The sequence below is a fragment of the Dendrobates tinctorius genome, unplaced genomic scaffold, assembly GCF_039654945.1.
Source record: "Dendrobates tinctorius isolate UK_male_01 unplaced genomic scaffold, ASM3965494v1 ptg000177l, whole genome shotgun sequence".
Lineage (NCBI taxonomy): Eukaryota > Metazoa > Chordata > Amphibia > Anura > Dendrobatidae > Dendrobates > Dendrobates tinctorius.
In genome coordinates, this window is record NW_027361844.1 from 6,595,452 (window position 1) to 7,748,884 (window position 1,153,433).

General features: G+C 45.3%; 3 protein-coding genes and 2 non-coding genes across 7 annotated transcripts; 2 read left to right on the forward strand and 3 right to left on the reverse strand.

Annotated features, from left to right (window-relative positions):
* Nucleotides 1-105,943: 105,943 nt before the first annotated feature.
* SUMO1 (small ubiquitin like modifier 1) lies at nucleotides 105,944-152,779 on the forward strand. Its single transcript, XM_073551515.1, has 5 exons — nucleotides 105,944-106,148; nucleotides 142,310-142,387; nucleotides 142,705-142,782; nucleotides 143,252-143,323; nucleotides 151,578-152,779. The coding sequence occupies exons 1-5, from the start codon at nucleotides 106,137-106,139 to the stop codon at nucleotides 151,644-151,646; spliced, it is 309 nt and encodes a 102-aa protein (XP_073407616.1). The 5' UTR covers nucleotides 105,944-106,136; the 3' UTR covers nucleotides 151,647-152,779.
* A 21,467-nt stretch (nucleotides 152,780-174,246) lies between these two features.
* Nucleotides 174,247-174,445, reverse strand: LOC141054303 (U2 spliceosomal RNA). Its single transcript, XR_012221398.1, has one exon. It is a non-coding gene; the product is annotated as a U2 spliceosomal RNA (small nuclear RNA).
* Nucleotides 174,446-186,838: 12,393 nt separating this feature from the next.
* LOC141054311 (U2 spliceosomal RNA) lies at nucleotides 186,839-187,028 on the forward strand. Its single transcript, XR_012221405.1, has one exon. It is a non-coding gene; the product is annotated as a U2 spliceosomal RNA (small nuclear RNA).
* A 14,220-nt stretch (nucleotides 187,029-201,248) lies between these two features.
* KIAA2012 (KIAA2012 ortholog) lies at nucleotides 201,249-816,739 on the reverse strand. 3 transcript variants are annotated; one of them, XM_073551517.1, is made up of 25 exons: nucleotides 816,530-816,739; nucleotides 749,304-749,585; nucleotides 668,358-668,517; nucleotides 665,344-665,502; nucleotides 657,281-657,468; nucleotides 644,310-644,490; nucleotides 635,774-635,883; nucleotides 632,624-632,834; nucleotides 623,630-623,779; nucleotides 572,465-572,656; nucleotides 539,203-539,340; nucleotides 524,586-524,654; nucleotides 382,668-382,753; nucleotides 321,525-321,680; nucleotides 282,460-282,579; nucleotides 274,196-274,346; nucleotides 271,293-271,457; nucleotides 261,584-261,680; nucleotides 260,067-260,223; nucleotides 242,202-242,343; nucleotides 218,566-218,924; nucleotides 206,410-206,612; nucleotides 203,177-203,349; nucleotides 202,702-202,921; nucleotides 201,249-202,072 (listed from the first exon to the last, which is right to left on the reverse strand). In XM_073551517.1, the coding sequence occupies exons 1-25, from the start codon at nucleotides 816,614-816,616 to the stop codon at nucleotides 201,913-201,915; spliced, it is 4,116 nt and encodes a 1,371-aa protein (XP_073407618.1). In that variant the 5' UTR covers nucleotides 816,617-816,739; the 3' UTR covers nucleotides 201,249-201,912. The 3 variants fall into 3 exon arrangements, with proteins under 3 accessions (XP_073407618.1, XP_073407619.1, XP_073407617.1); XM_073551518.1 differs by having other exon boundaries at nucleotides 271,302-271,457; nucleotides 274,196-274,349; XM_073551516.1 differs by having other exon boundaries at nucleotides 274,196-274,349.
* Nucleotides 816,740-1,004,336: 187,597 nt separating this feature from the next.
* Nucleotides 1,004,337-1,008,672, reverse strand: FZD7 (frizzled class receptor 7). The gene has a single exon (XM_073551519.1). The coding sequence runs from the start codon at nucleotides 1,008,465-1,008,467 to the stop codon at nucleotides 1,006,797-1,006,799; it is 1,671 nt and encodes a 556-aa protein (XP_073407620.1). The 5' UTR covers nucleotides 1,008,468-1,008,672; the 3' UTR covers nucleotides 1,004,337-1,006,796.
* Between the last annotated feature and the right edge of the window lie 144,761 nt (nucleotides 1,008,673-1,153,433).

Sequence of the window (1,153,433 nt, forward strand, 5' to 3'; positions counted from 1 at the left end):
GAAACTAGATAAAAGTTATTTTGCAAACCATCAGTCGTCTAGTGTCTCGTCACTGCATCCTGCGAACCTGCTCAACCCTACATAGGTAAGAAAATGTTTTATCTGGAAGCCCTTTCTGAACTCTTGGGAACCATGGAAGACATTTTAAAATTCACGTCACACTCCAATTTTGTGGTATTTAGTCTGTCATTCACTTAAATGTCCAATGCTTTGACTGTAGGCTATGTGCAATCATCAAGTGTCAGAAAGCTGAGAGGCTTTACATTGAGATTGCATTTTTATTACTACAGGTTAAGCAGTTGTATTTTAGCTAGCAAAGCAAAGGACCAGACCGGATCCTGGAATTTACCTCTTTGAAATCATTGTAGTATGCAATCCACAGGCAAATTATGGTAAGAAGTTATGTTTAACTACTTTTTTGTTCCTGTGCAATACCCACACATTTCACAATGACAAATGCAGTAAAAGCTCTTGTCTTACGATAGGTTTTACTGCATTGTGGTGAAATGATGTGCATGCACAAAACTATGGCCTTTTGCTCATTGCATGATCATCTTTGACAAAAGGAAATTTCAAATTAAACGATTGAGAGGACATTTTGTACCTTCCATCAAGAAAGGATTATATCAGAAGAACATTGAAGATGTGTGGCTTTTAGTTATCATTTTTTGCAAAACGCCATATCAAAGTAAGTGGATCAACTTGATTATTTAATTTCATTATTTGGATCTAATCTACTCTGTGCTAATTGATAAGTGTTTTGGTTTTGCTTTTTTGTAGGTCACAACAATCCAGATCTGGAAGCATTTTCTGGACCCTTGGAATCCATGGTAGACATTGTAGAATTCAGATAATACTCCAACTGGATGGTAAGCATTTACTTCACCATTCTATCACATATTCAAAGCTTTGTTTGCAGACATTTTGCAAACATCAAGTGTCAGAATGCCAAGAGCCTTTACATTTAGATTGCATTTTGCATTACTACAAACTAATCTATTGTGTTTCAGTTAAAAAAAATGAAAGACAATCCTCAATCCAGATGATTTCTTTTTTGTAGGAGCTACAGTATATTATCTTCAGGCCAATTACGGTGAGAAATTTGTGTTCAACTGCTTGGTTGTTCCTCTGCCATACACAGAAATTTCACAATGATAAATACAGTAGAAGCTCTTGTCAAAGATTTGATTTTAATACATTGTTGTGAAATGATGTGCATACTTAGGGTGTAAACTACTTGCGTATTGTATGGGTCCTGGCATGATTCAGGCACTTTTTAGAAGAACAGTAGGACGCTTGTACCATCGCTGACAAAGTAGCGTAAGCAAAATGTTGCATCTTGAGCAGTGGCGTAGCAACTGTTTGTGGCGCCCGGGGCGGTCGAAAAATTTGCCGCCCCTTTGGTCGTTGATAATCCGGAAGCATCCGAAGAGCCCACACTACACTCAAAGATCTAATTTTTAGTCTGCTACTAACGCTGCTGTTATTATTTCTAGACTTTCATCTTCTTGCAGTTCTCTATATATATGTATGTATTAGCTTGATGATGCTGGATGAAGACCTAATGGCTTTTTTAATAATAATTTTTAATAATGTGACAGACCTTACATATTGGATTATATAGAGCCCTGTTATTTATTACATACCGTCCTGTCTTGTTAGCTGTATAATGCAATGATGGCTGATGGAGCATGGGAAAGCTTCCTTTCTAATGGAGGAGCTGATTGACTGGTAGTCTGGTCACCGGCTCCTCGATCAGCAGTCATTTTATATCTAAAAAGAGAGGGGACTATGTAATAAAAGAGGGTGCTGTGAATAACAAAATTAACAAGAATACACTATGTAAGAGACAGCACTATACATAACAGCAGAGGAAGCTATATAATAAGGGATGGCATCATATATAACTAGAGAGAATGGTACGTAATAAGGGATGGTGTTATACATAATAAAAGAGGAAACTATGTAATTAAGGATGGTGTTATACGGAATTAGTGAGTACACTATATACTAAGGGACTGTGTTAGACATAGTGAGTACACTATATACTAAGGGACTGTGTTAGACATAGTGAGTACACTATATACTAAGGGACTGTGTTAAACATAATAAACGATAATGTCTTCCTCCACCTCCCCCTGTTCCTAAGGCCATTATAAGTCCCCCTTCCTCCCATCCCAATCCCCCACATCCCTCATTGTCCTCCTCCCCTCGCATCCCATTATTGTCCTGTCCCCCACCCCATCATTGCCCTCTTCACCACCTCCATCATTTTCGTCTCCCCCACCACTATCTTTGCTTTCTCCTCCACCACCCCCATTTATTGCCCTTTCCACTACCACCATCACTGCATTCTCCCCCACCACCCCATCATCATTTATTTTTCCCTCACCACCCCATCATTGCCCTCTCCATCACCCCCATCATTGCCTTCTCCCCATCACCCCCACCCTTGCCTTCTCCCCATCATTGCCTTCTCCTTCACCCCATCACTGCCTTCTCCCCATCACTCCCATCATTGCCTGCTCCATCACCCCATCATTGTCTTCTCCCCATCACTCCCATCATTGCCTGCTCCATCACCACATCATTGTCTTCTCCCCATCACTCCCATCATTGCCTGCTCCATCACCCCATCACTCCCATCATTGTCTACTCCATCACCCCCATCATTGCCTGCTCCATCACTCCCATCATTGCCTTCTCCTTCACCCCATCACTGCCTTCTCCCCATCACTCCCATCATTGCCTTCTCCATCACCCCATCACTGCCTTCTCCCCATGACTCCCATTATTGCCTTCTCCATCACCCCATCATTGTCTTCTCCCCATCACTCTCATCATTGCCTTCTCCTTCACCCCATCAGTGCCTTCTCCCCATCACTCCAATCATTGCTTGCTCCATCACCCCATCATTGCCTTCTCTGCATCATCCCCATCATTGCCTTCTCCCATTACCCCCTCATGGCCTTCTCCCATCACCCCAGGCATTATGACCTTCTCTCCCCATCATGGTCTTCTCATGTCCCCATCTCCTCCAGGGCCAAGCTAATCTACACACACAAAGACATACACACAGACATACATACACACATACATATACATACACACACAGACATACATACACACAGACACCACGTCTCTCCTCTCACCTGTCCGCAGCATCGCCCGTGCTTCCTCGCTCACACAGCAGCGGCTGCTGAATGATGATGTCATTCAGCGGCGCTCCTCTGTGCCAAACAGGAAGCGCGGGCGGCGGGCAGGAAGCAGGACGGGTCCTTGCAGCTCCGCTCCTGCTATTCCCGCTTGCAGGCAGCGGAGCTGCTGTGATTGCTCCCTGCCCGCCGCTGCACTGCACTGTGCCGCACTGCCTCCTCGCTTATCCCACAGAGAGGAATTGCTGCTGCTGCCGCGCCGCCCTCACACATGTGCCGCCTGGGGTGGACCGCCCCCCACACCCCCCCATGCTACGCCACTGATCTTGAGGACATTTTGGACCTTCTATGAAGAAAGGATTCCATTAGAAGAGCCTTGAAGAACATAGAAGGTTTTATTCATCAATTTTAGGAAAACGCTAAATGAAGGTAAATAGAACAATTTCAGCATTTCAATTGTTGCATTCTTTCTTTTCCTTTTGTCCTAGCTGACATTTTTGTTTTGTTTTGTATAGGTAAGAAAATGGTTCATCTGGTAGCCCTTTCTGGACTCTTGTTAACCATGGAAGACATTTTAGAATTCACGTCACACTCCAATTTTGTGGTATTTAGTCCGTCATTCACTTAAATGTCCAATGCTTTGACTGTAGCCTATGTGCAATCATCAAGTGTCAGAAAACTGAGAGGCTTTACATTGAGATTGCATTTTTATTACTAGAAGTTAAACAGTTGTATTTTAGGTAGAAAAGCAAAGGACCAGACTGGATCCTGAAATTTACCTCTTTGAAATCACTGTAGTATGTAATCCACAGGCAAATTATGGTAAGAAGAAGTTATGTTTAACTGCTTTTTTGTTCCTGTGCAATACCCACACATTTCACAATGACAAATGCAGTAAAAGCTCTTGTCTTACGATTGGTTTTACTGCATTGTTGTGAAATGATGTGCATGCACAGAACTATGGCCTTTTGCTCATTGCATGAGCATCTTTGACAAAAGGAAATTTTAAATTATACGACTTTAAGTACATTTTGGACCTTCCATCAAGAAAGGATTACATCAGAAGAACACTGAAGATGTGGGGCTTTTATTTATCTTTTTTTTGCAAAACGTCATATCAAAGTAAGTGGAGCAACTTTATTATTTAATTTCATTATTTGGATCTACTTTACTCTGTGCTAATTGATAAGTTTTGTGGTTTTGCTTTTTTTGTAGGTCACAAAAATCCAGATCTGGAAGCATTTTCTGGACCCTTGGAATCCATGGTGGCATTGTAGAATTCGGTTAATACTCCAACTGGATGGTAAACATTTACTTCACCATTCTATCACATTTTCACAGCTTTATTTGCAATTTGCAATCATCAAGTGTTCGAAAGTCAAGAGCCTTTACACTGAGATTGCATATTGCATTACTACAAACTAGTCTATTGTGTTTCAGTTAAAAAAATGAAAGACCATCCTCAATCCAGACGATTTCTTTCTTGCAGTAGCTACAGTATGTTATCTTCAGGCCAATTACGGTGAGAAATTTGTGTTCATCTGCTTGGTGTTCCTGTGCCATACACTGAAATTTCACAATGATAAATAGAGTAAAAGCTCTTGTCAAAGACGCGATTTTAATAGATTGTTGTGAAATGATGTGCATACACAGAGCTTAGGGTGTAAACGACTTGCGTATTGTATGGGCCATGGCATATTTCGGGCACTTTTAGAAGAACAGTAGGACGTTTCTACCATCGTTGACAAAGTAACATCAGCTAAATGTTGCATCTTGAGGACATTTTTGACCATCTATCAAGAAAGGATTCCATTAGAAGAACCTTGAAGAACATAGAAGGCCTTTATTAATCCATTTTAGGAAAACACTAAATGAAGGTAAATAGAACAATTTCAGCATTTCAATTGTTGCATTCTTTCTTTTCTGTTTGTCCTAGCTGACATTTTTGTTTTGTTTTGTATAGGTAAGAAAATGGTATATCTGGAAGCATTTTCTGGAATCTTGGAATCCATGGTAGACATTGTAGAATTCGGTTAATACTCCAACTGTATGGCAAGCATTTACTTCACCGTTCTATCATAGTAACATAGTAACATAGTTAGTAAGGCTAAAAAAAGACTTTAGTCCATCCAGTTCAGCCAATAAAATTCTGTCAGAATAAATCCCCAGATCTACGTCCTTCTAAAGAACCTAACAATAACTGTAAGATACAATATTGTTTCGCTCCAGGAAGACATCCAGGCCTCTCTTGAACCCTTCGACTGAGTTCGCCATCACCACCTCCTCAGGCAGGGAATTCCAGATTCTCACTGCCCTAACTGTAAAGAATCCTCTTCTATGTTGGTGGAAAAACCTTTTCTCCTCCAGACACAGAGAATGCCCCCTTGTGACCGTCACCTTCCTTGGTATAAACAGATCCTCGGAGAGATATTTGTATTGTCCCCTTATATACTTATACATAGTTATTAGATCGCCCCTCAGTCGTCTTTTTTCTAGACTAAATAATCCTAATTTTGCTAATCTCTCTGGGTATTGTAGTTCTACCATACCCTTTTTTAATTTTGTTGCCCTCCTTTGTACCCACTCTAGTTCCATTATATCCTTCCTGAGCACCGGTGCCCAAAACTGTACACAGTACTCCATGTGCGGTCTAACCAGAGATTTGTACAGAGTCAGTATAATGCTCTCATCATGTGTATCCAGACCTCTTTTAATGCACCCCATGATCCTGCTTGCCTTGGCAGCCGCTGCCTGGCACTGGCTGCTCCAGGTAAGTTTATCATTAACTGGGATCCCCAAGTCCTTCTCCATGTCAGATTTATCCAGTGGTTTACCGTTCAGTGTGTAATGGTGATATTGATTCCTTCTTCCCATGTGTATAACCTTACATTTATCATTGTTAAACTTCATGTGCCACCTTTCGGCCCAAGTTCCCAACTTATCCAGATCCATTTGTAGCAGAATACTATCGTCTCTTGTATTGACTGCTTTACATAGTTTTGTATCATCTGCAAATATCGATATTTTACTGTACAAACCTTCTACCAGATCGTTAATAAATATGTTGAAGAGAATAGGTCCCAACACCGACCTCTGCGGTACCCCACTGGTCACAGCAACCCAGTAGGAGAATATACCATTTATAACCACCCTCTACTTTCTATCACTAAGCCAGTTACTTACCCATTTACACACATTTTCCACCAGACCCAGCATTCTCATTTTATGTACCAACCTCTTGTGTGGCACGGTATCAAACGCTTTGGAAAAATCAAGATATACCATATCCAATGACTCACCTTGGTCCAGTCTATAGCTTACCTCTTCATAAAAACTGATTAGATTGGTTTGACAGGAGCGATTCCTCATAAACCCATGCTGATACGGCGTTAAACAATTATTCTCATTGAGATAACCCAGAATAACATCCCTCAGAAACCCTTCAAATATTTTTATCAACAATAGAGGTTAGACTTACTGGCCTATAATTTCCAGGTTCACTTTTAGAGCCCTTTTTGAATATTGGTACCACATTTGCTATGCGCCAGTCCTGTGGAACAGACCCCATCGCTATAGAGTCTCTAAATATAAGAAATAATGGTTTGTCTCACATTTTCACAGCTTTTTTTACAGACAATTTGCAATCATCAAGTGTCAGAAACCCAAGAGCCTTTACATTGAGATTGCATTTTGCATTACTACAAACTAATCTATTGTGTTTCATTAAAAAATTGAAAGACCATCCCCAATGCAGACGATTTCTTTTTTTGCAGTAGCTAAAGTATGTTATCTTCAGCCAAGTTATGGTGAGAAATTTGTGTTGAACTGCTTGGTTGTTCCTGTGCCATACAGAGAAATTTCACAATGATAAATACAGTAGAAACTCTTGTCAAAGACTCGATTTTACTGCATTGTTGTGAAATGATGTGCATGCACAGAGCTTAGGGTGTAAACTACTTGCGTATTGTATGGGCCATGGTTAATTCAGGCACTTTTTAGAAGAACAGTAGGACGTTCCTACCATCATTGACAAAGTAACGTCAGCTAAATATTGCATCTTGAGGACATTTTGGACCCTCTATCAAGATAGGACTCCATTAGAAGAACCTTGAAGAACATAGAAGGCCTTTATTCATCAATTTTAGGAAAACACTTAATAAAGGTAAATAGTAGAGTTGAGCGAAACGGGTCGAAAAATTTCAAAAGTCGCCGACTTTTGGCAAAGTCGGGATTCATGAAACGAAACCCGACCCTAGGATGAGGTCGGCCACGAGGTCGGCGACTTACGCGCCAAAGTCGCGTTTCAAAAGTTTGTTTTGCGCTCTTTTTCAGCCAATCAGGATCCACGGACACTGTGGGCAACGTGATGACATAGGCACGGGTCACCACCATCTTTCAGAAGGGCATGCAAGTGATTGGCTTGCTTTGGTGGGCGTCACAGGGGGTATAAAAGGGCGTGCACGCCGACCGCCATCTTACTTCTGCCGATCTTAGCATAGGGAGAGGTTGCTGCTGATTCTGTAAGGAGAGTGTTAGGCAGGGAAGAAGAAAAAAAAAACTGCTTCTGCTGCTAGCGATTGTGCCTGTACAACACACCAGTCACTGTGTGTGCAGTGCAAGGGGAGGCTATATTGTGGTGTATCAGTGGTGTTGGTTGTTGGGCTGCCTTCTAAGGCTTCCTGACAGCTGCATTGCTGTTTAACCACTGCTCTGCAAACTGCTTTTTTAAAAGCAATCCCAATTTATTTTTTGTCCTGCTGAGGTACTGAGCTGCAAACTGCTTTTTTAAAAGCAATCCCAATTTTTTTTTTTTGTCCTGCTGAGGTACTGAGCGTGCATTTTTTCACACCATACAGCGGTGTACGCTCCTCACACAGTACCGTGTACCGGCTGTTATCACAGCCACAGTGAAGCTATCTGTGTCACTCTGTGTGAAAAAGTCGAGGACATGTTCCGTTCTTACAGACCTGCTCTCTAGGGAGATTCCTACTCTGCCCAATTCTACATACACCTTGTAGTTTGTGATACACTAGCCAATTTCTGCCTGTGACATAGCGCTGTGATATTCAGTGGGCCTCACACAATCCAAAAGTGTCCAGTGTCCACAAGTGTCTGCAGAAATTCAAAATCTCACTTATCCTCTAGTCACTTTGGTCACAGCTGTGCCATCGAGCCTGTGACATAGCGCTCAGATATTCAGTGGGCCTCACACAATCCAAAAGTGTCCAGTGTCTGCAGAAATTCAAAATCTCACTTATCCTCTAGTCACTTTGGTCACAGCTGTGCCATCGAGCCTGTGACATAGCGCTCAGATATTCAGTGGGCCTCACACAATCCAAAAGTGTCCAGTGTCCACTAGTGTGAGCAGAAATTCAAAATCTCACTTATCCTCTAGTCACTATGGTCACAGCTGTGCCATCGAGCCTGTGACATAGCGCTCAGATATTCAGTGGGCCTCACACAATCCAAAAGTGTCCAGTGTCCACAAGTGTCTGCAGAAATTCAAAATCTCACTTATTCTCTAGTCACTTTGGTCACAGCTGTGCCATCGAGCCTGTGACATAGCGCTCAGATATTCAGTGGGCCTCACACAATCCAAAAGTGTCCAGTGTCCACAAGTGTCTGCAGAAATTCAAAATCTCACTTATCCTCTAGTCACTTTGGTCACAGCTGTGCCATCGAGCCTGTGACATAGCGCTCAGATATTCAGTGGGCCTCACACAATCCAAAAGTGTCCAGTGTCCACAAGTGTCTGCAGAAATTCAAAATCTCACTTATCCTCTAGTCACTTTGGTCACAGCTGTGCCATCGAGCCTGTGACATAGCGCTCAGATATTCAGTGGGCCTCACACAATCCAAAAGTGTCCAGTGTCCACAAGTGTCTGCAGAAATTCAAAATCTCACTTATCCTCTAGTCACTTTGGTCACAGCTGTGCCATCGAGCCTGTGACATAGCGCTCAGATATTCAGTGGGCCTCACACAATCCAAAAGTGTCCAGTGTCCACAAGTGTCTGCAGAAATTCAAAATCTCACTTATCCTCTAGTCACTTTGGTCACAGCTGTGCCATCGAGCCTGTGACATAGCGCTCAGATATTCAGTGGGCCTCACACAATCCAAAAGTGTCCAGTGTCCACAAGTGTCTGCAGAAATTCAAAATCTCACTTATCCTCTAGTCACTTTGGTCACAGCTGTGCCATCGAGCCTGTGACATAGCGCTCAGATATTCAGTGGGCCTCACACAATCCAAAAGTGTCCAGTGTCCACTAGTGTGAGCAGAAATTCAAAATCTCACTTATCCTCTAGTCACTTTGGTCACAGCTGTGCCATCGAGCCTGTGACATAGCGCTCAGATATTCAGTGGGCCTCACACAATCCAAAAGTGTCCAGTGTCCACTAGTGTGAGCAGAAATTCAAAATCTCACTTATCCTCTAGTCACTTTGGTCACAGCTGTGCCATCGAGCCTGTGACATAGCGCTCAGATATTCAGTGGGCCTCACACAATCCAAAAGTGTCCAGTGTCCACAAGTGTCTGCAGAAATTCAAAATCTCACTTATCCTCTAGTCACTTTGGTCACAGCTGTGCCATCGAGCCTGTGACATAGCGCTCAGATATTCAGTGGGCCTCACACAATCCAAAAGTGTCCAGTGTCTGCAGAAATTCAAAATCTCACTTATCCTCTAGTCACTTTGGTCACAGCTGTGCCATCGAGCCTGTGACATAGCGCTCAGATAGTCAGTGGGCCTCACACAATCCAAAAGTGTCCAGTGTCCACAAGTGTCTGCAGAAATTCAAAATCTCACTTATCCTCTAGTCACTTTGGTCACAGCTGTGCCATCGAGCCTGTGACATAGCGCTCAGATATTCAGTGGGCCTCACACAATCCAAAAGTGTCCAGTGTCCACTAGTGTGAGCAGAAATTCAAAATCTCACTTATCCTCTAGTCACTTTGGTCACAGCTGTGCCATCGAGCCTGTGACATAGCGCTCAGATATTCAGTGGGCCTCACACAATCCAAAAGTGTCCAGTGTCCACAAGTGTCTGCAGAAATTCAAAATCTCACTTATCCTCTAGTCACTTTGGTCACAGCTGTGCCATCGAGCCTGTGACATAGCGCTCAGATATTCAGTGGGCCTCACACAATCCAAAAGTGTCCAGTGTCCACAAGTGTCTGCAGAAATTCAAAATCTCACTTATCCTCTAGTCACTTTGGTCACAGCTGTGCCATCGAGCCTGTGACATAGCGCTCAGATATTCAGTGGGCCTCACACAATCCAAAAGTGTCCAGTGTCCACAAGTGTCTGCAGAAATTCAAAATCTCACTTATCCTCTAGTCACTTTGGTCACAGCTGTGCCATCGAGCCTGTGACATAGCGCTCAGATATTCAGTGGGCCTCACACAATCCAAAAGTGTCCAGTGTCCACAAGTGTCTGCAGAAATTCAAAATCTCACTTATCCTCTAGTCACTTTGGTCACAGCTGTGCCATCGAGCCTGTGACATAGCGCTCAGATATTCAGTGGGCCTCACACAATCCAAAAGTGTCCAGTGTCCACAAGTGTCTGCAGAAATTCAAAATCTCACTTATCCTCTAGTCACTTTGGTCACAGCTGTGCCATCGAGCCTGTGACATAGCGCTCAGATATTCAGTGGGCCTCACACAATCCAAAAGTGTCCAGTGTCCACAAGTGTCTGCAGAAATTCAAAATCTCACTTATCCTCTAGTCACTTTGGTCACAGCTGTGCCATCGAGCCTGTGACATAGCGCTCAGATATTCAGTGGGCCTCACACAATCCAAAAGTGTCCAGTGTCCACTAGTGTGAGCAGAAATTCAAAATCTCACTTATCCTCTAGTCACTTTGGTCACAGCTGTGCCATCGAGCCTGTGACATAGCGCTCAGATATTCAGTGGGCCTCACACAATCCAAAAGTGTCCAGTGTCCACTAGTGTGAGCAGAAATTCAAAATCTCACTTATCCTCTAGTCACTTTGGTCACAGCTGTGCCATCGAGCCTGTGACATAGCGCTCAGATATTCAGTGGGCCTCACACAATCCAAAAGTGTCCAGTGTCCACAAGTGTCTGCAGAAATTCAAAATCTCACTTATCCTCTAGTCACTTTGGTCACAGCTGTGCCATCGAGCCTGTGACATAGCGCTCAGATATTCAGTGGGCCTCACACAATCCAAAAGTGTCCAGTGTCCACAAGTGTCTGCAGAAATTCAAAATCTCACTTATCCTCTAGTCACTTTGGTCACAGCTGTGCCATCGAGCCTGTGACATAGCGCTCAGATATTCAGTGGGCCTCACACAATCCAAAAGTGTCCAGTGTCCACAAGTGTCTGCAGAAATTCAAAATCTCACTTATCCTCTAGTCACTTTGGTCACAGCTGTGCCATCGAGCCTGTGACATAGCGCTCAGATATTCAGTGGGCCTCACACAATCCAAAAGTGTCCAGTGTCCACTAGTGTGTGCAGAAATTCAAAATCTCACTTATCCTCTAGTCACTTTGGTCACAGCTGTGCCATCGAGCCTGTGACATAGCGCTCAGATATTCAGTGGGCCTCACACAATCCAAAAGTGTCCAGTGTCCACTAGTGTGAGCAGAAATTCAAAATCTCCCCTGTCCTATAGACACCTTGTACCTTGTTTTACATTACTATATAGTTTGTTGGATTTTGTCTACATTTCTACCAAAAATGAGGAAGGCTGGTGGAAGAGGCCGTGGAATTGGGCGGGGGTTGGTAGCTGGTAATGATGGTGTTGGTGGTGGATCTGATGGTAGTGGCAAGAGCAAAATAGGACTGAATGCAGGAGGTGTTGAGCCTGCGTCATCGTCTGGCTCCATAAGGCTTCGAAGGCTTAGTTTTCTAGGAGTTGGCAAACCGCTTTTAAAGCCAGAGCATCAGGAAAAAGTTTTGTCTTACATTGCTGACTCAGCCTCCAGCTCTATCGCCTCCTCTTCTTCAGTTGTAAAAAGTAAAAGCACTGAGTCGTCATTGGAGGCTCATGTTCATGAACCACACCTTTCCTTGTGTCCTTCACCCCAACCAAGATTGAAGGATGACGCAGGCCATACTACTGATTACTCCATGGAGCTGTTTTCACATACCATGCCTGGATTATCAAGTCAAATGGTGAATTACCCAGGCCAAGATGAATCTGACATGGAGTGCACTGATGCACAGCCGCTGATGGATGATTCTGCTGGTACATTCACTCAGAGCACTACATTGTCCTCGCAGTGTACAGAGCCAGATTCTGACCCTGATGAGACTCAGGTGCCCCTTCCCGCACACTATACCACCATACACGGTGACACAGAGGAAGGTGCACATGACATTGAAGAGGAGGTGATGGATGACTCAGTTGTTGACCCAGATTGGCATCCATTGGGGGAAGAGGGTGCTGCTTCCAATAGCTCAGATGAGGAGCATCCACAGCAGACATCGACATCGCAACAGCTGTTATCTGGCAGGCCCGGAGCACTCCAAAGACAGGTTCCAAAAATCAAAAGAGTTGCTGGACAGCTTGTCCAGAGGGTCAAAAGATCACAGCGTGCTAGGCCGCAAAATGTCTTCCAAAGTAGGAAGAGTGCAGTGTGGCACTTTTTTGAACAAAATCCTCATGATCAGGCCAAGGTTATCTGTAAGAAGTGCGCAAAGACCTTTAGCCGAGGGAAAAATCTGAAAAATGTGAATACCAGTTGCATGCTTAGACATTTAAACACCATGCACTTGCAAGCGTGGACACAACACCAAACCTCAAGTGCCACATGTGCAACTGATCACAACGAAGGTAGTCAGCAACGCTACATTGTTTCCCCCACTGTAAGCCCACCGGTTAGCACAGCAGCAAATGTTGAGGTGTCGTTGCAAGGCCACAGCAGTCAGGGAATCCCACTGTTATATCAACGAAAGACTGATTCTAGGCCATCAGAAAGAACACCAACTCCATCACCATCATCAACCCTCTCTGTCCGCCCTGTCCACCGCTACTTCCACCATATGCAGCTCTCAAGTCCAGCTCACCCTCCCAGACACTATGAGTAGGTCAAGAAAGTACTCAGTCTCTCATCCGCGTACACTGGGTTTGAACGCCCACATTGCCAAACTAATCTCGTTTGAGATGATGCCCTTTCGGTTGGTGGAAAGCGCAGCTTTCCGCGAACTCATGGCCTATGCAGTACCACGCTATGACCTACCCAGTCGCCACTTCTTCTCTCGCAAAGCCATCCCAGCCCTCCACCATCATGTGAAAGACCGCATTGTCCATGCACTCAAGCAGTCAGTGAGTGGAAAGGTGCACCTCACAACTGATGCATGGTCCAGTCGGCATGGCCAGGGCCGTTACGTGTCCATCACTGCGCACTGGGTTAATGTGGTGGATGCAGGGTCCACAGGGAACAGTGGTGGTGGGACAGTGCTGCCTAGCCCACGGTATAGGAAACAGTTGGCTGTAGGCGTTTGACCCTCCTCCTCCTCCTCCTCCTCCAGAAGCGAAAGATCGTCCACATAGCGCAGTCGTACGAGCACTCCATCTGCAGCTGCCACTGTTGCACACGAGGTGTCCCCCTATCGAGCAGCTAGTGGAAAGCGTCAGCAGGCTGTGTTGCAGATGATGTGTTTGGGCGACAGACACACCGCGGAGGTGCTGGCCGAGTACTTTCAGCGACAAACTGAGTCATGGCTGGGCAGTATACATCTTGAGGCAGGTAAGGTAGTTAGTGATAACGGCCGTAATTTTGTGGCAGCCATAGCCCTTTCAAAACTCAGCCACATACCTTGCTTGGCTCACACCTTGAACCTGGTGGTGCAGTGCTTGCTCAACAATTATCCGGAGTTAACAGCCCTGCTCCAGAAGGTGCGAAGACTGTGCGTGCACATCCGCCGTTCGCCTGTACACTCCATTCGTATGCAGAAGCTGCAGCGATTGCTCCACCTTCCCAACCACCGCCTCATTATCGACATTGCAACAAGGTGGAACTCCACCCTGCACATGGTTGAGCGGCTGTGCGAAGAGAGGCAGGCCATAATGCATTTGTGGGAGGATACACGGCCAGGCACTATGAGAGCAGACATGGAGTTGACAGGTGTGCAGTGGTCGAAGCTGAAAGACCTCTGTAAAGTCCTTCAGTGTTTTGAGGAATGCACACGGCTGGTAAGCGCAGACGACGCCATCCTAAGCATGAGCATCCCACTTATGCGTCTGCTCATGCAAACTTTGACGCACCTTAAGGAGCAGGCGTCTGCAGCCAATGTTGACGAGGAGGAAGAGGAGAAGGGAATCCTTGATGACATTCAGCCATTGTCTGCTCAGGGACCTCTCCTGGACGAGGTGGAGGAAGAAGAGGAGGAGGATGATGATGGGGATGATTACTTAGGGGAAGAGGATGCATCTCGTTGGGCAAGTGAAAATGTTGGCGTGGCAAGGTCTGGTACAGGGTTTGTGCGTGACTGGAGGGATGTGGATTTGCCAGAAAGTGCTCCTCCAACCAGCACTCGCAGTGCATCATTGACACCGGGAACATTGGCCCACATGCCAGATTATGCCTTGCAGATCCTAAAAAGGGACCCCCGCATTGCCAAAATGATGAACAATGACGACTACTGGTTGGCCAGCATCCTGGATCCACGCTATAAAGGCAAATTACAAAACATCATGCCACAGGAGAACCTTGACCTAATATTGGCTAATAAACAAGCAACTCTGGTAAACCGGTTGGTTGAGGCATTCCCAGCACACAGCAGCGGTGATGGTTCTCACACGAGCCGTACGGGCCGGGGGCAGCTTGGCAGAGGTGTTCGTGGTGCACACAGCAGAAGTGGCATTGGAGACAGGGGTTTCATGACAATGTTGTGGACTGATTTTTCAAGTACCGCTCACACAACTACTGCATCGATGGAAAGTGACAGGAGACAGCAGTTGTCAACTATGGTTACAAACTACTTTTCCTCCCATATTGATGTTCTCCCGCACAGGTCATTCCCCTTTGACTATTGGGCCGCTAAACTGGACACCTGGCCTGAATTGGCACAATATGCCTTACAGGAGCTCGCTTGCCCAGCTGCAAGTGTGCTATCGGAAAGAGTCTTCAGTGCAGCTGGATCAATCCTGACAGAAAAAAGGACCCGTCTGTCAACCCAAAATGTGGATGATCTAACTTTCATTAAAATGAACCATGCATGGGTTTCCAAGGATTTTGTCCCACCTTCCCCTGATGACACATAGGGTGACAAAAAAATGGCTTGCTTTGGTCCTCCTCTTCCTGGGACTTGAACAATTTCGCCTTTTGCATCAGCTGAATGTCCAACATCAACATATGCCACTTTCTAAAACTCCCTAACTGTGCTGCCTCCCCCCCATGGCCGGGGTCACCACCTAGCGCACGAAACCATGCGAGTGCCGTTGCCTTGGACAGGTGGGTAGGCCGACTCTTGGGCGCGGGCACTGGCACAGGGTCCCTCATAGTGCAATCAAGTGTCTATGATGGTGGTGTGCACACCCACCATCAGACACACCGCCGTACTATGAGGGGCCCAGTGCCAGTACCGACGCTCATGAGTGGGCCCCCCTTGCTTGGGCAGGGCCCCAGCATTTGCAATCTTTACCTCTCCCTGCTCCTCCGCTGTCTAGTCTGGGCCGTCAAATCCATACTGGGCCTGACACCGTCTGAGCCTGCCTCCTGATCTATAGACATATATTTTGAATGTGCACACTATGCTATCCATACATGTTATCCGGGGATACGGTACCCTTTCTCACCTTTGTGCAATCACGTGTAATCCATACTGGGCCTGACACCATCTGAGCCTGCCTCCTGATCTATAGACATATATTTTGAATGTGTACACTATGCTATCCATACATGTTATCCGGGGATACGGTACCCTTTCTCACCTTTGTGCAATCACGTGTAATCCATACTGGGCCTGACACCGTTTGAGCCTGCCTCCTGATCTATAGACATATATTTTGAATGTGTACACTATGCTATCCATACATGTTATCCGGTGATACGGTACCCTTTCTCACCTTTGTGCAATCACGTGTAATCCATACTGGGCCTGACACCGTCTGAGCCTGCCTCCTGATCTATAGACATATATTTTGAATGTGTACACTATGCTATCCATACATGTTATCTGGGGATACGGTACCCTTTCTCACCTTTGTGCAATCACGTGTAATCCATACTGGGCCTGAGAACGGCTGGCGAGCTGTTAAGCAAGATACAGCACCTGTGGTTTGCACACGTAAGTTTTTCATTTTTTCAGGAATGACGGTTAGGCCTAATTCCGGAACTGCGGTTGACCTGCACTTACTGGGAAATCATCGTTCGAGGGTAATAATTGTAATCCCAGATCCCCATCACTAACGTTGTTCAGCGGGTAATCTGCACCTGTAAGCGACAAGCGCTGGCCTTTTCAGTGTAGCGCACATGCAGCCACGGACATGTAAGGGCATGACACACCAGTTATTGGCCAATCTCACGTGCCAGAGCCTCGCGTGTCCCTCTAGTAAGCCGGACTCGGACCGCGGGGCATGACGGAGTCTCGTTCGTTAACGGAATTAAGCTTGCAATGTGTGCATCTTTTTTGTTGCTGGATGGTTGAGGTTGCCCGTGTTGAGTCAAATTACGCCGTAGGCTCCACTCCTGGTGGTGCCCTTCTGGACATTCCTTTAAGGTTCAGCTTTGCAACCATACTGCCCACGTAAAACCAACACTTTGCCTTCATGAACGCTGTTTGGAGGGTCATGACTTGTGGGAATAACGCTGCCCAATCAGTTAACCTGCTAGAGAGATCCTTCATTGCTCCCAAGCATGACATCACACTCCCTAGGAGGAAGGTAATGCCACTGTGGCGACCGTACTCCTGGGGGCGACACAAGTGCACTGATGCCCAGCCACTGCTCGATGAATCTGCTGGTACATTGACCCAGACCACTACATTCCCCTCGCACGCTACACGGCCTGAATCTGACCCTGATGAAACTCAGGTTACCCTTCCCATATACAGTTCCATCTTACACGGTGACAAAGAGGAAGCTGCAGATGAATGTGCAGGTTTGGCCCACCCGCCATCAGACACACCACCGTACTATCAGGGGCCCTGTGCCAGTGCCGTCGCCAACGAGTGGGCCCCCCCTGCTTTCTCAGGATCACAGCACTTGCAAGGTTGAAATACTGTGCAGTGAGATGGAAGATGGGGACGACGAGGAGTCCAGACTAGTACAGGGATTCCCTAGCGAGGAGACTTATTTCATTGTTTTCAATGTTGGGACAGCAATTTTTGGGGAGCACTATACTCTGGAGAATGATAGATGGGGCCCACCATACACTGGATCATTCCAAAGGTGGACATCAGACACTGGAGCAGCATTTACAGGGCCCATTATACACTAGAGCATTAGAAATGGGGCCCATTATGTTTGGAGCATTATTTGGGCCCATAAGACAGTGGAGCTTCATCCATGGGGACCAACATATACTGTAGCATTATGTGGAGCTCATCATATACTGTTTCAAACATTATATGGGACCAATGATTCTGTATGGAGAAATAGATGGGCCTCGTCATGAGATGTAAAAAGTGAAGTATTTTTCATTGTACTATACCTCTATTTCTCTGCCGTATCGGAGCATCATGAGTTGTGGTATGTGTTAAAGGGGAGCTCTTTCGCCCAGGGCACATGAAAACCTGGAGACAGCCCTACCCCCCCACAACTTTAGCCAAATAACCCCCATTTTTCAGTGCGTAACTAGTATTATGAAGTAAATTAAGGTTGACAAGCTTAAGTAATAAGAATTGATGCTTTTGGCATTCAAATGGGCACTGTAGGTGTGTTTCCTGTCCTCCTCTCACTGCCGACTTTAATTCCCCATTGATTTACATTGGGTTTCGTGTTTCGGTCGGACCCCCGACTTTTCCCTATAGTCGGCCGATTTTGCTCGACCCGACTTTTGGAAAAGTCGGGTTTTATGAAACGAAACTCGACCCTAAAAAAGCAAAAGTCACTCAACTCTAGTGAGGACATTTTTGACCTTCCATCAAGAAAGGATTATATCTGAAGAACATTGAAGATGTGTGGCTTTTATTTTTTTTTTTCCAGAACGCCATATCAAAGTAAGTGGAGCAACTTTATTATTTAATTTCATTATTTGGATGTAATCTATTCTGTGCTAATTGATAAGTCTTTTGGCTTTGCTTTTTTTGTAGGTCACAACAATCCAGATCTGGAAGTATTTTCTGGACCCTTAGAATCCATGGTAGACATTGTAGAATTCGGTTAATACTCAAACTGGATCGTAAGCATTTACTTCACCTTTCTATCACATATTCAAAGCTTTATTTGAAGACAATTTGCAATCATCAAGTGTCAGAAAGCCAAGAGCCTTTACATTTAGATTGCTTTTTGCGTTACTACAAACTAATCTATTATGTTTTAGTTAAAAAAAATGAAAGACCAACCTCACTCCAGGCGATTTATTTTTTGCAGTAGCTAAAGTATGTTATCTTCAGGCCAGTTACGGAGAGAAAATTGTGTTCAACTGCTTGTTTGTTCCTGTGCCATACACAGAAATTTCACAATGATAAACACAGTAAAAGCTCTTATCAAAGACTTGATTTTACTACATTGTTGTGAAATGATGTGCATACTCCGAGCTTAGGGTGGAAAGTATTGCGTATTGTATGGGCCATGGCATGATTCGGGGACATTTTAGAAGAACAGTAAGACGTTTCTACCATCGTTGACAAAGTAGCGCCAGCTAAATGTTGCATCTCGAGGACATTTTGGACCTTCTATCATGAAAGGATTCCATTTGAAGAGCCTTTATTCATCAATTTTAGGAAAACACAAAATGAAGGTAAATAGAATAATTTCAGCATTTCAATTGTTGCATTCTTTCTATTCCATTTGTCCTAGCTGACATTTTTGTTTTGTATAGGTAAGAAAATGGTTTCTCTAGAAGCCTTTTCTGGACTCTAGGGAACCATGGAAGACATTTTAGAATGCACGTCACACTCCACTTTTGTGGTATTTAGTCCGCCAATTCACTTAAATGTCCAAAGCTTTGAATGTAGACTATGTGCAATCATCAAGTGTCTGAAAGCTGAGAGGCTGTACATTGAGATAACATTTTTATTACTACTGTCACGGTCCTGTTGGGGTCAGCGTGCAGCCACCGCTGAGCAAGGACTCACCCACACTGCAGAGGGGCCCGGGGTCAGATACGGCCGGACAGTTCAAGCAAACAGGACCTGGAGGAGCTTAAGTCAGTGAACAGTGAAGGACCTACGGTCATGTGACTGCAAGGGGGTGGGGCTTAGCATCCTGCTGCCAGAGATGGCAGGGCACTAATACAGGAATACTCAAAGTCAGACAAAACCGGGTCATGCACAGAGATAGCAATAAAGTACCAGGGATGAGACAGAACGGAGAGTCGGAGCCAGGCAGTGGTCAAAGCCAAACAGACATAGAAGGTACCAAGCAGAATCCAACAAGCAGTATCCAGAGAACAGACCGAGTCGTTCACAGAGTATCAGGCAAACAAGAACACAGCACAAACACACTCAGGGGTCAAACACAACTTTGCCAAGGGCAAAAGTATAACTGACGGGGATGGGAGCTTCCTGAGGCTATAAGAAGCTTTCCCAGACCCAGGGAGAGGCCATAATAATAGGCCCCAGGTGTGCAGGTAAGAGCCTGCACTGGGATCATGACATTTAACCCCAGAAGTGCCTGTCATCAGCACTGGTTCCAGACATTAACCCCAAGTGTGCGAGACAAACCCACATTGAGATCATGACAGTACCCCCCTCTGAACGGGGGGCCTCTGGACCCCCAGGTTTGCCCGGGTACTTAGCATGGAAAGCCCGCACCAGGCGATCCGCATGCATCAACCGGGTCGGCACCCAGGACCTGTCTTCCGGTCCATACCCCTTCCAATGAACCAGGTACTGTACCGACCACTGTACCAACCTGGAATCTACGATATGGAATCTCGTACTCAACCTGCCCCTCGACCAAAACAGGAGGAGCAGCGGACTCGGAGTCTCCCCTGACTGTTTCAAAAGGTTTCAGAAGAGATTTATGGAAGACGTTAGGGATCTTGAAAGAAGGTGGAAGGCACAGCCTTTACGCCACTGGATTGATTTTTTTCCACAATCTTGTATGGGCCAATGAATTTGGGCCCCAACTTGGCTGAAGGAACCTTCAACTTAATGTTTCACGTGGAGAGCCAAACCTTCTCTCCAACCTGAAACATGGGACCTGGTGTTCGTTTCCTGTCCGCGAAAAACTTATACCTGCCCTGAGACCTAGATATATTCCGCTGGACTTCCGCCCACATATTCTTTAATCGCTGAACAGAGCCCTCAGCCCCAGGACACCCCGAGTCCAGACGAGAAAACTCACCAAAATGAGGACTGAACCCATAATTGATCAAGAAAGGAGTCATACCCGTGGATTGACTCACCCAACTATTGAAGACAAATTCAGCCAACGGCAGTATATCACACCAGTCATTCTGTCTAGCAGAAGTTAGACACCTGAGGATCTGTTCCAGGGACTGATTAGTGCGTTCCGTCTGACCATTGCTCTCAGGATAGTATGCAGACAAAAGGACAGAGGCATCCCTAATTTTTTTGCAGAAAGCATGCCAAAACTTAGCCACAAACTGAACACCATGATCAGACACCACATTCAGGGGTACCCCATGCAACCGGATCACATGCTGCACAAGCAATTTGGATAAAGTCTCAGCTGACAGAAGTGCGGACAGGGGTACAAAATGAGCCTGCTTACAAAATCTGTCCACCACTACCCATACCACCGTATTACACTTAGATGGAGGGAGATTGGTCACAAAATCCCTGGACAAGTGAGTCTATGGTCTTTCGGGCACTGCCAAGGGCATCAGCTCCCCTGCCGGCCGGCTATGAGAGCTTTTAGAACGATCGCAGACCCCACAACCAGAAATGTCCGAACTAAGGGTAGGCCACCAAAAGATCCAAGCCACCACCAGACGCGTGGCTGATATACCAGGATGAGCACTCAGCTTGGATTCATGGAACTCCTGCAAGAGTTTCAGGCGAAGTTGCTCTGGGACAAACAACTTACCCCCCGGCTTGGCCGACGGAGCCAGTGACTGGTCCCCATGAGTCTCCCGTTCCAATTCAGACGAGACTCCTGCTAACACAACCCCAGGGTGAAGAATGGAGGACGGTGGCTCAGGGGTAGGCACCGGCTGAAAACTGCGAGATAAGGCGTCAACCTTGACATTCTTAGACCCTGGACGAAATGTAATAGTAAACTGAAAACGGGAACAAAAAGGTGACCAACGCCTGTCTGGGCGTTAGTCTTTTAGCAGACTCAATGTATGACAAATTTTTGTGATCGGTGATCACAGTAACCGGGTTACTGGCCCCCTCCAAAAAGTGCCTCCATTCTTCAAACGCCAATATGACCGCAAGAAGTTCTCTATTGCCCACGTCGTAATTTCTTTCCGCAGCAGAGAACTTCTTGGAAAAGAAAGCACATGGCCTGAGGTTGGTTAGGGTGGCAGACCCTTGGTACAACACCGCCCCCACCCTTACCTCGGAGGCGTCCACTTCCACAATGAATGGTTTGGATGGATCTGTGTTGTGAACTCATTTTCTGGTTTATCTCTGGCTTCTGGTGAGGGTGGTGGAGCTGGCTGTGTTGACAGAGGAGTCGTGAGTTCTCCATCCAGGCTCCCTCTAGTGGTGACAGTAGGTAATGAAGCTGATCTAAATGGCAGAGACCTGCCACCTGAGGAGGAGGACTGTGAGTGGACATCAGGAGTCTCTGACTGGATTTAAGACAGCCGACTCCCTAATTTTGTGCTGGTGATTTTTCCTGCCCTGAGGTTCTGGTTTACAGTTCTGTTCCTGCCTTCTCATGCTAAGTGTCCTCTGCTATTTTTTCACATGAGATTTGGTATGGTTTACTCAGTTCTTGTGGTCAGCCAGCCCCTGCTGGGGCTGTGCTGAATTTCCATTCTTATGTCTCTGTTTATGCCAGTTTGATTTTTGTCCCTGATCAGATTGGTCTCTTTTTGCTCTGTCTTCAGAATATACCAGAGTGCTGATATAGGGAATTGAAGTCTAGCGACTTCAGGGTTTTGTTATCAGAAAGTGTTGGACATTTTTTGGCAGGGTTTTGTGCATGATTGCAGACAGCATCTTTCCTTTCCTGTCCTTTCTAGTTAGTGTGGGCCCCATCGTTTGCTCAGCCTATTTTTCTATCTGTGTTTGTGTTTTCATCTTGTCTCACCAACAATACATGTTTGGGGGCTGTCTATTGCTTTGAGGTCTGCTCTGGGGCAGTTTAGATTTCCCCTTTTCTTGCTTTCGGCTTATTTAGTTCTCCGGCTGTGACGAGGCATCTAGGATCATCGTAGGTACGCTCCACAGCTACTGCTAGTTGTGTGGATAGGATCAGGGGTCTGCAATCCGCTTAGTTGCCAACCTCTCTGGTTTTCTGTGGCATAGCTTGTTTTTGTTTTTCCTCCTCGGTGACTCATTCATAACAGAATCACCAGCCATACCGCAGATTCTAGGGTGCTCAAAAGCAGGAAAAAAAAAAGAAAAGAAAAAGTGTATTTTTTCCTCTTTTTCTCTGGGGCCGTAGGAGGATTTTTTTCCTTAAAGGAGATTAAGCAGTTGTCTGATCGTGTGGAGCAGCTCACTGCTGAAGTGCGGGGAATTTCCGCCTATCTCGCTCAATCACATGCTGTTGAACCAAAAATTCCTACTCCTGATGTGTTTTCTGGGGATCGGTCTAAATTTTTGAATTTTAAGAATAATTGTAAATTATTTCTTGCCTTGAAGCCTAACTCATCGGGGAGCTCTGCGCAGCAGGTTAAAATTGTCATCTCCTTGCTGCGCGGCGATACCCAGGATTGGGCGTTTTCTTTGACACCTGAAAATCCTATTCTGACTAATGTGGATGCATTTTTTCAAGCCTTGGGGTTGTTGTATGATGAACCTAATGCTATTGATCAAGCTGAGAAAGCCCTATTGGCATTGAACCAGGGTCAGGATTCTGCAGAGTTATACTGTCAAAAATTCTGAAAGTGGGCGGTCCTTACTACATGGAATGATGGTGCCTTGGCAGCTCTCTTTTGCAAGGGTTTATCAGAAACCGTAAAAGATATTATGGTGGGATTTCCTGTTCCCTCTGGTCTTGACGATTCTATGTCATTAGCCATTCAAGTTGATCGGCGTTTACGTGAACGTAAAACTACACGAGAGGTGTTGCCACCTTTTCAACAAATGTCTGAACCTATGCAATGTGATGGAGTTTTGTCTAGGGTGCAACATCAGGAGTATAGAAGGCGTAATAAACTGTGTTTTTTCTGTGGAGATGCCTCTCATATTATTTCTGTCTACCCTAAACGAGAGAAACATTTGCACACACATTTGCTGTGGGTGGCATACAACCTAAGTTTCTTTTGGCAATTACTCTGATCTGCTCCTTATCCTCATTTTCCGCCAAGGCTTTTGTGGATTCAGGAGCAGCTTTGAATCTGATGGATTTGGATTTTGCTAAACAATGTGGTTTTCCCATGATACCTCTGCGGACGCCTATTCCTTTGAGGGGTATTGATGCTACTCCTTTGGCGGAGAATAAACCTCAGTTTTGGACCCAGGTGATAATGCGGGTCGCCCCAGACCACCAAGAAAATTGTAGATTTTTGGTACTGCTTAATTTGTATGATACTATTGTTCTGGGTTTTCCCTGGTTGCAAATCCATAATCCAGTTTTGGATTGGAAATCTGTGTCTGTGGTGAGTTGGGGCTGTCGGTGTGCTCTTGGTGACACTCCTGTTTTCTCCACCTCTCCCCAGTCTCATGATGTTCCTGACTATTTGACTGATTTTTATGATGTATTTAGTGAGAGTAAGTCTGCGTCCCTGTCTCCTCATAGGAGTTATGACTGAGCAATTGAGTTGAGGCATGGGTGAAAATTTCCCAAGGGTCGGCTTTTCAACTTATCTGTACCTGAACGCGAGGCTATGCGATCTTATATTAAGGAGTCGTTGGAGAAGGGTCATATTAGACCATCCTCTTCACCCTTAGGTGCTGGGTTTTTTTCGTGGCTAAGAAAGATGGTTTATTAAGGCCTTGTATTGACTATTGTTCCCTTAACAAGATTACGGTTAAATATCAGTATCCGTTACCCCTGATTTCTGATTTATTCTCCAGAGTTAAAGGTGCCTGCTGGTTTACTAAGCTTGACCTCAGGGGGGTGTATAATCTTATTCGCATCAAGCATGGGGATGAATGGGAGATGGCGTTTAATACTCCGGAGGGACATTTTGAGTACCTGGTGATGCCTTTTGGGCTCACTAATTCCCCTTCTGAGTTGGGGTTGTCAGTGTGTTCTTAGGGACGCTCCTGTTTTCTCCACCTCTCCTCATTCTCATGATATTCCTGATTATCTGGCCGATTTTTCTGATGTATTTAGTGAGAGTAAGTCTGCGTCTTTGCCTCCTCATAGGAGTTATTACTGTGCAATTGAGTTGATGCCTGGGTGTAAATTTCCCAAGGGTCGACTTTTCAACTTATCAGTTCCCGAACATGATGCTATTCGATCCTATATTAAGGAGTCGTTGTAGAAGGGTCATATTAGACCATCCTCATCACCTTTAGGTGCTGGGGTTTTTTTTGTGGCCAAGAAAGATGGTTCATTAAGACCGTGTATTGATTAGTTAAGAGTGCCTGCTGGTTTACTAAGCTTGACCTCAGGGGGCGTATAATCTTATTCGCATCAAGCACGAGGATGAATGGAAGACGGCGTTTAATACTCCGGAGGGACATTTTGAGTACCTGATGATGCCTTTTGGGCTCACTAATGCCCCTTCTATCTTCCAGTCCTTTATGAATGATATTTTCCATGACTTTGTGGATAAGTTTTTGATCATCTATCTGGATGATATTTTGATCTTTTCTAGTGATTGGGATTCTCATGTGGAACACGTCCGGACTGTGTTCCGGATTTTGAGGGAGAATTCCCTGTATGTTAAGGGATCGAAATGCCTTTTTGGTGTACAGAGGATTTCATTTTTGGGATTTATTTTGTCTCCGTCAAGCATTGAAATGGACCCGGCCAAGGTATTGGCCATTTATGATTGGGTTCAGCCCACTTCTTTGAAGGCTCTCCAGAAGTTTTTGGGTTTTGCTAATTTTTATCGCAAATTTATAGCTAATTTTTCTGGTATTGCCAAACCACTGACTGATCTGACCAAAGAGGGCGCTGTTGTGCTGAATTGGTCTCCAGAGGCTGTTTTGGCATTTCAGGAGCTGAAGCGGAGGTTCACTTCTGCTCCGGTTTTACGGCAACCTGATGTGTCACTTCCATTTCAGGTAGAGGTAGATGCTTCGGAGATTGGTGCAGGAGCTGTTTTCTCCCAAAAAGATCCGGTGACTTCTAAAATGAATCCCTGTGCCTTCTTTTCCTGAAAGTTCTTCCCATCTGAACGCAACTATGATGTGGGGAATCTGGAATTGTTGGCCATGAAGTGGGCATTCGAGGAGTGGAGACATTGGTTGGAGGGAGCTAGACATCAAGTTTTGGTCGTCACTGACCACAAGAATTTGATTTACCTGGAGTCGGCCAAATGCTTGAATCCTAGACAGGCTAGGTGGGCCTTGTTTTTCACGCGTTTTGATTTTGTGGTCTCCTTTCTTCCGGGCACTAAGAATGTTAAGGCAGACGCCCTTTCTCTGAGTTTCTTTGCTGATTCTCCTATTGTGACCAAACCTACTACCATCCTAGGTGAGGGGGTAGTTCTTTCTGCCATCTCTCCCAATTTGAGACGTGCCCTGGAAGAATTTCAGGAGGACAAACCTGAGCATTGTCCTATGGGAAAATTGTATGTTCCTGACCAGTGGAGGAAGAGAGTGATGTCTGAAGTTCATTGCTCCGCATTGGCTGGTCATCCAGGTATTTTTGGTACCAGAGATTTATTGAGTCGGCCTTTTTGGTGGCCCGCCTTATCTCGTGATGTCAGGAATTTTGTGCAGTCCTGTGGGACTTGTTCTCGGTCTAAACCCTGTTCTCGTTCTAGTGGGTTGCTGATGCCCCTGCCGGTGCCCAAGAGGCCATGGACCCATATCTCAATGGATTTTATTTCTGATCTTCCTGTCTCTGAGAATGTCTATTATCTGGGTGATTTGTGATAGATTTTCTAAGATGGTCCATCTTGTACCACTCCCAAAGCTGCTATCTTCCTCAGAGTTGGTGCCCATGTTTTTACAACAGGTGGTTCGGTTGCATGGGACTCCTGAGAACATTGTGTCGGACAGTGGAGTCCAGTTTGTCTCCAGATTTTGGAAAGCTTTTTGTTCCAAGCTGGCAATTCAGTTATCCTTCTCCTCTGCGTTTCACCCACAGACCAATGGGCAGACTGAGAGAACAAACCAGACTTTGGAGTGCTATTTGAGATGTTTTATATCTGCTGATCAGGATGATTGGGTCTCATTTTTGCCCTTGGCCGAATTCGCCAAAAATAATGGAGCTAGTTCTGCCACATTGATGTCGCCCTTTTTCTGTAACTTTGGGTTTCATCCCCGATTTTCTTCAGGGCAAGTGGAATATTCAGCCTGCCCAGGTGTTGACACTGTGGTAGAGAGAATGCAGCAGTTTTGGGACCAAGTGGTGGATAAGTTGTCCCACTCTCATGAAAAGGCCCAGCGGTTTTCCAACCAGCATAGGACCATTGGTCCCTGGTTTAAAGTGGGTGATATGGTTTGGTTGTCATCAAAAAATATCTCTATGAAGGTTGCGTCTCCAAAGTTCAAGCCAAGATTTATTGGACCTTATAGGATTTTGGAGATTCTTAACCCGGTTTCTTTTCGATTGGCTCTTCCAGTTACGTTTAAGATCCATAACGTGTTTCATAAGTCTCTGTTGAAGAGGTTTGTTGAGCCAGTGGTTCCTATGGCGGCACCTCCTGACCCTGTGTTGGTTGAAGGTAATGTGGAATATGAGGTAGAGAAAATACTGGATTCTCGTCTGGCTAGACGGAGACTCCAGTATTTGGTCAAGTGGAAGGGTTATGGCCAGGAGGACAATTCTTGGGTCAATGCCTCTGACATTCATGCCAATAGATTGGTTCGTGCTTTTCACCGGGCCCATCCTGATCGGCCTGGTGGCGTGGATGAGGGTTCGGTGACCCCTCCTCAAGGGGGGGTACTGTTGTGAACTCATTTTCTGGTTTACCTCTGGCTTCTGGTGAGGGTGGTGGAGCTGGCTGTGTTGACAGAGGAGTCGTGAGTTCTCCATCCAGGCTCCCTCTAGTGGTGACAGTAGGTAATGAAGCTGATCTAAATGGCAGAGACCTGCCACCTGAGGAGGAGGACTGTGAGTGGACATTAGGAGTCTCTGACTGGATTTAAGACAGCTGACTCCCTAATTTTGTGCTGGTGATTTTTCCTGCCCTGAGGTTCTGGTTTCCAGTTCTGTTCTTGCCTTCTCAAGGTAAGTGTGCTCTGCTATTTTTTCACATGAGATTTGGTATGGTTTACTCAGTTTTTGTGGTCAGCCAGCCCCTACTGGGGCTGTGCTGAATTTCCATTCTTATGTCTCTGTTTATGCTAGTTTGATTTTTGTCCCTGATCAGATTGGTCTCTTTTTGCTCTGTCTTCAGAATATACTAGAGTGCTGATATAGGGAATTGAAGTCTAGTGACTTCAGGGTTTTGTTATCAGAAAGTGTTGGACATTGTTTGGCAGGGTTTTGTGCGTGATTGCAGACAGCATCTTTCCTTTCCTGTCCTTTCTAGTTAGTGTGGGCCCCATCGTTTTCTCAGCCTATTTTTCTATCTGTGTTTGTGTTTTCATCTTGTCTCACTGATAATATATGTTTGGGGGCTGTCTATTGCTTTGGGGTCTGCTCTGGGGCAGTTTAGATTTCCCCTTTTCTTGCTTTAGGCTTATTTAGTTCTCCCGCTGTGACGAGGCATCTAGGATCATCGTAGGTACACTCCACGGCTACTGCTAGTTGTGTGGATAGGATCAGGGGTCTGCAATCCGCTTAGTTACCAACCTCTCTGGTTTTCTGTGGCTTAGCTTGTTTTTGTTTTTCCTCCTCGGTGACTCATTCATAACAGATCTGGCTGTACCAACACAGGAGCAGACATAAACCATCTTTTCAGGGTCGCAAAGGCCTCTTTTGCGAGCGAGGACCAATTTCTCACATCCGCACCTTTACATGTAAGATCTGTGAGTGGTTTAACACCTGTGAAAACCCCCGAATAAATTTGCGGTAATAATTGGCGAACCCCAAGAAGCGCTGAAGACCCTTAAGATCTCGGGGTTGAACCCAATCCTCAATGGCCTGCACCTTCTTCGGGTCCATGCAAAAACCCTCACAGGACACAATTAATCCCAAAATTCTTGACAATTCTTGAACAAAAAACACACATTTCTCCAATTTGGCATACAGATGATTTTCCCTCAGTCTTTGGAGAAAAGTTTGTACATGATTCAGATGAGACTGACTGTCGGGAGAGTATATCAGAATATGGTCTAAGTAAATGACAACAAAACAACCTATGAGATCCGAGAATACCACGTTGATGAAATTCTGAAATATGGCGGGGGCATTGGTAAGACCGAACGGCATGACTAAATTTTCAAACAGTCCCTCGGTCGTGAGGAACGCGGTTTTCCATTCATCCCCCTCCCGGACCCTTATCAAATTATATGCCCCCGAAGATCCAGTTTGGAGAACCATTTTGCCCCTGAAAGTTGTTAAAGAAATCGGTAATCAGCGGAAGGGGGTACTTATTCCGTACCGTAATCTTATTGAGCACACGAAAATCGAGGCAGGAACGTAAACCGCCATTTTTTTTCTTTACAAAAAAAACCCTTCCGCCACAGGTGAGACTGAGGGACGTATGTGTCCTTTGCGAAGACTCTCAGCAATGTAATCTTTCATGGCCAAGCGCTCAGGGCCAGATAAATTAAGCAGACTGGCTTTAGGCAATTTAGACCCCGGGACTAACTCAATAGCGCAGTCAAAGGGTCTATGTGGCGGCAACGTCTCGGCCTCGCTTTCAGAGAATACATCTTCGAATTCTTTCAGGTACTCGGGAATACCTTCCAGCTTGACAGATGACACAGATACAGATTTAACAGGTTCAACCAGTAGTGCAGATTTATCACATAACATCGAATCATTAAACCCCCATTGAACAATCTACCCCATTTTCCAGTTAATAACTGGGTTATAGCGTTGTAACCAGGGCATGCCCAACACCAATCCTGCTGGTAAATTGTCCAGAACCAAACAACTTAACTTTTCCACATGGGTAGCGCCCACTCTGAACGAAATCAAGTCAGACATAAAGAGAATTCCCTCTTTAGTGAGGGGAGAGGAGTCAATGGCCACCACCTTGATCGGAACTTTGAGTCTAACTGTCCCTATCTTACAGTGTGTGACCAATTGGGAGTCAATAAGATTGATGGATGATCCGCAGTCTATGAAGGCTGTAGAGGGAAAAAAACAACCGTCCACTAACAGTTCCACATGAAGCAACACCTTAGAAAACGAGGAAAAGGGTACCTGAGGGTCTGAGTAGTCTCCCCGCTGACTACCCAGACCTAGTCCTTTCCCGTGAATTGAGTCGAGCATGGACAGTCAGGACACTCCTTTTTCCAATGTCCCGTTTTACCACAGTAGAAGCATAACTGGTTTTCTCTCCAGCATTGTCTCTCCTTTTCTTTCAGGGAGAGAGCCCCTATGTCCATGGGCACAGAAACAGTCTCTTTTCCACTAGGGAACAATGGGGTTTCCAGCTGCATCACCCCCCTTGCCCACAACCTGCGGTCCATCCGGACGGTCTGGGTCATGGCGTCCTTGAGTGAGTTAGGTGGGGGATGTAGTGCCAAGGCATCCTGCAGCCGCTCAGACAAGCGTCTGCGAAAGAGTCCTCGGAGTGCGTCATCGTCCCAAGAGACCTCTGCGGCCCAGCGGCGGAATTCAGTACAAAACCACTCAGCCAAGTGTTTCCCCTGACAGACACTCATCACCATGTCCTCTGCCAATCGCACTCGGTCCGGCTCATCATATATGTGCCCGAGGGCCTCAAAAAATGCATTCACAGACACTCTCTCAGGGGCAGTGGGAGGAAGGGAGAAAGCCCAAGCTTGTGGGGACCCTCTTAATAAAGACATAATGACCCCTACCTTCTGACTTTCATCCCCAGAGGAACATGGCCTCAAACTAAAGAAGAGTTTGCACCCCTCCATGAAGACCCTGAACTCCTTTTTGTTCCCAGAAAAGAAGTCAGGCAGTTTAACAGGTGGTTCTGGAGACACCAAAACAACATCACTCGTCCCAGCCCCCAGAGACCCAGCAGCTAAAGCCCCCCGCACCATCTCAGAAACCTGCTGCTGAGAACAAGCAAGAGCTTGCTGCTCTAGAGATAAACCCTGAAACATCTGACTCAGATTTTTCATCTGTTCAGCCAGAGACTGTATGGGATCCATAGCTCTCAGCAGAGAAAAAAAAACCCCAAAAACTTAATGGTCAGTTATAATGTCACGGTCCTGTTGGGGTCAGGGTGCAGCCACCACTGAGCAAGGACTCATCCACACTGCAGAGGGGCCCAGGGTCAGACACGGCTGGACAGTTCAGGCAAACAGGACCTGGAGGAGCTGAAGTCAGTGAGCAGTGAAGGACCTACGGTCATGTGACTGCAAGGGGGCGGGGCTTAGCGTCCTGCTGCCAGAGATGGCAGGACACTAATACAGGAATACTCAAAGTCAGACAAAACCGGTTCATACACAGAGATAGCAATAAAGTACCATTGATGAGACAGAACGGAGAGTCGGGGCCAGGCAGTGATCAAAGCCAAACAGACATAGAAGGTACCAAGCAGAATCAAACAAGCAGTATCCAGAGAACAGACCGAGTTATACACAGAGTATCAGGCAAACAAGAACACAGCACAAACACACTCAGGGGTCAAACAACTCTGCCAAGGGCAAAAGTATAACTGACGGGGATGGGAGCTTCCTGAGGCTATAAGAAGCTTTCCCAGACCCAGGGAGAGGCCACAATAATAGGCCCCAGGTGTGTAGGTAAGAGCCTGCACTGGGATCATAACATTTAACCCCAGAAGTGCCTGTCATCAGCACTGGTTCCAGACATTAACCCCATGTGTGCAAGACAAACCCGCACTGAGATCATGACAACTACAAGTTAAACAGTTGTATTTTAGATAGAAAAGCAAAGGACCAGACTGGATCCTGGATTTCACCTCTTTGAATTAATTGTAGTATGTAATCCACAGGCAAATTATGGTAAGAAGTTATGTTTAACTGCCTTTTTTGTTCCTGTGCAATACCCACAGGTTTCACAATGGCAAATGCAGTAAAAGCTTTTATCTTACTATTGGCTTTACTGCATTGTGGTGACATGATGTGCATGCACAGAACTATGGCCTTTTGCTCATTGCATGAGCATTTTTGACAAAAGGAAACTTTAAATTATATGATTGTGAGGACATTTTGGACATTCCATCAAGAAAGGAATATATCAGAAGATCATCGAAGATGTGTGGCTTTTAGTTATCTTTTTGTGCTAAACGCCATATCAAAGTAAGTGGAGCAACTTTATTATTTAATTTCATTATTTAGATCTAATCTACTCTGTGCTAATTGATTAGTTTTTTGGTTTTGCGGGTCACAACAATCCAGATCTGGAAGCATTTTCTGGACCCTTGAAATCCATGGTAGACATTGTAGAATTTGGTTAATACTCCAACTGGATGGTAAGCATTTACTTCACTGTTCTATCACATTTTCAAAGCTTTATTTTCAGACAATTTGCAATCATCAAGTGTTAGAAAGCCAAGAGCCTTTACATTGAGATTTTTGCATTACTACAAACTAATCTATTGTGTTTCAGTTAAAAAAAATGAACGATCATCCTTAATACAGATGATTTCTTTTTAGCAGTAGCTACAGTATGTTATCTTCAGGCCAATTACGGTAAAAAAATTTGTGTTGAACTGCTTGGTTGTTCCTGTGCCATACAGAGAAATTTCACAATGACAAATACAGTAGAAGCTCTTGTCAAAGACGCGATTTTACTACATTGTTGTGACATGATGTGCATACACGGAGCTTAGGGTGTAAACCACTTGCGTATTGTATGGGCCATGGCATGATTCAGGCACTTTGTAGAAGAACAGTAGGACCTTTCTACCATCGTTGACAAAGTAGCGCCAGCTAAATGTTGCATCTTGAGGACAATTTGGACCTTCTATCAAGAAAGGATTCCATTAGAAGAACCTTGAAGAACATAGAAGGCCTTTATTCATCAATTTTAGGAAAACACTAAATGAAGGTAAATAGAATAATTTCAGCATTTCAATTGTTGCCTTAATTCTATTCCATTTGTCCTAGTAGACAATTTGTTTTGTTTTGTATAGGTAAGAAAATGGTTTATCTGGAAGCCCTTTCTGGACTCTTGGGAACCATGGAAGACATTTTAGAATTCTCGTCACACTCCAATTTGGGGTATTTAGTCCGCCATTCACTTAAATGTCCAAAGCTTTGAATGTAAGCTATGTGCAATCATCAAGTGTCAGAAAGCTGAGAGGCTTTACATTTTATTACTACAAGTTAAACAGTTGTATTTTAGTTAGAAAAGCAAAGGACCAGACCGGATCCTGGAATTTACCTCTTTGAAATCACTGTAGTATGTAATCCACAGGCAAATTATGGTAAGAAGTTATGTTTAACCCTGCTATTCTGTTCGTTACCACTATACACTTGTTATGTTCCCGTCATTTTTGACCGGACCTAATAAAGTTTTGATTTTTAGCTAATTTAAGTGTTTTAAATGAATAATTTTTGCAGTATTATATTGTATGTGAACCTCGTTGTTTATAAACAAATGAAAAATGGAAAGAAAAACTTACTTTTTATTTTTTTTGTGTCAAAACACATTTATCATGGCTTTATTGGAATATTTATTCATATTGCATATTTGCACATACAAAAATAATTATTTATCCAACTGTAAACTATAACTAATAACAATAAACTGAATGTAATTATATTATTTTCCAACAAAAAAACAAAAAAAATTAACAGTTCAGTTTTTTTTATATAAAATGATAAATATGTCACACGGTGCAAAATTTACTCTTTGCATTTGTCACAGGTATAATTGACATGTCTTTTGCATATATATTTTTCACATCTGTAACATATCACATTTGATTTGTGATTGCTTGATGTTGGACCTAAGTCGTATCGTTTCTGTTTTACGCTGGTTGCGTTGCTGGTGGCGTCCGTGGGTATTGTAGCAGTGCTGGTGGAAGCTGTTAGTTCACTTTCTTTATCTTGCTGTTGGATCCTGTGGACAATGGCTGCCGCTCCATCAACTCTGGGTGTTACCTTTCGTTCTGCAATATATGAGCTAACCAGTAATTTTCCCAACTCCTCTATAAAAAGTCTTCTCTTATATAGTTTATTTTTGTTCCAATTTGGGTCTATTTCCTTCCATAGCACAAATGCATTGTATGCTGACACATCAAGCATATTGTAAAAAATCATCATTGGCCACCGGTTTGTTTTGCGCTTACAGGTGTAAGTGTAAGTGCCTATTAGTTGTTCTAGAGTATCAACAGCCCCTTTTATAGCATTATAATGTAAAATGATGTCCAGTTTTCTGTCGTCTCTATTACTGATTTCACTACCGTGATGAATTGTGCTCATCAGAATTACCTGCTTGTGTTTCTTTGGGACGTAAGAAACTACTGTGGTATCCTTAGTAAAATAAAACATAGAACTATAAATGTCTCTCTTACTGAGAATACCTTGCGGCAGTTCTGGCTTATTTTTTCTAATAGTACCGAACATGGTCATTTTTCTTTTCATCAACATCTGCCCTAATTGATATGATGTAAAAAAATTGTCGCATGTGACATTTTGTCCAATGAGTCCCTGGGTCAAATCCAAGACTACTCGCATACCTTGATTTTTTTCGGCTCTTTCTCCAGCTTGTTTTCCTATGTATACCTGTGCATTTAGAGCATACGCACTTTTGCTGTCGCACAGAGTCCATATTTTGATGCCGTACTTTGCAGGCTTACTGTCACGTGGACCCTTCCTGTGTGACGTGACCAGCAGGCCGGTAACTGAAACAAGACACGGCACATGAAACTGTCCTGTGTGACACGGCCCACAGGCCAGTAACTAAAACAACAAGACACGGGGAAAGGGGCAACAGTTACAATAGTGGGCCCTGCGATAGGGAACGGGGACGTGGAGACCTCCTGCACTCCCCTGAGTCATTGTCCCTCCACTCCTAATGATCCCTAGGCCGGTTCCGCACCGGGCGCCGATCAGGATACCTGTCACCCTAGCACACCCTACACCTTGCTACCTAGCTGGGTGGTACAGGCACTGGCCCCACCGCTGTACTAATACACACCAGGGAAAAATACAAACAGGGGAAACACAAAAAGACTCATCTTGCTCTGCTGCAGAACCAGGCAGCAGAGTGCATCACCAGATTAATTTTACGCAGTGGCTCGACACCTCAGAGCCAGCTGCCACCTTCACCATCTCACTCTGCTGCAGACACCGGGCAGCCAGAGTTCAACACCAGTTTCAGCAGTGGCTCCAACCTTCAAGCCAGCTGCTAACTTCACCAGGTTTCTGCAGTGGCTTCACACCTCAGCCAGCTGCTCCCTTCACCGTGGTTGGAATCCCAAAAAGACGCTATCACCAACACCTGCTCATAGACCATGTGACCCTATATAGGAAAAGGGAATGGTCAAATGATCAGGGGCTAAAGGCTGCTATAATCCCAGTGACCACCGGGGGGCAAAAGGCAAAGCAAAGAAAACATCAAGTGCAATGACCCTAACGGCCACCGGGGGCAAAACTAGAACTGAAACCACCAGCGTGCAATGACCCTAATGGCCACCGGGGGCAAAACTAGAACTGAAACCACTACAGTGCAAGAAAAAAAGGTTACTAGTGCTTTTTATCTGTCATGATCCAGCATGGATCATGACACTTACTTGGAATATACTGCCTGAACGGACACCTACCTCTGAACGAGACCAATTGCTCATCTACTGTCACATTGTCACCAGGATTATAAAATATTGGTAGAATTTCTACCCATTTGTTCCACAAATCTCTAATAGGGGCAAGTTTGTCTGTAGTTCTTCTTTCAATTCAATTGCATTTATTATCAAAACGAAGGACTATTGAAATTTGATGAAATCTTTCCACAGACATTGTGGCCCTAAATATGTGGCGACCAGTTTCTGAATGCCATAAACTACTGTTTGACTCACCAGATAATCTGTAGACTCCTGCTAACAGTAGTAATCCTATGAAAGAATTTAGAGCTGTCAAATCTAAAGTCTCCCATTTCTCACCATAAACTTGTTGTCCCTCAATGTTGGACATTTGGATTATGAGGTTTTGTATGGGAATATTTATAAACAATTTAAATGCAGATTCTATGTGATCAATTCTTGATATAGCATACCTGGTAGGACCAGGCGTACCTTTTATGATATCTTTAGAAGAGAGTCTACCAGACTGAGTAAAAGGCTGCAGGTTCCAAATGACAGCTTTGTTCTTTGAAAGGATTTCTTGCATCCCACTAGTTGTCTGTATTTCCTCATCAGATTCCGCTTCAGAATCAGATTGGCAGCACGGTGGCTCAGTGGATAGCACTGCAGCCTTGCAGCGCTGGAGTCCTGGGTTTGAATCCCACCAAGGAGTTTGTATGTTCTCCCCATGCCTGCATGGGTTTCCTCTGGGCACTCTGGTTTCCTCCACACTCCAAAGACATACTGGTAGGGAATTTAGATTGTGAGCCCCATCAGGGACAGTGATGATAATGTGTGCAAACTGTAAAGCACTGTGGAATATGTTAGCGCTATATAAAAAAATAAAGATTAAAAATAAAGATTGCTCTGCATTGAATTCCCCATCACTTATGTGGTCCTCCTCTTCGGACACATTCTCAAGTGGGGCATCATCATCAGAATTAGAGGCATTTGCAAGGTACTCCAACTCTGCTTCAGTCAACATACGTTTTCTCATTATGAAAAGAGGCAACACTCTGGAATGAAAAAATAAAATATATACATAAACAATAATAATACAATGAGAGAACAAACTATTACCAGTTTTACAACAATAAACACAATTAGGGCCCCAACACATATTGAGAAATCCACTGTGATTGTGATGCTGGAGCGTCGCAAGCAAGACCATCCATATAAGCATGCACTCATTCTATCAATTGCTGCTTTACACTATACAATCTAATTAAAAGAATTGAATAGTTTGACAATAAAAAATAGTTTATCTGCTACATATCTGTAACGATGATCCTTCAGAACTCGGTTGTCTGTATATGTCCTCTCTGCTCTCTCCAGCTGGACTGAAAATGAAACTGGATAGATGACTATGGCAATTGTCTACTGATAAGATAAAATAAAACACACCCCACCCTTTAGGATAAGAGCTCAGAGAAAAGCAAACACACTTTTTAGACAGAATTTATTTGTACTCTTTCAGGTCAGCATTTCACAGAAATTAGATCAGGGAACACAAGTAAATAAAGAGAATATATTCATTTCACAATATGAAATGTTTAGAACTGAATTTAACTATTTTACATGAACAGCAGGGTAAAAATATTTGGCACATACAGTGGGGCAAAAAAGTATTTAGTCAGTCAGCAATAGTGCAAGTTCCACCACTTAAAAAGATGAGAGGCGTCTGTAATTTACATCATAGGTAGACCTCAACTATGGGAGACAAACTGAGAAAAAAAAATCCAGAAAATCACATTGTCTGTTTTTTTTTCCTTTTATTTGCATATTATGGTGGAAAATAAGTATTTGGTCAGAAACAAGCAATCAAGATTTCTGGCTCTCACAGACCTGTAACTTCTTCTTTAAGAGTCTCCTCTTTCCTCCACTCATTATCTGTAGTAATGGCACCTGTTTAAACTTGTTATCAGTATAAAAAGACACCTGTGCACACCCTCAAACAGTCTGACTCCAAACTCCACTATGGTGAAGACCAAAGAGCTGTCAAAGGACACCAGAAACAAAATTGTAGCCCTGCACCAGGCTGGGAAGACTGAATCTGCAATAGCCAACCAGCTTGGAGTGAAGAAATCAACTGTGGGAGCAATAATTAGAAAATGGAAGACATACAAGACCACTGATAATCTCCCTCGATCTGGTGCTCCACGCAAAATCCCACCCCGTGGGGTCAGAATGATCACAAGAACGGTGAGCAAAAATCCCAGAACCATGCGGGGGGACCTAGTGAATGAACTGCAGAGAGCTGGGACCAATGTAACAAGGCCTACCATAAGTAACACACTACGCCACCATGGACTCAGATCCTGCAGTGCCAGACGTGTCCCACTGCTTAAGCCTGTACATGTCCGGGCCCGTCTGAAGTTTGCTAGAGAGCATTTGGATGATCCAGAGGAGTTTTGGGAGAATGTCCTATGGTCTGATGAAACCAAACTGGAACTGTTTGGTAGAAACACAACTTGTCGTGTTTGGAGGAAAAAGAATACTGAGTTGCATCCATCAAACACCATACCTACTGTAAAGCATGGTGGTGGAAACATCATGCTTTGGGGCTGTTTCTCTGCAAAGGGGCCAGGACGACTGATCCGGGTACATGAAAGAATGAATGGGGCCATGTATCGTGAGATTTTGAGTGCAAACCTCCTTCCATCAGCAAGGGCATTGATGATAAAACGTGGCTGGGTCTTTCAACATGACAATGATCCAAAGCACACTGCCAGGGCAACGAAGGAGTGGCTTCGTAAGAAGCATTTCAAGGTCCTGGAGTGGCCTAGCCAGTCTCCAGATCTCAACCCTATAGAAAACCTTTGGAGGGAGTTGAAAGTCCGTGTTGCCAAGCGAAAAGCCAAAAACATCACTGCTCTAGAGGAGATCTGCATGGAGGAATTGCCAACATACCAACAACAGTGTGTGGCAACCTTGTGAAGACTTACAGAAAACGTTTGACCTCTGTCATTGCCAACAAAGGATATATCACAAAGTATTGAGATGAAATTTTGTTTCTGACCAAATACTTATTTTCCACAATAATATGCAAATAAAATGAAAAAAAAACAGACAATGTGATTTTCTGGATTTTTTTTTCTCAGTTTGTCTCCCATAGTTGAGGTCTACCTATGATGTAAATTACAGACGCCTCTCATCTTTTTAAGTGGTGGAACTTGCACTATTGCTGACTGACTAAATACTTTTTTGCCCCACTGTAACTATACTGGAAGGTAATCCATCAGCAGTATTGAAATGACAAAATGTATGTATGTGTAAATCTGCATGGACCAAAAGGACCTAAATAAATTGATAAATAGTAGTAGATGTAATATACAGTCATGGCCAAAAGTATTAACACCCCTGCAATTCTGTCAGATAATACTCAGTTTCTTCCTGAAAATGATTGCAAACACAAATTCTTTGGTATTATTATCTTCATTTAATTTGTCTTAAATGAAAAAACACAAAAAGAATTGTCCTAAAGCCAAATTGGATATAATTCCACACCAAACATAAAAAAGAGGGTGGACAAAAGTATTGGCACTGTGCGAAAAATCATGTGCTGCTTCTCAAATTTGTGTAATTCACAGCACCTGTAACTTACCTGTGGCACCTAACAGGTGTTGGCAATAACTAAATCACACTTGCAGCCAGTTGACATGGATTAAAGTTGACTCAACCTCTCTCCTGTGTCCTTGTGTGTACCACATTGAGCATGGAGAAAAGAAAGAAGACCAAAGAACTGTCTGAGGACTTGAGAAACCAAATTGTGAGGAAGCATGAGCAATCTCAAGGCTACAAGTCCATCTCAAAAGACCTGAATGTTCCTGTGTCTACCGTGCGCAGTGTCATCAAGAAGTTTAAAGCCCATGGCACTGTGGCTAACCTCCCTAGATGTGGCCGGAAAAGAAAAATTGACAAGAGATTTCAACGCAAGATTGTGCAGATGTTGGATAAAGAACCTCGACTAACATCCAAACAAGTTCAAGCTGCCCTGCAGTCCAAGGGTACAACGGTGTCAACCCGTACTATCCGTCGGCATCTGAAAGAAAAGGGACTGTATGGTAGGAGACCCAGGAAGACTCCACTTCTTACCCCGAGACATAAAAAAGCCAGGCTGGAGTTTGCCAAAACTTACCTGAAAAAGCCTAAAACATTTTGGAAGAATGTTCTTTGGTCAGATGAGACAAAAGTAGAGCTTTTAGGGCAAAAGCATCAACATAGAGTTTACAGGAGAAAAAAGAGGCATTCAAAGAAAAGTACATGGTCCCTACAGTCAAACATGGCGGAGGTTCCCTGATGTTTTGGGGTTGCTTTGCTGCCTCTGGCACTGGACTGCTTGACCGTGTGCATGGCATTATGAAGTCAGAAGACTACCAACAAATTTTGCAGCATAATTTAGTTCCCAGTGTGAGAAAGCTGGGTCTACCTCAGAGGTCATGGGTCTTCCAGCAGGACAATAACCCAAAACACACTTCAAAAAGCACTAGAAAATGGTTTGAGAGAAAGCACTGGAGACTTCTAAGGTGGCCAGCAATGAGTCCAGACCTGAATCCCATAGAACACCTGTGGAGAGATCTAAAAATGGCAGTTTGGAGAAGGCACCCTTCAAATATCAGGGACCTGAAGCAGTTTGCCGAAGAAGAATGGTCTAAAATTCCAGCAGAGCATTGTAAGAAACTCATTGATGGTTACCGGAAGCGGTTGGTCACTGTTATTTTGGCTAAAGGTTGTGCAACCAAGTATTAGGCTGAGGGTGCCAATACTTTTGTCCGGCCCATTTTTGGAGTTTTGTGTGAAATGATCAATGTTTTGCTTTTTGCTTCATTCTCTTTTGTGTTTTTTCATTTAAGACAAATTACATGAAGATAATAATGCCAAAGAATTTGTGTTTGCAATCATTTTCAGGAAGAAACTGAATATTATCTGACAGAATTGCAGGGGTGTCAATACTTTTGGCCATGACTGTATAGTCCAAAATGAGATTATAGCTCCTTTATTTTACTCATAAAATGGCTGGAGATCACTATAAAAGGCTATCGGTCATTTTTGACTGAACAATACAAGTGTATAAAAAATTGTAGAGCAAAAAGTAAATAAAAAAAAGTACCCATAGTAAGAACCCCTCAAATGAGGAAAAGTCAACCACAAGTTTCAGAACTGCATCTTGAATATTTTAAAAAATATTAAAGTTCAAAATCGGTCGGTTTTGACCGAACATAACAGCGGGGTTAACTGCTTTTTTTGTTCCTGTGCAATACCCCCACATTTCACAATGACAAATGCAGTAAAAACTCTTGTCTTACGATTTGTTTTACTGCATTGTGGTGAAATGATGTGCATGCACAGAACTATGGCCTTTTGCTTACTGCATGAGCATCTTTGACAAAATGAAACATTAAATTATACGATTGTGAGGACATTTTGGACCTTCCATGAAGAAAGGATTATATCAGAAGAACATTGAAGATGTGTGGCTTTTATTTATCTTTTTTTGCAAAACGCTATATCAAAGTAAGTGGAGCAACTTTATTATTTAATTTCATTATTTGGATCTAATCTACTCTGTGCTAATTGATAAGTGTTTTGGTTTTGATTTTTTTGTAGGTCAGAACAATCCAGATCTGGAAGCATTTTCTGGACCCTAGGAATCCATGGTAGACATTGTAGAATTCGGTTAATATTCCAACTGGATGGTAAGCATTTACTGCAATCATCAAGAGTCAGAAAGCCAAGAGCCTTTACATTGAGATTGCATTTTGCATTACTACAAACTAATCTATTGTGTTTCAGTTAAAAAAATGAAAGACCATCCTCAATCCAGATGATTTGTATATTGCAGTAGATACAGTGTGTTAACTTCAGGCCAAATACGGTGAAAAATTTGTGTTCAACTGCTTGGTTGTTCTTGTGCCATACACAGAAATTTCACAATGATAAATACAGTAAAAGCTCTTGTCAAAGACTTGATTTTACTACATTGTTGTGAAATGATGTGCATACACAGAGCTTAGGGTGTAAACTACTTGTGTATTGTATGGGCCCTGGCATGATTCAGGCACTTTTTAGAAGAACAGTAAGACGTTTCTACCATCGTTGACAAAGTAACATCAGCTAAATGTTGCATCTTGAGGACATTTTGGACCTTCTATCAAGAAAGGATTCCATTAGAAGAGCCTTGAAGAACGTAGAAGGCCTTTAATCATCAATTTTAGGAAAACACTAAATGAAGGTAAATAGAACAATTTCATAATTTCAATTATTGCATTCTTTCTTTTCCGCTTGTCCTAGCTGATATTTTTTTTTGTTTTGTAGAGGTAAGAAAGTGATTTATCTGGAAGCCCTTTCTGGACTCTTGGGAACCATGGAAGACATTTTAGAATTCTCATCACACTCTGCAAAGGACCAGACCGGATCCTGGAATTTACCTCTTTGAAATCATTGTAATATGTAATCCACAGGCAAATTATGGTAATAAGTTATATTTAACTGCTTTTTTGTTCCTGTGAAATACCAACACATTTCACAATGGCAAATGCAGAAAAAGCTCTTGTCTTACGATTGGTTTTACTGCATTGTGGTGAAATGATGTGCATGCACAGAACTATGGCCTTTTGCTCATTGCATGATCATCTTTGACAAAAGGAACGTTAATTTATACGATTGTGAGGACATTTTGGACCTTCCATCAAGAAAGGATTACATCAGAAGAACACTGAAGATGTGTGGCTTTTATTTACCTTTTCTTTGCTAAACGCCATATCAAAGTAAGTGGAGCAACTTTATTATTTAATTTCATTATTTGAATCTAATCTACTCTGTGCCAATTTATAAGTTTTTTGGTTTTGCTTTTTTTGTAGGTCACAACAATCCAGATCTGGAAGCATTTTCTGGACCGTTGGAATCCATGGTAGACATTATAGAATTTGGTTAATACTCCAACTGGATGGTAAGCATTTACTTCACCATTCTATCACATATTCAAAGCTTTATTTGAAGACAATTTGCAATCATCAAGTGTCAGAAAACCAAGAGCCTTTACATTGAGATTGCATTTTGCATTACTACAAACTAATCTATTGTGTTTCAGTTAAAAAAAATGAAAGACCATCCTCAATCCAGACGATTTCTTTTTTGCAGTAGCTAAAGTATGTTATCTTCAGGCCAATTACGAAGAGAAAATTGTGTTCAACTGCTTGGTTGTTTCTGTGCCATACACAGAAATTTCAAAATGATAAATACAGTAAAAGCTCTGTTAGGGCTGGCGGAACGCACCAAATTATAAAGTAGTAGTAGGTGCGTTCGCAGCCCGGGGTCCACTGTGCAGAGGTGGTAGACTGCTGCTAGGCAATGGCGGAAGAATAGAGCGGCGTGAAAACAGTCACACGTGGGTTACATCACCCAGTGTGAACAGGAGCGGACTCTGTTAATTCACAGAGCCGCACAACCGCTGAACGTGGATGCCGGAGCCTGTGTAGCTCACAGAGCCCCGCCAAAGAGTGCACAGCAAGCGGCCACAGGACTCAACTCCAAGGAAGCGGAGTTAGAGTCCCTCTAGGCCCACTGAGCGTGCGGCGTCGCTGCCACGAACACCGCTATAGACGCTGGCTATGGAGTGTGGAGCACTTGCACTGACGCGTGCCGAGCCACTGATGAACACTAATGCCTGACTCAGACTCTGACCTACCTATGCCTAAGCCTGTGCGCTAGCAGGCTAGGCTGCGCAACACATGCATACCAAGGGTAGGGGTTTCATAATGAGTCCGTCACCAGAGACATTCATATGTGCATTCATCACTCACTCCTGAAAGTCTGAAAATACAGTCTATCCTAGCGCATGGCCAAGCGGCCATGCGAACATTATATAGCCACGAGCATCCGGGACCTTCCTGGCTTCTTGGATGGGCCAATCCAAACAGGAGTAGGATCTGAGCACGTGACCTTCGATCTCCAATGGGAGATCACTCCACGGACATGCTCAGTGGCCCGACATGGGGACTCCCTGTAGAATCTCGCTGCTGAGCAGCATGTATTGCCATAGCTGTGCCAGAGGTGGCAGCAGTAAGCAAACCCACGGAGCTGGTCTGGGCAGAGCGCCTGGACTGTCGTGTTTGCTGAGCAAGCTCCTCTGCGGCTGGAGAGGAATGGGAGACCACAGGAAGTAAGGCTCGGGATTCCTGCTGTGCAGTGACAGGAACCCGACGCCTAACAAGTAGTGTTGAGCATTCCGATACCGCAAGTATCGGGTATCGGCCGATACTTGCTGTATCGGAATTCCGATACCGACTTCCGATATTTTTTCAATATCGGAAGTCGGAATCGGAAGTTCAAAGTTGATTGACAGCCTGACGTCATCATGATGCGCGGTGTGTGCGCATCATGATGCGCCGTCATTTCGGGCCTTCCGGGGGTCTCTGCCGGCCTGTCGGGGGGCTGTGTGGACTGCCCGGGGTCTGTACCGGCCTGCCGGGGGGCTGTGCCGGCCTGCCGGTGGTCTGTGCACCCTGTGGGGGTCTGTACCGGCCTGCCGGGGGGCTGTGCCGGCCTGCCGGGGGGCTGTGCTGATGTCCGGGGGTCTGTGCAAGCATCGTCCGATGGGACTACAAGTCCCATCTGGCGATGCCTGCTACCATGACAGTGATTGACACATTAGCCAATGATGGGACAGTAGTAGTCCCATCATCCGGCTAATGTGTTAAATGTTAAAAAAAAAAACAAACAAAAAAAACACTACATACATACTACATGCATGCTACATACATACTACATGCTACATACATACTACATACATACTACATACATACTACATACATACCACATACATACCACATACATACCACATACATACTACATACATACTACATACATACATACTACATACATAACACATATATACTACATGCATGCTACATACATACTACATGCTACATATATACTACATACATACTACATGCTACATACATACTACATGCATGCTACATACATACTACATGCTACATACTGTATATACTACATACATACTACATACATACATACTACATATATACTACATGCATGCTACATACATACTACATGCTACATACATACTACATATATACTACATACATACTACATACATACTACATGCATGCTACATACATACTACATGCTACATACATACCACATACATACTACATACATACTACATACATACTACATGCATGCTACATACATACTACATGCTACATACATACTACATATATACTACATGCATGCTACATACATACTACATGCTACATACATACTACATATATACTACATGCATGCTACATACATACTACATGCTACATACATACTACATGCTACATACATACTACATACATACTACATGCATGCTACATACATACTACATGCTACATACATACCACATACATACTACATACATACTACATGCTACATACATACTACATATATACTACATGCATGCTACATACATACTACATGCTACATACATACTACATATATACTACATGCATGCTACATACATACTACATGATACATACATACTACATGCTACATACATACTACATACATACTACATGCATGCTACATACATACTACATGCTACATACATACCACATACATACTACATACATACTACATACTACATATATACTACATGCATGCTACATACATACTGCATGCTACATGCATGCTACATACATACTACATACATACTACATGCTACATACATACCACATATATACTACATACAATACATTCATACAATACATACATAGACATACAGTACATATAACATAGAGTAACATACTTACCAATACTTGTCACATTGTTCCCCGAAGCCATTGTCTTTTACGGAATAAATATTAACATAACAAACCACAAAAATACTCACCCACGATCCGAAGCAGTCCACGAGTGTGTCCCACGACGATCTTGGGTAGAGAACTGCAGCATCAGCTGTTGCTGCCGTTCTCTACGGGCTGCAGGAATCCAATGACGGAAGGTAGGTATCCTTCCGCACTGTATTCCTCCGCCACTTAAAAAAAAAAAAGTCCCTAGTCTCACTTTATGCCATTGCTGTGTGGGAAATTCCCACGCAACAATGGCATAAAGTGAGACTAGGGACTTTTTTTTTTTTAAGTGGCGGAGGAATACAGTGCGGAAGGATACCTACCTTCCGTCATTGGATTCCTGAAGCCCGTAGAGAACGGCAGCAACAGCTGATGCTGCAGTTCTCTACCCAAGATCGTCGTGGGACACACTCGTGGACTGCTTCGGATCGTGGGTGAGTATTTTTGTGGTTTGTTATGTTAATATTTATTCTGTAAAAGACAATGGCTTCGGGGAACAATGTGACAAGTATTGGTAAGTATGTTACTCTATGTTATATGTACTGTATGTCTATGTATTGTGAGGTAGCGCTATCATGTAAGTAAGGGGTTCTCGCTTGCAGCGATCGAAAAACACATCCGGCACAGGATTTTCCAACAAATCATAGTCTATGAGGTTTATTCATCCTTCATAAACCTCCAGCAGCAATATACACAGCATTACAGGAGAGCGTCCATTATACAGGCTATTTAGCCCCAGGGTTATCTCACCCACGTCAGGGTTCCCATATGGCTGTTTCTCCAGGCCGCAGAAGTCCACTCACTCCTCAGGGACTCTCAGATACTGGCCGCCATTACACACACAGCCGCTCCACAGGCTGCTGTTAGTGAGGAGATCCTTCTCCTCATGGGACCTTCCAAACTGGACCAATCAGGTCCCAGCATTCACCCCATGTGACCTAACCTGGCCACATTATATGGTCCATAGCCACGCCCACCGGGTCACATGACTATGACCTCACCACAGGTCCTTCACACAGACATATATACTTTACAATAGCATTCATAAACATACATATGTCTCTATCTCAAGGTCACCCACCTTGAGATACATAATGGCTCTTCAACCACTCACACTCTTGGGACATCCACACAGCGCCCCCTCGTGGACACAGTGGTCATTACACCACAGTATGTATTGTATGAATGTATTGTATGTAGTATGTATGTAGTATATATGTGGTATGTATGTAGCATGTAGTATGTATGTAGTATGTATGTAGCATGCATGTAGCATGCAGTATGTATGTAGCATGCATGTAGTATATATGTAGTATGTATGTAGCATGTAGTATGTATGTAGTATGTATGTGGTATGTATGTAGCATGTAGTATGTATGTAGCATGCATGTAGTATGTATGTAGTATGTATGTAGCATATATGTAGTATGTATGTAGCATGTAGTATATATGTAGTATATATGTAGCATGTAGTATGTATGTAGTATGTATGTGGTATGTATGTAGCATGCAGTATGTATGTAGCATGCAGTATGTATGTAGTATATATGTAGTATGTATGTAGCATGTAGTATATATGTAGTATGCATGTTGCATGCATGTAGTATATATGTAGTATGTATGTTGCATGTAGTATATATGTAGTATGTATGTTGCATGTAGTATATATGTAGTATGCATGTTGCATGCATGTAGTATATATGTAGTATGTATGTTGCATGTAGTATATATGTAGTATGAATGTAGCATGTATGTAGTATGTAGTATGAATGTAGCATGTATGTAGTATGCATGTTGTATGTATGTAGCATGTATGTAGCATGTAATTTTTTTTTTATTTTTTTTTACATTCAACACATTAGCCGGATGATGGGACTACTACTGTCCCATCATTGGCTAATGTGTCAATCACTGTCATGGTAGCAGGCATCACCCGATGGGACTTGTAGTCCCATCGGACGATGCCTGCACAGACCCCCGAAGCCTGCACAGCCCCCCGGCAGGCCGGCACAGCCCCCCGGAGCCTGCACAGCCCCCCGGCAGGCCGGCACAGCCCACCGGAGCCTGCACAGCCCCCCGGCAGGCCGGCACAGACCACCGGAGCCTGCACAGACCCCCTGGCAGGCCGGCACAGCCCCCCAAAAGGCCCGTACAGACCCCAGAGAGGCTGTACAAGGGAAAAACAGGATTTTTCTTATTCCGATACCGGAAGTCCCATAGACTTGAATGGGACTTCCGGTATCGGAATCGGCGATACCGATACTTTTTTTTAAGATCGGCCGATCCATTCCGATCCGATACTTTGAAGTATCGGACGGTATCGCTCAACTCTACTAACAAGCTCTTGAAAAATACTTGATTTTACTACATGGTTGTGAAATGATGTGCATACTCAGAGCTTAGGGTGTAAACTACTAGCGTATTGTATTGCCCCTGGCATGATTCAGGCACTTTTTAGAAGAACATTAGGACGTTTCTATCATCGTTGACAAAGTAGCATCAGCTAAATGTTGCATCTTGAGGACATTTTGGACCTTCGATCAAGAAAGAATTCCATTAAAAGAACCTTGAAGAACATAGAAGGCCTTTATTCATCAATTTTAGGAAAACACTAAATGAAGGTAAACAGAACAATTTCAGAATTTCAATTGTTGCGTTCTTTTTTTTCCGCTTACTACAAACTAATCTATTTTGTTTCAGTTAAAAAAAAAAGAAAGACCATCCTCAATCCAGATGACTTCCTTTCTGCAGTTGGTAAAGTATGTTATCTTCAGGCCAATTACAGTGAGAAATTTGTGTTCAACTGCTTGGTTGTTCCTGTGCCATACACAGAAATTTCACATTGATAAATACAGTAAAAGCTCTTGTCAAAGACTCGATTTTTCTGCATTGTTGTGAAATGATGTGCATACACAGAGCTTAGGTTGGAAATTACTTATGTATTGTATGGGTCATGAAGAATATTTAGAAATGAGAGTCCTCAGTGGTTGATAACTTTTTATGGCTAACTGAAAAGTTGGTAACACATTGCAAGCTTTCGAGACTACTCAGGTCTCTTCATCAGGCTAGACTAATACAACATCTGAAGAATCACATATTTTTTCTTATCACACTTCTTATCTATGAACTGTTCCAATATTTATGTTTATCCCTCTCCCATAATGACAATTCTGCCTCACATCACTTGTCTTATCTATTTCTGTGCTGTTTTGTGTATAAATATGTGATTCTTCAGATGTTGTATTAGTCAATGCCTGATGAAGAGACCTGAGTAGTCTCGAAAGCTTGCAATGTGTTACCAACTTTTCAGTTTGCCATGAAAAGGTATCAACCACTGAGGACTCTCAATTCTATATATTCTTCTATGGGCATCATAGACACCCTTGCCAAAAATTGGACTGCCTGTAGCAGCAAAAAACATGTTAACCCTGATCATCTAGTGGCGGAGAACGAGGAGACATTGATGAAGTCCTCATTAAAAACTAGGCCCAATGTAAAGGAGCGGGTCTCCTAGACTTGCAATGCCCATACACGCAGTGCATGGGCTGACAAACATTTCCCCATGGGGGGTACATTTTTTAAAAATATACTATGGGCATCATAGACATCCTTGCCAAAAATTGGACTGCCTGTAGCCGCAAAGAACACGTTAACCCTCATCATCTAGTGGTGAAGAATGAGGAGACATAATGATAAATCATACCAAAATCAAAAAATAAATAAAAAATGTGAATCCACCTATGAAAGAAAATAACAAAAGGGAGGGCAAACACAGGTTCATAGATATGAAACCAGAATGTGGTCAACAAGATATGTTTGTCTCTAGCAACAGCTCAGAGACAGGGACAGAAATAAAAATATAATATAATAGGATTTTACTATTTTTATTATGTAGAGGTACAGTGCCTTGCGAAAGTATTCGGCTCCCTGAAACATTTCAACCTTTTCCCACATATCATGCTTCAAACATAAAGATACCAAATGTAAATTTTTGGTGAAGAATCAACAACAAGTGGAACACAATTGTGAAGTTGAACGAAATTTATTGGTTATTTTAAATTTTTGTGGAAATTCAAAAACTGCAAAGTGGGGCGTGCAATATTATTTGGCCCCTTTACTTTCAGTGCAGCAAACTCACTCCAGAAGTTCATTGTGGATCTCTGAATGATCCAATGCTTTCCTAAATGACTAATGATGATAAATATAATCCACCTGTATGTAACCAAGTCTCCATATAGATGCACCTGCTCTGTGATAGTCTCAGGGTTCTGTTTGGTGCACAGAAAGCATCATGAAGACCAAGGAACACAACAGGCAGGTCCGTGATACTGTTGTGGAGAAGTTTAAAGCCGGATTTGGATACAAAATGATTTCCAAAACTTTAAACATCCCAAGGAGCACTGTGCAAGCGATCATATTGAAATGGAAGGAGTATCATACCAGTGCAAATCTACCAAGACCTGGCCATCGCTCTAAACTTTCCTCTTAAACAAGGAGAAGACTGATCAGAGATGCAGTCAAGAGGCCCATGATCACTCTGGATGAACTGCAGAGATATACAGCTGAGGTGGGACAGTCTGTCCATAGGACAACAATCAGTCGTACACTGCACAAATCTGGCCTTTATGGAAGAGTGGCAAGAAGAAAGCCATTTCTCAAAGATATCCATAAAAAGTGTTGTTTAAAGTTTGCCACAAGCCACCTGGGAGACACACCAAACATGTGGAAGAAGGTGCTCTGATCAGATGAAACCAAAATCAAACTTTTTGCCAACAATGCTAAATGATATGTTTGGCGTAAAGGCAACACAGCTCATCAACCTGAACACACCATCCCCATTGTCAAACATGGTGTTGGCAGCATCATGGTTTGGGCCTGCTTTTCTTCAGCAGGGTCAGGGAAGATGGTTAAAATTGATGGGAAGATGGATGGAGCCAAATACAGGACCATTCTTGAAGAAAACCTGTTGGAGTCTGCAAAAGACCTGAGACTGGGACGGAGATTTGTCTTCCAACAAGATAGTGATCACAAACATAAAGCAAAATCTACAATGGAATGGTTCACAAATAAACATATCCAGGTGTTAGAATGGCCAAGTCAAAGTCCAGACCGGAATCCAATCGAGAATCTGTGGAAAGAGCTGAAAACTGCTGTTCACAAACGATCTGCTCAAACCTCACTGAGCTCGAGCTGTTTGCCAAGGATGAATGGGCAGGAATTTCAGTCTCTCGATGTACAAAACTTGGTGAATGTTTTTCTCAGCAATATGCGCTCCTGAAGGATGATGATTAGAGTTGAGCGATACCGTCCGATACTTCAAAGTATCGGATCGGAATGGATCGGCCGATCTTTAAAAAAAGCATCGGTATCGCCGATTCCGATACCGGAAGTCCCATTCAAGTCTATGGGACTTCCGGTATCGGAATAAGAAAAACCCTGTTTTTGCCTTGTACAGCCTCTCTGGGGTCTGTACGGGCCTTTTGGGGGGCTGTGCCGGCCTGCCAGGGGGTCTGTGCAGGCTCCGGTGGTCTGTGCCGGCCTGCCGGGGGGCTGTGCCGGCCTGCCGGTGGTCTGTGCAGGCTCCGGTGGGCTGTGCCGGCCTGCCGGGGGGCTGTGCCGGCCTGCCGGTGGTCTGTGCAGGCTCCGGGGGGCTGTGCCGGCCTGCCGGGGGGCTGTGCCGGCCTGCCGGTGGTCTGTGCAGGCTTCGGGGGTCTGTGCAGGCATCGTCCGATGGGACTACAAGTCCCATCGGGCGATGCCTGCTACCATGACAGTGATTGACACATTAGCCAATGATGGGACAGTAGTAGTCCCATCATCCGGCTAATGTGTTAAATGTTAAAAAAAAAAAAAAAAAATACTACATACATACTACATGCATGCTACATACATACTACATGCTACATACATACTACATGCTACATACATACTACATATATACTACATGCATGCTACATACATACTACATGCTACATACATACTACATGCTACATACATACTACATATATACTACATACATACTACATATATGCTACATACATACTGCATGCTACATACATACTACATACATACTGCATGCTACATACATACTACATACACACTACATACATACTACATGCATGCTACATGCATGCAACATACATACTGCATGCTACATACATACTACATACTACATACATACTACATGCATGCTACATGCATGCTACATACATGCTACATGCATGCTACATACATACTACATGCTACATACATACCACATACATACTACATACATACTACATACATACTACATGCATGCTACATACATACTACATACATACTACATACATACTACATGCATGCTACATACATACTACATGCATGCTACATGCATGCTACATACATACTACATGCTACATACATACCACATACATACTACATACATACTACATGCTACATACATACTACATATATACTACATGCATGCTACATACATACTACATGCTACATACATACCACATACATACTACATACATGCTACATGCTACATACATACTAGATATATACTGCATGCATGCTACATACATACTGCATGCTACATGCATGCTACATACATACTACATACATACTACATGCTACATACATACCACATATATACTACATACATACAATACATTCATACAATACATACATAGACATACAGTACATATAACATAGAGTAACATACTTACCAATACTTGTCATATTGTTCCCCGAAGCCATTGTCTTTTCCGGAATAAATATTAACATAACAAACCACAAAAATACTCACCCACGATCCGAAGCAGTCCACGAGTGTGTCCCACGACGATCTTGGGTAGAGAACTGCAGCATCAGATGATGCTGCCGTTCTCTACGGGCTTCAGGAATCCAATGACGGAAGGTAGGTATCCTTCCGCACTGTATTCCTCCGCCACTTAAAAAAAAAAAAAGTCCCTAGTCTCACTTTATGCCATTGCTGCGTGGGAAATTCCCACACAGCAATGGCATAAAGTGAGACTAGGGACTTTTTTTTTTTTAAGTGGCGGAGGAATACAGTGCGGAAGGATACCTACCTTCCGTCATTGGATTCCTGCAGCCCGTAGAGAACGGCAGCATCATCTGATGCTGCAGTTCTCTACCCAAGATCGTCGTGGGACACACTCGTGGACTGCTTCGGATCGTGGGTGAGTATTTTTGTGGTTTGTTATGTTAATATTTATTCCGGAAAAGACAATGGCTTCGGGGAACAATGTGACAAGTATTGGTAAGTATGTTACTCTATGTTATATGTACTGTATGTCTATGTATGTATTGTATGAATGTATTGTATGTATGTAGTATATATGTGGTATGTATGTAGCATGTAGTATGTATGTAGTATGTATGTAGCATGCATGTAGCATGCAGTATGTATGTAGCATGCATGTAGTATATATGTAGTATGTATGTAGCATGCATGTAGTATATATGTAGTATGTATGTAGCATGTAGCATGTATGTAGTATGTATGTAGTATGTATGTGGTATGTATGTAGCATGTAGTATGTATGTAGCATGCATGTAGCATGCATGTAGTATGTATGTAGCATGCATGTAGCATGCATGTAGTATGTATGTAGTATGTATGTAGTATGTATGTAGTATGTATGTAGCATGCATGTAGTATGTATGTAGTATGTATGTAGTATGTATGTAGCATGTAGCATGTATGTAGTATGTATGTGGTATGTATGTAGCATGTAGTATGTATGTAGCATGCATGTAGTATATATGTAGTATGTATGTAGCATGTAGTATGTATGTAGTATGTATGTAGTATGTATGTAGTATGTATGTGGTATGTATGTAGCATGTAGTATGTATGTAGCATGCATGTAGCATGCATGTAGTATGTATGTAGCATGCATGTAGTATGTATGTAGCATGCATGTAGTATGTATGTAGTATGTATGTAGCATGCATGTAGTATGTATGTAGTATGTATGTAGTATGTAGCATGTATGTAGTATGTATGTGGTATGTATGTAGCATGTAGTATGTATGTAGCATGCATGTAGTATATATGTAGTATGTATGTAGCATGTAGTATGTATGTAGTATGTATGTAGTATTTTTTTTTTTTTTTTAACATTTAACACATTAGCCGGATGATGGGACTACTACTGTCCCATCATTGGCTAATGTGTCAATCACTGTCATGGTAGCAGGCATCGCCAGATGGGACTTGTAGTCCCATCGGACAATGCTTGCACAGACCCCCGGACATCAGCACAGCCCCCCGGCAGGCCGGCACAGCCCCCCGGCAGGCTGGTACAGACCCCCACAGGGTGCACAGACCACCGGCAGGCCGGCACAGCCCCCCGGCAGGCCGGTACAGACCCCCACAGGGTGCACAGACCACCGGCAGGCCGGCACAGCCCCCCGGCAGGCCGGTACCGACCCCGGGCAGTCCACACAGCCCCCCGGCAGGCCGGCAGAGACCCCCGGAAGGCCCGAAATGACGGCGCATCATGATGCGCACACACCGCGCATCATGATGACGTCAGGCCGTCAATCAACTTTGAACTTCCGATTCCGATGCCGAATTCCGATATTGAAAAAATATCGGAAGTCGGTATCGGAATTCCGATACAGCAAGTATCGGCCGATACCCGATACTTGCGGTATCGGAATGCTCAACACTAATGATGATGGATCTTGATATTTAGATTCAAGGGTGATTTTTATTTTTAATTCAAAATAGAATAAACCAGTTTCGACTGCTAAGAGTCTTCTTCAGGTATAATGTCAAGCATATAAATGGATCTGTCTGAACAAATTTTATAGCAGATCTCCCTGCATGTGGTTTTGGGTGGAGGCTGAAAGGTCTGTTTTTCAGACACACCCAGATACTCAGATATGCAGGATTTTGCACTCTGAGGAATCTAACAAAACCCATACACCAAATGAATGCTATACAAAAAGTTTCACATAAAAAATTTTCACATAAAAAAGACAATTAAAAAGTATTGCCAGCCTCGAAAAGAAAAGGAGGACCAGAGGTTCTAGAGGAGGGAGAAAAGAAAAAACTATGATGTTTCCAAAAGAGGGAGGGGTATAAAAAAGAATATTACTGAATAGAATATTGGAAATAGCACAATATAATTATTCAATTTATCAAAACATCAACTTTCTAAGGCTAAAGCAGCAATTTTATCTAAAGGTCTGGGTTTCTGTCCTACACAGAGAGCCAGGCCTTTTAATTTATTTCTAGATCTAAATAAATATGTCCGCAAATTAACACTTATTAGACATTTTACTATTATGGATAGAACAGCAGGGTGCAAAGACAAGGATGAAGTAAAAGCGGATACCATACAACTCAGCAAAAGTATACATAAAAATGTCTGTCCCAAATCCACTTTTAACACCACCCACCATCGAGGTAGCCATTTGGATACGTTTTATGCTTTAGTATCCGAGGAATTTTGGGGATTAAATAAGACTGGGGGTAAAACTATACAAAAAGGGAAAACAGACAATACGAGCTTAATAAGAATTAAAGCATAAAGGACCCTTTCAAAAAACTAACATTTCAAAGGAAGAAAAAGAAGCCTTAACCCCTTACCTACAATTGACGTAATATTCCGTCCATGTGACCATGGACCTAATTACCATGGACGGAATATTACGTCATCGCGATCAGCGGCGCCCACGTGGTGAGCGCCGCTGATCGCGGCCGAGTGTCAGCTAATTATCATAGCTGACACCCGGCACAATGTGTCAGGGGCGGTCACGGACCGCCCCTGACACGTTAACCCCTTGCACACCGCGATCAAACGCGATCGCGGTGTACCGGGGGTTAAAGGGAAGCATCGGCAGGGAGGGGGCTCCCTCCGTGCTTCCCTGAGCCCCCCACGGCAGCGCAATGTGCAGCGCTGCTGCGGGGGGCTCCTTTCCTCCAGGCCCCCGAATCCAAGATGGCGACGGGGGCCTTCGGGGGCCTGAGGAAGCTGGCTTCTTCAGTGCCTGCAAAGCGCAGGCATGAGGAAGTCTGCAGCAGTGCCTGTGACAGATCGCTGATCTGTCACAGTGATCTGTGATGTGACAGATCAGCGATCTGTCACAGGACAGTGATGTCCCACCTGGGACAAGGTAATAAAGTAAAAAAAAAAAAAAAAAAAGTGTTAAAAATAATTTAAAAAAAATCGCTAAATAAATTAGTAAAAAAAAAAAAAAATATTCCCCAATAAATCCATTTTTTCAAAATAAAAAAACCCAAAAACAATAAAAGTACACATATTTGGTATCGCCACGTCCGTAATGACCTGCCCTATAAAACTGTCCCATTAGTTAACCCCTTTAGCGAACCCCTTAAAAAATAAAAATAAAAAACAAAGCAAAAAATAATGATTTATTATCATACCACCGAACAAAAAGTGCAATAACGCGCGATCAAAAAGACGCATATAAATATGCTTGGTACCGCTGAAAACGTCATCTTGTCCCACAAAAAACGAGCCGCCATACAGCATCATCCGCAAAAAAATAAAAAAGTTATAGCTCGCAGAATAAAGCGATACAAAAATAATTATTTTTTATATAAAATTGTTTTCATTGCAAAAAACCGACAAAACATAAAAAAACGACCTAAATGAGGTATCGCTGTAACCGTACTGACCCGAAGAATAAAACCACTTTATCAATTTTACCGCACGCGGAACTGTGTAAACGCACCCCCCCAAAAGAAATTCATGAAACGCTGGTTTTTGTTCATTCTGCGTCCCAAAAATCGAAATAAAAAGCGATCAAAAAATGTCACGTGCCCGAAAATGGTACCAATAAAAACGTCAACTCGTCCCGCAAAAAATAAGACCTCACATGACTCGGTGGGTCAAAATACGGAAAAATTATAGCTCTCAATATGTGGTGATGCAAAAACTATTTTTACAATAAAAAGCGTCTTTTAGCGTGCGACAGCCACCAAACATAAAAACCGCCATAAATCGTAAATGAAACCCCCCGTTATCACCCCCTTAGTTAGGGAAAAATAATAAAACTAAAAGAAAATGTATTTATTTCCATTTTCCCGCTAGGGTTAGGGTTAGGGTAGGGTTAGGGCTAGGGTTAGGGTTAGGGCTAGGGTTAGGGCTAGGGTTAGGGCTAGGGTTAGGGTTAGGGTTAGGGCTAGGGTTAGGGCTAGGGTTAGGGCTAGGGCTCAGATTAGGGTTAGGGGTGTGTTGAGGTAAGGGTTGGAGTTATAATTGGGGGGTTTCCACTGTTTGGGCACATCAGGTGCTCTCCAAAGGCAACATGGCGTCTGATCTCAATTCCAGCCAATTCTGCGTTGAAAAAGTCAAATGGTGCTCCTTCCCTTCCAAGCTCTGCCATGCGCCCAAACAGTGTTTTACCCCCACATGTAGGGTATCAGCCTACTCAGGACAAATTACAAAACAACTTTTGGGGTCCAATTTCTCCTGTTACCCTTAGGAAAATAAAAAATTGGGGGCAAAAATTTAATTTTGCGGAAAAAAATGTTTTTTTTATTTTCACGCCCAGGCGTTATAAACTTCTGTGAAGCACTTGGGGGTTCAAAGTGCTCTCCACACATCTAGATAAGCTCCGTGGGGGGTCTAGTTTCCAAAATGGGGTCACTTGTGGGGAGTTTCAATAGTTTAGGTACATCAGGGGCTCTCCAAACGCACATGACACCCGCAGACCAATCCATCAAAGTCTGCATTCCAAAACGTCACTACTTCCCTTCCGAGCCCCGACGTGTGCCCATACAGTAGTTTTCTCCCACATATAAGGTATCAGCGTACTCAGGACAAATTGGACAACAACTTTTGGGGTCCAATTTCTCCTGTTACCCTTGGGAAAATAAAAAAATTGGGGACTAATTGATCATGTTTGTGGAAAAAATACGATTTTTTTATTTTCATGCCTGGGCATTACAAACTTCTGTGAAGCCCTTGGGGGTTCAAAGTACTCACCACACATCTAGATAAGTTCCTCAGGGGGTCTAGTTTCCAAAATGGGATCATTTGTGGGGGGTTTCCACTGTTTAGGTACATTAGGGGCTCTCCAAAGGCAACATGACACCCACAGACCATTCCATCAAAGTCTGCATTCCAAAACGTCACTACTTCCCTTCCGAGCCCCGACGTGTCCTCATACAGTAGTTATCTCCCACATATGGGGTGTCAGCGTACTCAGAACAAATTGGACAACAACTTTTGGGGTCCAATTTCTCCTGTTACCCTTGGGAAAATAAAAAAAATGGGGACTAAAAGATGATGTTTGTGGAAAAAATACGATTTTTTTATTTTCACGCCCGGACGTTATAAACTTCAGTGAAGCACTGGGGGGTTCAAAGTGCTCACCACACATCTAGATAAGTTCCTTGGGGGGTCTAGTTTCCAAAATGGTGTCATTTGTGGGGGGTTTCTACTGTTTTGGTACATCAGGGGCTCTCCTAACGCGACATGGTGTCCGATCTCAATTCCAGCCAAAAACGTCAAATGGCGCTGCTTCCCTTCCGAGCTCTGCCATGCGCCCAAATAGTGGTTTACCCCCACATGTGGGGTATCAGCGTACTCAGGATAAATTGCACAATATCTTTTAGGGTCCTGTTACTTTTGGAAAAATAAGAATTGAGGGTGAAAAGATCATTTTTGTGGAAAAAATATGATATTTTAATTGTACTGCTGTACGTTATAAACTTCTGTGAAGCCCTTGGGGGTTCAAAGTTCTCACCACACATCTAGATAAGTTCCTTGGGGGGTCTAGATTCCAAAATGGTTTCATTTGTGGGGGGTTTCCACTGTTTTGGTACATCAGGGGTTTTCCAATCGCGACATGGTGTCCGATCTCAAATCTAGCCAAAAAGTCAAATGGCGCTGCTTCCCTTCCGAGCTCTGCTATGCGCCCAAATAGTCATTTACACCCACATATGGGGTATCAGCGTACTCAGGACAAATTGCACAATAACTTTTAGGGTCCTATTACCCTTGGAAAAATAAAAATTGGGGGTGAAAAGATCATTTTTGTGGAAAAAATATGATTTTTTAATTGTACCGCTGTACGTTATAAACTTCTGTGAAGCCCTTGTGGGTTCAAAGTTCTCACCACATATCTAGATAAGTTCCTTGGGGGGTCTAGTTTCCAAAATGGGGTCACTTGGAGGGTTTCCACTGTTTAGGTACATCAGGGGCTCTCCAAACGCGACATGGCGTCCGATCTGAATTCCAGCCAATATTGCATTGAAAAAGTCAAACGGCGCTCCTTCCCTACTGAGGTCTGCCATGCGCCGAAACAGTGGTTCCCCCCCACATATCAGGTATCAGCGTACTCAGGACAAATTGCACAATAACTTTTGCAGTCCAATTTCTCCTGTTACCCTTGGTAAAATAAAGAAAATTGAACCTGAAGTATTTTTTTTGTGAAAAAAAGTTAAATGTTCATTTTTTTTTAATATTCAAAAAATTCCTGTGACGCACCTAAAGGGTTAATAAACTTCTTGAATGTGGTTTTAAGCATCTTAAGGGGTGCAGTTTTTAGAATGGTGTCACTTTTGGGTATTTTCTATCATATAGACCCCTCAAAGTGGCTTCAAATGTGAAGTGGTCCCTAAAAATAAAATGGTGTTGCAAAAATGAGAAATCGCTGGTCAATTTTTAACCCTTATAACTTCCTAACAAAAAAAAATTTTGGTTCCAAAATTGTGCTGATATAAAGTAAGCATGTGGGAAATGTTATGTATTAAGTTTTTTGTGTGCCGTATCGCTGTGATTTAAGGGCATAAAAATTCAAAGTTGGAAAATTGCGAAATTTTCAAAATTTTCGCCAAATTTCCGTTTTTTTCACAAATAAAAGCAAGTTATTTGAATGCAATTTTACCACTAACATGAAGTACAATATGTCACGAGAAAACAATGTCAGAATCACCGGGATCCATGGAAGCGTTCCAGAGTTATGACCTCATAAAGGTACAGTGGTCAGAATTGTAAAAATTGGCCCGGTAGTTAACGTGCAAACCACCCTTGGTAGTGAAGGGGTTAAACAAACTAAAGAACAGTGATAAAATTGTAATTAGAGAGGCAGATAAAGGAGGGGGTATTGTCATTCAGGACCGAGATGACTATTTGGAGGAAGCATATAGTATACCATCGGATGCAAAATACTACACAAAATTAGATGCTGATCCTTCCAAAAAACATATTGAAGAATACCACAGGTTGCTATACACTGCCTTTAACCAAAACATTCTAAATAAAAGGGAAAAACATTTCCTGACTAATGAAAATCCAAATATAGCCTCTTTTTTGATGTACAAAACTGATAGAGACATACCCCAAGCGACTTGCAGCTGTAATCGCAGCTAAAGGTGGCACAACAAAGTATTACGTTAAAAGGGCTGAATAATACTGCACGCCCCACTTTTCAGTTTTTGAACGTTCACAAAAATTTAAAATAACCAATAAATTTCATTCAACTTCACAATTGTGTCCCACTTGTTGTTGATTCGTTACCAAAAATGTACATTTGATATCTTTATGTTTGAAGCATGATATGTGGGAAAAGGTTGAAAAGTTCCAGGGAGCCGAATACTTTTGCAAGGCACTGTATACACTAGGTCACTAGGTCATAAGAGGATGTTCTACAGAAAGGTTTATCATAGGAAAAATTCAAAAAACTTATACCACAAGATATAGCCTTCCCAAAACCTTGTCTGATGAACAAATGCACATGCAGCAGGATGCAGCAGGCCTCCACTAATAAAGGCAAGGAGCAGCACAGGTGCAATCCACTGATAAAACAACCACCCCACACCTACCAGACCATGGAGGGGTTAGCTGCCTAGTAGAAAAAATGCACATAGATAAAGGCTTGCTTAGGACGCCAGTCACACAGGCAAGTGTGACGCAGAGTGGCTGGCTTGCAACCTATTAATGACGCCCATAGTATTATCAGGCGGGCTGCTCCAGCACTCTCGTAGTATGCAAAACACAGTGACAGACGCCCCTGACCAAGCCAACAGAAAGAGGCCCGGCTGCATCCTGCAAAGACTGATATAAGTGCAAAAAATTAATGCATTCAATGAATACATTAAATGAGGTATTGGTTAGTATTTTGGCCCAAATAAATTAAGCTCGCAAGCCACTTCACGGCTCCTCATATTTGCGAGTCCCTAACACTAATATCAAAATGGCTTATCATAGGAAAAATTCAAAAAACTTATACCACAAGATATGGCCTTCCCAAACCTTGTCTGATGAACAAATGCACATGCAGAAGGATGCAGCAGGCCTCCACTAATAAAGGCAAGGAGCAGCACAGGTGCAATCCACTGATAAAACAACCACCCAACACCTACCAGACATGGAGGGGTTAGCTGCCTAGTAGAAAAAATGCACATAGATAAATGTTATGAACTCATTTTCAGCTCCACCAGTTGAGAATTCCCCTCCCGTTCTCCCTCTGGTGGTGACAGGAGGTAGTGAGGTTGGTTTAAGTGGTAGTTATCTGTCACCTGATGAGGTGGATAACGATTGGATCTCTGGAGTATCAGACTGGATATAAGACAGCCGACGCCCTATCCTAGTGCTGGTGATTCAGTCTGCTTCTCAGGTCCTGGACTTCAGCTCTCTTCCAGTCTTCTCAAGTTAAGTTTGTTTTTTGCTATTGTTCATACTTGCGCTTGTTGGTCAGTTCAGTTTCTTGTGTGGTCAGCCTGCCCCTGCTGGGACTATGCTGAATTTCCACTCCTATTTATCAGTATTTGCCAAGCTGCTTTTTGTCCCTTATTGGATTGGCCTCTTTTTGCTCTGTCTCAAAATATTTCAGAGTGCTGATATAGATGTAGAAGACTAGTGACTTCAGGGTTAATTTTGTTATCAGAAGTGTTGGACAATATTTTTGTAGGTTTTTTTTGGCAGATTGCAGACAGTGTCTTTCCTTTCCTGTCCTGTTTAGTTAGCCGGGCCCCATCATTTGCTCAGCCTATTTTCCTGCCTTTGTTTGTAATTTCATCTTGTTTCACCGTCAATACATGTGGGGGGCTGTCTTTCCTTTGGGGTCTGCTCTGGGGCAGTTAGTTTTCCTCTTTTCCTGCTTTAGGCTTATGTAGCTCTCCGGTTGTGACGAGGCATCTAGGAACATCGTAGGAACGCTCCACGACTACTGCTAGTTGTGCGGTTAAGTTCAGGGATCTGCAATCTGCATAGTTGCCAACTTCTCTGCTTTTCTGAGACTTAGCTTGTTGTTTATTTTTTCCTCCTCGGTGACCCATTCATAACAGAATCACCAGCCATACCGCAGATTCTAGGGTGCTCAAAAGCAGGAAGGAATTGTTAAGGAAAAAAGAAAAAAAAATGTATTTTTTCCTCTTTTTCTCTGGGGCCGTAGGAGGATTTTTTTTTCCTTATGGCGATTAAGCAACTGTCTGATCGTGTGGAGCAGCTTGCTGCTGAAGTACAGGGAATTTCCGCCTACCTTATTCAGTCACATGCTGCTGAACCCAAGATTCCTACTCCTGATGTGTTTTCTGGGGATCGGTCTAAATTTCTGAATTTTAAGAATAATTGTAAATTATTTCTTGCTTTGAAGCCTAACTCATCGGGGAGCTCTGTGCAGCAGGTTAAAATTGTCATCTCCTTGCTGCGCGGCGATCCCCAAGATTGGGCTTTTTCTCTGACACCTGAAAATCCTATTCTGACTAATGTGGATGCATTTTTTCAGGCCTTGGGGTTGTTGTATGATGAACCTAATGCCGTTGTTCAAGCTGAGAGAACCCTGTTGGCATTAAACCAGGGTCAGGATCCTGCCGAGTTGTACTGTCAAAAATTCCAAAAGTGGGCGGTCCTTACTACATGGAATGATAGTGCATTGGCAGCTCTCCTTTGGAAAGGTTTGTCAGAGACCGTAAAAGATATGATGGTGGGATTTCCTGTTCCCTCTGGTCTGGATGGCTCTATGTCATTAGCCATTCAAGTTGATCGGCGTTTACGTGAATGTAAAACTACACGGGAGGCACTGCCACCTTTTGAACAAATGTCTGAACCTATGCAATGTGATGGGGTTTTGTCTATGGTGCAACGTCGGGAGTTTAGAAGGCGTAATAAGCTGTGTTTTTTCTGTGGAAATTCCTCTCATACTATTTCTGTCTGCCCTAAATGAGAGAAACGTTTTGCACACACATTTGCTGTGGGCAGTGTACAACCTAAGTTTCTTTTGGCAATTACTCTGATCTGCTCCTTGTCCACATTTTCCACTAAGGCTTTTGTGGATTCAGGAGCAGCTCTGAATCTGATGGATTTGAACTTTGCTAAACATTGTGGTTTTTCCATGATGCCTCTGCAGACGCCTATTCCTTTGAGGGGTATTGATGCCACTCCTTTGGCGGAGAATAAACCTCAGTTTTGGACCCAGGTGATAATGCGAGTTGCCCCAGACCACCAAGAAAAGTGTAAATTTTTGGTGCTGCATAATTTGCATGATACTATTGTTCTGGGGTTCTCCTGGTTGCAAACTCATAACCCAGTTTTGGATTGGAAATCTGTGTCTGTGGTGAGTTGGGGTTGTCAGTGTTTTCTTAGGAACGCTCCTGTTTTCTCCACCTCTCCTCAGTCTCATGATATTCCTGATTATCTGGCTGATTTCTCTGATGTTTTTAGTGAGAGTGAGTCTGCGTCTTTGCCTCCTCATAGGAGTTATGACTGTGCAATTGAGTTGATGCCTTGGTGTAAATTTCCCAAGGGTCGGCTTTTCAATTTATCTGTACTCCTATATTAAGGAGTCGTTGGAGAAGGCTCATATTAGACCATCCTCGTCACCTTTAGGCGCTGTTTTTTTTTTTGTGGCCAAGAAAGACGGTTCATTAAGACCGTGTATTGATTATCGTTCCCTTAACAAGATGACGGTTAAATATCAGTACCCGTTACCTCTGATGTCTTATTTATTCTCCAGAGTTATGAGTGCCTGCTGGTTTACTAAGCTTGACCTCAGGGGGGCATATAATCTTATTCGCATCAAGCACGGGGATGAATGAAAGACGGCGTTTAATACTCCAGAGGAACATTTTGAGTACCTGGTTATGCCTTTTGGGCTCTCCAATGCCCCTTCTGTCTTCCAGTCCTTTATGAATGATATTTTCCGTGACTTTGTGGATAAGTTTTTGATCATCTATCTGGATGATATTTTGGTCTTTTCTAGTGATTGGGATTCCTATGTGGAACATGTCTGGACTGTGTTCCAGATTTTGAGGGAGAATTCCCTGTTTGTTAAGGGATCGAAGTACCTCTTTGGTGTACAGAGGATTTCATTTTTGGGATTTATCTTGTCTCCATCGACTATTGAAATGGACCCGGCCAAGGTACAGGCCATTTATGATTGGGTTCAGCCTACGTCTTTGAAGGCTCTCCAGAAGTTTTTGGGTTTTTCTAATTTCTATCGTAAATTTATAGGTAATTTTTCTAGTATTGTCAAACCAATGACTGATCTGACCAAGAAGGGAGCTGATGTGTTGAATTGGTCTCCTGAGGCTGTCTCAGCATTTCAGGAGCTTAAGCGGAGATTTACTTCAGCTCCAGTTTTACGGCAACCTGATGTCTCACTTCCATTTCAAGTGGAGGTGGATGCTTCTGAGATTGGTGCAGGAGCTGTTTTGTCCCAAAAAGACCCTGTGACTTCTAAGATGAATCCCTGTGCCTTCTTTTCTCAAAAGTTTTCCCCATCTGAACGCAACTATGACGTGGGGAATCGGAAATTGTTGGCCATGAAATGGGCATTTGAGGAGTGGAGACATTGGTTGGAGGGAGCTAGACATCAATTTGTGGTCCTCACTAATCACAAGAATCTGATTTATCTGGAGTCGGCCAAACGCTTGAATCCTAGACAGGCTAGATGGGCCTTGTTTTTCACGCGTTTTAATTTTGTGGTCTCTTTTCTTCCGGGCACTGAGAATGTTAAGGCAGACGCCCTTTCTAGGAGTTTCTTTGCTGATTCTCTTAATGTGACCGAGCCTACTACTATCCTAGATGAGGGGGTAGTTCTTTCTGCCATTTCGCCCGATTTGAGACGCACCCTGGAGGAATTTCAGGAGTTTAAACCTGAGCGTTGCCCTATGGGAAGATTGTATGTTCCTGACCAGTGGAGAAAGAGAGTGATGTCTGAAGTCCATTGCTCCACATTGGCTGGTCATCCGGGTATTTTTGGTACCAGAGATTTGGTGAGTCGGTCGTTTTGGTGGCCTGCCTTATCTCGTGATGTCAGGAATTTTGTACAGTTCTGTGGGACTTGTTCTCGGTCTAAACCCTGTTCTCGTTATAGTGGGTTGCTTATGCCCCTGCCGGTGCCCAAGAGGCCATGGACCCATATCTCAATGGATTTTATTTCTGATCTTCCTGTCTCTCAGAAAATGACTGTTATCTGGGTGATTTGTGATAGATTTTCAAGATGGTCCATCTTGTACCACTCCCAAAGTTGCCATCTTCCGGTGAGTTGGTGCCCTTGTTTTTACAACAGGTGGTTCGGTTACACGGGATTCCTGAGAACATTTTGTCCGATAGAGGGGTCCAGTTTGTTTCCGAATTCGGGAAAGTCTTTTGTTCCAATCTGGGAATTCAGTTATCCTTCTCCTCCGCGTTTCATCCCCAGACCACTGGGCAGACTGAGAGAACAAACCAGACCCTGGAGTCTTATTTAAGATGTTTTATATCTGCTGATCAAGATGATTGGGTCTCATTTTTGCCCTTGGCCGAATTTGCGCTGAACAATAGAGCTAGTTCTGCCACTCTGATGTCACCCTTTTTCTGTACTTTTGGGTTTCATCGTCGATTCTCTTCAGGGCAAGTGGAATCTTCGTCCTGCCCAGGTGTGGACACTGTGGTTGTGAGAATGCAGCAGATATGGGACCAAGTGGTGGATAAGTTGTCACTCTCTCAGGAAAAGGCCCAGCGTTTTTCCAACCGGCGTAGGACCATTGGTCCTCGGTTTAAAGTGGGTGATATGGTTTGGTTGTCGTCTAAGAATATTCCTATGAAGGTTGCATCTCCAAAATTTAAGCCAAGATTTATTGGACCTTATAAGATTTTGAAGATTCTTAATTCTGTTTCTTTTCGATTGGCTCTTCCAGTTGCGTTTAAAATCCATAACGTATTTCACAAGTCACTGTTGAAGAGGTTTGTTGAGCCAGTAGTTCCTGTGGCGGCACCTTCTGATCCTGTAATGGTTAAAGGCAATGTGGAATATGAGGTAGAGAAAAAATTGGATTCTCGTTTGGTTAGACGGAGACTCCAGTATTTGGTCAAATGGAAGGGTTATGGCCAGGAGGATAATTCTTGGGTCTCTGCCTCTGATATTAATGCCAATAAATTGGTTCATGCTTTTCACCGGGCCCATCCTGATCGGCCTGGTGGCATGGATGAGGGTTCGGTGACCCCTCCTCAAGGGGGGGGGTACTGTTATGAACTCATTTTCGGCACCACCAGTTGAGAGTTCCCCTCCCGTTTTCCCTCTGGTGGTGACAGGAGGTAGTGAAGTTGGTTTAATTGGTAGTGATCTGCCACCTGATGAGGAGGATAACGATTGGATCTCTGGAGTATCAGATTGGATATAAGACAGCCGACGCCCTATCCTAGTGCTGGTGATTCAGTCTGCTTCTCAGGCCCTGGACTTCAGCTCTCTTCCAGTCTTCTCAAGTTAAGTTTGTTTTTTGCTATTGTTCACACTTGCGCTTGTTGGTCAGTTCAGTTCAGTTTCTTGTGTGGTCAGCCTGCCCCTGCTGGGGCTATGCTGAATTTCCACTCCTATTTATCAGTATTTGCCAAGCTGCTTTTTGTCCCTTATTGGATTGGCCTCTTTTTGCTCTGTCTCAGAATATTTCAGAGTGCTGATATAGGTGTAGAAGTCTAGTGACTTCATGGTTAATTTTGTTATCAGAAGTGTTGGACAATATTTTTGTAGGTTTTTTTTGGCAGATTGCAGACAGTGTCTTTCCTTTCCTGTCCTGTTTAGTTAGCCGGGCCCCATCGTTTGCTCAACCTATTTTCCTGCCTTTGTTTGTAATTTCATCTTGTTTCACCGTCAATACATGTGGGCGGCTGTCTTTCCTTTGGGGTCTGCTCTGGGGCAGTTAGTTTTCCTCTTTTCCTGCTTTAGGCTTATGTAGCTCTCCGGTTGTGACGAGGCATCTAGGAACATCGTAGGAACGCTCCACGACTACTGCTAGTTGTGCGGTTAAGTTCAGGGATCTGCAATCTACATAGTTACCAACTTCTCTGGTTTTCTTAGTCTTAGCTTGTTGTTTATTTTTTCCTCCTCGGTGACCCATTCATAACAGATAAAGGCTTGCTTAGGATGCCAGTCACACAGGCAAGTGTGATGCAGAGTGTCTGGCTTGCAACCTATTAATGACGCCCATAGTATTATCAGGCGGGCTGCTCCAGCACTATAGTATGCAAAACACAGTGACAGACGCCCCAGACCAAGCCAACAGAAAGAGGTCCGGCTGCATCCTGCAAAGACTGATATGATAAGTGCAAAAAGTTAATGCATACAATGAATACATTAAATGAGGTATTGGTTAGTATTTTGGCCAAAATAAATTATGCTCGCAAGCCACTTCACGGCTCCTCATATTTGCGAGTCCCTAACACTAATTTCAAAACGGCTTATCATAGGAAAAATTCAAAAAACTCATACCACAAGATATGGCTTTCCCAAAACCTTGTCTGATGAGCAAATGCACATGCAGCAGGATGCAGCAGGCCTATGATAAGCTGTTTTGAAATTAGTGTTAGGGACTCGCAAATATGAGGAGCCGTGAAGTGGCTTGCGAGCTTAATTTATTTGGGCCAAAATACTAACCAATACCTCATTTAATCTATTCATTGTATGCATTAATTTTTTGCACTTATCATATCAGTCTTTGCAGGATGCAGCCGGGCCTCTTTCTGTTGGCTTGGTCTGGGGCGTCTGTCACTGTGTTTTGTATACTATAGTGCTGGAGCAGCCCACCTGATAATACTATGGGCGTCATTAATAGGTTGCAAGCCAGACACTCTGCATCACACTTGCCTGTGTGACTGGCGTCCTAAGCAAGTCTTTATCTATGTGCATTTTTTCTACTAGGCAGCTAACCCCTCCATGGTCTGGTAGGTGTGGGGTGGTTGTTTAATCAGTGGATTGCACCTGTGCTGCTCCTTGCCTTTATTAGTGGAGGCCTGCTGCATCCTGCTGCATGCGCATTTGTTCATCAGACAAGGTTTAGGGAAGGCCATATCTTGTGGTATGATGTTCAACAGATAGTAAAAATGGAAAATCTCTATATATAAAAATGAATGTGTGTGTGTGTGTATCACCAACCAATCACGAAGCATCTTTCATTTCACCAGAGCTGTTCAAAAGAAGCTGAGCTGTGATTGGTTGCTATGACCAACAGTTTTCTGTTATGATTGAGTCACCGTAGGAGGCAAAAACAGAAATGCTAGCTAAGTCCTGAAAACCAGAGAAGTTGGCAACTATCAGATTGCAGACCCCTGAACCTATCAACACAACTAGCAGTAGCCGTGGGGGGTTCCTACGATGACCTAGACCCCTCGATCACAGCCGGAGAGATACATAGGCCTAAAGAAGGAAAGGGGAAATCTAACTGCCCCAGAGCAGACCCCAAAGCAATAGGCAGCCCCCCACATATAATGACGGTGAAGCAAGATGAAAACACTTACACAGACAGAAAGACAGGCTGAGCAAAGACGGGGCCCAAAAACTACCTAGATAGGAACGGATAGGAAGGCTGCTGTCTGCAATCTGCCAAAACCCTATCAGAGACAAAAGCCAACAAGCTGATATAAAAATGGCCCTGAAGCAACTAAGCTTCAAAAACTAAATCAGCACTCAGGTACTTTCAGAAGACAGAGCTCACGGAACACTGCACACTCCAGCAGGGAGTGGCAGAATCCAAAAAGCAAGAAAAACAAAAACAAATCTTAGATGCAAAAGGCAAAACAGAAAACTTAGCTTTAGGAGAGCAGGAATCAGACTGGTGTCCAAGAGTCCACAGAGAAATCACCCGCAGGGCAGAAAGGGCGTAGGCTGCCTTAAATCCAGTCAGTGACTCCACTCAGCCAATCGCCTTCATTAGTCCCAGGTGCCTGATAATCAGGCTCACTACCTTCCTTCACTAGAATAGGGAGTTCACCAGGCCTCAGTGACGGAGGGGAAAATGAACTCACAACAGTTTTCCTTGCAAACAATCACTAAGCATCTCTCATTTCACCAGAGCTGGTTAAAAGAAGCTGAGCTGTGATTGGTTGCTATGACCAACAGTTTGCCCACTTGACAACACCTCAGCAGACACTGACATGGTGGGAGAAATATAGCATCCCTGGGAACATAAGCTCCCAGCCATTGTCTGCCCCCCTGAAAGGAGCAGAGAGCACATGACAGAAATGAATCCCTCCTCCCTGCTCATATCCTCATCACACATCCTCCATCCCGTAGGCACATCTTCCCTCTTAAAGGGATGATTGGTATGGAAGTCAGAGCAAATCCACCCAGCGCTTTGGTTTTGACCTCAGGCCTCTCTTAAAGGAATCCCCGGTATGGAAGTTAGGACCGTTCCACTCAGCACTGTGGTTCTGACCCCAGGGTCTCTTAAAGGGATCATTGGTATGGAATTTAGGGCAAATCCACTCTACGCTTTGGTACTGACCCCAGACACTTCTTAAAGGGATCTCCAGTATGGAAGTCAGAGCAAATCCATCCAGCGCTTTAATTCTGACCCCAGGCCTCTGTTAAAGGGATCCCCGGTATGGAAGTCAGGGCAATTGCCTTCAAATGCTCTGGTACTGACCCCAGGCTCTCTTAAAGGGATCTCCTGTATGGAAGTTAGGGCAAATCCCTCGGCACTCTGATTCTGACCACAGGGTTCTATTAAAGGGATCATTGGTGTTATGAATAGGTCACCGAGGAGGATGGCAGGAATAGGCTAGGCCACCAGGAAACCAGAAAGGTTGGTAACTTAACGGATTGCAGACCCTTAATCCTTACAACACAACTAGCAGTAGCCATGGGGCGTACCTACGATGCCCTAGATGCCGCAGCACTGCCGGAGAGCTAACTAAGCTTAAAGCAAGAAAGGTGAAATCTAAACTGCCCTGGAGTAGAACCCCAAAGAAATAGCCCCCAAACATATATTGTCGGTGAGACAAGATGAGGCACAAACACAGGCAGAAAATAGACTGAGCAAATGATGGGGCCCAAACTGTCTAGATAGGATAGGAAAGGAAAGACACTGTCTGCAATCATGCAAAACCCCTAAAAAATCCAACACGTCTGATGTACAAAAAACACTGAGGTCTCACGACCTCTCCCCTACTATATCAGCATTCTGGTGTGTACTGGCAGCAAAGCAAAAGAAACTAATATAACTGGGGACTGAACAAACTAACACAAGCTGTAACACATATGGAGCGGGGTCCAGCACTGCCCCAGCAGGGAGCACGCTGAACCCTCACAGCAAAGCAGAAAGAGGCAAAACCAGATCAGATGCAAAGGATTAGCAAATGAACAACTTAACTGAAAAATGCAGGATCAGGCAGGAGACAGCAGACCTCAAAATGCACAGGAAGAATCAATCACCAGCAGCAACTGAGGGAAGCCTGCTCACTTATATCCTCCCCTGATTTCCAATCATCGTCGTCAGGTGGCAGACTTCTGTTAATCCGGCCAGCTCCACTACCCGCAGTAACCTCAGAGGGAGCCCCAACTCAGATCAAGAGAATTCACAACACATTGGTATGCAAGTCAGGGCAAATCCACTCAGTGCTCTGGTTCTGATCCCAGGCCTCTCTTACAGGGATCTCCGGTATGGAAGTTAGGGTAAATCCCTCAGCGCTCTGGTTCTGACCCAAGTCCCCTCTTAAAGGGAACCTCGGTACAGAAGTGAGAGAAAATCCACTCTGCGCTTTGGTACTAACCCCAGGCTTCTCTTAAAGGGATCTCCGGTAAGGAAATTATGGTAAATTCCTCAGTGCTCTGATTCTCACCCTAGATTTTATTAAAGGGATCATTGGTATGGAAGTCAGGACAAATCCACTTAGCGCTCTGGTTCTGATGCCAGGCCTCACTTAAAGGCATCCCCAGTATGGAAATTAGGACCGTTCCACTCGGCGCTCTGGTTCTGACTCCAGGCTGATGGGATGATGTGGGATATTAGTGGTAGTTGTCCGGTGGCTCTGGCTGATGGGATGATGTGGGATATTAGGAGTAGTAGTCCAGTGGCTCTGGCTGACGGGATGATGTGGGATATTATGGGTAGTAGTCCGGTAGCTCTGGCTGACGGGATGATGTGGGATATTAGTGGAAGTTGTCCGGCAGCTCTGGCTGATGTGATGATGCGGGATATTAGGGGTAGTAGTCCAGTGGCTCTGGCTGATGGGATGATGTGGAATATTATAGTGAATATGGCAATGCGGAATGGGCGGGGCTCTACACTCAGCTTTATATATATAGATATAATCATTATAATTTGTTATAACTAACCGTAGTTAGTTACTATGCCCGGGCAGTGCCAGGCTCTTCAGCTAGTATAAGAATAAATGGCAAGAATATATGTACATCTCATTTTTATTAGATTTCCCCCTGGGGGAGTAACATTTGTTTTGGTTTCAAATTAGTGTCGGGCATCATAAAAACACCCTTGCCAAAAATTGAGTGACTTTTGCATCACGGAATACATTCACTCTGGCGTTCTACTGGTTGTGGATGATGAGGATGAGGATAAGGAGGAGGATAACACCAAACAGATCAAATCAGGAAGTGGATACCCATGTGTGGTTGTGAAGAGGTGCATGAGAATACACCTCCACAAAAAAGACAATGTATTTGAGGTTATGTTTAGCTTTTTTTCATTTGGTAGTGTAGAGAAGTCTTGCCCTATCCAGCCCTTGTTCATTTTTATAAGAGTCAGCCTGTCAGCATTGTCAGTTGACAGGTGGATACTCTTATCTGTTATAATTCCACCAGCGGCACTAAAAACCTGCTCTGACAGAACTCTAGCAGCAGGGCAGGCCAGGACCTCCAAGGCGTAGAGAGCCAGTTCATGACACATGTCCAGCTTGGGTCCCCAATAATTAAAAGTCACAGAGGAATCCCGGAGGACGTTTGTATGATCTGCAAGGTACTCCCTCACCATCTTCCCAAACATTGCACTTTTTGTGACAGCACCCCTTGCCTCTGTGGCAGCACGATGGGAGGGCATGAGAAAACTGTCCCAGAACTTTGCCATTGTTACCCTGCCTGAGCTGGATTGTACTTCTGTCTCTCTCGCTTGGACTCCTTGGCTGTACAACAAACTTGAACCTCTGCTGCCAGCGTTCTCACATGGGAATTTTTTCAGTAATTCCGCTACAAGAGCCCTATGGTACAGCAACATTTTTGTACACCTGTCTGCCTCTGGAAGAAGAGATTGAAAGTTTTCCTTGTTGCGTGCGTGGGTCTAGAAGTGCCACCAACCAGTAATGAGTGTCACCGAAAATTTTTATAATGCAAGGGTCACGGGAAATGCAGCGCAACATAAAGTCAGCCAAGCATTCCAGACTACTAACAGGCAAGACTTCCGTGTCCTCATCAACAGGATGACTGACCATGCTGTCCTCCTCCTCCCTGTCCTCAGGCCAGCCCCGGTGAACAGACGGTATGACAGCTGTGCTTGTAGTACCATCTATAGAGCATGAAAGTAGCTCCTGTTCTTCCTCCTCCTTGTCTACCAATCCACATTGTGATGAGAAGAGGCTGGGCTGAGTGTAATCACCCTATATGTTTCCATGTTCCATGTCCTCGTGCTCTGCCTGCAATGCATCATCTTTAATTGTGAGCAAAGAGGTTTTCAGAATGCTGAGAAGTGGGATAGTGATGCTAATTATGGCGTCATCGCCGCTCACCATCTTGGTGCAGTCCTCAAAGTTCTGGAGGATGGTAAATATGTCTGACATCCATGTCCACTCCTGAGGTCTTATGTGTGGAGTCTGAACTGAATATCGATGGCCTTGTTGATGCTCACAAATCTAACATACGCAGTGCAGAGTTCCAGTGCGTGGCGACATCACACACCAGTCGGTGAGCTGGAAGCTGCAAATGCTGCTGAAGCCCGGCAAGGGTGGCTGAAGCTGTAGCTGACTTTCTAAAATGGTCAGACAGACGGCGTACTTTCACTAGCAGATCCGGCAGTTCCGGGTAGCTATTGAGAAGACGTTGAACAACGAGGTTAAGCACATGGGCCAGACAAGGTACATGTGTGAGCTCACCTTGCCTCAGAGCCGCCACCAGGTACCAGCCATTGTCACACATGACCATGCCTGGCTGTAGGTTTAGCGGTGTCATCCAAATATCTGACTGCTCTTTCAGCGCTGTCCACAACTCTTCTGCATTGTGCGGTTTGTCACCTATGCAGATTAGCTTCAGCACAGCCTGTTGCCACTTGGCTGAGGCAGTGCTGCAGTGCTTCCAGCTTCTGACTGATGTGTTCATTTCAGAGATAGAGGCTGAAGAAGAGGAGGAGATGCAGGAGCTGTAGACTGTGGGAGCAACCCTGATTGATGTAGGGCCCACAATTCTCGGCGTGGGCAGGATGTGTTCCATCCTAAGGTCCAACTGGGTCCGAGCTTCCACTATGTTAACCCAGTGTGCCGTCAGTGAGATGTACCATCCCTGCCCACAGGCACTTGTCCATGTGTCTGTGGTTAGGTGGACTTTCCCAGTAACAGCATTGTTGAGGTCACGGGTAATGTTGTGGGACACATGGTGGTGTAATGCCGGTATGGCACAATGGGAGAAATAGTGGTGACTGGGAACCGAGTACCTTGGGACGGCCATCAGGTTGTGGAAAGCTTCCGTCTCAACGAGCCTAAAAGGCAACATTTCGAGTGCAAGCAGATGAGAAATGTGCAAATTAAGTACTGTGACCTGTGGGGCATTGGCTGCGTATTTCCGCTTGTGTTTCAATGACTGGGGTATAGACAACTGAAGGCTGGGCTGGGACAAGGACGTGGACGGGCTTGATGATGGTGCTGGTTGACTGTGGGCAACAACAGATGCAGGGCCCGAGGCATCTTCACAGGCACGGTGAAGTGGAGATTGGCTTGTATGCAAAACAGTGGAAGAAGCAGTGTTGTCACCCGCAGACAATGTTCCTGGAGCCTGGGGTTCGGCCCACAAAGTCGGGTGCTTTGCTGCCATGTGCCTAATCATGCTGGTGGTTGTCAGGCTGGTAGTTTTGCTACCCCTGCTGATGTAGACATGGCAGGTACTGCAAATGGCATGTTTGGGGTTATCGGCAGAGTCTTTAAAAAATAACCAGACTCGGGAAGATCTAACAGATGAATTGGCAACTTCCATCCTGTTGGTGTTATGGGGAATGGATGCACGCCTTGTGTCTGCAGCCACCACACTGCTTCTTCCTGCCTGTTTGGGTGATATGCCTCCTTCCCCATGTGTGCTGTTGTCCTCGCTCTGCTTGTCCTCCTGCCCGGTTGGGTTAGTCACTATGTCATCCTCCACCTCGTCTTCCACATCCGCACCCTGCTCCTCCTCCTGACTTTCCGGCAATTGTGTCTCATCATCGTCCACCTCTGGTGACCGTGGCTGCTCAAAGATTTATGCATCGCTACATGGAAAATTATCTTGCCCCGCTTCAAGTGGAGCGGGCGAGAGGTATGAATAGTTATTAAGGTTGAAGGGAGACTTTAAGTCCATCTAGTTCAACCCATATCCTGTCCTAACCTGCCCTAACATGTTGATCCAGAGGAAGGCAAAAAAACCCATGTGGCAAACAGTAAGCTTCACATTGGGGAAAAAAATTCCTTCCCGACTCCAGAGGATCCATTTGGACTCCATTTGGAGTCCATTTGGATCCTGTGGATCCAAATGGAAAACTGAACAGCTCTTCGGAGTGTCCGAGTGTGGGATCAGTTGTCTCAGGGCACCCGGCATGGTGGGAGGAAGGAGGATCAGGGTTAGTAATATCCGGTCCACACTCATGGCTACTCAGACTTGACCGTGTGGAAGACATGGTGGTGGTGGTTAAGTGACTGGAAGCATTATCCGCTATCCAAGCAACAACCGTTTCACACTGCTCTTGCTTCAATAGTGGTGTGGTGCCGTCCCCTAGAAACTGGGACAGGAAGGTCGAGCGTGAAGATGTGGGTCTTTGCTGTGGCCCACTTTCAGCTTGGCCACGGACTCGTCCTCTACATGCACCATCAGCATAACGTCCACTTCCCTGTCCCTTGCCCCTTGCCTAGCCCATTTTAAATGGACTACTGAAATATTTGAAAAGCTCAATACAAATGGATTTATTTGGAGAAAAATTATATGTGATCAGTATGCCTGCAAAGTGAAGATTTTTCCACCACAGATGCCCCATTTTTTGTCACACGGATGTGTGAGGCGTGTCACAGATAGACCCCACTATAAAAGGTGTGCCCTGTTTTTTTTAAATTTTTGGGATAACTAGTGCTGTATATAAGTAAAGTTTCACCCAGGACAAAAAAAGAAACCCGCCGTAAACTGGCAAAACTTTGAGCACTCAGATATGAGCTGTCATGGAGATACCACTAAGACAAATGTGTGCCCTGTTTTTTTTTATTATTTTTGGTCTAACTAGTGCTGTATATAAGTAAAGTTTCACCCAGGACAAAAAAAGAAAACCGCCATAAACTGGCAAGACTTTGAGCACACACAGATATGAGCTGGCACGGAGATACCACTACGACAGATGTGTGCCCTGTTTTTTTTAATTTTTGGGCTAGCTAGTGCTGTATATAAGTAAAGTTTCACCCAGGACCAAAAAAGAAAACAGCTGTAAACTGGCAAAACTTTGAGCACACACAGATATGAGCTCGCACGGAGATACCACACCAAAAATGTGTGACCTGTATTTTTTTTTGGGACTAAATACTGTTGTATTTAACTACATTGACAGCCAGGCCAAAAAACAAAAACCGCCGTAAACTGGCAAAACTTTGAGCATGCACAGATATAAACCGGCACGGAGATACCACACCAAAAAATGTGTGGCCTGCATTCCAATTACACCTGGGGCTAGCTATATATGGCTAATATATCCAACAGGTAGCAACAGCACCAGAGCACAGGAAGGGAATGGACCCTCTTGATATATGCAATGATCTATATACACACATACAGTGCCTGCAGACCTTGCACTGATGTGTATAGCGCGATGTACACTACCCTGCCTGCCTAACACTAGAACCTATATACTCCAGAATTAGTCCTTAGAAGGACTGTGGCTTTAGCTGAATGTATTTAGGATGGTTGACCCCACAGTAGCTAATAAATCCCCAATTATGACCCTATCAAGGCTGCAGCTCCCCCTACACTCTCTCAATCTGGAGCTGAATGCGCCAAGCAGGGAGGCGTCTGGTCTATTATACCCCTGATGATGCTGTGCAGCCAGCCAATCACTGCACGACCACAACAAAGATGGCCATGGCGTTTCATTGCCTGGCAGACAATCCCTGCAGCATGAATGGGTCTCTAAAGTCCACCACAAATGCTGGGTGGAGACCCGAGTTCCCGCCGAGTAATCACGGAAATGCTCTGTGCTCGCCGAATACCGTGAAACTCAGGCGAGTACCGAGTAGCGGCGAGCACGTTCGCTCATCACTAGTGTTGAGCGATACCGTTCGATACCCAAAAATATCGTATCAGATGGTATCGCCTGATACGAAAAAAATATCGGGTATCGCCTATTCCGATACTGGAAGTCCCATTCAAGTCAATGGGACTTCCGGTATCGGAATTAAAAAAAGCCCTTTATTTCCTTGTTGGCTAATTCTACATAATTGAAAACAAATAAGAATCATGTAGAATGTATTGTGGGAGGTGGAGGAGACATTAAAGGCATAGTGGTTTATTCAAATCACATGACATAGCATTAATTCCAATTTTTTTTTTCAAGACGTTCGGAGTTAAAAAGATATTGACTATGTTAACTTATTTATATTTTGTCAGATATGTATGTTTCACAACTTCCATGCTCTTCACCTTCTTTTGTACTTCTCCCACACTTTCTCCTTCATGATCCGCAGCAGTAGCATTTTTTTATCAACTTTTTCTTCACCTTATTCATCTTCTTCTTCACCTTCTTCCCATTATTTTTTTTTCCATTCTTCATATTCTTCTTATTCAGCTATTATTAATTTTCATATGCTATTTCTTCATCTTCTTCCTATTCTTCTTTTTCTTCATTTTCTTATGGTGACAGGCATTCCTGTAGTACTTATCTATAAAAGTTATAAGATTACACCTTACGTTCTGCCTGTCACAAAAGATTTACAACAGGATTTGTCCGCGTTCAGTTTGGCCTGCAGCAGCAGGCATTTTCCAGGGGCACCACGAGGAGGAACGGACTCACCCACATTTACTGCTTAGTCTTCTTCTGCATATAATTTTGATATCTTCTATGCTGATTTTTAGTCTTATGCTTAATGTTCTTCTGCTTTCTGTTCTTCTGCTTTTGCTTCTTCTGCTTCTTGTTCTTCTGTCTTTTGTTCTGTATCTTGGTGGTTGTCTTCATGTTCTTTGTCCTCTTGGTCATATTATTTAGGGTCATATTTCTGGTCTTCTTTGGTGTGGTCTTCAGGGTCGTCGTCATCAGGGTCGTCGTCATGGAGATCAATAAGGATTACCAAAGACAATTTCAAAAATCTTGATCTTGGAAATGTAGAAGGTACAAGAAGGCTGAGAAACTGGCGAGAACCAGCTGACAGTACTGGAACTCGTAGTGGCAGCAGAAGGAACAACAGCCAATGGCACTACCGAGGACCAACTGACGGTGCTGGACCACGGTTACTAAGCAGAAGGTACCTGTGCTAAAAAGCACTACCAAGGACCAGCTGACGGTGCTGGACCTCGGATACCAAGATGGAGGCACCTAGGCCAAAGGCTGTGGCGAGAACCAGCAGACAGTGCTGGCACCCGGATGGGTAGCAGAAGGAACAAGAGCCAATGGCACTACCGAGGACCAACTGACGGTGCTGGGCCACGGTTACTAAGCAGAAGGTAACTGTGCTAAAAAGCACTACCAAGGACCAGCTGACGGTGCTGGACCTCGGATACCGAGATGGAGGCACCTAGGCCAAAGGCTGTGGCGAGAACCAGCAGACAGTGCTGGCACCCGGATGGGTAGCAGAAGGAACAAGAGCCAATGGCACTACCGAGGACCAACTGACGGTGCTGGACCACGGTTACTAAGCAGAAGGTACCTGTGCTAAAAAGCACTACCAAGGACCAGCTGACGGTGCTGGACCTCGGATACCGAGATGGAGGCACCTAGGCCAAAGGCTGTGGCGAGAACCAGCAGACAGTGCTGGCACCCGGATGGGTAGCAGAAGGAACAAGAGCCAATGGCACTACCGAGGACCAACTGACGGTGCTGGACCACGGTTACTAAGCAGAAGGTACCTGTGCTAAAAAGCACTACCAAGGACCAGCAGACGGTGCTGGACCTCGGATACCGAGATGGAGGCACCTAGGTCAAAGGCTCTGGCGAGAACCAGCAGACAGTGCTGGAACCCGGGTGGGTAGCAGAAGGTACCCATTCAAAGCAAAGTAGCCAGGCCGCAAGCCGGCCGCAGTTACCGAAACCCACAGTCCTACAGGGGGTCCATGTCCCATTGGCACTACGGATCCAGCCTTCAGTGCCAGTTCCCGCAGCCCACATAGGAGTCACCTAAACTGCAGGCACCGTAGAGTCGGCTAACATGGCCGCAAGACGACAGGACAACGGATTGGTGGCATAGTGACCTTGACACTACCCGGAAACAGCAGGCGTGCTGAAAACAGGCTGGGCAACAGGGAGTACCCGTGCCAAAGACACTGCCGAGCACCAACTGGCGTTGTTGGAGCCCAGGGACAATCATGGTGTAGGCCAATGCCTACTTGGTGGTAGTTTTAGATTGTTTGTAGGCTACAACAGACTGTCAACGTGCTCCAATTAGGCATCTGTCTCCACTCTGTTTCCAGGATTTCACGTGACCACCAACACCACCAGTTTATGCGTACAGTAGCCGTCTGCCCAATCCACACGTGTTCCTGTGTTACTGGTGTTCTGTAATGTCAGCAGATCCCCTGATGTTTGTCTGCCAATGTCTCCTGCTCTGTCCACATTCCCACCACTTGCAGTGGGAAGGTGGACAGCGCAGGAGACAGTGGCGGACACACATTGCGGGGATCAGCTCACGTTACAGAACACCAGGAACACAGGAACAAGTGTGGAACGCGTGGACGGCAACTGTGAGCAGGAACTGGCGGTGTTGGAGGTCAGGGGAAATACTAGAGACAGAGTGGAGACAGAGGCCAAATCAGAGAATGTTTAAATCTGAAGTAGTTACAATTTGGAGGCAGCAGCACTTTGCCCTCCACACAGCAGGGGATCAGCTGACGTTACTGACCCCCACTTTCACATGAACGAGTGTTTATTTCTGTGTGGACAGCACTTCCGAGCAACAACTGACGATGTTGGAGCCCAGGGATAGTCATTTTGTAGGCTGAGGCCTACTTGGAGGCAGTTTAAGATAAGACGTTGTTTGAATTTGGAGGAAGCAGCAGTTTGCCCTCCACACAGCAGGGGATCAGCTGACGTTACCGAACCCCACTTTCACATGAACGAGTGTGTTTTTCTGTGTGGACAGCACTTCCGAGCACCAACTGGCGTTGTTGGAGCCCAGGGACAATCATGGTGCAGGCCGAGGCCTACTTGGTGGCAGTTTTTGATTGTTTGTAGGCTACAACAGACTGTCAACGTGCTCCAATTAGGCATCTGTCTCCACTCTGTTTCCAGGATTTCACGTGACCACCAACACCGCCAGTTTATGCGTACAGCAGCCGTCTACCCAATCCACACGTGTTCCTGTGTTACTGGGGTTCTGCAATGTCAGCAGATCCCCTGATGAGTGTCTGCCACTGTCTCCTGCTCTGTCCACATTCCTACCGCTTGCAGTGGGAAGGTGGACAGCGCAGGAGACAGTGGCGGACACATATTGGGGGATCTGCTGACGTTACAGAACCCCAGTAACACGGGAACACGTGTGGAATGCGTGGACGGCAACTGTGAGCAGGAACTGGCGGTGTTGGAGGTCAGGGGAAATACTAGAGACAGAGTGGAGACAGAGGCCAAATCAGAGAATGTTTAAATCTGAAGTAGTTACAATTTGGAGGCAGCAGCACTCTGCCCTCCACACAGCAGGGGATCAGCTGACGTTACCGAACCCCACTTTCACATGAACGAGTGTGTTTTTCTGTGTGGACAGCACTTCCGAGCACCAACTAGCGTTGTTGAAGCCCAGGGACAATCAGGGTGCAGGCCGAGGCCTACTAGGAGCCTGGTGTAAAGCTGAGGTATTTTGACTTTGGAGGGAGCAGGACACTTTGCCCTCCACACAGCAGGGGATCAGCTGACGTTACTGACCCCCCACTTTCACATGAACAAATGTGTTTTTCTGTGTGGACAGCACTTCCGAGCACCAACTAGCGTTGTTGGAAGCCAGGGACAATCAGGGTGCAGGCCGAGGCCTACTAGGAGCCAGGTGTAAATCGGAGGTTGTTTGACTGTGGAGGGAGCAGGACACTTTGCCATACACACAGCAGGGGATCAGCTGACGTTACTGACCCCCACTTTCACATGAACAAGTGTGTTTTTCTGTGTGGACAGCACTTCCGAGCACCAACTAGCGTTGTTGGAGCCCAGGACAATCAGGGTGCAGGCCGAGGCCTACTAGGAGCCAGGTGTAAATCGGAGGTTGTTTGACTGTGGAGGGAGCAGGACACTTTGCCATACACACAGCAGGGGATCAGCTGACGTTACTGACCCCCACTTTCACATGAACAAGTGTGTTTTTCTGTGTGGACAGCACTTCCGAGCACCAACTAGCGTTGTTGGAGCCCAGGGACAATCAGGGTGCAGGCCGAGGCCTACTAGGAGCCAGGTGTAAATCTGAGGTTGTTTGACTGTGGAGGGAGCAGGACACTTTGCCATACACACAGCAGGGGATCAGCTGAGGTTACTGACCCCCACTTTCACATGAACAAGTGTGTTTTTCTGTGTGGACAGCACTTCCGAGCACCAACTAGCATTGTTGGAAGCCAGGGACAATCAGGGTGCAGGCCAAGGCCTACTAGGAGCCAGGTGTAAATCTGAGGTTGTTTGACTGTGGAGGGAGCAGGACACTTTGCCATACACACAGCAGGGGATCAGCTGACGTTACAGAACCCCACTTACACATGAGCGAGTGTTTTGTCTGTGCGGACAGCACTTCTGAGCACCAACTGGCGGTGTCGGAGCCCAGGGAAAATCAGGTAGTAGGCCGAGGCCTACTTGGTGGCAGTTTGCGATTGTTTCTAGACTACTACTAACTGTCAACGTACTCCAATTAGGCCTCTGTCTTCACTCTGTTTCGAGTATTTCCTCTGGCTTCCAACCACGCCAGTTGCTGCTCTGAAATGCCGTCTGCACAACCTACACTTGTTCCTGTGTTACTGGGGTTCTGTAACAGCAGCTTCTCCCTAGAGGTGAGTCAGGCAATGTCTCCTGCTCTGTCCACATTTCCACTACAAGTAGTGGGAATGTAGACAAAGCAGGAGACATTGCCGTGCTCACCTCTGGAGATGAGCAGATGTTACAGGACCCAGGTAACACAGGAACAAGTGTGGCTTGTGCAGACGGCACTTGAGAGCAGAAACAGGCGGTGTTGTAGGCCGGAGGAAATACTCAAAACAGAGTGGAGACAGAGGGCAAATCAGAGAACATATTAAATCAGAGGTAGTCAGAAGTTGTAGGCAGCAGGAGAGTTTGCCGTACACACAGCAGGGGATCAGCTGACGTTACCGAACCCCACTTACACATGAGCGAGTGTTTTGTCTGTGCGGACAGCACTTCTGAGCACCAACTGGCGGTGTCGGAGCCCAGGGAAAATCAGGTAGTAGGCCGAGGCCTACTTGGAGCCAGGTGTAAATCTGAGGCTGTTTGACTGTGGAGGGAGCAGGACACTTTGCCGTACACACAGCAGGGGATCAGCTGACGTTACCGAACCCCACTTACACATGAGCGAGTGTTTTGTCTGTGCGGACAGCACTTCTGAGCACCAACTGGCGGTGTCGGAGCCCAGGGAAAATCAGGTAGTAGGCCGAGGCCTACTTGGTGGCAATTTGCGATTGTTTCTAGACTACTACTAACTGTCAACGTACTCCAATTAGGCCTCTGTCTTCACTCTGTTTCGAGTATTTCCTCTGGCTTCCAACCACGCCAGTTGCTGCTCTGAAATGCCGTCTGCACAAGCCACACTTGTTCCTGTGTTACTGGGGTTCTGTAACAGCAGCTTCTCCCTAGAGGTGAGTCAGGCAATGTCTCCTGCTCTGTTCACATTTCCACTACAAGTAGTGGGAATGTAGACAAAGCAGGAGACATTGCCGTGCTCACCTCTAGAGATGAGCAGATGTTACAGGACCCAGGTAACACAGGAACAAGTGTGGCTTGTGCAGACGGCACTTGAGAGCAGAAACAGGTGGTGTTGTAGGCCGGAGGAAATACTCAAAACAGAGTGGAGACAGAGGGCAAATCAGAGAACATATTAAATCAGAGGTAGTCAGAAGTTGTAGGCAGCAGGAGAGTTTGCCGTACACACAGCAGGGGATCAGCTGACGTTACCAAACCCCACTTACACATGAGCGAGTGTTTTGTCTGTGTGGACAGCACTTCTGAGCAACAACGGGCGTTGCTGTAGCCCAGGAAATAAAGTTCAGGTCATAGAAACATGAACACAACAGGAGACCTGGATCCTGTTGCCAGCCAATTATTTATTCTGGAAGAGGACTGGCAAATTCAGGTGAGATCCAGGCCTTGTTCATTTTCAGAAAAGTAAGCCAGTCAACATTATCGGCGGATAGTCGCGTGCGACGGTCTGTTACCACACCACCTGCAGCACTAAAGACACGTTCCGATAATACACTGGCAGCAGGGCAAGCCAGCACCTCCAATGCATACTGGCTAAGCTCTGGCCATGTATCCAGCTTAGAGACCCAATACTTGAACAGGGAAGAGCCGTCTGGGAGAACACTAACAGGGCAAGACAAGTAGTCTGTCACCATCTGACGGAAACGTTGCCTCCTGCTGACTGGAGCCGTCTGTGATGGTGTAGCCGTTTGTGGCGGTCCCACAAAACTTTTCCACATTTGGGCCATACTGGCCTTGCCTTGTCCTGTGGCACTGCCTCTGCTACCTCTTTGTGCAGAGCTTCCTCCACTGCCTCTACCCACATGGCTGCTTTGAAAAGCACTACCAGCAACACTTGCGGGGGGAATGGAGAACATGATGGCCTGCACAAGTGTTTCTTGGTACTCCCGCATTTTTCGCTCCCAGTTCAACTGTGGTATGAGGCTTTGTAAGTTGTCCCGGTAGCGAGGATCTAGGAGGGTGTACACCCAATAATCAGCCGTGTGGAGAATGTTGGCGATGCGGCGGTCATTTAACAAGCACTGCAGCATGAAATCAACCATGTGCTGCAGACTGCCAACTGGACCGGAAACGCTGTCCCCAGCTTGAGGCAGCATCTCTGCCTGCTCAGCATCACCCCACCCTCGCTGTACACACTGACTACTAGAGCCTTGTGTACCTCCCTCCTCTGGAGAGATGTGTTCCTCCTCCTCCTTTGACTCCTCGTCATCCTCCTCACTAAGTGTCCCCTGCCTGGGCCTTTGTGTGGAAGCACGTTGCGCAGACTTGCCAGAAGCAGATTGCATTTCTGACTGCTCATCCTCGACCTCTTCAAAAACCTCCTCACTTAGTGCTTGTAAGGTTTTTTGAAGCAGACAGATGAGGGGGACAGTAATGCTGATTAGTGCATCATCTGCACTGGCCATCCGCGTGGAGTCATCGAAGGCACGCAAAACTTGGCAGATGTCCCTCATAGTGACCCACTCAGTGGTGGTGAAGTGTGTCCGGCGCACAGTGCGACTTGTTTGCGCCTGATGCAGCTAGTACTCCATTACTGCTGCTTGCTGCTCACACAACCGCTCCAACATATGTAACGTTGAATTCCACCTGGTGGGGAGGTCACATATGATGCGATGTTCTGGCAGGTGGAATCGGCGTTGCAGAGATGCAATGAGCGATCTTGCCATGCTGGAACGCCGCAAGTGAGCACACTCTAGGCGAACCTTGTGCAGCAGTGCATCAAGATCCGGATAGTCCCTCAGAAAGCTCTGCACGACCAAATTGAGCACGTGTGCCAGACATGGTATGTGAGTGAGGTTGCCTAGGCCCAGAGCTGCCACTAGATTTCGGCCATTGTCACTCACTACCAAACCTGGCTGGAGATTCGCTGGCACAAACCACACATCGCTCTCCTGCTTGATGGCATTCCAGAGCTCCTGTGCTGTGTGGCTCCGATTCCCCAAAGAAATTAATTTAAGGATGGCCTGTTGACGTTTGGCCACACCTGTGCTCATATCTGGCCTAACAGGCTCACGCAGTGCTGATTCCGAGGAACTAGAGTAGGAGGAGGACTCAATATGTACAGACTGCATTCCTGCAATCCTTGGAGTTGGCAGAATACGTACAGAGCCACTCTCCAGATCTGTACCCGGCTCCACAACATTGACCCAATGGGCAGTGAGGGAAAGGTATCGTCCATGTCCATGGCTACTGGTCCACGCATCGGTGGTCAGGTGGACCTTGCTACTGACGGCATTTAGTAGCGCATTTTTAATTTTTCCCTCCACATGCTTTTGCAGGGCAGGGACGGCTTGCCTGCTGAAATAAAAGCGGCTGGGCACATTGTATTGTGGAACTGCCAATGACATAAAGTTCCGGAAGGTGTCAGTCTCCACCAGCCTGAATGACAGCATCTCAAGGGCCAGTAGTTTGGCAATGCCGGCATTCAGAGCCAGTGCTCGGGGATGGTTTGCCGAGTATGGCCGCTTTTTCTCCCATGCCTGTGCTACCGATTGCTGGTGAGTGGCCTGGGAGTGTGATGATGACTGCAAACGTGGTTCAGTGGGTGGAATTTCACTAGGTCTCTGGACAACAGTAGCAGTGGTTCTTCCAAGGCGTTCCAGTGAGGAAGCCGAACCAGCTGTATGTGAGCTGGAGGAAGAGGCCCCAACACGAGCTGAAGAGGTGGTAGGTGCTGCTGAAGGTTAGCCTACATCTTCAGTGTGTCTGTGTAACTCCACCTCGTGCTTGGTACGCACATGTTTCCACATATTTGTGGTATTGAGGTTGCTCACATTTTTCCCTCGTTTCACTTTCTGATGACACAGCTTGCATTTGACAAAGCAAATGTCATCTGCAACTGTGTCAAAAAAAGACCACGCACTGCAAGTCCTGGGAGCGCCCGTTTTGTGTTTTGGAAGAGGATTGCTCCTCACGGGTGCCAGAGTGGAGGCTACAGGCAACCAAGTCTGCCCCCGCCCTCTCCCTCCTCTTTTGGCCGTTCGGGGAATCTCTTCCTCAGAGCTGCTCCCACCACCTTCCTGTGGCTGACGCCATGATGGGTCAAGGACCTCATCATCTCCACTCCCCTCTTCAAGCACTGGCTGGTCCTGGGTTGTCTCGCCAGCACCGTATGCACCAGAAATTGGCAAGTGAGTCTCATCATCAGATGAGCACTGAGGTGTGCTGACAATAGGCACTGGCCCACCCGCCTCTTCAGATTCAGAGGGACAAAGCAGTTGCGCATCATTGCATACTCCCTCTTCTTCACACTCTAGAATGCTGCTTGGCTGGCCACCTCTTTCCAAGCCAACAGATTCTGAGAACAGAAGTAAAGATTGAGATGGCTCCTGTCCAGGGCTCTCAGACTGCCTGGGCAATTTGGCAGGTGGTGAAGAGACAGATGGTTGCTCTTCAGTGCTCTGGCCTTGGGAGGATGCGGAAGTCATTGAAGTGGATGCGTTAGCTGCCATCCATCCGACAACGGCTTCAATTTGTTCGTCACGCAGCAGTGGGGTATGGCGAGGTCCTACAAAGCTGCGCATGAAGGACTGTTGCCTGGTAAAAGTGGGGGATGCCGGGTCACTGGTGGCCGCAGCAGACACCGAATCCCCACGTCCTCTCCCTGCTGAATCCCCCCGTCCTCTCCCTGCTGAAACTCCACGGCCACGACCACGTGCCTTACTCCCTGCCTTCTTCATCTTGGTAGACTGATAGATAGGCAGAAAAGTAAAAAAGGGGTGGCTTAGTGTTCTTATTCCTGAACACCTGCTAACCAGTATAAGAAACACTAATTTGGCTAAGAGTGTGTGTACTACACTTTAATATGATCTAATGTGGCCTAGACAACTGTAAAGTGGAGTGTTTGGTGAACTTTATTTCCTTTATTTTGGGGGGGGGGGAAGAAAAGGATGTGACCAAAGTTTGAAAGCTATAGTATCACAAACTTTTTGGAGCGATTACAATGCAGGAAGCTAACCTACAATGCAATTGATGAGGCTCCAAAAAATAGGGTGATACTAGTCTGGCTGGCCCTGAAGGGCACAAGCCAGCAAAAAGGCTCCTCTATCCAATCCTATATAGTGTTTGCAACCAACCAATGACAATGGATGCGGTTGGAAGCACACTAATATAGGAGCAAAAATCTGGCTAAATTAGCTGCAAAAAAAGGACTATGTATGAGGCAGTGACGCACGCTGAGCGGACTACAGCTAGCGGTGGCTGTAGAACACACTGCAACGTGAGCTGCACTCACACACAGAGAGACCTATCAGACAGCCAAAAACAGTGCAGAAAAATGGGCTATAGCACTGAAAGGCTCCGCTGTCCACTCCTTTAGTGTTTGCAACCAACGTATATGGATACGTATGGAAGCACACTATACAGGAGAAAAAAAAAGCAGCAATAAAAGAAAAATGTGTATGAGGCAGAGACACATGCTGGGCGGCCTACAAGCAGACGTGCCTGCAGGACACACTACACAGCGTGGGTCTGCACTCACACAGCCCTTGCAGACAGCTATTAAAACAGCGCTGCTGGGCTACAAAAATGCTACAGTGGTGGATTATGTAGCCTGGGTAGAGCAATAGATATTTTGGATGATCGCTATTTCTAACTGTCCCTCACAGTCTTCAACAGCAGCCTGTCCCTAACTGAATTCACAGCAGAGTGACCAGAAATGGCGGCTGCAGCGGTTTTTATAGTGCATCATGACATCATTTCAGCAGCCAATCACAGCCATGCCAGTAGTTAACATGCCTACATGCCTAACAGGATGTGCCCACACTTCTGAGGATCCCCATTGGCTGAATCAAATCGAGCGGGCTCCTAGCATTATGGGAACTTCCGATTCCGGTATTCGATATGAAAAAAGTATCGGAATTCCGATACAGCTAATATCAGCCGATACCCGATACTTGCGGTATCGGAATGCTCAACACTACTCGTCACTAGTCACCACTTGTCATTGCCGCTGGTAGTCGTGCTACTCTCAGGGTGTTCTGGCGGCCGTGGTGAGCAGTAACGTTACTGATGTCACCGTTCATCACAGCCTCCGGATGTAGCAGTCGAGGATTGTCATGGGACATCAATCTAGATTAAGATGGACCTGCGGGGGTGCTTTTTTGGGAAATAAATGGGTGAAAGAGGGTATCCGGGTTTTTATTTTCAAATAAAGGACTTTTCTCAGTGTTGATTTTTATTTACAGGGTTAGTAATGGGGGTGGCTGACAGACACCTCTCCATTACTAACCCCAGAGCTTGATGGCTGCTGTGATTTTTGACAAATTACAGCTGTCATCAAACCCATATATTACTTCAAATGCAACTGCATCAGGGTAATTGGGATGAGCCAGGTAAAGCACCAGAACTGGCACATCTAATGTGATTTGCCAATTCTCGGTAGGTTGGGGACGGGCCATTAACCATGTACCATCCCAGCCTGATAATAGAAGCCCATGGCTGTTTGCTTTATCTGAGCTGGTTTTAAAATGTATAGGGGACCCCATGCCAGTTTTTCTACTTATTTACTTAATGCACTACAGTGAAAAGCAAAAAACTTCAGGCTATTTGAAGGCGGCGGGTGCTGATTAAAACTGTCATCAGCATTGCCTGATCTCGTTGATCACAGGGAGACCAGGCAAGGATGATGTCAGTTGTAGTCAGCACCCGGGAATAGCGCAAACTGTACTGCTTTTCCCAGCCGCTGGAGCATTTAATTCCAGTACGTCACACAGATGGTATCCGTGTGTAATCAGTGTGCGACAAGAATTTCCTTCATGCTCGCGGGAAATAAAAGTACACGTCTGTGGGTTTTTCAAATGGACACACGGTCTGTGTGAAAAAACTGACATGTATGTGTGGCGCCCCCAGGAGTATGGTCGCCACAGTGGCTTTGCCCTCCTCCAGGGGAGGGTAATGCCAGGCTTGGAGGCAATGATGGGTCTTTCTCGCAGTCAATCCATACATGCAACACAGTTCCACTCCAGGCCAGCAGGGGGAACTCTGAACCAGGATTTAGGGGAGGGGTACTCCCTGAGGGCCAAGAGGAAGGAGTGGTCAGTTAGTCTGCGGAGGGTGAAGTGTGCAGACGTGTGGGAAGAAGCTGGAGGTTGAGCTAGGAAGAAGAGCTCCCTCAGCTTGAGAGTGCACGAACTGGAGCCTGGTCTCCACGGCTGTATGGATACTAACGGTACTACAGCAGATACCAGAGGAGTAGGAGGCTGTAAATGCCCTACTCCCATCTAAGACTTGAGGCACAACAGCAGCTTGGATAGAGAGCCAGGACTCAGAGAAGGGAGTCCCCGAGAGAGGCTACAGCTGTCTGCCGTGCAAGTACGGTTCTTGGGAACATCTGACAGGAGGAACTTCAGAGTAACTTAGTACTGGAGTGCTTCATTCAAACAAGCGTTAGGAAGGAGACTGCACAGCCCGTCTGCTGAGAGAGAATCCCTGAGTTGCTTCCAGGCTAGCCTGCTCCGTTACCATCTGTAATCAGGACCCTGGACTGCAGTTATCAAGTAAAGGTACAGAAATTGCACCCCGCTGTGTCTTGTCTGCTTCCTACCTTTCCGGCACTGCTACATCCCCGTTCCAACCACATCTACACTGCCCTGGGACTATAGCTTCACCTGTGGGGAGCTATTACATCTTTGCTGCACCATACCATCAGTCCCAGCGGATCTGTCCGCAGCGTCGGCTTAACATCTCCTTTGCCGAGCACCACAGGTGGCGTCACCAACTATTCCATTCCATTAACTACATTTCCCCATTACTTGGGCGCCCAGGGCCACAGACCGGGTCACTGCTGCTGTGACACATTCCCCTGACACCGTCCCCGTACCGAGTACCCCACAGCCCTGGGAGGGCGACCCAACTTGGCGTCACGAACAGGATTACGGAGCCCGGTACCCCCCGGGTCCTGTGTGCCATAGACTGTGTTTGTGTAAAAGACTGTGTGAAATTGGCGCCAGTTGCCGCCATTGCCGCTCTGCTTTTCGCGCGAGGGAAGAAAGAGGCGGGCCTTTGTGGGTGGAGCCTGCCGCAGAGCGCGAAGAAGTGAAGTGCCGTGCGGGAAGAGAGGACCGCGCGCAAGAGGAGTAGGAGCTGAGGCCTACAACCCGGAGCGTCGGGCCTGTGAAGCGGCCGCCAGTGAGCTCACACAACCCCCAGCCCTGGCTAACGTTAACTAGGGGGGGAGAATATGTGCACGCCAAACGGCGATGCAGCGACAGGCGCCGTTGCCAACCCCGCGGTACCGCTAGGAGGAGCACCCACCGCAGCAGTCCCCATAATGCCGCTATCCATGCCCTACTTCCCGGGAGCGGCCTGGCTACCGCAGTACTCGGGCGAGTCGCATACCCTGAGTGAATTTAAAGAGAGACTGTGCAGTTTGTTTAAAGTATACCCTCTGACTGAGAACCAGAAAGTGAATTTCCTGATGGGACAGCTAACGGGTGCAGCACAGAGAGAGGTGAAGGCCTGGCAGGATACTGATGAAGAGACTGTTGCAAAGATCCTGGCCAAGCTGAGGAGCACCTTTGACACCTGCACTGCAGCTGAAATCAAGATGAGGTTCTTTGGCTGTAGAAGGCGCAGGACACTATCAGGGATTATGCTCTCAACCTGCAGGAGGCGCTGCGAGCAGTTAAGCAAGTTGATCCTGACAGTGTAAAGGAAGAAGATAAACGGTTAAGGAGCAGTTCATTGAAGGACTTCTATCCAGTACCCACAGAGGACAGTTGCGTATTATAACCCTGCAAAACCCTGATCTGAACTTTGCTGATTTTATGGACAGGGCTATTCGGGTACTGCAGGAATCCACTGACAGCCGTCCAGCGACCCTAGGCGCCCAGCGATCACCTACCATCAGGAAGCAACATCTTTTCCTTCCATCCCTGTGGAGGCTGATGCACAGACTCTGGATAAAGATCCAAATGAGGAGCTGCGTCTTCAGGTCCAGGAGTTGACCAAAGGGATGACTGCACTTACCAAAACCGTGCAGTCCCTGCAAGTGTCCTCCAAAGAAAAGATCCAGCTTGCTTCCAGTCCAGAGGATGTCCCGTGGCTCCAGAGGAGGAGAACCCCACCACTTCGAGGAAGGAACAACGATCGCTATGACCAGGATGGAAGTCCCATCTGTCGTCACTGCTACAAGGCAGGTCATCTTGCCAGGTACTGTCCTTTAAACGAGCAACCCCTGGGGCAAAGGGCCAACCCCCAGGAGTAGGATCCCCAGGCCCAAAGAACTGGAGAACCAAGTATGTGGGAGGGAGACCAATCCTTCCTGTGGTGATTGACAGCATCCCCATGAACGCTTTGTTGGACACTGGCTCCCAGGTGACCACGATGCCGTACATTCTGTATAAGAGATATTGGGCGGATTCAGAGCTTACCCGTGGCCCAACTGATGAACTGACAGTAGCTGCTAGTAATGGTCAGTCTTTACCGCAGATAGGATGTAAAGAAATTACTGTCAAAGTGCGGCGGGTAGAGCTAAAGTCTCAAGGTTTAATAGTTGTTGATATTGATCGACGTGAATGTAATCCCATGATGACTCTTGGTACAAATGTAATTGAAAACTGTCTGTCCGTGGTTATTGTCTTGTTGCAACAGGTGGCTGAGACTGCTGGTTCCGGAGAACAACGAGTCCTGCAGAAGGAGATCCGAGCCCTGATGCAAAGGCAGCAGGTAGAACTCTCTGGCGGAGAGATTGGCAGCGTCAGAGTGAGTGATGCTTTTCCCATTGCAATAGCCCCCAGATGTGAAATGTTGGTTTGGTGTCGGGCAGCTATAGGTCTTAGAGGGAGAGATTACCAGGCGTTGGTAGAACCAGTATACTCCGAGAGCAGGCCTACTGTCCTGACTGTCAGAGGGGTGGTTGATGTACGAAAGGGGAGAGTACCTGTACGCCTTTTGAATTGTGGGGAAGAGGAAGCCACAATACCTTGGTACGCCACAGTTGCTAAGCTGCTCACTGTTAATAGCAACTCTTTGCAGGCAGAAGAACCATTGGTCTCATCTGATCAGGTGGAGGACAATGGCTCTGTGAAGCAGCCAGATGAGTGGTGTCAGCAACTGCAGGTGGGAACTGACTCTACACCTTCATACCAGAAAAATGGGGTTTACAGAGTGACACAAGAGTATGAGCGGGTATTCAGCAAACACACACTAGATTTTGGGCAGGCAAAAGGGGTTCAACATCATATCCACACGGGAGACCATCCACCCATAAAGGAGAGGTACAAACCTATACCCCCAACACAATACCAGTGTGCTAAGAGTATGTTGAGGGAGATGAAGGAGGCAGGGGTCATCAGAGACAGTTGTAGCCCCTGGGCAGCTCCAATAGTGTTTGTAAAGAAAAAGGATGGTACCATGAGAATGTGTGTTGATTACAGGAAGATTAACAGCATTACACATAAAGATGCCTACCCATTACCCAGAATTGAGTAATCATTGGCTGCACTTAAAACTGCTAATTACTTTTCCACCTTAGATCTCACTAGTGGGTATTGGCAGGTTCTCGTGGCAGAGGCAGACAAGGAGAAACAGCGTTTACCACTCCGATGGGTCTCTGTGAGTTCAATTATATGCCATTTGGGCTCTGTACTGCTCCAGGAACATTTCAACGGCTGATGGAGTGCTGCCTGGGACACATGAACTTTGAGACGGTCCTGTTGTACCTGGATGATGTCATTGTTTTCTCCAAAACCTATGAAGATCATCTGGAGCACCTGGCTGAAGTGTTTGAAGCTTTGTCCAATTTTGGCCTGAAGGTGAAGCCCTCCAAGTGTCACCTCCTGAAGCCCAAGGTGCAGTACCTCGGTCATGTGGTCAGTGCAGAAGGTGTGGCACCAGATCCTGATAAGGTCACAGTCATCCGGGACTGGCCGAAGCCCAGCAACCTTCATGAAGTACGCCAATTCCTTGGACTGGTAGGCTACTCCCGAAGATTCAACAAGGGCTTTACTGAAATAGCCACCCCTATGCAAAATCTCCTGGTGGGGCAGTCCAAGAAGGCCAAACAGAAAAATTCCACCTTTGAATGGACTGAAGAGTTGGAAAGGTCCTTCACCAGATTGAAGATGGCTCTCACAGGAGACGAAGTTCTGGCCAAGCCAGATTATGACAAACCCTTTGTGCTGTACACAGATGCCAGCAACGTGGGACTAGGAGCAGTACTGTCGCAGGTACAGAATGGGAAAGAGAGATCTCCTATGCCAGCAGGAAGCTGCGCCCCACCGAAAGGAACCCTGATAATTACAGTTCTGTCAAGCTGGAGTTCCTTGCCATAGTTTGGACTGTCACTGAAAGGTTCAAACATTACCTAGCCTCTGCCAAGTTCACTATCTTCACGGACAACAACCTGTTGACGCATTTGGATACTGCAAAACTAGGTGCACTGGAACAGCGATGGATGGCTCGGCTATCGAACTATGAGTTTACCATCAAGGACCGGGCAGGGCACAAGAATGTCAATGCTGTCCAGAATGCCTAACCTACCAGATGCCGGAGAAGACCCTGAGGCTCTTGAAGAGATAGAGCTACCTCCCTTCCACTGGTCACTTGCGGCCCAGAGTGCTCAAGGAGTGAGAAACCGACGGTCTGGCTTGAAGGAGGTCACCCTGAATCCATTGCCCCATCATGACTGGGCAGAAACGCAAGATAGTGACCCTGCAGTCCGCCTGGTGAAGGAGCTGCTGACAAGAGCTGACTTACGTCCAGAGTCGGATGCTCCTGAAGAAACTCAGCAGTTGTGGAAGGAGAGAGGTCGGCTGTTCATTTATGAAGGGAAGCTGTGTCGGAGGAGTATCAATGCCCGCACTCATGAGCTGGTCTGGCAGGTGATAGTCCCAAAGAGAGAGGCATCAATGGTCCTGGAAGCATACCACAATGGAGCTGGACACTTCGGACGGAAGAAGTTGGAAGTATTGCTCCGAGAGAGGTTTTACTGGGCTGGTATGAGGAAAGCCATTGAGAGGTGGTGCCGGGAGTGTGGACAATGTAACCTGCGCAGTAAGGATCGGGACAGTCAGAGAGCTCCTCTACAGCCAATCATCACCAAGCAGCCCCTTGAGTTGGTAGCCCTGGACCATGTGAAGCTGGTTCCAAGCCGGTCAGGCTACATCTATGCACTTACCATTGTGGACCACTACTCAAGATTCCTGGTAGTTGTGCCTGTCAAAGATCAAACTGCCAGGACAGCAGCCAGAGCATTCCAACAGCACTTCTGTAGACCACATGGGTATCCTGAAAGAGTGCTGACAGATCAAGGTCCAGCTTTCGAGGCAGAAGTGTTCCAAGAATTCTGTAACCTGTATGGTTGCAAGAAGATCCGGACAGCGCCATATCACCCACAGACCAATGGCATGTGCGAGAAGATGAACCAGGTAGTGATTGACCTCCTGAAGACTTTGCCCTTGGAGGAATCTGTGGCCAGAGAAGTTGCCCGATCAGGTGGACCTCTACAACCATATCCCAGTGAACTCCACCAACTGTACCCCAGCCTATTTAATGAGAGCCAGACCTGGTAAACTGCCTATCGACTTGGACATGGGAGTCCTGACACCTGAAGTGGCGTCCCCAGATGTTGATTGGGACACGGAGAGGCAGCAACAGTACAGAAGAGTTCAAGAATGTGTGGAGAGGAGTTTGGCTCAGGCAAGGCAAAAGCAGGAGAAGCTTTACAATCAAAATGCACCTGCCGTTCCTTTGTTGCCGGGGGAGCAAGTCTTGAAAAGTTAGAGAAGATTGCACAAGTTGGATGATCAGTGGGAAGCTGAACCTTATACCATTCTGCCCTCAAACTTTGATAATACTAACGTATGCCTTGTTAGTAAAGATGGAGGAGAGACCTCAGCAGCGGTATCGAGAGATCATTTGAAGTTGTGTCCTGACCAGTTGAAGGAAAGAGGAACCAGATAACATCCAGCCCATAGTGGAAGAAGAGGTCAGCACAGTGCTTGGAGAATTCCCTGCGAATTGGACTAAAGTGAACGATGCTATAGTGGTGCCAGTGTTGCTGTTTCCCCAATTGGTAGCACAGGAAGATGTGACTCAAGAGAATCAGGAAAATCAGGTAGCAGATGCCACACCAGCAGTGGAGCCAGAGAACCCTCGTCCTGCCAGTGGTGAACCTGTTGTGCCCATGGTGAGTCTAAGAAGTCACAGACAATCTAGTATCCCTGTGTTGCAGAGAACCCCCAGTAGTGTATCCAGTACATTACTCACTACACCAGTCATACGCAGGTCTACCCGCACCACACAAGGCATACTACCACTTAGATACCGTATATAAAGTAATGTAATTGTTGAAATTGTGTAAATATGTAACTGTTTTTCAAGTTTTGTGCCTACAGGTAACCTGTAAGAGTTTCCTTTGGAGTTTTGTTTTATGGACACTGAACCACAGGACTTGTGTGTGGTCAAAAACTTTTACCATTTGCCCAGGAATGGACCATGGACATTGATGCTGGACTTATCATCATAGGACCATTTTTGGTTTTTGTAACTTTTTCATTTTTAATCTTGTACAAATATCATTGTTTAACTGTTTATATGTTACATGTTTTGTTCAGCCCAGGAGTGCTGACTTGCACTATGGGGGAATGTGGTGCCCCCAGGAGTATGGTCGCCACAGTGGCTTTGCCTTCCTCTAGGGGAGGGTAATGCCAGGCTTGGAGGCAATGATGGTCTCTCTCGCAGTCAATCCATACATGCAACACAGTTCCACTCCAGGCCAGCAGGGGGAACTCTGAACCAGGATTTAGGGGAGGGGTGCTCCCTGAGGGCCAAGAGGAAGGAGTGGTCAGTTAGTCTGCGGAGGGTGAAGTGTGCAGACGTGTGGGAAGAAGCTGGAGGTTGAGCTAGGAAGGAGAGCTCCCTCAGCTTGAGAGTGCACGAACTGGAGCCTGGTCTCCACGGCTGTATGGATACTAAGGGTCCTACAGCAGATACCAGAGGAGTAGGAGGCTGTAAATGCCCTACTCCCATCTAAGACTTGAGGCACAACAGCAGCTTGGATAGAGAGCCAGGACTCAGAGAAGGGAGTCCCCGAGAGAGGCTACAGCTGTCTGCCTTGCAAGTACGGTTCTTGGGAACATCTGACAGGAGGAACTTCAGAGTAACTTAGTACTGGAGTGCTTCATTCAAACAAGCGTTAGGAAGGAGACTGCACAGCCCGTCTGCCAGGCCCGGATTGGCAATATAACCAACCGGGCATTTTCCCGCTGGGCCGCTGGCATCTGGCCGCTTGCCAGCTGCTGCGGCCACTGTTGCTCCTGCCGCTGGCCCTCTGCGGGCATGGCGATGATAGTTTCAAGTTCCTCCCGCACTGCAGGGAGATAAGCCACCACGCCCCCCCCACGCACCCCATCCTCGCCATAGCATGAGACCCCCCTCCCCCCCGCAGCCACTCACAGCGTTGCACTCGCTTGCCTGCTCGCTCTGTTCGCAGGACCTGTGATGAGGTCACAGGAGGGGAGGAGTCAGGGGGGTCACATGATCAGGAGCCTTTGTCCAGACCCCCGTTCATGTCACCCCTGACTCCACCCCTCCTGTGACCTCATCACAGGTCCTGTGCGCTCAGCCTTGCCTCTACCGTCTGCAAGACTCTGCTTTGCTGTTGTCATGGTGCTGGTTGAGGTAAGTATGTGTGGGGTCAGGATTTACAGTGTGGATGTAGCAGAGCTGTGTGTGTATGAGGTGTACGGAGCGGAGCCGTGTGTGTACGAGGTGTACGGAGCGGAGCCGTGGGTGTACGAGGTGTACGGAGCGGAGCAGTGTGTACGAGGTGTACGGAGCGGAGCCGCGCGTTTACGAGGTGTACGGAGAGGAGCCGCGCGTCTACGAGGTGTACGGAGAGGAGCCGCGCGTGTACGAGGTGTACGGAGAGGAGCCGCGCGTGTACGAGGTGTACGGAGAGGAGCCGCGCGTGTACGAGGTGTACGGAGAGGAGCCGCGCGTGTACGAGGTGTACGGAGAGGAGCCGCGCGTGTACGAGGTGTACGGAGAGGAGCCGCGCGTGTACGAGGTGTACGGAGAGGAGCCGCGCGTGTACGAGGTGTACGGAGAGGAGCCGCGCGTGTACGAGGTGTACGGAGAGGAGCCGCGCGTGTACGAGGTGTACGGAGAGGAGCCGCACGTGTACGAGGTGTACGGAGAGGAGCCGCACGTGTACGAGGTGTACGGAGAGGAGCCGCGCGTGTACGAGGTGTACGGAGAGGAGCCGTGCGTGTACGAGGTATACGGTGCGGAGCCGTGTGTACGAGGTGTACGGAGCGGAGCCTCGTGTGTACGAGGTGTACGGAGCGGAGCCGTGTGTACGAGGTGTACGGAGCGGAGCCGCGTGTGTACGAGGTGTACGGAGCGGAGCCGCGTGTGTACGAGGTGTACGGAGCGGAGCCGCGTGTGTACGAGGTGTACGGAGAGGAGCCGCGTGTGTACGAGGTGTACGGAGAGAAGCCGCGTGTGTACGAGGTGTACGGAGAGGAGCCGCGCGTGTACGAGGTGTACGGAGAGGAGCCGCGCGTGTACGAGGTGTACGGAGAGGAGCCGCGCGTGTACGAGGTGTACGGAGAGGAGCCGCGCGTGTACGAGGTGTACGGAGAGGAGCCGCGCGTGTACGAGGTGTACGGAGAGGAGCCGCGCGTGTACGAGGTGTACGGAGAGGAGCCGCGCGTGTACGAGGTGTACGGAGAGGAGCCGCGCGTGTACGAGGTGTACGGAGAGGAGCCGCGCGTGTACGAGGTGTACGGAGAGGAGCCGCACGTGTACGAGGTGTACGGAGAGGAGCCGCACGTGTACGAGGTGTACGGAGAGGAGCCGCGCGTGTACGAGGTGTACGGAGAGGAGCCGTGCGTGTACGAGGTATACGGTGCGGAGCCGTGTGTACGAGGTGTACGGAGCGGAGCCTCGTGTGTACGAGGTGTACGGAGCGGAGCCGTGTGTACGAGGTGTACGGAGCGGAGCCGCGTGTGTACGAGGTGTACGGAGCGGAGCCGCGTGTGTACGAGGTGTACGGAGCGGAGCCGCGTGTGTACGAGGTGTACGGAGAGGAGCCGCGTGTGTACGAGGTGTACGGAGAGAAGCCGCGTGTGTACGAGGTGTACGGAGAGGAGCCGCGCGTGTACGAGGTGTACGGAGAGGAGCCGCGCGTGTACGAGGTGTACGGAGAGGAGCCGCGCGTGTACGAGGTGTACGGAGAGGAGCCGCGCGTGTACGAGGTGTACGGAGAGGAGCCGCGCGTGTACGAGGTGTACGGAGAGGAGCCGCGCGTGTACGAGGTGTACGGAGAGGAGCCGCGCGTGTACGAGGTGTACGGAGAGGAGCCGCGCGTGTACGAGGTGTACGGAGAGGAGCCGCGCGTGTACGAGGTGTACGGAGCGGAGCCTCGCGTGTACGAGGTGTACGGAGCGGAGCCGTGTGTACGAGGTGTACGGAGCGGAGCCGCGTGTGTACGAGGTGTACGGAGCGGAGCCGCGTGTGTACGAGGTGTACGGAGCGGAGCCGCGTGTGTACGAGGTGTACGGAGCGGAGCCGCGTGTGTACGAGGTGTACGGAGCGGAGCCGCGTGTGTACGAGGTGTACGGAGCGGAGCCGCGTGTGTACGAGGTGTACGGAGCGGAGCCGCGTGTGTACGAGGTGTACGGAGCGGAGCCGCGTGTGTACGAGGTGTACGGAGAGGAGCCGCGCGTGTACGAGGTGTACGGAGAGGAGCCGCGCGTGTACGAGGTGTACGGAGAGGAGCCGCGCGTGTACGAGGTGTACGGAGAGGAGCCACGCGTGTACGAGGTGTACGGAGAGGAGCCACGCGTGTACGAGGTGTACGGAGAGGAGCCACGCGTGTACGAGGTGTACGGAGAGGAGCCACGCGTGTACGAGGTGTACGGAGAGGAGCCGTGTGTACGAGGTGTACGGAGCAGAGCCGTGTGTACGAGGTGTACGGAGCGGAGCCGCGTGTGTACGAGGTGTACGGAGCGGAGCCGCGTGTGTACGAGGTGTACGGAGCGGAGCCGCGTGTGTACGAGGTGTACGGAGCAGAGCCGTGTGTACGAGGTGTACGGAGCGGAGCCGCGCGTGTACGAGGTGTACGGAGAGGAGCCACGCGTGTACGAGGTGTACGGAGAGGAGCCACGCGTGTACGAGGTGTACGGAGAGGAGCCGCGCGTGTACGAGGTGTACGGAGAGGAGCCACGCGTGTACGAGGTGTACGGAGAGGAGCCGTGTGTACGAGGTGTACGGAGAGGAGCCACGCGTGTACGAGGTGTACGGAGAGGAGCCGTGTGTACGAGGTGTACGGAGCAGAGCCGTGTGTACGAGGTGTACGGAGCGGAGCCGCGTGTGTACGAAGCGGAGCCGCGTGTGTACGAGGTGTACGGAGCGGAGCCGCGTGTGTACGGAGAGGAGCCGCGCGTGTACGAGGTGTACGGAGAGGAGCCGCGCGTGTACGAGGTGTACGGAGAGGAGCCGCGCGTGTACGAGGTGTACGGAGAGGAGCCGCGCGTGTACGAGGTGTACGGAGAGGAGCCGCGCGTGTACGAGGTGTACGGAGAGGAGCCGCGCGTGTACGAGGTGTACGGAGAGGAGCCGCGCGTGTACGAGGTGTACGGAGAGGAGCCACGCGTGTACGAGGTGTACGGAGAGGAGCCGTGTGTACGAGGTGTACGGAGCAGAGCCGTGTGTACGAGGTGTACGGAGAGGAGCCGCGCGTGTACGAGGTGTACGGAGAGGAGCCGCGCGTGTACGAGGTGTACGGAGAGGAGCCGCGCGTGTACGAGGTGTACGGAGAGGAGCCGCGCGTGTACGAGGTGTACGGAGAGGAGCCGCGCGTGTACGAGGTGTACGGAGAGGAGCCGCGCGTGTACGAGGTGTACGGAGAGGAGCCGCGCGTGTACGAGGTGTACGGAGAGGAGCCGCGCGTGTACGAGGTGTACGGAGAGGAGCCGCGCGTGTACGAGGTGTACGGAGAGGAGCCACGCGTGTACGAGGTGTACGGAGAGGAGCCACGCGTGTACGAGGTGGACGGAGTGGAGCCGTGTGTGTATGGAGTGGAGCCATATGTGTACGGGATGTACGGAGTGGAGCCAAGTGTGTACAAAGCATGCAAAGCGGACTTTTCCCACGGACACAGGAGTACACGGCGGAGCCCCGAGGATCATTTTAAAACACACACATGACGTTCCACCGGAAGTGACGTGCTGGAAGCTGACCTGAAATGAGATAATTTCTTGAGGAGATTGTGACGGAACCAGGAATGCTTCAGATCCATCACCGTGTCCTCCTCCGACAGCGCAGACAGCAGGATCGCCTTGGAATCGGGGATGCTGGCCATGTGAGCGGATCATGATAGGTCCTGCACCGGGAGGCTCAGGTGGGCACTACAATGGGAGCCGGGCTGCTATAGTATCTTTGTAGAATCTTTCTTTATTTCTTTCTCTCTTTTTCGCTCTTTCTCTGTTCTTTCAATCTCTGTTCTGTCTTTCCCTCATTTTCTTTCTCTCTCTGTTCTGTTCTTTCCCCTTTCTTTCTCGCTCTGTTTTCTTTTTTCTCTCTCTCTCTGTTTCTCTCTTCCTTAGTGCCAGTCAGTGTGCCCATAATGCCAGTCACTGTGCCCTCAGTACCAGTCAGTGTGATCAGCAGTGCTAAATGGGTGCGATTAGGTGTGGACATGGGTGTTACTAGTTGTGAAATGGGTGTGGCTGGGCGTGGCCAAAATTTGTCCATCTTTCCCATCTTCAAAAGTTGGGAGGTATGATAGGGGCGGCTATGACCAGGGGGTCTGGTTGCCCAATAGAGAGCAGCTCTGCCAGGAATTCTGTAATCATGCATACAAAAGGGGACAGAGATTTGGGAGGAGTACTGTACCTAAAAGCAATAAATAGGACTGAGCTGAAATACTGGGCACAGCTGTGACTACATGTTATATAGTCATGTTAATCTCCTCTCATTTCTTGTAAACTACAAGTGTACAAAGATATTATATAGTCACCATGTGACTAGTGGGCCTGTGTAACTTCAAATGCCAGGGCTGAATTTTAGTCCCAGTCCGGCCCTGCCGTCTGCTGAGAGAGAATCCTTGAGCTGCTTCCAGGCTAGCCTGCTCCAATACCATCTGTAATCAGGACCCTGGACTGCAGTTATCAAGTAAAGGTACAGAAATTGCACCCCGCTGTGTCTTGTCTGCTTCCTACCTTTCCAGCACTGCTACATCCCCGTGCCAACCACATCTACACTGCCCTGGGACTATAGCTTCACCTGTGGGGAGTTATTACATCTTTGCTGCACCATACCATCAGTCCCAGTGGATCTGTCCGCAGCGTCGACTTAACATCTCCCTTGCCGAGCACCACAGGTGGCGTCACCAACTATTCCATTCCATTAACTACATTCCCCCATTACTTGGGCGCCCAGGGCCACGGACCGGGTCACCGCTCCTGTGACACATTCCCCTAACACCGGCCCAGTACCGAGTACCCCACAGCCCTGGGAGGGCGACCCATATGGACCATTGAAAACAATGTGTGCATGTGTCCATATTTGTGGTAGTTAAAAACGGATGTGTGAAGGGGGCCTAACTGTTTATAATCCAGACAATAGTATAGTTTGTGTATAATCCAGAATTTTCAATTTGAATGCCAATGGTGGATCCATCTACAGCTATAGATATGGTAAGGAGGTGTATTTTACCTAAAATCAAAGCTTCTGCATAGAGTTAGTGTTGTGTCCCTCCACCCCGACACACGTTTTGCATTGCTTTCTCTGGGGGTGCAGAAGAAGGCAAGGCAAAACACACGTCAGAGTGGAGGTACGCAGCACTAACACTCTATGTGGAAGCCGTAGATGGGTCCACCATAGGCACATAGTCATGGCCAAAAGTATTGACACCCCTGCAATTCTGTTAGATAATACTCAGTTTCTTCCTGAAAATGATTGCAAACACAAATTCTTTGGTATTATTATCTTCATTTAATTTGTCTTAAATGAAAAAACACAAAAAGAATTGTCCTAAAGCCAAATTGGATATAATTCCACACCAAACATAACAAAGAGGGTGGACAAAAGTATTGGCACTGTTCGAAAAATCATGTGATGCTTCTCTAATTTGTGTAATTAACAGCACCTATAACTTACCTGTGGCACCTAACAGGTGTTGGCAATAACTAAATCACACTTGCAGCCAGTTGACATGGATTAAAGTTGACTCAACCTCTGTCCTGTGTCCTTGTGTGTACCACATTGAGCATGGAGAAAAGAAAGAAGACCAAAGAACTGTCTGAGGACTTGAGAAACCAAATTGTGAGGAAGCATGAGCAATATCAAGGCTACAAGTCCATCTCCAAAGACCTGAATGTTCCTGTGTCTACCGTGCGCAGTGTCATCAAGAGGTTTAAAGCCCATGGCACTGTCGCTAACCTCTCTAGATGTGGCCGGAAAAGAAAAATTGACAAGAGATTTCAATGCAAGATTGTGCGGATGTTGGATAAAGAACCTCCACTAACATCCAAACAAGTTCAAGCTGCCCTGCAGTCCGAGGGTACAACGGTGTCAACCCGTACTATCCGTCGGCATCTGAATGAAAAGGGACTGTATGGTAGGAGACCCAGGACGACTCCACTTCTTACCCCGAGACATAAAAAAGCCAGGCTGGAGTTTGCCAAAACTTACCTGAAAAAGCCTAAAACCTTTTGGAAGAATGTTCTCTGGTCAGATGAGACAAAAGTAGAGCTTTTAGGGCAAAAGCATCAACATAGAGTTTACAGGAGAAAAAAGAGGCATTCAAAGAAGAGTACACGGTCCCTACAGTCAAACATGGCGGAGGTTCCCTGATGTTTTGGGGTTGCTTTGCTGCCTCTGGCACTGGACTGCTTGACCGTGTGCATGGCATTATGAAGTCAGAAGACTCCCAACAAATTTTGCAGCATAATATAGGGCCCAGTGTGAGAAAGCTGGGTCTACCTCAGAGGTCATGGGTCTTCCAGCAGGACAATAACCCAAAACACACTTCAAAAAGCACTAGAAAATAGTTTGAGAGAAAGCACTGGAGACTTCTAAGGTGGCCAGCAATGAGTCCAGACCTGAATCCCATAGAACACCTGTGGAGAGATCTAAAAATGGCAGTTTGGAGAAGGCACCCTTCAAATATCAGGGACCTGGAGTGGTTTGCCAAAGAAGAATGTTCTAAAATTCCAGCAGATCATTGTAAGAAACTCATTGATGGTTACCGGAAGCAGTTGGTCGCAGTTATTTTGGCTAAAGGTTGTGCAACCAAGTATTAGGCTGAGGGTGCCAATACTTTTGTCCGGCCCATTTTTGGAGTTTTGTGTGAAATGATCAATGTTTTGCTTTTTGTTTCATTCTCTTTTGTGTTTTTTCATTTAAGAAAAATTAAATGAAGATAATAATACCAAAGAATTTGTGTTTGCAATCATTTTCAGGAAGAAACGGAATATTATCTGACAGAATTGCAGGGGTGTCAATACTTTTGGCCATGACTGTATGATAAAAAACTCTGCACTATTGTCTGGCTCAGACCTGGGCAAAGTGCGGCCCACGGGCCACATCCGGCCCTCTGGCTGTCTCAGTCTGGCCCATGGGCCACATCTGGCCCTCTTGGCTGTCTCAGTCCGGCCCCCAGACCAAGACAGCCATGGGGCTGGAAACCTGATTTCCGCGGGCCGCACAGTGCTCATCCGCTTGCTGTCTCCCGCAATCAGTATTGGTGGAAGAGGGGCCTCCGGCCACTTCCTCGACCAAACAGCGTGTGAAACAGCTGACTTGATGACATCATCTCATCGCGTCAGCTGTGTACCGCCGGAGAGTCAGCGCTCCGGAGGCAGAAGCAGAAGCAGTGCGCCTGGGAACGGGACCGAAGTGAGTATGTGGTGTTTTTTTTTTCTCATGTGTATGAATATGGGGGTGAACATGGGGATTCTATGGGGGGGTGGACATGGGGATTCTATGGGGTGAACATGGGGATTCTATAGGGGTGGACATGGGGATTCTATGGGGGTGGACATGGGGATTCTATGGGGGGTGAACATGGGGATTCTATGGGGGGTGAACATGGGGATTCTATGGGGGTGAACATGGGGATTCTATGGGGGTGAACATGGGGATTCTATGGGGGTGAACATGGGGATTCTATGGAAGTGAACATGGGGATCCTATGGAAGTGAACATGGCGATCCAATGGAAGTGAACATAGGGATTCTATGGGGGTGAACATGGGGATTCTATAGGGGTGAACATGGGGATTTTATGTGGGGTGAACATGGGGATTTTATGGGGTTGACGTACAGCACATGGGAATTCTATGGGGGTGACGTGCAGCACATGGGGATTCTATGGGGGTGACATGCAGCACATGGGGATTCTATGGGGGTGACAGACAGCACATGGGGATTCTATGGGGGTGACATGCAGCACATGGCGAGGTGGTGTGGGGCTCATGCAGTATATAGGGAGGCGGTGTGGGGCTCATGCAATATATGAGGAGGCTGTGTGGGGATCAATCAGTATATGGGGAGGCTCTGTGGGGCCTCATTTAATATGTGGAGAGACTGTGGGGCTCATGCTGTACATGGGGAGGCTGTGTGGGGGTCATGCTGTACATGGGGAGGCTGTGTGGGGCTCATGCTGTACATGGGGAGGCTGTGTGGGGCTCATGCTGTACATGGGGAGGCTGTGTGGGGCTCATGCTGTATATAGGGAGGCTGTGTGGGGCCTCATTCAATATGTGGAGAGACTAGGGCTCATGCTGTATATGGGGAGGCTGTGTGGGGCTCATGCTGTATATAGGGAGGCTGTGTGGGGCCTCGTTCAATATGTGAAGAGACTGTACGGCTCATGCTGTATATGGGGAGGCTGTGTGGGGCTCATGCTGTACACGAGGAGGCTGTGTGGGACTCATGCAGTATATGGGGAGGCTGTGTGGGGCCTCATTCAATATGTGAAGAGACTGTAGAGCTCATGCTGTACATGGGGAGGCTGTGTGGGGCTCATGCAGTATATGGGGAGGCTGTGTGGGGCTCATGCAGTATATGGGGAGGCTGTGTGGGGCTCATGCAGTATATGGGGAGGCTGTGTGGGGCTCATGCAGTATATGGGAGGCTGTGTGGGGCTCATGCTGTATATGGGGAGGCTGTGTGGGGCTCATGCAGTATATGGGGAGGCTGTGTGGGGCTCATGCAGTATATGGGGAGGCTGTGTGGGGCTCATGCAGTATATGGGGAGGCTGTGTGGGGCTCATGCAGTATATGGGGAGGCTGTGTGGGGCTCATGCAGTATATGGGGAGGCTGTGTGGGGCTCATGCAGTATATGGGGAGGCTGTGTGGGGCTCATGCAGTATATGGGGAGGCTGTGTGGGGCTTATGCAGTATATGGGGAGGCTGTGTGGGGCTCATGCAGTATATAGGGAGGCTGTGTGGGGCTCATGCTGTATATGGGGAGGCTGTATGGGGCTCATGCTGTATATGGGGAGGCTGTGTGGGGCTCATGCTGTATATGGGGAGGCTGTGTGGGGCTCATGCTGTATAAAGGGAGGATGTGTGGGGCTCATGCTGTATATAGGGAGGCTGTGTGGGGCTCATGCTCTATATAAGTAGCTGGGGGGTTAAAGATATATAGGGGGGTGCCAGCATACTTAATTCTGCTCAATATTAAGTGATACAATTAATATATTAATATTGAGTAGAATTAATTTCAAGCTATTGGTTCGGCCCTCCACAACAGCCATGGTCTCTCATGTAGCCCCTCGGGAAAATTAATTGCCCACCTCTGGTCTGGCTTATACAAAGGTTGAGTACTGATACCAAGTGTATAAGACTAATACTGTACATTATTATTCTTTTACAAATTCTTGTTAGCTGCATCTCTTCTTGACACAAGGCACTTCATCCAAAGATTACATTTTCATAAAAGATCTTCTTTATACGCTTCTTGACCTGAGCTAAATTGTAGTGGTCATTACAAGTTCGTGTATTGTGAAGTGTTGCCTTTCTATCAGTTAGGGTTTTTGTGGACAGCTACGTTAACAGCCCCTGAATCATCACCCTACCGTTTTTTTTTTACGGATCCGCAAAATGAAGAATTTTAAAGGAATCGCAGCAGAGAGAGAGAGAGATTTTTGTTTTGTCCGGCACCCAGAAAGAATTTCGGGTTAAATGAGTGTCTGGAGGATCCGCCAGAGAAAAAAACGTTGCAAGCTCCGTTTTAAAATCTTTGAGGATGGTGACGGACAGCAACTTTTGGCAGATCCTCAAAAAAAACGGATGCAACGGACGGCAATCCGTCACAATCCGCCATTAATGGAAGTCAATGGGGAAAAAAACCGGATCCTCAAAAGAAAATTGAGGATCCGTTTTTTTTCAAAACCTGGCGGATTGTGACTGATTGCAAAAAACTGAAGTGTGAAAGAGGCCTAAGGCCTGTTTCACACATCAGTTTTTTTTTTTTCTTGAGAGAATGAATTTTTTCAGCCGCCAGAACAGGGGTTAGGGTTAAATTTGCGGCCGAGACAAATCCTCCAGGCATGCGCAATGTAAAATGCGGATCCGGCCGCCCGAAAAAACGTTGCAGTGTCCGTCCTGTCATGTCGGCGGACGCCAAAATTTTGGCGGATCCGCAAAAAAACGGATCCAATGGATGGCCATCCGTCAAGATCCGCCGGTAATGCAACTCAATGGGAAAAAAATGGATCCGCCAAGCAAAATGGCGGATCCGTTTTTTTTTCAAAACGGCAGATTCTGACTGATGGTAAAATACAGATGTGTGAAACAGGCCTAACGTAACATCATCCGCTTTACCATGTAGCCTCCCAGCTTGCAGCTCCACGTAACATTACCCCCTTCCGGGCACTGCTCCCCCACGTCATCATCCCTTCCCTGCGAAGCAGCCAGCATGCAGCCCCACGCAAGTCACATCACCCCAATCCCAACACAGTCCAAGCAGCATCCCCCTTCCTCGCAGTCCCACGTAACTGACATCACCACCAGCCCAGTGCAGCCCTCAGCGACTATTACCCCCAATGCATAGCACCCTCGCCACGCAGTCCCGAGCAAGTATTATTACCCACTGCCCCTCGCATCCCCCAGCATGCAGCTCCACTCAAGCAACATCAACGTCTTTGCTGTGGAACCCACCAACTCCCCCCAAAAAATATAAAATAAGCAGCCCCATACAAATAGCAGCAGCCGGTCATGGAGTCAGTGATCTCCTGTGGTGACCGGCTCTGCCAGCTGCGCGCTTTCACATCGCAAGCTATAGCACGGAGATTACGATGCGCGCACAGCCGCCGCCATCCTGCACGCCACCGACTGCTCTGCTGCACACCAGCCGCGCGCACTGTAACAGATACACACGTGACATGGGCGGGGTCTGTAGCACCGGAGGTGACGTCAGATCCCCACACAGGAACTCTAGGCTTGTTTGAGTCTCCTGTGCTGTTATTGTGCCCTGAGGAAAGAGCGGCTCACAGCACCGGACCGGCACCGGGGGACAGTAGGCAGCATGTCTGACCAGGTGATGCAGTGGCGGCGGGGGCTCTGGGACTGGTGTGGGCAGTACCAACTGCCATTATTTACAGGCTGTAGATGGGGGATAGCAGGGGCCGAGCGTTGCGCTAGTGACGGGACATGCGCAGGTGTCGCAGCGGCTTGTTTATGTTCTTATGTAAGTGTGTTCGGTGTATAGGGCTGTTACGTAATGTGTACTGTACCTGCCCGGCATGTGTATTGCCCGGTGCTGGGGTACAGGCTGGTAGTAGAGCCCAGCTGCACCTTATAGGAGGGCATCAGGCCTGGTAATAGAGCCCAGCTGTATATAGGAGGGCATCAGGCCTGGTAGTAGAGCCCAGCTGCACCTTATAGGAGGGCATCAGGCCTGGTAATAGAGCCCAGCTGTATATAGGAGGGCATCAGGCCTGGTAGTAGAGCCCAGCTGCACCTTATAGGAGGGCATCAGGCCTGGTAATAGAGCCCAGCTGTATATAGGAGGGCATCAGGCCTGGTAGTAGAGCCCAGCTGCACCTTATAGGAGGGCATCAGGCCTGGTAATAGAGCCCAGCTGTATATAGGAGGGCATCAGGCCTGGTAGTAGAGCCCAGCTGCACCTTATAGGAGGGCATCAGGCCTGGTAATAGAGCCCAGCTGTATATAGGAGGGCATCAGGCCTGGTAGCAGAGCCCAGCTGCACCTTATAGGAGGGCATCAGGCCTGGTAATAGAGCCCAGCTGTATATAGGAGGGCATCAGGCCTGGTAGCAGAGCCCAGCTGCACCTTATAGGAGGGCATCAGGCCTGGTAATAGAGCCCAGCTGTATATATGAGGGCATCAGGCCTGGTAGCAGAGCCCAGCTGTATATATGAGGGCATCAGGCCTGGTAGTAGAGCCCAGCTGTATATATGAGGGCATCAGGCCTGGTAGCAGAGCCCAGCTGTATATATGAGGGCATCAGGCCTGGTAGCAGAGCCCAGCTGTATATATGAGGGCATCAGGCCTGGTAGCAGAGCCCAGCTGTATATATGAGGGCATCAGGCCTGGTAGCCGAGCCCAGCTGTATATATGAGGGCATCAGGCCTGGTAGCAGAGCCCAGCTGCACCTTATAGGAGGACATAAGGCCTGGTAATAGTGCTCAGCTGTATATACAGTGCCTTGCTAAAGTATTCAGCCCCCTGGAACTTTTCAACCTTTTCCTACATATCATGCTTCAAACATAAAGATACCAAATGTAAATTTTTGGTGAAGAATCAACAACAAGTGGGACATAATTGTGTAGTTGAACGAAATGTATTGGTTATTTTACATTTTTGTGGAAATTCAAAAACTGAAAAGTGGGGCATGCAATATTATTCGGCCCCATTAACTTAATACTATATTTCACCACCTTTTGCTGTGATTACAGCTGCAAGTCGCTTGGGGTATGTCTCGGTTTTGTACATCGAGAGACTGAAATTCTTGCTATTCTTCCTTGGCAAACAGCTCGAGCTCAGTGAGGTTTGATGGAGATCGTTTGTGAACAGCAGTTTTCAGCTCTTTGCACAGATTCTCGATTGGATTCAGGTCTGGACTTTGACTTGGCCATTCTAACACCTGGATATGTTTATTTGTGAACCATTCCATTGTAGATTTTGCTTTATGTTTGGGATCATTATCTTGTTGGAAGACAAATCTCCGTCCCAGTCTCAGGTTTTTTGCAGACTCCAACAGGTTTTCTTCAAGAGTGGTCCTGTATTTGGCTCCATCCATCTTCCCACCAATTTTAACCATCTTCCCTGTTCCTGCTGAAGAAAAGCAGGCCCAAATTATGATGCTGCCACCACCATGTTTGACAGTGGGGATGGTGTGTTCAGGGTGATGAGCTGTGTTGCCTTTACACCAAACATATCGTTTGGCATCGTTGCCAAAAAGTTCGATTTGGTTTCATCTGATCAGAGCACCTTCTTCCACATGTTTGGTGTGTCTCCCAGGTGGCTTGTTGCAAACTTTAAACGACACTTTTTATGGATATCTTTGAGAAATGGCTTTCTTCTTGCCACTCGTCCATAAAGACCAGTTTTGTGCAGTGTACGAGTGAATGTTGTCCTATGGACAGACTGTCCCACCTCAGCTGTAGATCTCTGCAGTTCATCCAGAGTGATCATGGGCCTCTTGGCTGCATCTCTGATCAGTCTGCTCCATGTTTGAGATGAAAGTTTAGAGGGACGGCCGGGTCTTGGTAGATTTGCAGTGGTATGACACTCCTTCCATTTCAATATGATCGCTTGCACAGTGCTCCTTTGGATGTTTAAAGTTTTGGAAATGATTTTGTATCCAAATCCGGCTTTAAACTTCTCCACAACAGTATCACGGACCTGCCTGTTGTGTTCCTTGGTCTTCATGATGCTGTCTGTTCTTCAACCAGAACCCTGAGACTATCACAGAGCAGGTGCATTTATACGGAGACTTGATTACACACAGGTGGGTTATATTTATCATCATTAGTCATTTAGGACAACATTGGTTCATTCAGAGATCCACAATGAACTTCTGGAGTGAGTTTGCTGCACTGAAAGTAAAGGGGCCGAATAATATTGCACGCCCCACTTTTCAGTTTTTGAATTTCCACAAAAATTTAAAATTACCAATAAATTTCGTTCAACTTCACACTTGTGTTCCACTTGTTGATTCTTCACCAAAAATTTACATTTGGTATCTTTGTTTGAAGCATGATATGTGGGAAAAGGTTGAAAAGTTCCAGGGGCCGAATACTTTCGCAAGGCACTGTATGATGGCATCAGGTCTGGTAATAGAGCCCAGCTGTATATATGAGGGCATCAGGCCTGGTAATAAAGCTCAGCTGTATATATGAGGGCATCAGGTCTGGTAGCAGAGCCCAGCTGTATATAGGAGGGCATCAGGCCTGGTAGTAGAGCCCAGCTGCACCTTGTATGAGGGCATCAGGCCTGGTAGCAGAGCCCAGCTGTATATAGGAGGGCATCATACCTGGTAGTAGAGCCCAGCTGCACCTTGTAGGAGGGCATCAGGCCTGGTAGTAGAGCTCAGCTGCACCTTACAGGAGGGCATCAGGCCTGGTAGTAGAGCCCAGCTGTACGCTATATACAGCTCTGGCAAAAATTAAGAGAACACTGCACAGTGTTATAAAAATCAGCTTCTCTACATGTCTGACAGCCATTTCATTCCAGTGTCAGTTGAATTCCAACCAGAGCACACCTCATTCTACTTAATGTGCTTCTGATTAGGCGATCACCTGAACCAAATATTTAAGTCTGAGGACTGTTTTTTTCCAGCAGGACAATGCGCCATGCCACACAGCTAGGTCAATCATTGTGTGGATGAAGGACCATCACATCAAATCCTTGTCATGGCCAGCCCAATCTACAGACCTGAACCCCATCTAAAACCTCTGGAATGTAATCAAGAGGAAGATGGATAGTCACAAAACATCAAACAAAGAAGAACTGCTTAAGTTTTTGTACCAGGAGTGGCATAAGTTCACCCAAAAGCAGTGTGAAGGACTGGTGGAAAGCAGCCAAGACACATGAAAGCTGCGACTAAAAATCATGGTTATTCCACAAAATATTGATTTCTGAACTCTTCCTGAGTTAAAACATTAGTATTGTTGTTTCTAAATGATTATGAACTTGTTTTCTTAGCATTATTTGAGGTCTGCAAGTGCTGCATTTTTTTGTTCTTTTGACCATTTCTCATTTTCTGAAAACACATACCGTATTTTCCGCTTTGTAAGACGCACTTTTTTTCCCCAAAATTTGGGGGGAAAACAGGGGTGCGTCTTACAAAGCGGACATGCCTTACCTAGGCTGTGATCGGGGGCGTCCGGCGGTTGCTGGCCGCTGCTGCGGGTGTGTCCGGTGCCGCGTTGTGTGCCCGTCGATGCCCGGGGCTCTGCCAACATTGTGCGACAGGCCAGAGCCCCGGCATTTCCTCAGTTCCCTGTGTGCCGGTAAAAAGATGGCCGCCGGCGCGTGCGCAGATGGGATCTCGGGACCCAGTTCTCGAGAGATGAGATTCGAAATCTCATCTCTCGAGAGGTGGGTCCCGAGATCCCATCTGCGCACGCGCCGGCGGCCATTTTCCCTGGGTTCCCTGTGTGCGCGCGGTGGTGCCTGCAAAAAAATGGCCGCCGCGCGTGCGCAGATGGGATCTCGGGACCCAGCTCTCGAGAGATGAGATTTCAGATCTCATCTCTCGAGAACTGGTCCCGAGATCCCATCTGCGCACGCGCCGGCGGCCATTTTTTTTTTACTGGCACTTCAGCGCACATATACAGGGAACCAAGGAAATGCTGGGGCTCTGGTCTGTCAAACAATGTCGGCAGAGCCCCGGGCATCGATGGACACACAACGCCGCACCGGAGCACCTGCAGCACCGGCCTCCAACCGCCGGACAAGTGGAGAAACCTGACACCAGCACAAGACTCTGCAGCAGCAACAGCACACATCGGAGCCCCCCCTCATCCCTGAATGCGGCCTGCATCATCACTCCACGCCTGCCTCCTCCAGCAGCGAGCCTGGGACCCCTCTACACCTCAGCCACCAACCCCGGTAAGCAATAAGATGCAAGGATTATAAGAGGCACCACCATTTTATTAAAAAATATTTTTTTCTTATTTTTCTCCTCAAAAATTGTGGTGCGTCTTATAATCCGGAGCGTCTTATAAAGCGAAAAATACGGTAATTAAGTGCTTGGAAATTCGAAGACCTGTTGTCAGTAGTTTATAAAATAAAAGCGCAATTTACATTTTACTCAAAAATATACCTATAAAGAGAAAAATCAGACAAACTGGAAATTTTGCAGTGGTCTCTTAATTTTTGCCAGAGCTGTATATGGGCATCAGGCCTGGTAGAAGTGCCCAGCTGTGCGCTATATACAGCTCTGGCAAAAATTTTAAATGACTGCAAAATTTTCAGTTTGCCTGATTTTTCTCTTTATAGGTATATTTTTGAGTAAAATGTAAATCGCTGTTTTATTCTATAAACTACTGACAACTTGTCTTCGAACTTCCAAGCACTAAATTATGTATTTTCAGAAAATGAGAAATGGTCAACAGAACAAAAAAATGCAGCGCTTGCAGACCTCAAATAATGCTAAAAAAAACAAGTTCATAATCATGTAGAAACAACAATACAAATGTTTTTACTCGGGAAGAGTTCAGAAATCAATATTTTGTGGAGTAACCATGATTTTTAATCACAGCTTTCATGCGTCTTGACATACTTTCCATCAGTCTTTCACACTGCTTATGCCACTCCTGGTACAAAAATGTAAGCAGTTCTTCTTTGTTTGATGGCTTATGACTATCCATCTTCCTCTTGATTACATTCCAGGGGTTTTCAATGGGGTTCAAGTCTGGAGATTTGGATGGCCATGACAGGGATTTGATGTGGTGGTCCTTCATCCACACATTGATTGACCTCGCTGTGTGACATGGCACATGTCCTGCTGGAAAAACCAGTCCTCGGAGTTGGGGAACATTGCCTGAGCAGAAGGAAGCAAGTATTTTTCCAGGATAACCTTGTATGCAGCTTGATTCATAAGTCCTTTGCAAAGATTAACCTGCCCAATTTCAGCCTTGCTGAAGCATCCCCAGATCATCACCGATCCTCCACCAAATATCACAGTGGGTGCAAGACTTTGTGACTTGTACGCCTCCCCTGGTCTCAGTCTAACCATTAGATGACCAGGTGTTGGGCAAAGCTGAAAATTAGACTCATCAAAGAAGATTACCTTACTCCAGTTCTCTATGGTCCAATCCTTATGGTCTTTGGAAAACTTCAGCTCGGCTCTCTTTTGCTTCTCATTCATGAAAGGCTTTTTTCTAGCTTTACATGACTTGAGCCCTGCCTCTAGGAGCCTGTTACGAACTGTTCTTGCCGTGCACTTCACCCCAGCTGCCATTTTCCATTCCTTTTGTAGGTCACTTGATGTCATCCAGCGGTTGCTGAGTGACATTCGAATAAGATGACGGTCATCCCGGTCAGTGGAGAGTCGTTTTCGCCCTCTGCCCGTCTGTAGCTTTGTTGTCCCCAATTTCTGCTTGACCTTGTTGTAGTGGACTGCCGTCTTAGAAATTTTAAGGATGGAGGCAACATGACGCTCACTGTATCCTTCTGCTAGTAAAGCCAGAATTGAGCCCATCTTTTCCTCACTTAAGACTTTTTTTCTTTTCAACTCCTTTGGCATGGTTAAAAGTTATTTTTTCATTCCTATTACTTTTGGGATATTACTAGCACTTGTTTTACCATCCAGCTTGTCCTATTGCAAGAGGATTGTGAACACCACAGCAGGGTTTTTATACTTTCCATCTTTAAATAAGATCAGAAGCACATTAAGTAGAATGAGGTGAGCTCTGGTTGGAATTCAACTGACACTGGAATGGAATGGCTGTCAGACATGTAGAGAAGCTGATTTTTAGAAAACTGTGCAGTTGCCAGAGCTGTATATAACCTCTACAACTGGTAGTAGAGCCCGGCTGTACGCTATACATATGAAGGCAGTATTCCTGATGGTCACATAGAATAGACAATGGAAGGAATATGAAAATCCGATCTTCTATTGTCCTTTGCACTTGACTCCCTGGTTTTTACAGATGTCACCAAGTTTTCCCTTATGCAGATCTCCTTAGTATATTTCTGAATGGAATAATGTAAAACAACTGATCAGTTCAATGTTTAACCCCCATATAAATGTAAATCTATTGCACTGACCTGACGAGCGTGTACATGGCAACCTCTGAGCATGCAGTGCTGTAGTATAAAGCATGAGGGAAGCAAAGTTGTAATCTGAACTACTGATGAAGTCCAGTGAAGGCTGTCCGCACTCTGTTTTAGTGGTGGTACACACAGAAGGGCAATACCCGTGATACACGAGGGCCGATAACATCATAATTTTTTTCCATTTAGCTTGTATATCAGGAAAACTCATGACTTGCACGTCCTTAGGTCTCTTGCCTGATGGTGGTTATAATTGGGTCCCCTTGGCCTCCACCAGTTCAATATCACAAAAAGTTCTGGAACAGACAGCGTAAGAGAATGTTATTCCATCCAACAAGATCAAGTTAAAGGATAACTAATAGTTTGCTGTTACTTTTTACGTTTTTTTTGTTGATTGCAAGTAATTTGGTGGCAGTCTAGTCCCGAGTACCCATGCTGATTGGAGGACTGCATAGTAGAGGGTAGCACACACAGAATTGATTATGGATGTAATAGTAAGCCTATGCCTTTTACTATACTCTGATCTGTCTCCTGAGCTGCAACTCTTTTGAAGCGTTTTTAGAGGATTGGTGGGGTCTCGGGACCCGGATTCCACCAATCTACTCGCAATTAAGGGAGTAAAAACAACTTAAAAGAAAAAAAAATATATGGTATTTATTTTTAGAGCATATTTGGCGGCTGCCTTAGCATTTATTACTTGCGTCTTATACTACACCCGATACATTGAGCTTTTTTAATAGTTTTTCATGACATGTTCTTTAAACTGACAACATTGTAATATTGGGTTGAACTGTGCCACTGATAAAGGGGGGTTGGCTACTACTTCTGAACATTTGCACTGAGATCTAACTTGGCAAACTGCACACTTTCCAGGTAGATTTCAATACCTATATTGTCTGGTTGTGCTCTGCCGCCTAGTCACACGATCCCATCTTATTGTTTACCTGGGGATTTCTGTGCCATTTTATATGCTTTCCTCATCTCCTGTCTGGATTGTAGCAACATCACTAAAAGGTTTGTTGTATGATCAGTGGTCATAGTTTGTCCTTCATAGTGGCCTAGTAGCAGACAATAGGGAAAATAGACAGAATTTTGGTAAGCATCTCGTCACATACGGAGTTACTTATAGAGGTTGTCTCATCTTCTCAGATCACACAGCTCCCCAGTCTTCCCTCTCGAAGGGGGGCCGTGCTCCTGAATATTAATAGTTAGAACTAGCTGCATGGCTGCTCCACTGGCGCTAACTGCGCTCTCAAGTGGTGCCAGCTGGTGTAGGTCTTCCTCTGCCGCAACGGAGGAGCCCAGTGACACTAAAGCCGGATCTAATGTTCTGACAGGCTTTAGAGCAGTGCTTATCAGCTCTATGGCGCACAGCTTACAAACGTGGGCTCCTTACCAAGGAGACCTTGCACCTCTGATAGATTGCAAGGTATCTGGTAACCTTGGTGACAAGCGGTAAAATTAAAAATCCCTGTTTTTTAGAACGAAGGTGTTTCTTTTTTTATTTAGGAGATAGCCCCTGAAATTAATTGTTTTTGTATTCCTGGAATCTCATTAAAGGCCGTCTTTAATCGGAAAGGAAAAGTTTGCTGGCACCCTATGTGGCTTCAGACTGACGAATCGTGACATGCGGCGCTCAGAACTAACATGGACTGAAAGATGACTTTCATGACCTGTCCCTTGCAGTCTGATTTTGAATTGATCGATAAAAGTGAAAAATTTGCCAACTCTCTTTGATCAGCCATGTGTTAACCCGTTAAAAAAAAAAAAAACACACCTTTTTTTTTGCACCGTATAATGGCAGTACTGTAATATATATATTTTTTTTTTTAGCTTACTAATAAATCCCTTTTTAATTAAAAATATTTTTTCAGGTGTAGGACACTGTAACCCATCGGCATCCCACAATCTGACTGTATGGTACTGATGCTGGGCCTGATGTTGATAACTTGGTTGAAATGCCAGGATGGCAGAGCATGGCTGGCGTTCATTGGGCAGTACCCATGAGCAGGCAGCGATGGGTATATCAGCTTCTGAGCTGGACTAGTGACTTTGTGACTGATGTCCGTGCACACTGGCTGTCACTGCAGGATGTGAACAAGTAGCATGACAGGTGCTGCGCAGTGACAGCCATAGTGTATATTCATGTAAACTGTGTTCCAAATTATTATGCAAAAAGAGTTTAGGAGTGATAAGGTTAGAATTTTTTTGTTTGTCATTTAAACTCATTGATGGTGATGTGTGTCGGGGCTCTTTATATCACTGAAAGCAATTGCAGATACCTGTGCAAATTAGTTTGGCAGGTGTGTCCAAATAAAGGCAAGACTACTTAAGAAGGCTGTTCCACATTATTAAGCAGCCTACATTTTTTGCCAAAATGGGAAAGAAAAAGGATGTGTCGGCTGCTGAGAAGCAACAAATTGTGGAGTATTTAGGTCAAGGCATGACTACAATCAACATTGCCAAGACACTTCATCGTGATCATTGCACAATCAAGAAGTATGTAGCTGATTCCCAGCACACACGTGTGCGTGCTGATAAGGAAAAATTGAGGACTCTTTCCAACAGGCAATTGCATCAGGTTAAAAGAGCAGCTGCAAAAATGCCTTGTCATAGCAGCAGACAAGTTTTTGAAGCTGCTGGTGCCTCCAACGTCCCCCGAACAACAAGATGCAGGGTCCTTCAGAGGTTTGCAGCTGTGCGTAAGCCATCCTGTCGACCACCTCTATCCACTGCCGACAAGCAGAAACGGCTCCAGTGGGCCAATCGATACATGAAGACTGACTTCCAAACTGTTTTGTTCACCGATGAGTGCCGTGCAATGCGCGATGGTCCAGATGGATGGAGTGGATGATGGCTGGTTGATGGACACCCCATGAAAACACGGCTAAGGTGCCAACAAGGAGGAGGTAGAGTAATGTTTTGGGCTGGAACCATGGGGAGAGAGATTGTCGGCCCCTTTAGGATCCCTGAAGGGGTAAAGATGAACTCCATAATCTATGTTGAGTTTCTAAAACAGCACTTCCTGCCATGGTTCAAGAGGAAGAACCGTGCTTTCCGCAGCAAGATCATTTTCATGCATGATAATGCACCGTCTCATGCTGCAAATAACACATCTGCATCTCTGGCTGCTATGGGCATAAAAGAGGACAAACTTATGGTGTGGCCACCATCTTCCCCTGACCTCAACCTCATTGAGAACCTCTGGAGCATCATCAAAAGGAGTGTCTATGATGGCGGGAGGCAGTTCACATCTAAGCAACAGCTCTGGGAGGGTATTCTGTCCACATGCAAAACAATTGAAGCACAAACCATCCAAAAACTGACAAATTCAATGGACGAGAGAGTTCAGAAGCTTCTTTCCAACAAGGGGTCCTATGTGCAAATGTAACATCACCTAGAATAAAGTTTTGACTTGAAAACTGTTTGATTTCATTTTGTAATAAGCTGATAATGCTTATAATTTCACAACTGACCATTTTTTTGTTCAAAATAAAAAGGTTGAAAACTCTGCTGTGCATAATAATTTGGAACATGCATTTTGAGTGTTTCTTATTTTTTTAAAAATATACTGTTTTCATAGGGAGTTTGTTCAAAAACATTGCAATTATACTAGAATATTAGATGCCTGGAAAATAACAATGACTGCAATTCATATAGGTAATTTAGAGAAAATATGAGGAAATATTTTTTGCATAATAATTTGGAACACAGTGTAGTTGTCATTAGTCTCAATGGAAAATATTCTACAGTATAAGTTACATGGTTGAAATAAGAAAGTCTGCACTAACATACTGCCGCCGTGTTCATTGTCGGTGATGGATTTAGAAAAGACACAATGTTGTGATCAGTAGGACAGATGTGGAGATCTAGTGATCCCTCCATCAAACCCTGTAGATGGGAGTGTAGTGTTGCCCATCACCTCTGCACGTTCCCTTCTTTTCTTCGTGCCTTCATTGCGAATCCACGTTACATTTTTCTATTTCTTTGTGAAGGCGCGTGCTCGCAGCAATGCAGATGTAACGCACCGTCTGGTATGTTCTACTTTCGACTCTCATTCCCTTGCAGAATATAATTCTTCATCTTTTCTGCATGATGAAGCTGCTGATTCCACATTCTGGCAGCCGCTCGCGTTTTCCGTGCAGGGCTGAATCAGCAGTGCTGCTTGTGAAAGGACATTAAGAAGCGTGAACAGACTGGTTAAGAGGGGCATTAGAAGTCTCAGCTAGTAAAGAAAGGGAACCATTCCTTTTATTGCCTGTGGTCAGTTGCCTCAATTGTTACACACCGGATTAGGGTAAAATTGCTGCATCTAATACAGTCTTTGTTAAAGGCAGGTGTATTTGAAAAAAAAAAATTTTTTCAACAATTGAAAAAATGTAAAGTATTAATATATATATTTTTTGTTTTTAATGAAGTAAAATATGAAAAATAATGTAAAATGGGTTATTAACACTCAAACACTAGGGGGAGCAGCTGCTGACATTTGCTATGAAAACTTACATGTAGCTTATATTACAACTGCAGTAAATGTGGGCAGGGTCTGCTCGTGTGTGTGGTGTCACTCCTCCCCTTCTTGGTGTTTAGGATCACAGTGTGGAGCCATTTTTTTGGTGACTGCAATGTGATACTGACAAGTAGACAGTCACAGAGGACGTCCGACAGCACCGATTCTGTTAGATTTTGCTGCTCTCTGTATCATAAGCTGGGGTTAGATACGTGGAGTGTATCAAGAGCACGATTAGATACACTCAGAGTAACACACTCTGGGGTTAGATACAGGACTAAGTGTAGTGTATGACATGATGGGATTAGACACACAGTATCAAATGTATGTAATGTGTGACCCCCCCCCTCTCCGTCCATTTCTGTGGGAGCAGTGGTGTAATGTGTGACCCTGCTCTGTCCACTTCTGTGGGAGCAGTGGTGTAATGTGTGACCCCGCTACGTCCACTTCTGTGGGAGCAGTGGTGTAATGTGTGACCCCTCTCCGTCCACTTCTGTGGGAGCAGTGGTGTAATGTGTGACCCCGCTACGTCCACTTCTGTGGGAGCAGTGGTGTAATGTGTGACCCCGCTACGTCAACTTCTGTGGGAGCAGTGGTGTAATGTGTGACCCTGCTCTGTTCTCTTCTGTGGGAGCAGTGGTGTAATGTGTGACCCCTCTCTGTCCACTTCTGTGGGAGCAGTGGTGTAATGTGTGACCCCCGCTCCGTCCACTTCTGTGGGAGCAATGGTGTAATGTGTGACCCCCGATTTCAACCACTTCTATGGGAGCAATGGTGTAATGTGACCCTGCTCCGTCCACTACATTACCACTCCTATAGAAGTAGACAGAGCAGGGTCACACATTACTCCACTGCTCCCATAGAAGTATGCAGAACAGCTTCCAGGGGTCAGCCGGGGAGAAAGAGAAAGGCACTTACCCCTGGCACCTGAATTTAACTCATGTAGGTGTGGCCGGACGCCCCCTCCCACCAATCCCGTAATGAAGCAGAGACAGGCCTAGATGGGCTGAAACAGGTCGGTCACAGTTTATTAATCACATACACAGAGAAAGGCAATTACATTTCACAATGGGCTTATCGCCGAAGGCCCTGTCTGCGAGCGAAATGCAAGCCGGCCAGTGAGCGGTTACGAATCTTTGCCCCTCTCTACACTTCCGCCACGGAAGATCATGTGTATGACCTACACAGGACTCCGACCCCCCCACCCATCAGCATTAGGGCCTGTTCCACTCCGTCCTGCAAGCCGGACAAAAATATGTCGAGCCCAATGTCAGTGAGGTGAATTCCATCTGGTCTCAATGGTGCCGAGTTATCTCCTTCCAGCTGGTGGTGACTAACTACGATGCCATATCTTCCCTTTACACATTTCGCCATCTGCACATTGGTCTTACATCTTGCTCTCTCGATAGCTTTTGCGTTCCTTGCTCCATGGCAGACGGCTCGTGGCTCTATCACCGACCACACCAATACCATATCCGGTAAAAGACATGTAAAATGCTCTGTCTGACATCACCGTACAGAGCTTAGCACTTTTTCTCTTACACAGATTATTGCCACCGGCATGTAACACTAATATCACCGGCCCTTTGACCCTCCTAGTGATATTGACTATTTCTGGGAAAATCTGTTGCCATTGGAGCCCTCGTATACCTTTCCAGTTGACCTGTAGGCCCGGGAAGCCAAGATTTTTTTTCCACTCGGCCAAATTTTTGGCCCTTTTAATCGCTCAGTAGACATGTGAATGTCCTATTACCCAAACTGCGGGCTTAGGCTTGGTACACTTTGTGTTAGGGCAATCCGTTAAACAAATGTGCTAAAAATGAGCCCAAAATTGTCTTTGTGGTGTATTTTGGCCATTGCGTTAACGCACGTGGCTGCTAGGTCATTTTTGCGTCTGCCTGTGTTTACAATAGAGTTCTATAGCATAATGAACGCTTCCGTTCGCCGTACCGGACCTGAAAATGTGGTAGTCCGCGTTGGAAGGTGCGTCACAAACTAACGGACCATTGTAAACGACTGCGGATTTTGACATGCGTTAGGATCCGTTACACTAATGGAAGTCTATGGGGGCATTAAAATGTCTGTTACATTGCGTTATTGCTGCTTGCAAACGGATCCGTTCAACGGATTGCCCTAACGCAATGTGAACCTAGCCTTACAGACGCCTGTAAGAGACAAGATGTGTTACTTGAGCAAGTCAGGTCTTGTATATCTGGCAAAGCATGCGGATTTCCAACGACCCATTCTCTGCACTTCGGCCTCCGACACTCCAGCACTAGCTGCTTTGGTGCCTTCTCCAATTTGGAAAGAATGTGTCCCGTATTTCTTTGGATTAGCGCAGTTTTTTTTCTAGGCATTGTTTAAAAATTGCCTAAAACTGATATTTGGTAAGAGGGGACCCGTCTGTATGTGAGAGAAAAAAATCTGCTTGCATGTCTTATTACCGCGTAGCGTTTGACTGTTTTTAGTGGACATACTGGGCCCACTGATGATTTTACCAGGACCCACGTACCTCTACCGGCGGGATCGCATTTGGTCACACATTATACCACTGCTCCAATAGAAGTGTAAAGCAGCAAATGAGATAAAATGTAACTTTTAATATACCAATTAAAAAAATAGCAAAAATAATGTCACCCACAAGTGAATTTAAAAAAGATGCAAGATAAATGGGTGATCCTCAGAGGATATTTGCAAGCACCCAAACGCATCACATAGGGGATATAGAATGTAACTGATAAAACAGACAACAACCTATATAATGGATACAGCATGAATGAAAAGGTAGCACAATGCTATAGCCAGTTGCACATGTATACACGTACAGTGGGGCAAAAAAGTATTTAGTCAGCAATAGTGCAAGTTCCACCACTTAAAAAGATGAGAGGCGTCTGTAATTTACATCATAGGTAGACCTCAACTATGGGAGACAAACTGAGAAAAAAAAATCCAGAAAATCACATTGTCTGTTTTTTTTTTTTTTCCTTTTATTTGCATATTATGGTGGAAAATAAGTATTTGGTCAGAAACAAAATTTCATCTCAATACTTTGTGATATATCCTTTGTTGGCAATGACAGAGGTCAAATGTTTTCTGTAAGTCTTCACAAGGTTGCCACACACTGTTGTTGGTATGTTGGCCCATTCCTCCATGCAGATCTCCTCTAGAGCAGTGATGTTTTTGGCTTTTCGCTTGGCAACACGGACTTTCAACTCCCTCCAAAGGTTTTCTATAGGGTTGAGATCTGGAGACTGGCTAGGCCACTCCAGGACCTTGAAATGCTTCTTACGAAGCCACTCCTTCGTTGCCCTGGCGGTGTGCTTTGGATCATTGTCATGTTGAAAGACCCAGCCACGTTTCATCATCAATGCCCTTGCTGATGGAAGGAGGTTTGCACTCAAAATCTCACGATACATGGCCCCATTCATTCTTTCATGTACCCGGATCAGTCGTCCTGGCCCCTTTGCAGAGAAACAGCCCCAAAGCATGATGTTTCCACCACCATGCTTTACAGTAGGTATGGTGTTTGATGGATGCAACTCAGTATTCTTTTTCCTCCAAACACGACAAGTTGTGTTTCTACCAAACAGTTCCAGTTTGGCTTCATCAGACCATAGGACATTCTCCCAAAACTCCTCTGGATCATCCAAATGCTCTCTAGCAAACTTCAGACGGGCCCGGACATGTACAGGCTTAAGCAGTGGGACACGTCTGGCACTGCAGGATCTGAGTCCATGGTGGCGTAGTGTGTTACTTATGGTAGGCCTTGTTACATTGGTCCCAGCTCTCTGCAGTTCATTCACTAGGTCCCCCCGTGTGGTTCTGGGATTTTTGCTCACCGTTCTTGTGATCATTCTGACCCCACGGGGTGGGATTTTGCGTGGAGCACCAGATCGAGGGAGATTATCAGTGGTCTTGTATGTCTTCCATTTTCTAATTATTGCTCCCACAGTTGATTTCTTCACTCCAAGCTGGTTGGCTATTGCAGATTCAGTCTTCCCAGCCTGGTGCAGGGCTACAATTTTGTTTCTGGTGTCCTTTGACAGCTCTTTGGTCTTCACCATAGTGGAGTTTGGAGTCAGACTGTTTGAGGGTGTGCACAGGTGTCTTTTTATACTGATAACAAGTTTAAACAGGTGCCATTACTACAGGTAATGAGTGGAGGAAAGAGGAGACTCTTAAAGAAGAAGTTACAGGTCTGTGACAGCCAGAAATCTTGATTGCTTGTTTCTGACCAAATACTTATTTTCCACCATAATATGCAAATAAAAGGAAAAAAAAACTGACAATGTGATTTTCTGGATTTTTTTTTCTCAGTTTGTCTCCCATAGTTGAGGTCTACCTATGATGTAAATTACAGACGCCTCTCATCTTTTTAAGTGGTGGAACTTGCACTATTGCTGACTGACTAAATACTTTTTTGCCCCACTGTATATTATTAAAGGCCAGAGCACAGGTTCATAGCCTTTCATAAACGAGATTTCAAAAAAGGAACGAGATTTCAAAAAAGGAACAATCTCACCAGTTAAAGCAAACGGTCAGGAGTCACCAGGGATGCTCTGTATACCAACAGGAAGGTAGCGATGGGAAGGCAATACCCTGTCAATTCCCTTACATGCTAACCATTAACTGATCCCCAGGCTCCTGCCCTTACAAGGGCAGTCCACAGCTAGCCCTATATTGCACATGCCTGCACTTTCCCTATAAGGAGCGTCCCAACGGGTTTCATCCAAGTAACTCTTCAGGGGACTAACTTGTTTAAAGTGCCATAGTGCTATAGCTAAGAGAAATACATCCTCCCGCTCTCTATGCTATCTGCTGTCTGCAGAGAGTGGAAGGGAGAGGGTATATATATATATATATATATATATATATATATATATATATGTGTGTGTGTATATATGTATATATATGTGTGTGTATATATGTATATATATGTGTGTGTATATATGTATATATATATATCGTTGTGTTAATGCGCACATATTGCCGCAATTAGATAATTAACACATATATGTTTGATCATACCTCGCATACCAGTTGCAAGTTTTAAAACTCCCAGGGCGCGCGCCATAATCCGCGCTAAAGACGCCCCACAATGACATCACTGGAAAGGAAAAACCTATGTCCAATGGGCGGACGAAGCCCCATTTCCCATTTAGCTATAGCACTATGGCACTTTAAACAAGTTTGTCCCCTGAAGAGTTACTTGGATGAAACCCGTTGGGACGCTCCTTATAGGGAAAGTGCAGGCATGTGCAATATAGGGCTAGCTGTGGACTGCCCTTGTAAGGGCAGGAGCCTGGGGATCAGTTAATGGTTAGCATGTAGGGGAATTGACAGGGTATTGTCTTCCCATCGCTACCTTCCTGTTGGTATACAGAGCATCCCTGGTGACTCCTGACCGTCTGCATAAACCGGTGAGATTGTTCCTTTTTTGAAATCTCGTTCCTTTTTTGAAATCTCGTTTATGAAAGGCTATGAACCTGTGCTCTGGCCTTTAAAAATATACATGTGTATACATGTGCAACTGGCTATAGCATTGTGCTACCTTTTCATTCATGCTGTATCCATTATATAGGTTGTTGTCTGTTTTATCAGTTACATTCTATATCCCTTATGTGATGCGTTTGGGTGCATGCAAATATCCTCTGAGGATCACCCATTTATCTTGCATCTTTTTTAAATTCACTTGTGGGTGACATTATTTTTGCTATTTTTTAATTGGTATATTAAAAGTTACATTTTATCTCATTTGCTGCTTTACATTGTAAATTTGGATGAGGAATAATTGTCATTTCGGACTGATAATGGCTTTGCTTTATTTGGTTGCTCCAATAGAAGTGTGCAGAACAGGATCCCACATTTCGGGTATGTGCACACGGTGCGGATTCTGCTGTGTTTCCGCAGCGGTTTTGGCCCTGCGGAAACGCAGCTGTTCCGCAGACCAAGTACAGTACAATGAAACCCTATGGGTTTTCAAAAACGCTGTGCTGACGGTGCGTTTTTTCCCGCGGTTTAGAAACCGCAGCGTGTCAATTGTTTGGGCGGTTTCCGCAGAGGTTTCACACCTTTAACATAGTAGAGGTGTGAAACCGCAGGGCAAAACCACAGACCAAACCGCAGGTCACTTTACCTGCGGTTCCGCGCGGAAAAAAAACGCAGGTGAATCTGCAACATGTGCACATAGCCTAAGGAAGCAGTGCTGTAATGTGTTACACAGGCTGCAGCAACAGCCTCTCCGAGTCCCTGCGAGACCCATCAGGCTCTGAACAGAGGTGACGTCAGTAACTACACTTCTCATCAGAGTCACGCTGCCCTATGTATAATAGCATTTAATGGTTCTCCCCATATTGTGCTCCATACAGTACATGGCTTACGCATAGCTGTGTCAGTGTTCAGAGCACAGCAGCGTGATGATATCCCTGTTGTGCTCTGAACATTTTGGCGGTGATCAGCAGCCTGTGCTCAACTACTCATGACAGGTTGCGATCATCTTGCCCCATCCCCGATACTTGCCTCTGCCCTCGGCTCATTCTGAGTGATGACGGGGAAAGTGCAGCTTGCAGCATACTCTGCGGGCTACACAAAGAAGATGCCAATCTGCTCCTCCGGCTGGGACCTGGGATGCCCAGGGGGTGTGCCCAGGTCACAGCAGGAGGACGGTAGGATAGTGACCGCAGTCTCTTATGCCCAGGGACTGTCGTATTTGCGGTGTGTAACTGTCGCTATACACCAACAAATGTAAGTGGCAGCCCCCAGTGTTTGCAGAAAAAAAATAAAGCAGTGAATTTAATTTTGCATTAAAATAATTGGTTGTATAATCAATAATTTTTAATATAAAAATCATTGTACTTTCCCTTTTTAAGTCAGGGATATCAAACTCAAATACACAGAAAGCCAAAATTAAAAACTTCAATTGTAGACTTTTTTTATCTGATAGAACAAACTTTTTCATATGAAAACAAACTTAAGCCCCCGTTACACACAACGATATTGTGAACGATAACGTTGCAACGTCACCAGTTTGGCATGTATCAACGATTAGTTGGCTGATCGTTAATCGTTGCCTAATGGTCTGGGCCATAATTCTATCGTTGGTCTCTCGCTGTTACACACAGCGATGTGTGCTGCCCAGCGGGAGACCAACGATCAGCAACGCTGGGAGCTGGTATCCATGATAAACACCAGGTAACTAAGAGCCGCGCGGCTCTTAGATACCCGCTGTTTACCCTGGATATCAGCGTGCCCGCTGGTTCTGATCCCTGGTGAGTCTGTCTAACTATGTCCCAGCGATCCCATCCACATCGGATCGTAGGTGGGATCGCTGGGACATTGAAGCGTGTAACGGGACCCTTAGAGGTTGTCCCACAAACAAGTTACATTTTAATTAATAGATCTTAGAATAAAATATTGGAGTAGTATATGCTATGTAAGAGCAGTAAAAAGCATATGGCTTAATTTAAATATGTAATAGCAAAGGATACACAACCTTGAATAATATAGATAACTAGCTGAAGAGCCCGGCGCTGCCCGGGCATAGTAACTAACTACGGTTAGTTATAACAAATTACAATGATATATGTGTGTGTGTGTGTGTGTGTGTGTGTGTATATATATATATGTATGTATGTATGTATGTGTGTGTGTGTGTGTGTGTGTGTGTGTGTGTGTGTGTAAATACACACACTAGATTAAGGCCCGATGCTATCGCATCGGGAGGATAGTGACACACCTCTTGCCATGTTAACTCTCAACACACACACCTCCTCAACACACACTCCTCTCACCTTTCACCATCTCCACTCCACTCTTTCACTCCACATACGACCCTTTCTCTCACTCCGTCACTCATACTCACGCCGTCATCGCCGCTGCTCCACGATCCCCGACATCATCTTCCGCCGGCGCCATCCTGGATCCAGACGTCGTCCACGCTGGCGACATGTTCTTGCGGTGACGCCATCTTGAGTATCGCGAGATTTCGCCGACGCCATTTTGGATCCCGACGTCATCCACGCCGGCGACATGTTCTTGCGGCGACGCCATCTTGAGTATCGCGGGAATTCGCGATACTCAAGATGGCGTCACCGCAAGAACATGTCGCTGGCGTGGACGACGTCGGGATCCAGGATGGGGCCGGCCTAAGAAGATGTCGGGGATCGTGGAGCAGCGGCGATGACGGAGTGAGAGAAAGGGTCGTATGTAGAGTGAAAGAGTGAGTGGAGATGGTGAGAGGAGTGTGTGGTGAGGAGGAGTGATGTGTTGAGGGTTAACATGGCAAGAGGTGTGCTGTGACGTCACCAGTTACAACTGGACGGAAGTTGTTACAACCCGGAAGCTGCTTAGCGCATTTATTAAAATAAATAAATTATATATATATATATATATATATATATATATATATATATATATATATATACATACACTGAGTGAAACATAAAAAGAAAGCACAAAAGCACGGAATAACAAACGTGCAAAAATACCCTGCAGTAAAAAATGACAATAATCAGCAAGTGCTGGTAAAAAGATGACAGCAAATACAGGGTATTTAGTCAATACGTTTTTTTGCAAAAAAAAAGTATATACCAAGCCACTCCACCTCGTCAAGGTAACCCTTAATGGAGCAGTCCCTATCTAATGTATTTAAAACCTGAACATATGAACAGTGTCTAAATGAACAGGATTAAGACAGGCGCTTCCTAGTATGGGCACGTGGTGTAAGACGGCTCTTTATGTGCATGTCACACAAGAGAGGGGTGGGGTCTCTCAAACCATGCATAAGCAAGGAAAAAATGGATTAAAAACACATGTGACATGCACAAATGTGAACAAGTCGGTCGGACAGTGTTCACACCACACTCTGTGCTTTCTTTTTGTGTTTGTCAGTGGGTGGTGTGAACACTGTCCGACTGACTTGTTCACATTTGTGCATGTTTTTAATCTATATATAAAGCTGAGTGTAGAGCCTCACCCACTCTGCATAGCCATATTCACTATAATATCCTACATCATCTTATTAGCCAGAGCTACCGGACTACTACCCCTAATATCCCACATCATCCCGTCAAAGCCACCGGACTACCAGGGCTGTGGAGTCGGTAAGCCACAGTTGCGACTCCGACTCCTGGATTTTATCAGGCTACGACTCCGACTCCGACTCCTTCATAAATGGCCAATTCATAACAACAAATTTACTGTTGTAAAATATTAAACATCGTGCTTATTCAGTTTCTCACCATCATATAAGTAATCAGACCACTTAGAGCAAAAACTACATTTATTAGAATACAATTAGAATATAGCAAATAACTTTTATAAACTTTTCTAAACTGTAAGTAAATATGCAATAAACACTTTTATGCAGTTAATAAGAAGAAATCTATAAATTTGTCCTCAGAAAAAGTATTGCCTCTGTCAGATCCTCCTTCATGGATGCCCTCAAATCTCATCTAATTATTTTGAGAGCAGAGAACAACCTCTCTACACTAACTTGTGTTGGTGGCAAAGCAGTAACCACTCGGGCAACATCTCTGACAATGTCAGGATACAGAGGAATCGCTTGTTGCACTGTTATTTTTGATGAACGGTCAAATTTCTCAATTTCTTTTGGTGCACATGAAAAATTCTGCTGAAATGTACTGGCTGTGTTCCTTGATGGGGATGACTCTTCTATGCGGGAACGCTTTGCACGGTCCTTGTGATCCAAATATTTTTCGAAATTAAATTCTTCATCAGTTGATGATGAGGGTGAAGATGTGGCAGGACGACCAAATTCTTCTTGTTCCTCCTGACTGTTCTGCAACCCTTTCATCCTTACTGCTATTTCAAACAGAGCTTCTTTTCCTTTACTTAGCTGTTGATTATCTAGAAGAATCCGATGCATTGGGTCTACTTAAACAGCTGCCAAAAGAATGTTATTTTGTAATAGTAGCTCCTCTCTCCGTTTCATTGATGTAGCAATGCCACTTGCAATTAACCCTCCTCTTTGGGACAGGCGAAACAGCAGGTTCTTCCACTCCTTTAAGAAAATACCTGGAGTTAAGTCCTCTGCTTGTAATTTTTTAGTCACTGTAAATGGGTGCTCTAGCAATTTTTCCAGCTCAGTCACTTGATTCCACTGACTTTCATTTAGCGTCAGTTGAGGGTTAGCCATGTCTACAAGAAAGGTTTTCAGTTCAACCAAGCGCTGAATCATTAAGTAAGTACTGCCCCATCGTGTGGCTTGATCAATAATTGCCCCTTTTCCAGCACGTCTCTTCAAAATTGAGTCAACTTTAGGGGTTCTGGCAACAGTAGCCAATTTTCTCACCTTGCCAATCAGTGCAGCAGCATGTCCTTCTTGCAGACTGTCTCTTATAGCCAGCTGTAGCGTATGCACAACACAGCGCATGTGATGAATGAAAGAACATATTGACACAGTTTCAACAAGATCATCTAAACTATCATGTTGCTGTTCATCTGAAGCAACTTCAGTTTGCTCCTCAGTTACAATACTGTGTTCCTCTATTTCAAACATTTCTGTGTCTGTGGACCCAGAATGTTCTTCTAGCTGCTGGTCACCATCATTACTCTCATTCATTAGCTTAATAGTACTTATCATATTTGAAGCATTGTCAGTTACGACAGAAAGAACTTGCTCTTTTTTAAGTTCATAGTCTTGCAGAACCTTTTCCACCAAGACCTGGAGAAACTCACTGGTGTGATGAGCTTTGGTGTCTTTTACTGCCAATGTCTTGGTAACTATTTCATTTTTGTCACAAACAAATCAGACATTGATGGCAAAATAGTTCACTCTGTGACATGTGCAGGCATCCATTTTAAGAAACAGAAGGAGTCCCTTGAGAGTTTTTTTTTAAGTTCTTCCTTTTGTTTAAAAGCTTCTTCGATTACTAATTTTCTAATACTCTCTCTCCAGAGAAACACCAAGCTTGCGGGCCATTTCCCCATTCAGACACATTTAAGCTGGTCGTGAAAATAATGAAATAGGCACACTATCCTTTACAACAAGCTCTATGATCTGTTTTTTAAATGTATCTACTGTCATTGTCACAGTAACTTTGTCACTGACAAAATATCTTGCAACTGATGGCTGCAAAGTTCTCTGCTCCTTTGTTTGGCTGGAAGAGCTGGGCACTGGTTCATTGGTTTGGATGCAGTCTTTCTCATCCACTGCTTCAGGACTTCTGGATGAAAGCGCAGTAAATGTCTCTTTAGATTAGAAGCTCTGGTAGGAGCATTTTTATCTTTGCCTGAATATGCACTCATCTTGTCTTCACAGCATTTGTTTTCGTCTGGATCATTTGTCATACACTGACAGACATAATGTTTTCTATCTTGAGTGATGGTGAAATGTTCAAATACAGCTGATTTAATGTGATGCTTCTTTGACATTCTCAGGTTTTTAATTCTGCATTCACAATCCAAATGACAATTGTTTTTCCTAAAAACAATTGTACAAAATTATTGCCAGGTCGTACAACTGATATAGTGGTCAGTAATACTGTTATTATTCCTCATGTACTCACAGTTAACTGATGCAAAGTTTGTTGAAAGGATAATACTTCTTACAGTCTTCCTCTTCTGAGTAGCAGGCAGCTGTGAGATGCTTGGAAGACGCACACCTAGTATGATCTGGTCTAGAGGAGGAGCTTTACTACTAAGAATTTGCAACACATTTTCACTTTCAGTTTCATACATTGTAAGTAGGGGGGTTGGGGCAGCATGAGGTTAACCAAGTATAAGATTAGATAAGGTCAGTGGAGAACAGTGACATACAAGAAGTAAGAAATGTCTCTATCTCCAGCAGAACTGCTTATCACTGTTGTTCATAGTTTGATAGAACATATATATTTGAGTAACATTTATAAAATTCATATGAAAGTTCAATTATGAAATATTAATACATTTTTTTTAAAGCTGGAGTCGGTACATTTCTACTGACTCCGACTCCAACCAAAACTAACTCCGACTCCACAGCCCTGCGGACTACTACCCCTAATAATCCACATCAGCCCGAGCCATCGGACAACTACCACTAATATCCCACATCATCCCATCACAGCCGCTGGACTACTACCCCTAATATCAGCTAGAGCCACCAGACTACTACCCGTAATATCCCACATCGTCCCATCAGACTGGGGTCAGAACCATAATGCTGAATGGAATGGTTGTAACTTCCATACCAGGGATCCCTTTAAGAGAGGCCTGGTGTCAGAACCAGAGCGCTGAGTGGATGTGCCCTGACTTCCATACCAAGGATCCCTTTAATAGAAGCCTGGGGTGAGAATCAGAGCGCTGAGGGATTTACCCTAACTTCCATACTGGAGATCCCTTTAAGAGAGGCCTGGGGTCAGTACCAAGTGCAAAGTAGATTTGCCCTCACTTCCATACCAGGGATCCCTTTAAGAGGGGCCTGGGGTCAGAACCAGAGCTCAAAATGGATTTGCCCTAACTTCCATACTGGGGGTCCCTTTAAGAGAGCCTGGGATCAGAACCAGACCGCTGAGTGGATTTGCCCTGATTTGCATACCGGAGATCCCTTTAAGAAAAGCCTGGGGTCAGTACCATGCGCAGAGTGGATTTGCCTTAACTTCCATATCAATGATCCCTTTAAGAGACCCTGGGGTCAGAACCACAGAGCTGAGTGGAACGGTCCTAACTTCCATACCGAGGATCCCTTTAAGAGAGGCCTGGGGTCAAAACCAAAGCGCTGGATGGATTTGCTCTGACTTCCATACCAATGATCCCTTTAAGAGGGAAGATGTGCCTATGATAGAAGATGTGTGATGGGTATATGGGCATGGGAGGGGGGATTCATTTCTGTCATGTGTTCTCTGTTCCTTTCTGGGGGGCAGACTATGGCCGGGAGCTTATGTTCCCAGGGATACTAGATTTCTCCCACCATGTCAGTGTCTGCTGAGGTGTTGTCAAGTGGGAAAACTTGCTCATAGCAACCAATCACAGCTCAGCTTCTTTTAACCAGCTCTGGTGAAATGAAAGATACTTCGTGATTGGTTGGTGATACACACACACACTCAGTTTTATATATAGAGATAAAGTATGACTCAAACAAATGTGCACCTGAATAGATACCGTATATACTCGAATATAAGCCGAGATTTTCAGCCCATTTTTTTGGGGGCTGAAAGTCCCCCTCTTGGCTTGTATTCGAGTCATATACCAGGGGGGATGGGAGCGGGGGTGTCACAGATCATACTTGCCCCCCCCCCCTGGCGCGGTCTCTGCAGCCCCCCCTCGCTTCTCCACGGTCTCCCTTCAGCGGTCACATGGTACCGCTCATTAAACTCATGAATATGCGCATATTTATGTGTTTAATGAGCGGTACCACGTGACCGCTGAAGGGAGACCATGGGAGAACGGGACTGCAGAGACCGAGCCAGGATGGGGTAAGTATAGGCTATATTTACCTGTCCCCAGTCCATCGGTGCTTGCTGCTGTCTGATGTGTCCTCTTGTCAGTTGTCAGTGACATTCAGACAGCAGAGGGCGCGGTGACGTGGTTAGTGCACGCCATGCCCTTTGCTGCCTGAACGTCACTGAAAGACGAAGTGGCAGACAACGGCGGCCGGCGAGCAGCGATGGACGCAGGACAGGTGAATGTCTCATGTGCTGGGTCCTGAGGCAGCAGCGACACCGGCACCTGGCACCCAGCGACGGAGAGGTGAGTAAGTAGTTTTTTTTTATTTTTATGTGCAGCGTCAACATATGGGGGTATAATGTATGGAGCAGCATATGGGGGCATGATATATGGAGCAGCATATGGGGGCATGATATATGGAGCAGCATATGGGTGCATAATCTATGGAGCAGCATATGGGTGCATAATCAATGGAGCAGCATATGGGTGCATAATCTATGGAGCAGCATATGGGTGCATAATCTATGGAGCAGCATATGGGTGCATAATCTATGGAGCAGCATATGGGTGCATAATCTATGGAGCAGCATATGGGGGGCATAATCTATGGAGCAGCATGTGGGGGCATAATCTATGGAGCAGCATGTGGGGGCATAATCCATGGAGCAGCATGTGGGGGCATAATCCATGGAGCAGCATGTGGGGGCATAATCCATGGAGCAGCATGTGGGGGCATAATCCATGGAGCAGCATGTGGGAGAAGCATATGGGGGCATAATCTATGGAGCAGCATATGGGGGAATAATCTATGGAGCATCTTATGGGGCAGCATATTCTATGGAGCATCTTATGGGGCCATAACCTTTATGGAGCAGCATATGGGGCATATTATTCTAGGGAGCATCTTATGGGGCCATTATTAACCTTTGTGCAGCATTATATGGGGTGTATTTTGTATGGAGCATCTTATGGCACCCATCATGAACTGTATGGAGCATTATATGTGGCTCCTAATTCAATATGGCTATTCAAAAACATTTATCCTACTGATGTCTCAATTAATTTTACTTTTATTGGTATCTATTTTTATTTTTGAAATTTACCAGTAGCTGCTGCATTTTCCACCCTAGGCTTATACTCGAGTCAATAAGTTTTCCCAGTTTTTTGTGGCAAAATTAGGGGGGTCGGCTTATACTCGAGTACAGTTGGGTCCATATATATTTGGACAGAGACAACATTTCTCTAATTTTGGTTCTAGACATTACCACAATGAATTTTAAACAAAACAATTCAGATGCAGTTGAAGTTCAGACTTTCAGCTTTCATTTGAGGGTATCCACATTAAAATTGGATGAAGGGTTTAGGAGTTTCAGCTCCTTAACAATGTGCCACCCTGTTTTTAAAGGGACCAAAAGTAATTGGACAGATTAAATAATTGTAAATAAAATGTTCATTTCTAGTACTTGGTTGAAAACCCTTTGTTGGCAATGACTGCCTGAAGTCTTGAACTCAAGGACATCACCAGCCGCTGTTTTTCCTCCTTTTTCATGCTCTGCCAGGCCTTCACTGCGTTAGTTTTCAGTTACTGTTTGTTTGTGGGCCTTTCTGTCTGAAGTTTAGTCTTTAATAAGTGAAATGCATGCTCAGTTGGGTTGAGATCAGATGACTGACTTGGCCATTCAAGAATATTCCACTTCTTTGCTTTAATAAACTCCTGGGGTTGCTTTGGTCGTCGTTTCATACTACACATGGACAATGACCCAAAACATAAAGCCAATCAGTTTGGCTGCATTTGGCTGGATCTGAGCACACAGTACGGCTCTGAATACCTCATAATTAATTCGGCTGCTTCTGTCCTGTGTCACATCATCAGTAAACACTAGTGACCCCGTGCCACTGGCAGCCATGCATGCCCAAGCCATCACACTGCCTCCGCCGTGTTTTACAGATAATGTGGTATGCTTTGGATCATGAGCTGTACCACGCCTTCGCCATACTTTATTCGGTCGTCCATGACAGCACCACCTGAGAGAGGGGATCTGCCCTTTAGGAACAGGAAACCTACAGATACAAAAGGGTGGCACCTCTCCCACGCATCAGTTGGTTTCCTGTTCCTAGAGGACAGGACTTCCTACAGATCGTCCGTCATGGAGTCGTCGAGGATATTCCCAGGCCGACTGACCGACCTAGGTAGCGGGGGGATCTCCTACCTCGGTCAGCGCGGGGTCCCTGGAAGCGCCATGGTGGGGCCGAGTAGGTCGCCACGGCAGTGGACGGAGCAGGTGGAGCACAGGGTCCGGTGGACAACCGCCTCCAGAGTGCCAGCACCAGGTATGTATGCCCCGGGCCCCTCCTGGTGCGTACCCCCCCCCCGGGGTCCGGTCCTCTTCATCCGGGTCGGCGTTGGCGCCCGGTCGGCAGGTACATGGTGGCGCACGTGGGGCTGAAGGCATTCCGGGCCGGGGGCGCCGTGCCGGCTCCTTCCCGCGCACTCCCGCGGTCTCAGGTGAACGGCGGAAGGGGCGGGGCCGGGAACGCCGAAACCGGAAGTCGGGTGCCGCGGGAGGGTTTCCGGGTGGGTGGTGCCACGGCCAAAACCCTGCTGACCCGGACACCAGGAGGCCATATAAGGCAGGCGGGGACGCTGCTGGGGTGCTTCCGAAGGCCCAGCAATGGATACGACGGAAGCCCCCATAGACCAGCAGGACGAGGCGCAGGAGTGCCCGCAGAAACAGGCCACAACGAAACCGCATACGAGTGGCCAGCAAAAGAAACAGACGAACAAGCGGACAGAGCCTCGAAAGTTCCAGACTAAAGGATCCCCCTGCCTCCCTCCGTGATCCGGTACCTGCTTCATCTGCATGGGTAAGAGATCTCCGTGAATGTACCGTGATGCAGTGTTCCCTTATGTTTTTTCGCATGGAGGAAGGCTACGGGAAAAGAGAAGCACAGGGAATGTGCCCTCTGTAGTTGGCCCTTACCAGATGGCCACCCTAAAAAGTTATGTCAGCCATGCGTACGACAGACGGTAGGGGTTGATAGGGATCGAGAGTCCATGGGTAGATTGTCAGGCCCTTACACTCTCCCCCATTTATGCAGGTAGCGGAAGAGACGCATGACTTCACTACAAGCCTGAGGGAGATAATTAGGACAGAGATGAAAGCCCTATCTCAAGGGGAATCTTCTAGAAGAAGAGAGGCTAGTTTTTCAGGCTCGGAGTGCTCGGTCGCCCCTAGGAAAGACGATAACTCCTCAGACTCCTCGGCCTCCTCTTCGTCTTCCTCGGATGAAGACTCTAGCCGGTTCTGCTTCCCCTTAGACCAAATGGATAGGCTAGTTAAAGCAATAAGGTCCACCATGGGGGTAGCAGACACAAAGCCGGAACTCTCAGCACAGGACATGATGTTCGGGGGTCTAGACCCCAGAAAACGCAGGGCTTTTCCATTAAATGATAAAGTCCAGAGCCTGATAGAGAATGGAGGAGGCCTGAAAAAAGGGGCACCATGCCACCAGCTTTCAAGTGGAGGTACCCCTTAGATGACCCAGTAGTAAGCAGATGGGATAAGGCCCCTAAGTTGAACGCGGCAGTAGCCAAAGTGTCCAAAAAATCCTCCATACCCTTTGACGATATGGCCTCCTTGAAAGATCCGCTGGATAAAAAAGCAGATTCTTTTCTAAAGGGAACATGGGAGATGTCAGCAGGCGCACTAAGACCAGCGATAGCTGCCACATGTACAGCCAGATCCATGATGGTCTGGCTAGATCAACTTGATTCCCAGCTAAAAGACGGAGCCTCAAGAGCATCCATTCGAAAAAATCTGCCGATCATCCAGAATGCCACTGCATTTTTAGCTGATGCTTCAGCAGACTCTGCAAGGATGGCGGCTAGAAACACGGGACTGTCTAATGCAGCGCGAAGAGCGCTCTGGTTAAAGTGCTGGCCGGGAGATATTCAGGCCAGGTCCCGACTCTGTTCCATTCCTTGTGAGGGGGAATATCTATTCGGCACCGTCCTGGACGAACTATTAGAAAAAGCTGGGGATGACAAAAAGAAATTCCCCAGTCTGCCGAACCCTTCTTATAGACGTCCCTTTACCAGGAAAGGATATTTCCGTAGAAGGCCGCCCAGAGATCAGGGCAGATGGGATGAGAAAAGCAGGAAAGGTACAGGATTTATGTTTGGAGGAGGGGGGGCGCCAGGAAGGTGCAGCCCGCAACATAAAAAAGCCGCCCCAATGACTAGTTGCCCCGGTAGGAGGGAGACTAGCTGCCTTCTACCCAGCCTGGTCGCTGATCTCTAGTAGCAACTGGATACTGGGGGTGATAGCTGTGGGACTGCGACTAGAATTCTCCAGGGTTCCCCAAGATCGATTTAAAGTCACCCCACTCAGGTCTTCCACTTCAGAACAAGCTGCCCTGGAGGCCAAGCTCGGTTCATGATCTATACGGCAAGAAGGTCCTAACAGAGGTTCCAGAGGGAGAATGGGGGAAAGGTTTCTACTCCCCTCTGTTCCTGGTCCACAAGCCAGACAGCTCCTTTAGGACTATAATAAACCTTAAGGCCCTCAACGAGTTTCTGGTCATACGTCCGTTCAAAATGGAAACAATTCCACAATAAAATTGCTGTTCCAAAACTGCTCTATGGTGGTGTTAGATTTAAAGGACGCCTACTACCATATTCCCATTCATGCAGCTCATCAGCGTTTCCTCAGAGTGGCGGTTCAGTTAGATGGGTCAGTTCGACATTTCCAGTATGCGGCTCACCCCTTTGGGGTGGCAGTCGCCCCCTGAGTATTTACTAAAGTGGTAGCGGAGGTCATGGCCCATCTACATGAATCAGACATTCTAGTAGTCCCCTACTTGGACGACTTCCTTATTGTAGGCAAAACGGCGGATCATTGTTTGGAACAGTTACAAAGGGCAATGTCGGCCCTAGAGCAGTTAGGATGGTTGCTGAACATCAAAAAAATCTCGGTTACAACCGATGAGGGTCCAACAATTGTTGGGCCTAATCATAGATTCTGAGAAACAGGAATGCCGTCTGCTTCTGGAGAAGCTTGTTCGCCTGCACTACCAGGTCCTGAACGCTTCCAATAACCCCACCATGTCCCTCAGGAAAGCAATGTCCCTTCTAGGTTCTTTCTCGGCCTGTATCCCGGCAGTCCAGTGGGCCCAGTTTCATGCAAGGAAACTACTGGGCGAGGGTTTATTACATCAAAAAGTCTTTGGGGGTTACTTGGTGGGCCAGCTAACCTTGTCCCGAAACACAAGGTTGTCCCTAGAGTGGTGGCTAGACAAGGATAATTTATCCAGAGGGGTACCCTGGGAGTATAACATAACACGCATAGTCACCACGGATGCTAGCCCTTCTGGTTGGGGGGCCCATATGGGTGAGATGCTAGTCCAGGGCCTATGGGAGCATCACCAGATAGAAATGTCGTCTAACCTGAAAGAATTGACAGCAGTGGAGCAGGCAGCTAAAAAGCTCCTTGTGTATCTACAGGGCCATCACGTACAAGTGTTTTCCGACAATCAGGTCACCGTGGCTTATATCAACCACCAAGGCGGAACTCGTTCCAAACCCCCTGATGACTGTAGCAGAGTGGTTGTTCCAACTAGCAGAGCAGCATTTTCTATCTTTAACAGCTCTACATATAAAAGGTAAAGAAAACATCACGGCAGACTTTTTAAGCCGCAATCTGCTAAAGCAAGGAGAGTGGTCCCTAAACACCTCCATCTTCAACCTGATTGTACCAAAGTGGGGACATCCAGAGGTAGATCTCTTTGCCACCAAGGAAAACAGGAAATTAAAGCAATTCTGCTCCCTAAACCCCAGAGAGAATCCTCTGGCGGTAGATGCCTTTCTGATGAAGTGGGACTTCAGGCTAGCCTACGCCTTCCCTCCCCTATCTCTACTACCCCTGGTGATGAGGAAAATCAGAAAGGACAGAGCAAGGGTGATAGTTATTGCTCCATTTTGGCCCAGGAGGGCATGGTTCTCATGCATCAGGACCATGTCAGTGTCCGATCCTTGGGTTCTTACGCACATCCCGGATCTCCTATCCCAGGGCCCAGTCTTCCATCCTCAGGTGGCTGGCCTACATCTGACGGCGTGGAGTTTGAACGGTCACTGCTAATAGATAAAGGTTTCTCCCCAGACCTGATTAACACCCTACTTAAAAGTAGAAAAATCATTACTACAAAAATTTACTTCAGAATTTGGAAAAAATTCCTTCAGAACTCGGGAGTAGTCGCTGGGGATTCAGCACCTATAATTCATATCTTAGAGTTTCTACAGAAAGGTCTGGACATGGGGCTTTCTACCAGTACCCTTAAAGCACAAGTATCAGCCTTGGGGGCCCTCTTTAGCTGCAACATCGAGTAATTACTGGGTCAGCAGGTTGATTAAGGCGGCAGATAGATCCATGCCAATAGTGAAGGATAGATTCATGCCGTGGGACTTGAACCTAGTACTCAAAGCTATGACGGAAACCCCATTCGAACCTATCTCATCTGCTTCCATAAAAAACCTGTCCCTCAAAATAGCCTTCCTAGAGCTCTGACATCAGCTCGCAGAGTAAGCGACATCCAGGCATTATCTAGGCGTCCTCCTTACTTACAGTTTAAAGACGATAGGGTAATACTTAGGCCTGATCCAGCGTACTTACCTAAGGTAGTTTCCATAGGACACAGGAAATAGTCCTTCCATCCTTCCTCCCTAATCCAGATAATGAGAAGGAAGAGAAACTGCACACCCTGGATGTTAGGAGATGCCTCATAGAATATCTGGCAGTTACCGATCCCTGGAAGAAAGATAATGCCCTGTTTGTCTCCCATCAAGGCCCTAGGAAAGGTTGGAGAGCATCAAAAAATACACTAGCCAGGTGGATTAGAGAGGCGATTTCAATAGCATACACCTCAAAAGGCAGGTCGCCACCCTGGAAGCTGAGGGCGCATTCCACAAGAGCCATGGCGACCTCGTGGGCTGAGAGATCGGAAGTCTCCATTGACCAGATACGTAAGGCGGATACTTGGTCCTCTCCGAGCACCTTTTATAGTCATTATAGGCTAGACCTGGGTGCTTCCGCAGACCTCTTTTGGTATAAGGGTACTGCAGGCTGTAGTCCCTCCCTAAAGTAGTTATTACTCTCTGTAATTCTCTCAGGTGGTGCTGTCTTGGACGACCGAATAAATTCTTAGTTACTCACCGGTTAACGGTATTTTTCGGAGTCCACGGCAGCACCCGTATATTCCCTTCCCTTAGCTAAATCGGGTGTGCACGTCTTCCTCTTGTATATGTCCACTGGTGATAAATATTTAGATAATAATAATACTGTACATAAATCATGCATTAACCTTGGAGGTCCTCTTGTGCTCTGTAATCCAACTGATGCGTGGGAGAGGTGCCACCCTTTTGTATCTGTAGGTTTCTTGTTCCTAAAGGGCGGATCCCCTCTATTAGGTGGTGCTGTCATGGACTCCGAAAAATACCGTTAACCGGTGAGTAACTAAGACTTTTTTCTCTTTCCATCCTTCTGGTAGAGGTTGATCTTGGTTTCATCTGTCCAAAGAATGTTCTTCCAGAACTGTGCTGGATTTTTTAGATGTTTTTCAGCAAAGTCCAGTCTAGCCTTTTCATTCTTGATGCTTATGAGTGGCTTGCACCGTGCAGTGAACCCTCTGTATTTACCTTCATGCAGTCTTCTCTTTATGGTAGATTTGGATATTGATACGCCTACCTTCTGGAGAGTGTTGTTCACTTGGTTGGCTGTTGTGAAGGGGTTTCTCTTCACCATGGAGACTATTCTGCGATCATCCACCACTGTTGTCTTCCGAGGGCGCCCAGGTCTTTTTGCATTGATGAGTTCACCAGTGCTTTCTTTCTTTCTCAAGATGTACCAAACTGTAGATTTTGCCACTCCTAATGTTGCAGCAATTTCTCAGATGGGTTTTTTCTGTTTTTGCAGCTTAAGGATGGCTTGTTTCACCTGCATGGAGAGCTCCTTTGACCGCATGTTTCCTTCACAGCTAAACCTTCCAAATGCAAGCACCACACCTCAAATCAACTCCAGGCCTTTTATCTGCTTAACTGAGAATGACATAACGAAGGGATTGCCCACATGAAATAGCCTTGGAGTCAATTGTCCAATTACTTTTGGTCCCTTTAAAAATAGGGTGGCACGTGTTAAGGAGATGAAACTCCTAAACCCTTCATCCAATTTTAATGTGGATACCCTCAAATGAAAGCTGAAAGTCTGAACTTCAACTGCATCTGAATTGTTTTGTTTAAAATTCATTGTGGTAATGTCTAGAACCAAAATTAGAGAAATGTTGTCTCTGTCCAAATATATATGGACCTAACTGTATGTACGGTATCTCCACAGTACCCTCTACATCAGGGGTCTCAAACTTGGCAGAGTAAATGGGCCGCACATAAAAAATTTAAGCTGGCGGGCCGCATTCCTTTCAAACTTACTACAGTACAGAATTATTGTTAAACAATTGTTTATTTGAATTACTATAACAATTCTATAGTATTGTACTATAAGGCCTCGTTCACACGTACCGTTTTTCGTGTTTCCGCGGCGGTATTTTCCGCGAAAATTTTTTACCGCGGCAGAATCGCTTCACGGTAAAAAACGCAGCATGCTCATTATTTTTGCAGAATCACGGCGATCCCGCACCCATAGGAATGCATTGTTCTGCTTACTTTCCGCATGTGGCTGTGCACACCATGCGAAAAGTAAGCAGAACATTTGCTGATGGTTCCCACGGTCCGGAGGAGAGGAGACTGTCCTCCGGGCTTTAGGTACCATATCCCTGTAAAAAACAGAATTTAAAATAAAAAGTATTGTTGTTCTCACCTTCCGACGTCCCGCGCAGCCTTCCCACTTCTCTACACGCTCCCGGTCCCAGTAATCCTTTGCGAAAATGCCCGCGATGGCGTCCGTTCTCGCGGCATCGCGAAGTCTCGCGGTCATTCACGCGACGTCATCGCGAATTACCTCGAGACATCGCGATCCCGTGAGAACGGACGTCATCGCGGGCATTTTCGCAAAGGATTACTGGGAACGGCTGCGCGGGACGTCGGAAGGTAAGAATAACACCATTTTTTTTTTTTTTTTTTTTTTTTTACATTTTATCTTTTACTACTGATGCTGCATAGGCGGCCTCAGTAGTAAAAAGTTGGTCACACTCGTCAAACACTATGTTTGATGAGTGTGACCAACCTGTCAATCATTTCTCCAAGCGATGCTACAGATCGCTTGGAAAACGCTAGCATTTTGCAAGCTAAATACGCTTGCAAAATGCTAGTTTTTCCGCGGGAAAATCGCTGGAATTTAAAATGCGATTTTCCCGCGGAATGGAATTCTGGAATTCTCGCGGTAATTTCTGCGAGAGTTCCGGTACGTGTGAACTTTGTCTCTTCAATGAACCTTAAGGCTAACTGTTCGCATACGTATGTAAGACTGTTTGCCTTTTGTTCATATTTCAATGGTTAATGGAGAAAATCACATATGCTGTTTTAAACGAAAGATCGTTCCTGTGTGCCTGAATATCGCAGCCAAGTGAGTGTTCCCCAAACACGTGCAGTGAACGCTGCACTACAGGGCAGTAACAGTACATGTATGGTGGCTGTGCACCTCTATGTAGGGGCAAATGCAGTACAGGTATGGGAGATGTGCACCTGTATGTAGGGGCGGTTACACCACAGGTATGGGAGATGTGAACCTGTATGTAGGGGCGGTTACAGTACAGGTATGGGGGCTGTGCACCTGTATGTATGGGCGGTTACAGCACAGGTATAGGAGATGTGCACCTGTATGTAGGGGCGGTTACAGCACAGGTATGGGAGATGTGCACACCTGTATGTAGGGGCGGTTACAGTACAGGTATGGGGGTTGCGCACCTGTATGTAGGGGCAGTTACAGTACAGGTATGGGAGATGTGCACCTGGTATGTAGGGGCAGTTACAGTACAGGTATGGGAGATGTGCACCTGGTATGTAGGGGCAGTTACAGTACAGGTATGGGAGATGTGCACCTGTATGTAGGGGCGGTTACAGTACAGGTATGGGAGATGTGCACCTGGTATGTAGGGGCGGTTACAGTACAGGTATGGGAGATGTGCACCTGTATGTAGGGGCGGATACAGTACAGGTATGGGAGATATGCACCTGGTATGTAGGGGCAGTTACAGTACAGGTATGGGAGATGTGAACCTGTATGTAGGGGCGGTTACAGTACAGGTATGGGGTTGCACACCTGTATGTAGGGGCGGTTACAGTACAGGTATGGGAGATGTGCACCTGTATGTAGGGGTGGTTACAGTACAGGTATGGGGGCTGCGCACCTGTATGTAGGGGCGGTTACAGTACAGGTATGGGGGCTGTGCACCTGTATGTAGGGGCGGTTACAGTACAGGTATGGGGGCTGTGCACCTGTATGTAGGGGCGGTTACAGTACAGGTATGGGGGCTGTGCACCTTTATGACCACAGCGCACACACAATGCCGACAGACCCCACTGATCGGACAGTCATCGCCTATAGAGCGGTGTGACAACCCCTGCAGGCGGCAGTCAGCAGTGAGCCCGCTGTGATGAGAGGCTGATTTGCTCAGTCCACAGCCAGAACTTTACACCCAGTCACTAATCCCGACAGTGAGGGACACAGTGCAGCACCAGTAACACAAGCGCGCAATTATTTACCCCTCCATAGCCACCCCCGCTGTATAACATGGAGCAGTCCACGGCTGGCGCCAGCACACAGCGCTGTATAAAATGTACCTGAGTCCTCTCACACACGTGCTGGGAGAAAGCTGCAAACTGCTGCCACCAAGGACCTGCAGTGATGACAGTCATGTGATCAGTCAAATGGCAGGGAGGAGTCACAAGATGGGATGTTTTTGTTGTCAAGAGGTTGTTCTAGGGACTAGTCACTACGGAACGGCACACTCCTCCTCTCTTCTAGCGTGAGACATGTGGTACACCACGGGCCGCACATGCCTGCCTCAGGGGCCGCATGCCGGCAGCGTGTTGGAGACCTCTGCTCTACATGCACTGTATGCTGACCCCATCGCAGTATGATTCTCCAACTTTTATCCTCACACAGCCCTCTATACAGTTTAATGGCTTGCAGTGTAACGGGACCCTGTATTTCCTTCCATACAGTATGGCACCCCGTAGCTCTCCAGACAGAGTTTTAAAAAAATAAATAAATACTCGCCTCTGCCTGTTCTGCCATTTTGCTTAATGCAAAAACATTTTTCTAACCCCACAATAGTATATGCAGTATATGAAATAGGGGGCAAGTCATTGAGGGATCAGTAACCTATCATAAGCCATACAGATGAATAGCTAAGCAGAGCACCACATGAAGCCCCACAGGCTGCCCCGGAGCATGAGCGTATCATTAACTGAAAACTACAAATTTTAATCAGTATAACTGCGCCGACCTGACGCTGTCTGTATGTTACTCTGCACATAAGTCTGGACCAGTTGCTCCTGGTATTTGTCCATGTTCTACTATGTTTTTTCGTAATTTTATCTTCTCGCTTTCCAGGAAGCTAAACCATCCAGTGAGGACTTGGGAGACAAGAAAGAAGGAGGCGACTATATTAAACTGAAAGTAATTGGCCAGGTAAATGTTGGTATAGAAGTTGACATATTTTGGCATTTTTACATGTAAATGAATGATTCATATTCTATTAAGCCTGTGTCGATATGTATTGTATGTCCAGCATAGTCTTTCCTTTGGTTGGAATAGGTTAGGGTTTTTTTTTTGTCATTACATGGTTTACATGATTATTTGTGTAGAGAAAAGATCAAAAATGTGCAAATGATGAATCGTATCTTAGTGAATGGGCAGGTGGTGGCTTGCGTTATCTTAATTTTGATTGTCTTTTTAAGCTCTTCTAAGCTTGCTCTGCTCTCAATGTTGCACCCTCCTGTTTTCAGGACAGCAGTGAAATCCACTTTAAGGTAAAGATGACGACGCACCTGAAAAAGCTGAAAGAGTCCTACTGTCAGAGACAGGTGAGAAATGCTGTTTATCAGAGAACTATGTTCCATCAGTATGGGGTCCGAGTACTATTTCTACTGTAGTATGCTGTGGGAGTGGGGTCAGGTTTATATATTGGTGGGCTGCCAGGGTTTGTCATTTAATAAGTAATTGAAAGTTTTGAAACAAAATATTGGAAATCGCGATCATTCTATTGCTCTTTTCATGCTAGGATAACTGTAATCTTAAAACTTCAAGATTAACTTTACTCTTGAAATTCTTGCACAAGCATTGTACAGGTCCAAGTAGTAAGTCCATGGTCTATACCCCCAGTCTGTGTGCAGCGGATGCCGGCGTCCTGCACTTCAGAGTTGTTTTGACTGATGGGTTGGGCCCTCAGGACCCAGATCTCCACTGATCGGAAGCACTTCACATCCTTGATGTGTAAATAATAAAAAAATTTTTAATACCTCTTTTCTGAACAATTGTTTTTGTTAATTTTAGGGTGTGCCCATGAATTCCCTAAGGTTTCTTTTTGAAGGGCAGAGGATTGCAGATCACCAGACTCCTAAAGAGGTTTGTAATAGCTAAACAATGGTGCCCGGTCTAAACTTGTAGCTTTGCCCACGTTGGAATCACACATGTAGTTTTTGTGGCTGTTCTTTTTTTTTTCTGTGAAACCAAGGGGTGGATCAAAAATTTGGCTACAAATTGAGAAGTAATTGATCTGTTTCCTTTACTCCTGTGATTGATTTGAAGGAAAAAAACATTTGGTATCTTTGTTTGAAGCACGATATGTGGGAAAAGGTTGAAAAGTTCCAGGGAGCCGAATACTTTCAAAGCAAGGCACTGTATATGACCCATTAATATGGGCATACAGGTGATAGAAATATTACACTAGTCCTACCCGTACGCCTCATATTAATGGTCTTGTTGAGAAATGTTATATTCTGTCTCCAGGCTCTGAGGCGTGCGTTGTGTGGAAGAAATCCCTGCCCCCTGTCTTCATTGTAATACTACCCCCTTCCTATGCATGTAAATTATGGCCCCAGAATCCTATGTCTGTGCTCTGCACTCAGAAATCCACACCTCTTCCTCCTTTCTATGGGCACTGCATTCAGGGATCTTCTGCTCAGGCACTGGCGAGTCACTGTGACCTCTGGTGTGCGCGCCGATAAGGTGCTCTCCCCGCTTCCTCCCTGCAGTCATCACCATGTACACATGGTTCCTAGCGATGACTATGCAGAGAGGATGTGGGGAGAGCATATTATCAGTGCGCATGCCAGCGGTCACAGTGACTCACTGGTGCCTGCACAGAGATCCCTGAATATAGGGCCCATAGAAGGGAGGATGAGGTATGTATTTCTGAGGGACTGCAGGGGTGGGATGCTGGGGCCATAACTGATACTGATGGGAGGGGGATAGTATTACAATGAGGACAGGAGCCAGGGATTTCTTCCACACAATGCACGCCCTGGAGCCTGGAAGAAATCATTAACATAAAGACAGAATATAACATTTCTCCACAACACGATCATTAATATGAGGCGTACAGGTAGGACTAGTGTAACATTTCTATCACCTGTCTGCCCATATTAATGGGTCATATACATTTCGGGGGTTGGTGACCGATTCCCTTCAAAGAAACTGACCATTGGACAACACTCAATGTATGAAAGCCATAGAGGGTCAGAAAGGGAAGAAAAGCAAACTGACCATAAAGGAGACCTAAAGAAGCACTCCCATGAAACTTTTTGCCTACGCCTGTGTAAATGTGTTTGTAGCCCAAGTGCAGTAATATACTCACAGATCAGTCTTCCCCAGTTTCCAGCACCGCTCCAGTCCTGTTCTGGGTCTGTGATCCAGAAGTCGTTTTCACAATGTAAGTCTATGGAGCTTCATAATGAGGCTTTTTAGCGTCCTGTTTTTAGTCAATGATTATAATTCTCAATTTTATGGTAGGTTTTTTTTTTTTTTTTATTTTATTTTGTGCCAACCCTGCCCTTTTAGCTTTTGTATTGATGTAAGTACATTTTCTTATTTACTGTACCTAATGAGGTCTTAAGTCCTTGGCTCAAATGAGTTATGTTCGTCTGTAATAAAGGATAGCTTTATTTTTATCATAAGCTTGCCTGCTTCCATTACATTGGCGTAGCTGCAATCTCGGTCTCCTTTTGTGAATTGGTTCCTCCAATCACTCGCCTTCTATGGGAGCCATTGGGGGAGTCAAGACAGAAGCATCCTGTCCCTATTTGGAGAGGCGAGAGGCCAGCAGCTGAGAGAGTGGCAGCTCACGCCTTCCAATAGAGTTGTGTCCATTCCTTAGCACTGAAAATGGCGGGATCACTCATGCGCTACTGATGGCGAGTTATCGTTGAAATATATATATTTTTTATTTAACCCCTTTACTCCCAAGGGTGGTTTGCACGTTAACTCCCGGGCCAATTTTTACAACTCTGACCACTGTACCTTTATGAGGTTATAACTCTGGAACGCTTCAATGGATCTCGGTGATTCTGACATTGTTTTCTCGTGACATATTGTACTTCATGTTAGTGGTAAAATTTCATTCATATAACTTGCGTTTATTTGTGAAAAAAAGGAAACTTGTTGAAAATTTTGAAAATTTCGCAGTTTTTCAACTTTGAATTTTTATGCTCTTAAATCAGAGATACGGCACACAAAAAACTTAATAAGTAACATTTCCCACATGTTTACTTTACATCAGCACAATTTTGGAACCAAAATTTTTTTTTGTTAGGAAGTTATAAGGGTTAAAAGTTGACCAGCGAATTCTCATTTTTACAACACCATTTTATATTTACGGACCACATCACATTGGAAGCCACTTTGAGGGGTCTATATGATAGAAAATACCCAAAAGTGACACCATTCTATAAACTGCACCCCTTAAGGTGCTCAAAACCAGATTCAAGAAGTTTATTAACCCTTCAGGTGCTTCACAGGAATTTTTTGAATGTTTAAAAAAAAAATGAACATTTAACTTTTTTTTCACAAAAAAAGTACTTCAGGCTCAATTTTTTTATTTTACCAAGGGTAACAGGAGAAATTGGACTGGAAAAGTTATTGTGCAATGTGTCCTGAGTACTCCGATACATGATATGTTGGGGGGAACCACTGTTTGGGCGCATGGCAGAGCTCGGAAGGGAAGGAGCGCCGTTTGACTTTTTCACTGCAAAATTGGCTGGAATTCAGATCGGATGCCATGTTAAGTGTGGAGAGCTCCTGATGTACCTAAACAGTGGAAACCCCCCACAAGTGACCCCATTTTGGAAACTAGACCCCCCAAGTAACTTATCTAGATATGGGGTGAGAACTTTGACTTTTTTGGCTGGAATTGAGATCGGACGCCATGTTGCGTTTGGAGAGCCCCTGATGTGCCAAAACAGTGGAAACCCCCCAATTCTAACTCCAACCCTAACCCCAACACACCCCTAGCCCTAATGGGAAAATGGAAATAAATACATTTTTTATTTTATTATTTTTCCCTAACTAAGGGGGTGATAACATGGGGTTTGATTTACTATTTATGGCGGGTTTTTATTTTTGGCAGCTGTCATACGCTAAAAGACGCTTTTTATTGTAAAAATAGTTTTTGCATCACCACACATTGAGAGCTATAATTTTTCCGTATTTTGACCCACCGAGTCATGTGAGGTCTTATTTTTTGCGGGACGAGTTGACGCTTTTATTGGTACCGTTTTCGGGCACGTGACATTTTTTGATCGCTTTTTATTCTGATTTTTGGGACGAAGAATGAACAAAAACCAGCATTTCATGAATTTCTTTTGGGGGGTGCGCAGGGCCGGACTGGGACTAAAATTCAGCCCTGGCATTTGAAGTTACACAGGCCCACTAGTCACATGGTGACTATATAATATCTTTGTACACTTGTAGTTTACAAGAAATGAGAGGAGATTAACACGACTATATAACATGTAGTCACAGCTGTGCCCAGTATTTCAGCTCAGTCCTATTTATTGCTTTTAGGTACAGTACTCCTCCCAAATCTCTGTCCCCTTTTGTATGCATGATTACAGAATTCCTGGCAGAACTGCTCTCTATTGGGCAACCAGACCCCCTGGTCATAGCCGCCCCTATCATACCTCCCAACTTTTGAAGATGGGAAAGATGGACAAAGACTGCGGCGCGCGCAGCTGCAAATTTTGGCCACGCCCAGCCACACCCATTTCACAACTAGTAACACCCATGTCCACACCTAATCGCACCCATTTAGCACTGCTGATCACACTGACTGGTACTGAGGGCACAGTGACTGGCATTATGGGCACACTGACTGGCACTAAGGAAGAGAGAAACAGAGAGAGAGAGAAAAAAGAAAACAGAGCGAGAAAGAAAGGGGAAAGAAAGAACAGAACAGAGAGAGAAAGAAAATGAGGGAAAGACAGAACAGAGAATGAAAGAACAGAGAACGAAAAAGAGAGAAAGAAATAAAGAAAGATTCTACAAAGATACTATAGCAGCCCGGCTCCCATTGTAGTGCCCACCTGAGCCTCCCGGTGCAGGACCTATCATGATCCGCTCACTTGGCCAGCATCCCCGATTCCAAGGCGATCCTGCTGTCTGCGCTGTCGGAGGAGGACACGGTGATGGATCTGAAGCATTCCTGGTTCCGTCACAATCTCCTCAAGAAATTATCTCATTTCCGGTCAGCTTCCAGCACATCACTTCAGGTGGAACGTCATGTGTGTGTTTTAAAATGCTCCTCGGGGCTCTGTCGTGTACTCCTGTGTCCGTGGGAAAAGCACGCTTTGTATGCTTTGTACACACTTGGCTCCGCTCCTTACATCCCGTACACATATGGCTCCACTCCATACACACACGGCTCCACTCTGTCCACCTCGTACACGCGTGGCTCCTCTCCGTACACACGGCTCCTCTCCGTACACCTCATACACACACGGCTCCTCTCCGTACACCTCGTACACGCGCGGCTCCTCTCCGTACACCTCGTACACACGGCTCCGCTCCGTACACCTCATACACACACGGCTCCTCTCCGTACACCTCGTACACGCGCGGCTCCACCTCGTACACACACGCGGCTCCGCTCCGTACACCTCGCACACATGCGGCTCCGCTCCGTACACCTCATACACACACAGCTCCGCTCCGTACACCTCGTACACGCGCGGCTCCACCTCGTACACACACACGGCTCCTCTCCGTACACCTCGTACACACACGCGGCTCCGCTCCGTACACCTCGCACACACGCGGCTCCGCTCCGTACACCTCGCACACACGCGGCTCCGCTCCGTACACCTCGTACACACACGGCTCCGCTCCGTACACCTCGTACACACACGGCTCCGCTCCGTACACCTCGTACACACACGGCTCCTCTCCGTACACCTCGTACACACACGGCTCCGCGCCGTACACCTCGTACACACGCGGCTCTTCTCCGTACACCTCGTACACACACGGCTCCGCTCCGTACACCACGTACACACACGGCTCCGCTCCGTACACCTCATACACACACGGCTCCGCTCCGTACACCTCGTACACACGCGGCTCCGCTCCGTACACCTCGCACACACGCGGCTCCGCTCCGTACACCTCGCACACACGCGGCTCCGCTCCGTACACCTCGCACACACGCGGCTCCGCTCCGTACACCTCGTACACACACGGCTCCGCTCCGTACACCTCGTACACACACGGCTCCTCTCCGTACACCTCGTACACACACGGCTCCGCGCCGTACACCTCGTACACACGCGGCTCTTCTCCGTACACCTCGTACACACGCGGCTCCGCTCCGTACACCTCGTACACACGCGGCTCCGCTCCGTACACCTCGTACACACGCGGCTCCGCTCCGTACACCTCGTACACACGCGGCTCCGCTCCGTACACCTCGTACACACGCGGCTCCGCTCCGTACACCTCGTACACACGCGGCTCCGCTCCGTACACCTCGTACACACGCGGCTCCTCTCCGTACACCTCGTACACACGCGGCTCCTCTCCGTACACCTCGTACACACGCGGCTCCTCTCCGTACACCTCGTACACACGCGGCTCCTCTCCGTACACCTCGTACACACGCGGCTCCTCTCCGTACACCTCGTACACACGCGGCTCCTCTCCGTACACCTCGTACACACGCGGCTCCTCTCCGTACACCTCGTACACACGCGGCTCCTCTCCGTACACCTCGTACACACGCGGCTCCTCTCCGTACACCTCGTACACACGCGGCTCCTCTCCGTACACCTCGTACACGCGCGGCTCCTCTCCGTACACCTCGTACACGCGCGGCTCCACCTCGTACACACACGCGGCTCCGCTCCGTACACCTCACACACACGCGGCTCCGCTCCGTACACCTCGCACACACGCGGCTCCGCTCCGTACACCTCGCACACACGCGGCTCCGCTCCGTACACCTCGCACACACGCGGCTCCGCTCCGTACACCTCGCACACACGCGGCTCCGCTCCGTACACCTCGTACACACGCGGCTCCGCTCCGTACACCTCGTACACACGCGGCTCCGCTCCGTACACCTCGTACACACGCGGCTCCGCTCCGTACACCTCGTACACACGCGGCTCCGCTCCGTACACCTCGTACACACGCGGCTCCTCCCCGTACACCTCGTACACACGCGGCTCCTCCCCGTACACCTCGTACACACGCGGCTCCTCCCCGTACACCTCGTACACGCGCGGCTCCTCCCCGTACACCTCGTACACGCGCGGCTCCACCTCGTACACACACGCGGCTCCGCTCCGTACACCTCGCACACACACAGCTCTGCTACATCCACACTGTAAATCCTGACCCCACACATACTTACCTCAACCAGCACCATGACAACAGCAAAGCAGAGTCTTGCAGACGGTAGAGGCAAGGCTGAGCGCACAGGACCTGTGATGAGGTCACAGGAGGGGCGGAGTCAGGGGTGACATGATCGGGGGTCTGGACAAAGGCTCCTGATCATGTGACCCCCCCTGACTCCTCCCCTCCTGTGACCTCATCACAGGTCCTGCGAACAGAGCGAGCAGGCAAGCGAGTGCGACGCTGTGAGTGGCTGCGGGAGGGAGGGGGTCTCATCTCATGCGGGGGCGAGGATGGGGGGCGTGGCGGCTTATCTCCCTGCAGTGCGGGAGGAACTTGGAAACTGTCACCGCCATGCCCGCAGAGGGCCGGCGGCAGGAGCAACAGTGGCCGCAGCAGCTGGCAAGCGGCCAGATGATCGGCGCGGGCCGCGGCCCACGTGACAGCGGCCCAGCGGGAAAATGCCCGGTTGGTTATATTGCCAATCCGGGCCTGGGGGTGCGTTTACACCGTTCCGTCTGCGGTAAAATTGATAAAGCCCTTTTATTCTTCGGGTCAGTACGATTACAGCGATACCTCATTTATGTCGGTTTTTTTTATGTTTTGGCGCTTTTATGCAATGAAAACCATTTTATATAAATTATTTTTGCATCTCTTTATTCTGCGAGTTATAACATTTTTATTTTTTCGCTGATGGTGCTATATGGCGGCTCGTTTTGCGGGACAAGATGACGTTTTCAGCGGTACCATGGTTATTTATATCCATCTTTTTAGGGTTCAATAAAGGGGTTAACTAGTGGGACCGTTTTATAGGGCGGGTCGTTACGGACGCGGCGATACCAAATATGTGTACTTTTTATTATTATTATTATTATTATTATTATTATTATTATTATTATTATTATATATATATATTTTTTTTTTTTTTTTTTTTTTTTACATTTATTTTTACTTTTTTTTTTTTTTAACTTTAGTACATTGTCCCAGGGGGGAACATAACTGTCATGTGACAGATCGGTCCGATGGGTGTCGCGGTCCGGTCTGGCACCTCCCATCTTCTAACGATGACGTCCTCCTTGCTTCTGCCGCAGCTCCTGAGCAGGTGTAATTCTCTGTCCTGTTGAGGGCAGAGCAGAGTACTGCAGTGCGCAGGCGCCGGGAAAGGTCAGAGAGGTCCTGTGCACTGCAGTACTTTACTCTGCCCTCAACAGGACAGAGAGAATTACACCTGCTCAGGAGCTGCGGCAGAAGCAAGGAGGAGGACGTCATCGCTAGAAGATGGGAGGCGCCGGATCGTGACTCCCATCGGACTGGACTGCCCCCCCCCCCCCCCCCCCCGGTGAGTATATTGTAACTCGCTTTTCTCATCTTTCAGGTTACATCGGGGGCTTATCTACAACATTACAGAATGCTGTAGATAAGCCCCTGATGGCGGTGGCTGCAGCTCATAGGGGAAAAATGAGGTGACAGATTCCCTTTAACATTTTAAAGGGGTTGTCCAATCCAAATCAATAAGCCTGCAACCACTCTGTGTGACTGCAGACTAATGAATCCCCCAGCACACGCACTGTGTGTTGCAGGGATTCGCTGGTTTCTGACCCGGGACTGGAGAGTATGTATGAGTTATACTCCCAACCAGTGGACACTGCCTCGCTTTGTTATACTTGTATAGAGCCCACTGGAAGGCCTCCTCACTATACAGGGTGCGGCCTCGTTCCTTACAAGTGTATGGCGCGAGGTCGCACCCACTGGCCGGGAGTATATATAACATACCCTCCGGTCCTGGGTCAGTAACCTGTGAATTCCAGCAGCACAGAGTGCGTCTGCTGGGGGATTCATAAGTCTGCAGTCAGTCATACACAGTGACTGCAGACTTAGAGTTGGACCGGACAACCCCTTTAAGTCCAAATTACTTAATACGAAAAGAATTGGTATTGAGTTTAGATATTGTCTGCAGTGTTTTCGTGTTTCTAACCAGTCACATTTTCTCTTACAGCTGGGCATGGAGGAAGAAGACGTTATTGAGGTTTATCAGGAACAGACTGGGGGCCATTCGTTGATTTAATCTTTTGTTTTGTTCCTTTTTCATTTGGAATTTTTTTTTTTTTTTTTTTGACATTCTGGATTTTTTTTTTTTTTTTTATTTTGTAATAAGTTGTTTACCTCCCCTGCCGTACGGCTTCCTTTCTTGTTGTAATCCTCTTGCTGTTTTCACTTCAGTGGGAAGCTATGCTCAGAAAATGACCTATTGTTTAAATCAGAGTTTTGTGTTATATGTATCTTTTAAATGGATTAGCTATGTGTTTTTTTTCTGTATCACAATATTAACTAAAACAGTAATCTTTTAATTTTCACACTGGCCACTGGGGCTTTTTTAATACTTTCTGTTTCAGGAAACACATGTACATAGCCACGATGAACAGACTCTGACCTTTTATCTTTTGTATTGATGCATCCAATGAACCTGTGCAAAGGTCATTATGAAAGGACAGGGAGCAGGGTTAGATGTGACATCACCTTGTGATTGGTGGATCTGGTGTTATCAGCTGTATATAGAGGTATCCCCTGTCTGTAATCCTGCCTCTGATAAGGAGCCTTGCTAAAAACTTTTTCTGAATGGACAGGGAATGAGTCTAAAAAAAATCCTCAGTGGCCACTGTGAAAACTGCAAGATTGCAAATTTTATTTTTTTTTTAAATAAAAATTATGAAAAAAAATTGCATCTAACACAAAATCCTGACTTAAGCAATAGTTCATTTCTGATGATTGCTTCCCTTAAACATCGCGTCATTTCAGCAACCACACTATGTACCAAGATGAGCAGCATCTGTGCACTTCACCAGTTCAAGCCTTTTTGTCATCTCTGCCTCTGGGCTGCGAAGGCCCAGCTTGGAGTCTACATGATAACTTTGTGACGAGAGAAGAGAACTATTGGATACTCTGCCTCATGTTAAAGTTCAAAAACCTTGGCACCATAACTTCATTGTTCCAGCGCCTGCCTAGAAGATTTAGGAGTTGTGTTTTTAGAAGTGGTCATGCTTCAAAAACCCTATGTATAGAGAAAATGTTTGTTGTATCTTTTATTTTTGTGGGGCATGGGTTTTAAAAAAAGAAAAAAAAAAACAAAAAAAAAAATGCATTATCTGTATTGGCTTAATTGAAGTAATATTAAAAAAAAGAAACATTTTTAAAATCAGAGATTATGTTTGTTTTGTTGAGTAATGATGAGAGAGTACTGTAATATTCGTAGTCGCTATACTCGTAACGAGTACTTTGTAAAAATCGCGTATTCGTTCCGAATAGCGACTACAATGCAAGTCAATGGGAAATGCAAGTAATTTTCTGCTGGACCCTACAAAGGGGTCTGGGGGCCTGAGGAAAAGGCAGAAATGGATGGGAAAGTGATTAAACAGATTGGTAAGCGTCTGGAGAATATGCCTGCATGCATTTCTACCTCATATATGGTTTCTGGGGATAAGTTTGTCGCAGTATTACGCCACTTTTACAGATACACAAGAACAACTTCCAAACCTAGAATTCTGTTGAATATATATCCCATATCTGTCACAATGTGGGACAACCTGTCACAAAGGGCCTCCATTAAGATACCGTCACATTTAGCGATGCACCAACGATCCAGACAACGATACGACCCGGTCAGGATCGCTGGTGCATCGCTAAGTGGTCGCTAGTGAGCTGCCACACAGGCAGATCTCACCAGTGGTGCAGCAGCGGTCGTTACTTACCTGTCAGACGCAGCTCTGAATACGTCTTCCGCCCGCGTCCATGCCTTTTCATATATTACCCTGAGGATAGGGAATTTAAAAGGGACAGCACCGTGCAGGATCTAAGTGCAATATTAAAAATGTCTCAAATAAAAATACAAAGCTGATGCGCTCACCAAGTTGAGGTTGCAGGAACAGCGTATTGGCCCTAGGGGAATGTCCCAAACCAAGGTCCCAATTAATCGGTTTGCTGCACGGCTCCTGGTCAACGGGGCGATCCTCAGTCATCCCCAGGTACAAGATAAAAAAAAAAAATCCAGTCTGATGCAGGAACTCCCGAAAAATGTGAAATGTGAGAGATCGGTTTACTTAAAAAAAAAAAAAATTTTTTTAAAAGATTTTTATTCTGAAGTGTAACAGTAAAAACAAACAACCCGTTTCGGCTTAAAAAAAAGCCTTCATCAGGTAAAATATATACATTTATACCAAAACAATGACCATGTCTTTAAAAACCCTTTTTACAAAGGAAAGGGAGGGGTGTTTGTTACTAGCACCAATCCTTCACTTAAATCAATTAAGAGGAGTATGCAAATTAACTCTTTAGCAGGGGTAAGTCAAAGATATAGTTCACATTCTTTAAGAGGTTAAACTCTAGTGGAAAAAATATAGAAATAAAAAAAAACCAAAATAAAAACCTAATCACTATATCAATAGGTATAGCATCTCTAAACTTTCTCAATCACATCATTCAGATCATTCGGGTACAAGGTTTGTAACCGAAAAATCCAAAAAGATTCCTTTTTGTTTAATATTTGATTGCGATTAAGCACTCCAGAAGGTATCATTTCTACTGGTGTAACTGTTATTAAAGCACAGCAAAAAATTCCAAATAACATGTGACGCGATAAACTATGCTGAAAGAAACCGATTTAAGTATTATGACGGTGTCCATTCATTCTTGCTCTGACAGTTTGTGTTGTGCGGCCGACATGTTGGAGGCCGCAACAACACGTAATTACGTAAGTAACATAGTCACTGCCGCAGGTTAGATGCTGCTTAATCTCAAAAACCTCACCTGTGCTATATGAAGTGATCGAGCAAGCCCCATGTTGTAAGATGTTGCATGTGTCCACATTTGTAGACGCCCGGAGTTGAATTTCTAGAGACAGCTTTTAAAAACCCACAAGTGAGATCTGTGGGTTTTTTTAAGTTGCTGGGCGCTATTAAATTTCTTATGGTACGACCCCTCCTAAAGGTAATACCAGGTTTTTTCGGTAACAAATTCTTTAAGATGGGGTCTTTGATTAAAAGGTACCAAAATTTTTCAAGGATGTCTCTTATTTTATGATGGCCATTATTGAACCGAGTCACGAAATTAAAACGCCAGGGATTAGATTGGTTCTTTCTTGAATCACCACAAGATTCAGCCTTTCCATTGTTCAAATTACTCCTAATCCCATTTTCTATGGAAAAAACTTTTTTCTGGTTAATCTGTGGTAGGCAATCAGCCTGAGTTTTTATTAGATTCTTTGCATATGCACCTCGCACTAATTTTTTGGGGTATTTTTTCTCAAGACATCTAGCCTTGAGAATCTTTGATTGTTGCACATAGTCAGCCTCACTACTGCAATTCTTTTAAATGCGCAGAAATTGGCTATGTGGAATATTTTTCTTCCATTTGCAATAGTGTGCACTACGGAAATCCAAAAAATTATTGCTGTCTACTTTTTGGAAAAAGGTTTTAGTCACTATGCGGCTGTCTTTGTGGCTTACTTCAAGATCTAAAAAAGTGATTTTATCTTTATCTAAATTGGCAGTAAAAGTAATCCCCCATTCATTCGTGTTTAGCTTATTAATTAGTTCCCATGCTTGTTCTATGGACCCCTTCCATAGAATCACCAGATCATCTATATAGCGTTTATAAAGCAGAATTTTTTCTTTAAAAAAAAAAGGCTCGGATAGCGCAGATAGGGACTCGAATCTCCCCATAAAAAGATTAGCGAAACTTGGGGCGACACGCGGTCCCGAGCCTCTGTAAATAGAATAGATCCTGAAAAGAAAAAATATTATGTTTTAAAATAAATTCTAAACCTTTTAGTAAAAATTCCCTCTGTGAGGATGGTATTTGTTTGTTTTCTTGGAGATAAAAATCCACAGCTGTCAGCCCCAGTGTGTGTTCAATATTGGAATATAGTCTAAAGCCCCCGTTACACACTGCGATATCGCTAGCAATATCGCTGTAAAGTCACCGATTTTGTGACATTATAGCGATATTGCTGCATGTGATACTTACCTCCGACCGGCTCCCCCGCTGGTTATCGCTGATCGCGCGAGAAGCTCCTGGACCATTCCGTGGAGCCGGGCGGGAGGACGCAGGATCGCCGCGTCTGACAGGTAAGTAGCGATCCCTGTCCCCAGCGATGTCGCTGGTGAGATCTGCCTGTGTGGCAGCTCACTAGCGACCACCTAGCGATGCACCAGCGATCCTGACCACGTCATATCGCTGGTTGGGATCGCTGGTGCATCGCTAGGTGTAACGGTACCCTTACTACATCAAGTGTAATAAAAAGATAACCCTCTTGCCATACTATATCTTTACATTCCTGGATGAGCTGTGCAGAGTCCCGAAGATAAGAGGGTAAACTCAAAACAAAACAATATCTTGTAAAAATAGGTCGATAAATATGATGTCAAGGAACCAATCCCTGAAATTATTGGACGTCCCGGGGGATTTTTTATGTCCTTATGGACTTTCGGGAGGTGGTAATGAAATGCTCCATTTGGATTTTTATTGGTAAGAAATCTGTGTTCTTTTTTATTTAATATCCCTTTTTTATAGGCATCATCTATATGGGTGGGGTATTCTAATGAGAATTGAGTAGAAGGATCGGTGTTTAGTTTCTCATAATATTTGGCATCAGACAAGATACGGAGTGCATTTTTTTCTGCATATATGATGTTCGACCAATATGTCTTATCAGCTTGACATTTATTTTTACAATTAATGTTCCTGAATTTTTCTGCAACTAATGCAAAGAATGTATCAATATGATTCCCTCGGTGATGAATGGGATTAAACATAGAAGTTGGAGCTACATCTTTATGAACAAACGGATCGTTAATTGGTGGTGCTGAAGGGGTTAAATGGGCATTTGATCCATGGGTGGGTTCCTGTAGGGACAAAGTGTCGTGCAAGGGTTAACTTTCTGGTGAATGAGTTGAGGTCAAGAAACAGTTGAAATGGATTGACGTTTTGTGTCGGACAGAAACTAAGGCCCTTAGAAAGGGCCTCAGTTTCAGTGAAGGACAATACATACTTTTATAGATTAAAATTTTTTGTAGTGGACCCATTAGATGATCCACCATGGACAACGGTAGATGTTGATTGAGGAGGTACATCTTTAATAAATGGTAAAGAAACAGAGTGATTAGTTAATGTGTTTTAAATTTTTTATTGCCCGATTTTCTACCCCTCCCTCTTGTTCCTCGGGACCCCCTTTGCGTTTTCGAGTAGATCCCACCTGTAACCATGGGAAAAAATTGGTGATGGCACTTTGACGGGGGGCGCGGTGGAATTGCGTTTGGGGGAGGTTCTGGGCACTCGATTTGTGGTTCTGTTTGTAAAGGTATTATAGGGAAGTGTCCTGGTGGGACCAATTGCTAAAAAAGAAATATTAGACATTGTAGGTGATGGGGATGGAGAAGAGGCTTGTATTACTGTAGTAAAAATTGAGTCCAGTTCAGTCGTAACATGTACAGTAAGTGAGCTAATATTTATAGAACAATCTGGAGACTCTCCTTTATTGTTATTATTGTTGATGCATATGATGTCAGCGTGAGGATGACCATTGCCGATATTGTCTGCATCGTAATTTCTTTGGATAGGGGTGGTAAACTGGGGTTAGATGTTGGTAACAATAGAATCCCCTTTTCTGTCTCCAGTTTCCCCTCTACTAAGAGCGAAGAACCTCTATTGATGGAAGAAGTGATGGATTCTAGATTTAAATTAATCAGATCGTCAATATTGGAGTTCTTCGCTATTTTATTTAGGATTTTCTGGGGTAGAAGTACTAAGGTTACCATATTGTCTGTGTCTTGTTTTTGGGTTTTGCCCCAAGTTTTTCATATATTTCATTATTTTGAGTAATATGAGACTTCGAATTATAAAAGGTACAGGCATTTTTTGGAATATTTCCAAGGGAACTAACTCTCCCTTTGTGAAATTCCCCCTCCTACTGATATTGACTTGGACATTAAGAGGAAAATAGTAAGACTGTTTAACAATTTTGAAAAAAATATGAAAATGGAGATTCGTCATCAACTAGATGCTGACTTTTTAGAAATCTGTATAGAGCAAGAAATTGTCCCGAAGGGGCTGCTGATCCACTTTCATAGTACGTTTCCAGATGACGCAGGGTTTTCAGATGAATGGAATAGAATTTTGAAACAGTGTTCCTATAATTTAATGCAGCTACTTATTAAAAAACGCACAACGCTAGCACATACAGCGGCAGCATTGTGAGAAACCGATCTATCAGAATTAGAAAAATTTAAAACAAATCTGTTCTATGAAGGGTTAAATAGGGACACCACAAGAAAATTGCAGTCTTTTGAGAATTATTTGATGGAATATAAAACAAAGAAATTTAGACGAGACGCGGTTACACTAAAACCTACAAAGGCAAAATCAGGGGTTAAAATTAAGCCTAATAATAGATTGGTTATTACTAACAGAGGTGCAATTACAGAAAACCTTGGTTCCAAGGATTCACAAAGCCAGTGGGGAACACAAAGGGAGAGTTAGTTCCCTTGGAAATATTCCAAAAAATGTCTGTACCTTTTATAATTCGGAGTCTCATATTACTCAAAATAATGAAATATATGAAAAACTTGGGGCAAAACCCAAAAACAAGACACTGAGGCAATATGGTAACCTTAGTACTTCTACCCCAGAAAATCCCAATAAAATAGCGAAGAACTCCAATATTGACGATCTGATTTGATTTAAATCTAGAATCCATCTCTCCTTCCATCAATAGAGGTTCTTCGCTCTTAAGGTACTGTCACACTTAGCGATGCACCAGCGATCCCAACCAGCGATATGACGCGGTCAGGATCGCTGGTGAATCGCTAAGTGGTTGCTAGTGAGCTGCCACACAGGCAGATCTCACCAGCGACATAGCAGGGGTTGGGGGTCGCTACTTACCTGTCAGACGAGGCGATCCTGACGTCCTCCCGCCCGTGTCCACGCTCGTCGCTCGTCTCTTCACAGGAAGCCCAGCAGGAAGCTGATGACGAGAAACGGTCCAGGACGTTCTCGTGCGATCAGCGATAACCAGCGGGGGAGCGGTCCGAGGTAAGTATCAGACATAGCGATATCGCTAGCAATATCGCTTTAACATCACAAAACCAGTGACGTTACAGCGATATTGCTAGCGATATCGCTTAGTGTGACGGGGCCTTTAGTAGAGGGGAAACTGGAGACAGAAAAGGGGATTCTATTGTTACCAACACCTAACCCCAGTTTACCACCCCTATCTAAAGAAATTACAATACTGATAATATCGGCAATTGTAATCCTCACGCTGACATCATATGCATCAACAATAATAACAACAATAAAGGAGAGTCTCCAAATTGTTCTATAAATATTAGCTCACTTACTGTCCATGATACGACTGAACTGGGCTCAATTTTTACTACAGTAATACAAGCCTCTTCTCCATCCCCATCACCTACAATGTCTAATATTTCTTTTTTAGCGATTGGTCGCACCAGGACACTTCTGGGGAAACCCCTATAATACCTTTACAAACAGAACCACAAATCGCATGCCCAGAACCTCCCCCAAACACAATTCTACCGCGCCCCCCGTCACAAAGTGCCATCGCCATTTTTTCCCACGGTTACAGGTAGGCTCTACTCAAAAACGCAAAGGGGGTCCCGGGGAACAAGCGGGAGGGGTAGAAAATCAGGCAATAAAAAATTTAAAAACACTAATCACTCTGTTACTTTACCAATTATTAAAGATGTACCTCCTCAATCAACATCTACCGTTGTCCATGGTGGATCATCTAATGGGTCCACTATAAAAATTTTCAATCTATCCAAGTATGTATTGTCCTCCACTGAAATTGAGGTCCTTTCTAAGGGCCTTAGTTTCTGTCCGACACAAAACGTCAATCCATTTCAACTGTTTCTTGACCTCAACTCATTCACCAGAAAGTTAACCCTTGCACGACACTTTGTCCCTACAGGAACGCAACCATGGATCAAAAGTCCATTTAACCCCTTCAGCACTACCAATTAACGATCCGTCTGTTCATAAAGATGTAGCTCTGACTTCTATGTTTAATCCCATTCATCACCGAGGAAATCATATTGATACATTCTTTGCATTAGTTGCAGAAGAATTCAGGAACAATAATTGTAAAAATAAATGTCAAGCTGATAAAAAGACATATTGGTCGAACATCACATATGCAGAAAAAAATGCTTTGGAATCACTGAGGAAAAATTAAAATTTGGTAATTGGAGAAGCAGACAAGGGGGGCGGGGTTGTGATCCAGAATAGGGAGGATTATTTAAACAAAGCACTCCTTATCTTGTCTGATGCCAAATATTATGAGATACTAAACACCGATCCTTCTACTCAATTCTCATTAGAATACCACACCCATATAGATGATGCCTATAAAAAAGGTTATTAAATATAAAAGAACACAGATTTCTTACCAATAAAAATCCAAATGTAGCATTTTATTACCACCTCCCGAAAGTCCATAAGGACATAAAAAATCCCCGGGACGTCCAATAATTTCGGGAATTGGTTCCTTGACATCATATTTATCACACTTTATCGACCTATTTTTACAAGATATTGTTTTGCGTTTACCCTCTTATCTTCGGGACTCTGCACAGCTCATCCAGGAATGTAAAGATATAGTATGGCAAGAGGCTCATCCAGGAATGTAAAGATATAGTATGGCAAGAGGGTTATCTTTTTATTACACTTGATGTAGTAGGACTATATTCCAATATTGAACACACACTGGGGCTGGCAGCTGTGGATTTTTATCTCCAAGAAATCATACCATCCTCACAGAGGGAGTTTTTACTAAAAGGTTTATAATTTATTTTAAAACATAATTTTTTTTCTTTTCAGGATCTACTCTATTTACAGAGGCTCGGGACCGCGATGGGGACGCGGGTCGCCCCAAGTTTCGCTAATCTTTTTATGGGGAGATTCGAGTCCCTATCTGCGCTATCCGAGCCTTTTTTTAAAGAAAAAATTCTGCTTTATAAATGCTGTATAGATGATCTGGTGATTCTATGGAAGGGGTCCATAGAACAAGCATGGGAACTAATTAATAAGCTAAACACGAATGAATGGGGGATTACTTTTACTGCCAATTTAGATAAAGATAAAATCACTTTTCTAGATCTTGAAGTAAGCCACAAAGACAGCCGCATAGTGACTAAAACCTTTTTCAAAAAAGTAGACCGCAATGGTTTTTTGGATTTCCGTAGTGCACACTATTGAAAATGGAAGAAAAATATTCCGCATAGCCAATTTCTGCGCATTCAAAAGAATTGCAGTAGTGATGCTGACTATGTGCAACAATCAAAGATTCTCAAGGCTAGATGTCTTGAGAAAAAATACCCCCAAAAATTAGTGCAAGGTGCATATGCAAAGAATCTGATAAAAACTCAGGCTGATTGCCTACCACAGATTAACCAGAAAAAAGTTTTTTCCATAGAAAATGGGATTAGGAGTAATTTGAACAATGTTTCGAAAGGCTGAATCTTGTGTTGATTCAAGAAAGAAACAATCTAATCCCTGGCGTTTTAATTTCGTGACTCAGTTCAATAATGGCAATCATGTTTTTTGGAATTTTTTGCTGTGCCTTAATAAGTTACACCCAGGGCTGTGGAGTCGGTAAGCCACAGTTGCGACTCCGACTCCTGGATTTTATCAGGCTCTGACTCCGGCTCCGACTCCTTCATAAATGGCCAATTCATAACAACAAATTTACTGTTGTAAAATATTAAACATCGTGCTTATTCAGTTTCTCACCATCATATAAGTAATCAGACCACTTAGAGCAAAAACTACATTTATTAGAATACAATTAGAATATAGCAAATAACTTTTATAAACTTTTCTAAACTGTAAGTAAATATGCAACAAACACTTTTATGCAGTTAATAAGAAGAAATCTATAAATTTGTCCTCAGAAAAAGTATTGCCTCTGTCAGATCCTCCTTCATGGATGCCCTCAAATCTGATCTAATTATTTTGAGAGCAGAGAACAACCTCTCTACACTAACTTGTGTTGGTGGCAAAGCAGTAACCACTCGGGCAACATCTCTGACAATGTCAGGATACAGAAGAATCGCTTATTGCACTGTTATTTTTGATGAACGGTCAAATTTCTCAATTTCTTTTAGTGCACATGAAAAATTCTGCTGAAATGTACTGGCTGTGTTCTTTGATGGGGATGACTCTTCTATGCGGGAACGCTTTGCACGGTCCTTGTGATCCAAATATTTTTCGAAATTAAATTCTTCATCAGTTGATGATGAGGGTGAAGATGTAGCAGGACGACCAAATTCTTCTTGTTCCTCCTGACTGTTCTGCAACCCTTTCATCCTTACTGCTATTTCAAACAGAGCTTCTTTTCCTTTACTTAGCTGTTGATCATCTGGAAGAATCCGATGCCTTGGGTCTACATAAACAGCTGCCAAAAGAATGTTATTTTGTAATAGTAGCTCCTCTCTCCATTTCATTGATGTAGCAATGCCACTTGCAATTAACCCTCCTCTTTGGGACAGGCGAAACATCAGGTTCTTCCACTCCTTTAAGAAAATACCTGGAGTTAAGTCCTCTGCTTGTAATTTTTTAGTCACTGTAAATGGGTGCTCTAGCAATTTTTCCAGCTCAGTCACCTGATTCCACTGACTTTCATTTAGCATCAGTTGAGGGTTAGCCATGTCTACAAGAAAGGTTTTCAGTTCAACCAAGCACTGAATCATTAAGTAAGTACTGCCCCATCGTGTGGCTTGATCAATAATTGCCCCTTTTCCAGCACGTCTCTTCAAAATTGAGTCAACTTTAGGGGTTCTGGCAACAGTAGCCAATTTTCTCACCTTGCCAATCAGTGCAACAGCATGTCCTTCTTGCAGACTATCTCTTATAGCCAGCTGTAGCATATGCACAACACAGCGCATGTGATGAATGAAAGAACATATTGACACAGTTTCAACAAGATCATCTAAACTATCATGTTGCTGTTCATCTGAAGCAACTTCAGTTTGCTCCTCAGTTACAATACTGTGTTCCTCTATTTCAAACATTTCTGTGTCTGTGGACCCAGAATGTTCTTCTAGCTGCTGGTCACCATCATTACTCTCATTCATTAGCTTAATAGTACTTATATTTGAAGCATTGTCAGTTACGACAGAAAGAACTTGCTCTTTTTTAAGTTCATAGTCTTGCAGAACCTTTTCCACCAAGACCTGGAGAAACTCACTGGTGTGATGAGCTTTGGTGTCTTTTACTGCCAATGTCTTGGTAACTATTTCATTTTTGTCACAAACAAATCGGACATTGATGGCAAAATAGTTCACTCTGTGACGTGTGCAGGCATCCATTTTAAGAAACAGAAAGCGTCCCTTGAGAGTTTTTTTAAGTTCTTCCTTTTGTTTAAAAGCTTCTTCGATTACTAATTTTCTAATACTCTCTCTCCAGAGAAACACCAAGCTTGCGGGCCATTTCCCCATTCAGACACATAAAAGCTGGTCGTGAAAATAATGAAATAGGCACACTATCCTTTACAACAAGCTCTATGATCTGTTTTTTAAATGTATCTACTGTCATTGTCACAGTAACTTTGTCACTGACAAAATATCTTGCAACTGATGGCTGCAAAGTTCTCTGCTCCTTTGTTTGGCTGGAAGAGCTGGGCACTGGTTCATTGGTTTGGATGCAGTCTTTCTCATCCACTGCTTTCAGTACTTCTGGATGAAAGCGCTGGAAATGTCTCTTTAGATTAGAAGCTCTGGTAGGAGCATTTTTATCTTTGCCTGAATATGCACTCATCTTGGCTTCACAGCATTTGTTTTCGTCTGGATCATTTGTCATACACTGACAGACATAATGTTTTCTATCTTGAGTGATGGTGAAATGTTCAAATACAGCTGATTTAATGTGATGCTTCTTTGACATTCTCAGGTTTTTAATTCTGCATTCACAATCCAAATGACAATTGTTTTTCCTAAAAACAATTGTACAAAATTATTGCCAGGTCGTACAACTGATATAGTGGTCAGTAATACTGTTATTATTCCTCATGTACTCACAGTTAACTGATGCAAAGTTTGTTGAATGGATAATACTTCTTACAGTCTTCCTCTTCTGAGTAGCAGGCAGCTGTGAGATGCTTGGAAGACGCACACCTAGTATGATCTGGTCTAGAGGAGGAGCTTTACTACTAAGAATTTGCAACACATTTTCACTTTCAGTTTCATACATTGTAAGTAGGGGGGTTGGGGCAGCATGAGGTTAACCAAGTATAAGATTAGATAAGGGCAGTGGAGAACAGTGACACACAAGAAGTAAGAAATGTCTCTATCTCCAGCAGAACTGCTTATCACTGTTGTTCATAGTTTGATAGAACATATATATTTGAGTAACATTTATAAAATTCATATGAAAGTTCAATTATGAAATATATTAATACCGTATATACTCGAATATAAGCCGAGATTTTCAGCCCGTTTTTTTGGGCTCAAAGTCCCCCTCTAGGCTTATATTCGAGTCATATACACCGGGGGTCAGAGGGGGAGGGGGGCGGGGGTGTCAGGTCATACTTACCCATCCTGACGCTGTGTCTTGAGCCCCCAGCTTCTCCCCGTGCTCTCTCTTCCTGCCTTCAGCGGTCACGTGGTGCCGCTCATTAAAACTCATGAATATGCGCATATTAATGAGCGGCACCACGTGACCGCTGAAGGCAGGAAGAGAGAGCGCGGAGAAGCTGGGGGCTCAAGACACAGCGTCAGGACGGGTAAGTATAGCGATACTCACCTGTCCTGTGTCCATCGCTGCTTGCTGCTGTCTCTCATCGGTCAGTGACTTGAGACAGCAGAGGGCGCGGTGACGTGATTAGTGCGCGCCGCGCCCCCTGCAGTCTGGACGTCACTGACTGATGACGTGGCAGATAGCGGTGAGCAGCCATGGACGCAGGACAGGTGAGAATCTGACACCCAGCGACGGAGAGGTGAGTATGTCATTTTTTTTATTTTTACATGCTGCAGCAGCGGCAGCATATGGGGGAATAATCTTAAGGAGCTTCTAATGGGGGCAGCATATGGGGGAACAATATGGAGCTTCTAATGGGGGCAGTATATGGGGGAACAATATGGAGCTTCTAATGGGGGCAGTATATGGGGGAACAATATGGAGCTTCTAATGGGGGCAGCATATGGGGGAACAATATGGAGCTTCTAATGGGGGCAGTATATGGGGGAACAATATGGAGCTTCTAATGGGGCAGTATATGGGGGAACAATATGGAGCTTCTAATGGGGGCAGTATATGGGGGAACAATATGGAGCTTCTAATGGGGGCAGCATATGGGGGAACAATCTATGGAGCTTCTTATGGGGGCAGTATATGGGGGAATAATCTATGGAGCTTCTTATGGGGGAATAATCTATGGAGCATTTTCCACCCTAGGCTTATACTCGAGTCAATAAGTTTTCCCAGTTTTTTTGTGGCAAAATTAGGGGGGTCGGCTTATACTCGGGTCGGCTTATACTCGAGTATATACGGTACATTTTTTTTAAAGCTGGAGTCGGTACATTTCTACCGACTCCGACTCCAACCAAAACTAACTCCGACTCCACGACTCCGACTCCACAGCACTGGTTACACCAGTAGAAATGATACCTTCTGGAGTGCTTAATCGCAATCAAATATTAAACAAAAAGGAATCTTTGGATTTTTCGGTTACAAACCTTGTACCCGAATGATCTGAATGATGTGATTGAGAAAGTTTAGAGATATTATACCTATTGATATAGTGATTAGGTTTTATTTTTATTTTTTTTTTTTATTTCTATATTTTTTCCACTAGAGTTTAACCTCATAAGGAATGTGAACTATATCTTTGACTTACCCCTGCTAAAGAGTTAATTTGCATACTCTTAATTGATTTAAGTGAAGGATTGGTGCTAGTAACAAACACCCCTCCCTTTCCAGTTGTAAAAAGGGTTTATAAAGACATGGTCATTGTTTTGGTATAGATATATATATTTATCCTGATGAAGGCTTGTTTTAAGCCGAAACGCGTTTTGTTTTTACTGTTACACTTCAGAATAAAAATCTTTAAAAAAATTTTTTTTTTAAGTAAACCGATCTCTCACATTTCACTTTTTTCGGGAGCGCCAGCATCAGAATGGATTTTTTTTTTCTTTTACCCGCATCCATGCGTCGCTTGTCGGCGCCAGCAGGAAGCCGACGATGAGAAATGGACCAGGACAATCTCGCGCGATCAGCGATAGCCAGCGGGGGAGCCGGGTCGCAGGTACATGTCACATGTAGTGAGATCGCTAGCAATATCGCTGCTGCGTCACAAAATCGGTGACGCTTAAGCGATATCGCTAGCAATCTCGCTATGTATGCAAGGGGGCTTTAAACACTGTTGAAGGAAAGAGCGCAAATAGTGTCTTATCTGAGAAGGTTACAAGGTTAATCCATAGGATTGCACTCACCAGATGTAGTTAAATTGAACCAATGAAAGGATTCGCTGCAACAGATCCACGAGTCCAGGAAAGACGAGTTGTTTAGGTACAGCTTGGGATAAGTGTGGTAAATATCTGCGCTGCTGAATCACTCAAATTCCAGAGATTATTAGTACATGTGGCTTTATTATTCTATGCGTTTCAGTGGCAATTACTCTTGAACTCTGAAACGCTTAGACTAATACCGTACTATCCATGCGAATAGTAACGAATACACTCACTTCACTAGTTATGAGCATTTTAATGAATACTGAAAGTGTAAGTGAGGAGTAAATAATTTTATACATGGATGAGTGACCAGAATTTTATAAAGTCCTTGAGGCTTATATTGGGAACCTGTCATATAAATTAACACTATTAACCTGCAGATATGGGGTTAATTTGCAGGTGACACTATATGGTCGCCCCACTGCCAGGAGAAAATTTACTTTATTCTTCCCGGCAGCATTGCTCTCAGTCGGGTGGCACGGGTATAGTTTCGGTCATCATTCAGTTCATAGAGTGCTGGCTGTGATTGCATCCCCTGACAACGACAGACGATGAATCATTAGGACCAGCTGTCTGTCAGTGGAAACGTGTGATTACAGCCACCTCTCCCTGCACTGAGCAGTGACTGAAACCATGCTGGCAGCACCCCTATGACTGAATGAGAGCGGCTACCGGGAGGAATGAAGTTAATTTCCTTCCGGCATCAGGGCTCCCAGTCCATTCTGGCCCCACACTGTGACAGAACTTTTTTTTAATTTAGTTTTTTAACCATAAAACAACATTATAGACATGTATACAACCAAGCCAGTACCTGTCAAGGTAATTACAAAATGACGACAAATTTGTACCAAAAAAATTGTTCATACAATTTCAGTTTCATGAGTCCATGTATTGCTGTACGCATAATAAACCATTGACCAAGTGAACAGAAAACATTACACAACTTTATATCTATTTGGTAACATATATCTCAATAATGACATTATACACCTAATTAAACTATAACTATCCTATCCCGCTGCCATGTACCTCTGTGTAATAACAGCTATATGATGCCATAGAATATGACTTGATGTATTTTAACCATGACATTCATGATGCTGCCAGGCCGCCATGTCACAGTAAGATGAGAAGAGTTCCACCTGTCCCAAATCTCGTCAAATTTCCCTAAACAGCCCCTGTTTTGATATAATGTTTGCTTGTACGGCATAATTGAGTTTACCAATTCTATCCACTCCCTGTGAGAGGGATGTGTGCCACCCATACAGTGTAATGCCTGCACCTTTCTATCCAGAAAGTGTCTCACGCAGAAAAATTTTAACATGGTTTCCCCATATTTCTTCGTCTACCACCCCAAATAAGCAGACTAGAGGGTTGAGAGTAACAGGGGCTTGTACCAGAGATGTCAACGATGTTACTTGACTCCAGTAAGATAGGATAATAGGGCAGCCCCATACCATGTGTATAAAGTTTGCTTCTAGCGAGTGACATCTCAAACATTCTGATGTTCGGGATTGACCCATTTTAAAAAGCCACAACTGAGTTAGATATGACTGGGGTATGATATACAGCTGGGTCATTCTGTTATTGACTGATAGGGACACACCAATTGGAGATTCAAGAATCTCCTCCCAATCCTCATCTTGAGCATTAGGGATGAGACACTCCCACTTTCCCTTAATTGACAATATAGCAGAGTTGGTTCCCACCGATAACATGTATGTATATAAAGCAGAAATGAGACCCTGGGGACCCTTCGACTTAAAGATTCCTTTTAGTGGGAAAGATGAGATGATTTGAGTCGAGCTCACATAGCGTAGATGTGACCAGAAAGCTAATCTGAGCTGAAGGTAGCGAAAAAACTGGGACCTTGGGACATTATATTTATATTGAATTGGCTCAAAGGACATTGGAACGCCACCCTTACATAAATCTCTGATCGAGGAAACATTATGTGAAATCTAGAAATTAGTAGACGGGTGGCCCAGCAACACCGGAAAATAAGTGTTATTCCAAAGCGGCATTTCACCTATGATATCCTCAAAGAGAATTACTTTTTTAATTTGCCTCCAAACTGATCGTGCTAATCGAAGTAAAGGTAGTAATCGAGGGACATTAAGTTAATCTGCTTCTAGGAAGCCTAATGTGCAATCAACCTTTGCAGCGTGAACTAAATGACTTTCTGAGTTGGGTAGGTGATTATCGGGCATCCACTTAAAGCCTTGATTTGTCCAGCAATGTCGCTCCCCCCATCTGTTTGGACCTTTGTAGAGTGGAGAGTTTAAGCTTGGGTCTGGCTTTCCACCATATTAAAGACGTGGTCAGGGAATTTAAATTCTTGAAGAAAGATTTTGGAATCAATACCGCACTATGTTGGAGGGAGTAGCTGAGCTTAGGAAGTAAAACCATTTTAATTAGATTTATACGGTTTGCTACAGATAACGGAAGTTTACCCCACGAGGCAAATTTAATTTCGACTAATTCCAGTAAGGGAGTGATATTGAGCTGTAGGTAAAGCTCACTATTTTTGGATATATTAATTCCTAAATTTTTAAAATGAGACACCACAGGCAACAAAGGCAAGGTATCAAGGTGGGCCGTTGGGCTATGAGAGAGGGATAATAGGGCGGATTTATCCCAATTGATATATAGTCCCAAGCATTTACTAAATTTATAATAGTAATCACATGCGGGAGCGTCTCTTCTGACCTATCCATGAATAACACCATATCATCAGCATAAAAGCCAATAGTGCCTGGATGATCAGCTATGTCTATACCTTTAATATTTGGAGAGGACCGTATGCGTATTGCTAGTGCCTCGATCGCAAGAGCAAAGAGGGCCCGGGATAGGGGGCACCCCTGACGTGTTCCCCTAGATAGGGAAAACGATTCGGATGCAGTTATTTATAATTATATGAGCTTTAGGTTTTGCATATATTGCACTGATCCACTTTTGAAACCTAGCACCAAGGCCATGTTTCCGTAGACATGCAAACAAGAAGGGCCATTCGAGAGAATCAAAGGCTTTAGCCGCGTCCAATGACGCCAAAGCCCAGTTATTATTTGGCACTAAAGAACTATATTGAATTACCGATTGGACCCATCTGATACTGATAGAGGTGCTCTTACCAGGCATGAAACCAGTCTGGTCAGGGTGTATAAGATTCAATATAACCGTGTTCAGTCTAGTGGCTAGAACCTTGGTGAAAATTTTATAGTCCACATTAACCAGCGATATGGGGCGATAAGATCCACACTCAAGGGGGTCTTTCCCTTCTTAAGTATAATAATATTTGCTTCTTAGAAGGAGTCCCATAAACATTCCCCCTCCCAGATCCCCCAAAACACTCTTAAAAGAAGTGGTGCCAATATGTCCCTATATTTTCTGTACAATTCAATGGGAAACCCGTCTGGCCCAGGAGCCTTCCCAGAGGCCATATCCACCATAGCACCCTCTATTCCTTCTATGGTGAAGTCAGCGTCCAAAAAAGCTTGTTCGGTAGAACTCAACGTGGGGAATTTTATGTCTGATAGGTAGTCCAGGCATTCTAGGATACCGAGGCCACTCCCAGAGCTGTATAATAATCATAAAAATGATGAAGTATATCCTCCGTTGAGGTCACCACCGAACTAGCCGTTCTCCGGATTTGGAGTACGGTGTTAGATGTGTTGTGCTGACGCACAAAAAAAACTAAAATTTACTTGACTGGTTCCCCAGTTCAAAATAGGACTGACAAGTAAAAAATAATTTACGTTTAGATTTAGTGTCCATGTATTGGTTTCTAATGTCTGGGAGGTCAGCCATGCAACTCTATTCTCATTAGTCTGGCTAGATAGGTATGCTCCTATCTAGCCAGACTAATGAGAATAGAGTTGCATGGCTGACCTCCCAGACATTAGAAACCCAATACATGGACACTAAATTTAAACGTAAATTATTTTTTACTCGTCAGTCCTATTTTGAACTGGGGAACCAGTCAAGTAAATTTTAGTTTTTTTTGTGCGTCAGCACAACACATCTAACACCGTACTCCAAATCCGGAGAACGGCTAGTTCGGTGGTGACCTCAACGGAGGATATACTTCATCATTTTTATGATTATTATACAGCTCTGGGAGTGGCCTCGGTATCCTAGAATGCCTGGACTACCTATCAGACATAAAATTCCCCACGTTGAGTTCTACCGAACAAGCTTTTTTGGACGCTGACTTCACCATAGAAGGAATAGAGGGTGCTATGGTGGATATGGCCTCTGGGAAGGCTCCTGGGCCAGACGGGTTTCCCATTGAGTCTTTTAGTCGCTGTTCCATCTTATCCTCCCCCAAGGTTACCTGTTTAATATAAGAAATTGTAGAAGATAAACATCCTTTCAAGTACACCTTAAGGGCATCCCAAAACAAGTTAATATTCTGGGGTTCAGGGTGGGACGCGATGAAGCAGTTTATTTGATCTATAGTTCCATCAGTAGGACCTATTAATTTCAGCCAGAATAGATTTAGCTTCCAGAATGTATTATGTTTCGATTGGCCAAAATTAAGTCTAAAGGTACTGTCACACTTAGCGATGCACCAGCGATCCCGACCAGCGATATGACGCGGTCAGGATCGCTGGTGCATCGCTAAGTGGTCGCTAGTGAGCTGCCACACAGGCAGATCTCACCAGCGACATCGCAAGGGTCGGGGGTTGCTACTTACCTGTCACACTAGGCGATCCTGACGTCCTCCCGCCCGGCTCCATGCTCGTCTCTCCACAGGAAGCGCCGCAGAAAGCTGACAACGAAAAACGGTCCAGGACGTTCTCGCGCAATCAGCGATAACCAGCGGGGGAGCGGGTCGTAGGTATCACACACAGCAATATCGCTATAACGTCACAAGTTATAGCGATATTGCTAGCGATATCGCATAGTTTGACAGGCCCTTAAGTGTAACCGGACATTGATCTGAGATCAGCTTTGGACCATGCTCTATATTATCTACCCACATCGCTAAACTACTGGAACCGAAAATGTAATCTATATGGGACAAGGTACGTCTAGTGGACGAGTGACAAGTATACCCCTTTGCCTGAGGACGACACATCCTCCATAAATCCAGCCAACCACTGCTCCCCATGAATAATGCTAGTGGAGACAAAGATGTAGATGGGGTTTCCCCAGAAAGCCCACCATCCAACCTGATTCTATCAAGGGAATTATCCATGACCAAATTAAGGTCCCCCATACATATAACGTATGTATCTGGGTAAGTTAAAGCAAAGCTCATCGCTATTTGAAGAACTGACACACTGGCCGGGGGGGATTATAAATACACAATATAACATATCCTCTTGAATTTATCAATGCATATACAAAGACAAAACGTCCCTCAGGGTCTCTTCGGGCCTCTTTAACCTCCCACCTAACGTCCCAATGTATTAACAATGAAACCCCTCTTGAATAGCTGGTGTGAAATGCATGAATGAACCATTGCAAAGAAGGCTTCTGTACGGACCGCGCTGAATCTCTAGTCAGGTGCGTCTTGACCAGAGCCACAATGTGAGGATGATAGCGTTTGATCTGGGGAAAAAACTTAATTCTTTTTCGAGGAGATTTGAGACCCCTCACATTCCAGGTCATACAAATAATTTTAGAACCCATATCTCCTCATCCAAACATGGCATACATTATCACACAAATAGAGGTTATAAGCATCATGTAAAGACGCTCAGTGGTAGTACCTACATAAACAAGAACAAAGAAACCTATTGGAAAGAAGAACAAAGCAAGATTCAGAAATAAAGGAGCAAAGTCCTGTGCTCCTATCTTGGATTGAGTTGGGGGATACCCTCACTGAGCACAGTGTCCGGTATTGCTGTTAAATCAGAAGCCAGTGTAAAGAGCTTCAATCATATAGTAAGGAGGAGAGTTCCAATTAACTGCCAGAAAATCAGGACTTCTTTCCACAAGAACCCTTAAGGGACCGCACACATTCCGCTGCCTCCGCCGGATTTGTACAAAATATGGAGGAACCCTCATGGACAATTCGGAGTCGTACTGGATATATCACTGAATAGAGAACATTATTTTCCCTGAGCTGCTTCTTGAATTCCATGAATTGTGCCTGCTACTTCTGGAGTTCCATAGAGAAATCAGCGAATATCGAGATCGTGGCACCATTGAACTTGATAGGGTTTTTTTTGGCCTTGCCATCCGTAATATAGCATCTCAGTCTTTGCAATTGAGGAGACGTGCCAGAAAAGGTCTAGGCGGACTACCTAGTGGAAGCGGCTTTGTAGGGACCCTATGAGCCCTTTCTACAGAGAACGTAGAGGAGAATTCATCCCCTAAAGTATCTTTAAGCCAGCCTTCTAAAAATTGCTCAGGTTGTTGGATTTCTGAGCGTTCCGGCAATCCTATGATCCGGATGTTATTCCGGCGCAGTCTGTTTTCGAGGTCATCTGTGTTTTGCTTCCAGGCATTTATGGAGCTGGCCACTTTTGTTAGTTTGTCTCTATGGGTGTAAAGTTATATTCCACCCTCTTCACTGTCAGAAGCACGGTTTTTACGCTGATCCGCAGCTTTAGCTTGTGATGAAGTATTCCTAAGGGACCGTGCACTATCAGGCTAGGTTCACATAGCATTATGGCAGTCCGTTTAACGGATTGCGTTACAAAGTGGCATTAATGCAATGTAACGCATCCGTTAATGCTGCCATAGACTGTCATAACGTAGCGCATCGCTAACGCATGTCATAATCAGCATGCGTTAGCGATGTGCCATTATGCTATGATGGACCTCGGACACGGTCTGCAGCGTTCGAGGGTCCATTACTGCTAGCGCAGATGGAGCATCACGTGATACAGAAAATGAGTAGCGTTAACGCACTAACGCAATGTGAACCAGGCCTCAGATGGATCAATCCTTGCAAATTCTTTTAGTTTGTCAGCCACTCCTGAGCTTCTTGAGCGATTCATAATTAATAATAATGCAATATGGCAAGCTGAGTAGATGTATGCTTATAGAGTCCCTTCTTCCCCTGAATCCAGTCGCAGCAGTTTTAAGATAAAAGGTGTATATCAGGCAGCTCTTAGGCTGGGCAAATTTATAGAGCAGGGTGTTGGGTCCTGTGACAGATCTGGTAAGTATTGTGCAAGTCCTGTGCAGCAAGGTGAAATACAGCGCCTGCAGGGATAGCGGTAGGAGTGCAGAAACCCCTAAGATGGCAGGAGCCCACGTGTCAGCAATTTATCACTAAGGGAGCGCGGGGCTCATATCTCAGAGTACACACCGTGCCTCCCTCACAGATACCTCCAGGATACAGCCGCTCCGCTCCGTTAGCCCTCAGGAGCAGGATCCACAGCGCTGTGCCTCCTCCTGACAGAGCGCACAGCAGAAAATGGCCGCTGTCCACAGACCCTGTCGTCCCGTGGGACCCTCCACAGAGCCCAAGCATCGGGAGGGCCGCGCACCGCACCTCCTTAGGAACCGGAAGCCTCCAGGAGCCCAAGGGACTTCACTGCTGGCAGGTATACACAGTTACTCGCGGTTTTTCCTCAGGATTTTGGCCAGGATTGTGGGAGCTCTGTCTGGCTGCGTTCTTTAAGCTCCTCTGCATCGCTCCGCCCCCCGTGACAGAACTTTTTTAACCTGCAGATTATCCCCTTAACCACTTTGTGATTTTCAGTTTTTCCATTTTCTATTTTTGGCTCCCCTTCTTCCCAGAGCCATAACTTTATTTTCACTCAATATGGCCATGTGAGGGCTTGTTTTTTTTCGAGTTGTACTTTTGAATGACACCATTGGTTTTACCATATAGTGCACTGGAAAGCGGGAAAAAAATGTGAAATGCAGTGTTTTATTTTATAAGACAGCTGGGTTTGTGTCCTAGGTCATGGGTCTTCCAGCAGGACAATGACCCCAAACCTACTACAAGAAGCCCCCAGAAATGGATGAAGTGTTCTGAAGTGGCCAGCAATGAGTCCAGATCTAAATCCCATTGAGCAGCATGGTGTCTCAGTGGTTAGCACTGCAGCCTTGCAGCGCTGGGGTCCTGGGTTCAAATCCCACAAAGGACATCTGCAAGGAGTTTGTATGTTCTCCCCGTGTTTGTGTGAGTTTCCTCTGGATACTCCGGTTTCCTCTGACACTCCAAAGACATACTTGTGAGCTGCAATGGGGACCAACTCTGAAGATACTGCAATACCAGGTCAATGCATGGAGTGGACAGAGCAAGCTCTTTTTACATCTCCATGTTCTAAAAATCCATTTAATATATGGTCCCCATATAGGGGGCGTATCAGATATTAAACTGATAAGAACCGACTTTTTTTTCTTCTGGCAATCCCATCTGGGAATATTCTCAAACAATTCATTTTCTTCCAGAACTCCATTTTCTCGAAAGACTCTTCCGTCCACACAATGTCCTGTTGTACCCACAACTATGTGTGGCGACAGATGCCCCTCACAAGCAAATGTGATGGCAAGAGTGATCGCCCCTCATTGCCCAAAGACTAATCCATCTCCCTAATAGCAGCAGGGGGGTGAAGCCCCACTTGTAGGTGAGGCAATACCCTCAGGCCAAGGAGCTGGGTACCCTGAGCACCTTAGGCCAAGACCAAGGCTGCAACTGCTAGATCACTACAGTGGATCTTAGCCAAAAGGCCAAGAAGTGATAACCAGAATTGGTTTGGCACTTGTGGCGCCCCATTGGCCTAAAACTGTTACCCGTTGTGGAGAATGAGCCAAAGAAGAACGTGAGGAAGACATTTTAACAAACTGTGGATGCATTCAAAACAGCAGCTCTGCGGCTTGTTTTAGCTGCAATCCACGCGTTTTGAATCTGCATAACGCCACCTGTTTTAACACCCTCACTGGCCCTGTTGTTCCAAAGCAGGCGCCTCAGTGCCAGGAAGAGGGGGGAGAGGAATATTCAACAAAAAACAAAAACGAGCAGCTGTCTTCCCTTACCTATTGTGACACGTCAGTGTTCCATGGCACACATTCTGTCTACTGCAGACAGCGCACCTTGCTGCTGCTACAAACCATTAGAATACTCAGACAGGTGAAGATAGACAACACATTCGAAGGCCCACCCCATACTAATTTTTTTTTTTTTTAATACATACACTCAAAATTAAGAAGTTTGTGGCCCACAAGAGGGTGCCAATGTTTTACAAAACAAATCATAGTATCAGGGATTCTTAGGAAATGTATGTTGCTTCATACTATCGCAATGGGTAAATAGGTAAGATGAATTAATATATCTTGCTCTACACAAGAAGAAATGCGTAGCGCAAGACAGGGAGGGGGGAGCAGGTGAATAAGCCCCACCCATCGGACCGGACAGCGGCAGTTTACATACATCTGAACCAATATAAAAAAGGTATTTATGCATGAAAGGTGCGTTGTCAGGTCGAAGCAAAAGTACTAAGTGAATCCTTATGTGACACACAATTGAATGATATCATTATATGATATCTCAAAAAAGGGGTGACAGATTCCCTTTAACAGAGATAGTTAGATGAGATGATTAGATAGATAGATAGATAGGTAGATAGATAGAGACAAAAAAATGATTGCAGCACACCAGTTAGTTCAGGGAAAAAAATGCAATTTATTTGCCCAAAATGGCAATTGCGAGTCTTTCTCAAGCAACAAACAAGTGGCAATGTTCAACTTTTATAGGTGTATACTAGTGATGGGCGAGCAGTAAAATGCTCGGGTGCTCGTTGCTCGGGTCGAACAAATTGGAATACTCGGGTACTGGATCAGAACAACGAGCCCAATGTAAGTAAATGGGAGACCCGAGCATTTTTGCCGCAATCCCCCCCAGGGGTCCTTTAAAGGTCTAAAATGTCTGAAAATGATAGAAACACTGCTCAAATGACACAGGGACATCATGGGGATCGCCCCTGGAAGCATTTCTGACTTCCTATTTCACAGCTTTAAACAATTTTCAGAGTTTCATGCCATTTTTACCAGTGCACCAAAAAACATACCAAAGCTAAATCAAAACAGATTTTGCTGTGAAAAATATTAAGGTACATCCGTTCAAGGTTAATGACTTGCATATAAGGCAAAATAATTAACCCCAGACCAAAATGTTCCTCCCCCACTTGGGCTAAGTTCAGACGTAGCCTTTTTGAAGCGTTTTTCTACTTTAACATTGCTTTCAGCCAATACAAATGCATTCACTGGGAAATGTCATTGTAACATTTAACAACCCTAGCTGGCCATGTGGTGTGTGACACATAAGCAGACACATCTTGTTTCATTTAGGAAGGAGGGACTCTTAAAGTCACAGAGCCTATTTTTACAGGGGCATTAGGCGGCATTAATCTTCTTAAAGGGCCATTATTAATCAGTGGGTCTCCTAAACTGTTATTGCCTATGCAGTGAGAGGATGAGCTGTCAAGAATTACGACGCACCACAATACCCCTTTCATGAGAGGTACAGGAGGGCTTCCTGAAAAAAATGTTGCATTTAATGCAAGGCCTGGCCTGCCCCAAAGTTACATGCACCCCAATAAGTTTTTCAAGTCACGTACTGGATGTCCACTAGAAAATCCACCTCACATTATTAATTTCGTAATCCCAAACTATTTTCTTATGCATTGTCTGCAAAGCCTGTCCTGCTGCCAAGTTATCTGCACCCCAATATGCCTTTGAAACCACATACTGGACGGGCACAGGAAAATCCACTTCACATTATTCGTTTTATACTCCCATTATATTTTCTTATGCATAGACTGCAAGGCCTGCCCTGCTGCCAAGTCATATGCACCCCAATAACCACAATCCCCCTTGGAAGAAACATGTAGGAGGGCCTTTTACCCAAAAATGTCCCATTGAAAAGGAGCGTGTCTCCTAGAATTGGAATGCCCATACACTGTGTTGCCTGTGAAATATTTTCCCCTGTGGGGTACACCTCAAGCCTCTCCATAACAAGTATTTTACGTCCAGCAAAATCACCCATCCTTGTTTGGAATTCGACCCTGGCTGTAGCAGCACGGAACACGTTAACGCTGGTGATCTAGTGGCGGCGGATGATGAGACGTGGAGGAAGGCCTGATTTAAAACTATGCCCAATTTAAAGGAGCGGGTCTCCTACACTTGGAATGCAAACATTTCCCCTGTGGGGTACACCTCAACCTTTGGCAGAACAAGAATTTGACATACAGCCTAAACACCCACCCTTGTTACAAATTCGACACTGGCTGTAGCTGCACGAAACACGTAAACCCTTTTGATCTAGTGGCGGTGGATGTTGAGACTTGGAGGAAGGCCTGATTAAAAAATAGGCCCAATTTAAAGGAGCAGGTCTCCTACATTTGGAATGCTTATTCACTTAGTGTATGGGCTGGCAAATATTTCCCCTGTGGGGTACACCTCAACCTTTGGCAGAACAAGTATTTGACGCACAGCCTAAACACCTACTCTTGTTACAAATTTGACACTAGCTGTAGCTGCACAGAACACGTAAACCCTTTTGATCTAGTGGCGGTGGATGATGAGACTTGGAGGAAGGCCTGATTTAAAACTATGCCCAATTTAAAGGAGCGGGTCTTCTACACTTGGAATGCCCATACAGTTAGTGTATGGGCTGGCAAACATTTCCCCTGTGGGGTACACCTCAAACTTTGGCAGAGAAAGTATTTGACGCACAGCCTAAACACCTACTCTTGTTACAAATTCGACACTAGCTGTAGCTGCACGGAACACGTAAACCCTTTTGATCTAGTGGCGGTGGATGATGAGACTTGGAGGAAGGCCTGATTTAAAACTATGCCCAATTTAAAGGAGCGGGTCTTCTACACTTGGAATGCCCATACAGTTAGTGTATGGGCTGGCAAACATTTCGCCTGTGGGGTACACCTCAAGCTTTGGCAGAGCAAGTATTTGACGCACAGCCTAAACACCTACTCTTGTTACAAATTCGACACTAGCTGTAGCTGCACGGAACACGTAAACCCTTTTGATCTAGTGGCGGTGGATGATGAGACTTGGAGGAAGGCCTGATTTAAAACTATGCCCAATTTAAAGGAGCGGGTCTCCTACATTTGAAATGCCCATTCACTTAGTGTATGGGCTGGCAAACATTTTCCCTGTGGGGTACACCTCAAGCTTTGGCAGAACAAGTATTTGACGCAAAGCCTAAACACCTACTCTTGTTACAAATTCGACACTAGCTGTAGCTGCACGGAACACGTAAACCCTTTTGATCTAGTGCCGGTGGATGATGAGACTTGGAGGAAGGCCTGATTTAAAACTATGCCCAATTTAAAGGAGCGGGTCTTCTACACTTGGAATGCCCATACAGTTAGTGTATGGGCTGGCAAACATTTCCCCTGTGGGGTACACCTCAAGCTTTGGCAGAGCAAGTATTTGACGCACAGCCTAAACACCTACTCTTGTTACAAATTCGACACTAGCTGTAGCTGCATGGAACACGTAAACCCTTTTGATCTAGTGGCGGTGGATGATGAGACTTGGAGGAAGGCCTGATTTAAAACTATGCCCAATTTAAAGGAGCGGGTCTCCTACATTTGAAATGCCCATTCACTTAGTGTATGGGCTGGCAAATATTTCCCCTGTGGGGTACACCTCAAGCTTTGGCAGAACAAGTATTTGACGCACAGCCTAAAGATCTACTCTTGTTACAAATTCGACACTAGCTGCACGGAACACGTAAACTCTTTTGATCTAGTGGCGGTAGATGATGAGACTTGGAGGAAGGCCTGATTTAAAACTATACCCATTTAAAGGAGCGGGTCTTCTACACTTGGAATGCCCATACAGTTAGAGTATGGGCTGGCAAACATTTCCTCTTGGGGGTGTCATTTTTTTTTTAAATTTTGGTGACGGCCATCATAACACCCTTGTAAAAACATAGAGTGGCAGGAGCATGATTGAATACATTCACTCTGGTGTTCAAGTGTTGGTGGATGGGGAGGATGAGGAGAAGGAGGAGGAGGACACCAAATAGCAAAAATCACGAAGCGTATATCCATGTTTGGTTGTGAAGAGGTGCATGTGAATACACCTTACAAAAAACACTACATTGGAGTTTATGCTTCGCTGTCATCATTTTGTGGTGTTGCTAAGTCAGGCCCAATCCATCCCTTGTTCATTTTTATAAGAGTCTGCCTGTCTGCATTTTCCGTAGAAAGGCGAATGCGCCTATTTGTGATAATGCCACCAGCAGCACCAAAAACCCGCTCGGACAAAACGCTAGCGGCAGGGCAGGCCAGAACCTCCAAGGCATACAGAGCCAACTCATGCCACGTGTCCAGCTTGGATATCCAATAATTAAAAGGCACAGAGGAATCACGGAGGACATTGGTACGGTCAGCAAGGTACTCCCTCAGCATCTTAGAAAAGATTGCATTCCTTGTGAGATTACCCTGCGCCTCAGTGCATGGGCGATGGGAGGGTCTTAGAAACCTGTCCTAGAACTTTGCCAGTGTTCCCCTGCCTCTGCTGGAGTGGACTTGTGTCTGTGTTGCCTGTCCTGCTTGGTTGGCCAACGAAAAGTTATCTATGCCACCTGCGTTTTGAGAAGGGAATTTTTTTAATAACTCTGCAACAATGGCCCTAAGGTACTGCACCAATTTGGTACACCTGTCTGCCTCTGGAACAAGAGATTGAAAGTTATCCTTGTAGCGTGGGTCTAAAAGTGTCACTAGCCAGTAATGACTGTTACCCAATATTTTGACAATATAAGGGTCACGGGAAAGGCAGCACAACATAAAGTCAGCCATGCGTGCTAGTGATGGGCAGTCCGGCTCTTTCTGGTGATCTGGCTCTCATGGCTCCGCTTACCAAAAAGAGCCGGCTCTTTTTGGATCCTAAATGGATCCCTATCGGATACGTGTTCAGGCGTCCAAAACCCCGCCCACCTGCTGCATAAACCCCACCCACTTTCTAGGAACCAATTAAATTGCTGAGTAGGCGGAGTTTTGTTTGGGTGGGCAGGGTTACGCCTGCTGAACAATGGGATTTTGACGCCCAGTGAGAGCCATTCAGGGATTTTAGTGGCTCTCACTGTGGTGCCGGCTCCCGTCGTTCACAGCAGGGAGCCGGGTCTTTGTGTCGGATCGTTCATGAACGACACATCACTAATGCATGCCAGACTGGTAACAGGCAAGCCTTCCATGTCCTCACCAACAGGACGACTGGCCAAGGTGTCCGCCTCCTCTTGTCTGTCCTCAGGCCATCTATGCTAAACAGACAGTATGACTGTTGTAGTTGTAGTCCCATCTATAACGCATGAAACTAGCTCCTGTTCTTCCTCCTCTTCCTCATTGTCAACCAATCCACGTTGGGATGACATGAGACTGGGCTGTGTGTAATCAACCTGTATGGTTCCTTGATCTATGTCCTCGTGCTTCGACTGCAATTCATCTTCTTTCATTGTGAGCAGAGAGCTTTTCAGAATGCAGATGAGCCGGATAGTGTCACTAATTATGGTATCATCGCCTCTTACCATCTTGGTGGACTCCTCAAAGTTTTGGAGGATGCTACATATGTCTGACATCCATGTCCACTTCTGAGGTCTTATGTGTGGTGTCAAACCTGAAACATGACGGCCTTGTTGATGCTAGTATTCAATAACTGCCCGCTTCTGCTCACAAATCCTTTCCAACATATGGAGTGTAGAGTTCCAACGTGTGGGGACATCACACACCAGTCGGTGAGCCGGAATCTGCAATCGCTGCTAAAGCACGGCAAGGGTGGCTGAAGCTGTAGCTGACTTTCTAAAATGTGCACACATGCGGCATACTTTAACCAACAGATCCGGCAGTTCCAAATAGCTTTTTAGAAAACGTTGAACAACAAGGTTCAGCACATGGGCCAGGCATGGTACGTGTGTCAGTTCGCCTCGCCTCAGAGCTGCCACCAGGTTCCTGCCATTGTCATACACAATCATGACTGGCTGGAGATTCAGCGGTGTCAGCCACATCTGCCTGCTCTTTCAGAGCTGTCAATAACTTCAGCATTGTGCGGTTTGTCACCTAAGCAAATTAGCTTCAGCATAGCCTGTTGCCGCTTTGCTTTGGCAGTGCTGCAGTGCTTCCAGCTTGTAACTGATGTGCTTCTTTTGGACATGGAGGCTGAAGAGGAGGAGGTGCAGGAGCTGTACACAGTGGGGATAACCCTGATTGTGAAGGGCCCGCAATCCTTGGCAATGGGAGGACGTGTTCCATCCCAAGGTCTGACTGGTTCCCGGCTTCCACTGTGTTAACCCAGAGTGCCGTCAGTGAGATGTAACATCCCTGGCCACAAGCATTTGTCCATGTGTCAGTGGTTAGGTGTACTTTCCCAGTAAAATCATTGGTGAGGGCACGGGTAATGATGTGGGACACGTGCTTGTGTAATGCCGGGATGGCACAGCTGAAGACATATTGGCGGCTGGGGACTGAGCACCTTGGGACGGCCGCCGCCATCAGGTTGCGGAAAGCTTCCGCCTCCACGAGTCTAAAAGGCAATATTTAGACCGCAAGAAGATGAGAAATGTGAGAATTGAGTACTGTGGCCTGTTGGGCATTGGCTGCGTATTTATGCTTACGTTCCAATGACTGGGGTATGGACAATTGTAGTCTGCGCTGGGACAAGGACGTGGACGTGCTTGAAGATGCTGGTATTTGACTGTGGGCAACGGCAGATGCAGGGCAGAAGGCATTTTTGCATGCACCGTGGACAGGGGATTGGCTTGCACGCTCAACAGTGGAAGAAACAGTGGTGTCACCTGCAGACACTGTTACTGGAGCCTGGGGTTGAGCCCCTAAAGTCGGGTGCTTTGCTGCCATGTGCCTGATCATGCTGGTGGTGGTAAGGCTGGTAGTTTTGCTACCCCTGCTGATGCTAGCATGACAGGTGTTACAAATGGCCTGTTTGGGGTTATCGGCAGAGTCTTTAAAAAATAGCCAGACTCGGGAAGACCTAACAGTTGGACTGGCAACTTCCATCAGGTTGGTGTTATGGGGAACGGTGGCACGCCTTCTGTCTGCAGCCACCACACTGCTTCTTCCTGCCTAAAGTGGTGCGATGCCTACCTCTCTCTGTGTGCTGCTGTCCTCACTGTGCATGTCCTCCTGCCAGGTTGGGTCTGTTACTACATCATCCACCACCTCATCTTCCACTTTCCCACCCTGGTCCTCCTCCTGATTTTCCGGCAATTGTGTCTCATCATCGTCCACCTCTTGTGACAGTGGCTGCTCAAAGATTTGTGAATCTCCAAATGGAAAACTGAACAGCTCTTCGGAGTGTCCGAGTGTGGGATCAGTTGTCTCAGGGCACTCAGCATAGTGGGAGGAAGGAGGATCAGGGTAAGGAATATTAGGTCCCGATTCACGGCAAATGTTACTTGACCATGTTGAAGTCAGGTTGCTGGTGGTGGTGGATAAGTAACTGGAAGTATTATCCGCTATCCAACTAACAACCTTTTCACACTGCTCGGGCTTCAATAGTGCTGTCTTGCCGTGGTCCCCTAGGACTTTGGACACTGAGGTCCAGCTAGAAGATGTGGGTGTTTTTGGTGGCCCAATTTCAGCTTGCCCACGTCCTCGGCCTGCACCATCACCATCATGTCCACTTCCCTGTCCCTTGCCACGCACCTTGCCCATTGTAAATGGACTACAATATGAGACACATTCAATACAAAAGGGTGATTTGGGAGGCAACTTGTATATGATACGTGTGCTGGAAAACCACACTTTTACCTATCTGTACTTTAGGTTAAAATGTGTTTTGCCTTATCAGATTTAATAAGTACTATAAGAGACTGCAAATAAAATACAATGTATAGGCCTAAAATGGCCAAATTTTTGGCAAGGATAAATGAGGCATATTAGGGAGATACCACAGCCAAAAGTTTCTGGCGTGTATTTTTTATAAAAAATTTTGTGCTAAATACTGCTGTATATAAGTCCAGTGACACCCAGGACCAAAAAAGAAATCAGCCATAAACTGGCCAAACTTTGGGCACACACAGATATGAGCTTACACGGAGATACCACTACGACAAATGTTTTGTTTTTTTAAAGAACTTATTTTTTTTGCTAAATAATGCTGTATAAAAAGTCCACTGACACACAGGACAAAAATGAAAACAGCCGTAAACTGACCAAACTTTGAGCAGACACAGATATGAGCTGGCACGCAAATACCACACCGAAAAATGTGTGGCCTGTATTTTTTTTTATAGTTTGCTAAATAATGCTGTATATAAGTCCAGTGACGCCAAGGACCAAAAAAGAAAACCGGCCTAAACTTGAGCAGGCAATGTTAGGGCTGGTGGAATGCACCAAATAATAAAGAGATGGTAATAAGGTGCGTTCGCAGCCCGGGGTCCACCGCGCAGAGATGTTAACTGCTGCTTGGTAATTGTGGACACTAAATGGCGGTATCGCACTGGACACACGTGGGTTAAACACCACCCCGTATGTAGTAGCGACGGGCTCTGATGCTTCACAGAGCCACGGAACAGTGTAACACAAATGCCGTACCCTGTTAACTGTCACAGGGCACAGCTGAGTCTGTGCTAGTGTATGGTCACAAGACTCTGCCCCAAGGACGCAGGGTAAGAGCCTCTCTAGACCCACTAGGCGCACGGCGTCGCAACTGCAAATGCCACAAATAGACGCTGGCTACTGTGGAGTGCAGCCCAAGTGCACAGTGGCGTACAAGCAAGCCACTACTTGGAGCTGAAGCTAGGCCCTGACTTTGCCTCCTGCCTGCACTATCAGCCAAGGCACTACCTGGCAAGGCTGATCAACACATGCATATCAAAGGTAGGGATTTCTTAATGAGTCAGTCACCAGAGACTTTCATAAGCGCATACAACACTCACTCCCCATTGTCTATACTAGTGCGATCCTTTTATAACCGCAGCCTTCCGGGACCTTCCTGATGGTCCAATCTGAGCTGTTTGAGGACCTGAGCATGTGACCTCCAACCACCAATGAGCGGTCGTCTCCCGGGCATGCTCAGATGAGAAAAAAGCAGGAAAGTCTGCTCGCCACTGACTAATGCTGGATGTTATAGCTGAACCTGGGGCAGTAGCAGCAACCAGACACATAGCATTAGCCTGAGCAAGATGCTGGGACCGACGTCTCTGCTGAGCTGGAACCTCTGTGGGTGCAGAAGAATGGGAGACCGCAGAGGACATGGCTTGAGATTCTCCCTGTGCAGCGGTGGGAACTCGATGCCTAACATTACCCCCCCTCCTAGGGCCCCCCTCCTTGGTCCTCGCTATGCTCAAAAGTTGCAATGAGCTGAGGAGCACAAATATGCTCAATAGGCTCCCAGGTCCTGTCCCCTGGGCCATGACCCTTCCAGTCTACCAGGTAGTAATTTTTGCCATGTACCATCTTGCACCCAACAATGGCGTTCACCTCATAATCGTCTGTAGACGAGCCCGATGTCCCGGCAGATGACTTGGAAAACCGGGACATGTGAACGTGTTTTAGGAGGGACACATGAAAGGTGTCTGTGACACCAAGGTGTGGAGGAAGGGCCAGGCGGTAACCACAGAGTTAATTTGTTCCAGAACCTTGAAGGGACCTATATAGCGAGGCGCAAACTTAGTGGACTCAACTCGCAGCCTCATATTACGAGCGGAGAGCCACACTAAGTCACCAGGAGCAAAGATTGGAGTGGGGCGCCGGTGAACATCAGCGGTAACCCTCATTCTCTCCTTGGAGGCCCGGATGGCATCCTGTGTGCGGTCCCAAATGTCACGTCCCTCCACCGCCCAGTCTGCCACCCTAGAGTCAGTGGAAGACGCAGGCATCGGCACAGGAACCTGCGGATGCTGGCCGTAGTTACGGAGGAATGGGTTTTGTACAGTGGAATTGGCTATGGCGTTGTTCAGCGCAAACTCCGCCCACGGTAGCATGGATGCCCAGTCATCCTGCCTGGCCGAAACGAAATGTCACAGATACGTGACTAGGGTCTGGTTGGCCCTCTCTACCAACCCATTCATCTCGGGATGGTAAGCCGAAGAGAGATTCAACTCAATGCTGAGTAGGCGACAAAGCTCTCTCCAGAACGCAAACTGGGGACCCCGGTCACTGACGATTTTGTCAGGCATAATGTGTAGGCGAAAAACATGCTTGATGAACAACGCTGCCAAAGCCTGTGCAGAAGGGACCAAGGAAGAGGCACCAAGTGCACTGTTTTGGAAAAACGATCGGTGACTACCCAGATAATGGTGCAGCTAGGAGACTTGGGTAAGCCCACTACAAAGTCCATCCCAACTAGTTCCCACTATCACAATCCATTTTTGGATCTGTCTGTTTGGACTGTTCACATTTAAACTTTTTTATTTTCTGGCCATCGGGTCAGTTTTTCCCCCCGGTGGCCACTGCCACTGGTGTTACTACAACTTTAGATAGTCTACTGGTGGGTTTTTCCCCCGGTGGCCGCTGGAGTTACTGCATTGTGATTAATTATCTTTGCAGGTGGGTGCCACTCCCACCTCCCTTTATTAGGCCACCTGGTGCTGCAACTCACTGTTGGTGATACTCTTCCTTTTGCTACCAACAGTGGTGAAGACTGGACCTACCTGGTGCAGTGGTGGTTCAGCTTATCAGGAGCTGGCTGTGTGCAGTGGAGCTGCAGCTGAATGCTGATCTGGAGCCTTACTCTGCTGCCTGGTGCATTGCAGCAGAGAAAGCTAAGTTTTGTTTTTTGGTTTATTTAACCCCGAGGTGTCTGTATTATCTTTTCTTTGTTTTTTGGTGCAGTTCACTTTACTCCGTCTCACCTCCTGGGGAGGGGGTTGGGGGTTTAGCTCAGGGCTAAACAGGAGATAGGAACAGGTCAGGGACTTGGGCCTCACTACCATCAAGTGTACCCCCAAGTTAAGGAAAGTCAGGGCACCCCCTTAGCTTGAGGGGCAGTTCAGGGGCCCTGGTTCCATGTCTCCTGTTTTCCCTTCTACTGCCCCGTGACATTATTACCAACCGTCCCATTTTTTTTTTCTGGTGAGCAATGGCCCAAATGCAGACCTTTGTCCAATTGCTGCAGACCCTCACTGAGGAGTGTGGGGTACTGCGTGGTGTGGTGGAGCTGCAGTAGTTGGTGGGGTTCAGGGCCTCAGCTCAGGTACAGGCTCAACCAGAACCCACGTTATCTCTCCCAGACAGGTTTTTTGGAGGGAGAGATCATTTTTTGGCTTTTCAGGAGGCCTGCAAGCTACACTTCAGGCTCCGCCCTCATTCATTAGGAAGTGAGGAACAGCGGGTAGGATCCATCATATCCCTTCTTAAAGGTGGTCCCCAATCCTGGGCATTCTCCCTGCCGTCCGATTCACCATCTCTGTGGTCGGTGGACGAGTTTTTTGCGGCTTTGGCGAATATGCCCCCTGTAGTCCTCGCTAGGGAGGAGGACTCACTGGTGCAGGCGGGCGAGCCCAGGCAGGTGGTTCCCCAGCGGTGTTGCCTGTGGTTCGTCGAGGTTTGGGGGCATGTTTTTGCTGAGGGCAGACTGGCCATTTTGTTAGGGTCTGCCCGGCTCACGCTCAGGTACTCAGCTCCTTGGCCTGAGGTGATAGCCTCACCTACAAGTGGAGCTTCACCCCCTGCTGCTATTAGGGAGTCAGATGTCTTTAGGCAATAAAGGGCGATCACTCTTGCCATCACATTTGTTTGTGAGGAGCATCTGTCGCCACACATAGCTGTGGGAACAACAGGACATTGTGTGGATGGAAGAATCTTTGGAGAAAATGGAGTTCTGGAAGAAAAGGAATTGTTTGAGAATATTCCCGGAGGGGACTGCCAGAAGAAAAAATAAAATCGGTTCTTATCAATTTAATAGCTGATACGCCCCCTATCTGGAGACCATATATTAAATGGATTTTTAGAACAGGGAGATGGAAAAAGAGCTTGCTCTGTCCACATCACACATTGACCAGGTATTGCAGTATCTCCAGAGTTGGTGCAGTGCCCCCTTCTCTCAACTGGTTTCCAAAGATAGATAGATTGAATTGAAATCAATGCAAGTTGTGTTTTATTTGAATGCTTTTTTTTTTCTTTTTTCAAGCTATGCATATGTGGCGCCCCTGAGGCTCAGTCGCCACAGAGGTACTGCACCTTCTCCTAAGGTGTAGTGCCCCACCAACTAGGTAAGTTGGGAACTCCTTTCCACACTCCAACACCTACATCCCACACACAGGATAGTTCAGCACTGACCACATTGCGGCTTCATGCTTAGAGGGTAGCAGAGCACCTTTCGTGGGTCCTTGCTTCGTAACACGAGATGTGCTGGGAGGTGGGTGGAGTTGAGATATATAAAAGGTTGGGAAGGTTTAGAATTACAGGTTCAGTCTGGAGGTCAGTCTGACAGAAGGTCAGTCGGGTAGGAAGTCACTCGGACAGGAGTGAGGATCCCTGGAAGAAGGGATGGAGGAAGGAGTGCTGCAGCTGCCTCAGTGACCTGAGCCAGCTGGCACGGGAAAGGAACAGAAGGAGAAAGACGTAGAACTGCAACCTAAGCTTCCATAAGAGAGAGAAGGAACAGCGCGGAACGAAGGAGTAGGAGAACAGAGAGGAGTTGTGGGTTGGAAGAGGAACCCTGCCTATAGGTTCTCAGCGCAAGGCCGGGGCCCGGTCCCCGAGGTTGTATGGACACTTATGGTTCTGCAGCAGACACCGGTGGAGTAGTTGGCTGTAAATGCACTACTCCCATCCAAGACTTGGGGCACAACAGCAACTGAATAGAGAGCCAGGACTCCAGAGAAGGGAGTCCCCGAGAGAGGCTACAGCTGTCTGTCATACAAGTAGAGTTGTTAGGAACATCTGACAGGAGGAACTTCAGAGTACCACGGTACTGGAGCTCTTCACACTAAAAGGCGCAATAGAGGAGTCGTTCAGGAGAGGTACATGTTGGCGGAGTGTTGGAGAGGAGAATCCTGACTTGCCCGGGAGGTTGATTGAGTCTCTGCCCCGGAGGACACGGCACGGAGGCAGGCACCAGTGTGTACCACGGACTGTGAGTAAAGCTTTGGAACTGCAAGCCCTGGTGTCTTCCATTCATTAGTGCGCTAACACCGTCAGCACCGCTACATCTACGTACCCGCATTCCTCACACAGCCTGCGCCTATCCTCATCTATTGCAATTACACTGCCCTGGGGTTACAGCTTCACCTGTGGGGGGCTACACCATCTGTGCTGCAACACACCATCAGCCATAGAGGATCTACATGCAGCGTTGGCTTAACATCTTGCTTGCCAAACACCACAGGTGGCGTCACGAACTATCACATAAACTATATCACAAACCACCATTGATTTGGGCGCCCAGGGCCACGGACCGGGTCACCGCCGTTGTGACACCTTTCCCCCTGACACCGGCCCGGTACCAAGTACCCCACAGCCCTGGGAGGGCGACCCACAGACACATTGTGCCGGATCTGCAGCTTCGAACAAGCAAAATATCCGGAATCTCATATATCAAAGTACATTCAAAGTCCTACATTTGCCTAATTTGTACTCTCTAAAGCAGTTATTACAAACATTATATAAGACAATCATATGTTCTTACTATTGTATGCACACTGTGAGCACTATTGAATGCAGTATTGGCACTTTACATGCACCATATATTACCACAAACAATTGAATATCATATATGCTTTATAAAATGTTCCTTAATTGTCTTATAACTCATATCAAATATGTAAATGTATACATCTATAAAAGTTGAACATTGCCACTTGTTTGCTGCTTGAGGAAAACTCACATTTGCCATTTTGGGCAATTAAACAGCATTTTTTTTTACACTGAACTAACTGGTGTGCTGCCTTCGTTTTTTGTCTCTATCTATCTATCTATCTATCTATCTATCTATCTATCTATCTATCTAATCATCTCATCTAACTGTCTCTATTAACTATTTCCCAGACATAATGTGCTTGCACTTTGCCCACTTGGACAGACAGATTTAATATAATTTTACGCACATAGCACTTTGTTTCCAATAATTTGATTTTTTTGGGAGAAATTTCATATTTTTCCTCTAATAAGTCACTGGACTAGATTCCTACTTGCTTGAGAGTTTAGAATTCTCTTTGCATCGTTTCTCACAAGCACTAACCATCTAGAAAGATGTTTTGAGATAGTTCAACCTGTTTATACTCTATCTATATGAGGAATACCAATATAAATTAATGTTTTTCTCGCTGATGATATCTGTAAAGCGTTGTGGAATTAATGGCGCTAAATGAAACTAAAATAAAAAAAAAACACCTATGGAGAGATCTTAACATTGCTGTTGTGAGAAATCACATTCAAATATGAGAGACCAGGAGCAGTTTGCAAAAGTAGAGAAGTCCAAAATTCCTGTTGAGAAGTGTAAAACTTGTTGATGGTTGTAGGAAGCGATTGATTGCAGTTATTTATTCCAATGGGTGCAATCAAATATTAAGTTGAAGGTACGAACAATTTAGTTTGGCTCATTTTTTAGGTTTTGTGTAAAATGATGTCCAATTTGCCTTTTTATTATGTTTTTTTGTGCCAATACACAAAAAAGAAAAATTATGTGCAATTGCAATGCTTAATTTTCTGAAACAATTTCAAGGGTACTAACACTTTCGACCATGACGATATATACCCATATGTTTGTTCTGGTATTACACCTGGCACATTCTGAGAATGCTGAAAAGCACTTTACTATCAGGCAATTTTATGCAATTTTGCAAAAAAAACTCGACAGAACGCTCTGGTATTATAATTTACTAGACGGTGGCCCGATTCTAACGCATCTGGTACTCTAGAATCTATCTCTCTCTATTTTTCTCTTTCTCTCCATGCCGCAGAGCTCCCGACGGAGACGTGTGTAGCTCGAATGTGCTGATCGATCGCGGCCGGCCAGGCGCGACCAATCAGCGCCGCGGGATTTCTGTTACAGACAGACAGACAGACAGAATTAGACAATTATATAGTAGATTTATTGTCCCACCCTTTGGTACTAATCAGTAAGTGTATGTGTAGTTAACACTTCAAAATACTTAGCAGTTGCCGTCATCTGCGTTTCAAGCCCTGGTCTGATACCTTTTTGAGTGGTGCACTCTGAATTTTGGACCTATTATGTATTTGAAAGCTGAGATTCTGATTTGATTCTAAAACAATCATACCGTCAAATTGGTATGCCTCAAAAGTTGGGTGCCTCTGTGCTACATTGTATGAATGGGATTATATTACTTATTTTTTAAGTCAATTTTCACCGGAGGCGTGTACTTCTTCCCTGTATAATGCTGATTTCAGGCAGCAGCACAGAGAAAAAAACGGCCACGCAATAGCTTAGAGCTGGTATCCCTGTGTGTGGCAAGTAATGACAGACTGCTCTGATCTGCTGCATGCTTAGAAAGAGCGGGGAGTAGGGTACAGATGACTTACACCTGTCAGATCAGGTCATCATAGTAGCTGAGCAGGCATCATTACTTGCCGAATAAACTGCAGAGGGAACCCGGCTTCCTGGATTGCGCCGGCTGAACATCTGATTGGTGCCGCAGCGGCATGTGTCACGGCTGTGTCACAGTCACAGCACATGCATGGAGAGCCTGTGTGTTGGGCAGCTGCAGCTTATTCGGCAAGCGCTATAGCTTGCTGAATAAGCGGGAACCCGAACATATTCGTTCATCTCTAATCATTACTTATCACACAGGAGCTAGCCTGCTCTGCTGTCACTGTTGGAGTTGCTTGAAAAATATTTTTGACTCCACATGGATGTATGTATCACAGCTGTTCAACAGTTTGTTCAAAAACTGCAACACATGCAGGGATTGCCTAACAGCTGTGAGATATGCAGCCATGGGGACTCGAACATATTTTCTGAGCACGCCCAAGACACTCTGCTAACACCCGAGCATGCTCGGAAAACACCTTGTACCAGCACGTTTGCTCATCACTAGCAGTACAGCATAAATAACGGTGCTATGAGAGAGCAAAGCTGATGGAAGGATTTGTAAAGTGACTCAATTGTGCTGCACCTTATCTGAATAGTGTTAGAAAGTGCTGAGTGTAAAGCACAGATGACTAATCATGCAGAAGGTACGACCAGGAGATCAAAATTGTATCCTTACATTTCACACACTAAGAAATCTACTGTAACCAATGGTGGTGTGTTCTTTCTCCAGTGTGTTGATGCCTGTTTATGAATGGTCAGCATCCCACAGGGAGAAAAAGTGCACGCCTCCAGTGAAAACTATCTGGTAACACCCCCTTGACTTAACAAAAGTTAACTCAATAGGTGCCAGATACATTGCTAATATCTAAGCAACAGAAAGGTGAAATAAAAAAAACAAAAATGATCCATTCTGCTCAGCAGCTATTATTACATTGTGCGTCCAGTTCAATATGAAAAATTTGGTGAAAGGTCATCTTTAAAGTAGAGCCATCACCAAATATCACAATTTAAACTGCATACATTATGAAACAGATCTTATACCCAACAAGTCTAGTGCACGTATACTAAATTCAATTCAAATTAGTTGTGTAATCCTTGGTGAAAATGTATCTAATATTAAAACGAGCATTTCAACTTCAGTTAATGCAAAGAAGTGATACGATTTAAAGGCTATGTTCACTTTCGCAATCATTTTTATAATTGTCTTTTTTTATTTTAAAATGGAAAATAAAGTAACATTACAATAAACCTTAAATGGAACCTGTCACCTCTTTTTGCTGCTATAAGCTGCGGCCACTGCCTTTCAGGGCTTATCTATAGCATTCTATAGTGCTATAGATAAACCCCCGGTCCAACCTGCAAGTGAAAACAAATAAGTTTTATTATGCTCACCTGGGGAGGAGGGGGCAGTCTGATGTGGTCCGGCGCCTCCCATCTTCATGCGATGTCGTCCTCTTCCTTGCTTTGTGTCACGCTCTTGCGCAGGCGTACTGATCTGCCCTGTTGAGGGCAGAGCAAAATACTGCAGTGCGCAGGCGTCGGGAAAGGTCAGACGCTCAATTCCTGCGTACTGCAGACCTGCAACGCCCATTGGACAAGACAGCATCGGACCGCCCCCGGGTGAGTATAATAAAACTTATTTTTCTTCACTTGCTAGTTGGACTGAGGTCTTATCTACAACATTATAGAATGCTGTAGAATAAGCCGTGAAAGGCAGCGGCCGCATCTTATAGCGGCCAAAAGAGGTGACAGGTTCCCTTTAATTTAAGGTACAGAAGAAATAAAAGTGAGTTTGGTTGCAGGATCAGACTGTACAGGGATTGTTATACTGTAGTTGCCTGTATTGAAGCTGTAGGAAAAAATGGGTAGATTTTTTTGAGTTATTGTACAAGTTTTTTTATTTTTTTTATTTCAAATCAATTGTGGAATATCGTTTTTACATTAGGGGGTTGGCGACAATAACTTTGTGTTGTAGGGTGAGGATGAAAAGGAATTAGCTAGGAGTTATTCCCAAAATAACATGTAGGGGGACGTCATCGAAACAATATCCATCTCCCAAACACAATGGAAAACATTAGATGAGAAGTTCAAAAAATACAAATGGGTCGCCCTCGCACACCCAGGGCAGCGGGGGTACTCGGTACCGGGCCAGTGTCAAGGCGGGAATGTGTCACAGCAGCGGTGACCCGGTCCGTGGCCCTGGGCGCCCAATACCAATGGCGGTGATATTAATGGTGTTAAAGTTTATTAGAATAGTTTGTGACGCCACCCGTGGTGTTTGGCAAGTAAGATGGTAAGCCAATGCTGCAAACAGATCCGCTGGGACTGATGGTGTGGTGCAGCAGAGATGGTATAGCTCCCCACAGGTGGAGCTGTAGTCCCAGGGCAGTGTAGGTGCAATAGATGAGGAGAGGCGCAGAATGGTATGGAAGCTGATACCCAGGTGTAGTGGTGCGGGAATAACTGGAGGACACTAAGGTGTGCGGTTCCAAAGCTTTACTTACTGTTTGCAGTTCACTCAACTGCTTGCCTCCGTACTGTGTTCTCCAGGTCAGGGCTCCAGCCAACCTCCAGGCAGGATAGGATGCTCCCTTCCACACTCCGCCAACATGTACCTTACTGAACGACTCCTCCAATGCGCCTTTAGGTGCGAAGCACTCCAGTACTTAGTTACCCTGGAATGCCTCTCTCTAGGTGTTCCTAGTCTTTACTTGTATGACAGACAGCTGTAGCCTGCTTCAGGGACTCATCACTGCGTCCCAGCTCTCTATTCAGTTGCTGTTGTGTCCCAAGTCTATGATGGGAGCAAGGCGTTAGCGGCTCACTATTCCTCCGGTGGCTGTTGCCGGACATAAAGATCCAATCAACCTCGGGGACCGGGCCCCGGCCTTTGCGCTCTCTGGACTGGAAGGGTTCTCTCTCTTTCTCAACCTGCTTCCCACCGTCCTTCTATTCTCCTTCGTTCCATTCTGTTCTCTCTCTCTTATGGAAGGTTAGGTTATCAATCTTATCAGTCTCTTTCTCTGGTCTTTCTCGTGCCAGCAGCCCAGATCACTGGGACCTGCTGCAGCACGTCCCTCAGACACCCATCTTCTCTCTTCTTTCTCCTCTAACCAACTAACCACTAACTCTCACTCTTCCCACTCTTTTATATCTAACTCCACCCGCCTCCCCAGCACCTCTCGTGTTACGAAGCCAGGGACCACAAAAGGCACCCTATGACCTTTCCAGCATAAAGCATGGATGGGTCCCTTCTGAACTATCCTGTGTGTGGGGTGCAGGTGTTGGAATGTGGAAAGGAGTTCCCAGCCTACCTGGATGGTGGGGCACTACACCTTAGGAGAAGGTACAGTACCTCTGTGGTGACTGAAGCCTCAGGGGCGCCACACAAATATTTATTGAATCATTACCTGAGGGAAGTGAAAGAAAATATATTGAAGTATTGGAATGAAGCACCAGTAAGGCCTAGTTGACATTAGTGTCTGAGTCCGCAGTGTGGTGCTGCGGACTTCTTTCCTCAAGCTCCGCCTACTTCTTCATGCGTTCTGCGTACCTATCTTTAACATTGTGTAAGCAGAGACATGTGTTGTATGAGGACATATCCGCATACAATGTATGTCCCTGCGTACACAATGTTAATGATAGGTACGCAGGATGCATGTGGAAGTAGGTGGAGCTTAAGGAAAGAAGTCCGTAGCACCACGCTGCGGACACAAACGCTAGTGTGAACCCGGCCTAAATATGTGCACACAAAAGGTGATTAGTGCATGCATTGTGGTTAGTCCACCACTAGGTGGCACTGTAATAGCATAATAAAGAAAGATGTCAGGGAAAACCAGGCCTGCACCTCTAGAATACTTAGAAACATATGATACCAATAAAAGCACGGCGAAAGTTAAGTATTACCACTCAGTTCATATTTCCAATAATAGACCTGGCGGATGAATGCACCATACTCCAAATTAGAGTGTATACCACCAAGAGCTGTCCCAACTGTACCAGACAAATGCTACTTATTTGAGCTTGTAGGTAGGAGAATAAATTATGATCGCAGCTAACAAATAAGAACTGAAAATCCTAATATAGAAATAGGACATAAAACCCCAAAGTGTCTGTGGGCTGTGCGTTCACCGGTCTGTGATGTTGGTGCAGGGGATAAGGGGTGTGGGGACGAGACCATATGCATCCCGCTATCCTCAATTATGAAGCTCTTCTCACAGCAGTCCTGGATCATTACTTTCTAATAAATTGGCTTATAAATATTATATTTTATGTTTTCAAATGTAAGAAGGAGGTTAGCAACTCGTTACCTTCTATTTAATCCAGAAAACGACAGTAAAAGTCTGTAATTGATTTTTTGGTCTGAACAAATCTATACGATGGGTCTAAATCTTCCATACTTAATGGAAGAAGAGCCATCTGGGGAGACATTATTACATTTCTTTTGAGTAAATTGTTGACACTTGGTTCCAAAGTGCCTTACTTTTAGGACAATTCCAGAAGATATGGAATAGATTACCCAATGGTCCATAGTTCCTCCAACAAAGCGGGGAATGATCATGATTAATATGAGCCAGTCTGGTGGGGGTATAATACCATTTAACCAACATTTTAATATAGGATTCATACAGGGACATTGATATATTGGAAATATATGAAAATTTGAAGGCATGTTCCCATTGATCTTGAGAAAAAGTGGTTTGTAAAACAGTTTTACTTCAGTATTTGTAACCCAAAATCAGAAGTGAAACAATTGGAGGAAAAGTACAATAGAAACCCGTCACCACTTCTGTATTTATCACCCACTCCTGGTTTTGGCTTACAAATACTAAGGTAAATACTGACCAAATACTGAACATGTGAACATCACCTTAAAGGCAATCTGTCACTAGGTTTTTGCTACCCCATCTGAGAGTAGCATAATGTAGGGGCAGAGGCCCTGATTCCAGCAATGTATCACTTACTGGTCTGCTTGCTGTAATTTTGATAAAAATCACTGTTTTTTTGCTGCAGATCTAGCAGTACACTGACTGCTGAGCTCTATGTTACCCTGCCCAGGCCCGGATTTAGGGGGGGCACAAGGGGCCCGGGCCCTGGGCCACCCACCAAGCGGGGGCCTCCCACCAATATAGGGAAAGATATCTCAAATCATGTAAAATACACGTCTCTCTTTGCTGTGAACCGTTTCTAATGATAAGGAACATTTAACAAAAGAGAAACTATTGAAAGTGTATGGACCTGGCTATGGTCCTACATCTCAGTGGTAGGCGCTAGTGTAACAGAAAGTGCCCGAATGCTTGGCGTGTCAATAATAATAATAATAATAATAATAATAATCTTTATTTATATAGCGCCAACATATTCCGCAGCGCTTTACAGTTTAACAGTTTCAAAACACAAGTCATAAGTGTCAAGAGGTACTGTCTCCAAAGTAATGACTTTGTTTGAAAGAGAAGGAAAAACGTCCGCAGCAAAGCACAGGTCCGGCCGAAAGTCGAAGTTGACTGAGAGAGACCGTCGGACTCTAAAGCGAATTGTGAGAGGATCGCAAGACCACGGCTCCGAAAATCACTGCTGAGCTCAATGAACACCTACAGAACCCAGTTTCCACAAAAACTGTTCGTCAGGAGCTGCACAAATCTGGATTCCACGGAAGAGCTGCCATCAGAAAACCGCTGCTCTCAATGACAAATGTTTCCAAGCGTTTAGAGCGGTGTAGAAACCTTCAGAATTGGTCCCTCGAGCAGTGGAAACATGTGATATTCTCAAACGAATCATCGTTTACCCTATTTCCGACCTCCGGCCGAGTGTACGTTTGGAGACAGCCGAAAGAAGCATTCCATCCAGACTGCCTTCTCCCAACCGTAAAACATGGTGGAGATTCTGTGATGATCTGGGGTGCTATTTCATGGAGATCCGCCGGGCCAATGATATCCCTTCATGGAAGAATTAACAGCCGAGAATATTTAGGCATTTTGGGCGACCAAGTGCATCCTATGGTTCAAGCACTGTTCCCGGAGGGGAACGCCATTTTTCAGGATGATAATGCACCAATTCATACAGCTAGAATCGTTAAAGCATGGCACGAGGAACATTGTAATGAAGTTGAGCATCTCATCTGGCCCCCACAATCCCCAGACCTCAACATTATTGAGCATTTATGGTCGATTTTAGAGATTCAAGTTAGATGTCGATTTCCGCCGCCATCGTCACTCAAAGAACTGGATGGTATTTTAACTGAAGAATGGGCTAAAATTTCTTTGGAAACAATTCACACCTTGTATGAATCCATACCTCAGAAAATTGAGGCTGTAATCACCGCAAAAGGTGGACCTACACCATATTAAACTAACTTTTGTTGATGTTTCCAGGTGTTTCCATTATTTTGTCCAAACCCTGTATATATACAGCCCAGCAACAGCCCCTCATATATATATACAGCCCAACAGAAGCCTCTCATACATATACAGCCCAGCAAAAGCCTCTCATACATATACAGCCCAGCAGAAGCCTCTCATACATATACAACCCAGCAAAAGCCTCTCATGCATATACAGCCCAGCAGAAGCCTCTCATACATATACAGCCCAGCAGCATCCTCTGACACATAGAGCCCAGCAGCAGTCTTTGATATAGACAGCCCAAATTTCTACAATATACATATATATGTACATATTTTAATCTTTAATTCCCTTTCAAGACTTAAAGGGTTGACAAGGTCATTTTGTTACTTTTAGATTACTATCATGGACAATCATGAAGGAGATAGGCACAGACATCGCACAAGAATTTGGGAGTCTGGGGCTCCTAAAAGACGTAAGGCAAAAGAAGCAACAATGAAATCAACAGAAGAGATAGCCAACACAAGAAAATTGGAAGAGTTCCTCACTGTTTATTCAAGGCAAGTGTCGGAAAGAAGTAATGACCTTGTAGAATCTGATCAACCAGACAATGCTTCAGTGTAAATGGTTGTTGATCCTGGCAAAGAAAAGGCTGAAGTAGTAACGTGTACAACTGAAGAACACAAAGAAAAGGAGACTGATAGTGGCACATCTTATGAAGAAGGTGAAGTTGAGGGCCCACCAGGGGGCGATGACATTGGACTTGGCCATCCATTATTTTGGAATAGATGCGAGATTACTGGCTAAAAAGGGGTGTATCAACAATCCAGCAGTGTGATGAAAGTTTGTTCATTGCACACTCGGTCCAGCAACCTAGAAAGGACCACAATATTCCAAGAATGTGCACACTTTGGCTTTTCCATCATCAAAATCATAATGGAGAAGTCATAACGAGGAATTGGTTATGCTTCTCTCCCTCTAAAGGATACATTTACTGCTTCACGTGCAGATTGATGTGCTTTATTACAGCATCTGAGTCTTCTCAGCTTTCGTCTAATGGATTCTGTGATTGGAAACATTCACAAGAACATATAAAAAGTCATGAGCAGTCAGCGGAACATCTCAACTCTACAATTGCTTTAAATGTGAGGTTAAAAGCGATTGGGTGAATTGATACAGAGCTAACACAACAGGTCGAGGCTCAGGAGCATTATTGGAGGTCAGTATTGAAACGAGTAGTAAATGTTATTCAGTTTATTGCCGAGCGTGACAAGGAATTGGTTGGATCACCTAGAAATGGAAACTTTCTGGGCATTCTTGAACTCATCGCCCAGTACGACGACTTTCTTGCACAGCATATCAAAACTCAAGCCAATCGCAGTAAGGGTCATACAAACTACCTGTCATCTACAATTATGGAAGAAATTATCAATGTAATGGGCGAACAAGTCCTCAGAGAAATTATTTCTCGAGTTAACAAATCAAAATACTACTCCATCTCTTTGGACTCCACACCCGATGCAGCTCACGTTGACCAACTAACCCTTGTATTGATGTATATGGAGAAAGATGGCCCTGTAGAATGCTTTGTAACATTCATGGCAAACAAAGACCATGGCGCTCAAGACATGTTCAATGCTTTATTGGAATTTTTGAAGAGACATAACCTAGACCTGGGAAATTGCCGCTGTCAAAGTTATGACAATGCATCTGCAATGAATGGCAAATACAACGGCCTGCAAGCCAAAGTGAGAGAGAAGAACAATCTTGCATCCTGGATTCCTTGTACAGCACACTCTTTAAATCTGGTTGCTAAAAATGCTGTAGAAAGCTGCTCGAGTGCTGTACATATTTTTGACTTCTTTGAAAAGCTGTTCCTCTTCTTCACAGTTTCAATGCATCGGCATCAGCTCCTGACTGAGGCTTTGAAAAATATTGACTCAGCCACAGCATTGACATTCAAACGTGTCACAACAACGCGTTGGTCCTTCAGAGCTGATGCTACTAAGGCCCTTAAGCATGACTATCAGCAGATTAAAGATGTACTTAAACAGATTGCTAATGACTTTGAAGAAAAAAAGCTGTATACGGTGTGAAGCAGAAAGACTGTTAAGACAAATGAATCAGCTTGAAATTGGTATTAACACCACCTTCTGGAATGATATCCTGCAAAGAACAGATGCTACTAGTAAAAATCTACAACACGCAAAACTCGATCTAAACCCTGCTGTGGCGTCACTGACCAGCTTAAAAAACTATGTCACATCAAAGTGTGACTCCTTCAAAATGTATGAGAAGCAAGGCGAAGAGCTGTCTGGTTCATCTGAGTATGTTCAGACGATAACTCGACACAGGCGCCGAAACGTGTGTCTCAATCCATTGGATTATGGCCATACGGAAGAAGTACAACTCAGCCCCTCTGAAAAATACAGAACAGAAACTTTCTTGCCTATCATTGATCAGTTTATTGCTTCTCTTGACCAACGTCTTCAAGCATATAAAGATATATCTAGCAAATTTAGCTTTTTTAGCCATCTGAAAGAACTGTCTTCAGACGAGCTTAAGGCAACAGCAGAGCAACTTGTCAGGTCTTATTCCGATGACTTGGACATTACATTTATCGATGAACTGTATCAGTTTGTAACATTTGCCAATTTATTCACAGACAAGGAGCTAAAAGATATCAGCACTGAACTTTTCATGTACAAGCTTATCATGGAAAAGGGAGTGCAGGACACTTTCCCAAATATTGAGATAGCTCTAAGGATATATCTAATTTTGATGGTAACAAACTGCAGTGGTGAGCGCTCCTTCTCCAAAAAGATTAGTTGAAAACCGATTAAGGACATCCATGAAGCAGGAACAACTTGTAAATTTGGCTATCCTGAGCATCGAGTCAGATATACTTCGTGAATTGGACTTTAGTGACATCATTAGTGATTTTGCAGCACGAAAATCAAGGAAAATGCCTGGATTGTAAAAAATGAATGATTTTACCTGAATTACTCTGCGTAAATGATTTTTCCAAATAAACTTGCGTTAGTTTCATTTTGTGTTTTTGCATTACATATTGTAACACCTTGAAAAATGGGCCTCCCTCCAAAATGGGCCCCCGGCCACAGACCTCTTAAATCCGGCCCTGACCCCGCCCACACCACTGAGTGACACCTTTCTGCCCATGTACAGTGTACCCATCAAGCAGTCAATCAGTGGTGGTGGGAGGGTTATATAGAGCTCATAAATATGAAAGATTACATGGCAGCAGGTTTACTAGAACTGTGATGATGATCTCCTGGTGATAAAGCAGTGATTTCATCAAAACTACAGCAAGGAGCCCCAGTAAGTGACACATCTCTGGAATCATGGTCTCTGTCTCTACATTATGCTGCTCTCTGATTAGGTGGCAAAAACCTGGTAACAGATTCCCTTTAACTTATTTTCTGTAACATTTTAAATTTAAATTAACCCTATCATGACCTACACTCTTTCGTTTTTGCTCTTTTTTCCTACCCTCACTTCATGCGCCACAACTTTTTTATTTCTTCATCCACATAGCTGTACGAGGGCTTGTTTCATTACAGTTGTAGTGTTGAATAAAATAGTGAAAAAAGGCAACTCATCCATTGTTTTTTGGGTTTTGTTTTTACTACGTTTAGTGTGCGGTAAAAAATTACCTGGCTGATATGATTTTCCAGAGCAGTACAATTACAGCGTAACTATACTTTTTTTTTATATAATTTAACGGTTAAAAAAATGATGTTGCCATATTCGAACATGTGTCCTTTTTATTTTTCCATAGTGGAGCTTGGCGTGGGTTTGTAGGCTTCACAATGAGCTGTTCAGGTGTTAACCCAAGAGAGGATTCACATTAAGCAGGTTCCCAACAAATCAGAGATCACCTTGTCGTTGTCTTCTGGGCATGCATGAATTGGCCAAATTATGTGCTAAGTATCTCCATTTTATCTTATTATCTAGAGCAGTAATGCTATTCATATTTGTAGTGTTTATTCATACATTTTGGGGTTCATAAATTATTAACCCTTTTTATTGCTATTTTTTTTAAAGGGAAGTGCAGCAGCAGACAAAACCAATTTCTGGCATATAAAGAAATATGGAGAGTGAGGCAGCACATCCAGTGAAATGAACCTTGAATTCACCGACGCAACGTTTCTTCTCCAAAGAGTTTTTCTCATTGGGGCTGAAATCTCGCATGGGTGAATACAAGGTTTATTTCACTGGATGTGCTGCATCACTCTCCTTCTTTTCTGACTATTGATGACTGTTGGATCGCGTCCTTAGAGGCGTGCACCCCCTCTTTCCAATTGCCTGCACTACTGTCTTTCCTTTAATTCTGGTACATCATTTTTTTCTCTCTTCAGTGATTAATGTACGGTTTAAAGAAAGGATACATCAGACTTTAGGTAAACAGCAATACTAAATATGCTTTTTTGTTTATCAATTTCTTTATTTCTAAACTGAAAAAAGGAGATACCATAATTTAAACTTCTATATTTTTTTTTACCTTTTTAAACATTTCAAAAATTTTTAACTTTATTTTTTAGCTTCCCTAGGGAAACTTGAAGCCATGATTAAAGTCTGATCGCTTATACTTTATACTGCAATACTATAGTGTTGCGCTATATAGTGTAATTGATGTTCTGTAAAGCCCGGCCAGGATCAGCCCATGGGAGTAAGTGCACAAGCGCACCAGCAATCGGGCCATTTAAATGCCGCTGTCAGTGATGGCACCAGTCATGTAGCAATTGGCACATGTATGCGGTTTGTGCAATTGCAGTCATGTGCTCAGTTGACTAACCATTTATCCTGCAAATACAGAGTAATCATGACAGTGTGTTGAGTACACACTGCCATGATTCTACAGACTTTTCTTTTCAGCACAGAAAACCCTTTAAAGAAAAAAAAAATTGTGGACTGAACGAGGCGCTGCTGATTTTTAAACCTGTGTCATGCCCTAGTCCTGGCTATTTTGTATGGATTTTATAAATCACATTGGAATGAAGATGTTTCAATCGCAGATCTCATGTAGATGGCCAGTGGAAATTTTGTGCAGTGTGTGGACAAAGTCTTATTCTCCTTCTACTGGAAGAGGCAGTCCAAGTAGCTCCAGAAACTCAAAATAAGAGAAAACCCAGGGTCTGGAGATGCCTTGAGTTTGGTCCATTCCCACTGATTCCTTCATAAGCCCTCGGTTAAATTGCAGCTGTTGCTCCAGAGCAGCTGTTTGCCTGTGAAGATAAATGACATATTAGCCCTCCAAACTGTCTATGTAACATCTCTAAAGGATCCTATGAGTCGTCATCACTGCAGAGAATCGGTAACATTATTCTATGCCCATAGAGAGTGGAACACATGGCAAAGCATGACATCTTCACATTCCTACCACCCCAAACACACTGGGGCGCTATCTTATTTTCACAACTCAAGTACATTTTCTACATCCCTGGTGGCTAATATTGCTGCATGGTGCTGTCCCCAGGTTCCGCGTGGCAGCTGCAGGACTTGCCTTCATTGCACGCATACCCTAGCCTACACTCAATGATCAATAATGGCATCCCAGACCCCGGATGGGTGGTTATTACATATAACGATGGTTAGCAAGCCCATAATACTGCTGTGTACATGACAACTAAGGTGCTTATCCTCATAAACTAGTATTAGCAGAAACAAAGCTGACCCTGTTTGCAGCAATGGAGAGCGCACAGTTCTGGTCTGAACTGTTAATCATTCTTGACCTAACTTCTAACCTAATATGAGACAATCCCTTTAATTATACATCTATATTTTACAAAATTGTATCCAGCCAAAAGACAATAAAATCAGCAATATGACCTTTCCACCACGTTCACACTCTTACTTCGCCAACAGTTGAGCTTGTCTCTGGGCTTCTTCCATTATAGCCTTGGCTTCTTCCTCCGCCTTCAGTCTCCTCTCCTCTGCTTCCCTTCTGGCCTGTTCCTCTCTTTCCTGCTTTATTCTGTAGTATTCCTCTCTCTCCTCTGCTGCCATCTCTAGAAGTCGCAGTCGTTCTTCCGCCTCTAAGCGTTCCTTTTCTTTCTGCCTCTGACGTTCCAGTTCTGACACAAACAAAAATGCAGAATATTGGAAGTTTTGGGTGGCACTGTTTACTCATCCCTCAACTAGTTATTTTCCTACTGTCGGCAGCCAGGTACACAGTATTACTTCTAACAAGAAATAATAAGTGCAAAACACTAAAATAGTAGGTGGATAAAGCTGTCATGAATTGTAGCTGTGTGTTGCATTCATGTTTTATGCCCTCAGTCTACGCACTTCTATATACTCTTACAGGCCATTCTGCATTCATATCTTACCTATTCTTTCCAATTCCTCCTGCTGTTTCCTCCTCTGAATTTCTTGCATCTTGCGGCGATGTTCCTCTTGCTGTTGTCTCGCTCGCTCTAGCGCTTGCTGTTCCAGCTGCATTTTGCAGGCTCTCTCCTGCTCCCGCTGCTGCTTTTCTTTTTCTTCTTGCTGCTTCCGCAGACTGTGAGGACATCAGTGTAGATGTTAATGGTTAATAGGCATATTGCCCCATGCGGACATGAAAGATTTTGGCAGTTGCCACAAATGAGATGGAGATGCGGACATGCTCTGAATAGACCATTCTACCTTGGTCAGCCACAATGCTTAGGTAAGCCCTACTGCACAAATGTCCCACCACAAGTAACAGAGGAGCCAGACTGTGCCAAGAAAACATTTCCCACACCTTTACTCCACCTTCACCAACATCCGTTCTTCAGTCATGCTACCTGTGACAAATTATGACCCTCCAGTCATCATCGTGTCCAGACCAGGCAATGAGCACGAGCAGCGGAAAAACATTAGCTGGTCTGTTGCCTCATGCTGATGGCGAGTCACAATTTGGCACAAGTATCATCATTTAAAGAGTAACCAATATTTAAATTTTTTACATAAATCAGTAGTACACATGAAAACAAGAAACTTTATAATATATCTCATTAGAGAAATTTGCTTATTTCTTGTCCTGGATTGATATTTCACTCTCAGAATTCTCCATTCAGATATAAACTCTATCCTCTGTGAATACAGACATTCTAAATACTGAGATGAGATGACAGTTGGTGCTCATAAAGTTCTATGGAGATATGTAACTGATGTTTTCAGTAGAACGTGTCCGCCTTAAGCTCACCCTCCCCATCACATAGCATTATAAAAGCACCTGCTGTCATCTCCTTTCTCAGTAGTGTGAAAATCTGTCCACACTAAATACAGATATTACCCATAACTCGAGAGATAAAGATCAGTCCAGTCGGAGAACGAAGCAGATTTCTCTGATAAGATAGATTACAAAGTTGCTTATTTTCATGTGAACTATTGGTTTATAAAAATGAAAACATTTACGCTTTAACAGTTCAGGCTGGTGGATGTGGGGCAGTGGCGTGGGGAACGATTCTCTGGCAATGGCACTCACTGGTCGGCTGCTGTAATACTCCATCTAAGCTGAGGAATGATAAGTTGTAAGTTCGGACACGATAGCTGGAGCACCGGTGTTGTAGTTGGCCACAATTTGCTGGACAGTGCACTACTTGGCCGTCAGACAATTATTGGCATCTTCCTCTGATCACTTTCATCAACAAGTTGAAGACATTCACAGAATCCCCTTCTGCTAGATGTTCTCCTCGATCACACAATTCCCAATATACTTTTCAGGCTGTAACACATGGAGACTCGGCCTGTTAGGCAGATTTTACAATAATTGCAGAGGCTAGTCTACCACTTATGGACATGCAACGTTCAAATTCAATCATACTGCTTATTTTTTCCATGTGGATTCACACAGTCTGATCCACAGAAAACGTACTTGCTATTACACTGTTGATGGATGGAGTCATGGGTGTAATTTATACATAGGATGGCACACAAATTTATGCAGAAATGGATGTACATTTGAGACTAGATACTGATACTGACAATGTCAAATTTACCATGTAATTTAAAAACCTTTTATTTCAATTTCATTGAAATTTTTTTTACATATTAGGTAGATTCCCACTCTTTCAAAAAAATAATAATACCACTGACAAATCCAACAGGAAGTCCCGGATCAGCTGCAGCCTGCGCTGTTTGGGCACCGGTGTCACGTGTCACAATACCACACGAAAGCCCCAGGGAGAGCGACTAATGATACTGCGAGAACGACGCCAGTACAGGAGGTGAGTTTATTCTTTATTATTTTATCGGGGCCATGTGAGGGGTATGACAAGATGTCCAAGTAGTCTGTAAGTTAACCACAAGATGCTATATGAGGTCATAAATATACACTAATAGCACACCATAGAAGTTCAAACAATACTACACAACTAACACCTTCTCTCTCTACGTATTCTTAACTTAATTAAAGTAATAAACTTATTTAAAGTAGCAAATAAATATAAAGTAGCCAGAATAAATAGAGCACAACTTTGAACATGCTGGCATCAGAGCAGGGAGGACCTGAAAATGCCTGGATGCAAGTTTCGCTGTGACTCTATGGCTTTGTCAAGTGTGGTGAAAGGCATGTCGAGGCGTTCTAGTGACTTATGTTTACAGAGACCTTTTTAGTTGTGCATTATATTTTGAACTTCTATGGGGCATTATGAGTGTATATTTATGAGTAGAGTATAATGCTCCATAGTGATGCCTCAACAAATTATGATGCCCCCACAGTGACGGCCCTCACAGCATAATTCCCTCCTAGCCACCCACACACTTTGATGTCCCCAGTGTGTCAGTATGTGCCAGTATTCATCTACAGGCAAGTTATCAGCGCACTGCAATCCACATAGTAATGGGTTTGGATATACTCTAACATGAAACACAGAGGGATACAAATATAGAGTTCCATAATAAGCCCATAGGAATATGTGGAGAAGATCTGTGGGCACCTTGGAACACACACCCTAATTTTGAACAAAATTATTCTGTTTCATAGTGTAGGTACAGGTAGGAAATTCACTGTGATTCATTAGGAGAAAGCTGTGGGAAACTGGAAAGGATCGAGTCTTACCGTTTGTCTGATATTGGACCTATAACAGCTTTCCAATCCTCTTTAATATTGAGGGAATATGATGTAAGACTTTCTGACAGTAGATATTTGTATACTAAGAAAATGATCCTTCTTGTTCCACCCATTTTAGCTATGGAGGAAAATAATATGGAGACAGTAATGCTGAGATCAGCACTCTTCTCTTGTATGGACCATACAGAATAAAAGGGTTTTAAATTAAATTGTAAATTTAGAGGGCAGGTATCCACATTTATAAGTCTGAATTGTGCCAGTCACTCATAGACACAGACTGAAAATGCACTCATCTTATTTCAGCTTAATAAGAGATGCCCAAGGTTTGTTATATCATACACAGGACTGTGAAGATATGAAGGGTACATATTCTATGTAGTGTACAGTGTTCTACAATCCACCACTTTACTCGCCACTGGTAAAGGTAAGAATCGCTGCTTTACCATAGATATGGGTGAAGTTACAGGTTCTGTAGGTGAGGAAGGTTGATAGTCCTGCACCAACGTCTTACAGTATTATACTGACCGTATCTCCTCTGCCCTCCTCCTCTGCTCTTCTTCAAGCTCTTCCTTCATCTTTTCCATTCTTTCCTCTTGCTCTTTCTCTAGGCGGAGCTGCTCCTCTCGCTCTCTCCTTTTTCTTTCTACCTCCAGTCTTCTCCTATCTGCTTTCTCTGAGATCTCACGAGCTCTTGAAGACCTCCTCTGACGGACAGAACTGCTGGTTACCTAACGATTAGGAAATGTATGTATTTAGATTGTAATTTAAGAAATTGTAAAGACCCCAACATTCAGTTTACCAGTCATACAGTCATTGCCAAAAGTGTTGGCACCCTTGAAATTGTTCCAGAAAACTAAGTATTTCTGACAGAAAAATATTGCAATTACACATGTTTTGTTATACACATGTTTATTTCCTTTGTGTTTATTGGAACAACACACAAAAAAATGACTTGTAACCTTGAGAATGTTGACATTTTTCAACAATTTTGGTTCTCAAGTCCTCAGACAGTTCTCTTCTGTTTTGTCTGTTCTCCATGCTTAGTGTGGCACATAGAGACACACAATGCAAAGACTGAGTCAACTTCTCCCCTTTTTATCTGTTTTCAAGTGGGATTTTCATATTGCCCACACCTGTTACTTGCCATGGATGAGTTTGATTGAGCATCACTTGCTTGAAACAAAGTTGTTTACCCACATTTTTATCAGGCCCATTTTTGGAGTTTAGTGTGAAATTATCTCCAATTTGCTTTTTTTTCCTCTGTTTTTTTGTGTTGTTCCAATACACACAAAGGAAATAATCATGTGTATAACAAAACTTGTGTAACTGCAATAATTATCTGGGATAAGGTAGCTAGAAGGAATATAGGGTCTTATCCGAGATAAAGGGAATATTCATGAGAGATAATACAAATTCACCCACCTATTATGGTTGCGTGAGACACAACCACTGCACTTAGCATAGCTGGCTGCTGCAAGCCCCAATGTGATGATCCTATGCTAGGTGAAGAGAATGGGGCATCAGACTACGCTGCTATAGTCTATAGACTGTCCTGAGGAAGTGGTGTGATCACCACGAAACGCGTAGAAATAAAGTCTATTCTCTATTACATCTACTTGGACTCCTCTGGTACCTTATCCTGACAGGCGAGCAGCGCAGTCTGATGCCCCATTCTCTTCACCTACCAAAAGGATAATTATCTGGGAGAAATACTTCATTTTCTGGAACAATTTCATAAGTGCCAACACTTTTGGCCATCACTCCATATAGGACCCCTGGAAGACACGCTTTTAAAAACTTGTAAAAAAAAAAAATCATCATGTATTTCATGAGTTTTTCATAATGTGTTTGATGACTTTTTTCTGGCAATTTTCAATTTCTATAGATAAGCCTACAGACTACGTTTTGGGAGAAAAAAAAAAAACATCTCATAGGGTTTCTGAAACTGTTTCTGTTTGTCACTTAAATGGGTTTTCTCAGATTAAAGTGGCTTATCAATGGGTGTCCACTACTGCAATCCCATCGATTGGCAGATCTTGAAATTTTTATCCCCATTACGAAATGGCGTAGCAGTTTGGACGCCCGGGCTGCCGCTGTATTCATTCACTATTGGGCTGCTGGAAAAAGCTGAGCTCAACGCTTGGCAGTCCAATAGGGAATTAGTGAACTGCCGGTTAATAAAACTGGGATACAAGTTCCTCATGTTGCCAAGCAGTGTGGATATCAGAGGTCAGATCCTCACTGTTTAGCAAGTTATCACCTATTCCATGGATAGGTGATAACTTGTTTTAACAGAAGAACCCCTTTAAACTAAATTTCTGAAGTCACTCTATTGGAATATAGTAGATGTGTGACTGCCAATACTGAAATTGGTATTTCAAAGATGCACCCAGAGGGCATTATTACTTTTTAGGGGGCAAAAAGACTAAACAATTATTTTCTACAGGGCATTATTACTTTTTAGGGGGCAAAAAGACTAAACAATTATTTTCTACATCACTCTCTGTGCAATTCCTGCAAAATTACTTTCTAGGATAAACACAAGGGGCTGCTATCAAGTGGTTGGTGAAACCATATAAATAATTCTAAAAGATAATAAATGAAATACAAATAATAAAAAATAGTAATAATAATAATAAAAACACCAAACCCAAGCATGATATAGGCTGAAAACACATGAGAAACCAGAAAAACCTAGAAAGAATGGTGCAGCCAAAACAAATATAGGCAAATATAAATGTTATTAAGCTGATAATATACAATTAATAAAAGACAAGTGTATTAAAGCCTTCGTCAGGGGTGTGCGCCGAAACGCTTGTTGGGACTGGTGTCATTCCAACAGGAGGAAGCTATGGTAAGGTGGTGTTTTTTGCTTGCCTCCATTATGTAGTCTCACACTCTGGATTGAGCATATGTTCTATTTACTCATTCACTACATGTATTTTATATATTTTGTTTGGCATCAACTATCCTAGTCTTACTTTATTATATTTATTGATTGCCACCTACTCTTGTTCCCCTTCACCATTTCACCCATTAATTATTTCCATATTATCATTATATATAAGATATTTTTATATATTTACTAGCAGAAGAGCCTGGCGTTGCCTGGGCATAGTAACCAACTGTGGTTAGTTATAACAAATTATAATGATTATATTGCACATAAAACCGTGCATCTAATCCTATCCTGTGTGATACTGACTGCTGAGCCATGTATCTAATCCTATTCTGTGTGATACTGCCTGCTGAGCCATGTATCTAATACTATTCTGTGTGATACTGTGTGCTGAGCTGCGTATCTAATCCTATCCTGTGTGATACTGTCTGCTGAGCCGTGTATCTATTCCTATCCTGTGTGATACTGACTGTTGAGCTGTGTATCTAATCCTATGTGATACTGACTGCTGAGCTGTGTATCTAATCCTATCCTGTGTGATACTGACTGCTGAGCCGTGTATCTAATCCTATCTTGTGTGATACTGACTGCTGAGCCGTGTATCTAATCCTATCCTGTGTGATACTGGGCTCCCCCTGCAGTATTTCAACACCCTCATCACCTCACTGTCCAATAACCCGAAACATCTCTTTGACACTTTTCATTCTCTACTCAACCCAAGAGTACAGGCCCCAACTACAGAGCTCCGAGCTGACGATCTGGACAATTACTTCAAAAAAAAAAATTGACCAGGAAATTATCTCCCAATCACCTCATACCATGCACTGTCCTCCCTCCCCAACTGCATCTAGCTCACTCTCTGATTTTGAACCAGTCACAGAAGAAGAAGTAAGCAGGCTCCTTGCATCTTCTCGCCCAACCACTTGCATCAGTGACCCATTTCCGTCACATCTCCTCCAGTCCCTTTCCCCTGCTGTGACCACTCACCTAACTAAAATATTTAACATCTCACTCTCTCTTCTGGTATCTTTCCCTCCTCATTTAAGCATGCCATCATACATCCACTACTTAAAAAACCATCCCTCGACCAAAACTGTGCCGCTAACTATAGACCTGTCTCTAATCTTCCCTTCATCTCTAAACTCCTGGAATGCCTGGCCCACTCCCGTCTTATCCGCTATCTCTCTGATAACTCTCTTCTCGACCCTCTCCAATCTGGCTTCCGCTCCTTACACTCTACTGAAACTGCCCTCACTAAAGTCTCTAATGATCTACTAACAGCTAAATCTAATGGTCATTACTCCATGCTAATTCTCTTGGATCTCTCTGCAACATTCGACACTGTGGATCATCAGCTCCTCCTCACTATGCTCCGTTCCATTGGCCTCAATTACACCGTTCTCTCCTCGTTCTCCTCCTATCTCTCTGACCGCTCCTTTACTGTATCTTTTGCCGGTTCCTCCTCCTCTCACCTTCCCCTTACTGTTGGGGTTCCTCAAGGATCAGTCCTAGGCCCCCTCCTCTTCTCCTTGTACACTGCCCCTATTGGTCAAACAATCAGTAGATTTAGTTTCCAGTACCATCTCTATGCTGATGACACCCAATTATATGCTTCTTCTCCTGACATCACGACAGCCTTTCTAGAAAACACCGGCGAGTGTCTAAACGCTGTGTCTAACATCATGTCCTCACTATATCTGAAACTGAACCTGTCAAAGACTGAACACCTTGTGTTTCCTCCCTCTACTAATATACCTATACCCGACATTGCCATTTCTGTGTGTGGCTCCACTATTACTCCCCAGCAACATGCCCGCTGTCTTGGGGTCATACTTGATTCCGAGCTTTCCTTTGCCTCCCACATTCGATCACTGGCTCGCTCTTGTCATCTGCACCTCAAAAATATTTCTAGAATTCGACCTTTTCTTACTTTTGAGTCTGCAAAACCTCTTACTGTTTCTTTATTCATTCTCGTCTTGACTATTGTAACTCTCTTCTAATCGGTCTCCCTCTTACTAAACTCTCCCCTCTCCAATCTGTCTTGAATGCTGCAGCCAGGATCATATTCCTCACCAATCGTTACACCGATGCCTCTACCTTGTGCCAGTCATTACACTGGCTACCCATCCACTCCAGAATTCAGTATAAACTTATTACCCTCACCCACAAAGCTCTCCATGGCTCAGCACCACCCTACATCTCCTCCCTTGTTTCAATATACCACCATACCCGTGCCCTCCGTTCTGCTGATGACCTGAGGTTAGGATCCTCAATAATCAGAACCTCCCACTCCTGTCCCCAAGACTTTACACGTGCTGCGCCAATTCTTTGGAATGCACTTCCCAGGTCAATACGATTAGTCCCCAATCCCCACAATTTTAAGCATGCCCTGAAAATGCATTTATTCAGACTGGCCTATCGCCTCAACATATTAACCTAATCTATCCCTGTGTGGCACAGCCAAAAGTTTTACCATACCCAGGTTCCCCGCATCATGTTCCCCCATGCTTTATGCATCCATTAGCTCTGTGTCTGTACTGATACACACTTAACATTATGGCTGGTCCATACAACCAGGGCAACTGTTACCACCCACCTTTCGTGTCTCCCTTTTTTTCCTCATAGATTGTAAGCTTGCGAGCAGGGCCCTCATTCCTCTTGGTATTTGTTATAATCTATGTGATTATTGTTTGCTGTAATGTCTATTGTCTGTACAAATCCCCTCCGAAATGTAAAGTGCTTCGGAATATGTCAGCGCTATAGAAATAAAATTTATTATTATTGCAGTCTGTGTCAGAGGGTGGTCTGTGTTGGCACGGTAATAAATTGTGTTATTTCCAGCTTTACAGAAGGACGATAACACCATAGAAATGATAAGAATAATAGGCCTCAGTTACCACAACTGTCTACAAAGAAAACTGTTGCTGATAGCAACCAATCACAGCTCATTTTTCATCTTTTAAACAGCTCTGGGACAGCATGGCGAGTTTTGAGTGGCGAATTTCGTGTTTTGACTTATGTGGCGAGGTTGGTGTATGTGTGGTGAAATGTGTGCTGAGGGTGGTATATGTGTTGAAGCACGTGGTAGTGTGTGGCGCATTTTGTTTGTGTGTTCATATCCCCGTGTGTGGTGAGTATCCCATGTCAGGGCCCCACCTTAGCAACTGTACGGTATATACTGTTTGGCGCCATCGCTCTCATTCTTTCAGTCCCCCTTGTTCACATCTGGCAGCTGTCAATTTGCCGCCAACACTTTTCCTTTCACTTTTTCCCCATTATGTAGATAGGGGCAAAATTGTTTGGTGAATTGGAAAGCGCAGGGTTAAAATTTTGCCTCACAACATAGCCTATGACGCTCTCGGGGTACAGACGTGTGACTGTGCCAAATTTTATGGCTGTAGCTGCGACGGTGCGGATGCCAATCCCAGACATACATACATACATACACACCCACATTGAGCTTTATATATTAGACTAGCTGAAGAGCCCGGCATTGCCTGGGCATAGTAACCAACTGTAGTTAGTTATAACAAATTATAATGATTATATTGCACATAAAAACCGTGCATCTAATCCTATCCTGTGTGATACTGACTGCTGAGCCGTGTATCTAATACTATTCTGTGTGATACTGTGTGCTGAGCTGCGTATCTAATCCTATCCTGCGTGATACTGTCTGCTGAGCCGTGTATCTATTCCTATCTGTGTGATACTGACTGCTGAGCTGTGTATCTAATCCTATCCTGTGTGATACTGACTGCTGAGCTATGTATCTAATCCTATCCTGTGTGATACTGACTGCTGAGCCGTGTATCTAATCCTATCCGGTGTTATACTGGGCTCCCCCTGCAGTCTGTGTCAGAGGGTGGTCTGTGTCGGCACGGTAATAAATTGTGTTATTTCCAGCTTTACAGAAGGGCGATAACTACATAGAAATGATAAGAATAATAGGTCTCAGTTACCACAACTGTCTACAAAGAAAACTGTTGCTCATAGCAACCAATCACAGCTCATTTTTCATCTTTTAAATAGCTCTGGGACAGCGTGGCGAGTTTTGAGTGGCGACTTTTGTGTTTCGACTTTTGTGACGAGGTTGGTGTATGTGTGGTGAAATGTGTGCTGAGGGTGGTATATGTGTTGAAGCACGTGGTAGTGTGTGGCGCATTTTGTGTGTGTTCATATCCCCGTGTGTGGTGAGTATGCCATGTCAGGGCCCCACCTTAGCAACTGTACGGTATATACTCTTTGGCGCCATCGCTCTCATTCTTTAAGTCCCCCTTGTTCACATCTGGCAGCTGTCAATTTGCCTCCAACAGTTTTCCTTTCACTTTTTCCCCATTATGTCTAAGATAGGGGCAAAATTGTTTGGTGAATTGGAACGCGCGGGGTTAAAATTTTGCCTCACAACATAGCCTATGACGCTCTCGGGGTCCAGACGTGTGACTGTGCAAAATTTTGTGGCTGTAGCTGCGACGGTGCGGATGCCAATACATACATACACTTTTTCCCCATTATTTAGATAGGGGCAAAATTTTTTGGTGAATTGGAACGCACGGGGTTAAAATTTCACCTCACAACATAGCCTATGATGCTCTCGGGGTCCAGACGTGTGACTGTTCAAAATTTTATGGCTGTAGCTACCACGGTGCAGATGCCAATACATACACTTTTTCACCATTATGTAGATGGGGCAAAATTGTTTGGTGAATTGGAACGCGCGGGGTTAAAATTTTGCCTCACAACATAGCCTATGACACTCTCGGGGTCCTGACGTGTGACTGTGCCAAATTTTATGGCTGTAGCTGCAACGGTGCGGATGCCAATCCCGGACATACATACATACATACACACACACCGAGCTTTATATATTAGATTACCACGATCCATCGCTTTCCTCCTGTTGTGTTTTGTAGCCTTCTTGTGTTCTCCTATTTTAATACACTTGCTTTTTATTAGTAATACTAGATGTGGGCCCGATGATATCGCATCGGGAGGGCAGTGACATCATGATGGGGGCAGCTCTGATACCCCTCTCATTATATCCCCTCATTACATCCCACTCATTACACCCTCTCATTATACCCCTCTCATTATATCCCCTCATTACACCCCACTCATTACACCCCTCTTATTACTCCCCCCTCATTATACCCCTCTCATTATATCCCCTCATTTCACCCCTCTCATTACAACCCCTCATTACACCCCTTCATTATATCTCCTCATTACATCCCACTCATTATACCCCTCTCATTATACATTCTCATTACTCCCCCATCCTTACACCCCCATCATTATTCCCCCCACTCATTACACCCTCTCACAGCCGGCAGGAAAGATGGTGGTTTGCGGCCTGTGCTGGAGATGGAGTGCGACGCCACCAGAGGGTGCCCGCACCCCATCTCCAGCACAGGCGGCAAGCTGCGGTCTTTCCTGCCGACTGTGACTGCACAGAGGTGGGTGGGCAGGCAGTGGCAGGTCCTGGTGGCGGGTCCTGTGGCAGCTGGGTCTGGCATGCTGTGAGCGGCTCCAGTAAGCACAGGAAAGATGGTGGTTTGCAGCCTGTGCTGGAGATGAAGTGTGGCACCACCAGAGGGTGCCCTCTCTCCATCTACAGCACAGGCCGCAAGCCGTGGTCTTTCCTGCTGGCTGTGACTGCACGGAGGTGGGTGGGCAGGCAGCGGCGGGATCTGGCGCGGGGTGGTCCGGCGGCGGGTCCAGTGGCGGCAGCGGGGGTCCGGCGTGGGTGTCCCGGCCCCCCTTCTCCAGCACAGGCCGCAAGCCACGGTCTTTCCTGCTGGCTGTCACTGCACGGAGGTGGGCGAGCAGGCAGCGGCGGGATCCGGGGCATGTAGTCAGGTGGTGGCAGGTCCTGGCGGTGGTTCCAGCGGCATGTTCCGGCGGAGGGTCTCTCTCTCTCTCTCTCTCTCCAGCGGTTCCTTTAAATTTCCTCATTTTCAGGATCCGTCTCAAAACGGATCCTGTGCCATCCGTTCACATCAGTTGAGAACGGATCCGCTTGTCTGCCTTTTTGGCGGATTTTAACTGATGCAAATAACTGAAGTGTGAAAGAGGCCTTACCGGATCCTACATTGACCCATTGTTACTTTGCATAAAGGCTGATTATGCATTTCTGTTATGAACAGACTCCATGATGAGTTCATTTACTTTCTCTTCTTTTTTTGTTTAATAAAAAATCAACGCATTTCAAGGTCAAACTCAACACCTCGTGAAGACACTTGAAATGTGTTGGCTTTTATCAAATAAAGAAGATAAAGTGAATGTACTCATCATGGAGTCTATGGTTTTATTGTTGATAAAGCAGAGTGGAGAAGAGCAGCATCCCTAACCCTCTTTTTGTACAATCATCTTTTATGCAGATTATATGGGCTGGCACTAGAGTTGAGCATATCGCTTTGCACAGCCCCGGTCCACGGTCCAGGTCAGGGCTCTCTGACTGTGGAGGAGCTGTGCGAATTTCCTTACCCTTCAGGATCAGAGGCTCAGCTTATGATTAGACGGACAAAAACCACAGATAAAATTGCAATGAAAAAAAGTCCAAAAGCAATGATGTAGAAAAAAATGTAAATCTTTATTAGGAAACCAGATACGTAACAAACATGGGCTAAAAAGTGACACCTGTTGTCTGCAAAAGCAGCTGTGGAACAGTGAACAGTGATCCCCTCATTATATCATCAAAAATATGGCAAAATGCATTATAAGTAGATAGTATATAGTAAGATACATATGGCCATAGCACAAAATAGTGGCCGACAAACAGCCTTAGTTAGCTGAATAGACGCCACATTATCTAAATAAAAGGGATAGACCCAGGCTGATGTCAACTAGTGACAATCAATCAATACCATGGTCGCATATGCAAATGGTAGCGGATAAAAAACATACCAGTGCTAGGGGGGAATACACCACACAGTCCACCGCTGGCCCCAACACGCGTTTCGGAACAATTCCTTCCTCAGGGGGCTGGCAAGATGTCACCTATGTGTCATATGTCACACACATGACTTCACAGCCAGAGAGTGGATATGACAGTGGTCCAAGGGTTGCTGATACATATCCAATTTTTACAAAAAACACACTTGGACCAGGCACTGCATAAAATAAACTGTGGCATGCTCCACTGCATTACATCTTACAGACTGTAGCCTTCCCTAGAAGTACTGCCTCTATGAGAGTATACTGTAGCACACAGAGCTGTATGACTACAAAGCAGAATAGTATTGCAAGTTCAAATTGAAGCTTGTATGCCTCTGCACTGACACTGAGCAATAATCTAAGAGGCAATAATCAGCCTACACTGCAGATATAGTATGTAGGAAATACCTTTGGCACAAGTTAAGAACAAAAAATGAGTTATTTTCAAGTCAAATAACTCATTTCTTGCTCTTAACTTGTTCCAAATGTTTTATTTTCTACATACTACGTACAGTGGGTACGGAAAGTATTCAGACCCCTATTTGTTTCATTGCAGTCATTTGGTAAATTCAAAAAAGTACATTTTTTTTCTCATTAATGTACACTCTGCACCCCATCTTGACTGAAAAAAACAGAAATGTAGAAATCTGTGTAAATTTATTGAAAAAGAAAAACTGAAATATCACATGGTCATAAGTATTCAGATTCTTTGCTCAGTATTGAGTAGAATCAGCCTTTAGATAACACAGCCATGAGTCTTCTTGGGAATGATGCAACAAGTTTTTCACACCTGGATTTGGGGATCCTCTGCCATTCTTCCTTGCAGATCCTCTCCAGTTCCGTCAGGTTGGATGGTGAATGTTGGTGAACAGCTATTTTCAGGTCTCTCCAGAGATGCTCAGTTGGGTTTAGGTCAGGGCTCTGGCTGGGCCAGCTAAGGATGGTCACAGAGTTGTTCTGAAGCCACTCCTTTGTTATTTTAGCTGTGTGCTTAGGGTCATTGCCTTGTTGGAAGGTGAACCTTCGGCCAAGTCTGAGGTCCAGAGCACTCTGGAAGAGGTTTTCATCCAGGATATCTCTGTACTTGGCTGCATTCATGTTTCCTTCAATTGCAACCAGTCATCCTGTCCCTGCAGCTGAAAAACACCCCCATAGCCTGATGCTGCCACCACCATGTTTCACTGTTGGGATTGTATTGGGCAGGTGATGAGCAGTGCCTGGCTTTCTCCACACATACCGCTTAGAGTTATCACCAAAAAGGTCTATCTTCATCTCATCAGACCAGAGAATCTTATATCTCATAGTCTGGGAGTCCTCCATGTGTTTTTTAGCAAACACGGGGGCTTTCAAACGTCTTGCACTGAGGAAAGGCTTCCATCGGGCCACTCTGCGATAAAGGCCCAACTGGTGGAGGGCTGCAGTGATAGTTGACTTTGTGGAACTTTCTCCCATCTCCCTACTTCATCTGTGGAGCTCACCCACAGTGATCTTGGGGTTCTTCTTTACCTCTCTCACCAACTCTTCTCCAACGATTGCTCAGCTTGGCTGGATGACCAGGTCTAGGAAGACTTCTGGTGGTCCCAAACTTCTTCCATTTAAGGATTATGGAGGCCACTGTGCTCTTAGGAACCTTAAGTACTGCAGAAATTCTTTTGTAACCTTGGCCAGATCTGTGCCTTGCCACAATTCTGTCTCTGAGCTCCTTGTCTAGTTCCTTTGACCTCATGATTCTCATTTGGTCTGACATGCACTGTGAGCATATAGACAGGTGTGTGCCTTTACAAATCAAGTCTTATCAGTTTAAATAAACACAGCTGGACTCCAATGAAGTAGTAGAATGATCTCAAGGAGGAAATGGACAGCATGTGACTTAAATATGAGTGTCTGAGTACTAAATCTTTTTGGTTGTGTGGGCCCCTGTACATAGATAATGCAGATTTACACAGTCTTCAGTTATAGTAAAAACAGCGCATGCACAACTTCAGAAGGTGCTCAAGTAGGGCCCCACACCATACATGAATAATAAAGAAAACTTGGCACTCAACTTCAAGAATATTTTTTTGGATTTTTTAATGCAGCCAGAAAATAATAGACGTTTCGGCCTCACTGGCCTTCATCAGTAACTATAAGTGGAAAAAAATATATACAGCATATAATTGACAATGAGAATATATCAATGAAAATTACAGCAAAAACAAATAAAATGAAATATATACAGGATTGGGCAATCTAGAATGACAAGGTAAGATCTAGACATAAGGTCACGTCAGAATTGAACAGTCAGATCAATTCTAATCCAATTGAGAATCTGTGGTCAGACTTGAAGATTGCTGTTCTTCAGAGGAAACTATCTAACTTGAAGAAGCTGGAGCAGTTTTGCCTTGAGGAATGGGCAAAAATCCCAGTGACAAGATGTGGAAAGCTCATAGAGACGCATCTAAAGCGACTTGCAGCTCTAATTGCATCAAAAGGAGGCTTTACAAAGTACTGAATTTAGGGGGGTGAATAGTTATGCAAACTGACATTTACAGTTATTTTGTCCAATTTCTTGTTTGTGTCACAATAAAAAGAAAACCAAATGTTCACAATTGTACACATGTTCTTTACATGAACTGATGCAAACCCTCAGAGAAAAACTGTTAATTTCCAGGTTGTGAGGTAGCAAAACATAAAAAATGACAAGGGGGTGAATAATTTTGCAAGACACTGAAGCCACTGTACATCTGTAAATCATACACCTAGCAAGATATAGAAGATTCTCAGTAATCAGCGCAGCCATGGAACTGCAGTGAAGGTATACTACGGATAACATGGTATTTCATTCATTTTTTGAAAAGCAAAGGTACCTCAGATGTTTCACTATAGGCATGCTCCTCTTCATTGGCTTGACCTGTTACTTCAAGTGTTGCAGTACCCTGTTTGTCAGCTGCCTGCCCTGATATCTGGTCGGATGTCTGGGGTGTTACACCCATGTCTGGCTCAGATTGAATATCACTGGACTGTGTTGGTGTCGGGCTTCTCTCATCATATTCAATGACAACATAAGAATCTTCACTTTCTTTTTCTGTATCCATTTCCTCCTCTTCTCGTATCTCTTCAGGTGATTCCTGAGTTTCATGAATGGTTTTTCCCACCTTTGCTTTCTCTGATGGTTTCTTTGGAGGAGAAAATATTTTGCTTTCACCTTTTTTATTTTTGGGCTGGCCTGTAGATTACAAAAAAGTAAAATACAAATCAAACACAAAATATGGCAATATGTGAAATAGTGAGGTTGAAAATAGCAATATGCACCCAGATTGCTCACAATGTAACCTGGCTCCCATATCCACACCTGGTGCACATGCCCTACACTAACCAGATTTTGGTCCAGAATCTATGGTATTATTCAAACTCTCTTTAAAGCACCACTGTTTTATTTTTATTGCAGCTCTGGAGTGGTGCTACTAATGTAAGATCCCTGCATTTAGTCTTATACTCACCATCTGCTGTTATCCACACCTCTGGTTGGCTTCCATTAGTTACTATCCTGCAGGATTGCTGCAGTATTTGCTCGGCGAGCTAGAGGTCACTTTTCAGTACAAGTCTCTGAGAGTCTTGTTCTGGCCTCATTCTGGCTCTCATAGACTTACACTGAGAGCCTGTGACTGATACCTCTGACTTCACCTGCCAGAAGTGTAGACTACTGGCCCTTTTACCAAACCCGAAAATACCGAAAACGACCCGTGGACAAGAAAAGACCAAGCAAGATATAATCTTCAATAGATACCTTTATTAGTATTAAATCAGTGGTGGTATAAAATACCATAAAATTTATAAAAAACAGTAAGCACAAGTGGGACAGCTTTACCACAATAGTAAAGAATTATGTTACTTAGACCAATTATATGGTATTTGCATATGCATTCCTACAAGAATATATATTTTAATATTCCTAAAAAAATAATAAAAAATAAATAAAAAATTCCTTTATATAATAAAAAATTATATGATACTGTGAAAGAATTTTTATATAAAAATTATAATAATACAGTGAATATTTATAACAAAGAATAATCTCATAAACAGTGCAATTGTGCAACGTGAATCAGCTTCTAAATTATAAAACACTGCTTACTAAAGTGCAGTGTGCCTGTGCAAAGAAGAGTTACAATTCATTGCTGTGCAAAACAAAACCATGGCACTATATGTGAAGTGCCGTGCATCAATATAGAATGCAAAAATTAGATGAAACCACTGCTTACTAAAGTGCAGTGTACAAAAAGACTTCAATTCATTGCTCAGGGATTCTTTACTATTGTGGTAAAGCTGTCCCACTTGTGCTTACTGTTTTTTATAAATTTTATGGTATTTTATACCACCACTGATTTAATACTAATAAAGGTATCTATTGAAGATTATATCTTGCTTGGTCTTTTCTTGTCCACAGGTCCTTTTCGGTATTTTCGGGTTTGGTTTTTGTCACCCCCTGATGAAGGATTAACTCCGAAACGTGCGTCGGGGAGCACATTTGTGGGACGTGACAGACCTTAAAGGTATATCATCCAATTTTGGCATTCCTTACTTAAGCACTCATTTTACTTCTAGCGTTATGATTTTGTTTGCACAGCAATGAATTGAAGTCTTTTTGTACACTGCACTTTAGTAAGCAGTGGTTTCATCTAATTTTTGCATTCTATATTGATGCATGGCACTTCACATATAGTGCCATGGTTTTGTTTTGCACAGCAATGAATTGTAACTCTTCTTTGCCCAGGCACACTGCACTTTAGTAAGCAGTGTTTTATAATTTAGAAGCTGATTCACGTTGCACAATTGCACTGTTTATGAGATTATTCTTTGTTATAAATATTCACTGTATTATTATAATTTTTATATAAAAATTCTTTCACAGTATCATATAATTTTTTATTATATAAAGGAATTTTTTATTTATTTTTTATTTTTTTTTTAGGAATATTAAAATATATATTCTTGTAGGAATGCATATGCAAATACCATATAATTGGTCTAAGTAACATAATTCTTTACTATTGTGGTAAAGCTGTCCCACTTGTGCTTACTGTTTTTTATAAATTTTATGGTATTTTATACCACCACTGATTTAATACTGATAAAGGTATCTATTGAAGATTATATCTTGCTTGGTCTTTTCTTGTCCACGGGTCCTTTTCGGTATTTTCGGGTTTGGTTTTTGTAACTAGTGGGTTCACCACTTATTTTCATTGAACACTGGTGGTAGTATATATAAACAATTTAACAATCATTATTATGACTATTATTTAGATAATTTGTGTAGATATATCATCTATATCCAGTGTTCGTGTGTCTCTTCTCATACTGGCCCTTTTAGAAGAAAAGGTGCAGGGTCTGGAAGAAAGAATTGCAACTTTGAAACTCAAAGAAACTGAAGACTTCCTAGACAGAACACAAGCCTCTCTACTGGTCACAGAAGGTGAAGAAAGTGTAATAGAACCTCCAAAAACAGACGAGTGGAAGCATATGACCAAAAGAAGCAAGAAGACCATGGAGACATCACCAACCACAAAACTGAGAAACCAATACCAAGTCCTTGTGGAGGACGAAGATGGCACACCTAAGGATGAGGCACTACCAGCAAGCAAGGAAGAAAAGGGCATACAGCAACACCCAAAAGTGACAACAAGAAGTACAGCCAAGAAGCGAAGAAGAGTGGTAGTGGTGGGAGACTCACTACTGAGAGGCACAGAAACAACCATCTGCAGAACGGACATAAGCGCAAGAGAAGTATGCTGCCTCCCAGGTGTGAAGATCAAGGATGTGACCAATAGGATACGAAAGCTCATCAGTTCCAAGGACGTCCACCCATTTCTTCTCATACATTTTGGCACCAATGACACGGCAAGGAAGGATCTACCGACAATCTGCAAGGACTTTGAAGAGTTGGGGAAGAAAGTAAAGGAACTGGATGCGCAGGTAGTTTTTTCTTCTATCCTTCCAGTAGACAGGCATGGCACCAGGAGATGGAACAGGATCCTTGATGCGAACAACTGGCTAAGACGATGGTGCAGACAACAAGGATTCGGATTCCTGGACCACAGTGTGAATTACCTGTACGACGAACTCCTCGCCAGAGACGCACTACACCTCAACAAACCTGGGAAACAGACATTCACCAGAAGACTCGCTACACCCATCAGGAGGGTGTTAAATTAGAAGAAGAGGGGATGGGAAGAAAAACATTAGACACGAACATGAAGCCACAAAATATACTGATGAAGTATATGAGGTGCGGCAAAGCAGACCCAAGACAACATACTCAGAAGGGAGGTAAGAAAATTTCTAATATAAACCACAGGGAGGTGACTGAACAAAACCAAATCCTCTAAACTGCATGCTCGCAAATGCCAAAAGCCTGACAAACAAGATGGAAGAACTAGAAGCAGAAATATCTACAGGTAACTATGACATAGTGGGAATAACTGAGACATGGTTAGATGAAAGCTATGACTGGGCAGTGAACTTACAGGGTTACAGTCTGTTTAGAAAGGATCGCAAAAATTGGTTAGGAGGAGGGGTTTGTCTTTATGTAAAGTCTTGTGTAAAATCCACTTTAAGGTGGAGGATATTAGCAAAGGGAATGAGGATGTAGAGTCCATATGGGTCAAAATACATGAAGGGAAAAATAGTAACAAAATTCTCATTGGGGTCTGTTACAAACCCCCAAATATAACAGAAATCATGGAAAGTCTACTACTAAGGCAGATAGATGAAGCTGCAACCCATTAAGAGGTCCTTGTTAAGGGGGACTTTAATTACCTAGATATTAACTGGGAAACAGAGACCTGCGAAACCCATAAAGGCATGACGTTGGTAGTGTCAAGTTGTTACCTGAGGGGGGGAAACAAGCATCACAGCATCCCCTAGCCTCCCCCTATGTCACCTTCATTCCGCCACTCACCCAAAAACACGGAGACTAGGGATTTCTTTTGGAATGTTATGGCCACAGCAGCCTTTATTAAACACCAAGCAATAAACAGTGAAACATAAATCACATATACCATAACTTGAACACTGAGAAGGAGTCCTTGAAGCCCCAAGATCTTGGTGAAGAAGCCCGAAATGCCGTGGACAAACACCCATCATGGTTGCTCCCAGCTGTTACCCCACTGGCTCGGGAGCACCAACACCGATATATATTGTCCACTAAGCTACTTGGGGATCCGCCCACTTGTCAGAAACTCCCCATCCACCTTTCACCAGATCACCCCCAACATGCCTTTGAATGAAGGAGACCCTAGACACTGAGTCTCCAAAACCAATTTTCAACCGACTTCGAGGACTCCTCCCCCTCTCCAAACCGCCACAACGAGGGCACTTGAACACCTCAATGGCCCGAGACCCCCTGAACACGCCATGCTATGGCCCGCTCAATGCCCTCCTGGAGACCGAGAGCCCAAATATCAGAGCCGACCAAATTCAGATGAACCCCATCGGCCAGCCAAAAATCACCCTCGCCCTTTTCCAAATCAAAGTGTCGCACAGCCACTCCCCCATTCCTGATGACAAAAGAGGACACGGCCCTGTTTACCTTTATCCTGGCCTTGTTGACCATTGTTAGAGACCTCATAGAACGCCATCGCCTACGAGGGACCCCTCGGTATAGCAACCACAGGCGCAAACAATCCTGCTTAATGTCCCTTATCAATTCCCGAAACGGTCGAACCGCCAAGTCGTTACCCCCGACAATGTAACACCAGGATGTCCGGAGCGCGGTCCAACCGAACGCACTCGTGTATTTCCTGTAAGACCCGTCTCCACTCCATCCCCCTAAAACCACACCAACGCAACACGGGTTCCTTGAAAAACCGAGCTGTCTTCCTTCGTTCCTGACATCGGCTCGCAATGCTCCCCAGTAAATGAAGGAATGACCATAAATCCACACCAGCAACGGCTCGACACCTGAAATAAAAGGGCAATGCAAAACATCAAATCCAACCCAAATTAAATGTGAATGCAACCCTCTGCATCAACAGTCACCACCCACCGACCTAACATAACTTTGGTAACGATTAGACGCCCAACCACCGATGCGCTGTATCGAAGCCGCGTCCAAACCCTGAACTGCCGCCTCCGAAGCTGCCCCTATCCAGAACGAATGAGAAGCAAAACGGGATTCATCCAATCCCAACAATCGAATGGACTTCTTAAAAACAGCGCCAAATTGGTATCTGGAGAAACTAGAGCCATCAACGTGACACAAAAGGGAACTGCTCAAGCTAGGACTAAATTCCCAAAAACTCCGCAAACACTGAACGGGGCACATTAGAGACCCAGGCACACTGCCTAACACCACTCGGCGGCCTTTTCCTGCCTGGTCCGTTTTGGACCGCAGCAGCCAAAACTCAATGCCCCGTGCAGTAACCACAACATCCCTGGCAATATACCACCAATTGACTCTTTGTTACCCGACACTAGCTCCCAAACCCTCAATGCACCAAAGAATGCCAACGAAAAAGCTATGCGAAATAACAAAACCTCGTAGCATGAAGAACACACAGATTCCAAAATGCCGCTCAACCACTCCAATACGTTAAAAGATATCGGACGCCTCAAAACGCCCCCGCTTTTCAACCGGCGAAACCCTTTTGCGGCCTGTTTCACCAAAAATGTCTTTGTCCAATTGCGACAGCTGAGCAAACGGAAACCAAAACACAACCCCGCCAAAATACGCATGGCTTTTGCACCAGACCAACCCTCAGAGGCCCCACGCCCCAACCAAGACAACAAAAATCCCTCCTGATCCAGCCCAGGCCCGACTGCCGCGCCAGCTGCAAGATGCTCCTCCCACTTGCGCCAGACTGCCCGGTATGCCTTCCAAGTTTTCGGGGCTAAAGATGACTCAATCAGCGACTCCGCAGCCCGCAAGCCACTTTCCACAGCTCCTCCGGACAAACTAAACCCATGATCTCTGCCTCTGGCGCCAAAGAGCGGAACCGATCCCACTGCGAACCTAGAAAGAGAGTCAGCTATATCGTTCTTGACACCTGGAACATGTGTCACGGTCACATGCGTGTTCAGATCCAAACACAGTAAGACCAGCTGTTGCAACACCCGGACAACTGGGGGGACGATGCAGTAAGACCATTGATCGCACATACCAGGCCCATATTATCTCAATTAAAGCGCACGCGCCAATCACAAAACTCCCGTCTCCACAGATGTACGGCTACGAGAATCGGAAAAATCTCCAACAAAGTGATGTTGTGTACCAAGCCGTCCGTAATCCACTCATCGGGCCACTGGGACGCGCACCACTGTCCCCGGAAGTAAGCCCCAAATCCAACACCGCCAGCCGCGTCCGTGAACAACTCCAACGCTTCGTTGCTGACCACCTCTTCCATCACCAACGAACGGCCGTTATACCCCTCCAGAAAAGACTTCCAGATTGCCAAATCTGCCCTGAGTTCGGCAGACAATCTGATGAAATAATGCGGGGCACGAATACCCGCAGTCGCGCTTGCCAAAGGATGTGAAAAAAACTCGCCCCATCGGCATGACCTGACATGCAAAGTTTAGCTTCCCCAACAAAGACTGGAGATCACGCAGAGACAACTTTTTTACCCGATGCGCTTGGACCACCTCCGCTCGCAAATCCGCCAACTTATCCTCAGGCAGCCGGAACTCCCAACTCACCGTGTCAACGACAATTCCCAAGAAACGCAGGCACATACTGGGGCCCTCGGTTTTCCCAGGCGCAAGTGGAACCCCAAACCACTCTGCCACCCAATCAATGGCCTGCAACATTCTGTCACAACGCAAAGAATCCGTCGGGCGAACACACAAAAAATCATCCAAGTAATGAATGACAGAATCGAAACCAGAAACATCACGCACGACGCACTCCAAAAAGGAGCTGAATGCTTCAAAATATGCACAGGACAGTGAACATCCCATGAGTAGACACCTGTCGACAAAAAACATGCCTTCCCAATAGCAACCCAGCAACTTCATGCTATCCGGGTGGACCGGCAGCAAACGAAATGCGGATTCTACGTCCATTTTGGCCATGAGAGCACCCCGACCACATTTTCGTACCCACCGCGCTGCTTCGTCAAAGGAGGAGTAAACCACCGAACAGATCTCAGGATCAATACCGTCGTTAACCGACCCCCCGCGTGGGTAAGACAAATGTTGGATAAGCCGAAACTTATTCGGCTCTTTCTTCGGAACCACTCCCAGAGGAGAAACCACCAAATCCGCAAAGGGGGGAGAAACAAAGGGACCCGCCATACAGCCCAACAAAACTTCCTTTTCCAGTTTTTCTGAAACCACTGAGCCATGCAACAAGGCTGAACGCAAATTTTTTAAAACTCGCGGAATTGGAGACGGGGGTGAGGGATAGCAAAACCGTCTTTAAAACCCGCGTACAGCAATGCCGCCTTCTCCCTGTCCCCATATCTATTTAGATAAGGGACCATCCTTTCCAGCTTCACTGGAGTCTCCCCCTTGGGAATTACTACCGCTGGTTCTGGGCTTCCCTTTCTTGAAGCACTTGGCGGCTCCATTCGACGCGCTATTGCAGTTGGAGCAAAGATGTTTGAATTTGCAATTCGCCCCAAATTTACACTAGCAGTCGTTAAACTGCCAGCACACGCCTAACTTGTGACTCCCCGTTTGACCTTGCCTGCCTCCACCTGAGACACCGGAATTGCTGCTACTCTGGCTGGTACTCCCAGCCCCCCCATGAAAGGAGCTCCCAAACTTATTCTGAGCTATAACCCGCATCCACAACCCAATGTGCTTCTGATCCCAACGGATAGCCGGACGGACAGCCTTCCTCTGCCGGAATTGCTCGTCATACCACAACCAAGCCTGCCCACCGTACGTACCCTGTAGGCCTCCCCTATGGCGTCAAAGTAACAAAATAAGGCTGAGCAATTATCCGAAGCCTTTTCCCCAATGACGCTAGCCAATATGGCAAATGCCTGTTGCCAATTGACAAACGTTTGGGGGATCAGACGCCACCTGCGCTTTTCTTCGTCCACCTTTTTGCTATCATCCTTCTTACCCTTATCCAAATTAAATTTTTTGAGTGGTAACAAGGAAAATATTTCCACGTACTCGTCCTTCCAAATGCGCTCCTTTACTTCCTTCTTTAAATGAGCACCCAACTAGCCTTCAAAACAAACATACACCTCCCCATGCCCCCTGTCGTCCAAATGCACACGACATTCTTTTTCCTTCTCCATCTGCACCGATACCAACACCGCCTCGTCTGCACGCCCGGCTGGGTCCGACCCGCTCTGTCCCGCAGGACTCCCAACTTGTACCCCAACCCAAGCTGCTATTGGTGAAGGCGCGATGAGACCCCACTCCAGATGGGACACCAAGGTATGCATGTCCGCGAGCACGTCGCTGACACCCCCGACTGCGGCTACGTCACCGAACCCCGACCCCCCCACTGACACCGAGGGATTCTGCCAGCGGCCCCCCGCCTAACCAGGATGACGCCGCAACTGGATGACAAACGGGGACACAGAACCATACTCACCGGGCTGTGAGGGAGCTGTGTGCCCTCCAGCTGGAAAACCTGGATCCACTGATGTAACCTCGCCGGCTTGCTGTCGTCCACTGGGACTCCCCACAGAAGGAACCGGATAGGGGTGCCTGAGCCCCCCGGGGGACCCTGATGGCGGGACCTCGGATACAGATGCTGGCCGGGACACTATGCGGTGAGTTCCTGCTGCCACGCCTGGATCCAGCAGGGAAGCATGTATGGCCCCCCGCTGCGCTTCCAGGCCAACCGGAAAGAGCCCATCACCTCCATCCATGGGCCTCCCTGGTACCGGCCCTGCAGGGGTGCAGGCCGCAATCCTGCTGCTGAGACATCCTCCTCCTCCAGGTGCTGCCCCTGAAGCGGACCGCTGAGCCGGGGCCCCCCGCCGCGGCCCCCCACCGCACCCGATGTCCCCCCACTGCTGGGGGACAGAGATGGCAGCTCCGCAGGGTTGCAGGCCGTTGTTTCCCCGTCGTTCACCCCCGTGCTTGAGGGGGAGGCTACCGCCGCGGCCCCCCGCTGTTCCTCGTGCCACCTGCCGCCCAGCGCGTGACAGGTACGCCCTCCGCCTGGATCTAGGCTGCGGCCTTGTCACCGCTGCGGGCCCTCGCCGAGCCTGCGGATTCCTCCCAGGCCGGGTAGCAGCGGTGGGAGCAGAGCGCAGCACCTGGCCTGGAGGGTCCCGGAAGGGGCTCCTGCGGCGCTGCGAGGCCCTGGGAGCTGCGTCGGGTGAGAGTCGCTCGGGAAGCCTCACCCGTCTGGAACGCCGCTCCGTCCCTGATCCTGCGGCCGACTGCCCGGAGGTCCCCCAAACGATCCCCGCCACCTGAGATGCCAGCCAGCCTGGGGGCTGCGACTGGGCCGCGGCCCATAGCTGTTCCAGAAGCCGCTCGACCTCCGCCATAGTAAGTGAACTCCCCGGCGGCATTCTTTGTGTTTGGAGGAGAGAAGGTTTTTCCACCAACATAGAAGTTAGGGCAGTGAGAATCTGGAATTCCTTGCCTGAGGAGGTGGTGATGGCGAACTCAGTCGAGGGGTTCAAGAGAGGCCTGGATGTCTTCCTGGAGCGTAGGAATATTGTATCTTATAGTGATTAGGTTCTTTAGAAGGACGTAGATCTGAGGGTTTATTCTGACGGAATATAGGCTGAACTGGATGGACAAATTTCTTTTTTCGGCCTTGTTACTATGCTATGTTACTGTGTTTCGGTCAGTCAGAAGCTGTGGTCACAAGATGGCGGCGCAGGACCAGAGTGGTTCAGGGAAGAGTTGATGACGGCGGGTGGGGAGAATAATATTAGGTGCAGGGATCTTACATTAGTAGAACCACTCCAGCAGTGAAATAAAAAAAGAACACTGTAGTGGTGCTTTAATATCACATTACTCTGTGATCTCAGGTTTGCCCCCTACATTACAGTGCGTCAGACTTCACTCATACACAATCTCAACTCCTTACTTTTTTGTTTCTGGCCACCAAAAAAATAAACCATTGCACATTCATGGAAGAAATGATCTGTTCCCCGACAGGAATGCAAGTCCATTATGGACGGATTTATGATAAATGAGAAGTTGTCCAGCATTTTATTGGATAAACATGAAAAAGTTACACCTTGGATCAAATATGCTTACTTATGTTCACTATCTTCAAGTTGACCTGATATGATGTGGCATGCATTTATAGTTTCCTTTATATATATACTTTATTCATTGCCTTATGAGTGCTGCTGGGATGAAACCACAACCCTCTCTTTGTTTTCTTCTTCCCCCTCTCTCATCTGCTCTCCCTTACCCCTTTCCTCCCATTACATCTCGTTATACCTGATTGTACCCTGTGCATACAGAGACCCCCTTAAGAACTTGATCCTGTTTTGGCGTTGTCATATAGTGCAAAGTAATACTCTTCATTTCTTGTTTCCTCTGCTGCATGAATTACATCAGACATTAATCTATCCATGCTCTGTTACGATTTACAATTATTGCTGATGTTATGTCATTGTTGAAAAGTACTTTTTATAAATTCAATATGCATGTGGAACCATACAGGAGCTCTCTGAGACTTATTGGTCTATCTATACCCTAAGGCTAGGTTCACATTGCGTTTACTACAAACCGTTTAAAGGATCAGTTAAACGGATGTGCTGAAATGAGCCAAATTTTGTCTAAATTTGGTTCGCGTTAACGCTTGCGTTAACTCATGTGATTGCGTTATGTCATTTTGATGTCCGTTTGTGAAGCATCCATTTGTCTGCCTTCAGGCACTGTCAATAAAGTTGTTCTTTTTATGGTCTATCCTTACTGCACATGAGTGGGACTTACTAGAAAGCTCAGCCACAATCATTTGTGCAGTATTACACCAGGATAAGCAATGAAGTGAGTGTGTCTGATGATCAACAGGGGAGGGGACCTCTACTCATCAAATATTGGGGGTCTCAAATGCTGCTAGGGCCATAATATAGGAGGCATTGATTGAAACAGCTCATCGCCTGTGTTTGGTGTTTGTGTCCACTACTACACATATGTTGCTGGAGTAGCGAGTAAAAAAACTAAATGATTAGTGAGTGCCCCAATTTGTATATACTGTCTGGGTCTAACTCATCAAAGCTTTTATGCCAGTACTCGGCTAAGAAAGCTTTGAAAAGTCTCAGGAAAGATATATTTATTTGTACTGTGTTAGCCAGTAGATAGAAAAATATTCAGAATTGAGAGTCCTCAGTGGTTGATACTGTTAGGTGTCAGATTTCTGTCGCTGCACAGCAAGAATCCCAAGCCTTACTTCCAGCGGTCTCCCATTCCTCTCAAGCCGCAGAGGAGGCTGCTCAGCAAACTCGTCGGTCCAGGCGCTCTGCCCAGACCAGCTCTGTGGGTTTGCTTGCTGCTGCCACCTCTGGCACATCTATGGCAATACATGCTGCTCAGCAGCGAGATTCTCCAGGGCCACTGAGCATGCCCGTGGAGTGATCTCCCATTGGAGATCGAAGGTCACGTGCCCAGGTCCTGCTCGTGTTCGGATTGGCCCATCTGAGAAGCCAGGAAGGTCCCGGACGCTCGCGGCTATAAAAGGTTCGCATGGCCGCTCGGCCATGCGCTAGGATAGACTGTATTTACAGACTATGTGGAGTGAGTGATGTATGCACGTATGAATGTCTCTGGTGAATGACTCATTAAGAAACCCCTACCCTTGGTACGCATGTGTTGTGCAGCCTAGCCTGCTAGTGCCCAGGCTTTATGTGTAGGTAGGACAGAGGTTGAGTCAGGCATCAGTCCTCACCAGGGACTCGGCACGCCTCAGTGCACGTGCTCCACTTCATAGCCAGCGTCTATAGCGGCGCCCGCGGAGCGACGCCGCGCTCAGTGGGCCTAGAAGGACTCTAACCCTGTGTCCTTGGGGTAGAGTTCTGCGGCCGTACACTGTGCACTCTTTTGGCTGGGCTCTGTGAGCTAAACTGGCTCCGGCATCTTCGTTCAGCGGTTGTGCGATTCTGTGCATTAACAGAGTTCGCACATGTTCACATTGGGTGACGTAACCCACGTGTGACTGTTTTTACGCCACTCTATTCTTCCACCATTACCTAGCAGCAGTGTACCACCTCTGCACGATGGACCCCGGGCTGCGAACGCACCTACTATTATTTTATAATTTGGTGCATTCCACCAGCCTTAACATTATCCTAGCACCAGGGTCTGGCAAGTAATGGCGGACGAACAACGACTGCTGCAGTACATCTGGCAGCTGCAGGGCAGGTTGGCGGCTCTCGAGCGTCCAGCTTCAGCTGAGGATGTTACTGCGGTCGCTGTTCAGGCAGCCACAGAAGCTGTCTCCCATGTGACCACTGCCATCCCTGCCCCGACTTTGTCCCGCCTCCCACTGCCCGAGAAGTTCTCGGGTGATAGTGCCTCTTGTAGGGGTTTCGTGAGCCAGTGCTCGATACAGCTGGAGCTGCTGGCAGCACGATTCCCCTCCGAGCGGGCCAAAGTGGGATTTATTATTTCCCTCTTGTTGGGCAGGGCTTTGGAATGGGCCACACCGCTGAGGGAGCGTGATGATCCTGTGGTGCAGAGTGCCTCTCGATTCCTGGACACTCTGAAGCATGTCTTCCTGGGACCGCGAGTCACCCATGACACCGTGCTCCAGCTGCTGGCATTGTCACAGGGTTCGTCCATGGTCAGCCACTTTGCCATCCAGTTCCGGACGCTGACCTCGGAGTTAGAGTGGCCAGATAAGGTCCTCATTCCAGCATCCTGGAGAGGTTTGGCTGGCCATGTGAAAGACGCACTGGCCACCAGGGAGATTCCTGCTTCACTGGAGGAGCTTATCACCGTCTCCACCCGTATAGACCTTCGCTTTGCCGAGCGAAGGTTGGAGCGGACCTAGTATAGGCAGAGGTTTAGGTTGGCACCCAGTTTTGCTAAACCTCTGGAATCTCCTGATCGGGCTTCCGAGCGTCAGTGGGCTTCCCGCAAGGGAATCTGTTATGGTTGCCGGCAGTCCTGTCACTTTGCCAACCAGTGCACACAGTGGCTGGGAAGACGCTCGCCCCTAGTGGCCGTAGGAGGCGGCTCACTAGAATCTGCAGAGTTTTCCTCCAAGCTGTCCTTTAAGGGGACACTTGGGTTTGGTTCTTCCACTCTGGCGGTTCCCAAGGTTCCCGCAGATCTCTCCTCACTCCCCAAACACTATCGACAGTATGCGGACGTGTTCTCCAAAAAGGCGGCAGAGACCATCCACCGCATCGCCCCTATGACTGTCCTATTGACCTCTTGCCTGGTGCTGAGCCTCCCCGGGGTCGAGTCTATCCCCTATCTCTCTCAGAGACAGAGGCCATGTCTCAATACATCAGGGAGAATCTGGCAAGAGGATTCATTAGGAAGTCAGTGTCACCAGTGGGGGCGGGATTCTTCTTCGTCCAGAAGAAGAGTGGAGAACTACGTCCTTGCATTGATTACAGGGGTCTTAACGCCATCACCGTTAAGAATAAGTATCCTCTGCCCCTGATATCAGAGCTGTTTGATAGGCTACGAGGAGCGAGGGTGTTTTCCAAACTTGATCTGCGGGGGGCTTACAACCTGATTCGCATCCGTGATGGGGACGAATGGAAGACGGCATTTAACACCAGGGATGGGCACTATGAATACCTGGTGATGCTCTTCGGCCTCTGTAATGCTCCGGCCGTCTTCCAAGACTTTGTGAACGATATCTTCTGGGATATGCTTACCACCTCGGTTGTAGTCTATCTGGATGATATTCTCATCTACTCAACAGATATTGACTCCCACTGGAGAGATGTTTGCAAAGTTTTCGATCGCCTGCGGGCAAACTCCCTCTATGCCAAGTTGGAGAAGTGTGTGTTTGAGCAGGAGTCCTTGCCTTTCCTGGGCTATATCATCTCCGCCTGGGGATTGGCCATGGATCCTGCCAAGCTACAGGCGGTGATGGATTGGCAGGAACCTCATTCTCTCAAAGCGGTGCAGCGCTTTATGGGGTTCATAAATTACTATCGCCAATTCATCCCCCACTTCTCGACTTTGGTAGCACCCTTGGTAGCCCTCACCAAGAAGGGTGCAAACCCCAAGTTGTGGTCAGAACCGGTCTCCAAGGCCTTCTCCATTATGTCCCATTTCGCTAGCGCTCCCATTCTACATTGCACCGATGTAGATAAGCCCTTCATTCCTCTTCCGTTGGTGCTGGAGCGGTCCTGTTCCAGAAGGACTCGCAAGGTCGGAAGCACCCATGCTTCTTCTTCTCCAAGACCTTCACACCGGCAGAGAGGAATTATTCCATCGAGGACAGGGAGTTGCTAGCAATGAAGTTGGCCTTTTCAGAGTGGAGACACCTCCTGGAGGGGGCTCGCCATCCTTTCCAGGTATTCACCGACCACAAGAATTTGGTCTATTTACAAACAGCCCAGTGGCTGAATTCTCGCCAGGCCAGATGGTCCTTGTTGTTCTCCCGTTTCCACTTCATCCTGCATTTTTTCTCCGGGGAGAAGAACGTCCGGGCCGATGCTCTCTCCCGCTCCATGGTGTCATTGGAGGAGGAGGAGCAGCCTCGGCTGATAGTCCCATCTGGGAGCCTGAGGACTTTGGCTCCGGTCGCCCTCGAGTCTGTACCTCGGGCAAGACTTTTGTCCCTGCCCATCTGCGACCGGATGTCCTCTCTTGGGCTCATTCATCCAGGGTGGGTGGACATTTTGGGGCCAAACGGACCTCTGAGCTTCTGGCGAGGACGTACTTGTGGCCGCATATGGCCCGTGACGTCAGGGACGATATACGGGCGTGCGTCTCTTGCGCCCTGAATTGGCCCTCTCGGCAGCAGCCCGCTGGGTTACTCTACCCTCTGCCGGTTGCTGACAGGCCCTGGGAGATGGTCGGTATGGACTTTGTGGTGGGTCTGCCCAAGTCCAGTGGCAGCACCGTCATTTGGGTGGTCACCGATCATTTCTCCAAGATGGTGCATCTGGTACCACTCTCTCAGCTACCTTTGGCACGGGGCCTGGCAGCGTTGTTTATTAAACATGTTTTCCACCTGCACGGCATGCTGGATAAGATTGTCAGCAACTGGGGTCCTCAGTTTGCGTCTTGGTTCTGGAGAGAGCTCTGTTCTCTGCTCAGCATAGAGCTAAATCTCTCCTCGGCCTATCATCCCGAGACGAACGGGTTGGTTGAGAGAGCCAACCAGACCCTGGTGACGTATCTGTGACATTTTGTCTCGGCCATGCAGGATGATTGGGCACACTTGCTGCCGTGGGCGTAGTTCGCCTTGAACAACGCTGTGGCCGACTCCACCGGTCAGACCCCATTCCTCTTAAATTACGGCCAGCATCCGTGTGTCCCCGTGCCCATGCCCGTGTCGTCCACTGACTCTAGGGTGGCAGGCTGAGCGGTGGAGGCATGTGACATTTGGGATCGCACGCAGGATGCTATCCGGGCCTCCAAGGAGAGAATGAGGTCCTCCGCTGACACTCGCCGACGCCCGGCTATGACCTTCGCTCCTGGCAACTTAGTGTGGCTCTCCGCTCGAAACTTCAGGCTGCGGGTGGAATCCGCTAAGTTTGCACCGTGCTATATTGGCCCTTTCAAGGTCCTCGAGCAGTTCAACCCTGTGGTCTACCGCCTTGCTCTTCCACCACACTTGGCTATCTCCGACACATTTCATGTGTCTCTCCTTAAGCCGGTGCACATGTCCCGGTTTTCTGAGCCATCTGCCAGGACATCAGACCTGTCGTCAGACGAGTTTGAGGTCAATGCCATCGTGGGATGCAAGATGATGCAGGGCAAAAAGTTTTACTTGGTGGATTGGAAGGGTCATGGTCCAGAGGCTCGAACCTGGGAGCCGGTGGAGAACATTCACGCTCCTCTTCTCATTGCGGAATTTGAGCGGGGTGAGGCTCAGAGAGGGGGGGGCCCTAGGAGGGGGGGTAATGTTAGGCGTCAGATTTCTGTCGCTGCACAGCGAGAATACTGAGCCTTACTTCCAGCGCTCTCCCATTCCTCTCCAGCCACAGAGGAGGTTGCTCAGCAAACTCGTCGGTCCAGGAGCTCTGCCCAGACCAGCTCCGTGGGTTTGCTTGCTGCTGCCACCTCTGGCACATCTATGGCAATACATGCTGCTCAGCAGCGAGATTCTCCAGGGACTAAGTCCCCATGTCAGGCCACTGAGCATGCCCATGGAGTGATCTCCCATTGGAGATCGAAGGTCACGTGCCCAGGTCCTGCTCGTGTTCGGATTGGCCCATCCGAGAAGCCAGGAAGGTCCCAGACGCTCGCAGCTATAAAAGGTTCGCATGGCCGCTCGGCCATGCGCTAGGATAGTCTGTAAATACAGTCTATGTGGAGTGAGTGATGTGTTGTGAGTTCATTTTCCCCTTCACTACTGAGGCCCGAGGAACTCCCTCTTCTGGTGAAGAAAGGTAGTGGGCCTGATTGTCAGACACCTGGGGCTGATGATGATGACTGGCTGAGTGGAGTTAATGACTGGCTATAAGGCTGCCGACGCCCTTCTGGCCTGCGGGTGATTTCTCTGTGGACTTCTAGGAAACCAGTCTGATTCCTGCTCATCTAAAGCTAAGATTTCTGCTTTGCCTTTTTGCATTAGTGTTTTGTTTTCCTTTTCTGGATTCTGCCATTCCCTACTGGGGTGAGCTGAATCTCCTTTTGCCTGTTGCTCTGTCTTCAGAATATTCCTGAGTACTGACATAGCTTTTTTGAAGCCTAGCGTCTTCAGGGCCTTTTTTACTGTCAGTTTGTTGGCTCTTATTTTCATAGGGGTTTTCACGGATTGCAGACAGCAGCCTTCCTGTCCTTTCCTATCTAAGCTAGCGTGGGCCCCATCTTTGCTCAGTCTATCTTTCTGTCTGTGTTTTGTTCTTTCTTCTTGCTTCACCGTCATTATATGTGGGGGGCTGCCTTTTACTTTGGGGTCTGCTCTGGGGCAGTTTAGATTTCCCTTTCTGTCTTTAGGCTATGTAGTCCTCCGGCTGTGATCGAGGGGCCTAGGGCATCGTAGGAGGCCCCCACGGCTACTGCTAGTTGTGTTGATAGGTTCAGGGGTCTGCAATCCGATAGCTGCCAACTTCTCTGGTTTTCTGGACTTAGCTAGCATTTCTATTTTTGCCTCCTACGGTGACTCAATCATAACAGAATCACCCGCCATACCGCAGATTCTAGGGTACTCAATAGCAGGAAAGAATTGTAAAAAAAAAAAAAAAAAAAAAAAAGTGTGTATATTTTTTCCTCTATATCTCTGAGGCCGTAGGGGGAATTTTTTTTTCTCTCAATGGAGATAAAGCAATTGTCTGATCGTGTGGAGCAGCTCGCTGCCGAAGTGCGGGGAATTTCCGCCTACCTTGCTCATTCACATGCTGCTGAACCAAAGATTCCTACACCTGATGTATTTTTTGGGGATCGGTATAAATTTTTGAATTTCAAAAATAATTGTAAATTATTTTTTGCCTTGAAGCCTAACTCGTCAGGGAGCTCCGCGCAGCAGGTTAAAATTGTCATCTCTTTGCTGCGTGGCGATCCCCAGGATTGGGCGTTTTCTTTGAAACCAGATGATCCTATTCTGACTAATGTGAACGCATTTTTTCAGGCCTTGGGGTTGTTGTATGACGAACCTAATGCCATTGATCAGGCTGAAAAGACCCTGCTGGCATTGAACCAGGGTCGTGATTCTGCAGAATTGTACTGTCAAAAATTCCGAAAGTGGGTAGTACTTACTACCTGGAATGATAATGCCTTGGCTGCTCTCTTTCGGAAGGGGTTGTCAGAAGCCGTAAAAGATACTATGGTGGGATTTCCTGTTCCCTCTGGTCTTGACGATTCTATGTCTTTAGCCATTCAGGTTGATCGGCGTTTACGCGAACGCAGAGCTGCACGAGAGGTGTTGCCACCTGTTGAACAGATGTCTGAACCTATGCAATGTGATAGAGTTTTTTCCAGAGAGCAGCGTCAGGAGTTCAGAAGGCGTAATAAGTTGTGTTTTTTCTGTGGAGATGCCTCGCATATTATTTCTGTCTGTCCTAAACGCGAGAAACGCTTTGCACACACGTTTTCTGTTGGTGGTGTTCAACCTAAGTTTCTTCTGGCTATTACTCTGATCTGCTCCCTGTCCACATTTTCCGCCAAGGCTTTTGTGGATTCGGGAGCAGCTCTAAACCTAATGGACTTGGATTTTGCTAAACGTTGTGGATTTCCGATGACACCTCTGCAGACGCCTATCCCTTTGAGGGGGATTGATGCTACTCCTTTGGCTAAAAATAAACCTCAGTTTTGGACCCAGGTGGTAATGCGAGTCGCCCCAGACCATCAAGAAAATTGCAGGTTTTTGGTGTTACATAATCTGCATGATACTATTGTTCTGGGGTTTCCCTGGTTACAAATTCATAATCCAGTTTTGGATTGGAAATCTGTGTCTGTGGTGAGTTGGGGTTGTCGGTGTGCCTTTAGTGAGGCTCCGGTGTTTTCCACCTCTCCTCAGTCGCATGATGTTCCTTATTATTTGGCGGACTTTTATGATGTATTTAGTGAGAATGAGTCTGCGTCTCTGCCTCCTCATAGGAGTTATGACTGTGCTATTGAACTGAGCCCGGGGTGTAAATTTCCCAAGGGTCGGCTCTTCAATTTATCTGTACCCGAGCACGAGGCTATGCGATCCTATATTAAGGAGGCATTGGAGAAGGGTCATATTAGACCATCCTCATCACCCTTAGGTGCCGGGTTTTTTTTTGTAGCCAAAAAGGATGGATCATTAAGACCTTGTATTGATTATCGTGCTCTCAACAAAATTACTGTTAAATATCAGTATCCGTTACCCCTGATTTCTGATCTATTCTCCAGAGTTAAAGGTGCTTGCTGGTTTACCAAGCTTGACCTCAGGGGGGCGTATAATCTTATTCGCATTAAGCATGGGGATGAATGGAAGACGGCGTTTAATACTCCGGAGGGACATTTTGAGTACCTGGTGATGCCTTTTGGGCTCACTAATGCCCCTTCTGTCTTCCAGTGCTTCATGAACGATATTTTCCGAGATTTTGTCGATAAATTTTTGATTATCTATCTGGATGATATTTTGATCTTCTCCAATGATTGGGATTCTCATGTGGAACATATTCGGACTGTGTTCCGGATCTTGAGGGAGAATTCCCTGTATGTCAAAGGATCTAAATGCCTTTTTGGAGTACAGAGGATTTCTTTTTTGGGATTTATTTTGTCCCCGTCAACTATTGAAATGGACCCGGCCAAGGTACAGGCCATTTACGATTGGGTTCAGCCCACTTCTTTGAAGGCCCTCCAGAAGTTTTTGGGTTTTGCTAATTTTTATCGGAAATTTATAGCAAAATTTTCTAGTATTGCCAAGCCATTGACTGATATGACTAAGAAGGGTGCTGATGTGTTAAATTGGTCTCCGGAGGCTGTTTCTTCCTTTCAGGAGCTGAAGCGAAGATTCACCTCCGCCCCGGTTTTGCGGCAACCTGATGTCTCACTTCCGTTCCAGGTAGAGGTGGATGCTTCTGAGATTGGTGCAGGAGCTGTTTTGTCCCAAAAGGATCCTGTAACATCTAAAATGAATCCCTGTGCTTTCTTTTCCCGAAAGTTCTCTCCATCTGAACGTAACTATGATGTGGGGAATCGGGAACTGTTAGCCATGAAATGGGCATTTGAGGAGTGGAGACATTGGTTGGAGGGAGCTAAGCATCAAGTCGTGGTCCTCACTGACCACAAGAATTTGATTTACCTAGAGTCGGCTAAGCGCTTGAACCCTAGACAGGCTAGGTGGGCCTTGTTTTTTACACGTTTTGATTTTGTGGTTTCTTTTCTTCCTGGAACTAAGAATGTCAAGGCTGACGCCCTCTCTAGGAGCTTCTTTGCTGATTCTCCTGTGGTGACCAAGCCTGCTACCATCTTAGGCGAAGGGGTAGTTCTTTCTGCCATCTCTGATATGCCTGCCTCTCAAAGGATGACTGTTATTTGGGTGATTTGTGATAGGTTCTCTAAGATGGTTCATCTTGTACCACTCCCTAAGTTGCCGTCTTCCTCTGAATTGGTGCCCCTGTTTTTACAACAGGTGGTTCGCTTGCACGGGATTCCTGAGAACATTGTATCTGACAGAGGAGTCCAGTTTGTGTCTAGATTTTGGAGAACTTTCTGTTCCAAGCTGGGAATTCAGTTGTCCGTCTCCTCTGCTTTTCACCCTCAGACCAATGGGCAGACAGAGAGAACAAACCAGACCTTGGAGTCATATTTGAGATGTTTTATTTCTGCTGATCAGGATGATTGGGTTTCATTTTTGCCCTTGGCCGAATTTGCTTTAAATAATAGAGCTAGTTTTGCCACTTTGATGTCTCCTTTTTTTTGTAACTTTGGGTTTCATCCTCGATTTTCTTCAGGGCAGGTGGAGCCCTCCGCCTGCCCAGGGGTTGACACTGTGGTGGAGAGAATGCACCAGATCTGGGACCAAGTGGTGGATAAGTTATCTCTCTCCCAGGAAAAGGCCCAGCGGTTTTCCAACCGACATAGGACCATTGGTCCCCAATTTAAGGTTGGTGATATGGTGTGGTTATCATCAAAAAATATTGCTATGAAGGTGGCTTCTCCTAAGTTTAAGCCTAGATTTATTGGACCTTACAAGATTTTGGAGATTATTAATCCGGTCTCTTTTCGTTTGGCTCTTCCTGTCACATTTAAAATCCATAATGTGTTCCATAAATCTTTGTTGAAGAGGTTTGTTGAACCTGTTGTTCCGGGGGTTGCACCTCCAGACCCTGTATTGGTTGAAGGTAACATGGAATATGAGGTAGAGAAAGTACTGGATTCCCGTCTGGCTAGATGGAGACTCCAGTATTTGGTTAAGTGGAAGGGTTATGGTCAGGAGGATAATTCCTGGGTCTCAGCCTCTGATATTCATGCCGAAAGATTGGTGCATGCCTTTCATCGGGCTCACCCTGATCGCCCTGGTGGCGTGGTTGAGGGTTCGGTGACCCCTCCTCAAGGGGGAGGTACTGTTGTGAGTTCATTTTCCCCTTCACTACTGAGGCCCAAGGAACTCCCTCTTCTGGTGAAGAAAGGTAGCGGGCCTGATTGTCAGACACCTGGGGCTGATGATGATGACTGGCTGAGTGGAGTTAATGACTGGATATAAGGCTGCCGACGCCCTTCTGGCCTGCGGGTGATTTCTCTGTGGACTTCTAGGAAACCAGTCTGATTCCTGCTCATCTAAAGCTAAGATTTCTGCTTTGCCTTTTTGCATTAGTGTTTTGTTTTCCTTTTCTGGATTCTGCCATTCCCTGCTGGGGTGAGCTGAATCTCCTTTTGCCTGTTGCTCTGTCTTCAGAATATTCCTGAGTACTGACATAGCTTTTTTGAAGCCTAGCGTCTTCAGGGCCTTTTTTACTGTCAGTTTGTTGGCTCTTATTTTCATAGGGGTTTTCACGGATTGCAGACAGCAGCCTTCCTGTCCTTTCCTATCTAAGCTAGCGTGGGCCCCATCTTTGCTCAGTCTATCTTTCTGTCTGTGTTTTGTTCTTTCTTCTTGCTTCACCGTCATTATATGTGGGGGGCTGCCTTTTACTTTGGGGTCTGCTCTGGGGCAGTTTAGATTTCCCTTTCTGTCTTTAGGCTATGTAGTCCTCCGGCTGTGATCGAGGGGCCTAGGGCATCGTAGGAGCCCCCCACGGCTACTGCTAGTTGTGTTGATAGGTTCAGGGGTCTGCAATCCGATAGCTGCCAACTTCTCTGGTTTTCTGGACTTAGCTAGCATTTCTATTTTTGCCTCCTACGGTGACTCAATCATAACAGTGATGTATGCACGTATGAATGTCTCTGGTGAATGACTCATTGAGAAACCCCTACCCTTGGTACGCATGTGTTGTGCAGCCTAGCCTGCTAGCGCCCAGGCTTAGGTGTAGGTAGGACAGAGGTTGAGTCAGGCATCTGTCCTCACCAGGGACTCGGCACGCCTCAGTGCACGTGCTCCACTTCATAGCCAGCGTCTATAGCGGCGCCCGCGGTAGGGACGCCGCGCTCAGTGGGCCTAGAAGGACTCTAACCCCGTGTCCTTGGGGTAGAGTTCTGTGGTCGTACACTGTGCGCTCTTTTGGCCAGGCTCTGTGAGCTAAACAGGCTCCGGCATCTTCGTTCAGCGGTGTGCGACTCTGTGCATTAACAGAGTTCGCACCTGTTCACATTGGGTGACGTAACCCACGTGTGACTATTTTTACTCCGCTCTATTCTTCCGCCATTACCTAGCAGCAGTGTACCACCTCAGCACAGTGGACCCCGGACTGTGAACGCACCTACTATTATTTTATAATTTGGTGCCTTCCGCCAGCCTTAACAAATACCTTTTAATGGCTAACTGAAAAGATGGTAACAAGTCTGGAAAGCTTGCAATTTGTTACCATCTTTTCAGTTAGCCATTAAAAGGTATCAACCACTGAGGACTCAAATATTTTTGAAAAGTCTCATAATTTTGGCAGAACTCAATGCCATTTTCGCCCAGCTTTGACTGAGTTGGCTGAACTGGGGAAAAGCAGGGGCGTGGCGGCCGCTGCTCATCATGAATTTGAACAGGGACTGGAGTAGGATTTGTGGCAAGGCACACACGGAAGTGTGCACCACTTGTCCGATACTGATTATTTATGAAGAGGCATATGTTTCTACATGAATCGAGAGTGTCTGACTCCAGGACTACTCCTCATCAAGATCAGGGTGACCAATGCAGGCTTGATGAATTGGGCCCTTAATGTTGAACATGACTGTCTTTGCCTTTGTTTCTGGAACATTTTGCTGATACTTATTAAATCCGTACTTAAATAAAATAAGCACCAGATCAAAACATGTTTTTGAATCCTGATGAAGGATGCTGTTTTCATTTTTGGACAGAATGTGAAATGACACAAAAGTGATGCTAGTTTTTTTTTTTATAATTTAAAAGAACACAGTCCGGATTTTGGATAATAAAAGTCAAGGGCATAGGATGTAAATGGATTATTTTACACCATGCTTTTAAGGTAACATTGTATTTATTTAAAAACACCACACAAAAACTTTCATTAGGATGCGAAAACATGGTGTGACCTAGCCTGAAAGTGAAGAATGTGTGTTGGGACCAGTACTGATTCCCATATAGGAGGACAACAGCAGTTTCCAAATTCTGAACCACAGAACTTGCTTGGCTGAGTATAGTCATGTCATTTGGCCGGGGTCAGACATTGTAGCTAACCCAAATACATGGTACTAGAGAGTCAGCTTTGTTTCTGGAGGAGAGCTATTTGCAAGACTGTGACACACAGGACTGGATCAGTTTGGAACTTCTCTTTCATGCAACTACCAAACATTAGAAAAAATTAGAATTTGTTATTTAATTTTCACTTAGATGAATGAAAGCCATAATACCCATATTTTATGATGTCCACTCTTGAATATCATAGTATTTTTACAAATCCCTTACCAACAACAAAAGCAGCTTTTCCTTGTTCTGCTCCAGGTTTCTTACTGACTTTCTTGGCTGGTGAAGCTTGAACTTTCTCTGGTTTTTGTGCTTTCTCACTTTTGGCTTTTTTCTTTCCCTTCCTCTTTGTAGTGTCTTCTGTCTATACATCAGAAATGTTAGCCATACCAAAGCAGAAATAAGTGAAAGCAATGGTAAAATGACCATCAAGCCAAATTATTCAGTATGTCAATGAAAAGCTTGCAGAAGTCAGACGCTAAAGGGGTATTCACATCAATACAACTTCAAACCCAAAAAAGGTTGACATCTATAGTATTGTTTTCAATTGTCACAGTATGTGCTATTTAGAATTATTCACTATGATGAAGACGTAGCTCCTGAGTGCTCCCCCTCTATTCCTGGATGTGACGTTACAGATTGGAGGGCATAGTTTGCTACTAGCTTCTAGTACAAGGCATCCCCCTGATAATACCTCCTTCTAAGCACTCACAGATCAGGAGGCATGGCTTGTTCATTGTTTGCTGTGCAAGCCCCCTTACCAAACATGTTGTCTTGTGTGCCAATTTGTAATGCCATTCCATCATTTGTACTCTGGGTGACTCTCACTTTGATCTTTTCCTGCTTCTTCACCGCTTATCTTTGATAGTTATAGTTTCCATCAATGCTCCAAGGAATTTCACAGAAAAGCTATACAGCTGAAGGTTTATCTGCCATAGTCTATCCCCACCACAACAGCAGTGCTCTCCCTCCACCCACACTCACTTGGTAATTTTCTGTTTCGTGCAACCTGTTTGTGCTGTTCTCATCACTCTATTATTACATGTGTTTCCCCAGCCTGAGGAAAGCATCAGGGTGTCTGCTGCAGCATGCATCAGACATATACCCCTTCAGTTCTCATGAGCAAGCCCTATACTTTTGGATGTGGAACCACATCATGTGAAACAGGAGTGATAAAAGCGGCCCAAAAAGGTTGCAGGGGGCAGGAAACTACAAAGGGAGTATGAGAGGAAGGGAGAGCATTACTGGTGAAGAGGAATAGACTAGGGGAGGGAAGAAGCCTGCAGTTGTACAGTTTATCTGTGATATGTCAAGGAGTGTGGAGGGAACCTATGACTATCAAAGATAAACTGTGAAAAAAAGGCCTAGGTGACAGTGGGAGTCATCCAGGCAGAGCACAAATGATGAAATCAGTTTATAAACCTGCACACATAACATTTGGCTTTGTCTGGCTTGCATAACAAGAAATGAGCATGCCTCGCTGTTGGAATATATTTGGTACAACAACTCCATTCCTGTCTATGAGTGTTCAGTTGCTAGATTTGTATGCTGTTTATAGTTAAAAAAAACTCCCAGAGGCTCACACAGGGATAGCATGTGACTGTATTTCCTGTGTCTGTGTATGAGAGAAGCAGCCTGCTGTAGATACTGCACAGATAGAGACACACAAATGATTTATTCCTGACCTATTAAGCATATTGTTCCTGATTTTCCTGAATAAAGCTCTTGTCACATGCTTAAAGAGTATACTCAATAATCTAATGCTAACAGGTTATGGGCCCATAGTGTCATAGAACCCCAGAGTAACACAGCAACAGAAGACCAGAGCAAAAGCAGCACAGAGCAACAGAGAAGATGTCCACTAGCAGCAATTCTGTCAATTTTGCAGTGTCAGGCCTCACTAAACAGAACTACCAGTCCTGGAAATTAAAGGTGAAGATGCTGCTCATTAGAGGAAGTACAGTATGTGGAAATATAATCAGGAACAAGTGCCTCATCCATTACCAGATGATTGGATAGAGAAGGATCAGAAAGCACAAACTACGATCTCCCTCAGTGTAGATGATAATAAGATTGTGTATATATGCAAGTGTGCAACTGCAAAGGAGATGTGGGATAAGTTACAGAACGTGCATGAAAGATCAAATCTCATCAATAAGCTTTATCTCATGAGAAAGCTGTATCAGTCTAAGCTAAGTGATGGACAGAATATGCAGGACTATATAAGAAACACTCTAGAGATTGTGGAGCATCTCAGGGGTATTGGAGAAGAAATTAAAGATTTTCATGTTGCTGAACTTCTATTAAATGGTCTTCCAGAGAGATATGACACACTTGTGACTGCACTAGATGCACAGCCAGATGATGAGCTGACACTAGAGTATGTTAAAGGCAAATGTGTGGATGAAATCAAGAGAAAAACGCAGCATGTAAGCAGCAGTAATGAATCCAGAGCAGAAACAGCATTAAAAACACAAGTCAGAAAAGGTAATCTTAGCTAATGGTCACTATGTGACTTCAGAAGGAGTAGGAGACAGCTACCTCCACTGCCCAGTTTCCTTAGCACAAAGCAGAAAGATCCCAATAAGTGATGTTCTCTATGTTCCCAGCCTTGAAAGCAATCTTCTGTCAGTAAAGAAGCTCACGCAAAAGGGGAATGTAGTTATTTTAAAAATAACAGCTGCATCATCTCAAAGAAGGGTGACACTCTTGCAGAAGGAAAAATGCAAGATGAGCTTTATCAGCTAAAATGCAAAGAAAGAGCGTACAGTGCTAGACAAGATCTGCATAAGAATTGTATCCATGTATGGGACAGACGTCTTTGGCACAGAGAACCAGAAGCAGTAAGGAAGCTAGCTCAACTTGCAAATGGTATTGAAATCAACCAGTGTAGTCAAATGATGAAGTGCACTAGCTGTCTTAAAGGGAAAATGTCCAGAAAATCCTTTCCTAAAATAAGCACCACTAGATCTGCACAACCTCTGGATCTGATACATACAGATGCATGTGGCCCATTTATTGATGACTGCTCCAGATATACAGTCACCTACATGCTTCACAGTAAGGAAGAAGTTACACAGAAACTTGTAGAATATCTTGCTGTAGTGTTTAACAAATTTGGAAGAATGCCAAAAGCCCTGCATGCAGATAATGGAACGGAATACGCAAGTGATAAGGTGCAAACCATTTTGAAAAAGGATGGAATCGTGTTCCAGACTACCATTCCATACAATCCACAACAAAATGGCATTGCAGAGAGAAAGAACCATACTCTCTGTTAAAGTGGAAGAAGTAGGTTGTTTGATGAGAATCTACGTACAACATATTGGGGAGAAGCCATCATGACAGCTTGCTATCTTGAAAACAGAGTGCCAGGCAAAGCCATAAATAAAACTCCATATGAGCTATGGAACTGCGAGAAGCCTAACCTTAAGCACCTCAGGATATTTGTGTAACGACTCCTGGAGTGGACCCTGTGGGCCGTGATACCAACCCACCATGGGTGAGCTGACCTAGTGAGGACCACCCCCTATATAGGGAGCGTCGGGGGCAGACCCAAGGGGATGAAGTACCACGACTGATGGTACCAGGTGGCCGGCTCGAAGGAGGCGCGAGAGACCGTGTCTCGCAGGATGAATACGGGGCACGCTGGGTACAGGAGGGTGCAGAGCGTGTACTCGGGAGCACGCAGGGTACAAGAGAGTGCAGGGTGCGTACTGGGAAGCACGCCTGGGTGCAAGAGAGTGCAGAGTGCGTACTGGGAAGCACACCTGGGTGCAAGAGAGTGCAGAGCACATACTGGGAGGCACGACTGGGTAAATGCAGGGACCTGAGTACAAAGAGCGACCATGCAGGAACCTAGCTGGCCTAGCAGGGAAGCAAAGTCATAATCAGGCACCTCCCCAAGCAGGAAGCAGCCTGACATACTAGTGGCTGCTGCAGTCAGGAAAGTCATCCGGGTCAAGAGCTTCATTTAGAATAAGAGGCCAGAGACACGGCCGTGGCCTAAGCTGAGGACAGAGCGTGCGCGAGTCACCGGATCCAGACACCGACCGTGAAACCAACTGGAAGCGAGGTCACCGAGCGGCGCGCCCCTCATCCAGAGACCTGCCAGGATGCCGAAGCAAGGTGAGTAAGTTGAGGCAGCGCGGCCCGGGGTGTAACAATTTGGAAGCAAAACGCTTATGTATGTTCCCAAAGAAAAACGTTCCAATTGGGAATAACACACAAACTAAGGAGTCCTGGTGGGCTATAGCGAAACTCAAAAAGGATACAGAATCCTGCACCCAGAGACCAGCACAATAACAATCAGCAGAGATGTAATGATTGATGAAAACTCTGTATCACTCAAATTCCATGAAGTTACACCAGTTATTCAACCTAAGGAGTAAGAACAAGAATCTCAATCACCAAACCCAGATGTCGAAAAGGAGAACACTGAACTGTAGATAAACTCTGTAGCCACCAAGGAAGACACAGAAGAACCAAGTCAACCTCCAGTCAGGAGATCAGAAAGGGTCAAACAAAGGTATCCCAGCTAGATGCCTTTCTTATATGGTCAGAATGCTTCCTAAACCAGTTTGGAATGTCAGAAGCCAAAGGAGCGTCAACACCAATGGATCCGTCCTACTCAAAGTTGGAAGGAGAAGAAGATCTGCTACCCAGCAATGAGAGTTACAGACAAGCAGTGTGGGCGCTTCTGTACATGTGGTACTCGCAGGTGCGCAGGATGCAGTGTCGAGTCACGAGACAACTTAGGTGCTTTTTAAGAATACATTTATGGGACTTGAGGTGACTTTCCTCAGTCACGGCCTGATCACCGAAACAGGGGTAACACAGGTTGCCCACGCAGAGGCTCTAAACAAGCAAACACAGTAACGCAGCACACGACTACTCCCGGCAATGGTCGGTCACTATAGGGCCGCGGTTTGGCCGACTACGGGTCCTTAAGTCTATAAACAGGAGAAAAGGACTATGCATAAATGTGGGATCACCACGCCAAATACCAATTGTTTATAAAAATATATTTTTTATTGTAGAATACACAAAAAGCAGCAAAGAAGCAGCAACAGACACCACACATAAAAACAATTAAAATGATCTTGATCAAAATGTAAACCGCTGGCTGGAAAATGTAAAGGCACCAATATGAGTCAATAACATTCAAAATACCATACCATATAACACAGACGATGTAATGGGGACAGAGGAATCACCAATGATTGGACAATTCAATAAGGTCCTGTGTCAACATATAAAGTGCATAACATATACCAAAAAGTAACATTCAATACTTCCTGAGAGAGGCCCTACAAGGCATAGAGAATAACTAATATAGAGAGCAAAAACTCCCCATGAGATGAAGTCAGTAGCCCAAGAAGTAACTGAAGCTGCCAGTAAAGAAAGAGCTAGTAATAAATGGCAAAAGGAAACCCCAAACAGGAGTGAAATACATCACCCAACGACACACCAGTCAGTAAGTCCAGTCAGAGGTCGCCCCAACGTCTGTATACAGTGCCAACAGCCACCGCGGGATACACGGACCCACGCGTTCCGACACCGCTTGGTGTCTTTCTCAAGGTGAGTGCTAATGCAGCCTCAGAGCGCCGCTTATTTAAATCAGAGAAATCACAAATAGATCCATACCAGGTGGCGGCTGACGGCGTGCAGGAGGAATCATGGAGGCGGAAATGACCTCACGGCCTTTCCAGTGTCTCTTGCGCAGGCGCCATCGCACGATAACCACAGGTATCGAAAAAGCCTGTAGGAAATATATATCCCATCATATATTTCCTACAGGCTTTTTCGATACCCGTCCATCATGCTGGAATGACGTTTCCGCATTTTTATGTTTGACACTATGCCCGCCCTCTCGTTATAGCTACTTGAGGGGTGAATCGCGCATGCGTGTGACTCGATAATGCTGATCCTTGATGGACGCTGACAGCGTTCACAAGGCTGCTTGTGGTTACCCGTTCGGCCGTATTGCGCAGGCGCGTGATATTTAATTCCCACGAGATTTTAACTTATACTCTATTGTGCTGTGGTTATCGCGCGATGGCGCCTGCGCAAGAGACACTGGAAAGGCCGTGAGGTCATTTCCGCCTCCATGATTCCTCCTGCACGCCGTCAGCCGCCACCTGGTATGGATCTATTTGTGATTTCTCTGATTTAAATAAGCGGCGCTCTGAGGCTGCATTAGCACTCACCTTGAGAAAGACACCAAGCGGTGTCGGAACGCGTGGGTCCGTGTATCCCGCGGTGGCTGTTGGCACTGTATACAGACGTTGGGGCGACCTCTGACTGGACTTACTGACTGGTGTGTCGTTGGGTGATGTATTTCACTCCTGTTTGGGGTTTCCATTTGCCATTTATTACTAGCTCTTTCTTTACTGGCAGCTTCAGTTACTTCTTGGGCTACTGACTTCATCTCATGGGGAGTTTTTGCTCTCTATATTAGTTATTCTCTATGCCTTGTAGGGCCTCTCTCAGGAAGTATTGAATGTTACTTTTTGGTATATGTTATGCACTTTATATGTTGACACAGGACCTTATTGAATTGTCCAATCATTGGTGATTCCTCTGTCCCCATTACATCGTCTGTGTTATATGGTATGGTATTTTGAATGTTATTGACTCATATTGGTGCCTTTACATTTTCCAGCCAGCGGTTTACATTTTGATCAAGATCATTTTAATTGTTTTTATGTGTGGTGTCTGTTGCTGCTTCTTTGCTGCTTTCTGTGTATTCTACAATAAAAAATATATTTTTATAAACAATTGGTATTTGGCGTGGTGATCCCACATTTATGCATAGTCCTTTTCTCCTGTTTACTTACTCAGTCTATTTTGCATGTGGTGATCCCTGCATGAGTATTTATCTGGTTGGTGCCCGCTCATCTGTTTTTTAATCAGGGTCCTTAAGTCTAGAGTCTACTTAGCCGTCCAGATGTCCTTCGCCGTTCGGGCTGGTGGTCTTTCGGCGAAATAGTTGCTGGGCCCAGTTGCTGAGGTGATGACGCAGCCTTCGCGCTCTCCGGTGCGCTGAGGATAGAGCCCCACAGGCCCCGGCGGAGTCCTTGGACGGATGGGCCACAGCGCCCGGACCTGGGCAGGCGGCAGTGATGTATAGTGGTGAGTGACAGGCCACCTGCGCAGCTACCGGCTGCGACCGGGAGCCTGCGATCAAGAGAGGCCCGGCTCCTGCTGCGGACCGGAGCGGGACAGTCGTGGCCGCCGCCGGCACGGTGCTGACCGCAGCCACTGGTGAAAGCCGGGCGGCCGCGGGTTACAGGGAGCAGGCTGCAGTCACGAGCTCAGGGGAGGCGGCCGCGAGCGACCGCTGGTAGGCCGCAGCCGCGGGCAGAGGGGAGGCGACAGCGGCCGCAGGCTGTACTGGGGCCGCAGAGGCAGTGGTCTGAAGAGGGGCAACAAGTCTCGGATGGCTCTCTGGATACCGTCCCTCTGGAATCCTCAGTCGGCGTCCTCCCTGACGCTGGTGAGTCGCTCTAGCTGGCAGTCGCTCCCACGCTCTCCTGCTGTGTCTCTCCCGGTCTGCTGACTCATCGTCTGGGGAATTCCCCGCCTCCTTTATACCGGTCCCTCCCCCAGCCCACCTGTCAGTCACAACGGTCCGTCCTCGAATCCTGTCCCCCGGGAACAGTTTCCCCCGGAACCCAGATGACGGCTCCTCTGGTTCCGGCCCGGACACTCGACGGGGGCCGCTCCTCCCACACTCCCCCGCCCTGTATGCTCGCCAGTCCTCGGGCAAGGGTTTCTGTAGATTCGTATTAGTTCCTTGGGATGACAGTCCTTGTCGCCATACGAACTGGTCCTGTTCGTAACGTTCAGGGGATTTGCCAGCTGTTGACCGCTCGGAGCGTCAAACCTCGGGTGTAGTGGAGTCTTCAGGGGTGGTGGAGGGTGGTCGACTAGTTGGTTCTAGTGGGATTTCCGGGTCTACGGTAGTGCCACTGCTGGGGCGCCCCGCAGATTTGACGGGGAAGTCCTCTTGGTTATCCAGGACCCAGACCATAGGCAGGGGGTCAGGGACCTGGGAGGTCGGTTCAGGTCGTGAGGGATGGGTAGACGTGCATGGTCGTAACATGTTACGGTGCACAACCCGAGTGAGGGGCGCGTTGTTTCCTTCAGATTGTATTTCGTACACAGGCCTGTCGGGGCTTATTCGGCGCAACAGTTGGTATGGGTTCGCCTCCCACCGGTTTTCTAACTTGTTTTGGGGGCGTGGATCAAGTACAAGTACCCGATCCCCAGCTTGGAAGTCAATGGGTGGGGGTAATGCTCCTCCTTGGTGTTCTAGATCCTCGAGCTTCGTATAGACGATACGGTGGAGGGTCTGCAGCCGATGCCGGTGGTTTCAGACCCGTGAGGAAACCCTGGTCCAGGGTTGTGGTTCCTCCGGGTTCAATTCCACCTCCGTAATGCCTTTGCCTTCTCGTCCGAACAGCAATGGGTAGGGGGTGTAACCAGTCACTTGATGTACCCGATTGTTATACACCCACACCAGCTCGGGGACATATTCAGGCCAGCGGGCCTTGCGGTCGCTCTCTAGGGTGCACAGCATTTGGATTAGCGTACGATTGAATCGCTCGCAAGCTCCATTTCCCTGCGGGTGGTATGGCATAGTCCGCGATTTATCAATCCCATAAAGATGGTGTAGCTCTTCCATGACTTTTCCCAGGAAGCACGCCCCTTGGTCCGAATGTACTCGTTGTGGACAGCCGTACACTTGAATAAAGTTTTTACAAATCGCATAGGCGGCCGACTCCGCTGTTTGGTCTTGGGTGGCGGTGACCACGGCAAACTTGGTGAAATGGTCCACCATAACGAGGCAATGTGCATACCCCTGATAGACAGGACCTATGGTTAGATAGTCCACCGTAAGAAGCTCCAGAGGGGCCGATGTTACAATAGTTTGCACCGGGGCTCGTTGCACGGGGGGGTTTAGCGAGTTCACCTGAACGGCAGGTTTGACAAACTTCTTCTACAGCAGCGTGCAAGCGTGGGTGGTACACTATCTGCTGTAGCCATTGTAAAGTCTTTTGAGCACTGAAATGAGCCCCTTTTTCATGGGCTTCCCGGACCAGTTGGTTGAGATGGGCTCCGGGCACGATCACCTGCCATATCGTAACTGACGTGGTTCGTGACGTGGCTTTTCGATATAAAAGTCCTTTTTTATGGCTAGTTTCTCCCACTGGCGCAGCAGCATATCTTGGGTTAAAGTCTGTCTTTGTGAGCCCGTGGGCAATTTACCGGTGGCCACCCTTCGGCGCAGGAGTCCAATTTCTGTATCTTCTTGTTGCTGCTGGATCCAGTTGTCGCGGGGCTGTTCCAACATCCCTCCTAGGAGTCCTGGATGAGGTGCTTCCTGCGCGTTGATAGTAGGCGCGGCGGTGGGGAGGGCAAACGGCGTCTCTTCTGCCTCTAATTCGTCGTCTCGACTTCTCCCTGGGGTGGTGTGTCGGATTCTGGAGAGCGCGTCGGCGTGCACATTTTCAGCTCCCCGTTTGTAGATGATCTTATAATTGAATTTGGCCATCCGAGCCACCCACCATTGCTCGAGGGCCCCCAGTTTGGCGTTCTCCAAATGGGCCAACCGGTTGTTATCGGTCCGCACAACTACCTCGGAGCCCGCCAGGTATTCTGCGAATCGCTCCATCATTGCCCACACCACCGCGAGGAGTTCAAGCTTAAAGGAGCTGTAATTGTCCGGGTTGCGGTCTGAGTCGTGCAGCGACCGGTTACCATAGGCGATCACTCTCTCCCGGCCGCCCTGCAACTGTGACAACACAGCTCATAGTCCCTGAAGGCTCCCGTCGGTATGTAGGATGAACGGTTGCGAGAAATCCGCATATGCCCATACCGGGGCGTCCGAGAGCGCAGCCTTAAGATCTTGAAACGCATCCTCTTGCGGTTGCTGCCACTGGATCTTCCGACCATTCGCCCCAGCGGGAGCCCCCTTCAGCAGGTCCTGCAGGGCTCGAGCTCGGCGTGCAAAATTTTTCACGAACCGACGGTAGTAGCCGGCCAGCCCCAAGAAGGCCCGCACGTCTTTCACCGTCTCGGGGGTAGGCCACCCCTGGACGGCAGCAACCTTTTCAAGAGATGGTCGGACGCCCTCCGCCAAGACGTTATACCCCAGGTACTTGATTTGGGTGCGGAACAGGTGGCATTTCTGGGGCTTTACTTTTAATCCGTACTTCTGCAGCCAGCTGAGCACCTACCCCAACCGCTTCAGGTGGTCCTCGAACATGGCGGAGTAGATGATAATATCGTCCAGGTATATCAATGTGGCTTCAAAGTTAAGGTCTCCTAGACACCGCTCCATCAATCGCTGGAAAGTTCCTGGGGCATTGCCCAGCCCAAACGGCATCCGATTGAACTCGAACAGTCCCATGGGAAGGATGATTGCCGTCTTGGCCCTGTCTTCCTCCGACATCGGCACCTCCCAGTACCCACTGGCCAGGTCAAGGGTTGAAAAGTACGTTGCGTTCCCCAGGGCAGACAGAGACTCTTCTATGCGGGGCAGTGGATACGAATCCTTGATGGTGCAGGCGTTCAACTTCCGATAATCCACGCAAAAACGCAGAGTGCCATCTTTCTTCCGAACCAGGACAATAGGGGCCGCCCAAGGGCTTTGGCTCTCTCGTATGACCCCCTTCCGAAGCATTTGGGCTAACAGAGTTTTCACTTCCTGGTATAGCTGCGGTGGTTTTTGCCTATATCGCTCCCGGATGGGGGCCGCTCCTGCCATGGGGATCCCATGCGTGATAACCGAGGTACATCCGAAGTCGTCCTCGTGGCTGGCGAAGACACTGTAAAATTGTCCAAGGAGTGTCTCTACTTGGAGAAGCTGGGCTGGCGCTAGGCCGGACGGTTCGGCCCGCATTCTCTCCAGGATGACTCGACCTTTTTCTTGGGTCGAGGATGCGGCAGCCTGTTGGGTTTGTACCGTCACTGCCCAGGGATCTTCGGGATGCACCCTCAACTGGACCGCGGGGTCGGCCAGCATCTCCTCCAATGGCCTCACTAGTTTGGCCATCTCGGCCCGGAGCTTCAGGGCGATATCCTGATCTTCCAGGTTAACACAACGTACCAAGACAGTCCCTTCCCGCACTGTGGTCAGCGAGCGGGCCACCAGGATGCCAGGGTGCAGGCGCTCCGAATAACATGGTTCCATCTGCACCTCCACGCCCTCCAGTGGTAACGGGGCGCGGATCGGCAGAGCCACCACTGTCTTCCCCGGAGGAAGCACGAGTGGAGGGGCCGCTGGTGCGATGACCTTGCCCAGCGCCTCACCCTCCTGACACTCCTGGAGCACTCGCGGCCTCCCGCACCAACCGCTCGAAGACCTGCCCCTGGGCCATGCGAAAACCCCCACTGACTTAGGGTCTCCTGCGTTGTGTCATTGAGGAGTAGATTGCCGAACTCCCGCAGTATGTTCATGCCCAAGATGATCGGCTGACGGTGGTTAGTCTCTCCTTGGGTTAGGACCACTCCCCGGCGACCGAGGGATTTTCCACACAATGTCATCTGAAGCCACACCACCCCGGCAACAGGTACCGGCAGTTGGTTTGCGGCCACTAGTCGTATCATGGGCCCCCACTGGGGCCTTGCTGCTTCTGGGAAATGCTGCTGGAAGTACGTTGCTGGCATGGTCGTCACTTGTGACCCCGTATCCACTAGGCACCGCACAGCACGACCCTCAACTTCGGCCCATACTAATGGGCACTTTGCTACCAGTTCTTTGGGACTTCCACCACCCCTCATTGTGGCTTCTGGCTCCGAGCGGCGTCCCCCATGCCCGGAGCGCTCTAGTTTAATGTCCGCCGGGGTGGGTATCTCCCACGCCGCGGACACTCCCGTGCGAAGTGGCCCAGTTCTCCACACTCATAACACTGGGGCGGTGAGGCTCGGCCACCTCGGGTACTGTGAGGTCCCCAAGGCCCGGACTTGTAGCCTGGTCGGCCGGGCGCGGGCTCTGTTCTCTTCTTCACTTCGGCCAACTCACCCCGGATACTCTTCAGTTCCTGTCTCATTTCCTCAATCCATTGAGGTTCTTTGACCACGCTGACGGAAGACTCCATGCTCCAGACCTTCCCCACAGAGCCGTCATCCCCTGCTCTTGCTCTCGCACCTGGGCCTGACTCCCCACTTCGGAGAAGGCTAAACGTGGATTCACTCGGACCTGTTCCCGCATTGCCTGCTTGATAAGCGGGTCCCGGAGTCCAGTCACTAGCAGGTCACGCAATGTAATGTCGATGGGCCCTACCCCCATTCCATCCTTCCTTTCTATGGCGGTGTGTAGCTCCTGGAGGGCGTTCATATACTGCGTGATGGTCTCCCCTCCCCCTGCATCTGACTGAACAACCAGGTTCTCAACTCCCCCACGTCTGTTGGATCCCCGTGGTTCTCTTCCAGGATCTGTAAGACCCTGGCGAAGGTGTTGTGACGCCCCAGGGGTCTCAACATAACCGACTTCCGGGCCTCCCCATCCAGCGCCATAAGGGCCACCTCAGCCTCTAGATCGGGGGTCATGGGGTGCATACGGAAGAGGCCCCGCATGCGTTCGGTCCAGCTCCACAATAGGGTATCGAAGCCAGAAAACCGGGGCAAGTTACTTAGCATAGCCCCCAGGGAGATGCTGGAGCGGGGACCCCATCATCCGCAGCGCCCGCAGCCCTACTCTGATCAGGCGCACCGCCATCTGCACTCGGAGACTGCATCCTGCTGACTACGCCAAATGTGGTACTCGCAGGTGCGCAGGATGCCGTGTCGAGTCACGAGACAACTACGATGCTTTTTAAGAATACGTTTATGGGACTTGAGGTGACTTTCCTCAGTCACGGCCTGATCACCGAAACAGGGGTAACACAGGTTGCCCACGCAGGGGCTCTAAACAAGCAAACACTGTAACGCAGCACACGACTGCTCCCGGCAATGGCCGGTCACTATAAGGCCGCGGTTTGGCCGACTACGGGTCCTTAAGTCTAGAGTCTACTTAGCCGTCCAGATGTCCCTCGCCGTTCGGGCTGGTGGTCTTTCGGCGAAATAGTTGCTGGGCCCAGTTGCTGAGGTGTTGACGCAGTCTTTGCGCTCTCTGGCACGCTAAGGATACTGGAGCCCCACAGGCCCCGGCAGAGTCCTTGGACGGATGGGCCGCAGTGCCCGGATCTGGGCAGGTGGCAGTGATGTATAGTGGCGAGTGACACACCACCTGCGCAGCTACCGGCTGCGACCGGGAGCCCGTGATCAAGAGAGGCCCGTCTCCTGCTGCGGTCCGGAGCGGGACAGTCGTGGCCGCCAACGGCGCGGTACTGGCCGCAACCTCTGGTGAAAGCCAGGCGGCCGCGGGTGGCAGGGAACAGGCTGTGGTCACAAGCTCAGGGGAGGCGGCCGCGGGCGACCACTGGTAGGCAGCAGCCTCGGGCAGAGGGGAGGCGACAGCTGCCGCGGGCTGTGCTGGGGCTGCAGTGGCCGTGGTCTGGAGAGGAGCAACAAGTCTCGGACGGCTCTCTGGATACTGTCCCTCTGGAGTCCTCAGTCGGCATCCTCCCTGACGCTGGTGAGTCGCTCTAGCTGGCAGTCCCTCCCACGCTCTCCTGCTGTGTCTTTCCTTGTCTGCTGACTCATCGTCTTGGGAATTCCCCGCCTCCTTTATACCGGTCCCTCCCCCAGCCCACCTGTCAGTCACAACGGTCCGTCCTCGAATCCTATCCCCCGGGAACAGTTTCCCCCGAAACCAAGATGACAACTCGTCTGGTTCCGGCCCGGACACTCAACGGGGGCCGTTCCTCCCACACTCATAGCAACCACAACTCATCCGGATATCACAGCCACAGTCTGAGTTCTCTGCCAACATGTAAACAAGCCACGCCAAAGAAACTGGAATGCAATTAAGAGAATTCTTCGATATCTTAAAGAAACTCAAAGGCTAAATTTTAAGATAACAAAACTACAAAAAGAGGGCTTGAAAATCCTCCAATAATCTAGAAAAAACACACCAAAAAACAGGCAAAGATGCTTACCTGTATGTAAACATGTAGATCCTACAGTCAATCGACCATATCGGGATCAAGTAGTGTCTCTCAAAACAATTTATAAAACACATCAATTTTATTTAAACAGCTAAAATAGAACAAAATATATAACAGTAATAACAGATTGGTGCCTCAAACCATGCAAAAAGAGGCCATCTGAAAAAGAGGGGACACATGAGTATCCACAGAAAAATCCAATCACAGATGATTAATTACCATGACAATTACTATGTAAATTCAAATAAAATTTTACAGCTCTGTAAACTGTGGCCTCTGTTCACACTGGATGCATTTTAGTTAGCACCAGGCAGCCCGTCATAGGGTGTTATTACTAGGCTGTAAGGGTCCCGTTTCACTTAGGCCTGTTTCATACTTCCGTTTTTGACCATCAGTCAAAATCCGCCGTTTTTGCAAAAAAACGGATCCGCCATTTTTTTTGGCGGATCCGTTTTTTTCCCCATTGACTTGCATTACTGGCGGATCTTGACAGATGGCCATCCGTTGGATCCGTTGTTTTGCGGACCCGTCAATTTTTTTGCGCCTGCCGAGATGCCTGGACGGACCATGTAACGTTTTTTGTAGTACAGGATCCGCATTTTTATACAGCGCATTCCCGGAGGAATGAAGTCAGGAAGAAATTTAACCCTGAAATCATTTCTGGCGGCCAGAAATCTGGCAGTGCCATCCGTTCACATCAGTTAGGAACGGATCCGCTTTTCCGCCTTTTTGGCGGATTTTAACTGACACAAAAAACTGAAGTGTGAAACAGGCCTTAGCGATGCACCAGCGATCCCGACAACGATACAACCTGGTAAGGATCGCTGGTGTGTCACTACATGATCGCTAGTAAGCTGCCAAACAGGCAGATCTCTTCAGCGATGCAGCAACCATCCAGCGATCCTCGGCAGTAGTTGGTACCTTGCCACACAACAGCGATTCTGAACGATTCCAGCCTGCGTCCCTGAGTTCTGCATCGCCAACGAGGTCGCTCGTCGGGTCAAACACAGCGATGCGCGCTGGCCAGCGGGAAGCCGACGACGAAAAAATGGCCCAGGACATTCGAACACCATCAGCGATATCCAGCGGGGGGGGCGGCGGTCGCTACTGCGTGTCACATGTGGCGAGATCGCTGGCGAAGTCGCTGTTGCGTGACAAAATCGGTGACCCTTCAGCGATCTTGCTATGTTGCTATGAGAGAAGGGGCTTAATCCAGATGCTCTTCATCATTTGTGTGTGAACTGTGCCGCATTCAGATTGTATTTGTTTGCACTGATGTACCAAACGGTCAATCCCTGATTGTAGGCTGGCTGTCTCATCGGTATTACCACACCTGTGTAGTCGCCATCTTTATTTGGTCCGCTGCACCCTGTTAGTGCATTTGTCTTGAGGCCTAGACAGGTAAGCATCTTTGCTTTTTTTTGGTGTGTTAAATCTTAAGATATCCACATCAGGAGATCTCACTCTCAGAGGTTATGTGGATGCAGATTGGGCTGGAGATTCAAGTGATTGGAAATCAACAAGTGGTTACTTGTTCAAGTTAGGAGAAAATTCAATTTCTTGGTCCAGCAGAAAACAAGTGTCAATCACATTATCTTCTACAGAAGCAGAATATATGTCTGCTGCTTATGCAAGTCAAGAAATAATTTGGTTGAAACAACTTTTGGAAGATTTCTCAAGATTAGCTCAACCAACAGTTATCTATGAGGACAACCAAGGATGCATTAAACTTGCCAGCAGTGAGATTAGTGCAATGACTAAGCACATTGATGTAAAACATCACCACTTATGTGACTTAGTGGAATGTGGTGTACCTAAGTTTTGATTATTGCGAGTCTAACAAGATGATAGCTGATGGTATGACAAAGCCATTATTAAAAGCCAAGTTTGTGGACTTCAGAACCACAATGGGACTAACAGGATAAGTATGTGTTGAGTGGGGGTGTTGGAATATGTTTGGTGCAACAACTCCATTCTTGTCTATGAGTGTTCAGTTGGTAGATTTGTATGCTCTTTATAAAGTTAAAAAAAACTCCCAGAGGCTCACACAGGGAGAGCCTGTGACTGTATTTCCTGTTTCTCCTGTGTCTGCGTATGAGAGAAGCAGCTGCTTCTACCTGCTGTAGATGTGCACAGATAGAGACACACAATTGATTTATTCCTGACCTATTAAACTTATCATATATTGTTCCTGTTTGTTCCTGAATAAAGAACCTCTGTTGTCACATGCTTGGAGAGTATCCTGAATAATCTGCTGCCAACACTCACCCTATGATCTGTCTGTATGGAAGGAGGTGCTAACAGGGGCTGGCTTGTATTAAGACGCCAGTAGCAAGTCATGCCTCTTGATGTGTGATGTATCATCCTACAAGGGAGGTTGAGCATGCAGGAGATGTGTCTCTGTCTCAGTGAATAATTCTAAATAGCACATAATGTGACAATTGAAATTGAAATGTAAATACATTTTTATCTTCCCACTGAACAGCTTTAAAAAATACAAATAAAAAATAAGTTAAAAATACCCTCAAAATCCCAGAAAGAGAACTTAAGAGAACTTATTTGCGCTGAAGACATTTTGGTTTAAAAAGTAACTGTTGTTTCAATTGTTATTTCATAAATCAAGAGTACACAAGAAAATAAGCACCTTTGTAATATCTCTTATAACAGAAATCTGCTCCTTTCTCCTCTTAAACTTTCATTCTCAATATTCTCAACTTAGGGGTAAGATCTGTATTCAGTGAAGGCAAATTTTACCCCTGAACTGAGAGTGAAAGATCAGGATATGACAGTTGGTGCTCATATATTTCTATGGAGAGGGGAGGATCTAGAGGCAGGTATGGAAATTCTACTGTGAGTTCCATAAAACTTTATGAGCACCAACTGTGATCTCCTATCTCATTAACGGGAAAGTCTGTATTTGCTGAAGACAGATGTTACCTATGAACTGATAATTTGGATAATGAAAAATAAGTCCGGGAGGTGAAAGAGTCAGAATTCTCTGATAAGATAAATTACAACATTGCATATTTTCAAGAGTACTGATGATTTATGAAATAAGAATTAAAGTGATGTTAACGCTTTAAGTAAATATTTAGCATGAAAAACAATGCTAGAATAGGACTTCCCAATCTTTTTCTGCTGGGATCTAACCAGGCTGACTGAGATAATTTATGGACCTCACCATCTGTAGTAGAAGTCCATGAGCAATGAAAACAAATTCAATTTTGCCCTTTGTGCTTCCAGAACCTGCTATGACATTAAAATAAGTACAAAATGTCAACTGTATTAAAAAATAGAGATGGCTGCAGCTAGAGAAATGACTGTTCAGAAGATTAAAACTTCTATGACAACTATTCCTCAATCAGTCTCATGGTATAAAGGGAATCTGTCTTCAGGTTTTTCTACTCCATCTGAGTGCAGTATGATGTAGGGGCAGAGCCTCTGATTCCACCGATGTGTCACTTAGTGGGCTGCTTACAGTAATTTATATAAAATTCCTGTTTTACCGCAAATCTAAGAGTGAATGCTGAGCCCTGTATAACCTGCCCCCATACCACTATTTGGCAGCTTTCTGCCCATGTACAATGTACACAGAATGCGGCCAATCAGTGGTGTGGGTGGCGTTATACAGAGGTCACGAATATGGAGGACTTCATGGCAGCAGATTTAATAGTCACTGATAAAAAGGTGATTTTAGCCAATCTGTAGCAAGCAGCTCAGTAAGTGACACATTGCTGGAATCAGGGTCTCTGTCTCCACATTATACTGCTATCAGATTAGGTGGCCAGAACCTGGTGGCAGGTTCCATTTAAGAAGCACTGAGCCAGACGATTTTCCTCTGGTAAATTTATAGAAATGTATGAATGAATTGATAACTGGTCTACAAATAAATCAACTAAGTAACACTCAGTTCCAATTAATTTCAAAATTTCTAAGGTGGATAACAGGGGAACAGCACAACCCAGAGCTGTAAGAGGAAAATGGAACATTACAGAGAATATGGAGTAATGAAAGCTGACAGGTTACGGACCACCGTGTTGGTGATTTCCTGTAGGTGTGCAGTCTCCTCGTCTTCCGTTAATTGCTGCTTTTCTAAGAGGCTGTCGTCCTGGCTAACTTCTGTCTCTTGTGGAATGACAGGCACATTCTCTTTCCTCTTAATGGATTCTTTCTCCACATCTTTAACACTAAGAAGAATATTGGTTTAGATTTCTTTAAAAAAACACTTTAAGGGCTCGCTTGAAATGCCGTATAACACGGCCAAATGCTCTCTGATGTTTTATCGGGTAGCACTCGGCCCAATGTTCTACTATGTGGCAGTGCAGGTCTGCGATTATTTTCTCATACCGATTCGGTACATCTGATATTCGGATCATGAGCACCCATACAAGTCTATGGGTGTGTTTGAGGCATCAGACTGCACTCTGATGTCATCCATGTGCAATCCGATGTACGCTCACAGAGACAATGGAGAAGATGGAGAAATTAAGCTTTCCATCTTATCTGCACCTGTGCTGTAATTCTCTCATGAGAGAGAATCAGATCACACTAAGCTGAGACTCGGACCACATTCTGACAGAGCTTGAGCCAAGTATCATTAGCATAATCAGCCCGAGAGAATCTTTGCTCATGTGAGCATATCATAAAGGGAATCTGTCAGCAGGATTTCACCCCCAAACTATTCATATGAGCAGGTATTTTTTTCACAGACAAGTCCAACAATACTTTTACATGGAAAGTCCGCTCCTCCATTACTGAGAAATTAGCATTTGAATTAACATGCAAATGAGGCTGAAGAACTACTTGGAGATCTGGACCCTCTGTCACTCCAGCTCTATTCCCCACCCAGCACCATCTCCTCTCACTTGGCTGCCAGCCTTTATGCTGTATAACTGCAAGCAGAGGACTTGTCAGTCAAGCAGACGGAGGTGGCGCTGAGTTGTGAATAGAGCTGGAGTGACAGAGGCATCAGATCTACAAATAGTTCTTCAGCGTCATTTGCATATTAATCCAAACTCTGATTTGTCTGTAATGGAGGAAAGGACTGTGAAGGTATTGCTGGATTAGGCTTTGAAATAACTTTATGTTCATATAAATAGTTTGTGGGGGGTGGGTAGTAGGGGGGTGGGTAGTAAAAGCCTGCTGAAAAATTCCTTTTATCCAACATGTAACAGAACTACTTTTGATAAAGGAAGCATGGGATTCTAACATTTCAGGTTTGGGTTGGGGAGAGGATTTTCTGTCCATGGTGGCTCAATCTTCTGGGTTACATAGACACTGCTAAGGCTGTAGTTGTATTTTGAAATATATATAAAAATGACAAGAAACAGGGGAAGCTCTCTATATAGTTCACTGTGTTTACTAATGGTAAAAGAGAATGTTGTATGGTCTATTCCTTATTATAAGACATTGAAAATATGTAATAATTTTATCTGAAATCCACGGATCTATGAGCTAAGATAGGAATGAGAGCAATCTGATATCATATCTTCAAAGAAAAAAAAAACAGATGTAAAAATGACAAATGGTTACAGCAAGTTTACTTACCTTTCAGGGTTATTCTCATTTTTACTCCTGAGCTTTGGATTTTGGGTCTTTGTAATTTCTGAATTCTTCGGTTTTTGGCTTGGTTGTTTTTCAGAGCCTATTAAAGGAAATTCCAGGACAGGTATGTTAAATGCCAGAAGAGTTCTTCATACTTTTACAGTTTTTAACTAAAAAGCATCTTTGACTTAGGGTGTCATTAAAAAGTTGCCTCATACAGCTGCTTACTCTCTCACTATGTATCACTATACATATCAGGCTGCAGAATGAGTTAACCATTAATACAAGCTTGTTCTGACAGCAAGGTCTACTATTACACTTATCTCAATTCTCCTGAGCAACCTTCTAAGCTGAATTATGACCAGTTGAATGTTGAACTTTGTTTTGGTCATAAATCAACTTAGAAGATTATACAGAAGAGCGATTACAAACCGTGTCTTCAGACAAACTGCCTGACAGATTCACTATTAACTCTGCAGTCTGCTAAGTACTGTACAGTGATGCATACAATACAGGCTGCAGAAAAAAAAAAATGTTGGATGCCTTCTGTCACCCAACAACTTCCTGAGCCACAGACATTCAGCACAGTGACGGCTGGGGTGCAGACCTTGGAGGTGAGCGATGTCAGTCACTCACACCGCGCTCACCCACTCTCTGCCTGCGTCCCGTCCGTCGCTCCCTTCTGGGTCACAATAGCATTCACGTATGTCAGATGCGAATTCAATTGTTGTGTGTGCCGCAGGTGACAGGAGCAGAAGAGTTGTCATCTTCTCTGCTCTGCCGGGATCTCCAGAAAGACAAAGGCCACTACCGGCCTGCATCTTGTTGGAGAAGACGCATGCAGGGAACGTCGGTTGGCACAGTGCAGTGACGCCATTGTGCCGTCCAGTTTTCACTATTACACTTCACAGAAGAGGAGACAGTGGACAGGAGCCAAGATTATGTGAGTGTGAGCTTTTTAATTTTTTTTTATTTTTATTTTACTCCGCAGGGGGGCATAAAATGAGGGTAGGGGCTGTGCTGATAGGGGATAAAATGAGGTGAGGGGCTGTGCTGGTGGGGGATAAAATGAGAGGAGGGGCTGTGCTGGTGGGGGATAAAATGAGAGGAGGGGCTGTGCTGGTGGGGGATAAAATGAGGGTATGGGCTGTGCTGGTAGGGGATAAAATGAGGTGAGGGGCTGTGCTGATGGGGAAATAAATTGAAGGGCTGTGCTGATGGAAAGGATAAAATAAGGGGGGAGGCTGTGCTGATGGGGGAATAAAATGAGGTGAGGGGCTGTGAAGATGGGGGAAATAATTTGAGGGGCTGTGCTAATGGAAAAGATAAAATAAGAGGGGGCTGTGCTAATGGGGGAAGAAAATGAGGGGAGGGGCTGTGCTGATGGATTGCATACAATGAGGGGAGGGACTGTGCTGAAGGGGGATAAAATGAGGGGTGGGGCTGTGCAGATGGGGATAAAGTCGAGGTGAGGGGCTGTGCTCATGGGAATAAAAGGGGAGGAGCTGTGCTGATGGGGGATAAAATGAGGGAATGGGTTGTGTTGATAGGGGGAATAAAATGAGGGGAGGGGTTGTGTTAATAAGGGGAATAAAATGAGGGAATGGGTTGTGTTGATAGGAGGAATAAAATGAGGGGGGGTTGTGTTAATAAGGGGAATAAAATTAGGTGAGGGGCTGTGCAGATGGGTGAATAAACTGAGGAGCTGTGCTGATGGGGGGAATAAATTGAGAGTCTGTGTTGATGGGGAATAAAATGAGGTGGGAGGCTATGCAGACGGGGGGGAATAAGCTGAGGGACTGTGCAGGGGGGTAAAAAGAGGAATTGTGCAAATGGAGGAATAAATAAAGGGGATGTGCAGATGGGACTAAACTGAGAAGCTATGCAGAGGAGGGATAAAATGTGGGGCTGTGCACATGGGGGGACTAAACTGAAGGGCTGTGGAGAGGGGGAATAAAATCAGGGGCTGTGCATGGGAGCGCATAAAAAGAAGGGGTTGTGGGTTGTGCAGGGGGCATGAAATGAGAGGCAGTGCGGGGGAGCCATGAAATGAGGGGATGTGCATTTAGGCCATGGAATGAGGGGCTGTGAAGGGGGGACAGCAAAGTATATGAGGAGCTGTGGTGACTATACTGTATATGGGGCTGTGGAGGTCATTATACTGGGGTCTTTGGTGACCATAATGGATATGGGACTGTGGTGAATATCATACTGTTTGGGGTGTTGCTTGTGGGCCATGATAATGCATGGAGTGTTGTGGGAATCATCATAGTATACATGGGGGCTGTTTTGGACATCATACTATATATGATGGTCTGTGGTGGACATCTTACTATGTATAGGGGGCTGTGATGGTGACCATACTCTATATTGGGGATTGATGTTGTTGATATCACACCATATGGGCTACAGTGGTGACAATCATACTGTGTGGGGGGACAGTGTGAGGAGTTTTTACAGTATGAAGAGGACAGCGTTCTGGGCAATATGATGGCATCGTGTGAAGAGTGGGCACAGAATAGATATGGAGAGGGGACAGTGTGAAATGCAGGCACAATATGGAGAGGGGTTAGTGTGGTGGGGGGACAGTGTGGAAATATAGAAAGTGTAATGGAAAATTAGAGCTGGGACAGCAATGATGGTATGGCGGCTATAGCTGATAATGGAAGACAGTGTGGAGGCCATATACCATAGGAGGCTTATTTAGGGTCATAATATGGACAGATATTTTTATGTAGGGGGCATTTTAACAACACTATTATTTTTAAGGGCACTGTGTCGGGATGTGCTGCAAAAGACCGGAGAAGAGTGACGTCTGCAGAGAACAGCTGTGGATGTGAAAAGTCATCATGGGATCTAGACAAGATGGAGATGAAAAGAAAAAGACAACTCCAGAATCATCATCAATACATGAATATAGCACCAGAACAAGTATCCCTATATAAATATGTCACCAGAATACATCACCAAGACCACCATTAGTTTTGTGCAAGTTGTATTTGTTGCATGACTTACGTAAAAACCATCAGATGTTTCCCTTTATCTATAATGGGAGTCTGCTTATTTTCCATTAGGGTATTCATCAAATGCTGGACACCTTAATTGAAACCAAACAGCCCCGATTATAGTTATGCTTTATTGGTTTCCATAACTATTCTTGGGTTTATATTTAAAATATAGGACATCACGGATGAATATCGCTACTTTTCCCTCTGTATTGTGTAAATGGTTTGCAAAAAATTGACTGATTCTGTTTCTAACTTTGAAATTGCCTTCCCTGGTAAGGCCTCTTTCACACATCAGGTTTTCGCCGTCAGGCGCGATCCGGCGCTTTTGACAGAAACCGGATCCGGCGAAATGCAATGCCGGATCCGGTTTCCCCCCCATTGACTTGCATTTGCGCCGGATCGCGCCGTATGGCCATGCGTTTCATCCGGTTTTCGCCGGATCCGGCAATGTGTCGCGATCCGGCGTCTGGAAAAAACGGCTACTGTAACGTTTTTTGTCTCCGGCGAAAAAGCCGGACACGCCGGATCCGGCGTGTCCGGCTTTTTCATACAATATAAAGCCTATGAGCGCCGCAATGCGCCGGATCCGGCGACAGCCGGATCCGGCGGCCGGATCCGGTTTCTTTGGTCTGAGCATGCTCAGTAGCTCTGCCCACAAGACATATATAAAAGCAAGACAGTGGGACCCACAGCCACACCCAACATGCCACCCAAGAAAGCAACCAAGCGAAGCAGGAGAAGGCAGGAGACCACTGCAGCACCATCAGCACCACCACCACCCCAAATGGAGCAGCAAATGGAACATGCTGAGGAGAGGAGGCCAGCAGCAGATGAGAGACGGTAATTATCAAATCCCCCATTCCTCCAAACTAGGGCTATTGAATATCAAGATATTCATTGGCCCTTTGTTTCTCTTTATTCAACAGCCGCCCAATAGATGCAGCAGCAGCAGCAGCAGCAGCAGCAATGGCAGCAGCTGGAACACCACCCACAGGCATGGAGTGTGGCCACCAGGAAGACAGCACATCATCTTCTGGGAGCCCTCCCTCGCATCGTCAGCGTTTGACGGTAAGTTTTTATTTCCAAAATCCATCATCTCTGTAATATATGTCTATTCATTGCCTTTTATTTCAAAACAGGATTCACAAGATGAAGAGGAGCTCCCAGAAGAAGAAGGAAGGGGTGGACAGACACCTGGAGTGGGCTCACAATTGGTAAGTTTTCTGCATCAAACGCAGAAACACAACATCACACTACACACAACACATAGAAAACAATGTTCTGCAGACCACACACAGCAAACAAATGCCTACATCCAAAGACATAACATTTTTTGTTTTCTTCTCTAGTCTTCCCAATCTGGTGCTCGGCCAAGAGGTCCTCGCAGTGCCTCCCAGGGTCTTCGGCGACACCAACGCGGCGGTCAACAGCGTGTAAGTATAAATATTTTTGCTTTGTTTTTTTGCACTTTTTATTTCATTTCTTTTGTGGAGGCTAATTATGTTATTTTTTGTCTTTTTCTTTAACAGCCTTCACAGCGTGCTCCCGACTCTGACGGTGAGGATGGAGGACTCGATGTGGACCACCTCATCGATCTCGTCAGAGAAAGGGAGCCGCTCTGGAATATGGCTGACCGCCGCCACGCTCACCTTATCGTTACCCGACGACTCTGGGAGGAAATCTGTTCGCTCCTTGTGGGCCGCTGGGAGGACCTCGATGTTCGGGACCAGATTAAAGAGCGTAAGTATATACAGTACCGGTTGCTTGATGTAAACCAGTGTTTCCCGAACTCCAGTCCTCGTGGTCCCCACGGATCATGTGTTCAGGATTTCTATTTACTATGGAAATCCTGAAAACATGACCCCTGGGGACCATGAGGACTGGAGTTTGGGAAACACTGATGTTGTATACTAACCACTTTGTCCTTTCTCGTTTCAGGGAACAGAATTGTGAATCGGTGGCGGTCTGTGAGGGATCGTTTCAAGAAGGATTTCAATAAAGAGATGCGGGCCCCGAGTGGATCTGGAGGACGCAGGAGCAAGTACAAGTACGCAGAAGCCCTGTCGTTCCTCCGGGAAACAATGGTCACTAGAAGGTAAATATTACACACCACATGTGAAAAAAAATGTTAGATGTAAATTTTTTTTTTCAGCCAGGGCCATACCATGTCAGTATTTTAATTGTTTTTTTTTTTCTCTTTATTCCACAGCACGGTGAGCAGCACTCGGGAGCCTGCACGATTGGACCCTTCTGAGGCGATCCCTGAGGAGACCGGCACCGAGGGACACTTCGACCGCCCCGGTACATCTGCACCTTCCCAGCCTTCCCACACATTCGACCCATCTGTCCCATCCACCAGCACAGGAGCATCGTGGCCGCCTACATTACATGAAGCTGCTGGTGAGGAGATCGCTTTCCCTTTACCCCACCCTTCTGCCCCTGCCACCTCTAGTACACCTGCGGGTACTGGGCGGCAGCGGCAGAGGGGTCAGGAAAAGACTTATGCGCCAGAGTTCTTGCATCTGAATGCATCTTTCCAGAACTGTCTAAAAGTGTTGTCAGAGCAAATCTCCGCAGGCTATCAGCAGATCAACTCCAGCATTCTGGAGGTGAAGACACTTCTGCAAACCATGCATTCAGAAGCAAGATCTTCGCCAAACCACACCTTTTTCAGGTCTGTTGTGGAGCGCATGGAAACGCTCTCTCCTGCCCAGCAGATGCATGTAATGCATTCATGCCACGCTGCTCTACAGCAAGTTACCTCCCAACCTCCTCCTCCCACCACAGTAGTTCCTCCACCTGCACCCCCTCCAGCCACTTTCCATCCTCCCCCTCCTATTACATCTACACCCCCTCCAGCCACTTTCCATCCTCCCCCTCCTATTACATCTACACCCCCTCCAGCCACTTTCCATCCTCCCCCTCCTATTACATACCATCCACCTCCCCAGCACCATCCACCTCCCCAGCACCAGCAACCTCCCCAGCACCAGCAACCTCCCCAGCACCAGCAACCTCCCCAGCACCAGCAACCTCCCCAGTACCAGCAACCTCCCCAGTACCAGCAACCTCCCCAGTACCTGCAAACTCCCCAGTACCAGCAACCTCCCCAGTACCAGACATCTCCCCACTTCCAGCAACCTGCCCCGTACCAGACATCTCCCCACTTCCAGCAACCTGCCCCGTACCAGACATCTCCCCACTTCCAGCAACCTGCCCCGTACCAGACATCTCCCCACTTCCAGCAACCTGCCCCGTACCAAACTCCTTCCCCATACAACTTGCCATCAACATCATCTACTCCTACAGTCCCTGCCCAACCCTCCACTCCACCACCCACCACCTCTTCTGCTTCCCACATGTCCACCCATTCTGTAGTTTTTTCCACACCTTCACCTCTAACTGTTCCTTCCCCACCACGATCCCAGTCCTCTCTCCACACTCCCAGTGTCGAAGTGTCCCGCAGCCCCTACAGCAGTATTTCCACCACACACTACACAGATTTATAATGTGTGTATTTAAATAAAAATGACCAGTTTTATGGTTTCAGTTTTATAGTTTCAAACAAGTTTATTAAAATTTTACAAAAGTTTACTAAAAAAAACATTTTTCAATAAAAGTTAAATTATTTTACACTGGTTGTCTGTCATTTCTTTCTGCGGCGAAAAAGGTTAAATACAGGGTATTTAAAAGGTGAAATGGTATTCAAAACTAGGTATATAACTGTGGGTAAATTTTAGCTTTTTGCCACAGTTGTGTTCCTGGTTGTGTTTGAAGCAAAGTATTTCACCTAAAAAGTTGTGTTTATTGTTGGTGATTTCCTAACAATGTACACAACTTTTGTTAAAAGGTGAAATACTTTGCATAAAACACAACCAGGTACACACCTGTGGCCTAAAGCTAAAAATAGAGACCATGACAAGATAGCCAACTTTGGTTGGCAAAGGTATTTACTGTTGGTACAGAAGGTACACAAGTTTGGTTGGGCACAAATCTTTCACACTCTGTCATCCTGCCAGTGTACTCTGCCTTGAGGTGACATAAAGTATAGTGCAAAATTGTCCCTCATTACTGAAACCGTCACAGAACTTCTAGTGGTAATGTCATGGTAATCTTGCAAGGTGGTTTCTTCAGAGGTGTCCTCAATGGAAATGGGTTCCTTGCAGATAACAAAATTGTGGAGTACCACGCACGCTTTGATCACCTCGTCCACAGTTTCTGTCTTGAGGTTGATCGCAGTCAATAGGACCCGCCATTTGGCTGTCAGAATACCAAAGGTACATTCAACCATTCTTCTTGCTCTTGTGAGGCGGTAATTAAAAATACGTTTTGGTCTTGTCAATCCTCTGCTAGAGTACGGTTTCAAAAGGTGTTCTGACAGCTGGAAGGCTTCATCCCCTACACAGACAAATGGCATAGGTGGACCAGATGTTTGCGGCAGCGGTCTAGGTGGTGGGAACTGGAAGGTGTTTCCATACAGTTTACGCCCCATGGCAGACAGTTTGAAAACTTGAGAGTCATTGGAGCGGCCATAGGCCCCAATATCAACCGCAATAAATTTGTATTCCGCGTCAGCGATGGCCATGAGGACAATTGAAAAATATTTCTTGTAATTAAAATATTCCGATCCCGATCCGGCTGGCTTTACAATGCGGATATGTTTCCCGTCCACAGCGCCCAAGCAGTTGGGAAACTGACATATCTGTAGAAACTTTTCTGAAATTTCAATCCACCTCTCTGTTGTGGGCTCTGGTAAAAACTCTTCAGCTAAGGAGTCCCACAGTGCACGGCATGTGTACTTCACAATTCCAGATATGGTGGAAATCCCGAGTCTGTACTGGAAATGCAGTGACGAAAGGGATTCTCCAGTTGCAAGAAATCTGTGGGGAATTAAAAAACAATAAATTAGTTTTAAATCACAGCATTACATACCAAAACTGACCTATAACACTTGGAGATACAAACTACCACCAACAAGATTGCAGTGAAAGTGTGCTCTGATGCGATCACATCCAATAAATGTGGCTTACCTTAAAGTCACCATCAGACGCTCTGCGGGTGAAACAGAGAAGCGGCAATAGGTGTCCGCTTTTCTTATGAGGTGTGCAATGCGCTCCACCAAGTAATCAAAATTCTCCATTTTCATCCTAACATATCCAAAAAATTTCTCCGGGTTTCGTCGAAGGTCCATGCAGAGTGTAGAATAGACCCCACGCGTCATTCTCTTGGCTGTGATGGGGTGGATCCATCCACAAACGTCGTCTACGATGCCTGATGCGCTGCTGCCTCGCTCTCTCCTTCTCCAGAACAATCACCCTCAAACGATTCGCCTCCGCTGTAAAATCCGCCAAATTCTTCAAAATATTTCCAATCACAACATCCATCTTCGCCAGTAACTTGCTCTTCTCTCCAACCTGCACTTTCTCCTCTACAACCTGTCAAAGAAGGGCTGTAGGAACATGCTATATATAGTTTTCCAGTAGCCAATCCCGTTCGGAAGGCCACAAGGGTCAATTTTAAAAACCGGATCCGGCGTAATCCGTCGAAAAACGGATAGGAAAACGGATGAACCGGATGAGACGGATCCGGTTTTGTCTGTCAAGAAAAAGACGGATCCGGCAGAAAACCGGATCCGTCACATCCGGTTTTACGAAACATTTGCCGGATCCGGCGTTCCGGCACGACGCCGGATCGCGCCTGACGCCGAAAACCTGATGTGTGAAAGTAGCCTAAGTCAGCTCCCTAAAGTACACCACTAATTTTTACTTTTGATAACATTTTTTGTAGAAAAAGGTAACAATTCTAGTGGAAGTGGTCATCAAAGTTTGTTACTTAACCCATCGGAAGGAAAGGAGTGATGTACATTAGAGGTCCTGTTACCTTAGTCTCTGAGCCATTCCTTTGGGAAGGGGGGCACCATTGGCTTCACCTGCCTAGGGCACCAAAATACTTTGTCTTGGCCCCTGGGCGGGGTTATACAGCACTCATGAATATGGAAAGCTAAATGGCAGCAGGTTTACTAGCCCTCCGGTGATAATCTCATGCTTATAAAACAGTGATTTTATCAAAACACCAGCAAGCAGTCCAGTAAGTGACATTGCTGGAATCAGGGTCTCTGTCTCTACATTCTGGTGCTCTTAGATTAGGTGGAAGAAATCTGGTGACAGATTCCCTTTCATATATCCTTTAAAATAGTACTTTAATAAAGGATTTGTGCTAAGCGGAACCCACACTGATCCAATAACAGGACCCCGTAGAACCCCATTTGAATGGAAAGGAGGCCAAACGTGCAACCCTGCTCCATTCTTTCTCTATGGCACTGCTAGAGAAAGCTGATTCCAGTACTGGACCCCTGCATCAGTTTTGTATAACTTATCCTGTACACAGGATAAAAAGTCTAAAAAACGGTCTAAAAAACGTAGCAGAAACCCTTTAACAAACAACAAATGCATGATTACAGTAAGACCTGGACTGTCTGAGTTTAAGCACATTCTAAGACCAAGACATTCTAGCCACACATGGCGGTAATGCCTGGGACAAATACATATTGCTGACAACATGATTAAGAACTAGGAGCTCAGCCACTAAGAAACTATAAAGAGATTATCCTATTGCTAGTATTAAATTATTTTTAACATTAAATAAAAAACATAATGTTGCAAATATGTGCTAAATTGAATTCACCACTGGCGCTATATCCATACCTTTCATACCTTGTGCAGACTTGCTGTTGTCCTGATTCTGACCAGTAGATGGGGCTGGAGGATTAATGTCTCTACCTTCTTGTAACCTAATTTTCTCCCTTCCAGAAGACGCTTTTTCTTGATGTGATTTTTCTTTTATTGGTTTTGGTCTGATGTCTGTGCCATCTGGTTATAAATACAGAATATTGATGGCAGAAAACTGTAAAATGTTTTTTTTACTCTCATTAAAAATCAAATTTCTTGATTATTTAAAGTAGCATTCCCACAATTAAAAGTCATACCCTAAATCAAGGGTAGCAGACTGGCACCTTGTCTATAAAATGAGCCGGGGCTATCCTAGCCGCATCAAAGAATAAGACACGTGGCCACGCAGCACGCTGGATTACGTCACACAGCGCACCTGAGGTTGTACTCATCACAGGGGAGCTCCAAGTAATAGAGCCGGATGGGCGACGAGCTGCACAGGAGGCGGTAAGTGCTATCTGTCTGGCTTTGGTGCCATCACACTGTATTTAGGACTGTGGGGGTCGCCATCCGTCATGCTGTATATAAGGAGCTGTAGGAGGCACCATACTGTATATAGGGAGATGAGGGGGTTTCATTCTGCATATAGGGAGCTGTGGGGATATCATACTGTATATGGGGAGCTATTGGACATTATACTGTATGTAGATAACTGTGGGGCATCACATTGTAATGCTATTTATTTGTATGACACCTCACTGTAGCAGCTACACAGAGTCAAAGTTGCTGTTTAGCCCTTGTGGGGACATCATACTGTATATGGGGAGCCGTGGGGGTCACCATACTGTATATAGGAAACTGTGGGGTCATTATACTGTATATAGGAAGCTGTGTGGGCATCATACTGTATATAGGAAGCTGTGTGGGCATTATACTGTATATAGGAAGCTGTGGGGGCATCATACTGTATATAGGAAGCTGTGTGGGCATTATACTGTATATAGGAAGCTGTGGGGGCATCATACTGTATATAGGAAGCTGTGGGGGCATTATACTGTATATAGGAAGCTGTGGGGGCATCATACTGTATATAGGAAGCTGTGTGGGCATCATACTGTATATAGGAAGCTGTGTGGGCATCATACTGTATATAGGAAACTGTGGGGGCATTATACTGTATATAGGAAGCTGTGGTGGCATTATACTGTATATAGGAAGCTATGGGGGCATCATACTGTATATAGGAAGCTGTGGGGGCATTATACTGTATATAGGAAGCTGTGGGGGCATTATACTGTATATAGGAAGCTATGGGGGCATCATACTGTATATAGGAAGCTGTGGGGGCATTATACTGTATATAGGAAGCTGTGGGGGCATCATACTGTATATAGGAAACTGTGGGGCATTATACTGTATATAGGAAGCTGTGGGGGCATTATACTGTATATAGGAAGCTATGGGGGCATCATACTGTATATAGGAAGCTGTGGGGGCATCATACTGTATATAGGAAGCTGTGGGGGCATTATACTGTATATAGGAAGCTGTGGGGCATCATACTGTATATAGGAAGCTGTGGGGGCATCATACTGTAAATAGGGAGGTATGGGACCATCTTAACGTGTATAGGGGCTATGTAGCCATCACATGTATATAGAGGAGCTGTGGCGCCATCATACTGTGTAAAGGGGGCTGTGGGGTCATCATACTGTATACAGTCAAGCTATAGGCCCATCATACTGTATATAGGGGGCTGTGAGATATCACGGTGGGATGCCATTAACTTGTAACAGTTACACAGAGTGAACTTTGGCTGTGTGACATCTGTCACAGCCAAAGTCACTTTGAAACCACAGCTTAAATTTAACAATAAAGCCCATTCCCAATTGGTGTCCCAAGGCACCATTTTATTTTGAGACCCTTGCCTTAAATAATGTGGTCTCCTAGCAATCTTGATTATCCTGAGAAGAGTGTTTGGATGCCCAATGATCAGAAAGTTATCCTCTAGAGGGGATAATGTTTAGTTTGTGGACATGCCTCTTTAATATTTTATTTCTATATTTATTTTGGGATCCAAGGGGTAATATTTCTGCTTGCGGAGAGTAACATGTCAAGCATGCCGAGATGAGGAGACTTTTAAACCTAAATGCTCTTCTGGGAAAAATGCAAATTGTATTTTCAAAGAGGAAGAAAACTAGAACTCTAGTGCCATCCATAGGAAGTAGCAATCCTAAAAGCCAACATTGACCCTTTATTGAGCCTTGGAACATGACTTAGGATAAAAGCCCAATCCAGAATCTCTATTTGCAGACACTGTGTTTTGAGGGTAAAGTGCAAAGTGTGAGATCTGGTTTGGCTGGGTGAGGCGTCTGGCCGGGATCCAAGGGGTAACGTTTCTCCTTGTGCAGAGTCACATGTTAAGCATGCCGAGATTGGGAGACTTTTAAACCGCTATATATTTATTTTGTAAGTTTGTATAAGTTCAATGCATTTTTCATGTGTATGGATATGACGAACACACTGTAGGTGGACAGAAGCCAAAACACTCGTTATATTTAATTTGTTCATTTTATGTGGTAAAGTTGTTATTTAATCAAGGACTTTACACTATAATAATGTAGCTTAAAAAGCCTATTTGTAATGATATATTTCTTAAGAGTGATATATTTTCTGCTGCAAGTTTTGCCGCAAATCCACAAAAAAACCTCCATGCAAAAAAAAATTGGTTTTGTTGAACCTGATTTTAGCCTTTACATTATAAAAAGTGAAGTCTGCATTAAAAATCGACATCACATTTATAAGACGTGCTGCTGATGTATTGTTCAGAAAAAGAAAAAAGATCAAGATGGAAACCCCTCATATCACTAGTACAATTAAATATTCATCCTCGATGAGAACAAGAGAACAAAACTAGAAATAAAATAATGAATCTTCACCTGTTGAGGATTGCTGGTTCTCTTCTTTTGTATTTTGGTCTATTTCAAACTCATTTTTTATCCTTAGGTCTCTCTCATGCGTATTTTTCATTTGTTTGTCTGTGTCATGCAAATTTGTTATTCGTTGGTCTGATTTATCTTCATCTCTTTCCTGCTAATAAAGAATTGATTACGGTAGATACAATTTTTACACCCTACTGCATAAAAAAAAGAAAAAGTTGAAATTCACCTCTTGCACACTAGTGCTGTTTTCTGTAGTCAGTGCCACATTACCTTTTGGTCAACTCGAATCCACATCCGATGAGTATAATTTTTTTTATTTTTTAAGATCCCTGGACCCATTAGTAAGGGTTTATCCAGAAGTGGACAACCCCTGTAAACCCTTCAGCCTTCATGACTGGGCGATTTTCCATTTTTTCCTCTACATCTACCAAGAGCCATAACTTTTCTATTTTTCCGTCCACATGTTTTTTGCAGGACGAGTTGTACTTTTGAATGGCAGCATTCATTTTATTATGCGATACACAGGAAAGCAGGAAAAAAATTTCAACTGTACTGAAATTTCAAAATAAGTGCAATTCAATGATTGTTTTTTTTTTATTTACCATGTTCACTATATGGTTAAACTGACGAAGCAATACAATATTCCAGGTCAGTACGATTATGCAGGTTCCAAACATGTATACTGTAGGTTTTGTTTTTATTTAGGTGGTGAAAAAAAATTGGAAACTTGAAAAAAAAAAAAAAAAAAATTTTTTGCTTGTGTTGCTATTTTCCACAACCCATAAGGCTTTCATTTTTTACTGATATAATTTTGGGGTAGATATAATGTTTTGATCACCTCTTTTTGCAGTTTTCTGCAATGTCGCTAAGAAAACATCATTTTAGCAGTCTTATATTTTCTCATTATGCTGTTTACCAATCGTATTAATCTATTTTACATTTTCATAGATCAGAATTTTATGAACACAGAGATACCAAATATGTGTATTTTTTAATTGTTTTAATTGTTTTATTTTTAATGAGGCAAATGGAGGTGATTTGAACTTGTTTTTTTCCATTTTTCATATTTTTAAAAACATTTTATTTGCTTTTAACTGTATTTAATAATCCCCTTAGGGGACTGGAAGATGCAATCATCTGATCGCTTATGCTATACATTCCAGTGCAATATAGTGCAAAAAATACAAAAATAGTGAGGTATTAATTGATATTTTGGCCAGAATAGGTTAGAGCGTAACCCACGCCAAGGGTCCCCACGCTTACGAGTCCCTACTCTAAACTAATTAGCAAAGCCACTAAAGAAGACTTAAAGTCTTCAAAAATTCAATTTAAACAGCAGACAAAAAGGCAGCAACACTTACCTGCCCAGATCTTGGAACAAATGCACTACAGGGTGCAGCCAGCAAAATAGCAGATCAACAGCCACTCTCCACCTTAGTTTAGTGTAGGGACTCATAAGTGTGAGGACCTTCCGAGCTTATGTATTTTGGCCAAAATATCAACTAATACCTCACTATTTTTGTTTTTTTGCACTATATTTTTCAGGGTGCAGCCAGGCCCAAACACGTCTGGTCTCGCATGAGGGGTGTTCACACTGTGATGCATTGAGTGTGTGCTGGCCAGCCAGCCTAATCGAAAAGTAGGGGCGTGAATAATAGGATGTGAACCAGACACTATGCAGTACCCTTGTGTGAACAACGCCCTATGCAGGCCTTTATTGTGCATTTGTATACTGGGCAGTCACCCCCTCCAGGAATGGGTAGGTGGCTGAAACAGTGGCTGTTGATCTGGTATTTTGCACCTGTGTTGCTAACATTTTGCTTTATGGGCTGGCTGCACCCTGTATTGCATATGTTCCAAGATCTGGACAGGTAAGTGTTGCTGCCTTTTTGTCTGCTGTTTAAATTCTTTTGGAGATTTTGAGTCTTCTTTAGTGGCTTTGCTAATTAGTTTCGGTGGTTTTCAGTAGAAATGGTGAGAGCAAAGATCAGATTACAAATCGAGTCACATACTGTAAGGACATTACTGTTACTCAGATTGTCTGTGTATACATATGAAGAAGACCCCTGCCCTAATATACCAGTATGGACGAATCCGGTTTCTCCTTGTCTGGTGTGTTCGTGCTAGAAGCCTCTGCTTGTATCTAATAAGAAATGAGAGCGGTAGACCAAATTATAAGATTTTGTTAATCATTGTGGTTAGTTAAGATTTTAATTAAATTTACTTTATGGTTTATTCACACTTGTCAGTTCAAAACAATTGTATTTTTACAGCAAATGGCCATGTATTTTTGATACACTTTCTGTCACTACTGGGAGATACCGGCACATGAGGGTACAGCCTTGTAGTTTTCACCTGATAGCTTTACAGGGCTCCAGAGAATTGGAAAACTTGTATAAAATTGACAATGACTTTAACCAATGGCTTATGATTAGTTATTATCCTTATAAGCTAATTATTAGACGATCATGGTAGAAACTGGGCTTTAGTGTGAGATGGAAGAACCTGTGGTAGGCTTTGACAACTTCTAGAACATTGGTAGAAAAGTGTGTTTTTGAACAGGCTTTCCAGACATAGTAAGAAAATGTAGTACATTAAAGTAAATACTGTACAGGTGGCTTGTAATGAGATAGTTGAGTTTGGTTATCCTCGTCAGTCCGATGGACAATGAATGGAGCACTAGCGTCCATGGGTGAACACCATTCCATTCAAATTGAGGGCACAATTGTCACATTTTTGTGAATGGTTGGGATCACAAAGGCACAATCTCTAGCGATTAGACACTTATTACTAATCCTTCAAATTGGTGATATGTTGCAAATTTGGGATGGTCTCTATGGTGTCCAGCGCTGCTCTTCTGAATTATATCACAGCTTTGCAGACTCCTTTGAGTCACACTACACTCTTACCCAGACGTGACTTTTACAATGTAAGGCTATGGAGCATCAGAACAGGGCACTATAGGCTTTCATGGTAACAGTGACTTCAGGCTCATGCATAGAGTGTAGAATGAGTTGGCAGGTCTCATTTGCAGCAACGTTACCGAGGAGAGCAGAAGAACGGACCGTGACACTGGAGAGAGCGGTGATAGCTCAATATATTGTAATATCAACACGTTATGAAGAATTCAAGGTATTAAACTTTAGATATGTTTTATTCTTCGTCCTCCAGCACACAGCATAACAGTTGCATTCCCATGCTACACAGAAGTGAAAACTCAAACTTCCCTTCTCATCCCTCTTGTCTCCACCCCCCAAGTCCCATAAGTCTGGCTTGCTTAAAGAGACAGATCTAATTATTATACATTACATCATCCCCCCTTTTTTTTTTTTTTCTATAAATAACCCATATTACTGATAAATGCAACAACATGAAAACGTCCAAAGAAATCATATGTCCGTTTTGTCTTATTTGTTCAATTCCAAAACCAGAGAAAACAAACAAAAAAAAACAAAACAAAACTGTAATTACACTTCTTCAATAAGCCTCGATGGAGCTCTTCTCTCTCGTGTAGGATAACATCTGGGCTCATTGAGAGGGTTCATTATTGATGGACCAGCTACCTCTTGTTGGTCCTCTCCACCATCGGATACCAAATCTTCCACCAAAGAGAGTTCATTGTCATCATTCTGCGGTATGACTAAAATATGAAGAATTTCGCGTTATGGAGTGTCCATCTCGTTCAGCTGTGATCATGCTGCCTTTCCTTTTAGTAACATAATATTTTGCAGGACCATATACTGGTGAGGTCTTGTTGGTTGGTCTTTGACGTACCACCACGACATCCCCTCTTTCGATGGCACTTGACTGTGTCCTTCGCCTTCTGTCTGCATAACGTTTCATGGCTTGTTTGTTGGAGAAATCTGTGGATCTCACTGAGGAGTCACTCGGTCGGGGATGGCTGGTCACATCAGGGAGACGTATACGCAGGGTTCTGCTGAACATTAAATGAGCTGGAGCAGCATTAGTAGTGGAGTGTGGCGTATTGCGGTAATTACGCATGAATTTGTATAATGACTGTTTCAGTGGGATGTGCTCCAGACTCGCTGCCTTGATACGTTTCCCCAGAGTGCGCATAAAACGTTCCACAATTCCATTGGCTTGCGGCCAGCAAGGTGTGATTTTCCTGTGATTGAATCCCAAGTATTCAGAAAATTGTGTAAACACATGTCCATTGAATGGAGGTCCATTGTCTGTTTTGACCACTCTTGGAATACCATATGCCGAGAAAATGTCATCCAGCTCTGGTATAACATTATTAGCAGATGTTGAAGAGATAAATGAAATGACAGGGTATCGAGAATATTCATCAATTGTTATGAGAATGTATTGGCCATTTGGCAATGGTCCATATATATCGACTGCCACTTCCTCCCAGACAGCAGTGGGTAACGGAGATATTTGTAATGGCTCTAAGGTTGATGATGGAGTGATTAATTGACAAGTAGAACAGCGTCTAATCTTTTCTTCCACCAAGTGATCCATATTTGGGAACCACACTTTTTCTCTGAGTAACTTCTTTGTGCCAACAATTCCTAAATGACCTTCATGTGCTATCTGTATGACTAAGTTACGCAAAGTCTTAGGTACAACTAGTTTGGTACCTCGAAGAATGAGGTGTTCTTCAGTGACTGATAATTCCTCACGTACGTTTGAGAATAGTTTTAACTCTTTCAGATCAATCTCAGAATCAGGAAATTTTTCCTTTTGAATTTCATGCCACCTTCGATTTTGGATGATTTGTATTAGGGCACAGAGTGTCTTGTCTTTTGTTGTTTCATTTATAAATTGATCAAGAGAAAGTGCTTTTGGCACGGCATGATCTGTAACAAAACGTAGGTATTCTTCAATGGAGGAATGCACAGGTATATCATCATTAGTAGGATATCTTGAAAGATAATCAGCCGGATTGCTGTATTTTCCAGGTTTGTGAACAATGTTATAGTTGTAGTCCTGTAGACGTAGGCCCCATCGTTCAATTCGTGCAGGCATTTTAGCTCTGGGATTTCCAAAAATTGTAAGAAGTGCTTGATGATCTGTGACAATGGTGAAGGGAGCTCCAGAGAGAAATAAGTGAAAGTGTTCACATCCCCAGACATCTGCCAAGCTTTCTTTTTCAGGTTGAGAATATTTTCTTTCAGTGTTTGTTAAACTCTTACTTGCATAAGAAATGATGTGAGGATTTTGATTGTTATCCTTGTACTGCGCTAGAATAGCACCCAGTCCCACGGGACTGGTGTCCACAATCAGTTCAGTTCGAAGAGCTGGATCAAAATAAGCCATAGTAGTTGTCGAGCAGAGTTCATTTTTAATTGTTTCAAAAGAGGTCTGACAGTCTTGGGACCATTGAAAAATACAACTTTGTTTTGTAAGTTCCCGTAGTGGATTGCTGATTGTTGAAAAATTCGGAATATATCTAGCACAGTAACTTGCCATTCCAAGGAAAGAACGCACTTCACTGGCATCCTGTGGAATTGAGGCTGTTCTGATAGCTTCCACTTTCTTGGGGTCTGGTTGTACTCCTTTTGCCGAGAAGATGTGACCATAGAATTCTAATGAACCCTTGTCAAACTCGCACTTCTCTTTGTTTAAAGTGAGTCCAGCAGAAAGCAGACATTCGAAGATAGCATTTAGAGCACGATTATGCTCAGCTTGAGTTTTACCAAAAACCAATATGTCATCACTGTAATTAAAGGCATTTGGGATGTGTTGAATGACACTCCTTATTGCATCCTGAAAAATTTCTGCTGCTGAGCAGACTCCAAAAGTCAATCTTTTGTATCTTCTGAGGCCCACATGGGTGGAAAATGTGGTCAAGTATCGGGACTCTGGACTCAGTTCTAATTGATGATATCCCTTATTGAGGTCGAGCTTTGAGAAGACGGTGGCTCCATTTAATAAATGAATGATGTCATCAATCGTAGGTGAGATATGTCTTTCCCTCTGGATAGCGGTGTTGGGCAGGCGCATGTCAACACACAGTCTCACTTGATCAGGAGTCTTTGGTTTTGGAACTACCACAAGTGGAGAGACCCACGGAGTGGGACCAGTAACAGTTTCAATAACGTCCTCATCCATGAGCAATTGGAGTTCCTTTTCTACCTTCTGTCTCAGGTGAAATGGAATACGCCTGTGAGGCTGGGCTACTGGACGAACATTGTCATCCACATGAAGGTGTACTTGAGAGTCCTTTAGTTTTCCCAAACCACTAAATAGGGAGGGAAAGCTGTTCACCATAGTTTGTACATCCATATCCGCAGGGTCAGTTATGGTATGAATAATCTGGATGAGCTCTAGCTCCAAGGCAGTGTGATAGCTGAGAAGACAGCCTCCAGATCCTTGTAATGTGTGGAAAGTGGTTTTCTGCCTGTTTTCTTTATATCTAATTTCAGCATCAAATTGTCCCATTATAGCTAGAGGTGTTTTAGATCCATAAGGAAAGATTTTAGTCTGCACTTGTTGTAAGACTGGCCTTGTTTTCAATTGTTCATATGTAGTGCCATCTATGATATCCACTGAAGCTCCTGTATCTATTGTAAAGGTAATGTCAGTGTTGCAGATTGAGAGTGTAACACAGGGAGACTGTACTGAACCAGTGACAGAGGTAGTGAACACATAGTTCTCAGTCGCAGACATTTCTTCTGTGTCCTGATTTATCACTTTTACATCTGCAGATTTTGTCATAGGCAGCGGAGGCTTGTAGTGCGCTGATTTGCAAACAGCTGCAAAATGATTCCCTTTTCCACATTTACTGCAGGTTTGTCCCATAGCTGGACATTTGCTCTGGTGGTGAGGGAAATCCTGTCCACATCTATAACATTTCTTCTGTTTCTGGGCTTGTTTGTCTGGTAAATTTTTCTGTTTGAGATTATGCACATGTAATTTATCCCCATTATCCATTACAGTAGCCTGATGATCTGCTATTTCTATAGCACGGGCCATTTTGAGCAAATCATGTAGAGAGATATCCTGCTGCAGAGCCTTACGCCTTAGGTTATTAGACAAGCAGGTGACAATTATTTGAGTTAGGATTTCATCATCTACATCTGTAAAGGCACATCCATGTACTAACTCTTTCAGTCGTGTGACATAAGTGTCTATGGACTCTTCTGGAAGCTGCTTGGCAATCCTGAATTTATATCTTTCATATCTGATGTTCTGTTTGGGGTTGAAGTAGCCAGTGAGAGCTTTAGTGCAGTTGCTGTATGTGTCTGTTTCTGCTGCAGGTAACGTACTGTATATGTCATAGACTCCTGTGCCTGCACAATGCAGGAGCAAAGCTCTCTTTCTTTTCTCCTCCTTTATGTCCATGGCTTCTAGGAAATTCTCAAATCTGTTTAGCCATTTTCTCCAGTTATGGGAGAGATTAATGACATCAGTCATATCAAATTGTGGGAATGTGTGCAAGTAGTCAGCCATGATAGAGTCTCTCAGTGGTGCTGGCGTGTGAAGCGGTAAAATATAGTCTGTACTCACAGCAGTAGGTGATTATATCCCATCCTCGTCGCCAGTTGTAATATCCACACGTTATGAAGAATTCAAGGTATTAAACTTTAGATATGTTTTATTCTTCGTCCTCCAGCACACAGCATAACAGTTGCATTCCCATGCTACACAGAAGTGAAAACTCAAACTTCCCTTCTCATCCCTCTTGTCTCCACCCCCCAAGTCCCATAAGTCTGGCTTGCTTAAAGAGACAGATCTAATTATTATACATTACAGCTCAATATATTAAAACGCTCACACTACATTACATGCACATTTAAGCAATAAGAATGGTAGTGTAAGTGCTTCTTTAATGACCCCCATATATATGAATGTAAAGTTTGTTTTCCCCGTCAATATCAACGAGTTTGGCCGACAGTCTGTGTATTGCGGCAATGGACAAGTAATGGGGGAGATGTCAATCTCGTATGTCCAATATTGGACTGCTGATTGTCTTGTTCTCCCAGAGATAAGCCGCTAACCGATGTGTCTGTTTGTGACTTTTTCATAGAGAACACAGAAAAGCTCAGACAAATGAGCGCTCCTGTATATGGGAGAGACGAACAGGATGGCTGTCGGTCAAACAATCAGTCAAAGCATTGCTCTGCCGAAAGTCATCTAATGTGTATAACTGTCTTTACAATATGTATGTAAGTAGATTTAACAAATTAGATTTATCACTTACCCTCAAAGCAACTGAATCTGGATCAATGTTTCTGTCCTTTTATGTACTTTAGGTGCGTAAATGTGTAAATGTTTTGTTGTATAATACATACCCTTTTGTCTTGATCAGATGTCTCTTCTTCACTGTTTTGATCCTGAAAATCATCGGTACTTGTTCTAGAGGCTTCATTATCATTTTCAGGACTAAATTCTGCAGAATAATGTTTGCCTTCCTGTCGTAATAAAGAAAAGCATGCTATATTGGTACACAGACTTCTAGGTTTTCCTGCTTTCTCAGCTTCGGCACTGTTTTTTATGCCCTATGAATTGAGACTGTAGTCATAAAAGGTAATTCTCTCTCTAATAGTCAAGGCAGCGGGGATGGCAAAGAACGCTTGGAAAGTTGAAAGAGTAGGTTTCAGACTGATGACTTAAGAAACAGAGAAGTAGTTGAAAAGACTGGAGCTCTAGTTGATTCATGAATAAGGCACTGTAGACTCAAAAAGACTTAAATAGGGAATTTAAGATAAGTGGTGTGTAACGATTTCTGGTACCGTCACATGAATGAGGACTATACTTCCGTTTAGGCATAATAGTAGACATGAGTGGATCATTTGAAATTCGAATTGCCGACTCTGCTGAATATTCCCCAAAAATTTGATTTGATCTCAATGCTGGAAGAATTCTAATTGCTTAGAAAATGAGAGAAGTTGAGGTAGAGGGAGAGAGAATACAGTTTAGTATTATATATACTTGATATTATGTGCTTTGTACTCGCTTAACAAAGACCCTGCAGGGTGGAAACATAATGTGTCCTAGTGAATAAAATAAGGTCACAATTTACTCTGTTGGAGTGCTGCCATCTTGTATTAGCTTAAAGATTCAATGTTTGATGTTAAGCTGAAAGACTATGAACTAGCTGCTTGGACCACTTTCAAAATTGAGGTTCATGAGTTAAAAAAAAGAAAGTGAGCAATGTTTCTATAATGAAGGGTCTGCTGTAGAACTACAGAAATCATAGACATGCACACTGGAGTCTGCTGAGTGTGCATACGTTCTCGGTAGGAACAGAGAGATAACCACTGCCAGTCTCTAAAAAAAATGTTTTACTGTAAATGTTTCTGTTGTGTTCAGGTTGATGAAATAAGTGTATCAAAGGGCTTGTTCACACATTGCAATGGGAAAAAATGGAAAAAAACGCAAGTAAAAACAAATGCAAAAAGACGTATATTTTATGCAACGTTTTTCCTGCCACACGCTGGTTTTTGTAAAACCAAATCTGCTGTAAATACTCAATGTATGTACATACCCTGATTCTACATATAAAAATATCATTTTTCTTGCAACTCACAAATTGGTACAATTGTTTTCATGTCAGATGCATAAAATTAAGTTTTTATAGTATATATCAGTTCTCAAGCTGTGATGCTGGCCTCACCATCGAGGTGCCAACCAAGTTGTGCAGCAAGGGATGCGGGTTTCACAATAGTTCTATGCTGCACAGTGCTCTCAGCAGTAATATAAGGCTTACAAAATTATTATTATGACTTGAACCGACACATGAAAACAGAAAAAACAAGGTTTCGATTATTTTCAGCTTTTTTCAAGGTACATCTGAATTTGAAATGAATGATAAATAAAATATAAATTGTTGTGAGTTCATTTTTCCCTTCACCATTGAGGTCTGATGAACTCCCTCCTCTGGTGAAGGAAGGTAGTGAGACTGATTACCAAACACCTGGGCAGCTAGATGATAACTGGGTGGCTGGAATTGAGGACTGGATATAAGGCTGCCGACACCCTTCTTCCTGGCTGGTGATTTTCCTGCTGGATTCTTGGAGACCAGTCTGATTCCTGCGTCTCAAAGCTAAGTTTTTCTGCTTTGCTTTGTACTCTTCAGTTTTGTTTTTTGTTTTGCCTTGTTTTTTGGGAGTTCTGCCATCCCCGGCCGGGGGCAGGGGCGTATCTAGGGGGGGAAGCCGGGGCAGTTGCCCCGGGCGCAGCCAGCAGGGGGGCGCAGTCGGGCCACCTAATGCAGCGGTCCGCAGTGTCCTCCTTGGTGGCTGCGTTCTGCCGCCCCCCCGGCCTGAGAGTCGGCGGTTCTCTGTGTCAGCTGTCAAGCTGACAGCCGGCGCAGAGAAGGAGCGCATGCCGACTCCCAGGGAACAATTGTACTGGCGTCTATACAGACGCCAGTACAATTGAAGCTCTGACCGCCGGGCCAGAGCGACGTCAGCAGCGTGATCAGGTCATGTGATCACGCTGCTGACGTCACTCCCCGGCACACAGAGCGAACGCTGGTGGTAAGTGTGCTCCTCTGTGGAGCTGAAGAACCACCGAAGATGGGAGATGAGGGGGAGTTAATGAGTGGAGATGGGGGGGATTTGTAGAGGGGATGGCGGTTAATGTGTGGGGGTATTTAGAGTGGGGATGGGGGTTACTGAGTGGGGATGGGGGTTAATGAGTGGGGATGCCATGGGGTTAATGTGTGGGGGGATTTGGAGTGGAGATGGGGGTTATTTAATGTGATGGGGGTTAATGAGTGGGGATTGGGTTAATGTGTGCGGGGGTTAATGAATGGGGATGGGGGTTAATGTGTTGGGGCGTTAATGAGTGGGGATGGGGGTTAATGTGTGTGGGGGTTAATGTGTGGGGGTATTTGGAGTGGAGATGGTTATTTAATGTGTGGGGGGATTTGGAGTGGTGATGGGGTTAATGAGTGGGGATTGGGTTAATGTGTGCGGGGGTTAATGAATGGGGATGGGGGTTAATGTGTGGGGGCGTTAATGAGTGGGGATGGGGGTTAATGTGTGTGGGGGTTAATGTGTGGGGGTATTTGGAGTGGAGATGGTTATTTAATGTGTGGGGGGATTTGGAGTGGTGATGGGGTTAATGAGTGGGGATTGGGTTAATGTGTGCGGGGGTTAATGAATGGGGATGGGGGTTAATGTATGGGGGCGTTAATGAGTGGGGTTGGGGTTAATGTGTGGGGGTATTTGGAGTGGGGGTGGGGGGATTTGGAGTGCTGATGGGGGTTAATGAGTGGGGATTGGGTTAATGTGTGGGGGGATTTGGAGTGGGGATGGGGGGTTATTTAGTGTGTGGGGGGATTTGGAATGGGGATGGGGGTACTTAATGTGTGTGGGGGATTGGGGATGGGGGGATTTAATGTGTGGGGAGATTTGAGGACACAAAATAAAGAGTATGTATGAGGAAACAGTATGGGGGATTGGTGCAGACAGTATGGGGAGCAAATAGGTTACTGTAAGTGGACACAGTATTGGGAGTCAGGGATATGTGTGAGCAGACAGTATAGAGAGTGAGGGGGTAAATATATGAGGAGACAGTATGGTGAACAGGTGGGATGCTAGAGGGGAATAGTGTGAGGCGACAGTATATTGCAGATATTTTTATTTAGGAGCATTATAATGACACTTCTATCTTTAAGGGCGTCGTGTGGAGATTTGCTGCAGAAGACCGGAGAAGATGGAAGTCTACAGAGACGAGATGTGGATGAGAAAACTCATCATGGGGTCTAGAAGAAAAGGTGACTGACTGCAGAGGCGACGTCATCTATAAGGTACTTGGATGTAAATGTTATTTGTGATACTGACTAATTCTCATGTTTTTATTTGTTAGGAACATTATAGGGGTTGTCCAGGACGGTGATGAGTCTGCTGTCATCCTATGTGACTGCAGCCTTCTGAATTCTCACAGTGCTCACTGAACGCTGTCAGGATTCTCTCATGCCGGTAATTTACATACATGCGGTCACATGCTGACTAGACATGTGTGGCCTCACTCCATGAAAATGAACAGAGCGAGGCCGGGCACGTCTAGTCGGAATGTGGCCAGAAGTATATAAATCACATACTTATGCTGACATGACTGTACATCAGCAAGGGAGAATCCTAAAAGTGTGCAGTGCATTCGTTGTGAGAATTCAGAAGCTGCAATGTCAGGATTCAGCTCTGCAGGTTGCCATAGTCATCACATGGACACTTCACTCATGCGATTTTCATAGGTATGGTCCTGTGACAACGAGCTTCTCTTCCTGCTTCTCTCAGTTTTTTACTGAACATTGAGAGCATTAGGAGGAGCAGCTAGTGGTTACATGGCTAAGTGTTCAAGTCGCATATGTACTTGGGGGGGGGGCGCCGAACCGAATTCTTGCCCCGGGTGCCAGAAAGCCTAGATACGCCTCTGGCCGGGGGTGAGCTGAATTCCATTTTTGTCTCTGATCTGTTGATCTTTTGCTCTGTCTTCAGAATATACCTGAGTGCTGATATAGTCTTTTGAAGCCTAGCGTCTTAAGGGCCTGTTTTTCCTATCAGTCGGTTGGCTCATTTTGATAGGGTTTTTGCGGATGGCAGACAGCAGCTTTCCTATTCTGTCCTATGTAGTTAGCTTGGGCCCCATCATTTGCTCAACCTATCTTTCTATCTGTGTTAGTGTTTTCATCTTGCTTCACCGTCATTATATGTTGGGGGCTGCCTATTGCTTTGGGGTCTGCTCTGGGGCAGTTTAGTTTTTCCCCTTTCTGTCTTTAGGCTATGTAGCTCTCCGGCTGTGATCGAGGGGTCTAGGGCACCGTAGGAACCCCCCACGGCTACTGCTAGTTGTTGTGGATAGGTTCAGCGGTCTGCAATCCGATAGCTGCCAACCTCTCTGGTTTTTCTGGACTTAGCTGGTATTTTCATAGAATCATAGAATCATAGAATCGTAGAGTTGGAAGGGACCTCCTGGGCCATCTGGTCCAACCCCCTGCTCAAAGCAGGATTCGCTAAATCATCCCAGTCACATGTCTGTCCAGCCTCTGTTTGAAGACTTCCATTGAAGGAGAACTCACCACTTCTCGTGGCAGCCTGTTCCACTCATTGATCACTCTAACTGTCAAAAAGTTTTTTCTAATATCTAATCTGTGTCTCCTCCCATTCAGTTTCATCCCATTGCTTCTAGTCTTTCCTTGTGCAAATGAGAATAAAGTTGATCCTTCTACAATGTGACAGCCCTTTAGATATTTGTAGACAGCTATTAAGTCTCCTCTCAGTCTTCTCTTTTGCAAACTAAACATTCCCAAATCCTGCAACCTTTCCTCATAAGACAGGGTTTGCAGACCGGTCACCATTCTGGTCGCTCTTTTCTGAACTTGCTCCAGTTTGTTGATGTCTTTTTTAAAATGTGGTGCCCAAAACTGGACACAATATTTTGTTTTTTCCTCCTTCGGTGACTCATCATAACAATAAATTGTGTCAAAGTGTGTTACTTTCATAAACAGACTGAAGTATGTACAATATACTGTACAGGCGAAGTGACAGAATTAGAAAACTAAAAGAAAGAGAGGCTTACTGGATCCATGTTCTCCAAACTTTGGAACCCCTGGGTTTAAATAGAGAATATGAAATATTACATTAGATGTGATCATTATTGTAACGTCCGTCTGCAAGTCTGGGCAGCGAAAAGACAGCGCCCCGAGTAACCCCGATACCCTTTACCCCTATACAGGGATCTGGATTTACAGCAGAGCCCAGGAGGCGCTGTCGGAATAGGAGCAGTGCGCCAGAGCAGGACGGTCGCCAATAGAAAAGCAGGAGGGGAGCCAAAAACGTAGTCAGAAACCAGGCGTGCGGTAGAGGTGCAAAAACGGCAGGCGGTAGCAGAGTCGAATATCCAGGCCAAGGTCACAAACTGGGAGAATAGAAGAGGTACAGAATCACCAGGCAGAAGAGAGGTCAGGGAATCCAAGCCAAGGTCAGCGTCAGTAGTCAGGAGTAAGGCAAAGGTACGAAAACGGCAGGCAATAGAATAGTCAGAATCCAGGCTGAGGTCAGAGTTAATTATAGAATCACAAAGTAGCACGCAGGGGAACCAAGAATATATCCGGCGGCTTGCAAGCCCAGTCCCAAAGTATTTGAGGGATCAGGTCATCTCTCACAGGCTCCCGGCCTGCTGATGCCATCAGGACTGCCCCCAGGACCAGACCCGATGATGATGCACCAACCCCTTCATGACTGACATTGGAGCGGAGTCTGCGTCCACTAGACGTCTGCACAGAAGCCCTTTCACTGTTGCCGCCATCACTCGGGCGTGAACCACGGCGCCTCCCAGTGACCGAGGCAGGAACAGCAGGCCCCGAGTTCGACGGCGATGTGTCAGTCCGGCGCCTCCTGGTGGCCGAGGCCTGGACAGCATGCCCCGAGCCCGAGGTCGGCGTGACAGTCCGCCGCCTCCTAGTGGCTGAGTGCGGAACAGCAGGCCTCGCGTCTGATGGTGACGTGACAATTATGCATATATGCATACACCCATAGTTCACATTTATCTTGGTTCACATTTATCTTGCTATGTATATTAACTAATTTATTTTTCTATTCTTCGTTTCACCTTGAATAATGACACAAAGGTAGTAGTTCATATACACTACCTATCCTTTCTTATTCTTATTATTTTTCTTCCTATTTTTCCTTTCTTTTTTCTTTCCTCTTTTTCACCTCTTCTTTTCTCCCCTTTTTCTCCTCTTTTTCTTCATATTAGCTTATTCCTCTTATTATCCAATTTTTTTCCTTATCTTCTTTTAGTTGGTTTCCCTTTCTCTATCCCATTTGCCTATCACCACTTATTTTTCAGGCAACCTATTTCCTCACTTTCATTTCTTCAGCACTTTTGCGAATGTTTGCTCAGTTTCCAACATGTAGTACATCTGTGCATGACTGCCTGACCTTTGAATTTCCTCGGCACTCTCCGGCCCCATTTGGCGGTCATTCCTCCTTACTGATGACAGGATGCACACTAGGGTGATCCTTAGTGCAAGCAAAAAAATATACTTTAATTTTTTTGATGGAGCACCCTCTGAAATAGATAATTTGGGTAAAAAACTAAATAAACTACAAACATTTTAAAAATTTCAATTTTACAGGTCTCTACCAATTAAGATATGTAGTCGTTTGAACACATCTTGGTAAAAATTAACCATTATGATCGTCAATTACAATTCATGCTTATTTCTGAACAAAAACAGCTACTTTTGTTGCCTGCAAATTAAATACTTGTTTCATAGCGTCACTTATTATTTGCGGTTCATGAGTATCTTTTTCATTTTATCTCCATATTGTTCTTGATACCCCTTGACTACCAACAGCAGAAATTGTTAATGTTCTTCATATGTTGTGTGCAGCTTGTTATATTCTTCAATCAGTGCTACTCCGCATTCTGCAGTATCATTAGTCACTCTCACACCACTGACTGTTTTCTTGGCAGCCTGGTAGCCTTCATCTGCAGACCACAGATCTACAGTTGAAGCCAGAAGTTTATGTGCACTTTATAAAAAGACACACATGCATGTTTTTCTCAATATCTGACATGAAATCAGAATAAACCTTTCCCGTTTTAGGTTAATTAGGATTACCATAATTATTAATATTTGCCAAATGCCAGAAAAATGAGAGAGAGTGAATGTTTTAAGGCATTTTTATTACTTACTGCAAAGTTAAAAGTTTACATACATTTCATTAGTATTTGGTACAATTGCCCTTAAACTGAATGACTTGGGTCAAACGTTTGGGATATCCTTCCACAAACTTCTCACAATAGTTGGTCGGAATTTGGGCTAATTCTTCCTGACAAAACTGGTGTAACTGATCCAGGTTTGTAGGTCACCTTGCTCGCACCTGCCTTTTCAGCTTTGCCCATACATTTTCAATAGGATTTAGATCAGGGCTTTGTGATGGCCACTCCAAAACATTTTCTTTGTGATCATTAAGCCACTTTGTTACGATTTTGGCAGTATGATTCTGGTCATTGTAGACTTGGAAGACCCATTTCCACCCAAGTTTTAACTTCCTGGCTGATGTCTTGAGTAGTGATGAGTGAGTATACTCATTTACTCGAGATTTCCCGAGCATGCTCGGGTGATCTCTGAGTATTTGGATGTGCTTGGAGATTTAGTTTCTGTCGCCGTAGCTGCACGATTTGCAGCTGCTAGACAGCCTGAATACACGTGGGGATTTCCTAACAAACAGGCAATCCCCACATGTATTCAGGCTGGCTAGAAGCTGCAAATCATGCAGCTACGGCGACAGAAACTAAATCTCCGAGCACGCCAAAATACTCGGAGGACACCCAAGCATGCTGGGGAAAACCCGAGTAACAAGTATACACTCTCATCATTGTTTTATTTAATAGGAACCATGCATACAAGGATAGGGAATAAGGAGCCATGTATACAAGGATGGGAGGGGGATGCCATGCATAGAAGGACAGCGATGGGGGAGCCATGCATACAATGACAGGGACGGGTGAGCAATTCTTACAAGGATAGAGGATAAGGAGCCATGCATACAAGGACAGGGACTGGGGAGCCATGCATACAAGGACAGGGACAGGGGCGCCATGCATACAAGGACAGGGACCAGGGAGCCATGCATACAAGGGTAGGGATGAGGGGGGGCAATGCATACCTGGCTTATACTCTAGTCAATAAGTTTACCCAGTATTTTGTGGCAAAATTTGGTGCCTCGGCTTATACTTGGGTCGCCTTATACTCAAGTATATACGGTACTTCATCAGGTGACGACTGCAACACCACATTTTCCTCTCTAGCACTTATTTCTTGTCTGTGTTTCTCAATTCTTTTCTTGTAATTTGCTCCTCTTTCTTTAAAATTTCTTTGTTTTTTGTCAAACTCTTTGTCAACACCTCCATTTTTTCCATGGCTTCCAGTTTGTGTCTGAGTTAGCAAAAACTCCTTGTTTTCCACTATTCTTGTCATATCCATATTCCTACATGTACGATATCAAACAAGATGTCTAAACCTGCGTTCCATTCTACTTCCTTCTTCTTCAGACTGTCAGTTTTGTTTTCTTTGTTTTTCCTCAGTTTGTCATTTTCTTTGAAGAGACCTTCCACTTTTTCAACTACATGTTTTTTCAGTCTTGTGGGGAGGCCTGCCTTTGCGCAGTCATCAACAACATCATTAGCTGTTAAAAAAGCTGCATCATGAACTGTCTGTTTAGTTCAGTCACTTTCTTGTAGTTGTAGAACAGTGACATAACCTCTCTCGGATGGCAGCTTAGTTGAAGATAAACTACTAGCAGACATTTGTCCAATAAGCCACAAGTCTGTTTTGCTTCTGGTTGTTGGTTTTGCCATTGCTAGCAGCTATGTATGAAGTTTTATTTTTGTAACCCCTGTAAAAGGAGTATGGTGTACAGGAACTGATGCAAACAAAGACAGTGCTTCTCAGTAAGGCTGTGTGCCCACGTTGCGTTTTTTAAGCGTTTCCGCCACGTTTTTGCAGCTGCGGAAACGCTTAAAAAACACTAACAAAATGAATTCCCATGCAATCCTATGGGATTCCGCAGTTGCTTTGTCAATGCTGCTGATTTTTCCGCTGCGGAATCACATAGCGGTAAAATCCGCAGCATGTCTATTAATTCTGTGGAATCGCGGCGATTCCGCCACCATAGGATTGCATTGAAACGCTCACTTTACGCATGTGGCTATGCCCAATATGCGTAAAGTGAGCGCTTCATGTGCAGATGGTACCCAGGGTCTGGCTACCATATTCCTGTAAAAAATAAAATTAAAATAAAAAATAGGGATATACTTACCCTCTGTCGGCCCCCGAAGTCCTCCCAGCCCTCATCGGCGCAGCCAGCAACTTCTGTTCCCACGGATGCATTGCTCGAATGACCTCTGATGACGTAGCAGTCTTGCGTGACCGCTACATGCCGCCCTGTGACAACCGGATCTTTTAGACGAGATGCAAATGGGACTCGGATGTCGCAAAAATCCAGAAAGGCCATGTCAAAAATCCCACACTCCATTTAAGGCACTACATCTGAACCCAAAAACTAACCAAAGTGTGACTAGTTCCGCCACATTGCAGTTCGTCTGACCACTTCCCCAGAGGTAATGTTTCATCATCTGTCTATATCTATTCTTTGGTGTCCTTTACTTGAGCTGTTTATGTATCTCCTATATACTTATGTCCACATATATAGACTGTTTTATAATTTGTTCATATTTATCTTTGACCTTTATCTGCGCTGTATATGTATTTCCTATATAATTACCTCTATATATATATATTTCTTATTCCCTGACTGATGAAAATATTTTTGAGGTCATTGTATGACTTTATTATTGAACATATTACCAGACCTTATCTAATCTTTTCCTTTTGCAGCGAAACATACAGTATATGCAACTGTGAGATGGTGTTCAATGGGCTTGTTGGTCTCCGGTCACAAAAGGTCATTGTTGCCTATTGAACAGACTCTGTTATAGACGTCATGGTGGTTTTCAGAACTAGGGGAAAGCTGACAGGAAGAGAACAGGCGAGGGGGAGATCTACTGCCATCCTTGTAGTTCGGAGTTCGTAGTGTTCCAGAAATTGGCCAGAGTACTGGAGAAACATGTACCTTTTCCTGTGACACCTGTCAGAGGGAGAGAATTACTTTGGGAGCAGCATGACTATGGTGGGTGCAGAGTCAGATTCTACCGAAGCCATTTGCTGTGCCGAAGAAGGCCTCCTGCTAGCTGATCGGGCTAAAACCACGCTTCAAGTGACAAGTCCACCATCCTTGTCTCAGCTTTCTAGGCCAAAAGGATGATCAGCTGCCTTCCTCCGGGACCAGGTTACAGTTGGCAAGTCCTGAGTTCAGGACCGGCCACAGTGATCACGGTGGTAGCATGCACTCATATCTAGAGAGAGTTTGGCGCCAAACATAAATTCTTAGGCAGAAAGAAATTGTTTGTTAGCTGCACTGTATAAACTCTAGCTGATTGCTCATAGTCTTAGAGAGACTCAAACATGCACATTTTGGACAAAACCCTCCCTGCAGAGAATCAGGGTGGGAGATAAAGCTGGGTTAGAAAATCCTTAAGTTTGTGAACTGCTCTGCTGCACCACTGCTGGGTTGGCTCCTTGCACTCATCTAATTTCATTGTTTTCCTTGGTTAACTCCTTGGCTTCCTCATTAGGTGTGTTGGGCGTCGGGTTCCTGCCGCTGCACAGCAGGAATCCCGAGCCTTGCATTCGGCGGTCTCCCATTCTCCTTCGGCAGCAGAGGAGCCTGCTCAGCAGACTCATCGATCCCGGCGCTCTGCTTAAACCAGCTCTGTGGGCTTGGTTGCTGCTGCCACCTCTGGTCCAGCTATAGCAACGCATGCTGGTCAGCAGCGAGCCACCCCAGGGACTAAGTCCTCCATTCGGTCCACTGAGCATGCCCGTGGGACGATCTCTCATTGGAGATCAGAGGTCACATGCTCAGGTCCTTCTCCAGCTCGGATTGGACCATCAGAAAGGTCAGGAAGGTCCCGGAAGGACGCTGCTATAAAAGGTGCGCATGGCCGCTCGGCCATGCGCTAGTATAGACTGCATTATCAGACTATGAGGAGTGAGTGTTGTTATGCATGTATGAATGTCTCTGGTGAATGACTCATTGGAAACCCCTACCCTTGGTACGCATGTGTTTTGCAGCCTAGCCTATTAAGCGCCCAGGCTTAGGTGTAGGTAGGACAGAGTCTGAGACAGGCATCAGTGTCCACCGGTGGCTCGGCACACCACGGTGCACGTGCTCGATACTCCATAGTCAGCGTCTATAGTGGCATCTGCAGGTGCGACGCCGCACGCTCAGAAGGTCTAGAAGGACTCTGACCCCGTGTCCCTGGGGCAGAGTTCTGTGACCGCTTTCTGTGCACTCCGTGGCCAGGCTCTGTGAGCTAAACAGGCATCAGCATTTATGTTCTGCGGTAGCGCGGCTCTGTGAGTTAACAGTTTGCTTCTGTTCACACTGGGTGACGTTAACCCACGTGTGACCTTTTTTACACCGCTTTATACTTCCGCCATTACTAAGCAGCAGTTTACCACCCCTGCACGGTGGACCCCGGGCTACTATCATTTTATTATTTGGTGCATTCCGCCAGCCCTAACATTATACTAGCGCCAGAGTCTGGCTAGTAATGACCGACAAACAGCAACTGCTGCAGTATATACGGCAGCTGGAGGGCAGGTTGGCGGCTCTCGAGCGTTCAGCCTCAGCTGCGGACGTTACTGCGATCGCTGTTCAGGCAGCCATGGAGGCTGTCTCCCGTGTTATCACTGCCATCCCTGCCTCAACTTTGTCCCGCCTGCCGCTGCCCGAGAAGTTCTCGGGTGATAGTGTTTCTTGTAGGGGTTTCGTGAGCCACTGCTCTATACAGCTGGAGCTGCTGGCATCACGATTCCCCTCCGAATGGGCTAAGGTGGGATTTATTATTTCCCTCTTGTCAGGCAGGGCTTTGGAGTGGGCCACACCGCTGTGGGAGTGGGGTGATCATGTGGTGCAGAGTGCCTCGCAGTTCTTGGGCACTCTGAAGCAGGTCTTCCTGGGACCGCGAGTCACCCATGACACCGTGCTCCGGCTGCTGGCATTGTCACAGGACTCGTCCATGGTCAGCCACTTTGCCATCCAGTTCTGGACGCTGGCCTCGGAGTTAGAGTGGCCAGATAAGGTCCTCATTCCGGCATTCTGGAGAGGTTTGGCTGACCATGTGAAGGACGCTCTGGGCACCAGGGAGATTCCCGCTACGCTGGAGGAGCTTATCACCATCTCCACCCGTATAGACCTTCGCTTTGCTGATCGAAGGTTGGAGAGGTCCCAGTGTGGGCAGAGGTTTAGGTTGGCAACCAACTTTGCTAAACCTCTGGAACCTCCCAATCGGACGTCCGAGCGTCTGGCGTCGAGCCCCTGTGATCTGTCATGGTTGCCGGCAGTCCGGTCACCTTGCTAACCGGCTCCCACAGCGGCTGGGAAAACGCTCGCCCGTAGTGGCCGTAGGAGGCGGCTCACTAGAATCTGTGGCGTTTTCCTCCAAGTTGTCCTTTAAGGGGACACTTGAGTTTGGTTCTTCCACTCTGGCGGTGGAGGTTTGCGTGGATTCCTTAGCGGAGGGCAATTTTATGTCATCTGCCTTCACTCAACGGCACGCAATAGCACTGGTTATGATGTCTAAGCCAGTCACCGTCAGAGTAGTGAATGGCGTGACTCTGCCCTCACAGATAACCCACCAAACTGCTCCACTGATACTCTCGGTGTCTCCATCTCATCAGGAGACGATATCCCTCCTTGTCATGCCCGATGGTATCGACCAGGTCCTTCTAGGGGTCCCCTGGTTGCGGTATCACTCTCCCCATATAGAGAGGTCCTCGGGAAGAATTCTTGGTTGGAGTAAGTCATGTGAGGGTAGATGTCTGAGGGAGTGCGTCCAGGTTGCCTCCACCGAGGTCCCCGCAGATCTTTCCTCACTCCCTAAACACTATCGACAGTATGCAGACATGTTCTCCAAAAAGGCGGCGGAGACCCTTCCACCGCATTGCCCCTATGACTGTCCTATTGACCTCTTGCCGGGTGCTGAGCCTCCCCGGGGTCAAGTCTACTCCTTATCTCTCCCGGAGACAGAGGCCATGTCTCAATACATCAGGGAGAATCTGGCAAGAGCATTCATTAGGAAGTCAGTGTCACCAGCAGGGGCGGGATTCTTCTTTGTCCAGAAGAAGAATGGAGAACTGCGCCCCTGCATCGATTACAGGGGTCTTAACGCTATTACCGTTAAGAACAAGTATCCTCTGTCCCTGATATCGGAACTGTTCAATAGACTACGGGGAGCGAGAGTGTTTACTAAACTTGATCTGCGGGGGGCTTACAACCTGATTCGCATCCGTGAGGGGGACGAATGGAAGACAGCATTTAACACCAGGGACGGGCACTATGAATACCTGGTGATGCCCTTCGGGCTCTGTAATGCTCCTGCCGTCTTCCAAGACTTTGTGAACGACATCTTCCGGGGTATGCTCACCACCTCAGTTGTAGTCTATCTGGATGATATCCTCATCTACTCTCCAGATATTGACTCCCACCGGAGAGATGTTTGCAAAGTTTTCGACCTCCTACGGGTGAACTCCCTCTATGCCAAGTTGGAGAAGTGTGTATTTGAGCAGGAGTCCTTGCCTTTCCTGGGCTATATCATCTCTGCCCAGGGATTGGCCATGGATCCTGCCAAACTACAGGTGGTGATGGATTGGCAGGAGCCCCATTCGCTCAAAGCGGTGCAGCGCTTTATGGGGGTCATAAATTATTATCGCCAATTCATTCCCCACTTCTCGACTTTGGTAGCTCCCTTGGTGGCCCTCACCAAGAAGGGTGCAAATCCCAAGTTGTGGTCAGAACCTGTTTCCAAGGCCTTCTCCTCCATTAAGACCCATTTTGCTAGCGCTGACAATCTACGTCGCCCCGATGTAGATAAACCCTTCATTCTGGAGGTGGATGCCTCTTCCATCGGAGCTGGAGCAGTGCTGTTCCAGAAGGACTCGCAAGGTCGGAAGCACACATGCTTCTTCTTCTCCAAGACCTTCACACCGGCTAATCATCCCGTCCGAGAGCCTGAGGACCGTGGCTCTGGTCATGCTTAAGTCAGTACCTCCAGGCAAGACATTTGTCCCTGTCCATCTGCGACGGAAGGTCCTCTCCTGGGCTCATTCGTCCAGGGTGGGTGGACATTTTGGGACAAAATGGACCTCTGAGCTTCTGGCAAGGACGTACTGGTTGCTGCATATGGCCCGTGACGTCAGGTACTTGTCATGATACCAGTGCTTGGAGGACCTACACTTCTGGGGTTAATGTTTTGATCTCAGTGCAGACTCTTACCTGCACACCTGGGGCTTATTATGGTGGCCTCTCATTGGTTCTCGGAAAGCTTCTTATAGCCTCAGGAAGCTCCCATCCCTGTCAGTTATACTTTCACCCTTGGCAGAGTTGTGTTGACCCCTGAGTGTGTTTGTGCTGTGTTCTGGTTGCTTGATACTTTGTGTATGACTTGGTCTGTTCTCTGGATATTGCTTGTTGGATTCTGCTTGGTACCTTCTATGTCTGTTTGGTTTTGACCCCTGCTTGACCCCGACTATCCGTTCTGTCTCATCCCTGGTACTTTACTGCTATCTCTGTGTATGACCTCCGTTTTGCCTGACTGAGTATTCCTGTATAGTGTCCTGCCGATCTCTGAAAGCAGGATGCTAAGCCCCGCCCCTTGCAGTCACATGACCGTAGGTCCTTCACTGCTTGCTAAACTTCAGCGTCCCCATGTCCTTTTTGTCTGTACTTTCCGGCCGTACCTGACCTCGGGCCCCCCTACAGTGCGGGTGAGTCCCTGCTCAGAGGAGGCTGCACGCCGGCGCTGACAGGACCCTGACATTATAACTGGCCATTAAGTTTTGGGGGGGTTTTTGTGCAGAGAATTATGGATTCCATACAGTCTCTGGCTGACCAGATGAAAAATCTGAGTCAGATGTTTCAAAGTTTATCTCTGGAACAGCAAGCTCTTGCTCGTTCTCAGCAGCAGGTTTCTGAGACAGTGCGAGGGGCTTTATCTGCTGGGTCTCTGGGGGCTGGGGTGAGGGATGTTGTTCAAGGGTCCCCGGAACCACCTGTTAAACTGCCTTACTTTTCTGGGAACAAAAAGGAGTTCAGGATCTTCATGGAGGGTTGCAAACTTTTTTTTTAGTTTGAGACCATGTTCCTCTGGGGACGAAAACCAGAAGGTAGGGGTCATTATGTCTTTATTAAGAGGGTCCCCACAAGCTTGGGCTTTCTCCCTTCCTCTCACTGCCCCTGAGAGAGTGTCTGTGAATGCATTCTTTGAGGCCCTCGGGCACATTTATGATGAGCCTGACCGAGTGCGATTGGCAGAGGACATGGTGATGAGCGTCTGTCAGGGGAAACACTCGGCTGAGTGGTTTTGTACTGAATTCCGCTGCTGGGCTGCAGAGATCTCTTGGGGCGATGCCGCGCTTCGAGGTCGATTTCGCAGAGGCTTGTCCGAGCGGCTGCAGGATGCCTTGGCGTTACATCCCCCACCTAACTCTCTTGAGGATGCCATGACCCAGGCTGTCCGGATGGACTGCAGGCTGCGGGCCAGAGGGGTGGTGCAGGTGTAGACTTCATTGTTCCCTAGTAGAAAAGAGACTGCCCCTGAGCTCATAGATGTAGGCACCCTCTCCCTGAAGGATACGGAGAGGAAACGCCGGAAGGACAAGCAGTTATGCTTTTACTGCGGTAAAACGGGACATTGGAAAAGGGAGTGTCCTGATTGCCCGTCTTCGACCCGGTCGGTGGGAAACGGCTTGGTCTGGATAGTTAGCGGGGAGACTACTCAGACCCTCAAGTAGCCTTTTCCTCGTTTTCTAAAGTTTTACTTCATGTGGAACTGTTTGTGGATGGTAGTTCTTTTCCCTCTACAGCCTTCGTGGACTGCGGATCATCCATTAATCTCATTGACTCCCAATTGGTCACACGCTGTGGAAAACCTAAGTTGTTTGGTTCTGGACAATCTACCTGCAGGGTTGGTGTTGGGCATGCCCTGGTTACAACACCATAACCCAGTTATTAACTGGAAAACGGGGGAGATTGTTCAGTGGGGGTTTAATGATTTTAAATTGTGTGAGAAATCTGCACTGCTGGTTGAACCTGTTAAATCTGTGTCTGTATCATCTGTCGAGCTGGAAGGTATTCCAGAATACCTGAAGGACTTCGAAGATGTATTCTCTGAAAGCGAGGCCGAGACGTTACCGCCACATAGACCCTTTGACTGCGCTATCAAGCTGCTCCCGGGGGCTAAATTACCTAAAGCCCGTCTGTTTAATTTATCCGGCCCTGAGCACTTAGCTATGAAGGAGTACATTGCTGAAAGTCTGCGCATGGGACACATACATCCTTCAGTCTCACCTGTGGTGGCAGATTTCTATTTTGTAAAGAAAAAAGATGTCTCAATTTTCCTGAGCTTAATCAGATTACTGTACGGAATATGTACCTCCTTCCGTTGATTCTCGATTTGTGTAACCAACTATCAGGGGCAAAATGGTTCTCTAAACTGGATCTTCGGGGGGCATATAATTTGATAAGGGTCCGAGAGGGAGATAAATGGAAAACTGCGTTCCTCACGTCTGAGGGACTGTTTGAAAATGTAGTCATGCCATTTGCTCTTACCAATGCCCCCGCCATATTTCAGAATTTCATCAACGAGGTATTCTCGGATCTCATTGGTCGTTTTGTTGTTATCTACTTAGATGATATTTTGATATACTCCTCCGACAGGCATTCTCATCTGGAACATGTACAAACTGTTCTCCAAAGACTGAGGGAAAATCATCTGTTTGCCAAATTGGAGAAATGTGTATTTTGTGTTCAGGAATTGTGTTTTTTGGGATTAATTGTGTCCTGTGAGGGTTTTCGCATGGACCCCAAGAAGGTGCAGGCCATTGCGGATTGGGTGCAACCCCGAGATCTTAAGGGTCTTCAGTGCTTCTTGGGGTTCGCCAATTATTACCGCAAATTTATCTGGGGGTTTTCGCAGGTGGTCAAACCACTCACAGATCTAACATGCAAAGGTGCGGATGTGAGAAATTGGTCCTCGCTCGCAAAAGAGGCCTTTGCGACTCTGAAAAAATGTTTTATGTCTGCTCCTGTGTTGGTACAGCCAGATCTGTCCAAACCATTTGTGGTGGAGGTGGATGCCTCTGAGGTGGGGGTGGGGGCAGTGTTGTCCCAAGGGCCTGCCACTCTTACCAACCTCAGACCATGTGCTTTCTTTTCCAGGAAGTTCTCTGCTGCTGAAAGAAATTATGATATAGGCAATAGAGAGCTTCTTGCGGTCAAGTTGGCGTTTGAGGAGTGGAGACACTTTTTGGAGGGGGCCAGTCACCTGGTTACTGTGATCACTGATCACAAAAATTTGTTATACATTGAGTCTGCTAAAAGACTAACGCCCAGACAGGCCCGTTGTGCCCTTTTTTTTATCTCGTTTCCAGTTTACTATTACATTCCGTCCGGGGTCAAAGAATGTCAAGGCTGACGCCTTATCTCGCAGTTTTCATCCTGTGTCTGCCCCTGAGCTACCGTCCTCCATTCTACACCCTGGGGTTGTGTTAGCAGGGATCTCGTCTGAATTGGAAAGGGAAATTGAGGGGGCCCAGTCGCTGGCTCCTGCAGCCAAGGCAGGGGGCAAGTTGTTTGTCCCAGAGCAACTTCGCCTTAAACTCTTGCAAGAGTTCCATGAATCCAAGCTGTGTGCTCACCCTGGTATATCAGCCACACGTCTGGTGGTGGCTAGGATATTCTGGTGGCCTACCCCTGGTCCTGATATAAAGAAATTCATTTCTAGTTGCGGGGTCTGCGCTCGTTCTAAAAGCTCTCATAGCCGGCCGGCGGGGGAGCTGATGCCCTTAGCAGTTCCCGAAAGACCATGGACCCACCTGTCCATGGATTTTATTACCAATCTTCCCTCTTCCAGGGGTAATACGGTGGTATGGGTAGTGGTGGACAGATTTTCAAAGCAGGCTCATTTTGTACCCCTGTCCGCATTACCTTCAGCTGAGACCTTATCCAGATTGTTTGTTTGTGCAGAATGTGGTCCGCTTGCATGGGGTGCCCCTGAATGTGGTGTCTGATCGTGGTGTGCAGTTTGTGGCTAAGTTTTGGCGTGCTTTCTGCAAAAAATTAGGGATGTCTCTGTCATTTTCATCTGCATACCATCCTGAGAGTAATGGTCAGACGGAATGCACTAATCAGTCTCTGGAAAAGATCCTCAGATGTCTGACTTCTGCTAGACAGAGTGACTGGTGTGATATACTGCCGTTTGCTGAATTTGCCTTCAATAGTCGGGTGAGTCAATCCACTGGTATGTCCCCTTTCTTGATCAACTATGGGTTCAGTCCTCATTTTGATGAGTTTTCTCGTCTGGATTCGGGGTGTCCCGGGGCTGAGGACTCTGTTCAGCGGTTAAAAGATACATGGGCAGAAGTCCAGCGGTGTATATCTAGGTCTCAAGGCAGGTATAAGTTTTTCGTGGACAGGAAACGAACACCTGGTCCCATGTTTCAGGTTGGAGAGAAATTTTGGCTCTCCACGCGAAACATTAAGTTAAAGATTCCGTCAGCCAAGCTGGGCCCCAAATTCACTGGCCCGTACAAGATTGTGGAAAAAATCAATCCAGTGGCGTACAGGCTGTGCCTTCCACCCTCTTTCAAGATCCCTAACGTCTTCCATAGATCTCTACTGAAACCTTTTGAAGCAGTCCGGGGAGAATCCGAGTCCGCTGCTCCTCCGCTTTCGGTTGAGGGACATGTGGAATATGAGATTGGTCATATCGTAGATTCCAGGTTGGTACGGCGGTCAGTACAGTACCTAGTTCATTGGAAAGGGTATGATATGGGCCGGAGGACAGGTCCTGGGTGCCGGCCCGGTTGATGCATGTGGATCGCCTGGTTCGGGCTTTCCATGCTAGGCACCTGGGCTAGCCGGGGGGTCCAGAGGCCCCCCGTTGAGAGGGGGGTACTATCATGATACCAGTGCTGGTGGACCTGCACTTCTGGGGTTAATGTTTTGATCTCAGTGCAGACTCTTACCTCCACACCTGGGGCTTATTATGGTGGCCTCTCATTGGTTCTGGGAAAGCATCTTATAGCCTCAGGAAGCTCCCATCCCCGTCAGTTATACTTTCGCCCTTGGCAGAGTTGTGTTGACCCCTGAGTGTGTTTGTGCTGTGTTCAGGTTGCTTGATATTTTGTGTACGACTCGGTCTGTTCTCTGGATATTGCTTGTTGGATTCTGCTTGGTACCTTCTATGTCTGTTTGGTTTTGACCCCTGCTTGGCCCCGACTATCCGTTCTGTCTCATCCCTGGTACTTTACTGCTATCTCTGTGTATGTCCTCCGCTTTGCCTAACTCTGAGTATTCCTGTATAGTGTCCTGCCGATCTCTGGAAGCAGGACGCTAAGCCCCGCCCCTTGCAGTCACATGAACATAGGTCCTTCACTGCTTGCTAAACTTCAGCATACCCATGTCCTGTTTGTACTTTCCGGCCGTACCTGACCCCGGGTCCCCCTACAGTGCGGGTGAGTCCCTGCTCAGCGGAGGCTGCACGCCGATGCTGACAGGACCCTGATAGGACTATATTCAGGTGTGCGTCTCTTGCGCCCAGAATAGGTCCTCTCGGCAGCGGCCTGCTGGGCTGGGCTACTCTACCCTCTGCCGGTAGCTGACAGGCCCTGGGAGATGGTCGGTATGGACTTTGTGGAGGGACTCCCCAAGTCCAGTGGCAGCACGGTTATTTGGGTCATCACTAGAGTTGAGCGATACCATCCGATACTTCAAAGTATCGTATCGGATGGTATCGGCCGATCTTTAAAAAAAGTATCGGGTATCGCCGATTCCGATACCGGAAGTCCCATTCAAGTCTATGGGACTTCCGGTATCGGAATAAGAAAAACCCTTTCCTGCCCTTGTACAGCCTCTCTGGGGTCTGTACGGGCCTTTCGGGGGGCTGTGCCGGCCTGCCAGGGGGTCTGTGCAGGCTCCGGTGGTCTGTGCCGGCCTGCCGGTGGTCTGTGCAGGCTCCGGGGGGCTGTGCCGGCCTGCCGGGGGGCTGTGCCGGCCTGCCGGGGGGCTGTGCCGGCCTGCCAGGGGGTCTGTGCAGGCTCCGGTGGTCTGTGCCGGCCTGCCGGTGGTCTGTGCAGGCTCCGGGGGGCTGTGCCGGCCTGCCGGGGGGCTGTGCCGGCCTGCCGGGGGGCTGTGCCGGCCTGCCGGGGGGCTGTGCCGGCCTGCCGGTGGTCTGTGCAGGCTCCGGGGGTCTGTGCAGGCATCGTCCGATAGGACTACAAGTCCCATCTGGCGATGCCTGCTACCATGACAGTGATTGACACATTAGCCAATGATGGGACAGTAGTAGTCCCATCATCCGGCTAATGTGTTAAATGTAAAAAAAAAAAAAAAAAAAAAAAAATTACATGCTACATTCATACTACATACTACATACATGCTACATTCATACTACATACTACATACATGCTACATTCATACTACATGCTACATACATACTACATGCTACATGCATGCTACATACATACTACATACATGCTACATACATACTACATATATACTACATGCATGCTACATACATACTACATGCTACATGCATGCTACATACATACTACATGCTACATACATACCACATATATACTACATACATACAATACATTCATACAATACATACATAGACATACAGTACATATAACATAGAGTAACATACTTACCAATACTTGTCACATTGTTCCCCGAAGCCATTGTCGTCTACGGAATAAATATTAACATAACAAACCACAAAAATACTCACCCACGATCCGAAGCAGTCCACGAGTGTGTCCCACGACGATCTTGGGTAGAGAACTGCAGCATCAGCTGATGCTGCCGTTCTCTACGGGCTGCAGGAATCCAATGACGGAAGGTAGGTATCCTTCCGCACTGTATTCCTCCGCCACTTAAAAAAAAAAAAAGTCCCTAGTCTCACTTTATGCCATTGCTGTGTGGGAATTTCCCACACAGCAATGGCATAAAGTGAGACTAGGGACTTTTTTTTTTTTAAGTGGCGGAGGAATACAGTGCGGAAGGATACCTACCTTCCGTCATTGGATTCCTGCAGCCCGTAGAGAACGGCAGCATCATCTGATGCTGCAGTTCTCTACCCAAGATCGTCGTGGGACACACTCGTGGACTGCTTCGGATCGTGGGTGAGTATTTTTGTGGTTTGTTATGTTAATATTTATTCCGGAAAGACAATGGCTTCGGGGAACAATGTGACAAGTATTGGTAAGTATGTTACTCTATGTTATATGTACTGTATGTCTATGTATGTATTGTATGAATGTATTGTATGTATGTAGTATATATGTGGTATGTATGTAGCATGTAGCATGTATGTAGTATGTATGTAGCATGCATGTAGCATGTAGTATGTATGTAGCATGCATGTAGTATATATGTAGTATGTATGTAGCATGCATGTAGTATATATGTAGCATGTATGTATGTGGTATGTATGTAGCATGTAGTATATATGTAGCATGCATGTAGTATATATGTAGTATGTATGTAGTATGTATGTAGCATGTATGTAGTATATATGTAGTATGTATGTAGTATATATGTAGCATGTATGTAGTATATATGTAGTATGTATGTAGTATATATGTAGCATGCATGTAGTATATATGTAGTATGTATGTAGTATATATGTAGCATGTATGTAGTATGTATGTAGCATGCATGTAGCATGTAGTATGTATGTAGCATGCATGTAGTATATATGTAGTATGTATGTAGCATGCATGTAGTATATATGTAGCATGCATGTAGTATGTATGTGGTATGTATGTAGCATGTAGTATATATGTAGCATGCATGTAGTATGTATGTAGTATGTATGTAGTATGTATGTAGCATGCAGTATGTATGTAGTATGTATGTAGTATATATGTAGTATATATGTAGTATGTATGTAGCATGCATGTAGTATGTATGTAGTATGTATGTAGTATATATGTAGTATGTATGTAGCATGCATGTAGTATGTATGTAGTATGTATGTAGTATGTATGTAGTATATATGTAGTATGTATGTAGCATGTAGTATGTATGTAGTATTTTTTTTTTTTTTTTAACATTTAACACATTAGCCGGATGATGGGACTACTACTGTCCCATCATTGGCTAATGTGTCAATCACTGTCATGGTAGCAGGCATCGCCCGATGGGACTTGTAGTCCCATCGGACGATGCTTGCACAGACCCCCGGACATCAGCACAGCCCCCCGGCAGGCCGGCACAGCCCCCCGGCAGGCCGGTACAGACCCCCACAGGGTGCACAGCCCCCCGGCAGGCCGGCACAGCCCCCCGGCAGGCCGGCAGAGACCCCGGGCAGTCCACACAGCCCCCCGGCAGGCCGGCACAGCCCCCCGGCAGGCCGGCAGAGACCCCCGGAAGGCCCGAAATGACGGCGCATCATGATGCGCACACACCGCGCATCATGATGACGTCAGGCCGTCAATCAACTGAACTTCCGATTCCGATGCCGAATTCCGATATTGAAAAAATATCGGAAGTCGGTATCGGAATTCCGATACAGCAAGTATCGGCCGATACCCGATACTTGCGGTATCGGAATGCTCAACACTAGTCATCACCGACCACTTCTTCAAGATGGTGCACCTGGTACCTCTCTCCCGGTTAACTTCTGCACGGGGCCTGGCAGCGTTGTTTATTAAGCATGTTTTCCACCTGCATGGCATGCCGGATAAGATTTTCAGCGACCGGGGTCCTCAGTTTGCATCTCGGTTCTGGAGAGAGCTCTGTACCCTGCTCAGCATTGAGCTAAATCTCTCCTCGGCCTATCATCACGAGACTAACGGGTTGGTAGAGAGAGCCAACCAGACCCTGGTCACATATCTTCGACATTTTGTGTCGGCCAGGCAGGATGACTCGGCATCCTTGCTGCCATGGGCTAAGTTCGCTTTAAACAATGCTGTGGCCGACTCCACCGGTCAGACCCCATTCCTCCTAAATTACAGCCAGCATCCGCGCGTCCCTGAACCCATGCCTGTGTCATCCACCGACTCTAGGGTGGCAGACTGGGCGATGGAGGCACGTGACATTTGGGATCGCACTCAGGATGCTATCCGAGCCTCCAAGGAGAGAATGAGGATCTCCGCTGATGCACATCGGCGTCCTGCTCCAACCTTTCCCCCTGGCGACTTAGTTTGGCTCTCTGCCCGTAACATCAGGCTGCGAGTCGAGTCACCAAGTTCGCTCCTCGCTATATTGGTCCCTTTAAGGTCCTCTAACAGATCAGCTCTGTGGTCTATCATCTGACCCTTCCACCACACTTGGCTATCTCTGACACCTTCCACGTGTCCCTCCTTAAACGTGTTCACATGTCCCGGTTATCCGAGTCATCTGCCGGGACATCAGACCTGTCTTCAGACGAGTTTGAGGTCAATGCCATTGTGGGATGCAGGGTGGTGTGAGGTAACAAGTTTTATTTGGTGGACTGGAAGGGTCATGGTCCAGCGGCTCGGACCTGGGAGCCAGTGGAGAACATCCACGCTCTGTTCCTTATTGCGGCATTTGAGCGTAGTGAGGCTCAGAGGGGAGGGGGCCCTAGGAGTGGGGTAATGTTAGGTGTCGGGTTCCTGCCGCTGCACAGCAGGAATCCCGAGCCTTGCATTCGGCGGTCTCCAATTCTCCTTCGGCCGCAGAGGAGCCTGCTCAGCAGACTCGTCGATCCTGGCGCTCTGCTCAAACCAGCTCTGTGGGCTTGGTTGCTGCTGCCACCTATGGTCCAGCAATAGCAACGCATGCTGTTCAGCAGCGAGCCACTCCAGGGACTAAGTCCTCCTTTTGGTCCACTGAGCATGCCCGTGGGACGATCTCTCATTGGAGGAGATCGGAGGTCACATGCTCAGGTCCTCCAGCTCAGATTGGACCATCAGAAAGGTCAGGAAGGTCCCGGAAGGACGCTGCTATAAAAGAGCAGCTTGGCCACTCGGCCATGCGCTAGTATAGACTGCATTATCAGACTATGAGGAGTGAGTGTTGTTATGCATGTATGAATGTCTCTGGTGAATGACTCATTGGAAACCCCTACCTTTGGTACGCATGTGTTGTGCAGCCTAGCCTGTTAAGCGCCCAGGCTTAGGTGTAGGTAGGACAGAGTCTGAGACAGGCATCAGTGTCCACCGGTGGCTCAGCACGCCACGGTGCACGTGCTTGATACTCCATAGTCAGCGTCTATAGTGGCGTCCGCAGGTGCGACGCCGCATGCTCAGAAGATCTGGAGGGACTCTGACCCTGTGTCCTTGGGGCAGAGTTCTGTGACCGCTTTCTGTGCGCTCTGTGAGCTAAACAGGCATTTATGTTCTGCGGTAGTGTGGCTCTGTGAGTTAACAGGGTTCGCTTCTGTTCACACTGGGTGACGTTATCCCACGTGTGACCTTTTCTACACCGCTTAAGGGTACGTGCACACGCTGCGGAATGCTCTGCGGATTTGGTCGCGCGGATTTTGTAAAATCCGCAAATAAATCTGCAGGTCAAAAGACCTGCGGTTTAACCTGTGGATTAGCCAACGGTTTTGCCCTGTGGGTTTATCATCTCTACAATGGAGGAGATGGTAAACCACAGCAGAAACCGCAGAAAGAATTGACATGCCAATTCTTTCTGCGGTTTAGAAACCGCAGCAAATCCGCGCGGAAAAATCTGCACCATCTGCACTGCGGTTTTTGATATCCATAGGATATTATGGTACTGTACACCGCAGCAGAAACTGCTGCGGATCCGCAGCGGCCAAATCCGCAGCAGATCCGCAGCAGAATCTGCTGCAGAATCCGCAGTGTGTGCACACACCCTTATACTTCCGCCATTACTAAGCAGCAGTTTACCACCCCTGCATGGTGGACCCCAAGCTGCAAACACACCTTACTATTATTTTATTATTTGGTACGTTCCACCAACTGTAACAAGGTGGATGCATAGGTTTGGCAAATGATAGTGTATTTTGTAGAGAATTCTGGGCCTTTAGGTTGTATAGCATGTGGTTCCTAGTCAACTCTGACTAGGTGTGTGTGAAACTTTACTGTGTTTTCCTTTTTGGTGTTGGAGGAACTCAGTCTTCGTTTACTGTAAAGAATAGTTCCTTCACAAGTTGTCTTGTCATGCTGTTAGTCCATAGCCCACTCTATCCTGGTGAGACCACCCCGGTGCATGGTCTACAATTTGGCGCAGTCACAGGATACAACCATGGACAGGAACATGGAGGGAAGCAATCCCTTATTGCCAGTGGCCTCGGCTCAGGTGCTGAACCAGCCTGCCACTGCTTCTGTTCCAGCGGGATCCCTTCCGGCTGGGGAGCTATTACAGCTTTTGCCGAAATACGACAATAAAAATAGGACATTGCAAGATTGGACAGAAAGGATGTAGAGTGTTATGTGCAGCTTGATCCCAGAGTTGTGAGCAGAGAAAGCATTTAATGACCTAGAGGATGAACCCAGACAGACAGTAATGACACTGCCAGATTCTAAAAAGGACAAATTAGATAAAATACTTAAGCTGCTGGAAGGAACCAGCCAGATCGGGAAGTGCAAGACTCGCCCTTCAAGATATGTTGAATGAAGAACAGCGGTGGGACTCCGAGGCCATCGGAGCCCCTGGGAGGTGGATAAGCTGTTGAGGGATCAGTCCATAGCTGGATTAGCCAATAAATTCCTATGGAACAAGTTGCAAGAGATGACTCGGATGATAGCCTACCTGACTTCTTACCAGATCTACCTTGCCACAATAGAGAGGCAGGAAGAGTCCATACCTGTGGCCAAGAAAGCAATTAATAGCACTCAGCTGATTGGAAGCCTGACAGGCTCTGAAGACTTGCACACTTTGAAAAAGAAGTGGTGCAGGCTCTGTGCGCCGAACTGAAGAATCTTCAACTGGAAGAGTCCCAGCTAATGAGACTGGTCCAATCTCCGGAGAAAGCAGTGGCCCCTGAGCGTCTTCATCTGTTACGACTTGGGTGCGGAGCCAGAATGAAGGAAAACCTGGCACTGCCGCCGGCACTCTGACCGGAGCGTGTGGCTGCATATTGTTGTAAGGCAAGTTATTGGGCAGTAGTTGGATGGAACTGTTCCTTTGTGAGGATCCTTCATGATCAGCACTGTTCTTCCTTGTGATAGCCAGGCTGGGTGGCGGCCTGCTTCTAGCAGTTGGTTCACCATGTGCTCATGTACTGCTGTTAATTTCTTTACCCAGTAGGTGTAGATCATGTCTGGACCAGGTGCTGTCCAACTCTTCATGTTCTTGACCCACTGTTGGATGTCTGCTTCTGTAATGGTGACTAGTAGAGTTGAGCGACTTTTGTTTTTTTATGGTCGAGTTTCGTTTCGTGAAACCCGACTTTTCCAAAAGTCGGGTCGAGCAAGATCAGCCGATTATAGGGAAAAGTCGGGGTCGTCCCGAAACACAAAACCCAATGTAAGTCAATGGGGAATAAAAGTCGGCAGTGAGAGGAGGACAGGAAACACACCTACAGTGCTCATTTGAATGCCAAAAGCATCAATTCTTCTTACTTAAGCTGGTCAACCTTAATTAACTTCATAATACAAGTTAAGCACTGAAAAATGGGGGTTATTTAGCTAAAGTTGTGGGGGGGGTAGGGCTGGCTCCAGGTTTTCATGTGCCCTGGGCGAAAGAGCGCCCCTTTAACACATAATACCACAACTCATCATGCTCCGATACGGCAGAGAAATAGCGGTATAGTACAATGAAAAATACTTCACTTTTTACATCTCATGACGAGGCCCATCTATTTCTCCATACAGAATCATTGGTCCCATATAATGTTTGAAACAGTATATGATGAGCTCCACATAATGCTACAGTATATGTTGGTCCCCATGGATGAAGCTCCACTGTCTTATGGGCCCAAATAATGCTCCAAACATAATGGGCCCCATTTCTAATGCTCTAGTGTATAATGGGCCCTGTAAATGCTGCTCCAGTGTCTGATGTCCACCTTTGGAATGTTCCAGTATATGGTGGGCCCCATCTATCATTCTCCAGAGTATAGTGCTCCCCAAAAATTGCTGTCCCAACATTGAAAACAATGAAATAAGTCTCCTCGCTAGGGAATCCCTGTACTAGTCTGGACTCCTCGTCGTCCCCATCTTCCATCTCACTGCACAGTATTTCAACCTTGCAAGTGCTGTGATCCTGAGCAAGCAGGGGGGGCCCACTCGTTGGCGACGGCACTGGCACAGGGCCCCTGATAGTACGGTGGTGTGTCTGATGGCGGGTGGGCCGAACCTGCACTTTCATCTGCAGCTTCCTCTTTGTCACTGTGTAAGATGGAACTGTATATGGGAAGGGTAACCTGAGTTTCATCAGGGTCAGATTCAGGCCGGGTAGCGTGCGAGGGGAATGTAGTGGTCTGGGTCAATGTACCAGCAGATTCATCGAGCAGTGGCTGGGCATCAGTGCACTTGTGTCGCCCCCAGGAGTACGGTCACCACAGTGGCATTACCTTCCTCCTAGGGAGTGTGATGTCATGCTTGGGAGCAACGAAGGATCTCTCTAGCAGGTTAACTGATTGGGCGGCGTTATTCCCATGAGTCATGACCCTCCAAACAGCGTTCATGAAGGCAAAGTGTTTGTTTTACGTGGGCAGTATGGTTGCAAAGCTGAACCTTAAAGGAATGTCCAGAAGGGCACCACCAGGAGTGGAGCCTACGGCGTAATTTGACTCAACACGGGCAACCTCAACCATGCCAGCTACAGAACAGATGCACACATTGCAAGCTTAATTCCGTTAACGAACGAGACTCCGTCATGCCCCGCGGTCCGAGTCCGGCTTACTAGAGGGACACGTGAGGCTCTGGCACATGAGATTGGCCAATAACTGGTGTGTCATGCCCTTACATGTCCGTGGCTGCATGTGCGCTACACTGAAAAGGCCAGCGTTTGTCGCTTACAGGTGCAGATAACCCGCTGAACAACGTTAGTGATGGGGATCACTGATTACAATTATTACTTGCAAACGATGATTTCCCAGTAAGTGCAGGTCAACCGCAGTTCCGGAATTAGGCCTAACCGTCATTCCTGAAAAAAATGAAAAACTTACGTGTGCAAACCACAGGTGCTGTAGCTTGCTTAACAGCTCGCCAGCCGTTCTCACGCCCAGTATGGGTTACACGTGATTGCACAAAGGTGAGAAAGGGTACCGTATCCCCGGATAACATGTATGGATAGCGTACACATTCAAAAGATATGTCTATACATCAGGAGGCAGGCTCAGACGGTGTAAGGCCCAGTATGGCTTGCAAGTGATTGCACAAAGGTGAGAAAGGGTACCGTATCCCCGGATAACATGTATGGATAGCGTACACATTCAAAAGATATGTCTATACATCAGGAGGCAGGCTCAGACGGTGTAAGGCCCAGTATGGCTTGCAAGTGATTGCACAAAGGTGAGAAAGGGTACCGTATCCCCGGATAACATGTATGGATAGCGTACACATTCAAAAGATATGTCTATACATCAGGAGGCAGGCTCAGATGGTGTAAGGCCCAGTATGGCTTGCAAGTTATTGCACAAAGGTGAGAAAGGGTACCGTATCCCTGGATAACATGTATGGATAGCGTACACATTCAAAAGATATGTCTATACATCAGGAGGCAGGCTCAGACGGTGTAAGGCCCAGTATGGCTTGCAAGTGATTGCACAAAGGTGAGAAAGGGTACCGTATCCCCGGATAACATGTATGGATAGCGTACACATTCAAAAGATATGTCTATAAATCAGGAGGCAGGCTCAGACGGTGTTAGGCCCAGTATGGCTTGCACGTGATTGCACAAAGGTGAGAAAGGGTACCATATCCCCGGATAACATGTATGGATAGCGTACACATTCAAAAGATATGTCTATACATCAGGAGGCAGGCTCAGACGGTGTAAGGCCCAGTATGGCTTGCAAGTGATTGCACAAAGGTGAGAAAGGGTACCGTATCCCTGGATAACATGTATGGATAGCGTACACATTCAAAAGATATGTCTATACATCAGGAGGCAGGCTCAGACGGTGTAAGGCCCAGTATGGCTTGCAAGTGATTGCACAAAGGTGAGAAAGGGTACCGTATCCCCGGATAACATGTATGGATAGCGTACACATTCAAAAGATATGTCTATACATCAGGAGGCAGGCTCAGACGGTGTTAGGCCCAGTATGGCTTGCAAGTGATTGCACAAAGGTGAAAAAGGGTACCGTATCCTCGGATAACATGTATGGATAGCGTACACATTCAAAAGATATGTCTATACATCAGGAGGCAGGCTCAGACGGTGTCAGGCACAGTATGGATTTGACGGCCCAGACTACACAGCGGAGGAGCAGGGAGAGGTAAAGATTGCAAATGCTGGGGCCCTGCCCAAGCAAGGGGGGCCCACTCGTGGGCGTCGGTACTGGCACTGGGCCCCTCATAGTACGGCGGTGTGTCTGACGGTGGGTGTGCACCACCACCATCAGAGACACTTGATTGCACTATGAGGGACCCTGTGCCAGAGCCCGCGCCCAAGAGTCGGCCTACCCACCTGTCCAGGGCAACGGCACTCGCACGGTGTTGTGCTCTAGGTGGTGACCCCGGCCATGGGGGGGGGCAGCACAGTTAGGGAGTTTTAGAAAGTGGCATATGTTGATGTTGGACATTCAGCTGATGCAAAAGGCGAAATAGGTCAAGTCCCAGGAAGAGGTGGACCAAAGCAAGCCATTTTTCTGTCACCCTATGTGTCATCAGGGGAAGGTGGGACAAAATCCTTGGAAACCCATGCATGGTTCATTTTAATGAAGGTTAGATCATCCACATTTTGGGTTGACAGACGGGTCCTTTTTTCTGTCAGGATTGATCCAGCTGCACTGAAGACTCTTTCCGATAGCACACTTGCAGCTGGGCAAGCGAGCTCCTGTAAGGCATATTGTGCCAATTCAGGCCAGGTGTCCAGTTTAGCAGCCCAATAGTCAAAGGGGAATGACCTGTGTGGGAGAACATCGATATGGGAGGAAAAGTAGTTTGTAACCATAGTTGACAACTGCTGTCTCCTGTCACTTTCCATCGATGCTGTATTACCAGTTGTGTGAGCGGTACTTGAAAAATCAGTCCACAACATTGTCATGAAACCCCTGTCTCCAACGCCACTTCTGCTGTGTGCACCATGAACACCTCTGCCAAGCTGCCCCCGGCCCGTACGGCTCGTGTGAGAACCATCACCGCTGCTGTGTGCTGGGAATGCCTCAAGCAACCGATTTACCAGAGTTGCTTGTTTATTAGCCAATATTAGGTCAAGGTTCTCCTGTGGCATGATGTTTTGTAATTTGCCTTTATAGCGTGGATCCAGGATGCTGGCCAACCAGTAGTCGTCATCGTTCATCATTTTGGCAATGCGGGGGTCCCTTTTTAGGATCCGCAAGGCATAATCTGACATGTGGGCCAATGTTCCCGGTGTCAATGATGCACTGCGAGTGCTGGTTGGAGGAGCACTTTCTGGCAAATCCACATCCCTCCAGTCACGCACAAACCCTGTACCAGACCTTGCCACGCCAACATTTTCACTTGCCCCACGAGATGCATCCTCCTCCCCTAAGTAATCATCCCCATCATCATCCTCCTCCTCCTCTTCTTCCTCCAACTCGTCCAGGAGAAGTCCCTGAGCAGACAATGGCTGAATGTCATCAAGGATTCCCTCCACCTCTTCCTCCTCGTCAACATTGGCTGCAGACGCCTGCTCCTTAAGGTGCGTCAAAGTTTGCATGAGCAGACGCATAAGTGGGATGCTCATGCTTAGGATGGCGTCGTCTGCGCTTACCAGCCGTGTGCATTCCTCAAAACACTGAAGGACTTTACAGAGGTCTTTCAGCTTCGACCACTGCACACCTGTCAACTCCATGTCTGCTCTCAAAGTGCCTGGCCGTGTATCCTCCCACAAATGCATTATGGCCTGCCTCTGCTCGCACAGCCGCTCCACCATGTGCAGGGTGGAGTTCCACCTTGTTGCAATGTCGATAATGAGGCGGTGGTTGGGAAGGTGGAGCAATCGCTGCAGCTTCTGCATACGAACGGAGTGTACAGGCGACCGGCGGATGTGCGCGCACAGTCTTCGCACCTTATGGAGCAGGGCTGTTAACTCCGGATAATTTTTGAGGAAGCACTGCACCACCAGGTTCAAGGTGTGAGCCAAGCAAGGTATGTGACTGAGTTTTGAAAGGGCTATGGCTGCCACAAAATTACGGCCGTTATCACTAACTACCTTGCCTGCCTCAAGATGTACACTGCCCAGCCATGACTCAGTTTGTCGCTTCAAGTACTCGGCCAGCACCTCGGCGGTGTGTCTGTCGCCCAAACACATCATCTGCAACACAGCCTGCTGACGCTTTCCACTAGCTGCTCGATAGGGGGACACCTCGTGTGCAACAGTGGCAGCTGCAGATGGAGTGCTCGTACGACTGCGCTCTGTGGACGAGCTGTCGCTTCTGGAGGAGGAGGGTGGAACGCCTACAGCCAACTGTTTCCTATACCGTTGGCTAGGCAGCACTGTCCCACCACCGCTGTCCCCTGTGGACCCTGCATCCACCACATTAACCCAGTGCACAGTGATGGACACGTAACGGCCCTGGCCATGCCGACTGGACCATGCATCAGTTGTGAGGTGCACCTTTCCACTCAGTGACTGCTTGAGTGCATGGACAATGCGGTCTTTCACATGATGTTGGAGGGCTGGGATGGTTTTGCGAGAGAAGAAGTGGCGACTGGGTAGGTCATAGCATGGTACTGCATAGGCCATGAGTTCGCGGAAAGCTGCGCTTTCCTCCAACCGAGAGGGCATCATCTCAAACGAGATTAGTTTGGCAATGTGGGCGTTCAAACCCAGTGTACGCGGATGAGAGACTGAGTACTTTCTTGACCTACTCATAGTGTCTGGGAGGGTGAGCTGGACTTGAGAGCTGCATATGGTGGAAGTAGCGGTGGACAGGGTGGACTGAGAGAGGGTTGATGATGGTGATGGAGTTGGTGTTCTTTCTGATGGCCTAGATTCAGTATTTCGTTGATATAACAGTGGGATTCCCTGACTGCTGTGGCCTTGCAACGACACCTCAACATTTGCTGCTGTGCTAACCGGTGGGCTTACAGTGGGGGAAACAATGTAGCGTTGCTGACTACCTTCTTTGTGATCAGTTGCACATGTGGCACTTGAGGTTTGGTGTTGTGTCCACGCTTGCAAGTGCATGCTGGTTAAATGTCTAAGCATGCAACTGGTATTCAAATTTTTCAGATTTTTCCCTCGGCTAAAGGTCTTTGCGCACTTCTTACAGATAACCTTGGCCTGATCATGAGGATTTTGTTCAAAAAAGTGCCACACTGCACTCTTCCTACTTTGGCAGACATTTTGCGGCCTAGCACGCGGTGATGTTTTGACCCTCTGGACAAGCTGTCCAGCAACTCTTTTGATTTTTGGAACCTGTCTTTGGAGTGCTCCGGGCCTGCCAGATAACAGCTGTTGCGATGTTGATGTCTGCTGTGGATGCTCCTCATCTGAGCTATTGGAAGCAGCACCCTCTTCCCCAATGGATGCCAATCTGGGTCAACAACTGGGTCATCCATCACCTCCTCTTCAATGTCATGTGCACCTTCCTCTGTGTCACCGTGTATGGTGGTATAGTGTGCGTGAAGGGGCACCTGAGTCTCATCAGGGTCAGAATCTGGCTCTGTACACTGTGAGGACAATGTAGTGCTCTGAGTGAATGTACCAGCAGAATCATCTATCAGCGGCTGTGCATCAGTGCACTCCATGTCAGATTCATCTTGGCCTGGGTAATTCACCATTTCACTTGATAATCCAGGCATGGTATGTGAAAACAGCTCCACGGAGTAATCAGTAGTATGGCCTGCGTCATCCTTCAATCTTGGTTGTGGTGAAGGACACAAGGAAAGGTGTGGTTCATGAACATGAGCCTCCAATGACGACTCAGTGCTTTTACTTTTTACAACTTCAGAAGAGGAGGCGATAGAGCTGGAGGCTGGGTCCGCAATGTAAGACAAAACTTTTTCCTGATGCTCTGGCGTTAAAAGCGGTTTGCCAACTCCTAGAAAACTAAGCCTTCAAAGCCTTATGGAGCCAGACGATGACGCAGGCTCAACACCTCCTGCATTCGGTCCTATTTTGCTTTTGCCACTACCATCAGATCCACCACCAACACCATCATTACCAGCTGCCAACCCCCGCCCAATTCCACGGCCTCTTCCACCAGCCTTCCTCATTTTTGTAGAAATGTAGACAAAATCCTACAAACTATATAGTAATGTAAAACAAGATACAAGGTGTCTATAGGACAGGGGAGATTTAGATTTTCTGCAGACACTTGTGGACACTGGACACTTGGATTGTGTGAGGCCCACTGAATATCACAGCGCTATGTCACAGGCTCGATGGCACAGGTGTGAAAAAAGTGACTACAGGATAAGGGAGATTTTGAATTTCTGGGAGATTTTGAATTTCTGCAGACACTTGTGGACACTGGACACTTGGATTGTGTGAGGCCCACTGAATATCACAGCGCTATGTCACAGGCTCGATGGCACAGGTGTGAAAAAAGTGACTACAGGATAAGGGAGATTTTGAATTTCTGGGAGATTTTGAATTTCTGCAGACACTTGTGGACACTGGACACTTGGATTGTGTGAGGCCCACTGAATATCACAGCGCTATGTCACAGGCTCGATGGCACAGGTGTGAAAAAAGTGACTACAGGATAAGGGAGATTTTGAATTTCTGGGAGATTTTGAATTTCTGCAGACACTTGTGGACACTGGACACTTGGATTGTGTGAGGCCCACTGAATATCACAGCGCTATGTCACAGGCTCGATGGCACAGGTGTGAAAAAAGTGACTACAGGATAAGGGAGATTTTGAATTTCTGCAGACACTTGTGGACACTGGACACTTGGATTGTGTGAGGCCCACTGAATATCACAGTGCTATGTCACAGGCTCGATGGCACAGGTGTGAAAAAAGTGACTACAGGATAAGGGAGATTTTGAATTTCTGGGAGATTTTGAATTTCTGCAGACACTTGTGGACACTGGACACTTGGATTGTGTGAGGCCCACTGAATATCACAGCGCTATGTCACAGGCTCGATGGCACAGGTGTGAAAAAGGTGACTACAGGATAAGAGAGATTTTGAATTTCTGCAGACACTTGTGGACACTTGGATTGTGTGAGGCCCACTGAATATCACAGCGCTATGTCACAGGCTCGATGGCACAGGTGTGAAAAAAGTGACTACAGGATAAGGGAGATTTTGAATTTCTGGGAGATTTTGAATTTCTGCAGACACTTGTGGACACTGGACACTTGGATTGTGTGAGGCCCACTGAATATCACAGCGCTATGTCACAGGCTCGATGGCATAGGTGTGAAAAAAGTGACTACAGGATAAGGGAGATTTTGAATTTCTGCAGACACTTGTGGACACTGGACACTTGGATTGTGTGAGGCCCACTGAATATCACAGCGCTATGTCACAGGCTCGATGGCACAGGTGTGAAAAAAGTGACTACAGGATAAGGGAGATTTTACATTTCTGCAGACACTTGTGGACACTGGACACTTTTGGATTGTGTGAGGCCCAATGAATATCAGAGCGCTATGTCACAGGCTCGATGCAGCAGGTGTGAAAAAAGTGACTACAGGATAAGGGAGATTTTGAATTTCTGCAGACACTGGACACTTTTGGATTGTGTGAGGCCCAATGAATATCAGAGCGCTATGTCACAGGCTCGATGCAGCAGGTGTGAAAAAAGTGACTACAGGATAAGGGAGATTTTGAATTTCTGCAGACACTTGTGGACATTAGACACTTTTGGATTGTGTGAGGCCCACTGAATATCAGAGCGCTATGTCACAGGCTCGATGGCACAGGTGTGAAAAAAGTGAATTGTAGAATTGGGCAGAATAGGAATCTCCCTAGAGTGTAGGTCTGTAAGAACGGAACAAGTCCTCCACTTATCCTTCCACAGTGACACACAGATAGCTTCACTGTGGCTGTGATAACAGCCGTTACACGGTACTGTGTGAGGAGCGTACACCGCTGTATGGTGTGAATAAATGCACGCTCATTACCTTAGCAGGACAAAAAAAAAATTGGGATTGCTTTTAAAAAAGCAGTTTGCAGAGCAGTGGGGAAACAGCAATGCAGCTGTCAGGAAGCCTTAGAAGTCAGCCTAACAACCAACACCGCTGATCCACCACAATATAGCCTCCCCTTGCACTGCACACACAGTGACTGGTGTGTTGCACAGGCAAAATCGCTAGCAGCAGAAGCAGTTTTTTTGTCTTCTTCCCTGCCTAACGCTCTCCCTACAGAATCAGCAACCTCTCCCTATGCTAAGATCGGCAGAAGTAAGATGGCGGTCGGCATGCACGCCCTTTTATAACCCCTGTGACGCCCACCAAAGCAAGCCAATCACTTGCATGCCCTTCTGAAAGATGGTGGCGACCCCTGCCTATGTCATCACGTTGCCCACAGTGTCCGTGGATCCTGATTGGCTGAAAAAGAGCGCTAAACAAACTTTTGAAACGCGACTTTGGCGCGTAAGTCGCCGATCTCGTGGCCGACCTCATCCTAGGGTCGGGTTTCGTTTCATGAAACCCGACTTTGCCAAAAGTCGGCGACTTTTGAAATTGTTCGACCTGTTTCGCTCAACTCTAGTGACTAGAGGTGGTATGTATGTGGTAAAAAAGGAGAGTAAGGTCCAATATCCCCGTGAATGAGGTGGAACCGGTGGGGACTGGGGGGCAGACTAGAAATCTTCATTGCAACATGTTGCAACGGTACCAGTTTCAAGAACCAGCGGTCATGAAAGCAACACCTGAAACTAAGCTGAGAGGAGCAGGCCTGCCCATAGATGTTGATGGGTGGGATGTATCTGCTTCCTTACAGACGGAGGTCCCATCTGTTGCAATATTGCCCTCCAGAAAGTCTGTTTTACAACCTGTGGTTCCCCCCAGAGATGATACACAGGAAGAGAATACTGCCCCAGTCTAGTCCGTGGCTGTCTCTAACGATAATGCACGGAGGGAGTTAACAGCTTCAGTCCTGTGAAGGACACTTGGGCCACCGTGGCCATGCCCTCACAACACTATGTGCAGAACGATTTATTCTGGGAAGGTGTCTCAGGGACACCAAACTCCGGTGGAGTGGCATGCGAGATGGTGTTAAATGGGCTAGCAGTGTTGGTCTCTGGCCACAAGAGGTCACTGGCGCCTCTTGAATAGACTCTATTGTAGACCTCATGGTGTTTTTCAGAGCTGACAGGAAGAGGATGGGCGAGAGGGAGATCCACTGCCTCCCTTGGAGCTCGAAGTTTGATGTGTTCCAGAAACTGGCCAGAGTACTGGAGAAACGTGTACCTGTTCCTGTGAAACCTGTTAGAGGGAGAGAATCACTTTAGGGAGATTACTACGGTTGGATGCAGAGTCGGATTCCCCCCAAAGCCATCTGCTTTGACATGGAGAGCCTCCTGCTAGTCGATCAGGCTAAAACCACACTTCAAGTGACAAGTACACCATTCACTCCTTGGCCTCCAAGCTAATGTCTGAACAGATGCTCAGCTGCCATCCGTGACCAGGTTACAGTCGCTAAGTCCTGAGCTCACGGCCTGCCATAGTGATCACAATGGGATTGTGCATGCAGACCTAGAGGGCGTTTGGCATCAAATGTAACCGCATTCATGCTTCACCTTTGTGCTTTGGGCAGCGCAGATTTTCAACCACCGTATTTCTTATTTATGGTGTCAAATGTAGATTCTCAGAAAGAGAGAGATTATTTGCTAGCAAAACTGTATGAACTCAAGCTGATTTCTCACAGTGTTAGAAAGACTCATATATACACATTTTGGCCAAAACCCTCCCCGCGGAGAATCACCTGTGGGTGAAAAAAAAAGGGTGGGTTAGAAAATCGTTGGGTTTGTGAACTGTTGTGCTGCACCACCACTGGGTCGGCCCCTTGCACTCATCTAATTGAATTGTTTTCCTTGGTCAACTCCTCAGTTCCCGCATTAGGCGGAGGCATAGGTCAGGCAAATTATAATGTATTTTGTAGAGAATTCTATTGTTTGTGCAGCACAGGGGTCCTAGTTGACACTGACTAGGTGTGAGGGGAAACTTTAAGCTATGTACCCACATATGCAGAAAATTCCTGACTGAAAACCGGACTCCTTACCAGAAAACGCGCGTTTTTTTCCGCGCATTTTTTGCGTAAAAAACGTGCGTTTTTCATGCGTTTTTTTCCAGAGCGTCCCCAGTCTCATAGAAAATAGTTAGAAATGTGGATTTTTTCTGCGAAATTAATGAGCATGCTGCTTTTTTTACCGTGATGCGTTTTTTTTGCGGAAAAAAACGCATCAATATGCACAAAAAGTGCAGAATTCATTAAAATGAATGAGATGCTTCTTGTAAGCGTTTTTTAAGTGTTTTTGCTGGTAAAAATGCGAAAAAAACGCTTACATGTGCACACACCCTTACTGTGTTTTCCTTTGTGTTGTTGGAGAAACTCATTTTTCATCTGCAGTAAAGAATAGTTCCTTCACGCGATGTCTGGTCGTGTTCTTTGTCCACAACCCGCTGTATCCTGTGGCGACCACCCCGGTACACGGTTAACACAACCATAGTTTAGCAGCTTCTACAGATTGTATACCTATATGCAGTGTCGGAATGGGGTGCCGAGGGCCAACCAGTAACATTGACTTTGGGGGGGCCCACTTTTTACCTGCATACAAATATTACATGAACCTTGTTCACAAATTTACCTATATCTCTATATAATAATAAACTAAGTAGTTTGGTTAATGAATGAGATGCTGCTTTTTGCTGTACAGAGTGAATCAATTGAATTATGTGAAGTACTGCCCATACAGTGGAGTTAGGGGCCCAAATCTGCACAGGGACCCACCCGTGGATTCCCCTGTTCCCCTATGGGCCAGTCTGAGCCTGCCTATATGATTGTTTAGATATTCTTAAAGAAACAGTATCTCTTTATAATTGAATTAACAGATATACCCACTGATTTGATTTCCAGTTGTTCTTATATTGTGCCGTCTTGTGATTTTTTTCTACAGTATTTTGCATTTACTTCAGTTTGTTTATGAAAGTAACACACTTTGATATGATTTTTAATGTATTTATCATTCATTTTAAATTCAGATGTACCATGAAAAAGGCTGAGTATAGCCAAAATTTGATATTTTTTTCTGTTTTCATGGTAGGTTCAAGTTATAGTAAAAATCAAAAAGACACAACTGCAGTATCTTATGTTTTCAACTTTTGCTGAAGTATTTTCAATTTGTTGATATACATTTTTCTTCTGAGAACCAAACCAGTAAGTATATACAGTACATTTTCTTATAAGGAAAATTATTGACACTTTTAGGACTTATTTTAAAGGGAACCGGTCATTAGATTCATTCTGCCCAAACCACATGCAACATGATTCAGAGCATGGTTGTGTAATTGCAGCCAGGTATATTTTACTCTGAAATACTGTGGCATGTGCCAAGTTTAGGAAGCCAGCTTCTCCCTCTCCAGTTGATGGACAGGTCTCTCTGTTCCTATGCACACAGTCCCTATTTGTTGATTTCACAATTTACCAAGACAAATGTTACATGACAGACATATAAAGCACAATTCTATCAGCAAATGATATGTTTTTCTATGCAAACACAGGCACCTGTTCTGGAGATCCTGTCCTTGAATTTCTTTCTTCTATATCCTGTTCTATTCCATCACTTTTCAACCCAGTCAGTTTTTTCTTCTTCTGGATACTTCTGACATCTCCTTTATAGACCTTGTGATTTTTTTCAGCAAATCTATGCTGCTCATCTTCCTAAAAAAAAATGTGCAACATCAAGACACAAACAATACAACTTTCCAAATATGTATGAATAGATGTAAAAAAATGTAGGAGTATATTAGACCAATATACAGGACATGTATAAATATAATACAAACAATTGTGTATATGGTTAATCTTCTAAATTAAATCCAAAGATCCAACAAATAAAAATCTATTAAAACGATTTTATATTTTTGGGAAGATCCAAGTAAACACACTCTCATAATAGTTTGGTTAATTAATATTCAAGAAATCCTCTCAATTTTCTTGCTTTTAGTTTTAATGCAGGGGCTCATAAGACAATGAGGACAAAGACGGTTTTAAACAACAAAGCGCATTGGGCAAAATTTTAAAGTGGGGCCCCAAAGGGTAATACCATCACACAAACATTCAGGTTGCATTTACGCAAGCTGATTTCAGACTGGTAAATGAGCGCGATTGACTATATTGAAGTCATTCAGCGCTTGTTTAATCAACCTCTTTACACAGGCTGACAAAGAATGAAGGGAGGTAGAAAGATCAGTAATAGATTATTCTGTCCCCATACAGTATTATGTTATCAGCAGAACTCCTGTTTATACCAGGTGATGCGCTGCCAAGAACAATGATTTTTGTGCCAGTATAAACAATCCAATCACCTGATAAATGAGTATAATTTATTCGGTCGTCCGTGACAGCACCACCTGAGAAAGGGGATCCACCCTTCAGGAACAGGAAACCTACAGATACAAAAAGGGCGGCACCTCTCCCACGCATCAGTTGGTTTCCTGTTCCTAGAGGACAGGACTTCCTACAGATCGTCCGTCATGGATCGTTAAGGATATTCCCAGGCTGGCTGACCGACCCAGGTAGCGGGGGGATCTCCTACCTTGGTCAGTGCGGGGTCCCTGGAAGCGCCACGGTGGGGTCAGGCAGGTCTCCACGGCAGTGTGCGGAGCAGGTGGATCAAGGGGTCCGGAGGACAGCCGTCTCCAGAGTGCCAGCATCGGAGGTATGTATACCCCGGGCCCTTCCTGGTGCGTTCCCCCCGGGGTCCGGTCTCCTGGTCCTGCGTTAGCATCCAGTCGGCAGGTGCATGGCGGCGCACGGGGGGCTGGAGGCATACTGGGCCGGGGGTGCCGTGCCGGCTCCTTCCCGCGGTCTCAGTTTGAGCGGCGGAAGTGACGCGGCGGAGGGGGCAGGGCCAGTAATGCCGAAACCGGAAGTCGCGTGCCGGACGGCTTTTTTGTATGCGTCGCAGGAGCGCGGCTGTCCTGGGTCGCGTGCAGCGGCCGGAGCGCAGGGCGGAGGAGAGGTCACGGGAGGGTCCCAGGTGGGAGGTGCCCTCGGCCTGAACCCTGCTGACCCGGATATTCGGAGGCAATATAAGGCAGGCTGGGACACTGCTGAGGTGCTTCTGAAGGCCCATTGCAGCAATGGATTCGACGGAAGCCCCCATAGACCAGCAGGATGAGGTGCAGGAGCACCCGCAGAAACAGGTCTCAGTGAAGTCTCATACAAGTGGCCAGCAGAAGAAGCAAGGACGAACGAGCGGACAGAGCCGCAGAAGTACCTCCAGACTGAAAGATCCCCTGCCTCCCTCCATGATCCGGTTCCTGCTTCAACTGCATGGGTAAGAGATCTCCGTGAAAGTACCCTGATGCAGTGTTCCCTTATGTTTTTTCGCAGGGGAAGAAAAGTTCAGGAAAACAGAAGCACAGGGAGTGTGCCCTCTGTAGTTGCCCCTTGCCAGATGCCCACCCTAAAAAGTTGTGTCAGCCGTGCGTGCGACAGACGGTATGGTTTAAAAGGGATCGATAGTCCATGGTTAGATTAGCAGGCCCTTACACTCTCCCCCGTTTATACAGGTAGCGGAAGAGACGCCTGACTGTACCACAAGCCTGAGGGAGATAATCAGGACAGAGATGAAAGCCCTATCACAAGGAATCTTCTAGGAGAAGAGAGGCTAGTTTTTCAGGCTCGGAGTCCTCGGTCGCCCCTGGGAAGGACGATGACTCCTCAGAATCCCCTGCCTCCTCTTCGGATGAAGACTCTAGCTGGTTCTGCTTCCCCTTAGACCAAATGGATAGGCTAGTCAAAGCAGTAAGGTCCACCATGGGGGTAGCAGACACAAAACCAGAACTCTCAGCACAGGATATGATGTTCGGTGGTCTAGATCCTAGGAAGCGCAGGGCTTTCCCACTAAATAACAACGTCCAGAGCCTGATAGACAGAGAATGGAAGAGGCCTGAAAAAAGGGGCACCTTGCCACCAGCCTTTAAGCGGCGGTACCCTTTTGATGACCCAGTGGTAAGCAGATGGGACAAGGCTCCTAAGCTTGATGCGGCAGTAGCCAAAGCCTCCAAAAAATCCTCCATACCTTTTGACGACATGGCCTCCTTAAAAGATCCGTTGGATAAAAAAGCGGATTCTTTTCTAAAAGGAACATGGGAGATGACAGCTGGCGCTCTAAGACCAGCGGTAGCTGCCACGTGCACAGCCAGATCAATGATGGTCTGGCTAGATCAACTGGATTCTCAGCTGAAAGACGGAGCCTCGAGAGCATCCATCCGGAAAACCCTGCCGATCATTCAAAATGCCGCTGCCTTTTTAGCTGATGCTTCGGCGGATTCTGCAAGGATGGCGGCCAGGACCGCAGGATTATCTAATGCAGCTCGAAGGGCTCTCTGGTTAAAGTGTTGGCCGGGAGACATCCAGGCCAGGTCCAGACTCTATTCCATTCCGTGTGAGGGGGAATATCTATTTGGGCCCGTGCTGGACGAACTTATAGAAAAAGCTGGGGATGATAAAAAGAAATTCCCTAGTCTGCCGAACCCTTCTTATAGACGTCCCTTTACCAGAAAGGGATATTTCGGTAGAAGGTTGTCCAGAGATCAAGGCAGATGGGATGAAAAAAGAAGGAAAGGTACAGGATTTATGTTTGGAGGAGGGGGGCGCCAGGAAGGTCCAGCGCGTGACGCTAAAAGGCCGCCCCAATGACTAGTTGCTCCGGTTGGAGGGAGACTAGCTGCCTTCTACCCGGCCTGGTCGCTAATCTCTAGTAGCAACTGGATCCTGGGGTTGATAGCCTCGGGACTACGATTAGAATTCTCCTGTGTTCCCCAAAATCGATTTAAGGTCACCCCACTCAGATCTTCCCCATCAGAACAAGCTGCCCTGGAGGCAGAGGTTCATGATCTATGCCGCAAGAAGGTCCTGACAGAGGTGCCAGAGGCGGAAAGGGGAAAAGGTTTCTACTCCCCTCTGTTCCTAGTCCGTAAGCCAGACAGCTCCTTCAGGACTATAATAAATCTTAAGGCCCTCAACGAGTTTCTGGTCATACGTCCGTTCAAAATGGAAACAATCAATTCCACAATAAAATTGCTGTTTCAAAATTGCTTTATGGTGGTGTTAGATTTAAAAGACGCCTACTACCATATACCCATTCATGCAGTCCATCAGCGTTTCCTCAGAGTGGCGGTTCAGTTAGATGGGTCAGTTCAACATTTCCAATATGGGGCCCTCCCCTGTGAGGTTATGGCCCATCTGCGTGAATCAGACATTCTAGTGGTCCCCTACCTGGATGACTTCCTTATTATAGGCAAAACGGCGGAACTTTGTTTGAAACAGCTACAAACGGCAATGTCTGCCCTAGAGCGGTTAGGATGGCTGCTTAACATCAAAAAATCTCGGTTACAGCTGGGTCGCCCTCCCAGGGCCGTGGGGTACTCGGTACCGGGCCGGTGTCAGGGGGATGTGTCACAGCAGCGGTGACCCGGTCCGTGGCCCTGGGCGCCCAAATCAATGGCGGTTGCGGTTTGTAGTGTAATAGTTCGTGACGCCACCCGTGGTATTCGGCAAGTGGGATTTTAGGCCGATGCTGCATGCAGATCCTCTGGGACTGATGATGTGTTGCAGCATAGATGGTGTAGCTCCCCACAGGTGAAGCTGTAGCCCCAGGGCAGTGTAGTATTAATAGATGAGGAGAGGCACAGGCGGTGTAGGAGCTGGTACCCAGATGTAGTGGTGCTGAGGGTATAGGCGCGATAATGAATGGAGGACACAAGGGTCTGTAGTTCCAACGCTTTACTCACAGTCAGTAGGGCACACAGGTGCCTGCCTCCGTGCTGTGTCCTCCGGGTCAGAGACTCAGTCAACCCCCAGGCAAGATGGAAGGCTCCTCTCCAACACTCCGCCAACGTGTACCTTCCTGAACGTCTCCTCTATTGCGCATTTAAGTGTGAAGATCTCCTAGCACTAAGTTACGCTGGAGTTCCTCCTTACAGATGTTCCTGTGTTCTCTACTCATATGGCAGACAGCTGTAGCCTGCTTCGGGGACTCCCTTCTCTTGAGTCCCGGCTCTCTATACACATGCTGTTGTGCCCCAAGTCTTAGATGGGAGTAGTGCATTTACAGCCAACTACTCCACCGGTGTCTGCTGCAGAACCATAAGTGTCCATACAACCTCGGGGACCGGGCCCCGGCCTTGCGCTGAGAACCTATAGGCAGGGTTCCTCTTCCAACCCACTTCTCCTCTCTGTTCTCTACTCCTTCGTTCCGTACTTGACTCTCTTTCTTATGGAATCTAAGGTTACAGTTCTATGTCTTTCTCCTTTCTCTCCTTTCCCGTGCCAGCTGGCTCAGGTCACTGAGGCAGCTGCAGCACTCCTTCCTCCATCCCTTCTTCCAGGGATCCTCACTCCTCTCTGAGTGGCTTCCTTCTGCTACTTTCCTAGGGGACTGCTCTCGCAGACTGCCCCTGCAGACTGACCTGTAATTCTAAACCTTCCCAGTCTTTCATGTATTCTAACTCCACCCACCTCCCAGCATGTCCAGTGTTCCAAGCAGGGAACCACCAAAGGTGCTCTGCTACTCTCTAAGTACAGAGCTGCTTGTGGCTGTGCAGAACTACCCTGTGTTTGTGGGGTGCGGGTGTTGGAGCGTGGAAAGGAGTTCCCACCTTACCTGGATGGTGGGGCACAACACCTTAGGAGAAGGTGCAGTACCTCTGTGGCAACTGAGCCTCAGGGGCGCCACACAGCCGATGAGAGTCCAGCAATTCTAGGCCTGATCCTAGATTCTGAGAAACAGGAATGCCGTCTGCCTCCTGAGAAGCTAGTTCGCCTACACTATCAGGTCCAGAACGCTTCCAATAACCCCACCATGTCCCTCAGGAAAGCCATGTCTCTTCTGGGCTCTCTCTCGTCCTGTATCCCCGCGGTCCAGTGGGCCCAGTTTCATGCAAGGAAATTACAGGGCGAGGTCTTATTACATCAAAGAGTCCTTGGGGGTTACCTGGAGGGTCAGCTATCTTTGTCCCGAAACATGAGGAAGTCCCTAGAATGGTGGCTAGAAAAGAATAATTTATCCAGGGGGGTGCCCTGGGAGTATAACATAACCCGCATAATCACCACAGATGCAAGCCCGTCCGGTTGGGGGTCCCATATGGGTGAGATTCTGGTCCAGGGCCTATGGGAGCATCATCAGATAGAAATGTCATCTAACCTGAAAGAACTGACAGCAGTGGAGCAGGCAGCTAAAAAGCTCCTTGTGTATCAACAGGGTCATCACGTGCGAATGTTCTCCGACAATCAGGTCACCATGACTTATATCAATCACCTAGGTGGGACTCGTTCCAGACCCCTGATGAATGTAGCAGAGCGTTTGTTCCAACTAGCAGAGTAGCATTTTCTATCTTTAACAGCTCTACATATAAAAGGGAAAGAAAACACCACAGCAGATTTCTTAAGCCGCAATCTACTAAAACAAGGGGAATGGTCCCTAAAAACCTCCATCTTCAACCTGATTGTACAAAAATGGGGACAACCAGAGGTAGATCTCTTCGCCACCAAGGAAAACAGAAAAATTAAGACAATTCTGCTCTCTAAATCCCAGAGAGGATCCTCTGGCAGTAGATGCTTTTTGATAAAGTGGGATTTCAGGCTAGCCTACGCCTTCCCTCCCCTATCTCTACTACCCCTGGTGATGAGGAAAATCAGGAAAGACAGGGCAAGGATTTTAGTAATCGCTCCATTTTGGCCCAGGAGGGCATGGTTCTCATGCCTCAGGACCATGTCGGTGTCCGATCATTGGGTTCTTCCGGACATCCCGGATCTCCTATCCCAGGGCCTAGTTTTCCATCCTCAGGTGGCTGGCCTACATCTGACGGCGTGGAGTTTGAACGGTCACTGCTAAAAGATAAAGGTTTCTCCCCAGACCTGATTAACACCCTACTTAAAAGTAGAAAAATCATTACAACCAAAATTTACATTAGAATCTGGAAGAAATTCCTTCAGAGCTCACGAGTAATCGCTGGGGATTCAGCGCCTATAATTCAGATATTAGAATTTCTACAGAAAGGTCTGGACATGGGGCTTTCCACCAGTACCCTTAAAGTACAAGTATCAGCCTTGGGGGCCCTCTTTAGCTGCAAAATCATGGGCAATTACTGGGTCAGTAGATTCATTAAGGTGGCAGGTAGATCCAGACCAGTAGTGAAGGATAGGTTCATGCCATGGGAATTGAACCTAGTCCTCACGGCTATGACGGAAGCTCCATTTGAATCTCATCAGCTTCCATAAAAAACCTGTCCCTCAAAGTAGCCTTCCTGGTAGCTCTGACGTCAGCTCGTAGTGTAAGCGACATCCAGGCATTATCTAGGCATCCTCCTTATATACAGTTCAAAGACGATAGGGTAATACTTAGGCCTGATCCAGCATACTTATCTAAGGTAGTTTCTAGCTTTCATAGGACACAGGAAATAGTCCTTCCATCCTTCCTCCCTAATCCAGCTAACGAGAAGGAAAAGAAACTACACACCCTGGATGTTAGGAGATGTCTCATAGAATATCTGGCAGTTACCGATCCCTGGAAGAAGGATAATGCCCTATTTGTCTCCCATCAAGGTGCTAGGAAAGGTCTTAGAGCATCAAAAAATACACTAGCCAGGTGGATTAGAGAGGCTATTTCACTAGCATACACCTCAAAAGGCAGATCGGCACCTGAGAAGCTGAGGGCGCATTCCACCAGAGCCATGGCGACCTCGTGGGCCGAAAGATCAGAAGTCTCCATTGACCAGATATGTAAGGCGGCTACTCGGTCCTCTCCGAGCACATTCTATAGTCATTATAGGCTAAACCTGGGTGCTTACGCTGACCTCTCCTTTGGTGTAAGGGTGCTGCAGGCTGTAGTCCCTCCCTAAAGTAGTTATTACTCTCTGTAATTCTCTCAGGTGGTGCTGTCATGGACGACCGAATAAAGTCGTAGTTACTCACTGGTTAACAGAATTTTTTGGAGTCCATGACAGCACCCGTATATTCCCTCCCTTTAGTTTAATTTGTGTGTGCACGTCTTCCTCTTATATATGTCCACTGGTGATAAATAGTTGAGTAATAATAATATTGTACATAAATCATGCCATTAACCTTGGAGGTCCTCTTGTGCTCTGTAATCCAACTGATGCGTGGGAGAGGTGCCGCCCTTTTTGTATCTGTAGGTTTCTTGTTCCTGAAGGGCGGATCCCCTCTCGCAGGTGGTGCTGTCATGGACTCCGAAAAATACCGTTAACCGGTGAGTAACTACGACTTTTTCTTATTCGTTGGATGTTTGCTGACATGTTTACACTTACAAGCTCTCACCTATGTTGACTGTGTTTATAATGTGGCTGCTACACATACTGTATGTGATACATAGCACATGCACACATATGTACACTGCTAAAAAAAATAAAGGGAACACTTAAACAACAGAATAAGTAAATAAAACTTCTGTGAAATCAAACTGTCCACTTAGGAAGCAACACTGATTGACAATCAATTTCACATGCTGTTGTGCAAATGGAATAAACAACAGATGGAAATTATTGGCAATTATCAAGACACACTTAATAAATGAGTGGTTTTGCAGGTGGGGACCACAGAACACATCTCAGTACCAATGTTTCTGGCTGAGGTTTTGGTCACTTTTGAACGCTGGTTGTGCTTTCACACTGGTGGTAGCATGAGACGGAGTCTACAACCCACACAAGTGGCTCAGGTAGTGCAGCTCATCCAGGATGGCACATCAATGCGAGCTGTGGCAAGAAGGTTTGCTATGTCTGTCAGCATAGTGTCCAGAGGCTGGAAGCGCTACCAGGAGACAGGCCAATACACCAGGAGACATAGAGGGGGCCGTAGGAGGGCAACAACCCAGCAGCAGGACCGCTACCTCAGCCTTTGTACAAAGAGGAACAGGAGGAACACTATCAGAGCCCTGTAAAATGACCTCCAGCAGGCCACAAATGAGCATGTGTCTGCATAAACAGTTAGAAACCGTCCATGAGGATGGTCTGAGGGCCCAATGTCCAAAGATGGGGGTTGTGCTCACAGTCCAACACCGTGCCGGACGCTTGGCATTTACCACAGAACACCAGGATTGGCAAATTCGCCACTAGCGCCCTGTGCTCTTCACAGATGAAAGCAGGTTCACACTGAGCACATGTGACAGACGTGACAGAGTCTGGAGACGCCGTGGAGAGCGATCTGCTGCCTGTAACATCCTTCAGCATGATCGGTTTGGCAGTGTGTCAGTAATAGTGTGGGGTGGTATTTATTTGGAGGGTCGCACAGCCCTCCATGTGCTCGCCAGAGGTAGCCTGACTGCCATTAGGTACCGAGATGAGATCCTCAGACCCCTTGTGAGACCATATGCTGGTGTGGTTCGCCCTGGGTTCCTCCTAATGCAGGATAATGCCAGACCTCTTGTGGCTGGAGTGTGTCAGCAGTTCCTGCAAGATGAAGGCATTGAAGCTATGGACTGGCCCGCCCGTTCCCCAGACCTGAATCCGATTGAGCACATCTAGGACATCATGTCTCGCTCCATCCACAAATGTGACGTTGCACCACAGACTGTCCAGGAGTTGGCGAATGCTTTAGTCCAGGTCTGGGAGGAGATCCCTCAGGCGACCATCCGCCACCTCAGAAGCATGCCCAGGCATTAAACAGTAAGGACGTCATACAGGCACGTGGAGGCCACACACAATACTGAACCTCATTTTGACTTGTTTTAAAGACATTACATTTCACTTTAATTTTGTAGGTGACTCCAAATCCAGATCTCCATTGGTTAATAAATTTGATTTCCATTGATGATTTTTGTGTGATTTTGTTGTCAGCACATTCAACTTTGTACAGAACAAAGTATTCAGTGAGAATATTTCATTCATTCATTCAGATCTAGGATGTGTTATTTGAGTGTTCCCTTTATTTTTTTGAGCAATGTATATACACTGGGAACATACACACAAATGTATATACACAGAGCACTTGCACACAAATATATATATACACAGAGAACATACACACAAATGAATATACACAGAGCACATACACACATATGTATATACACAGAGCATATGCACACATACGTACAGTTGTGGCCAAAAGTATTTACACCCCTGCAATTCTGTCAGATAATACTCAATTTCTTCCTGAAAATGATTGCAAACACAAATTCTTTGGTATTATTATCTTCTTTTCTCCATGCTTAATGTGGTACACACAAGGACACAGGACAGAGGTCGAGTCAACTTTAATCCATGTCAACTGGCTGCAAGTGTGATTTAGTTATTGCCAACACCTGTTAGGTGCCACAGGTAAGTTACAGGTGCTGTTAATTACACAAATTAGAGAAGCATCACATGATTTTTCGAACAGTGCCAATACTTTTGTCCACCCTCTTTTTTATGTTTGGTGTGGAATTATATCCAATTTGGCTTTAGGACAATTCTTTTTGTGTTTTTTTCATTTAAGACAAATTAAATGAAGATAATAATACCAAAGAATTTGTGTTTGCAATCATTTTCAGGAAGAAACTGAGTATTATCTGACAGAATTGCAGGGGTGTCAATACTTTTGGCCACAACTGTATATAGTCTGCAGCGCACAGGTGTAAAACTTATATTACCATTATATGGTCACTGTATGGTGGTACTATCAGTCTTGGTACATGGGTTTTAGCTAAAGTAGTTGTCCAAGCTTGAAGTTAACCCCTCAACGACCGCCAATAAGCCTTTTAACGGTGGCAATTAAGGGAACTAATGCCTCAGAGCCGCTTTGTAACGGCGCTGAGAAATAAGTGTATAGCATCCTCCAGAGTCGGAATTTCTCCAGGGTCTTGTTTTTTACTGACCCCGATGTTGCAATCACCATTATTCACGGACTAACGGCGACCACAAAAAAAAAGTCTGATTTCCCATTTAATTTCTCTCTCCTCTGATGTGATCGCACATCAGAGGAGAAAGAAATGGAGTCCCCCCGTTTCCCCCTGGACCTCTGGAGTCCCTATGCCGCTGGCATCTTTTTCCAGGAAGAAAAAGGCGGGCGCATGCCGAGTGAGTCCACCAAGATCTATTGGCCGGCACCCGTCAACAATAGGTAATTTTTCCTATTGGTTCATTTTGATCGCTGTGTTACACCCTATCACAGTGATCAAAATATAAAAAATAGTAAATCAAACCCCCTTTTATCACCCCCTTAGTTAGGTAAAAACAATAAAATTAAAAAAAATGTATTTATTTCCATTAGTATATAGTGTACTCACTTATTATGTCTAACACAGTCCCTTAGAATATAATGTATTCACTATGTCTAACACAGTCTCTTAGTATATAATGTACTCACTATGTCTAACACAGTCTCTTAGTATATAGTGTACGTACTTATTATGTATAACACAGTCCCTTAGCATATAGTGCACTCACTAATTCTGTTTAACACCATCTTTAGTTACATAGTTTCCTCTTTTATTATGTATAACACTGTCCCAAATTACGTACCATCCTCTCTAGTTTTATATGGTGCCGTTCCTTATTATATAGCTTCCTCTGCTGTTATGTATAGTGCTGTCTTTTACAAAGAGTATATTTGTTAATTTTGCAATTCACAGTGCCCTCTTTTATTACATAGTCCCCTCTCTTTTTAGATATAAAATGACTGCTGTTTGAGGAGCCGGTGACCAGACGACCAGTCCATCATCTCCTCCATTAGAAAGGAAGCTTTCCCATGCTCCATCAGCCATCATTGCATTATACAGCTAACAAGACAAGACGGTATGTAATAAAAAACAGGGCTCTATATAATCCAATATGTAAGGGATGGTACTGTACATAACAAGAGAGGGCACTGTAAAAGGGACAGCAATATACATAATAAAAGGAAGGGGGCCCAGTCACATTTCTTGCACAGGGGCCCCAAGCTGTCAGCGTCCGCTCCTGCCTGGAAAAACAGTTGATTCCCTCTGCTAGGCAATGTTCCCCAACTCTGAGGATTGATTTTTCCAGTAGAACAATTCGTCATGTCACACAGCTAGGTCAATCAATGTGTGGATGAAGGACCACCACATCAAATCCCTGTCATGGCCAGCCCAATCTCCAGACCTGAAAACATTGAAAACCTCGGGAATGTAATCAAGAGGAAGATGGATAGTCACAAGCCATCAAACAAAGAAGATGTCATGAAGTGACTTGCCCTGTGTGACACGACCCAGCAATTCGTCGGTCACCAAACAGCAAACAAACAAGGGAACACCGGGGACACAATTACAACGGTTGGCCCTGCGATAGGGAACGGGGAAATGGACTCCTCCTGCACTCTCCTGAGGCTGTGCCCTGGTCCTGACGTCCCTATATGGCTTCTTTCAAACAGTCGCCCAGCAGGATTGGTTAGCCCTCACTTGCCCTGCACCTATCCCTCAGTAGGTAATTGGCAAGTGCGGACACTGGTCCCACCGCTGCACTAATACAACACCAAGGGAAAATATAACAGACAAGGTAAGACAAACAACACTTAGCTTTCTCTGCTGCAATGCACCACACAGCAGAGTAAGGCACCCAATCACAGCATTCAGCTGAAGCACCACTGCACGCACCAGAAAGCTCCTTTCTTCAGCACGGTTGTTATCTAAAAATACCTGTATAACAGTCAGCTGATGCACCAGGTGACCCTTTAAAGGGATGTGGGAGTGGTCACAACCTGCATCAGAAAACTGACCAGCCATGTAATTACACCAGCGGCCACCGGGGGGGGGGAAACTGATATTAACCCCTGATGGCCTGAAAGGAAAAAAGTTTTAATGTGAGAATCCAGATCTAACACAAAATGGACCAAAAATGGATCGTGACAGAAGAACTGCTTACGTTTTTGTACCAGGAGCGGCATAAAGTCACCCAAAAGCAGTGTGAAAAACTGGTGGCAAGCCTGCCAAGATGCATGAAAGCTGTGATTAAAAATCATGGTTATTCCATAAAATATTGCTTTCTGAACTCTTCCTGAGTTAAAACATTAGTATTGTTGTTTCTAAATGATTATGAACTTGTTTTCTTAGCATTATTTGAGGTCTGCAAGCACTGCATTTTTTTGTTACTTTGACCATTTCTCATTTTCTGAAAATAAATACAAAATTTAGTGCTTGGAAATTCAAAGACATGTTGTCAGTAGTCTATAGAATAAAATAGCAATTTACATTTTACTCAATAATAGACCTACAGTATAAAGAGAAAAATCAGACAAACTGAAAATTTTGCAGTGGTCTCTTAATTTTTGCCAGAGCTGTATATCCCCATCTGGTGCTCAGGGGTGGGGACAACATAGGCCTGTGTGATTTCAAATGTCATGGCTGAATTTTGGATTAGCAGGCAGCTGTCTTTCCCTTCTTACCCAAGCGTATGGTTGTGGAGTAAGCAGCTGTTACACACCATTGGCATTAGGTCATCTGCAACAGAAACAAAAGAATGGGCTGTACTCACTCCCAATATCAGCGGAGGACATATCAGTAGTGCACACGCACAAGGACCAACTTTTACCTCTAAATCAGCAAGCAACTTCTGTCACAAACACAAAGAGAAGGCCATATACTGGTCTTACACAAGGGCCCTATTCTGTCTGTGTCCGCCACTGCCCAACATCATCTGTCTGAAAAAAGTTGGGATGCTCCTCTAAACACTATATAGTGTGTGAGTCCTGAGGAAATCAGTACTTCCACTGTCATTATTTTCATGTGATTTCACTCCTTATAGCTTGTAATATTTTCAAATGTTAAAAATCATACAAGATGTTATCCCATCAGGCAAACCTTGTCCATATTCCCTATTAGGGGGTCAGTGAAGGTGATTTTCTGCTCAGGACAATCCTGAACATGCCTTGGTATGTCAATGATATTACATGTAATCTTACACATCATAAAATGATCAGGTGATGACAACATCCCCAGCCAAATCAGCTGTTTGGTTGGTGAATCCCATAATAAGTGTGTTCCAGATCTTGTCTTTTATGATTGCTATTGAGGCCACAGAAAATACTGCTCTCAATTACAGCAATGCCTGCAAGGTAGTCACCTTGACAGCACAATCCCAATCATATTGGCAGGCACCGGAGTGTTTCCATTACAATGCCAACAGCAGTGTGCCAGAACAGTCACCAGACTGCCACATTAATTAATGACCCAGCAAAGCCCCCAAAATAGTGACTACTAGAGTTGAGCGAAACGGGTCGAAAAAATTCAAAAGTCGCCGACTTTTAGCAAAGTCGGGTTTCATGAAACGAAACCCGACCCTAGGATGAGGTCGGCCACGAGGTCGGCGACTTACGCGCCAAAGTCGCGTTTCAAAAGTTTGTTTTGCGCTCTTTTTCAGCCAATCAGGATCCACGGACACTGTGGGCAACGTGATGACATAGGCACGGGTCACCACCATCTTTCAGAAGGGCATGCAAGTGATTGGCTTGCTTTGGTGGGCGTCACAGGGGGTATAAAAGGGCGTGCACGCCGACCGCCATCTTACTTCTGCCGATCTTAGTATAGGGAGAGGTTGCTGCTGATTCTGTAGGGAGAGCGTTAGGCAGGGAAGAAGACAAAAAAACTGCTTCTGCTGCTAGCGATTTGGCCTGCACAACACACAAGTCACTGTGTGTGCAGTGCAAGGGGAGGCTATATAGTGGTGTATCAGTGGTGTTGGTTGTTGGGCTGCCTTTTAAGGCTTCCTGACAGGCTGGCATTGCTGTTTACCCACTGCTCCGCAAACTGCTTTTTTAAAAGCAATCCCAATTTTTTTTTTTGTCCTGCTGAGAAGAAAAAAAAAACTGCTTCTGCTGCTAGCAATTTGGCCTGCACAACACACCAGTCACTGTGTGTGCAGTGCAAGGGGAGGCTATATAGTGGTGTATCAGTGGTGTTGGTTGTTGGGCTGCCTTCTAAGGCTTCCTGACAGGCTGGCATTGCTGTTTACCCACTGCTCCGCAAACTGCTTTTTTAAAAGCAATACAATCTCCCTTATCCTCTAGTCACTTTTGTCACAGCTGTGCCATCGAGCCTGTCACATAGCGCTCAGATATTCATTGGGCCTCACACAATCCAAAAGTGTCCAGTGTCCAAAAGTGTGTGCAGAGATTCAAAATCTCACTTATCCTCTAGCCACTTAGGTCACAGCTGTGCCATCGAGCCTGTCACATAGCGCTCAGATATTCATTGGGCCTCACACAATCCAAAAGTGTCCAGTGTCCAAAAGTGTGTGCAGAGATTCAAAATCTCACTTATCCTCTAGGCACTTAGGTCACAGCTGTGCCATCGAGCCTGTCACATAGCGCTCAGATATTCATTGGGCCTCACACAATCCAAAAGTGTCCAGTGTCCAAAAGTGTGTGCAGAGATTCAAAATCTCACTTATCCTCTAGTCACTTAGGTCACAGCTGTGCCATCGAGCCTGTCACATAGCGCTCAGATATTCATTGGGCCTCACACAATCCAAAAGTGTCCAGTGTCCAAAAGTGTGTGCAGAGATTCAAAATCTCACTTATCCTCTAGTCACTTAGGTCACAGCTGTGCCATCGAGCCTGTCACATAGCGCTCAGATATTCATTGGGCCTCACACAATCCAAAAGTGTCCAGTGTCCAAAAGTGTGTGCAGATATTCAAAATCTCACTTATCCTCTAGTCACTTAGGTCACAGCTGTGCCATCGAGCCTGTCACATAGCGCTCAGATATTCATTGGGCCTCACACAATCCAAAAGTGTCCAGTGTCCAAAAGTGTGTGCAGAGATTCAAAATCTCACTTATTCTCTAGTCACTTAGGTCACAGCTGTACCATCGAGCCTGTCACATAGCGCTCAGATATTCATTGGGCCTCACACAATCCAAAAGTGTCCAGTGTCCAAAAGTGTGTGCAGAGATTCAAAATCTCACTTATCCTCTAGTCACTTAGGTCACAGCTGTGCCATCGAGCCTGTCACATAGCGCTCAGATATTCATTGGGCCTCACACAATCCAAAAGTGTCCAGTGTCCAAAAGTGTGTGCAGATATTCAAAATCTCCCTTATCCTCTAGTCACTTTTGTCACAGCAGTGCCATCGAGCCTGTCACATAGCGCTGAGATATCAGTGGGCCTCACACAATCCAAAAGTGTCCAGTGTCCAAAAGTGTGTGCAGATATTCAAAATCTCCCTTATCCTCTAGTCACTTTTGTCACAGCAGTGCCATCGAGCCTGTCACATAGCGCTGAGATATCAGTGGGCCTCACACAATCCAAAAGTGTCCAGTGTCCAAAAGTATGTGCAGATATTCAAAATCTCCCTTATCCTCTAGTCACTTTTGTCACAGCAGTGCCATCGAGCCTGTCACATAGCGCTGAGATATCAGTGGGCCTCACACAATCCAAAAGTGTCCAGTGTCCAAAAGTGTGTGCAGATATTCAAAATCTCCCTTATCCTCTAGTCACTTTTGTCACAGCAGTGCCATCGAGCCTGTCACATAGCGCTGAGATATCAGTGGGCCTCACACAATCCAAAAGTGTCCAGTGTCCAAAAGTGTGTGCAGATATTCAAAATCTCCCTTATCCTCTAGTCACTTTTGTCACAGCAGTGCCATCGAGCCTGTCACATAGCGCTGAGATATCAGTGGGCCTCACACAATCCAAAAGTGTCCAGTGTCCAAAAGTGTGTGCAGATATTCAAAATCTCCCTTATCCTCTAGTCACTTTTGTCACAGCAGTGCCATCGAGCCTGTCACATAGCGCTCAGATATTCATTGGGCCTCACACAATCCAAAAGTGTCCAGTGTCCAAAAGTGTGTGCAGAGATTCAAAATCTCACTTATCCTCTAGTCACTTAGGTCACAGCTGTGCCATCGAGCCTGTCACATAGCGCTCAGATATTCATTGGGCCTCACACAATCCAAAAGTGTCCAGTGTCCAAAAGTGTGTGCAGAGATTCAAAATCTCACTTATCCTCTAGTCACTTAGGTCACAGCTGTGCCATCGAGCCTGTCACATAGCGCTCAGATATTCATTGGGCCTCACACAATCCAAAAGTGTCCAGTGTCCAAAAGTGTGTGCAGAGATTCAAAATCTCACTTATCCTCTAGTCACTTAGGTCACAGCTGTGCCATCGAGCCTGTCACATAGCGCTCAGATATTCATTGGGCCTCACACAATCCAAAAGTGTCCAGTGTCCAAAAGTATGTGCAGAGATTCAAAATCTCCCTTATCCTCTAGTCACTTTTGTCACAGCAGTGCCATCGAGCCTGTCACATAGCGCTGAGATATCAGTGGGCCTCACACAATCCAAAAGTGTCCAGTGCCCAAAAGTGTGTGCAGATATTCAAAATCTCCCTTATCCTCTAGTCACTTTTGTCACAGCAGTGCCATGGAGCCTGTCACATAGCGCTGAGATATCAGTGGGCCTCACACAATCCAAAAGTGTCCAGTGTCCAAAAGTGTGTGCAGATATTCAAAATCTCCCTTATCCTCTAGTCACTTTTGTCACAGCAGTGCCATCGAGCCTGTCACATAGCGCTCAGATATTCATTGGGCCTCACACAATCCAAAAGTGTCCAGTGTCCAAAAGTGTGTGCAGAGATTCAAAATCTCACTTATCCTCTAGTCACTTAGGTCACAGCTGTGCCATCGAGCCTGTCACATAGCGCTCAGATATTCATTGGGCCTCACACAATCCAAAAGTGTCCAGTGTCCAAAAGTGTGTGCAGAGATTCAAAATCTCACTTATCCTCTAGTCACTTAGGTCACAGCTGTGCCATCGAGCCTGTCACATAGCGCTCAGATATTCATTGGGCCTCACACAATTCAAAAGTGTCCAGTGTCCAAAAGTGTGTGCAGAGATTCAAAATCTCACTTATCCTCTAGTCACTTAGGTCACAGCTGTGCCATCGAGCCTGTCACATAGCGCTCAGATATTCATTGGGCCTCACACAATCCAAAAGTGTCCAGTGTCCAAAAGTGTGTGCAGAGATTCAAAATCTCCCTTATCCTCTAGTCACTTTTGTCACAGCAGTGCCATCGAGCCTGTCACATAGCGCTGAGATATCAGTGGGCCTCACACAATCCAAAAGTGTCCAGTGCCCAAAAGTGTGTGCAGATATTCAAAATCTCCCTTATCCTCTAGTCACTTTTGTCACAGCAGTGCCATCGAGCCTGTCACATAGCGCTGAGATATCAGTGGGCCTCACACAATCCAAAAGTGTCCAGTGTCCAAAAGTGTGTGCAGATATTCAAAATCTCCCTTATCCTCTAGTCACTTTTGTCACAGCAGTGCCATCGAGCCTGTCACATAGCGCTGAGATATCAGTGGGCCTCACACAATCCAAAAGTGTCCAGTGTCCAAAAGTGTGTGCAGAAATTCAAAATCTCCCCTGTCCTATAGACACCTTGTACCTTGTTTTACATTACTATATAGTTTGTTGGATTTTGTCTACATTTCTACCAAAAATGAGGAAGGCTGGTGGAAGAGGCCGTGGAATTGGGCGGGGGTTGGCAGCTAGTAATGATGGTGTTGGTGGTGGATCTGATGGTAGTGGCAAGAGCAAAATAGGACCGAATGCAGGAGGTGCTGACCCTGCGTCATCGTCTGTCTACATAAGGCCTCGAACGCTTAGTTTTCTAGGAGTTGGCAAACCGCTTTTAAAGCCAGAGCATCAGGAAAAAGTTTTGTCTTACATTGCTGACTCAGCCTCCAGCTCTATCGCCTCCTCTTCTTCAGTTGTAAAAAGAAAAAGCACTGAGTCGTCATTGGAGGCTCATGTTCATGAACCACACCTTTCCTTGTGTCCTTCACCCCAACCAAGATTGAAGGATGACGCAGGCCATACTACTGATTACTCCATGGAGCTGTTTTCACATACCATGCCTGGATTATCAAGTTAAATGGTGAATTACCCAGGCCAAGATGAATCTGACATGGAGTGCAATGATGCACAGCCGCTGATGGATGATTCTGCTGGTACATTCACTGAGAGCACTACATTGTCCTCGCAGTGTACAGAGCCAGATTCTGACCCTGATGAGACTCAGGTGCCCCTTCACGCACACTATACCACAATACATGGTGACACAGAGGAAGGTGCACATGACATAGAAGAGGAGGTGATGGATGACCCAGTTGTTGACCCAGATTGGCATCCATTGGGGGAAGAGGGTGCTGCTTCCAATAGCTCAGATGAGGAGCATCCACAGCAGACATCGACATCGCAACAGCTGTTATCTGGCAGGCCCGGAGCACTCCAAAGACAGGTTCCAAACATCAAAAGAGTTGCTGGACAGCTTGTCCAGAGGGTCAAAAGATCACAGCGTGCTAGGCCGCAAAATGTCTGCCAAAGTAGGAAGAGTGCAGTGTGGCACTTTTTTGAACAAAATCCTCATGATCAGGCCAAGGTTATCTGTAAGAAGTGCGCAAAGACCTTTAGCCGAGGGAAAAATCTGAAAAATTTGAATACCAGTTGCATGCTTAGACATTTAACCAGCATGCACTTGCAAGCGTGGACACAACACCAAACTTCAAGTGCCACATGTGCAACTGATCACAACGAAGGTAGTCAGCAACGCTACATTGTTTCCCCCACTGTAAGCCCACCGGTTAGCACAGCAGCAAATGTTGAGGTGTCGTTGCAAGACCACAGCAGTCAGGGAATCCCACTGTTATATCAACGAAAGACTGATTCTAGGCCATCAGAAAGAACACCAACTCCATCACCATCATCAACCCTCTCTCAGTCCACCCTGTCCACCGCTACTTCAACCATATGCAGCTCTCAAGTCCAGCTCACCCTCCCAGACACTATGAGTAGGTCAAGAAAGTACTCAGTCTCTCATCCGCGTACACTGGGTTTGAACGCCCACATTGCCAAACTAATCTCGTTTGAGATGATGCCCTTTCGGTTGGTGGAAAGCACAGCTTTCCGCGAACTCATGGCCTATGCAGTACCACGCTATGACCTACCCAGTCGCCACTTCTTCTCTCGCAAAGCCATCCCAGCCCTCCACCATCATGTGAAAGACCGCATTGTCCATGCACTCAAGCAGTCAGTGAGCGGAAAGGTGCACCTCACAACTGATGCATGGTCCAGTCGGCATGGCCAGGGCCGTTACGTGTCCATCACTGCGCACTGGGTTAATGTGGTGGATGCAGGGTCCACAGGGGACAGCGGTGGTGGGACAGTGCTGCCTAGCCCACGGTATAGGAAACAGTTGGCTGTAGGCGTTCGACCCTCCTCCTCCTCCTCCTCCTCCAGAAGCGAAAGCTCGTCCACAGAGCGCAGTCGTACGAGCACTCCATCTGCAGCTGCCACTGTTGCACACGATGTGTCCCCCTATCGATCAGCTAGTGGAAAGCGTCAGCAGGCTGTGTTGCAGATGATGTGTTTGGGCGACAGACACACCGCCGAGGTGCTGGCCGAGTACTTGAAGCGACAAACTGAGTCATGGCTGGGCAGTGTACATCTTGAGGCAGGCAAGGTAGTTAGTGATAACGGCCGTAATTTTGTGGCAGCCATAGCCCTTTCAAAACTCAGCCACATACCTTGCTTGGCTCACACCTTGAACCTGGTGGTGCAGTGCTTCCTCAAAAATTATCCGGAGTTAACAGCCCTGCTCCAGAAGGTGCGAAGACTGTGCGCGCACATCCGCCGGTCGCCTGTACACTCCGTTCGTATGCAGAAGCTGCAGCGATTGCTCCACCTTCCCAACCACCGCCTCATTATCGACATTGCAACAAGGTGGAACTCCACCCTGCACATGGTGGAGCGGCTGTGCGAGCAGAGGCAGGCCATAATGCATTTGTGGGAGGATACACGGCCAGGCACTTTGAGAGCAGACATGGAGTTGACAGGTGTGCAGTGGTCGAAGCTGAAAGACCTTTGTAAAGTCCTTCAGTGTTTTGAGGAATGCACACGGCTGGTAAGCGCAGACGACGCCATCCTAAGCATGAGCATCCCACTTATGCGTCTGCTCATGCAAACTTTGACGCACCTTAAGGAGCAGGCGTCTGCAGCCAATGTTGATGAGGAGGAAGAGGAGGAGGGAATCCTTGATGACATTCAGCCATTGTCTGCTCAGGGACCTCTCCTGGACGAGGTGGAGGAAGAAGAGGAGGAGGAGGATGATGATGGGGATGATTACTTAGGGGAGGAGGATGCATCTCGTGGGGCAAGTGAAAATGTTGGCGTGGCAAGGTCTGGTACAGGGTTTGTGCGTGACTGGAGGGATGTGGATTTGCCAGAAAGTGCTCCTCCACCCAGCACTCGCAGTGCATCATTGACACCGGGAACATTGGCCCACATGTCAGATTATGCCTTGCGGATCCTAAAAAGGGACCCCGCATAGCCAAAATGATGAACGATGACGACTACTGGTTGGCCAGCATCCTGGATCCACGCTATAAAGGCAAATTACAAAACATCATGCCACAGGAGAACCTTGACCTAATATTGGCTAATAAACAAGCAACTCTGGTAAATCGGTTGCTTGAGGCATTCCCAGCACACAGCAGCGGTGATGGTTCTCACACGAGCCGTACGGGCCGGGGGCAGCTTGGCAGAGGTGTTCGTGGTGCACACAGCAGAAGTGGCGTTGGAGACAGGGGTTTCATGACAATGTTGTGGACTGATTTTTCAAATACCGCTCACACAACTGGTAATACTGCATCGATGGAAAGTGACAGGAGACAGCAGTTGTCAACTATGGTTACAAACTACTTTTCCTCCCATATCGATGTTCTCCCACACAGGTCATTCCCCTTTGACTATTGGGCCGCTAAACTGGACACCTGGCCTGAATTGGCCCAATATGCCTTACAGGAGCTCGCTTGCCCAGCTGCAAGTGTGCTATCGGAAAGAGTCTTCAGTGCAGCTGGATCAATCCTGACAGAAAAAAGGACCCGTCTGTCAACCCAAAATGTGGATGATCTAACCTTCATTAAAATGAACCACGCATGGGTTTCCAAGGATTTTGTCCCTCCTTCCCCTGATGACACATAGGGTGACAGAAAAATGGCTTGCTTTGGTCCACCTCTTCCTGGTACTTCACCTATTTCGCCTTTTGCATCAGCTGAATGTCCAACATCAACATATGCCACTTTCTAAAACTCCCTAACTGTGCTGCCTCCCCCCCATGGCCGGGGTCACCACCTACCGCACGACACCGTGCGAGTGCCGTTGCCCTGGACAGGTGGGTAGGCCGACTCTTGGGCGCGGGCACTGGCACAGGGTCCCTCATAGTGCAATCAAGTGTCTCTGACGGTGGTGGTGCACACCCGCCGTCAGACACACCGCTGTACTATGAGGGGCCCAGTGCCAGTACCGAAGCCCACGAGTGGGCCCCCCTTGCTTGGGCAGGGCCCCAGCATTTGCAATCTTTACCTCTCCCTGCTCCTCCGCTGTGTAATCTGGGCCATCAAATCCATACTGTGCCTGACACCGTCTGAGCCTGCCTCCTGAGACATATATTTTGAATGTGTACGCTATCCATACATGTTATCCAGGGATACGGTACCCATTCTAACCTTTGTGCAATCACGTGCAATCCATACTGGGCATAACACCGGCTGAGCCTGACTCCTGAGACATATATTTTGAATGTGTACGCTATCCATACATGTTATCCAGGGATACGGTACCCTTTCTAACCTTTGTGCAATCACGTGCAATCCATACTGGGCCTAACACCGTCTGAGCCTGCCTCCTGAGACATATATTTTGAATGTGTACGCTATCCATACATGTTATCTGGGGATACGGTACCCTTTCTAACCTTTGTGCAATCACGTGCAATCCATACTGGGCCTAACACCGTCTGAGCCTGCCTCATGCTGTATAGACATATATTTTGAATGTGTACGCTATCCATACATGTTATCCGGGGATACGGTACCCTTTCTAACCTTTGTGCAATCACGTGCAATCCATACTGGGCCTAACACCGTCTGAGCCTGCCTCCTGAGACATATATTTTGAATGTGTACGCTATCCATACATGTTATCCGGGGATACGGTACCCTTTCTAACCTTTGTGCAATCACGTGCAATCCATACTGGGCCTAACACCGTCTGAGCCTGCCTCATGCTGTATAGACATATATTTTGAATGTGTACGCTATCCATACATGTTATCCGGTGATACGGTACCCTTTCTAACCTTTGTGCAATCACGTGCAATCCATACTGGGCCTAACACCGTTTGAACCTGCCTCATGCTGTATAGACATATATTTTGAATGTGTACGCTATCCATACATGTTATCCGGGGATACGGTACCCTTTCTAACCTTTGTGCAATCACGTGCAATCCATACTGGGCCTAACACCGTCTGAGTCTGCCTCATGCTGTATAGACATATATTTTGAATGTGTACGCTATCCATACATGTTATCCGGTGATACGGTACCCTTTCTAACCTTTGTGCAATCACGTGCAATCCATACTGGGCCTAACACCGTCTGAGCCTGCCTCATGCTGTATAGACATATATTTTGAATGTGTACGCTATCCATACATGTTATCCGGGGATACGGTACCCTTTCTAACCTTTGTGCAATCACGTGCAATCCATACTGGGCCTAACACCGTCTGAGCCTGCCTCATGCTGTATAGACATATATTTTGAATGTGTACGCTATCCATACATGTTATCCGTGGATACGGTACCCTTTCTAACCTTTGTGCAATCACGTGCAATCCATACTGAGCCTAACACCGTCTGAGCCTGCCTCATGCTGTATAGACATATATTTTGAATGTGTACGCTATCCATACATGTTATCCGGTGATACGGTACCCTTTCTAACCTTTGTGCAATCACGTGCAATCCATACTGGGCCTAACACCGTCTGAGCCTGCCTCATGCTGTATAGACATATATTTTGAATGTGTACGCTATCCATACATGTTATCCGGGGATACGGTACCCTTTCTAACCTTTGTGCAATCACGTGCAATCCATACTGGGCCTAACACCGTCTGAGCCTGCCTCATGCTGTATAGACATATATTTTGAATGTGTACGCTATCCATACATGTTATCCAGGGATACGGTACCCTTTCTAACCTTTGTGCAATCACGTGCAATCCATACTGGGCCTAACACCGTCTGAGCCTGCCTCATGCTGTATAGACATATATTTTGAATGTGTACGCTATCCATACATGTTATCCGGGGATACGGTACCCTTTCTAACCTTTGTGCAATCACGTGCAATCCATACTGGGCCTAACACCTTCTGAGCCTGCCTCCTGAGACATATATTTTGAATGTGTACGCTATCCATACATGTTATCCAGGGATACGGTACCCTTTCTAACCTTTGTGCAATCACGTGCAATCCATACTGGGCCTAACACCGTCTGAGCCTGCCTCATGCTGTATAGACATATATTTTGAATGTGTACGCTATCCATACATGTTATCCGGTGATACGGTACCCTTTCTAACCTTTGTGCAATCACGTGCAATCCATACTGGGCCTAACACCGTCTGAGCCTGCCTCATGCTGTATAGACATATATTTTGAATGTGTACGCTATCCATACATGTTATCCGGGGATACGGTACCCTTTCTAACCTTTGTGCAATCACGTGCAATCCATACTGGGCCTAACACCGTCTGAGCCTGCCTCCTGAGACATATATTTTGAATGTGTACGCTATCCATACATGTTATCTGGGGATACGGTACCCTTTCTCACCTTTGTGCAATCACATGTAATCCATACTGGGCGTGAGAACGGCTGGCGAGCTGTTAAGCAAGCTACAGCACCTGTCCAGACAAGTACAGGGATTCCCTAGCGAGGAGACTTATTTGATTGTTTTCAATGTTGGGACAGCAATTTTTGGGGAGCACTATACTACTCTGGAGAATGATAGATGGGGCCCACCATACACTGGAACATTCCAAAGGTGGACATCAGACACTGGAGCAGCATTTACAGGGCCCATTATACACTAGAGCATTAGAAATGGGGCCCATTATGTTTGGAGCATTATTTGGGCCCATAAGACAGTGGAGCTTCATCCATGGGGACCAACATATACTGTAGCATTATGTGGAGCTCATCATATACTGTTTCAAACATTATATGGGACCAATGATTCTGTATGGAGAAATAGATGGGCCTCGTCATGAGATGTAAAAAGTGAGGTATTTTTCATTGGACTATACCACTATTTCTCTGCCGTATCGGAGCATGATGAGTTGTGGTATGTGTTAAAGGGGCGCTCTTTCGCCCAGGGCACATGAAAACCTGGAGCCAGCCCTCCCCCCCCACAGTTTGTAGCCAAATAACCCCCATTTTTCAGTGCGTAACTTGTATTATGAAGTTAATTAAGGTTGACAAGCTTAAGAAAGAAGAATTGATGCTTTTGGCATTCAAATGGGCACTGTAGGTGTGTTTCCTGTCCTCCTCTCACTGCCGACTTTTATTCCCCATTGACTTACATTGGGTTTCGTGTTTCGGGACGACCCCGACTTTTCCCTATAATCGGACGATCTTGCTCGACCTGACTTTTGGAAAAGTCGGGTTTCACGAAACGAAACGCGACCCTAAAAAACCAAAAGTCGCTCAACTCTAGTGACTACCACAATGCCCCATACTTATTGTGGGTGAAAGCTCCACCACTCATCTCAGACTGTGACTTATGCTGTTGGAGTGGACTACTAGATTTGCGGGCTTACAGTAGTAAGAAAATCAATCAGAACCACTGTCAAGTATAGACGAGGGGACCACACAGTGCTAGAATCTACCGCGTATATTGACGTTTGTTGGATAATGGTTTTAATGGCATAGTCTAATCAGCACTGACCGTGTCAGACATTGTAGGGACAAGTGGAATAATAATTCATAGTTGTTCACTTATTCATACATTTCCTAAAGTAATAAGAGGTACACAACAATACAGAATGATAAGGAACTACTATTTTCATGTTATTCATGTCTTATTTATGTTATCCGTGTGTTATATCATTATTCTTCCTGTTTTAGGGGCTTTATTTGTGTCACATAGAAAAAATTGGCACTACTGTTTTTTTCAAACCATAGATGGTATAACGTGACGATATTTTATTTCAACATACGCACGTATTTTCCCCAAAAAAGTTCTGCATTATACCAGATGGTATAATTCTCTTCAAACAAAGGCTTCTGGAGTGAAAAGACACTGTGCACCTATATCAGCTAAACATGAAACCTGAGGACTTCAAGGCTTGAATACTTTGCAAAGTAGTAAATATTCAGAGAGTGCATTCATAAATAGTGCATGGCATCCCAGCAGGGTGCCAGATCATACAGGAGATAAGAGAGGATCTCACAGCTCAGAGGTGTCTGCCTGGGTTCTTCTGTATGCTCTTTCATCCACAGCTTCACACTACTTATTTTACTGCATTGGCCAAAGTGGCAGAGAAAGGGGAAGTAGATAAAGGTATGGTGCTGTGGCTGACATAAAAATTCAGAAGTCACAAACTCTTCAAAAGTTTTAGCTTAAACTCAGTTCTTAGGCTATGTTCACACTTGCATTTGAGAACTCTATTTTTTATACGGTTTTAGAACAGACAAATGGAATTCATGTCCAAAACATATCCATTACATAGCAAGTTATTACACACTATGTCTGATTCTATTATGTGGCAGTTTTTAGAACTGTAAAAACAGTTATGCATGATGGGATTTTTTTCCCATAGTAAAAACTGACATATAACGGAACACAGACGGTCCCCGTAAAAACCAGTGGAGCCTTAGACTATGTGCCCACATTGCAGAAATGCTGCGGAAATGTCCACAGCACTTCCGCAACTCCCTGCCACAGGTAAAACGCATGCGGAATCGCAGCATCAGTAGTAAAAGATAGAATGTTAAAAATAATTAAAATAAAAAATATGGTTCTCACCTTCCGACGGCCCCCGAAGTCCTCAGTGATGCTCCCGGTACGTTCTGTTCCCAGGGATGCATTGTGTGAGGACCTTTGTGACGTCACGCTCGCGAGACCACAACGTCATCTCAGGTGATTCGCGCAATGCATCCCTGGGAACAGAAGATGCTGGCAGCGTGGCTGAGAGGCGGGAAGATTCCGGGGGCCATCAGAAGGTGAGTATATCACTATTTTTTATTTTAATTCTATTTTTTACAGGAATATGGTACCCAGGGCATGGAGGACAGTCTCCTCTCCTCCAGACCCTGGGTACCATCCGCACATGAAGCCAGGACCGGACTGACCATCGGGCGCTTCTGGCAAATGCCAGAAGGGCCGATGCCTGTAGTGGGCAGCTCAATCCGTTCCTGCATCCAGGGCACTGCAGGCAAATGCGGGGTCCCCCTCCTGCAATGACGGGATGAGACGCTGCACGACACTTCTGACCCCCCCCCGCAGGCAGCTCCGTTCTCAGGCTGCAATTGGCTGCTCTGTGCACACAGGACCTGTGATGAGGTCACAGGAGGGGAGGAGTCAGGGGTCAAATGATCAGGAGCCTCCTTGTGTATGCAGGACTCTGCCATGCTGGTTGTCATGGTGCACTGCTGGATGTGGGTAAGTTTCTGTGTGGGGTCAGGAGGGGTTTACAGGGTGGATGTAGCAGAGCCGTGTTTACGAGGTGTACGGAGTGAAGCCGCATGTGTACGAGGTGAATGTGAGCGGAGCCACGCGTGTACAAGGTGAATGGAGCGGAGCCGTGTGTGTGTACGAGGTGAATGGTAGCGGAGCCGCGTGTGTACGAGGTGTACGGAGCGGAGCCACGCGTGTACGGAGCGGAGCCGCGCGTGTACGAGGTGTACGGAGCAGAGCCGCGCGTGTACGAGGTGTAAGGAGTGGAGCCGCGCGTGTACGAGGTGTGCAGAGAGGAGCCAAGCGTGTACGAGGTGTACGGAGTGGAGCCGTGCGTGTGCGAGGTTTATGGAGCGGAGCGACGTGAATACAGGGCGTGCGGAGCCGCGAGTGTACGAGGTGTACGGAGAGGAGCTGTGCGTGTACGAGGTTTACGGAGAGGAGCCGCGTGTGTACGAAGTGTATGGAGCGGAGCCGCGCATGTACGAGGTTTACGGAGTGGAGCCGCACGTGTACGAGGTTTACGGAGCGGAGCCTCGTGAGTACGGGGCGTGCGGAGCCGCGCATGTACGAGGTGTACGGAGCGGAGTCGTGTGTGTACTTGGTGTACGGAGCAGAGCCACGTGTGTATGGGGTATGCAGAGCCGTGTGTGTACGGAGTGGAGCCATATGTGTACAGGATGTGCGGAGCGTACACAGCGGGCTTTTCCCATGGACACAGGCGTACACGGCGGAGCCCCGAGGAGCATTTTAAAACTCGCACATGACGTTCCACCGGAAGTGATGTGCTGGAAGCTGACCGGAAATGAGATAATTTCATGAGGAGATTGTGACGGAACTAGGAATGCTTCAGATCCTTCACCATGTACTCCGACAGCGCAGACAGCAGGATCGCCTTGCAATCGGGGATGCCGGCCATGTGAGTGGATCATGATATGTCCTGCACCAGGAGGCTCAGGTGGGCACTACAATGGGAGCCGGGCTGCTATAGTATCTTTATAGAATCTTTCTTTATTTTTTTCTCTCTGTTTCTTTCTTTCTCTATTCTTTCTTTCTCATTCTCTGTTCTGTCTTTCCCTCATTTTCTTTCTCTCTCTCTGTTCTTTCTCTGTCTAATCTTTCTTTTTTCCTTTCTCTCTCTGTTTTTTCTTTCCCCTCTTTCTTTCTCTCTGTTCTGTTCATTCTTTCTTTCTTTCTTTACTTCTTTCTTTCTCTGTTCTTTCTCTGTCTCTCTCTGTTCTTTCTTTCCCCTCTTTCTCTCTCTGTTCTTCTTTTTCTCTCTGGTCTTTCTCTCTCTCTCTGTTTTCTTTTTTTTCTCTCTCTCTCTGTTTTCTTTTTTCTCTCTCTCTCTCTGTTTTCTCTTTTTCTTAGTATCAGTCAGTGTGCCCACAGTACCAGCAAATGTGCCCATAATGCCAGCCACTGTGCCCTCAGTACCAGTCAGTGTGATCAGCGTTAAAATCCGCAGCATGAGCACAGCAACTGCGGAATCCCATAGTATTGCATGGGATGCATTTTGGTAGCTTTTTTTAAGCGTTTCCACTGCAGCAAAAAGCAGAAAAATGCTTAAAAAACGCAATGTGGGCACACAACCTTACTGCTTCCATCTGCATCAGTTATGCAATGGATACACTTTTGAACATAAATTGACTGTTCTTCGAATGTTCAAAAAATGTTTTATGTTCTGGTATACAGTGCCTTGCGAAAGTATTCGGACCCCTGGAACTTTTCAACCTTTTCTCACCTATCATGCTTCAAACATAAAGATACTAAATGTTAATTTTTGGTGAAGAATCAACAACAAGTGGAACACAATTGATAAGTTGAATGAAATTTATTGGTTACTTTAAATTTTTGTGGAATGTCAAAACCTGAAAAGTGGGGCGTTCAATATTATTCGGCCCCTTTAACTTAATTTTGGTTTCATCTGACCAGAGCACCTTCTTTCACATGTTTAGTGTGTCTCCCAGGTGGCTTGTTGCAAACTTTAAACAACACTTTTTATGGATATCTTTGAGAAATGGCTTTCTTCTTGCCTCTCTTCCATAAAGGCCAGATTTGTGCAGTGTACGACTGATTGTCGTCCTATGGACAGACTGTCCCACCTCAGCTGTAGATCTCTGCAGTTCATCCAGAGTGATCATGGGCCTCTTGGTTGCATCTCTGATCAGTCTTGTTTGAGATGAAAGTTTAGAGGAACGGCCAGGTCTTGGTAGATTTGCAGTGGTATGATACGCCTTCCATTGCAATATGATCGCTTGCACAGTGCTCCTTGGGATGTTTAAAGTTTTGGAAATCATTTTGTATCCAAATCTGGCTTTAAACTTCTTCACAACAGTATCACAAACCTGCCTGTTGTGTTCCTTGGTCTTCATGATGCTCTCTGTGCCTCAAACAAAACCCTGAGACTATCACAGAGCAGGTGCATTTATGCAGAGATTTGATTACACACAGGTGGATTACATTTATTATCATTAGTCATTTAGAACAACATTGGATCATTCAAAGATCCAAAATGAACTTCTGGAGTGAGTTTGCTGCACTGAAAGTAAAGGGGCCAAATAATATTGCAGGCCCCACTTTTCAGTTTTTGACTTTCCACAAAAATGTAAAATAACCAATAAATTTCGTTCAACTTCACAATTGTGTTCCACTTGTTGTTGATTCTTCACCAAAAATTTACATTTGGTACCTTTATGTTTGAAGCATGATATGTGGGAAAAAGTTGAAAAGTTCCAGGGGTCCGAATACTTTCGCAAGGCACTGTATACCCTGTATAAACACCTCTGGGAGAATTTTAGAAGCTTACTTGTAAAGAGTTATTAGGATGTGGTATGTCTAGAGTTGAGCGATACCGTCCGATACTTCAAAGTATCGGATCGGAATGGATCGGCCGATCTTAAAAAAAAGTATCGGTATCGCCGATTCCGATACCGGAAGTCCCATTCAAGTCTATGGGACTTCCGGTATCGGAATAAGAAAAACCCTGTTTTTGCCTTGTACAGCCTCTCTGGGGTCTGTACGGGCCTTTCGGGCGGCTGTGCCGGCCTGCCAGGGGGTCTGTGCAGGCTCCGGTGGTCTGTGCCGGCCTGCCGGGGGGCTGTGCCGGCCTGCCGGTGGTCTGTGCAGGCTCCGGTGGGCTGTGCCGGCCTGCCGGGGGGCTGTGCCGGCCTGCCGGGGGGCTGTGCAGGCTCCGGGGGGCTGTGCCGGCCTGCCGGTGGTCTGTGCAGGCTCCGGGGGGCTGTGCCGGCCTGCCGGTGGTCTGTGCAGGCTTCGGGGGGGACTACAAGTCCCATCGGGCGATGCCTGCTACCATGACAGTGATTGACACATTAGCCAATGATGGGACAGTAGTAGTCCCATCATCCGGCTAATGTGTTGAATGTAAAAAAAAAAAAAATTACATGCTACATACATGCTACATACATACAACATGCATACTACATGTAACATACATACTACATATATACTACATGCAACATGCATACTACATACATGCTACATTCATACTACATACTACATACATGCTACATTCATACTACATATATACTACATGCAACATACATACTACATATATACTACATGCATGCAACATGCATACTACATATATACTACATGCTACATACATACTACATACATACTACATGCATGCTACATACATACATGCTACATACATACTACATATATACTACATGCATGCTACATACATACTGCATGCTACATACATACTACATACATACTACATGCATGCTACATACATACATACTACATGCTACATACATACCACATATATACTACATACATACTACATGCATGCTACATACATACTACATGCTACATACATACCACATATATACCACATACATACTACATGCATGCTACATACAATACATACATAGACATACAGTACATATAACATAGAGTAACATACTTACCAATACTTGTCACATTGTTCCCCGAAGCCATTGTCTTTTACGGAATAAATATTAACATAACAAACCACAAAAATACTCACCCACGATCCGAAGCAGTCCACGAGTGTGTCCCACGACGATCTTGGGTAGAGAACGGCAGCATCAGCTGATGCTGCCGTTCTCTACGGGCTGCAGGAATCCAATGACGGAAGGTAGGTATCCTTCCGCACTGTATTCCTCCGCCACTTAAAAAAAAAAAAGCCCCTAGTCTCACTTTATGCCATTGCTGTGTGGGAATTTCCCACGCAGCAATGGCATAAAGTGAGACTAGGGACTTTTTTTTTTTAAGTGGCGGAGGAATACAGTGCGGAAGGATACCTACCTTCCGTCTTTGGATTCCTGCAGCCCGTAGAGAACGGCAGCATCAGCTGATGCTGCAGTTCTCTACCCAAGATCGTCGTGGGACACACTCGTGGACTGCTTCGGATCGTGGGTGAGTATTTTTGTGGTTTGTTATGTTAATATTATTCCGTAAAAGACAATGGCTTCGGGGAACAATGTGACAAGTATTGGTAAGTATGTTACTCTATGTTATATGTACTGTATGTCTATGTATGTATTGTATGTAGCATGCATGTAGTATGTATGTAGTATATATGTGGTATGTATGTAGCATGTAGTATGTATGTAGCATGCATGTAGTATGTATGTAGTATATATGTGGTATGTATGTAGCATGTAGTATGTATGTAGTATGTATGTAGCATGCATGTAGTATGTATGTAGTATGTATGTAGTATGTATGTAGCATGCAGTATGTATGTAGCATGCATGTAGTATGCATGTAGTATGTATGTAGTATGTATGTGGTATGTATGTAGCATGTAGTATGTATGTAGCATGCATGTAGTATATATGTGTTATGTATGTAGCATGTAGCATGCATGTAGTATGTATGTAGTATGTATGTGGTATGTATGTAGCATGTAGCATGCATGTAGTATGTATGTAGTATATATGTGGTATGTATGTAGCATGTAGTATGTATGTAGCATGCAGTATGTATGTAGCATGCATGTAGTATATATGTAGTATGTATGTAGCATGTAGTATGTATGTAGCATGCATGTAGTATATATGTAGTATGTATGTAGCATGTAGTATGTATGTAGCATGCATGTAGTATATATGTGGTATGTATGTAGCATGTAGTATGTATGTAGCATGCATGTAGTATGTATGTAGTATGTATGTAGTATTTTTTTTTTTTTTTAACATTTAACACATTAGCCGGATGATGGGACTACTACTGTCCCATCATTGGCTAATGTGTCAATCACTGTCATGGTAGCAGGCATCGCCAGATGGGACTTGTAGTCCCATCGGACGATGCTTGCACAGACCCCCGGACATCAGCACAGCCCCCCGGCAGGCCGGCACAGCCCCCCGGCAGGCCGGTACAGACCCCCACAGGGTGCACAGACCACCGGCAGGCCGGCACAGCCCCCCGGCAGGCCGGTACAGACCCCGGGCAGTCCACACAGCCCCCCGGCAGGCCGGCACAGCCCCCCGGCAGGCCAGCAGAGACCCCCGGAAGGCCCAAAATGACGGCGCATCATGATGCGCACACACCGCGCATCATGATGACGTCATTTCGGCTGTCAATCAACTTTGAACTTCCGATTCCGATGCCGACTTCCGATATTGAAAAAATATCGGAAGTCGGTATCGGAATTCCGATACAGCAAGTATCGGCCGATACCCGATACTTGCGGTATCGGAATGCTCAACACTAGGTATGTCCCTTTAAATGTATTGCATCGTGTAGTTGCCTTAGGTACTAAATGGTCTACTCAGGCAATGTGAAAGGAACGTGGGCATATCCATATGAAGGTTTAACAACTTTTCTTTAGGAAAGCAACAGGCTGGTTGGTAACAGACTTTTGCATGAGGAAACTACAGTATTTTGATGGTTATGGAGAAATGAGGCAACAGATTAACTGAGATAGTCAATTTGCAGATAGAACCAGGGCTGATATGTGTGAGTAATACTACTGACACAGTCTGCTGACAATTTCTTCAGCTGCATTTCATGCAATTTGACCCTTTATTGCATTTACCTCAGTGCAGTTCAGAGGATGTTTGCAATTCTTGTCCCCCACTTGGACATCTCTCATAATTAGAGATGAACGAACCTTTTAAGGTTCGGTTTCGTTATAATCGGCGAACTTCCCAATGTTCGCCGAACAGTTCGCCGAATGTGTCTGAACCCCATTAAACTCAATGGGAGACAAAACCAAACTTATAGACAACAACTTCAGGGTGGCCCAAAAGCTGCCAAACAGCTCAAATTAGGGGCAGACACCAGGAAACGTGGCATCAATTGACCCAGAGTACAAATAGTATAATTGCACAACATGGATGCATGGGACAGGACTTGGACCAGCATTTCTAGCTGAAATATTGATCAGTTGTAAGGGGGTGGAATGATATTATTCCCTTTCTCTCTCTCTTAATGTTCTTAATGTTGTTATAATGATCGGGTGATACTGCTACATGGCACCATGTATTATCACCAGAATTAATGGCATTGCCACACTGTTATATGTGTTACCATTTTCTGTAAATATGGGTGCCAGAAGTGTCCACATGGGCTAGGCTATAGGCCAAGGATGGCTCAGCAGCCACGCAACGTTAAGCAGTGACAGTCCAATTTATCTACATCCATTGGACATCAGTTTAGTGATCCAAAGCAGTAGAGAAGATGTGGCGACTGGGAGCCTGGGTGGACGCTCTTAGGATGGGAGTCGGATGGAGTGAGGAACAGAAGGATGCTGGAGCTTCGCAGGGAGCAGTACAGACTGGTTGGATGCTTTTCCAAAGGCAACCAAACCAGGTGGCAGATGATTTCAAGTCTGGGACGAAACAGGCAGAAGGAATTGTCATCATGGCAAGGTTAGGCCACGAAGAAACTGGGAAGCCGTCTAAGACAGTCCAGACATGTGCCGTATAGAAGAGTCAGCAAAGTAAGGAAAGCTGAGGAAGCAAGAAAAGTCGAATGTGTAATCTATGATGTGCCAATTGTGGATATATAGTGTGAAGTTATCAGTAAAGAAACCGTTCAAGTTACCATGGACTGTGTCTCAGTTACTGTGAGTCGCCTCAGAGAGGGGCCATCACCGCTTGGGAAGTGCCCAGGTGGACCCGAAGCTGGAGATGCAGGTACGCCGAACAGTGTATTGCAATTTTCTGTGAGGGAAGGCCGGGACACTGATGCTTTAGTGTCTCTGGCCACAACTTTAGTCCTGGCCAACCCTTACACATTAACAGGTGGATGAGTAACAGGTGTAGGCCTGGTGCCCTGAGAGCCCTGCCAAATTCAGGCAACACACGAAGGAGACCCAACTTGGAGTCCAAACATGTCCAAAAATTAGAGGCAGACATCAGGACAAGTGGCATCAATAAACCCACAGTAGAAATGTTATAATGGTGCAGCAGTCAGTCATGGGCCATGCACGGGAAAGGGTCTGAGAAAGAATTTACAGCTTTGAATTTAAGTTAAAATTAAGAAGTGGGTGAGGGACCATTGTAGGGCTGCCATGCTGGGAGTCCTGATACCTCATACAACAGATCAATCTTTTTTTCTGCTCAGCCACACTCAGTTGGCATAAATATCAGATTCGTAGACAACTATTGATTGAGAAAGTTGAAATGATGGACTTGAATTTTTTTTCTACTCACGTAAATGTGTAACCATACTATGAAAAACAACAAAGCAATAACAATTAATTAAAGAATATGTATTATTATCAGGTTTTAGTTAATAGAAACATTTGTTTAATAAAATTCCCCTTTCGCCATTGCGGATGCACAATTTCCAAACCCTTTACCGCCATATAGTGCACAGAGCTTTCATGATATTCCACAAAGCGTTTGGATAAAGGGTGGCCTGAAAACTTTTTCTTAATATTTCTAATATGTTCATTAATCCACACATTTAGTGGACGTTTTGTACGTCCCACATAAATATTATTGCACGGACATTTAATTGTATATATAACCCCCCATGTAGTGCAAGTGATAAAGTCCTTTATCTCATATTCTCTGCTTCCAGTTGTCAATGCCGTTTGTTTTTTAGTGTGTGTTTGTGAACAGATAATGAATTTTCGACAGGGAAAAAAAACGGTCATGTCCCATGTAAGGAGTCTTTTTGGAGGATTTTGCACAGTGGGGGCAACAGTGCTTCCTAGGTTGCATACTTTTTTTGTACACAAATCTAGCGACTTCAGGAATCTGTTCACCTAGGACTTTATCTTCTTTTAAAATGCCCCAATGTTTTTTTACTATCTTAACCCCTTTACCCCCAAGGGTGGTTTGCACGTTAATGACCGGGCCAATTTTTACAATTCTGACCACTGTCCCTTTATGAGGTAATACCTCTGGAACGCTTCTATGGATCCTGGTGATTGTGACGTTGTTTTCTCATGACATATTGTTCTTCACGATATTGGTAAAATTTCATTCATATAACTTGCATTTATTTGTGAAAAAAATGGAAATTTGGTGAAAATTTTGAAAACTTCACAATTTTCCAACTTTGAATTTTTATGCCCTTAAATCATAGAGATATGGCACACAAAAACTTAATAAGTAACATTTCCTACATGTTTACTTTACATAAGCACAATTTTGGAACCAACATTTTTTTCTTAGGAAGTTATAAGGGTTAAAAGTTGACCAGTGATTTCTCATGTTCACAACACCATTTTTTTTTTTTAGGGACCCCATTTTGGAAACTAGACCCCCAAGGAACTTATCTAGATGTGTGGTGAGCACTTTGAACCCCAAAGTGCTCCACAGAAGTTTATAACGCCCGGGCGTGAAAATAAAAAAAATCATATTTTTTCCACAAACATGATCTTTTAGTCTCCAATTTTTTTTATTTTCCCAGGAGAAATTGGACCCCAAAAGTTGTTGTGCAATTTGTCCTGAGTACGCTGATACCCCATATGTGGGAGAAAACTACTGTATGGGCACACGTTGAGCTCGGAAGGGAAGTAGTGACGTTTTGGAATGCTGACTTTGATGGAATGGTCTGCGGGTGTCATGTCGCGTTTGGGGAGCCCCTGATGTGCCTAAACTGTGGAAACCAGGGCTGTGGAGTCGGAGTCGGAGTCGTGGAGTCGGAGTCGGAGTCGGAGCTCATTTTGGTGGAGTCGGAGTTGGAGTCGGTATAAAATGGACCGACTCCGACTCCTAAAATATATAATAAATTGGGTACAGTAATTCAATGCAGGATGTGCTGAATATTTTTTCATAGGAGTTTGGGAAAGTTATGAAATGTCCTATAAATGGCTGTTATATTCCTGATCTAAGGCTACATTCACACACAACGTTTTTCCTGTGTTTTTTGAGGATACGTTTTTCAGCTGCAAAAGCTGATCATCTTTTTAAAAAACTGCATCACTTGAAAGGTTTTTGAGCTCATAGATAATGTTTTCAATAGCAAAAGCAGATTAGAAATCTGCTCTATCTATCCATTTATCCATATCTGTCTATCCATATCGTATCTGTACCAAAAAGAATGAAAACCGGGTAGTACACCAATATATATTCTGTTCTATCTAAACATCTTGATTATTGGATCATAAAAATGATTAAATGTCTGAGGTTCACATTGTACTACAATAAATTTTTCACTTAAATATAAGCAATATGTGTGGGAGTCGGAGTCGGAGTCGTGGAGTCGGAGTCGGAGTTGGAGTCGGTGTAAGGGAAATTGAGGAGTCGGAGTCGGAGTCGCAGGTTTGGCTTACCGACTCCACAGCCCTGGTGGAAACCCCCCACAAGTGACCCCATTTTGGAAACTAGACCCCCCAAGGAACTTATCTAGAAGTGTGGTGAGCACTTTGAACCCCCAAGTGCATCACAGAAGTTTATAACATAGAGCCAAAAAAATAAAAAAATCATATTTTTTTCCACAAAAATATTTTTGCCCCCAATGTTATTTTCCCAAGGGTAACAGGAGAAATTGGACCCCAAAAGTTGTTGTGCAATTTGTCCTGAGTAGGCTGATACCCCATATATGGGGGTAAACCACTGTTTGGGCGCATGGCAGAGCTTGGAAGGGAAGGAGCACCGTTTGACTTTTCCAATGCAGAATTGGCTGGAATTTAGATCAGATGCCATGTTGCGTTTGGAGAGCCCCTGATGTGTCTAAACAGTGGCAACCCCCAATTCTAACTCCAACCCTAACCCCAACACACCCCTAACCCTAACCCTAGCCTTAACCATAGCCCTAATCCTAGCCCTAACCCTAATCCTAACCCTAACACTAATGGGAAAATGGAAATAAATACGTTTTTTTTTAATTTTATTATTTTCCCTAACTAAGGGGGTGATAAAAGGCGGTTTGATTTACTATTTGTGGTGGGTTTTTATGTTTGGCAGCTGTCACATGCTAAAAGACGCTTTTTATTGTAAAAATAGTTTTTGCATCACCACATTTTGAAAGCTATAATTTTTCCATATTTTGACCCACAGAGTCATGTGAGGACTTATTTTTTGCAGGACGAGTTGACATTTTTATTGATACCATTTTCGGGCACGTAACATTTTTTGATCGCTTTTTATTCTGATTTTTGGGACACAGAATTTACAAAAACCAGCATTTCATGAATTTCTTTTGGGGGGGCATTTACACCGTTCCGCGTGTGGTAAAATTGATAAAGTGCTGTTCCGAGGGGCACAGGGAAGCACACAGGGAGCCCCTCCATGCGCGATTCTTCCCTATGCCCCCGGTACATTGCTATCATGTTTGATCTCAGTGTGCCAGGGGTTATTGTGCCGGGGGTGGTCCATGACCGCCCCTGACACATAGTGCCAGGTGTCAGCTGTGATAATCAGCAGACACCCAGCCGCAATCAGCGGCGCTCCCCCCGTGAGCGCTGCTGATCCCGTGTGACGTACTATTCTGTCCATGGGACAGAAGTCCCAGGTCACATGGACGGAATAGTACGTCCACTGTAATTAAGGGGTTAAGTAAGACATAGGAATTAGAGTTATAGTCCGTAATAATAGGGATAAAGTCATTATTAGGATTGTTGTGAGTTCATTTTCCCCTTCACCTTTAATGTCTGATGAACTCCCTCTGCTGGTGAAGAGAGGTAGTGAAATTGATTGGGATGGGAAGAACCTGTTATCTGAACAGGCGGAGTGTGATTGGACATCTGGAATTTCTGAGTGGATATAAGGCAGCCGACGCCCTGCAGGGTTTGCTGGTGATCATTTCTGCTCTGAGCTCTGGCATCCAGTTTTAGTTCCTGTCTACTAAAAGCTAAGTTTTTGCCCTACTATTATTCCATGAGATTTTGTCTGGTTTCCTTAGTGTTTGCATTCAGCCAGTCCTGGTTGGGACTGGCTGAATTCCATTTTTGTCTCTGATCAGTTGATCTCTTTGCTCTGTTTTCAGAATATACCTGAGTGCTGATATAGTGATTTTGAAGTCTAGCGACTTCAGGGCATTTTTTCCTATCAGACAGTTGGGACATTTTTGTAGGGTTTTTTGCGGATTGCAGCCAGCATCTTTTCTGTCCTGTCCTATCTAGTTAGTTGGGCCCCATCGTTTGCTCAGCCTGTCTTTCTGTCTGTGTTTGTGTTTTCATCTGTTTTTCACCGACAATACATGTTGGGGGCTGTCTATTGCTTTGGGGTCTGCTCTGGGGCAGTTTAGATTTCCCCTTTCTTTCTTTAGGCTTATGTAGTTCTCCGGCTGTGACGAGGGGTCTAGGGCACCGTAGGAACCCCCCACGGCTACTGTTAGTTGTCACTAACTGTTAGTCAGGGGTCTGCAATCCGATAGCTACCAACCTCTCCGGTTTTCTGGACTTAGCTTGTATTTTTGTTTTCTCCTCCGGTGACTCATTCATAACATAGGATTTTGTGTTTTGTTGTTGCCATTTAGGAGTTCTTGGCAAGGTTTGCTTTCACCAAACTCTTTGACCTTGTCTAAGATATGTTTGTCATACCCTTTTTACACAAATTTTTTCGCCAAAATTTTCGCTTCTTTGTTGAAATCTTGATTTCTAGAACAATTGCAGTGGATCCTCATTTATAGACTTTTAGGAACATTCAGTAACCAACTAGGTAAATGACAACTGTCAGTTGGGATAGCACTATTTGCATCTGTGGGTTTCTGAAATGTACAAGTGTGAATGACATGATCCTCAATAAAAAATGTTTAAATCGTGCTTGTCGTAGAAGTAGTTTTTTAAAAAACAAACATTTTTATTAAAATCAATTAAAAACTGGTTCAGTGCTTCTTGGCCCCCTGACCAAATAAAAATAATATCATCGATAAAACTTTGCCAGAGGACTAGGTTCGCGTACAGCCCGCTGCTGGGGAAGATGCAAACTTCCAGCGGCCCACATACAGGTTTGCGTAACTTGGTGCTAACCTAGTCCCCATGGCAGTGCCCCACTGCTGGGTATAGTACATACATTAAATAATTCAGTTAAAATAGAAAACCACATTTGCCATCCACATTCACCACCCCATCCCCCCTCCATCACGACTCATACACATCAGCCCCTCTCTACTTCCCTCTCCATGTACAGCTCCCATGCACTTCTCACCTTTCTGAAAAACCTCAGCCCATCTTGCCCAAACACATCGCACAAAAAAACTTCTTACATTTCAAAGAACTACTTGCTCTTTATGTTCCTACTCCTACTAACTTCAGGGGACATGTCCCCTAACCCCGGTCCACCATCCCCCAACCTCAACCCCTACCCTACCCCATATCAAAACCATAATAATCTTATTATTATTCCTTGCACTCCCTCATCTCCTTCATTTAATTGTGCCCTCTGGAATCCACGGTCTGTATGTAACAAACTTCCTTTCCTGCACAATTACTTTCTGAACAACTCTCTGAATCTGTTGGCCCTCACTGTAACCTGGATTCAGGATTCTGACACTGTCTCCCCTGCTGCCATTTCCCATAGTGACTTACAATTCACCCATTCCCTGAGACCCACAAACAGACCTGGTGGTAGAGGTGGCATACTCCTGTCCCCACAATGCACTTTCCGGGTCATCCCCACAGTTCCATCACTCTCATTCCCTTCTTTTGAGGTCCACACCATCAGGCTCTTCCATCCCCTCTCCCTCAGAGTAGCAGTCATATACCAGCCCCCAGGCTCACCCACTTTCTTGACCACTTCTCAGGCTGGCTGCCGTACTTCATGTCCTCAGAACTACCAACCCTTATCCTGTGAGACTTCAACATCCCCATTAACAGCCCCACTTCCACATCTGCATTCCAGCTTCTATCACTCACACCACTTCTCTAGGGCTTCTCACAGCTCTCAACCTCTGGGACACACAAAGACGGTGTCACCCTTGACCTGGTCTTTGTCCGGCTCTGTTCAATCTCCTACCTAAATAACTCACCGCTTCCTCTCTCTGACCACAACATTCTCTCCTTCACGCTCACAAATCCTAGCCCACCCTAGCACACTACTACCTACCACACATACAGAAATCTACATGCCATTTACCCTCATACACTTTCAGACTCCCTACACTCATCCCTGTCCCTAATCTCCTCTTTTTCCTGCCCTGATCTGGCTGTTCATCACTACAACGACACTCTTAGAAGAACCCTTGACCAAGTAGTGCCCCTCATCCTCAGAACTTCCAAACACAGAGTAAAACAGCCCTGGCTCACATCGCAAACTTGACTTCTCCAGCGATGCTCTAGGAGTGCTGAACGCCGATGGAGAAAAACTCGCACACTAGAAGACTTCACCCACTTCAAATTTATGTTAAGAACTTATAACTCTGCCCTTCACCTCACCAAACAGACCTACTTCACCACCCTGATCTCACTAGCCAACAACCCCAAGAAACGTTTTGACACCTTTCCCTCCCTCCTCAGGCCAAAAGCACAAGCCCCTATCACAGACATTTGTGCGGATGACCTGGCCTCCCACTTTATAGAGAAAATAGATAATATCCGTCAGGAAATCCGCTCCCAACCACCAAGTGCTGTGACTCCCATCCCTCCCTGCTTTTCCCCTGGCTCACTTTCCACATTTGATCCCATCACAGAAGTCTCCAGACTCCTCTCTTCTTCTCTTCCGATTACATGCACAACCGACCCCATTCCCTCACATCTCCTACAGTCTCTCTCCAGTCGTCACAACTCACCTACCTACAATCTTTAATCTCTCCCTCTACTTGGGCATTTTCCCATCCTCCTTCAAACACTATTGTTACACCATCACTAAAGAAACCCGCTCTCGATCCATCCTGCACAAACAACTACAGACCAGTCTCCAATCTCCCCTTCATCTCTAAACTTTTGGAGCACCTAGTCTACTCCCGCCTTACCTGTTACCTCTCCACGCACTCTCTCCTAGACCCTTCACAGTCTAGCTTCTGCCCCCTACATTCGAATGAAACTGCACTCATCAAAGTGACCAATAACCTTCTGACAGCAAAATGTAACGATGACCACTCTCTGCTCATTTTTCTTGACCTTTCTGCAGTCATCTTCTCTTCCTCTCGCTGTCGAGGTACCTCAGGGCTTAGTCCTTGGCCCCCTTCTCTTCTCTCGCTACACAGCCACAATTGGACAGACCATCAGCAGATTTGGCTTTCAGTACCATCTTTATGCTGATGACACACGACTGTAGGAAGAAAGATGGTGTGGGATAGGTTCCCACACGTATCGCCACAATTGTGGCTTCCTCAGGGAAAAAGATGCTATCTTTTTCCCTGAGGAAGCCACAATTGTGGCGATACGCGTGGGAACCTATCCCACACCATCTTTCACCCTACTGCCAGGGCCCTGGCTTAGACTCTAGGATCCACACTCACTCTGGTGTGTGAGCATACTTCAGCCCAGGAATGGGTTTGTTATCTTCCCCAAAATTGTGTACTACTAGTTTCTCTTCTTAGGCTATGTTGAGGGACCTGTATTTAACAGGCTTATTACTTTCTTCTCACATGCCTTTTTGTGTTTCTCTGGGCCCATATGGTACTATTGTTATGCACTTCATAGCCATTTAAGGTTTTTTTGTCATCTTTTATAAAATTTGTGCGCTATTGGTATTTTTACTTTTTGCCATTGCTGAGAGACCGGCATTCAACAGGTTAAATTACTCTCTTCTCATACGCTTTTTTTTTCTGTGGATCTCTGGGCCCACATGGTATTTCTCATATGTACTTTATAGCCACTGAAGTATTATCTGACGCTGCTACATATGTATTTTATATTTATGATGTGCAATACCTTTGACAGTGGCTTTATGTACTTATCTGGTTCTTTGGGAGATTAGTAGGTGTGGTAATTCATTGCTTCTATAATAAGGCATGACTCATTGTAGGTCCTTTTTGTATTGTAAATGTTTTTAATATGCTTTGTGTGCTTTTTGTAATATTGTCTAATAAAGTGTCATTATTCTTTATATATACAATTGAGGTGCTCCTTTATATATGGGCATGATCTTTTTTCTTGCTCTTCTATGTCAAGTTCTTATAATAGGCCACACTGGCTATCACAAGAGCCACTATAATAATAATAATCTTTATTTTTATATAGCGCTAACATATTCCGCAGCGCTTTACAGTTTGCACACATTTTCATCACTGTCCCTGATGGGGATCACAATCTAAATTCCCTATCAGTATGTCTTTGGAGTGTGGGAGGAAACCGGAGTGCCCGGAGGAAACCCACGCAAACACGGGGAGAACATACAAACTCCTTGCAGATGTTGTCCTTGGTGGGAATCGAACCCAGGACTCCAGCGCTGCAACGCTAACCACTGAGCCACCGTGCTGACCACTGCTAAGTAACAGTGACACAGAGAACACAGCTAGAAAAAGTTTAAATGTTTATTAAGATCCATGTCAATTATGTTTACACCACTATGATAGATATATGAAAAATTGTTTGGGACTAGAGACCAGAAAGGTTTTCTAATGGTACAGGCAACATTTAAAGGGAATCTGCCACAAGGTTTTTCCCATGCAGTCTGAAATCAGGATAATGCAAAAACAGAGGCCCTGATTTCAGCGATGTATCACTTACTGGACTGTGTGGTGTAGTTTTGATAAAATCAGTGTTTTAGCAGCAGGAGATTATCATTAGAGAACTAAGGGTCCCGTCACCCACAGCGATCTCGCTAGCGAGATCGCTGATTTTGTGACACATCAGCGATCTCGCCAGCGAGATCGCTGTGTGTGACGGGGATCAGCGATCGGCCCCCCTGCCGGTTATCACTGATCGTGCTCGAGCGGGCTGGGACGTTTTTTCGATCGCTGGTCTCCCGCTGCCCAGCACGCATCGCGTGTGGCAGCGAGAGACAAGCAATCAGTGACGCTGGTTTCTAATGTAAACGTCGGGTATCCAGGAGCGTCGCTGGTCCTGATCGCTGGGGCTTTCTATGTGACAGCTCACCAGCGATCAGCCTAGCGATGTCCCAGCGATCCCATCCATGTCGGATCGCTGGTGGGATTGCTGGGACATAGTTATGTGTGACGGGGGCTTAAGCCTACTGTCATGTAGTCAAGCATGTTCATAAGCCCTGGATAACCCTCCCCACCATTGATTGGCAGCTTTTTGTGTACACTGTACATGGGTAGAAAGCTGCCAATCAGTGGTGTGGGTTAGGTTATACAGAACTCAGCATTCAGAGAACTGCTAGATCTGCAGCAGTTAAAACAGTGATTTTATCAAAATGACAGCAAGTAACTTAATAAGTGATACATCACTGGTATCAGGATCTCTGTTTCTACATTATGCTGCTCTCAGAGGGGGGGGGCCTCAAAAACCTGTTGACAGGTCCCCTTTAAAATAATATTACTAAAAGTGTACCTGTCTCTTAAAGGCTAGTTTCACACTAGTGTATAGAGGAGCTGCGGCGGGAAGCGGACTTCCTCAGTGAAGCTCTGCCCTCTGCCGCACCTCCTCCGGTCAGCTCCGCATGCGGCCTGCATACCCTATCTTTAACATTGGGTACACAGGCTGTGCCGATGTATGCGGATGCCTCCGCATGCGTCTTTTTGACGGTGCGGCGACATGCGCTGAACTCAACGTGTTGCATTTTATTGCAGTTGCCACACAGTCAAAAAGACGCATGCAGAGGCATCCGCATACATCGGCACAGCCTGTGTACCCAATGCTAAAGATAGGGTAGGCAGGCCGCATGCCGATGGAGGTGGAGCTGAACAGAGGAGGTGCAGCAGTGGGCGGAGCTTCACTGAGGAAGTCCGCATCCCTCCACAGCTCCTCCATACGCTAGTGTGAAACTAGCCTAAGTGACATTTCGGAATAATCTGTCTTGTGTACGTATACATGAGGAATAACACAATTTCTGGCCATGATATTACTTGTGTCCTGCATTTTTCATCAGTTTTTCACTCTGCAAGCTCTATCTCTATTTCTTCAGTCGTCACCGAGCTAGTCAGTGGAGACTTCTATGATGTCTACCATGAACATGGAACATTCTTGCTCCCCCATATCCATACACCAGGTGTTCAGAAGCAGCAGCAGCAGAAGAGGATATTATATAGCAGTATTCAGCACTGTAACTGTGAATCAAGGTCTGGGGTAAAGTAAACACAGGGCTGGTTTTAGGCTAAGTGGGGCCCTAGGCAAAGTTTAAAATGGGGGCCCAAATGCTAACATATTGCACATCACACAAGCATTTCGGTTGTAGTTACATGCGCTGAGTTCAGGACGCTAAACAAGTGTGATCGACAATATTGAAATCATTCAACACTTGTTTCCTGGCCTCTTTCCACCGTCTGAGAAAGAATGATGGGGACAGAACAATCACTATTAGATCAATCTGTCCCCATACAGTATCATGTTATCAGCAGCATATCTACAGTTTGCTCCGGTGATGTGCTGTGGAGAACAATGATTTTTGTTTTGGCATAAACAATCCAATCACTCAATGAATATGCAGCATTTTGCTTGTTTAGTATAATACACCCTATAGTCCTCGATATACTATAATGTGCACCATAGTCCTCCATATTGTAAAATACACTCCCCATAGTCCTCCATATAGTATAATACACTTCCCATAGTCCTCCATATAGTATAATACACTTCCCATAGTCCTCCATATAGTATAATACACTCTTCATAGTCCTCTATATATTAAAATACACTGCTCAGTCCTCCACATAGTATAATACACTCATCATAGTGCTCCATATAGTATAATGCACCGCCATAGTCATCCATGTAGTACAATCCACTTCCCATACAGTAGTATAATGCACCCCATAGTTTTTCATATAGTATAATGTATTCCCCATAGTCCTCGATACAGTATAATGCAGCCCACATATAGTATAATGCAGCCACCCCATAGAGCATAATGCAGCCAGTCCACAGAGTATAATGCAGCCACCCCACAGAGTATAATGCAACCACCCCACAGAGTATAATGTAACCACCCCTGTTATGATTGGGTCACCAAGGAGGAAAGCAAGACCAAGCTAGGCCACAGAAAACCAGAGAGGTTGGTAACTAAGCAGATTGCAGACCCCTGATCCTATCCACACAACTAGCAGTAGCCGTGGAGCGTACCTACAATGATCCTAGACGCCTCGACACAGCCGGAGAACTAAATAAGCCTAAAGCAAGAAAGGGGAAATCTAAACTGCCCCAGACAGACCCCAAAGGAATAGATAGCCCCCAAACATATATGGTAGGAGAGACAAGATGAAATCACAAACGCAGGTAGGAACATAGACTGAGCAAACTATGGGGCCCACACTAACTAGACAGGACAGAAAAAGAAAGACTCTGTATGCAATCACGCAAAAAACCCTGCAAAAAATGCCCAACACGTCTGATAGAAAAATACTGAAGTCACTAGACTTCGCCCACTATATCAGCACTCTGGTATATTCTGAAAGCAGAGCAAAAAGAGGCCAATCTAATAAGAGACAAAAACAAACTGGCACAAGCAGCAACATAAGGATGGAAATTCAGCACAGCCCCAGCCGGAGCTGGCTGACCACACAAAACTGAAATAGACAAAACCAGATCAAATGTGAACAATAGCAAAAGAACACTTCGCTGAGCATGCAGGGACTGAGCTGGAAACTAAGACCTCAGGAGGCAGGAAAAAATCACCAGCAGGGATAGAGGGAGTCGGCTGTCTTAAATCCAGTCAGAAACTCCAGATCTCCAGTCATCCTCCTCATTATCAGGTGGCAGGCCTCTGTTAATTAGATCAGCTTCATTACCTCCAGTAACCACCAGAGGGAGCCCGGAAAGAGAACTCGCGACCCCTCTGTCAATATAACCAGCTCCACTACCTTCACTAGTAACCAGAGGTAGGCCAGAAAGCGAATTCACAACACCCCCCATAGAATATAATGCACCCCCCTCATATAGTATAATGTAGCCCCCTTATAGAGTATGATGCAATCACCCTCATAGAATATAAATATAATACAGCCCCCCCATAGAATATAATGTAGCCCCAAATAGAATATAATACAGCCCACCTCCCCATAGAATATAATGTAGCCCCATCAAAGAGTATAATGCAATCCTCCTTCATAAAATCTAATACAATAGAGGTACAGAGAGATACATAAAGTGCATGTATACTAACGTCAGAAGCCTAGCCAACAAAATGGAGGACTTAGAATTAATTTTGTTGGAACATAATTATGACATGGTGGGGATATCTGAGACATGGCTGGATGAGAGCCATGACTGGGCTGTTAATTTACCGGGCTATAGTCTGTTCAGAAATGACCGTATGAATAAGCGAGGGGGAGACGTGTGTTTATATGTAAAATCATCCTTAAAACCCATCCTGCGTGATAATATATGTGAATCTAATGAAAATGTAGAGTCCCTGTGGGTGGAGATAAGGGGAGGGGGGGAAATAATAAATTACTGATAGGGGTTTGTTATAAGTCTCCAAAAATAATGGAAGCAACGGAGAATATCCTCATAAAGCAAATAGATGAAGCTGTGACTCAAGGAGAAGTCATTATCATGGGGGACTTCAACTACCCTGAAATACATTGGGGAACCGAAACCTGCAGTTCCAGCAAAGGTAATAGGTTTCTGAAAACTATGAGAGACAATTACCTTTCACAACTGGTTCAGGACCCAACAAGAGGGGGGGCACTGCTAGACCTAATATTAACCAACAGGCCAGCCCGCATATCAAATGTATGGGTTGAGGGTCACTTGGGTAATAGTGATCACAAGATAATAAGTTTTCATGTATCTTTTTAATAAGATGTGTAGTAGAGGGATTACAAGGACACTAAACTTCAGGAAACCAAAAGTATTTAGAGAATTAAAGCAAGTAGGTAGTGATGAGGCATTTAATAAATACAGAAGATTAAATAAATTCTGTAAAATGCAAATCAAGAGAGCAAAGGTTGAAACAGAGACTCATTGCCAGAGAAAGTAAAAATAATCCCAAAATATTCTTTAACTACATAAATAGTAAGAAACTGAAAAATTATAGTGTTGGCCCCCTTAAAAATAATCTGGGTGAAATGGTGGAAAAGGATGAGGAAAAAGCCAATATGCTAAATGACTTTTTTTCAACAGAATTTACACAAGAAAATCCCATGACGGATAACATGATCAATGATAACAAAAATTCTCCATTAAATGTCACCTGCTTAACCCAGCAGGAAGTACGGCGGTGTCTAAAAATCACTAAAATTGACAAATCCCTGGGCCCGGATGGGATACACCCCGATTACTGCAGAAATTAAGTACAGTCATAGATAGACCATTATTTTTAATCTGTAAAGATTTCATAATAACAGGGTCTGTACCACAGGACTGGCGTATGGCAAATGTGGTGCCAATATTCAAAAAGGGGACAAAAACTAAACTTGGAAATTATAGGCCAGTAAGTTTAACCTCAACTGTGGGTAAAATCCTGGAGGGTTTTCTAAGAGATACTATACTGGAGTATATGAAGAAGAATAACCTCATGACCCAATATCAACATGGGTTTACAAGGGACCGCTCCTGTCAGACTAATCTGATAAGCTTTTATGAAGAGGTAAGTTCCGGACTGGACGTGGTGTACATGGACTTTTCAAAAGCTTTTAATACGGTGCCACCCAAAAGGTTGATACTTAAAATGAGAACAATGGGGATAGGGGAAAATATGTGTAAGTGGAATAAGAGCTGGCTCAGGGATAGGAAACAAAGGGTGGTTATTAATGGAGCACACTCGGACTGGGTCACGGTTAGCAGTGGGGTACCACAGGAGTCAGTATTGGGCCCCCTTCTTTTTAACATATTTATTAATGACCTTGTAGGGGGCATAGAGAGTAGAATGTTATGAATGAGTCACCTTGGAGGCAAAAACAGAAGTACTAGCTAAGTCCAGAAAACCAGAGAAGTTGGCAGCTATCGGATTACAGACCCCTTAACCTATCAACAACAACTAGCAGTAGCCGTGGGGGGTTCCTACGGTGCCCTAGACCCCTCATTCACAGCCGGAGAACTACATAGCCTAAAGACAGAAAGGGAAATCTAAACTGCCCCAGAGCAGACCCCAAAGCAATAGGCAGCCCCCAACATATAATGACGGTGAAGCAAGATGAAAAAACACTCACACAGATAGAAAGATAGGCTGAGCAAACGATGGGGCCCAAGCTAACTACATAGGACAGGATAGAAAAGCTGCTGTCTGTAATCCGCCAAAACCCTATCAAAACAAGAGCCAACAGCTGATAGGGAAAAAAGCCCTGAAGACGCTAGGCTTCAAAAAGACTATATCAGTACTCAGGTATTTTCTGAAGACAGAGCAAAAAGGAATTCAGCACACCCCAGCAGGGAATGGCAGAAATCCAGAAAAACAAGGAAAAACAAAACCAAAACACTAATGCAAAAAGGAGAGCAGAAAACTTAGCTTTTGAGGAGCAGGAATCAGACTGGTCTCCTAGAATCCCTCAGAGAGATCACCAGCAAGGCAGAAGGGCGTCGGCTGCCTTATATCCAGTCAGCAATTCCCGTCACCCAGTCATCATTATCCTGCCCAGATGCTTGGTAATCAGCCTCACTACCTTCCTTCACCAGAAGAGGGAGTTCATCAGACCTCAATGGTGAAGGGGAAAATGAACTCACAACAGTACCTCCCCCTTGAGGAGGGGTCACCGAACCCTCATCCAAGCCACCAGGTCCATCAGGATGAGCCCGATGAAAAGCATGCACCAATCTTTTGGCATGAATATCAGAGGCAGAGACCCAGGAATTATCATCCTGACCATAACCCTTCCACTTAACCAAATACTGGAGTCTCCGTCTACCCAGACGGGAATCCAGTATCTTCTCTACCTCATATTCCATGTTACCTTAAACCAATACAGGGTCCGGAGGTGCCACCCCAGGAACTACTGGTTCAACAAACCTCTTCAACAAGGACTTATGAAACACATTATGGATTTTAAATGTGACAGGAAGAGCCAAACAAAAAGAGACCGGATTAATAATCTCCAAAATCTTGTAAGGTCCAATAAATCTAGGCTTAAACTTAGGAGAAGCCACCTTCATAGCGATATTTTTTGATGATAACCAAACCATATCACCAACCTTAAACAGGGGACCAATGGTCCTATGTCGGTTGGAAAACCGCTGGGCCTTTTCCTGGGAGAGAGATAACTTATCCACCACTTGGTCCCAGATCTGGTGCATTCTCTCCACCACAGTGTCAACACCTGGGCAGGCAGAAGGCTCCACCTGCCCTGAAGAAAATCGAGGATGAAACCCAAAGTTACAAAAAAAAGGTGACATCAAAGTGGCAGAACTAGCTCTATTATTTAAAGCAAATTTGGCCAAGGGCAAAAATGAAACCCAATCATCCTGATCAGCGGAGATAAAACATCTCAAATACGACTCCAAGGTCTGGTTTGTTCTCTCCGTCTGCCCATTGGTCTGAGGGTGAAAAGCAGAGGAGGAGGACAACTGAATTCCCAGCTTGGAACAGAAAGTCCTCCAAAATCTAGACACAAACTGAACTCCTCTGTCAGATACAATGTTCTCAGGAATCCCGTGCAAGCGAACCACCTGTTGCAAAAACAGGGGCACCAACTCAGAGGAAGATGGCAACTTAGGGAGTGGTACAAGATGAACCATCTTAGAGAACCTATCACAAATCACCCAAATAACAGTCATTCTCTGAGAGACAGGCATATCAAAGAAGAAATCCATTGAAATATGGGACCATGGCCTCCTGGGGACCGGCAAAGGCATCAACAACCCACTAGAGCGAGAACAAGGTTTAGACCAGGAGCAAGTCCCACAGGACTGCACAAAATTCCTGACATCACGAGACAAGGCAGGCCACCAAAAAGACTGACTCACCAGATCTCTAGTACCAAAAATACCTGGATGACCAGCCAATGCAGAGCAATGAACTTCAGACATCACTCTCTTCTTCCACTGGTCAGGAACATACAACTTCCCACTGGGACATTGCTCAGGTTTGTCCTCCTGGAACTCTTCCACAGCACGTCTCAAATCGGGCGAGATGGCAGAAAGAACTACCCCTTCGCCTAAGATGGTAGCAGGCTTGGTCACCACAGGAGAATCAGCAAAGAAGCTCCTAGAGAGAGCGTCAGCCTTGACATTTTTAGTGCCAGGAAGAAAAAAGACCACAAAATCAAAACGTGTAAAAAAACAAGGCCCACCTAGCCTGTCTAGGGTTCAAGCGTTTGGCCGACTCCAGGTAAATCAAATTCTTGTGGTCAGTGAGGACCACGACTTGATGTTTAGCTCCCTCCAACCAATGTCTCCACTCCTCAAATGCCCATTTCATGGCTAACAGTTCCCGTTTCCCCACATCATAGTTACGTTCAGATGGAGAGAACTTTCGGGAAAAGAAAGCACAGGGATTCATTTTAGATGTTACAGGATCCTTTTGGGACAAAACAGCTCCTGCACCAATCTCAGAAGCGTCCACCTCTACCTGGAACGGGAGTGAGACATCAGGTTGCCGCAAAACTGGGGCAGAAGTGAATCTTTGCTTCAGTTCCTGAGAGGAAGAAACAGCCTCCGGAGACCAATTCAACACATCAGCACCCTTCTTAGTCAGATCAGTCAATGGCTTGGCAATACTAGAAAATTTTGCTAGAAATTTCGGATAAAAATTAGCAAAACCCAAAAACTTCTGGAGGGCCTTCAAAGAAGTGGGCTGAACCCAATCATAAATGGCCTGTACCTTGGCCGGGTCCATTTCAATAGTTGACGGAGACAAAATAAATCCCAAAAAAGAAATCCTCTGTACCCCAAAAAGGCATTTCGATCCTTTGACATACAGGCAATTCTCCCTCAAGATCCGGAACACAGTCCGAACATGTTCCACATGAGAATCTCAATCCTTGGAGAAGATCAAAATATCATCCAGATAGATAATCAAAAATTTATCCACAAAGTCTCGGAAAATATCGTTCATGAAGCACTGGAATACAGAAGGGGCATTAGTGAGCCCAAAAGGCATCACCAGGTACTCAAAATGTCCCTCCGGAGTATTAAACGCCGTCTTCCATTCATCCCCATGCTTAATGCGGATAAGATTATACGCCCCCCTGAGGTCAAGCTTGGTAAACCAGCAAGCACCTTTAACTCTGGAGAATAGATCCGAAATCAGGGGTAACGGATACTGATATTTAATAGTAATTTTGTTGAGGGCATGATAATCAATACAAGGCCTTAATGAACCATCCTTTTTGGCCACGAAAAAAACCCAACACCTAAGGGTGAAGAGGATGCTCTAATATGACCCTTCTCCAACGCCTCCTTAATATAGGATCGCATAGCCTCGTGCTCGGGTACAGATAAATTGAAGAGCCGACCCTTGGGAAATTTACATCCCGGGCTCAGTTCAATTGCACAGTCATAACTCCTATGAGGAGGCAAAGACGCAGACTCATTCTCACTAAATACATCATAAAAATCCGCCAAATAGTCAGGAACATCATGCGACTGAGGTGAGGTGGAAAAAAACGGAGCCTCACTAAGGGCACACCGACAACCCCAACTCACCACAGACACAGATTTCCAATCCAAAACTGGATTATGAATTTGCAACCAGGGAAACCCCAGAACAATGGTATCATGCAAATTATGCAACACCAAAAATCTGCAATTTTCTTGATGGTCTGGGGCGACCCGCATTACCACCTGGGTCCAAAACTGAGGTTTATTTTTCGCCAAAGGAGTAGCATCAATCCCCCTCAAAGGGATAGGTGTCCGCAGAGGTGTCATCGGAAATCCACAACGTTTAGCAAAATCCAAATCCATTACGTTCAGGGCTGCTCCCGTATCCACAAAAGCCTTGGCGGAAAATGTGGACAGGGAGCAGATCAGAGTAATTGCCAGAAGAAACTTAGGTTGAACACCACCCACAGAAAACGTGTGTGCAAAACGTTTCTCTCGTTTAGGACAGACAGAAATAATATGCGAGGCATCTCCACAAAAAAAACACAGCTTATTACGCCTTCTGAACTCCTGACGTTGCTCCCTGGACAAAACTCTATCACGTTGCATAGGTTCAGACACTTGTTCAACAGGTGGCAACACCTCTCGTGCAGTCTTGCGTTCACGTAAACGCCGATCAACCTGAATGGCTAATGACATAGAATCGTCAAGACCAGAGGGAACAGGAAATCCCACCATAGTATCTTTTACGGCTTCTGACAAACCCTTCCGAAAGAGAGCTGCCAAGGCATTATCATTCCAGGTAGTAAGGACCGCCCACTTTTGGAATTTTTGACAGTACAATTCTGCAGAATCTTGACCATGGCTCAATGCCAACAGGGTCTTTTCAGCCTGATCAATAGCATTAGGTTCGTCATACAACAACCCCAAGGCTTGAAAAAATGCGTTCACATTAGTCAGAATAGGATCATCTGGTTTCAAAGAAAACGCCCAATCCTGGGGATTGCCACGCAGCAAAGAGATGACAATTTTAACCTGCTGCGCGGAGCTCCCTGACGAGTTAGGCTTCAAGGCAAAAAATAATTTACAATTATTTTTGAAATTCAAAAATTTAGACCGATCCCCAAAAAACACATCAGGAGTAGGGATCTTTGGTTCAGCATGTGAATGAGCAAGGTAGGCAGAAATTTCCCGCACTTCCGCAGCGAGCTGCTCCACACGATCAGACAATTGCTTTATCTCCATTGAGAGAAAAAAAAATTCCCCCTACGGCCTCAGAGATATAGAGGAAAAAATATACACACTTTTTTTTTTTTTTTTACAATACGTTCCTGCTATTGAGTACCCTAGGATCTGCGGTATGGCTGGTGATTCTGTTATGAATGAGTCACCGTAGGAGGCAAAAACAGAAGTACTAGCTAAGCCCAGAAAACCAGAGAAGTTGGCAGCTATCGGATTACAGACCCCTGAACCTATCAACAACAACTAGCAGTAGCCGTGGGGGGTTCCTACGGTGCCCTAGACCCCTCTACCACAGCCGGAGAACTACATAGCCTAAAGACAGAAAGGGAAATCTAAACTGCCCCAGAGCAGACCCCAAAGCAATAGGCAGCCCCCAACATATAATGACGGTGAAGCAAGATGAAAAAACACTCACACAGATAGAAAGATAGGCTGAGCAAACGATGGGGCCCAAGCTAACTACATAGGACAGGATAGAAAAGCTGCTGTCTGTAATCCGCCAAACCAAAACCCTATCAAAACAAGAGCCAACAGCTGATAGGGAAAAAAGCCCTTAAGACGCTAGGCTTCAAAAAGACTATATCAGTACTCAGGTATTTTCTGAAGACAGAGCAAAAAGGAATTCGGCACACCCCAGCAGGGAATGGCAGAAATCCAGAAAAACAAGGAAAAACAAAACCAAAACACTAATGCAAAAAGGAGAGCAGAAAACTTAGCTTGTGAGGAGCAGGAATCAGACTGGTCTCATAGAATCCCTGAGAGATCACCAGCAAGGCAGAAGGGCGTCGGCTGCCTTATATCCAGTCAGCAATTCCCGTCACCCAGTCATCATCATCTTGCCCAGATGCTTGGTAATCAGCCTCACTACCTTCCTTCACCAGAAGAGGGAGTTCATCAGACCTCAATGGTGAAGGGGAAAATGAACTCACAACAGTAGAATTTCAATATTTGCAGATGACACTAAACTCTGCAGGGTAATCAATACAGAGGAGGACAATTTTATATTACAGGAGTATTTATGTAAGCTAGAAGCTTGGGCTGATGAATAACAAATGAGCTTTAATGGGGATAAATGTAAGGTCGTGCACTTCGGTAGAACAAACAAGATGTATAATTATGTGCTTAATTGTAAAACACTGGGCAAAACTGTCACTGAAAAAGACCTGGGTGTATGGGTGGACGACAAACTCACAATTAGTGGCCAGTGTCAGGCAGCTGCTGCAAAGGCAAATAAAATAATGGGATGCATTAAAAGAGGCATAGATGCTCATGAGGAGAACATAATTTTACCTCTATATAAGTCACTAGTACGACCACACTTAGAATACTGCATACAGTTCTGGTCTCCGGTGTATAAGAAAGACATAGCTGAACTGGAGCAGGTGCAGAGAAGAGTGACCAAGGTTATTAGAGAACTGGGGGGTCTGCAATGCCAAGATAGGTTATTACACTTGGGGTTATTTAGTTTGGAAAATCGAAGGCTTATGTGTGATGTTATTACAATGTATAAATATATGCGGGGACATGTGGCGCCCCTGAGGCTCAGTCGCCACAGAGGTACTGCACCTTCTCCTAAGGTGTGGTGCCCCACCATCCAGGTAAGTTGGAGGCTCCTGACCACGCTCCAACACTCGCACCCCACACAATAGAGTAGTTCAGCAAAACCACATTGCGGCTCCTTGCTTAGAGAGAAGCAGAGCACCTTTGGTGGTTCCCTGCTTGGAACACTAAACGTGCTGGGAGGTGGGTGGAGTTGAGAATACACATAAACGAGCGGGAAGGTTTTGGGATTTGTGAGAGTCAGTTGTTCAGTCAGTCAGACGGGGAGTCTGAGAGAGGAAGCCACTCGGAGAGGAGTGGGGATCCCTGGAAGAGGAATGGACGAAGGAGTGCTGCAGCTGCCTCAGTGATCTGAGCCAGCTGGCACGGGAAAGGAAAGGAGAAAGACATTGAACCAAAGCCTGAGTTTCCATAGAAGGGAAAGACAAGTACGGAACGTAGGAGTGAAAGGGAACAAAGAGGACGTGGGTTAGAGGAAGAACCCTGCCGAGAAGTTCTAAGTGCAAGGCCAGCGCCCGGTCCCCGAGGTTGTATGGACACTAATGGTTCTGCAGCAGACACCGGTGGAGTAGTGGGCTGTAAATGCACTACTCCCATCTAAGGCTTGGGGGCACAACAGCAATTTGGATACAGAGCCGGGACTCAGTGTAGAGAGTCCCCGAAGCAGGCTACAGCTGTCTGCCGTACAAATAGAGTTCTTGGGAACATCTGTCAGGAGGAACTCCAGTGTAACTCAGTACTAGGAGATCTTCACACTTAAAGGCGCTATAGAGGAGACGTTCAGAAAAGGCACATAAGTTGGCGGAGTGTTGGAAGGGAGCATTCCATCTTGCCTGGAGGTTGACTGAGTCCCTGACCTGGAGGACATGGCACAGAAGCGGGCACTACAGACTGTGAGTAAAGCTTTGGAACTACATGCCCTGGTGTCCTCCATTCCTTCCGGCGTCCGTCCACCTGGCACTGCTACATCCCCTGCGCCAAACACTATACCATCTAAGTGTCTCTTCACCAATCCTGCCCTGGGACAACAGCCCTGCCTGTGGAGGGCTATAACATCATTGCTGCACCACACCATCTGTCCCGGAGGATCTCCCTTGCCGAACACCACAGGTGGCGTCACGAACTATTCCATTAACTACATTCCACCATTTCCGTTCCCCGCCATTGCTTGGGCGCCCGGGGCCACGGACCGGGTCACCGCTGCTGTGACACATCCCACTGACACCGGCCCGGTACCGAGTACCCCATGGCCCTGCGAGGGCGACCCAGACAGTACAAATACCTTTCTAATGATCTTTTTACTCTTAGACCTGTGATGGGGACAAGGGGGCATCCTCTACGTCTGGAGGAAAGAATGTTTAAGCATAATCACAGACCCGGATTCTTTACGGTAAGAGCAGTGAGACTATGGAACTCTCTGCCATATGATGTTATAATGAGTGATTCCCTACTAAAATTTAAGAATGGACTGGATGCCTTTCTTGAAAATTATAATATTACAGGATATATACACTAGCTTCCTTAACATTGCGTTGGGCCAGGGAGCTAGTCTGATTGCCGTATGTGGAGTCGGGAAGAAATATTTTTCCCCAATGTGAAGCTTACTGTTTGCCACATGGTTTTTTTTGCCTTCCTCTGGATCAACATGTTAGGGCAAGTTAGGATAGGATATGGGTTGAACTAGATGGACTTAAAGTCTTCCTTCATCCTTAATAACTATGTATAATGTACCCCCCAAAGTATATAACACAGCCAGATAGTATATAACACAGCCTCCCCCATAGAATATAATATACCCCCATGGTATATAACACAGCCTCCCTCATAGAATATAATATACCCCCATAGTAATTAACACAGCCTTCCCCATAGAATATAATATACCCCTCAATGGTATATAACACAGCCCGCATAGTATATAGCACAGCCCGCATAGTATATAGCACAGCCCTCATAGTATATAGCAATATAGCAAAGCCCGCATATTATATAGCACAGCCTGCAGAATATATAGCACAGCCCTTATAGTATATGACACAGCCCACATCTCCCCCCCCCCAGAGAATGGCCCTACAGTCCAGTACTCACTGTTATAGTAAAAAACAAATACTATCCTCACCTCTCCTCGTGTCTGCGCTGCTCCCGGCAGATGCCAGTATAGTTCAATGCGGTGGGGGGAGTTGGTTCTGGTGGCAGGTGGGCCCCCCTGCCTCACGGACCCCATAGCGGCTGCGTGATGTGCCACAAGCTGCGAGCCCCTGGAGGAGCAGGGGCCCTAGGCAGCTGCCTGGTCTGCCAACCCCTAATGCCGGCCCTGAGTAAACACTAACTTGAAAGCAGTAGTATGGACCTGTCTTTGGTTCTCTATTCCACTCTGCTTCTCTCTCCTTGTCTCCCTTCTGTCTCCATAGACGTCAACAGGCAGATGTAATCTGACAACAGTGAGCTTGCAGTCTATCTTGTTTTGACCATTATAATTTTATCTGTTTTTCAGAGTGAACAATAAGTTCAGAAAGCACGGGACAGGAAGATCAAGCATATTTCTCTGAAAACACGAGATATACTTGCTTGCATTATTGATTTATGCAAAGTTTATTGACATGTCAGTGAAAATTGAAAGCGTACTCATGCATGCTTTCAAGTGACTTCTTATGTGTCCATGAAAAATAACACTATTTCTGGCCATTATATGATTTTTATCCTTCATTTTCACCAGTTTTTCCCTATGCAGGCCCTATATTTTAAATTGCAATTGACTACTATGATATCTCTCATGCACAGCACACAGAGAGGGTTTCCTGCTCTTCATACCTTAACTAGCATACTGACAGATGCAGCAGCAGCATGGAAGAAATTATACATTATAACTGAGCCATGTGGATGTGAGTCAAGCTTTGGAGTTAGGTAAAACACTTGTTAGAAAGCTCAGCCTGGTCTTTCTGTATCTTCCTCTGCCTGTTTCCTCACTGTGCTCTTCACTGCACCAATCCCCTCCCCTCTCCATAAAGTATAATTAGCTGTGTCACATGACACCACAGTGAGCTGGCAATCAGTCTGGTCTTAGCAGAGGCAGGGAGAGGACTGGCTGATAAGTGGGGAAGGAAGCAGATTTCTCTAATAAGATATATTGCACTATTGGTTTGTGCAGTTTGTTTAAATTATTGTCAGTTCTGTCTGTATGCTTTGAGATTATATGAATATGTGATGTCAGAAACCATGTAATTTGGTTGCACTTTAAATAACTTTAGATACCTGCCTTACTAGCATTCTTCTATTATTATTGGGATTGTTATGACAAATTGCAGAGTTTGTGTATATTCTGTAGATCGATTTGTACTCCATCAAAGGTGAAGCTTTAAGATCAGTGTTGGAGGATGACTGGCTTTCTTTAGGGAGATCATAAGAGGAGTAGAGGCTTACAGGCTGTGATTCTGTAAGAGAGTGTACCGTGAAAGGTGAGAGTCCTCACCAGTGTGCACCATTTGTGATTAGAGACTGTCATCAATGGCTCAGACAGAACCATGCAGAACGAGATGAAAGAGTAATTGTTGCAGGGAGGATGGATCCAAAGAGAGCACCAGATCAGGTGACCATCATGATGCAGTTCCCAGGTATAAAAAGCCGGCAGCATTGCAAAACAGAAGCAGATTTTGCACTTGGCGAAGGAACAGACAGGATGTGTGGTGTGTCAAGGGAGACAATGAGGCTGGGGTGTCAGGCCGTGACAAGAGGCCCAAGACAGGGGATTGTTGCGAACCTGGCACAGAACCCAGGCGGCGCCAGACGAGCCCTGGAATCCAGACTATGCTGGTCAAAGCCATAAGACCCGATCTACTCCAGGCATGTTCCGGAATCCAGTCTGCGCCGGTCTAGGCCCAAAAACCAGACATGGCCAGTCAGCAACAGGAATTCAGACGACACCAGTCAAGAGCCGAGGCCCAACCCTCATTCCACCGGGTACGAGATACATCCATCGTTGGTCAAGCACCAAAGATCTATGAGGAGGCTCGGCTCGGGGGAGGACACCTGTGGTGGCGAAGGGGAGGCGCGAGTGAGTCGGGCTGTCACTTCTGATACTTTCATACAGTACAGGGGTCATTCAGGGGTGGTTCAATGGATAGGGTGGCGACCATCCAGAGTGCGAAAAGCACAGAGAGCATTGATAGACTTTCAGAAAAAAACTGCCCAAAAAGTTGAAACACGGAGAACCGTGAGAAATTGCCAAAACAGAGAGAAATGAGTCTTCCAAAAAATTCCATAAAAAACAATTTTATTGTATTGAACAATGTCAAAGATTAAAAGAGGGAAATACGCATTCATTGAAAAAATGAAAAAATGCAAACATTGAGCAGCAGAGAAAATATTCAGCCCAAAAAGTACAATTTTTTCAGATAGTAAATAGTAACATGTATAAAAGTTTTTTAATATTAATTTTATAAAAGGGCTAGAACAGATCACAGAGGACAGTGGTTAAAGTGCAAAATACACATGAGCTCACAAGATAATGTAAGTCGAGTTCCTGGAAATAGGTAATTCATCGTAAAAGATATAATGACAAATTAGATACCGTATATACTCGAATATAAGTCGAGATTTTCAGCCCAAAAAATTGGGCTGAAAGTCCCCCTCTCGTCTTATATTCGAGTCATAAACAAAGGGGGTCGGAGGGGGAGGGGGGGCGGGGGTGTCAGGTCATACTTACCCGTCCTGACGTTGTCTTGAGCCCCCAGCTTCTCCCCATCCTCTCTCTTCCTGCCTTCAGCGGTCACGTGGTGCCGCTCATTAAAACTCATGAATATGTGCATATTCATGATTTTAATGAGCGGTACCACGTGACCGCTGAAGGCAGGAAGAGAGAGCGCGGAGAAGCTGGGGGCTCAAGACACAGCGTCAGGACGGGTAAGTATAGTGATACTCACCTGTCCTGCGTCCATGGCTGCTTGCTGCTGTCTGTGTCTGTCATCGGTCAGTGACTTCAGACAGCAGAGGGCGCGGTGACGTGGTTAGTGCGCGCCGCGCCCCCTGCAGTCTGAACGTCACTGACTGATGACGTGGCAGAGAGCGGTGAGCAGCCATGGACGCAGGACAGGTGAGAATCTGACACCCAGCGATGGAGAGATGAGTATGTCATTTTTTTATCTTTACATGCAGCAGCAGCGGCAGCACATGGGGGAATAATCTTAAGGAGCTTCTAATGGGGGCAGCATATGGGGGAACAATCTATGGAGCTTCTAATGGGGGCAGTATATGGGGGAACAATCTATGGAGCTTCTTATGGGGGCAGTATATGGGGGAACAATCTATGGAGCTGCTTATGGGGGCAGTATATGGGGGAACAATATGGAGCTTCTAATGGGGGCAGCATATGGGGGAATAATCTATGGAGCTTCTAATGGGGGCAGTATATGGGGGAACAATCTATGGAGCTGCTTATGGGGGCAGTATATGGGGGAACAATATGGAGCTTCTAATGGGGGCAGCATATGGGGGAATAATCTATGGAGCTTCTAATGGGGGTAGTATATGGGGGTACAATCTATGGAGCTTCTTATGGGGACAGTATATGGGGGAATAATCTATGGAGCTGCTTATGGGGGCAGTATATGGGGGAACAATATGGAGCTTCTTCTGGGGACACCATATGGGGGAATAATCTATGGAGCATTTCCCACCCTAGACTTATACTCGAGTCAATAAGTTCTCCCAGTTTTTTGTGGCAAAATTAGGGGGGTCGACTTATACTCGGATCGACTTATACTCGAGTATATACGGTAAGAATTTTTTTATATACACCATGGCCAGTCATTATATATAAGACAGCAGGAGTAGCCATAATTAAAAGGAGCTGAACATAAACATATTTACCCAAAGTCCAAGCTGCTGCAATGTACCCCTTGACGGTGCACCCCTTCTGAGGAAGAAATCGAAACGCGTGTATTTCCCTGTTTTAATCTTTGACATTGTTCAATATAATAAAATTGTTTTTTATGGAATTTTTGGAGGACTTATTTCTCTCTGTTTTGGCATTGATAGACTTGCGATCTAGCGGAAAGAACCAAAGATCCCCACTACGGTCTATCATATAGAGAGGATCGTTATAGTGGTACCCTTATTATTGTGGGCATTGATCTCATATGAAACGGGATACATTTAACATAGTGAAATCTCTCTGCAAAAGTTATAGTGTGCTAATAACAACTGTGATACCATTGTATGTGTTGAATATTGTACTCTTTAATTACCTGGTTATCCCTGAACTAAGCTTTGTGCAAACAACTATCCTTTTCTATATTCATACCCAGAGAATAAATAGTTAAGTTGGTTACTTCCGCCTTGTTCTTGTCTGCAGGTTGCATTCCGTCACCTGCTTACACTCCATGAAAAAAAACATGCACATTTGCTCCTTTAGGTGACGAGACAGTTTTCATCCTTTTCAGGAGAGATATAGTTTGCACTTTAAGATGCAAAAAATTCATAATACCTTTCCTTTATGCTGGGGAGGAGTGGCCATTCTTCCTGGGGAGTTTTCAGAGTTCTGTAAAGATGATGATTTATCATTTTCTTGCTCTGTAATAGAAAACAATATAGTGAATACTTTTTTGTACTTCTCATACAAAATTTATATATGATTGTAAATTTATATATGATACCTTTTAATGGCTAACTGAAAAGATGGTAACAAATTGCAAACTTTCGAGACTACTCAGGTCTCTTCATCAGGCTCGACTAACAATCTGACAATCACAATCACATATTTATTACGTCCCCTGTCTGGTAAATTATGCCCACTTTTAAGAGGTTGGTAGAGCTTGCTAGTACTTGTGTTATAACTCCTAAAGGTTGCAAAATATTTGGTCAACTGTAGGTTGCATAAAAAGCTTTTGCAGCAGTTTTATGCCATAAATCTGGTGAACACAGTTTGAAAATCTACAGTCGCCGATTCATCAGAGACTTATAGCAAGACGACAGGATAACGTACATCAAAAAAATGTTAAGCACAAACGGGAGGACGAATCCAACAAATACAACTGAGGGTCATATATAAAATTGCTTTATTGTGATTAAGGCAAGGTACAAGCATAACATGCTATACAGCCAAAAAAAGAGAGAATAAAAACAACGAAATAGGGACACAAGGACCCATGTGGCCAATGCTGCACTGAATAGTACGTATAGTTATATAGTCAATGATAAATCTTGCTCACTATCATAGGTGGTAGCCAATGCTACACTAAATTACACATATGTTTACATAGGCAATGGTATATATTGCCAACTATCATAAATAATTGCCAGTGCTGCACTAAATAGCCCCTATGATAACATAGTGTTTCGGAACACCTTCGTCACCCTGATGAAGGTGTTCCGAAACGCGCGTTGGGGCGGACACTGGGACCCCTGTTAATTCATCTGCCAGCTGCTACTCTGTTTAGGTAAATTATTATGTTCATACGTAATTATATCTTTAATTGTTGCCTGGTTCACTATCATCTAGCTTGCTATTTGTGTACCTATTAATGGCTACTTTATTTATTTTTATCTCCAACTTGGTTGTCTTTGCTATTTGAGCAATATATATATATATATATCACTACTATGTTATCATAGGCGCTATTTAGTGCAGCACTGGCAATTATTTATGATAGTTGGCAATATATACCATTGCCTATGTAAACATATGTGTCATTTAGTGTAGCATTGGCAACCACCTATGATAGTGAGCAAGATTTATCATTGACTATGTAACTATACGTACTATTCAGTGCAGCATTGGCCACATGGGTCCTTGTGTCCCTATTTCGTTGTTTTTATTCTCTCTTTTTTTGGCTGTATAGCATGTTATGCTTGTACCTTGCCTTAATCACAATAAAGCAATTTTATATATGACCCTCAGTTGTATTTGTTGGATTCGTCCTCCCGTTTGTGCTTTGCATGTTATTACAACTGGTCATCTACAGTCCTTAGGTACACATGTGGGTGGGATATTAACTACAATTTATGATTGTTGATTACACTTTTTTCTTTCCCCCACATGTTATATATGCCTAATTGCACTACCTTCATTATTTATCAAAAAAATGTTACATATCCTAAAAGTGTTGCTAAAGCTCTATTTCAGGATACCCAAAAATGACCTGACAGATTCCCTTTAACCCTTTCACTACCAAGGGTGGTTTGCACGTTAACTCCCAGGCTAATTTTTACAATTCTGACCACTGTCCCTTTATGAGGTAATAACTCTGAAACGCTTCCATGGATCCCGGTGATTCTGACATTGTTTTCTCATGACATATTGTAATTCATGTTAGTGGTAAAATTTCATTGAAATAACTTGCGTTTAATTGTGAAAAAAATGGAAATTTGGCGAAAATTTTTAAAATTTCGCAATTTTCAAACTGAATTTTTATGCCCTTAAATCACAGAGATATGGCACACAAAAGACTTAATAAATAACATTTCCAACATGTTTACTTTACATCAGCACAATTTTGGAACCAAAATTTTTTTTTGTTAGGAAGTTATAAGGGTTAAAAGTTGACCAGCGATTTCTCATTTTTGCAACACCATAATATTTTTACGGGCCACATCACATTTGAAGCCACTTTGAGGGGTCTATATGATAGAAAATACCCAAAAGTGACACCATTCTAAAAACTGCACCCCTTAAGGTGCTCAAAACCACATTCAAGAAGTTTATTAACCCTTCAGGTGCGTCACAGGAATTTCTTTGAATATTTAAAAAAAATGAACATTTAACTTTTTTTCACAAAAAAAATACTTCAGGTTCAATTTTTTTTATTTTACCAAGGGTAACAGGAGAAATTGGACTGCAAATGTTATTGTGCAGTTTGTCCTGAGTACGCTGTTACCTGATAAGTGGGGGGGAACCACTGTTTCGGCGCATGGCAGAGCTCAGAAGGGAAGGAGCACCGTTTGACTTTTTCAATGCAAAATTGGCTGGAATTCAGATCGGACGCCATGTCACGTTTGGAAAACCCCTGATGTACCAAAACAGTGGAAACCCCTCACAAATGACACCATTTTGGAAACTAGACCCCCCCAAGGAACTTATCTAGATGTGTGGTGAGAACTTTGAACCCACAAGGGCTTCACAGAAGTTTATAACGTACAGCGGTACAATTAAAAAATCATATTTTTTCCACAAAAATGATGTTTTCACCCTCAATTCTTATTTTTCCAAGGGTAACAGGACCCTAAAAGTTATTGAGCAATTTTTCCTGAGTACGCTGATACCCCACATGTGGGGGTAAACCACTATTTGGGCGCATGGCAGAGCTGGGAAGGGAAGCAGCGCCATTTGACGTTTTTGGCTGGAATTGAGATCGGACACCATGTCGCGTTTGGAAAGCTCCTGATGTACCAAAACAGCGAAACCCCCCACAAATGACACCATTTTGGAAACTAGACCCCCCCAAGGAACTTATCTAGATGTGTGGTGAGCACTTTAAACCCCCCAGTGCCTCACAGAAGTTTATAACGCCCGGGCGTGAAAATAAAAAAATCGTATTTTTTCCACAAACATGATCTTTTAGTCACCAATTTTTTTATTTTCCCAAGGGTACCAGGAGAAATTGGACCCCAAAAGTTGTTGTCCAATTTGTCCTGAGTACGCTGATACACCATATGTGGGAGAAAACTACTGTATGGACACACGTCGGGGCTCAGAAGGGAAGTAGTGACGTTTTGGAGTGCAGACTTTGATGGAATGGTCTGCGGGTGTCATGTTGCCTTTGGAGAGCCCCTAATGTACCTAAACAGTGGAAACCCCCCACAAATGACCCCATTTTGTAAACTAGACCCCCTAAGGAACTTATCTAGATGTGTGGTGAGCACTTTGAACCCCCCAGTGCTTCTCAGAAGTTTATAACGACTGGGTGTGAAAATAAAAAAATCGTATTTTTTCAACAAACATGATCTTTTAGTCCCCATTTTTTTATTTTCCCAAGGGTAACTGAAGAAATTGGACCCCAAAAGGTATTGTCCAATTCATCCAGAGTACGCTGATACCCCATATGTGGGAGAAAACTACTGTATAGGCACACGTCGGGGCTCAGGAGGGAAGTAGTGACGTTTTGGAATGCAGACTTTGATGGAATGGTCTGCGGGTGTCATGTGAGTTTGGAGAGCCCCTGATGTACCTAAACTATTGAAACTCCCCACAAGTGACCCCATTTTGGAAACTAAACCCCCCACGGAACTTATCTAGATGTGTGGTGAGCACTTTGAACCCCCAAGTGCTTCACAGAAGTTTATAACGCCCGGGCGTGAAAATAAAAAAATCATTTTTTTCCACAAAAATGATATTTTTGCCCCCAATTTTTTATTTTCCTAAGGGTAACAGGAGAAATTGGACCCCAAAAGTTGTTTTGCAATTTGTCCTGAGTAGGCTGATACCCCATATGTGGGAGTAAACCACTGATTGGGCGCATGGCAGAGCTTGGAAGGGAAGGAGCACCATTTGACTTTTTCAACGCAGAATTGGCTGGAATTGAGATCAGACGCCATGTTGCATTTGGAGAGCACCTGATGTGCCCAAACAGTGGAAACCCCCCAATTATAACCCCAACCCTAACCCCAACACACCCCTAACCCTAATCTCAGCCCTAACTCTAGCCCTAACCCTAGCCCTAACCCTAGTCCTAACCCTAGCCCTATGGGAAAATGGAAATAAATACATTTTCATTTAATTTTATTATTTTTCCCTAACTAAGGGGGTGATAACGGGGGGTTTGATTTACTATTTATGGCGGTTTTTATGTTTGGCAGCTGTCACACGCTAAAAGACGCTTTTCATTGTAAAAATAGTTTTTGCATCACCACATATTGAAAGCTATAATTTTTTCATATTTTGACCCACCGAGTCACGTGAGGTCTTAATTTTTGCGGGACGAGTTGTCGTTTTTATTGGTATCATTTTCGGGCATGTGACATCTTTTGATCGCTTTTTATTCTGATTTTTGGGACGCAGAATGAACAAAAACCAGCGTTTCATGAATTTCTTTTGGGGGGTGCGTTTACACCGTTCCGCCTGCGGTAAAATTGATAAAGCGCTTTTATTCTTCGGGTCAGTACGGTTACAGCGATACCTCATTTAGGTTTTTTTATGTTTTTGCGCTTTTATGCAATGAAAACAATTTTATATAAAAATAATTATTTTTGCATCGCTTTATTCTGTGAGCTATAACTTTTTTATTTTTTTGCTGATGATGCTGCATAGTGGCTCGTTTTTTGCGGGACAAGATGACATTTTCAGCAGTACCATGGATATTTATATGTGTCTTTTTGATTGCGCGTTATTGCACGTTTTTGTTCAGTGGTATGATAATAAATCATTATTTTTTGCTTCGTTTTTTATTTTTATTTCTTAAGGGATTCGCTAAAGGGGTTAACTAATGGGACAGTTTTATAGGGCGGGTGGTTACGGATGCGGCGATACCAAATATGTGTACTTTTATTGTTTTTTTTTTTATTTCCAAAAAATGAATTTATTTGGGAATATTTTTTTTTTGTTTTAATTTATTTAGCGATTTTTTAAAAATTATTTTTACTTTTTTTTTTTTTTTTTTTTACTTTATTACATTGTCCCAGGGGGGACATAACTGTCATGTGACAGATCGCTGATCTGTCACATCACAGATCACTGTGACAGATCAGCGATCTGTCACAGGCACTGCACAAGGCTTCCTCGTGCCTGCTCTTTGCAGGCACTGAGGAAGCCAGCTCCCTGCAGGCCCCCGAAGGTCCCCGTTGCCATCTTGGATCTGGGGACCTGCAGGGATGGTGCCCCCTGCAGCAGCGCTGCACATTGTGCTGTTGTGGGGGGCTCAGGGAAGCACGGAGGGAGCCCCCTCCCTGCCGATGCTTCCCTTTAACCCCCGGTACAAGGGGTTAACGTGTCGGGGGCGGTCCGCTGATCGCTATGACGTAATTTTCCGTCCATGGGAATTAGGTCCAGGGTCACATGGACGGAATATTACGTCCATTGTAGGAAAGGGATTAAGGGAGATTCATCACTGCAAAGTTTGGAGCTGTGAAACCTTGTTTTCTGCCTACTAATGGATCTGGATTTGGTAGATGATAGATGAAAACTTCCTGCACTACATATTGAGAAGTTTGGTTTGTAATGAAAAATAGCCTGTTCTTCATGAGGGAACCCGGCTTTATTTGCCGATGGCCCCTGACTAATCAGCCTGTGGGTTTAATGTGCATTGCCCTCTTTTCCTAGGCACAGGGAAAGGGTTAAAGGAAGCAAAAACTCCACCCACCTTTAATTTTTGTATGTGGATCATTCCTCCTCCACCTAAGGGGTATATAAGGTGGGGCCTGAGGCTGCTGGGCCTCTTTTGAACCTGGGAGCAAGGAGCTTTCACACTCCCAGAGGTGCGTGAGGTAATTGAAGTTATGGATGTCCTCACCATTAGAAGACGTCATTAGAGAAAGGGTTGCAGGGAAGGAGTTGGTGGTTGGCAGCATTATTGCTGGAGCTGGGTCCAAGTGTGCCGTCGGGGCAGTCAGCTTCCAGAGAACGGAGGTCGCGGGGAGGCCACGTCCCCCAGAGTGATTAAGTCCATCCTCGCCTCCTGTAATTTTGTCGACGCCGGGGGGAGGATTCATGTCCTCCGCTTGTGGCCTCACCTCACTGCAGAGGCAGGAGAGGCAAAGGCGTGAAATTGCTGAGCGCGGTTCAAGGGCTTTGTCAGGTCCTGTGCCCAGGCAGCCCCAGGTCGCCTCACAGAGCGCAGCGCAGTCAGCCCAGAGTATAGTGCCTGTCACAGCTTTAGCCCTAATTTTATATATCAAGGAGGCTGCTCAGTTGCATCATATGGGAGGCACACATAGCGCCAGTTCATCCTCATTGGATGATGCTGGGAGTAGTAGTGCTGCTATTCAGCAGCCAGTACATTTACCTCAGACTAGTGGGGAGCGTTTTGTTAGTGGACATGGTGGCTACAGATAATCTACTTGCGGTAGTTAACCCCCACCTGACCACATTAGTTTCTAGTTGTGAGTCAGTTTTCACACAACATGTCCCTAGACAATTACCTCATGCTAATCAGCAGCTGAGAGTTGTTTTTTTTTCCCCAGGTATATCAGCTACCTCTCTTTAGTTATTTGACACCTCTGGTGCCAGCTGCATTATTTAATACTTCACAAGCATCAGGAATAATGATGTATCTTTTTAATTTCTCATTGCTGAGGGCTGCACTGCAGACCTGGTTGTTAATTCAACCTCTGCGTGTGTCTCTTTATCCCTGGGTTTTTTTTTCTCACAGCAGCAAGGCGGGTTGCTGGCTTCCTCTGACGGAGCCGGCCAGTAGTGCCCAGCACCTACTGGGATATCGGCGGTTCCCCCTAGTCAGAGCATGGCTCGGTGGACAGGCAGCGGTGTGTTCAATGATTGCCACTGCAGATACTAGGGATTATGCAAGTATAAGTAATAATGCTTGTTTTGTGGCGTTTTGCAAGTAGCGGCAAAATGTTCCTGCCCTCCCTAAAAGGCTATGATCATGAGGCAAAACCCCCAGCATGAGAGCAAGGACCCTGCTGAGTATCACTGCAATGGAGCGGTGGATAGCACATACCACAATAAAGTGGCGGCAGCTGAGTTGCGAGTATGGTTCACATATGATTGCTTCATACTGTTTAAATTTTCCAAAAACTAGTTGTTTTATCTGATATTTAAAATCGGCTAAGGAGCTCCCGTTAGTTTTGCCAAATAAAATTGAAAAGGAAGTCTCTATAGGTCACATGATGGGCCTTTTCCTTCCCCACCTTTTTTCAACCTCAGGGTAGCCCTATTAGGTGTCATTAATTAAAAAAAAACAAAAACTAGTGAGTTCAGACTGATACATCACTTGTCGCACCCATAGGATCGCATTAGTGCGAAAAAGGCTTCAGTGGCATATGCTTCTTTTGATCAGGCAGTTAGGCTGTTGCGTCAGGCAGGGTATGGTGCATTGATGGCAAAATCGGATATCACTTCCGTTTTTCATCTTCTTTCAGTTTCTCTTGATTATTATCAGTTGCTAGGTTGTTTTGTGGATGTATCCATTATTATGAAACTTGCCTTCCCATGGGTTGTGCTATTTAGGCAGATATTTCGAATTATTAGTAGTTTCCTCGAATGGTGGTTAATATGGGAAACAGGATCGCGATGGGTGACTCATTATTGGGACGATTTCCTTTTTTGTAGGGCCAGCAGAGTAAGAGAGTTGCAAAATAAAAAAAAAAGTTTGGGACAGTTTCCGGGAGTAATGAAAGTATTTGGGGTACAGTTATCGGAGTAGAAGCGGTTTGTCCGTCTACTCGCCTTTGTTTTTCTTGGCATTAAGATTGATTCGGTTAATATGGTGTTCCATTTGCCCCATGACTTATTGACAATTTGTTAGGTTTGATTGATGTTTTCATTTCTATAGAAAAAAAAAAGTGACACTGTATACAAATGCAATCCCTGCTGGTTTTATTGGCATTTGCGTGACGTGTTATGCCTATGGGCAGGAATTTTTCTCACTGGCTGGCGATTGCCACGCGGGGTGCCAAGCTCCTCATCATATGATTCGGCTTGGTCTTCCTTTGAATGAAGATCTGCAAGTGTGGAGTTTTTGTTGTTGAATTATCATGATAACACTGCCTTTCAAAGGGAAGAAAGGGCGAGTTAGGATATTTCATTATTTTAGACTCTGCTGGGTCTGTCGGTCTTTGTTCATCCTGTGGGATCAGTGTGTGCAGGACATTGGCTGCTTAATTGATTTCAAAATGGTTGAACAAAGAAATTTACTTTTCTTGAGTTTTTCCTTTTGGTGGTGGCAGTGTGGAGTTGTGGTGATCAGTTGGTCAATTCACGCATTCGCTTTTGGTCTGACAATGAAAGAGTGGTTCAGACAATAGATCATTTGTCGTCATCTTCTATTCCTGTTAAAAAGTTGATTTGTTTCCTGGTATTGAGGTGCTGGCATTTTAATATCTGGTTCCGATCGCGGCATGTACCAAGTAGTAAAAATGCTATTGCTTATGCCCCTTTTTAAGTTTTGACTTTCAGAAATTTCAAGATCTCGCCCATCGGATAGGCAACAAGGACTTCAGTGTCCAGGATACCAGTGGAAAATTCCAGAGGTCACTTAATTCCATTGGTCAGGGCGTCGGTGGCTCCGGCAGCGTGGTCAGCATATGGTAAGGCGTGGCAGGAGTGGGGGGTTTTTGCAAGAAGTCTCCCGGTGGATCCTCTAAAGAGGCAAGGTTGGAAGTGATAGAGATTTATTTAGAGCACATACATTCGCGGTTCCTTGGTAACGGTTGCCAGGAACAAGTTAGCAGGGTTGTCTTTTCAGTTCAAGATACGTAGGAGGGAAGATGTCACTAGAAATTTTTTATTTTACATCAGGCTATTAAGGTTTGGGAAAATTACACAAAAAAAAAAATCTTCATTTTCTTAGACGGCCAATCTCTTTTTCTTGGTTGGTCAGAATTATTAATAGCACAAATACAATTTTTAGCTCCCAGGGTGTATTGGCTCTATTTTCTGCAGCATTCGGTATTGCAATTTTTGGGGCATTGCTTATTAGTGAGTGGCTGCACATTCGGCTCGTATACAAAGGGGGATTGCAGCATTATGATGTATCATTTTGCAATGGTGGTATGCGTGTTCATATTCGGCATTCGAAAACTAATCACAGTTAAGGGAGCATGGTTTCCTTTATTTTTCATTCAGGGCCAGTGTGACCTATTAAATTGATTACTCAGTACTTGGCATTTAGGCCAGACAGTCAAGCATTTTTGCGCATGACTGACGGGTCCCCGTAAATCAGATTTTATTTCTTGGCAGTCATGAGTCTAAATTTTTATAGCTTTGGGTCTTCCATCAGGAGATTTTTTGTACCCATTCTTTTAGAATTGGTGCAGTGACGGTAGTGGCTCGGGTGGGTTTTCACGGTTGAGGAAATCATAGAATATGCAGGTGGCGTTCCACTTGTTTCTTTCGTTACATAAGGCCAGAGTTACTAATGTCATATTAATTAATGTACAGTTGAATTTCAATTTTCTCATTATAGGTGGTGCAAGACCAAGTGTATGGATTTTGGGTCATTCTTATGTCTGGTGGGCCGAACTGAGGGTGAAGTTGCGTCCTGGCGGGAGATTGCTTGGTTTCTTCAATGCCGATGTGAATTGGAAAGGCATTCGAAGGCTAACATGGTCGCAAGTGCTGACTGAAGTGGTTCGCATCTCTAGATTGATCGCCTCCACAGTTATCTTGGTGCTGCATGCGGGGGAAAATGATTTTGGTGCGATACAACTGACGGAGCTTCTCACACTAATGCGAGCGGATATTGATAAAGTTCCAGGTTTTTCTCCCAACTCGTCATAGTTTGGTCAGAAATAATCCCGAGGGTGGTGTGGCGCGGTGCTCGAGAGTGGGCTGGCATCAAATGTTCTCAGAGAGCTATACAGCAAATCACCGAATATCTCATTTTTTCATTTTAAGGGGGGTGTTATAGTTCGGCACAGGCAATTGGAAGGTAACAATGCCAGGCTGATGCATCGAGATGGGGTACATTTAACTGATATTTGGCTTGGACAGATTTTCTTTCAGGTTTACAAGATGGTATTCAAGAGGCGCTATTTGTTCTGTGTGGGGGGTCGTAGCTCTACTGCGTCTCGCTACTCCTTGGCGGAATAATAAGTCGGGTTAACATGTGCCGGCAGTCCGGTGGCATATTACCCACAGCTTCCGGTGTTTAATTAATCCAGAGCTGCGACCTTACCCCTCCAACAATGGGTTTTTAAGAAGATGAGTTATTGTAAATGTGTTACTCACCATTAAAGATATGTTTTCGTTAATGACTGGATTCTTTCATTGTGCTGGGGAAAAGGAGCAAGGGTTTTTCTTGAGGTATGAGCAGTCTGAGGGAACCCAGCTTTATTTGCCGGGGGCCCCTGACTGATCAGCCTGTGGGTTTAATGTGCATTGCCCTCTTTTCTTAGGTGCAGCGAAAGGGTTAAAGGAAGCAAAAACTCCACCCCCCTTTAATTTTTGTATGTGGATCATTCCTCCTCCCCCTAAGGCTGCTGGGCCTCTTTTGAACCTGGGAGCAAGGAGCTTCCCACCCACCCTACGTTCCCTTTCCTTTCTTTTGTTTTTCTTCTTTTGTTATGGAGGTAATTTGATGGTTGATGGTTTGGATGTTTATTATTAAGTCGGGATAACATGTGCCAGGAGTCCGGCGGCATATCACCCACAGCTTCCGGTATTGATGGTTTGGATGTTTATTATTCAAGGTAATGAAAGTCGCAGCGGTTGGCGGAAGAATAAGTCGGGTTAACATGTATCGGGAGTCCGGTGGCATATCACCCACAGCATCCGGTGTTTAATTAATCCAGAGCTGCGACCTTACCCCTCCAACAATGGGTTTTTGAGAAGATGAGAGTTATTGTAAATGTGTTACTCTCCATTAAAGATATATTTCCGTTAATGACTGGATTCTTTCTTTGCGCTGGGGAAAAGGGGCAAGGGTTTTTCTGGAGGTATGAGCAGTCTATTTATTCCAGTAAAGATATTCATTATTATTCTAAAAAATTGACTGCTTTCACCTGTAGCAGAACCCTATAGGGTGTGTGCACACGTTGCGGATTCTGCTGCGGATCTGCAGTGGATTTGGCCCTGCGGTTCCGCAGCAGTTTTTGCTGCGGTGTACAGTACCTTTATTTTCAATGGAAAACAAAAACCGCGTACACATGCTGCAGATTTTTCCGCACGGATTTGCTGCGGTTTCAAATCCGCAGCATGTCACTTCTTTGTGTGGAATCTGCAGCGGTTTCACACCTGCTCCATTGTACAGGTGTCAAACAGCAGGGGAAAACCGCAGGCTAATCCGCAGATAAACCGCAGGTCTTTTGACCTGCGGATTTCGCAAAATCCACGTGGACAATTCCGCAGCAGCATCCGCAACGTGTGCACATACCCTTAGTGTATGTGAACACGTTGCGGATTCTGATGTGAGGTTTTCTTCTGATAAGGGTCCTGTTTCACATAGCGACGCACCGATCCCGACAACGATACGCCCTGGTAAGGATCGCTGGTGCATTGCTACGTGGTCGCTAGTAAACTGCCAAACAGGCAGATCTCTTCAACGACGCAGCAACGATACGGCGATCCGTATAATGACCTCGGCGGTCGTTTGTACCTTGTCTCACAGCAGATTTTCTGACAACTCACACCTGCATCCCTGAGTTCTGTGTCGCCAACGAGGTCGCTCGTCGCCATCAAACACAGCGATGCATGCTAATCAGTGGGACACCAACGATCAAAAAATGGCCCACACATATGGTGTCACACATAGCGAGATCGCTAGAGAGGTCGCTGTTGCATCCCAAAATCGGTGACGTTTCAGCGATCTCGCTAACAATCTCGTTATGTGAGACAGGGCCTTAACTCTACCATGAAGGCCATATTGTGCAGGTGTCTCTGAACAGTAGAAAAACGTATCACAACTCCACAATCTGCTAAGTCTTTCGGAAGGTCTTTTGCAGTTAAGAGGGGGTTCTCATTTGCCTCTCTAGCAATCCTACTAGCAGCTCTCACTGAAATTTATCTTGGCCTTCACTGTTCCTGCTGCCATTTCTTAATTACATTTTGACCTGAGGAAAGGGCAACTTGAAAACACTTTGCCATCTTCTTATAGCATTCTCCAGCTTTGTGGGCCTCCACCAATTTCATTTTCAGAGTGCTGGGCAGTTACTTAGAACAACCCATGGCTGCTGTTTTTTGGCACAAGGTTAGAGGACACTAAGTTTTTATAAAGCTGGCAAATTTGCATCAGTTGGCCTTTCCTAACAATGATAGTGAACAAGCCATAATCTTAATAGGATAATTAAGGTCTGAAACCATGGTCAAAGTTATCTGAGGGTACAGATCTCCAAGGGTGGCCAAACTTTTGCATCGGTCCATTTTCTTTTTTGTAATTTTTAAAATTTAAAAAATAGCAATATTTTTTTTGCTTAAAATACAAAGGAAATGTGTCATCTTTATCCTTAGGCCTTTGAGAGATAATTTTGTCTTCAACTTGCTTAACTGTTCACAATAACAGTAATTTTGACCAAGAATGCCCAAACTTTTTTACGTGCCACTGTATATGCAGTACTTGCACAGCAATTGATAAACAAATAAAAACCCTGTGTAGTCTGAATGTACATACTACTTTTTATTGGTCCCGTGCTTCTTGCTAACCAACTGAAATAATGTTTTAAAGACTGATCAAATATAATACTACTGCAGATTTAAGGTATGTGCTCATATTCAGTATTTGCAGCAGAAAAATCTTCAAATATTGGTAGTTGACAGGAAAAACATTGTAAAATAAATGCATTTTTTTCGTATTGACTTGAATGGCTGAAAAAACATTGCAGACTTGAAACTGCAAATCTGCAAGGAACAAATAAGCAACATGTGCATGAGATTTCAGAAATCTCGTTCACTTTGCTCGTACTTTAAAATGCTGTATTTTTTGCTGCAAAAATACATGGGAAAACATGACAAAAAATGTGAACACACTCTTAGAACCCCCATACACCTAAAGTCGTCCAAAGCCACTGACATTGATATTGTCTCACAGTCTAATATGTTGTGGGTGCCTTCCGGCTCTCTTCAGGCAGTCAATGATGGGAGAGAGAAGAATCCTGCATGTTGAATTTAAAGGATCAATCTTTTTGTTGTATTTGGAGATAAGACTCTTATGGGAACAGCTCTCCCATAAAGAATGAGCAAGTCATGAGTGAGAGCAGTCAGTCAAACGATAGTTCTACTCAGGGGAGGACATACCGCATGTGCAACTGGTGTGGCTGCACCGGGGCGCGGAGGTGGAGAGGGGCCCCAGCAGGGTGGCTAATAATGAGGGCAAACTGGCCTGTTTATCCGGCCCCGAGGCTCCAGGGAGTCCCTGGCCAGATTGCCCTCAAGGAGAGATCCCTGCAGCTCCACTGCCTGCAAGAGAAAATGGCAGCGGAGCTGCAGTGATCCGTCCTACTTCCTGTCTCACACAGCAGTCTGTGGCATGGCTGGATGACGTCATCATTCAGTGCCGCGGCCGCTGTGCCAATGATAGGACGCGACGGTGGCAGGAGAGTGTGCGGAGAGGTGCTGCGTGTGTGTACAGATGAGTGGTGGTGGTGTGTATGTATGCGTCTGTAGTGCTGCGGGGAATGTGCAGAGAGGTGAATGGTGCTGTGTGTAGGTGGAGGAGAGGGCAATGATGGGGTGATGGGGAGAAGGCAATGATGGGGGTGACGGATATGGCAATGATGGAGTGGTTGGGGAGAAAGCAATGATGGAGGTGGTGAAAAGACAATGATGGGGTGGTGGGGGAGGAGGAAATGATGGAGGCAATGGAATAGGCAATGATGGGGTGGTGGAGGAAAAAACTGATGATGGTGGTGGAAAAGACAATGATGGTGGAGACAGAGACGGTGGGGGAGGAGGAAATGATGGAGGTCGTGGAATAGGCAATGATGGGGTGGTGGGGGGAAGACAATCATGGTGGCAGTGGAAAGGACAATCATGTGGGTGGAAATGATGGAGGTGGTGGAATGGGTAATGATGGGGGTGGTGGGGAAGAAGGCAATGATGGTGGCAGTGGAAAAGACAATGATGGGGTGGTGGGGAAGGAGGCAATAATGGAGGTCGTGGAAAGGGCAATGATGGGGCTGGTGGGGAGAAGGCAATGATGGGGGTGGTGGAGAGGGCAATGATGGGGGTGGTGGGGGAGAAAGCAATGATGGAGGAGGAGGAAAGATCAATGATGGGGTGGTGGTGGAGAAAGCAATGACGGAGGTGGTGGAAAGGACAATAATGGTCGTGGTGGAAAGGGCAATAGTGGGAGTGGTGGGGTAGGAGGAAATGATGGAGGTGGTGGATTGAGCAATGATGGGGGTGGTGAAAAGGGCAATGATAGTGGAATGGGCAATGGTGGAGGTGGTAGTGGAGAAGGCAATGATGGAGGTGGTAGAATGAGCAATAATGGGGTGGTGGGGGAGAATGCAATGATGGAGGTGGTGAAGAGGGCAATGATGGGGGTGGGGGGAGGAGGACAATGAGGGGTGTGGGGGATTTGGTTGCGAGGAAGGGGGATTTATGATGGATTTAGGAACAGGGGGAGGTGGAGGAAGAAGCTTAATATGTCTAACATAGTCTCTTAGTATAAAGTGTACTCACTTATTATACATAGCACAGCCCCTTAGTATATAGTATGCTCACTTATTATGTATAGCACAGTCCCTTAGTATATAGTGTACTCGCTTATTTTGTAAAGCGCCATTCCTCAGTATATAGTGTAGTCATTTTTTATGTATAGCACAGTCCTTTAGTATATAGTGTTTTCACTTATGTATACCACAGTCTCTAAGTATATAGTGTACTCACTTATTATGTCTAACAGTCCCTTAGTATGTAGTGTACTCAGTTATCTATTACATAAAGCTCAAGTGTGTGTATGTATGTATGTGTGTATGTGTGTATGTATGTATGTATGTCCGGGATAGGCATCCGCACCGTCGCAGCTACAGCCACAAAATTTGGCACAGTCGCACGTCTGGACCCCGAGAGCGTCCTAAGCTATGTTGTGAGGCAAAATTTTAACCCTGCGCATTCCAATTCACCAAACAATTTTGCCCCTATCTACATACTGGGCGCGTCAAGCCTCACCCCTCATTATGATGTCATAATGCCCCTATCTACATAATGGGGAAACAGTGTATGCGTATCAAGCCCCGCCCCTCATTATGATGTCACAATGGTTGCCATGGCGACGCTGATGTCATCATAGAGGATATGTATGATGGGTATATAGGCATGGGGCTATGAGATGAAGGATGTGTGATGGGTATATGGGCACTCGACTATGGGATGGCGAATATGTATGATGGGTATATGGGCATGGGACTATGGGATGGAGAATTTTGTGATGGGTATATGGGCACGGGACTATGGGATGGAGGATGTGTGATGGGTATATGGGCACTCAACTATGGGATGGCGAATATGTATGATGGGTATATGGGCATGGGACTATGGGATGGAGAATTTTGTGATGGGTATATGGGCACGGGACTATGGGATGGAGGATGTGTGATGGGTATATGGGCACTCGACTATGGGATGGAGGATATGTATGATGGGTATATGGGCACGGGCCTATGGGATCGTGGATATGTATGATGGGTATATGGGCATGGGACTATGGGATGGAGGATATGTGTGATGGGTATATGGGCACTCGACTATGGGATGGAGGATGTGTGATGGGTATATGTGCATGGGACTATGGGATGGAGGATGTGTGATGGGTATATGGGCACTCGACTATGGGATGGCGAATATGTATGATGGGTATATGGGCATGGGACTATGGGATGGAGGATATGTGATGGGTATATGGGCACTCGACTATGGGATGGAGGATATGTATGATGGTTATATGGGCACGGGCCTATGGGATCGTGGATATGTATGATGGGTATATGGGCACGGGACTATGGAATGGAGGATAATTATAATTTGCTATAACTAACCACAGTTAGTTACTATGCCCGGGCAGCGCTGGGCTCTTCAGCTAGTTATGTATAACACCATACTTAGTTACATAGTTTTCTCTTTTGCTATAACACCTTCCCTTATTACGTACCATCCTCTCTAGTTATATATGATGCCATCCCTTATTAATTAGCCTCACAGGTCCTCAACTCGCAGCTTCGTTAAACAGTACATGCAAAACGCCAGTGTCAACGTCTACAGTTAAGAGGCGACTGATGGCCTTCAAGGCAGAGTGGCAAAGAAAAAGCCATATCTGAGACTGGCTAATAAAAGGAAAAGATTAATATGGGCAAAAGAACACAGACATTTGACAGAGGAACATTGGTAAAAAGTGTTATGGACAGACAAGTCCAAGTTTGAGGTGTTTGGATCACACAGAAGAACATTTGTGAGATGCTAAACAACTGAAAAGATGCTGGAAGAGTGCCTGATGCCATCTGTCAAGTATGGTGGAGGTAATGTGATGGTCTGGGGTTGCTTTGGTGCTGGTAAAGTGGGAGATTTGTACAAGGTAAAAGGGATTCTGAATAAGGAAGGCTATCACTCCATTTTGCAATGCCATGCCATACCCTGTGGACAGCGCTTGATGGGAGCCAATTTCATCCTACAACAGGAAAATGACCCAAAGCACACCTCCAAAGTATGCAAGAACTATTTACAGAAGAAGCAGGCAGCTGGTATTCTATCTGTAATGGAGTGGCCAGTGCAGTCACCAGATCTCAACCCCATCGAGCTGTTGTGGGAGCAGCTTGACCGTATGGTACGTAAAATGTGCCCATCAAGCCAAACCAACTTGTGGGAAGGGCTTCTGGAAGCATGGGGTGAAATTTCTCCAGATTACCTCAGCAAATCAACTGCTAGAATGCCAAAGGTCTGCAATCTCTATATATAAAAATGAATGTATGTATGTGTGTATCACCAACCAATCACGAAGCATCTTTCATTTCACCAGAGCTGCTCAAAAGAAGCTCAGCTCTGATTGGTTGCTATGATCAACAGTTTTCCTTGCAACCAATCACTAAGCATCTCTCATTTCACCAGAGCTGGTTAAAAGTAGCTGAGTTGTGATTGGTTGCTATGAGCAAGTTTTCCCACTTGACAACACCTCAGCAGACACTGACCTGGTGGGAGAAATCTAGCAACCCCAGGAACATAAGCTCCCAGCCATTGTCTGCCCCCCCAGAAAGGAGCACAGAGCACATGACAGAAATGAATCCCCTCCTCCCATGGATCAATGGTATGCAAGTTAGGGCAAATCCACTCAGCCTTTTCTTACTGACCCCAGGCCTTTCTTAAAGCGATCTCCGGTATGGAAGGCAGGGCAAATCCATCCAGTGCTTTGGTTCTGACCCCATGCCACTCTTAAAGGGATCCTCGGTATGGAAGCCAGGGAAATTGCCTTCAAATGCTCTGGTACTGACCCCAGGCTCTCTTAAAGGGATCTCCTGTACGGAAGTTAGGGCAAATCCCTCAGGGCTCTGATTCTGACAGCAGGGTTCTATTAAAGGGATCATTGGTATGCAAGTCAGGGCAAATCCATCCAGCGCTCTAGTTCTGATCCCAGGCTTTCTTAAAGGGATCCCCGGTATGGAAGTTAGGGCAAATCAACTCAGCGCGCTGGTTCTGACCCAAGGACCCTCTTAAAGGGATCCCCAGGATGGAAGTGAGGGCAAATCCAATCTGCACTTTGGTACTGACCCCAATCCTCTATTAAAGGGATCCCCGGTATGGAAGTGAGGGCAAATCCAATCTGCACTTTGGTACTGATCCCAGTCCTGTCTTAAAGGGATCCCCAGTATGGAAGTCAGGGCAATTGCCTTCAAATGCTCTGGTACTGACACCAGGATCTCTTAAAGGGATCTCCTGTACAGAAGTTAGGGCAAATCCCTCAGCGCTCTGATTCTGACCCCAGGGTTCTATTAAAGGGATCATTGGTATGGAAGTCAGGGCAAATCCCCTCAGCGCTGTGGTTCTGATCCCAGACTTTCTTAAAGGGATCCCCGGTATGGAAGTTAGGACCGTTCCACTCAGCGCTCTGGTTCTGACCGCAGGCTGACGGGATGATGTGGGATATTAGGGGTAGTAGTTCGGTGGCTCTGGCTGACGGGATGATATGGGATATTAGGGGTAGTAGTCCGGTGGCTCTGACGGGATGAAGTGGGATATTAGGGGTAGTAGTCCTGTGGCTTTAACAGAATGGTGTGGGATATTAGTAGTCCGGTGGCTCTGGCTGATGGGACGATGTGGGATATTAGGGGTAGTAGTCTGGTAGCATTATAATTTGTTATAACCGTAGTTAGTTACCATGCCAGGGCAGCGCCGGGCTCTTCAGCTAGTTATATATACTGTATATTAAATTAAAATTTTTATTGAATGGCAAAATAAATATTACAAATTAAAGATCAGCTGAACCAAAAGTGACAGAACATGTCACAAATTGGGCATGGTAGTAGTAATGATAACCCCAAAAGAGATGTTACAAAAAATAAAGTCAATTTGCATGATAATACATGATTGTACAAAGAAAGTTGTAAATCAGCTACCTGACAGCATAAGACACTAGTATTTAGAATAGATGTGGCACAAACACCAAACAGATAATAAATATATGAGAAAGGTACAAGGCACAGAGTATATGGAGTTAATAGACCACAATTGAAGAAATAAAGTGCTAATGCTATGCGGTAGAAAAAACAACAATCAATAAAATGGGTGCATGAGAAGCATATTGACAAAACATGATATCAAGCAAAGTGCTTGTGCAAAAAGGAGTTAATAGAAGCGTGTTTCGGCGCTTGCCTTCTTGGTCACCCCCGGAAAAAGGCAAGTCGCTGAAACGCGGGTAGGGGACCCGGCAGCACGCTCACACTTAGAGTAAACAAACTCTATGCTTATATTAACTCCTTTTTGCACAAGCACTTTACTTGATATCATGTTCTGTCAATATGCTTCTCATGCGCCCATTTGATTGATTGTTGTTTTTTCTACTTCATAGCATTAACACTTTATTTCTTCATTTGTGGTCTATTAACTCCATATATTCTGTGTCTTTTAGAGTTATCATTTCTACTCCCATGCCTAATTTGTGATGTGTTCTGTCACTTTGGTTCAGCTGATATTTAATTTGTATTATTTATTTTGACATTCAATAAAATTTGTTTATCTATATATATATAAAACTGAATGTATGTATGTGTGTATCACCAACCAATCCCGAAGCATCTTTCATTTCACCAGAGCTGTTCAAAAGAAGCTGAGCTGTGATTGGTTGCTATGAGCAACAGTTTTCCTTGCAACCAATCACTAAGCATCTCTCATTTCAACAGTTTTCCTTGCAACCAATCACTAAGCATCTCTCATTTCACCAGAGCTGGTTAAAAGAAGCTGAGCTGTGATTGGTTGCTATGAGCAAGTTTTCCCACTTGACAACACCTCAGCAGACACTGACATGGTGGGAGAAATCTAGCAACCCCAGGAACATAAGCTCCCAGCCATTGTCTGCCCCCCAGAAAGGAGCAGGGGGACAGAGTTCATGGACAGACTGGTAGACTGACAGATGGGCTGGGGGAGGAGCCAGTATAAAAGGGGCGGGGAATGAGAGTCAGAGTGAGTCAGCAGAACGGGACAGAAGGAGCAGGAGACTGTGGGAGCGACTGAAAGCCAGAGCTATTCACCGTAGCCAGGAAGAAGGCCAGAGGCAGGAGAGACACTCCTACTGGACATCAGTGGGACGGCGCCGAGACGACCGTCCGAGAACCGCTGCCCCGCGTCGACCAGAAGCCGCTGCTGCCTTACTCCAGCCCGCGGCTGCTGCCTGCCTGCGGTCACCAGCGGCTGCTGCCGCCTCACTCCAGCCCGCGGCTGTGGCCTGCCCGCGCTCACCAGGGGCCGCTGCCGCCTCACCCCAGCCCGCGGGTCCCAGCGGCCATTGCCGCCTCACGTCAGCCCGCGGCTGCGGCCTGTCCCCTGACGCCCGCAGCCGCCCGGCTTCTACCCGTGGCCGCGGCTAGTTCAGTGCCGTCGGCGGCCACCACTGTCCCGCTCCAGTCCGCGGCAAGGGCCGGGCCGTTGCTCGCAGCGGGTCCTCCGTTGCAGTCACTGGCTGCGCAGGTGGCCTGCCAGCCGCCACCCCCCCACCCCCGCTGTTTGCCCCGATCCGGGGGCTGTGGCCCATCTGTCCAAGGACTCCTCCGGGGCCTGTCGTGCCCCTGCATCACCGGAGCGTCGGAACGCTCGAAGTCTGCGACAGATCTTCAGCGGCTGGGCCCAGCGGCTGCTACGCCGAAGAACCAACGTCCGGGACGCCGAGGGACGTCAATCCGGTTAAGTGACACAATATAGTTAAGGACCCGTAGTCGGCCATACCGCGGCCCTATAGTGACCGGCTTTGCCGGACGTAGCCGTGTTCTTATATTTCCATGTTTGCTTGTATTGAGTCCCTGCGAGGACAATTCCTGTTATTTTGTTCGGTTGCCTAGACTATCCCTGCGGATAGTTACCTATAAACCTATAAAAGTTGTTACCAAAAACACAAGACCGTCTCGCGTCTCGTCACTGCATCCTGCGTACCTGCTAGTACCACATACACATCACACATCCTCCATCCTATAGGCACATCTTCCCTCTTAAAGGGATCATTGGTATGGAAGTCAGAGAAAATCCATCCAGCGCTTTGGTTTTGACCCCAGGCCTCTCTTAAAGGGATCCCCGGTATGGAAGTTAGGACCGTTCCACTCAGCTCTGTGGTTCTGACCCCAGGGTCTCTTAAAGGGATCATTGGTATGGAAGTTAGGGCAAATCCACTCTGAGCTTTGGTTCTGACCCCAGGCTCTCTTAAAGGGATCTCCTGCATGGAAGTTAGGGCAAATCCCTCAGCGCTCTGATTCTGACCTCAGGGTTCTATTAAAGGGATCATTGGTATGCAAGTCAGGGCAAATCCACTCAGCGCTCTGGTTCTGACCCAAGGCCCCTCTTAAAGGGATCATTGGTATGGAAGTGAGGGCAAATCCACTCTGCGCTTTGGTACTGACCCCAGCCCTCTCTTAAAGGGATCTCCGGTATGGAGGTTAGGGCAAATTCACTCTGCACTTTGGTACTGATCCCAGGCCTCTCTTAAAGGGATCTCCGGTATGGAGGTTAGGGTAAACCCCTCAGCGCTCTGATTCTCACCCCAGGCTTCTATTAAAGGGTTCATTGGTATGGAAGTCAGGGCAACCACTCAGCGCTCTGGTTCTGTTGCCAGGCCTCTCTTAAAGGGATCCCTGGTATAGAAGTTAGCACCGTTCCACTCAGAAGCTCTGGTTCTGACCCCAGGCTGATGGGATGATGTGGGATATTAGAGGTAGTAGTCCAGTGGCTCTGGCTGATGGGATGATGTGGGATATTAGGGGTAGTAGTCCGTTGGCTCTGGCTGACGGGATTATGTGGGATATTAGGGGTAGTAGCACGGCGGCTGTGACGGGATGATGTGGGATATTAGTGGTAGTTGTCCGGTAGCTCTGATTGATGGGATGATGTGGGATATTATAGTGAATGTGGCTATGCAGAGTGGGTGAGGCTCTGCACTCAGCTTTATATATATACTGTAGATATAATCATTATAATTTGTTATAACTAACTGTAGTTAGTTACTATGCCTGGGCAGCGCCGAGCTCTTCAGCTAGTATGTGTGTATATATATATATATATATATATATATATATTGACAAAGTACTGACTTTAGGGGGTGAATGCACACTGAAGTTTTCATTTATACTGTCCTATTTGTTGTTTACTTCACAGTAACAAGAAAACCAAATGTTCACACTAATAGGCATGTTCTTTACATGAACTGATGCAAACCCTCAAAAAACCTAGTGAAAGTCAAGGTTGTGTTGTAGCAAAACCCAAAAAAATGCCAATGGTGGGGGAGGAGTGAATACTTTTGTAAGCCACTGTAACTGCATATACTACATTCTCAGAGACAATAGAAAGCAGCCCTGTATTTTAAACAATTTATACGACTCTGAGATGGATTTTCTAAGACAGAAAGGCTACTACAAGGAGCACTGGTGACGCATGATAATTCTTGAGACATGCAGGCATAATACAGGAAGCATTGCTGCTGCGGACACTGTAACATACAAAGAAAGCATGTCACTTTTGGGGGCCAGCGGTTTACAGTAAAAACACTGGGAGAAAATGAGACACCCCAGAGTCCGGTTGTCACAGTGACATTACCTCCCTCTAATGGGTAAAGTCATGCTTGGAGGCAGAAAAGGGACCCCCATGCCAGGTAAGAGATTAAATCACAATTTCCTGCTGCAGGTCAGAAAAGGGAGATGCCTTATAAATTCTGGCCAGCAGAAGGGGTTGGGGAGTCAGCTAGAAGTCAGCTGAGGGGTTGTCATGGAAACGAAACAGCTGTGAGCTGTGAGGAGAAATAATCACAGTTACAACGTGAGGATGTGAGGTAAAGAGATCTTTCTAGAAGATCCTGTCAGTTCAAGACAGGGAGCTGATCTGACAAGAAGGAAAAGGACAAGAGCAGAGACTGAGAGACTCTAGGGAAGCTAAAATACTGCATATAGCAGACCCCTGAGTGAAGCGCTAATAAAGAGAAAAGGGACATCAGAGTTCCGAGGCTGACAGGAGCTGTACGTCCTGATAGCCAAATCTGAAAGTACAGGGGATTGTAAATTCCTGTGCACATTAATCACCTGAGGGCACGGCAGCAGATAAGGAGCCTGGGGCCGACAGTGAAGAGAACGGTACCCGTGGAATAGGCTCATGCTGACAGCCGTACAGGTTAGTGAAACCATCACGAATAGAGGGTCGCAGCATAGTTATATACAGCGGAGACCCACACACAAAGCGCAGAAAGGAAGGTCCTAAATCCCCACCTGGCAAAGTGGATCCCCTGAATGCCTCCAGGTGAGCCGGACTCATTCCATCACCTGTATGTGGTACTCCAGACTGCAACCTATTACCAGTAAAAGGTAAAGAAACTGCACCTCTCTGTGTCTTTCTCTCATGTATCTGCACCCCAACGTTTACAGCCATTTTTATTATTTATTTAACATCTTTGCCCTGGGACTACAGCCCTACCTGTGGAGGGCTACAACATCATAGCTGCGCCTAAGGCTAAGTGCACACGTACCGGAACTCTCGCGGAAATTACCGCGAGAATTCCGGAATTCCATTCCGCGGGAAAATCGCATTTTAAATTCCCGTGATTTTCCCTCGGAAAACTAGCATTTTGCAAGCGTATTTAGCTTGCAAAATGCTAGCGTTTTCCAAGCGATCTGTAGCATCGCTTGGAGAACTGATTGACAGGTTGGTCACACTCGTCAAACATAGTGTTTGACGAGTGTGACCAACTTTTTACTACTGAGGCTTCCTATGCGGCATCAGTAGTAAAAGATAGAATGTAAAAAAAAATAAAAAATAGTGTTATTCTCACCTTCCGACGTCCCGCGCATCCGTTCCCAGTAATCCTTTGCGAAAATGCCCGCGATGACGTCCGTTCTCGCGGGATCGCGATGTCTCGCGGTAATTCGCGATGACGTCGCGCGAATTACCGCGAGACTTCGCGATCCAGCGAGAACGGACGCCATCGTGGGCATTTTCGCAAAGGCTTACTGAGACCGGGAGCGTGGAGAGAGGCAGGAAGGTTGCGCGGGACGCCGGAAGGTATGAATAACAATATTTTTTATTTTAAATTCTATTTTTTACAGGGATATGGTACCCAAAGCCCGGAGGACAGTCTCCTCCGGACCGTGGGTACCATCCGCAATTGTTCTGCTTACTTTCCGCATGGTGTGCACAGCCACATGCGGGAAGTAAGCGGAACAATGCATTCCTATGGGTGCGGGATCGCCGCGATTCTGCAAATTAATGAGCATGCCTGCGTTTTTTACCGCAAAGCGATTCCGCCGCGGTAAAAACCGCAGCATTAGCACAGCATTGCGGAATCCCATAGGAATGCATAGGATGCTTATTTTTCGTGTTTTCGCGGCAAAATCGCACGGTTAAAACCGCCGCGGAAAAGCGAAAAAAAACGCCACGTGTGAACTCAGCCTAACATCCATCCCACAGAAGCAACACCGCAGTGCTGGTCAACCTCTGACTAGAATACCACAGGTGGCGTCACGTATTTCACCATCTAATAACTTTTTTTTCATTTTTACCACTAAATACCGCACAACTTTCCCCCATTTTATTACTGGATGCCTCTGGGCCACGGACCGGGTCGCCGCCGCCGTGACACTGTCCCCCATAGAAGTCAACGTGCCTGGTACCCAGTACCCCCCAGGCCCCGCGGGGCGCTCCAAATATATTGCGTAAAAATGCCTTTTATACAATGATATGTAGTTTTCCTACTTGGTGTCATTGAAATGGTGTGGTTTATCAAGGGGGCCTGGTTTAATGAGTGACACAATGCGCCAAAAATGCTGTGAACTTTTGTGAGACAAAGTAAGACAATTACTATGTGGAGCAAGTTTAAAATTAGTCTTATCAAACAGCATAAACCACATTGATAATTTTGGCACATGTTCAGACTGTCTAGTTTAAAGAATCGACAGTTTTGTTAAATGTGCGCCAATGTCTGCATTTGAAATAGGGAGATTGTGACTCCGTTGGCGATAAGAACTGATGTGAGTGGTGACAATCTCTGTACACTGCTGTGAATTATGTTGGCTCTAAATAAGCAACAAGCAAACTAAGAACTTTGCCTACCATTTTATTTACCCAGGATCTGGGTCATACTGAGACTATTTAGTGCAGATTATAAGTTATTAGTTGATCTTCTACCTGTGATGCTATTAAAGCAGTGCAGAGAATACTAACAACCTATGAGGAAAGGGTTTTGTATCATTTTACAGTATACAGCGGCTGTCATGCTGGCACTTGTAGTACCCACCCGCTGCCACTAAAGGGGAGTGTTGCATCATGACTAATACTTGGGTTCCCTCTTTTGTTAGATTCTCTAATGAAGTTGCCACGTTTCCAATAATACAATATAATACAAAAAGTAAGATATGGTCATAGATTTGTATGAGCAGGCACACCAAAAACTAGTGATTAAAGGATTACTGATGTACTATTTTATCCTTCTACGGGTAGATTCACACGATTCATACTTTCATCAAAGTGGGAACAGTTTTTCTCACAAGTGGAGAGTGCAAAAAAATGTTTGGGGTGAGGGCGAACAGATGAATGTGATAGGTACATTTGATAACCAGGCAGACCAAATTCAAAGGATCCTTGCGAGACATGATTGGGGCATCTTGCAGGCAGACCCAGAACTTACAGTAAGGAAATCATTCCGAAAAATGATCAATCAGAGGTCCACTAGTCCACAGTCACTACATAAGACCTCGGCAAGCTGGTACATGGCCTGGGGTGGAAAATCTATGAGACTTTCAGGTGTGGGGACTGTGGGTTCTGTAGATGGGTGACACCTGGAAAGAGCTTTGTGAGTTCATCTACAGGGATATAATTTTTTATGAGATTTTGCCAACTGTAAGACGGTGGGTGTGGTGTATATGGCCAGCTGCACATACGCGGGGAATTACATAGGCAAGACGAAGAGGGAAATGAGGAGACGAATAAGTGAACATTTAGGGGACATTCAACATAAAAGAGACACTCTCTTCTCTCACTATGTGAGAGAATATAATCATGTAGAGAGTGGGACCATCTCACTCTGAGTATTGGAGATTGTAAAAGAACATACGGGGAATGGTGACTGGAACAGACTTATACAACTAAAAGAAACCCAGTGGATTTTTAGAATGGACACTTGGTCTCCTAAAGGCTTTAAAGGGAACCTGTCAGCAGGATTGTGCTCAGTAACCTACAGACAGTGTCAGGTCAGCGCCGTTATACTGATTAGGCCGGAGTCACACTAGTGACAAAAACGGAAAAGTGCAATGTTAATCTATGGGGCAGCTCCCATCATCCAATTTTTTCTCGGCCATTTTCCTCGGGCCGATAAAATCACAGCATGCTGCGATTGTCACTGATTATCAGATTGGACTCGCCAATGCCAGTCTATGAGTGCGAGAAAAAAATCGGATTAAACACGGACCACAAGTGTGACTTACAAGAAATACGCACCCGGTGTCCTTTAACAAAAGCCGGCAATTCATTTTGCGATACAGTAAAATCACATTGACATGAATGAAATGAAAGAATAGATATAGACACTTAGAATACATATATATATATGCATGTCATTGAGACACATATATATATACACACTACCGTTCAAAAGTTTGGGGTCACCCAGACAATTTTGTGTTTTCCATGAAAACTCATACTTTTATTAATCAAATGAGTTTCCAAATGAATTTAAAATCTAGTCCAGGCATTGACAAGGTTCGAAAAAAAGATTTTTATTTGAAATAATAATTTTCTCCTTCAAACTTTGCTTTTGTCAAAGAATGGTCCCTTTGCAGCAATTACAGCATTGCAGTCCTTTGGCATTCTAGCAGATAATTTGCTGAGCTATTCTGGAAAAATTTCACCCCATGCTTCCAGAAGCCCCTCCCACAAGTTGGTTTGGCTTGATGGGCACTCTTTGCGTACCATACGGTCAAGCTGCTTCCACAACAGCTCAATGGGGTTGAGATCTGGTGACTGCGCTGGCCACTCCATTACAGATAGAATACCAGCTGCCTGCTTCTTCCCTAAAAAGTTCTTGCATAATTTGGAGGTGTGCTTTGGGTCATTGTCCTGTTGTAGGATGAAATTGGCTCCAATCACGCCCTGTCCACAGGGTATGGCATGGCGTTGCAAAATGGAGTGATAGGCTTCCTTATTCAAAATCCCTTTTACCTTGTACACATCTGCCACTTTACCAGCACCAAAGCAACCCCAGACCATCACATTACCTCCACTATGCTTGACAGATGGCGTCAGGCACTCTCCCAGCATCTTTTCTGTTGTTCTGTGTCTCACAAATGTTCTTCTGTGTGATCCAAACACCTCAAACTTGGATTCATCTGTCCATAACACTTTTTTCCAATCTTCCGCTGTCCAATGTCTGTGTTCTTTTGTCCATATTAATGTGAAGCAACAAAAAAAGCGGTCTATAGGAGCGCTAAAGGAGAGGCAGAAACCAGAAAAAGGGTAAAAAACTCAGCTTTTATTCTTCCACCAATACCCACAACAGGTTTCTACGGTCACAGCCGTCTTCCTCAAGTGGAATGAAGGAAGCATCAATTATTACAGCCTTTATTGGTAGCCCTAGTTGGAACAACCCACAATCCTATGTGACCTCCCCTTGATGTTGCGCATTAACCCTTACATCCCCAATAAAAACATTGTGAAAAAACATTCGTTAAACAATCTTTATACATTTTGCATGTTACGACATTCAATCTCATCAATATTCCATAAAAAACTGATAATAAACCCTGTCCAAGTAATAGAAAACCCCCAACAAAAGGAAAAAACTTTTCCAAAAATTTTATTTTTTTTAAAAAAACTACATGATGCACATAAAAAGAGAAATCAATCATCATCACTTAAACTATTAACCCTACCTGGAAACTTTCTCTATAGTGAGATTCAGTCCCTCTGGATAAAACGTACCCAACTTAAACATCCAGTAGCTTTCTCTTTTAATAAGGTTACTCAGCCTCCCTTCACCAAGCTCCTTGATATGGTCAATAATGGTCAATCTTATCTTTCCTGGATCCTTATTGTGACTCCCTGCAAAATGTCGGGACACACTGTGTAATTGGTAACCCGAGCAGATGTTCTGTCTATGCTTATTCAATCTTGCATGTGCTGTTTGAATAGTCCTTCCCACATATTGAAGCCCACAAGGGCATTCCAATAAATCTAATATATAAAGCTCAAGTGTGTGTATGTATGTATGTGTGTATGTGTGTGTGTGTATGTCCGGGATTGGCATCCGCACCGTCGCAGCTACAGCCACAAAATTTGGCACAGTGACACCGAGAGTGTCCTAAGCTATGTTGTGAGGTGAAATTTTAACCCCGTGCGTTCCAATTCACCAAACAATTTTGCCCCTATCTACATAATGGGGAAAAGTGTGTGTGTATCAAGCCCCGCCCCTCATTATGATGCCATAATGGTTGCCATGGCGACGCTGATGTCATCATAGGTTGTAAGCCCCGCCGCTCATTATGATGTCATAATGGTTGACTATGGGATGGAGGATGTGTGATGGGTATATGGGCACTGGACTACGGGATGGAGGATATGTATGACGGGTATATGGGCACGAGACTATAGGATGGCGGATATGTATGATGGGTATATGGGCACGAGACTATGGGATGGAGAATATGTATGATGGGTATATGGGTATGGGACTATGAGATGAAGGATGTGTGATGGGTATATGGGCATGGGCCTATGGGATGGAGGATAATTCTAATTTGTTATAACTAACCACAGTTAGTTACTATGCCCGGGCAGCGCCGGGCTCTGCAGCTAGTAGATTATATAGGTGGACTGACAAGTAACCTTGTGCTTGATCTGGAATGTCTCATTGGTAGTATTAGAATGAAAATCCCTCGCATTATCCTGAATCACTCCACAACACAAGCATTTGGGTACTTTACATGCAAATCAGCCCCAGCTGCTATTATCATTTTCATATGACGTTTTATATTTCCGCGTTATGTTGCTTGGTGCTACCAAATTCTTTAAGCTTCTATTTTTTCTATAAATAATATTTGGTTTATCGGGAATCATTGGGGCCAAAAGAGGATCTCCTTGTAGGATAATCCAATGTTTTCCCAGCAACTAACGTACAATTGATCTTGAATGAAAAAAGGTAGTTATCAAACTCCATTTATTCCTCTCCAAATTCACCCCAAGTGTCCTATTTTTATACTCCATTTTTTTTAAACACAAATCTTGTGTGAAATTGCATGTCCTCTTATAAGCATCTTTTAAAAGATTTTTTGGGTATCCTTTCTCTACAAACCTCTTCCTAAGTATTCTAGATTCAGTTTGGAAGTCTTGGTCAGAAGTGCAATTTTTCCTTATTCTCCAGTATTGGCCATAGGGTACATTCTTTACCCACTCGGGGAGGTGCCCACTGTCAAACCTAAGGTAGCTGTTGACATCAACCGGTTTGAAATGTGTTGCAGTGGACACGATCCCCAGGCCGTCAAGCCGCACCCATAAGTCCAAATACTGGATGGAATCAGTGGAAAAAGTAACCGTAAAAGTTAGTTCCCAATCATTCATATTTAGATTGCTAGCAAATGTGTCTGCCTCTTCAACTGACCCCCTCCATAGGATAAACAAATCATCAATAAACCTTCGGTAAAGGCCACCCCTTCTTTTTCAGATGCTTCCTTCATTCACCCGAGGAAGACGGCTGTGACCGTAGAAACGCGTTGTGGGTATTGGAGGAAGAATAAAAGCTGAGTTTTTTACCCTTCACATTGAATTTTCCTCTCTGAGGATCAGCGACAGGAGCAGCTTGGAGGGCAGTTGCTTGTGGGAGAACCTGCATTTGCTGGGCGGTGCTGGGAAGCTCCGGGATCCTTGGTGTTCACTTATGGCTGGGATCGGTCTCAACTTCACATCCGGAAGCCGGTGAGAGATGGACTGAGCAGGAGAGAGGAGGTTGTTGACAGTCACGTACAGTGCTCTTCTGGGTTGAGAGGACACACTCCCAACTACCATTCACGTTCACACCGTGGTTGTGCAAGGGTGGCACAACCCTGTAAGGTGATCACCCTGTCTATTCAGTTAGGGAATTAATTTAAATACAGGTACACTCATTGCGCCTCTCTTTGCATTTTATCTTTTGCCCATATTAGTCTTTTCCTTTAATTAGCCAGTCTCAGATATGGCTTTTTCTTTGCCACTCAGCCCTGAAGGCCAGCATCCCGGAGTCGCCTCTTCACCGTAGACGTTGACACTGGCGTTTTCCGTGTACTATTTAATGAAGCTGCCAGTTGAGGACCTGTGAGGTGTCGATTTCTCAAACTACAGACTCTAATGTACTTGTCTTGTTGCTAAGTTGTGCAGTGGGGCCTCCCACTTCTCTTTCTACTCTGGTTAGAGCCTGTTTGTGCTCTCCTCTGAAGGGAGTAGTACACACAGTTGTAGGAAATCTTCATTTTCTTTGCAATTTCTCACATGGAATAGCCTTCATTTCTAACAACAAGAATAGACTGTCGCGTTTCACATGAAAGTTCTTTTTTTCTGGACATTTTGAGAGTTTAATGGAACCAACAAATGTAATGCTCCAGATTCTCAACTAGCTCAAAGGAAGGTCAGGTTTATAGCTTCTCTAATCCGCCAAACTGTTTTCAGCTGTGCTAACATACTGGCACAAGGGTATTATAACCATCCATTAGCCTTCTTACACAGTTATGAAACACAAAGTACCATAAGAACACTGGTGTGATGGTTTTTTGGAAATGGGCCTCTATACACCTATGAAGATATTGCATTGCAAACCAGACGTTTGCAGCTAGAATAGTCATTTACCACATTAACAATGTATAGAGTGCATTTCTGAATCATTCAATGTTAGCTTCATTGGAAAAAACTGTGCTTTTCTTTCAAAAATAAGGAAATTTCTAAGTGATCCTAAACTTTTGAATGGCAGTGTGTATATATATATATATATATATATATATATTTCATAGAGTTCTACTTAGCAGAATAGCCGCTAATTCAATTGCCGACTTCTGTAAAATCATTCCAAAACCCGTCATGAAATGACACATGGTTTACATACAGTAAACCATTTTATTTCATTTTTTTATATATATCCCTGACTAATAATTAGATTAGGGTCTGTGTGTGAAATTTGGGACATGTAGGAGTTAAATAAAGGGGTTAATTCATTTAAAAAAATTGCGTGGGCTCCCACGGTAAATGCGCAACCAGAGAGGGAAAGCCAGTGAGTGAGGGCAGATATTAATAGCCTTGAGAGGGACCATTGTTTTTGACCCCCCGGCTACAAAAATTTGCCCCCAGACACCCCAGAAAAGGCGCATCTATGAGATGCGCCTTTTCTGGCACTTAGCCTCTCTATTCCCTTTGCCTTGTAGCGGTGGTTAATGGGTTAATATTAATGAGTAATTGCTATTGGAAGGTGACATTAAGTCAATTAATAATGGAGAGGTGTCAATAAGACACCGATCCATTATTAACCCTAGACTATTAAAGGGTTAAAAAAACACACACAGACATTAATTAAAAATTCTTTTAATGAAATCAAGACACCAAGTTTTTGACCAGATATATTCCTCTGCTAATCCATAAAGAAACCATGGACCTGTAAAAAAAATAAAACAAAAAAGCAACAATATCCTTTCTTCTCCGCTGGTCAGTCACGTCCCCCCGCTGCAATCCATCAGATGGGGTTAAGTGGTTTAGAACGGGACTTGTGCTAATGTGACCAGCCTGCTCTAAACCACTGCCAGAATGAATTAGTTTATCTCTGCGCTGCCTCTCTGGCTGACCAGAGATGAACTAATGAGCATGGGAAAGTTTCTGCATTTCTTCCCACACTCATCAGTTCACCTCAGGTCAGCCAGTGACATCAGTGAGGCTGCACAGAGTCCCCTGGCTAACCTGAGGTGAACTTATGAGTAGAGTTGAGCGATACCGTCCGATACTTCAAAGTATCGTATCGGATGGTATCGGCCGATCTTTAAAAAAAGTATCGGTATCGCCGATTCCGATACCGGAAGTCCCATTCAAGTCTATGGGACTTCCGGTATCGGAATAAGAAAAACCCTTTCCTGCCCTTGTACAGCCTCTCTGGGGTCTGTACGGGCCTTTCGGGGGGCTGTGCCGGCCTGCCAGGGGGTCTGTGCAGGCTCCGGTGGTCTGTGCCGGCCTGCCGGGGGGCTGTGCCGGCCTGCCGGTGGTCTGTGCAGGCTCCGGTGGGCTGTGCCGGCCTGCCGGTGGTCTGTGCAGGCTCCGGGGGGCTGTGCCGGCCTGCCGGGGGGCTGTGCCGGCCTGCCGGGGGGCTGTGCAGGCTTTGGGGGTCTGTGCAGGCATCGTCCGATGGGACTACAAGTCCCATCGGGCGATGCCTGCTACCATGACAGTGATTGACACATTAGCCAATGATGGGACAGTAGTAGTCCCATCATCCGGCTAATGTGTTGAATGTAAAAAAAAAAAAAAAAATTACATGCTACATACATACAACATGCATGCTACATACATGCTACATTCATACTACATACTACATACATGCTACATTCATACTACATGCAACATACATACTACATATATACTACATACATACTACATACATGCTACATTCATACTACATAAATACTACATGCAACATACATACTACATATATACTACATGCATGCTGCATGCTACATACATACTACATGCTACATACATACCACATACATACTACATACATACTACATGCATGCTACATGCATGCTACATGCTACATACATAACACATATATACTACATGCATGCTACATACATACTACATGCTACATACATACCACATACATACTACATGCATGCTACATACATACTACATGCATGCTACATACATACTACATGCTACATACTACATATATACTACATGCATGCTACATACATACTACATGATACATACTACATATATACTACATGCATGCTACATACATACTACATGCTACATACATACTACATATATACTACATGCATGCTACATACATACTACATGCATGCTACATACATACTACATACATACTACATGCATGCTACATACATACTACATGCATGCTACATACATACTACATACTACATATATACTACATTCATGCTACATACATACTACATGATACATACTACATATATACTACATGCATGCTACATACATGCTACATACATACTACATATATACTACATGCATGCTACATACATACTACATACATACTACATGCATGCTACATACATACTGCATGCTACATACATACTACATGCTACATACATACCACATATATACTACATACATACTACATACAATACATTCATACAATACATACATAGACATACAGTACATATAACATAGAGTAACATACTTACCAATACTTGTCACATTGTTCCCCGAAGCCATTGTCTTTTCCGGAATAAATATTAACATAACAAACCACAAAAATACTCACCCACGATCCGAAGCAGTCCACGAGTGTGTCCCACGACGATCTTGGGTAGAGAACTGCAGCATCAGCTGTTGCTGCCGTTCTCTACGGGCTGCAGGAATCCAATGACGGTAGGTAGGTATCCTTCCGCACTGTATTCCTCCGCCACTTAAAAAAAAAAAAAAGTCCCTAGTCTCACTTTATGCCATTGCTGTGTGGGAATTTCCCACGCAGCAATGGCATAAAGTGAGACTAGGGACTTTTTTTTTTTTTTAAGTGGCGGAGGAATACAGTGCGGAAGGATACCTACCTTCCGTCATTGGATTCCTGCAGCCCGTAGAGAACGGCAGCATCATCTGATGCTGCAGTTCTCTACCCAAGATCGTCGTGGGACACACTCGTGGACTGCTTCGGATCGTGGGTGAGTATTTTTGTGGTTTGTTATGTTAATATTTATTCCGGAAAAGACAATGGCTTCGGGGAACAATGTGACAAATATTGGTAAGTATGTTACTCTATGTTATATGTACTGTATGTCTATGTATGTATTGTATGAATGTATTGTATGTATGTAGTATATATGTGGTATGTATGTAGCATGTAGTATGTATGTAGTATGTATGTAGCATGCATGTAGCATGCAGTATGTATGTAGCATGCATGTAGTATATATGTAGTATGTATGTAGCATGCATGTAGTATATATGTAGTATGTATGTAGCATGTATGTAGTATGTATGTGGTATGTATGTAGCATGTAGTATGTATGTAGCATGTAGTATGTATGTAGTATGTATGTAGTATGTATGTGGTATGTATGTAGCATGTAGTATGTATGTAGCATGCATGTAGTATGTATGTAGCATGCATGTAGTATGCATGTAGTATGTATGTAGTATGTAGCATGTATGTAGTATGTATGTGGTATGTATGTAGCATGTAGTATGTAGCATGCATGTAGTATATATGTAGTATGTATGTAGTATGTATGTGGTATGTATGTAGCATGTAGTATGTATGTAGCATGTATGTAGTATGTATGTAGCATGTATGTAGTATGTATGTAGCATGTAGTATGTAGCATGCATGTAGTATATATGTAGTATGTATGTAGCATGCATGTAGTATGTATGTAGCATGTAGTATGTATGTAGCATGTATGTAGTATGTATGTAGCATGCATGTAGTATGTATGTAGTATTTTTTTTTTTTTTTTTTTTAACATTTAACACATTAGCCGGATGATGGGACTACTACTGTCCCATCATTGGCTAATGTGTCAATCACTGTCATGGTAGCAGGCATCGCCCGATGGGACTTGTAGTCCCATCGGACGATGCTTGCACAGACCCCCGGACATCAGCACAGCCCCCCGGCAGGCCGGCACAGCCCCCCGGCAGGCCGGTACAGACCCCCACAGGGTGCACAGCCCCCCGGCAGGCCAGCACAGCCCCCCGGCAGGCCGGTACAGACCCCCACAGGGTGCACAGACCACCGGCAGGCCGGCACAGCCCCCCGGCAGGCCGGTACAGACCCCCACAGGGTGCACAGACCACCGGCAGGCCGGCACAGCCCCCCGGCAGGCCGGTACAGACCCCGGGCAGTCCACACAGCCCCCCGGCAGGCCGGCACAGCCCCCCGGCAGGCCGGCAGAGACCCCCGGAAGGCCCGAAATGACGGCGCATCATGATGCGCACACACCGCGCATCATGATGACGTCAGTCTGTCAATCAACTTTGAACTTCCGATTCCGATGCCGAATTCCGATATTGAAAAAATATCGGAAGTCGGTATCGGAATTCCGATACAGCAAGTATCGGCCGATACCCGATACTTGCGGTATCGGAATGCTCAACACTACTTATGAGCATGGGAAAAATAAAGCATGGTATGTTATGATTAAGGCTCTTAGCTAAAACATGTTGGTTGTTCATCCCAGGTTGTAGTGACCAGGATCCATGTCTTTTTTAATGTACTACTGTACCAAATAAAAGTTTTTTCATTTTTTTACAAAAAAAGATAACTTTTCTTCTTGATTTCATTGCTGGAGGTTTCTTCCCCCTCCTCTTTCTATTTTGCCGACGTCCAAGACTGAGACCGCTCTGGGCAATGTTACTTCATCCGGCAAGGTGCTGCAACAGATGGTGAGCTGATGTTTTTCCCAATTATTGTTCCTCTATTGTTTTCTATGGAGGAGGCTCTGTTATGTTCTGGGGCTGCTTTGCTGCATCTAGCACAGGATACAATGAAATCTCAGGACTATCAAGGGATTCTAGAGAGAAATGTGCTGCCCAGTGTTAAAAAGCTTGGTCTCTGTCGCAGGTCATGGCTCTTGCAACAGGATAGTGACCCAAAACACACAGCTAAAAATACCCAAGAATGGCTAAGAGGAAAACATTGGACTATTCTGAAGTGGCCTTCTATGAGCCCTGATCTAAATCCTATTGAGCATCTTTGAAAAGAGCTGAAACATGCCATCTGGAAAAGGCAACCTTCAAACACAAGACAACTGGAGAAGTTTGCTCTTGAGGAGTGGGCCAAAATACCTGTCGAGAGGTGCAGAAGTCTCATTGACAGTTACAGAAATCGTTTGATTGCAGTGATTGCTTCAAAAGGTTGTGCAACAAAATATTAAGTTAAGGGTACTATCATTTCTGTTCAGGCCTATTTCATGATTATTTTTTTTTTTTTAAATTCCATGGAAGCATGGTTGAAAAGCAATATCTGACTTTCATTTGTTCATTTTCATAGATTTTTGATTTATTATTACTTTTGTCAGATTCAAGTTATTTCTGTGACCATTGTGGGTTTTTCTGTCATTAAACAAGGGGTACCAACAATTTTCACCACGTGTGTACATACAGCTCTGGCAAAAATTAAGAGACCACTTTCAAATGTTCAGATTGACTGATTTTTCTCTTTATAGGTATATTTTTGAGTAAAATGTAAATTGTTCTTTTAGTCTGTAAACTTCTGACAATATGTCTCCGAATTTCCAAGCAATACATTTTGTAAAGAAAAATGGTCAAAATTAAAAAAAACCAAAACAGTGGTTTCAGACCTCAAATAATGCAAAGAAAACACGTTCATAATCATTTACAAACCACAATACTAATGTTTTAACTCAGAAAGAGTTCTGAAATCAATATTTTGTGGAATAACCATGATTTTTAAAACAGCTTTCATGCGCCTTGGCATGCTAGCCACCAGTCATTCACACTACTTCTGGTGCAAAAATGTAAGCAGTTCTTCTTTGTTTGATGGCTTGTGACTATCCATCATCCTCTTGATTACATTCCAGGGGTTTTCAATGGGGTTCAGGTCTGGAGAATGGGCTGCCCATGACAGGGTTTTGGTGTGGTGGTCTCTTAATTTTTTCCAGAGCTGTAGAACACTCAGCTGGGTTCTTCTGTGTTTTCCGAGACTCCTCTAGGAGCAGCGAACATAAGGATCGGGTATTTGAAGTCCAATGACCTGATCCTTATGTCCCACGATATCATCCATTTGGGGACTGTCCATTTGGGGACTGTTAGGAACCCCTTTTACACATTAGATGGGTAATGTGTATGAAGTTCCCGAGTCATTACCCCTCCAAGGTGGCAGAGTGAAATACTGCCAGGACAAAAAAGATGTGTAACTTGATAAGATGTTACAGAGAAAATGTTGCTACAAAACAGTGTTTTACATTCACTTTATCTGTAATTTATTTTCCTTAGAAGTATTATAGTTTTCTAAAACATTCCTCAACTGCTGGCTCCTGTAGGAGTAAAGAGTTTTCAAACTTCAAAGCCTGGCTTGTAATGATGGCTGAGAAGTCCAGGTCCTCCCAGCAGTGTGTACAGGCTGCAGTGGAGGCAGAGCCATGGCAGAAAGACTTCTAATGAGGAAGGCTGTTCTGTGATGAGAGGCAGCTGTCCGACCTCTCTTTGAGCCCTTGATACAGCACAGACAGCCAGGCTCCAAAACCACAAAACCCTCCACCACTGACACAAGGGTCGCATAGCTTGCCAGACCCAGGATGCCATCGCTATCTTTGAAGTGTTATGGTGCATGTTGCCAGCTTACCTTCAATACTCCTGATAACAGAAAAGACCCACCAATAAGGAGTGACTGTAAAAGTGCAGAAAGTGTTAAATCAAAAGAATAGGGTCTGTGTAATAAAACCACTGCAGGGAGTTGCAGGGATTGGGTCAAGGTCACAGAGTTATGATATTAGGCACCTGGCTGTTTAGCTTTAAAGTGCTACTTTTCTGCACCTTCACTGACTGATAGTGTGGAGGTCAAGCATATGGAAGTAGTAGGACATGAAGGGATAGGAATGAAGTCATTACTGTATCAGATTGATAACTACATATTGGAGAAATGCCATGGCTTTATTAATTTTTTCTGAGTGGCTGAGGTTAGAGTATATAGTATCACTTAGGTAAGCCTAGAATGGGCATTTCATACCATGGACAATCATAGACCGTAAGAACAATTGCTTGCAATTAATGTACAGTGCATCAAACAATGATCAATAACTTGCTGGCTTGCCATTGACTACATCTTATTTGCTGTCCTAAAGATTGTCTTTTGCCTATTACCTGTAATGAAAACTGTTTGAGACGGGGAAACAAACGATCATGAACAAATGTACAATTTACTGTGACATATAAAAAATATATATATATATATATATATATATATATACTCCTCAATATTGATATTGCAAGACTAAGGCCGGGGTCACACTTGCGAGTGCAATGCGAAAAAATCGACTGATATGCAAATGATGAAAAAATGGGAACAACATTTTCAAAACATATCAATTTATTCAATATCGAGTACGAGCGCCACGCACAAAATATACAGTCTTTCACACCTTGGCTGCTAGCAATAAGGTTATTAACCCCGTCATGATATACGGCATACATGTACGGCGCAAGTGTATGGAGTGGGCTTACGGGGCAAGCCCGCCACACACGACTGCAACATTTAACACAGGCCGGCATGTTTCATGCACCCAGACAATTGCAGCTTCAAGTCCTGTAAGGAAACTAATAAGAGCAGTGAAAAGAAAAAGAAAATGTTTTTAAAAAATATGGAAAAAATAAATAAAAGATCAAATCACCATCCTTTTCCCCAATTAAAAATAAAGATAGTAAAAAATGCACATGTGGTAAAATATAAAAATCAAAATATCAAAAATAAAAACTATTTACCCAGTTGGTAAACATTGTAAACAAAATAAATTCAAGAGCTCCAAAATTACATTTTTAGTTGCTGCAAAACCACAGAAATTGCTGTAACAAGTCATTAGCCGCTTTACGAGTAATGATGGACATAGCACGTCATGAGCGGGTGCCAGTTCGCAGGCAGCATAAAACAGGCAGTGACAGTTCCAAGCCGACAGCTGTCACTGACAACTGGCTGGGTGTAACAGAAGAACTGTCTGTGTAATAACACAGGTCTCATGCATTGCAATGCTGGTGCATTGCAATGCATGATGTAAAAACAAAAATTAACAATAAAAGTACACACATTTGGTTTCACCGCGTTCAGAACCACGTAACCTTGTCCCACTAGTTAACCGCTTCAGTGAACACTGTAAGAAAAAAAAACTGCAGAAGGGAAAAATAGGATTCTTCATCATACCACTGGAAAAAAAAGTGGAATAAAATGCGATCAAACAGACCAATGTAAATAAAAATGGTATCACTGAAAATGTTATCTTGTCACGCAAAAAACAAGCTGCCATGCAGCTCCATCAATGGAAAAATAAAAAAATTATTGCTCTTAGAATAAAACGATGCAAAAACAATATTTGTTTTTGTAAAATCATTTTTATTTTGTAAATGCGTCAAACATAAAAAATTATATAAATGTGGTATCACTGTAATTGTACTGATTCGAAGAATCAAACTGTCTTGTCACTTTTAGGCTATGTGCACACGTTGCGTTGTTTTAGCGTTTTTGCGGCGTTTTTCCGCTGCGAAAACGCATCCCATGCAATTTTATGGGATTCCGCCATGCTGTGCTAATGCTGCGGATTTTTCCGCTGTGGAATTGCATAGCGGAAAATTACGCAGCATGTTCATTCTTTGTGCGGAATCGCGGCGATTCCGCACCCATAGGGTTGCATTGAAACGCTCACTTTACGCATGTGGCTATGACTCTCCTCCAGGCCCTGGGTACCATAATCCAGTAAAAAATAGAATTAAAATAAAAAAATCGGGATATACTCACCCTCTGATGGCCCTCGGAGTCCTTCCTGTCTCTCACCACGCTGCCAGCATCTTCCGGTCCCAGTGATGCCTTGCGCGAATCACCTGAGTTGATTTCACGCTCTCGCGAGCGTGATGTCACAAAGGTCTTTCGCTCAAAGCATCAATGGGATCGGAAGATGCCGGGAGCACCGCTGAAGAGATCGGGGGCCGTCAGAAGGTGAGAATAACCCTTTTTTTAATTATTTTTAATATCCTATTTTTTACTATTGATGCTGCTTAGGCAGCATCAATAGTAAAAAGTTGGTCACACTTGTCTCTCAAAATATGGTGATGCAAAAACTTTATTTTGCAAAAAAAAGGGTATTTTAGTGCGTGACAGCAGCCAAGCATAAAAAAACAATATAAATCTGGTATTGCTGTATTCGTACTGACCCAACGAATAAAGTAATCTAATCATTTATACAGCACAAGGAACAGCGTAAAAAAACGAACCAATTGGATGGAGGATTCCCTATAATGAGGCAAATGGAGGCACTGTGGACTGTCTGGTCTATGATCCAGTGGTGTCTGTCTTTTTAGGCGTGCATAAAAGTGCCGCTGGCCAAAGTTTTGTGCACCTCTAAAAAGCCAGATACCGCTAAACAGAAGCCAGACAGAGTCCAGAGTAAGGGTCCTGTTACACATAGCGACGCTCCAGCGATCCCGACAATGATACGACCTGGTAAGGATCGCTGGTACATCTCTACATGGTCGCTAGTAAGCTGCGAAACAGGCAGATCTACTCAACGACGCAGCAACGATACGGCGATCCGTATAATGACCTCGGCGGTCGTTGGGACCTTGTCACACAGCAGCTATTCTGACGACTCAGAATTCGATAGGCGTACTTCAGCATTGCCTTTTCCACTCCCCTCTGCTCCGATTGGTGGCCGCTACTGCGCTATCACTACGCGGTTTGCTTCAGTGTCCCTGTCTGAGTCGCTAGTGTGCTATTTATTCGTGGATCCAGTCACTGACACGGGGACAGGCGATTATTATAACTGTACATGTTAAATGTTATGATTGCATACAATTGATAGCTGACCTATAAAAGGAAATGCTACAAAGATCCTAATTTGAGACCACCAATCGGAGCTGAGGGGGTGTTGAAAAGACAAATCAAAATCACACCTGCGTCCCTGAGTTCTGAGTTGCCAACGAGGTCGCTCATCGTTCTTATGGCATCAAACACAGCGATGCATGCTGGCCAGCGGGACACCAATGATCAAAAAATGGACTAGGAGATTCGAGCATGATCAGCGACATCGCAGCGTGGGGCCGGTTGCTGCTATGTGTCACACGTAGCGAGATCGCTGGCGAGGTCGCTGTTGCGTCACAAAACCTGTGACGTTTCAACGATCTAGCTAACGATCTCACTACGTGTGAAGTACCCTTAACTATGCTGCCTCATTATAGTGGATAGATCCCTTAGGGGATTCATTCAAATCACATATTTTGTAGATTTAGATGGAAACCCCAATGTATGTACTCAACGTAGAGTGCAGGATAAATGTGATCTGTTCCAAAATGTTCTGTATTCCAAAATGTTCTGTACCCGAAAAAGCCCACAAAAAACAAGTCCCCACTCAGGTTCGGCATCTGTATATATAGAAATATAGAGGGTGTCCACATTACTGGTAGCATAAAGGCTCTAGAAATATGATGTGTTCCCACCAAAACAAATCCAGCAAAATCTGCTCTCCCAAATCCAAATGCTCCCCCCCGAGCCCCACCTTGTGCCTAAACCACAGTTAGTGTCCACATCTTTGGCTTTACTGTGAAGAGGAGAGCCCACTTAAAGGGAATCTGTCACCCCATTTTCGGCCTATAAGATGCAGCACCGCCAACAGGGGCTTATCTACAGCATTCTGTAATGCTGTAGATAAGCTCCCGATGTAACCTGAATGATAAGAAAAACAAGTTAGATTATACTTACTGGGGGCGCGTCGGGTGCGGTGGGTGTCGCGGTCCGGTCCGGGTCCTCCCATCCTCATGAGATGACGTCCCCCTTCTTACTTCTGCTGCGGCTCCTGCGCAGGTGTATTTTCTCTGCCCTGTTAAGGTCATAGTAAAGTACTGCAGTGCGCAGGTGCCGGGAAAGGTCAGAGAGGTCCCGTGCCTGCGCACTGCAGTACTTTACTCTGCCCTCAACAGGGCAGAGAAGTACGCCTGCGCAGGAGTCGCAGCAGAAATAAGGAGGAGGACATCATCGTATGAAGATGGGAGGCGCCGGACCGGATCGCAACACCCATCGGACCGGATCCTCGAGTGAGTACAATCTAACTCATTTTTCTTATCTTTCAGGTTACATTGGGGGCTTATCTACAGCATTACAGAATGCTGTAGATAAGCCCCTGATGGCGGTGTCTGCAGCTTATAGGCAAAAAATGGGGTGACAGATTCCCTTTAATTTGTGGGGTGCATGTTTCCAGAAGCACAAGATGGGCACAATGTACGAGCACTACAATATACGAGAACTACAATGTATAGGCACTACAGTGGCGTATTTACATTTTCAACATCCAATGCTGCTCATTTCTGAAAAACACCCCTGGAGTCAAAATCATCACTACACATGTAGATAAATTCCTAGAGGGTTGTAATTTTGAAACTGGGGACAACTGAGGGGGATTCTGCTCTTCTGAAACTTAGGTGCTTTGTATATAGAGTCTGCAAATTAGTCTACAAAAATTTGTTCTCCAAGAGTCAAATCGTGCTCCTTCCTTCTTGAGTCTCGCCGTGTGGCCAAATATTACTGTACAGCCACATATGGGGTATTGCCTCGTTCAGCAGAAACTGTGTAACAAATTTTGTAGTAATTTTTACCTATTTCTCCTTGTGAAAATGTCAAATCGAGCTAAAACAACATAATAGTGGTAAAAGTTTAATTTTTTTTTTCTTCACTGATCAATGGTATAAAAATTTTGTGAAACACATGTGCTGTCAATATGATCACTGCAACCCTAGATAATTTCATTACAAGGTGTAGTTTATAATGAACAATAATGTAACATATCATGTATGATTTCTCTGGAACATTCCAGAATCTTCCATTCTCTACACTTTCTAGAAGGATGCATAGTTGCCCAGAGATAGGTGACCCCCCTGTTCTTTTCCCCCTTGTCACACATTGCAGCTTTGAAATCTCCCTCTGCCCGACTGTAACATGAGACTCCAGTGTGTGATCCACTCACTCTTTCCTGTCCCCCTCCTTCCTCAGGAATGTCAATTAGCAGAAAGAATTTCCTTTGTCTCTTTTCCACCATGTGAAGCTACTCTCATAGACAATAATGAGAATCTAATCACTTGGTCATAGAATGCTGCCAGATTGTAATAGAAATGTGAAAATGACATATTGGGACTTGTTCCGATCGGGCTTCACTACAGTGGTTCTTGCTAAATTCTAGCACCAACAGAACTATACAAAATGGATTTCTCCTGAACAGAGAGGAATAGACAGCTAGTGTTTGATGTCATTACAGAGATAATTTCAATATAAGATGGATGATGGTTCTGCCGATATTCTGCTAGGTTCTCAAGCCCAGATATGATGGTTATAAGTTTTCAGAACCCAAATCTGTAGTTTGAGAAAGGGGAGGACTGTCACAAGCCAGCCCCTTTAGTGATGTCACAAGCCCAAAGATATAAGGGTCGCGTCACATTTAGCGATGCACCAGCAATCCCAACCACGATACGACCCGGTCAGGATCGCTGGTGCATCGCTAAATGGTCGTTAGTGAGCTGCCAAACAGGCAGATCTCACCAATGATGCAGCAGCGGTCGGAGGTCGTTACTTACCTGTCAGATGCGGCGATGAAGACGTCCTCCCGCTCGCATCCACGCGTCGCTCGTCGGTGCCAGCAGGAAGCCCAGCAGGAAGTGGCCGACGAGAAACGGCCCAGGACGTTCTCACACTATCAGTGATAGACAGCGGGGGAGCCGGTCGGAGGTAAGTGTCACACACACAGTGATATAGCTAGCAATATCGCTGCTGCCTCACAAAATTGGTGACGCTTAAGCGATATCGCTAGTGGTATCGCTTAGTGTGATGGGGCCTTAAGGTATTTTCCCCTACCCCTCCCTCATTCTAGCCTGGGATGCCGTGGCAATAAGATCTCAAATGAATGGTGACATTTGGCTCCTCCTCCCCGCATAGTTCTGCCTGAAATGATCTAAGCAATATGTAAGTTTATCTCTGTGATTTTTAAATTCCTTTTATTTGTAGTTGCATTGTACATACTGTTATTGTCTCATATTGTAAAACCTTTTTATCTTCTGTAAACACTGCTCATATTTTGGGAATAAACTGTAAACTTTATTAGTTCTGTCTCCTTGCTCTCCGCGAATTGACGTGCCTATAAGCTAATTACGCTACTAATTTGGGTTAGCTTCGAGACCCTCTATTAATTTTAAATATTAATAAGGGAAATCTGAAGCTGGTGGCAGTGAAGTGTGCTCTGGGCAGGTGGGCCAGCTGGCAGTGACAGAAGGGGTTTTATAAGCTGATTTGTATGGCTGCGGCCAGGACTCGTTATAATTCCCTCACTGCAGCGGCCTAATAGCCAGTGCACAACAAGTAGTCAGTCCGGCGACTAATTATCCTAGGTGTAGTTCCCTGACTGACCTGAGGGTAAGGGGGGCATCGGAGAGCTGCGAGTTCCAAAGTGGAACTGAAAAGTGGGATATACATAAAATCCCGGCAGCTTGTATCCTATTGTGGCAGCGGTGGGATTACCAAAAATAAGCCCCACCTGCGGTAAATTGTTAGGGCAAAACTAGCTTGCTGTTTTTATCACATGGTGTAAGCAGTGGGATAACTAAGATAAGTCCCCCTGTGCCTGTGATAGCTGTGTGCAGCCAAAGGTCACACCCCCTGGTCGTGACAGTCACTTATGGGGGTACTGCTATCCTGACACCACAGAGGCTCTGAAAATATGACATGGCACCCACAAATCATTCCAGGCAAATCTACACTCTGATATGGTGCTCCTTCCCTTCTGAGCTTTTCAGTGTAGCCTTAAAAGTAGTTTTTGACCACAAATTGGGCACTGACGTACTCAGGAGACATGGTGTAACAAATTTTGGGGTTGATTTTTTCCTGCTGCCTTTGTAAAAATGAAAAATTTCGGGCTAAAACAACATTTCTTGGGAAAAAATGTCATCTTTAATTTTCACGGTCCAATGTTTTAAAATTCCACGAAGCACCTGTGAATTCAAAATGCTCACCACACCTCTAGATAAATTCCTTGAGGTGTGAAGTTTCCAAAATGGGTTCAAATGTGGGGGTTTCCACCGTTTAGGCACATCAGGGGCTCTACAAATGCAATATTGCATCAGCTATTTAGTGCAGACAATTTTGAATTCCAAAAGTCAAATAGCACTCCTTCCCTTCTAAGCCATGCCGTGTACTTAAACAGTAGTTTTCCACCACATGTGGGGTATCAGCGTACTCTGGACAAATCGCACAACAAATTGAATTGACCATTTTCTCCCAGGTGTTGAAGCAACCAACCAATCTCAACCATTTCACCCTTGTAAAAATGAAAAATTTGGGGCTGAAGCAACATTTTTGTGAGAAGCATGTATTTATTCATTTTCATGGCTCAACTTTATAAAATTCTGTGAAGCACCTGTTGGTTCAAGGTACTGACTACACATCTAGATAAGTTGAGGTGTGTAGTTTCCAAAATGGAGTCATTTGTGGGGGGTTTCCACTGTTTAGGCACATTGGCAGGTCTTCCGCTATCTCTTCTAGCTAATTTTGTGCTCTAAAAGTCAAATGGTGCTCCCTCTGTTCCAAGCCATGCCATGTGCCCAAACAGTAGTTTTACACCACATATTGGATATTGGCGTACTCAGGAAAAATTGCACAACAAATTGAATGGTCCATTTTCTCATGTTACTCTTGAGTAAATGAAAAGTTTTGAGCTAAAAAAATTTTTTTGTGGGAAAACTGTTTTTTATTTTCAAGGCTCAATGTTTTAAACTTCTGTGAAGCACATGAGGGCTCAAGGTGCTCATGATATGTCTAGACATGCTCCTTAAGAAGTCTAGGTTCCAAAATGGGGTCACTTGTGGGAGATTTCTACTGTTTACGCACATTAGGCATTATCCAAACGCTACATGGTGGCCATTCTCAATTCAAGCCATTTGGGGCTCAAAAAGTCAAATAACGTGCCTTCCTTTCTGAGCTCTGCCGTGCGGCCAAACAGTAGTTTTCCCTCACATGTAGGATAGTGGCGTGCTCTGGAGAAATTACTCAAAGATAGTCAGGACGTAGCCAAGGGGTCATACACAGAGAGGCAGATACATAGCACAGAATCAAAAGGCAAACTCACAATGGGGGACAGAACCAGGTCAGAACCATACAAGCAAGCTAGAAGACAGGCACAAGGCACAGGCACACAGGGGCCACCACACTGAGCCAAGGGCAAAAGTATAACTGACGGGGATTGGAGCTTCCCAGGGCTATAAGAAGCTCTCCCCACACCAAAGCGAGGCCAAACTAATTAACCCCAGGTCTGCAGGTCAAAGCCTGCACTGGGCTCAAGACATTAACCCCTGGTGTGCAGGTCAAAAACCTGCACTAGGATCATGACAGAGGGTTCTTTTTGGAAAGTTAAGTCAGACAGGGCCAGGGTGCCCTAGTGTCCACAAGGGCTATAGGCCCGGATAGCTTGGCAGCCACGCAACTTCAAGCACTGTAGCCCACGTTACCCACGGCCACTGTTATGAATGGGTCACCGAGGAGGATGGCAGGAACAGGCTAAGCCACCAGGAAACCAGAGAGGTTGGTAACTCAGCGGATTGCAGACCCCTGATCCTAACAACACAACTAACAGTAGCCGTGGAGCGTTCCTACAATGCCCTAGATGCCTTGGCACAGCCGGAGAACTAACTAAGCCTAAAGCCAGAAAGGTGAAATCTAAAGTGCCCCGGAACAGATCCCTAAAGGAATAGACAGCCCCCAAACACATATTGTTGGTGAGACCAGATGAGACACAAACATAGGCAGAGATAGGACAGGACAGAAAAGATACTGTCTGCAATCACGCAAAAACCCTAAAAAGTCCAACACATCTGATATACAAAAGACCTGAGGCAACATGACCTCACCCCCGCTAGATCAGCACTCTGGTGTGAACTGGAAGCAAAGAAAAAGATACTAACATAACAGGGGACTGAACAAACTGACCAAAGCTGTAACATATGGAGTGGGGCCCAGCGCTGCCCCCAGTAGGGAGTACGCTGGACCCTCGCAACAAAGCAGAAAGAAAAAAAAGGCACAACCAGATTAGATGCAAAGAATTAGCAAAAGAATCACTTAACTGAGCAATGCAGATCAGGCAGGAGACAGAAGAACTCAAAATGCACAAGGAGGAATTCATCAGCAACTACTAAGGGAAGCCTGCTCACTTATATGCTCCCAGCCAGCAATCCCAGATTCCCAATCATCATCGTTAGGTGGCAAACTTCCAACAGGCTGGCCAGCTCCACTACTCCCAGTAACCACCAGAGGGCGCTCCGGCTCAGAAGTCCGAGCAAGCACAACAGTACCCCCCCTTGAAGAAGAGTCACCGAGCCCTCATCCACGCCACCAGGCCGATCAGGATGGGCCCAGTGAAAAGCACGAATCAATCTCTTGGCATGAATGTCAGAAGCAGAGACCCAAGAATTATCCTCCTGGCCATAACCTTTCCACTTGACCAAGTACTGAAGTCTCCGTCTAGCCAGACGGGAATTCAATATCTTCTCTACCTCATACTCCAAATTACCCTTAACCAGTACAGGGTCAGGGGGCACCGCCATGGGAACTACTGACTCCACAAACCTTTTCAACAAAGATTTATGAAAAACGTTATGAATCTTAAATGTAACTGGATGAACCAAACGGAAAGAAACGGGGTTAAGGATTTCCAAAATCTTATAAGGTCCAATAGACCTTGGCTTGCATTTTGGAGATGCAACCTTCATGGGATTATTTTTTGAGGACAACCAAACCATGTCACCCACTTTAAACCAGGGACCAATGGTCCTATGCCGGTTGGAAAACCGTTGGGCCTTTTCCTGAGAGTGGGACAACTTATCCACTACTTGGTCCCAAATCTGCTGCATTCTCTCTACCACAGAATCCACACTTGGGCAGGCAGAAGCTTCCACCTGCCTCGAAGAAAATCAAGGATGAAACCCAAAGTTACAGAAGAAAGGAGACATCAAAGTGGCAGAACTAGCCCTATTGTTTAGCGCGAATTCGGCCAAGGGCAAAAATAAGACCCATCATCCTGATCAGCAGATATGAAACATCTCAAATAGGACTCTAAAGTCTGGTTTGTTCTCTCAGTCTGCCCACTGGTCTGAGGATGAAATGCAGAGGAAAAAGACAACTGAATTCCCAGTTTGGAACAAAAAGCTTTCAAACAAACTGGACTCCTCTGTCCGATATAATGTTCTCAGGAATCCCGTGCAAACGAACCACTTGTTGTAAAAACAAGGGCACCAATTCAGAAGAAGATGGCAACTTTGGGAGTGGTACAAGATGGACCATCTTAGAAAATCTATCACAGATCACCCAAATAACAGTCATTCTCTGAGACAGGGTGATCAGAAATAAAATCCATTGAGATATGGGTCCATGGCCTCCTGGGCACTGGCAGGGGCATCAACAAACCACTAACATGAGAACACGGCCTGGACTGAGAACAAGTCCCACGGGACTGCACAATATTCCTGACATCACGAGATAAGGCAGCCCACCAAAAAGACCGACTCACCAAATCTCTTGTACCAAAGATACTCGGATGACCAGCCAACACAGAGCAATGAATTTCAGACAATACTCTTCTCCTCCACTGGTCAGGGACATACAATTTTCCCATAGGACATCGTTCAGGTTTATCCTCCTGAAATTCCTCCAGGGCACGTCTCAAATTGGGGAGATGGCGGAAAGAACTACACCCTCATTTAGAATGGTAGTAGGTCTGGTCCCATCAAGAGAATCCGCAAAGAAACTCCTAGAAAGGGCGTCCGCCTTAACATTCTTAGTGCCCGGAAGAAAGGAGACCACAAAATTAAAACGCGTGAAAAACAAGGCCCACCTAGCCTGTCTAGGATTCAAGCGCTTGGCTGATTCAAAATAAATCAAATTCTTGTGATCGGTAAGGACCACAACTTGATGTCTAGCTCCCTCCAACCAATGTCTCCACTCTTCCGATGCCCACTTCATGGCCAACAATTCCCAATTCCCCATGTCATAATTACGTTCAGATGGAGAAAATTTTAGAGAAAAGAAGGCATAGGGATTCTTCTTAGAGGTTACCGGATCTCTTTGAGACAAAACGGCTCCTGCACCAATCTCAGAAGCATCTATCTCCACCTGAAATGGGAGTGAAACATCAAGTTACCATAGAACCGGAGCAGAAGTAGCTCCTGAAATGCCGAGACTGCCTCTGGGGACCAATTCACCACATCAGCGCCCTTTTTGGTCAAATCCGTCAGAGGTTTAACAATACCAGAAAAATTACTTATAAATTTACGGTAGAAATTAGCAAAACCCAAAAACTTCTGAAGAGCCTTCAGAGAAGTGGGCTGAACCCAATCATAAATGGCCTGTACCTTGGCCGGGTCCATTTCAATAGCAGATGGGAACAAAATGAATCCCAAAAATGAAATCCTCTGTACAACAAAAAGACATTTCGATCCCTTAACATACATTTTCCCTCAAAATCCGGAACACAGTCCGGACATGTTCCATATGAGAATCCCAATCACTGGAAAAAATCAAAATATCATCCAGATAAATGATCAAAAACTTATCCACAAGGTCCCGGAAAATATCGTTCATAAAAGATTGGAAGACAGAAGGGGCGTTAGTGAGCCCAAAAGGCATCACCAGGTACTCAAAATGTCCCTTCGGAGTATTAAACGCCATCTTCCATTCATCCTCGTGCTTGATGCCAATAAGATTATACACCCCCCTGAGGTCAAGTTTGGTAAACCAACAAGCACTTTTAACTCTGGAAAATAAATCAGAAATCAGGGGCAACGGGTACTGATATTTAACAGTGATTTTGTTAAGGGAACGATAGTCAATACATGGCCTTAATGGGCCATCTTTTTTTGGCCAAAAAAAACAGCACCCAAAGGTGAAGAGGATGGTCTGATATGACCATTCTCCAATGATTCCTTGATATAAGATCGCATAGCATCATGTTCAGGTACCGATAAGTTGAAAAGCCGACCCTTGGGAAATTTACAACTGGGCATTAACTCAATTGCGCAGCCATAACTCCTATGAGGCGGCAAAAACGCAGACATATTCTCACTAAACACATAAGAAAAATCAGCCAAATAGTCAGGAACATCTTAAGACTGGGTAGAGGTGGAGAAAACAGGAGTGTCACTAAGAACACATTGACAACCCCAACTCACCACAGACACAGATTTTCAATCCAAAACAGGATTATGGGTTTGTAACAAAGGAAAACCCAGTACAATAATATTGTGTAAATTGTGTAACACCAAAAATTTACAATTCTCTTGATGGTCCGGGGCGACCTGCATTATCACCTGGGTCCAAAACTGGGGCTTATTGTCTGCCAAAGGGGTAGCATCAATCCCCCTCAAGGGAATAGGGGTCCGCAAGGGCACCATGAGGAAACCACAATGATTGGCAAAGTCAAGATCCATCAGATTCAAAGCTGCTCCTGAATCAACAAAGGCCTTAGCAGAAAATGTAGACAAGGAGCAGATCAAGGTAACCACCTTCAGGAACTTAGGCTGTACACTGCCCACGGCAAATGAGTGAGCAAAACGTTTTTCTCATTTAGGGCAGACAGAAATAACATGAGAAGCATCCCCACAAAAGAAGCATAACTTATTACGCCTTCTAAACTCTTGATGTTGCGCCCTAGACAAAACCCCATCACATTGCATGGGTTCAGAAGTTTGTTCAAAAGGCAGCACCGCCTCTCGCGTACTTTTATGTTCACGTAAACGTCGATCAATTTGAATGGCTAATGACATGGAGTCGTTAAGACCAGAGGGGACAGGAAATCCCACCATAACATCTTTTACGGTTTCTGCCAGACCTTTCCGAAAGAGAGCTGCTAGGGCATCATCATTCCATTTAGTAAGGACCGCCACTTTCGGAACCTCTGGCAATATAACTCCGCAGCACCCTGACCCTGGTTCAATGCCAATAAGGTTTTCTCAGCTTGATCAATAGCATTAGGTTCATCATACAATAACCCCAGAACCTGAAAAAACGCATCTACATTAGCCAGAATAGGATCTCCAGGTTTAAGAGAAAAAGCCCAATCCTGATGACAATCCTGATGACAAGGGAGATGACAATTTTAACCTGCTGCACCAAGCTCCCCGATGAATTAGGTTTCAAAGCAAGAAATAGTTTACAGTTATTCTTAAAATTCAAAAATTTTGACCGATCCCCCGAAAACACATCAGGAGTAGGGATCTTTGGTTCTACAGCAGATGATTGAGCGAGATAGGCAGAAATTCCCTGCACTTCAGCAGTGAGCAGCACGATCGGACAATTGCTTAGTCTCCATTAAGGAAAAAAATCCTCCTACGGCCCCAGAGAAAAAGAGGAAAAATATATAAAAAATTTTGACACTTTTTTCTACAATTTTTTCCTTCTTTTGAGTAATCTTATCTTTATATTTTTATATAGCGCTAACATATTCCGCAGCGCTTTACAGTTTGCACACATTATCATCACTGTCCCTGATGGGGCTCACATTCTAAATTCCCTATCAGTATGTCTTTGGAATGTGGGAGGAAACCGGAGTGCCCGGAGGAAACCCACGCAAACACGGGGAGAACATACAAACTCCTTGCAGATGTTGTCCTTGGTGGGATTCGAACCCAGGACCCCAGCGCTGCAAGGCTGCAGTGCTAACCACTGAGCCACCGTGCCGCCCTAAGTCTACAGTATGGCTGGTGATTCTGTTATGAATGGGTCACCGAGGAGGATGGCAGGAACAGGCTAAGCCACCAGGAAACCAGAGAGGTTGGTAACTCGGCCGATTGCAGACTTCTGATCCTAACAACACAACTAGCAGTAGCTGTGGAGCGTTTCTACGATGCCCTAGACACCTCGGCACAGCCGGAGAACTAACTAAGCCTAAAGCCAGAAAGGTGAAATTTATACTGCCCCGGAGCAGATCCCCAAAGGAATAGACAGCCCTCAAACATATATTGTGGGTGAGATCAGATGAGACACAAACATAGGCAGAAAATAGACTGAGCAAATGGTGGTACCCAAGCTGTCTAGATAGGACAGGACAGAAAAGATACTGTCTGCAATCACGCAAAAACCCTAAAAAATCCATCACATCTGATATACAAAAGACCTGAGGCCACATGACCTCACCCCCATTAGATCAGCACTCTGGTGTGAACTGAAAGCAAAGCAAAATATACTAATATAACAGGGGACTGAACAAACTGACACAAGCTGTAACATATGGAGCAGGGTCCAGCGCTGCCCCCAGCAGGGAGTACACTGAACCTTCACAACAAAGCAGAAAGCAAAAAAAAAGGCACAACCAGATTAGATGCAAAGGATTAGTAAAAGAATCACTTAACTGAACAATGCAGATCAGGCAGGAAACAGAAGAACTGAAAATGCACAAGGAGGAAATCACCAGCAACTACTAAGGGAAGCCTGCTCACTTATATGCTCCCAGCCAGCAGTCCCAGATTCCCAATCATCATCGTCAGGTGGCAAACTTCCATCAAGCTGGTCAGCTCCACTACTCCCAGTAACCACCAGAGGGTGCTCCGGCTCAGAAGTCCGAGCAAGGGAATTCACAACAGGCCACTGTGTGTCATAGCAGTGGGCCAGTGCAGGAAGGGAAAGATGTGGCGACTTATCGCCTGAGCAGATGCTTTTAGGGTAGGAGTCGTTTGGACAGCCAAGATGAAGGAAGTTGAAACTTCAACGAGATCAGTACAGACAGGCCGGATGCTTTACCAGAGGCAACCAAACCTGGTGACTGATAATTTTGAGTCTGGGGCAAAACAGGCGGAAGGAATTGTCTTCATGGCGAGGAGGTGATGATGGTGAGGTCAGGCCAGGAAGGAACAAGGGAGCAGTCTAGGACGGTCCGGTCCGGGCGTGTACTGCACCGAAGCGACAGCCAGAAAGGGAAAGATGAGGAAACCAGCAAATGTCACAATGTACCAACTGTGGATGTAACGTGTGAAGTACTCAGTAAAGAAAATGTTAAAGTTAACTTGGACTGTGTCTCCATTGCTGAGCGTCGCCTGAAAGGGGGACCATCGTTGCCTGGGAAGTGCCCGGGGGAAGCTGAATCTGGAGATACAGGTCTGCTGAAGAGAAGAGTACAATTTTCTGTAAGGGAAGGACTGGAAATAGATATTGCGGTTATTCAGGTAACGACTACAGTCCTGTGCCTCCCTTACAATAGCAAGAGAAACATGCTGCGTTCATGTGTTGAAACGTGACTTATGGGAAACTTTCATCATGTGCATATCAGTAACATGTCTATATATCCTGTGATTTCCATAATTCTACATCTTTTCTATTTTGGTGTCGCAATTTCAATGTTGAGGAATGTACATAAATGCATGTAACGAGTGCCATTTGATTTACTGTACATTCCTCCAACCTCCTTCTCTATATCTTGCACACTTGTCTTTGCTGAGCATACATGTTTTTTCAATATGGAGAGAGCTGGCAGTAACCTCTCCAGGTTGCTTATCTTTATTGGGAACTAAAAAATGGAGCATGTTGAAATCAAGCAAGCTGAACCCTTCTTTACCCTGACATCTAGCAATAGGTAAGACTCAGTACAGCAACATACACATTGAATGGTCAGCTAGTCCTGTTGAAATCAGCAGCTTCATCCATTATTCATTAATGTAAATTGCTGCCTTTGCCCCATACAGACTAAGGGTACCGTTACAGCTAGCGACTCACCAGCAATCCCGACCAGCGATATGACGCTGTCAGGATCGCTGGTGAATCGCTGGGTGGTCGCTAGAGAGCTGCCACTCAGGCAGATCTCACCAGCGACATCGCTGGGGACGGGGATCGCTACTTACCTGTCAGACGCGGCGATCCTGCGTCCTCCCGCCCGGCTCCACGCGTCGCTCGTCCTCACAGCAGGAAGCGCCGCAGGAAGCTGACGACGAGAAATGGTCCAGCAGCTTCTCGCGCGATCAGCGATAACCAGCGGGGGAGCCGGTCGGAGTTAAGTATCACATGCAGCGATATCGCTAGTAATATCGCTGCAACGTCACAAAATCGGTGACTTTACAGCGATATTGCTAGCGATATCGCAGTGTGTAACGGGGGCTTTAGGGTACCGTTACATTTAGCGATGCACCAGCGATTCCGACCACGATACGACCAGGTCAGGATCGCTGGTGCATCGCTAAATGTTCGCTAGTGAGCTGCCAAACAGGCAGTTCTCACCAGTGACATAGCAGTAGTCGGCGGTCGTGACTTACCTGTCAGATGCGGCGATGAAGACGTCCTCCCACCCGCGACCAAGCGTCGCCACAGCAGGAAGCTCAGCAGGAAGCGGCCGACGAGAAACGGTCCAGGACGTTCTTGTGCGATCAGCGATAACCAGCGGGGGAGCCAATCGGAGGTAAGTATCACACATAGCGATATCGCTAGCAATATCGCTGCGGCGTCACAAAATCGGTGACGCTTTAGCGATATCGCTAGCGATCTCGCTGTGTGTAACGGGGGCTTAACAGACTTTAATCTAATACTGAAAATGTACACATACTAGTAACCAGGGGTGGATTAAGGGTAGCCAGGGCCCCGGGCTGTTCAGACTCTGTGGGCCCCACGGTCATGTGACGGGGTCACGTGACGAGGTTGGGGGGTCACGTGACGAGGTTGGGAAGTCACTAGTTTTCAGGACGCATACGGTGCATCAAGGAGCGGGAAGGGGTTAAATACTGAGGTAAAAAACTCAGCAAATACACAACGTGTGCACGAGGCCTCACAAATACTGAGGTAAAAAACACAAAATACTCAGTGTGTCCATGAGGCCTTACAAATACGGAGTGAAAAACTCATCAAATACTCAGCGTGTGCACGAGGCCTTATAAATACTGAGGTAAAAACTCACCAATTACTCAGCGTGTGCACGAGGCCTTATAAATACTGAAGTAAAAACTCACCAAATACTCAGCATGTGCACGAGGCCTTACAAATACTGGAAGGCTTCCACCCAACATATAGTCCGGACGCACCTGTACCTAACATCGAAACCAGCTAATAGTCTGCAATCACCTGCTGACCTGGACCCATGACCTGTCAGACAAGTTACTTCACATGAGTCACACAGAGGCTTCTGCTTCATGAACTTCCCCAGATAGAAGCAGCCTCCGGTGTGCAGCCTGTGGCCGGATACACAGGAAGAGACGCTACTCATCAAAGGCTGTGCCCAACATGGCAGGAGAGGGGTTAACGCCACAGACCAGTCGCCGTCACCTCACACACTGGACACGATGCTGCATCTGGCGACGAACAAGCGCACATTGCGCAATGTTAGTCATGTCCCAGATGTTCAGAATGTGGAGGACCAAGGGGGGACAAAAAAGACCCCAGGATTGACACAGGAGCATGGGAAAGTGGATGGCAGTCGGAGGGGCAGGGTTTATATAGGGGTCGGAGTAAGTATATATATATATATATATATACACACATATATATATACACACATATTACTACATGCGGGCAGTGCACACATGCACAATCCTCAGGTTGTATAACTTTCAACTGGTCAAAACATTTCTCTCAGTAGGCCAAGAAAGAAATGTGGCAGGAATAAAGTACACCTCATAGCAACTTATGTGTGAGGCAGAGGTGACAAGACCCACCATCTCGTGACCACCTTACTAGAGGTGCGCACTGCCCACATATAACAAAGTTGATGGAAACAGATGACTTCCACTATGATGATTGGTTACCGGCCGCCTGACCACACCCATTTCACAACTAGTCACACCCATGTCCACAACTAGAGTTGAGCGATTTTAGTCGGATCGGGTTTCATGAAACTAGGGCAAAAAAAGTCGGAGTTTCGTCCGAAACCCAACCCCAATGCAAGTCAATGTGAAATAAAAGTCGGCATTGAGCGGATGACATTCAAATTTTGTTTCATGAAACCCGATCCGACTAAAGTCGCTCAACTCTATCCACGACCCAACCACATCCATTTAGCACTGCTGATCACACTGACTGGTACTGAGGGCACAGTGGCTGGCATTATGCGCACAGTGGCTGGCATTGTGGGCACAGTGGCTGGTACTGTGGGCACACTGACTGGTACTGAGGAAAAGAAAGAACAGAGAGAAAAAAGAAAACAGAGAGAAAGAAAGAGAAAGAGAGAAAGAAAGAACAGAGAGAAAGAAAGAGGGGAAAGAAAGAACATAGAGAAAGAAAGAACAGTGGGGCAAAGAAAGAGGGGAAAGAAAAAAAAGAACAGAGAGAGAGAACAAGAAAGAGGAGAAATAAAAAACAGAGAGGGAGAGAGAAAGAAAGAGGGGAAAGAAAGAATAGAGAGAAAGAAAGAGGGGAAAGAAAGAATAGAGAGAAAGAAAGAAAGAACAGGGAGAAAGAGGGGAAAGAAAGAGAACAGAGAGAGAAAAAGAAAGAACAGAGAGAAAGGAAGAACAGAGAGAGAGAAAGAAAGAAGGGAAAGAAAGAGGGGAAAGAAATAACAGAGCGAAAGAAAGAACAGAGAAAGAGAAAGAAAGAGGGGAAGAAAGAAAGAACAGAGACCGAAAGAAAGAAAGAACAGAGAGAGAGAAAGAAACAGAGAGAAAGAAAGAAAGATTCTATAAAAATACTATAGCAGCCCGGCTCCCATTGTAGTGCCCACCTGAGCCTCCCGATGCAGGACATATCATGATCCGCTCACATGGCCAACATCCCCAAGTCCAAGGCGATCCTGCTGTCCGTGCTGTCGGAGGAGGACATGGTGATGATCTGAAGCATTCCCTGAAGTGCCTCCATGTTTCTGTCACAATCTCCTCCCGAAATGGAACATCACCTGTGAGTTTTCAAGTGCTCCTCGGAGCTCTGCCGTGTACTCCTGTGTCCGCGGGAAAAGTAAGCTCCCGGTCGGGGCAGTGGGGCCGACTCTCAAAATCTTGGACGGTTGGGAGGTATGAATGCTCCCCATCATACACCTTGTATGGGCATGGCTCCGCACACCTCATATACACACACGGTTCCGCTTTGCATACACCTCGCACACACACGGCTCCACTCAGTACACACATGGCTCTGCTCCGTAAATCTCGTACACATGTGGCTCTGCTCCGTACACCTTGTACACACGCTCCATGCTCTGTAAACCTTGTACACATGCGGCTTTGCTCCATACACCTTGTACACATGTGGCTTCGCTCCGTACACTTTGTACACACAGGGCTCCGCTCCGTACACCTCGTACACACACGCGACTCCGCTCCGTACACACACGCGGCTCCGTTCCGTACACCTCTTACACGCGTGGCTCCGCTCCGTACACCTTGCACACGGGGACATGCTCTGTAAACCTTGTACACATGCGGCTTTGCTCCATACACCTCGTACACATGCGGCTCCGCTCCGTACACCTCGTACACATGCGGCTCTGCTCCCCACACCTCGTACACACACGGCTCTGCTCCATACACCTCGTACACACGCGGCTCCGCTCCGTACACCTCGTACACACGCAGCTCTGCTCTGTACACCTCATACACACGTGGCTCCGCTCCGTACACCTCGTACACACACAGCTACATCCAACCTGTAAACCTCTCCTGACCCCACACATACTTCCCTCATTCAGCACGATGACAACAGCACAGCAGAGTCCTGCATACATCAAGGGCTCACTGTGTGCACAGGACCTGTGATGAGGTCACAGGAGGGGAGGAGTCAGGGGGTCATATGATCATGGGCATCCGACCGAGACCCCTTATCATGTGACTCCTGACTCCTCCCCTCCTGTGACCTCATCACAGGTCCTGTGCGCACAGAGCAGGGATTTATAAGTGAGGGGCTGCAGTGGCCGTTGGTCTGTCTGGGAGTGCGAGGATGGGGTCGGTACATGGGGGGGGCCGTGGTGCTATGGTGGCGGATTATAATGGGGCAATTTACCCTGGGCTGGTGGGCCCCCCCACACCACTTGGCCCTTGGCTACCGCCCAGATTGACCTCATTATAATTCGCCACTGCTAGTAACTGAATATTTACACAAAAACTAAAAGGCAGCAGAGCTGTGGCCAACAGTGCTTGTATTTACATTCTCTAACAACCATTCAGAAATATTATGAATTTTCAGAGCTTTGGTACTTCGGATAAGAAGCAATATACAAGTTACTCTACATTCAATACAATTTACCCTACAGAGTAGCGACAGAGCACATAACCAGGTGCCTATATCTTAGCACAGAAAAATATGTATTCATCAAGGACGTCTTCAAAGCTTTAATACATAAACAAAACTGGAAACCTCTCCCTCGATCAGTTTTATTTCTGCCTTTGGTAAGCCAAATAATAACCTGCCATAATCCTACAGATAATTCAACACAAATGTTCAGTACCGAGCATTGGTTCCAATAATCTGTTCTTCTATGGCAATAAAACAACAGTGATTGAAATCTTATGAATTTGTTGGCTAATGTATAATAAGATTGTTATAATTTAACTTTTACCCTTCTCTTTATTGCTAGGTCCACATGTTGGGCTGACATGCAGACTGGCATATTTTTTAATTGACTACAGCTAGAAGTTGTTCAATGCCCATGCAGTTGAGATGAGTGGATCATTTGAAACTGATAATGACTAGCTTTGCCGAATTATTCCAATAAATTTGAAACGAATCTCAATACTGGAACTGATTTCACAGCCAGTTGCTTTTGTGTGGGAAATGGCCTGATCTCATTGACACCCCACCTGATTTTCACCTCAAGATTTGCTCTGACTCCAATTGCTACTATGCCTGCCAGAGCCTTTACCACCACAAATTGCGAGCCAACAACATAGCTTTGTATTAGAATGGTCATCGACATCTCCTCCGTCCCATGTCATCCAAGTACAAAGGCTGATTTTTCATCTCTTCCAAGAAATCAACACTAAAAATTGTTCATTTGCAGAATTTTCCTTAGCCCCCCACTTATCCCCGTGTACTATGGGTTAGGACATTAAGGTACAGAACAGACACAGGTGTCATTGACACAACTGAAAGTCTGCTATGTACAACATTAAGTGCTAAGGTGGCGGAAGAGGTGGACTGAGCAGGACACTGACACTCAAGCAGATGGTGTCGCTGTCAGAGGCTACATCATCCTGCTGTGACTAAGATGAGTGGCTTGATATATTTTCCATTATGCCCTCAGAAACTTCCCCACTGATTGTGACCTGCATTTCATATAATTACTGATGTCACAGATGCGGTTACCAGCGTAGCAATGCTGGTGGTGATGTTCTTCGCACATCCCATATTTTTTGCCTTGGTATGTTTTTTTTTGCTCTCACGGTACCATATCCATTGCTCATGCCAAATGTCAGTCTGTCATGAATTTTGGAAGGAAAAACAACATTTATGTTGTTCACAAAACCCTAGAAAAATATGTAATCATTCAGAAATGTTAGGCAGGGTTTACACAATGGCCTAAAAGGCACGCCGAATAAAAAAAAAAAAACACAATTAAGAAATCTCAAGTTATTACTAAAACTCATCCGTCAACACATTCACATGCTCCTGCAACCACATGACCATATGCACATAAACCACCCATTACCCCTCTGGCTTTTTCTGAGATCCACAACTTGGAATTAGGTTCACCTCTGATTAAGCTAAATACTCCCATTACACAAAATCAGGCCACAGATGTACCATTTAGTACTGGCTCTATAGAGATCAGTGTAGAAACTAGGCCAACTCTTCCATCAGTTTCTGCAAACTTGACAATACATTTGATGATTTTCTCTAAATTATACAGAAATTAGAACTGTACCAGGTGAGAAAACCACCTCCAAAACCACTGGAGACATTCCGATATATGTGAAAAACACACTTTAGTGCAGGCCAAAACATTACATCTAACAGCTCTACCCCAAACTAGACTGCATAGATTTGACACTACTACTTTTTTAGACTTACCCCAAATATTGAACCTTACATCCATGTAACATATACTAACCAGCCCCAAATTGATACAATCTATAATACCACCACTAGAGTTGAGCGAAACGGGTCGAAAAATTTCAAAAGTCGCCGACTTTTAGCAAAGTCGGGTTTCATGAAACGAAACCCGACCCTAGGATGAGGTCGGCCATGAGGTCGGCGACTTACGCGCCAAAGTCGCGCTTCAAAAGTTTGTTTTGCGCTCTTTTTCAGCCAATCAGGATCCACGGACACTGTGGGCAACGTGATGACATAGGCACTGGTCACCACCATCTTTCAGAAGGGCATGCAAGTGATTGGCTTGCTTTGGTGGGCATCACAGGGGGTATAAAAGGGTGTGCACGCCGACCGCCATCTTACTTCTGCCGATCTTAGCACAGGGAGAGGTTGCTGCTGATTCTGTAGGGAGAGTGATAGGCAGGGAAGAAGAAAAAAAAACTGCTTCTGCTGCTAGCGATTGTGCCTGTACAACACACCAGTCACTGTGTGTGCAGTGCAAGGGGAGGCTATATTGTGGTGTATCAGTGGTGTTGGTTGTTGGGCTGCCTTCTAAGGCTTCCTGACAGCTGCATTGCTGTTTACCCACTGCTCTGCAAACTGCTTTTTTAAAAGCAATCCCAATTTTTTTTTTTGTCCTGCTGAGGTACTGAGCTGCAAACTGCTTTTTTAAAAGCAATCCCAATTTTTTTTTTGTCCTGCTGAGGTACTGAGCGTGCATTTTTTCACACCATACAGCGGTGTACGCTCCTCACACAGTACCGTGTAACGGCTGTTATCACAGCCACAGTGAAGCTATCTGTGTCACTCTGTGAGAATAAGTCAAGGACATGTTCCGTTCTTACAGACCTGCACTCTAGGGAGATTCCTACTCTGCCCAGTTCTACATACACCTTGTAGTTTGTGATACACTAGCCAATTTCTGCCTGTGACATAGCGCTGTGATATTCAGTGGGCCTCACACAATCCAAAAGTGTCCAGTGTCCACAAGTGTCTGCACAAATTCAAAATCTCACTTATCCTCTAGTCACTTTGGTCACAGCTGTGCCATCGAGCCTGTGACATAGCGCTCAGATATTCAGTGGGCCTCCCACAATCCAAAAGTGTCCAGTGTCCACTAGTGTGAGCAGAAATTCAAAATCTCACTTATCCTCTAGTCACTTTGGTCACAGCTGTGCCATCGAGCCTGTGACATAGCGCTCAGATATTCAGTGGGCCTCACACAATCCAAAAGTGTCCAGTGTCCACAAGTGTCTGCAGAAATTCAAAATCTCACTTATCCTCTAGTCACTTTGGTCACAGCTGTGCCATCGAGCCTGTGAAATAGCGCTCAGATATTCAGTGGGCCTCACACAATCCAAAAGTGTCCAGTGTCCATTAGTGTGAGCAGAAATTCAAAATCTCACTTATCCTCTAGTCACTTTGGTCACAGCTGTGCCATCGAGCCTGTGACATAGCGCTCAGATATTAAGTGGACCTCACACAATCCAAAAGTGTCCAGTGTCCACAAGTGTCTGCAGAAATTCAAAATCTCACTTATCCTCTAGTCACTTTGGTCACAGCTGTGCCATCGAGCCTGTGACATAGCGCTCAAATATTCAGTGGGCCTCACAGAATCCAAAAGTGTCCAGTGTCCACAAGTGACTGCAGAAATTCAAAATCTAACTTATCCTCTAGTCACTTTGGTCACAGCTGTGCCATCGAGCCTGTGACATAGCGCTCAGATATTCAGTGGGCCTCACACAATCCAAAAGTGTCCAGTGTCCACTAATGTGAGCAGAAATTCAAAATCTAACTTATCCTCTAGTCACGTTGGTCACAGCTGTGCCATCGAGCCTGTGACATAGCGCTCAGATATTCAGTGGGTCTCACACAATCCAAAAGTGTCCAGTGTCCACTAGTGTGAGCAGATATTCAAAATCTCACTTATCCTCTAGTCACTTTGGTCACAGCTGTGCTATCGAGCCTGTGACATAGCGCTCAGATATTCAGTGGGCCTCACACAATCCAAAAGTGTCCAGTGTCCACAAGTGTCTGCAGGAATTTAAAATCTCACTTATCCTCTAGTCACTTTGGTCACAGCTGTGCCATCGAGCCTGTGACATAGCGCTCAGATATTCAGTGGGCCTCAGACAATCCAAAAGTGTCCAGTGTCCACTAATGTGAGCAGAAATTCAAAATCTAACTTATCCTCTAGTCACTTTGGTCACAGCTGTGCCATCGAGCCTGTGACATAGCGCTCAGATATTCAGTGGGCCTCACACAATCCAAAAGTGTCCACAAGTGTCTGCAGAAATTCAAAATCTCACTTATCCTCTAGTCACTTTGGTCACAGCTGTGCCATCGAGCCTGTGACATAGCGCTCAGATATTCAGTGGGCCTCACACAATCCAAAAGTGTCCAGTGTCCACTAGTGTGAGCAGAAATTCAAAATCTCACTTATCCGCTAGTCAATTTGGTCACAGCTGTGCCATCGAGCCTGTGACATAGCGCTCAGATATTCAGTGGGCCTCACACAATCCAAAAGTGTCCAGTGTCCACAAGTGTCTGCAGAAATTCAAAATCTCACTTATCCTCTAGTCACTTTGGTCACAGCTGTGCCATCGAGCCTGTGACATAGCGCTCAGATATTCAGTGGGCCTCACACAATCCAAAAGTGTCCAGTGTCCACTAGTGTGAGCAGAAATTCAAAATCTCACTTATCCTCTAGTCACTTTGGTCACAGCTGTGCCATCGAGCCTGTGACATAGCGCTCAGATATTCAGTGGGCCTCACACAATCCAAAAGTGTCCAGTGTCCACAAGTGTCTGCAGAAATTCAAAATCTCACTTATCCTCTAGTCACTTTGGTCACAGCTGTGCCATCGAGCCTGTGACATAGCGCTCAGATATTCAGTGGGCCTCACAGAATCCAAAAGTGTCCAGTGTCCACAAGTGTCTGCAGAAATTCAAAATCTCACTTATCCTCTAGTCACTTTGGTCACAGCTGTGCCATCGAGCCTGTGACATAGCGCTCAGATATTCAGTGGGCCTCACACAATCCAAAAGTGTCCAGTGTCCACTAGTGTGAGCAGATATTCAAAATCTCACTTATCCTCTAGTCACTTTGGTCACAGCTGTGCCATCAAGCCTGTGACATAGCGCTCAGATATTCAGTGGGCCTCACACAATCCAAAAGTGTCCAGTGTCCACAAGTGTGAGCAGAAATTCAAAATCTCACTTATCCTCTAGTCACTTTGGTCACAGCTGTGCCATCGAGCCTGTGACATAGCGCTCAGATATTCAGTGGGCCTCACACATTCCAAAAGTGTCCAGTGTCCACTAGTGTGAGCAGAAATTCAAAATCTCACTTATTCTCTAGTCACTTTGGTCACAGCTGTGCCATCGAGCCTATGACATAGCGCTCAGATATTCAGTGGGCCTCACACAATCCAAAAGTGTCCAGTGTCCACAAGTGTCTGCAGAAATTCAAAATCTCACTTATCCTCTAGTCACTTTGGTCACAGCTGTGCCATCGAGCCTGTGACATAGCGCTCAGATATTCAGTGGGCCTCACACAATCCAAAAGTGTCCAGTGTCCACTAGTGTGAGCAGAAATTCAAAATCTCACTTATCCTCTAGTCACTTTGGTCACAGCTGTGCCATCGAGCCTGTGACATAGCGCTCAGATATTCAGTGGGCCTCACACAATCCAAAAGTGTCCAGTGTCCACAAGTGTCTGCAGAAATTCAAAATCTCACTTATCCTCTAGTCACTTTGGTCACAGCTGTGCCATCGAGCCTGTGACATAGCGCTCAGATATTCAGTGGGCCTCACACAATCCAAAAGTGTCCAGTGTCCACTAGTGTGAGCAGAAATTCAAAATCTCCCTTATCCTCTAGTCACTTTGGTCACAGCTGTGCCATCGAGCCTGTGACATAGCGCTCAGATATTCAGTGGGCCTCACACAATCCAAAAGTGTCCAGTGTCCACAAGTGTCTGCAGAAATTCAAAATCTCACTTATCCTCTAGTCACTTTGGTCACAGCTGTGCCATCGAGCCTGTGACATAGCGCTCAGATATTCAGTGGGCCTCACACAATCCAAAAGTTTCCAGTGTCCACTAGTGTGAGCAGAAATTCAAAATCTCACTTATCCTCTAGTCACTTTGGTCACAGCTGTGCCACCGAGCCTGTGACATAGCGCTCAGATATTCAGTGGGCCTCACACAACCCAAAAGTGTCCAGTGTCCACAAGTGTCTGCAGAAATTCAAAATCTCACTTATCCTCTAGTCACTTTGGTCACAGCTGTGCCATCGAGCCTGTGACATAGCGCTCAGATATTCAGTGGGCCTCACACAATCCAAAAGTGTCCAGTGTCCACTAGTGTGAGCAGAAATTCAAAATCTCACTTATCCTCTAGTCACTTTGGTCACAGCTGTGCCATCGAGCCTGTGACATAGCGCTCAGATATTCAGTGGGCCTCACACAATCCAAAAGTGTCCAGTGTCCACAAGTGTCTACAGAAATTCAAAATCTCACTTATCCTCTAGTCACTTTGGTCACAGCTGTGCCATCAAGCCTGTGACATAGCGCTCAGATATTCAGTGGGCCTCACACAATCCAAAAGTGTCCAGTGTCCACAAGTGTCTGCAGAAATTCAAAATCTCACTTATCCTCTAGTCACTTTGGTCACAGCTGTGCCATCGAGCCTGTGACATAGCGCTCAGATATTCAGTGGGCCTCACACAATCCAAAAGTGTCCAGTGTCCACTAGTGTGAGCAGAAATTCAAAATCTCACTTATCCTCTAGTCACTTTGGTCACAGCTGTGCCATCGAGCCTGTGACATAGCGCTCAGATATTCAGTGGGCCTCACAAAATCCAAAAGTGTCCAGTGTCCACTAGTGTGAGCAGAAATTCAAAATCTCACTTATCCTCTAGTCACTTTGGTCACAGCTGTGCCATCGAGCCTGTGACATAGCGCTCAGATATTCAGTGGGCCTCACACAATCCAAAAGTGTCCAGTGTCCACTAGTGTGAGCAGAAATTCAAAATCTCACTTATCCTCTAGTCACTTTGGTCACAGCTGTGCCATCGAGCCTGTGACATAGCGCTCAGATATTCAGTGGGCCTCACACAATCCAAAAGTGTCCAGTGTCCACAAGTGTCTGCAGAAATTCAAAATCTCACTTATCCTCTAGTCACTTTGGTCACAGCTGTGCCATCGAGCCTGTGACATAGCGCTCAGATATTCAGTGGGCCTCACACAATCCAAAAGTGTCCAGTGTCCACAAGTGTCTGCAGAAATTCAAAATCTCACTTATCCTCTAGTCACTTTGGTCACAGCTGTGCCATCGAGCCTGTGACATAGCGCTCAGATATTCAGTGGGCCTCACACAATCCAAAAGTGTCCAGTGTCCACTAGTGTCTGCAGAAATTCAAAATCTCACTTATCCTCTAGTCACGTTGGTCACAGCTGTGCCATCGAGCCTGTGACATAGCGCTCAGATATTCAGTGGGCCTCACACAATCCAAAAGTGTCCAGTGTCCACTAGTGTGAGCAGATATTCAAAATCTCACTTATCCTCTAGTCACTTTGGTCACAGCTGTGCCATCGAGCCTGTGACATAGCGCTCAGATATTCAGTGGGCCTCACACAATCCAAAAGTGTCCAGTGTCCACAAGTGTCTGCAGAAATTCAAAATCTCACTTATCCTCTAGTCACTTTGGTCACAGCTGTGCCATCGAGCCTGTGACATAGCGCTCAGATATTCAGTGGGCCTCACACAATCCAAAAGTGTCCAGTGTCCACTAGTGTGAGCAGAAATTCAAAATCTCACTTATCCTCTAGTCACTTTGGTCACAGCTGTGCCATCGAGCCTGTGACATAGCGCTCAGATATTCAGTGGGCCTCACACAATCCAAAAGTGTCCAGTGTCCACAAGTGTCTGCAGAAATTCAAAATCTCACTTATCCTCTAGTCACTTTGGTCACAGCTGTGCCATCGAGCCTGTGACATAGCGCTCAGATATTCAGTGGGCCTCACACAATCCAAAAGTGTCCAGTGTCCACTAGTGTGAGCAGAAATTCAAAATCTCACTTATCCTCTAGTCACTTTGGTCACAGCTGTGCCATCGAGCCTGTGACATAGCGCTCAGATATTCAGTGGGCCTCACACAATCCAAAAGTGTCCAGTGTCCACAAGTGTCTGCAGAAATTCAAAATCTCACTTATCCTCCAGTCACTTTGGTCACAGCTGTGCCATCGAGCCTGTGACATAGCGCTCAGATATTCAGTGGGCCTCACACAATCCAAAAGTGTCCAGTGTCCACAAGTGTCTGCAGAAATTCAAAATCTCACTTATCCTCTAGTCACTTTGGTCACAGCTGTGCCATCGAGCCTGTGACATAGCGCTCAGATATTCAGTGGGCCTCACACAATCCAAAAGTGTCCAGTGTCCACTAGTGTCTGCAGAAATTCAAAATCTCACTTATCCTCTAGTCACGTTGGTCACAGCTGTGCCATCGAGCCTGTGACATAGCGCTCAGATATTCAGTGGGCCTCACACAATCCAAAAGTGTCCAGTGTCCACTAGTGTGAGCAGATATTCAAAATCTCACTTATCCTCTAGTCAGTTTGGTCACAGCTGTGCCATCGAGCCTGTGACATAGCGCTCAGATATTCAGTGGGCCTCACACAATCCAAAAGTGTCCAGTGTCCACAAGTGTCTGCAGAAATTCAAAATCTCACTTATCCTCTAGTCACTTTGGTCACAGCTGTGCCATCGAGCCTGTGACATAGCGCTCAGATATTCAGTGGGCCTCACACAATCCAAAAGTGTCCAGTGTCCACTAGTGTGAGCAGAAATTCAAAATCTCACTTATCCTCTAGTCACTTTGGTCACAGCTGTGCCATCGAGCCTGTGACATAGCGCTCAGATATTCAGTGGGCCTCACACAATCCAAAAGTGTCCAGTGTCCACTAGTGTGAGCAGAAATTCAAAATCTCACTTATCCTCTAGTCACTTTGGTCACAGCTGTGCCATCGAGCCTGTGACATAGCGCTCAGATATTCAGTGGGCCTCACACAATCCAAAAGTGTCCAGTGTCCACTAGTGTGAGCAGAAATTCAAAATCTCACTTATCCTCTAGTCACTTTGGTCACAGCTGTGCCATCGAGCCTGTGACATAGCGCTCAGATATTCAGTGGGCCTCACACAATCCAAAAGTGTCCAGTGTCCACTAGTGTGAGCAGAAATTCAAAATCTCACTTATCCTCTAGTCACTTTGGTCACAGCTGTGCCATCGAGCCTGTGACATAGCGCTCAGATATTCAGTGGGCCTCACACAATCCAAATGTGTCCAGTGTCCACTAGTGTGAGCAGAAATTCAAAATCTCACTTATCCTCTAGTCACTTTGGTCACAGCTGTGCCATCGAGCCTGTGACATAGCGCTCAGATATTCAGTGGGCCTCACACAATCCAAAAGTGTCCAGTGTCCACAAGTGTCTGCAGAAATTCAAAATCTCACTTATCCTCTAGTCACTTTGGTCACAGCTGTGCCATCGAGCCTGTGACATAGCGCTCAGATATTCAGTGGGCCTCACACAATCCAAAAGTGTCCAGTGTCCACTAGTGTGAGCAGAAATTCAAAATCTCACTTATCCTCTAGTCACTTTGGTCACAGCTGTGCCATCGAGCCTGTGACATAGCGCTCAGATACTCAGTGGGCCTCACACAATCCAAAAGTGTCCAGTGTCCACAAGTGTCTGCAGAAATTCAAAATCTCACTTATCCTCTAGTCACTTTGGTCACAGCTGTGCCATCGAGCCTGTGACATAGCGCTCAGATATTCAGTGGGCCTCACACAATCCAAAAGTGTCCAGTGTCCACAAGTGTCTGCAGAAATTCAAAATCTCACTTATCCTCTAGTCACTTTGGTCACAGCTGTGCCATCGAGCCTGTGACATAGCGCTCAGATATTCAGTGGGCCTCACAGAATCCAAAAGTGTCCAGTGTCCACTAGTGTCTGCAGAAATTCAAAATCTCACTTATCCTCTAGTCACGTTGGTCACAGCTGTGCCATCGAGCCTGTGACATAGCACTCAGATATTCAGTGGGCCTCACACAATCCAAAAGTGTCCAGTGTCCACTAGTGTGAGCAGATATTCAAAATCTCACTTATCCTCTAGTCACTTTGGTCACAGCTGTGCCATCGAGCCTGTGACATAGCGCTCAGATATTCAGTGGGCCTCACACAATCCAAAAGTGTCCAGTGTCCACAAGTGTCTGCAGAAATTCAAAATCTCACTTATCCTCTAGTCACTTTGGTCACAGCTGTGCCATCGAGCCTGTGACATAGCGCTCAGATATTCAGTGGGCCTCACACAATCCAAAAGTGTCCAGTGTCCACTAGTGTGAGCAGAAATTCAAAATCTCACTTATCCTCTAGTCACTTTGGTCACAGCTGTGCCATCGAGCCTGTGACATAGCGCTCAGATATTCAGTGGGCCTCACACAATCCAAAAGTGTCCAGTGTCCACAAGTGTCTGCAGAAATTCAAAATCTCACTTATCCTCTAGTCACTTTGGTCACAGCTGTGCCATCGAGCCTGTGACATAGCGCTCAGATATTCAGTGGGCCTCACACAATCCAAATGTGTCCAGTGTCCACTAGTGTGAGCAGAAATTCAAAATCTCACTTATCCTCTAGTCACTTTGGTCACAGCTGTGCCATCGAGCCTGTGACATAGCGCTCAGATATTCAGTGGGCCTCACACAATCCAAAAGTGTCCAGTGTCCACAAGTGTCTGCAGAAATTCAAAATCTCACTTATCCTCTAGTCACTTTGGTCACAGCTGTGCCATCGAGCCTGTGACATAGCGCTCAGATATTCAGTGGGCCTCACACAATCCAAAAGTGTCCAGTGTCCACTAGTGTGAGCAGAAATTCAAAATCTCACTTATCCTCTAGTCACTTTAGTCACAGCTGTGCCATCGAGCCTGTGACATAGCGCTCAGATATTCAGTGGGCCTCACACAATCCAAAAGTGTCCAGTGTCCACAAGTGTCTGCAGAAATTCAAAATCTCACTTATCCTCTAGTCACTTTGGTCACAGCTGTGCCATCGAGCCTGTGACACAGCGCTCAGATATTCAGTGGGCCTCACACAATCCAAAAGTGTCCAGTGTCCACTCGTGTGAGTAGAAATTCAAAATCTCACTTATCCTCTAGTCACTTTGGTCACAGCTGTGCCATCGAGCCTGTGACATAGCGCTCAGATATTCAGTGGGCCTCACACAATCCAAAAGTGTCCAGTGTCCACTAGTGTGAGCAGAAATTCAAAATCTCACTTATCCTCTAGTCACTTTGGTCACAGCTGTGCCATCGAGCCTGTGACATAGCGCTCAGATATTCAGTGGGCCTCACACAATCCAAAAGTGTCCAGTGTCCACAAGTGTCTGCAGAAATTCAAAATCTCACTTATCCTCTAGTCACTTTGGTCACAGCTGTGCCATTGAGCCTGTGACATAGCGCTCAGATATTCAGTGGGCCTCACACAATCCAAAAGTGTCCAGTGTCCACTAGTGTGAGCAGAAATTCAAAATCTCACTTATCCTCTAGTCACTTTGGTCACAGTTGTGCCATTGAGCCTGTGACATAGCGCTCAGATATTCAGTGGGCCTCACACAATCCAAAAGTGTCCAGTGTCCACTAGTGTGAGCAGAAATTCAAAATCTCCCCTGTCCTATAGACACCTTGTACCTTGTTTTACATTACTATATAGTTTGTTGGATTTTGTCTACATTTCTACCAAAAATGAGGAAGGCTGGTGGAAGAGGCCGTGGAATTGGGCGGGGGTTGGCAGCTGGTAATGATGGTGTTGGTGGTGGATCTGATGGTAGTGGCAAGAGCAAAATAGGACCGAATGCAGGAGGTGTTTAGCCTGCGTCATCGTCTGGCTCCATAAGGCTTCGAAGGCTTAGTTTTCTAGGAGTTGGCAAACCGCTTTTAAAGCCAGAGCATCAGGAAAAAGTTTTGTCTTACATTACTGACTCAGCCTCCAGCTCTATCGCCTCCTCTTCTTCAGTTGTAAAAAGTAAAAGCACTGAGTCGTCATTGGAGGCTCATGTTCATGAACCACACCTTTCCTTGTGTCCTTCACCCCAACCAAGATTGAAGGATGACACAGGCCATACTACTGATTACTCCATGGAGCTGTTTTCACATACCATGCCTGGATTATCAAGTCAAATGGTGAATTACCCAGGCCAAGATGAATCTGACATGGAGTGCACTGATGCACAGCCGCTGATGGATGATTCTACTGGTACATTCACTCAGAGCACTACATTGTCCTCGCAGTGTACAGAGCCAGATTTTGACCCTGATGAGACTCAGGTGCCCCTTCCCGCACACTATACCACCATACACGGTGACACAGAGGAAGGTGCACATGACATTGAAGAGGAGGTGATGGATGACCCAGTTGTTGACCCAGATTGGCATCCATTGGGGGAAGAGGGTGCTGCTTCCAATAGCTCAGATGAGGAGCATCCACAGCAGACATCGACATCGCAACAGCTGTTATCTGGCAGGCCCGGAGCACTCCAAAGACAGGTTCCAAAAATCAAAAGAGTTGCTGGACAGCTTGTCCAGAGGGTCAAAAGATCACAGCGTGCTAGGCCGCAAAATGTCTGCCAAAGTAGGAAGAGTGCAGTGTGGCACATTTTTTAACAAAATCCTCATGATCAGGCCAAGGTTATCTGTAAGAAGTGCGCAAAGACCTTTAGCCGAGGGAAAAATCTGAAAAATTTGAATACCAGTTGCATGCTTAGACATTTAAACACCATACACTTGCAAGCGTGGACACAACACCAAACCTCAAGTGCCACATGTGCAACTGATCACAACGAAGGTAGTCAGCAACGCTACATTGTTTTCCCCACTGTAAGCCCACCGGTTAGCACAGCAGCAAATGTTGAGGTGTCGTTGCAAGGCCACAGCAGTCAGGGAATCCCACTGTTATATCAACGAAAGACTGATTCTAGGCCATCAGAAAGAACACCAACTCCATCACCATCATCAACCCTCTCTCAGTCCGCCCTGTCCACCGCTACTTCCACCATATGCAGCTCTCAAGTCCAGCTCACCCTCCCAGACACTATGAGTAGGTCAAGAAAGTACTCAGTCTCTCATCCGCGTACACTGGGTTTGAACGCCCACATTGCCAAACTAATCTCGTTTGAGATGATGCCCTTTCGGTTGGTGGAAAGCGCAGCTTTCCGCGAACTCATGGCCTATGCAGTACCACGCTATGACCTACCCAGTCGCCACTTCTTCTCTCGCAAAGCCATCCCAGCCCTCCACCATCATGTGAAAGACCGCATTGTCCATGCACTCAAGCAGTCAGTGAGCGGAAAGGTGCACCTCACAACTGATGCATGGTCCAGTCGGCATGGCCAGGGCCGTTATGTGTCCATCACTGCGCACTGGGTTAATGTGGTGGATGCAGGGTCCACAGGGGACAGCGGTGGTGGGACAGTGCTGCCTAGCCCACGGTATAGGAAACAGTTGGCTGTAGGCGTTCGACCCTCCTCCTCCTCCAGAAGCGAAAGCTCGTCCACAGAGCGCAGTCGTACGAGCACTCCATCTGCAGCTGCCACTGTTGCACACGAGGTGTCCCCCTATCGAGCAGCTAGTGGAAAGCGTCAGCAGGCTGTGTTGCAGATGATGTGTGTGGGCGACAGACACACCGCCGAGGTGCTGGCCGAGTACTTGAAGCGACAAACTGGGTCATGGCTGGGCAGTGTACATCTTGAGGCAGGCAAGGTAGTTAGTGATAACGGCCGTAATTTTGTGGCAGCCATAGCCCTTTCAAAACTCAGCCACATACCTTGCTTGGCTCACACCTTGAACCTGGTGGTGCAGTGCTTCCTCAAAAATTATCCGGAGTTAACAGCCCTGCTCCAGAAGGTGCGAAGACTGTGCGCGCACATCCGCTGGTCGCCTGTACACTCCGTTCGTATGCAGAAGCTGCAGCGATTGCTCCACCTTCCCAACCACCGCCTCATTATCGACATTGCAACAAGGTGGAACTCCACCCTGCACATGGTGGAGCGGCTGTGCGAGCAGAGGCAGGCCATAATGCATTTGTGGGAGGATACACGGCCAGGCACTTTGAGAGCAGACATGGAGTTGACAGGTGTGCAGTGGTCGAAACTGAAAGACCTCTGTAAAGTCCTTCAGTGTTTTGAGGAATGCACAGACGACGCCATCCTAAGCATGAGCATCCCACTTATGCGTCTGCTCATGCAAACTTTGACGCACCTTAAGGAGCAGGCTTCTGCAGCCAATGTTGATGAGGAGGAAGAGGAGGATGGAATCCTTGATGACATTCAGCCATTGTCTGCTCAGGGACCTCTCCTGGACGAGGTGGAGGAAGAAGAGGAGGAGGAGGAGGAGGATGATGGGGATGATTACTTAGGGGAGGAGGATGCATCTCGTGGGGCAAGTGAAAATGTTGGCGTGGCAAGGTCTGGTACAGGGTTTGTGCGTGACTGGAGGGATGTGGATTTGCCAGAAAGTGCTCCTCCAACCAGCACTCGCAGTGCATCATTGACACCGGGAACATTGGCCCACATGTCAGATTATGCCTTGCAGATCCTAAAAAGGGACCCTCGCATTGCCAAAATGATGAACGATGACGACTACTGGTTGGCCAGCATCCTGGATCCACGCTATAAAGGCAAATTACAAAACATCATGCCACAGGAGAACCTTGACCTAATATTGGCTAATAAACAAGCAACTCTGGTAAATCGGTTGCTTGAGGCATTCCCAGCACACAGCAGCGGTGATGGTTCTCACACGAGCCGTACGGGCCGGGGTCAGCTTGGCAGAGGTGTTCGTGGTGCACACAGCAGAAGTGGCGTTTTAGACAGGGGTTTCATGACAATGTTGTGGACTGATTTTTCAAGTACCGCTCACACAACTGGTAATACTGCATCGATGGAAAGTGACAGGAGACAGCAGTTGTCAACTATGGTTACAAACTACTTTTCCTCCCATATCGATGTTCTCCCACACAGGTCATTCCCCTTTGACTATTGGGCTGCTAAACTGGACACCTGGCCTGAATTGGCACAATATGCCTTACAGGAGCTCGCTTGCCCAGCTGCAAGTGTGCTATCGGAAAGAGTCTTCAGTGCAGCTGGATCACTCCTGACAGAAAAAAGGACCCGTCTGTCAACCCAAAATGTGGATGATCTAACCTTCATTAAAATGAACCACGTATGGGTTTCCAAGGATTTTGTCCCACCTTCCCCTGATGACACATAGGGTGACAGAAAAATCGCTTGCTTTGGTCCACCTCTTCCTGGGACTTGACCTATTTCACCTTTTGCATCAGCTGAATGTCCAACATCAACATATGCCACTTTCTAAAACTCCCTAACTGTGCTGCCTCCCCCCCCATGGCCGGGGTCACCACCTAGCGCACGACACCGTGCGAGTGCCGTTGCCCTGGACAGGTGGGTAGGCCGACTCTTGGGCGCGGGCACTGGCACAGGGTCCCTCATAGTGCAATCAAGTGTCTCTGACGGTGGTGGTGCACACCCGCCGTCAGACACACCGCCGTACTATGAGGGGTCCATTGCCAGTACCGACGCCCACGAGTGGGCCCCCCTTGCTTGGGCAGGGCCCCAGCATTTGCAATCTTTACCTCTCCCTGCTCCTCCGCTGTGTAGTCTGGGCTGTCAAATCCATACTGTGCCTGACACCGTTTGAGCCTGCCTCCTGATGTATAGACATATATTTTGAATGTGCACGCTATCCATACATGTTATCTGGGGATACGGTACCCTTTCTCACCTTTGTGCAATCACGTGCAATCCATACTGGGCCTAACACTGTCTGAGCCTGCCCCCTGATGTATAGACATATATTTTGAATGTGTACACTATCCATACATGTTATCTGGGGATACGGTACCCTTTCTCACCTTTGTGCAATCACGTGCAATCCATACTGGGCCTAACACCGTCTGAGCCTGCCTCCTGATGTATAGACATATATTTTGAATGTGTACGCTATCCATACATGTTATCTGGGGATACGGTACCCTTTCTAACCTTTGTGCAATCACGTGCAATCCATACTGGGCCTAACACCGTCTGAGCCTGCCTCCTGATGTATAGACATATATTTTGAATGTGTACGCTATCCATACATGTTATCTGGGGATACGGTACCCTTTATCACCTTTGTGCAATCACGTGTAATCCATACTGGGCGTGAGAACGGCTGGCGAGCTGTTAAGCAAGCTACAGCACCTGTGGTTTGCACACGTAAGTTTTTCATTTTTTCAGCAATGACGGTTAGGCCTAATTCCGGAACTGCGGTTGACCTGCACTTACTGGGAAATCATTGTTCGCGGGTAATAATTGTAATCAGTAATCCACATCACTAACGTTGTTCAGCGGGTTATCTGCACCTGTAAGCGACAAACGCTGGCCTTTGCAGTGTAGCGCACATGCAGCCACGGACATGTAAGGGCAGGACACACCAGTTATTGGCCAATCTCATGTGCCAGAGCCTCACGTGTCCCTCTAGTAAGCCGGACTCGGACCGCGGGGCATGACAGAGTCTCGTTCGTTAACGGAATTAAGCTTGCAATGTGTGCATCTGTTCTGTAGCTGGCATGGTTGAGGTTTCCCAGGTGGAGTCGAATTTAACCGTAGGCTCCACTCCTGGTGGTGCCCTTCTGGACATTCCTTTAAGGTTCAGCTTTGCAACCATACTGCCCACATAAAACAAACACTTTGCCTTCATGAACGCTGTTTGGAGGGTCATGACTCGTGGGAATAACGCCGCCCAATCAGTTAACCTGCTAGAGAGATCGTTCGTTGCTCCCAAGCATGACATCACACTCCCTAGGAAGAAGGTAATGCCACTGTGGCGACCGTACTCCTGGGGGCGACACAAGTGCACTGATGCCCAGCCACTGCTCGATGAATCTGCTGGTACGTTGACCCAGACCACTACATTCCCCTCGCACGCTACACGGCCTGAATCTGACCCTGATGAAACTCAGGTTACCCTTCCCATATACAGTTCCATCTTACACGGTGACAAAGAGGAAGCTGCAGATGAAAGTGCAGCTTCGGCCCACCCGCCATCAGACACACCACCGTACTATCAGGGGCCCTGTGCCAGTGCCGTCGCCAACGAGTGGGCCCCCCCTGCTTGCTCAGGATCACAGCACTTGCAAAGTTGAAATACTGTGCAGTGAGATGGAAGATGGGGACGACGAGGAGTCCAGACAAGTACAGGGATTCCCTAGCGAGGAGACTTATTTGATTGTTTTCAATGTTGGGACAGCAATTTTTGGGGAGCACTGAGAATGATAGATGGGGCCCACCATACACTGGAACATTCCAAAGGTGGACATCAGACACTGGAGCAGCATTTACAGGGCCCATTATACACTAGAGCATTAGAAATGGGGCCCATTATGTTTGGAGCATTATTTGGGCCCATAAGACAGTGGAGCTTCATCCATGGGGACCAACATATACTGTAGCATTATGTGGAGCTCATCATATACTGTTTCAAACATTATATGGGACCAATGATTCTGTATGGAGAAATAGATGGGCCTCGTCATGAGATGTAAAAAGTGAAGTATTTTTCATTGTACTATACCGCTATTTCTCTGCCGTATCGGAGCATGATGAGTTGTGGTATGTGTTAAAGGGGCGCTCTTTCGCCCAGGGCACATGAAAACCTGGAGCCAGCCCTCCCCCCCCACAACTGTAGCCAAATAACCCCCATTTTTCAGTGCGTAACTTGTATTATGAAGTTAATTAAGGTTGACAAGCTTAAGTAAGAAGAATTGATGCTTTTGGCATTCAAATGGGCACTGTTGGTGTGTTTCCTGTCCTCCTCTCACTGCCGACTTTTATTCCCCATTGACTTACATTGGGTTTCGTGTTTCGGGACGACCCCGACTTTTCCCTATAATCGGACGATCTTGCTCGACCCGACTTTTGGAAAAGTCGGGTTTCACGAAACGAAACGCGACCCTAAAAAACCAAAAGTCGCTCAACTCTAACCACCACCAATGTTGACCCAATCACTAAGAGTTAAAAGAAAAAAACTAGAAAAAGAGGATACAGAGAGTGTCAAAAACAAATCACTTGAAAGACACTGCTGATACAAACACCAGCAAACAAGAAGCAAAACAGAAATAATAAAAATATTGAACCTGTCTAACCACATCCTAAGCAAATAGGAAAAGAGGTAAGTGGAAAAAGGATTGTCCTTGTCTCCTACAAGTACCACCAATGATTTTTACCTTTTTGTTTTTACAAAGCTTACAAATCAAACTTCATTTTAATCATCTTGTAACATAAAAACACAGACGATAAAAAACAGGTTAAAATTGTTGAAAGTCATGAGCCAGAGACTGACAAGTGCCACATATTTTATGAACCCTCATTTATTTATACAGATTTAAAATCCAAATCTAACTTCCATTTCACACACCTCTAAGGCAATTTTCTTGACACACTCTATATTCTAGTGTCAATGGACCTAAAAAGTCTAAAGAACATTGCCTCATCCAAATATAATTCCATCAGAGCCAAAAATTAAGCTCTTAAGCAGGTATCACAGAATCAGTATATTGTTATAGAACCACAAAAATAAGGGGAGGGATGCATTGTGATCTTTTGCAGATTTGATAGTCGAAGCACGCCAAATCTTATCTGATACTGAATACTGCTCCCCCTTTTCATCTGATCCCACAAAAGCCTGCACTTCTAAGATCAAGGAATTCTTGAAAAAAGGAGTGGAAGAAAGACTGAGAGTGGAGAGAAAAAAAATCTTTTGTACTCGGTCAGCAAAGGAGAGGATTTATTTCTTCTCCTGTCACACACTCTCTGGCAGCTCCAGTATGTGTGCTTATGATACAGCTTCTGTGTTGAGACACATGTTTTGAAAGCTGTGTTTCTTCAGACAGCAGTCTGTCCTGACACAAGACCACGATGGGTTGACATTTGAATTATGTGACAGTGGCCATTTTATTACGTTATTGGAGAACCGCGTTAAAGGGGTATTTTCATCTCCAGGATCCTATCCCAATATGTAGTAGATGTAATAATAGTATTAGCAAATACCCCCAATTAGAGATGTAGTATAGTTTTTCTGATTCGCCATGTCTCTTTCCTCATATGCAGGCTTTGCAAGACTTTAAGTAGTCATGGCTACGACCACTGATATAGTGACAGATAGTTGCTAGTGGTCGTAACCACGGATACCTATGGTCCTGCAATGTCTGCATATGAAGAAAGAGAGATAATGAATCAGAAAAGTTATGCTATATTTCATATTGGAGATATTTGCTAATTTTAATTAATTATTATTATACCTACTACATTTTGGCATAGGATCTTGGAGATCGCAACACTCCTTTAAGTTCCTGTGAACTTTAGAAAGCTAAAAGACCTGTATCCCAGATATACATGGAAAGGAAATTGCAGTAACGACAGCAATATTTTTGTTGTGATTCTTAAATTGTAGTACTAAAGCATCATCCTTTTTAAAAAAAAGAAACAACGTATCCCTATAATCAATGGCGGACACAGACAGAAAAGGGGCATTGTGCACGAACAGTACATGGCCCCCTTGCAGTCCAATAGCTCATCATAATGTACAATTCCACCTGATTTGGAGTTGGAAATTGATCCCCTTACCTCTTGGGCCCCTGTTCGACTACACAGTTTGCACCATTTGATATGTCTGCCATCGCCTAAAATGAAATGTTGTGAAGTAGCTACATCTACGTTTACGGCTGGAAATGAACATGTGGCAACAGCATGCTGAATGGTCTTCTGGTGTATGGTTGCAAAATTAGACTATTAAGACAGGTATTTAAATATTAAAATGTGATCCTTCTTTAAAAGATGTATAAAATAAAAAAAAAACACTCCAGGTGTTTTACAGAAAGGACGCAACATGAAAAGCTAGTTTGGTTCATGTTCCAAGATTAAAATCCTGCAACAGGCCACTGTATTGTGGTGGCGTGTATGGGTCTAATATTCTACTATTACAACAAAGAAGGGTCCAAGTGTGTGCTTAGTAGCAAAATTAGGACAGAGCCAAGGAGTACTGCCCTCCTTGTTTGCAGTGTGTGAAGAATTAAAATAAAGGCTTAAAGACTATTATTGAAGTGCTTTTACTGCAGGATATATCACACATTAATCAATTCAGTCACTCAGACTATGCAGGTCCAGCACCACCCTATGGCCAGAGGTCACATACAGTGGGGAAAAAAGGTATTTAGTCAGCCACCAATTGTGCAAGTTCTCTCACTTAAAAAGATGAGAGAGGCCTGTAATTGACATCATAGGTAGACCACAACTATGAGAGTCAAAATGAGAAAACAAATCCAGAAAATCACTTTGTCTGATTTGGAAAGATTTATTTTGCAAATTATGGTGGAAAATAAGTATTTGGTCACCTACAAACATGCAAGATGTCTGGCTCTCACAGACCTGTAACTTCTTCTTTAAGAGGCTCTTCTGTCGTCCACTCGTTAGCTGTAGTAATGGCACCTGTTTGAACTTGTTATCAGTATAAAAGACACCTGTCCACAACCTCAAACAGTCACACTCCAAACTCCACTATGGTGAAGACCAAAGAGTTGTCGAAGGACACCAGAAAGAAAATTGTAGCCCTGAACCAAGCTGGGAAGACTGAATCTGCAATAGGCAAGCATCTTGGCGTGATAAAATCAACTGCGGGAGCAATAATAAGAAAATGGAAGACAAACAAACCACTAATAATCTCTCTTGATCTGGGGCTCTGCGCAAGATCTCTCCCCGTGGGGTCAAAATGATCACAAGAATGGTGCGCAAAAATCCCAGAACCACACAGGGGGACCTAGTGAATAACCTTCATAAAGCTGGGCCCACAATAACAAAGACTGCCATCAGTAACACACTACGCCACCAGTGTCTCAGATCCTGCAGTGCCAGACATGTCCCCCTGCTTAAGCCAGTATGTGTCCGGGCCCGTCTGAAGTTTGCTAGAGAGCATTTGGATTATCCAGAAGAGTATTGGCAGAAAATCATATGGTCTGATGAAACCAAAGTAGAACTGTTTGGTAGAAATAAAACTCATCGTGTTTGGAGGAGACAGAATGCTGAGTTGCATCCAAAGAACACCATACCTACTGTGAAACATGGGTGGCAACATCATGCTTTGGGGCTGAATCTCTGCAAAGGGACCAGGATGAGTGATCCATGTACATGAAAGAATGAATGGGGCCATGTATAATGAGATTTTGAGTGCAAACCTCCTTCCATCAGCAAGGGCATTGAAGATGAAACGTGGATGGGTCCTTCAGCATGATAATGATCCCAAGCACACTGCCAGGGCAACGAAGGAGTGGCTTGGTAAGAAGCATATGAAGGTTCTGGAATGGCCTAGACAGTCTCCAGATCTAATCCCCATAGAAAACCTTTGGAGGGATTTGAAAGTTCGTGTTGCCCAGCAACAGGCCCAAAACATCACTGGTCTAGAGTAGATCTGCATGGAGGAATAGGCCAACAAACTACCAACAGTGTGTGCCAAGCTTATGAAGACTTACAGAAAATGTTTGACCTCTGTCATTGCCAACAAAGGATATATAACAAAATATTGAGATGAACTTTTGTTAATGACCAAATACTTATTTTCCACCATAATTTGAAAAATAAATCTTGCCAAATCAGACAAGGTGATTTTCTGGATTTGTTTTCTCATTTTGACTCTCATAGTTGTGGTCTACCTATGATGTCTATTACAGGCCTCTCATCTTTTTAACTTGCACAATTGGTGGCTGACTAAATACTTTTCCCCACTGTAAGCATAGATTCTCTCATGTAAGAGAATTGGCCTGATTATGCTAATGACATGCCGATCAAACTCTGATCCGAGTTTGAGCCGAGTGTCAGCTTACTGTGATCTGATTTTCTCAGATGACTCATAGCAGGAGAAGATGGAGAAGTTAATTTTTCCATTTTCTCCACTGTCTGAGTCTGCGGATGTCGAACTGTACTTGGATGACATTCGAGTAACTTGAATGGGTGAGTTTCATACGATTTACAAAGAAAAACGCAGATCTGCACTACCCCATCATATAATGTTGGTCTGAATGCTATCAGATAAAACATACAATAGCAGTTGTCCAACTTATTTGCTCATTTGAACAAGCTCTAAAGGTACTGTCATACTTAGCGATGTACCAGCGATCCCGACCAGCGATATGATGCGGTCAGGATCGCTGGTACATTGCTAAGTGGTCGCTAGTGAGCTGCCACACAGGCAGATCTCACCAGCGACATCGCTGGGGATGGGGGTCGCTACTTACCTGTCACACTAGGCGATCCTGCGTCCTCCCGCCCGGCTCCACGCTCGTCGCTCGTCTCTCCACAGGAAGCGCCGCAGGAAGCTGACGACGAGAAACAGTCCAGGACGTTCTCGCGTGATCAACGATAAGCAGCGGGGGAGCCGGTCGGAGGTAAGTATCAGACACAGCGATATCGCTATAACGTCACAAGTTATAGCGATATTGCTAGCGATATCGCTTAGTGTGACAGGCCCTTAACACTTGAATCTTTGGATTATTATTCACAGACTCAGACTACAACTCCCATTTTCAATGAGTTTCAGCACTTAATTAGTACACCACAATCACATTCAGGCCTTTTATTATCCTTTTGTGGAGTGAATTGTGTGCTATGTGTGGTGCAGTAACCTCTTTTAAAGCAAGGGGGCGCTGTATATGCTACTCAGAATATGCATGTAGGCGTGTGTCTGAACGCCCAGGATAAAGCCTGTATGTGTTTGGCTGTGTGGAATAGGACCTGTAGTGAGGTCATGACCATGTGACCCATACCTCACTTGTGGGTGTGGTCACATACCATATAGTGTGACTGAGGTTGGGTCACATGGGGTTGTGTGTGTTTGATCCTGAGTGGTCAGAGTGCAAGGTCCCGGAAGGCCTGTGTGTGTTGGAAGTGTCTGGGACTGAACTTCCTGGAGAGCATATGGAAAGGCCTGGACCTGGTAGAGTCTGTGACGGCTCTGTGTAGGGGAGCTACTTATATAAACATATGGGAACAATTGGGTTACAATATACATATTTGACCTTTCAGTATACTCTCAAAAATACTATAAAAACACAAAGAACATCAGAGAGTTTTTTTGATCCTACTATCAACAATATGTTGGAAAAAATTGATCAAAAGACAAGCTTCCATAAGAAGTGCAATTTGTCTTTATTTAGTGTAACAATCACATACATATTAAATACCAGTTAAATATTTTACAGTGCTAAAAATCAAAGAACAAATATCAAAGAACAAACGGGCAGCAATACAACCATACAGCCATGGAGGGTATAGTAGAAAAATATATATATAGACATGCAGCTTAAAAATCGTTAAATTCTAAAGTGCATAGTGCAATATATAGCGGTATAATACATTATTTTGCACAGTCCTTCAGATGTAAACACAAAACACAGGCTAAAGTAAGGAGGCTAGGAGGCTAAGAAATCTCATTTTGTAACATAACATGCCTTACTGATCAGGAAAGTGCCGATATAATCACATACATTAGTTTCCCACTAAATAACGATCAGTGTGCAGCATTTCCAACATAAAATAATGGCCCCATGTCAGCCTTACCCATGCCTGAGCCCAATCCAAAGCACAAATGCCCCGACGCGCGTTTCGCTGTGGCTTCCTCGGGGGGCAGTGCAGTTCTCCATCTTCTCCTGCTATGATTCATGTGATTGGGCTCAGGCATGGGTAAGGCTGACATGGGGCCATTATTTTATGTTGGAAATGCTGCACACTGATCGTTATTTAGTGGGAAACTAATGTATGTGATTATATCGGTACTTTCCTGATCAGTAAGGCATGTTATGTTACAAAATGAGATTTCTTAGCCTCATATCCTTCATACTTTAGCCTGTGTTTACATCTTATGGACTGTGCAAAATAATCTATTATACCGCTATATATTGCACTATGCACTTTAGAATTTAATGATATTTCAGCTGCACGTCTATATATATATTTTTCTACTATGCCCTCCATGGCTGTATTGCTGCCAACTTGTTCTTTAATATGCTAATTTTTAGCACTGCAAAATATTTAACTGGTATTAATATGTATGTGATTGTTGCACTAAATAAAGACAAATTGCACTTCTTATGGAAGCTTGTCTTTTGATCAATTTTTTCCAACATATTGTTGATAGTAGGATCAAGAAAACTCTCTGGTGTTCTCGCGCTGGTATCTATGGTAAACAGCGGGTATCAAAGAGCCGCGCGGCTCTTAGTTACCCGATGTTTACGTTGGAAACCAGCGTCCAGCGTCGCTGGTCTCTAGCTGCCACACGCAGCGATGCATGCTGGCCAGCGGGAGACCAACGATCAAAAAATGGCCCAGGACGATCTTGCACGATCAGCGATACCCGGCAGGGGGGCCGGTCGCTGATCCCCGTCACACACAGCGATATCGCTGGAGATCGCTGATGCGTCACAAAATCAGCAATCTCGCTAGCGATCTCGCTGTGTGTGACGGGGCCCTAAGAGACTTTATATGCTTTATGTGGTAACACTGCATGTTTAATGGACGTTGTACTGGAAGCTACACGCTATTATGTTCATGACGAGCGGTTCATGCTGATGTCTAATAAACCAAATGAACTGCTTAACCCAGAGTGCCCCGCGTATGCCTCAAAGACTGACCAAGTGAGTAAATCCCTGTCCACTCTTTTGGTGGATCTCTACATATGACATCTAATATGCTGTAAAATCACAAAGAGGCTTTCCACAGCTGGCCCTCATCTTTTAGAATGGCTGTGAAATTTGACTCAAAGTTGATCCTCCTCAGTTCGATCCGCTCATCTTCACTGCGCAGTTATGGAACTAAAAAACAGTTTCATGTTACCTGTCAAACAGCTTTTAAAAACCATACAGATCTGTAGGTCAATGTGGTTTTGACCAAGGCTAAGCTGCAATGTCTCAACCCCACCTATGAGTGAGAATATTCCAAAAATACAGAAGTGCAGCTGTCGGAATTTTTCCTTGCTATCCCATCAAAAGGCAATCATCTATCAGAGTCTCCATCTAAAGTTACATTACATTACATTATTGGGACATGCCGACCATCCAACATGTATGGGGGCATCCTAAGTTTGGCCACTGGCTTCATATCTAGAGGTGGCCATAAACTCTAGATAGCTGTAGGCTAAACACTTATTTGGCTGACAGCTATTCTTTCTTACTTTTCTATCCAAATATACCACACTCAGATGAGCTGTTGAATCTAAATAAGAAGAACAAGCCACTAGTAGAAGCTTCTCATGATGGCTGATTTCAGTGAAATCCAGAGATTGTGAAAGGTAATAGTGACAAACCTACAGCTGAGCTGTTGGGTCACATATCTAAAAGCAGAGTAGAGATACGAGTCTACTGTTCAACATTCCAGGGAACAAGTAATCAGTAAGTGCATGTTATGTGAAGGACACCTTTAAGGTGGCCATGTCTGTTGAAGGTTCACTGGGCAGACAGTTATCTAGCCTGACTCTGACTTCCTATGAGATGAAAATTCACATCCAGACACCTATCCAGACACCCAGCAGCCTATCTTCCCTAAAAAAGGATCAGTAGATGAAATTTCAACAGCCTGTTCCTTTCCTGCACTGACATCATTTGGTAGGGGAGATGGGAGACCTCCATACATATTAAATGACAGCATGTCCCACCAAGTCATTGGGATGTGGCAGACATGCATCTAGTAAATTAGTTCTCACTGCCTAGATGCATGTAGCAGGTACTGCAGTGAAAGCTAGGATATAAATAGTAAAAAGATATTTATCTCTCTGAATATTAGTTGGGCTTATATATAAGTCTCATAGAAAAAGTGTGGAAAAACAATTAACGATACTGGGCACTGGGCCACGTGTAATTTATTGCACATTGCTGCTATAGGAATAATGTTCATCATTTCTACCAAGCAAATCAAATTTTGAAGAATGCCTAATAAATACTGTAATAAATTTCCAAATATTTGCAATATTCAATGGACATGATGAACATTATACCTACGGTAATTACTGCTGTGTTTATTACTGCTGCTACTACATGCATGGAGAGCTTTGCACAATAAACCTTGCCATGGGATTTTTTTTTTACATAACTGAACCTAATTTTATAATATTATAAACTTTGCGGTATAACTACAAACATTCATGAAAAAACCACAACGGCAGTGTAATCTTAGTCCTATATCCCTAGCATTTGGCTTTTTTTATTTCACTATGAATACATTTCACGTTTCCTTTTATATGCAATTTCACCACACTGGTACCTGGAAGAAAGAAGTCTACTCCCCGGGCATGTTTCAAACAGTAATAATACAAAGCAGATGGTGACCATTTTAAGAGGAAACCACAAAAAAGTCAAATTATTATGTCTTTTACCCTTCCCCCAGCCCTACAATCAGAAGCTAGCCTGTTCAATAAAAGAACAGTTAAAATTTATCTGTTTTCTGTCAATCCACAAAGTCCAGTGAGAAACACAAAAGGTTGATTTGAGCAGCCAAAGGAGCCTAAATGTATAGTGGAATTGGGTTACCCAACGACCGAACAAGAAGCAGACATAGCGTAGAAGTCAGGCTAGCAAAGGAAGCTCAGTAACTTGTGTTTCTTTACCTAAGACCCAGGAATGTGACCTGTATTAACTCTGTTTCTTGTTCTCAAAGATACTAATAGATTTGGACAAGGTGCGTGGGAAACATCAAAGGGCATAACTGTGCATATTTGTGATATTCACAAAAAGGGAGAGAAGCGCAGAGAAAGGCAGATGGCAAAAGAGGAAGAAAAATTACTGTCTGATACAAGATAATTTGAGGATCATTCAAGTCAAATAAAAATGGGTCAAAGACTAGGAGAAAGGGAAATAAAAGCTAGTCAGTGAAAGTATAGGTAGTCTGGTTAGCTAATTGGACATATGAGAAAGGTTACCTAAAATGACAACATTGGCTTCCTTCACTTTTTTTACTGTGTTGTAGAAAAAGCCATCATTTTTCATGTATTTTTTACTACCATTTTTCTGGTTTATTTTTATACAAACACACAAGCCTATTTTTAATGCATTTTTTGCTACAATCAAATCACTGTGTAATTAATTGCCTGAAAAATGCACTACACATAGAACATGCTGAATTGATAAAAAAGAAAGCACTTCCAAAACCCATCTTAACAGTATAAAAATAACCCTCTGCAACAACCCTATACTGTTTTGTAAAAAAAAGTAGAAAAAACCTTCTAAAAAACACAGCATTTTGAAAAAAAAAATCCCACAACTTGGCTGATAGTGTGAGCAGGGAGCAGGATGAAGTGAAGGACAGGAGGCAGAGCAAGGGTTAACAGATTTATTAATGGAGGTATACACCACGCAGGGAGAGAATAGGTTAAGCAAGGGGGGTAAGGGAGGTGGTATTAGCATGGTATGGGTGCAAGGTGAGGTATAAAGTAAAGCAACTGTTCATGAAAGGGTTAACTTATCAGTCCACCGGCTTCCTGATTGTAGAGCTGTAGGTTCCAACGGTGGCGCCCACACAAGTGGTGTGTGATGTCCCTGTTGTCGTCCTGAAGAAGTTGGGGGTCTGGTTCCTGATGATGGCAGTGAGTCCTCGTTGTCCTAACCGGGGTCCTTGATCCACGGTTAGTCGTACGGGATGACGAGCAGTCTGTGTTACCGCCGGAGCATGACTCAGCTCAGCAGGACTATGCGGGTGAGGAATTATACAGTTCTAACTAAGTCACCCGGTCTGTCTTAGGCAGCACACGTGCAGCAAACACCGGTCTGGAGCGTCTGCAATTTTCGGTCACGAGAGACAGAAGGCACACGGAAGATTGCTGTCCACAGCCAGTGTCCCTGGACGCAGGGAGTCTACAGTGCGGGCCTGTGCTTTCACGATGCTCAAAGGACAGAGCACCAACCTTGCCCTGCTGCACGCTCAATCTTCCCACCAAGTCTCCTGTCCCATTCCCGTGCACAATGCCTTTTATTAAAAACACGCCCCTTGCTGTTGAGTGCAAAATTCGGTCCGGGTTGGAAAGCTTTCCCCCAGGCAACAATGGTAACAGCCCCGACAGTTCCGCAACCGGCGCAAGAGGAGTACCCCCGGTCCGGTCCATTTTTTTACACTCCCCCTCATCTTTTGCTCGCCATTACAAGGGCGAGAGCTCTTGTAATACGCGTTGACATTCTCGAATTTCTTGAATGATTTGTTGCCAAATAAATTGGTCTTGATTGAATCTGCTGGGGGATTTCCCGGCTGTTGTCCGTTCGGAGCGCCGTAAGTCAGAAGGAGTAGCTGTTATGCAGGGCTTAGGTCAAAGGAGGCTGAAATACCCGGGGCCCCTGCGGAGTCCCTCAAACTAGGGAAAACCCTGTCTGACCCTCAACCCAGGGTTTTTGCTAATGGTGCAAATGCCTGAGCCTCCAACCTTTCCTTATCTCCTGCTCAGCCCTAAGCTGAACCCTCCACCCTCCACCCTCCACCCAGTGAGTTGTCAAGCCACCAAAGCCCACACAGTAATGACAGACTTAAACCACACCGCGCCGCAAACACACCGGACAATACTGTAATGTGAACAGGGCAAAACAAAGCACAAATATAGGAAGGCGAAAAGGTAACAACGGATCATACGACACCAGATATGAATTTCTCTCTCCAACACCACCTCTCCAGACCGGAACCACTTGGCATAAAACACAAGCTATAATCAGCGACGCCCACAGGCCAGCACGACTATTTAAAGACCGTGGGCGTGACCAAATATCCCACCTGATCTCCAGCTAGAGTAACCCCCGATAACCTGAGTAAAATCAAGCCGGTGCCACTGAGGCTATAGTGGACGGAGATGGAACTACCGCTGCCTGCCGGACGCTGTGGTGTGAATAGCGTCCGACATGACAGTAGCTGAGTCAAGTTGGGTAGTCGTGTCAGGTTGTACAGGTGAATGGCGGGGACGCACCTGTTTCCAATGGGACAGCCACTTCAGGGACTTCAAGCTCTTGCCCCTCTCTTAGATCTACAGGCGGTTGTTCGGGACCTTCTTCTTCACAATCGGCCACGACTGGTGGAGGGGTATTTCAGGAGCATTTTGTACTTCCTCTGTCTGGTCAGGATCTCTTGAAAAACAGGGTTGTAGCATATTCTGGTGAACTATTCGAGTGGAAGCGTTTTCTTCCCCTTCTGATTGAATTTCGTAGCTGGGCCCTTCAGAGTTGATGCTTCGCTTCACCAGATACGGGTTCTTCTCCCACCAATACTCCAGTTTATCTCAAACCAAAACCTGGTCCCCAGCTTGGAGCGCTGTCCCTCGCAGAAGAGTTGCTTCTGGATGCTCTAGTTCCCGAAATCTGGTCTGCACCAAACGATGTAGAGTCTGCAGATGATGACGATGTGCTCGGACCCAGGTCAACACCCCTGTCCGTGGTAGTCCTCCTCTGGATCCAGCTCCAGCTTGGTAATCTCTCTTCCTGGATGGCTGAACAGCAGGGTATAAGGAGTGTAACCGGTGGTGCGATGTATTCGGTTGTTGTAAACTCACACTAACTCAGCTACGAACTCAGGCCACCGGGCCTTTTGGACTTCCTCCAACATCCTTAACATCTGAATCAGAGTGCAGTTGAACCATTCACAGGCCGCATTTCCCTGAGGGTGATAAGGCATCGTCCAAGATTTTTCAATCTGGTACAGATGGTGCAAGTCTTCCATGACTTTCCCAAGAAAATAGGCGCCTTGATCGGAGTGGATTCGCTTCGGGTAGCCGTAACATAGTTAGCAAGGCCGACAAAAAAATTTGTCCATCCAGTTCAGCCTATATTCCATAAGAATAAATCTCCAGATATACGTCCTTCTAAAGAACCTAATGTGTTTCAGGAACACATCTGGGGAGTCGTTGATAAGAAGACTTCCGAATTCTTTCAGCAAGTTCATCCCTAGAGTGACAGCATGTTTGTTACCTGCGTCCCCAGCGGTCAACACCACTCCCTTCTGACCTATGTCTTTACCGCAGATAGTTATTTGCATCCAGACCACCCCTGCAACTGGGATGGGCTAGTGATTGGCAGCCGTCAACTTTATCACTGGGCCCCATTCAGGCCGCATAGCCTCGGGAAAATGTTGTCGGAAGTATGCTTCAGGCATCGTGGTCACCTGTGAGCCAGTGTCTACCAAACAACGTACAGCCCGACCACCCATTTCGACCCAGACGAGAGGACACATGGAAACTAGATTTGTGTGACTTCTGTTACTCCTTCTTGACTGTTCAGGCTTCGGGCGGCGTCCCCCAGGCTTGGAGCCTCCTAGTCTAACATACGGCGCTGAAGGGGCCTATTCCGCCGTGCGCACTCCCGAGCCAAATGTCCAGTTTTGCAGCAGTTATAACATGTGGGGAATCCCTCGGCTTCAGGATCATTTCTGCCCCTAGGCAGATTCGATGAAACTGCAGGTTTCTTTTTTGAATCAGCCAACTCTTCTCGTATATCCTGAATTTCCTTCCGGAACTCTTCCACCCATCTTGGTTCGTGGCCATTGTCACAGATACCTCTCCGCTCCGGACCCTCCCTGCTGAGACTGTCACCCCCTGCTCTTGCTCGCGCACTTCGCTCCCCACTTGAGAAAAGGTCATGCGTGGATTTACCCGCAAGCACTCCCGCAAAGCCTGTTTCAGCAGCATGTCTCGCAAACCTGTCACCAACTGATCCCGCAGTACTATGTCAGTAGACCCTATGCCTGTGCTGTCTTTTCTAATAATGGCAGTATGGATCTCCTGTAGTGCGTTCATGTACTGGGTCACCGTCTCCCCCTCCCTTTGAACTCGGCAAAATAAACGCATACGTAACTCCCCTACGTCCGTGGAGTCTCCATGGGTTTCCTCCAGTGTTTATAACACTTTGTTAAAGGTGTCTCGTTCCCGGGAGGGGGTCATAGCATGACAGAATCCCTTGCCTCTCCATATAAAGCCATCATAGCAACCTCCGCTTCTAAAGCAGGGGTCATGGGGTGTATCCTCATTATCCGACTTATCCGCTCAGTCCAGCTCCATAGCATAGTATTGTTCCCAGTAAACTTTGGTAGGTTGCTCAACATCACCCTGAGGGATATACTGTACCTAGGGCCCACCCCAACTGCTTGGTATGCTGCCTCTGTGCTGTTGGATTGCATCCTGCCAACTGCGCCAAGTGTGAGCAGGTAGCGGGATGCAGTGACGGACAGGAGGCAGAGCAAGGGTTAACAGATTTATTAACAAAGGTATACTCCACGCAAGGAGAGCATGTATTAAGCAGGAGGGGTAAGGGAGGTGGTATTAGCACGGTATGGGTACAAGGTGAGGCATAAGGCAAAGCAACTGATCAAGAAAGGGTTAACTTAGTCTGCCAGCTTCCTGGCTGTAGAGCTGTAGGTTCCAACGGTAGCGCCCATGCAAGTGGCGCATGATGTCCCTGGTGTCGTCCTGAAGAAGTTGGGGGTCTGTTTCCTGATGATGGCAGTGAGTCCTCATCCTAAGAGGGGTCCTTGATCCACAGTTAGTCATACAATATGCAAAGCAGTCTGTGTTACCGCCGGAGCGTGACTCAGCTCGGCAGGAGTATGCGGGTGAGGAATTATCACCCGGTCTGTCTTAGGCAGCACGCGCGGCAAACACTGGTCTGGAGCGTCTGCAATTTTCGGTCACGGGAGACAGAAGGCACACGGAAGATTGCTGTCCACAGTCTGTCCCTGGACGCAGGGATTCTACAGCATGGGCCTGCACTTTCACGCTGCTCAAAGGATGGAGCACCAACCTTGCCCTGCTGCGAGCTCAGTCTTCCCGCCAAGTCTCCTATCCCTTTCCCACGCACAGCACCCTTTATTAAAGACACGCCCCCTGCTGTTGAGAGCAAAAGTCGGGCCGGGTCGGAAAGCTTTCCCCCGGGCAACAATGGTGACAGCTCCGGCAGTTCCGGAACTGGCGCAAGAGAGGTACCCCCCGGTCCAGTCCATCTTCTTACACTATTAAGAATGCAATCATAGGACTACTATCACTACAGCAGGACATTGCTCCTAGCAGCCAGGAAAACGAATGCAGTAGGGAGGAGGGAAATAAGAGTGCAGCAAAGGCCAGACAAATGTTGGTGGTAGGGGAGTCTATAATTAGGCAGACAGACAGGGTCATCTGCACCAAGCAGGTGAATGCCGAATAATTTGTTGTCTGCCAGGTGCTCGGGTTTGGCATATTGCAGATAGGATAGGCAGATTGCTGGGTGGTAATTCAACAAAGCGTCCAAAATTACAAAATGGCACTTCAATATCTATATCCAACACAAAGAGGTGGCAACAATATTATGTGCCAACCACAAAGAAGTAAACCAAAAAGATAAATTTAAAATATTCTTTTTATTAGAAAACTAGCTGATGAGCCCGGCGTTGCCTGGGCATAGTACCTAACTGTGGGTCCCGCTGTCTTCCTTAACAGCCCTGCTCTCTACCCGCGTATCACGTTCTCTCCTTCTTCAGCCCCGCTCTCCACCTGCCGTCCCGTTCTATCCCTCCGCTGCCGCGCTTTACATCCGTGTCCCTCCACAGCCCCGCTCTCTTCTTCCACAGCCCTGCTGTCCCGCTCTCTCCCTCCACAGCCCCAGTCTCTTCGTCTACAGCCCTGCTCTCCCATTCTCTCCCTCCACAGCCCCATTCTCTTCCTTGACAGCCCTGCTCTCCGCGCCCACAGCCCCGTTCTCTTCCTTTGCAGTCCTGCTCTCCCGCTCTCTCCGTCCACAGCTCCGTTCTCTTCCTTCACAGCCCTGCTCTTCCCCTCTCTCCCTCTATAGCCCCGCTGTCTTCCTTCCTCCACATCCCCGCTCTCCATGCACCACGCGCGGTGACGCTGGTATCAGGAGAGAGAGGTGCGCAGATTGTTCGTTCGGCCGGAGTGGGCAGAGCTGGGCGGAGTGGACGGAGCTAGAGCGGAGCTGCAGCACATGTGATTGGGTAGCCTGCAGGGAGCGTGGCCAGGCGCTGTAGTAGGCCGCAGTAGAAGCCGGGGACTAAATCTAGGCCGGGAAGCTGCAGGGGAGAGGGGGGATAGCGCAGTTGGCAACGGGGAGCGCCAACTGAGCCGGGACAGGGTTGGGAGGGTGCCGGCACTATTCGGCCCCTGTCCTGAAGACTGTCTTCCTACACAGCCCCTCTCTCCATGCACTGTCCTGCTGTATCCATCCTCAGCCCCGCTCTCCATCCGCGTCCCACGCTGATGCTTCGTGATTGGTTGGTGCCTCACTCTGCTGCTTCGTGATTGGTTGGTGATACACACACATTCAGATTTATATATAGAGATTGAACAAATTAAAAAGACTACATATTTAAAAATTCATCAGAATATACCTCATAATGGGACACCAACAGATAGATACAAATACATGGAGATTCCCAGAAGGAAACATATTGAAAATTATCGCATCATACTATTGAACAGATAACCATATATTATGTGCAAATCCACATCATTTATATTAAATCTCAGTAAAAGCCAAGACAATCAATATGTGTTACCTCCTAAGGGAAGAGACTCACTAGTATAGCTAAATGCTAGCACATAAGAAACCAATGAAAAATCCAAGTGATTACATAAAAAGCAAATAATTAAATGACCGTGCAATAATATAAACTTGATTGCAATTGTAAGGTTGGTACTCACTTAGCAGCGTAGGAGGACGCAGGAGGCGCATTCTCTTTCTCGTCCGTGTGGGTTTATTTGCTTCATAAACCATAAAATCCATAACAGAAAGGTAAACAGTCTTTAAGCAACACAAAACAGTCCTTCACTGGGCTTTGCTCCCTCAGGTCCTGTGCACACACAGGCCACGGCAATGTCCATAGCAGAGCTCTATCTGCAGCCACAGGAAGGCTTCTCCCTCCTGAGAACACAGACCATTCTGTAATGTCCCGCCTTGGACACATGGAAGTCTGTCCACACTCTCAGACTCCCAAACACTCTCACACATGTGCTAAACACCTCAATTACATAGCCCTGTAATCACACCAATAGGTGAGGTATGGATCACATGGACTGGTCACATGGTCATGACCTCACCACAGGTCCTGCCACCTGCAGATCCTGAAGGAACTGGAAAACAGGGATACAGTCAACACCCTCACCCAGAGGTGAGGCAATATGGGTAGACAGACCCTCCCATCTCTCATAGCTACCCGCAACCCGGACACAGTGTACTAAATGACGTCTTTAGTGCTCATGTACACTAGAGACAAAATACTCCGGGTTGCATCACAGGAAGCATCCATCCATGTGACGACATACGTCCCATTAACCACGCGACCACCCGTCACGCCACATATTCCCCCCCTCTGCCTAAAGCCGTGGGGCTTGGCACTTTCTATTACTCAACCAGAGATCCTTCTCGGTCGTCTTTGCCAGTCAAACCATCTGTTAAAGTCGGGCCCTGCTAAAGAACCCTTTTGTAGATACGTCAAACCACCTACTGTCATCTTTCTGCTGGCCATTTCTTCTATGGTCTATATGGTCCCGAGAGCAGCCCTTCCATTTATCTCTATGTCCTCTGTTATCTCCAGCTTGAGGACTTCCAGTCTTAAGCGAACCTCTTCACCTCTCTATATCGCGAGTTGAAGGTGGTGACCATCTTCTTTCCATTTCCTGCAGCTCTCTGTTGATCTGCTCCCTCTCAAGTCTTAGCTGCTCTAATTCTTTCAGATAGGCCACGCGATACTCAAGGAGCATCCGGATATTCCCAAGGCTCTCCATGGATCCGACAACAAGAAATGGAACCATCCCATCTTCACCCATGTCCTGGGCTTCGTCATCAGCAGGAATCCTCCCTCTCATCACACCGGACCTATTCACCATCTCCTGCATCACATTCCCAAACCTTCCGATAACCTTCCTCACCAGACCTCTGGACAATTGAATGATGTCTTCTTCAATGCCCTGCTGACTGTGAACTTTCCTCGCACGCTCTAGACGTCAAGCGGCTTCCTTATTCCTCAACAGAATCATCTGCTTTGTGCGGAGGCATTGTAGATGCATATCTCTCAGGATAGCTAACCGCTTCATTGTGACTTCCTTAGCTGACAGTATGACCACCTGCTTCGTCTCTGGTGCCCAGTTCACACTATATGCTTCTATTGCCTTTTTAAAGGCTTCATCCACATCCTCAATAGCACATGCTTCCCTCATGTCTTCGGCTACCTCTATTATACTCTTGAAAAGCGAAGTCTCCCCTTTTTGGACATACTGTTGGACCTCCTCGTCCTGAGCGTCAGCGTAGTTTTCCAAGACATCGACATCCCTTGTATGGCCATCTTCATGGCACTTCCCCTGCTGGATTTCTTCCTCCATGGAGGCCCCTTCTTTGGTCAGCCTTTCCAGTTCACTTTCCTTCATAGCGATCAGATCGGGAGAGCATGACATTTCTATTTCCCCTTCATCCGTGGATTTCTGGAGCTGGGCATTAGTCTTCTCTATCATGAGCTCTCTGAGAACTTTATCTCGCTCCTTTGCCAAGCAGCAACGCTCATCCTCTCTCCGGAGAATCTCCTGTTGATGCTTCCTTGGGCCTCTCTGAGCACTTCTATAACTTCCAACAGGGCCTTGTTCATGGTTTTACACGCTGACAGGTGACCTCTGAGCTCAGAGACTTCTTTCTCCAGCTCATCCATTTTGTGCTCAGTCGCTTGTCTCAGGACCCCTTCTCGCTTGACTGTCTCTTTAAGCAGCTCTCCCTCATGGTCCTGCTCTCTTTTGGCCAGCATGTGTCGCACCATCAGCTCTTTGTTTAGACTTTCAGATGGGCTCTCTTGCCCACCTACACTCTACCTCTTCAGAGCTCCACCTGTTCCTGCATCCGCCTCTATGGTCTCTATTACAGGTCTGTTTTAATTCCAGCCCATCACTAACTCCCTCTGTGCTGGGGTTTGTCTGAGATAAAGTGACCTCCTTACTACACACTCTTTCCCTTGTGTTCGAGTCACAGTCTGAATTGGAGTCACTACTCACCCTGTCATCCTGGGACAGCAAGTCTCCACTCACACAGGCGTCGGACCCCTTTCCTGGAGGTACCCCGTTTCCCACAGTCACATGTTTGGTCACCCCAGCTACGTCCCCGAGTTGGTCAGACCCACACTTTGCCTCGGTCACCTGGAACTCTGGACTATCGACCTTAGGGGGTGCTACCTCCACCTTTGAGTCAACCCATACTTCATCAACTTCCCATGCATCCTCAAACAATACAAAGTCCTGGCCCTTCTTAAAGGGATACAATAAGTTCGGTGGTATACTGCCACCTTGGCACTCAACACTTTTGGACATCTCAGTCATCACTCTGTCCACAGTATAGTCCACAGTGACCCCATGGTTGCCACAAACCTTGACCTTTTTCTCAGTCAGACAGAAAACAAGAGGAGTTCCTGTCAGAGTCACCTGACTCTTTGAGTCCAACCGTCCAGAGACTCCTTCACGGTGTAGCATCACGGTACACACCTGCGGCTTGTCGTCAGCTGGACAGTCTATGCCGTACTCAGAATAGGTAAGACATAAACACCGCTGTTCCCCAGACATGTCCACTGAGGTAACCAGTGCCGCCCCTTTTGAAATCTCCACCTCTTTTTGGGCCACTATGCGCTTTTGGGACTCTGCCTCCCTCTGGGACTCCACCCCTTTTTGGGCCACCACCCCATTTCGGGATTTCCCCATGTCCCCTCTAGAGGCCTGTACACAGCAGTCTATCTGCCCCAACAGTACCACAGTACACTTAGGACTTTCTGGGCTTGTACTGGCCCTTTAAGAGTTTGTGTGACCTGGTTCACACTGTTTTCCTATGATACGTCACCAGCTCGTACTGGCACGGCCACCGCTCTTGTTGCAGTCACAAACCACTGGCACCTCCGGATGCTGCTCACAAGCTGCTGCTGCCGCCACTGCAGCTCCTGCTGCTGCAGAACCTCTTGCTGCAACTTGCAACTGCAGCTCCTGCTACCACAGACTTCGTGGACCGCCGATCCACAGCAATCACCTTCAGCTTTATAGAAAGGAAAAAAAAACCTCACACAGTCTCTCACTGACCCCGGTCAGTAGAACCCAGACTCCTGTCCGTTACCTGCTGGTGTCGGCCACACAGGTTCCCGAATGCCTCTTCTCCTCAGAGGTATCCCACAAATATCAATACAGTCTTTCTGACCCCGGTCAGCATAACACGGACTCTGTTCCATTACCTGTTGGCCACGCAGGTTCGTGGATCCCTCTTATTCGCAGAGGTATCCCCAAAAATAGCTCTCACTGACCTCGGTCAGTATTACTCACGGTTGTCAGACCGTACGCTCTCCTTGCTCAGAATCGCCAGCACTGCCACAGTGCTTCTTGGACCATTGCCCACAGTCTAGCACCAATTGTAAGGTTTGTACTCACTTAGCAGCGTAGGAGGACACAGGAGGCGCATTCTCTTTCTCGTCCGTGTGGGTTTATTTGCTTCATAAACCATAAAATCCATAACAGAAAGGTAAACAGTCTTTAAGCAACACAAAACAGTCCTTAGCTGGGCTTTGAGGCCTCAGGCCCTGTGCACACACAGGCCACGACAATGTCCATAGCAGAGCTCTATCTGCAGTCACAGGAAGGCTTCTCCCTTCTGAGAACACAGACCATTCTGTAATGTCTCGCCTTGGACACATGGAAGTCTGTCCACACTCTCAGACTCCCAAACACTCTCTCACATGTGCTAAACACCTCAATTACATAGCCATGTAATCACACCCATAGGTGAGGTATGGATCACATGGGTTGGTCACATGGTCATGACCTCACCACAGGTCCTGCTCCTGCAGGTCCTGAAGAAATTGGAAAACAGGGGTACAGTCAACACCCTCACCCAGAGGTGAGGCAATATAGGTAGCCAGACCCTCCCATCTCTCATAGCTACCCGCAACGCGGACCCAGTGCACTAAATGACATCTTTAGTGCTCATGTACACTAGAGACAAAATACTCCGGGTTGCATCGCAGGAAGCATCCATCCATGTGACATATACCTCCCATTAACCACGTGACCACCCATCACACCACACAGTGTTCCATATTTGTATACTATAATACAATAGAAATAGCCCAAAATAAAAGTCATTATCTAATAAAGTGCTGCTGGTGCGTTGTGATCCCCTGCGCCCCCAACTTTTATTTTGGGCTATTTCTATTGTATTATAGTATACAAAGATGGAACACTGCTATCAATCACTTGGATTTTTCATTGGATTCTTATGTGCTGGCATTTAGCTGTTGGTACCACAAGCGTCACTATAAATACAGCGGGAGCTTAAGGAGATACATACTGTATATGGCTTCAAAATTGGTGTAGACAGGAAGGGTTTAAGCTCATGGAGAACTGGGCTAACTTTTCTGTAGGCAACAGGCTCTATTGGTAGGGACGGGCTGCACATCAATGGGGAGGGTGAGGCAGTGCTTGGGAAAATCTAGTCAGACGGATGGAGGAGCTTTTAAACTAGGATTGGGAGGGGGAGGGAGAGTAGTTGTGCAAATAAGGGGATAGAGTGATTAGAAAGAGAGATACAGGAAAGATGTATATATTTGTACCGTGTTAGCCAGTAGATAGAAAAATATTCAGAATTGAGGGTTCTCAGTGGTTGATACCTTTTAATGGCTAACTGAAAAGATGGTAACACATTTCAAGCTTTCGAGACTACTCAGGTCTCTTCATCAGGCATTGACTAATACAAAATGTGAAGAATCACATTTATACACAACACAGCACACAAAAAATGCAATAGATAAGACAAGTGACCTGAAGCAGAAATATCATTTGTGGGAGAGGGAGAAACATAAATATTGGACCAGTTCATAGATAAGGAGTCTGGATGTTTTATTGTCCTCTGATTGGGGTCTCCTAATGTGTTGTGATGCCCCCACAAGGTCTTTGGAGCAAATTCCTTAATTGATGTAAAAAGACATAAATCCATGCGACACATTCATTCCAACATTGAAAGTGTCAAAGGTCATCATGAGCTTGAACTCCCAGACTCTTCTCCCTCTCTGGGATGTGAAGTTACTTTTCAATACCAGTAACTTCATATCCATGGTGTTATGATCAGGCATACAAAAATGTTTTGCCACAGGTAGATCCATTCTTTTTTCTCTTATTGTGTGACGATGAGAATTCATCCTTGTTCTAAGCTTTTGCCCTGTCTCCCCCACATACAGACCCCCAGTTGGACATTTAGTACAAATAATTAAATCCACCACATTAGATGTGATGCAGCTGAAAGTACCTGGGATCTTGTAGTCCTGATGTGAATTGGGGATCTTTCTCTTGTCTGTGGTCATTATAAATGGACAGGTTTTACATTTTTTCTGGTTGCAAGGAAAGGTTCCTGCAGCTGTTGGACAGGACAGGGAACTTCTGACAATGATGCTTCTTAGATTTGGGGGCTGCCTAAAGCACAGTAGTGGGGGGTCTGGAAAAATGGATTGTAATCGGGCATCTTTTTATAGTAAAGGTTGTAATTTCCATGCAGCTCCCCTTAGCACTTCCAGATTTGGGTTGTAGGTGACTACTAGAGGCACCCGGTTATTTTCTTCTTTAACTTTGTAATGTAGCAGGTGTTTCCTTGACATTCTGGTGGCTCTTGTAATTTGGTTTTCAATTGTTCTTGGATGGTAGCCCTGATTCAAAAAGGTCTTTTTGAGGCGACCAAGGTGTTCATCTCTATCCATGAGGTTGGAACATATACGATTGTATCTGATGGCTTGGCTATAGATAATAGAGTTCTTTATGTGCTTTGGATAGAAACTGTCCCATTTAAGGTATGTTGGACAGTCGATTGGCTTCTGATACAGGGATGTCTCTATTTCATTGTTTTTTAGCTTAATGATGGTGTCCAAAAAGTTAATCTCAGTGCTGGAGTAGTTGAGTGTTAAGTTGATGGTGGGATGAAATTGACTAAACTGTTCGTGGAACGTCTTTAGCTGTTGCTCAGACTCCGTCCAGATGATTAAAATATCATCAATGAAGCAGTAGTAGGCCAGAGGCCTGATGGGACATGAGGACAAAAAGTCGCTTTCAAGCTTGGCCATGAAAAGATTTGCATATTGTGGAGCCATTTTACTTCCCATAGCTGTGCCAGTCTCTTGAAAATAGATCTTGTTGTCGAATTCAAAGTAATTGTGGGTGAGGATAAATTTTATAAGTTTCACCAAAGCATCAGCATCAGTCCCTGTGTTTTCCATGAAGAATTTGCAGGCATTTAATCCATCCTGGTGTGGGATATTAGAGTGCATAGATTCCACATCCATGGTGGCCAGGATGGTTCCTTCTGGTAGAGGACCTATCGCTGCTAGTTTATTCAATAGGTCAGTTGTGTCCTGAATGCAGCTGGGTGTATCCTTCACCAGTGGTTTAAGAATACCCTCTACCCATCCAGATACCTGCTCAGTAAGGGTGCCCACACATGAAATAATTCGTCTTCCTGGATTTCCAGATTTGTGAATTTTGGGAAGCAAGTAGAATGTCCCTCTTCTTGGACTCTCTGGTATCAGTTCATCGCCGACTCTTATGGACTGGTCAGGCAGACAAGATACCAACTTGTTTAGCTCCTTGTAATAGTCCTGTGTAGGATCCGACTCCAATTTTTTGCAGTAGCGTGTGTGTGGCGCCCCTGAGGGTTCAGTCACCACAGAGGTACTGCACCTCCTCCTGAGGTGTGGTACCCCACCATCCAGGTAAGGTGGAGACACCTGACCACACTCCAACACCTGCATCCCACAAAACATAGTAGTGTAGCAAAGCACCCTTTGGTGGCTCCCTGCTTGGAACACGAAGCGTGCTGGGAGGCGGGTGGAGTTTAGTCTGCACCAAAAGAGCGGGAAGAGTTTAGGATTTAGTCAGTCTGACAGAGTCAGTGGAGGAGTGAAGATCCCCTGAGTGGGATGGATGAAGGAAGTGCTGCAGCCGACCTCAGTGACCTGGGTCCGCTGGCACAAGAAAGAGACGTTGATGGGAAGCCTGACTCTCTCCATAAGAAGGAAGGATTAGTACGGAACGTGAGGAGAGGAGGACTAAGGATCAGGGTTAGAGCAGAACCCTTCCCAAGTCCACAGCACAAGGCCGGCGTCCGGTCCCCGAGGTTGTACGGATACTAATGGTCCTGCAGCAGACACCGGAGGAATAGAAGTTGTCACCACTTTATTCCCACACAAGACTTGGGGGCACAACAGCAACGATAGTGAGCCGGGACTTGGTAGCAAGGAGTCCCCAAAGCAGGCTACAGCTGTCTGCCGTACAAGTAGAGTTCATAAGAACATCTGACAGGAGGAACTCCAGTGTAACTCAGTACTGAGAGTACTTCACTATAGGCACAAAAGGGAGACGTTCAGAAAAGGCACTTGTGTTGGAACGGTGTATTTCATCTTGCCTGGTGGTTGGCTGAGCCCCTAACCTGGAGAACACGGCACTGAGGTGGGCACCTGTATGCATCACAGTCTAAGTAAAGCTTTGGAACTACATGCCCTGGTGTCCTCCACTTATTCCTGCGCCAACACACTGAGAACTGCTACATCGCTGTGCCTGACACCGCACCATCTACATCTCCTCCCTATCTCTTCACCTACACTGCCCAGGGACTACTGCCCTACCTGTGGAGGGCCACAACACCATTGCTGCACCACACCATCTGTCCCAGAGGATCTGTCGGCAGCGTCGGCTTAACATCTTCATTGCCGAACACCACAGGTGGCGTCACGAATCATTCACTAATAAACTTTGGTCATCATCCGCACGCTCAACATTCCCCTTTTACAATGGACGCCCAGGGCCACGGACTGGGTCACAGCTACCGTGACAACTCCCATTGAAATCCACTGGGCCCGGCTCCGAGGACCCCGCCGACCTGGCGAAGACCCTGGGGGCGCTCCATGTGTCCATAAGTTGTCTGTTTGCTTCCTTCATGTAGTCTGACGTATTCATCATGACTATTGCACCTCCCTTGTCAGCAGGTTTAATGATGATTTCTTTGTTGGTTTATAAAGACTGTATGGCCTTTCTCTCCTGGGCACTGATGTTGGATGCTTGTCTCCTGTTAGTGTCTATGATTTTCGATTTTATCAAATGTCTGAAGGTGTCTATGTACAGTATTTATCCAAATGAGGGTTGCAACCAGGAGGAGGTGTCCAGTCTGACCTCTTCTTGGTTGTTAGTGGGTCGCCCTCCCAGGGCTGTGGGGTACTCGGTACTGGGCCGATATCAGTGGGATGTGTCACAGCAGCGGTGACCTGGACCGTGGCCCTGGGCACCCAAGTAATGGCGATATGTTAATGGTGAATAGTTCGAGACGCCACCTGTGGTGTTCGGTAAGGGAGGTGTTAAGCCGACGTTGCAGACAGATCCTCCGGGACAGATGGTGTGGTGCAGCAATGATGGTATAGCCCTCCACAGGCAGGGCTGTTGTCCCAGGGCAGTGTAGATGTGGGGACACTTAGGTGGTGTAGTGTCCGGCGCAGGAGATGTAGCAGTGTCCGGCAGACGGACGCAGGAAGGAATGGAGGACACCAGGGCATGTAGTTCCAAAGCTTTACTCACAGTCAGTAGTGCCCGCTTCTGTGCCGTGTCCTCCGGGTCAGGGATTCAGTCAACCTCCAGGCAAGATGGAAAGCTCCCTTCCACACGCCGCCAACTTATGTGCCTTTCCTGAACGTCTCCTCTATAGCGCCTTTAATTGTGAAGATCTCCAGTACCGTGGTACACTGGAGATCCTCCTGACAGATGTTCCCAAAAACTCTACTTGTACGGCAGACAGCTGTAGCCTGCTTTGGGGACTCCCTTCTCCTGAGTCCCGGCTCTCTATCCAATTGCTGTTGTGCCCCAAGTCTTAGATGGGAGTAGTGCATTTACAGCCAACTACTCCACCGGTGTCTGCTGCAGAACCATAAGTGTCCATACAACCTCTGGGACCGGGCCCCGGCCTTGCGCTGAGAACCTATAGGCAGGGTTCCTTCTCTAACCCACGTCCTCTCTGTTCTCTCTACTCCTTCGTTCCGTACTTGTCTTTCTTTCTTATTGAAGCTTAGATTTCAGTTCTACGTCTTTCTCCTTCTTTTCCTTTCCCGTGCCAGCTGGCTCAGATCACTGAGGAAGCTGCAGCACTCCTTCCTCCATCCCTTCTTCCAGGGATCCTCACTCCTGTCTGAGTGACTTCCTACCTGACTGACCTTCTGTCAGACTGACCTGTCCTCCTACACTTTCCTACTCTTTTATGTATCTTAAATCCACCCTCCTCCCAGCACATCCAGTGTTCCAAGCAGGGAACCACCAAAGGTGCTCTGCTACCCTCTGAGCAAGGAGCCGCAATGTGGTTGTGCAGAACTACCCTGTTGCGTGGGGTGTGAGTGTTGGAGTGTGGTCAGGAACCTCCAACTTACCTGGGTGGTGGGGCACCCTAGGAGAGAGAAAGGTGCAGTACCTCTGTGGCAACTGAGCCTCAGGGCTGCCACATACCTCCCCCATTAAACACAGCACGTCCGCGGGCTGCAAGATAAACAACGTTGACAGTACAGGAACATACAGATTTTTGCAATGCTGAATAAACATTTGTTATACTATACTTCCCAATATGAGAGGCACTCGTTCTTGAACGTTGCAAACAGTTATCAATTAACTACCTAAAATTCTAAGTCAAAAGTGCAATTTTTCATACTATACGTAATTCTAAGTGCTATTATCTGTTATTCACTATCACTTCAATATTCTTCATCTTTCCTTCTCTAGTACACATTTTTTCTCTCTCTGGTGCACATTTTCTACTTTCTTCCAAGTGACACCTGTGATACCTGGTTCACCATTTACATTTTCAACTCTTTACTCAAATCTCTCATCTCTGTATAAAAGCTATCATAAGACACATTATGAAATACTTCACATTAAAACTTTCAACAATTATTCTTGTAAGAGCTGGACACCACTCCCAACCGGGATCTCTTGTAGTGTCCTTTGAGGTAGACATCATCTTCGCAAAGTGTCCATATGTAAAACCAAGAGAGGGCACCTAAAGAGGTGCAACTATTTACAAGCAAAAGTTTTTGGATCACTCAAAGTTCATGATCGCTAGTTCAATATGAAGGCTGCCAACAACACAGGGCAACACTGGGAAAACAAAAAATAACCATGATGGTCAAAAATAAAACAAGAGGCACAACGGTGCAAACAAACCCTCCTGGGTCACGAGAGTTACTGCAAGTCATTAATGTTGGTCCCCTCCTGGGGTTCTGGAAGCTGAAATAGAACTGCTACCAGACGAAAAGAACGCATCTACAGTCCTCAAATATTCCTCCTCCAGTGGGGTGAAGCTTGTGGCTTTCTGTACCTTTGGTACACTCTGGCCAATGGGAGCAATAGGTGGTTTCTGCCGAGATGCTGCTGCTTGGGGTACCGCAGAGGTGGGGACTGGTACCGGTGAGGATACACGCACTCTCTCCTTCAGATACGTGGACAATAAGTCCTCTGGTATGCGGCGTAAGTTTAAAGCATACCAACCGCGTAGGCCCTCATGCCGGGTATAGGTGACATATTCCCCTGGCTGCAGATCTCGCGCTGGGTGTCCCTTCTGGAGGTGAGACTCCACGTCCCTCCAGCTGAAAAACAAGTCAGAGATCCTCTGGGGGTCGGCGATGAACCCAAACCCCCGTTCGCGGTTCACGTTGAGGACCTGTCCCCATCCAGCCGAGTCCTGGGGACCATAGCGACCCGCACGGGCCTTCTCCTTCCTATCCAGATCCGGGCCTAGTACCGCTAGCCGGCGCTGCTCCCTCTCCCGGTGTTCAGCTGCCAGTTGCCGGATGGTCTGCTGACAATAGGCCTCAGCCTTCTCTTCCTCCTCCCGGGACCTGCTTTTACCCATTGGGGCCCGCGGCACCACCGTTAGGGGTTCAGACATTTCCCCCCTGGGACTAGTATCCCGGTCCCAGACAAGGTCCAGCACGACCTGTCCCGCCGCTACCACGAGCATACACCCCAGGGCCTTCCCAGGTGCAAGGGCTGCAGTCATACCTGGGGCCTCCTGGCAGTGTTCCGGCTCCGGTGCAGGCTTGAGACAGTGGGCCGCTGCAGGGATATCCACCTAAATGGCTGGTCTGGGTGCCGGCGGTGGTGGAGCGGATGGTGGCTCCGGGTCCGCAGGGGCCTCCGGTGGGACCTGCACAGCCACGTCAGGTCTAGGCGAGAGAACGGCCTCTGCTCCCGGGGTCTCTGGTGACTCCTCCGGGCAGGCCGCGACCAGCTGTATGGACAGCGAGGCGGTGTAAACTGGCGCTGCCTGAGGACAGTCCGGTGCAGCGGTGGCAGGAACCATTGGTGAAGGTGCCAGATCCAGAGGTGCCGGTGGTGTAGGCCCCTCCTGGGCGTGCGGCCTGCTCAGCCTCCATAAGGCCTCCTGCCTCAGTTGCAGACGGCACGTCAGCCGGGCGATGTCATCCTCCAGCTGCTGGCGGCTCATCTCAGAGACGGGGTCGGAGCCTTCAGTCATGGCGCCAGGGAGATCCGACTCAACCTCCGCGCGCTCCGTAGGCCTCCTTCCCTCTCTCTCCAAAATGGCGTTCTGGCATTCTTTTTCCTGCCTCAGCCCCTTTCCCGCCACTGGCTTCTTCTGCCCCTCCTTCCGGGTGCGGCGTCTTCTTCCAGCGCCTCCATACCAAGCCAGTATACGAACCCCTCGGGGGGGTGGGCCATGTTGCTGTCACATAGTAATTCAGGCAGGGGAGGCCCAAGACTCTTCGCAGTCTTTTCCTAGGACCTCCCATCTCTTCATGCCCTTCTTCTCCATGCCAGCGGCCATTTTTAATGTTCATGTCACAGTCTATTAAATTGGGTCTTCTGCACATTTTCAAAAGTTCACAGTCCAACAAATCTTAGGCACACAGAACCCGATGGCATCGGGTCTCGTCATCCTGTTCGTGATGCCAAGGAGCCGCAATGTGGTTGTGCAGAACTACCCTGTTGTGTGGGGTGCGAGCGTTGGAGTGTGGTCAGGAGCCTCGAACTTACCTGGGTGGTGGGGCACCACACCCTAGGAGAGGGAAAGGTGCAGTACCTCTGTGGCGACTGAGCCTCAGGGGTGCCACATTAGGATCCCTTTTCCTTCGGTCTGATTGTTCTCTGAATCTTCTGTATCATTGAAATATTCCCTCAGGCGCAGTCTCCTGAAATAATGTTCCATATCACTGCAGAGTTCAGTTTTATCTAGGGCCTTAGTGGGACAAAATGAGAGTCCTCTTGAAAGCACGGCCAGCTCCACTGTGTTGGGTTTATAATCTGAGAGATTGATGACACAGTTAGATGCTTTTGTGTCTGGAATGGAATGGTTGTCCAAATTGTCAGTGTCAGAGACACCGCACTGCACTTGCTCATAGAGCCAGTGCGTGTGTCCTGAGAACAGAAGCAGTGCTAAAAGATACCTGTGGAGCAGGGCAGCAGAGGTGACCATGCGTGCTTCAGGCTAATAGTGTCAGGGTCCAGTCAGAGCTGGAAAGTAAAGAGGCATAGGACCTGCGGACACTGAAACTGAATAGTCTGCATGGGACCTATGGTCATGTGACTGCAAGGGGGCGGGGCTTAGCGTCCTGTATTCAGATAGGACAGGACACCATACCACAACTCAGAGTCAGGCAAAACAGAGGTCACAGCAGTACGGGCAAAAGAGGCACAGGAGGGACAAACAGACGGGTAGTCAGACAAAGCCAAAGGTCATACACAAGAGGGCGACGTGGTACCAAGGGGACAAGCAGAGAGAAGTCGGGTCACAAGCAGAGAGTCATACACGAGAGGTAGCGCAGTACAAGAGGGTCAGGCAGAACTCGTAACAGGGACAGAACCAGATCACAACCGAACAAGCAAGCAAGTTATCAGGCACAAGGCACACGTATACAAGAGGTCACTTAACTCAGCCGAGGGCAGGAGTATAACTGACACCGGACCAGAGAGAGGCAGCACAATTAACCCATAGTCTAACCAGGACGGGTCAAAGCGAAATCCCGTCCTGGATCATGACAGTCAGGTTTTGGATTTGTTTTGTATCTGTTTGGACAGAGTCCTGAATTGAGGCACAATCTGTGTAGTTTCTTTTCCTTTTTATGAACCAGAAAGGTCCGTAGTTTGTTGTAGTATTGTTGTAATTTTCAAAAATGACAATGCTACAACAAACAACGGACCTTTCTGGTTCATAGCAAGGAAAAGAAACTACACAGATTGCGCCTCAATTCAGGACTCTGTACAAACAGAAACAAAACAAATCCAAAACCTGACAACTTGGACAACCACTCCATTCCAGACACAAAAGCATCTAACTGTGTCATCAATCTCTCAGATTATAAACCCAACACAGTGGCGCTGGCCGTGCTTTCTAGAGAACTCTCATTTTGTCCCACTAAGGCCTCTTTCACACATCAGGTTTTCTGCTTCAGGCGCGATCCGGCGCTTTTGACTAACACCGGATCCGTCGAAATGCAATGCCGGATCCGGTTTCCCCCCCATTGACTTGCATTAGAGCCGGATCGAGCCGGATGGCCATGCGTTTCATCCGATTTTCGCCGGATCCGGCAATGTGACGCGATCCGGCGTCTGGAAAAAACGGTGACTGTAACGTTTTTTGTATCCGTCGAAAAAGCCGGACACGCCGGATCCGGCGTGTCCGGCTTTTTCATACAATGAAAGCCTATGAGCGCCGCAATGCGCCGGATCCGGTTTTTTTGGTCTGAGCATGCTCAGTAGCTCTGCCCACAGGACATATATAAAAGCAAGACAATGGGACCCTCAGCCACACCCAACATGCCACCCAAGCCAAGAACCAGGAGCAGGAGAAGGCAGCAGACATCTGCAGCAGCAGCAGCACCATCAGCACCACCCCAAATGGAGCAGCATGCTGAACAACGGGAGGGGAGTCCAGCAGCAGATGAGAGACGGTAATTATCAAATCCCCCATTCCTCCAAACTAGGGCTATGGAATATCAAGATATTCATTGGCCCTTTGTTTCTCTTTATTCAACAGCCGCCCAATAGATGCAGCAGCAGCAGCAGCAGCAATGGCAGCAGCAGAAACACCACCCACAGCCATGGAGTCTGGCCATGAGGAAGACAGCACATCTTCTGGGAGCCCTCCCTCGCATCGTCAGCGTTTGACGGTAAGTTTTTATTTCCAAAATCCATCATCTCTGTAATATATGTGTATTCATTGCCTTTTATTTCAAAACAGGAATCACAAGATGAAGAGGAGCTCCCAGAAGAAGAAGGAAGGGGTGGACAGACACTTGGAGTGGGCTCACAATTGGTAAGTTTTTTGCATCAAACGCAGAAACACAACATCACACTACACACAACACATAGAAAACAATGTTCTGCAGACCACACACAGCAAACAAATGCCTACATCCAAAGACATAACATTTTTTGTTTTCTTCTCTAGTCTTCCCAATCTGGTGCTCGGCCAAGAGGTCCTCGCAGTGCCTCCCAGGGTCGTCGGCGACAGCAACGCGGCGGTCACCAGCGTGTAAGTATAAATATTTTTGCTTTGTTTTTTTTGCACTTTTTATTTCATTTCTTTTGTGGAGGCTAATTATGTTATTTTTGTCTTTTTCTTTAACAGCCTTCACAGCGTGCTCCCGACTCTGACGGTGAGGATGGAGGGATTGATGTCGACCGCCTCATCGATCTCGTCAGAGAAAGGGAGCCGCTCTGGAATATGGCTGACCGACGCCACGCTGACCTGATCGTTACCCGACGACTCTGGGAGGAAATCTGTTCGCTCCTTGTGGACCGCTGGGAGGACCTCGAAGCTCGGGCCCAGATTAAAGAGCGTAAGTATATACAGTACCGGTTGCTTGATTTAAACCTGTGTTTCCCGAACTCCAGTCCTCGTGGTCCCCACGGATCATGTGTTCAGGATTTCTATTTACTTTGGAAATCCTGAAAACATGACCCCTGGGGACCATGAGGACTGGAGTTTGGGAAACACTGATGTTGTATACTAACCACTTTGTCCTTTCTCGTTTCAGGGGAGAGAATTGTGAAGCGGTGGCGGTCTGTGAGGGATCGTTTCAAGAAGGAGTTCAATAAAGAGATGCGGGCCCCGAGTGGATCTGGAGGACGCAGGAGCAAGTACAAGTACGCACGAGCCCTGTCGTTCCTCCGGGAGACAATGCTCACCAGAAGGTAAATATTACACACCACATGTGACAAAAAAATGTTTAGATGTAACTTTTTTTTTTCAGCCAGGGCCATACCATGTCACTATTTTAATTGTTTTTTTTTCTCTTTATTCCACAGCACGGTGAGCAGCACTCGGGAGCCTGCACGATTAGACCCTTCTGAGGCGATCCCTGAGGAGACCGGCACCGAGGGAGACTTCGACCACCCCGGTACATCTGCACCTTCCCAGCCTTCCCACACATTCGACCCATCAGTCCCATCCACCAGCACAGGAGCATCGTGGCCGCCTACATTACATGAAGCTGCTGGTGAGGAGATCGCTTTCCCTTTACCCCACCCTTCTGCCCCTGCCACCTCTAGTACACCTGCGGGTACTGGGCGGCAGCAGCAGAGGGGTCAGGAAAAGACTTATGCGCCAGAGTTCTTGCATCTGAATGCATCTTTCCAGAACTGTCTAAAAGTCTTGTCAGAGCAAATCTCTGCAGGCTATCAGCAGATCAACTCCAGCATTCTGGAGGTGAAGACACTTCTGCAAACCATGCATTCAGAAGCAAGATCTTCGCCAAACCACACCTTTTTCAGGTCTGTTGTGGAGCGCATGGAAACGCTCTCTCCTGCCCAGCAGATGCATGTAATGCATTCATGCCACGCTGCTCTCCAGCAAGTTACCTCCCAACCTCCTCCTCCCACCACAGTAGTTCCTCCACCTGCACCCCCTCCAGCCACTTTCCATCCTACCCCTCCTATTACATCTACACCCCCTCCAGCCACTTTCCATCCTCCCCCTCCTATTACATCTACACCCCCTCCAGCCACTTTCCATCCTCCCCCTCCTATTACATACCATCCACCTCCCCAGCACCATCCACCTCCCCAGCACCATCCACCTCCCCAGCACCATCAACCTCCACAGCACCAGCAACCTCCCCAGTACCAGCAACCTCCCCAGTACCAGCAACCTCCCCAGTACCAGCAACCTCCCCAGTACCTGCAAACTCCCCAGTACCAGCAACCTCCCCAGTACCAGACATCTCCCCACTTCCAGCAACCTGCCCCGTACCAGACATCTCCCCACTTCCAGCAACCTGCCCCGTACCAGACATCTCCCCACTTCCAGCAACCTGCCCCGTACCAGACATCTCCCCACTTCCAGCAACCTGCCCCGTACCAAACTCCTTCCCCATACAACTTGCCATCAACATCATCTGCTCCTACAGTCCCTGCCCAACCCTCCACTCCACCACCCACCACCTCTTCTGCTTCCCACATGTCCACCCATTCTGTAGTTTTTTCCACACCTTCACCTCTAACTGTTCCTTCCCCACCACGATCCCAGTCCTCTCTCCACACTCCCAGTGTCGAAGTGTCCCGCAGCCCCTACAGCAGTATTTCCACCACACACTACACAGATTTATAATGTGTGTATTTAAATAAAAATGACCAGTTTTATGGTTTCAGTTTTATAGTTTCAAAGCTTTATTAAACAAGTTTATTAAAATTTTAAAAAAGTTTACTAAAAAAAACATTTTTCAATAAAAGTTAAATTATTTTACACTGGTTGTCTGTCATTTCTTTCTGCGGCGAAAAAGGTTAAATACAGGGTATTTAAAAGGTGAAATGGTATTCAAAACTAGGTATATAACTGTGGGTAAATTTTAGCTTTTTGCCACAGTTGTGTTCCTGGTTGTGTTTGAAGCAAAGTATTTCACCTAAAAAGTTGTGTTTATTGTTGGTGATTTCCTAACAATGCACACAACTTTTGTTAAAAGGTGAAATACTTTGCATAAAACACAACCAGGTACACACCTGTGGCCTAAAGCTAAAAATAGAGACCATGACAAGATAGCCAACTTTGGTTGGCAAAGGTATATACTGTTGGTACAGAAGGTACACAAGTTTGGTTAGGGCACAAATCTTTCACACTCTGTCATCCTGCCAGTGTACTCTGCCTTGAGGTGACATAAAGTATAGTGCAAAATTGTCCCTCATTACTGAAACCGTCACAGAACTTCTAGTGGTAATGTCATGGTAATCTTGGAAGGTGGTTTCTTCAGAGGTGTCCTCAATGGAAATGGGTTCCTTGCAGATAACAAAATTGTGGAGTACCACGCACGCTTTGATCACCTCGTCCACAGTTTCTGTCTTGAGGTTGATCGCAGTCAATAGGACCCGCCATTTGGCTGTCAGAATACCAAAGGTACATTCAACCATTCTTCTTGCTCTTGTGAGGCGGTAATTAAAAATGCGTTTTGGTCTTGTCAATCCTCTGCTAGAGTACGGTTTCAAAAGGTGTTCTGACAGCTGGAAGGCTTCATCCCCTACACAGACAAATGGCATAGGTGGACCAGCGGTCTAGGTGGTGGGAACTGGAAGGTGTTTCCATACAGTTTACGCCCCATGGCAGACAGTTTGAAAACTTGAGAGTCATTGGAGCGGCCATAGGCCCCAATATCAACCGCAATAAATTTGTATTCCGCGTCAGCGATGGCCATGAGGACAATTGAAAAATATTTCTTGTAATTGAAATATTCCGATCCCGATCCAGCTGGCTTTACAATGCGGATATGTTTCCCGTCCACAGCGCCCAAGCAGTTTGGAAACTGACATATCTGTTGAAACTTGTCAGCAATTTCAATCCACCTCTCTGTTGTGGGCTCTGGTAAAAACTCTTCAGCTAAGGAGTCCCACAGTGCACGGCATGTGTACTTCACAATTCCAGATATGGTGGAAATCCCGAGTCTGTACTGGAAATGCAGTGACGAAAGGGATTCTCCAGTTGCAAGAAATCTGTGGGGAATTAAAAAACAATAAATTAGTTTTAAATCACAGCATTACATACCAAAACTGAGCTATAACACTTGGAGATACAAACTACCACCAACAAGATTGCAGTGAAAGTGTGCTCTGATGCGATCACATCCAATAAATGTGGCTTACCTTAAAGTCACCATCAGACGCTCTGTGGGTGAAACAGAGAAGCGGCAATAGGTGTCCGCTTTTCTTATGAGGTGTGCAATGCGCTCCACCAAGTAATCAAAATTCTCCATTTTCATCCTAACATATCCAAAAAATTTATCCGGGTTTCGTCGAAGGTCCATGCAGAGTGTAGAATAGACCCCACGCGTCATTCTCTTGCTCTCTACGATGCCTGATGCGCTGCTGTCTCGCTCTCTCCTTCTCCAGAACAATCACCCTCAAACGATTCGCCTCCGCTATAAAATCCGCCAAATTCTTCAAAATATTTCCAATGACAACATCCATCTTCGCCAATAACTTGCTCTTCTCTCCAACCTGCACTTTCTCCTCTACAACCTGTCAAAGAAGGGCTGTAGGAACATGCTATATATAGTTTTCCAGTAGCCAATCCCGTTCGGAAGGCCACAAGGGTCAATTTTAAAAACCGGATCCGGCGTAATCCGTCGAAAAACGGATGAACCGGATGAGACGGATCCGGTTTTGTCTGTCAAGAAAAAGTTTTACTAAACATTTGCCGGATCCGGCGTTCCGGCACGACGCCGGATCGCGCCTGACGCCGAAAACCTGAAGTGTGAAAGTAGCCTAAGGCCCTAGATAAAACTGAACTCTGCAGTGTTATGGAACATTATTTCAGGAGACTGCGCCTGAGGGAATATTTCAATGATGCAGAAGATTCAGAGAACACTCAGACCGAAGGAAAAGGGATCCTAACAACCAAGAAGAGGACAGACTGGACACCTCCACCTGGACGCAACCCTCATTTGGATAAATACATAGACCCCTTCAGACATTTGATAAAATCCAAAATCATAGACACTAACAGTAGACAAGCATCCAACATCAGTGCCCAGGAGAGGCCATACAGTCTTTAACCCCTTAACCCCCAAGGGTGGTTTGCACGTTCATGACTGGGCCAATTTTTACAATTCTGACCACTGTCCCTTTATGAGGTAATAACTCTGAAACGCTTCCATGGATCCCCGTGATTCTGACATTGTTTTCTCGTGACATATTGTACTTCATGTTAGTGGTAAAATTTCATTCAAATAATTTGCGTTTATTTGTGAAAAAAATGGAAATTTGGCGAAAATTTTGAAAATTTCGCAATTTTCCAACTTTGAATTTTTATGCCCTTAAATCACAGAGATATGGCACACAAGAAACTTAATAAATAACATTTCACATATGTTTACTTTACATCAGCACAATTTTGGAACCAAAAATTTTTTTTGTTAGGAAGTTATAAAGGTTAAAAGTTGACAAGCGATTTCTCATTTTCGCAACACCATTTTATTTTTATGGACCACATCACATTTGAAGTCACTTGGTCTATATGATAGAAAATACCCAAAAATGAGACCATTCTAAAAACTGCATCCCCCAAAAGGTGCTCAAAACCATATTCAAGAAGTTTATTAACTCTTCAGGTGCTTCACAGGAATTTTTTGAATGTTAAAAAAATCAACAATTAACTTTTTTTCACAAAAAAATTATTCAGGTCCAATTTTTTTTATTTTACCAAGGGTAACAGGAGAAATTGGACTGCAAAAGATATTGTGCAATTTCTCCTGATTATGCTGATACCTGATATGTGGGGGGAACCACTGTTTTGGCGCATGGCAGAGCTCGGAAGGGAAGCAGCGCCATTTTACTTTTTTGGCTGGAATTGAGATCGGACACCATGTAGCGTAATGAAAGCCCCTGATCTACCAAAACAGTGGAAACCCCCCACAAATGACACCATTTTGGAAACTAGACCCCCAAGGAACTTATCTAGATGTGTGGTGAGAACTTTGGACCCCCAAGGGCTTCACAGAAGTTTATAACGTACAGCCGTACAATTAAAAAATCATATTTTTTCCACAAAAATTATCTTTTCACCCTCAATTTTTATTTTTACAAGGGTATCAGGACCCCAAAAGTTATTGTGCAATTTGTCCTGAGTACGCTGATACCCAATATGTGGGGGTAAACCACTATTTGGGGGCATGGCAGAGCTTGGAAGGGAAGCAGCGCCATTTGACTTTTTTGGCTGGAATTGGGATTGTACGCCATGCCACATTTGGAAAGCCCCTCATGTGCCTAAACAGTGGAAACCCCCCACAAATGACACCATTTTGGAAACTAGACCCCCAAAGGAACTTATCTAGATGTGTGGTGAGCACTTTGAACCTCCAAGGGCTTCACAGAAGTTTATAATGCCCGGGCGGGAAAATAAAAAAATCATATTTTTTTCCACAAACATGATCTTTTAGTCCCCAATTGTTTTATTTTCCCAATGGTAACAGGAGAAATTAGACCTCAAAAGTTGTTGTCCAATTTGTCCTGAGTACGCTGATACCCCATATGTGGGATAAAACTACTGTATGGGCACACGTCGGGGCTCGGAAGGGAAGTAGTGATGTTTTGGAATGCAGACTTTAATGGAATGGTCTGCGGGTGTCATGTTGCCTTTGGAGAGCCCCTGATGTATCTAAACAGTGGAAACCCCCCACAAGTGACCCCATTTTGGAAACTAGACCCCCTAAGGAACTTATCTAGATGTGTGGTGAGCACTTTGAACCGCCCCAGTGCTTCACAGAAGTTTATAACGCCCGGGCATGAAAATAAAAAAATCATATTTTTTTCCACAAAAATGATATTTTAGCCCCAAATTTTTTATTTTCCTAAGGGTAAAAGGAGAAATTGGACCCCAAAAGTTGTTTTTCAATTTGTCCTGAGTAGGCTGATACCCCATATGTGGGGGTAAAACACTGTTTGGGCGCATGGCAGAGCTTGGAAGGGAAGGAGCACCATTTGACTTTTTCAACGCAGAATTGGCTGGAATTGAGATCAGACGCCATGTTGCGTTTAGAGAGTACCCGATGTGCCCAAACAGTGGAAACCCCCCAATTCTAACTCCAACCCTAACCCCAACACACCCCTAACCCTAATCTCAGTCCTAACACTAGCCCCAACCTTAGCCCTAGCCCTAACCCTAGCCCTAACCATAATGGGAAAATGGAAATAAATACATTTTTTTAATTTTATTATTTTTCCCTAACTAAGTGGGTGATAAAGGGGGGTTTGATTTACTATTTTTAGCGGGTTTTTATTTTTGGCAGCTGTCTTACGCTAAAAGATGCTTTTTATTGTCAAAATAGTTTTTGCATCACCACATTTTGAGAGCTATAATTTTTCCGTATTTTGACCCACTGAGTCATGTGAGGTCTTATTTTTTGCGGGACGAGTTGATGTTTTTATTGGTACCATTTTCGGGCATGTGACTTTTTTGATCGCTTTTTATTCCGATTTTTTGGACGCTGAATGAACAACAACCAGCATCTCAAGAATTTCTTTTGGGGGGTGCGTTTACACCGTTCCGCGTGCGGTAAAATTGATAAGGCGGTTTTATTCTTCGGGTCAGTACGGTTACAGCGATACCTCATTTATGTCTTTTTTTATGTTTTGGCGCTTTTATGCAATGAAAACAATTTTATATAAAAATAATTATTTTTGCATCGCTTTATTCTGCGAGCTATAGCTTTTTTTTTTTTGCTGATGATGCTGTATGGCAACTCGTTTTTTGCGGGACAAGATGATGTTTTCAGCGGTACCATGGATATTTATATCTGTCTTTTTGATCACGCGTTATTGCACTTTTTGTTCGGCGGTATGATGATAAAGCTTTATTTTTTGCTTCGTTTTTAATTTTATTTTTTAAGGGGTTCAATAAAGGGGTTAACTAGTGGGACAGTGTTATAGGGCGGGTCGTTACGGACGTGGCGATACCAAATATGTGTACTTTCATTGTTTTTTTTTTATTTCCAAAAAATGAATTTATTAGGGAATTTTTTTTTTTAAATTTATTTAGCGATTTTTTATAAATTATTTTAACACCTTTGCAGGCATGAGGAAGCCGGCTCCCTGCAGGCCCCTGAAGGTCCCTGCTGCCATTATGGATCCGGGGACCTGCAGGGAAGGAGACCCCCACAGCAGCGCTGCACATTGCGCTGCTGCGGGGGTCTCAGGGAAGCACGGAGGGAGCCCCCTCCCTGCCGATGCTTCCCTAAACCCCCGGTACACTGCGATCGTGTTTGATCGCAGTGTGCCAGGAGTTAACGTGTCGGGGGTGGTCTGTGACCGCCCCTGACACATAGTGCCGGGTGTCAGCTGTGATAGTCAGCTGACACCCGGCCGAAATCAGCGGCGCTCACCACGTGGGCGCCGCTGATCGCTATGACATAGTATCCCTTCCCTGGGAATTAAGTCCCAGGGCACATGGACGGGATAGTACGTCATATGGCAGAAAGGGGTTAAAAAACCAACAAAGAAATCATCATTAAACCTGCTGACAAGGGAGGTGCAATAGTCATGATGAATATGTCAGACTACATGAAGGAAGCAAACAGACAACTTACGGACACACGCTACTACAAAAAATTGGAGTTGGATCCTACACAGGACTTTTACATGGAACTAAACAAGTTGGTATCTTGTCTGCCTGACCAGTCCATAAGAGTCGGCGGTGACCTGATACCAGAGAGTCCAAGAATAGGGACATTCTACATGCTTCCCAAAATCCACAGATCTGGAATTCCAGGAAGACCAATTATTTCATGTGTGGGCCCCTTACTGAGCAGGTATCTGGATGGGTAGAGTGTTATGAATGAGTCACCGTAGGAGGCAAAAACAGAAATGCTAGCTAAGTCCAGAAAACCAGAGAAGTTGGCAGCTATCGGATTGCAGACCCCTGAACCTATCAACACAACTAGCAGTAGCCGAGGGGGGTTCCTACGATGCCCTAGACCCCTCGATCACAGTCGGAGGTCTATATAGCCTAAAGACAGAAAGGGAAATCTAAACTGCCCCAGAGCAGACCCCAAAGCGAAAGGCAGCCCCCAACATATAATGACGGTGAAGCAAGAGGAAAGAACACTAACACAGACAGAAAGATAGACTGAGCAAAGACGGGGCCCAAGCTAACTAGATAGGAAAGGACAGGAAGGCTGCTGTCTGCAATCCGTGAAAAACCCTATGAAAATAAGAGCCAACAGACTGACAGTGAAAAAGGCCCTGAAGACGCTAGGCTTCAAAAAGACTATGTCAGTACTCAGGAATATTCTGAAGACAGAGCAACAGGCAAAAGGAGATTCAGCTCACCCCAGCAGGTAATGGCAGAATCCAGAAAAGCAAGGCAAACAAAAACAAAACACAAATGCTAAAAGGCAAAGCAGAAAACTTAGCTTTAGAGGAGCAGGAATCAGACTGGTCTCCTAGAAGTCCACAGAGAAATCACCCGCAGGGCAGAAGGGCGTCAGCAGCCTTATATCCAGTCCGTGACTCCACTCAGCCAGTCATCATCATTAGGCTCAGGTGCCTGATAATCAGGCTCATTACCTTCCTTTACCAGAATAGGGAGTTCACCAGACCCCAGTGACGAAGGGGAAAATGAACTCACAACAGTACCTCCCCCTTGAGGAGGGTCACCGAACCCTCAACCACGCCACCAGGGCGATCAGGGTGAGCCCGATGAAAGGCACGCACCAATCTTTTGGCATGAATATCAGAGGCAGAGACCCAGGAATTATCCTCCTGACCATAACCCTTCCACTTAACCAAATACTGGAGTCTCCGTCTAGCCAGACGGGAATCCAGTATTTTCTCTACCTCATATTCCATGTTACCTTCAACCAATACAGGGTCTGGAGGTGCCACCCCAGGAACAACTGCTTCAACAAACCTCTTCAACAAGGACTTATGGAACACATTTTGGATTTTAAATGTGACAGGAAGAGCCAAACAAAAAGAGACCGGATTAATAATCTCCAAAATCTTGTAAGGTCCAATAAATCTAGGCTTAAACTTAGGAGAAGCCACCTTCATAGCAATATTTTTTGATGATAACCACACCATATCACCAATCTTAAACTGGGGACCAATGGTCCTATGTCGATTGGAAAACCGCTGGGCCTTTTCCTGGGAGAGAGATAACTTATCCACCACTTGGTCCCAGAGCTGGTGCATTCTCTCTACCACAGTGTCAACACCTGGGCAGGCAGAAGGCTCCACCTGCCCTGAAGAAAATCGAGGATGAAACCCAAAGTTACAAAAAAAAAGGTGACATCAAAGTGGCAGAACTAGCTCTATTATTTAAAGCAAATTCGGCCAAGGGCAAAAATTAAACCCAATCATCCTGATCAGCGGAAATAAAACATCTCAAATACGACTCCAAGGTCTGGTTTGTTCTCTCTGTCTGCCCATTGGTCTGAGGGTGAAAAGCAGAGGAGAAGGACAACTGAATTCCCAGCTTGGAACAGAAAGTCCTCCAAAATCTATATCTTTGTACCGTGTTAGCCAGTAGATAGAAAAATATTCAGGATTGAGAGTCCTCAGTATCAGTATAAAAGGTATCAACTACTGAGGACTCTCAATCCTGAATATTTCTCCAAAATCTAGACACAAACTGAACTCCTCTGTCAGATACAATGTTCTCAGGAATCCCGTGCAAGCGAACCACCTCTTGCAAAAACAGGGGCACCAACTCAGAGGAAGACGGCAACTTAGGGAGTGGTACAAGATGAACCATCTTAGAGAACCTATCACAAATCACCCAAATAACAGTCATTCTTTGAGAGACCAGCATATCAGAGATGAAATCCATTGAAATATGGGTCCATGGCCTCCTGGGGACCGGCAAAGGCATCAACAACCCACTAGAGCGAGAACAAGATTTAGACCGGGAGCAAGTCCCACAGGACTGCACAAAATTCCTGACATCATGAGACAAGGTGGGCCACCAAAAAGAGCGACTCACCAGATCTCTAGTACCAAAAATACCTGGATGACCAGCCAATGCAGAGCAATGAACTTCAGACATCACTCTCTTCTTCCACTGGTCAGGAACATACAACTTTCCACTGGGACAATGCTCAGGTTTGTCCTCCTGGAACTCTTGCAGAGCAAGTCTCAAATCGGGCGAGATGGCAGAAAGAACTACCCCTTCGCCTAAGATGGTAGCAGGCTTGGTCACCACAGGAGAATCAGCAAAGAAGCTCCTAGAGAGGGCGTCTGCCTTGACTTTCTTAGTTCCAGGAAGAAAAGAGACCACAAAATCAAAACGTGTAAAAAACAAGGCCCACCTAGCCTGTCTAGGGTTCAAGCGTTTAGCCGACTCTAGGTAAATCAAATTCTTGTGGTCAGTGAGGACCACAACTTGATGTTTAGCTCCCTCCAACCAATGTCTCCACTCCTCAAATGCCCATTTCGTGGCCAACAGTTCCTGACTCCCCACATCATAGTTACGTTCAGATGGAGAGAACTTTCGGGAAAAGAAAGCACAGGGATTCATTTTAGATGTTACAGGATCCTTTTGGGACAAAACAGCTCCTGCACCAATCTCAGAAGCATCCACCTCTACCTGGAACGGGAGTGAGACATCAGGTTGCCGCAAAACCGGGGCAGAAGTAAATCTTCGCTTCAGCTCCTGAAAGGAAGCAACAGCCTCCGGAGACCAATTCAACACATCAGCACCCTTCTTAGTCAGATCAGTCAATGGCTTGGCAATACCAGAAAATTTTGCTATAAATTTCCGATAAAAATTAGCAAAACCCAAAAACTTCTGGAGGGACTTCAAAGAAGTGGGCTGAACCCAATCATAAATGGCCTGTACCTTGGCCGGGTCCATTTCAATAGTTGACGGAGACAAAATAAATCCCAAAAATGAAATCCTCTGTACTCCAAAAAGGCATTTCGATCCTTTGAAATACAGGGAATTCTCCCTCAAAATCCGGAACACAGTCCGAATATGTTCCACATGAGAATCCCAATCCTTGGAGAAGATCAAAATATCATCCAGATAGATAATCAAAAATTTATCGACAAAGTCTCGGAAAATATCGTTCATGAAGCACTGGAAAACAGAAGGGGCATTAGTGAGCCCAAAAGGCATCACCAGGTACTCAAAATGTCCCTCCGGAGTATTAAACGCCGTCTTCCATTCATCCCCCTGCTTAATGCAGATAAGATTATACGCCCCCCTGAGGTCAAGCTTGGTAAACCAGCAAGCACCTCTAACTCTAGAGAATAGATCCGAAATCAGGGGTAACGGATACTGATATTTAATAGTAATTTTGTTGAGGGCATGATAATCAATACAAGGCCTTAAAGAACCATCCTTTTTGGCCACAAAAAAAACCCGGCACCTAAGGGTGAAGAGGATGGTCTAATATGACCCTTCTCCAACGCCTCCTTAATATAGGATCGCATAGCCTCGTGCTCGGGTACAGATAAATTGAAGAGTCGACCCTTGGGAAATTTACACCCCGGGCTCAGTTCAATTGCACAGTCATAACTCCTATGAGGAGGCAAAGATGCAGACTCATTCTCACTAAATACATCATAAAAGTCCGCCAAATAGTCAGGAACATCATGCGACTGAGGAGAGGTGGAAAAAACCGGAGCCTCACTAAAGGCACACCGACAACCCCAACTCACCACAGACACAGATTTCCAATCCAAAACTGGATTATGAATTTGCAACCAGGGAAACCCCAGAACAACGGCATCATGCAGACCATGCAACACCAAAAATCTGCAATTTTCTTGATGGTCTGGGGCGACCCGCATGACCACCTGGGTCCAAAACTGAGGTTTATTTTTAGCCAAAGGAGTAGCATCAATCCCCCTCAAAGGTATAGGCATCTGCAGAGGTGTCATCGGAAATCCACAACGTTTAGCAAAATCCAAGTCCATTAGGTTTAGCGCTGCTCCCGAATCCACAAAAGCCTTGGCGGAAAATGTGGACAGGGAGCAGACCAGAGTAATTGCCAGAAGAAACTTAGGTTGAACACCACCAACAGAAAACGTGTGTGCAAAGCGTTTCTCTCGTTTAGGACAAACAGAAATAATATGCGAGGCATCTCCACAGAAAAAACACAGCTTATTACGCCTTCTGAACTCCTGACGTTGTGCCCTAGACAAAACTCTATCACATTGCATAGGTTCATACGTCTGTTCAACCAGTGGCAACACCTCTCGTGCAATCCTGCGTTCACGTAAATGCCGATCAACCTGAATGGCTAATGACATAGAATCGTCCAGACCAGAGGGAACAGGAAATCCCACCATAGTATCTTTTACGGCTTCTGACAAACCCTTCCGAAAGAGAGCAGCCAAGGCATTATCATTCCAGGTAGTAAGGACCGCCCACTTTCGGAACTTTTGACAGTACAACTCTGCAGAATCTCGACCCTGGTTCATTGCCAACAGGGTCTTTTCAGCCTGATCAATAGCATTAGGTTCGTCATACAGCAACCCCAAGGCTTGAAAGAATGCGTTCACATTAGTCAGAATAGGATCATCTGGTTTCAAAGAAAACGCCCAATCCTGGGGATCGCCACGCAGCAAAGAGATGACAATTTTAACCTGCTGCGCGGAGCTCCCTGACGAGTTAGGCTTCAAGGCAAAAAATAATTTACAATTATTTTTGAAACTCAAAAATTTAGATCGATCCCCAAAAAATACATCAGGTGTAGGGATCTTTGGTTCAACAGCATGCGAACGAGCAAGGTAGGCGGAAATTCCCCGCACTTCCGCAGTGAGCTGCTCCACACGATCAGACAATTGCTTTATCTCCATTGAGAGAAAAAAAAATTCCCCCTACTGCCTCAGAGATATAGAGGAAAGAATATACACACTCTTTTTTTTTTTTTTTTAAACACAATTCTTTCCTGCTATTGAGTACCCTAGGATCTGCGGTATGGCGGGTGATTCTGTTATGAATGAGTCACCGTAGGAGGCAAAAACAGAAATGCCAGCTAAGTCCAGAAAACCAGAGAAGTTGGCAGCTATCGGATTGCAGACCCCTGAACCTATCAACACAACTAGCAGTAGCCGAGGGGGGTTCCTACGATGCCCTAGACCCCTCGATCACAGCCGGAGGACTATATAGCCTAAAGACAGAAAGGGAAATCTAAACTGCCCCAGAGCAGACCCCAAAGCAAAAGGCAGCCCCCAACATATAATGACGGTGAAGCAAGAGGAAAGAACACTAACACAGACAGAAAGATAGACTGAGCAAAGACGGGGCCCAAGCTAACTAGATAGGAAAGGACAGGAAGGCTGCTGTCTGCAATCTGTGAAAAACCCTATGAAAATAAGAGCCAACAGACTGACAGTGAAAAAGGCCCTGAAGACGCTAGGCTTCAAAAAGACTGTCAGTACTCAGGAATATTCTGAAGACAGAGCAACAGGCAAATGGAGATTCAGCTCACGCCAGCAGGTAATGGAAGAATCCAGAAAAGCAAGGCAAACAAAAACAAAACACAAATGCTAAAAGGCAAAGCAGAAAACTTAGCTTTAGAGGAGCAGGAATCAGACTGGTCTCCTTGAAGTCCACAGAGAAATCACCCGCAGGGCAGAAGGGCGTCGGCAGCCTTATATCCAGTCCGTGACTCCACTCAGCCAGTCATCATCATTAGGCTCAGGTGCCTGATAATCAGGCTCATTACCTTCCTTTACCAGAATAGGGAGTTCACCAGACCCCAGTGACGAAGGGGAAAATGAACTCACAACAGTAGAGGGTATTCTTAAACCACTGGTGAAGGATACACCCAGCTACATTCAGAACACAACTGACCTATTGAATAAACTAGCAGCGATAGGTCCTCTACCAGAAGGAACCATCCTGGCCACCATGGATGTGGAATCTTTGTACTCTAATATCCCACACCAGGATGGATTAAATGCCTGCAAGTTCTTCATGGAAAACACAGGGACTGATGCTGATGCTGTGGTGAAACTTTTAAAATTTATCCTTACCCACAATTATTTTGAATTCGACAACAAGATCTATCTACAGGAGACTGGCACAGCTATGGGAAGTAAAATGGCTCCACAATATGCAAATCTTTTCATGGCCAAGCTTGAAAGCAACTTTTTGTCCTCATGTCCCATCAGGCCTCTGACCTACTACCGCTTCAATGATGATATTTTAATCATCTGGACGGAGTTTGAGCAACACATAAAGACGTTCCACGAACAGTTTAATCAATTTCATCCCACCATCAACTTAACACTCAACTACTCCAGCACTGAGATTAACTTTTTGGACACCATCATTAAGCTAAAAAACAATGAAATAGAGACATCCCTGTATCAGAAGCCAATCGACCGTCCAACATACCTTAAATGGGACAGTTTCCATACAAAGCACATAAAGAAATCTATTATCTATAGCCAAGCCATCAGATACATTCATATATGTTCCAATCCCATGGATAGAGATGAACACCTTGATCGCCTCAAAAAGACCTTTTCGAATCAGGGCTACCATCCAAGAACAATTGAAAACCAAATTACAAGAGCCACCAGAATGTCAAGGAATCACCTGCTACATAACAAAGCTAAAAAAGAAAATAACCGGGTGCCTCTAGTAGTCACCTACAACCCAAATTGGGAAGTGCTAAGGGGAGCTGCATGGAAATTACAGCCTTTACTACAAAAAGATGCCCGATTACAATCCATTTTTCCAGACCGCTCACTTCTGTGCTTTAGTCAGCCCCCAAATCTAAGGCCTGTTTCACATTTCCGTTTTTTTACATCAGTGTAAATCCGCCAGAATGTGAAAAAACGGATCCGTCTCCGTTGTGGTACAAACGGAGGCCACCGGATCCGGGTTTTTGACGGATCCGCTAGTGGTGGAAATTTAAAGGAATACGAGTCTGGAAAAAGGGGAGAGAGAGAGAGATTTGTTTTTTTCGGCGCTTCCAGAACGGTATTTAGGGTGAATATGCTCGGCAGGGAAAATCTGCCGGGAATGTGCAATGTAAAATAGCGGACCGTCGCTGAAAAAAAACGTTGCATCGTCCGTCTCTTCCGCCCGGGAGACGCTAAAATTTTAACGGATCCGTCAAAAAACGGATCTGACGGATGACCATCAGTCAAAATCCGCTGTTAATGCAAGTCTATGGGGGGAAAAAAACGGATCCACCAAAAAATGGACAGATCTGTTTTTTTCTAAAAGTGGCGGATTTTGACTGATTACAACAAACGGAAATGTGAAACATGCCTAAGAAGCATCATTGTCAGAAGCTCCCTGTCCTCTCTAACAGCTGCAGGAACATTTCCTTACAACCAGAAAAAATGTAAAACCTGTCCATTTATAATGACCACAGACAAGAGAAAGATCCCCAATTCACATCAGGACTACAAGATCCCAGGTACTTTCAGCTGCATCACATCTAATGTGGTGTACTTAATTATTTGTACTAAATGTCCAACTGGGGGTCTGTATGTGGGGGAGAGAGGGCAAAAGCTTAGAACAAGGATGAATTCTTATCATCACATAGTAAGAGAAAAAAGAATGGATCTACCTGTGGCAAAACATTTTTGTATGCCTGATCATAACACCATGGATATGAAGTTACTGGTATTGAAAAGTAACTTCACATCCCAGAGAGAGAGAAGAGTCTGGGAGTTCAAGCTCATGATGACCTTTGACACTTTCAATGCTGGAATGAATGTGTCGCATGGATTTATGTCTTTTTACATCAATTAAGGAATTTGCTCCTAAGACCTTGTGGGGGCATCACAACACATTAGGAGACCCCAATCAGAGGACAATAAAACATCCAGACTCCTTATCTATGAACTGGTCCAATATTTATGTTTCTCCCTCTCCCACAAATGATATTTCTGCTTCAGGTCACTTGTCTTATCTATTGCATTTTTTCTGTGCTATGTTGTGTATAAATGTGATTCTTCAGATTTTGTATTAGTCAATGCCTGATGAAGAGACCTGAGTAGTCTCGAAAGCTTGCAATGTGTTACCATCTTTTCAGTTAGCTATTAAAAGGTATCAACCACTGAGGACTCTAAATTCTGAATATTTTTCTAGAAAGAGAGAGAGAGGCCAATGAGGATTTAAAGGGGTTTGGAATATGCATGGAAAGTAGGGAGGTGAGTAAGAGTAATGTGGTAATAGTATTAAATGTCTGTTGGCAAATGCCAGACGTCTTGGAAACACAATGAATGAATTGGAGACTTTTAAGTCAGCCATAGATTACAATATGGTGGGCATCACGGAAACCTGGCTGGATGTAAGCCATGTCAGAGTGACAAAAGTAAAGGGTTACATGACATTTAGAAAGGACAAGAAAGACAAAAAAGGTGGTGGGGTGTGAATTTTCATTAAATCCAACTTAAGACCTGCGCTCAATGATGACAATGGGGGGAGCTGCAACAATATTGAGGCGGTATGGAGGTAAATGTACATGGGGATGGCAATAATGGTAAGCTGCTAATTGGAGTTTCCTACAAACCTCCTAATATAGCTGAACATGTAGAGGATGAAATGCTGCAACAAATTAAAAAGGCAGCAAATAATAATGGGGTCCTTACTATGAGTAATTTTAACTATCCAGACATTCAGTGGGACATATAATCTTCTGGTTGTGCTAAAATCTGCAAATTCGTATCTGTAGTTCAGGACAATTACTTCTCTCAGCTGGTAGATGAACAAACCAGGGGAGGTAATCTGCTGTATCTGGTTTTGTCAAATAGACCAGATATAATTTCAGATCTACAGGTCCGGAAGCATTTGGGATGCAGCGATCATAATTGACAGTGCAATATTGCAAAACGATCTGGATAGATGTCTAAATGGTCAAAGACTTGTCAAATTAGATTTAATGGTGATAAATGTAGAGTAATGCACCTACCGCACAGTAATCCTATTGCTGCATATACATTAAATGGCAGAATACTTGGGACTACAGAACAGGAGAAGGACTTGGGTATTCTAGTTACAAATACGCTGAGCAGCAGCACTCAATCTCAAGCAGCATCTGCAAAAGCAAACAAGATGTTTAGGGTGTATAAAGAGAGAGATAAAATCCTGCGATCCCAGCGTATTATTACCCCTTTATTACCCCTAAAATATGAGCTCTAGTTTTGGGCTCCACATTTGAAAAAGGATATTCAGAAGTTAGAAAGTTAGAGTCAGTTCAAAGGCAGCAACTAGATTATTATAAGAGTTGGAAGGCCTCTCATGTGATGACAGTTGGAAAAGTTTTGCTTGTTTAGCTTAGAAAAAAGACATCTCAGAGGAGATTTAATTTATATGTATAAATATATGTGTGGTCAGTACAAAGGACTGGCACATGACTTATTCCTTCCAAAGACCATACTATGGACCAGGAGGCACTCAATACGGGTGGAAGAAAGGCACATTAAAGAAATCAGACTATGGAATGCCCTACCACAAGAGGTAGTAATGGCAGACACTACACCTGCTTTTAAAAATGGACTAAATGATTTCCACAGTATATATAACATTCTTGGTTGTAGATAATTTAGTGACAAAATGTATAACTGATGGAGAAAGGTTGAACTTGATGGACCTAGGTCATTTTTCAACTATGTAACTATGTAAGTTGTGTAAGGAGGCCAATGGACGTGTAATCCACACTATAAAGTAGACGTGAATAGCATGAATATCGCTTTTCCCGGGTATAGTCCTTTGGTGCATTTGACACTACCCCTTTTTGGGCCACTTTTATGAAGCAATAATGCCCCTACGGTCCCTTCCACACATAGTAATGCCCTCATCCTCTACCCATGCATTAAAATGACCACACGGTCTTCCAGAAAGTATGATGTCCCCTCCAATGGACCCAGCACTCAATATTTTGCCCCCACGGCTGACGACACACACTATCATGGCCTCACAGTGTCCACCATGCAATATAATGCTCCTACAGTTCCCCCAGACAGTATTTTGACCCCACAGTACACATAGTATGTCCCCACAGTTGACCACAAACAGTATAATTCCCCACAGCCTAGCTACCTACACAGTATGCTCCTACAATAGACCCCACACAACATAATGTTCCCACTGTCCCCCACACACAGTATAAAGCCCACACAGAGTATGCTGCTCCCACAATGCCCCCCCCACATCAGATACCCCCACCACAATATGACGTCCCCACAGTTTCCAACACATTGTATAATGCTCTGACAGTCCCTCCTACCTTATGATGCCCTCATAGTTGCCCTCACACAGTATAATTCCCACACAATATGAACTTCTCACAGTGGTCTCCATACAAGCATACCACTGGTCTGTGTGTCCTTTTGCATTCCCTGCTCCTTTGTGATTGATCTGGTCTCTGCCGCACAGTCACATAACCGGAGATTATCATGTGACCTGAAGATCCTTGCAGGTCCTTTAGTTTCTATCCAGATGGGAAGGGGTAGCATGGATCTGTGGGATCCCTGCTCCACCATTGTGTTCTTGTAACACAGTTGAAATCAGGACATACCCCTGACCTTGCAGGACAGCTCCTCAGTTTCAGAACTTTCCTTCTGGATCTGGGGTGGTTGAAAGAGATCATTAAGTACCAGAAGCGAAGAAGGCTACTTTAGGCTCATTGCCAGACTTCAGAAAATGCTGAATTTTCAGCTGCATGTGAGTTAGGGCCCCGTCACACATACTGATCTCGCTAGCCAGATCGCTGCTGAGTCACAAGTTTTGTGACGCAACAGCGCAATCTCACCAGCGAGATCGCTGTGTGTGACAGTGATCAGCGACCGGCCCCCCTGCTGGTATCGCTGATCGCTCTTGGAAAGCCCTGGACATTTCTTTGATCGCTGGTCCCCTGCTGGCCAGCACGCATCGCTGTGTGTGACAGGCGGGAGACCAGCGATTAGCTGGTAACTAAGGTAAACGCAGGGTTTCTAAGCACCGGGCGGTGCTTAGAAACCCGATGTGTACCTTAGTTACCAGCGCGCTGATGCAGGGAGCTGGTAACTAAGGTACACATCGGGTTTCTAAGTGACACACGTCCCTTAGAAACCCGATGTGTACCTTAGTTACCAGCTCCCTGCATCAGCGCGCTGGTAACTAATGTACACAGCGACGCCGGGTGCTCGGCATTGCTGGTCCTGATCGCTGTGAAGCTGCCTGTTTGACAGCTCACCAGCAGTCATGTAGTGACTCACCAGCGATCCTGACACGTTGATATCGTTGTCGGGATCGCTGGTGAGTCGCTATGTGTGACGGGGCCCTTAGATGTGCCAGTTTACAGGAATTTGCTATGTCCATAATTTTAACAAGTGATAAAACTGAGGTAGTAGACTGAAGTCAACAAACCCTGAAAGGAAGTCCCCTTCATTTAAACAAATGCACGAGGACCAATTAGTTATTGCTGGAAAGAGATCTCTAATCACTTCAACATGCGGCAAAAATCTGTCCTGAAAAACGGGGATGAAATTTTGATCTGTGATGTCAAGGTTACCATCTGCCTTATTGTTTCCAGACATGAAGAGGAATTTGGCTTTTTTTTTTCATTTAGTTACGCACTGTTACAACCACAGGGGCACAATAACAATAGTCTTGGTTTGGGACAGTCTGAGCATGCTCCCTACAAATCTTTCCAGTCAACTTTCATGAGCAGATTGTCTCACACTCTGAGATACGCTGACCACCAAATTTCATGGTACAAACTGCATATATTACAAATAGAAATCTTCGAACTGTTGTACTTGCTTTCAAAATCCATGTCATTATGGCTATATAATATCATCTTAAAATGTTCCTGCCTGATTCTAAAATAGGCATCTATGAGCACTTGCTGGCCTTGTGAAATGATAATTTTAACATGAGGATTATACAGCCATTTTGACAGAGATTTGCAAAGCTAGTACACCAACCTAGTCAGGTTCAAGAGATGCATCAATTAACTACTGTATGTATGAAACTTAAGTCATTCCATTCAAGAAATAGCAACAATGTTTATGGTTCATTGCTACTTTTACAAGGGTAGGATTTACTTTCTGACACAACCACTGTCTATGTGCACACTAGAAGGGAGAAAGAAAACTACACAGAAATGTGGCTGATATTTATTTAACTTGGGGTATTTTATAATTGTTAGTATTTATTACAGAAGAAAATCAACAGATAGATGGGAGGTGGATCACATTCTGACGTGTTAGTACACAGTTTTTTTTTTATTTTTAACGGGGCTCTCTTTTTTTCCATAGGCTATATGTAGTCAACGAATAGAGATGGATCCAGCTACGCATAAAAATTCCTGACGTTTTATTTGTTCATATTAAAAATTCTACAATACATCCACAACAGTTGTGAGATGGACACCGGAAGGGTTCTTGAGGGGAGATATGTGTCATTAAGGTTATTAGCTTTGGTGATGTGAGCTTGGAAGCATGCTGATAGTGTTATTAGACCATTCCAGGGCCGGGTTTTACGAGCAGTCATAAGAGATGGGTGGGAATGACCGCTCACATATCCTTACCCCAGGGGCGTGGTTTGGCAGATAAAATGGAGACTGTTGTGAGTTCATTTTCCCCTTCACCATTGAGGTCTGATGAACTCCCTCTTCTGGTGAAGGAAGGTAGTGAGGCTGATTACCAAGCACCTGTGCAGGATGATGATGACTGGGTGACTGGAATTGCTGACTGGATATAAGGCAGCTGACACCCTTCTGCCTTGCTGGTTATCTCTCTGAGGGATTCTAGGAGACCAGTCTGATTCCTGCTCCTTAAAAGCTAAGTTTTCTGCTCTGCTTTTTGCATTTGTGTGTTGGTTTTGTTTTGCCTTGTTTTTCTGGATTTCTGCCATTCCCTGCTGGGGTGAGCTGAATTCCTTTTTGCTCTGTCTTCTGAAAATACCTGAGTACTGATATAGTCTTTTTGAAGCCTAGTGTCTTCAGGGCTTTTTTCCCTATCAGTCTGTTGGCTCTTGTTTTGATAGGGTTTTGGCGGATTGCAGACAGAAGCTTTTCTATCCTTTCCTATTTAGTTAGCTTGGGCCCCATGATTTGCTCAGCCTAACTTTCTATCTGTGTGACTGTTTTTTCATCTTGCTTCACCGTCATTATATGTTGGGGCTGCCTATTGCTTTGGGGTCTGCTCTGGGGCAGTTTAGATTTCCCTTTCTGTCTTTAGGCTATTTAGTTCTCCAGCTGTGATCGAGGGGTCTAGGGCACCGTAGGAACACCCCACGGCTACTGCTAGTTGTTGTTGATAGGTTCAGGGGTCTGCAATCCGATAGCTGCCAACTTCTCTGGTTTTCTGGACTTAGCTAGTATTTCTGTTTTTGCCTCCTATGGTGACTCATTCATAACAGAATCACCAGCCATACCGCAGATCCTAGGGTACTCAATAGCAGGAAAGAATTGTAAAAAAAAAAAAAAAAAAAAAAGTGTTTATATTCTTTCCTCTATATCTCTGAGGCCGTAGGGGGAATTTTTTTTTCTCTCAATGGAGATAAAGCAATTGTCTGATCGTGTGGAGCAGCTTGCTGCGGAAGAGCGGGGAATTTCCGCCTACCTTGCTCATTCACATGCTAAGCACATGGGCAAAAATGGGGCACATGCAGGTATGTGACCACAGGGATAATAGTGATTACAACAATAAACAGTACAAAATTAGAGAATCCTACATCATCCCTTAGTAATACAAACAGCCAGTCATAATATATATTGAGGCCCATAGGTATCATTACCCCCTGTGGTGGAACCTACCACCACACATACTATGCACTGAACATGTCAACATCCAGAGAAAGAATTTAAACTACATAATATTACCTCAGACTGGTCGATAGTAAAGGTCCTACCTGGTTGTACCCCCCCAACGCACGTTTCGGCCAGATGGCCTTTGTCAAGGGGTGAATAACATAGGAAGTGATGAGTATTTAAAATATGGAGCCACCAATGAAATTGTGAGAACTAAACACCTGACCTGATAAACCAATACAATGGTACATCATATCGCCCTCCCAGGAAATGACATATATTATCATAGAGGTGGAACCTGACTGGCTCCTTATGCACAAAGGAATGAATCCAACACTCATGATCACTTAATGTTTCAAATAAAATGCCCCCATGGATTGTATAATCAGTGGCGCTGCCTAACCGCTACCATGCACCTCAAAATAAGACTAAATCCTCATGCAAAACCTTCAAGGGTCCGCCCCTAGTAACACCAACATAGCAACAATGCCGCCCCTCATAACATCACATGGCCGGCGCCGCATACTGAGGCTACCAAAAGTTCCGCCCCCAATAGCGTCACATAGCTCCAATGTCAGTGGGCGGAAACTTCAAATGAAAATCCCTCATTCCATTAGCCCCATGGCGCATCTCGCCCCGCCCATGGTGACGCAGGCTTCGCCGCGGCAACCCGGACGCGAGACGGCGTCGGCATCACCTGACCGATGACGTCACATGCACGTGACCAGTCACCGGGCAACCCAGATGCCGAAAGCCGCCGAGCGCAAAGGCAGCAGCGGCCCACATGCGTACTGGGAGGACAAGGTCGTCAGGGGGAGGGGTAAATGGTAGGGCTATAAAGATAATAGGCAGAATAATTAATCCATAATTATAGGACACATCCGCATCCATTCATGAGCACACAAACCATGTGGGGCAAAATAAAATGAATCACAGGAGGGGCATAAATGTGATGACAGGACACATTAACATAACACAAAATAAAAAAGAAAAAAAGAAAAAAGAAGACAAATAAGGAAAAACAAAATATGACAATATTTGGAATATAAGTTTTACCCGAGGGCAGCATATATAATTGTGTGTACCTAATATTTAGATCATCTAATGATCATAGTCAACCACTGCTGACCGCAGTAAACATACTCCATAATATCCTCAATTATATAATTAAAGATAATGAAAAATAATAATGATAAAAAACAATAAAACAAAAGCACAAAAAATCAATAATGATAAAAACAAAAAATAAAAAGAAAAAAGAAAAATAAACACATCATAAATAATAAATAAAAATGGATCCGCATCACAGATTTGCCAGGCGCTGAGTCTTCATCCCCACATACAAGCGGAAGATAACAGCCACAATTCCTTGTCATCTTTATCCAAAAATATCGAGGGTAAGGACACAACATATCAGTGGACACCACACTAAAATAAAATATAAAAACAAAATTAAAAACAAAGCACATGAGCAAGAGATAGTCAATGATGAAGCCGCATAAGATGACTACAAGAATGGAGCAAAGCTAATAGCCTCATTAAGTCCTTTTGGATGTACTGTGTCCAAGGACCAAATCCAACGAGTTTCAACCTGGGATAGCCTCTTCGTTAGATTGCCACCCCGAATACCAGGTTTGATTATGTCAATACCCCTAACACGAAGTAATGAACTGTCACAGTTATGTTTAAGTTTAAAATGCCTTGGTATCGTCCTGAGAGTGGCCAAGTCCTCATGGTCGACTGCCGCCTGTATCCCGAGTACATGCTCGCGAACACGTGTTTTTAATTGCCGAGTAGTCATCCCAATATATATAAGATTGCATGGGCATATGGCAAAATACACCACATAACGTGTCGTACAAGTAATATAACTTCTGATGTCATATGTTCTAGTTCCCGAGGAATTAGAGAACACTTTGATACAATCAACATTAGGGCAGGCGACACATCGGCCACAAGGAGTACAGCCACTCCCAGGACGACCGGCATCGAGAAAAGTAGTTTTTGGTTCCGTCTGATAACAACTACGAACAAGATGATCCCGAAGGTTTCTTGATCGCCTAATGGAAATACTGGGCATTGATGGCAGAAACTGATTTAGAACAGGATCGGTCTGAAGAATCGGCCAGGCCCGTTTGAGACAACCTTTCATGTGAGCAAATTGCGCATTATAATTGGTTATAAATCTTATTTTGTTGTCTACTTTTGTCTCTTTTTTCTTGTATAGTAGAGAATGACGTGTAGACCATTTGGCACGATTAAATGCTCTTTTCCTGGGGCTGTGGGAGAGGGACCTCCCCCTGTCAGATCTGTGTCTGTCGATGGACCGCATCCCCTTTTGGGTGCGGTACATCGACGACATTTTTCTGATCTGGCAGGGGAATTCTTCCCAACTTTGTGATTTTATGACGGGTATAAACTCAAATGGTAAAAATATTCATATCACATATAATTGTGATGTGAATAAGATTAGCTTTTTGGACGTTACTGTCTGGAGGGATTTGGACAATAATTTGCAAACTAGCATTTTTAGGAAGGAGACATCCTCTAACATGCTGTTGCATGCTACCTCTGCACATCCCAAACATGTAATTAGTTCTGTCCCAATAGGGCAGTTCCTGCGGTTGCGTAGGATCTGCTCTACTGAGCGGGAATTTGAGTTTCAGGCAAGGGATCTTGCCGACAGGTTTCGGGAGAGAGGTTATAGTGGGCGTACGATTAAAAGAGCATTTAATCGTGCCAAATGGTCTACACGTCATTCTCTACTATACAAGAAAAAAGAGACAAAAGTAGACAACAAAGTAAGATTTATAACCAATTATAATGCGCAATTTGCTCGCATGAAAGGTTGTCTCAAACGGGCCTGGCCGATTCTTCAGACCGATCCTGTTCTAAATCAGTTTCTGCCATCAATGCCCAGTATTTCCATTAGGCGATCAAGAAACCTTCGGGATCATCTTGTTCGTAGTTGTTATCAGACGGAACCAAAAACTACTTTTCTCAATGCCGGTCGTCCTGGGAGTGGCTGTACTCCTTGTGGCCGATGTGTCACCTGACCTGCCCTAATGTTGATTGTATCAAAGTGTTCTCTAATTCCTCGGGAACTAGAACATATGACATCAGAAGTTATATTACTTGTACGACACGTTATGTGGTGTATTTTGCCATATGCCCATGCAATCTTATATATATTGGGATGACTACTTGGCAATTAAAAACACGTGTTCGCGAGCATGTACTCGGGATACAGGCGGCAGTCGACCATGAGGACTTGGCCACTCTCAGGACGATACCAAGGCATTTTAAACTTAAACATAACTGTGACAGTTCATTACTTCGTGTTAGGGGTATTGACATAATCAAACCTGGTATTCAGGGTGGCAATCTAACGAAGAGGCTATCCCAGGTTGAAACTCGTTGGATTTGGTCCTTGGACACAGTACATCCAAAAGGACTTAATGAGGCTATTAGCTTTGCTCCATTCTTGTAGTCATCTTATGCGGCTTCATCATTGACTATCTCTTGCTCATGTGCTTTGTTTTTAATTTTGTTTTTATATTTTATTTTAGTGTGGTGTCCACTGATATGTTGTGTCCTTACCCTCGATATTTTTGGATAAAGATGACAAGGAATTGTGGCTGTTATCTTCCGCTTGTATGTGGGGATGAAGACTCAGCGCCTGGCAAATCTGTGATGCGGATCCATTTTTATTTATTATTTATGATGTGTTTATTTTTCTTTTTTCTTTTTATTTTTTGTTTTTATCATTATTGATTTTTTGTGCTTTTGTTTTATTGTTTTTTATCATTATTATTTTTCATTATCTTTAATTATATAATTGAGGATATTATGGAGTATGTTTACTGCGGTCAGCAGTGGTTGACTATGATCATTAGATGATCTAAATATTAGGTACACACAATTATATATGCTGCCCTCGGGTAAAACTTATATTCCAAATATTGTCATATTTTGTTTTTCCTTATTTGTCTTCTTTTTTCTTTTTTTCTTTTTTATTTTGTGTTATGTTAATGTGTCCTGTCATCACATTTATGCCCCTCCTGTGATTCATTTTATTTTGCCCCACATGGTTTGTGTGCTCATGGATGGATGCGGATGTGTCCTATAATTATGGATTAATTATTCTGCCTATTATCTTTATAGCCCTACCATTTACCCCTCCCCCCTGACGACCTTGTCCTCCCAGTACGCATGTGGGCCGCTGCTGCCTTTGCGCTCGGCGGCTTTCGGCATCTGGGTTGCCCGGTGACTGGTCACGTGCGTGTGACGTCATCGGTCAGGTGATGCCGACGCCGTCTCGCGTCCGGGTTGCCGCGGCGACGCCTGCGTCACCATGGGCGGGGCGAGATGCGCCATGGGGCTAATGGAGTGAGGGATCTTCATTTGAAGTTTCCGCCCACTGACATTGGAGCTATGTGACGCTATTGGGGGCGGAACTTTTGGTAGCCTCAGTATGCGGCGCCGGCCATGTGATGTTATGAGGGGCGGCATTGTTGCTATGTTGGTGTTACTAGGGGCGGACCCTTGAAGGTTTTGCATGAGGATTTAGTCTTATTTTGAGGTGCATGGTAGCGGTTAGGCAGCGCCACTGATTATACAATCCATGGGGGCATTTTATTTGAAACATTAAGTGATCAGGACTATCCACAATTTGCATAGTTTTAGGCGCTCCCTCAAAACACACCTGTTCAGAGCGGCCTATCACATTCACTAATCAAAGTCATTCTCTGTGTAAGTGTGCGTGTGTAGCCCATTCACTATCTCCATCCATCCTTCACTCCCGCAAGATGGCTGGACCTTCATTGTAAATACACCATTGTAAATACACACCTGTACTCTGTATCTCCCTCACCTCATTGTAGATTGTAAGCCCTCACGAGCAGGGTCGTCTTATTTCGTCTTATTTTGCTTTAATTATTGTATTGTTAGCGTTGTTACTTATGACTTGTGTTTTGAAACTGTTAAACTGTAAAGCGATGCGGAATATGTTGGCGCTATATAAATAAAGATTATTATTATTATTATTATCATGAGTGTTGGATTCATTCCTTTGTGCATAAGGAGCCAGTCAGGTTCCACCTCTATGATAATATATGTCATTTCCTGGGAGGGCGATATGATGTACCATTGTATTGGTTTATCAGGTCAGGTGTTTAGTTCTCACAATTTCATTGGTGGCTCCATATTTTAAATACTCATCACTTCCTATGTTATTCACCCCTTGACAAAGGCCATCTGGCCGAAACGTGCGTTGGGGGGGTACAACCAGGTAGGACCTTTACTATCGACCAGTCTGAGGTAATATTATGTAGTTTAAATTCTTTCTCTGGATGTTGACATGTTCAGTGCATAGTATGTGTGGTGGTAGGTTCCACCACAGGGGGTAATGATACCTATGGGCCTCAATATATATTATGACTGGCTGTTTGTATTACTAAGGGATGATGTAGGATTCTCTAATTTTGTACTGTTTATTGTTGTATTCACTATTATCCCTGTGGTCACATACCTGCATGTGCCCCATTTTTGCCCATGTGCTTTTTATGGTCATATTGACTCTTATCTCACTGCTTCTTGTACCTTGGATTTATGCTAATAAAGTTATTTTTGTATTTTTGTATACATTTCTTGTATTGGACTTTTTTTCGCCTTTTTTCCTTTATATATTTGATTAATTTTTGCGATAGTCCTATTGTGTCCAATTGTATACCCATCTTCTATGGTAATTCATAGTTGTGTAACTGTTTAAATCTGTGTAAATGGGGTTATTTTCCATGAAACTATTATATCATTCACATGCTGCTGAACCAAAGATCCCTACTCCTGATGTGTTTTTTGGGGATCGGTCTAAATTTTTGAATTTCAAAAATAATTGTAAATTATTTTTTGCCTTGAAGCCTAACTCGTCAGGGAGCTCCGCGCAGCAGGTTAAAATTGTCATCTCTTGCGTGGCAATCCGCAGGATTGGGCGTTTTCTTTGAAACCAGATGATCCTATTCTGACTAATGTGAACGCATTTTTTCAAGCCTTGGGTTTGTTGTATGATGAACCTAATGCTATTGATCAGGCTGAAAAGACCCTGTTGGCATTGAGCCACGGTCGAGATTCTGCAGAATTGTAATGTCAAAAATTCCGAAAGTGGGCGGTCCTTACTACCTGGAATGATAATGCCTTGGCAGCTCTCTTTCGGAAGGGTTTGTCAGAAGCCGTAAAAGATACTATGGTGGGATTTCCTGTTCCCTCTGGTCTTGATGATTCTATGTCATTAGCCATTCAGGTTGATCGGCGTTTGCGTGAACGCAGGACTGCACGAGAGGTGTTGCCACCTGTTGAACAAGTGTCTGAACCTATGCAATGTGATAGAGTTTTGTCCAGGGAGCAACGTCAGGAGTTCAGAAGGCGTAATAAGCTGTGTTTTTTTTGTGGAGATGCCTCGCATATTATTTCTGTCTGTCCTAAACGAGAGAAACGTTTTGCACACGCGTTTTCTGTTGGTGGTGTTCAACCTAAGTTTCTTCTGGCAATTACTCTGATCTGCTCCCTGTCCACATTTTCCGCCAAGGCTTTTGTGGATTCGGGAGCAGCCCTGAACCTAATGGACTTGGATTTTGCTAAACGTTGTGGATTTCCGATGACACCTCTGCGGACGCCTATCCCGTTGAGGGGGATTGATGCTACTCCTTTGGCGAAAAACAAACCTCAGTTTTGGACCCAGGTGGTAATGCGGATCGCCCCAGACCATCAAGAAAATTGTAGATTTTTGGTGTTGCATAATTTGCATGATACCATTGTTCTGGGGTTTCCCTGGTTGCAAATTCATAATCCAGTTTTGGATTGGAAATCTGTGTCTGTGGTGAGTTGGGGTTGTCGGTGTGCCCTTAGTGAGGCTCCGGTTTTTTCCAACTCTCCTCAGTCGCATGATGTTCCTGACTATTTGGCGGACTTTTATGATGTATTTAGTGAGAATGAGTCTGCGTCTTTGCCTCCTCATAGGAGTTATGACTGTGCAATTGAAATGAGCCCGGGGTGTAAATTTCCCAAGGGTCGCCTCTTCAATTTATCTGTACCCGAGCACGAGGCTATGCGATCCTATATTAAGGAGGCATTGGAGAAGGGTCATATTAGACCATCCTCTTCACCCTTAGGTGCCGGGTTTTTTTTGTGGCCAAAAAGGATGGTTCATTAAGGCCTTGTATTGATTATCGTGCCCTCAACAAAATTACTATTAAATATCAGTATCCGTTACCCCTGATTTCGGATCTGTTCTCCAGAGTTAAAGGTGTTTGCTGGTTTACCAAGCTTGACCTCAGGTGGCGTATAATCTTATCCGCAGTAGCATGGGGATGAATGGAAGACGGCGTTTAATACTCCAGAGGGACATTTTGAGTACCTGGTGATGCCTTTTGGGATCACTAATGCCCCTTCTGTCTTCCAGTGCTTCATGAACAACATTTTCCGAGACTTTGTCGATAAATTTTTGATTATCTATCTGGATGATATTTTGATCTTCTCCAAGGATTGGGATTCTCATGTGGAACATGTTCGGACTGTGTTCCGGATCTTGAGGGAGAATTCCCTGTATGTCAAAGGATCGAAATGCCTTTTTGGGGTACAGAGGTTTTCATTTTTGGGATTTATTTTGTCTCCGTCAACTATTGAAATGGACCCGGCCAAGGTACAGGCCATTTATGATTGGGTTCAGCCCACTTCTTTGAAGGCCCTCCAGAAGTTTTTGGGTTTTGCTAATTTTTATCGGAAATTTATAGCAAAATTTTCTAGTATTGCCAAGCCATTGACTGATCTGACTAAGAAGGGTGCTGATGTGTTGAATTGGTCTCCGAAGGCTGTTTCTTCCTTTCAGGAGCTGAAGCGAAGATTCACTTCTGCCCCGGTTTTGCGGCAACCTGATGTCTCACTCCCGTTCCAGGTAGAGGTGGACGTTTCTGAGATTGGTGCAGGAGCTGTTTTGTCCCAAAAGGATCCTGTAACAACTAAAATGAATCCCTGTGCTTTCTTTTCCCGAAAGTTCTCTCCATCTGAACGTAACTATGATGTGGGGAATCGGGAACTGTTAGCCATGAAATGGGCATTTGAGGAGTGGAGACATTGGTTGGAGGGAGCTAAACATCAAGTCGTGGTCCTCACGGACTACAAGAATTTGATTTACCTGGAGTCAGCCAAACGCTTGAACCCTAGACAGGCTAGGTGGGCCTTGTTTTTTACACGTTTTGATTTTGTGGTCTCTTTTCTTCCTGGCACTAAGAATGTCAAGGCTGATGCTCTCTCTAGGAGCTTCTTTGCTGATTCTCCTGTGGTGACCAAGCCTGCTACCATCTTAGGCGAAGGGGTAGTTCTTTCTGCCATCTCGCCCAATTTGAGACGTGCTCTGGAAGAGTTCCAGGAGGTCCCAGTGGAAAGTTGTATTTTCCTGACCAGTGGAAGAAGAGAGTGATGTCTGAAGTTCATTGCTCTGTATTGGCTGGTCATCCAGGTATTTTTGGTACTGGAGATCTGGTGAGTCGGTCTTTTTGGTGACCCGCCTTGTCTCGTGATGTCAGGAATTTTGTGCAGTCCTGTGGGACTTGCTCCCGGTCTAAACCTTGTTGTCGCTCTAGTGGGTTGTTGATGCCTTTGCCGGACCCCAGGAGGCCATGGACCCATATTTCAATGGATTTCATCTCTGATATGCCTGTCTCTCAGAGAATGACTGTTATTTGGGTGATCTGTGATAGGTTCTCTAAGATGGTTCATCTTGTACCACTCCCTAAGTTGCCATCTTCCTCTGAGTTGGTGCCCCTGTTTTTGCAACAGGTGGTTCGCTTGCACGGGATTCCTGAGAACATTGTATCTGACAGAGGAGTTCAGTTTGTGTCTAGATTTTGGAGGACTTTCTGTTCCAAGCTGGGAATTCAGTTGTCCTTCTCCTCTGCTTTTCACCCTCAGACCAATGGGCAGACGGAGAGAACAAACCAGACCTTGGAGTCGTATTTGAGATGTTTAATTTCCGCTGATCAGGATGATTGGGTTTCATTTTTGCCCTTGGCCGAATTTGCTTTAAATAACAGAGCTAGTTCTACCACTGTGATGTCACCTTTGTTTTGTAACTTTGGGTTTCATCCTCGATTTTCTTCAGGGCAGGTGGAGCCTTCGGCCTGCCCAGGTGTTGACACTGTGGTGGAGAGAATGCACCAGATCTGGGACCAAGTGGTGGATAAGTTATCTCTCTCCCAGGAAAAGGCCCAGCGGTTTTCCAACCGACATAGGACCATTGGTCCCCAGTTTAAGGTTGGTGATATGGTTTGGTTATCATCAAAAAATATTGCTATGAAGGTGGCTTCTCCTAAGTTTAAGCCTAGATTTATTGGACCTTACTAGATTTTGGAGATTATTAATCCGGTCTCTTTTTGTTTGGCTCTTCCTGTCACATTTAAAATCCATAATGTGTTTCATAAGTCCTTGTTGAAGAGGTTTGTTGAACCAGTTGTTCCTGGGGTGGCACCTCTGGACCCTGTATTGGTTGAAGGTAACATGGAATATGAGGTAGAGAAGATACTGGATTCCCGTCTGGCTAGACGGAGACTCCAGTATTTGGTTAAGTGGAAGGGTTATAGTCAGGAGGATAATTCCTGGGTCTCTGCCTCTGATATTCATGCCAAAAGATTGGTGCGTGCCTTTCATCGGGCTCACCCTCATCGCCCTGGTGGAGTGGATGAGGGTTCGGTGACCCCTCCTCAAAGGGGAGGTACTGTTGTGAGTTCATTTTCCCCTTCACCATTGAGGTCTGATGAACTCCCTCTTCTGGTGAAGGAAGGTAGTGAGGCTGATTACCAAGCACCTGTGCAGGATGATGATGACTGGGTGACTGGAATTGCTGACTGGATATAAGGCAGCCGGCGCTCTTCTGCCTTGCTGGTGATCTCTCTGAGGGATTCTAGGAGACCAGTCTGATTCCTGCTCCTCAAAAGCTAAGTTTTCTGCTCTGCTTTTTGCATTTGTGTGTTGGTTTTGTTTTGCCTTGTTTTTCTGGATTTCTGCCATTCCTTGCTGGGGTGAGCTGAATTCCTTTTTGCTCTGTCTTCTGAAAATACCTGAGTACTGATATAGTCTTTTTGAAGCCTAGCGTCTTCAGGGCTTTTTTCCCTATCAGTCTGTTGGCTCTTGTTTTGATAGGGTTTTGGTGGATTGCAGACAGCAGCTTTTCTATCCTTTCCTATTTAGTTAGCTTGGGCCCCATCATTTGCTCAGCCTATCTTTCTATCTGTGTGACTGATTTTTCATCTTGCTTCATCGTCATTATATGTTGGGGCTGCCTATTGCTTTGGGGTCTGCTCTGGGGCAGTTTAGATTTCCCTTTCTGTCTTTAGGCTATGTAGTTCTCCGGCTGTGATCGAGGGGTCTAGGGCACCAGAACCCCCCACGGCTACTGCTAGTTGTTGTTGATAGGTTCAGGGGTCTGCAATCCGATAGCTGCCAACTTCTCTGGTTTTCTGGACTTAGCTAGTATTTCTGTTTTTGCCTATTACGGTGACTCAATCATAACAGGAGACCGAGTGTCTCATTCAGTGTCTGGATCTAGACATGTGTGGATCTCCGCTAAGATCTGAGCGGGCAGACTTGCTATATGTTGTATGGACTTTTTACTTTGTGTTTTCACTTTGTGACAGAAAAGGTTGTTCTTTAGTTTGCTATCCTGAGCAGTTTATGAAGTTTTACATAGACTTGCTTGGAAATTTAAGCAATACTTTTTCCTGAGCCTAACTCAACCGCAGCTGTGTGAATACAAATCTCTACATAGCACAAAACGAAACACCATCTTAGTCATGGTGTTTGCTGAATGGCTTTAATGCTCCTAAAGCCCCCGTCACACACAGCGAGATCGCTGCTGAGTCACAAGTTTTGTGACGCAACAGCGATCTCAGCAGCGATCTCGCTGTGTGTGACAGGTATCAGCGACTGGCCCCCCCGCCGGGTATCGCTGATCGTGCTCGAAAGCCCTGGACATTTTTTTGATCGTTGATCTCCCGCTGGACAGCACGCATCGCTGCGTGTGGCAGGCATGAGACCATCGATCAGCGAGCTGGAGCTGGTATCCAAGGTAAACCGCGGGTAACTAAGCGCGCGCGTCACTTAGTTACCCGCTGTGTACCTTAGATACCAGCGTGCTGGGAGCTGGTATCCAAGGTAAACAGCGGGTTTCTAAGCACCATGCGGCACTTAGAAACCCTCTGTTAACATTGGATACCAGCTCCCAGTGCCAGCACGCTGGTATCTAAGGTACACAGTGGGTAACTAAGGAACGCAAGCGCTTGTTACCCGCGTCGTCGCTGGTCCTGATCGCTGGTGAGATCTGCCTGTTAGGCAGCTCACCAGCAATCATGTAGCGACACACCAGCGATCCTAACAAGGTCATATTGTTGTCGGGATCGCTGGTGTGTCGCTATGTGTGACGGGGCTTTATATCCATCCTGTCTGGGAAAATCACTAGTCAATAAATGCAAGATATTCCTTTTTATCTGGTCGATAACTGTCTGACACCCTTCTAAATCTATCCTCAGATACAATCCTTATGATTGGAGAAATATGCATCCAGCAAAAAAAAACAAACATAAAAAGATAGATGAGGAGTTCAAACTGAATCCAACATTTTAACTTACATTTTTCTTATTAGAGTGACACATTAGTCTCAATATCATTTTCATGTATTCAATCATAATCTGCGTCCCCCTCTCATCCCTAATGAGTGCCCAATATACAGTATTAATGTCATGTGAACAAGCCCTTATGTGTATGGCCAGTTTTGGACAATTTTGTAGGCAAATCCCAATGACTTGGAAAATAAGTTTTAATCAATCTGATCCTGTTCTTATTTGAATAAGTGTGCATTTGTTTTAAAAGTAGAAAGAATAATAAGCTGCTACTAGACACATCTATCATCTGCTTTTCTCCCTTAAAGAGAACTTGTTAGCAAGATTTTATAATATAAAGTAAAGACATGGCTGCATTGTCGCTATAATACTAATTAAATTAACAACTTTGGTGAAGAAATCTGTGTTGTTATTCATCTTTAATCACCATTTGAAGTTTTCTGCTAATTAGATTTCGGTGCACAGGGGCCGGACTCTACACTGGGTCTCCTCCCTATCTGTGATTCCCCGGCTTCTTTGCCTCCGGTCTGTGAATGACAGGTCACTGCTGAGATTTCAAAAAGAGGAGTCAGGTCATCCAAAGATTGTAGGCAAGCAGAGGGGTGAGTTAAGCCCAGATAGGGAGTAGAAGACCCAGTGCTCAGTCCGGCCCCTGTGCACCGAAATCTAATTAGCAGAAAAGTTCAAATGGTGATTAAAGAAGAACCACACAGCGGCTTCTTCACCAAAAGGTATCACTTTAATCTGTATAACACCACCATTACAGCCATGCCTTTACATTACAAAATTAAGCTCACAGGCTCTCTTTAAGAATAACTCAGATAAGTTCCATTATGGGAAAGACGGGAGGCCCGCAAACACAATCAATAATTGGCTCTTCCCACCGAAATCAGCAGATCCAGCCAACTTTTATAAATAATATGTATGAACAGTAAGTTTAATTAACTGCTCTTTCATTTTTCATATAGTAACTTCAGCTATTAGTATATGGCATGGCAGAAAGTGTGTGTCTTAAGGCCCCGTCACACATAGCAATCTCGCTAGCGAGATCGCTGCTGAGTCACAAGTTTTGTGACACAACAGCGATCTCACCAGCGAGATCGCTGTGTGTGACAGCGATCAGCGACCGGCCCCCCTGCCGGTATCGCTGATCGCTGCAAGAAACCTCTGGACATTTTTTTCGTCGCTGATCTCCCGCTGGCCAGCACGCATCGCTGCGTGTGACAGGCGGGAGACCAGCGATCAGCTGTAAAATAATAAAAAAAATAAAAAATATTGTTATTCTCACCTTCCGGTGTCCCGCACAGCCATCCTGCCTCTCTCCACGCTCCCGGCCCCAGTAATCCTTTGCAAGAATGACCACGAGATTTCGCGATGCCGCGAGAACGGACGTCATCGCGGTAATTCTCGCAAAGGATTACTGGGACCGGAGCGTGGAGAGAGGCGGGAATGCTGCGCGGGACGTCGGAAGATGAGAATAACAATATTTTTTATTTTAATTCTATTTTTTACAGGGATCCATGGCATCAGCGCTAACGAACACAGCGATGCCGCGCGCTCGGCATCGCTGTGCTAATCGCTGGTGAAGCTGTCTGTTTGACAGCTCACCAGCGATCACATAGCGACTTACCAGCCATCCTGACACATTGATATCGTTGTCGGGATCGCTGGTAAGTTGCTATGTGTGACTCCAGCTTTACTTTGTTAGCCCTATTAGCTATAAATCACTGAAACTTCTTTCACCGATACCCAGTTACCTGTACACTGCCAGGTTTCTTACCTGTCTCAGAATCCTGCTGACTGCCAGACCATTGTTCTTCCTGACCTGCAGATTCCTCTGGAAGGCAATCTAGAAGTCACACAGATAAGACATGTTACCATTCATGTAACACTGATTACACAATTGCTTCCCAATTAACCCCCAGCTCTCATAAAAGCTTGAATATGTCTACGCTCTGATTGATCAGTGCACGACAAGTAGAATGTAGGGTCATCAGAAAGTAGGTTAATGATGATCACTATCACTATTCTAACTTATACAAAGTTGCATATTTATCATCCTAAAGGCACCTTTGCAGGGCTAGTAATCAGCTAAACAAGCCTTAAGCAGACATCAACTTATTAGAATGTTGAATCCCCATGTAAAAATGGACCAGACAACCCTTTTAACTCCCCCAAATCAGCCATAAGGTGAGAGTCAAGAGGTCTCACACATGTTAGATGGTTCAACAGTTCTGCTCCAATAGGCAAATTCGTCTGGTATACATCTACTGTGCATGGCAGAATTTGAGTTGCCCATACACCTAGTATGAACAACTGCTGAACCCACTCATTTTGGCAAGACTAGCTGACTCTCTAATGTAAGGTCCTTATACCAACTGGTGACGCAAAACGCATATCTAAATGCATACTTGACCCCCTTTCTCGGGGCAGACAACGGAGAATCCTGGCAGCGCACAATTCGTGCACTGGGAGGACTACAAGTCTGCAGTCACACAGAGTGACTGCAGACTTTTCATTTTAGAGCATCTAATCAGTTGTGTGCACCTCCGTGCGCTACATCAGAGATCTTACTCCAGTTCCCGATTGAAGAAAGTAACACAGTAAAACAGTCCCATTTTGTTGGAGCTGGGAAAAACTGGCATGAAAACGTTGAAGTTACAACATTTTTGAGCAACTCCGAGTTGTGCAAAAATGTTGTGACTTTTCAAAGCAATTTACTACAAAATTCTGACAAAATTGCTTTAATGAATTGGGACCTAAGTTTTTAATCTAATGATCAATATTAAATCAGGCCATCATTTTTTTGTTGTTGAGCATGTGCATAAATTTTACACTGATCCTGTTCTTTCATTTCCCATACAGTTATATACGCAGGTGCAAGAAATAAGTTGATGAGCTCCAATAGAATAAAGATATCCCTGTGCATGGCATGCCTAGTCAGATATTTCTGATGTGGATATTTTAGTGTGTTTTATCACACCTTATGCGAGAACAACCTCTCATCATATAATTATTATGGGAATGGCCAGTCACGTAAAAAAATATTCCAATCATCTGCAGTTTAGGTACTTAGCAGCTCGAGCAATGTTCAAGTGAGGCCGTACTGTGGGGCCATGGGCCTTAGAAGGGAGGCCATCATGACAAGGTTGATGGGACCATAGGTGGGGGAGCAAGTGTATAGGGCTGGTACAGATAGGGTTAATTGTTTTGAGTACGTGCATGCTAAGGGATAGGGCTGTGGGATAGTAGGAGGGATTATGGAAGGGAGAAGGGAGGGGGAGCACTATAAAGGGGATGGTCACATGGCTGGGGCAACCATTTTAGGTGCCCCATAGCAGAAATAATACTTACAGAATGGAGGTCGACCTCATGTTACAACAACTGAGGGATGCTGCCAGCTCCAGGGGCCCGGGGTGGCTGCAGGCTTCGATCCAGGGCCTGCCACAAGGGGGAGCCGGTCATGCTCAGGCTCAGGATGTCGGGCAACGGCCTCGGAGGACCAGGCCTCCGGAGCACCTCAGCCCTGAGGTAACCCCCAGGATCCGGCGCCGTGCCAAGAGCCCCTCCGGGGACCCTCCAGCTGTCAACACCCGCTGCAGGCCGGGCGTGCAGGAGCTAAGAGCTGGGAGGAATCCGCCGGTGAGGCGGGATCTGCAGCGGGGGGAGGTGTCGGCCTCCCTTTCTACATAGGCGACGCGACGGGAGAGGGGGCCTGGACTGGAAGCAGCTGCGGCACAGGTTTTGACACCTAACCCAGCTCAGCGCAGGAGCGATCGGGCACGGGGGCCTGCTGTGCAGGCGCCTCTGTCGGGCACAAGGCCAGGTGGTCCCACCCACTCGACGGCGGCAGGAGCAGCTCCAGTGCCCCGCGCTGCACCACAGAGAGGAACAGCATCTCGGCGGCGAGGACGGCCGTCGCAAGCAGGGGAGCGCCGATCGGCCGATGAGTGCAGACGCGGTAGTCCCGCCCACTCACTGATTACTGCGGAGGATGGTATGGATGACGGTCGGCGATATGCTGGGCCCAGCAGGGTGAGGGGTGGTGGAGGGGACATGCGGGATTATTGTCACGGCAGTGAGGGAGGGAGGGGGAACCCCATGATGTGAAACAACAGCCTGCACGTCCTGGGTTACCAGCAGGCCTATTTGCACCATGCCAGCAACCTCATCTTATGGAGTACGCAGCGGTCAGTCCAGGCCGGCTGCATGGGACAACAGCATCAGCGAATCAAACAAGCAGAGGAGGACAGAACGCGGGGCGCATACGTCCGGATCCTGGACTGGCGGATGCTGTGAACACAGCACCCAGGCAGCCAGGTGAGGCAGAACCATTATCAATTTTACAAACGTCATTAGCTCCTCATGTACAGGTACAGAGGGAAGCGGCCGGGGGGGAGCTAGTGCCGGTATAGGGGTAGTCTTGCAGGGTTTAAAGGAGTTAGTCAGATTGTGGGAATCGGGAAGTGGGCAAAACGAATCATCTACAGTATCAGCTTGGATAGGTAACAGGGGGGATAGGGGGTTGCTAGGGGTTGATAGAGCCACAGGTTCATTTAGTACGGTACAGGGAACCGGGGCTGAGGGTTCAGTGTCTGCGAGGGATTTAAGGTCGGAAGGTGAGTCGGGGGGCAGGCAGTGTCGGGAAATAGTGGTGACAAGGATAAGGAAGAGACAATACGGCTGGATGATTCAGCTAAAGGTGAAGTGTACGTCTGTTTTGAGGGACCACTAGGGACGCATTTGAAGTAGGAGATTAGAGAAAGGATATGTAAAAGGGGAGTACGTAGAATTTTTTCCTTACTCCCGCTGGAGCGTTTTAATTTAGACAGGTTTAGAAGAGATGGCTCAAAAAAGGAGGATGAAGACAAGAGGAGGTTTAGATTAATCCCCCGCACATTCAGTAACTGGCTACAAGCTTTCGCCATATTAGCCAGCATGATAGGGGAAAAATCGCCAGAGAACTGTTCCCCTCTGTACTGTTACATGGACATAATTGGCGAGGCGTATAGAGTTTATGGGGGACAGGGATGTTTGAGATATGACGAACAATTTAGTCAACGGAAAGCAGACCTAGTATCCGCTGGGACCATAAAGATATTTCTTTATGGATGAGAGTAACGGCGCCAGCCAGGCCAGTGCAGAGTTATCAGCTTTTTCTTGAGGGCACCGGGGGTTCGGGGCAGTCAGGACACTCGGTGGCAGTACAGAAGGGACTGTGCTTCTCTTTCAATGAGGGAGCATGTAGATTCGGGACAAAGTGTAAATTTAAACACGAATGTTCGTCAATCGGAGGTAATCATGGGGGCTCCAAATGTTTCACTGCAGGAAAACAAAAAGGGGCAGAGGGAACTGAGAAAAGGGGAGACCCCAGTCCGGCTAGCAGAGATGGAGCGTTTTCTAAATAGTTATCCAGATACGGAAGCGGCGGTGCTCATACGTGAAGGTTTCAGGGATGGTTTTAAAATCCCCTTGTAGATGTTGAGGTGAAGTTGTCAACCAAAAATTTGAAATCTGCTCATCAGTTTCCAGAAGTGGTCACAGAAAAACTACACAAGGAAGGGGCCCTAGGTAGAATGGCGGGACCTTTTGACTCTGCTCCCATTAAAAATGTAAGGGTATCTCCTTTGGGGGTAGTGCCAAAAAAGGAGCCTAATAAATTCAGGTTGATACATCACCTTTCATTTCCAAAGGAGTTATCGGTTAATGACGGTATAGATCCTCAGCTGTGTTCGGTTTTATACACGTCCTTTGATGCGGCCGTGAAGTTGGTTAGAGAGTGCCGTCAGGGGGCTCGTTTGGCCAAGACTGACATTGAGGCGGCTTTTCGTTTGTTGACAGTGCATCCTGACAGCATGCACTTGTTACGTTGCTTTTGGCATGGGGGTTTCTTCATGGATCGTTATTTGCTGATGGGGTGCTCGCTGTCGTGCGTATTTCGAAGCATTCAGCACATTTTTAGAATGGACGGTGAAAGAGGTGTCGGGGCTCAGGTCTTGTATTCATTACCTGGATGACTTCTTGTTCGTTGGTACGGCACAGTCTCCTGATTGCTTTGTGTTATTGCACACGATTGAGGGTGTGGCTAAAAAATTCGGGGTCCCTTTAGCGGCGGAAAAAACGGTAGGCCCAGTGACATCATTGAGTTTCCTAGGTATCGAAATTGACACGGTGGCAATGGAGTGTAGGATCCCAGACGAGAAAATATTAGACATGAGATCTGAAGTCAAGTGGGTTGGGGGTTTGAAGAAGGCTACGTTGCGGGAGGTCCAGTCATTACTAGGAAAGTTAAACTTCGCGTGTCGGATCATGCCGATGGGCAGGGCGTTTTGTTGGAGATTGTCTTTGGCAACGGTGGGGATTAAGGCACCATCACACTTCATTAGGCTGAAGAAGGAGTTGAAAGATGATTTAAAGGTTTGGGCGCTTTTCCTGGATTCCTATAATGGGAGGTCCATCTGGATGGCACCAAAGGTGTCGGCAGAGTCTCTGGGTTTTTTGATAAGATCAGCAAAGGAACAAGGTTTTAGTTTGTTCTTTCATGGAGAAGGGGTGGCAGAACAGTGGCCGTGTCTTTGGATCGAGAAGGGTTTTTCAGCTAATCAGGTATTACGCAAAGTGTTTCTCATAGTTTTAGCATTATCGTTGTGGGAAAAGGACAAAAAAATTGCTTCAGCTGCAAGTCAGTGGGGGCACTGAAGGCAATCAATTTGCTATCTTCATCGGATCAAGCTGTGATGAGGGTTCTTCAGTATTTGGTTTGGGTAGGGTTAAGTTTTAACCTGTGGGTTACTGCGGAAGAGAGGCTTGAGGGAGACTACCTTAGTTTTGAAGCTCTTTCTTGTTCACAGTGGGAGCGCGCTCGAGAGACGGGATTTCAAGCGGATTTCAAGTGGATGGAATGCCCGGAAGAACTGTGGAATCTTCCCTCGGGGCTGTGAGGGTTTTACTATCCAGGTCCCTGTCAGCTGGAGCTTGATCTCATTATAGAAAAGCATGGGACAGTTAGGTAGATTGGGAAAAAAAAATTAGGGGAGGAGCTAGAGGATGAATACAAGTTAGTGTTGCTGATAGGCCACAATTGGGAATCTGGTTGGTCAGTTCCAAAAATTAATAATTTATTAGCAGGTTTGGCTTTTGGTTTTAGCTTCAGGGGCTTGCGGGACTTAACAAAGGCGTTTCTGGTACGTCAAGTGGTAAGGGGGTGTAGGAAAGGCTTGAAGTTGTCGGACGGTAGACGTCCGGTGTCTTATGATGTGTTACTAATTTTGGGCGAGCGTTTGGGTGATGTCTGTACGTCCCGGAGGGAAGTAGCATTGTTTAAAGTGGCTTTCTCGTTGTCTTTCTTCGGGGCTTTCCGTTTAGGGGAGCTGATTAGTCCATCTAAATTGCGCAAAGGAGGGTTACTTCGAGGCGATGTAGAGATGCAGGGGGACAGGGTGACAATATTTCTGCGTTCGTCAAAGACGGACACAGATGGCAGAGGTTGCAAAGTGGTACTTTTTGAGGTAAAAGGTTCCCTTCTATGCCCGGTATGGTGCTTGAAGAATTTTTTAAGTGAGGTAGGAAAGGAAAACGACCCGTTATTACTACACGATGATGGCTCTTTTTTTATCACGTTTTCAGTTTGTGACGGTATTCAGATGTTGTTTAGAAAGAGGGGGCATTTCGGCAAAACATTATAGCAGACACTCTTTTCGCATCGGAACAGCTACAGAGGCAGCGAGGAGGAGTCTGGGAGAAGAGACAGTAAAGAGAATCGGGCGCTGGGAGTCAGCGAGATTCCATTCTTATGTTTGCCCATCAATGGTGTAAAACAGTCTATATTCGTGTTGTTGTATTTGGTGGTTGTATTACTTTAATTTTTCTGTTTTTGTAGGTACGGGTCAGCTACTTACCTGGATTATGGGCCATTCTTTTGTATTTTGGGCAGCCCTGAGAGCGCCCAAATGGGAGGCAGCTGGGCGTGCCAAGGACACTAGCGTTGTTAAGGTGGATCGGAAAAAGAGGGATTGTATGGAAGCAATTTGTACCTGAGTTTCACAAGTTCGTTCGGCTTGACCGAGCACCGGATGTGTTAGTGATACACTTAGGGGGAAATGATTTGGCTAAGTGCACTTGCAGGGAATTACTTAGGGATATTAAATTTGATATGTTGAGGCTTTGGTCCATGTTTCCTAGTTTACTAGTAGTGTGGTCGGATATCATTCCCAGGAAGGTGTGGTATGGGACTAGGTCGGTGCAAGGCGTAAATAGAGCCAGGATTAAACTGAATAGAGCAGTGTCCCGATTCATGATACGAAATGGAGTGATTGTAGTACGTCATACAGATTTGGAGTCGGGTGAAGGGGAATTCTGGAGGAAGGACTGTATCCATCTGGATGCAATGGGCCTTGATTTATGGTGCTTGGCAATTCAGGAAGCTATTGAGAAAAGCATACAAGGTTGGCGGGACATAAATGTCTGAGGGGTCAGAGCATTTGTGTCTGTGGCGTGGGAGGGGGGCTTGAGGTTAGTGGTGCTAGAAAATGGCAGATTGGAGGGGGGGGGGATCGGAAAGGTCCTGGACTCCCCCTTGGGTGGATCATGTGGAATGTAACGGTATGGTGATACCGACAAGTTAATATGGGAGCCGTGGGCAGTTATGGCAGAGTTTGGCCGGGCGAGTCTCGTAAGGTCTCTGAGCTGGCGCTCAACGGCTAGAGACAGGATTCGGCCTGGGGTGACAAGTTTTGTAGGATATTGATCCGAAGCTGATAAAGTTTGGGGCCTCGAGGATCGCCCCTCCCCCTATTTTTGGTATTTGTTGTTAAATTGTTATACTTTATATTAATAAAAGGCTGCTGTGGCCATTTTACCCAATACAGTGTCTGGTGATTAATTTACGAGGTACGGTGATGGGTTTGGGGAGGCCGATCAGAGGTTGGGCAATTGAGTTTTAAGATGGGTGAGGAGCGAGAACACTGGGATCACGAATACCCACTTGCTTAAGTGAGGCCGTACTGTGGGGCCACGGGCCTTAGAAGGGAGGCCATCATGACAAGGTTGAGGGGACCATAGGTGGGGGAGCAAGTGTATAGGGCTGGTTCAGATAGGGTTAATTGTTTTGAGTATGTGCATGTGAAGGGATAGGGCTGTGGGACAGTAGGAGGGATTATGGAAGGGAGAAGGGAGGGGGAGCACTATAAAGGGGATGGTCACATGGCTGGGGCAACCATTTTAGGTGCCCCATAGCAGAAATAACAAGCTCCCACCCACTCGCCCCTTTGTTAATTGTTATACTGGCTAGTTAAGTTGATAGAGTTTGAGGGAGGAAGAGGTCAAAAAAAAAAAAAAGGTGTCTGTGTTCAACCAAGTTACAGTATATGCACTTTCGTCATGGCAGCGCGGAGTGTGGGGGAGGTCCTTGAGGTTGGTGGTGCTAGAAAATGGCGGATTGGAAGAGGGGATCGCAAAGGTCCTGGACTCCCCCTTGGGTGGATCACGTGGAATGTAATGGTATGGTGATACCGACAAGTTAATATGGGAGCCGTGGGCAGTTACGGCAGAGTTTGGCCAGGCGAGTCTCTTAAGGTCTCTGAGCTGGTGCTTAACGGCTGGAGACAGGATTCGGCCTGGGGTGACAAGTTTTGTAGGATATTGATCCGAGGCTGATACAGTTTGGGGCCTCGAGGAGCGCCCCTCCCCCTATTTTTGGTATTTGTTGTTAAATTGTTATACTTTATATTAATAAAAGGCTGCTGTGGCCATTTTATCCAATACAGTGTCTGGTGATTAATTTACGAGGTAAGGTTATGGGTTTGGGGGGGCCCGATCAGAGGTCGGGCAATTGACTTACAAGATGGGTGAGGAGCGAGAACACTGGGATCATGAATACCCACTTCTCAAGAAGATAACAAAAAGTATAACTATATTGATAAAAAAATAAAAATGCAATTTGTGTACAGGACATTGGTAGCCTTGGCCTCTCCCTAGTTTAGATACGTGGTAATTATGGTTGTGTTTACTAGCAGAGTAATGTTAAGTGGTGAGCCTATAAAAGATAAGTGTCTGCAGCAAATCACACAATTAGCATTCTTCTGTTAACAACATCATAAAGTAGGAAAAAAGGCATCTTATGTCCAAAGAGACAAAAACACAAAGAATAAAAAAATAGATGTGAAAAAAAAAAAGAGGACAATCCTTCAATATTAACAGAGTGCCTTGGATATTTTTCTTTTCACTTTTTTTCTGGACATCTGACATTCACCCAGTCTTGTATTCTTTACTCTCTGCTGGGACCTTTGTCAGCGAGGTTTGTTTTTCTTCCTGACAATCACAGTGTGATGGAGTCAGGCCTGCAAGTGTGGACTATTGATTTAGTCTGGAGTCGATGAGTGGAAGGGGCAAAACCAGGGGGTGGACTGCAAAGTAAAAGCATGATGGGGGGGAAGGAGGGGGCCGCAGCTCCAGTCTGTTTTACCACTGAAAATATAAGAGGGGTTTTAAACTGTTCTCTCCCCTGTGGCTCAGTAATCACTAATAAGAACCCCCAGCGACCCATCAATGTCTAATGAACTTCACTTTCCGACATTTTTGTCCTAGCTGACCATAAATCAGTAATGAAGCCTTGCCTAATAATATTTCAGTTTTCAGTTGGCTGCCTGTATAGTCCTTTATCCCAGCACTACCTAATGCTGCATATTAAGGTTATTTATGCCCTGTGGTTGAGAAGTTTCCTAGTGTGTGCAACATGGTTGCTGTCATACTTAAAATTGTATAGACTGAAGGAAATTCATCTTGCTAAGATAAGCAATTATGGCTATAAAAGTAGCGTGCAATACAGGGTTAAACTGGTAAGAATACTACTGCTTCAGGATAGGCCATCACGGCCCACCAAAGTCGTTCTATAAATGGAACACACATGTTTTTACATTCTGTACTTCTCAGCAGCCCCCCCAAAACAGCCTCCCTCTTATTAACCCGTCTTTCTTCATAAGCAAAACAGAGATTAGGAACCAAAGTTTAAAAGAACAGGTCGTATAAATACAAATATCCAATACATATCATATACACAAGAACTGAAAGCAGCTTAGGTGCCTATGGATGGTGTGTGCAAAATATAGTCAGAAAAACAGCTGTACTCCGGCAGATCCAGTGAAAAAAGTGTGGATATTTATTTAGAATATATGTATTATTGCATAGTAAACTGGTGCAACATTTTAGCTCATTTTGTAATTATTATCTATGGGCTAATTAACCCCTTCACTACCAAGGGTGGTTTGCACGTTAACTCCCGAGGCAATTTTTACAATTCTGACCACTGTTCCTTTATGAGGTAATAACTCTGAAATGCTTCCATGGATCCCGGTGATTCTGACATTGTTTTCTCGTGACATATTGTACTTCATGTTAGTGGTAAAATTTCATTCAAATAACTTGCGTTTATTTGTGAAAAAACGGAAATTTGGCAAAAAAATTTAAAATTTCGCAATTTTCCAACTTTGAATTTTTATGCTCTTAAATCACAGAGATATGGCACACAAAAAACTTAATAAATAACATTTTCCACATGTTTACTTTACATCAGCACAATTTTGGAACCAAAATTTTTTTTGTTAGGAAGTTATGAGGGTTAAAAGTTGACAAGCGATTTCTCATTTTTGCAACACCATTTTATTTTTACAGACCACATCACATTTGAAGCCACTTTGAGGGGTCTATATGATAGAAAATACCCAAAAGTGACACCATTCTAAAAACTGCACCCCTTAAGGTGCTCAAAACCACATTCAAGATGTTTATTAACCCTTCAGGTGCGTCACAGGAATTTTTTTGAATATTTAAAAAAAAATTAACATTTAACTTATTTTCACAAAAAAAATACTTCAGGTTCAATTTTTTTATTTTGCCAAGGGTAACAGGAGAAATTGGACTGCAAAAGTTATTGTGCAGTTTGTCCTGAGTACGCTGTTACCTGATATGTGGGGGGGAATCACTGTTTGGGCGCATTTCAGAGCTCAGAAGGGAAGGAGCGCCATTTGACTTTTTCAATTCAAAATTGGCTGGAATTCAGATCGGACGCCATGTCACGTTTGGAGAGGCCCTGATGTAACTAAACAGTGGAAACCCCCCACAAGTGACCCCATTTTGGAAACTAGACCCCCCAAGGAACTTATCTAGATGTGTGGTGAGAACTTTGAACCCAGAAGGGCTTCACAGGAGTTTATAACGTACAGCGGTACAATTAAAAAATCATATTTTTTCCACAAAAATGATCTTTTCACCCCCAATTTTTATTTTACCAAGGGTAACAGGACCCTAAAAGTTATTGTACAATTTGTCCTGAGTACGCTGATACCCCATATGTGGGTGTAAACGACTATTTGGGCGCATGGCAGAGCTCAGAAGGGAAGCAGCGCCATTTGACTTTTTTGGCTGGAATTGAGCTCGGACACCATGTCGCGATTGAAAAACCCCTGATGTACCAAAACAGTGGAAACCCCCCACAAATGACACCATTTTGGAAACTAGATCCCCCACGGAACTTATCTAGTTGTGTGGTGAGCACTTTGAACCCCCAAGTGCTTCACAGAAGTTTATAACGCCCGGGCGTGAAAATAAAAAAATAATTTTTTTCCACAAAAATGATATTTTAGCCCCAATTTTTTATTTTCCTAAGGGTAACAGGAGAAATTGGACCCCAAAAGTTGTTTTGCAATTTGTCCTGAGTAGGCTGATACCCCATATATGGGGGTTAACCCCTGTTTGGGCGCATGGCAGAGCTTGGAAGGGAAGGAGCACCATTTGACTTTTTCAACGCAGAATTGGCTGGAATTGAGATCAGACGCCATGTTACATTTGGAGAGCACCTGATGTGCCCAAACAGTGGAAACCCCCCAATTATAACTCTAACCCTAACCCCAACACACCCCTAACCCTAATCTCAGCCCTAACTCTAGCCCTAACCCTAGCCCTAACCCTAGCCCTAACCCTAGCCCTAGCCCTAATGGGAAAATGGAAATACATACACTTTCTTTTATTTTTATTATTTCTCCCTAACTAAGGGGGTGATATCAGGGGGTTTGATTTACTATTTATGGTGGTTTTTATGCTTGGCAGCTGTCACACGCTAAAAGACGCTTTTTATTGCAAAAATTGTTATGAACGAGTCACCGGAGGAGGAAAAAACAAAAACACAAGCTAAGTGCAGAAAACCGGAGAGGTTGGTAGCTAGCGGATTGCAGAGCCCTGATCCTATTCACCACAACAGTAGCCGTGGTGGGTTCCTATGGTTCCCTAGACCCCTCATCACAGCCGGAGAGCTAAATAAGCCTAAAGAAAGAAAGGGGAAATCTGAACTGCCCCAGAGCAGACCCCAAAGCAATAGACAGCCCCCAACATGTATTGTCAGTGAAAAACAGACGAAAACACAAACACAGACAGAAAGACAGGCTGAGCAAACGATGGAGCCCAACTAACTAGATAGGAAAGGACAGAAAAGATGCTGGCTGCAATCCGCAAAAAAACCCTGCCAAAAATAATGTCCAACACGTCTGATAGAAAAGGCCCTGAAGTCACTAGACTTCAAAATCACTATATCAGCACTCAGGTATATTCTGCTGAAGACAGAGCAAAGAGATCAACTGATCAGAGACAAAAATGGAGTTCAGCCCGTCCCAACCAGGGCAGGCTGAACACAAACACTAAGTAAACAGGCAAAATCTCATGGAAAAATAGCAGAGCAAAAACTTAGCTTTTAGTAGACAGGAACTAAACTGGATGCCAGAGCTCAGAGCAGAAAGGATCACCAGCAACCCTGCAAGGGTGTCGGCTGCCTTATATCCACTCAGAAATTCCGGATGTCCAATCACACTCCACCTGTTCAGATGACAGGTTCTTCCCATCCAGATCAATGTCACTACCTCCTTTCACCAGCAGAGGGAGTTCATCAGACATCAGAGGTGAAGGAGAAAATGAACTCATAACAAAAAATAGTTTTTGCATCACCACATATTTTGACCCACCGAGTCATGTGAGGTCTTATTTTTTGCGGGACGAGTTGACGTTTTTATTGGTATCATTTTCAGGCACGTGACATCTTTTGAATGCTTTTTATTCCGATTTTTGGGACGCAGAATGAACAAAAACCAGCGTTTCATGAATTTCTTTTGGGGGGTGCGTTTACACCGTTCCGCCTGTGGTAAAATTGATAAAGCGCTTTTATTCTTTGGGTCAGTACAGTTACAGCGATATCTCATTTAGGTCATTTTTTTTATGTTTTGGCGTTTTTATGCAATGTAAACAATTTTATATAAAAAATAATTATTTTTGCATCGCTTTATTCTGTGAGCTATAACTTTTTTATTTTTTTGCTGATGATGCTGTATGGTGGCTCGTTTTTTGCAGGACAAGATGATGTTTTCAGCGGTACCATGGATATTTATATGCGTCTTTTTGATCGTGCGTTATTGCACTTTTTGTTTGGCGGTATGATAATAAATCATTATTTTTTGCTTCGTTTTTTAATTTTATTTTTTAAGGGGTTCGCTAAAGAGGTTAACTAATGGGACAGTTTTATAGGGCGGGTCGTTATGAATGCGGTGATACCAAATATGTGTACTTTTATTGATTTATTTTTTTTATTTCCAAAAAATGAATTTATTTGGGAATATTTTTTTTTTTTTTTTTTATTTATTTAGCGATTTTTTAAAAATTATTTCTACACTTTTTTTTTTTTTACTTTATTACATTGTCCCAGGGGGGACATAACTGTCATGTGACAGCGATCTGTCACAGGCACTGCACAAGGCTTCCTCGTGCCTGCGCTTTGCAGGCACTGAGGAAGCCAGCTCCCTGCAGGCCCCCCGAAGGTCCCCATCGCCATCTTGGATCCGGGGACCTGCAGGGATGGAGCCCCCCGCAGCAGCGCTGCACATTGCGCTGCTGTGGGGGGCTCAGGGAAGCACGGAGGGAGCCCCCTCCCTGCCGATGCTTTCCTTTAACCCCCGGTACACCGCGATCGTGTTTGATCGCGGTGTGCAAGGGGTTAACGTGTCGGGGGCAGTCCGTGACCGCCCCTGACACATTGTGCAGGGTGTCAGCTGTGATAATCAGCTGACACCCGGCCGCGAGCAGCGGCGCTCACCACGTGGGCGCAGCTGATCGCTATGATGTAATATTCCGTCCATGGGAATTAGGTCCAGTGTCACATGGACGGAATATTACGTCCATTGTAGGAAAGGGGTTAAATCACTTTTTTTTTTTACTGAAACTGCTAGTCTGGAATGACACCTTTTTTTTGGACAGAATTCACTTTCCAGAGAAGAATACATTGTTAAAAATATTCTTTATTGGGTATTTTTAAAATCTATCACTACAATTCCACCGAGCTCGGTGCTGCCTTACCTAGCAATTGTATCCATAACATAATGTCCAGGTGTCCTCTGTCCAATACTGAGGTCTAGACCTGCCAGGTATTAAATTAAGGACTATGTATAATTGGGGGATATTGTACACTGCAGCCTCACAGTGCAGGCGCAGCACCTTTATCATAGGTGATTCCTAAGCATTAGAGCTCGGTTCCTTTTCCCTTATTGGGTAGTTTTCAGTTCTTATACTATCTGCTGAGGTTTACTTGTATATTGCCACATTTTAGATGTCTTGAGATTGGAGGATTGGAATGATATGCACTTGGTTTCAGGATCATATGATTTATATATATTTAGGGTTCTTTTACACTTGCCGTGTTTTTATGGGCCGTTTTTGCGGCCCCAATAGATTTCTATGGGGCCGCAAAAACGGCCCGCAAAAGTTCATTGGAGCGCCGTGTGCTGTATGGCCGTATCATGTATATCGCGTGATCAGCAATATCCAGCGGGGAGCCGGGTTGGAGGTAAGTGTCACATGTAGCGAGATCGCTACCGATATCGCTGTTGCATCACAAAATCGGTGATGCTTTAGCAATATCGCTAGCGATCTCGCTATGTGTGAAGGGGGCTTTAGTTATAGGAAATCCTAATGCTTCATCATACAAATACATTTTGGACTACTCTATGTTTGTGGGAAAAGTTTGGGGAAGTCTCCTCTCTGTTCCAGCATGACTGCGTACAGTGCACAAAGAAAGGTTCAGAAAGGCATGGTTGGGCGAGTTTGATGTGACCTCGTCTGGCCCTCACACAGTCCTGATCATTGGTATGAACTCAGTGTGAAAAACATGATAATCTTGTAGTTATGATACCTTTTAATGGCTAACAAAAATAAAATAACTACAAGATTATCTTGTTTTTCACACTGTGAGCATTATTTTTTCAATTGGCTAACACAAGGTACCAAAACCCTTTTTATGGTATTGAACTAGAACAGACGTTGCAAAAATATTTTGTCCATAACCATTCACATTCTACAATAAACCTTACCTTCCTCTTCTTCCTCAGGGATGAAATCAAAACGAATGGAAATGTCCGTATCCCGTGTTGCTCCCATAAGAGAGAGGCATACAATCTCCCCATCAGGGCCCATTATAAGGCTCCCTACAGAACTGCCTTTACAGCACTCTTTAAAAAAAAACAAACAGACAAATATGAAGATAATTTATGTAAAGCTATGTGAGAAGGAGAAAAATTATTGCAGTTAACATATACTATATTTAACCAACAGCTGCAATAATAATTGATTAAAATAGAAATAAAAAACAGCATGCGCAACCAACATATCAGGAATTATTATTACAATACTATTATAAATCAACTAAATGAGTAAATGTTGCCATCTATTTTCCTGTTCTTCCTTGCAAGAGGAAATTGTATGGAAAGTTGAAGCTTGTCTGGGAGAGAGGGTCCCCGTCGAGTGTCCGGGTCGGAACCAAGGGGACCGTCACCTGGGTTCCGGTGGAAACTGTTTCCGGGGGACAGAGTTCAGGGACGGACCGTGGAGACTGACAGGTGGGCTGGGGGAGGAGCCAATATAAAAGGGGCGGGGAACGCGAGTCACAGTGAGTCAGCAGAATGAGACAGAAGGAGCAGGAGCCCGTGGGAGCGACTGAGAGCCAGAGCGACTCACTGGAGCCAGGAAGGAGGCCAGTGACTGGAGAGATACTCCCCCTGGACATCAGTGGAATGGCGCCGAGACAGCCGCCTCACTTCAGCCCGAGGCTGCGGCCTATCTCCCGCTGCCCGCAGCCGCCCCGCTTCTACCTGTGGCTGCGGCTAGTTCTGTGCCGTCGGCGGCCACTACTGTCCCGCTCCAGTCCGCGGCAAGGACCGGGCCGTTGCTCACCACGGGTCCTCCGTTGCAGTCACTGGCTGCGCAGGAGGCCTGCCAGCTGCCACCCCGCATCGCCGCTGCTTGCCCCTATCCGGAAGCTGCGGCCCATCTGTCCAAGGACTCCTCCAGTGTTATGAATGGGTCACCGAGGAGGAAAAAATAAACAACAAGCTAAGTCTCAGAAAACCAGAGAAGTTGGTAACTATGCAGATTGCAGATCCCTGAACTTAACCGCACAACTAGCAGCAGTCGTGGAACGTTCCTACGATGTTCCTAGACACCTCGTCACAACCGGAGAGCTACATAAGCCTAAAGCAGGAAAAGAGGAAAACTAACTGCCCCACAGCAGACCCCAAAGGAAAGACAGCCCCCCATATGTATTGACGGTGAAACAAGATGAAATTACAAACAAAGGCAGGAAAATAGGCTGAGCAAATGATGGGGCCTGGCTAACTAAACAGGACAGGAAAGGAAAGACACTGTCTGCAATCTGTCAAAAAAACCTACAAAAATATTGTCCAACACTTATGATAACAAAATTAACCCTGAAGTCATTAGACTTCTACACCTATATCAGCACTCTGAAATATTCTGAGACAGAGCAAAAAGAAGCCAATCCAATAAGGGACAAAAAGCAGCTTGGAAAATACTGATACATAGGAGTGGAAATTCAGCATAGCCCCAGCAGGGGCAGGCTGACCACACAAGAAACTGAACTGACCAACAAGCGCAAGTGTGAACAATAGCAAAAAACAAACTTAACAAGACTGGAAGAGAGCTGAAGTCCAGGACCTGAGAAGCAGACTGAATCACCAGCACTAGGATAGGGCGTCGGCTGTCTTATATCCAGTCTGATACTCCAGAGATCCAATCGTTATCTTCCTCATCAGGTGGCAGATAACTACCACTTAAACCAACCTCACTACCTCCTGTCACCACCAGAGGGAGAACGGAAGGGGAACTCTCAACTGGTGGAGCCGAAAATGAGTTCATAACAGTACCCCCCCTTGAGGAGGGGGTCACCGAACCCTCATCCATGCCACCAGGCCGATCAGGATGGGCCCGATGAAACGCACGAACCAATTTATTGGCATGAATATCAGAGGCAGAGACCCAAGAATTATCCTCCTGGCCATAACCCTTCCATTTGACCAAATACTGGAGTCTCCGTCTAACCAAACGAGAATCCAATATTTTCTCTACCTCATATTCCACATTGCCTTTAACCAATACAGGATCAGGAGGTGCCGCCACAGGAACTACTGGCTCAACAAACCTCTTCAACAGTGACTTGTGAAATACGTTATGGATTTTGAACGTAACTGGAAGAGCCAATCGAAAAGAAACAGGATTAAGAATCTCCAAAATCTTATAAGGTCCAATAAATCTTGGCTTAAATTTTGGAGATGAAACCTTCATAGGAATATTCTTAGACGACAACCAAACCATATCACCCACTTTAAACAGAGGACCAATGGTCCTACGCCGGTTGGAAAAACGCTGGGCCTTTTCCTGAGAGAGTGACAACTTATCCACCACTTGGTCCCATATCTGCTGCATTCTCACAACCACAGTGTCCACATCTGGGCAGGACGAAGATTCCACTTGCCCTGAAGAGAATCGAGGATGAAACCCAAAATTACAGAAAAAGGGTGACATCAGAGTGACAGAACTAGCTCTATAGTTCAGCGCAAATTCGGCCAAGGACAAAAATGAGACCAAATCATCTTGATCAGCAGATATAAAACATCTTAAATAAGACTCCAGGGTCTGGTTTGTTCTCTCAGTCTGCCCATTGGTCTGGGCATGAAACGCGGAGGAGAAGGATAACTGAATTCCCAGATTGGAACAAAAGGCTTTCCAGAATCTGGAAACAAACTGGACCCCTCTATCGGACACAATGTTCTCAGGAATCCCGTGTAACCGAACCACTTGTTGTAAAAACAAGGGCAACAACTCAGCGGAAGATGGCAACTTTGGGAGTGGTACAAGATGGACCATCTTCGAAAATCTATCACAAATCACCCAGATAACAGTCATTCTCTGAGAGACAGGAAGATCAGAAATAAAATCCATTGCGATATGGGTCCATGGCCTCTTGGGCACCAGCAGGGGCATCAGCAACCCACTAAAACGAGAACAGGGTTTAGACCGAGAACAAGTCCCACATGACTGTACAAAATTCCTGACATCACGAGATAAGGCAGGCCACCAAAACGACCGACTCACCAAATCTCTGGTACCAAAAATACCCGGATGACCAGCCAATGCGGAGCAATGGACTTCAGACATCACTCTCTTTCTCCACTGGTCAGGAACATACAATCTTCCCATAGGGCAACGCTCAGGTTTATCCTCCTGAAATTCCTCCAGGGCGCGTCTCAAATCGGGCGAAATGGCAGAAAGAACTACCCCCTCACCTAGGATAGTAGTAGGCTCAGTCACATTAAGAGAATCAGCAAAGAAACTCCTAGAAAGGGCATCTGCTTTAACATTCTTAGTGCCCGGAAAAAAAGAGACCACAAAATTAAAACGCGTGAAAAACAAGGCCCATCTAGCCTGTCTAGGATTCAAGCGTTTAGCCGACACCAGGTAAATCAGATTCTTGTGATCAGTGAGGACCACAAAGTGATGTCTAGCTCCCTCCAACCAATGTCTCCACTCCTCAAATGCCCATTTCATGGCCAACAATTCCCGATTCCCCACGTCATAGTTGCGTTCAGATGGGGAAAACTTTCAAGAAAAGAAGGCACAGGGATTCATCTTAGAAGTCACAGGGTCTTTTTGGGACAAAACAGCTCCTGCACCAATCTCAGAAGCGTCCACCTCCACTTGAAATGGAAGTGAGACATCAGGTTGCCGTAAAACTGGAGCTGAAGTAAATCTCCGCTTAAGCTCCTGAAATGCTGAGACAGCCTCAGGAGACCAATTCAACACATCATCTCCCTTCTTGGTCAGATCAGTCAGTGGTTTGACAATACTAGAAAAATTACCTATAAATTTACGATAGAAATTAGAAAAACCCAAAAACTTCTGGAGAGCCTTCAAAGAAGTAGGCTGAACCCAATCATAAATGGCCTGTACCTTGGCCGGGTCCATTTCAATAGTCGATGGAGACAAAATAAATCCCAAAAATGAAATCCTCTGTACACCAAAGAGGCACTTCGATCCCTTAACAAACAGGGAATTCTCCCTCAAAATCCGGAACACAGTCCGGACATGTTCCACATGGGAATCCCAATCACTAGAAAATACCAAAATATCATCCAGATAGATGATCAAAAACTTATCCACAAAGTCTCGGAAAATATCATTCATAAAGGACTGGAAGACAGAAGGGGCATTAGAGAGCCCAAAAGGCATCACCAGGTACTCAAAATGTCCCTCCGGAGTATTAAACGCCATCTTCCATTTATCCCCGTGCTTGATGCGAATAAGATTATACGCCCCCCTGAGGTCAAGCTTAGTAAACCAGCAGGTACTCTTAACTCTGGAGAATAAAATCAGAAATCAGAGGTAACGGGTACTGATATTTAACCGTCATCTTGTTAAGGGAACGATAATCAATACACGGTCTTAATGAACCGTCTTTCTTGGCCACAAAAAAAAACAGCACCTAAAGGTGACGAGGATAGTCTAATATGACCCTTCTCCAACGACTCCTTAATATAGGATCGCATAGCATCATGTTCGGGTACAGATAAGTTGAAAAGCCGACCCTTGGGAAATTTACACCCAGGCATCAACTCAATTGCACAGTCATAACTCCTATGAGGAGGCAAAGGCGCAGACTTACTCTCACTAAAAACATCAGAGAAATCAGCCAGATAATCAGGAATATCATGAGACTGAGGAGAGGTGGAGAAAACAGGAGCGTCCCTAAGAACACACTGACAACCCCAACTCAACACAGACACAGATTTCCACTCCAAAACTGGGTTATCAGTTTGCAACCAGGGGAACCCCAGAACAATAGTATCATGCAAATTATGCAGCACCAAAAATTTACACTTTTCTTGGTGGTCTGGGGCAACTCGCATTATCACCTGGGTCCAAAACTGAGGTTTATTCTCCGCCAAAGGAGTGGCATCAATACCCCTCAAAGGAATAGGTGTCTGCAGGGGCATCATGGAAAAACCACAACGTTTAGCAAAGTCCAAATCCATCAGATTCAGAGCTGCTCCTGAATCCACAAAAGCCTTAGTGGAAAATGTGGACAAGGAGCAGATCAGAGTAATTGCCAAAAGGAACTTAGGTTGTACGCTGCCCACAGCAAATGTGTGTGCAAAACATTTCTCTCGTTAAGGGCAGACAGAAATAGGATGAGAGGCATCTCCACAGAAAAAGCACAGCTTATTACGCCTTGTAAACTCCCGACGTTGCGCCCTAGACAAAACCCCATCACATTGCATAGGTTCAGACATTTGTTCAAAAGGTGGCAGCGCCTCCCGTGTAGTTTTACGTTCACGTAAACGCCAATCAACTTGAATGGCTAATGACTTAGAGCCATCCAGACCATAGGGAACAGGAAATCCCACCATCATATCTTTTACGGTCTCTGACAAACCTTTCCGAAAGAGAGCTGCCAATGCACTATCATTCCATGTAGTAAGGACTGCCCACTTTCGGAATTTTTGACAGTACAACTCTGCAGGATCCTGACCCTGGTTTAATGTCAACAGGGTTCTCTCAGCTTGATCAAAGGCATTAGGTTCATCATACAACAACCCCAAGGCCTGAAAAAATGCATCCACATTAGTCAGAATAGGATTTTCAGGTGTCAGAGAAAAAGCCCAATCTTGGGGATTGCTGCGCAGCAAGGAGATGACAATTTTAACCTGCTGCACAGAGCTCCCCGATGAGTTAGGCTTCAAAGCAAGAAATAATTTACAATTATTCTTAAAATTCAGAAATTTAGACCGATCCCCAGAAAACACATCAGGTGTAGGAAACTTGGGTTCAGCAGCATGTGACTGAATAAGGTAGGCGGAAATTCCCTGTACTTCAGCAGCAAGCTGCTCCACACGATCAGACAGTTGCTTAATCTTCATGAGGAAAAAAAGTCCTCCTACGGCCCCAGAGAAAAAGAGGAAAAAATACATTAAAAAAAAAAAATTCTGACACTTTTTTTTCTTTTCTTTTTTCTTTAACAATTCCTTCCTGCTTTTGAGTTCCCTAGAATCTGCGGTATGGCTGGTGATTCTGTTATGAATGGGTCACCGAGGAGGAAAAAATAAACAACAAGCTAAGTCTCAGAAAACCAGAGAAGTTGGTAACTATGCAGATTGCAGATCCCTGAACTTAACCGCACAACTAGCAGCAGTCGTGGAGCGTTCCTACGATGTTCCTAGACGCCTCGTCACAACTGGAGAGCTACATAAGCCTAAAGCAGGAAAAGAGGAAAACTAACTGCCCCAGAGCAGACCCCAAAGGAAAGACAGCCCCCCACATGCATTGACGGTGAAACAAGATGAAATTACAAACAAAGGCAGGAAAATAGGCTGAGCAAACGATGGGGCCCGGCTAACTAAACAGGACAGAAAAGGAAAGACACAGTCTGCAATCAGCCAAAAAAAAACCTACAAAAATATTATCCAACACTTCTGATAACAAAATTAACCCTGAAGTCACTAGACTTCTACACCTATATCAGCACTCTGAAATATTCTGAGACAGAGCAAAAAGAGGCCAATCCAATAAGGGATAAAAAGCAGCTTGGCAAATACTGATACATAGGAGTGGAAATTCAGCATAGCCCCAGCAGGGGCAGGCTGACCACACAAGAAACTGAACTGACCAACAAGCGCAAGTGTGAACAATAGCAAAAAACAAACTTAACTTGAGAAGACTGGAAGAGAGCTGAAGTCCAGGACCTGAGAAGCACCAGCATTAGGATAGGGCGTCGGCTGTCTTATATCCAGTCTGATACTCCTGAGATCCAATCGTTATCTTCCTCATCAGGTGGCAGATAACTACCCCTTAAACCAACCTCACTACCTCCTGTCACCACCAGAGGGAGAACGGGAGGGGAACTCTCAACTGGTGGAGCCGAAAATGAGTTCATAACACTCCAGTGCCTGTTGTGCCCCTGCTTCACCGGAGCGTTGGAACGCTCGAAGACTACGAAAGATCTTCAGCGGCTGGGCCCAGCGGCTGCTACGCCGAAGAACCATCGTCCGGGACACCGAGGGAAGTCGAGCTTGTTAAGTGACACTATATAGTTAAGGACCCGTAGTCAGCCATACCGCGGCCCTATAGTGACCGGCTTTGCTGGACTTAGTCGTCTACTTAGATTTCTGTGTTGGCTTGTATTGAGTCCCTGCGAGAACAATTCCTGCTATTTTGGTCGGTTGCTTAGACTATCCCTGCGGATAGTTTACCTATAAAACCTATAGGTAAAACCTATAACCTATTACCTATAAACCTATAAAAGTTGTTACCAAAAACACAAAACCGTCTCACGTCTCGACACTGCATCCTGCGTACCTGCTAGTACCACACTTGCATGCAGCAGCTCCATGCAAACGCTATAATATGTGTATAGCTTTTTCTTTAAAAGTGTTGTCTGGTCTTAGGCTGTGCCCACGTTGCATTTTTTATGCATTTCCGAGACGTTTGCGCCGCTGCGGAAACGCTTAAAAAATGCATTCCCATGCAATCCTATGGTATTCCGCAGTTGCTGTGCCCATGCTGCGGATTTTCCCACTGTGGAATCGCATAGCGGTAAAATCTGCAACATATCCATTATTCCTGCGGAATCGCGGCGATTCCGCCGCCATAGGATTGCATTGATCACTCACTTTAGCATGTGGCTATGCCCACCATGCGTAAAGTGAGCGCTTCATGTGCGGATGGTACCCAGGGTCTGGACGAGAGGAGACTCTCCTCTATGCCCTGGGTACCATATTACTGTAAAAAATAGAATTAAAATAAAAAATAGAGATATACTCACCCTCTGTCGGCCCCCGGAATCCTCCCGGCCCTCATTGGCGCTGGCAGCAACTTCCGTTCCCAGGGATGCACTGCGTGAATGACCTCTGATGACGTAGCGGTCTTGCGAGACCGTACATCATCAGAGATCATTCGTGCAATGCATGCCTGGGAACAGAAGTTGCCGCCAGCGCAAATGAGGAACAGGGCAACTCCGGGAGCTGACAAAGGGTGAGTATATCTCTATTTTTTATTTTTTTAATTATTTTAAATATTCTATCTTTTACTATTGATGCTGCATAGGTAGCATCAATAGTAAAAAGTTGGTCACACTTGTCAAGCACTATGCTTGATAAGTGTGACCAACTTGTCAATCACTTTTACAAGCGATGCTTCAAATCGCTTGGAAAAGCGCAAGCATTCTGCAAACTAAAAACGCTTGTGTTTTGTGAGAAAACACATGCGAATTCTGCATGCATTTTACCCGCGGCAGGGAGTTGCGGAAATGCTGCGGACAATTCTGCAGCATTTCTGCAACGTGGGCACTTAGTCTTAAACTACAAATCTGCAGTCACTCTATGTCGCTGTAGACTTGTGAATCCTCATAAAGCATGCATTGCATTAGTGTTAGCGCCAGGAGGCTAATGTTTTTCAAAAATGATTCCGCAATTAAAAAATTGTTTAGGCTGAATCAGCTGAATGGGTTATGTGCCGTTGTAGCAACCGCGAATGAAGAGTCATTCAGAAAACTGGTGACTGAAATTGTACTGATTTAACAACCACCAACATGACACAGATGGCACTCTATTAACGAAGCATGCCGTACTCAGTAATTGTAATGTTTGCTGCAAAATACTGCACCAAACATTTCTTGCGTGATTCCAGTCTAAAGAATGAATTTCAATATGCCCAATCCCTTTGTTCTTATCTGGGATAAGCCATCCCCAGAGGTATCCATATCCAGCAGTGGATTATTCCCCTCTCCACTAAAAATACCTGCAAGCTATGTGGTGTGAGGGACACTTGTCAGCGAAATGACCATCTGATGTATAGCCAGTTTTACACAGATAATGAGTCATTAACCCCTTATTGCCGAAGCTTATTGTCACCTTCCTGACCAGGTCAAAATTTTCAATTCTGACTAGTGTAACTTTATGTGGTAATAACTCTGAAAGGCATCAATGGATCCCAGTGGTTCTGAGATACGGTAGTCTTTTTTTCATCACACATTGTACTTTACATTAGACCTAGTTCACACGTTCAGTATTTGGTCAGTATTTTACATCAGTATTTCTAAACCAAAACTAACAGTGGATGAAAAATAAAAAAGTGGTGATGTGTTTCTAATATACTTTTCCTCTGATTGCTCCACTTCTAATTTTGGCTTACACATACTGAGGTAAAATACTGACCAAATATCGAACTCGTGAACGTGGCCTCAGTGGTAAATTTAGGTCAATATGTGTCGCGTTTATTTATGAAAAAATTGGAAATGTAGAAAAATTAACGATTTTCAATCTTTTAATTTTTATGCCCTTAAAACACATGATCACATCACGAAAAATAATTAATAAACAACATTTGCCACTTATCTACTTTACATCAGCATAATTTTTGAAGCATTTTTTGTTAGGAATGTAGAAGGGTTAAAACTTTAGCAGCAATTTTTCATTCTGTAACAAAATATTGTAGCATAATTTACAAAATTTATTTTATTAGGGATCATTTCACAGAAGAGACTTTTGGAGGCCTAAATTAAAAAAAAACACCCAAAAAACTCCATTTCAAAAACTGTACCCTTAAAAGGTATTGAAAACCACATTTAGGAAGTTTGTTAACCCTTCAGTTGCTTTACGGGAATTAAAACAAAGTGGAAACAATAAATGAAAAATGTGGTATTTTTCCCAAAAATGTTGCTTTAACCCCACATTTTTCATTTTCACAAGGATAACAGGAAAAAATGGACCTTACTATTTGTTGTGCAATTTCTCCTGAGCAAGATGATACCCCATATGTGGTCAGAAGCTACTGAGCACATTGCAGGGCTCTGAAGGGAACGAGTGGTACTTGAATTTTGGAGCATAATTTTGGCTGGAATAGATTGTGGACACCATGTCGCTTTTTTCGAGCCCCAGAGGTACCAAAATAGTAGAGACCCCACAAGTGACCTAATTTTGGAAACTTCACCCCTCATGGAATTCAACAAAGGTTGTGGTGAGCATATTGAACCTACAGATAGCTCACAGAATTTTATAACATTGGGAAGTGAAATTGAAAAATTACATTTTCCACAAAAATGTTGCCTCAGCCCCAAATTTATCATTTTCCCAAGAGTAGAAGGAGAAAATGTGCAGCACAATATTTTGTGCAATTTCTTCTGAGTGTGCTAATACCCTATATGTGGTGTAGCCAAGTCATGTAGGCTAGGGTTGAATCCTAGCTCTACAAGCTTTTATATTTTCACCTGGCTGGCAATGCATATAAATAGGCTTGATGTTCACCTAAGGCTGGGTTCACATTGCGTTAAGGGGGTGCATTTAACACATCCGTTTCATAGCGGCATTAACGCTATGTAACGGATGCATTAACGCACCCATAGACTGCTATAGACGAGCGCATCGCTAACGCATGCAACAATCGGCATACATTAGCGATGTGCCCTTATTCTGTGACGGACCCTCGGAAGCGGTCTGCAATGTCCGAGGGTCCATCACTGCTAGCACAGATTAAGCATCTGCGCTAGCAGGATTGTATAATGTGATCCTAAAAAGGCAGTTGCGCTAGCGCAGTCCGTTTATCGCATACGTTGAACGGACTGCACTAACGCAATCTGAACCTGACCTTAGACAGTCAGCTGGGGGAGGGAGCTGACCAGAGTGAATTTATGTTGAAGCTAAAGAGAGAGACAAGCTACAATCTCTCTCTGAGAAGAATTTGCACAGGCTGTGCGCACAAAACTATCACTGGTTTCTCTGGATTATAGCTGTTTTGTTTGACCAGACAGGGACTAGCTCAGCCATGTATGAGTAGCCAGAGTATGTGTTGTTTAGTTAGCACCTGGACAAGGCTAGGGATTTGTGTGTGTGGTTTTTGTTTTGGTACTGTGCAATCAGTGAAAAATAAATTTCACATTGTTTTGATACAAAAATCCAGTGCCTGTGTGAATGCTACCTACTACTGTTTGAGCACAAGGAGAGGCTTTGAATTTTGGAGCACCATTCTAGCTGACAAAGAAGGGTGATTCTCTACAATCTTGCATTGACTATCAGGGTCTTAACAAAATATCCATAAAGCACAAGTACTCCTGCCATTCATTTCCGCAGCAACAACACGAGAACAATTTGTTTGTCAAGTTGTCCAAATGGGTCTTCAAAAAACCCTTCTTGCCTTTCCTCGGCCACATTTTTTCCAGCCAGGGTTTCAAAATGGCTTTTGAGAAGGTTTCTGCTTTTCTCTCCTGCCCTTGTCCCCAAGGCTTGCCCTCCATACCACGATTCATGAGTTTTGCCAACTTTTATAGACAATTTATTCCTTACTTCTCATCCCTAATGGCACCTATATTTGCCTTATCCAAGAAGGGGGCTAATGCCAGAGTCTGGCCTGACTTGAGTGTGTTGACCTTCCAGCATTTGAAAGAAACCTTCGCGAGAGCTACAGTGCTGCACCATCCTGACCCTAATAGTTTCTCCTGGAAGTTGATGCCTCCTCTGTCAGTGCTGGGGCCGTTCTTGTACAAAGAAGGTCTTCAGAGAAGTCTGTCTTTTGTGTTTTTCTTCTAAACTGTTTTTGCCAGCTGGGCGAAACTATACTTTTGGAGATCGTGAACCACTGGCCGTTAAGATGGCACTTGAAGAATGGTGACATATACTGGAAGGCGCCAGTTCTCCAGTAATAATATGCATGGACGGACCATAACAATTTGAACTTTCTGCAGACCACCCAATGGTGCCAGGAGGGCACTCTTCTTCCCTCTTTTTGACTTTGAGTTGCACTTCCGTCCTGCGGAGAAGAATGTTAAAGTGGATGCCTTGCCTCGATCTTTTGACAAGTCTGATTCTGAAGAGGAGGCACAACACATCATTCACCTGGCTAGGATTCTTGAAGCAGCTCCTGTTCAGTTAAAAGACATCCCTCAAGGCAAGAGCTTTATTCCTATTGACAGGAGTAGGAGAATTTTGTCTTGGAGACAAGATTTCAAGTATTTGGTGGATTGGAAAAGCTTTGGTCCTGAAGAGAGATCTTGGGAGCCTGTGGAGAACATCCTCTCCCCTATCATCTTGAAAAGGTTTCTCCGTCGGTCTGACCAAAAAAGGAGGGGGGTACAAGTAGGGGTGTGTAACGCCGGTGGATCATGCGCGCTCTCAGCACCATTCTGTTCACTGAGCTTATTGTTCTTCTCCTCTTAGTCTCAAGCCATCACACCTAAACTTCCTCTTGCAGCATTCCCGGTTTTGCTGCTGAATCTCTAACTGGCTATAGAAAGGCGTGACCAGACTCTGCAGGAATTTAACTCGTGTGTCCTATAAAAGTTCCCAGGTTTATCCACTGTCAGCAGGGGATATATTAGGCAGCTCCTACCGCCACACCATGCTTAAACTTATGTTTGTACTGCAATTCATCTCCTAGTATCCTGTTTGGTGTATTATAGTGTTGTCTCTCCTGTCTCTGGCTAATTTCCTTGTTTCATCTGATTTCTCTGCTCCTGCCCCCGGGTTTGTATTTTGATTTGTGCTGCCTGCCCCGACAAAGTGAACATATAATCCCTATAAAAGCTATTTTATTTCATAGATATAAAAAACACCAATTTCCCAGTGAAACCATGGCAAATGCCACAATAAAAGACCTGAACTGAGATGCTGCAAAGCCCTGCAATAAGCCTTTCTGATACCTTCCTAACCGTGGAGGTTGGCACCCTAGGGATCCCGATTTTGGCGCCCCCACTCAGCGAGGATTGTCCCTTACTGCCCTGCCGGTCCCTGATATCACAGGTATGAAAACAATGACCAATAGTGCAGAGATGAATGGTAAAAAATGCCCTAAACTAATGCAGACAATCCCAGAAAAATAGAATAACAATTACCACATCATGACCTCAGGGTCCACAATAAATGTAGAAAGACATACCCTCACAATGGAGCATATATATAAATAAAGTGACCACTTATCATTTGTGGAGTACCCAACGCGTTTCCCCACAACAGCGGTTCATCAGGAGGCAAGAAAGATAAAAACGGTGTCCATCATGTCAGATGTCAAGATGAGATTCCCCGACCTCAGACTGTCTAAGTCTCTGCCTGTGCTCTCTGTACCTCAAATTCCTGCGATGACCTGTTAGTCAGCTGCTGCAGGTCCGAGGACTGCCCTTGAGTGGCACCTGGTGGCTACCCTTACGACCCAAGCCTATCCTCACCATGAGAGGCTCTAGTGAAGACCAGGTAGCTACTTAATAAGGCCCTCCAGGGTAAGCTCGGCCATTGGTGCATTGCGTCCACACAAACAGCCATCACACCCTAAAGTCGTAAAGTATTTTTACAGCACAGTGGAAAGCTCAGAAAGGAAAGAGCGCTATATTATAGTGCAGATTTTGTTAGAATGATTTGCAGGTGCCATGTTATGTTGGCAGAGCCCCTGAGGTGCCAGAACCTCAGAATCCCCTCCATAAGTGATCCCATTTTACAAAGTACGCCACTCAACATAATCTAAGGGCGTAGTGATCATATAAACACCTTAATTCGGTGACGCACATATGGTGTTAATTTGATACACAGTTGGGTGTTGTAGAAAGAATAATTACATTTTTATCTCAAATTTTTTTTCTTTTAGACCCAGATTTTATTTTTTCACAAAGGGAAATAGGTAAAAATGCCATCAAGATTGGTTACACAATTTCTGTTGAACGTGGTAATACCCCATATGTGGCTGTACAGTACTGCTTAGTCACACGGTGAGACTTAGGAGGGAAGGAGTGCTATTTGACTCTTGGAGCACAGATTTTCTTTGAATAATTTGTGGACTCCATATACAGAACCCCCAAGTGCCAAAAGAGCAGAATCCCCTCTCAAGTAACTCCATTTTGGAAATTACACCCCTGTGGGAAATTTTTTTTTACAGGTGTAGAGACCATATTGACTCCATGGATCTTTTCCAGAAACAAGCAGCAATCGATGTTACTTAGTGAAAAAATGCAAATCTGTCATTGCAATGCCCAGTATGTTTTAGTGCCTGGAACATTGTAGTGCCTGTACATTGTGCCCAGCTCGTGCTTCTGGATACATGCACCTCGTAAGTTAAGCGGTCTCTGATCGCTACAGTACTGACAGGCATATGGTCGCTTACTGTGGCTTAGGCAGACTGTGGGGCTCAGAAGGGAGAGTGTCATTTGGATTTGGAAGCACAGATGCCAATGGAATTTTTTGTGGGGGCAAGGAGCCAAAGCTCTTTTCCAGTGCTTTTTTGTTATTAGTAACATGGAAAACCCCTATACTGCCGTTAAAAGATGAAGGACCTGAGCAGGAACTTTATTTTTTGTGTGGATTGTGTTAAAGAGGTATTCCCATCTCCAAGATCCTATGCCGATATGTAGTAGGTGTAATAATAATAATATTAATAAATACCTCCAATTAGAAACGTAGTATAGTAAATCTGATTCGCTATGTCTCTTTCTTCATGTGCAGGCATTACAGGACCTTAGTTATCCATGGTTACGATCACTGATATAGTGACAGTTGTTTTAGCTAGTTGCTAGTGGTCGCAACCATTGATACCAAAGGTCTTGCAGTGCCTGCACATGAGAAGAGATATAGCGAACCAGAATACCCCTTTAAAGCTTTATTTTTTAAACCTACACAGGGAGCGTTAGGGCCAGACCCTGGGGAGACTATCGCCACGGAAGCTGATACCTGGGGACAACCGGAGGAAGATGCAGGCAGGGGATGTGCAGGCGACCAGACGGGGGATGGTGACGACCACAGGGGAGACAGCTGTAGCTGCAGAGATGGTGGTGGAGAACCAGGGAGGAGGCAGGAACGGGTAGCGGGTGAGACGCTGGAACAGGCAGGCGAAGGCAGGAACAGGCAGGACCTAGAAGGGAACACAGGAGCGTAACTAATAGGGAAACTAGCGAGAAACCAGGAAAGGTACGAAGCGTAGAGACAGAAGGTACACTGGAGAGCGTGGACCCGATATCAGAACGTGAAACACAATTGATAATCAGGCAGGGAGGAGAGGGAGAGACTGCCTGATATAGGGCACGCTAGAGAACTTCCGGACCTGAGGAGGAGCCGAGGCCGGCCGCAGGACGGGAGAGGAGGTACTAGATGGACAGGCATCAGCAGAGGAGGCGGGCCGAGAGGACCGGAAGTGCCTGAGTGACGAGGAGGCACTGGAGGATGCGGGGACCGCCGGCGCCATGACGACAGAAGACGCAGCAGAGGCAAACAGGCCGGCGGTGGCAGGGGCACGGCCAGGAAGAGCTGCGGCTGTGGTCAGAGTGGGGGCCGCCAATGCTGCAGGGAGAGCAGAAGTAGTGAGCGTGACAGGCGCCGGGAGGAGGTGAGCGTGACAGGCGCCGGGGAAGAGGTGAGCGTGACAGTACCCCCCCTTACGCCCCCTCTTCTTAAGGCCGGAAAGGAATCTGGCTAGGATACGAGGAGCCTGAATGTTCTCCCGAGGCTCCCAAGATCTCTCCTCGGGACCGAAACCCTTCCAGTCAATTAAGAAGAGGGTCTTACCTCTGGATCTTTTCATTGCAAGAATGTCTTTAACTTCAAAGACATCTTGTGCGGACACAGGCGGGGCGAGTGGCCAGTGGAAGGATGAAAGCGGTTAAGGATAACAGGCTTTAAGAGAGAGGCATGGAAGGAATTAGGAATCTTTAGCGAGGTGGGAAGTTTTAACTTGTAGGCCACATCATTGATACGAGCCAAGACCACAAACGGACCAATATACCGAGGAGCCAGTTTATACGAGGGTTGCTTCAGGCAGACAAATTTCAAAGACAGCCATACTTTATCTCCAGGTTGGTACAGTGGAGAATCCAGGCGTCTTTTATCGGCATTAGAGTTGAGCGACTTTTGGTTTTTTAGGGTCGAGTTTCGTTTCGTGAAACCCTACTTTTCCAAAAGTCGGGTCGAGCAAGATCGTCCGATTATAGGGAAAAGTCGGGGACGTCCCGAAACACGAAACCCAATGTAAGTCAATGGGGAATAAAAGTCGGCAGTGAGAGGAGGACAGGAAACACACCTACAGTGCCCATTTGAATGCCAAAAGCATCAATTCTTCTTACTTAAGCTTGTCAACCTTAATTAACTTCATAATACAAGTTACGCACTGAAAAATGGGGGTTATTTGGCTAAAGTTGTGGGGGGGAGGGCTGGCTGCAGGTTTTCATGTGCCCTGGGCGAAAGAGCGCCCCTTTAACACATACCACAACTCATCATGCTCCGATACGGCAGAGAAATAGCGGTATAGTACAATGAAAAATACTTCACTTTTTACATCTCATGACGAGGCCCATCTATTTCTCCATACAGAATCATTGGTCCCATATAATGTTTGAAACAGTATATGATGAGCTCCACATAATGCTACAGTATATGTTGGTCCCCATGGATGAAGCTCCACTGTCTTATGGGCCCAAATAATGCTCCAAACATAATGGGCCCCATTTCTAATGCTCTAGTGTATAATGGGGCCTGTAAATGCTGCTCCAGTGTCTGATGTCCACCTTTGGAATATTCCAGTGTATGGTGGGCTCCATCTATCATTCTCCAGAGTATAGTGCTCCCCAAAAATTGCTGTCCCAACATTGAAAACAATCAAATAAGTCTCCTCGCTAGGGAATCCCTGTACTTGTCTGGACTCCTCGTCGTCCCCATCTTCCATCTCACTGCACAGTATTTCAACTTTGCAAGTGCTGTGATCATGAGCAAGCAGGGGGGGCCCACTCGTTGGCGACGGCACTGGCACAGGGCCCGTGATAGTACGGTGGTGTGTCTGATGGCGGGTGGGCCGAACCTGCACTTTCATCTGCAGCTTCCTCTTTGTCACCGTGTAAGATGGAACTGTATATGGGAAGGGTAACCTGAGTTTCATCAGGGTCAGATTCAGGTCGTGTAGCGTGCGAGGGGAATGTAGTGGTCTGGGTCAATGTACCAGCAGATTCACAGATTCATTGAGCAGTGGCTGGGCATCAGTGCAATTGTGTCGCCCCCAGGAGTACGGTCGCCATAGTGGCATTACCTTCTTCCTAGGGAGTGTGATGTCATGCTTGGGAGCAACGAACGATCTCTCTAGCAGGTTAACTGGTTGGGCGGCGTTATTCCCACGAGTCATGACCCTCCAAACAGCGTTCATGAAGGCAAAGTGTTTGTTTTACGTGGGCAGTATGGTTGCAAAGCTGAACCTTAAAGGAATGTCCAGAAGGGCACCACCAGGAGTGGAGCCTACGGTTAAATTCGACTCCACCTGAGAAACCTCAACCATGCCAGCTACAGAACAGATGCACACATTGCAAGCTTAATTCCGTTAACGAACGAGACTCCGTCATGCCCCGCGGTCCGAGTCCGGCTTACTAGAGGGACACGTGAGGCTCTGGCACATGAGATTGGCCAATAACTGGTGTGTCATGCCCTTACATATCCGTGGCTGCATGTGCGCTACACTGAAAAGGCCAGCGTTTGTCGCTTACAGGTGCAGATAACCCGCTGAACAACATTAGTGATGGGGATCACTGATTACAATTATTACCCGCGAACAATGATTTCCCAGTAAGTGCAGGTCAACCGCAGTTCCGGAATTAGGCCTAACCGTCATTCCTGAAAAAATGAAAAACTTACGTGTGCAAACCACAGGTGCTGTAGCTTGCTTAACAGCTCGCCAGCCGTTCTCACGCCCAGTATGGATTACACGTGATTGCACAAAGGTGAGAAAGGGTACCGTATCCCCAGATAACATGTATGGATAGCGTACACATTCAAAATATATGTCTATACATCAGGAGGCAGGCTCAGACGGTGTTAGGCCCAGTATGGATTGCACGTGATTGCACAAAGGTTAGAAAGGGTACCGTATCCCCGGATAACATGTATGGATAGCGTACACATTCAAAATATATGTCTATACATCAGGAGGCAGGCTCAGACGGTGTTAGGCCCAGTATGGATTGCACGTGATTGCACAAAGGTTAGAAAGGGTACCGTATCCCCGGATAACATGTATGGATAGCGTACACATTCAAAATATATGTCTATACATCAGGAGGCAGGCTCAGACGGTGTTAGGCCCAGTATGGATTGCACGTGATTGCACAAAGGTTAGAAAGGGTACCGTATCCCCGGATAACATGTATGGATAGCGTACACATTCAAAATATATGTCTATACATCAGGAGGCAGGCTCAGACGGTGTTAGGCCCAGTATGGATTGCACGTGATTGCACAAAGGTTAGAAAGGGTACCGTATCCCCGGATAACATGTATGGATAGCGTACACATTCAAAATATATGTCTATACATCAGGAGGCAGGCTCAGACGGTGTCAGGCACAGTATGGATTTGACGGCCCAGACTGGACAGCGGAGGAGCAGGGAGAGGTAAAGATTGCAAATGCTGGGGCCCTGCCCAAGCAAGGGGGGCCCACTCGTGGGCGTCGGTACTGGCACTGGGCCCCTCATAGTACGGCGGTGTGTCTGACGGCGGGTGTGCACCACCACCGTCAGAGACACTTGATTGCACTATGAAGGACCCTGTGCCAGTGCCCGCGCCCAAGAGTCGGCCTACCCACCTGTCCAGGGCAACGGCACTCGCACGGTGTCGTGCACTAGGTGGTGACCACGGCCATGGGGGGGGAGGCAGCATAGTTAGGGAGTTTTAGAAAGTGGCATATGTTGATGTTGGACATTCAGCTGATGCAAAAGGTGAAATAGGTCAAGTCCCAGGAAGAGGTGGACCAAAGCAAGCCATTTTTCTGTCACCCTATGTGTCATCAGGGGAAGGTGGGACAAAATCCTTGGAAACCCATGCGTGGTTCATTTTAATGAAGGTTAGATCATCCACATTTTGGGTTGACAGACGGGTCCTTTTTTCTGTCAGGATTGATCCAGCTGCACTGAAGACTCTTTCCGATAGCACACTTGCAGCTGGGCAAGCGAGCTCCTGTAAGGCATATTGTGCCAATTCAGGCCAGGTGTCCAGTTTAGCGGCCCAATAGTCAAAGGGGAATGACCTGTGTGGGAGAACATCGATATGGGAGGAAAAGTAGTTTGTAACCATAGTTGACAACTGCTGTCTCCTGTCACTTTCCATCGATGCAGTATTACCAGTTGTGTGAGCGGTACTTGAAAAATCAGTCCACAACATTGTCATGAAACCCCTGTCTCCAACACCACTTCTGCTGTGTGCACCACGAACACCTCTGCCAAGCTGCCCCCGGCCCGTACGGCTCGTGTGAGAACCATCACCGCTGCTGTGTGCTGGGAATGCCTCAAGCAACCGATTTACCAGAGTTGCTTGTTTATTAGCCAATATTAGGTCAAGGTTCTCCTGTGGCATGATGTTTTGTAATTTGCCTTTATAGCGTGGATCCAGGATGCTGGCCAACCAGTAGTCGTCATCGTTCATCATTTTGGCAATGCGGGGGTCCCTTTTTAGGATCTGCAAGGCATAATCTGACATGTGGGCCAATGTTCCCGGTGTCAATGATGCACTGCGAGTGCTGGTTGGAGGAGCACTTTCTGGCAAATCCACATCCCTCCAGTCACGCACAAACCCTGTACCAGACCTTGCCACGCCAACATTTTCACTTGCCCCACGAGATGCATCCTCCTCCCCTAAGTAATCATCCCCATCATCCTCCTCCTCCTCTTCTTCCTCCACCTCGTCCAGGAGAGGTCCCTGAGCAGACAATGGCTGAATGTCATCAAGGATTCCCTCCTCCTCTTCCTCCTCATCAACATTGGCTGCAGAAGCCTGCTCCTTAAGGTGCGTCAAAGTTTGCATGAGCAGATGCATAAGTGGGATGCTCATGCTTAGGATGGCGTCGTCTGCACTTACCAGCCATGTGCATTCCTCAAAACACTGAAGGACTTTACAGAGGTCTTTCAGCTTCGACCACTGCACACCGGTCAACTCCATGTCTGCTCTCAAAGTGCCTGGCCGTGTATCCTCCCACAAATGCATTATGGCCTGCCTCTGCTCGCACAGCCGCTCCACCATGTGCAGGGTGGAGTTCCATCTTGTTGCAATGTCGATAATGAGGCGGTGGTTGGGAAGGTGGAGCAATCGCTGCAGCTTCTGCATACGAACGGAGTGTACAGGCGACCGGCGGATGTGCGCGCACAGTCTTCGCACCTTCTGGAGCAGGGCTGTTAACTCCGGATAATTTTTGAGGAAGCACTGCACCACCAGGTTCAAGGTGTGAGCCAAGCAAGGTATGTGGCTGAGTTTTGAAAGGGCTATGGCTGCCACAAAATTACACCCGTTATCACTAACTACCTTGCCTGCCTCAAGATGTACACTGCCCAGCCATGACTCAGTTTGTCGCTGAAAGTACTCGGCCAGCACCTCGGCGGTGTGTCTGTCGCCCAAACACATCATCTCCAACACTGCCTGCTGACGCTTTCCACTAGCTGCTCGATAGGGGGACACCTCGTGTGCAACAGTGGCAGCTGCAGATGGAGTGCTCGTACGACTGCGCTCTGTGGACGAGCTTTCGCTTCTGGAGGAGGAGGAGGAGGAGGAGGGTCGAACGCCTACAGCCAACTGTTTCCTATACCGTGGGCTAGGCAGCACTGTCCCACCACCGCTGTCTCCTGTGGACCCTGCATCCACCACATTAACCCAGTGCGCAGTGATGGACACGTAACGGCCCTGGCCATGCCGACTGGACCATGCATCAGTTGTGAGGTGCACCTTTCCGCTCACTGACTGCTTGAGTGCATGGACAATGCGGTCTTTCACATGATGGTGGAGGGCTGGGATAGCTTTGCGAGAGAAGAAGTGGTGACTGGGTAGGTCATAGCTTGGTACTGCATAGGCCATGAGTTCGCGGAAAGCTGCGCTTTCCACCAACCGAAAGGGCATCATCTCAAACGAGATTAGTTTGGCAATGTGGGCGTTCAAACCCAGTGTACGCGGATGAGAGACTGAGTACTTTCTTGACCTACTCATAGTGTCTGGGAGGGTGAGCTGGACTTGAGAGCTGCATATGGTGGAAGTAGCGGTGGACAGGGCGGACTGAGAGAGGGTTGATGATGGTGATGGAGTTGGTGTTCTTTCTGATGGCCTAGAATCAGTCTTTCGTTGATATAACAGTGGGATTCCCTGACTGCTGTGGCCTTGCAACGACACCTCAACATTTGCTGCTGTGCTAACCGGTGGGCTTACAGTGGGGGAAACAATGTAGCGTTGCTGACTACCTTCGTTGTGATCAGTTGCACATGTGGCACTTGAGGTTTGGTGTTGTGTCCACGCTTGCAAGTGCATGCTGGTTAAATGTCTAAGCATGCAACTGGTATTCAAATTTTTCAGATTTTTCCCTCGGCTAAAGGTCTTTGCGCACTTCTTATAGATAACCTTGGCCTGATCATGAGGATTTTGTTCAAAAAAGTGCCACACTGCACTCTTCCTACTTTGGCAGACATTTTGCGGCCTAGCACACTGTGATCTTTTGACCCTCTGGACAAGCTGTCCAGCAACTCTTTTGATGTTTGGAACCTGTCTTTGGAGTGCTCCGGGCCTGCCAGATAACAGCTGTTGCGATGTCGATGTCTGCTGTGGATGCTCCTCATCTGAGCTATTGGAAGCAGCACCCTCTTCCCCCAATGGATGCCAATCTGGGTCAACAACAGGGTCATCCATCACCTCCTCTTCTATGTCATGTGCACCTTCTTCTGTGTCACCGTGTATGGTGGTATAGTGTGCAGGAAGCGGCACCTGAGTCTCATCAGGGTCAGAATCTGGCTCTGTACACTGCGAGGACAATGTAGTGCTCTGAGTGAATGTACCAGCAGAATCATCCATCAGCGGCTGTGCATCAGTGCACTCCATGTCAGATTCATCTTGGCCTGGGTAATTCACCATTTCACTTGATAATCCAGGCATGGTATGTGAAAACAGCTTCATGGAGTAATCAGTAGTATGGCCTGCGTCATCCTTCAATCTTGGTTGGGGTGAAGGACACAAGGAAAGGTGTGGTTCATGAACATGAGCCTCCAATGACGACTCAGTGCTTTTACTTTTTACAACTGAAGAAGAGGAGGCGATAGAGCTGAAGGCTGAGTCAGCAATGTAAGACAAAACTTTTTCCTGATGCTCTGGCTTTAAAAGCGGTTTGCCAACTCCTAGAAAACTAAGCGTTCGAGGCCTTATGTAGCCAGACGATGATGCAGGCTCAACACCTCCTGCATTCGGTCCTATTTTGCTCTTGCCACTACCATCAGATCCACCACCAACACCATCATTACCAGCTGCCAACCCCCGCCCAATTCCACGGCCTCTTCCACCAGCCTTCCTCATTTTTGGTAGAAATGTAGACAAAATCCAACAAACTATATAGTAATGTAAAACAAGGTACAAGGTGTCTATAGGACAGGGGAGATTTTGATTTTCTGCAGACTTGTGGACACTGGACACTTTTGGATTGTGTGAGGCCCACTGAATATCTGAGCGCTCTGTCACAGGCTCGATGGCACAGCTGTGACCAAAGTGACTAGAGGATAAGGGAGATTTTGAATTTCTGCACACACTTGTGGACACTGGACACTTTTGGATTGTGTGAGGCCCACTGAATATCTGAGCGCTCTGTCACAGGCTCGATGGCACAGCTGTGACAAAAGTGACTAGAGGATAAGGGAGATTTTGAATTTCTGCACACACTTGTGGACACTGGACACTTTTGGATTGTGTGAGGCCCACTGAATATCTGAGCGCTCTGTCACAGGCTCGATGGCACAGCTGTGACCAAAGTGACTAGAGGATAAGGGAGATTTTGAATTTCTGCACACACATGTGGACACTGGACACTTTTGGATTGTGTGAGGCCCACTGATATCTGAGCGCTATGTCACAGGCTCGATGGCACAGCTGTGACAAAAGTGACTAGAGGATAAGGGAGATTTTGAATTTCAGCAGACACTTGTGGACACTGGACACTTTTGGATTGTGTGAGGCCCAATGAATATCTGAACGCTATGTGACAGGCTCGATGGCACAGCTGTGACCAAAGTGACTAGAGGATAAGTGAGATTTTGAATTTCAGCAGACACTTGTGGACACTGGACACTTTTGGATTGTGTGAGGCCCAATGAATATCTGAGCGCTATGTGACAGGCTCGATGGCACAGCTGTGACAAAAGTGACGAGAGGATAAGGGAGATTTTGAATTTCTGCAGACACTTGTGGACACTGGACACTTTTGGATTGTGTGAGGCCCACTGATATCTGAGCGCTATGTCACAGGCTCGATGGCACAGCAGTGACAAAAGTGACGAGAGGATATGGGAGATTTTGAATTTCTGCAGACACTTGTGGACACTGGACACTTTTGGATTGTGTGAGGCCCACTGATATCTGAGCGCTATGTCACAGGCTCGATGGCACAGCTGTGACAAAAGTGACTAGAGGATAAGGGAGATTTTGAATTTCAGCAGACACTTGTGGACACTGGACACTTTTGGATTGTGTGAGGCCCAATGAATATCTGAGCGCTATGTGACAGGCTCGATGGCACAGCTGTGACCAAAGTGACTAGAAGATAAGTGAGATTTTGAATTTCAGCAGACACTTGTGGACACTGGACACTTTTGGATTGTGTGAGGCCCACTGAATATCTGAGCGCTCTGTCACAGGCTCGATGGCACAGCTGTGACCAAAATGACTAGAGGATAAGGGAGATTTTGAATTTCTGCACACACTTGTGGACACTGGACACTTTTGGATTGTGTGAGGCCCACTGAATATCTGAGTGCTCTGTCACAGGCTCGATGGCACAGCTGTGACCAAAGTGTCTAGAGGATAAGGGAGATTTTGAATTTCTGCAGACACTTGTGGACACTGGACACTTTTGGATTGTGTGAGGCCCACTGAATATCTGAGCGCTCTGTCACAGGCTCGATGGCACAGCTGTGACCAAAATGACTAGAGGATAAGGGAGATTTTGAATTTCTGCAGACACTTGTGGACACTGGACACTTTTGGATTGTGTGAGGCCCACTGAATATCTGAGCGCTCTGTCACAGGCTTGATGGCACAGCTGTGACCAAAGTGACTAGAGGATAAGGGAGATTTTGAATTTCTGCACACACTTGTGGACAGTGGACACTTATGGATTGTGTGAGGCCCACTGAATATCTGAGCGCTCTGTCACAGGCTCGATGGCACAGCTGTGACCAAAGTGACTAGAGGATAAGGGAGATTTTGAATTTCTGCACACACATGTGGACACTGGACACTTTTGGATTGTGTGAGGCCCACTGAATATCTGAGCGCTCTGTCACAGGCTCGATGGAACAGCTGTGACCAAAGTGACTAGAGGATTAGGGAGATTTTGAATTTCTGCACACACTTGTGGACACTGGACACTTATGGATTGTGTGAGGCCCACTGAATATCACAGCGCTTGGTCACAGGCAGAAATTGGCTAGTGTATCACAAACTACAAGGTGTATGTAGAATTGGGCAGAATAGGAATCTCCCTAGAGTGCAGGTCTGTAAGAACGGAACATGTCCTCGTTTTATTCTCACAGAGTGACACACTGATAGCTTCACTGTGGCTGTGATAACAGCCGTTACACGGTACTGTGTGAGGAGTGTACACCGCTGTATGGTGTGAAAAAATGCACGCTCAGTACCTCAGCAGGACAAAAAAAAAAAATTGGGATTGGTTTTAAAAAAGCAGTTTGCGGAGCAGTGGGTAAACAGCAATGCAGGAATGTCAGGAAGCCTTAGAAGGCAGCCCAACAACCAACACCACTGATACACCACTATATAGCCTCCCCTTGCACTGCACACACAGTGACTGGTGTGTTGTACAGGCAAAATCGCTAGCAGCAGAAGCAGTTTTTTTTTCTTCTCAGCAGGACAAAAAAAAAAAATTGGGATTGCTTTTAAAAAAGCAGTTTGCGGAGCAGTGGGTAAACAGCAATGCAGGAATGTCAGGAAGCCTTAGAAGGCAGCCCAACAACCAACACAACTGATACACCACTATATAGCCTCCCCTTGCACTGCACACACAGTGACTGGTGTGTTGTACAGGCAAAATCGCTAGCAGCAGAAGCAGTTTTTTTTTCTTCTCAGCAGGACAAAAAAAAAAATTGGGATTGCTTTTAAAAAAGCAGTTTGCGGAGCAGTGGGTAAACAGCAATGCAGGAATGTCAGGAAGCCTTAGAAGGCAGCCCAACAACCAACACCACTGATACACCACTATATAGCCTCCCCTTGCACTGCACACACAGTGACTGATGTGTTGTACAGGCAAAATCGCTAGCAGCAGAAGCAGTTTTTTTTTCTTCTCAGCAGGACAAAAAAAAAAATTGGGATTGCTTTTAAAAAAGCAGTTTGCGGAGCAGTGGGTAAACAGCAATGCAGGAATGTCAGGAAGCCTTAGAAGGCAGCCCAACAACCAACACCACTGATACACCACTATATAGCCTCCCCTTGCACTGCACACACAGTGACTGATGTGTTGTACAGGCAAAATCGCTAGCAGCAGAAGCAGTTTTTTTTTCTTCTCAGCAGGACAAAAAAAAAAATTGGGATTGCTTTTAAAAAAGCAGTTTGCGGAGTAGTGGGTAAACAGCAATGCAGGAATGTCAGGAAGCCTTAGAAGGCAGCCCAACAACCAACACCACTGATACACCACTATATAGCCTCCCCTTGCACTGCACACACAGTGACTGGTGTGTTGTACAGGCAAAATCGCTAGCAGCAGAAGCAGTTTTTGGTGTCTTCTTCCCTGCCTAACGCTCTCCCTACAAAATCAGCAGCAGCAGCAGCTCTCTCTATTCTGAGATCAGCATGAGTAACATGGCGGTCGGCGTGCACGACCTTTTATACCCCCTGTGACGCCCCCCAAAGCAAGCCAATCACTTGCATGCCCTTCTGAAAGATGGTGGTGACCCGTGCCTATGTCATCACGTTGCCCACAGTGTCCGTGGATCCTGATTGGCTGAAAAAGAGCGCAAAACAAACTTTTGAAACGCGACTTTGGCGCGTAAGTCGCCGACCTCGTGGCCGACCTCATCCTAGGGTTGGGTTTCGTTTCATGAAACCCGACTTTGCCAAAAGTCGGTGACTTTTGAAATTTTTCGACCCGTTTCGCTCAACTCTAATCGGCATGTCTCTTGATCCTGCCTTGAGCACGATCAAGCGCGGTTTTGGTCTCCTGGCAGACCCTGGAGAACTCCTCAGTCAGAAGATCGGCCGCCGGCACACCCGAGACAGGAGGTACCAGCAGAGGAACACCTGGATGTTGGCCGTAGACAATAAAGAATGGTGATTTGGAGGAGGACTCACTGGTATGGTTGTTGTATGTGAATTCGGCACACGGGAGTAGGCCGGACCAGTCATTCTGATGGGCGTTGGAAAAATGCCAGAGATAAGTCACAAGGACTTGATTAGTACGTTCTGCCTGGCCGTTGGTCTGTGGATGGTAGGAAGAGGAGAAATCCAATGTTACTTCCATCATACGGCACAGGGCCCTCCAAAACCGCGAAGTGAACTGAACCTCTCTGTCGGAAACGATATGCTTGGGGAAGCCGTGAATCTGGAAAACATGGGTGACGAAGATCTTCGGCAATTCAGGCGCGGAGGGTAAGCCTGGCAGAGCAATAAAATGGGCCATTTTGGAAAATCGATCCACCACGACCAAGATGACGGTGTGGCCCGCACACCGAGGCAGATCCGTAATAAAGTCCATTGCGACGTGCTGCCAGGGAGCCGAAGGAACCGGAAGCGGGTGTAAGCATCCAGAGGGTAGGTGCCGAGGAACTTTGTTTCTGGCACACGATGGGCACGAGGCGATGAAACTTCAGACATCTTGAAGAAGGAATGGCCACCAGTAAAAACAAGAGATGAGAAGAAGCGTTTTCTTGACGCCCACATGACCGGCCAGCTTGGAGGCATGACCCCAGCGTAGCACTCGCTTCCTCTCGCTTTCTTGCATGAAGGTCTTATCCGGCGGTAACGAAGTCAAGCTAATGGGTGCGACCATGATGACTTTACTGGGGTCCACAATGTGTGATGGCTCCACTTCGTTATCGGAGACCAGAAAGGACCTGGATAAAGCATCTGCTTTGAGATTCTTGTCACCGGGACGGAAATGCAGCTCAAAATTGAACCGGGCAAAGAATAGCGACCACCTGGCTTGCCTGGGATTAAGTCTTTGTGCTGACTGGATGTATGCCAGGTTCTTGTGGTCGGTGTAGATTTTAAACGGATGTACAGCTCCCTTTCGGGTTAAGGCGGAGATAGGAGTGGTCAAAGTAGAAAAGTGTGGAATAAATTGCCGCTAATAATTGGCAAAACCAAGGAATCGTTGGATCGCCTTGATTCCCTGGGGACGTGGCCACTTGAGCACGGCGGACACTTCTCCCGGGTCCACACGTAGGCCAGGGTCTGAAATGATATAGCCCAAGAATGATAGAGAGGACTGCTCGAAGGCGCACTTCTCGAGTTTGGCGTAAAGCCGATGCTCTCTTAGTTGTAGCAAGACTTGGCGGACGTCTTTTCTGTGTGTAGCCAGATCCGAGGAAAATACAAGGATATCGTCCAAGTACACCACCATACAGGAGTAGAGAAGGTCTCGAAACACATCGTTGACGAACTCCTGGAACACTGCGGGAGCATTGCACAGGCCAAAGGGCATGACCAAATATTCATAGTGGCCATCTCGGGTATTGAAAGCGGTCTTCCACTTGTCTCCGGAACGAATGCGGATCAGATTATAAGCCCCTCGGAGATCCAATTTCGTGAAGACCCGTGCTCCCCATAGACGGTCGAATAGCTCCGAAATGAGAGGCAGTGGATATTTGTTTTTGATGGTGATATCATTGAGGCACCAGTAATCAATGCAGGGACGAAGGGATCCATCCTTCTTCTTGACAAAGAAGAACCCTGCTCCTGCAGGCGAAGACGACTTGCGGATCAAGCCTCTGGCCAAGTTTTCTTGGACATATTCGGTCATGGCCAGAGTCTCGGAGGGAGACAGAGGATAGATCCGACCACGAGGGAGAGTAGACCCTGGGACAAGATCTTAGAGATACACCTTTTCTGATGTTTTTAGCCTGAGGGGGCCAGTATCTATGGCCCCTTCATAGGATATTAATATCAGCCCGCAGCTGTCTGCGTAGCCTTTGCTGGTTATTAATTATAGGGGGACCCAACATTATTTTTTTAGGGTCCCCATTTTAATAGCCAGCAAAGGCTAAGTATACAGTTGTGAGCTGATATCAATAGCCTGGGAAGCTCTATGGATATTACTCCCTTCCCAGGCTATAAACATCTGCCCCCAGTCGCCGGTTTCCCTCTGCTGGTTACAAAATTGCACGGGAAACCACACCATTTTTTCCCGAGAAATAATCTTTCATTAATTAAATACATGTACAGGAAGCTGCACACACACTGTACTAATTGTATATGTCACTGACATCTATATATCTACCTATTGTATTTGCATTTATTGTATGTAATCCATCTCTTCTATCCTGTCGGCTCCTGCTGTGATTTTACACTACTGCATCTATATATCTATCCATCTATGTAATATAAATACATACAGTTGTCGCCAAAAGTATTGACACCCCTGCAATTCTGTCAGATAATACTCAGTTTCTTCCTGAAAATGAATGCAAGCACAAATTCTTTGGTATTATTTTCTTCATTTAATTTGTCTTAAATGAAAAAACACAAAAGAGAATGAAGCAAAAAGCAAAGCATTGATCATTTCACACAAAACTCCAAAAATGGGCCAGACAAAAGTATTGGCACCCTCAGCCTAATACTTGGTTGCACAACCTTTAGCCAAAATAACTGCGACCAACCGCTTCCGGTAACCATCAATGAGTTTCTTACAATGCTCTGCTGGAATTTTAGACCATTCTTCTTTGGCAAACTGCTCCAGGTCCCTGATATTTGAAGGGTGTCTTCGCCAAACTGCTATTTTTAGATTTCTCCACAGGTGTTTTATGGGATTCAGGTCTGGACTCATTGCTGGCCACCTTAGAAGTCTCCAGTGCTTTCTCTCAAACCATTTTCTAGTGCTTTTTGAAGTGTGTTTAGGGTCATTGTCCTGCTGGAAGACCCATGACCTTCTGAGGGAGACCCAGCTTTCTCACACTGGGCCCTACATTATGCTGCAAAATTTGTTGGTAGTCTTCAGACTTCATAATGCCATGCACACGGTCAAGCAGTCCAGTGCCAGAGGCAGCAAAGCAACCCCAAAACATCAGGGAACCTCCACCATGTTTGACTGTAGGGACCGTGTTCTTTTCTTTGAATGCCTCTTTTTTCTCCTGTAAACGCTATGTTGATGTCTTTGCCCAAAAAGCTCTACTTTTGTCTCATCTAACCAGAGAACATTCTTCCAAAACGTTTTAGGCTTTTTCAGGTAAGTTTTGGCAAACTCCAGCCTGGCTTTTTTATGTCTCAGGGTAAGAAGTGGGGTCTTCCTGGGTCTCCTACCATACAGTCCCTTTTCATTCAGATGCCGACGGATAGTACGGGTTGACACTGTTGTACCCTCAGACTGCAGGGCAGCTTGAACTTGTTTGGATGTTAGTCGAGGTTCTTTATCCAACATCTGCACAATCTTGCGTTGAAATCTCTTGTCATTTTTCTTTTCCGTCTACATCTAGGGAGGTTAGTCACAGTGCCATGGGCTTTAAACTTCTTGATGACAATGCGCACGGTAGACACAGGAACATTCAGGTCTTTGGAGATGGACTTGTAGCCTTGAGATTGCTCATGCTTCCTCACAAGTCCTCAGACAGTTCTTTGGTCTTCTTTCTTTTCTCCATGCTCAATGTGGTACACACAAGGACACAGGACAGAGGTTGAGTCAACTTTAATCCATGTCAACTGGCTGCAAGTGTGATTTAGTTATTGCCAACACCTGTAAGTTACAGGTGCTGTTAATTACATAAATTAGAGAAGCATCACATGATTTTTCGAAGAGTGCCAATACTTTTGTCCACCCTCTTTTTTATGTTTGGTGTGGAATTATATCCAATTTGGCTTTAGGACAATTCTTTTTGTGTTTTTTCATTTAAGACAAATTAAATGAAGATAATAATACCAAAGAATTTGTGTTTGCAATAATTTTCAGGAAGAAACTGAGTATTATCTGACAGAATTGCAGGGGTGTCAATACTTTTGGCCACAACTGTATATATATGTGTGTGTGTCACTGACATGTATATATATATATATATATATATTCTATGTGTATATACCTATTCTATCTATTCTATTATAACCAGTCAGTGTGATTTTGCTGTAGCCGCATATGAATTGCAGGTTTTTTAAATGCGATCGGTGGTCCGAGTGCTGTGTGATTTTTTTTCTCGCACCCATTGACTTCTATTGCAGGATGTGATCTGATTTCCGATTACAATCACAGCATGCTGCTATTTTTTTCCAGTGCAATCGTGATCCGAGCTGGAAAAAAAAGCAGATGAACACACAAATATAGAAACATTGGTCCGAATTGAATCCGATTTTTTAATGGGATTGCATTCGTCCAATTTCATCGCAAGTGGGAATGAACCCTTTAACTTTTATTACTGTGATCACCGGTCTAATGCATTGCAATGCACAAGTATTGCGAAGTATTAGACCTGTCAGTATTACATTGACAAAATGGCTTTTAGACCACACTCCTTGCATGGTCTAATAGGCCACCATATCTAGCAGACTGGGAGGTGTTTACTTGACCTCCTGCTATTATGGCAACCATTGGCAACCATTGGGCCCTCATGTTCGCGTCACAGGGGTGCCGATTGGGTGGGAGAGGGTGACCTGTCCCTCTCTCAACTGTCGAAATGCTGCATTCACTATTGATCACGGCATTTAGATGTTTAAATAGCCAGAGGTGTTGCGGGCACTGGCCCTGGTTGTAACAGCTGAAGCTAAGCCAAGCTCCTGATGGTAATCGAGCGGGCACAGCTCATGTGCTCGCATAATCACCATGCGTACCGGTACGTCCATTTGCAGGAAGTACCTGTAAAATAAAAGTACCGGTAAGTCATATGTAAGGAATGGGTTAAATCTGTAATGCCCTTAAAAAAGATCCAGTACCTGATCTAAAATGGACAGTTTTTGCCTTAGTTTATTTCTGCTAGTTCCGTGAGTATTCCAGTTTTGATTTTAATTTTTCAAATTTGCCATATGGTTCAGAGACATGGGCCTTTTTATTTGCTGCAAATTTTTATGGTTTTAAGCAATAGGTTGTGGATAACAGGGTAATTATGCAGCAGTCTAAAGACACGCCCCTAGAGAATCCTGTGAGTCACACCCCATTCATAAAGACTATGAAAATTAGTGCTAAATGTAGGGGCCCATATCTCTGCAACCGTACAGCAGGTTTGAAAAAAAAAAAAAGTAATACACAGTAGAGCAGCAGGAATAAAATAAGAGCAAGAACTGTCCACTGTTGATCTGGTGCAGGTCATCTCTAACCTTACATATATTGGTCAGCAGATCACAGGTATCACTTCAGTTATTTGCTAAAAAAAAAATAACACAGTTTAAGATAAATTCTTTAGCGCTATGTATCTCTCTCAGTAGCAGGAGATGGCCAACCTTCAGCTATTTAAGGAATTGAAAAAATGAGCTCCAGATGTCCGGGTACAGTAACCAAGCAGGAATTCAATATACCATTAAAATGCTGCTGAACACTTTCTCAAGGACAGCAATTGCTTTTTTTTTTCTTAAAATAGTAATAAACTTCCACACAAGTTTTCAGTCTTTCAGAGTTCCTAGTGGTGGTGCAGCCATGTTTTGGCTATGAGAAATACGGACTTGTAAATGCTATATGCTGCCCTTACATATGGCTTTTACTGATCAGTGGTTGTTTGAATGCCCGTTTACACAGGCAAGCAAAAGTATACGAATAATACACATGGGTTGCCATTTCTTTTTGCAGTATAAGTCCTGTTTACGCAAAACACTGCACCACCGAGAATGATGATCTTTTATGCTGCATAGATCATTTCACCAGATGAACAAGTGTTTTGTTTGTTCATAGGGTGATCAACAGTCTGATTACACAAAAAAAATTATCGTAAAATGAGTAGTGCTCGTTCAGAATTATCTTTGCAGTGTAAATACCACTTTTCTCTAGTTCTTTCAACCACTAGCCCAGATGCAACCCACTATTCTGCTAGCAACTTAATCGAGGAAATAGTTACATTATAGCACCGAGCATGCAAACACACCCAAAGTTCATAGGGAGTGCTTGACCAGGGAGAAGTCTAGTCTTATCCCCGGTGTTCACATCAGTGTGATTTTCCAGAATAGTGGCTGCTGCATTCATGATATTACAGTGTAAGTGAAGAGAGATTTTGATGTGATCTTTAGGGCATGTGCAGAAGTTGCAGAGTGCTGAGCGGAATTTTCTGCGCGGAATCTCCATCTCTTGGCAGAATCTGCAGGTCAAAATCCATGCGATTTTTATGTGGATTTTCTGTGGATTTATTGCGGATTTTGTGCGGACGTGGCATGCGTTTTTACCCCTGTGGATTCCTATAATGGAATGGGTGTAAAAATCTGCGGAATCCGCACAAAGAATTGACATGCCGCGGGAAAAAAACGCTGCGTTTCCGTGCTGATTTTTCCACAGCATGTGCACAGCAAATTTTATTTCCCACTGAATAACATTGTACTGTAAATCACTTGTGGATCTGCATCGATTCCGCAACGGCAAAACCGCTGCAGATCCGCAGCGTGTGCACATACCCTAAGGGTATGTGCACACTTTGCGGATTCGTCTGTGGATTTTTCCGAGCGGAATCTGCAGAATCCGCAGGTCAAAATACCCACGTTTTTACTGCGGATTTCGCCTGCGTTTTTACACCTGCGGATTCCTATAATGGAATAGGTGTAAAAACGCTGCGGAGTCCGCACAAAGAATTGACATGCTGCGGAAAATCAACTGCTGGGTTTCCGCGTGTATTTTTCCGCAGCATGTGCACAGCGGTATTTGTTGTCCATAGGATTACATGGTACTGTACATCCCTTGGAAAACGGCTGCGGATCTGCAGGGCCAAATCCGCTGCGGATCCGCAGACAAATCCGCAACGTGTGCGCATACCCTTAAACTGTAAAGCACTGCGGAATATTATTATTTATTATCTCTCTTTTCTTGCATAATGTGCGTTATTTATAAGAGGTGTTTTTCTATTTATGTAATGTTCTTAATTGCATAGATCACATACATTGGTCAGTGTACAATACTGTAAGAAGCTGCAGATCCAGACAATCACAATGTTTTTACCTTTCAGTTCTTCAGGTAGAGATCCTCTAATGATTCCAGTTGGCAAACCTTTTGAGTTTATTGCACTGGCATTGTTGCCTGCATTTGATACCTTTAAATTTGCCTTACTGCTTTGGTTCCCAGCTCCCTTTTTGCCATTTATTGGGGGTAGTGAACCTAGTGGAGGGGCTTCTGGGACTTGAAGATCACCACCTTGTAGAAAGAAGCAATGAAAAAATTAGGCGCATGACCATCGACCCTGCATTACTTTGATTAACCCATTTCCTTTATCAATTTGACACAAGCCATAAGGTACCGTCACACATAGCGACTCACCAGCGATCCCGACAACGATATCAACGTGTCAGGATCGCTGGTGAGTCGCTACATGATCGCTGGTGAGCTGTCAAACAGGCAGCTTCACAGCGATCAGGACCAGCGACGCCGAGCGTCAGGGGGGCCGGTCGCTGATCGCTGTCACACACAGCGATCTCGCTGGTGAGATCGCTGTTACGTCACAAAACTAGTGACTCAGCAGCGATCTCGCTAGCGAGATCGCTATGTGTGACGAGGCCTATAGACAGTAATTTGTCATATACTTCACTTGCATCTTGCACAGCAATCAATGGAGAATGCATTAATTTTCCTAAAGCTCAATGACAAATCCAAACTGTTTTACAAACTGAAACAACTCAAAAGCCCACATACATTGCATAATACAAATTTCTATCATCTCTCTTTACACTCAGGAGAAACAAACAGAGGAACCATTTGTATTTGGTATATTTTCCCTATATACAGCAGCGTATCGCCAATGGCAGCAGGCCACACAACTGCTATGGGGCCCCACGGGGTGAGGGTTTCCGCCGGAATCGGACCGCAACAGCTGTTTGCTGTACCGTGTGCCTTTAATTAAATGTGCGCGCCGCCGTCACTCTGTACCAGGCTCCTCCTAACTCCTCCTTTCGAGTCCTACACTGCTCCCGGCTAAACTCTCTGGCTGGATTTGCATAAGGACGTCACGCCTCCTGGCTGACGTAGCTTTCCAGCCAGATAGAGCAGTGTATGCTGGACCTGGCCGGAAGGAGTTGCACATGTGAGGGCGGCTACCGGCTGTTGGAGGCAGAGCGTGAGGAGCTGAGGCTGTGTGGAGACGCATGACGGTGAGCTGGGCCCGGCGGTGAATTTTTTTTTTGGGGGGGGGCCCCCTTCACACTTTTGCTATGGGGCCCCATGATTTCTATGCATGCCCCTGACCTATATATGACATTATAACAAGCAGCATATGGCATTTCTGTCAGATATAAGCTCCCACTTATTTTGAGCTTGTCTATCCTTAGTTCCTCCTGGTGAGCAGTCCTTGAAAACCATATAAAGAATTAAATAGGGAGACACAGCTCTCCATTCAGTTCTATGGGAATTATAAAAACAGAAAAGCAACTGCTGAGTTACAGAAAGATCCTAGTGAGTAAGTGGCTGCCTAGTGGGGTGCAACAAGCTTCAGAGACCCTCCTTTCTTCAAATATGTGGGAGTCTCAGAGGATAATCCACAAATGTCTATGACTTCTTGAAAACGACGTGATTTGTGTTTTGGATACAATTTCTTTATACATTGAAAGCATTAAATATGCACTTCAAGTGACCTTTTTTGACAAATGTTTTTCAGCTATATTGATACCCAGGAGCATAAAAAGCATATGACAGTAAGGTGGTGCGTTACTAATGTGCTTTCCGACAGGCTTTATAGAACTAACACATGAGAGTGTGCTAACACATCAAAGGAAGACATGTTGTTTTGGCGATGCACTAACTCACTACAGATGTTTTTAGGTCTGAACATCATAATCCCATCATACTGATATTGGATGTAAAGACTGATGTAAAATACAGACCTTACTATGTAAAGTGACTTCAGTCACATATAGAGAGTAATTTGCAATATTCCTCCAGCAGGCAGACTACACATTGTTTCCAGGCCCATCCCCTGCTGTCTCTCATACTTATTGTGTGCCAGTATATCTTAAATACTATATTAGTTAGGTGCCAATATATCATAAATGTTGTCCCATGGCTTGTTTGGATGACATCTACTGCATCTCTCCCAACTCTCGATATACATGCATACTCAGCATGGCTGAGCATGCTCATGTTTTTAAATGGAAGCTATCATCAGAAAATGACCTAGTGTTTAAATAAGATTTTTGCATTATATGCATTTGTAAAAAGAATTGGCTTTTTTACATATCACAATCTGTAATAATAAAGAGAAATCTTGAAATTTTCACCCTGTCCATTAGGAATTGTTTAGATTCATAGACTCTGATTGATCAAATTGTTTATACCAGTTGAAAACACTTTGAAAAGTGGCAACATTTTTTCCCAACACAGAATTGCAACTTTTGACGTTTGTTCGTCAGTTTTGGTCAACTCCACTGAAATAGGTGTAGCTGAGGATGAACTATGCCACTTGACAAATTCATCAATAGTGGGGGTGTTTAAAATGCCTGGAATAACATTTTTGGCAATGTAAAAGAAGGCAAATGGCAAATAAAGAGAAGCCAAATTCTAAGTGGTGTGTGCTTCTTATTTCTGCATGAGCCTTATTAAAATTGGCACAAAAAATTTGAGTGTTAATGCATCCGGGCCTTAATTCCTATTGTTTCAGGAAACAACACATGTACATAGCCACAAAAATCAAATCCAACTCTATCATTTGTATTGAAGTGTTTAATAAGCTAGTGCAAAGGTCATTAAATGGTTATCTGTCCCCAATGGTCATCTGGTCCCCCAGGTTCATTTGAGTCTCCTCAAATGTGTATAGAGGACTTATGGCTATGTTGATATGCGGCAAACTTATCACAAAATATATGAAAAGAAATCCACTTTATATATCTAAATAGGGTTGTTACTGCAGAATATACATGGATTGCACACCTTGTCCAAGAGAACTATGATATTCAAGAAATTACTGCAACAAATAGGTCACATTTCAACTATCTATAAAAACAAACAGAGAATGATTAACTTACCTAATTTATCCACCATTGGGGACTGTTGGCCACATTCCTATGGACAATAGTGTGGAAGTGCATTATCTGCATTTCTCTAGTGTTAAAGGTGACCACACTGGTCTTCACAAGAGGACAGAAAATCAACAAGGACTTATCTGTGGGGCCGGGCAAGCAGATGCCCTGTTATTCATGACAAGTATAAGGTGTTATTTTTTTAAACAGATAAAGTTTATTAAGAATTTGCAGACTGGAGTACATACTACAGTGCAGTGTAGCCCCAGGGGTCAGCTTACAAAGAAGAAAATAAGGAAAGTTTTTCAATGTATTAGATGAAAATCCAATAGTTTTATGCTATAATTCTGGACATTAATTAGGTCTAGATCTATCAACAAAAAAGGAAAATTAACTATTTCCGCTGTGTGTCTGGCTCCGCTAAAGGTCAAGTAATCATAGAAATTGGAAGCAAAGCTCTTATCAGAAGGAAATAACCACTTATATAAATAAGACATTGACAAAAATACCACGTACTAACCAAAACCAAAATAATTGTCTAAAAAAAACAGAGTAAAAAGTTTACACACTAATCATCCATCACTAGAACTCCTCCCTCTCTCTCCAAACTCCATCACCAGCCTTAGTGATCCATTCCACATCACACGTCCTAAATGGGTCAAACAGTTAGTGAGGACCCTGTCTATTTACTCCAATTTTTTTTTAAATTATCAAGGCAGCCCCTAGGTATATAAATACATTTCTTGAAGGCAAGCAAAAACTCACTGCTACACACTGCCGAGCAATAAACAAGGGATCAGTTAGGAGCAGCCTGTCTGAATTCACTGGGCACCAATCAGTTTAAATAAACAGAAGACATGTGCCAAGGGTCCTTCCTTACAGGCATCTCCTTACTGACATGTAGGAATCTAATCACCTGGAACCAATATCCCCTAATGTCAGGACAGCTCCACAGAAGATGAAAGAACGTCCCTGGGGCCTTTGAAGACATCTGGTGTACTCATCCAGGAACTGAGATTGGACCCTACTCATCCTGGCTGTGGTATAATATGTACCATGTAGGATATAGAGTTGTGTGGTTCTCTGAGTAGCTAGGAGAAACCAACCTTGGGGTATCCAAAGCAAGTTCCCATTGTTCTTCAGACAGAGGAACCATGTCTGGCTTTCAATCCTGTCTCACCTGCACATGGGCTGGCCTAGTGCTTTTAACCAGTAGAAGAGTGTATAAGTAGGAGATGAGCCGACTATTAGGTGGGGGGTCAAACAAGGTATATTTAGTAAGAGAATAATATATGATTAAAAGGGTCTGCAGTCATCTTATGTAACTTCAGACTTGTGAATCCTCAAATCGAACCCACTGAGCGCTCTGAGGATTCACCGGTGCCGACGCAGGTGGGTATGTGACCACAAGTATGTGATTAGCATACATTCAGTCACGTACTGACTAGATGGGTGTGCACTTACCCAATGCAAGTGTATTGAGAGGCACTGGACACAGTCTAATCAGAATGTAGCCAGGAGTATGCAAATCACAAACTTGTGGTCACATGACTTGCTGTTCCCAGCACCGGCATCGGAGAATCTTCAGAGTGCAGTGCATGTGATGTGAGAATCATAAGTCTGCAGTCACATAGAGTGACTGCAGACTTGTAGCCTAAAGCCCCCATCACACACAGTGATCTCACTAGCGAGATCGCTGCTGAGTCACAAGTTTTGTGATGCAACAGCGATCTCACCAGCGAGATCTCTGTGTGTGACACTTACCAGCGACCGGCCCCCCTGCCGGGTATCGCTGATCGTCATGGAATGGCCAGGACATTTTTCTTGATCGCTGGTCTCTCGCTGGCCAGCACGCATCGCTGCGTGTGGCAGGCAGGAGACCAGCGATCAGCGAGCTGGAGCTGGTAACCAAGGTAAACATCGGGTTTCTAAGCGCCGCGCAGCGCTTAGAAACCCGATGTGTACATTTGTTACCAGTGCGCTGGAGCAGGGAGCTGGTAACCAAGGTACACATCGGGTTTCTAAGTACCGCGCGCCGCTTAGAAACCCGATGTGTACCTTGGTTACCAGCTCCCTGCACCAGCGCACTGGTAACTAAGGTACACAGTGGGTAACTAAGCAACGTGCGTCGCTTGTTACCCGCGTGTCACTGTCCTGATCGCTGGTGAAGCTGCCTGTTTGACAGCTCACCAGCGATCATGTAGCGACACACCAGCGATCCTGACAAGTTCATATAGTTGTCGGGATCGCTGGTGAGTCGCTATGTGTGATGGGGCCCTAAGGCTAGACATCTGTTTTAAACAATGCTTGCACCTTCCTGTATGCAATAGATTCCTGATTACTGGTAAGACAGTGAGGCAATAGTTTGGCACTTCAATAGTCCCAATTCTTATACCAATGGTTAAAATGATTCCTGCAGCCATGTCATAAATTAAGAAATACTTTATGAGAACTGTCGAAAAGGGTTGCTCATAGGTGAGGATGAGACTTCTGCCAATTATTGAGAGGATTGAAGCTTTTCTTTCTTAATTAATATTTCAGCTTGTCTTAATGAGCATAGAACGTACTGTACATTGCCCAAAGATCTCGCACCTAAGTATAGAGAACTAATTAGACAAGCAGAAAAATGATTTGTGGCTTCTTTGAAGAAACTGTTGCCAAAGTCTAAATTTAAAATTGATGGGAATGTATTATGTAATGTATACTTTGTACCATACAGTATTTTACCAACACTTCAGGGTTAAAGTTGGGGGGAGGGGGAGAAGGGAGGATCTAGAGCCAGATCTCCATCCTCCTTCTCCTCCTCCCATCTACATAGAATATTATCAGCTATGAAACAATCTGGTTCAGTGAATAGAGATTTTAACCTGTAAATTGAGAAATTTGAAAACTACTGATCAGTCCTGGGGAGAAAGAAGCTGTACTCCGGGTTTTCCGGTTTTCTCCCACACTCCAAACATACTGATAGGGAATCAAGATTGTGAGCCCCACTGGGGACAGTGATGATAATGTCTGTAAAGCGATGCGGAATATGATGGCGCTATATAAACAAGTAAAATAAATACTTAATGGGAAATGTATATTCCATGCATAATAGATGGAGGGCCACTTTAAGTCTGGAATTATAATAGCATTTTCCTTTCTTTCCTTCTGGCTAGCAAATCATTGCTAGCCAGAAGAGGAAATCTGATAACATTACTGCCTGCTGTCACAATATATTTACTGTATATCATACCTTGGGAGACGGGCGGACTTGGAAAGGGACTTGAGACACTGTGAGGCATGCATCAATATTACCAGCTTAACCTGTTACTTTTTTCTCTCTGTTCGTGGTAGTGAAGTCCGACATGCCTACACCCATAGTATTTTGGAAATAAAAGTGCCATTGATATTATCTCTTAAACAAATAGACGTGGATTCATGCCTTCTTCCTCTGCTGGACATAGACTACAACACTAAAGAAGCAAGCCCAGGACATCAAAATTTTTATCCTCTTAATATACAGCAATCATCATTTTATATAGCACTGTGTACTTACAATTGCTCATTTTGCCTTTGTACCCAGGTAATTTTTCTCTTTTCCATTAGATTTATGATGTCACTTGATTAAAAACTGACTAGCTGACTCCTTCTAAGGCTACTTTCACACTTGCGTTTTTTTGCTGCGCGTTTTTTGCGCACACAAACGCATGAAAAAAACGCATCATGCGTTTGTGTGCATTTTTTGCGGGTTTTGGTGCATTTTTTAAAAACCGCATGCTTTTTTGCATTACAATGCGCACCCGTAGACCTTAATGGGTGTTTTGCTGCAAAAAACGCATTGCGTGTGCATGCGGTTTTTTGGGGCAAGTCGGGCGCACAAAAAATGCAACAGGATGCATTTTGTGCGCCCGAGCGCACACTGCAAAAAAAGCATGCGCATACAAACGTGTACGTGCGCATATGTATGCGCACATTTGCGCACCCATGCTAAAGTATGGGGGAAAAAACGCATGCTTTTTTTGCGCAAAAAAGCAGCGCAAAAAAACGCAAGTGTGAAACCAGCCTTAGCTCTATGTAGAAACAGGAGGTCACATTTCCCTGTAAGAGTCATGAGTCACTGCAAAAGTCCCTGGCGAGGAAGGAGCGAAGCAGCTGGGTCAGGAGTTGATGTGGGGAATGATAAATGCAGGGACATGAAACTTCCTGTTTCTACATAGAGCAGAGAAAAAAGAGAAGATTTAACTGGGTAGAAAGGCAAAATGAGCAACTGTAAGTACACAGTGCTGTATAATGTGATGACTGCAATTAATTAATAGAATAAACACTTTGATGGAAGTGCTTCTTTAAGGCTACTTTCACACATCAGGTTTTCGGCGTCAGGTGCGATCCGGCGTCGTGCCGGAACGCCAGATCCGGCAAATGTTTTGTAAAACCTGACGTGCCGGATCCGGTTTTCTGCCGGATCCGTCTTGTTCTTGACAGACAAAACCGGATCCGTCTCATCCGGTTCATCCGTTTTTCTATCCGTTTTTCGACGGATTACGCCGGATCCGGTTTTTAAAATTGACCCTTGTGGCCTTCCGAACGGGATTGGCTACTGGAAAACTATATATAGCGTGTTCCTACAGCCCTTCTTTGACAGGTTGTAGAGGAGAAAGTGCAGGTTGGAGAGAAGAGCAAGTTACTGGCGAAGATGGATGTTGTGATTGGAAATATTTTGAAGAATTTGGCGGATTTTATAGCGGAGGCGAATCGTTTGAGGGTGATTGTTCTGGAGAAGGAGAGAGCGAGACAGCAGCGCATCAGGCATCGTAGACGACGTTTGTGGATCCACCCCATCACAGCCAAGAGAATGACGCGTGGGGTCTATTCTACACTCTGCATGGACCTTCGACGAAACCCGGATACATTTTTTGGATATGTTCGGATGAAAATGGAGAATTTTGATTACTTGGTGGAGCGCATTGCACACCTCATAAGAAAAGCGGACACCTATTGCCGCTTCTCTGTTTCACCCGCAGAGCGTCTGATGGTGACTTTAAGGTAAGCCACATTTATTGGATGTGCTCGCATCAGAGCACACTTTCACTGCAATCTTGTTGGTGGTAGTTTGTATCTCCAAGTGTTATAGCTGAGTTTTGGTATGTAATGCTGTGATTTAAAACTAATTGATTGTTTTTTAATTCCCCACAGATTTCTTGCAACTGGAGAATCCCTTTCGTCACTGCATTTCCAGTACAGACTCGGGATTTCCACCATATCTGGAATAGTGAAGTACACATGCCGTGCACTGTGGGACTCCTTAGCTGAAGAGTTTTTACCAGAGCCCACAACAGAGAGGTGGATTGAAATTGCTGACAAGTTTCAACAGATATGTCAGTTTCCCAACTGCTTGGGCGCTGTGGACAGGAAACATATCCGCATTGTAAAGCCAGCCGGATCGGGATCGGAATATTTCAATTACAAGAAATATTTTTCAATTGTCCTCATGGCCATCGCTGACGCGGAATACAAATTTATTGCTGTTGATATTGGGGCCTATGGCCACTCCAATGACTCTCAAGTTTTCAAACTGTCTGCCATGGGGCGTAAACTGTATGGAAACACCTTCCAGTTCCCACCACCTAGACCGCTGCCGCAAACATCTGGTCCACCTATGCCATTTGTCTGTGTAGGGGATGAAGCCTTCCAGCTGTCAGAACGCCTTTTGAAACCGTACTCTAGCAGAGGATTGACAAGACCAAAACGCATTTTTAATTACCGCCTCACAAGAGCAAGAAGAATGGTTGAATGTACCTTTGGTATTCTGACAGCCAAATGGCGGGTCCTATTGACTGCGATCAACCTCAAGACAGAAACTGTTGACGAGGTGATCAAAGCTTGCGTGGTACTCCACAATTTTGTTATCTGCAAGGAACCCATTTCCATTGAGGACACCTCTGAAGAAACCACCTTGCAAGATTACCATGACATTACCACTAGAAGTTCTGTGACGGTTTCAGTAATGAGGGACAATTTTGCACTATACTTTATGTCACCTCAAGGCAGAGTACACTGGCAGGATGACAGAGTGTGAAAGATTTGTGCCCTAACCAAACTTGTGTACCTTCTGTACCAACAGTATATACCTTTGCCAACCAAATTTGGCTATCTTGTCATGGTCTCTATTTTTAGCTTTAGGCCACAGGTGTGTACCTGGTTGTGTTTTATACAAAGTATTTCACCTTTAAACAAAAGTTGTGTACATTGTTAGGAAATCACCAACAATAAACACAACTTTTTAGGTGAAATATTTTGCTTCAAACACAACCAGGAACACAACTGTGGGAAAAAGCTAAAATTTACCCACAGTTATATACCTGGTTTTGAATACCTTTTTACCTTTTAAATACCCTGTATTTAACCTTTTTTTTAAACATATTTCGCCGCAGAAAGAAATGACAGACAACCAGTGTAAACAATAATTTAACTTTTATTTAAAATATTTTTTTTTTGTAAACTGTTTTTAAAGTTAAAAAAACTTTTTTAATAAAGGTTTGAAACCAACAGGGCATTTTTATTACAAAACACATCATAAATCTGTGTAGTGTGGGGTGGAAATACTGCTGGAGGGGCTGCGGGACACTTCGACAATGGGAGTGTGGAGAGAGGACTGGGATCGTGGTGGGGAAGGAACAGTTAGAGGTGATGGTGTGGAAAAAGCTACAGAATGGGTGGACATGTGGGAGGCAGAAGAGGTGGTGGGCGGTGGAGTGGAGGGTTGGGCAGGGACTGTAGGAGCAGATGATGTTGATGGAAAGTTGTATGGGGAAGGAGTTTGGTACGGGGAAGGAGTTTGGTACGGGGAAGGAGTTTGGTACGGGGCAGGTTGCTGGAAGTGGGGAGATGTCTGGTACTGGGGAGGTTGCTGGTACTGGGGAGGTTGCTGGTACTGGGCAGGTTGCTGGTATGTAATAGGAGGGGGAGGATGGAAAGTGGCTGGAGGGGATGCAGATGTAATAGGAGGGGGAGGATGGAAAGTGGCTGGAGGGGGTGCAGGTGGAGGAAATACAGTGGTGGGAGGTGGAGGTTGGGAGGTAACCTGCTGTAGAGCACCGTGGCATGAATGCATTACATGCATCTGCTGGGTTGGAGATAGTGTTGCCATGCGCTCCACAACAGACCTGAAAAAGGTGTGGTTTGGCGAAGATCTTGCTTCTGAATGCATGGTTTGCAGAAGTGTCTTCACCTCCAGAATGCTGGAGTTGATCTGCTGAAAGCCTGTGGAGATTTCCTCTGACAAGACTTTTAGACAGTTCTGGAAAGATGCATTCAGATGCAAGAACTCTGGCGCATAACTCTTTTCCTGACCCCTCTGCCGCTGCCGCCCAGTACCCGCAGGTGTACTAGAGGTGGCAGGGGCAGAAGGGTGGGGTAAAGGGAAAGCGATCTCCTCACCAGCAGCTTCATGTAATGTAGGCGGCCATGATGCTCCTGTGCTGGTGGATGGGACAGATGGGTCGAATGTGTGGGAAGGCTGGGAAGGTGCAGATGTACCGGGGCGGTCGAAGTGTCCCTCGGTGCCGGTCTCCTCAGGGATCGCCTCAGAAGGGTCCAATCGTGCAGGCTCCCGAGTGCTGCTCACCGTGCTGTGGAATAAAGAGAAAAAAAAACAATTAAAATAGTGACATGGTATGGCCCTGGCTGAAAAAAAAAAGTTACATCTAAACATTTTTTTTCACATGTGCTGTGTAATTTTTACCTTCTGGTGAGCATTGTCTCCCGGAGGAACGACAGGGCTCGTGCATACTTGTACTTGCTCCTGCGTCCTCCAGATCCACTCAGGGCCCGCATCTCTTTATTGAACTCCTTCTTGAAACGATCCCTCACAGACCGCCACCGCTTCACAATTCTCTCCCCTGAAACGAGAAAGGACAAAGTGGTTAGTATACAACATCAGTGTTTCCGAAACTCCAGTCCTCATGGTCCCCAGGGGTCATGTTTTCAGGATTTCCAAAGTAAATGGAAATCCTGAACACATGATCCGTGGGGACCACGAGGACTGGAGTTCGGGAAACACTGGTTTAAATCAAGCAACCGATTCTGTATATACTTACGCTCTTTAATCTGGGCCCGAGCTTCGAGGTCCTCCCAGCGGTCCACAAGGAGCGAACAGATTTCCTCCCAGAGTCGTCGGGTAACGATAAGGTCAGCGTGGCGGCGGTCAGCCATATTCCAGAGCGGCTCCCTTTCTCTGACGAGATCGATGAGGTGGTCCACATCAATCCCTCCATCCTCACCGTCAGAGTCGGGAGCACGCTGTGAAGGCTGTTAAAGAAAAAGACAAAAATAACATAATTATCCTCCACAAAAGAAATGAAATAAAAAGTGCAAAAAAAACAAAGCAAAAATATTTATACTTACACGCTGGTGACCGCCACGTTGCTGTCGCTGACGACCCCGGGAGGCACTGCGAGGACCTCTTGGCCGAGCACCAGATTAGGAAGACTAGAGAAGAAAACAAAAAATGTTATGTCTTTGGATGTAGGCATTTGTTTGCTGTGTGTGGTCTGCAGAACATTGTTTTCTATGTGTTGTGTGTAGTGTGATGTTGTGTTTCTGCGTTTGATGCAAAAAACTTACCAATTGTGAGCCCACTCCAAGTGTCTGTCCACCCCTTCCTTCTTCTTCTGGGAGCTCCTCTTCATCTTGTGATTCCTGTTTTGAAATAAAAGGCAATGAATAGACATATATTACAGAGATGATGGATTTTGCAAATAAAAACTTACCGTCAAACGCTGACGATGCGAGGGAGGGCTCCCAGAAGAAGATGTGCTGTCTTCCTCATGGCCAGACTCCATGGTTGTGGGTGGTGTTCCTGCTGCTGCCGCCATTGCTGCTGCTGCTGCATCTATTGGGCGGCTGTTGAATAAAGAGAAACAAAGGGCCAATGAATATCTTGATATTCCATAGCCCTAGTTTGGAGGAATGGGGGATTTGATAATTACCGTCTCTCATCTGCTGCTGGACTCCCCTCCCGTTGTTCAGCATGCTGCTCCATTTGGGGTGGTGCTGATGGTGCTGCTGCAGATGTCTGCTGCCTTCTCCTGCTCCTGGTTCTTGGCTTGGGTGGCATGTTGGGTGTGGCTGAGGGTCCCACTGTCTTGCTTTTATATATGTCTTGTGGGCAGAGCTACTGAGCATGCTCAGACCAAAAAAAACGGATCCGGCCACCGGATCCGGCTGTCGCCGGATCAGGCGCATTGCGGCGCTCATAGGCTTTCATTGTATGAAAAAGCCGGACACGCCAGATCCGGCGTGTCCGGCTTTTTCGCCGGAGACAAAAAACGTTACAGTAGCCGTTTTTTCCAGACGCCGGATCGCGTCACATTGCCGGATCCGGCGAAAATCGGATGAAACGCATGGCCATCCGGCTCGATCCGGCTCTAATGCAAGTCAATGGGGGGGAAACCGGATCCGGCATTGCATTTCGCCGGATCCGGTTTTTGTCAAAAGCGCCGGATCGCGCCTGACGGCGAAAACCTGATGTGTGAAAGAGGCCTAATAGATTGGGAAAAGGAGCACAGTTTAAGATGTTTGTCTGATTCACACTATATAGAATCAAAGGTGCTGTCCCATATACCACATATATTACCTATCCATAGAACAGGTAATAAATGAATGATCGCTGGGGACTGACTGTTGAGAGCCTACGATTGAGACAAAAGAGTGTCCAAAGCTCCCTATGGGACTGTAGCATCACTGACCACCACTCCATTAAAGGGAATCTGTCACCCATTTTTTTTTGCCTATAAGTTGCCGGCACCGCCATCAGGGGCTAATCTACAGCATTACAGAATGCTGTAGATAAGTCCCTGATGTAACCTGAAAGGGAAGAAAAAGGAGTTATATTATACTCACCCAGGGGCAGTCCGGTTCGGGTCCGGAGGGGGTCGCGGTCTGGTCCGGCGCCTCCCATCTTGTAGCGATGACGTCCTCTTCTTTCCATCCCATTGCGGCGCAGGCGCACTGCTCTGCCCTGTTGAGGTCAGAGCAGAGTACTGCAGTGCGCATTCGCTGGACCTCCTCCAGCGCCTGCGTACTGGAGCACTGCGCTGGAGCTGGGATGGGAAGCAAAGAAGACGCCGGACCGCGACTCCCTCTGGACCCGAACTGGACCCAGACCGCCCCTGGGTGAGTATAATATAACTTTTTTCTTCTCTTTCAGGTTACATCGGGGGCTTATCTACAGCATTCTGTAATGCTGTAGATAAACCCCTGATGGCGGTGTCGGCAGCTTATAGGCAAAAAAATGGGTGACAGGTTCCCTTTAACTACCTATAACTCCAATAGACAGTCAATGGAGCAGAGGTCTCTCATGCTGATCAATGCTTCATTCACACTGGGAATATTGAATCCCACTGTTCTGAGAATCATTGAGGGTCTCAGCAGCCAGACCTCAAACAATTATAGATTTATCATCTATATTGTGGATGTCTATTATAGAACAACCCTTATAAGCTATTTTAGTCAAACAAACCCCTTCCAACATACCAGCTTATACATGGAGAAAGTCAATGGGAGCAATCTCTTGTTCACTATTGGATTTTTAAGAATTTCAGCAACTTACAAAACTTCTTTGTGATTCTATTAGATTTTTCTCTAATGGAAATGTAAAAGATGGGAGTGTAGGGATAAATCTATCATTCAAAATAAAGCCCCATAACTCACAAATATTACCAGGATATAAAATGTAACTGATCGCAGTTATTTAACACGATATTTTATAATTGATCATGTATATACAGTAACTATATAAGCGCAGAAGGCAAATCATCCCTTTTTACAGTGAGATCATATGTACATTTCACGGGTCTTCAATTCAGCGATCTCCGAGACTACTCCGGCACAAAAGCTCTAAAGGGACAAGTTACGGCTGCCAAACTCTTCATAAAACAAAGGTTTTAATTTAGTTTAGTTTAGTCACATTTTGTTTCCTGATTCAGTGCCATAGATTGTGCTGGATTTAGCAGTGAAGTATGAATGTATATATGACTCATATGCTGCTTTATATTCTATCCCAGTAACATGTTAAGAGGAGTCATTGGGGGAGTAAGAAAAAGAGAGAAGTATATATTATATAAATTGCGTTTAATGGAAAAGGTGGGGACTAAGACCAATTACATGCATACGCTCGCCAACAAAATCTGTAACTTTACTGCATTTGGTCTATACAAGGTTATCTACAAAATGATAAGTTGTTGCTAGAGTTGAGCGATACCGTCCGATACTTCAAAGTATCGTATCGGATGGTATCGGCCGATCTTTAAAAAAAGTATCGGTATCGCCGATTCCGATACCGGAAGTCCCATTCAAGTCTATGGGACTTCCGGTATCGGAATAAGAAAAACCCTTTCCTGCCCTTGTACAGCCTCTCTGGGGTCTGTACGGGCCTTTCGGGGGGCTGTGCCGGCCTGCCAGGGGGTCTGTGCAGGCTCCGGTGGTCTGTGCCGGCCTGCCGGTGGTCTGTGCAGGCTCCGGGGGGCTGTGCCGGCCTGCCGGGGGGCTGTGCCGGCCTGCCGGGGGGCTGTGCCGGCCTGCCGGGGGGCTGTGCAGGCTCCGGGGGGCTGTGCCGGCCTGCCGGGGGGCTGTGCCGGCCTGCCGGGGGGCTGTGCAGGCTCCGGGGGGCTGTGCCGGCCTGCCGGGGGGCTGTGCCGGCCTGCCGGTGGTCTGTGCAGGCTCCGGGGGTCTGTGCAGGCATCGTCCGATGGGACTACAAGTCCCATCGGGCGATGCCTGCTACCATGACAGTGATTGACACATTAGCCAATGATGGGACAGTAGTAGTCCCATCATCCGGCTAATGTGTTAAATGTAAAAAAAAAAAAAAAAAAAAAAAATTACATGCTACATACATACAACATGCATACTACATACATGCTACATTCATACTACATACTACATACATGCTACATTCATACTACATAAATACTACATGCAACATACATACTACATATATACTACATGCATGCTACATACATACTGCATGCTACATACATACCACATATATACTACATACATACTACATGCATGCTACATGCTACATACATAACACATATATACTACATGCATGCTACATACATACTACATGCTACATACTACATATATACTACATGCATGCTACATACTACATGCTACATACATACTACATGCATGCTACATACATACTACATACATACTACATATATACTACATGCATGCTACATACATACTACATGCTACATACTACATGCATGCTACATACATACTACATGCTACATACTACATATATACTACATGCATGCTACATACATACTACATACATACTACATATATACTACATGCATGCTACATACTACATGCTACATACATACTACATATATACTACATTCATACTACATACTACATATATACTACATACATACTACATACATACTACATGCATGCTACATACATACTACATGCATGCTACATACATACCACATACATACTACATGCTACATACATACCACATATATACTACATACATACAATACATTCATACAATACATACATAGACATACAGTACATATAACATAGAGTAACATACTTACCAATACTTGTCACATTGTTCCCCGAAGCCATTGTCTATTCCGGGATAAATATTAACATAACAAACCACAAAAATACTCACCCACGATCCGAAGCAGTCCACGAGTGTGTCCCACGACGATCTTGGGTAGAGAACGGCAGCATCAGATGATGCTGCCGTTCTCTACGGGCTGCAGGAATCCAATGACGGAAGGTAGGTATCCTTCCGCACTGTATTCCTCCGCCACTTAAAAAAAAAAAAGTCCCTAGTCTCACTTTATGCCATTGCTGTGTGGGAAATTCCCACACAGCAATGGCATAAAGTGAGACTAGGGACTTTTTTTTTTTAAGTGGCGGAGGAATACAGTGCGGAAGGATACCTACCTTCCGTCATTGGATTCCTACAGCCCGTAGAGAACGGCAGCATCATCTGATGCTGCAGTTCTCTACCCAAGATCGTCGTGGGACACACTCGTGGACTGCTTCGGATCGTGGGTGAGTATTTTTGTGGTTTGTTATGTTAATATTTATCCCGGAATAGACAATGGCTTCGGGGAACAATGTGACAAGTATTGGTAAGTATGTTACTCTATGTTATATGTACTGTATGTCTATGTATGTATTGTATGAATGTATTGTATGTATGTAGTATATATGTGGTATGTATGTAGCATGTAGTATGTATGTGGTATGTATGTAGCATGCATGTAGTATGTATGTAGCATGCATGTAGCATGCATGTAGCATGCATGTAGTATGTATGTAGTATGTATGTAGTATGTATGTAGCATGTATGTAGCATGCAGTATGTATGTAGTATATATGTAGTATGTATGTAGTATATATGTAGTATGTAGTATGTATGTAGCATGCATGTAGTATATATGTAGTATGTATGTAGCATGCATGTAGTATGTATGTAGCATGTAGTATATATGTAGCATGCAGCATGTATGTAGTATGTATGTAGTATATATGTAGTATGCATGTAGTATGTATGTAGTATGTATGTAGCATGCAGTATGTATGTAGCATGTATGTAGTATGTATGTAGTATATATGTAGTATGTATGTAGCATGCATGTAGTATGTATGTAGTATGTATGTAGCATGCAGTATGTAGCATGTATGTAGTATGTATGTAGTATGTATGTATGTAGTATGTATGTAGCATGCAGTATGTATGTAGCATGTATGTAGTATGTATGTAGTATATATGTAGTATGTATGTAGTATGTATGTAGTATGTATGTAGCATGCAGTATGTATGTAGCATGTATGTAGTATGTATGTAGTATATATGTAGCATGCATGTAGTATGTATGTAGCATGCATGTAGTATTTTTTTTTTTTTTTTTTTTTTTTTTTTAACATTTAACACATTAGCCGGATGATGGGACTACTACTGTCCCATCATTGGCTAATGTGTCAATCACTGTCATGGTAGCAGGCATCGCCCGATGGGACTTGTAGTCCCATCGGACGATGCTTGCACAGACCCCCGGACATCAGCACAGCCCCCCGGCAGGCCGGCACAGCCCCCCGGCAGGCCGGTACAGACCCCCACAGGGTGCACAGACCACCGGCAGGCCGGCACAGCCCCCCGGCAGGCCGGTACAGACCCCGGGCAGTCCACACAGCCCCCCGGCAGGCCGGCACAGCCCCCCGGCAGGCCGGCAGAGACCCCCGGAAGGCCCGAAATGACGGCGCATCATGATGCGCACACACCGCGCATCATGATGACGTCAGGCCGTCAATCAACTGAACTTCCGATTCCGATGCCGAATTCCGATATTGAAAAAATATCGGAAGTCGGTATCGGAATTCCGATACAGCAAGTATCGGCCGATACCCGATACTTGCGGTATCGGAATGCTCAACACTAGTTGTTGCACAACACTTTGGATAACCGCTTTAAAGTGAAAACTGTTACATGCTGCCTGATACAGAGGCAACATGTATTCAGCACTCACTGTATGATCTCAGCCAGGTATGTGTGACTCTGAAATGCTGCAACACTAAAGCCCCCATCACACATAGTGATCTCGATAGCGAAATTGCTGCTGAGTCACAAGTTTTGTGATGCAACAGCGATCTCACCAGCGAGATCACTGTGTGTGACACTGACCAGCGACCGGCCCCCCTGCCGGTTATCGCTGATCCTCCTGGAATGGCCAGGACATTTTTTTGATTGCTGGTCTCCCGCTGGCCAGCTCGCATCGCTGTGTGTGACAGGCGGGAGACCAGCGATCAGCGATCTGGCGCTGGTAACTAAGGTAAATACAGGGTTTCTAAGTGGTGCGCAGCGCTTAGAAACCCGATGTGTACCTTAGTTACCAGTGCGCTGGTGCAGGGAGCTGTGTTGTGAGTTCATTTTCTGGTCTACCAGTTGTGAGTTCTCCTTCCAGGCTCCCTCTGGTGGTAACAGGAGGTAGTGAGGCTGATTTAATCAGTAGAGATCTGCCACCTGATAATGAGGATGACGATTGGACCTCAGGAATCTCAGATTGGATTTAAGACACCCGACGCCCTACTCTGGTGCTGGTGATTCCTTCTGCTTGTCAGGTCTTGGTTCTCAGCTCTGTTCCAGTCAGCTCAAGCTAAGTTTTTCTGCTAATGTTCACACTTGATTTTGTTGTTTTATTCTGTTTTTTGTGTGGTCAGCCAGCCCCGGCTGGGGCTGTGCTGAATTTCAACTCTTATTTATCTGTATTTGCCAATTAGCTTTTTGTCCCTTATTAGATTGGCCTCTTTTTGCTCTGTCTCAGAATATTTCAGAGTGCTGATATAGTGGGAGAAGTCTAGTGACATCAGGGTTAATTTTGTTATCGAAAGTGTTGGACATTATTTTGTAGGGTTTTGGGCAGATTGCAGACAGTGTCTTTCCTTTCCTCTCCTTTCTAGTTAGTTTGGGCCCCATCGTTTGCTCAGCCTATTTTCCTGCCTGTGTTTGTGTTTTCATCTTGTTTCACCGTCAATACATGTGTGGGGGCTGTCTATTCCTTTGGGGTCTGCTCTGGGGCAGTTAGTTTTCCCCTTTTCCTGCTTTAGGCTTATTTAGTCCTCCGACCGTGACGAGGCGGCTAGGTTCATTGTAGGTATGCTCCACGGCTGCTGTTAGTTGTGTGGTTAGGATCAGGGATCTGCAACCTGCATAGTTACCAACCTCTCTGTTTTTTCTGGGCTTAGCTTTTAGGTTTCTTCCTCCTCGGTGACCCATTCATAACAGAGCTGGTAACCAAGGTACACATCGGCTTTCTAAGTGCCGCGCGCCGCTTAGAAACCCGATGTGTATCTTGGTTACCAGCTCCCTGCACCAGCGCGCTGGTAACTAAGGTACACAGTTGGTAACTAAGTGACGTGCGTCGCTTGTTACCCTGCGTTGCTGGTGCTGATCGCTGGTGAAGCTGCTTGTTTGGCAGCTCACCAGCGATCATGTAGCGACACCCCAGCATCCCTGACAAGGTCATATCATTGTCGGGATCGCTGGTGCGTCGCTATGTGTGACGGTGCCCTTAAAGCGAACCTGTCACCTCTTTTGGCCAATATAAGATATGGCCACTGCCTTTCAGGACTTATCTACAGCATTCTATAATGCTGTAGATAAGCCCCTGATCTGACCTGAAAGATGAGAAAAATAAGTTTTATTATACTCACTGGGGGGGAAAAGGGGCGGTCCAGTGCGGTCCGGTCTGATGGTTGTCGCAGGTCTGGGTCCGGCGCCTCCCATCTTCTTGCGATGGCGTCCTCCTGTTGCTTCATCGCTCCCCAGCATTGTGCTCCTGCGCAGGCTACTTATCTACCCTGTTGAAGGCAGACCAAAATACTGCAGTGCACAGGCACTGGGAAAGGTCAGAGAGATCCAGCGCCTGCGCACTGCAGTACGTACTTTACTCTGCCCTCAACAGGGCAGAGAAGTACGCCTGTGCGGGAGTGCGATGCTGGGAAGCCATGAAGCAACAGGAAGGCAGCATCGCAAGAAGATGGGAGGCGCCGGACCCGGACCTGCGACGCCCATCAGACCGGACATCCCAAAGGTGAGTATAATAAAACTAATTTTTCTTATGTTGCAGGTCGGACCGGGGGCTTATCTGCAGCATTATAGAATGCTGTAGATAAGCCCTTATAGGCAGTGGCCACAGCTTATATCGGCCAAAACTGCTGACAGGTTCCTTTTAAGAGAAAAACAAACTTTATAAGCCATTGGGGATGGAGCCACACCTGAGACTAATCGGTCAGGTAGGTGTCTGGCTGCTTCGTCTCCTCGCTGCCCTGGATAGACAGGTCTCTGCCTATACATGCATGTAGACAGAGACCTATTAATCATGGTCAGCGGATGGGGAGAAGCCGCCAGGGACCCACTTGTCCGACTAGTCTTCAGCACAGCTCGGTCCCCAGAGTATCTTGAAGTATACTTTTCTCTGAAATGCCGCAGCGTTTCAAATAGAAATATACCTGGCTGAGTTCATACAGCCAGTGCCAAATATATATATGTGTGTAAAAGTGGTGAAGTTAGTGTTCTACTCTCTGGCGTCCCAAGTGGTTAAGTATATTTAACAGTAATGTACGTTATCTGAAAGCAATCCTCCTGGGGCTGCAGTATAGCCTAGACAGGGATAACTATACCAAGAGTCCCAGATTAGGGAGAAGAACTGGGGGTTATTGTCAAGAACAGGAAGTGGAGTTTAGTTGAGGGAGTGGCAGTGGTGTGGTGATTACAGTGGTAAGGCACAGTGGGCTGCTAGGGACAACGTATCGGGGCAGTGGATTGCCATATAAATGTAGGGGGTATGATATATTACGTTTGTTTATGCCTCTGCCTTTCTCTTTTGTCCCAGTGCCATATCTTATTAGTGTCTGTATATTATAGATGATGGTACTGCTGCACGACTTAGTGTATTACCGCTCTTATACAATGTTACTGCTACACTGTTATGTGTATTACCGTATCTTACTGGATGTATATATGTACAGGGTGGGCCATTTATATGGATACACCTAAATAAAATAGGAATGGTTGGTGACCCAGATCGGCACGCTGAATTTGCAGAATGGGCAAAACAAAAGCTGGGACAGGACCCTCAGTTTGCACAGAACATTATGCTCAGTGATGAGGCAAACTTTTTTGGGTGGGCCATTTATATGGATACACCTAAATAAAGTGGGAATGGTGACAGTTTTCTTGCGTAGGGTGTCTTGCATTGAAATCTGCTTAAATGACCTGGGTACTGCGTTCACCAGACATGAACATAATTTCTATCCGCTCCTCACATGTTAACCTCTGCGACATGTCAATAGTTGTAAACAAAGAGAAACTTGTAAATAACTCATGAAAGAATAAAGTTACGTTAAAACCAAGCACACCATTGTTTTTCTTGTGAAATTCTCAATAAGTTTGATGTGTCACATGACCCTCTTCCCACTTAAAAAAATTAAGTTGGATCCAAAATGTCCAACTTCAAAATGGCCACCATGGTCACCACCCATCTTGAAAAGTTCCCCCCTCCCATATACTAATGTGCCACAAACAGGAAGTTGATATCACCAACCATTCCCATTTTATTTAAGTGCATCCATATAAATGGCCCACCCTGTATAATGATATACTGTTGTAATGCTGCTATATATAGTGTATTGGGTAAGTGCAGTTATTGGATTGGTCACTAGATGGGGGCATTATAGTGTACAGAGCTTTCAGCTAGTGAATAATATAGGAAAGGCTTAACCATAGGAGAGGCTGCTGTGTGGTAAATGTAGTTGTTTAGGTAGAATGAGATGGGGCCAGGGTGCCCAAGCTGTCCACATGGGCTCTAGGCCCAGGATACTGCAGCAGCCAAGTAACATTATAAGAAGAGAAGTTTAGCCATTCGGAGTCTATAGGACAGAAGTATGGTGTCAAGCAGCAGGAGTGCAGCAGTTCATAGCTGGAGAAAGGAAGCGGTTGGAGAAAGTACAGGGCGCAGATTGTTCAGCATGTGGCAGATCACTGCATGGGCAGATGCTCTTAGAACCGGGGTGAAACGGACTAAGGAATCCCCAAACACAGTGAGTCTGAACAGGTAGAACGCTGCGGTATCGTCTAAGGTGCTATTACCCCGTAATGTACTTGAGGGCGTGGAACTGAGCGCAGGGCAAGAGCAGAATGGGAACTGCATGGAACTTGCTGATGATGTAATTACTGACAAGAATGTGCTACCAACATGTTCAAGCAAAGTTTCACTTGTTGCATTTGAACCGGACTGTGTCTCAATTCTTGTGAAACCGATTGCAGAAAGGCTTCAGCACCACAGTGGTGTCCCTGATGGTGCAGAGAGAGAAGACACAGGTATGCTGGTGAGAGAATGCTGTTTTCATGTAAGAGGAGGCCAGTGCACAGATGCGCAATGCATACCCACCTCGCAGTCCTGGAACGTCAAGATGAGTATAATGGTCTTTGGGCACGTCAAGCCTGTGGGACTGCAAGGCAAGGTGGACACAGACTTTCAGAGGTAATGGAATCCGGGTGCACTGCCTTCGGTGGAGCAGACTTTCCCGTGTCAGTGGAATCAGTGGGAAAAGGGATGTTCTACCTAAACTGAGTGTTAGGCCGGGGTCACACTAGAGAGGAATACGGACGAGTGAGAGGCGTAAAAAGCACGCATTACACACGGACAAAGGATTCTCTATGGGTCAGCTCCCAACAGCCGTATAATTCTCGCCCGTATTCTACGGTCCGTGCCAATCGCAGCATGCTGCGATTGTCAGCGTACTATGCCCGTAGTACGCCAATGCAAGTCTATGGGTGCGCAAAAAATACGGATTACACACGGACCACACGTGTGACTTGCGAGAAATACGCAGGTCTTTTGGCAGGTAACAGGATATTGGCCAATCCATCATCAGGAAGCTTAGACATGCAAATGAGCTCAAAAAGCGCTCCAGACATCCAGGAAGTACGCCTCCATGGAGTTCTGCAGCATCATGGCACCATATTTCCTCAATATGGAGATGCTGATTGTACTAGTGCAGGAGCGAGCGGAAATCTGGGATGAACGTGATGCCCATTATGCCAACCGGGCAAGAAAGGAGGCGTCATGGAGGCGCATATGTTGCCAGATGTTCCACGATTTTGGTGATTGGCCACATGAGGAGCAGCAGCAACTGAGTAAGTACAACCCAAAAACTGTTTAAACACTGGGGTCCTCAACTATTTGGCTAGACTGAATAATGATGATGGTGAGGAGGCATACTTGCGCAGCCTGGCCCTTTACCTTCGTGCCCTTTCCCATGAGGTGAGGCTCCGTATTCGAGGATGTTTTCAGATCCTGCTTGATGCTTGCACACACCCCAATACCCCATATGAATTATTTGAATATCTGGAGAGGTGGCAGCTTTCACCCAGAAATCTAATACGCCTTAGACAGCCCACACACATGCTTGCTCAAGCAGGCTCTGAGGATCCTCAAATATGTGGGTCTATACCTCACCCCCTTCCTCCCCCTACCCAACCTTCCCAACAGCAGCCACATATGTCTGGCTCTAGCCAACCTCACCAATATGGCCACTTGTTCCCACCCAATGTTGGAGGCTGGTCCCAACCTGGTTGGGGACGATATGGATATATTGGTGGGTATGAGACATGGGCCTACCAGACCCAACAAGATGCCCCTATTCATTTTCACTCTGGCCAGTACCCACAACAATCCCAGGAGGCAGTACACTACCCACATCATGGGCAACAGTATGCCCCCACACAGGGCGATGTTGGGCAAAGTAGCCAGCAGCAACCACAGGCTGGTCTTCCGCCTTCTCCTTCCCCAACTTACCAAAATTTATAATGTAGCCATTTTGGTCTTGCATAATGTTTTTTTTTTTTTTCTATGTGTGAAAATGTTATCTGGAAAAAATGTTCCCAACTGCAAAAAGGCCAATTTGGCCCATTGCCACAGTTCTCATATGGCAATAATATGTTTTGCTTTAAAAAAAACCCACAAAAAAAAGGCAAAAGTAAACATTTGTCTACTACATTTTACGTCTCTATCTCAATTCTAAAAAACAGTGTCAGCATACTAACATACGCTTACCAATGCAATTAAACACTCATAGAATCAGAAGGGGTAGAAATATATTTATTTAGACACACATAAACCAAAAAATTATAACATAGACACAGCATGCTCTTGCCAAGAAGTTTCACCCTCAGGTGACATAAAGTAATTTGTGAAAATATCACGCACTTTGAGGCCAGAGAGCGGTCTACGTTGAGGGTTGATAGGTGGTCTCGCCCTACGCACATTGTCCAACCCACGCACAACACCAGCAGAGGAGGAACAATCATGTATCCTGGTGAAGTTATGAAGAACCACACAGGCTTTAACTACTTCATTAACATTTTGTTCACTCAGCTAAATGGCAGACTGGAGTACCCGACATTTGGCACAAAGAATGCCAAAGGAACACTCCACCAGTCGCCGAGCACGTGATAGGCGCAAGTTAAAATTTCTGCGCCGGTGGTCAAGGTTGCGCGGGGATATGGCCTCATGACATTGCGTGTTAACTGAAACGCCTCATCTGCCACAAGGACATAAGGGACAGATTCTTGAGTGGAGCCTGGTAGCTGGCGTGGTGGTGGTAGATCCAACTGGTTGGTGCATAGCCGCCGAGCCATAATGGAAGTATTGAAGACTCGAGAGTCTCCCGTCCTTCCATAGGCCCCAATGTCAACAATTATAAACTTGCACTGAGGGTCGACAAGAGCCAACAATACAACAGAAAAGTATTGTTTATAATTGAAGAATTGGGAGCCAGAGTTCGGCGGCTTACGCACCCGGATATGTTTGCCATCAAGGGCTCCAATACAATTAGGAAACTGGCATTCCTCCTCAAAGTCCCTTGATATCCTCAACCAGTCTTCCATCCTGGGCTCGGGCATGACGAGTTGATGTAGTCTTGACCATATTTCACTACATGTCGACCTGACTATGCCAGAAATGGTAGATCTTCCAATCAGAAACTCATGGTGGAGGGCGGCATAAGACAGGCCAGTGGATAGGAAGCTGAAGAACAACAGAAAAGGGACATTTTAGAATGCACAAATTAAACAAAAAACAGGTACATACATACCAAACTTATTAGGATTTCAGATCTAATAACACACACACATTTGGTCGCACAATGACTAAGTGATATTCAGTACATATTACACATAACATTCTGGTCTGTAAGTTTCAACATATCTGGAATAAGATGAGGGCATTAAAATTAGTCCATGAAGCAATAAATACATACTTTGGGCAACACATCATGAACATAGAGAATGTGGTTGTGTAGTAGAAGTCGCTCCTCTGCAGATATAGCTTTGCGCATCCTTGTGTCCTGAAAGGTTATCCCAGGGCGCACTGTCTCCAAGAGTCGATCAAATGTTGCAAGGCTCATGCAACAGTATTGGTAGAATTTTGCTGGATGCTCCTGCAGAGAAGAATAGAGGCGGTGAAAATGACCTCTTGTGAGTCGTTGCCTCAAAAGTGGATGTACCCACATGCGTCTCCTCCTCTGCGGAACCACTATCACCGGTATGGTTGGCCAAAACGGCGTGACAAAAGCCAGTTGAAGAGAACCTGCTCAGTTGTGTTGAAACTCAGACTGTCTGCCATGTTGCACATACAACACCAACACACCTAGTGAAGGCAAGGTCACAAATGGACAGAATGGAGGCTGCCACCTGTTCCTGAGGCAATAAATAGGGTGCAGGCTAATGATTGAAATAGTTTGCAGGCCTCAAAACCGTTAAATGTCCATTTTGCAAGCCTGTGAGAAAAACTCGCAATACGGATTCCATACGGATTCCATACGGATGCTGACATGCGTAAAATACGTGACTACACCTTGCTTACGGATGACATACGGAGCACTATTTAGAGGTCATTCATCCGTATTACGCATGTAAACTACGGACCGTATTTTGCGTCGGTTAGTGTGACCCCGGCCTTAGGGCTGACATTATGTCCGGTACCTCAGGGAAAGACTGTAACCTGTTGGTCCATATCCCACATGCTTTACTGTAATGACTGCAAATTGCTCAGTAAACGTTTCACTGTTATAAAGCATTCGGTGTCCCTTAGATTGTGTGCTGCAGTTGTGGAAGATGGTAGCCTGGAACCAGTGGATGCCTATGGCCCACAATAAATGTGATGCACCCCACACAAAGCAGCACACCGGGACTGGGACATGATATTGCTGTACGGTGCCAGAGGGTGCAGAAGCAGCAGTTCGTCCTTGACTATCCCGCTCAAGCACCTTACATATATATGGCTCATGTTGAAAGTGGGTGCATGGAGTGGGATCACGCAGCAAGCCTGACCCATACCCGGCAGGTGATGACTGTGTATTACAGCCAGGACCTGCCGCTAACAATTGCAGGAGGATCAGTGCTCCGCCCACGATTGTTAACTTGTTAAATGTCACTGTCAATCTCTGACAGCAGCATTGGCGTGCCTGTGACGTGATCTCTGGTCGCCAATGAATTGTCATGTCAGCTGGGAGTCAGCTGATGACCCGTGTGCTTGTCACTATGGAACTCCTTTGAAACCCTGCCTGTGGCAGAGCTTCAAAGGAACCTGTGATTTCTTATATACACAGCAATGCTGTGGCATCGCTGCATATAGCACAAGCGATCTTCAGGTCCCTTATGGGGCTATCAAGATCAGTAAAAAGTAGAAAGAAAAGTTTAAAAAAATGAATAAAATTAAAAAAAATGAAAGTTAAAATCACCCACTTTCCCCCCATTGAAAATAAACATGCTAAAAAAATTAAAAAATACACATAAGTAGTATCGCTGCTTTCAGAAAAGTCCCATCTATTAAAATATGAAAACAATTAATCTGATCAGTAAATACCGTAAACAGAAAAGATTCAAGAACGCTAAAATTACATTTTTTTTTCGTCGCCACAGTTCTCAAAATTCTGTAACGAGCGATCAAGAAAAAAAAAATCGCATCTATGCCAAAATAAATAAAAACATTGTCTTTCCTCGCAAAAAAAAGCTATCACTCAACTCTATTGGTCGAAAAATAAAAATGTTATGGATCTCGAAAAATGGCCACAACTCCAAAAAAAATTTCTTGCAAACTTCTGATTTTTTTTTCACCACTAAAATAATTAAAAAAAACTGGACATGGGATCGCCATAATCATAATGATGAGGAGAATCATATCAAATAGCTATTTTTATCACAAAATGTACACCACAAAAACACTTCCCCCCAAAAAAATGTCGGAATTGTGATTTTTTTTTTTCAAAATTTCACCACACTTTGAATTTTTTTCCCCTTTTCGAGTACACTATGTGGTTAAATCAATGGTGTCATGCAAAAGTATAACTCATATCGCAAAAAACAAGCCCTCGTATGTCTATGTGGACAGAAAAACAAGAGTCATAGCTCTAGGAAGACAGCAAGGAAAAAACAAAAATGCAAAAGGAAATTGGCTGCGGTGTACAGGGGTCTTAAAGGAACAGTACAAGATATTACTCTTCCCCTAACAATATATTCTGAATGTGTAAACAAAATCAGATACCAACCTGTATGTAAAGGAGCCCCTTTCCCTTTACAATCTGACCCTGCGTTGCTTTTCCCGTGTTCTGTCACTGGGCAGAGATGTGCTCCCAGGACTGAAGTTTTTGGGATGAATGCTTGCGACAGGTTCTCTTTAATAGACACTACCTTATGCGAATACCAAAGGGAATAAACACATTGTTTCTATTCAAAAGTTATGCAATATTATTTGTCATACATACTTTGCACTGACCATACATCATGAAGTTTTTTTTCTCTTTGTACTGTTAACAACCGCTCTAACATCTGTAATGTTGGTAGAGGAAGGGCAGAGACAAGGTCTTTACGTAAATGTAATTTGGTTTTATTTTATGTTGGCAATATAAAACTTAATTGTTAAATTATAGGATTTAAAATAAAAACAGAGACCATCTGAGATTGGTTGTTGTCGTAATTCATTGTTACGGGTTCCAAGTAATAAATAGTAACAAGTAGAAATAATTGTGTTCATAATAAGAACTAAATATTAAATGGATGTTCCATCTTCGTTAGGAATGAATGAAAGTTATGGAAACAATGTAGCACAACTGACAAGACTATTTCCATGATCCAAGCTACCCATGGATGCTATATACAGTGGGTAAGGAAAGTATTCAGACCCCTTTAAATTTTTCACTCTTTGTTTTATTACAGCCATTTGGTAAATTCAAAAAAGTTCATTTTTTTCTCATTAATGTACAACCTGCATCCCATCTTGACTAAAAAAAAAAAACAGAAGTGTAGAAAATTTTGCAAATTAAAAAAGAAAAACTGAAATATCACATGATCATAAGTATTCAGTGCTCTGTATTGAGTAGAAGCACCCTTTTGAGCTAGTACAGCAATGAGTCTTCTTGGGAATTATACAAGTTTTTCACACCTGGATTTGGGGATCCTCTGTCATTCTTCCTTGCAGATCCTCTCCAGTTTTGTCAGGTTGGATGGTGAATGTTGGAGGACAGCCATTTTCAGGTCTCTCCAGAGATGCTCAATTGGGTTTAGGTCAGGTCTCTGGCTGGGCCAGTCAAGAATGGTCACAGAGTTGTCCTGAAGCCACTGCTTTGTTATTTTAGCTGTGTGCTTAGGGTCATTGTCTTGTTAGAAGGTGAACCTTCGGCCAAGTCTGAGGTCCAGAGCACTCTGGAAGTGGATTTCATCCAGGATATCTGTGTACTTGGCTGCATTCATATTTCCTTCAACTGCCACTAGTCGTCCTGTCCCTGCAGCTGAAAAACACCCCATAGCATGATGCTGCCAACACCATGTTTCACTGTTGTGATTGTATTGGGCAGGTGATGAGCAGTGCCTGGTTTCTCCACACATATCGTTTAGAATTATCACCAAAAAGTTCTATCTTCGTCTCATCAGACCAGTGAATCTTGTTTCTCTTAAGGGCATGTCACACTAAGAGATATCGCTAGCAATATCGCTATAACTAGTGACGTTATAGCGATATTGCTAGCGATATCTCTGTGTCTGATACTTACCTACGACCGGCTCCCCCGCTGGTTATCGCTGATCGCGCGAGAACGTTCAGGACTGTTTCTCGTCGTCTGCTTCCTGCGGCGCTTCCTGCTGTGAGGACGAGCAACCCGTGGAGCCGGGCGGGAGGACGCAGGATCGTCTGGTGTGACAGGTAAGTAGCGATCCCCGTCCCCAGCGATGTCGCTAGTGAGATCTGCCTGTGTGGCAGCTCACTAGCGACCACTTAGCGATGCACCAGCGATCCTGACCGCGTCATATCGCTGGTCAGGATCGCTGGTACATCGCTAAGTGTGACAGCACCATTAGTCTGGGAGTCCTTCATGTGTTTTTTAGCAGATTCTATGCAGGCTTTCATATGTCTGGCACTGAGGAGAGGCTTCCGTCGGGCAACTCTGCCACAAAGGCCTGACTGGTGAAGGGATGCAGTAATTGTTAACTTTGTGGAAATTTCTCCCATCTCCCTACTGCATCTGTGGAGCTCAGCCACATTGATCTTGGGGTTCTTCTTTACCACTCTCACCAAGGGTCTTCTCCCACGATTCCTCAGTTTGGCTGCACGGCTAGGTCTAGGAAGACTTCTGGTGGTCCTAAACTTCTTCCATTTAAGGATTATGGAGGCCACTGTACTCTTAGGAACCTTGAGTACTGCAGAAACTCTTTTGTAACCTTGGCCAGATGTGTGACTTTCCACAATTCTGTCTCTGAGCTCCTTGACCAGTTCCTTTGACCTCATGATTCTCAATTGGTCTGAAATGCACTGTGAGGTCTTATATAGACAGGTGTGTGCCTTTCCAAATCAAGTCCTATCAGTTTAATTAAACACAGCTGGACTTCAATGAAGTAGTAGAACCATCTCAAGGAGGATCACAAGGAAATGGACAGCATGTGACTTAAATATGAATGTCTGAGCAAAGGGTCTGAATACTTAAGACCATGTGATATTTCAGTTTTTATGTTTTAATAAATTTGCAAAAATTTCTACATTTCTGTTTTTTTAAGTCAAGATGGGGTGCAGAGTGTACATTAATGAGAAAAAAATGAGCTTTTTTGAATTTACCAAATGGCTGCAATGAAACATAGAGTGAAAAATTTAAAGGGGTCTGAATATTTTCTGAACCCACTGTATTAACAGCAATTCCTATGTCAGCCCTGAATGGTTGAGAAGACAATACCAATGTAGGGCTCTTTCACACGTCCTGATATTTCCAGTACTGGAAAAAAACAGTACCGGAGATATCCATGTCCATGTGTCCGGGTGTTCAATATGTGTGCCATCCATGTGCCGCATCAGTTTCACATGTGTCGGCGCCTAGGAATCAGTGGTACTGTTTGTGCTGTTCTTCGGCGCTGGGTGCTTAAGACAGCTCATATCATTGTTCCGTGCTCACTCAGCGTTTAGTGCTAGCAGGGGACCATGTTGAAATTTGTACTCAACTGATAACAGCGGATGTAGGCGACGCTGATGGGAGTATACATCACTCGATGCACCTGCACTATAAAAATAATCATTTAAAAAAAATTGACATTGGTTCCTCTGTGTTTTTGATAACCAACTGACAACTGCGGCCTGCAAGCTGTCAGCTTTAGCAAGGCTGGTTATCAAGAATACAGGGGTCCCCACACTGTTTTTGTTAAACTATTTAAATAAATAGCTTAAAGAAAGGCATAGAGCCCCCTGTTTTTGATAGCCAGCTAAGCTAAAGCAAACAGCTGGGGGCCGGTATTCTCAGGCTGGTAAGCAGCCATTGATATTGGCCCGCAAGCCTAAAACTAGTAGCCTGCAGCCGACCCAGAAAAGATGGCAAGTGGGGTTCATATTTGTGGGGTAGATGTCACCTTTATATTGTCCAGTTATATCAAGCCCACGGGTTAGTCATGGAGAGGCATCTATAAGACGCCTATTTACTAATACTATAGTTATATTGTAATAAACAGACAGCCAAAATAAAGTCCTTTTTTAAAATAAAAAAACACACATTGACTTTTTTAATTTAAAAATAACAATCACACTAATGCTCATTCCACTGAAGCCATGATCTCTTGTAAAAAAAACAACAGAAAATAATAAACAACAAAAATGCTCACGAAATGTCCATTGAATTGAAGCCATTGTCTCCTGTAATAAAACAAAAATAAAAAACAACAATATCCCTCATCTGTCCGACGTTCTGTTCCATTACATAATCCATGTCTGCGATAAATAGTTTTCAACCTGGACGGTGCCAAGATGCACCCTACAGGCTGATAACCTGGAAAAACTGTAGAATGAGCTGCTGCAAGCTCAGCATAATATTCTAGCAGTGACCGCATGTCTCTGAGGCTACGTTCCTAGCCAGGCCCCTGAACTGCTGTGACCTCAGCACCGCAAGAAAAATTCTTACATTGCAGCGCTCAGTAAGTTCACTGCAGTTCACCGTAGACTCACTGAGCTGAACTGCGGTGAACTCACTGAGCTGAGTGCTGCACTGTGCAAATTTAATAGATATGCTTTTTCTGGGGCAGCTGCGGGCTGCTATTTTTAGGCTGGGGAGGGCCAAAATACATGGCCCCTTACTAGCCTGAGAATACCAGCCCCCAGCTGTCTGCTTTAGCCTGGCTGGTTGTCAAAAATGGGGGACCACATGCCTTTTTTTTAATTATTTATTTAAATAATTAAAAAAAACAGAATGGAGACACCTGTATTCTTGATAACCAGCTTGGCTAAAGATGACTGCTGAAAGTTGTAGCCTGAAGCTGTCAGTTTTGCCTGGCTGGTAATCAAAAATACAGGGGAACCCACGTGTTTATACAGGCAGTGACAGGTATTATATGCGAGGGATGCTATGTATCCTCCAGGATGCGCATAGAAACATATTAAGGCTGCTGGAATGCATTGCAGTCACAGATATAGCTGTGGTTTTAATGCAGAATAAAAGTAAGTGTGGTCTTAGACAAGCTATTTGCCCAATAAAGATTTAAGAAAACCCTGCAAGGGCTTTTATTTTTGAAGTGAGTTACAGGATGATAGTGAGGCTGTTCACTCCCTCCAGGCTGGATCTTACAAGTGGCCCTTTGCCACAGATTCCATTTAAAAACCCTGCAGAAAAAGGGTTAGGTGTGTCAGCCTTGGTTTGCAAAATGGAGAGCAGATGGCTCTGCCAGATTCAGCCTATGTGAAGTAACATGAAGCCAAGCGAAGCCAAAAGGCCTGGCACCCCTCAGTGTGACATGGCGGTGCTGTCGCCCACGGCAACCGGTCTTGGATAAGGAATGTCTTGATTCCTGGCTGCGATGTGGTGGATGCCATTTTTTTTTCTTTTGTGAGTTACATTGGCAGTGGTCACTGCCTATCCGTTGCACTGCACCAACCACGCTGCACTACACTCCATAGAGATCAAATCCTAATTCTAGATATAATGATTCGGAGAAACACAGAAAATGCGATCCAGACTGATCTATATAGAAAAGAGACTGCAGCTAATAGCGGAAAATATGGATGAACTCTTTATGCATCAAATGGCCAAGTTCTCCAAAAAATATGACATAGTTGTCATGGGAGATTTCAACTATCCAGACATTTGTTGGGAATCTCTCTCAGGCAAAACTAACAGGTCAAGGAAATTCTTATCCTCTCTTGCTGACAACTTTATCTTCCAAAAGGTAGGGGAGAAAACAAGGGGAACTGCTACCTTGGATCTAATCCTTATAAACAGGGAGGAAATGGTTGAGGAGGTAAAAGTGGCTGGGACCCTAGAAGGTAGCGACCATGCTATTTTAGAATTTTGGATAACTAGAGGCGGAAGACCTGTGAAGACTCAGACGTCAAGGTTAGATTTCAGAAAGGCAGATTTTAAGGGATTCAGAAAGAGAATTGGAGGGATCCAATGGCTGGATATCCTTAAAGACAAGAATGTCCAGGAAGGATGGGAAATCTTGAAAAATGAAATTCTCAAAGCACAGTTGTTAACAATTCCAAAAAGAGGGAAGAATAGGAAGCATTTAAGGAAACCAGGATGGATGAACACATAACTTAAGCACATGCTAAACAGGAAGAAAAGAATGTTTATAAAATGGAAAGAGGGAGGCATATCTAAAGAAGAATATAATGCTGTCTGCAGAACCTGCAGGGCACAAATCAGATTAGCTAAAGCTGAAAATGAATTGAGGCTTGCAAGAGATGTCAAAAGCAATAATAAAGGATTTTGGGGATATGTCAAAAGTAAAAGAAAAGTCAAAGATGCTATAGGATTTTTACAGGATGAAAATGATGAAATGGTAAGACAGGATGTTGAGAAGGCTGAACTTTTAAATTCCTATTTTGCATCTGTTTTCTCTCAGAAAGGAAATGTAACATCAACTGTTATTCACTGTCCTATTAAGGGAATAGAAGAATCCAGGATATCTATAAACAGAAAGATAGTGAGGAAACACTTAGCTAACCTAAATGAATTCAAGTCTCCAGGTCCAGATGAATTACACCCCAGAGTACTGAAGGAGATAGCAGAAGAAATTTTTGAACCCCTCTCCATAATCTTTGAAAATTCTTGGAGAACAGGAGAAGTGCCAGAAGACTGGAGAAGAGCAAATGTTGTTCCTATCTTCAAAAAGGGGAAGAAGGTGGACCCAGGCAACTATAGGCCGGTGAGTCTGACTTCTATACCAGGAAAGATCTTTGAACAAATTATTAAACAACATGTATGTCAATACCTGGATAAGAATGAAGTGATTAAACAGAGTCAGCATGGGTTTGTAACTAATAAGTCATGTCAGACTAACTTAATTTCCTTCTATGACGGTATCACTGATTGGGTTGATCAAGGAAATGCTGTAGATATAGTATATCTTGACTTCAGCAAAGCATTTGACAAAGTCTCTCATACAATCCTTATTGAAAAAATGACTAAGTATGGAATGGACAAGGCAACTGTTAGGTGGATTCATAACTGGCTTAGTGATCGGACCCAAAGAGTGGTCGTAAATGGCTGCACATCCAGTTGGAAGAATGTCTCAAGTGGGGTACCACAGGGCTCTGTCCTGGGCCCTGTATTGTTCAACATCTTTATCAACGATTTAGATGAAGGAATTGAGGGTAAACTGGTTAAATTTGCTGATGACACAAAGCTAGGAGGGATAGCTAATACTAGAGAAGAGAGAGAGAGGATTCAAAAAGATTTAAATAAACTGGAGAAGTGGGCAGTGACTAACAGAATGGTTTTTAACAGGGAGAAATGCAAAGTACTACATCTGGGCAATAAAAATGAAAAAAGCATATATAGAATGGGAGGAATAGGGCTAAGTGACAGCACATGTGAAAAAGACTTGGGTATACTAATAGATCACAGACTGAATATGAGTCAACAGTGTGATGCAGCAGCAAAAAAGGCAAATGCAATTCTAGGATGTATTAACAGAAGCATACAGTCTAGATCACGTGAAGTCATTATTTCCCTCTACTCCTCTTTGGTCAGACCTCATCTGGAATATTGTGTCCAGTTTTGGGCACCACATTTTAAAAAAGACATCAACAAACTGGAGCAAGTTCAGAAAAGAGCGACCAGAATGGTGACCGGTCTGCAATCCCTGTCTTATGAGGAAAGGTTGCAGGATTTGGGAATGTTTAGTTTGCAAAAGAGAAGACTGAGAGGAGACTTAATAGCTGTCTACAAATATCTAAAGGGCTGTCACATTGTAGAAGGATCAACTTTATTCTCATTTGCACAGGGAAAGACTAGAAGCAATGGGATGAAACTGAATGGGAGGAGACACAGATTAGATATTAGAAAATTTTTTTTAACAGTTAGAGTGATCAATGAGTGGAACAGGCTGCCACGAGAAGTGGTGAGTTCTCCTTCAATGGAAGTCTTCAAACAGAGGCTGGACAGACATCTGACTGGGATGATTTAGCGAATCCTGCTTTGAGCAGGGGGTTGGACCAGATGGCCCAGGAGGTCCCTTCCAACTCTACAATTCTATGATTCTATGATTCTATGATTCTATGGATGCTGAACGTGCCCACTCTATAACAACTATAAAAGGCTATTCCTAAAGGAGAGTTTTCGGGATTTCGCTGAAACTTTTCCACTTTTACAAGCTTTAAACAGAGAGCTATTGAACTGATAGAATGACTTTTTCACTCTAAGAACAGAGAGAAAGGATCTTTTGATCCCAAAAATCCATAACCAGAACCCAAATAATTACACCCTGTCCATTACAGAATACCATGAGGATTGTTCAACAATGCTGAGGATCCTGAATAGACATTGGAACATTCTTAGATTAGACTGTGATCTTCAAGAATATAATAATAATAATTTTATTTCTATAGCGCCAACATATTCCGCAGCCCTTTACATTTTAGAGGGGGCTTGTACAGACAATAGACATTAAGCATAACAATAAACACATAGATCAAAATAGATATCAAGAGGAATGAGGGTTCTGCTCGCAAGCTTACAATCTATGAGGAAATAGGGGAAACACGAAAGATGGATGGTAACAATTGCTTTCGTTGTTTGGACCAGCCATAATGTAGGAAATTGGATGTTCATGTAATGCTGCATGAACCGGTTATCAGCCAGAATATGTAAAAGTACAGACACAGAGGGCTATTAAATGCATAAAGCATATGAGAACATGTAACGAGGAACCTGGTTATGGTAAAAATTTTGAATGGGCAACATAGAGATAGTTAGATTAATGTGTTGAGGCAGTAGGCCCGTATGAAGAAATGCTTTTTTAGCACATGCTTAAAACTGTGGGTATTGGGGATTAATCAAATTAACCTGGGTAGTGCATTCCAAAAATTTGGGGCAGCACGTGAAAAGTCTTGGAGACGGGAGTGGGAGGTTCTGATTATTGAGGATGTTAACCTCAACTCATTCGCAGAACGGAGGACACGGGTAGGGTAGTAGACGGATATGAGGGAGGAGATGTAGGGTGGTGCTGAGCTGTGAATTGCTTTGTGGATGAGAGTACGGTAATAAGTTTATAATATCTAACACCTAGGGCCCCAGGTTATAGGAAAACGATGTCCATTTCCAACCTTCTGGTATTCAGTCACTTTAGATGTAGTGAAAAGTCAGTGACTACATGAGATCCTGATTTGTTTCCCTGTAAAATGTGTAGAGCCTTTCAAGTTGTGGTCCGTAAAAAATATAGTATAAATGCTTTTGGAAAAATTGACCATTTTCGTCAACATCTCAATTCCTCATCTACTGGTGTAATATACTGCTTGATTGGAATGCATCTGCAATCTCAGATATGTGGGTAAAACTATGAGGGATCTGAAAACCCGTATTAGGGAGCACATTAGGCGTATCATCAACTATGACAAGGATGAATATATTAGCATGGAACAGAGAACAGCCTTTGTCCCTACTCCTATTGCCAAATATTTTAAGGATGTGCATGGATTGCCTTGAAAGGAACTCAAAGGATGTGCAATTTACCAACAAAAACTGGATACCAGGGGGTGGAGATTTGGACGTGGCACTCCTTAGAAAAGAGAGTGAGTGGATATTCAGGATGAATTTGGTCAACACTCATGGTTTAAATGAGAAATTCAGTTGTGGATGATTTCTAAACTTTGTGGCTGGGCTCTCCATGCTCCCATTTCTTCTCCATTGTCCCCTTTCATTTATTTTTTCAATCCGGGATCTGGCTCTTTGCCCCTCATTATTAATTATTTTCAAAATTTGAACAATGGAGATATATATACAGGTGCTTCTCACAAAATTAGAATATCATCAAAAAGTTAATTCATTTCAGTTCTTCAATACAAAAAGTGAAACTCATATATTGTATAGCAGTGTTTCTCAACTTCAGTCCTCAAGACCCACCAACAGGTCATGTTTTCGGAATTTCTTAGTATTGCACAGGTGATGGAATTAATGTTTGAGCAGGTGTTGAAATGCTAAGGATATCCTGAAAACATGACCTGTTGGTGGGTCTTGAGGACTGGAGTTGAGAAACACTGTTATATAGAGTCATTACAAACAGAGTGATCTATTTTAAGAGTTTATTTCTGTTAATGTTGAGGATTATGGCTTACAGCCAATGAAAACCCAAAAGTCATTAGCTCAGTAAATTAGAATACTTTACAACACCAGCTTGAAAAATGATTTTAAAATTCGAAAATGTTGGCCTACTGAAATGTATGTTCAGTAAATGCACTCAATACTTGGTCGGGGCTCCTTTTGTATCAGTTAATGCATCAATAACATGTGGCATGGAGGCGATCAGCCTGTGGCACTGCTGAGGTGTTATGGAAGTCCAGGTTGCTATGATAACTGTTAGGAACGGCGGAACGCACTAAAATAAAAATAATAAAGTGCGTTCGCCGCTCGGGGTCCACCGTGCAGTAGGTGATATAACCGCTGCTAAGTGGTGGCAGGAGCAATATGGCGGTATGATGCACACGGGTTAAACTTCACCCGGAGTGCGCAGAGCGGCCTCTGTTCACACACAGAGGTGCCGCAACAAAAAACACACAAAACGCTGAACCTGTTAGTGACAGAGGCTTCAGGTAGATGCACACACGGTATCTGGTCACAGGAGCAGGACCCAAGACAGAGGAGCTGCGTCCCTCTAGACCTACCGTGTGTGCGACGTCGCTGCTGCGAACGCCTAGAAGGGCTGCAACTGAAGCGCAGCGTAGGACACTGCCGCTCGACGACAAAGCCAGATAGCAAGCGCGATGTCGGACGCTTGCGTAGCGGTGCGGTGAGCACAGTGGCTTAAGGCTTGCCACTGACTGGCGCTGACTACTAAACTAATTCCCTATCACCATGCGTAATATCAAAGGGAAGGGATTTCAAATGAGTCAGTCACCAGAGTCATACATTCGTCACCATTCACACATAGCAAGTATAGTCTATACTAGCGCATGGCGGAATAGCCATGCGCGCCTTTTATAGCAGCCAGGACTTTCTGCACGATCTCTGAGATGGACCAATGAGAACTGGAGCGGGACCTGAGCACATGACTCCCGATCTCCAATGGGAGATCGTCCCATGAGCATGCCCAGTAAGAGGACAGAAGGACTAAAGGTACTGTCACACTTAGCGATGCACCAGCGATCCCGACCAGCGATATGACGCGGTCAGGATCGCTGGTGCATCACTAAGTGGTCGCTAGTGAGCTGCCACACAGGCAGATCTCACCAGCGACATAGCAGGGATCGGGGGTCGCTACTTACCTGTCAGACGAGTCGATCCTGACGTCCTCCCGCCTGCGTCCTCGCGTCGCTCGTCTCCACAGCAGGAAGCCCCAGCAGGAAGCTGACGACGAGAAACGGTCCAGGACGTTTTTGCACTATCAGCGATAACCAGCGGGGGAGCGGTCGGAGGTAAGTATCACACATAGCGATATCGCTAGCAATATCGCTATAATGTCTCAAAAACCAGTGACGTTATAGCGATATTGCTAGCGATATCGCTTAGTGTGACAGGCCCTTTAGCCTCAGGAGAGATTTGCTGCAAGGCAATCTCCTCTGCAATCTCCTCTGCAGTGGAAAAATAAGAGGAGAGTGCAGAATGTGAGGATCTGGATCCCTGCTGAGTAAATGCAGAAATCCGACTCCTAACAGATAACAGCCTTCAGCTCATCTGCATTGTTGGGTCTGTGGTCTCTCATCTTCCTCTTGACAATACCCCACAGATTCTCTATGGGGTTACAGTCAGGCGAGTTTCCTGGCCAATCAAGCACCTTGATACTGCTGTTTTTATACCAGGTATTGGTACTTTTGGCAGTGTGGACAGGTGCCAAGTCCAGCTGGAGAATGAAATTTCCATCTCCAAAAAGCTTGTCAGCAGAGGAAAGCATGAAGTGCTCTAAAATTTCCTGGTAGATGGCTGCGCTGACTTTGGTCTTGATAAAACACAGTGAACCTACACCAGCAGATGACATGGCTCCCCAAACCATCACTGATTGTGGAAACTTCACACTAGACCTCAAGCAGCTTGGATTGTGGCCTCTCCTGTTATGATTGAGTCACCCTAGGAGGCAAAAATAGAAATGCTAGCTAAGTCCAGAAAACCAGAGAAGTTGGCAGCTATCGGATTGCAGACCCCTGAACCTATCAACACAACTAGCAGTAGCCGTGGGGGGCTCCTACGATGCCCTAGGCCCCTCGATCACAGCCGGAGGACTATATAGCCTAAAGACAGAAAGGGAAATCTAAACTGCCCCAGAGCAGACCCCAAAGCAAAAGGCAGCCCCCCACATATAATGACGGTGAAGCAAGAAGAAAGAACAAAACACAGACAGAAAGATAGACTGAGCACAGATGGGGCCCAAGCTAGCTTGGATAGGAAAGGACAGGAAGGCTGCTGTCTGCAATCCGTGAAAAAACCCTATGAAAATAAGAGCCAACAAACTGACAGTAAAAAAGGCCCTGAAGACGCTAGGCTTCAAAAAGGCTATGTCAGTACTCAGGAATATTCTGAAGACAGAGCAACAGGCAAAAGGAGATTCAGCTCACCCCAGCAGGGAATGGCAGAATCCAGAAAAGCAAGGAAAACAAAACACTAATGCAAAAAGGCAAAGCAGAAATCTTAGCTTTAGATGAGCAGGAATCAGACTGGTTTCCTAGAAGTCCACAGAGAAATCACCCGCAGGCCAGAAGGGCGTCGGCAGCCTTATATCCAGTCATTAACTCCACTCAGCCAGTCATCATCATCAGACCCAGGTGTTTGACAATCAGGCTCACTACCTTTCTTCACCAGAAGAGGGAGTTCCTCGGGCCTCAGTAGTGAAGGGGAAAATGAACTCACAACAGTACCTCCCCCTTGAGGAGGGGTCACCGAACCCTCAACCACGCCACCAGGGCGATCAGGGTGAGCCCGATGAAAGGCACGCACCAATCTTTTGGCATGAATATCAGAGGCAGAGACCCAGGAATTATCCTCCTGACCATAACCCTTCCACTTAACCAAATACTGGAGTCTCCGTCTAGCCAGACGGGAATCCAGTACTTTCTCTACCTCATATTCCATGTTACCTTCAACCAATACAGGGTCTGGAGGTGCAACCCCCGGAACAACAGGTTCAACAAACCTCTTCAACAAAGATTTATGGAACACATTATGGATTTTAAATGTGACAGGAAGAGCCAAACGAAAAGAGACCGGATTAATAATCTCCAAAATCTTGTAAGGTCCAATAAATCTAGGCTTAAACTTAGGAGAAGCCACCCTCAAAGCAATATTTTTTGATGATAACCACACCATATCACCAACCTTAAACTGGGGACCACTGGTCCTATGTCGGTTGGAAAACCACTGGGCCTTTTCCTGGGAGAGAGATAACTTATCCACCACTTGGTCCCAGATCTGGTGCATTCTCTCCACCACAGTGTCAACACCTGGGCAGGCAGAGGGCTCCACCTGCCCTGAAGAAAATCGAGGATGAAACCCAAAGTTACAAAAAAAAGGTGACATCAAAGTGGCAGAACTAGCTCTATTATTTAAAGCAAATTCGGCCAAGGGCAAAAATGAAACCCAATCATCCTGTTCAGCAGAAATAAAACATCTCAAATATGACTCCAAGGTCTGGTTTGTTCTCTCTGTCTGCCCATTGGTCTGAGGGTGAAAAGCAGAGGAGAAGGACAACTGAATTCCCAGCTTGGAACAGAACGTTCTCCAAAATCTAGACACAAACTGGACTCCTCTGTCAGATACAATGTTCTCAGGAATCCCGTGCAAGCGAACCACCTGTTGTAAAAACAGGGGCACCAATTCAGAGGAAGACGGCAACTTAGGGAGTGGTACAAGATGAACCATCTTAGAGAACCTATCACAAATCACCCAAATAACAGTCATCCTTTGAGAGACAGGCATATCAGAGATGAAATCCATTGAAATATGGGTCCATGGCCTCTTGGGGACAGGCAAAGGCATCAACAACCCACTAGAGCAAGAACAAGATTTAGACCGGGAGCACGTCCCACAGGACTGCACAAAATTCCTGACATCACGAGACAAGGAGGGCCACCAAAAAGACCGACTCACCAGATCTCTAGTACCAAAAATACCTGGATGACCAGCCAAAGCAGAGCAATGAACTTCAGACATCACTCTCTTCTTCCACTGGTCAGGAACATACAACTTTCCACTGGGACAATGCTCAGGTTTGTCCTCGTGGAACTCTTCCAGAGCACGTCTCAAATCGGGCGAGATGGCAGAAAGAACTACCCCTTCGCCTAAGATGGTAGCAGGCTTGGTCACCACAGGAGAATCAGCAAAGAAGCTCCTAGAGAGGGCGTCAGCCTTGACATTCTTAGTTCCAGGAAGAAAAGAAACCACAAAATCAAAACGTGTAAAAAACAAGGCCCACCTAGCCTGTCTAGGGTTCAAGCGCTTAGCCGACTCTAGGTAAATCAAATTCTTGTGGTCAGTGAGGACCACGACTTAATGCTTAGCTTCCTCCAACCAATGTCTCCACTCCTCAAATGCCCATTTCATGGCTAACAGTTCCCGATTCCCCACATCATAGTTACGTTCAGATGGAGAGAACTTTCGGGAAAAGAAAGCACAGGGATTCATTTTAGATGTTACAGGATCCTTTTGGGACAAAACAGCTCCTGCACCAATCTCAGAAGCATCCACCTCTACCTGGAACGGAAGTGAGATATCAGGTTGCCGCAAAACCGGGGCGGAGGTGAATCTTCGCTTCAGCTCCTGAAAGGAAGAAACAGCCTCCGGAGACCAATTTAACACATCAGCACCCTTCTTAGTCAAATCAGTCAATGGCTTGGCAATACTAGAAAATTTTGCTATAAATTTCCGATAAAAATTAGCAAAACCCAAAAACTTCTGGAGGACCTTCAAAGAAGTGGGCTGAACCCAATCGTAAATGGCCTGTACCTTGGCCGGGACCATTTCAATAGTTGACGGGGACAAAATAAATCCCAAAAAAGAAATCCTCTGTACTCCAAAAAGGCATTTAGATCCTTTGACATACAGGGAATTCTCCCTCAAGTTCCGGAACACAGTCCGAATATGTTCCACATGAGAATCCCAATCCTTGGAGAATATCAAAATATCATCCAGATAGATAATCAAAAATTTATTGACAAAATCTCGGAAAATATCGTTCATGAAGCACTGGAAGACAGAAGGGGCATTAGTGAGCCCAAAAGGCATCACCAGGTACTCAAAATGTCCCTCCGGAGTATTAAACGCCATCTTCCATTCATCCCCCTGCTTAATGCGAATAAGATTATACGCCCCCCTGAGGTCAAGCTTGGTAAACCAGCAAACACCTTTAACTCTGGAGAACAGATCCGAAATCAGGGGAAACGGATACTGATATTTAACAGTAATTTTGTTGAGAGCACGATAATCAATACAAGGTCTTAATGATCCATCCTTTTTGGCTACAAAAAAAAAAACGGCACCTAAGGGTGACGAGGATGGTCTAATATGACCCTTCTCCAACGCCTCCTTAATATAGGATCGCATAGCCTCGTGCTCGGGTACAGATAAATTGAAGAGCCGACCCTTGGGAAATTTACACCCCGGGCTCAGTTCAATTGCACAGTCATAACTCCTATGAGGAGGCAGAGACGCAGACTCATTCTCACTAAATACATCATAAAAGTCTGCCAAATAATCAGGAACATCATGCGACTGAGGAGAGGTGGAAAAAACCGGAGCCTCACTAAAGGCACACCGACAACCCCAACTCACCACAGACACAGATTTCCAATCCAAAACTGGATTATGAATTTGTAACCAGGGAAACCCCAGAACAATAGTATCATGCAGATTATGTAACACCAAAAACCTGCAATTTTCTTGATGGTCTGGGGCGAGCCGCATTACCACCTGGGTCCAAAACTGAGGTTTATTTTTAGCCAAAGGAGTAGCATCAATCCCCCTCAAAGGGATAGGCGTCATCGGAAATCCACAACGTTTAGCAAAATCCAAGTCCATTAGGTTTAGAGCTGCTCCCGAATCCACAAAAGCCTTGGCGGAAAATGTGGACAGGGAGCAGATCAGAGTAATAGCCAGAAGAAACTTAGGTTGAACACCACCAACAGAAAACGTGTGTGCAAGGCGTTTCTCGTGTTTAGGACAGACAGAAATAATATGCGAGGCATCTCCACAGAAAAAACACAACTTATTACGCCTTCTGAACTCCTGACGCTGCTCTCTGGAAAAAACTCTATCACATTGCATAGGTTCAGACATCTGTTCAACAGGTGGCAACACCTCTCGTGCAGCTCTGCGTTCGCGTAAACGCCGATCAACCTGAATGGCTAAAGACATAGAATCGTCAAGACCAGAGAGAACAGGAAATCCCACCATAGTATCTTTTACAGCTTCTGACAACCCCTTCCGAAAGAGAGCAGCCAAGGCATTATCATTCCAGGTAGTAAGTACTGCCCACTTTCGGAATTTTTGACAGTACAATTCTGCAGAATCACGACCCTGGTTCAATGCCAGCAGGGTCTTTTCAGCCTGATCAATGGCATTAGGTTCGTCATACAACAACCCCAAGGCCTGAAAAAAATGCGTTCACATTAGTCAGAATAGGATCATCTGGTTTCAAAGAAAACGCCCAATCCTGGGGATCGCCACGCAGCAAAGAGATGACAATTTTAACCTGCTGCGCGGAGCTCCCTGACGAGTTAGGCTTCAAGGCAAAAAATAATTTACAATTATTTTTGAAATTCAAAAATTTAGACCGATCCCCAAAAAATACATCAGGTGTAGGAATCTTTGGTTCAGCAGCATGTGAATGAGCAAGGTAGGCGGAAATTCCCCGCACTTCCGCAGCGGGCTGCTCCACACGATCAGACAATTGCTTTATCTCCATTGAGAGAAAAAAAAATTCCCCCTACGGCCTCAGAGATATAGAGGAAAAAATATACACACTTTTTTATTTATTTATTTATTTTTTTTATACAATTCTTTCCTGCAATTGAGTACCGTAGGATCTGCGGTATGGCGGGTGATTCTGTTATGATTGAGTCACCGTAGGAGGCAAAAATAGAAATGCTAGCTAAGTCCAGAAAACCAGAGAAGTTGGCAGCTATCGGGTTGCAGACCCCTGAACCTATCAACACAACTAGCAGTAGCCGTGGGCGGCTCCTACGATGCCCTAGGCCCCTCGATCACAGCCGGAGGACTATATAGCCTAAAGACAGAAAGGGAAATCTAAACTGCCCCAGAGCAGACCCCAAAGCAAAAGGCAGCCCCCCACATATAATGACGGTGAAGCAAGAAGAAAGAACAAAACACAGACAGAAAGATAGACTGAGCACAGATGGGGCCCAAGCTAGCTTGGATAGGAAAGGACAGGAAGGCTGCTGTCTGCAATCCGTGAAAAAACCCTATGAAAATAAGAGCCAACAAACTGACAGTAAAAAAGGCCCTGAAGACGCTAGGCTTCAAAAAGGCTATGTCAGTACTCAGGAATATTCTGAAGAGAGAGCAACAGGCAAAAGGAGATTCAGCTCACCCCAGCAGGGAATGGCAGAATCCAGAAAAGCAGGGAAAACAAAACACTAATGCAAAAAGTCAAAGCAGAAATCTTAGCTTTAGATGAGCAGGAATCAGACTGGTTTCCTAGAAGTCCACAGAGAAATCACCCACAGGCCAGAAGGGAGTCGGCAGCCTTATATCCAGTCATTAACTCCACTCAGCCAGTCATCATCATCAGCCCCAGGTGTTTGACAATCAGGCTCACTACCTTTCTTCACCAGAAGAGGGAGTTCCTCGGGCCTCAGTAGTGAAGGGGAAAATGAACTCACAACACTCTCCACTCTTCCTCCAGACTCTGGGACCTTGATTTCCAAATGAAATGCAAAATTTACTTTCATCTGAAAACAACACCTTGGACCACTGAGCAACAGTCCAGTTCTTTTTCTCCTTGGCTCAGGTAAGATGCTTCTGGCATTGTCTATTGGTCATGAGTGGCTTGACACAAGGAATGCAACAATTGTGGCCTATGTCCTGGATATGTCTGTGTGTGGTGGCTCCTGAAGCAATGACTCCAGCAGCAGTCCACTCCTTGTGAATCTCCCCCAAATTTTTGAATGGCCTTTTCTTAACAATCCTTTCAAGGCTATGGTTATCCCGGTTGCTTGTGCACCTTTTTCTACCACACCTTTTCCTTCCACTCAACTTTCCATTAATATGCTTGGATACAGCACTCTGTGAGCAGCCAGCTTCTTTAGAAATGACCTTTTGTGGCTAAGGCCTCTTTCACACTTCAGTTTTTTGCATCAGTCAAAATCCGCCAAAAGGACGGATGCTGGATCCGTTTTAGAACTGATGACAACGGATGCCACCCATCCGTTTTTTTTGACGGATCCGTAAAATGAAGAATTTTAAAGGAATCACAGCCTGGAAAAGGAGAGAGAGAGAGAGAGAGAGAGAGAGAGTTTTTTTTTTGTCCGGCACCCAGAAAGAATTTCGGGTTAAATGAGTGTCTGGAGGATCCGCCAGAGAAAAAAACGTTGCAAGCTCCGTTTTGAAATCTTTGAGGATGGTGACGGACAGCAACTTTTGGCGGATCCTCAAAAAAACCGGATGCAACGGCCGGCAATCCGTCACAATCCGCCATTAATGAAAGTCAATGGAGAAAAAAAACGGATCCTCAAAAGAAAATTGAGGATCCGTTTTTTTCAAAACCTGGCGGATTGTGACTGATTGTAAAAAACTGAAGTGTGAAAGAGGCCTTACCCTCCTTGTGGAGAGTGTCAATGACTGCCTTCTTGACATCTATCAAGTCAGCAGTCTTCCCCATGATTGTGGAGCCTACTGAAATGCTTAGGAAGCCTTTGCAGGTTTTTTTTGTTAATTATTCTAATTTACTGAGATAATGATTTTTGGGTTTTCATTGGCTGTAAGCCATAAACTTACTCATCAACATTAACAGAAATAAACACTTGAAATAGATCACTCTGTCCGAAATGACTCTATATGATATGTGTCTCACTTTTTGTATTGAAGAACTAAAATAAATTAACTTTTTGATGATATTCGAATTTTGTGAGAAGCACCTGTATATCAGCAATGGATATAGGAATCTTGACCTGAATCACTGCTATATGGATTACACTGATAAAATAGAGGCACCTAGGGCACAAGCTGGCAAATTTGTGTGCGCTCATCTGCCAGGACAATGTAAACACCATTGTACATGGGAACTAACACTATTAAACTTACCGTACCTCTCCTGTGCTAAGTTCTTCAAGGGCAGGTAGGATCCAGCTAATTAAATAAACTAAATAAAAAAATCCTTACATAGATGGGAGGAGTGCTCACCAAATATGGATTCAATTATGACATTTAAACATTTAGGCCTTAACTTCAAAAAGGGAAAGTTGATAGTGTACATTCACACTTGCAATGGGGCACATCTTGTTGTGGTTGGTGGGCACACACAAATTGGCAAACTTGTGCGCTAAGTACCTCTGTTTTATTAGTATAGTCTATATTACAGTAATGCAGTTGAAAATTGTATGCTCACATATACCTTGGCTTATCCAGAGAGATGCTGAACTTGTTTGTTTGTATATTATTGTAGTCACAGCAGCTTGCACTTACATTTGGGGATTGTGACTGCCTCCATCTTTGGCTGAGAGCACTCCTCCGTATGTCTAAGGCTGTTTTTGATTTATTGCTTACAATGCCGGTGTGCTTTGCACGACTCCAGGTAAGGCTTTCTTTCACACATGTTGATCTCATTCTTCTATAAAGCCTCCCACGTTTCCAGTAGTTTGGGAACAAGTAGTGAGTGTTGCCAATGTGATGCACAGATGATTTTTATGTGCCTCTGTACTTGCTGTTCTGCGAACCTGCTGGCCCAATGCTTCATGGATGGCCGAGCTATCGTTTCTTATAGTCTGTTCCACTTCACAATGGCAGCACTTGCAGGTTAGCAAGCAGGTCAAAATGTCATGAACTGCCTGGTTGGAAAGGCTAAATCTTCTGACAGTATCACAGTGAAAGTCCATTAACTAATATTTGCCTATGTAGGCTGCATAAAGCCCCCCCCCCCCCCCGTCACACACAGCGATCTCGCTAGCGAGATCGCTGCTGAGTCACAAGTTATTCTGTGTGTGACAGCTATCAGCGATCGGCCCCCCTGCTGGGTATCGCTGATCGTTCATGAAAGGTCAAGACTTTTTTAGGGTCGTGGTCTCCCGCTGGCCAGCATGCATCGCTGCGTGTGGCAGGCGGGAGAGCAACGACCAGCGATCAGCTAGCTGGTAACCAAGGTAAACGTCGGGTTTCTAAGCGGCGCGTGGTGCTTAGAAACCCGATGTGTACCTTAGTTACCGGCGCGCTGGTGCAGGGGGAGCTGGTAACCAAGGTACACATCGGGTTTCTAAGTGCCGTGCACTGCTTAGAAACCCGATGTGTACCTTGGTTACCAGCTCCCTGCATTAGCGCGCTGGTAACTAAAGTACACAGTGGGTAACTAAGCGACGTACACAGCGACGCGCCCGCTCGGCGTCGCTGGTGCTGATCGCTGTTGCAACTGCCTGTTTGGCAGCTCACCAGCGATCATGTAGCGACTCACCAGCAATTCTGACAAGGTAATATCGTTGTCGGGATCGCTGGTGCGTCGCTATGTGTGACGGGGCCCTAACTGTAAATTTCATTGCATTTATCAGTTAGTAAGGGAAGGAGGTGAAATGGCTGCACCCCAAAAACATATTGCTAGTAAACATACTTTTGGGCATTTAGCGTATATTCATTAATTGTACTAAATTGATTATAATTGTGCAATTAACCGATATGGCTTTTGTGTAGGCTCAAAATGACAATCTTCACAATAATCTTCTGTTTAAACACATGGAGGATTATGATGAACAGGCAAGATGGATGACACCTTTAGAAGGAGATAGCCTAAGCAATCAGCTAAGCTGTGCATTCTTTCTTATCTACAGGGCATTTATTTGTTCCCTATAAATAGTGATTACAGGCTGATACAGGAAAACCTTTGTTTTGTTCATTGGGGTGACTGACAGAATGCCCAGAATAATGCCTGCCCTCATGCGACTGTAAAGCTGGAGTCACACATAGCGACTCACCAGCGATCCCGACAACTATATCAACGTGTCAGGATCGCTGGTGAGTCGTTACATGATCGCTGGTGAGCTGTCAAACAGGCAGCTTCACCAGCGATCAGCACAGCGACGCTGAGCGCGTGGCGTCGCTGTGTACGTTAGTTACCAGCGCGCTGATGCAGGGAGCTGGTAACTAACGTACACATCGGGTATCTAAGGGACGCACGTCCCTTGGATACCCGATGTGTACGTTAGTTACCAGCTGATCGCTGGTCTCCCACCTGTCACACGCAGCGATGCGTGCTGGCCAGCGGGAGACCAGCGACAAAAGAAATGTCCAGAGGTTTCCAAGAGCGATCAGCGATACCCGGCAGGGGGGCCGGTCACTGATCGCTGTCACACACAGCGATCTCGCTGGTGAGATCGCTGTTGTGTCACAAAACTTGTGACTCAGCAGCGATCTCGCTAGCGAGATCGCTATGTGACAGGGCCTTTACTTTAGCTCCAATTTTCTAGTTCTGGTGATAACTCATTACATTTACACACACATACTGTACAGTGAATGATCATTGTTGGTGAAAAATGACAGACGGGGAAAAGATTTCTACAAACATCAGAGTTTTAAATGTCTTACGCCTTCCAGTCGGAGCCAATTTTCATTTTTGCACTTTAGTGTTTTCCTCTAGTTTCAGACTCCTAGCTTTTTTATTTTTTTACATAGTCATATGAGGGCTTGTTTCTTTGTGAGACAAGTTGTACTTTTTTGTGGAACCATTACTTTTACCATGTAGTTGCTGACAAAAAAAATCAACGTGGGGTGAAATGGTGAAACAAAAATAAATAATTTGGATATTGCTTTTTGGCTTTAATTTTTACTGTGTCTTAGTGTGCAGTAAAAATGACCTGGCAACAAGATTCTTCATGTCAGTACAGTTGCAGTGATACCAAACTTTTTTTTATAATTTAGTAGGTCAAAAAAGTCAGGACTCTATAATAATAAATAATGTGTCTTCGGTATCTCATAACTTTTTCAGTAGTCCATTGATGGGCTTATTTTTCGTTTGAGGAGCTGTTTTTTATTGCTAGCATTTTGAGTTACATTTGACAATTTTATTATTTTGTTATTGCATTTATTGGGGGAGGTGAGGTGACAAAAAACATCAATTCTGACTTATCTTTTTTTCCTTATGGTGTTTACTATTTGAGTTAAATTATAAAAAAAATGGGTAGATTGTGGATTTAGTCTGCGCTGCTGAATGATTCAAGGTCCAAAACATGTAGCCATTCAATTGTGGATTTATTCAACGCATTTCAAAGTACACAACTTCATCAGGAACATCACAATGTCAACCTTGAATCATTCAGCAGCGCAGATTAATTCCACAATCTACCCTTTTTTTATCTTCGGTTGGTCACGAGGAGTTAAATTATGTAATATTTGGATATATCGGTCTTTTCTGAATGTGCTGGGTTGTGATGAAGTAGGGTGAAACAGTGTGCTTCAATAGTCCTAGAGTAGACTACAGAGGAAGGATACAGTGTTACAGTGTGTAAGAAAATGCTTCATTCCGCTAAGGAAACATCCATAAGACTTTGTACCTGCTATTCCTTGTATATAACCCTTACCAAGTTACCATTCAGTAAATACTTTATTATTGAACAGAAGTCTCCTTTATTGATCTGTAGAACCCATGGTCCTGGCAAACCCACACCAGCTACATGCAGCCTGAATGGGCGTAAGGCCTTCACAGCATGCGTACAAACACCCAACCAGGAAACACACTTTCATATAGCATGCAAAGGAGGAGACGAGTGCCTCGCCCGCGGCCACCACCCCACTCCGCTCTACAGAATGGCAGTGGTTGAAGACCCTCAGTAGGCCCCAAGATGTCATCGTAAACTATTGGCAATCTGTGATCTATACTTAGAAGTGAAATATTTAAAAACATATTGACTAAGGTTTCTTTTAACTGGGTAGACACAATTTCCTATACTGAGAATCTGTCATGATCCAGGCTGGATCTGACAAGTTAAATGGACAAAGTGAACTTTTTTTCCTTTGGCTTGGTGCCAAAGTGGGTTGATTGCCCCCGGCGGCCATTAGAATTATTACACGTGGTGTCGTTTATTCTAAGTTGCCCCGGTGGTGGTGAGCGGTAGTGTACTTTAGTTTCTTTGGTCTAATGTACACGTAATTATAAAACAGGTGTTAGGCTCTATAAAAGAGTGCCAGGTGTGTTTGATCACTGTTGGTGATATTGTGTGATTTTGGCAAGTAAGCCTGGGGTGAGGAGGGAGCTGAACATGAGTCCTGCGCAGCCCAGCCAGAGGGGATGAGTGGCAGCTATGTGGTCAGCAAGAGGGGCTGGCATGTCGTGGTGGAGTCACAGTTTATGGTGTCGGCAGGAAGTGCTTGCATGGCTTGGTGGAGTGGCGACTATGGAGAGAGTTGCACTCAGCATGCGGGACTTGGTTGCTGAGAGCTGGACTCAAGCATGCTGGACTTTTTGGGCAGGAGCTGAACTCATCTTTGGGACTCTGTTACTGGACTTCTGCAATTGGTGGTGGACTCTGCTCCAAGGCTGCACTATGGTGAAGGATCCAGTTATGGTGATGGATCTGGGTGGAGGAGAAGATGCACGCAGGTGGGCTCTGTTGCTAGGAGCGTACGCAACAGAGCAAAGCTAAGTGGTGTTTCCCCTGTTTTGTCTTCTTTCCTCATGTGTGTTTTAGTGCAGTGGTGGGATTAGTTTCCACACCGACCAATTCCCTAGTGAGGATTTAGGTTAGGGCGAGCTAGGGTTTTTAGGTTCCTGTTGCGCGCCCGGTGCAGAACCGGCATAGGGAACGTTAGGAGTGCAGGGACACTGACTCAGGGGAGCTCAGGAGGTCTCCACTTCCCTATTCCCTATCGCAGGGCCCACCATTGTTAATGTTTCCCTTATTGCTTAAATTTGCCTTACTGGAGGCGGGGTTTCCAGACTACTTTATATATACGTGTAATATCTAACTTCGCGGTGTATCCAGCTGCATGTCCTATTATTTAAATTCGCCCAACTGGAGGCGGTGTATCCAGGGTCACGGGTGTCTTATGGGTTCGCCTTGCGGTACTCGCTGCGTCCAGACACACGTGACCGTGACAGAATCAACCAATAATACAGAAAGTCAATCTATGTTTTCACGCCTATGTTTTCACGCATTTAGATTTTTACATCATTTTAAGGTTTTCGTATAAACATTGAGACCACCGGTCCATTCACTGACTATGAGAATGGTGGACTCTTGCACATTACCACTACAATAGACCTATAATAGTCCTGTTCACATTTGCATCAAGGCATTGCTATTTACGTAAATGATAAATAAATATTTAAGGGACATGTAATAAAATGAACCACTTTAGACTTTGAGTATACCTTTGTAATTTCTATGGCACCCTGTGCTACACTATTGTGCAAGTGTAGCCTTAAAAACAATTTTCCCGTAAATTCTATTTTGAAAATTGTCATTTCTTAAAAATATGGATGGTCTACCTGAGTTAGGATCCAAGTTCCAATCTATATCCATCTGAAGGGTTTTGAACCTGTTCTCTGCAACTGCTGCGGGTATTTCACTGGTAGGCAGGGGATCCACCTGCTCCTCATTAAAACTCTTCTCATTCTTTGATTTACCACTAGCAGATTCTAAAAGCACAAAACGTTATTCAATATCTTCACGATGATGGAAACAAAGGAAAACAATGGGAGACAACTGGATTGAACACCTGAATCTGAAGCATGCCATCTAAACATAGCAAACATATAGAATTAAATCATTCAAGAGACGAATCACGAAATGTTTACCTACCTTAGATGAAAGCCAACAGGGATACTTTGTAAATATGTTTATTTAGGGCAACTATACACTATATAAGAAACAGGAATTGATGCTCCTGTGTCATCTTCAGAAGCCTTTTGTTCTCTAAATGGATAACATTACACTACTGGACCATTGGCAACTGTACAAAAATCTGAAAAGTTCTTCTAAATTTATACTATGCGAGAAACAAGGTTAAGATCAAGCAAGGTTCTAATGGTTATCTGCTTGGCTTATAATCAATAGAAATGAATGTCCTGGAATGCAAGGAGTAAAACACAAGGCTTTGAGGACTGACAGAACGTCTCATCACTAGAGATTCTGCTGGCCGCAAAAAATGTTTGAGGTTAAGCAGCATTTCCATTCTGCAGCTGGATGAGGAGTCTTTTAGATAATATGAGTATGTGGTTTATTCTGGTTTGATAAACACAAACAGCACATCCATAATGCAGGATAGCTACTACATATTTCTTAAGTAAGATCACCCTGGAAAAAAAAACTAAAATTTTAAAATAAAATTAAATGTCTGAATAATGTGGTTTGAGAAAAATTGATTTTTGCAAGTGGTTTTGCTTCTATAACAAACTATCATAAAATTAAACAGTTTCAGTCTACATGAGCAGCACACATCACATATATACTATGACATGTTCACTAGTTAAATACTGTAGGAGAGATGTGTCACTGAAGATGCTGGAAAAATGCTCCAGCACACTAAGTGCTGAGAGGGGTTAATCTGCCATGTTAAGGGCATTTGTGGACATCTGAAGCGTTGTGGGAGGCGGTTCACCATATCTCCACCCCAGGGAGTGGTCCAGAAGGTAAATAGGCAGCATTCTGACTCATTCAGTGTTCGGTGTGCCTGGAGACGAGATCTCCAGAGCTGTGCTCATATTGAAGAAAACTGAACCTTGTTATCTTGAGCAGGTGGATCCTCGCAGCCACACAGACTGTGCTGTATGCTATTTCTTTTTGTTTTCCCATTATGCCAGAAGGGCTTTGTTTATTTACTTAACTATGCACCGGTTTATGCAGCACGGTTTTAACCCCTTAGCGACAGCCAGTTTGCAGCTTAATGACCAGGCCAATTTTTACAATTCTGACCACTGTCCCTTTATGAGGTTATTACTCTGGAACGCTTTAATGGATCCCGCTGATTCTAAGACTGTTTTTTCGTGACATATTGTACTTCATATTAGTGGTAAAATTTATTCGATAAGTCTTGTGTTTATTTATGAAAAAAATGGAAATATGGCGAAAATTTTGAAAATTTTGCAATTTTAAAACTTTAAATTTTTATGCCCTCAAATCAGAGAGATGTGTCACACAAATTTCTTAATAAATAACATTTTCCACATGTCTACTTTACATCAGCACAATTTTGGAAGCAAAATTTTTTTTTGTTAGGAAGTTATAAGGGTTAAAAGTTGACCAGCGATTTCTCATTTTTACAACAAAATTTACAAAACCATTTTTTTTAGGGACCACATCATATTTAAAGTCATTTTGAGGGGTGTACATGACAGAATATACCCAAAAGTGGCACCATTCTAAACAGTAGACCCCTCAAGGTGCTCAAAACCACATTCAAGAAGTTTATTAACCCTTTAAGTGCTTTACAGGAACTAAAGCAATGTGGAAGGAAAAAATTAATATTTAACTTTTTTTTGCAAAAAATTTACTTCAGAACCAATTTTTTTTATTTTCACAAGTGTTAAAAGAGAAAATCAACCACAAAATTTGTTGTACAATTTCTCCTGAATACGCCGATACCCTATATGTGGGGGTAAACCACTATTTCAGCACACGACAGAGCTCGCAAGGGATGGAGCGCCGTTTGCCGTTTGACTTTTTCAACGCAGAATTGGCTGGAATTGAGATCGGATGCCATGTTGCGTTCGGAGAGGCCTTGATGTGCCTAAACAGTGGAAACCTCCAACAAGTGACCCCATTTTGGAAACTAGACCCATTAAGGAACTTATCTAGATGTGTGGTGAGCACTTTGAACCCCCAAGGGCTTCACAGAAGTTTATAACGTAGAGCCGTGAAAATAAGAAATCTATTTTTTTCCACAAAGATGATCTTTTTGCCCCCAAATTTTTATTTTTTACAAGGGTAACAGGAGAAATCATACCCGCACAGTTGTTATGCGATTTGTCCTGAGTACGCCGATACCCCATATGTGGGGGGGAACCACTGTTTGGGCGCATGGGAGAGCTCGGAAGGGAAGGAGTGCCATTTTGGAATGCAGACTTTGATGGAATGGTCTGTGGACATCATGTTGCGCTTGCAGAGCCCCTGATGGGCCTAAACAGTGGAAACCCCCCACAAGTGACCCCATTTTGGAAACTAGACCCATTAAGGAACTTATCTAGATGTGTGGTGAGCACTTTGAACCTTCAAGTGCTTCACAGAAGTTTATAACATAGAGCCGTGAAAATAAAAAATCCATTTTTTTTCCACAAAAATGATCTTTTCGCCCCCAAATTTTTATTTTTACAAGGGTAATAGGAGAAATCATACCTGCACAGTTGTTATGCGATTTGTCCTGAGTACGCCGATACCCCATATGTGGGGGGGAACCACTGTTTGGGCGCATGGGAGAGCTCGGAAGGGAAGGAGTGCCATTTTGGAATGCAGACTTTGATGCAATGGTCTGCGGGCATCATGTTGCGCTTGCAGAGCCCCTGATGGGCCTAAACAGTAGAAACCCCCCACAAGTGACCCCATTTTGGAAATTAGACCCCCTAATGAACTTATCTAGATGTGTGGTGAGCACTTTGAACCCCCAAGCGCTTCACAAAAGTTTATAAACGCAGAGCCGTGAAAATAAAAAGTCTTTTTTTATTTCCACAAAAGTGATTTTTTTAGACCCCAATTTTTAGACCCCCAAAGTTGGCAAATAGTGGAAACCTCTCAATTCTTGCTCCAACCCTAACCCCAACACACCCCTAACCCTAATCCCAACCCTAACCCTAATCCCAACCCTAATCCCTAATCCTAATTCTAACCCTAATTCTAGTTCACCCTAACCCTAATTCTAACCCTAGTCGTGACCCGAGCCCTAACCCTAACCCTAGCCTAACCCTAGCCCTAGCCCAACCCTAACCCTAGCCCAACCCTAGCCCAACCCTATCCCTAGCCCAACCCTAACCCTAACCCTAACCCTAGCCCTAACCCTACCCTAACCCTAACCCTAACCCTACCCTAACCCTAACCCTAGCCCTAACCCTACCCTAACCCTAACCCTAATGGAAAACTGAAAAAAAAAAATATTTTCTTTATTTCATTATATTGGCCTATATAAGGGAGTGATAAACGGGGGGGTTATGTACTATTTTTTTTTATTTTGATCACTATGATCGTTTATCATAGTGATCAAAATAATGAATGGAATCTGCCAGCCGGAGCCGGCAGATTCCCGGCGGGCGCACTGCGCATGCGCCCGCCATTTTCAAGATGGCGGCGCCCATCGGAGGATGCCGGCGGGACGTGGGACCACCGCGAGGGGACAGAGGGCCATGGAGAGGTACCGGGGGGGGATCGGGGACCCTATTTCTCTCTCCTCTGATGTGCGATCACATCAGAGGAGAGAGAAATTAAATGTAAAATCGCGGCTTTTTTTTTGCGGTCGCCGTTATAGGGTTAATAACGGCGATCGCAAAAGCGGGGGTCGGTAAAAACCGACCGATTCATGTTCTCTGGGGTCTCGGCTACCCCTGGCAGCTGAGACCCCGGAGAAAATCCGACACTGGGGGGCGCTATTCACTTAAATCACAGCGCCGTGAATTAACGGCGCTGTGGTTTTAGTACCCTTAATTACCGCCGTTAAAAGGCGTATCGGCGGTCGTTAAGGGGTTAATAAACCAGGGGAAGATTTAAACAGAAGCGTTCCTGTGTCTACCTCTGTGAGCAGCCGAGTGAGCCGATCTACCACAATACTTAAAAAAAAAAGAAAGGAAAAAGCTTGACACTGTCATCCAGAAGAATTTTTTTTTGTCGTTAAATAAACTCACCCTCTGGCTGGCACATTTCGTTGGTGCTCTACTCGCTGTGTGAGTACATGTGAAACAAAGAAAAGGCAAAATTGAGCGTCACTCAAAGGGGAGTACATAAAAATCATGGAGCCCCATAGCAGCCAGTGAGCCGATCTACCACAGTTGGTGCTAAAAGTGCGGTCAACTTCCCGAGGATGCACGTGTGATGGCTTTGGACAAACTGCATGTCTTGGGTGAAGGTGGCTCTAAGCCAGGAAGTGACATCAGACAGCATGGAGGAGCTAATCAAACACCTGGCCTAACTCCAGCAGCAGAAGCTAGCACAACATCAAATAAATAAACCACCTGTGCAGCAACTGCAACACAACAGCAGTGGCAGCAACAGGAGGTGCTTAAGTGGCAGATGGAACGCCTCGCAGAGGCTGTTTGCAGGATGGCGTCAGTCCCTCTCACAAGTCCAGGTGATCACTCATATGTCCGGAAGGCGGTCAGACGTGCAATGCAAAAGATGACCCCGGGTGATGGTGTTGAGGCATTTTTAACTATGTTTGAAAGGGTAGCAAAGCGGCAGAAGATGCCACCGGAGCAGTGGAAGTGCTGTCGCCCTATTTAACTGGCGAGCCCCAAAAGGCTTATTATGACCTGATCTTACAGGATGCACAGGAGTATGCCAAATTGAAAACTGAGATATTGGCATACTGAAAACTGATATTGAAAACTGAGATATTGGCTATGTCTGTCACAGCACAAATGGTCCACCACTGGGCGTATTGGAGGGACAAATTCCCTTGCTCACAAATGATTGACCTGCTACATTTTGTACAGAAATGGTTGTAACTGGAGTTCTCCACCCCAGACCAGATGGTCAAGCGTGTTATTATGGATAGATTTATTTTCTCCCTTCCTAGTCCGGAGCAGACCTGGGTTTGCCCAGGGATGACCCCAAAATGCGGATGGCCTGGTGAAGAGGTTTAACAAGACTTTGAAGTCCATGCTCAAGAGAGTCTTGCTTGCTTCCATACCTGCTATTTTATGTTAGGGAAGTTCCACAGGTGTCTACGGGGTTTTCACCATTTAAGCTTTTGTACGGTTGTCACCCTCAGGGATTTCTGGATATTGGAAAGGAGACCTGGGAAGTTGAGTTTACACCCCACCGGAGCTCCATCGAGCATGTGTCCCAGATGCAAGAAAGGATTGCAAAAGTGATGCCGATTGCAAAGGTGATGCCGATTGTGAAAGAGCCTCCTTCAAACCCAAGAGGCTCAGGCAATAGTCTACTAGTCAATTAGTCTGCAAGGCTGGGACAGTTTAGCCCTGGAAATCAGGTGTTAATGCTGATTCACACTGTTGAAAGTAAATTCCTGGCCAAGTGGCATTAGCCATAGGAAGTGGTCGAAAAGCTGGGCGAGGTCAACTACAACATCCACCAGCAAGGTGGAAGAAAACTGTACCAGGTGAACCACATCAACCTGCTTAAACTGTGACAAGACAGGGAACCAGTGGAAGCTATGTGCCTGGGGGCCAATGCTGAAACCAAGGTCGAGGATGTCACAGGGGGAGAGACACTGTCACCAGCCCAGAAACAACAGTGTTGAAAACTGCTTCAGCGCAATCGAATCCTATCTTCAGAATTGCCAGGATCTAAGCAGGTTGTTGAGCATGAAATCCTGATAGAACCACTTGTGCGGGTAAATCTAAAGCCATATTAAATCCCCTAAGCACACCACAAGGTGATTTCGAAGGAAGAAAGGAGAATGATGAGCCTGGGCATCATTGAGGAGTCGAAGAGAGGCTGGCCTAGCCCTTTTTAACTGGTGCCAAAGCCTGATGGAGAATATTATTTTTGTAACAATTATTGGAAGCTGAATGAGGTGTTCAAGTTCAACGCGTATCTGATACCTCGGGTTGCTGAACTTATTGAGAGGCTAGGGACAGCCAGATACATAACCAAGCTTCTCCTAACAAAAGTGTACTGGTAAATTCTTTTTTCCAAAAGTGCCAAGGAGAAGATGGCCTTCTCTAAACCTGATGATTGCTTGCAATATACCAGAATACCTTTCGGGCTGGTGGGAGCCCCAGTCATCTTCCAGAAGGCCATGGACTGGATCTCGGCCCCTCATAAGAAGTAAGAAGCAGGTTACCTGGACGATATTGTGATCTTCAGTCTAGATTGGGGAAGTCATCTACAAAATGTTTAGGCAGTATTGGATACTCTGATGAAGGTGGGGTTTACCATAAACCCAAAGAAGTGCGCCATGGGGAAGGAGGAGGCAAAATACTTCAGTTATATTGTCAGAAGGAGCAAAATAAAGCCGCAAGTGAACAAAGTAGAGATGATCCAAAATTGGCCGCAATCGATCTCCAAGAAACAGGTTAGGGCGTTTCTGGGAATTGTGGGATACTATGAGCGATTTATCCCGAATTTCACCATGACAGCCACAAACCTGACTGACCTACTTAAGGGCACTAAGATGTCGATGGCCAAGTGGTCTTCGAAAGACCACCTGAGGGGGTTCCAAAAGTTGAAGCTCACCCTGTGTAAACAGCCAATCTTGGTTGCACCTGACTTCAGTAAGGAGAAAAGGAATGTACGGCACTCCTGGTCAGTAATTCAGGTGCCTAAGTAGGTTTCCAACTTGTAGTGTAATAGTAGCAATAAATTTGGCACTCAGAAAGGATATAGACGTGTGAAAATGTATTGGTAATCCACAATATAATATTTCTGTCTGTTTAGACCTTCATCTGAACCGATTGCCATCTGGGGGAGGCTTGAGATAAATGAAAGCAGTGCTATATGAGAGCGCGATCCACGTTGCTGCACCTTACGCATTAATTTTTTTAAACAAAATTGATGCATGTGTACATCCCCAGACAATATAGTTGAGACGGGAATTAAAATATGCACATGATTATCTGCATGTGTTTTTTGCAGAAACAAACATGATTTGACCATACTTTTCACTGCATACATTGCATTCCAAGTAGTTCTTCACCCCAGCAAAATGTTGATATCTGATGTTATCCTATCTGTTCCTTTTTAATTAAAATAAATAACCAGTTCCAATGGTCCATAAATATCATGACTATTTGCTATTATCCTGTTTAGTGAGAATGTTATATAACACCAACTACAGCATTAATAATTCAGTAGACTGTCAAATTGCAGACAAAACATGATGCATTTAGCATGTTTTTTGTGAAAGTTTTAAAACAATACTCATAAAGAGTTTTGACAGACTTTTTTACAGTGTTTTATCCAAAAGCAGGAGGATCAGGAAAGATAACAACTGACAAGGTACATTTCCATGGTCAGTATACCACGCGGGATGGTCTCTGCGTACATTCGCGGCATCCAGATGTTACAGCATACTGGTTGGGATTTCAAGAAATCTCATGTCCACTATGTGTGCACCGATGCGGAGACATACATGCAGCGCATCTTTCCAGACCGCAGCATGCCACTTTATCTTGCGGAGACGCGAGTCTCAGTAAGGTAAGTTTCACCCATACAATGCATTGGACGCTGTGATTCTGCACGGTTCAATGAACACATGCGGAATCACCTGCGTTCAAAAGTCGGCAGCGCTTTGGACGCAGCGGACATGTGCTGCGTCCATAGCGCTGCTAATTACTGAACGTGTGCACCCGGCCACAGAGATAGATTACTAATGTGGATCATTATAGGGGCCATGGATTTAGGAAGTGGTATAAGAAAATAGAAAATAAACATGTAAAGGTTCAGGTTGTGGAACGGCAAAAAGAAAACCCAACAAGAAGCTTCTTCCAGAGATAAAGGTCATAGATGAGCTATGAAAGGGTCCGTGGAAGCGCTAGAACAGCGCGAAACGGCCGTTGTCAGCTTGTGAGCACTCTTGTATTTCCACTCTGACCTGACCTTTCCTCTACATGGATTCTTTCTTGGTATTGTCTGGTCATGTAAGGACATTGTTTTAGCAAAGCAAGACATTTACTATTTTTTGTAAGGATAAATATAATGGCAATGCTTAAATTACTATTACAGATAGCTCAATAGTAGCCAAAACATTAAATGAATATGGACTGAACCTTCCAATCTCAATATGGTTGTCAGCCAGGTCAACGGTTGTCTGATGAGTATAGCCAACCAAGGTTTTCGTGCTATTTATGCAGTGTAACCACGCTGTCGTACAGACAGCGCAAAATGCTCCCTCTTTTTGTGAAATTATGTTTTTGTTTGTTCAAAAGATCATCATTGTCGGAAGCACATGTCCTGTGTACACAGGACGGGCTGCCGAGAATGATGGTCTTTTACGCAACTAAAAGATCATATGATAAGTAACCAGAACATATTCTGCAGAGAACAATGGCAACTTATGAGCACAGAACAATTTGTCTAAACAATGCTAACATTTGACTACCGATGGCGCCGATCAGCAGTTGTTTAATGCCACCAATCACATAGCGTTATCGCACCTCTATGCTCTGTTCACATTTTTGTTGAGGTTTCCATTTATACCCAGAAGATACTACTGCCGCATAACAAACACATTTGATTTACAGATTCAGCCACTATGTCCATCATTTTGACAGCACATAGTGCTGTATGCATGTAAAAAATCTGCGATAGAGCCTCTGAAGCAGAAGTGAACATTGCTTAATACATTCCACCCTCCATAATAACAGCGTGTATTGTACCTTCATTATAAGTAGAATCGGCTATTTCATTCTTAGGGTTTGCATCCATCCTCATCTGATCCTCTTGGTTTAGTTTCTGATTCTCAAAACATACAAGCAGTGGTATAACCAAGAGTTCCTTTGGTGGGTTAGTGGCTTGACTTCTTCTCTTTCTTTGTGGAATTTTGGAAGCATCGTCAATAATTGGAGGTAATTTTAAGGGTTCTAGTACCTGAAAAAATAAACTTTTTTTCTAACATATCATGGGAACATTGAAAAATACAATGTATGGATTCATCTAAAATCACAAGTGTCAGCAAGAGAGAATTCATGGGTCGCAAAGAAAAGCCACAGCCTACTACTGGCTTTTACAATTTCTTTTAAACTAATATTAGGTAAGTGATATAGATTGGGCAAATTCACAGCCTTCCATTTTCATATGTTGGGCACATTGCTAGGAACAGAAATAATTTTCTTCCAGAAACAATGCCACACTTTTCCATGGCTAATGACTGTATGCCATCCACAACTAATGGAAACGTTTTGTACAACCTTTACAGGGAATGTGTCATCTGAAAGTGACCTATTGTTTAAATCAGGTTTTGGTATTATATGTATTTTTAGAATTCTGGCAACTTTTTTTATCATGATCTATATTGAAAAACAAAATTAGTAATCTTGAGATTTTCACACTGGAAACTGGAGATTTTTTTTATCTTGATAGTTTCTGTCCTTTCAAGAAGTTTTCGGCTCACTTTCATCATCAGCAGGGTTACAGTGACAAGTAACACTCAGGTTTGCCAACCGCCCAGAAATTGCAAGACTGTTTGTAAAATTGGGCACTTTTTGTTCAGTCCATAAAAAAAATTAAGGTGCCCATCAATTTTTTTTTGAAGATACAGTTTATTTCGACTGTAATTATCAGTTTATATTACATGCAGCTGATGTCTTCATATCAGAAATATGAGCTGTAGACATGTATCACTTACAATCATAATGATTTACTATTATTGTCCCATGTGTCCATAAAAAATATTGTCAATCCGTGTTTTTTTTTTTTATAAGCTGTCTAGAAAAAAATAAAATGAATAAAATAAGTTGGCAACCTTGGTAAGACCTCTATACACAATTGTCTTTGCACACGCTCATTAGATGCTTCAATACAAATGATAGGGTCCGATTCAGCCTGCTGCTGCTAATGTACACATGGATTTCCTGAAACAATAGGCAGTCAAAGTCTAAAATAACTTCAGTTATATTTGTGAAAAATTGTAAGATTTCTAATTTTTATAGTTAAAGCAGACGGTGATATGGAAAAAGACAAAATTACCATTTAAAAAAAAAATACAAACCTGATTTGAATAGGTCTTTTTTTTTTTTTTTATAAAATATTTTTTTTAAAACACTAACCAATGTGTATGTACTAATATGTTGTCCAGGCTTCTAGTGTTAAATTGATGGTGGCCAAATGTACACTGTACAGTTCTTGAGCCCAAGAATGAGGTAGTCACTTTACAGCTGGACCTGATGTCATGGATAGCATATCAGCAGAATCCTCTAATAATAGACAGAACTCTAACTTTTAATGCTTTATCATTTTAATTACTCCTGGAGTCAGATTGACAGGAGTCTGAGTTTAGGAACAAAAGGGTGAGTGAGGGTTACAGAAAGAATAGAGTAACTTATACAAATGTAAAAAATAAGTGACCCTCCCAGAAAATGCCATTAAAGTATCTGAGCATAAATTCCCTTCAGGGTATGTTCACACGATATAGTTTCAAGGTGGATGTGGAGCAGGTCCAAAAAATGCCAGAAAAGACGCTTTGAAAATGCTGAAAAGCGTAAACATATTCAACACCGGCATTTTCTAAAGCGGTTTATGCTTGAAAAGCTCGTAGTTTTCACCGGCCTGAAAAAGATGTCATATGAACAACTTGCAGTGTGTGCACACAACGTCTTTTTCATGCCAATTCTGCCCAGAATTCATCTGAAAAAGCGACAAAAAAATGAACTTAGAGTGTCAAAATGACATTGGTGTGCACAAGCTCCATCTCATCTCACTTCCTTTAACCACTCTCGGAAACCTTGAAGCAGTTAAAAAAGTGACATGTTCAATTCTTGCTGCAAGAACCTTTTCCTCAAGCAGGTTTGTCTGGAAAAATCGGTGGCCACACCAACATCTAAGGCCGGTTTCATATTTGCGCTTTTGAGAGCAGCGACGGCCTGCGCACGGCCACCACTAAGCCCCGCCCCTGCATTTGGCGGCGCATGAGTCCTTTTGACGGTGCGCCGAGCGCAACCAAACTGCAGCAAGTTGCGTTTTGCGCTGGTCGGCGCACCGTCAAATGGACGCATGCGCCGCCAAACGCATACTGCGCACGGCCTGCGCCCCCAGTGATAAAGATAGGGGACGCAGGACGCATGCAGCGTCATGCGCCGGTAGGCGGAGGGGCGTGGCTTAGCGGCGGCCGTGCGCAGGCCGTCTCTGCGCTCAAAAGCGCAAATGTGAAACCGGCCTAAGAGATGCCTTGTGCACACTTAATGTGTTTTTGAAAAATCCTATTCCAAATCCTCTGGGAAGGGATGTCACATTCAATCTTGATTGAAATTATCATTAGCTACTAGTGATGAGCGAGTATACTCATTCCTCGAGATTTCCCAGGTATGATTGGGTGATCTCCGAGTATTTTGGCGTGCTTGGAGATTTAGTTTCTGTCGCCATAGCTGCATGATTTGCAGCTGCTAGCCAGCCTGAATACACGTGGGGATTGCCTGTTTGTTAGAAAATCTCCATATATATTCAGGCTGTCCAGCAGCCGCAAATCATGCAGCTACGGCGACAGAAACTAAATCTCCGAGCACACCAAAATACTCAGAGACCACCCGAGCATGCTCGGGAAATCTTGAGTAACGAGTATCCTCGCTCATCACTATTAGCTATACGTTATAGAAATCTGTGTGCCTTTAACGGTGCAGTCAGAAAAGGGTATTACTCACGTGAGGATCACATCACAATCCTAGCCGTCGGCTCTCTTCTGTGCAGCTGTCACACTCAGGTTAGGATAGCCGATGGTCAGTCCGAGGATTGAGATGCGATCCTCGTGCGAGTAATACTGACTGTGCCCTAAAAGTGAGGGGGGAAATAATTTCCTCTTTTTGTGATACACCTACCTTAGTATTTGAATCCTTCAAATTTTGTGATTCTTGGCCTTGGGATTGAGAAATTGGTGGTAAGAATCCTCCCTCTGGAAGATGTTCTGTATAATCCTTTTGCTGATTACCTGTATTATTCCCAAAGAACACATTAGCAATGCAGCAAGACTGTTCTGTAACAAGAATACCAAATATTTCTAGAAATAAATGCAAATAAACAACAACGTGTGAATTGTGTTACAAAAGAAAACAAGTAAATATACAGGTAAATCTAAATGGTTAAGAAAAAGTTTGAACTGCAGATTTTGAGATTAATGTAGCCAAACTAGAGATAGTCCATTCCGTGTTGAAGTCCATTTCCTCCAAGTAACATTTTCAAGATCTGATGCAGGCAAATCATCCTCACACCACCAAATCTGACTGACAATATGATGTAAAATGCTGTAATTTGCTTTATACTGAGCATATGTGAGGGCTATAGATTTACACCATAACGCATTGCATTACCAAACGCAGGCCACAATTGGCCTCCTTTGCCTCCAGCAACCATATTAGTAAGAAAAAAGTGGAGGTCGTTATGGAATACTAGATGGTGGCCCGATTCTAACGCATCAGGTATTCTAGAATATATATGCAGTTTATTTTTGAAGATTTAATAATAATAATGCAATAATGCACCCCCCAATCCTGGTATGTATTGTTCTCTCACCCCCATTCCTGATATGTATGGTTCTCTAACCCCCAATCCTGATATGCATGCAACCCCTCAACCCCCTATCCTGGTATGCATGGTCCTCTCATCCCCCAATCCTGGTATGCATGGTCCTCTCACCTCTTTTTCCTGGTATGCATGGTCCTCTCATCCCCCAATCCTGGTATGCATGGTCCTCTCACCTCTTTTTCCTGGTATGCATGGTCCTCTCACCTCTTTTTCCTGGTATGCATGGTCTTCTTACTCCCCTTTCGGGGTATGCATGGTCCCCTCACCCCCCAATCCTGGAATGAATGGTCCTCTCACCCCCAATCCTGGTATGCATGGTCCTCTCACCCCTCTTTCCTGGTATGCATGGTCCTCTTACCCCCCTTTCTTGGTATGCATGGTCCTCTCACACCCCAACCCTGGTATGTATGCTCACCGTCACCCCCCTTTCCTGGTATGTATGGTCCCCTCACCCCCCAATCCTGGTATGCATGGTATCCTCACCCCCCTTTCCTGGTATGCATGGTCCCCTCACCCCCCTTTCCTGATATGCATGGTCCCCTCACCCCCCAATCCTGGTATGCATGGTCTTCTTACCCCCCTTTTGGGGTATGCATGGTCCCCTCATCCCCCAGTCCTGGTATGCATGGTCCTCTCACCCCCCAATCCTGGAATGCATGGTCCCCTCACCCCAAATCCTGATATGCATGGTCTCCTCACTCCCCTTTCTTGGTATGCATGGTCCCCTCACCCCCCTTTCGTGGTATGCATGGTCCCCTCACCCCCCTATCCTGGTATGCAAGGTCCCCTCACCCCCCTTCTTGGAATGCATGGTCTCCTCACCCCCCAATCCTGGTATGCATGGTCCCCTCAACCCCCTATCCTGATATGCATGGTTCCCTCACCCCCCAATCCTGGTATGCATGGTCCCCTCACCCCCCAATACTGGTATGCATGGTCCCCTCATCCCCCAATCCTGGTATGCATGGTCCCCTCACCCCCCAATCCTGGTATGTATGGTCCCCTCACCCCTCAATCCTGGTATGCATGACTCCCTCACCCCCCTTTCGTGGTATGCATGGTCCCCTCACCCCCCTTTCCTGGTATGCATGGTCCCCTCACCCTCCTTTCCGTGTAGCCGCGACCAATCAGCGTCACAGCCCTGTAGCCGCGACCAATCACTGCCGCGGCCCTGTACAAAAATAATATTAAAAAATAAAAAAAAGTTATTCTCACCTTCCGACAGCCTCCTGTCTTCTTTTCAAGCGCCCGGCCTCGCGTCCCAGTAATGCTTTGCGGCTTAGACCGCTGATGATGTCGGTCTTCTTTCTCGCTCTCACGAGAGTGACGTTGGCCTTCTTTCTTGTTCTCGCGAGAGTGACGTCATCAGCGGTCTAAGCCGCAAAGCATTACTGGGAACGCGAGGCCGGGAGCGTGAAAAGAAGACAGGAGGCCGTCGGAAGGTGAGAATAACTTTTTTTTGTTTTAATTCTCTTTTTTCCAGATTAAGGCCTGTGCCTGCCGCTGATTGGTCGCGGCCTGGCGGGGGCCTGGCGGCCACGACCAATCAGCGGCCTGCGATTTCGGTTACAGACAGACACGATAAGGCGTTTATATATATAGATATGGCAGGTCACTCATCTCATCCACAGCAGGATGATGTTACATCTGACAGTGACACCATCAGTTTGAGTCAATATTCTGAAAACAACAGTCTGTCTCCTCACAAATGTCTTAAAGAGGGGACATTTTTGGAACGTTTTTAATTAAAAAAATTTATTAAATTCTGTGTTATTAAATGGCTTGTTGGTTACAATCGGGTTACCTTTTGCTTCTATGGTGAAGTCACTTTGAGATTACTAAGGCTGTTTGTGTTAAAGAGTGTAAAAGGGGTTTGATACAATCCTAGAAGGCCTCTGAGTTTTAAGGGCAATCGGAGGCTTTACAGTATTGCGATTTTTGGTACATAATATTTTTGGGAAAAATTCAATGAACTTCACGATATTCAATCATCTCTAATTGTAACTATTGAGGGTCAACAAAAATAACAAAAGTGGATGCTCAAGAGATGTGCAGCTCTTTTCTCAGGGATGTAAAGCTATAGAAGGGCATCCATGGTTGGGTCATCTGGGCCATGAGCATATTTGTTAATTTGGACAGTAAAGGCTTCCATTTTTTTCTGGTGAAACAAGATTTCTATCACAAAAAGATCAAACCATCTATACTGGTAGATAAGTAATGACATGTCTGGAATACGCTTACAGGCCAATCACTCCTGGGAATTGCCCCTAATTTTTCCCCATTTGGAAATAGGAGTTCTTACTGCAGTTGCATGGTATGCTAGAGGGCCAGACGTTTTGTAACCTGACTTTTTTTCAAGAAATCTTCTTTAGGCTAAGATCACACGTAGCGGAACTCTCGCGGAAGTTACCATAAGAATTCCGGAATTCCATTCCGCATGAAAATCGCATTTTATATTCCCACGATTTTCACGTGGAAAAAAAAAAATGGTGTTATATTCACCTTCCGGCATTGCGCGCAGCCTTCCCGGGCCTCAGCGATGCTTCCGTTCCCAGTAATGCCTTGCGAGACCTTTGATGACGTCGCGGTCTTGCGATAATGTAGCGGTCTCGAGAGGAATAGGAACCGCTACTTTATCGCGAGACCGTGACATCAAAGGTCTTGCAAGGCATTACTGGGAATGGAAGCATCGCTGAGGCCCAGGAAGGCTGCGCGGGACGCCGGAAGGTGAATATAACACCATTTTTTATTTTTTAGTCTATTTTTACAGGGATATGGTACCCACAGCCCGAAGGACAGTCTCCTCTCCTCCGGACCGTGGGTACCAGCCGCAAATGTTCTGCTTACTTTTTGCATGGTGGGCACAGCCACATGTGGGAAGTAAGCAGAACAATGCAATCCTATGGGTGCAGGATCACCGCGATTCCGCAAAATAAAGAGCATGCTGCGTATTTTTCCGCGATGCGATTCCGTCACGGGAAAATCTGCAGCATTAGCACAGCATTGCAGAATCCCATAGGATTGCATGGGACGCTGTTTTTTTGCGTTTTCGCGGCAACATCGCTCGTTAAAAAACGCCGCGAAAATGCAAAAAAAAACGCGACGTGTGAAAGCAGCCTTATTTGTTTGCAGAATGTTAATAAATAAAGTTTGTGGTAACTTTGTCAGTCTCATTAGGCTATGTGCCCAGGATGAGGAAGTAGCAACGATTTGGATGCAGCACATTATCACTGCGTTCTAATCCCGCAGTTAAATCTGCATGTGTTCACTATCGTTAAAAAGAGAGTAATAATTTAAGAGTTTACACATTTTTTGTCTAATAATACATATTGCTGGACGCATGTACGGCACAGAATCAATAATATATTTATTTATTATAAATGACTTTTTCCACATTTTCAACATATTCAAGATACCAACATTTAGTTATTTATCCTGGAAATGAATTTATAGTATTTTAACAGAAACCCTTCAATTAGTTGCTCACAAGACCTTACTCCAAATCCTAAAGGAAGAGATGTTCATATGTGGATGTTATAAATAATGTATATATTACAAATATGTAGAATATATACAATAAAAGATGCTGCTACAATGGAGGAGAGACTTTCTCACACTACAAAATTGTGCATGATGGTCCACTTTTATCTTATATCTGTAGATCAAATGCTATTGAGAACTCTGCTATTAGAAGTGAAAAGGAAGAACAAAGACAAAAGAACCTAATTAATAAAAATATTGGAGAAAGAGAAACCAATCACAAACTAAAATGTTTCTATACTAATGCACAAAGCATGGGCAACAAACAAGGAGAATTGGAACTACTAACACAGGAAAAGAAATATGATGTCATTGGAATCATTGAAACTTGGTGGGACGATACACATGATTGGAATACAAGACTAGAAGGATACAACTTATTTGCAAGAAACGGACTTGATAAACGAGGAGGAGGTGTCGCATTGTATGTTAGAAACACATATATCTGCACAGAGATTGAAGCTTCAGAGACTGGGAGTTCTGTGGAAACTGTTTGGGTAAGAATACAAGGACAGAACAATGGAAAGGACACCATTGTAGGCATTTACTACAGGCCGCCTGTGCAAGCTGAAGATATGGATGAACTCTTTATGCATCAAATGGCCAAGTTCTCCAAAAAATATGACATAGTTGTCATGGGAGATTTCAACTATCCAGACATTTGTTGGGAATCTCTCTCAGGCAAAACTAACAGGTCAAGGAAATTCTTATCCTCTCTTGCTGACAACTTTATCTTCCAAAAGGTAGGGGAGAAAACAAGGGGAACTGCTATCTTGGATCTAATCCTTAAAAACAGGGAGGAAATGGTTGAGGAGGTAAAAGTGGCTGGGACCCTAGGAGGTAGCGACCATGCTATTTTAGAATTTTGGATAACTAGAGGAGGAAGACCTGTGAAGACTCAGACGTCAAGGTTAGATTTCAGAAAGGCAGATTTTAAGGGATTCAGAAAGAGAATTCTAGGGATCCAATGGCTGGATATCCTTAAAGACAAAAATGTCCGGGAAGGATGGGAAATCTTGAAAAGTGAAATTCTCAAAGCACAATTGTTAACAATTCCGAAAAGAGGGAAGAATTGGAAGCATTTAAGGAAACCAGGATGGATGAACACAGAACTTAAGCACATGCTAAAAAGGAAGAAAAAAATGTTTATAAAATGGAAAGAGGGAGGCATATCTAAAGAAGAATATAATGCTGTCTGCAGAACCTGTAGGGCACAAATCAGATTAGCTAAAGCTGAAAATGAATTGAGGCTTGCAAGAGATGTCAAAAGCAATAATAAAGGATTTTGGGGATATGTCAAAAGTAAAAGAAAAGTCAAAGATGCTATAGGATTTTTACAGGATGAAAATGATGAAATGGTAAGACAGGATGTTGAGAAGGCCGTACTTTTAAATTCCTATTTTGCATCTGTTTTCTCTCAGAAAGGAAATGTAACATCAACTGTTCTTCACTGTCCTATTAAGGGAATAGAAGAATCCAGGATATCTATAAACAGAAAGATAGTGAGGAAACACTTAGCTAACCTAAATGAATTCAAGTCTCCAGGTCCAGATGAATTACACCCCAGAGTACTGAAGGAGATAGCAGAAGAAATTTTTGAACCCCTCTCCATAATCTTTGAAAATTCTTGGAGAACAGGAGAAGTCCCAGAAGACTGGAGAAGAGCAAATGTTGTTCCTATCTTCAAAAAGGGGAAGAAGGTGGACCCAGGCAACTATAGGCTGGTGAGTCTGACTTCTATACCAGGAAAGATCTTTGAACAGATTATTAAACAACATGTATGTCAGTACCTGGATAAGAATGAAGTGATTAAACAGAGTCAGCATGGGTTTGTAACTAATAAGTCATGTCAGACTAACTTAATTTCCTTCTATGACGGAATCACTGATTGGGTGGATCAAGGAAATGCCGTAGATATAGTATATCTTGACTTCAGCAAAGCATTTGACAAAGTATCTCATACAATCCTTATTGAAAAAATGACTAAGTATGGAATGGACAAGGCAACTGTTAGGTGGATTCATAACTGGCTTAGTGATCGGACCCAAAGAGTGGTCGTAAATGGCTGCACATCCAGTTGGAAGAATGTCTCAAGTGGGGTACCACAGGGCTCTGTCCTGGGCCCTGTATTGTTCAACATCTTTATCAATGATTTAGATGAAGGAATTGAGGGTAAACTGATTAAATTTGCTGATGACACAAAGCTAGGAGGGATAGCTAATACTAGAGAAGAGAGAGAGAGGATTCAAAAAGATATAAATAAACTGGAGAAGTGGGCAGCAACTAACAGAATGGTTTTTAACAGGGAAAAATGCAAAGTACTACATCTGGGCAATAAAAATGAAAAAAGCATATACAGAATGGGAGGAATAGGGCTAAGCAACAGCACATGTGAAAAAGACTTGGGTATACTAATAGATCACAGACTGAATATGAGTCAACAGTGTGATGCAGCAGCAAAAAAGGCAAATGCAATTCTAGGATGTATTAACAGAAGCATACAGTCTAGATTACGTGAAGTCATTATTTCCCTCTACTCCTCTTTGGTCAGACCTCATCTGGAATATTGTGTCCAGTTTTGGGCACCACATTTTAAAAAAGACATCAACAAACTGGAGCAAGTTCAGAAAAGAGCGACCAGAATGGTGACCGGTCTGCAAACCCTGTCTTATGAGGAAAGGTTGCAGAATTTGGGAATGTTTAGTTTGAAAAAGAGAAGACTGAGAGGAGACTTAATAGCTGTCTACAAATATCTAAAGGGCTGTCACATTGTAGAAGGATCAACTTTATTCTCATTTGCACAAGGAAAGACTAGAAGCAATGGGATGAAACTGAATGGGAGGAGACACAGATTAGATATTAGAAAAAACTTTTTGACAGTTAGAGTGATCAATGAGTGGAACAAGCTGCCACGAGAAGTGGTGAGTTCTCCTTCAATGGAAGTCTTCAAACAGAGGCTGGACAGACATCTGACTGGGATGATTTAGCGAATCCTGCTTTAAGCAGGGGGTTCGACCAGATGGCCCAGGAGGTCCTTTCCAACTCTATGATTCTATGATTCTATGATTCTATCTCTTTAAAAGGAATCTGTCAGAAAGTTTTTTACTATATAATCGGTGAGCAGCATGATGTAGGGGAAGAGAGCCCGATTCCAGCTATATATCTCTTACAAAATCAGTGTTTTATTAGCAGGAGATTATCACTAAAGGACTTGGTGCCTTGTACCTCCTAGTTAACTGCTCTGTGTAACCCAGCTTCCACCACTGATAATCATTCCGTCAAAGCACAGCATACAGTGTAAAGCTGTCAATCAGTGATATGGGCAGGGTTATACACAGCTCATCTTTCAGAGAACTGCTAGATCTGCAGCAGAGAAAACAAGGATTGTACCAAAATGACAGACAGCAAGAAGTCCAGTGAGTGACATAATGCTGGAATCAGGGTCTCTGTCCCTTCACCATGTTGTTCTCAGATTACGCAGCAGCTCTTTAAGTTTAAAGCAACCCCCAAACTCAGACAGTCTAAGAACACAGCTACCGTTCAAAATGAGCCCAGTTTTCACCCTCTCACACCCTTTATCCCCAACCCACACCTATGCCTAGGTGTAATGAAGTGAGACTCTGCATTTTTGGGTTGAAGCTGGATCTCTTACTTCTTGCAAGCTTAACCCCCAGGATGTTCCTTGCTAAAGCTCATTTTCATCAATATATGTGTCGTAGATACATGCTAATTATTGCTTTTACACTGCTTTTGAGCACTCTCTATTTTCTAATGATTCTGCCATTGCTATTATATAAATTAGGTCACCATGTCCTGACTTCCTGCTGAGTCTGTGATATGTATGTATTATAGAGAATATGAGGAGGCAGAGCTGTAGGAAGAGTAGCATAAACCAATGGCAGGAGGTGTGTCTCAGACTACGGCCGGGGTCACACTTGGGAGTACGATGCGAGAAACTCGCGCATCAATACCCGGCACTGCTGCCGGCACTTGGGAACGGAGTGTGAGGCTGTATAGAAATACATGCAACCGCACATTTCGGTCCCAAGTGCCGGTGGCAGTGCCGGGTATTCATGCGAGTTTCCCGCATCGTACTCCCAAGTGTGACCCCGGCCTAGCACAGACTCCCTGTAGGCACTATAATTGACCTGTAGTCATAGATCACAAGTCTGCACTATTGCAACCAGGCACCAAACAGTAAGGAAAATAAAGAGCAGGAAGGCAGCCATTGTAGGTGCCAAATTACATTTTTCAAAGTCATAGCTAGACAATGGCTTAAAGCCAGTTACTCACTGTGTGGCTGTTTCTTTCGCCCTGCAAAACGTCCACCATAAAAAGTTGTGTGAGGCTTTCCATGAGGTGGTGCATAATTTTCCTTAAAAAAAGACATGTCTACAGGTGAAGGTTTTTCTTGGCGGTCAGTGACATTGCTCATCGTATCATCTCCACATGACTGGTTCTGCCGTGCTTCTCCCTGTTAAAAACAAGATGCATTGAACAAATATGAGTAAAGTCAAATCATATGAGAGATTAACTCTGCAGATGATATCTCAAATGAATATTTTTAAAAACGAGTAGCGAGATAAATTAAATAACTTTTTATTTAAAAATTCAGTTTTACACTACACAGCCAATAAAAAGGAAGTGAATAAAGTGCCCAAAACTCTTCACCAGAAGCACGGCTCTGCTTTGGCCCCCACTTTTCTTTCAACTACCACCTTACCTCTGGTCTGGGTGAGATCGAAAAGAATTCACTTAATATAGTTACTAATCCATGTGATGTACGATAGATACTCACACCTTTCTTTTTTGTTTATGTATAATGTGGTTTTGTTTGGGAATTCTCTGTTTTTAAATGGTACATTGATGTACAATAATAAATTATATTTTGGTACCGTGTTAGCCAGAAAAATCGATGTGATTACTTTTCCGCCCAATGATGACAAAAGTATTCTCAGAGTGATACCTTTATTGGCTAACCAGAAAATAATATGTTTGCAAGCTTTCAGAGCACAGAGGCCTCTTCTTCAGGCAAGATAGCAAATGGATTAATAAGAAAAAAGCACAACATTTAAGGGATACTACAGTAGGACATTTGTTCATTAGGTGGGAGGTGTGATGCCTCCTAAAGATAAGTCAAGGAAATCGAACTAGATGTGTATTTCCTGAAGGAAGTACAGATAGTGGTTTGAAATGGTGCCCGGGCTGCCCTTTTAAGAGAGACTTGCCTGCTGCCCCTGCAAGTCTTTCAACTCAGGATCCATTTTAACTGTATGTGCCTCTCAGGGGCCACTTTGGCCTCAAGGTCTGATTTGGTGGGTGGGGCCCCTCAGCATCTGATTCCTTGGCCTGGGCTCCGCAGGGCTTGAATTGTTGGCCAGAATCCCTCAGGCTCCTATTTTGTGGGTGTGGCCCCTCAGGGTCCGATTTTGTGGGTGTGGCCCCTCAGGGTCCGACTTTGTGGGTGTGTCCCCTCAGGGTCCGATTTTGTGGGTGTGGCCCCTCAGGGTCTGATTTTGTGGGTGTGGCCCCTCAGGGTCTGATTTTGTGGGTGGGGCCCCTCAGGGTCCGATTTTGTGGCCGGGGCCCCTCAGGGTCCGATTTTGTGGCCGATGCCCCTCAGGGTCCGATTTGGTGGGTGGGGCCCCTCAGGGTCCAATTTTGTGGTTTGGGCCTTTAAGAATCCGATTTGGTGGGCGGGGCCCCTCAGGGTCCGATTTGGTGAGCGGGGCCTCTCAGAGTTCAATTTGGTGAGCGGGGCCCTCAGGGTCCGATTTGGTGAGCGGGGCCCCTCAGGGTCCAATTTGGATGGCGGGGGTCATTCTAGGTCTGGTTTGGTGGGCGGGGCCCCTCAGGGTCCGATTTTGTGGGTGGGGCCCCTCAGGGTCCGATTTTGTGGCCGATTCCCCTCAGGGTCCGATTTTGTGGGTGGGGCTCCTCAGGGTCCAATTTTGTGGTTTGGGCCTTTCAGAATCCGATTTGGTGGGCGGGGCCCCTCAGGGTCTAATTTGGTGGGCGGGGCCCCTCAGGGTCCGATTTTGTGGGTGGGGTCCCTCATGGTCTGATTTTGTGGGAGGGGCCCCCAGGTTCTGATTTTGTGGGAGGGGCCCCCAGGTTCTGATTTTGTGGTTGGGGCCCCTCAGGTTCTGATTTTGTGGCTGGGGTCCCTCAGGGTCTGATTTTGTGGGTGGGGCCCAACAGGGTCCGATTTTGTGACTGGGGCCCCTCAGGGTCTGATTTTGTGGTTGGGGCCCCTCAGGGTCCGATTTTGTGGCCGGGGTCTCTCAGGGTCCGATTTTGTGGCCGGGGTCTCTCAGGGTCTGATTTTGTGGCTGGGGCCCCTCAGGGTCTGATTTTGAGGGTGGGGCCCCTCAGGGTCTGATTTTGAGGGTGGGGCCCCTCAGGGTCTAATTTGGTGGACGGGGCCCCTCAGGGTCCGATTTCGTGACCTGGGCCCCTGAGGGTCCTATTTTGTGACTGGGGCCCCTCTAGGTTCGATTTTGTGGCCGGGGTCTCTCAGGGTCCGATTTTGTGGTTGGGGCCCCTCAGGGTCTGATTTTGTGGCCGGGCCCACTCGGTCCGATTTTGTGGCGGGGCCCCTCAGGGTCTGATTTTGTGGCTGGGGCCCCTCAGGGTCCGGTTTTGTGGTTGGGGCCCCTCAGGGTCTGATTTTGTGGCTGGGGCCCCTCAGGGTCCGATTTTGTGGCCGGGGCCCCTCAGGGTCCGATTTTGTGGCTGGGGCCCCTCAGGGTCCGATTTGGTGGGTGGGGCCCCTCTGGGTCCGATTTGGTGGGCGGGGCCCTTCAGGGTCCGATTTGGTGGGCGGGGCACCTCTGGGTCCGATTTGGTGGGTGGGGCCCTTCAGGGTCCGATTTGGTGGGCGGGGTCAATCTGGGTCCGATTTGGTGGGCGGGGCTCCTCGTGGTCGATTTGGTGGGCGGGGTCAATCTGGGTCCGATTTGGTGGGCGGGGCTCCTCAGGTTCCGATTTGGTGGGCGGGGCCCCTCAGGGTCCGATTTGATGAGCGGGGCCCCTCAGGGTCCGATTTGGTGGGCGGGGCCACTCTGGGTCCGATTTGATGGGCGGGGCCCTTCAGGGCCCGATTTGGTGGGCGGGGTCACTCTGGGTCCTATTTGGTGGGCGGGGCTTCTCAGGGTCTGATTTGGTGGGCAGGGCTCCTCAGGGTCCGATTTGGTGGACGGGGCCCTTCAGGGTCCGATTTGGTGGACGGGGCCCTTCAGGGTCCGATTTGGTGGGCGGGGCCCCTCAGGATCCGATTTGGTGGGCTGTGCTACTCTGGGTCTGATTTTTTGAGCGGGGCCACACTGGGTCCGATTTGGAGGCTCAGCCTCCGATTTGGAGGCCGGGGTGGTTCAGCCTCCGATTTGGAGGCCGGGGTCTCTCAGGGTCCGATTTTGTGGCCGGGTCCCCTCAGGGTCTGGATTTGTGGGTGGGGCCCCTCAGGGTCCGATTTTGTGGGTGGGGCCCCTCAGAGTCCAATTTTGTGGCTGGGGCCCCTCAGGGTCTGATTTTGTGGCTGGGGCCCCTCAGGGTCTGATTTTGAGGGTGGGGCCCCTCAGGGTCTGATTTTGAGGGTGGGGCCCCTCAGGGTCTGATTTTGAGGGTGGGGCCCCTCAGGGTCTAATTTGGTGGACGGGGCCCCTCAGGGTCTGATTTCGTGACCTGGGCCCCTGAGGGTCCTATTTTGTGACTGGGGCCCCTCTAGGTTCGATTTTGTGGCCGGGGTCTCTCAGGGTCCGATTTTGTGGTTGGGGCCCCTCAGGGTCTGATTTTGTGGCCGGGCCCACTCAGGGTCCGATTTTGTGGCGGGGCCCCTCAGGGTCTGATTTTGTGGCTGGGGCCCCTCAGGGTCCGGTTTTGTGGTTGGGGCCCCTCAGGGTCTGATTTTGTGGCTGGGGCCCCTCAGGGTCCGATTTTGTGGCCGGGGCCCCTCAGGGTCCGATTTTGTGGCTGGGGCCCCTCAGGGTCCGATTTGGTGGGCGGGGCCCCTCAGGGTCCGATTTGGTGGGAGGGGCCCTTCAGGGTCCGATTTGGTGGGCTGGGCACCTCTGGGTCCGATTTGGTGGGTGGGGCCCTTCAGGGTCCGATTTGGTGGGCGGGGTCAATCTGGGTCCGATTTGGTGGGCGGGGCTCCTCGTGGTCGATTTGGTGGGCGGGGTCAATCTGGGTCCGATTTGGTGGGTGGGGCTCCTCAGGTTCCGATTTGGTGGGCGGGGCCCCTCAGGGTCCGATTTGATGAGCGGGGCCCCTCAGGGTCCGATTTGGTGGGCGGGGCCACTCTGGGTCCGATTTGATGGGTGGGGCCCTTCAGGGTCCGATTTGGTGGGCGGGGTCACTCTGGGTCCTATTTGGTGGGCGGGGCTTCTCAGGGTCTGATTTGGTGGGCAGGGCTCCTCAGGGTCCGATTTGGTGGACGGGGCCCTTCAGGGTCCGATTTGGTGGACGGGGCCCTTCAGGGTCCGATTTGGTGGGAGGGGCCCCTCAGGATCCGATTTGGTGGGCTGTGCTACTCTGGGTCTGATTTTTTGAGCGGGGCCACACTGGGTCCGATTTGGAGGCTCAGCCTCCGATTTGGAGGCCGGGGTGGTTCAGCCTCCGATTTGGAGGCCGGGGTGGCTCAGCCTCCGATTTGGAGGCCGGGGTCACTCAGCTTTCGATTTGGCACGCCGGCCCTTTAAGACTCATTTCGGTGCGCTGGACCTTTAAGAATCACTGAGGCACGTCGGCCCTTTTAGAGCCAGGGTGGCTCACTGGGCTTCTAAATCCACTTTGGCGCACACATTCTCTCTCAGGGGCATGCGTCATGTGATGAAGCTAGATTTGCATTTGTGCTGTGGGTTTCACTTTAAGAGCTGATATTAGGTGGCAGAAGCTCTGTCCTTGGGATGTCATGTGACCTTCGTAGGCGTTGGCATAGTAACTGGGTCTGCCTGCGCATATCAATGAGCTCAACTGCCATTTCAATCGCCTCAGGGCACGTTTTGCCATTACCCATTGAAAAGCATTGGAGACAGTGCATTCCAATGACGGGAAAAAAAAATTTCAAACGCAAATTGCGCAAAAACTAAAAATCCGATCGACACGAAGAATACTTAGCACACCTCTCGTGGACGCTGGCTTCGAAACAACACCTCAACGGAGTCTGTGCGTGTAGCGGTTCGGGCTGTATTAATTGCGGAAATCAACTTAATAATAATAATAAGAAGAAGAAGAATAAGTTAGCAGCGTTCGGATTACAATATAGTGTTTTTTTCAAACCACTATAATTAGCATTTTCTTACAAATGGAGAGGCAGTGGGAATGATGTTCTTAGTTATCTGCAAAACTTATACCCACATATTACCAACAAATATAGTCCGCGTACCAAACACAAATCAGGACTGTAAGGTCATGGGTTCCTTTTCATGTACATCCTCCAATGTGGTGCACATGATACAATGCACGAGGTGCCCTGGAGCTATCTATATTGGGGAAACCATACAAAAACTACAAACAAGGATGAATTTACACAGACATACAATCAGGAATGAAATGGACACGCCTGTGGGAAAACATTTCTCTGGAACTGGACATTGTATGACAGACTTAAAAGTCTTATTACTAAAAGGTCATTTTAAGGATGACACAGAAAAAAATTTGGGAATTCAAACTTATAAGGATGTTCAATACTTTGACACTAGGACTCAATTTAACACCTGTTTTTATGACTCACTACATGGACACAGTTCACACTTCCACCAGAAGGACACCAGATAACTAAAGCTGGAGTCACACATAGCGACTTACCAGCGATCCCGACAACGATATCAACATGTCAGAATCGCTGGTAAGTCGCTATGTGATTGCTGGTGAGCTGTCAAACAGACAGCTTCACCAGCGATTAGCACAGCGACGCCGCGCGTGCGGCATCACTGTGTTCGTTAGCGCTGATGCCATATTCATGTCAAAAATAGAATTAAAATAAAAAATATGGTTATTCTCACCTTCCGACGTCCCGCGCAGCATTCCCGCCTCTCTCCACACTCCCGGTCCCAGTAATCCTTTGCGAGAATTACCACGATGACGTCCATACTCGCGGGATCGCGAAGTCTCGCGGTCATTCTTGCAAAGGATTACTGGGACCGGGAGTGTGGAGAGAGGCGGGAAGACTGCGCGGGACTCCGGAAGGTGAGAATAATAACAATATTTTTTATTTTTTTTATTATTTTACAGCTGATCACTGATCTCCCGCCTGTCACACGCAGCGATGCATGCTGGCCAGCGGGAGATCAGCGACGAAAAAAATGTCCAGAGGTTTCTTGCAGCGATCAGCGATACCAGCAGGGGGCGGTCGCTGATCGCTGTCACACACAGTGATTTCGCTGGTGAGATCGCTGTTGTGTCATAAAAGTTGTGACTCAGCAGCGATCTCGCTAGCGAGATTGCTATGTGTGACGGGGCCCTATGAACATCATTCCCACTGCCTCTCCATTTGTAAGAAAATGCTAATTCGATTTCCTTGACTTATCTTAAAGAGGTATCACACCTCTCACATAATGAACAAATGTCCTACTGTAGTATCCCTTAAATGTTGTGCTTTTTTCTTATTAATCCATTTGTTATCTGGCCTGAAGAAGGAGCCTCTGTGCTCTGAAAGCTTGCAAACATATTATTTTCTGGTTAGCCAATAAAGGTATCACTCTGAGAATACTTTTGTCATCATTGGGCGGAAAAGTAATGACATAAATGGTACATTAAATGTTATGTTTTAAGAAGAACCGCTCCATGAGGATTAGAGTGATTTGATCCAACATAGCCAGGAATTCTTTACTGTAAGAGCAAAGTGGCTATGAGATGTTCTGTCAGAGGGAGTCTTCATGGTGAGTTCATTTCAACAATTCAAAAGGAGCTTGCATTTGTTTCTTTCTGGAACACAGCAGCTCTGTCACAAGTATAGTGACCCGACCAGGCTACCAGATCTATCCTCTATTCATTTATATACAGTGGGAAAAAAGGTATTTAGTCAGCCACCAATTGTGCAAGTTCTCCCACTTAAAAAGATGAGGGAGGCCTGTATTTGACATCATAGGTAGACCACAATTATGAAAGTCAAAATGAGAAAACAAATCCAGAAAATACTTTGTCTGATTTGGCAACATTTATTTTGCAAATCATGGTGGAAAATAAGTATTTGGTCACCTAAAAACATGCAAGATTTCTGGCTCTCACAGACCTGTAACTTCTTTAAGAGGTTCCTCTGTCCTCCACTCATTACCTGTAGTAATGGCACCTGTTTGAATTTGTTATCAGTATAAAAGACACATGTCCACAACCTCAAACAGTCACATTCCCAACTCCACTATGGTGAAGACCAAAGAGCTGTCGAAGGACACCAGAAACAAAACTGTAGCCCTGCACCAGGCTGGGAAGACTGAATTTGCAAAAAGCAAGCAGTTTGGTGTGATGAAATCAACTGTGGGAGCAATAATAAGAAAATGGAAGACATACAAGACCATTGATAATCTCACTCGATCTGGGGCTCCACGCAAGATCTCACCCTGTGGGGTCAAAATGATAACGAGAACGGTGAGCAAAAATCCCAGAACCACACGGGGACCTAGTGAATGACCTGCATAGAGCTGGGACCACTGTAGCAAAGACTACCATCAGTAACACACTACACTGCCAGGGACTCAGATCCTGCAGTGCCAGATGTGTCCCCCTGCTTAAGCCAGTACATGTCTGGGCCAGTCTGAAGTTTGCTAGAGAGCATTTGGATTATCCAGAAGAGTATTGGGAGAATGTCATATGGTCTGATGAAACCAAAATAGAACTGTTTGGTAGAAATAAAGCTCGTCGTGTTTGGAGGAGACAGAATGCCGAGTTGCATCCAAAGAACACCATACCTACTGTGAAGCATGGAGGTGGCAGCATCATGCTTTGGGGCTGTTTCTCTGCAAAGGGACCAGAACATCTGATCCCTGTACATGAAAGAATAAATGGGGCCACGTATTGTGAGATTTTGAGCGCAAACCTCCTTCCATCAGCAAGGGCATTGAAGATGAAACGTGGATGGGTCTTTCAGCATGATAATGACCCCAAGTACACCGCATGGGCACCAAAGGAGTGGCTTTGTTAGAAGCATATGAAGGTCCTGGAGTGGCCTAGCCAGTCAACAGATCTCAAACCCATAGAAACATTTGAAGGGATTTGAAAGTCTGTGTTGCCCAGCAACAGGCCCAATATCACTGCTCTAGAGGAGATCTGCATGAAGGAATGGGTCAACATACCACCAACAGTGTGTGCCAACCTTGTGAAGACTTACAGAAAACGTTTGACCTCTGTCATTGCCAACAAAGGATATATAACAAAATATTGAGATGAACTTTTGTTAATGACCAAATACTTATTTTTCACCATAATTTGCAAAATAAATCTTGCCAAATCATGCAAAGTGATTTTATGGATTTGTTTTCTCATTTTGACTCTCATAGTTGTGGTCTACCTATGATGTCAATTTAGGCCGCTCTCATCTTTTTAAGTAGGAGAACTTGCACAATTGATGGCTGACTAAATACTTTTTTTCCCCACTATATGGTGTGGATCTGCAATACCTGGCCGTGGCCACTATAGAGCTGCTATGTGCCGGTAACAGCTGAGCGGCGTTTTAATCCTCAAAATGTACTACCCTCTCCAGTGGCACCCTAGGCAGCTATCTTCTTCATTTATGACCTGTCCTGGTCACTCTGGTATATACCATACATTATATATATACAGTGGGGAAAAAAAGTATTTAGTCAGTCAGCAATAGTGCAAGTTCCACCACTTAAAAAGATGAGAGGCGTATGTAATTTACATCATAGGTAGACCTCAACTATGGGAGACAAACTGAGAAAAAAAAATCCAGACAATCACATTGTCTGTTTTTTTTCATTTTATTTGCATATTATGGTGGAAAATAAGTATTTGGTCAGAAACAAAATTTCATCTCAATACTTTGTGATATATCCTTTGTTGGCAATGACAGAGGTCAAACGTTTTCTGTAAGTCTTCACAAGGTTGCCACACACTGTTGTTGGTATGTTGGCCCATTCCTCCATGCAGATCTCCCCTAGAGCAGTGATGTTTTTGGCTTTTCGCTTGGCAACACGGACTTTCAACTCCCTCCAAAGGTTTTCTATAGGGTTGAGATCTGGAGACTGGCTAGGCCACTCCAGGACCTTGAAATGCTTCTTATGAAGCCACTCCTTCGTTGCCCTGGCGGTGTGCTTTGGATCATTGTCATGTTGAAAGGCCCAGCCACTTTTCATCTTCAATGCCCTTGCTGATGGAAGGAGGTTTGCACTCAAAATCTCACGATACATGGCCCCATTCATTCTTTCATGTACCCGGATCAGTCGTCCTGGCCCCTTTGCAGAGAAACAGCCCCAAAGCATGATGTTTCCACCACCATGCTTTACAGTAGGTATGGTGTTTGATGGATGCAACTCAGTATTCTTTTTCCTCCAAACACGACAAGTTGTGTTTCTACCAAACAGTTCCAGTTTGGTTTCATCAGACCATAGGACATTCTCCCAAAACTCCTCTGGATCATTCAAATGCTCTCTAGCAAACTTCAGACGGGCCCGGACATGTACAGGCTTAAGCAGTGGGACACGTCTGGCACTGCAGGATCTGAGTCCATGGTGGCGTAGTGTGTTACTTATGGTAGGCCTTGTTACATTGGTCCCAGCTCTCTGCAGTTCATTCACTAGGTCCCCCCGCGTGGTTCTGGGATTTTTGCTCACCGTTCTTGTGATCATTCTGACCCCACGGGGTGGGATTTTGCGTGGAGCACCAGATCGAGGGAGATTATCAGTGGTCTTGTATGTCTTCCATTTTCTAATTATTGCTCCCACAGTTGATTTCTTCACTCCAAGCTGGTTGGCTATTGCAGATTCAGTCTTCCCAGCCTGGTGCAGGGCTACAATTTTGTTTCTGGTGTCCTTTGACAGCTCTTTGGTCTTCACCATAGTGGAGTTTGGAGTCAGACTGTTTGAGGGTGTGCACAGGTGTCTTTTTATACTGATAACAAGTTTAAACAGGTGCCATTACTACAGGTAATGAGTGGAGGAAAGAGGAGACTCTTAAAGAAGAAGTTACAGGTCTGTGAGAGCCAGAAATCTTGATTGCTTGTTTCTGACCAAATACTTATTTTCCACCATAATATGCAAATAAAATGAAAAAAAAACAAACAATGTGATTTTCTGGATTTTTTTTTCTCAGTTTGTCTCCCATAGTTGAGGTCTACCTATGATGTAAATTACAGACGCCTCTCATCTTTTTAAGTGGTGGCTCTTGCACTATTGCTGACTGACTAAATACTTTTTTTCCCCACTGTATGTGTATATATATATATATATATATATATATATATATACTAGCCATGAACCCGTTCTACGCCCAGGTGGCGGGCTTTTTTTATTTGTATATGGTCTCCTATCCTGGTATGTGCTGCACCCCTCATCCCGATTCTGGTATGTATGGTCCCCTCACCCCCCAATCCTGGTATGCATGGCCCTCTCAACCCTATTATGGTATGCGTGCCCCCTCATCCTTATCCTGGTATGCATGGTCCTCTCACCCCCTATCCTAGTATGCATGGTCTCCTCACCCCCCAATCCTGGTATGCATGGTCCCCTCACCCCCCCAATCATGGTATGCATGGTCCCCTCACCCCCCAATCCTGGTATGCATGGTCCCCTCACTCCCCTATCCTGGTATGCATGGTCTTCTCACCCCCCAATCCTGGTATGCATGGTTCCCTCACCCCCCTATCCTGGTATGCATGGTCCTCAAACCCCACAATTCTGGTATGCATGGTCCTCTCACGCCCCAATCCTGGTATGCATGGTCCCCTCAACCCCATCCTGGTATGCATGGTGCCCTCACCCCCCCAATCCTGGTATGCACAGTGTTCTCACTCCCCAATCCTGGTATGCATGGTCCCCTCACCCCCCTATCCTGGTATGCATGGTCCTCACACCCCCCAATCCTGGTATGCATGGTCCTCTCACGCCCCAATCCTGGTATGCATGGTCCCCTCACCCCCCATCCTGGTATGCATGGTGCCCTCACCCCCCCAATCCTTTAATGCATGGTCCCCTCACCCCCCTATCCTGGTATGCATGGTCCCCTCACCCACCTATCCTGGTATGCATAGTCCTCTCACCCCCCTATCCTAGTATGCATGGTCCTCTCACCCCCCAATCCTGGAATGTATGGTCCCCTCACGCCCCTATCCTGGTATGCATTGTCCTCTCACCCCCCTATCCTGGTATGCATGGTCCTCTCACCCCCTATCATGGTATGCATGATCCTCTCACCCCAATCCTGGTATGCATGGTCCTATCACCCCCCAATCCTGGTATGCATGGTCCTATCACCGCCCAATCCTGGTATGCATGGTCCCCTCACCCCCTATCCTGGTATGCATGGTCCTCTCACCCCCCTATCCTGGTATGCATGGTCCTTTCACCCTCTATCCTGGTATGCAAGGTCCCCTCACCCTCCTATCTTAATATGCATGGTCCCCTCCCCCTCCTTTCCTGGTATACAGTACATGGTCCTCTCACTCCCCTATCCTAATATGCATGGTACCCTCACACCCCGATCCTGGTATGCATGGTTCCCTCACCCTCCAATCCTGATATGAATGGTCCTCGTCACCCCTATTAAACTGCACACATTAAAAAAAACACACTTATACTCACCTTTATTCCCCGTGTCCAGCGCTGTCCTCTTCTGGGCGAGTTGTGGTGCCGGACTGGGCGCCTGTGCAGTCCTCGCTTTCCGCCACCATGTTCTTGAAGACACACTGCAGACGCCGATTCATGTCTTCAGTGGGCGTGTTGTGGTGCCGGACTCGGCGCCTGCGCAGTCCTCGCTTTCCGCCGCAATTTTCTTGAAGACACACTGCGGCGGTAAGCGCGAACTGTTCATGCGCCAATTCCGGCGCCACAACCCGCCCTCTCCTGATGTCACATGGCGCAAGACCCCACGGCAAAAGTAACACCGGCTCGGTAAGGTGTTGCGTTCAGTGCTTATGCATACCGCGATCTCTTGGGGGGATGCGTCACTCTGTCTGGAGCAAGAATGCGCAGTGCGCAGGCACATCGCGCTTGCGCAGTCTATAGAGGCTTCAAACAGAGTGACGCTTAGCCCGTTATATTATAGATATATACTGTATATAGTGGTAGATCGGCTCACTTTCTTTAAATTCAGTGCACCGATCTGGGTCATCCTCGTTGAGATGCTGCAGCAGCTGGATTTTGTAAGGGTGCCATTTGTGAGTAGTTAATATCCGCCGAAGGGATGTTCGACTGATGCCACATTGGCGCGCTGAATTTGCCGAATGGGCAAAACAAAAATTGGAACAGGACCCTCAGTTTACACAGAACATTATGTTCAGTGATGAGGCAGAATTTTTTGGGTGGGCCATTAATATAGATACACCTAAATAAAATGGGAATGGTGACAGTTTTCTTGCATAGGGGGTCTTGCACTGAAATCTGCTGCAATGACCCGGGTACTACGTTCACCAGACATCAACACAATTTCTGTCCGCGCCTCACTTGTTAACCTCTGCAACATGTCAATGGCTGTAAGCAAAGAGAAACTTGTAAATAACTCACGAAAGAATAAAATTACGTTAAAACGAAGCACACCATTGTTTTTCTTGTGAAATTCTCCATAAGTTTGATGTGTCATATGACCCTCTTCCCTTTGGAAAAAATAAAGTTGGATCCAAAATGGCCGACTTTAAAATGGCCACCATGGTCACCACTAGAGTTGAGCGACTTTGTTTGGATCGGGTTTCGTGAAACCCGAATGAAACAAAATTTGAGTTGGATGAAACTGGTCCGACTAGGGCAAAAAAAGTCGGAGTTTCGTCCGAAACCTGACCCCAATGCAAGTCAATGGGAAATAAAAGTCGGCATTGAGCGGATGACATTCAGGACTTTTTTTGCCCTAGTCGGGCCAGTTTCATCCGACTCAAATTTTTTTTCATTCGGGTTTCACGAAACCCGATCCGACCAAAGTCGCTCAACTCTAGTCACCACCCATCTTGAAAAGCTTTCCCCTTCCCATACATATACTAAAGTAGTGTGCCATAAACAGAAAGTTGATATCACCAACCATTTCCATTTTATTTAGGTGTATCCATATACATGGCCCACCCTGTATATTATACGTGTTTCTGTTTGGTTCCTTAATACACTTACCATATGTGAATGCTCTTTAACCTTCCGGGAACTTTGTGCAACATGAGATTCTCTTCTCTCTGGACTAAATTTTCTGAGGGTTGCTGCACTTGGTATAGTTGAATTTTTTCCATATATTTCCAGGTTTTCCAGGTCACTGGTCAGTTCTTCTTCATTACCGGTCTCCTCTTCCACTGGAGTGCAGTACCCTAGTGAAAGCAGATAACTAGTGTGAATACATTTGTACTGTTTAGAGGGAACCTGTCAGCTGATACTTGCTAACCAAACCGTGGACAGCATGTATCAGCTACTGGCTAGGCAAACGCGGTCATGTATGTTTTATGCTGAAATGCTGGAGTGTTTCAGAGAAAAACACAAAAGAAAAACACAGTTTTAATCACTGCCGAGGACCCTGCCATGCTATTGACTAGTCGTACAGGCTATATGTGCATGCAGGCAGAGGCTTGTCAGTCACTGTCTGTGGGCAGAATGAAGCCGCTGGGGACCCTCGGCAGAGATCAAAAGTAAGCTGGAGTGTTTTAGAGTAAAATATACATGGCTGTCAGCGCACAGCCAGGAGCGGATACATGCTGCTCACGGTTTGGGCAGTATGCATCAGCTGACAGGTTCCCTTTAAGTTTCCAGAGTAAAATGTTTTGCAAAATTAAAAAGATTATCTGCTCACAATTTATAACAAACTCATTTTTAACAGTTCCATAAACAAACATGCTTTATTACTATATATAGCCTTAACTTATAATCCGGGTCACTCAAATATAGGCGTAAAGTAAGGAAAATATAAATGGGGCAAACAGTGAGCTACATAACATGGAAAAATTAGGAATCAATGTTCCTGATGGCTACCACACTGTCTACAGTAGTCCCAATAAGTCACTAAGCTACTAACTATGTAAATAAAGTTATTATTGGCAGGTTTCACATGTCCACAAACCAGGGAGCAGATGAGAACCCTAATGTACAAACTGACAAAGGGTCTTCTGACCTGAACTCAACAGCCTCATACCGTATATGTCGTTGAGTTTTGGTCAGGAGACCTGCAGCCGTTCCAGACATTGCAGACTGACACCAGGTCATGCCGTAAAACGTGGCTTCATGAGCCATATGTGCTATTAAAAAAGCACTTTATTGAAAACTAACATGGTGTGCTGCTTTCTTTTTTGATGGACTATCTGGAGGTTTGGTATGTACCTGGAGGGCCTGCACTTGAATCCTTTTCTATTTTGTGCTGTTTTTTTAATTTACTGTATATATATATATATATATATATATATATATATATATATATATATACATACACACATATATGATTTTTCTTTTGTTTGTTTGCTTTTTTTGCGGAAGGTATTCAGACCCCCTTAAAATTTTTCACTCTTTGTTTCATTGCAGCCATTTGGTAAATTCAAACACGTTCATTTTTTTTCTCATTAATGTACATGTGGCGCCCCTGAGGCTCAGTCGCCACAGAGGTACTGCACCTTCTCCTAAGGTGTAGTGCCCCACCAACTAGGTAAGTTGGGAACTCCTTTCCATGCTCCAACACGCACACCCCACACAACAGGGTAGTTCTGCACATCCACAGTGAGGTGTCTCTCTCCTCCTAGACATTAGGAGTGCCTTGGTGGCTCCCTGCATGGAACACTGGATGTGCTGGGAGGTGGACGGAGATGAGATCCATATAAAAGGTTTGGAAGGTTTAGAATTACAGATCAGTCTGACGGGAGGTCAGGCGGGAGAAGAACAGTCAGTCAGGAGAGTCTGAGGACGGGTCCGAGAAGAAGGAGTGCTACAGCTGCCTCAGTGATCTGAGCCAGCTGGCACGGGAAAGGAACAGAAGGAGAAAGACGTAGAACTGCAACCTAAGCTTCCATAAGAGAGAGAAAGATCAGTACGGAACGAAGGAGTAGAGAACAGAGAGGAGACGTGGGTTGGAAGAGGAACCCTGCCTATAGGTTCTCAGCGCAAGGAAGGGGCCCAGGCCCCGAGGTTGAATGGACACTTATGGTTCTACAGCAGACACCGGTGGAGTAGTTGGCTGTAAATGCACTACTCCCGTCTAAGACTTGGGGCACAACAGCAACTGAATAGAGAGCCAGGACTCCGGAGAAAGGGGTCCCCGAGAGAGGCTACAGCTGTCTGCCATACAAGTAGAGTTGTTAGGAACATCTGACAGGAGGAACTCCAGAGTACCACGGCACTGGAGCTCTTCACACTAAAAGGCGCAATAGAGGAGTCATTCAGGAGAGGTACATGTTGGCGGAGTGTTGGAGAGGAGAATCCTGACTTTCCCGGGAGGTTGATTGAGTCTCTGCCCCAGAGGACACTGCACGGAGGCAGGTACCAGTGTGTACCACAGACTGTGAGTAAAGCTTTGGAACTGCAAGCCCTGGTGTCTTCCATTCATTTGTGCGCTAACACCGTCAGCCCTGCTACATCTGGGTACCAGCATTACTCACACCGCCTGCGCCTATTCTCATCTATTGCCATTACACTACCCTGGGGTTACAGCTTCACCTGTGGGGAGCTACACCATCTATGCTGCAACACACCATCAGCCCCAGAGGATCTGCACGCAGCGTTGGCTTAACATCTTGCTTGCCAAACACCACAGGTGGCGTCACGAACTACCACACAATCTATATCACAAACCACCATTGATTTGGGCGCCCAGGGCCACGGACCAGGTCACCGCTGCTGTGACACGTTCCCCTGACACCGGCCCAGTACCGAGTACCCCACAGCCCTGGGAAGGCGACCAAATTTTGGCGTCACGAACAGGATGACGAGACCCGATGCCATCGGGTTCTCTGCGCCTGAAATTTGTGAGACTTTGAACTTTTGAAAATGTGCAGAAGACCTGATTTAATAGACTGTAAAATGGACATTGGATATGGCCGCTGGTGCGGAGAAGAAGGGCCTGAAGAGATGGGAGGTCCTAGGAAAAGACCATGAAGAGTATTGGGCTTTCCATGCCTGAATTACTATGTGACAGCGACATGGGCCACCCCCCGAGGGGTTCGTATACTGGCTTGGTATGGAGGCGCTGGAAGAAGACGCCGCCCCCGGAAGGAGGGGCAAAAGAAGCCAGTGGCGGGAAAGGGGCCAAGGCAAGAAAAACGCCAGAACGCCATTTTGGAGAGTGAGGGAAGGAGGCCTGCAGAGCGCGGGGAAACGGATCTCCCTGGCGCCATGGCTGAAGGCTCCGACCCGATCTCAGAGATGAACCACCGGCAGCTGGAGGAGGAGATAGTTGAGCTGACCACCCGGCTGCGGATGAGACAGGAGGCCTTGGAGAGGCTGAACCGGCAACATGCCCAGGAGGGGCCTACGTCTGCGGTACCCGCTCCATTGGTACCTGCCACCGCTCGCTGCACCGGACTATCCTCCGGCGACGCCGGTCTATATCTCCCAGCTGTCCATACAGCTGGTCGCGGCCCGCCTGGAAGAGACCCTGGGAGCTGAAGCCGCGCTATTGCCTGGACCTGTCGCGGCTGTGCAAGTCCCTACCGGGGCCTCCGCGGACCCGGAACTGCCATCGGCACCACCACCGCCGGCACCTGGACCGACCATTCCGGTGGTCAAGCTTGCACCGGATCAGAGGCCACACCGCCAGGAGGCCCCAGGTACGTCAGATGTCCCTCTACCTGGGAAGGCCCTGGGGTGTACCGCAGTTGCAGCAGCTGGCCAGGTCGTGCTGGACCTTGTCTGGGACCGGGAAGCTAGTCCCGTGGGAGAGAGCAGGTCCCGGGAAGAGCGGGAAGAAGAAGAGAACTGGGCCAGCTGTCAGGCCACCATCCGACAGCTGGCAGCTGAATATCGGGAGAGGGAGCAGAGAAAGATGGCTGTGCTGGGCCCGGATCTGGCCCGGAAGGAGAGGGCCCGTGCAGGCCATTACGGGCCCCGGGATGCACTCGGCTGGGGGCAAGTTTTGAACGTGAACCAGGAGAAGGGTTTCGAGTTCATTGCAGACCCCAAAAGAATCAGTGACCTTTTCTTCAACCAGCAGGACATGGAGCCCCATCTGAGGAAGGGGCATACTGATAGGAATCTGCAACCTGGGGAGTACGTAACATTCACCCGGCATGAAGGACTCAGGGGGTGGTATGCCCTGAATAACCGCCGTATCCCGGAGGAGCAACTGGAGAGATACAAGTTGAAGCGCCCCACTGCACCTCCACCTGCAGTCGCCACACCTGCTCCTAGAAAACCGGCTGCCCTTGCATCAGCTCCAGCCCGGCAGCCTAAACCAAAAGTCCCCAACTTGACACCTTGGGAAGAGGAATACTTAAAGATGGCCAATGAGTACCTCGCACCTGGTAGCAGTTCCAGTTCGGCTTCCAGAACCCCAGGAGGGGATCAGCAAAAAGGATTTACAAATCTCATTACCCAGGAGGGTTTGTTTGCACCAGTTGTGCCATTTTTGTTCATCATGTTTTTGTTTTTCTGGTAGCACTTTTGTTGTCTAATTTTTGTACTGGGAGCATTCTTCAATTTTGAACTACAGTGATCATGAACTTGGAGTGTATCACAAACTCTCTTGTAAATAGTTTGCACCTCTTTAGGTGCTCTCTCTTGGTTTTACATAAAAGACACTTTGCGAAGATGATGTTTTACATAAAGACACTTTGCGAAGATGATGTTTTGCATGGGCACTTTTCGAAGATGATGTCTACCTCAAAGGACACTGCAAGGAAATCCCGGCTGGAAGTGGTGTCCAGCACTTACAAGAATAATTGTTGAATGTTTTACTGTGAAGTATTTGATAATGTGTTTTATAAGAGTATTAGTAACTGAGAAATGGCTTTTAGATAGAAAATTGAGAATGTTTTGATACAGAATTAAGAATAAAGAATTGAAAGTAGACAGGTGACGGACGAGGTACTTGCGGTCAGCGTCTTGCGTCTAGAAGAGAGTAAAATGATCAAGAAATGTGTACTAGAGAAGGAAAAGCTGAATAATACTGAAGTGATAGTGAGTCACAGATAATGGCACTTAGAATGAAAAATTGCACTTTTTGACTTGAACCTTAGATAGTTAAATAAGAATTGTTTTAACATTCAAGAATAAGTACCTCCTATACTAGGAAGTTTAGTATAAGAAAATTTTGCTCTGCATTACAAAATTTTGCATGTTTCTTTGCTGTCAAGTTTGTTTACCTTGCAGCCCGCGGGCGTGCTGTGTTTAACGGGGGGGTATGTGGCGCCCCCGAGGCTCAGTCGCCACAGAGGTACTGCACCTTCTACTAAGGTGTAGTGCCCCACCAACTAGGTAAGTTGGGAACTCCTTTCCATGCTCCAACACTCGCACCCCACACTACAGGGTAGTTCTGCACATCCACAGTGAGGTGTATCTCTCCTCCTAGACATTAGGAGTGCCTTGGTGGTTCCCTGCATGGAACACTGGACGTGCTGGGAGGTGGGTGGAGTTGAGATCCATATAAAAGGGTAGGAAGGTTTAGAATTACAGATCAGTCTGACGGGAGGTCAGGCAGGAGAAGGACAGTCAGTCAGAAGAGTCTGAGGACGGGTCCGAGAAGAAGGAGTGCTGCAGCTTCCTCAGTGATCTGAGCCAGCTGGCACGGGAAAGGAACAGAAGGAGAAAGACGTAGAACTGCAACCTAAGCTTCCATAAGAGAGAGAAAGATCAGTATGGAACGAAGGAGTAGAGAACAGAGAGGAGACGTGGGTTGGAAGAGGAACCCTGCCTATAGGTTCTCAGCGCAAGGAAGGGGCCCGGTCCCCGAGGTTGTATGGACACTTATGGTTCTGCAGCAGACATAGGTGGAGTAGTTGGCAGTAAATTAACTACTCCCATCTAAGACTTGGGGCACAACAGCAACTGAATAGAGAGCCAGGACTCCGGAGAAAGGGGTCCCTGAGAGAGGCTACAGCTGTCTGCCATACAAGTAGAGTTGTTAGGAACATCTGACAGGAGGAACTCCAGAGTACCACAGTACTGCAGCTCTTCACACTAAAAGGCGCAATAGAGGAGTCGTTCAGGAGAGGTACATGTTGGCGGAGTGTTGGAGAGGAGAATCCTGACTTGCCCGGGAGGTTGATTGAGTCTCTGCCCTGGAGGACACGGCACGGAGGCAGGCACCAGTGTGTACCACAGACTGTGAGTAAAGCTTTGGAACTGCAAGCCCTGGTGTCTTCCATTCATTTGTGCGCTAACACCGTCAGCCCCGGTACATCTGGGTACCAGCATTACTCACACCGCCTGCGCCTATTCTCATCTATTGCCATTACACTGCCCTGGGGTTACAGCTTCACCTGTGGGGAGCTACATCATCTATGCTGCAACACACCATCAGCCCCAGAGGATCTGCACGCAGCGTTGGCTTAACATCTTGCTTGCCAAACACCACAGGTGGCGTCATGAACTACCACACAATCTATATCACAAACCTCTATTGATTTGGGTGCCCAGGGCCACAGACCGGGTCACCGCTGCTGTGACTCGTTCCCCTGACATCGGCCCGGTACCGAGTACCCTACAGCCCTGGGAGGGCGACCCATACACTCTGCACCCCATCTTGACTGAATAAAACCTCGGAAATGTAGAAAATTTTGCAAATTTATTAAAAAAGAAAAAATGAGATATCACATGGTTATAAGTATTCAGACCCTTTGCTCAGTATTGAGTGGAATCACCCTTTTGAACTAGTACAGCCATGAGTCTTAACAAGTTTTTCACAACTGGATTTGTGGATCCTCTGCCATTCTTCATTGCAGATCCTCTCCAGTTCCGTCAGGTTGGATGGTGAACGTTGGTGGACAGCCATTTTCAGGTCTCTCCAGAGATGCTCAATTGGGTTTAGGTCAGGACTCTGGCTGGGCCAGTCAAGAATGGTCACAGAGTTGTTCTGAAGCCACTCCTTTGTTATTTTAGCTGTGCGCTTAGTGTCATTGTCTTGATGGAAGGTGAACCTTTGGCCAAGTCTGAGGTCCAGAGCACTCTGGATGAGGTTTTCATCTAGGATATTTTTGTACTTTGCCGCATTCATGTTTCCTTCAATTGCAACCAGTCGTCCTGTCCCTGCAGCTAAAAAACGCCCCCATATCATGATGCTGCCAACACCATGTTTCACTGTTGGGATTGTACTGGGAAAGTGATAAGCAGTGCCTGGTTTTCTTCACACATACCGCTTAGAATTATCACCAAAAATGTCTATCTTTGTCTCATCAGACCAGAGAATCTTATTTCTCATAGTCTGGGAGTCCTTCATGTGTTTTTAGCAAACTCTATGCGGGCTTTCATATGTCTTGCACTGAGGAGAGGCTTCCGTTGGGCCACTCTGCCATAAAGGTCTGACTGGTGGAGGGCTGCAGTGAAAGTTGACTTTGTGAAACTTTCTCCCATCTCCCTACTGCATCTGTGGAGCTCAGCCACAGTGATCTTGGAGTTCTTGTTTACCTCTCTCACCAAGGCTCTTCTCCCACGGTTGTTCAGTTTGGCAGGATGGTCAGGTATAGGAAGACTTCTGGTGGACCCAATCTTCTTCCATTTAAGGATTATGGAGGCCACTGTGCTCTTAGGAACCTTGAGTACTGCAGAAATTCTTTTGTAACCTTGGCCAGATCTGTGCCTTGACACAATTCTGTCTCTGAGCTTCTTGGCCTGTTCCTTTGACCTCATGATTCTCGTTTGGTCTGACATGCACTGTGAGCTGTGAGGTCTTATATAGACAGGTGTGTGCCTTAACAAATCAAGTCCTATCAGTTTAATTAAACATAGTTGGACTCCAATGAAGGAGTAGAACCATCTCAAGGAGGATCACAAGAAAATGGACAGCATGTGACTTAAATATGAGTATCTGAGCAAAGGGTCTGAATACTTAAGACCATGTGAGATTTTGGTTTTCTATTTTAATAAGTTTGCAAAAATTTCTACATTTCTGTTTTTTTTTAGTCAAGATGGGGTGCAGAATGTACATTAAATAAGAAAAAAATGAACTTTTTTGATTTTAACAAATGGCTGCAATGAAACAAAGAGTGAAAAATTTTAAGGGGCCTGAATTCTTTCCATACCCACTGTGTATATTTAAGAATAGCTGAAAAGGATACCTGGATTGGCGAACACATCTGTATTGCTCCAGTAAGGTAAGAAGGTACAGACAGGTAGTCGGTGATATTTTAATGGAGTAGATGAAAGGTCTGGATGTCTTCCACTGCTGTCTCCTACGGCTGTGAGTTGTTGAAGTTGTGCTGAGTCTCTTAGGCTCCCTGAAAAAAATACAGTATAAAAGTGTGTTTTTCACCTATTTATGTTTTCACATCTTAGAAACCTTTGAAGAACAATCCAGATTTTAGCGACCTTACAATTTAACAACTTCCTTTTGCTATAAGACAAAAACAAATAAAAGAACTATACAAAGAAATTATTAGCAGTCCGGCCAGCCTCTCAAATACAATATGTTTAACTTTAGGAGCAGTTTTAAGAGCTTCGCTGTCATATCTAAACATTGCATGTTTCCCTGTAATCCCTTTAATGCATAACTGTCTTGTAAAAAAACCATTACCAGAAGTAAAATAACCAATAACGTATAGAATCCAGCCCATAAAACATACAATATATTGACATAAATCAATGCAGGCCATGTAAAATTACATTACCAGTACCTCTACATAAACATTTTTATAGTAAGATAAAGAAAAAAGTAAAAAAAAGTTTCTTACCCCAAATAAAACCAAAAGCAATCCTCAAACTGTGTGAGCCCTTACAAAATGGTTGGATTCTTACTTAAATTTTACTTACGATCCTGATCTTCAACTACACAGACGAGTTGTGTAATTTTGGACTTTACCACTCTACTATCAGGCAGATAGTGTACACCTGGTTTCTCCCTACTAGCTCTGTACTACTGTTATAATATCTAGGACTAGTAATCCCCCAAAATTTCTCTGTTGCATCACTGATCCTAGTAACTCATATAAGCAGTTACTCATGTAATTTCTCTTACTGATTTGTGGTTTTAATTAGAGCAGAACTCGTCAGCACTTTGGCTATTGAAACACTTTTACAAATGGCACGTCTGGTCGGTAATAGGTACCCTCTGTGTAATGAATCTCCCCATTTTTCTTATATAGGTGCACTAGACCTTGGAAATCAAGGTCCCAGAGTCTGGAGGAAGAGTGGAGAGACACACAATCCAAGCTGCTGGAGGTGTAGTGTGAAGTATTCACAATCAGTGATGGTTTGGGGAGCCATGTCATCTGCTGGTGTAGGTCCATTGTGTTTTATCAAGACCAAAGTCAGCGCAGCCATCTACCAGGAAATTTTAGAGCACTTCATGCTTCCCTCTGCTGACAAGCTTTTTGGAGATGGAAATTTCATTCTCCAGCAGGAATTGGCACCTGTCCACACTGCCAAAAGTACCAATACCTGGTTTAAAAACAACAGTATCACCGTGCTTAATTGGCCAGGAAACTACCCTGACCTTATCCCCATAGAGAATCTATGGGGTATTGTCAAGAGGAAGATGAGAGACACCAGACTCAACAATGCAGACGAGCTGAAGACTGCTATCAAAGCAACCTGGGCTTCCATAACACCTCAGCAGTGCCACAGGCTGATCGCCTCCATGCCACGCCGCATTGATGCAGTAACTGATGCAAAAGGAGTCCTGACCAAGTATTGAGTGCATTTACTGAACATACATTTCAGTAGGCCAACATTTCGGAGTCTAAAATCATTTTTCAAGTTGGTGCTATAAAGTATTCTAATTTACTGAGATAATGACTTTTGGATTTTCATTGGCTGTAAGCCATAATCATCAAAATGAACAGAAATAAACACTGGAAATAGATCACTCTGTAATGACTCTATATAATATATGAGGTTCACTTTTTGTATTGAAGAACTGAAATTAATTAACTTTTTGATGATATTCTAATTTTGTGAGATGCACCAGTATCGGGACCATCAACTATAAGATGCTTGGAATTTGTTGTCAAGCAGTTTCCATAAAAGAATAGGTAAATACAGTAATTATACATGTGTAGAAAAGCTTACGGGTGAACGCTTGACTTACTCGTATGTGATTGCTTTGTCAGAGATTTGGTTGCAAATTTTGCAATATTGTTTTTGCAAAAGTGTGTTTTTTTATAGTGGAAAACAAACAAAACAACCCCCCACCCCGATAAAACCAGCACATGTGAATGAAGCTTAGTCCCAACACCTACACCAACAGATCCATAGATTTTAATTGCTTAACACAAACCAAAATATTTTCTTCGACTGTAGTAAATATGTTAGGTATCTATGCTTTTTAATTAAGATATAAGGGACTGCTGCAAAAAGTATAGAAAGAAGAATATATATTTTACAACAATGGGCGCTGGTAACAGGTGCACGCTAACATTGATGTATTTATGCGGTAAACTATATTCTATTACCTTATCAATGGACTTTATTTATGTATTCATACAAACAATATGGTGCGTTGCACTGCACGTGCCATATGATGTCAACCCCCCTCACCTCACCTAAAGACCCCCATACACTTTAGACTAATGTCGGCTGAACCTACCAATATCAACAGGTTCAGCCAACAGTTTAAAAAGTATAGCAGCCCCGGACAGATGATTGATGGGCTGGGGGCATACAGAGATGGCATGTCTGCTTACGGACTGCCAATCCTTTTTACCCCTAGAATAAGCTGCTGCTAGAGATGTCTGCCAGCGGCTCGCTCACATATAACACAGGAGCGCTTGGCAGAGCGAGAGCTCCTGTGTATGGGAGAGATGGCTGAGATAGATGCCAGACAAATGACAGCCATCTGAGGAGTGTGGGGGGCTAAGAGTACACCCAACTTAATTCCTGTGCAGATTAATGCATTAACTATTGAGCAAATTATGGTACATTTTGGTTATTGAGTCGCTATTCCTGTGTGTTCCCAGCAATCATGGCTACGTCTGGTGCTGCAGCTCAGCCCAGTTCATGAAGGACAAACTATCAAAGTAAACCTCTAACAAGAAGAACCCACACCTTCTGCAGAATAGGCACATTAACTCCCCAGAATGTGGCATCGTTGAAAGGGATTCATTTTAAGACATAACGGTGATAATCTCTCAATGACCTGATTGTTGCAGCTTGTAAATTGCGTTTGGATCCCATGTTCGGAAGAGCCGGGTCAGATATCTCTTTGGTGAATATCCAGGCCGGATCTGTCTTGCCCGCTGAACATCCTCTTCATTCAGAATATGCAGGTACGGCTGCCAATGAGGCTCAGTGTGATCCTTAGAGAGAGACACAACACCAGGCTCGTCAGGAAGTCGCAGTAATCACTAAGGTCCAATGTAAGTACATTTATAAATAATACTGAAAAACAACAGCAACAACAGCTGGTAATCAGAATACAGAGCATAAATCAAGTTGTGTTGTAGTTTATCTATCCTTAGGGAAACTAATTACTATGAAAAAAAAAACCACACAACTAGCTCATCTAGACTCCTGAGGATGCATGGATTAATGCATAGAACCCAATCTTACGCATCTCAAGCCCATAATCATAGTACTTATTGCAGTCTCATATCAAAAAGAGTAAGGGCATGAAACATGTATGCTTGAAATACACAATATTGGACTAAATAAAGCAGCAAATGTTATTTGCATGCTGGAGCTCCTTTATTTTCTATGGCAAACTACATGGTGACCACTGTAATAAAATAGTGGCTATTACCTGACTTTCCCATACTCCTGGGTGATAACACACCTTACAGTAATTGGCAGGCTTGTCTGACATTTGCCTAAAGTGTACAAGGACTTTTGCTTCGGTCTATTACTATACTCTGGACAGTATAAGGGTATGTGCACTTGTTGCGGATTCTACCGCGGATTTTTCAGCACAAAATCCGCATCTCTTGGCAGAAAACGCATGTACATTTTTGGTGCGTTTTTTATGTGTTTTTTGCCACAGATTTGATGCGGTTTTTCAGTGCGGTTTTCCGTGCGGATTGTATGCTTTTTTGTAAGCTAAATAAAGACATGTCATTTAACAAAAAAAAAAAGATTTCTGATGTCATTTCTGGTCCAACCTCCTCTTTTACATTTGTCCAACCCACACTACATTACACACACAGACAGACAGACAGACAGATGATGAATAGATAAATAGATAGATAGATAGATAGATAGATAGATAGATAGATGAATCTACTGTATCTAACTATAGATATAGCTATAGGTATATCCATAGATATTTCCATAGGTATATCCATAGATATTTCCATAGATATATCTATAGATATTTCCATAGATATATCAATGTTTATTAACGAACAATATGCTTCATTAAAAAAAAAATGTAAAAAAAAATGGCGTGGGCTTCCACGCAATTTTCTGCGCCAGAGGGGGAAAGCCGATGGCCGGGGGCCAATATTTGTAGCCTGGGAAGGGGGTAATACTCATGGTCCCTTCCCAGTCTATGAATATCAGCCTGCAGCTGTCTGCATAGCTTTTACTGGCTATTAAAATAGGGGGACCCCAAAAAAATGACGTGGGGGACCCTATATTTTATAGCCAGAAAGGCTATGCAGACAGCTGCGGGCTTATATTTATAGCCTAAGAAGGGGCCATGGATATTGGCCCCCCCCTGGCTACAAATACCAGCCTGCAGCCACCCCAGAAATGGCTTATCTATAAGATGCGCCAAGTCTGGCACTTAGCCCCTCTCTTCCCACTCCCGTGTAGCGGTGGGATATGGGGTAATAAGGGGTTAATGTCACCTTGCTATTGTAAGGTGACATTAAACCCAGTTAGTAATGGAGAGGCATCAATAAGACCCCAATCCATTATTAATCTTATGAAAGGGTTAAACCACACACAAGAAAAAAGTATTTTAATGATATAAAACACAACACGGTTTTCATATTTTTATTGTACTCCCAGATCCAAGTGACGCCCTCGATCTCCTAGAATAAAAAGTAAAAAAATAAACCAACCGTATACTCCCTGTCCGACGCAGTCAAACTAATAACAAGTCAACAAGTATATCGTGGCACTACTGCGTTGGTGCACAAAAGAAGGTTCCCACACCAGTGTAAATAATGAAAGAAATTTTTGGCACTCAACTTGTCGCAAAGTGAAAATTTTATTTGCAGTCTCAAATTTAGACGTTTCGGCTTATACAGACAAGCCTTCATCAGTATGCTGCAAATCAGATACAGGTATAGAATACAAGTCAGATGCTACATAATGTACAATCAATATGGTTCAAACATCAAGTAAATACCAAAATAAATATTCAAAAAAGTGCAATAGTGATGGGAGGGATGGGTAGAGGTATGAGGGTTTAGGGAAAAAAAAGGAAAAAGGCGGAAGTATTGTAACCTACCCAGACTGCTCTCTTGGAAAGATTTGCAATGTATCTAGAGTAAACAGTATATATATGTGAGATAATCGTATCAATTGTGTGGACGAGAAAGCGTAAATTAATCTTAGATTTATTGCTACTCACTTAATATCTGGTCACCACTATATTGATGGTGGGGATAGTGTGATCCTTTTAAAGATTATCCTTGCGTATATCTTAAAAAGATATAATGAAATAAAATAAAAACATTTTATTTCATTATATCTTTTTAAGATATACGCAAGGATAATCTTTAAAAGGATCACACTATCCCCACCATCAATATAGTGGTGACCAGATATTAAGTGAGTAGCAATAAATCTAAGATTAATTTACGCTTTCTCGTCCACACAATTTGATACGATTATCTCACATATATATACTGTTTACTCTAGATACATTGCAAATCTTTCCAAGAGAGCAGTCTGGGTAGGTTACAATACTTCCGCCTTTTTCCTTTTTTTTCCCTAAACCCTCATACCTCTACCCATCCCTCCCATCACTATTGCACTTTTTTGAATATTTATTTTGGTATTTACTTGATGTTTGAACCATATTGATTGTACATTATGTAGCATCTGACTTGTATTCTATACCTGTATCTGATTTGCAGCATACTGATGAAGGCTTGTCTGTATAAGCCGAAACGTCTAAATTTGAGACTGCAAATAAAATCTTCACTTTGCGACAAGTTGAGTGCCAAAAATTTCTTTCATTAAATTAATAACAAGTGTCCCACGGCGATCTCCCCTATAGAGCAGTGACATCAGGTGATGCCACTGCTCTATAGGGCCTCCCAGTGATGAACTGACAGGAGACAATGCCTCCTGCAGTGCATCACTGAGGTTACCTGAGTTCAGTGTGTCACTTTACAGCAATGCTGCGTGAGAATTAGAATTAGGGTAAGGTTTACGGGACCTCTTTCCTGGCGACGGAGGGATACACAGCGCAGTGTTGTGATTAGATAACCAAGGAGGATAACAGGGGAATAGGCGAGGCAACCAGATAACCAGAGAGGTTGGTAACTTAGCGGATTGCAGACCCCTAAACTGACAACACAGCTAGAATTAGCCGTGGGACGTACCTACGATGCCCTAGAAGCCTCGGCACAGCCAAAGAATTAACTAAGCCTAAAGAGAGAAAGGGGAAAGCTAAACTGCCCCGGAGTGGACCCCCAAAGGAATAGATAGCCCCCGAACATATATTTCCGGTGAGACAGGATGAGGCACAAACACAGGCAGAAAATAGAGTAAGCAAATGATGGGGCCCAAACTGTCACTCTAGATAGAATAGGACAGGAAAGGAGACGGTCTGCAATCACGCAAAAAACCCTAAAAAAAATTCCAACACATCTGATATGCAAAAATAATGGGGCCATACGACCTCTCCCCCACTAAATCAGAACTGGTGTAACTGGACGCAAACAAAAGATACTGATATAACAGGGCATTAGAAATACTGCAAGATTGACATAAGCTGTGGCAAAAGAAACAGAGTCCAGCACAGGTCCCAGCAAGGAACCAGGCTAGACTCACACCAGCAAGGCAGAAATCAGAGAAAAGCAAAAAATGGAGCAAATGCAAAAAGATTCAGGCAGACAAATAACTTATCTGAAAGGTGCAGGACGAAGCAGGAGGCAAGCAGACTTTCAAAATGCTCAGGAAGAAAACCCAATCACCGGCAAGAGCTGAGGGAAGGTTGCTCACTTAAATCACTCCAGTCTGTAACACCTGACTTCCAATCATCCTGCTCAGGTGATTGACTTCTGTCAGCCAGACCAGCTCCATTACAAGCAGCAACCACCAGAGGGAGCCCAAACTCAGAAGCCCGGTCAAACGTGTTCACAACAGCGGAGGATTACCTCCGCCTGTCATTTCATTGCTGGAGTCCCTGGAGAGCGGTCACATCAGCTGATGTGGCAGCTCTCCACGGGAGATCGTTGTGGGACCCTCGTTATTAATTGGACTACGGTGGAAAGGAAAGTATAGGTTGGTTTATTATTTTATTTTTATTACAGATGATCGAGGGCTTCGGGGAATTAGGTGATTGGTGAGTATGTACTCTATGTTATGTGTTGTTTGCTATATGTATGTTCTGTATGTTATATGTTGTATGTTCTCTATGTTTTTGTTTTTATTACATTCAACAATTTAGCCGGATGATGGGACTACTACTGTCCCATCATTGGCTAATGTGTCACTCACTGACAGTATTAGAGTCAGTAATGAGCGGTCATAGAGGAGCGCTTAGGAAGCAACCCAGGGGCAGACTAGGATGTCATGTCTCCACCGCAGCTCCAGCCAAAAACCTCCAATGGAGGATAGGAGCAATGAGAATATGGAAAACGGTCTTAGGAGTGCAGGAAAGAGACTCAGATGAGAGATGAGGTTAAACTACAATACGTTTCGACAGAGAATCCGTCTTCATCAGGTGCAAAATCCACCTGGTGAAGACGGATCCTCCGTCGAAACGCGTTGTGTTTTAACCCCATCTCTCGTCTGAGTCTCTTTCCTGCGCTCCTAAAACCGTTTTCTATATTCTCATTACTCACTGACAGTGTAGCAGGCATAGCCCGATGGGACTTGTAGTCCCATCGGACGATGCCTGCATACACATACACACACAGTCCCGCAGATGCCCCCCCGCATAGCCCCACAGACCCCCAGACTGACAGATGACCCCCGCACAGGCCCGGCAGACCCCCGCAAGATCTTGCACAGCCCCGGCAGACCCCCGCGAGACCCCACATAGCCCCGGCAGACCCCCGCAAGACCCCGCACAGCCCCGGCAGACCCCCCGCACAGCCCAATGACCCCATGCAAAGTCCCGGCAGACCCCCGCAAGACCCCACACAGCCCCGGCAGACCCCCACACAGCCAGATGACCCCCGCACAGTACCAGCAGAACCCCGCAAGACCCCACACAACCCCGGCAGACCCCCGCAAGACCCCACCCAGCTCCGGCAGACCCCCGCAAGACCCCACACAGCCCGGCAGACCCTCCACATAACCCGATGACCCCCGCACAGTCCCAGCAGACCCCCACAAGACCCCACACAGCCCCGGCAGACCCCCCACACAGCCCGATGACCCCCACACAGACCCGGCAGACCTCTGCAAGACCCCGCACAGCCCCGACAGACCCCTGCAAGACCCCGCACAGCCCCACAGACCCCCACACACACACACACAGTCCCATACACGCACACAGTCACCACCCACACACCATACACGCACACAGTCACTGCCTACACTCCGCCCACACTCTTCCCCCCTCCCGATCTGCAGCGTTTCATCCGCAGCAAAATTGCAGATCTTTTTTAGACCTGTGGTTTTGCTGCGGATCAATGCAAGTCAATGGGTAGAGGAACGCTGCAGATCCGCACAAAAAATTTGACATGCTGCGGATATGAACCCGCAGCGTTTCTGCGCTGATTTTTCCGCAGCATGTGCACAGCATTTTTCATTTTTCATTGATTACAATGGTACTGTACAATGCAGGAGATTCTGTTGTGAATCCGCAGGGCCAAATCCACTGCGGATACACAGTAGAATCTGCAACATGTGCACATACCCTAAGACTGCATTGGAGCATTTTCTTTTTTTACAACAAGATGGTACCACCTAATTGTCCATTTATTCATTAAATGGATCTATCATTAGATTTCACAATATGTTCTGCATACATTATTAAACAGATCTGATGAAGCTGGTGTACTTACTGTGAAAATCCATGCAAGAATCCAAGTTAGTTCTACACTAACTAACAATGTATCCATATACAGTAAAATCTGGTGACAGATCCTCTTTATTTTCCATGAGGAGTAATAGAAAGACAGCTATCAAGTTCAGAACAAAGATGATGGAATTGTTTTCTGAAGAATTCAAGTATTTAGTAAAGCAGACATATTATTAGAGCTGATGAGGTGAGCCAAAACCCCACACTCCTGTACACAGTGTAGTGCCCATTCTCCATTGTTGAAGCTTAGCTCCTATTTACTTAAGAGATTAGCTGCAGTACCTGAGTATGGCCTCTACACAGTGTATGGAGCTGTGGCGCTAAAGCTCCTTACATTGTAGACAGCCCCTTTTAAGTTGGCTTAATAAAGATTTATCATTTATTAGCTGTGTATAGCTTATGTTTTTTTTAATTTTTGTAATATCATAGAATTTCATTGAAGGTGATGGAAGGAAGCAGTAACTAATTTGGCTGTACGTTTTTACTTTTCTTCTCATTTTTGTGCTTGCAGTGTTTGTATTTCTTTGTTGCTAAGCTGTTGCAATTACTATTGTTGTGTAAAGTCTGTTAAGGTGTGCATTACCAGAGATCTCACTGTAAGCTCTTGACAATACCTGACAGAAATACAACAATATCTTAAGCCTGAAATTACCCATGAGGTTTTAGTGACAGTTTTTGATAGTTTTTTTTTTTTTTTTAGCCAAACCCAGTAGAGTAGTGGATATAAATGGGAAGTGAAGTATTAGCTTTTCCTTTGGGCATTTCCAGTCTCTTTGGAAGGACCTCAGACTTTGGCTCAAAAACTGCATAAATAATTGTCTTGAACACTGCGTGTGTGATTCTTACCTAAAATAATATATGTAGACATTGCTTGACTAAATAATCTATTCTGGAGTAGAACAGTGAAACAACCCATAAATTATTGATAGAAAATGAACAAAAATCTGATATAATGTATGTGCTTTGTACATTCATAATTAGAGTTGAGCGACTTTTGGTTTTTTAGGGTCGAGTTTCGTTTCGTGAAACCCGACTTTTCCAAAAGTCGGGTCGAGCAAGATCGTCCGATTATAGGGAAAAGTCGGGGTCGTCCCGAAACACGAAACCCAATGTAAGTCAATGGGGAATAAAAGTCGGCAGTGAGAGGAGGACAGGAAACACACCTACAGTGCCCATTTGAATGCCAAAAGCATCAATTCTTCTTACTTAAGCTTGACAACCTTAATTAACTTCATAATACAAGTTACGCACTGAAAAATGGGGGTTATTTGGCTAAAGTTGTGGGGGGGTAGGGCTGGCTCCAGGTTTTCATGTGCCCTGGGCCAAAGAGTGCCCCTTTAACACATACCACAACTCATCATGCTCCGATACGGCAGAGAAATAGCGGTATAGTACAATGAAAAATACTTCACTTTTTACATCTCATGACGAGGCCCATCTATTTCTCCATACAGAATCATTGGTCCCATATAATGTTTGAAACAGTATATGATGAGCTCCACATAATGCTACAGTATATGTTGGTCCCCATGGATGAAGCTCCACTGTCTTATGGGCCCAAATAATGCTCCAAACATAATGGGCCCCATTTCTAATGCTCTAGTGTATAATGGGCTCTGTAAATGCTGCTCCAGTGTCTGATGTCCACCTTTGGAATGTTCCAGTGTATGGTGGGCCCCATCTATCATTCTCCAGAGTATAGTGCTCCCCAAAAATTGCTGTCCCAACATTGAAAACAATCAAATAAGTCTCCTCGCTAGGGAATCCCTGTACTTGTCTGGACTCCTCGTCGTCCCCATCTTCCATCTCACTGCACAGTATTTCAACTTTGCAAGTGCTGTGATCCTGAGCAAGCAGGGGGGGCCCACTCGTTGGCGACGGCACTGGCACAGGGCCCTTGATAGTACGGTGGTGTGTCTGATGGCGGGTGGGCCGAACCTGCACTTTCATCTGCAGCTTCCTCTTTGTCACCGTGTAAGATGGAACTGTATATGGGAAGGGTAACCTGAGTTTCATCAGGGTCAGATTCAGGTCGTGTAGCGTGCGAGGGGAATGTAGTGGTCTGGGTCAATGTACCAGCAGATTCATCGAGCAGTGGCTGGGCATCAGTGCACTTGTGTCGCCCCCAGGAGTACGGTCACCACAGTGGCATTACCTTCTTCCTAGGGAGTGTGATGTCATGCTTGGGAGCAACGAACGATCTTTCTAGCAGGTTAACTGATTGGGCGGCGTTATTCCCACGAGTCATGACCCTCCAAACAGCGTTCATGAAGGCAAAGTGTTTGTTTTACGTGGGCAGTATGGTTGCAAAGCTGAACCTTAAAGGAATGTCCAGAAGGGCACCACCAGGAGTGGAGCCTACGGTTAAATTCGACTCCACCTGGGAAACCTCAACCATGCCAGCTACAGAACAGATGCACACATTGCAAGCTTAATTCCGTTAACGAACGAGACTCCGTCATGCCCCGCGGTCCGAGTCCGGCTTACTAGAGGGACACGTGAGGCTCTGGCACATGAGATTGGCCAATAACTGGTGTGTCATGCCCTTACATGTCCGTGGCTGCATGTGCGCTACACTGAAAAGGCCAGCGTTTGTCCCTTACAGGTGCAGATAACCCGCTGAACAACGTTAGTGATGGGGATCACTGATTACAATTATTACCCGCGAACAATGATTTCCCAGTAAGTGCAGGTCAACCGCAGTTCCGGAATTAGGCCTAACCGTCATTCCTGAAAAAATGAAAAACTTACGTGTGCAAACCACAGGTGCTGTAGCTTGCTTAACAGCTCGCCAGCCGTTCTCACGCCCAGTATGGATTACACGTGATTGCACAAAGGTGAGAAAGGGTACCGTATCCCCAGATAACATGTATGGATAGCGTACACATTCAAAATATATGTCCATACATCAGGAGGCAGGCTCAGACGGTGTTAGGCCCAGTATGGATTGCACGTGATTGCACAAAGGTTAGAAAGGGAACCGTATCCCCGGATAACATGTATGGATAGCGTACACATTCAAAATATATGTCTATACATCAGGAGGCAGGCTCAGACGGTGTTAGGCCCAGTATGGATTGCACAAAGGTTAGAAAGGGTACCGTATCCCCAGATAACATGTATGGATAGCGTACACATTCAAAATATATGTCTATACATCAGGAGGCAGGCTCAGACGGTGTTAGGCCCAGTATGGATTGCACGTGATTGCACAAAGGTTAGAAAGGGTACCGTATCCCCAGATAACATGTATGGATAGCGTACACATTCAAAATATATGTCTATACATCAGGAGGCAGGCTCAGACGGTGTTAGGCCCAGTATGGATTGCACGTGATTGCACAAAGGTTAGAAAGGGTACCGTATCCCCGGATAACATGTATGGATAGCGTACACATTCAAAATATATGTCTATACATCAGGAGGCAGGCTCAGACGGTGTTAGGCCCAGTATGGCTTGCATGTGATTGCACAAAGGTTAGAAAGGGTACCGTATCCCCGGATAACATGTATGGATAGCGTACACATTCAAAATATATGTCTATACATCAGGAGGCAGGCTCAGACGGTGTTAGGCCCAGTATGGATTGCACAAAGGTTAGAAAGGGTACCGTATCCCCAGATAACATGTATGGATAGCGTACACATTCAAAATATATGTCTATACATCAGGAGGCAGGCTCAGACGGTGTTAGGCCCAGTATGGATTGCACGTGATTGCACAAAGGTTAGAAAGGGTACCGTATCCCCGGATAACATGTATGGATAGCGTACACATTCAAAATATATGTCTATACATCAGGAGGCAGGCTCAGACGGTGTTAGGCTCAGTATGGATTGCACGTGATTGCACAAAGGTTAGAAAGGGTACCGTATCCCCGGATAACATGTATGGATAGCGTACACATTCAAAATATATGTCTATACATCAGGAGGCAGGCTCAGACGGTGTTAGGCCCAGTATGGATTGCACGTGATTGCACAAAGGTTAGAAAGGGTGCCATATCCCCGGATAACATGTATGGATAGCGTACACATTCAAAATATATGTCTATACATCAGGAGGCAGGCTCAGATGGTGTTAGGCCCAGTATGGATTGCACGTGATTGCACAAAGGTTAGAAAGGGTACCGTATCCCCGGATAACATGTATGAATAGCGTACACATTCAAAATATATGTCTATACATCAGGAGGCAGGCTCAGACGGTGATAGGCCCAGTATGGCTTGCACGTGATTGCACAAAGGTTAGAAAGGGTACCGTATCCCCAGATAACATGTATGGATAGCGTACACATTCAAAATATATGTCTATACATCAGGAGGCAGGCTCAGACGGTGTCAGGCACAGTATGGATTTGACGGCCCAGACTACACAGCGGAGGAGCAGGGAGAGGTAAAGATTGCAAATGCTGGGGCCCTGCCCAAGCAAGGGGGGCCCATTCGTGGGCGTCGGTACTGGCACTGGGCCCCTCATAGTACGGCGTTGTGTCTGACGGCGGGTGTGCACCACCACCGTCAGAGACACTTGATTGCACTATGAAGGACCCTGTGCCAGTGCCCGCGCCCAAGAGTCGGCCTACCCACCTGTCCAGGGCAACGGCACTCGCACGGTGTCGTGCGCTAGGTGGTGACCCCGGCCATGGGGGGGGGAGGCAGCACAGTTAGGGAGTTTTAGAAAGTGGCATATGTTGATGTTGGACATTCAGCTGATGCAAAAGGTGAAATAGGTCAAGTCCCAGGAAGAGGTGGACCAAAGCAAGCCATTTTTCTGTCACCCTATGTGTCATCAGGGGAAGGTGGGACAAAATCCTTGGAAACCCATGCGTGGTTCATTTTAATGAAGGTTAGATCATCCACATTTTGGGTTGACAGACGGGTCCTTTTTTCTGTCAGGATTGATCCAGCTGCACTGAAGACTCTTTCCGATAGCACACTTGCAGCTGGGCAAGCGAGCTCCTGTAAGGCATATTGTGCCAATTCAGGCCAGGTGTCCAGTTTAGCGGCCCAATAGTCAAAGGGGAATGACCTGTGTGGGAGAACATCGATATGGGAGGAAAAGTAGTTTGTAACCATAGTTGACAACTGCTGTCTCCTGTCACTTTCCATCGATGCAGTATTACCAGTTGTGTGAGCGGTACTTGAAAAATCAGTCCACAACATTGTCATGAAACCCCTGTCTCCAACGCCACTTCTGCTGTGTGCACCACGAACACCTCTGACAAGCTGCCCCTGGCCCGTACGGCTCGTGTGAGAACCATCACCGCTGCTGTGTGCTGGGAATGCCTCAAGCAACCGATTTACCAGAGTTGCTTGTTTATTAGCCAATATTAGGTCAAGGTTCTCCTGTGGCATGATGTTTTGTAATTTGCCTTTATAGCGTGGATCCAGGATGCTGGCCAACCAGTAGTCGTCATCGTTCATCATTTTGGCAATGCGGGGGTCCCTTTTTAGGATCTGCAAGGCATAATCTGACATGTGGGCCAATGTTCCCGGTGTCAATGATGCACTGCGAGTGCTGGTTGGAGGAGCACTTTCTGGCAAATCCACATCCCTCCAGTCACGCACAAACCCTGTACCAGACCTTGCCACGCCAACATTTTCACTTGCCCCACAAGATGCATCCTCCTCCTCCTCCTCTTCTTCCTCCACCTCGTCCAGGAGAGGTCCCTGAGCAGACAATGGCTGAATGTCATCAAGGATTCCCTCCTCCTCTTCCTCCTCATCAACATTGGCTGCAGAAGCCTGCTCCTTAAGGTGCGTCAAAGTTTGCATGAGCAGACGCATAAGTGGGATGCTCATGCTTAGGATGGCGTCATCTGCACTTACCAGCCGTGTGCATTCCTCAAAACACTGAAGGACTTTACAGAGGTCTTTCAGCTTCGACCACAGCACACCGGTCAACTCCATGTCTGCTCTCAAAGTGCCTGGCCGTGTATCCTCCCACAAATGCATTATGGCCTGCCTCTGCTCGCACAGCCGCTCCACCATGTGCAGGGTGGAGTTCCACCTTGTTGCAATGTCGATAATGAGGCGGTGGTTGGGAAGGTGGAGCAATCGCTGCAGCTTCTGCATACGAACGGAGTGTACAGGCGACCGGCGGATGTGCGCGCACAGTCTTCGCACCTTCTGGAGCAGGGCTGTTAACTCCGGATAATTTTTGAGGAAGCACTGCACCACCAGGTTCAAGGTGTGAGCCAAGCAAGGTATGTGGCTGAGTTTTGAAAGGGCTATGGCTGCCACAAAATTACGCCCGTCATCATTAACTACCTTGCCTGCCTCAAGATGTACACTGCCCAGCCATGACTCAGTTTGTCGCTGAAAGTACTCGGCCAGCACCTCGGCGGTGTGTCTGTCGCCCAAACACATCATCTGCAACACTGCCTGCTGATGCTTTCCACTAGCTGCTCGATAGGGGGACACCTCGTGTGCAACAGTGGCAGCTGCAGATGGAGTGCTTGTACGACTGCGCTCTGTGGACGAGCTTTCGCTTCTGGAGGAGGAGGAGGAGGAGGGTCGAACGCCTACAGCCAACTGTTTCCTATACCGTGGGCTAGGCAGCACTGTCCCACCACCGCTGTCCCCTGTGGACCCTGCATCCACCACATTAACCCAGTGCGCAGTGATGGACACGTAACGGCCCTGGCCATGCCGACTGGACCATGCATCAGTTGTGAGGTGCACCTTTCCGCTCACTGACTGCTTGAGTGCATGGACAATGCGGTCTTTCACATGATGGTGGAGGGCTGGGATGGCTTTGCGAGAGAAGAAGTGGCGACTGGGTAGGTCATAGCGTGGTACTGCATAGGCCATGAGTTCGCGGAATGCTGCGCTTTCCACCAACTGAAAGGGCATCATCTCAAACGAGATTAGTTTGGCAATGTGGGCGTTCAAACCCAGTGTACGCGGATGAGAGACTGAGTACTTTCTTGACCTACTCATAGTGTCTGGGAGGGTGAGTTGGACTTGAGAGCTGCATATGGTGGAAGTAGCGGTGGACAGGGTGGACTGAGAGAGGGTTGATGATGGTGATGGAGTTGGTGTTCTTTCTGATGGCCTAGAATCAGTCTTTCGTTGATATAACAGTGGGATTCCCTGACTGCTGTGGCCTTGCAACGACACCTTAACATTTGCTGCTGTGCTAACCGGTGGGCTTACAGTGGGGGAAACAATGTAGCGTTGCTGACTACCTTTGTTGTGATCAGTTGCACATGTGGCACTTGAGGTTTGGTGTTGTGTCCATGCTTGCAAGTGCATGCTGGTTAAATGTCTAAGCATGCAACTGGTATTCAAATTTTTCAGATTTTTCCCTCGGCTAAAGGTCTTTGCGCACTTCTTACAGATAACCTTTGCCTGATCATGAGGATTTTGTTCAAAAAAGTGCCACACTGCACTCTTCCTACTTTGGCAGACATTTTGCGGCCTAGCACACTGTGATCTTTTGACCCTCTGGACAAGCTGTCCAGCAACTCTTTTGATGTTTGGAACCTGTCTTTGGAGTGCTCCGGGCCTGCCAGATAACAGCTGTTGCGATGTCGATGTCTGCTGTGGATGCTCCTCATCTGAGCTATTGGAAGCAGCACCCTCTTCCCCCAATGGATGCCAATCTGGGTCAACAACTGGGTCATCCATCACCTCCTCTTCTATGTCATGTGCACCTTCCTCTGTGTCACCGTGTATGGTGGTATAGTGTGCGGGAAGGGGCACCTGAGTCTCATCAGGGTCAGAATCTGGCTCTTTACACTGCGAGGACAATGTAGTGCTCTGAGTGAATGTACCAGCAGAATCATCCATCAGCGGCTGTGCATCAGTTCACTCCATGTCAGATTCATCTTGGCCTGGGTAATTCACCATTTGACTTGATAATCCAGGCATGGTATGTGAAAACAGCTCCATGGAGTAATCAGTAGTATGGCCTGCGTCATCCTTCAATCTTGGTTGGGGTGAAGGACACAAGGAAAGGTGTGGTTCATGATCATGAGCCTCCAATGACGACTCAGTGCTTTTACTTTTTACAACTTCAGAAGAGGAGGCGATAGAGCTGGAGGCTGAGTCAGCAATGTAAGACAAAACTTTTTCCTGATGCTCTGGCTTTAAAAGCGGTTTGCCAACTCCTAGAAAACTAAGCGTTCGAGGCCTTATGTAGCCAGACGATGACGCAGGCTCAACACCTCCTGCATTCGGTCCTATTTTGCTCTTGCCACTACCATCAGATCCACCACCAACACCATCATTACCAGCTGCCAACCCCCGCCCAATTCCACGGCCTCTTCCACCAGCCTTCCTCATTTTTGGTAGAAATGTAGACAAAATCCAACAAACTATATAGTAATGTAAAACAAGGTACAAGGTGTCTATAAGGACAGGGGAGATTTTGAATTTCTGCAGACACTTGTGGACACTGGACACTTTTGGATTGTGTGAGGCCCACTGAATATCTGAGCGCTCTGTCACAGGCTCGATGGCACAGCTGTGACCAAAGTGACTAGAGGATAAGGGAGATTTTTAATTTCTTCACACACTTGTGGACACTGGACACTTTTGGATTGTGTGAGGCCCACTGAATATCTGAGCGCTCTGTCACAGGCTCGATGGCACAGCTGTGACCAAAGTGACTAGAGGATAAGGGAGATTTTGAATTTCTGCACACACTTGTGGACACTGGACACTTTTGGATTGTGTGAGGCCCACTGATATCTGAGCGCTATGTGACAGGCTCGATGGCACAGCTGTGACAAAAGTGACGAGAGGATAAGGGAGATTTTGAATTTCTGCAGACACTTGTGGACACTGGACACTTTTGGATTGTGTGAGGCCCACTGATATCTGAGCGCTATGTGACAGGCTCGATGGCACAGCTGTGACAAAAGTGACAAGAGGATAAGGGAGATTTTGAATTTCAGCAGTCACTTGTGGACACTGGACACTTTTGGATTGTGTGAGGCCCAATGAATATCTGAGCGCTATGTGACAGGCTCGATGGCACAGCTGTGACAAAAGTGACGAGAGGATAAGGGAGATTTTGAATTTCTGCAGACACTTGTGGACACTGGACAGTGGACACTTTTGGATTGTGTGAGGCCCACTGATATCTGAGCGCTATGTGACAGGCTCGATGGCACAGCTGTGACCAAAGTGACTAGAGGATAAGGGAGATTTTGAATTTCAGCAGACACTTGTGGACACTGGACACTTTTGGATTGTGTGAGGCCCAATGAATATCTGAGCGCTATGTGACAGGCTCGATGGCACAGCTGTGACAAAAGTGACTAGAGGATAAGGGAGATTTTGAATTTCAGCACACACTTGTGGACACTGGACACTTTTGGATTGTGTGAGGCCCAATGAATATCTGAGCGCTATGTGACAGGCTCGATGGCACAGCTGTGACAAAAGTGACTAGAGGATAAGGGAGATTTTGAATTTCTGCAGACACTTGTGGACACTGGACACTTTTGGGTTTTGTGAGGCCCACTGATATCTGAGCGCTATGTGACAGGCTCGATGGCACAGCTGTGACAAAAGTGACGAGAGGATAAGGGAGATTTTGAATTTCTGCAGACACTTGTGGACACTGGACACTTATGGATTGTGTGAGGACCACTGAATATCACAGCGCTATGTCACAGGCAGAAATTGGCTAGTGTATCACAAACTACAAGGTGTATGTAGAATTGGGCAGAATAGGAATCTCCCTAGAGTGCAGGTCTGTAAGAACGGAACATGTCCTCGTTTTATTCTCACAGAGTGACACACTGATAGCTTCACTGTGGCTGTGATAACAGCCGTTACACGGTACTGTGTGAGGAGCGTACACCGCTGTATGGTGTGAAAAAATGCACGCTCAGTACCTCAGCAGGACAAAAAAAAATTGGGATTGCTTTTAAAAAAGCAGTTTGCGGAGCAGTGGGTAAACAGCAATGCAGGAATGTCAGGAAGCCTTAGAAGGCAGCCCAACAACCAACACCACCGATACACCACTATATAGCCTCCCCTTGCACTGCACACACAGTGACTGATGTGTTGTACAGGCAAAATCGCTAGCAGCAGAAGCAGTTTTTTTTTCTTCTCAGCAGGCCAAAAAAAAAAATTGGGATTGCTTTTAAAAAAGCAGTTTGCGGAGCAGTGGGTAAACAGCAATGCAGGAATGTCAGGAAGCCTTAGAAGGCAGCCCAACAACCAACACCACTGATACACCACTATATAGCCTCCCCTTGCACTGCACACACAGTGACTGGTGTGTTGTACAGGCACAATCGCTAGCAGCAGAAGCAGTTTTTGGTGTCTTCTTCCCTGCCTAACGCTCTCCCTACAGAATCAGCAGCAGCAGCAGCAGCAGCTCTCACTATTCTGAGATCAGCATGAGTAACATGGCGGTCGGCGTGCACGCCCTTTTATACCCCCTGTGACGCCCCCCCAAAGCAAGCCAATCACTTGCATGCCCTTCTGAAAGATGGTGGTGATCCGTGCCTATGTCATCACGTTGCCCACAGTGTCCGTGGATCCTGATTGGCTGAAAAAGAGCGCAAAACAAACTTTTGAAACGCGACTTTGGCGCGTAAGTCGCTGACCTCGTGGCCGACCTCATCCTAGGGTCGGGTTTCGTTTCATGAAACCCGACTTTGCCAAAAGTCGGCGACTTTTGAAATTTTTCGACCCGTTTCGCTCAACTCTATTCATAAGTCTCTTGAAAATTGCATATGGATTTTTGAAAAAATGCCAAAAGTTATGTTTCCTACTGTAATTATTTAATAGGGATTCATTCCTTCACTCTTCTTACTACTGGTGGGTAGGAAATAAGTCCAGATCTCTATGCTGTTATACACATATAGGGCCCAGTTCATCAAAGCTTTTGTAAGTGGGCGAGATAGAATTACCTACTTGCTTCCCTTCCTCTAATTGTCTTCCATCTGTTGATGTTTACATATGCTAATGTCGGTAAAGTTTGTGATTAATATTTGTGGTACTGCTACCTAGTAATATGTATTATTGCTCACATTTATGGTATTCATACATGTGTTACTATTCTTTGTAGAACTTTATTATATGTTGTGCTCCTTTAGTGTAATGATGTATATAATATAATATAATGTGATGTGTACCAATGCTAATGTACAGTTTAGGGAAAGTAAGGTGCTTCCTTTTGGGACATTAGAGGAGGGGACCTTAGTATTATAGTTCTTATAGGCAAGGGTAGTTGTAGTTCATTTGTGGGCCACTAGATGGGGGCATACCAGTGTGCACTGTAGGTATAGTTTTTAGTATGGTTATAGGGGGTTAAGTGTAGGAGGGGCTGCCGGGTGGTAAGACAGGAGTTTCTAGGAAGTTAGGTCAGATGGGGCCAGGGTGCCCAAGTGTCCACATGGGCTATAGGTCCGGATAGCTCGGAACCCACGTAATGTTAAATCATTGCAGCCCACGTTATTCACGGCCACTGGGCATCATTGCAGTGGGCCAGAACAGGGAAGGAAAGATGTGGCGACTCATCGCTTGGGCAGATTCCTTTAGGGCAGGAGTCGGTTGGACTGAGGAGATGAAGGAAGTTGGAGCTTCAATGAAATCGATACAGACAAGGCGGATGCTTTACCAGAGGCAGCCAAACCTGGTGACTGATGATTTTGAGTCTGGGGTGAAACAGGCAGAAGGAATTGTCATCATGGCGAGATTGGGCCAGGAAGGAAATAGGGACGGTCCGGGCATGTGCTACACAGAAGCGACAGCAAAACAGAGAAAGATAAGGAAATAAGTGAATCCCATGATGTGCCAACTGTGGATGTAACGTGTGAAGTATTAAGTAAAGAGAATATTCAAGTTATCCTGAACTGTGTCTCCATTATTGGGGGGGGTTTCCACTGTTTAGGGACCGTCATCACCAGTGAAGTGCCCGGGGGGACCTGAATTTGGAGATGCAGATATGCTGAGAAGAAGAATACAGTTTTCTGTAGGGGAAGGTCGGGGCACAGATGTTGCGCTATCTCTAGTCACAACTACAGTCCTGGCCTCCCCTTACAATTTTACGCCAGTATTTTGGCATAAAAAGCTTTGCAAAGTTGCAAAATCTTGCGACTTTAGGTAGACTCATGCCATTTTCACCCAGCTCTTACAAAGTGGGTTGAGATGGGGGGGTGGATAGAGGGTGTGACAACCTTTGCTCATTAAATTCATGAGAGGCGCCATTCCTTTCCCCACAAATTTTATTCCAGCCCCCAATCGTAGTCAGATTTGTGGCAATGTGCAGGCCACTTTTCAGATGTACCAGATTCGTTAAGAGGACTCTACGCCTCATAAATCAGGAGCATCTGACTCCTGAACGCCGCCTCATCAAGACTGCGTGAACAACACTTAGGCTGTGTGCACACGCTGCGGATTCCGCTGCGTTTCCGCAGCGGTTTTGGCCGCTGCGGACACGCAGCAGTTTTAGCTGCGGTGTACAGTACCATTCATTTGAATGGGAAAAAAAAAAACGCTGTGCCGACGCTGCGGAAAAAACCGCGCGGATTTGATGCGGTTTTGAATCCGCAGAAAGAATTGCATGTCAATTCTTTCTGCGGAAACCGCTGCGGGTTCCTATCTCCACCATTGTGGAGATAGTGAATCCGCAGGACCAAACCGCAGGCAAAACCGCAGATAATCCGCAGGTCTTTGGACCTGCGGATTATCTGCGGTTTTTGCAAAATCCGTGCGGATTAATCCGCAGCGGATTCCGCAGCGTGTGCACGTACCCTTAATGTTCGAGCTGCAGAAGCAGCATAGCTCTCTGTGCCATACTGTTTACAAAACTCCCATTCATTTCTATGAGATTTACGCAGTGTAGCGCAGCTGCTTTAAACCATTTTTGAAGCCTACACGAGGTAACCAGGACCTAGAAGTAGTTAACCCTGTCTTTGCCCAAAAAAGAAGAGATGGGTATAACTCTTTAAAAAGTTTATGCAAGGCAATGTTTTTTTTTTTTTTTTTTTTTAACTATGAGCCTAAAATGTAACCGGCAATTAGTTACTAATTACCTGCCTGTTATTGACCGCTCCTGACCAGCATTTCAGCTGCAGAACATCAACAGAGCAGCTCTTCTTCTGGACAGCCGCCTCCCCGCATTTAGGCAGCGAGGAGCCAGCTGTCAATCAGCTTGTCATCAACCAACACGCAAAGTCTGCAGAGCGACAGAGAAGCCGCTGCATTGTCAATGTGACATCAGCAGTAGCTGCTGAATAGCCATCAAAAGTGGTCTGTGACCGCTCTGTGCTGGCAGATATTGGCACTGGGCACAACAGGCAGGTAGTTAGCTACTACATGCCTCTTAGTTTTTTGGTCCATGCTAATATATATATATATATATATATTATATACACAGTGGGGAAAATAAGTATTTGATACACTGTTGATTTTGAAACTTTTCCCACCTACAAATAATAGAGAGGTCTTTAGTTTTTATTGTAGGAACACTTCAACTGTGAGAGACAGAATCTAAAAATAAAAAAAAAAAACAGAAAATCACATTGTATGATTTTTACATAATTTACATGATTGTTGCAGGAAATAAGTATTTGATCACCTACCAACCAGCAGGAATTCTGGCTCTCACAAACCTGTTAGTTTTTAAGCCCTACTACTCTGCACTCATTACCTGTATTACTAGCACCTGTTTACACTCGTTATCTGTATGAAATACACCTGTCCTAGGCTGTCAACATGTAAGAAGGAAGACCGGGCTACGGGTACCTGTACCAAGCCGGGTCCGGAACTGTTGAGACTGTGTCACATGTTGCCTGGGGGAAGGAACAGGGGACCGGACAAACCCCATGACCCAGGAAGTAGAGGCGTGTTAAAAGCAAAGGCGCGCACATTGCCAGTCAGTTTCCCGCCGGCAGAGACTGAGGCAGACGGGGTGCGTGCGCAGCGTGCTCCAGCCTCCAGGGAGCAGAGGCACGGCGAATTGCAGCTGGTAATCCATGGGGACGTAACCGGGATTGTATGCAGAGACAGGCCCATGGGCTCTGTTAGGCTTAGGGCCGCGCTCGTGGAAAAAGGTGTTGGCTGCATACAGGACCCGGCGCTGAGGTCCCCTTTGCTGTCCCGCATAACAGAAACCTCCTTTGTTACCAGGGGTTTTTCCGCACCTGTGAATTTGGCTGCATCAGCTTATGGAGTAGGGGCTCAGCGGAAGGTGTCGGAGACCGACCGCTGCCGCCAGAAGACGGATCGCTAACCTTGGACCCCGCCTGAGGGCATTTCATCTACAGCTACAAGGACTACTACCCTCATCGGAACATTTGCAGCTGAGGAAACCATAGACACAATAAGTTTACTGAGTGAACTGTTGCTATTATTGTTATTCACCTTTATTTATTCCCAGTATAACTGTCTGTCTCCCTGCGAGGAGTACCTTTATTGTTAAATTGTTAACCCTTACTATGCCTTCCTTGTATCACTGCATTTGGTAACCTGCTTTCAAACACATTCAATCAACGACACTCCAATCACTCCACCATTGCCAAGACCATAGAGTTGTCTAAGTACACCAGTTACAAAATTGTAGACCTACACAAAGCTGGGATGGGCTACAAGACAGTAGGCAAGCAGCTTGGTGAGAAAGCAACAACTGTTGGCACAATTATTAGAAAATGGAAGAAACACAAGATGACTGTCAACCTTCCTCAGTCTGGGGCTCCATGCAAGATTTTGCCTTGTGGGATAAGGATGATTGTGAGTCAGGTCAGGGATCAGCGCACAACTACACAGGAGGACCTAGTCAATGACTTGAAGAGAGCAGGGACCACAGTCTCAAACATAACTGTTAGTAATAGACTACACTATCATGGATTAAAATCCTGTAGGGTATGCAAGGTCCCCCTGCTCATGCCAGCACATGTCCAGGCCTGTTTGAAGTTTGCCAATAGCTATCTGGATGATTCAAAGGCATGGGAGAAGGTCATGTGGTCAGATGAGATCAAAATGGAACGTTTTGATATCAACTCCACTCGCCATATTTGGAGGCAGAGGTAGTAGCACAACCCCAAGAACACTGTCCTAACCGTGAAGCATGGTGGATGAAATTTCATACTTTGGGGGAGATTTCCTGCAAAGGGGACAGGACGACTGCAACGTATTGAAGGGAAGGATAGATGGGATCATGTATCTCGATATTTTGGCCAACAACCTCCTTCCAACAGTAATTGAAGCATTGAAGATGGGTCGTGACTGGGTCTTCCAGCATGACAATGACCCAAAACACACAGCCAGGGCAACTAAGGAGTGGCTCAATAAGAAGCATTTCTAGGTGCTGGAGTGGCCTAGCCAGTATGCGGACATGATCCCAATAGAAAATCTTTGGATTGAACTGAAACGCAATGCTGACCCTCAACAGCCCCTAAACCTTAAAGATTTGTATGGAGGAGTGGGTCAAAATCCTTGCTACAGTGTGTTCAAACTTGGTCAAGAACTACAGGAAACGTCTGACCTCTGTGATTGCAAACAAAGTTTTCTGTACCAAATATCAAATACTTATTTCATGCAATAAAATGCTAATTTATCGTGTAAAAATCATACAACATGATTTTCTGGATTTCTTTTTAAGATTCTATCTCTCACAGTTGAAGTGTACCTACGATAAAAATGACACCCCTCTCCATTCTTTGTAAGTGGGAAAACTTGCACAATCAGCAGTGTATCAAATACTTATTTTCCCCACTGTATATATAGTTTTGGATAAACACTTTAACTATGCAGGTATTGTTTTTTTTCTTCTTATAGGTATTGAGGGGACAATGGTGCTGGTAAGGCACTCTGGTTTTTCCTCAGTTTTTCTTAAAATAAAAAACAAAAAATAAACCAAAAAGAATTACCTGATTTTATTTAAATCTACAAATGATGAACACCTATGGCTCTCTCAAGCCACCCAAGAATATAAAGCTAAAATAAAATTTTATTAAACACAATTCACACACAATACATATATTAAAAATAGGGATAGGGATTAAATAAGTGGAAAATGGTTCACATGACAAACATTATCCTCGGGTATCCATATATAAAAATTCAATTTGCTTATTATAGTGTCCATTTTCCATTTATTTATTCTTCTGTAACATAATTATTGTGTCTGAATTGTGTTTAATCCCTTAGTGACAGAGCCGATTTGCAGCTTAATGACCGGGCCAATTTTTACAATTCTGACCACTGTCACTTTATGAGGTTATAACTCTGGAACGCTTCCATGTATCCCGCTGATTCTCAGAATTTTTTTTCGTGACATATTTTGCTTCATATTAGTGGTAAAATTTCTTTGATATGACTTGCATTTATTTATGACAAAAACGGAAATATGGCGAAAATGTTTAAAATTTTGCAATTTTCAAACTTTTAATTTTTATGCTCTTAAATCACAGAGATATACCACAAAAAATACTTAATAAGTAACATTTCCCACATGTCTGCTTTGCATCAGCACAATTTTGTAACAACATTTTTTTTTGTTAGGAAGTTGCAAGGGTTAAAAGTTGACCAGCGATTTCTCATTTTTACAACAAAATTTACAAAATCATTTTTTTAGGGACCACATCACCTTTGAAGTCACTGAGAGGTCAATATGACAGAAAATACCCAAAAGTGACACCATTCTAAAAACTGCACCCCTCAAGGTGCTCAAAACCACATTCACGAAGTTTATTAACCCTTTACTTGCTTCACAGGAAATGAAGCAATGTGGAAGGAAAAAATTAACATTTAACTTTTTTTTACAAACATTTTACTTCAGAACCAATTTTTTTTATTTTCACAAGTGTAAAAAGAGAAAATGAACCACAAAATTTATTGTGCAATTTCTCCTGAATACACCGATACCCCATATGTGGGGGTAAACCACTGTTTGGGCACACGGCAGGGCTTGGAACGGAAGGAACGCTGTTTGACTTTTTCAATGTAGAATTGGCTGGAATTGAGATCAGACTCCATGTTGCGTTTGGAGAGCCCCTGATGTGCCTAAACAGTGGAAACCCCCCACAAGTGACACCATTTTGGAAACTAGGCCACTTAAGGCCTCTTTCACACATCAGGTTTTCGGCGTCAGGCGCGATCCGGCGCTTTTGACTAAAACCGGATCCAGCGAAATGCAATGCCGGATCCGGTTTCCCCCCCATTGACTTGCATTAGAGCCGGATCGAGCCGGATGGCCATGCGTTTCATCCGATTTTCGCCGGATCCGGCAATGTGACGCGATCCGGCATCTGGAAAAAACGGCTACTGTAACGTTTTTTGTCTCCGGCGAAAAAGCCGGACACGCCGGATCCGGCGTGTCCGGCTTTTTCATACAATGAAAGCCTATGAGCGCCGCAATGCGCCTGATCCGGCGACAGCCGGATCCGGCGGCCGGATCCGGTTTCTTTGGTCTGAGCATGCTCAGTAGCTCTGCCCACAGGACATATATAAAAGCAAGACAATGGGACCCTCAGCCACACCCAACATGCCACCCAAGCCAAGAACCAGGAGCAGGAGAAGGCAGCAGACATCTGCAGCAGCAGCACCATCAGCACCACCCCAAATGGAGCAGCATGCTGAACAACGGGAGGGGAGTCCAGCAGCAGATGAGAGACGGTAATTATCAAATCCCCCATTCCTCCAAACTAGGGCTATGGAATATCAAGATATTCATTGGCCCTTTGTTTCTCTTTATTCAACAGCCGCGCAATAGATGCAGCAGCAGCAGCAGCAATGGCAGCAGCAGAAACACCACCCACAGCCATGGAGTCTGGCCATGAGGAAGACAGCACATCTTCTGGGAGCCCTCCCTCGCATCGTCAGCGTTTGACGGTAAGTTTTTATTTCCAAAATCCATCATCTCTGTAATATATGTGTATTCATTGCCTTTTATTTCAAAACAGGAATCACAAGATGAGGAGGAGCTCCCAGAAGAAGAAGGAAGGGGTGGACAGACACTTGGAGTGGGCTCACAATTGGTAATTTTTTTGCATCAAACGCAGAAACACAACATCACACTACACACAACACATAGAAAACAATGTTCTGCAGACCACACACAGCAAACAAATGCCTATATCCAAAGACATAACATTTTTTGTTTTCTTCTCTAGTCTTCCTAATCTGGTGCTCGGCCAAGAGGTCCTCGCAGTGCCTCCCAGGGTCGTCGGCGACAGCAACGCGGCGGTCACCAGCGTGTAAGTATAAATATTTTTGCTTTGTTTTTTTGCACTTTTTATTTCATTTCTTTTGTGGAGGCTAATTATGTTATTTTTGTCTTTTTCTTTAACAGCCTTCACAGCGTGCTCCCGACTCTGACGGTGAGGATGGAGGGATTGATGTGGACCGCCTCATCGATCTCGTCAGAGAAAGGGAGCCGCTCTGGAATATGGCTGACCGCCGCCACGCTGACCTGATCATTACCCGACGACTCTGGGAGGAAATCTGTTCGCTCCTTGTGGACCGCTGGGAGGACCTCGAAGCTCGAGCCCAGATTAAAGAGCGTAAGTATATACAGTACCGGTTGCTTGATTTAAACCAGTGTTTCCCGAACTCCAGTCCTCATGGTCCCCACGGATCATGTGTTCAGGATTTCTATTTACTTTGGAAATCCTGAAAACATGACCCCTGGGGACCATGAGGACTGGAGTTTGGGAAACACTGATGTTGTATACTAACCACTTTGTCCTTTCTCGTTTCAGGGGAGAGAATTGTGAAGCGGTGGCGGTCTGTGAGGGATCGTTTCAAGAAGGAGTTCAATAAAGAGATGCGGGCCCCGAGTGGATCTGGAGGACGCAGGAGCAAGTACAAGTACGCACGAGCCCTGTCGTTCCTCCGGGAGACAATGCTCACCAGAAGGTAAATATTACACACCACATGTGACAAAAAAATGTTTAGATGTAACTTTTTTTTTTCAGCCAGGGCCATACCATGTCACTATTTTAATTGTTTTTTTTTCTCTTTATTCCACAGCACGGTGAGCAGCACTCGGGAGCCTGCACGATTGGACCCTTCTGAGGCGATCCCTGAGGAGACCGGCACCGAGGGACACTTCGACCGCCCCGGTACATCTGCACCTTCCCAGTCTTCCCACACATTCGACCCATCTGTCCCATCCACCAGCACAGGAGCATCGTGGCCGCCTACATTACATGAAGCTGCTGGTGAGGAGATCGCTTTCCCTTTACCCCACCCTTCTGCCCCTGCCACCTCTAGTACACCTGCGGGTACTGGGCGGCAGCGGCAGAGGGGTCAGGAAAAGACTTATGCGCCAGAGTTCTTGCATCTGAATGCATCTTTCCAGAACTGTCTAAAAGTTTTGTCAGAACAAAATCTCCGCAGGCTATCAGCAGATCAACTCCAGCATTCTGGAGGTGAAGACACTTCTGCAAACCATGCATTCAGAAGCAAGATCTTCGCCAAACCACACCTTTTTCAGGTCTGTTGTGGAGCGCATGGAAACGCTCTCTCCTGCCCAGCAGATGCATGTAATGCATTCATGCCACGCTGCTCTCCAGCAAGTTACCTCCCAACCTCCTCCTCCCACCACAGTAGTTCCTCCACATGCACCCCCTCCAGCCACTTTCCATCCTCCCCCTCCTATTACATCTACACCCCCTCCAGCCACTTTCCATCCTCCCCCTCCTATTACATCTACACCCCCTCCAGCCACTTTCCATCCCCCCCTCCTATTACATACCATCCACCTCCCCAGCACCAGCAACCTCCCCAGCACCAGCAACCTCCCCAGCACCAGCAACCTCCCCAGCACCAGCAACCTCCCCAGTACCAGCAACCTCCCCAGTACCAGCAACCTCCCCAGTACCTGCAAACTCCCCAGTACCAGCAACCTCCCCAGTACCAGACATCTCCCCACTTCCAGCAACCTGCCCCGTACCAGACATCTCCCCACTTCCAGCAACCTGCCCCGTACCAGACATCTCCCCACTTCCAGCAACCTGCCCCGTACCAGACATCTCCCCACTTCCAGCAACCTGCCCCGTACCAAACTCCTTCCCCATACAACTTGCCATCAACATCATCTGCTCCTACAGTCCCTGCCCAACCCTCCACTCCACCCACCACCTCTTCTGCTTCCCACATGTCCACCCATTCTGTAGTTTTTTCCACACCTTCACCTCTAACTGTTCCTTCCCCACCACGATCCCAGTCCTCTCTCCACACTCCCAGTGTCGAAGTGTCCCGCAGCCCCTCCAGCAGTATTTCCACCACACACTACACAGATTTATAATGTGTGTATTTAAATAAAAATGACCAGTTTTATGGTTTCAAAGCTTTATTAAACAAGTTTATTAAAATTTTAAAAAAGTTTACTAAAAAAAACATTTTTCAATAAAAGTTAAATTATTTTACACTGGTTGTCTGTCATTTCTTTCTGCGGCGAAAAAGGTTAAATACAGGGTATTTAAAAGGTGAAATGGTATTCAAAACTAGGTATATAACTGTGGGTAAATTTTAGCTTTTTGCCACAGTTGTGTTCCTGGTTGTGTTTGAAGCAAAGTATTTCACCTAAAAAGTTGTGTTTATTGTTGGTGATTTCCTAACAATGTACACAACTTTTGTTAAAAGGTGAAATACTTTGCATAAAACACAACCAGGTACACACCTGGGCCTAAAGCTAAAAATAGAGACCATGACAAGATAGCCAACTTTGGTTGGCAAAGGTATATACTGTTGGTACAGAAGGTACACAAGTTTGGTTAGGGCACAAATCTTTCACACTCTGTCATCCTGCCAGTGTACTCTGCCTTGAGGTGACATAAAGTATAGTGCAAAATTGTCCCTCATTACTGAAACCGTCACAGAACTTCTAGTGGTAATGTCATGGTAATCTTGCAAGGTGGTTTCTTCAGAGGTGTCCTCAATGGAAATGGGTTCCTTGCAGATAACAAAATTGTGGAGTACCACGCACACTTTGATCACCTCGTCCACAGTTTCTGTCTTGAGGTTGATCGCAGTCAATAGGACCCGCCATTTGGCTGTCAGAATACCAAAGGTACATTCAACCATTCTTCTTGCTCTTGTGAGGCGGTAATTAAAAATGCGTTTTGGTCTTGTCAATCCTCTGCTAGAGTACGGTTTCAAAAGGTGTTCTGACAGCTGGAAGGCTTCATCCCCTACACAGACAAATGGCATAGGTGGACCAGATGTTTGCGGCAGCGGTCTAGGTGGTGGGAACTGGAAGGTGTTTCCATACAGTTTACGCCCCATGGCAGACAGTTTGAAAACTTGAGAGTCATTGGAGCGGCCATAGGCCCCAATATCAACCGCAATAAATTTGTATTCCGCGTCAGCGATGGCCATGAGGACAATTGAAAAATATTTCTTGTAATTGAAATATTCCGATCCCGATCCAGCTGGCTTTACAATGCGGATATGTTTCCCGTCCACAGCGCCCAAGCAGTTGGGAAACTGACATATCTGTTGAAACTTGTCAGCAATTTCAATCCACCTCTCTGTTGTGGGCTCTGGTAAAAACTCTTCAGCTAAGGAGTCCCACAGTGCACGGCATGTGTACTTCACAATTCCAGATATGGTGGAAATCCCGAGTCTGTACTGGAAATGCAGTGACGAAAGGGATTCTCCAGTTGCAAGAAATCTGTGGGGAATTAAAAAACAATAAATTAGTTTTAAATCACAGCATTACATACCAAAACTGAGCTATAACACTTGGAGATACAAACTACCACCAACAAGATTGCAGTGAAAGTGTGCTCTGATGCGATCACATCCAATAAATGTGGCTTACCTTAAAGTCACCATCAGACGCTCTGCGGGTGAAACAGAGAAGCGGCAATAGGTGTCCGCTTTTCTTATGAGGTGTGCAATGCGCTCCACCAAGTAATCAAAATTCTCCATTTTCATCCTAACATATCCAAAAAATGTATCCGGGTTTCGTCGAAGGTCCATGCAGAGTGTAGAATAGACCCCACGCGTCATTCTCTTGGCTGTGATGGGGTGGATCCACAAACGTCGTCTACGATGCCTGATGCGCTGCTGTCTCGCTCTCTCCTTCTCCAGAACAATCACCCTCAAACGATTCGCCTCCGCTATAAAATCCGCCAAATTCTTCAAAATATTTCCAATGACAACATCCATCTTCGCCAGTAACTTGCTCTTCTCTCCAACCTGCACTTTCTCCTCTACAACTTTTCAAAGAAGGGCTGTAGGAACATGCTATATATAGTTTTCCAGTAGCCAATCCCGTTCGGAAGGCCACAAGGGTCAATTTTAAAAACCGGATCCGGCGTAATCCGTCGAAAAACGGATAGAAAAATGGATGAACCGGATGAGACGGATCCGGTTTTGTCTGTCAAGAAAAAGACGGATCCGGCAGAAAACCGGATCCGTCACATCCGGTTTTACTAAACATTTGCCGGATCCGGCGTTCCGACACGACGCCGGATCGCGCCTGACGCCGAAAACCTGATGTGTGAAAGTAGCCTTAGGAACTTAAATAGATGTGTGGTGAGCACTTTGAATCTCCAAGAGCTTCACATAAGTTTATTTTTTCCACAAAAATGGTCACTTTGCCCCCAAATTGTTATTTTTACAAAGGTAACAGGAGAAATTAGACTCCCAAAGTTGTTGTGCAATTTCTCCTAAATACGCCGATACCCCATATGTGGGGGTAAACCACTGTTTGGGCACACGGCAGGGCTTGGAACGGAAGGAACGCCGTTTGACTTTTTCAATGCAGAATTGTCTGGAATTGAGATTGGACGCCATGTTGCATTTGGAGAGCCCCTGATGTGCCTAAACAGTGGAAAAAAACCCACAAGTGACACCATTTTGGAAACTAGACCACTTAAGGAACTTATCTAGAGGTGTGGTGAGCACTTTGAACCCCCAAGTGCTTCACAGAAGTTTATAACGCAGAGCAGTGAAAATAAAAAATCATTTTTTTCCTCAAAAATTATTTTTTAGCCCGCTATTTTTTATTTTCACCAGGCTAACAGGAGAAATTGGACCACAAAAGTTGTCCAATTTATCCTGAGTACACTGACACCCCATATGTTGGGGGAACAACTGTTTGGGCACATGGGAGAGCTCAGAAGGGAAGGAGCACCATTTTGGAATGCAGACTTTGATGGAATGTTCTGCGGGCGTCATGTTGCATTTGCAGAGCCCCTGATGTGCCTAAAACCCCCCACAAGTGACACCATTTTGGAAACTAGACCACTTAAGGAACTTATCTAGAGGTGTGGTGAGCACTTTGAACCCCCAAGTGCTTCACAGAAGTTTATAACGTTGAGCCATGAAAATAAAAAAATCTTTTTTTTCCTCAAAAATGATTTTTTAGCCTGCTATTTTTTATTTTCCCAAGGGTATCAGGAGAAATTGTACCACAAAAGTTGTTGTGCAATTTGTCCTGAGTACGCTGATACCCCACATGTGGGGTGGAACCACTGTTTGGGCACATGTGTGGGCTTGGAACGGAGGGAGCACCATTTGACTTTTTGAATGCAAAATTGGCTGGAATCAATGGCGGCACCATGTCGCATTTGGAGACCCCCTGATATGCCTAAATAGTGGAAACCCCTCAATTCTAGCTCCAACCGTAACTCCAACACACCCCTCACCCTAATCCCAAACCTAACCCTAATCCCAACCCTAACCCTTATCCCTAATCCTAATCCTAATCCCAACCCTAACTATAATTCCAACCCTAACCCTAATTCTAACCCTAACCATAATGGAAAAATGAAAATAAATATATTTTCTTTATTTCATTATATTTCCCCAACTAAGGGGTTGATAAAGAGGGGGGATTATTTACTATTTTTTTATTTTGATCACTGTGATAGGGTTTATCACAGTGATCAAAATGTACGTTCAATGAATTAATGAAATCTGCACTGCGCATGTGCCCGCCATTTTCAATCAGGAAGAAGATGGCGACCATGGAGGGGACCCCCGGGAGGTACCAGGGGGGGGGATCAGGGACCCTATTTCTCTCTCCTCTGATGTGCGATCACATCAGAGGAGAGAGAAATTAAATGACACATCAGACTTTTTCTTTTGCGGTCGCCGTTATATGGTTAATAAAGGCGTTCGCAAAAGCGGGGTCAGTAAAAACCGACCTGAATTATGTTCTCTGGGGTCTCGGCTACCCCCGGCAGCCGAGACCCTGGAGGAAATCCAACTCTGGGGGGTGCTATGCACTTTTTCCACAGAGCTGTTAATTAATGGCGCTGTGGTTTAATTACCCTTAACTACCGCCATTAAAAGGCGTATCGGCGGTCGTTAAGGGGTTAATAAAATTATATTTCATGTTTATATTTATTTGTGGATGGTTTATGAGAGCCCTAGGTGTTCATTTGTAGGATTAATGTTGGACTAATCTACTTCACATAAATTGTATCTATATTGCTAGGCGGATTTAAACAACTATTTCCCTAGCTAAAAGATATTTATGCTATATGAATATTTGTGAAATATGTTTTTATTTATTGGTACACTTTATATAACTGTATTGTACATACATATATCTGTATATTACATGCCAGTACATTGGCAGTGGATGTAGAACCTCACTTTGAAAAATCAGTAAACTCACATATCTAACATATTTGCGACATCCTAGCTTGGAAAATTCTAAATATGCCCCTGCTATGCGGATGCTCACTTTCCATAGCTGGTAATACACAATGACAATATCTTTCACTACAGTTCTCTCCACAAGTCACAAAGACGCCTTTGTGTTGATAGTGGAGCCAGTTATTGAAAATAGTTGAGGCTGCCAGACTGGAGGCAAGTACCAACAGGTCAAAACTATCTGCTGCTTACTCCAGGACACTTTCTAACAAGCTGTGATTGGCATATTTCTTCCTTGTGAGTAATGCAGTGAGTGGAAATTGCAGAACCAGATCAATCTGCCACAAATCATCACTTTAATTAAAGCTACGGTCACATTCAATAACCATAGGAAGTCAGTAAGTAATGAAAAAAGGTTCTCTGTTTTTCTAACATATACTATAGTGGGTGATTTAATTCTACTTTTTCACTTCCTCAAAATTTATCATTTCCTTGTTATTTTAATGTATTTTACATTTCACAAAACATATAAGGCTGGAGTCACACTAAACGATAAAAAAATCGGTCCAATTTTGACGGACCGAAATCGCACAAAGGTTTCTTCACCAGGGATCCGTCTGTCAGCCGAATTTCATGTGATGATGCGATTTTACTCGCATCTAAGCATCCGTTTGACATCCGTCTGGCGAGATTTTCTCGCAGGCTAGCAAAATGGACATATAATGGAGCCCAAAGACAGGTTTTCCAACACAAACTAAAGAATAGATCTAGACACATAGAATATATATATATATATATATATATATATATATACACACACATGTCATATAGACACATTTATATATATTTCTAATTCATACAGTTCTTCATAGCAGTATAGCCGCTGAAACATTTGCCGGCTTTTGGAAAATCATTCTCCTACCCGACATGAAATGGCACATGGTTTACATACAGTTAAACATTTCATTTCATGTTTTTTTTCAGATGTCTATCACTAGTAAATAGATGAGGGTTTGTGGGTTAAATTTTGGAGTTGTAGGGGTTAATTTTAGGGGTTAATTCGTTGTATAAAATTGCAGGGACTCCCGCTGACGTCACTTAGGCGTCACTGTATGAATTAGAAATATATATATAAATGTGTCTATATGACATGTGTGTGTATATATATATATATATATATATATATATATATGTGTGTCTAGAGCTATTCTTTCGTTTCTTTATTTAACCGGTCGGTGTGATTTTACTGTATTGCTAAATGAATTGCCGGCTTTTTGTAAAGGACACCGGGTGCGATTTTATCGCAAGTCACACATCTGGTCCGTTTGTCATCCGATTTTTTCTCGCCCCCATAGACTTGCATTGGCGAGTCCGATCCGAAAATCGGTGACAATCGCAGCATGCTGCGATTGTCACGGTCCGAGGAACGGATCCGACAAAAAAACGCATGATGGGAGCAGCACCATTGACTAACATTGGGACGAATGCAATGCGATTTTTTATCGCATTGCATTCGTCCGATTTAATCGCTAGTGTGACTCCGGCCTTACTCGAAAACCTGGCTGGCATACAGTACATGTAAATCAGGAATTGGCTTGAGAAAATGTTTCAGAAGCACTAGCTAAGAACATCCATAGAATCTGCAGCAATATTTTATATTTTCTTTAAAGTGGATATGCTGCCAGATATCACAATATAAACTGAAATTATTAAAGGGGTTTTCCAGGCATGTACTTATTGGAAGTGCACAACAAACATATCAATATATGTAAGGTATTGGTTGATATTAAGGCCTTAATACGGAAGCTGGCAAACTGCGTCAAAGTTCCTTACACTTGCCAGTCCTACTCTAACATGAAAACCTCAAAAAGAGGAAAAAATCCTCCAAAAAATTCAGATACAAACCAGACAGGCCTAAATGCATCTGCACTAATACAGGGTGCAGCGGACCCAAGTAAAATGGCAGCTGCACAGGTGCATAAATACCAAATGAAACAGCCAGCCTACAATCAGGGATTGGCCGTGTGGTACACCAGTGCAGAAGAAGTACAGCATTGGAAGTACAGCATGGTGGCTCAGTGGTTAGCACCGTAGTGTGGCACCACCTGGGTCCTGGGTTAAAATCCCACCAAGGATAACATCTGCAAGGACTTTTTACATTCACCCACTTTTCAACGTTTTTTTTTAACCATTTCACCCCGAAATATGTTTTCACCTTCCTGACCAAGCCAGTTTTTTTCAGTTCTGAACAGTGTCACTTTATGAGCTAATAACTCTGGAACACTTCAACAAATCACACCGATTCTGAGAATGTTTTCTTGTGACATATTCTTCATGCTAATGGTAAAATTTGTTTGATATGATTTGCATTTTTTGTGAAAATATTGGAAATTTGGTGAAAATTTAAACATTTTTGACATTTTCAAACTTAATTTTTAGGCCCTTAAATCAGGGAGTTATGTCACACAAAATGGTTAATAATTAACATTTCCCATGTGTGTACTTTACAGTGGGTATGGAAAGTATTCAGACTCATTAATGTACACTCTGCACCCCATCTTGACTGAAAAAATACAGAAATGTAGAAATTTTTGCAAATTTATTAAAAAAGAAAAACTGAAATATCACATGATCATAAGTATTCAGACCCTTTGCTCAGACACTCATATTTAAGTCACATGCTGTCCATTTCCTTGTGATCCTTCTTGAAATGGTTCAACTTCTTCATTGGAGTCCAGCTGTGCTTAATTAAATTCATAGGACTTGATTTGTAAAGGCACACATCTGTCTATATAAGACCTCACAGCTCACAGTGCATGTCAGACCAAATGAGAATCATGAGGTCAAAGGAATTGACCAAGGAGCGCAGAGACAGAATTGTGGCAAGGTACAGATCTGGCCAAGGTTGCAAAACAATTTCTGCAGTACTCAAGGTTCCTAAGAGCACAGTGGCCTCCATAATCCTTAAATGGAAGAAGTTGGGACCACCAGAAGTCTTCCTAGACCTGGCCGTCCAGCCAAACTGAGCAATCGTGGGAGAAGAGCCTTGGTGAGAGAGGTAAAGAAGAACCCAAAGATAACTGTGGCTGAGCTCCACAGATGCAGCAGGGAGATGGGAGGATGTTCCACAAAGTCAACTATCACTGCAGCCCTCATCTAGTCGGGCCTTTATGGCAGAGTGGCCTGACGGAAGCCTCTCCTCAGTGCCAGACATACGAAAGCCCGCATATAGTTTGCTAAAAAACACATGGAGGACTCCCAGAATATAAGAAATAAGATTCTCTGGTTTGATGAGACAAAGATAGAACTTTTTGTGAGAATTCTCACCAAAGCACTGCTCCTCACCTTCCCAATACAATCCCAACAGTGAAACATGGTGGTGGCAGCATCATGCTATGGGGGTGTTTTTCAGATGCAGGGACATTACGACTGTTTGCAACTGAAGGAAACATGAATGCGGCCAAGTACAGAGATATCCTGGATGAAAACCTCTTCCAGAGGGCTTTGGACCTCAGACTTGGATGAAGGTTCACCTTCTAACAAGACAATGACCCTTAGCACACAGCTAAAATAACAAAGGAGTGGCTTCAGAACAACTCTGTGACCATTCTTGACTGGCCCAGCCAGAGCCCTGACCTAAACCCAATTGAGCATCTCTGGAGAGACCTGAAAATGGCTGTCCTCCAACATTCACCATCCAACCTGACGAAACTGGAGAGGATCTGCAAGGAAGAATGGCAGAGGATCCCCAAATCCAGGTGTGAAAAACTTGTTGCATCATTCCCAAGAAGATTCATGGCTGTACTAGCTCAAAAGGGTGCTTCTACTCAATACTGAAAAAAAAATTTTTTGCTAGGAAGTTGGAAGGGTTAAAAGTTTACCAGTGATTTCACATTTTTCCAACAAAATGTACAAAATCATGTTTTTTTAGGGACCACATCATATTTGAAGTGACTCTGAGGGGTTTATATGACAGAAAATATCTAAATGTGACACCATTCTAAAAACTGCACCCCTCAAGGGGTGAAAAACCACATTCAAAAAGTTTATTAACCCTTCATGTGCTTCGCAGGAATTAATGGTAAAGGAAAGGGAAGGAAAAAATAACATACTGTATAACTTCTTTACACAAATATTTTTTACTTTATATCCCATTTTTTAATTTTTATAAGCATAGCATGATAAAGCAGACAAAAAATGTGTTGTGCAATTCCTTCTGAATACACCAATACCCCATATGTGGGAAAAAAAACTACTGTTTGTGCTCACGACAGGGCTCCGAAGGGAAGGAGCGCCATTTGATTTTTTTAATGCAAAATTTTCTGGAATCAATAGCAAACACCATATTGTGTTTGGAGAGCACCTGATGTGCCTAAAGAGTAGAACTCCCCCCCACACACACACACACGTGACCCTATTTTGGAAACTAGACCTCTCAAGGAACTTATCTAGAAGTATGGTGAGCGACTTGAACCCCCAGGTGCTTCATAGAAGTTTATAATGTAGAGCTGTGAAAATAAAAACTCACATTTTCCCCATAAAAATGTTTTTAGCCCTAATTTTTTATTTTAACAAGGATAACAGGAGAACATGGACCTCAAAATTTGTTGTGCAATTTCTCCTGAGTATGCAGATATACCATATGTAGAGGAAAACTACTGTTTGGATGCACGGCAGGGCTCTGAAATGATGGAGTGACTTTTGGTACACAGATTTTGTTAGAATGTTCTGCAGGTGTCATGTCACATTTAGAGAGCTCCTGATGTGTCTTTACAGTGTAACCCCCACAAATGACCGAATTTTCGAAACTAGACCCCTTAAGGATTTTATTTAACTGTGTGGTGAGCACCTTGAATCCACAGGTGCATCACAGAATTTTACAATGCTGATCTGTGAAAATGAAAAAAATATATTTTTTTTACCCAAAAATGTTTTAGCCCCAAATTTTTTCATTTTCACTAGGATAGCAGGAAATAAATGGACCCGAAAATTTGTTGTGCAATTTCTCCTGAGCACACACAGATACCCCATATGTGGTCAAAACTACTTTTGACGCACAATGCAAAGCTCAGAAGGGAAGAAACACTATATTGGAGTTTAGATTTTGCGAGACTTGTTTGAAGGTGCCATGAGACATTGGTAGAGCCCCTGAGGTGCCAGAACAGCCTAACTTCCTATATGTGACCCCATTTTGCAAACTACACCTCTCAATAAATTCATCTAGGGGTGCAGTGATTACACTGACACCACAGGGGAGTCACAGAATTTTAAATCATTGGGCAGTGAAGAAAAATAATTACATTTTTAACACTAAAATTTTGTTTAAACACCCTGATTTTACAGTTGTGGCCAAAAGTATTGACACCCCTGCAATTCTGTCAGATAATACTCAGTTTCTTCCTGAAAATGATTGCAAACACAAATTCTTTGGTATTATTATCTTCATTTAATTTGTCTTAAATGAAAAAACACAAAAAGAATTGTCCTAAAGCCAAATTGGATATAATTCCACACCAAACATAAAAAAGAGGGTGGACAAAAGTATTTGCACTGTTCGAAAAATCATGTGTTCTCTAATTTGTGTAATTAACAGCACCTGTAACTTACCTGTGACACCTAACAGGTGTTGGCAATAACTAAATCACACTTGCATGTTATGAATGAGTCACCGTAGGAGGCAAAAACAGAAATAATAGCTAAGTCCAGAAAACCAGAGAAGTTGGCAGCTATCGTATTGCAGACCCCTGAACCTATCAACAACAACTAGCAGTAGCCGTGGGGGGTTCCTACGGTGCCCTAGACCCCTCGATCACAGCCGGAGAACTAAATAGCCTAAAGACAGAAAGGGAAATCTAAACTGCCCCAGAGCAGACCCCAAAGCAATAGGCAGCCCCCAACATATAATGACGATGAAGCAAGATGAAAAAACACTCACACAGATAGAAAGATAGGCTGAGCAAATGATGGGGCCCAAGCTAACTAAATAGGACAGGATAGAAAAGCTGCTGTCTGCAATCTGCCAAAACCCTATCAAAACAAGAGCCAACAGACTGATAGGGAAAAAAGCCCAGAAGACGCTAGGCTTCAAAAAGACTATATCAGTACTCAGGTATTTTCTGAAGACGGAGCAAAAAGGAATTCAGCTCACCCCAGCAGGGAATGGCAGAAATCCAGAAAAACAAGGCAAAACAAAACCAAAACACAAATGCAAAAAGCAGAGCAGAAAACAGCTTTTGAGGAGCAGGAATCAGACTGGTCTCCTAGAATCCCTCTGAGAAATCACCAGCAAGGCAGAAGGGCGTCGGCTGCCTTATATCCAGTCAGCAATTCCAGTCACCCAGTCATCATCATCCTGCTCAGGTGCTTGGTAATCAGCCTCACTACCTTCCTTCACCAGAAGAGGGAGTTCATCAGACCTCAATGGTGAAGGGGAAAATGAACTCACAACAGTACCTCCCCCTTGAGGAGGGGTCACCGAACCCTCAACCACGCCACCAGGGCGATCAGGGTGAGCCCGATGAAAGGCAGGCACCAGTCTTTTGGCATGAATATCAAAGGCAGAGACCCAGGAATTATCATCCTGACCATAACCCTTCCACTTAACCAAATACTGGAGTCTCCGTCTAGCCAGACCGGAATCCAGTATCTTTTCTACCTCATATTCCATGTTACCTTCAACCAATACATGGTCCGGAGGTGCCACCCCAGGAACAACTGGTTCAACAAACTTCTTCAACAAGGACTTATGAAACACATTATGGATTTTAAATGTGACAGGAAGAGCCAAACGAAAAGAGACCGGATTAATAATCTCCAAAATCTTGTAAGGTCCAATAAATCTAGGCTTAAACTTAGGAGAAGCCACCTTCATAGCAATATTTTTTGATGATAACCACACCATATCACCAACCTTAAACTGGGGACCAATGGTCCTATGTCGGTTGGAAAACCGCTGGGCCTTTTCCTGGGAGAGAGATAACTTATCCATCACTTGGTCCCAGATCTGGTGCATTCTCTCCACCACAGTGTCAACACCTGGGCAGGCAGAAGGCTCCACCTGCCCTGAAGAAAATCGAGGATGAAACCCAAAGTTACAAAAAAAAGGTGACATCAAAGTGGCAGAACTAGCTCTATTATTTAAAGAAAATTCGGCCAAGGGCAAAAATGAAACCCAATCATCCTGATCAGCGGAAATAAAACATCTCAAATACGACTCCAAGGTCTGGTTTGTTCTCTCCGTCTGCCCATTGGTCTGAGGGTGAAAAGCAGAGGAGAAGGACAACTGAATTCCCAGCTTGGAACAGAAAGTCCTCCAAAATCTAGACACAAACTGAACTCCTCTGTCAGATACAATGTTCTCAGGAATCCCGTGCAAGCGAACCACCTGTTGCAAAAACAGGGGCACCATCTTAGAGGAAGATGGTAACTTAGGGAGTGGTACAAGATGAACCATCTTAGAGAACCTATCACAAATCACCCAAATAACAGTAATTCTCTGAGAGACAGGCATATCAGAGATGAAATCCATTGAAATATGGGTCCATGGCCTCCTGGGGACCGGCAAAGGCATCAACAACCCACTAGAGCGAAAACATGGTTTAGACCGGGAGCAAGTCCCACAGGACTGCACAAAATTCCTGACATCACGAGACAAGGCGGGCCACCAAAAAGACCGACTCACCAGATCTCTAGTACCAAAAATACCTGGATGACCAGCCAATGCAGAGCAATGAACTTCAGACATCACTCTCTTCTTCCACTGGTCAGGAACATACAACTTTCCACTGGGACAACGCTCAGGTTTGTCCTCCTGGAACTCTTCCAGAGCACGTCTCAAATCGGGCGAGATGGCAGAAAGAACTACCCCTTCACCTAAGATGGTAGCAGGCTTGGTCACCACAGGAGAATCAGCAAAGAAGCTCCTAGAGAGAGCGTCAGCCTTGACATTCTTAGTGCCAGGAAGAAAAGAGACCACAAAATCAAAACGTGTAAAAAACAAGGCCCACCTAGCCTGTCTAGGGTTCAAGAGTTTGGCCGACTCCAGGTAAATCAAATTCTTGTGGTCAGTGAGGACCATGACTTGATGTTTAGCTCCCTCCAACCAATGTCTCCACTCCTCAAATGCCCATTTCATGGCTAACAGTTCCCGATTCCCCACATCATAGTTACGTTCAGATGGAGAGAACTTTCGGGAAAAGAAAGCACAGGGATTCATTTTAGATGTTACAGGATCCTTTTGGGACAAAACAGCTCCTGCATCAATCTCAGAAGCGTCCACCTCTACCTGGAACGGGAGTGAGACATCTGGTTGCCGCAAAACTGGGGCAGAAGTGAATCTTCGCTTCAGCTCCTGAAAGGAAGAAACAGTCTCCGGAGACCAATTCAACACATCAGCACCCTTCTTAGTCAGATCAGTCAATGGCTTGGCAATACTAGAAAATTTTGCTATAAATTTCTGATAAAAATTAGCAAAACCCAAAAACTTCTGGAGGGCCTTCAAAAAAGTGGGCTGAACCCAATCATAAATGGCCTGTACCTTGGCCGGGTCCATTTCAATAGTTGACGGAGACAAAATACATTCCAAAAATGAAATCCTCTGTACCCCAAAAAGGCATTTCGATCCTTTGACATACAGGGAATTCTCCCTCAAGATCCGGAACACAATCCGAATATGTTCCACATGAGAATCCCAATCCTTGGAGAAGATCAAAATATCATCCAGATAGATAATCAAAAATTTATCCACAAAGTCCCGGAAAATGTCGTTCATTAAGCACTGGAAGACAGAAGGGGCATTAGTGAGCCCAAAAGGCATCACCAGGTACTCAAAATGTCCCTCCGGAGAATTAAACGCCGTCTTCCATTCATCCCCATGCTTAATGCGGATAAGATTATACGCCCCCCTGAGGTCAAGCTTGATAAACCAGCAAGCACCTTTAACTCTGGAGAATAGATCCGAAATCAGGGGTAACGGATACTGATATTTAATAGTAATTCTGTTGAGGGCACGATAATCAATACAAGGCCTTAATGAACCATCCTTTTTGGCCACAAAAAAACCCGGCACCTAAGGGTGAAGAGGATGGTCTAATATGACCCTTCTCCAATGCCTCCTTAATATAGGATTGCATAGCCTCGTGCTCGGGTACAGATAAATTGAAGAGGCGACCCTTGGGAAATTTACACCCCGGGCTCAGTTCAATTGCACAGTCATAACTCCTATGAGGAGGCAAAGACGCAGACTCATTCTCACTAAATACATCATAAAAGTCCGCCAAATAGTCAGGAACATCATGCGACTGAGGAGAGGTGGAAAAAACCGGAGCCTCACTAAGGGCACACCGACAACCCCAACTCACCAAAGTCACAGATTTCCAATCCAAAACTGGATTATGAATTTGCAACCAGGGAAACCCCAGAACAATGGTATCATGCAAATTATGCAACACCAAAAATCTGCAATTTTCTTGATGGTCTGGAGCGACCCGCATTACCACCTGGGTCCAAAACTGAGGTTTATTTTTCGCCAAAGGAGTAGCATCAATCCCCCTCAAAGGGATAGGCGTCCACAGAGGTGTCATCGGAAATCCACAACGTTTAGCAAAATCCAAGTCCATTAGGTTCAGGGCTGCTCCCGAATCCAGAAAAGCATTGGCGGAAAATGTGGACAGAGAGCAGATCAGAGTAATTGCCAGAAGAAACTTAGGTTGAACACCACCCAGAGAAAACGTGTGTGGAAAACATTTCTCTCGTTTAGGACAGACAGAAATAATATGCGAGGCATCTCCACAAAAAAAAACACAGCTTATTACGCCTTCTGAACTCCTGACGTTGCTCCCTGGACAAAACTCTATCACATTGCATAGGTTCAGACACTTGTTCAACAGGTGGCAACACCTCTCGTGCAGTCCTGCGTTCACGTAAACGCCGATCAACCTGAATGGCTAATGACATAGAATCGTCAAGACCAGTGGGAACAGGAAATCCCACCATAGTATCTTTTACGGCTTCTGACAAACCCTTCCGAAAGAGAGCTGCCAAGGCATTATCATTCCAGGTAGTAAGGACCGCCCACTTTCAGAATTTTTGACAGTACAATTCTGCAGAATCTCGACCCTGGCTCAATGCCAATAGGGTCTTTTCAGCCTGATCAATAGCATTAGGTTCGTCATACAACAACCCCAAGGCTTGAAAAAATGCGTTCACATTAGTCCAGAATAGGATCATCTGGTTTCAAAGAAAACGCCCAATCCTGGGGATCGCCACGCAGCAAAGAGATGACAATTTTAACCCGCTGCACGGAGCTCCCTGACGAGTTAGGCTTTAAGGCAAAAAATAATTTACAATTATTTTTGAAATTCAAAAATTTAGACCGATCACCAAAAAACACATCAGGAGTAGGGATCTTTGGTTCAGCAGCATGTGAATGAGCAAGGTAGGCGGAAATTCCCCGCACTTCCGCAACGAGCTGCTCCACACGATCAGACAATTGCTTTATCTCCATTGAGAGAAAAAAAATTCCCCCTACGGCCTCAGAGATATAGAGGAAAAAATATACACACTTTTTTTTTTTTTTTACAATTCTTTCCTGCTATTGAGTACCCTAGGATCTGCGGTATAGCTGGTGATTCTGTTATGAATGAGTCACCGTAGGAGACAAAAACAGAAATACTAGCTAAGTCCAGAAAACCAGAGAAGTTGGCAGCTATTGGATTGCAGACCCCTGAACCTATCAACAACAACTAGCAGTAGCTGTGGGGGGTTCCTACGGTGCCCTAGACCCCTTGATCACAGCCGGAGAACTAAATAGCCTAAAGACAGAAAGGGAAATCTAAACTGCCCCAGAGCAGACCCCAAAGCAATAGGCAGCCCCCAACATATAATGACGGTGAAGCAAGATGAAAAAACACTCACACAGATAGAAAGATAGGCTGAGCAAATGATGGGGCCCAAGCTAACTAAATAGAACAGGATAGAAAAGCTGCTGTCTGCAATCCGCCAAAACCCTATCATAACAAGAGCCAACATACAGATAGGGAAAAAAGCCCTGAAGATGCTAGGATTCAAAAAGACTATATCAGTACTAAGGTATTTTCTGAAGACAGAGCAAAAAGGAATTCGGCTCACCCCAGCAGGGAATGGCAGAAATCCAGAAAAACAAGGCAAAACAAAACCAAAACACAAAAGCAAAAAGCAGAGCAGAAAACTTAGCTTTTGAGGAGCAGGAATCAGACTGGTCTCCTAGAATCCCTCTGAGAAATCACCAGCATGGCAGAAGGGCGTCGGCTGCCTTATATCCAGTCAGCAATTCCAGTCACCCAGTCATCATCATCCTGCTCAGGTGCTTGGTAATCAGCCTCACTACCTTCCTTCACCAGAAGAGGGAGTTCATCAGACCTCAATGGTGAAGGGGAAAATGAACTCACAACACTTGCAGCCAGTTGACATGGATTAAAGTTGACTCAACCTCTGTCCTGTGTCTTTGTGTGTACCACATTGAGCATGGAGAAAAGAAAGAAGACCAAAGAACTGTCTGAGGACTTGAGAAACCAAATTGTGAGGAAGCATGAGCAATCTCAAGTCTACAAGTCCATCTCCTATGACCTGAATGTTCCTGTGTCTACCATGCGCAGTGTCATCAAGAAGTTTAAAACCCATGGCACTGTGGCTAGCCTCCCTAGATGTGGACGGAAAAGAAAAATTGACAAGAGATTAACTCAAGATTGTGCGGATGTTGGATAAAGAACCTCAACTAACATCCAAACAAGTTCAAGGTGCCCTGCAGTCCGAGGGTACAACATTGTCAAACCGTACTATCTGTCGGCGTCTGAGTGAAAAGGGACTGTATGGTAGGAGACCCAGGAAGACCCCACTTTTTACCCCGAGACATAAAAAAGCCAGGCTGGAGTTTGCCAAAACTTACCTGAAAAAGCCTAAAACGTTTTGGAAGAATGTTCTCTGGTCAGATGAGACAAAAGTAGGGTTTTTTGGGCAAAGGCATCAACATAGAGTTTACAGGAGATAAAAAGAGGCATTCAAAGAAAATAACACTGTCCCTCCCTACAGTCAAACAAGGCGGAGGTTCCCTGATGTTTTGGGGTTGCTTTGCTGCCGCTGGCACTGGACTGCTTGACCGTGTGCATGGCATTATGAAGTCTGAAGAATACCAACAAATTTTGCAGCATAATGTAGGGCCCAGTGTGAGAAAGCTGGGTCTCCCTCAGAGGTCATGGGTCTTCCAGCAGGACAATGACCCAAAACACACTTCAAAAAGCACTAGAAAATGGTTTGAGAGAAAGCACTGGAGACTTCTAAGGTGGCCAGCAATGAGTCCAGACCTGAATCCCATAGAACACCTGTGGAGAGTTCTAAAAATGGCAGTTTGGAGAAGGCACCCTTCAAATATCAGGTACCTGGAGCAGTTTGCCAAAGAAGAATGGTCTAAAATTCCAGCAGAGCATTGTAAGAAACTCATTGATGGTTACCAGATGTGGTTGGTCGCAGTTATTTTGGCTAAAGGTTGTGCAACCAAGTATTAAGCTGAGGGTGCCAATACTTTTGTCTGGCCCATTTATGGAGTTTTGTGTGAAATGATCAATGTTTTGCTTTTTGCTTCATTCTCTTTTGTGTTTTTTCATTTAAGACAAATTAAATGAAGATAATAATACCAAAGAATTTGTGTTTGCAATCATTTTCAGGAAGAAACTGAGTATTATCTGACAGAATTGCAGGGGTGTCAATACTTTTGGCCACAACTGTACATTTTCACACCGGGAAATGAGTAATAATAGGAAAAAGATTTGTCCCAAAACTTCTGCTGAATGTAGAAATACCCCAAATGTGACTGTATAGTACTGCTTAGCCATACAGAGAGACTCGGGAGGCATGGAGTGCTATTTGCGTACTGGAGTGCAGATGTTGCTAGAATAGTTTGTGGACTCCACATACAGAGCTCCTAAGTACTAGAAGAGAAGAATACAACCTCAAGTGATCCCATTTTGGAAACTATACTTCTTTTGAAATTTATCTACAGGTGTAATGACGATTTTAACTCCATGGGTGTTTTCCAGAAACAAGCAGCAGTGGATGTTGCTGAATGAAAATTGCAAACTGCCATTATACTGCCCAGTACTTTGTAGTGACCAGTACAGTCATGGCCAAAAGTTTTGAGAATGACACAAATATTAATTTTTACAGTCTACTGCTTCATTTTTTCTAATGGCAATTTGCATATACTCCAGAATGTTATAAAGAGTGATCAGCTTAACAGCAATTACTTGCAAAGTCAATATTTGCCTAGAAAATGAACTTTATCCCCCATACACATTTCAACATCATTGCAGCATTGCCTTAAAAGGACCAGCTAACATCATTTCAGTGATTGCTCCATTAACACAGGTGTGGGTGTTGATGAGGACAGGGCTGGAGATCAATCTGTCATGATTAAGTAAGAATGACACCACTGGACACTTTAAAAGGAGGCTGGTGCTTGGCATCATTGTTTCTCTTCTGTTAACCATGGTTATCTCTAAAGAAACACTTGCAGTCATCATTGCACTGCACAAAAATGGCCTAACAGGGAAGAGTATCGCAGCTAGAAAGATTGCACCTCAGTCAACAATCTATTGCATCATCAAGAACTTCAAGGAGAGAGGTTCCCTTGTTGCCAAAAAGGCTCCAGGGCACCCAAGAAAGACCAGCAAGCGCCAGGACCGTCTCTTAAAAGTGTTTCAGCTGCGGGATCGGGCTACCAGCAGTGCAGAGCTTGCTCAGGAATGGCAGCAGGCAGGTGTGAGTGCATCTGCACGCACTGTGAGGCGGAGACTCTTGGAGCAAGGCCTGGTCTCAAGGAGGGCAGCAAAGAAGCCACTTCTCTCCAGAAAAAACATCATGGACAGACTGATATTCTGCAAGAGGTACAGGGAGTGGACTGCTGAGGACTGGGGTAAAGTCATTTTCTCTGATGAATCCCCTTTTCAATTGTTTGGAACATCTGGAAAACGGCTTATTCAGAGAAGACCAGGTGAGCGCTACCACCAGTCTTGTCTCATGCCAACTGTCAAGCATCCTGAAACCATTCATGTGTGGGGTTGCTTCTCAGCCAAGGGAATGGGCTCTCTCTCAGTCTTGCCTAAAAACACAGCCATGAATAAAGAATGGTACCAGAATGTCCTCCGAGAGCAACTTCTCCCAACCGTCCAAGAGCAGTTTGGCGATCAACAATGCCTTTTTCAACATGGAGCTCCTTGCCATAAAGCAAAGGTGATAACTAAATGGCTCAGGGAACAAAACATAGAGATTTTGGGACCATGGCCTGGAAACTCCCCAGATCTTAATCCCATTGAGAACTTGTGGTCAATCATCAAGAGACGGGTGGACAAACAAAAACCTTCAAATTCAGACAAAATAAAAGCATTGATTTTGCAAGAATGCACTGCTATCAGTCAGGATTTGATCCAGAAGTTGATTGAGAGCATGCCAGGGAGAATTGCAGAGGTCCTGAAGAAGAAGGGTCAACACTGCAAATATTGACTTGCTGCATTAACTCATTCTAACTGTCAATATAACCTTTTGTTACTCATAATATGATTGCAATTATATTTCTGTATGTGATAAAAACATCTGACAAACACTCATAAAAACCAGAGGGCAGCAGATCATGTGAAAATATATTTGTGTCATTCTCAAAACTTTTGGCCATGACTGTACATTGTAGTGCAGAGTGTTATGATTGAGTCACCGTAGGAGGCAAAAACAGAAATGCTAGCTAAGTCCAGAAAACCAGAGCAGTTGGCAGCTATCGGATTGCAGACCCCTGATCCTATCACAACAACTAACAGCAGCCATGGGGGGTTCCTACGATGCCCTAGACCCCTCGATCACAGCCGGAGAATTAAATAGGCCTACAGAAAGAAAGGGGAAATCTAAACTGCCCCAGAGCAGACCCCAAAGCAATAGGTAGCCCCCAACATATAATGACGGTGAAGCAAGATGAAAACACTAACACAGACAGAAAGATAGACTGAGCAAAGACGGGGCCCAAACTACCTAGATAGGAAAGGACAGGAAGGCTGCTGTCTGCAATCCATGAAAAACCCTATGAAAATAAGAGCTAACAGACTGACAGTGAAAAAGGCCCTGAAGACGCTAGGCTTCAAAAAAGCTATGTCAGTACTCAGGAATATTCTGAAGACAGAGCAACAGGCAAAAGGAGATTCAGCTCACCCCAGCAGGGAATGGCAGAATCCAGAAAAGCAAGGAAAACAAAAACAAAACATAAATGCAAACAGGCAAAGCAGAAAACTTTGCTTTAGGGAAGCAGGAATCAGACTGGTGTCCTAGAAGTCCACGGAGAAATCACCCGCAGGGCAGAAGGGCGTCGGCAGCCATATATCCATTCAGTGACTCCACTCAGCCAGTCATCCTCATTAGTCTCAGGTGCCTGATAATCAGGCTCATTACCTTCCTTTACCAGAAAAGGGAGTTCACCAGACCTCAGTGACAAAGGGGAAAATGAACTCACAACAGTACCTCCCCCTTGAGGAGGGGTCACCGAACCCTCAACCACGCCACCAGGGCGATCAGGGTGAGCCCGATGAAAGGCACGCACCAATCTTTTGGCATGAATATCAGAGGCAGAGACCCAGGAATTATGCTCCTGACCATAACCCTTCCACTTAACAAAATACTGGAGTCTCCGTCTAGCCAGACAGGAATCCAGTATTTTCTCTACCTCATATTCCATGTTACCTTCAACCAATACAGGGTCTGGAGGTGCCACCCCAGGAACAACTGGTTCAACAAACCTCTTCAACAAGGACTTATGGAACACATTATGGATGTTAAATGTGACAGGAAGAGCCAAACGAAAAGAGACCGGATTAATAATCTCCAAAATCTTGTAAGGTCCAATAAATCTAGGCTTAAACTTAGGAGAAGCCACCTTCATAGCAATATTTTTTGATGATAACCACACCATATCACCAATCTTAAACTGGGGACCAACGGTCCTATGTCGATTGGAAAACCGCTGGGCCTTTTCCTGGGAGAGAGATAACTTATCCACCACTTGGTCCCAGATCTGGTGCATTCTCTCCACCACAGTGTCAACACCTGGGCAGGCAGAAGGCTCCACCTGCCCTGAAGAAAATCGAGGATGAAACCCAAAGTTACAAAAAAAAGGTGACATCAAAGTGGCAGAACTAGCTCTATTATTTAAAGCAAATTCGGCCAAGGGCAAAAATGAAACCCAATCATCCTGATCAGCAGAAATAAAACATCTCAAATACGACTCCAAGGTCTGGTTTGTTCTCTCTGTCTGCCCATTGGTCTGAGGGTGAAAAGCAGAGGAGAAGGACAACTGAATTCCCAGCTTGGAACAGAAAGTCCTCCAAAATCTAGACACAAACTGAACTCCTCTGTCACATACAATGTTCTCAGGAATCCCGTGCAAGCGAACCACCTGTTGCAAAAAACAGGGGCACCAACTCAGAGGAAGATGGCAACTTAGGGAGTGGTACAAGATGAACCATCTTAGAGAACCTATCACAAATCACCCAAATAACAGTCATTCTTTGAGAGACCGGCATATCAGAGATGAAATCCATTGAAATATGGGTCCATGGCCTCCTGGGGACCGGCAAAGGCATCAACAACCCACTAGAGCGAGAACAAGATTTAGACCAGGAGCAAGTCCCACAGGACTGCACAAAATTCCTGACATCATGAGACAAGGTGGGCCACCAAAAAGAGCAACTCACCAGATCTCTAGTACCAAAAATACCTGGATGACCAGCCAATGCTGAGCAATGAACTTCAGACATCACTCTCTTCTTCCACTGGTCAGGAACATACAACTTTCCACTGGGACAACGTTCAGGTTTGTCCTCCTGGAACTCTTGCAGAGCAAGTCTCAAATCGGGCGAGATGGCAGAAAGAACTACCCCTTCGCCTAAGATGGTAGCAGGCTTGGTCACCACAGGAGAATCAGCAAAGAAACTCCTAGAGAGGGCGTCTGCCTTGACATTCTTAGTTCCAGGAAGAAAAGAGACCACAAAATCAAAACGTGTAAAAAACAAGGCCCACCTAGCCTGTCTAGGGTTCAAGCGTTTAGCCGACTCTAGGTAAATCAAATTCTTGTGGTCAGTGAGGACCACAACTTGATGTTTAGCTCCCTCCAACCAATGTCTCCACTCCTCAAATGCCCATTTCATGGCCAACAGTTCCCGATTCCCCACATCATAGTTACGTTCAGATGGAGAGAACTTTCTGGAAAAGAAAGCACAGGGATTCATTTTAGATGTTACAGGATCATTTTGGGACAAAACAGCTCCTGCACCAATCTCAGAAGCATCCACCTCTACCTGGAACAGGAGTGAGACATCAGGTTGCCGCAAAACCGGGGCGTAGGTAAATCTTCGCTTCAGCTCCTGAAAGGAAGCAACAGCCTCCGGAGACCAATTCAACACATCAGCACTAGAGTTGAGCGATACCGTCCGATACTTCAAAGTATCGTATCGGATGGTATCGGCCGATCTTTAAAAAAAGTATTGGTATCGCCGATTCCGATACCGGAAGTCCCATTCAAGTCTATGGGACTTCCGGTATCGGAATAAGAAAAACCCTTTCCTGCCCTTGTACAGCCTCTCTGGGGTCTGTACGGGCCTTTCGGGGGGCTGTGCCGGCCTGCCAGGGGGTCTGTGCAGGCTCCGGTGGTCTGTGCCAGCCTGCCGGGGGGCTGTGCCGGCCTGCCGGGGGGCTGTGCAGGCTCCGGGGGGCTGTGCCGGCCTGCCGGGGGGCTGTGCCGGTCTGCCGGGGGGCTGTGCAGGCTCCGGGGGTCTGTGCAGGCATCGTCCGATGGGACTACAAGTCCCATCGGGCGATGCCTGCTACCATGACAGTGATTGACACATTAGCCAATGATGGGACAGTAGTAGTCCCATCATCCGGCTAATGTGTTAAATGTAAAAAAAAAAAAAAAAAAATTACATGCTACATACATACAACATGCATACTACATACATGCTACATTCATACTACATACTACATACATGCTACATTCATACTACATAAATACTACATGCAACATACATAGAGAAAACCAAAAACAAAACACAAAACAAATATCCTGGAATAAAAAAGTAAAAAAATATATTGCAAAAATTGCATGAAGGTAGTAATAATAGTAATAATAAGGGTATTTAGTTAACATAATTTTTATCAAAATAATGTAGAAGCCATCCCGCCACGTCACGGCAACCCTTGTGGGACAGTCCTAACTCTTGTATTTAAAACCTTTCCACTTGTCAAGTGACGTGAATGTGAACAAGGACAGAGGGACTGAACCACCAGTAATAGTATAGGCCAGACAGGATGGATTTTCCAACTCAGAAACAGGGCGGTCACACCCTTATATGCACAGAATGCACAATGAAACAAATGAAAAACTGGGTCTGAGCAGAAAAAGTAAATTAATGTGCATGCAAAATGTAATTGCATATGAACACATGACCTTTACACAGAGAAAACCAAAAACAAAACACAAAACAAATATCCTGGAATAAAAAAGTAAAAAAATATATTGCAAAAATTGCATGAAGGTAGTAATAATAGTAATAATAAGGGTATTTAGTTAACATAATTTTTATCAAAATAATGTAGAAGCCATCCCGCCACGTCACGGCAACCCTTGTGGGACAGTCCTAACTCTTGTATTTAAAACCTTTCCACTTGTCAAGTGACGTGAATGTGAACAAGGACAGAGGGACTGAACCACCAGTAATAGTATAGGCCAGACAGGATGGATTTTCCAACTCAGAAACAGGGCGGTCACACCCTTATATGCACAGAATGCACAATGAAACAAATGAAAAACTGGGTCTGAGCAGAAAAAGTAAATTAATGTGCATGCAAAATGTAATTGCATATGAACACATGACCTTTACACAGAGAAAACCAAAAACAAAACACAAAACAAATATCCTGGAATAAAAAAGTAAAAAAATATATTGCAAAAATTGCATGAAGGTAGTAATAATAGTAATAATAAGGGTATTTAGTTAACATAATTTTTATCAAAATAATGTAGAAGCCATCCCGCCACGTCACGGCAACCCTTGTGGGACAGTCCTAACTCTTGTATTTAAAACCTTTCCACTTGTCAAGTGACGTGAATGTGAACAAGGACAGAGGGACTGAACCACCAGTAATAGTATAGGCCAGACAGGATGGATTTTCCAACTCAGAAACAGGGCGGTCACACCCTTATATGCACAGAATGCACAATGAAACAAATGAAAAACTGGGTCTGAGCAGAAAAAGTAAATTAATGTGCATGCAAAATGTAATTGCATATGAACACATGACCTTTACACAGAGAAAACCAAAAACAAAACACAAAACAAATATCCTGGAATAAAAAAGTAAAAAAATATATTGCAAAAATTGCATGAAGGTAGTAATAATAGTAATAATAAGGGTATTTAGTTAACATAATTTTTATCAAAATAATGTAGAAGCCATCCCGCCACGTCACGGCAACCCTTGTGGGACAGTCCTAACTCTTGTATTTAAAACCTTTCCACTTGTCAAGTGACGTGAATGTGAACAAGGACAGAGGGACTGAACCACCAGTAATAGTATAGGCCAGACAGGATGGATTTTCCAACTCAGAAACAGGGCGGTCACACCCTTATATGCACAGAATGCACAATGAAACAAATGAAAAACTGGGTCTGAGCAGAAAAAGTAAATTAATGTGCATGCAAAATGTAATTGCATATGAACACATGACCTTTACACAGAGAAAACCAAAAACAAAACACAAAACAAATATCCTGGAATAAAAAAGTAAAAAAATATATTGCAAAAATTGCATGAAGGTAGTAATAATAGTAATAATAAGGGTATTTAGTTAACATAATTTTTATCAAAATAATGTAGAAGCCATCCCGCCACGTCACGGCAACCCTTGTGGGACAGTCCTAACTCTTGTATTTAAAACCTTTCCACTTGTCAAGTGACGTGAATGTGAACAAGGACAGAGGGACTGAACCACCAGTAATAGTATAGGCCAGACAGGATGGATTTTCCAACTCAGAAACAGGGCGGTCACACCCTTATATGCACAGAATGCACAATGAAACAAATGAAAAACTGGGTCTGAGCAGAAAAAGTAAATTAATGTGCATGCAAAATGTAATTGCATATGAACACATGACCTTTACACAGAGAAAACCAAAAACAAAACACAAAACAAATATCCTGGAATAAAAAAGTAAAAAAATATATTGCAAAAATTGCATGAAGGTAGTAATAATAGTAATAATAAGGGTATTTAGTTAACATAATTTTTATCAAAATAATGTAGAAGCCATCCCGCCACGTCACGGCAACCCTTGTGGGACAGTCCTAACTCTTGTATTTAAAACCTTTCCACTTGTCAAGTGACGTGAATGTGAACAAGGACAGAGGGACTGAACCACCAGTAATAGTATGGGCCAGACAGGATGGATTTTCCAACTCAGAAACAGGGCGGTCACACCCTTATATGCACAGAATGCACAATGAAACAAATGAAAAACTGGGTCTGAGCAGAAAAAGTAAATTAATGTGCATGCAAAATGTAATTGCATATGAACACATGACCTTTACACAGAGAAAACCAAAAACAAAACACAAAACAAATATCCTGGAATAAAAAAGTAAAAAAATATATTGCAAAAATTGCATGAAGGTAGTAATAATAGTAATAATAAGGGTATTTAGTTAACATAATTTTTATCAAAATAATGTAGAAGCCATCCCGCCACGTCACGGCAACCCTTGTGGGACAGTCCTAACTCTTGTATTTAAAACCTTTCCACTTGTCAAGTGACGTGAATGTGAACAAGGACAGAGGGACTGAACCACCAGTAATAGTATAGGCCAGACAGGATGGATTTTCCAACTCAGAAACAGGGCGGTCACACCCTTATATGCACAGAATGCACAATGAAACAAATGAAAAACTGGGTCTGAGCAGAAAAAGTAAATTAATGTGCATGCAAAATGTAATTGCATATGAACACATGACCTTTACACAGAGAAAACCAAAAACAAAACACAAAACAAATATCCTGGAATAAAAAAGTAAAAAAATATATTGCAAAAATTGCATGAAGGTAGTAATAATAGTAATAATAAGGGTATTTAGTTAACATAATTTTTATCAAAATAATGTAGAAGCCATCCCGCCACGTCACGGCAACCCTTGTGGGACAGTCCTAACTCTTGTATTTAAAACCTTTCCACTTGTCAAGTGACGTGAATGTGAACAAGGACAGAGGGACTGAACCACCAGTAATAGTATAGGCCAGACAGGATGGATTTTCCAACTCAGAAACAGGGCGGTCACACCCTTATATGCACAGAATGCACAATGAAACAAATGAAAAACTGGGTCTGAGCAGAAAAAGTGGGAATTTCCCACGCAGCAATGGCATAAAGTGAGACTAGGGACTTTTTTTTTTTTAAGTGGCGGAGGAATACAGTGCGGAAGTATACCTACCTTCCGTCATTGGATTCCTGCAGCCCGTAGAGAACGGCAGCATCATCTGATGCTGCAGTTCTCTACCCAAGATCGTCGTGGGACACACTCGTGGACTGCTTCGGATCGTGGGTGAGTATTTTTGTGGTTTGTTATGTTAATATTTATTCCGGAAAAGACAATGGCTTCGGGGAACAATGTGACAAGTATTGGTAAGTATGTTACTCTATGTTATATGTACTGTATGTCTATGTATGTATTGTATGAATGTATTGTATGTATGTAGTATATATGTGGTATGTATGTAGCATGTAGTATGTATGTAGTATGTATGTAGCATGCATGTAGCATGTAGTATGTATGTAGTATGTATGTAGCATGCATGTAGCATGTAGTATGTATGTAGCATGCATGTAGTATATATGTAGTATGTATGTAGCATGCATGTAGTATATATGTAGTATGTATGTAGCATGTATGTAGTATGTATGTGGTATGTATGTAGCATGTAGTATGTATGTAGCATGCATGTAGTATATATGTAGTATGTATGTAGCATGTAGTATGTATGTAGTATGTATGTAGTATGTATGTGGTATGTATGTGGCATGTAGTATGTATGTAGCATGCATGTAGTATGTATGTAGCATGCATGTAGTATGTATGTAGTATGTATGTAGTATGTAGCATGTATGTAGTATGTATGTGGTATGTATGTAGCATGTAGTATGTATGTAGCATGCATGTAGTATATATGTAGTATGTATGTAGCATGCATGTAGTATGTATGTGGTATGTATGTAGCATGTAGTATGTATGTAGCATGCATGTAGCATGCATGTAGTATGTATGTAGCATGCATGTAGTATATATGTAGCATGCATGTAGTATGTATGTAGTATGTATGTAGTATGTATGTAGCATGCAGTATGTATGTAGCATGTATGTAGTATGTATGTAGTATATATGTAGTATGTATGTAGCATGTAGTATGTATGTAGCATGCATGTAGTATATATGTAGTATGTATGTAGCATGCAGTATGTATGTAGCATGTATGTAGTATGTATGTAGTATATATGTGGTATGTATGTAGCATGTAGTATGTATGAAGCATGCATGTAGTATGTATGTAGTATTTTTTTTTTTTTTTTTGAACATTTAACACATTAGCCGGATGATGGGACTACTACTGTCCCATCATTGGCTAATGTGTCAATCACTGTCATGGTAGCAGGCATCGCCCGATGGGACTTGTAGTCCCATCGGACGATGCTTGCACAGACCCCCGGACATCAGCACAGCCCCCCGGCAGGCCGGCACAGCCCCCCGGCAGGCCGGTACAGACCCCCACAGGGTGCACAGACCACCGGCAGGCCGGCACAGCCCCCCGGCAGGCCGGTACAGACCCCCACAGGGTGCACAGACCACCGGCAGGCCGGCACAGCCCCCCGGCAGGCCGGTACAGACCCCGGGCAGTCCACACAGCCCCCCGGCAGGCCGGCAGAGACCCCCGGAAGGCCCGAAATGACGGCGCATCATGATGCGCACACACCACGCATCATGATGACGTCAGTCTGTCAATCAACTTTGAACTTCCGATTCCGATGCCGAATTCCGATATTGAAAAAATATCGGAAGTCGGTATCGGAATTCCGATACAGCAAGTATCGGCCGATACCCGATACTTGCGGTATCGGAATGCTCAACACTAATCAGCACCCTTCTTAGTCAGATCAGTCAATGGCTTGGCAATACTAGAAAATTTTGCTATACATTTCCGATAAAAATTAGCAAAACCCAAAAACTTTTGGAGGGCCTTCAAAGAAGTGGGCTGAACCCAATCATAAATGGCCTGTACCTTGGCCGGGTCCATTTCAATAGTTGACGGAGACAAAATAAATCCCAAAAATGAAATCCTCTGTACTCCAAAAAGGCATTTCGATCCTTTGACATACAGGGAATTCTCCCTCAAGATCCGGAACACAGTCCGAATATGTTCCACATGAGAATGCCAATCCTTGGAGAAGATCAAAATATCATCAGATAGATAATCAAAAATTTATCGACAAAGTCTCGGAAAATATCGTTCATGAAGCACTGGAAGACAGAAGGGGCATTAGTGAGCCCAAAAGGCATCACCAGGTACTCAAAATGTCCCTCCGGAGTATTAAACGCCGTCTTCCATTCATCCCCCTGCTTAATGCGGATAAGATTATACGCCCCCCTGAGGTCAAGCTTGGTAAACCAGCAAGCACCTTTAACTCTGGAGAATAGATCCGAAATCAGGGGTAACGGATACTGATATTTAATAGTAATTCTGTTGAGGGCACAATAATCAATACAAGGCCTTAATGAACCATCCTTTTTGGCCACAAAAAAACCCGGCACCTAAGGGTGAAGAGGATGGTCTAATATGACCCTTCTCCAATGCCTCCTTAATATAGGATTGCATAGCCTCGTGCTCGGGTACAGATAAATTGAAGAGCCGACCCTTGGGAAATTTACACCCCGGGCTCAGTTCAATTGCACAGTCATAACTCCTATGAGGAGGCAAAGACACAGACTCATTCTCACTAAATACATCATAAAAGTCCGCCAAATAGTCAGGAACATCATGCGACTGAGGAGAGGTGGAAAAAAACGGAGCCTCACTAAGGGCACACCGACAACCGCAACTCACCACAGACACAGATTTCCAATCCAAAACTGGATTATGAATTTGCAACCAGGGAAACCCCAGAACAATGGTATCATGCAAATTATGCAACACCAAAAATCTGCAATTTTCTTGATGGTCTGGAGCGACCCGCATTACCACCTGGGTCCAAAACTGAGGTTTATTTTTCGCCAAAGGAGTAGCATCAATCCCCCTCATAGGGATAGGCGTCCACAGAGGTGTCATCGGAAATCCACAACGTTTAGCAAAATCCAAGTCCATTAGGTTCAGGGCTGCTCCCGAATCCAGAAAAGCATTGGCGGAAAATGTGGACAGGGAGCAGATCAGAGTAATTGCCAGAAGAAACTTAGGTTGAACACCACCCAGAGAAAACGTGTGTGCAAAACATTTCTCTCGTTTAGGACAGACAGAAATAATATGCGAGGCATTTCCACAAAAAAAACACAGCTTATTACGCTTTCTGAACTCCTGACGTTGCTCCCTGGACAAAACTCTATCACATTGCATAGGTTCAGACACTTGTTCAACAGGTGGCAACACCTCTCGTGCATTCCTGCGTTCACATAAACGCCGATCAACCTGAATGGCTAATGACATAGAATCGTCAAGACCAGTGGGAACAGGAAATCCCACCATAGTATCTTTTACGGCTTCTGACAAACCCTTCCGAAAGAGAGCTGCCAAGGCATTATCATTCCAGGTAGTAAGGACCGCCCACTTTCAGAATTTTTGACAGTACAATTCTGCAGAATCCAACAGGGTCTTTTCAGCCTGATCAATAGCATTAGGTTCGTCATACAACAACCCCAAGGCTTGAAAAAATGCGTTCACATTAGTCAGAATAGGATCATCTGGTTTAAAAGAAAACGCCCAATCCTGGGGATCGCCACGCAGCAAAGAGATGACAATTTTAACCCGCTGCGCGGAGCTCCCTGACGAGTTAGGCTTTAAGGCAAAAAATAATTTACAATTATTTTTGAAATTCAAAAATTTAGACCGATCACCAAAAAACACATCAGGAGTAGGGATCTTTGGTTCAGCAGCATGTGAATGAGCAAGGTAGGCGGAAATTCCCCGCACTTCCGCAACGAGCTGCTCCACACGATCAGACAATTGCTTTATCTCCATTGAGAGAAAAAAAATTCCCCCTACGGCCTCAGAGATATAGAGGAAAAAATATACACACTTTTTTTTTTTTTTTTACAATTCTTTCCTGCTATTGAGTACCCTAGGATCTGCGGTATAGCTGGTGATTCTGTTATGAATGAGTCACCGTAGGAGACAAAAACAGAAATACTAGCTAAATCCAGAAAACCAGAGAAGTTGGCAGCTATTGGATTGCAGACCCCTGAACCTATCAACAACAACTAGCAGTAGCTGTGGGGGGTTCCTACGGTGCCCTAGACCCCTTGATCACAGCCGGAGAACTAAATAGCCTAAAGACAGAAAGGGAAATCTAAACTGCCCCAGAGCAGACCCCAAAGCAATAGGCAGCCCCCAACATATAATGACGGTGAAGCAAGATGAAAAAACACTCACACAGATAGAAAGATAGGCTGAGCAAATGATGGGGCCCAAGCTAACTAAATAGGACAGGATAGAAAAGCTGCTGTCTGCAATCCGCCAAAACCCTATCATAACAAGAGCCAACAGACTGATAGGGAAAAAAGCCCTGAAGACGCTAGGCTTCAAAAAGACTATATCAGTACTAAGGTATTTTCTGAAGACAGAGCAAAAAGGAATTCGGCTCACCCCAGCAGGGAATGGCAGAAATCCAGAAAAACAAGGCAAAACAAAACCAAAACACAAAAGCAAAAAGCAGAGCAGAAAACTTAGCTTTTGAGGAGCAGGAATCAGACTGGACTCCTAGAATCCCTCTGAGAAATCACCAGCAAAGCAGAAGGGCGTCGGCTGCCTTATATCCAGTCAGCAATTCCAGTCACCCAGTCATCATCATCCTGCTCAGGTGCTTGCTAATCAGCCTCACTACCTTCCTTCACCAGAAGAGGGAGTTCATCAGACCTCAATGGTGAAGGGGAAAATGAACTCACAACACTTGCAGCCAGTTGACATGGATTAAAGTTGACTCAACCTCTGTCCTGTGTCTTTGTGTGTACCACATTGAGCATGGAGAAAAGAAAGAAGACCAAAGAACTGTCTGAGGACTTGAGAAACCAAATTGTGAGGAAGCATGAGCAATCTCAAGGCTACAAGTCTATCTCCTATGACCTGAATGTTCCTGTGTCTACCGTGCGCAGTGTCATCAAGAAGTTTAAAACCCATGGCACTGTGGCTAACCTCCCTAGATGTGGACGGAAAAGAAAAATTGACAAGAGATTTCAACTCAAGATTGTGCGGATGTTGGATAAAGAACCTCAACTAACATCCAAACAAGTTCAAGGTGCCCTGCAGTCCGAGGGTACAACAGTGTCAAACCGTACTATCCGTCGGTGTTAGGCGTCGGATTCCTGGCACTGCACAGCGGGAATCCAGAGACAGACATCCTGCGGTCTCCCATTCTCCTCTGACCGCTTGGATTCCTGCTCAGCAATCTCGGCGAACCAGGCATTCCCCACAGACTCGTTCTGTGAGCCTGGATGTTGCTGCCACCTCTGGTGCAGCAATGATAGCGCAACCTGCTTTGCAGGGAACTGCTCCTGAGGCTAAGTCCTCGTGCCGTGCTACTGGGCATGTCCGCAACTTGTCCTCTCAGTGGAGAGCAGGGGTCACATGTGCAGGTCCTATGTCGGATCTGATTGGTCCTTCCTATAGTACTGGAAGGTCCCGGAAGCGCATGGCTATAAAAAGCCCGCATGGCGGCTCGGCCATGCGCTAGTGTAGCATATTATGCTGTGTGTGTATGGTGATGGATGCATGGACTGGTGACTGACTTATTATGAAACCCCTTCCCTTGGATATTACGAATGGTGACAGTTTGCTGGGTTAGTCAGCTCCAGATTGTGGCAAGCTACACGCCACTGAGCCTTCCTCACCTACACTAGCGTCCGTCGGTGCCCGGCTCCTCCGGCACGGTCGCTTAGCGGCTTCTGTTACGGCCTCGCTGCAGTAGCAGCAGCTTTTGGTGTTCGCGGCTGCGACGCCACACGTCGGCTGACCTGTGCAGCTAACAGGTTCAGCCTTCACGTCTATTGTGTATTCAGGCGTCTCTGTGACTCAACAGAGTCTGCCCTCAGGCTCTCGGGTGACGTTAACCCGAGCGCTGTATCGCACTCCTAGCGTATCTGCCATTGTCCAGCAGCGGTCTTGTCACCTACCGCACGGTGGACCCCGGGCGGCGAACGCGCCTCCTATTATTTATATCTGGTGCGTTCCACCGACCCTAACATTACACTAGCGCCAGGGTCTGGCTGGCAATGGCAGACGTGCAGCAGCTGCAGCGCTACATTCGGCAGCTGGAGAGCAGGTTGGCGGCTATTGAGAGCACCAACTCAGCTGCGAATGCTGCGCTGGCTGCTGCTCAGACAGTCGCTGAGGCTGTCTCACGTGCGCCCACACTTTTGCCCCTGCCGACAATGTCTCGCCTCCCACTCCCCGATAAGTTTTCGGGTGATAGTGCCTCCTGTAGGGGATTCGTTAGTCAGTGCTCCATTCAGCTGGAGTTGCTGGCTGCATGGTTTCCTACGGAGCGGGCTAAGGTGGGATTTATTGTCTCTCTGTTGTCTGGCCGGGCACTACAGTGGGCCACGCTATTGTGGGAACGTGATGATCCTGTGGTACAGGGGGCTGCTCAGTTCCTCGCGGCTCTGAAGCAAGTCTTCTTGGGACCACGGGTCACACACGATACGGCTCTCCAACTCTTATCCTTAACACAAGGGTCACTTTCGGTTAGCCATCATGCTGTCCAGTTTCGGACACTGGCTTCTGAGTTAGAGTGGCCGGACAAAGTGTTGGTCTCGGTGTTTTGGAGAGGCCTGGCTGAGCACGTAAAAGATGCTCTAGCTACTAGGGAAATTCCCACCAGTCTGGAGGAGTTGATCGCCGTTTCCACCCGCATTGACCTCCGCTTCACGGAGCGCGGGTTGGAAAGAGCGCAATCCAGACGCAGGGTTAATTTGGCTCCCACCTTTACTGAGCCGCTGATATATCCCGCACAGGAGCTCCCTGCCTCTGAGCCTATGGAGGTGTCTCGCACCGGCACTAAGTCACGTCCGATGCGGAGCTCTGTGCGCTGTTATCAGTGCCGACAGTTCGGCCACTCGGCTGGCACATGCCCTCAGCGGCCGAAAAGACGACCACGTTCAGTAGCCGTAGGTGGTGGTCAGTCCAAGGTGGGACCCTTTTCACCCAAACCGGTGTTCCGGGGTACATTAGATAGTGGGTCCTCCTCCTGGGAGGCAGAGGTCACCCTGGATTCCGGGGCCGAGGGGAACTTTATGTCCTCGACTTTTGCCCAGAGACACGCTATCCCTCTGGTGTTACTCTCCCAACCTCTGACCATCAGGGTGGTAAATGGGGCACCGTTACCATCTCAGGTGACCCATCAGACAGTCCCACTCGGACTCTCTATTTCACCCTCACACCAGGAGACTCTGTCCCTGCTAATTATGCCCAATGGCATCGATCAGGTGCTCCTCGGAGTTCCCTGGCTTCGTTGCCACTCCCCTCATATTGACTGGGCTTCGGGGAGGATACTGGGCTGGGGCAAGGACTGTGAGGGAAGGTGCCTGAGGGGCAGCGTTCAGGTGGCTTCCACAGAAGTGCCTGCGGATGTCTCCGCGCTCCCCAAACCCTACCACCAGTACGCGGACGTCTTCTCTAAGAAGTCTGCGGAGACGCTCCCGCCGCACCGTTCCTATGATTGCCCGATTGATCTCCTGCCAGGCACAGAGCCTCCCCGAGGCTGTGTTTACCCCTTATCACTCCCTGAGACGGAGGCTATGTCCCAGTATATCCGGGAGAACCTGGCTAGGGGTTTCATCAGAAAATCTGTGTCACCAGCTGGTGCCGGGTTCTTCTTCGTACAAAAGAAGAACGGAGAGCTACGCCCCTGCATCGACTACCGAGGTCTCAATGCCATCACGGTTAAAAACAAATACCCCCTACCGTTGATCTCGGAGTTATTTGACAGGTTGCGGGGGGCCCGGATCTTTACTAAATTAGATCTGCGGGGTGCATACAACCTGATCCGCATTCGCGAGGGAGACGAATGGAAGACAGCTTTTAATACCAGGGATGGCCATTACGAATACCTGGTTATGCCCTTTGGTCTTTGTAATGCACCAGCTGTCTTCCAAGATTTTGTCAACGACGTCTTCCGCGACATGCTCTCTACCTCGGTGGTGGTCTATCTGGATGACATACTCATCTTTTCGCCAGATTTGACCACCCACCGGAGAGACGTCTGCAGGGTCTTTGACCGTCTGCGGGCGAACTCGTTATTTGCCAAGCTGGAGAAGTGCCAGTTTGAGCAGGAGTCCTTGCTGTTCCTGGGCTATATCATCTCGGCCCAGGGGCTGGCCATGGATCCGGCCAAACTACAGGCGGTAATGGACTGGCAGGAACCCCATTCCCTCAAAGCGGTGCAGCGCTTTTTGGGGTTCGTAAATTACTACCGCCAGTTCATTCCACACTTTTCCACACTGGTGGCTCCTTTGGTTGCTCTCACCAAGAAAGGAGCTAACCCCAATGCTTGGTCAGAACATGTCTCCAAGGCCTTCTCGGCTGTAAAATCACATTTTGCTGGCGCTCCCATATTACATCGTCCCGATGTGGATAAGCCGTTTATCCTTGAGGTAGACGCTTCTTCCATCGGTGCAGGAGCAGTCCTTTATCAAAAGGATGCTCAAGGTCGGAAGCAACCCTGCTTCTTCTATTCCAAGACCTTCTCACCGGCGGAGAAAAATTACTCCATCGGCGACAGGGAGCTGCTAGCCATGAAGTTGGCCTTCTCTGAGTGGAGACATCTCCTGGAGGGAGCCCGGTTTCCCTTTCTCGTATACACGGACCATAAAAACCTGGTCTATCTTCAGACGGCCCAACGCCTGAATTCCCGTCAGGCCAGGTGGTCGCTCTTCTTCTCACGATTCCGCTTTACCCTCCACTACCTCTCTGGAGAGAAGAACGTCCATGCGGATGCTCTCTCACGTTCAGTGGTCTCAGCGGAAGAAGGAGAAGCGGAGCCTCGGTTAATTCTCCCGCCGGAGAGTTTTACGACCGTGGCTCCAGTTGCCCTCGAGGCGGTACCACCGGGCAAGACCTTGGTGCCTCCTCAGCTACGGCCGGAGGTTCTTGCCTGGGCACATGCCTCCAGAGTGGGTGGCCATTTTGGTAAAAAACGGACCGCCGAACTCCTGGCAAGGTCATATTGGTGGCCACATATGGCTCGGGATGTCAAGGAGTACGTGCAAGCGTGTGTTTCGTGTGCTCGGAACAGACCCTCTAGACAGAGGCCGGCGGGGCTGTTGTTTCCCCTGCCAGTGGCGGATAGACCTTGGGAGATGGTTGGCATGGACTTCATAGTTGGCCTGCCCAAGTCTGGTGGCAGTACGGTCATCTGGGTGGTCACCGACCATTTTTCCAAAATGGTGCATCTGGTGCCACTCGCACGCCTGCCTTCCGCTCGAGGTCTGGCCACCTTGTTCATTAAACACGTATTCCGTTTGCATGGCATGCCGGATAAAATCGTGAGTGACCGCGGTCCCCAGTTTGCGTCTCGTTTTTGGAGAGAGCTCTGCAGTTTACTCAGCATCGAGCTAAATTTATCCTCCGCTTACCATCCCGAGACGAATGGCTTGGTCGAGAGAGCCAATCAGACCTTGGTCACCTATTTACGGCATTTTGTCTCTGCCAGGCAGGATGACTGGGCATCCTTGCTACCTTGGGCTGAATTTGCCCTAAACAATGCGGTGGCCGATTCCACTGGTCAGACGCCCTTCCTTCTAAACTATGGTCAACATCCACGTGTCCCTGTCCCGATGCCAGTGTCCTCCACTGACTCCAGGGTGGCAGACTGGGCAGTGGAGGCCCCGGACATTTGGGATCGCACTCAGGATGCTATCCGGGCATCTAAAGAAAGGATGAGGGCATCCGCCGACACGTATCGGCGGCCCTCGCCAAGCTTCTCCCCTGGCGACATGGTATGGCTCTCCACCCGAAACATTAAACTGCGGGTCGAGTCTCCCAAGTTCGCACCGCGATACATTGGACCATTCAAGGTCCTCGAGCGACTTAGCTCGATGGTCTACCGCCTGGCTCTTCCTCCACATTTGGCCATTTCTGACGTGTTCCATGTGTCCCTCCTCAAACCAGTTCACATGGTCCGGTTTTCTGAGTCATCTGCCGGGTCATCAGACTTATCGTCTGATGAGTTTGAGGTTAACGCCATCGTGGGGCGCAGGTTTGTCCGTGGCAAAACATTTTATTTGGCGTACTGGAAGGGTCATGGGCCCGAGGCTCGGACCTGGGAGCCGGTGGAAAACATTCATGCACCGCTCCTGATCGCGGCCTTTGAGCGCAGTGAGGCTCAGAGGGGGGGGCCCTAGGAGGGGGGGGTAATGTTAGGCATCGGATTCCTGGCATTGCACAGCGGGAATCCAGAGCCAGGCATCCTGCGGTCTCCCATTCTCCTCTGACCGCTCGGACTCCTGCTCAGCAATCTCGGCGAACCAGGCATTCCCCGCAGACTCGTTCTGTGAGCCTGGATGTTGCTGCCACCTCTGGTGCAGCAATGATAGCGCAACCTGCTTTGCAGGGAACTGCTCCTGAGGCTAAGTCCTCGTGCCGTGCTACTGGGCATGTCCGCAACTTGTCCTCTCAGTGGAGAGCAGGGGTCACATGTGCAGGTCCTATGTCGGATCTGATTGGTCCTTCCTATAGTACTGGAAGGTCCCGGAAGCGCATGGCTATAAAAAGCCCGCATGGCGGCTCGGCCATGCGCTAGTGTAGCATATTATGCTGTGTGTGTATGGTGATGGATGCATGGACTGGTGACTGACTTATAATGAAACCCCTTCCCTTGGATATTACGAATGGTGACAGTTTGCTGGGTTAGTCAGCTCCAGATTGTGGCAAGCTACACGCCACTGAGTCTTCCTCACCTACACTAGCGTCCGTCGGCGCCCGGCTCCTCCGGCACCGTCGCTTAGCGGCTTCAGTTACGACCGCGCTGCAGTAGCAGCAGCTTTTGGTGTTCGCGGCTGCGACGCCACACGTCGGCTGACCTGTGCAGCTAACAGGTTCAGCCTTCACGTCTATTGTGTATTCAGGCGTCTCTGTGACTCAACAGAGTCTGCCCTCAGGCTCTCGGGTGACGTTAACCCGAGCGCTGTATCGCACTCCTAGCGTATCTGCCATTGTCCAGCAGCGGTCTTGTTACCTACCGCACGGTGGACCCCGGGCGGCGAACGCGCCTCCTATTATTTATATCTGGTGCGTTCCGCCGACCCTAACAGTCGGCGTCTGAATGAAAAGGGACTGTATGGTAGGAGACCCAGGAAGACCCCACTTCTTACCCCGAGACATAAAAAAGCCAGGCTGGAGTTTGCCAAAACTTACCTGAAAAAGCCTAAAACGTTTTGGAAGAATGTTCTCTGGTCAGATGAGACAAAAGTAGGGCTTTTTGGGCAAAGGCATCAACATAGAGTTTACAGGAGATAAAAAGAGGCATTCAAAGAAAATAACACTGTCCCTCCCTACAGTCAAACAAGGCGGAGGTTCCCTGATGTTTTGGGGTTGCTTTGCTGCCGCTGGCACTGGACTGCTTGACCGTGTGCATGGCATTATGAAGTCTGAAGAATACCAACAAATTTTGCAGCATAATGTAGGGCCCAGTGTGAGAAAGCTGGGTCTCCCTCAGAGGTCATGGGTCTTCCAGCAGGACAATGACCCAAAACACACTTCAAAAAGCACTAGAAAATGGTTTGAGAGAAAGCACTGGAGACTTCTAAGGTGGCCAGCAATGAGTCCAGACCTGAATCCCATAGAACACCTGTGGAGAGTTCTAAAAATGGCAGTTTGGAGAAGGCACCCTTCAAATATCAGGTACCTGGAGCAGTTTGCCAAAGAAGAATGGTCTAAAATTCCAGCAGAGCATTGTAAGAAACTCATTGATGGTTACCAGATGTGGTTGGTCGCAGTTATTTTGGCTAAAGGTTGTGCAACCAAGTATTAAGCTGAGGGTGCCAATACTTTTGTCTGGCCCATTTATGGAGTTTTGTGTGAAATGATCAATGTTTTGCTTTTTGCTTCATTCTCTTTTGTGTTTTTTCATTTAAGACAAATTAAATGAAGATAATAATACCAAAGAATTTGTGTTTGCAATCATTTTCAGGAAGAAACTGAGTATTATCTGACAGAATTGCAGGGGTGTCAATACTTTTGGCCACAACTGTACATTTTCACACCGGGAAATGAGTAATAATAGGAAAAAGATTTGTCCCAAAACTTCTGCTGAATGTAGAAATACCCCAAATGTGACTGTATAGTACTGCTTAGCCATACAGAGAGACTCGGGAGGCATGGAGTGCTATTTGCGTACTGGAGTGCAGATGTTGCTAGAATAGTTTGTGGACTCCACATACAGAGCTCCTAAGTACTAGAAGAGAAGAATACAACCTCAAGTGATCCCATTTTGGAAACTATACTTCTTTTGAAATTTATCTACAGGTGTAATGACGATTTTAACTCCATGGGTGTTTTCCAGAAACAAGCAGCAGTGGATGTTGCTGAATGAAAATTGCAAACTGCCATTATACTGCCCAGTACTTTGTAGTGACCAGTACAGTCATGGCCAAAAGTTTTGAGAATGACACAAATATTAATTTTTACAGTCTACTGCTTCATTTTTTCTAATGGCAATTTGCATATACTCCAGAATGTTATAAAGAGTGATCAGCTTAACAGCAATTACTTGCAAAGTCAATATTTGCCTAGAAAATGAACTTTATCCCCCATACACATTTCAACATCATTGCAGCATTGCCTTAAAAGGACCAGCTAACATCATTTCAGTGATTGCTCCATTAACACAGGTGTGGGTGTTGATGAGGACAGGGCTGGAGATCAATCTGTCATGATTAAGTAAGAATGACACCACTGGACACTTTAAAAGGAGGCTGGTGCTTGGCATCATTGTTTCTCTTCTGTTAACCATGGTTATCTCTAAAGAAACACTTGCAGTCATCATTGCACTGCACAAAAATGGCCTAACAGGGAAGAGTATCGCAGCTAGAAAGATTGCACCTCAGTCAACAATCTATCGCATCATCAAGAACTTCAAGGAGAGAGGTTCCCTTGTTGCCAAAAAGGCTCCAGGGCGCCCAAGAAAGACCAGCAAGCGCCAGGACCGTCTCTTAAAAGTGTTTCAGCTGCGGGATCGGGCTACCAGCAGTGCAGAGCTTGCTCAGGAATGGCAGCAGGCAGGTGTGAGTGCATCTGCACGCACTGTGAGGCGGAGACTCTTGGAGCAAGGCCTGGTCTCAAGGAGGGCAGCAAAGAAGCCACTTCTCTCCAGAAAAAACATCATGGACAGACTGATATTCTGCAAGAGGTACAGGGAGTGGACTGCTGAGGACTGGGGTAAAGTCATTTTCTCTGATGAATCCCCTTTTCGATTGTTTGGGACATCTGGAAAACGGCTTATTCAGAGAAGACCAGGTGAGCGCTACCACCAGTCTTGTCTCATGCCAACTGTCAAGCATCCTGAAACCATTCATGTGTGGGGTTGCTTCTCAGCCAAGGGAATGGGCTCTCTCTCAGTCTTGCCTAAAAACACAGCCATGAATAAAGAATGGTACCAGAATGTCCTCTGAGAGCAACTTCTCCCAACCGTCCAAGAGCAGTTTGGCGATCAACAATGCCTTTTTCAACATGATGGAGCTCCTTGCCATAAAGCAAAGGTGATAACTAAATGGCTCAGTGAACAAAACATAGAGATTTTGGGACCATGGCCTGGAAACTCCCCAGATCTTAATCCCATTGAGAACTTGTGGTAAATCATCAAGAGACGGGTGGACAAACAAAAACCTTCAAATTCAGACAAAATAAAAGCATTGATTTTGCAAGAATGGACTGCTATCAGTCAGGATTTGATCCAGAAGTTGATTGAGAGCATGCCAGGGAGAATTGCAGAGGTCCTGAAGAAGAAGGGTCAACACTGCAAATATTGACTTGCTGCATTAACTCATTCTAACTGTCAATATAACCTTTTGTTACTCATAATATGATTGCAATTATATTTCTGTATGTGATAAAAACATCTGACAAACACTCATAAAAACCAGAGGGCAGCAGATCATGTGAAAATATATTTGTGTCATTCTCAAAACTTTTGGCCATGACTGTACATTGTAGTGCAGAGTGTTATGATTGAGTCACTGTAGGAGGCAAAAACAGAAATGCTAGCTAAGTCCAGAAAACCAGAGCAGTTGGCAGCTATCGGATTGCAGACCCCTGATCCTATCACAACAACTAACAGCAGCCGTGGGGGGTTCCTACGATGCCCTAGACCCCTCGATCACAGCCGGAGAATTAAATAGGCCTACAGAAAGAAAGGGGAAATCTAAACTGCCCCAGAGCAGACCCCAAAGCAATAGGCAGCCCCCAACATATAATGACGGTGAAGCAAGATGAAAACACTAACACAGACAGAAAGATAGACTGAGCAAAGACGGGGCCCAAACTACCTAGATAGGAAAGGACAGGAAGGCTGCTGTCTGCAATCCGTGAAAAACCCTATGAAAATAAGAGCTAACAGACTGACAGTGAAAAAGGCCCTGAAGACGCTAGGCTTCAAAAAAGCTATGTCAGTACTCAGGAATATTCTGAAGACAGAGCAACAGGCAAAAGGAGATTCAGCTCACCCCAGCAGGGAATGGCAGAATCCAGAAAAGCAAGGAAAACAAAAACAAAACATAAATGCAAACAGGCAAAGCAGAAAACTTAGCTTTAGGGAAGCAGGAATCAGACTGGTGTCCTAGAAGTCCACAGAGAAATCACCCGCAGGGCAGAAGGGCGTCGGCAGCCATATATCCAGTCAGTGACTCCACTCAGCCAGTCATCCTCATTAGTCTCAGGTGCTTGATAATCAGGCTCATTACCTTCCTTTACCAGAAAAGGGAGTTCACCAGACCTCAGTGACAAAGGGGAAAATGAACTCACAACAGTACCTGCCCCTTGAGGATGGGTTACCGAACCCTCAACCACGCCACCAGGGCGATCAGGGTGAGCCCGATGAAAGGCACGCACCAATCTTTTGGCATGAATATCAGAGGCAGAGACCCAGGAATTATGCTCCTGACCATAACCCTTCCACTTAACAAAATACTGGAGTCTCCGTCTAGCCAGACAGGAATCCAGTATTTTCTCTACCTCATATTCCATGTTACCTTCAACCAATACAGGGTCTGGAGGTGCCACCCCAGGAACAACTGGTTCAACAAACCTCTTCAACAAGGACTTATGGAACACATTATGGATTTTAAATGTGACAGGAAGAGCCAAACGAAAAGAGACCGGATTAATAATCTCCAAAATCTTGTAAGGTCCAATAAATCTAGGCTTAAACTTAGGAGAAGCCACCTTCATAGCAATATTTTTTGATGATAACCACACCATATCACCAATCTTAAACTGGGGACGAACGGTCCTATGTCGATTGGAAAACCGCTGGGCCTTTTCCTGGGAGAGAGATAACTTATCCACCACTTGGTCCCAGATCTGGTGCATTCTCTCCACCACAGTGTCAACACCTGGGCAGGCAGAAGGCTCCACCTGCCCTGAAGAAAATCGAGGATGAAACCCAAAGTTACAAAAAAAAGGTGACATCAAAGTGGCAGAACAAGCTCTATTATTTAAAGCAAATTCGGCCAAGGGCAAAAATGAAACCCAATCATCCTGATCAGCGGAAATAAAACATCTCAAATACGACTCCAAGGTCTGGTTTGTTCTCTCCGTCTGCCCATTGGTCTGAGGGTGAAAAGCAGAGGAGAAGGACAACTGAATTCCCAGCTTGGAACAGAAAGTCCTCCAAAATCTAGACACAAACTGAACTCCTCTGTCAGATACAATGTTCTCAGGAATCCCGTGCAAGCGAACCACCTGTTGCAAAAACAGGGGCACCAACTCAGAGGAAGATGGCAACTTAGGGAGTGGTACAATATGAACCATCTTAGAGAACCTATCACAAATCACCCAAATAACAGTCATTCTTTGAGAGACCGGCATATCAAAGATGAAATCCATTGAAATATGGGTCCATGGCCTCCTGGGGACCGGCAAAGGCATCAACAACCCACTAGAGCGAGAACAAGATTTAGACCGGGAGCAAGTCCCACAGGACTGCACAAAATTCCTGACATCATGAGACAAGGTGGGCCACCAAAAAGAGCGACTCACCAGATCTCTAGTACCAAAAATACCTGGATGACCAGCCAATGCAGAGCAATGAACTTCAGACATCACTCTCTTCTTCCACTGGTCAGGAACATACAACTTTCCACTGGGACAACGTTCAGGTTTGTCCTCCTGGAACTCTTGCAGAGCAAGTCTCAAATCGGGCGAGATGGCAGAAAGAACTACCCCTTCGCCTAAGATGGTAGCAGGCTTGGTCACCACAGGAGAATCAGCAAAGAAACTCCTAGAGAGGGCGTCTGCCTTGACATTCTTAGTTCCAGGAAGAAAAGAGACCACAAAATCAAAACGTGTAAAAAACAAGGCCCACCTAGCCTGTCTAGGGTTCAAGCGTTTAGCCGACTCTAGGTAAATCAAATTCTTGTGGTCAGTGAGGACCACAACTTGATGTTTAGCTCCCTCCAACCAATGTCTCCACTCCTCAAATGCCCATTTCATGGCCAACAGTTCCCGATTCCCCACATCATAGTTACGTTCAGATGGAGAGAACTTTCTGGAAAAGAAAGCACAGGGATTCATTTTAGATGTTACAGGATCCTTTTGGGACAAAACAGCTCCTACACAAATCTCAGAAGCATCCACCTCTACCTGGAACGGGAGTGAGACATCAGGTTGCCGCAAAACTGGGGCGGAGGTAAATCTTCGCTTCAGCTCCTGAAAGGAAGCAACAGCCTCCGGAGACCAATTCAACACATCAGCACCCTTCTTAGTCAGATCAGTCAATGACTTGGCAATACTAGAAAATTTTGCTATAAATTTCCGATAAAAATTAGCAAAACCCAAAAACTTCTGGAGGGCCTTCAAAGAAGTGGGCTGAACCCAATCATAAATGGCCTGTACCTTGGCCGGGTCCATTTCAATAGTTGACGGAGACAAAATAGATCCCAAAAATGAAATCCTCTGTACTCCAAAAAGGCATTTCGATCCTTTGACATACAGGGAATTCTCCCTCAAGATCCGGAACACAGTCCGATTATGTTCCACATGAGAATGCCAATCCTTGGAGAAGATCAAAATATCATCAGATAGATAATCAAAAATTTATCGACAAAGTCTCGGAAAATATCGTTCATGAAGCACTGGAAGACAGAAGGGGCATTAGTGAGCCCAAAAGGCATCACCAGGTACTCAAAATGTCCCTCCGGAGTATTAAACGCCGTCTTCCATTCATCCCCCTGCTTAATGCGGATAAGATTATACGCCCCCCTGAGGTCAAGCTTGGTAAACCAGCAAGCACCTCTAACTCTAGAGAATAGATCCGAAATCAGGGGTAACGGATACTGATATTTAATAGTAATTTTATTGAGGGCACGATAATCAATACAAGGCCTTAAAGAACCATCCTTTTTGGCCACAAAAAAAAAACCGGCACCTAAGGGTGAAGAGGATGGTCTAATATAACCCTTCTCCAACGCCTCCTTAATATAGGACCGCATAGCCTCGTGCTCGGGTACAGATAAATTGAAGAGCCGACCTTTGGGAAATTTACACCCCGGGCTTAGTTCAATTGCACAGTCATAACTCCTATGAGGAGGCAAGGACGCAGACTCATTCTCACTAAATACATCATAAAAGTCCGCCAAATAGTCAGGAACATCATGCGACTGAGGAGAGGTGGAAAAAACCGGAGCCTCACTAAAGCCACACCGACAACCCCAACTCACCACAGACACAGACTTCCAATCCAAAACTGGATTATGAATTTGCAACCAGGGAAACCCCAGAACATTGGCATCATGCAGACCATGCAACACCAAAAACCTGCAATTTTCTTGATGGTCTGGGGCGACCCGCATGACCACCTGGGTCCAAAACTGAGGTTTATTTTTAGCCAAAGGAGTAGCATCAATCCCCCTCAAAGGGATAGGCGTCTGCAGAGGTGTCATCGGAAATCCACAACGTTTAGCAAAATCCAAGTCCATTAGGTTTAGCGCTGCTCCCGAATCCACAAAAGCCTTGGCGGAAAATGTGGACAGGGAGCAGATCAGAGTAATTGCCAGAAGAAACTTAGGTTGAACACGACCTACAGAAAACGTGTGTGCAAAGCGTTTCTCTCGTTTAGGACAAACAGAAACAATATGCGAGGCATCTCCACAGAAAAAACACAGCTTATTACGCCTTCTGAACTCCTGACGTTGCGCCTTAGACAAAACTCTATCACATTGCATAGGTTCAGACGTCTGTTCAACCGGTGGCAACACCTCTCGTGCAATCCTGCGTTCACGTAAACGCCGATCAACCTGAATGGCTAATGACATAGAATCGTCCAGACCAGAGGGAACAGGAAATCCCACCATAGTATCTTTTACGGCTTCTGACAAACCCTTCCGAAAGAGAGCAGCCAAGGCATTATCATTCCAGGTAGTAAGGACCGCCCACTTTCGGAACTTTTGACAGTACAACTCTGCAGAATCTCGACCCTGGTTTAATGCCAACAGGGTCTTTTCAGCCTGATCAATAGCATTAGGTTCGTCATACAACAATCCCAAAGCTTGAAAGAATGCGTTCACATTAGTCAGAATAGGATCATCTGGTTTCAAAGAAAACGCCCAATCCTGGGGATCGCCACGCAGCAAAGAGATGGCAATTTTAACCTGCTGCGCGGAGCTCCCTGACGAGTCAGGCTTCAAGGCAAAAAATAATTTACAATTATTTTTGAAACTCAAAAATTTAGATCGATCCCCAAAAAATACATCAGGTGTAGGGATCTTTGGTTCAACAGCATGCGAACGAGCAAGGTAGGCGGAAATTCCCCGCACTTCCGCAGCGAGCTGCTCCACACGATGAGACAATTGCTTTATCTCCATTTAGAGAAAAAAAAATTCCCCCTACGGCCTCAGAGATATAGAGGAAAGAATATACACACACCTTTTTTTTTTTTTTTAACACAATTCTTTCCTGCTATTGAGTACCCTAGGATCTGCGGTATGGCGGGTGATTCTGTTATGATTGAGTCACCGTAGGAGGCAAAAACAGAAATGCTAGCTAAGTCCAGAAAACCAGAGCAGTTGGCAGCTATCGGATTGCAGACCCCTGATCCTATCACAACAACTAACAGCAGCCGTGGGGGGTTCCTACGATGCCCTAGACCCCTCGATCACAGCCGGAGAATTAAATAGGCCTACAGAAAGAAAGGGGAAATCTAAACTGCCCCAGAGCAGACCCCAAAGCAATAGGCAGCCCCCAACATATAATGACGGTGAAGCAAGATGAAAACACTAACACAGACAGAAAGATAGACTGAGCAAAGACGGGGCCCAAACTACCTAGATAGGAAAGGACAGGAAGGCTGCTGTCTGCAATCCGTGAAAAACCCTATGAAAATAAGAGCCAACAGACTGACAGTGAAAAAGGCCCTGAAGACGCTAGGCTTCAAAAAAGCTATATCAGTACTCAGAAATACGAAAATGAGGATGAGTGACCTCATGGAGATCAACATCCGACACTGCGGAGACACCATCACATGTTTCTCAACGCAGTGATTCTAGAGCAATGCCCCCATCCCTTATGGGAAATATGCAAAAACATGTAAATCAACAGCCGCGGAGACACCATCACATGTTTCTCAACGCAAGCAATGACTAGCCAGGTCTTTCACCGGGAAGGAACAACCACGGGAAGGGCAGTCTCCAGTGAAGGATACCACCTATGCCAAAACATGGTATCCATCCACAGACAGCTGTTTCGGGGTATTGCCCCTCATCAGTGTGGAGTAGGAAACTGGCTAGTAGGAGCAATGCCTAGTAAAAGACTGCGAAAATGAGGATGAGTGACCTCATGGAGATCAACATCCGACACTGCGGAGACACCATCACATGTTTCTCAACGCAGTGATTCTAGAGCAATACCCCCATCCCTTATGGGAAATATGCAAAAACATGTAAATCAACAGCCGCGGAGACACCATCACATGTTTCTCAACGCAAGCAATGACTAGCCAGGTCTTTCACCGGGAAGGAACAACCACGGGAAGGGCAGTCTCCAATGAAGGAAACCAACTATGCCAAAACATGGTATCCATCCACAGACAGTTGTTTCGGGGTATTGCCCCTCATCAGTGTGGAGTAGGAAACTGGCTAGTAGGAGCAATGCCTAGTAAAAGACTGCGAAAATGAGGATGAGTGACCTCATGGAGATCAACATCCGACACTGCAGAGACACCATCACATGTTTCTCAACGCAGTGATTTTAGAGCAATGCCCCCATCCCTTATGGGAAATATGCAAAAACATGTAAATCAACAGCCGCGGAGACACCATCACATGTTTCTCAACGCAAGCAATGACTAGCCAGGTCTTTCACCGGGAAGGAACAACCACGGGAAGGGCAGTCTCCAATGAAGGAAACCACCTATGCCAAAACATGGTATCCATCCACAGACAGCTGTTTCGGGGTATTGCCCCTCATCAGTGTGGAGTAGGAAACATGTGATGGTTTGTATGTGCTTGGGTTTTTTTGTAGTGTGCGCCCAGGCACACAAAATGCATCCTGTTGCATTTTTGGGGCGTCCGACCTGTCTCAAAAAAACGCATGCGCACGCAATGCTCAAGGAATTCACCCAAACACACATTAAAGTCTATGGGAACGCTGACGGGCGCATGGTCATGCGCCCGTCAGCATTTAAAAACGTATGCTTTTTTGTAAAAACCATGCGCAAAAAAACAAGGAAATGCATTAAAAACGCATGATGTGTTTTTATGGGCGTTTGCACTGCGCACGCAGCGCAAAAAAACGCAAGTGTGAAAGTAGCCTTATGCGATCTTTCTGAGGCAGAATGAACAAATCAATAGCAGGTGAAGAATTGGTTTTATTTATTTTTTACACCATTCCTCATGCGGTATAAGTGATTAGATGACTTTATTCTTCAGTGCAATTACTTTACAGCGATACCAGATTTATATAGGTTTTTTAAGTTTGACTGCTGTCACACATTAAAAGGCACTTTTTATTGCAAAAGCTATCACCATATTTATATAACTATAATTTTTCCACATTTCATATGAAGGATTGTTTTTTGGGAGCAATTCAGTAATTGTTTTTTTTGCAGTTCCAAGTGTGGTAAAATTGATAAGATAGCTTTTTTCTGGGTCAGTACGATTACAGAGATAAAACATTTATATAGGGTTTTTTTTTTATGTTTTGGCGCTTTTAAGCAATAAAAAACATTTTATAGAAAAAATAATTATTTTTGCATCACTTTTTTTCTGAGAGCTATAGCTTTTTTTATTGCTCAGCTGATTGAGTTGTATGGCTGCTTGTTTTTTTGCGGGACAAGACATTTTTATATTTTTTTTTGTATTTTCGATCTCTTTTTATTCCACTTATTGTTCGGCTTTTTTTGCCTCGTTTTTCTTAAAGGTGCTCACTGAATGGGTTGACTAGTGGAACCATTTTATAGGATGGGTTGATCCGGACGAGACAATACCAAATATGTGTACTTTTTTGTTTGTAAATGTATTTATTGGATTAATATTCTTTTTTTTGTTGTTTATTTAAATATTTTTCAATTTTTTATAAGTTTTGTTTTACTTTTTAACATTGTCCCAGGATGGTATATCAACTTTCCCTGCCGTGATCGCTGATCTAACATTCTGCGATGCTTTTGCATTGCAGGGCATTAGATCTGTGTATTGCAGGCAGGGAGGAGGCCCGTCAGCTCCTTCTTTGAGCAGGATGTTACAGGCCACAATTCCTGGGTGATAGCGTGGCCATCTTTCGGCCTGGGGTCACCATGGAGACCATTGGCACAACGTGATCGCAATCGCGTTGAGCCGATGGGAGCAGAGAGGGCGCTCCCTTCCTCTGGGATGCCCCTTCAATGTTGTTGTCACTATTGACAGCAGCATCAGAGGGGATAATAACACCCGCGATCGGTGCTAGCACTGATCGTAGGCATTACTGCAGATTGTCAGCTCTCATATAGAGCTAACACCCGCATTTGATTTCGACGGCGCTCAGCGTGAGTCTGCACAATCATTACACCACATATATACTGCGGTTTGCGGGAACGCATGCCGTGAAGGGGTTAAAACCAGTCTGCATAAACCAGTCTAGAGTTACATAAACAAACATAACCTTTCAGGCATAACGGTAAGAACAAAATAGCATACAGTACAGTCCTTATGGCTGCGGGAATCCGTCCCATTCAGGGGAGCAAAAACAAGGTTCAGTTCTCTTTAAAATGAGCACAGCTCTGGAGATCTCATCTCCAGACACACTGAACACTGAATGATGAAAAAGGTTCCACATTTATCTTCTTGTCCACACCCTGTGGGTGGAGATATGAACAGCCTACCACCCACTCTTCAGCTGTTAACAAAAAAGCTCTTAATATGGCCGAATAATATGGCTGGAACATTTTTCCAGGTTCATATCACTGAAGCTAATATCGTCAGCGGCACATATCTCCCCTCCAGTATATTAAGAGAGACCTTCTCACTAGATATTATATACATATGGGTAGCACGGTGGCTCCGTGGATAGCACTGCAGCGCTGGAGTCCTGGGTTCAAATCCCACCCATGACAACATCTACAAGGAGTTGGTATGTTCTCCTCGTGTTTGCGTGGGTTTCCTCCCACATTCCAAAAGACATACAGTTAGGGAATTTAGAGCCCCATCGGGGACAGTGATGATAATGTGTGCAAACTGTAAAGCGCTATATATACACTGCTCAAAAAAAATAAAGGGAACACTTAAACAACAAAATGTAACTGATTGTGATTCAATTTCTCCTTCTGTTGTGCCAATGGAATAAACAACAGGTAGAAATGATAGGAAGGTCATTAACATCCATGTGTCCGCTCAGTAAGAGTGCCTAGGGTTCCCTTTATTTTTTTAAGAAGTATATATATATAAAGGTAGATTGGCTCACTTGGCTGTACATGGAGGTAGACATGGGAACACTGTCACTTTAGGAGTGTCACTGGTTTATTAGATGCAGTGTAAAGAGGTGGCCAGTCCCCTCAGTTGCACCCTCTCCTTCTGCCGTATGACCCCCGATGCACCTCTTATGTACATGTTATATGCCTGTAATGTTCTATATACATTATATGTCTTGTAATGTACTGTGATGTAATGAGCATGTTTCTCCTTTAATGACTGTCCAGTTAGGGACAGAACTAGATAAATAAGGGGGCTGGACCTGCAGCGACAAGGAGAGAGGAAGCTGCTGCTTCCTCAGAACTGCACTTAATGTACTGGAGGAAAATCTCTGGGTTTTACATCACTGACGCCATTAAGTGTAGTGAAAGCACTCCAGCACTTTACCAGTGACTTTGTCACAATATACGTATATCCATTGTGAAGTGGGTGCATATTGCAGTATACAGCTTTGGCAACAATTAAGAGACCACTGCAAAATTTTCAGTTTGTCTGATTTTTCTCTTTATAGGTATATTTTTGAGTAAAATGTAAATTGCTCTTTTATTCTATAAACTACTGACAACATGTCTTCGAATTTCCAAGCACTAAATTTTGTATTTATTTTCAGAAAATTAGAAATGGTCAAAATATAAAAAAAATGCAGTGCTTGCAGACCTCAAATAATGCAAAGAAAACAAGTTCATAATCATTTAGAAACAACAATACTAATGTTTTAACTCAGGAAGAGTTCAGAAATCAATATTTTGTGGAATATCCATGATTTGTAATCACAGCTTTCGTGCGTCTTGGCATGCTTGCCAACAGTCTTTCACACTGCTTTTGGGTGACCTTATGCCACTCCTAGTACAAAAATTTAAGCAGTTCTTTGTTTGATGGCTTGTGACTATCCATCTCCCTCTTGATTACATTCCAGAGGTTTTCAATGGGGTTCAGGTCTGGAGATTGGGCTGGCCATAACAGAGATTTGCTGTGGTGGTCCTTCATCCACACATTGACCTAGCTGTGTGGCATGGCGCAATGTCCTGCTGGAAAAACCAGTCCTCAGAGTTTGGGAACATTGCCTGAGCAGGAGGAATCAACTGTTTTTCCAGGATAACCTTGTATGGGGCTTGATTCATACATCCATGGCAAAGATTAACATGCCCAATTCCAGCCTTTCGGAAGCATCCCCAGATCATCACCAATCCTCCACCAAATGTCGCAATGGGTGCAAGACACTGTGGCTTGTACGTTTATCCAGGTCTCCGTGTAACCATTAGACGACCAGGTGTTGGGCAAAGCTGAAAATTAGACTCATCAGAGAAGATTACCTTACTCCAGTCCTCTATGGTCCAATCCATATGGTCTTCGTCAAACTTCAGCCTGGCTCTCTTTTGCTTCTCATTGATGAAAGGCTTTTTTCTAGCTTTACATGACTTGAGTCCTGCCTCTAGGAGCCTGTTACGACCTGTTCTTGTCATGCACTTCACCCCAGCTGCCATTTGCCATTCTTTTTGTAGGTCACTTGATGTCATCCTGCAGTTGCTGAGTGACATTCGAATAAGATGACGGTCATACCGGTCAGTGGAGAAAGTTATTTTTTCATTCCTAATACTTTTAGGATATTACTAGCACTTGTTTTGCCATCCAGCTTGTCCTATTGCAAAAAGATTGTGAAAACCACAGCAGGGTTTTTTTATACTTTCCTTCGTTAAATAAGATTTGGTTCATGTGATCACCTAATCAGAAGCACATTAAGTAGAATGAGGTGTACTCTGGTTGGAATTCAGCTGATACTGGAATGAAATGGCGATCAGACATGTAGAGAAGCTGATTTTTATAAAACTGTACAGTGGTCTCTTAATTTTGCCAGAGCTGTGTAGGTATCGCAGGTACGCAGGATGCAGTGACGAGACGGGAGTCGGAGTGAACTTAGAATGTAACTTTTATATATATATTTTTATATCTATTAGGGCTATATTGAGTAACCAAAAAGCTAACAACAGTTGTCCTCTCAGGGATCAGAACAATAATACCCAGATAACACGATCACGACTACCCAGTCGAAACCGGTAACTATGGGGCCGCGGTATGGCCGACTACGGGTCCAGAAAACTACAGGTTATCAACTACAGTGTGTCACTTATCCTCCTCTGACATCCGGCAGAGTGGTGGTCGATGTGTCTTCAGCGTCCTAGCCGCTGTGACCAGCCGATGAGGATCTGACGCAGGCTTCTGGCGTTCGTACGCCCAGATGGAGTGTGGGCACCACAGGTCCCTGTAGAGTTCCCCTGCGTTGCGCCTCCCGGGTAGCAGCGGACAGGCCGCAGTCATGGACTGGAGTCTGACACGGACGGCTGTTAACAGGCCGCAACCGCGGGCTGGAGACGGGCTGTGGCGGCCGCGGGTGGCGACGGGCAAGCCGCAACCGCGGGCTGGGTCTGGGCAGTGGCGGCCGGGGGTGGCAGTGGGCAGACTGCAGCCGTGGGCTGGAGTCGGGCTGTGTCAGCCGCGGGCGGCAGTGGGTAGGCCGCAACCGCGGGCTGGATGTGGACCGGGCCGGCCTCGGGTTGGAGTCGGGCTGTTGCGGCTGAGGGTGACAGTGGGCAGGCCGCAGACGCGGGCTGGAGTCGGGCTGTGGTGGCCGCAGGCGGCAGCGGGTAGGCCGCAGCCATGGGCTGGAGTTGGGCAGTGATGGCCGCGGGAAGCGCAGTCGTACAGTTGGGGTCGCTCTGCTGGTCGGCTTGGTGCTGTCTCCTTCCTGTCCGTGGTTAGTCTCTCTCCAGTCCCTCTAGTCGTCGCTCTCTCCTTCTAGCTCTGGCTCTCTGGCACCCTCCAGTCTTCCTGCTCCTTCTCTCCCGCTCTGTCAAGTGCCCCCTGCTGGCGTCCTCAGCTCCTTTTATATTGGCTTTGCCTCCACTCCTTCTAGAACTCTCCCGGCCTGTCTTCTAATTATGTCCCCCAGAAGCAGTTTCCCTAGGAACCTTGGTGACAGTCCCATTGGTTACGGCCGGGTTACACAGCGGGGACTCCCCCTCCTACAGCTGTATAGTGCAAACAATCTTACAATCACAGATCCTAAAGGGGGTTTTACACATAGCGATATCGCTAGCGATATCGCTATATAACGTCACCGATTTTGTGACGTTATAGCGATATCGCTAGCGATATCACTATGTGTGATACTTACCTCCGACCGGCTCCCCCGCTGTCCATCGCTGATCACGCGAGAATGTCCGGCTCCATTTCTCGTCGGGCGCTTCCTGCTGGGCTTCCTGCTGGCGCCGACGAGCGACGCGTGGAGGCGGGCGGGAGGACGTCAGGATCGCTGTGTGTAAAAGGTGAGTATCGTGCGCTGCGTCGCTGCTGCATCGCTGTGAGGTCTGCCTGTGTGACAGCTCACTAGCGATCATTTAGCGATGCACTAGCGATCATTTAGCGATGCACCAGCGATCCTGACCGGGTCGGATCGCTGGTGCATTGCTAAATGTAAAGGGGCCTTTAGACTATGTTCCCACGAGGCGCTTTTGGTGAGTCTTTGATGTTGCAGATTTTCTGTACCATTTCTGCAGCCATTAAGTAAGATAGGTTATCTGTATTTTTTTGTAAAATATGCAACATAAAAAAATCACCAAAATTTCATAGTGGGAAAATTGACTTAGGATTTTGAAACCTGTGATTGAGGTGAAAAGAAAAAAATATTTGAAAAATGCTAAAATAAATCAAAAACATAAGAATTTGAATCTTTCCCAGTTAAAACAAACAATAAATCATACGGTAAAAAACAAATTTGTCATTGCTGTGTATATAAATGTCCAATTAAAATATAAAATTATTTAATATACAAGGTAAACCCTAAAGAAAAATGTGAAACTCCAGAATTGCCATTTTCCTGTTTCTATATCTCTTCCAAAAATACGATACAAAGCATTCAAATTGTCTTTTGCCATATTTTTTTGACTATAAGACTCACTTCTTTCCTCCAAAAATGTGGAGGAAAATGGGGGGTGCATTTTATAGTCTGGATGTAAATGCTCTGGCTGTGGATGGGAATGTGGGGGAGCGGCATCGGCGGGTCACAGTAGGAGACGGCGGCTGTGGCTAACTTCTGTGCCCACTGCTAAAGAGAAATGAATATCCACTGCATTCCACGCCCATGGGAGTGGAGAGCAGTAAATATTAATTTCTCTTTAATAGTGGACACGCTGTTAGCGGCAGCAGCCAGCTTCCTGCAGCTGCCGGGTGTTTGCGTGTGTCCGCTACTTAAGAGAATGAATATTCACTGCTCTCCACTTCCCTTTAGTAGTGGGGACACACAAAAGCCCGGCAGCTGCTGGAAGCCGGCGGCTACAGCTAAAAGTGTGCCTGCTATTAAAGAGCAATGAATATTTACTGCTCTCCATGCACATAGTCCCAGCGTCAGGAGCAGTGAGTATTCTGGCAGCTGTCCTTTGCTTGAAAGCTGTGCATGACATTCCTGCCACGCGCTGCTTACAAGCATAAATCAGCTGCTGGTATCGGAACAGGATGCTGCGAGGAAGCACAGGAAAGTAAGTATAATGGTTTATGTTTTTCTGATGGGGGCCATGCATACCAGGATAGGGATGAGAGGACCGTACATACCAGGATAGGGGATATTTGTACAGAAAAACATATAATAAACCTCAAGTACATGAAATATACATATATATCATATTTATATATATATATATATATATATATATATACACAGTATAAATAAATAAAAAAAAGCCATTAGTATGTGCAAAAAATAGGGACATCCCCAAAGGAATAACACATTTATATATAATATAGGATTTGTCACACTTAAAGTGCATGTGCAAAACATGTGAAAACATCCCAGAATGTGCATGATTAAGTGTAGATATATCAGATTGTAGATCTAATCATTACCACATAAAAGGGCACAAGTGCAAAAAGGTCTACTGGAGGAATAAGATATGGTGGTAATTTTTCATGTACTTGAGGTTTATTATATGTTATTATATGTTTTATGCAATCAATTTTTATATTAGGGTCTGCCTTTTCCAAATAAGGTTTTTATATCTTTTTATTGTCCTGAATACGCGCACATTGTCTTTATGTAATTTCTTCGCCAGTATTATTTAATAAAAATACTTATTTAACTTCCTACAACAAAAAATGCCAAAAAATAACTAAATTAATGGCACCAGGAATGTGGAAAATAGATAAGAAAATTTTACTTAAATTATGACATTACATAAAAATACATAAAGTGCCTCAAATTCTAGAAGTCACAAGCAGTAAACACACTGACTCAATAAAAAAGCTGCTTACTGATACATCAGATATCCGTATTGAATAGCCACTAACTTATCACAATCATTATCTATAGTCCATTAATAATAACAATGCCTACAATGCATAATCATCCTAAAGCAATAGTGCCTGGACAACAGACCAATGAGAGGTAAAAGCAGTGAATCAAAACGATCACAATGCCAGCAAAAAATGCAATAGATATATTACCAGAATGCGTGTTTGAATCTGCCACTGCGACCCACCCCGACGCGCGTTTCGCCTGTTCTTCTTCCGGATAGGTTAGTGGCTATTCAATATGGATATCTGATGTATCAGTAAGCAGCTTTTTTATTGAGTCAGTGTGTTTACTGCTTGTGACTTCTAGAATTTGAGGCACTTTATGTATTTTTATGTAATGTCATAATTTAAATAAAATTTTCTTATCTTTTTTCTACATTCCTGGTGCCATTAATTTATTTATTTTTTGGCATTTTTTGTTATTGATGTATTACGAAATGTGACCTGTGGTATTATTTAGGGTAAGAGGACTAATATGTATGTTATTTAACTTCCTGCCTGAAATTCTTTGGCAATCCAGGGGTTTCGATTGTTTTGGTTCGTTCAAGTTCCTTTACAGTATTACATAGTATTACTATATTGCAGTATTGTTTTTATATTGCAATTACCTTTTTTCTTCCATAAGATAAAATAGCTCCGGTCAAATCTTGAAGAGTGCTGAGCTCAATCTGATAATTCTTCCTTTTGTAGCATTGCCTTTTTTGTACCCTCTTGTCCCGTGATACATTCCATGCTGACAACGCCAAATCCTCAGAAAAGAGAACTAATGCCCCCTTCCTTGTGCTGTACGTCTTGTGAGTTGGCACTGCCCAGTAGTCATTGGTAGAATATCTACCACTGAGAAAACGTCTGATGTAAAAATCTTGACCGGACTTCCAGTTGAAGTAATCCTAAAATAAGAAGTGAGAAGCCATCAAAAATACTGACACACAATCTGAAAAACATATTGGGAATCATGGATAAAAAAATAAAGATGTAAGAAAACTCTCTGGTGGCGCTCATAGCAACCAATCAGATCACATTTTTAATTTTCATATTATAAGTGTTAGAGAAATTAAGACAAAATTTATCAGAGAAAAACATGAGATGGATTAGTATACAAGAAAGTACAGTCTGCAGTAATATCATATACAGATGAAAAAAGTAAGCCAATCCATACCACTCCATTTAAGGCTAAAAGGACATTATTTTGACCTCTGTGGGTGAATTGATATATTTAACAAATGTGTGTATTGTTTATTCCTCCATATACGCCAAACACGGGGGTCAGACATAGCCCCCGATCAAACAATTTTCAACAGAATTCTGGGGTAAAACTGTTTGAAATGTAGCAAGTGTGTTAACTAGTGGGTGTGTCTCACAGGGTCCTCTGGGGTGTGTCTTTAACCCCTTCATGACCCAGCCTATTTTGACCTTCATGACCTGGCCATTTTTTGCAATTCTGACCAGTGTCCCTTTATGAGGTAATAACTCTGGAACGCTTCAACGCATCCTAGCGATTCTGAGATTGTTTTTTCGTGACATATTGGGCTTCATGCTAGTGGTAAATTTAGATCGATAATTTTTGCGTTTATTTGTGAAAAAATCAGAAATTTGGCGAAAATTTTGAAAATTTCGCAATTTTCAAATTTTGAATTTTTATTCTGTTAAACTAGAGAGTTATGTGACACAAAATAGTTACTAAATAACATTTGCCACATGTCTACTTAACATCAGCACAATTTTGGAAGCAAAATATTTTTTTGTTAGGAAGTTATAAGGGTTAAAAGTTGACCAGTGATTTCTCATTTTTACAACAAAATTTACAAAACCATTTTTTTTAGGGACCACCTCACATTTGAAGTCACTTTGAGGGGTCTATATGGCAGAAAATACCCAAAAGTGACACCATTCTAAAAACTGCACCCCTCAAGCTACTCAAAACTACATTCAAGAAGATTATTAACCCTTTAGGTGTTTCACAGGAACTAAAGCAACATGGAAGGAGAAAAAGGACATTTTAATTTTTCCAACAAAAATTTTCTTTCAGCATCAATTTTTTCATTTTCACATGGGCAACAGGATAAAATGGATCCTAAAATTTGTTGGGCAATTTCCCCTGAGTACACCGATACCTCATATGTGTTCAAAAACCACTGTTTGGGCGCACGGCAGGGCTCAGAAGGGAAGGAGTGCCATTTGACTTTTTGAATGGAAAATATGCTGGAATATTTAACGCTTGCCAGGTCGCGTTTGGAGAGTCGCTGTGTGCCTAAACACTGGCGCTCCCCCACAAGTGACCCCATTTTGGAAACTAGACCCCCCAAGGAACTTATCTAGATGCATAGTGATCACTTTGAACCCCCAGGTGCTTCTCAAATTGATCCATAAAAAAAAAAGTACTTTTTTTCACAAAAATTATCTTTTAGCCTCAGTTTTTTCATTTTCACATGGGCAACAGGATAAAATGGATCCTAAAATTTGTTGGGCAATTTCTCCTGAGTACACCGATACCTCATATGTGGTCATAAACCACTGTTTGGGTGCACGGCAGGGCCCGGAAGGGAAGGAGCGCTATTTGACTTTTTGAATGGAAAATTAGCTCCAATCGTTATCGGACACCATGTCGCGTTTGGAGAACCCCTGTGTGCCTAAACATTGGAGCTCCCCCACAAGTGACACCATTTTGGAAACTAGACCCCTTAAGGAACTTATCTAGATGTGTAGTGAGCACTTTGAACCCCCAAGTGCTTCACAAAAGTTTATAACATAGAGCAGTGAAAATAAAAAATCATTTTTTTTCCTCAAAAATGATTTTTAGCACGCTATTTTTTATTTTCACAAGGCTAACAGGAGAAATTGGACCACAAAAGTTGTTGTCCAGATTGTCCTGAGTATGCTGGTACCCCATATGTGGGGGGGGCACTGTTTGGGTGCACGGCAGGGCGCAGAAGGGAATGAGCGCCATTTGACTTTTTGAAATGAAAATTAGCTCCAATCGTTAGCGGACACCATGTCGTGTTTGGAGAGCCCCTGTGAGCCTAAACTTTGGAGCTCCCCCACAAATGACCCCATTATGGAAACTAGACCCCCTAAGGAACTTATCTAGATGCATAGTGAGCACTTTGAACCCCCAGGTGATTCACAGAAGTTTATAATGCAGAGCAGTGAAAATAAAAAATCTTTTTTTTTCCTAAAAAAATTTTTTTAGTTGGCAATTTTTTATTTTCACAAGGGCACTAGGATAAATTGGACCCCAAAAGTTGTTGTCCAGTTTGTCCTGAGTACGCTGGTACCCCATATGTGGGGGGGAACCACTGTTTGGGCACACGTTGGGGCTCAGCAGGGAAGTAGTGACATTTTGAAATGCTGACTTTGATGGAATGGTCTGCGGGCATCATGTTACATTTGCTGAGCCCCTGTGTGCCTAAACAGTAGAAACCCCCCCAACAAGTGACACCATTTTGGAAACTAGACCCCCCAAGGAACTTATCTAGATGTGTGGTGAGCACATTGAACCCTCAAGTGCTTCACAGAAGTTTATAATGCAGAGCCGTGAAAATAAAAAATCATTTTTTCCCTCAAAAAAAATGAATTTTAGCACGCAATTTTTTTTTCACAAGGGTAACAGGAGAAATTGGACCCCAAAAGTTGCTGTCCAGTTTGTCCTGAGTACGCTGATACCCCATATGTGGGGGATGACCACTGTATGGGCACACGTCAGGGCTCGGAAGGGAAGTAGTGACGTTTTGGTATGCAAACTTTGATGGAATGGTCTGCGGGCATCATGTTACATTTGCAGAGCCCTTGATGTACCTAAACTGTGGAAACCCCCCACAAGTGACCCCATTTTGGAAATTAGACCCCCCAAGGAACTTATCTAGATGTGTAGTGAGCACCTTGAACCCCGAAGTGCTTCACAGAAGATTGTAACGCAGAGCCATGAAAATAAAAAAATCTTTTTTTTCCTCAAAAAATGAATTTTTAGCTCGCAATTTTTTATTTTCACAAGGGTAACAGGAGAAATTGGACCCCAAAAGTTGTTGTCCAGTTTGTCCTGAGTACGCTGATACCCCATATGTGGGGAGGGACCATTGTTTGGGCACACGTCGGGGCTCGGAAGGGAAGTAGTGACGTTTTGAAATACCGACTTGATCGAATGGTCTGCGGGCATCATGTTACGTTTGCAGAGCCTCTGATGTGCCTAAACAGTGGAAACCCCCCACAAGTGACCCCATTTTGGAAACTAGACCACCAAGGAACTTATCTAGATGTGTGGTGAGCAGCACTTTGAACCCCCAAGTGCTTCACAGAAGTTTATAACGCAGAACCGTGAAAACAAAAAATCTTTTTTTTTCCTCAAAAAATGATTTTTTTAGCCCGCAATTTTTTATTTTCACAAGGGTAACAGGAGAAATTGAACCCCAAAAGTTGTTGTCCAGTTTGTCCTGAGTACGCTGGTACCCCATATGTGGGGGGGAACCATTGTTTGGGCACACGTCAAGGCTCGGAATGGAAGTAGTGACGTTTTGAAATGCAGACTTTGATGGAATAGTCTGCGGTCGTCATTACGTTTGCAGAGCCCCTGTGTGCCTAAACAGTGGAAACCCCCCACAAGTGACCCCGTTTTGGAAACTAGACCTTCCAAGGAACATATGTAAGATGTGTTGTGAGCACTTTGAACCCCCAAGTGCTTCACAGAAGTTTATAATGCAGAGACGTGAAAATGAAAAAATCATTTTTTTCCACAAAAATAATTTTTTAGCCCCCAATTTTTTATTTTCCCAAGGGTAACACGAGAAATTAGTCCCCAAAAGTTGTTGTGCAATTTTTCCTGAGTACGCTGATACCTTATATGTTGGGGTAAACCACTGTTTGGGCACACGTCAGGGCTTGGAAGGGAGGGAGCACCGTTTGACTTTTTGAACGCAAAATTGGCTGGAATCAATGGTTGCACCATGTCGCGTTTGGCGACCCCCTGATGTGCCTAAACAGTGGAAACCCCTCAATTCTAACTCCAACCCTAACCCCAACACACCCCTAACCACAAGCCTAACCCTAATTCCAACGGTAACCCTAATTCCAACCCTAACCCTAATTCTAACCCTAATTCCAACCCTAACCCTAACCCTCTTTCCAACCCTAACCCTCTTTCCAATCCTAACCCTAACCCTCTTTCCAACCCTAACCCTCTTTCCAACCCTAACCCTAACCCTCTTTCCAACCCTAACCCTCTTTCCAACCCTAACCCTCTTTCCAACCCTAACCCTAACCCTCTTTCCAACCCTAACCCTAACCCTCTTTCCAACCCTAACCCTCTTTTCAACCCTAACCCTAACCCTCTTTTCAACCCTAACCCTAACCCTCTTTTCAATCCTAACCCTAACCCTAATGGAAAAATAAAAATAAAAATATTTTCTTTATTTTATTAGTTGTGCCTACCTATGGGGGTGATAATCGGGGGGTTTATTTACTTTTTCTTTCATTTTTATCACTGTGAGAGTGATCAAAATGAAAGAATGGAATCTGCAGCCGGCAGATTCGGGCGGGCGCATGCATTTTCTAAGATGGCGGCGCCCATGAACCGGACCCGCCGGACACCGGGAGCGACAGGGGGACTTAGAAGGTGCCGGGGGAGGTGAGAGGGGGTGAGGGGGTTATCGGAATCTGGCGGGGAGCAGAGGGAATGGGAGGGGGGCAGATGATGACAGCGGCGGCAGATCGCCGCTGTCATTCAGTTGCGGGGGGGGCGATCGCCGGTGGGGGGGTGGAATCGGTGTCTCCAGCCATGTCCGATGCTACAGCAGCATCGGCCATGGCTGGATTGTAATATTTCATCAATTTTCATTGATGAAATATTACTATCGCTCTGATTGGCTGTTTCACTTTTAACAGCCAATCAGAGCGATCGTAGCCACGTGGGGGCGAAGCCACGCCCCCTGTGGCGAAGAACAAAGCCCCCTGTATCTGCGGGTCGGGTGACCTTTCAGTGACCTAGGTCACCCGACCCGCAGGGGGGCTTTAAAGTCATGACGCCACATAGGCGTCATGGGTCGTTCTGGCACGACTTTTCATGACGCCTACGTGGCGTCAAAGGTCGTGAAGGGGTTAAGCTAGTCACTATCCAGTAAGCCACACCCTTTTGGTAAAGACCATATATTATCACTATATAAAAAGACTCTTCAAGGGCATACTGCAGATTATTGAATTGATTTTTTCAGATGCAAAGTGTGAAATCCATGGCAAACTGCTCATGCGACACATGGAAACTGCGTCAGCCATCCAATCAAAGCATTAAAGAATGCGCATCGCCTAAATCTGGAAGTGCAATTTTTATTTTTTATGTTAGTGACTTTTTTCTTTTAATACAAAATTTGGCTGACATTTTACTTACTAAATGCAATAAGGGAAAAAGTAACATAACATAGTAACATAACATAGTTTTGAAGGCTGAAGGAAGACCTTATGTCCATCTAGTTCAGCCTATTTTTAGTGCAGCTGTTCTGCATTGTTGATCCTGGGGAAGGCAAAAAACCCAGAGTAGAAGCCAATTTTCTCCATAGGGAAAGAAATTCCTTCCCCTAAGCTGGGTCAACCATCTACCTATAATATTCTGTTATTCGTAACCTTCTATACTGTTACTCACAAGAAAAGCATCCATTCCTTTCTTAAATTCATTCAGTGAGTTGGCCATCACCACTTCCTCAGGAAGAGAATTCCAGAGCCTCACTGCTCTTACCGTGAAGAACCCTCTTCTATGCTGGTGCAGAAATTGTCTTTCCTCCAAACTAAGAGAATGCCCCCTTGTTCTTGTCACAGTCCTTGGTACAAACAGTTCATTGGAGAGATCTCTGTAATGTCCTATGATATACTTGTACATATATATTTATTTTCTCCTAAGTCTTCTCTTTTCTAGAGTAAATAGACCTAATTTTGATAACCTTTCTGGGTATTGTAGTGAACCAACTCCATTTATCATTTTAGTAGCCCGCCTTTGAACCCTTTCAAGTTCAGTAATGTCTTTCTTGAGCACTGGCGTCCAAAATTGCACACAATACTCCAAGTGTGGTCTGACGAGTGATTTGTACAGAGGGAGAATTATGTTTTCATCTCGTGTCCCCAGACCTCTTCTAATGCATCCCTGTTGTGAGTTCATTTTCCCCTTCGTCACTGAGGTCTGGTGAACTCCCTATTCTGGTAAAGGAAGGTAATGACCTGATTATCAGGCACCTGAGCCTAATGAGGATGACTGGCTGAGTGGAGTCACGGACTGGATATAAGGCTGCCGACGCCCTTCTGCCCTGCGGGTGATTTCTCTGTGGACTTCTAGGACACCAGTCTGATTCCTGCTCCTCTAAAGCTAAGTTTTCTGCTTTGCCTGTTAGCATTGGTGTTTTGTTTTTGTTTTCCTTGCTTTTCTGGATTCTCCCATTCCCTGCTGGGGTGAGCTGAATCTCCTTTTGCCGGTTGCTCTGTCTTCAGAATATTCCTGAGTACTGACATAGCTTTTTTGAAGCCTAGCGTCTTCAGGGCCTTTTTCACTGTCAGTCTGTTGGCTCTTATTTTCATAGGGTTTTTCACGGATTGCAGACAGCAGCCTTCCTGTCCTTTCCTATCTAGTTAGCTTGGGCCCCGTCTTTGCTCAGTCTAGCTTTCTGTCTGTGTTTGTGTTTTCATCTTGCTTCACCGTCATTATATGTGGGGGGCTGCCTATTGCTTTGGGGTCTGCTCTGGGGCAGTTTAGATTTTCCCTTTCTTTCTTTGGGCCTATTTAATTCTCCGGCTGTGATCGAGGGGTCTAGGGCATCGTAGGAACCCCCCACGGCTACTGTTAGTTGTGGATAGGATCAGGGGTCTGCAATCCGATAGCTGCCAACCTCTCTGGTTTTCTGGACTTAGCTAGCATTTCTGTTTTTGCCTCCTATGGTGACTCAATCATAACAGAATCACTCGCCATACCGCATATCCTAGGGTACTCAATAGCAGGAAAGAATTGTGTTTAAAAAAAAAAAAAGTGTCATGATCCAGTGTTGGATCTGGCGGTATTAAATTGACAAAGTGAACTTTTTTTACTTTGTCAGGTTCAGGGTGTCTTGACTGTCCCCGGTGGTGGTGAATGGTATCGCACCTTAGCTTTAGTTTTAGGTTAATGTGCACGTTAATTTCATGACAGGTGTTAGGCTCTATAAAGGACAGCCAGGGGTTTTCAATCACTGTTGGTGTTAGTTGTTCATTTGCAACCAACCTTGGTGGTGGAAGGAGCTGAAGAGAGTGCTCAGCTCAATCTGAGTCCTGGTGTGGAAGGAGTCACAGAAGGGAGTTCTTGGCAGCTATTCAGGAGGAAGGCTGCAGTCGGTCGCTGGACTCTGTGCTGGAGCTTTAGCACAGAGAGAGCTAAGTTTTCTTTTTCCCCTGTTTGTGACTTTCCTTATGTGTGTTCTAGTGCAGTGGTGGGATTAGTCTCCGCACCGACCTATTCCCTAGTTAGGGTTTAGGTTTAGGGTTTGCTAGGGTATTAAGGCACGTGTGCGGCGACAGGGGAGGAGCCTGTATAGGGAATGTGAGGAGTGCAGGGACACTGGCTCAGGGGAGCTTAGGAGGTCTCCACGTCCCCCATTCCCTATCGCAGGGCCCACTACTGTAATTGTTCCCTGTGTTTACCCTTATTATTTAAATTCGCCAGCTGGAGGCGGGGTATCCAGTTTTACGTGTATTTCTTAAATTCGCCAGCTGGAGGCGGTATATCCGGCTGCACGTCCCATTATTGTTTAAATTCGCCCTGCTGGAGGCACTGTATCCAGGATCACGTGTGTCATAAATTCGCCCTGCTGGAGGCGCTGTGTCCAGTCACACGTGATCATTACATTAACACCAACCTTAACATTTTTTTTCTGCTGAGCCATGGACCTAATGCAAACCTTTACCCAGGTACTGCAGACCTTTACTGAAGAGATTAGGGGGCTGCGCGGTGAGATGGTGCAGCAACTGCAGTAGGGTGGGCTTTGGAGGTTTGATTCAGGCACAGGCTCAGCCAGAACCCAAGATATCTCTCCCGGACCGGTTTTCTGGAGGGAGAGATCAATTCTTGGTATTTCAGCAAGCCTGTAAATTATATTTCAGGCTGCGCCCTCGTTCTTCAGGGAGCGAAGAGCAACGGGTGGGAATCATTATGTCCCTTCTGAAGGGGGATCCCCAATCCTGGGCCTTCTCCCTGCCGGACGATTCACCATCTTTAGAGTCCGTGGACGAGTTTTTTGCGGCGTTGGCGCTTGTGTATGGGGATCCTGATGGCATCTCTCTGGCGGAATCCCGACTCCGTAGGTGTAAACAGGGAGCCCGGATTGCTGAAGAGTACTGCTCAGACTTTAGGAGATGGGCTACTAACACACAGTGGAATGACCCTGCGCTTAGGAGTCAATTTGCGCAGGGTTTGTCTCCAAAGTTGCAGGACACTCTGGTGCAGTACGCCTCCCCCAGGTCTCTGGAGGCTGCCATGTCCCTTGCCATCCGGGTGGATAGACCCCTTAGGGAAAGACAGACACAAAATGTGCCCCCGGTAGTCCTCTCCAGAGGGGAGGACCCCCCAGTATGGTTGGTGGAACCCAGGCAGCCCGGTGTTGTTGGTACAAATAGGGGGTTGCCTGGGGTTCGCCGTGGTGGGGGGGTATGCTTTTCTTGTGGGAAGCCGGGCCATTTCATGGGAGCCTGCCCAGGGCGTGCCAAGTCTCCGGACGAACCTATGCAAGTAGGAGGTGTTGGGTTGTGTTCAGGCCTGCCTACGGTGCAGGGTGTGGTGTCGGCATGTCATTACTGTGGGCAGACGGGTCATTTCATTAAGGCGTGCCCATTACGTGCCAAAATATCTGTGTCATATCAGAAGCCGCATACCCCTGGTCGTTTGGAGGGAGGCGACCAGGGAGTGTACATTTCCTCCATTTTGCCCTCCCAAGGTATTATGTCAGCAGAAGTGTTGGCTGGCGGGTTACCGGAGGTGGTACCGGTGCTTGTGGACAGCGGAGCAGGAGTCAGTCTGGTCGATGCTCGCTTTGTCCAGACTCATGGCCTGAAGTGTAGGACGCTTGCCCAACCTATAAGCGTCCAGGCCATTAACTCTGTTCCACTTAGCCAGGGGAGCCTTACCCAAGTCGTAGAAAACATCCATCTGCGTATAGGACGTCATGAGGAGTCCTTGTCATGCTACGTCTTGGAGGGAATGTCAGTACCTATCGTTTTAGGCTTCCCTTGGCTGAAAAAACACAACCCGGGGATAGATTGGCGAGCTAGGGAAGTAGTCAGCTGGGGGCAGTCGTGTGAGGGCTGCTGTCTAGGGACTACCCTCTCTGCCGTCTCTCTTCAGGGGACCCCTTCCTCTCCAGTGAGAGCAGCGATTGTGCGGCAGGAGAGTAGGGGAAAGTTTCAGCCCTCGCAGCTAGCTAACCCTGTGAGGTGTAGACCTCGTGGTGAAAAGGGTTGGAGGGTGGGGTACCCTATGGAAGGGTGGGGGTGTGAGTAGTGACACAGGGGGACGCCTCTGTGGTCGGGTCCAGTATGAGCTCACCTAACTTATGACTACCGAATGTGTGCAATAAACGTTCAGGTCCGGACCTGTGTGTGAACGAGCGTGTATGTGTGCCACCAAAAAACATCCTGTGGAAGTGTGTTGTGGAGCCTGATCAGCTCATAACAAACAAACATACACTTACATATACTCGTTCCCCAGGTCGGCGCTGTGGAGATGGGTGGTTCCTCCAAAATAATAAAAATAAACTTTATTGCCTATACCAGCTGTGTATTTGTCATATACCTGAAGTGTCAGGTAATGGTGGGGTGAACTCAGGATCTGGCCGTCCCCGCTGTAGGTGTTTCCCTAATGAGGGGTGGTCTTGAGGGTCCAGAGGCCCCTCATTAAGGAGGGGGTACTGTCATGATCCATTGTTGATTCTGGCGGTATTAAATTGACAAAGTGAACTTTTTTTACTTTGTCAGGTTCAGGGTGTCTTGACTGTCCCCGGTGGTGGTGAGTGGTATCGCACCTTAGCTTTAGTTTTAGGTTAATGTGCACGTTAATTTCATGACAGGTGTTAGGCTCTATAAAGGACAGCCAGGGGTTTTCAATCACTGTTGGTGTTAGTTGTTCATTTGCAACCAACCTTGGTGGTGGAAGGAGCTGAAGAGAGTGCTCAGCTCAATCTGAGTCCTGGTGTGGAAGGAGTCACAGAAGGGAGTTCTTGGCAGCTATTCAGGAGGAAGGCTGCAGTCGGTCGCTGGACTCTGTGCTGGAGCTTTAGCACAGAGAGAGCTAAGTTTTCTTTTTCCCCTGTTTGTGACTTTCCTTATGTGTGTTCTAGTGCAGTGGTGGGATTAGTCTCCGCACCGACCTATTCCCTAGTTAGGGTTTAGGTTTAGGGTTTGCTAGGGTATTAAGGCACGCGTGCGGCGACAGGCGAGGAGCCTGTATAGGGAATGTGAGGAGTGCAGGGACACTGGCTCAGGGGAGCTTAGGAGTTCTCCACGTCCCCCATTCCCTATCGCAGGGCCCACCACTGTAATTGTTCCCTGTGTTTACCCTTATTATTTAAATTCGCCAGCTGGAGGCGGGGTATCCAGTTTTACGTGTATTTCTTAAATTCGCCAGCTGGAGGCGGTATATCCGGCTGCACGTCCCATTATTGTTTAAATTCGCTCCAGGGTCACGTGTGTCATAAATTCGCCCTGCTGGAGGCGCTGTGTCCAGTCACACGTGATCATTACAAAAAGTGTGTGTATATTCTTTCCTCTATATCTCTGAGGCCGTAGGGGGAATTTTTTTTTCTCTCAATGGAGATAAAGCAATTGTCTGATCGTGTGGAGCAGCTCGCTGCGGAAGTGCGGGGAATTTCAGCCTACCTTGCTCGTTTGCATGCTGTTGAACAAAAGATCCCTACACCTGATGTATTTTTTGGGGATCGATCTAAATTTTTGAGTTTCAAAAATAATTGTAAATTATTTTTTGCCTTGAAGCCTAACTCGTCAGGGAGCTCCGCGCAGCAGGTTAAAATTGTCATCTCTTTGCTGCGTGGCGATCCCCAGGATTGGGCGTTTTCTTTGAAACCAGATGATCCTATTCTGACTAATGTGAACGCATTCTTTCAAGCTTTGGGGTTGTTGTATGACGAACCTAATGCTATTGATCAGGCTGAAAAGACCCTGTTGGCATTGAACCAGGGTCGAGATTCTGCAGAGTTGTACTGTCAAAAGTTCCAAAAGTGGGCGGTCCTTACTACCTGGAATGATAATGCCTTGGCTGCTCTCTTTCGGAAGGGTTTGTCAGAAGCCGTAAAAGATACTATGGTGGGATTTCCTGTTCCCTCTGGTCTGGACGATTCTATGTCATTAGCCATTCAGGTTGATCGGCGTTTACGTGAACGCAGGATTGCACGAGAGGTGTTGCCACCGGTTGAACAGACGTCTGAACCTATGCAATGTGATAGAGTTTTGTCTAAGGCGCAACGTCAGGAGTTCAGAAGGCGTAATAAGCTGTGTTTTTTCTGTGGAGATGCCTCGCATATTATTTCTGTTTGTCCTAAACTAGAGAAACGCTTTGCACACATGTTTTCTGTTGGTGGTGTTCAACCTAAGTTTCTTCTGGCAATTACTCTGATCTGCTCCCTGTCCACATTTTCCGCCAAGGCTTTTGTGGGTTCGGGAGCAGCGCTAAACCTAATGGACTTAGATTTTGCTAAACGTTGTGGATTTCTGATGACACCTCTGCAGACGCCTATCCCTTTGAGGGGGATTGATGCTACTCCTTTGGCTAAAAATAAACCTCAGTTTTGGACCCAGGTGGTCATGCGGGTCGCCCCAGACCATCAAGAAAATTGCAGATTTTTGGTGTTGCATGGTCTGCATGATGCCGTTGTTCTGGGGTTTCCCTGGTTGCAAATTCATAATCCAGTTTTGGATTGGAAATCTGTGTCTGTGGTGAGTTGGGGTTGTCAGTGTGCCTTTAGTGAGGCTCCGTTTTTTTCCACCTCTCCTCAGTCACATGATGTTCCTGACTATTTGGCGGACTTTTATGATGTATTTAGTGAGAATGAGTCTGCGTCCTTGCCTCCTCATAGGAGTTATGACTGTGCAATTGAACTAAGCCCGGGGTGTAAATTTCCCAAGGGTCGGCTCTTCAATTTATCTGTACCCGAGCATGAGGCTATGCGGTCCTATATTAAGGAGGCGTTGGAGAAGGGTCATATTAGACCATCCTCTTCACCCTTAGGTGCCGTTTTTTTTTTGTGGCCAAAAAGGATGGTTCTTTAAGGCCTTGTATTGATTATCGTGCCCTCAATAAAATTACTATTAAATATCAGTATCCGTTACCCCTGATTTCGGATCTATTCTCTAGAGTTAGAGGTGTTTGCTGGTTTACCAAGCTTGACCTCAGGGGGGCGTATAATCTTATCCGCATTAAGCAGGGGGATGAATGGAAGACGGCGTTTAATACTCCGGAGGGACATTTTGAGTACCTGGTGATGCCTTTTGGGCTCACTAATGCCCCTTCTGTCTTCCAGTGCTTCATGAACGATATTTTCCGAGACTTTGTCGATAAATTTTGGATTATCTATCTGGCTGATATTTTGATCTTCTCCAAGGATTGGGATTCTCATGTGGAACATATTCGGACTGTGTTCCGGATCTTGAGGGAGAATTCCCTGTATGTCAAAGGATCGAAATGCCTTTTTGGAGTACAGAGGATTTCATTTTTGGGATTTATTTTGTCTCCGTCAACTATTGAAATGGACCCAGCCAAGGTACAGGCCATTTATGATTGGGTTCAGCCCACTTCTTTGAAGGCCCTCCAGAAGTTTTTGGGTTTTGCTAATTTTTATCGGAAATTTATTGCAAAATTTTCTAGTATTGCCAAGCCATTGACTGATCTGACTAAGAAGGGTGTTGATGTGTTGAATTAGTCTCCGGAGGCTGTTGCTTCTTTTCAGGAGCTGAAGCGAAGATTTACCTCCGCCCCGATTTTGCGGCAACCTGATGTCTCACTCCCGTTCCAGGTAGAGGTGGATGCTTCTGAGATTGGTGCAGGAGCTGTTTTGTCCCAAAAGGATCCTGTAACATCTAAAATGAATCCCTGTGCTTTCTTTTCCCGAAAGTTCTCTCCATCTGAACGTAACTATGATGTGGGGAATCGGGAACTGTTGGCCATGAAATGGGCATTTGAGGAGTGGAGACATTGGTTGGAGGGAGCTAAACATCAAGTTGTGGTCCTCACTGACCACAAGAATTTGATTTACGTAGAGTCGGCTAAACGCTTGAACCCTAGACAGGCTAGGTGGGCCTTGTTTTTTACACGTTTTGATTTTGTGGTCTCTTTTCTTCCTGGAACTAAGAATGTCAAGGCAGACGTCCTCTCTAGGAGTTTCTTTGCTGATTCTCCTGTGGTGACCAAGCCTGCTACCATCTTAGGCGAAGGGGTAGTTCTTTCTGCCATCTCCCCCGATTTGAGACTTGCTCTGCAAGAGTTCCAGGAGGACAAACCTGATCGTTGTCCCAGTGGAAAGTTGTATGTTCCTGACCAGTGGAAGAAGAGAGTGATGTCTGAAGTTCATTGCTCTGCATTGGCTGGTCATCCAGGTATTTTTGGTACTAGAGATCTGGTGAGTCGCTCTTTTTGGTGGCCCACCTTGTCTCATGATGTCAGGAATTTTGTGCAGTCCTGTGGGACTTGCTCCCGGTCTAAATCTTGTTCTCGCTCTAGTGGGTTGTTGATGCCTTTGCCGGTCCCCAGGAGGCCATGGACCCATATTTCAATGGATTTCATCTCTGATATGCCGGTCTCTCAAAGAATAACTGTTATTTGGGTGATTTGTGATAGGTTCTCTAAGATGGTTCATCTTGTACCACTCCCTAAGTTGCCATCTTCTTCTGAGTTGGTGCCCCTGTTTTTGCAACATAGTTCTGCCACTTTGATGTCACCTTTTTTTTGTAACTTTGGGTTTCATCCTCGATTTTCTTCAGGGCAGGTGGAGCCTTCTGCCTGCCCAGGTGTTGACACTGTGGTGGAGAGAATGCACCAGATCTGGGACCAAGTGGTGGATAAGTTATCTCTCTCCCAGGAAAAGGCCCAGCGGTTTTCCAATCGACATAGGACCATTGGTCCCCAGTTTAAGATTGGTGATATGGTGTGGTTATCATCAAAAAATATTGCTATGAAGGTGGCTTCTCCTAAGTTTAAGCCTAGATTTATTGGACCTTACAAGATTTTGGAGATTATTAATCCGGTCTCTTTTCTTTTGGCTCTTCCTGTCACATTTAAAATCCATAATGTGTTCCATAAGTCCTTGTTGAAGAGGTTTGTTGAACCAGTTGTTCCTGGGGTGGCACCTCCAGACCCTGTATTGGTTGAAGGTAGCATGGAATATGAGGTAGAGAAAATACTGGATTCCCGTCTGGCTAGACGGAGACTCCAGTATTTGGTTAAGTGGAAGGGTTATGGTCAGGAGGATAATTCCTGGGTCTTTGCCTCTGATATTCATGCCAAAAGATTGGTGCGTGCCTTTCATCGGGCTCACCCTGATCGCCCTGGTGGCGTGTTTGAGGGTTTGGTGACCCCTCCTCAAGGGGGAGGTACTGTTGTGAGTTCATTTTCCCCTTCGTCACTGAGGTCTGGTGAACTCCCTATTCTGGTAAAGGAAGGTAATGAGCCTGATTATCAGGCACCTGAGCCTAATGAGGATGGCTGGCTGAGTGGAGTCACGGACTGGATATAAGGCTGCCGACGCCCTTCTGCCCTGCGGGTGATTTCTCTGTGGACTTCTAGGACACCAGTCTGATTCCTGCTCCTCTAAAGCTAAGTTTTCTGCTTTGCCTGTTAGCATTGGTGTTTTGTTTTTGTTTTCCTTGCTTTTCTGGATTCTGCCATTCCCTGCTGGGGTGAGCTGAATCTCCTTTTGCCTGTTGCTCTGTCTTCAGAATATTCCTGAGTACTGACATAGCTTTTTTGAAGCCTAGCGTCTTCAGGGCCTTTTTCACTGTCAGTCTGTTGGCTCTTATTTTCATAGGGTTTTTCACGGATTGCAGACAGCAGCCTTCCTGTCCTTTCCTATCTAGTTAGCTTGGGCCCCGTCTTTGCTCAGTCTAGCTTTCTGTCTGTGTTTGTGTTTTCATCTTGCTTCACCGTCATTATATGTGGGGGGCTGCCTTTTGCTTTGGGGTCTGCTCTGGGGCAGTTTAGATTTCCCCATTCTTTCTTTGGGCCTATTTAATTCTCCGGCTGTGATCGAGGGGTCTAGGGCATCATAGGAACCCCCCACGGCTACTGTTAGTTGTGGATAGGATCAGGGGTCTGCAATCCGATAGCTGCCAACCTCTCTGGTTTTCTGGACTTAGCTAGCATTTCTGTTTTTGCCTCCTACGGTGACTCAATCATAACACATCCCATGACCCTATTTGCTTTGGTGGCAGCTGCCTGACACTGGGCACTCCAATTTAGCTTCTTATTGACTAAGATGCCTAAGTCTTTTTCCATGTCTGATTTCCCCAGCAGTTTCCCATTTAGTAAGTAATTGTAACATCTGTTTCTCCTTCCCATGTGCATAACCTTACACTTATCTGTGTTAAAGTAAAAGTGAAACATGCATAAACATTTCTACATGCGATATAGTTATTCTCATATTCTACAGAAAGAGATCTAGGAACATTTCCTACAAATGAAAACATTTGAAACAAGGTTTTTTGCTTTTTATTCCATTAATTATATTAAAATAGTGGTGCAGTTTTTATCTCAATCAGTTGAACTCCTCCTGTATCATAAGGTTGCGTGACACATTATGGCAGCGATGCAAAAACATGGTCCTATCATGATTGCAGAAAAAAAAACACAGCACAGTCGCAACCTGTAAAGGAAACCTCAGACAGTAGTGCCAGGTGAAACCTGTTCAGTTGGCACTTTCCACCCCACAGTCCAGGTGTCTGCCATGTCTCTGGAGGTGCAGCCAAAATTAGCCTGAGGAACTTAGCCCAAGATTACAGGAGAGAGCATTTCAGCTAGTAAGTGCCCTATTTGTACGGACTGTCCTGGAGTTTCTGGATGGTTAGTGACCCTGTAGCAAATGTTTAAGCAGAGATAAACCAAGTGATGCTACGTCCTGCAGAACACATGGCTCCATGTATTTACCTATAGTATATGTCACTAAGTGTGGCTTGTAATCTAAACCCAGGCCGCCATCAGGGCATTACTGCCCTTACTGGCGAATGTGGCCCGATGACCAGAGACTCTGTTCTGCTAACTGGGCCCGAGCAGCAGGATCCTGCCACTTCATTAACTGACCACGCGTCCTCTGACGCACAATCAGTTAAAATCTGTTGCCGTGCAGGAGATTCCTCCCGCACGGCAACAGTTAACAGCCGCCAGCCAATCACAAACTGGCAGCTGACGTCAGCACGCATGTCGCCGATGTATGACGTCACTGTCATATGCCGGAATGACGCTGCACGCCTCAGCTGCATCGTAGGGGAGCGCATCTCTGGAGCTCGGCCAGGTAAGGAAAAACTTTTTTTTTTGGAAAGCTGCGGTATGGGGCATAATATACCCGTATGAGGGTGATTATACTGCTATGGGGGGGAAAGGGGATGCAGCATACTATGGAGTGCATCATGCTATGGAGTGCATTATACTATGGGGCTGCTGCATTATACTATGGGGCTGCTGCATTATTCTATGGGGTGCATTATACTGCTATGGGGCTGATGCATTATACTATGGGATGCATTATACTGATATGGGGATACTGCACTATACTATGGTGCTGTAGCATTATACTGATATGGGGCTGTTGCATTATACTATGGGGTATATTATACTGCTATGGGGCTGCTGCATTATACTATGAGGTGCATTATACTCCTATGAGCGTACATTATACTATGGCGGTGCATTATAGTACTATAGGGTGAATTATAGTACTGTAGGGTGAATTATACTGCTATGGAGTGCATTTTAGTAGTATAAGGTGCATTAAACTGCTATGGGGATGTATTATGCTGCTATGGGGATAACATTATACTACTATGGGGCGGCATTATTCTACTATGGGGGTGCATTATACTATGAGGGTGCATTATAATACTATAAGGTGCATTATACCGCTATGTGGGAGCATTATACTGTACTGCTATATGGGAGCATTATACTGCTATGGTGGTGCATAATACTATATATGACTATAGAGTACATTATACTACTATGGGGGTGCATTATACTTCTATATATGACTATGGGGTACATTATACTATTATGGATGACTATGGGGGCAATATGGAGAGATGGGGAAAAATATGGAGAGGCATGAGGCAGAATGGGAGGACACAGGTGGTCCAGAATGTGGGCTATTATTACTGTAGGGGCTAATTAATGGATATTATTTTTGAGGGCACTGTTTTCAGTGTGGGGGAGGAGATGTCCTGTTAGGCTTTGTTCACACGTAGCTTTTTTTGCGTTTTTGTGGCATTTTTAAATGCGCAACTTTGCCGCGAAAACGCAAAAAAAAAAGCATCCCATGGCAATCTGCACATGCTGTGCTAATGCTGCGTATTTTTCCGTGGCGGAATTGCGTCGCGGAAAAATACGCAGCATGTTCATTCTTTGTGCGGAATCGCGGGAAAATCCGCACACATAGGAATGCATTGTTCTGCTTACTTTCCGCATGTGGCTATGCCCACCATACGAAAAGTAAGCAGAACATTTGCGGATGGTAACCACGGTCTGGAGGAGAAGAGACTGTCCTCCGGGCTCTGTGTACCATATCCTTGTTAAAAACAGAATTAAAATAAAAAATCGTCATATTCTCACCTTCCGGCGTCCCTCACAGCGTCACCAGGCCTCAGCGATGCTCCCGGCAAGACCCGTTCCCAGGGATGCCTTGCGACAATGACCCGAGATGACGTCGCGGTCTCGCGATACCATAGCGGTCTCGTGAGACCACGACGTCATCAAAGGTCATTGTCGCAAGGCATCGCTGAGAACGGGACTTGCCGGGAGCATCTCGATGATTGGGAACACTGTGTGGGACGCTGGAAGGTGAGAAGATGCCGCATAGGCAGCCTCATTAGTAAAAGGTTGGTCACACTCGTCAAACACTATGTTTGACAAGTGTGACCAACCTGTCAATCAGTTTTCCAAGCGATGCTACAGATCGCTTGGAAAACGCTAGAATTTTGCAATCTAATTACACTTGCAAAAACGCTAGTTTTTCCGCGGGAAATAGGCGTGAATTTAAAATGCGGATTTCTCGCATATTTCCCGCGGAATGGAATTCCGGAATTTCTGCAGAAATTTCAGTGGGAATTCAACACGTGTGCATATAGCCTTACTGTGCAGGGCGAAATTGTCGCTTTGTTTCTTCATCTGGCGTAGTGTACTGTAGAAGTGTAGAGGTTGGGGAAAAATTGGGGAATGTGCTTTAGATAACTGTGATTTTCTGCAGAGATAAGGCCTGGCTGGAAGAAGTGATGGCGGTGTGTGCTGGATAAGGATGAAAAGCAAAGATGAAGGACTTCAACTAGCGACGTCACCGGTGAGTCAGTGTGATACCTGTGCACTGACACTATACACTATATACAAAGCTCCTGTGTATAATGCCACTGGTATTATCTGTACAATGACACTATATACAGAGCTTCTGTGTATAATGTCATTGGTGATCACTGTATTATCTGTACAATGACACTATATACAGAGCTTCTGTGTATATTGTCACTGGTGATCACTGTATTACCTGTACACGGACACTATATACAAAGTACAGATCGCCTGTGTATAATGGCTCTTATGGTGATATTAGTATTTTTTTTATATTAATGATCAGTATTGTCGTACTCGGTCACTACTTTGTGGTAATATGTGATCTGGTCATGATGTAGCTGTATTTGTTCCTTGTATGTGCTATTTGGTCACTATGGGGTGGTAATATGTGATCTGTCATGGTGTAGCGGTATTTGTTCCTTGTATGTGGTATTATTTGATCACTATATGGTGGTAATATGTGGTCTGGCCATGGTGTGGTGGTTTTTGCTACTTTTATGTGATATTATTTGATCACTATAAGGTGGTAATATGTGGTCTGGTAATGGTGCCGTGATTTTTGTTTCTTGTTTGTGATATTATTGGTCATTTTAAAAATAAAAATATACCTAAAAGCTGTATTGGATATTTTAACAAATGTTTAATAAGTTACAGTAGAGTAGAGCCTGGCCAAAAGAGTCTACCGTGTCATGGTGGCGGATTAAAAAATATTTTGGCCAAAACAAAAGCTGCTGGCTATGTATGTGGTGATGGGAACTGTAAATGTGTGATTGGTGAGGAAGTGGTGCAGAAGTGAAGTTTTTCCAAGAGAGGACGGTGGGACTGTGAACGGTTCAAGGCGGAGCTGGGGTGGAGCCTCAAGGGGGCCCCGAAAATGTTGTCAGTATGGGGCCCCAAAATTCCTAGTTGCAGCCCTGATCTTCACTATGTAAGGGTCGGCCAGGAAAAGTCGTGATCAGAGACACTAATGCATCAGTGTCCCAGCCTTCCCTCACAGAAAATTGCAATCCACTGTTCGGCGTACCTGCGTCTCCAGGTTTGGGTCCCCCTGGACACTTCCCAAGTGGCTCCCAGAAACTGAGACACAGACCATGGTAACTTGAACGGTTTCTTTACTGATAACTTCACACAATATATCCACAGTTTGCACATCGTAGAATACACATTCATCTTTACTTGCTTCTTCAGCTCTCCCTACTTTGCTGACACTTCTATACGGCACGTGCCCGGACAGGAACCATCTTAGACTGCTTCCCAGCTTCTTCTTGGCCTAACCTTGCCATGATGACAATTCCTTCTGCCTGTTTCACCCCAAACTTGAAATCATCCGCCACCTGGTTTGGTTGCCTCTGGAAAAGCATCCGACCCATCTGTACTGCTCCCTGCGAAGCTTCAGCATCCTTCTGTTCCTCACTCCATCCGACTCCCGCCCTAAAAGCATCTGACCAGGCTACAAGTTGCCACATCTTCTACTCTTTGGTCCACTAAACTGATGTTTAATAGACGTGGATAAATTGGACTGTCGCTGCTTAACGTTACATGGCTGCCGAGCCATCCTGGGCCCATAGCCCATGTGGACACTTTGGGCACCCTGGCACCATCTCAACTAACTTCCCTTATCATCTACCTTATCATAACCTTAACTCCCAGCAGCCCCTCCTACACTTAACCCTATCCTACTAAGAGTCCAATACACTAGAGTGCTCCCATCTAGTGTCCAAAGGGAGCACTATGCTTTCCCTATCCTATACATGGTAGACTGTTATGAATGAGTCACCGAGGAGGAAAAAAAAAAGCAAGCTAAGCCCAGAAAACCGGAGAGGTTGGTAACTAGCGGATTGCAGACCCCTGATCCTATCCACAACAACTAGCAGTAGCCGTGGAGCATGACTACGGTGGTCCTAGACACCTCGTCATGGCCAGAGAACTAAATAAGCCTAAAGAAAGAAAGGGAAAATCTAAACTGCCCCAGAGCAGACCCCAAAGCAATAGACAGCCCCCAACATGTATTGTCGGTGAAACAAGATGTAAACACAGACACAGGCTGAAAGATAGGCTGAGCAAACGATGGGGCCCTTGCTAACTAGAAAGGACAGGAAAGAAAAGCTGCTGTCTGCAATCACGCAAAAAACCCTGCCAAAAAGAATGTCCAACACGTCTGATAGATAAAGGCCCTGAGGTCGCTAGACTTCAAATCACTATATCAGCACTCAGGTATATTCTGAAGACAGAGCAAAAGAGATCAACTGATCAGAGACAAAAATGGGGATTCAGCCCAGTCCCAGCCAGGGCTGGCTGAACACAAAAACTAAGTAAACCAGACAAAAACTCAAATGAACAATAGCAGAGAAAAAACTTAGCTTTAGGAAGGCAGGAACCAAACTGGAAACCAGGAGCCACAGTCAGGAAAAATCACCAGCAAGAAACTAGGGAGTCGGCTGCCTTAAATCCAATCAGAAACTCCTGATGTCCAATCGCAGTCCTCTTCCTCAGGTGGCCGGTCTCTGCCATTTAGATCAGCTTCATTACCTCCCTTCACCAACAGAGGGAGTCCAGATAGAGAACTCACTACTCCTCTGTCAGCACAGCCAGCTCCATAACCCTCACCAGAAGCCAGAGGCAAACCCGAAAATGAGCTCACAACAGTAGACCTTGAAATGCAGTAAACATTATCACAACTATGTGCAAATAAAATAAACAATACAACAAAACATCAAGACAAAACAATGGTAATACCCAGAAAGGATTAGCAGTACCATTTCATATGTGCGGTAATACATGTAAACATGTAGCAGTACCATTTAGCAATAGACAATAAATACAACATTAACCATCTTACTTTAGACCCTTTACAACTATTTCATTGTGTGCTAAAAACAAGTAGACCACATTTTCTGACAAAACTTCTATGCAAAAATATATATAGTAAATGACTCAACCTTAGAGGCTGGTAATATGATTACGTTACTAGACAGGATGTAATATATGAAAATATGTTAAACCTTTGGCTTTTACCCTTCTGTGGGATCAAAGGCACAAACTAAATTGACCATTAAAATACATATCAGGTGTTAGAGTATAGCTGCTGGATGACAGCTTCGCACTATTCACACATCATGGCGACTATGTCAACTTCTTTTGGTAGAAGATGCAGGATAGAAAAAAAAGTGGTCAGACAGTCCGCGCTGTGAATCACTATGAATAATTATTATTACAGTGGTCTTTATTCAACGCGTTTCGAAGTTTCACAGAACTCCTTTCTCAGGAAAAAAACACAAGCTCCATCTGGTGAGTGTATTATTTTTAAATTGATATACCTACACTGGATAATGCACTATTGCGCTATTTCTCTTCAATAGTATCCCTAACTTCTTTTGCAAAACAGCTTTGCCAAATCCAATTTTCTCCTGTCTGAGACACTGCAAGACACTTACAAGTATGTAATACACGCCACATACTGTACATACAAACAAATAGCAGTGTATTGCAGCACTTATTTGTAATATTGTGCCAAATTTTCTGCACCAGATATGGTAGTGATTGATGTTTTTTCCTCGAAAAAAATTTTGCAATATTTCACTTTTACTATGGAAATTTCATAATCAGAGCAGTTACTGTGTGATTTATAAGAGCTCGTTCAGATGAGTGTACAACCGAGTTGTTTGCTACCTGCATGCAAAACTGATAGCACACGGAAAGCACACTGACCGCTGGAAGTCAATTTGGTAGTTCATAAGCTATGTTCACACGTTGCGTTTTTGGTGCGTTTTTTCCCGCAGACAGAACCTGCTCTCTTGGCAGTAAGAAACTTGCTGCAAGAAAAGCAGGTTTTGCTTAGTTTTTGGTGAGTTTTTTTGCTTAGTTTTTGTCATGGTACATTTGTCTCTTGTGAAAGCTGATAAAGTTTAGTGCTAAAAAAAAATCTGTTTCTACTTCATCAGGATTTGACACCAAGAATGCAGCCAAACCAGATAACAGTGTTTTTTCTTCACCACCCATGTCAATGGGTAAAATACGCTGAAAAAAAACACTGAAAGAAGTGACATGCTCCAGTCTGCAAAACCTCAGGTTTTCCACAAAATACTGAGGACAAAAATAACAAGCTGTGTGCATGAGATTTCTGAGATCTCGAAGATTTTGCTGGTACTGTAAAATGCAGCTAAAATTTACGTATAAAAACGCATAAACCCCCCCAAGACGCCTACGTGTGAACATACCCATAAAAAGTTTCTTATACAACAATCGACGTTCTGCATGTCAAAAATGGCAGCGTGCACTCCCTTGATCGTATTCTGGATCAGACTCTCCCACCATAAGTCAATGAATTCGCACACAATAGCTCACCATCTGTATGTCATGCATTTTTTACACACCAATTATAATTAGGATATGAAACTGTATGTGACCTTTGATTATTTTATCAAATTGTTCATGTAAAAAACAGATGCCGTACAGATGGACAAAACAGGCAAACGGATCACACACGGATTGCATATGGAAAACGTCAAGAAAGAAAAACGGATGATTTTGCATACGCTCATCTCAACCTGGCCTATGGCTCATAATGGCATGTCCTGACTCCTGACATTTTTATATCTTCATTTTCAATGGATAGAAAAACAATCTAAGGCTGGTTTCAGATTTGCGCCTTTTACATGCAGCGCACGGCGCTGCTAAGCCCCGCTCACTGCCCGCCCCATCCGGTCATCGCTTCCTACTATCGCACACAGCTGCATGCGATCTGCGCACCCTATCTTTAGCATAGGGTGCGCAGATCGTGAGCTGGCCGTGCGCTAGTAGGATTTTGGCGTGCACTGCGCACTTTTGAAGGTGCGCCGGTGTGCACCGAACGCACCATGTTGCAGCACCTTCAAAAGTGCGCAGTGCACGCCAAAATCCTACTAGCGCACGGCCAGTGCACGGTCTGTGCACCCTATGCTAAAGATAGGGTGCGCAGATCGCATGCAGCCGTGTGCGATAGTAGGAAGCAATGACCGGATGGGGCGGGCAGGGGGCGGGGCTTAGCGGCGCCGTGCTCTACATGTAAAAAGCGCAAATCTGAAACCAGTCTAAGCCGTCGACTTTCTATGATGCTAGTAACCAATAAATCTTCTCACTTAGGTTAGATCTCACAATTATATTTTGACACTGAGCATTTTTGCTTTGCAAAAAAATCAGAGCTCATTAGAGTTTTAGTAAAGTGGATGAGATTTAGGGTACATCTCCACGGGCCATATTGTCAGCACTTTGGACGGAGCGAAAACCCAGTCCGCCCAAAGCGCCACCCCCTTCTGTACACGCGGTGATTCCGGATGTGTTCATTGAATCGGAATCGCCGCACCCTATACATAGGACTGTGTTATTTACCTTGTGGAGAAGGAGCGTCGCCGCAAGGTAAACAGACATGCTGCAGTCTAAAAAGACGCGCCGCATGTCCAGAAACGCAGGGCCGCCGGATGCGTGTTCGCACGCATAGTGGAGACGGGATTTCATAAAATCCTCTCCACTATGCTGTAACATCTGGATGCTGAGGATTGAGCGCTTCGACTGTACGCAGCGTCCAATCCGCAGCTAATCTAGATGTAATCCGGCCCGTGGAAACATAGCCTTACAGAAATCTCATGCCCACTGTGCGTAGACTGATGAGTGGTGCATGTATGAAATTTTCTCTTGCATTAAATATGTTCATTTGTGGCTTTTTCCCATAGATTTGAATGAAATGAGGAAAATTGGCAGATAAAAAAATGCACAAGCGTTTTTATCGTGTTTTCACACTGGAAACATATTAGAAATGCAGTAAAATCCACACATGACATTATGAATAAAATTTTAACAAAGCGGAAAAACTAGGAAGCATCCAAAACAAAGCAGTTCAATTTAAAACAGGACGCAGAAGAGGCACAACCAAAAAAGAGGCACAAATCGCAGAGTCAAAAATTTGGTAAATACGCACTTTAAAAAAATTCACTAAAAAATGCAATGAACTAAAAGCAATTAACCTACCGTAATTGGTGTATAAATGTTGTAGACAATCTGCAACTTAAAAAAATGCACAAAACACTCATGGGAACTTACCCTTAGGGATCATTCAGACATCCGGGTTTTTTTTTTGGCCTACAAGAGCACTCATACCTATGTCTATGGGCTTATTCACATGTACATGATTTTTTGTGGACCAAGTAAGAAATCGTGGAGACATGTCCAATATTGATACTCGTATCAGATCAAACTCACATCTGCAAGTCTAAGGGTCCATGAAAAAAATCAGAGAGCACTTAGATGCCATCCAAGTGCTCTACATTTTTAATCAACTATTTAACAATTAAATGGAAGAACGTTGAGAAACTTTTTTCTTTTTTTTTTTTAACTCTGCTGAAAATCTAATGATACACTGATGAAAATTGGTCCATTTTTCTCATACATGAAGGACATCTACAACGAAACGTGCGTCGGGCTCTGCGTTTCCTGCCCCCACCATCTGCAGAATGACGGGTAATAACCTCTTTCAGATGTACAGTTATTAATTTCATTATAGTGTTTGCCTTCTCCATGTATTTTTACATGTAACCTTGGAGTTTGGTCTTCCAACCTTCCCCAGCATTTGGATCTCCTCCAGCCCTAATTAGGATCTACACTTGGCTATTGCCTTACAGCACACCCTACTCTAGGGAAGTATCTTGGAGATTTTCTGATCTCTAAGACTCAGTATTATGCTCATTTTAGGGAGTTCTTGATTACTGGGATCTAGCACTATGCTTTATATGTTTGGTATTACCTCCTCCTATAGGAGATTGGCATGACTACTTGTACTATTCCCGTCTAAGGCCGGGGTCACACTAACCGACGCAAAATGCGGTCCTTAGTTTACAGGCGTAATACGGATGAATGGCCCCTAAATAGTGCTCCGTATGTCATCCGTCAGCAAGGTGTGGTCGTGTATTTTGCGCATGTAAGCATCCGTATGTAATCCGTATGGCATCCGTATGCTGAGATTTTCTCGCCGGCTTGCAAAATGGACATATAATGGAGCCCTATGACAGGGTTTCTAACAGAAACGAAAGAATAGATATAGACACATTATATATATATATATATATATATATATATATATATGTATTCTATGCACATACACACACATGTCATTGAGACACACATATATATATATTTATATTTCACAGAGTTTTTCATAGCAGAATAGCCGCTAATTCAATTGCCAGCTTTTGTCAAATTATTCCCCAACCCGACATGAAATGACACATGGTTTACATACAGTAAACCATTTCATTTCATGTTTTGTTTTGTATGTCTTTCATTAGTACCGTAATTAGATGAGGGTTGATGTGTAAAATTTGGGAGGTGTAGGTGTTAATTTAAGGGGTTAATTCGTTGTAAAAAAATGTGTGGGCTCCCGTGGTAATTTGTCGATGCGGGAGCTCACACTTTTTTTTTTACAGCGAATTAACCCCTTAAATTAACACCTACACCTCCCAAATTTTACACATCAACCCTCATCTAATTACTAATGAAAGACAAACAAAACATGAAATGAAATGGTTTACTGTATGTAACCATGTGTCATTTCATGTCGGGTTGGGGAATAATTTGACAAAAGCCAGCAATTGAATTAGCGGCTATTCTGCTATGAAGAACTCTGTGAAATATAAATATATATATGTTTCAATGACATGTATATATATGTTTGTATTCTATGTGTCTATATCTATTATTTCGTTTGTGTTATAAAACCTGTCAGTGTGAGTTTACTGTATAGCGCACTGAATTGCCAGCTTTTCTAAAGGACACCGGGTGCGTATTTCTCGCAAGTCACACCTGGTCCGTGTGTAATCTGTATTTTTTGCGCATCCATAGACTTGCATTGGCATACTACGGGCGTAGTACGCTGACAATCACAGCATGCTGCGATTGGCACGGACCGTAGAATACGGACGAGAAATATACGGCTGATGGGAGCTGCCCCATAGAGACTCATTTGTCCGTGTGTAATGCGCGCTTGTAACGCCTCTCACTCGTCCGTATTCCTCTCTAGTGTGACCCCGGCCTTATGTACATTTACTATGGTGGCAGGTTACCTTGCTATGATCTACGGTATATAGGTCACTGTAATGATAGTCATTTTACCCTCTTATTACTCCTCTCTGCTCATGTATGTATACTATATGGTGCTTTTTTTTTGCATATATTGTTACTATATGTCATATTTTAATGATTAATAAATTTTGCATTTTTGCATATTAGCTTAGATTCCATTTCTCTGCTTTTTCAATGTTTAGCTAATGAGTCGTTGCTTAAGTTTATTTCTTTAAGAATGGTGGTACTTTTGCCACCACAAATTAATTGATGATGCTTTGGAGACTTGTTATATTATGACAAAAATGATGACTGAATAAGGCCTTAACAATCCAGAAGACAGCCACTCCTGTTTTTTAGATCGATAGGAATATTCCTTGTTAGGTCGGGGTCACACTTGCGTGTGCAATGCGAGAAACTTGGGGACCCAAGTGCTGGCAGCAGTGCCGGGTATTGATGCGTGAGTTTCTCGCATTGCACACGCAAGTGTGACTCCGGCCTTAGACTGCCTGACTCCAGTCAGAAATTTTTTTGGAAATCCAGTGACTATGCTATCCAAGCAATTTGTATCTTTAATGGGGAAATAGTGAAAAAAAAATCCAGTTTCCAAGAGAGTCGCTTGAATGGCTCATTTTATTAAAGATTTGCATCACATAATTGAGTGCACGCAGTTCTAATACAATACAGCGATATTCTTCTCTGAGTAAAACACTTTACTGATAGGTTTGAGAAATGCAAGGAAAAGCACAATAAAGTTCATGGCCGGGGATGGAGGAATTCCTGATTGTCATAGGAACGACAAAATTACTGCTGGCGACTGGTGCCTAGCATTGAAAGATAAAATTCTGTCTGTCACTGACTCCACTATGATATATTTGCAGCATTTTCTTCCATTACCAATTGTATGGTATATGTATAAAATTTTATCATTTTATAGATAAGATGTTATTTTGCTGTAGTAAAATATGTGTCACAATGTTTAATATTGGTGTTCTTTATTCATTATAGCGCATTTAGAAATAATGCAGGTCTATTTTGGGGTAATTGGGTCAGGGCTAGCGTTAGGACACTGATAGGTGAGGGTAGTTTTTAAGGAAGTATTTTGTGTATTTTTTTTTACTTCTTTTTTTTTTATTATATGAATTGTCTGCATCATATACTGTATATATTTATTTTTTACACCAATCCCTTGGTAGGCCGCCCACTAGACACATATCAATACAAACACCGAGGTTTTCAATAAATTAAATACAGTGTCTACTGAATCTTTTCCAACAAATCCATTATGATGCAGTGACCCCTGTTACAGCTAGAGACCGCGACGTCATCAAAGGTCATTGCCGCAATGCATCACTGGGAACGGGACCTGCCGTAGTATCGCGGAGGCCTGGGAACGCTGCGCGGATCATCAGAAGGTGAATATAACCCGATTTTTTTATTATTTTTAACATTAGAACTTTTTACTACTGATGCTACATAGGCAGCCTCAATAGTAAATAGTTGGTCACACTAGTCAAACACTATGTTTGACGAGTGTGACCAACCTGTCAATCATTTCTCCAAGCGATGCTACAGATCGCTTGGAAAACGCTAGCATTTTGCAAGCTAATTACGCTTGCAAATCGCTAGTTTTTCCGCTGGAAAATCGCGGGAATTTAAAATGCAATTTTCCCGCGGAAAGGAATTCCGGAATTCTTGCAGTAACTTCCGCGGGAATTCCGCTACGTGTGAACCCAGCCTTAATGTCAATGGTGTTTTAGCCTTGGTAGCTGCGGACAACTCTTTGGCATATATCACCAATATGGACTAACTGATCTAAAATATTAAACAGCTGCCTCGACTGTACGTTTATTTGATGTTACTCTAAATTAATATTTTTAAAATATGCCTCTCATAGGCTAAAAACCTACAAATTTAACCCCTTAGTGACGGAGCCAATTTGCAGCTTAATGACCAGGCCAATTTTTACAATTCTGACCACTGTCACTTTATGAGGTTATAACTCTGGAAAGCTTTAACAGATCCTGCTGATTCTGAAATGTTTTTTCGTGACATATTGTACTTCATGCTGGTGGTAAAATTTCTACAATTTGACTTGTGTTTATTTATGAAAGAAGCAGAAATATGGCAAATTTTTAACATTTTACAATTTTCAAACTTGTAATTTTTATGCCCTAAAATCAGAAATATGTCCCCCAAAATACTTAATAAATAACATTTCACACATGTCTACTTTACATCAGCACAATTTTGTAAACAAAATTTTTCCTCTTCGCCACGACAGCACCCACTGAGAGAGGGGATCCACCCCCGGAACAGGAAACCTACAGAGAGATAAATGGGGCGGTCCCCCTCGCTCCCTCAGTTTGGTTTCCTGTTCCTGGATAGGAACCCGCAGAAGAGGATTCCTGGTCTGGTAGCCGTCTGCGTGCAGAATATGAGCAGCAGGGGCCACAGGACTGGAGGCAGCATCGGGCGGAGAGGTGTATGTCCCCCCCCCACAGCTGGTAATGCAGGTGAGGCCGGAGGTGACAGTGGTGCCAAGGCTCACTAGGGGAGAGGGACATGGCTATACCCCCCCCCGAGGGGGCAGGCGCATTACAAAATGCCATATGGGCATACTGGGCCGCACGCCCCCCCCCGAGGCAGAAGAGCTCGAGCGCTGTGCTGAGCAGTGCCACCGGGAATCGTACCTGCGGCAGGGGTTAATGGACCAGGACCCCGTGGATGGCGGGGAGCAGATGTGCGGTGAGGCAACCCGGAAGCGGTAGAGGACTTCCGGGGTCAGGACAGCAGGCAGAGACCGCGGGACAGCGCCCGCGCATGCGCAGTGAGAGGAAAAAAAAAAAATGGTGGACAAAAAAAAAAAAATAGAGTGGAGCAGCTATAGCGAGGCTTTAAGAGGAAGCCACAGACACAGCGCTAGTGCGCAGTCATGTCGTCCTTAGATGACTCAGCTTCGCTCCCGTTAGGTCAGCCAGTGGAATCCCCACATGGCAGTAGACAGAGCAGCGTTACAAGGAGAAGCAATAGCACCAGGAAAAGTGGCAGTTCCAGGAAGGAATCTAGTGGTCCTTCCAGGCAGGATGAGCCCTTAGAGAAAAAGCGCAAAGAGAAGAAATCGTCCCATGCCTCGCCTCAGCCTGGATCGCGGACACCGCAGCCGGTAGTTACTGATGAGACTCACGGGTGAGTGTTTTTGGTCAGAATAAATAATTGATGGCCTTCTTTTCTGGTCCATACCCCTTTAGGCTAAAAGAACGGAGAAGGCGAAACATAGAGAGTGTGCCTTATGTTCTCAGCCCCTCCCAGACGGCCACCCTAAGAGATTATGCCAATCCTGTATTGAGGAGGCCTTAGGCTAGTTTCACACTTGCTTTTTTTTGCAGCGCGTTTTTCCCGCAAAAAAACGCATTGAAAAAACGCATACAAAAGCATACAACTGCTGCGTTTTTTTCAAGCATTTTTATGAGCATGCATGAAAAAAACGCAGCGTTTTTATGCGTTTGTATGCGTTTTTAGTGCGTTTTTACCGCGTTTGCGTTTTTTCCAACATTAGGTGGCCCCTCACACTAACCCAAACCATGACTTTACTAACCCTAACCCTGACCCTAACCCTGACCCTAACCCTAACCCTAACCCTGGCCCTAACCCTTAACCAAACCATACTTAACCCTAACCCTGACCCTAACCCTAACCCTGACCCTTAACCAAACCATACTTAACCCTAACCCTGACCCTAACCCTAACCCTAACCCTGACCCTAACCCTTAACCAAACCATACTTAACCCTAACCCTGACCCTAACCCCAACCCTAACCCTGACCCTGACCCTAACCCTAACCCTAAACCCCCTTAACTAACCCTAACTCTAACCCAAACCCCTAAATTCCATGGTTAACAAAAAAAACGCATGTGCAAAAAAACGCATACATGAGCATGCCAGTGCGCACGTATGCGCATCCATAGGCTATAATGGCCATTTTTAGCGCAAAACGTGCGCATACGTGCGCATGCGCTTTTTTGCAGGGCCAAAAAATGCAACATGCTGCGTCTGGAAAATCCAAACGCACACCCCAAAAAAACGCAGCGCATGAAAATCGCATACGTGCGCTTACCAGCGCGCAGGTATGCGCACCCATGTTAAATATAGGGGAAAAAACGCATGCGCACGTATGCGTTTTTTTCCAGCGCAAAAAAACGCAAATGTGAAACCAGCCTTACAGGAGGAATCCTCACGGAAAAAGGAGGATATCCGGGCAATGATAAGAGAGGAGCTACGGGCCTTAGGCGGTACCAGTAGTTTGGGGGGCCACTCCTCTGTGAGAGAAATGTATTCGCCAAGAGGAGGAGTCTCACTGGCTTCAAAGTCGCCATCAGAAACCGGGGATCTAGATTCCGATAAGTCCCAGGAATACCTTTCCTCAGAGGAAGAGGACCAGACATGCTTCCCCACGGACAGTGTCAGTAATTTAGTGAAGTCTGTCCGGAATACCATGGGGTTGCCAGAGAGTAAGGACCCCAAGACCCCTCAAGACATAATGTTTGCCGGCATTTCCCGTAGAAAGGTCCGGGCATTCCCAGTGGTCCCAGCTGTAAAAGAGCTAGTGAAAAGGGAGTGTGAGAAACAAGGTCAGAGAACCTTCCTCCCCTTAACGTCAAAGCGTAAGTATCCCTTTGACGATGAGGACTTAACAGCCTGGTCGAGAGCCCCCAAGGTGGATGCGGCAGTGGCCTCTACCTCTCGTAGATCCTCCTTACCGGTAGAGGATTCGGGAACTTTGGCTGATTCTTTGGATCGTAAAACCGATACATTCCTTAAAAGATCCTGGGAAGCATGCACGGCAGCCTTTAAGCCCGCAATAGCAGCCACGTGCACGGCTAGATCAATGTTGGTGTGGCTGAATGACTTAGAGGACAATATAAAGAATGGAGTAGCTAGGAACAGACTCCTTTCCTCTATGCCCCTCATTAAGGGAGCAGCGGCTTTCCTCTCCGACTCCTCCGCAGACTCCCTCCGGTTATCGGCTAGAGCGGCAGGACTGACCAATGCTGGCAGGCGGGCCTTATGGTTGAAGGGGTGGAAAGGTGAAACACAAACAAAAACTAGACTGTGTGCTATACCCTGCCAGGGTAAGTACCTGTTTGGCACGGAACTGGATGAGATTTTGACAAAAGAGGGGGAGAGGAAGAAGGGTTTTCCTAACCCGTATGTTCCGTTCAACAGGAGGGCCTACAGGAAGCCGCCATTTGGTAAAAAGAAGGACTTTAGGCCCCAGGACCGCTGGGGAAATAAAGACCCCAAACAAAGGGGCAACCTATTCGGGAAACGTCCCTTCAGGGGAGACAGATCCCGATAAAACCATTACACCGGTAGGTGGCAGGCTATTGAAGTTCAGCCGCCAATGGGAGAAGGTGACATCAAACCCATGGGCCATAGATATTGTGTCATCAGGCCTAAAATTAGAATTTGTTCGGCATCCACCGAACTCCTTCCTATTGACTTTTATGAAGTCCGGGACACAGCAGGAAGCACTGGAGATGGAGGTTGCAGTACTGCTAACTAAACAGGTCCTGGTAGAGGTCCCAGAGGACGAAATAGGAATGGGCTTTTATTCTCCTCTATTTTTAGTCCCAAAACCAGATGGCTCTTTTAGGACCATAATAAATTTAAAGAAGCTTAATACCTTCTTAAAGCTGAGGTCGTTTAAGATGGAGTCGATAAAGTCTGCAATAAAACTTTTGTTCCCCAGGTGTTATATGGCAGTCTTGGACCTAAAGGACGCCTATTACCATCTCCCCATATATCGGGGGCACCAGAGGTTCCTGCGGGTAGCAGTCTGGTTCAGAGGTCGGATTCAGCATTTCCAGTTTGCGGCAATGCCATTCGGGCTATCCATGGCTCCTCGGGTATTTACAAAATTGATGCTGGAGGTGATGTCGTATGTAAGGCTGAATGACACCCTAGTGATCCCTTACTTGGACGACCTACTCATAGTAGGAAAGTCTGTTTCACAGTGCGAAGCCAGAATAACTAAGATTATCTCATCCCTAAAAATACTAGGCTGGCTAATTAACTGGGAGAAATCTAGGCTAGAACCAGTAACCTGTCAGAGGTTTCTAGGCCTACAAGTAGACTCCGTGGCTGAGGAGTGTTTTCTGCCGCACGCCAAAGTGATATCCATAATCAATAAGATACGGAATACTACAGGAAAACCGGTAATATCATTAAGACAGGGTATGTCCTTGCTGGGGTCCTAGATATCATGCATTCCAGCGGTGCAATGGGCCCAGTTCCACTCCAGAGAACTACAGTGGGCTATTCTGCAGGAAACAGATAGACTGCAGGGGCGGTTAGAGGGGAAGATGTCCCTATCGCCCGAGGTGCTTGAATCCCTAAGATGGTGGTTAAATCCTTCCAATTTATCGAAGGGGTGCAATGGTGGGTGACTCCCTCCAAAATACTCACCACGGATGCAAGCCCCTTAGGTTGGGGGGCCCACCTAGAGGAGCACATGGTACAAGGCTGGTGGCGTAATGATGAAATAGAGTTCTCCTCTAATGTAATGGAGATAACAGCAATTTTCTATGCGATATCCCATTTTCTCCCGCAGTTAAGGGGCGCCCACGTAAGAATCCAGACAGACAATACCACCGCAGTGGCCTATATAAACCGACAAGGAGGCACGCGGTCAGTGCCACTGATGTCTATCGCGGGAAAGATCCTGGAAATAGCCGAGGTACATCTTCTATCCTTGTCAGCACTCCATATAAGAGGAGTAGACAACTCCCGAGCAGACTATCTCAGTCGCCAAGCCCTATATCAGGGCGAGTGGGTCCTCAGCAGGCACGTCTTCGAAATGATAGCGTCAGAATGGGGCAGACCAGAGATAGACCTATTCACGACCAGAGCCAACAGGCGCATACGAAGGTTTGCTTCACTCTACAGGTCAGACAACCCGGACATTCTAGATGCCCTCCAAGCACCCTGGACATTCCAGCTAGCCTATGCCTTCCCTCCAATGGTTCTACTACCAACAGTAGTCAGGAAGATAAGGCAGGAGAGGGCGAGGGTCATCTTGATAGCCCCGTTTTGGCCCAAGAGGGCGTGGTTTTCATGGCTGAGAGCCATGTCAGTAACCGACCCGTGGATCCTGCCGCTGCACCAGAATCTTCTCTCGCAGGGACCCTGCTACCATCCACAGGCCAAAGCCCTGCACCTAGCGGCCTGGAATTTGAAAGGGAGCTACTAAGGCAGAAAGGTTTCTCAAAGAACCTAATCAATACCCTGCTGCAAAGTAGGAAAGAATCCACAACGAAAATATATGCTAAAGTGTGGAGAAAGTTCCTGGCCTTTCACCCAGCAAAACTAGCCGGGGAAATACCTATTACGGCCATTCTAGAATTTCTGCAGAGAGGCCGAGAATTAAGGCTCTCGGTTAGCACTCTAAAGGTCCATGTGTCAGCCCTAGGAGCCCTATTTAACTATAACGTGGCAGCGAATAGATGGGTGACCCGTTTCATCTCGGCTTGTCAACGCTCGGAACCGGTGCATATTCCTCAGCTACCAGCATGGAACCTTACTCTAGTTTTGGATGCTTTCACTCAGGCACCATTTGAGCCCATAAACACAGCATCAATTAAGTGCCTCACTTTAAAAACTGCCACGCTAGTAGCCTTAGTATCGGCTAGAAGAGTGAGTGACCTTCACGCTCTGTCAGTAGACCCTCCATTCCTGTCAATAACACGAGACAGTCTGATTTTAAAGACAGACCCGTCCTACCTTCCAAAACGGGCAACGAAATTCCATAGATCTCAGGAGATATACCTACCTTCCTTCTATGAGAACCCGTCAACACAAGACGAGGTGAAATATCACACTTTAGATGTGAAAAGAGTAGTGCTAGCCTACCTAGATAGGACCAGTCCCTGGAGGCAGAGTAGGTCTCTTTTTGTCTCCTTCCAGGGCAACAAGAAGGGGTCTGTGGTTACATCAGGCACGATATCCAGATGGATTAGAGATGCGATCACAATGGCATACTTGGCAAAAGGAGAAGACCCTCCACTGGGGATTAAGGCGCACTCTACTAGAGCCATATCATCCTCCTGGGCCGAGAGAGCAAACGTCCCAATTGAACAAATATGTAAGGCTGCAACCTGGTCTTCTCCATCTACCTTCTATAGTCACTATAGACTAGATTTGTCCTTTACCGAGGATCTAACCTTTGGTAGATCAGTCCTTAACACGGTGTGCCCTCCCAAGTGATTATCTCTGAAAATCTCTCAGTGGGTGCTGTCGTGGCGAAGAGGAAAAACCGGATTACTTACCGGTAATACTCTTTTGTAGAGTCCACGACAGCACCCGCTCACTTCCCTCCCGTATAAATTTTTCAAACATGGGTCTCCTTGGTGGTGGAGATTATGAGTTAAGTTAGATATATGATTAAACTTAGTAAACATAAAAAAAAAAAAAAGCTACATAGGGGTAAGATAGATGAATCGCCCAAACAAATTGACTAAAACATGTATGGCGGTTCCTCCGTTGTTCTCGGTAACACGAACTGAGGGAGCGAGGGGGACCGCCCCATTTATCTCTCTGTAGGATTCCTGTTCCGGGGGCAGATCCCCTCTCTCAGTGGGTGCTGTCGTGGACTCTATAAAAGAGTATTACCGGTAAGTAATCCGGTTTTTTTTTGTTAGGTAGTTATAAGGGTTAAAAGTTGACCAGCGATTTCTCATTTTTACATCAAAATTTACACAACCGTTTTTTTAGGGACCACCTCACATTTGAAGTCACTTTGAGGGGTCAATATGACAGAAAATACCCCAAAGTGACACCATTATAAAAACTGCACCCCTCAAGGAGCTCAAAACCACATTCAAGAAGTTTATTAACCCTTTACGTGCTTCACAGGAACTGAAGCAATGTGGAAGGAAAAAATTAACATTTAACTTTTTTTTACAAACATTTTACTTCAGAACCAATTTTTTTTTATTTCACAAGTGTAAAAAGAGAAAATGAACCACAAAATTTGTTGTGAAATTTCTCCTGAATATGCAGATACCCCATATGTTTGGGTAAACCACTGTTTGGGCGCACGGCAGGGCTTGGAAGGGAAGGAGAACCATTTGACTTTTTCAATGCAGAATTGGCTGGAATTGAGATCGGACGCCATGTCGCGTTTGGAAAGCCCCTGATCTGCCTAAATAGTGGAAATCCCCAACAAGTGACACCATTTTAGAAACTAGACCCCTTAAGGAACTTATCTAGATGTGTGGTGAGCACTTTGAACCTCCGAGTGCTTCACAGAAGTTTATGATGTAGAGCCATGAAAATAAAAAATCATATTTTTCCACTATAATGATCTTTTCGCCTCCAAATTTTTATTTTCACAAGGGTAACAGGAGAAATTAGACCCCCCAAAGTTGTTGTGCAGTTTGTCCAGAGTATGCTGATATGCCATATGTGGGAGGAAACCACTGTTTGGGTGCATGGCAGATCTCAGAAGGGAAGGAGCGCAGTTTTGGAATGCAGACTTTGATGGAATGGTCTGCGGGCATCATGTTGCGTTTGCTGAGTCCCTGATGTGCCTAAACAGTAGAAACCCCCCACAAGTGAGCCCATTTTGGAAACTAGATCCCCTAAGGAACTTATCTAGATGTGTTGTGAGAACTTTGAGCCCACAATTGTTTCACTAAAGTTTATAATGTAGAGCCGTGAAAATAAAAAAAACATTCTTTTTCCACAATATGATTTTTTAGCCTGCAATTTTTTATTTTCAAAAGGGCAACAGGAGAAATTAGACTTCAAAAGTTGTTGTCCAATTTGTCCTGAGTACGCTGATGCCCCATATGTTGGGGTAAACCACTGTTTGGGCACACATCGGGGCTTGGAAAGGAGGGAGCACCGATGCACTTATTGAGCATAAAATTGGCTGGAATCAATGGTGGTGCCATGTCGCGTTTGGAGACCCCCTGATGTGCCTAAACAGTGGAAACCCTCAATTCTAACTCCAACCATAACCCTAACACATCCCTAACTTTAATCCCGACCCTAACCATAACTCAAACCACAAATATAACCCCAACACACCCCTAACCCTAATCCCAACCCTAGCCATAACCCTAACCACAAACCTAACCCCAACACACCCCTAATCCCAACTGTAACCCTAATCCCAACCCTAATCCTAACCCTAATCCCAACCTTAACTTTAGCCCAACTCACGTTAGCATAACTCTAACCCTAATGGGAAAATGAAAATAAATATATTTTCTTTATTTCATTATTTTTCCCTAACTAAGGTGATGAAAAATGAGGGGTTTATTTACTATTTTTTTTATTTTGAGCATTGTGATAGACCCTATCACAGTGACCAATATGAACCAATAGGAAAAGTCTTCCTATTGTTGCCGGGTGCCAGCTGGCAGATCTCGGTGGGCGCACTGCGCATGCGCCCACCATTTTCTTTCCGGAAGAAGATGGTGGCGCCCATGGGGGGAGCAGGAGGGCCGAGGTGCACCGGGAGGGGGATCGGGGACCCCATTTTTCTCTCCTCAGATGTGCGATAACATCAGAGGAAAGAGAAAGTAATATGGCACTTCGGATTTCTTTTTTGTGCTCGCCGTTATAGGGTTAATAACGGCGATCGCAAAACTGGGGTTGGTAAAAACTGACCCGTATCATGTTCTTTGGGGTCTCAGCTACCCCCGGCAGCCGAGACCCCGGAGAAAATCCGACTCTGGGGGGCACTATGCACTTTTGTCACAGCGTCATTAATTAATTACACTCTGGCACTCATAAAAATGTCAATTTATTTATAGGAAAATAAGAAGGAAAATCTTCCAATAGACCTAATGAGCAATACAGACACGTGTAAATCTCAACGTTGAGATTGTTTATTTACATAAAGTATTTGTGTGTGTTCTTTTATATTACTTAGCTGACAGGTTCACATAGCGTTAATGCAGTTCGTTCAACGCATAGCATTGACGGACTGCGTTAACGCTATGCCCTAAGGCGATGGCGTTATGCGATCCCGCTAGCACAGATGCTTCATCTGTGCTACCAGTGACGGACCCTCAAACGCTGCAGACCGCATCCGAGGGTCCATCAAAGAATGACGGCACATCGCTAACGCATGCCACTAAGGACATGCGTTAGTGATGCGCCGCGTTATGGCAGTCTATGGCCGCATTAACAGATGCATTACATCACGTTAATGCTGCGGTGTAATGCTGTCCGTTAGACGGACTGCCATAATGCAATCTGAACCCTGCCAACACCTCTCTATTACTAACACCAGGGCTGGACATGTGTGCAACACCATAGATTATAATGGGTGTGCCTATGTACTTGTCTCCGGGATGTGTGAAAACGGACGCCACATGTACCGGAAACACGGCCAAGTGAAGGGGGCCTTAGGGCAAAGTCAGACGATTGTATAACATGGACAATAATTGCATCACAGTGCACGGACTGGCTGCATAGAAATACATGCTGTCATGCTCGGGTCAGGAGAGCAGCTGACCAGTCCGAACATTGCGATGTGATCATCTGTGTTATACAGCCACCTGACTGAGCCCTAAGGCTGTTGGCAGGAGCACTCAGTCAGAAAAGAAAGCAGTAAAACCAATAATATGCTACAAAACCCCAAAATACTGATCTGCCCCCCACAAACAGAATAAAACAAGTGTGAATAGGTGCAAGCTGCTATGACTGCATAATATACAAACAAAAGAATACAGCAACATTCTAAAGCGCTAAGATCTATGAAAACATTGAATATATGAAATATAAAGTCTATTTTTAATTAGTGGGCTCTCATGAATCGGCCAATTTATGAACTAAGTACTGTCACGCAGAGTCTGATTTTTCCTACTCCTGCACCGATTAGAAGCCCTTCACCTTAAAATTAAACAGTGTAAATTTCATTTAGCAGTGCAGGGGTTAATCTGCTCAGTTGAGAGCTCCTGGAGCGTTAAGGCTCTCAGCTGTGCACTGTTAGCCTCTCCCATCTCTTAGATACACTAGGCCCTGGCTAGCACTCATTGTTTGAAATAGTTTATGCTGTGTCACATTCGTGGTTTGTAGAACCACTGTGCCACCAACAGCGGACAGCATAAGGAGGGGCATAAGCGATCACCTGACTATTCACTAGAGTACTTCTGATGATGAGGTTAGACTTGGCTTTCAATGAATGCCAGGTACCACTCCAAGGCAGACCAACGGACGCGCAGCAGCTAGACCCGAAGAACAGGCTGGATGGAGCAGCAGGTGGAGCTTGTATCAGAGTGCATCAGAGTTTGCTTCAGAGTTCAGCAGGCAGAATTTGCTTCAGAGCACAGAGAGCAGGATTTGCTTCAGAGTACAGCAAGCGGGATTTGTACTTAGAGTACAACAGGCAGGATTTGTACTTAGAATACAGCAAGCAGGACCTGTATTGGTATGCAACCTTATACAACATAGACTGTAACAGTAAAGTTGCTCAGGCACCTCTTCAGTGGAGAGGAAGCAATATATACATAGTGCCTCAAAACCATTGGCTGGGGAGGAAATAGCAAGTGCACGCGCTGGCCCTTTAAGGGGGGGGACACGCGCGCGTGCTGTTAAAACATGGCCCGAGCCCCGTCTGGAGGTGCTGTTAGAAGCATGTGGAGCATGAGGGGGAGAGGGACCAACTGCAGCGTGGGTAAGTGGACTGACAGGTCGGGAGTGCTAACATGCTGCATGTCTGGAGGGTGTTGTTGGTTTTTATTGGAGAAGATGTATGGTGGACTAATCTGTGATTGTTGCTAGGTTTTGAGTGTGTGATAATTCCCCTTCTTCTACTTTGGTTTAACCCCATCCTTCACTTACCTCTGTTGTTTATGTGTGTATATTTGTATGATTGGTATTTTACTTTATCCCTGTTTGCATTGCCTTATTAGCTTGGTTGGTGTATTGCGCTACACTACTGCTCCCTTCTTCTCTGGGTGGTGGAAGGGAACAGAATGAGGCCAGATGCAGGAGTTAAGGCAAGGTACGTGGCCCCGGCGTCTTCACCATCAGAAGTAATTAGGGGAACAAGACGAGATAGGGCACTCCTAGCATTAGGAACAGGGAAGGGGCCCCTGGTCCTGGTGACACCCGACAAGATTCGTGACCAGTACTTTCATTTTTATAAGTATTTGCTATATCGCAGTAATGTAGTTCACATTTCATATAGTCTATGTTTTCATATATCTTAGCATTTAAAGTGAGCTGCTGTTTTCTTTTGTTTGCAACATGACAGGCTATCTTTGAGGCTTCATCTATGTTACAGATGAAACACATCCCAAATCTAAATGCCAAAAGAAATGCCAAAAGGGTGTTAAATCAGAGCATCTTTTTGACAAGCAAATTATCTTACAAGTCAACTCTCTGCTATTCAAAGTGAACCACCAAGAAGTGTTGGAGAAACCTGTCCGGATTTCGGACACAAATTCTGAGAGCTAATGGGACCTATTTTTCACCTCATTAATCACACTTGTATATAGATAAGGAAGAACAGGCTACAATGTTTCTGTCCCCACAGGCACCCAAAATCAATCAGAGCAAAGAGCCCTCGAGTCTGCTCACAAAGCACAGTCCTCCACTAGCTTGTGATCTTTTCTGTCAGTGACAAATATGGATGGTATGGAGGAATTAGGGAGTAATCTGAATACTCAGTGGCAACCACTAATTTAAAGAAGACAAAAGGAAAAAAAAATCTACATTAAACATAAGGAATGAAGGCAAAGAAGGAGCTCAGCACGCTTGCTGATCTTGCAGATATCCAATCAACAATGTGAATCCAGACAATCACCACCGTCCAGAGCACAAAACATGAACCATGAAAGCAATCTGTTACGTTTAAAATAATTTTTATTAATTAATATTAAAAGTTAATGAACCAATTTAACAGCAAAAAGTCATATATCAGGTGCCTCTAAATTTAAAGGAAACAGAACCACCATGCAATGTACACATATAAAGATGAATAGACCATCCAATATACATTACATAGAAAAAAACCTTTTTGTACTATACTTGAGAAAGGTAATTAAATTAATAATTTATCTTCATATTGGATATCTTTCAAAGGCCTATGTATAGATGAAATCACAAATCAATGTGCAAAGTACATATAAATTGTCTTTTTGTGCTAAGAATTATCACTCAAGAACATCTACTATAAAAGAAATATATGCACAAAATCCCTAAAGATAAAGTTTTACCTGTTAGGAAGGAAAAAGTAGGCAGAGAATATAAGGTTCCCCGCATCATGTTCCCACATGCTTTATGCATCCATTAGCCCTCTGTGTCTGTACTGTTACACACTTAACATTATGGCTGGTCCGAACAATGAAGGCAATTGTTACCACCCACCTTTAATGTCTCCCGATTTTCCTCATAGATTGTAAGCTTGCGAGCAGGGCTCTCATTCCGCCTGGTAACTGTTATGATCTATGTGATTATTGTTATGCTGTAATGTCTATTGTCTGTACAAGTCCCCTCTAAAATGTAAAGTGCTGCGGAATATGTCGGCGCTATAGAAATAAAATGTATTATTATTATAAGGTCACTATAGAGATATCTAATAAGCCAAATATAAGCGCTATTACATAAAATCCCCTATTAACAATTGTAAAAGAGAGTATACACAAATTATTCGTATCAAAATAAATGTAAATGGAAAGTGGATACACTGACTCTCTATGGGGAACAGAATATAAGCGCTATTGCACAGAGTGTATATAATGGATCTCTATGAGGAATAGAGTATAAGGCTACTTTCACACATCAGGTTTTCGGCGTCAGGCGCGATCCGGCGTCGTGCCGGAATGCCGGATCCGGCAAATGTTTTGTAAAACCTGAAGTGCCGGATCCGGTTTTCTGCCGGATCCGTCTTGTTCTTGACAGACAAAACCGGATCCGTCTCATCCGGTTCATCCGTTTTTCTATCCGTTTTTCGACGGATTACGCCGGATCCGGTTTTTAAAATTGACCCTTGTGGCCTTCCGAACGGGATTGGCTACTGGAAAACTAGATATAGCATGTTCCTACAGCCCTTCTTTGACAGGTTGTAGAGAAGAAAGTGCAGGTTGGAGAGAAGAGCAAGTTACTGGCGAAGATGGATGTTGTCATTGGAAATATTACCACTAGAAGTTCTGTGACGGTTTCAGGGACAATTTTCCACTATACTTTATGTCACCTCAAGGCAGAGTACACTGGGATGACAGAGTGTGAAAGATTTGTGCCCTAAACTTGTGTACCTTCTGGACCAACAGTATATACCTTTGCCAACCAAAGTTGGCTATCTTGTCATGGTCTTACTATTTTTACCTTTAGGCCACAGGTGTGTACCTGGTTGTGTTTTATGCAAAGTATTTCACCTTTTAACAAAAGTTGTGTACATTGGTAGGAAATCACCAACAATAAACACAACTTTTTAGGTGAAATACTTTGCTTCAAACACAACCAGGAACACAACTGTGGCAAAAAGCTAAAATTTACCCACAGTTATATACCTGGTTTTGAATACCTTTTTACCTTTGAAATACCCTGTATTTAACCTTTTTTTAAAACATAGTTCGCCGCAGAAAGAAATGACAGACCACCATTGTGAAACGATAATTTTACTTTTATTTAAATTTTTTTTTTTTTTTGTAAAATGTTTTTAAAGTGCAAAAAACTTTTTTAATAAAGGTTTTAAACCCAATGGGCATTTTTATTACAAAAAACACACATTACAAATCTGTGTACTGTGGGGTGGAAATACTGCTGGAGGGGCTGCGGGACACTTCGACACTGGGTGTGTGGAGAGAGGACTGGGATCGTGGTGGGGAAGGTACAGTTAGAGGTGAAGATGTGGAAAAAGCTACAGAATGGGTGGACATGTGGGAGGCAGAAGAGGTGGTGGGCGGTGGAGTGGAGGGTTGGGCAGGGACTGTAGGAGCAGATGATGTTGATGGAAAGTTGTATGGGGAAGGAGTTTGGTACGGGGAAGGAGTTTGGTACGGGGAAGGAGTTTGGTACGGGGAAGGAGTTTGGTACGGGGCAGGTTGCTGGAAGTGGGGAGATGTCTGGTACTGGGGAGGTTGCTGGTACTGGTGAGGTTGCTGGTATGTAATAGGAGGGGGAGGATGGAAAGTGGCTGGAGGGGGTGCAGATGTAATAGGAGGGGGAGGATGGAAAGTGGCTGGAGGGGGTGCAGATGTAATAGGAGGGGGAGGATGGAAAGTGGCTGGAGGGGGTGCAGGTGGAGGAACTACAGTGGTGGGAGGTGGAGGTTGGGAGGTAACCTGCTGTAGAGCACCGTGGCACGAATGCATTACATGCATCTGCTGGGTAGGAGATAGTGTTGCCATGCGCTCCACAACAGACCTGAAAAAGGTGTGGTTTGGCGAAGATCTTGCTTCTGAATGCATGGTTTGCAGAAGTGTCTTCACCTCCAGAATGCTGGAGTTGATCTGCTGAAAGCCTGCGGAGATTTGCTCTGACAAGACTTTGAGACAGTTCTGGAAAGATGCATTCAGATGCAAGAACTCTTGCGCATAACTCTTTTCCTGACCCCTCTGCCGCTGCCGCCCAGTACCCGCAGGTGTACTAGAGGTGGCAGGGGCAGAAGGGTGGGGTAAAGGGAAAGCGATCTCCTCACCAGCAGCTTCATGTAATGTAGGCGGCCACGATGCTCCTGTGCTGGTGGATGGGACAGATGGGTCGAATGTGTGGGAAGGCTGGGAAGGTGCAGATGTACCGGGGCGGTCGAAGTGTCCCTCGGTGCCGGTCTCCTCAGGGATCGCCTCAGAAGGGTCCAATCGTGCAGGCTCCCGAGTGCTGCTCACCGTGCTGTGGAATAAAGAGAAAAAAAAACAATTAAAATAGTGACATGGTATGGCCCTGGCTGAAAAAAAAAAGTTACATCTAACATTTTTTTCACATGTGGTGTGTAATATTTACCTTCTGGTGAGCATTGTTTCCCGGAGGAACGACAGGGCTTGTGCGTACTTGTACTTGCTCCTGCGTCCTCCAGATCCACTCGGGGCCCGCATCTCTTTATTGAACTCCTTCTTGAAACGATCCCTCACAGACCGCCACCGATTCACAATTCTGTTCCCTGAAACGAGAAAGGAGTGGTTAGTATACAACATCAGTGTTTCACAAACTCCAGTCCTCATGGTCCCCAGGGGTCATGTTTTCAGGATTTCCATAGTAAATAGAAATCCTGAACACATGATCCGTGGGGACCACGAGGACTGGAGTTCGGGAAACACTGGTTTACATCAAGCAACCGGTACTGTATATACTTACGCTCTTTAATCTGGGCCCGAGCTTCGAGGTCCTCCCAGCGGCCCACAAGGAGAGAAATGATTTCCTCCCAGAGTCGTCGGGTAACGATCAGGTCAGCGTGGCGGCGGTCAGCCATATTCCAGAGCGGCTCCCTTTCTCTGACGAGATCGATGAGGCGGTCCACATCAATCCCTCCATCCTCACCGTCAGAGTCGGGAGCACGCTGTGAAGGCTGTTAAAGAAAAAGACAAAAATAACATAATTAGCCTCCACAAAAGAAATGAAATAAAAAGTGCAAAAAAACAAAGCAAAAATATTTATACTTACACGCTGGTGACCGCCGCGTTGCTGTCGCCGACGACCCTGGGAGGCACTGCAAGGACCTCTTGGCCGAGCACCAGATTGGGAAGACTAGAGAAGAAAACAAAAAATGTTATGTCTTTGGATGTAGGCATTTGTTTGCTGTGTGTGGTCTGCAGAACATTGTTTTCTATGTGTTGTGTGTAGTGTGATGTTGTGTTTCTGCGTTTGATGCAAAAAACTTACCAATTGTGGGCCCACTCCAGGTGTCTGTCCACCCCTTCCTTCTTCTTCTGGGAGCTCCTCTTCATCTTGTGATTCCTGTTTTGAAATAAAAGTCAATGAATAGACATATATTACAGAGATGATGGATTTTGGAAATAAAAACTTACCGTCAAACGCTGACGATGCGAGGGAGGGCTCCCAGAAGATGTGCTGTCGTGTTGATGGCCAGACTCCATGGCTGTGGGTATTGCTGCTGCTGTTGCTGCTGCCAGTGATGCCATTTCTGCTGCTGCTGCTGCTGCTGCATCTCTTTGGCGGCTGTTGAATAAAGAGAAACAAAGGGCCAATGAATATCTTGATATTCCATGGCCCTAGTTTGGAGGAATGGGGGATTTGATAATTACCGTCTCTCATCTGCTGCTGGACTCGCCTCCTCAGCATGTTCCATTTGCTGCTCCATTTGGGGTGGTGCTGATGGTGCTGCTGCTGCAGATGTCTGCTGCCTTCTCCTGCTCCTGGTTCTTGGCTTGGGTGGCATGTTGGGTGTGGCTGAGGGTCCCATTGTCTTGCTTTTATATATCTCCTGTGGGCAGAGCTACTGAGCATGCTCAGACCAAAAAACCGGATCCGGCGCATTGCGGCGCTCATAGACTTTCATTGTGTGAAAAAGCCGGACGCGCCGGATCCGGCGTGTCCGGCTTTTTCGCCGGAGACAAAAAACGTTACAGTAGACGTTTTTTCCAGACGCCGGATCGCGACACATTGCCGGATCCGGCGAAAACCGGATGAAACGCATGGCCATCCGGCGCGATCCGGCGCAAATGCAAGTCAATGGGGGGGAAACCGGATCCGGCATTGCATTTCGCCGGATCCGGTTTCTGTCAAAAGCGCCGGATTGCGCCTGACGGCGAAAACCTGATGTGTGAAAGAGGCCTAAGCGCTATTACACAGTGTATACAATGAATGTCTATGAGGAACAGAGTGTGAGCGCTATTGCACAGAGTGTATATAATGGATCTCTATGAGGAATAGAGTGTGAGCGCTATTGCACAGAGTGTATACAATGGATCTCTATGAGGAATAGAGTGTGAGCGCTATTGCACAGAGTGTATATAATGGATCTCTATGAGGAATAGAGTGTGAGCACTATTGCACAGAGTGTATATAATGGATCTCTATGAGGAACAGAGTGTGAGCGCTATTGCACAGAGTGTATACAATGGATCTCTATGAGGAATAGAGTGTGAGCACTATTGCACAGAGTGTATATAATGGATCTCTATGAGGAATAGAGTGTGAGCGCTATTGCACAGAGTGTATACAATGGATCTCTATGAGGAATAGAGTGTGAGCACTATTGCACAGAGTGTATATAATGGATCTCTATGAGGAATAGAGTGTGAGCGCTATTGCACAGAGTGTATATAATGGATCTCTATGAGGAATAGAGTGAGCACTATTGCACAGAGTGTATATAATGGATCTCTATGAGGAACAGAGTGTGAGCGCTATTGCACAGAGTGTATACAATGGATCTCTATGAGGAATAGAGTGTGAGCACTATTGCACAGAGTGTATACAATGGATCTCTATGAGGAATAGAGTGTGAGCACTATTGCACAGAGTGTATACAATGGATCTCTATGAGGAATAGAGTATAAGCGCTATTGCACAGAGTGTATATAATGGATCTCTATGAGGAACAGAGTGTGAGCGCTATTGCACAGAGTGTATACAATGGATCTCAATGAGGAATAGAGTGTAAGCGCTATTGCACAGAGTGTATACAATGGATCTCTATGAGGAATAGAGTGTGAGCGCAATTGCACAGAGTGTATACAATGGATCTCTATGAGGAATAGAGTGTGAGCGCTATTGCACAGAGTGTATATAATGGATCTCTATGAGGAATAGAGTGTGAGCGCTATTGCACAGAGTGTATATAATGGATCTCTATGAGGAACAGAGTGTGAGCGCTATTGCACAGAGTGTATACAATGGATCTCTATGAGGAATAGAGTGTAAGCGCTATTGCACAGAGTGTATACAATGGATCTCTATGAGGAATAGAGTGTGAGCGCTATTGCACAGAGTGTATATAATGGATCTCTATGAGGAATAGAGTGTGAGCGCTATTGCACAGAGTGTATATAATGGATCTCTATGAGGAACAGAGTGTGAGCGCTATTGCACAGAGTGTATACAATGGATTTCTATGAGGAATAGAGTGTGAGCGCTATTGCACAGAGTGTATACAATGGATCTCTATGAGGAATAGAGTGTGAGCGCTATTGCACAGAGTGTATATAATGGATCTCTGAGGAATAGAGTGTGAGCGCTATTGCACAGAGTGTATATAATGGATCTCTATGAGGAACAGAGTGTGAGCGCTATTGCACAGAGTGTATACAATGGATCTCTATGAGGAATAGAGTGTGAGCGCTATTGCACAGAGTGTATACAATGGATCTCTATGAGGAATAGAGTGTGAGCGCTATTGCACAGAGTGTATATAATGGATCTCTATGAGGAATAGAGTGTGAGCGCTATTGCACAGAGTGTATATAATGGATCTCTATGAGGAATAGAGTATAAGCGCTATTGCACAGAGTGTATATAATGGATCTCTATGAGGAACAGAGTGTGAGCGCTATCGCACAGAGTGTATACAATGGATCTCTATGAGGAATAGAGTGTGAGCGCTATTGCACAGAGTGTATATAATGGATCTCAATGAGGAATAGAGTGTAAGCGCTATTGCACAGAGTGTATACAATGGATCTCTATGAGGAACAGAGTGTGAGCGCTATTGCACAGAGTGTATATAATGGATCTCTATGAGGAATAGAGTGTGAGCACTATTGCACAGAGTGTATACAATGGATCTCTATGAGGAATAGAGTGTGAGCGCTATTGCACAGAGTGTATATAATGGATCTCTATGAGGAATAGAGTGTGAGCACTATTGCACAGAGTGTATATAATGGATCTCTATGAGGAATAGAGTGTGAGCACTATTGCACAGAGTGTATATAATGGATCTCTATGAGGAATAGAGTGTGAGCACTATTGCACAGAGTGTATATTATGGATCTCTATGAGGAATAGAGTGTGAGCGCTATTGCACAGAGTGTATATAATGGATCTCTATGAGGAACAGAGTGTGAGCGCTATTGCACAGAGTGTATACAATGGATCTCTATGAGGAATAGAGTGTGAGCACTATTGCACAGAGTGTATATAATGGATCTCAATGAGGAATAGAGTGTAAGCGCTATTGCACAGAGTGTATACAATGGATCTCTATGAGGAACAGAGTGTGAGCGCTATTGCACAGAGTGTATATAATGGATCTCTATGAGGAATAGAGTGTGAGCACTATTGCACAGAGTGTATACAATGGATCTCTATGAGGAATAGAGTGTGAGCGCTATTGCACAGAGTGTATATAATGGATCTCTATGAGGAATAGAGTGTGAGCACTATTGCACAGAGTGTATATAATGGATCTCTATGAGGAATAGAGTGTGAGCGCTATTGCACAGAGTGTATATAATGGATCTCTATGAGGAATAGAGTGTGAGCGCTATTGCACAGAGTGTATATAATGGATCTCTATGAGGAACAGAGTGTGAGCGCTATTGCACAGAGTGTATACAATGGATCTCAATGAGGAATAGAGTGTGAGCGCTATTGCACAGAGTGTATACAATGGATCTCTATGAGGAATAGAGTGTGAGCGCTATTGCACAGAGTGTATACAATGGATCTCTATGAGGAATAGAGTGTGAGCGCTATTGCACAGAGTGTATACAATGGATCTCTATGAGGAATAGAGTGTGAGCGCTATTGCACAGAGTGTATATAATGGATCTCTATGAGGAATAGAGTATAAGCGCTATTGCACAGAGTGTATACAATGGATCTCTATGAGGAATAGAGTGTGAGCGCTATTGCACAGAGTGTATATAATGGATCTCTATGAGGAATAGAGTGTGAGCGCTATTGCACAGAGTGTATATAATGGATCTCTATGAGGAATAGAGTGTAAGTGCTATTGCACAGAGTGTATACAATGGATCTCTATGGGGAACAGAGTGTGAGCGCTATTGCACAGAGTGTATACAATGGATCTCTATGAGGAATAGAGTGTCAGCGCTATTGCACAGAGTGTATATAATGGATCTCTATGAGGAACAGAGTGTGAGCGCTATTGCACAGAGTGTATATAATGGATCTCTATGAGGAATAGAGTATAAGCGCTATTGCACAGAGTGTATACAATGGATCTCTATGAGGAATAGAGTGTGAGCGCTATTGCACAGAGTGTATATAATGGATCTCTATGAGGAATAGAGTGTGAGCGCTATTGCACAGAGTGTATATAATGGATCTCTATGAGGAATAGAGTGTGAGCACTATTGCACAGAGTGTATACAATGGATCTCTATGAGGAACAGAGTGTGAGCACTATTGCACAGAGTGTATACAATGGATCTCTATGAGGAATAGAGTATAAGCGCTATTGCACAGAGTGTATATAATGGATCTCTATGAGGAACAGAGTGTGAGCGCTATTGCACAGAGTGTATACAATGGATCTCAATGAGGAATAGAGTGTAAGCGCTATTGCACAGAGTGTATACAATGGATCTCTATGAGGAATAGAGTGTGAGCGCTATTGCACAGAGTGTATATAATGGATCTCTATGAGGAATAGAGTGTGAGCGCTATTGCACAGAGTGTATATAATGGATCTCTATGAGGAACAGAGTGTGAGCGCTATTGCACAGAGTGTATACAATGGATCTCTATGAGGAATAGAGTGTAAGCGCTATTGCACAGAGTGTATACAATGGATCTCTATGAGGAATAGAGTGTGAGCGCTATTGCACAGAGTGTATATAATGGATCTCTATGAGGAATAGAGTGTGAGCGCTATTGCACAGAGTGTATATAATGGATCTCTATGACGAACAGAGTGTGAGCGCTATTGCACAGAGTGTATACAATGGATCTCTATGAGGAATAGAGTGTGAGCGCTATTGCACAGAGTGTATATAATGGATCTCTGAGGAATAGAGTGTGAGCGCTATTGCACAGAGTGTATATAATGGATCTCTATGAGGAACAGAGTGTGAGCGCTATTGCACAGAGTGTATACAATGGATCTCTATGAGGAATAGAGTGTGAGCGCTATTGCACAGAGTGTATACAATGGATCTCTATGAGGAATAGAGTGTGAGCGCTATTGCACAGAGTGTATATAATGGATCTCTATGAGGAATAGAGTGTGAACGCTATTGCACAGAGTGTATATAATGGATCTCTATGAGGAATAGAGTATAAGCGCTATTGCACAGAGTGTATATAATGGATCTCTATGAGGAATAGAGTATAAGCGCTATTGCACAGAGTGTATACAATGGATCTCTATGAGGAACAGAGTGTGAGCGCTATTGCACAGAGTGTATATAATGGATCTCTATGAGGAATAGAGTGTGAGCACTATTGCACAGAGTGTATACAATGGATCTCTATGAGGAATAGAGTGTGAGCGCTATTGCACAGAGTGTATATAATGGATCTCTATGAGGAATAGAGTGTGAGCGCTATTGCACAGAGTGTATATAATGGATCTCTATGAGGAACAGAGTGTGAGCGCTATTGCACAGAGTGTATACAATGGATCTCAATGAGGAATAGAGTGTGAGCGCTATTGCACAGAGTGTATACAATGGATCTCTATGAGGAATAGAGTGTGAGCGCTATTGCACAGAGTGTATACAATGGATCTCTATGAGGAATAGCGTGTGAGCGCTATTGCACAGAGTGTATACAATGGATCTCTATGAGGAATAGAGTGTGAGCGCTATTGCACAGAGTGTTTATAATGGATCTCTATGAGGAATAGAGTATAAGCGCTATTGCACAGAGTGTATACAATGGATCTCTATGAGGAATAGAGTGTGAGCGCTATTGCACAGAGTGTATATAATGGATCTCTATGAGGAATAGAGTGTGAGCGCTATTGCACAGAGTGTATATAATGGATCTCTATGAGGAATGGAGTGTAAGCGCTATTGCACAGAGTGTATACAATGGATCTCTATGGGGAACAGAGTGTGAGCGCTATTGCACAGAGTGTATACAATGGATCTCTATGAGGAATAGAGTGTCAGCGCTATTGCACAGAGTGTATATAATGGATCTCTATGAGGAACAGAGTGTGAGCGCTATTGCACAGAGTGTATACAATGGATCTTTATAAAAAAACAGAGTATAAGCGCTACTACACAGAGTGTATACAATGGATCTCTATGGGGATCAGAGTGTGAGCGCTATTGCACAGTGTATACAATGGATCTCTATGGGGAACAGAGTGTGAGCACTATTGCACAGAGTGTATACAATGGATCTCTATGAGGAATAGAGTGTCAGCGCTATTGCACAGAGTGTATATAATGGATCTCTATGAGGAACAGAGTGTGAGCGCTATTGCACAGAGTGTATATAATGGATCTCTATGAGGAATAGAGTGTAAGCGCTATTGCACAGAGTGTATACAATGGATCTCTATGGGGAACAGAGTGTGAGCGCTATTGCACAGAGTGTATACAATGGATCTCTATGAGGAATAGAGTGTCAGCGCTATTGCACAGAGTGTATATAATGGATCTCTATGAGGAACAGAGTGTGAGCGCTATTGCACAGAGTGTATACAATGGATCTTTATAAAAAAACAGAGTATAAGCGCTACTACACAGAGTGTATACAATGGATCTCTATGGGGATCAGAGTGTGAGCGCTATTGCACAGTGTATACAATGGATCTCTATGGGGAACAGAGTGTGAGCACTATTGCACAGAGTGTATACAATGGATCTCTATGAGGAATAGAGTGTCAGCGCTATTGCACAGAGTGTATATAATGGATCTCTATGAGGAACAGAGTGTGAGCGCTATTGCACAGAGTGTATATAATGGATCTCTATGAGGAATAGAGTGTAAGCGCTATTGCACAGAGTGTATACAATGGATCTCTATGGGGAACAGAGTGTGAGCGCTATTGCACAGAGTGTATACAATGGATCTCTATGAGGAATAGAGTGTCAGCGCTATTGCACAGAGTGTATATAATGGATCTCTATGAGGAACAGAGTGTGAGCGCTATTGCACAGAGTGTATACAATGGATCTTTATAAAAAAACAGAGTATAAGCGCTACTACACAGAGTGTATACAATGGATCTCTATGGGGATCAGAGTGTGAGCGCTATTGCACAGTGTATACAATGGATCTCTATGGGGATCAGAGTGTGAGCGCTATTGCACAGTGTATACAATGGATCTCTATGGGGAACAGAGTGTAAGCGCTATTGCACAGAGTATGTAAAATAAATCTCTATGTAAAACAAAGTGTAAGCGCTATTTTACAGAGTGTATTCAAAAACCTTCAATAGGGAACAGAGTGTAAGTACTAATGCACATCAATAGGTTCAAAAGTTTCTCTACTAAGCATAAATGAGAGAGATAACCATATTATACTGTAATTACCTAGGCCAAAAAATAATAAAGTGCAGAGTGCTGGTGGCATCTTCTCCTCACCCCAACGCACGTTTCGTCATTTCTTCCTCAAGGGGTGTGTATAAGACTAGGGAATCACATGGTATTATATACAGCAGACCGGCCAATCACTGCTTACATGCGAGCAATGTGTTAATCTAATTAAACAATCAGCTGTGTCAGAGAGCTGTATGTTCGGGTATGCATCAGCATGGTCAGTGTATTAACCTAATTATGTGGTCAGCTGTGTCGGGAAGCCATGTGTCTGGGCATATATCGGCGCTTCATAGAAAAAAGGAAAGTCCAGCTCAAGGAATAAAATCCAGAATTTTCTTTATTTATTTCATTAAAATACAAGCATGGCTTCTATGGTCATCATTGCGGTTTTTACCCTGACATGGGATAGCCGCACAGAGAGTGCCTAGGAGGTTCTGTACGCGTTTTGAGCGGTATACGCTCTTAGACACAGAATAATCCCAAAGAGCTAACCCAGCAGAATATCAAGAAGGTGCACAGGTGCACATAATTAATCATTTAAAATAGACACAGAGAGGAAAAAAACAGGAATGTGTCCAAAAAGGACAAAAACACAAATATAAGTGAAATATACATAACATTAAATTAATATATTACGACAGCAATAAAACAACAAAAAATCTTTATATGAACATGGTTAATAATAAAGCATAAACTCTTTTCACAAATTCATACCCATCGGTGTTCGTGTATCAAGAAGGTAAATCCAAAATGCCTCTGTGTCTCTTAGTAATTTTTCTCTATTTCCACAACTGGTTCTTTTTTTGATTTGTTCTATAGCATAAATCTTAATAAAAGAAAGATCCCTATTGTGAACAGACACAAAATGCTTCGACACATTGGACTTGTTGCGGGTTGTGGGCTGAACAATATCATGCAGGTGCTCACGAATCCTATCCTTTAATCCACGAATGGTGGAACCCAAATATTTTAAATTGCAATGTGTACATTCCACAATATAAACAACAAAGTTTGAATTACAGTTCAAAAAATTCTTAATTTTGTATTCTTTATTGTTTGAGGAATCAAAAAAGGATAGGGTTTCGAATGAAAAAATGCACGTTTTACAGGGAGACTGACCACATCTGTGGTAGCCCATTACCGATAACCAATTTTTATTTGTACTATATAAACTAGGAGCTAAAAAATTCCCCAAAGTTGAGGCTCTCCTAGAGACAATCCTGATCCCATTTTTTAATAGCTTGTCCATAACATCATCATTGCGGAGTAAATGTAAATTATTATTAATTATTTTACTGATTTCTTTAAAATATGGACTGTAAGTAAGAACCAGTGTGGGACTATCATTCTGTTGAGTTCTATTTTTATTATGACATTTTGGTTTAAGTAATGTTTCCCTTGTTTTATTTTTTACGATATTAGCTGCTCTATTTATTGTCCAATTTTGATAGCAACGTTTATTTAAACGACTTTTTATAGAAAAAATTCCCTATCAAAGGACGAAGTTTCACTACAGTTTCTCTTCGCTCTTATTAATTCACCCACAGGAATCGCTTTGATTGTATGAGCGAGGTGAAAGGAGCGTGCATGCAAGATTGTATTGCCAGCAACCTCTTTGCTGGCATCATCTTTATATGTATACATTGCATGGTGGTTCTGTTTCCTTTAAATTTAGAGGCACCTGATATATGACTTTTTGCTGTTAAATTGGTTCATTAACTTTTAATATTAATTAATAAAAAATTATTTTAAACGTAACCGATTGCTTTCATGGTTCGTGTTTTGTGCTATGGACGGTGGTGATTGTCTGGATTCACATTGTTGATTTGATGTTCTGTTTAGAACCATATGATATTGTAAGGAGTTTCTTATATTGATTTCTCTGATCTTGCAGATAGCCTAGAATCTTGTATCCGTAGGGCGCTATATCAAGCTGATGTAGTACAGAAATAAAAAAAAAGGAGGGACGGGAATGTAGCATGTCCATCCGATAAGTATAAAAAACTATTCATTTAAATCCATTAAAACGAAAAAGGAACAGAAAAAAACAATAAAACTGACACACTACTGCAAAAAATGCCCTATGATTAAAAGCATTTTTCGCCAGAAACGCGTCAATTTAACATTTTTCCTGGACATTGTTCCTTTTTAATTATTATTATTATTATGCATTTATATAGCGCCATTTATTCCATGGCGCTTTACATGTGAAAAGGGGAAAATCTAGACAAGTATAATAAACATGTGTAAGACAAGGGACACACAAGTACTTTTAATGTATTTAGATAGTTTTTTTTATGCTTATCAAATGGACGTGCTGCATTCCCCTTCCCTCCTTACATTAAACATTATTTTAAGATGTTACTTTTAATGAAATATATGGCCCCTGAAATGTATAAATCTAGAACCTGAAATATTGTGATAAAATGGATTCAGGTTTGTGGATTCAATCAATAAGTGTTCACCTGAACTGGTAGAGGCAACTATGCATTTATACATGTGAACATTGATGTGGATGGTTACAGGGCCGGTTTTAGACAAAGTGGGTCCCTAGGCAAAATTTTTAATGTGGGACCCTGAATATTAACATCTTGCACCATCACATGCAAACATTTAGGTTGCATTACATGGGCTGAGTTCAGGCCGTTAAATGAGCGCGATTGACAACATTGAAATCGTTCAGTGCCTCTTTACACAGGCTGATGAAAAATGATAGGCGCAGAACGATCAGTCTGGAGCCATACAGTATCCTGTTATCAGCAGCACATCTGCAGTCTGCACCAGGCGATGGGCTACTGAGAACAGTGATTCTCACTCCATAAACAATCCAAGCATTTGATGAATGAGCAGCATTTTGCTAGATCGCTGGGTGATTGCTGCCATGCTTACATCTATGAACTATCGTCTGTGCTGCCGGGATTTATATATATGGAAGCTACATACACGCACCATAGATGACACACACAATGCATGATACACATATTCTGTATATGTATACACACACATAGCATACGTGCATGTATACACGGAGTACATGCACACATGTATGTAGAGCACATACATGCACATAGTGTATGTCTTCCATACATTCTAGACTCAACCACACGCACAAAGATACGCAGACAGATACACACACAAGTCCATTCACATCATTGGGCTGTCTGTGTAATACAGGACGGGTCCTCTGCATAGAGACGCTCTTTGTGATCATTTATGCTCTTACCAAGAGATGAGGATTTTGAACACAGGATTCCTTTTATTAATTAAGAATGACCTAAAAATGTCTAATAAATTAGGTTGTACAGACTGGAGAGTCATTAAGAAGAACCTTTTCACAGGGTTATCTACTTAAATGTAATTGTTAACAAAGCGCTCCTACATACGTCATACTAAAGTCTATTTTACACAAAAAAAATAGTTACATTTGAATTATTACGGGAAGCACCATCCTGGTGCTTCAAAATCCCTATGACAATACTTCCTGTCTTGTGATGTCATGGGCTCAATAGGGTGGTCAACAGTGGAAATGTTTAACTTAATGCATTTAAGTTTTGCTTGATAATAACACATTTAGGAATTAAAGGAAACTCGTCGCCGCATTTGACCTATCTAAACTATTAGGCTATGTGCACACGAGGCAGAAATGCTGCGGAAATTTCCGCAACATTTCAGCACTCCCGCCGCGAGTAAAACGCATGCGAATTCACATGCGTTTTCCCACGGAAAACAAGCGCTTTGCAAGCGTTTTCCACTTGCGGAATGCTTGCGCATTCCAAGTGATTTGCATCACTTGGAATGTGATAGGTAGGATGTTAAAATAATAAAAAAAAATAATTATTCTCACCTTCTGACGGCCCCCGATCTGCTCTGCGGCGCTCCCGGCATCCTCCGGTCCCAGTAATGCTTTGCATGAAGGACCTGAGATGACGTCACACTCGTGAGAGCGCGACGTCATCGCGGTCATTCGCACAAAGCATTACTGGGACCGGAAGATGCCGGGAGCGTGGTGAGAGGCAGGAAGGACTCCGGGGGCCGCCGGAGGGTGAGTATATCACTATTTTTTATTTTTATTCTATTTTTTACAGGATTATGGTACCCAGGGCCTGGAGGACAGTCTCCTCTCCTCCAGACCCTGGGTACCATCTGCACATGATCCGCTTACTTTGTGTATGGTGGGCATAGCCACATGCGGAAAGTAAGCAGATCAATGCATTCCTTTGGGTGCGGAATCGCCGCGATTCCGTAAAAAGAATGAGCATGCTGCGGAAATTACTGCGATGCAATTCCGCAGCGGTAAAATCCGCAGCATTAGCACAGCAATGCAGAATTCCATAGGATTGTATGGGATGCGTTTTCTTAGCCTTTGTGCAGCGTTTTCACAGCGGAAAATCGCTGCGAAAACGCGAAAAAAACGCAACGTGTGACCGCAGCCTTAATATGAGCACACAGGGTATAGACTGCTGAAAAAAGTCTTACCTGAAAGTCTCATATCAGCTGCCTTGTTGATAAATTTTGATGGGCAAACCCCTGGATGTTCAGGTCTGGCGGGTTCAGCTGAGCATTTAGAAAAGTTTGGATCGGGTAACAGAAGGTACCCGGACCTCATTCAGATGAATGGAGACTCAAATATCCGTTGTTTGCCACGCTCTCATGTGCTTGACAGCGTGGCAAACACTACCTCTGATCATTACAGACGGTCAGAAAGCTGCAGTTCCCACACTGTCAGATGACAGTGTGAGCCAGTCATAGAGGCATCGGCTGATGTGATTCTTACTACTCCTATCAGCCTACGCCTGTTGCCATTAACCCCTTCATGACCAAGCTTATTTTGACCTTAATGACCAGGCCATTTTTTGCAATTCTGACCAGTATCCCTTTATGAGGTAATAACTCTAGAACGCTTCAACGGATCCTAGCGATTCTGAGACTGTTTTTTCATGACATATTGTGCTTCATGTTAGTGGTAAATTTAGGTTGATAATTTTTGCGTTTATTTGTGAAAAAATCAGAAATTTGGCAAAAATTTAAAAATTTTGCAATTTTCAAATTTTGAATTTTTATTCTGCTAAATCAGAGAGTTATGTGACACAAAATAGTTACTAAATAACATATCCCACATGTATACTTAACATCAGCACAATTTTGGAAACAATTTTTTTTGTTAGGAAGTTATAAGGGTTAAAAGTTGACCAGTGATTTCTCATTTTTACAACAAAATGTACAAAACCATTTTTTTAGGGACCACCTCACATTTGAAGTGAGGGTTCTATATGGCAGAAAATACCCAAAAGTGACACCATTCTAAAAACTGCACCCCTCAAGCTACTCAAAACTACATTCAAGAAGATTATTAACCATTCAGGTGCTTCACAGGAACTAAAGCAACATGGAAGGAAAAAATGGACATTTTAATTTTTCCAACAAAAATTTTCTCTTAGCATCAATTTTTTCATTTTCACATGGATAACAGGATAAAATGGATCCTAAAATTTGTTGGGCAATTTCTCCTGAGTACACCGATACCTCATATGTGGTCATAAACCACAGTTTGGGTGCATGACAGGGCTCAGAAGGGAAGGAGCACCATTCGACTTTTTGAATGGAAAATATGCTGGAATATTTAGCGGTTGCCATGCCGCGTTTGGAGAGCCCCTGTGTGTGTAAAAATTGGAGCTCCCCCAAGTGACCCCATTTTGGAAACTAGACCCCCCAAGGAACTTATCTAGATGCATAGTGATCACTTTGAACCCCCAGATACTTCACAAATTGAAGTACTTTTTTTTTCACAAAAATTTTATTTTAGCCTCAGTTTTTTCATTTTCACATGGGCAACTGGATAAATTGGATCCTAAAATTTGTTGGGCAATTTCTCCTGAGTACACCGATACCTCATATGTGGTCATAAACCACTGTTTGGGTGCATGGCAGTGTCCAGAAGGGAAGGAGCGCCATTTGACTTTTTGAATGGAAAATTAGCTCCAATTGTTATCGGACACCATGTCGCGTTGGAGAGCCCCTGTGTGCCTAAACAGTGAAAAAACCCCACAAGTGACACCATTTTGGAAACAAGATCCCTTAATGAACTTATCTAGAAGTGTAGTGAGCACTTTGAACCCCCAAGTGCTTCACAATAGTTTATAACGCAGAGCAGTGAAAATAAAAAAATCATTTTTTTTTCCTCAAAAATGATTTTTTAGCACGCTATTTTTTATTTTCACATGGCTAACAGGAGAAATTGGACCACAATAGTTGTTGTCCAGTTTGTCCTGAGTAAGCTGGTACCCCATATGTGGGGGAACCACTGTTTGTGCACATGGCAGAGCTCAGAAGGGAAGGAGCGCCATTTGACTTTTTGAAATGAAAATTAGCTCAAATCGTTAGCGGACACCATGTCGTGTTTGGAGAGCCCCTGTGTGCCTAAACTTTGGAGCTCCCCTACAAATGACCCCATTTTGGAAAATAGACCCCCTAAATAACTTATCTAGATGCATAGTGATCACTTTGAACCCCCAGGTGCTTCACAGAAGTTTATAAAGCAGAGCCGTGAAAATAAAAAAAACAAATTTCCCCCAAAAATTATATTTTAGCCCTCAATTTTTTTTTCCACAAGGGTAACAGGATAAATTGGACCCCAAAAGTTGTTGTACAGATTGTCCTGAGTATGCTGGTACCCCATATGTGGGGGGGACCACTGTTTGGGCACACGTCGGGGCTTGGAAGGGAAGTAGTGACATTTTGAAATGCTGACTTTGATGGAATGGTCTGCATGCGTCATGTTACATTTGAGGAGCCCCTGATGTACCTAAACTGTGGAAACCCCACACAATTGACCCCATTTTGGAAACTAGACCCCCCAAGAAACTTATCTAGATGTGTGGTGAGCACCTTGAACCCCCAAGTGCTTCACCGAAGTTTATAGCGCAGCCGTGAAAATAAAAAATAATTTTTTCCTCAAAAAATGATTTATTTAGCTCTTAATTTTATTATTTTCACAAGGGTAACAGGAAAAATTTGACCCCAAAAGTTGTTGTCCAGTTTATCCTGAGTACGCTGATAACCCATATGTTGGGTTAAACCACTGTTTGGGCACACGTCGGGGCTTGGAAGGGAGGGAGCACCGTTTGACTTTTTGAACGCAAAATTGGTTGGAATCAATGGTGGCGCCATGTCGCGTTTGGAGACCCCCTGATGTGTCTAATCAGTGGAAACCCCTCAATTCTAACTCCAACCCTAGCCCCATCACACCCCTAACCACAACCCTAACCCCAACACATCCCTAACCCTAATCCCAACCCTAACCATAACCCTAAGCCCAACACACCCCTAACCCTAATCCCAACCCTAACCATAACTAACCACAAGCCTAACCCTAATCCCAACCCTAACCCCAACACACCCCTAACCCTAATCTTAACCATAATTCCAACCCTAACCCTAATTCCAACCCTAATTCCAACCCTAACTCCACCCTAACCCTAATTCCCACCCTAACTGTTGTGAATTCGCTTTCTGGCCTCCCTCTGGTTATTACTGAAGGTAGTGGAGTTGGTCAGATTGACAGAGGGGTTGCGAGTTCTCTTTCTGGGCTCCCTCTGGTAGTTTCTGAAGATAATGGAGCTGATCTGATTGACAGAGGCTTGCCACCTGATATGAAGATGATGATTGGAGATCTGGGGTTTCAGATTGGGATTTAAGACAGCCGACTCCCTCTATCCCTGATGGTGATTTTCTTCCTGTGCCTCCTGAGGTCTGATGTCTCCAGCTCTGTCCCTGCATGGTTCAGCTAAGTGGTTAATTTGCTGTTCTGTTTGCATTTGATCTGGTTTTGTCTATCTCTGCTTTGTGCGGGTCAGCCAGCTCCGGCTGGGGCTGTGCTGAATCACCGCCCATATGTTACTGCTTGTGCCAGTTTGTTTTGTCCCCTGTTAGATTGGTCTCTTTTTGCTCTGCTTTCAGAATATACCAGAGTGCTGATTTAGTGGGGGCTAAGTCGTACAACTTCAGTGTTTTTTGTGCATCAGATGTGTTGGACTTTTTGCAGGGTTTTTGCATGATTGCAGACAATGTCTTTCCTTTCCTGTCCTGTCTAGCCAGTATGGGCCCCATCATTTGCTCAGTCTATTTTCCTGTCTGCAGAAGGATCCGAGAATTCCATAACGCATAGGATTTACAGTTGTTTCTGGCCCCCATAGCGCTCTTCAGCCTGTCACGTGACATACCACGTATGTCAAATAAAAATCCACACCCTGTCTTACAAATTTATTTATAATTAACAAACAAATGTATACTCCCCTTATGCCCATTACATTGAAGCCCTGGTCACCTGTAAAAAAAAGAAAAATAATAAACAACCATATCCCTCACTTGTTTGAAGTGAAGATATCCCACGCCGTAATCCATCTTTGTGATATGTGGTTTACAACCTGGACAGTGCCATGATACGATCATCCAGGCTGAAAACCACAGGAGAATGAGGTGCTGTGAGTGCAGCTTCAATGACTAGCGGTGACGTCATAGAGTTCACCGCCGCTCATTGAAGCTGCATTTCCACACTTCACAGTGAGTGACAGCAGCATTTAACTTGCGCTCCTGGAAAGCGCAACAGAAATCCTGCCCATCAGTGACTCCGTGATCGTGGGTCACCGATGGGTTGGCGTGACAACCAGAGGTCTCCAGTAGACCTCTATGGTTGTCATAGCCAGATTGCTATGAGCGCCGCCCGATGTCGGCGCTCATAGCAAGTGAGCATTTCTGCTACATAAAGGCGATCTGATCACCATCGCCTGTATGTAGCAAAGTCAATTGGACAAGTGCAGCTTCTAGTCTCCCATGGAGACTATTGAAGCATGCATAAACTAAAAAAAGTTTTTAAAAATATTTAAAAAATGTTTTTTAAAAAAAATCACCCTTCGCCCCAATCAAATTAAAATAAAAAAAAAAAGCATACACATATTTGGCATTGCCGCGTTCAGAATCGCCTGATCTATCAATATAAAAAATAATTAACCCGTTCGTTAAACGGCGCAATGAGAAAAAAAGTCAAAACGCCAGAATTACGTTCTTTTGGTCGCCGCAACATTGCATTAAAATGCAATAACGTGCAATCAAAAGATCGTATCTGCACCAGAATGGTATGACAAAAATGTCAGCTCGGCACACAAAAAATGAGCTCTCACCCAACCCAAGATCACATAAAACAGAGACGCTACGGGTATCGGAAATATTAACAAACTTTGAAAAATTTTTTCACCACTTAAATAAAAAAGAACCTACACATGTTTGGTGTCTAGCATGTAGTGAACACCAGTGTCCTTTACAAAAGCCGGCAATTCAGTGCACTATTCTGTAAAATCACACTGACAGGTTAAAAATAGAATAGATAGAATACATGTATACACAGTGTGTATATATTATATGTATGTCATTGACATATATATATATATGTGTGTGTCAAAATATAGATAGATAGTTAGATAGCAGAATAGGTGATAATTCAATTGTACGCATCTGTAAAATCATTACAGAACCCGACAGGATATGAGACATGGTTTACATACAGTAAACCATTGCATATCCATTAGATTTATATATGTCCCTCACTAATGTTAGTAGTGTGTGTGTGTAAAATTTTGGAGCTGTAGGTGCTAAATTATTATTATACATTTATATAGCGCCATTTATTCCATGGCGCTTTACATGTGAAAAGGGGAAATATAGACAAGTACAATAAACATGTGTAAGACAAGGGACACACAAGTACAGAAGGAGAGAGGACCCTGCCCGCGAGGGCTCACAGTCTACAGGGATGGGTGAGGATACACTAGGAGAGGGTAGAGGTGGTTGTGCGGTGGTTCAGTAGACTGAGGATCATTGCAGGCTGTAGGCTTGTCTGAACAGGTGGGTCTTCAGGTTCTTCTTGAAGGATCCCGTTGTTGGTGAGAGTCTGATATGTTGCGGCAGAGAGTTCCAGAGTATGGGGGAAGCACGGGAGAAATCTTGTATGCGGTTGTGGGAAGAAGAGATGAGGGGGGAGGAGAGAAGGAGATCTTGAGAGCATCGAAGGTTGCATGTGGGTAGGTACCAGGAGACCATGTCACAGATGTATGGAGAAGACAGGTTATGGATGGCTTTGTATGTCTTGGTTAGTGTTTTGATCTGGAGCCTCTGGACAATAGGAAGCCAGTGAAGGGCTTGGCATAGGGGGCAGGCTGGGGAATAGCGGGGAGACAGGTTGATTAGTCGGGCAGCAGAGTGTAGGATGGACTGGAGTGATGCCAGAGTGCTGTAGGGGAGGCCAGAAAGCAGAAAGTAGGAGGTTGCAGTAGTCAAGGCGGGAGATAAGGGCATGCACTAGTGTTTGTGGTTTCATAGTTGAGGAATCCGCGAATCCGGGAAATTTTTTTGAGTTTGAGGTGGCAGGATGAGGCAAGGGCTTGGATATGGGGTTTGAAAGAGAGGGCAGAGCCGAGGATCACCCCAAGGCACCGAGCGTGCGGGACTGGGGAAAGTGAGCAGCCATTGACATTGATGGATAGGTGTGGTGGAGTGAGATGGGGGAAAGATGATGAATTCTGTTTTGTCCATGTTCAGTTTGAGAAAGCGAGCAGAAAAGAAGGCTGAAATAGCAGACAGACATTGTGGGATTTTGGTCAGTAAAGAGGTGAGGTCAGGTCCAGATAGGTAGATCTGCGTGTCATCGGCATAGAGGTGACACTGCAAGCCGTGGGATTCTATGAGCTGTCCCAGGCCGAAGGTGTAGATGGAGAAGAGTAGGGGTCGTAGGACTGAGCCTTGAGAAACACCGACAGACAGCAGGCGAGGTGAGGAGGTGGTGTGTGAGAGGGAGACACTAAATGTTAGGTATGATGAGATCCAGGACAGGGCCAAGTCTGTGATGCCAAGAGATGAGAGAAGAGAGAATCTGTAGCAGGAAGGAATGGTCCATGGTGTCGAAGACAGGTCCAGGAGAAGGAGGACAGATTAGTGTCGCTTGTCTTGGCTGTTAGTAGGTCGTTAGTGACTTTAGTTAGGGCAGTTTCAGTTGTTTGATGCTGTCGGAAGCCAGATTGTAACCGGTCAAAGAGGGAACAGGAGGAGAGGTGGGAGGACAGTTCAAGATGTACATGTTGTTCCAGTAGTTTTGAGGCATAAGGGAGAAGAGATATCGGGTGATAGTTAGACACAGAGGATGAGTCAAGGGAGGGCTTTTTGAGGATGGGTGTGATTGAGGCATGTTTGAAGGATAAGGGAAAGACACCATTTGTAAGTGAAAGGTTGAAGAGGTGTGTTAGAGTTGGGATGAAGACTGTGGCAAAGATAGGGATGAGGTGGGACAGGAGCGCACAAGTGGTGAGGTGTGATCTTGACAGGAAGGTGGAGAGCTGATCTTCTGTCATGGTGGAGAAGCTGGCTTTGGAAGAACAGGGCTGAGCGGCTAAGAGGGGCATTGGGGGCTGCAGGCCAAAGCTTTCTCTGATCGTATCGATCTTCTGCTTAATGAAGGAGGCAAAGTTTTCAGCAGAAATGAGAGGAGAGGTAGGAGGTGCTGTGGGATTAATTCACAGAAAAAAATGGCCTGGGCTCCCGGCGCAATTTTCTCCGCCAAAGAGGGAAAGCCAGTGACTGAGGGCAGATATTAAAAGCCTAGAGAGGGACCATGGTTATTGCCCCCCCGATTAAAAACATCTGCCCCAGCCACCCCAGAAAAAGCGCATCTGTAAGATGCGCCTATTCCGGCACTTACCTTCTCTCTTCCCAGGTGACATTAAGCCTGGTTAATAATGGAGAGGTGTGAATAAGACACCTGTCCATTATTAATATAATAGTCTGAAAGGGTTAAAAAAAACACACAATAATTATTTCATTAAAAGTCATTATTCTTTAAGCTTCTTTTAGACTTAGGCTAGTTTCACACTTGCTTTTTTTTGCAGCGCGTTTTTCCCGCAAAAAAAGCATTGAAAAAACGCATACAAACGCATACAGATGCTGCGTTTTTTTCAAGCATTTTTATGAGCATGCATGAAAAAAACGCAGCGTTTTTATGCGTTTGTTTGCATTTTTTTCCAACATTAGGTGGCCCCTCACACTAACCCAAACCATGACTTTACTAACCCTAACCCTGACCCTAACCCTGACCCTAACCCTGACCCTAACCATACCCTGATCCTAACCCTAACCCTGACCCTGACCCTAACCCTGACCCTGACCCTAACCATACCCTGATCCTAACCCTGACCCTGACCCTGACCCTAACCCTGACCCTGACCCTAACCCTAACCCTTAACCAAACCATACCCTGATCCTGACCCTGACCCTGACCCTAACCCTGACCCTAACCCTAACCCTTAACCAAACCATACCCTGACCCTGACCCTAACCCTAACCCCCCTTAACTAACCCTAACTCTAACCCAAACCCCTAAATTCCATTGTCTAAACTAATGGTAAAAAAAAAACGCATGTGCAAAAAAACGCATACATAAGCATGCCAATGCGCACATATGCTCACCATAGACTTATAATGGGTGTCTTGCTGTAAAAAAACGCATTGCGCGCGCATGCGTTTTTTTGAGGCAAGTCGGACGCCCAAAAAATGCAACAGGTTGCATTTTGTGTGCCCGAGCGCATACCGCAAAAAAACGCATGCGCGGAAAAACGCGTACAAACGCATGTGTATGCGCACATAAGCGCATCCCATGCAAAGTATAGGAAAAAAAAACGCATGCGCTATTTAGCGCTAAAATACCACGAAAAAAAACGCAAATATGAAACCAGCCTTACCGGGGTTTTTTGCGGGCCGTATCACCGCAATTTTCACGGTCTACCACAATAACGTACCGCAAAAAACTTGTGGATCGCCGTTTTTCAGGTTTCCAATACTATGAAAGAAGTAGTGGAAAAAAAACGGCGTTCTGCAAAACTGGAAGTGATGGTGCACTGCAAAAACGACTTCCGTTGTTTTTGTGGCCCCATTGATTTTCAATGGGAGCGGTGTCCGTAAGCCGTGAAAAAGATCGAGCAGGCATTAGTTTGGGAAAGTCTCTGAACATTTTCCCACGCTGTCAACTTCACCTCAGGTCAGGTGGGGGCTCTGCGCAGCCTCAGTGACTACCACTTTAATGTGTTTTTTTTTATCCCTTTCAGACTATTGGATTAATAATGGATAGGTGTCTTATTGACACCTCTCCATTACTAACCAGGCTTAATGTCACTTTACAATAGCAAGGTGACATTAAACCCTTATTACCCCAAATGCCAACCTTTACAGGGCAATGGGAAAAGAGATTGTAAGTGCTGGAATAGGCGCATCTTACAGATGCGCCTTTTCTGGGGTGGCTGGGGGCAGATGTTTTTTCCCGGGGGGGGAAAAAACCATGGTCCCTCTCTAGGCTATTAATCCTTTAATTTAACACCTACAGATCCAAAATTTTACACACACTACTAACATTATTAGTGAGGGACATATATAAATCTAACAGATATGCAATGGTTTACTGTATGTAAACCATGTCTCATATCCTGTCGGGTTCTGTAATGATTTTGCAGACGCTGACAATTGAATTATTCTGCTATCTAGCTCTGTATGAAATATAAAGATATATATCTATATATATATATATATATATATCTATATTAGACTGTATATATGTTTTCACAAATATTTGAGGCCATGGATTCATTATATGTCCTTTTTTCAAGCCGGCGAGAAAATCCTGCCGTATGGATGCCATACGAATGTCACAAGGATGCTTAGATGCGAGAAAATCGCATCTTCGCATTGCACATGGATGACATACGGATCATTGTTCAGGGAACATTTCTGCGATTATCGTCTGTGTAAAACGGACCGTATTTTTATATCTTGTGTGTGACTCCAGCCTTAGAGATGTCTGGTGCTAAATTCCGATCACAGACTTCTCTCGGAAGTCCGTTATAAGGTTCAGAGATCTGGGTGAAGTCTGGGAGGAGAGAGATTCAGAGTTCGGATCCCCATTGGATTCAATGGCGTTCAGGCTCAAGTTCGGGTACAGTTCTGCTAATCAAACCGAACTTTGGACTAAAGTTCATTCAGATACCAGAACCCGAACTCCCATGGGTTCGCTCATCTCTAGTCACTATGTGATGGTAATATATGGTGTGTTCATAGTGTGGTGGACGGTATTTTCCCTTGAATCTGATAATATTGACATATTAGTCTTGGTACTGTGGGTTTTGTTCAGTAACAAAATGGTGGTCATATTCAGACACTTTGTGGTGGAATATATGGTCATGGAGTGGCGCTATTTGACTCGTATCTGGTATTGGTAAATTGATCTTGATATAGTAAACTTTGTTCAGTAATAGTATAGGGGTAATATTTGGTCTTCGGTAACTATATATTTATTTACATTTATTACTTAGAATATCATCTTACTGCCATGTTTTTCTGTCAGATTTATAAATTCGATTTATATTATTCTTTATTGGGGGCTGACAGTCTCTACCAACCTTACTGAGGCCTACACATCTGAGCAACATGCTAATAAATGGAGAGGGGGTATCACCCCCGGTCCAAGTTATGTCTTAGGGCCCATAAGACTCTAGCTACGTCGCTGGTGAGAGGTGCACAATCATCGATAGAGAAATACAGAGAAAGCTATCCAGCGCTCTGGGGAATAGTTTCAGCTGTGCTAGACAATGGTTGATAAGATGGTTTGAGGAATATTGTATATTGGTTGTCAGAAACATTGTCCATTCATATGAGTGATAATATAATAAAATTGAAATATATTGTATATACAGAAAAAATCTCCTATGTTCATTATCTGAAATGTCATCATCTCACCTCTGGCTCATAATAAACCACTAGCTTCTCTTGAGACGTTTTGACCATCCGGGCATTCCCACGACTCAGGAGTGACAGAGTTGACATCTTTCATGGCAGACCTCCCAAAACCCTGTACTCTCACATGCCAGGGCTGCCAACCTCCAGGGCAGGAAGCCGTCTCCTCTTAATAAATCCTGAGAGATGGAGAGTGGTGCACAGACTTATCCAGGACAGGATCTGTATATTAGAAGAGATTTGTGACAGGATTTCCAGTCCCGCCCATTGCTCACACTGTTTGTGTTGTCTGCCCTGCGCTGGTTGCCATAGACTGCACTGTCCCAAGTTGTTCTCTGAAACTCTTCACTGCTCCTCATTGTTAAAACAGATTGTTTCTGGTGTTACCTTGGTAGCAAGTGGAGGAGAGCGGGAGCCCTCAGGGATGTGTTGAAATGCCAGCAGTAAAGTTGGTGCAATTACTTACTATATATTGATACAGTGTACGAACATTCCCCTCAAAACTTTAAAGAAATATTCAGTAAATATTGGACATCAAGGCCACGTTCACACGTTCAGTATTTGTAAGTCAAAACCCATAGTGGGTGATAAATACAGAAGTGGGGACGTGTTGCTATTATACTTTTCCTTTGATTGTTCCTCTCCTGGTTTTGGCTTACAAATATTGAGGTAAAATACTGACCACATACTTATAGTGTGAATGTGGCCTTATGCTACGTTCCCATAAGGAGTATTTGGTGTGTTTTTTTACATTTGCAGATTTTCGGTTGCATTTCTGCATCTATTAGCTAAATTAGGTTATTTGCATTTTTTAATTGTGTTTTTGAGTGCGTTTTTCACATACTTCTTTATTGTGTTTTTTTTAGCTGTGAGTTCTGTATGTCATGTTTTACAGTTACATATTTAAATAGGTTGAAAAAAGACCTAGGTAAATCAAGTTCCACCTTTCTTCACCAATACATTTTTGTTACTAAATTAACTACTGTATAATCTGCAATGTTATGTGTATTGAGTAAATCGTCCAGCCCTATTTTAAAAGCTGTTATAGTGTCTGCCATTACTACGTCTTGTGGTCGGCATTCCACATTCTGACTGCTCTAACCGTAAAGAACCCTTTCCTATTTAGCTGATGGAATCGCCTTTCTTCCACCCACCCATAATGAGTGCACCCTGGTCCTTAGTATGGTCTTTGGAAGGAATAAGTCATGTGCCAGTCCTCTGTACTGACCACACACATGTACTTTTCTGTGAAAAAGTGTTTGCCCCCTTCCTGATTTCCTATTCTTTTGCAGGATTGTCACACTTAAATGTTTCAAATCACCAAACAAATTTAAATATTAGGCAAAGCAAAGATAACACCAGAAAACACAAAATGCAGTTTTCAAATGAAGGCCTTTATTAGTAAGGGAAAAGGGTCCAAACCTACCATATTTTTTGGACCATAAAACGCACCTCAAATTTTCAGAAGGAAAATAGGGCAAAAAAATTAATTTGTCAAATGGGGGGTCCATCTTACAGTCTGAATTCAGATTACCGGGGGGGGGGGATCAGCAGCGCTGGTGGAGCGGGATCACAGGGGGTGTTCGGTGGTCCAGCGATATGACTCCCCTCCCAGGCTGGTGCACAAGGTTCGGCGGTGCTCTTTCTTGTGAAAGCCCGAAGGCCCCGCACATCCATTGCTGCGATGTTATGTCCTCCGGGAAAATGGCCGCCGGGGGCAGTGCATGCTCAGATTGAGATCATGTCCTAAAATCTCGGGACGAGATCTCATTGTCAAGATCTCAATCTGAGCATGCGGCGGCCATTTTCCCAGAGGCCACCGCATCGCAGCAATGGATGTGCGGGGCCTTCGGGCTTTCACAAGATGCCGGCGCAGCCACCACACCACAGAGCACCGCCGAACCTGCTGCACCAGTCTGGGAAGGGAGTGTGATAATCGCCCCGCAGGGTCAGACCGCCGCAGAATCGGCCCACTCCTGCTGCTGCCACATTAGTTGTAAGTATATTTCGACTATAAAACACCTCCCCTTTTCCCAAAAATTTTTTTGGGAAAAAGGGCATCTTATAGTCTGAAAAATATGGTAAAGGGCCCTGTGTGAAGAGGTGATTGCTCCCCATTTAACACTTGTCTAACATTTAAATTTGTTTGGTGATCTGAAACATTTAAAGGGGTATTCCTATCCCAATATCTAGTAGGTGTAGTAATAATATTAGCAAATACCTCCAATGAGAAATGTAGTATAGTTTTTCTGATTCACTATGTCTCTTTCCTCATGTGAAGGCATCCATGGCTGTGACCACTAGCAACTAGCTAACTAACCGTCACTAAAATAGTGCTCATAACAATAGATACCCAAGGTCCTGCAATGCTTTCACATGAGGAAAGAGACATAGCGAATCAGAAAAACTATACTACATTTCTAACTGGAGATATTTGCTAATATTATTATTATTATTACACCTACTATATATTGGGATATGATCTTGGAGATGGGAATACCCCTTAAGTATGACAAACATGCAAAAGAATAGAAAATCAGGAAGGAGCAAACACTTTTTCACACCACTGTACTTATACATATAAATGGGATCTCTGAGGCGTCTTTTTTTCTAAGCTAAACAAGGCCAACTTTTCCAACCTCTCGTCGTATGAGAAGCCTTCCATCACTTGTAATAATCTAGTTGCCCGTCTTTGAACTGACTCTAACGTCTGAATATCCTTTTTAAAACGTGGAGCCCAAAACTGGATCCCGCATTCTAGATATTTTAAATAAAGCTGCTTTGTTTTTGACACTTCTGGTATATGACTTTGATAAAACTTTATTGATACAGTCATGTACAAATTACCGTATTTTTCAGACTATACGACATACTTTTTTCCCCAAAAAATTTTGGGGAAAATGGGGGTGCACCTTATAGTCGGAATATACCGTACTCATACCTTCCAACTTTCGAAAAAGGGAAAGAGGAACAAAGGCTGCAAATTTTAGGCCACGCCACCGACCACACCCATTTCACGACTAGTCACACCCATGTCCACGACCAGTCGCACCCATTTAGCACTGCTGATCACACTGACTGCTATTAGGGGCATAGTGGCTGGCATTATGGGCACAGTGGCTGGTACTGTGGGCACACTGACTGGTACTAAGAAAAAGAAAGAAAACAGAGAGAGAGAAAAAGAAAATAGAGAGAGAAAGAACAGAGAGAGAAAAAACAGAGAGAAGAACAGAGAGAGAAAGAATAAAGAACAAAGAGAAATAAAGAGGGGAAAGAACAAACAGAGAGCGAAAGAAAGAACAGAGAGAGAAAGAAAGAGGAGAAATAAAGAACAGAGAGCAAAAGAAAGAACAGAGAGAGAAAGAAAGGGGAAAGAAAGAAAGAACAGAGAAAAATAAAGAGGGGAAATAAAGAAACAACAGAGAGAAAGAAAGAAAGAGAAAAAGAAAGATCACAGAGAGAAAAAAGTGGGGACAGATAAAAAGAACAGACAGAGAAAGAAAGGACAGAGAGAGAAAGAAAGAGGGGAAATAAAAAGAACAGAGAGGGAGAAAGAGGGGAAAGAAAGAACAAAGAGAAAAAAAGAGGGGACAGAAAAAAAGAACAGAGGGTGAGCGAAAGAAGGAAATAGGGGAAAGAATAGAGAGAGAGAAAGAGAAAGAGAGAAAGAGGGGGAAAGAAAGAACAGAGCGATAGAGAGAAAGAGAGGAAGAAAGAACAGAGAGAGAAAGAAAGAAAGAAAGAAAGAAAGAAAGAAAGAAAGAAAAAAATGAAAGAAAGAACAGAGAGAGACAGAGAAAGAAATGAGAGAAAGAAGTAAAGAAAGAGAGGAAAGACAGAGAAAGAAAGAAAGAAAGAAAGAAGGGAAAGAAAGAACAGAGAAAGAAAGAGCAGAGAGAGAAAGAAAAAAAGAAAAAGAAAGATTAGAGAGAGAAAGAAAGAACAGAGAGTGACAGAGAAAGAAATGAGAGAGAGAAAGAAGTAAAGAAAGAAAGAGAGGAAAGACAGAGAAAGAAAGAAAGAAAGAAAGAGGGGAAAGAAAGAACAGAGAAAGAAAGAGCAGGGTGAGAAAGAAAAAAAAGAAGGATTAGAGAGAGAAAGAAAGAACAGAGAGATAGAAAGAAAAAGAGAGGGAAAGACAGAACAAAGAATGAGAAAGAAACAGAGAGAAAGAACAGAGAAAGAAAGAAACAGAGAGAAAGAAAGATTCTATAAAGATAATATAGCAGCCCGACTCCCATTGTACTGCCCTCCCGGTGTAGGACATATCACGATCCGCTCACATGGCCGGCATCCCTGATTCCAAGGCGATCCCGCTGTCAGTGCTGTCGGAGGAGGACATGGTGATGGATCTGAAGCATTCCTGGTTCCATCACAATCTCCTCATGAAATTACCTCATTTCCGGTCAGCTTCCAGCACATCACTTCCGTTGGAACGTCATGTGCGAGTTTTAAAGTGCTCCTTGGGGCTCCGCCGTGTACTCCTGTGTCCGTGGGAAAAGCCCACTTTGTATGCCTCGTACACACTTGGCTCTGCTCCATACATCCAGTACACATATGGCTCCACTCCATATACACACAGCTCCACATACCCCACACATACACGGCTCCACACACCAAGTACACACACGACTCCGCTCCGTGCACCTCGTACACGCACGGCTCCACTCCGTGCACCTCGTACACGCACGGCTCTGCTCCGTACACCTCGTACACGCGCGGCTCTGCTCCGTACACAAGGGACTCTGCTCCGTACACCCGCTGCTCCACTCTGTACACCTCGTGCACATGCGGCTCCGCTCCGTACACCTCGTGCACATGCAGCTCCGCTCCGTACACCTCGTGCACATGCGGCTCCGCTCCGTACACCTCGTGCACATGCGGCTCCGCTCCGTACATCTCGTGCACATGCGGCTCCGCTCCGTACACCTCGTGCACATGCGGCTCCGCTCCGTACACCTTGTACACATGCGGCGCCGCTCCCCACACCTCGTACACACGTGGCTCCGTACACCTTGTACATGCGCGGCTCCACTCTGTACACCTCATACACACGGGGCTCCGCTCCGTACACAACATACACACGTGGCTCCGTACACCTCGTACACACGCGGCTCCGCTTCGTACACCTCGTACACGCACGGCTCTGCTACATCCACACTGTAAAATCCTCCTAACCCCACACAGAAACTTTACCTCTCTAGCACCATGACAACCAGCACAGCAGCGTCCTGCAGAGTGCAGACAGACACTGTCAGACAGGAGGCAGACACGGCCCCTGATCATGTGACCCCTGACTCCTCCCCTCTCACTGGTCCTGTGCGCACAGAACACACACAGCCCAGCCACATAGACATGGAGGCCCCTGATCATGTGACCCCTGACTCCTCCCCTCTCACAGGTCCTCTGTGCACAGAACACACACAGCCCAGCCACATCATTGCAGGCTGCGGTGCGTCTATCTGGTACGGCTAGCATGGCGTCGGTGGATGAGGGGGCATGGCTTGGCGGTTCAGTGCAATGCGGGAAAAATAGCGTCCCAGGCGGGACGCGGGAGGGGGGTGTCAAAAACAGCCCCCCTCCCGCATCAACGAATCGGGACACTTGGGAGCTATGCATACTTACACTTAATGAGGTGGCAGCAGGAGTCGGGCAATTCTTCCTGTGGTCTGACGCTGCAGGGTGATGATCTCATTCTCATCCTGATGCTGCAGGCTCGACAGTGCTCAGTGGTGTGGGGGCTCCGGTGACATTTTGTGAAAGCCCAGTGCCCGCACACTTCCATTGCCTCGATGCTGTGGCTTCCTTGAAAATGGCCGCCGGAGGTGGCCCATACGCAGATTGAAATCTCGGCAATGAGATCTCATCTCCCGATCTCGTTGCCGAGTTCTCAATTTGTGTATGCGCCGCCTCCGGCGGCCATTTTCCCGGAGGTCACAGCTTTCACAAAATGTCGCCGGAGTCCCCGCCCCACCGAGCACCTCCAAGCCTGCAGCGCCAGCCTTGGGATGTGATTTCCCAGAGACCATTGTATGGCAGCAATGGATGTGCAGGGGCTCCAAGCTTTCACAAAATGTCGGCGGAGCTCCTGCACCACCGAGTACCATTGAACCTGCCGCACTAGTCTGGGTCATATCATTGCTGGACCACCAAACACTCCCTGTGACTCCGCTCCATCAGCGCTGCTGATCCCCCAGGGTGAGCTGAACTCAGGACTGTAAGACGAACCCCCATTTGACGCATATGGTCCCGTGCTTCTTATTGTCCAAAAAATATGGTACATTGTGAAAAAACACTAAAAACGTATTTGCCTTTTGTTACCTGCAGACCTTCCTAATTTCATTCAAGTCTATGTGAAATATGCAGAGTAGATCAGTTTACCCTGCATAAAAAAAGCACAGTGGGCATGAGACTTCTATAAATCCCATCCACTTTGCTGGAAATTAAAAGTTCCGCATTTTTTGTGCAGCGAAAATATGTATTGTCAAAAATGCACCAAATACTCATCGTGGGAACTTAAAGGAGTGGTCTAAAACTAATATTGATTTTCATCCCGAATGTCTATTTATTTTAATACTATAATAGTTTTTCCAATATGGATTCATTCAAAACTCACTATCCTTTTGATGGTTTTGATGGTACTTTGTTTGAGAATTCCCAATGCATGCTTGGATACTCAAACTCTACTGAGCATGTATCGGTTTCCAAATACCAACATATGCTCAGTACAGGCTCCCTTCTTACTGTGGGACAAGCAGAGACCAGCCACACCCCCAAAACAGACGTCACTTTTGACAGCGGGGCTGGTCTCTGCTAGCCGCATTCTCTCCTTACAGTGCACAGTGCACACTGACAGTGCACTTTTTCACTGGCTTGTCACTTCTCATTTGAGCTGGCGGGAGAGCGCACTGTCACTGTGAACTGAAAATATTGCACCGCACGAAGGAAGCTCGCACTGAGTATGCATAAGAATTGATGATTGATGCATGCTCAATAGAGCAGGAACTGGTCCAGTCCCTGAAGCGGATATCACAGATGATACTTCATTTCAGGGAGGTAACAGAGGCTGTGCCAGTGACCGCATCTTCTGCCCCCTGATGACGTCCCTGTTCTCGGTATCAGTGGCGGCCAGTAATTCTCAATTGCGAAGCTGCTCCATCTTCTGATAGTGGCCGTGTAAGGAGATAGATCGGACCATAGGTACCTGCATGCCTGGTCTGGAACTGAAAGGGCTGCATCCTCTGTTTCCGGGGGGAAGCTTGAGAGAGATGGACCTTCCCCTGCTGCAGAAGGGAAGGAAGAGAGAGACGGAGTTTCCTGCTGACAGGAGGGGGCGGGAAGAGCCCAGTTTGAGCCTGCTCACTTAGGTTGAGAGGAAGAAAAAGCGCGCACTGCAGGAGAAGTTGGCGCCAAGTAAGTGCAGCGCGCAGAGAAGAGGGAACTCTGCTTCCCCAACCTGAGTGTGCTGGTCCTGTGACAGGTCGTGCTGCTGCTATCCAGAATAGAAGCTGTGGTGATGGGGGAATTAGCCGTGTCTACAGAGCAGAGTGTGCGGCGCTGTGTTAGCAGAGCAGAGCTTGCGAAGCTAAGCCAGGTGCCATACACTAGGAGACTGTGAGTACCGCACCCGCTCTGCCCAAGAGTGACCGCATACTCAAAAGAGCCCTCCTGCTGAGGACTGAGACAGACCAATAGTACGCGGTAAGCACCCTCTATGTAAGCGTGGACCCACCAGCCTACGTGACTGGAGGAGACTCCCTTGACAAGCATGAGACAGTCGCTATTGCGTGCAGGTCTGGCGAGCGCAGTGACAGACCTGAGCCCCTGAGAGTGGTAGCTGGACTGACCGAGCAGTGCGGTATTGTCCCTGCAGTGACACGCTTCTGAGTGTGGACTTGTGACTAAGGGTGGTGAGAGCAGGAACCCCTCTCACCGCCCAGCATCCTGTTATTTTCCCCGGAGGCAATTTCTTCATCGTGGATAGAGACTTAAGAGACTGCATGTGCCGCTGTTGTCAGTGCCACCGTTGGATTCCCACCTGTCAGAGACTGCATTGAGACGACCCGCGCCGCTGTTGCCGGTGCCACCGTTAGAACCCTGTACTTCCTAACAACAGAAGACTACAATCTGATAAGTTTACCCTCTTTATTACTGGACTATCATTCGTCTCTCACCTACCCTGTCAACCTTCCAGTTCTGCCCCATTCCTCGCCGTCACTCTACAATCCCATACTCCTTGCGTGGAGTACATCCCCCTGTAAATAAACCTGTTTAACCCTTCTGTGCCTCCATGTGCGCGACTGCATCCTGCGTTCCTGCAGGTTATTACAGCCGCGGCCGGGTACTCCCTATCCACCACCAATTGATTTGAATAGGAAGTGGATGTGCAGTACCCAACCTATCAGAAGTGGCTGAAATTGACTCAAAATTTCTCTAAGGCTCGTAGCCAGCTTTTGTGAAACCATCAATTCATCTTCTAAAACCAGAAGAGAAAGTGTACAGGAATACTTAACAAACACTCATCAATTCATAGGGTAAGAGGGAGCACATTCTTACCTAGTGTGTACAGATATCAATCAAATTGACTGTCTGCACAAATATGTATTATTAGTTCAGGGATGTTATCTACTGCAGCCATCGACAAGCAAACACTAACTAACTTAGTCCTCTGTCACTTTCATTATGGACTGCACTGCTTTATGAGGATTGTGTATCAAAAAGCAAAACCTAACAAAAAAGAATTTCACCTGCGACAAAAAGGAAAATGCATTACCGTGACATTAAGGCTGGGGCTACACGGCAACTTAAGTCAGGACATCGTCACATGACATTGGTTTGCTCAGGCCGCTGCTAAATATAGAAGTGTAAATGAACATTTACCCTGCTATAAGTAAGTAAAAAGCAATAATGCATATAAATAACATTGCATGGTGATTGGTGTGCTGCACTTGTTTGATGTGTGTGCTGTACTCGTGATGTTTATATGTGCACTATATTTGTGTGATGTGTGTGCTGAACTTGTGTAACGTATAGCATGTGTGCGCTGTACTGATTTGACATATGTGCAGTGTGTCCAATGTACTTTGTACTTATATGACCTCACATGTTTTTGTTGCATCAAATAATGTTACTTAAAGGGGTTTTCTTTTTCAAGTCTTTTAATGCCCTAAGGATGTGTGCACACGCTGCGGATTTTGCTGCGGTTCCGTCATAGCCTAAAGACAGAAAGGGAAATCTAAACTGCCCCAGAGCAGACCCCAAAGCAATAGGCAGCCACCAATATAATGACGGTGAAGCAAGATGAAAAAACACTCACACAGATAGAAAGATAGGCTGAGCAAATGATGGGCCCAAGCTAACTAAGTAGGACAGAATAGAAAAGCTGCTGTCTGCAATCCGCCAAAACCCTCTCAAAAACAAGAGCCAACAGACTGATAGGAAAAAAAGCCCTGAAGACGCTTCAGTACTCAGGTATTATCTGAAGACAGAGCAAAAAGGAATTCAGCTCACCCAGCAGGGAAAGGCAGAAATCCAGAAAAACAAGGCAAAACAAAACCAAAACACAAATGCAAAAAGTAGAGCAGAAAACTTAGCTTTTGAGGAGAAGGAATCAGACTGGTCTCCAAGAATCCCTCAGAATAATCACCCGCAAGGCAGAAGGGCGTCGGCTGCCTTATATCCAGTCAGCAATCCCAGTCACCCAGTCATCATCATTCTGCTCAGGTGCTTTGTAATCAGCCTCACTACCTTCCTTCACCAGAAGAGGGAGTTCATCAGACCTCAATGGTGAAGGGGAAAATGAACTCACAACAGACAGTGATACGATGGACAGCCCCCTCCAAAAAATGCCTCCATTTTTCAAAAGCCAATTTAATGGCCAATAACTCTCCGTTACCCACATCATAATTCCTTTCAGCAGAGGAAAATTTTTTAGAAAAGAAGGCACAGGGTCTTAAGTTAGTTAATGTGGTGGGCCCCTGGGACAACGCAGCCCCCACTCCCACCTCAGAGGCATCCACTTCTATGATGAATGGTTTAGAAAAGTCAGGTTGCACCAGTATCGGAGCAGTCATGAAACGTTCTTTTAGCAAAGAAAACGCCTCCACAGCTGGAGCTGACCAGTTTTTCAGATTCACCCCCTTTTGGGTGAGATCAGTGAGGGGTTTGACCACTTGAGAGAACCCGTTGATGAATTTTCTATAATAATTGGCGAAACCCAGAAATCACTGCAGACCCTTGAGATCTCTGGGTTGCACCAATCCACAATGGCCTGTACCTTCCTAGGGTCCATACGAAACCCCTCAGCGGACAGGATGACCCCTAGAAAGGACAATTCTTGAATAAAAAATGAACATTTCTCCAATTTGGCAAAGAGTGAGTTCTCCCTGAGCCTCTGGAGAACCGCATGAAAATGACCCATATGACTTTGTCTATCAGAAGAATATATGAGTATATCGTCAAGATAAACAACTACAAAGCGTCCAATAAAATCAGAAAAAACATGGTTAATGAAATTCTGGAATACCGCTGGTGCGGTAGTCAAACCGAAGGGCATAACCAAATTTTCAAACAGACCCTCAGAGGTGAGAAACGCAGTTTTCCATTCATCCCCCTCCCGCATACGGATGAGATTGTATGTTCCCCTGAGGTCCAACTTAGAGAACCATCTGGCCCCCAACAATTGATTGTACAAATCAGGTATCAGTGGGAGAGGGTAAGCGTTTATGGTTATTATATTCAGTTCTCGAAAATAGAGGCATGGGCGTAAACCACCATCCTTTTTTTTTTTCACAAAAAAGAACCCCGCTGCCATGGGAGAGAAAGATGGCCGTATATGCCCTTTACGGAGGCTCTCAGAGATATACTCCTTCATAGCAGCCCGCTCAGGGCCGGAGAGATTGTACAGCCGGGCTTTGGGCAATTTGGCACCGGGAACAAGATCCACAGCTGTTATGAGTTCATTTTCCCTTTCACCATTGAAGTCTGATGAACTCCCTCTTCTGGTGAAGGAAGGTAGTGAGGCTGATTACCAAGCACCTCAGCTGGGAGAGGATGACTGGGCGACGGGGATCTCTGACTGGATATAAGGCAGCCGACGCCCTTTTGCCTCGCTGGTGATTTCTCTGTGGAATTCTAGGAGACCAGTCTGATTCCTGCTCCTCAAAAGCGAAGTTTTCTTCTTTGCCTTTTGCATTTGTGTTTTGGTTTTAGTTTGCCTTGCTTTTCTGGATTCTGCCATTCCCTGCTGGGGTGAGCTGAATTCCTTTTTGCTCTGTCTTCAGAAAATACCTGAGTACTGACATAGTCTTTTCGAAGCCTAGCGTCTTCAGGGCCTTTTTACCTGTCAGTCTGTTGGCTCTTATTTTGATAGGGTTTTTCGCGGATTGCAGACAGCAGCTTTCCTATCCTGTCCTATCTAGTTAGCTTGGGCCCCATCGTTTGCTCAGTCTATCTTTCTATCTGTGTTAGTGTTTTTTCTTCTTGCTTCACCGTCATTATATGTTGGGGGCTGCCCAGTGGCGTAGCAACTGTTTGTGGCGCCCGGGGCGGTCGAAAAATTTGCCGCCCCTTTGGTCCTTGATAATTCGGAAGCATCCGAAGAGCCCACACTACACTCAAAGATCTAATTTTTAGTCTGCTACTAACTCTGCTATTATTTCTAAATTTCTAGACTTTCAACTTCTTGCAGTTCTCTATATATATGTATGTATTAGCTTGATGATGCTGGATGAAGACCTAATGGCTTTTTTTAATAATAATTTTTAATAATGTGACAGAAAAAAAAACAGAAAGTACAAATTATTTTGGCGGACAGGGGGTGGACACTGACAGCTTGGGGTCCCTGTGCAAGAAATGTGTCCGGGCCCCCCTCCTTTTATGGCGTCAAAGCTACGTGTGTGTGTATATATATATATATATATAGATAGATTATTGATATTATATAGCCACACACACACATACAGGTATATATTACATAGTCTCCGTTATTATGTATATTGCTGTCCCTTACACAGTGCCTTCTCTTGTTATGTACAGTTCCGTCCCTTACATATTGGATTATATAGAGCCCTGTTTTTTATTACATACCGTCCTGTCTTGTTAGCTGTATAATGCAATGATGGCTGATGGAGCATGGGAAAGCTTCCTTTCTAATGGAGGAGCTGATGGACTGGTCGTCTGGTCACCGGCTCCTCGATCAGCAGTCATTTTATATCTAACAAGAGTGGGGACCATGTAATAAAAGAGGGCGCTGTGAATAACAAAAATAACAAGAATACACTATATAAGAGACAGCACTGTACATAACAGCAGAGGAAGCTATATAATAAGGGACGGCACCATATATAACTAAAGAGGATGGTAGGTAATAAGGGGCGGTGTTATACATAATAAAAGAGGAAACTATGTAACTAAGGATGGTGTTATACAGAATTAGTGAGTACACTATATACTAAGGGACTGTGTTAGACATAATAAACGATAATGTCTTCCTCCACCTCCCCCTGTTCCTAAGGCCATTATAAGTCCCCCTTCCTCCCATCCCAATCCCCCACACCCCTCATTGTCCTCCTCCCCTCGCATCCCATTATTGTCCTCTCCCCCACCTCCATCATTTTCTTCTCCACCACTATCTTTGCTTTCTCCCCCACCACTCCCATCATTGCCCATTCCACCACCTCCATCATTTCCTCCTCCTCCACCACCCCCATTTATTGCCCTTTCCACCACCACCATCATTGCATTCTCACCCACCACCCCATCATTGCCCTCTCGACCATCACCCCATCATTGTCTTCTCCCCATCACTGCCTTCTCCATCACCCCATCACTGTGCCTTCTCCCCATCACTCCCATCATTGCCTGCTCCATCACCCCATCACTCCCATCATTGTCTGCTCCATCACCCCATCATTGCCTGCTCCATCACCCCATCACTGCCTTCTCCATCACCCCATCACTGCCTGCTCCATCACCCCATCATTGCCTGCTCCATCACCCCCATCATTGCCTGCTCCATCACCCCCATCATTGCCTGCTCCATCACCCCCATCACTCCCCTCATTGCCTGCTCCATCACCCCATCATTGCCTGCTCCAATACCCCCATCATTGCCTGCTCCATCACCCCATCATTGTCTGCTCTATCACCCCCATCATTGCCTGCTCCATCACCCCATCACTGCCTTCTCCATCACCCCATCACTGCCTGCTCCATCACCCCCATCATTGCCTGCTCCATCACCCCATCACTCCCATCATTGTCTGCTCCATCACCCCATCACTGCCTGCTCCATCACTCCCATAATTGTCTGCTCCATCACCCCCATCATTGCCTGCTCCATCACCCCCATCACTCCCCTCATTGCCTGCTCCATCACCCCATCATTGCCTGCTCCATCACCCTATCACTGCCTTCTCCATCACCCCATCACTGCCTGCTCCATCACCCCCATCACTCCCCTCATTGCCTGCTCCATCACCCCATCATTGTCTGCTCCATCACCCCCATCATTGCCTGCTCCATCACCCCCATCACTCCCCTCATTGCCTGCTTCATCACCCCATCATTGCCTGCTCCATCACCCTATCACTGCCTTCTCCATCACCCCATCACTGCCTGCTCCATCACCCCCATCACTCCCCTCATTGCCTGCTCCATCACCCCATCATTGTCTGCTCCATCACCCCCATCATTGCCTGCTCCATCACCCCCATCACTCCCCTCATTGCCTGCTTCATCACCCCATCATTGCCTGCTCCATCACCCTATCACTGCCTTCTCCATCACCCCATCACTGCCTGCTCCATCACCCCCATCACTCCCCTCATTGCCTGCTCCATCACCCCATCACTGCCTGCTCCATCACCCCCATCATTGTCTGCTCCATCACCCCATAATTGCCTGCTCCATCACCCCATCATTGTCTGCTCCATCACTCCCCTCATTGCCTGCTCCATCACCCCATCATTGCCTGCTCCATCACCCCATCATTGCCTGCTCCATCACCCCCATCATTGCCTGCTCCATCACCCCCATCATTGCCTGCTCCATCACCCTATCATTGCCTGCTCCATCACCCCATCACTGCCTGCTCCATCACTCCATCATTGCCTGCTCCATCACCCCATCATTGCCTGCTCCATCACCCCATCATTGCCTGCTCCATCACCCCCATCATTGCCTGCTCCATCACCCTATCATTGCCTGCTCCATCACCCTATCATTGCCTGCTCCATCACCCCATCATTGTCTGCTCCATCACCCCCATCATTGTCTGCTCCATCACCCCATCACTCCCCTCATTGCCTGCTCCATCACAGCCTGCTCCATCACCCCATCACTCCCATCATTGTCTGCTCCATCACCCCCATCACTGCCTGCTCCATCACCCCCATCATTGCCTGCTCCATCACCCCATCATTGCCTGCTCCATCATACACACAGACATACACACAAGACACCACCTCTCTCCTCTCACCTGTCCGCAGCATCGCCCGCGCTTCCTCCCTCACACAGCAGCGGCCGCTGAATGATGACGTCATTCAGCGGCGCTCCTCTGTGTGAAACAGGTAGCGCGGCCTCCGGGCAGGAAGCAGGACGGACCCTTGCCGCTCCGCTCCTGCTATTCACTCTTGTAGGCAGCGGAGCTGCCGTGATCGCATCGCTCCCTGCCCGCCGCTGCACTGCACTGCAGGGTGGAATTGCTGCTGCCGCGCCGCCCCCACACACATGCCGCCTGGGGCGGACCGCCCCCCCCCCCGCCCCCCCACGCTACGCCAGTGGGGCTGCCTATTGCTTTGGGGTCTGCTCTGGGGCAGTTTAGATTTCCCTTTCTGTCTTTAGGCTAGGCAGTTCTCCGTCTGTGATCGAGGGGTCTAGGGCATCGTAGGAACCCCCCACAGCTACTGCTAGTTGTTGTTGATAGATTCAGGGGTCTGCAATCCGATAGCTGCCTACTTCTCTGGTTTTCTGGACTTAGCTAGCATTTCTGTTTTTGCCTCCTACTGTGACTCATTCATAACAGAATCACCAGCCATACCGCAGATCCTAGGGTACTCAATAGCAGGAAAGAATTAAAAAAAAAAAAAAAATGTGTGTATATTATTTCCTCTATATCTCTGAGGCCATAGGGGGAATTTTTTTTTCTCTCAATGGAGATAAAGCAATTGTCTGATCGTGAGGAGCAGCTCGCTGTGGAAGTGCGGGGAATTTCCGCCTACCTTGCTCATTCACATACTGCTGAACCAAAGATCCCTACTCCTGATGTGTTTTTTGGGGATCGGTCTAAATTTTTGAATTTCAAAATTAATTGTAAATTATTTTTTGCCTTGAAGCCTAACTCGTCAGGGAGCTCCGCGCAGCAGGTTAAAATTGTCATCTCTTTGCTGCGTGGCGATCCCCAGGATTGGGCGTTTTCTTTGAAGCCTGATGATCCTAGTCTGACTAATGTGAACGCATTTTTTCAAGCCTTGGGGTTGTTCTATAACGAACCTAATGCTATTGATGAGGCTGAAAAGACCCTGTTGGCATTGAGCCAGGGTCGAGATTCTGCAGAATTGTACTGTCAAAAACTCCGAAAGTGGGAGGTCCTTACTGCATGGAATGATAATGCCTTGGCAGCTCTCTTTCGGAAGGGTTTGTTAGAAGCCGTAAAAGATACTATGGTGGGATTTCCTGTTCCCTCTGGTCTGGACGATTCTATGTCATTAGCCATTCAGGTTGATCGGCGTTTACGTGAACGCAGGACTGCACGAGAGGTGTTGCCACCTGTTGAACAAGTGTCTGAACCTATGCAATGTGATAGAGTTTTGTCCAGGGAGCAACGTCAGGAGTTCAGAAAGCGTAATAAGCTGTGTTTTTTTTGTGGAGATGCCTCGCATATTATTTCTGTCTGTCCTAAACGAGAGAAAAGTTTTGCACACACGTTTTCTGTGGGTGGTGTTCAACCTAAGTTTCTTCTGGCAGTTACTCTGATCTGCTCCCTGTCCACATTTTCCGCCAAGGCTTTTGTGGATTCGGGAGCAGCCCTGAACCTATTGGACTTGGATTTTGCTAAACGTTGTGGATTTCCTATGACACCTCTGCGGACGCCTATCCCTTTGAGGGGGATTGATGCTACTCCTTTGGCGAAAAATAAACCTCAGTTTTGGACCCAGGAGGTAATGCGGGTTGCCCCAGACCATCAAGAAAATTGCAGATTTTTGGTGTTGCATAATTTGCATGATACCATTGTTCTGGGGTTTCCCTGGTTGCAAATTCATAATCCAGTTTTGGACTGGAAATCTGTGTCTGTGGTGAGTTGGGGTTGTCGGTGTGCCCTTAGTGAGGCTCCGGTTTTTTCCACCTCTCCTCAGTCGCATGATGTTCCTGACTATTTGGCGGACTTTTATGATGTATTTAGTGAGAATGAGTCTGCGTCTTTGCCTCCTCATAGGAGTTATGACTGTGCAATTGAACTGAGCCCGGGGTGTAAATTTCCCAAGGGTCGGCTCTTCAATTTATCCGTACCCGAGCACGAGGCTATGCGATCCTATATTAAGGAGGCGTTGGAGAAGGGTCATATTAGACCATCTTCTTCACCATTAGGTGCTGGGTTTTTTTCGTGGCCAAAAAGGATGGTTCATTAAGGCCTTGTATTGATTATCGTGCCCCCAACAAAATTACTATTAAATATCAGTATCCGTTACCCCTGATTTCGGATATATTCTCCAGAGTTAAAGGTGCTTGCTGGTTTACCAAGCTTGACCTTAGGGGGAAGTATAATCTTATCTGCATTAAGCATGGGGATGAATGGAAGACGGCGTTTAATACTCCAGAGGGACATTTTGAGTACCTGGTGATGCCTTTTGGGCTCACTAATGCCCCTTCTGTCTTCCAGTGCTTCATGAACGACATTTTCCGAGACTTTGTGGATAAATTTTTGATTATCTATCTGGATGATATTTTGATCTTCTCCAAGGATTGGGATTCTCATGTGGAACATGTTCGGACGGTGTTCCGGATCTTGAGGGAGAATTCCCTGTATGTCAAAGGATCGAAATGCCTTTTTGGGGTACAGAGGATTTCATTTTTGGTATTTATTTTGTCTCCGTCAACTATTGAAATGGATCCGGCCAAGGTACAGGCCATTTATGATTGGGTTCAGCCCACTTCTTTGAAGGCCCTCCAGAAGTTTTTGGGTTTTGCTAATTTTTATCGGAAATTTATAGCAAAATTTTCTAGTATTGCCAAGCCATTGACTGATCTGACTAAGAAGGGTGCTGATGTGTTGAATTGGTCTCCGGAGGCTATTTCTTCCTTTCAGGAGCTGAAGCGAAGATTCACTTCTGCCCCGGTTTTGCGGCAACCTGATGTCTCACTCCCGTTCCAGGTAGAGATGGACGCTTCTGAGATTGGTGCAGGAGCTGTTTTGTCCCAAAAGGATCCTGTAACATCTAAAATGAATCCCTGTGCTTTCTTTTCCCGAAAGTTCTCCCCATCTGAACGTAACTATGATGTAGGGAATCGGGAACTGTTGGCCATGAAATGGATATTTGAGGAGTGGAGACATTGGTTGGAGGGAGCTAAACATCAAGTCGTGGTCCTCACTGACCACAAGAATTTGATTTATCTGGAGTCGGCCAAACGCTTGAACCCTAGACAGGCTAGATGGGCCTTGTTTTTTACACGTTTTGATTTTGTGGTCTCTTTTCTTCCTGGCACTAAGAATGTCAAGGCTGGCGCTCTTTCTAGGAGCTTCTTGGCTGATTCTCCTGTGGTGACCAAGCCTGCTACCATCTTAGGCGAAGGGGTAGTTCTTTCTGCCATCTCGCCCGATTTGAGACGTGCTCTGGAAGAGTTCCAGGAGGACAAACCTGAGCGTTGTCCCAGTGGAAAGTTGTATGTTCCTGACCAGTGGAAGAAGAGAGTGATGTCTGAAGTTCATTGCTCTGCATTGGCTGGTCATCCAGGTATTTTTGGTACTAGAGATCTGGTGAGTCGGTCTTTTTGGTGGCCCGCCTTGTCTCGTGATGTCAGGAATTTTGTGCAGTCCTGTGGGACTTGCTCCCGGTCTAAACCTTGCTCTCGCTCTAGTGGGTTGTTGATGCCTTTGCCGGTCCCCAGGAGGCCATGGACCCATATTTCAATTGATTTCATCTCTGATATGCCTGTCTCTCAGAGAATGACTGTTATTTGGGTGATTTGTGATAGATTCTCTAAGATGGTTCATCTTGTACCACTCCCTAAGTTGCCATCTTCTTCTGAGTTGGTGCCCCTGTTTTTGCAACAGGTGGTTCGCTTGCACGGGATTCCTGAGAACATTGTATCTGACAGAGGAGTTCAGTTTGTGTCTAGATTTTGGAGGACGTTCTGTTCCAAGCTGGGAATTCAGCTGTCCTTCTCCTCTGCGTTTCACCCTCAGACCAATGGGCAGACGGGGAGAACAAACCAGACCTTGGAGTCGTATTTGAGATGTTTTATTTCCGCTGATCAGGATGATTGGGTTTCATTTTTGCCCTTGGCCGAATTTGCTTTAAATAATAGAGCTAGTTCTGCCACTTTGATGTCACCTTTTTTTTGTAACTTTGGGTTTCATCCTCGATTTTCTTCAGGGCAGGTGGAGCCTTCTGCCTGCCCAGGTGTTGACACTGTGGTGGAGAGAATGCACCAGATCTGGGACCAAGTGGTGGATAAGTTATCTCTCTCCCAGTAAAAGGCCCAGCGGTTTTCCAACCAACATAGGACCATTGGTCCCCAGTTTAAGGTGGGTGATATGGTTTGGTTATCATCAAAAAATATCGCTATGAAGGTAGCTTCTCCTAAGTTTAAGCCTAGATTTATTGGGCCTTACAAGATTTTGGAGATCATTAATCCGGTCTCTTTTCGGTTGGCTCTTCCTGTCACATTTAAAATCCATAATGTGTTTCATAAGTCCTTGTTGAAGAGGTTTGTTGAACCAGTAGTTCCTGGGGTGGCACCTCCGGACCCTGTATTGGTTGAAGGTAACATGGAATATGAGGTAGAGAAGATACTGGATTCCCGTCTGGCTAGACGGAGACTCCAGTATTTGGTTAAGTGGAAGGGTTATGGTCAGGAGGATAATTCCTGGGTCTCTGCCTCTGATATTCATGCCAAAAGATTGGTGCGTGCCTTTCATCGGGCTCACCCTGATCGCCCTGGTGGCGTGGATGAGGGTTCGGAGACCCCTCCTCAAGGGGGAGGTACTGTTATGAGTTCATTTTCCCCTTCACCATTGAGGTCTGATGAACTCCCTCTTCTGGTGAAGGAAGGTAGTGAGGCTGATTACCAAGCACCTCAGCTGGGAGAGGATGACTGGGCAACGGGGATCTCTGACTGGATATAAGGCAGCCGACGCCCTTTTGCCTCGCTGGTGATTTCTCTGTGGAATTCTAGGAGACCAGTCTGATTCCTGCTCCTCAAAAGCTAAGGTTTCTTCTTTGCCTTTTGCATTTGTGTTTTGGTTTTAGTTTGCCTTGCTTTTCTGGATTCTGCCATTCCCTGCTGGGGTGAGCTGAATTCCTTTTTGCTCTGTCTTCAGAAAATACCTGAGTACTGACATAGTCTTTTTGAAGCCTAGCGTCTTCAGGGCCTTTTTACCTGTCAGTCTGTTGGCTCTTATTTTGATAGAGTTTTTCGCGGATTGCAGACAGCAGCTTTCCTATTCTGTCCTATCTAGTTAGACTGAGCAAACGATGGGGCCCAAGCTATCTTTCTATCTGTGTTAGTGTTTTTTCTTCTTGCTTCACCGTCATTATATGTTGGGGGCTGCCTATTGCTTTTGGGACTGCTCTGGGGCAGTTTAGATTTCCCTTTCTGTCTTTAGGCTAGGCAGTTATCCGGCTGTGATCGAGGGGTCTAGGGCATCGTAGGAACCCCCCACAGCTACTGCTAGTTGTTGTTGATAGGTTCAGGGGTCTGCAATCCGATAGCTGCCAACTTCTCTGGTTTTCTGGACTTAGCTGGCATTTCTGTTTTTGCCTCCTACGGTGACTCATTCTTAACACACGGCACAATCGGATGGGCGGTGTGGTGGTAGAACCTCAGCCTCCTTTTCGGAGAACACATCCTCAAAATCCTTCAGGTACTCCGGAGTACCCTCTAGACTGACGGATGACATAGACACAGTAGCAAGACAATTTTCAGAACAACCAGGTCCCCATTTGACAATATCCCGGGACCCCCAGTCAATAACCGGGTTATGTCGTTGCAACCAGAGAAACCCTAACACCAGGCCAGCAGGGAAGTTATCCAAAACAAAGCATGACATGCGCTCCTGGTGTAGGGCCCCCACCCTGAGGGTGAATTCTTTAGATATGAAATGGAGACCATCCTTAGTGAGAGGTGTAGAGTCAATAGCCACAATTTTTAAGGGAGTCCCCAACCTAACTGTCCCTAATCTACAGCGAGCCACCAGCTTAGAGTCAATCAGGTTCAGGGATGACCCACAGTCTACAAAAGCCGAAGTAGTATCTTTGAAAAAGAAGAAAAAAGGTACCTGAGAGTCTGGGTGACCTCCACGATTATCACCCAGACTCAGCCGTTTGTTAGTCGGAGGACAGGAGGGGCAGTCTTTTTTCCAATGTCCGGGATGTCCGCAGTAAAAACACAATTTTCCATCACGTTGCCCTTTGCTCTTTCTCCTGGGGGTTGGTAGCTCCCACCTCCATAGGTTCAGATGGAAGCAAAACATCGGGGTTAGCAGGGAAAAACAGAAACCCTCGCTGAGTAACACCTCTCTACTGCAGTCTCCGATCCATACGGATAGCCTGAGTCTTAGCCTCCTCCAATGAGCTGGGAGGTGGATGGAGAGCCAGAGCGTCCTTCAAGCAATCCGACAGTCCCTTCCTGAACAGACATCTCAGTGCGGAGTTGTCCCAGGACACCTCAGTGGACCATCGACGGAATTCGGAGCTGTACCATTCGGCTGAGTGCTTCCCTTGCCCCAGACCCAAAATAGTGTCCTCTGCCACCCTAACATGGTCCGGTTCATCATAGATAAGTCCTAGGGCCTCAAAGAACCTATCTACCGACATCCGTTCAGGGGCAGTAGGGGGCAACGAAAAAGCCCAGGATTGTGAACCCTCCCTAAGTAAGGAGATAACAATCCCCACCCGCTGAGTCTCATCCCCAGATGATCGGGGTCTAAGAGAAAACCATAATTTACAACTCTCCTTGAATATGTGAAATTTATCTTTTTCGCCAGAAAAAAATGGAAATATGGTGAAAATTTTGAAAATTTTGCAATTTTCAAATTTTAAATTTTTATGCCCTTAAATAAGAGAGATATGTCACACAAATTTCTTAATAAATAACATTTCCCACATGTCTACTTTAGATCAGCACAATTTTGGAAACAAAATTTTCTTTTGTTAGGAAGTTATAAGGGTTAAAAGTTGACCAACGATTTCTCATTTTTACAACAAAATTTACAATACCATTTTTTTTAGGGACCACATCATATTTAAAGTCATTTTGAGGGGTGTACATGACAGAAAATACCCAAAAGTGACACCATTCTAAAAACTGGGTCCCTCAAGGTGCTCAAAACCACATTCAAGAAGTTTTTTAACCATTTACGTGCTTCACAGGAACTGAAGCAATGTGGAAGGAAAAAATTAGCATTTAACTTTTTCTGCAAAAAATTTACTTCAGAACCAATTTTTTTTATTTTCACAAGTGTTAAAAGAGAAAATAAACCACAATATTTGTTGTGCAATTTCTCCTGAATACGCAGATACCCCATATGTGGGGGTAAACCACTTTTTGGGTGCACAGCAGAGCTCGCAAGGGAAGGAGCGCCGTTTGACTTTTTCAACGCAGAATTGGCTGGAATTGAGATCGGATACCATGTTGCATTTGGAGAGCCCCTGATGTACCTAAACAGTAGAAACTCCCCACAAGTGAACCAATTTTGGAAACTAGACCCCCGAAGGAGCTTATCTACATGTGTGGTGAGCACTTTGAACCCCCAAGTGCTTCACAGAAGATTATAACGCAGAGCCGTGAAAATAAAAAATCATTTTTTTCCTCAAATTACTTTTTAGCCCGCTATTTTTTTATTTTCCCAAGGGTACCAGGAGAAATTGGACAACAAAAGTTGTTGTGCAATTTGTCTTGAGTACGCTGATACCCCATATGTGGGGGGGAACCACTGTTTGGGCACATGGGAGAGCTCGGAAGGGAAGGAGCGCCATTTTGGAATTCAGACTTTGATGGAATGTTCTGCGGGTGTCATGTTGCGTTTACAGAGCCCCTGATGTTCCTAAACAGTAGAAACCCCCACAAGTGACCCCATTTTTTTGAAAACTAGACCCCCCAAGGAGCTTATCTAGATGTGTGGTGAGCACTTTGAACCCCCAAGTGCTTCACAGAAGTTTATAACGCAGAGCCGTGAATATAAAAAATCTTTTTTTTTCCACAAAAGTGATTTTTTAGCCCCGAATTTTTTTAATTTCTTAACCCCTTCACCCCCAAGGGTGGTTTGCACGTTCATGACCGGGCCAATTTTTACAATTCTGACCACTGTACCTTTATGAGGTCATAACTCTGGAACGCTTCCATGGATCCCGGTGATTCTGACATTGTTTTCTCGTGACATATTGTACTTCATGTTAGTTGTAAAATTTCATTCAAATAACTTGCGTTTATTTGTGGGAAAAACGGAAATTTGGCGAAAATTTTGAAAATTTCGCAATTTTCCAACTTTGAATTTTTATGCCCTTAAATCACAGAGATACAGCACACACAAAACTTGATAACTAACATTTCCCACATGTTTACTTTACATCAGCACAATTTTGGAACCAAAATTTTTTTTTGTTAGGAAGTTATAAGGGTTAAAAGTTGACCAGCAATTTCTCATTTTTACAACACCATTTTATTTTTAGGACCACATCACATTTGAGATCACTTTGAGGGGTCTATATGATAGAAAATACCCAAAAGTGACACCATTCTAAAAACTGCACCCCTTAAGGTGCTCAAAACCACATTCAAGAAGTTTATTAACCCTTTAGGTGCATCACAGGAATTTTTTTGAATATTTAAAAAAAAATGAACATCTAACTTTTTTTCACAAAAAAAATACTTCAGGTTCAATTTTTTTTATTTTACCAAGGGTAACAGGAGAAATTGGACTGCAAAAGTTATTGTGCAATTTGTCCTGAGTACGCTGATACCTGATATGTGGGGGGGAACAACTGTTTCAGCGCATGGCAGAGCTCAGAATGGAAGGAGCGCCGTTTGACTTTTTCAATGCAAAATAGGCTGGAATTCAGATCGGACGCCATGTCACGTTTGGAGAGTCCCTGATGTACCTAAACAGTGGAAACCCCCTACAAGTGACCCAATTTTGGAAACTAGACCCCCCAAGGAACTTATCTAGATATGTGGTGAGAACTTTGAACCCACAAGGGCTTTACAGAAGTTTATAACGTACAGCGGTACAATTAAAAAATCATATTTTTTCCACAAAAATGATCTTTTCACCCCAATTTTTATTTTCCCAAGGGTAACAGGACCCTAAAAGTTATTGTGCAATTTGTCCTGAGTACGCTGATACCCCACATGTGGGGGTAAACCACTATTTGGGCGCATGGCAGAGCTCGGAAGGGAAGCAGCGCCATTTGACGTTTTTGGCTGGAATTGAGATCGGACATCATGTCGCGTTTGGAAAACCCCTGATGTACCAAAACAGTGGAAACCCCCCACAAATGACACCATTTTGGAAACTAGACCCCCTAAGGAACTTATCTAGATGTGTGGTGAGAACTTTGAACCCCCAAGGGCTTCACAGAAGTTTGTAATATACAGCCGTACAATTAAAAAATCATATTTTTTCCACAAAAATGATCTTTTCACCCTCAATTCTTATTTTTCCAAGGGTAACAGGACCCTAAAAGTTATTGTGCAATTTGTCCTGAGTACGCTGATACCCCACATTTGGGGGTAAACCACTATTTGGGAGCATGGCCGAGCTCGGAAGGGAAGCAGCGCCATTTGAAGCTTTTGGCTGGAATTGAGATCGGACACCATGTTGCGATTGGAAAACCCCTGATGTACCAAAACAGTGGAAACCCCCCACAAATGACACCATTTTGGAAACTAGACCCCCTAAGGAACTTATCTAGATGTGTGGTGAGAACTTTGAACCCCAAAGGGCTTCACAGAAGTTTGTAACATACAGCCGTACAATTAAAAAATCATATTTTTTCCACAAAAATGATCTTTTCACCCTCAATTCTTATTTTTCCAAGGGTAACAGTACCCTAAAAGTTATTGTGCAATTTGTCCTGAGTACGCTGATACCCCACATGTGGGGGTAAACCACTATTTGGGTGCATGGCCGAGCTCGGAAGGGAAGCAGCGCCATTTGACGTTTTTGGCTGGAATTGAGATCGGACACCATGTCGCGATTGTAAAACCCCTGATGTACCTAAACAGTGGAAACCCCCCACAAATGACACCATTTTGTAAACTAGACCCCCCAAGGAACTTATCTAGATGTGTGGTGAGCACTTTGAACCCCCCAGTGCTTCACAGAAGTTTATAACGCCCGGGCGTGAAAATAAAAAAATTGTATTTTTTCCACAAACATGATCTTTTAGTCACCATTTTTTTATTTTCCCAAGGGTACCAGGAGAAATTGGACCCCAAAAGTTGTTGTCCAATTTGTCCTGAGTATGCTGATACCCCATATGTGGGAGAAAACTACTGTATGGACACACGTCGGGGCTCGGAAGGGAAGTAGTGACGTTTTGGAATGCAAACTTTGATGGAATGGTCTGCGGGTGTCATGTTGCCTTTGGAGAGCCCCTAATGTACCTAAACAGTGGAAACCCCCCACAAATGACCCCATTTTAAAAACTAGACCCCCTAAGGAACTTATCTAGATGTGAGGTGAGCACTTTGAACCCCCAAAGGCTTCACAGAAGTTTATAATGCCCGGGCATGAAAATAAAAAAATCGTTTTTTTTCCACAAACATGATCAATTAGTCCCCAATTTTTTCATTTTCCCAAGGGTAACAGGAGAAATTGGACCCCAAAAGTTGTTGTCCAATTTGTCATGAGTACGCTGACACCCCATATGTGGGAGAAAACTACTGTATGGACACACGTCAGGGCTTGGAAGGGAAGTAGTGACGTTTTGGAATGCAGACTTTGATGGAATGGTCTGCGGGTGTCATGTTGCATTTGGAGAGCCCCTAATGTACCTAAACAGTGGAAACCCCCAAAAATGACCCCATTTTGGAAACGAGACCCCCTAAGGAACTTATCTAGATGTGTTGTGAGCACTTTGAACCCCCAAGGGCTTCACAGAAGTTTATAATGCCCGGGCATGAAAATAAAAAAATCGTATTTTTTCCACAAACATGATCAATTAGTCCCAAATTTTTTTTATTTTCCCAAGGGTAACAGGAGAAATTGGACCCCAAAAGTTGTTGTCCAATTTGTCATGAGTACGCTGACACCCCATATGTGGGAGAAAACTACTGTATGGACACACGTCGGGGCTCGGAAGGGAAGCAGTGACATTTTGGAATGCAGACTTTGATGGAATGGTCTGCGGGTGTCATGTGCGTTTGGAGAGCCCCTGATGTACCTAAACTATTGAAACTCCCCACAAGTGACCCCATTTTGGACACTAGGCCCCCCACGGAACTTATCTAGATGTGTGGTGAGCACTTTGAACCCCCAAGTGCTTCACAGAAGTTTATAACGCTCGGACGTGAAAATAAAAAAATCATTTTTTTCCACAAAAATGATATTTTTGCCCCCAATTTTTTATTTTCCTAAGGGTAACAGGAGAAATTGGACCCCAAAAATTGTATTGCAATTTGACCTGAGTAGGCTGATACATGTGGGGGTAAAACACTGTTTGGGCGCATGGCAGAGCTTGGAAGGGAAGGAGCACCATTTGACTTTTTCAACTCAGAATTGGCTGGAATTGAGATCAGACGCCATGTTGCATTTGGAGAGCCCCTGATGTGCCCAAACAGTGGAAACCCCCAATTCTAACTCCAACCCGAACCCCAACACACCCCTAACCCTAATCTCAGCCCTAACCCTAACCCTAACCCTAGCCCTAACCCTAACCCTAGCCCTAATCCTACCCTAACCCTAACCCTAGCCCTAACCCTAACCCTAGCCCTAACCCTAGCCCTAGCCCTAGGGGTGATAATGGGGGGTTTGATTTACTATTTATGGCGGTTTTTATGTTTGGCAGCTGTCACACGCTAAAAGACGCTTTTTATTGTAAAAATAGTTTTTGCATCACCACATATTGAGAGCTCTAATTTTTCTGTATTTTGACCCACCGAGTCATGTGAGGTCTTATATTTTGTGGGACAAGTTGACGTTTTTATTGGTACCATTTTCGGGCACGTGACATTTTTTGATCACTTTTTATTCCGATTTTTGGGACGCAGAATGAACAAAAACCAGCGTTTCATGAATTTCTTTTGGGGGGGTGCGTTTACACCGTTCCGCGTGCGATAAAATTGATAAAGCGGCTTTATTCTTCGGGTCAGTACGCTTACAGAGATACCTTATTTAGGTCTTTTTTTATGTTTTGTCGGTTTTATGCAATGAAAACTATTTTATATAAAAAATAATTATTTTTGCATCGCTTTATTCTGTGAGCTATAACTTTTTTATTTTGTTGCTGATGATGATGTGTGGTGGCTCGTTTTTTGCGGGACAAGATGACGTTTTCAGCGGTACCATGGATATTTATATGCGGCTTTTTGATCGCGCGTTATTACACTTTTTGTTTGGCGGTATGATAATAAATCATTATTTTTTGCTTCGTTTTTTATTTTTATTTTTTAAGGGGTTCGCTAAAGGGGTTAACTAATGGGACAGTTTTATAGGGCGGGTCGTTACGGACGCGGCGATACCTAATACGTGTACTTTTATTGTTTTTTTTTTTATTTCTAAAAAATGGATTTATTTGGGGGAATATTTTTTTTTTTTCTAATTTATTTGGCGATTTTTTTAAATTTATTTTAACATTTTTTTTTATTTTTTTTTTTTTACTTTATTAAATAGTCCCAGGTGGGACATCACTGTCCTGTGACAGATCGCTGATCTGTCGCATCACAGATCACTGTGACAGATCAGCAATCTGTCACAGGCACTGCAGAAGGCTTCCTCATGCCTGCGCTTTGCAGGCACTGAGGAAGCCAGCTTCCTGCAGGCCCCCGAAGGCCCCCGTTGCCATTTTGGATTCGGGGGCCTGCAGGAAAGGAGCCCCCCGCAGCAGCGCTGCACATTGCGCTGCCGTGGGGGGCTCAGGGAAGCACGGAGGGAGCCCCCTCCCTGCCGATGCTTCCCTTTAACCCCCGGTACACCGCGATCATGTTTGATCGTGGTGTGCAAGGGGTTAACGTGTCGGGGGCGGTCTGTGACCGCCCCTGACACATTGTGCCGGGTGTCAGCTGTGATAATCAGCTGACATCCGGCCGCGATCAGCTGCGCTCACCACGTGGGCGCCGCTGATCGCGGTTGACGTACTATCCCGTCCATGGGCATAGGGGCCCGGGTCCCATGGACGGGATAGTATGTCTCATGTCAGAAAGGGGTTAAAGGTAACAGGAGAAATTAGACCCCCAAAGTTGGTAAATAGTGGAAACCCCTCAATTCTAGCTCCAACCCTAACCCCAACACACCCCTAACACTAATCCCAACCCTAACCATAATCCCAACCTTAACCCTAATGCTAATCCCTAACCCAAATCCTAATCCTAACTCCAACCCTAACCCTAACTCCAACCCTAATTCTAACCCTAATTGAAAAATGAAAATAAATATATTTTCTTTATTTCATTATATTTCCATAACTAAGGGAGTGATAAAGGGGGGTTATTTACTATTTTTTTATTTTGATCACTGTGATAAAGTTTATCACAGTGATCAAAATGCACATTGAATGAATGAATGGAATCTGGCGTCAACTTCCAGTTGAAGTTTGATCTGGTGTCAGAGGGTCTCCCACCCGCACGTGTCCATTTGTAGTTGCGACCTCTGTGATTAAGATTGTTCCGCCCCTGTTTGCATCTCTTGATGCAATTGGACTGGACAAGCACTATAAATGTACATAAATTTTAGAAGTGACATGAGCAATTCTGGAAAGTTTGATAGAAGTTAGGCCTGTTTCACACATCCGTTTGTCACCATCAGTCAAAATCCGCCGTCTTGCAAAAAAAAAATTCTCTTGGCGGATTCGTTTTTTTCCCCATTGACTTGCATTATCGGCGGATTTTGACTGATGGTGATCCGTTGCATCCGCATGTCAGCGGATCTGCCAAGATTTTGGCATCCGCTGACATGTCCGGACGGACCCTGAAACGTTTTTTCGCTGCCCGGATCTGCCATTTAGTGTTTGTAAACATATTTAACCCCACATTCTGTCTGAGTGCTGAATGAAATTCTCTCTCTCCTCACCCGTCTTCCGCGCATTCTTCTCCGCCTCCTCCATTCATCGCACGATCTCCTCTTATCATCGTGCGATCACGGCCCTTCGCGCGATGTCCTCCTCCATTCACCGCGCGATTACGGCCCATCGCGCGATGTCCTCCTCCATTCATCGCACGATCACGGCCCATCGCAAGATGTCCTCCATTCATCACGCGATCACGGCCCATCGCGCGATCTCCACCTCCATTCATCGCGCGATCAGGGCCCATCGCGCGATCTCCTCCTCCTTTCATCGCGCGATCTCCTCCTTTCATTGCGCGATCAGGGACCATCGCGCGATCTCCTCCTTCTTTCATCGTGCGATCGGGGCCCATAGCGCGATCGCACTTTCCATTACCCGCGGTCCCTTTAATGGACGCCGCTCACGGATCCGTAGTCCACGGTCATCCGTTCTTCGCTCAAAGGGGCGGATCATTTTTTTCCCCCCTTTGGCCGATTTCAGCTGACCGCCGACTACGGATGTGTGAAACAGGCCTTAGTGATAAGCGAGTATACTCGTTGCTCGGGTTTTCAAGAGCATGCTCGGGTGTCGGCAGCTGCATGATTTGCGGCTGCTAGACAGGCTGAATACATGTGTGGAATGCCTGTTTGTTAGGGAATCCCCACATGTATTCAGGATGTCTATTAGCCGTAAATCATGCAGCTACTTCGACATAAACTAAATCTCCGAGCACGCCAAAATACTTGGAGGTCACCCGAGCATGCTTGGGAAAACTCAAGCAACGAGTATACTCGCTCATCACTAATGGAAGCCAATCAGGCCAAAGTTCTTTACATAATGAACGTCTGTATGTATGCAAGTCTCATTATGTCAGATGAAGCATGGTATTGGAGTTTCACAAAAATCAACAAGTTGACAAAGTTAGTGCCAAGTCTTCCTCTGAATTTGCATGATGTTGAAAAGTATGTATACATGTATAATACAATATGAACGCATATTGTTACTCAGCGTGAATGCTTTGGAATTTGCTAGGGCATTATAAGTATAACAAAGCTGAATAATTTGGAGCATTAACAGATTGATCTTTCCATTCAAAGACATTCCACCTTTATTTCTGTGCCTGCCCTATGAACCTGCTTTGAAGAAAATACAAAGACCCAGAATTTAGAGTTGGGCATTTAATTATAGACCTTTTTATGTCAAAGGGAGGGGGTGAGATGAACTATGAATACAATTACTTTCTCATTTGTACCAGCACGAGAAGGGTTAACAGAAAGACTTTGGTCTCTGCAGTCCTCACATGGTTTGTATTCTTTTGCTACTGGAGAGGTCTGTTCAAGGCATCTGCTTCCCTGGAAACAGCTTACATTGGATCAATCAAAGCCTTTTCTCCTAAAGAAAGGATCCTACTGTGAAACCCTCCACCTCTCCTAATCATGCCATCTTAACCGGAACAAGAGGGTACAGCTGGCCATAACCCTTTCAAAATTAAAAGATCACCCCAAAAATTGCATCTGTGTCCATACATTATCATAATAGTCCTCGCCATAGCATTGGTGCACTATATGCCTCTGGTTAATGTTTCTTAGTGTCACTGTTAAACACCACAAGGTAAAAGTGTCCATTCCGGTGACAAACTACTTTCAACACTGCAGGGGACCATGAAAACTTACAAAATGGGAAGGAAAAAAAAGATAAGGCTTGGGGTTGATAATTATAACTATTTCAGCATTTATAAACTTTAAAATTGGAAAGGGAGTTGGTCTGAATTACTAAAAGAAAATTAAACTGGATGACATGTTTTTACTACAGCACCTTACATGGGTCTACAGAAAAACATTTTTCGTAATCATCGCAGGTGACTGTACTTTTCTGAATCATTTTTTGTCCTGATTTCAAAAATGTATATATTTTTTCTGTAGCGCATATAGTTTCCATGGAGCAGCATCATTATTATAAAGATATAGGAAATATGCTGGCGACATTAAGAAAACAGTAATCTACATATAAAAAAAATGCTTCAACTTACAAAACAGTTTACTGAACCAAAATAATTTCACATGCAAAATAGAAACCAAAATATGAGCATAAATTAAAAGTGATTGACATTAGACTGTCGTTGATACGATTTTCTGAGTTGTTCCTATATAACAACATCCAACAGTGATCTGCCATCATTGAGTCATTCCAAATGACCTGGTGAAACCGCTTGTTCATCACTAAAGGGGGTTTTACACATAGCGATATCGCTATAACGTGACCGATTTTGTGACCTTATAGCGATATCGCTATGTGTGATACTTACCTCCGACCGGCTCCCCCCGCTGTCCATCGCTAATCGCGCGAGAATGTCCGGCTCCATTTGGAGGTGGGCGGGAGGACATCAGGATCGCTGTGTGTGAAAAGTGAGTATCGTGCGCTGCGTTGCGCTGCATCGCTGTGAGGTCTGCCTGTGTTACAGCTCACTAGCGATCATTTAGCGATGCACCAGCGATCCTGACCGGGTCGGATCGCTGGTCGGATCGCTGGTGCATCGCTAAATGTAAAAGGGCCTTTACATCCAAGCTTTTGAGGGAAGAACTCTAAATTTGAATGTAAAAAGTGCATTTTCAGAGACATATAAGGAGGTTGCGGGGAGACCCTCACTTGCCTCCTCTCCCCTGGACACTGTTCACATATTACATGTGGCACCTCGTCATTCACTAGTGTTTTACTATTGTGTGTACTGTAATGTAAATTTATTTGTCATATTCTGTGCATAGGCTTAGGGATAAATTAGGAAATAGTATATGACCATAGGGGAATTAAGGGCCTGTCACACTAAGCGATATCGCTAGCAATATTGCTATAACGTCACTGGTTTTTGTGACGTTATAGCGATATTGCTAGCGATATCGCTACATGTGATACTTACCTCCGACCGCGCCCCCGCTGGTTATTGCTGATCACGTGAGAACGGCCTGGACCACTTCTCGTCGTCAGCTTCCTGCTGGGCTTCCTGCTGTGGAGACGAGCGACGCGTGGACGTGGGTGGGAGGACGTCAGGATCGCCTCGTCTGACAGGTAAGTAGCGACCCCCCCCGTCCCCAGCGATGTCGCTGGTGAGATCTGCCTGTGTGGCAGCTCACTAGCAACCACTTAGCAATGCACCAGCGATCCTGACCGCGTCATATCGCTGGTCGGGATCGCTGGTGCATCGCTAAGTGTGACAGTACCTTTAGAGCAGAGGGGGCATCATAGATAATAGAATAGATAAGAGTTTTTGTTAGCATAGGGATTTGCTAGCAGCTGGGAGGAGATACTGGGCAGGGCAGTGCAGAGCACATGCAGCAGATGGGACACTGTATTCTATCTGTGGGGCGCCAGGGTGTGGGAACAGTGTTGCCATGACTATAACAATGGCCCTGTTACAGACATGCGACATCCAAGACACTGGTATGGATTTAGCAGTTCCTCAACACCTTCAACATATTCTGGAGATTTTTGTTTTCCCAAGAAGTTTTCACAGATCCACTTGAAGCTTTTCCATCTTTATATGTAGTGGAGGAAGAAAGATTTTTGTTGGAGCAGCTAAAGGATTATGCTGAATATTGTCTCTACCTGGAGCATAGATGTTTCTCTGTCCCTAATCACAACGAACATAATGCTCTATTGTATTTCTACTGTCCTTTAAACACAAGAAGCAACAATATTTTGTGAAACCTCCTTGAATTCCCATTAGCAGACCAATCACTTTCAAATCTCCACAGATATTCCGTTGATGATGCTTATATTGTATAGCATCTAAAACAACCGACAGATTTTCATAACTTTCCTTTAGATGACATGAGTGAGCAATAGGGATTGATGGTTTCATATTTCCATTGTGAAGCAACACTGCTTTCAAACTCCTCTGGGATGAGTCAATAAAAATCACTAATCTGCAACAAAATACTCTTGATTCAGTTCTTCAAAGAGGCCATTCACATTGTTACAGTACACCATTGGTCCGTAAACTGTGAAAAATTGTGTTAAAGTGTTACTTCTGTTTTGGTAATAACACACTTTGACATCATCATGATGAAGATTCTTCTGTTACATCTTAGATGTAAGAAGTTCAGCTTTATCTTTTGACAAAGAAAGGTCTCTGACGAGATTATTTAATGTTGAGTAAAGTGTTCTGGCTACTCGGCTGCTCCATCAGGTACATACTCATCTTGACTTGAGGTCTCCATGTATTCGCCAGTAGCTTTAGCTCCATAGTCTTCATATTCTACTTAATTTTCATCCAATCCAGACAATGGTGGTACAGGAACTGGCAAGGTACCATCATGTGGAACTGGCCTAATCGCAGATTCAAGTTCAGGGTATTTAATCTTTTGTTTGTTCTTTGTAGAAAAGCCCCTCAGTTTGACAAAACAAAAGTAACAGTCATCATTATGATTTTTTGGGTTCTCTCCAAATCATGGTAACAGCCAATGGCATAGTCATTTTCCTCATATTCAACCATTTGAACAGCTTGAGCATATCACATGAGGGGCCCAGCTTTTGTCTTGATCAGCAAGTGGACACTTTAAAGTACATCTGGCACATCTTTTTAATATCACGAGTGATTGAACGCACTTGGCCTTTTGGTGTAAAAGAACCACACACATAGCAGAATCTGTTTGGATGATTGATACACTGTCGGGGCATTTTTCTCCTTTAAATCAGATCAATCAAACAGTAGAGTAAGCTTAGTTCAATGGTGGGGACAAACTAAAAAAAAAAAATGTGATGAGCCGACCAACTATATGTAGATATTTCCCCAGATATGACAGAGGCAGCTTGTCTTTAGAACTGATTTTACTGGAAGTAAATTGGTAGATAGCTATATACAGTTGCGAGGTAAACTGGTCAGCCTATTCCTACAGTCCTTCATCTCAGTGGCTGGCGCAGAGCAGCAGAGTCATGGCACCTGCGTCAGCATCCACTGACCTGGCTAGTCAGACTTCCTTAGTACCTGTACCTAATGCTTAGCTTATGGCATGCAGCAGCCTTCTCCGATCCCAACAGAAGCTTCTAGGCGTGCCGCGCTACCTATTCAGCTATATCGCTCCCTCGGATTAGATTAGATGAGAGTTTGGTCAGTTCAGCTACCTTCGAGGAAGGAGGCGGAGACACAATTTCGGCGCGCGGAGCACGGCAGGACTTCACTCTGGATCTTCAGTCACTGAAGATCCAGAGTAAAGTGGTTCAGTCTTCACAGTGTCGCAGTGGGTATGATCTGTGTGTGTCTGTGTGTGTTTGTGTATCTTTCTTGCAGCTCCTGTCCTACACAGTACCATACTGTATATACAGGTCCACACTATATCCTGCATTACAGTGTGTCTGTATATACTGTATGTATATAGTGTGGACCTGTTTACAGTATAGTGCTGTGTATACACTTTATACAGCCCCTCAGCCTCTATTCTATATACAGCCAGCACAGCAACAGCCTCTGATATATACAGCCAGGTAAACAGCCTCTGATATATACTGCCCAGCAGCTCCTCCTCATATGTATACAGCAGCTTCTAATATATACAGCCCAGCAGCTCCTCCTCATATATATACAGCCCAGCAGCAGCTTCTAATATATACAGCCCAGCAGCAGCCCCATATATATACAGACCAGCAGAAGCCTCTTGCACATATACAGCCCAGCAAAAGCCTCTCATACATATACAGCCCAGCAGCAGTCTCTGGCATATAGAGCCCAGCAGCAGTCTTTGATATAGACAGCCCAAATTTCTACAATATACATAAAATATTCAGAATTGAGAGTCCTCAGTGACTTGATACCTTTTAATGGCTAACTGAAAAGATGGTAACATTGCAAGCTTTCGAGACTAATCAGGTCTCTTAATCAGGCATAGACTAATACAAAATCTGAAGAGTCACATATTTTTTTTCAGTTAGCCATTAAAAGGTATCAACCACTGAGGACTCTCAATTCTGAATATTTTTCTATCTACTGGCTAACACGGTACAAAGATATACATCTTTCCTGTACAATATACATACATACAGTTGCGGCCAAAAGTATTGACACCCCTGCAATTTTGTCAGATAATAGTCAGTTTCTTCCTGAAAATTATTGCAAACACAAATTCTTTGTTATTATTATCTTCATTTAATTTGTCTTAAATGAAAACATACAAAAAGAATTGTCCTAAAGCCAAATTGGATATAATTCCACACCAAACATAAAAAAGAGGGTGGACAAAAGTATTGGCACTGTTCGAAAAATCATGTGATGCTTCTCTAATTTGTATAATTAACAGCACCTGTAACTTACCTGTGGCACCTAACAGGTGTTGGCAATAACTAAATCACACTTGCAGCCAGTTGACATGGATTAAAGTTGACTCAACCTCTGTCCTGTGTCCTTGTGTGTACCACATTGAGCATAGAGAAAAGAAAGAAGACCAAAGAACTGTCTGAGGACTTGAGAAATCAAACTGCCGCTGTCCGGTCCACTGGGCGGGGCTTATTCACCTGCTCCCCCCCTCCCTGTCTTGCTCTATGCATTTCTTCTTGTGTAGAGCAAGACAGGGAGGGGGGGAGCAGGTGAATAAGCCCCGCCCATCGGACCGGACCGTGGCAGTTAACATACATCTGAACCGATATAAACAAGGTATTTATGCATGAAAGGTGCGGGGTCAAGGGAAAGCAAAAGTACTAAGAGAATCCTTATGTGACACACAATTGAATGATATCATTATATGATATCTCAAAAAAGGGGTGACAGATTCCCTTTAAACAGATTGCTGATGACTTTGAAGAAAAAAGCTGTATACGGTGTGAAGCAGAAGGACTGTTAAGACAAATGAATCAGCTTGAAATTGGTATTAACACCACCTTCTGGAATGATATCCTGCAAAGAACAGATGCTACTAGTAAAAATCTACAACACACAAAACTCGATCTAAACCCTGCTGTGGCGTCACTGACCAGCTTAAAAAACTATGTCACATCAAAGCATGACTCCTTCAAAATGTATGAGAAGCAAGGCGAAGAGCTGTCTGGTTCATCTGAGTATGTTCAGGCGATAACTCGACACAGGCGCCGAAACGTGTGTCTCAATCCATTGGCTTATGGCCATACGGAAGAAGTACAACTCAGCCTTTCTGAAAAATACAGAACAGAAACTTTCTTACCTATCATTGATCAGTTTATTGCTTCTCTTGACCAACGTCTTCAAGCATATAAAGATATATCAAGCTATATATAAGATATATATAAAAAGATCTGTCTTCAGTAGAGCAACTAGTCAGGTCTTATTCCGATGACTTGGACATTACATTTATCGATGAACTGTGTCAGTTTGTAACATTTGCCAATTTATTCACAAACGAGGAGCCAAAAGATATCAGCATTGAATTTTTCATGTACAAGCTTATCATGGAAAAGGGAGTGCAGGACACTTTCCCAAATATTGAGATAGCTCTAAGGATATATCTAATTTTGATGGTAACAAACTGCAGTGGTGAGCGCTCCTTCTCAAAACTCAAGTTAGTTGAAAACTGAGTAAGGACATCCATGAAGCAGGAACGACTTGTAAATTTGGCTATCCTGAGCATCCAGTCAGATATACTTCGTGAATTGGACTTTAGTGACATCATTAGTGATTTTGCAGCACGAAAATCAAGGAAAGTGCCCGGATTGTAAAAAATGAATGATTTTACCTGAATTACTCTGCGTAAATGATTTTTGTAAATAAACTTGTGTTCGTTTCATTTTGTGTTTTTGCATTACATATTGCAACACCTTGAAAAATGGGCCTCCCTCCAAAATGGGCCCCCGGGCCACAGACCTCTTAAATCCGGCCCTGCCTTGCTGCCATCACCTTCCTTTTCTGACTGACTCAAATCTTACCGCCTCATAACAGTTAACTCCTCCCCATAACATGTGACTTTCCGAGAAGCAGTCATTGGTTGACTTCACTGTTAATACTCCTTCCCATAAAACTCAATTAAACCTTTACTGATGTTGTCCCTGTAAGAAAATTCACAATTAAGTAAGACAAGCAAAGAAATAGGAATAACATAGGAAAAACCACATACATTGAAAATGCAGAACTAACGTAATAATAAATATACTTCTATCTCAAAAACTGTATGTGATAGAGCAAAAGTAAGCTTATTTTTGGAATCAACACTTCAAACTCCATAAAACAGACATATTACCTTTGCTGATGATTCTTTTGTGTGGACCAGTGAATTATTTAAAGGGAATCTGTCACCCGGTTTTTGTTATGAAATTTGAGAGCAGCATGATGTAGGGACAGAGACCCTGATTCCAGGGATGTGTCACTTTCTGAACTGTCTTTTTTATACAATCACTGTTGAATCTGCTGCAGATCTAACAGTGCTCTGAATGCTGAGCTGTGTACAACCCTGCCCTCATCACTGATTGCCAGCTTTCTGTGTTCACTGTGCATAGTCAGAAAGCTGCCAATCAGTGGTTGGGGCGGGGTTACACAGATTAGTTAATTAAGAGGCATCAAGCACTTAGTCCAGTAGTGATAGCCTCCTGCTGATAAAACACTGATTTTATTGAAACATCAACACACAGCCTAGTAAGTGACACATCAGTAAGTGAGCAGCAGCTGTCACTTCCTCAGTATGTATATGACACATCCAAAGGAAGGGAAAGCGAAAAGGCCTCTGATTGTTACATCACACAAGCCCTGCAGTCAAAGTCATGCTAGGCCCAGGAGTGACAATGCCAGCATCGCTGGAATGGCGCTGGCATCAGAAATTAGTATAAGGCCGGGGTCACACTTACGAGAAACTCGCACGAGTCTTGCATCTCAATACCCGGCACTGCCGCTGGCACTCAGACCGGAGCACTCAGCTGCATAAAAATACATGCAGCCGCACACTCCGGTCTGAGTACCGGTGGCAGTGCTGGGTATTGAGACGTGAGACACGTGCGAGTTTCTCCCAAGTGTGACCCCGGCCAAAGTGTTGTTATATCATTGGGGGCAAACATACGGATTAAGAAGGGGATGTCCAAGTAGTGAACAACTGTTTTAATGCAAACCTGTCACGTTGTACATGCAGTCTGATCTGTGACCAGCATGATATAGAGAAGGGGAATCTGATCAGAATGACATACAGGTTTGTAGGAAAAGATTCTCTATAACTTGTAGGCTATTCATTGAAATCATGGTGTTTGTATGCATATGAGTAGTAATGGGCGATCACGTGGATGTTCGGGTCTGGTGGGTTAGATCGAAAATCTAAAAAAAAAGTTCAGTTCAGGTACTAGAACAATAGCCAAACCCGAACCCCATTCAGATGAATAGGGGACCCAAGCATCCATTGCTTGCCACGCTATCATCTGCATGACAGTGCGGCAAACATGGGCTCTGACCAGCGGTACGATCGTTACCGCCAGTCAGAGAGCTGCAGTTCCCACGCCGTCAGATGAAGTTCTCACACAATGAACAGTGCCGCAAGTGAGGTCACGGGATTCATCAGCTATGAATTCCGGTGAACTTTCTCATGGCAGCTCAGCACTACACCCTGCAGAGGAGCGATTATGCTCCTGTGTCAGTGTGAACCGGCTAGTGTGTATAGCGGACTCACATCACTGATGTGACCACTATCCAAGTCATCCGCATTGTCGTGAGACAGTATGGATTATCTTCCTATCGGACAGATAAGGGACATGGTTATTATTTTTCTTCTTTTCCAGGGGACATGGGCATCGGTGGAGTAGGTGTAAGGTGAATATTATGGTTGTTTATCTTTTTCAGTTTTTTTACAGGTGACACAGGCTTCTATGGATTAGGAGTAAATGCAAGTATGAATGTGCTTTTTTATTTCAAATAAAATTACTAATCCTACAGTAAATAAAGGGTTAAATAAACACACTCACACAATAAGAATAAATTATTTTAATGAAAGAAGACAACACCCACATTTTTAGAATCTTTATTACACTCGTAGTAAAGCAACACTATACATTGCCTGTCCGGCGCTCAGTCATGTCCCACGGCGTAAATCCATCTTGGGGGTTAATATGTTTACAGCTGGAGCGCTGCTAACACAGCCGCTCCCGACTGTAAATGACTGGGGAATGAATGGAGCAGAGTGCACTCAGTGATGAGCGGTGACGTCACTGCTAGTTACTGAGCATGCGCTGGCTGCTTCCATCCCCCAGTCATTTACAGTCTGTGTTAGCAGTGCTCCGGCTGTAAATGTATTAACCCCTGAGATGGATTTACGCTGTGGGACATGACTGAGCGCCAGACAGGTAATGTATAGTGTTGCTTTATTATTTTCACCTTTTTTGCAGAATAACGAGGGCTTCGCAAAGGAATTAAGAGTGTAATAAAGATTATAGAAATGTGTGTTGTATTCTTTCATTAAAATAATTTATTCTTATTGTGTGAGTGTGTTTATTTAACCCTTTATTTACTGTAGGATTAGTAATCGATAGGTGTCTTATTGACACCTCTCCATTACTAATCCGGGCTTAATGTCACCTTAGAATAGAAAGGTGCCACTAACCCCTTATTACCCCACTTGCCACCATTACAGGGCAAGTGGGAAGAACCAGGCAAAGCTCCAGAATAGACGCCTTTTCTGGGCAGCTGCTGGCTGCTGTTTTTAGGCTGGGGGGCCAAGATCAATGGCCCCTTACCAGCCTGAGAATATCAGCCCTCAGCTGTCAGCTTTAGTCAGGCTGGTTGTCAAAAATAGGGGGGACCCCACGCCGTTTCTTTCTTTATTTATTTAAATAATTGAAAAAAACAGCGTGGGGACCCCTCTATTCTTCACAACCAACCTTGATGAAGCTGACAGCTGAGGGTTGCAGCCCCCAGCTGTAAGTTTCGTCTGGTTGGTTCAGAAAATGAGGGGGACCCCACGTCAGGTTTTCATTTATTCTTCTCTCCTGCCGGCAGAGCAGGAGAGACGAATCACAGCCGCGGTCAGCACCAGACGCCGGGTAACAGCGCTTACTGCTTCTTCCCGGCGCCGTCTGTATGGTCCTGATGTGGCACACGTGCGGCACATGGTTGCCACACGGAGGTACCACGTGTCCACACGAACATGGATAGCTCCGATACTGGTTTTTCCGGTACCGGAATTATCTGGACTTGTGAAACTGGCCTTAAAGTGTATTGAGCGAGGTCACACACTTCAAGTCAGAATGTGGCAGGGAATATGCATATCACCTACTTGCAGTCACATGACCGCTTTGTCTCGCTGACACTGGAGAATCCTGACAGTGTGCTGTGCGTTATGTGAGGCTTCAAAAGTCTACAGTCAGAGTCGCATAGAGCGATTGCAGGCTTTCATGAAAAACCTGGACAACCCCTTTAAACAGGATGTTTCACCATATTTACATCCTAGACTGGCCATGATAAAGATACTGAAGATCTGAATAATCATATTTTTTAAAATTTTTCCTCTCCATTGTGGGGATGTTACCTTACATCTCAATCCTCACACTTGATCCTCATTAACATTTCAATGATTTTTCACATGCTCAAAAATGGTCCGATTTTAATCAGTGTTTTAGTTTTTACCATTAGTATTTCATTAGTGATTTTCACGGATTAAAAAAAATAAATGACTAAGCTTCTCCTATGTATTACAATGTTAGGCCACATGCACACATTGAGTATTTGGTGAGTTTTTTTTACCCGAGTATTTGTAAGCCAAAACAAGAAGTGGGTGATAAATACAGAAGCGGTGCAAATGTTTCTAGTATGCTTTTCTTCTGACCGTTCCACACCTGGTTTTGGCTAAGGCTAGGCTCACATTGCGTTAATGCAGTCCATTCAACGCATAGTGTTGATGGACTGCATTAGTGCTACTGTCATTTTGTGACCGCGTTTACCGATCACGCTAGCTCAGCTTCTCTATCTGCGCTAGCAGTGACGGACCCCCGAACGCAGACCACGTCCGAGGGTCCGTCACAGAATGACGGCACATCGCGAACGCATGACGATTATGACATGCGTTGCCGATTCGCTCGTCTATTGCAGTCTGCCCACAAAGGCAATGTGAACCCAGCCTTACAAATACTGAGATAAAAAAACTCACCAAATACTCAATGTGTGCACATGGCCTTAGGGCTCATACCCATTTGCGAGAAATACGGACGAGTGCAATCCAATAAAAAATACGATTGCACTCGGACCAATGCTATTCAGTGGGTGACATCTCATCTACGATTTTTTTCTCAGCTGAAGTCGTACTGAGAGAAAAAATAAATTGCTGCATATTTATATATATATATATATATATATATATATGTATGTAGAGTCATCAGGACTGTTGCGTTTAATCCTGATATATTTAAACAATAATGATTATAATTTCCAAATGTGGAGCTAACGTGTGCAAATGTTGCCAGTATGTTACAAAGGACAAAAATGTGTCTCCTTTACAAATAAAGAGTTTCCAATAAGCAGATTTATAAATTGTAATATGGATAATGTTATTATTTAATTCAATGCAATATTTGTCAACTTCAATATGTAGGTTATACTATGAATCCTCTGAAAAATCGCATCCATAAACACTTGTCCGATGCGGTTAATTTACCGCTGACAGGTTACTCTGCAGTTTTACAACATTTCGCCAATAAGCATAATGGAGATCTAAAATCTTTTTCCTTCAAAGAAATAGAGAAAGTGTTCAAGCCCGTTAGGGGGGAAATTACCTGAAAAAACCCTGGCAAGGGAAAGTACCGTATATACTCGTTTATAAGCCAAGATTTTCAGCCCATTTTTTTGGGCTGAAAGTCCCCCTCTTAGCTTATACGCGAGTCATATACACCAGGGGGTCGTCGGGGGAGGGGGAGCGGGGGTGTCATATCATACTGACCCCCTGGCGCGTCTCTGCAGCCCCCCTCTTCTCCCATGGTCTCCCTTCCTTCCTTCAGCAGTCACGTGGTACCGCTCATTAAAGTCATGAATGTGCGCATATTCATAACTTTATTGAGTGATATCATGTGACCACTGAAGGAAGGAAGGGAGACCGTGGGAGAAGCAGGGGGCTGCAAAGACCGCGCGAGGAGGGGGATAAGTATATGCAGTATTCACCTGTCCCCATTCCAACGCTGCTCGCCTCTGTCTGCCGCATCCCCTGTCAGTGATGTTCAGGCAGCAGAGGGCGTGATGACGTGGTTAGTTCGCGCTGCACCCTCTGCTGCCTGAACAGTCACTGACAGAGGAGGCGGCAGACAGTGGCGATGGACCGGGGACAGGTGAATATCTCAGGTGCCGGGGTCTTGAGCCAGCGGTGACACCGGCACCTGGCCCCCAGTATGCCGGTGAGTACATACAGTACATAAGATGCTCCATAGATTATGCCCCCCATATGCTGCCGCTGCTGCTGCAAATAAAAAAAATGACATACTCACTAGCGCTTCTTCCCCGGCGGCTGTCCTTGTGGTACTGATGCGGCACAGGGGTGGCACATGTAGTACACACACGGACACGGATATCTCCGATACCGTTTTTTTCCGGTACAGGAAATATACAGACTTGTAAAAGAGGCCTCAGGGAAAACTGCCATTCATTGAGTAGGACCACCCACTGGAATCATACACATACCAATTTACCAATTATTTAAATGAAGAAAGTGCAAGTTTTATTGAAATGTATTTCAGGCTTATTCGCTCCTCCTGCTCAATAAAATACTATCGGTAGATTAGATACCATTTTCAAAATGACAGGTCCCCTTGAATCATTGCTTTGGAACGCCTAGTTTACTCCCGCCTTACCGGTTACCTCTCCATTCACTCCCTTCTAGACCCTTCACAGTCCGGCTTCCGCCCCCTACATTCGACTGAAACTGCACTCATCAAAGTGACCAATGACCTTCTGACAGCAAAACGTAATGGTGACCACTCTCTGCTCATTCTTCTTGACCTATCTGCAGCTTTCGATACTGTTGACCACCATCTCCTACTCTCTAGGCTCCAGTCACTAGGCATTAAGGACACTGCACTCTCCTGGTTCTCTTCCTATCTCTCTGACCGCTCCTTCAGTGTTTTGTTCTCTGGCTCCACGTCATCTCCTCTTCCTCTTGCTGTCGGGGTACCTCAGGGCTCAGTCCTTGGCCCCCTTCTTTTCTCTCTCTACATGGCCCCAATTGGACAGACCATCAGCAGATTTGGCTTTCAGTACCATCTTTATGCTGATGACACACAACTATACACGTCTTCCCCCGACCTTACCCCCGCTGTACTACAGAACGCCAGTGACTGTCTGTCCGCAGTCTCCAATATCATGTCCGCTCTCTATCTGAAACTCAACCTCTCCAAAACTGAACTTCTTCTGCTCCCGCCATCTACTAACCTCCCTAAATCTGACATTTCCCTCTCCGTGGGTGGTACCACAATAACACCCCGGCAGCAGGCGCGCTGTCTGGGTGTTATGTTTGACACCAATCTCTCCTTCACATCCCATATACAATCCCTTGCCCGCTCTTGCCGCTTACACCTAAAGAACATCTCTAGAATCCGCCCTTTTCTCACTATGGAAACAACAAAAACCCTCACTGTTGCATTGATCCACTCTCGCCTGGATTACTGCAACGCTCTATTAATTGGCCTCCCCGTCACTCGACTATCCCCTCTCCAGTCCATACTTAATGCAGCGGCCAGGATCGTCCATCTGGGTAATCGGTACTCGGACGCGTCCGCTCTTCGCCAGTCCTTACATTGGCTGCCCATTCATTATAGGATCCAATTCAAAGTACTTGTTCTCACCCACAAAGCTCTCCACAGTGCGGCACCCCCTTACATCTCTTCTCTCATTTCTGTCTATCGGCCTAGCCGATCGCTGCGCTCTGCAAACGACTTTCGATTAACCTCTGCACTAATCCGTACCTCCCACTCCCGACTCCAAGACTTCTCCCGTGCTGCTCCTATCCTCTGGAATGCTCTACCCCAAGAAATCAGGACTATCCACAATTTGCATAGTTTTAGGCGCTCCCTCAAAACACACCTGTTCAGAGCGGCCTATCACATTCACTAATCAAAGTCATTCTCTGTGTAAGTGTGCGTGTGTAGCCCATTCACTAACTCCATCCATCCTTCACTCCCGCAAGATGGCTGGACCTTCATTGTAAATACACCATTGTAAATACACACCTGTACTTTGTATCTCCCCCACCTCATTGTAGATTGTAAGCTCTCACGAGCAGGGTCGTCTTATTTCGTCTTATTTTGCTTTAATTATTGTATTGTTAGCTTTGTTACTTATGACTTGTGTTTTGAAACTGTTAAACTGTAAAGCGCTGCGGAATATGTTGGCGCTATATAAATAAAGATTATTATTATTATTATTATTTAAAAGAAGAAAAAGAATCTGAGACTACAAGAGGAATGAGGCTGTGATTTATACTAGTCATTTTACATATAGTTTAATTTTAGACAAGTCTTTCATAATATTTTTAACCATTCTAGTAACATATAATGAGGGGCTTCCATAAGAATGTGAACCTAAGGGTGTTTTCACATTACGTTTTGGCACGTGTTCGCTGGTCCTGACGGGGCTTATGTCTCAACCCTAGGCAAAACAGGATGTGTGTATATGCCGATGGACCATAGACTATAATGGTGCCGACAAGGCATGCCCGAAAATGATGCAAGGCAGAGCGCACGTTCACTCTTTCGTCACCATTACAGTCTATGACAGAGTTGGAACATACGCCTGACAGGACCAACAAACGGGTGCCAAAATGTAGTGTGAAAGCCCCATAAGTAGAGAGATCTCTGTGTGGCTTTATTATTATTATTATTTATCTATATAGCACCAATGATTCCACGGTGCTGTACATGAGAAGGGGTTACATACAAATTACAGATATCACTTACAGTAAACAAACTAACAATCACAGACTGATACAGAGGGGAGAGGACCCTTACGTAGGATTACGTGAGGGAAGATATTGGGAGATTAGTTCGGAAATATGCAGAGGAGAAAGGTTATGGATGGCTTTGTAGGTCAGTGTTAGTAGCTTAAACTGGATACGCTGGTAAATTGAGAGCTGTTAGAATCTGCTCAGTTTGTGACTTTCCACGATTTTCTTGTAGTGTTCTGGCTGCTGGTCTTTTTCCCCTGGTGCTGGGTTTGCCTTTGGTCAGCTGATTGTATCACCCTTTATTAACCTGCACCTGTCTCCCATTCCTTGCTGGACAACAGTGTTAATCCGCTTGAAGTCTGGCTTGGAGCCTTACTTTGCTTTCTGTGTGTTTAATTAGTGCAGTTCTGGACCTCTGGTTCTGCTAGTCTTAGAGTCTGTTTTCAGTTTATTTCTGCAGCCTTCTTTGTGTTTTCTGTTAGGAGGTGACCCATTTTTGTACCCAGTCCTTATATCTTTCAGGGACCCCCTTCCCCCTATCTATAGGTCTTCGCTTGAGATTAGCATAGGATCGTCAGTGGGTCTACACACAAGGAATGGGTCGCCCACTCCATCGTAGGGCATCAGCCTAGTCGCAATGCAGGGTCAGTTTTCCCCCTCCTACCCTAGTCCTGTGCTGCAGAACCATAACAGTTTGTCCAGCCCGAGAAAGTATAAAAAAAAACCCTCCCAGAGTTCTACAATATGAGCAGCGTTCAAGATGTCGCTCCACGCCCGCAACGGTTAACGTTGGAAGTTTCCAGCTTACAACAACACGTGAGTAATTGCCCAGGGGTCCACCCTGAAGAGCCTAAGGTGAGCTTGCCTGAATGTTTTTCTGGTAAACGGCAGGAATTTTTTTAATTCAAAAATGCATGTTTACTTTATTTTCGGCTTAGACCCAGGTCTTCACGGGTTGAATTACAGCATGTGGGGATTATTATGTCCTTATTGCAAGGGGAGCCGCAAGTTTGGGCATTTTCATTGCATCCAGATAACCCTTGTTTGGGGTCAGTAGAAAGATTTTTTTCTGCTATGGGCTTAATATATGACGATCCGGATCGGGTTGATACAGCCGAGGCTAAACTCAGATGGCTACAACAGGGTTCTGGTGACGCTGAGAGTGCTGAGAGATATTGTACCCAGTTCAGACGATGGTCTTCATGATCCAGCACTCAGAAGTCACTTTTTAGCAGGTCTGAATAACAGGGTTAAAGACTTACTCATTGCATACCCTGCACCTGATACACTTGAGGCTGCAATGCAGTTAGCCATCAGGGTGGATAGAAGATTGAGAGACAGGCAGAAAGAGGATTCAATTCTGCTGGGTCCTGTCTCTCAAGTGCCCCCCATGGACTACGGGGAACCAATGCAACTTGGCACAATGTCCTCTCTTTCCCAGGAAAGGGAGAGAAGGATTTCTGAGGGGCTATGCCTTTATTGTGGTAAGACTGGCCATTTTATCAAGCAATGTGAAGGTCGCATAAATCAGGAAAAGAAAAAAAAAGGGCTCAGAGTAACCCTCCCGTTCGTATTGCATTTTTACGGTCCGCTGGAGTTTCTTTTTCTGGTAGTTCTATCTATCATGGTCACACTATGGATTTTCAAGTGATGGTGGACTGTGGGTCTGCACTGAATTTGATCGATCAACAATTTCTTGACAAGTATAAGATTGAGTCCATACCTTTCTCATCCCCTTTTCCTGTAGTGGCGATCGATAACACTCCGCTAGAGCATGGGTGCGTTTCCCGAAAAATCACCGGGTTCCCACTCACTGTAAATATGAAACACCAGGAATCTTTAGATTTGTTTGTTTTTGATAAATTGCCTTTTCCAGCCGTTCTGGGGTTACCCTGGTTAAAAGTGCACAATCCTGTATTGGACTGGTCATCAAATACTATAAGATCCTGGGGTCAGGGGTGTTATGGGAAATGTTGTGATGTACACATTGCTGCTGTGGTGAAAAATGAGCTACCTGAACCCTGGAAAGTCTGTTCTGAAGTTGAGTCCCAAGTTCTACCACCGCACAGAGATTATGATTGCGCTATTGAGTTCGTCCCAGGTGCTACTCACCTTAAGAGTCGTTTATTTAATCTGACGATCCCCGAGAGGGAGGCCTTAAAGGAATACCTGCAGAATAGTCTTGCTGCAGGTCATATAAGACCCTCCAAGTCCCCAGTGGCTGTGGGATTCTTTTTTGTCAAAAAGAAAGATGGGGTCTTAGGCCGTGTTTGGATTTCAGGGAGATTAACAAGATCACTGTGCGCAATCCTTACTCCTTGCCGTTAATTCCGGATTTGTTTAACCAATTGGTTGGAGCGAAGTGGTTCTCCAAAATTGATCTCCGTGGGGCATATAATTTGCTGTGGATCAAAGATGGCGATGAATGGAAGGCAGCCTTTAATACCCCAGAAGTTCATTTTGAGTGCCGAGTAATGCCTTTCGGCCTTACAAATGCTCCAGTGTTCTTTCAAAATTTCATCAACGACATTAAGGCCGTTGTTCGTTAGGAGTGTTAGCATTTATTTGGATGATATTTTGATCTACTCGCCAGATCTGGAGTCGCATTGGCAGAGAGTCTGCGAGGTTCTGCAGATTCTGAGAGAAAACTCACTCTTTGCTAAACTGGAGAAATGCGAGTTTGCGGTACAGAAAATTAGCTTTTTGGCGTACATTGTTTCCAGTGATGGGTTTGAGATGGACCCAGTGAAGGTTAGGGCGGTATTGGAGTGACCTAGACCTGAATGCTTGAAGTCTATTCAGAGATTCTTAGGGTTTGCTAATTATTACAGAAAATTTATAAAGAATTTTTCTGTTATCGCCAAACCCCTTACTGATCTGACTAAGAAGGGTGCCAATACTGCCCAATGGTCCCCTGAGGCTGTTAAGGCCTTTGAGCATCTCAAGGAGAAGTTTTAGCTCTGCTCCTGTGTTGATCCAGACAGACGATACTAAGCCCTTTCTGGTAGAGGTGGAAGCATCATCAGTAGGAGTGGGGGCTGTTCTGTCACAGGAGGGAGAGGATGGGGTACATCCCTGTGCGTTCTTCTCTAAGAAATTTTTGGAGGCGGAGCTCAACTACGATGTTGGGAACCGAGAATTGCTGGCAATTAAGCTTGCGTTTGAGCATTGGCGACATTTTTTGGTGGGCGATAGACATCCTATACAAGTCTTCACTGATCATAAGAATCTGATCTATCTGGATGCTGCTAAACGTCTGAATGCTCATCAAGCTAGGTGGGCATTGCTTTTTGCCCGGTTCCATTTCTCTGTGACATATATCCCTGGGACAAAGAATGTTAAAGCTGATGCTTTGTCTTGAAGTTTCTCCCCAGCGGTTAATACTGAAAAGGAGGAATCTATTCTGCAGAAAGGGGTGGTGGTGGCAGCTTTAGGTTCTGAGTTAGAAAATAGCTTTCTTAAAGCCCAGGATGCAGCACCAACCAACACATCGTATGGGAGATTATTTGTGCCTAAAGTCCTGAGGAGAGCTTTCTTTGCGGAATGTCATGAGTCTCGTTTGGCGGCTCATCCAGGGATTGCCGAGACTAGAAAGTCGATCGGTCGAAATTTCTGGTGGCTGGGGTGGCTAAGAGAAATCGTCAAGTGGGTGTGTCAGTGTACTGTGTGCGCTAGGTCTAAGACTTCTCATGCCCCAGTGGCAGGGTTGCTGTGCCCATTAGAGGTTCCTAGTTCCCCATGGACGCATCTTGCAATGGATTTTATCACCGACCTGCCGGTTTCTGAGGGTTTTTCTGTCATCTGGGTCGTGGTAGACCGGTTTAGTAAGATGTGTCATCTGGTCCCGTTCAATAAATTACCCTGCGCTAAGACACTTGCCAGGGCATTTGTGAAAGAGATTGTCAGACTCCATGGTGTCCCCACGGACATTGTCTCCGATAGAAGACCACAGTTTGTGGCTCCATTTTGGCATGCCTTTTGTGACAGACTTAAGGTTCATTTGTCATTTTCGTTGGGTTATCATCCGAAGTCCAATGGACAGACCAAAAGGAAGAACCAGAAAGTTGAGCAGTTTTTGAGATGTGGCCGGGATATTTATCATTAGCTGAGTTTGCTCTCAATAATCATAAGTCTTCTTCAGCTGGGTGTTCTTCTTTTTTTGTTGTACTGGGAAGCATCCATCGGTCCTTTTTCTAGGATTGGGGCAGCGGTGACAGAGGGGGAGAGTTTTTCTGGAGATTTGGAAAGGGTTTGGACCAATGTGTGCCATAATCTGAATCAGGCTAATAGGATGTCTAAAAATATTTTGACAAGAAAAGAAGTGAGGCGAGTTTTGTTGTTGGGGACATGGTTTGGTTGTCCTATAAGAATCTGCGTTTAAAGACCCCTTCTATGAAATTGGGGCCTAAGTTTGTAGGACCCTTCAAAGTGGTTCAACTCGGCAGCGGTCAGATTGGACATTCCTTCATCCTGGAAAATTAATTCAGTTTTTCATGTATCTTTGCTGAAGAAAGTTGAAACGCCTGATAATGTGGCTACGCCGTCTGCTCCTCCAATTGATGAGGATTGTGAGTTTGAGATTTCAAGCCTTCTTGATTCCAGGTGGCACAGAGGAGGCTTACAGTATCTCGTGTCCTGGAAGAGTTTCGGTCCCGAGGACAATTCCTGGGTGAAAGCTATGGACGTCTCAGCCTCAAGATTAAGGCTTTTCACAGGAGATTCCCGAATAATGCTCGGCCTAGGGGATCCGGGGAATCCTTGTTAAGGGGGAGGTACTGTTAGAATCTGTTCACTTTGTGACTTTACGCCATTTTCTTGTAGTGTTCTGGCTGCTGGTCTTTTTCCCCTGGTGCTGGGTTTGCCTTTGGTCAGGTGATTGTATCACCCTTTATTAACCTGCACCTGTCTCCCATTCCTTGCTGGACAACAGTGTTAATCCGCTTGAAGTCTTGCTTGGAGCCTTGCTTTCCTTTTTGTGTATTTAATTAGTGCAGTTCTGGACCTTTGGTTCTGCTAGTCTTAGTTTCTGCTTTCAGTTTATTTCTGCAGCCTTCTTTGTGTTTTCTGCTAGGAGGTGACCCGTTTTTGTACCCAGTCCTTATATTTTTCAGGAACCCCCTTCCCCCTATCTATAGGTCTTCGCTTGAGATTAGCCTAGGATCGTCGGTGGGTCTATTCACAAGGAATGGGTCGCCCACTCCATCGTAGGGCATCAGCCTAGTCACAGTGCAGGGTCAGTTTTCCCCCTCCTACCCAAGTCCTGTGCTGCAGAGCCATAACAAGAGCCAGTGAAGGAATTTGCAATGAGGAGAAGCAGAAGTGTAGCGAGGACAGAGATTAATTATTGGGGCAGCAGAGTTAAGGATGGACTGGAGGGGTGCAAGAGTATTAAAAGGTAGGCCACAGAGGAGGATGTTGCAGTAGTTGAGGCGAGAGATGATTAGGGCATGTACAAGCATTTTGGTAGAGTGAGGGTTGAGGAAAAGACGGATCCTGGAAATATTTTTGAGCTGGAGGCAACAGGAGGTGGCAAGAGCATGGATGTTCGGTTTGAAGGACAGGGCAGAGTCAAGGGTTACTCTGAGGCAGCAAATTTCCGGGACAGGGGAAAGTGTGATTTCATTTATTGTGATAGATAGATCAGGTAGGGAAGATATGCAAGATGGAGGAAAGATAATTAGTTCAGATTTGTCCACACTGAGCTTGAGGAAGAGAGAGGAGACGAAAGAGGATATAGTTCATGGGCGGACACACCGCATGTGCAGCCGGTGCGGCTGCACAGGGGCACAGAGGCTGCAGGGGGCCCCTGCAGGGTGGCTAATAATGAGGGCAATCTGGCCTGTTTATCCAGCCCCCGAGGCTCCGGTGGGCCCCTGGCCAGACTGACTTCATGTGCAGTGGACAGGGAGAGATCCCTGCAGCTTCGCTAACCACAAGGGGAAATGGCAGCGGAGCTGCAGCGATCGGTCCTGCTTCCTGCCCGTGCTTCTTGTCTCTGTCACAGCAGTCAGCGGCGCAGCTGGATGACAGTGCAGTGCAGGCGAAGGTGATGGTGCGGGAGAACTTGCTGTGAGGTGAGTGAGTGTGTGTGTGTGTGTAGGAGAGGGGAATGATGGGGGTGATTGCGGAGAAGGCAATAATGGGGTGGTGGGGAGGAGGAAATGATGGAGGTGGTGGAGTGGGCAATGAAGGGGTTGGTGGGGGAGAAAGCAATGAAGGAGGTGGTGGAATGGGCAATGATTGTGGTGGTGGAAAGGGCGATGATGGGGTGGTGGGGGAGGAGGAAATGATGGAGGTCATGGAATGGGCAATGATAGGGGTGGTGGGGGAAAAGGCAATAATGGTGGTAGTGGAAAGGAAAATGATGGTGGAAAGGGCAATGATGGGGTGATAGGGGAGGTGGTGGAATGGGCAATGATGGGGTGGTGGGGTAGAAGGCAATGATGGGGTGGGGGAAGGAGGACAATGAGGGGTGTGGAGGATTGGGAAGGGAGGAAGGGGGATTTATAATAGATTTAGGAACAGGGGGAGGTGGAGGAAAATGTTATTATCGCTTATTATGTTTAAAGGGAACCTGTCACCACTTTTTTGCCTACCAGCTAAAACCATCAGTTAATTTGGTGTCAGCTGTTATGAATGAGTCACCGGAGGAGAAAAAACAAAAATACAAGCTAAGTCCAGAAAACCGGAGAGGTTGGTAGCTATCGGATTGCAGACCCCTGATCCTATTCACCACAACTAACAGTAGCCGTGGGGGGTTCCTACGATGCCCTAGACCCCTCGTTCACAGCCAGAGAACTAAATAAGCCTAAAGAAAGAAAGGGGAAATCTAAACTGCCCCAGAGCAGACCCCAAAGCAATAGACAGCCCCCAACATGTATTGTCGGTGAAAAGCAGATGAAAACACAAACACAGACAGAAAGACAGGTTGAGCAAACGATGGGGCCCAACTAACTAAATAGGAAAGGACAGAAAAGATGCTGGCTGCAATCCGCAAAAAACCCTACCAAAAATGTCCCAACCGTCTGATAGGGAAAAAGGCCCTGAAGTCACTAGACTTCAAAATCACTATATCAGCACTCAGGTATATTCTGAAAACAGAGCAAAGAGATAAACTGACCAGAGACAAAAATGGAGCTCAGCCCGTCCCAACAAAGGCAGGCTGAACACAAAACACGAAGCAAACAGACAAAATCTCATGGAAAGATAAGAGAGCAAAAACTTAGCTTTCAGTAGACAGGACTAACTGGTTGCAAGAGCTCAAAGCAGAAAGGATCACCAGCACCCCTGTAGGGCGTCGGCTGCCTTATATCCACTCAGTGATTCCGGGTGTCCAATCAGGCTCCACCTGTTCAGATGACAGGTTCTTCTCAACCCAATCAATTTCACTACCTCTCTTCACCAGCAGAGGGAGTTCATCAGACATCAACAGTGAAGGGGAAAATGAACTCACAACAGTCAGCTATGCATTCCACAACTATTTCTGAAACCCCTGACTCCCCATGTATCACCCAGAAAAACCTTTTTTATTGCTCCCGCATTGTATGGTAATCTGTTTGGTCCGGTCAGATGGGCGTTGCCTCTGTTCCCTCACTCCACCCCTCCTCGGCTTGCTGTATGCATTCTTTGCTGTGAATATTGGAGATTGCGTACAGATTTTGCGCATGCGCATTGAAATGGTATCTCGCACGTGCGCAGTATGCTTTGCCCAACTGCGGGCAAAGCCGAAAAGCAGTAGGAGGGTTTCAGGGGGGTTTCAGAAGTAGTTGTGGAATGCATCGCTGACACTGAATTAACTGATGTTTTTAGCTGGTAGGCAAAAAAAGTGGTGCCAGGTTCCCTTTAAAGAGAACCTGTCAGCTGTTTTGGCTGCTATAAGATGCGGCCACTGCCTTTCAGGGCTTTTCTACAGCATTCTAAAATGCTGCAGATAAGCCCCCGAACCGACCTGCAAGTGAAGAAAAATAGGTTTTATCACACTCAACCGGGGGGGGGCGGTCCGGTCCAATGGGTGTCGCAGGTCCGGGGCCTCCCATGTTCTTGCGATGCCGCCCTCCAGCTTGGTTCGTGGCTCCCCAGCATCGCGCTCTGACGCAGGCTTACTTATCTGCCCTGTTGAGGGCAGAGCAATGTACTTCAGTGCACAGGCCCTGGGCCTCTCTGACCTTTCCCAGCTCCTGCTCACTGCAGTACTTTGCTCTGCCCTCAACAGGGCAGATAAGTACGCCTGTGCAGGAGCGCGATGCTGGGGAGCCTGTAAAGCAAGCAGGAGGGCGGCATTGCAAGAAGATGAGAGGCGCCGGACCCAGACCTGTGACACCCATCGGACCGGACCGCCCCCCAGGTGAGTATAATAAAACTTATTTTTTTCATCTTTCAGGTAAGATCGGGGGCTTATCTACAGCATTATAGAATGTGGGTTAATACCACGGCTCTTCAGGAGTGCTGTCCCAGCCAGTGACACACTTCACGCTCCTCTCTTCCAGCGGCGCGCCGGCGTACAGTGTGCACGATGTGAAGCTGTGGCATGAGATAAGCCAACAGGACCTTCTTGATGTCACCGGTCACGTGATAGATTACAGGGAGCTCAGTGGACCAATTCCTCTCCGATTAGTTTCAGAAAAAACCCTGATGAAGGAAAGTGTGTTTTTTCACGAAGGTCCTGTTGGCTCATCTCACGCCACAGCTTCACATCGTGCACACTGCACGCTGGCGCGCTGCTGGAAGAGGGGAGCGTGGAGTGTCTGTCACCGGCCGGGACAGCACTCCTGAAGAGCCGTGGTATTAACTCACATTTATCTGGCAAATATCATTCAATCTGACTTCACATCAAGATATACAGCCCTCTTTACTGGTCCTCTGGAGTCCAGACATCCTCTCAGATTACACCTAAGGTAATAACTACCTAACTTGAAGCAATCCAATTCATTTGTGTGTATTTTTTAGTTCACTACAAGCTAAAGTGGTTCATTATTAAGCGCAAATTTTAATGATTTTTTTTATGTATATACATATATATATATTTATACATATATATATATATATATATACACTGGCTATGAACACGTTCTATGCCCGGGTGGCGGCGATTTTTATTGGTATATGGTCTCCCATCCTGATATGTGCTGCCCCCCTCCTATCCAAGTATGATCTGACAAAATTGCAGGAGTGTCAATACTTTTGGCCACAACTGTATATATATATATATATATATATATATATACAGTTGTGGCCAAAAGTATTGACACCCCTGCAATTTTGTCAGATCATACTCAGTTTCTTCCTGAAAATGATTGCAATCACAAATTCTTTGGTATTATTATCTTCATTTAATTTGTCTTAAATGAAAAAACACAAAAGAGAATGAAGCAAAAAGCAAAACATTGACCATTTCACACAAAACTCCAAAAATGGGCCAGACAAAAGTATTGGCACCCTCAGCCTAATACTTGGTTGCACAACCTTTAGCCAAAATAACTGCGACCAACCGCTTCCGGTAACCATCAATGCATTTCTTACAATGCTCTCCTGGAATTTTAGACCATTCTTCTTTGGCAAACTGCTCCAGGTCCCTGATATTAGAAGGGTGCCTTCTCCAAACTGCCATTTTTAGTTCTCTCCACAGGTGTTCTATGGGATTCCGGTCTGGACTCATTGCTGGCCACCTTAGAAGTCTCCAGTGCTTTCTCTCAAACCATTTTCTAGTGCTTTTTGAAGTGTGTTTTGGGTCATTGTCCTGCTGGAAGACCCGTGACCTCTGAGGGAGACCCAGCTTTCTCACACTGGGCCCTACATTATGCTGCAGAATTTGTTGGTAGTCTTCAGACTTCATTATGCCATGCACGCGGTCAAGCAGTCCAGTGCCAGAGGCAGCAAAGCAACCCCAAAATATCAGGGAACCTCCGCCATGTTTGACTGTAGGGACCGTGTTCTTTTCTCTGAATGCCTCTTTTTTTCTCCTGTAAACTCTATGTTGATGCCTTTGCCCAAAAAGATCTACTTTTGTCTCATCTGACCAGAGAACATTCAATCCAAAACATTTTAGGCTTTTTCAGGTAAGTTTTGGCAAACTCCAGCCTGGCTTTTTTATGTCTCGGGGTAAGAAGTGGGGTCTTCCTGGGTCTCCTACCATACAGTCCCTTTTTATTCAGACGCCAACGGATAGTACGGGTTGACACTGTTGTACCCTCGGACTACAGGGCAGTTTGAACTTGTTTGGATGCCAGTTGAGGTTCTTTATCCAACATCCGCACAATCTTGCGTTGAAATCTCTTGTTAATTTTTCTTTTCCATCCACATCTAGGGAGGGTAGCCACAGTGCCATGGGCTTTAAACTTCTTGATGACACTGCGCAGGGTAGACACAGAAACATTCAGGTCTTTGGAGATGGACTTGTAGCCTTGAGATTGCACATGCTTCCTCACAATTTGTTTTCTCAATTCCTCAGACAGTTCTTTGGTCTTCTTTCTTTTCTCCATGCTCAATGTGGTACACACAAGGACACAGGACAGAGGTTGAGTCGACTTTAATCCATGTCAGCTGGCTGCAAGTGTGATTTAGTTATTGCCAACACCTGTTAGGTGCCACAGGTAAGTTACAGGTGCTGTTAATTGCACAAATTAGAGAAGCATCACATGATTTTTCGAACAGTGCCAATACTTTTGTCCACCCTCTTTTTTATGTTTGGTGTGGAATTATATCCAATTTGGCTTTAGGACAATTATTTTTGTATTTTTTCATTTAAGACAAATTAAATGAAGATAATAATAACAAAGAATTTGTGTTTGCAATAATTTTCAGGAAGAAACTGAGTATTATCTGACAAAATTGCAGGGGTGTCAATACTTTTGGCCACAACTGTAGCTTTGTTGCCCTCATGATTGCTCAGTTTGGCTGAACGGTGTTACACCCGATCCTGTACCTCCCGTTTCTTCCGGCTGTTCCGTTATCTGGCTTGTGGTGGATCAATTTCGAAGATGGCTCACTTCATTCCGCTACCCGGTCTTCGGTCTGCTCCTGAGCTTGCTGACTCACAGCACATCTTCCATCTCCATGGGTTTCCTTTCCACTTTGTGTCCGACATGGGTGTCCAGTTCACCTCCAGGTTCTGTAGAGCGGTTGGTAAACTAGTGAAGGTGGAACTGGACTTTTCTTCTGCATACCACCCTCAATTCAATGGGCAAGTGGAGAGTACCAATCAAATCTTGACATAATTCCTGCATCACTTCGTCAATGTGCATCATGATGACTGGGTCAAGTTGCTGCCTTGGGCAGAATTCTCATATACATTAATAACCAAGTAAGTGAATCCTCAGGAAGATTTCTCTTTCAGATTGTGTTTGGACTCCAACCCGTAATCCCTCTTCCCATCTCTGGGCCCACCGGCGGACATACTGCCGTTTCAACCGATGCGTTGCACCGGGGCCCAGAGGCTCTAGGGGGCCCCTGCAGGGTGACTAATGAGGAGTGCAATCTGGCCATTTTCTCTGGGCCCGAGGCTCCGGGGGCCCCAGGCCAGATTGTTCTCATGTGCAGCAGTCTTGCAGCGAGGGGCAGGGAGCGATCCAAGCAGCTCCACTGCCTGCAAGAGAAAATTGCAGCAGCGGAGCTGCAAGTATCCATCCATCCTGCTTCCTGGCCGCCGTCTCTGACACAGAGGAGCGTGCCACTGAATGACGTCATCATTCAGCGGCAGCTGCTGTAGCAGAGCGAGGAAGCACGGCTGCGGGCGATGCTGCAGACAGGTGAGAGCGGAGAGAGGTGGCATGGTGTCTGTGTGTGTGTGTCAGTATGTGTGTGTGTGTTAGTGAGTGTGTGTGTATGTATGTATGTCTGTGTGTGTCTGTGTTTGTGTAGGTGGAGCTGCCTGGCCCTGGAGGAGAAGGTCAACCGTCAATGATGGGGCCATGAGGAGAAGGCAGTGATGGGGAGAGAAGGCCTTGATGCCTGGGCCCTGGGGTGATGGAGAATAGACATTAATGGGATCATGGGAGTGATGGTGAGAAGGCAATGATGGGAGTAATGGAGAAGGCCATGATGGGGTGATGGGGAGAGGGCTAATGATGGGGTGATGGAGAAGGCAATGATGGGGTTACAGGAGAAGGCCATGATAGGGTGATGGGGAGAAAGCCATTATGGGGTGATGGGGAGGAGGCCATGATGGGGAGAAGACCATGATGGGGTGATGGGGAGAAGGACATGATGGGGAGGAGGCCATGATGGGGTGATGGGGAGAAGGCCATGATGGGGTGATGGGGAGGAGGCCATGATGGGGTGATGGGGAGAAGACCATGAAGGGGAGAAGGCCATGATGGGGTGATGGGAAGAAGGCCATGATGGGGAGAAGGCAATGATGGGAGTGATGGAGAGGGCAATGATGGGGTGGTGGTGGGAAAAAGAAATGATGATGGGGTGGGGGAGAATGCAATGATGGTGGTGGTGGAAAGGGCAGTAATGGGGGTGGTGGAGGAGGAGGAAATGATAGAGGTGGTGGAATGGGCAATGATGGGGTGGTGGGGGAGAAAGTAAAGAAAGTGGTGGGGGAGAAGAAAATGATGGAGGTGGTAAAGAAGGCAATGATGGAGTGGGGGAGAGGACAATAATGGGATGCGAGGGGAGGAGGACAATGAGGGGTGTGTGGGATTGGGATGGGAGGAAGGGGGACTAATAATGGCCTTAGGAATAAGGGGAGGTGGAGGAAGACATTATTATCGCTTATTATGTCTAACACAGTACCTTAGTATATAGTGTACGTACTTATTATGTATAACAAAGTCCCTTAGTATACAGTGCCTACAAGTAGTATTCAACCCCCTGCAGATTTAGCAGGTTTGATAAGATGCAAATAAGTTAGAGCCTTCAAACTTCACACAAGAGCAGGATTTATTAACAGATGCATAAATCTTACAAACCAAAAAGTTATGTTGCTCAGTTAAATTTTAATAAATTTTAAACATAAAAGTGTGGGTCAATTATTATTCAACCCCTAGGTTTAATATTTTGTGGAATAACCCTTGTTTGCAATTACAGCTAATAATCGTCTTTTATAAGACCTGATCAGGCCGGCACAGGTCTCTGGAGTTATCTTGGCCCACTCCTCCATGCAGATCTTCTCCAAGTTATCTAGGTTCTTTGGGTGTCTCATGTGGACTTTAATCTTGAGCTCCTTCCACAAGTTTTCAATTGGGTTAAGGTCAGGAGACTGACTAGGCCACTCCAACACCTTGATTTTTTGCCTCTTGAACCAGGCCTTGGTTTTCTTGGCTGTGTGCTTTGGGTCGTTGTCTTGTTGGAAGATGAAATGACGACCCATCTTAAGATCCTTGATGGAGGAGCGGAGGTTCTTGGCCAAAATCTCCAGGTAGGCCGTGCAATCCATCTTCCCATGGATGCGGACCAGATGGCCAGGCCCCTTGGCTGAGAAACGGCCCCACAGCATGATGCTGCCACCACCATGCTTGACTGTAGGGATGGTATTCTTGGGGTCGTATGCAGTGCCATCCAGTCTCCCAACGTCACGTGTGTGGTTGGCACCAAAGATCTCGATCTTGGTCTCATCAGACCAGAGAACCTTGAACCAGTCTGTCTCAGAGTCCTCCAAGTGATCATGAGCAAACTATAGAAGAGCCTTGACATGACGCTTTGAAAGTAAAGGTACCTTACGGGCTCGTCTGGAACGGAGACCATTGCGGTGGAGTACGTTACTTATGGTATTGACTGAAACCAATGTCCCCACTGCCATGAGATCTTCCCGGAGCTCCTTCCTTGTTGTCCTTGGGTTAGCTTTGACTCTTCGAACAAGCCTGGCCTCGGCACGGGAGGAAACTTTCAAAGGCTGTCCAGGCCGTGGAAGGCTAACAGTAGTTCCATAAGCCTTCCACTTCCGGATGATGCTCCCAACAGTGGAGACAGGTAGGCCCAACTCCTTGGAAAGGGTTTTGTACCCCTTGCCAGCCTTGTGACCCTCCACGATCTTGTCTCTGATGGCCTTGGAATGCTCCTTTGTCTTTCCCATGTTGACCATGTATGAGTGCTGTTCACAAGTTTGGGGAGGGTCTTAAATAGTCCGAAAAGGCTGGAAAAAGAGATAATTAATCCAAACATGTGAAGCTCATTGTTCTTTGTGCCTGAAATACTTCTTAATACTTTAGGGGAACCAAACAGAATTCTGGTGGTTTGAGGGGTTGAATAATAAATGACCCTCTGAATAAACTTTTCACAATTTAAAAAAAAATTAAACAAAGAAATAACATTCTTTTTTGCTGCAGTGCATTTCACACTTCCAGGCTGATCTACAGTCCAAATGTCACAATGCCAAGTTAATTCCGAATGTGTAAGCCTGCTAAATCTGCAGGGGGTTGAATACTACTTGTAGGCACTGTAGTGTACTCACTAATTCTGTATAACACCATCTTTAGTTACATAGTTTCCTCTTTTATTATGTATAACACGGTCCCTTATTACGTACCATCCTCTCTAGTTATATATGGTGCCATCCCTTATTATATAGCTTCCTCTGCTGTTATGTATAGTGCTGTCTCTTACATAGTGTATTCTTGTTAATTTTGTTATTCACAGCACCCTCTTTTATTACATAGTCCCCTCTCTTTTTAGATATAAAATGACTGCTGATCGAGGAGCCGGTGATCAAACAACCAGTCCATCAGCTCCTCCATTAGAAAGGATTAGAGTTGAGCAACTTTTGGTTTTTTAGGGTCGAGTTTCGTTTCGTGAAACCCGACTTTTCCAAAAGTCGGGTCGAGCAAGATCGGCCGATTATAGGGAAAAGTCGGGGTCGTCCCGAAACACGAAACCCAATGTAAGTCAATGGGGAATAAAAGTCGGCAGTGAGAGGAGGACAGGAAACACACCTACAGTGCCCATTTGAATGCCAAAAGCATCAATTCTTCTTACTTAAGCTTGTCAACCTTAATTAACTTCATAATACTAGTTACGCACTGAAAAATGGGGGTTATTTGGCTAAAGTTGTGGGGGGGGTAGGGCTGGCTCCAGGTTTTCATGTGCCCTGGGCGAAAGAGCGCCCCTTTAACACATACCACAACTCATCATGCTCCGATACGGCAGAGAAATAGCGGTATAGTACAATGAAAAATACTTCACTTTTTACATCTCATGACGAGGCCCATCTATTTCTCCATACAGAATCATTGGTCCCATATAATGTTTGAAACTGTATATGATGAGCTCCACATAATGCTACAGTATATGTTGGTCCCCATGGATGAAGCTCCACTGTCTTATGGGCCCAAATAATGCTCCAAACATAATGGGCCCCATTTCTAATGCTCTAGTGTATAATGGGCCCTGTAAATGCTGCTCCAGTGTCTGATGTCCACCTTTGGAATGTTCCAGTGTATGGTGGGCCCCATCTATCATTCTCCAGAGTATAGTGCTCCCCAAAAATTGCTGTCCGAACATTGAAAACAATCAAATAAGTCTCCTCGCTAGGGAATCCCTGTAGTAGTCTGGACTCCTCGTCGTCCCTATCTTCCATCTCACTGCACAGTATTTCAACCTTGCAAGTGCTGTGATCCTGAGCAAGCAGGGGGGGCCCACTCGTTGGCGACGGCACTGGCACAGGGCCCCTGATAGTACGGTGGTGTGTCTGATGGCGGGTGGGCCGAACCTGCACTTTCATCTGCAGCTTCCTCTTTGTCACCGTGTAAGATGGAACTGTATATGGGAAGGGTAACCTGAGTTTCATCAGGGTCAGATTCAGGCCGTGTAGCGTGCGAGGGGAATGTAGTGGTCTGGGTCAATGTACCAGCAGATTCATCGAGCAGTGGCTGGGCATCAGTGCACTTGTGTCGCCCCCAGGAGTACGGTCGCCACAGTGGCATTACCTTCCTCCTAGGGAGTGTGATGTCATGCTTGGGAGCAAAGAAGGATCTCTCTAGCAGGTTAACTGATTGGGCGGCGTTATTCCCACGAGTTATGACCCTCCAAACAGCGTTCATGAAGGCAAAGTGTTTGTTTTACGTGGGCAGTATGGTTGCAAAGCTGAACCTTAAAGGAATGTCCAGAAGGGCACCACCAGGAGTGGAGCCTACGGTTAAATTCGACTCCACCTGGGAAACCTCAACCATGCCAGCTACAGAAAAGATGCACACATTGCAAGCTCAATTCCGTTAACGAACGAGACTCCGTCATGCCCAGCGGTCCGAGTCCGGTTTACTAGAGGGACACGTGAGGCTCTGGCACATGAGATTGGCCAATAACTGGTGTGTCATGCCCTTACATGTCCGTGGCTGCATGTGCGCTACACTGAAAAGGCCAGCGTTTGTCGCTTACAGGTGCAAATAACCCGCTGAACAACGTTAGTGATGGGGATCACTGATTACAATTATTACCCGCGAATGATGATTTCCCAGTAAGTGCAGGTCAACCGCAGTTCCGGAATTAGGCCTATCCGTCATTCCTGAAAAAATGAAAAACTTACGTGTGCAAACCACAGGTGCTGTAGCTTGCTTAACAGCTCGCCAGCCGTTCTCACGCCCAGTATGGATTACACGTGATTGCACAAAGGTGAGAAAGGGTACCGTATCCCCGGATAACATGTATGGATAGCGTACACATTCAAAATATATGTCAATACATCAGGAGGCAGGCTCAGACGGTGTTAGGCCCAGTATGGCTTGCACGTGATTGCACAAAGGTGAGAAAGGGTACCGTATCCCCGGATAACATGTATGGATAGCGTAAACATTCAAAATATATGTCTATACATCAGGAGGCAGGCTCAGACGGTGTTAGGCCCAGTATGGCTTGCACGTGATTGCACAAAGGTGAGAAAGGGTACCGTATCCCCGGATAACATGTATGGATAGCGTACACATTCAAAATATATGTCTATACATCAGGAGGCAGGCTCAGACGGTGTTAGGCCCAGTATGGATTGCACGTGATTGCACAAAGGTGAGAAAGGGTACCGTATCCCCGGATAACATGTATGGATAGCGTACACATTCAAAATATATGTCTATACATCAGGAGGCAGGCTCAGACGGTGTCAGGCACAGTATGGATTTGACGGCCCAGACTACACAGCGGAGGAGCAGGGAGAGGTAAAGATTGCAAATGCTGGGGCCCTGCCCATGCAAGGGGGGCCCACTCGTGGGCGTCGGTACTGGCACTGGGCCCCTCATAGTACGGCGGTGTGTCTGACGGCGGGTGTGTACCACCACCGTCAGAGACACTTGATTGCACTATGAGGGACCCTGTGCCAGTGCCCGCGCCCAAGAGTCGGCCTACCCACCTGTCCAGGGCAACGGCACTCGCACGGTGTCGTGCGCTAGGTGGTGACCCCGGCCATGGGTTGGGAGGCAGCACAGTTAGGGAGTTTTAGAAAGTGGCATATGTTGATGTTGGACATTCAGCTGATGCAAAAGGCGAAATAGGTCAAGTCCCAGGAAGAGGTGGACCAAAGCAAGCCATTTTTCTGTCACCCTATGTGTCATCAGGGGAAGGTGGGACAAAATCCTTGGAAACCCATGCATGGTTCATTTTAATGAAGTTTAGATCATCCACATTTTGGGTTGACAGACGGGTCCTTTATTCTGTCAGGATTGATCCAGCTGCACTGAAGACTCTTTCCGATAGCACACTTGCAGCTGGGCAAGCGAGCTCCTGTAAGGCATATTGTGCCAATTCAGGCCAGGTGTCCAGTTTAGCGGCCCAATAGTCAAAGGGGAATGGCCTGTGTGGGAGAACATCGATATGGGAGGAAAAGTAGTTTGTAACCATAGTTGACAACTGCTGTCTCCTGTCACTTTCCATCGATGCAGTATTACCAGTTGTGTGAGCGGTACTTGAAAAATCAGTCCACAACATTGTCATGAAACCCCTGTCTCCAACGCCACTTCTGCTGTGTGCACCATGAACACCTCTGCCAAGCTGCCCCCGGCCCGTACGGCTCGTGTGAGAACCATCACCGCTGCTGTGTGCTGGGAATGCCTCAAGCAACCGATTTACCAGAGTTGCTTGTTTATTAGCCAATATTAGGTCAAGGTTCTCCTGTGGCATGATGTTTTGTAATTTGCCTTTATAGCATGGATCCAGGATGCTGGCCAACCAGTAGTCGTCATCGTTCATCATTTTGGCAATGCGGGGGTCCCTTTTTAGGATCTGCAAGGCATAATCTGACATGTGGGCCAATGTTCCCGGTGTCAATGATGCACTGCGAGTGCTGGTTGGAGGAGCACTTTCTGGCAAATCCACATCCCTCCAGTCACGCACAAACCCTGTACCAGACCTTGCCACGCCAACATTTTCACTTTCCCCACGAGATGCATCCTCCTCCCCTAAGTAATCATCCCCATCATCATCCTCCTCCTCCTCTTCTTCCTCCACCTCGTCCAGGAGAGGTCCCTGAGCAGACAATGGCTGAATGTCATCAAGGATTCCCTCCTCCTCTTCCTCCTCATCAACATTGGCTGCAGACGCCTGCTCCTTAAGGTGCGTCAAAGTTTGCATGAGCAGACGCATAAGTGGGATGCTCATGCTTAGGATGGCGTCGTCTGCGCTTACCAGCCGTGTGCATTCCTCAAAACACTGAAGGACTTTACAGAGATCTTTCAGCTTCGACCACTGCACACCTGTCAACTCCATGTCTGCTCTCAAAGTGCCTTGCCGTGTATCCTCCCACAAATGCATTATGGCCTGCCTCTGCTCGCACAGCCGCTCCACCATGTGCAGGGTGGAGTTCCACCTTGTTGCAATGTCGATAATGAGGCGGTGGTTGGGAAGGTGGAGCAATCGCTGCAGCTTCTGCATACGAACAAAGTGTACAGGCTACCGGCGGATGTGCGCGCACAGTCTTCGCACCTTCTGGAGCAGGGCTGTTAACTCCGGATAATTTTTGAGGAAGCACAGCACCACCAGGTTCAAGGTGTGAGCCAAGCAAGGTATGTGGCTGAGTTTTGAAAGGGCTATGGCTGCCACAAAATTACGGCCGTTATCACTAACTACCTTGCCTGCCTCAAGATGTACACTGCCCAGCCATGACTCAGTTTGTCGCTTCAAGTACTCGGCCAGCACCTCGGCGGTGTGTCTGTCGCCCAAACACATCATCTGCAACACAGCCTGCTGACGCTTTCCACTAGCTGCTCGATAGGGGGACACCTCGTGTGCAACAGTGGCAGCTGCAGATGGAGTGCTCGTACGACTGCGCTCTGTGGACGAGCTTTCGCTTCTGGAGGAGGAGGAGGAGGAGGGTCGAACGCCTACAGCCAACTGTTTCCTATACCGTTGGCTAGGCAGCACTGTCCCACCACCGCTGTCCCCTGTGGACCCTGCATCCACCACATTAACCCAGTGCGCAGTGATGGACACGTAACAGCCCTGGCCATGCCGACTGGACCATGCATCAGTTGTGAGGTGCACCTTTCCACTCACTGACTGCTTGAGTGCATGGACAATGCGGTCTTTTACATGATGGTGGAGGGCTGGGATGGCTTTGCGAGAGAAGAAGTGGCGACTGAGTAGGTCATAGCGTGGTACTGCATAGGCCATGAGTTCGCGGAAAGCTGCGCTTTCCACCAACCGATAGGGCATCATCTCAAACGAGATTAGTTTGGCAATGTGGGCGTTCAAACCCAGTGTACGCGGATGAGAGACTGAGTACTTTCTTGACCTACTCATAGTGTCTGGGAGGGTGAGCTGGACTTGAGAGCTGCATATGGTGGAAGTAGCGGTGGACAGGGCGGACTGAGAGAGGGTTGATGATGGTGATGGAGTTGGTGTTCTTTCTGATGGCCTAGATTCAGTATTTCGTTGATATAACAGTGGGATTCCCTGACTGCTGTGGCCTTGCAACGACACCTCAACATTTGCTGCTGTGCTAACCGGTGGGCTTACAGTGGGGGAAACAATGTAGCGTTGCTGACTACCTTCTTTGTGATCAGTTACACATGTGGCACTTGAGGTGTGGTGTTGTGTCCACGCTTGCAAGTGCATGGTGGTTAAATGTCTAAGCATGCAACTGGTATTCAAATTTTTCAGATTTTTCCCTCGGCTAAAGGTCTTTGCGCACTTCTTACAGATAACCTTTGCCTGATCATTAGGATTTTGTTCAAAAAAGTGCCACACTGCACTCTTCCTACTTTGGCAGACATTTTGTGGCCTAGCACGCTGTGATCTTTTGACCCTCTGGACAAGCTGTCCAGCAACTCTTTTGATTTTTGGAACCTGTCTTTGGAGTGCTCCGGGCCTGCCAGATAACAGCTGTTGCGATGTCGATGTCTGCTGTGGATGCTCCTCATCTGAGCTATTGGAAGCAGCACCCTCTTCCCCCAATGGATACCAATCTGGGTCAACAACTGGGTCATCCATCACCTCCTCTTCAATGTCATGTGCACCTTCCTCTGTGTCACCGTGTATGGTGGTATAGTGTGTGGGAAGGGGCACCTGAGTCTCATCAGGGTCAGAATCTGGCTCTGTACACTGCGAGGACAATGTAGTGCTCTGAGTGAATGTACCAGCAGAATCATCTATCAGCGGCTGTGCATCAGTGCACTCCATGTCAGATTCATCTTGGCCTGGGTAATTCACCATTTCACTTGATAATCCAGGCATGGTATGTGAAAACAGCTCCATGGAGTAATCAGTAGTATGGCCTGCGTCATCCTTCAATCTTGGTTGGGGTGAAGGACACAAGGAAAGGTGTGGATCATGAACATGAGCCTCCAATGACGACTCAGTGCTTTTACTTTTTACAACTTCAGAAGAGGAGGCGATAGAGCTGGAGGCTGAGTCAGCAATGTAAGACAAAACTTTTTCCTGATGCTCTGGCTTTAAAAGCGGTTTGCCAACTCCTAGAAAACTAAGCCTTCGAAGCCTTATGGAGCCAGACGATGACGCAGGCTCAACACCTCCTGCATTCGGTCCTATTTTGCTCATGCCACTACCATCAGATCCACCACCAACACCATCATTACCAGCTGCCAACCCCCGCCCAATTCCACGGCCTCTTCCACCAGCCTTCCTCATTTTTTGTAGAAATGTAGACAAAATCCAACAAACTATATAGTAATGTAAAACAAGGTACAAGGTGTCTATAGGACAGGGGAGATTTTGAATTTCTGCACACACTAGTGGACACTGGACACTTTTGGATTGTGTGAGGCCCACTGAATATCAGAGCGCTATGTCACAGGCTCGATGGCACAGGTGTGAAAAAAGTGACTACAGGATAAGGGAGATTTTGAATTTCTGCACACACTAGTGGACACTGGACACTTTTGGATTGTGTGAGGCCCACTGAATATCAGAGCGCTATTTCACAGGCTCGATGGCACAGGTGTGAAAAAAGTGACTACAGGATCACAGAGATTTTGAATTTCTGCACACACTTGTGGACACTGGACACTTATGGATTATGTGAGGCCCACTGAATATCAGAGCGCTATGTCACAGGCTCGATGGCACAGGTGTGAAAAAAGTGACTACAGGATAAGGGAGATTTTGAATTTCTGCACACACTAGTGGACACTGGACACTTTTGGATTGTGTGAGGCCCACTGAATATCAGAGCGCTATGTCACAGGCTCGATGGCACAGGTGTGAAAAAAGTGACTACAGGATCACAGAGATTTTGAATTTCTGCACACACTAGTGGACACTGGACACTTTTGGATTGTGTGAGGCCCACTGAATATCAGAGCACTATGTCACAGGCTCGATGGCACAGGTGTGAAAAAAGTGACTACAGGATCACAGAGATTTTGAATTTCTGCACACACTAGTGGACACTTTTGGATTGTGTGAGGCCCACTGAATATCAGAGCGCTATGTCACAGGCTCGATGGCACAGGTGTGAAAAAAGTGACTACAGGATAAGGGAGATTTTGAATTTCTGCACACACTAGTGGACACTGGACACTTTTGGATTGTGTGAGGCCCACTGAATATCAGAGCGCTATGTCACAGGCTCGATGGCACAGGTGTGAAAAAAGTGACTACAGGATCACAGAGATTTTGAATTTCTGCACACACTTGTGGACACTGGACACTTATGGATTGTGTGAGGCCCACTGAATATCAGAGCGCTATGTCACAGGCTCGATGGCACAGGTGTGAAAAAAGTGACTACAGGATAAGGGAGATTTTGAATTTCTGCACACACTAGTGGACACTGGACACTTTTGGATTGTGTGAGGCCCACTGAATATCAGAGCGCTATGTCACAGGCAGAAATTGGCTAGTGTATCACAAACTACAAGGTGTATGTAGAATTGGGCAGAATAGGAATCTCCCTAGAGTGTAGATCTGTAAGAACGGAACAAGTCCTCCACTTATCCTTCCACAGTGACACACAGATAGCTTCACTGTGGCCGTGATAACAGCCGTTACACGGTACTGAGAGGAGCGTGCACGTACACGGCTGTCCGGTGTACATAAAATTGTCAAGCTCCGTGTTTTTTAAGTATACGAACTGACACACGCTGTCTCTCTATAGTTTTGAATGTGATCAAACAGCAAATATATTTAACTGTTTGAAAGCTAGACAAAACTAGTAGGTGCAGGTCTGTAAGAACGGAACATGTCTTCGACTTATTCTCACACAGTGACACACAGATAGCTTCACTGTGGCCATGATAACAGCCGTTACACGGTACTGAGAGGAGCGAGCACATACACGGCTGTCCGGTGTACGTAAAATTGTCAAGCTCCATGTTTTTTAAGTATACGAACTGACACACGCTGTCTCTCTATCGTTTTGAATGTGATCAAACAGCAAATATATTTAACTGTTTGAAAGCTAGACAAAACTAGTAGGTGCAGGTCTGTAAGAACGGAACATGTCCTCGACTTATTCTCACAGAGTGACACACAGATAGCTTCACTGTGGCTGTGATAACAGCCGTTACATGGTACTGTGTGAGGAGCGTACACCGCTGTATGGTGTGAAAAAATGCACGCTCAGTACCTCAGCAGGACAAAAAAAAAATTGGGATTGCTTTTAAAAAAGCAGTTTGCAGAGCAGTGGGTAAACAGCAATGCAGCTGTCAGGAAGCCTTAGAAGGCAGCCTAACAACCAACACCGCTGATCCACCACAATATAGCCTCCCCTTGCACTGCACACACAGTGACTGGTGTGTTGTACAGGCAAAATCGCTAGCAGCAGAAGCAGTTTTTTTTTCTTCTTCCCTGCCTAACACTCTCCCTACAGAATCAGCAGCAGCAACCTCTACCTATGCTAAGATCGGCAGAAGTAAGATGGCGGTCGGCGTGCACGCCCTTTTATAACCCCTGTGACGCCCACCAAAGCAAGCCAATCACTTGCATGCCCTTCTGAAAGATGGTGGTGACCCCTGCCTATGTCATCACGTTGCCCACAGTGTCCGTGGATCCTGATTGGCTGAAAAAGAGCGCAAAACAAACTTTTGAAACGCGACTTTGGCGCGTAAGTCGCTGACCTCGTGGCCGACCTCATCCTAGGGTCGGGTTTCGTTTCATGAAACCCGACTTTGCCAAAAGTCGGCGACTTTTGAAATTTTTCGACTCGTTTCGCTCAACTCTAGAAAGGATGCTTTCCCATGCTCCATCAGCCATCACTGCATTATACAGCTAACAAGATAGGACGGTATGTAATAAAAAACAGGAGTCTATATAATCCAATGTGGAAAGGGACAGTACTGTACATGACAAGAGAGGGCACTGTATAATAGGGGATGGCAATATACATAATAAAGAAGACTATGTAATATATATATATGTATGTGTGTGTGGCTATATAATATATATATATACAGTATATACACACACACACACATGAGCTTTGATGCCATGAAAGGAGGGGGGCCCAGACACAGTTGTCAGTGTCCGCCCCTGCTGTCAGTGTCCGCCCAAGCTGTCAGTGTCCGCCCCTGTCTGGGCCTTCAGACGTCCCTGCAGCTGATACATTTACTGAGGAATTCTCAAAAGTGTGGAGCGACATCAAGGTCGCCTTGGAGAAAGCCTCACAACGTATGAAGAGGCATGCGGACAAAAGACGCCTGGATCCTCCAATCTTTCAGCCCAGGAATAAGGTATGGCTCTCCTCCAGGTACATTCATCTGAAGATGCCCTCCTACAAACTGGGTCCTGGCTTCATTGGCACTTTTAAAATCTTGAAACAAATCAACGCAGTCTCGTACTAATTGAAGTTGCCTGCTTCTTTACGTGTGCCTATCTCTTTCCATGTTTCCCTCCTCAATTCAGTAGTTTTGAGCTCCTTCTTTAAGGACCCGGGTACCACTCCTGATCCTGTCAGTGAGAAGGATGTCTTTGAGGTAGAAAATATCCTGGCCACTAAGAAAGTAAGGGGTAAGATCTATTATTTGGTGGATTGGAGGAGCTTTGGTCCTGAGAAGAGGTCATGGGAGCCTAAAGAGAACATCCAGGCCCCTCTCCTACTGAAAAGATTCTATGCAGGCTTGAAAAAGAGGGGGCGTAAAGAGGAGCATACTGTTACACCCGGTCCCGTACCTTCGCGGGGTCCCTGTCAGGACTCCCGTTCTGTGCTGGCCCCACGCCATCCTGATGCAGCTTCTGCTTCCTCGTTCCCTCCTGCGGCCAGCAGGTCCCCAGGTAGAGTGCTTAGGTCGTGCACGCGCGCTCCCGGTCTCTTAAAGAGACAGCGCGCATTTTTCAAAATATACTTCTGACCAATGGCATGTTAGTAATTACTATTTCTGGCCCCTCTGCCATAGGGAGGGCACCGGAGCAGCAAGTATTCTCTGTTGCTAGCTTCTGATTTCCGCTAATATTATGCCTGTGCTTCTGCAGTTTTCTGCCAGTGCTCCCGCTTACACTGTTTGTCTCCGCAGACTGTCAGCTACCAGTTACTTGGCTATCCAGGACAACGTCCGTACTGCCTACGCCAGTCCCGTCTCATCCCAAAACTCAGCCATCCATACACTGGATTATGCCAGTACCACCTGTGCCAGCTTCTACCCATACACCCGGAATCCGCCGGTCAGCTCCACAACATCTGATAGCCCCGCTTATCCGTCTGTCCCGCTGGGACAGCTGCCATGTGTCCGGGGTCTAACTGGAGGTGTTCCCCAGGCATTCCATTCAGACCCTGTTCGAGGGGACTTACTATGGGTGTCTGGGGCTCACGTAGTCATGCCCCCCGGACCGTGGTCCCGAGGTTCCTCAAAAATATCAATAAAAAATTAAAGTGAACTTCACCACCTGTGCCTCCGCTTCCATTCGTTACAAACGACCAGGTCTAGGAAGACTTCTGGTGGTTCCAAACTTCTTCCATTTAAGGATTATGGAGACCACTGTGCTCTTAGGAACCTTGAGTACTGTAGAAATTCTTTTGTAACCTTTGCCAGATCTATGCCTTGCAAGAATTCTGTCTCTGAGCTCCTTGGCCAGTCCCTTTGACCTCATGATTCTCATTTGGTCTGACATGCACTGTGAGCTGTGAGGTCTTATATACAGACAGGTGTGTGCCTTTACAAATCAAGTCCTATCAGTTTAATTAAACACAGCTGTACTCCAATTAAGGAGTAGAACCATCTCAAAGAGAATCACAAGGAAATGGATAGCAGGTGACTTAAATATGAGTGTCTGAGCAAAGGGTATGAATACCCATGACCATGTGTTATTCCAGTCCCTCTCCTTTAATAAATCTGCAAAAATCTCTACACTTCTGCCTTTCCCTCAGCCAAGATGGGACGCAGAGTGCACAACAATGAGAAAAAACAAACACCCCTGAATTTACCAAATGGCTGCAATGAAACAAAAAGTGAAAAATTCAAAGGGGTCCGAACACCCTCTGCACCCACTGCATGTCAGCTCTCATAATGGAGGACATCAGCTGGGGAAAAAAAGTGACAAGTAGCTACCTCTGAAATAATATGAATATACTTTCTCCTACATTTTTCATGTGATTTTTTTTTTTCAATTTATTTATTGTACCATTTAGTAGCTTTATTGACCATAGGTGGAGTAGAAGGAGTGTTAGTGAAAGCATGTGAATGAAAACAACATTGTCTGCTGCACAATGAACAAAATGGTATGGCATTTGTGGACAAAGGAATCAAAATTCTTCTGTCTGACACAGGACTTATCAGGTTCAAATAAGGGGCAGACAGTTAATAACATTAGGCATGATCACAGGGATCATTTTGAAGCATTCTGCATCAGGGACAATAGACTATACTATTGCACAGATTTAAGTTTTGATATCTTTTCCACTGATGGAAAATTAAGAAAGAAATATAAATGATACAATAATGTAATTTATTAAAATATGTCCTATTAAAAGATGCAAGAAAACTGAGTGTACCTACTAGAACCATTATAAAGTACATCGCTTGCTGTGTCATGTCCCTGTGATAAGGAAGTTCTGCATGTTAAGGTACTGTCACGCTTAGCGATGTACCAGCGATCCCGACCAGCGATGTGACGCGGTCAGGATCGCTGGTGCATCGCTAAGTGGTCGCTAGTGAGCTGCCACACAGGCAGATCTCACCAGCGACATCGCTGGGGATGGGGGTCGCTACTTACCTGTCACACCAGGCGATCCTGCGTCCTCCCACCCGGCTCCACGCTCGTCGCTCGTCTCTCCACAGGAAACGCCGCAGGAAGCTGACGACAAGAAACAGTCCTGGGCGTTCTTGCGCGATCAGCGATAACCAGCGGGGGAGCGGGTTGTAGGTAAGTATCAGACACAGCGATGTCGCTAGCAATATCGCTATAACGTCACAAGTTATAGCGATATTGCTAGCGATATCGCTTAGTGTGACAGGCCCTTTAGTGTGAAAGAACATAGGAGGATGAGGGAAGCAAATATTAGTGGACGCATATCATGGAAAGGATGGTTGACTGAGAAAGGGAATGAGCTAGGTTTGTACAACAGCTAACACAAGCATCGAAAAAACAAGATTTCCTCTAGCCATTACATTAGATAGATGGATAGCAGTGAATGAGCGAGCGTACTGGGATAAGGCATTATCCGAGCATGCTCAAGTGCTAATAGAGTGTCTTGGTCGTGCACTAATACTACGTTTGAGACCCCGCGGCTGCATGATTTGTGGCTGTTCGACAGCCGCAACACATGCAGGGATTGCCTGTTTGTTAGGTAATCCTGTATGTGTTGTGGCCGTCAAACAGCCTTGAGACATGCAGCCGTGGGGACTTGAACATAGTATATGAGCATACCGAAGATACTCTATTAGCACTTGAGCATGCTCGGATAATGCCTTATCCCAGCAAGCTCGCTCATCATCACTAATAGGTATGAAAAGTAGAAGCAGCACTCCAAAAATAGTGCAAATTTTATGACTTTAATGGCATATGTGGTAACATTTCAGTTCATAGTGTGAACCTTTCTCAAGACTTTCACACTATGAACAGAAACATCGCAACATGGGCCATTAAAGTCCTATAATTCATACTGTTTTTGGAGTGCTGCTTCTAGTTTTAGTTTCTACTATTCAGTTTAGGCTTATAGAAACATTTGGGCCCAACTGCACCCTGAAAGAAATATAAAAAGTGCAAAAAAACCCATATCAATATATGTAAGGTATTGGTTGATATTACGGCCTTAATACGGAAGCTGTCAAACTGCGTCAAAGTTCCTTACACTTGCCAGTCCTACTCTAACATGAAAACCTCAAAAAGAGGAAAAAATCCTCCAAAAAATTCAGATACAAACCAGACAGGCCTAAATGCATCTGCACTAATACAGGGTGCAGCGGACCCAAGTATTTCCCTCCTCACTACTTTCACATTCCATAGAACATTGTTCAGCGTGTGTCTGGGGGAGGAGCAGCTGCTCTCTGCAGTGAGGCTGCTAGAGGGGGAGGATTTGTTACTGTGTGATGAGGGCTTCTTCATGTGGATGGGGAGGGCCTGTAGCTATGGAGGGTGGGGTTGTTGCTATAGAGGGCATGTTTAGAGTAGAGTAGGAGGTTACAACTAGTTCTCATTTCAATGTCATAACACACCCCCCCTTGGACGTTCTGTTCAGAATATCTAGAAAACCGTGCAAACTTGTGACAGAAAGTAAATTACTTATTGTCATAATTCTGCAGCCCAGATATGTACTGAGATTATGTGAAAAGCCCGGACAACCCCTTGAACTTTGCAGGATATATTTTTTATTCATGTATATCTTGAACTGTCCTCCCACCTCTCCTCCTGTTCCCTCTTTGACCAGCTACAATTTGGCTTCCGACCGCGTGACTCAACTGAAACTGACCTAACTAAAGTCACTAACGACCTGCTAACTGCCAAGAGCAAGCGACACTACTCCGTCCTCCTTCTCCTGGACCTCTCTTCTGCATTCGACACCGTGGACCATTCCCTTCTGCTACAGATTCTCTCATCTCTTGGCATCACAGACTTGACCCTATTCTGGATCTCATCATACCTAACAGACAGAACATTTAGTGTTTCCCTCTCACACACCACCTCTCACCTCGCCCCCTGTCAGTCATTGCTCCTCAAGGTTCAGTCCTAGGACCCCTACTCTTCTCCTACACCTTCGGCCTGGGACAGCTCATAGAATCCCACGATTTCCAGTATCACCTCTACACCGATGACACGCAGATCTACCTATCTGGACCTGACCTCACCTCCCTACTGACCAAAATCCCACAATGTCTGTCTGCTATTTGAGCCTTCTATTCTGCCCACTTTCTCAAACTGAATATGGACAAAACAGAATTCATCATCTTTCCCCCATCTCACTCTACCCCTCTACAAGACCTATCCATCAATGTCAATGGCTGCTCGCTTTCCCCAGTCCCACACGCTTGGTGCCTTGGGGAGATCCTTGACTCTGCCCTCTCTTTCAAACCACATATCCAAGCCCTTGCCTCCTCCTGCTGCCTCAAACTCAAAAATATTTCCCGGATCCGCGCATTCCTCAACCATGAAACCACAAAAACACTAGTGCACGCCCTTATCATCTCCCGCTTCGACTACTGCAGCCTCCTACTTTCTGGCCTCCCCTCTAGCACTCTGGCACCACTCCAGTCCATCCTACACTCTGTTGCCCGACTACTCCAATTGTCTCCCCGCTATTCACCAGCCTCCCCCTATGCCAGGCCCTTCACTGGCTTCCTATTGCCCAGAGGCTCCAGTTCAAAACCCTAACCATGACATACAAAGCCATGCACAACCTGTCTCCGCCATACATCTGTTGACATGGTCTCCTGGTACCTACCCGCACGCAACCTTCGATCCTCTCAAGATCTCCTTCTCCACTCCCCCCTTATCTCTTCTTCCCACAACCGCATACAAGACTTCTCCGGTGCTTCCCCCATACTCTAGAACTCTCTACCCCAACTCATCAGACTCTCACCAACAACGGAAACCATCAAGAAGAACTTGAAGACCCACCTGTTCCGACAATCCTACAGCCTGCAATGATCCTCAGTCTACTGAACCACTGCACAACAAGCTCTACCCTCTCCTAGTGTATCCTCACCCATCCCTGTAGACTGTGAGCCCTCGCGGGCAGGGTCCTCTCTCCTTCTGTACTTGTGTGTCCCTTGTCTTACACATGTTTATTGTACCTGTCTATATTTCCCCTTTTCATATGTAAAGCGCCATGGAATAAATGGCGCTAAATAAATGTATAATAATAATTCTGGACTTTTTATTAGTACATTGCTGAGGACCAATGAATAATCTGCAGCAAAAATCAGAAAAAAATGGGCTTTATTTCAGATGTGACTTCCACATTAAACTCATTTTATTTTGGACATTCTGAAATAAAACTACAGTTTATTCACAACTGATACGGACATGCTGCACAATAACAAATCTGCACCGCAGGTTAATTTCCATTAGGAAAATACTCGCAGTGTGTGGATGAAATTTTTAGATTATTATCCACTTTGCTGTTATTGTAAAATATTGCTGATTTTTAACCTGAAAATCTGAACAAAAATGTCTGCACCAATTCCAGAACGTGTGGAGATACCAGTAAAGCTATAACATGTCTTAATAAATCAATCGGTGACATCCCTGAAAATAAGACCCCATTATTGCAGAACGAAGGGCATTTTGTGACTGCAAATTTTGCATTTAGGTACCCTGTAATTCCTAGTTCTGGTTTCATGTTGGTCGTATGGTCATAGTCATTATCTAGAAAGGAAGAACAATAATATATACTTTTTTCGCTACTAGAAAATGACATGAAATCTAGAAGCAGCGTCTCCTGTCTCACAATGTCTGCAGGCGGTTGGGGCTATAAATCAAACAAGTGTTATGGAACAAAAGAGGTAATAATAATAATAATAAATTTTATTTTTCTAGCGCCGACATATTCCGCAGCACTTTACATTTCAGAGGGGATTTGTACAGACAATAGACATTACAGCATAACAATAATCACATACAGTAGATTATAACAAATACCAAGAGGAAAGAGGGCCCTGCTCGCAAGCTTACAGTCTATGAGGAAAGAGGGAGACACGAAAGGTGGGTGGTAACAGTTACCCTGATTGTATGGACCAGTCATAATGTTAAGTGTGTAACAGTACAGACACAGAGGGCTAATGGAGGCATAAAGCATGTGGGAACATGATGCGGGGAACCTGGTTATGGTAAAACTTTTGGCTCTGCCACACAGGGATAGATTAGGTTAATGTGTTGGGGTGGTAGGCCAGTCTGAATAAATGCGTTTTCAGGACATGCTTAAAATTGTGGGGATTGGGGACTAATCGTATTGACCTGGGAAGTGCATTCCAAAGAATTGGTGCGGCACGTGTAAAGTCTTGGAGACGGGAGTGGGAGGTTCTGACTATTGAGGATGCTAATCTCAGGTCATCAGCAGAACGGAGGGCGCGGGTAGGGTGGTATACTGAAACAAGGGAGGAGATGTAGGGTGGTGCTGAGCCATGGAGGGCTTTGTGAGTGAGGGTAATAAGTTTATACTGAATTCTGGAGTGGATGGGTAGCCAGTGTAATGACTGGCACAAGGTAGAGGCATCAGTGTAACGATTGGTGAGGAATATGATCCTGGCTGCAGCATTCAAGACAGATTGGAGGGGGGAGAGTTTGGTAAGAGGGAGACCGATTAGAAGAGAGTTACAATAGTCGAGACGAGAATGAATAAGAGAAACAGTAAGAGTTTTTGCAGCGTCAAAGGTAAGAAAAGGTCGAATTCTAGAAATGTTTTTGAGGTGCAGATGACAAGAGCGAGCCAGTGATCGAATGTGGGGGGCAAAGGAAAGCTCGGAATCAAGTATGACCCCAAGACAGCGGGCCTGTTGCTGGGGAGTAATAGTGGAACCACACACAGAAATGGCAATGTCGGGTATAGGTACATTAGTAGAGGGAGGAAACACCAGGAGTTCAGTCTTTGACAGGTTCAGTTTCAGATATAGTGAGGACATGATATTAGACACAGCGTTTAGACAATCGCCGGTGTTTTCTAGAAAGGCTGGCGTGATGTCAGGAGAAGAAGCGTATAATTGGGTGTCATCAGCATAGAGATGGTACTGGAAACCAAATCTACTGATTGTTTGACCAATAGGGGCAGTGTACAAGGAGAAGAGGAGGGGACCTAGAACCGATCCTTGGGGGACCCCAACAGTAAGGGGAAGATGAGAGGAGGAGGAACCGGCAAAAGATACAGTAAAGGAGCGGTCGGAGAGATAGGAGGAGAACCAGGAGAGAACGGTATCCTTAAGGCCAATGGAACGGAGCATAGTGAGGAGGAGCTGATGATCCACAGTGTCGAATGCTGCAGAGAGATCCAAGAGAATTGGCATGGAGTAATGACCATTTGATTTAGCTGTTAGCAGATCATTAGAGACTTTAGTGAGGGCAGTTTCAGTGGAGTGTAAAGAGTGGAAACCGGATTGGAGAGGGTCGAGAAGAGAGTTTTCTGAGAGATAGCGGATAAGACGGGAGTGGACCAGGCGTTCCAGGAGTTTAGAGATGAAGGGAAGATTAGAGACAGGTCTATAGTTAGCGGCACAGTTTTGGTCGAGGGATGGTTTTTTAAGTAGTGGATGTATGATGGCATGCTTAAATGAGAAGGGAAAAATACCAGAAGAGAGAGAGAGGTTAATTATTTTAGTTAGGTGAGGGGTGACAGCAGGGGAAAGGGACTGAAGGAGCTGTGACGGAAATGGGTCACTGGTGCAAGTAGTTGGGTGAGAAGATGCAAGGAGCCTGCTTACTTCTTCTTCTGTGACTGGTTCAAAATCAGAGAGTGAGTTAGATGCAGTGGGGGAGGGAGGACGGTGCATGGTATGAGGGGATTTGGAGATAATTTCCTGTCGGATCTGGTCAATTTTTTCTTTGAAGTAATTGGCCAGATCGTCAGCTCGGAGCTCCGTGGTTGGGGCCTGTACTCTTGGATTGAGTAGAGAATGAAAAGTGTCAAAGAGACGTTTCGGGTTATTGGACAGTGAGGTGATGAGGGTGTTGAAATAGGTTTGTTTGGAGAGGTGAAGGGCAGTGTTGTATGTTCTAAGCATAAACTTAAAATGGATGAAATCTTCGGGTAGATTGGATTTTCTCCACAGATGTTCGGCGCACCTGGAGCACCGCTGCAGGAAACGTGTTTGCACCGTGTGCCAGGGTTGTCGCCGTCTGCGTTGTGGTGTTCTATTTATAGGGGGTGCAAATTCATCCAGGGCACTTTGAAGTGTTTCATTGTAATGCTTCAATGCAGAATCAGGACATGAGAGGGAGGAGATAGGGGCCAATGAAGACTGCAAGTTCTTCAGAAGTTTCTGGGTGTTAATGGCCTGTATGTTTCTATAAGTCTGGACAGTGGGGGTGACCTGAGCAGCCTGGCAGTTCTTGATAGAGAATGAAAGAAGATTGTGGTCAGAGAGCGGGAGAGGGGAGTTTGCAAAATCATCCACTGCACAAAGCCGAGAGAAGACCAAATCGAGGGAGTTTCCGTCTTCATGCGTTGGAGAATTAGTAAGCTGCGAAAGGCCAAATGAGGAGGTTAGAGATAAAAGGTGAGTAGCAGATGGGGAGAGGGGAAGAGCAATGGGGATGTTGAAATCACCCATGATGAGGGTAGGGATGTCACAGGAGAGAAAATGTGGAAGCCAAGTGGCAAAATGATCCAGGAACTGATGGGAGGGGCCGGGAGGACGATACACCACCGCCACTCGCATGGAGAAGGGGGTGTAGAGTCTGACGGCATGGACCTCAAAAGAAGGGAAGACAAGTGAGGGTACTTGAGGGATAACCTGAAAGGTACATTTTGGTGATAGGAGCAGACCAACGCCTCCACCAGCTCTATTGTCTGATCTTGGGGTATGAGAGAAGTGAAGCCTCCCGTATGAAAGAGCAGCAGCAGCGGTAGTGTCTGACTGCTGGATCCAGGTTTCAGTAAGAGCCAGGAGGTTAAGAGAATTAGAAAGGAAAAAGTCATGAATGAAGGAGAGTTTGTTACACACTGAGCGAGAATTCCAAAGTGCACAATTAAGAGAGACAGATGGCATGCAGGGAATATTAATAAGATTAGAGGGGTTCCTGAGTGTAGCAGTCGGGAGGTTTGACTTTCTATAACATGGGGGACCAGGGTTGGGAGCAATGTCTCCTGCGACTAGGAGAAGGAGAATAGAAAGAGTGAGCAGATGGTTAAGTGATTTGTGAGAGCGTCTCTGATGTTGAATGGTGGGACTGACTGGATCTGTGCAGTTTAACAACGTGAAAAGAGCATGAGTGCTATACATAGGAGAGGAAAGAAGCGAGGGGCCAATGTGGATGGAGTGTTGAGAGTTAATGCCAGGGCGGTTGATGTGTGTGAATGCAGCGGCCAGGATATAAATTACACAAATGCATATGGTATATATTTGTTGTACTCCAAATGTACAGGGAGTAGATGTATATAAATGTCTTACCTGTCTCCTGCCCTGTTATAACTGCCAGTACTTTGATAAACTGTACTTGGATAAAGTGTGCATAAATGCCCCCTGCATAAATGCTATCCCCAAGCTATGTCTGAATATATAGGAGGATAAGACTTAGAACTTTTTTTTTTTTTTTTTTTGGGCTCTCTCTCTTCTCGTTAATCAATCACACTAAATTGAGACACCAGGACCCAATAAAATGTTGTGGTCAAATAAACACATGTCCAGCACTACATGGATCATAAAGCACTTTGAAAAGTTTCTTGACCTCACAACATAAGGGGACAAGCAGAGTAAGTTGAAAAAAACTATATACCATATAGAAGCTTGCAGAGTTGAAAACACAGAGATAGCATTCAGGATTAACTGCTTGCTGACATTGAATGGAGACACAGGAGTGGATTCAGAGCAGAGATTGGAAAAGCTGGTTACCATATAGAAGCTTGCAGAGTTGAAAACACAGAGATAGCATTCAGGATTAACTGCTTGCTGACATTGAATGGAGACACAGGTATACATCCTATATGTCCAGGCTGTCCCCACTGGAGGGTCATGAAGGTTCTCATTTGCTGTCAATCATTTTAAAAGTATTGGCATTTGCTGCTACTTTGGAATGTAGTCCTGGCAAAGAGCAAATAGTCGACTAGTCTGGAGTCATTTAACTCATACTGTTGTTGTGCTTGACCTTAACGCAGTGGCTTAGCTTCTCAATATTAGCTTACCATACCTAGTACTTAGGACTGCCATATATTAATTAGAAAGCAGGAATTTACTAGCTGAAAGTGTGTTAAATACAATACCACTCTAGTAATAAACAGGGGATTGTAAGCAGGACATTAAGGTTGTCTATAGATTAGCTCCAGACTTCTAATAGCCACAAGGCCCAATAGCTAATCTTAGCTAATAACCAGCAACTTTTCTATGTGTTATAAAACTATTTTATATGACCTAATAATCTAATAAGCAAAACGTTCATATCACAGGGTAATCACATAAAATTCATATGAAATAAACTCCTGCAACCAAACATTTCAACATTTATGTGTTTATACAGTCATATGTAAAAGTTTGGGCACCCCTATTAATGTTAACCTTTTTTCTTTATAACAATTTTGTTTTTTTGCAACAGCTATTTCAGTTTCATATATCTAATAACTGATGGACTCAGTTATATTTCTGGATTCAAATGAGGTTTATTGTACTAACAGAAAATGTGCAATCTGCATTTAAACAAAATTTGACCGGTGCAAAAGTATGGGCACCCTTATCATTTTCTTGATTTGAACACTCCTAACTACTTTTTACTGACTTCCTGAAGCACTAAATTGGTTTTGTAACCTCATTGAGCTTTGAACTTCATAGCCAGGTGTATCAAATCATGAGAAAAGGTATTTAAGGTGGCCACTTGCAAGTAGTTCTCCTATTTGATTCTCCTATGAAGAGTGGCATCATGGGCTCCTCAAAACAACTCTCAAATGATCTGAAAACAAAGATTATTCAACATAGCTTTTCAGGGGAAGGATACAAAAAGTTGTCTCAGAGATTTAACCTGTCAGTTTCCACTGTGAGGAATATAGTAAGGAAATGGAAGAACAAAGGTACAGTTCTTGTTAAGCCCAGAAGTGGCAGGCCAAGAAAAATATCAGAAAGGCAGAGAAGAATAATGGTGAGAACAGTCAAGGACAATCCACAGACCACCTCCAAAGACCTGCAGCATCATCTTGCTGCAGATGGTGTCACTGTGCATCGGTCAACAATACAGCGCACTTTGCACAAGGAGAAGCTGTATGGGAGAGTGATGCGAGAGAAGCCGTTTCTGCCAGCACGCCACAAACAGAGTCGCCTGAGGTATGCAAAAGCACATTGGGACAATCCAGTTACATTTTGGAAGAAGGTCCTGTGGACTGATGAAACAAAGATTGAGTTGTTTGGTCATACAAAAAGGCGTTATGCATGCGCTGTATTGTTGACCGATGCACAGTGACACCATCTGCAGCAAGATGATGCTGCAGGTCTTTGGAGGTGGTCTGTGGATTGTCCTTGACTGTTCTCACCATTCTTCTTCTCTGCCTTTCGGATATTTTTCTTGGCCTGCCACTTCTGGGCTTAACAAGAACTGTACCTGTGTTCTTCCATTTCCTTACTATGTTCCTCACAGTGGAAACTGACAGGTTAAATCTCTGAGACAACTTTTTGTATCCTCCCCTGAAAAGCTATGTTGAATAATCTTTGTTTTCAGATCATTTGGGAGTTGTTTTGAGGAGCCCATGATGCCACTCTTCATAGGAGAATCAAATAGAACTACTTGCAAGTGGCCACTTTAAATACCTTTTCTCATGATTTTATACACCTGGCTATGAAGTTCAAAGCTCAATGAGGTTACAAAACCAATTTAGTTCTTCAGGAAGTCAGTAAAAAGTAGTTAGGAGTGTTCAAATCAAGAAAATGATAAGGGTGCCCATACTTTTGCACCGGTCAAATTTTGTTTAAATGCAGATTGCACATTTTCTGTTAGCACAATAAACCTCATTTGAATCCAGAAATATAACTGAGTCCATCAGTTATTAGATATATGAAACTGAAATAGCTGTTGCAAAAACCAAAATTGTTATAAAGAAAAAAGGTTAACATTAATAGGGGTGCCCAAACTTTTACATATGACTGTATATGCTATTATATATACATTCTATACATGCAAAAGTTTCAGGCGGATGTGGAAAAAGCACTACAAAGTTAGAATGCTTTAAAAAAAATAAAAGGTGTTAATAGTTTTATTTTTACCAGTTAACAAAATGCAATGTGAGTGAGCAAAACAAATATAAATTAAATCAACTAGCATGGCCCGTGCGAAATTTTCACACATTGGTCGTCGGGGGCGCAGGCAATTTCAGAAAAAGCAAGCTGGTCAAATGTAAATGTATTTCATGAGATGATGAACACAGACAGGTACAGTATATATATGTAGATTGGTAATACAATAAATAGGTTTGATAACTAGAGGCCAAAAAATGTCCTCCGGTTGATTGCGATTTGACTTTGAAACGTCAATTCTTCCAGGTACACTTGCACAAAATCATGGATTTTGTAGGATTATAGTCAGGTTTATCACACAGGTGATAATGACCATTATTTAATTTTTATATGTAGTTTGAAACAGTCATTAAGGGGGTGGTCAGAAACTAATATTGATTTTAATGCTATCTACTTATTGTAATCATCTAATCTCTTTTCTATTATTATGGTATTTAAAGCACCGCTCCAGCGAGGGTTTTTTCAATGCTGGAGTGGCACCTTAAATGTACGCCCCTTGCCTCAAGTCATATACTCACCTCTGGCGTCTTACCCGTTTTTCAGCACCGCTTCGGTCCCCCCGGTGCCATCTTGTGAGCTCATCTTCTGAGTGGCTGGAAGCTCTCAATGCAAGGCTATGACAGCAAGAACGAGGGTCCCATAGACTTGTATGGAAAAGTGACCTCCACGCCACTACATGAAACAATGGAGCGAGTCGGCAGGTCACTTTTCGGCGGACATGGACCAGAGCAGTGGCAAAAACAGATGAAAACACCGGAAGGTGAGTATATGACCAGGGGCAGGGGAATTACATTTAAACCACCACTCCAGCGGTGCAATCATTGGATTGGTGTTTTAATTAAAAAGTCCATGATGCTCCCTCTCTATTCTACCTCATTGCTTTATTTTTTTATTCCCTACTTCTATTTTGATGACATTTACGAAAGAAACTCAAACAGGGCATCATCAGGGGACAAGGTGATGAGGTCCCTGCTGCAGCCTCTGTCCCCCTATCCTGGAATATAACGTCACCAGTGACATCAGTTAGAGGGGCAGGACTAGTCCTTGCTCTACTGAGCATGTGTCAGTTGTCAATTCCAACATATGCTCAGACAAGCTCCCTAATAGCGGTGCAGTATTCTTTTCAATGTACAGTGACAGTGCACTCCCTCACCAGCTGTGATGAGAAGTGATGAGCTGGTAAGAGAGTGCACTGTCAGTGCACATTGTAAGTAGAGAACTTGGTGAGCAGGGACCATTACCACCCCCAAAAGTGATAACTGTTAATAAAAAAAATCAATAATACAAAAAATTCAAGTAAAAAAAAACAAAACAAATAACTTTTAGCATTTTTTCCTTTCAGTAAAGAGAATTTGTCAGCAGGTTTTTGCCACCTAATCTAAGAGCAAAATGATAAGTCTGTAGTATGGATCAGAGTCGGACACCACAGATTATTATCAGGGCCTTATGCCATTATTGGACAGAGTGCAAAACTGCTGCAAAAAGGGACTCTTAGTCATAGTTTACAGATTCTGTCGCCAGGTTTTTGCCACATGATAGCAGCATGGTGTAAAGACAGAGATCCTCATTACTGTGATGTGTCACTTACTGCGCCTCTTGCTGTAGTTTTGATAAAGTCACTGTTTTAATCAGCAGTAGATTATGAGTAGAAGACTAGTAATCCTGCTGAAGAAAGAGACTGCATTTCTACAAGAAATTACCCACACCCTGGTCTGTAACCTATCAGCTTTCATTACTACATATGTCTTTAATGGAACATTTTTTTTCACTTACAGCTCTGTGCTGTGCCATACCCATGTTTTCCCCCTAGAAATTTAGTAGTGATTTGAAAATTTATTCTATTTAGTCAATGTATTTATAGGTCAGTTGTCAATTCATTCAATTCATTCATAAATCTCCATGAGAAATACCAGAGAAAACTTAACATAGGGCTCTAAGAGAAGGTGGTCTGACATAGTGCTTCTTAAAGGGAACCCATCACCAGGTTTTTGCTACATAATCTAATATCAGCATAACCCTGATTTCACTGATGTGTCACTTACTGGGCTGCTTGCTGCAGATTTGCTAAAATCACTTTTTTATCAGTAGAAGAATACCACTAAAGGACTAGTAAATGTGCCAGGTAGTCCTACTTATTTATGAGCTTTGTATAACTCCGCCCCCACTACTGATTGGCAACTTTCTGTGTACATTGGAATGAAGCTGCCAATCAGCAGTGTGGGCAGGGTTATACAGAGCTCAGCATTCAGAGAACTGGTAGATAAAACAGTGATTTTATCAAAATGACAGCAAGCAGCCTAGCAAATGGCACATCGCTGGAATCAGAGTCTTTGCCTCTACACTAAGATGCATTCAGATTGGGTTGTGAAAAATAGATGACAAATTCCCTTTAAGTCCATTATTATGGAAAATAAAAGAAAATAGAATCTGTATTTCTTGGTAAACACAGTAAAAAATTATAAATTAAAAATTTTAGAAAACTATTCTTAGGTCACCCTGCTTTTTAAAAAGTTAAATAAAAAGCAATCAAAATATCAAAATAGTACCCATAGAAACAGAGAAAAGCAAACCTTTATACACTTTATTCAATAAAAATCTAAAAAAAAAATACCCAAAATTGCAGAATTGCTGATTTTTTTCTGCATCCCTCAGGGTTGGTCAACACTGAAGCCAGTGATTGCCTGCAGCAGTGACATGTCCATCTGGAGAGAACAGGACATACAGAGAGACTAGTAGGGGATCCAGGCAAAATTAGGAGGAGAGTGATGGTGAGTAACTTATGGCATTCTGAATATTTAAAACAAAATGTTTAGAAGCTGGACCTTCATAGGGCCACAAAGTATTAGGGTGTGTGCACACGCTGCGGTTCGGCAGCGGTTTTGTCCGCTGCGGGTCCGCAGCAGTTTTTGCTGCGGTGTACAGTACCATTATTCCCTATGGGAATACAAAACCGCAGTGCAGACGGTGAGGATTCTTCCGCGTGGTTTTGAAACCGCAGAAAGAATTGACATGTCAATTCTTTCGGCGGATTCTGCTGCGGTTTGCCATCTCCTCCATTAAGGAGATGGAAAACCACAGGGCAAAACCGCAGAGCAATCCGCAGGTAAAACCGCAGGTCTTTTGACCTGCAGATTTACCTGCGGATTTTACAAAATCCGCGCGGCCCAATCTGCACCCCAATACGCAGCGTGTGCACATACCCTTAAAGTCTACTACCCCTCACTTTAAAGGGGGCCTTAACATTGAACACCCCTCATAACACATTGGGCCATAGAGAAGCCAGTATTTTCTGTTTATACTCCACCAATATATTCCAAATCACTACACTTAGGGTACCGTTACACCTAGCGATGCATCAGCGATCCCGACCAGCGATATGACGCGGTCAGGATCGCTGGTGCATCGCTAGGTGGTCGCTAGTGAGCTGCCAAACAGGCAGATCTCACCAGCGACATCGCAGGGGTCGGGGATCGCTACTTACCTGTCAGACGCGGCGATCCTGCGTCCTCCCGCCCGGCTCCATGCGTCGCTCATCGGCGCCACAGGAAGCCCAGCAGGAAGCTGACGACGAGGAATGGTCCAGGAGCTTCTCGCGCGATCAGCGATAACCAGTGGGGGAGCCGGTCGGAGGTCAGTATCACATGCAGCGATATCGCTAGTAATATTGCTGCAACGTCACAAAATCGGTGACTTTACAGTGATATTGCTAGCGATGTCGCAGTGTGTAACGGGGGCTTAAGATAGTCCCCATTTATTTTGGTCCCCATGGGGCTCACAATCTTTAAAAACACTAGAGCCAATTTAATAAAAAGCCAATTAACCTATCAGTATGTTTTAGGAGTGTGGGAAGAATTTGGAGTACCCAAAGGAAACCTATGCAAACAGAGGGAGAGCACGAAACTCCATGCAGATGTTGACCTTGGTCTTGCCTGCTATCCTGATAATTATACCCGTGATTAGATCATTTGTATAATGCTAGTTTAACTCCTAAATGCTAACCGACTGACACTTTTTATTTAGAAATTATTCAAGGAGGCCCCTCTAGAATGCAGTTACAGATTCATCATTGCTTTTAAATTATATATATTTATTATTTATATATTTTATTCAAGTAGGTTGCCCTCTTTCAGAAAATCTTGGCACCAGGTACAGTTTGTTATAAATAAAATAAAAATTGCACTTTTCTCTCCGTCCCCGGGTCAGGCATTGAGTCTTCGCAGTTGCTCCCGATATCTGGTATTGGCTGCAGCACTGAAGTAGCTTTGGCAGCGCCACAGTCAATCAGTGACCTCATTGGCTCTGAGAGGGATGATCCATCTACATGGGCAGAGACGCTGAGTTCACAGACTGGCTGCCATGCTGTTAAAGTGATGTCAGCGCCGCAGCCAATAGTGGACACAGGGAGCAGCAACGGTGATTCAAAGCTGGACCCGGGGACGGTGAGTAAAAAAAGTTGTTTTTTTTTCGTATGACAAACTGCGCCCAGTAAGCAACATTTTCTGAAAGGGGACAACCCCATTTTATATACAAATGCAACGAAAGGGCAGAGAAAGAGCAGAGATGGAAACTCTGCTACTGTGTCTGAAAACCTTTATGGGTAATGCAATGGCTATTATTAAAAGTGCAATGAAATGACAGACCGTTACAAGTACAAAATCCTATACTGCTCCTTAGATCCCATCTGCACTGTGCAAGAGAAAGCTATGCCTGCTCCTCCTACTCTCCTTTACTTTTGTCAAGTTTTGAAACTACTAAGCAATTCCATCCCATCACTAAGATATTTCTTCACATCATGATTGATGGAGATTGCCACCTCTGGGACCCCAGATGGTCTGAAGAATGAAGGGTAAGGCATGCTGGTGTGGCATTGCATCCCATTCACTGTTTTTCATTTGCTCCTCCAGATGGAACTGCAGCATGTCCCCCATTACCTTAAATGCAGCTCTCTGAGGTTCCGTGTAGGGCTAGGTTGGCAGCAGCATCCCTTGGAAAATTTGCCAACATTTCCATACAGGAAAGATGTATATCTACTGACCAACATTTCCGGGAGTCATGCAGCCTCTCGGGCTTAACTCGAGACCTGACAAGTATGGAGTACACTCATAAAGTGCCTCTACAATGGCTCCCTTGAAGGACCCTTATAGATAAGCCAATTTTACCAGCCAGTGCGCCAGATGAGTTTACTGACTCTATGACAATTAAATTTGAAGGCTTTTGTACCACTTTTACATTAATGACATTCGCCTCTCTGCTTTACAGAGTTCCACAGCTTCTGCCAGATAAATCTCATTGCTTCTTCTGCCACTTTTTAAACCTCACCATGAAGAAAGTCATTCACCATCTTTTTCAGCCCCACCTCTGGACCTATCAATCACACCATGTGTGGACATACCATTGAGGCAACCTGTGAAGCCACACAGGGGCCTAGAAGGCAAATGAGCCCAATATCACCTCCAAATCAGTAACCACCTTTTGTCACAGACACATTACTGCCAAAGGGCCCATTTACTGTTCTGGCTCAGAGGCCTTTTTTCGGTCTGTGTCCGCCACATGCTGAACAGCTACAACCTGTCACCTGATTCATGGTTCCCAAGTCATAGGCAGCAGAAATCAGAGCCTGTCAGCATGATTGCAACCAAATATATTTGCCCTTGGCGGATCTTTAAAGTATATTTTCTCTGAAATGCCAGAGCATTTCATAAAACAATATACTGGCTGCAATGTACTGCACTATCCTTATCTGTTCTATCTAAGGTACACATCGGGTTTCTAAGCGGCGCGCGGCACTTAGAAACCCGATGTGTACCTTGTTTACCAGCTCCCTGCACCAGCACGCTGGTAACTAAGGTACACATCAGGTTTCTAAGCACTGCGCGCCGCTTAGAAACCCGATGTTTACCTTAGTTAGCAGCGTCAGTTCGCTGATAGCGGGTCTCCCGCCTGTCACACGCAGCGATGTGTGCTGGCCAGCGGGAGACCAGCGATCAAAAAAATGTCCTGGTCATTCCAGGATGATCAGCGATACCCAGGAGGGGGGCCGGTCGCTGAGAAGTGTCACACTCAGCGATCTCGCTGGTGAGATCGCTGTTGCGTCACAAAACTTGTGACCCAGCAGCGATCTCGCTAGCAAGATCGCTATGTGTGATGGGGGCTTAACACTCTAAGGGTATGTGCATACGGTGCAGATTAGCCTGCGGAATTTTCTGCACAGAATCCGCATCTCTTGACAGAAATTGGGGGTGGAGATGGCATGGGGGGTGGAGTTAGAACAGTTAATAATTTAAGAAAGAATAGAGGTACAGAGAGATACATAAAGTGCATGTATACTAATGCCAGAAGCCTCGCCAACAAAATGGAGGAATTAGAATTAATTATGAAAAAGCATAATTATGACATGGTAGGGTGTGTGTCTATATGTAAAATCATCCTGAAAACCCATCCTGCATGATAATACATATGAATCTAATGAAAATGTAGAGTCTCTGTGGGTGGAGATAAGGGGAGTGGGAAAAATAATAAATTACTGATAGGGGTTGGTTATAAGTCTCCAAAAATAATGGAAGCAACAGAGAATATCCTCGTAAAGCAAATAGATGAAGCTGCGAATCAAGGAGAAGTCATTATTATGGGGGACTTCATCTACCCTGAAATACATTGGGGAACAGGAACCTGCAGTTCCAGCAAAAATAATAGGTTTTTGACAACTATGAGAGACAATTACCTTTCACAACTGGTTGAGGACCCAACAAGAGGGGGCACTGCTAGACCTAATATTAACCAACAGGCCAGATAATGTCCGCCTTTCTCATCATATAATAATGTCTCCCTTACTGGCCCCCATCCTGTAATAATGTCAGTTAGAAGGCGGGGTAGAGGGAAGAGTGCCAGGGAGGCTAGTCCTGATCTGGCACAACCCAATAAGTTTGCTAAGTTGGCAGATGAGGGTGGTGTCAGTACAGGGGTAGCACTGCTGCAGCAAAGCATGTCCTCTGAAAGCCAGAGGAGTGTCTGCTCCAGTAAGGGGGGAAATAGGAGAGCAGGGCAGGCCAGACAGGTGCTGGTAGTGGGAGACTCAATTATTAGGGGAACAGGGAACAGATAGGGCAATCTGTCACAAAGACAGGGATCGTCGAACGCTGCCTACCTGGCGCTCAAATCTGACACATCGCTGATCGGGTTGACAGATTACTGGGAGGGGCTGGTGAGGACCCAGCGGTCATGGTACACATTGGCACAAATAACAAAGTTAGAGGTAGGTGGAAGGTCCTTAAAGATGATTTCAGGGAATTAGGCTGCAAGCTTAAAGCAAGGACCTCCAAGGTGGTATTTTCTGAAATACTGCCTGTACCACGCCAGAGAGGCAACAGGAGATTAGGGAGGTTAATAAATGGCTCAAGAATCTGTTATTTTTGCGCTGTGCATGGAGCCGCTTGCCGAGCGCATTAGAATGTCGGCGGGCATTTCTGGGATTAGGGTTGGACAGGTGGAGCACAAAGTCGGCCTATACGCCGATGATGTCATTCTATCCTGTGTAAATTTAGAATCTTCATTTTCTGCGATTATTTGTGAACTTGGGGAATTTAGCAAGGTCTCATACTATAAACTGAACCCCACAAAATCCCTGTTGTTTCCGGTGGTGGTTCCTTGTGCGGCAAAGACAAGGCTGGAGGCCATTTTTCCGTTTAAGTGGATGAGAGAGGGTATTCCATATTTGGGCATTACACTGACGGGTTCTGAGCAGATTGTGGATAGGAACTTTACTAATTTTTGAAATACAGCTTAAGAAACAATTGGAGCAGCTTCATGCTGTCCAGACCTCCTGGATTGCAAGGATTAATGCCTTTAAGATGATTGTCCTACCTAAAATATTGTACCTACTCCGGTGCATACCAATGATAATCCCTAAAAAAAGAATTCTAAGATTACAAACTATGGCATATAGTTATATTTGGTCATATAAAAAGTCTAGGATCTCCAGGGCCCTAATGTATTTCCTGTATAAAAAAAGGGGGACTGGGGGTACCTAACTTGTTAAAGTATCATAAAGCCGCTATAATGACGGGACTGAGAGACTGGTGGCAAGCGGACAGAGACCATAAATGGCTTCAAATAGAAAACTATTATGCTACCGCCAGGTCTACCCGATATATTTTGGAGGCTGAAGCTATTAAAACTACTAAATATTCCCCACTTTTGCCAACTATGAAAGCTGCGCTATATCATTGGAGGACAGTGGTCCCATCTCTTATTAAGCTATCACGCCACTCCATATCGTTAAAGGCCCTTGAGATGCATATTCCATACCTTAATCTTCAGTCATGGGTTGCTGCCGGAATTGTGAGTCTGGGAGACCTGGTGGGGAGTGGTGGGTTAATCCCGTTTGACCAACTGGCTGCTGAGTTTCCGGCCACCCGGAGGTGTTTTTACCAATACCTACAAATACGTCATATGTTGCATAATTCACCGGACTCGGTTTTTTTCAATTCACAACTAAATAACACAGTTAACGGTTATTTTCTGCTGCCTGATTCTGGCCCGAGAGGTATCTCATTATTATATAGAGCCCTGAATGACCCGCCGGATAATACAAAACTGCCCTATATGATCAGGTGGGAGCGGGATCTGGGTTTTCTCTCCGAACCTGTTGACTGGGAGGAAGGATTGTGTGAAGTTGTACGGGTCTCTTCATGTGTGAACCATCTGGAGCAGTTGAAAAAGACGCACCTGAGATGGTACCAGTTCCCGGTCCGAACGGCACATTTTGGAGCTGGTGGGTCTGGTGAATGCTGGAGAGGGTGTGGCATGAGGGGTACTCTTGAGCATACTTGGTGGTCCTGTCCGGTGCTCCAGCCTTGGTGGAGGGGTGTTGATTTATTGATCTCACAAGTCTTGGGTATCCAGATGACTCTGACCCCAAGCCAGGCCATTTTACACATTGGCCTGAACGAAATTCCTCATATTCTTAGAGGTACGCTGTCACATATTTTGATAGCTGCTAGAGTGTTGACAGCGGCTAGATGGAAAGATCCCACCCCCCCAGAGGTTGCAGGACTAATTGATAGAATTAACACTCACTGCCAGCTTGAACTAGCACTAGCTCACTCGATGACCGCCATAATAAAAAGACAGAACATTTGGCACCCCTGGATACATAGTAGACACTCCACGGTTGCCCCGCTCCAGCCTGCTTAGCCGTATATAATTAAGATGCCGGATATTAGATGTTGTTTGTTTTCTTTCCTTTTTGGAATATATTACTGTACTGCAGAACACTGAGACTTAATATGTGTACTTGCTGTTACACATAGTTCTATCGATGCCACCAATGCCTGTTCCTCCCCTCACCCCTTCCCCCCCCCTTCCTTTCCTGTTTTTCATTTGTCGGTCCCCACTTTCTGCTCCTTATTTTCTCCTCTCGTTCCCCTAGTTTCATATATATGGTGGTTGTAACTATGGTTGTCATTGTTTTGACTTGTTTTCTTGTTCAACCTCAATAAAAATAATTGAGAAAAAAAAAATAAATGGCTCAAGAATTGGTGTAGGAAGGAGGGGTTTGGGTTCCTGGAGAACTGGGCCGACTTCTCAGTTGGCTACAGGTTCTACGCTAGGGACGGGCTGCACCTCAATGGGGAGGGGGCAGCTGTGCTGGGGGAGAAAATGGCTAGAAGGTTGGAGAAGTGTTTAAACTAGGGACTGGGGGGAGGGTATTCATTTTATAGGAGGGGAAGATAGTGCAGATAGAGACCTGAACACAAATAATGAAATTGGGGGTGGGGGTGGCATGGGGGGTGGGACTGGAACAGTTAATAATTTAAGAAAGAATAGAGGTGCAGAGAGTTAAATAAAGTGCATGTATACTAATGCCAGAAGCCTCGCCAACAAAATGGAGGAATTAGAATTAATTTTGTTGGAACATAATTATGACATGTTGGGGATATCTGAGACATGGCTGGACGAGAGCCATGACTGGCTGGGTTGTTAATTTACAGGGCTATAGTCTGTTCAGATTTGACCATACAAATAAATGAGGGGGGGGGGTGTTATATGTAAAATCATCCTTAAAACCCGTTCCTGCGTGATAATATATGTGAATCTAATGAAAATGTAGAGTCCCTGTGGGTGGAGATAAGGGGAGGGGGAAAAAATATAAATTACTGATAGGGGTTGGCTATAAGTCTCCAAAAATAATGGAAGCAACGGAGAATATCCTCGTAAAGCAAATAGATGAAGCAGCGACTCAAGGAGAAGTCATTATTATGGGGGACTTCAACTACCCCGAAATACATTGGGGAACCGAAACAAGCAGTTCCAGCAAAAGTAATAGGTTTTTGACAACTATGAAAAACAATTACCTTTCACAACTGGTTCAGGACCCAACAAGAGGGGGGCACTGCTAGACCTAATATTGACCAACAGGCCAGACCGCATATCAAATATAAGTGTTGAGGGTCACTTGGGTAATAGTGATCACAAATTAATAAGTTTTCATGTATCCTTTAATAAGATGTGTAGTAGAGGGGTTACAAGGACACTAAACTTCAGGAAGGCAAATTTCCAACGGATGAGAGATGATATCGGTGCAATAAACTGGGATAATATCCTGAGACATAAAAATACACAAAGAAAATGGGAGACGTTTATTAGCATCCTAAATAGGACCTGTGCACAATATATACCGTATGGGAATAAACATGCTAGAAATAGGAGGAAACTAGAGTTGAGCGAAACGGGTCGAAAAATTTCAAAAGTCACCGACTTTTGGCAAAGTTGGGTACCATGAAACAGAATCCGACCCTAGGATGAGGTCGGCCACGAGGTCGGCGACTTACGCGCCAAAGTTGCGTTTCAAAAGTTTGTTTTGCACTCTTTTTCAGCCAATCAGGATCCACGGACACTGTGGGCAACGTGATGACATAGACAGGGGTCACCACCATCTTTCAGAAGGGCATGCAAGTGATTGGCTTGCTTTGATGGGCGTCACAGGGGTTATAAAAGGGCGTGCACGCCGACCGCCATCTTACTTCTGCCGATCTTAGCATAGGGAGAGGTTGCTGATTCTGTAGGGAGAGCGTTAGGCAGGGAAGAAGAAAAAAAAACTGCTCCTTCTGCTAGCGATTTTGCCTGTACAACACACCAGTCATTGTGAGTGCAGTGCAAGGGGAGGCTATATTGTGGTGGATCAGCGGTGTTGGTTGTTAGGCTGCCTTCTAAGGCTTCCTGACAGCTGCATTGCTGTTTACCCACTGCTCTGTAAACTGCTTTTTTAAAAGCAATCCCAATTTTTTTTTTGTCCTGCTGAGGTACTGAGCGTGCATTTTTTCACACCATACAGCGTCAGTGGGCCTCACACAATCCAAAAGTGTCCAGTGTCCACTAGTGTCTGCAGAAATTCAAAATCTCCCTTATACTGTAGTCACTTTTTTCACACCTGTGCCATCGAGCCTGTGACATAGCGCTCTGATATTCAGTGGGCCTCACACAATCCAAAAGTGTCCAGTGTCCACTAGTGTCTGCAGAAATTCAAAATCTCCCTTATCCTGTAGTCACTTTTTTCACACCTGTGCCATCGAGCCTGTGACATAGCGCTCTGATATTCAGTGGGCCTCACACAATCCAAAAGTGTCCAGTGTCCACAAGTGTCTGCAGAAATTCAAAATCTCCCTTATCCTGTAGTCACTTTTTTCACACCTGTGCCATCGAGCCTGTGACATAGCGCTCTGATATTCAGTGGGCCTCACACAATCCAAAAGTGTCCAGTGTCCACAAGTGTCTGCAGAAATTCAAAATCTCCCTTATCCTGTAGTCACTTTTTTCACACCTGTGCCATCGAGCCTGTGACATAGCGCTCTGATATTCAGTGGGCCTCACACAATCCAAAAGTGTCCAGTGTCCACAAGTGTCTGCAGAAATTCAAAATCTCCCTTATCCTGTAGTAACTTTTTTCACACCTGTGCCATCGAGCCTGTGACATAGCGCTCTGATATTCAGTGGGCCTCACACAATCCAAAAGTGTCCAGTGTCCACTAGTGTCTGCAGAAATTCAAAATCTCCCTTATCCTGTAGTCACTTTTTTCACACCTGTGCCATCGAGCCTGTGACATAGCGCTCTGATATTCAGTGGGCCTCACACAATCCAAAAGTGTCCAGTGTCCACTAGTGTCTGCAGAAATTCAAAATCTCCCTTATCCTGTAGTCACTTTTTTCACACCTGTGCCATCGAGCCTGTGACATAGCGCTCTGATATTCAGTGGGCCTCACACAATCCAAAAGTGTCCAGTGTCTACAAGTGTCTGCAGAAATTCAAAATCTCCCTTATACTGTAGTCACTTTTTTCACACCTGTGCCATCGAGCCTGTGACATAGCGCTCTGATATTCAGTGGGCCTCACACAATCCAAAAGTGTCCAGTGTCCACTAGTGTCTGCAGAAATTCAAAATCTCCCTTATCCTGTAGTCACTTTTTTCACACCTGTGCCATCGAGCCTGTGACATAGCGCTCTGATATTCAGTGGGCCTCACACAATCCAAAAGTGTCCAGTGTCCACTAGTGTCTGCAGAAATTCAAAATCTCCCTTATACTGTAGTCACTTTTTTCACACCTGTGCCATCGAGCCTGTGACATAGCGCTCTGATATTCAGTGGGCCTCACACAATCTAAAAGTGTCCAATGTCCACAAGTGTCTGCAGAAATTCAAAATCTCCCCTGTCCTATAGACACCTTGTACCTTGTTTTACATTACTATATAGTTTGTTGGATTTTGTCTACATTTCTACAAAAAATGAGGAAGGCTGGTGGAAGAGGCCGTGGAATTGGGCGGGGGTTGGCAGCTGGTAATGATGGTGTTGGTGGTGGATCTGATGGTAGTGGCAAGAGCAAAATAGGACCGAATGCAGGAGGTGTTGAGCCTGCGTCATCGTCTGGCTCCATAAGGCTTCGAAGGCTTAGTTTTCTAGGAGTTGGCAAACCGCTTTTAAAGCCAGAACATCAGGAAAAAGTTTTGTCTTACATTGCTGACTCAGCCTCCAGCTCTATCGCCTCCTCTTCTGAAGTTGTAAAAAGTAAAAGCACTGAGTCGTCATTGGAGGCTCATGTTCATGAACCACACCTTTCCTTGTGTCCTTCACCCCAACCAAGATTGAAGGATGACGCAGGCCATACTACTGATTACTCCATGGAGCTGTTTTCACATACCATGCCTGGATTATCAAGTGAAATGGTGAATTACCCAGGCCAAGATGAATCTGACATGGAGTGCACTGATGCACAGCCGCTGATAGATGATTCTGCTGGTACATTCACTCAGAGCACTACATTGTCCTCGCAGTGTACAGAGCCAGATTCTGACCCTGATGAGACTCAGGTGCCCCTTCCCACACACTATACCACCATACACGGTGACACAGAGGAAGGTGCACATGACATTGAAGAGGAGGTGATGGATGACCCAGTTGTTGACCCAGATTGGCATCCATTGGGGGAAGAGGGTGCTGCTTCCAATAGCTCAGATGAGGAGGAGCATCCACAGCAGACATCGACATCGCAACAGCTGTTATCTGGCAGGCCCGGAGCACTCCAAAGACAGGTTCCAAAAATCAAAAGAGTTGCTGGACAGCTTGTCCAGACAGTCAAAAGATCACAGCGTGCTAGGCCGCAAAATGTCTGCCAAAGTAGGAAGAGTGCAGTGTGGCACTTTTTTGAACAAAATCCTCATGATCAGGCCAAGGTTATCTGTAAGAAGTGCGCAAAGACCTTTAGCCGAGGGAAATATCTGAAAAATGTGAATACCAGTTGCATGCTTAGACATTTAACCAGCATGCACTTGCAAGCGTGGACACAACACCAAACCTCAAGTGCCACATGTGCAACTGATCACAAAGAAGGTAGTCAGCAACGCTACATTGTTTCCCCCACTGTAAGCCCACCGGTTAGCACAGCAGCAAATGTTGAGGTGTCGTTGCAAGGCCACAGCAGTCAGGGAATCCCACTGTTATATCAACGAAATACTGAATCTAGGCCATCAGAAAGAACACCAACTCCATCACCATCATCAACCCTCTCTCAGTCCGCCCTGTCCACCGCTACTTCCACCATATGCAGCTCTCAAGTCCAGCTCACCCTCCCAGACACTATGAGTAGGTCTAGAAAGTACTCAGTCTCTCATCTGCATACACTGGGTTTGAACGCCCACATTGCCAAACTAATCTCGTTTGAGATGATGCCCTATCGGTTGGTGGAAAGCACAGCTTTCCGCGAACTCATGGCCTATGCAGTACCACGCTATGACCTACCCAGTCGCCACTTCTTCTCTCGCAAAGCCATCCCAGCCCTCCACCATCATGTAAAAGACCGCATTGTCCATGCACTCAAGCAGTCAGTGAGTGGAAAGGTGCACCTCACAACTGATGCATGGTCCAGTCGGCATGGCCAGGGCCGTTACGTGTCCATCACTGCGCACTGGGTTAATGTGGTGGATGCAGGGTCCACAGGGGACAGCGGTGGTGGGACAGTGGTGCCTAGCCCACGGTATAGGAAACAGTTGGCTGTAGGCGTTCGACCCTCCTCCTCCTCCTCCTCCTCCATAAGCGAAAGCTCGTCCACAGAGCGCAGTCGTACGAACACTCCATCTGCAGCTGCCACTGTTGCACACGAGGTGTCCCCCTATCGAGCAGCTAGTGGAAAGCGTCAGCAGGCTGTGTTGCAGATGATGTGTTTGGGCGACAGACACACAGCCGAGGTGCTGGCCGAGTACTTGAAGCGACAAACTGAGTCATGGCTGGGCAGTGTACATCTTGAGGCAGGCAAGGTAGTTAGTGATAACGGCCGTAATTTTGTGGCAGCCATAGCCCTTTCAAAACTCAGCCACATACCTTGCTTGGCTCACACCTTGAACCTGGTGGTGCAGTGCTTCCTCAAAAATTATCCGGAGTTAACAGCCCTGCTCCAGAAGGTGCGAAGACTGTGCGTGCACATCCGCCGGTCGCCTGTAAACTCCGTTCGTATGCAGAAGCTGCAGCGATTGCTCCACCTTCCCAACCACCGCCTCATTATCGACATTGCAACAAGGTGGAACTCCACCCTGCACATGGTGGAGCGGCTGTGCGAGCAGAGGCAGGCCATAATGCATTTGTGGGAGGATACACGGCCAGGCACTTTGAGAGCAGACATGGAGTTGACAGGTTTGCAGTGGTCGAAGCTGAAAGACCTCTGTAAAGTCCTTCAGTGTTTTGAGGAATGCACACGGCTGGTAAGCGCAGACGACGCCATCCTAAGCATGAGCATCCCACTTATGCGTCTGCTCATGCAAACTTTGACGCACCTTAAGGAGCAGGCGTCTGCAGCCAATGTTGATGAGGAGGAAGAGGAGGAGGGAATCCTTGATGACATTCAGCCATTGTCTGCTCAGGGACCTCTCCTGGACGAGGTGGAGGAAGAAGAGGAGGAGGAGGATGATGATGGGGATGATTACTTAGGGGAGGAGGATGCATCTCGTGGGGCAAGTGAAAATGTTGGCGTGGCAAGGTCTGGTACAGGGTTTGTGCGTGACTGGAGGGATGTGGATTTGCCAGAAAGTGCTCCTCCAACCAGCACTCGCAGTGCATCATTGACACCGGGAACATTGGCCCACATGTCAGATTATGCCTTGCAGATCCTAAAAAGGGACCCCCGCATTGCCAAAATGATGAACGATGACGACTACTGGTTGGCCAGCATCCTGGATCCACGCTATAAAGGCAAATTACAAAACATCATGCCACAGGAGAACCTTGACCTAATATTGGCTAATTAACAAGCAACTCTGGTAAATCGGTTGCTTGAGGCATTCCCAGCACACAGCAGCGGTGATGGTTCTCACACGAGCCGTACGGGCCGGGGGCAGCTTGGCAGAGGAGTTCATGGTGCACACAGCAGAAGTGGCGTTGGAGACAGGGGTTTCATGACAATGTTGTGGACTGATTTTTCAAGTACCGCTCACACAACTGGTAATACTGCATCGATGGAAAGTGACAGGAGACAGCAGTTGTCAACTATGGTTACAAACTACTTTTCCTCCCATATCGATGTTCTCCCACACAGGTCATTCCCCTTTGACTATTGGGCTGCTAAACTGGACACCTGGCCTGAATTGGCACAATATGCCTTACAGGAGCTCACTTGCCCAGCTGCAAGTGTGCTATCGGAAAGAGTCTTCAGTGCAGCTGGATCAATCCTGACAGAAAAAAGGACCCGTCTGTCAACCCAAAATGTGGATGATCTACATTTCATTAAAATGAACCATGCATGGGTTTCCAAGGATTTTGTCCCACCTTCCCCTGATGACACATAGGGTGACAGAAAAATGGCTTGCTTTGGTCCACCTCTTCCTGGGACTTGACCTGTTTCGCCTTTTGCATCAGCTGAATGTCCAACATCAACATATTTCTAAAACTCCCTAACTGTGCTGCCTCCCCCCCCATGGCCGGGGTCACCACCTAGCGCACGACACCATGCGAGTGCCGTTGCCCTGGACAGGTGGGTAGGCCGACTCTTGGGCGCGGGCACTGGCACAGGGTCCCTCATAGTGCAATCAAGTGTCTCTGACGGTAGTGGTGCACACCCGCCATCAGACACACCGCCGTACTATAAGGGGCACAGTGCCAGTACCGACGCCCACGAGTGGGCCCCCCTTGCTTGGGCAGGGCCCCAGCATTTGCAATCTTTACCTCTCCCTGCTCCTCCGCTGTGTAGTCTGGGCCGTCAAATCCATACTGTGCCTGACACCGTCTGAGCCTGCCTCCTGATGTATAGACATATATTTTGAATGTGTACGCTATCCATACATGTTATCCGGGGATACGGTACCCTTTCTCACCTTTGTGCAATCACGTGCAATCCATACTGGGCCTAACACTGTCTGAGCCTGCCTCCTGATGTATAGACATTGTGAGAATCATGTGGGAATAGTGGATGAGGGCAGGTATATCTCGCCCAGATTCCTTTCCTATGTGGCCTAGTCTGGTCAGTATCGCACCTGCTTACTAATGGATAATGGGAGGTGGATATAAAAGGATGCCAGGTGGTTGTGTGAGTGTCTCAGCCTGGGAACGCAGAGAGCCTGTCTGTGTGAGAGACACACGTGAGTGGAAGCAGTGCCCACTGCAACTGTGGTTTGGCTGGACGGGAGAAGCCTGCCAGTTGGTAGTTAGGTTGTCCATTGTTTAGTTAGTGACGGACAGGCAAGGATTTGTTTTGTGTTTTATTTCCTTTTGCATTGCTTTCACCGTTAATAAACCTGACCCAGGGTCAGTTACACCCAAATCCCAGCTCTGCGCCTGAGTTTCATGCTGAATGCACGTGACCTTTGACCCCAGCAAAGGCGATCCCGGAGTGTTTTATCACATTGTGGTGGAGAACGCGGGCATCACGTTGCAAGCATGAGCATGGAGGACGTGGTGAAAGCGCTGGTACAGTCCACCGCCGTCCAGCAAGAAGCTAATCGGGTGATGATGGCCCAGCTGAAGGAGTTGGTGGACATGACAGTTACCTATCGTTCGCTTCTCCAGCAGGTGGCGCAGCGCTTGGCAAGCTTACCTGAGCTTAACCTGGAAGCCGAGTCGAGAGTGATTCACGTGAGTCGGTACTGGCAGAAGATGACGACCGAAGATGACGTCGAGGCATACCTGACCACGTTTGAACGGACGGCGGTGCGAGAAAAATGGCCGAAGGCACGATGGGCCGGCCTGATTGCCCCGTTTCTTTCCGGTGAGGCCCAAAAGGCTTATTATGACTTAGAGCCTGAAGCCGCGCAGGACTTTGACAAATTGAAAGCCGAGATCTTGGCCCGGCTGGGAGTGATGACCGCTGTCGGTGCACAGAGAGTGCATCAATGGACTTATCAGCCGGATAAACCACCGCGGTCACAGATGTTCGACCTGATCCACGTGACGAAGAAGTGGCTACAACCCGAGGTGCTGACAGCGCCAGAGATAATCCAGAGAGTCGTCATGGACAAGTACCTGAGAGCTCTACCGCCAGCCCTGAGGAAGTGGGTAAGCCATGGAAATCCTACGACGGCAGATCAACTGGTGGATCTGGTTGAACGTTACTCCGTGGCGGAAGGACTCCGAGACGATGCTACCCCACCTCGTTCTTCATCATCTCCACGTGGAACCGGTAAGACTGTTCCAGGAAGTAGGGGAGATGGAAAAATCCCTAAGACAGTGGGGGAGGAAAACGGGACTGCCCGCACTGCGAGGCCGAGAGTAACGAACCATGGTCTAAGCAAGGGGCCCGTTAGGTGTTTCCGCTGCCAAGAGATGGGACATATTGTTGCGAACTGTCCGGTCACTACTGAACCCATGCAGTGCGACGTCACAGACTCTAAAAAACGCATGTCTATGGTTGCACGGGTAGTGAGTGTGAATGCCGGTCAAAAAGATGTGGAAAAACATTTGTGTGATTTAACTGTTGATGGCAAAAATGTGGTGGCATTGTTAGACTCGGGAAGTGTGGTGACTCTGGTGAAGGCCAGTCTGGTGTCAGCCCCGACTGGACCATCAGACAAATTTTCTGTTACGTGTGTGCATGGAGACACCTGTTCGTACCTCACCGCGGTCATATGCATTACTACTTCCTATGGGTCTGTGCAACATAAAGTGGGACTCGTCCCGGCGTTATTGCATGAAGTTATCCTGGGCTGGGATTTTCCCCACTTCTGGCAATTGTGGGAGAATCAGTTGATGCCCTCGGGTAATAGTGTACATGATTCTTCTCCCAGGGCGCGTGTGGGTCCCGAACCCCTGGAAGAGGTCTCCCCGGAAGACTCTGGGGAAGAGTCTGCTGGAAATGACCTACAGTTCCCGTTTTCAGTCATGGCGGGTGATACGGAGGAGCCCGGGGAAGAGGAGGAGGCTGACAGCCGTCCACCTCCCCGTTTGCCGGATTTAGAAGTTCAGAAAGATGACTTCCAAAGCGAGCAAATAAAGGATCCTACCCTTTCTCAGGCTAGGACAAATGTAAAAGTGATAAATGGGGTACCCGTAGAACCTGGCTCTAGGCTGGCACATCCTTACATGGTTCTGGAGAATGATTTACTCTATCAGATAGAGAAAAAGGGGGAAGATACGGTGCAACTATTAGTCGTGCCAAAACCCTACCGGCGGCAGGTGCTGGACCTGGCCCACGGACATGTGATGGGAGGTCACCTGGGAGTCCAGAAAACCACCGAAAGGATATTACACTGTTTTGTTTGGCCAGGCATGCATCACGATATTCGTGTATATTGTGAGTCTTGTCCTGACTGCCAAGCCTCTGCACCTAAGCCCCGGTTCTGTAGCCCTTTGGTACCCCTACCTATTATTGAAGTCCCATTTGAGAGGATTGGGATGGATTTAGTTGGGCCCCTTCCACGGTCTGCACGTGGACACCAACATATCCTGGTCATCTTGGATTATGCCACTCGTTACCCAGAGGCCATCCCTTTGCGTAACACGGCCACCAAGACGATTGCCAAGGAACTGGTGCATGTGTTTAGTCGGGTCGGTATACTGAAACAGATACTCACCGACCAGGGGACCCCCTTTATGTCCAGGGTAATGAAGGAGCTCTGCCGGTTGTTACAAATCGAATCGTTACGCACATCCGTGTATCACCCTCAAACAGACGGGTTGGTCGAACGGTTCAATAAAACTCTGAAGCAGATGCTGAGAAAGGTGATAGACAAGGATGGGAAGAACTGGGACTATTTACTTCCATATTTGCTTTTTGCCATCAGGGAAGTACCCCAGTCTTCCACGGGATTCTCGCCTTTCGAGTTATTGTACGCCCGACGTCCTCACGGACTATTAGACGTGGCAAAAGAAACCTGGGAGGGTCAGGTCACTCCGTTTAAAACAGTGATAGATCACGTCACACAAATGCAGGATCGTATTGCGGCTGTTATGCCTGTCGTCAAAGAACACATGATACAGGCTCAAGGAGCCCAAAAAAGAATCTATGATAGGGGCGCCAAGATCCGTACGTTTGCACCCGGAGATAGGGTGTTGATCCTGGTCCCCACGGTGGACAGTAAGTTCCTGGCAAAGTGGCAGGGCCCCTTTGAGATCAAGGAAAGAGTTGGTGAAGTAAACTACAAAGTATACCAGGCAGGTAAACGGAAACCTGAACAGATTTATCATGTAAATCTGATAAAGCCCTGGAAGGATCGGTCTGCCTTGTCAGCGGAGCTGGCCCGTCCTGTCTGCTCGCATACCATACCGGAGGTACGGGTTGCAGAGACTCTCTCGGAGCGGCAAAAGACTGAGGTCAGGCAGCTTCTACTTCACAACCAAAAGTTTTTCTCAGAAAAACCCAGGCAGACTATGCTAATGAAACATGACATCGTAACGGAACCTGGTGTCACAGTTCACGTAAAGCCCTACCGAATCCCAGAAGCGCGCCGTGAAGCCGTTTCCCGGGAAGTGAAGGCAATGTTAGAGTTAGGAGTCATTGAGGAATCGCACAGTGCGTTGTCCAGCCCGATTGTGCTAATTCCTAAACCGGACGGCACCATCCGGTTCTGCAATGACTTCAGGAAACTGAATGCGGTCTCAAAATTTGATGCCTATCCTATGCCCCGGGTCGACGAGTTAATAGATCGGTTAGGAAAAGCCCGGTATATTACGACCCTAGATCTAACAAAGGGGTATTGGCAGATCCCTCTGGCTGAGGCTGCCAGAGAAAAGACGGCATTTGCTACGCCGGAAGGTTTATTTCAGTATGTGTATATGCCGTTTGGACTGCACGGGGCACCGGCCACCTTCCAGAGACTGATGGATCGAGTCCTGAGGCCACATAGGCGGTACGCTTCGGCCTATTTGGATGACATTGTCATTTACAGCTTGGACTGGGAGACTCATCTCCAGAAAGTACAAGCTGTGATTGACGACCTGTGGGAGGCAGGTCTAACTGCGAACCCCAAGAAATGTCACATCGGGCTAGAAGAAGCCCGGTATTTGGGGTATGTAATTGGGAGGGGTGTTGTTAAACCCCAGGTTGATAAGATTCAGGCGGTTCAGGACTGGCCACAACCTGTCAACAAGAAGCAGGTGCAAGCCTTCCTGGGGATCGCCGGCTATTATCGCCGGTTCATACCCAATTTTGCAGCCATCGCTACCCCCCTGACGGATCTTACAAAAGGGAAAGACTCCGTCATGATTAAATGGAGTTTAGCGGCTGAAGAAGCCTTCCATGGCCTAAAACGGGCACTTTACTCTCAGCCCGTACTGGTGACTCCGGACTTCCGCAGCGAGTTTGTGGTACAAATGGATGCCTCTGATACCGGTATCGGGGCCGTACTCTCACAAGTGAGGGATGGAGTGGAACACCCAGTCCTCTATCTCAGCAGGAAGCTGAATAAACACGAGCAAAGGTATGCAGTCGTGGAAAAAGAGTGCCTCGCCATTAAGTGGGCTCTAGAGGCCCTCAAATATTACCTGGTGGGCCGAAAGTTCAGGCTGATCACTGACCATGCCCCTCTCAAGTGGATGCACTTGAACAAGGAACAGAATAGCCGGGTGACCCGGTGGTTCCTTGCCCTGCAGGCCTACACTTTTACGGTGGAGCACCTCCCAGGGGTACAGATGGGAAATGAAGATGCCCTGTCCCGAGTGCACTGTTTGGCGGGTGTCATTGCTCGACCGGAGTGGTCTGAGCAGAGGGGGGGGATATGTGAGAATCATGTGGGAATAGTGGATGAGGGCAGGTATATCTCGCCCAGATTCCTTTCCTATGTGGCCTAGTCTGGTCAGTATCGCACCTGCTTACTAATGGATAATGGGAGGTGGATATAAAAGGATGCCAGGTGGTTGTGTGAGTGTCTCAGCCTGGGAACACAGAGAGCCTGTCTGTGTGAGAGACACACGTGAGTGGAAGCAGTGCCCACTGCAACTGTGGTTTGGCTGGACGGGAGAAGCCCGCCAGTTGGTAGTTAGGTTGTCCATTGTTTAGTTAGTGCCGGACAGGCAAGGATTTGTTTTACGTTTTATTTCCTTTTGCATTGCTTTCACCGTTAATAAACCTGACCCAGGGTCAGTTACACCCAAATCCCAGCTCTGCGCCTGAGTTTCATGCTGAATGCACGTGACCTTTGACCCCAGCAAAGGCGATCCCGGAGTGTTTTATCACAACATATATTTTGAATGTGTACGCTATCCATACATGTTATCCGGGGATACGGTACCCTTTCTCACCTTTGTGCAATCACGTGCAAGCCATACTGGGCCTAACACCGTCTGAGCCTGCCTCCTGATGTATAGGCATATATTTTGAATGTGTACGCTATCCATACATGCTATCCGGGGATACGGTACCCTTTCTCACCTTTGTGCAATCACGTGCAAGCCATACTGGGCCTAACACCGTCTGAGCCTGCCTCCTGATGTATAGACATATATTTTGAATGTGTACGCTATCTATACATGTTATCCGGGGATACGGTACCCTTTCTCACCTTTGTGCAATCACGTGTAATCCATACTGGGCGTGAGAACGGCTGGCGAGCTGTTAAGCAAGCTACAGCACCTGTGGTTTGCACACGTAAGTTTTTCATTTTTTCAGGAATGACGGTTAGGCCTATTTCCGGAACTGCGGTTGACCTGCACTTACTGGGAAATCATCGCTCGCGGGTAATAATTGTAATCGGTGATCCCCATCACTAACGTTGTTCAGCGGGTTATCTGCACCTGTAAGCGACAAACGCTGGCCTTTTCAGTGTAGCGCACATGCAGCCAAGGACATGTAAGGGCATGACACACCAGTTATTGGCCAATCTCATGTGCCAGAGCCTCACGTGTCCCTCTAGTAAGCCGGACTCGGACCGCGGGGCATGACGGAGTCTCGTTCGTTAACGGAATTAAGCTTGCAATGTGTGCATCTGTTCTGTAGCTGGCATGGTTGAGGTTTCCCAGGTGGAGTCGAATTTAACCGTAGGCTCCACTCCTGGTGGTGCCCTTCTGGACATTCCTTTAAGGTTCAGCTTTGCAACCATACTGCCCACGTAAAACAAACACTTTGCCTTTAGGAAAACTGTTTGGAGGGTCGTGACTCGTGGGAATAACGCCGCCCAATCAGTTAACCTGCTAGAGAGATCCTTCGTTGCTCCCAAGCATGACATCACACTCCCTAGGAGGAAGTTAATGCCACTGTGGGGACCGTACTCCTGGGGGCGACACAAGTGCTGATGCCCAGCCACTGCTCGATGAATCTGCTGGTACATTGACCCAGACCACTACATTCCCCTCGCACGCTACATGGCCTGAATCTGACCCTGATGAAACTCAGGTTACCCTTCCCATATACAGTTCCATCTTACACGGTGACAAAGAGGAAGCTGCAGATGAAAGTGCAGGTTCGGCCCACCCGCCATCAGACACACCACCGTACTATCAGGGGCCCTGTGCCAGTGCCGTCGCCAACGAGTGGGCCCCCCTGCTTGCTCAGGATCACAGCACTTGCAAGGTTGAAATACTGTGCAGTGAGATGGAAGATGGGGACGACGAGGAGTCCAGACTAGTACAGGGATTCCCTAGCGAGGAGACTTATTTGATTGTTTTCAATGTTGGGACAGCAATTTTTGGGGAGCACTATACTCTGGAGAATGATAGATGGGGCCCACCATACACTGGAACATTCCAAAGGTGGACATCAGACACTGGAGCAGCATTTACAGGGCCCATTATACACTAGAGCATTAGAAATGGGGCCCATTATGTTTGGAGCATTATTTGGGCCCATAAGACAGTGGAGCTTCATCCATGGGGACCAACATATACTGTAGCATTATGTGGAGCACATCATATACTGTTTCAAACATTATATGGGACCAATGATTCTGTATGGAGAAATAGATGGGCCTCGTCATGAGATGTAAAAAGTGAAGTATTTTTCATTGTACTATACCGCTATTTCTCTGCCGTATCGGAGCATGATGAGTTGTGGTATGTGTTAAAGGGGCGCTCTTTCGCCCAGGGCACATGAAAACCTGGAGCCAGCCCTACCCCCCCACAACTTTAGCCAAATAACCCCCATTTTTCAGTGCGTAACTTGTATAATGAAGTTAATTAAGGTTGACAAGCTTAAGTAAGAAGAATTGATGCTTTTGGCATTCAAATGGGCACTGTAGGTGTGTTTCCTGTCCTCCTCTCACTGCCGACTTTTATTCCCCATTGACTTACATTGGGTTTCGTGTTTCTGGACGACCCCGACTCTTCCCTATAATCGGCCGATCTTGCTCGACCCGACTTTTGGAAAAGTCGGGTTTCACGAAACGAAACTCGACCCTAAAAAACCAAAAGTCGCTCAACTCTAGAGGAAACCACTATGGCTAAATAGAGCTGTAAGGGGCGCAATAAGTGACAAAAATAAAGCATTTAGAGAATTAAAGCATGTAGGTAGTGATGAGGCATTAAATAAATATAGAAGATTAAATAAATTCGGTAAAAAGCAAATCTAGACAGCAAAGATTGAGACAGAGAGACTCATTGCCAGAGAAAGTAAAAATAATCCCAAAATATTCTTTAACTACACAAATAGTAAGAAACTAAAAAATGATAGTGTTGGTCCCCTTAAAAATAGTCTGGGTGAAATGGTGGATGAGGATGAGGAAAAAGCCAATATGCTAAATTAATTTTTTTCAACAGTATTTACACAAGAAAATCCCATGACGGATTACATGATTAGTTATAAAAAAAATTATCCATTAAATGTCACCTGCTTAACCCAACAGGAAGTACGGCGACGCCTAAAAATCACTAAAATTGACAAATCCCGGGCTCAGATGGGATACACCCCCGAGTACTGCAGGAAATAAGTACAGTCATAGATAGACCATAATTTTTAATATTTAAAGATTCCATATTAACAGCATCTATACCACAGGACTGGCGTATAGCAAATGTGGTGCCAATATTCAAAAAGGGGACAAAAACTGAACTTGGAAATTATAGGCCAGTAAGCTTAACCTCAACTGTGGGTAAAATCCTGGAGGGTTTTCTAAGAGATACTATACTGGAGTATCTGAAGAAGAATAACTTCATGACCCAATATCAACATGGGTTTACGAGGGACCGTTCCTGTGAGACTAATCTGATAAGCTTTTATGAAGAGGTAAGTTCTGGACTGGACCAAGGGAACACAGTGGACATGGTGTACATGGACTTTTCAAAAGCTTTTGATAAGTTGCTACACAAAAGGTTGATACATAAAATTAGATCAATGGGGATAGGGAAAAATATGTGTAAGTGGGTTGAGCTGGCTCAGGGATAGGAAACAAAGGGTGGTTATTAATGGAGCACACTCAGACTGGGTCACGGTTAGCAGTGGGGTACCACAGGGGTCAGTATTGGACCCGCTTCTTTTTAACATATTTATTAATGACCTTGTAGGTGGCATACAGAGTAGAATTTCAATATTTGCAGATGACACTAAACTCTGCAGGGTAATCAATACAGAGGAGGACAATTGTATATTGCGGGAGGATTTATGTAAACTAGAAGCTTGGGCTGATAAATGGCAAATGAGCTTTAAAGGGGATAAATGTAAGGTCATGCACTTGGGTAGAGCAAATAAGATGTATAATTATGTGCTTAATTGTAAAACACTGGGCAAAACTGTCACTGAAAAAGACCTGGGTGTATGGGTGGACCACAAACTCACATTTAGTGGCCAGTATCAGGCAGCTGCTGCAAAGGCAAATACTGTAAAATAATGGGATGCATTAAAAGAGGCATATATGCTCATGAGAACATAATTTTACCTCTATACAAGTCACTAGTGCGACCACACTTAGAATACTGTGTACAGTTCTGGTCTCCGGTGTATAAGAAAGACAACGCTCTATGTCTGTTGACATCACTGTACGGAGTTCAGCACTTTTCCTTTTAACCAGATCATTGCCACCCGCGTGTAACACCAAAAATAACCGACATTTTGGCCGTCTTAACGATGTTTAACATTTCCAGGAAAATCTGCTGCCGTTGTAAGCCTCTGACACCTCTCCATTTGAACTCTAGATTTGGGAAGCCTAGATTTTTTCCTCCCGGCAGAATCTCAGCCCGTTTTTCTGCCCAGTAGACATAGAAGTGTCCCAATACCCAAACTGTGGGCTTACCGACGCCTGCAAGATACAAAATGTGTTACTTAAGTAAATCAGGTCTTATATATCTTGCGAAACATGGGGATCTCCAACAGCCTATTCGCTGCACTTCTGCTTCTGATACTCCTGCCTTAGCTGCTTCTGTTGCCGCCCCGATCTGGAAAGAATGTGTCCCGTATTCCTTTGGATTAGAGACGTTTTTTTCCAGGCAGTGCTTGAAAATTGCCTGAAACTAATACCTGGTGAGAGGGGACCCGTCTGTATGAGTGAGAAAAAATCTGCTTGCGTGTCATAACCGCGTAGCGTTTTACTATATTTATTGGGCATACTGGGCCATCTGATGAGTTAACTAGGACCCACGTGCCCCTACCGGTGGGATCGCATTTGGATTTGCGCATGCAGATGCGCAGAGCGTCGCTGCATATGACTATGTCCTCACTGATCAATACGCCTTCCAACGCTGCTTTTGACCGCGGCAACAACTCGCTAATACGCAATTCACCGAAAAAAGTAATAGGAAAAGCTGCAGATATTAGGGATGACTCATATTGCGACTTGCACACTGGTAAGGAGCTTGAGATAATGCTGTGCAATAGTTTTAGTGATATAGGGCGACGACATTCCTGACTTGGTTGAAGCCTCTTCCTGCCTTTAATAGCTTATTTAATGAAAAAGACTTTAGTAACGTCAGTCCACCCCATCAATTGAAAGAAGGCTATTCCTGATAACTGCCGTTGCGCCGATGTACCCAAAGCGCCTTTTTCCCTGAGCTGATGCAAAAATTCCACAGACATCTCGCTCGGTCGCACTTTTCAACCAGTCTGCCATGAACTAGTGAGCACCATTCTTCACACGCCTTACCATAGACATGCCAGGTAGCCGGTGTAACGGAACCGCGGATTAATGGCATCAGTGATTGGCCACTATGTCCCAAAGAGATGGAGGACACTGGACACCTGATTGGCATGCGTTGGGGAGAAGAACTTTGAAACCGTGCCAATGAGAAGATAACAATGAGTTAACAAGATTAACGTCAACGTCCGTTGTTACAGTGGCCCAACACCAAATGTTGTGTTTCAGGCATAGCAGAGGTAGTCGGCGTAGAAGGGCGAGTAAGGGTGGGGAGGCGGATGACATCATGTTTAGGCTTTTTGAGGTTGTCTCATGTTTGGTTAAAAATCGGATGTTTATGTTCTCCAACAGTGTACCCCATAAATCAACTGATGATACGATTGCAAAAACTTCTAGCAGTGCTTGATCGCACCCCCAGTTTGATCTAGCCCATAGCTCCGGCCAGGTGCCTTTGCACCAGTTTTTTTTGTAGATTGCTGCAAAACTGTCTCGGCTATTTCCTCCTACTGCTAGCCCTAATTCCTCACTTGTTGGCTTTTTTGCCATGACGCAGGTATGGCCGTTGTAGGATTGCAGGAATGTTTTCCATACTAGTAAGTATGTTTTCAAGGGTCGAGTGATTCTAATTCTATGACCCGGTAGGATGATGCCCTTTGTTGCCAGTGACAACCGGCGAGAGAAGGCTCTGCCGGCTGGCATTACACAGCCGGCGAATGTCAGCAGACCCAGTAAGGACTACATTTGCTAGAGAGTGACTTTTTTAGCTGCACAGAAACATTCGACCATCTATATCATTTTTTGTATTTTATCTGTTGGCAAGAGAAAAACCATTGCCTTGATGTGTATTTCGATGCCTAGGAAGGGCAACACATTACATAGGCCGACTGTTTTGTCGGATGATAGTGGCATGCCAAAGTGTTTGCTATGAATTTACATTTTTCAAGAAGGCAGGTGCAGAGTTTAGAATTTTTTGGCCCGACAAACAAAAAATCGTCAAGGTAGTGAATTATCGAATTGCTGCCTGTTTCATAGTGGACGACCCAGTTCAAGAATGTACTGAATAGTGTTGAGCATTCCAATACCGCAAGTATCGGGTATCGGCCGATATTCGCTGTATCGGAATTCCGATACTTAGTTCCGATACTTTTTTCATATCGAATACCGGAATCGGAAGTTCCCATAATGCTAGGAGCCCGCTCGATTTGATTCAGCCAATGGGGATCCTCAGAAGTGTGGGCACATCCTGTTAGGCATGTAGGCATGTTAACTACTGACATGGCTGTGATTGGCTGCTGAAATGATGTCATGATGCACTATAAAAACCACAGCAGCCGCCATTTCTGGTCACTCTAATGTGAATTCAGTTAGGGACAGGCTGCTGTTGAAGACTGTGAGGGACAGTTAGAAATAGCGATCATCAAACATATCTATTGCTCTACCCAGGCTACATAATCCACCACTGTAGCATTTTTATAGCCCAGCAGCGCTGTTTTAATAGCTGTCTGCAAGGGCTGTGTGAGTGCAGACCCACGCTGTGTAGTGTGTCCTGTAGGCACGTCTGCTTGTAGGTCGCCCAGCGTGTGTCTCTGCCTCATACACATTTTTCTTTTATTGCTGCTTTTTTTTCTCCTGTATAGTGTGCTTCCATACGTATCCATATACGTTGATGCAAACACTAAAGGAGTGGACAGCGGAGCCTTTCAGCAGCCTTTCAGTGCTATAGCCCATTTCTCTGCACTGTTTTTGGCTGTCTGATAGGTCTCTCTGTGTGTGAGTGCAGCTCACGTTGCACTGTGTTCTACAGCCACCGCTCGTTGTAGTCCGCTCAGCGTGTGTCAGTGCCTCATACATAGTCCTTTTTTTGCAGCAAATTTAGCCAGATTTTTGCTCCTATATTAGTGTGCTTCCATCCGCATCCATTGTCATTGGTTGGCTGCAAACACTATATAGGATTAGATAGAGGAGCCTTTTTGCTGGCTTGTGCCCTTCAGGGCCAGCCAGACTAGTATCACCCTATTTTTTGGAGCCTCATCAATTGCATTGTAGGTTAGCTTCCTGCATTGTAATCGCTCCAAAAAGTTTGTGATACTATATCTTTCAAACTTTGGTCACATCCTTTTCTCCCCCCCCCCCCAAAAAAAAAGGAAATAAAGTTCACCAAACACTCCACTTTACAGTTGTGTAGGCCACATTAGATCATATTAAAGTGTAGTACACACACTCTTAGCCAAACTAGTGTTTCTTATACTGGTTAGCAGGTGTTCAGGAATAAGAACTCTAAGCCACCCCTTTTTTACTTTTCTGCCTATCTTTATCAGTCTACCAAGATGAAGAAGGCAGGGAGTAAGGCACGTGGTCGTGGCCGTGGAGTTTCAGCAGGGAGATGACGAGGGGATTCAGCAGGGAGAGGACGTGGGGATTCGATGTCTGCTGCGGCCACCAGAGACCCGGCATCCCCCACTTTTACCAGGCAACAGTCCTTCATGCGCAGCTTTGTAGGACCTCGCCGTACCCCACTGCTGCGTGACGAACAAATTGAAGCCGTTGTCGGATGGATGGCAGCTAACGCATCCACTTCAATGACTTCCGCATCCTCCCAGGGCCAGAGCACTGAAGAGCAACCATCTGTCTCTTCACCACCTTCCAAATTGCCCAGGCAGTCTGAGAGCCCTGGACAGGAGCCATCTCAATCTTTACTTCTGTTCTCAGAATCTGTTGGCTTGGAAAGAGGTGGCCAGCCAAATAGCATTCTAGAGCGTGAAGAAGAGGGAGTATGCAGTGATGCGCAACTGCTTTGTCCCTCTGAATCTGAAGAGGCGGGTGGGCCAGTGCCTATTGTCAGCACACCTCAGTGCTCATCTGATGATGATGAGATTCAGTTGCCAATTTCTGGTGCGTACGGTGCTGGCGAGATAACCCAGGACCAGCCAGTGCTTGAAGAGGGGAGTGGAGATGATGAGGTCCTTGACCCATCGTGGCGTCAGCCACAGGAAGGTGGTGGGAGCAGCTCTGAGGAAGAGATTCCCCGAACGGCCAAAAGAGGAGGGAGAGGGCGGGGGCAGACTTGGTTGCCTGTAGCCTCCACTTTGGCACCCGTGAGGAGCAATCCTCTTCCGAAACAGAAAACGGGCGCTCCCAGGACTTGCAGTGCGTGGTCTTTTTTTGACACAGTTGCAGATGACATTTGCTTTGTCAAATGCAAGCTGTGTCATCAGAAAGTTAAACGAGGGAAAAATGTGAGCAACCTCAATATCACAAATATGTGGAAACATGTGCGTACCAAGCACGAGGTGGAGTTACACAGACACACTGAAGATGTAGGCCAACCTTCAGCAGCACCTACCACCTCTTCAGCTCGTGTTGGGGCCTCTTCCTCCAGCTCACACACAGCTGGTTCGGCTTCCTCACTGGAACGCCATGGAAGAACCTCTGCCACTGTTGTCCAGAGACCCAGTGAAATTCCACTCACTGAACCACGTTCTCAGTCATCAGCACACTCCCAGGCCACTCACCAGCAATCGGTAGCACAGGCATGGGAGAAAAAGCGGCCATACTCGGCAAACCATCCCCGAGCACTGGCTCTGAATGCCGGCATTGCCAAACTACTGGCCCTTGAGATGCTGTCATTCAGGCTGGTGGAGACTGACACCTTACGGAACTTGATGTCATTGGCAGTTCCACAATACAATGTGCCCAGCCACTTTTATTTCAGCAGGCAAGCCGTCCCTGCCCTGCAAAAGCATGTGGAGGTAAAAATTAAAAATGTGCTACTAAACGCCGTCAGTAGCAAGGTCCACCTGACCACCGATGCGTGGACCAGTAGCCATGGACAGGGACGATACCTTTCCCTCACTGCCCATTGGGTCAATGCTGTGGAGCCGGGAACAGATCTGGAGAGTGGCTCTGTACGTATTCTGCCAACTCCAAGGATTGCAGGAATGCAGTCTGTACATATTGAGTCTTCCTCCTACTCTAGCTCCTCGGAATCAGCACTGCATGAGCCTGTTAGGCCAGATATGAGCACAGGTGTGGCCAAACATCAACAGGCCGTCCTTAAATTAATTTCTTGGGGAATCGGAGCCACACAGCACAGGAGCTCTGGAATGCCATCAAGCAGGAGAGCGATGTGTGGTTTGTGCCAGCGAATCTCCAGCCAGGTTTGGTAGTGAGAGACAATGGCCGAAATCTAGTGGCAGCTCTGGGCCTAGGCAACCTCACTCACATACCATGTCTGGCACACATGCTCAATTTGGTCATGCAGAGCTTTCTGAGGGACTATCCGGATCTTGATGCACTGCTGCACAAGGTTCGCCTAGAGTGTGCTCACTTGCGGTGTTCCAGCATGGCAAGATCGCGCATTGCATATCTGCAAAGCCGATTCCGCCTGCCAGAACATCGCATCATATGTGACCTCCCCACCAGGTGGAATTCAACGTTACATATGTTGGAGCGGTTGTGTGAGCAGCAGGCAGCAGTAATGGAGTACCAGCTGCATCAGGCGCAAACAAGTCGCACTGTGCGCCGGACACACTTCACCACCACTGAGTGGGCCACTATGAGGGACATCTGCCAAGTTTTGCGTGCCTTCAATGACTCCACGCGGATGGCCAGTGCAGATGATGCACTAGTCAGCATGACTGTCCCCCTTATCTGTCTGCTTCAAAAAACCTTACAAGCACTAAGTGAGGAGGTTTTTGAAGAGGTCGAGGATGAGGAGTCAGAAATGCCATCTGCTTCTGGCAAGTCTGCGCAACGTGCCTCCACACAAAGGCCCAGGCAGGGGACACTTAGTGAGGAGGATGACGAGGAGTCAATGGAGGAGGAGAAACACATCTCTCCAGAGGAGGGAGGTACACAAGGCTCTAGTAGTCAGTGTGTACACCGAGGGTGGGGTGATGCTGAGCAGGCTGAGATGCTGCCTCAAGCTGGGGACAGCGTTTCCAGTCCAGTTGGCAGTCTGCAGCACATGGTTGATTTCATGCTGCAGTGCTTGTTAAATGACTGCCGCATCGCCAACATTCTCCACATGGCTGGTTATTGGGTGTACACCCTCCTAGATCCTCGCTACCGGGACAACTTACAAAGCCTCATACCACAGTTGAACCGGGAGCGAAAAATGTGGGAGTACCATGAAACACTTGTGCAGGCCATCATGTTCTTCATTCCCCCCGCAAGTGTTGCTGGTAGTGCTTTTCAAAGCAGCCATGTGGGTAGAGGCAGTGGAGGAAGCTCTGCACAAAGAGGTAGCAGAGGCAGTGCCGCAGGACAAGGCAAGGCCAGTATGGCCCAAATGTGGAAAGGTTTTGTGGGACCGCCACAAACGGCTACACCATCACAGACGGCTCGAGTCAGCAGGAGGCAACGTTTCCGTCAGATGGTGACAGACTACTTGTCTTGCCCTGTTAGTGTATTCCCAGACGGCTCTTCCCCGTTCAAGTATTGGGTCTCTAAGCTGGATACTGTCACGCGGGGCTTAGGTCAACTAAGGCTGAAATACCCGGGGCCCCTGTGGTGTCCCTTTAACTAGGGGAAACCCTGTCTGACCCTCAACCCAGGGTTTTTGCTGATGGTGCAAATGCCTGAGCCTCCAACCTTTCCTTATCTCCTGCTCAGCCCTAAGCTTAACCCTCCACCCTCCACCCAGTGAGGAGACAAACCACCAAAGCCCCACACAGTAATGACAGACAGGGAGAACTTAAACTGCACCGCGCCGCATACACACAGGACTATACTGTAATGTGAACAGGGCACAACAAAACACAAATATGGGAAGGCGAAAAGGTAACAACGGATCCTACGCCACCAGATACGAATCTCTCTCTCTCCAACACCTCCACTCCAGACCGGAACCACTTGGTCTGAAACACAAGCTATAATCGGCGACGCCCATAGGCCAGCATGACTATTTAAAGACCGTGGGCGTGACCAAACATCCAAGCTGATCTCCAGCTAAATTAACCCCAGATAGCCTGAGAAAATCAAGCCGGCGCCACTGAGGCTATAGTGGACAGAGGTGGAACTACCTCTGCCTGCCGGACGCTGTGGTGTGAATAGCGTCCGACATGACAGATACATGGCCAGAGCTTAGCCAGTATGCATTGGAGGTGCTGGCTTGCCCTGCTGCCAGTGTATTATCGGAACGTGTCTTTAGTGCTGCAGGTGGTGTGGTAACAGACCGTCGCACGAGACTATCCGCCGATAATGTTGACCGGCTTACTTTTCTGAAAATGAACAAGGCCTGGATCTCACCTGAATTTGCCAGTCCTCTTCCAGAATAAATAATTGGCTGGCAACAGGATCCAGGTCTCCTGTTGTGTTCATGTTTCTATGACCTGAACTTTATTTCCTGGGCTACAGCAACTCCCGTTGTTGCTCAGAAGTGCTGTCCACACAGACAAAACACTCGCTCATGTGTAAGTGGGGTTCGGTAACGTCAGCTGATCCCCTGCTGTGTGTATGGCAAAGTGTCCTGCTCCCTCCACAGTCAAACATCCTCAGATTTACACCTGGCTCCAAGTAGGCCTCGGCCTACTACCTGATTTTCCCTGGGCTCCGACACCGCCAGTTGGTGCTCAGAAGTGCTGTCCGCACAGATAAAACACTCGCTCATGTGTAAGTGGGGTTCGGTAACGTCAGCTGATCCCCTGCTGTGTGTACGGCAAACTCTCCTGCTGCCTACAACTTCTGACTACCTCTGATTTAATATGTTCTCTGATTTGCCCTCTGTCTCCACTCTGTTTTGAGTATTTCCTCCGGCCTACAACACCGCCTGTTTCTGCTCTCAAGTGCCATCTGCACAATCCACACTTGTTCCTGTGTTACCTGGGTCCTGTAACATCTGCTCATCTCCAGAGGTGAGTCCGGCAATGTCTCCTGCTTTGTCTACATTCCCACTACTTGTATTGGAAAAGTGGACAGAGCAGGAGACATTGCCTGACTCACCTCTAGGGAGAAGCTGCTGTTACAGAACCCCAGTAACACAGGAACAAGTGTGGGTTGTGCAGACGGCATTTCAGAGCAGCAACTGGCGTGGTTGGAAGCCAGAGGAAATACTCGAAACAGAGTGAAGACAGAGGCCTAATTGGAGTACGTTGACAGTTAGTAGTAGTCTAGAAACAATCGAAAACTGCCACCAAGTAGGCCTCGGCCTACTACCTGATTTTCCCTGGGCTCCGACACCACCAGGTTGGTGCTCAGAAGTGCTGTCCGCACAGACAAAACACTCGCTCATGTGTAAGTGGGGTTCGGTAATGTCAGCTGATCCCGTGCTGTGTGTATGGCAAAGTGTCCTGCTCCCTCCACAGTCAAACAACCTCAGATTTACACCTGGCTCCAAGTAGGCCTCGGCCTACTACCTGATTTTCCCTGGGCTCCGACACCGCCAGTTGGTGCTCAGAAGTGCTGTCCACACTGACAAAACACTTGCTCATGTGTAAGTGGGGTTCGGTAACGTCAGCGGATCCCCTGCTGTGTGTATGGCAAAGTGTCCTGCTCCCTCCACAGTCAAACAACCTCAGATTTACACCTGGCTCCAAGTAGGCCTCGGCCTACTACCTGATTTTCCCTGGGCTCCGACACCGCCAGTTGGTGCTCAGAAGTGCTGTCCACACAGACAAAACACTCGCTCATGTGTAAGTGGGGTTCGGTAACGTCAGCTGATCCCCTGTTGTGTGGAGGGCAAACTGCTGCTGCCTCCAAATTGTAACTACTTCAGATTTAAACATTCTCTGATTTGGCCTCTGTCTCCACTCTGTCTCTAGTATTTCCCCTGACCTCCAGTGCTGCCAGTTCCTGCTCACAGTTGCCGTCCGCGCATTCCACACGTGTTCCTGTGTTACTGGGGTTCTGTAATGTCAGCAGATCCCCCAATGTGTGTCCGCCACTGTCTCCTGCGCTGTCCACCTTCCCACTGCAAGCGGTGGGAAAGTGGACAGAGCAGGAGACAGTGGCAGACACACATCAGGGGCTCTGCTGACATTACAGAACCCCAGTAACACAGGAACACGTGTGGATTGGGCAGACGGCTGCCGTACGCATAAACTGGCGGTGTTGGTGGTCACGTGAAATCCTGGAAACAGAGTGGAGACAGATGCCTAATTGGAGCACGTTGACAGTCTGTTGTAGCCTACAAACAATCTAAAACTGCCACCAAGTAGGCCTCGGCCTGCACCCTGATTGTCCCTGGGCTCCAACAACGCTAGTTGGTGCTCGGAAGTGCTGTCCACACAGAAAAACACACTTGTTTATGTGAAAGTGGGGTTCGGTAACGTCTACTGATCCCCTGCTGTGTGTACGGCAAACTCTCCTGCTGCCTCCAAATTCAAACAACGTCTTATCTTAAACTGCCTCCAAGTAGGCCTCAGCCTACAAAATGACTATCCCTGGGCTCCAACATCGTCAGTTGTTGTTCGGAAGTGCTGTCCACACAGAAAAAAACACTCGTTCATGTGAAAGTGGGGGTCGGTAACGTCAGCTGATCCCCTGCTGTGTGGAGGGCAAAGTGCTGCTGCCTCCAAATTGTAACTACTTCAGATTTAAACATTCTCTGATTTGGCCTCTGTCTCCACTCTGTCTCTAGTATTTCCCCTGACCTCCAGCACCGCCAGTTCCTGCTCACAGTTGCCGTCCGCGCATTCCACACTTGTTCCTGTGTTGCTGGTGTTCTGTTACGTGAGCTGATCCCCCAATGTGTGTCCACCACTGTCTCCTGCGCTGTCCACCTTCCCACTGCAAGCGGTGGGAATGTGGACAGAGCAGGAGACATTGGCAGACACACATCAGGGGATCTGCTGACATTACAGAACCCCAGTAACACAGGAACACGTGTGGATTGGGCAGACGGCTACTGTACGCATAAACTGGCGGTGTTGGTGGTCACTAGAGTTGAGCGACTTTTGGTTTCTTAGGGTCGCGTTTCGTTTCGTGAAACCCGACTTTTCCAAAAGTCGGGTCGAGCAAGATCGTCCGATTATAGGGAAAAGTCGGGGTCGTCCCGAAACACGAAACCCAATGTAAGTCAATGGGGAATAAAAGTCGGCAGTGAGAGGAGGACAGGAAACACACCTACAGTGCCCATTTGAATGCCAAAAGCATCAATTCTTCTTTCTTAAGCTTGTCAACCTTAATTAACTTCATAATACAAGTTACGCACTGAAAAATGGGGGTTATTTGGCTACAAACTGTGGGGGGGGAGGGCTGGCTCCAGGTTTTCATGTGCCCTGGGCGAAAGAGCGCCCCTTTAACACATACCACAACTCATCATGCTCCGATACGGCAGAGAAATAGCGGTATAGTACAATGAAAAATACCTCACTTTTTACATCTCATGACGAGGCCCATCTATTTCTCCATACAGAATCATTGGTCCCATATAATGTTTGAAACAGTATATGATGAGCTCCACATAATGCTACAGTATATGTTGGTCCCCATGGATGAAGCTCCACTGTCTTATGGGCCCAAATAATGCTCCAAACATAATGGGCCCCATTTCTAATGCTCTAGTGTATAATGGGCCCTGTAAATGCTGCTCCAGTGTCTGATGTCCACCTTTGGAATGTTCCAGTGTATGGTGGGCCCCATCTATCATTCTCCAGAGTATAGTGCTCCCCAAAAATTGCTGTCCCAACATTGAAAACAATCAAATAAGTCTCCTCGCTAGGGAATACCTGTACTTGTCTGGACAGGTGCTGTAGCTTGCTTAACAGCTCGCCAGCCGTTCTCACGCCCTGTATGGATTACAAGTGATTGCACAAAGGTGAGAAAGGGTACCGTATCCCCAGATAACATGTATGGATAGCGTACACATTCAAAATATATGTCTCAGGAGGCAGGCTCAGACGGTGTTAGGCCCAGTATGGATTGAACGTGATTGCACAAAGGTTAGAAAGGGTACCGTATCCCCGGATAACATGTATGGATAGCGTACACATTCAAAATATATGTCTATGCAGCATGAGGCAGGCTCAGACGGTGTTAGGCCCAGTATGGATTGCACGTGATTGCACAAAGGTTAGAAAGGGTACCGTATCCCCGGATAACATGTATGGATAGCGTACACATTCAAAATATATGTCTATACAGCATGAGGCAGGCTCAGACGGTGTTAGGCCCAGTATGGATTGCACGTGATTGCACAAAGATTAGAAAGGGTACCGTATCCCTGGATAACATGTATGGATAGCGTACACATTCAAAATATATGTCTATACAGCATGAGGCAGGCTCAGACGGTGTTAGGCCCAGTATGGATTGCACGTGATTGCACAAAGGTTAGAAAGGGTACCGTATCCCTGGATAACATGTATGTATAGCGTACACATTCAAAATATATGTCTCAGGAGGCAGGCTCAGACGGTGTTATGCCCAGTATGGATTGCACGTGATTGCACAAAGGTTAGAAAGGGTACCGTATCCCCGGATAACATGTATGGATAGCGTACACATTCAAAACATATGTCTATACAGCATGAGGCAGGCTCAGACGGTGTTAGGCCCAGTATGGATTGCACGTGATTGCACAAAGGTTAGAAAGGGTACCGTATCCCTGGATAACATGTATGGATAGCGTACACATTCAAAATATATGTCTATACAGCATGAGGCAGGCTCAGACGGTGTTAGGCCCAGTATGGATTGCACGTGATTGCACAAAGGTTAGAAAGGGTACCGTATCCCTGGATAACATGTATGGATAGCGTACACATTCAAAATATATGTCCCAGGAGGCAGGCTCAGACGGTGTTAGGCCCAGGATGGATCGCACGTGATTGCACAAAGGTTAGAAAGGGTACCGTATCCCTGGATAACAAGTATGGATAGCGTACACATTCAAAATATATGTCTCAGGAGGCAGGCTCAGACGGTGTTAGGCCCAGTATGGATTGCACGTGATTGCACAAAGGTTAGAAAGGGTACCGTATCCCTGGATAACATGTATGGATAGCGTACACATTCAAAATATATGTCTCAGGAGGCAGGCTCAGACGGTGTTAGGCCCAGTATGGATTGCACGTGATTGCACAAAGGTTAGAAAGGGTACCGTATCCCTGGATAACATGTATGGATAGCGTACACATTCAAAATATATGTCTATACAGCATGAGGCAGGCTCAGACGGTGTTAGGCCCAGTATGGATTGCACGTGATTGCACAAAGGTTAGAAAGGGTACCGTATCCCTGGATAACATGTATGGATAGCGTACACATTCAAAATATATGTCTATACAGCATGAGGCAGGCTCAGACGGTGTTAGGCCCAGTATGGATTGCACGTGATTGCACAAAAGTTAGAAAGGGTACCGTATCCCTGGATAACATGTATGGATAGCGTACACATTCAAAATATATGTCTATACAGCATGAGGCAGGCTCAGACGGTCTTAGGCCCAGTATGGATTGCACGTGATTGTACAAAGGTTAGAAAGGGTACCGTATCCCTGGATAACATGTATGGATAGCGTACACATTCAAAATATATGTCTATACAGCATGAGGCAGGCTCAGACGGTGTTAGGCCCAGTATGGATTGCACGTGATTGCACAAAGGTTAGAAAGGGTACCGTATCCCTGGATAACATGTATGGATAGCGTACACATTCAAAATATATGTCTATACAGCATGAGGCAGGCTCAGACGGTGTTAGGCCCAGTATGGATTGCACGTGATTGCACAAAAGTTAGAAAGGGTACCGTATCCCTGGATAACATGTATGGATAGCGTACACATTCAAAATATATGTCTATACAGCATGAGGCAGGCTCAGACGGTCTTAGGCCCAGTATGGATTGCACGTGATTGTACAAAGGTTAGAAAGGGTACCGTATCCCTGGATAACATGTATGGATAGCGTACACATTCAAAATATATGTCTATACAGCATGAGGCAGGCTCAGACGGTGTTAGGCCCAGTATGGATTGCACGTGATTGCACAAAGGTTAGAAAGGGTACCGTATCCCTGGATAACATGTATGGATAGCGTACACATTCAAAATATATGTCTCAGGAGGCAGGCTCAGACGGTGTCAGGCACAGTATGGATTTGACGGCCCAGATTACACAGCGGAGGAGCAGGGAGAGGTAAAGATTGCAAATGCTGGGGCCCTGCCCAAGCAAGGGGGGCCCACTCGTGGGCGTCGGTACTGGCACTGGGCCCCTCATAGTACAGCGGTGTGTCTGACGGCGGGTGTGCACCACCACCGTCAGAGACACTTGATTGCACTATGAGGGACCCTGTGCCAGTGCCCGCGCCCAAGAGTCGGCCTACCCACCTGTCCAGGGCAACGGCACTCGCACGGTGTCGTGCGGTAGGTGGTGACCCCGGCCATGGGGGGGAGGCAGCACAGTTAGGGAGTTTTAGAAAGTGGCATATGTTGATGTTGGACATTCAGCTGATGCAAAAGGCGAAATAGGTGAAGTACCAGGAAGAGGTGGACCAAAGCAAGCCATTTTTCTGTCACCCTATGTGTCATCAGGGGAAGGTGGGACAAAATCCTTGGAAACCCATGCGTGGTTCATTTTAATGAAGGTTAGATCATCCACATTTTGGGTTGACAGACGGGTCCTTTTTTCTGTCAGGATTGATCCAGCTGCACTGAAGACTCTTTCCGATAGCACACTTGCAGCTGGGCAAGCGAGCTCCTGTAAGGCATATTGGGCCAATTCAGGCCAGGTGTCCAGTTTAGCGGCCCAATAGTCAAAGGGGAATGACCTGCGTGGGAGAACATCGATATGGGAGGAAAAGTAGTTTGTTACCATAGTTGACAACTGCTGTCTCCTGTAACTTTCCATCGATGCAGTATTACCAGTTGTGTGAGCGGTATTTGAAAAATCAGTCCACAACATTGTCATGAAACCCCTGTCTCCAACGCCACTTCTGCTGTGTGCACCACGAACACCTCTGCCAAGCTGCCCCCGGCCCGTACGGCTCGTGTGAGAACCATCACCGCTGCTGTGTGCTGGGAATGCCTCAAGCAACCGATTTACCAGAGTTGCTTGTTTATTAGCCAATATTAGGTCAAGGTTCTCCTGTGGCATGATGTTTTGTAATTTGCCTTTATAGCGTGGATCCAGGATGCTGGCCAACCAGTAGTCGTCATCGTTCATCATTTTGGCAATGCGGGGGTCCCTTTTTAGGATCTGCAAGGCATAATCTGACATGTGGGCCAATGTTCCCGGTGTCAATGATGCACTGCGAGTGCTGGGTGGAGGAGCACTTTCTGACAAATCCACATCCCTCCGTTCACGCACAAACCCTGTACCAGACCTTGCCACGCCAACATTTTCACTTGCCCCACGAGATGCATCCTCCTCCCCTAAGTAATCATCCCCATCATCCTCCTCCTCCTCCTCTTCTTCCTCCACCTCGTCCAGGAGAGGTCCCTGAGCAGACAATGGCTGAATGTCATCAAGGATTCCCTCCTCCTCTTCCTCCTCATCAACATTGGCTGCAGACGCCTGCTCCTTAAGGTGCGTCAAAGTTTGCATGAGCAGACGCATAAGTGGGATGCTCATGCTTAGGATGGCGTCGTCTGCGCTTACCAGCCGTGTGCATTCCTCAAAACACTGAAGGACTTTACAAAGGTCTTTCAGCTTCAACCACTGCACACCTGTCAACTCCATGTCTGCTCTCAAAGTGCCTGGCCGTGTATCTTCCCACAAATGCATTATGGCCTGCCTCTGCTCGCACAGCCGCTTCACCATGTGCAGGGTGGAGTTCCACCTTGTTGCAATGTCGATAATGAGGCGGTGGTTGGGAAGGTGGAGCAATCGCTGCAGCTTCTGCATACGAACGGAGTTTACAGGCGACCGGCGGATGTGCACGCACAGTCTTCGCACCTTCTGGAGCAGGGCTGTTAACTCCGGATAATTTTTGAGGAAGCACTGCACCACCAGGTTCAAGGTGTGAGCCAAGCAAGGTATGTGGCTGAGTTTTGAAAGGGCTATGGCTGCCACAAAATTACGGCCGTTATCACTAACTACCTTGCCTGCCTCAAGATGTACACTGCCCAGCCATGACTCAGTTTGTCGCTTCAAGTACTCGGCCAGCACCTCGGCGGTGTGTCTGTCGCCCAAACACATCATCTGCAACACAGCCTGCTGACGCTTTCCACTAGCTGCTCGATAGGGGGACACATCGTGTGCAACAGTGACAGCTGCAGATGGAGTGCTCGTACGACTGCGCTCTGTGGACGAGCTTTCGCTTCTGGAGGAGGTGGAGGAGGAGGAGGGTCGAACGCCTACAGCCAACTGTTTCCTATACCGTGGGCTAGGCAGCACTGTCCCACCACCGCTGTCCCCTGTGGACCCTGCATCCACCACATTAACCCAGTGCGCAGTGATGGACACGTAACGGCCCTGGCCATGCCGACTGGACCATGCATCAGTTGTGAGGTGCACCTTTCCGCTCACTGACTGCTTGAGTGCATGGACAATGCGGTCTTTCACATGATGGTGGAGGGCTGGGATGGCTTTGCGAGAGAAGAAGTGGTGACTGGGTAGGTCATAGCGTGGTACTGCATAGGCCATGAGTTCGCGGAAAGCTGTGCTTTCCACCAACCGAAAGGGCATCATCTCAAACGAGATTAGTTTGGCAATGTGGGCGTTCAAACCCAGTGTACGCGGATGAGAGACTGAGTACTTTCTTGACCTACTCATAGTGTCTGGGAGGGTGAGCTGGACTTGAGAGCTGCATATGGTGGAAGTAGCGGTGGACAGGGCGGACTGAGAGAGGGTTGATGATGGTGATGGAGTTGGTGTTCTTTCTGATGGCCTAGAATCAGTCTTTCGTTGATATAACAGTGGGATTCCCTGACTGCTGTGGCCTTGCAACGACACCTCAACATTTGCTGCTGTGCTAACCGGTGGGCTTACAGTGGGGGAAACAATGTAGCGTTGCTGACTACCTTCGTTGTGATCAGTTGCACATGTGGCACTTGAGGTTTGGTGTTGTGTCCACGCTTGCAAGTGCATGCTGGTTAAATGTCTAAGCATGCAACTGGTATTCAAATTTTTCAGATTTTTCCCTCGGCTAAAGGTCTTTGCGCACTTCTTACAGATAACCTTGGCCTGATCATGAGGATTTTGTTCAAAAAAGTGCCACACTGCACTCTTCCTACTTTGGCAGACATTTTGCGGCCTAGCACGCTGTGATCTTTTGACCCTCTGGACAAGCTGTCCAGCAACTCTTTTGATGTTTGGAACCTGTCTTTGGAGTGCTCCGGGCCTGCCAGATAACAGCTGTTGCGATGTCGATGTCTGCTGTGGATGCTCCTCATCTGAGCTATTGGAAGCAGCACCCTCTTCCCCCAATGGATGCCAATCTGGGTCAACAACTGGGTCATCCATCACCTCCTCTTCTATGTCATGTGCACCTTCCTCTGTGTCACCGTGTATGGTGGTATAGTGTGCGGGAAGGGGCACATGAGTCTCATCAGGGTCAGAATCTGGCTCTGTATACTGCGAGGACAATGTAGTGCTCTGAGTGAATGTACCAGCAGAATCATCCATCAGCGGCTGTGCATCAGTGCACTCCATGTCAGATTCATCTTGGCCTGGGTAATTCACCATTTCACTTGATAATCCAGGCATGGTATGTGAAAACAGCTCCATGGAGTAATCAGTAGTATGGCCTGCGTCATCCTTCAATCTTGGTTGGGGTGAAGGACACAAGGAAAGGTGTGGTTCATGAACATGAGCCTCCAATGACGACTCAGTGCTTTTACTTTTTACAACTGAAGAAGAAGAGGCGATAGAGCTGGAGGCTGAGTCAGCAATGTAAGACAAAACTTTTTCCTGATGCTCTGGCTTTAAAAGCGGTTTGCCAACTCCTAGAAAACTAAGCGTTCGAGGCCTTATGTAGCCAGACGATGACGCAGGCTCAACACCTCCTGCATTCGGTCCTATTTTGCTCTTGCCACTACCATCAGATCCACCACCAACACCATCATTACCAGCTGTCAACCCCCGCCCAATTCCACGGCCTCTTCCACCAGCCTTCCTCATTTTTGGTAGAAATGTAGACAAAATCCAACAAACTATATAGTATGTAAAACAAGGTGTCTATAGGACAGGGGAGATTTTGAATTTCTGCACACACTTTTGGACACTGGACACTTTTGGATTGTGTGAGGCCCACTGATATCTGAGCGCTATGTGACAGGCTCGATGGCACAGCTGTGACCTAAGTGACTAGAGAATAAGTGAGATTTTGAATCTCTGCACACACTTTTGGACACTGGACACTTTTGGATTGTGTGAGGCCCACTGATATCTGAGCGCTATGTGACAGGCTCGATGGCACAGCTGTGACCTAAGTGACTAGAGAATAAGTGAGATTTTGAATCTCTGCACCCACTTTTGGACACTGGACACTTTTGGATTGTGTGAGGCCCAATGAATATCTGAGCGCTATGTGACAAGCTCGATGGCACAGCTGTGACCTAAGTGACTAGAGGATAAGTGAGAGTTTGAATCTCTGCACACACTTTTGGACACTGGACACTTTTGGATTGTGTGAGGCCCAATGAATATCTGAGCGCTATGTGACAAGCTCGATGGCACAGCTGTGACCTAAGTGACTAGAGGATAAGTGAGAGTTTGAATCTCTGCAAACACTTTTGGACACTGGACACTTTTGGATTGTGTGAAGCCCAATGAATATCTGAGCGCTATGTGACAAGCTCGATGGCACAGCTGTGACCTAAGTGACTAAAGGATAAGTGAGAGTTTGAATCTCTGCACACACTTTTGGACACTGGACACTTTTGGATTGTGTGAGGCCCAATGAATATCTGAGTGCTATGTGACAAGCTCGATGGCACAGCTGTGACCTAAGTGACTAGAGAATAAGTGAGATTTTGAATCTCTGCACACACTTTTGGACACTGGACACTTTTGGATTGTGTGAGGCCCAATGAATATCTGAGCGCTATGTGACAGGCTCGATGGCACAGCTGTGACCTAAGTGACTAGAGAATAAGTGAGATTTTGAATCTCTGCACACACTTTTGGACACTGGACACTTTTGGATTGTGTGAGGCCCAATGAATATCTGAGCGCTATGTGACAAGCTCGATGGCACAGCTGTGACCTAAGTGACTAGAGGATAAGTGACAGTTTGAATCTCTGCACACACTTTTGGACACTGGACACTTTTGGATTGTGTGAGGCCCAATGAATATCTGAGCGCTATGTGACAAGCTCGATGGCACAGCTGTGACCTAAGTGACTAGAGGATAAGTGAGAGTTTGAATCTCTCCACACACTTTTGGACACTGGACACTTTTGGATTGTGTGAGGCCCAATGAATATCTGAGCGCTATGTGACAAGCTCGATGGCACAGCTGTGACCTAAGTGACTAGAGGATAAGTGAGAGTTTGAATCTCTGCACACACTTTTGGACACTGGACACTTTTGGATTGTGTGAGGCCCAATGAATGTCTGAGCGCTATGTGACAAGCTCGATGGCACAGCTGTGACCTAAGTGACTAGAGGATAAGTGAGAGTTTGAATCTCTGCACACACTTTTGCACACTGGACACTTTTGGATTGTGTGAGGCCCAATGAATATCTGAGCGCTATGTGACAAGCTCGATGGCACAGCTGTGACCTAAGTGACTAAAGGATAAGTGAGAGTTTGAATCTCTGCACACACTTTTGGACACTGGACACTTTTGGATTGTGTGAGGCCCAATGAATATCTGAGCGCTATGTGACAAGCTCGATGGTACAGCTGTGACCTAAGTGACTAGAGAATAAGTGAGATTTTGAATCTCTGCACACACTTTTGGACACTGGACACTTTTGGATTGTGTGAGGCCCAATGAATATCTGAGCGCTATGTGTCAGGCTCGATGGCACAGCTGTGACCTAAGTGACTAGAGAATAAGTGAGATTTTGAATCTCTGCACACACTTTTGGACACTGGACACTTTTGGATTGTGTGAGGCCCAATGAATATCTGAGCGCTATGTGACAAGCTCGATGGCACAGCTGTGACCTAAGTGACTAGAGGATAAGTGAGAGTTTGAATCTCTGCACACACTTTTGGACACTGGACACTTTTGGATTGTGTGAGGCCCAATGAATATCTGAGCGCTATGTGGCAAGCTCGATGGCACAGCTGTGACCTAAGTGACTAGAGAATAAGTGAGATTTTGAATCTCTGCACACACTTTTGGACACTGGACACTTTTGGATTGTGTGAGGCCCAATGAATATCTGAGCGCTATGTGACAAGCTCGATGGCACAGCTGTGACCTAAGTGACTAGAGGATAAGTGAGAGTTTGAATCTCTGCACACACTTTTGGACACTGGACACTTTTGGATTGTGTGAGGCCCAATGAATATCTGAGCGCTATGTGACAAGCTCGATGGCACAGCTGTGACCTAAGTGACTAGAGAATAAGTGAGATTTTGAATCTCTGCACACACTTTTGGACACTGGACACTTTTGGATTGTGTGAGGCCCAATGAATATCTGAGCGCTATGTGACAAGCTCGATGGCACAGCTGTGACCTAAGTGACTAGAGGATAAGTGAGAGTTTGAATCTCTGCACACACTTTTGGACACTGGACACTTTTGGATTGTGTGAGGCCCAATGAATATCTGAGCGCTATGTGACAAGCTCGATGGCACAGCTGTGACCTAAGTGACTAGAGGATAAGTGAGAGTTTGAATCTCTGCACACACTTTTGGACACTGGACACTTTTGGATTGTGTGAGGCCCAATGAATATCTGAGCGCTATGTGACAAGCTCGATGGCACAGCTGTGACCTAAGTGACTAGAGAATAAGTGAGATTTTGAATCTCTGCACACACTTTTGGACACTGGACACTTTTGGATTGTGTGAGGCCCAATGAATATCTGAGCGCTATGTGACAGGCTCGATGGCACAGCTGTGACCTAAGTGACTAGAGAATAAGTGAGATTTTGAATCTCTGCACACACTTTTGGACACTGGACACTTTTGGATTGTGTGAGGCCCAATGAATATCTGAGCGCTATGTGACAAGCTCGATGGCACAGCTGTGACCTAAGTGACTAGAGGATAAGTGAGAGTTTGAATCTCTGCACACACTTTTGGACACAGGACACTTTTGGATTGTGTGAGGCCCAATGAATATCTGAGCGCTATGTGACAAGCTCGATGGCACAGCTGTGACCTAAGTGAATAGAGGATAAGGGAGATTGGATTGCTTTTAAAAAAGCAGTTTGCGGAGCAGTGGGTAAACAGCAATGCCAGCCTGTCAGGAAGCCTTAAAAGGCAGCCCAACAACCAACACCACTGATACACCACTATATAGCCTCCCCTTGCACTGCACACAGTGACTGGTGTGTTGTGCAGGCCAAATTGCTATCAGCAGCAGAAGCAGTTTTTTTTTCTTCTCAGCAGGACAAAAAAAAAAATTGGGATTGCTTTTAAAAAAGCAGTTTGAGGCCCAATGAATATCTGAGCGCTATGTGACAGGCTCGATGGCACAGCTGTGACCAAAGTGACTAGAGGATAAGGGAGATTGGATTGCTTTTAAAAAAGCAGTTTGCGGAGCAGTGGGTAAACAGCAATGCCAGCCTGTCAGGAAGCCTTAGAAGGCAGCCCAACAACCAACACCACTGATACACCACTATATAGCCTCCCCTTGCACTGCACACACAGTGACTGGTGTGTTGTGCAGGCCAAATCGCTAGCAGCAGAAGCAGTTTTTTGGTCTTCTTCCCTGCCTAACGCTCTCCCTACAGAATCAGCAGCAACCTTTCCCTATACTGAGATCGGCAGAAGTAAGATGGCGGTCGGCGTGCACGCCCTTTTATACCCCCTGTGACGCCCACCAAAGCAAGCCAATCACTTGCATGCCCTTCTGAAAGATGGTGGTGACCCGTGCCTATGTCATCACGTTGCCCACAGTGTCCGTGGATCCTGATTGGCTGAAAAAGAGCGCAAAACAAACTTTTGAAACGCGACTTTGGCGCGTAAGTCGCCGACCTCGTGGCCGACCTCATCCTAGGGTCGGGTTTCGTTTCATGAAACCCGACTTTGCCAAAAGTCGGCGACTTTTGAATTTTTTCGACCCGTTTCGCTCAACTCTACTGCCCACTGCTCCAGTTTATTTATATCTTTTTGAATCCTCTCTCTCTCTTCTCTAGTATTAGCTATCCCTCCTAGCTTTGTGTCATGATGTTGTAATGAATGATTCCCTACTAAAATTTAAGAGGGATTAAAAACAGATTAAAAACACATGTGACACGCACAATGTGAACAAGTCGGTAAGACAATGTTCACACCACCCACTAACTGAGACACAACAAGAAAACAGATTTGCAAAAATACTCTGCAGTAAAATATATGACAGTAATCAGCAAGTGCTGGATAACAAATACTTGACACGGTGAAGCAGATTGGTATACATTTTTTTGCAAAAAAAGTATCGACTAAATGCCCTGTATTTGTTATCCAGCACTTGCTGATTACTGTCATATATTTTACTGCAGAGTATTTTTTGCAAATCTGTTTTCTTGTTGTGTCTCAGTTAGTGGGTGGTGTGAACGTTGTCTTACCAACTTGTTCACATTGTGCATGTCACATGTGTTTTTAATCCTTTTTTCCTTGCCTAGCACGGTTTGAGAGACCCTACCCCTCTCTTGTGTGGCATGCACAAAAGAGCTGTCTTGCACCACAAACCCATACTAAGAAGCGCCTGTCCGAATCCTGTTCATTTTAGACACTGTTCAGATGTTCAGGTTTTAAATACATTAGATAGGGACTGCTTTAATACGGGTTACCTTGACGCGGTGAAGCAGCTTGGTATACATTTTTTTGCAAAAAAAGTATCGACTAAATACCCTGTATTTGTTATCCAGCACTTGCTGAATACTGTCATATATTTTACTGCAGAGTATTTTTGCAAATTTGTTTTCTTGTTGTGTCTCAGTTAGTGGGTGGTGTGAACGTTGTCTTACCGACTTGTTCACATTGTGCATGTCACATGTGTTTTTAATCCGTTTTTTCCTTGCCTAGCATGGTTTGAGAGACCCCACCCCTCTCTTGTGTGGCATGCACAAAAGAGCTGTCTTGCATCACAAGCCCATACTAAGAAGCGCCTGTCCGAATCCTGTTCATTTTAGACACAGTTCAGATGTTCAGGTTTTAAATACATTAGATAGGGACTGCTTCAATACGGGTTACCTTGACGCGGTGAAGCAGCTTGGTATACATTTTTTTGCAAAAAAAGTATCGACTAAATACCCTGTATTTGTTATCCATCACTTGATGATTACTGTCATATATTTTACTGCAGAGTATTTTTACAAATCTGTTTTCTTGTTGTGTCTCTGTTAAAATTTAAGAGGGGACTGGATGCCTTTCTTGAAAAATATGTTACAGGTTAAATACACTAGTTTCCTTGATATTGCGTTGATCCAGGGAACTAGTCTGATTGCAGTATGTGGAGACAGAAAGGAATTTTTTCCCCAATGTGAAGCTTACTGTTTGACACACAGTTTTTTTTGCCTTCCTCTGGATCAACATGTCAGGGCAGCTTAGGATAGGATATGGGTTGAACTAGATGGACTTAAAGTCTTCCTTCAACCTTAATAACTATGTTACTATGTTACTATGTAAAACGCAGGACAAAATGTTTGCGGATTTCATTCGGAATTGATGTGGATTTCTTGCGGACTGTAATGCGTTTTTGCTGTGCGGCTTTCTTAGGTGAAATTCGGAATGGACTAGGTGTGTGAATTTTCGAGAATGAGAGAGATGTGTCAGACCAAATACGGTGCTGCGGATCCGCAAAAAGAATTGACATGCTGCGGAAAAAAAAACTTGCAGCAAATCTGTGCGGATTTTACCGCAGCATGTGCACAGCTAATCTTAATTTACCATTCACTAACATTGACTATGCACTACACTGCAGATTTGATGCAAATCTGCGCATCCAAAAATGCTGCGGATCCGCATCAAAATCTGCAACGTGTGCACATAGCCCAATGCTTCCGTAACTCATCATCAGCTCTGCTGCACTTATTCCACCTCTTTCTCATTACTCCTCTAATTCTTTCTCTACAATTCCCTTTGTTTGCCTACTCACAGCCCAGAATGTTCAGTTCTAAACAAAATATCATAGAAACTTGTCCATAATTTGTTCCATTCATACATTTCTGACTTATGATCCCCACTGGTCCCACCACAAGACCTCCTTCTCTGGCCTCCTTTTTAACACTTCTCACACTGCCGTCTCCAAAATTTGTTCCATTGATCTCCCATACTATGGAATTTCCAACCTAACCAGCAATATGCAAATTGCCTCTTCAGAGAAAAAGAGGACTTGAACTCTATAGCGCCACCTGTTGGTAGTAGCGATCCTACAAGTCACAATCAACCCTTTAACGAGTCTTGTAATATGACTTAGGCTAAAAGACTCGTTAAAGGGTTGATTGTGACTTGTAAGATCGCTACTACCAACAGGTGGCGCTATAGAGTTCAAGTCCTCTTTTTCTCTGAAGAGGCAATTTGCATATTATTTTCCCAGAGGAGCATTGCACGGTGAATTAGCCTTCTTACCTTGACAAGCCAGAGCTGGCATGTCACTCTCCACAAGGAGAAACCTTACCCCTTAGACCTCAACCCAACCAGATAAGACGCTTGTCACGACTTCCGGCTCTGCCTTCTCCCCTGCGCGCTCTGGCCAGCGCGCTCCTGCTTCCCGGCGCGCTCCCACGCCTGGTCTCCGGCTCCCTCGGCGTCTGGCACTCAGCGCGCAGCCTCCTGGGTAGTCTGACGCGCTGGTCCCGCCTCCAAGAAGGCGGCGCCCACCGCTATTTATGTTCAGCGTCTCCTCAGGTAAGACGCCTGGTTATTGCATGCGGTGATGCCTGTCTTGTTCGGCGTTCACTGTGTTCTCAGGCCCCTTCTCTTCACCTCTGTCTGCGCTGCCCGTACTACCCTTGTGCTCTCCGTCCTGTCCTCTGTTCTCCGCCGCTACACTTTGCTCCCCGTACTTCCTGGGTCTTCCTGCCTCGCTACTCTATCTGTGCCGCCTGCTCCCTCTCTCCTCACCCACCTGCCGTGTGTCTTCCCTCTAAATCTGTGTACTTCATTATACCTCTTTCATTTGCAGTTTCCAGTCCTGGTCTTCCCTCCTGGCTCTCCAGTCCTGTGTATCGTTAGGTCTCCATGTGTCTCAGTGCTCTACCCATCCGGTACCCCTGTGCCGCCTCTCCGGTATACTACCCCTGTCGCCCCTTTGGTTCCGGCTGTCGCGGTTCCATCTCCTGGGGGCCTGGCCCTAACGCTCCCTGTATAGGGGGTGGTCTTCACCTGGGCACTCGCCCTCGGGGGCTCTGGAGCCATGACCCAGAGGGTCCACTCTCGGGTACGTCTGTCTTTCCCCTTTTGCGCTAGTAACATCACAACAGAATAATCAGGCCATGGACCCCGCTGGAGCCACGGCTGCTCAAAAAGAGTTAGTTTTTCTCCAGGAGAACCAGACGCGTACGATGTCCTTCATGAAAACTATGGACTCGCGTCTCTCCGCTCTCCAGTCTTCGGACCCTGGTAACGCCGCCCAGTTGGCTGGCTAACAGGAATTGGCTCAGCAGCGAGACACCCAGTCACACATCCTCAGCTACATGGCTTCAGTGGATGGTCGGTTGCTCGCCCTGCATGCGGCCGCATCTGCGCCCTCCACCGCGGGTTCCCATCCCCCTCCGCGGTTAGCCAAGCCACCCCGGTTTAGCGGTGACCCCAAATCATGTCGGGGTTTTATAAATCAGTGCCGTCTCCATTTTGAGCTGCTGCCCCAGCAATACCCTACAGACCGAGCCAAAGTGGCCTTCATCATTTCCCATCTAGAGGGGGATGCTTTGGCTTGGGTCAATCCCCTCTGGGAGCATGATGACCCGGTAGTCACCCTGCTTTCTCTTTTTCTTGAGACTTTTCGGCGGGTTTTTGATGAACCGGGCCGTTTAGCCTCCACCACTGAGGCTTTGTTTAATTTATGCCAAGGTTCCCTAACTGTAGGCCAGTACGCTATTCAGTTTAGCACCCTTTCCTCCGACTTAGGCTGGAATAACGAGGCCCTGGTGGGCGCTTTTTGGCGAGGTCTTTCGAGCCGTATAAAGGACGAGCTTGCAGGCTGCGACACCCCAACAATTTTGGAGGATTTGATCTCCTTAGCCATTCGAATTGATCTCCGGTTTCAGGAACGGGACAGGGAGAGAAGGGTCTCTCGTCCATTCTCTTCTGTCCGCAGGCCACCCAGTCCTCGTCCCAGGAGCCTTCCTTCACCCCCTTGCGCCCGAGCCTATGCAAGTGGACCGCATAAAGCTCTCTGACCAGCGTCGCAAGGAGAGGAGCCTCCATGGTCAATGTTTCTACTGCGGTAGTGGCTCCCATCTCATCCGAGCTTGTCCAGAGCGTCCGGAAAACTTCTCCGCCTAGGCCAGGTAAGAGAGGCCTCCCTAGGTGTACGTGATACCTCTCTTCCCCTCACTTTGTCTGTCCTCTTGCATGTTGGTGGGAAGCGGGCATCCCTGGTGGCCTATGTGGACTCGGGTGCCGCTGGAAATTTTATAAGGCTAGAAGAGGTTAATAGACTTTCTGTTCCCGTAAGGGCCTTGCAAAACCCACAAATTCTCGCTTGCGTAGATGGTCGACCTCTGCTAGAGACCGTTACTCTAGTTACTCATGAAGTAGAGTTGCAGGTAGGGGCGCTGCACAAGGAAAAAATTACGTTTTACGTCTTGGCAGGAATTTCTCATCCTATCCTGCTAGGGCTTCCCTGGCTGCGGCTTCACGAGCCCACCTTAGATTGGCATAGTGGCAACATCTTGCACTGGGGGGAGTCTTGTCAGACTCGGTGTCTGCTGTCGGTGCGTCTCGTAGGTGTCCCCAGTCCTTCCCTTGTTCCTCCTGGTTTGCCGTCAGTGTACCATGATTTTTTGGATGTTTTTGATAAGAAAGAAGCTGAGACTCTTCCTCCGCACCGTTCCTACGACTGCCCTATTGAACTCGTTCCTGGTACCACCCCGCCTCGTGGAAGGATTTATCCTCTCTCCCCGGCAGAGACCGACGCCATGTCTGAATACATCCGAGACAACTTGGCTAGAGGCTTCATTCGGAAATCTTCGTCCCCTGCCGGAGCGGGCTTCTTTTTCGTAAAGAAGAAAGACGGATCCCTGCGCCCGTGCATCGATTATCGAGGCTTGAATCAAATTACGGTGAAGAACAAATATCCCCTACCACTCATCTCTGAGCTTTTTGATCGCCTGAGGGGGGCACGGGTGTTTACCAAGCTGGATCTTCGAGGAGCCTATAATCTGGTTCGCATACGCTCCGGGGACGAGTGGAAGACGGCGATTAACACGCGTTATGGACACTACGAGTATTTGGTTATGCCTAGAGTAGAGCGAAACGGGTCGAAAAATTTCAAAAGTCGCCGACTTTTGGCAAAGTCGGGTTTCATGAAACGAAACCCGACCCTAGGATGAGGTCGGCCACGAGGTCGGCGACTTACGCGCCAAAGTCGCGTTTCAAAAGTTTGTTTTGCGCTCTTTTTCAGCCAATCAGGATCCACGGACACTGTGGGCAACGTGATGACATAGGCACGGGTCACCACCATCTTTCAGAAGGGCATGCAAGTGATTGGCTTGCTTTGGTGGGCGTCACAGGTGGTATAAAAGGGCGTGCACGCCGACCGCCATGTTACTCATGCTGATCTCAGAATAGGGAGAGCTGCTGCTGCTGCTGATTTTGTAGGGAGAGCGTTAGGCAGGGAAGAAGACACCAAAAACTGCTTCTGCTGCTAGCGATTTTGCCTGTACAACACACCAGTCACTGTGTGTGCAGTGCAAGGGGAGGCTATATAGTGGTGTATCAGTGGTGTTGGTTGTTGGGCTGCCTTCTAAGGCTTCCTGACATTCCTGCATTGCTGTTTACCCACTGCTCCGCAAACTGCTTTTTTAAAAGCAATCCCAATTTTTTTTTTTGTCCTGCTGAGAAGAAAAAAAAACTGCTTCTGCTGCTAGCGATTTTGCCTGTACAACACATCAGTCACTGTGTGTGCAGTGCAAGGGGAGGCTATATAGTGGTGTATCAGTGGTGTTGGTTGTTGGGCTGCCTTCTAAGGCTTCCTGACATTCCTGCATTGCTGTTTACCCACTGCTCCGCAAACTGCTTTTTTAAAAGCAATCCCAATTTCTTTTTTTGTCCTGCTGAGAAGAAAAAAAAACTGCTTCTGCTGCTAGCGATTTTGCCCGTACAACACATCAGTCACTGTGTGTGCAGTGCAAGGGGAGGCTATATAGTGGTGTATCAGTGGTGTTGGTTGTTGGGCTGCCTTCTAAGGCTTCCTGACATTCCTGCATTGCTGTTTACCCACTGCTCCGAAAACTGCTTTTTTAAAAGCAATCCCAATTTTTTTTTTTTGTCCTGCTGAGGTACTGAGCGTGCATTTTTTCACACCATACAGCGGTGTACGCTCCTCACACAGTACCGTGTAACGGCTGTTATCACAGCCACAGTGAAGCTATCAGTCTGTCACTCTGTGAGAATAAAACGAGGACATGTTCCATTCTTACAGACCTGCACTCTAGGGAGATTCCTATTCTGCCCAATTCAACATACACCTTGTAGTTTGTGATACACTAGCCAATTTCTGCTTGTGACATAGCGCTGTGAAATTCAGTGGGCCTCACACAATCCATAAGTGTCCAGTGTCCACAAGTGTGTGCAGAAATTCAAAATCTCCCTTATCCTCTAGTCACTTTGGTCACAGCTGTGCCATCGAGCCTGTGACAGAGCGCTCAGATATTCAGTGGGCCTCACACAATCCAAAAGTGTCCAGTGTCCACAAGTGTGTGCAGAAATTCAAAATCTCCCTTATCCTCTAATCACTTTGGTCACAGCTGTGCCATCGAGCCTGTGACAGAGCGCTCAGATATTCAGTGGGCCTCACACAATCCAAAAGTGTCCAGTGTCCACAAGTGTCTGCAGAAATTCAAAATCTCCCCTGTCCTATAGACACCTTGTACCTTGTTTTACATTACTATATAGTTTGTTGGATTTTGTCTACATTTCTACCAAAAATGAGGAAGGCTGGTGGAAGAGGCCGTGTAATTGGGCGGGGGTTGGCAGCTGGTAATGATGGTGTTGGTGGTGGATCTGATGGTAGTGGCAAGAGCATAATAGGACCGAATGCAGGAGGTGTTGAGCCTGCGTCATCGTCTGGCTACATAAGGCCTCGAACGCTTAGTTTTCTAGGAGTTGGCAAACCGCTTTTAAAGCCAGAGCATCAGGAAAAAGTTTTGTCTTACATTGCTGACTCAGCCTCCAGCTCTATCGCCTCCTCTTCTTCAGTTGTAAAAAGTAAAAGCACTGAGTCGTCATTGGAGGCTCATGTTCATGAACCACACCTTACCTTGTGTCCTTCACCCCAACCAAGATTGAAGGATGACGCAGGCCATACTACTGATTACTCCATGGAGCTGTTGTCACATACCATGCCTGGATTATCAAGTGAAATGGTGAATTACCCAGGCCAAGATGAATCTGACATGGAGTGCACTGATGCACAGCCGCTGATGGATGAATCTGCTGGTACATTCACTCAGAGCACTACATTGTCCTCGCAGTGTACAGAGCCAGATTCTGACCCTGATGAGACTCAGGTGCCCCTTCCCGCACACTATACCACCATACACGGTGACACAGAGGAAGGTGCACATGACATAGAAGAGGAGGTGATGGATGACCCAGTTGTTGACCCAGATTGGCATCCATTGGGGGAAGAGGGTGCTGCTTCCAATAGCTCAGATGAGGAGCATCCACAGCAGACATCGACATCGCAACAGCTGTTATCTGGCAGGCCAGGAGCACTCCAAAGACAGGTTCCAAACATCAAAAGAGTTGCTGGACAGCTTGTCCAGAGGGTCAAAAGATCACAGTGTGCTAGGCCGCAAAATGTCTGCCAAAGTAGGAAGAGTGCAGTGTGGCAGTTTTTTGAACAAAATCCTCATGATCAGGCCAAGGTTATCTGTAAGAAGTGCGCAAAGACCTTTAGCCGAGGGAAAAATCTGAAAAATTTGAATACCAGTTGCATGCTTAGACATTTAACCAGCATGCACTTGCAAGCGTGGACACAACACCAAACCTCAAGTGCCACATGTGCAACTGATCACAACGAAGGTAGTCAGCAACGCTACATTGTTTCCCCCACTGTAAGCCCACCGGTTAGCACAGCAGCAAATGTTGAGGTGTCGTTGCAAGGCCACAGCAGTCAGGGAATCCCACTGTTATATCAACGAAAGACTGATTCTAGGCCATCAGAAAGAACACCAACTCCATCACCATCAACAACCCTCTCTCAGTCCGCCCTGTCCACCGCTACTTCCACCATATGCAGCTCTCAAGTCCAGCTCACCCTCCCAGACACTATGAGTAGGTCAAGAAAGTACTCAGTCTCTCATCCGCGTACACTGGGTTTGAACGCCCACATTGCCAAACTAATCTCGTTTGAGATGATGCCCTTTCGGTTGGTGGAAAGCGCAGCTTTCCGCGAACTCATGGCCTATGCAGTACCACGCTATGACCTACCCAGTCGCCACTTCTTCTCTCGCAAAGCCATCCCAGCCCTCCACCATCATGTGAAAGACCGCATTGTCCATGCACTCAAGCAGTCAGTGAGCGGAAAGGTGCACCTCACAACTGATGCATGGTCCAGTCGGCATGGCCAGGGCCGTTACGTGTCCATCACTGCGCACTGGGTTAATGTGGTGGATGCAGGGTCCACAGGGGACAGCGGTGGTGGGACAGTGCTGCCTAGCCCACGGTATAGGAAACAGTTGGCTGTAGGCGTTCGACCCTCCTCCTCCTCCTCCTCCTCCAGAAGCGAAAGCTCGTCCACAGAGCGCAGTCGTACGAGCACTCCATCCGCAGCTGCCACTGTTGCACACGATGTGTCCCCCTTTCGAGCAGCTAGTGGAAAGCGTCAGCAGGCTGTGTTGCAGATGATGTGTTTGGGCAACAGACACACCGCCGAGGTGCTGGCCGAGTACTTGAAGCGACAAACTGAGTCATGGCTGGGCAGTGTACATCTTGAGGCATCTGCCTAAGTCATCTGCAGAGACTTTGAAGACTTAGGCAAGAAAGTGAAAGAACTGGGAGCGCAGGTGGTCTTCTCTTCCATCCTCCCAGTGGATGGCCATGGAACAAGGAGGTGGAATAAGATTCTGCAGGTGAACAACTGGCTACGTCGATGGTGCCGTCAGCAACGATTTGGATTTCTGGATCACGGAGTGAACTACTTATACGATGGACTACTTGCTAGAGATGGGGTGCACCTTACGAAGACTGGAAAGCATGTATTTGGAAGTCGCCTTGCTACACTTGTAAGGAGAGCTTTAAACTAGAACAACATGGGAAGGGAAGCAAAAGACCAGAAAAAGCCATACACCTGACAAATGCTATTGAGAACTCTGCTATTAGAAGTGGAAAGGAAGAACAAAGACGAAAGAATCTAATTAATAAAAATATTGGAGAAAGAGAAACCAATCACAAACTAAAATGTTTCTATACTAATGCACAAAGCATGGGCAACAAACAAGGAGAATTGGAACTACTAACACAGGAACAGAAATATGATGTAATTGGAATCACTGAAACTTGGTGGGACAATACACATGATTGGAATACAAGACTAGAAGGATACAACTTATTTGCAAGAAACAGACTTGATAAACGAGGAGGGGGTGTCGCATTGTATGTTCGAAACGTGTATATCTGCACAGAGATTGAAGCTTCAGAGACTGGGAGTTCTGTGGAAACTGTTTGGGTAAGAATACAAGGACAGAACAATGGAAAGGACACCATTGTAGGCATTTACTACAGGCCGCCTGTGCAAGCCGAAGATATAGATGAACTCTTTATGCATCAGATGGCCAAGTTCTCCAAAAAATATGACATAGTTGTCATGGGAGATTTCAACTATCCAGACATTTGTTGGGAATCTCTCTCAGGCAAAACTAACAGGTCAAGGAAATTCTTATCCTCTCTTGCTGACAACTTTATCTTCCAAAAGGTAAGGGAGAAAACAAGGGGAACTGCTACCTTGGATCTAATCCTTATAAACAGGGAGGAAATGGTTGAGGAGGTAAAAGTGGCTGGGACCCTAGGAGGTAGCGACCATGCTATTTTAGAATTTTGGATAACTAGAGGTGGAAGACCTGTGAAGACTCAGACGTCAAGGTTAGATTTCAGAAAGGCAGATTTTAAGGGATTCAGAAAGAGAATTGGAGGGATCCAATGGCTGGATATCCTTAAAGACAAAAATGTCCAGGAAGGATGGGAAATCTTGAAAAATGAAATTCTCAAAGCACAGTTGTTAACAATTCCGAAAAGAGGGAAGAATAGGAAGCATTTAAGGAAACCAGGATGGATGAACACAGAACTTAAGCACATGCTAAAAAGGAAGAAAAAAATGTTTATAAAATGGAAAGAGGGAGGCATATCTAAAGAAGAATATAATGCTGTCTGCAGAACCTGCAGGGCACAAATCAGATTATCTAAAGCTGAAAATGAACTGAGGCTTGCAAGAGATGTCAAAAGCAATAATAAAGGATTTTGGGGATATGTCAAAAGTAAAAGAAAAGTCAAAGATGCTATAGGATTTTTACAGGATGAAAATGATGAAATGGTAAGACAGGATGTTGAGAAGGCTGAACTTTTAAATTCCTATTTTGCATCTGTTTTCTCTCAGAAAGGAAATGCAACATCAACTGTTATTCACTGTCCTATTAAGGGAATAGAAGAATCCAGGATATCTATAAACAGAAAGATAGTGAGGAAACACTTAGCTAACCTAAATGAATTCAAGTCTCCAGGTCCAGATGAATTACACCCCAGAGTACTGAAGGAGATAGCAGAAGAAATTTTTGAACCCCTCTCCATAATCTTTGAAAATTCTTGGAGAACAGGAGAAGTGCCAGAAGACTGGAGAAGAGCAAATGTTGTTCCTATCTTCAAAAAGGGGAAGAAGGTGGACCCAGGCAACTATAGGCCGGTGAGTCTGACTTCTATACCAGGAAAGATCTTTGAACAAATTATTAAACAACATGTATGTCGATACCTGGATAAGAATGAAGTGATTAAACAGAGTCAGCATGGGTTTCTAACTAATAAGTCATGTCAGACTAACTTAATTTCCTTCTATGACGGTATCACTGATTGGGTGGATCAAGGAAATGCTGTAGATATAGTATATCTTGACTTCAGCAAAGCATTTGACAAAGTCTCTCATACAATCCTTATTGAAAAAATGACTAAGTATGGAATGGACAAGGCAACTGTTAGGTGGATTCATAACTGGCTTAGTGATCGGACCCAAAGAGTGGTCGTAAATGGCTGCACATCCAGTTGGAAGAATGTCTCAAGTGGGGTACCACAGGGCTCTGTCCTGGGCCCTGTATTGTTCAACATCTTTATCAACGATTTAGATGAAGGAATTGAGGGTAAACTGATTAAATTTGCTGATGACACAAAGCTAGGAGGGATAGCTAATACTAGAGAAGAGAGAGAGAGGATTCAAAAAGATTTAAATAAACTGGAGAAGTGGGCAGCAACTAACAGAATGGTTTTTAACAGGGAGAAATGCAAAGTACTACATCTGGGCAATAAAAATGAAAAAAGCATATATAGAATGGGAGGAATAGGGATAAGTGACAGCACATGTGAAAAAGACTTGGGTATACTAATAGATCACAGACTGAATATGAGTCAACAGTGTGATGCAGCAGCAAAAAAGGCAAATGCAATTCTAGGATGTATTAACAGAAGCATACAGTCTAGATCACGTGAAGTCATTATTTCCCTCTACTCCTCTTTGGTCAGACCTCATCTGGAATATTGTGTCCAGTTTTGGGCACCACATTTTAAAAAAGACATCAACAAACTGGAGCAAGTTCAGAAAAGAGCGACCAGAATGGTGACCGGTCTGCAAACCCTGTCTTATGAGGAAAGGTTGCAGGATTTGGGAATGTTTAGTTTGCAAAAGAGAAGACTGAGAGGAGACTTAATAGCTGTCTACAAATATCTAAAGGGCTGTCACTTTGTAGAAGGATCAACTTTATTCTCATTTGCACAAGGAAAGACTAGAAGCAATGGGATGAAACTGAATGGGAAGAGACACAGATTAGATATTAGAAAAAACTTTTTGACAGTTAGAGTGATCAATGAGTGGAACAGGCTGCCACGAGAAGTGGTGAGTTCTCCTTCAATGGAAGTCTTCAAACAGAGGCTGGACAGACATCTGACTGGGATGATTTAGCGAATCCTGCTTTGAGCAGGGGGTTGGACCAGATGGCCCAGGAGGTCCCTTCCAACTCTACGATTCTATGATTCTATGAAGGTAGTTAGTGATAACGGCCGTAATTTTGTGGCAGCCATAGCCCTTTCAAAACTCAGCCATATACCTTGCTTGGCTCACACCTTGAACCTGGTGGTGCAGTGCTTCCTCAAAAATTATCCGGAGTTAACAGCCCTGCTCCAGAAGGTGCGAAGACTGTGCGCGCACATCCGCCGGTCGCCTGTACACTCCGTTCATATGCAGAAGCTGCAGCGATTGCTCCACCTTCCCAACCACCGCCTCATTATCGACATTGCAACAAGGTGGAACTCCACCCTGCACATGGTGGAGCGGCTGTGCGAGCAGAGGCAGGCCATAATGCATTTGTGGGAGGATACACGGCCAGGCACTTTGAGAGCAGACATGGAGTTGACAGGTGTGCAGTGGTCGAAGCTGAAAGACCTCTGTAAAGTCCTTCAGTGTTTTGAGGAATGCACACGGCTGGTAAGCGCAGACGACGCCATCCTAAGCATGAGCATCCCACTTATGCGTCTGCTCATGCAAACTTTGACGCACCTTAAGGAGCAGGCGTCTGCAGCCAATGTTGATGAGGAGGAAGAGGAGGAGGGAATCCTTGATGACATTCAGCCATTGTCTGCTCAGGGACCTCTCCTGGACGAGGTGGAGGAAGAAGAGGAGGAGGAGGAGGATGATGGGGATGATTACTTAGGGGAGGAGGATGCATCTCGTGGGGCAAGTGAAAATGTTGGCGTGGCAAGGTCTGGTACAGGGTTTGTGCGTGACTGGAGGGATGTGGATTTGCCAGAAAGTGCTCCTCCAACCAGCACTCGCAGTGCATCATTGACACCGGGAACATTGGCCCACATGTCAGATTATGCCTTGCAGATCCTAAAAAGGGACCCACGCATTGCCAAAATGATGAACGATGACGACTACTGGTTGGCCAGTTTCCTGGATCCAAGCTATAAAGGCAAATTACAAAACATCATGCCACAGGAGAACCTTGACCTAATATTGGCTAATAAACAAGCAACTCTGGTAAATCGGTTGCTTGAGGCATTCCCAGCACACAGCAGCGGTTATGGTTCTCACACGAGCCGTACGGGCCGGGGGCAGCTTGGCAGAGGTGTTCGTGGTGCACACAGCAGAAGTGGCGTTGGAGACAGGGGTTTCATGACAATGTTGTGGACTGATTTTTCAAGTACCGCTCACACAACTGGTAATACTGCATCGATGGAAAGTGACAGGAGACAGCAGTTGTCAACTATGGTTACAAATTACTTTTCCTCCCATATCGATGTTCTCCCACACAGGTCATTCCACTTTGACTATTGGGCCGCTAAACTGGACACCTGGCCTGAATTGGCCCAATATGCCTTACAGGAGCTCGCTTGCCCAGCTGCAAGTGTGCTATCGGAAAGAGTCTTCAGTGCAGCTGGATCAATCCTGACAGAAAAAAGGACCCGTCTGTCAACCCAAAATGTGGATGATCTAACCTTCATTAAAATGAACCACGCATGGGTTTCCAAGGATTTTGTCCCACCTTCCCCTGATGACACATAGGGTGACAGAAAAATGGCTTGCTTTGGTCCACCTCTTCCTGGGACTTGACCTATTTCACCTTTTGCATCAGCTGAATGTCCAACATCAACATATGCCACTTTCTAAAACTCCCTAACTGTGCTGCCTCCCCCCCCATGGCCGGGGTCACCACCTAGCGCACGACACCGTGCGAGTGCCGTTGCCCTGGACTGGTGGGTAGGCCGACTCTTGGGCGCGGGCACTGGCACAGGGTCCTTCATAGTGCAATCAAGTGTCTCTGACGGTGGTGGTGCACACCCGCCGTCAGACACACCGCCGTACTATGAGGGGCCCAGTGCCAGTACCGACGCCCATGAGTGGGCCCCCCTTGCTTGGGCAGGGCCCCAGCATTTGCAATAATAATAATAATAATAATCTTTATTTATATAGCGCCAACATATTCCGCAGCGCTTTACAGTTGAACCGTTTCAAACACAACAGTCATAAGTAACAACGTTAACAATACAATAATTAAAGCGAAATAAGACGACCCTGCTCGTGGAGCTTACAATCTACAATGAGGTGGGGGGGATACAAAGCACAGGTTTGTATTTACAATGATGTATTTACAATGACGGTCCAGCCATCTTCAGGGGGTGGGGGTTAGATGGAGATAGTGAATGGGCTACACACACACAAACATGACTTTGATTACTGAATGTGATAGGCCGCTCTGAACAAATGTGTTTTGAGCGAGCGCCTAAAACTATGCAAATTGTGGATGGTCCTAATATTTTGGGGTAGAGCATTCCAGAGGATTGGCGCAGCACGGGAGAAGTCTTGGAGTCGGGAGTGGGAGGTACGGATTAGGGCAGAGGTTAGTCGAAAGTCATTTGCAGAGCGCAGCGGTCGGTTAGGCCGATAGACAGAAATGAGGGAGGAGATGTAAGGGGGTGCCGCACTGTGGAGAGCTTTGTGGGTGAGAACAAGTACTTTGAATTGTACCCTGTAATGAATTGGCAGCCAGTGTAACGACCGGCGAAGAGCGGACGCGTCTGAGAAACGATTAGCCAGATGGACAACCCTGGCTGCTGCATTAAGGATAGACTGGAGAGGGGAGAGTCGAGTGAGAGGGAGGCCAATTAATAGAGCATTACAGTAGTCTAGGCGGGAGTGGATCAGGGCGACAGTGAGAGTTTTTGTTGTTTCCATGGTGAGAAAAGGGCGGATTCTAGAGATGTTCTTTAGGTGTAAGCGGCATGAGCGGGCAAGAGATTGTATATGGGTGGTGAAGGAGAGATCGGAGTCGAACATAACACCCAGACAGCGCACCTGCTGTCGGGGTGTTATTATGGTGCCACCCACAGAGAGGGAAATGTCAGATTTAGGGAGGTTAGTAGATGGTGGGAGCAGAAGAAGTTCAGTTTTGGAGAGGTTGAGTTTCAGATAGAGAGCAGACATGATGTTGGAGACTGCAGACAGACAGTCAGTGGCGTTCTGTAGTACAGCGGAGGTAAGGTCAGGGGATGATGTGTACAGTTGTGTGTCATCAGCATAAAGATGGTACTGAAAGCCAAATCTGCTGATGGTCTGTCCAATTGGGGCTGTATAGAGAGAGAAGAGAAGGGGGCCAAGGACTGAGCCCTGAGGTACCCCAACAGTGAGAGGAAGAGGAGATGAAGTGGAGCCAGAAAACAGAACACTGAAGGAGCGGTCAGAAAGATAGGAGGAGAACCAGGAAAGAGCAGTGTCCTTAATGCCTAGTGACTGGAGCCTAGAGAGTAAGAGAGGATGGTCAACAGTGTCGAAAGCTGCAGAAAGGTCGAGAAGAATGAGCAGAGAATGGTCACCATTACGTTTTGCTGTCAGAAGGTCATTGGTCACTTTGATGAGTGCAGTTTCTGTCGAATGTAGGGGGCGGAAACCGGACTGTGAAGGGTCTAGGAGGGAGTGAGTGGAGAGGTAACGGGTAAGGCGTGAGTATATCAGGCGCTCCAAGAGTTTAGAGATGAAGGGGAGATTGGAGACTGGTCTGTAGTTGTTTGTGCAGGATGGGTCAAGGGTGGGTTTCTTTAGTAATGGAGTAATGATAGAGTGTTTGAAGGAGGAGGGGAAAATGCCAGAGGAGAGGGAGAGATTAAAGATTGTAGTTAGGTGAGTTGTGACGACTGGGGAGAGAGACTGGAGGAGATGTGAGGGAATGGGGTCGGTTGTGCATGTAGTTGGACGAGAAGAGGAGAGGAGCCTGGAGACTTCTTCTTCTGTGCTGGGAGCAAATGTGGAGAGTGAGCCAGGGGAAATGCAGGGAGGGATGGGAGTCACTGAACTTGGTGATTGGGAGCGGATTTCCTGACGGATATTGTCTATTTTCTCTATAAAGTGGGAGGCCAGGTCATCAGCGCAAATGTCTGTGATAGGGGCTTGTGCTTTTGGCCTGAGGAGGGAGTGAAAGGTGTCAAAAAGTTTCTTGGGGTTGTTGGATAGTGAGGAGATCAGGGTGGTGAAGTAGGTCTGTTTGGCGAGGTGAAGGGCAGAGTTATATGTCCTTAACATAAATTTGAAGTGTATGAAGTCTTCTGGTGTGTGTGTTTTCCTCCATAAGCGTTCAGCACACCTAGAGCATCGCTGGAGAAATCGGGTTTGCGATGTGAGCCAGGGCTGTTTCACTCTGTGTTTGGAGGTTCTGAGGGTGAGGGGAGCTACTTGGTCAAGGGTGCTTCTAAGAGTGTCATTGAAGTGATGTACAGCCAGATCAGGACAGGACAAAGAAGAGATTGGGGACAATGATGAGTGTAGGGAGTCTGAAAGTGTATGAGGGTTAATGGCTTGTAGATTTCTGACTGAATGGTAGGTAGGAGGGTGCTGGGGTGAGCGAGGATTTGTGAGTGTAAAGGAGAGAATGTTGTGGTCAGAGAGGGGAAGCGGTGAGTTATCTAGGTAGGAGATTGAGCAGAGCCGGGCGAAAACCAGGTCCAGGGTGTTACCGTCTTTGTGTGTTTCAGAGGTTGAGAGCTGAGAGAAGCCTAGAGAAGTGGTTAGTGATAGAAGCTGGGATGCAGATGTGGAAGTGGGGCTGTTAATGGGGATGTTGAAGTCTCCCAGGATAAGGGTTGGTAGTTCTGAGGACATGAAGTGCGGCAGCCAGGCAGAGAAGATTTGCAATCTTTACCTCTCCCGGCTCCTCCGCTGTGTAGTCTGGGCCGTCAAATCCATACTGTGCCTGACACCGTCTGAGACTGCCTCCTGATGTATAGACATATATTTTGAATGTGTACGCTATCCATACATGTTATCTGGGGATACGGTACCCTTTCTAACCTTTGTGCAATCACGTGCAATCCATACTAGGCCTAACACCGTCTGAGCCTGCCTCCTGATGTATAGACATATATTTTGAATGTGTACGCTATCCATACATGTTATCCGGGGATACGGTACCCTTTCTAACCTTTGTGCAATCACGTGCAATCCATACTGGGCCTAACACCGTCTGAGCCTGCCTCCTGATGTATAGACATATATTTTGAATGTGTACGCTATCCATACATGTTATCTGGGGATACGGTACCCTTTCTAACCTTTGTGCAATCACGTGCAATCCATACTGGGCCTAACACCGTCTGAGCCTGCCTCCTGATGTATAGACATATATTTTGAATGTGTACGCTATCCATACATGTTATCCGGGGATACGGTACCCTTTCTAACCTTTGTGCAATCACGTGCAATCCATACTGGGCCTAACACCGTCTGAGCCTGCCTCCTGATGTATAGACATATATTTTGAATGTGTACGCTATCCATACATGTTATCCGGGGATACGGTACCCTTTCTAACCTTTGTGCAATCACGTGCAATCCATACTGGGCCTAACACCGTCCGAGCCTGCCTCCTGATGTATAGACATATATTTTGAATGTGTACGCTATCCATACATGTTATCTGGGGATACGGTACCCTTTCTCACCTTTGTGCAATCACGTGTAATCCATACTGGGCGTGAGAACGGCTGGCGAGCTGTTAAGCAAGCTACAGCACCTGTGGTTTGCACACGTACGTTTTTCATTTTTTCAGGAATGACGGTTAGGCCTAATTCCGGAACTGCGGTTGACCTGCACTTACTGGGAAATCATTGTTCGCGGGTAATAATTGTAATCAGTGATCCCCATCACTAACGTTGTTCAGCGGGTTATCTGCACCTGTAAGCGACAAAAACGCTGGCCTTTTCAGTGTAGCGCACATGCACCCACGGACATGTAAGGGCATGACACACCAGTTATTGGCCAATCTCATGTGCCAGAGCCTCACGTGTCCCTCTAGTAAGCCGGACTCGGACCGCGGGGCATGACGGAGTCTCGTTCGTTAACGGAATTAAGCTTGCAATGTGTGCATCTGTTCTGTAGCTGGCATGGTTGAGGTTTCCCAGGTGGAGTCGAATTTAACCGTAGGCTCCACTCCTGGTGGTGCCCTTCTGGACATTCCTTTAAGGTTCAGCTTTGCAACCATACTGCCCACGTAAAACAAACACTTTGCCTTCATGAACGCTGTTTGGAGGGTCATGACTCGTGGGAATAACGCCGCCCAATCAGTTAACCTGCTAGAGAGATCGTTTGTTGCTCCCAAGCATGACATCACACTCCCTAGGAAGAAGGTAATGCCACTGTGGCGACCGTACTCCTGGGGGCGACACAAGTGCACTGATGCCCAGCCACTGCTCGATGAATCTGCTGGTACATTGACCCAGACCACTACATTCCCCTCGCACGCTACACGACCTGAATCTGACCCTGATGAAACTCAGGTTACCCTTCCCATATACAGTTCCATCTTACACGGTGACAAAGAGGAAGCTGCAGATGAAAGTGCAGGTTCGGCCCACCCACCATCAGACACACCACCGTACTATCAGGGGCCCTGTGCCAGTGCCGTCGCCAACGAGTGGGCCCCCCCTGCTTGCTCAGGATCACAGCACTTGCAAAGTTGAAATACTGTGCAGTGAGATGGAAGATGGGGACGACGAGGAGTCCAGACAAGTACAGGGATTCCCTAGCGAGGAGACTTATTTGATTGTTTTCAATGTTGGGACAGCAATTTTTGGGGAGCACTATACTCTGGAGAATGATAGATGGGGCCCACCATACACTGGAACATTCCAAAGGTGGACATCAGACACTGGAGCAGCATTTACAGGGCCCATTATACACTAGAGCATTAGAAATGGGGCCCATTATGTTTGGAGCATTATTTGGGCCCATAAAACAGTGGAGCTTCATCCATGGGGACCAACATATACTGTAGCATTATGTGGAGCTCATCATATTCTGTTTCAAACATTATATGGGACCAATGATTCTGTATGGAGAAATAGATGGGCCTCGTCATGAGATGTAAAAAGTGAGGTATTTTTCATTGTACTATACCGCTATTTCTCTGCCGTATCGGAGCATGATGAGTTGTGGTATGTGTTAAAGGGGCGCTCTTTCGCCCAGGGCACATGAAAACCTGCAGCCAGCCCTCCCCCCCCCCACAACTTTAGCCAAATAACCCCCATTTTTCAGTGCGTAACTTGTATTATGAAGTTAATTAAGGTTGACAAGCTTAAGTAAGAAGAATTGATGCTTTTGGCATTCAAATGGGCACTGTAGGTGTGTTTCCTGTCCTCCTCTCACTGCCGACTTTTATTCCCCATTGACTTACATTGGGTTTCGTGTTTCGGGACGACCCCGACTTTTCCCTATAATCGGACAATCTTGCTCGACCCGACTTTTGGAAAATTCTGGTTTCACGAAACGAAACTCGACCCTAAAAAACCAAAAGTCGCTCAACTCTACTTCAGTGTTTTGAGGAATGCACACGGCTGGTAAGTGCAGACGACGCCATCCTAAGCATGAGCATCCCACTTATGCGTCTGCTCATGCAAACTTTGACGCACCTTAAGGAGCAGGCTTCTGCAGCCAATGTTGATGAGGAGGAAGAGGAGGAGGGAATCCTTGATGACATTCAGCCATTGTCTGCTCAGGGACCTCTCCTGGACGAGGTGGAGGAAGAAGAGGAGGAGGAGGAGGATGATGGGGATGATTACTTAGGGGAGGAGGATGCATCTCGTGGGGCAAGTGAAAATGTTGGCGTGGCAAGGTCTGGTACAGGGTTTGTGCGTGACTGGAGGGATGTGGATTTGCCAGAAAGTGCTCCTCCAACCAGCACTCGCAGTGCATCATTGACACCGGGAACATTGGCCCACATGTCAGATTATGCCTTGCAGATCCTAAAAAGGGACCCCCGCATTGCCAAAATGATGAACGATGACGACTACTGGTTGGCCAGCATCCTGGATCCACGCTATAAAGGCAAATTACAAAACATCATGCCACAGGAGAACCTTGACCTAATATTGGCTAATAAACAAGCAACTCTGGTAAATCGGTTGCTTGAGGCATTCTCAGCACACAGCAGCGGTGATGGTTCTCACACGAGCCGTACGGGCCGGGGGCAGCTTGGCAGAGGTGTTCGTGGTGCACACAGCAGAAGTGGCGTTGGAGACAGGGGTTTCATGACAATGTTGTGGACTGAATTTTCAAGTACCGCTCACACAACTGGTAATACTGCATCGATGGAAAGTGACAGGAGACAGCAGTTGTCAACTATGGTTACAAACTACTTTTCCTCCCATATCGATGTTCTCCCACACAGGTCATTCCCCTTTGACTATTGGGCCGCTAAACTGGACACCTGGCCTGAATTGGCCCAATATGCCTTACAGGAGCTCACTTGCCCAGCTGCAAGTGTGCTATCGGAAAGAGTCTTCAGTGCAGCTGGATCAATCCTGACAGAAAAAAGGACCCGTCTGTCAACCCAAAATGTGGATGATCTAACCTTCATTAAAATGAACCACGCATGGGTTTCCAAGGATTTTGTCCCACCTTCCCCTGATGACACATAGGGTGACAGAAAAATGGCTTGCTTTGGTCCACCTCTTCCTGGGACTTGACCTATTTCACCTTTTGCATCAGCTGAATGTCCAACATCAACATATGCCACTTTCTAAAACTCCCTAACTGTGCTGCCTCCCCCCCCATGGCCGGGGTCACCACCTAGCGCACGACACCGTGCGAGTGCCGTTGCCCTGGACAGGTGGGTAGGCCGACTCTTGGGCGCGGGCACTGGCACAGGGTCCTTCATAGTGCAATCAAGTGTCTCTGACGGTGGTGGTGCACACCCGCCGTCAGACACACCGCCGTACTATGAGGGGCCCAGTGCCAGTACCGACGCCCACGAGTGGGCCCTCCTTGCTTGGGCAGGGCCCCAGCATTTGCAATCTTTACCTCTCCCTGCTCCTCCGCTGTGTAGTCTGGGCCGTCAAATCCATACTGTGCCTGACACCGTCTGAGCCTGCCTCCTGATGTATAGACATATATTTTGAATGTTAAAAACAAAATCAGTGTGCATAAAAATGCACAGGATGACATCACCACCTGGTGAGCCTCCCAGCAAACTAATACACCAACTCCAATAAATTATGCCATAACAAGAGAAACTGGAGTGCGCGGTGACAGCAAGAAAAATACTTTTTGGTAAAATATAAATGTTTATTATGCATACAAAATATATAAATAATTATACATAGTAGGATAGTGCACCAAGGAACATACAAGCAAAACACGAGGGCCACCCCTCTGGCAAAGCAATCCTATTGCAAGCAAATACTCAGGTCAAGTGACCAAAAGAAAAAATGTATAAGAGGCAGGTCAGGAAGTTCCCATCATGGACCGCAATAATACCGCGGTATATCCTGAGCAGCCAGGTTAAATAAATGAATAATGCCGCTTACCGGGATCTAAGAAGCCAGAGAGGGAGCCACAGGTGCCTAATGTCCACCCCCGACGCGCGTTTCGCGGGCTCTGAAGCCTGCTTCCGCAAGGGGATAGTGAATAGTGAGGAATAGGACCTTAAAATAGCTCATGTGATGGGTCACGTGATGCAGAAGAGCCAATGGCGGTGATTTGTGACGGCGCATGCGTGGTGTGCGCGCCAGGTCCTCCTCACAGCCCGGGCGTCATGCCATCTCATGCACAAACAGGACAGTAACTATCCCGTTGCACATGGAGGCATAGAGACGCCCTGCAGCCAGAGGACACAGGCGCCCACCACCGCGGACGCGCACAACCACCTTGGCTCAGCAAAATCTGCCACCATAAACATAATAATACAAATGGGTGAACCCAAAGGTACATAATACACATAAAGGCAGATAATCCGCCCCAATAATAATGTAACAAAATAAACACCCAAAAATAAGAAAAGGGTACAGAAGAAACAAAGCAGAAAAAACAATAAAAGACAAATGTAAATGAATGCACCAACAACAATACAATATAGACAATAGATAAATGATACAAAGTGATATAAAGCTCAACAAATATATATGTAAGTAAAAACGGGCTGCAGAGGAGGTGAGGAAGGAATCATCACAATATATCCATCTGTTTTGGTTTTTTTCTTTTTTCAAAAATTCTGCAGCCGTTTCAGATTTTGAGAGTTCTAAATATATCACAAGTTGAGAGATAAGGAATCCTATAATCACACAAAAAATTCAAGAAGTTAAAAACAATGAAATAAAAACAAAAATGAGACAAGGGACATAAGGCAGTGATAGAACCAGCAGATGACAAGCATAGGCCATTTATACAGAAACTAGAACTCATAGGAAATGTGCAAAACTGAGATGTTCATTTAGGCCCTTAGGGGCCATAGTGTCCAATAAAACAATCCAACGAGTCTCCATCTGGGCCAAAATCTTTTTATAATTACCCCCTCTAATCCCCAGATGGAGAATATCAATGCCACGTATTCTGAGGGACCCTGCATCACAATTGTGGTGGGTTTTAAAGTGGCGCGGGATTGTTTTGAGTTCCGAGGGGTCCATAACTGCTCTTGCAGCGCCAATATCACGGACATGTTCGCGCACCCGTACACGCAGTTCCCTTGTTGTCAAACCAACGTATATCCTGGGGCAGCCTCAAGTGGCATAATAGACCACATTAGTGCTGCCGCAGGAAATACGATGGCGAATATCAAAGGTGCGTAGACCATCCGAAGCGGTGAAATTTGTACTCCGTTGGACATTGGCGCATGCGAGGCAGTGGCCACAGGGAAAAAAACCCGGAGTTGGACCACGAGAGCTGAAAGCATTACGAGTTGCCGACACATAATGGCTCTTGACCAATAAATCGCCCAAATTTTTGGAACGTCGGGATGTCATGGCGGGGAGGTCACCCAAAATGGACTCAAGGACCGGATCAGCTTTTAAAACATCCCAATGTTTAGTGAGAATCTGTCGTATGTTTGTCCATTGATGATTGAAAGTTGTGATAAATCGAATGGGACCATCAAGTCCAGCTTTATCTTGGCCCTTCTTGGAATGCAATAGAGTATTACGTGGAGTTTTCCTGGCCCGATCATATCCTTGTTTGATGGATCTGCCACTGTAACCCCGGGCCCGAAAACGTTGTATAAGGTCGGCAGCCTGGGCCTCAAAAAGGACATCGGAGGAGCAAATGCGCCTCACTCTTAGGAACTGTCCAACCGGGACGGCCCTAATGGTAGCTGGATGATGTGCAGATTCTGCATGAATCAGAGAGTTAACCGAGGTGGGCTTCCTGAACACATCTGTCCTGACCCGACGTAAGGGGTCAACCTCCAAAGATATGTCCAGGAAGTCCACTCTAGTACTACTATGATGGTAGGTCAATCTAATATTGAGAGAATTTTGATTAAGTTGATTCATGAAGTCTCCGAGCTGCTGCACCGTCCCGTCCCACAACATCAAGATGTCATCAATATAGCGAAGCCAGCACAGCACATGGGAAGCGGCCGGCACGCCCGCGTCGCCAAAAATATGTCTCTCCCAGGAACCCAGGAAGAGATTTGCATACGCGGGTGCACAGGCCGCGCCCATGGCTGTGCCCCGCCTCTGGAGGTAAAAGACATCTTTGAATACAAAAAAGTTGTGGGACAAGACATAGTGCAGCAGCTCGAGAACGAGATCGCACAAAGGGCCATCCAGGTCGGAGGCCCCCAAGAAGAGGCGCACCGCATCCAAGCCGTGAGTATGGTCAATGCAGGTGTAAAGTGACTCCACGTCAGCAACCACAAAGATGGTCTCATGTTCCACAAGGATGCCGTCAACCCGTGCCAGAACGTCCGTTGTGTCACGAACAAAAGATGGCAGGGTCTCTACAATAGGTTTCAAGTAGAAATCAATAAATTTACAGACCACATCACATAAGCCATCAATTCCCGACACAATAGGACGCCCCGGGGGGTTGAGGGCATCCTTGTGGATCTTAGGTAACAAGTAGAACGTCGGCACCTTTGGATTGGAAACAACCAAACCATCAAGAACCTTCTTGGAGATAATATTGGATTCATAAGCCCCAAATAAAATCTTTTGAAGCTCAATTGAGAAGGAAGCCATAGGATTTGATGTTAATTTAGTATAAGTACTTGAATCCCTAAGTTGCCGAAAGGCTTCACGTTCATACTTATCACAAGGCCAGACGACAATGTTCCCTCCCTTGTCTGCAGATTTAAAGACAACGTCAGGAAGAGCCTGCAACTGCTGGATTGCCTGACGCTGTTTAAATGTTAAATTATCAAATCTCTTTCTAGTGGATAATTTCTTAAAATCATCCATGACGAGTTTTGTAAAAATCTCAATAGCTGGACTCAGAGACAAGGGAGGGAACCTAGCCGATCTGGGCAATAATGCGACAGGGAACCTACTTGTCTGGGGTGCTGCCTGTTCCTCAAGTAGGTCTTCAAGATTATGTAAGGCTTCCATCTCAAGAGTATTAAAAGATGCCGACGTTTGACCACGATGATGTAATTTTCTCAATAATAATTTACGAGAAAATAATTGTAAATCTTTCAAAGCTGTAAAGAAATTAAATTGGTTAGTAGGTGAAAACGAAAGACCTCTGCTGAGTACATCAATCTGTGCCTCAGTCAGAACGTGTTGGGAGAGGTTCAATACCTGTGGTTTATTATGAGATCCATTTTGAGTAGACCTCCCGCTCGACGTCTTGCTCTTTGTAAATTGGCGTGTGGCTATGCGTTGACTCAAAGAATCGCTGGGCGACAATCCCTGATTAGAAGTAAATTTACCAGAAGATTCACCCTCAAATGATTTATTTGAACGTATCGAAGTAGACCTTGATCTAGAGAAAGATGTATTTCTGTGTCTTGATCTTGAACGTTCATAACCATGGCGCCAGTGATATACACGGGACTGCTGTTTATCCAAAATGTCCCGTTTAAACTTTTTAGATTTAATTACTTGTATGTCATGGGCCCATTTTTGCAATTCAATATCAGTTTCTTCATTAAATTTTTTTAGGGAATCACTTGTCATATTTTTACGCAAATCAGCCTGTAATTGATCAATCTCTGCTTCCAAGGTTCCCAATGTATTATGGTTCATTTCCTTTAATAAGATCATGAACCCTTTAGAACATATATTTGTTAATTCTTCCCACCTGTTTTTGAAATTTTCGTCAGATATAGGGAAAGAAGGGAATACCTGGACACGTAGTCCCCTTGGAATGAGATCAGACTGAATATATCTATCTAAAAACTCGTGGTTCCACCAAACCTTTGTCCGTTTTTTAAGGAGATCCTTAAATTGAGAAATAGTTCCAACCTAGCCATACAGGAATCTATCACTAGAATTGCCCGTACTATCCTGGAGCACTTCATTTATTTGAGCACGCCATATATTGTCACGTGCACGGAAGTCCATATTGACACTGAAAAAAACTGTGAAAAACACAGAAAAGAGCATTAAAAACAAAATCAGTGTGCATAAAAATGCACAGGATGACATCACCACCTGGTGAGCCTCCCAGCAAACAAATACACCAACTCCAATAAATTATGCCATAACAAGAGAAACTGGAGTGCGCGGTGACAGCAAGAAAAATACTTTTTGGTAAAATATAAATGTTTATTATGCATACAAAATATATAAATAATTATACATAGTAGGATAGTGCACCAAGGAACATACAAGCAAAACACGAGGGCCACCCCTCTGGCAAAGCAATCCTATTGCAAGCAAATACTCAGGTCAAGTGACCAAAAGAAAAAATGTATAAGAGGCAGGTCAGGAAGTTCCCATCATGGACCGCAATAATACAGCGGTATATCCTGAGCAGCCAGGTTAAATAAATGAATAATGCCGCTTACCGGGATCTAAGAAGCCAGAGAGGGAGCCCCAGGTGCCTAATGTCCACCCCCGACGCGCGTTTCGCGGGCTCTGAAGCCTGCTTCCTCAAGGGGATAGTGAATAGTGAGGAATAGGACCTTAAAATAGCTCATGTGATGGGTCACGTGATGCAGAAGAGCCAATGGCGATTGCTTTGCCAGAGGGGTGGCCCTCGTGTTTTGCTTGTATGTTCCTTGGTGCACTATCCTACTATGTATAATTATTTATATATTTTGTATGCATAATAATCATTTATATTTTACCAAAAAGTATTTTTCTTGCTGTCACCGCGCACTCGTTTCTCTTGTTATGGCATATATTTTGAATGTGTACGCTATCCATACATGTTATCTGGGGATACGGTACCCTTTCTAACCTTTGTGCAATCACGTGCAATCCATACTGGGCCTAACACCGTATGAGCCTGCCTCCTGATGTATAGACATATATTTTGAATGTGTACGCTATCCATACATGTTATCCGGGGATACGGTACCCTTTCTAACCTTTGTGCAATCCATACTGGGCCTAACACCGTCTGAGCCTGCCTCCTGATGTATAGACATATATTTTGAATGTGTACGCTATCCATACATGTTATCTGGGGATACGGTACCCTTTCTAACCTTTGTGCAATCACGTGCAATCCATACTGGGCCTAACACCGTCTGAGCCTGCCTCCTGATGTATAGACATATATTTTGAATGTGTACGCTATCCATACATGTTATCCGGGGATACGGTACCCTTTCTAACCTTTGTGCAATCACGTGCAATCCATACTGGGCCTAACACCGTCTGAGCCTGCCTCCTGATGTATAGACATATATTTTGAATGTGTACGCTATCCATACATGTTATCTGGGGATACGGTACCCTTTCTCACCTTTGGCAATCACGTGTAATCCATACTGGGCGTGAGAACGGCTGGCGAGCTGTTAAGCAAGCTACAGCACCTGTGGTTTGCACACGTAAGTTTTTCATTTTTTTCAGGAATGACGGTTAGGCCTAATTCCGGAACTGCGGTTGACCTGCACTTACTGGGAAATCATTGTTCGCCGGTAATAATTGTAATCAGTGATCCCCATCACTAACGTTGTTCAGCGGTTATCTGCACCTGTAAGCGACAAACGCTGGCCTTTTCAGTGTAGCGCACATGCAGCCACGGACATGTAAGGGCATGACACACCAGTTATTGGCCAATCTCATGTGCCAGAGCCTCACGTGTCCCTCTAGTAAGCCGGACTCGGACCGCGGGGCATGACGGAGTCTCGTTCGTTAACGGAATTAAGCTTGCAATGTGTGCATCTGTTCTGTAGCTGGCATGGTTGAGGTTTCCCAGGTGGAGTCGAATTTAACCGTAGGCTCCACTCCTGGTGGTGCCCTTCTGGACATTCCTTTAAGGTTCAGCTTTGCAGCCATACTGCCCACGTAAAACAAACACTTTGCCTTCATGAACGCTGTTTGGAGGGTCATGACTCGTGGGAATAACGCCGCCCAATCAGTTAACCTGCTAGAGAGATCGTTCGTTGCTCCCAAGCATGACATCACACTCCCTAGGAAGAAGGTAATGCCACTGTGGCGACCGTACTCCTGGGGGCGACACAAGTGCACTGATGCCCAGCCACTGCTCGATGAATCTGCTGGTACATTGACCCAGACCACTACATTCCCCTCGCACGCTACACGACCTGAATCTGACCCTGATGAAACTCAGGTTACCCTTCCCATATACAGTTCCATCTTACACGGTGACAAAGAGGAAGCTGCAGATGAAAGTGCAGGTTCGGCCCACCCGCCATCAGACACACCACCGTACTATCAGGGGCCCTGTGCCAGTGCCGTCGCCAACGAGTGGGGCCCCCCCTGCTTGCTCAGGATCACAGCACTTGCAAAGTTGAAATACTGTGCAGTGAGATGGAAGATGGGGACGACGAGTAGTCCAGACAAGTACAGGGATTCCCTAGCGAGGAGACTTATTTGATTGTTTTCAATGTTGGGACAGTAATTTTTGGGGAGCACTATACTCTGGAGAATGATAGATGGGGCCCACCATACACTGGAACATTCCAAAGGTGGACATCAGACACTGGAGCAGCATTTACAGGGCCCATTATACACTAGAGCATTAGAAATGGGGCCCATTATGTTTGGAGCATTATTTGGGCCCATAAGACAGTGGAGCTTCATCCATGGGGACCAACATATACTGTAGCATTATGTGGAGCTCATCATATACTGTTTCAAACATTATATGGGACCAATGATTCTGTATGGAGAAATAGATGGGCCTCGTCATGAGATGTAAAAAGTGAGGTATTTTTCATTGTACTATACCGCTATTTCTCTGCCGTATCGGAGCATGATGAGTTGTGGTATGTGTTAAAGGGGCGCTCTTTCGCCCAGGGCACATGAAAACCTGCAGCCAGTCCTCCCCCCCACAACTTTAGCCAAATAACCCCCATTTTGCAGTGCGTAACTTGTATTATGAAGTTAATTAAGGTTGACAAGCTTAAGTAAGAAGAATTGATGCTTTTGGCATTCAAATGGGCACTGTAGGTGTGTTTCCTGTCCTCCTCTCACTGCCGACTTTTATTCCCCATTGACTTACATTGGGTTTCGTGTTTCGGGACGACCCCGACTTTTCCCTATAATCGGACGATCTTGCTTGACCCGACTTCTGGAAAAGTCGGGTTTCACGAAACGAAACTCGACCCTAAAAAACCAAAAGTCGCTCAACTCTACTTCAGTGTTTTGAGGAATGCACACGGCTGGTAAGTGCAGACGACGCCATCCTAAGCATGAGCATCCCACTTATGCGTCTGCTCATGCAAACTTTGACGCACCTTAAGGAGCAGGCTTCTGCAGCCAATGTTGATGAGGAGGAAGAGGAGGAGGGAATCCTTGATGACATTCAGCCATTGTCTGCTCAGGGACCTCTCCTGGACGAGGTGGAGGAAGAAGAGGAGGAGGAGGAGGATGATGGGGATGATTACTTAGGGGAGGAGGATGCATCTCGTGGGGCAAGTGAAAATGTTGGCGTGGCAAGGTCTGGTACAGGGTTTGTGCGTGACTGGAGGGATGTGGATTTGCCAGAAAGTGCTCCTCCAACCAGCACTCGCAGTGCATCATTGACACCGGGAACATTGGCCCACATGTCAGATTATGCCTTGCAGATCCTAAAAAGGGACCCCCGCATTGCCAAAATGATGAACGATGACGACTACTGGTTGGCCAGCATCCTGGATCCACGCTATAAAGGCAAATTACAAAACATCATGCCACAGGAGAACCTTGACCTAATATTGGCTAATAAACAAGCAACTCTGGTAAATCGGTTGCTTGAGGCATTCCCAGCACACAGCAGCGGTGATGGTTCTCACACGAGCCGTACGGGCCGGGGGCAGCTTGGCAGAGGTGTTCGTGGTGCACACAGCAGAAGTGGCGTTGGAGACAGGGGTTTCATGACAATGTTGTGGACTGATTTTTCAAGTACCGCTCACACAACTGGTAATACTGCATCGATGGAAAGTGACAGGAGACAGCAGTTGTCACCTATGGTTACAAACTACTTTTTCTCCCATATCGATGTTCTCCCACACAGGTCATTCCCCTTTGACTATTGGGCCGCTAAACTGGACACCTGGCCTGAATTGGCACAATATGCCTTACAGGAGCTCGCTTGCCCAGCTGCAAGTGTGCTATCGGAAAGAGTCTTCAGTGCAGCTGGATCAATCCTGACAGAAAAAAGGACCCGTCTGTCAACCCAAAATGTGGATGATCTAACCTTCATTAAAATGAGCCACGCATGGGTTTCCAAGGATTTTGTCCCACCTTCCCCTGATGACACATAGGGTGACAGAAAAATGGCTTGCTTTGGTCCACCTCTTCCTGGGACTTGACCTATTTCACCTTTTGCATCAGCTGAATGTCCAACATCAACATATGCCACTTTCTAAAACTCCCTAACTGTGCTACCTCCACCCCCCCATGGCCGGGGTCACCACCTAGCGCACGACACCGTGCGAGTGCCGTTGCCCTGGACAGGTGGGTAGGCCGACTCTTGGGCACGGGCACTGGCACAGGGTCCTTCATAGTGCAATCAAGTGTCTCTGATGGTGGTGGTGCACACCCGCCATCAGACACACCGCAGTACTATCAGGGGCCCAGTGCCAGTACCGACGCCCACGAGTGGGCCCCCCTTGCTTGGGAAGGGCCCCAGCATTTGCAATCTTTACCTCTCCCTGCTCCTCCGCTGTGTAGTCTGGGCCGTCAAATCCATACTGTGCCTGACACCGTCTGAGCCTGCCTCCTGATGTATAGCCATATATTTTGAATGTGTACGCTATCCATACATGTTATCCGGGGATACGGTACCCTTTCTAACCTTTGTGCAATCACGTGCAATCCATACTGGGCCTAACACCGTCTGAGCCTGCCTCCTGATGTATAGACATATTTTGAATGTGTACGCTATCCATACATGTTATCCGGGGATACGGTACCCTTTCTAACCTTTGTGCAATCACGTGCAATCCATACTGGGCCTAACACCGTCTGAGCCTGCCTCCTGATGTATAGACATATATTTTGAATGTGTACGCTATCCATACATGTTATCCGGGGATACGGTACCCTTTCTAACCTTTGTGCAATCACGTGCAATCCATACTGGGCCTAACACCCTCTGAGCCTGCCTCCTGATGTATAGACATATATTTTGAATGTGTACGCTATCCATACATGTTATCTGGGGATACGGTACCCTTTCTAACCTTTGTGCAATCACGTGCAATCCATACTGGGCCTAACACCGTCTGAGCCTGCCTCCTGATGTATAGACATATTTTGAATGTGTACGCTATCCATACATGTTATCCGGGGATACGGTACCCTTTCTAACCTTTGTGCAATCACGTGCAATCCATACTGGGCCTAACACCGTCTGAGCCTGCCTCCTGATGTATAGACATATATTTTGAATGTGTACGCTATCCATACATGTTATCCGGGGATACGGTACCCTTTCTAACCTTTGTGCAATCACGTGCAATCCATACTGGGCCTAACACCCTCTGAGCCTGCCTCCTGATGTATAGACATATATTTTGAATGTGTACGCTATCCATACATGTTATCTGGGGATACGGCACCCTTTCTCACCTTTGTGCAATCACGTGCAATCCATACTGGGCCTAACACCGTCTGAGCCTGCCTCCTGATGTATAGACATATATTTTGAATGTGTACGCTATCCATACATGTTATCCGGGGATAAGGTACCCTTTCTAACCTTTGTGCAATCACGTGCAATCCATACTGGGCCTAACACCGTCTGAGCCTGCCTCCTGATGTATAGACATATATTTTGAATGTGTACGCTATCCATACATGTTATCTGGGGATACGGTACCCTTTCTCACCTTTGTGCAATCACGTGTAATCCATACTGGGCGTGAGAACGGCTGGCGAGCTGTTAAGCAAGCTACAGCACCTGTGGTTTGCACACGTAAGTTTTTCATTTTTTCAGGAATGACGGTTAGGCCTAATTCCGGAACTGCGGTTGACCTGCACTTACTGGGAAATCATTGTTCGCCGGTAATAATTGTAATCAGTGATCCCCATCACTAACGTTGTTCAGCGGGTTATCTGCACCTGTAAGCGACAAACGCTGGCCTTTTCAGTGTAGCGCACATGTAGCCACGGACATGTAAGGGCATGACACACCAGTTATTGGCCAATCTCATGTGCCAGAGCCTCACGTGTCCCTCTAGTAAGCCAGACTCGGACCGCGGGGCATGACGGAGTCACGTTCGTTAACGGAATTAAGCTTGTAATGTGTGCATCTGTTCTGTAGCTGGCATGGTTGAGGTTTCCCAGGTGGAGTCGAATTTAACCGTAGGCTCCACTCCTGGTGGTGCCCTTCTGGACATTCCTTTAAGGTTCAGCTTTGCAGCCATACTGCCCACGTAAAACAAACACTTTGCCTTCATGAACGCTGTTTGGAGGGTCATGACTCGTGGGAATAACGCCGCCCAATCAGTTAACCTGCTAGAGAGATCGTTCGTTGCTCCCAAGCATGACATCACACTCCCTAGGAAGAAGGTAATGCCACTGTGGCGACCGTACTCCTGGGGGCGACACAAGTGCACTGATGCCCAGCCACTGCTCGATGAATCTGCTGGTACATTGACCCAGACCACTACATTCCCCTCGCATGCTACACGACCTGAATCTGACCCTGATGAAACTCAGGTTACCCTTCCCATATACAGTTCCATCTTACACGGTGACAAAGAGGAAGCTGCAGATGAAAGTGCAGGTTCGGCCCACCCGCCATCAGACACACCACCGTACTATCAGGGGCCCTGTGCCAGTGCCGTCGCCAACGAGTGGGGCCCCCCCTGCTTGCTCAGGATCACAGCACTTGCAAAGTTGAAATACTGTGCAGTGAGATGGAAGATGGGGACGACGAGGAGTCCAGACAAGTACAGGGATTCCCTAACGAGGAGACTTATTTGATTGTTTTCAATGTTGGGACAGCAATTTTTGGGGAGCTCTATACTCTGGAGAATGATAGATGGGGCCCACCATACACTGGAACATTCCAAAGGTGGACATCAGACACTGGAGCAGCATTTACAGGGCCCATTATACACTAGAGCATTAGAAATGGGGCCCATTATGTTTGGAGCATTATTTGGGCCCATAAGACAGTGGAGCTTCATCCATGGGGACCAACATATACTGTAGCATTATGTGGAGCTCATCATATACAGTTTCAAACATTATATGGGACCAATGATTCTGTATGGAGAAACAGATGGGCCTCTTTCGCCCAGGGCACATGAAAACCTGCAGCCAGCCCTCCCCCCCACAACTTTAGCCAAATAACCCCCATTTTTCAGTGCGTAACTTGTATTATGAAGTTAATTAAGGTTGACAAGCTTAAGTAAGAAGAATTGATGCTTTTGGCATTCAAATGGGCACTGTAGGTGTGTTTCCTGTCCTCCTCTCACTGCCGACTTTTATTCCCCATTGACTTACATTGGGTTTCGTGTTTCGGGACGACCCCGACTTTTCCCTATAATCGGACGATCTTGCTTGACCCGACTTCTGGAAAATTCGGGTTTCACGAAACGAAACTCGACCCTAAAAAACCAAAAGTCGCTCAACTCTAGTTATGCCCTTTGGGTTGTGCAACGCACCTGCCGTATTCCAGGAACTCATTAATGATGTCTTTCGGGATCTCCTTTACTCCTGTGTCGTGGTCTACCTGGACGACATTTTAGTCTTCTCACCCGATCTGGCTACCCATCGGCGAGACGTTCGCCAAGTTCTTCTACGTCTCAGAGAAAACCACCTTTTTGCCAAATTAGAGAAGTGTCTCTTTGAGCAAACTTCATTGCCGTTTCTTGGTTACATCGTCTCAAACTCAGGATTGGAGATGGATCCTGAGAAGGTCTCCGCAGTTCTTAAATGGCCACGTCCCCTCGGAGTGAAGGCAATTCAGAGGTTTTTGGGTTTTGCCAATTATTACAGGCAATTTATCCCGCATTTCTCCTCTTTGACAAAACCCCAGCTCTTGTCCGCAAAGGAGCCGATCCCAGTCACTGGCCCTCTGATGCCGAGGCTGCCTTCAAAACCCTGAAGCAAGAATTCGCTAAGTCCCCAGTACTCCATCGCCCGGATGCCAGCAGGCCATTCATCGTTGAGGTTGACGCATCCTCAGTGGGAGCTGGAGCAGTTGTTCTTCTGCAGAAATCATCTTCGGGTCGCACTCTCACCTGCGGATTCTTTTCCAAGGCTTTTTCCGCTCCCGAACGTAATTATGCTGTTGGAGATAGAGAACTCCTGGCCATAAAGATGGCTCTTGAAGAATGGCGCCATCTCTTCGAGGGTGCCCTCCATCCGTTCATCATTTTCACGGATCACAAGAACTTAGTCTACCTCCAATCCGCCCAGAGGCTCAACCCTCGTCAAGCCAGATGGTCACTGTTTTTCGAAAGATTTGACTTTGAACTCCACTTCCGACCCGGGGAGAAGAACATCAAGGCGGATGCTCTTTCACGGTCATTCCTGTCTGTCGACAAGGAGGAGGGTCCAATCCATCTTATCGATCCCACCAAGATCCTTTCCGTGGCTCCATTAAGCCTGGTCTCCCCACCATCTGGTAAGTGCTTTGTTCGAAGTGGAGACAGATTAAAGGTTCTTCGCTGGAGTCATTCATCTAAATTCTCCGGACATGTCGGAGTAAAGAAGACTCTCTCATTTGTCTCCCGCCATTACTGGTGGCCTTCGCTTTGCAAGGATGTGCAAGATTTCGTCGCCTCCTGTCCGTCTTGTGCCCGGAACAAGGTTCCTCGACATTCTCCTGTAGGACTCCTGCATCCGTTACCAGTACCAACCAACCCGTGGACTCATATCGCCATGGATTTCATCACTGACTTGCCTCCCTCTTCTAGATGCACGGTGATATTGGTGGTCGTGGATCGGTTTTCCAAAATGGCTCATTTCGTCGCTCTGCCTGGTTTGCCTATCGCCTTGGAGTTAGCGAAGATCTTTCTGCTTCACATTTTTCGCCTCCATGGTTTTCCCCAGCATATTGTCTCGGATCGTGGAGTCCAGTTTACTTCCCATTTTTGGCGAGCTCTCTGCGGATTACTTCAGATAACGTTGGATTTCTCCTCTGCCTATCACCCTCAGTCTAATGGACAAGTCGAGAGTCAACCAGGTGCTAACATTTTACCTTCTGCATTTTTCCAACGCTCATCAGGATGACTGGGCCTCCCTTCTTCCTTGGGCGGAGTTCGCCTACAACAATCACCCAAGTGAGGCTTCCTCCAAATCTCCCTTTTTTGTGGTTTTTGGTCAACACCCTGGCATTCCACTTCCCGTATCCCCCACCTCGGGTGTGCCGGCAGCGGATTCCTTGTCTGTGGACTTCTCTCAGATTTGGAGGGAGACCAAAGTGGCTCTTGAGAATGCCAGTCTCAGAATGATGCAGTATGCTGACAAGAGACGGCTAGATGCTCCCCCGTATCGTCCCGGGGATAAGGTTTGGTTAGCTTCTCGATATATTAGGTTAAAAATTCCCTCCTACAAGTTAGGTCCTCGTTACTTTGGTCCCTTTGAGGTCTTGAGTCGCATCAATGACGTGGCCTACAAGTTGAGGCTACCCGCCTCTCTAAAGATTCCCAACACTTTCCATGTATCTCTTCCTAAACCAGCGGTGTTCAACCACTTCCATGCTGCTCCTTCCCTAGTCTCCCAGTCTTGTAGCTCAGAGAACACCTTTGAGGTACGGGATATTTTGGCTAGGAAGACTGTTAAAGGAAAGACTCTGTTTTTGATTGATTGGAAGGGTTTCGGCCCCGAGGAGAGATCTTGGGAACCTCAGGAGAATATTAATGCCCCCTGCATTATGAGACGGTTTCTCTCCAATATTAGGAGTGAGGGGCGTAAAGGAGGGGGTACTGTCACGACTTCCGACTCTGCCTTCTCCCCTGCGCGCTCTGGCCAGCGCGCTCCTGCTTCCCGGTGCGCTCCCGCGCCTGGTCTCCGGCTCCCTCGGCATCTGGCACTCAGCGTGCAGCCTCCTGGGTAGTCTGACGCGCTGGTCCCGCCTCCAAGAAGGCGGTGCCCACCGCTATTTATGTTCAGCGTCTCCTCAGGTAAGACGCCTGGTTATTGCATGCGGTGACGCCTGTCTTGTTCGGCGTTCACTGTGTTCTCAGGCCCCTTCTCTTCACCTCTGTCTGCGCTGCCCGTACTACCCTTGTGCTCTCCGTCCTGTCCTCTGTTCTCCGCCGCTACACTTTGCTTCCCGTGCTTCCTGGGTCTTCCTGCCTCGCTACTCTATCTGTGCCGCCTGCTCCCTCTCTCCTCAACCACCTGCCATGTGTCTTCCCTCTAAATCTGTGTACTTCATTATACCTCTTTCATTTGCAGTTTCCAGTCCTGGTCTTCCCTCCTGGCTCTCCAGTCCTGTGTATCATTAGGTCTCCGTGTGTCTCAGTGCTCTACCCATCCGGTACTCCTGTGCCGCCTCTCCGGTATACTACCCCTGTCGCCCCTCTGGTTCTGGCTGTCGCGGTTCTATCTCCTGGGGGCCTGGCCCTAACGCTCCCTGTATAGGGGGTGGTCTTCACCTGGGCACTCGCCCTCGGGGGCTCTGGAGCCGTGACCCAGAGGGTCCACTCTCGGGTACGTCTGTCTTTCCCCTTTTGCGCTAGTAACATCGCAACAATGCTCTTCCACCTCTGAAACCTTCACAAGAAACCTGAAGCAACCTAAAAACCCACCAACTCAAAAAAGGCCATCTGCCACCCCAGTTCAATGAGCATCATCCACCCTCATTAAAGATGCTTGTTTCATGATTATCTTGCCATGTAAGCAGGCTGGCGATCACCCTATGAATGAGCAAAACAGTCATTCATCAGGTGAAATGATCTTTTGTGCAGCACAAAAAAAATCATTGTTCTCAGTGGTTCATCATCCTCTGTAACCTGGATGCCCGCTGCTGAAAACTACTAAAGACCACTGAGTCCTCAAGGTTTATTTTGGGAGGGCCCTGTATCTGCCATACCAAAATTCATAGAGTACATTAATTGCAATAATTTCAACCTTAAATTTACATCTTCATTTCATTCCACTGAAATTTCATTTTTTGGATATAAAACTGTTGGGTACGCCAGGCAATTTAAAATCTACCGTACTTCAACTTACATTCAACCTATTACCGGTAACACCATTCTACATGCACGTAGTGGCCACCCCCCACATACGATTCGGTCTATACCGGAGGGGGAATTCAGTAGAATAAAGATACATTGCAATAACCAAGACACACTGAATAGGAAAATAAAAGACTCCAGTGCTAGATTATCCAAAAGGGGTTGTTGTCCACCCTGGACATTGTAAAGGGCATCCAACATCATTTGGAATAAAAGTAGACAGGACCTTTTGGCAAAAAAACCCATGAAAACAGGGATAATAAACCAATTCTTGCATTACAGTAGAGAACCCAATTTACTCGTATCAAATCTATTCTTATGAAATTATCGCCAATAATAATAATCTTTTTATTTCTATAACACACACTAATCAGAAAAAAATCCATAAAAAATCATTTGAAAGGTAACTCACCAAACCCTGACTGATGCACTGGCAGGACGCAGCAGAGCCCCATTGATAAAGGTTTAGGCAGCACAGGTGCACTCCACTGATCAGGACAGCCAGTAACCATTTGTGGTCTGGCTGCCCAGTGGAAATGCACACAGATGAGGCTTGCATAAGGCATAAGTCACACTGATAAATGTGATGCAAAAGTGTCTGAGCAGCCTATTGATCACGCCCATAGTATTAGCAGGCGGGCCGCTCTACACTATAGATACATGCAACACACAAAGAACCAAGCCAAATATAAAGGGCTCTAGCTGCATCCTGCTGAAAAGTGCAAAAAAGATATGGGGTATTGGTTACTATGCACTGGCAGGACGCAGCAGAACCCCATTGATAAAGGTTTAGGCAGCACAGGTGCACTCCACTGATCAGGACAGCCAGTAACCATTTGTGGTCCGGCTGCCCAGTGGAAATGCACACAGATGAGGCTTGCACAAGGCATAAGTCACACTGATAAATGTGATGCAAAAGTGTCTGAGCAGCCTATTGATCACGCCCATAGTATTAGCAGGCGGACTGCTCTGCACTATAGATACATGCAACACATAAAGAACCAAGCCAAATATAGAGGGTTCTAGCTGTATCCTGCTGAAAAGTGCAAAAAAGATAAATAGATATGGGGTATTGGTTACTATTTTGGCCAAAGCAGATAAGCTCACAACCCAACGTCAAGGGTCCCCAGATATTGTGAGTCCCTAACACTAAATATAAACAAACACTAATCAGAAAAAAATCCATAAAAAATCATTTGAAAGGTAACTCACCAAACCCTGACTGATGCACTGGCAGGACGCAGCAGAGCCCCATTGATAAAGGTTTAGGCAGCACAGGTGCACTCCACTGATCAGGACAGCCAGTAACCATTTGTGGTCTGGCTGCCCAGTGGAAATGCACACAGATGAGGCTTGCATAAGGCATAAGTCACACTGATAAATGTGATGCAAAAGTGTCTGAGCAGCCTATTGATCACGCCCATAGTATTAGCAGGCGGGCCGCTCTACACTATAGATACATGCAACACACAAAGAACCAAGCCAAATATAAAGGGCTCTAGCTGCATCCTGCTGAAAAGTGCAAAAAAGATATGGGGTATTGGTTACTATGCACTGGCAGGACGCAGCAGAACCCCACTGTGTGCATTTCCACTGGGCAGCCAGACCACAAATGGTTACTGGCTGTCCTGATCAGTGGAGTGCACCTGTGCTGCCTAAACCTTTATCAATGGGGCTCTGCTGCGTCCTGCCAGTGCATCAGTCAGGGTTTGGTGAGTTACCTTTCAAATGATTTTTTATGGATTTTTTTCTGATTAGTGTTTGTTTATATTTAGTGTTAGGGACTCACAATATCTGGGGACCCTTGACGTTGGGTTGTGAGCTTATCTGCTTTGGCCAAAATAGTAACCAATACCCCATATCTATTTATCTTTTTTGCACTTTTCAGCAGGATACAGCTAGAACCCTCTATATTTGGCTTGGTTCTTTATGTGTTGCATGTATCTATAGTGCAGAGCAGTCCGCCTGCTAATACTATGGGCGTGATCAATAGGCTGCTCAGACACTTTTGCATCACATTTATCAGTGTGACTTATGCCTTGTGCAAGCCTCATCTGTGTGCATTTCCACTGGGCAGCCGGACCACAAATGGTTACTGGCTGTCCTGATCAGTGGAGTGCACCTGTGCTGCCTAAACCTTTATCAATGGGGTTCTGCTGCGTCCTGCCAGTGCATAGTAACCAATACCCCATATCTTTTTTGCACTTTTCAGCAGGATGCAGCTAGAGCCCTTTATATTTGGCTTGGTTCTTTGTGTGTTGCATGTATCTATAGTGCAGAGCAGTCCGCCTGCTAATACTATGGGCGTGATCAATAGGCTGCTCAGACACTTTTGCATCACATTTATCAGTGTGACTTATGCCTTATGCAAGCCTCATCTGTGTGCATTTCCACTGGGCAGCCAGACCACAAATGGTTACTGGCTGTCCTGATCAGTGGAGTGCACCTGTGCTGCCTAAACCTTTATCAATGGGGCTCTGCTGCGTCCTGCCAGTGCATCAGTCAGGGTTTGGTGAGTTACCTTTCAAATGATTTTTTATTTCTATAACACCAAAATATTTTGCAGCACTTTACAGTTTGGACACATTATCATCACTGCCCCGATGGGGCTCACAATCTACATTCCCTATCAGTTTGGAATGTGGGAGGAAACCGGAGAACCCGGAGGAAACCCACGCAAACACAGGGAGAACACATAAACTCCTTGCAGATGCTGTCCTTAGTGGGAATTGAACCCAGGTCCCCAGTGTTGCAGTGCTATCCACTGAGCCACTGTGCTGCCCAACATTAACCTAACATCCGATACTGTCCTCCATTCTTGATACTGGTTGTGACATTGTGGTCAAACGTACAACCACTAAGGGTAACATTGTCTCTCCAAGTTATTCTTCCCCTCTTATGCAAGGGCTTTTATAGATGCGGTGACAACAAATGTAGAATATATTTACATGCACTGGTAACAAAGAATTTTTTTAACCACAAATATGAAATAAAAATTATATTAACTGCAGCAGTCATAACGTAGTCTACATTACAAATTCTGCTTGTTATAGAATGTATGATGGCTGCACTGCGCGTAAACTGAAGGTCCGCATCTCGGAACACATCACTGATATACTAAGCAATAATGTTACTCACCACAATATCTCCCATGCATCTCAGCACTGTATCACGACTCATAACAAGCAGCCCACGTCTTTTCAAGTTTTCGGTGTTAAGAAGGTCAATAAATCAGAGAGAGGGGGCAACCACAGGAGACACCTACCAGGAAAGCATTCAGGGTGTACAGCCTAGGTACATGTGTTCCAGATGGTCAGGACATGCGCAAAGAAGTCATGTTCCACTATTTGTTCTAGATGTTTTATAGCATCACTAATAGACAATCGGGTGGTCTTGCTCAACGAGACGGATTCTATGTTAGTGGGTTTAGGTGATGTGGGTCCCTGGGTCCTAGGGACTGATTGTTCAAAAATTGGTACAGTAATATTGTTATTAGGTGATGGACTGGTGCTGTTTGCAGCTACAGCGATTTCTTTAGGAGATGTAGCGGACAATATGTCACTACAATTAATATTGTGCCAGAGGACTGAACGACTGTGGTAGAGCTTGTGTTGTGCTGTACTGTAGTGTGGACAGGATGAGGAGAAAGACTGGATTTTTTTGAATTAATATGTTTTTTAGCCGTATAGGCGTTATTCCTACTATTGAAAAAACTCCTCCCTTTGCAGCGAGCAAACGGTGTAACTGCAGAGGAGCGTTTTTTAGATAAAATGTCCTTGATATTGGGGACACCAGAATTACTGTTATAATCTTGCCTATCACAATGTAGTTTCTTAGCCGTTTGGTATCATGTTCCAATTGCATATTAGTAGCAATTTGTCCATTGGTTTTTTTCTTAAATCGGGGCGAGAGTGAACTCTCCTCAGTACATTTCCTGCCTGATAAATTTTAGCTGTGGTAGTTTCAGAAAGTTGTGTCCTTTTACGGTATAAGCAAGATAACATATTCTGCATGCAATCAATAAGGATAGAGTTCCATTCTTTCAAGAACTCGCCATCCGCAGGAAATTGTGACACGTGCAATTCTTAACCCTCTTGGGCAGATTTTCCCCTCAGTGTAGGTGCTGAGAAATCTTGCGTCAAGACGATAATAAAGTTCTTCCTTTAGAGAGCCCTCAAGTTTGTGTAAGCTCTTTTTAAGTAGATTAGTTTTCTCTTCGCTGAATACTATATCAGAAGCAATGCTGTTTCATAGTGGAGGTGGTTCCAATTGACAGTATTGTAAGGCTCTCAGGTGAGGATAAGCGATTTTGAAGATAATCTATGTTGTTAATAATATCTGAAGAGGTGCCGTCTACTGCTGAGTTCCCAGGACCAAAGGTCTGTGTGGTTGGAACAATCCCACTTGTTGCACCAGGAGTGATATAGATGAGGAAAAAGCTGTGAAGGAATAAAGCGCAATAGGGTCTTATCTGATGACAATCTGTGCAGCAGCTTTCAGCAACCTAACAAGGTGAGTGCATGCTCCTTTTTTGACACCCCATTATCATCAGATAAGACCCTATTGCGCTTTATTCCTTCCCAGTTTTTTCCGCATCAATATATTCCTATGTTCCACTATTAGCAGATGTTTTTTCTTTTCTCATTTTTTACACATTTTATCAATATTGTTTTGATATTACTCGTGCAGGCACTTCCCTGTACACCTTGGGAAATCGACTGCCGCCCCATTCACCTGAAATTAATTATATGTGTATATAGTGTTTGTTCATTTGTAACAGAGCAGGTTTGACAAAGGAAACGCCTAGCACCTGTTCATCAAACCTCTATTTTGCCTCCATTATCCTTATTATAATAATTATGCAAATTGTCTCTTCAGAGAGAAAGAGGACTAGAACTCTAGTGCCACCTATTGGAAGTAGCAGTCCTAAAAGTCAATGTCAACCCTTTAACGAGCCTTGTTACATGACTTAGGATAAAAGCCAAGCCAGAATCTCAATTTGCAGACACTGTGTTTCGGGGTACTGCCCCTCGTCAGTGCAAAGTGTGAGAACTGGTTTGGCTGTGAGAGAGGCGTCTGACCGATATCCAAGAAGTATCATTTCTCCTTGCGGAGAATGACATGCTATTATAATGAATTTGTGGTTTTAATATATTTCAATAAAAGGATTTTGTTTTAACAGGAGCTGGAAAACACCATTTTTTTTCTTCTATTGGATCCATTTGTCAAGTCAGGACGAATTTACGTGCTCTTTATTTCAAGGCTTTGTTCTGGCTCTCATAGACTTGCATTGAGAACTTGTGACGTAGCTACTTATTTCCGACCAGTCAGAAGCTGCAGTCACAAGATGGTGCCACGGGAATAGAGAAGTGCCAAAAAACAGTGAAGATGGCGGAGGGTGAGTGCATGACTGGGGATCGGGGGGGCTACCATTTAAAGCACAACTCCAGGGGTGAAAAAAAAAATTCTGGAGTGTTTCTTTAAGTTTTATAGAGGGAAGCAGGACTCTTGATATTGCTAAGATATTGGGTCGTAATCACAGAACCATCAAACATTTTGCTGGAAATAGTGAACATAGCCACAAAAAACGTGGAGGAAAAAAGACGCACACGAAATGACGAAGAGTTGAGAAGAATCATGAGATGAGTTAAGAGGGTCTCTTAACGGACCAGATGGGTGGGCTCGTGGTAGGATCAGCAATGGGCACACACCTCCACTTCACATCAATGCCAGCAAGGTGGAGGTGGGCACTGCTATGGGCTGGTATTATTAAAGATGAGCCAGTCGGACCTTTTTCATGCTGAGATGGACTCAAACTGAACTCCCAAGCCTACTGCCCGTGTTTAGAAAACACTCTCTTCATCAGCGGTATAGGAAAAAATTTGCATCATTCAAGAAAACCATGATTTTTATGTAGGACAATGTTCAATAGCAGCATTGAAGACTCCACTGCTCGGCTACAAGCAAAGGCCTAAGGCTGTGTGCACACGCTGCGGAAAAGGTGCGGATTCATCCGCGCGGATTTTGTACAATCCGCAGGTGAAACCGCAGGTCAAAAGACCTGCGGTTTTACCTGCGGATTGCTCTGCGGTTTTGCCCTGCGGTTTTTCATCTCCTCAATGGAGGAGATGGCAAACCGCAGGAGAATCCGCAGAAAGAATTGACATGTCAATTCTTTCTGCGGATTGAAAACCGCAGATAATCCGCGCGGAAAATTCCGCACCATCTGCACTGCGGTTTTTGATTCCCATAGGGAATCATTGTACTGTACACCGCAGCAGAAACTGCTGCGGGTCCGCAGCGGCCAAAACCGCTGCGGAACCGCAGCAAAATCCGCAGCGTGTGCACACAGCCTTAAAGATGGAAGAATAATGACCTGGCCCCTTCCTCACCTGACTTAAACCCTACTGACAATGTGTGGGGCCCTTCTTAAAAAGCAGATTTATGATGAAGGCATACAGTACAGCTCTCTAAAAAGGGTCTGGATGGCTGTGATTGGTGCTGTCCAAAAAGTTGATCGTCAGCCGATTACGAAACTGACAACCTCAAAAGGTGGACGGCTTATGACTGTCATTGAAAGAAGGGTGGCTGTAGCGGTCACTGATATTTTTTGAAATGTCAAAAATGTATTTTTGTACATTTTTAGTTTTTTGGTTATTATTTTCATTGTATCATGAAAATATACAATTGAAATGGAAAATTTATGTTTTTCATTTAGTTGCATAATAATTCTACACACAGAGATAATATCCTAAGAAAGGCAAAACCTCACTATTACTTGTTTAAAGGGGGTATTGCCATCTCCAAGATCCTATCCCAATATGTAGTAGGTGCAATAATAATAATATTAGAAAATACATCTAATTAGAAATGTAGTATCGTTCTTCTGATTCCCTTTGTCACTTACCCCATGTGCAGGACATTGCAGTAGCTTCGGCATCCATGGTTACGACCACTAACAGCTGTCACTTTGATTGGTCAAAACCATGGATACTGAAGCTACTGCAATGCCCTACACATTGTATTAGACATAGTAAATTAGAAAAACTATACTACATTCCTAATTGGAGGCATTTGCTGATATTATTATTACACCTACCTCATATAGGGTAGGATGGGAATACACCTTTAAATAGTGAAGTTTCAGTTTTATTAACCTTTGATTGACCAACGTGCTGTATTCCCATCCTATCCCTATATGAGGTAGGTGTAGTAATAATAATATTAGTAGTTGTTCAATATAAAATGAATAATCAGAAATTACAAATTACCTATTAATCGTGCACACTGTGACTGTACGGCCATGGACAGAAGGGCATGTTAGAACTATTAATAATACCAATACTGCCTGTTCATCTAAGGGAAGTGTTCTCAATAATAACACTATTAGGGAATTGCCATGTGTGTAATGTCAGAGCACGTTGAGCAGTTCTACTTTGAAGTTTCCCTTACAAATTTATAACTAATTTATGCATGCTTTCAAGTTTTAAACAATATCTGAAAACTTTCCCACAAAGTCGGATGAATTCTCTACACATCGGAACTGAAGAATAAATGACATCCTGCTCTCAATTAGCAGCTGACAATAAAGCATATTTTAAGTGTGTGTATCCAGTGCCTAATTTGATCTCATTGCACCAGCTGTGCCAAAGTGAAAACATTGTTAAACCAAATGAATTGCAAGAATTTAATTCGCTTTATAGACCTTAAAGGGGATGTCCGCCTTTCAACATTAATAGCTCAAAGGCTTGATCTTTGCAAAAATAATAAAACCATCATTACTTACCCCTTGCCTTTCCGGCAGTTCCTTTTCTTGTCGGTCTTATTTGGCGCTCCATATGAGAATTGCTATGTGTGGTGCAAACACAACATTTTCCATCACCCCCAGGACGCCATTCCCATGGTGAAGCATGTTGGTGGATGCAGTGGGGATGCTTTTTATTGGCAGAGATTGGACAATAACTGTAAATCCCATACTGCTAAAGCTACACTGGAGTGGTTTAGGGGAAACCTGTAAAAAATAATATAATTTTAAATGTTCTACCCTCAATCACATCCCCGTTCCAAAGTGCTCAGCTTCAGCATCACCATGCACACAGTGTTGTAAGAGCTCAATAGAAAGTTTATGGGTCCAGACATCACTCAGTGCGGGTGCTACATCGCTTCTGAGAAGAATTTTGAGCAATTAGTGGGGGTCTCAAGACTCAGACATCCACCAATTTACAAGATGTGTAAGGGGGTATGACATAACAAAAACTGTTAAATGATAAGTAGACTTTAAACATCCATGAATGACCTGGTCAAAGTCCACACCTCCCACTGAGAATTTGTGGCATGAGTGGAAGACTGCTTCAAAATATCTAAGGTATGTTTAAAGGGAATCTGTCACCTATTTTTTTGACTATCAGCTGCCGGCACCTCCATCAGGGGCTTATCTACAGCATTCTGTAATGCAGTAGGTAAGCCCCCCCCCCCATGTAACTTGAAAGTGAAGAAAAACAAATTATACTATACTCACTCAGGGGCGGTCCGGGTCCAGTTTTGGTCCGATGGGTGTCGCAGTCCGGCGCCTCCCATCTTCTAACGATGACATCCTCTTCTTTCCTTCCCATCGCGGCTCCTGCGCAGGCGTACTGCAGTGCGCAGGCGCCAGGAAAGATCAGAGAGGTCCGGCGCCTGTTTTTTTTGCGAGCACACAATTCCTATAAATACCACTATGCGAATAGCACCATAGCTTATAATGGGTAGTTATGGTATGCGGGAAAAACACAGCTAGAACTCGTATGTGAAAAACAGATGTCTGAATGAGGCCTTAACCTGAAGGAGGTGGAGCAGATGTGCCAATAACCATAAACAAAAATCCCAGTATCTAGATGTGCTAAGCTAATTGGACCTGCCCCAAGAAACCTGAATCTGCAATTGCAGCAAAATCCTGTGATTTTGAAATTCCATCTGGGGACTATAGGGAGAGACCTGACTCTTCTGGTGCTGTCCCCACCCCAATCCAGTTGATTGACAGGTCTGTCCCATAAAAGTACATAGAGAGAAGCTTCTCAAGCTACAATTGCACAGCCATTATGTAGATAATGTAGAGGCAGACAATTATTCCAATGATGTGTCACTTGCTATGCTGCTTGCTAAGGTCACTGTTATAGCAGCAACAGATTATCATTAAAAGACAAAGTAAATTTGCTGCCATGTAGTTCTCTATAGTGAAGATCTCGGTTTAACCCCGCCACAACCACTTATTGGCTTTCTCGCTATGCACAGTGTACACTGAATGCAGCCAATCAGTGATGTGGGCAGGATTATACTGAGCTCAGCATTGAGAAAACTTGTAGATCTGCAGCAGAGAAAAATAGGATTTTATCAAAACTGCAGCAAGAAGCCCAGTAAGTGATAGGTTGGTAGAATCATGCTGCTGTCATATGGAGTAGCAAACATTTGGAGACAAATCCGGTTACATTAATGTGCTGTAGAAAAATAACAACACTGCATCAAAATCATTACTAGATACACTTGTAGCGACCTGCTTGTGCTTCCCTCATGTCCAGTGTGTAACTAAAGCCTATGTGCAGCAGATTTCATTGTCCAGAGGTTACCCCCAGCAGAGATCTTCAGAAACAAATGACAGTAGAGTATCATTACAACAGTAATTTTTACATGAAACATGCTGTTTGCAGAGCTTTACTAATTCCCACAGATTTCATTGTGGTATAAGTGTAGCCACCTATGTATTTATTAATAATAATAATCTTTATTTATATAGCGCCAACATATTCCTCAGCGCTTTACAATTTAACAGTTTCAAACATAACAAGTCAAAAGTAACTTAAGCAATAATACAATGATTACAGCACAATAAGACGCCCCTGCTCGTGAGAGCTTACAATCTACAATGAGGTGGGGAAGATACAAAGTACAGGTGTGTATCTACAATGATGTATTTACAATGATGGTCCAGCCATCTTGAGGGAGTGAGGGATAGAGATAGTGAATGGGCTACACACGCACACTTACACATAGAATAACTTATTAGGGAATGTGATAGGCTGCTCTGAACAAGTGTGTTTTGAGGGAGCGCCAAAAACTATGCAAGTTGTGGCTGGTCCTAATTTCTTGGGGTAGAGCATTCCAGAGGATTGGCGCAGCGTGGGAGAAGTCTTGGAGTCGGGAGTGGGAGGTGCGGATTAGTGCAGAGGTTAGTCGAAAGTCGTTTGCAGAGCGCAGCGGTCGGTTAGGCTGATATACATAAATGAGGGAGGAGATGTAATGGGGTGCCGCACCGTGTTTTATCATTTTGGAAATATTTGTTCACTTATTCTTCTAAATAAGAGGGGTGTGGGTCCCCCGGAACTGACATGCACCTTTCAGGTAGTTGGAGCATAGTTGGTTAACTTACAATAAATCTTCTGCATGTGATGTTATACACTTGTCCAGGACAAATGTATTTTTTTTTTATTATGGGACTAAAAGTAATAGGCAACTGGGTGCCAACTACCTGCCTGTTCTAGCAGGTGCCAGTTCAAAGCGGTCACCACAGGTTCTGGTCAGCGATTCACTTGCTCCACATCAACAGAGCTGCCCTTCTTCCAGGCTCCTGTCAATGGAGCGTGATGGCTGACATCATGCTGACTGACAACCAGCTCCCCACAATTAGGCAGCGGGGAGCTAGCCGTCAATCAGCATGACGTCATCAGTCATGACCCATCACCAGAGCAAAGCGGATAAGAAGCTGCTGCGCTGTAGAAGTGATGTCACCGGAAGCCGCTGAATCACCGGCAGGAGCGGTTTGTGATCACTCTGTACCGGCAGAGCTTGGCACCAGGCATAACAGGCAGGTTGTCCCCGCTCATTGAGGCAACTGCTATTTTTTACACTGTATAAAACATGAGCATATTTTGTGTTGGTGAGTGGGCTTGTATTCTGAAGGAAGGGCAAGTGGACAGGAAGGCGTAAGACACTGTCACCTTCAACATGATCAGTCCATTGACACAATCAAGATGCCAACTGGACATCAGCTGTACAGGTCAGGTGCACATTAGACAAGCATCTGGAATCAATAAATTCAGTCAAATTTGTATGCCCCATTTACAAGTAGTGAGATGCAAGAACGGTTTTGCAGATGGACAGGTAGCAGTTGAGATAGTACATCACAAGAGCCACCACCAAACTTTGCACACGTGTCATTGACTGCACCATGTCCAACTGCAATGCTGTGCAATTGTCAGTGCAATGGTGGCTGTAGGCGCAGGACTGCGCTGCACTGGGCACATTCAGGTATGACATGGTACTGGCACATACGTCATATTTGATGAAGGCCATGAGTGGATACTAGCCTAGAAGAAAGGAGTTAATCAGGACTGCAACATTTAGGTTATGCTCCCACATACAAGATTTTTCTTTTTTTTTGCCACTTCAAAAACAAAACAAAAAAAAAAAACATGATTTAAATCTGCAAGGAAAAAATAAAAAGTACCTTGTGAATGAGATTCACTTTGCTGGGACTGTAAAATGCTGCATTTTTTATGCAACAAAAATATGTTGTGCAAACAAGCACTTAATGATAAGGACACTTCCCGAATGACTCAAACAGTATTTTATACATGGAAGCAGCATATTGAGATGAGAGATCAGAGGTTTTCATTGGAACCATTTATCATACAGAACCAAGTTTACAGATATTAGCAAACTCATGTAATAACAGAAAGGACCAGTTTAGGCAAAGGTTGTGGGGTGGGGAAGAGAAAAAAAAAAACAAACGCTTGCACATTTCGCTTAACCCCTTAACCCCCCAGGGTGGTTTGCACGTTCATGACCGGGCCAATTTTTACAATTCTGACCACTGTCCCTTTATGAGGTAATAACTCTGGAACGCTTCTATGGATCCTGGTGATTCTGACAATGTTTTCTCGTGACATATTGTACTTCATGCTAGTGGTAAAATTTCATTCATATAACTTGCGTTTATTTGTGAAAAAAACGGAAATTTGGCGAAAATTTTGAAAATTTCGCATTTTTCCAAATTTGAATTTTTATGCCCTTAAATCACAGAGATACGGCACACAAAAAACTTAATAAGTAACAATTCCCACATGTTTACTTTACATCAGCACGATTTTGGAACCCATATTTTTTTTTCTTAGGAAGTTATAAGGGTTAAAAGTTGACCAGCGATTTCTCTTTTTTGCAACACCATTTTATTTTTACGGACCACATCACATTTGAAGCCACTTTGAGGGGTCTATATGATAGAAAATACCCAAAAGTGACACCATACTACCCCTTAAGGTGCTCAAAACCACATTCAAGAAGTTTATTAACCCTTCAGGTGCTTCACAGGAATTTTTTGAATATTTAAAAAAAATGAACATTTAACTTTTTTTCACAAAAAAATACTTCAGGTTCAATTTTTTTTATTTTACCAAGGGTAAAAGGAGAAATTGGACTGGAAAAGTTACTGTGCAATTTGTCCTGAGTACGCTGATACCTGATATGTGGGGGGGAACCACTGTTTCGGCGCATGGAAGAGCTCAGAAGGGAGGAGCGCCGTTTGACTTTTTTAATGCAAAATTGGCTAGAATTCAGATCGGACGCCATGTCACGTTTGGAGAGCCCCTGATGTACCTAAACAGTGGAAACCCCCCACAAGTGACCCCATTTTGGAAACTAGACCCCCCAAGGAACTTATCTATATGTGTGGTGAGAACTTTGAACCCCCAAGGGCTTCACAGAAGTTTATAACGTACAATTAAAAAATCATATTTTTTCTACAAAAATGATCTTTTCACCCTCAATTCTTATTTTTCCAAGGGTAACAGGACCCTAAAAGTTATTGTGCAATTTGTCCTGAGTACGCTGATACCCCACATGTGGGGGTAAAATACTATTTGGGCGCATGGCAGAGCTCGGAAGGGAAGCAGCGCCATTTGACGTTTTTGGCTGGAATTGAGATCGGACACCATGTCGCGTTTGGAAAGCCCCTGATGTACCAAAACAGTGAAACCCCCCCACAAATTACACCATTTTGGAAACTAGACCCCCCCAAGGAACTTATCTAGATGTGTGGTGAGCACTTTGAATCCCCCAGTGCTTCACAGAAGTTTATAACGTCCGGGCGTGAAAATAAAATCGTATTTTTTCCACAAACATAATCTTTTAGTCACCAATTTTTTTATTTTCCCAAGGGTATCAGGAGAATTTGGACCCTAAAAGTTGTTGTCCAATTTTTCCTGAGTATGCTGATACCCCATATGTGGGAGAAAACTACTGGATGGGCACACGTCGGGGCTCGGAAGGGAAGTAGTGATGTTTTGTAATGCAGACTTTGATGGAATGGTCTGCGGGTGTCATGTTGCTTTTGGAGCGCCCCTGATGCACCTAAACAGTGGAAACCCCCCACAAGAGGCCCCATTTTGGAAACTAGACCCCCTAAGGATCTTATCTAGATGTGTGGTGAGCACTTTGAACCCCCCCAGTGCTTCACAGAAGTTTATAACGACCAGGCGTGAAAATAAAAAAAATCGTATTTCTTCAACAAACATGATCTTTTAGTCCCCATTTTTTTATTTTTCCAAGGGTACCAGGAGAAATTAGACCCCAAAAGTTGTTGTCCAATTTGTCCTGAATACGCTGATACCTCATATGTGGGAGAAAACTACTGTATGGGCACACCTCGGGGCTTGGAAGGGAAGTAGTGACGTTTTGGAATGCAGACTTTGATGGAATGTTCTGCAGGTGTCATGTGCATTTGGAGAGCCTCTGATGTACCTAAACTATTGAAACTCCCCACAAGTGACCCCATTTTGGAAACTAAACCCCCCACGGAACTTACATAATGTGTGGTAAGCGCTTTGAACTCCCAAGTGCTTCACGGAAGTTTATAACGCCCTGGCATGAAAATAAAAAAATCATTTTTTTTCCACAAAAATGATATTTTTGCCCCCAATTTTTTATTTTCCTAAGGGTAACAGGAGAAATTGGACCCCAAAAGTTGTTTTGCAATTTGTCCTGAGTATGCTGATACCCTATATGTGGGGGTAAAACACTGTTTGGGCACATGGCAGAGCTTGGAAGGGAAGGAGAACCATTTAACTTTTTCAACGCAGAATTGGCTGGAATTGAGATCAGACGGCATGTTGCATTTGGAGAGCCCCTGATGTGCCCAAACAGTGGAAACCCCCAACTATAACTCCAACCCGAACCCCAACACAACCCTAATCCTAATCTCAGCCCTAACTGGAAAATGGAAATAAATACATTTTTTTAATTTTATTATTTTTCCCTAACTAAGGGGGTGATAACGGGGGGTTTGATTTACTATTTATGGCGGTTTTTATGTTTGGCAGCTGTCGCACGCTAAAAGACGCTTTTTATTGTAAAAATAGTTTTTACATCACCACATATTGAGAGCTATAATTTTTCCATATTTTGACCCACTGAGTCATGTGAGGTCTTATTTTTTGCGGGACGAGTTGACGTTTTTTATTGGTACCATTTTCGGGCATGTGACATCTTTTGATCGCTTTTTATTCCGATTTTGGGACGCAGAATGAACAAAAACCAGCGTTTCATGAATTTCTTTTGGGGGGGTGCGTTTACACCGTTCCGCGTGCGGTAAAATTGATAAAACCCTTTTATTCTTCGGGTCAGTACGGTTACAGCGATACCTCATTAGGTCTTTTTTTTATGTTTTGGCACTTTTATGCAATGAAAACAATTTTATATAAAAAATAATTATTTTTGCATCGCTTTATTCTGCGAGCTATAACTTTTTTATTTTTTCACTGATGACGCTGTATGGCGGCTCGTTTTTTGCGGGACAAGATTACATTTTCAGCGGTACCATGGATATTTATATGCGTCTTTTTGATCGCGCATTATTGCAGTTTTTGTTTGGTGGTATGATAAATCATTTTTTTGCTTCGTTTTTAATTTTTATTTTTTAAGGGGTTCGCTAAAGGGGTTAACTAATGGGACAGTTTTATAGGGCGGGTTGTTACGGATGCAGCGATACCAAATATGTGTACTTTTATTGTTTTTTTTTTTTATTTCCAAAAAATGAATTAGGGAATTTTTTTTTTTTTTAAATTTATTTAGCGATTTTTAAAAAATTATTTTTACACTTTTTTTTTTTTAACTTTATTACATTGTCCCAGGTGGGACATCACTGATCTGTCACATCACAGATCACTGTGACAGATCAGCGATCTGTCACAGGCACTGCACAAGGCTTCCTCCTTGCCTGCGCTTTGCAGGCATGAGGAAGCCGGCTCCCTGCAGGCCCCCATCGCCATCTTGGAGTCGGGGACCTGCAGGGATGGAGCCCCCCGCAGCAGCGCTGCATATTGCGCTGCTGTGGGGGGCTCAGGGAAGCACGGAGGGAGCCCCCTCCCTGCCGATGCTTCCCTTTAACCCCCGATACACCGTGATCGTGTTTGATCGCGGTGTACAAGGGGTTAACGTGTCGGGGGCGGTCCGTGACCGCCCCTGACACATTGTGCTGGGTGTCAGCTGTGATAATCAGCTGACCCCCGGCGCTCACCATGTGGGCGCCGCTGATCGCTGTGACGTACTATCCCGTCCCTGGGAATTAAGTCCCATGGCACATGGACGGGATAGTACGTCACATGACAGAAAGGGGTTTAAGTGAACCTGTCAGCTGTTTTGGCCACTATAGATAAGCCCTGAAAGGCAGCGGGCGTATCTACAGCATTCTATAATGCAATATGATTCTCATCATCAATACAATTAATGCGATACCAAACATGTCCATTTTTTTACTATTTTAGTGATTAACCCCCGAGGGTGGTTTGCATGTTAATGTCCGGGCCACTTTTTACAATTCTGACCACTGTCCCTTTATGAGGTAATAACTCTGGAACGCTTCCATGGATCCCGGTGATTCTGACAGTGTTTTCTCGGACATATCGTAGTTCATGATAGTGGTACAATTTCTTTGATATAACTTGTGTTTGTGAAAAAAATAACAAATTTGGCAAAAATGTCTAAAATTTCACAATTTTCTAACTTTGAATTTTCATGCCCTTAAAATAGAGATACGGCACACAAAATAGTTAATAAATAAAATTTCTCACGTTTACTTTACATCAGCACAATTTTCGAACCAACATTTTTTTTGTTAGGAAATTATAAGGGTTAAAAGTTGACCAGCGATTTCTCATTTTTACAACACCATTTTTTTTTTATTTTAGGGCCCACATCACATTTGAAGTCACTTTGAGGGGTCTATATGACAGAAAATACCCAAATGTGACACCATTCTAATATCTGCACCCCTCAAGATACCCAAAACCACATTCAAGAAGTTTATTAACCCTTCAGGTGCTCCACAGGAATTTTTGGAATGTTTTAAGGAAAATAAACTTAACTTTTTTTCACAACAAAAATTTACTTCAGATCCAAATTTGTTTTTATTTTACCCCTGCCACTGTACAAGGAACTATAAATAACTGAGCAATGTGGACTAAAGTGAGCAAGCCAGAGGTCTGTGTAGACCTCATGGCGTGCTCACTTATTATGGGGGGGGGGGGGGGGGGGAGAGGTTGTGATGGTGTGATATGTTATATGGATGTCATTTTTTGTATATTCCTATTTTTAACAATTCCAGTTATTTTCATAGTGTTTTTCTTATTACATTGTAAGTCTACAGCCTCACTGTATCTGTCTCTTGATGACCCCCTGTAGTGCATTAATCCCTAAGGCCCTTTGTTCTCTTCTGGGAGGCAACTTGTTTGACTACCCCTGGACAAGGAAGGGGGTGGGGGGAAGAACGGCAGCTGGACAAGTCAGTTCCAGTAGAGACAAGATGGTGAAAAGGCTGCATTTCAGAGAGAAGGACCCATTTTTTATCCACTGGTGCTAGAGTTTGGATTCTCGTTTCCCTGGACATTTTGTCCTGATACTGGACTGCATTCTCATTCTGGACTATCTTATCCTTTGTGTGGTGGACTGAATATGGACCTTTTCGTATTTTTGCCTGAATAAAGGTCTTGGAATTGTTCACTCTTCGCTTGCTCTGTTGATTGTGTGATACCAGAGAAAGACCCCGTGACTTCTAGGATTGCTACCTCCAATAGGTGGCACTAGAGTTCGAGTCCTCTTCCTCTCTGAAGAGACAATTTGCATAATTAGCATTTTACCAAGGGTAACAGGAGAAATTGGACCCCAAAAGTTGTACAATTTGCCCCGAGTACGCTGATACCCCATATGTGGGGGAACCACTGTTTGGGCGCATGACAGAGTTGAGAAGGGAAGGAGCGCCGTTTGAATTTTCAATGCAAAATTCCCTGGAATGGAGATCGGACACCGTGTCACATTTGGAGAGCCCCTGATGTGCCTAAACAGTGGAAATGCCCCCAAAAGTTAAACCATTTTGGAAAGTAGACCCCCTAAGGAACTTATCTAGAAGTGTGGTGACCACTTTGAACCCCCAAGTGCTTCACAGAAGTTTATCATGTAGAGCCGTTATAATTAAAAAAAAAAAATCGTTTTTTTTTTCACAAAAATGATCTTTTCACCCCTAATTTTTTATTTTCCCAAGGGTAACAGGATAAGTGGGACCTCAAAAGTTGTTGTGCAATTTGTCCTGAGTATGCTGAAACCCTATAGGTGGGGGCAAATGGGCGCATGGCAGAGCTGGGAAGGGAAGGAGCACTGTTTGAATTTTCAATGCAATTTTGGCTGGAATTAAGATCAGACGCCATGTTGCATTTGGAGACCCTGTGATGTGCCTAAACAGTGGAAACCCCCCAATTCTAACTCCAACACTAACCCCAACACACCCCTAACCCTAATGGGGAAAACGGAAATAAATACTTTTATTTATTTTATTAACTAAGGGGGTGATAAAGGGGGGTTTGATTTACTATTTACAGCGGGTTTTAATGTTTGACAGCTATCACACGCTTTTGCAAAAGATAGTTTTTGCATCACCACATTTTGAGAGCTATAATTTTTCCATATTTTGACCCATGGTCATGTGAGGTCTTGTTTTTTGCGGGACGAGTTGACATTTTATTGGCACTATTTTCGGGCACATGACTTTTTTTTAATCGCGTTTTATTACCATTTTTGGGACACAGAATGAACAAAAACCAGCATTTCATGAATTTCTTTTTTTTTTTTTGGGGGGGTCACCCTTTTCCACATGTGATAAAATTGATAAAGCAGTTTTATTCTTCGGGTCAGTACAATGACAGCGATACCTCATTTGTATTTTTTATGTTTTGGCGCTTTTATACAATAAAAACTAATATATAAAGCTCAATGTGTGTGTATATATGTGTGTATGCCCGGGATTGGCATCCGCACCGTCGCAGCTAGAGCCAGAAATTTTGCACAGTCACCCGTCTGGACCCCGAGAGCGTCATAGGCTATGTTGTGAGGTGAAATTTTAACCCCGCTCGTTCCAATTCACCAAACAATTTTGCCTATTCTTATAACTTCTATGGTGTTATCGTCCTTCTGTAAAGCTGGAAATTACACAATTTGTTACCGTGCCAACACAGACCACCCTCTGACACAGACTGCAGGGGGAGCCCAGTATCACACAGGATAGAATTAGATACACAGCTCAGCAGTCAGTATCACACAGGATAAGATTAGATACACAGCTCAGCAGTCAGTATCACACAGGAGAGGATTAGACACAGCTCAGCAGTGAGTATCACACAGGATAGGATTAGATACGCAGCTCAGCACACAGTATCACCCAGAAAAGTATTAGATACACGGCTCAGCAGACAGTATCACACAGAATAGGATTAGATACACGGCTCAGCAGACAGTATCACACAGAATAGGATTAGATACACGGCTCAGCAGTGAGTATCACACAGGAGGATTAGACACATGGCTCAGTAGTCAGTATCACACAGGATAGGATTAGATACACAGCTCAGCAGTCAGTATCACACAGAATAGTATTAGATACACAGCTCAGCAGTCAGTATCACACAGGATAGTATTAGATACACGGCTCAGCAGTCAGTATCACACAGGATAGGATTAGATACACGGCTCAGCAGTCAGTATCACACAGGATAGGATTAGATACACGGCTGAGCAGTCAGTAACACACAATAGGATTGGATACACAGCTCAGCAGACTATCACACAGGATAGGGTTAGATACACATGTTGTTTATCAAAAGGCTCTTGAATGAATTGAAAATAAAATACTATCAATACTTGGGTAATCGTTTAGTTAATTTGTGTTGCAAATCTGTAGTGTTGAATATATGATGTGAAATGTTTTTATGTGCAATATAATCATTATAATTTGTTATAACCACAGTTGGTTACTATGCCCAGGCAACGCCGGGCTCTTCAGCTAGTTTTATATAAAAAATAATCTTTGCACTGCTTTATTCTGAGAGCTATAGCTTTTTTATTTTTACGGTGATGGAGCTATATGGCGGCTTGCTTTTTGCGGGACAAGATGACGTTTTCAGTGGCACCATGTTTATTTATATCCGTCTTTTTGCTCGCATCTTATTCCACTTTTTGTTTGGCGGTATGATAAAGCTTTTTTTTTTTTTTTTTGCACCTTTTTTTAAGGGTGTTCACTAGGGTGACCGCAAAAAGTCGATGTCGGAATTTTGTCCGTCTGGACCCCACAAAACGATTCCCCTTTCCAGATATTGAGATAGCCAAAATTTGAGCTCGATCAAACGACGTTAACCCGTGCCGCTCGTCGCTCAAAGTTTGAAAAAATCCAAATTGAGGTATTTTAAGATTTAGGTATTTTGCATAGTCTGTTAGACTATAAAGAATGTGACAACAACATTGCAGAAATAGCCCTGACCAAATTTTCGAACCATTTGTGGTATTTGAATGCAGAGTTGGTGGGATTATCGTTTTTTGATCCCACCATTACAGACAATGAAAAGTTGTTAATGGCTAATAAATTGCTCAGTAGCACAGATGAACCATCAGAGCACGCTAGGGTTGTAAATCCAAAAGTTAGGAAAGAAAAATTAAAAGAGGTAGGAAGTAACCGACTTTAACGACCTTCTGACAAAAGATGAAGAACAAAAGCAATATGTCCTGCAAGTTGTAAGCAAATGCCGAGCATTATATTCTGACGTTTCAAAAACTACTTTAACAAAAGCTCTAGAATAGATTAGATAACTGTGTAAAATTATCAACTCATGTAGGTTAGCGTGCTCTGATGGTTCATCTGTGCTACTGAGCAATTTATTAGCCATTAACAACTTTTCATTGTCTGTAATGGTGGGATCAAAAAACGATACTCCCACCAACTCTGCATTCAAATACCACAAATGGTTTGAAAATTTGGTCAGGGCTATTTCTGCAATGTTGTTGTCACATTCTTTATAGTCTAACAGACTATGCAAAATACCTAAATCTTAAAATACCGCAATTTGGATTTTTTCAAACTTTGAGCGACGAGCGGCACGAGTTAACGTCGTTTGATAGAGCTCAAATTTTGGCTCTCTCAATATCTGGAAAGGGGAATCGTTTTGTGGGGTCCAGACGAACAAGATTCTGACATTTTCCCCCCCCCATATGAGATCCGGTCACCCTAGTGTTCACTAAAGGGGTTAACTAGTGGGATAGTATTATAGGTTGGGTCGTCACGTACATTGCTATACCAAATGTGTACTTTCATTGCTTACATTTTTTTATTCAAACATTGATTTAATGATGTAAAAATATTTAAAAAAATAAATTCTAATTATTTTCATTTTTTCTTTTATTTCATTCTTACTTTTACACCTTGTCCCACTATGGGACTCAGATCTGCATGCTATAGAAGCTGTCAGCACAGCATGGATTTTACACTGACCTTAGAGACTTCCTGATCATCACTGCGCGTGACAGGAAGTCTCTCAGGTCTCAAGACACAGATGTTATCATGACATCGGGTCTCCATGGCAGCGATTGGGACCCCGCGTCACGCCGCGTGGTGTCCGATCCAAAGGCAGAAGGGCTGTCAGCCCCTCTGCCGGCTCCGGAATGCTGCAATCATGTATGATCGCAGGGTTCCGGGGGTTAGAGACCGCTCCTGGCACATAGTACCGGGTGTCAGCTATAAGAATCAGCTGACACCCGGCTGCAATCAGCCGTGCTCCCACCGTGAGCGCGGATGATCACGTATGACGCACTATTCCGTCCATGGGAATTAAGTCCCAGGCAACATGGACAGAATAGTATGTCTAATGTCAGAGAGAGGTTCAAAAAAGATCTGAAGTTAGCAAAAAAAGATTTTTAGCGTTATGTCACCATTTTCCAAGACCTGTAACATTTTTAAGTTTTGTCCAGTGGTATGATAGCTTATTTTTTGAGGGGCGAGACAACCTTTTTATTAGTACCATTTTGGGATAGATGTGACTTTTTAAAAGTTGGTTACAGCATTTTTTGTAGAATTTTGACCCCCAAAAAAACATTTTTGTCTTTGTTTACGGGGTTTACCAATCGGGCTAATTGTTGTTATATTTTGATAGATATGACTTTTATGAACTTGGCAATACCAAATGTGTGCATTTTTTTATATCTTTATTTTCCCTGAGGGGAAAGGAGGGAGATTTTTTTTTTTTTAATACATTACTGATTTTGCTAGCCCCTTAGGGGGCTTGAAGCTGCGATCATCCGATCGCTTGTGCTATATGTAGCAATAACCCCCCCCAAAAAAAATCATTTGCTGTAGCTGAAGAGTCGGAGTATGCAGAAGAGAGCAGAACCGCACCAACACAGCCGGCCTTCAGAGAGGACGACGTAAGCGGTGTCGATCTAATGTACGCCTGATCCAAATGGAAAACATCTGCAGCAACAACCTAATAAAGGACGTGTACTTCTAGGGTGGAGCGGTCTTTTATGTGAAATACCAACATTTCTAGATATGAGCCGCACACACTAATGTCCATTATTTCAGATTTACATTTTGGCTGAAGACGTTCCCCTGGGTTTCAGCATTCTGCTTAATTCATAGCAGATGGGGCAACGATGGACTGATGTCAAGCACAAAACCTTAGGGTGGGGGAAATAACAGATATGAAAAACCATCGGCCTCATCTTTCAAAACTATTCTAGGACTCTAGAGTGGCGAGGATGGCTACAATTGGCCATGGGCAAGAAAGCAGATTTTATGGGCACCCCGATTATTTACAGTATATAGAAGAAGCAATGTGTATATGATAGCGGAGGATGCTCTGGATTGACATATACACTGCTTACAGATAAATGGTGTGCCCATAAAACAATGTGTATATTTTATACAATGATACACTAATGTATGACACCGCTGCATGGATTATTAATAGTATACAGTACTGGGCAACACAGTAAGCCACTCGCTACAGGATACGTGTGGGAGACAGGACAGCAGAAGGGGGGAGGCACCAATGATAAATGCAGAAGGGAAATGACAGTCAGGGATCCCCCAGTAACCAGAAGTGATCCCAGTGATAAAAATAATAGTATTAAAACCATTATATTACACAAATACTAAAAGCCAGAAGTCAGCTGCTTATGACCTACATAGCTGGAAGCTCAAAGTGTGTTCAGGAGATCTGCCATTCAGTATGTTTTCCATTAAACATGGGTCCCAAGACAGCGGATTAAAAAAAAAAAAAATGTTTAACATACAATATAGAAATATTGTCCATGTTAAAAGCTATCTGCATGCTTGATGAAAACCACTGAATACCAGATCTGATCACAGGCCGGCCAATCTCTATGCCGCAGCCGTTGAAATAACATGCGGCACTTGGGTTTTATCAAAACCATGATAACTGTCCCACCACAGGGTGTACACCTGGCCGCAGTGGGATGACTTTTTTTTTTTAACCAAGTGCCCCATGTTATTCACATGCACCATTACTATGTATTCACTTACTACAGCGTATTTGCTCTTCTTGGGTTCTGCTATAAGACTATGTTGTGGCGCGTGCTGCCCCCTCTGCAGATATATGCGATCCCTTGAAGCGAGGCGGCATTTCTATATTTCACCCTCCCATGGGCACATAACTTCCCATTAACATGCTAACAAAGATACCTAAAAGCAGGCTTTATTTAGTGTTCTGTACACGATAAGAGTGAGGCTTAGAAATGTATAAATACATATATATCTTCGTACAAAAAAAGGTAGTTATTTACAAAAAATATATATATAACAATGTAGTCTTCATCTGTCGATTGCTTACATGCACATTACTACAAAAATCATTTAGAAAATAGTCTCTTAAGGTCGTCCATTGTATTGGACTGTAAAATATACAGGGTATGCAGCATCTGTTATATTCCCGGGCGTAGAAAAATAAATGGACATTTCATCTGGATCCGAAAATGACGATACACATGAAAATAAAGAAGGGTTGTACCTGCCATAGCAGTGACTGGACCAGGGCTGCAGCCCCCATTACAGACTGGATCCAGGCACTGTACACCGGTGGGACACAGACAGAGGTGTCCTCACCATTACCCCCTACTCAGGCAGGGACACCCATAAAGAGCGGTAACTATAGTGCTGTAAGACCATTTACAAGTTTCTACACATACAAAACTCACTTTAAAAATGCCTGAATATAGCAAGATTATTGTTAAAGCCCCAAATCCTCCCCCCTCCCCAAGTCCTGGGTGGCAGAGGAATCCGAGAAACCATTTGGCATTTGTCTACAAAGGAAATGCTTTTACCCCATTTGCAGCTGGAGCAGATAGCCAGCGCCTTGTATGAGGAATGTGTTGCTGCCCCCCCCAACACAGGAACCTTTAACCATTTCCCTCCCAAGAGTGCTTACTCCACTAGCAAAAAAAAAAATAAAAGCCATGAGGATTTTGCCTTTCCCAAATTAAAAACATACAGATATGAGCGGTTGTATTGTGGTCATTTAAGGATAGTCGTACAGTAGCCTCAGCACCACACTGCGGAGCGTGGGGAGACCTTGTTGACTTAGCACCTTTTGGTGGAGACTCCTTGTTATTTGCCCAGCTGTCCTAGAGGTGACACTTCAGTCACTGGAACTGTAATTAAGTGTCTGCAAGCAGCGCCTGGAGATTGGGGGTCCTCCAGGCCTGATTTGCTGAGTAAACATGGTCCACCCTGTCCACCAGCTGAGTAAATGGCAATTTCCACTCCAGTACTAAAGTGATTGCTCAACTACAAATCCCAGCATGCACTGGCAACTACAGGCTGTTAGGGCATGCTGGGATCTGCAGTTCTCACACCACCACCTTATACAAAAGCTTAAAAAAAAAAAACTGCATATGTTGTACAAAGCTAAAAAAAAAAAAAAAATAGGGCAGGGGCCAGCAGATGAGGAGGGTTCCTGGGCAGCAGTCAGTCCTGGAACAGCTGATAACAGGGAGCAATAGTGTATTGGAGGGGGTTCCTGGGCAGTCAGTCCAGGGACAGCTGATAACAGAGCAATAGTGTATTGGAGGGGGTTCCTGGGCAGCAGTCATGAATAGCTGATAACGGGGAGCAATAGTGTATTGGAGGGGGTTCCTGGGCAGCAGTCAGTCCTGGAACAGCTGATAACGGGGAGCAATAGTGTATTGGAGGGGGTTCCTGGGCAGCAGTCAGTCCAGAACAGCTGATAACGGGGAGCAATAGTGTATTGGGGGGGGTTCCTGGGTAGTCAGTCCAGGGACAGCTGATAACAGAGCAATAGTGTATTGGAGGGGGTTCCTGGGCAGCAGTCAGTCCTGGAACAGCTGATAACGGGGAGCAATAGTGTATTGGAGGGGGTTCCTGGGTAGTCAGTCCAGGGACAGCTGATAACAGAGCAATAGTGTATTGGAGGGGGTTCCTGGGCAGCAGTCAGTCCGGAACAGCTGATAACGGGGAGCAATAGTGTATTGGGGGGGGGTTCCTAGGCAGTCAGTCATGAACAGCTGATAACAGAGCAATAGTGTATTGGGGGGGGGTTCCTGGGCAGCAGTCAGTCATGAACAGCTGATAACGGGGAGCAATAGTGTATTGGAGGGGGTTCCTGGGTAGCAGTCAGTCCTGGGACAGCTGATAACGGGGAGCAATAGTGTATTGGAGGGGGTTCCTGGGTAGCAGTCAGTCCTGGGACAGCTGATAATGGGGAGCAATAGTGTATTGGAGGGGGTTCCTGGGTAGCAGTCAGTCCTGGGACAGTTGATAACGGGGAGCAATAGTGTATTGGAGGGGGTTCCTGGGTAGCAGTCAGTCCTGGGACAGCTGATAACGGGGAGCAATAGTGTATCGGAGGGGGTTCCTGGGCAGCAGTCAGTCCTGGGACAGCTGTTAACGGGGAGCAATAGTGTATTGGAGGGGGTTCCTGGGCAGCAGTCAGTCCTGGAACAGCTGATAACGGGGCACAATAGCGTATTGGAGGGGGTTCCAGGGCAGTCAGTGATGGCTCCAGGCACAGGGTGCATAGTCCAAGTTACTATAACTTATGAGGCGGGGTAGAGGGGACCAGTCCTGGAGCCAGAGCCATGTGCAATAAGGAGTCCGTGCCCCCAGCAGTCCCGGTTGGGGGGCTCATACTGCGGTCTCCCCCTTCCCACCACTGCTGCTGAGTCTGTGGTAGAACTTGCGCCATGACTGCAGGGTCTTCCCGGACCAGATCCAGAAGCTGGAGGTGATGCCAACGATCATGGTCATCAGGTACTTGATCATGAAGACGGTGAAGTCCGGGCTCATGGGGGAGAAGTGCTGGCCAGGGCATGGGATGGCGTAGCTCTTGCACGTCTGCAGCAGCCACGTCTTCTCCCAAGTCTCGCGGAACGCCTGCTCGTAGAAGTAGCAGGCCAGCACTATGGTGGCGGGCACCGTGTACAGCACGCTGAACACCCCTATCCGCACCATCAGCTTCTCCAGCTTCTCAGTCTTGGTGCCATCGTGCTTCATGATGGTGCGGATGCGGAACAGGGACACGAAGCCGGCCAGCAGGAAGGACGTGCCGATAAACAGGTAGACGAAGAGCGGTGCCAGCACGAAGCCGCGGAGGGACTGCACGCTGCTGATGCCCACGTAGCACACCCCGCTCAGCAGGTCGCCGTCCACCCGGCCCATGGCCAGGATGGTGATGGTCTTCACAGCAGGCACGGCCCAGGCGGCCAAGTGGAAGTACTGGGAGTTGGCTTCTATGGCTTCGTGGCCCCATTTCATGCCAGCGGCCAGGAACCAGGTGAGGGACAGAATGACCCACCAGATGGAGCTGGCCATGCCGAAGAAGTAGAGGATCATGAAGAGGATGGTGCAGCCCTCCTTCTTGGTGCCCTGGGCCACCGTGCGGTACGTGTCCTCCGAGAAGCGCTCCAGGCACACGGCCCGCTCCTCCAGCAGGAAGCCCGCGGCGTACGCCACCGCCACCATGAAGTAGCAGCCGGACAGGAAGATGATGGGCCGCTCCGGGTAGCTGAAGCGCCGCATGTCCACCAGGTAGGTGAGCACGGTGAAGAGCGTGGAGATGCCGCACAGGATGGCCCAGATGCCCACCCACAGCCGGGCGAAGCGCACCTCCTCCTCCTTGAAGTACATGAGGCCGTTGGAGCGGCCGGGCTCGCAGGGGGCGCCGCAGTCCTTCTCCCCAAGGAAGCGGTAGCCCAGGTAGGGCGGCACCTTCAGCTGGCGCGGGCACATGAAGTCCCGGTGCGGGGAGTGCGGCTGGAAGGTGAGCAGCTCGGGCAGGTACGGCGTGGGGTTGGCGGTGGGACCGGCCGGGGTGTCCGATGTGTTCTGCCCCACGCAGATCTCGCCGGCCCCGTGCACGGGGAAGTACTCGCAGCGCAGTCTCTCCGGCCACTGGAAGCCGAACTTGTTCATCAGGGCCTCGCAGCCTTGTCGGGCCCGTTCACACAGCGAGCGGCACGGGGGGATGGCGTTCTCCAGCACCGTGCACACCGGCGCGTACATGGAGCACAGGAAGAAGCGCAGCTCGGGCGAGCACTGCACCTTCACCAGCGGGTAGAACTGGTGCACCTCCAGCCCGGCGTCCTCCTGGTTGGTGTGGCCCAGCAGGTTGGGCATGATGGTCTGGTTGTAGGCGATGTCCGTGCACAGGGGGATGGAGATGGGCTGGCAGAAGCCGTGGTCCGGGGCGGAGATGCCCTTCTCCCCGTGGTGCGGCTGGGCTGCGGAGCCGGGCGGCAGGGAGACCGCCAGCAGCAGCAGGGAGAGCGCGCTCAGCAGCCGCCCCGCACTCCGCATCGTGCACGGGTCCCGGGCAACAAGTGTCTGTCAGGAGGAGGCGCCAGAGTAATGGAGCAGTCCGGAGGGAAGCCGCGCCGTGCAGCGGCTCCGAGTCCAGTCAGCGCCCGCTGGGCAGCAACAAGTGTCCGCGCTGCCTCTGTTCCGTCCGCACGTAAGTCACTCCAGTGCCGCGGCCGGCGCCGCTCTCCTTATAGGAAGGGGCGGGGCCTCCGCCGAACTCCGTGTCCCCGCCCACTATACTAATCAGCGTGCTGGACCCTCCATTCACAAACCCGAGGCAGAGTAAGTGTGGGCGGGGCGTCGTGCTGGGGCGCCAGCCAATGGGAGCTTTTGTTTTTCTTCGCAGCGCCTCATTGCATGGGACTGAAGAGGGGGCTGCTGGAAGCTGAACAAAGCGGGGGGGAAGGAAGGGGGCGGGAAACCTTCTGTGCGGCCGCCTGTGGTGTGCGAAGGGTTAACGCCACTCAGACGGAATCCTGCTCCTTCCTGAGCTTGTGCACACCATTGAGTATTTGTAGCGATTTTTCATGGGGGAATGCAGTCCTGACTGTGATTTCCAAAATGTCAACAGCTGCTCTCAATTTTTCTGTAATCTTCATGAGTGAAGCCTCAAAAAACATTCAGGCTATGTGCCCACGATGCGATTTTGAAGCGTTTTTGCCGCAATTTTCGGCGCGAAAACATTTAAAAATCGTGTACAGAATGCCCCCCATGCGATCCTATGGCATTCCGCACATGCTGTGCTAATGCTGCGCATCGCGGAAAAAGATCGCAGCATGCTCATTCTTTTGTGCGGAATCGCAAAGAATTGCCGCGATTCCGCACCCATAGGAATGCATGAGAATCGCTTACTTCCTGCATGTGGCTATGCCCATCATGCGCGAAGTTAAGCGTCTCGTGCGGTTGGTACCCACGGTGTGGAGGAGAGGAGACTGTCCTCCAGGCCCTGGGTACCATACCCCTGTAAAAAAAGAATAAAAAATCGGGGTATATTTACCTTCCGACGTCCCGCGCTGCCATCCCGGCCTCAGCGTTCCCAATAATGCCTTGCGGCAAGGTCCTGTGATGACGTAGTCTCGCGAGATCGCTATAGTAACGCGAGACCAACGTCATCACATGTCTCGCAAGGCATTACTGGGAACGCTGAAGTCCGGGATGGCAGCGCGTGACGCCGGAAGGTAAATATACCCCGATTTTTTTATTTTTTCATCATTTTTAATATTTTATCTTTTACTATTGATGCCGCATAGGCGGCCTCAATAGTAAAAAGCTGGTCACACTTGTCAAACACTATGTTTGACGAGTGTGACCAACCTGTCAATCACTTTCCAAGCGATGCTTCAAATTGCTTGGAAAGTGCTTGAATATCGCACGCTAAAATCGCGGCAAAAATGCAAATATAATCGCGGTAAAATTGTGCGGAAAAAAACGCGCGATTTCTGGGAAGGAGTCCGGTTCTGAGTGTCCGGATTAAAACGCCACGTGGGCACATAGCCTGAGGCTGTGTGCCCACGTTAGCGTTTCTTAAGAGTTTTTCAGGGTCAAACTGCTTCAAAAACGCTTAAAATAAGGTTCCCATTCATTTTAATGCATTTTGGCCTTTTTGTGCCAATGGATGCGTTTTTTCCACTTAAGAAACGCTTAGCTGTTAAAAAAGCAGCATGTTCATTATTTTTGCGGCAAAGTCCGTGTTTTTAGCTATTTCCTATGGTCCAGAAGACTCGCAGAAAAAAATGCATAAAAAACGCGCGTTTTCTGGGAAGGAGTCCAGTTTTGTGGTTTTGTGTCAGGTTTAAAATGCTAACGTGGGCACATAGCCTGAAAATGCAACTAAAAACGCAGCAAACAACAAGCCAGAGATGTTCCTGCCGAATGCTGCAGAAAAGCCCCTGTGCACTCACACTGAGAGTTTGTGCTGACAGTCAGTAATTGGCAGCGCATTGGATGCAGCACATGTCCGCTCCGTCCACAGCGCTGCCGGATATAGAACGCAGGTGACGCCGCGAGTGATCACTGAACCGTACAAAATCACCGTGTGCTATACACTGTACGGGTGACTTTATCTTGCGGAGTCACCGCATCCTATACATTGTACGGGTGACTTTATCTTGCGGAGTCACCGTGTCCTATACATTGTACGGGTGACTTTATCTTGTGGAATCACCGCCTCCTATACATTGTACGGGTGACTTTATCTTGCGGAGTCACCGTGTCATATACATTGTATGGGTGACTTTATCTTGCGGAATCACCGTGTGCTATACATTGTACGGGTGACTTTATCTTGCGGAGTCACCGCGTCCTATACATTGTACGGGTGACTTTATCTTGTGGAATCACCGTGTGCTATACATTGTACGGGTGACTTTATCTTGTGGAATCACCGCCTCCTATACATTATACGGGTGACTTTATCTTGCAGCGTCACCACGTCCTATACATTGTACGGGTGACTTTATCTTACGGAATCACCGCCTCCTATACATTGTACGGGTGACTTTATCTTGCGGAATCACTGCGTCCTATACATTGTACTGGTGACTTTATCTTGTGGAATCACCGCCTCCTATACATTATACGGGTGACTTTATCTTGCAGCGTCACCACGTCCTATACATTGTACGGGTGACTTTATCTTACGGAATCACCGCCTCCTATACATTGTACGGGTGACTTTATCTTGCGGAATCACCGCGTCCTATACATTGTACGGGTGACTTTATCTTGCGGAATCACTGCGTCCTATACATTGTACTGGTGACTTTATCTTGCAGCGTCACCACGTCCTATACATTGTACGGGTGACTTTATCTTACGGAATCACTGCGTCCTATACACTGTACGGGTGACTTTATCTTGCGGATTCACTGCGTCCTATACATTGTACTGGTGACTTTATCTTGTGGAGTCACCACGTCCTCTACATTGTATGGGTGACTTTATCTTGCGGAGTCACCGCGTCCTATACATTGTATGGATGACTTTATCTTGTGGAATCACCGCTTCCTATGCATTGTACGGGTGACATTTATCTTGTGGAGTCACCGCGTCCTATACATTGTACTGGTGACTTTATCTTGTGGAATCACCGTGTGCTATACATTGTACGGGTGACTTTATCTTGCAGCGTCACCACGTCCTATACATTGTACGGGTGACTTTATCTTACGGAATCACCGCCTCCTATACATTGTACGGGTGAATTTATCTTGCGGAATCACTGCGTCCTATACATTGTACGGGTGACTTTATCTTGCGGAATCACAGCGTCCTATACATTGTACAGGTGACTTTATCTTGTGGAATCACCACCTCCTATACATTGTACGGGTGACTTTATCTTGCGGAATCACTGCGTCCTATACATTGTACGGGTGACTTTATCTTGCGGAATCACTGCGTCCTATACATTGTACGGGTGACTTTATCTTGCGGAATCACTGCGTCCTATACATTCTACGGGTGACTTTATCTTGCGGAATCACCGCCTCCTATACATTGTACGGGTGACTTTATCTTGCGGAATCACTGCGCCCTATACATTGCACAGGTGACTTTATCTTGTGGAATCACCACCTCCTATACATTGTACGGGTGACTTTATCTTGCGGAATCACTGCGTCCTATACATTGTACGGGTGACTTTATCTTGCGGAATCACTGCGTCCTATACATTGTACCGGTGACTTTATCTTGCGGAATCACTGCGTCCTATACATTCTACGGGTGACTTTATCTTGCGGAATCACTGCGTCCTATACATTGTACCGGTGACTTTATCTTGCGGAATCACTGCGTCCTATACATTGTACGGGTGACTTTATCTTGCGGAATCACTGCGTCCTATACATTCTACGGGTGACTTTATCTTGCGGAATCACCGCCTCCTATACATTGTACGGGTGACTTTATCTTGCGCTATCACTGCGTCCTATACATTGTACTGGTGACTTTATCTTGCGGAATCACTGCGCCCTATACATTGCACAGGTGACTTTATCTTGTGGAATCACCACCTCCTATACATTGTACGGGTGACTTTATCTTGCGGAATCACTGCGTCCTATACATTGTACGGGTGACTTTATCTTGCGGAATCACTGCGTCCTATACATTGTACCGGTGACTTTATCTTGCGGAATCACTGCGTCCTATACATTGTACGGGTGACTTTATCTTGCGGAATCACTGCGTCCTATACATTGTACCGGTGACTTTATCTTGTGGAATCACTGCGTCCTATACATTCTACGGGTGACTTTATCTTGCGGAATCACTGCATCCTATACATTGTACTGGTGACTTTATCTTGTGGAATCACCGCGTCCTATACATTGTATGGGTGACTTTATCTTGTGGAATCACTGCTTCCTATACATTGTACGAGTGACTTTATCTTGCAGAATCACTGCGTCCTATAAATTGTACGTGTGACTTTATCTTGCAGAGTCACTGCGTCCTATACATTGTATGGATGACTGTATCTTGTGGAATCACCACGTCCTATACATTGTACGGGTGACTTTATCTTTCGGAATCACCGTGTCCTATACATTTTACGGGTGACTTTATCTTGCGGAATCACGGCGTCCTATACATTGTACGGGTGACTTTATCTTGTGGAGTCACCGCGTCCTATACATTGTACGGGTGACTTTATCTTGCGGAATCACGGCGTCCTATACATTGTACGGGTGACTTTATCTTTCGGAATCACCGTGTCCTATACATTTTACGGGTGACTTTATCTTGCGGAATCACGGCGTCCTATACATTGTACGGGTGACTTTATCTTGTGCAGTCACCACGTCCTATACATTGTACGGGTGACTTTATCTTGTGGAATGACCGTGTGCTATACATTGTACGGGTGACTTTATCTTGTGGAATCACCGCGTCCTATACATTGTAAGGGTGACTTTATCTTGCGGAGTCAGCTCGTCTTATACATTGTACGGGTGACTTTATCTTGTGGAATCACTGCGCCCTATACATTGCACAGGTGACTTTATCTTGTGGAATCACCACCTCCTATACATTGTACGGGTGACTTTATCTTGCGCTATCACTGCGTCCTATACATTGTACTGCTGACTTTATCTTGTGGAATCACTGCGCCCTATACATTGCACAGGTGACTTTATCTTGTGGAATCACCACCTCCTATACATTGTACGGGTGACTTTATCTTGCGGAATCACTGCGTCCTATACATTGTACGGGTGACTTTATCTTGCGGAATCACTGCGTCCTATACATTGTACCGTTGACTTTATCTTGCGGAATCACTGCGTCCTATACATTGTACGGGTGACTTTATCTTGCGGAATCACTGCGTCCTATACATTGTACCGGTGACTTTATCTTGTGGAATCACTGCGTCCTATACATTCTACGGGTGACTTTATCTTGCGGAATCACTGCATCCTATACATTGTACTGGTGACTTTATCTTGTGGAATCACCGCGTCCTATACATTGTATGGGTGACTTTATCTTGTGGAATCACTGCTTCCTATACATTGTACGAGTGACTTTATCTTGCAGAATCACTGCGTCCTATAAATTGTACGTGTGACTTTATCTTGCAGAGTCACTGCGTCCTATACATTGTATGGGTGACTGTATCTTGTGGAATCACCGCGTCCTATACATTGTACGGGTGACTTTATCTTTCGGAATCACCGTGTCCTATACATTTTACGGGTGACTTTATCTTGCGAAATTACCGCGTCCTATACATTGTACGGGTGACTTTATCTTGCGGAATCACGGCGTCCTATACATTGTACGGGTGACTTTATCTTGTGGAGTCACCGCGTCCTATACATTGTACGGGTGACTTTATCTTGCGGAATCACGGCGTCCTATACATTGTACGGGTGACTTTATCTTTCGGAATCACCGTGTCCTATACATTTTACGGGTGACTTTATCTTGCGGAATCACGGCGTCCTATACATTGTACGGGTGACTTTATCTTGTGCAGTCACCACGTCCTATACATTGTACGGGTGACTTTATCTTGTGGAATGACCGTGTGCTATACATTGTACGGGTGACTTTATCTTGTGGAATCACCGCGTCCTATACATTGTAAGGGTGACTTTATCTTGCGGAGTTAGCTCGTCTTATACATTGTACGGGTGACTTTATCTTGTGGAATCACTGCGCCCTATACATTGCACAGGTGACTTTATCTTGTGGAATCACCACCTCCTATACATTGTACGGGTGACTTTATCTTGCGGAATCACTTCGTCCTATTCATTGTACGGGTGACTTTATCTTGCGGAATCACTGCGTCCTATACATTGTACGGGTGACTTTATCTTGCTGGATCACTGCGTCCTATACATTCTACGGGTGACTTTATCTTGCGGAATCACTGCATCCTATACATTGTACTGGTGACTTTATCTTGTGGAATCACCGCGTCCTATACATTGTACGGGTGACTTTATCTTGTGGAATCACCGTGTCCTATACATTGTACTGGTGACTTTATCTTGTGGATTCACCGTGTCCTATACATTGTACGGGTGACTTTATCTTACGGAATCACCGCCTCCTATACATTGTACGGGTGACTTTATCTTGCAGAATCACTGCGTCCTATACATTGTGCGGGTGACTTTATCTTGCGGAATCACTGCGTCCTATACATTGTACGGGTGACTTTATCTTGTGGAATCACTGCTTCCTATACATTGTAGGGTGTTGTGAGTTCATTTTCCCCTTCGTCACTGAGGTCTGGTGAACTCCCTATTCTGGTAAAGGAAGGTAATGAGCCTGATTATCAGGCACCTGAGACTAATGAGGATGACTGGCTGAGTGGAGTCACTGACTGGATATAAGGCTGCCGACGCCCTTCTGCCCTGCGAGTGATTTCTCTGTGGACTTCTAGGACACCAGTCTGATTCCTGCTTCCCTAAAGCTAAGTTTTCTGCTTTGCCTGTTTGCATTTATGTTTTGTTTTTGTTTTCCTTACTTTTCTGGATTCTGCCATTCCCTGCTGGGATGAGCTGAATCTCCTTTTGCCGGTTGCTCTGTCTTCAGAATATTCCTGAGTACTGACATAGCTTTTTTGAAGCCTAGCGTCTTCAGGGCCTTTTTCACTGTCAGTCTGTTGGCTCTTATTTTCATAGAGTTTTTCACGGATTGCAGACAGCAGCCTTCCTGTCCTTTCCTATCTAGGTAGTTTGGGCCCCATCTTTGCTCAGTCTATCTTTCTGTCTGTGTTAGTGTTTTCATCTTGCTTCACCGTCATTATATGTTGGGGGCTGCCTATTGCTTTGGGGTCTGCTCTGGGGCAGTTTAGATTTCCCCTTTCTTTAGGCCTATTTAATTCTCCGGCTGTGATCGAGGGGTCTAGGGCATCGTAGGAACCCCCCACGGCTACTGTTAGTTGTTGTGATAGGATCAGGGGTCTGCAATCCGATAGCTGCCAACCTCTCTGGTTTTCTGGACTTAGCTAGCAGTTCTGTTTTTGCCTCCTACGGTGACTCAATCATAACAGTAGGGGTGACTTTATCTTGCGGAGTCACCGCGTCCTATGCTTTGTACAGGTGACATTTATCTTGCGGAGTCACCGCGTCCTATACATTGTACTGGTGACTCTATCTTGTGGAATCACCGTATGCTATACATTGTACGGGTGACTTTATCTTGTGGAATCACCGCCTCCTATACATTGTACGGGTGACTTTATCTTGCAGCATCACCACGTCCTATACATTGTACGGGTGACTCTATCTTGTGGAATCACCGTATGCTATACATTGTACGGGTGACTTTATCTTACGGAATCACCGCCACCTATACATTGTACGGGTGACTTTATCTTGCGGAATCACTGCGTCCTATACATTGTACGGGTGACTTTATCTTGTGGAGTCACCGCATCCTATACATTGTACGGGTGACTTTATCTTGCGGAATCACGGTGTCCTATACATTGTACGGGTGACTTTATCTTGCGAAATTATCGCGTCCTTTACATTGTACGGGTGACTTTATCTTGCGGAGTCACGGCGTCCTATACATTGTACAGGTGACTTTATCTTGTGGAGTCACCACGTCCTATACATTGTACGGGTGACTTTATCTTGTGGAATGACCGTGTGCTATACATTGTACGGGTGACTTTATCTTGTGGAATCACCGCGTCCTATACATTGTACGGGTGACTTTATCTTGCGGAGTCAGCTCGTCTTATACATTGTACGGGTGACTTTATCTTGCGGAATCACTGCGTCCTATACATTGTACGGGTGACTATATCTTGCGGAATCACTGCGTCCTATACATTGTACGGGTGACTTTATCTTGCGGAATCACTGCGTCCTATATATTCTACGGGTGACTTTATCTTGCGGAATCACTGCATCCTATACATTGTACTGGTGACTTTATCTTGTGGAATCACCGCGTCCTATACATTGTACGGGTGACTTTATCGTGTGGATTCACCGTGTCCTATACATTGTACGGGTGACTTTATCTTGTGGAATCACTGCATCCTATACATTGTACGAGTGACTTTATCTTGCAGAATCACTGCGGCCTATACATTGTACGGGTGACTTTATCTTGCAGAGTCACTGCTTCCTATACATTGTATGGGTGACTTTATCTTGTGGAATCACCGCGTCCTATACATTGTACGGGTGACTTTATCTTTCGGAATCACCGTGTCCTATACATTTTACGGGTGACTTTATCTTTCGGAATTACCGTGTCCTATACATTTTACGGGTGACTTTATCTTGCGAAATTACCGCGTCCTATACATTGTACGGGTGACTTTATCTTGCGGAATCACGGCGTCCTATACATTGTACGGGTGACTTTATCTTGTGGAGTCACCACGTCGTATACATTGTACGGGTGACTTTATCTTGTGGAATGACCGTGTGCTATACATTGTACGGGTGACTTTATCTTGTGGAATCACCGCGTCCTATACATTGTACGGGTGACTTTATCTTGTGGAGTCACCGCCTCCTATACATTGTACGGGTGACTTTATCTTGTGGAATCACCGCGTCCTATACATTATACGAGTGACTTTATCTTGCGGAGTCAGCTCGTCTTATACATTGTACGGGTGACTTTATCTTGTGGAATCACCACCTCCTATACATTGTACGGGTGACTTTATCTTGTGGAATCACTGCGTCCTATACATTGTACGGGTGACTTTATCTTGCGGAATCACTGCGTCCTATACATTGTACGGGTGACTTTATCTTGTGGAATCACTGCATCCTATACATTGTACTGGTGACTTTATCTTGTGGAATCACCGCGTCCTATACATTGTACGGGTGACTTTATCGTGTGGATTCACCGTGTCCTATACATTGTACGGGTGACTTTATCTTGCGGAGTCAGCTCTTCTTACACATTGTACGGGTGACTTTATCTTGTGGAGTCACCGCGTCCTATACATTGTACGGGTGACTTTATCTTGCGGAATCACCGTGTCCTATACATTTTACGGGAGAATTTAGCTTGCGGAATCACCGCGTCCTATACATTGTACGGGAGACTTTATCTTGTGGAGTCACTGCATCCTATACATTGTACTGGTGACTTTATCTTGTGGAATCACTGCGTCCTATACATTGTACGGGTGACTTTATCTTGTGGAATCACTGCATCCTATACATTGTACGAGTGACTTTATCTTGGAGAATCACTGCTTCCTATACATTGTACTGGTGACTTTATCTTGCGGAATCACTGCATCCTATACATTGTACGGGTGACTTTATCTTGCAGAATCACCGCGTCCTATACATTGTACGGGTGACTTTATCTTGTGGAATCACCGCGTCCTATACATTGTACGGGTGACTTTATCTTGTGGAATCACCGTGTCCTATACATTGTACTGGTGACTTTATCTTGCGGAGTCACCGCATCCTATACATTATACGGGTGACTTTATCTTGCGCAGTCACCCCATCCTATACATTGCACGGGTGACTTTATCTTGTGGAATCACCACATCCTATACTATGTAGGGGTGACTTTATCTTGCGGAGTCTGTAGGGGTGACTTTATCTTGCGGAGTCACCGCGTCCTATGCATTGTATGGGTGACTTTATCTTGCAGAATCACCGCGTCCTATACATTACACGGGTGACTTTATCTTGCGGAGTCACCGCATCCTATAAATTGTACGACTGAATTTATCTTGCGCAGTCACCCCGTCCTATACATTATACAGGTGACTTTATCTTGTGGCATCACCGTGTCCTATACATTGTGCAGGTGACTTTATCTTGCTGAGTCATTGCGTCCTATACATTGTACAGGTGACATTCATCTTGCGGAGACTGAGCGTCTCCACAAGATAAATAGACATGTTACTGTCTGGAAAGACGCGCCTCATGTCCGTCTCCACAGGAAAGCCGCAGGCGTCTGTACACACATAGTGGACATGGGATTTCATGAAATCCCATCCACTATACTGTAACATCTGACTGCTGCGGTTGTACACAGCGTCCAACCCGCAGCGCTTACTGACCTTGGGAACATACCCTTAGGGCGTGTTCACATTAGGCACATGAGGGGCTCTCCAAACGCGACATGGCGTACGATCTCAATTCCAGACAATTTTGGTTTGAAAAAGTCAAACTGCGCTCCCTCCCTTCTGAGCTCTGCCATGCTGCGTAAGAGATCACGTCATGATCGCCAGCCTATGTTTAACATGGCGTACGCATGGTTTTGCGTTTGCATGCGTTCATCTGAGTTTTCGTGCACATGCGTTTTTTCCACGGGTGCATCTAGACGCGCCGGATGCAACATTTTGCGTTTTTGGGTCCACCCCAAGGCGTAAAAAAAACGCATGTGTACGTTTGCGCACAGAATGCATCAAAACAACGCATTACAATTCATGGGAACGCAGGCGTGCGCATGGACATGCGTACGTATACGTTTGCGTACGCATGCATTTTAAGAGTAAACATGTCTAGACACTAGTATAAACCACCCCCTTCCCATGACACACGCCCACGGGTGTCTCATTGGTGGAGTCTGTTTCAAGGATTTTTCAAGGATTTTCCTCCTGTGAAATGTGACACCTAGAAAACGCATGAGCATAAAGAATAGCCCCTCTGCCTCTGAATCGGAGACCCCACGGCGTGAAGTGGGGTCCGGATCGTTGCCATGGTAACTCGATGTCGTCATGACGACATCCGGGTTTCGACAGCTGAGAAACTTCCTGTCATGCACAGTGCACGTCAGGAAGTCTCTCAGGTGAGTGTGCACTGAGTGCAGCACTGACAGCTTCTATAGAATGCAGATGCTGCTTCATCTGCATGCTATAGCTGCGATCAGACTGCAAAAAATTAGTGTCCCATAGTGGGATTAAGTGTAAAAGATAGAATGAAGTAAAAAAAATTTTTCTAAATAATTGTAAAAATATTTTTAAAAAATAAAATAATAATGAAAAAAATATTTATTCTATCATTAAATCAGTATTTGAATAAAAAAAAATCTAAACATTAAAAGTACATTTATTTTGTTTCACCGCGTCCGCAATGACCTGACCTATAAAATTGTCTCACTAGTTGACCCCTTTAATGAACACCAAAAAAAACAAGGCAAAAAACAATGCTTTATCATCATACCACCGAGCAAAAAGTGGTATAACACGCGATCAAAAAGACGGATATAAATATACATGGTACCACTGAAAATGGCATCTTATCCCGCAAAAAACGAACCACCGTATAGCATCATCACTGGAAAAATAAAAAGTTATAGCTCTCAGAATAAAGTGATGCAAAAACAATTATTTTTTCTATAAAATAGTTTTTATATAAAAGCGCCAAAACATGAAAAAAATATAAATGAGGTATCGCTGTCATCGTACTGACCCGAAGAATAAAACCGGTTTATCAATTTTACCACATGGGGAGCAGTGTAACCCCCCCCAAAGAAACTCATCAATTGCTGGTTTTTGCTCATTCTGACTCCCAAAAATCGGAATAGAAAGCAATCAAAAAATGTCACATGCCAGAAAATTATACCAATAAAACGTCAGCTCGTCCCGCAAAAAACAAGACCTCACATGACTCTGTGGGCCAAAATATGAAAAAATTATAGCTCTCAAAATGGGGTGATGCAAAATTATTTTTTGGAATAAAAAGCGTCTTTTAGCGTGTGACAGCTGCCAAACATAAAAACCCGCTGTAAGGCCTCTTTCACACGTCCTGATATTTCCGGTACCAGAGATGTCAATGTCCTTGCATGTAATACTTGCGGCACACGTGTTGCATGCATGTGCCGCATCAGTACCACACTGACGGGCGCCAGGCAAGAAGCGTTGTAGTAAGCACTGTTTCCTGGTGCCGGGTGCTGAACATGTCATTCTCTCTGCCGGCGAGAGCAGGGGAGAATGATGAGAGTTACATTTAACCCCTTAACGACAGCCGTTACTCTTTTAACTGCGGCAGTTAAGGGTACTTAAACCACAGCGCCGCTTTTTAACGGCGCTGAGGTTTAAGGTTATAGCGCCCCCCCCCAACTTTGGAATTTCTCCGGGATCTCGGTTGCAGGGAGTAGCCGAGACCCCAGAGAACATGATTTGGGTCGGTTTTTACCGACCACGGTGTTGCGATCACCGTTATTAACTGTATAACGGCGACCTAAAAAAAAAAAGTTTGATTCTCCATTTCATTTCTCTCTCCTCTGATGTGATCCCCCGGCACCCAGCAACCAAAGGAGATTTTTTCCTATTGGTTCATTTTGATCACTGTGATGGACTCTATCACAGTGATAAAAAAAAAATAATGATTCAAACCCCCCTTTATCACCCCCTTAGTTAGGGAAAAATAATAAAATAATAGATGTATTTATTTCCATTTTCCCATTAGAGTTAGAGTTAGGCTAAAGTGAGTTGGGCTAAAGATAGGGTTGGGGCTAAAGTTAGGGTTAGGAATGGGGCTAAAGTTAGGGTTAGAGTTGGGGCTAGACTTGGGGTTAGTGTTATGAGTTCATTTTCTCCTTCACCTCTAATGTCTGATGAACTCCCTCTTCTGGTGAAGGAAGGTAGTGAGGCTGATTACAAAGCACCTGAGCAGAATGATGTTGACTGGGTGACTGGGATTGCTGACTGGATATAAGGCAGCCGACGCCCTTCTGCCTTGCGGGTGATTACTCTGAGGGATGCTTGGAGACCAGTCTGATTCCTGCTCCTCAAAAGCTAAGTTTTCTGCTCTACTTTTTGCATTTGTGCTTTGGTTTTGTTTTGCCTTGTTTTTCTGGATTTCTGCCTTTCCCTGCTGGGTGAGCTGATTTCCTTTTTGCTCTGTCTTCAGATAATACCTGAGTACTGATATAGTCTTTTTGAAGCCTAGCGTCTTCAGGGCCTTTTTCCCTATCAGTCTATTGGCTCTTGTTTTTGAGAGGGTTTTGGTGGATTGCAGACAGCAGCTTTTCTATTCTGTCCTATTTAGTTAGCTTGGGCCCCATCATTTGCTCAGCCTATCTTTCTATCTGTGTGAGTGTTTTTTCATCTTCACTGTCATTATATGTTGGGGGCTGCCTATTGCTTTGGGGTCTGCTCTGGGGCAGTTTAGATTTCCCTTTCTGTCTTTAGGCTATGTAGTTCTCTGGCTGTGATCGAGGGGTCTAGGGCACCGTAGGAACTCCCCACGGCTACTGCTAGTTGTTGTTGTTAGGTTCAGGGGTCTGCAATCCGATAGCTGCCAACTTCTCTGGTTTTCTGGACTTAGCTAGTATTTCTGTTTTTGCCTCCTACGGTGACTCATTCGTAACAGAATCACCCGCCATACCGCAGATCCTAGGGTACTCAATAGCAGGAAAGAATTGTAAAAAAAAAAAAAAAGTGTGTATATTTTTTCCTCTATATCTCTGAGGCCGTAGGGGGAATTTTTTTTTCTCTCAATGGATATAAAGCAATTGTCGGATCGTGTGGAGCAGCTTGCTGCAGAAGTGCGGGGAATTTCCGCCTACCTTGCTCATTCACATGCTGCTGAACCAAAAATCCCTACTCCTGATGTGTTTTTTGGGGATCGGTCTAAATTTTTGAATTTCAAAAATAATTGTAAATTATTTTTTGCCTTGAAGTCTAACTCGTCAGGGAGCTCCGCGCAGCAGGTTAAAATTGTCATCTCTTTGCTGCGTGGCGATCCCCAGGATTGAGCGTTTTCTTTCAAACCAGATGATCCTATTCTGACTAATGTGAACGCATTTTTTCAAGCCTTGGGGTTGTTGTATGACGAACCTAATGCTATTGATCAGGCTGAAAAGACCCTGTTGGCATTGAGCCAGGGTCGAGATTCTGCAGAACTGAACTGTCAAAAATTCCGAAAGTGGGCGGTCCTTACTACCTGGAATGATAATGCCTTGGCAGCTCTCTTTCGGAAGGGTTTGTCAGAAGCCGTAAAAGATACTATGGTAGGATTTCCTGTTCCTTCTGGTCTTGACGATTCTATGTCATTAGCCATTCAGGTTGATCGGCGTTTACGTGAACGCAGGACTGCACGAGAGGTGTTGCCACCTGTTGAACAAGTGTCTGGACCTATGCAATGTGATAGAGTTTTGTCCAGGGAGCAACATCAGGAGCTCAGAAGGCGTAATAAGCTGTGTTTTTTTTGTGGCGATGCCTCGCATATTATTTCTGTCTGTCCTAAACGAGAGAAACGTTTTGCACACACGTTTTCTATGGGTGGTGTTCAACCTAAGTTTCTTCTTGCAATTACTCTGATCTGCTCCCTGTCCATATTTTCCGCCAAGGCTTTTGTGGATTCGGGAGCAGCCCTGAAACTAATGGACTTGGATTTTGCTAAATGTTGTGGATTTCCGATGACACCTCTGCGGAAGCCTATCCCTTTGAGGGGGATTTATGCTACTCCTTTGGCGAAAAATAAACCTCAGTTTTGGACCCAGGTGGTAATGCGGGTCGCCCCAGACCATCAAGAAAATTGCAGATTTTTGGTGTTGCATAATTTGCATGATACCATTGTTCTGGGGTTTCCCTGGTTGCAAATTCATAATCCAGTTTTGGATTGGAAATCTGTGTCTGTGGTGAGTTGGGGTTGTCGGTGTGCCCTTAGTGAGGCTCCGTTTTTTTCCACCTCTCCTCAGTCGCATGATGTTCCTGACTTTTTGGCGGACTTTTATGATGTATTTAGTGAGAATGAGTCTGCGTCTTTGCCTCCTCATAGGAGTTATGACTGTGCAATTGAACTGAGCCCGGGGTGTAAATTTCCTAAGGGTCGGCTCTTCAATTTATCTGTACCTGAGCACGAGGCTATGCGATCCTATATTAAGGAGGCGTTGGAGAAGGGTCATATTAGACCATCCTCTTCACCCTTAGGTGCCGTTTTTTTTTTCATGGCCAAAAATGATGGTTCATTAAGGCCTTGTATTGATTATCGTGCCCTCACCAAAATTACTATTAAATATCAGTATCCGTTACCCCTGATTTCGGATCTATTCTCCAGAGTTAAAGGTGCTTGCTGGTTTACCAAGCTTGACCTCAGGGGGGTGTATAATCTTATCCGCATTAAGCATGGGGTTGAATGGAAGACGGCGTTTAATACTCCGGAGGGACATTTTGAGTACCTGGTGATGCCTTTTGGGCTCACTAATGCCCCTTCTGTCTTCCAGTGCTTCATGAACGACATTTTCCGAGAATTTGTGGATACATTTTTGATTATCTATCTGGATGATATTTTGATCTTCTCCAAGGATTGGGATTCTCATGTGGAACATGTTCGGACTGTGTTCCGGATCTTGAGGGAGAATTCCCTGTATGTCAAAGGATCGAAATGCCTTTTTGGGGTACAGAGGATTTCATTTTTGGGATTTATTTTGTCTCCGTCAACTATTGAAATGGACCCGGCCAAGGTACAGGCCATTTATGATTGGGTTCAGCCCACTTCTTTGAAGGCCCTCCAGAAGTTTTTGGGTTTTGCTAATTTATATCGGAAATTTATAGCAAAATTTTCTAGTATTGCCAAGCCATTGACTGATCTGACTAAAAAGGGTGCTGATGTGTTGAATTGGTCTCCGGAGGCGGTTTCTTCCTTTCAGGAGCTGAAGCGAAGATTCACTTCTGCCCCGATTTTGCGGCAACCTGATGTCTCACTCCCGTTCCAGGTAGAGGTGGACGCTTCTGATATTGGTGCAGGAGCTGTTTTGTCCCAAAAGGATCCTGTAACATCTAAAATAAATCCCTGTGCTTTCTTTTCCCGAAAGTTCTCTCCATCTGAACGTAACTATGATGTGGGGAATCGGGAACTGTTAGCCATGAAATGGGCATTTGAGGAGTGGAGACATTGGCTGGAGGGAGCTAAACACCAAGTCATGGTCCTCACTGACCACAAGAATTTGATTTACCTGAAGTCGGCCAAACGCTTGAACCCTAGACAGGCTAGGTGGGCCTTGTTTTTTACACGTTTTGATTTTGTGGTCTCTTTTCTTCCTGGCACTAAGAATGTCAAGGCAGACGCCCTCTCTAGGAGCTTCTTTGCTGATTCTCCTGTGGTGACCAAGCCTGCTACCATCTTAGGCGAAGGGGTAGTTCTTTCTGCCATCTCGCCCGATTTGAGATGTGCTCTGGAAGAGTTCCAGGAGGACAAACCTGAGCGTTGTCCCAGTGGAAAGTTGTATGTTCCTGACCAGTGGAAGAAGAGAGTGATGTCTGAAGTTCATTGCTCTGCATTGGCTGGGCATCCAGGTATTTTTGGTACTAGAGATCTGGTGAGTCGGTCTTTTTGGTGGCCCGCCTTGTCTCGTAATGTCAGGAATTTTGTGCAGTCCTGTGGGACTTGCTCCCAGTTTAAACCTTGTTCTCGCTCTAGTGGGTTGTTGATGCCTTTGCCGGTCCCCAGGAGGCCATGGACCCATATTTCAATGGAATTCATCTCTGATATGCCTGTCTCTCAGAGAATGACTGTTATTTGGGTTATTTGTGATAGGTTCTCTAAGATGTTCATCTTGTACCACTCCCTAATCTTCCTCTGAGTTGGTGCCCCTGTTTTTGCAACAGGTGGTTCGCTTGCACGGGATTCCTGAGAACATTGTATCTGACAGAGGAGTTCAATTTGTGTCTAGATTTTGGAGGACTTTCTGTTCCAAGCTGGGAATTCAGTTGTCCTCCTCTGCTTTTCACCCTCAGACCAATGGGCAGACGGAAAGAACAAACCAGACCTTGGAGTCGTACTTGAGATGTTTTATTTCCGCTGATCAGGATGATTGGGTTTCATTTTTGCCCTTGGCCGAATTTGCTTTAAATAATAGAGCTAGTTCTGCCACTTTGATGTCACCTTTTTTTGTAACTTTGGGTTTCATCCTCGATTTTCTTCAGGGCAGGTGGAGAATGCACCAGATCTGGGACCAAGTCGTGAATAAGTTATCTCTCTCCCAGGAAAAGACCCAGCGGTTTTCCAACCGACATAGGACCATTGGTCCCCAGTTTAAGGTTGGTGATATGGTTTGGTTATCATCAAAAGATATCGCTATGAAGGTGGCTTCTCCTAAGTTTAAGCCTAGATTTATTGGACCTTACAAGATTTTGGAGATTATTAATCCGGTCTCTTTTCGTTTGGCTCTTCCTGTCACATTTAAAATTCATAATGTGTTTCATAAGTCCTTGTTGAAGAGGTTTGTTGAACCAGTTGTTCCTGGGGTGGCACCTCCGGACCCTGTATTAGTTGAAGGTAACATGGAATATGAGGTAGAGAAGATACTGGATTCCCATCTGGCTAGACGGAGACTCCAGTATTTGGTTAAGTGGAAGGGTTATGGTCAGGAGGATAATTCCTGGGTCTCTGCCTCTGATATTCATGCCAAGAGATTGGTGCGTGCCTTTCATCGGGCTCACCCTGATCGCCCTGGTGGCGTGGATGAGGGTTCGGTGACCCCTCCTCAAGGGGGAGGTACTGTTGTGAATTCATTTTCCCCTTCACCATTGAGGTCTGATGAACTCCCTCTTCTGGTGAAGAAAGGTAGCGAGGCTGATTACAAAGCACCTGAGCAGAATGATGATGACTGGGTGACTGGGATTGCTGACTGGATATAAGGCAGCCGATGCCCTTCTGCCTTGCGGGTGATTACTCTGAGGGATGCTTGGAGACCAGTCTGATTCCTGCTCCTCAAAAGCTAAGTTTTCTGCTCTACTTTTTGCATTTGTGCTTTGGTTTTGTTTTGCCTTGTTTTTCTGGATTTCTGCCTTTCCCTGCTGGGTGAGCTGATTTCCTTTTTGCTCTGTCTTCAGATAATACCTGAGTACTGATATAGTCTTTTTGAAGCCTAGCGTCTTCAGGGCCTTTTTCCCTATCAGTCTGTTGGCTCTTGTTTTTGAGAGGGTTTTGGCGGATTGCAGACAGCAGCTTTTCTATTCTGTCCTATTTAGTTAGCTTGGGCCCCATCATTTTCTCAGCCTATCTTTCTATCTGTGTGAGTGTTTTTTCATCTTGCTTCACCGTCATTATATGTTGGGGGCTGCCTATTGCTTTGGGGTCTGCTCTGGGGCAGTTTAGATTTACCTTTCTGTCTTTAGGCTATGTAGTTCTCCAGCTGTGATTGAGGGGTCTAGGGCACCGTAGGAACCCCCCATGGCTACTGCTAGTTGTTGTTAGGTTCAGGGGTCTGCAATCCGATAGCTGCCAACTTCTCTGGTTTTCTGGACTTAGCTAGTATTTCTGTTTTTGCCACCTACGGTGACTCATTCATAACAGAACTCCCCCTGCTGGTGAAAGGAGGTAGTGAAATTGATCTGGATGGGAAGAACCTGTCATCTGAACAGGTGGAGTGTGATTGGATATCCGGAATTTCTGAGTGGATATAAGGCAGCCGACTCCCTGCAGGGTCGCTGGTGATCCTTTCTGCTCTGAGCTCTGGCATCCAGTTTAGTGCCTGTCTACTAAAAGCTAAGTTTTTGCTCTGCTATTTTTCCATGAGATTTTGTCTGTTTACTTAGTGTTTGTGTTCAGCCTGCCCTGGTTGGGACGGGCTGAACTCCATTTTTGTCTCTGATCAGTTGATCTCTTTGCTCTGTCTTCAGGATTTACCTGAGTGCTGATATAGTGATTTTGAAGTCTAGTGACTTCAGGGCCTTTTCTATCAGACGTGTTGGACATTATTTTTGGCAGGGTTTTTTGCGTGATTGCAGCCAGCATCTTTTCTGTCCTTTCCTATCTAGTTAGTTGGGCCCCATCATTTGCTCAGCCTGTCTTTCTGTCTGTGTTTGTGTTTTCATCTGCTTTTCACCGACAATACATGTTGGGGGCTGTCTATTGCTCTGGGGTCTGCTCTGGGGCAGTTTAGATTTCCCTTCTCTTTCTTTAGGTTTATTTAGCGCTCCGGCTGTGACAAGGGGTCTAGGGCACCTTAGGAACCCCCACGGCTACTGTTAGTTGTGGTGAATAGGATCAGGGGTCTGCAATCCGCTAGCTACCAACCTCTCCGGTTTTCTGGACTTAGATTGTGTTTTTGTTTTTTTCTCCTCCGGTGACTCATTCATAACAGGTTAGGGTTTGGATTAGGGTTAGGGCTGGGATTAGGGTTAGTGGTGTGTTAGGGTTAGGTTTGTGGTTAGGGTTATGGTTAAGTCTGGGCTGTTATTAGGGGTGTGTTGGGGTTAAGGTTGGAGATAGAATTGGGGGGGTTCCACTGCTTAGGCACATGAGGGGCTCTCCAAACGCGACATGGCGTACGATCGCAATTCCAGACAATTTTGGTTTGAAAAAGTCAAACGGCGCTCCTTCCCTTCCGAGCTCTGCCATGCTGCGTAAGAATTCGTCATGATCGCCAGCCTGTTTACACGGTAAGATAATCACGAGAAGAGCATTTTTAGCTGCGCTTGCTCACGGCCATCTTACAGCGTAACTGCCCCTTATGCCCATTTAACTATAAAGCACCGACTTCTCTCCGCATTTACGTTTGTAATCCAAATGAATAGGCAGCACGAAGCATAATGGCAATTAAAATGAGGTCACTTTTTTTAAGTAATGATCTTGTAAAAAGTGCAGGTCTGGATATGCAGCACAGGAAATCTGACAGAGGAGGAAGCCATTCTACCACGGGAGGCACTGACGAGGAGTGACGGCAAAATGACAGAAGATTGATGCTCCACAAATGGGATCATTTATAAATATTTGTCCACACCCAGCCCGGGTTATAGGTAATGGCATCTGCTTTTTGAAAACACAAGGGAAGAACATTGCTGTCATGTATATAAGCTACTGTGGCGTCTGTTTCTCTTTTTTACTTTTATTTGAACTTATAATTATATATTTGAAGGTACGGTAAATTATGAGATTGTTATTAGATAGACAAGAAAATATTAGCTAATTCCTACATAAGTTGCCAGACCTCACTCGTTCACTATTTCAACTCGCTTTTTTTTTTATTTCTGTCTGTCAAATAAACTATCGCTCATTGTTCTCTACCCTTCAGTTCCAGCATATTTTGTCATACATGTCCTACTCTTCTCCTTACCAGGAGCCCAATGTTATCCTGTTTTTTCCCTGTTGCCATAATATGTAATACAGTCTTCTCTTATAATTCATATGACATTACCGAATGAGGTGCATCACATAACATATCGGCCCCAATTCATCATTTGTGTTTTTTTACGTTTTTTTCCTTTTTTTGTCTCGTATTAGTTGCTGTTTTTTTTACATCAAATTTTTCAAAATGGCAAACGTGGTTCAAGAATTTTGCAAAAAGTCAAAAATTGTATTTTTTTCTGTCTGTAAATATTTTGGTCACTTCTCTGCTCTAAAATTTACACGTTTCACAAAATGACACAACAGTCATGCAGAAAAGCTAGCACACTCATAAACACACCAGGCAGGAGACTGGAGTAAGGGACCCATCACACATAGCGATCTCGCTAGCGCGATCGCTACTGAGTCACAAGTTTTGTGACGCAACAGCGATCTCACCAGCTAGATCGCTGTGTGTGACAGCGATCAGCGACCGGCCCCCCTGCCGGTATCGCTAATCGCTCTTGGAAAGCCCTGGACATTTCTTTGATCGCTGGTCTTCCGCTGGCCCTCACTGCGTGTAACAGGCGGGAGACCAGCGATCAGTTGGTAACTAAGGTAAACGCAGGGTTTCTAAGCACCGTGCGGTGCCTAGAAACCCTCTGTGTACCTTAGTTACCAGCGCGCTGATGCAGGGAGCTGGTAAATAAGGTACACATTGGGTTTCTAAGTGACGCACATCCCTTAGAAACCCGATGTGTCCCTTAGTTACCAGCTCCCTGCATCAGCGCGCTGGTAACTAAAGTACACAGCAACGCCGGGCGCTCGGTGTCGCTGTGCTGATCGCTGTGAAGCTGTCTGTTTGACAGCTCACCAGCGATCACATAGCGACTCACCAGCGATCCTGACACGTTGATATCATTGTCGGGATCGCTGGTTACATAGTAACATAGTAACATAGTTATTAAGGTTGAAGGGAGACTTTGAGTCCATCTAGTTCAACCCATATCCTATCCTAACTTGCCCTAACATGTTGATCCAGAGGAAGGCAAAAAAACCCCATGTGGCAACAGTAAGCTTCACATTGGGGAAAAAATTCCTTCCCGACTCCACATACGGCAATCAGACTAGCTCCCTGGATCAACGCAATATTAAGGAGACTAGTGTATATACCCTGTAATATTATACTTTTCAAGAAAGGCATCCAGTCCCTTCTTAAATTTTTGTAGTGAATCACTCATTACAACATCATATGGCAGAGAGTTCCATAGTCTCACTGCTCTTACAGTAAAGAATCCGTGTCTGTGAGTATGCTTAAACCTTCTTTCCTCCAGACGTAGAGGATGCCCCCTTGTCCCCGTCACAGGTCTAAGAGTAAAAAGATCATTAGAAAGGTCTTTGTATTGTCCCCACATATATTTATACATTGTAATAAGATCACCCCTAAGCCGTCGATTCTCCAAACTAAATAACCCCAAGTGTAATAACCTGTTTTGGTATTGTAGGCCCCCCAAGTTCTCTAATAACCTTGGTCGCTCTTCTCTGCACCCGCTCCAGATCAGCTATGTCTTTCTTATACACCGGAGACCAGAACTGTACACAGTATTCTAAGTGTGGTCGCACTAGTGACTTATATAGAGGTAAAATTATGTTCTCCTCATGAGCATCTATGCCTCTTTTAATGCATCCCATTATATTATTTGCCTTTGCAGCAGCTACTTGACTCTGGCCACTAAATGTGAGTTTGTCGTCCACCCATACACCCAGGTCTTTTTCAGTGACTGTTTTGCCCAGTGTTTTACAATTAAGCACATAATTATACAACTTGTTCGTTCTACCCAAGTGCATGACCTTACATTTATCCCCATTAAAGCTCATTTGCCATTTATCAGCCCAAGCTTCTAGTTTACATAAATCCTCCTGTAATATAAAATTGTCCTCCTCTGTATTAATTACCCTGCAGAGTTTAGTGTCATCTGCAAATATTGAAATTCTACTCTCTATGCCGTCTACAAGGTCATTAATAAATATGTTAAAAAGAAGCGGGCCCAAAACTGACCCCTGTGGTACCCCACTGCTAACCGTGACCCAGTCCGAGTGTGCTCCATTAATAACCACCCTTTGTTTCCTATCCCTGAGCCAGCTCTTAACCCACCTACACATATTTTCCCCTATCCCCATTGTTCTCATTTTATGTATCAACCTTTTGTGTGGCACCGTATCAAGCTTTTGAAAAGTCCATGTACACCACGTCCACTGCATTCCCTTGGTCCAGTCCGGAACTTACCTCTTCATAAAAGCTTATCAGATTAGTCTGACAGGAACGGTCTCTTGTAAACCCATGTTGATATTGGGTCATAAGGTTATTCTTCTCCAGATACTCCAGTATAGTATCTCTTAGAAAACCCTCCAGGATTTTACCCACAGTTGAGGTTAAACTTACTGGCCTATAATTTCCAAGTTCAGTTTTTGTCCCCTTTTTGAATATTGGCACCACATTTGCTATACGCCAGTCCTGTGGTACAGACCCTGTTATTATGGAATCTTTAAAGATTAAAAATAGTGGTCTATCTATGACTGTGCTTAATTCCTGCAGTACTCGTGGGTGTATCCCATCCGGACCCGGGGATTTGTCAATTTTAGTGATTTGTAGACGCCGCCGTACTTCCTGCTGGGTTAAGCAGGTGACATTTAATGGAGAATTTTATCCCTGATCATGTTATCTGTCATGGGATTTTCTTGTGTAAATACTGTTGAAAAAAAAGTCATTTAGCATATTGGCTTTTTCCTCATCCTCATCCACCATTTCACCCAGACTATTTTTAAGGGGACCAACACTATCATTTTTTAGTTTCTTACTATTTATGTAGTTAAAGAATATTTTGGGATTATTTTTACTTTCTCTGGCAATGAGTCTCTCTGTCTCAATCTTTGCTGTCTTGATTTGCTTTTTACAGAATTTATTTAATCTTCTGTATTTATTTAATGCCTCATCACTACCTACTTGCTTTAATTCTCTAAATGCTTTATTTTTATCTCTTATTGCGCCCCTTACAGCTCTATTTAGCCATAGTGGTTTCCTCCTATTTCTCGCATGTTTATTCCCATACGGTATATATTGTGCACAGGTCCTATTCAGGATGCTAATAAACGTCTCCCATTTTCTTTGTGTATTTTTATGTCTCAGGATATCGTCCCAGTTAATTACAATCTCTCATCCGTTGGAAATTTGCCTTCCTGAAGTTTAGTGTCCTTGTAACCCCTCTACTACACATCTTATTAAAGGATACATGAAAACTTATTAATTTGTGATCACTATTACCCAAGTGACCCTCAACCCTTACATTTGATATGCGGTCTGGCCTGTTGGTTAATATTAGGTCTAGCAGTGCCCCACCTCTTGTTGGGTCCTGAACCAGTTGTGAAAGGTAATTGTCTCTCATCGTTGTCAGAAACCTATTACCTTTGCTGGAACTGCAGGTTTCGGTTCCCCAATGTATTTCAGGGTAGTTGAAGTCCCCCATAATAATGACTTCTCCTTTAGTCGCTGCTTCATCTATTTGCTTTATGAGGATATTCTCTGTAGCTTCCATTATTTTTGGAGATTTATAACAAACCCCTATCAGTAATTTATTATTTTTCCCCCCTCCCCTTATCTCTACCCACAGGGACTCTACATTTTCATTAGATTCATATATATTATCACGAAGGATGGGTTTTAAGGATGATTTTACATATAAACACACGCCTCCCCCTCGCTTATTTGTATGGTCATTTCTGAACAGACTATAGCCCTGTAAATTAACAGCCCAGTCGTGGCTCTCATCCAGCCATGTCTCAGATATCCCCACCATGTCATAATTATGTTCCAACAACATTAACTCCAATTCCTCCATTTTGTTGGTGAGACTTCTGGCATTAGTATACATGCACTTTATGTATCTCTCTGTACCTCTATTCTTTCTTAAATTATTAACTGTTCTAACCCCACCCCCCATGCCACCCCCACCCCCAATGTCATTATTTGTGCCCAGGTCTCTATCTGCACTGTCTTCCCCTCCTATAAAAGGAATACCCTCCCCCCATCCCTAGTTTGGTGAGTCGCTATGTGTGACAATTGCACCAAATTTTGTGATTTTTTTTTTTTTTAAATGTCTCAGATAAAGAATCTTCTGAAAACATCTTCTGAGATAAAATAAACCTAAAAAAGGCAGTTATAGAATAATGGAGAAAAAAAAGCACAAAACCAGACAAAAAAAACAGGAGCAAAAGTGATGATGTATCGGACCATAAATCTAATCGTACATTCAGTTATGCATCACGACTTGTGGTTTTGTCCTTTTTATATGCACCTCTTCAGTAAAATATTTGAAATATAAAATATTAGGTAATATTAGTAAATCACAGATACATTAAGACGGGTGCAGACATACCAAATTCACTGTGTGATCCCTGGTTTCCGTACATCCGGCCATCTAGCTTTCTTGTGTATTTTACTGATGGATATCTTTTGCCAAAATGACATAAATTTTCAGCAGGATTTTTCACCAGTTTCTACTGCAAAACTCGTGAGCTGGGACAAAATGTAATATATAGTGTTTTTTTCTGATCTGGCTTCAATATTAGGGCGGCATGGTGGCTCAGTGATTAGCACTGCAGCCTTGCAGCGCTGGGGTCCTGGGTTCAAATCCCACCAAGGACAACATCTGCAAGGAGTTTGCATGGGTTTCCTCTGGGTAATCCATTTTCCTCCCACACTCCAATCCACGCATCTTATTGCTTACCGGGGGTGGTGGCTGCGGTGAAATAGGGTCCCAGGGTCGCTGCTGGAGGAGGCAGGAGTGGGGTGATGCTGCTGGGATGAGGGGGTGCTTCGACATGCGGGGCGCCGATGCGGGTGTCTGGTGCTGATGCGGTGTCCGCCGGTGCTGCTGCTGGTGTCTCCGGTGCTGCGAGTGCCCAGCGGTGCTACGGGGGTGTCCGGCAGTGCTGCTACGGGTCTCCGATGGCGCATGTGCAGATGGAGATCTCGGCACTAAGATCTCGGGAGGTGAGATTTCATCTTCATCTGCGCATGCCCCCCCCCGGTGGCCATTTTCCCAGAGTCCACCGCACAGGAAACCATGGAACTGCTGGGGTTCTGGCCTTTCACAAAATGTCGGCAGAGCACCGGCAGCAGTGCCGGACACCCCCGTAGCACCGTCGGACGCCCCCTCATCCCAGCCTGCAGCCTGAAGCAAAGGTACCGGTAAGGTATATACGCATTATAAGACTCACCCCCATTTTCCCTCCAAATTTGGAGGGAAAAAAGTGCGGATTATAATCCAAAAAATACAGTAAATTAAGGGTCTGGCACTGCAACTGATGAACCAGCCGCCATCTTCATCTGTTCCCAGTGCCACTCAGGTTGGTCTCCAGCAGGTTTTGACCTGTCAGATCCCTCCAGTGTTTGCTGGGCAATCAGGAAGTCACAACTCGCTGAGTCTATGAGACCAGAGTGAGGATCCCATAGACCGACACTGAGCGCTTTTAACCGTTACCTCTGATTTCCGGTCAGTCAGAGTTGTGGTCACAAGATAGACGCGAGAGACCGGAGCGGCGCCGGGAAGAGCTGTACACAGGGGACTGTTACATTTAATACTAGGGTCAGGGAACTTAGATTGAGAGCACCACTCTAGCACTGGAATAAAAAGAAATGCTGGAGTGGTGCTTTAAATTTCCACTGCAAATTTGGAGACAGCTGCAGGGAAATTTGCACCACATTGGACACTTTTTTGCGCAGATTTCCGTTAGTGAGAAAATCTAAAGGAATAATGGAAATTTGGTGGAATGGAGGCTTAGTGACGTCAGAAACATTCCATTGAAATAACTTTTTGTACACTTTTTGTAAACATGAGAAAGCAGGGTATCGTAAAGACAAATGTTAGTGGGAACAGAGCCATTGACTGTTGAGCTGTGCGGCAGTACAGTGCACAGGTACTGAGGGGGAATCTGATATAGTCTCATTCGTGTGCTCCACCAGGTGCAATAGTTGAGAAGATATTGATGATATCGCTGTGCTCGGTGCATTTTTTAGAAAAATGTCAGAGGCCTTTAATCACATTATTATGATGAAGCAGCGTGTAAACATGTGTAGGCTCCCTGGTATGTTTACGTATGTGGAAATATACATGTGTATGTCATTTCATGGACCAAAATACACGTCTGTGTTTAGTCTATTTAATTGTGCCTCTGCCTACTGCTGGACAGACCATCTGTGGTTTCTTTAGTTTTTTTTTTACGCTTATATTGTGTCCCATGATAGAAATGTTCATACTGTATGTCCACGTCACACAGTGATTTTCAATCTGTAAGTCCATGTCTTGTAATCTGAAAATCATGCAACCATATTTCATAACGAAAACTGGAATTATTAAAAGATTTCTTAGTCCAGCTGAGGCTGTTGTACTTACTTTGAAAATCAATGTCAGAATAGCCGTGTAGTCGTTACTAAAAGTTTTGCTTACTGATATTAAAATGTGGTTTTTCAAGGTATTAGACAGCCATTCTGACATGGATTTCCAAGCTAAGTACTCTAGCCTCATCAGGTCTAAGGCCTCATTCAGACATTGGTGATTTTTATCGATCATCGCAACCTGGCCAATATTCATCAGTATATTTTGGATCCGAGTTTGATTAGTTTTTGATCCGTGTGTCAGTTTTTTTCCATCAGTGATTTTCATTGATGGAAAAATAGCTAAATTGCAAAGCTTCTATTCATTGCAATGTTGACCACGGAGGGCTCACAGACTGTATGCCAAGGCCATCCATGTGCTGTCTGTGATCTTTATGGACTCCTAGACTTGTATAGGTAATTTTGATCTGTAACTCTGATCAAAAACGGACTGCAAAAACCACATAACACTATAATGGGTGCCTGTTCTATATCTGTGTAATACGCAGATACAGATAGAACACATACATACTGTAACTAATCGACGGCTGAACCAGACCTAAGAGATCTATCTAATGTAATTATTTGATAAAAATTATTAATTTATATATATAAAAAACAATCAAACAAGAAAAACAAAGGGTGTAAGTTGTATGAAAATCCCAATTGTATATTGATGGGACAACAAATTGCAAAACAAAAGTCTTTATGTGGCCCCAGCCTTCTGGTTATATATTTTTTTTTCCATTTTATTTTTAACACACTGTTTGCATATAGTTTTTTAGGGCTATTTTTGATATCTGCAGAGATTTCCTGCCTGTATGGGCTGTGCCATGTTTTGTGGTCAGAGCTCAATCTAATCTCCACCTACGGCTTGACACCTTCATTTGAAGATCTCTCTGTTGTCATCATCTAAAATATTGCACCGGACGTCATTAATGGATTCATACAGGAAATCTGTGTTATGAAACGAGTTCACGTGGGTTTTGATAACTTCCCTTTCCATATCACAATGCTACAAGATCTTACCTGTTTTTTTTCCTGTGTTATTGCCTGGGCCTCACATCAAGGAAAGTATTGTCCTCGAGTTACATCCTACATATCATTACTTTCCTTAGATAACAGCCATTTTATCTACAGTTTTTTACATAGCTTATAATATCTGTACCAGAGCAATAAGAACGGTGCCCTGAAATAAGCGTTGCATTGTAGAGAAAGCGGAGTAGATTCATCTCCTTTCTACAGCAGATGGATTATTGCTGATTTACAAATACATGGCACATACAATATATCAGAGAACCATATTAGTAAAGCTTTCCGTCATTGTCCCGCATACAGGCTCGGACTGGCCAATTGGATAACAGGGGAATCCCCCGGTGGGCCCCTGTACAGATCTGGGCACCCAACCCCACTGTATGAGAAGTACTAGGCATAATTCAATTGATTCTGTATAGAGTAATGCAACATCTCATCATTCAATAATCCAACTACCCAGTTTATCATTATATAGAGAAATAGGTAAATATGTGAACAAGGGTAGTGTAATATTTCTATGCAAGTGGGCCCCCAAAGTCAGTGTTACTGGCGGGCCCTTGGCACCCCAGTCCGACACTGCCCGCATATATATATATTTATAAAGTATCATCCACAATACATTTATCATTACAAGTGTATGCTGCTGTATATCACTCACCAGATTGGGTTTCTCAGTTTCAGGATTTCTAGAAAATGTATCAATGAGATGAAAGTATAGGTTAATCTATAGTGGAGCAACGAGAACTGATATAGGGAGAATCATACGAATGGTAATATTACGTATTATAAGAATATATATACACAGGACTAGTCGTCTCGTGCCATGTAGCCCCCCTGCTCTGTGTAACCCCGCCATCTCCACTGTTTGGCTGCGTTTTGTCAATCTACAGTACACACATAAAGCTGCCAATTTGGTGTGTGCGGGCTTATACAGGGATCCACATTCAGGGAACTTGTAGATTTTCAGCACATAAAACCGTTTTTAATCAAAACTGCAGCAAGCCGTAAAGTAAGTAACACATCACTAGAATCTATCACCAGGTCACCAGGTTTTCAACCCCTGAGAGCTGCGTGTTGTAGAAACAGAGACCCTGATTCCATCGATGTATCACTGAGCTGCTTAGTGTAGTTTTAATAAAATCACTTTCATTAGGAGGAGTTTATCCCTAGAGGAAAAGTAAACCTTCCATGTAGTCCTCCATATTCATGAGCTCTGAATAATCCCACCACCACCAATTATTTTTTTACTTTCTGCCTATGCACAGTGTACACAGAAAGCTGCCGATCAGTGGTGTGGGCGGGGTTATACAGGGCTCAGCATTCAGAGAACTGGTAGATCTGCAGCAGACAAAGGAGGAATTTTATCAAAACTACAGTATGGAGCCCAGTAAGTGACCCTTATTCCAGCTCAGTATTTTGCACCTGTATTTTCCCTGCCTTTATCAAGGGGTCTGCTGCATCCTGTAAAGGCCCCGTCTTACATAGCGATATCACTAGCAATATCACTAAAGTGTCACCGATTTTGTGACGCAACAGCGACCTCGCTACATGTGACACGCAGCTGCGACCGCCCCCCGCTGGATATCGCTGATGGTGCTCGAATGTCCTGTGCCATTTTTTCATCGTCGGTGTCCCGCTGGCCAGCGCGCATCGCTGTGTTTGACCCGATGAGCGACCTCGTTGGTGACTCAGAACTCAGGGACGCAGGCGGGAGTCATTCAGAAAAGCTGCTGTGAAAAGGTACCAACGACCGCCGAGCATCGCTGGATGTTTGCTGCGTTGCTGAAGAGATCTGCCTGTTTGGCAGCTCACTAGCGATCATTTAGTGACGCACCAGCGATCCTGACTGGATCGTATCGTTGTCAGGATCGCTGGTGCGTCACTCTGTGAAACGGGACCCTTAGTGTAAGTTTTGTGAGCTGTGTTGGTAAATACGCTGCCTATTTTCTGCAGCATTTTCAGGTATAAGGGCTCATACTGGTGCGAAAATCAGATGAGTGTAATCCGATTAAAAATCAGATTACTCTCTGACCAATGGTAATTAATGACTGACATCTCACTTGCGGTTTTTTCCCATCCAAAATCGGACTGAGAAAAAAATTGCAGCATGCGAGTGCTGTCAGATTTATACGCACCAGTGTCCTTTGAAAAGCCGGCAACTCGTATGCAGCTACTGTATAATCACACTGACATGTTAGAATAGAATAGATATATACACATAGAATGCATAGATAAATACATGTCAGTGACACACACACACATATATATGTATTTATAATAGATAGATACAACAAAAGCCGATAATTCATATGCTGCTATACAGTAAAATCACACTGACATGTTCTAATACAAAAGATATAATACATGTATACACATAGAATAGGTGAATACATATATGTCAGTGAGACACACACATATATATATATATACATCTTTATATTTAATAGACAGATACATAGTAGATTAGGTGATAATTCATTTATCGGCTTCTGTCAAATCACACTGACAGCTCAAAAAACACTAGATATATACACATAGAATACATATATATACACATGTCAGTGACACACACATAGATATATGTAATATATAGATATACATAATATATGTATGTAACATATAATAGATATATGATATATATAATATATATAGTTACACATAATATTTATATGTAATATATATAAAATATATATACATATAAATATAGGTAATATATATAATATATATATTTACATAATATATATACATAGAATAAGATATAGATAATTTATATGTAATATATATATATATATATATATAGCCATACTCTATATATAATATATTATATTGCAGACATAGAGAATATATATATACACATGTAATATATATATATCTAAAATATTATATATATAATAGATATTATATATTTAATTTATAAATATATTATATATATCATATATATAATATAAATATAATCAAAATATAATATATATCAACTACATATATATGTTAGTGACAAATACAATTAGTCTAGTGTTGTTTCTAAATTGTGGAGATGTATTTAATTAATAAATGATTTTTTCAAGGAACAAAATGGCGTGGGGTCCCCCTATAATTTAGAGACAGCAACACTATACTAATTGTATTTGTCAATGACATATCTCTCTCTCTCTCTCTCTCTCTCTCTCTATATATATAAATATATATATTTACAATATATATTAAATATGTCTAGCTTATATATATACTATATGTATACATTTTTGTATTTTATATATGATATGTATGTATATTATATATATAACCATATTTAATATAATGTATATAATTATATTATATATATCTAATTATATTTTAGATATATATATAATTTATATGTGTATATATCTAATATATAAATGTGTAATATATATATATATGTGTATATATATAATTATATTTTAATATATATATAGATTTACCCGATGTGTACCTTAGTTACCAGCTCCTGCTCGCTGGTCTCCTGCCTGTCACACGCAGCGTGCTGGCCAGCGGGAGACCAGCGACCCCAAAAATGTCCAGACATTTCAACAGCGATCAGCGATACCGGCAGGGGGGCGGTCGCTGATAGCTGTCACACACAGTGATCTCGCTGGTGAGATCGCTGTTGCGACAAAAACTAGTGACTCAGCAGCGATCTCGCTAGCGAAATCGCTGTGTGTGACAGGGGCTTTAGTCATTCTGGCAGTGGTTTACAATGGCGCTGGTAGCATTAGCACCGGTCCTCATTGTAAACTATTTAACCCCTTGTGAAGGATTGCAGCGTGGGACATGACTGAACGGCGGAGAGGTAAGAATATGTTTTTTTATGTTATTTTTTTGCAGGTTATGGTTTATTTATGGATTACCAGAGTAATAAAATGTGGTCAAAAGCTAAGTGTCTTTATTTCATTAAAAGACTTTCATTAATATCTGTGTGTGTTTTTAACCCTTTATTAGTCTAGGGTTAATAATGGATCGGTGTCTAATTGACACCTCCATTATTAATCGGCTTAATGTCACCTTCCAATTGCATTAACCCTTTGTTATATTAACCCATTCGCCACCACCACCACAGGGCAATGGGAATAGAGAGGATAAGTGCCAGAATAGGTGCAAGTTATAATTGCGCCTTTTCTGGGGTGTCTGGGGGCAGATTTTTGTAGCCGGGGGGGGGGGGCAAAAACAATGGTCCCTCTCATGGCTATTAAAATCTGCCCTCACTCCCCTGCTTTACCTCCTTGGTTGCGATTTTACCGCGGGAGCCCACGCAATTTTTTCCTATTAATTAACCCCTTAGTTTAACAACTAGGTGTCCCAAATTTTACACACAAATCATAATCTAATTATTAGTCAGGGACATATACAAAAAACATAAAATGAAATGGTTTACTGTATGTAAACCATGTGTCATTTCATGTCGGGTTGGGGAAAGATTTTACAGAAGCCGGCAATTGAATTAGCGGCTTTTGTTCAATCTTACTATGCAAATACAATATATATATATATATATACATATACACATACATACATTTCATATATAAGATACATAATATATATATATAATCTATACCACCTCTTCCGACAAGCCTACAACCTGCAGTAACCACCGATCGACCAAACCGCTGAACGACCAGCTCTACCCTCGCCTACTGTATTATCACCCATCCCTTGAAGATTGTGAGCCCTCGCGGGCAGGGTCCTCTCTCCTCCTGCACCAGTTATGACTTGTATTGTTTAAGATTATTGTACTTGTTTTCATGTATACTCCTCCTTACATGTAAAGCGCCATGGAATAAATGGCGCTATAACAATAAATAATAATAATAATATATATGTCAGAGATATATACAGTTACCGTAGTATAGTGTTGCTGTCTATAAATAATAGGGGGACCCCACACCATTTTGTTCCTTCAAATAATCATGTATTAAATAAATACATATCCATAATTTAGAACCAACATTAGAATAATTGCATTTGTCACTAACATGTATATATATATATATATATATATATATAATATTTATATTATATATATGATATGCATATATATAATATATAAAATATATTAGATATATTATGTATATATATATATTATACATTAGATATATATATACAGTATGTTTGTGTCACTGACGTGTATATATATATGTATGTATGTACTCTATGTGTATATACGTGCATATAAAAAAATAAATTAAATAAAATGGTTTACTGTATGTAAACCATGTCTCATATCCTGTCGGCTTTTGCAATTATTTTGCAAAAGCCGATAAATGAATTAACGGCTATTCTGCTATCTTTCTCTGTGTGTGTGTGTGTGTGTTTTGAAGGGTTTTTTTTGTTAAAAATGATGTGTACAGTATTAGTTTACAATGCTATTTTAGCATGAGTTTTTACATGGAGAGAACTGCTCTATGTAAAACCTCATGTTAAAATCGCATTGCATACGGATGTCAGACTCATATCATATTGAAAAATCACACTGAAATCGCATAACACTCGCATGACAATTGCATAGAACAGTCCGTTTTTTCCATCCAGAAAACGGACCGTTTTTTTTCTCGCAAATGGGAATGAGTCCTAAGCGTAGTCTTGATCAGTTTATAATGTAACAAATGGATCGTTGGCTGATCGCATTGTAGCTGCAGCCTAGAAAAACAAATTTGTTGACAGCAAATCTCCTTGTAAATTGTACAAGAACCCAAACAATGGTATGAGTGATCATTCAGTCCATAGTTTACACTGGCTTGTGCAAAAAGGACTACGAACGGTTGTGCTAAAGGGAACCTGTCATGTGCCAAAACGCTATAAACTTGCAGCTTAACCCCATATCTACAGGTTAGTAGTGTATTTTTACATGACAGGTTCCCTGTGTTTTGTAATATAGTTTTCTTGTATCAGCTTGTCTGTAACTGATAATTCTACTAAATCTCATCCATACATTTTCATACATGATCCCAATATTTGCAATCTTATACAGATGACTCCCAAATCTTTGTTTTGTATCTTAATTATTATCTCCTGATAATAAGTAGTGTTTTTTTTCTTCCTTTCACTGCTGGCACCAGAGGATTTCAACAGCTTCCCATGTTACTTAGAAAATGAGATGAAAGAATAATTAAATAGGACCTCTCATTGGGTCAAAGTTTCCAATGTTTACCGTATTTTATTTTAGCTTTTTCTTTTATCAAAATCTGTCATCCGATTCCAGAGATTCATGGCATGATCTTTCCAAAAAGGTGTGGTTCACAGAGTAATTATGCAGATCAGTGTAAAGACACGCCCTCATAGATTCCTGTGAGACACGCCCCATAGAGTCCTGTGAGGCACGCCCCATAGAGTCCTGTAAGACACACCCCATAGAGTCTTGTAAGACACGCCCCCATAGAGTCCTGTGAGACACGCCCCTTTGCTAAAGACCATAAAAATGTTCACTACATAACATTTTCACATAAGTAAAGTGCTAAGGGCATGGAGTGATAGTAGCATCTTCTTTTTCAATATAGTCAATATAGAGCAGTTCATGAATGATACCATCAATGAAATGTAGTTCCCCAACACCAGGAGCACTCATGCAACTCCACATAAGGACCCTGCCACCACCATGTGTCACTGTAGGCAAAATGCATTTTTCTAAATTATTTTTTCTAAATGCATGGTGCCTACAGTGAAGTCAAAGTACAGGGATAATAAGCACAGTAATGTCACAGTACAAGAATAATAAAACAGTGATGTCACAATACAAGGATAATAAACAGTGATGTGGTGCAGCAAAGGGTATAGTGCTGGATGGGAGGGGATACATTTCTCCCAGCAGTATAAAGTTTGGCCGGGATGCTCCCTAAAGTGAAGGACCTGCGATGATATCACGGTCATGTGATCAGCCCATGTGATGTGTACATCACGTGTGGGTGGGGTTATGGGCTATGTATGGGTTGGTGTTTGGAACATGGTGAGTGTGTGTGGACTCTAAGGGTATGTGCACACGCTGCGGATTCTGCTGTGGATCCGCAGTGGTTTTGGCCCTGCGGATCCGCAGCAGAATTAGCTGCGTTGTACAGTACCATTATATCCTATGGAAAATGGAAACCGCTGTGCACATGCTGCAGAATTTTCTGCGCGGTTTTTGCTGCGGTTTCCAATCCGCAGAAAGAATTGACATGTCATTCTTTTCTGCGGATTCCGCTGCGGTTTGCCATCTCCTCCATTGTAGAGATGATAAACCGTAGGGCAAAACCGCAGGCTAATCTGCAGATAAACCGCAGGTCTTTTGACCTGCAGATTTACCTGCGGATTTTGCAAAATCTGCAGACCAATCCGCAGCGTGTGCACATACCCTTAGCCTGTGGATTCTAAGGCCTCTTTCACACTTCAGTTTTTTACAATCAGTCACAATCCGCCAGGTTTTGAAAAAAACGGATCCTCAATTTTCTTTTGAGGATCCGTTTTTTTCCCCCATTGACTTTCATTAATGGCAGATTGTGACGGATTGCCATCCGTTGCATCCTTTTTTTTGAGGATCCGCCAAAAGTTGCTGTCCGTCACCATCCTCAAAGATTTCAAAACGGAGCTTGCAACGTTTTTTTCTCTGACGGATCCTCCAGACACTGATTTAACCCAAAATTCTTTCTGGGTGCCGGACAAAAAAAAAAATTCTCTCTCTCTCTCTCTCTCTCTCTCTCTCCTTTTCCAGGCTGCGATTCCTTTAAAATTCTTCATTTTGCGGATCCGTCAAAAAAAAAACGGACGGGTGGCATCCGTTGTCATCAGTACTCAAACGGATCCGCCATCCGTCCTTTTGGCGGACTTTGACTGATGCAAAAAACTGAAGTGTGAAAGAGGCCTAAGCCTGTGTGTTGCCTCATTACTGCGACCCTGCCTCTGCCTACCAGAGCAAATCCCTACAATTGGTGGCTTGAATGCTGGCATATGCAGTGAGGCTGGGCTGTTTTTTGCTTATTTTTGCTCTGTACTCCAGCTTATGTCATGGGTGAAAAGAGTGGCGCAGACTCAAGCGGGGAACTTTCCAGAAATGGAGACCACGGTAAAAATGCTTATGGAGGCCATGCGACAGCAGCAAGAGGCTGCGAAGCAACAGCTGATATTTAATCAACAGCAGCAGGAAACTAAGCGGCTGTTGATAAAGCACATCACGTCAGCCCAGACAACAAGAAATACCAGAGGAATCCATGATGTCCGGAAGCGGTTCGTACAGCGGTTCCCAAAATGGAGAAGTCTGATGATGTTGAGACGTACCTGGAGATGTTTGATGGAGTGGCTGAGAGGGAGAAACTACCCCGGGATCAGTGAGCAGAAATCATTGCTCCGTTTCTGGCCCCAGGACCATTGAAAGCCCATCAGGACTTACCCACTGAGCAAAGGGCGGACTACATGCTCGTCAAGGGTGAGATACTGGCACGTCTTGGGGTAAATGTGTTAGTCCGGGCCCAACAGGTACACCAGTGGGAGTTTACCCCCTCCATGCCGACTCGGTCCCAGTATTACTACCTGGTGCATCTGTTACAAAAGTGGTTGCAACCTGAGGTATTGTCTCCCATGGCCATGTTGGACCACATAGTGACTGATAAATTTTGGAGGGTTTTGCCCCACTCCCTCCAAACATGGGTCGGACAGGCATCCCCTAGTAATGCCCTTCAGATGATAGACCTCACAGATAGATATGGGGCTACCAAAGAGCTACAGGGAGGGACTCCCCGGAAGGTAACAGGAAGGTTCCCTAAGTCTCCACCCCTGGCTCGGCGAGCAGAGCCCAGGAAGGCCACTCAAGACTTATCTGGGGAAGAAAGGGGCCCCATAATATGCTGGCAGTGCCAGGAACCAGGCCATATGAGAGCTGATTGCCCCCACCTGGCTGAGCCCATGGACGCAAACTTTGGGTACCGCCAGTCTCATTATGCCGAACCGATGTGTGCAATGGGCACCCCAGAGGGTCCCAATATGGAATATTTGTGTAAGATTGAAGTGGAGGGCACCCTGGCTGTGGCCCTACTGGACTCAGGGAGTCTCGTGACCCTGGTTCGAGCCAGCCGGGTACAAACTAGTGAGTATACTGGTGGGAAAATTGGGGTGTTGTGTATACATGGGGACCTAAAAGACTATCCTACCGCACTAGTGGTGATAAACATGCCAGTGGGGAGGCAGTGCCACGAGGTGGGGGATGTGATTAATTTGCATCATGAAGTGATAATTGGAAGAGACTTTCCTTTACTTCTGTGAGGGGCAACACCCAGAAACAGCTGTCTGTGGATGGATACCTGGCCTTGGTATTTCCTTTGTCATATCTGTAAACTCGTAAAGAGCTGGATATTGACTTAAAGGGCCACTTAATATGGTGGTAATGGTGGTTTCCGTAAGGAGCCACCCCTTGGCTGGGTTCTTCCCTGGAGGAAGATCTGGCTAGTCCCGTGTTTGAGACTCTTAAATGAGGCTCCACAGACTTTATTTGCATATTCATGTATGTAATCCACTAATTTCTTGCTTATGCAAGATTTGAGAGATCCGAGCCTCTATCTTTTGGGACACACACAAGAGCCATTTTGCCCAGCGTGCCCATACCGTGCAGTGCCTTTCTGTAACCTGCTCATGTAGGTATTGTTCACATGATCAGGTTTTAAATGCATTAGATAGGACTGCTCCGAAAAGGGTTACCGTGACGTGGTAGAGTGGCTTCATATACATTTTTTGCAAGAAATGTATCAACTAAATACCCTGTTCTTGTTATCATTTTTTACTAGCACTGGCTGTCTACTGTTATGTATTTTTTACAACAGTATTTTTGCACGTTTGTCATACTGCATTTTTTCTTTGTGTATCAGTCTTTAGGTGGTGTGAACAGTTTCTTACCTGTTCATTCTTGTGCATGTCTCATGTGTTTTTACTCCACTAACTTCTTGCTTATGCAAGCTTTGGGAGATCCCCACCTCTCTCTTGTGAGACGTGCACAAGAGCCATTTTGCCCAGCGTGTCCATGCCGTGCAGTGCCTTTCTGAATCCTGCTCATGTAGGTATTGTTCACATGATCAGGTTTTAAATACATTAGATAGGACTGCTCCGAAAAGAGTTACCGTGACGTGGTGGAGTGGCTTCGTATACATTTTTTGCAAAAAACGTATCAACTAAATACCCTGTTCTTGTTATCATTTTTTACTAGCACTGGCTGTCTACTGTTATGTATTTTTTGCAACAGAGTATTTTTGCACATTTGTCATACTGCGTTTTTTCTTTGTGTTTTGGTAATGGACTTAGCACATTGCGCATGTACTCGGTGGTCATTTGTGCCAAAAAAAAACACTAGACCGAATTCTGCAGCGGTTTTACTGGCTTGGTGTCCATGAAGAAGTTAAACGGTACTGTAATTCCTGTCCAGTGTGCCAGGTAACCAGTCCCCAGCCTCACTTTCGGAGCCCTTTGGTGCCTTTACTAATTATAGAGGTAACTTTCAAAAGAGTAGCAATGGATCTAGTTGGGCCTGTCAATAAGTCAGCTAGGGGACACCAACACATCCTTGTAGTTCTAGATTATGCTATCCGGAATCCTGAGGCTGTTCCGCTGTGCCACACATCAGCTAAGCTCATAGCAAAAGAACTCATGGGTATGTTTTTGCGGGTGGGGATTCCTCAAGAGATTTTAACAAACCAGGGAACCCCCTTTATGTCAAAAATTATGAAGCAACTCTGCCACTTGTTAAATGCTAAAGAGCATGTTAAAAAAAGCAGTTTCCAAAGATGGGAAGGACTGGGATCTCTTACTGCCATATTTATTGTTTGCAGTCTGGGAGGTGCTCCAGACATCTACAGGGTTCTCGCCATTTGAACTATTGTATGGCAGACATCCACGGGGCTTACTCAATGTAGCCAAAGAGGCCTGAGAGAACCAACCAACCCCCCATAAAAGTGTGATAGAACATGTTGCAAAAATGCAAGAAAGAATGAAGACAGTCCTACCACCGTTAGTTCAGGAACATATGGAGGCAGCACAACAGTCGCAGAGTGGGGTCTATAACCGAGAGGCTTGGGTAAGAACCTTTAGTCCTGGGGATCGGGTGTTGGTACTTGTGCCTACAGTAGATAGCAAATTTCTTGCAAGGTCACAGGGGCCCTACGAGATTATGGAGAAGGTGGGGCCAGTAGACTACAAGGTACACCAACCAGGACGGAGGAAGCCAGAATAGGTTTACCGTATTAATTTGCTTAAACCATGGAAAGATAGAGACCACCTTGGTGGGGATAGTCTGCTGCCTGCATTTCATGTGGAGAAGGCTCCATTACCTCTGAGAGTGTCAGGAGAAACCTGCTCCGTAGTCAAAATAGCAGATACTTTGTCTCCTAAACAGGTTCAGGAGGTCCGGGAGTTTGTTAGCTGAAATACAGATGTTTTTTCTGAGCTCCCTGGCGCACCTCCTTAATCCAACATGACACCTCCTTAATCCAACACAGGCCAAAGTCCGACTAAAGCCGTATCGGGTGCCTGAGGCCCGGTGACAAGCCATCTCGGAGGAAATAAAAATTATGCTGCAGTTAGGGTTCATTGAAGAGTCCCAAAGTGAGTGGGCCAGCCCAATAGTCATAATACCCAAGTCTGATGGGACGCTAAGGTTCTGTAATGACTTTAGAAAACTTAATGAAATTTCAAAATTTGATGCCTACCCCATGCCCTGGGTCAATGAGTTGATAGAGCGGTTTGGGCAGGCACGATATTTTTCAACCCTTGACCTCAAAAAAGGATATTGGCACGTACCCCTGACAGAGACGGCAAGGGAAAAAACGGTTTTTGTAACACCCGAGGGGCTGTTCCAGTATAAAGTATTACCCTTTGGGTTGCATGGCATGCCAGCGACGTTCCAGCAGTTAATGGATATTTTTCTATGTCCCCATCGCCATTATGCCCACCAACCTACTGTCTCCTTCCCCACCATCCTGTAACATGTAAGCCCGAAAGGGCAGGGTCCTCGCCCCTCTGTATCAGTCTGTCATTTTAAGTTTGTTTACTGTAAGTGATATCTGTAATTTGTATGTAACCCCTTCTTATGTACAGCACCATGGAATCAATGGTGCTAAATAAATAAATAATAATAATAATAATAATAATAAAAATGCCTCAGCCTATCTAGACGATATTGTTGTGTACAGTACAGACTGGGAAAGTCACTTACCAAAAGTAAGCTAAAGAGAGGAATGCACGAGTCACCAGGTGGTTTCTGTCCCTGCAAAATGTTAAATTTTCAGTAGAACATCGGGCAGGCAGACTACAGGGGAACACAGATGCCCTGTACAGAGTTCACTGTATGTCATGTGTCCACCCCCCTAGGGTTGAAGGAGGAGGTATGTGGTGCAGCAAAGGGTATAGTGCTGGATGGGAGATACATTTCTCCCAGCAGGATAAAGTTTGCCCGGGATTTTCCCTAAAGTGAAGGACCTACAATGATGTCACGGTCACGTGATCAGCCCATGTGATGTGTACCTCACCTGTGGGTGGGGTTATGGGCTATGTAATTTAAGTTGGTGTTTGGCACATGGTGAGTGTGTGTGGAAGATATTAGGAACTTGGCCTGAGCTAGCCTGAATTTGTTTTTGCTGGACTAACTGTGCTGCAAAGTTTTAGCAGCAAGACTCAAAACAACCCTGGGAATGGCATCGGGCGGACGCCGCTGACCTGGCAGCCACTTAGTTCAGCCCGTCCCGTGCAAGGGTGAGTCTGAGACCAGTGGTTCTCTAAGCTGGAGTATATTTGTGCTTTTCTTTACTTTCTGTTAACCTGCTGTTTAAAGTGATATTAAACCACCGAAGTTGGACTCTAAGCCTGTGTGTTACCTCATTACTGCGGCCATGCCACTGCCTACCAGAGCAAATCCCTACAGATGTCACAGTACAAGGATAATAAACAGTGATGTCACAGTACAGAGAGATATTAAACTGATATTAAAGTACAGGGATAATAAACAGTGATAGCACAGTACAGAGATAATAAAAAGTGATGTCAAAGTACAGGGATAATAAACAGTGATGTTACAATATAGAGATAGTAAACACAGTGATGTCACAGTACAAGGATAATTAAATTCTGTTAAATAGAACAACCCTGCCTGTCAGTCCCACTCCCACAATGAGCAGTTCTGTCATCCTTCTGACACAAGCAGCACTATACAGTGACATCATAGCCCCACCTTCAACAAGGTTCTGATGTTCTTTGTAGCTGTGGATTTTTGATTGGTTGGTGACTGGCAGGGTTATTTGTGGTGCAGGGAGCCAGCGGCTCTCTGCTCCACAATAGTTTTAAATTGCATGCATGTGTGAGGATGTTCATTTGGTTGAAAATAGCAATGTCCCTGAAGCATTGTTATACTCGTTGTGCGATCCCTGTCTGTGATGGCCAAGGCCTGGGCAGTCCGGTGAACAATGTGAGTTTTTGAATCTCTTGTATGTGCTCCCTGCACTCCAGCCATCAATTTGTTTCATATTCAAATAAACTTTTGGCACTCAACTTAAGAAAAAGATGAATTTTATTAGCAGTCAGAGGTAGACATTTCGGTCAGCACATCTGACCTTCCTCAATACACCAACTGCTCCTGGGGTGTCTGTGTGAATAACACATGGAAGATTCTTTAAGAATCCCCAAAGATTAATTTTGTAAGGTCCTGGATGGGTTCTCTGGTTAAATATGAATCAAAAAGGGCCCTGGAAACAAGCGGTGGACACCGTGTTCTTGCTGGGCAGGAGATACCACTATCCACCACTGATAGTCGCTGCACCCAGGTCCATTATCTAGGTCTTCATCGCAGACAATTTTATATGGTCTCATCAAAAAGAGATACGCAGGCCCATTCATTCACAGATGTAATTCGTATTTGAAATCACATGTTAATATAGTGAAAGACACCTGTACTGAACATCTTGAGCCTTTTTTGATTTTTTGCTAATAAAAATCATCTTTTTCTTAAGTTTATTTGAATATTATTCTGGTGTGGGAACCTCTTTTAAGCACCATCACACCTCTGCCACGATATACAGTTTATTAATTTGTTTCAATGATGACAGCCACATACTGCCTGTCATTCATGGCTATGAAGAATATCATCACAGTGCTGCAACAGTAAATACATTTTTTTTTCAAATTTCGCTCCACTCCAGAGTAGGATGAGATACTGCCCTGGGTAGTCGCCTACCTCTGCATACCCTTCATCCCAGACCTGCATCCATCTATATGATGCAAATTTAGGAGCATAAAATTCCATATCAGGATAAATTAAAATGTGTTGTAGGACAAAGGCTCCAGCTTCTCCAACAATGACAGCGTATCAGTTCATAAACATTGCTTAAGGTCACTCTGCTATGTGATAACCCTTTTCTCCCAGCAATGTCTATCAGTGCTGTTTATTGACCTTAGCATAGAGTTGTCACTCATTGCTGTGGCATATTTGATGTTGGAAAGACCCCTACAGCCAGTCTTCCCCACTCCATCTCCCTAGGCAATCTGAATATTCATTGTTGTATGATGTCCATCACTTTAAGATGTTTGTTGAGAACTTGCAAAACACCTCTTAAATGAAGGGTTTTAGGAACCATGAACAACTGATTTCATCTCAACAAGAAAAGCTACTTAAGTGTAATTAGAAGTCGGTCATAAAAGTGTGATTGCTTCTTTTTCTTAGCCGTGATTTTCACATAGCTGCTAATCAGTTTAGTGCTGGGCGCAGACTTTCCTCATTTCCCCAAACACAGGAAAGTTGACTTGTAGGTTTTTGGTGTAATTAGTCCATTGTCTGATTGTCTCATGTGGGATGAATAAACATGTTGGTGTTCATACCTGCAGCTTCTTGTATCCAGCACATCCTCTCATTTACTCTTCCCAGACACTGCCATGACTGCCACATGTGTACAAGCCAATCATACTCCAGAATAAGGCCGGGGTCACACTGGCGAGGAATACGGCCGAGTGAGAGGCGCTAAAAGCACGCATTAGACACGGACTAATGAATCTCTATGGGGTCCCTCGCACCAGGCGTATATTTCTCATCCGTATTCTACAGTCCATGCCAATCGCAGCATGCTGCGATTGTCAGCGTACTATGGCCGTAATACGCCAATGCAAGTCTATGGGTGCGCAAAAAATACGCATTACACACGGATCACACATGTGACTTGCAAGAAATACGCACCAGGTGTCTTTTAGCAAAGTCGGCAATTCAGTGCGCTATACAGTAAACTCACACTGACAGTTTTAATAGAGAAACGAAAGAATAGATATAGACACATAAAATACATATATATATATATATATATATATATATATATACATTCTATGTGTCTATATTATTTCGTTTATGTTAGAAACCCTGTCATAGGGCTCCATTATATGTCCACTTTGCAAGGCGGCGAGAAAATCTCGCCATACGGATGCCATACGGATTACATACGGATGCTTAGATGCGCAAAATACGCGACCACACCTTGATTACGGATGACATACGGAGCACTGTTTAGGGGCCATTCATCCGTATTTTACTTCAGTATTTGTAAATCAAAACCAGGAGTGGGTGCTAAATCCAGAAGTGGGGACGTGTTTCTATTATACTTTTCCTCTAATCGTTCCACTCCTTGTTTTGTCTTACAAATACTGATGTAAAGGTACTGTCACACTTAGCGATGTACCAGCGATCCCGACCAGCGATATGACGCGGACAGGATCGCTGGTACATCGCTAAGTGGTCGCTAGTGAGCTGCCACATAGGCAGATCTCACTAGCGACATCGCTGGGGACGGGGATCGCTACTTACCTGTCACACCAGCGATCCTGCGTCCTCCCGCCCAGCTCCACGCGTCGCTCGTCTTCACAGCAGGAAGCGCCACAGGAAGCTGACGACGAGAAACAGTCCTGAACGTTCTCACGCGATCAGCGATAACCAGCAGGGGAGCCGGTCGTAGGTAAGTATCACACACAGCGATATCGCTAGCAATATCGCTATAACGTCACTAGTTATAGCGATATTGCTAGCGATATCTCTTAGTGTGACAGGCCCTTAAAACAATAGCCTTAATTAGTTTAATGGAATGTGTGGGTTTTTGTTTCCTTGTTTGTTTTTAGTTGTATGTCTTGTTATTTTTATGCCAATTACAGTTATCTACAAATAATATGCGACAAAGAACAAAGACTCATTTTCCATCTCATGTACTACTGTGTGTTGAAGGCTATGAACAAAGTAAGTTGTTTGCAATGCGTTTTATATTTGAAATCCCATCAAGGAATATTTAATTGGTTTATATGTAGCAATGTTCCCCACAATACAGGTGAGAATTTTGGATCCTAGCTATATTGTTAACATGTTAACCTTTATTAATCCTCAAATACATTTGATCCAATCTTTATTCGATCTACATAAATTATCTGATCTGATCACTGTAAATGAAATGCTAATAGGCTGTGGACAATGATCTTGATGGTAAAAGTGGATTAAGAAGGAAATCCAGTTTACCTGACTTCTCTTCCTTCTGATATATGCAACTTGATGATAGGCTGCCTCTACACATTAGGCCATGTTCACATGTGCAGCAATCATCTGTTAAGGCCCTTTTACATTTAGCGATGCACCAGCGATCCGACCAGCGATCCAACCCGGTCAGGATCACTGGTGCATCACTAAATGATCGCTAGTGAGCTGCCAAACAGGAAGATCTCACAGCGATGCAGCAGCGACGCAGCGCACGATACTCACCTTTCACACACAGTGATCCTGACGTCCTCCCGCCCGCCTCCAGCATCGCTCGTCTCTCACAGCAGGAAGCTGATGACGAGAAATGGAGCCTCCCGATCTCGCGCGATCAGCGATGGACAGCGGGGGAGCCGGTCGGAGGTAAGTATCACACATAGCGATATCGCTAGCAATATCGCTATAACATCACAAAACCAGTGACGTTTTAGCGATATTGCTAGCGATATCGCTATGTGTAAAACCCCCTTTAGAACAGATCCAGCAGTAGTCCATTGAGAGAAAAATTGTACAAACACAACTTTTCTGTCCAGCTAAAAAAAACTAATTTCAACTGGATCAATTTTTTCAATATTGAAGTCTATGGAAAACTGATCTGTTAACCCCTTAAGCCCCAAGGGTGGTTTGCACGTTAATGACCAGGCCAATTTTTACAATTCTGACCACTGTCCCTTTATGAGGTAATAACTCTGAAACACTTCCATGGATCCTGGTGATTCTGACATTGTTTTCTCATGACATATTGTACTTCATATTAGTGGTAAAATATCATTCAAATAACTTGCGTTTATTTGTGAAAAAAACAAATTTGGCAAAAATTTTGAAAATTTCGCAATTTTCCAACTTTGAATTTTTATGCCCTTAAATCACAGAGATACGGCACACAAAAACTTGATAACTAACATTTCCCACATGTTTACTTTACATCAGCACAATTTTGGAACCAAATTTTTTGTTAGGAAGTTATAAGGGTTAAAAATTGACCAGCGATTTCTCATTTTTGCAACACCATTTTATTTTTACGGACCACATCACATTTGAAGCCACTTTGAGGGGTCTATATGATAGAAAATGCTCAAAAGTGACACCATTCTAAAAACTTCACTAAGGTGCTCAAAACCACATTCAAGAAGTTTATTAACCCTTTAGGTGCGTCACAGGAATTTCTTGAATATTTAAAAAAAAAATGAACATTTAACTTTTTTTCACTAAAAAAATACTTCAGGTTCAATTTTTTTTATTTTACCAAGGGTAACAGGAGAAATTGGACTGCAAAAGTTATTGTGCAATTTGTCCTGAGTATGCTGATACCTGATATGTGGGGGGGGGACCACTGTTTCGGCGCATGGCATGCCTCAGCAGGGAAGGAGCGCCGTTTGACTTTTTCAATGCAAAATTGGCTGGAATTCAGATCGGACGCCATGTCGCGTTTGGAGAGCCCCTGATGTACCTAAACAGTGGAAACCCCCCCAAGTGACCCCATTTTGGAAACTAGACCCCCCAAGGAACTTATCTAGATATGTGGTGAGAACTTTGAACCCACAAGGGCTTCACAGAAGTTTATAACGTACAGCGGTACAATTAAAAAATCATATTTTTTCCACAAAAATGATCTTTTCACCCCCAATTTTTATTTTTCCAAGGGTAACAGGACCCTAAAAGTTATTGAGCAATTTGTCCTGAGTACGGTGATACCCCATATGTGGGTGTAAATGACTATTTGGGCGCATGGCAGAGCTCGGAAGGGAAGCAGCGCCATTTGACGTTTTTGGCTGGAATTGAGATCGGACACCATGTCACGTTTGGAAAGCCCCTGATGTACCAAAACAGTAGAAACCCCCCATAAATGACACCATTTTGGAAACTAGACCCCACAAGGAACTTATCTAGATGTGTGGTGAGCACTTTGAACCCCCCAGTGCTTCACAGAAGTTTATAACGCCCGGGCGTGAAAATAAAAAAATCGTATTTTTTCCACAAACATGATCTTTCAGTCACCAATTTTTTCATTTTCCCAAGGGTACAAAGAGAAATTGGAACCCAAAAGTTGTTGTCCAATTTGTCCTGAGTACGCTGATACCTCATAAGTGGAAGAAAACTACTGTATGGGCACACGTCGGGGCTCGGAAGGGAAGTAGTGACGTTTTGTAATGCAGACTTTGATGGAATGGTCTGCGGGCATCATGTTGCTTTTGGAGAGCCCCTGATGTACCTAAACAGTGGAAACCCCCCACAAGTGACCCCATTTTGGAAACTAGACCCCCTAAGAAACTTATCTAGATGTGTGGTGAGCACTTTGAACCCCCCAGTGCTTCACAGAAGTTTATAACGACCGGGCGTGAAAATAAAAAAAATCGTATTTTTTACACAAACATGATCTTTTAGTCACCAATTTTTTCATTTTCCCAAGGGTACAAGGAGAAATTGGACCCCAAAAGTTGTTGACCAATTTGTCCTGAGTACGCTGACACCCCATATGTGGGAGAAAACTACTGTATGGGCACACGTCGGGGCTTGGAAGGGAAGTAGTGACGTTTTGGAATGCAGACTTTGATGGAATGGTCTGCGGGTGTCATGTTGCTTTTGGAGAGCCCCTGATGTACCTAAACAGTGGAATCCCCCGCAAGTGACCCCATTTTGGAAAATAGACCCCCTAAGGAACTTATCTAGATGTGTGGTGAGCACTTTGAACCCCCAGTGCTTCACAGAAGTTTATAACGACCAGGCATGAAAATAAAAAAAATCGTATTTTTTTCCACAAACATGATCTTTTAGTCACCAATTTTTTCATTTTCCCAAGGGTACAAGGAGAAATTGGACCCCAAAAGTTGTCCAATTTGTCCTGAGTACGCTGACACCCCATATGTGGGAGAAAACTACTGTATGGGCACACGTCGGGGCTCGGAAGGGAAGTAGTGACGTTTTGGAATGCAGACTTTGATGGAATGGTCTGCGGGTGTTATGTTGTCTTTGGAGAGCCCCTAATGTACCTAAACAGTGGAAACCCCCCCACAAGTGACCCCATTTTGGAAACTAGACCCCCTAAGGAACTTATCTAGATGTGTGGTGAGCACTTTGAATCCCCAAGGGCTTCACAGAAGTTTATAATGCCCAGGCATGAAAATAAAAAAATCGTATTTTTTCCACAAACATGATCAATTAGTCTCCAATTTTTTATTTTCCCAAGGGTAACAGGAGAAATTGGACCCCAAAAGTTGTTGTCCAATTTTTCCTGAGTACGCTGATACCTCATATGTGGGAGAAAACTACTGTATGGGCACACGCCGGGGCTCGGAAGGGAAGTAGTGACGTTTTGGAATGCAGGCTTTGATGGATTGGTCTGTGGGTGTCATGTGCGTTTGGAGAGCCCCTGATGTACCTAAACTATTGAAACTCCCGACAAGTGACCCCATTTTGGAAACTAGACCCCCAACGGAACTTATCTAGATGTGTGGTGAGCACTTTGAACCCCCAAGTGCTTCACAGAAGTTTATAACGCCTGGGCGTGAAAATAAAAAAATCATTTTTTTTTCCACAAAAATGATATTTTTGCCCCCAATTTTTTATTTTCCTAAGGGTAATAGGAGAAATTGGACCCCAAAAGTTGTTTTGCAATTTGTCCTGAGTATGCTGATACCCTATATGTGGGGGTAAAACACTGTTTGGGCGCATGGCAGAGCTTGGACGGGAAGGAGCACCATTTGACTTTTTCAACGCAGAATTGGCTGGAATTGAGATCAGACGCCATGTTGCATTTGGAGAGCCCCTGATGTGCCCAAACAGTGGAAACCCCAAAATTATAACTCCAACCCTAACCCCAACACACCCCTAACCCTAGCCCTAACCCTAGCCCTAACCCTAGCCCTAATGGGGAAATGGAAATAAATACATTTTCTTTTAGTTTTATTATTTTTCCCTAACTAAGGGGGTGATAACGGGGGGTTTGATTTACTATTTATGGCGATTTTTATGTTTGGCGGCTGTCGCACGCTAAAAGACGCTTTTTATTGTAAAAATAGTTTTTACATCACCACATATTGAGAGCTATAATTTTTCTGTATTTTGACCTACCGAGTCATGTGAGGTCTTATTCTTTGCGGGATGAGTTGATGTTTTTATTGGTACCATTTTCGGGCACGTGACATTTTTTGATCGCTTTTTATTCCGATTTTTGGGATGCAGAATGAACAAAAACCAGCGTTTCATGAATTTCTTTTGGGGGGGTGCGTTTACACCGTTCCGCATGCAGTAAAATTGGTAAAGCGTTTTTTTTCTTCGGGCCAGTACGGTTACAGCGATACCTCATTTAGGTCGTTTTTTTATGTTTTGTCGTTTTTTTGCAATGAAAACAATTTTATATAAAAAATAATTATTTTTGCATCGCTTTATTCTGCGAGCTATAACTTTTTTATTTTTTTGTGGATGATGCTGTATGGTGGCTCGTTTTTTGCGGGACAAGATGACGTTTTCAGCAGTATCATGGATATTTATATGCGTCTTTTTGATCACGCGTTATTGCACTTTTTGTTCGATGGTATGATAATAAATCATTATTTTTTGCTTTGTTTTTTATTTTTATTTTTTAAGGGGTTCGCTAAAGGGGTTAACTAATTGGGCAGTTTTATAGGGTGGGTCGCTACGGACGCGGCGATACCAAATATGTGTACTTTTATTGTTTTTTTTTATTTTCAAAAAATGAATTTATTGGGGAATATTTTTTTTTTTTACTAATTTATTTAGCGATTTTTTTAAAATTATTTTTACACTTTTTTTTTTACTTTATTACATTGTCCCAGGTGGGACATCACTGTCCTGTGACAGATTGCTGATCTGTCACATCACAGATCACTGTGACAGCAATCTGTCACAGGCAGTTCTGCAGACTTCCTCATGCCTGCGCTTTGCAGGCAGTGAGGAAGTCAGCTCCCTATAGGCCCCCGAAGGCCACCGTCGCCATCTTGGATCCAGGGGCCTGTAGGGAAGGAGTCCCCCGCAGCAGCGCTGCACATTGCGCTGCCGTGAGGGGCTCAGGGAAGCACGGAGGGAGCCCCCTCCCTGCCGATGCTTCCCTTTAACCCCCGGTACACCGCGATCGTGTCCGTGACCGCCCCTGACACATAGTGCCAGGTGTCAGCTGTGATAATCAGCTGACACCCGGCCGCGATCAGCGGCGCTCACCACATGGGCGCCGCTGATCGCATTAGACGTACTATCCCGTCCTTGGCAATTAAGTCCCAGGGCACATGGACGGGATAGTACGTCTAATGGCAGAAAGGGGTTAATGAGCCATCCTGTCACAAGTCACTTTGGATTCGTGGCAGCTCTGGCTCCCCTATAATTTAAATGTACCTTTTTTCCTTTCAAGACAGCAGGGGTTGAATGTCAGTTTCCTTGCTGGCAGCTGCTTTGATTGTTAGTCAGCTGATGTGGGTGGTGACCACTTCCACCTTCCTTAAAAAAGTCACGTGACACATCAGCTGACTGTAAGCGATAGAGTAATCTTTGATGACCAAGCTTGGAGTAAGGAGCTCTATGGTTGCAGTGGTGCTTCTGTTGTGTTCTTGGAGTTTGCGGTCCTGGTGCCTTTCCTCTTCTGTGCAGTGCTTTGCAGCAGTTATTAAGTTAAGTTCCCTTTTTTTGTCTGTCTTGTTGTTGTCCTTCTCCCTATATTGTTCACCATCTGCACTGGTGAGGCTATAGCGCCCTTGCTGGCCAGAGCACTAGCCATGGAATAGCGAGGATACAAAAAGGGTTTAGGCATGAGACGGCGGCGGGAGGAACGACCCACTTAGGGCGTTAGGGGAGTTTAGGGACAAGTTGGTGTTCATGAGGTGCCCCATCCCTTGTTCCCTACGGTGAGGGCCTTCCTCCCCCATTCTATCCTGTTGATTGGTGTACGTTGTGTCGTCCGCTGGACTTAACCATATTGGTTCGTGACACATCCATTTTTGTTTCCTTTGAAAAGGATTCATATTTTGCTTACTGGACCAGTTTCAAATGGAAGAAAAAGGAAGGTTAATTAACGGATCTGTTTTCCATAGACTTCAGTGTTACAAAAACGGATCTGGTTGAAATCAGTTTATTTAGCTGGACGAAAAAGTTGTGTCTGTACATGTTTTTTGTCAATGGATTTCCTGCTGGAACCATTCTAGTGGACAAATACCGAACATGTGAACATAGCCCAACAGTCAGAAAACATTCTTTTAATAGCTTAATTTTGTGGGATTATTTGGTTTTGTGGTGAAAGTCTGCAGGTACTCTATGTGACTGCAGACTATAAATCTTTATAGTATACGCACCTCACCCAGCCAAGTTTGGTGCCGGTGAGAGCTGGCGGTCACGTGACTGGGAGTAGACAATTTGGATACTTCCTGCTACATTCCAACTAAACTGCTCAGCATCGCTGAATTCACTTGTATTGAGCAAGGCCTAACAAATGCAATCAGCGCATGAAAGCATGTTAGCAAATCGCATACTTGTGGTCACATGACCACTCTTTATCACCAGCAATATCAGAGAATACTGAGAGAGTGTTGTGCGTGCTCTAGGAATTCAAAAGTCTGCAGTCACACAGAGTAGCTGCAAACCTTCATCACAAGACCAGATATCCCCTTTAAGACTGGCAATGCGCTAGATAACTACAAGTCGAACAATAGTTTGGCCGTCTATCTCTTCCTACTTCCCTATACACAAGAACGCTCAGCTGATTGTTTATGTGTTCTCTATGAGAGTGTTGCCACAATCATCTGAAAGCAGATTATTTCCCAACCATTTGAATTCCAACTGGATGAACCCTATGATACTGACCTAATTTGCAGAGGACTTTCAGGAGGCTCCCATAATCATTAGTTGACCCACACAAAATCAGTGGGTTTGACTGAGTTTTACCAATGTGTATGGTGACCCTAAGACTTCATTTTGCTCTCAGCATGCCCATGATTTCTCTTGTCATCTGTTCCACCAATATATACCGTGATTTACCAAAGTATTCACCCCCTGGGTGTTTTTTCTTGTTTTGCTACGTCACAACCTGGAATTTCACAGTTTGTTTTTTTAGGGTTTGCATCAGTTCATGTGTGGCAATTACAGCTGCAAGTCTCTTTAGATAAGTCTCTGAGCTTTCCACATCTTGCCACTGTGATTTTTGCCTATTCCTCAAGTAAAAACTGCTCCAGCTCCTTCAAGTTAGATTGCTTCCTCTGGTGAACAGCAATCTTCAAGTCTGATCACAGATTCTTAATTGGATTAAGGTCTGGGCTTTGACTATGCCACTCCAAAACATTTACACATTTCTCCTAAACCACTTTAGCAGTATGCTTTGGGTTATTCTCTTGTTAGAAGGTGAACCTCCGTCCCATTCTCAAATCACTGGCAGAGTGGAAACAGGTTTTACTCAAGAATATCCCTGTATATCATATCATCCATCTTCCGCTCGACTCAGGCCATGTTCCCTGTCCTTGCTGCCACAAAAAAATATCCTTCCAGCACGATGCTGCCACCACCATGTTTCACTGTGGGATACAAAACACAAGCCGCGGAGACACCATCACATGTTTCTCAATACAAGCAATGACTAGCCAGGTCTTTCCCCGGGAAGGAACAACCACGGGAAGGGAAGTCTCCAATGAAGGAAGCCACCTATGCCAAAACATGGTATCCATGCACAGACAGCTGTTTCGGGGTATTGCCCCTCATCAGTGTGGAGTAGGAAGCTGGCTAGTAGGAGCAATGCCTAGTAAAAGACTGTGAAAAATGAGGATGAATGAACTCATGGAGATCAACATCCAACACTGCAGAGACACCATCACATGTGTCTCTAGGCATTGCTCCCACCTAGCCAGAATCCTACTCCACATTGATGAGGGGCAACACCCTGAAACAGCTGTCTGTGGATGGATACCTGGCCTTGGTATTTCCCTTGTCATATCTGTAAACTCGTAAAGAGCTGGATATTGACTTAAAGGGCCACTTAATATGGTGGTAATGGTGGTTTCCGAAAGGAGCCACCCCTTGGCTTGGTCCTCCTCTGGAGGAAGATCTGGTAAGTCCCGTGTTTGAGACTCTTAAATGAGGCTCCACGGACTTTATTTGCAAATTCGTATTTCCCAGGGAGCATTGCACCTAGGATTTCACTGATTGAACGCCTTTGCCGGCTGCCGCAGTGTTTTCTTTGACTGGTCTCCCTGAGGTCAGTGTTTGTTTCGTGATTTCTTATTACACGTAACTTAATCCATGGACATCTATGGTTTGATCTCTTTGCCTGTGTGGATTAGATGAAAAAATCTAGCGACAAATCGTTTATAACTGATCAAGAAAGGCTGGATATGATGGTCTTTTTACAACTTATTTAACTATGGTTTTGCAAGGCAACAATTTTAAAAGTATTTTGGTGAATGAATAGTAAAGCCAAGCTGATCATGTAAGTTTATGTCATAGTCATTTATTTATTTGACTCTATTACATAGCGCCATCATATTCCACTGCCCTTTTGTTATGATTCCTCTGCTCAGTGAGTAACTATTTTGCTCCCCTACAGAATCTGGGTCGTGCTGAGTTGTCGGTGTTTTGATTGACAGCTCGGCCTTCCAGTCTTGTGATGGGTGTGCTGAGCTGTCGGTACTTTGACAGGTCGACCGTCCAATCTTAGACTGGGAGGTGATGGGCTTTTCTCTCGGTGTTCTCTGTTCGGAAATTGCGCGCCCAGCTACTTAACTGCGTTGTCTGCATCTGTTCCCTGCCAGATGTAGTTTGAGCTTCTTGGTGAGTGTTTGCCTGATTCTGTTGTTCTGAGTTCTGATCTTCTGTTGCCTGACCCTTTGGACCATGTTCTGACTATCCCTTTGTCTTCTCTTCTTGCGTTGATCTTCTATCTACTGGTATTTTGACCCCGGACCGTGACCTGACTTACGCCTTTGTCTTTCCTCTTAGTTTTCTATGTGCTCTCTTGACTCTTGATACTGACCCTGGAAACATCTGACTTCACTGCCTCACGGTCTGTCCATGAGTGGTGACTAGCGTCAAAGCTTTACAGACATTATCATAACTTTTCCTATTGGGACTCACAATATTAATTCCCTATCAATATGTCTTTGGAGTATGGAAGGAAACTGGAGAACCTAGATAAAACCCATGCAAACACAGGAAGAATATACAAACTCCTTGCAGATGTTGTTTTAGGTGGGATTTGAACCCAGGGGCCCAACGCTGCCACACTACAATGCTAACCACTGAGCCATGTTGAAAATCTATAAGGAACATGATTTGGTAAATATTTGGCTTATTTGGTATGCTAATAGACAATGCTGTTCTTAACATAAACATTGATGAAAAATCCATTAATTCCATGAGGGTAATTACAACATGTTCTGATGGGGCGGCAATGCCCCCAGAGGGATGAGAGTATCACAGTTTGGTGTGGGTCACAGCCAATCACCCAGTGCTGCAATGACTTTGCTCTAGGCATGGATGGGGGTCCCAGTAGTCAAATACCCACCTATCAGACATAAATAGATCTTGTAAAGCCTTTGAATCCAACATTTAAAATTCAACTTTTTGTGTGGGAACAGAGCAGTGTGAGAACCCGTGTGGCACAGGTACACAGCGTTAACCTTATAACCATGTACCTACACTGGTAATTAATGTATTCACTGTCTGTCAATCTACTGTGCAGCATCAATGAATTAATTCCATCTACCACTTTCCTGGTAAGTGGAGTACCTGCTATTGTTCCCTTTGTTCCTGTGGATAGACCCTCTAATTAATGTGAGTCTCTCCCCAGCTTTCAATTAGAATAAAACTATTCTGGAGAAAAGTGAGCCTATTTTGTTAGTGCAAAAAAAAAAGTTGCCTTTTAATGTTATCTAGTGGATGAGGGCAATTAGGCTGTTCACTAAATACACAAATTTATCTCTGCATGGCTCAGTAATTTGATTTATGATGAACACAGCCCTAAAAAGCTTTCCAAAGATAAGTATTTTGAGAAGACAAAATTAAAATGATTAAAATGGGAAACTTAACCCCACCTAACTCCAGATTGTTTTTTTTCTTGTCTTCCCAGATAATCATTGACAAATCCTTACCCTTTAAAGATTATTGAATGACTTGTTTCATGCTAGAAATGTTTTGTATGTGTCGTTTTTTTTCCCTTGACTTCATTACCATGATTTCCCGAGAGAAAAGCTAAAAAAAAATTCCAACCATCACCTTAGCGCTATTGATCAATTGACTTACGCAAGGGTCCATTTTCTTGATTACTTTTTCCCTGTATGTAAGCATATACTATTCCACTTAAAGAATGGGGTTGTCAGGAATTAATTTAAAAAAATGCCCATTACTAGAAAATGTGTTAAAATGACAAATGATTTATTCATGTGACTACATGGAAGTGTCACCACTGACAGCAGTGATTGGCTGCAGCAGTCATGGAAATGTTAGCCATGATGTCACTGCTAGTGAAGGATCACTAGAACAGCCAGGGATTGAATAGGTGGGCAATCCTTTTTTGATTATAATCAAGATAATCCCTTTAACATTTTAATTGACAAGAAGAAAGTGACAAAATTCTGTATTTTAAGCAATCTTGATAAATCTGGACTAAGTAGAAAATTAAGATTCAAAGGAACCTGACATGTAAAATAGCGCTATTACTTGCAGATATGGGGTTAATCTCCAGGTTATTAGCACTGTGACGCCGTTTGGCACCCGCATCAAGAGCCCTGCTGCCGGAAGGAATTTAACTTTATTCACACCAACATCCTCACTTTTTAAGTTATAGGGGTGGTGCTGACATGGGTTCAGTCACTGCTCTGTGTATAGAGAGCGTCGGCTGCAACCGTGCCCCCGCCACTGACTGACAGCAGCTCAGCATTAGTGCTGTCAGTCAGCGTCAATCAGTGCCGGGGACATCGTTACAGCCACCGCTCTATATAGATTCAGCAGTGACTGAAACCTGTGACTGAAAGAGCGAGGCTGCTGACATAAATAAAACTCATTATGAGCGCCGCACGGTGTCAAAATGCTATTATCCTGCAGATTAACCCCAAATCTGCATGTAATAGCATTATTTTCCATGACAAGTTTCCTGTAAAATTTTATAAATGCATGTAGATACAGTGGTATGTAAAAGTTTGGCCACCCCTGATCAAAATTACTGTTAGGCTGAGTTCACACGTTGTGGTTTTTTCACATTTTTGCAGTGGTTTTAAATGCGCGATTTTGCCACGAAAATGCGAAAAATAAGCATCCCATGCAATCCTATGGGATTCCGCAATGCTGTACTAATGCTGCGTTTTTTTCTGCGGCGGACTCGCTTCGTGATAAAAAACGCAGCATGCTCATTAATTTAGCGGAATCGCGGCGATTCCGCCCACATAGGAATGCATTGTTCTGCTTACTTTCCGCATGTGGCTGTGCCCACCATGCGAAAAGTAAGCAGAACATTTGCAGATGGTACCCACGGTCCGGAGGAGAGGAGACTGTCCTCCGGGCTGTGGGTACCATATCCCTGTAAAAAATAGAATTAAAATAAAAAATATTGTTATTCTCACCTTCCGGCGTCTCGCGCAGCCTTCCCGCCTCTCTCCACGCTCCCGGTCCCAGTAATCCTTTGCGAGAATGACCGCCATGATGTTACGATCTCGCGGGAGCGCGACGTCTCGCGGTCATTCGCGATGATGTCGCGGGAGCTCGACGTCTTGCGGTCATTCGCGCAAAGCATTACTGGGACCGGAAGCATGGAGAGAGGTGGGAAGGCTGCGCGGGACGCCAGAAGGTGAGAATAACAATATTTTTTATTTTTTTTTATTACTTTTTACATTTTATCTTTTACTACTGATGCTACATAGGCAGCATCAGTAGTAAAAAGTTGGTCACACTTGTCAAACACTGTGTTTGATGAGTCTGTCCAACCTGTCAATCAGTTCTCCAAGCGATGCTCCAGATCGCTTGGAAAACGCTAGCATTCTGCAAGCTAATTACGCTTTCAAATCGCTAGTTTTTCCGCGGGAAAATCGCGGGAATTTAAAATGCGATTTTCCAGCGGAATGGAATTCCGGAATTCTTGCGGTAACTTCCGCTAGAGTTCCACTACGTGTGAACGTAGCCTTATTGTGAACAGTTAAGCAAGTTGAAGATGAAATGATCTCTAAAAGGGATAAAGTGAAAGATGAGACATTTCCTATGTATTTTAGGCAAACAAAGGGGCTGATGGAAAGGTTTAGGCATTTGTTTTTGGAGATTTGTGTGCTCAGATAACATTGCCCATACTTTCAGACTTTAATTAGCCTGTTATGTTATGGCTTGTTCACTATCATCATTAGAAAAGGTCAGGTGATGCAAAACACCACAAAACAGATAGCAAAGCGTTTTCAAGTTACCCTTTCCTCAATTTGAAAATGTAATTAATAAATTGCAGTTACCAGTAACATTATAGATCAATATAAGGTCTGGAAGACCAAGCAAAATTTCAGTGAGAGCTGCTCATAGGATTGCTAGAGAGGTGAATCATAACCCCTGCTTGACTGCAAAAAGCCTTCAGAAAGATTTAACAGTCTCTGGAGTTATGGTTCATTTTTCTACTATTCAGAGACACCTGTACAAATATGGCCTTCATGGAAGAGTCATCAGAAAGAAAACCTCTCCTGCACCTCACCATAAATTTCAGAATTAGAAGTATGCAAAAGAACATATAAATAAGCCTGATGCATTTGAGGAACAAGTCCTGTGGACCTACACTATGAGGTTAAAATAGAACTCTTTGGCCACTGGCCGATTATTACCAACAGCACTCCATCTCCTTTTCGGACAGTGTAAACAGGCTGCCAATTGCCCAATGAATGAGTAAAATGCTTGTTTATTGGGTGAAATAATTTTTATATTTGTTGAGAAAGCATCACTCAGTGGCACATCGTCCAGTGTCACAATGACGTGCTGCAGTGAACAATGACAGTCTATATGCACAGAGCGATTTTATTACCTATCGTTTTGTGCTATTAAGGACCAGGATGCGCTAATTGCTGCAAGATGAAGTCATTACTACAAGTTGAGGACCAGTAACCAATGGAATCCCAAATACAAATTTATAAGACCAGGGAAAATGACATGAAATGACATCATAATCCCGGGCTGGGAGCTTCAGTTCCAATGAACATATGATAATAAAGAGAAATAGGAGCAAAACGATGTCCTTAATTAAGAACAAAAAGTCCATACAATAACGCGGCCTGGCTGCTCCAATGCGCATGCGCCGAAAGCGCCACTACGATTGGCCACTTTAGATCACGTGACTGGGTTCATGGAGCTATTTTAAGGTCCTGTTGGGTCTTGGTTTGCATCCCCTTGAGAAAGCGGCCACGTGTTGCCGTGAAGCACACGTCGGGGCTCCTCACATTATCCAACCCCTCTTCTCCTCCCTCAGTCTACCGGTAAGCTCTGCTGGTGTCCATGTGATGTTTCACCTATGGGACATATCCTAATGGGTTCCTATTGAGGAATCCTCAACTGCATCATATATTGCCAGATATTTTTATGGTATTTCATTCCATCATCCATGTATGCTGTCTGACAAGTGTGAACTGCATCATATATTGCCAGATATTTTTATGGTATTTCATTCCATCATCCATGTATGCTGTCTGACAAGTGTGAACTGCATCATATATTGCCAGATATTTTTATGGTATTTCATTCCATCACTCCTGTGGTGGGTCTTTATTTTATTTTTTTTTTTAACTATTTGGTTTCTGCTTTGAAGTGTAGAAAGGTTTTTTTTCCCTTTCTCTGTTTGATGGCCTTGTCCAGCGTTAGTTATTTACCCTGCATAGTAATGCCTGCTCTGGCCTTGTGCTAATTGGTTAATTACTGATTGTGGCCTTTTGGTGGCTGAAGCTAGCAGACATTTCATTTCATATATATTTAGCTCTGGTTGGGATAGCACGCGTGCGGGCTCACGCGTGCAACAGATATTAAGTGCAACGGGATCAAGTGTTTTGCAGTTAGACAATGCAGTTGGACAGGGCAGGAGACAGGTAAGGTGCATTAGTTTTTCATGCACGCATGCTTCTTGGTCAGTCGTACTACATATGCATTGATCATATCAACCTGCTGCTTTTTTGTCTTCACCTCTGCTTTCTAACAACTCGCCTGCCCTTTTACACATTCTGTGCACTCTCTGCATATCCACCCCTCCCTTTTCCCCTCTCCCATGTATAACTCTGAGGCTCTATTGACATTTCTTACCCACACCAAACCATCCAAAACCACCATGCAGCACTCAAAATGTTCATACAAATCATCCCACCACCTGCTTTTTCTGTTTTTTCTCCTTTTAATAGTTGCAGGTGACATCTCCCCCAACCCTGGGCCTCCCTCCACCAGCATACGTTACTCTCCTCCATCTGCATATAGAAACCCTGCTAATCTTATTAACATTCAGTGCATGCCTTCTCCTCTCACTTTCCAATGTGCTCTCTGGAATGCACGGTCTGTGTGTAACAAACTGACTTACATTCACGATCTTTTTCTCTCTAATTCCCTTAACCTTCTGGCTATTACGGAAACCTGGATCCAGCATTCAGACACCCCCGCTGCTGCCGCTCTCTCGTTTGGTGGGCTAAAATTTTCACATACCCCCAGACCTGAGAACAGACAGGGTGGAGGTGTTGGTTTGCTCCTTTCATCACAATGTGCTTTCCAGGTCATCCCCCCGGTTCCCTCACTTACATTTCCTTCCTTTGAAGTCCACGCCATCAGACTCTTTAAGCCCTTCTCCTTACGAGTGGCGGTCGTTTATCGCCCTCCAGGCTCCTCCCGCCAGTTTCTAGACCACTTCACCACCTGGCTTACTCACTTTCTATCCTGTGACATCCCCACCCTCATCATGGGAGACTTTAACATCCCCATCAATGATCCGCTCTCCCAGTCTGCCTCTCATCTTCTTTCTCTAACTTCTTCATTCGGCCTCTCACAGTTTACTAATTCTCCTACACATGAGGACGGGAATACTCTGGATCTGGTTTTCTCCCGTCCCGGCTCGCTGCACGACTTTACTAATTCACCCCTCCCGCTCTCGGACCACAACCTTCTTTCCTTCTCTGTCAAGAATTGTCTCCTCACCCGGAACACCCCCACTTACCACACTTATCGGAATACACGTACCATTAATACTCAACAGCTTAGGGACAATCTCCACACATCTTTAGCCCCCATCTCCACCCTCTCCTGTCCAGACATAGCATTGTCACACTTCAATAATACACTGAAGAATGCCCTAGATGAAGCAGCACCTTCTATACGCAGAAAGACCCGACACAGACAACGGCAGCCCTGGCACACAACGCAAACACGCTTTCTTCAGCGCTGCTCGAGGTGTGCAGAGCGGCAGTGGAGAAAATCTCTCTTAGCAGAAGACTTCATCCACTATAAGTTCATGCTCAAAACCTATAACTCTGCCCTTCATCTGGCCAAACAATCCTACTTCACCACCCTCATCACCTCACTATCCAACAACCCAAGACAACTTTTTGAAACCTTAAACTCCCTCCTGAAACCTAAAGTAAAGGCCCCCATCACCAACCTCAGCGGTGAGGATCTGGCCACTTATTTCCTAGAAAAAATCAACCACATCCATCAGGATATCTCAGCCCTATCTCCTCAGTGCCTGGATCCCCTTCCCTGCCGCACCTCAAGCTCACTAGACATCTTTGAGCCTGTTTCAGAAGAAGAAGTTTCCAAGCTCCTCGCTTCTGCTCGGCCTACAACCTGCAACAGTGACCCTATTCCTTCACAGCTCCTGCAGTCTCTCTCACCAGTGGTCACCACTCACCTGACTAAAATATTTAACCTCTCTCTTTCTTCAGGTATATTTCCCTCCTCATTTAAACATGCCATCATAACCCCTTTACTTAAAAAGCCATCCCTGGACCAGAACTGCACTGCTAACTACAGACCTGTCTCTAACCTTCCCTTCATCTCTAAACTCCTGGAACGCCTGGTCCACTCCCGTCTAATCCGCTATCTCTCGGATAACTCTCTTCTCGACCCCTTACAATCTGGTTTCCGCTCTTTACACTCTACTGAAACTGCCCTCACTAAAGTCTCTAATGATTTAATAACAGCTAAATCGAAAGGTCATTGCTCCCTGCTGATTCTCCTGGATCTCTCTGCCGCATTTGACACTGTGGATCACCAGCTCCTCCTCACTATGCTCCGCTCTATAGGCCTCAAGGACACAGCCCTCTCCTGGTTCTCCTTCTACCTCTCTGACCGCTCCTTCACTGTATCTTTTTCCGGCTCCTCTTCCTCTTCTCGTCCCCTTACTATCGGGGTCCCGCAGGGCTCAGTCCTAGGCCCCCTCCTCTTCTCTTTATACACTGCCCCTATTGGACAAACAATCAGCAGATTTGGGTTCCAGTATCATCTCTATGCTGATGACACCCAATTATACACTTCTTCCCCTGACATCACCCCTACCCTAATTCAAAATACCAAGGATTGTCTGTCTGCTGTCTCTAGCATCATGTCCTCCCTCTATCTGAAACTAAATCTCTCTAAAACTGAACTTCTTGTGTTTCTCCCCTCTACTAACCTCACTCTACCTAACATCGAAATAACCCTGGAGGGTTCAACCATAACTCCCAAGCAGCATGCCCGCTGTCTTGGGGTCATATTCGACACTGAACTTTCCTTTACTCCGTACATCCGATCACTCAGTCGCTCTTGTCACCTGCATCTTAAAAACATCTCCAGAATCCGACCTTTTCTCACCTTTGAAACTGCTAAGACTCTTACTGTCGCTCTTATTCATTCTCGCCTGGACTACTGCAACTCTCTTCTGATCGGTCTCCCTCTTACCAAACTTTCTCCTCTCCAATCCATCTTGAATGCGGCAGCCAGGGTCATATTTCTGTCCAGCCGCTTCACCGATGCCTCCATCTTGTGCCAGTCATTACACTGGCTACCTATTCGCTACAGGGTCCAGTATAAACTCATCTCTCTCACCCACAAAGCTCTCCACTGTTCTGCACCGCCTTATATCTCCTCTCTCATCTCTGTCTATCGCCCTACACGTGCCCTCCGTTCTACAAATGACCTAAGACTAACATCCCCCGTAATCCGAACCTCTCACCTCCGCCTCCAAGACTTCTCTCGTGCTGCTCCAGCTCTCTGGAATGCACTTCCCCAGGCGATCAGACTGATACCTAGCCCTGACCTATTCAAGCGCGCTTTGAAAACCCATCTCTTCAAACAAGCCTACCACATCAACTACCCAGCAAGCTAACTTTGCCCTGTTCCCTCCTTCCACATATTATTCTGAATCTGCACCCTACTATTCATCTGTCTCCACACCCTTCATGCACATGATAACTGCACTTGATACTTGTCTATTGCACTTAAACACACGGGCTGATGACCGGATCATGCAGCTTTATATGAAAATCCCTATTATAATTGCCAGACCTGAATTAACAAGCATTTTTCACCTACTGTGTCCCCCCATTTCCTTGTAGATTGTAAGCTTGCGAGCAGGGACCTCACTCCTAATGTCACTGTTTGAATTGTCTTAACTTGTATTGAATTTATTGTCTGTATATGTCCCCGCTTAATTGTAAAGTGCTGCGGAATATGTTGGCGCTATATAAATAAAAATTATTATTATTATTATTATTGTAGTGATTGATTGACATTGCCCTCCAGTACCTTCTTGTGGACATTTTACCACCCCTTTGTCGTTCACTTAACTTATATTTTTTACATGGGGTTGTTCTACTGAGGGGGTTTTTGAGGGTGCGGGAGTCATTTTTCTGCATTGTACTGGCAGTTTATTTGTGTGATTCTATTTGTAACTTTGTATATTAATCAATAAAAATTGACTTTTTTATTCTTAAATAAGGGCATCGTTCTGTTCCTATTTCTTCTTGTTATCATAAGTGGAGGACCAGGATGGGGACATTACTGTAAGATGTTGGTCAGCATTACTATGTGGTGCCAACTTTAAGACAATGTTACTGTATGGGACCAATTGAGGAACAAAAAAGGAAAAAAAATTAAAAACATAAAAAAATCACAGTAAATATGAAAAAAATGCTGTTATATGTATAAACAAAAAAAGCGCACATTTGTTATCACATCTGTAACCACCCAAGCTATAAAACTGTACCATATGCCAATGGTATGTATGTAATAATGGGTCATTGAGACCTACTCCTCCAAAAAAGTAAATAAAGACGTATTTTCCAAAAACAGCTCATTACCCTCTGTGTATGATCTATGATCTCAGTCCTACCATCCTCTTAGACATTGAGTGCATATTCCAAAAGAGAAATGTGGGTCCCACCACTGAAAACTGCACCTATCTCAGGAATGGGGGTCCCCACACCAAGTGCATGACCGCTGTTAGTAGAGAGGTGGATGCACACAGGCATTTCTGAATGTTGCCTTTATACTTACCACTTTGCAACCCGTGTGATTGCATTTGGAGAAAGCGGCCTCAGCACTCGGGAAAGGTAACGGGGGATCAAATACAAATTATAAGGTATTTATGTATTGTTATCTGTAGGAGGGTCACTTTAACGAGTACCTATTACCTTTCTTTGTCTGCCCTTTTTATTTAAGAAAACAGTGGAAAGTCAAAGAAGACAGATGATTTTACAAAATATAATTTAAAATGTCCCTTATGGCGGGTTAAAGGACATGAATTTCTAGCAAAAGACCGGTTGAAACTTCCGGGCTGTGGGATCCCAAAATGCAGAACGGGATCTTGCATCCCTATCTGGCCCCTGCAGTGTAAAAGCATCAAATATCATGTTATCATGACATCTTGCATTTTGACATAAAACAGAGCTGCTACATTATTTGTAAGGCAGATACATATCACTGTCCCCTCTGATGATGTTACCAATGTTACACACCTGTCTCGGATCTGGGCTTCGCTCCCTTTACCCTGGCCTGCTAAACTCTGTTGCCCTCCATTTGCATATGGCCCATGTGATCATCTACCTGGGCCTATATAAGTGTCACCAAGACACACACTTTTGTCTTGGTATTATGACTCTAGTGTTCCAGTCCCCTGTCTGCCTGCGGCCTTCAGTATCTCTGCAACCTTTCTACGGTCTCCAAGATATCTCGTGGCTGCCTGCAGCTTCCGGTTCCTTAATCTCCTGTCTGCCTGCAGTGTCCAGTACCTCTGCTGTCTGTCTCCTACGTGCCTCACCTGCCTGTTGCACCGATGCCCGTGTGCCAGGTGAGCCTCACAGCCAATCTGTAACTGCTTAGTAAATAACGTGGCAGTGTTGGTTTAGTTCTAAGAGCAAGATTTTGCCCTTAGTGCAGTATATAGGGGTTGGTGCATGACACAGTGATTCACCCTAGTGTTACATCCATATGATGTGTATCACTCCATTAGACCCTAAACTAGGGAATATCTGTAGCCAACTAACTCATGCATCAATACTTTTAACTTCTCAAATCAGATGTCAATAGCTATAATGGTCCAATTTCAACATTTCAAATGCTCTATCTATTTGGTTCTGTCCTTTTATTCCCCTGTTATTTGGGGGTCTGGAGAAACAGATATCAGTGGTCAGCTAACTAATTAGTATGGCCATATGTCTGTTTTGGCCAGAGTGGTTCCAGACCATTTGAAAAAAAAAAAAACTCCATCAAAGCAGGAGGTAAATAACTTACTTATCGGAAAGTGTTTTTTGTGGCGCCCCCAGGGGGTATGGTCGCCACACTGGCTTTGCCTTCTGCCAGGGGAGGGTAAATGCCAGGCTTGGAAGCAGTGATGGGTCTCTCCAGCAGTTAACGTAATGCATGCAACACAGTTCCACTCCGGGCCACCAGGGGGAACTCTGAACCAGGATTCTGGAGAGGAGTGTCCTCTGAGGGCCAGGAGGGAGAAGAGGGAGATTGTGTGAGGAGGTCCACGTGTGCAGACGTGTGGAGGTTGAGCTCCGGGAGGAGAGCTCCCTCACCACTAGAGCGCAAAGACTGGGGCCTGGTCTCCACGGTGGTACGGATACTAACAGTCCTGCCACAGATACCAGAGGAGTAGGAGGCTGTAAATGCCCTGCTCCCATCAGAGACTTGGGACACAATAGCAATTGAATAGAGAGCCAGGACTCAGGAGAGGAGTCCGCGAGAGAGGCTGCAGCTGTCTGTCATACAAGTAAAGTTCTAGGAACTAGAACTATAGAACTAGTGGCATTCCAGAGTAACTAAGTACTGGAGTGCTTCACACTACAAAGCGCTAGGAAGGAGACTGCACAGCCCTTCTGCTGAGAGAGAATCTTGATCTGCTTCCAGGCTAACCTGCTCCAATACCATCTGTAATCAGGACTCTGGACTGCATATACTCAGTAAAGGTACAGAAACTACAACCGCTGTGTCTTGTCTGTTCCCTACGCTTTCGGCACTGCTACATCCCCGTGCTGGTTACATCTACACTGCCCTGGGACTACAGCTCCACCTGTGGGGCGCTTTACCATCTAAGCTGCACATACCATCAGTCCCAGCGGATCTGTATGCAGAGTTGGCCTAACACCATACTTGCCAAACACCACGGGTGGCGTCACGAACTATTCTACCATTAACTACATCTCCTCATTGCTTAGGCACCCAGGGCCACGGACCGGGTCACAGCTGCTGTGACACATCCCCCTGACACCGGCCCGGTACCGAGTACCCCACAGCCCTGGGAGGGCGACCCAATTTAATATGCTTTTGTCTCTCTTAGTTTTATATTTTAAATAGTTATATAGTGAAAGATGCCATTTTGAATTTCCACTTTCACTTAATACAAGCAAATTTCTCTTTGTCCCTTTATCAGTATAACTTTTGTCCATTATTTTCTCTGCTCTATCGATGCTTACTTTTTGAGACAGTAACAAGGATTCTTAAGTGTCCACACATTCCTCTTACAAAACTATGCTGCGTGCTTCATGTCAACAGCAATCTTTACGTTAAATATATACGTTGCTTATTCTGATGCCAAGAATCTGTGGCATTGCATAGGCTTAACATAAAGGTATCTATAGCCGCACATATGCCTGTCAAAACACCCAAATTACTGTTAAACGGCTTTACTGAATTTGACGTCACAACTTCCTCTAGGAACACATTCCATGGGCTGATTACTCTCAGAGTAAAGAGCGATCACTCTTTGCTGGCATAAATGTCTTCTTGACCAGTCTGTGCATCGCTGTTCACGCCACGGTCTGTGATCGGAAGCGGCAGCCCCAGCTGCTGTCATTTCATCTTTTTCATTTACATAAATCCGAGGATCCAAATCTTTTACCAGCTGAATTCCTTTTTACCCAGTGACGTCTGTTTTCTACTTAACAAAATGAGAAATATGACTTTTCTGAACCTTTCTGTATGTTATATTTGTACACATCATGCTCCAACTTAGTAATATATTTTAAAGCTCACACAGTGAAAGTATAGGGTCCATATGATAGTCTGTGAACGCAAAGTATGGAGAAAAGGTCGAGCTTCATGGTCAATCAAGTCATAGAAAATAAAACTTTACGGGAATCTGTCACCAGGTTTTTGCTACCCCTTCTGTGAACAGCATAATGTAGGGGCAGAGACCCTGATTTCAGCAATGTGTCACTTACTGGGCTACTTAGTGTAGTTTTTATAAAATCATTGTTTTATCACAAGAAGATAATCACTAAGGGACTAGTAAACCCGCTGCCAGGTAGTGCAACTATGTCTCCACCACTGATTGCCAGCTGTCTGCCTATGCACAGAAAGCTGCCAATCAGTGATGTGGGTGGGTTTATACAGAGCTCAGCATTCAGAGAGTTGGTAGATCTGTAGCAGATAAAACAGTTTTTAATCAAAACTGCAGCAAGCAGCTCAGTAAGTGACACATTGCTGGAATCAGCATCTCTGTTTCTGCATCATGCTGAGCTCAGATGGGGTAGCAAAAAGCTGTTAACGGATGCCCTTTAAAGGAAGTTTTTCACTCACACCTACCTGCTGCTTTGCTTTGCAACTACTGCACACAGGAAAGTGATAAGACTGCACCTCCACACACTGACACTGTGTGTTCTCTCAGCCCCTGCAGTGTTTGTGTGCGCAAGGCTGGGGATTTAGATCAGTCAGTGCCCCAAAGCAAGCACTGTCAAGGGCCTGTCACACTAAGCGATATCGCTAGCAATATCGCTATAACTTGTGACGTTATAGCGATATTGCTAGCGATATCGCTGTGTCTGATACTTACCTACGACCCGCTCCCCCGCTGGTTATCGCTGATCGCGCGAGAACAGGCTGGACTGTTTCTCGTCGTCAGCTTCCTGCGGCGCTTCCTGCTGTGGAGACGAGCGACGCATGGAGCTGGGCGGGAGGACGCAGGATCGCCTCGTCTGACAGGTAAGTAGCGACTCCCGACCCCTGTGATGTCGCTAGTGAGATCTGCCTGTGTGGCAGCTCACTAGCGACTACTTAGCGATGTACCAGCGATCCTGACCGCGTCATATCGCTGGTCGGGATCGCTGGTACATCGCTAAGTGTGACAGTACCTTCAGTCACTATAAGGGGAGGTGCAGAGGATGGTAATTGAGAAGGTGGGGAGCAGTACCCTGAGCTTTCGGTTTTGCCAAGGGTGCACTGAAGCCCCCTCATTTATACAGTATATCAAATAAAACTGTATATACGGTATATATATATATACAGTATATACTGTATATATAATGTTAAATCTACTATATAACTATGATTTTATAGCGGCTGTCTCCCCTATACTGTATGAATGTCTAAATAATTCAATTTTGAGTTTTGAATTTTGGGCAGAGTCATTTTAATAATATTATGATCCAAGATCATGGATTTAAATAAGAGCAGCAGAAATTTGAGGAAGATTTTGCAGGAGATAATGCCTCATAAGTCCAAAATAATGGCTCCAGATGATGATCTAGTTTATTTGAATACAGATGATGGCTCCCAATATTTCTTGTTAGAAAAAAGAGTCTGGGATATTTAATTTTAATCTTCCTGATCTTTTGTTCTCTGGCGAGATAAGTAATGGTTAGAAGTGACTGATGGTGGATCGAATTTTAGCATGATTGTTTATGGCAGCTATGTATGACCAGCCTATTAGTTACGAGAAATGTTATGGGTTTTTGTCAGCTAAAAAATAACCAGATACCGTATATGCAATGCACTTTATCCCTTATTCAGCTGAATGGGAGATAAGGTGCAAATCTTGGAAGAGACCACTGAGGAATGTAGAGGCTGCTGGGGTTGGCTCCGTAGATTGCTGATGTCTAGCTGCTTCTGGTGCAGATTTCAGCTGATCGTTGGGGGTGCCAGGTGTCTGACCCCCACTGATCCCATATTGATGAAGGTGTGCAAAAAGATTTGCAGGACCATCACTCAGCAGCCACTTTGGTAGTCCGTGCCTTCCAGACCAGAGCTCTGGGGATCTCCTTCTACCTGCCAATATACCCAGTGATCTCTTTTGATTAGTTGGCTTGGAGCGATGTCATGTGATGAAGTCGTGGGGTCTACTAATCAGAACTGGCATCGGTGATGCCAAGAAGTAGGAAGAGGTTCACAGGGCTCTGGTCCAGCAGTCACAGACTACTGATGTGGCCGCATTACCAGCGTCCTGCAAATCAACTCTATTGATGACCCATCATTCGGCTAGGCCATTCGTCTGACCGTTCTAGACAACCCACTTGAGCAAGCCTTTCATTTCCTTGCATTCACTAGCAGGAATGAATCCAGGAAAGAGAATCGTTACTGTAAAGGAAGTCTGTCTCTAAGCATCTTCACGTGGAAGGGTTGCAGCTGTACATGCTTGTATGAGAGGCTACTAATCTACAAAACCTACTACCCAGTGACTCACAGTGTATATAGTCCTGGAGTTTTTACTACTTATGTAGGGCCTCATACTCAGTTTTCTGATCATTCAAAGATTCTTAGAACAATGTGACGCTGGCTTAACACTGATTTGACATGCTTTTCTAACAGCAAAGGAGCTCAACTAATTTTACATTGGCTCCAACCTACAGTCATACATCAACAAGCCATAAAGAAGTCTAATTTCTCAAGAGGAGCCTCCAGCCCTGACCAGTATTCCAGTGGTAAATCAAGAAGTCTGTGTCAGATCTGTTTGCTGCCTGCACTTAATTTACTTCCATATCTACCCTTCAAAGCTGGATAGAAAGCAGCTGGCGGTACATTTGCTTGATGAAATAAGCCACATCTTTTTGGGGCTACAGTGACAAGGTCATAGACTTGACTAGGCACACACTTTTCAGTTCTACTTAAAGTTATAAATGCCTTGGCTTGCTGATACCCTAATGACAGAAGATGTTGACTTGTGGCGAGACTTTTTATTACACCAGTAATAAAGAATACAATCAACACTGGTCTATAAACTCTATTAGTGACTTCAAAGTTGAACTGTCACATTATACTGTGTCTTAAACTGGCTTGGTTGCCTGAAATGGACCAGTTTCTTATAGTATATCATGCATTATGCTAGTCGGTGGGTCAAAATGAAAATATACAATTAGGAAAAACATGGTTGCTTTCTTCAAATCAGCAACAATCCTGTTTGCAGGCCAAGTGTGGTATTGCATCCCAGCCCCATCCAATTCAATTGAACTGAGTTACCACAAACCAATGACAGATTTGCCACTGTATCTAGAAAATACAGCATGTTTTTTTCTGGTTAAGTAAAATTATTTGAATTAATTGTGTTTTCAGGAGCACTTAGCAATAGATGTTGCTGTTTATTTTGAACATGATAATGTTGAATAAATATTTTTAATAACTAGTTTTTGATTTTTTTATGTGACATGCAAGGTCACTGCTTCGTTGGGCAATAATGAAATAATGAAATATGAGATATATACGGTATTTTACCGGTGCACCCAAAGCTGTGTATGGAGTCAGCAATAGTTTGGTTTTCTGTGTCATTTTAATCTTTGATACTCTGCAGTCGATGGCAGGTCAGACTGTGGCATTCACAGTTATATGTAATACAGTGTTGGCCAAAAGTATTGACACCCCTGCAATTCTGTCAGATAATACTCAGTTTCTTCATGAAAATGATTGCAAACACAAATTCTTTGGTATTATTATCTTCATTTAATTTGTCTTAAATGAAAAAACACAAAAGAGAATGAAGCAAAAAGCAATACATTGATCATTTCACACAAAACTCCAAAAATGGGCCAGACAAAAGTATTGGCACCCTCAGCCTAATACTTGGTTGCACAACCTTTAGCCAAAATAACTGCGACCAACCGCTTCCGGTAACCATCAATGAGTTTCTTACAATGCTCTGCTGGAATTTTAGACCATTCTTCTTTGGCAAACTGCTCCAGGTCCCTGATATTTGAAGGGTGCCTTCTCCAAACTGCCATTTTTAGATCTCTCCACAGGTGTTCTATGGGATTCAGGTCTGGACTCATTGCTGGCCACCTTAGAAGTCTCCAGTGCTTTCTCTAAAACCATTTTCTAGTGCTTTTTGAAGTGTGTTTTGGGTCATTGTCCTGCTGGAAGACACATGACCTCTGAGGGAGACCCAGCTTTCTCACACTGGGCCCTACATTATGCTGCAAACTTTGTTGGTAGTCTTCAGACTTCATAATGCCATGCACACGGTCAAGCAGTCCAGTGCCAGAGGCAGCAAAGCAACCCCAAAACATCAGGGAACCTCCGCCATGTTTCACTGTAGGGACCATGTTCTTTTCTTTGAATGCTTCTTTTTTTCTCCTGTAAACTCTATGTTGATGCCTTTGCCCAAAAAGCTCTACTTTTGTCTCATCTGACCAGAGAACATTCTTCTAAAATGTTTTAGGCTTTTTCAGGTAAGTTTTGGCAAACTCCAGCCTGGCTTTTTTATGTCTCGGGGTAAGAAGTGGGGTCTTCCTGGGTCTCCTACCATACAGTCCCTTTTCATTCAGATGCCAACGGATAGTACGGGTTGACACTGTTGTACCCTCGGACTGCAGGGCAGCTTGAACTTGTTTGGATGTTAGTCGAGGTTCTTTATCCAACATCCGCACAATCTTGCGCTGAAATCTCTTGTCAATTTTTCTTTTCCGTCCACATCTAGGGAGGTTAGCCTCAGTGCCATGGGCTTTAAACTTCTTGATGACACTGCGCACGGTGGACACAGGAACATTCAGGTCTTTGGAGATGGACTTGTAGCCTTGAGATTGCTCATGCTTCCTCACAATTTGGTTTCTCAAGTCCTCAGACAGTTCTTTGGTCTTCTTTCTTTTCTCCATGCTCAATGTGGTACACACAAGGACACAGGACAGAGGTTGAGTCAGCTTTAATCCATGTCAACTGGCTGCAAGTGTGATTTAGTTATTGCCAACACCTGTTAGGTGCCACAGGTAAGTTACAGGTGCTGTTAATTACACAAATTAGAGAAGCATCAAATGATTTTTCGAACAGTGCCAATACTTTTGTCCACCCTCTTTTTTATGTTTGGTGTGGAGTTATATCCAATTTGGCTTTAGGGCAATTCTTTTTGTGTTTTTTCATTTAAGACAAATTAAATGAAGATAATATTAACAAAGAATTTGTGTTTGCAATCATTTTCAGGAAGAAACTGAGTATTATCTGACAGAATTGCAGGGGTATCAATACTTTTGGCCAACACTGTATATGAGCAGGTGTTACTGCATATACATATTATAACAAGGCAGGAGATAAGGTCCTGGATGACAGGTATACTGTATGTTACTGAGATGGTTTTTACTTTGACTGGATTTTAGGTCCGGGATTTGGAGCAGCCAAAAGAACCTGGATGGGAAAGGTCGTTCCCATGCACCAGTCTTACTGGCCTAATAAAATGGTCTAGCTCGGCTGGAGAGAGACATAGCTGGTGGATAGTTTATAATGCAGCATGATAAGTTCCTGTAATATCAAACTGGTGAGACTGTTTAATTTACTTTGTCTTATCCAGAGAAAGGACTATTTTGTTTTTCATTTGTGCTGAAGACCATTTCATTCTGGTGCTGTAAAGTTTATGGAGGATCATAAACTTTATTCTGTTTTGAAATAAAAACCATGTGCCTGTGCATATCCAAACAGCTATCAGAAATCTGAAAACCTGTCCAATATATAGAATTTTATATGTATGTAAATATTTGTACACAATGAAACACCTCATTCACTGTTACTATCGAGCATGTGCAATATTTTTATGTCAAGATTAGGGTTGGCGTGAATAGATTTACAGTAAACCTATTCATTGGCCACGTCGGCAATCTGTGGCTGCTAGACATGAGCCCTGAGAACTGTTTATTACCTGATGGCAACTTCTTTTAATTAGCCAGCTTGGTGCGATGTCACTCCAAAACAATGGTGTTTTGGAGGTTCTAAAGGCCCTGTCTCACAAAGCGAGATCGCTGATGCGTCACCGATTTTGTGACGCAACAGTGATTTCATCAGCGATCTCGCTACATGTGTCGCTGATCGTGCTCGAATATTCTGGGCCATTTTTTCATCGTCGGCGTCCCGCTGGCCAGCATGCATCACTGTGTTTGACACTGAAGAGCTGCTGTTTGACAATGCACCAGCGATCCTTACCAGTTCGTATCATTGTCGGGATCACTGGTGCGTCGTTGAAGAGATCTGCCTGTTTGGCAGCTTACTAGTGACCATATAGCGACACACCAGCGATCCCTACCAGGTCGTATTGTTGTCGGGATCGCTGGTGAATTGCTATGTAAAACAGGACCCTAAGAGGCAGTTATCAGGGATCCTTTCCAGAGGCCACAGATTACTGACCTGACCGGTGAACTGGGTCCTGTGAATCAATTTGCACTAACTATTGGCAAAATTAAAAGTGTTATCCCCTACTTAGACAACCATAGTGTTAGAGTCCGCCAGAGCTCATGTGACAATTTTGTGTCATGGTAGCACTAAATCCAATCAGCGCCTGAGATTCATCCAAGAGAAATGTGAGTGAAGCAGCCCACCGATGTCCAATGGTTAGCCACAAGGCTTACGTGACACAATGTCTTGTAAGCATCAGGAGACTTGGTGCCAATATCACGGAAACTGCGCCGGTGTGGCATAGGAATATAAACTTTTCTTATTTTACTCAGGGGACTCAGATTTTTAAGAAGAGGTTGTCTACGTAGTGGAAAACACCATTAAGCGGCAAAAAAGTAATGGGATTTAAATACAAAAATAACCCCCACCACTTTTTTGAAATAGCAAAATGAAGATCTACAGTACATATAGGCATAATTTATCTTCCTTATTTCTATTGCGACTGGAAGTAGTAGCCATGGTGAGACAGGTAGAACTACAGTGTGCCCATTCTTCATTCATCCCATCAAGTCCTCCTAATGTCCATTACACATGTAACATCATTTCTATTTCTTGGCTAGCTTCACAATAGTTACAGAATGGCTGGATATGCATACAAAGTCTACACACATTGTTTTGTCTATTTAATAGTACTTAATAAATGATGTCACCAGATGACCATATAGTCCGATTGATCATTCAATAGCTTTCATTCAATAGCTTTTAAATAGGAGGTTTTGTACCGTAAGTAAATGGTAAGTAACGGAAACATTTAACAACAGGCATGAATCACATTCATATAATAGATCATATCTGACACATAAACTTACATAATACATCATTTACATGTGTGTCCTTGTGAAGTCAATATGTAGACAGGAAAAAAGGGTGAAGAGGGTAATGAAAATGACAAACGACTAAGGAAAAAGTGTCAGAGTGGTAACAAAAGAAGGGAGAGCAGGAAAAGTTCATTATCCTTAACAACCTTTTAGATCGTTTAGTTTAGAGCAAAAAGTAAAGGTACCCATACATATACTGTAGAAGTAAAGTGGGACAATCCTGATGGTTTTGGTGGGATTGGCTAAAAATTGAATGGACTTGTGAGACATTAGCAAGAAGGATTGATCAAGTATGCTGAATGTCATCCTGCCTGAGAGTTTCCCAGAGAAGTGTTGGGTAGCAGCTTATTCCCTGCTCTCTAATGGAAACACATGCACACTCTGGCCATGATAAGCATGCATGTACATGTAAGAATCAGAAAGAACAGCTGTCAGTCAAAGGAACATACAACTGATGTTTGAAGGAAGCCATACTGTCTTTAAGAGTTGCTCTTTATATAAAAGAATGCTATAAGGAGAACCATCTAAAGTCCTGTTATTGAGAATTTTTTTTCTGATAGGAGCCTGGGGGCCACAAATAATTCATCCTGTAGACCCACAGCTAAATGTAATAGATCTTTTGAACAGTACATTCTACTGATTGAAAGGATGTTCCCCAAAATCGTCAGTCATCCAATTTTGATGAAAAAGAAACCACAAAAAAATAGTAAGTCAGCACTTTGTGGAAATTCATACATTTGTAAAGTGCTGAATATACTTAGCACTTAAGACTTTAATTTGATATGTGCCCGTATAAAGCTGGTTGTACACATCAAAAAGCTGTTTCTCCCTATGTCCCTATATACATGCATACTACTGGGACCCCTACTGTACTCCATCCATACCTTTGGCCTGGGACAACTCATAAAGTCCCATAGCTTTCAATACCACCTATAGGCTGATGACTTTCAGATCTACCTCTCTGGCCGAGATGTCACTTCTCATCTGTCCAGGATCCCAGAGTGACTGTCAGCCATATCCTCTGTCTTCTCATCACGCTTCCTTTAACTTAATATGGACAAAACAAAAATAATTATCTTTCCTTCCGCTCACTTAATACCCCTCTTGACTCTGTCTTGTCCTTCAAAGCGCAGATCCAAGCCCTTGTCCATTTCCAACTCAAATATATTTCCAGAATTTGTTCCTTCCTCAAACTTCAATCTATTAAAATGTTTGTGCATGTTCTCATCATCTCCTGCCTTGACTACTGCAGTGTTTCCTTCTCTGTGGCCTCCAAATAACACTCTCACATCTTTCCAGTCCTTCCTTATGGGTTGCCCTTCCAGGGCTGTGGGGTACTCGGTACCGGGCCGGTGTCAGTGGGATGTGTCACAGCGGCGGTGACCCGGACCGTGGCCCTGGGCGCCCAAGTAATAGAAAGATGTGAGTTAAATTAATAGTTCGTGACGCCACCTGTGGTCGGCAAGGGACGTGTTAAGCCAACGCTGCATGCAGATCCTCCGGGACAGATGGTGTGGTGCAGCAATGATGGTTAGCCCTCCACAGGCAGGGCTGTTGTCCCAGGGCAGTGCAGATGTGGAGACACCTAGGTGATGTAGTGTCCGGCGCAGGGGATGTAGCAGTATCAGGCGGACGGACTCAGGAAGGAATGGAGGACACCAGGGCATGTAGTTCCAAAGCTTTACTCACAGTCTGTAGTGCCCGCTTCTGTGCCGTGTCCGCCGGGTCAGAGACTCAGTCAACCTCCAGGCAAGATGGAAAGCTCCCTTCCACACTCCGCCAACTTATGTGCCTTTCCTGAACGTCTCCTCTATAGCGCCTTTAAGTGTGAAGATCTCCAGTACCGTGTTACACTGGAGTTCCTCCTGACAGATGTTCCCAAGAACTCTACTTGCACAGCAGACAGCTGTAGCCTGCTTCGCGGACTCTCTACTCCTAAGTCCCGGCTCTCTATCCGTATTGCTGTTGTGCCCTCAAGTGTTAGATGGGAGTAGTGCATTTACAGCCCACTACTCCACCAGTGTCTGCTGCAGAACCATTAGTGTTCATACAACCTCGGGGACCGGGCCCCGGCCTTGCGCTTAGAACTTCTAGGCAGGGTTCTTCCTCTAACCCACGTCCTCTGTGTTCCCTTTTACTCTTACGTTCCGTACTTGTCCTTTCCTTTCTATGGAAGCTCAGGCTTCAAGTCAACATCCTTCTCCTTCTTTCCTTTCCTTTCCCGTGCCAGCTGGCTCAGGTCACTGAGGCAGCTGCAGCACTCCTTCATCCATCCCTTCTTCCAGGGATCCCCACTCCTCCCGAGTGGCTTCCTTCCTCACTGACCTCCCCTCAGACTGACCTGACTGACTGACCTGTAATCCTACACTTTCCCACTCTTTTTATGTATCTAAACTCCACCCACCTCCCAGCACATCCAGTGTTCCAAGCAGAGAACCACCAAAGGTGCTCTGCTACTCTCTAAGCACTGAGCCGCAATGTGGTTTTGCTGAACTACTCTATTGTGTGGGGTGCGAGTGTTGGAGCGTGGTCAGGAGCCCCCAACTTACCTGGATGGTGGGACACCACATCTTAGGAGAATGTGCAGTTCCTCTGTGGTGAGTGAGCCTCAGGGGCGCCACACTTATCTCTGCTGCCCAATTAATCCACCACCTCCCATGCTCCTCCTCTCCCTCTTCGCTCTCCAAATCTCTTCATTGGTTACCAATTTCCCAACAGATACAGTGTAACTGCTAAACCTACAAAGCCATCCATATCACTGTCTCCTACATATATATCCAAACTAATCTCCCTATATTTTTCCACTGGTACTGTCCGGTCCTCCAAAGACCTCCTTCTCTCTTCCACCTTTCTACATTTCTCACATAATTGCCTTCAATACTTCTGAGTGTCTCTTGTCCTCTGAAATTCTGTGCCCCAACCAGGGTTGCCAACTTGACTTTTTCATTTTTTGTGGAAAGCTTATAAAAAAATCAGGGACAGACAATATGTTTTACGGACACTTTGGAAAACTATAATAAATTATTCAGATTACTGCAGCCCATAATTCTGATACGAAGACTTCAGCTGCATTCATTGTAAACCGTAAAATGATTGGTAATTACAGTCAAAATCATCTGTATAAGTTCCTTCAGGTTCTAGAAAATGATGGACAACTCAATTTTTTTTATGGACAGGGCAAAAAAGTGCCTTCTTTTTACAGACTATCCAAGAATTTCTGAACGGTTGGCAACCCTGGTCCCAACACATCCGATCATAAACCATATTTGAAATCAGACAGAACTTGAAAACCCATCTCTTCAAGAAAGCTTACAGCCAGCAATGACTCTGCTATCACCTCACCACCACCGGAGCTGCCGCAGCGCCCTAACCTACTGTCTCCTTCCTCAGTAAACTGTAAAAGCCTACAAACGCAGGATTCCTCTGTAATTTGTATTTGTATTTTGTACCTAAACTCCTTTTCACATGTACAGCACTTGTATTAACAATCGTCCCATGCGCATAGAAGTGTGATAGGCCAGTCTAAACAGGCCATGCAACAGCTGCAGGTTTGCATTCATATAGCTGATTGATGGTCGTTTATCAGCCTTGATGGCAAACTAAGGCTATGTGCACACGTTGCGGATTCCGCTGCAGGTTTTTCCGTGCGGAAACGCAGGTAAAACCATAGGTAAAGTGACCTGCGGTTTTCCTGCATTTTGGTTTGCGGTTTTGCCCTGTGGTTTCACACCTCTACTATGTTAAAGGTGTGAAACCGCTGCGGAAACCGCCCAAACAATTGACATGCTGCGGTTTGTAAACCGCAACAAAACCGCTCGGAAAAAACCGCAGCGTGAGAACAGCGTTTTCGAAAACCCATAGGGTTTCATTATACTGTACCATGTCAGCGGAACTGCTGCGTTTCCGCAGGGCCAAAACCGCAGCGGAAACGCAGCAGAATCCGCAACGTGTGCACATAGCCTTAATGGGTCCTCATTCCAGTGTTGTTCCCTGAGACAAAATGACCAAGCATTGAAATTCACCATGGTTGATCCCTCTTTTTTCTGACATCATCTGTCCAGGATATGAATAGGCTGCACATCACTCTGTGTACAAATACTGTGTCAGGATAGGATACCACTCCATGTAATCAGTGAAGAAAAAAACTATTCTGGAAGAGTCAGTACACAAAACAGTGCTTGGGCGAAATTTACTAAATCTGTATGACCAACCTAAGGCCTCATTCAGACATCAGTGATTGTTAACGCACACTAAAAACAGTCCCAGTGTCATCAATGGTATTCATTCATTTTTCATCATTGTTTGGTCCATGCCTTAGTTTTTCCCATCAGTGTTTCAGAAGTGGTTTTCGCTGAAGCAAAAAAAATAAATGAATTCCAAAGCTTCTATTCCTACAATGGTAATCATGGAAAGCACACTTTTTCTACACTGATGTCATCCTTGTTATGTCCATGGTTTTCACAGACCCATAGATTTTGTGGGTAATTTTGATCCAATCAAAAATGAACATATCTCAGGGACATGTGAAGAGCACCATCAATTTTGAGCCCCCATCTCCACCCTCTCCTGTCCAGACATAGCATTGTCACACTTCAATAATACACTGAAGAATGCCCTAGATGAAGCAGCACCTTCTATACACAGAAAGACCCGACACAGACAACGGCAGCCCTGGCACACAACGCAAACACGCTTTCTTCAGCGCTGCTCGAGGTGTGCAGAGCGGCAGTGGAGAAAATCTCTCTTAGCAGAAGACTTCATCCACTATACACTCACTGGCCACTTTATTAGGTACACCTGTCCAACTGTGTGTTAAGACTTAATTTCTAATCAGCCAATCACATGGCGGCAACTCAGTGCATTTAGGCATGTAGACATGGTCAAGACAATCTCCTGCAGTTCAAACCGAGCATCAGTATGGGGAAGAAAGGTGATTTGAGTGCCTTTGAACGTGGCATGATTGTTGGTGCCAGAAGGGCTGGTCTGAGAATTTCAGAAACTGCTGATCTACTGGGATTTTCACGCACAACCATCTCTAGGGTTTACAGAGAATGGTCCGAAAAAGAAAAAAAATCCAGTGAGCGGCAGTTCTGTGGCCGGAAATGCCATGTTGATGCCAGAGGTCAGAGGAGAATGGGCAGACTGGTTCGAGCTGATAGAAAGGCAACAGTGACTCAAATTTCCACCCGTTACAACCAAGGTAGGCAGAAGAGCATCTCTGAACGCACAGTGCGTCGAACTTTGAGGCAGATGGGCTACAGCAGCAGAAGACCACACTGGGTACCACTCCTCTCAGCTAAGAACAGGAAACTGAGGCTACAATTTGCACAAGCTCATCGAAATTGGACAGTAGAAGATTGGAAAAACGTTGCCTGGTCTGATGAGTCTCGATTTCTGCTGCGACATTCGGATGGTAGGGTCAGAATTTGGCGTAAACAACATGAAAGCATGGATCCATCCTGCCTTGTATCAACGGTTCAGGCTGGTGGTGGTGGTGTCATGGTGTGGGGAATTTTTTCTGGGCACTCTTTGGGCCCCTTGGTACCAATTGAGCATCGTTGCAACGCCACAGCCTACCTGAGTATTGTTGCTGACCATGTCCATCCCTTTATGACCACAATGTACCCAACATCTGATGGCTACTTTCAGCAGGATAATGCGCCATGTCATAAAGCTCGAATCATCTCAGATTGGTTTCTTGAACATGACAATGAGTTTACTGTACTCAAATGGCCTCCTCAGTCACCAGATCTCAATCCAATAGAGCATCTTTGGGATGTGGTGGAACGGGAGATTCGCATCAGGGATGTGCAGCCGACAAATCTGCGCCAACTGTGTGATGCCATCATGTCAATATGGTCCAAAATCTCTGAGGAATGCTTCCAGCACCTTGTTGAATCTCTGCCACGAAGAATTGAGGCAGTTCTGAAGGCAAAAGGGGGTCCAACCCCTTACTAGCATGGTGTACCTAATAAAGTGGCCAGTGAGTGTAAGTTCATGCTCAAAACCTATAACTCTGCCCTTCATCTGGCCAAACAATCCTACTTCACCACCCTCATCACCTCACTATCCAACAACCCAAGACGACTTTTTGAAACCTTAAACTCCCTCCTGAAACCTAAAGTACAGGCCCCCATCACCAACCTCAGCGGTGAGGATCTGGCCACTTATTTCCTAGAAAAAATCAACCACATCCATCAGGATATCTCAGCCCTATCTCCTCAGTGCCTGGATCCCCTTCCCTGCCGCACCTCAAGCTCACTAGACATCTTTGAGCCTGTTTCAGAAGAAGAAGTTTCCAAGCTCCTCGCTTCTGCTCGGCCTACAACCTGCAACAGTGACCCTATTCCTTCACAGCTCCTGCAGTCTCTCTCACCAGTGGTCACCACTCACCTGACTAAAATATTTAACCTCTCTCTTTCTTCAGGTATATTTCCCTCCTCATTTAAACATGCCATCATAACCCCTTTACTTAAAAAGCCATCCCTGGACCAGAACTGCACTGCTAACTACAGACCTGTCTCTAACCTTCCCTTCATCTCTAAACTCCTGGAACGCCTGGTCCACTCCCGTCTAATCCGCTATCTCTCGGATAACTCTCTTCTCGACCCCTTACAATCTGGTTTCCGCTCTTTACACTCTACTGAAACTGCCCTCACTAAAGTCTCTAATGATTTAATAACAGCTAAATCGAAAGGTCATTGCTCCCTGCTGATTCTCCTGGATCTCTCTGCCGCATTTGACACTGTGGATCACCAGCTCCTCCTCACTATGCTCCGCTCTATAGGCCTCAAGGACACAGCCCTCTCCTGGTTCTCCTTCTACCTCTCTGACCGCTCCTTCACTGTATCTTTTTCCGGCTCCTCTTCCTCTTCTCGTCCCCTTACTATCGGGGTCCCGCAGGGCTCAGTCCTAGGCCCCCTCCTCTTCTCTTTATACACTGCCCCTATTGGACAAACAATCAGCAGATTTGGGTTCCAGTATCATCTCTATGCTGATGACACCCAATTATACACTTCTTCCCCTGACATCACCCCTACCCTAATTCAAAATACCAAGGATTGTCTGTCTGCTGTCTCTAGCATCATGTCCTCCCTCTATCTGAAACTAAATCTCTCTAAAACTGAACTTCTTGTGTTTCTCCCCTCTACTAACCTCACTCTACCTAACATCGAAATAACCCTGGAGGGTTCAACCATAACTCCCAAGCAGCGTGCCCGCTGTCTTGGGGTCATATTCGACACTGAACTTTCCTTTACTCCGTACATCCGATCACTCAGTCGCTCTTGTCACCTGCATCTTAAAAACATCTCCAGAATCCGACCTTTTCTCACCTTTGAAACTGCTAAGACTCTTACTGTCGCTCTTATTCATTCTCGCCTGGACTACTGCAACTTCTGATCGGTCTCCCTCTTACCAAACTTTCTCCTCTCCAATCCATCTTGAATGCGGCAGCCAGGGCCATATTTCTGTCCAGCCGCTTCACCGATGCCTCCATCTTGTGCCAGTCATTACACTGGCTACCTATTCGCTACAGGGTCCAGTATAAACTCATCTCTCTCACCCACAAAGCTCTCCACTGTTCTGCACCGCCTTATATCTCCTCTCTCATCTCTGTCTATCGCCCTACACGTGCCCTCCGTTCTACAAATGACCTAAGACTAACATCCCCCGTAATCCGAACCTCGCACCTCCGCCTCCAAGACTTCTCTCGTGCTGCTCCAGCTCTCTGGAATGCACTTCCCCAGGCGATCAGACTGATACCTAGCCCTGACCTATTCAAGCGCGCTTTGAAAACCCATCTCTTCAAACAAGCCTACCACATCAACTACCCAGCAAGCTAACTTTGCCCTGTTCCCTCCTTCCAAATATTATTCTGAATCTGCACCCTACTATTCATCTGTCTCCACACCCTTCATGCACATGATAACTGCACTTGATACTTGTCTATTGCACTTAAACACACGGCTGATGACCGGATCATGCAGCTTTATATGAAAATCCCTATTAGAATTGCCAGACCTGAATTAACAAGCATTTTTCACCTACTGTGTCCCCCCATTTCCTTGTAGATTGTAAGCTTGCGAGCAGGGACCTCACTCCTAATGTCACTGTTTGAATTGTCTTAACTTGTATTATTTATTGTCTGTACATGTCCCCGCTTAATTGTAAAGTGCTGTGGAATATGTTGGCGCTATATAAATAAAAATTATTATTATTATTATTATAGGTACGTGTTTTATCCTTGAAAATCACAGATAGAAAACAGACTTGAAAAACAATCGTATGAGTAAAGCCTAAAGTGGTTTTCCAGGTCTGACATGTTTTTTTCCATTAGTCTATGTGACCACAGCTTGTCGAATCCAGAGAATATGCACAGTCAGGATTCCGCTCTGTTGCATACAGTTGTGGCCAAAAGTATTGACACCCCTGCAATTTTGTCAGATAATACTCAGTTCCTTCCTGAAAATTATTGCAAACCCAAATTCTTTGTTATTATTATCTTCATTTAATTTGTCTTAAATGAAAAAACAAAAAAAGAATTGTCCTAAAGCCAAATTGGATATAATTCCACACCAAACATAAAAAAGAGGGTGGACAAAAGTATTGGCACAGTTGGAAAAATCATGTGATGCTTCTCTAATTTGTGTAATTAACAGCACCTGTAACTTACCTGTGGCACCTAACAGGTGTTGGCAATAACTAAATCACACTTGCAGCCAGTTGACATGGATTAAAGTTGACTCAACCTCTGTCCTGTGTCCTTGTGTGCACCACATTGAGCATGGAGAAAAGAAAGAAGACCAAAGAACTGTCTGAGGACTTGAGAAACCAAATTGTGAGGAAGCATGAGCAATCTCAAGGCTACAAGTCCATCTCCAAAGACCTGAATGTTCCTGTGTCTACCGTGCACAGTGTCATCAAGACGTTTAAAGCCCATGGCACTGTGGCTAACCTCCCTAGATGTGGACGGAAAAGAAAAATTGACAAGAGATTTCAACGCAAGATTGTGCGGATGTTGGATAAAGAACCTCGACTAACATCCAAACAAGTTCAAGCTGCCCTGCAGTCCGAGGGTACAACAGTGTCAACCCGTACTATCCGTCAGCATCTGAATGAAAAGGGACTGTATGGTAGGAGACCCAGGAAGACCCCACTTCTTACCCCGAGACATAAAAAAGCCAGGCTGGAGTTTGCCAAAACTTACCTGAAAAAGCCTAAAACGTTTTGGAAGAATGTTCTCTGGTCAGATGAGACAAAAGTAGAGCTTTTTGGGTAAAGGCATCAACATAGAGTTTACAGGAGAAAAAAAGAGGCTTTCAAAGAAAAGAATACGGTCCCTACAGTCAAACATGGCGGAGGTTCCCTTATGTTTTGGGGTTGCTTTGCTGCCTCTGGTACTGGACTGCTTGACTGTGTGCATGGCATTATGAAGTCTGAAGACTACCAACAAATTTTGCAGCATAATGTAGGGCCCAGTGTGAGAAAGCTGAGTCTCCCTCAGAGGTCATGGGTCTTCCAGCAGGACAATGACCCAAAACACACTTCATAAAGCACTAGAAAATGGTTTGAGAGAAAGCACTGGAGACTTCTAAGGTGGCCAACAATGAGTCCAGACCTGAATCCCATCGAACACTTGTGGAGAGATCTAAAAATGGCAGTTTGGAGAAGGCACCCTTCTAATATCAGGGACCTGGAGCAGTTTGCCAAAGAAGAATGGTCTAAAATTCCAGCAGAGCATTGTAAGAAACTCATTGATGGTTACCGGAAGTGGTTGGTCGCAGTTATTTTGGCTAAAGGTTGTGCAACCAAGTATTAGGCTGAGGGTGCCAATACTTTTGTCTGGCCCATTTTTGGAGTTTTGTGTGAAATGATCAATATTTTGCTTTTTGCTTCATTCTCTTTTGTATTTTTCATTTAAGACAAATTAAATGAAGATAATAATACCAAAGAATTTGTGATTGCAATCATTTTCAGGAACAAACTGAGTATTATGTGACAAAATTGCAGGGGTGTCAATACTTTTGGCCACAACTGTACTGTTGCATACTGGCGGTCAGGGGCAAAACTGCAATAGGTGCAAGGGTTGCAATCGCACCTGGGCCTTGGAGCTTAAGGGGCTCAAAATGCTTATTTGGCCTTTATGAAAAGACCAATACTATTAGAGACTTGCAATAATTGGGGGCTCCATTGGAGCTTGTGCATTGGGACCCATGAGCTTTAAGTTAAGCTACTGCTGGAGGTCACATGCCAACCAGCTCGTTTTACTTTGTTTCTCAATGGAGCAGTTCCTTGGGGGAAAAAAAATCTACGGTACGTTTGCATACAAAGTACCCAAACCTCCTGTCCGCCGACATAATCTGTCAAAGAATTGTCAGGAGGATGACAAAGTCATCAGGGTCCGCCACCTAATCTGTACAAGTGCCACCCATCTTGATCTGACTCAACAAGTCTAGGAAACAGTGTTTGCAAAACATACAGCTTTTTACTTTGCTATTATAGGACAAAAAGCTGAGGACTTTGAAAGAAGATCACCTAACAGCAAGAAGTAATTAAAATAGAAACTGTAGGTACTCCCAAAACAAAGCAGAAAATAAAATGTGACCACCACTGGTATTTGGGCAAGGAAGTTTCGTTTCATCTTGTATCCTAAATGAGTGGAGAGGAGATACACACCTGTGTTTGACAGCTTCAGTGGTGAACAATAGCGAGCACCTACAGAAGAGAAATCAGAAACCATCGGACATTCTGCCTGCCTGTAACAATGATGGCTTATGGGGCCCTGACTGACCAGATGGTTAGACATCTTGAATGAAGTAGCCAGAGGTGACTGAAGGGCAGCTGCAGATGGATAGAGAGACATTAGTAGTAACCAGATACCTTAGAAAGTGCAGGAATAGTGGGTGAGACCTCGCTGCCCTTCCTGACTCACTCCTTTATTTTGCTATTAGACATTATTTTTAATTCCGTTTCAGATTTCAATCATTCTTTATTCCTTCGGGGGAATCCGTAAAAGTACTCACAGATGGAGAAGTTGGAGGCACAGCTCATGTATTATCTCTTACAAGGTTTGGTCGTGTGTTGTAAAGCAGAAGAAAGTGCCATCATTAAGCTTACATAAATCACAGAAAAGCTTTGCTACCTGAAAATGAATCTATAAAAGAATTCGATGTCTGGAGCGGTGATCCTGAGCTCTCTGTCCTATGATAATAAGCACATGCTTCCTCAACTCTCAGCGAGGACCAACATGGGGCATAAAAAACATCATAAGTGTTTAAACAGCCACATGACATCTAACCCTGAAGTCGTGACATGCATGTAAATGCTTTATGGGCTGTTTTATTCAACGCAAGCGCAATAAAAATGTTAGCGCAAATTCAGTTTGGTCGTATTGTTCCATTCATATTGATTGCGAGACTTGGCTGGTTTATTTTTGTATGTCTATGCAGAGATAAATAAATAGATAACGTCATGGATAGATGATAGATTAATTAATAAATAGATAGATAATATGATAGATAAAGTAGATCATAGATTAATAAATAGATCATGTGATATATAGATGGCAGATAAATAGATAATGTGATAGATAATAGATTAATGGATGGATAGATAGATAGATCAAGAGATAGGATTGATAGATTAGATCAAAGAAAAAAATTGGAAAACAAAATTTGGAACCAACAAAAATTGAGAGTGCAAAGCCACCCAGCTAAAGACCAATCCTCCAAATGCACAGAAAATAATGGAAGCTATTAAAAGTCATTCTTTTTTCCTACATTTTCAGTTTGTGTGAAGCCTTAATTATTTTCTAGATAGATAAATAGAGTAACATGTAAAGGTTTGCCCCCTACCCCAGGTAAATGTGATGGTTATTGTAAACAGTTAAGCAAGTTGAAGATAAAATGATCTGTAATAGGACTAAAGTTAAAGATGACACATTTCCTTTGTATTTTAGGTAAGAAAAGTATATTTTTTCATCTTTTGGATTTTAAAAATTACAAAAAGGAAAATGGACAGATGCATAAGTTTGGGCACCCTGCACAGTTAGTACCTAGTAACACCCCCTTTTGAAAGAATCACATATTATAAAATTCTTCCAGTTCTGTGAGATTTCCGGGTCATCTTGTGTGCTCTGCCATTTTGCGATCTAGCCACAGATTTTCAATGATCTTGAGATCAGAGGAATGTGAGAGCCACTTTAAAACCTTCAGTTTGGCCTTTTGAGGTAGCCTATTGTGGATTTTGACTTGTACTTAGGAGCATTATCCATTTGTAGAAGCCATCCGCTTTTCAATTTCAGCTTAACTCTTCACAATAACAGTCATTTTGACCAGCGGTGCCCAAACTTTTACATGCCACTGTAGATAGATTAAATAGATAAATAGAAACTAAAAATGGAAGCAGAAATGCAAAAATAGTGCAAATTCTAGGACTTTAATGACCCATGTGGCAACTGTGAACCGACACAAATTTCTATAATTTGCACTATTTTTGGAATACTGATTTAATTTTTATTTCTACTGGGTTAGGCTTATGCCTGGGAAGCTTTGCACCCCCATTTGCGCTATTATTTTTTGTGTATATATATATATATATATATATATATATATATACTAGATGGTGGCCCGATTCTAATGCATTCTAGAATATGTATGCAGTTTATTTATGAAGTTTTAATAATAATGCACCCCCCAATCCTGATATGCATGGTCCTCTCACCCCCAATCCTGATATGCATGGTACCCCTCCCCCCCATCCTGGTATGCATGGTCCCCTCACCCCCCAATCCTGACATGCATGGTCCCCTCACCCCCCCAATCCTGGAATGCATGGTCCTCTCACCCTCCAATCATGGTCACCCCTCTTTCCTGGTAAGCATGGTCCCCTCACCCCACTTTCCTGGTATGCATGGTCCCTCTCACCCCCCTTTCGTGGTATGCATGGTCCCCTCTTGCCCCAATCCTGATATGCATGGTCCCCTCACCCCTAATCCTGATATGCATGGTCCTCTCACCCCCCAATCCTGATATGCATGGTACTCCTCACCCCCCAAACCTGGTAAGCATGGTCCCCTCACCCTCCAATCTTGGAATGCATGGTTCTCTCACCCCCCATTCCTGGTATGCATGGTCCCCTCACCCCCCCTTTCCTGGAATGCATGATCCCATCACCCCTCTTTCCTGGTATGCATGGTCCCCTCACCTCCCTTTCCTGGTATGCATGGTCCCGTCACCCCCCTTTCCTGGTATGCATGGTTCCCTCACCTCCCTTTCCTGGTAAGCATGGTCACCCTCACCCCCTTATCCTGATATGCATGGTCACCCTCACCCCCCTATCCTGGTATGCATGGTCACCCTCACCCCCCTTTCCTGGTATGCATGGTCACCTTCACCCCCCTTTCCTGGTATGCATGGACCCCCTTCCCCCCATTGGTGGTATGCATGGTCCCCCTCACCCCCCTTTCCTGGTATGCATGGTCCCTCTCCCTCCCCCCCTTTCCTGGTATGCATGGTCCCCCTCCCCCCCATTGCTGGTATGCATGGTCCCCCTCCCCCCATTGCTGGTATGCATGGTCCCCCTCCCCCCATTGCTGGTATGCATGATCCCCCTCCCCCCATTGCTGGTATGCATGGTCCCCCTCCCTCCCCCCCATTGCTGGTATGCATGGTCCCACTCACCCCCCCATTGCTTTTATGCATGGTCCCCCTTACCCCCCCATTGCTGGTATGCATGGTCCCCCTCACTCCCCTGTGCTGGTATGCATGGTCCCCCTCACCCCCCTTTCCTGGTATGCGTGGTCTCTGTTAAAAAAAAATAGTTATATACTCACCTTCTGACAGCCTCTGATCTTCTTTCCACGCGCCCGGCCTCGCGGTCCCAGTAATGCATTGCGCGAAACACCGCTGATGACGTCGCACTCTCGCGAGAGTGACGTCAACTCCAGTCTAAGGCGCAAGGCATTACTGGGACCGGGCACGTGGAAAGAAGATCGGAGGCCGTCGGAAGGTGAGAATAACATTTTTTTTATTTTAATTCTCTTTTTTACAGATCAAGGCCTACCGCCCCATTGAGCGCTGCGCCCGACTGCGACCAATCAGCGGCAGGCGCAGCTTACCGTTACAAACAGCTGCGCCTGTCGCTGATTGGTCGAGGCCTGGCAGCCGCGACCAGTCAGCGACCCGCGATTTCGGTTACAGACAGACATGATTAGGCGTTTATTTATATAGATATTATTGTTATTATTTATTATTATAGCGCCATTTATTCCATGGCGCTTTACATGTGAGGAGGGGTATACATAATACATACAAGTACAGTAATCTTAAACAATACAAGTCACGACTGGTACCGGATGAGAGAGGACCCTGCCTGCGAGGGCTCACAATCTACAAGTCTGGTGCTGCTTTTTTTCTAGAGCATGTTACTTTTTTCAGAACTTTTTTTTAATGAGAACTTTTTGCTGTGAAATGGAGAGGTCCAACTTTTCTTATTATTTGCTACTGTTTACATAATAAAAAGGGGCACTTTCTCAGAGACCCATTATACCTGGCAGGGGAGAAAGGGCTGGTGAGAATCAGCCTGTCAGGAAAGATTAATGAATAATAGGACAGGCTTTGGCTGGATGGTGCAGAGACAAACTTAATGGGCCTTTCAGTCTTTATTTATCTTTAATTTCCTCTGTCTTGTTTTCCCCCATGTCTCAGAATAGTTTATGTGGATGGTCCTCAGGGGAGCTAAACTCTCTTTCCTTTGATAAGTCTCACACATGAACATGAAAGATAAAAAGGGAAATATTTATATTCTGACAAAGCAGTTTTTTCCTTTTTTACTTCATGTATTTTTTATTAGCTCAGTGGAATCAGGTTTGTCTTTCCCCTTAACATATTTATAGCAGGTACTCAGTGTAGATCCACTAATCTCATACCTAGCTGTCATGTTCCAGTTAGTAAAGAGCTAAATATTCACTAACTATGCTATTAAATGCTCATTTATTTCCATAAACATCACTTTTCCGTTAAAAGTCTGTTTTTATATATTTTTGGGGTTATCAGGGTACTAGAATTTTTCAAAGATTAACGTATGTAAAGTAACTGCTTGCTATTAGATATTCTATGACTTCACCAACATTTTTTACCCAAGTTATCTCCTCAAGAAATTCTATAACATTTAGTCCTCATTCAGACATCCATTTTTCTCATACAGTTGAAGCTAGAAGTTTATATACAGTATATAAAAAGACACATATGCATGTTTTTATCAATATCTGACAAGAAATCACAATAAACCTTACCTGTTTTATTCAATTAGGACAATTTCCTCCCAGCGGTGGGGCTTTCAGTGCAGGCTCAGGTTCAGGATGCTATTAACCTTCAGATTAACCCTATATCTGCAGGTTAAAGGGAATCTGTCACCTATTTTTAGCCCTATCAGCTGCCGACACTGCCATCAGGGGCTTATCTACAGCATTCTGTAATCCTGTAGATAAGCTCCCGATGTAATATGAAAGATAGGAAGAACGAGTTAGGTTATACTTACCGGGGAGCGCGGTTGGGTACGGTGGGTGTCATGGTCCCGTCCGGCGCCTCCCATCTTCTAGCGATGACGTCCTCTTCCTTACTTCCGCGGCTCCTGCGCAGGCATACTTTATCTGCCCTGTTGATGGCAGAGTAAAGTGCTGCAGTGTGCAGGCGCCGGGAAAGGTCAGAGAAGTCCGGCGCCTGCACACTGCAGTACTTTGCTCTGCAGTCAACAAGGCAGAAAAGTACGCCTGCGCCGGAGCCGCAGCAGAAGTAAGAAGGAGGACGGCATCGCTAGAAGATGGGAGGCGCCGGACCGGACCATGACACCCATCGGACCAAACCCCCGGGTGAGTAAAATCTAACTTGCTTTTCTTATCTTTCAGGTTACATCAGGGGCTTATCTACAGCATTACAGAATGCTGTAGATAAGCCCCTGATGGCGGTGGCCGCATCTTATAGGGCTAAAAATAGGTGACAGATTCCCTTTAATAGCTTTTTCTTCACATGATAGGTTTCCTTTAACTTAGAAAGAACACCAGGAATGCTACCAGCAAAGCTATCAGAGGGAGCAGAAGGGGGGACAGTCGCCCCAGGCCCCGCACCTCTGATGGGCCCAACTGGATCTGTGCTACTGTAACCACAGTGCACTGATTCAGTTCCACTCTGCGGCAGAGCAGCGACACTTGATCTCCCTGCACTGCCACACTACCGCTATGGGCTCTTAAGCAGGAGGGGGAGCGGCCCGGTGCCTGCATCGGGTCCCCCCGCCCATCATCTCAAGTTCAGCTGTATCGGCTGGATGCTGATAAAGTTGAAAGTAATGATGAGAGAGGGAACAGTGGGGGAATGAGAAGGAGAAGTGATTATTGTATTTTTTTATGGGGAGTGAATTATCCTATGGGGGATGTACATGATGTAGGCCTATGGGGGTACATTATATTATATTGAGACCTATGGAGAGTGCATTATATTATACAGAGACCTATGGGGAGTGCATGATGCTATATAGAAGCCTATGAGGAGTGTATTATACTATATGAAGGACTATGGGGAGTGCATAATACTATATGGATGGCAGAAAAATCCAGCTCACAGATGAATTCCAAAAAAGTGCATTTTATTTTTGAAGGTACATGAAGCAAAAAATTAAATTGTGTGTTCACAAAAAAAGAGAATACAGGCATCTTTTTGATGCGTTTTGAGTGGCAAGCGCTCTTTGTCAAAATCTTGACAAAGCCCAGGTACTATCCGTGCTCTAGAAGTGTGGAACTGCAAGTGGTGAGCTGGATATCTTCTGTGGTGTATACTATATGGATGCCTAAGGGGAGTGCATTATACTATATGGAGGCCTATGGATAGTGCATTATACTATATGGAGGCCTATAGGGAGTGCATTATACTATATGGGGGGCCTATGGAGAGTGAGTGATGCTGTATGGGGCCTATGAGTAGTGTATTATGCTGTATGGAGGCCTATGGGGAGTGCATTGTACTGTATTAAGGCCTATGGGGAGTGCATTACACTATATAAAAGCCTATGGGGGGTGCATTATACTATATGGAGGCCTATAGGGAGTGCATTATACTATGTGGAGGCCTATGAAGACTGCATTATACTAAATGGAGCACTATGGGGTGCATTATACTATATGGAGGCTATTTAGGAGGCCATCATACAGTGTGGGTATTACAGTGTGGGGCCATCATACAGTGCTGGAGCCATCAAACAGTTTGGGGGCTACTAAGGGGTCAGTATACTGTGCGGGAGCATTATATTATGTATAGGAGAACATCATACTGTGAATAGCGCAGTTGTACAGCGGGGAGGCTCGGCACATTGTTAAATGGTAAGTGGGCACTTTTTGATATAGAGGCACTCAGGTTACTGTGACTGTCCAAGGGACACACAGAGGGCATTATTACTTTCTAGGCGGCAAAATGTGGGCACTGCTTTCTATTAGTAAAAGCGCGGTCATCTACTGAGATTCCCTTAAATCCACTATTAGGGTGCGCCACCATAGTTGTAATCAGGGTTACCAGGTTAAGGACCCATTGAGAAGTTTTGCCCCCTTGAGCCAAAACCTTAGCTACACCTCTGCTATTAGGAATTTGAACACTCACCCCAACAGCACTAATACAGTTGTTATCAAAAGTTTACATATCCCGGGAGAATTTTTGTTTTCCTGACCTTTTTTCAGAGAATATGAATGATAACACCAAAACCTTTTCTCCACTCATGGTTACTGGTTGGGTGAAGCCATTTTTTGTCAAACTACTGTGTTTTCTCTTTTTAAATCATAATAACAACCCAAAACATCCAAATGACCCTGATCAAAAATTCACATACCCTGGTGATTTTGGCCTGATAACATGCAAAGAAGTTGACACAAATGGGTTTGAATGGCTACTAAAGGTAACATCCTCACCTGTGACCTGTTTGCTTGTAATCGGTGTGTGTGCATAAAAGCTGAGTGAGTTTCTGGGATCCAGACAGACTCTTGCATCTTTCATCCAGCAACTGACGTTTCTGGATTGTGAGTCATGGGGAAAGCAAAATAATTGTCAACAGATTTATGGGAAAAGGTAGCTGAAATGTATAAAACAGGAAAGGAATGCAAAAAGATATCCAAGGGATTGATAATGCCAGTCAGCAGCATACAAACTGTGATTAACAAATGGAAAATCAGGGGCTCTGTAAAAACAAAACCATGGTTAGGTAGACCAACAAAAATGTCATCCACAACTGCCAGGAAAATTGTTCAGGATGCAAAGAAAACCCCCAAATAACATCAGCTGAAATACTGGACACTCTGAAAACTAGAGGTGTGGCTGTTTGAATATGTACAATAAGGAGGCACTTGAAGAAAAATTGGCTGCATGGTCGAGTCGCCAGAAGAAAGCCATTAATGAGCAAATGCCACAAAGTATTTTGCCTACAATACGCAAAACAGCACAGAGACAAACCTCAAAACTTCTGGAACAAGGTAATTTGGTGTGATGAGACCAAAATTGAACTTTTTGGCCACAACCATAAATGTTACATTTGGAGAAAGGTCAACAAGGCCTATGATGAAAGGAACACCATTCCTACTGTAAAGCACAGAGGTGGAGCGCTGATATTTTCAGGATGTGTGAGCTACAAAGGCACAGGAACCTTGGTCAAAGTTGAAGGAAAGTTGAATACAGCACATTATCAGCAAATACTGGAGGCAAATTTGTAATCATCAGCCCGGAAGTTGAGCTTGGGATGTACTTGGATGTTCCAAAATGACAATTATCCAAAACACAAGGCCAAGTTGACCTGTCATTGGCTACAGCAGAGCACAGTGAAGGTTCTGGAGTGGCCATCTCAATCTCCTGACCTCAGTATTATTGAGCCACTGGGGAGATCTCAAGGGTGCAGTTCATGCTAGACAGCCTAGGAATTTACAGGAACTGGAGGCTTCTTTGCCAAGAGGAGTGGGCAACTTTACCATCTGAGAAAAGAAAGAACCTCATCCACAACTACCACAAAAGACTTCAAGCTGTCATTGATGTTAAAGGGGGCAATACATGGTATTAAAAAATGGGTATGTGAACTTTTGAGCAGGGTCATTTGGATGTTTTGGATTGTCATGATTTGAAAAGAGAAAACACAGTGGTTTGACAATAAATGGCTTCACCCAACCATTAACCATGGGTGGAGAATCAGTTTTGGTGTTATCACTCATATTCCCTGAAAAAAGGCCAAGAAAACAAAAATTCTGCAGGGGTATGTAAACTTTTGAGCACAACTGTACATTTTTGGATTTCTTCTGCAGCTAAAATTATAATAGGACATCATTGTTTAATCTAATATGTGGCAAAGAAAAGTATTTCCGAAGATGGAACAACTGTGTAAACTGAACTATTCATAGTCAATGACTTGGTGGAGAAGATTTTACTTTAGCTTCCATGTCATCTGTTTGTATTGCACAACATATTTTAAATGCAGTTATTGTGTTACCATTTCAATATGTGGAGTAACTTTAAAAGGAGGAGCAAGAAATTCCCAAGTCTTTTTCAATTAGGGAGATAAAGGGCAGCCTGTGCTGTGCAAGTGAAATATGAAAGTCTCTCAAATCACAAAACACTTTTTAAATTCTGTAAATTTGACTTCACGGATGAAGTAACCTGTATACTCCTCCCTGACCTTGTCAGAAGTGCTGACCTTGAGGTATTTTATAATGTGTTTACTGAAATCTATTGAAAGATTTAAACATGTGAAGGAGGATAAGAAACATTTAGCCCAAAGAATTTGCCTAATTTTTACCAAAACAAACCTCAAAATTTTAATTGGTTTTAGATTTAGACAGGAATGCCTATGTTAAATTTAATTTCCATTTACTTTATATATCATACTTCAGAGTATATATATATATATACATATATATATAGTTCACCTTATTTCATGAAGTATTTAATTACATTTAAAGGCAAACTATCATCAGTACATGACTTATTGTTTAAATCAGGTTTTTGCATTAAAATATATATTTTTTATTTTTGCCAATTTTTTTTTTTTACATAGTATAATCAGCACTAAAAATAAATTATAGAACTCTTGTACTTTTCACACTGGCCACTGGGGCTTTTTTTTAGACTCTAAGTTCCTATAGTTCCAGTAAAAAACACATGGACCTTAGCCAGCATTAGCAAACGTTAGCACTGCCTTTTGTATTGAAGCATCTACTCAACATGCGCAAAGGTCATTGTGAAGGGAGGAGGAGCAGGTTCATGGCCTATTGTGATTGGTGGATCTTGTGTCATCAGGTGTGTATAGTGGTGTTACCTGTCATTGCAATCCTGCCTCTGATGATAAGGAGCCTTCTGAAAACTCCCCCTAAAAGGACAGGAAGCATGAGTCTAAAAAAGCCCCAGTTGCCACTGTGAAAATGGAAAGATTACTAATTTTATTATTTAAAAAATATTGTGATGTACACAAAATGGAAAAAAAATTTGCAACACAAAAAAATCTGGTTTAAACAATAAACAACGTTTCTGACGAAAGCTTCACTTTAACATCTTCATGCTCCATGACAGATATATACATTATGGTGCTGCAGGTTATATTACATAGCTGGCATCTGTGTTTAACAGCAGTGATCGGTGCTACCACCACAGTCGCTGCTGGTAACCTCTTGATCTGGCCTTGGCGTTCATTCAGGGGACTCATCGTCACGCTCACGGGGAGCTAATGGGATGACATGACAACCGGGGGCCGCGCTGAAGATCCTTGTACCGGTGAAGATAATTTCTTTGTGATGTCCAAGCATTATCTGGGCATCACTGGAGATTTTTTACTACATATAGTACAAGCGATCAAATGATTGCAAATTCAAGTCCACTAAGTGGATTAAAAAATAAAGTAGAAAGTTTAAAAAAATATTAAAATAAAAATACTTATGAATTGCAGTGACAATAAATGTTTGGTCCATCAAAATATAAAATTAATAAACCCCAATGAATTATCACTGCAAAGAAGAAGAAAAATGGAAACACCAGAACTATATTTTGTTAAACATGGTCTCTAAACCCAACATGGTATAAATAAATAAAAAACATCTTGGCAGGCAAAAAACAAGCCGTCCCACTCCTCTTGTGATGGGAAAATGAAAAAATTATGGATCGCAGAGAATGGTGACACAAACCAAAACAAACGTTTGTTTTTTTTCCACAAACTTCTGATTTTTTTAAGCCACTAAAAAGGTAAAAAAAAAAAGACACATTTGCTATATGTGATGTCATACCGACATTGCCTATCATGTTGTCAGGTCATTTTTACTGTACAATTCAAGTTCTAAAAATAAAACTCATAAACAAATGGCAGAATTGTAATTTTTTTCATCATATCACTGCACTTTAAAAACAATTTTTGCCATTTTCATTTGCTCTACATAGTAAAATGAATGGTGTCATTCATCTCGGGTTCTGTATTGATGGGTATCAAGGAGGACAGCCAGAGGAGCTGGCACAGATCTCAACGCTGCCACCAGTTGTCAAGGATAACAGCTAGGGGGGTCATGTAGATCCCATCGCTGCCTCCAGATTGTCAGGGGGAGCAACTCCGCTGCTTCCAGGACAATTTCTCAATTGACTGACGAGTGATGGACTAGGCCGCGGCTGCTTCCTCTACGAGGCTGGTTATTGGGGAACTCACAGTGAGTGTTTGGTACATAAACCTCCTATTCTAACACATAGACTGTATATATATATCCTGATACAGTCACTGCCAGCCCTGCAATAACAAATATAACTAGCTGCCACGACCAATCGTTTATACAGGTTGATTGTGTAAAGGTACCAGAAGTGAAGTTCATTGGATGCATTGAAGAGCAGGAGGCACAGCGAAGGAGTCAACAAAGTTTACTTTGAACAGGGAGATGAAATCAACAACGAAATGGCACAAGAACACTGAGTGCGACAACAGAATTTGCACAAAAACACAATATTTGGAGGGGGAAGAGGGAATGTACGAAAGAGGTAACTTATCGCTTGAAGTTCTTGGGGTGAGGCTGGAATATCTCCCGCCAGCGTCATAGATTGTGGACAATGTCTCTGGCTCTGTTGCAAAGGAATGAAATGCACTGTCTCCCGACTGTGCTAATGTATCCGGGCTTGCTTGGCTTGGGTGCATTGGTAGGTGGAAACAGTCTCTTTTGTGGGTTCCTCTGGGATGTTGCAGAAAATGAGCAGCATAAAGGCTCGCAGGCCACGGCAGCGTGCAAACCTCTAATGGGCTTGTTATGATCAGAGCGAGTAAAATTATCTTTCACTGCGAGCGATAAGGAATGGACCGGTACAGGAACGGGAATGTCCAGGAGCAGCTTAGTCAGGATGGACTCCAATGGTAAGTCAGTCTGCAGGGAAATAGTGTATGCAGCTTCCGCAGTCAGAGCAGTGGGGAGGGAGTCAACCTCCTCCTTGTACTCTTGTCGCCTTTCCGCCAAATCTCCCCTGCTCTGTCCCTTTTATCTCCCCATACCCCCTACTGTCCAGTGCAAAGGTCCTCCCCACTCAGATAAATTGTCCCTCGGCAAGAGTGGTAACAGTCCCAATAGTTCCGGCCCCAAAGTGCATAGAGAACCGCTAACTCTGTTCTGGCTCATCTTCTTACAATTGGACACCAGTTACAGGTAGCGTATAGACTGTCAAATGTGTTTAAACCTCCAGACTGACTGCAGGTGATTTCCTTTTTTATGATGACGGGTTCACTTTTAGCATTCCTACCAGAAATATCAAGGCAAATGCAAGACGTGTACAAAATGCAATTCACCTTATAAATATTCTAATGCTAAACTCGACACTAAATCAGAGAATTGCAAAATACACAGTCATGGCAATGTCTGTAAAATGTTGTGGTATATGATGGTGCTATAGAAGTAAAATAAATAAAGAAATATTGTCTAATCACCAGAGCACTGAACAAATGAGAGAATCTTTTTATCAGTGACAACAATGGCTTTGAAAATAATCAAGAACTTCTCGGAACCTCACAAACCACAGTCTGAACATGTGGAGTCGAAGACTAAGATATGTAATCAACATAGAGATCAGATTTGGTACCAACATAAAGGCTCCGTGACACACAGCGAGATCGCCAGCGAGATCGCTGATTTTGTGACGCCACAGCGATCTCGCCAGCGAAATCGCTGTGTGTGACATGTATCAGCGTCCAGCCCCCCTGCCAGGTATCGCTGATCGCGCTCGAACGTCCTGGGCCATTTTTTGATTGTTGGTCTCCCGCTGGCCAGCACGCATCGCTGCGTGTGACAGCGAGAGACCAACGATCAGCAACACTGGGAGCTGGTTTCCAATGTAAACATCGGGTATCTAAGAGCCGCGCGGCTCTTAGATACCCGCTGTTTACCTTGGATACCAGCTTGCTTGCTGGTCCTGATCGCTGGTGGGTCTGTCTATGTGACAGCTCACCAGAGATCAGCTAACTATGTCCCAGCGATCCCATCCACGTCGGATCGTTGCTGGGATCGCTGGGACATTGATGCGTGTAACGGGGCCTTTATCTCATTGGGAAGACGACACATGAAAGGAACATATACAGTATTGCAAAATCCTGGTCAGTGTATTTAATCCCTTAGTGACCGAGTCAATTTTGATCTTAATGACCGGGCCAAATTTTTGAAATCTGACCACTGTAACTTTATGAGGTTATAGCTCCAGAACGCTTCAATGGATCCCACTGATTCTGAGAATGTTTTCTCGTGACATATTTTACTTCCTGATACATTTGTTCAATATGACTTGCGCTTATTTGTGAAACTATTGGAAATTTGGCGAAAATTTAAAAAATATCTCAATTTTCAAACTTTTAAGTCTTATGCCCTCTAATCAGAAAGTTGGGTCACACAAAATAGTTAATAAATAACATTTACCACATGTCTACTTTACATCAACATAATTTTTTAAACATAATTATCTTTTAATTAGGAAGTTAGAAGGGTTGAAAGTTGACCAGCAATTTCTAATTTTTCCAACAAAATTAACAAAGCCATTTTTTTAGGGACCACATTACATTTGAAGAGACTTTGGGGGGCCTATATGACAGAAAATACACAAAATTGACACCATTCTAAAAACTGCACCCCTCAAAGTACTCAAAACCACATTCAAGAAGTTTATTAACGCTTTAGATGCTTCACGAGAACTAAAGCAATGTGGAAGGGAAAAATGAACATTTTACTTTTTTTCACGAAAATGTTACTTTAGCACCGAATGTGTTATTTTCACAAACAGCATAAACAGTAGAAACCCCCCACAAGTGACCCCATTTTGGAAACTAGACTCCTTAAGGAATGTATGAAGATGTGTGGTGAGCACCTTGAACCCCCAGATGCTTCACATAAGTTTATAAGGTAAAGCTGTGAAAATATAAAAAATCACATTTTACCCACAAAAATGTACGTTTAGCCCCAATTTTTTTATTTTCACAAAGGTAACTGGAGAAAATGGACCCCAAATTTTGTTGTGCAATTTCTTCTGAATACGTGGATGCCCCATATGTTGAGGATAACTACTGTTTGGGAACTCGGCAGGGCTCGGAAAGGAAGGAGTGTTGTTTTGGATACCAGACTTTGATGGAATGGTCTGCTGGCGTCATGTCGCCTTTGGAGAGCCCCTGATGTGCAAAAAAAAACACAAGTTACCCCATTCTGAAACTATACCCCTCTAGCATTTTATCCAGGGGTACAGTGAGCATTTTGAACCCACAGGTACCACATAGAATTTATTAACATTAGGTCGTCACATTGAAAAAATTTATTTTTTTCAAGAAAATGTTGTTTTCGCCCCAAATTTCTAATTTTCACAATGAATAATACTGTTTATTGTACAATTTGTTTGGAACACGGTTATACCCCATATGTGGTAAAAAACTGCTTTTAGTGGTAAAAATTTAATTTTTGTATTTGTTTCAAATTTGTCAGGTACACAGTGGTTAATAGGTGAAACAGGACCCCGCATTTTTTGCGCAATTTCTCCCAAACGCAGTGCTGCCTCATATGTTGTCAGAAATTACTGTTTGGCCACAGGTTATGGCTGAGAAGGATGGAGTGCTATTTGACTTTTGAAGCACAGATTTTGCTAGAATAGCTTACGGGCGACATTTGCGGAGCCCCAAAGGTGCCAGAACAGCAGAGAAAAAACAAAAGTGACCCAATTGTAGAAACTGCTCCTCTCAATGCGTTAATCTACGGCTGCAGTGACTATTTTATAACATCCACACTAGGCTTTTTTTCTGAAGAATTGCAAGTCTGTCAGTCTAGTAGCCATGCATTGTTTCACCATACATTGTAGAGCCCCCATATATTGTAGCACCCCCACATATTGTGGCCAGCTTGTGTTTCTGGTGATACGCTATCATAAATTAAGTGCCCTTCTCTCCATTATAATAATGCCAAACATGTGGCCACTTCTGTGGTTTAGGCACAATAGGGCTCAAGAGGATGGGGGCATTTGGATTTGGAAGCATAGAATTCACTGGATTTTATTTATAGGGGTGGGAGCCATGTAGCTTCCAGAGTCTTTGTTCTACCAGTAATGTGAGAACCCCCTATAGTTCTGTAAGGGAGTGAGATATGACGTCTTTCTTGCTTCCCTTCCCCAGATTGTCCCTCCTATGTTATTAAGTTTATATTGCTGAGTTATAATGTTTGTGATTAACATCTGTGGTACTGCTACATAGAAATATGTATTATCGCTCGTCTTTAATGGTATTGCCACATGTATGTGTTAACATTGTGTAGAAAGCTGTAACATATTGCCTTGTGTTTCTGTATTATATTATTGCATAATATAGTGTGTCTGTTGTGCATGTACAGTTAGGGTAAGTAAGTGCATTCCTTTGGGGACATTAGGGGAGGGCACATTAGTATATAGTTTACATAGTCATGGGTAAGTGTAGTTCTGTTGCAGGCCACTAGATGGGGCATACTAGTGGGCTCTATAAGTATAGCTGATAGGACGTTCATAGAGGGTTAAGAGTAGGAGGGGCTGCCGGGTATTAAGTGGGGACTTCGTAGGAAGTTAGGTCAGACGGGGCCAGGGTGCCCTAGTGTCCACATGGGCTATAGGCCTGGACAGCTTGGCAGCCACACAACGTTCAAGTGCTGCAGCCCATGTTACCCACGACCACTGTGTGTCATAGCAGTGGACCAGTACAGAAACGGAAAGATGTGGCGACTTGTCAGGAGTTGGCTGGATAGCTGAAGTGAAGGAGGCGGAGCGTCGACGAGTTCAGTACTGATGGGCCGGATGCTTTACTAGAGACAACCAAACCTGGTGACTGATGATTTCGAATCTGGGGTGAAACAGGCAGAAGGAATTGTCATCATGGCAAGGTTAGGCCAGGAAGGAACTGGGGAGCATTCAAGGACGGTCCAGTCCAGGCATGTACTGCAAAAAAGCGACAGCCAGAAAGGGAAAGATGAGGAAACAAGCAAATGTCACAATGTACCCACTGTAGATGTAACGTGTGAAGTACTCAGTAATGAAAGTGTTAAAGTTAATTTGGCCTGTGTCTCCATTGATGGGGGTCGTCTGAGAGAGGGACTGTCCTTGCCTGGGAAGTACTCAGAGGAAGCTGAATCTGGAGATGCAAGTATGCAAGAGAGAAGAGTACCGTTTTCTGTAGGGGAAGGATTGGACATCGATTTTGCAGTTATCCGGGTCACGATTGCAGTCCTGTCCCTCCCTTACAGTTCCAGTGACAGTTGACAGACCTGAGTGAGGGCTGCTTTTGTGCGGGTTAGGGTTTTTAATGGTAACATTCTGGGGCTACATAATAATTTTTTTATCACTTCCAGAATAAGGCTGCATCACATTCTTGTGTTCTACGCTGAGCACTTACATCAGGGTTTCCGTGTAAATCTCGCAAAAATGAGATTTAGACCAAACCCCCAATGGAACCACCCACCATGAGGCAGATGGAGACACTTCATAATCTATTTGGCATCTGTAGATCTTTAGTCGCCCGCACTTGTGTGCCAAAAAGACCCCTCTAATGGTGGGACACTACCGGAACACAGACCAGTCCAAAGTGACTCCATCTGCCTCATAAATGAGTGCTGCTGTCCAGAGTTTTGTCTGAATTTTTTGGGGGTTGAATTTTGAGGAATTTACATGGAAATCCGGACGTAAGCACACAGTGGAGAGAGCAAGATAAATGTGAGCAGAGCCTTATTCCGATTTTTAAGAGGTAGAATGAACAAATAGACATCAGTATAAGAATAGTTCTTATTTTATTTTTTGGGCAGTTCACAGTGCGGTATAAGTGATGAGGCGGATTTATTCTTTGGGTCAGTTCGATTACAGCGATACCATATTTATATCGTGTTTTTTTAAGGTTTTGCTATCATACAGTAAAAATATTTGTTTATAAAAAGCATTTATTTTATGACAAGCAGAGCTGTATGAGGGCTTATTTTTTGTGGGACTAGATACAGATTTTTTTGGTACCATTTTGGGTCACATAATTTTTTACTATCGTTTTTCATTCAGATTTTTCAGACACAGAATGAACAAAACAAGCTTTCATTTTATTTTTTGCTGTCGTTCACTGTGCAGTAAGGGTATGTGCAGACGTTGCGGATTATGCTGCAGATTTTTCTGCAGAGAAACCTCATATCTTGGCAGAAAACGCAGGGTAAAACGCAATGCTGTTTTCTAGAGGAATTGATGCGGATTTCTTGTGGTTTTCCTGCAGATTTGATGCGGATTCTAGTGCGTTTTGGCTGTGTGGATTTGTTGTGAGAGTGATGCGCGCCAGAATGGAAACCACAGCTGTGGATTCGCAAAAAGGATTGACATGCTGCGGACAATAAAACGCGATTCCGCGTGGAATTTTCTGCAACATGTGCACAGCGTTTTTGCATTTCCCATTCATTTACATTGTATGCACAATGCACTGCGGATTTGAGGCAATTCCGCGTGTCCAAAAACCCTGAGGAAACACATCAAAATCCGCAACGTGTGCACATACCCTTAAAGTGATAAGACTGATTTGTTCGTCGGATCAGTAAGATTACAGGGATACCAGATTTATATTGTTTTTTTTATGCTTTGCTCTTTTTACAGACTTAAAACAATATTTTACAAAAACAAATTTGGTTTTGCATCATGATATTCTGAGAGCAATATTGGGGAGGGGGTTTTTGTTGGACAGTATGGCGTTTTCATTTATACCATTTTTTCTTTACATATGACTTTTTCATTGTTTTTTATAAATTTTAAAAATTATTTTGTGAGTCAGTATGATGAAAAGTGACATTTTTGGCATGTTTTTTATTTTTTTATAGCGTTCACCAAAAAGAATAAATAACGTGCCAGTTTTATAGAGAGGTTTGTTTTGTTACCGGCTATACCAATTATGTGTACGTTTTTTGTTTATTTTTGTTTTATCATAAACTTTGCGTTTTTAATGGCAAAACGGATTTTAGTGATTTTTGTGCACTTTTTTGTTTTTCTTACATATATTATTTTACTTTTTTTCACTTTTAAACTTAGTCCCATTGTGGGACATGTATAATTTTTATTTTGATCATTTGACTCATACACTGCTGTACTCATGTGTGCCTGTGAGCTTATGGTCACGTTCACACGTTCAGTATTTGGTCAGTATTTCACGTCAGTATTTGTAAGCCCAAACCAGAAAATGAGCATTCAGAGGAAAAGTATAATAGAAACACGTCACCACTTCTGTATTTATCACCCACTCCTGGTTTTGGCTTTCAAATACTGAGGTAAAATACTGACCAAATACTGAATGCTGTATGTGAATGTGGCCTGTTGTTGTATCTCACAGGCCACCATACCCTGGGGTCATCACATAACCTCAGGGTACCATGGTAAGGCCGGGGTTACACTAACCGACGCAAAATACGGTCCGTATTTTACATGCGTAATACGGATGAATGACACCTTAATAGTGCTCCGTATGTTATCCGTAAGCAAGGTGTGGTCGCGTATTTTGCACATGTCAGCATCCGTATGTAATCCGTATGGCATCCGTATGGCATCCGTATGGCGAGATTTTCTCGCAGGCTTGCAAAATGGACATTTAACGTTTTTGAGGCCTGCAAACTATTTAAATCATTAGCCTGCACCCTATTTATTGGCTCAGGAACAGGTGGATGCCTCCATTCTGTCCATTTGTGACCTTGCCTTGACTAGGTGTGTTGGTGTATGTGCAACATGGCAGACAGTCTGACTTTCAACACAACTGAGCAGGTTCTCTTCAACTGGCATTTGTCACGCCGCTTTGGTCAACCATACCCTGGGATAGTGGATCCGCGGAGGAGGAGACGCATGTGGGTCCATCCACTTTTGAGGCAACGACTCACAAGAGGTCATTTCCACCGCCTCTATTCTTCTCTGCAGGATCATCCTGAAAAATTTTACCAATATTGTTGCATGAGCCTTGCAACATTTGATCTACTCTTGGAGACAGTGCGCCCTGGCATAACCTTTCAGGACACAAGGATGCGCAAAGCTATATCTGCAGAGGAGTGACTTTTACTCACATTACAGTATGTACTACACAACCACATTCTCTATGTTCATGATGTGTTGCCCAAAGTATGTATTTTTTTCTTTTTGGACTAAGTTTAATGCCCTCATCTTATTCCAGATATGTTTAAACTTACAGACCAGAATGTTATGTGTAATATGTACTGAATATCACTTAGTCATTGTGCGACCAAATATATGTGTGTTAGTAGATCTGAATCACTAACAAGTTTGGTATGTATGTACCTGGTCTTTTGTTAATTTGTACATTCTAAAATGTTCCATTTCTGTTGTTCTTCAGCTTCCTGTCCACTGGCCTGTCTTATGCCGCCCTCCACCATGATTTTCTCATTGGAAGATCTACCATTTCTGGCATAGTCAGGTCGACATGTAGTGAAATATGGTCAAGACTACATCAACTCGTCATGCCCGAGCCCAGGATGGAAGACTGGTTGAGGATATCAAGGGACTTTGAGGAGGAATGCCAGTTTCCTAATTGTATTGGGGCCCTTGATGGCAAACATATCCGGGTGCGTAAGCCGCCAAACTCTGGCTCACAATTCTTCAATTATAAACAATACTTTTCTGTTGTATTGTTGGCTCTGGCCGACCCTCAATACAAGTTTATAATTGTCGACATTGGGGCCTATGGAAGGACAGGAGACTCTAGAGTCTTCAATACTTCCATTATGGGTCGGTGGCTACGCACCAACCAGTTGGATCTACCACCACCACTCCAGCTACCAGGCTCCACTCAAGAATCAGTCCCTTATGTCCTTGTGGCAGATGAGGCGTTTCAGTTAACGCGCAATGTCATGAGGCCATATCCCCGGCGCAATCTTGACCACCGGCGCAGAATTTTTAACTTGTGCCTATCACGTGCTCGGCGACTGGTGGAGTGTTCCTTTGGCATTCTTTGTGCCAAATGGCGGGTACTCCAGTCTGCCATTCAGCTGAGTGAACAAAATGTTAATGAAGTTGTTAAAGCCTGTGTGGTTCTTCATAACTTCACCAGGATACACGATTGTTCCTCCTCTGCTGGTGTTGTGCGTGGATCGGACAATGTGCGTAGGGCGAGACCACCTATCAACCCTCAACGTAGACAGCTCTCTGGGCTCAAAGTGCGTGATCCTTTCACAAATTACTTTATGTCACCCGAGGGGGAAACTTCTTGGCAAGAGCATGCTGTGTCTATGTTATAATTTTTTGGTTTATGTCTGTCTAAATATATATTTAAACCCCTTATGATTCTATGACTGTATAATTGCATTGGTAAGTGTATGTTAGTTATGCTGACACCTTTTTTTAGAATTGAGACAGAGACGTAAAATGTAGTAGACAAATGTTTACTTTTGCCTTTTTTTTTTTTTAAAGAAAAACATATTATTGCCATATGATAAATGAGGCAATGGGCCAAATTGGCTTTTGTGCAGATGTGAAAATTGGGTACAGATAACATTTTCTGACAAACAAAACAACCACATAATTATGCAATACCAAAATGGCAACATTATAAATTTTGGTAGGTTGGGGGAGGAGAAGGCGGAAGACCAGCCTGTGTTTGCTGCTGGCTACTTTGCCCAACTTGGCCATCGCCCTGTGTGGGGGCATACTGTTGCCCATGATGTGGGTAGTGTACTGCCTCCTGGGATTGTGGTTGGTACTGGCCAGAGTGATACTGGAGAGGGGCCTCTTGTTGGGGCTGGTAGGCCCGTGTCTCATACCCACCAAAATAGCCATGTCGTCCCCAACCAGGTTGGGACCAGCCTCCAACACTGGGTGGCAACAAGTGGCCATATTGGTGAGGTTGGCTAGAGCCAGACATATGTGGCTGCTGTAGGAAAGGTTGGGTAGGGGGAGGAAGGGGGTGAGGTGTAGGCACACGTATTTGAGGATCCTCAGAGCCTGCTTGAGCAAGCATGTGTGTGGGGTGTCTAAGGCGCATCAGATTCCTGGGGGAAAGCTGCCACCTCTCCAGATATTCAAATAACTCATATGGGGTATTGGGGTGTGTGCTTGCATCAAGCAGGATCTGAAAACATCCTCGAATACATAGCCTCACCTCACGGGAAAGGGCACGAAGATAACGGCCCAGGCTGCGTGAGTATGCCTCCTTGCCATCATCATTATTGACTCTAGCCAGATAGTTCAGTACCCCTGTGTCAACATAGGTACGGGTATCTTGGGCAGGGATCTGGCGCCTTCTTCCTCGCCGGGATGGTCCAGCAGGCTGTGGGGAGCCCTGGATCTGGGCTGTTGGGCTGCTGCTGATGTTGCCCTGCTCCTCCTGTATGGCTGATGGTGCAGCAGCAGATGGTCCTGCTTGTGGATGTGGTCCTGGTGGTGGGGTATGTGGTGCAGGCACTGGATTTTCCTGAGAGGAATCTTCACCCATGCTTCTTGGAGGGGGAGAAGATGGGCCAGCCACCTCTTCCCCTACAGACCCAGTATCTGTGTAATGTGCTGTGAGGTATCTACTTACGGTCTCAGATCCAGAATTGGAGCGAGGAAGGAGAGGCAGTCATAATAGATATATTTCCTCTTTATGTGGCCCGCATCACCACTCCTGGACCGCTGCTGACGTTCCCGCCTGTATTGGTCGCGGATGCTGCAACAGCGTCTCATCACATCTTCCACTGCAATGTGACAGGAAATATTCTCAATTTCACATATTTGCTAAGTCAAATTTGCTACCAGTAGCCTAGACATGTGGCCTTCTAGGGTGTGCTTTCTATCCAGGGTGGCATATATAATTGGGGCATCCAGGCCAGATACACAGGGTCACAATAGTTCAGGTATCAAGTAACTACACTTAATAACTTGGTTGGCTAGGAGGATGAGGAGCTTGTGGCCTGGGCCAAATTATGGCAGTGTAAAACCATGGGTCACATAAAAATCTACTCGCCTCATGAGGCAAAAAGTCCAAGCACAGGAGGGGGGTCTGATTCTAAATGCCTTTTTTGATGTGAGGTCATTTTAAACAATTTTTGGGTTGTACTTACTCAGTTGCTGCTGCTCCTCACGTGGCCGATCAGCAAAATCGTGGAACATCTGGTGACATATGCGCCTCCATGACGCCTCCTTTCTTGCCCGGTTGGCATAATGGGCATGACGTTGGTCCCAGATTTCCGTCCGCTCCTTCACTAGTACAATCAGCATCTCCACATTGAGGAAATATGGCTCCATGACGCTGCAGGACTCCATGGAGGCATACTTCCTGGATGTCTGGAGCGCTTTTTGAGCTAATTAGCATGTCTAAGCTTCCTGATGATGGATTGGCCCATTTCCTGTCACGTGCCAAAAGACCTGCTTGTTTCTCGCAAGTTACATGTGTGGTCCGTGTGTAATCCGTATATTTTGCGCACCCATAGACTTGCATTGGCGTACTACGGGCGTAGTACACTGACAATCGCAGCATGCTGCGATTGGCACGGACCGTAGAATACGGACGAGAATTATACGGCTGTTGGGAGCTGACCCATAGAGATTCATTTGTCCGTGTGTAATGCGTGCTTTTAGCGCCTCTCACTTGTCCGCCTTCCTCTCTAGTGTGACCCCGGCCTCACAGTCAGGACCTGCAATTCTCATCATGGTGGTCCAATGGTTACTAAGGGGGTGTTGTGACCCACTTTTGAACAACTTAAATACCGCTGTCACGATTGACAGCGGTATTTAAGGAATTAATGGGCCCCGATCGGTGCAAAACCGTCTGGAATTGATACTGCAGTGTTTCATCTGTCATTGTCATTTTAAAACGTCAATGAGGGAATAATTAACCCTTAACAACTTCTGCTTTAATGTATATCGGTGATCGTTTTGGGGTTAAAGTAGTTTTCTGCTGTCACTCTATGTGATTGCAGACTTCGGAATCCTCACAGTGCATGCACCACATCCTGTCAGAATTCTTTGGTTTTGGCGGTAGAGTGGGTGGTTTTGTGACTGCAAGTATGCTTTTTACACACTTTTGGTCACATTCCAGCTATGCATGTGAGGCCCTGTTCAATACAAGAGAATTGAGCAAGGCTGAGCACATTACTGCATGTACGGAAATCAACAACACCGGAGAATCCTGACAGTGTGCTTTGTGCGCAATGTGAGGATTCAGGTTTCAAAAATTTGCAGTAATATAGAGTGACTGAAGATTTTAATCCCAAAACTGGACATCTCCTTTACAGTGCATTTAGATTCGTTGACAATCAGTAAACAAGAGTTTATAAAAACGCTCTTTTCTGAATATCTTGAAACATGCTGGAGATCATCCAATGCACAAGCAAAATGTTCATTTGTTGTGTAATTGGTTTCGTAATGCCAACTGAAACATCGTCATTCGTCAATATAGGCAACATGATCCTATTATAGATCCATTAGTATTTGAAGCGCTTGGATAGCCTTCTTTAACGGGCTGAAATTGACTCATCAAAACGGAATTTTACCATCGTTCTGCACGCTAAAAGTGCATGGATTCTGCCTGGATGTGGACGGCAGGGTATTTGCTCATTGCTTTCATTGTGGCTTTGTCTGTTAATTTCCACAGTGTATATATGCCCCTACACATTGCACTTAGGTGTGTCGGACAATTACTTTGGTTTTGCTATAGTTTTTGCACTTTGTACACTCAGGATTGTGGCTCCACCTTTTTGGACTGTGCATCTTCTCCATGTAGTTTATGGGACCAAGCGTATTAGGTCAAACAATCCAATATCTTATACCCATTTCCCGGCACGTGAACACGCAGGTTTCATGCAGATGCTGCCATGCTAGGACTGGTTTGCATTACAGCTTGTTTTTTTTTGATACATGTAAAATCTATCATAGACTTGTTAAGATGTATCCGCACTTTTACAAGCTTCTGTGGCAAATAGTATCACACAGCACTAATGTACATACAGCCCCAAAACCCAGACACCCCTATGCCAGCTCTTCTACAGACTGAAACAAGAAAATGCTTCTCCTCCTGTCTTATTAGAGCTGAATCCATCACACTTAAGGACTAAAATACAACAGCTATAAAAAAGAGAATAACAGGATGGAGAAGGGGAGGAGGAAACATAAAACTTTCCCCGAATAAGTGTTGCTATAAATTAGTTTCCTAATGACTGTGGGATCTAAGCCTATCCCCGCCATAAAGCAGCTATCTGTCCTAGACTGAGTGGAATGTGCTGTACTAGGGACCGTGCCTGTAGGGAGGGAATCCGCCAAGCACTGGCTGTGTTTGATGGTGATACCATTATCAGGACTGATATGATAAGTGACAAGTTACGCTTTGATTTCATTTTAAAATGGCATCTTTATGCTGGGATCCATGGGAATGTGCAGTTTTGTTAGCGCTTAACCTCCGAAATGAGCACACTTGACTGATGAGCATATTAATCACAATGGCCAATGTCAACTATCATTATATTTCATACAATCGTTATCTATACACGACTGGCAAATGACCGAGGGCCTGTTTACATCAAGATCCAAATGCATACAAGCGGTCTTACTGATTACTGGGAATGAGCAAAGAAGGATAAAAGCGCTGATCGATACTGCAGAGACTTTGGAACATGGAAGAGAATATGTTTAGCGATGAGTGCGGCCAATATAATAATAATAAAATAATCTTTATTTTTATATAGCGCTAACATATTCCGCAGCGCTTTACAGTTTGCACACATTTTCATCACTGTCCCCGATGGGGCTCACAATCTAAATTCCCTAACTCCTTGCAGATGTTGTCCTTGGTGGGATTCGAACCCAGGACCCCAGCGCTGCAATGCTAACCACTGAGCCACCGTGCTGCCCTAATATAGGTTTTATTTATGTGTAAAATACAAATGCATTCTTTTCAGCCTGTATTGTCTGTTTTTTTTTATGTGTCCATCTTAATTTCTTATGTGGCTTAATGGTGTGTACTCACAATGAGTATTTCATGAGTTTTTGTGTCTGCAGATTTTTTTCTTTTTACAAAAAACTCAGCATCAAAAACACAAGTAAACTAATTGACTTAAGGCCTCTTTCACACATCAGTTTTTTGGCGCTAGTCGCAATCCGGTAGTTTTGGAAAAAAACGGATCCGTCGCAGATTGTGAAAAACTGATGCGACGGATCCGTTTTTTCGCTGGATCCGACTGCCCTACCTGGTAATAATAATTGGAGCATGCTCAGCTTAAAAAAATGGAATCCGTCACTGGATTCCATCATTTGACGGACAAAAACGGATCCTGCGCCCATAGGCTTCCATTATAGCCAATGACGGATGGCGCTGGATCTGTCACTGTCTGACTTTTCGACGGAGACAAAAAACATTACTTTGTCCGCTGTCTCCGCCCGACGGACACAAAATTTCCGACGGATCCACTGAACGACAGACAAAATGTGAGGCCATCTGTCGCAATCTGTCGCTATTACAAGTCTATAGCCGGGGTCACACTAGAGTGAAATACGGACGAGTGAGAGGCGTTAAAAGCATGCATTACACATGGACATATGAATCTCTAGGTCAGCTCCCAACAGCCGTATATTTCTCGTCTGTATTCTACAGTCCGTAACAATTGCAGCATGCTGCGATTGTCAGCGTACTACGCCCGTTGCATGCCAATGCAAGTCTATGGGTGCGCAAAAAATACGCATTACACACGGACCACACATGTGACTTGCGAGAAATATGCAGGTCTTTTGGCAGGTGACAGAAAATGGGCCAATCCATCATCAGGAAGCTTAGACATGCTAATTAGCTCAAAAAGCGCTCCAGACTTCCAGGAAGTACGCCTCCATGGAGTCCTGCAGCGTCATGGCACCATATTTCCTCAATGTGGAGATGCTTATTGTATTAGTGCAGGAGCAGCCAGAAATCTGGGACCAACGTGATGCCCATTATGCCAACCGGGCAAGAAAGGAGGCGTCATGGAGGCGCATATGTCACCAGATGTTCCACGATTTTGGTGATCGGCCATGTGAGGAGCAGCAGAAAATGAATAAGTACAACCCAAAAAGTGTTTAAAATTGCCTCACATCAAAAAAGGCATTTAGAATCAGGACCCCCCCCTTCCTGTGCTTGGCCTTTTTGCCTCATGAGGCATGTAGATTTTTATGTGATCCATTGTTTTACACTGACATAATTTGGCCCAGGCCACAAGCTCCTCATCCTCCTAGCCAGCTATTAAGTGTAGTTACTTGATCCCTGAACTATTTTGACCCTGTGTATCTGGGCTGGATGCCTCAATTATATATGCCACCCTGGATAGAAAGCACACCCTAGAAGGCCACATGTCTAGGCTACTGGTAGCAAATTTGAGCTAGCAAATATGTGAAATTTAGAATATTTCCTGTCACTTTGTAGTGGAAGATGTGATGAGATGCTGGCGCAGCATCCGCGACCAATACAGGCGGGAACGTCAGCAGCGTGCCAGGAGTGGTGATGCAGGCCACATAAAGAGGAAATATATCTATTATGGCCACGTCTCCTTCCTCGCTCCAATTCTGGATCTGAGACCGTAAGTAGATACCTCACACCACATTACACAGATACTTTACAGGGCCACAAAAATGTCTTTCATTTTGGCTCTGTTCTATTTCATAAAAGAACTCTGTCCAACCTTACGGAGAGAGAAACTGGCTCAGATACCGAGCCCATCATAAACCCCACCACCAGGACCACATCCACAAGCAGGACCATCTGCTGCTGCACCATCCGCCATACAGGAGGAGCATGGCAACATAAGCAGCAGCCAAACTGCCCAGATCCAGGGCTCCCCACAGTCTGCTGGACCATCCCGGCGAGGAAGAAGAAGGCGCCAGATCCCTGCCCAAGATACCCGTACTAATCTTGACACAGGGGTACTGAACTATCTGGCTAGAGTAAATAATGATGATGGCGAGGAGGCATACTCACGCAGCCTGGCCTGTTATCTTCGGGCTCTTTCCTGTGAGGTGAGGCTATGTATTCGAGGATGTTTTCAGATCCTGCTTGATGCAAGCACACACCCCAATACTCCATATGAGTTATTTGAATATCTGGAGAGGTGGCAGCTTTCCCCAAGGAATCTGATGCGCCTTAGACACACAACACACATGCTTGCTCAAGCAGGCTCTGAGGATCCTCAAATACGTGGGCCTACACCTCACCCCCTTCCTCCCCCTACCCAACCTTTCCCACAACAGCCACATATGTCTGCCTCTAGCCAACCTCACCAATATGGCCACTTGTTCCCACCCAGTGTTGGAGGCTGGTCCCAACCTGGTTGGGGACGACATGGCTATTTTGGTGGGTATGAGCCACGGGCCTACCAGCCCCAACAAGAGGCCCCTTTACAATTTCAGTCAGCCCAATACCCACCACAATCCCAGGAGGCAGTACACTACCCACATCATGGGCAACAGTATGCCCCCACACAGGGCGATGGCCAAGTTGGGCAAAGTAGCCTGCAGCAAACACAGGCTGTTCTTCCTCCTTCTCCTCCCCCGACCTACCAAAATTTGTAATGTAGCCCTTTTGGTCTTGCATAATGGTTTTGTTGTATTTTTGTTTTTCTGAAAATGTTTTGTTTCAAAATTTTCACATCTGCAAAAAGGCCACTTTGGGCCATTGCCACATTTATCATATGGCAATAATATGTTTTTCAAAAAAAAAAAACAAAAAGGCAAAAGTAAACATTTGTCCACTACATTTTACGTCTCTGTCTCAATTATAAAAAAAGGTGTCAGCATACTAACATACGCTTACCAAGGCAATTAAGCAGTCAAACAATCATAAGGCCTTGAAATATATATATTTACACAGACAGAAATAAAAAATTTATAACAAAGACACAGCATGCTCTTGCCAAGAAGTTTCCCCCTCAGGTGACATAAAGTAATTTGTGAAAATATCACACACTTTGAGTCCAGAGAGCGGTCTACGTTGAGGGTTATGTGGTCTCGCCCTGCGCACATTGTCCGACCCACGCACAACACCAGCAGAGGAGGAACAATCATGTATCCTGGTGAAGTTGTGAAGAACCACACAGGCTTTAATAACTTCATTAACATTTTGTTCACTCAGCTGAATGGCAGACTGGAGTACCCGCCATTTGGCACAAAGAATGCCAAAGGAACACTCCACCAGTCGCCGAGCACGTGATAGGCGCAAGTTAAAAATTCTGCGCCGGTGGTCCAGGTTGTGGCGGGGATATGGCCTCATGACATTGCGCGCTAACTGAAACGCCTCATCTGCCACAAGGACATAAGGGACTGATTCTTGAGTGGAGCCGGGTAGCTGGCGTAGTGGGGGTAGATCCAACTGGCTGGTGCATAGCTGCCGACCCATAATGGAAGTATTGAAGACTCTAGAGTCTCCCGTTCTTCCATAGGCCCCAATGTCAACAATTATAAACTTGTATTGAGGGTCGGCCAGAGAAAACAATACAACAGAAAAGTATTGCTTATAATTGAAGAATTGGGAGCCAGAGTTCGGCAGCTTACGCACCCGGATATGTTTGCCATCAAGGGCCCCAATACAATTAGGAAACTGGCATTCCTCCTCAAAGTCCCTTGATATCCTCAACCAGTCTTCCATCCTGGGCTCGGGCATGACGAGTTGATGTAGTCTTGACCATATTTCACTACATGTCGACCTGACTATGCCAGAAATGGTAGATCTTCCAATGAGAAACTCATGGTGGAGGGCGGCATAAGACAGGCCAGTGGACAGGAAGCTGAAGAACAACAGAAATGGAACATTTTAGAATGTAAAAATAAACAAAACACCATGTACATACATACCAAACTTTTTATTGTTTCATATCTACTAACACACATATTTTTGCTCGCACAATGACTACGTGATATTCAGTACATATTACACATAACATTCTGGTCTGTAAGTTTAAATATATCTGGACTAAGGGCCCAGTCACACATAGCGATCTCGCTAGCGAGATCGCTGCTGAGTCACAAGTTTTGTGACGCAACAGCGATCTCACCAGCGAGATCGCTGTGTGTAACAGCGATCAGCGACTGGCCCCCCTGCCGGTATCGCTGATCGCTCTTGGAAAGCCCTGGACATTTCTTTGATCGCTGGTCTCCCGCTGGCCCTCACGCATCGCTGCGTGTGACAGGCGGGAGACCAGCGATCAGCTGGTAATTAAGGTAAACGCTGGGATTCTAAGCACCGTGCGGTGCTTAGAAACCCTCTGTGTACCTTAGTTACCAGCGTGCTGATGCAGGGAGCTGGTAACTAATGTACACATCGGGTTTCTAAGTGACGCACGTCCCTTAAAAACCCGATGTGTACCTTAGTTACCAGCTCCCTGCATCAGCGCGCTGGTAACTAAAGTACACAGCGACGCCGCGCGCTGGGCGTCGCTGGTGCTGATCACTGGTGAAGCTGTCTGTTCGACAGCTCACCAGCGATAACATAGCGACTCACCAGCAATCCTGACACGTTGATATCGTTGTCGGGATCACTGGCGAGTCGCTATGTGTGACGGTACCCTAAGATGAGGCCTAAACAAACCAAAATAATCGGAAAATGCACATACTTTGGGCAACAAATCATGAACATAGAGAATGTGGTTGTGTAGTACATACAGTAATGTGAGTAGAAGTCGCTCCTCTGCAGATATAGCTTTGCGCATCCTTGTGTCCTGAACGGTTTTCCCAGGGCGCACTGTCTCCAAGAGTAGATCAAATGTTGCAAGGCTCATGCGACAGTATTGGTAAAATTTTTCCGGATGATCCCGCAGAGAAGAATAGAGACGGTGAAAATGACCTCTTGTGAGTTGTTGCCTCAAAAGTGGATGGACCCACATGCGTCTCCTCCTCCGCGGATCCACTATCACTGGGTATGGGTGACCAAAGCGGCATGACAAAAGCCAGTTGAAGAGAACCTGCTCAGTTGTGTTGAAACTCAGACTGTCTGCCATGTTGCACATACAACACCAACACACCTAGTGAAGGCAACGTCACAAATGGACAGAATGGAGGCAGCCACCTGTTCCTGAGCCAATAAATAGGGTGTAGGCTAATGATTTAAATACTGTAGTTTGCAGGCCTCAAAACCGTTAAATGTCCATTTTGCAAGTCTGCGAGAAAATCTCGCCATATGGATGCCATACGGATTACATACAGATTACATACAGATGTTTACATGCACAAAATACGCGACCACACCTTGCTAACAGATTACATACGGAGCACTATTTAGGGGTCATTCATCTGTATTACACATGTAAAATAGGGACCGTATTTTGCGTCGGTTAGTGTGACCCCGGCCTATGAGAAAAAAGTAGATCCAGCGGCATCAGTCGCTGGATCTGTTTTTTTCTAAAAACGACAGATTGAGACTGATGGCAAAAAACTGATGTGTGAAAGAGGCCTACGGCTGTGTGCCCACGATGTGGAGCTAAACATCTGCCTCCTATTCAAATCAATTGGAGGTGGATGTGCAATACCCTGCTGTGGCCACTATCAGAAGATGGAGAAGCGCTACAATCAAGCAGTTCCGGCCTTTGGTCATGGCTGCCAACACCGAGGACAGCTGATTTGCGGTGGTACTGTGTGGCAGATCCTGGCTGATCAGACGTTGATGACCTATCCCAGGGATAGGTCATCAATGAAAAAGTACTGGACAACCTCTTTAATATCTGAATCGATAGTCACGTACATGTATGAAACTTGTAGTTCCCTCATTAATGGTTGGATGTCCACATGAGGGACATGTATCAATTATGTTGCTTGCATCAAATATTTTTATTGAACTTCTGCTGAATGTTTTGCTTGTTTTCTTAAAATCTTTTTTTATTTATAGAAACCTTGACTCTCATTCATTGTTATTGGGGGTAGAAAATAGTCCTAATGCTATCCGGTAACAGTAAAGACCCTATAAACAATAGAAAGTTGTTAGATAAATAGCTATTCCTCGATCATCATTCTCTTCCATCTCCCCCATTAAACAAAAAGTGGGTGATAGCAGCTCCCAGGTTTACCTCATAGAGAGCAAAAGAATCAGTTGATGAAATTCAGCAGGCCGGATGCTTCTCAGGAGGTGCCTGTACACATTAGACTGTTGGCCGATCCCACTGGGGTTTGGCCCACTTTAAAGGGAATCTGTCACCCTTTTTTTGCTGCCGGCATTGACATCAGGGGCTTTTCTACAGCATTCTGTAATGCTGTAGATAAGCCCCCAATGTAACCTGAAAGATAAGAAAAACATGTTAGATTATACTCACCAGGGGGGCGGTCTGGTGCGATGGGTGTCGCGGTCCGGTCCTGCGCCTCCCATCTTCATACAATGCCGTCCTCTTCTTCCCTTCCTGTAGTAGCTCCGACGCAGGTAGAGTCCTGCAGTGTGCAGGCGTCGGGAGAGGTCTGGCGCCTGCGCACTGCAGTATTCTCCTCTGCCCTCCACATGGCAGAGCAGTGCGCCTGCGCCAGAGCCACTACAGGAAGGGAAGAAGAGGACGGCATCGTATGAAAATGGGAGGCTTATCTACAGCAAAAAAAGGGTGACAGATTCCAATTAATCCAATGTGAATAGAGACCTTATACCTTATTCTTCTTTTTCCCTTACATCCTCACAAATGCTGGGGATGCATGTGAATGGAGGAGTTGTAAGGAACAGGTATCATCCAGACAAGCTCTCTATGTTGTTTGGGCACTATTACATCTGTTAGGTCAGATAACTGCATACCTGATGGCAGTCATTGTCACACAGAAGAAGGAAAGATCAGACATGTGAACACCATCATAGTCTTCCATATGTATGTGTGCTTTCTGTGAATAACATGGATAGCACTTGCACAAGAAAAATGGACATCTGAATGAGCCCTATGAGGAGCAACATGCGCAGAAGGGTCTGAAGGCGAAGGACCCCTATAAAATTTTAATTAGAAATACCAGACAAATTAACCATTAAAGAGTTGAATTGATTCCAGAATTGGCTGGTTCCTAAATTTATTCAGTCATTCAATATATACCCTATGAGACTAGGGCTTATTTTATGCAGCTCAGTAACTCAATAACCGGCCAACCTTCCGATCCCGAAATGACCCCATCCACCTGTTATTTTTTGAGATCCCAAATGAATCAGCGTAATAAAATAGAGGTCATTTAACTCCATAAATCTACGTCTGTTTGGGGGAAAAAAGTATTCCAAGTTAAATATTTCCTTTAGAAAACTGGCACTAAAAATGGCTTTAGCTAGCCAACACCTGAAAATGTGACTTTACTAACTGAGTTAATACTATATGTCATGGGAACATTTTCAGAGTTGGCTTTTTCAAGCTGCCATAGCTGAACAATTCCTCTTAAGTGTTATAGGAACTATTATAATAAGGCCAGAATAATACACTGAGATTTCCCTTACTCAAGACAGTGGCATGTAATGGTATAATATAATCCCACTAATACTGCTGCTCCACTGCAGGGAACTTCAGGGAGAAAAGAGATAAGTGATGTAATGATTGGCTAATGCTTCTAAAAGTACATCATGCAATCTTGTGAAAAGGATAATCTTCATTTGAAAAAGCTTCCATGGAGAGGATTAAACCACACAGCACATCTTCTCTCCAATGTCTGCTCCTCACTATGGCTGCCATATCCTTCTCTACAGTGAAATGGTTTCCAGGGATCTAAGCTCAATATGCTGCTCATTGCACTTTCTCCAATAGGGTCGGGATTGAGATTGAAGTTCAGTTGAACCCAAATAAAAGTGACATTTCCTTTCCATTTTGTCATGCTTTTCTTCCTTGTCCTGGCTGCAGATTATAGAATGATTTCCCGGGCTCTAGTCTTTCATAAAAGCCAAATATATTGCTCCTAAGAAAGCAATAGGTTTTCTAGAGTTTAAGCCGCAATCTTCTTAACGGGAACATGTCATATCCATAAATACTGTTTAGCTGCAGATATAGGTTCAATCTGAAGGTTGATAGTGTTTAAATCCTGATTAGTCAGTTTAAAGGGGTTGTCCACTACTTTACCATTCAGGGGTGGACATATTGCCGCTGCAGTTGCACCAGTGCCCAGAGTAAGAGGGAGCTCTGCAAAGGAATACGTGGATTTTGTCTGTGCTGCCCAAATGATGAAATTCCAGAAGGTTAATAAAGTTTGACAGTGGTTTATTCTACGCGTTTCAAGGTTTTTTGCAACCTCTTCTTCAGGAAATACTACCATCTGCAGCAGCCCTTATCTAAACATGCTTTGAATACCTACTACCAGGTGAGCAGTTTTCTGTCAAACCGCTTACTTTTTTTGTGGGATAAGACCCTATATTGCGCTTGTGTCTCCCTCTTTCCTCACATTACGGAGTTAGAGTGAGGCATGCGGCCACCAGCGACTATTTCAACTGGATGTGTCTCCGAGGACGCACATTAATCTGAAATTTTTGCGGCGCCGGGAACCCGCCGGCTCCCTTCCTCTGCAATACATGCCGCCGGCAAAATCAGAGGACAGCAACTAATGTCGGCATGCATGTGACTCGGGCACATGGCAGTGACGTCATGCACCATGGCGGGGATGCCGAAGTCAACTGCTGGCTCCATTATACCAAGAAGGGAACAGAATAAGGCAAACTATACCAAGAAGGGGACCAGGATGGGGCACATTACCCTAAGAAGTGGCATATTATACCAAAAAGGGGACCAGAATGGGGCACATTACCCTAAGAAGGGGCACATTATACCAAGAAGGGGGACAAGATAGGACACATTACCCTAAAAGTGGCACATTATACCAAGAAGGGGATCAGGATGGGGCACATTACCCTAAGAAGGGGCACATTATACCAAGAAGGGGACCAGAATGGGGTACATTGCCCTAAGAAGTGGCACATTATACCAAAAAGGCGACCAGGATGGGGCACATTATACCAAGAAGGGGACCAAGATGGGACACATTACCCTAAAAATGGCACATTATACCAAGAAGGTGGCCAGGATGGGGCACATTAACCTAAGAAGTGGCACAATATACCAAGAAGGGGACCAGGATGGGGCACATTACCCTAAGAAGGGGCACATTATACCAAGAGGGGACCAGGATGGGGCACATTACCATAAGAAGTGGCACATTATACCAAGAAGGGGAACAGGATGGGGCACATTACCCTAAGAAGGGGCACATTATACCAAGAAGGGGACCAGAATGGGGTACATTGCCCTAAGAAGTGGCACATTATACCAAGAAGAGGACCAGAATGGGGCACATTATACCAAGAAGGGGACCAAGATGGGGCACATTACAATAAGAAGTGGCACATTATACAAAGAAGGAGACCAGAATGGGGCACATTCCCCTAAGAAGTGGCACATTATACCAAGAAAGGGACCAGGATGGGGCACATTATACCAAGAAGTGGACCAGTATGGGACACATTATACCAAGAAGGGGAACAAGATGGGACACATTACCCTAAGAAGTGGCACATTATACCAAGAAGGGGACCAGGATGGGGCACATTGTCCTAAGAAGTGGCACATTATACCAAGAAGGGGACCAGGATGAGGCACATTATACCAAGAAGGGGACCAGGATGGGGCACATTACCCTAAGAAGTGGCACATTATACCAAGAAGGGGACCAGGATGGGGCACATTACCTTAAGAAGTGGCACATCATACCAAGAAGGGGACCAGGACGGGGCACAGTATACCAAGAAGTGGACTAGGATGGGGCACATTATGCCAAGAAGGGGAACAGGATTAGGCATATTATCCTGGGAATGGATAAGTATAATTATTACCTGATAACATCTTCTTGCACCCCATAATTCATTATGGCGCTATGTAAGAGGAGAAGTTCGTTGAATGCAGTGGAGAGCCGGAGACAGAGAAGGGGTTAACAGAATTTACTGTACAGGAACAAGGAATATTCCACACAGGGAGGCAAGAATAATAATAGCAACTACGGAAATTAAGCCCAATCACCATGCACGAGAGAAAGGTAAGCAAAAATAAGCAAAAACAGGGTAACTTATCGCTTGCAATTCTTGTAGGGGAAAGGCTGGAAAATCTCCCGACGGCATCGCAAATCATGAACAAAGTCTCTGGCTCTATTACCGAGGAACGAGAAGCACTGTCTTCCAACGATGCTGATGGATCCGGTACTGGCTGTCTTGAGTGGGCTGGGATGTAGTTAGTCCTTTGTGTGGATTCCTCAGCGATGGTGCCGAACACGAGCTGTGTGCACGCTCACAGACCGTAGCAGCTGGCGGTCCTCTGGTATAGTCTCTAGGAATGCAGCAAGTCAGCTTATCTGCCACCACAGGCAGGACTGGACTGTCCACAAGAACAGAGTCAGACGATGACTTAATAGTGTCAAAGTCAATCTCAGGGTCAGCACTTTGAGGGATGAATGGCTTGGAGTTGTCAGCTGGAGCAGCGGAGAGGGAGTCAACCTTCTCTTGTGGCTTTCCCGTCAAGTCTGACCCATTCCCACGCTCAGTCCTTTTTATATTCACCGCGCACCCTGCTGTCCAGTGTGAAGGTCCTTCTCTCCCAGAAGAACCCTCCTCCGGCAACAGTGGTGACAGTCCCGATAGTTCTGGCCTCCAAGGGCACCGGAAACCGCTGACTGTCTTGGCTGACCCTCTTACATCTATTAGGGACTTATAATGAATGTGAAAATCCTGATGTGTTGGCAGTAAAAATGCACAAAATATATATTTTTGCTGTGTTTTTTACATGCATTTTTGCTGCATATTTTTCCTCAGTCATTAGTATGTGTGAAAAACGGTGCAAGAATTGACATTATGCAAATTTTAAACTGCTGCAAATCTGTAAGAAAAAAATAAGCAACATGACATGATTTCAGAAACCTCAGTCACTTTGCTTGTACTGTAAAACATTTCATATTTTTCTCAACAAAACTGTGTAACCTTCAAATCACTTGGTGTATTGGTGTAGAGTTACAGTAACTGATTACAGTAATTTATATTTATTGGATGTGAAATTATAGTTAATAAGGGGCACAGCACTGGCTTATCAGTTTATCTTGTGAATGGGTGGCTAATAGTATATTAATTGTGGGAATTGTGTTGAGGGGTGCAGTGTGGAGAATTTTTTATTCAGGAGGCAAATGAATACATACAATTTATGTGACCTTGGTATTTTTAGCACTGCTGTGATCATCCTCACAAGACGAGTTGTGGCTGGGAGATGTCAACATGAAGGTCTGACCACATGGAGAAGAAAATGACTCTAATCAGATAATACATCAGCGGTCATCGGAAGTAAGTATTTTTTATAATATATTACTTGGAGTAAAGCTGTTATTTGTAAAATCCGTTAGGCAACATTCTCACAATCGCATGAAGTATTTTTTTGCTGTCAGTTTTTTTTTTATAGGAGAGCAGATGGACTCATAGAGTTACGTACAGTTGTGCTCAAAAGTTTACATACCCCAGCAGAATTTCTGCTTTCTTGGCCTTTTCTCAGAGAATATGAATGATAACACCAAAACTTTTTCTCCACTCATGGTTAGTGGTGGGGTAAAACCATTTATTGTCAAACTACTGTGTTTTCTCTTTTTAAATTATAATGACAACAAAAAAAATATCCAAATGACCCTGATCAAATGTTCACATACCAAGGTGATTTTTGCTTGATAACATGACACAATTGAGTTTGACTGGCTACTAAAGGTAACATCCTCACCTGTGACCTGTTTGCTTGTAATCAGTTTGTGTGAGTGAGTTTCTGGGATCCAGACAGACTCGTGCCTCTTTCATCCAGCCACTGACATTTCTGGATTGTGGGTCATGGGGAAAGCAAAAGAATTGTCAATGTATATATGTAAAAATGTAGTTGAAATCTATAATACAGGAAAGGGATACAAAAAGTAATCCAAGGAATTGATAATGCCAGTCGGCAGCTTTCAAACTGTGATTAACAAATGGAAAATTAGGGGCTCTGTAAAAACAAAACCACAGTCAGGTAAACCAATATAAATTTCATTGACAGCTGCCAGAAAAATTGTTTGGGATGCAAACAAAAAGCCACAAACAACATCAGCTGAAATACTGGACTCTCACAGTGGTGTGGCTGTTTCAAGATGCACAATAAGGAGGCACTTGAAAAAAAATGGGCTTCATGGTCGAGTCACCAGAAGAAAGCCATTACTGTGCAAATGCCACAAAGTATCTCATCTACAATACATTAAGGCTGAGTTCACACGTGGCGTTTTTTTCGCGTTTCCGCGGCAGTTTTAACCGCGCGATTTTGCCACGAAAATGCGAAAAATAAGCATCCCATGCATTCCTATGGGATTCCGCAATGCTGTGCTAATGCTGCAGTTTTTACCGCGGCGGAATCGCTTCGCGGTAAAAAACGCAGCATGCTCATTATTTTGCGGAATCGCGGCGATCCCGCACCCATAGGATTGCATTGTTCCGCTTACTTCCCGCATGTGGCTGTGCACACCATGCGAAAAGTAAGCAGAACAATTGCGGATGGTACCCACGGTCCGGAGGAGAGGAGACTGTCCTCCGGGCTTTGGGTACCATATCCCTGTAAAAAATAGAATTATAAAAAAAAAATTATTGTTATTCTCACCCTCCGACGTCCCGCGCAGCCTTCCCGCTTCTCTTCATGCTCCCGTTCCCAGTAATCCTTTGCGAAAATGCCCGCGATGGCATCCGATCTCGCGGGATCGCGAAGTCTCGCGGTCATCCGCGCGACGTCATCGTGAATTACCGCGAGACGTCGCGATCCCGCGAGAACTGACGTCATCGCGGGCATTTTCGCAAAGGGTTACTGGGAACGGCTGCGCGGGACGTCGGAAGGTAAGAATAACACCATTTTTTATTTTTTTTTACATTCTATCTTTTACTACTGAAGCCACATATGCGGCCTCAGTAGTAAAAAAGTTGGTCACACTTGTCAAACACTGTTTGACGAGTGTGACCAACCTGTCAATCAGTTCTCCAAGCGATGCTACAGATCGCTTGGAGAACGCTAGCATTTTGCAAGCTAATTACGCTTGCAAAATGCTAGTTTTTCCGCGGGAAAATCGCGGGAATTTAAAATGCGATTTTCCCGCGGACTGGAATTCCGGAATTCTCGCGGTAATTTCCGCGAGAGTTCCGGTATGTGTGCACTTAGCCTAACAGCACAGAGACAAGCCTCAAAACATCTGGAACAAGGTAATTTGGAGTGATGGGACCAAAATTGAACTTTTTACCCATAGCCATAAATGTTACGCTTGGAAAGAGGTCAACAAGGCCTATGTTGAAAGGAACACCATTCCTGCTGTAAAGTACAGAAGTGAATCGCTGATGTTTTGGGGATGTATGAGCTACAAAGTTACAGGAAACTTGGTAAAAGTTGAAAGAAAAATGAACGCAGCATGATATCAGCAAATACTGGAGGCAAATTTGCAATCATGAGCCCGGAAGCTGCGCATGGGACATACTTGGACGTTCCAACATGACACCGATCCAAAACACAAGGCCAAGTCAACCTGTCATTGGCTACAGCAGAGCAAAGTGAAGGTTCTGGAGTGGCCATCTCAGTCTCCTGACCTCAATATCATTGAGACATTCTGGGGAGATCTCAAGCACGTGGTTTTTGCTAGACAGCCCAGGTATTTACAGGAACTGGAGGCTTTTGCCAAGAAGAGTGGGCAGCTTTAACATCTGAGAAAATAAAGAACCTCATCCACAACTACCACAAAAGACTTCAAGCTGTCAATGATGTTAGAGGGGGCAATACACGGTATTAAGAAATGGGGTATGTGATCTTTTGAGCAGGGTCATTTGAATGTTTTGTGTTTTCATTATGATTTAAAAAGTAGTTTGACAATAAATGGCTTCACCCAACCACTAACCATGAGTGGAGAAAAAGTTTTGGTGTTATTCATATTCTCACAAAAAAGACCAAGACAGCAAAAATTCTGATGGGGTATGTAAACTTTTAAGCACAACTGTAGATCCATATCTGTGAAAATTACAGAGTCAAAAATGGGATCCAGAAACTTATAGCTGTAGCACCAGCGTCTCTGCACTTTCCTCCCCTGGCAGGGTTGCACACTCATTCACCATTGCGGACCCCGATCTTGTACTTCCTCCCCCGACGGCAGTTGCCCAGGGTGTGCGCCCTGCTCAAGTGCAATATGTAATGTCAGTAGTCTGCAGGCTTGCTAGTTCTCAGGTCCATTGTACCAGCCAGTTAGTTCACCTGTCCTGTACCTGTCTGCCTGTACTTACCTTGTGCTCCTGTATTTCAGTGGTGCCCGCCAGCACTTGCCTGCCTGTAAATCCGCTGTACCTGCCTGCCTATATACAGTATCAGCCATGCCCACCTGCACCTGCCTGTATTTCAGCTGTGCCCAACTGCACCTGCCTGCCTGTATATCATCCATTCCTGCCAGCACCTGCCTGCCTTAATATCATCCATGCCCTCCAGCATCTGCTGTGCCAGTCTGTATACAAGTCGTACCTGCCTGCACCAGCTGTGCTAGTCTGTATACCAGCCATACCTGCCTACTGTACATCTGCCGTGCCAGTCTTTATACCAGCCATACCTACCTGCACCAGCCATGCCAGTCTTTATATCAGCCATATCTTCCTCCACCTGCTGTGCCAATCTGTATACTAGACATACCTGCCTGCACATGTCGTGCCAGTCTTTATACCAGTCGTACCTGCCTGCATCTGCTGTTCCAGTACATATACTAAACATACCTGCCTACACCTGCTATGCCAGTCTGTAAAGTAGCCTTACCTGTCTACACCTGCTGTGTCTCCCAGTATTCCTGACATATCAAAATGAGAAAATGGTTGCACACCCCTTCAGGCTCTCCTCGGATCACGGAACAGTGGTTCCACCACTCCCACTACAATAGAATGTCAATTTCTGATCTGATTTGAGTATCAGAACAGAATAGGACATATCAATGTGAAATACATGAAGTGTGAATAGCGTAATGGCTTTTGAAATTTAGGAAAAACACATGAGATGCTTAGCACAAAATTTGGCAAAAAATGTGAGCCCATTCACCAACGTCAAGGTAATCTCATGATCGAGCTTAAGCTGTTTTTTGGTGTGCACCTGTTCAGACTAGTTCTTGCTGTGCCGTGAGTTTTCTGTTATTTGTATGCTAGCTTTCTGACTGAGCACTCTGCCCTTCAACAAGCTGTGGTTTTAATTGCATCCAATCACATTTGGTTCCCACCTTCCTATAAATATAGGCTTGACCAAGTTATTAGCCAGAGGTAAGTGTTCACACTAGGCAGTTAGGTTAGGGACCCATTCGATCATGAGATTACCTTGACGTTGGTGAATGGGCTCACATTTTTTGGCCAAATTTTGTGCTAAGCATCTCATGTGTTTTTCCTAAATTTCAAAAGTCATTATGCTATTCACACTTCATGTATTTCACATTGATATGCCTTAATGCAATTAAGTGCAACCATTTTGATATGTAAGCTGTTTTTTGGTATGCACCTGTTCAGACTAGTTCTTGATGTGCTGTCAGTTTTCTGTTATTAGTATTCCTGACATGCCTGCCTATACTTGTCAAGTCCATCTATATTTGGCCGTTCCATCTACCTGCCCCTTTGGGGGTCAGCCGCCGTGCGACCGAGAACTGTCCTAAAGTAGCTCCTGGCATCCATCTAGAGCCAAGTCTAACCCCATCATCAGGGGCTTTAGCGAAGAGTCAGGTGTTCGCCTAGTCACACCCCTTCAGGCTCTCCTCGGATCACGGAACAGTGGTTCCACCACTCCCACTACAATAGAATGTCAATTTCTGATCTGATTTGAGTATCAGAACAGAATAGGACATAATCAATGGGTCTGTGTGCTGTCCAAGAAAAAAAATCACCAGCACACTAACACTTCATATGGATACAGGAATGTAACCTTATTAGGTAAAGCACCATCCCTTAGTATATAGTGTACATTCTTGTTATGTTTAGGACTATCCTTAATTACATAGTTTCCTATTTTATTATATAGAACACCGTCCCTTATTACATAACATCCTCTCTAGATATATATGATTCCATCCTTTATTACGCAGCGTCCTCTGTTGTTATTTATAGTGCTGTGCAATTATTGCTTAGTATTATGTCTTGCTATACAGGTGCATCTCACAAAATTAGAATATAATCAAAAAGTTAATATATTTCAGTTCTTCAATGCAAAAAGTGAAACTCATATATTAGATAGAGTCATTACAAACAGAGTCGTGTATTGCAAGTGTTTATTTCTGTTAATGTTGATGATTATGGCTTACAGCCAATGAAAACCCAGAAGTCATAATCTCAGTACATTAGAATACTTTATAACACCAGCTTGAAAAAATGATTTTAAAATCCGAAATATTGGCCTCTTGAAATGTATGTTCAGTTAATGCACTCAATACTTGGTCGGGGCTCCTTTTGCATCAATTACTGCATCAATGTGGCGTGCCATGGAGGCGATCAGCCTGTGACACTGCTGAGGTGATATGGAAGCCCAGGTTTCTTTGATAGCAGTCTTCAACTCGTCTGCATTGTGGGATCTGGTGTCTCTCATCTTCCTCTTGACAATACCCTGTAGATTCTCTATGGGCATAAGGTCAGGCGAGTTTGCTGGCCAATCAAGCACAGTGATACTGTTGTTGTTAAACCAGGTATTGGTACTTTTGGCAGTGTGGACAGGTGCCAAGTTCTGCTGGAGAATGAAATTTCCATCTCCAAAAAGCTTGTCGGCAGAGGGAGGCATGAAGTGCTCTAAAATTTATTGGTAGATGGCTGTGCTGACTTTGGTCTTGATAAAACACAGTGGACCTACACCAGCAGATGACATGGCTCCCAAAACCATCACTGATTGTGGAAACTTCACACTAGACCTTGGAAATCAAGGTCCCAGAGTCTGGAGGAAGCGTGGAGAGGCCACAATCCAAGCTGCTTGAGGTCTAGTGTGAAGTTTCCACAAAACCACATACTTCCACCACATAGTGACCAAGTACTACAATACCGATCATTATTAAAAACAAGACAAATAATAACACTAATATTACCAATGGTGACATTATACACAGGATCTCTGTATATAGTTTCAGTGTACAAATAATGCAGTAATCACCAGTGACATTATACATAGGAGTCAGAGTCCCCCACAGTAGGAGACTGCAGCTGCTGCCATTGCTGGTGAACCTCAGATCGAAGATCAGTCACTTCCAGGGACAACCTCCGCAGTGTCAGGGGTTTTTTTTGTTTTTTTTTACAGTTGGTGTTAATGTCATGCTGGGTGAGGGAGAAGCTCGATCTATCAATAAAAAAAAGAATTAATCTGATCACTAAATGGCGTAGTGAGAAAAAAAGTCAAAATGCCAGGATTACTTTTTTAGGTCGCTGCGCAAAAAATAAGCCCTCACCCAACCTGAGATCACGAAAAATGGAGACGATACAGGTCTCGGAAAATGGCGCAATTTTTTTTTTTTAACAAGGTTTGGATTTTTTTTCACCACTTACATAAAAAAGAACCTACACATGTTTGGTGTCTATAAACTTGTAATGACCTGGAGAATCATAATGGCAGGTCAGTTTTAGCATTTAGTGAACATAGTAAAAAAGCCAAATAACAAAAAACAAGTGTGGGATTGCACTTTTTTTGCAATTTCACTGCACTTGCAATTTTTCCCGTTTTCTAGTACACGACATGGTGAAACTAATGGTGTCGTTCAAACGTACAACTCGTCCTGCAAAAAATAAGCCCTCACATGGCCATATTGACTGAAAAATAAAAAAGTTATAGCTCTGGGAAGGAGGGGAGTGAAAAACGGAAAGGCAAAATCGACACTACCTCCAGGGTTAAGGGGTTAAAATGAATTATATTTGGTACAGATGCACACTTTTTCTTGGCAACCTGACAGATAAGGATGTGTTTACAATTCTTGCTATAGGTATTCCTTGTGGCACTTTTAATGCAAATGATAAATTAGATCATATAATTATAACATAATTTATGAAGACAAATCAGCATTAACATCTAGAAATATATACAAACAATGTGGCCTCATTCACTTCTCCATGTTTGAGCCCTTGAATAGATTTTCTATTTATCAAAATCAAAACAAAATGAGATGAAAAAAAAATTTTTTTTTTTGCATTTTTCAGACAAAATCCCTCAAAAAAAAAAAACAGAAAGAAAAGTCCTATTTAGGTCTGGCTTTTAAAAGCAGTTTTAGAGAACAAAGCCCACTCCTCATCTGGCCATGACCTGTAACCTCCAGGGTGCAGAGTCATTTTGTTCCTGGTGCACAGCTTTCCCACAACATATACAAATGTTCCTTCAGGCTGTCTAAAGGGAAAACAGGCGTTTAGCAGCATTGCATTGCTGGAAAATAGCAGGGGGAGTTCACCGATTAATATTCATGAATGGGAAGCTGCTGTGTTTGTAAACTCTCAGTAAATTCTCATGCAGGCTGGGTCTGGAGGGAGGAATAACTTAAAGGAAAGAAACTTTGGGTTTAGAAAGTAACTGTAGCAGTGAACAAAGGCTTTTACCAGTGGGCTGAGGGGACTAAGAGTAAAGGCTATTTTTATTTAGATGAATGCAAAACTTTTGCCCTGGATTTTTTTGCTCCTTTGTTGTCTATTTTTTAACATAACACTCATAACTTTATGTCATTTCTAATTGACGTCGACATTCCATAAATCATTCCAGCCTGAATTCTTAATTTTCACTTTGCAATGGAACATGAAATGCTTCTATCGTCCGCTTCTAGCCAGCAATAACAACATGTCCAAACTGGTATTTTTTTTTTTGTTTTGCAGTATGTTTTGTGGAAACAACTAATGATCACCAGTCAATTCAGATTGTTTCCATCTGCTTCTTACATCTTGCTAACCAACCACAAGTACAACACAAAAAGACGGGGACAGATGAGAGGGGGTATCACTTCAGGAGGTCAGCATAGGAGCTGCAGGCAGAAAACTGCTGCACTCAGAAATGGTTGCAGTACTGAGTACTATACAATAGATGTTGGGATGATCTGTTCTATCTACCAAGATTCTGCAAAGAAGAATTGGAAAAATAAGAGACTAATCACTTCCCACTAAGATAACTTTCTTTGGATTTTGTCCTTGCACTTGTGATGCCACATTACTATCTTTGACATTATTGTAATTTGCAACAAGATGTATGACAATATTAAATTCAGCATCGCAGCATTTTATTGAATCTACTGCTTTAGACTAGATGTAAAAACTAGTTCACTGAGACATAGAATGAATATAATTCATTTCCATTTGATGGATAGCGATCAGCTATAACCAATGCTGCACTGTCAGCGGTATATACTATAGATCCACCCCCTATTCAAATAAAAAAAGAGGGCGGATGTGCAAAACCTGGCTGCAGCCATTATACCGTTGATGGAGCAGTGCTGTGTAGCTCCAGAAATGATCACATCTGGCCACCACTGGCATCGGTAACAGCTGATCGACGGGGGTGATGGGTGTCACACACCCCCGTCACATATTCATGACTTATCTTAAGGATTGTACATCATGTGAAAGTCTTGGACAACCCTTTTAATTTTGAATTCACTATATACGTAGAATATCTCCGCTGAGAGCAGTGAAGGTATGATAAACTGTAAATATGTGATTAGTAGAGTTGGCTGAGCAATATTGTTCTCTTGTACCACCTAGAAGACCAGAATCCAAGTGCTACCTACAAATTCTTACATCTGTATTAACAAAAGATTTAAGCATATGTTGTCAATAACCTGATGATTATAAGGGTTGCTTAACATAGACATTAGTATGTAGTGGGTTGCACAATGATACAAAAGAGGTTCTTGAGGAATTTTTAGAATTGATGACCTATGTCTACAATAGTTCATCAATATGAGATAGGTGGTGATCTGATACCCAGCACTTCCACTAATCATCTGAAACCTGTAAGGGCAGCAGCGGATCTACTGTAAGCAATGTACTGGACGAGATACCACAGGTCTGCACATTGCCATTGGCCTCTGCTGAATACTGCAGTTTATCTCTCAGTCATTTGAACAGTATTCAGGAACAGTTGTTTGCAACTTGCTTTTGATTCGCGACACCCTCAACTCCGATCACCTGAAATCCACTCGGGAACACAATGGCTGGATATAAGCAGTGCAGAAACTTAACATTGAATGGAAGATAAGCAGCAATACTTGGCAGTGGCCACTAAGCAGAGTATAAAGGGTACTGTCACACTTAGCGATGTACCAGCGATCCCGACCAGCGATATGACGCGGTCAGGATCGCTGGTATATCGCTAAGTGGTTGCTAGTGAGCTGCCACACAGGCAGATCTCACCAGCAACATCGCTAGGGACAGGGGTCGCTACTTACCTGTCATACTAGGCGATCCTGCATCCTCCCGCCCGCGTCCACGCTCGTCGCTCGTCTCTCCACAGGAAGCGCCGCAGGAAGCTGACTACGAGAAACAGCCCTGGACGTTCTCGCGCGATCAGCGATAACCAGCGGGGGAGCGGGTCGTAGGTAAGTATCAGACACAGCGATATCGCTAGCAATATCGCTATAACGCCACAAGTTATAGCGATATTGCTAGCGATAACGCTTAGTGTGACAGTACCTTAACCCCTTCACCCCCAAGGGTGGTTTGCACGTTCATGACCGGGCCAATTTTTACAATTCTGACCACTGTACCTTTATGAGGTCATAACTCTCGAACGCTTCCATGGATCCCGGTGATTCTGACATTGTTTTCTCGTGACATATTGTACTTCATGTTAGTGGTAAAATTTCATTCAAATAACTTGCGTTTATTTGTGAGAAAAACGGAAATTTGGCGAAAATTTTGAAAATTTCGCAATTTTCCAACTTTGAATTTTTATGCCCTTAAATCACAGAGATACGGCACACAAAAAACTTGATAACTAACATTTCCCACATGTTTACTTTACATCAGCACAATTTTGGAACCAAAATTTTTTTTTGTTACGAAGTTATAAGGGTTAAAAGTTGACCAGCGATTTCTCATTTTTACACCATTTTATTTTTAGGACCACATCACATTTGAAGCCACTTTGAGGGGTCTATATGATAGAAAATACCCAAAAGTGACACCATTCTAAAAACTGCACCCCTTAAGGTGCTCAAAACCACATTCAAGAAGTTTATTAACCCTTTAGGTGCGTCACAGGAATTTTTTTGAATATTTAAAAAAAAATGAGCATCTAACTTTTTTTCATAAAAAAAATACTTCAGGTTCAATTTTTTTTATTTTACCAAGGGTAACAGGAGAAATTGAACTGCAAAAGTTATTGTGCAATTTGTCCTGAGTACGCACATACCTGATATGTGGGGGGGAACGACTGTTTCGGCGCATGGCAGAGCTCAGAATGGAAGGAGCGCCGTTTGACTTTTTCAATGCAAAATTGGCTGGAATTCAGATTGGACGCCATGTCACGTTTGGAGAGTCCCTGATGTACCTAAACAGTGGAAACCCCCTACAAGTGACCCCATTTTGGAAACTAGACCCCCCAAGGAACTTATCTAGATATGTGGTGAGAACTTTGAACCCACAAGGGCTTTACAGAAGTTTATAACGTACAGCGGTACAATTAAAAAATCATATTTTTTCCACAAAAATGATCTTTTCACCCCAATTTTTATTTTCCCAAGGGTAGCAGGACCCTAAAAGTTATTGTGCAATTTGTCCTGAGTACGCTGATACCCCACATGTGGGGGTAAACCACTATTTGGGCGCATGGCAGAGCTCGGAAGGGAAGCAGCGCCATTTGACGTTTTTGGCTGGAATTGAGATCGGACACCATGTCGCGTTTGGAAAACCCCTGATGTACCAAAACAGTGGAAACCCCCCACAAATGACACCATTTTGGAAAATAGACCCCCTAAGGAACTTATCTAGATGTGTGGTGAGAACTTTGAACCCCCATGGGCTTCACAGAAGTTTATAACATAAAGCCATACAATTAAAAAATCATATTTTTTCAACAAAAATGATCTTTTCACCCTCAATTCTTATTTTTCCAAGGGTAACAGGACCCTAAAAGTTATTGTGCAATTTGTCCTGAGTACGCTGATACCCCACATGTGGGGGTAAACCACTATTTGGGCGCATGGCAGAGCTCGGAAGGGAAGCAGCGCCATTTGACGTTTTTGGCTGGAATTGAGATCGGACACCATGTCGCGTTTGGAAAACCCCTGATGTACCAAAACAGTGGAAACCCCCCACAAATGACACCATTTTGGAAACTAGACCCCCTAAGGAACTTATCTAGATGTGTGGTGAGAACTTTGAACCCCCATGGGCTTCACAGAAGTTTATAACATAAAGCCATACAATTAAAAAATCATATTTTTTCCACAAAAATGATCTTTTCACCCTCAATTCTTATTTTTCCAAGGGTAACAGGACCCTAAAAGTTATTGTGCAATTTGTCCTGAGTACGCTGATACCCCACATGTGGGGGTAAACCACTATTTGGGCGCATGGCAGAGCTCGGAAGGGAAGCAGCGCCATTTGACGTTTTTGGCTGGAATTGAGATCGGACACCATGTCGCGTTTGGAAAACCCCTGATGTACCAAAACAGTGGAAACCCCCCACAAATGACACCATTTTGGAAACTAGACCCCCTAAGGAACTTATCTAGATGTGTGGTGAGAACTTTGAACCCCCATGGGCTTCACAGAAGTTTATAACATAAAGCCATACAATTAAAAAATCATATTTTTTCCACAAAAATGATCTTTTCACCCTCAATTCTTATTTTTCCAAGGGTAACAGGACCCTAAAAGTTATTGTGCAATTTGTCCTGAGTACACTGATACCCCACATGTGGGGGTAAACCACTATTTGGGCGCATGGCAGAGCTCGGAAGGGAAGCAGCGCCATTTGACGTTTTTGGCTGGAATTGAGATCGGACACCATGTCGCGTTTGGAAAACTCCTGATGTACCAAAACAGTGGAACCCCCCAAAAAATGACACCATTTTGGAAACTAGACCCCCTAAGGAACTTATCTAGATGTGTGGTGAGCACTTTGACCCCCCCAGTGCTTCACAGAAGTTTACAACGCCCGGGCGTGAAAATAAAAAATTCGTATTTTTTCCACAAACATGATCTTTTAGTCACCATTTTTTTATTTTCCCAAGGGTACCAGGAGAAATTGGACCCCAAAAGTTGTTGTCCAATTTGTCCTGAGTACGCTGATACCCCATATGTGGGAGAAAACTACTGTATGGGCACACGTCGGGGCTCGGAAGGGAAGTAGTGACGTTTTGGAATGCAGACTTTGATGGAATGGTCTGCGGGTGTCATGTTGCCTTTGGAGAGCCCCTAATGTACCTAAACAGTGGAAACCCCCCACAAATGACACCATTTTGGAAACTAGACCCCCCAAGGAACTTATCTAGATGTGTGGTGAGCACTTTGACCCCCCCAGTGCTTCACAGAAGTTTACAACGCCCGGGCGTGAAAATAAAAAATTCGTATTTTTTCCACAAACATGATCTTTTAGTCACCATTTTTTTATTTTCCCAAGGGTACCAGGAGAAATTGGACCCCAAAAGTTGTTGTCCAATTTGTCCTGAGTACGCTGACACCCCATATGTGGGAGAAAACTACTGTATGGACACACGTCGGGGCTCGGAAGGGAAGCAGTGACGTTTTGGAATGCAGACTTTGATGGAATGGTCTGCGGGTGTCATGTGCGTTTGGAGAGCCCCTGATGTACCTAAACTATTGAAACTCCCCACAAGTGACCCCATTTTGGACACTAGACCCCCCACGGAACTTATCTAGATGTGTGGTGAGCACTTTGAACCCCCAAGTGCTTCACAGAAGTTTATAACACTCGGACGTGAAAATAAAAAAATCATTTTTTTCCACAAAAATGATATTTTTGCCCCCAATTTTTTATTTTCCTAAGGGTAATAGGAGAAATTGGACCCCAAAAATTGTTTTGCAATTTGTCCTGAGTAGGCTGCTACCCTACATGTGGGGGTAAAACACTGTTTGGGCGCATAGCAGAGCTTGGAAGGGAAGGAGCACCATTTGACTTTTTCAACTCAGAATTGGCTGGAATTGAGATCAGACGCCATGTTGCATTTGGAGAGCCCCTGATGTGCCCAAACAGTGGAAACCCCCAATTCTAACTCCAACCCGAACCCCAACACGCCCCTAACCCTAGCCCTAACCCTAGCCCTAGCCCTAACCCTAGCCCTAACCCTAATGGAAAAATGGAAATAAATACATTTTTTTTATTTTATTATTTTTCCCTAACTAAGGGGGTGATAACGGGGGGTTTGATTTACTATTTATGGCGATTTTTATGTTTGGCGGCTGTCGCACGCTAAAAGACGCTTTTTATTGTAAAAATAGTTTTTGCATCACCACATATTGAGAGCTATAATTTTTCCTTATTTTGACCCACAGAGTCATGTGAGGTCTTATTTTTTGCGGGACGAGTTGACGTTTTTATTGGTACCATTTTCGGGCACGTGAAAATTTTTGATCGCTTTTTATTCCGATTTTTGGGACGCAGAATGAACAAAAACCAGCGTTTCATGAATTTCTTTTGGGGGGGGTGCGTTTACACCGTTCCGCGTGCGGTAAAATTGATAAAGCGGTTTTATTCTTCGGGTCAGTACGGTTACAGCGATACCTCATTTAGGTCGTTTTTTTATGTTTTTGTCGGTTTTATGCAATGAAAACTATTTTATATAAAAAATAATTATTTTTGCATCGCTTTATTCTGCGAGTTATAACTTTTTTATTTTTTCGCTGATGATGCTGTGTGGTGGCTCGTTTTTTGCGGGACAAGATGACGTTTTCAGCGGTACCATGGATATTTATATGCGTCTTTTTGATCGCGTGTTATTGCACTTTTTGTTTGGCGGTATGATAATAAATCATTATTTTTTGCTTCGTTTTTTATTTTTATTTTTTAAGGTGTTCGCTAAAGGGGTTAACTAATGGGACAGTTTTATAGGGCAGGTCGTTACGGACGCGGCGATACCTAATACGTGTACTTTTATTGCTTTTTTTTTTTATTATTTTCAAAAAATGAATTTATTGGGGAATATTTTTTTTTTTTTTACTAATTTATTTGGCGATTTTTTTAAATTTATTTTTACACTTTTTTTTAATTTTTTTTTTACTTTATTACATAGTCCCAGGTGGGACATCACTGTCCTGTGACAGATCGCTGATCTGTCACATCACAGATCACTGTGACAGATCAGCAATCTGTCACAGGCAGTGCACAAGGCTTCCTCATGCCTGCGCTTTGCAGGCACTGAGGAAGCCAGCTTCCCCAGGCCCCCGAAGGCCCCCGTCGCCATCTTGGATTCGGGGGCCTGGAGGAAAGGAGCCCCCCGCAGCAGCGCTGCACATTGCGCTGCCGTGGGGGGCTCAGGGAAGCACGGAGGGAGCCCCCTCCCTGCCGATGCTTCCCTTTAACTCCCGGTACACCGCGATCGCGTTTGATCGCGGTGTGCAAGGGGTTAACGTGTCGGGGGCGGTCCGTGACCGCCCCTGACACATTGTGCCGGGTGTCAGCTGTGATAATCAGCTGACACCCGGCCGCGATCAGCGGCGCTCACCACGTGGGCGCCGCTGATCGCGGTAGACGTACTATCCCGTCCCCGGTCATACGGGCCCGGGTACCGTGGACGGGATAGTACGTCTCATGTCAGGAAGGGGTTAAAAGAATAGGAGATAAACAGCAGTATTGAGAGTAATCTGATCGGTGGGGTACACCAATCTCATATTGATGACCATCAGTGCTTAAGTCCCTGATAAATTCTTTAAGGGTATATGCACACAATGTCTTTTAGATGTACAGTGCCTTGCGAAAGTATTCGACCCCCTGGAACTTTTGAACCTTTTCCCACATATCATGTTTCAAACATAAAGATATCAAATGTAAATTTTTGGTGAAGAATCAACAACAAGTGGGACACAATTTTGAAGTTGAACAAAATTTATTGGTTATTTTAAATTTTTGTGGAAATTCAAAAACTGAAAAGTGGGGCATGCAATATTATGCGGCCCCTTTAACTTAATACTTTGCTGCGCCACCTTTTGCTGTGATTACAGCTGCAAGTCGCTTGGGGTATGTCTCTATCAGCTTTGTACATCGAGAGACTGAAATTCTTGCCCATTCTTCCTTGGCAAACAGCTCGAGCTCAGTGAGGTTTGATGGAGATCGTTTGTGAACAGCAGTTTTCAGCTCTTTCCACAGATTCTCGATTGGATTCAGGTCTGGACTTTGACTTGGCCATTCTAACACCTGGATACATTTATTTGTGAATCATTCAATTGTAGATTTTGCTTTATGTTTGGGATCATTGTCTTGTTGGAAGACAAATCTCCGTCCCAGTCTCAGGTCTTTTGCAGACTCCAACAGGTTTTCTTCAAGAATGGTCCTGTATTTGGCTCCATCCATCTTCCCATCAATTTTAACCATCTTCCCTGTCCCTGCTGAAGAAAAGCAGGCCCAAACCATGATGCTGCCACCACCATGTTTGACAGTGGGGATGGTGTGTTCAGGGTGATGAGCTGTGTTGCCTTTAAACCAAACATATCGTTTGGCATTGTTGCCAAAAAGTTCTATTTTGGTTTCATCTGACCAGAGCACCTTCTTCCACGTTTGGTGTGTCTCCCAGGTGGCTTGTTGCAAACTTTAAACAACACTTTTTATGGATATCTTTGAGAAAAGGCTTTCTTCTTTCCACTGCTCCATAAAGGCCAGATTTGTGCAGTGTACGACTGATTGTTGTCCTATGGACAGACTGTCCCACCTCAGCTGTAGATCTCTGCAATTCATCCAGAGTGATCATGGGCCTCTTGGCTGCATCTCTGATCAGTCTTCTTGTAAGGTACACCTGGGGTGGACCCGCTAGACCGTGGCAACGAACCTCCCGGGGGCGAGCTGACCAGGTGGACCACCCCCTATACAGGGAGCGTTTGGGGCAAGCCCGCGGGTAACTATTACCACGGCAGCTGGTACCCTGGAGAGTAACGACAGACAGACAACTAGAGCCGAGTTGGGGGTACAGGACTGACGGTACCGGCTTGGAGACACAGGACAGGGGCACGGCTGGGAGACACAGGACAGGCGGGCACGGCTGGAAGACACAGGACAGGCGGGCACGGCTGGGAGACACAGGACAGGCGGGCACGGCTTGGAGACACAGGACCTAGGAGAGAGGAAAAATGGAGAGGTGAACGAGCCACGGATGGACAGGACGCGATAGCGTGCATAGAGAGCGGCCAGAATCACTAGGGAAAAGCAGTGATACTCAGGCACCGCTGGCAGGAAGAGGCGGCCAGATATAGGGGCCAGTAGGAGGACTTCCAGGTCGTGACCTAAAGTGGAGGAGGAGCAGGCGCGCGTCCTCAGGAGGAGGAGGAGGAGCGCGCGTGCCTAGGCACAGTATGTGCGCGCGCCCGCCGAGCAGGAGGGGCGGGAGCGTGCACCCGGCGTGGTCCGGAAGACCGGACGAAGGGGACCGCCGGACAGAGAAGAGGAGCGGGGGAGGACCGAGGACGGCGGCGCAGAGGGAAGCAGGATGCCGGAGGAAGGGTAAGCTGCGGCCGAGAGGAGGCAGAGAGAGGAGCGCGCGGCAGCCGCCGCGTGACAGTACCCCCCTCCTTACGCGCCCCCCTCCGCAGTCCGGAAAAGAATTTGGCCAAGATTCGAGGGGCCTGGATGTTCTCTTGGGGCTCCCAGGACCTCTCCTCGGGACCAAAGTCCTTCCAATCAACCAAGAAAAAGGTTCTCCCCTTTTGCTTCCTCATGGCCAAAATATCTTTAACCTTAAATACATCGTCTGTGGAGACAGGCGGAGGTGAGTGAGGGGCCTTAGAAAGGAAACGATTGAAGACGACTGGTTTTAGCAAGGACACATGAAAGGCATTAGGGATACGGAGAGAGGCAGGAAGCCGTAGTTTATAGGAGACATCATTAATACGGGACAAGATCTCAAAAGGTCCAATATAACGGGGACCCAGTTTATGGGAAGGGACCTTGAGGCGAATAAACTTGGAGGCCAGCCAAACTTTATCACCAGGGTGATATGGCGGAGCATCCAGGCGTCTTTTGTCGGCGTGTCTCTTAACTCTGTTACGTACCAACTCGAGAGCGGCCTTGGTCTCCTGCCAGATCCTGGAGAATTCCCCGGTCAGAAGGTCAGCCGCCGGTACACCCGAGGCAGGAGGAACCGGTAGAGGTACACCAGGATGTTGCCCATAGACGATAAAGAAAGGGGACTTGCCTGAAGACTCGCTGGCGTGGTTATTATAGGCGAACTCAGCCCACGGGAGAAGTTCAGCCCAGTCGTTCTGGTGGACATTGGAAAAATGCCGGAGGTAGTTCACCAAGCACTGATTTGTCCGTTCAGCCTGACCGTTGGACTGGGGGTGGTAAGATGAGGAGAAGTCGAGAGTGACATCCATTGATCTGCATAGGGCTCTCCAGAAGCGAGAGGTAAATTGGACTCCTCTGTCAGAAACAATATGTTGGGGCAGTCCATGAAGACGGAAGATGTGCTGAACAAAGATCTTCGCCAAGGCTGGAGCTGATGGTAAGCCGGAAAGGGGAACGAAGTGTGCCATCTTAGAAAACCTATCAACCACCACTAGGACGACTGTACAGTTGGCAGAGTGGGGTAGGTCCGTAATAAAGTCCATGGCAAAGTGTTGCCAGGGGAACGAGGGTATAGGAAGCGGGTGTAGAAGCCCAGAAGGTAGCTGCCTAGGCACCTTGATCTTGGCACAGGAGAGACAGGAGGCGACGAAATCCCGGACATCCTGGGGAAGAGTCGGCCACCAGTAGTAGCGGGATACCAGGTGAAGTGTCTTCTTAATCCCGAGATGGCCAGCCAGCTTGGAAGCATGTCCCCAGTGAAGGATTCGTCCTCGGTCCTTCTCCGGCACAAAAGTCTTGCCAGGTGGAGGTGAGAGAAGAGAAAGTGGTGCCACCGTGATGAGCCGGGATGGATCCAAGATATGCGTGGGTTCTTCTTCGACATCTGAGGGAAGGAAGGATCTGGACAAGGCGTCAGCTTTGAGGTTCTTGTTGCCTGGGCGAAAATGTAGATCAAAATCGAATCGAGCGAAGAACAGAGACTACCTGGCCTGGCGTGGGTTGAGTCTCTGCGCAGACCGAAGATAAGCTAGATTCTTATGATCTGTGAAGATTGTGAAGGGATGTGCGGCGCCTTCCAATAAGTATCTCCACTCTTCTAGAGCTAACTTGATGGCCAGCAGCTCTCGGTCCCCTATGGAATAATTCCGCTCTGGGGTGGAAAAGGACTTGGAAAAGAAGCCGCACGTGACGAGTTTACCGTAAGAAGATTTTTGAGACAAAACCGCTCCGGCTCCAGTTGCTGATGCATCCACTTCGAGGACGAACGGTTTGTTGGCCTTAGGACGATGGAGTACGGAAGCCGTAGTAAAAGCTCGTTTTAGAGATAGGAAGGCCTCCTCTGCTTCAGGGGTCCAGACGTGCGGGTTGGCTCCTTTACGAATCAAAGATGAGATAGAGCCGGCCAATGAGGAAAAATGAGGGATGAACTGCCGATAATAATTTGCGAAGCCGAGAAATCGCTGAACGGCTTTCACCCCTTGGGGACGTGGCCAGTTGAGCACGGCAGACACCTTCGCCGGATCCATACGCAGGCCGAAGTCGGAGATGATATATCCCAAAAATGGAAGGGAGGACTGTTCAAAGACGCACTTCTCCAATTTGGCGTACAGGCGATTCTCCCTCAATCGGAACAGCACTCGGCGGACATCTCTTCTGTGGGTGGACAGATCGGGAGAGAAGATCAGGATATCGTCCAGGTATACAACCACACTGGAGTACAGAAGGTCTCGGAAGATGTCGTTCACGAATTCTTGAAAAACTGCGGGAGCGTTGCACAACCCGAAGGGCATGACGAGGTACTCGTAGTGTCCATCCCTGGTGTTGAAGGCGGTCTTCCATTCATCTCCGGAGCGAATACGGACGAGATTATAGGCTCCACGGAGATCCAATTTAGAGAAGATTCGCGCACCTCGCAGCCGGTCGAACAGCTCGGGGATGAGAGGCAGAGGATATCTGTTCTTGATGGTAATCTGGTTAAGAGCTCGATAGTCAATACAGGGGCGGAGAGACCCGTCCTTTTTCTTAACAAAAAAGAAGCCAGCCCCAGCGGGAGAAGAAGACTTTCGGATGAAGCCTTTGGCCAAATTCTCTTGTACATATTCAGACATGGCCTGGGACTCGAGTGGACTCAACGGATAGATTCGCCCTCGGGGCGGAGTCGAGCCGGGAACAAGCTCGATGGGGCAATCATATTGCCGGTGCGGTGGAAGAGCCTCTGCCTCTTTCTTATCAAAGACATCTGAAAAAGCCCAATAGACCGAGGGCAAATCCGCAGGACCCGAGACAGGAGACGAGCATTTGAGGGGTTGTACTGGACGAAGACATCTAGTCTGGCAAACGCAGCCCCAGCGAAGGATGTCTCCGGTCCGCCAATCTAGGACAGGTTCATGCATCCTCAACCACGGAAGGCCCAGGAGCAAGGTGTGGGATAGAGACGGCAGCACGAAGAAGGTTATTCCAGCTCTTCAGTGACCAACGTTACGGTCTCGCGCAAGGGAATCCCGTCGACTGAGGCTAACTGCCGGGGAACCTCCAAGGACCTAACAGGTATCCCCAATCTCTTCACCGCCTCGAGTTGGATGAAATTACCAGCAGCCCCTGAGTCAATATAGGCTAGCTCCGAGAAATGTTTGGATCCCTGGATAAACAAAACAGGAAGGGTCAAAGGTAGAGAGGTGTCGTAGGCACCTAGGGAGGCCTCTCTTACCTGTCCTAGGCGGAGGAGTTTCCCGGCCTCACAGAGCAGGAACGTAGAAGGTGGGAGGCACTGCCACAATAGAGACAGAGACCATGAGTGAGTCTCTCCTGGCGGCGTAGCTCTGCGGGCCTGAGTCGGTCAACCTGCATGGGTTCAGGGGCTGACGCCGAGGTGGAAGGCCGAGCGCGGGGAGGACTGCGCATCGGAGGAGAGAACCGAGTGGGTCTTCTCTCCCTGATGGCCTCGCGGGAACGCTCGCGGAAACGCAGGTCAATTCGCGTTGCCAGCGAGATGAGATTTTCCAAAGAAGTAGGTGTATCCCTGCCTGCCAACTCATCTTTGATTCGGGGCGACAAGCCACGCCAAAAAGCCCCTACTAAAGCCTCATTGTTCCATCCTAGTTCAGAAGACAACGTACGGAACTGGATGGCGTACTGTCCCACAGAGAGAGCACCCTGGCGAAGGCAGAATAAGGACTCGGTAGCGGAGACCAGACGCCCGGGCTCATCAAAGACCTTGCGGAATGTCTCCAAGAAGGTTGCGAGCTGGGAGACTATCGGGTCATCTCGCTCCCACAAAGGATTCACCCAAGCCAATGCCCCACCCTCTAAGTGGGAAATCATAAAGGCCACCTTGGCCCGGTCGGAGGGATACTGCAGGGGTGCCAGCTCGAAGTGCAACTGACACTGGTTAATGAACCCCCGACAGAGCTTGGGATCCCCACTATAGCGTGGGGGTTTAGCCAAGCGGGGCGAGGACTGGGAAGCTGCCGCAGGCACAGGGACGGCGGCCGCCGTCTGTAGAGCTAGAAGGCGGTTATCTACAGAGGCTATGTAGTTTAAAATATGGGCCTGGGTGTCGCGCTGCTGAGCAAGCTCCTGCTGTAAGCCGGAGATTTGGGAGGCAATCCCCGGATCGGAGGTTTGCAGAGATGAAAGTCTGGACTCCATAGACTTGAGGAACGACATGATCCTCGCCTGATTCTCACGAAGGAACAAAAGTTCCTTTTGGGTCGGGGTCGGGGTACCAGCGGAATCCATGGCCTGAGTATTCTGTAAGGTACACCTGGGGTGGACCCGCTAGACCGTGGCAACGAACCTCCCGGGGGCGAGCTGACCAGGTGGACCACCCCCTATACAGGGAGCGTTTGGGGCAAGCCCGCGGGTAACTATTACCACGGCAGCTGGTACCCTGGAGAGTAACGACAGACAGACAACTAGAGCCGAGTTGGGGGTACAGGACTGACGGTACCGGCTTGGAGACACAGGACAGGCGGGCACGGCTGGGAGACACAGGACAGGCGGGCACGGCTGGAAGACACAGGACAGGCGGGCACGGCTGGGAGACACAGGACAAGTGGGCACGGCTGGGAGACACAGGACAGGCGGGCACGGCTGGGAGACATAGGACAGGCGGGCACGGCTTGGAGACACAGGACCTAGGAGAGAGGAAAAATGGAGAGGTGAACGAGCCACGGATGGACAGGACGTGATAGCGTGCATAGAGAGCGGCCAGAATCACTAGGGAAAAGCAGTGATACTCAGGCACCGCTGGCAGGAAGAGGCGGCCAGATATAGGGGCCAGTAGGAGGACTTCCGGGTCGTGACCTAAAGTGGAGGAGGAGCAGGCGCGCGTCCTCAGGAGGAGGAGGAGGAGCGCGCGTGCCTAGGCACAGTATGTGCGCGCGCCCGCCGAGCAGGAGGGGCGGGAGCGTGCACCCGGCGTGGTCCGGAAGACCGGACGAAGGGGACCGCCGGACAGAGAAGAGGAGCGGGGGAGGACCGAGGACAGCGGCGCAGAGGGAAGCAGGATGCCGGAGGAAGGGTAAGCTGCGGCCGGGAGGAGGCAGAGAGAGGAGCGCGCGGCAGCCGCCGCGTGACACTTCTCCTTGTTTGAGGTGAAAGTTAAGAGGGACGGCCGGGTCTTGGTAGATTTGCAGTGGTATGATACGCCTTCCATTTCAATATGATCGCTTGCACAGTGCTCCTTGGGATGTTTAAAGTTTTGGAAATCATTTTGTATCCAAATCCGGCTTTAAACTTCTCCACAATAGTATCACGGACCTGCCTGTTGTGTTCCTTGGTCTTCATGATGCTCTCTGTGCTTCAAACAGAACCCTGAGGCTATCACAAAGCATGTGTATTTAAATGGAGACTTGATTACCACAGGTGCATTATATTTATCATCATTAGTCATTTAGGACAACATTGGATCATTCAGAGATCCACAATGAACTTCTGGAGTGATTTTGCTGCACTGAAAGTAAAGGGGCCGAATAATATTGCACGCCCCTGTTAGAATCTGTTCAGTTTGTGACTATCTGTCATTTTCTTGTAGTGTTCTGGCTGCTGGTCTTTTTCCCCACAAGTTTGGGCATTTTCATTGCATCCAGATGACCCTTGTTTGATGTCAGTAGAAGCGTTTTTTTCTGCTATGGGGTTAATATATGACGATCTGGATCGGGTCGCTACAGCCGAGGCTAACCTCAGACGGCTGATACAGGGTTCTGGTGACACTGAGGGATATTGTACCCAGTTCAGACAATGGTCTGCAGAAGTCAGCTGGAATGATCCAGCACGCAAGAGTCAATTTTTAGCAGGTCTGAATTGCAGGGTTAAAGACTTACTCATTGCATACCCCGCACCTGCTACACTTGAGGCTGCCATGCAGTTAGCCATCAGGGTGGATAGAAGATTGAGAGACAGGCAGAATGAGGAGAAGGCTTCAATTCTGCTGGGCCCTGTCTCTCAAGAGACCCTCGTGGACTATGGGGAACCGATGCAACTTGGGGCGATGTCCTCTCGTTCCCAGGAAAGGGAGAGAAGGTTCTCTGAGGGGCTATGCCTATATTGTGGTAAGACTGGCCATTTTATCAAGCAATGTGACGGTCGCATAAATCAGGAAATGAAAAAAAAAAAGGGGTCAGAGTAACCCTCCTGTTCGTATTGCATTTTTACGGTCTACAGGAGTTTCGTTTTCTGGTAGTTTTATCTGTCATGGTCATACTATGGATTTTCAAGTGATGGTGGACTGTGGGTCTGCACTGAATTTGATCGATCAACAATTTCTAGACAAGTATAAGATTGAGTCTGTACCCTTATCATCCCCTTTTCCTGTAGTGCCGATTGATAACACTCCGCTAGAGCATGGGTGCGTTTCTCGAAAGGTCACTGGGTTTCCATTCACTGTGAATATGGAGCAGCAGGAATCTTTAGATTTTTTGTACTTGATAAATTGCCTTTTCCAGTCGTCCTGGGGTTACCCTGGTTAAAAGTGCACAATTCTGTACTGGACTGGTCGTCAAATACTATAAGATCCTGGGGTCAGGGGTGTTATGGGAAATGTTATGATGTACACATTGCTGCTGTGGTGAATAATGAGATACCTGAAGCCATTCAGGAATTCTGGAAAGTATTTTCTGAAGTTGAGTCACAAGCTCTACCACCACATAGAGAATACGATTGCGCTATTGAATTCATCCCAGGTGCTACTCTCCCTAAGGGCTCCGTCACACATAGCCACTCACCAGCGATCCCAACAAGGATATGAACTTGTCAGGATTGCTGGTGTGTCGGTACATGATCGCTGGTGAGCTGCCAAACAGGCAGATGTCAGCAGCGATCAGGACTGCGACACGCGGGTAAGCTACGCACGTCGTTTAGTTACCCGCAGTGTACGTTAAGATACCAGCGCGCTGGTGCAGGGAACTGGTAACCAAGGTAAACATCGGGTTTCTAAGTGCCGCGCGGCACTTAGAAACCCGATGTTTACCTTGGTTACCAGCTCCCTGCACCAGCACGCTGGTATCTAACATACACATCGGGTTTCTAAGCGCCGCGCGGCGCTTAGAAACCCGATGTTTACCTTGGTTACCAGCTCCTGCTCGCTGATCGCTGGTCTCCCGCCTGCCACACGCAGCGATGTGTGCTGGCCAGCGGGAGACCAACGATCAAAAAAATGTCCAGGCGATTCGAGCACGATCAGCGATACCCGGCAGGGGGGCCGGTCGCTGATAAGTGTCACACACAGCAATCTCGCTGGTGAGATCGCTGTTGCGTCACAAAACTTGTGACTCAGCTGGCCAGCGAGAGACCAACGATCAAAAAAAATGTCCAGGCCATTCGAGCACGATCAACGATACCCGGCAGGGGGGCCGGTCACTGATATGTGTCACACACAGCACTCTCGCTAGTGAGATCGCTGTGTGTGACGGGGGCTTAAGAGTCGTTTATCTAATCTGACGATCCCTGAGAGGGAGGCCTTAAAGGAATACCTGCAGATAGATTTTGCTGCAGGTCATATAAGACCCTCCAAGTCCCCAGTGGCTGTGGGATTTTTTTTGTCAAAAAGAAAGATGGGGGGTCTTAGGCCTTGTCAGGATTTCAGGGAGATTAATAAGATTACTGTGCGCAATCCTTAAGCCCCCGTCACACATAGCGATCTCGCTAGCGTGATCGCTGCTAAGTTACAAGTTTTGTGAAGCAACAGCGATCTCACCAGCGAGATCGCTGTGTGTGACACTTATCAGCGACCGGCCCCCCTGCTGGGTATTGCTGATCGTCCTGGAATGGCCAGGACATTCTTTTGATCGCTGGTCTCCCGCTGGCCAGCACGCATCGCTGCATGTGACAGGCGGGAGACCAGCGATCAGCGAGCTGCCGCTGGTTACTAAGGTAAACAATGGGTTTCTAAGCAGCACGCAGCGCTTAGAAACCCGATGTGTACCTTAGTTACCAGCACGCTGGTGCAGGGAGCTGGTAACAAAGGTACACATCGGGTTTCTAAATGCCGCGCGCCGCTTAGAAACCCTATGTGTACCTTGGTTACCAGCTCCCTACACCAGCGCGCTGGTAACTAAGGTACACAGTGGGTAACTAAGCGACGTGCGTCACTTGTTACCCACGTGTTGCTGGTGCTGATCGCTGGTGAAGCTGCCTGTTTGGCAGCTCACCAGCGATCATGTAGTGACACACCAGCAATCCTGACAAGGTAATATCGTTGTCAGGATCGCTGGTGCGTTGCTATGTGTGATGGGGCCCTTACCCCTTGCCGCTAATTCCAGATTGTTTAACAAATTAGTTGGAGCCAAGTGGTTCTCTAAGATTGATCTCCATGGGGCATATAATTTGCTGTGGATTAAAGAAGGCGATGAATGGAAGGCAGCCTTTAATACCCCAGAAGGTTATTTTGAGTGTCTAGTAATGCCTTTTGGCCTTACAATTTCTCCGGCGTTCTTACAAAATTTCATCAACGACATTCTGAGGCCATTGATCGGTAGGAGTGTTATCGTTTATTTGGATGATATTTTGATCTACTCAACCGATCTGGAGTCGCATTGGTAGAGAGTCCTCAAAGTTCTGCAGATTCTGAGAGAAAACACACTCTTTGCTAAACTGGAGAAATGCGAGTTTGCGGTACCGAAAATTAGCTTTTTGGGGTACATTGTTCCCAGTGATGGGTTTGAGATGGACCCGGTGAAGGTTCAGGCGGTATTGGAGTGGGCAATAACTGAATGCTTGAAGTCAATTCAGAGATTCTTGAGGTT

Excerpts from the sequence above, each read along its gene's own strand:
- SUMO1 (XM_073551515.1), top strand. Across the intron at positions 142,783-143,251 it reads AGTCCTACTGTCAGAGACAG|GGTGTGCCCATGAATTCCCT; the intron begins GTGAGAAATGCT and ends TGTTAATTTTAG. Across the intron at positions 143,324-151,577 it reads ATCACCAGACTCCTAAAGAG|CTGGGCATGGAGGAAGAAGA; the intron begins GTTTGTAATAGC and ends TTTCTCTTACAG.
- KIAA2012 (XM_073551516.1), bottom strand. The coding sequence starts at position 816,616 with ATGTCAACTCTGTCACTCCTGAGTCGTGGGAATGCCCGGATGGTCAAA. Across the intron at positions 282,580-321,524 it reads GGACAGGATCTCCAGAACAG|GAAGGCAAACATTATTCTGC; the intron begins GTGCCTGTGTTT and ends TTATTACGACAG. Across the intron at positions 260,224-261,583 it reads AATGAGAATAACCCTGAAAG|TGTTAAAGATGTGGAGAAAG; the intron begins GTAAGTAAACTT and ends TATTCTTCTTAG.
- FZD7 (XM_073551519.1), bottom strand. The coding sequence starts at position 1,008,467 with ATGCGGAGTGCGGGGCGGCTGCTGAGCGCGCTCTCCCTGCTGCTGCTG.